Source organism: Ranitomeya variabilis, chromosome 4 (assembly GCF_051348905.1).
Source record: "Ranitomeya variabilis isolate aRanVar5 chromosome 4, aRanVar5.hap1, whole genome shotgun sequence".
In the NCBI taxonomy this organism is placed as follows: Eukaryota; Metazoa; Chordata; class Amphibia; order Anura; family Dendrobatidae; genus Ranitomeya; species Ranitomeya variabilis.
The window spans coordinates 357,519,073-358,672,505 of record NC_135235.1 but is presented as its reverse complement, the minus strand read 5'-3'; the positions used below and the strand labels follow the sequence as shown (position 1 = coordinate 358,672,505).

General features: G+C 47.0%; 1 protein-coding gene across 2 annotated transcripts; it reads right to left on the bottom strand.

The window, feature by feature from the left end:
* Positions 1 to 217,007: 217,007 nt before the first annotated feature.
* Positions 217,008 to 772,823, bottom strand: LOC143764769 (netrin-1-like). 2 transcript variants are annotated; one of them, XM_077250713.1, is made up of 7 exons: positions 772,602 to 772,823; positions 403,484 to 404,508; positions 352,144 to 352,332; positions 329,876 to 330,025; positions 247,366 to 247,422; positions 246,862 to 246,942; positions 217,008 to 217,904 (listed from the first exon to the last, which is right to left on the bottom strand). In XM_077250713.1, the coding sequence occupies exons 2-7, from the start codon at positions 404,475 to 404,477 to the stop codon at positions 217,576 to 217,578; spliced, it is 1,800 nt and encodes a 599-aa protein (XP_077106828.1). In that variant the 5' UTR covers positions 404,478 to 404,508; positions 772,602 to 772,823; the 3' UTR covers positions 217,008 to 217,575. The 2 variants fall into 2 exon arrangements, with proteins under 2 accessions (XP_077106828.1, XP_077106829.1); XM_077250714.1 differs by lacking the exon at positions 772,602 to 772,823 and adding an exon at positions 649,624 to 649,742.
* Positions 772,824 to 1,153,433: the final 380,610 nt, after the last annotated feature.

The following is a 1,153,433-nucleotide window of genomic DNA, read 5'->3' as shown; positions in this document are numbered from 1 at the left end:
AACACTACAGTTGCCATACTACTTGTGTTGGGGCCTAGTAACGGTGTCTACCGCTCCTTGGTGTTCTCCTCCTCCTTGGTGTTCTCCTCCAGATTGCCTTGTCTGAACTTCAACCTTCTGGCTCTCATTAAGTATTTTTAAATGTAACACTACAGTTGCCATACTACTTGGGTTGGGGCCTAGTAACGGTGTTCTCCTCCTCCTTGGTGTTCTCCTCCATGTTTCCTTGTCTGAGCTTCAACCTTCAGGCTCTCATTAAGTATTTTTAAATGTAACACTACAGTTGCCATACTACTTGGGTTGGGGCCTAGTAACGGTGTTCTCCTCCTCCTTGGTGTTCTCCTCCAGGTTTCCTTGTCTGAGCTTCAACCTTCAGGCTCTCATTAAGTATTTTTAAATGTAACACTACAGTTGCCATGCTACTTGGGTTGGGGCCTAGTAAATGTGTCTACCGCTCCTTGGTGTTCTCCTCTTCCTTGGTGTTCTCCTCCAGGTTGCCTTGTCTGAGCTTCAACCTTCAGGCTCTCATTAAGTATTTTTAAATGTAACACTACAGTTGCCATACTACTTGGGTTGGGGCCTAGTAACGGTGTTCTCCTCCTCCTTGGTGTTCTCCTCCAGGTTTCCTTGTCTGAGCTTCAACCTTCAGGCTCTCATTAAGTATTTTTAAATATAACACTACAGTTGCCATACTACTTGGGTTGGGGCCTAGTAACGGTGTCTACCTCTCCTTGGTGTTCTCCTCCAGGTTGCCTTGTCTGAGCTTCAACCTTCTGGCTCTCATTAAGTATTTTTAAATGTAACACTACAGTTGCCATACTACTTGGGTTGGGGCCTAGTAACGGTGTTCTCCTCCTCCTTGGTGTTCTACTCCAGGTTTCCTTGACTGAGCTTCAATCTTCAGGCTCTCATAAAGTATTTTTAAATGTAACACTACAGTTGCCATACAACTTGGGTTGGGGCCTAGTAACGGTGTCTACCGCTCCTTGGTGTTCTCCTCCTCCTTGGTGTTCTCCTCCATGTTTCCTTGTCTGAGCTTCAACCTTCAGGCTCTCATTAAGTATTTTTAAATGTAACACTACAGTTGCCATTCTACTTGGGTTGGGGCCTAGTAACGGTGTTCTCCTCCTCCTTGGTGTTCTACTCCAGGTTTCCTTGTCTGAGCTTCAACCTTCTGGCTCTCATTAGGTATTTTTAAATGTAACACTACAGTTGCCATACTACTTGGGTTTTGGCCTAGTAACGGTGTTCTCCTCCTCCTTGGTGTTCTCCTCCAGGTTGCCTTGTCTGAGCTTCAACCTTCTGGCTCTCATTAAGTATTTTTAAATGTAACACTACTGTTGCCATACTACTTGGGTTGGGGCCTAGTAACGGTGTCTACCGCTCCTTGGTGTTCTCCTCCTCCTTGGTGTTTTCCTCCAGGTTGCCTTGTCTGAGCTTCAACCTTCTGGCTCTCATTAAGTTTTTTTAAATGTAACACTACAGTTGCCATACTACTTGGTTTGGGGCCTAGTAACGGTGTTCTCCTCCTCCTTGGTGTTCTCCTCCAGGTTTCCTTGTCTGAGCTTCAACCTTCAGGCTCTCATTAAGTGTTTTTAAATGTAACACTACAGTTGCCATACTACTTGGGTAGGGGCCTAGTAACGGTGTCTACCTCTCCTTGGTGTTCTCCTCCTCCTTGGTGTTCTCCTCCAGGTTGCCTTGTCTGAGCTTCAACCTTCAGGCTCTCATTAAGTATTTTTAAATGTAACACTACAGTTGCCATACTACTTGGGTTGGGGCCTAGTAACGGTGTCTACCGCTCCTTGGTGTTCTCCTACTCCTTGGTGTTCTCCAGGTTGCCTTGTCTGAGCTTCAACCTTCTGGCTCTCATTAAGTATTTTTAAATGTAACACTACAGTTGCCATTCTACTTGGGTTGGGGCCTAGAAACGGTGTTCTCCTCCAGGTTTCCTTGTCTGAGCTTCAACCTACTGGCTCTCATTATGTATTTTTAAATGTAACACTACAGTTGCCATACTACTTGGGTTGGGGCCTAGTAACGGTTTTCTCCTCCTCCTTGGTGTTCTCCTCCAGGTTTCCTTGTCTGAGCTTCAACCTTCAGGCTCTCATTAAGTATTTTTAAATGTAACACTACAGTTGCCATACTACTTGGGTTGGGGCCTAGTAACGGTGTTCTCCTCCTCCTTGGTGTTCTCCTCCAAGTTTCCTTGTCTGAGCTTCAACCTTCTGGCTCTCATTAAGTATTTTTAAATGTAACACTACAGTTGCCATACTACTTGGGTTGGGGCCTAGTAACGGTGTTCTCCTCCTCCTTGGTGTTCTCCTCCAAGTTTCCTTGTCTGAGCTTCAACCTTCTGGCTCTCATTAAGTATTTTTAAATGTAACACTACAGTTGCCATACTACTTGGGTCGGGGCCTAGTAACGGTGTCTACCTCTCCTTGGTGTTCTCCTCCTCCTTGGTGTTCTCCTCCAAGTTTCCTTGTCTGAGCTTCAACCTTCAGGCTCTCATTAAGTATTTTTAAATGTAACACTACAGTTGCCATACTACTTGGGTTGGGGACTAGTAACGGTGTCTACCGCTCCTTGGTGTTCTCCTCCTCCTTGGTGTTCTCCTCCAGGTTGCCTTGTCTGAGCTTCAACCTTCTGGCTCTCATTAAGTATTTTTGAATGTAACACTACAGTTGCCATACTACTTGGGTTGGGGCCTAGTAACGGTGTCTACCGCTCCTTGGTGTTCTCCTCCTCCTTGGTGTTCTCCTCCAGGTTGCCTTGTCTGAGCTTCAACCTTCTGGCTCTCATTAAGTATTTTTAAATGTAACACTACAGTTGCCATACTACTTGGGTTGGGGCCTAGTAACGGTGTCTACCTCTCCTTTGTGTTCTCCTCCTCCTTGGTGTTCTCCTCCAGGTTTCCTTGTCTGAGCTTCAACCTTCAAGCTCTCATTAAGTATTTTTAAATGTAACACTACAGTTGCCATACTACTTGGGTTGGGGCCTAGTAACGGTGTCTACCGCTCCTTGGTGTTCTCCTCCTCCTTGGTGTTCTCCTCCAGGTTGCCTTGTCTGAACTTCAACCTTCTGGCTCTCATTAAGTATTTTTAAATGTAACACTGCAGTTGCCATACTACTTGGGTTGGGGCCTAGTAACGGTGTTCTCCTCCTCCTTGGTGTTCTCCTCCATGTTTCCTTGTCTGAGCTTCAACCTTCAGGCTCTCATTAAGTATTTTTAAATGTAACACTACAGTTGCCATACTACTTGGGTTGGGGCCTAGTAACGGTGTCTACCGCTCCTTGGTGTTCTCCTCTTCCTTGGTGTTCTCCTCCAGGTTGCCTTGTCTGAGCTTCAACCTTCTGGCTCTCATTAAGTATTTTTAAATGTAACACTACAGTTGCCATACTACTTGGGTTGGGGCCTAGTAACGGTGTCTACTGCTCCTTGGTGTTCTCCTCCTCCTTGGTGTTCTCCTCCAGGTTGTCTTGTCTGAGCTTCAACCTTCTGGCTCTCATTAAGTATTTTTAAATGTAACACTACAGTTGCCACACTACTTGGGTTGGGGCCTAGTAACGGTGTTCTCCTCCTCCTTGGTGTTCTCCTCCAGGTTTCCTTGTCTGAGCTTCAACCTTCAGGCTCTCATTAAGTATTTTTAAATGTAACACTACAGTTGCCATACTACTTGGGTTGGGGCCTAGTAACGCTGTTCTCCTCCTCCTTGGTGTTCTCCTCCAGGTTTCCTTGTCTGAGCTTCAACCTTCAGGCTCTCATTAAGTATTTTTAAAAGTAACACTACAGTTGCCATACTACTTGGGTTGGGGCATAGTAACTGTGTCTACCGCTCCTTGGTGTTCTCCTCCTCCTTGGTGTTCTCCTCCAGGTTGCCTTGTCTGAGCTTCAACCTTCTGGCTCTCATTAAGTATTTTTAAATGTAACACTACAGTTGCCATACTACTTGGGTTGGGGCCTAGTAACGGTGTCTACCGCTCCTTGGTGTTCTCCTCCTCCTTGGTGTTCTCCTCCAGGTTTCCTTGTCTGAGCTTCAACCTTCAGGCTCTCATTAAGTATTTTTAAATGTAACACTACAGTTGCCATACTACTTGGGTTGGGGCCTAGTAACGGTGTTTTCCTCCTCCTTGGTGTTCTACTCCAGGTTTCCTTGTCTGAGCTTCAATCTTCAGGCTCTCATAAAGTATTTTTAAATGTAACACTACAGTTGCCATACAACTTGGGTTGGGGCCTAGTAACGGTGTCTACCGCTCCTTGGTGTTCTCCTCCTCCTTGGTGTTCTCCTCCATGTTTCCTTGTCTGAGCTTCAACCTTCAGGCTCTCATTAAGTATTTTTAAATGTAACACTACAGTTGCCATTCTACTTGGGTTGGGGCCTAGTAACAGTGTTCTCCTCCTCCTTGGTGTTCTCCTCCAGGTTTCCTTGTCTGAGCTTCAACCTTCAGGCTCTCATTAAGTATTTTTAAATGTAACACTACAGTTGCCATGCTACTTGGGTTGGGGCCTAGTAACTGTGTCTACCGCTCCTTGGTGTTCTCCTCTTCCTTGGTGTTCTCCTCCAGGTTGCCTTGTCTGAGCTTCAACCTTCAGGCTCTCATTAAGTATTTTTAAATGTAACACTACAGTTGCCATACTACTTGGGTTGGGGCCTAGTAACGGTGTTCTCCTCCTCCTTGGTGTTCTCCTCCAGGTTTCCCTGTCTGAGCTTCAACCTTCAGGCTCTCATTAAGTGTTTTTAAATGTAACACTACAGTTGCCATACTACTTGGGTTGGGGCCTAGTAACGGTGTCTACCGCTCCTTGGTGTTCTCCTACTCCTTGGTGTTCTCCAGGTTGCCTTGTCTGAGCTTCAACCTTCTGACTCTCATTAAGTATTTTTAAATGTAACACTACAGTTGCCATGCTACTTGGGTTGGGGCCTAGTAACGGTGTCTACCGCTCCTTGGTGTTCTCCTCCTCCTTGGTGTTCTCCTCCAGGTTGCCTTGTCTGAGCTTCAACCTTCAGGCTCTCATTAAGTATTTTTAAATGTAACACTACAGTTGCCATACTACTTGGGTTGGGGCCTAGTAACGGTGTTCTCATCCTCCTTGGTGTTCTCCTCCAGGTTTCCCTGTCTGAGCTTCAACCTTCAGGCTCTCATTAAGTGTTTTTAAATGTAACACTACAGTTGCCATACTACTTGTGTTTGGGCCTAGTAACGGTGTCTACCGCTCCTTGGTGTTCTCCTCCTCCTTGGTGTTCTCCTCCAGGTTGCATTGTCTGAGCTTCAACCTTCAGGCTCTCATTAAGTATTTTTAAATGTAACACTACAGTTGCCATACTACTTGGGTTGGGGCCTAGTAACGGTGTCTACCGCTCCTTGGTGTTCTCCTCCTCCTTGGTGTTCTCCTCCAGGTTGCCTTGTCTGAGCTTCAACCTTCTGGCTCTCATTAAGTATTTTTAAATGTAACACTACAGTTGCCATACTACTTGGGTTGGGGCCTAGTAACGGTGTTCTCCTCCTCCTTGGTGTTCTCCTCCATGTTTCCTTGTCTGAGCTTCAACCTTCAGGCTCTAATTAAGTATTTTCAAATGTAACACTACAGTTGCCATACTACTTGGGTTGGGGCCTAGTAACGGTGTTCTCCTCCTCCTTGGTGTTCTCCTCCATGTTTCCTTGTCTGAGCTTCAACCTTCAGGCTCTAATTAAGTATTTTTAATTGTAACACTACAGTTGCCATACTACTTGGGTTGGGGCCTAGTAACGGTGTCTACCGCTCCTTGGTGTTCTCCTCCTCCTTGGTGTTCTCCTCCAGGTTGCCTTGTCTGAGCTTCAACCTTCTGGCTCTCATTAAGTATTTTTAAATGTAACACTACAGTTGCCATACTACTTGGGTTGGGGCCTAGTAACGGTGTTTACCTCTCCTTGGTGTTCTCCTCCTCCTTGGTGTTCTCCTCCAGGTTTCCTTGTCTGAGCTTCAACCTTCAAGCTCTCATTAAGTATTTTTAAATGTAACACTACAGTTGCCATACTACTTGGGTTGGGGCCTAGTAACGGTGTCTACCGCTCCTTGGTGTTCTCCTCCTCCTTGGTGTTCTCCTCCAGGTTGCCTTGTCTGAGCTTCAACCTTCTGGCTCTCATTAAGTATTTTTAAATGTAACACTACAGTTGCCATACTACTTGGGTAGGGGCCTAGTAACGGTGTCTACCGCTCCTTGGTGTTCTCCTCCTCCTTGGTGTTCTCCTCCAGGTTGCCTTGTCTGAGCTTCAACCTTCTGGCTCTCATTAAGTATTTTTAAATGTAGCTCTACAGTTGCCATACTACTTGGGTTGGGGCCTAGTAACGGTGTCTACCGCTCCTTGGTGTTCTCCTCCTCCTTGGTGTTCTCCTCCAGGTTGCCTTGTCTGAACTTCAACCTTCTGGCTCTCATTAAGTATTTTTAAATGTAACACTGCAGTTGCCATACTACTTGGGTTGGGGCCTAGTAACGGTGTTCTCCTCCTCCTTGGTGTTCTCCTCCATGTTTCCTTGTCTGAGCTTCAAAATTCAGGCTCTCATTAAGTATTTTTAAATGTAACACTACAGTTGCCATACTACTTGGGTTGGGGCCTAGTAACGGTGTCTACCGCTCCTTGGTGTTCTCATCTTCCTTGGTGTTCTCCTCCAGGTTGCCTTGTCTGAGCTTCAACCTTCTGGCTCTCATTAAGTATTTTTAAATGTAACACTACAGTTGCCATACTACTTGTGTTGGGGCCTAGTAACGGTGTCTACCGCTCCTTGGTGTTCTCCTCCTCCTTGGTGTTCTCCTCCAGGTTGCCTTGTCTGAACTTCAACCTTCTGGCTCTCATTAAGTATTTTTAAATGTAACACTACAGTTGCCATACTACTTGGGTTGGGGCCTAGTAACGGTGTTCTCCTCCTCCTTGGTGTTCTCCTCCATGTTTCCTTGTCTGAGCTTCAACCTTCAGGCTCTCATTAAGTATTTTTAAATGTAACACTACAGTTGCCATACTACTTGGGTTGGGGCCTAGTAACGGTGTTCTCCTCCTCCTTGGTGTTCTCCTCCAGGTTTCCTTGTCTGAGCTTCAACCTTCAGGCTCTCATTAAGTATTTTTAAATGTAACACTACAGTTGCCATGCTACTTGGGTTGGGGCCTAGTAAATGTGTCTACCGCTCCTTGGTGTTCTCCTCTTCCTTGGTGTTCTCCTCCAGGTTGCCTTGTCTGAGCTTCAACCTTCAGGCTCTCATTAAGTATTTTTAAATGTAACACTACAGTTGCCATGCTACTTGGGTTGGGGCCTAGTAAATGTGTCTACCGCTCCTTGGTGTTCTCCTCTTCCTTGGTGTTCTCCTCCAGGTTGCCTTGTCTGAGCTTCAACCTTCAGGCTCTCATTAAGTATTTTTAAATGTAACACTACAGTTGCCATACTACTTGGGTTGGGGCCTAGTAACGGTGTTCTCCTCCTCCTTGGTGTTCTCCTCCAGGTTTCCTTGTCTGAGCTTCAACCTTCAGGCTCTCATTAAGTATTTTTAAATATAACACTACAGTTGCCATACTACTTGGGTTGGGGCCTAGTAACGGTGTCTACCTCTCCTTGGTGTTCTCCTCCAGGTTGCCTTGTCTGAGCTTCAACCTTCTGGCTCTCATTAAGTATTTTTAAATGTAACACTACAGTTGCCATACTACTTGGGTTGGGGCCTAGTAACGGTGTTCTCCTCCTCCTTGGTGTTCTACTCCAGGTTTCCTTGACTGAGCTTCAATCTTCAGGCTCTCATAAAGTATTTTTAAATGTAACACTACAGTTGCCATACAACTTGGGTTGGGGCCTAGTAACGGTGTCTACCGCTCCTTGGTGTTCTCCTCCTCCTTGGTGTTCTCCTCCATGTTTCCTTGTCTGAGCTTCAACCTTCAGGCTCTCATTAAGTATTTTTAAATGTAACACTACAGTTGCCATTCTACTTGGGTTGGGGCCTAGTAACGGTGTTCTCCTCCTCCTTGGTGTTCTACTCCAGGTTTCCTTGTCTGAGCTTCAACCTTCTGGCTCTCATTAAGTATTTTTAAATGTAACACTACAGTTGCCATACTACTTGGGTTTTGGCCTAGTAACGGTGTTCTCCTCTTCCTTGGTGTTCTCCTCCAGGTTGCCTTGTCTGAGCTTCAACCTTCTGGCTCTCATTAAGTATTTTTAAATGTAACACTACAGTTGCCATACTACTTGGGTTGGGGCCTAGTAACGGTGTCTACCGCTCCTTGGTGTTCTCCTCCTCCTTGGTGTTTTCCTCCAGGTTGCCTTGTCTGAGCTTCAACCTTCTGGCTCTCATTAAGTTTTTTTAAATGTAACACTACAGTTGCCATACTACTTGGTTTGGGGCCTAGTAACGGTGTTCTCCTCCTCCTTGGTGTTCTCCTCCAGGTTTCCTTGTCTGAGCTTCAACCTTCAGGCTCTCATTAAGTGTTTTTAAATGTAACACTACAGTTGCCATACTACTTATGTAGGGGCCTAGTAACGGTGTCTACCGCTCCTTGGTGTTCTCCTCCTCCTTGGTGTTCTCCTCCAGGTTGCCTTGTCTGAGCTTCAACCTTCAGGCTCTCATTAAGTATTTTTAAATGTAACACTACAGTTGCCATACTACTTGGGTTGGGGCCTAGTAACGGTGTCTACCGCTCCTTGGTGTTCTCCTACTCCTTGGTGTTCTCCAGGTTGCCTTGTCTGAGCTTCAACCTTCTGGCTCTCATTAAGTATTTTTAAATGTAACACTACAGTTGCCATTCTACTTGGGTTGGGGCCTAGAAACGGTGTTCTCCTCCAGGTTTCGTTGTCTGAGCTTCAACCTACTGGCTCTCATTATGTATTTTTAAATGTAACACTACAGTTGCCATACTACTTGGGTTGGGGCCTAGTAACGGTTTTCTCCTCCTCCTTGGTGTTCTCCTCCAGGTTTCCTTGTCTGAGCTTCAACCTTCAGGCTCTCATTAAGTATTTTTAAATGTAACACTACAGTTGCCATACTACTTGGGTTGGGGCCTCGTAACGGTGTTCTCCTCCTCCTTGGTCTTCTCCTCCAGGTTTCCTTGTCTGAGCTTCAACCTTCAGGCTCTCATTAAGAATTTTTAAATGTAACACTACAGTTGCCATGCTACTTGGGTTGGGGCCTAGTAACGGTGTCTACCGCTCCTTGGTGTTCTCCTCCTCCTTGGTGTTCTCCTCCAGGTTGCCTTGTCTGAGCTTCAACCTTCTGGCTCTCATTAAGTATTTTTAAATGTAACACTACAGTTGCCATACTACTTGGGTTGGGGCCTAGTAACGGTGTCTACCGCTCCTTGGTGTTCTCCTCCTCCTTGGTGTTTTCCTCCAGGTTGCCTTGTCTGAGCTTCAACCTTCTGGCTCTCATTAAGTTTTTTTAAATGTAACACTACAGTTGCCATACTACTTGGTTTGGGGCCTAGTAACGGTGTTCTCCTCCTCCTTGGTGTTCTCCTCCTCCTTGGTGTTTTCCTCCAGGTTGCCTTGTCTGAGCTTCAACCTTCAGGCTCTCATTAAGTATTTTTAAATGTAACACTACAGTTGCCATACTACTTGGGTTGGGGCCTAGTAACGGTGTCTACCGCTCCTTGGTGTTCTCCTACTCCTTGGTGTTCTCCAGGTTGCCTTGTCTGAGCTTCAACCTTCTGGCTCTCATTAAGTATTTTTAAATGTAACACTACAGTTGCCATTCTACTTGGGTTGGGGCCTAGAAACGGTGTTCTCCTCCAGGTTTCCTTGTCTGAGCTTCAACCTACTGGCTCTCATTATGTATTTTTAAATGTAACACTACAGTTGCCATACTACTTGGGTTGGGGCCTAGTAACGGTTTTCTCCTCCTCCTTGGTGTTCTCCTCCAGGTTTCCTTGTCTGAGCTTCAACCTTCTGGCTCTCATTAAGTATTTTTAAATGTAACACTACAGTTGCCATACTACTTGGGTTGGGGCCTAGTAACGGCGTTCTCCTCCTCCTTGGTGTTCTCCTCCAGGTTTCCTTGTCTGAGCTTCAAACTTCAGGCTCTCATTAAGTATTTTTAAATGTAACACTACAGTTGCCATACTACTTGGGTCGGGGCCTAGTAACGGTGTCTACCTCTCCTTGGTGTTCTCCTCCTCCTTGGTGTTCTCCTCCAAGTTTCCTTGTCTGAGCTTCAACCTTCAGGCTCTCATTAAGTATTTTTAAATGTAACTCTACAGTTGCCATACTACTTGGGTTGGGGCCTAGTAACGGTGTCTACCGCTCCTTGGTGTTCTCCTCCTCCTTGGTGTTCTCCTCCAGGTTGCCTTGTCTGAGCTTCAACCTTCTGGCTCTCATTAAGTATTTTTAAATGTAACACTACAGTTGCCATACTACTTGGGTTGGGGCCTAGTAACGGTGTCTACCGCTCCTTGGTGTTCTCCTCCTCCTTGGTGTTCTCCTCCAGGTTGCCTTGTCTGAGCTTCAACCTTCTGGCTCTCATTAAGTATTTTTAAATGTAACACTACAGTTGCCATACTACTTGGGTTGGGGCCTAGTAACGGTGTCTACCTCTCCTTGGTGTTCTCCTCCTCCTTGGTGTTCTCCTCCAGGTTTCCTTGTCTGAGCTTCAACCTTCAAGCTCTCATTAAGTATTTTTAAATGTAACACTACAGTTGCCATACTACTTGGGTTGGGGCCTAGTAACGGTGTCTACCGCTCCTTGGTGTTCTCCTCCTCCTTGGTGTTCTCCTCCAGGTTGCCTTGTCAGAGCTTCAACCTTCTGGCTCTCATTAAGTATTTTTAAATGTAACACTACAGTTGCCATACTACTTGGGTAGGGGCCTAGTAACGGTGTCTACCGCTCCTTGGTGTTCTCCTCCTCCTTGGTGTTCTCCTCCAGGTTGCCTTGTCTGAGCTTCAACCTTCTGGCTCTCATTAAGTATTTTTAAATGTAGCTCTACAGTTGCCATACTACTTGGGTTGGGGCCTAGTAACGGTGTCTACCGCTCCTTGGTGTTCTCCTCCTCCTTGGTGTTCTCCTCCAGGTTGCCTTGTCTGAACTTCAACCTTCTGGCTCTCATTAAGTATTTTTAAATGTAACACTGCAGTTGCCATACTACTTGGGTTGGGGCCTAGTAACGGTGTTCTCCTCCTCCTTGGTGTTCTCCTCCATGTTTCCTTGTCTGAGCTTCAACCTTCAGGCTCTCATTAAGTATTTTTAAATGTAACACTACAGTTGCCATACTACTTGGGTTGGGGCCTAGTAACGGTGTCTACCGCTCCTTGGTGTTCTCCTCTTCCTTGGTGTTCTCCTCCAGGTTGCCTTGTCTGAGCTTCAACCTTCTGGCTCTCATTAAGTATTTTTAAATGTAACACTACAGTTGCCATACTACTTGTGTTGGGGCCTAGTAACGGTGTCTACCGCTCCTTGGTGTTCTCCTCCTCCTTGGTGTTCTCCTCCAGATTGCCTTGTCTGAACTTCAACCTTCTGGCTCTCATTAAGTATTTTTAAATGTAACACTACAGTTGCCATACTACTTGGGTTGGGGCCTAGTAACGGTGTTCTCCTCCTCCTTGGTGTTCTCCTCCATGTTTCCTTGTCTGAGCTTCAACCTTCAGGCTCTCATTAAGTATTTTTAAATGTAACACTACAGTTGCCATACTACTTGGGTTGGGGCCTAGTAACGGTGTTCTCCTCCTCCTTGGTGTTCTCCTCCAGGTTTCCTTGTCTGAGCTTCAACCTTCAGGCTCTCATTAAGTATTTTTAAATGTAACACTACAGTTGCCATGCTACTTGGGTTGGGGCCTAGTAAATGTGTCTACCGCTCCTTGGTGTTCTCCTCTTCCTTGGTGTTCTCCTCCAGGTTGCCTTGTCTGAGCTTCAACCTTCAGGCTCTCATTAAGTATTTTTAAATGTAACACTACAGTTGCCATACTACTTGGGTTGGGGCCTAGTAACGGTGTTCTCCTCCTCCTTGGTGTTCTCCTCCAGGTTTCCTTGTCTGAGCTTCAACCTTCAGGCTCTCATTAAGTATTTTTAAATATAACACTACAGTTGCCATACTACTTGGGTTGGGGCCTAGTAACGGTGTCTACCTCTCCTTGGTGTTCTCCTCCAGGTTGCCTTGTCTGAGCTTCAACCTTCTGGCTCTCATTAAGTATTTTTAAATGTAACACTACAGTTGCCATACTACTTGGGTTGGGGCCTAGTAACGGTGTTCTCCTCCTCCTTGGTGTTCTACTCCAGGTTTCCTTGACTGAGCTTCAATCTTCAGGCTCTCATAAAGTATTTTTAAATGTAACACTACAGTTGCCATACAACTTGGGTTGGGGCCTAGTAACGGTGTCTACCGCTCCTTGGTGTTCTCCTCCTCCTTGGTGTTCTCCTCCATGTTTCCTTGTCTGAGCTTCAACCTTCAGGCTCTCATTAAGTATTTTTAAATGTAACACTACAGTTGCCATTCTACTTGGGTTGGGGCCTAGTAACGGTGTTCTCCTCCTCCTTGGTGTTCTACTCCAGGTTTCCTTGTCTGAGCTTCAACCTTCTGGCTCTCATTAAGTATTTTTAAATGTAACACTACAGTTGCCATACTACTTGGGTTTTGGCCTAGTAACGGTGTTCTCCTCCTCCTTGGTGTTCTCCTCCAGGTTGCCTTGTCTGAGCTTCAACCTTCTGGCTCTCATTAAGTATTTTTAAATGTAACACTACAGTTGCCATACTACTTGGGTTGGGGCCTAGTAACGGTGTCTACCGCTCCTTGGTGTTCTCCTCCTCCTTGGTGTTTTCCTCCAGGTTGCCTTGTCTGAGCTTCAACCTTCTGGCTCTCATTAAGTTTTTTTAAATGTAACACTACAGTTGCCATACTACTTGGTTTGGGGCCTAGTAACGGTGTTCTCCTCCTCCTTGGTGTTCTCCTCCAGGTTTCCTTGTCTGAGCTTCAACCTTCAGGCTCTCATTAAGTGTTTTTAAATGTAACACTACAGTTGCCATACTACTTGGGTAGGGGCCTAGTAACGGTGTCTACCTCTCCTTGGTGTTCTCCTCCTCCTTGGTGTTCTCCTCCAGGTTGCCTTGTCTGAGCTTCAACCTTCAGGCTCTCATTAAGTATTTTTAAATGTAACACTACAGTTGCCATACTACTTGGGTTGGGGCCTAGTAACGGTGTCTACCGCTCCTTGGTGTTCTCCTACTCCTTGGTGTTCTCCAGGTTGCCTTGTCTGAGCTTCAACCTTCTGGCTCTCATTAAGTATTTTTAAATGTAACACTACAGTTGCCATTCTACTTGGGTTGGGGCCTAGAAACGGTGTTCTCCTCCAGGTTTCCTTGTCTGAGCTTCAACCTACTGGCTCTCATTATGTATTTTTAAATGTAACACTACAGTTGCCATACTACTTGGGTTGGGGCCTAGTAACGGTTTTCTCCTCCTCCTTGGTGTTCTCCTCCAGGTTTCCTTGTCTGAGCTTCAACCTTCAGGCTCTCATTAAGTATTTTTAAATGTAACACTACAGTTGCCATACTACTTGGGTTGGGGCCTAGTAACGGTGTTCTCCTCCTCCTTGGTGTTCTCCTCCAAGTTTCCTTGTCTGAGCTTCAACCTTCTGGCTCTCATTAAGTATTTTTAAATGTAACACTACAGTTGCCATACTACTTGGGTTGGGGCCTAGTAACGGTGTTCTCCTCCTCCTTGGTGTTCTCCTCCAAGTTTCCTTGTCTGAGCTTCAACCTTCTGGCTCTCATTAAGTATTTTTAAATGTAACACTACAGTTGCCATACTACTTGGGTCGGGGCCTAGTAACGGTGTCTACCTCTCCTTGGTGTTCTCCTCCTCCTTGGTGTTCTCCTCCAAGTTTCCTTGTCTGAGCTTCAACCTTCAGGCTCTCATTAAGTATTTTTAAATGTAACACTACAGTTGCCATACTACTTGGGTTGGGGACTAGTAACGGTGTCTACCGCTCCTTGGTGTTCTCCTCCTCCTTGGTGTTCTCCTCCAGGTTGCCTTGTCTGAGCTTCAACCTTCTGGCTCTCATTAAGTATTTTTGAATGTAACACTACAGTTGCCATACTACTTGGGTTGGGGCCTAGTAACGGTGTCTACCGCTCCTTGGTGTTCTCCTCCTCCTTGGTGTTCTCCTCCAGGTTGCCTTGTCTGAGCTTCAACCTTCTGGCTCTCATTAAGTATTTTTAAATGTAACACTACAGTTGCCATACTACTTGGGTTGGGGCCTAGTAACGGTGTCTACCTCTCCTTGGTGTTCTCCTCCTCCTTGGTGTTCTCCTCCAGGTTTCCTTGTCTGAGCTTCAACCTTCAAGCTCTCATTAAGTATTTTTAAATGTAACACTACAGTTGCCATACTACTTGGGTTGGGGCCTAGTAACGGTGTCTACCGCTCCTTGGTGTTCTCCTCCTCCTTGGTGTTCTCCTCCAGGTTGCCTTGTCTGAACTTCAACCTTCTGGCTCTCATTAAGTATTTTTAAATGTAACACTGCAGTTGCCATACTACTTGGGTTGGGGCCTAGTAACGGTGTTCTCCTCCTCCTTGGTGTTCTCCTCCATGTTTCCTTGTCTGAGCTTCAACCTTCAGGCTCTCATTAAGTATTTTTAAATGTAACACTACAGTTGCCATACTACTTGGGTTGGGGCCTAGTAACGGTGTCTACCGCTCCTTGGTGTTCTCCTCTTCCTTGGTGTTCTCCTCCAGGTTGCCTTGTCTGAGCTTCAACCTTCTGGCTCTCATTAAGTATTTTTAAATGTAACACTACAGTTGCCATACTACTTGGGTTGGGGCCTAGTAACGGTGTCTACTGCTCCTTGGTGTTCTCCTCCTCCTTGGTGTTCTCCTCCAGGTTGTCTTGTCTGAGCTTCAACCTTCTGGCTCTCATTAAGTATTTTTAAATGTAACACTACAGTTGCCACACTACTTGGGTTGGGGCCTAGTAACGGTGTTCTCCTCCTCCTTGGTGTTCTCCTCCAGGTTTCCTTGTCTGAGCTTCAACCTTCAGGCTCTCATTAAGTATTTTTAAATGTAACACTACAGTTGCCATACTACTTGGGTTGGGGCCTAGTAACGCTGTTCTCCTCCTCCTTGGTGTTCTCCTCCAGGTTTCCTTGTCTGAGCTTCAACCTTCAGGCTCTCATTAAGTATTTTTAAAAGTAACACTACAGTTGCCATACTACTTGGGTTGGGGCATAGTAACTGTGTCTACCGCTCCTTGGTGTTCTCCTCCTCCTTGGTGTTCTCCTCCAGGTTGCCTTGTCTGAGCTTCAACCTTCTGGCTCTCATTAAGTATTTTTAAATGTAACACTACAGTTGCCATACTACTTGGGTTGGGGCCTAGTAACGGTGTCTACCGCTCCTTGGTGTTCTCCTCCTCCTTGGTGTTCTCCTCCAGGTTTCCTTGTCTGAGCTTCAACCTTCAGGCTCTCATTAAGTATTTTTAAATGTAACACTACAGTTGCCATACTACTTGGGTTGGGGCCTAGTAACGGTGTTTTCCTCCTCCTTGGTGTTCTACTCCAGGTTTCCTTGTCTGAGCTTCAATCTTCAGGCTCTCATAAAGTATTTTTAAATGTAACACTACAGTTGCCATACAACTTGGGTTGGGGCCTAGTAACGGTGTCTACCGCTCCTTGGTGTTCTCCTCCTCCTTGGTGTTCTCCTCCATGTTTCCTTGTCTGAGCTTCAACCTTCAGGCTCTCATTAAGTATTTTTAAATGTAACACTACAGTTGCCATTCTACTTGGGTTGGGGCCTAGTAACAGTGTTCTCCTCCTCCTTGGTGTTCTCCTCCAGGTTTCCTTGTCTGAGCTTCAACCTTCAGGCTCTCATTAAGTATTTTTAAATGTAACACTACAGTTGCCATGCTACTTGGGTTGGGGCCTAGTAACTGTGTCTACCGCTCCTTGGTGTTCTCCTCTTCCTTGGTGTTCTCCTCCAGGTTGCCTTGTCTGAGCTTCAACCTTCAGGCTCTCATTAAGTATTTTTAAATGTAACACTACAGTTGCCATACTACTTGGGTTGGGGCCTAGTAACGGTGTTCTCCTCCTCCTTGGTGTTCTCCTCCAGGTTTCCCTGTCTGAGCTTCAACCTTCAGGCTCTCATTAAGTGTTTTTAAATGTAACACTACAGTTGCCATACTACTTGGGTTGGGGCCTAGTAACGGTGTCTACCGCTCCTTGGTGTTCTCCTACTCCTTGGTGTTCTCCAGGTTGCCTTGTCTGAGCTTCAACCTTCTGACTCTCATTAAGTATTTTTAAATGTAACACTACAGTTGCCATGCTACTTGGGTTGGGGCCTAGTAACGGTGTCTACCGCTCCTTGGTGTTCTCCTCCTCCTTGGTGTTCTCCTCCAGGTTGCCTTGTCTGAGCTTCAACCTTCAGGCTCTCATTAAGTATTTTTAAATGTAACACTACAGTTGCCATACTACTTGGGTTGGGGCCTAGTAACGGTGTTCTCATCCTCCTTGGTGTTCTCCTCCAGGTTTCCCTGTCTGAGCTTCAACCTTCAGGCTCTCATTAAGTGTTTTTAAATGTAACACTACAGTTGCCATACTACTTGTGTTTGGGCCTAGTAACGGTGTCTACCGCTCCTTGGTGTTCTCCTCCTCCTTGGTGTTCTCCTCCAGGTTGCATTGTCTGAGCTTCAACCTTCAGGCTCTCATTAAGTATTTTTAAATGTAACACTACAGTTGCCATACTACTTGGGTTGGGGCCTAGTAACGGTGTCTACTGCTCCTTGGTGTTCTCCTCCTCCTTGGTGTTCTCCTCCAGGTTGCCTTGTCTGAGCTTCAACCTTCTGGCTCTCATTAAGTATTTTTAAATGTAACACTACAGTTGCCATACTACTTGGGTTGGGGCCTAGTAACGGTGTTCTCCTCCTCCTTGGTGTTCTCCTCCATGTTTCCTTGTCTGAGCTTCAACCTTCAGGCTCTAATTAAGTATTTTCAAATGTAACACTACAGTTGCCATACTACTTGGGTTGGGGCCTAGTAACGGTGTCTACCGCTCCTTGGTGTTCTCCTCCTCCTTGGTGTTCTCCTCCAGGTTTCCTTGTCTGAGCTTCAACCTTCTGGCTCTCATTAAGTATTTTTAAATGTAACACTACAGTTGCCATACTACTTGGGTTGGGGCCTAGTAACGGTGTCTACCGCTCCTTGGTGTTCTCCTCCTCCTTGGTGTTCTTTTCCAGGTTTCCTTGTCTGAGCTTCAACCTTCTGGCTCTCATTAAGTATTTTTAAATGTAACACTACAGTTGCCATACTACTTGGGTTGGGGCCTAGTAACGGTGTTCTCCTCCTCCTTGGTGTTCTCCTCCATGTTTCCTTGTCTGAGCTTCAACCTTCTGGCTCTCATTAAGTATTTTTAACCCCTTCACCCCCGGAGCTTTTTCCGTTTTTCCGTTTTCGTTTTTCGCTACCCTCCTTCCCAGAGCCATAACTTTTTTATTTTTCCGTCAATTTGGCCGTGTGAGGGCTTATTTTTTGCGGGACGAGTTGTACTTTTGAACGACATCATTGGTTTTAGCATGTCGTGTACTAGAAAACGGGAAAAAAATTCCAAGTGCAGTGAAATTGCAAAAAAAGTGCAATCCCACACTTGTTTTTTGCTTGGCTTTTTTGCTAGGTTCACTAAATGCTAAAACTGACCTGCCATTATGATTCTCCAGGTCACTACGAGTTCATAGACACCTAACATGACTAGGTTATTTTTCACCTAAGTGGTGAAAAAAAATTCCAAACTTTGCAAAAAACAAAACAAAACAAAATTGTGCCATTTTCCGATACTCGTAGCGTCTCCATTTTTCGTGATCTGGGGTCAGGTGAGGGCTTATTTTTTGCGTGCCGAGCTGGCGTTTTTAATGATAGCATTTTGGTGTAGATACGTTCTTTTGATCGCCCGTTATTGCATTTTAATGCAATGTCGTGGCGACCAAAAAAACGTAAATCTGGCGTTTCGAATTTTTTTCTCATTACGCCATTTAGCGATCAGGTTAATGCTTTTTTTTTATTGATAGATCGGGCGATTCTGAACGCGGCGATACCAAATATGTGTAGGTTGGGTTTTTTTTTTATTGATTTATTTTGATTGGGGCGAAAGGGGGGTGATTTAAACTTTTATATTTTTTTTATTTTTTTCACATTTTTAAAAACTTTTTTTTTTTACTTTTGCCATGCTTCTATAGCCTCCATGGGAGGCTAGAAGCAGGCACAGCCCGATCGGCTCTGCTATGCAGCAGTGATCATAAGATCGCTGCTACACAGCAGATTTGCAGGTGTGCTGTGAGCGCCGACCACAGGGGGGCGCTCACAGCCACCGGCAATCAGTAACCATAGAGGTCTCAAGGACCTCTATGGTTACCTTCCTGACTCATCGCCGACCCCCGATCATGTGACGGGGGTCGGCGATGCGCTCATATCCGGCCGCACGGCCGGATGCGGTAGTTAAATGCCGCTGTCTGCGTTTGACAGCGGCATTTAACTAGTTAATAGCGGCGGGTGATCGCGATTTCACCCGCCGCTATTGCGCGCACATGTCAGCTGTAAAAAACAGCTGACATGTCACGACTTTGATGTGCGCTCACCGCCGGAGCGCACATCAAAGCGGGGGTCCCGACATGTGACGTACTATACCGTCACATGTCGGGAAGGGGTTAAATGTAACACTACAGTTGCCATACTACTTGGGTTGGGGCCTAGTAACGGTGTTCTCCTCCTACTTGGTGTTCTCCTCCAGGTTTCCTTGTCTGAGCTTCAACCTTCAGGCTCTCATTAAGTATTTTTAAATGTAACACTACAGTTGCCATACTACTTGGGTTGGGGCCTAGTAACGGTGTTCTCCTCCTCCTTGGTGTTCTCCTCCAGGTTTCCCTGTCTGAGCTTCAACCTTCAGGCTCTCATTAAGTGTTTTTAAATGTAACACTACAGTTGCCATACTACTTGGGTTGGGGCCTAGTAACGGTGTTCTCCTCCTCCTTGGTGTTCTCCTCCAGGTTTCCTTGTCTGAGCTTCAACCTTCAGGCTCTCATTAAGTGTTTTTAAATGTAACACTACAGTTGCCATACTACTTGGGTTGGGGCCTAGTAACGGTGTCTACCGCTCCTTGGTGTTCTCCTACTCCTTGGTGTTCTCCAGGTTGCCTTGTCTGAGCTTCAACCTTCTGACTCTCATTAAGTATTTTTAAATGTAACACTACAGTTGCCATACTACTTGGGTTGGGGCCTAGTAACGGTGTCTACCGCTCCTTGGTGTTCTCCTCCTCCTTGGTGTTCTCCTCCAGGTTGTCTTGTCTGAGCTTCAACCTTCTGGCTCTCATTAAGTATTTTTAAATGTAACACTACAGTTGCCATACTACTTGGGTTGGGGCCTAGTAACGGTGTTCTCCTCCTCCTTGGTGTTCTCCTCCAGGTTTCCTTGTCTGAGCTTCAACCTTCAGGCTCTCATTAAGTGTTTTTAAATGTAACACTACAGTTGCCATACTACTTGGGTTGGGGCCTAGTAACGGTGTTCTCCTCCTCCTTGGTGTTCTCCTCCAGGTTTCCTTGTCTGAGCTTCAACCTTCAGGCTCTCATTAAGTATTTTTAAATGTAACACTACAGTTGCCATACTACTTGGGTAGGGGCCTAGTAACGGTGTCTACCGCTCCTTGGTGTTCTCCTCCTCCTTGGTGTTCTCCTCCAGGTTGCATTGTCTGAGCTTCAACCTTCAGGCTCTCATTAAGTATTTTTAAATGTAACACTACAGTTGCCATACTACTTGGGTTGGGGCCTAGTAACGGTGTTCTCCTCCTCCTTGGTGTTCTCCTCCAGGTTGCCTTGTCTGAGCTTCAACCTTCAGGCTCTCATTAAGTATTTTTAAATGTAACACTACAGTTGCCATACTACTTGGGTTGGGGCCTAGTAACGGTGTTCTCCTCCTCCTTGGTGTTCTCCTCCATGTTTCCTTGTCTGAGCTTCAACCTTCAGGCTCTCATTAAGTATTTTTAAATGTAACACTACAGTTGCCATACTACTTGGGTTGGGGCCTAGTAACGGTGTTCTCCTCCTTCTTGGTGTTCTCCTCCAGGTTTCCTTGTCTGAGCTTCAACCTACTGGCTCTCATTATGTATTTTTAAATGTAACACTACAGTTGCCATACTACTTGGGTTGGGGCCTAGTAACGGTGTCTACTGCTCCTTGGTGTTCTCCTACTCCTTGGTGTTCTCCAGGTTGCCTTGTCTGAGCTTCAACCTTCTGACTCTCATTAAGTATTTTTAAATGTAACACTACAGTTGCCATACTACTTGGGTTGGGGCCTAGTAACGGTGTCTACCGCTCCTTGGTGTTCTCCTCCTCCTTGGTGTTCTCCTCCAGGTTGTCTTGTCTGAGCTTCAACCTTCTGGCTCTCATTAAGTATTTTTAAATGTAACACTACAGTTGCCATACTACTTGGGTTGGGGCCTAGTAACGGTGTTCTCCTCCTCCTTGGTGTTCTCCTCCAGGTTTCCTTGTCTGAGCTTCAACCTTCAGGCTCTCATTAAGTGTTTTTAAATGTAACACTACAGTTGCCATACTACTTGGGTTGGGGCCTAGTAACGGTGTTCTCCTCCTCCTTGGTGTTCTCCTCCAGGTTTCCTTGTCTGAGCTTCAACCTTCAGGCTCTCATTAAGTATTTTTAAATGTAACACTACAGTTGCCATACTACTTGGGTTGGGGCCTAGTAACGGTGTTCTCCTCCTCCTTGGTGTTCTCCTCCAGGTTTCCCTGTCTGAGCTTCAACCTTCAGGCTCTCATTAAGTATTTTTAAATGTAACACTACAGTTGCCATACTACTTGGGTAGGGGCCTAGTAACGGTGTCTACCGCTCCTTGGTGTTCTCCTCCTCCTTGGTGTTCTCCTCCAGGTTGCCTTGTCTGAGCTTCAACCTTCTGGCTCTCATTAAGTATTTTTAAATGTAACACTACAGTTGCCATACTACTTGGGTTGGGGCCTAGTAACGGTGTTCTCCTCCTCCTTGGTGTTCTCCTCCAGGTTTCCTTGTCTGAGCTTCAACCTTCAGGCTCTAATTAAGTATTTTTAAATGTAACACTACAGTTGCCACACTACTTGGGTTGGGGCCTAGTAACGGTGTTCTCCTCCTCCTTGGTGTTCTCCTCCAGGTTTCCTTGTCTGAGCTTCAACCTTCAGGCTCTAATTAAGTATTTTTAAATGTAACACTACAGTTGCCATACTACTTGGGTTGGGGCCTAGTAACGGTGTTCTCCTCCTCCTTGGTGTTCTCCTCCAGGTTGCCTTGTCTGAGCTTCAACCTTCTGGCTCTCATTAAGTATTTTTAAATGTAACACTACAGTTGCCATACTACTTGGGTTGGGGCCTAGTAACGGTGTCTACCGCTCCTTGGTGTTCTCCTCCTCCTTGGTGTTCTCCTCCAGGTTGCCTTGTCTGAGCTTCAACCTTCTGGCTCTCATTAAGTATTTTTAAATGTAAAACTACAGTTGCCATACTACTTGGGTTGGGGCCTAGTAACGGTGTTCTCCTCCTCCTTGGTGTTCTCCTCCAGGTTTCCTTGTCTGAGCTTCAACCTTCAGGCTCTCATTAAGTGTTTTTAAATGTAACACTACAGTTGCCATACTACTTGGGTTGGGGCCTAGTAACGGTGTCTACCGCTCCTTGGTGTTCTCCTCCTCCTTGGTGTTCTCCTCCAGGTTGCCTTGTCTGAGCTTCAACCTTCTGGCTCTCATTAAGTATTTTTAAATGTAACACTACAGTTGCCATACTACTTGGGTTGGGGCCTAGTAACGGTGTCTACCGCTCCTTGGTGTTCTCCTCCTCCTTGGTGTTCTCCTCCAGGTTGCCTTGTCTGAGCTTCAACCTTCTGGCTCTCATTAAGTATTTTTAAATGTAACACTACAGTTGCCATACTACTTGGGTTGGGGCCTAGTAACGGTGTTCTCCTCCTCCTTGGTGTTCTCCTCCAGGTTTCCTTGTCTGAGCTTCAACCTTCAGGCTCTCATTAAGTGTTTTTAAATGTAACACTACAGTTGCCATACTACTTGGGTTGGGGCCTAGTAACGGTGTCTACCGCTCCTTGGTGTTCTCCTCCTCCTTGGTGTTCTCCTCCAGGTTTCCTTGTCTGAGCTTCAACCTTCAGGCTCTCATTAAGTATTTTTAAATGTAACACTACAGTTGCCATACTACTTGGGTTGGGGCCTAGTAACGGTGTCTAACGCTCCTTGGTGTTCTCCTCCTCCTTGGTGTTCTCCTCCAGGTTGCCTTGTCTGAGCTTCAACCTTCTGGCTCTCATTAAGTATTTTTAAATGTAGCACTACAGTTTCCATACTACTTGGGTTGGGGCCTAGTAACGGTGTCTACCCCTCCTTGGTGTTCTCCTCCTCCTTGGTGTTCTCCTCCATGTTTCCTTGTCTGAGCTTCAACCTTCAGGCTCTCATTAAATATTTTTAAATGTAACACTACAGTTGCCATTCTACTTGGGTTGGGGCCTAGTAACGGTGTTCTCCTCCTCCTTGGTGTTCTCCTCCAGGTTGCCTTGTCTGAGCTTCAACCTTCTGGCTCTCATTAAGTATTTTTAAATGTAACACTACAGTTGCCATACTACTTGGGTTGGGGCCTAGTAACGGTGTCTACCGCTCCTTGGTGTTCTCCTCCTCCTTGGTGTTCTCCTCCAGGTTGCCTTGTCTGAGCTTCAACCTTCTGGCTCTCATTAAGTATTTTTAAATGTAACACTACAGTTGCCATACTACTTGGGTTGGGGCCTAGTAACGGTGTTCTCCTCCTCCTTGGTGTTCTCCTCCAGGTTTCCTTGTCTGAGCTTCAACCTTCAGGCTCTGATTAAGTATTTTTAAATGTAACACTACAGTTGCCATACTACTTGGGTTGGGGCCTAGTAACGGTGTCTACCGCTCCTTGGTGTTCTCCTCCATGTTGCCTTGTCTGAGCTTCAACCTTCAGGCTCTCATTAAGTATTTTTAAATGTAACACTACAGTTGCCATACTACTTGGGTTGGGGCCTAGTAACGGTGTCTACCGCTCCTTGGTGTTCTCCTACTCCTTGGTGTTCTCCTCCAGGTTGCCTTGTCTGAGCTTCAACCTTCTGGCTCTAATTAAGTATTTTTAAATGTAACACTACAGTTGCCATACTACTTGGGTTGGGGCCTAGTAACGGTTTTCTCCTCCTCCTTGGTGTTCTCCTCCAGGTTTCCTTGTCTGAGCTTCAACCTTCAGGCTCTCATTAAGTATTTTTAAATGTAACACTACAGTTGCCATACTACTTGGGTTGGGGCCTAGTAACGGTGTTCTCCTCCTCCTTGGTGTTCTCCTCCAGGTTTCCTTGTCTGAGCTTCAACCTACTGGCTCTCATTAAGTATTTTTAAATGTAACACTACAGTTGCCATACTACTTGGGTTGGGGCCTAGTAACGGTTTTCTCCTCCTCCTTGGTCTTCTCCTCCAGGTTTCCTTGTCTGAGCTTCAACCTTCAGGCTCTCATTAAGCATTTTTAAATGCAACACTACAGTTTTCATGCTACTTGGGTTGGGGCCTAGTAACGGTGTCTACCGCTCCTTGGTGTTCTCCTCCTCCTTGGTGTTCTCCTCCAGGTTGCCTTGTCTGAGCTTCAACCTTCAGGCTCTCATTAAGTATTTTTAAATGTAACACTAGAGTTGCCATACTACTTGGGTTGGGGCCTAGTAACGGTGTTCTCCTCCTCCTTGGTGTTCTCCTCCAGGTTTCCTTGTCTGAGCTTCAACCTTCAGGCTCTCATTAAGTATTTTTAAATGTAACACTACAGTTGTCATACTACTTGGGTTGGGGCCTAGTAACGGTGTTCTCCTCCTCCTTGGTGTTCTCCTCCAGGTTCCCTAGTCTGAGCTTCAACCTTCTGGCTCTCATTAAGTATTTTTAAATGTAACACTACAGTTGCCATACAACTTGGGTTGGGGCCTAGTAACGGTGTCTAATGCTCCTTGGTGTTCTCCTCTTCCTTGGTGTTCTCCTCCAGGTTGCCTTGTCTGAGCTTTAACCTTCGGGCTCTCATTAAGTATTTTTAAATGTAACACTACAGTTGAAATACTACTTGGGTTGGGGCCTCGTAACGGTGTTCTCCTCCTCCTTGGTCTTCTCCTCCAGGTTTACTTGTCTGAGCTTCAACCTTCAGGCTCTCATTAAGTATTTTTAAATGTAACACTACAGTTTTCATGCTACTTGGGTTGGGGCCTAGTAACGGTGTCTACCGCTCCTTGGTGTTCTCCTCCTCCTTGGTGTTCTCCTCCAGGTTGCCTTGTCTGAGCTTCAACCTTCTGGCTCTCATTAAGTATTTTTAAATGTAACACTACAGTTGCCATACTACTTGGGTTGGGGCCTAGTAACGGTGTCTACCGCTCCTTGGTGTTCTCCTCCTCCTTGGTGTTTTCCTCCAGGTTGCCTTGTCTGAGCTTCAACCTTCTGGCTCTCATTAAGTTTTTTTAAATGTAACACTACAGTTGCCATACTACTTGGGTTGGGGCCTAGTAACGGTGTTCTCCTCCTCCTTGGTGTTCTCCTCCAGGTTTCCTTGTCTGAGCTTCAACCTTCAGGCTCTCATTAAGTGTTTTTAAATGTAACACTACAGTTGCCATACTACTTGGGTTGGGGCATAGTAACGGTGTCTACCGCTCCTTGGTGTTCTCCTACTCCTTGGTGTTCTCCTCCAGGTTGCCTTGTCTGAGCTTCAACCTTCTGGCTCTCATTAAGTATTTTTAAATGTAACACTACAGTTGCCATACTACTTGGGTTGGGGCCTAGTAACGGTGTTCTCCTCCTCCTTGGTGTTCTCCTCCAGGTTTCCTTGTCTGAGCTTCAACCTTCAGGCTCTCATTAAGTATTTTTAAATGTAACACTACAGTTGCCATACTACTTGGGTTGGGGCCTAGTAACGGTGTCTACCGCTCCTTGGTGTTCTCCTACTCCTTGGTGTTCTCCTCCAGGTTGCCTTGTCTGAGCTTCAACCTTCTGGCTCTCATTAAGTATTTTTAAATGTAACACTACAGTTGCCATACTACTTGGGTTGGGGCCTAGTAACGGTGTCTAATGCTCCTTGGTGTTCTCCTCTTCCTTGATGTTCTCCTCCAGGTTTCCTTGTCTGAGCTTCAACCTTCAGGCTCTCATTAAGTATTTTTAAATGTAACACTACAGTTGCCATACTACTTGGGTTGGGGCCTAGTAACGGTGTCTACCGCTCCTTGGTGTTCTCCTACTCCTTGGTGTTCTCCTCCAGGTTGCCTTGTCTGAGCTTCAACCTTCTGGCTCTCATTAAGTATTTTTAAATGTAACACTGCAGTTGCCATACTACTTGGGTTGGGGCCTAGTAACGGTGTTATCCTCCTCCTTGGTGTTCTCCTCCAGGTTGCCTTGTCTGAGCTTCAACCTTCTGGCTCTCATTAAGTATTTTTAAATGTAACACTGCAGTTGCCATACTACTTGGGTTGGGGCCTAGTAACGGTGTTATCCTCCTCCTTGGTGTTCTCCTCCAGGTTGCCTTGTCTGAGCTTCAACCTTCTGGCTCTCAGTAAGTATTTTTAAATGTAACACTACAGTTGCCATACTACTTGGGTTGGGGCCTAGTAACGGTGTCTACCGCTCCTTGGTGTTCTCCTCCTCCTTGGTGTTTTCCTCCAGGTTGCCTTGTCTGAGCTTCAACCTTCTGGCTCTCATTAAGTATTTTTAAATGTAACACTACAGTTGCCATACTACTTGGGTTGGGGCCTAGTAACGGTTTTCTCCTCCTCCTTGGTGTTCTCCTCCAGGTTTCCTTGTCTGAGCTTCAACCTTCAGGCTCTCATTAAGTATTTTTAAATGTAACACTACAGTTGCCATACAACTTGGGTTGGGGCCTAGTAACGGTGTTCTCCTCCTCCTTGGTGTTCTCCTCCAGGTTTCCTTGTCTGAGCTTCAAACTTCATGCTCTCATAAAGTATTTTTAAATGTAACACTACAGTTGCCATACAACTTGGGTTGGGGCCTAGTAACGGTGTCTAACGCTCCTTGGTGTTCTCCTCTTCCTTGGTGTTCTCCTCCAGGTTGCCTTGTCTGAGCTTCAACCTTCTGGCTCTCATTAAGTATTTTTAAATGTAACACTACAGTTGCCATACTACTTGGGTTGGGGCATAGTAACGGTGTCTACCGCTCCTTGGTGTTCTCCTACTCCTTGGTGTTCTCCTCCAGGTTGCCTTGTCTGAGCATCAACCTTCTGGCTCTCATTAAGTATTTTTAAATGTAACACTACAGTTGCCATACTACTTGGGTTGGGGCCTAGTAACGGTGTCTACCGTTCCTTGGTGTTCTACTCCTTGGTGTTCTCCTCCAGGTTGCCTTGTCTGAGCTTCAACCTTCTGGCTCTCATTAAGTATTTTTAAATGTAACACTACAGTTGTCATACTACTTGGGTTGGGGCCTAGTAACGGTGTTCTCCTCCTCCTTGGTGTTCTCCTCCAGGTTTCCTTGTCTGAGCTTCAACCTTCAGGCTCTCATTAAGCATTTTTAAATGTAACACTACAGTTGCCATACTACTTGGGTTGGGGCCTAGTAACGGTGTCTACCGCTCCTTGGTGTTCTCCTCCTCCTTGGTGTTCTCCTCCAGGTTGCCTTGTCTGAGCTTCAACCTTCTGGCTCTCATTAAGTATTTTTAAATGTAACACTACAGTTGCCATACTACTTGGGTTGGGGCCTAGTAACGGTGTTCTCCTCCTCCTTGGTGTTCTACTCCAGGTTTCCTTGTCTGAGCTTCAATCTTCAGGCTCTCATAAAGTATTTTTAAATGTAACACTACAGTTGCCATACAACTTGGGTTGGGGCCTAGTAACGGTGTCTACCGCTCCTTGGTGTTCTCCTCCTCCTTGGTGTTCTCCTCCATGTTTCCTTGTCTGAGCTTCAACCTTCAGGCTCTCATTAAGTATTTTTAAATGTAACACTACAGTTGCCATTCTACTTGGGTTGGGGCCTAGTAACGGTGTTCTCCTCCTCCTTGGTGTTCTCCTCCAGGTTTCCTTGTCTGAGCTTCAACCTTCAGGCTCTCATTAAGTATTTTTAAATGTAACACTACAGTTGCCATGCTACTTGGGTTGGGGCCTAGTAACTGTGTCTACCGCTCCTTGGTGTTCTCCTCTTCCTTGGTGTTCTCCTCCAGGTTGCCTTGTCTGAGCTTCAACCTTCAGGCTCTCATTAAGTATTTTTAAATGTAACACTACAGTTGCCATACTACTTGGGTTGGGGCCTAGTAACGGTGTTCTCCTCCTCCTTGGTGTTCTCCTCCAGGTTTCCCTGTCTGAGCTTCAACCTTCAGGCTCTCATTAAGTGTTTTTAAATGTAACACTACAGTTGCCATACTACTTGGGTTGGGGCCTAGTAACGGTGTCTACCGCTCCTTGGTGTTCTCCTACTCCTTGGTGTTCTCCAGGTTGCCTTGTCTGAGCTTCAACCTTCTGACTCTCATTAAGTATTTTTAAATGTAACACTACAGTTGCCATACTACTTGGGTTGGGGCCTAGTAACGGTGTCTACCGCTCCTTGGTGTTCTCCTCCTCCTTGGTGTTCTCCTCCAGGTTGTCTTGTCTGAGCTTCAACCTTCTGGCTCTCATTAAGTATTTTTAAATGTAACACTACAGTTGCCATACTACTTGGGTTGGGGCCTAGTAACGGTGTTCTCCTCCTCCTTGGTGTTCTCCTCCAGGTTGCCTTGTCTGAGCTTCAACCTTCAGGCTCTCATTAAGTATTTTTAAATGTAACACTACAGTTGCCATACTACTTGGGTTGGGGCCTAGTAACGGTGTTCTCATCCTCCTTGGTGTTCTCCTCCAGGTTTCCCTGTCTGAGCTTCAACCTTCAGGCTCTCATTAAGTGTTTTTAAATGTAACACTACAGTTGCCATACTACTTGTGTTTGGGCCTAGTAACGGTGTCTACCGCTCCTTGGTGTTCTCCTCCTCCTTGGTGTTCTCCTCCAGGTTGCATTGTCTGAGCTTCAACCTTCAGGCTCTCATTAAGTATTTTTAAATGTAACACTTCAGTTGCCATACTACTTGGGTTGGGGCCTAGTAACGGTGTCTACCGCTCCTTGGTGTTCTCCTCCTCCTTGGTGTTCTCCTCCAGGTTGCCTTGTCTGAGCTTCAACCTTCTGGCTCTCATTAAGTATTTTTAAATGTAACACTACAGTTGCCATACTACTTGGGTTGGGGCCTAGTAACGGTGTTCTCCTCCTCCTTGGTGTTCTCCTCCATGTTTCCTTGTCTGAGCTTCAACCTTCAGGCTCTAATTAAGTATTTTCAAATGTAACACTACAGTTGCCATACTACTTGGGTTGGGGCCTAGTAACGGTGTCTACCGCTCCTTGGTGTTCTCCTCCTCCTTGGTGTTCTCCTCCAGGTTTCCTTGTCTGAGCTTCAACCTTCTGGCTCTCATTAAGTATTTTTAAATGTAACACTACAGTTGCCATACTACTTGGGTTGGGGCCTAGTAACGGTGTCTACCGCTCCTTGGTGTTCTCCTCCTCCTTGGTGTTCTCCTCCAGGTTTCCTTGTCTGAGCTTCAACCTTCTGGCTCTCATTAAGTATTTTTAAATGTAACACTACAGTTGCCATACTACTTGGGTTGGGGCCTAGTAACGGTGTTCTCCTCCTCCTTGGTGTTCTCCTCCATGTTTCCTTGTCTGAGCTTCAACCTTCTGGCTCTCATTAAGTATTTTTAAATGTAACACTACAGTTGCCATACTACTTGGGTTGGGGCCTAGTAACGGTGTTCTCCTCCTACTTGGTGTTCTCCTCCAGGTTTCCTTGTCTGAGCTTCAACCTTCAGGCTCTCATTAAGTATTTTTAAATGTAACACTACAGTTGCCATACTACTTGGGTTGGGGCCTAGTAACGGTGTTCTCCTCCTCCTTGGTGTTCTCCTCCAGGTTTCCCTGTCTGAGCTTCAACCTTCAGGCTCTCATTAAGTGTTTTTAAATGTAACACTACAGTTGCCATACTACTTGGGTTGGGGCCTAGTAACGGTGTTCTCCTCCTCCTTGGTGTTCTCCTCCAGGTTTCCTTGTCTGAGCTTCAACCTTCAGGCTCTCATTAAGTGTTTTTAAATGTAACACTACAGTTGCCATACTACTTGGGTTGGGGCCTAGTAACGGTGTCTACCGCTCCTTGGTGTTCTCCTACTCCTTGGTGTTCTCCAGGTTGCCTTGTCTGAGCTTCAACCTTCTGACTCTCATTAAGTATTTTTAAATGTAACACTACAGTTGCCATACTACTTGGGTTGGGGCCTAGTAACGGTGTCTACCGCTCCTTGGTGTTCTCCTCCTCCTTGGTGTTCTCCTCCAGGTTGTCTTGTCTGAGCTTCAACCTTCTGGCTCTCATTAAGTATTTTTAAATGTAACACTACAGTTGCCATACTACTTGGGTTGGGGCCTAGTAACGGTGTTCTCCTCCTCCTTGGTGTTCTCCTCCAGGTTTCCTTGTCTGAGCTTCAACCTTCAGGCTCTCATTAAGTGTTTTTAAATGTAACACTACAGTTGCCATACTACTTGGGTTGGGGCCTAGTAACGGTGTTCTCCTCCTCCTTGGTGTTCTCCTCCAGGTTTCCTTGTCTGAGCTTCAACCTTCAGGCTCTCATTAAGTATTTTTAAATGTAACACTACAGTTGCCATACTTCTTGGGTAGGGGCCTAGTAACGGTGTCTACCGCTCCTTGGTGTTCTCCTCCTCCTTGGTGTTCTCCTCCAGGTTGCATTGTCTGAGCTTCAACCTTCAGGCTCTCATTAAGTATTTTTAAATGTAACACTACAGTTGCCATACTACTTGGGTTGGGGCCTAGTAACGGTGTTCTCCTCCTCCTTGGTGTTCTCCTCCAGGTTGCCTTGTCTGAGCTTCAACCTTCAGGCTCTCATTAAGTATTTTTAAATGTAACACTACAGTTGCCATACTACTTGGGTTGGGGCCTAGTAACGGTGTTCTCCTCCTCCTTGGTGTTCTCCTCCATGTTTCCTTGTCTGAGCTTCAACCTTCAGGCTCTCATTAAGTATTTTTAAATGTAACACTACAGTTGCCATACTACTTGGGTTGGGGCCTAGTAACGGTGTTCTCCTCCTTCTTGGTGTTCTCCTCCAGGTTTCCTTGTCTGAGCTTCAACCTACTGGCTCTCATTATGTATTTTTAAATGTAACACTACAGTTGCCATACTACTTGGGTTGGGGCCTAGTAACGGTGTCTACCGCTCCTTGGTGTTCTCCTACTCCTTGGTGTTCTCCAGGTTGCCTTGTCTGAGCTTTAACCTTCTGACTCTCATTAAGTATTTTTAAATGTAACACTACAGTTGCCATACTACTTGGTTTGGGGCCTAGTAACGGTGTCTACCGCTCCTTGGTGTTCTCCTCCTCCTTGGTGTTCTCCTCCAGGTTGTCTTGTCTGAGCTTCAACCTTCTGGCTCTCATTAAGTATTTTTAAATGTAACACTACAGTTGCCATACTACTTGGGTTGGGGCCTAGTAACGGTGTTCTCCTCCTCCTTGGTGTTCTCCTCCAGGTTTCCTTGTCTGAGCTTCAACCTTCAGGCTCTCATTAAGTGTTTTTAAATGTAACACTACAGTTGCCATACTACTTGGGTTGGGGCCTAGTAACGGTGTTCTCCTCCTCCTTGGTGTTCTCCTCCAGGTTTCCTTGTCTGAGCTTCAACCTTCAGGCTCTCATTAAGTATTTTTAAATGTAACACTACAGTTGCCATACTACTTGGGTTGGGGCCTAGTAACGGTGTTCTCCTCCTCCTTGGTGTTCTCCTCCAGGTTTCCCTGTCTGAGCTTCAACCTTCAGGCTCTCATTAAGTATTTTTAAATGTAACACTACAGTTGCCATACTACTTGGGTAGGGGCCTAGTAACGGTGTCTACCGCTCCTTGGTGTTCTCCTCCTCCTTGGTGTTCTCCTCCAGGTTGCCTTGTCTGAGCTTCAACCTTCTGGCTCTCATTAAGTATTTTTAAATGTAACACTACAGTTGCCATACTACTTGGGTTGGGGCCTAGTAACGGTTTTCTCCTCCTCCTTGGTGTTCTCCTCCAGGTTTCCTTGTCTGAGCTTCAACCTTCAGGCTCTCATTAAGTATTTTTAAATGTAACACTACAGTTGCCATACAACTTGGGTTGGGGCCTAGTAACGGTGTTCTCCTCCTCCTTGGTGTTCTCCTCCAGGTTTCCTTGTCTGAGCTTCAAACTTCATGCTCTCATAAAGTATTTTTAAATGTAACACTACAGTTGCCATACAACTTGGGTTGGGGCCTAGTAACGGTGTCTAACGCTCCTTGGTGTTCTCCTCTTCCTTGGTGTTCTCCTCCAGGTTGCCTTGTCTGAGCTTCAACCTTCTGGCTCTCATTAAGTATTTTTAAATGTAACACTACAGTTGCCATACTACTTGGGTTGGGGCATAGTAACGGTGTCTACCGCTCCTTGGTGTTCTCCTACTCCTTGGTGTTCTCCTCCAGGTTGCCTTGTCTGAGCATCAACCTTCTGGCTCTCATTAAGTATTTTTAAATGTAACACTACAGTTGCCATACTACTTGGGTTGGGGCCTAGTAACGGTGTCTACCGTTCCTTGGTGTTCTACTCCTTGGTGTTCTCCTCCAGGTTGCCTTGTCTGAGCTTCAACCTTCTGGCTCTCATTAAGTATTTTTAAATGTAACACTACAGTTGTCATACTACTTGGGTTGGGGCCTAGTAACGGTGTTCTCCTCCTCCTTGGTGTTCTCCTCCAGGTTTCCTTGTCTGAGCTTCAACCTTCAGGCTCTCATTAAGCATTTTTAAATGTAACACTACAGTTGCCATACTACTTGGGTTGGGGCCTAGTAACGGTGTCTACCGCTCCTTGGTGTTCTCCTCCTCCTTGGTGTTCTCCTCCAGGTTGCCTTGTCTGAGCTTCAACCTTCTGGCTCTCATTAAGTATTTTTAAATGTAACACTACAGTTGCCATACTACTTGGGTTGGGGCCTAGTAACGGTGTTCTCCTCCTCCTTGGTGTTCTACTCCAGGTTTCCTTGTCTGAGCTTCAATCTTCAGGCTCTCATAAAGTATTTTTAAATGTAACACTACAGTTGCCATACAACTTGGGTTGGGGCCTAGTAACGGTGTCTACCGCTCCTTGGTGTTCTCCTCCTCCTTGGTGTTCTCCTCCATGTTTCCTTGTCTGAGCTTCAACCTTCAGGCTCTCATTAAGTATTTTTAAATGTAACACTACAGTTGCCATTCTACTTGGGTTGGGGCCTAGTAACGGTGTTCTCCTCCTCCTTGGTGTTCTCCTCCAGGTTTCCTTGTCTGAGCTTCAACCTTCAGGCTCTCATTAAGTATTTTTAAATGTAACACTACAGTTGCCATGCTACTTGGGTTGGGGCCTAGTAACTGTGTCTACCGCTCCTTGGTGTTCTCCTCTTCCTTGGTGTTCTCCTCCAGGTTGCCTTGTCTGAGCTTCAACCTTCAGGCTCTCATTAAGTATTTTTAAATGTAACACTACAGTTGCCATACTACTTGGGTTGGGGCCTAGTAACGGTGTTCTCCTCCTCCTTGGTGTTCTCCTCCAGGTTTCCCTGTCTGAGCTTCAACCTTCAGGCTCTCATTAAGTGTTTTTAAATGTAACACTACAGTTGCCATACTACTTGGGTTGGGGCCTAGTAACGGTGTCTACCGCTCCTTGGTGTTCTCCTACTCCTTGGTGTTCTCCAGGTTGCCTTGTCTGAGCTTCAACCTTCTGACTCTCATTAAGTATTTTTAAATGTAACACTACAGTTGCCATACTACTTGGGTTGGGGCCTAGTAACGGTGTCTACCGCTCCTTGGTGTTCTCCTCCTCCTTGGTGTTCTCCTCCAGGTTGTCTTGTCTGAGCTTCAACCTTCTGGCTCTCATTAAGTATTTTTAAATGTAACACTACAGTTGCCATACTACTTGGGTTGGGGCCTAGTAACGGTGTTCTCCTCCTCCTTGGTGTTCTCCTCCAGGTTGCCTTGTCTGAGCTTCAACCTTCAGGCTCTCATTAAGTATTTTTAAATGTAACACTACAGTTGCCATACTACTTGGGTTGGGGCCTAGTAACGGTGTTCTCATCCTCCTTGGTGTTCTCCTCCAGGTTTCCCTGTCTGAGCTTCAACCTTCAGGCTCTCATTAAGTGTTTTTAAATGTAACACTACAGTTGCCATACTACTTGTGTTTGGGCCTAGTAACGGTGTCTACCGCTCCTTGGTGTTCTCCTCCTCCTTGGTGTTCTCCTCCAGGTTGCATTGTCTGAGCTTCAACCTTCAGGCTCTCATTAAGTATTTTTAAATGTAACACTTCAGTTGCCATACTACTTGGGTTGGGGCCTAGTAACGGTGTCTACCGCTCCTTGGTGTTCTCCTCCTCCTTGGTGTTCTCCTCCAGGTTGCCTTGTCTGAGCTTCAACCTTCTGGCTCTCATTAAGTATTTTTAAATGTAACACTACAGTTGCCATACTACTTGGGTTGGGGCCTAGTAACGGTGTTCTCCTCCTCCTTGGTGTTCTCCTCCATGTTTCCTTGTCTGAGCTTCAACCTTCAGGCTCTAATTAAGTATTTTCAAATGTAACACTACAGTTGCCATACTACTTGGGTTGGGGCCTAGTAACGGTGTCTACCGCTCCTTGGTGTTCTCCTCCTCCTTGGTGTTCTCCTCCAGGTTTCCTTGTCTGAGCTTCAACCTTCTGGCTCTCATTAAGTATTTTTAAATGTAACACTACAGTTGCCATACTACTTGGGTTGGGGCCTAGTAACGGTGTCTACCGCTCCTTGGTGTTCTCCTCCTCCTTGGTGTTCTCCTCCAGGTTTCCTTGTCTGAGCTTCAACCTTCTGGCTCTCATTAAGTATTTTTAAATGTAACACTACAGTTGCCATACTACTTGGGTTGGGGCCTAGTAACGGTGTTCTCCTCCTCCTTGGTGTTCTCCTCCATGTTTCCTTGTCTGAGCTTCAACCTTCTGGCTCTCATTAAGTATTTTTAAATGTAACACTACAGTTGCCATACTACTTGGGTTGGGGCCTAGTAACGGTGTTCTCCTCCTACTTGGTGTTCTCCTCCAGGTTTCCTTGTCTGAGCTTCAACCTTCAGGCTCTCATTAAGTATTTTTAAATGTAACACTACAGTTGCCATACTACTTGGGTTGGGGCCTAGTAACGGTGTTCTCCTCCTCCTTGGTGTTCTCCTCCAGGTTTCCCTGTCTGAGCTTCAACCTTCAGGCTCTCATTAAGTGTTTTTAAATGTAACACTACAGTTGCCATACTACTTGGGTTGGGGCCTAGTAACGGTGTTCTCCTCCTCCTTGGTGTTCTCCTCCAGGTTTCCTTGTCTGAGCTTCAACCTTCAGGCTCTCATTAAGTGTTTTTAAATGTAACACTACAGTTGCCATACTACTTGGGTTGGGGCCTAGTAACGGTGTCTACCGCTCCTTGGTGTTCTCCTACTCCTTGGTGTTCTCCAGGTTGCCTTGTCTGAGCTTCAACCTTCTGACTCTCATTAAGTATTTTTAAATGTAACACTACAGTTGCCATACTACTTGGGTTGGGGCCTAGTAACGGTGTCTACCGCTCCTTGGTGTTCTCCTCCTCCTTGGTGTTCTCCTCCAGGTTGTCTTGTCTGAGCTTCAACCTTCTGGCTCTCATTAAGTATTTTTAAATGTAACACTACAGTTGCCATACTACTTGGGTTGGGGCCTAGTAACGGTGTTCTCCTCCTCCTTGGTGTTCTCCTCCAGGTTTCCTTGTCTGAGCTTCAACCTTCAGGCTCTCATTAAGTGTTTTTAAATGTAACACTACAGTTGCCATACTACTTGGGTTGGGGCCTAGTAACGGTGTTCTCCTCCTCCTTGGTGTTCTCCTCCAGGTTTCCTTGTCTGAGCTTCAACCTTCAGGCTCTCATTAAGTATTTTTAAATGTAACACTACAGTTGCCATACTTCTTGGGTAGGGGCCTAGTAACGGTGTCTACCGCTCCTTGGTGTTCTCCTCCTCCTTGGTGTTCTCCTCCAGGTTGCATTGTCTGAGCTTCAACCTTCAGGCTCTCATTAAGTATTTTTAAATGTAACACTACAGTTGCCATACTACTTGGGTTGGGGCCTAGTAACGGTGTTCTCCTCCTCCTTGGTGTTCTCCTCCAGGTTGCCTTGTCTGAGCTTCAACCTTCAGGCTCTCATTAAGTATTTTTAAATGTAACACTACAGTTGCCATACTACTTGGGTTGGGGCCTAGTAACGGTGTTCTCCTCCTCCTTGGTGTTCTCCTCCATGTTTCCTTGTCTGAGCTTCAACCTTCAGGCTCTCATTAAGTATTTTTAAATGTAACACTACAGTTGCCATACTACTTGGGTTGGGGCCTAGTAACGGTGTTCTCCTCCTTCTTGGTGTTCTCCTCCAGGTTTCCTTGTCTGAGCTTCAACCTACTGGCTCTCATTATGTATTTTTAAATGTAACACTACAGTTGCCATACTACTTGGGTTGGGGCCTAGTAACGGTGTCTACCGCTCCTTGGTGTTCTCCTACTCCTTGGTGTTCTCCAGGTTGCCTTGTCTGAGCTTTAACCTTCTGACTCTCATTAAGTATTTTTAAATGTAACACTACAGTTGCCATACTACTTGGTTTGGGGCCTAGTAACGGTGTCTACCGCTCCTTGGTGTTCTCCTCCTCCTTGGTGTTCTCCTCCAGGTTGTCTTGTCTGAGCTTCAACCTTCTGGCTCTCATTAAGTATTTTTAAATGTAACACTACAGTTGCCATACTACTTGGGTTGGGGCCTAGTAACGGTGTTCTCCTCCTCCTTGGTGTTCTCCTCCAGGTTTCCTTGTCTGAGCTTCAACCTTCAGGCTCTCATTAAGTGTTTTTAAATGTAACACTACAGTTGCCATACTACTTGGGTTGGGGCCTAGTAACGGTGTTCTCCTCCTCCTTGGTGTTCTCCTCCAGGTTTCCTTGTCTGAGCTTCAACCTTCAGGCTCTCATTAAGTATTTTTAAATGTAACACTACAGTTGCCATACTACTTGGGTTGGGGCCTAGTAACGGTGTTCTCCTCCTCCTTGGTGTTCTCCTCCAGGTTTCCCTGTCTGAGCTTCAACCTTCAGGCTCTCATTAAGTATTTTTAAATGTAACACTACAGTTGCCATACTACTTGGGTAGGGGCCTAGTAACGGTGTCTACCGCTCCTTGGTGTTCTCCTCCTCCTTGGTGTTCTCCTCCAGGTTGCCTTGTCTGAGCTTCAACCTTCTGGCTCTCATTAAGTATTTTTAAATGTAACACTACAGTTGCCATACTACTTGGGTTGGGGCCTAGTAACGGTGTTCTCCTCCTCCTTGGTGTTCTCCTCCAGGTTTCCTTGTCTGAGCTTCAACCTTCAGGCTCTAATTAAGTATTTTTAAATGTAACACTACAGTTGCCACACTACTTGGGTTGGGGCCTAGTAACGGTGTTCTCCTCCTCCTTGGTGTTCTCCTCCAGGTTTCCTTGTCTGAGCTTCAACCTTCAGGCTCTAATTAAGTATTTTTAAATGTAACACTACAGTTGCCATACTACTTGGGTTGGGGCCTAGTAACGGTGTTCTCCTCCTCCTTGGTGTTCTCCTCCAGGTTGCCTTGTCTGAGCTTCAACCTTCTGGCTCTCATTAAGTATTTTTAAATGTAACACTACAGTTGCCATACTACTTGGGTTTGGGCCTAGTAACGGTGTCTACCGCTCCTTGGTGTTCTCCTCCTCCTTGGTGTTCTCCTCCAGGTTGCCTTGTCTGAGCTTCAACCTTCTGGCTCTCATTAAGTATTTTTAAATGTAAAACTACAGTTGCCATACTACTTGGGTTGGGGCCTAGTAACGGTGTTCTCCTCCTCCTTGGTGTTCTCCTCCAGGTTTCCTTGTCTGAGCTTCAACCTTCAGGCTCTCATTAAGTGTTTTTAAATGTAACACTACAGTTGCCATACTACTTGGGTTGGGGCCTAGTAACGGTGTCTACCGCTCCTTGGTGTTCTCCTCCTCCTTGGTGTTCTCCTCCAGGTTGCCTTGTCTGAGCTTCAACCTTCTGGCTCTCATTAAGTATTTTTAAATGTAACACTACAGTTGCCATACTACTTGGGTTGGGGCCTAGTAACGGTGTCTACCGCTCCTTGGTTTTCTCCTCCTCCTTGGTGTTCTCCTCCAGGTTGCCTTGTCTGAGCTTCAACCTTCTGGCTCTCATTAAGTATTTTTAAATGTAACACTACAGTTGCCATACTACTTGGGTTGGGGCCTAGTAACGGTGTTCTCCTCCTCCTTGGTGTTCTCCTCCAGGTTTCCTTGTCTGAGCTTCTACCTTCAGGCTCTCATTAAGTGTTTTTAAATGTAACACTACAGTTGCCATACTACTTGGGTTGGGGCCTAGTAACGGTGTCTACCGCTCCTTGGTGTTCTCCTCCTCCTTGGTGTTCTCCTCCAGGTTTCCTTGTCTGAGCTTCAACCTTCAGGCTCTCATTAAGTATTTTTAAATGTAACACTACAGTTGCCATACTACTTGGGTTGGGGCCTAGTAACGGTGTCTAACGCTCCTTGGTGTTCTCCTCCTCCTTGGTGTTCTCCTCCAGGTTGCCTTGTCTGAGCTTCAACCTTCTGGCTCTCATTAAGTATTTTTAAATGTAGCACTACAGTTTCCATACTACTTGGGTTGGGGCCTAGTAACGGTGTCTACCCCTCCTTGGTGTTCTCCTCCTCCTTGGTGTTCTCCTCCATGTTTCCTTGTCTGAGCTTCAACCTTCAGGCTCTCATTAAATATTTTTAAATGTAACACTACAGTTGCCATTCTACTTGGGTTGGGGCCTAGTAACGGTGTTCTCCTCCTCCTTGGTGTTCTCCTCCAGGTTGCCTTGTCTGAGCTTCAACCTTCTGGCTCTCATTAAGTATTTTTAAATGTAACAATACAGTTGCCATACTACTTGGGTTGGGGCCTAGTAACGGTGTCTACCGCTCCTTGGTGTTCTCCTCCTCCTTGGTGTTCTCCTCCAGGTTGCCTTGTCTGAGCTTCAACCTTCTGGCTCTCATTAAGTATTTTTAAATGTAACACTACAGTTGCCATACTACTTGGGTTGGGGCCTAGTAACGGTGTTCTCCTCCTCCTTGGTGTTCTCCTCCAGGTTTCCTTGTCTGAGCTTCAACCTTCAGGCTCTGATTAAGTATTTTTAAATGTAACACTACAGTTGCCATACTACTTGGGTTGGGGCCTAGTAACGGTGTCTACCGCTCCTTGGTGTTCTCCTCCATGTTGCCTTGTCTGAGCTTCAACCTTCAGGCTCTCATTAAGTATTTTTAAATGTAACACTACAGTTGCCATACTACTTGGGTTGGGGCCTAGTAACGGTGTCTACCGCTCCTTGGTGTTCTCCTACTCCTTGGTGTTCTCCTCCAGGTTGCCTTGTCTGAGCTTCAACCTTCTGGCTCTAATTAAGTATTTTTAAATGTAACACTACAGTTGCCATACTACTTGGGTTGGGGCCTAGTAACGCTTTTCTCCTCCTCCTTGGTGTTCTCCTCCAGGTTTCCTTGTCTGAGCTTCAACCTTCAGGCTCTCATTAAGTATTTTTAAATGTAACACTACAGTTGCCATACTACTTGGGTTGGGGCCTAGTAACGGTGTTCTCCTCCTCCTTGGTGTTCTCCTCCAGGTTTCCTTGTCTGAGCTTCAACCTACTGGCTCTCATTAAGTATTTTTAAATGTAACACTACAGTTGCCATACTACTTGGGTTGGGGCCTAGTAACGGTTTTCTCCTCCTCCTTGGTCTTCTCCTCCAGGTTTCCTTGTCTGAGCTTCAACCTTCAGGCTCTCATTAAGTATTTTTAAATGTAACACTACAGTTTTCATGCTACTTGGGTTGGGGCCTAGTAACAGTGTCTACCGCTCCTTGGTGTTCTCCTCCTCCTTGGTGTTCTCCTCCAGGTTGCCTTGTCTGAGCTTCAACCTTCAGGCTCTCATTAAGTATTTTTAAATGTAACACTAGAGTTGCCATACTACTTGGGTTGGGGCCTAGTAACGGTGTTCTCCTCCTCCTTGGTGTTCTCCTCCAGGTTTCCTTGTCTGAGCTTCAACCTTCAGGCTCTCATTAAGTATTTTTAAATGTAACACTACAGTTGTCATACTACTTGGGTTGGGGCCTAGTAACGGTGTTCTCCTCCTCCTTGGTGTTCTCCTCCAGGTTCCCTTGTCTGAGCTTCAACCTTCTGGCTCTCATTAAGTATTTTTAAATGTAACACTACAGTTGCCATACAACTTGGGTTGGGGCCTAGTAACGGTGTCTAATGCTCCTTGGTGTTCTCCTCTTCCTTGGTGTTCTCCTCCAGGTTGCCTTGTCTGAGCTTTAACCTTCGGGCTCTCATTAAGTATTTTTAAATGTAACACTACAGTTGAAATACTACTTGGGTTGGGGCCTCGTAACGGTGTTCTCCTCCTCCTTGGTCTTCTCCTCCAGGTTTACTTGTCTGAGCTTCAACCTTCAGGCTCTCATTAAGTATTTTTAAATGTAACACTACAGTTTTCATGCTACTTGGGTTGGGGCCTAGTAACGGTGTCTACCGCTCCTTGGTGTTCTCCTCCTCCTTGGTGATCTCCTCCAGGTTGCCTTGTCTGAGCTTCAACCTTCTGGCTCTCATTAAGTATTTTTAAATGTAACACTACAGTTGCCATACTACTTGGGTTGGGGCCTAGTAACGGTGTCTACCGCTCCTTGGTGTTCTCCTCCTCCTTGGTGTTTTCCTCCAGGTTGCCTTGTCTGAGCTTCAACCTTCTGGCTCTCATTAAGTTTTTTTAAATGTAACACTACAGTTGCCATACTACTTGGGTTGGGGCCTAGTAACGGTGTTCTCCTCCTCCTTGGTGTTCTCCTCCAGGTTTCCTTGTCTGAGCTTCAACCTTCAGGCTCTCATTAAGTGTTTTTAAATGTAACACTACAGTTGCCATACTACTTGGGTTGGGGCATAGTAACGGTGTCTACCGCTCCTTGGTGTTCTCCTACTCCTTGGTGTTCTCCTCCAGGTTGCCTTGTCTGAGCTTCAACCTTCTGGCTCTCATTAAGTATTTTTAAATGTAACACTACAGTTGCCATACTACTTGGGTTGGGGCCTAGTAACGGTGTTCTCCTCCTCCTTGGTGTTCTCCTCCAGGTTTCCTTGTCTGAGCTTCAACCTTCAGGCTCTCATTAAGTATTTTTAAATGTAACACTACAGTTGCCATACTACTTGGGTTGGGGCCTAGTAACGGTGTCTACCGCTCCTTGGTGTTCTCCTACTCCTTGGTGTTCTCCTCCAGGTTGCCTTGTCTGAGCTTCAACCTTCTGGCTCTCATTAAGTATTTTTAAATGTAACACTACAGTTGCCATACTATTTGGGTTGGGGCCTAGTAACGGTGTCTAATGCTCCTTGGTGTTCTCCTCTTCCTTGATGTTCTCCTCCAGGTTTCCTTGTCTGAGCTTCAACCTTCAGGCTCTCATTAAGTATTTTTAAATGTAACACTACAGTTGCCATACTACTTGGGTTGGGGCCTAGTAACGGTGTATACCGCTCCTTGGTGTTCTCCTACTCCTTGGTGTTCTCCTCCAGGTTGCCTTGTCTGAGCTTCAACCTTCTGGCTCTCATTAAGTATTTTTAAATGTAACACTGCAGTTGCCATACTACTTGGGTTGGGGCCTAGTAACGGTGTTATCCTCCTCCTTGGTGTTCTCCTCCAGGTTGCCTTGTCTGAGCTTCAACCTTCTGGCTCTCATTAAGTATTTTTAAATGTAACACTGCAGTTGCCATACTACTTGGGTTGGGGCCTAGTAACGGTGTTATCCTCCTCCTTGGTGTTCTCCTCCAGGTTGCCTTGTCTGAGCTTCAACCTTCTGGCTCTCAGTAAGTATTTTTAAATGTAACACTACAGTTGCCATACTACTTGGGTTGGGGCCTAGTAACGGTGTCTACCGCTCCTTGGTGTTCTCCTCCTCCTTGGTGTTTTCCTCCAGGTTGCCTTGTCTGAGCTTCAACCTTCTGGCTCTCATTAAGTATTTTTAAATGTAACACTACAGTTGCCATACTACTTGGGTTGGGGCCTAGTAACGGTTTTCTCCTCCTCCTTGGTGTTCTCCTCCAGGTTTCCTTGTCTGAGCTTCAACCTTCAGGCTCTCATTAAGTATTTTTAAATGTAACACTACAGTTGCCATACAACTTGGGTTGGGGCCTAGTAACGGTGTTCTCCTCCTCCTTGGTGTTCTCCTCCAGGTTTCCTTGTCTGAGCTTCAAACTTCATGCTCTCATAAAGTATTTTTAAATGTAACACTACAGTTGCCATACAACTTGGGTTGGGGCCTAGTATCGGTGTCTAACGCTCCTTGGTGTTCTCCTCTTCCTTGGTGTTCTCCTCCAGGTTGCCTTGTCTGAGCTTCAACCTTCTGGCTCTCATTAAGTATTTTTAAATGTAACACTACAGTTGCCATACTACTTGGGTTGGGGCATAGTAACGGTGTCTACCGCTCCTTGGTGTTCTCCTACTCCTTGGTGTTCTCCTCCAGGTTGCCTTGTCTGAGCTTCAACCTTCTGGCTCTCATTAAGTATTTTTAAATGTAACACTACAGTTGCCATACTACTTGGGTTGGGGCCTAGTAACGGTGTCTACCGCTCCTTGGTGTTCTACTCCTTGGTGTTCTCCTCCAGGTTGCCTTGTCTGAGCTTCAACCTTCTGGCTCTCATTAAGTATTTTTAAATGTAACACTACAGTTGTCATACTACTTGGGTTGGGGCCTAGTAACGGTGTTCTCCTCCTCCTTGGTGTTCTCCTCCAGGTTTCCTTGTCTGAGCTTCAACCTTCAGGCTCTCATTAAGCATTTTTAAATGTAACACTACAGTTGCCATACTACTTGGGTTGGGGCCTAGTAACGGTGTCTACCGCTCCTTGGTGTTCTCCTCCTCCTTGGTGTTCTCCTCCAGGTTGCCTTGTCTGAGCTTCAACCTTCTGGCTCTCATTAAGTATTTTTAAATGTAACACTACAGTTGCCATACTACTTGGGTTGGGGCCTAGTAACGGTGTTCTCCTCCTCCTTGGTGTTCTCCTCCAGGTTTCCTTGTCTGAGCTTCAACCTTCAGGCTCTCATTAAGTATTTTTAAATGTAACACTACAGTTGCCATACTACTTGGGTTGGGGCCTAGTAACGGTGTCTACCGCTCCTTGGTGTTCTCCTACTCCTTGCTGTTCTCCTCCAGGTTGCCTTGTCTGAGCTTCAACCTTCTGGCTCTCATTAAGTATTTTTAAATGTAACACTACAGTTGCCATACTACTTGGGTTGGGGCCTAGTAACGGTGTCTACCGCTCCTTGGTGTTCTCCTCCTCCTTGGTGTTCTCCTCCAGGTTTCCTTGTCTGAGCTTCAACCTACTGGCTCTCATTAAGCATTTTTTTTTAAATGTAACACTACAGTTGCCATACTACTTGGGTTGGGGCCTAGTAACGGTGTTCTCCTCCTCCTTGGTGTTCTCCTCCAGGTTTCCTTGTCTGAGCTTCAACCTACTGGCTCTCATTAAGTATTTTTTTTTAATGTAACACTACAGTTGCCATACTACTTGGGTTGGGGCCTAGTAACGGTGTTCTCCTCCTCCTTGGTGTTCTCCTCCAGGTTTCCTTGTCTGAGCTTCAACCTTCTGGCTCTCATTAAGTATTTTTAAATGTAACACTACAGTTGCCATACTACTTGGGTTGGGGCCTAGTAACGGTGTTCTCCTCCTCCTTGGTGTTCTCCTCCAGGTTTCCTTGTCTGAGCTTCAACCTTCAGGCTCTCATTAAGTATTTTTAAATGTAACACTACAGTTGCCATGCTACTTGGGTTGGGGCCTAGTAATGGTGTCTACCGCTCCTTGGTGTTCTCCTCCTCCTTGGTGTTCTCCTCCAGGTTGCCTTGTCTGAGCTTCAACCTTCTGGCTCTCATTAAGTATTTTTAAATGTAACACTACAGTTGCCATACTACTTGGGTTGGGGCCTAGTAACGGTGTCTACCGCTCCTTGGTGTTCTCCTCCTCCTTGGTGTTTTCCTCCAGGTTGCCTTGTCTGAGCTTCAACCTTCTGGCTCTCATTAAGTTTTTTTTAAATGTAACACTACAGTTGCCATACTACTTGGGTTGGGGCCTAGTAACGGTGTTCTCCTCCTCCTTGGTGTTCTCCTCCAGGTTTCCTTGTCTGAGCTTCAACCTTCAGGCTCTCATTAAGTGTTTTTAAATGTAACACTACAGTTGCCATACTATTTGGGTTTGGGCCTAGTAACGGGGTCTACCGCTCCTTGGTGTTCTCATCCTCCTTGGTGTTCTCCTCCAGGTTGCCTTGTCTGAGCTTCAACCTTCTGGCTCTCATTAAGTATTTTTAAATGTAACACTGCAGTTGCCATACTACTTGGGCTGGGGCCTAGTAACGGTGTTATCTTCCTCCTTGGTCTTCTCCTCCAGGTTGCCTTGTCTGAGCTTCAACCTTCAGGCTCTCATTAAGTATTTTTAAATGTAACACTACAGATGCCATACTACTTGGGTTGGGGCATAGTAACGGTGTCTACCGCTCCTTGGTTTTCTCCTCCTCCTTGGTGTTCTCCTCCAGGTTGCCTTGTCTGAGCTTCAACCTTCAGGCTCTCATTAAGTATTTTTAAATGTAACACTACAGTTGCCATACTACTTGGGTTGGGGCCTAGTAACGGTGTTCTCCTCCTCCTTGGTGCTCTACTCCAGGTTTCCTTGTCTGAGCTTCAATCTTCAGGCTCTCATAAAGTATTTTTAAATGTAACACTACAGTTGCCATACTACTTGGGTTGGGGCCTAGTAACGGTGTCTAACGCTCCTTGGTGTTCTCCTCTTCCTTGGTGTTCTCCTCCAGGTTGCCTTGTCTGAGCTTCAACCTTCTGGCTCTCATTAAGTATTTTTAAATATAACACTACAGTTGCCATACTAATTGGGTTGGGGCCTCGTAACGGTGTTCTCCTCCTCCTTGGTCTTCTCCTCCAGGTTTCCTTGTTTGAGCTTCAACCTTCAGGCTCTCATTAAGTATTTTTAAATGTAACACTACAGTTGCCATGCTACTTGGGTTGGGGCCTAGTAATGGTGTCTACCGCTCCTTGGTGTTCTCCTCCTCCTTGGTGTTCTCCTCCAGGTTGCCTTGTCTGAGCTTCAACCTTCTGGCTCTCATTAAGTATTTTTAAATGTAACACTACAGTTGCCATACTACTTGGGTTGGGGCCTAGTAACGGTGTCTACCGCTCCTTGTTGTTCTCCTCCTCCTTGGTGTTTTCCTCCAGGTTGCCTTGTCTGAGCTTCAACCTTCTGGCTCTCATTAAGTTTTTTTTAAATGTAACACTACAGTTGCCATACTACTTGGGTTGGGGCTTAGTAACGGTGTCTACCGCTCCTTGGTGTTCTCCTCCTCCTTGCTGTTCTCCTCCAGGTTGCCTTGTCTGAGCTTCAACCTTCTGGCTCTCATTAAGTATTTTTAAATGTAACACTACAGTTGCCATACTACTTGGGTTGGGGCCTAGTAACGGTGTTCTCCTCCTCCTTGGTGTTCTCCTCCAGGTTTCCTTGTCTGAGCTTCAACCTTCAGGCTCTCATTAAGTGTTTTTAAATGTAACACTACAGTTGCCATACTACTTGGGCTGGGGCCTAGTAACGGTGTCTAACGCTCCTTGGTGTTCTCCTCCTCCTTGGTGTTCTCCTCCAGGTTGCCTTGTCTGAGCTTCAACCTTCTGGCTCTCATTAAGTATTTTTAAATGTAGCACTACAGTTTCCATACTACTTGGGTTGGGGCCTAGTGACGGTGTCTACCCCTCTTTGGTGTTCTCCTCCTCCTTGGTGTTCTCCTCCAGGTTTCCTTGTCTGAGCTTCAACCTACTGGCTCTCATTAAGTATTTTTTTTAAATGTAACACTACAGTTGCCATACTACTTGGGTTGGGGCCTAGTAACGGTGTTCTCCTCCTCCTTGGTGTTCTCCTCCAGGTTTCCTTGTCTGAGCTTCAACCTTCTGGCTCTCATTAAGTATTTTTAAATGTAACACTACAGTTGCCATACTACTTGGGTTGGGGCCTAGTAACGGTGTTCTCCTCCTCCTTGGTGTTCTCCTCCAGGTTTCATTGTCTGAGCTTCAACCTTCAGGCTCTCATTAAGTATTTTTAAATGTAACACTACAGTTGCCATGCTACTTGGGTTGGGGCCTAGTAATGGTGTCTACCGCTCCTTGGTGTTCTCCTCCTCCTTGGTGTTCTCCTCCAGGTTGCCTTGTCTGAGCTTCAACCTTCTGGCTCTCATTAAGTATTTTTAAATGTAACACTACAGTTGCCATACTACTTGGGTTGGGGCCTAGTAACGGTGTCTACCGCTCCTTGGTGTTCTCCTCCTCCTTGGTGTTTTCCTCCAGGTTGCCTTGTCTGAGCTTCAACCTTCTGGCTCTCATTAAGTTTTTTTTAAATGTAACACTACAGTTGCCATACTACTTGGGTTGGGGCCTAGTAACGGTGTTCTCCTCCTCCTTGGTGTTCTCCTCCAGGTTTCCTTGTCTGAGCTTCAACCTTCAGGCTCTCATTAAGTGTTTTTAAATGTAACACTACAGTTGCCATACTATTTGGGTTTGGGCCTAGTAACGGGGTCTACCGCTCCTTGGTGTTCTCATCCTCCTTGGTGTTCTCCTCCAGGTTGCCTTGTCTGAGCTTCAACCTTCTGGCTCTCATTAAGTATTTTTAAATGTAACACTGCAGTTGCCATACTACTTGGGCTGGGGCCTAGTAACGGTGTTATCCTCCTCCTTGGTCTTCTCCTCCAGGTTGCCTTGTCTGAGCTTCAACCTTCAGGCTCTCATTAAGTATTTTTAAATGTAACACTACAGTTGCCATACTACTTGGGTTGGGGCATAGTAACGGTGTCTACCGCTCCTTGGTTTTCTCCTCCTCCTTGGTGTTCTCCTCCAGGTTGCCTTGTCTGAGCTTCAACCTTCAGGCTCTCATTAAGTATTTTTAAATGTAACACTACAGTTGCCATACTACTTGGGTTGGGGCCTAGTAACGGTGTTCTCCTCCTCCTTGGTGCTCTACTCCAGGTTTCCTTGTCTGAGCTTCAATCTTCAGGCTCTCATAAAGTATTTTTAAATGTAACACTACAGTTGCCATACTACTTGGGTTGGGGCCTAGTAACGGTGTCTAACACTCCTTGGTGTTCTCCTCTTCCTTGGTGTTCTCCTCCAGGTTGCCTTGTCTGAGCTTCAACCTTCTGGCTCTCATTAAGTATTTTTAAATATAACACTACAGTTGCCATACTAATTGGGTTGGGGCCTCGTAACGGTGTTCTCCTCCTCCTTGGTCTTCTCCTCCAGGTTTCCTTGTTTGAGCTTCAACCTTCAGGCTCTCATTAAGTATTTTTAAATGTAACACTACAGTTGCCATGCTACTTGGGTTGGGGCCTAGTAATGGTGTCTACCGCTCCTTGGTGTTCTCCTCCTCCTTGGTGTTCTCCTCCAGGTTGCCTTGTCTGAGCTTCAACCTTCTGGCTCTCATTAAGTATTTTTAAATGTAACACTACAGTTGCCATACTACTTGGGTTGGGGCCTAGTAACGGTGTCTACCGCTCCTTGTTGTTCTCCTCCTCCTTGGTGTTTTCCTCCAGGTTGCCTTGTCTGAGCTTCAACCTTCTGGCTCTCATTAAGTTTTTTTTAAATGTAACACTACAGTTGCCATACTACTTGGGTTGGGGCTTAGTAACGGTGTCTACCGCTCCTTGGTGTTCTCCTCCTCCTTGCTGTTCTCCTCCAGGTTGCCTTGTCTGAGCTTCAACCTTCTGGCTCTCATTAAGTATTTTTAAATGTAACACTACAGTTGCCATACTACTTGGGTTGGGGCCTAGTAACGGTGTTCTCCTCCTCCTTGGTGTTCTCCTCCAGGTTTCCTTGTCTGAGCTTCAACCTTCAGGCTCTCATTAAGTGTTTTTAAATGTAACACTACAGTTGCCATACTACTTGGGCTGGGGCCTAGTAACGGTGTCTAACGCTCCTTGGTGTTCTCCTCCTCCTTGGTGTTCTCCTCCAGGTTGCCTTGTCTGAGCTTCAACCTTCTGGCTCTCATTAAGTATTTTTAAATGTAGCACTACAGTTTCCATACTACTTGGGTTGGGGCCTAGTAACGGTGTCTACCCCTCTTTGGTGTTCTCCTCCTCCTTGGTGTTCTCCTCCATGTTTCCTTGTCTGAGCTTCAACCTTCAGGCTCTCATTAAATATTTTTAAATGTAACACTACAGTTGCCATTCTACTTGGGTTGGGGCCTAGTAACGGTGTTCTCCTCCTCCTTGGTGTTCTCCTCCAGGTTGCCTTGTCTGAGCTTCAACCTTCTGGCTCTCATTAAGTATTTTTAAATGTAACACTACAGTTGCCATACTACTTGGGTTGGGGCCTAGTAACGGTGTTCTCCTCCTCCTTGGTGTTCTCCTCCAGGTTTCCTTGTCTGAGCTTCAACCTTCAGGCTCTGATTAAGTATTTTTAAATGTAACACTACAGTTGCCATACTACTTGGGTTGGGGCCTAGTAACGGTGTCTACCGCTCCTTGGTGTTCTCCTCCATGTTGCCTTGTCTGAGCTTCAACCTTCAGGCTCTCATTAAGTATTTTTAAATGTAACACTACAGTTGCCATACTACTTGGGTTGGGGCCTAGTAACGGTGTCTACCGCTCCTTGGTGTTCTCCTCCTCCTTGGTGTTCTCCTCCAGGTTGCCTTGTCTGAGCTTCAACCTTCTGGCTCTCATTAAGTATTTTTAAATGTAACACTACAGTTGCCATACTACTTGGGTTGGGGCCTAGTAACGGTGTTCTCCTCCTCCTTGGTGTTCTCCTCCAGGTTTCCTTGTCTGAGCTTCAACCTTCAGGCTCTGATTAAGTATTTTTAAATGTAACACTACAGTTGCCATACTACTTGGGTTGGGGCCTAGTAACGGTGTCTACCGCTCCTTGGTGTTCTACTCCATGTTGCCTTGTCTGAGCTTCAACCTTCAGGCTCTCATTAAGTATTTTTAAATGTAACACTACAGTTGCCATACTACTTGGGTTGGGGCCTAGTAACGGTGTCTACCGCTCCTTGGTGTTCTCCTACTCCTTGGTGTTCTCCTCCAGGTTGCCTTGTCTGAGCTTCAACCTTCTGGCTCTAATTAAGTATTTTTAAATGTAACACTACAGTTGCCATACTACTTGGGTTGGGGCCTAGTAACGGTGTTCTCCTCCTCCTTGGTGTTCTCCTCCAGGTTTCCTTGTCTGAGCTTCAACCTACTGGCTCTCATTAAGTATTTTTAAATGTAACACTACAGTTGCCATACTACTTGGGTTGGGGCCTAGTAACGGTTTTCTCCTCTTCCTTGGTCTTCTCCTCCAGGTTTCCTTGTCTGAGCTTCAACCTTCAGGCTCTCATTAAGTATTTTTAAATGTAACACTACAGTTTTCATGCTACTTGGGTTGGGGCCTAGTAACGGTGTCTACCGCTCCTTGGTGTTCTCCTCCTCCTTGGTGTTCTCCTCCAGGTTGCCTTGTCTGAGCTTCAACCTTCAGGCTCTCATTAAGTATTTTTAAATGTAACACTAGAGTTGCCATACTACTTGGGTTGGGGCCTAGTAACGGTGTTCTCCTCCTCCTTGGTGTTCTCCTCCAGGTTTCCTTGTCTGAGCTTCAACCTTCAGGCTCTCATTAAGTATTTTTAAATGTAACACTACAGTTGTCATACTACTTGGGTTGGGGCCTAGTAACGGTGTTCTCCTCCTCCTTGGTGTTCTCCTCCAGGTTCCCTTGTCTGAGCTTCAACCTTCTGGCTCTCATTAAGTATTTTTAAATGTAACACTACAGTTGCCATACAACTTGGGTTGGGGCCTAGTAACGGTGTCTAATGCTCCTTGGTGTTCTCCTCTTCCTTGGTGTTCTCCTCCAGGTTGCCTTGTCTGAGCTTTAACCTTCGGGCTCTCATTAAGTATTTTTAAATGTAACACTACAGTTGAAATACTACTTGGGTTGGGGCCTCGTAGCGGTGTTCTCCTCCTCCTTGGTCTTCTCCTCCAGGTTTACTTGTCTGAGCTTCAACCTTCAGGCTCTCATTAAGTATTTTTAAATGTAACACTACAGTTTTCATGCTACTTGGGTTGGGGCCTAGTAACGGTGTCTACCGCTCCTTGGTGTTCTCCTCCTCCTTGGTGATCTCCTCCAGGTTGCCTTGTCTGAGCTTCAACCTTCTGGCTCTCATTAAGTATTTTTAAATGTAACACTACAGTTGCCATACTACTTGGGTTGGGGCCTAGTAACGGTGTCTACCGCTCCTTGGTGTTCTCCTCCTCCTTGGTGTTTTCCTCCAGGTTGCCTTGTCTGAGCTTCAACCTTCTGGCTCTCATTAAGTTTTTTTAAATGTAACACTACAGTTGCCATACTACTTGGGTTGGGGCCTAGTAACGGTGTTCTCCTCCTCCTTGGTGTTCTCCTCCAGGTTTCCTTGTGTGAGCTTCAACCTTCAGGCTCTCATTAAGTGTTTTTAAATGTAACACTACAGTTGCCATACTACTTGGGTTGGGGCATAGTAACGGTGTCTACCGCTCCTTGGTGTTCTCCTACTCCTTGGTGTTCTCCTCCAGGTTGCCTTGTCTGAGCTTCAACCTTCTGGCTCTCATTAAGTATTTTTAAATGTAACACTACAGTTGCCATACTACTTGGGTTGGGGCCTAGTAACGGTGTTCTCCTCCTCCTTGGTGTTCTCCTCCAGGTTTCCTTGTCTGAGCTTCAACCTTCAGGCTCTCATTAAGTATTTTTAAATGTAACACTACAGTTGCCATACTACTTGGGTTGGGGCCTAGTAACGGTGTCTACCGCTCCTTGGTGTTCTCCTACTCCTTGGTGTTCTCCTCCAGGTTGCCTTGTCTGAGCTTCAACCTTCTGGCTCTCATTAAGTATTTTTAAATGTAACACTACAGTTGCCATACTACTTGGGTTGGGGCCTAGTAACGGTGTCTAATGCTCCTTGGTGTTCTCCTCTTCCTTGATGTTCTCCTCCAGGTTTCCTTGTCTGAGCTTCAACCTTCAGGCTCTCATTAAGTATTTTTAAATGTAACACTACAGTTGCCATACTACTTGGGTTGGGGCCTAGTAACGGTGTCTACCGCTCCTTGGTGTTCTCCTACTCCTTGGTGTTCTCCTCCAGGTTGCCTTGTCTGAGCTTCAACCTTCTGGCTCTCATTAAGTATTTTTAAATGTAACACTGCAGTTGCCATACTACTTGGGTTGGGGCCTAGTAACGGTGTTATCCTCCTCCTTGGTGTTCTCCTCCAGGTTGCCTTGTCTGAGCTTCAACCTTCTGGCTCTCATTAAGTATTTTTAAATGTAACACTGCAGTTGCCATACTACTTGGGTTGGGGCCTAGTAACGGTGTTATCCTCCTCCTTGGTGTTCTCCTCCAGGTTGCCTTGTCTGAGCTTCAACCTTCTGGCTCTCAGTTAGTATTTTTAAATGTAACACTACAGTTGCCATACTACTTGGGTTGGGGCCTAGTAACGGTGTCTACCGCTCCTTGGTGTTCTCCTCCTCCTTGGTGTTCTCCTCCAGGTTGCCTTGTCTGAGCTTCAACCTTCTGGCTCTCATTAAGTATTTTTAAATGTAACACTGCAGTTGCCATACTACTTGGGTTGGGGCCTAGTAACGGTGTTATCCTCCTCCTTGGTGTTCTCCTCCAGGTTGCCTTGTCTGAGCTTCAACCTTCTGGCTCTCAGTAAGTATTTTTAAATGTAACACTACAGTTGCCATACTACTTGGGTTGGGGCCTAGTAACGGTGTCTACCGCTCCTTGGTGTTCTCCTCCTCCTTGGTGTTTTCCTCCAGGTTGCCTTGTCTGAGCTTCAACCTTCTGGCTCTCATTAAGTATTTTTAAATGTAACACTACAGTTGCCATACTACTTGGGTTGGGGCCTAGTAACGGTTTTCTCCTCCTCCTTGGTGTTCTCCTCCACGTTTCCTTGTCTGAGCTTCAACCTTCAGGCTCTCATTAAGTATTTTTAAATGTAACACTACAGTTGCCATACAACTTGGGTTGGGGCCTAGTAACGGTGTTCTCCTCCTCCTTGGTGTTCTCCTCCAGGTTTCCTTGTCTGAGCTTCAAACTTCATGCTCTCATAAAGTATTTTTAAATGTAACACTACAGTTGCCATACAACTTGGGTTGGGGCCTAGTAACGGTGTCTAACGCTCCTTGGTGTTCTCCTCTTCCTTGGTGTTCTCCTCCAGGTTGCCTTGTCTGAGCTTCAACCTTCTGGCTCTCGTTAAGTATTTTTAAATGTAACACTACAGTTGCCATACTACTTGGGTTGGGGCATAGTAACGGTGTCTACCGCTCCTTGGTGTTCTCCTACTCCTTGGTGTTCTCCTCCAGGTTGCCTTGTCTGAGCTTCAACCTTCTGGCTCTCATTAAGTATTTTTAAATGTAACACTACAGTTGCCATACTACTTGGGTTGGGGCCTAGTAACGGTGTCTACCGCTCCTTGGTGTTCTACTCCTTGGTGTTCTCCTCCAGGTTGCCTTGTCTGAGCTTCAACCTTCTGGCTCTCATTAAGTATTTTTAAATGTAACACTACAGTTGTCATACTACTTGGGTTGGGGCCTAGTAACGGTGTTCTCCTCCTCCTTGGTGTTCTCCTCCAGGTTTCCTTGTCTGAGCTTCAACCTTCAGGCTCTCATTAAGCATTTTTAAATGTAACACTACAGTTGCCATACTACTTGGGTTGGGGCCTAGTAACGGTGTCTACCGCTCCTTGGTGTTCTCCTCCTCCTTGGTGTTCTCCTCCAGGTTGCCTTGTCTGAGCTTCAACCTTCTGGCTCTCATTAAGTATTTTTAAATGTAACACTACAGTTGCCATTCTTCTTGGGTTGGGGCCTAGTAACGGTGTTCTCCTCCTCCTTGGTGTTCTCCTCCAGGTTTCCTTGTCTGAGCTTCAACCTACTGGCTCTCATTAAGTATTTTTAAATGTAACACTACAGTTGCCATACTACTTGGGTTGGGGCCTAGTAACGGTGTTCTCCTCCTCCTTGGTGTTCTCCTCCAGGTTTCCTTGTCTGAGCTTCAACCTTCAGGCTCTAATTAAGTATTTTTAAATGTAACACTACAGTTGCCATACTACTTGGGTTGGGGCCTAGTATCGGTGTCTACCGCTCCTTGGTGTTCTCCTCCACCTTGGTGTTCTCCTCCAGGTTGCCTTGTCTGAGCTTCAACCTTCTGGCTCTCATTAAGTATTTTTAAATGTAACACTACAGTTGCCATACTACTTGGGTTGGGGCCTAGTAACGGTGTTCTCCTCCTCCTTGGTGTTCTACTCCAGGTTTCCTTGTCTGAGCTTCAATCTTCAGGCTCTCATAAAGTATTTTTAAATGTAACACTACAGTTGCCATACTACTTGGGTTGGGGCCTAGTAACGGTGTTCTCCTCCTCCTTGGTGTTCTCCTCCAGGTTTCCTTGTCTGAGCTTCAACCTTTGGGCTCTCATTAATTATTTTTAAATGTAACACTACAGTTGCCATACTACTTGGGTTGGGGCCTAGTAACGGTGTTCTCCTCCTCCTTGGTGTTCTCCTCCAGGTTTCCTTGTCTGAGCTTCAACCTTTGGGCTCTCATTAAGTATTTTTAAATGTAACACTGCAGTTGCCATACTACTTGGGCTGGGGCCTAGTAACGGTGTTATACTCCTCCTTGGTGTTCTCCTCCAGGTTGCCTTGTCTGAGCTTCAACCTTCAGGCTCTCATTAAGTATTTTTGAATGTAACACTACAGTTGCCATACTACTTGGGTTGGGGCATAGTAACGGTGTCTACCGCTCCTTGGTGTTCTCCTACTCCTTGATGTTCTCCTCCAGGTTGCCTTGTCTGAGCTTCAACCTTCTGGCTCTCATTAAGTATTTTTAAATGTAACACTACAGTTGCCATTCTTCTTGGGTTGGGGCCTAGTAACGGTGTTCTCCTCCTCCTTGGTGTTCTCCTCCAGGTTTCCTTGTCTGAGCTTCAACCTACTGGCTCTCATTAAGTATTTTTAAATGTAACACTACAGTTGCCATACTACTTGGGTTGGGGCCTAGTAACGGTGTTCTCCTCCTCCTTGGTGTTCTCCTCCAGGTTTCCTTGTCTGAGCTTCAACCTTCAGGCTCTAATTAAGTATTTTTAAATGTAACACTACAGTTGCCATACTACTTGGGTTGGGGCCTAGTATCGGTGTCTACCGCTACTTGGTGTTCTCCTCCTCCTTGGTGTTCTCCTCCAGGTTGCCTTGTCTGAGCTTCAACCTTCTGGCTCTCATTAAGTATTTTTAAATGTAACACTACAGTTGCCATACTACTTGGGTTGGGGCCTAGTAACGGTGTTCTCCTCCTCCTTGGTGTTCTCCTCCAGGTTTCCTTGTCTGAGCTTCAACCTTCAGGCTCTCATTACGTATTTTTAAATGTAACACTACAGTTGCCATACTACTTGGGTTGGGGCCTAGTAACGGTGTGTACCGCTCCTTGGTGTTCTCCTCCTCCTTGGTGTTCTCCTCCAGGTTGCCTTGTCTGAGCTTCAATCTTCTGGCTCTCATTAAGTATTTTAAAATGTAACACTACAGTTGCCATACTACTTGGGTTGGGGCCTAGTAACGGTGTCTACCGCTCCTTGGTGTTCTCCTCCTCCTTGGTTTTCTCCTCCAGGTTGCCTTGTCTGAGCTTCAACCTTCTGGCTCTCATTAAGTATTTTTAAATGTAACACTACAGTTGCCATACTACTTGGGTTGGGGCCTAGTAACGGTGTTCTCCTCCTCCTTGGTGCTCTACTCCAGGTTTCCTTGTCTGAGCTTCAATCTTCAGGCTCTCATAAAGTATTTTTAAATGTAACACTACAGTTGCCATACTACTTGGGTTGGGGCCTAGTAACGGTGTTCTCCTCCTCCTTGGTGTTCTCCTCCAGGTTTCCTTGTCTGAGCTTCAACCTTTGGGCTCTCATTAAGTATTTTTAAATGTAACACTACAGTTGCCATACTACTTGGGTTGGGGCTTAGTAACGGTGTCTAACGCTCCTTGGTGTTCTCCTCCTCCTTGGTGTTCTCCTCCAGGTTTCCTTGTCTGAGCTTCAACCTTCTGGCTCTCATTAAGTATTTTAAAATATAACACTACAGTTGCCATACTACTTGGGTTGGGGCTTAGTAACGGTGTCTACCGCTCCTTGGTGTTCTCCTCCTCCTTGGTGTTCTCCTCCAGGTTGCCTTGTCTGAGCTTCAACCTTCTGGCTCTCATTAAGTATTTTAAAATATAACACTACAGTTGCCATACTACTTGGGTTGGGGCTTAGTAACGGTGTCTACCGCTCCTTGGTGTTCTCCTCCTCCTTGGTGTTCTCCTCCAGGTTGCCTTGTCTGAGCTTCAACCTACTGGCTCTCATTAAGTATTTTTAAATTTAACACTACAGTAGCCATACTACTTGGGTTGGGGCCTAGTAACGGTTTTCTCCTCCTCCTTGGTGTTCTCCTCCAGATTTCCTTGTCTGAGCTTCAACCTTCTGGCTCTCATTAAGTATTTTTAAATGTAACACTACAGTTGCCATACTACTTGGGTTGGGGCCTAGTAACGGTGTCTACCGCTCCTTGGTGTTCTCCTCCTCCTTGGTGTTCTCCTTCAGGTTTCCTTGTCTGAGCTTCAACCTTCTGGCTCTCATTAAGTATTTTTAAATGTAACACTACAGTTGCCATACTACTTGGGTTGGGGCCTAGTAACGGAGTTCTCCTCCTCCTTGGTGTTCTCCTCCAGGTTTCCTTGTCTGAGCTTCAACCTTCAGGCTCTCATTAAGTATTTTTAAATGTAACACTACAGTTGCCATACTACTTGGGTTGGGGCTTAGTAACGGTGTCTACCGCTCCTTGGTGTTCTCCTCCTCCTTGGTGTTCTCCTCCAGGTTGCCTTGTCTGAGCTTCAACCTTCTGGCTCTCATTAAGTATTTTAAAATATAACACTACAGTTGCCATACTACTTGGGTTGGGGCTTAGTAACGGTGTCTACCGCTCCTTGGTGTTCTCCTCCTCCTTGGTGTTCTCCTCCAGGTTGCCTTGTCTGAGCTTCAACCTTTGGGCTCTCATTAAGTATTTTTAAATGTAACACTACAGTTACCATACTACTTGGGTTGGGGCCTAGTAACGGTGTCTACCCCTCCTTGGTGTTCTCCTCCTCCTTGGTGTTCTCCTCCAGGTTGCCTTGTCTGAGCTTCAACCTTTGGGCTCTCATTAAGTATTTTTAAATGTAACACTACAGTTGCCATACTACTTGGGTTGGGGCTTAGTAACGGTGTCTACAGCTCCTTGGTGTTCTCCTCCTCCTTGGTGTTCTCCTCCAGGTTGCCTTGTCTGAGCTTCAACCTACTGGCTCTCATTAAGTATTTTTAAAATTAACACTACAGTAGCCATACTACTTGGGTTGGGGCCTAGTAACGGTTTTCTCCTCCTCCTTGGTGTTCTCCTCCAGATTTCCGTGTCTGAGCTTCAACCTTCAGGCTCTCATTAAGTATTTTTAAATGTAACACTACAGTTGCCATACTACTTGGGTTGGGGCCTAGTAACGGTGTCTAACGCTCCTTGGTGTTCTCCTCTTTCTTGGTGTTCTCCTCCAGGTTGCCTTGTCTGAGCTTCAACCTTCTGGCTCTCATTAAGTATTTTTAAATGTAACACTACAGTTGCCATACTACTTGGTTTGCGGCCTAGTAACTGTGTTCTCCTCCTCCTTGGTGTTCTCCTCCAGGTTGCCTTGTCTGAGCTTCAACCTTCAGGCTTTCATTAAGTGTTTTTAAATGTAACACTACAGTTGCCATACTACTTGGGTTGGGGCCTGGTAACGGTGTTCTCCTCCTCCTTGGTGTTCTCCTCCAGGTTTCCTTGTCTGAGCTTCAACCTTCAGGCTCTCATTAAGTATTTTTAAATGTAACACTACAGTTGCCATACTACTTGGGTTTGGGCCTAGTAACGGGGTCTACCGCTCCTTGGTGTTCTCCTACTCCTTGGTGATCTCCTCCAGGTTGCCTTGTCTGAGCTTCAACCTTCAGGCTCTCATTAAGTATTTTTAAATGTAACACTACAGTTGCCATACTACTTGGGTTGTGGCCTAGTAACGGTGTCTACCGCTCCTTGGTGTTCTCCTCCTCCTTGGTGTTCTCCTCCAGGTTGCCTTGTCTGAGCTTCAACCTTCAGGCTCTCATTAAGTATTTTTAAATGTAACACTACAGTTGCCATACTACTTGGGTTGGGGCCTAGTAATGGTGTTCTCCTCCTCCTTGGTGTTCTCCTCCAGGTTTCCTTGTCTGAGCTTCAACCTTCAGGCTCTAATTAAGTATTTTTAAATGTAACACTACAGTTGCCATACTACTTGGGTTGGGGCCTAGTAACGGTGTCTACCCCTCCTTGGTGTTCTCCTCCTCCTTGGTGTTCTCCTCCAGGTTGCCTTGTCTGAGCTTCAACCTTTGGGCTCTCATTAAGTATTTTTAAATGTAACACTACAGTTACCATACTACTTGGGTTGGGGCCTAGTAACGGTGTTCTCCTCCTCCTTGGTGTTCTCCTCCAGGTTTCCTTGTCTGAGCTTCAACCTTTGGGCTCTCATTAAGCATTTTTAAATGTAACACTACAGTTGCCATACTACTTGGGTTGGGGCCTAGTAACGGTGTCTACCGCTTCTTGGTGTTCTCCTCCTCCTTGGTGTTCTCCTCCAGGTTTCCTTGTCTGAGCTTCAACCTTATGGCTCTCATTAAGTATTTTTAAATGTAACACTACAGTTGCCATACTACTTGGGTTGGGGCCTAGTAACGGTGTTCTCCTCCTCCTTGGTGTTCTCCTCCAGGTTGCCTTGTCTGAGCTTCAACCTTCTGGCTCTCATTAAGTATTTTTAAATGTAACACTACAGTTGCCATACTACTTGGGTTGGGGCCTAGTAACGGTGTCTACCCCTCCTTGGTGTTCTCCTCCTCCTTGGTGTTCTCCTCCAGGTTGCCTTGTCTGAGCATCAACCTTCTGGCTCTCATTAAGTATTTTTAAATGTAACACTACAGTTGCCATACTACTTGGGTTGGGGCCTAGTAATGGTGTTCTCCTCCTCCTTGGTGTTCTCCTCCAGGTTTCCTTGTCTGAGCTTCAACCTTTGGGCTCTCATTAAGTATTTTTAAATGTAACACTACAGTTACCATACTACTTGGGTTGGGGCCTAGTAACGGTGTTCTCCTCCTCCTTGGTGTTCTCCTCCAGGTTGCCTTGTCTGAGCTTCAACCTTCTGGCTCTCATTAAGTATTTTTAAATGTAACACTACAGTTGCCATACTACTTGGGTTGGGGCCTAGTAACGGTGTCTACCGCTCCTTGGTGTTCTCCTCCTCCTTGGTGTTCTCCTCCAGGTTGCCTTGTCTGAGCTTCAACCTTCTGGCTCTCATTAAGTATTTTTAAATGTAACACTACAGTTGCCATACTACTTGGGTTGGGGCCTAGTAACGGTGTCTACCCCTCCTTGGTGTTCTCCTCCTCCTTGGTGTTCTCCTCCAGGTTGCCTTGTCTGAGCATCAACCTTCTGGCTCTCATTAAGTATTTTTAAATGTAACACTACAGTTGCCATACTACTTGGGTTGGGGCCTAGTAATGGTGTTCTCCTCCTCCTTGGTGTTCTCCTCCAGGTTTCCTTGTCTGAGCTTCAACCTTCTGGCTCTCATTAAGTATTTTTAAATGTAACACTACAGTTGCCATACTACTTGGGTTGGGGCCTAGTAACGGTGTCTACCCCTCCTTGGTGTTCTCCTCCTCCTTGGTGTTCTCCTCCAGGTTGCCTTGTCTGAGCATCAACCTTCTGGCTCTCATTAAGTATTTTTAAATGTAACACTACAGTTGCCATACTACTTGGGTTGGGGCCTAGTAATGGTGTTCTCCTCCTCCTTGGTGTTCTCCTCCAGGTTTCCTTGTCTGAGCTTCAACCTTTGGGCTCTCATTAAGTATTTTTAAATGTAACACTACAGTTACCATACTACTTGGGTTGGGGCCTAGTAACGGTGTTCTCCTCCTCCTTGGTGTTCTCCTCCAGGTTGCCTTGTCTGAGCTTCAACCTTCTGGCTCTCATTAAGTATTTTTAAATGTAACACTACAGTTGCCATAATACTTGGGTTGGGGCCTAGTAACGGTGTCTACCGCTCCTTGGTGTTCTCCTCCTCCTTGGTGTTTTCCTCCAGGTTGCCTTGTCTGAGCTTCAACCTTCTGGCTCTCATTAAGTTTTTTTAAATGTAACACTACAGTTGCCATACTACTTGGGTTGGGGCCTAGTAACGGTGTTCTCCTCCTCCTTGGTGTTCTCCTCCAGGTTTCCTTGTCTGAGCTTCAACCTTCTGGCTCTCATTAAGTATTTTTAAATGTAACACTACAGTTGCCATACTACTTGGGTTGGGGCCTAGTAACGGTGTCTACCGCTCCTTGGTGTTCTCCTCCTCCTTGGTGTTCTCCTCCAGGTTGCCTTGTCTGAGCTTCAACCTTCTGGCTCTCATTAAGTATTTTTAAATGTAACACTACAGTTGCCATACTACTTGGGTTGGGGCCTAGTAAAGGTGTTCTCCTCCTCCTTGGTGTTCTCCTCCAGGTTTCCTTGTCTGAGCTTCAACCTTCAGGCTCTCATTAAGTATTTTTAAATGTAACACTACAGTTGCCATACTACTTGGGTTGGGGCCTAGTAACGGTGTATACCGCTCCTTGGTGTTCTACTCCTTGGTGTTCTCCTCCAGGTTGCCTTGTCTGAGCTTCAACCTTCTGGCTCTCATTAAGTATTTTTAAATGTAACACTACAGTTGTCATACTAGTTGGGTTGGGGCCTAGTAACGGTGTTCTCCTCCTCCTTGGTGTTCTCCTCCAGGTTTCCTTGTCTGAGCTTCAACCTTCAGGCTCTCATTAAGCATTTTTAAATGTAACACTACAGTTGCCATACTACTTGGGTTGGGGCCTAGTAACGGTGTCTACCGCTCCTTGGTGTTCTCCTCCTCCTTGGTGTTCTCCTCCAGGTTGCCTTGTCTGAGCTTCAACCTTCTGGCTCTCATTAAGTATTTTTAAATGTAACACTACAGTTGCCATACTACTTGGGTTGGGGCCTAGTAACGGTGTTCTCCTCCTCCTTGGTGTTCTCCTCCAGGTTTCCTTGTCTGAGCTTCAACCTTCAGGCTCTCATTAAGTATTTTTAAATGTAACACTACAGTTGCCATACTACTTGGGTTGGGGCCTAGTAACGGTGTCTACCGCTCCTTGGTGTTCTCCTACTCCTTGCTGTTCTCCTCCAGGTTGCCTTGTCTGAGCTTCAACCTTCTGGCTCTCATTAAGTATTTTTAAATGTAACACTACAGTTGCCATACTACTTGGGTTGGGGCCTAGTAACGGTGTCTACCGCTCCTTGGTGTTCTCCTCCTCCTTGGTGTTCTCCTCCAGGTTTCCTTGTCTGAGCTTCAACCTACTGGCTCTCATTAAGTATTTTTTTTTTAAATGTAACACTACAGTTGCCATACTACTTGGGTTGGGGCCTAGTAACGGTGTTCTCCTCCTCCTTGGTGTTCTCCTCCAGGTTTCCTTGTCTGAGCTTCAACCTACTGGCTCTCATTAAGTATTTTTTTTAAATGTAACACTACAGTTGCCATACTACTTGGGTTGGGGCCTAGTAACGGTGTTCTCCTCCTCCTTGGTGTTCTCCTCCAGGTTTCCTTGTCTGAGCTTCAACCTTCAGGCTCTCATTAAGTATTTTTAAATGTAACACTACAGTTGCCATGCTACTTGGGTTGGGGCCTAGTAATGGTGTCTACCGCTCCTTGGTGTTCTCCTCCTCCTTGGTGTTCTCCTCCAGGTTGCCTTGTCTGAGCTTCAACCTTCTGGCTCTCATTAAGTATTTTTAAATGTAACACTACAGTTGCCATACTACTTGGGTTGGGGCCTAGTAACGGTGTCTACCGCTCCTTGGTGTTCTCCTCCTCCTTGGTGTTTTCCTCCAGGTTGCCTTGTCTGAGCTTCAACCTTCTGGCTCTCATTAAGTTTTTTTTAAATGTAACACTACAGTTGCCATACTACTTGGGTTGGGGCCTAGTAACGGTGTTCTCCTCCTCCTTGGTGTTCTCCTCCAGGTTTCCTTGTCTGAGCTTCAACCTTCAGGCTCTCATTAAGTGTTTTTAAATGTAACACTACAGTTGCCATACTATTTGGGTTTGGGCCTAGTAACGGGGTCTACCGCTCCTTGGTGTTCTCATCCTCCTTGGTGTTCTCCTCCAGGTTGCCTTGTCTGAGCTTCAACCTTCTGGCTCTCATTAAGTATTTTTAAATGTAACACTGCAGTTGCCATACTACTTGGGCTGGGGCCTAGTAACGGTGTTATCCTCCTCCTTGGTCTTCTCCTCCAGGTTGCCTTGTCTGAGCTTCAACCTTCAGGCTCTCATTAAGTATTTTTAAATGTAACACTACAGTTGCCATACTACTTGGGTTGGGGCATAGTAACGGTGTCTACCGCTCCTTGGTTTTCTCCTCCTCCTTGGTGTTCTCCTCCAGGTTGCCTTGTCTGAGCTTCAACCTTCAGGCTCTCATTAAGTATTTTTAAATGTAACACTACAGTTGCCATACTACTTGGGTTGGGGCCTAGTAACGGTGTTCTCCTCCTCCTTGGTGCTCTACTCCAGGTTTCCTTGTCTGAGCTTCAATCTTCAGGCTCTCATAAAGTATTTTTAAATGTAACACTACAGTTGCCATACTACTTGGGTTGGGGCCTAGTAACGGTGTCTAACGCTCCTTGGTGTTCTCCTCTTCCTTGATGTTCTCCTCCAGGTTGCCTTGTCTGAGCTTCAACCTTCTGGCTCTCATTAAGTATTTTTAAATGTAACACTACAGTTGCCATACTACTTGGGTTGGGGCCTAGTAACGGTGTCTAATGCTCCTTGGTGTTCTCCTCTTCCTTGATGTTCTCCTCCAGGTTTCCTTGTCTGAGCTTCAACCTTCAGGCTCTCATTAAGCATTTTTAAATGTAACACTACAGTTGCCATACTACTTGGGTTGGGGCCTAGTAACGGTGTCTACCGCTCCTTGGTGTTCTCCTCCTCCTTGGTGTTCTCCTCCAGGTTGCCTTGTCTGAGCTTCAACCTTCTGGCTCTCATTAAGTATTTTTAAATGTAACACTACAGTTGCTATACTACTTGGGTTGGGGCCTAGTAACGGTGTTCTCCTCCTCCTTGGTGTTCTCCTCCAGGTTTCCTTGTCTGAGCTTCAACCTTCAGGCTCTCATTAAGTATTTTTAAATGTAACACTACAGTTGCCATACTACTTGGGTTGGGGCCTAGTAACGGTGTCTACCGCTCCTTGGTGTTCTCCTACTCCTTGCTGTTCTCCTCCAGGTTGCCTTGTCTGAGCTTCAACCTTCTGGCTCTCATTAAGTATTTTTAAATGTAACACTACAGTTGCCATACTACTTGGGTTGGGGCCTAGTAACGGTGTCTACCGCTCCTTGGTGTTCTCCTCCTCCTTGGTGTTCTCCTCCAGGTTTCCTTGTCTGAGCTTCAACCTACTGGCTCTCATTAAGTATTTTTTTTTAAATGTAACACTACAGTTGCCATACTACTTGGGTTGGGGCCTAGTAACGGTGTTCTCCTCCTCCTTGGTGTTCTCCTCCAGGTTTCCTTGTCTGAGCTTCAACCTACTGGCTCTCATTAAGTATTTTTTTTAAATGTAACACTACAGTTGCCATACTACTTGGGTTGGGGCCTAGTAACGGTGTTCTCCTCCTCCTTGGTGTTCTCCTCCAGGTTTCCTTGTCTGAGCTTCAACCTTCTGGCTCTCATTAAGTATTTTTAAATGTAACACTACAGTTGCCATACTACTTGGGTTGGGGCCTAGTAACGGTGTTCTCCTCCTCCTTGGTGTTCTCCTCCAGGTTTCCTTGTCTGAGCTTCAACCTTCAGGCTCTCATTAAGTATTTTTAAATGTAACACTACAGTTGCCATGCTACTTGGGTTGGGGCCTAGTAATGGTGTCTACCGCTCCTTGGTGTTCTCCTCCTCCTTGGTGTTCTCCTCCAGGTTGCCTTGTCTGAGCTTCAACCTTCTGGCTCTCATTAAGTATTTTTAAATGTAACACTACAGTTGCCATACTACTTGGGTTGGGGCCTAGTAACGGTGTCTACCGCTCCTTGGTGTTCTCCTCCTCCTTGGTGTTTTCCTCCAGGTTGCCTTGTCTGAGCTTCAACCTTCTGGCTCTCATTAAGTTTTTTTTAAATGTAACACTACAGTTGCCATACTACTTGGGTTGGGGCCTAGTAACGGTGTTCTCCTCCTCCTTGGTGTTCTCCTCCAGGTTTCCTTGTCTGAGCTTCAACCTTCAGGCTCTCATTAAGTGTTTTTAAATGTAACACTACAGTTGCCATACTATTTGGGTTTGGGCCTAGTAACGGGGTCTACCGCTCCTTGGTGTTCTCCTCCTCCTTGGTGTTCTCCTCCAGGTTGCCTTGTCTGAGCTTCAACCTTCTGGCTCTCATTAAGTATTTTTAAATGTAACACTGCAGTTGCCATACTACTTGGGCTGGGGCCTAGTAACGGTGTTATCCTCCTCCTTGGTCTTCTCCTCCAGGTTGCCTTGTCTGAGCTTCAACCTTCAGGCTCTCATTAAGTATTTTTAAATGTAACACTACAGTTGCCATACTACTTGGGTTGGGGCATAGTAACGGTGTCTACCGCTCCTTGGTTTTCTCCTCCTCCTTGGTGTTCTCCTCCAGGTTGCCTTGTCTGAGCTTCAACCTTCAGGCTCTCATTAAGTATTTTTAAATGTAACACTACAGTTGCCATACTACTTGGGTTGGGGCCTAGTAACGGTGTTCTCCTCCTCCTTGGTGCTCTACTCCAGGTTTCCTTGTCTGAGCTTCAATCTTCAGGCTCTCATAAAGTATTTTTAAATGTAACACTACAGTTGCCATACTACTTGGGTTGGGGCCTAGTAACGGTGTCTAACGCTCCTTGGTGTTCTCCTCTTCCTTGGTGTTCTCCTCCAGGTTGCCTTGTCTGAGCTTCAACCTTCTGGCTCTCATTAAGTATTTTTAAATGTAACACTACAGTTGCCATACTACTTGGGTTGGGGCCTAGTAACGGTGTTCTCCTCCTCCTTGGTGTTCTCCTCCAGGTTTCCTTGTCTGAGCTTCAACCTTCAGGCTCTCATTAAGTATTTTTAAATGTAACACTACAGTTGCCATACTACTTGGGTTGGGGCCTAGTAACGGTGTCTACCGCTCCTTGGTGTTCTCCTCTTCCTTGATGTTCTCCTCCAGGTTTCCTTGTCTGAGCTTCAACCTTCAGGCTCTCATTAAGTATTTTTAAATGTAACACTACAGTTGCCATACTACTTGGGTTGGGGCCTAGTAACGGTGTCTACCGCTCCTTGGTGTTCTCCTACTCCTTGGTGTTCTCCTCCAGGTTGCCTTGTCTGAGCTTCAACCTTCTGGCTCTCATTAAGTATTTTTAAATGTAACACTGCAGTTGCCATACTACTTGGGTTGGGGCCTAGTAACGGTGTTATCCTCCTCCTTGGTGTTCTCCTCCAGGTTGCCTTGTCTGAGCTTCAACCTTCTGGCTCTCATTAAGTATTTTTAAATGTAACACTGCAGTTGCCATACTACTTGGGTTGGGGCCTAGTAACGGTGTTATCCTCCTCCTTGGTGTTCTCCTCCAGGTTGCCTTGTCTGAGCTTCAACCTTCTGGCTCTCAGTAAGTATTTTTAAATGTAACACTACAGTTGCCATACTACTTGGGTTGGGGCCTAGTAACGGTGTCTACCGCTCCTTGGTGTTCTCCTCCTCCTTGGTGTTTTCCTCCAGGTTGCCTTGTCTGAGCTTCAACCTTCTGGCTCTCATTAAGTATTTTTAAATGTAACACTACAGTTGCCATACTACTTGGGTTGGGGCCTAGTAACGGTTTTCTCCTCCTCCTTGGTGTTCTCCTCCAGGTTTCCTTGTCTGAGCTTCAACCTTCAGGCTCTCATTAAGTATTTTTAAATGTAACACTACAGTTGCCATACAACTTGGGTTGGGGCCTAGTAACGGTGTTCTCCTCCTCCTTGGTGTTCTCCTCCAGGTTTCCTTGTCTGAGCTTCAAACTTCATGCTCTCATAAAGTATTTTTAAATGTAACACTACAGTTGCCATACAACTTGGGTTGGGGCCTAGTAACGGTGTCTAACGCTCCTTGGTGTTCTCCTCTTCCTTGGTGTTCTCCTCCAGGTTGCCTTGTCTGAGCTTCAACCTTCTGGCTCTCATTAAGTATTTTTAAATGTAACACTACAGTTGCCATACTACTTGGGTTGGGGCATAGTAACGGTGTCTACCGCTCCTTGGTGTTCTCCTACTCCTTGGTGTTCTCCTCCAGGTTGCCTTGTCTGAGCTTCAACCTTCTGGCTCTCATTAAGTATTTTTAAATGTAACACTACAGTTGCCATACTACTTGGGTTGGGGCCTAGTAACGGTGTCTACCGCTCCTTGGTGTTCTACTCCTTGGTGTTCTCCTCCAGGTTGCCTTGTCTGAGCTTCAACCTTCTGGCTCTCATTAAGTATTTTTAAATGTAACACTACAGTTGTCATACTACTTGGGTTGGGGCCTAGTAACGGTGTTCTCCTCCTCCTTGGTGTTCTCCTCCAGGTTTCCTTGTCTGAGCTTCAACCTTCAGGCTCTCATTAAGCATTTTTAAATGTAACACTACAGTTGCCATACTACTTGGGTTGGGGCCTAGTAACGGTGTCTACCGCTCCTTGGTGTTCTCCTCCTCCTTGGTGTTCTCCTCCAGGTTGCCTTGTCTGAGCTTCAACCTTCTGGCTCTCATTAAGTATTTTTAAATGTAACACTACAGTTGCCATTCTTCTTGGGTTGGGGCCTAGTAACGGTGTTCTCCTCCTCCTTGGTGTTCTCCTCCAGGTTTCCTTGTCTGAGCTTCAACCTACTGGCTCTCATTAAGTATTTTTAAATGTAACACTACAGTTGCCATACTACTTGGGTTGGGGCCTAGTAACGGTGTTCTCCTCCTCCTTGGTGTTCTCCTCCAGGTTTCCTTGTCTGAGCTTCAACCTTCAGGCTCTAATTAAGTATTTTTAAATGTAACACTACAGTTGCCATACTACTTGGGTTGGGGCCTAGTATCGGTGTCTACCGCTCCTTGGTGTTCTCCTCCACCTTGGTGTTCTCCTCCAGGTTGCCTTGTCTGAGCTTCAACCTTCTGGCTCTCATTAAGTATTTTTAAATGTAACACTACAGTTGCCATACTACTTGGGTTGGGGCCTAGTAACGGTGTTCTCCTCCTCCTTGGTGTTCTACTCCAGGTTTCCTTGTCTGAGCTTCAATCTTCAGGCTCTCATAAAGTATTTTTAAATGTAACACTACAGTTGCCATACTACTTGGGTTGGGGCCTAGTAACGGTGTTCTCCTCCTCCTTGGTGTTCTCCTCCAGGTTTCCTTGTCTGAGCTTCAACCTTTGGGCTCTCATTAATTATTTTTAAATGTAACACTACAGTTGCCATACTACTTGGGTTGGGGCCTAGTAACGGTGTTCTCCTCCTCCTTGGTGTTCTCCTCCAGGTTTCCTTGTCTGAGCTTCAACCTTTGGGCTCTCATTAAGTATTTTTAAATGTAACACTGCAGTTGCCATACTACTTGGGCTGGGGCCTAGTAACGGTGTTATACTCCTCCTTGGTGTTCTCCTCCAGGTTGCCTTGTCTGAGCTTCAACCTTCAGGCTCTCATTAAGTATTTTTGAATGTAACACTACAGTTGCCATACTACTTGGGTTGGGGCATAGTAACGGTGTCTACCGCTCCTTGGTGTTCTCCTACTCCTTGATGTTCTCCTCCAGGTTGCCTTGTCTGAGCTTCAACCTTCTGGCTCTCATTAAGTATTTTTAAATGTAACACTACAGTTGCCATTCTTCTTGGGTTGGGGCCTAGTAACGGTGTTCTCCTCCTCCTTGGTGTTCTCCTCCAGGTTTCCTTGTCTGAGCTTCAACCTACTGGCTCTCATTAAGTATTTTTAAATGTAACACTACAGTTGCCATACTACTTGGGTTGGGGCCTAGTAACGGTGTTCTCCTCCTCCTTGGTGTTCTCCTCCAGGTTTCCTTGTCTGAGCTTCAACCTTCAGGCTCTAATTAAGTATTTTTAAATGTAACACTACAGTTGCCATACTACTTGGGTTGGGGCCTAGTATCGGTGTCTACCGCTACTTGGTGTTCTCCTCCTCCTTGGTGTTCTCCTCCAGGTTGCCTTGTCTGAGCTTCAACCTTCTGGCTCTCATTAAGTATTTTTAAATGTAACACTACAGTTGCCATACTACTTGGGTTGGGGCCTAGTAACGGTGTTCTCCTCCTCCTTGGTGTTCTCCTCCAGGTTTCCTTGTCTGAGCTTCAACCTTCAGGCTCTCATTACGTATTTTTAAATGTAACACTACAGTTGCCATACTACTTGGGTTGGGGCCTAGTAACGGTGTGTACCGCTCCTTGGTGTTCTCCTCCTCCTTGGTGTTCTCCTCCAGGTTGCCTTGTCTGAGCTTCAATCTTCTGGCTCTCATTAAGTATTTTAAAATGTAACACTACAGTTGCCATACTACTTGGGTTGGGGCCTAGTAACGGTGTCTACCGCTCCTTGGTGTTCTCCTCCTCCTTGGTTTTCTCCTCCAGGTTGCCTTGTCTGAGCTTCAACCTTCTGGCTCTCATTAAGTATTTTTAAATGTAACACTACAGTTGCCATACTACTTGGGTTGGGGCCTAGTAACGGTGTTCTCCTCCTCCTTGGTGCTCTACTCCAGGTTTCCTTGTCTGAGCTTCAATCTTCAGGCTCTCATAAAGTATTTTTAAATGTAACACTACAGTTGCCATACTACTTGGGTTGGGGCCTAGTAACGGTGTTCTCCTCCTCCTTGGTGTTCTCCTCCAGGTTTCCTTGTCTGAGCTTCAACCTTTGGGCTCTCATTAAGTATTTTTAAATGTAACACTACAGTTGCCATACTACTTGGGTTGGGGCTTAGTAACGGTGTCTAACGCTCCTTGGTGTTCTCCTCCTCCTTGGTGTTCTCCTCCAGGTTTCCTTGTCTGAGCTTCAACCTTCTGGCTCTCATTAAGTATTTTAAAATATAACACTACAGTTGCCATACTACTTGGGTTGGGGCTTAGTAACGGTGTCTACCGCTCCTTGGTGTTCTCCTCCTCCTTGGTGTTCTCCTCCAGGTTGCCTTGTCTGAGCTTCAACCTTCTGGCTCTCATTAAGTATTTTAAAATATAACACTACAGTTGCCATACTACTTGGGTTGGGGCTTAGTAACGGTGTCTACCGCTCCTTGGTGTTCTCCTCCTCCTTGGTGTTCTCCTCCAGGTTGCCTTGTCTGAGCTTCAACCTACTGGCTCTCATTAAGTATTTTTAAATTTAACACTACAGTAGCCATACTACTTGGGTTGGGGCCTAGTAACGGTTTTCTCCTCCTCCTTGGTGTTCTCCTCCAGATTTCCTTGTCTGAGCTTCAACCTTCTGGCTCTCATTAAGTATTTTTAAATGTAACACTACAGTTGCCATACTACTTGGGTTGGGGCCTAGTAACGGTGTCTACCGCTCCTTGGTGTTCTCCTCCTCCTTGGTGTTCTCCTTCAGGTTTCCTTGTCTGAGCTTCAACCTTCTGGCTCTCATTAAGTATTTTTAAATGTAACACTACAGTTGCCATACTACTTGGGTTGGGGCCTAGTAACGGAGTTCTCCTCCTCCTTGGTGTTCTCCTCCAGGTTTCCTTGTCTGAGCTTCAACCTTCAGGCTCTCATTAAGTATTTTTAAATGTAACACTACAGTTGCCATACTACTTGGGTTGGGGCTTAGTAACGGTGTCTACCGCTCCTTGGTGTTCTCCTCCTCCTTGGTGTTCTCCTCCAGGTTGCCTTGTCTGAGCTTCAACCTTCTGGCTCTCATTAAGTATTTTAAAATATAACACTACAGTTGCCATACTACTTGGGTTGGGGCTTAGTAACGGTGTCTACCGCTCCTTGGTGTTCTCCTCCTCCTTGGTGTTCTCCTCCAGGTTGCCTTGTCTGAGCTTCAACCTTTGGGCTCTCATTAAGTATTTTTAAATGTAACACTACAGTTACCATACTACTTGGGTTGGGGCCTAGTAACGGTGTCTACCCCTCCTTGGTGTTCTCCTCCTCCTTGGTGTTCTCCTCCAGGTTGCCTTGTCTGAGCTTCAACCTTTGGGCTCTCATTAAGTATTTTTAAATGTAACACTACAGTTGCCATACTACTTGGGTTGGGGCTTAGTAACGGTGTCTACCGCTCCTTGGTGTTCTCCTCCTCCTTGGTGTTCTCCTCCAGGTTGCCTTGTCTGAGCTTCAACCTACTGGCTCTCATTAAGTATTTTTAAAATTAATACTACAGTAGCCATACTACTTGGGTTGGGGCCTAGTAACGGTTTTCTCCTCCTCCTTGGTGTTCTCCTCCAGATTTCCGTGTCTGAGCTTCAACCTTCAGGCTCTCATTAAGTATTTTTAAATGTAACACTACAGTTGCCATACTACTTGGGTTGGGGCCTAGTAACGGTGTCTAACGCTCCTTGGTGTTCTCCTCTTTCTTGGTGTTCTCCTCCAGGTTGCCTTGTCTGAGCTTCAACCTTCTGGCTCTCATTAAGTATTTTTAAATGTAACACTACAGTTGCCATACTACTTGGTTTGCGGCCTAGTAACTGTGTTCTCCTCCTCCTTGGTGTTCTCCTCCAGGTTGCCTTGTCTGAGCTTCAACCTTCAGGCTTTCATTAAGTGTTTTTAAATGTAACACTACAGTTGCCATACTACTTGGGTTGGGGCCTGGTAACGGTGTTCTCCTCCTCCTTGGTGTTCTCCTCCAGGTTTCCTTGTCTGAGCTTCAACCTTCAGGCTCTCATTAAGTATTTTTAAATGTAACACTACAGTTGCCATACTACTTGGGTTTGGGCCTAGTAACGGGGTCTACCGCTCCTTGGTGTTCTCCTACTCCTTGGTGATCTCCTCCAGGTTGCCTTGTCTGAGCTTCAACCTTCAGGCTCTCATTAAGTATTTTTAAATGTAACACTACAGTTGCCATACTACTTGGGTTGTGGCCTAGTAACGGTGTCTACCGCTCCTTGGTGTTCTCCTCCTCCTTGGTGTTCTCCTCCAGGTTGCCTTGTCTGAGCTTCAACCTTCAGGCTCTCATTAAGTATTTTTAAATGTAACACTACAGTTGCCATACTACTTGGGTTGGGGCCTAGTAATGGTGTTCTCCTCCTCCTTGGTGTTCTCCTCCAGGTTTCCTTGTCTGAGCTTCAACCTTCAGGCTCTAATTAAGTATTTTTAAATGTAACACTACAGTTGCCATACTACTTGGGTTGGGGCCTAGTAACGGTGTCTACCCCTCCTTGGTGTTCTCCTCCTCCTTGGTGTTCTCCTCCAGGTTGCCTTGTCTGAGCTTCAACCTTTGGGCTCTCATTAAGTATTTTTAAATGTAACACTACAGTTACCATACTACTTGGGTTGGGGCCTAGTAACGGTGTTCTCCTCCTCCTTGGTGTTCTCCTCCAGGTTTCCTTGTCTGAGCTTCAACCTTTGGGCTCTCATTAAGCATTTTTAAATGTAACACTACAGTTGCCATACTACTTGGGTTGGGGCCTAGTAACGGTGTCTACCGCTTCTTGGTGTTCTCCTCCTCCTTGGTGTTCTCCTCCAGGTTTCCTTGTCTGAGCTTCAACCTTATGGCTCTCATTAAGTATTTTTAAATGTAACACTACAGTTGCCATACTACTTGGGTTGGGGCCTAGTAACGGTGTTCTCCTCCTCCTTGGTGTTCTCCTCCAGGTTTCCTTGTCTGAGCTTCAACCTTTGGGCTCTCATTAAGTATTTTTAAATGTAACACTGCAGTTGCCATACTACTTGGGCTGGGGCCTAGTAACGGTGTTATACTCCTCCTTGGTGTTCTCCTCCAGGTTGCCTTGTCTGAGCTTCAACCTTCAGGCTCTCATTAAGTATTTTTGAATGTAACACTACAGTTGCCATACTACTTGGGTTGGGGCATAGTAACGGTGTCTACCGCTCCTTGGTGTTCTCCTACTCCTTGATGTTCTCCTCCAGGTTGCCTTGTCTGAGCTTCAACCTTCTGGCTCTCATTAAGTATTTTTAAATGTAACACTACAGTTGCCATTCTTCTTGGGTTGGGGCCTAGTAACGGTGTTCTCCTCCTCCTTGGTGTTCTCCTCCAGGTTTCCTTGTCTGAGCTTCAACCTACTGGCTCTCATTAAGTATTTTTAAATGTAACACTACAGTTGCCATACTACTTGGGTTGGGGCCTAGTAACGGTGTTCTCCTCCTCCTTGGTGTTCTCCTCCAGGTTTCCTTGTCTGAGCTTCAACCTTCAGGCTCTAATTAAGTATTTTTAAATGTAACACTACAGTTGCCATACTACTTGGGTTGGGGCCTAGTATCGGTGTCTACCGCTACTTGGTGTTCTCCTCCTCCTTGGTGTTCTCCTCCAGGTTGCCTTGTCTGAGCTTCAACCTTCTGGCTCTCATTAAGTATTTTTAAATGTAACACTACAGTTGCCATACTACTTGGGTTGGGGCCTAGTAACGGTGTTCTCCTCCTCCTTGGTGTTCTCCTCCAGGTTTCCTTGTCTGAGCTTCAACCTTCAGGCTCTCATTACGTATTTTTAAATGTAACACTACAGTTGCCATACTACTTGGGTTGGGGCCTAGTAACGGTGTGTACCGCTCCTTGGTGTTCTCCTCCTCCTTGGTGTTCTCCTCCAGGTTGCCTTGTCTGAGCTTCAATCTTCTGGCTCTCATTAAGTATTTTAAAATGTAACACTACAGTTGCCATACTACTTGGGTTGGGGCCTAGTAACGGTGTCTACCGCTCCTTGGTGTTCTCCTCCTCCTTGGTTTTCTCCTCCAGGTTGCCTTGTCTGAGCTTCAACCTTCTGGCTCTCATTAAGTATTTTTAAATGTAACACTACAGTTGCCATACTACTTGGGTTGGGGCCTAGTAACGGTGTTCTCCTCCTCCTTGGTGCTCTACTCCAGGTTTCCTTGTCTGAGCTTCAATCTTCAGGCTCTCATAAAGTATTTTTAAATGTAACACTACAGTTGCCATACTACTTGGGTTGGGGCCTAGTAACGGTGTTCTCCTCCTCCTTGGTGTTCTCCTCCAGGTTTCCTTGTCTGAGCTTCAACCTTTGGGCTCTCATTAAGTATTTTTAAATGTAACACTACAGTTGCCATACTACTTGGGTTGGGGCTTAGTAACGGTGTCTAACGCTCCTTGGTGTTCTCCTCCTCCTTGGTGTTCTCCTCCAGGTTTCCTTGTCTGAGCTTCAACCTTCTGGCTCTCATTAAGTATTTTAAAATATAACACTACAGTTGCCATACTACTTGGGTTGGGGCTTAGTAACGGTGTCTACCGCTCCTTGGTGTTCTCCTCCTCCTTGGTGTTCTCCTCCAGGTTGCCTTGTCTGAGCTTCAACCTTCTGGCTCTCATTAAGTATTTTAAAATATAACACTACAGTTGCCATACTACTTGGGTTGGGGCTTAGTAACGGTGTCTACCGCTCCTTGGTGTTCTCCTCCTCCTTGGTGTTCTCCTCCAGGTTGCCTTGTCTGAGCTTCAACCTACTGGCTCTCATTAAGTATTTTTAAATTTAACACTACAGTAGCCATACTACTTGGGTTGGGGCCTAGTAACGGTTTTCTCCTCCTCCTTGGTGTTCTCCTCCAGATTTCCTTGTCTGAGCTTCAACCTTCTGGCTCTCATTAAGTATTTTTAAATGTAACACTACAGTTGCCATACTACTTGGGTTGGGGCCTAGTAACGGTGTCTACCGCTCCTTGGTGTTCTCCTCCTCCTTGGTGTTCTCCTTCAGGTTTCCTTGTCTGAGCTTCAACCTTCTGGCTCTCATTAAGTATTTTTAAATGTAACACTACAGTTGCCATACTACTTGGGTTGGGGCCTAGTAACGGAGTTCTCCTCCTCCTTGGTGTTCTCCTCCAGGTTTCCTTGTCTGAGCTTCAACCTTCAGGCTCTCATTAAGTATTTTTAAATGTAACACTACAGTTGCCATACTACTTGGGTTGGGGCTTAGTAACGGTGTCTACCGCTCCTTGGTGTTCTCCTCCTCCTTGGTGTTCTCCTCCAGGTTGCCTTGTCTGAGCTTCAACCTTCTGGCTCTCATTAAGTATTTTAAAATATAACACTACAGTTGCCATACTACTTGGGTTGGGGCTTAGTAACGGTGTCTACCGCTCCTTGGTGTTCTCCTCCTCCTTGGTGTTCTCCTCCAGGTTGCCTTGTCTGAGCTTCAACCTTTGGGCTCTCATTAAGTATTTTTAAATGTAACACTACAGTTACCATACTACTTGGGTTGGGGCCTAGTAACGGTGTCTACCCCTCCTTGGTGTTCTCCTCCTCCTTGGTGTTCTCCTCCAGGTTGCCTTGTCTGAGCTTCAACCTTTGGGCTCTCATTAAGTATTTTTAAATGTAACACTACAGTTGCCATACTACTTGGGTTGGGGCTTAGTAACGGTGTCTACCGCTCCTTGGTGTTCTCCTCCTCCTTGGTGTTCTCCTCCAGGTTGCCTTGTCTGAGCTTCAACCTACTGGCTCTCATTAAGTATTTTTAAAATTAACACTACAGTAGCCATACTACTTGGGTTGGGGCCTAGTAACGGTTTTCTCCTCCTCCTTGGTGTTCTCCTCCAGATTTCCGTGTCTGAGCTTCAACCTTCAGGCTCTCATTAAGTATTTTTAAATGTAACACTACAGTTGCCATACTACTTGGGTTGGGGCCTAGTAACGGTGTCTAACGCTCCTTGGTGTTCTCCTCTTTCTTGGTGTTCTCCTCCAGGTTGCCTTGTCTGAGCTTCAACCTTCTGGCTCTCATTAAGTATTTTTAAATGTAACACTACAGTTGCCATACTACTTGGTTTGCGGCCTAGTAACTGTGTTCTCCTCCTCCTTGGTGTTCTCCTCCAGGTTGCCTTGTCTGAGCTTCAACCTTCAGGCTTTCATTAAGTGTTTTTAAATGTAACACTACAGTTGCCATACTACTTGGGTTGGGGCCTGGTAACGGTGTTCTCCTCCTCCTTGGTGTTCTCCTCCAGGTTTCCTTGTCTGAGCTTCAACCTTCAGGCTCTCATTAAGTATTTTTAAATGTAACACTACAGTTGCCATACTACTTGGGTTTGGGCCTAGTAACGGGGTCTACCGCTCCTTGGTGTTCTCCTACTCCTTGGTGATCTCCTCCAGGTTGCCTTGTCTGAGCTTCAACCTTCAGGCTCTCATTAAGTATTTTTAAATGTAACACTACAGTTGCCATACTACTTGGGTTGTGGCCTAGTAACGGTGTCTACCGCTCCTTGGTGTTCTCCTCCTCCTTGGTGTTCTCCTCCAGGTTGCCTTGTCTGAGCTTCAACCTTCAGGCTCTCATTAAGTATTTTTAAATGTAACACTACAGTTGCCATACTACTTGGGTTGGGGCCTAGTAATGGTGTTCTCCTCCTCCTTGGTGTTCTCCTCCAGGTTTCCTTGTCTGAGCTTCAACCTTCAGGCTCTAATTAAGTATTTTTAAATGTAACACTACAGTTGCCATACTACTTGGGTTGGGGCCTAGTAACGGTGTCTACCCCTCCTTGGTGTTCTCCTCCTCCTTGGTGTTCTCCTCCAGGTTGCCTTGTCTGAGCTTCAACCTTTGGGCTCTCATTAAGTATTTTTAAATGTAACACTACAGTTACCATACTACTTGGGTTGGGGCCTAGTAACGGTGTTCTCCTCCTCCTTGGTGTTCTCCTCCAGGTTTCCTTGTCTGAGCTTCAACCTTTGGGCTCTCATTAAGCATTTTTAAATGTAACACTACAGTTGCCATACTACTTGGGTTGGGGCCTAGTAACGGTGTCTACCGCTTCTTGGTGTTCTCCTCCTCCTTGGTGTTCTCCTCCAGGTTTCCTTGTCTGAGCTTCAACCTTATGGCTCTCATTAAGTATTTTTAAATGTAACACTACAGTTGCCATACTACTTGGGTTGGGGCCTAGTAACGGTGTTCTCCTCCTCCTTGGTGTTCTCCTCCAGGTTGCCTTGTCTGAGCTTCAACCTTCTGGCTCTCATTAAGTATTTTTAAATGTAACACTACAGTTGCCATACTACTTGGGTTGGGGCCTAGTAACGGTGTCTACCCCTCCTTGGTGTTCTCCTCCTCCTTGGTGTTCTCCTCCAGGTTGCCTTGTCTGAGCATCAACCTTCTGGCTCTCATTAAGTATTTTTAAATGTAACACTACAGTTGCCATACTACTTGGGTTGGGGCCTAGTAATGGTGTTCTCCTCCTCCTTGGTGTTCTCCTCCAGGTTTCCTTGTCTGAGCTTCAACCTTTGGGCTCTCATTAAGTATTTTTAAATGTAACACTACAGTTACCATACTACTTGGGTTGGGGCCTAGTAACGGTGTTCTCCTCCTCCTTGGTGTTCTCCTCCAGGTTGCCTTGTCTGAGCTTCAACCTTCTGGCTCTCATTAAGTATTTTTAAATGTAACACTACAGTTGCCATACTACTTGGGTTGGGGCCTAGTAACGGTGTCTACCGCTCCTTGGTGTTCTCCTCCTCCTTGGTGTTCTCCTCCAGGTTGCCTTGTCTGAGCTTCAACCTTCTGGCTCTCATTAAGTATTTTTAAATGTAACACTACAGTTGCCATACTACTTGGGTTGGGGCCTAGTAACGGTGTCTACCCCTCCTTGGTGTTCTCCTCCTCCTTGGTGTTCTCCTCCAGGTTGCCTTGTCTGAGCATCAACCTTCTGGCTCTCATTAAGTATTTTTAAATGTAACACTACAGTTGCCATACTACTTGGGTTGGGGCCTAGTAATGGTGTTCTCCTCCTCCTTGGTGTTCTCCTCCAGGTTTCCTTGTCTGAGCTTCAACCTTCTGGCTCTCATTAAGTATTTTTAAATGTAACACTACAGTTGCCATACTACTTGGGTTGGGGCCTAGTAACGGTGTCTACCCCTCCTTGGTGTTCTCCTCCTCCTTGGTGTTCTCCTCCAGGTTGCCTTGTCTGAGCATCAACCTTCTGGCTCTCATTAAGTATTTTTAAATGTAACACTACAGTTGCCATACTACTTGGGTTGGGGCCTAGTAATGGTGTTCTCCTCCTCCTTGGTGTTCTCCTCCAGGTTTCCTTGTCTGAGCTTCAACCTTTGGGCTCTCATTAAGTATTTTTAAATGTAACACTACAGTTACCATACTACTTGGGTTGGGGCCTAGTAACGGTGTTCTCCTCCTCCTTGGTGTTCTCCTCCAGGTTGCCTTGTCTGAGCTTCAACCTTCTGGCTCTCATTAAGTATTTTTAAATGTAACACTACAGTTGCCATACTACTTGGGTTGGGGCCTAGTAACGGTGTCTACCGCTCCTTGGTGTTCTCCTCCTCCTTGGTGTTTTCCTCCAGGTTGCCTTGTCTGAGCTTCAACCTTCTGGCTCTCATTAAGTTTTTTTAAATGTAACACTACAGTTGCCATACTACTTGGGTTGGGGCCTAGTAACGGTGTTCTCCTCCTCCTTGGTGTTCTCCTCCAGGTTTCCTTGTCTGAGCTTCAACCTTCTGGCTCTCATTAAGTATTTTTAAATGTAACACTACAGTTGCCATACTACTTGGGTTGGGGCCTAGTAACGGTGTCTACCGCTCCTTGGTGTTCTCCTCCTCCTTGGTGTTCTCCTCCAGGTTTCCTTGTCTGAGCTTCAACCTTTGGGCTCTCATTAATTATTTTTAAATGTAACACTACAGTTGCCATACTACTTGGGTTGGGGCCTAGTAACGGTGTTCTCCTCCTCCTTGGTGTTCTCCTCCAGGTTTCCTTGTCTGAGCTTCAACCTTTGGGCTCTCATTAAGTATTTTTAAATGTAACACTGCAGTTGCCATACTACTTGGGCTGGGGCCTAGTAACGGTGTTATACTCCTCCTTGGTGTTCTCCTCCAGGTTGCCTTGTCTGAGCTTCAACCTTCAGGCTCTCATTAAGTATTTTTGAATGTAACACTACAGTTGCCATACTACTTGGGTTGGGGCATAGTAACGGTGTCTACCGCTCCTTGGTGTTCTCCTACTCCTTGATGTTCTCCTCCAGGTTGCCTTGTCTGAGCTTCAACCTTCTGGCTCTCATTAAGTATTTTTAAATGTAACACTACAGTTGCCATTCTTCTTGGGTTGGGGCCTAGTAACGGTGTTCTCCTCCTCCTTGGTGTTCTCCTCCAGGTTTCCTTGTCTGAGCTTCAACCTACTGGCTCTCATTAAGTATTTTTAAATGTAACACTACAGTTGCCATACTACTTGGGTTGGGGCCTAGTAACGGTGTTCTCCTCCTCCTTGGTGTTCTCCTCCAGGTTTCCTTGTCTGAGCTTCAACCTTCAGGCTCTAATTAAGTATTTTTAAATGTAACACTACAGTTGCCATACTACTTGGGTTGGGGCCTAGTATCGGTGTCTACCGCTACTTGGTGTTCTCCTCCTCCTTGGTGTTCTCCTCCAGGTTGCCTTGTCTGAGCTTCAACCTTCTGGCTCTCATTAAGTATTTTTAAATGTAACACTACAGTTGCCATACTACTTGGGTTGGGGCCTAGTAACGGTGTTCTCCTCCTCCTTGGTGTTCTCCTCCAGGTTTCCTTGTCTGAGCTTCAACCTTCAGGCTCTCATTACGTATTTTTAAATGTAACACTACAGTTGCCATACTACTTGGGTTGGGGCCTAGTAACGGTGTGTACCGCTCCTTGGTGTTCTCCTCCTCCTTGGTGTTCTCCTCCAGGTTGCCTTGTCTGAGCTTCAATCTTCTGGCTCTCATTAAGTATTTTAAAATGTAACACTACAGTTGCCATACTACTTGGGTTGGGGCCTAGTAACGGTGTCTACCGCTCCTTGGTGTTCTCCTCCTCCTTGGTTTTCTCCTCCAGGTTGCCTTGTCTGAGCTTCAACCTTCTGGCTCTCATTAAGTATTTTTAAATGTAACACTACAGTTGCCATACTACTTGGGTTGGGGCCTAGTAACGGTGTTCTCCTCCTCCTTGGTGCTCTACTCCAGGTTTCCTTGTCTGAGCTTCAATCTTCAGGCTCTCATAAAGTATTTTTAAATGTAACACTACAGTTGCCATACTACTTGGGTTGGGGCCTAGTAACGGTGTTCTCCTCCTCCTTGGTGTTCTCCTCCAGGTTTCCTTGTCTGAGCTTCAACCTTTGGGCTCTCATTAAGTATTTTTAAATGTAACACTACAGTTGCCATACTACTTGGGTTGGGGCTTAGTAACGGTGTCTAACGCTCCTTGGTGTTCTCCTCCTCCTTGGTGTTCTCCTCCAGGTTTCCTTGTCTGAGCTTCAACCTTCTGGCTCTCATTAAGTATTTTAAAATATAACACTACAGTTGCCATACTACTTGGGTTGGGGCTTAGTAACGGTGTCTACCGCTCCTTGGTGTTCTCCTCCTCCTTGGTGTTCTCCTCCAGGTTGCCTTGTCTGAGCTTCAACCTTCTGGCTCTCATTAAGTATTTTAAAATATAACACTACAGTTGCCATACTACTTGGGTTGGGGCTTAGTAACGGTGTCTACCGCTCCTTGGTGTTCTCCTCCTCCTTGGTGTTCTCCTCCAGGTTGCCTTGTCTGAGCTTCAACCTACTGGCTCTCATTAAGTATTTTTAAATTTAACACTACAGTAGCCATACTACTTGGGTTGGGGCCTAGTAACGGTTTTCTCCTCCTCCTTGGTGTTCTCCTCCAGATTTCCTTGTCTGAGCTTCAACCTTCTGGCTCTCATTAAGTATTTTTAAATGTAACACTACAGTTGCCATACTACTTGGGTTGGGGCCTAGTAACGGTGTCTACCGCTCCTTGGTGTTCTCCTCCTCCTTGGTGTTCTCCTTCAGGTTTCCTTGTCTGAGCTTCAACCTTCTGGCTCTCATTAAGTATTTTTAAATGTAACACTACAGTTGCCATACTACTTGGGTTGGGGCCTAGTAACGGAGTTCTCCTCCTCCTTGGTGTTCTCCTCCAGGTTTCCTTGTCTGAGCTTCAACCTTCAGGCTCTCATTAAGTATTTTTAAATGTAACACTACAGTTGCCATACTACTTGGGTTGGGGCTTAGTAACGGTGTCTACCGCTCCTTGGTGTTCTCCTCCTCCTTGGTGTTCTCCTCCAGGTTGCCTTGTCTGAGCTTCAACCTTCTGGCTCTCATTAAGTATTTTAAAATATAACACTACAGTTGCCATACTACTTGGGTTGGGGCTTAGTAACGGTGTCTACCGCTCCTTGGTGTTCTCCTCCTCCTTGGTGTTCTCCTCCAGGTTGCCTTGTCTGAGCTTCAACCTTTGGGCTCTCATTAAGTATTTTTAAATGTAACACTACAGTTACCATACTACTTGGGTTGGGGCCTAGTAACGGTGTCTACCCCTCCTTGGTGTTCTCCTCCTCCTTGGTGTTCTCCTCCAGGTTGCCTTGTCTGAGCTTCAACCTTTGGGCTCTCATTAAGTATTTTTAAATGTAACACTACAGTTGCCATACTACTTGGGTTGGGGCTTAGTAACGGTGTCTACCGCTCCTTGGTGTTCTCCTCCTCCTTGGTGTTCTCCTCCAGGTTGCCTTGTCTGAGCTTCAACCTACTGGCTCTCATTAAGTATTTTTAAAATTAACACTACAGTAGCCATACTACTTGGGTTGGGGCCTAGTAACGGTTTTCTCCTCCTCCTTGGTGTTCTCCTCCAGATTTCCGTGTCTGAGCTTCAACCTTCAGGCTCTCATTAAGTATTTTTAAATGTAACACTACAGTTGCCATACTACTTGGGTTGGGGCCTAGTAACGGTGTCTAACGCTCCTTGGTGTTCTCCTCTTTCTTGGTGTTCTCCTCCAGGTTGCCTTGTCTGAGCTTCAACCTTCTGGCTCTCATTAAGTATTTTTAAATGTAACACTACAGTTGCCATACTACTTGGTTTGCGGCCTAGTAACTGTGTTCTCCTCCTCCTTGGTGTTCTCCTCCAGGTTGCCTTGTCTGAGCTTCAACCTTCAGGCTTTCATTAAGTGTTTTTAAATGTAACACTACAGTTGCCATACTACTTGGGTTGGGGCCTGGTAACGGTGTTCTCCTCCTCCTTGGTGTTCTCCTCCAGGTTTCCTTGTCTGAGCTTCAACCTTCAGGCTCTCATTAAGTATTTTTAAATGTAACACTACAGTTGCCATACTACTTGGGTTTGGGCCTAGTAACGGGGTCTACCGCTCCTTGGTGTTCTCCTACTCCTTGGTGATCTCCTCCAGGTTGCCTTGTCTGAGCTTCAACCTTCAGGCTCTCATTAAGTATTTTTAAATGTAACACTACAGTTGCCATACTACTTGGGTTGTGGCCTAGTAACGGTGTCTACCGCTCCTTGGTGTTCTCCTCCTCCTTGGTGTTCTCCTCCAGGTTGCCTTGTCTGAGCTTCAACCTTCAGGCTCTCATTAAGTATTTTTAAATGTAACACTACAGTTGCCATACTACTTGGGTTGGGGCCTAGTAATGGTGTTCTCCTCCTCCTTGGTGTTCTCCTCCAGGTTTCCTTGTCTGAGCTTCAACCTTCAGGCTCTAATTAAGTATTTTTAAATGTAACACTACAGTTGCCATACTACTTGGGTTGGGGCCTAGTAACGGTGTCTACCCCTCCTTGGTGTTCTCCTCCTCCTTGGTGTTCTCCTCCAGGTTGCCTTGTCTGAGCTTCAACCTTTGGGCTCTCATTAAGTATTTTTAAATGTAACACTACAGTTACCATACTACTTGGGTTGGGGCCTAGTAACGGTGTTCTCCTCCTCCTTGGTGTTCTCCTCCAGGTTTCCTTGTCTGAGCTTCAACCTTTGGGCTCTCATTAAGCATTTTTAAATGTAACACTACAGTTGCCAAACTACTTGGGTTGGGGCCTAGTAACGGTGTCTACCGCTTCTTGGTGTTCTCCTCCTCCTTGGTGTTCTCCTCCAGGTTTCCTTGTCTGAGCTTCAACCTTATGGCTCTCATTAAGTATTTTTAAATGTAACACTACAGTTGCCATACTACTTGGGTTGGGGCCTAGTAACGGTGTTCTCCTCCTCCTTGGTGTTCTCCTCCAGGTTGCCTTGTCTGAGCTTCAACCTTCTGGCTCTCATTAAGTATTTTTAAATGTAACACTACAGTTGCCATACTACTTGGGTTGGGGCCTAGTAACGGTGTCTACCCCTCCTTGGTGTTCTCCTCCTCCTTGGTGTTCTCCTCCAGGTTGCCTTGTCTGAGCATCAACCTTCTGGCTCTCATTAAGTATTTTTAAATGTAACACTACAGTTGCCATACTACTTGGGTTGGGGCCTAGTAATGGTGTTCTCCTCCTCCTTGGTGTTCTCCTCCAGGTTTCCTTGTCTGAGCTTCAACCTTTGGGCTCTCATTAAGTATTTTTAAATGTAACACTACAGTTACCATACTACTTGGGTTGGGGCCTAGTAACGGTGTTCTCCTCCTCCTTGGTGTTCTCCTCCAGGTTGCCTTGTCTGAGCTTCAACCTTCTGGCTCTCATTAAGTATTTTTAAATGTAACACTACAGTTGCCATACTACTTGGGTTGGGGCCTAGTAACGGTGTCTACCGCTCCTTGGTGTTCTCCTCCTCCTTGGTGTTCTCCTCCAGGTTGCCTTGTCTGAGCTTCAACCTTCTGGCTCTCATTAAGTATTTTTAAATGTAACACTACAGTTGCCATACTACTTGGGTTGGGGCCTAGTAACGGTGTCTACCCCTCCTTGGTGTTCTCCTCCTCCTTGGTGTTCTCCTCCAGGTTGCCTTGTCTGAGCATCAACCTTCTGGCTCTCATTAAGTATTTTTAAATGTAACACTACAGTTGCCATACTACTTGGGTTGGGGCCTAGTAATGGTGTTCTCCTCCTCCTTGGTGTTCTCCTCCAGGTTTCCTTGTCTGAGCTTCAACCTTCTGGCTCTCATTAAGTATTTTTAAATGTAACACTACAGTTGCCATACTACTTGGGTTGGGGCCTAGTAACGGTGTCTACCCCTCCTTGGTGTTCTCCTCCTCCTTGGTGTTCTCCTCCAGGTTGCCTTGTCTGAGCATCAACCTTCTGGCTCTCATTAAGTATTTTTAAATGTAACACTACAGTTGCCATACTACTTGGGTTGGGGCCTAGTAATGGTGTTCTCCTCCTCCTTGGTGTTCTCCTCCAGGTTTCCTTGTCTGAGCTTCAACCTTTGGGCTCTCATTAAGTATTTTTAAATGTAACACTACAGTTACCATACTACTTGGGTTGGGGCCTAGTAACGGTGTTCTCCTCCTCCTTGGTGTTCTCCTCCAGGTTGCCTTGTCTGAGCTTCAACCTTCTGGCTCTCATTAAGTATTTTTAAATGTAACACTACAGTTGCCATACTACTTGGGTTGGGGCCTAGTAACGGTGTCTACCGCTCCTTGGTGTTCTCCTCCTCCTTGGTGTTTTCCTCCAGGTTGCCTTGTCTGAGCTTCAACCTTCTGGCTCTCATTAAGTTTTTTTAAATGTAACACTACAGTTGCCATACTACTTGGGTTGGGGCCTAGTAACGGTGTTCTCCTCCTCCTTGGTGTTCTCCTCCAGGTTTCCTTGTCTGAGCTTCAACCTTCTGGCTCTCATTAAGTATTTTTAAATGTAACACTACAGTTGCCATACTACTTGGGTTGGGGCCTAGTAACGGTGTCTACCGCTCCTTGGTGTTCTCCTCCTCCTTGGTGTTCTCCTCCAGGTTGCCTTGTCTGAGCTTCAACCTTCTGGCTCTCATTAAGTATTTTTAAATGTAACACTACAGTTGCCATACTACTTGGGTTGGGGCCTAGTAAAGGTGTTCTCCTCCTCCTTGGTGTTCTCCTCCAGGTTTCCTTGTCTGAGCTTCAACCTTCAGGCTCTCATTAAGTATTTTTAAATGTAACACTACAGTTGCCATACTACTTGGGTTGGGGCCTAGTAACGGTGTATACCGCTCCTTGGTGTTCTACTCCTTGGTGTTCTCCTCCAGGTTGCCTTGTCTGAGCTTCAACCTTCTGGCTCTCATTAAGTATTTTTAAATGTAACACTACAGTTGTCATACTACTTGGGTTGGGGCCTAGTAACGGTGTTCTCCTCCTCCTTGGTGTTCTCCTCCAGGTTTCCTTGTCTGAGCTTCAACCTTCAGGCTCTCATTAAGCATTTTTAAATGTAACACTACAGTTGCCATACTACTTGGGTTGAGGCCTAGTAACGGTGTCTACCGCTCCTTGGTGTTCTCCTCCTCCTTGGTGTTCTCCTCCAGGTTGCCTTGTCTGAGCTTCAACCTTCTGGCTCTCATTAAGTATTTTTAAATGTAACACTACAGTTGCCATACTACTTGGGTTGGGGCCTAGTAACGGTGTTCTCCTCCTCCTTGGTGTTCTCCTCCAGGTTTCCTTGTCTGAGCTTCAACCTTCAGGCTCTCATTAAGTATTTTTAAATGTAACACTACAGTTGCCATACTACTTGGGTTGGGGCCTAGTAACGGTGTCTACTGCTCCTTGGTGTTCTCCTACTCCTTGCTGTTCTCCTCCAGGTTGCCTTGTCTGAGCTTCAACCTTCTGGCTCTCATTAAGTATTTTTAAATGTAACACTACAGTTGCCATACTACTTGGGTTGGGGCCTAGTAACGGTGTCTACCGCTCCTTGGTGTTCTCCTCCTCCTTGGTGTTCTCCTCCAGGTTTCCTTGTCTGAGCTTCAACCTACTGGCTCTCATTAAGTATTTTTTTTAAATGTAACACTACAGTTGCCATACTACTTGGGTTGGGGCCTAGTAACGGTGTTCTCCTCCTCCTTGGTGTTCTCCTCCAGGTTTCCTTGTCTGAGCTTCAACCTACTGGCTCTCATTAAGTATTTTTTTTAAATGTAACACTACAGTTGCCATACTACTTGGGTTGGGGCCTAGTAACGGTGTTCTCCTCCTCCTTGGTGTTCTCCTCCAGGTTTCCTTGTCTGAGCTTCAACCTTCTGGCTCTCATTAAGTATTTTTAAATGTAACACTACAGTTGCCATACTACTTGGGTTGGGGCCTAGTAACGGTGTTCTCCTCCTCCTTGGTGTTCTCCTCCAGGTTTCCTTGTCTGAGCTTCAACCTTCAGGCTCTCATTAAGTATTTTTAAATGTAACACTACAGTTGCCATACTACTTGGGTTGGGGCATAGTAACGGTGTCTACCGCTCCTTGGTGTTCTCCTCCTCCTTGGTGTTCTCCTCCAGGTTGCCTTGTCTGAGCTTCAACCTTCTGGCTCTCATTAAGTATTTTTAAATGTAACACTACAGTTGCCATACAACTTGGGTTGGGGCCTAGTAACGGTGTCTACCGCTCCTTGGTGTTCTCCTCCTCCTTGGTGTTCTCCTCCAGGTTGCCTTGTCTGAGCTTCAACCTTCAGGCTCTCATTAAGTATTTTTAAATGTAACACTACAGTTGCCATACTACTTGGGTTGGGGCCTAGTAACGGTGTTCTCCTCCTCCTTGGTGTTCTCCTCCAGGTTGCCTTGTCTGAGCTTCAACCTTCAGGCTCTCATTAAGTATTTTTAAATGTAACACTACAGTTGCCATGCTACTTGGGTTGGGGCCTAGTAACGGTGTCTACCCCTCCTTGGTGTTCTCCTCCTCCTTGGTGTTCTCCTCCAGGTTGCCTTGTCTGAGCTTCAACCTTCTGGCTCTCATTAAGTATTTTTAAATGTAACACTACAGTTGCCATACTACTTGGGTTGGGGCCTAGTAACGGTGTCTAACGCTCCTTGGTGTTCTCCTCTTCCTTGGTGTTCTCCTCCAGGTTGCCTTGTCTGAGCTTCAACCTTCTGGCTCTCATTAAGTATTTTTAAATATAACACTACAGTTGCCATACTAATTGGGTTGGGGCCTCGTAACGGTGTTCTCCTCCTCCTTGGTCTTCTCCTCCAGGTTTCCTTGTCTGAGCTTCAACCTTCAGGCTCTCATTAAGTATTTTTAAATGTAACACTACAGTTGCCATGCTACTTGGGTTGGGGCCTAGTAATGGTGTCTACCGCTCCTTGGTGTTCTCCTCCTCCTTGGTGTTCTCCTCCAGGTTGCCTTGTCTGAGCTTCAACCTTCTGGCTCTCATTAAGTATTTTTAAATGTAACACTACAGTTGCCATACTACTTGGGTTGGGGCCTAGTAACGGTGTCTACCGCTCCTTGGTGTTCTCCTCCTCCTTGGTGTTCTCCTCCAGGTTGCCTTGTCTGAGCTTCAACCTTCTGGCTCTCATTAAGTATTTTTAAATGTAACACTACAGTTGCCATACTACTTGGGTTGGGGCCTAGTAACGGTGTCTACCGCTCCTTGGTGTTCTCCTACTCCTTGGTGTTCTCCTCCAGGTTGCCTTGTCTGAGCTTCAACCTTCTGGCTCTCATTAAGTATTTTTAAATGTAACACTACAGTTGCCATACTACTTGGGTTGGGGCCTAGTAACGGTGTTCTCCTCCTCCTTGGTGCTCTACTCCAGGTTTCCTTGTCTGAGCTTCAATCTTCAGGCTCTCATAAAGTATTTTTAAATGTAACACTACAGTTGCCATGCTACTTGGGTTGGGGCATAGTAACGGTGTCTACCGCTCCTTGGTGTTCTCCTCCTCCTTGGTGTTCTCCTCCAGGTTGCCTTGTCTGAGCTTCAACCTTCTGGCTCTCATTAAGTATTTTTAAATGTAACACTACAGTTGCCATACAACTTGGGTTGGGGCCTAGTAACGGTGTCTACCGCTCCTTGGTGTTCTCCTCCTCCTTGGTGTTCTCCTCCAGGTTGCCTTGTCTGAGCTTCAACCTTCTGGCTCTCATTAAGTATTTTTAAATGTAACACTACAGTTGCCATACTACTTGGGTTGGGGCCTAGTATCGGTGTTCTCCTCCTCCTTGGTGTTCTCCTCCAGGTTTCCTTGTCTGAGCTTCAACCTTCTGGCTCTCATTAAGTATTTTTAAATGTAACACTACAGTTGCCATACTACTTGGGTTGGGGCCTAGTATCGGTGTTCTCCTCCTCCTTGGTGTTCTCCTCCAGGTTGCCTTGTCTGAGCTTCAACCTTCTGGCTCTCATTAAGTATTTTTAAATGTAACACTACAGTTGCCATACTACTTGGGTTGGGGTCTAGTAACGGTGTCTACCCCTCCTTGGTGTTCTCCTCCTCCTTGGTGTTCTCCTCCAGGTTGCCTTGTGTGAGCTTCAACCTTCAGGCTCTCATTAAGTATTTTTAAATGTAACACTACAGTTGCCATACTACTTGGGTTGGGGCCTAGTAACGGTGTTCTCCTCCTCCTTGGTCTTCTCCTCCAGGTTTCCTTGTCTGAGCTTCAACCTTCAGGCTCTTATTAAGTATTTTTAAATGTAACACTACAGTTGCCATGCTACTTGGGTTGGGGCCTAGTAACGGTGTCTACCGCTCCTTGGTGTTCTCCTCCTCCTTGGTGTTCTCCTCCAGGTTGCCTTGTCTGAGCTTCAACCTTCAGGCTCTCATAAAGTATTTTTAAATGTAACACTATAGTTGCCATACAACTTGGGTTGGGGCCTAGTAACGGTGTCTAACGCTCCTTGGTGTTCTCCTCTTCCTTGGTGTTCTCCTCCAGGTTGCCTTGTCTGAGCTTCAACCTTCTGGCTCTCATTAAGTGTTTTTAAATGTAACACTACAGTTGCCATACTACTTGGGTTTGGGCCTAGTAACGGGGTCTGCCGCTCCTTGGTGTTCTCCTCCTCCTTGGTGTTCTCCTCCAGGTTGCCTTGTCTGAGCTTCAACCTTCTGGCTCTCATTAAGTTTTTTTAAATGTAACACTACAGTTGCCATACTACTTGGGTTGGGGCCTAGTATCGGTGTTCTCCTCCTCCTTGGTGTTCTCCTCCAGGTTTCCTTGTCTGAGCTTCAACCTTCAGGCTCTAATTAAGTATTTTTAAATGTAACACTACAGTTGCCATACTACTTGGGTTGGGGCCTAGTAACGGTGTCTACCCCTCCTTGGTGTTCTCCTCCTCCTTGGTGTTCTCCTCCAGGTTGCCTTGTGTGAGCTTCAACCTTCAGGCTCTCATTAAGTATTTTTAAATGTAACACTACAGTTGCCATACTAATTGGGTTGGGGCCTAGTAACGGTGTTCTCCTCCTCCTTGGTGTTCTCCTCCAGGTTGCCTTGTCTGAGCTTCAACCTTCAGGCTCTCATAAAGTATTTTTAAATGTAACACTACAGTTGCCATACTACTTGGGTTGGGGCCTAGTAACGGTGTCTACCGCTCCTTGGTGTTCTCCTCCTCCTTGGTGTTTTCCTCCAGGTTGCCTTGTCTGAGCTTCAACCTTCTGGCTCTCATTAAGTTTTTTTAAATGTAACACTACAGTTGCCATACTACTTGGGTTGGGGCCTAGTAATGGTGTTCTCCTCCTCCTTGGTGTTCTCCTCCAGGTTTCCTTGTCTGAGCTTCAACCTTCAGGCTCTCATTAAGTATTTTTAAATGTAACACTACAGTTGCCATACTACTTGGTTTGGGGCCTAGTAACGGTGTTCTCCTCCTCCTTGGTGTTCTCCTCCAGGTTGCCTTGTCTGAGCTTCAACCTTCTGGCTCTCATTAAGTGTTTTTAAATGTAACACTACAGTTGCCATACTACTTGGGTTGTGGCCTAGTAACGGTTTCTACCGCTCCTTGGTGTTCTCCTCCTCCTTGGTGTTCTCCTCCAGGTTGCCTTGTCTTAGCTTCAACCTTCTGGCTCTCATTAAGTATTTTTAAATGTAACACTACAGTTACCATACTACTTGGGTTGGGGCCTAGTAACGGTGTTCTCCTCCTCCTTGGTGTTCTCCTCCAGGTTTCCTTGTCTGAGCTTCAACCTTCTGGCTCTCATTAAGTATTTTTAAATGTAACACTACAGTTGCCATACTACTTGGGTTGGGGCCTAGTAACGGTGTTCTCCTCCTCCTTGGTGTTCTCCTCCAGGTTTCCTTGTCTGAGCTTCAACCTTCAGGCTCTCATTAAGTATTTTTAAATGTAACACTACAGTTGCCATACTACTTGGGTTGGGGCATAGTAACGGTGTCTACCGCTCCTTGGTGTTCTCCTCCTCCTTGGTGTTCTCCTCCAGGTTGCCTTGTCTGAGCTTCAACCTTCTGGCTCTCATTAAGTATTTTTAAATGTAACACTACAGTTGCCATACAACTTGGGTTGGGGCCTAGTAACGGTGTCTACCGCTCCTTGGTGTTCTCCTCCTCCTTGGTGTTCTCCTCCAGGTTGCCTTGTCTGAGCTTCAACCTTCAGGCTCTCATTAAGTATTTTTAAATGTAACACTACAGTTGCCATACTACTTGGGTTGGGGCCTAGTAACGGTGTTCTCCTCCTCCTTGGTGTTCTCCTCCAGGTTGCCTTGTCTGAGCTTCAACCTTCAGGCTCTCATTAAGTATTTTTAAATGTAACACTACAGTTGCCATGCTACTTGGGTTGGGGCCTAGTAACGGTGTCTACCCCTCCTTGGTGTTCTCCTCCTCCTTGGTGTTCTCCTCCAGGTTGCCTTGTCTGAGCTTCAACCTTCTGGCTCTCATTAAGTATTTTTAAATGTAACACTACAGTTGCCATACTACTTGGGTTGGGGCCTAGTAACGGTGTCTAACGCTCCTTGGTGTTCTCCTCTTCCTTGGTGTTCTCCTCCAGGTTGCCTTGTCTGAGCTTCAACCTTCTGGCTCTCATTAAGTATTTTTAAATATAACACTACAGTTGCCATACTAATTGGGTTGGGGCCTCGTAACGGTGTTCTCCTCCTCCTTGGTCTTCTCCTCCAGGTTTCCTTGTCTGAGCTTCAACCTTCAGGCTCTCATTAAGTATTTTTAAATGTAACACTACAGTTGCCATGCTACTTGGGTTGGGGCCTAGTAATGGTGTCTACCGCTCCTTGGTGTTCTCCTCCTCCTTGGTGTTCTCCTCCAGGTTGCCTTGTCTGAGCTTCAACCTTCTGGCTCTCATTAAGTATTTTTAAATGTAACACTACAGTTGCCATACTACTTGGGTTGGGGCCTAGTAACGGTGTCTACCGCTCCTTGGTGTTCTCCTCCTCCTTGGTGTTCTCCTCCAGGTTGCCTTGTCTGAGCTTCAACCTTCTGGCTCTCATTAAGTATTTTTAAATGTAACACTACAGTTGCCATACTACTTGGGTTGGGGCCTAGTAACGGTGTCTACCGCTCCTTGGTGTTCTCCTACTCCTTGGTGTTCTCCTCCAGGTTGCCTTGTCTGAGCTTCAACCTTCTGGCTCTCATTAAGTATTTTTAAATGTAACACTACAGTTGCCATACTACTTGGGTTGGGGCCTAGTAACGGTGTTCTCCTCCTCCTTGGTGCTCTACTCCAGGTTTCCTTGTCTGAGCTTCAATCTTCAGGCTCTCATAAAGTATTTTTAAATGTAACACTACAGTTGCCATGCTACTTGGGTTGGGGCATAGTAACGGTGTCTACCGCTCCTTGGTGTTCTCCTCCTCCTTGGTGTTCTCCTCCAGGTTGCCTTGTCTGAGCTTCAACCTTCTGGCTCTCATTAAGTATTTTTAAATGTAACACTACAGTTGCCATACAACTTGGGTTGGGGCCTAGTAACGGTGTCTACCGCTCCTTGGTGTTCTCCTCCTCCTTGGTGTTCTCCTCCAGGTTGCCTTGTCTGAGCTTCAACCTTCTGGCTCTCATTAAGTATTTTTAAATGTAACACTACAGTTGCCATACTACTTGGGTTGGGGCCTAGTATCGGTGTTCTCCTCCTCCTTGGTGTTCTCCTCCAGGTTTCCTTGTCTGAGCTTCAACCTTCTGGCTCTCATTAAGTATTTTTAAATGTAACACTACAGTTGCCATACTACTTGGGTTGGGGCCTAGTATCGGTGTTCTCCTCCTCCTTGGTGTTCTCCTCCAGGTTGCCTTGTCTGAGCTTCAACCTTCTGGCTCTCATTAAGTATTTTTAAATGTAACACTACAGTTGCCATACTACTTGGGTTGGGGCCTAGTAACGGTGTCTACCCCTCCTTGGTGTTCTCCTCCTCCTTGGTGTTCTCCTCCAGGTTGCCTTGTGTGAGCTTCAACCTTCAGGCTCTCATTAAGTATTTTTAAATGTAACACTACAGTTGCCATACTACTTGGGTTGGGGCCTAGTAACGGTGTTCTCCTCCTCCTTGGTCTTCTCCTCCAGGTTTCCTTGTCTGAGCTTCAACCTTCAGGCTCTTATTAAGTATTTTTAAATGTAACACTACAGTTGCCATGCTACTTGGGTTGGGGCCTAGTAACGGTGTCTACCGCTCCTTGGTGTTCTCCTCCTCCTTGGTGTTCTCCTCCAGGTTGCCTTGTCTGAGCTTCAACCTTCAGGCTCTCATAAAGTATTTTTAAATGTAACACTATAGTTGCCATACAACTTGGGTTGGGGCCTAGTAACGGTGTCTAACGCTCCTTGGTGTTCTCCTCTTCCTTGGTGTTCTCCTCCAGGTTGCCTTGTCTGAGCTTCAACCTTCTGGCTCTCATTAAGTGTTTTTAAATGTAACACTACAGTTGCCATACTACTTGGGTTTGGGCCTAGTAACGGGGTCTGCCGCTCCTTGGTGTTCTCCTCCTCCTTGGTGTTCTCCTCCAGGTTGCCTTGTCTGAGCTTCAACCTTCTGGCTCTCATTAAGTTTTTTTAAATGTAACACTACAGTTGCCATACTACTTGGGTTGGGGCCTAGTATCGGTGTTCTCCTCCTCCTTGGTGTTCTCCTCCAGGTTTCCTTGTCTGAGCTTCAACCTTCAGGCTCTAATTAAGTATTTTTAAATGTAACACTACAGTTGCCATGCTACTTGGGTTGGGGCCTAGTAACGGTGTCTACCCCTCCTTGGTGTTCTCCTCCTCCTTGGTGTTCTCCTCCAGGTTGCCTTGTGTGAGCTTCAACCTTCAGGCTCTCATTAAGTATTTTTAAATGTAACACTACAGTTGCCATACTAATTGGGTTGGGGCCTAGTAACGGTGTTCTCCTCCTCCTTGGTGTTCTCCTCCAGGTTGCCTTGTCTGAGCTTCAACCTTCAGGCTCTCATAAAGTATTTTTAAATGTAACACTACAGTTGCCATACTACTTGGGTTGGGGCCTAGTAACGGTGTCTACCGCTCCTTGGTGTTCTCCTCCTCCTTGGTGTTTTCCTCCAGGTTGCCTTGTCTGAGCTTCAACCTTCTGGCTCTCATTAAGTTTTTTTAAATGTAACACTACAGTTGCCATACTACTTGGGTTGGGGCCTAGTAATGGTGTTCTCCTCCTCCTTGGTGTTCTCCTCCAGGTTTCCTTGTCTGAGCTTCAACCTTCAGGCTCTCATTAAGTATTTTTAAATGTAACACTACAGTTGCCATACTACTTGGTTTGGGGCCTAGTAACGGTGTTCTCCTCCTCCTTGGTGTTCTCCTCCAGGTTGCCTTGTCTGAGCTTCAACCTTCTGGCTCTCATTAAGTATTTTTAAATGTAACACTACAGTTGCCATACTACTTGGGTTGTGGCCTAGTAACGGTTTCTACCGCTCCTTGGTGTTCTCCTCCTCCTTGGTGTTCTCCTCCAGGTTGCCTTGTCTTAGCTTCAACCTTCTGGCTCTCATTAAGTATTTTTAAATGTAACACTACAGTTACCATACTACTTGGTTTGGGGCCTAGTAACGGTGTTCTCCTCCTCCTTGGTGTTCTCCTCCAGGTTTCCTTGTCTGAGCTTCAACCTTCAGGCTCTCATTAAGTATTTTTAAATGTAACACTACAGTTGCCATACTACTTGGGTTGTGGCCTAGTAACGGTGTCTACCGCTCCTTGGTGTTCTCCTCCTCCTTGGTGTTCTCCTCCAGGTTGCCTTGTCTGAGCTTCAACCTTCTGGCTCTCATTAAGTATTTTTAAATGTAACACTACAGTTGCCATACTACTTGGTTTGGGGCCTAGTAACGGTGTTCTCCTCCTCCTTGGTGTTCTCCTCCAGGTTTCCTTGTCTGAGCTTCAACCTTCAGGCTCTCATTAAGTATTTTTAAATGTAACACTACAGTTGCCATACTACTTGGGTTGGGGCCTAGTAACGGTGTTCTCCTCCTCCTTGGTGTTCTCCTCCAGGTTTCCTTGTCTGAGCTTCAACCTTCAGGCTCTAATTAAGTATTTTTAAATGTAACACTACAGTTGCCATACTACTTGGGTTGGGGCCTAGTAACGGTGTCTATCCCTCCTTGGTGTTCTCCTCCTCCTTGGTGTTCTCCTCCAGGTTGCCTTGTCTGAGCTTCAACCTTCTGGCTCTCATTAAGTATTTTTAAATGTAACACTACAGTTGCCATACTACTTGGGTTGGGGCCTAGTAACGGTGTTCTCCTCCTCCTTGGTGTTCTCCTCCAGGTTTCCTTGTCTGAGCTTCAACCTTCAGGCTCTCATTAAGTATTTTTAAATGTAACACTACAGTTGCCATACTACTTGGTTCGGGGCTTAGTAACGGTGTCTACCGCTCCTTGGTGTTCTCCTCCTCCTTGGTGTTCTCCTCCAGGTTGCCTTGTCTGAGCTTCAACCTTCAGGGTCTCATTAAGTATTTTTAAATGTAACACTACAGTTGCCATTCTTCTTGGGTTGGGGCCTAGTAACGGTGTTCTCCTCCTCCTCGGTGTTCTCCTCCAGGTTTCCTTGTCTGAGCTTCAACCTACTGGCTCTCATTAAGTATTTTTAAATGTAACACTACAGTTGCCATACTACTTGGGTTGTGGCCTAGTAACGGTGTCTACCGCTCCTTGGTGTTCTCCTCCTCCTTGGTGTTCTCCTCCAGGTTGCCTTGTCTGAGCTTCAACCTTCTGGCTCTCATTAAGTGTTTTTAAATGTAACACTACAGTTACCATACAACTTGGGTTGGGGCCTAGTAACGGTGTCTAACGCTCCTTGGTGTTCTCCTCTTCCTTGGTGTTCTCCTCCAGGTTGCCTTGTCTGAGCTTCAACCTTCTGGCTCTCATTAAGTATTTTTAAATGTAACACTACAGTTGCCATACTACTTGGGTTGGGGCCTAGTAACGGTGTCTACCCCTCCTTGGTGTTCTCCTCCTCCTTGGTGTTCTCCTCCAGGTTGCCTTGTGTGAGCTTCAACCTTCAGGCTCTCATTAAGTATTTTTAAATGTAACACTACAGTTGCCATACTAATTGGGTTGGGGCCTAGTAACGGTGTTCTCCTCCTCCTTGGTGTTCTCCTCCAGGTTGCCTTGTCTGAGCTTCAACCTTCAGGCTCTCATAAAGTATTTTTAAATGTAACACTACAGTTGCCATACTACTTGGGTTGGGGCCTAGTAACGGTGTCTACCGCTCCTTGGTGTTCTCCTCCTCCTTGGTGTTTTCCTCCAGGTTGCCTTGTCTGAGCTTCAACCTTCTGGCTTTCATTAAGTTTTTTTAAATGTAACACTACAGTTGCCATACTACTTGGGTTGGGGCCTAGTAACGGTGTTCTCCTCCTCCTTGGTGTTCTCCTCCAGGTTTCCTTGTCTGAGCTTCAACCTTCAGGCTCTCATTAAGTATTTTTAAATGTAACACTACAGTTGCCATACTACTTGGTTTGGGGCCTAGTAACGGTGTTCTCCTCCTCCTTGGTGTTCTCCTCCAGGTTGCCTTGTCTGAGCTTCAACCTTCTGGCTCTCATTAAGTATTTTTAAATGTAACACTACAGTTGCCATACTACTTGGGTTGTGGCCTAGTAACGGTGTCTACCGCTCCTTGGTGTTCTCCTCCTCCTTGGTGTTCTCCTCCAGGTTGCCTTGTCTGAGCTTCAACCTTCTGGCTCTCATTAAGTATTTTTAAATGTAACACTACAGTTACCATACTACTTGGTTTGGGGCCTAGTAACGGTGTTCTCCTCCTCCTTGGTGTTCTCCTCCAGGTTTCCTTGTCTGAGCTTCAACCTTCAGGCTCTCATTAAGTATTTTTAAATGTAACACTACAGTTGCCATACTACTTGGGTTGTGGCCTAGTAACGGTGTCTACCGCTCCTTGGTGTTCTCCTCCTCCTTGGTGTTCTCCTCCAGGTTGCCTTGTCTGAGCTTCAACCTTCTGGCTCTCATTAAGTATTTTTAAATGTAACACTACAGTTGCCATACTACTTGGTTTGGGGCCTAGTAACGGTGTTCTCCTCCTCCTTGGTGTTCTCCTCCAGGTTTCCTTGTCTGAGCTTCAACCTTCTGGCTCTCATTAAGTATTTTTAAATGTAACACTACAGTTGCCATACTACTTGGGTTGGGGCCTAGTAACGGTGTTCTCCTCCTCCTTGGTGTTCTCCTCCAGGTTTCCTTGTCTGAGCTTCAACCTTCAGGCTCTAATTAAGTATTTTTAAATGTAACACTACAGTTGCCATACTACTTGGGTTGGGGCCTAGTAACGGTGTCTACCCCTCCTTGGTGTTCTCCTCCTCCTTGGTGTTCTCCTCCAGGTTGCCTTGTCTGAGCTTCAACCTTCTGGCTCTCATTAAGTATTTTTAAATGTAACACTACAGTTGCCATACTACTTGGGTTGGGGCCTAGTAACGGTGTTCTCCTCCTCCTTGGTGTTCTCCTCCAGGTTTCCTTGTCTGAGCTTCAACCTTCAGGCTCTCATTAAGTATTTTTAAATGTAACACTACAGTTGCCATACTACTTGGTTCGGGGCTTAGTAACGGTGTCTACCGCTCCTTGGTGTTCTTCTCCTCCTTGGTGTTCTCCTCCAGGTTGCCTTGTCTGAGCTTCAACCTTCAGGGTCTCATTAAGTATTTTTAAATGTAACACTACAGTTGCCATTCTTCTTGGGTTGGGGCCTAGTAACGGTGTTCTCCTCCTCCTCGGTGTTTTCCTCCAGGTTTCCTTGTCTGAGCTTCAACCTACTGGCTCTCATTAAGTATTTTTAAATGTAACACTACAGTTGCCATACTACTTGGGTTGTGGCCTAGTAACGGTGTCTACCGCTCCTTGGTGTTCTCCTCCTCCTTGGTGTTCTCCTCCAGGTTGCCTTGTCTGAGCTTCAACCTTCTGGCTCTCATTAAGTGTTTTTAAATGTAACACTACAGTTACCATACAACTTGGGTTGGGGCCTAGTAACGGTGTCTAACGCTCCTTGGTGTTCTCCTCTTCCTTGGTGTTCTCCTCCAGGTTGCCTTGTCTGAGCTTGAACCTTCTGGCTCTCATTAAGTATTTTTAAATGTAACACTACAGTTGCCATACTACTTGGGTTGGGGCCTAGTAACGGTGTTCTCCTCCTCCTTGGTGTTCTCCTCCAGGTTTCCTTGTCTGAGCTTCAACCTTCTGGCTCTCATTAAGTATTTTTAAATGTAACACTACAGTTGCCATACTACTTGGGTTGGGGCCTCGTTACGGTGTTCGCCTCCTCCTTGGTCTTCTCCTCCAGGTTTCCTTGTCTGAGCTTCAACCTTCAGGGTCTCATTAAGTATTTTTAAAAGTAACACTACAGTTGCCATGCTACTTGGGTTGGGGCCTAGTAACGGTGACGACCGCTCCTTGGTGTTCTCCTCCTCCTTGGTGTTTTCCTCCAGGTTGCCTTGTCTGAGCTTCAACCTTCTGGCTCTCATTAAGTTTTTTTAAATGTAACACTACAGTTGCCATACTACTTGGGTTGGGGCCTAGTAACGGTGTTCTCCTCATCCTTGGTGTTCTCCTCCAGGTTTCCTTGTCTGAGCTTCAACCTTCAGGTTCTCATTAAGTATTTTTAAATGTAACACTACAGTTGCCATACTACTTGGTTTGGGGCCTAGTAACGGTGTTCTCCTCCTCCTTGCTGTTCTCCTCCAGGTTTCCTTGTCTGAGCCTCAACCTTCAGGCTCTCATTAAGTGTTTTTAAATGTAACACTACAGTTGCCATACTACTTGGGTTTGGGCCTAGTAACGGGGTCTACCGCTCCTTGGTGTTCTCCTCCTCCTTTGTGTTCTCCTCCAGGTTGCCTTGTCTGAGCTTCAATCTTCTGGCTCTCATTAAGTATTTTTAAATGTAACACTACAGTTGCCATTCTTCTTGGGTTGGGGCCTAGTAACGGTGTTCTCCTCCTCCTCGGTGTTCTCCTCCAGGTTTCCTTGTCTGAGCTTCAACCTACTGGCTCTCATTAAGTATTTTTAAATGTAACACTACAGTTGCCATACTACTTGGGTTGGGGCCTAATAACGGTTTTCTCCTCCACCTTGGTGTTCTCCTCCAGGTTTCCTTGTCTGAGATTCAACCTTCAGGCTCTCATTAAGTATTTTTAAATGTAACACTACAGTTGCCATACTACTTGGGTTGGGGCCTAGTAACGGTGTTCTCCTCCTCCTTGGTGTTCTCCTACTCCTTGGTGTTCTCCTCCAGGTTTCCTTGTCTGAGCTTCAACCTTCTGGCTCTCATTAAGTATTTTTAAATGTAACACTACAGTTGCCATACTACTTGGGTTGGGGCCTAGTAACGGTGTTCTCCTCCTCCTTGGTGTTCTACTCCAGGTTTCCTTGTCTGAGCTTCAATCTTCAGGCTCTCATAAAGTACTTTTAAATGTAACACTACAGTTGCCATACAACTTGTGTTGGGGCCTAGTAACGGTGTCTAACGCTCCTTGGTGTTCTCCTCTTCCTTGGTGTTCTCCTCCAGGTTGCCTTGTCTGAGCTTCAACCTTCTGGCTCTCATTAAGTATTTTTAAATGTAACACTACAGTTGCCATACTACTTGGGTTGGGGCCTAGTAACGGTGTCTACCGCTCCTTGGTGTTCTCCTCCTCCTTGGTGTTTTCCTCCAGGTTGCCTTGTCTGAGCTTCAACCTTCTGGCTCTCATTAAATTTTTTTAAATGTAACACTACAGTTGCCATACTAATTGGGTTGGGGCCTAGTAACGGTGTTCTCCTCCTCCTTGGTGTTCTCCTCCAGGTTTCCTTGTCTGAGCTTCAACCTTCAGGCTCTCATTAAGTATTTTTAAATGTAACACTACAGTTGCCATACTACTTGGTTTGGGGCCTAGTAACGGTGTTCTCCTCCTCCTTGGTGTTCTCCTCCAGGTTTTCTTGTCTGAGCTTCAACCTTCAGGCTCTCATTAAGTGTTTTTAAATGTAACACTACAGTTGCCATACTACTTGGGTTTGGGCCTAGTAACGGGGTCTACCGCTCCTTGGTGTTCTCCTCCTCCTTGGTGTTCTCCTCCAGGTTGCCTTGTCTGAGCTTCAACCTTCTGGCTCTCATTAAGTATTTTTAAATGTAACACTACAGTTGCCATACTACTTGGGTTGGGGCCTAGTAACGGTGTCTACCGCTCCTTGGTGTTCTCCTACTCCTTGGTGTTCTCCTCCAGGTTGCCTTGTCTGAGCTTCAACATTCTGGCTCTCATTAAGTTTTTTTAAATGTAACACTACAGTTGCCATTCTTCTTGGGTTGGGGCCTAGTAACGGTGTTCTCCTCCTCCTCGGTGTTCTCCTCCAGGTTTCCTTGTCTGAGCTTCAACCTACTGGCTCTCATTAAGTATTTTTAAATGTAACACTACAGTTGCCATACTACTTGGGTTGGGGCCTAATAACGGTTTTCTCCTCCACCTTGGTGTTCTCCTCCAGGTTTCCTTGTCTGAGATTCAACCTTCAGGCTCTCATTAAGTATTTTTAAATGTAACACTACAGTTGCCATACTACTTGGGTTGGGGCCTAGTAACGGTGTTCTCCTCCTCCTTGGTGTTCCCCTCCAGGTTGCCTTGTCTGAGCTTCAACCTTCTGGCTCTCATTAAGTATTTTTAAATGTAACACTACAGTTGCCATACTACTTGGGTTGGGGCCTAGTAACGGTGTTCTCCTCCTCCTTGGTGTTCTCCTCCAGGTTGCCTTGTCTGAGCTTCAACCTTCAGGCTCTCATTAAGTATTTTTAAATGTAACACTACAGTTGCCATACTACTTGGTTTGGGGCCTAGTAACGGTGTTCTCCTCCTCCTTGGTGTTCTCCTCCAGGTTTTCTTGTCTGAGCTTCAACCTTCAGGCTCTCATTAAGTGTTTTTAAATGTAACACTACAGTTGCCATACTACTTGGGTTTGGGCCTAGTAACGGGGTCTACCGCTCCTTGGTGTTCTCCTCTTCCTTGGTGTTCTCCTCCAGGTTGCCTTGTCTGAGCTTCAACCTTCTGGCTCTCATTAAGTATTTTTAAATGTAACACTACAGTTGCCATACTACTTGGGTTGGGGCCTCTTTACGGTGTTCTCCTCCTCCTTGGTCTTCTCCTCCAGGTTTCCTTGTCTGAGCTTCAAACTTCAGGGTCTCATTATGTATTTTTAAATGTAACACTACAGTTGCCATGCTACTTGGGTTGGGGCCTAGTAACGGTGTCGACCGCTCCTTGGTGTTCTCCTCCTCCTTGGTGTTCTCCTCCAGGTTGCCTTGTCTGAGCTTCAACCTTCTGGCTCTCATTAAGTATTTTTAAATGTAACACTACAGTTGCCATACTACTTGGGTTGGGGCCTAGTAACGGTGTTCTCCTCCTCCTTGGTGTTCTCCTCCAGGTTTTCTTGTCTGAGCTTCAACCTTCAGGCTCTCATTAAGTGTTTTTAAATGTAACACTACAGTTGCCATACTACTTGGGTTTGGGCCTAGTAATGGGGTCTACCGCTCCTTGGTGTTCTCCTCTTCCTTGGTGTTCTCCTCCAGGTTGCCTTGTCTGAGCTTCAACCTTCTGGCTCTCATTAAGTATTTTTAAATGTAACACTACAGTTGCCATACTACTTGGGTTGGGGCCTCTTTACGGTGTTCTCCTCCTCCTTGGTCTTCTCCTCCAGGTTTCCTTGTCTGAGCTTCAACCTTCAGGGTCTCATTAAGTATTTTTAAATGTAACACTACAGTTGCCATGCTACTTGGGTTGGGGCCTAGTAACGGTGTCGACCGCTCCTTGGTGTTCTCCTCCTCCTTGGTGTTCTCCTCCAGGTTGCCTTGTCTGAGCTTCAACCTTCTGGCTCTCATTAAGTATTTTTAAATGTAACACTACAGTTGCCATACTACTTGGGTTGGGGCCTAGTAACGGTGTCTACCGCTCCTTGGTGTTCTCCTCCTCCTTGGTGTTTTCCTCCAGGTTGCCTTGTCTGAGCTTCAACCTTCTGGCTCTCATTAAGTTTTTTTAAATGTAACACTACAGTTGCCATACTACTTGGGTTGGGGCCTAGTAACGGTGTTCTCCTCATCCTTGGTGTTCTCCTCCAGGTTTCCTTGTCTGAGCTTCAACCTTCTGGCTCTCATTAAGTTTTTTTAAATGTAACACTACAGTTGCCATACTACTTGGGTTGGGGCCTAGTAACGGTGTTCTCCTCCTCCTTGGTGTTCTCCTCCAGGTTTCCTTGTCTGAGCCTCAACCTTCAGGCTCTCATTAAGTGTTTTTAAATGTAACACTACAGTTGCCATACTACTTGGGTTTGGGCCTAGTAACGGGGTCTACCGCTCCTTGGTGTTCTCCTCCTCCTTTGTGTTCTCCTCCAGGTTGCCTTGTCTGAGCTTCAATCTTCTGGCTCTCATTAAGTATTTTTAAATGTAACACTACAGTTGCCATACTACTTGGGTTGGGGCCTAGTAACGGTGTTCTCCTCCTCCTTGGTGTTCCCCTCCAGGTTGCCTTGTCTGAGCTTCAACCTTCAGGCTCTCATTAAGTATTTTTAAATGTAACACTACAGTTGCCATGCTACTTGGGTTGGGGCCTAGTAACGGTGTCGACCGCTCCTTGGTGTTCTCCTCCTCCTTGGTGTTCTCCTCCAGGTTGCCTTGTCTGAGCTTCAACCTTCTGGCTCTCATTAAGTATTTTTAAATGTAACACTACAGTTGCCATACTACTTGGGTTGGGGCCTAGTAACGGTGTTCTCCTCCTCCTTGGTGTTCTCCTCCAGGTTTTCTTGTCTGAGCTTCAACCTTCAGGCTCTCATTAAGTGTTTTTAAATGTAACACTACAGTTGCCATACTACTTGGGTTTGGGCCTAGTAACGGGGTCTACCGCTCCTTGGTGTTCTCCTCTTCCTTGGTGTTCTCCTCCAGGTTGCCTTGTCTGAGCTTCAACCTTCTGGCTCTCATTAAGTATTTTTAAATGTAACACTACAGTTGCCATACTACTTGGGTTGGGGCCTCTTTACGGTGTTCTCCTCCTCCTTGGTCTTCTCCTCCAGGTTTCCTTGTCTGAGCTTCAACCTTCAGGGTCTCATTAAGTATTTTTAAATGTAACACTACAGTTGCCATGCTACTTGGGTTGGGGCCTAGTAACGGTGTCGACCGCTCCTTGGTGTTCTCCTCCTCCTTGGTGTTCTCCTCCAGGTTGCCTTGTCTGAGCTTCAACCTTCTGGCTCTCATTAAGTATTTTTAAATGTAACACTACAGTTGCCATACTACTTGGGTTGGGGCCTAGTAACGGTGTCTACCGCTCCTTGGTGTTCTCCTCCTCCTTGGTGTTTTCCTCCAGGTTGCCTTGTCTGAGCTTCAACCTTCTGGCTCTCATTAAGTTTTTTTAAATGTAACACTACAGTTGCCATACTACTTGGGTTGGGGCCTAGTAACGGTGTTCTCCTCATCCTTGGTGTTCTCCTCCAGGTTTCCTTGTCTGAGCTTCAACCTTCTGGCTCTCATTAAGTTTTTTTAAATGTAACACTACAGTTGCCATACTACTTGGGTTGGGGCCTAGTAACGGTGTTCTCCTCCTCCTTGGTGTTCTCCTCCAGGTTTCCTTGTCTGAGCCTCAACCTTCAGGCTCTCATTAAGTGTTTTTAAATGTAACACTACAGTTGCCATACTACTTGGGTTTGGGCCTAGTAACGGGGTCTACCGCTCCTTGGTGTTCTCCTCCTCCTTTGTGTTCTCCTCCAGGTTGCCTTGTCTGAGCTTCAATCTTCTGGCTCTCATTAAGTATTTTTAAATGTAACACTACAGTTGCCATACTACTTGGGTTGGGGCCTAGTAACGGTGTTCTCCTCCTCCTTGGTGTTCCCCTCCAGGTTGCCTTGTCTGAGCTTCAACCTTCAGGCTCTCATTAAGTATTTTTAAATGTAACACTACAGTTGCCATACTACTTGGGTTGGGGCCTAGTAACGGTGTCTACCGCTCCTTGGTGTTCTCCTACTCCTTGGTGTTCTCCTCCAGGTTGCCTTGTCTGAGCTTCAACCTTCTGGCTCTCATTAAGTTTTTTTAAATGTAACACTACAGTTGCCATTCTTCTTGGGTTGGGGCCTAGTAACGGTGTTCTCCTCCTCCTCGGTGTTCTCCTCCAGGTTTCCTTGTCTGAGCTTCAACCTACTGGCTCTCATTAAGTATTTTTAAATGTAACACTACAGTTGCCATACTACTTGGGTTGGGGCCTAATAACGGTTTTCTCCTCCACCTTGGTGTTCTCCTCCAGGTTTCCTTGTCTGAGATTCAACCTTCAGGCTCTCATTAAGTATTTTTAAATGTAACACTACAGTTGCCATACTACTTGGGTTGGGGCCTAGTAACGGTGTTCTCCTCCTCCTTGGTATTCCCCTCCAGGTTGCCTTGTCTGAGCTTCAACCTTCTGGCTCTCATTAAGTATTTTTAAATGTAACACTACAGTTGCCATACTACTTGGGTTGGGGCCTAATAACGGTTTTCTCCTCCACCTTGGTGTTCTCCTCCAGGTTTCCTTGTCTGAGCTTCAACCTTCAGGCTCTCATTAAGTATTTTTAAATGTAACACTACAGTTGCCATACTACTTGGGTTGGGGCCTAGTAACGGTGTTCTCCTCCTCCTTGGTGTTCTCCTCCTCCTTGGTGTTCTCCTCCAGGTTCCCTTGTCTGAGATTCAACCTTCTGGCTCTCATTAAGTATTTTTAAATGTAACAGTACAGTTGCCATACTACTTGGGTTGGGGCCTAGTAAAGGTGTTCTCCTCCTCCTTGGTGTTCTCCTCCAGGATTCCTTGTCTGAGCTTCAACCTTCAGGCTCTCATTAGGTATTTTTAAATGTAACAGTACAGTTGCCATACTACTTGGGTTGGGGCCTAGTAACGGTGTCTACCGCTCCTTGGTGTTCTCCTCCTCCTTGGTGTTCTCCTCCAGGTTCCCTTGTCTGAGCTTCAACCTTCTGGCTCTCATTAAGTATTTTTAAATGTAACACTACAGTTGCCATACTACTTGGGTTGGGGCCTAATAAAGGTGTTCTCCTCCAGGATTCCTTGTCTGAGCTTCAACCTTCAGGCTCTCATTAGGTATTTTTAAATGTAACACTACAGTTGCCATACTACTTGGGTTGGGGCCTAGTAACGGTGTTCTCCTCCTCATTGGTGTTCTCCTCCTCCTTGGTGTTCTCCTCCAGGTTCCCTTGTCTGAGCTTCAACCTTCTGGCTCTCATTAAGTATTTTTAAATGTAACACTACAGTTGCCATGCTACTTGGGTTGGGGCCTAGTAACGGTGTCTACCGCTCCTTGGTGTTCTCCTCCTCCTTGTTGTTTTCCTCCAAGTTGCTTTGTCTGAGCTTCAACCTTCTGGCCCTCATTAAGTTTTTTTAAATGTAACACTACAGTTGCCATACTACTTGGGTTGGGGCCTAGTAATGGTGTTCTCCTCCTCCTTGGTCTTCTCCTCCAGGTTTCCTTGTCTGAGCTTCAACCTTCTGGCTCTCATTAAGTATTTTTAAATGTAACACTACAGTTGCCATACTACTTGGGTTGGGGCCTCGTTACGGTGTTCTCCTCCTCCTTAGTCTTCTCCTCCAGGTTTCCTTGTCTGAGCTTCAACCTTCTGGCTCTCATTAAGTATTTTTAAATGTAACACTACAGTTGTCATTCTACTTGGGTTGGGGCCTAATAACGGTTTTCTCCTCCACCTTGGTGTTCTCCTCCAGGTTTCCTTGTCTGAGATTCAACCTTCAGGCTCTCATTAAGTATTTTTAAATGTAACACTACAGTTGCCATACTACTTGGGTTGGGGCCTAGTAACGGTGTTCTCCTCCTCCTTGGTGTTCTCCTCCAGGTTGCCTTGTCTGAGCTTCAACCTTCTGGCTCTCATTAAGTATTTTTAAATGTAACACTACAGTTGCCATACTACTTGGGTTGTGGCCTAGTAACGGTTTCTACCGCTCCTTGGTGTTCTCCTCCTCCTTGGTGTTCTCCTCCAGGTTGCCTTGTCTTAGCTTCAACCTTCTGGCTCTCATTAAGTATTTTTAAATGTAACACTACAGTTACCATACTACTTGGTTTGGGGCCTAGTAACGGTGTTCTCCTCCTCCTTGGTGTTCTCCTCCAGGTTTCCTTGTCTGAGCTTCAACCTTCAGGCTCTCATTAAGTATTTTTAAATGTAACACTACAGTTGCCATACTACTTGGGTTGTGGCCTAGTAACGGTGTCTACCGCTCCTTGGTGTTCTCCTCCTCCTTGGTGTTCTCCTCCAGGTTGCCTTGTCTGAGCTTCAACCTTCTGGCTCTCATTAAGTATTTTTAAATGTAACACTACAGTTGCCATACTACTTGGTTTGGGGCCTAGTAACGGTGTTCTCCTCCTCCTTGGTGTTCTCCTCCAGGTTTCCTTGTCTGAGCTTCATCCTTCTGGCTCTCATTAAGTATTTTTAAATGTAACACTACAGTTGCCATACTACTTGGGTTGGGGCCTAGTAACGGTGTTCTCCTCCTCCTTGGTGTTCTCCTCCAGGTTTCCTTGTCTGAGCTTCAACCTTCAGGCTCTAATTAAGTATTTTTAAATGTAACACTACAGTTGCCATACTACTTGGGTTGGGGCCTAGTAACGGTGTCTACCCCTCCTTGGTGTTCTCCTCCTCCTTGGTGTTCTCCTCCAGGTTTCCTTGTCTGAGCTTCAACCTTCAGGCTCTCATTAAGTATTTTTAAATGTAACACTACAGTTGCCATATTACTTGGTTCGGGGCTTAGTAACGGTGTCTACCGCTCCTTGGTGTTCTCCTCCTCCTTGGTGTTCTCCTCCAGGTTGCCTTGTCTGAGCTTCAACCTTCAGGGTCTCATTAAGTATTTTTAAATGTAACACTACAGTTGCCATTCTTCTTGGGTTGGGGCCTAGTAACGGTGTTCTCCTCCTCCTCGGTGTTCTCCTCCAGGTTTCCTTGTCTGAGCTTCAACCTACTGGCTCTCATTAAGTATTTTTAAATGTAACACTACAGTTGCCATACTACTTGGGTTGTGGCCTAGTAACGGTGTCTACCGCTCCTTGGTGTTCTCCTCCTCCTTGGTGTTCTCCTCCAGGTTGCCTTGTCTGAGCTTCAACCTTCTGGCTCTCATTAAGTGTTTTTAAATGTAACACTACAGTTACCATACAACTTGGGTTGGGGCCTAGTAACGGTGTCTAACGCTCCTTGGTGTTCTCCTCTTCCTTGGTGTTCTCCTCCAGGTTGCCTTGTCTGAGCTTCAACCTTCTGGCTCTCATTAAGTATTTTTAAATGTAACACTACAGTCGCCATACTACTTGGGTTGGGGCCTAGTAACGGTGTCTACCCCTCCTTGGTGTTCTCCTCCTCCTTGGTGTTCTCCTCCAGGTTGCCTTGTGTGAGCTTCAACCTTCAGGCTCTCATTAAGTATTTTTAAATGTAACACTACAGTTGCCATACTAATTGGGTTGGGGCCTAGTAACGGTGTTCTCCTCCTCCTTGGTGTTCTCCTCCAGGTTGCCTTGTCTGAGCTTCAACCTTCAGGCTCTCATAAAGTATTTTTAAATGTAACACTACAGTTGCCATACTACTTGGGTTGGGGCCTAGTAACGGTGTCTACCGCTCCTTGGTGTTCTCCTCCTCCTTGGTGTTTTCCTCCAGGTTGCCTTGTCTGAGCTTCAACCTTCTGGCTGTCATTAAGTTTTTTTAAATGTAACACTACAGTTGCCATACTACTTGGGTTGGGGCCTAGTAACGGTGTTCTCCTCCTCCTTGGTGTTCTCCTCCAGGTTTCCTTGTCTGAGCTTCAACCTTCAGGCTCTCATTAAGTATTTTTAAATGTAACACTACAGTTGCCATACTACTTGGTTTGGGGCCTAGTAACGGTGTTCTCCTCCTCCTTGGTGTTCTCCTCCAGGTTGCCTTGTCTGAGCTTCAACCTTCTGGCTCTCATTAAGTGTTTTTAAATGTAACACTACAGTTACCATACAACTTGGGTTGGGGCCTAGTAACGGTGTCTAACGCTCCTTGGTGTTCTCCTCTTCCTTGGTGTTCTCCTCCAGGTTGCCTTGTCTGAGCTTCAACCTTCTGGCTCTCATTAAGTATTTTTAAATGTAACACTACAGTCGCCATACTACTTGGGTTGGGGCCTAGTAACGGTGTCTACCCCTCCTTGGTGTTCTCCTCCTCCTTGGTGTTCTCCTCCAGGTTGCCTTGTGTGAGCTTCAACCTTCAGGCTCTCATTAAGTATTTTTAAATGTAACACTACAGTTGCCATACTAATTGGGTTGGGGCCTAGTAACGGTGTTCTCCTCCTCCTTGGTGTTCTCCTCCAGGTTGCCTTGTCTGAGCTTCAACCTTCAGGCTCTCATAAAGTATTTTTAAATGTAACACTACAGTTGCCATACTACTTGGGTTGGGGCCTAGTAACGGTGTCTACCGCTCCTTGGTGTTCTCCTCCTCCTTGGTGTTTTCCTCCAGGTTGCCTTGTCTGAGCTTCAACCTTCTGGCTGTCATTAAGTTTTTTTAAATGTAACACTACAGTTGCCATACTACTTGGGTTGGGGCCTAGTAACGGTGTTCTCCTCCTCCTTGGTGTTCTCCTCCAGGTTTCCTTGTCTGAGCTTCAACCTTCAGGCTCTCATTAAGTATTTTTAAATGTAACACTACAGTTGCCATACTACTTGGTTTGGGGCCTAGTAACGGTGTTCTCCTCCTCCTTGGTGTTCTCCTCCAGGTTGCCTTGTCTGAGCTTCAACCTTCTGGCTCTCATTAAGTATTTTTAAATGTAACACTACAGTTGCCATACTACTTGGGTTGTGGCCTAGTAACGGTGTCTACCGCTCCTTGGTGTTCTCCTCCTCCTTGGTGTTCTCCTCCAGGTTGCCTTGTCTGAGCTTCAACCTTCTGGCTCTCATTAAGTATTTTTAAATGTACACTACAGTTACCATACTACTTGGTTTGGGGCCTAGTAACGGTGTTCTCCTCCTCCTTGGTGTTCTCCTCCAGGTTTCCTTGTCTGAGCTTCAACCTTCAGGCTCTCATTAAGTATTTTTAAATGTAACACTACAGTTGCCATACTACTTGGGTTGTGGCCTAGTAACGGTGTCTACCGCTCCTTGGTGTTCTCCTCCTCCTTGGTGTTCTCCTCCAGGTTGCCTTGTCTGAGCTTCAACCTTCTGGCTCTCATTAAGTATTTTTAAATGTAACACTACAGTTGCCATACTACTTGGTTTGGGGCCTAGTAACGGTGTTCTCCTCCTCCTTGGTGTTCTCCTCCAGGTTTCCTTGTCTGAGCTTCAACCTTCTGGCTCTCATTAAGTATTTTTAAATGTAACACTACAGTTGCCATACTACTTGGGTTGGGGCCTAGTAACGGTGTTCTCCTCCTCCTTGGTGTTCTCCTCCAGGTTTCCTTGTCTGAGCTTCAACCTTCAGGCTCTAATTAAGTATTTTTAAATGTAACACTACAGTTGCCATACTACTTGGGTTGGGGCCTAGTAACGGTGTCTACCCCTCCTTGGTGTTCTCCTCCTCCTTGGTGTTCTCCTCCAGGTTGCCTTGTCTGAGCTTCAACCTTCTGGCTCTCATTAAGTATTTTTAAATGTAACACTACAGTTGCCATACTACTTGGGTTGGGGCCTAGTAACGGTGTTCTCCTCCTCCTTGGTGTTCTCCTCCAGGTTTCCTTGTCTGAGCTTCAACCTTCAGGCTCTCATTAAGTATTTTTAAATGTAACACTACAGTTGCCATACTACTTGGTTCGGGGCTTAGTAACGGTGTCTACCGCTCCTTGGTGTTCTCCTCCTCCTTGGTGTTCTCCTCCAGGTTGCCTTGTCTGAGCTTCAACCTTCAGGGTCTCATTAAGTATTTTTAAATGTAACACTACAGTTGCCATTCTTCTTGGGTTGGGGCCTAGTAACGGTGTTCTCCTCCTCCTCGGTGTTCTCCTCCAGGTTTCCTTGTCTGAGCTTCAACCTACTGGCTCTCATTAAGTATTTTTAAATGTAACACTACAGTTGCCATACTACTTGGGTTGTGGCCTAGTAACGGTGTCTACCGCTCCTTGGTGTTCTCCTCCTCCTTGGTGTTCTCCTCCAGGTTGCCTTGTCTGAGCTTCAACCTTCTGGCTCTCATTAAGTGTTTTTAAATGTAACACTACAGTTACCATACAACTTGGGTTGGGGCCTAGTAACGGTGTCTAACGCTCCTTGGTGTTCTCCTCTTCCTTGGTGTTCTCCTCCAGGTTGCCTTGTCTGAGCTTGAACCTTCTGGCTCTCATTAAGTATTTTTAAATGTAACACTACAGTTGCCATACTACTTGGGTTGGGGCCTAGTAACGGTGTTCTCCTCCTCCTTGGTGTTCTCCTCCAGGTTTCCTTGTCTGAGCTTCAACCTTCTGGCTCTCATTAAGTATTTTTAAATGTAACACTACAGTTGCCATACTACTTGGGTTGGGGCCTCGTTACGGTGTTCTCCTCCTCCTTGGTCTTCTCCTCCAGGTTTCCTTGTCTGAGCTTCAACCTTCAGGGTCTCATTAAGTATTTTTAAAAGTAACACTACAGTTGCCATGCTACTTGGGTTGGGGCCTAGTAACGGTGTCGACCGCTCCTTGGTGTTCTCCTCCTCCTTGGTGTTTTCCTCCAGGTTGCCTTGTCTGAGCTTCAACCTTCTGGCTCTCATTAAGTTTTTTTAAATGTAACACTACAGTTGCCATACTACTTGGGTTGGGGCCTAGTAACGGTGTTCTCCTCATCCTTGGTGTTCTCCTCCAGGTTTCCTTGTCTGAGCTTCAACCTTCAGGTTCTCATTAAGTATTTTTAAATGTAACACTACAGTTGCCATACTACTTGGTTTGGGGCCTAGTAACGGTGTTCTCCTCCTCCTTGCTGTTCTCCTCCAGGTTTCCTTGTCTGAGCCTCAACCTTCAGGCTCTCATTAAGTGTTTTTAAATGTAACACTACAGTTGCCATACTACTTGGGTTTGGGCCTAGTAACGGGGTCTACCGCTCCTTGGTGTTCTCCTCCTCCTTTGTGTTCTCCTCCAGGTTGCCTTGTCTGAGCTTCAGTCTTCTGGCTCTCATTAAGTATTTTTAAATGTAACACTACAGTTGCCATTCTTCTTGGGTTGGGGCCTAGTAACGGTGTTCTCCTCCTCCTCGGTGTTCTCCTCCAGGTTTCCTTGTCTGAGCTTCAACCTACTGGCTCTCATTAAGTATTTTTAAATGTAACACTACAGTTGCCATACTACTTGGGTTGGGGCCTAATAACGGTTTTCTCCTCCACCTTGGTGTTCTCCTCCAGGTTTCCTTGTCTGAGATTCAACCTTCAGGCTCTCATTAAGTATTTTTAAATGTAACACTACAGTTGCCATACTACTTGGGTTGGGGCCTAGTAACGGTGTTCTCCTCCTCCTTGGTGTTCTCCTACTCCTTGGTGTTCTCCTCCAGGTTTCCTTGTCTGAGCTTCAACCTTCTGGCTCTCATTAAGTATTTTTAAATGTAACACTACAGTTGCCATACTACTTGGGTTGGGGCCTAGTAACGGTGTCTAACGCTCCTTGGTGTTCTCCTCTTCCTTGGTGTTCTCCTCCAGGTTGCCTTGTCTGAGCTTCAACCTTCTGGCTCTCATTAAGTATTTTTAAATGTAACACTACAGTTGCCATACTACTTGGGTTGGGGCCTAGTAACGGTGTCTACCGCTCCTTGGTGTTCTCCTCCTCCTTGGTGTTTTCCTCCAGGTTGCCTTGTCTGAGCTTCAACCTTCTGGCTCTCATTAAATTTTTTTAAATGTAACACTACAGTTGCCATACTAATTGGGTTGGGGCCTAGTAACGGTGTTCTCCTCCTCCTTGGTGTTCTCCTCCAGGTTTCCTTGTCTGAGCTTCAACCTTCAGGCTCTCATTAAGTATTTTTAAATGTAACACTACAGTTGCCATACTACTTGGTTTGGGGCCTAGTAACGGTGTTCTCCTCCTCCTTGGTGTTCTCCTCCAGGTTTTCTTGTCTGAGCTTCAACCTTCAGGCTCTCATTAAGTGTTTTTAAATGTAACACTACAGTTGCCATACTACTTGGGTTTGGGCCTAGTAACGGGGTCTACCGCTCCTTGGTGTTCTCCTCCTCCTTGGTGTTCTCCTCCAGGTTGCCTTGTCTGAGCTTCAACCTTCTGGCTCTCATTAAGTATTTTTAAATGTAACACTACAGTTGCCATACTACTTGGGTTGGGGCCTAGTAACGGTGTCTACCGCTCCTTGGTGTTCTCCTACTCCTTGGTGTTCTCCTCCAGGTTGCCTTGTCTGAGCTTCAACCTTCTGGCTCTCATTAAGTTTTTTTAAATGTAACACTACAGTTGCCATTCTTCTTGGGTTGGGGCCTAGTAACGGTGTTCTCCTCCTCCTCGGTGTTCTCCTCCAGGTTTCCTTGTCTGAGCTTCAACCTACTGGCTCTCATTAAGTATTTTTAAATGTAACACTACAGTTGCCATACTACTTGGGTTGGGGCCTAATAACGGTTTTCTCCTCCACCTTGGTGTTCTCCTCCAGGTTTCCTTGTCTGAGATTCAACCTTCAGGCTCTCATTAAGTATTTTTAAATGTAACACTACAGTTGCCATACTACTTGGGTTGGGGCCTAGTAACGGTGTTCTCCTCCTCCTTGGTGTTCCCCTCCAGGTTGCCTTGTCTGAGCTTCAACCTTCTGGCTCTCATTAAGTATTTTTAAATGTAACACTACAGTTGCCATACTACTTGGGTTGGGGCCTAGTAACGGTGTTCTCCTCCTCCTTGGTGTTCTCCTCCAGGTTGCCTTGTCTGAGCTTCAACCTTCAGGCTCTCATTAAGTATTTTTAAATGTAACACTACAGTTGCCATACTACTTGGTTTGGGGCCTAGTAACGGTGTTCTCCTCCTCCTTGGTGTTCTCCTCCAGGTTTTCTTGTCTGAGCTTCAACCTTCAGGCTCTCATTAAGTGTTTTTAAATGTAACACTACAGTTGCCATACTACTTGGGTTTGGGCCTAGTAACGGGGTCTACCGCTCCTTGGTGTTCTCCTCTTCCTTGGTGTTCTCCTCCAGGTTGCCTTGTCTGAGCTTCAACCTTCTGGCTCTCATTAAGTATTTTTAAATGTAACACTACAGTTGCCATACTACTTGGGTTGGGGCCTCTTTACGGTGTTCTCCTCCTCCTTGGTCTTCTCCTCCAGGTTTCCTTGTCTGAGCTTCAAACTTCAGGGTCTCATTAAGTATTTTTAAATGTAACACTACAGTTGCCATGCTACTTGGGTTGGGGCCTAGTAACGGTGTCGACAACTCCTTGGTGTTCTCCTCCTCCTTGGTGTTCTCCTCCAGGTTGCCTTGTCTGAGCTTCAACCTTCTGGCTCTCATTAAGTATTTTTAAATGTAACACTACAGTTGCCATACTACTTGGGTTGGGGCCTAGTAACGGTGTTCTCCTCCTCCTTGGTTTTCTCCTCCAGGTTTTCTTGTCTGAGCTTCAACCTTCAGGCTCTCATTAAGTGTTTTTAAATGTAACACTACAGTTGCCATACTACTTGGGTTTGGGCCTAGTAATGGGGTCTACCGCTCCTTGGTGTTCTCCTCTTCCTTGGTGTTCTCCTCCAGGTTGCCTTGTCTGAGCTTCAACCTTCTGGCTCTCATTAAGTATTTTTAAATGTAACACTACAGTTGCCATACTACTTGGGTTGGGGCCTCTTTACGGTGTTCTCCTCCTCCTTGGTCTTCTCCTCCAGGTTTCCTTGTCTGAGCTTCAACCTTCAGGGTCTCATTAAGTATTTTTAAATGTAACACTACAGTTGCCATGCTACTTGGGTTGGGGCCTAGTAACGGTGTCGACCGCTCCTTGGTGTTCTCCTCCTCCTTGGTGTTCTCCTCCAGGTTGCCTTGTCTGAGCTTCAACCTTCTGGCTCTCATTAAGTATTTTTAAATGTAACACTACAGTTGCCATACTACTTGGGTTGGGGCCTAGTAACGGTGTCTACCGCTCCTTGGTGTTCTCCTCCTCCTTGGTGTTTTCCTCCAGGTTGCCTTGTCTGAGCTTCAACCTTCTGGCTCTCATTAAGTTTTTTTAAATGTAACACTACAGTTGCCATACTACTTGGGTTGGGGCCTAGTAACGGTGTTCTCCTCATCCTTGGTGTTCTCCTCCAGGTTTCCTTGTCTGAGCTTCAACCTTCTGGCTCTCATTAAGTTTTTTTAAATGTAACACTACAGTTGCCATACTACTTGGGTTGGGGCCTAGTAACGGTGTTCTCCTCCTCCTTGGTGTTCTCCTCCAGGTTTCCTTGTCTGAGCCTCAACCTTCAGGCTCTCATTAAGTGTTTTTAAATGTAACACTACAGTTGCCATACTACTTGGGTTTGGGCCTAGTAACGGGGTCTACCGCTCCTTGGTGTTCTCCTCCTCCTTTGTGTTCTCCTCCAGGTTGCCTTGTCTGAGCTTCAATCTTCTGGCTCTCATTAAGTATTTTTAAATGTAACACTACAGTTGCCATACTACTTGGGTTGGGGCCTAGTAACGGTGTTCTCCTCCTCCTTGGTGTTCCCCTCCAGGTTGCCTTGTCTGAGCTTCAACCTTCAGGCTCTCATTAAGTATTTTTAAATGTAACACTACAGTTGCCATGCTACTTGGGTTGGGGCCTAGTAACGGTGTCGACCGCTCCTTGGTGTTCTCCTCCTCCTTGGTGTTCTCCTCCAGGTTGCCTTGTCTGAGCTTCAACCTTCTGGCTCTCATTAAGTATTTTTAAATGTAACACTACAGTTGCCATACTACTTGGGTTGGGGCCTAGTAACGGTGTTCTCCTCCTCCTTGGTGTTCTCCTCCAGGTTTTCTTGTCTGAGCTTCAACCTTCAGGCTCTCATTAAGTGTTTTTAAATGTAACACTACAGTTGCCATACTACTTGGGTTTGGGCCTAGTAACGGGGTCTACCGCTCCTTGGTGTTCTCCTCTTCCTTGGTGTTCTCCTCCAGGTTGCCTTGTCTGAGCTTCAACCTTCTGGCTCTCATTAAGTATTTTTAAATGTAACACTACAGTTGCCATACTACTTGGGTTGGGGCCTCTTTACGGTGTTCTCCTCCTCCTTGGTCTTCTCCTCCAGGTTTCCTTGTCTGAGCTTCAACCTTCAGGGTCTCATTAAGTATTTTTAAATGTAACACTACAGTTGCCATGCTACTTGGGTTGGGGCCTAGTAACGGTGTCGACCGCTCCTTGGTGTTCTCCTCCTCCTTGGTGTTCTCCTCCAGGTTGCCTTGTCTGAGCTTCAACCTTCTGGCTCTCATTAAGTATTTTTAAATGTAACACTACAGTTGCCATACTACTTGGGTTGGGGCCTAGTAACGGTGTCTACCGCTCCTTGGTGTTCTCCTCCTCCTTGGTGTTTTCCTCCAGGTTGCCTTGTCTGAGCTTCAACCTTCTGGCTCTCATTAAGTATTTTTAAATGTAACACTACAGTTGCCATACTACTTGGGTTGGGGCCTCTTTACGGTGTTCTCCTCCTCCTTGGTGTTCTCCTCCAGGTTTCCTTGTCTGAGCTTCAACCTTCAGGCTCTCATTAAGTATTTTTAAATGTAACACTACAGTTGCCATACTACTTGGGTTGTGGCCTAGTAACGGTGTCTACCGCTCCTTGGTGTTCTCCTCCTCCTTGGTGTTCTCCTCCAGGTTGCCTTGTCTGAGCTTCAACCTTCTGGCTCTCATTAAGTATTTTTAAATGTAACACTACAGTTGCCATACTACTTGGTTTGGGGCCTAGTAACGGTGTTCTCCTCCTCCTTGGTGTTCTCCTCCAGGTTTCCTTGTCTGAGCTTCAACCTTCTGGCTCTCATTAAGTATTTTTAAATGTAACACTACAGTTGCCATACTACTTGGGTTGGGGCCTAGTAACGGTGTTCTCCTCCTCCTTGGTGTTCTCCTCCAGGTTTCCTTGTCTGAGCTTCAACCTTCAGGCTCTAATTAAGTATTTTTAAATGTAACACTACAGTTGCCATACTACTTGGGTTGGGGCCTAGTAACGGTGTCTACCCCTCCTTGGTGTTCTCCTCCTCCTTGGTGTTCTCCTCCAGGTTTCCTTGTCTGAGCTTCAACCTTCAGGCTCTCATTAAGTATTTTTAAATGTAACACTACAGTTGCCATACTACTTGGTTCGGGGCTTAGTAACGGTGTCTACCGCTCCTTGGTGTTCTCCTCCTCATTGGTGTTCTCCTCCAGGTTGCCTTGTCTGAGCTTCAACCTTCAGGGTCTCATTAAGTATTTTTAAATGTAACACTACAGTTGCCATTCTTCTTGGGTTGGGGCCTAGTAACGGTGTTCTCCTCCTCCTCGGTGTTCTCCTCCAGGTTTCCTTGTCTGAGCTTCAACCTACTGGCTCTCATTAAGTATTTTTAAATGTAACACTACAGTTGCCATACTACTTTGGTTGTGGCCTAGTAACGGTGTCTACCGCTCCTTGGTGTTCTCCTCCTCCTTGGTGTTCTCCTCCAGGTTGCCTTGTCTGAGCTTCAACCTTCTGGCTCTCATTAAGTGTTTTTAAATGTAACACTACAGTTACCATACAACTTGGGTTGGGGCCTAGTAACGGTGTCTAACGCTCCTTGGTGTTCTCCTCTTCCTTGGTGTTCTCCTCCAGGTTGCCTTGTCTGAGCTTCAACCTTCTGGCTCTCATTAAGTATTTTTAAATGTAACACTACAGTTGCCATACTACTTGGGTTGGGGCCTAGTAACGGTGTCTACCCCTCCTTGGTGTTCTCCTCCTCCTTGGTGTTCTCCTCCAGGTTGCCTTGTGTGAGCTTCAACCTTCAGGCTCTCATTAAGTATTTTTAAATGTAACACTACAGTTGCCATACTAATTGGGTTGGGGCCTAGTAACGGTGTTCTCCTCCTCCTTGGTGTTCTCCTCCAGGTTGCCTTGTCTGAGCTTCAACCTTCAGGCTCTCATAAAGTATTTTTAAATGTAACACTACAGTTGCCATACTACTTGGGTTGGGGCCTAGTAACGGTGTCTACCGCTCCTTGGTGCTCTCCTCCTCCTTGGTGTTTTCCTCCAGGTTGCCTTGTCAGAGCTTCAACCTTCTGGCTCTCATTAAGTTTTTTTAAATGTAACACTACAGTTGCCATACTACTTGGGTTGGGGCCTAGTAACGGTGTTCTCCTCCTCCTTGGTGTTCTCCTCCAGGTTTCCTTGTCTGAGCTTCAACCTTCAGGCTCTCATTAAGTATTTTTAAATGTAACACTACAGTTGCCATACTACTTGGTTTGGGGCCTAGTAACGGTGTTCTCCTCCTCCTTGGTGTTCTCCTCCAGGTTGCCTTGTCTGAGCTTCAACCTTCTGGCTCTCATTAAGTATTTTTAAATGTAACACTACAGTTGCCATACTACTTGGGTTGTGGCCTAGTAACGGTGTCTACCGCTCCTTGGTGTTCTCCTCCTCCTTGGTGTTCTCCTCCAGGTTGCCTTGTCTGAGCTTCAACCTTCTGGCTCTCATTAAGTATTTTTAAATGTACACTACAGTTACCATACTACTTGGTTTGGGGCCTAGTAACGGTGTTCTCCTCCTCCTTGGTGTTCTCCTCCAGGTTTCCTTGTCTGAGCTTCAACCTTCAGGCTCTCATTAAGTATTTTTAAATGTAACACTACAGTTGCCATACTACTTGGGTTGTGGCCTAGTAACGGTGTCTACCGCTCCTTGGTGTTCTCCTCCTCCTTGGTGTTCTCCTCCAGGTTGCCTTGTCTGAGCTTCAACCTTCTGGCTCTCATTAAGTATTTTTAAATGTAACACTACAGTTGCCATACTACTTGGTTTGGGGCCTAGTAACGGTGTTCTCCTCCTCCTTGGTGTTCTCCTCCAGGTTTCCTTGTCTGAGCTTCAACCTTCTGGCTCTCATTAAGTATTTTTAAATGTAACACTACAGTTGCCATACTACTTGGGTTGGGGCCTAGTAACGGTGTTCTCCTCCTCCTTGGTGTTCTCCTCCAGGTTTCCTTGTCTGAGCTTCAACCTTCAGGCTCTAATTAAGTATTTTTAAATGTAACACTACAGTTGCCATACTACTTGGGTTGGGGCCTAGTAACGGTGTCTACCCCTCCTTGGTGTTCTCCTCCTCCTTGGTGTTCTCCTCCAGGTTGCCTTGTCTGAGCTTCAACCTTCTGGCTCTCATTAAGTATTTTTAAATGTAACACTACAGTTGCCATACTACTTGGGTTGGGGCCTAGTAACGGTGTTCTCCTCCTCCTTGGTGTTCTCCTCCAGGTTTCCTTGTCTGAGCTTCAACCTTCAGGCTCTCATTAAGTATTTTTAAATGTAACACTACAGTTGCCATACTACTTGGTTCGGGGCTTAGTAACGGTGTCTACCGCTCCTTGGTGTTCTCCTCCTCCTTGGTGTTCTCCTCCAGGTTGCCTTGTCTGAGCTTCAACCTTCAGGGTCTCATTAAGTATTTTTAAATGTAACACTACAGTTGCCATTCTTCTTGGGTTGGGGCCTAGTAACGGTGTTCTCCTCCTCCTCGGTGTTCTCCTCCAGGTTTCCTTGTCTGAGCTTCAACCTACTGGCTCTCATTAAGTATTTTTAAATGTAACACTACAGTTGCCATACTACTTGGGTTGTGGCCTAGTAACGGTGTCTACCGCTCCTTGGTGTTCTCCTCCTCCTTGGTGTTCTCCTCCAGGTTGCCTTGTCTGAGCTTCAACCTTCTGGCTCTCATTAAGTGTTTTTAAATGTAACACTACAGTTACCATACAACTTGGGTTGGGGCCTAGTAACGGTGTCTAACGCTCCTTGGTGTTCTCCTCTTCCTTGGTGTTCTCCTCCAGGTTGCCTTGTCTGAGCTTGAACCTTCTGGCTCTCATTAAGTATTTTTAAATGTAACACTACAGTTGCCATACTACGTGGGTTGGGGCCTAGTAACGGTGTTCTCCTCCTCCTTGGTGTTCTCCTCCAGGTTTCCTTGTCTGAGCTTCAACCTTCTGGCTCTCATTAAGTATTTTTAAATGTAACACTACAGTTGCCATACTACTTGGGTTGGGGCCTCGTTACGGTGTTCTCCTCCTCCTTGGTCTTCTCCTCCAGGTTTCCTTGTCTGAGCTTCAACCTTCAGGGTCTCATTAAGTATTTTTAAAAGTAACACTACAGTTGCCATGCTACTTGGGTTGGGGCCTAGTAACGGTGTCGACCGCTCCTTGATGTTCTCCTCCTCCTTGGTGTTTTCCTCCAGGTTGCCTTGTCTGAGCTTCAACCTTCTGGCTCTCATTAAGTTTTTTTAAATGTAACACTACAGTTGCCATACTACTTGGGTTGGGGCCTAGTAACGGTGTTCTCCTCATCCTTGGTGTTCTCCTCCAGGTTTCCTTGTCTGAGCTTCAACCTTCAGGTTCTCATTAAGTATTTTTAAATGTAACACTACAGTTGCCATACTACTTGGTTTGGGGCCTAGTAACGGTGTTCTCCTCCTCCTTGCTGTTCTCCTCCAGGTTTCCTTGTCTGAGCCTCAACCTTCAGGCTCTCATTAAGTGTTTTTAAATGTAACACTACAGTTGCCATACTACTTGGGTTTGGGCCTAGTAACGGGGTCTACCGCTCCTTGGTGTTCTCCTCCTCCTTTGTGTTCTCCTCCAGGTTGCCTTGTCTGAGCTTCAGTCTTCTGGCTCTCATTAAGTATTTTTAAATGTAACACTACAGTTGCCATTCTTCTTGGGTTGGGGCCTAGTAACGGTGTTCTCCTCCTCCTCGGTGTTCTCCTCCAGGTTTCCTTGTCTGAGCTTCAACCTACTGGCTCTCATTAAGTATTTTTAAATGTAACACTACAGTTGCCATACTACTTGGGTTTGGGCCTAATAACGGTTTTCTCCTCCACCTTGGTGTTCTCCTCCAGGTTTCCTTGTCTGAGATTCAACCTTCAGGCTCTCATTAAGTATTTTTAAATGTAACACTACAGTTGCCATACTACTTGGGTTGGGGCCTAGTAACGGTGTTCTCCTCCTCCTTGGTGTTCTCCTACTCCTTGGTGTTCTCCTCCAGGTTTCCTTGTCTGAGCTTCAACCTTCTGGCTCTCATTAAGTATTTTTAAATGTAACACTACAGTTGCCATACTACTTGGGTTGGGGCCTAGTAACGGTGTTCTCCTCCTCCTTGGTGTTCTACTCCAGGTTTCCTTGTCTGAGCTTCAATCTTCAGGCTCTCATAAAGTACTTTTAAATGTAACACTACAGTTGCCATACAACTTGTGTTGGGGCCTAGTAACGGTGTCTAACGCTCCTTGGTGTTCTCCTCTTCCTTGGTGTTCTCCTCCAGGTTGCCTTGTCTGAGCTTCAACCTTCTGGCTCTCATTAAGTATTTTTAAATGTAACACTACAGTTGCCATACTACTTGGGTTGGGGCCTAGTAACGGTGTCTACCGCTCCTTGGTGTTCTCCTCCTCCTTGGTGTTTTCCTCCAGGTTGCCTTGTCTGAGCTTCAACCTTCTGGCTCTCATTAAATTTTTTTAAATGTAACACTACAGTTGCCATACTAATTGGGTTGGGGCCTAGTAACGGTGTTCTCCTCCTCCTTGGTGTTCTCCTCCAGGTTTCCTTGTCTGAGCTTCAACCTTCAGGCTCTCATTAAGTATTTTTAAATGTAACACTACAGTTGCCATACTACTTGGTTTGGGGCCTAGTAACGGTGTTCTCCTCCTCCTTGGTGTTCTCCTCCAGGTTTTCTTGTCTGAGCTTCAACCTTCAGGCTCTCATTAAGTGTTTTTAAATGTAACACTACAGTTGCCATACTACTTGGGTTTGGGCCTAGTAACGGGGTCTACCGCTCCTTGGTGTTCTCCTCCTCCTTGGTGTTCTCCTCCAGGTTGCCTTGTCTGAGCTTCAACCTTCTGGCTCTCATTAAGTATTTTTAAATGTAACACTACAGTTGCCATACTACTTGGGTTGGGGCCTAGTAACGGTGTCTACCGCTCCTTGGTGTTCTCCTACTCCTTGGTGTTCTCCTCCAGGTTGCCTTGTCTGAGCTTCAACCTTCTGGCTCTCATTAAGTTTTTTTAAATGTAACACTACAGTTGCCATTCTTCTTGGGTTGGGGCCTAGTAACGGTGTTCTCCTCCTCCTCGGTGTTCTCCTCCAGGTTTCCTTGTCTGAGCTTCAACCTACTGGCTCTCATTAAGTATTTTTAAATGTAACACTACAGTTGCCATACTACTTGGGTTGGGGCCTAATAACGGTTTTCTCCTCCACCTTGGTGTTCTCCTCCAGGTTTCCTTGTCTGAGATTCAACCTTCAGGCTCTCATTAAGTATTTTTAAATGTAACACTACAGTTGCCATACTACTTGGGTTGGGGCCTAGTAACGGTGTTCTCCTCCTCCTTGGTGTTCCCCTCCAGGTTGCCTTGTCTGAGCTTCAACCTTCTGGCTCTCATTAAGTATTTTTAAATGTAACACTACAGTTGCCATACTACTTGGGTTGGGGCCTAGTAACGGTGTTCTCCTCCTCCTTGGTGTTCTCCTCCAGGTTGCCTTGTCTGAGCTTCAACCTTCAGGCTCTCATTAAGTATTTTTAAATGTAACACTACAGTTGCCATACTACTTGGTTTGGGGCCTAGTAACGGTGTTCTCCTCCTCCTTGGTGTTCTCCTCCAGGTTTTCTTGTCTGAGCTTCAACCTTCAGGCTCTCATTAAGTGTTTTTAAATGTAACACTACAGTTGCCATACTACTTGGGTTTGGGCCTAGTAACGGGGTCTACCGCTCCTTGGTGTTCTCCTCTTCCTTGGTGTTCTCCTCCAGGTTGCCTTGTCTGAGCTTCAACCTTCTGGCTCTCATTAAGTATTTTTAAATGTAACACTACAGTTGCCATACTACTTGGGTTGGGGCCTCTTTACGGTGTTCTCCTCCTCCTTGGTCTTCTCCTCCAGGTTTCCTTGTCTGAGCTTCAAACTTCAGGGTCTCATTAAGTATTTTTAAATGTAACACTACAGTTGCCATGCTACTTGGGTTGGGGCCTAGTAACGGTGTCGACCGCTCCTTGGTGTTCTCCTCCTCCTTGGTGTTCTCCTCCAGGTTGCCTTGTCTGAGCTTCAACCTTCTGGCTCTCATTAAGTATTTTTAAATGTAACACTACAGTTGCCATACTACTTGGGTTGGGGCCTAGTAACGGTGTTCTCCTCCTCCTTGGTGTTCTCCTCCAGGTTTTCTTGTCTGAGCTTCAACCTTCAGGCTCTCATTAAGTGTTTTTAAATGTAACACTACAGTTGCCATACTACTTGGGTTTGGGCCTAGTAATGGGGTCTACCGCTCCTTGGTGTTCTCCTCTTCCTTGGTGTTCTCCTCCAGGTTGCCTTGTCTGAGCTTCAACCTTCTGGCTCTCATTAAGTATTTTTAAATGTAACACTACAGTTGCCATACTACTTGGGTTGGGGCCTCTTTACGGTGTTCTCCTCCTCCTTGGTCTTCTCCTCCAGGTTTCCTTGTCTGAGCTTCAACCTTCAGGGTCTCATTAAGTATTTTTAAATGTAACACTACAGTTGCCATGCTACTTGGGTTGGGGCCTAGTAACGGTGTCGACCGCTCCTTGGTGTTCTCCTCCTCCTTGGTGTTCTCCTCCAGGTTGCCTTGTCTGAGCTTCAACCTTCTGGCTCTCATTAAGTATTTTTAAATGTAACACTACAGTTGCCATACTACTTGGGTTGGGGCCTAGTAACGGTGTCTACCGCTCCTTGGTGTTCTCCTCCTCCTTGGTGTTTTCCTCCAGGTTGCCTTGTCTGAGCTTCAACCTTCTGGCTCTCATTAAGTTTTTTTAAATGTAACACTACAGTTGCCATACTACTTGGGTTGGGGCCTAGTAACGGTGTTCTCCTCATCCTTGGTGTTCTCCTCCAGGTTTCCTTGTCTGAGCTTCAACCTTCTGGCTCTCATTAAGTTTTTTTAAATGTAACACTACAGTTGCCATACTACTTGGGTTGGGGCCTAGTAACGGTGTTCTCCTCCTCCTTGGTGTTCTCCTCCAGGTTTCCTTGTCTGAGCCTCAACCTTCAGGCTCTCATTAAGTGTTTTTAAATGTAACACTACAGTTGCCATACTACTTGGGTTTGGGCCTAGTAACGGGGTCTACCGCTCCTTGGTGTTCTCCTCCTCCTTTGTGTTCTCCTCCAGGTTGCCTTGTCTGAGCTTCAATCTTCTGGCTCTCATTAAGTATTTTTAAATGTAACACTACAGTTGCCATACTACTTGGGTTGGGGCCTAGTAACGGTGTTCTCCTCCTCCTTGGTGTTCCCCTCCAGGTTGCCTTGTCTGAGCTTCAACCTTCAGGCTCTCATTAAGTATTTTTAAATGTAACACTACAGTTGCCATGCTACTTGGGTTGGGGCCTAGTAACGGTGTCGACCGCTCCTTGGTGTTCTCCTCCTCCTTGGTGTTCTCCTCCAGGTTGCCTTGTCTGAGCTTCAACCTTCTGGCTCTCATTAAGTATTTTTAAATGTAACACTACAGTTGCCATACTACTTGGGTTGGGGCCTAGTAACGGGGTCTACCGCTCCTTGGTGTTCTCCTCTTCCTTGGTGTTCTCCTCCAGGTTGCCTTGTCTGAGCTTCAACCTTCTGGCTCTCATTAAGTTTTTTTAAATGTAACACTACAGTTGCCATTCTTCTTGGGTTGGGGCCTAGTAACGGTGTTCTCCTCCTCCTCGGTGTTCTCCTCCAGGTTTCCTTGTCTGAGCTTCAACCTACTGGCTCTCATTAAGTATTTTTAAATGTAACACTACAGTTGCCATACTACTTGGGTTGGGGCCTAATAACGGTTTTCTCCTCCACCTTGGTGTTCTCCTCCAGGTTTCCTTGTCTGAGATTCAACCTTCAGGCTCTCATTAAGTATTTTTAAATGTAACACTACAGTTGCCATACTACTTGGGTTGGGGCCTAGTAACGGTGTTCTCCTCCTCCTTGGTATTCCCCTCCAGGTTGCCTTGTCTGAGCTTCAACCTTCTGGCTCTCATTAAGTATTTTTAAATGTAACACTACAGTTGCCATACTACTTGGGTTGGGGCCTAATAACGGTTTTCTCCTCCACCTTGGTGTTCTCCTCCAGGTTTCCTTGTCTGAGCTTCAACCTTCAGGCTCTCATTAAGTATTTTTAAATGTAACACTACAGTTGCCATACTACTTGGGTTGGGGCCTAGTAACGGTGTTCTCCTCCTCCTTGGTGTTCTCCTCCTCCTTGGTGTTCTCCTCCAGGTTCCCTTGTCTGAGATTCAACCTTCTGGCTCTCATTAAGTATTTTTAAATGTAACAGTACAGTTGCCATACTACTTGGGTTGGGGCCTAGTAAAGGTGTTCTCCTCCTCCTTGGTGTTCTCCTCCAGGATTCCTTGTCTGAGCTTCAACCTTCAGGCTCTCATTAGGTATTTTTAAATGTAACAGTACAGTTGCCATACTACTTGGGTTGGGGCCTAGTAACGGTGTCTACCGCTCCTTGGTGTTCTCCTCCTCCTTGGTGTTCTCCTCCAGGTTCCCTTGTCTGAGCTTCAACCTTCTGGCTCTCATTAAGTATTTTTAAATGTAACACTACAGTTGCCATACTACTTGGGTTGGGGCCTAGTAAAGGTGTTCTCCTCCAGGATTCCTTGTCTGAGCTTCAACCTTCAGGCTCTCATTAGGTATTTTTAAATGTAACACTACAGTTGCCATACTACTTGGGTTGGGGCCTAGTAACGGTGTTCTCCTCCTCATTGGTGTTCTCCTCCTCCTTGGTGTTCTCCTCCAGGTTCCCTTGTCTGAGCTTCAACCTTCTGGCTCTCATTAAGTATTTTTAAATGTAACACTACAGTTGCCATACTACTTGGGTTGGGGCCTAGTAATGGTGTTCTCCTCCTCCTTGGTGTTCTCCTCCATGTTTCCTTGTCTGAGCTTCAACTTTCAGGCTCTAATTAAGTATTTCTAAATGTAACACTACAGTTGCCATACTACTTGGGTTGGGGCCTCGTAACGGTGTTCTCCTCCTCCTTGGTGTTCTCCTCCAGGTTTCCTTGTCTGAGCTTCAACCTTCAGGCTCTCATTAAGTGTTTTTAAATGTAACACTACAGTTGCCATACTACTTGGGTTTGGGCCTAGTAATGGGGTCTACCGCTCCTTGGTGTTCTCCTCCTCCTTGGTGTTCTCCTCCAGGTTGCCTTGTCTGAGCTTCAACCTACTGGCTCTCATTAAGTATTTTTAAATGTAACACTACAGTTGCCATACTACTTGGGTTGGGGCCTAGTAATGGTGTTCTCCTCCTCCTTGGTGTTCTCCTCCATGTTTCCTTGTCTGAGCTTCAACTTTCAGGCTCTAATTAAGTATTTCTAAATGTAACACTACAGTTGCCATACTACTTGGGTTGGGGCCTCGTAACGGTGTTCTCCTCCTCCTTGGTGTTCTCCTCCAGGTTTCCTTGTCTGAGCTTCAACCTTCAGGCTCTCATTAAGTGTTTTTAAATGTAACACTACAGTTGCCATACTACTTGGGTTGGGGCCTAGTAACGGTGTCTACCGCTCCTTGGTGTTCTCCTCCTCCTTGTTGTTTTCCTCCAAGTTGCTTTGTCTGAGCTTCAACCTTCTGGCCCTCATTAAGTTTTTTTAAATGTAACACTACAGTTGCCATACTACTTGGGTTGGGGCCTAGTAATGGTGTTCTCCTCCTCCTTGGTCTTCTCTCCAGGTTTCCTTGTCTGAGCTTCAACCTTCTGGCTCTCATTAAGTATTTTTAAATGTAACACTACAGTTGCCATACTACTTGGGTTGGGGCCTCGTTACGGTGTTCTCCTCCTCCTTAGTCTTCTCCTCCAGGTTTCCTTGTCTGAGCTTCAACCTTCTGGCTCTCATTAAGTATTTTTAAATGTAACACTACAGTTGTCATTCTACTTGGGTTGGGGCCTAATAACGGTTTTCTCCTCCACCTTGGTGTTCTCCTCCAGGTTTCCTTGTCTGAGATTCAACCTTCAGGCTCTCATTAAGTATTTTTAAATGTAACACTACAGTTGCCATACTACTTGGGTTGGGGCCTAGTAACGGTGTTCTCCTCCTCCTTGGTGTTCTCCTCCTCCTTGGTGTTCTCCTCCAGGTTCCCTTGTCTGAGATTCAACCTTCTGGCTCTCATTAAGTATTTTTAAATGTAACACTACAGTTGCCATACTACTTGGGTTGGGGCCTAGTAACGGTGTTCTCCTCCTCCTTGGTGTTCTCCTCCAGGTTGCCTTGTCTGAGCTTCAACCTTCTGGCGCTCATTAAGTATTTTTAAATGTAACACTACTTTTGCCATACTACTTGGGTTGGGGCATAGTAACGGTGTCTACCGCTCCTTGGTGTTCTCCTCCTCCTTGGTGTTCTCCTACTCCTTGGTGTTCTCCTCCAGGTTTCCTTGTCTGAGCTTCAACCTTCAGGCTCTCATTAGGTATTTTTAAATGTAACACTACAGTTGCCATACTACTTGGGTTGGGGCCTAGTAACGGTGTTCTCCTCCTCATTGGTGTTCTCCTCCTCCTTGGTGTTCTCCTCCAGGTTCCCTTGTCTGAGCTTCAACCTTCTGGCGCTCATTAAGTATTTTTAAATGTAACAGTACAGTTGCCATACTACTTGGGTTGGGGCCTAGTAACGGTGTCTACCGCTCCTTGGTGTTCTCCTCCTCCTTGGTGTTCTCCTACAGGTTGCCTTGTCTGAGCTTCAACCTTCTGGCTCTCATTGAGTATTTTTAAATGTAACACTACAGTTGCCATACTACTTGGGTTGGGGCCTAGTAAAGGTGTTCTCCTCCAGGATTCCTTGTCTGAGCTTCAACCTTCAGGCTCTCATTAGGTATTTTTAAATGTAACACTACAGTTGCCATACTACTTGGGTTGGGGCCTAGTAACGGTGTTCTCCTCCTCATTGGTGTTCTCCTCCTCCTTGGTGTTCTCCTCCAGGTTCCCTTGTCTGAGCTTCAACCTTCTGGCGCTCATTAAGTATTTTTAAATGTAACAGTACAGTTGCCATACTACTTGGGTTGGGGCCTAGTAACGGTGTCTACCGCTCCTTGGTGTTCTCCTCCTCCTTGGTGTTCTCCTACAGGTTGCCTTGTCTGAGCTTCAACCTTCTGGCTCTCATTGAGTATTTTTAAATGTAACACTACAGTTGCCATACTACTTGGGTTGGGGCCTAGTAACGGTGTTCTCCTCCTCCTTGGTGTTCTACTCCAGGTTTCCTTGTCTGAGCTTCAATCTTCAGGCTCTCATAAAGTATTTTTAAATGTAACACTACAGTTGCCATACAACTTGTGTTGGGGCCTAGTAACGGTGTCTAACGCTCCTTGGTGTTCTCCTCTTCCTTGGTGTTCTCCTCCAGGTTGCCTTGTCTGAGCTTCAACCTTCTGGCTCTCATTAAGTATTTTTAAATGTAACACTACAGTTGCCATACTACTTGGGTTGGGGCCTAGTAACGGTGTTCTCCTCCTCCTTGGTGTTCTCCTCCTCCTTGGTGTTCTCCTCCAGGTTCCCTTGTCTGAGATTCAACCTTCTGGCTCTCATTAAGTATTTTTAAATGTAACACTACAGTTGCCATACTACTTGGGTTGGGGCCTAGTAACGGTGTTCTCCTCCTCCTTGGTGTTCTCCTCCAGGTTGCCTTGTCTGAGCTTCAACCTTCTGGCGCTCATTAAGTATTTTTAAATGTAACACTACTTTTGCCATACTACTTGGGTTGGGGCATAGTAACGGTGTCTACCGCTCCTTGGTGTTCTCCTCCTCCTTGGTGTTCTCCTACTCCTTGGTGTTCTCCTCCAGGTTTCCTTGTCTGAGCTTCAACCTTCTGGCTCTCATTAAGTATTTTTAAATGTAACACTACAGTTGCCATACTATTTGGGTTGGGGCCTAGTAAAGGTGTTCTCCTCCAGGATTCCTTGTCTGAGCTTCAACCTTCAGGCTCTCATTAGGTATTTTTAAATGTAACACTACAGTTGCCATACTACTTGGGTTGGGGCCTAGTAACGGTGTTCTCCTCCTCATTGGTGTTCTCCTCCTCCTTGGTGTTCTCCTCCAGGTTCCCTTGTCTGAGCTTCAACCTTCTGGCGCTCATTAAGTATTTTTAAATGTAACAGTACAGTTGCCATACTACTTGGGTTGGGGCCTAGTAACGGTGTCTACCGCTCCTTGGTGTTCTCCTCCTCCTTGGTGTTCTCCTACAGGTTGCCTTGTCTGAGCTTCAACCTTCTGGCTCTCATTGAGTATTTTTAAATGTAACACTACAGTTGCCATACTACTTGGGTTGGGGCCTAGTAACGGTGTTCTCCTCCTCCTTGGTGTTCTACTCCAGGTTTCCTTGTCTGAGCTTCAATCTTCAGGCTCTCATAAAGTATTTTTAAATGTAACACTACAGTTGCCATACAACTTGTGTTGGGGCCTAGTAACGGTGTCTAACGCTCCTTGGTGTTCTCCTCTTCCTTGGTGTTCTCCTCCAGGTTGCCTTGTCTGAGCTTCAACCTTCTGGCTCTCATTAAGTATTTTTAAATGTAACACTACAGTTGCCATACTACTTGGGTTGGGGCCTAGTAATGGTGTTCTCCTCCTCCTTGGTCTTCTCCTCCAGGTTTCCTTGTCTGAGATTCAACCTTCAGGCTCTCATTAAGTATTTTTAAATGTAACACTACAGTTGCCAAACTACTTGGGTTGGGGCCTAGTAACGGTGTCTACCGCTCCTTGGTGTTCTCCTCCTCCTTGGTGTTTTCCTCCAAGTTGCTTTGTCAGAGCTTCAACCTTCTGGCCCTCATTAAGTTTTTTTAAATGTAACACTACAGTTGCCATACTACTTGGGTTGGGGCCTAGTAATGGTGTTCTCCTCCTCCTTGGTCTTCTCCTCCAGGTTTCCTTGTCTGAGCTTCAACCTTCTGGCTCTCATTAAGTATTTTTAAATGTAACACTACAGTTGCCATACTACTTGGGTTGGGGCCTCGTTACGGTGTTCTCCTCCTCCTTAGTCTTCTCCTCCAGGTTTCCTTGTCTGAGCTTCAACTTTCAGGGTCTCATTAAGTATTTTTAAATGTAACACTACAGTTGCCATGCTACTTGGGTTGCGGCCTAGTAACGATGTTTACCGCTCCTTGGTGTTCTCCTCCTCCTTGGTGTTCTCCTCCAGGTTGCCTTGTCTGAGCTTCAACCTTCTGGCTCTCATTAAGTATTTTTAAATGTAACACTACAGTTGCCATACTACTTGGGTTGGGGCCTAGTAACGGTGTCTACCGCTCCTTGGTGTTCTCCTCCTCCTTGGTGTTCTCCTCCAGGTTGCCTTGTCTGAGCTTCAACCTTCTGGCTCTCAATAATTTTTTTTAAATGTAACACTACAGTTGCCATACTACTTGGGTTGGGGCCTAGTAACGGTTTTCTCCTCCACCTTGGTGTTCTCCTCCAGGTTCCCTTGTCTGAGCTTCAACCTTCTGGCTCTCATTAAGTATTTTTAAATGTAACACTACAGTTGCCATTCTTCTTGGGTTGGGGCCTAGTAACGGTGTTCTCCTCCTCCTCGGTGTTCTACTCCAGGTTTCCTTGTCTGAGCTTCAATCTTCAGGCTCTCAAAGTATTTTTAAATGTAACACTACAGTTGCCATACAACTTGTGTTGGGGCCTAGTAACGGTGTCTAACGCTCCTTGGTGTTCTCCTCTTCCTTGGTGTTCTCCTCCAGGTTGCCTTGTCTGAGCTTCAACCTTCTGGCTCTCATTAAGTATTTTTAAATGTAACACTACAGTTGCCATACTACTTGGGTTGGGGCCTAGTAACGGTGTCTACCGCTCCTTGGTGTTCTCCTCCTCCTTGGTGTTCTCCTCCAGGTTGACTTGTCTGAGCTTCAACCTTCAGGCTCTCATTAAGTATTTTTAAATGTAACACTACAGTTGCCATACTACTTGGGTTGGGGCCTAGTAACGGTGTCTACCGCTCCTTGGTGTTCTCCTACTCCTTGGTGTTCTCCTCCAGGTTGCCTTGTCTGAGCTTCAACCTTCTGGCTCTCATTAAGTATTTTTAAATGTAACACTACAGTTGCCATTCTTCTTGGGTTGGGGCCTAGTAACGGTGTTCTCCTCCTCCTCGGTGTTCTCCTCCAGGTTTCCTTGTCTGAGCTTCAACCTACTGGCTCTCATTAAGTATTTTTAAATGTAACACTACAGTTGCCATACTACTTGGGTTGGGGCCTAGTAACGGTGTTCTCCTCCTCCTTGGTGTTCTCCTCCAGGTTTCCTTGTCTGAGCTTCAACCTTCAGGCTCTCATTAAGTATTTTTAAATGTAACACTACAGTTGCCATACTACTTGGTTTGGGGCCTAGTAACGGTGTTCTCCTCCTCCTTGGTGTTCTCCTCCAGGTTTCCTTGTCTGAGCTTCAACCTTCAGGCTCTCATTAAGTGTTTTTAAATGTAACACTACAGTTGCCATACTACTTGGGTTTGGGCCTAGTAACGGGGTCTACCGCTCCTTGGTGTTCTCCTCCTCCTTGGTGTTTTTCTCCAGGTTGCCTTGTCTGAGCTTCAACCTTCAGGCTCTCGTTAAGTATTTTTAAATGTAACACTACTTTTGCCATACTACTTGGGTTGGGGCATAGTAACGGTGTCTACCGCTCCTTGGTGTTCTCCTCCTCCTTGGTGTTCTCCTCCAGGTTGCCTTGTCTGAGCTTCAACCTACTGGCTCTCATTAAGTATTTTTAAATGTAACACTACTTTTGCCATACTACTTGGGTTGGGGCATAGTAACGGTGTCTACCGCTCCTTGGTGTTCTCCTACTCCTTGGTGTTCTCCTCCAGGTTGCCTTGTCTGAGCTTCAACCTTCTGGCTCTCAATAATTTTTTTTAAATGTAACACTACAGTTGCCATACTACTTGGGTTGGGGCCTAGTAACGGTGTTCTCCTCCTCATTGGTGTTCTCCTCCTCCTTGGTGTTCTCCTCACGGTTTCCTTGTCTGAGCTTCAACCTACTGGCTCTCATTAAGTATTTTTAAATGTAACACTACAGTTGCCATACAACTTGGGTTGGGGCCTAGTAACGGTGTCTAACGCTCCTTGGTGTTCTCCTCTTCCTTGGTGTTCTCCTCCAGGTTGCCTTGTCTGAGCTTCAACCTTCTGGCTCTCATTAAGTATTTTTAAATGTAACACTACAGTTGCCATACTACTTGGGTTGGGGCCTAGTAAAGGTGTTCTCCTCCTCCTTGGTGTTCTCCTCCAGGTTTCCTTGTCTGAGCTTCAACCTTCAGGCTCTCATTAGGTATTTTTAAATGTAACACTACAGTTGCCATACTACTTGGGTTGGGGCCTAGTAACGGTGTTCTCCTCCTCATTGGTCTTCTCCTCCAGGTTTCCTTGTCTGAGCTTCAACCTTCAGGCTCTCATTAAGTATTTTTAAATGTAACACTACAGTTGCCATACTACTTGGGTTGGGGCCTAGTAATGGTGTTCTCCTCCTCCTTGGTGTTCTCCTACTCCTTGGTGTTCTCCTCCAGGTTTCCTTGTCTGAGCTTCAACCTTCTGGCTCTCATTAAGTATTTTTAAATGTAACACTACAGTTGCCATACAACTTGTGTTGGGGCCTAGTAACGGTGTCTAACGCTCCTTGGTGTTCTCCTCTTCCTTGGTGTTCTCCTCCAGGTTGCCTTGTCTGAGATTCAACCTTCAGGCTCTCATTAAGTATTTTTAAATGTAACACTACAGTTGCCATACTACTTGGGTTGGGGCCTAGTAACGGTGTTCTCCTCCTCCTTGGTGTTCTCCTCCTCCTTGGTGTTCTCCTCCAGGTTCCCTTGTCTGAGATTCAACCTTCTGGCTCTCATTAAGTATTTTTAAATGTAACACTACAGTTGCCATACTACTTGGGTTGGGGCCTAGTAACGGTGTTCTCCTCCTCCTTGGTGTTCTCCTCCAGGTTGCCTTGTCTGAGCTTCAACCTTCTGGCGCTCATTAAGTATTTTTAAATGTAACACTACTTTTGCCATACTACTTGGGTTGGGGCATAGTAACGGTGTCTACCGCTCCTTGGTGTTCTCCTCCTCCTTGGTGTTCTCCTACTCCTTGGTGTTCTCCTCCAGGTTTCCTTGTCTGAGCTTCAACCTTCAGGCTCTCATTAGGTATTTTTAAATGTAACACTACAGTTGCCATACTACTTGGGTTGGGGCCTAGTAACGGTGTTCTCCTCCTCATTGGTGTTCTCCTCCTCCTTGGTGTTCTCCTCCAGGTTCCCTTGTCTGAGCTTCAACCTTCTGGCGCTCATTAAGTATTTTTAAATGTAACAGTACAGTTGCCATACTACTTGGGTTGGGGCCTAGTAACGGTGTCTACCGCTCCTTGGTGTTCTCCTCCTCCTTGGTGTTCTCCTACAGGTTGCCTTGTCTGAGCTTCAACCTTCTGGCTCTCATTGAGTATTTTTAAATGTAACACTACAGTTGCCATACTACTTGGGTTGGGGCCTAGTAAAGGTGTTCTCCTCCAGGATTCCTTGTCTGAGCTTCAACCTTCAGGCTCTCATTAGGTATTTTTAAATGTAACACTACAGTTGCCATACTACTTGGGTTGGGGCCTAGTAACGGTGTTCTCCTCCTCATTGGTGTTCTCCTCCTCCTTGGTGTTCTCCTCCAGGTTCCCTTGTCTGAGCTTCAACCTTCTGGCGCTCATTAAGTATTTTTAAATGTAACAGTACAGTTGCCATACTACTTGGGTTGGGGCCTAGTAACGGTGTCTACCGCTCCTTGGTGTTCTCCTCCTCCTTGGTGTTCTCCTACAGGTTGCCTTGTCTGAGCTTCAACCTTCTGGCTCTCATTGAGTATTTTTAAATGTAACACTACAGTTGCCATACTACTTGGGTTGGGGCCTAGTAACGGTGTTCTCCTCCTCCTTGGTGTTCTACTCCAGGTTTCCTTGTCTGAGCTTCAATCTTCAGGCTCTCATAAAGTATTTTTAAATGTAACACTACAGTTGCCATACAACTTGTGTTGGGGCCTAGTAACGGTGTCTAACGCTCCTTGGTGTTCTCCTCTTCCTTGGTGTTCTCCTCCAGGTTGCCTTGTCTGAGCTTCAACCTTCTGGCTCTCATTAAGTATTTTTAAATGTAACACTACAGTTGCCATACTACTTGGGTTGGGGCCTAGTAACGGTGTTCTCCTCCTCCTTGGTGTTCTCCTCCTCCTTGGTGTTCTCCTCCAGGTTCCCTTGTCTGAGATTCAACCTTCTGGCTCTCATTAAGTATTTTTAAATGTAACACTACAGTTGCCATACTACTTGGGTTGGGGCCTAGTAACGGTGTTCTCCTCCTCCTTGGTGTTCTCCTCCAGGTTGCCTTGTCTGAGCTTCAACCTTCTGGCGCTCATTAAGTATTTTTAAATGTAACACTACTTTTGCCATACTACTTGGGTTGGGGCATAGTAACGGTGTCTACCGCTCCTTGGTGTTCTCCTCCTCCTTGGTGTTCTCCTACTCCTTGGTGTTCTCCTCCAGGTTTCCTTGTCTGAGCTTCAACCTTCTGGCTCTCATTAAGTATTTTTAAATGTAACACTACAGTTGCCATACTATTTGGGTTGGGGCCTAGTAAAGGTGTTCTCCTCCAGGATTCCTTGTCTGAGCTTCAACCTTCAGGCTCTCATTAGGTATTTTTAAATGTAACACTACAGTTGCCATACTACTTGGGTTGGGGCCTAGTAACGGTGTTCTCCTCCTCATTGGTGTTCTCCTCCTCCTTGGTGTTCTCCTCCAGGTTCCCTTGTCTGAGCTTCAACCTTCTGGCGCTCATTAAGTATTTTTAAATGTAACAGTACAGTTGCCATACTACTTGGGTTGGGGCCTAGTAACGGTGTCTACCGCTCCTTGGTGTTCTCCTCCTCCTTGGTGTTCTCCTACAGGTTGCCTTGTCTGAGCTTCAACCTTCTGGCTCTCATTGAGTATTTTTAAATGTAACACTACAGTTGCCATACTACTTGGGTTGGGGCCTAGTAACGGTGTTCTCCTCCTCCTTGGTGTTCTACTCCAGGTTTCCTTGTCTGAGCTTCAATCTTCAGGCTCTCATAAAGTATTTTTAAATGTAACACTACAGTTGCCATACAACTTGTGTTGGGGCCTAGTAACGGTGTCTAACGCTCCTTGGTGTTCTCCTCTTCCTTGGTGTTCTCCTCCAGGTTGCCTTGTCTGAGCTTCAACCTTCTGGCTCTCATTAAGTATTTTTAAATGTAACACTACAGTTGCCATACTACTTGGGTTGGGGCCTAGTAATGGTGTTCTCCTCCTCCTTGGTCTTCTCCTCCAGGTTTCCTTGTCTGAGATTCAACCTTCAGGCTCTCATTAAGTATTTTTAAATGTAACACTACAGTTGCCAAACTACTTGGGTTGGGGCCTAGTAACGGTGTCTACCGCTCCTTGGTGTTCTCCTCCTCCTTGGTGTTTTCCTCCAAGTTGCTTTGTCTGAGCTTCAACCTTCTGGCCCTCATTAAGTTTTTTTAAATGTAACACTACAGTTGCCATACTACTTGGGTTGGGGCCTAGTAATGGTGTTCTCCTCCTCCTTGGTCTTCTCCTCCAGGTTTCCTTGTCTGAGCTTCAACCTTCTGGCTCTCATTAAGTATTTTTAAATGTAACACTACAGTTGCCATACTACTTGGGTTGGGGCCTCGTTACGGTGTTCTCCTCCTCCTTAGTCTTCTCCTCCAGGTTTCCTTGTCTGAGCTTCAACTTTCAGGGTCTCATTAAGTATTTTTAAATGTAACACTACAGTTGCCATGCTACTTGGGTTGCGGCCTAGTAACGATGTTTACCGCTCCTTGGTGTTCTCCTCCTCCTTGGTGTTCTCCTCCAGGTTGCCTTGTCTGAGCTTCAACCTTCTGGCTCTCATTAAGTATTTTTAAATGTAACACTACAGTTGCCATACTACTTGGGTTGGGGCCTAGTAACGGTGTCTACCGCTCCTTGGTGTTCTCCTCCTCCTTGGTGTTCTCCTCCAGGTTGCCTTGTCTGAGCTTCAACCTTCTGGCTCTCAATAATTTTTTTTAAATGTAACACTACAGTTGCCATACTACTTGGGTTGGGGCCTAGTAACGGTTTTCTCCTCCACCTTGGTGTTCTCCTCCAGGTTCCCTTGTCTGAGCTTCAACCTTCTGGCTCTCATTAAGTATTTTTAAATGTAACACTACAGTTGCCATTCTTCTTGGGTTGGGGCCTAGTAACGGTGTTCTCCTCCTCCTCGGTGTTCTACTCCAGGTTTCCTTGTCTGAGCTTCAATCTTCAGGCTCTCAAAGTATTTTTAAATGTAACACTACAGTTGCCATACAACTTGTGTTGGGGCCTAGTAACGGTGTCTAACGCTCCTTGGTGTTCTCCTCTTCCTTGGTGTTCTCCTCCAGGTTGCCTTGTCTGAGCTTCAACCTTCTGGCTCTCATTAAGTATTTTTAAATGTAACACTACAGTTGCCATACTACTTGGGTTGGGGCCTAGTAACGGTGTCTACCGCTCCTTGGTGTTCTCCTCCTCCTTGGTGTTCTCCTCCAGGTTGACTTGTCTGAGCTTCAACCTTCAGGCTCTCATTAAGTATTTTTAAATGTAACACTACAGTTGCCATACTACTTGGGTTGGGGCCTAGTAACGGTGTCTACCGCTCCTTGGTGTTCTCCTACTCCTTGGTGTTCTCCTCCAGGTTGCCTTGTCTGAGCTTCAACCTTCTGGCTCTCATTAAGTATTTTTAAATGTAACACTACAGTTGCCATTCTTCTTGGGTTGGGGCCTAGTAACGGTGTTCTCCTCCTCCTCGGTGTTCTCCTCCAGGTTTCCTTGTCTGAGCTTCAACCTACTGGCTCTCATTAAGTATTTTTAAATGTAACACTACAGTTGCCATACTACTTGGGTTGGGGCCTAGTAACGGTGTTCTCCTCCTCCTTGGTGTTCTCCTCCAGGTTTCCTTGTCTGAGCTTCAACCTTCAGGCTCTCATTAAGTATTTTTAAATGTAACACTACAGTTGCCATACTACTTGGTTTGGGGCCTAGTAACGGTGTTCTCCTCCTCCTTGGTGTTCTCCTCCAGGTTTCCTTGTCTGAGCTTCAACCTTCAGGCTCTCATTAAGTGTTTTTAAATGTAACACTACAGTTGCCATACTACTTGGGTTTGGGCCTAGTAACGGGGTCTACCGCTCCTTGGTGTTCTCCTCCTCCTTGGTGTTTTTCTCCAGGTTGCCTTGTCTGAGCTTCAACCTTCAGGCTCTCGTTAAGTATTTTTAAATGTAACACTACTTTTGCCATACTACTTGGGTTGGGGCATAGTAACGGTGTCTACCGCTCCTTGGTGTTCTCCTCCTCCTTGGTGTTCTCCTCCAGGTTGCCTTGTCTGAGCTTCAACCTACTGGCTCTCATTAAGTATTTTTAAATGTAACACTACTTTTGCCATACTACTTGGGTTGGGGCATAGTAACGGTGTCTACCGCTCCTTGGTGTTCTCCTACTCCTTGGTGTTCTCCTCCAGGTTGCCTTGTCTGAGCTTCAACCTTCTGGCTCTCAATAATTTTTTTTAAATGTAACACTACAGTTGCCATACTACTTGGGTTGGGGCCTAGTAACGGTGTTCTCCTCCTCATTGGTGTTCTCCTCCTCCTTGGTGTTCTCCTCACGGTTTCCTTGTCTGAGCTTCAACCTACTGGCTCTCATTAAGTATTTTTAAATGTAACACTACAGTTGCCATACAACTTGGGTTGGGGCCTAGTAACGGTGTCTAACGCTCCTTGGTGTTCTCCTCTTCCTTGGTGTTCTCCTCCAGGTTGCCTTGTCTGAGCTTCAACCTTCTGGCTCTCATTAAGTATTTATAAATGTAACACTACAGTTGCCATACTACTTGGGTTGGGGCCTAGTAACGGTGTTCTCCTCCTCCTTGGTGTTCTCCTCCAGGTTTCCTTGTCTGAGCTTCAACCTTCAGGCTCTCATTAGGTATTTTTAAATGTAACACTACAGTTGCCATACTACTTGGGTTGGGGCCTAGTAACGGTGTTCTCCTCCTCATTGGTCTTCTCCTCCAGGTTTCCTTGTCTGAGCTTCAACCTTCAGGCTCTCATTAAGTATTTTTAAATGTAACACTACAGTTGCCATACTACTTGGGTTGGGGCCTAGTAATGGTGTTCTCCTCCTCCTTGGTGTTCTCCTACTCCTTGGTGTTCTCCTCCAGGTTTCCTTGTCTGAGCTTCAACCTTCTGGCTCTCATTAAGTATTTTTAAATGTAACACTACAGTTGCCATACAACTTGTGTTGGGGCCTAGTAACGGTGTCTAACGCTCCTTGGTGTTCTCCTCTTCCTTGGTGTTCTCCTCCAGGTTGCCTTGTCTGAGCTTCAACCTTCTGGCTCTCATTAAGTATTTTTAAATGTAACACTACAGTTGCCATTCTTCTTGGGTTGGGGCCTAGTAACGGTGTTCTCCTCCTCCTCGGTGTTCTCCTCCAGGTTTCCTTGTCTGAGCTTCAACTTTCTGGCTCTCATTAAGTATTTTTAAATGTAACACTACAGTTGCCATACTACTTGGGTTGGGGCCTAGTAACGGTTTTCTCCTCCACCTTGGTGTTCTCCTCCAGGTTCCCTTGTCTGAGCTTCAACCTTCTGGCTCTCATTAAGTATTTTTAAATGTAACACTACAGTTGCCATTCTTCTTGGGTTGGGGCCTAGTAACGGTGTTCTCCTCCTCCTTGGTGTTCTCCTACTCCTTGGTGTTCTCCTCCAGGTTGCCTTGTCTGAGCTTCAACCTTCTGGCTTTCATTAAGTTTTTTTAAATGTAACACTGCAGTTGCCATACTACTTGGGTTGGGGCCTAGTAACGGTGTTCTCCTCCTCCTTGGTGTTCTCCTCCAGGTTGCCTTGTCTGAGCTTCAACCTTCTGGCTCTCATTAAGTATTTTTAAATGTAACACTACAGTTGCCATACTACTTGGGTTTGGGCCTAGTAACGGGGTCTACCGCTCCTTGGTGTTCTCCTCCTCCTTGGTGTTCTCCTCCAGGTTGCCTTGTCTGAGCTTCAACCTTCTGGCTCTCATTAAGTATTTTTAAATGTAACACTACAGTTGCCATACTACTTGGGTTGGGGCCTAGTAAAGGTGTTCTCCTCCTCCTTGGTGTTCTCCTCCAGGTTTCCTTGTCTGAGCTTCAACCTTCAGGCTCTCATTAAGTATTTTTAAATGTAACACTACAGTTGCCATACTACTTGGGTTGGGGCCTAGTAACGGTGTCTACCGCTCCTTGGTGTTCTCCTCCTCCTTGGTGTTCTCCTCCAGGTTTCCTTGTCTGAGCTTCAACCTTCAGGCTCTCATTAGGTATTTTTAAATGTAACACTACAGTTGCCATACTACTTGGGTTGGGGCCTAGTAACGGTGTTCTCCTCCTCCTTGGTGTTCTCCTCCAGGTTGCCTTGTCTGAGCTTCAACCTTCAGGCTCTCATTAAGTATTTTTAAATGTAACACTACAGTTGCCATACTACTTGGGTTGGGGCCTAGTAATGGTGTTCTCCTCCTCCTTGGTGTTCTCCTACTCCTTGGTGTTCTCCTCCAGGTTTCCTTGTCTGAGCTTCAACCTTCAGGCTCTCATTAGGTATTTTTAAATGTAACACTACAGTTGCCATACTACTTGGGTTGGGGCCTCGTTACGGTGTTCTCCTCCTCCTTAGTCTTCTCCTCCAGGTTTCCTTGTCTGAGCTTCAACCTTCAGGGTCTCATTAAGTATTTTTAAATGTAACACTACAGTTGCCATACTACTTGGGTTGGGGCCTAGTAACGGTGTCTACCGCTCCTTGGTGTTCTCCTCCTCCTTGGTGTTCTCCTCCAGGTTGCCTTGTCTGAGCTTCAACCTTCAGGGTCTCATTAAGTATTTTTAAATGTAACACTACAGTTGCCATACTACTTGGGTTGGGGCCTAGTAATGGTTTTCCCCTCCTCCTTGGTGTTCTCCTCCAGGTTTCCTTGTCTGAGCTTCAACCTTCAGGCTCTCATTAAGTATTTTTAAATGTAACACTACAGTTGCCATACTACTTGGGTTGGGGCCTAGTAACGGTGTTCTCCTCCTCCTTGGTGTTCTCCTCCAGGTTTCCTTGTCTGAGCTTCAACCTTCTGGCTCTCATTAAGTATTTTTAAATGTAACACTACTTTTGCCATACTACTTGGGTTGGGGCATAGTAACGGTGTCTACCGCTCCTTGGTGTTCTCCTACTCCTTGGTGTTCTCCTCCAGGTTGCCTTGTCTGAGCTTCAACCTTCTGGCTCTCATTAAGTATTTTTAAATGTAACACTACAGTTGCCATACAACTTGGGTTGGGGCCTAGTAACGGTGTCTAACGCTCCTTGGTGTTCTCCTCTTCCTTTGTGTTCTCTTCCAGGTTGCCTTGTCTGAGCTTCAACCTTCAGGCTCTTATTAAGGATTTTTAAATGTAACAATACAGTTGCCATGCTAATTGGGTTGGGGCCTAGTAACGGTGTCTACCGCTCCTTGGTGTTCTCCTCCTCCTTGGTGTTCTCCTCCAGGTTGCCTTGTCTGAGCTTCAACCTTCTGGCTCTCATTAAGTATTTTTAAATGTAACACAACAGTTGCCATACTACTTGGGTTGGGGCCTGGTAACGGTGTCTACCGCTCCTTGGTGTTCTCCTCCTCCTTGGTGTTTTCCTCCAGGTTGCCTTGTCTGAGCTTCAACCTTCTGGCTCTCAATAATTTTTTTTAAATGTAACACTACAGTTGCCATACTACTTGGGTTGGGGCCTAGTAACGGTGTTCTCCTCCTCCTTGGTGTTCTCCTCCAGGTTTCCTTGTCTGAGCTTCAACCTTCAGGCTCTCATTAAGTATTTTTAAATGTAACACTACGATTGCCATACTACTTGGGTTGGGGCCTAGTAACGGTGTTCTCCTCCTTTTTGGTGTTCTCTTCCAGGTTGCCTTGTCTGAGCTTCAACCTTCTGGCTCTCATTAAGTATTTTTAAATGTAACACTACAGTTGCCATACTACTTGGGTTGGGGCCTAGTAACGGGGTCTACCGCTCCTTGGTGTTCTCCTCCTCCTTGGTCTTCTCCTCCAGGTTTCCTTGTCTGAGCTTCAACCTTCTGGCTCTCATTAAGTATTTTTAAATGTAACACTACAGTTGCCATACTACTTGGGTTGGGGCCTACTAACGGTGTTCTCCTCCTCCTTGGTCTTCTCCTCCAGGTTGCCTTGTCTGAGCTTCAACCTTCAGGCTCTCATTAAGTATTTTTAAATGTAACACTACTTTTGCCATACTACTTGGGTTGGGGCCTAGTAACGGTGTCTACCGCTCCTTGGTGTTCTCCTACTCCTTGGTGTTCTCCTCCAGGTTGCCATGTCTGAGCTTCAACCTTCTGGCTCTCATTAAGTATTTTTAAATGTAACACTACAGTTGCCATACTACTTGGGTTGGGGCCTAGTAACGGTGTTCTCCTCCTTTTTGGTGTTCTCTTCCAGGTTGCCTTGTCTGAGCTTCAACCTTCAGGCTCTCATTAAGTATTTTTAAATGTAACACTACAGTTGCCATACTTCTTGGTTTGGGGCCTAGTAACCGTGTTCTCCTCCTCCTTGGTGTTCTCCTCCAGGTTGCCTTGTCTGAGCTTCAACCTTCTGGCTCTCAATAATTTTTTTTAAATGTAACACTACAGTTGCCATACTACTTGGGTTGGGGCCTAGTAACGGTGTTCTCCTCCTCCTTGGTGTTCTCCTCCAGGTTTCCTTGTCTGAGCTTCAACCTTCAGGCTCTCATTAAGTATTTTTAAATGTAACACTACAGTTGCCATACTACTTGGGTTGGGGCATAGTAACGGTGTCTACCGCTCCTTGGTGTTCTCCTCCTCCTTGGTGTTCTCCTCCAGGTTGCCTTGTCTGAGCTTCAACCTTCTGGCTCTCAATAATTTTTTTTAAATGTAACACTACAGTTGCCATACTACTTGGGTTGGGGCCTAGTAACGGTGTTCTCCTCCTCCTTGGTGTTCTCCTCCAGGTTTCCTTGTCTGAGCTTCAACCTTCAGGCTCTCATTAAGTATTTTTAAATGTAACACTACTTTTGCCATACTACTTGGGTTGGGGCATAGTAACGGTGTCTACCGCTCCTTGGTGTTCTCCTACTCCTTGGTGTTCTCCTCCAGGTTGCCTTGTCTGAGCTTCAACCTTCTGGCTCTCATTAAGTATTTTTAAATGTAACACAACAGTTGCCATACTACTTGGGTTGGGGCCTAGTAACGGTGTCTACCGCTCCTTGGTGTTCTCCTCCTCCTTGGTGTTTTCCTCCAGGTTGCCTTGTCTGAGCTTCATCCTTCTGGCTCTCAATAATTTTTTTTAAATGTAACACTACAGTTGCCATACTACTTGGGTTGGGGCCTAGTAACGGGGTCTACCGCTCCTTGGTGTTCTCCTCCTCCTTGGTCTTCTCCTCCAGGTTTCCTTGTCTGAGCTTCAACCTTCAGGCTCTAATTAAGTATTTTTAAATGTAACACTACAGTTGCCATACTACTTGGGTTGGGGCCTAGTAACGGTGTCTACCCCTCCTTGGTGTTTTCCTCCAGGTTGCCTTGTCTGAGCTTCAACCTTCTGGCTCTCAATAATTTTTTTTAAATGTAACACTACAGTTGCCATACTACTTGGGTTGGGGCCTACTAACGGTGTTCTCCTCCTCCTTGGTGTTCTCCTCCAGGTTGCCTTGTCTGAGCTTCAACCTTCAGGCTCTCATTAAGTATTTTTATATGTAACACTACGATTGCCATACTACTTGGGTTGGGGCCTAGTAACGGTGTTCTCCTCCTTTTTGGTGTTCTCTTCCAGGTTGCCTTGTCTGAGCTTCAACCTTCTGGCTCTCATTAAGTATTTTTAAATGTAACACTACTTTTGCCATACTACTTGGGTTGGGGCCTAGTAACGGTGTTCTCCTCCTCCTTGGTGTTCTCCTCCAGGTTTCCTTGTCTGAGCTTCAACCTTCAGGCTCTCATTAAGTATTTTTAAATGTAACACTACAGTTGCCATACTTCTTGGTTTGGGGCCTAGTAACGGTGTTCTCCTCCTCCTTGGTGTTCTCCTCCAGGTTTCCTTGTCTGAGCTTCAACCTTCAGGCTCTCATTAAGTATTTTTAAATGTAACACTACAGTTGCCATACTACTTGGGTTGGGGCCTAGTAACGGTGTTCTCCTCCTCCTTGGTGTTCTCCTCCAGGTTTCCTTGTCTGAGCTTCAACCTTCAGGCTCTCATTAAGTATTTTTAAATGTAACACTACAGTTGCCATACTTCTTGGTTTGGGGCCTAGTAACGGTGTTCTCCTCCTCCTTGGTGTTCTCCTCCAGGTTTCCTTGTCTGAGCTTCAACCTTCAGGCTCTCATTAAGTATTTTTAAATGTAACACTACTTTTGCCATGCTACTTGGGTTGGGGCCTAGTAACGGTGTCTACCGCTCCTTGGTGTTCTCCTCCTCCTTGGTGTTCTCCTCCAGGTTTCCTTGTCTGAGCTTCAACCTTCTGGCTCTCATTAAGTATTTTTAAATGTAACACAACAGTTGCCATACTACTTGGGTTGGGGCCTAGTAACGGTGTCTACCGCTCCTTGGTGTTCTCCTCCTCCTTGGTGTTTTCCTCCAGGTTGCCTTGTCTGAGCTTCAACCTTCTGGCTCTCAATAATTTTTTTTAAATGTAACACTACAGTTGCCATACTACTTGGGTTGGGGCCTAGTAACGGTGTTCTCCTCCTCCTTGGTGTTCTCCTCCAGGTTTCCTTGTCTGAGCTTCAACCTACTGGCTCTCATTAAGTATTTTTAAATGTAACACTACAGTTGCCATACTACTTGGGTTGGGGCCTAGTAACGGTGTCTACCGCTCCTTGGTGTTCTCCTCCTCCTTGGTGTTCTCCTCCAGGTTGCCTTGTCTGAGCTTCAACCTTCAGGCTCTCATTAAGTATTTTTAAATGTAACACTACAGTTGCCATACTTCTTGGTTTGGGGCCTAGTAACGGTGTTCTCCTCCTCCTTGGTGTTCTCCTCCAGGTTTCCTTGTCTGAGCTTCAACCTTCAGGCTCTCATTAAGTGTTTTTAAATGTAACACTACAGTTGCCATACTACTTGGGTTTGGGCCTAGTAACGGGGTCTACCGCTCCTTGGTGTTCTCCTCCTCCTTGGTGTTCTCCTCCAGGTTGCCTTGTCTGAGCTTCAACCTTCTGGCTCTCATTAAGTGTTTTTAAATGTAACACTACAGTTGCCATACTACTTGGGTTGGGGCCTAGTAACGGTGTTCTCCTCCTTTTTGGTGTTCTCTTCCAGGTTTCCTTGTCTGAGCTTCAACCTACTGGCTCTCATTAAGTATTTTTAAATGTAACACTACAGTTGCCATACTACTTGGGTTGGGGCCTAGTAACGGTGTTCTCCTCCTCCTTGGTGTTCTCTTCCAGGTTGCCTTGTCTGAGCTTCAACCTTCTGGCTCTCATTAAGTATTTTTAAATGTAACACTACGATTGCCATACTACTTGGGTTGGGGCCTAGTAACGGTGTTCTCCTCCTTTTTGGTGTTCTCTTCCAGGTTGCCTTGTCTGAGCTTCAACCTTCTGGCTCTCATTAAGTATTTTTAAATGTAACACTACAGTTGCCATACTACTTGGGTTTGGGCCTAGTAACGGGGTCTACCGCTCCTTGGTGTTCTCCTCCTCCTTGGTGTTCTCCTCCAGGTTTCCTTGTCTGAGCTTCAACCTACTGGCTCTCATTAAGTATTTTTAAATGTAACACTACAGTTGCCATACTACTTGGGTTGGGGCCTCGTAACGGTGTTCTCCTCCTCCTTGGTCTTCTCCTCCAGGTTTCCTTGTCTGAGCTTCAACCTTCAGGCTCTTATTAAGGATTCTTAAATGTAACACTACAGTTGCCATGCTACTTGGGTTGGGGCCTAGTAACGGTGTCTACCGCTCCTTGGTGTTCTCCTCCTCCTTGGTGTTCTCCTCCAGGTTTCCTTGTCTGAGCTTCAACCTTCAGGCTCTCATTAAGTATTTTTAAATGTAACACTACAGTTGCCATACTACTTGGGTTTGGGCCTAGTAACGGGGTCTACCGCTCCTTGGTGTTCTCCTCCTCCTTGGTGTTCTCCTCCAGGTTGCCTTGTCTGAGCTTCAACCTTCAGGCTCTCATTAAGTATTTTTAAATGTAACACTACAGTTGCCATACTACTTGGGTTGGGGCCTAGTATCGGTGTTCTCCTCCTCCTTGGTGTTCTCCTCCAGGTTTCCTTGTCTGAGCTTCAACCTTCAGGCTCTAATTAAGTATTTTTAAATGTAACAGTACAGTTGCCATAGTACTTGGGTTGGGGCCTAGTAACGGTGTCTACCCCTCCTTGGTGTTCTCCTCCAGGTTGCCTTGTGTGAGCTTCAACTTTCAGGCTCTAATTAAGTATTTTTAAATGTAACACTACAGTTGCCATACTACTTGGGTTGGGGCATAGTAACGGTGTCTACCGCTCCTTGGTGTTCTCCTCCTCCTTGGTGTTCTCCTCCAGGTTGCCTTGTCTGAGCTTCAACCTTCAGGCTCTCATTAAGTATTTTTAAATGTAACACTACAGTTGCCATACTACTTGGGTTGGGGCCTAGTATCGGTGTTCTCCTCCTCCTTGGTGTTCTCCTCCAGGTTTCCTTGTCTGAGCTTCAACCTTCAGGCTCTAATTAAGTATTTTTAAATGTAACAGTACAGTTGCCATACTACTTGGGTTGGGGCCTAGTAACGGTGTCTACCCCTCCTTGGTGTTCTCCTCCAGGTTGCCTTGTGTGAGCTTCAACCTTCAGGCTCTAATTAAGTATTTTTAAATGTAACACTACAGTTGCCATACTACTTGGGTTGGGGCATAGTAACGGTGTCTACCGCTCCTTGGTGTTCTCCTACTCCTTGGTGTTCTCCTCCAGGTTGCCTTGTCTGAGCTTCAACCTTCAGGCTCTCATTAAGTATTTTTAAATGTAACACTACAGTTGCCATACTACTTGGGTTGGGGCCTAGTATCGGTGTTCTCCTACTCCTTGGTGTTCTCCTCCAGGTTTCCTTGTCTGAGCTTCAACCTTCAGGCTCTCATTAAGTATTTTTAAATGTAACACTACAGTTGCCATACTACTTGGGTTCGGGCCTAGTATCGGTGTTCTCCTACTCCTTGGTGTTCTCCTCCAGGTTGCCTTGTCTGAGCTTCAACCTTTGGGCTCTCATTAAGTATTTTTAAATGTAACACTATGGTTGCCATACTACTTGGGTTGGGGCCTAGTAACGGCGTTCTCCTCCTCCTTGGTGTTCTCTTCCAGGTTGCCTTGTCTGAGCTTCAACCTTCTGGCTCTCAATAAGTTTTTTAAATGTAACACTACAGTTGCCATACTACTTGGGTTGGGGCCTAGTAACGGTGTTCTCCTCCTCCTTGGTGTTCTCCTACTCCTTGGTGTTCTCCTCCAGGTTTCCTTGTCTGAGCTTCAACCTTCAGGCTCTCATTAAGTATTTTTAAATGTAACACTACAGTTGCCATACTACTTGGGTTGGGGCCTAGTAACGGTGTTCTCCTCCTCCTTGGTCTTCTCCTCCAGGTTTCCTTGTCTGAGCTTCAACCTTCAGGCTCTCATTAAGGATTTTTAAATGTAACACTACAGTTGCCATGCTACTTGGGTTGGGGCCTAGTAACGGTGTCTACCACTCCTTGGTGTTCTTCTTCTCCTTGGTGTTTTCCTCCAGGTTGCCTTGTCTGAGCTTCAACCTTCAGGCTCTCATTAAGTATTTTTAAATGTAACACTACAGTTGCCATACTACTTGGGTTGGGGCCTAGTATCGGTGTTCTCCTACTCCTTGGTGTTCTCCTCCAGGTTTCCTTGTCTGAGCTTCAACCTTCAGGCTCTCATTAAGTATTTTTAAATGTAACACTAAAGTTGCCATACTACTTGGGTTGGGGCCTAGTATCGGTGTTCTCCTACTCCTTGGTGTTCTCCTCCAGGTTGCCTTGTCTGAGCTTCAACCTTTGGGCTCTCATTAAGTATTTTTAAATGTAACACTACAGTTGCCATACTACTTGGGTTGGGGCCTAGTATCGGTGTTCTCCTACTCCTTGATGTTCTCCTCCAGGTTTCCTTGTCTGAGCTTCAACCTTCAGGCTCTAATTAAGTATTTTTAAATGTAACACTACAGTTGCCATACTACTTGGGTTGGGGCCTAGTAACGGTGTCTACCCCTCCTTGGTGTTCTCCTCTTCCTTGGTGTTCTCCTCCAGGTTGCCTTGTCTGAGCTTCAACCTTCAGGCTCTAATTAAGTATTTTTAAATGTAACACTACAGTTGCCATACTACTTGGGTTGGGGCCTCGTAACAGTGTTCTCCTCCTCCTTGGTCTTCTCCTCCAGGTTTCCTTGTCTGAGCTTCAACCTTCAGGCTCTCATTAAGTATATTTAAATGTAACACTATGGTTGCCATACTACTTGGGTTGGGGCCTAGTAACGGCGTTCTCCTCCTCCTTGGTGTTCTCTTCCAGGTTTCCTTGTCTGAGCTTCAACCTTCAGGCTCTCATTAAGTATTTTTAAATGTAACACTACGGTTGCCATACTACTTGGGTTGGGGCCTAGTAACGGTGTCTAACGCTCCTTGGTGTTCTCCTCTTCCTTGTTGTTCTCCTCCAGGTTGCCTTGTCTGAGCTTCAACCTTCTGGCTCTCATTAAGAATTTTTAAATGTAACACTACAGTTGCCATACTACTTGGGTTGGGGCATAGTAACGGTGTCTACCGCTCCTTGGTGTTCTCCTACTCCTTGGTGTTCTCCTCCAGGTTGCCTTGTCCGAGCTTCAACCTTCAGGCTCTCATTAAGTATTTTTAAATGTAACACTATGGTTGCCATACTACTTGGGTTGGGGCCTAGTAACGGCGTTCTCCTCCTCCTTGGTGTTCTCTTCCAGGTTGCCTTGTCTGAGCTTCAACCTTCTGGCTCTCAATAAGTTTTTTAAATGTAACACTACAGTTGCCATACTACTTGGGTTGGGGCCTAGTAACGGTGTTCTCCTCCTCCTTGGTGTTCTCCTACTCCTTGGTGTTCTCCTCCAGGTTTCCTTGTCTGAGCTTCAACCTTCTGGCTCTCATTAAGTATTTTTAAATGTAACACTACAGTTGCCATACTACTTGGGTTGGGGCCTAGTAACGGTGTTCTCCTCCTCCTTGGTCTTCTCCTCCAGGTTTCCTTGTCTGAGCTTCAACCTTCAGGCTCTCATTAAGGATTTTTAAATGTAACACTACAGTTGCCATGCTACTTGGGTTGGGGCCTAGTAACGGTGTCTACCGCTCCTTGGTGATCTCCTCCTCCTTGGTGTTTTCCTCCAGGTTGCCTTGTCTGAGCTTCAACCTTCTGGCTCTCAATAAGTTTTTTAAATGTAACACTACAGTTGCCATACTACTTGGGTTGGGGCCTAGTAACGTTGTTCTCCTCCTCCTTGGTGTTCTCCTCCAGGTTGCCTTGTCTGAGCTTCAACCTTCAGGCTCTCATTAAGTATTTTAAAATGTAACACTACTTTTGCCATACTACTTGGGTTGGGGCATAGTAACGGTGTCTGCCGCTCCTTGGTGTTCTCCTCCTCCTTGGTGTTCTCCTCCAGGTTGCCTTGTCTGAGCTTCAACCTTCTGGCTCTCATTAAGTATTTTTAAATGTAACACTACAGTTGCCATACTACTTGGGTTGGGGCCTAGTAACGGTGTTCTCCTCCTCCTTGGTGTTCTCCTCCAGGTTTCCTTGTCTGAGCTTCAACCTTCAGGCTCTCATTAAGTGTTTTTAAATGTAACACTAAAGTTGCCATACTACTTGGGTTTTGGCCTAGTAACGGGGTCTACCGCTCCTTGGTGTTCTCCTCCTCCTTGGTGTTCTCTTCCAGGTTGCCTTGTCTGAGCTTCAACCTTCTGGCTCTCATTAAGGATTTTTAAATGTAACACTACTTTTGCCATGCTACTTGGGTTGGGGCCTAGTAACAGTGTCTACCGCTCCTTGGTGTTCTCCTCCTCCTTGGTGTTCTCCTCCAGGTTGCCTTGTGTGAGCTTCAACCTTCAGGCTCTAATTAAGTATTTTTAAATGTAACACTACAGTTGCCATACTACTTGGGTTGGGGCATAGTAACGGTGTCTACCGCTCCTTGGTGTTCTCCTCCTCCTTGGTGTTCTCCTCCAGGTTGCCTTCTCTGAGCTTCAACCTTCAGGCTCTCATTAAGTATTTTTAAATGTAACACTACAGTTGCCATACTACTTGGGTTGGGGCCTAGTATCGGTGTTCTCCTCCTCCTTGGTGTTCTCCTCCAGGTTTCCTTGTCTGAGCTTCAACCTTCAGGCTCTAATTAAGTATTTTTAAATGTAACAGTACAGTTGCCATACTACTTGGGTTGGGGCCTAGTAACGGTGTCTACCCCTCCTTGGTGTTCTCCTCCAGGTTGCCTTGTGTGAGCTTCAACCTTCAGGCTCTAATTAAGTATTTTTAAATGTAACACTACAGTTGCCATACTACTTGGGTTGGGGCATAGTAACGGTGTCTACCGCTCCTTGGTGTTCTCCTACTCCTTGGTGTTCTCCTCCAGGTTGCCTTGTCTGAGCTTCAACCTTCAGGCTCTCATTAAGTATTTTTAAATGTAACACTACAGTTGCCATACTACTTGGGTTGGGGCCTAGTATCGGTGTTCTCCTACTCCTTGGTGTTCTCCTCCAGGTTTCCTTGTCTGAGCTTCAACCTTCAGGCTCTCATTAAGTATTTTTAAATGTAACACTACAGTTGCCATACTACTTGGGTTGGGGCCTAGTATCGGTGTTCTCCTACTCCTTGGTGTTCTCCTCCAGGTTGCCTTGTCTGAGCTTCAACCTTTGGGCTCTCATTAAGTATTTTTAAATGTAACACTATGGTTGCCATACTACTTGGGTTGGGGCCTAGTAACGGCGTTCTCCTCCTCCTTGGTGTTCTCTTCCAGGTTGCCTTGTCTGAGCTTCAACCTTCTGGCTCTCAATAAGTTTTTTAAATGTAACACTACAGTTGCCATACTACTTGGGTTGGGGCCTAGTAACGGTGTTCTCCTCCTCCTTGGTGTTCTCCTACTCCTTGGTGTTCTCCTCCAGGTTTCCTTGTCTGAGCTTCAACCTTCTGGCTCTCATTAAGTATTTTTAAATGTAACACTACAGTTGCCATACTACTTGGGTTGGGGCCTAGTAACGGTGTTCTCCTCCTCCTTGGTCTTCTCCTCCAGGTTTCCTTGTCTGAGCTTCAACCTTCAGGCTCTTATTAAGGATTTTTAAATGTAACACTACAGTTGCCATGCTACTTGGGTTGGGGCCTAGTAACGGTGTCTACCGCTCCTTGGTGTTCTCCTCCTCCTTGGTGTTTTCCTCCAGGTTGCCTTGTCTGAGCTTCAACCTTCAGGCTCTCATTAAGTATTTTTAAATGTAACACTACAGTTGCCATACTACTTGGGTTGGGGCCTAGTATCGGTGTTCTCCTACTCCTTGGTGTTCTCCTCCAGGTTTCCTTGTCTGAGCTTCAACCTTCAGGCTCTCATTAAGTATTTTTAAATGTAACACTACAGTTGCCATACTACTTGGGTTGGGGCCTAGTATCGGTGTTCTCCTACTCCTTGGTGTTCTCCTCCAGGTTGCCTTGTCTGAGCTTCAACCTTTGGGCTCTCATTAAGTATTTTTAAATGTAACACTACAGTTGCCATACTACTTGGGTTGGGGCCTAGTATCGGTGTTCTCCTACTCCTTGGTGTTCTCCTCCAGGTTTCCTTGTCTGAGCTTCAACCTTCAGGCTCTAATTAAGTATTTTTAAATGTAACACTACAGTTGCCATACTACTTGGGTTGGGGCCTAGTAACGGTGTCTACCCCTCCTTGGTGTTCTCCTCTTCCTTGGTGTTCTCCTCCAGGTTGCCTTGTCTGAGCTTCAACCTTCAGGCTCTAATTAAGTATTTTTAAATGTAACACTACAGTTGCCATACTACTTGGGTTGGGGCCTAGTAACGGTGTTCTCCTCCTCCTTGGTGTTCTCCTACTCCTTGGTGTTCTCCTCCAGGTTTCCTTGTCTGAGCTTCAACCTTCTGGCTCTCATTAAGTATTTTTAAATGTAACACTACAGTTGCCATACTACTTGGGTTGGGGCCTAGTAACGGTGTTCTCCTCCTCCTTGGTCTTCTCCTCCAGGTTTCCTTGTCTGAGCTTCAACCTTCAGGCTCTCATTAAGGATTTTTAAATGTAACACTACAGTTGCCATGCTACTTGGGTTGGGGCCTAGTAACGGTGTCTACCGCTCCTTGGTGTTCTCCTCCTCCTTGGTGTTTTCCTCCAGGTTGCCTTGTCTGAGCTTCAACCTTCTGGCTCTCAATAAGTTTTTTAAATGTAACACTACAGTTGCCATACTACTTGGGTTGGGGCCTAGTAACGGTGTTGTCCTCCTCCTTGGTGTTCTCCTCCTCCTTGGTGTTCTCCTCCAGGTTTCCTTGTCTGAGCTTCAACCTTCAGGCTCTCATTAAGTGTTTTTAAATGTAACACTACTTTTGCCATACTACTTGGTTTGGGGCCTAGTAACGGTGTTCTCCTCCTCCTTGGTGTTCTCCTCCAGGTTGCCTTGTCTGAGCTTCAACCTTCAGGCTCTCATTAAGTATTTTTAAATGTAACACTACTTTTGCCATACTACTTGGGTTGGGGCATAGTAACGGTGTCTACCGCTCCTTGGTGTTCTCCTCCTCCTTGGTGTTCTCCTCCAGGTTGCCTTGTCTGAGCTTCAACCTTCTGGCTCTCATTAAGTATTTTTAAATGTAACACTACAGTTGCCATACTACTTGGGTTGGGGCCTAGTAACGGTGTTCTCCTCCTCCTTGGTGTTCTCCTCCAGGTTTCCTTGTCTGAGCTTCAACCTTCAGGCTCTCATTAAGTGTTTTTAAATGTAACACTAAAGTTGCCATACTACTTGGGTTTTGGCCTAGTAACGGGGTCTACCGCTCCTTGGTGTTCTCCTCCTCCTTGGTGTTCTCTTCCAGGTTGCCTTGTCTGAGCTTCAACCTTCTGGCTCTCATTAAGGATTTTTAAATGTAACACTACTTTTGCCATACTACTTGGGTTGGGGCATAGTAACGGTGTCTACCGCTCCTTGGTGTTCTCCTCCTCCTTGGTGTTTTCCTCCAGGTTGCCTTGTCTGAGCTTCAACCTTCTGGCTCTCATTAAGTATTTTTAAATGTAACACTACAGTTGCCATTCTTCTTGGGTTGGGGCCTAGTAACGGTGTTCTCCTCCTTTTTGGTGTTCTCCTCCAGGTTGCCTTGTCTGAGCTTCAACCTTCTGGCTCTCATTAAGTATTTTTAAATGTAACACTACAGTTGCCATACTACTTGGGTTGGGGCCTAGTAACGGTGTTCTCCTCCTCCTTGGTGTTCTCTTCCAGGTTGCCTTGTCTGAGCTTCAACCTTCTGGCTCTCATTAAGTATTTTTAAATGTAACACTACAGTTGCCATACTACTTGGGTTTGGGCCTAGTAACGGGGTCTACCGCTCCTTGGTGTTCTCCTCCTCCTTGGTGTTCTCCTCCAGGTTGCCTTGTCTGAGCTTCAACCTTCTGGCTCTCATTAAGTATTTTTAAATGTAACACTACAGTTGCCATACTACTTGGGTTGGGGCCTAGTAACGGTGTTCTCCTCCTCCTTGGTCTTCTCCTCCAGGTTTCCTTGTCTGAGCTTCAACCTTCAGGCTCTTATTAAGGATTTTTAAATGTAACACTACAGTTGCCATGCTACTTGGGTTGGGGCCTAGTAACGGTGTCTACCGCTCCTTGGTGTTCTCCTCCTCCTTGGTGTTTTCCTCCAGGTTGCCTTGTCTGAGCTTCAACCTTCAGGCTCTCATTAAGTATTTTTAAATGTAACACTACAGTTGCCATACTACTTGGGTTGGGGCCTAGTATCGGTGTTCTCCTACTCCTTGGTGTTCTCCTCCAGGTTTCCTTGTCTGAGCTTCAACCTTCAGGCTCTCATTAAGTATTTTTAAATGTAACACTACAGTTGCCATACTACTTGGGTTGGGGCCTAGTATCGGTGTTCTCCTACTCCTTGGTGTTCTCCTCCAGGTTGCCTTGTCTGAGCTTCAACCTTTGGGCTCTCATTAAGTATTTTTAAATGTAACACTACAGTTGCCATACTACTTGGGTTGGGGCCTAGTATCGGTGTTCTCCTAATCCTTGGTGTTCTCCTCCAGGTTTCCTTGTCTGAGCTTCAACCTTCAGGCTCTAATTAAGTATTTTTAAATGTAACACTACAGTTGCCATACTACTTGGGTTGGGGCCTAGTAACGGTGTCTACCCCTCCTTGGTGTTCTCCTCTTCCTTGGTGTTCTCCTCCAGGTTGCCTTGTCTGAGCTTCAACCTTCAGGCTCTAATTAAGTATTTTTAAATGTAACACTACAGTTGCCATACTACTTGGGTTGGGGCCTCGTAACGGTGTTCTCCTCCTCCTTGGTCTTCTCCTCCAGGTTTCCTTGTCTGAGCTTCAACCTTCAGGCTCTCATTAAGTATATTTAAATGTAACACTATGGTTGCCATACTACTTGGGTTGGGGCCTAGTAACGGCGTTCTCCTCCTCCTTGGTGTTCTCTTCCAGGTTTCCTTGTCTGAGCTTCAACCTTCAGGCTCTCATTAATTATTTTTAAATGTAACACTACGGTTGCCATACTACTTGGGTTGGGGCCTAGTAACGGTGTCTAACGCTCCTTGGTGTTCTCCTCTTCCTTGTTGTTCTCCTCCAGGTTGCCTTGTCTGAGCTTCAACCTTCTGGCTCTCATTAAGAATTTTTAAATGTAACACTATAGTTGCCATACTACTTGGGTTGGGGCATAGTAACGGTGTCTACCGCTCCTTGGTGTTCTCCTACTCCTTGGTGTTCTCCTCCAGGTTGCCTTGTCCGAGCTTCAACCTTCAGGCTCTCATTAAGTATTTTTAAATGTAACACTATGGTTGCCATACTACTTGGGTTGGGGCCTAGTAACGGCGTTCTCCTCCTCCTTGGTGTTCTCTTCCAGGTTGCCTTGTCTGAGCTTCAACCTTCTGGCTCTCAATAAGTTTTTTAAATGTAACACTACAGTTGCCATACTACTTGGGTTGGGGCCTAGTAACGGTGTTCTCCTCCTCCTTGGTGTTCTCCTACTCCTTGGTGTTCTCCTCCAGGTTTCCTTGTCTGAGCTTCAACCTTCTGGCTCTCATTAAGTATTTTTAAATGTAACACTACAGTTGCCATACTACTTGGGTTGGGGCCTAGTAACGGTGTTCTCCTCCTCCTTGGTCTTCTCCTCCAGGTTTCCTTGTCTGAGCTTCAACCTTCAGGCTCTCATTAAGGATTTTTAAATGTAACACTACAGTTGCCATGCTACTTGGGTTGGGGCCTAGTAACGGTGTCTACCGCTCCTTGGTGTTCTCCTCCTCCTTGGTGTTTTCCTCCAGGTTGCCTTGTCTGAGCTTCAACCTTCTGGCTCTCAATAAGTTTTTTAAATGTAACACTACAGTTGCCATACTACTTGGGTTGGGGCCTAGTAACGGTGTTGTCCTCCTCCTTGGTGTTCTCCTCCTCCTTGGTGTTCTCCTCCAGGTTTCCTTGTCTGAGCTTCAACCTTCAGGCTCTCATTAAGTGTTTTTAAATGTAACACTACTTTTGCCATACTACTTGGTTTGGGGCCTAGTAACGGTGTTCTCCTCCTCCTTGGTGTTCTCCTCCAGGTTGCCTTGTCTGAGCTTCAACCTTCAGGCTCTCATTAAGTATTTTTAAATGTAACACTACTTTTGCCATACTACTTGGGTTGGGGCATAGTAACGGTGTCTACCGCTCCTTGGTGTTCTCCTCCTCCTTGGTGTTCTCCTCCAGGTTGCCTTGTCTGAGCTTCAACCTTCTGGCTCTCATTAAGTATTTTTAAATGTAACACTACAGTTGCCATACTACTTGGGTTGGGGCCTAGTAACGGTGTTCTCCTCCTCCTTGGTGTTCTCCTCCAGGTTTCCTTGTCTGAGCTTCAACCTTCAGGCTCTCATTAAGTGTTTTTAAATGTAACACTAAAGTTGCCATACTACTTGGGTTTTGGCCTAGTAACGGGGTCTACCGCTCCTTGGTGTTCTCCTCCTCCTTGGTGTTCTCTTCCAGGTTGCCTTGTCTGAGCTTCAACCTTCTGGCTCTCATTAAGGATTTTTAAATGTAACACTACTTTTGCCATACTACTTGGGTTGGGGCATAGTAACGGTGTGTACCGCTCCTTGGTGTTCTCCTCCTCCTTGGTGTTTTCCTCCAGGTTGCCTTGTCTGAGCTTCAACCTTCTGGCTCTCATTAAGTATTTTTAAATGTAACACTACAGTTGCCATTCTTCTTGGGTTGGGGCCTAGTAACGGTGTTCTCCTCCTTTTTGGTGTTCTCCTCCAGGTTGCCTTGTCTGAGCTTCAACCTTCTGGCTCTCATTAAGTATTTTTAAATGTAACACTACAGTTGCCATACTACTTGGGTTGGGGCCTAGTAACGGTGTTCTCCTCCTCCTTGGTGTTCTCTTCCAGGTTGCCTTGTCTGAGCTTCAACCTTCTGGCTCTCATTAAGCATTTTTAAATGTAACACTACAGTTGCCATACTACTTGGGTTTGGGCCTAGTAACGGGGTCTACCACTCCTTGGTGTTCTCCTCCTCCTTGGTGTTCTCCTCCAGGTTGCCTTGTCTGAGCTTCAACCTTCTGGCTCTCATTAAGTATTTTTAAATGTAACACTACAGTTGCCATACTACTTGGGTTGGGGCCTAGTAACGGTGTTCTCCTCCTCCTTGGTCTTCTCCTCCAGGTTTCCTTGTCTGAGCTTCAACCTTCAGGCTCTTATTAAGGATTTTTAAATGTAACACTACAGTTGCCATGCTACTTGGGTTGGGGCCTAGTAACGGTGTCTACCGCTCCTTGGTGTTCTCCTCCTCCTTGGTGTTTTCCTCCAGGTTGCCTTGTCTGAGCTTCAACCTTCAGGCTCTCATTAAGTATTTTTAAATGTAACACTACAGTTGCCATACTACTTGGGTTGGGGCCTAGTATCGGTGTTCTCCTACTCCTTGGTGTTCTCCTCCAGGTTTCCTTGTCTGAGCTTCAACCTTCAGGCTCTCATTAAGTATTTTTAAATGTAACACTACAGTTGCCATACTACTTGGGTTGGGGCCTAGTATCGGTGTTCTCCTACTCCTTGGTGTTCTCCTCCAGGTTGCCTTGTCTGAGCTTCAACCTTTGGGCTCTCATTAAGTATTTTTAAATGTAACACTACAGTTGCCATACTACTTGGGTTGGGGCCTAGTATCGGTGTTCTCCTACTCCTTGGTGTTCTCCTCCAGGTTTCCTTGTCTGAGCTTCAACCTTCAGGCTCTAATTAAGTATTTTTAAATGTAACACTACAGTTGCCATACTACTTGGGTTGGGGCCTAGTAACGGTGTCTACCCCTCCTTGGTGTTCTCCTCTTCCTTGGTGTTCTCCTCCAGGTTGCCTTGTCTGAGCTTCAACCTTCAGGCTCTAATTAAGTATTTTTAAATGTAACACTACAGTTGCCATACTACTTGGGTTGGGGCCTCGTAACGGTGTTCTCCTCCTCCTTGGTCTTCTCCTCCAGGTTTCCTTGTCTGAGCTTCAACCTTCAGGCTCTCATTAAGTATATTTAAATGTAACACTATGGTTGCCATACTACTTGGGTTGGGGCCTAGTAACGGCGTTCTCCTCCTCCTTGGTGTTCTCTTCCAGGTTTCCTTGTCTGAGCTTCAACCTTCAGGCTCTCATTAATTATTTTTAAATGTAACACTACGGTTGCCATACTACTTGGGTTGGGGCCTAGTAACGGTGTCTAACGCTCCTTGGTGTTCTCCTCTTCCTTGTTGTTCTCCTCCAGGTTGCCTTGTCTGAGCTTCAACCTTCTGGCTCTCATTAAGAATTTTTAAATGTAACACTATAGTTGCCATACTACTTGGGTTGGGGCATAGTAACGGTGTCTACCGCTCCTTGGTGTTCTCCTACTCCTTGGTGTTCTCCTCCAGGTTGCCTTGTCCGAGCTTCAACCTTCAGGCTCTCATTAAGTATTTTTAAATGTAACACTATGGTTGCCATACTACTTGGGTTGGGGCCTAGTAACGGCGTTCTCCTCCTCCTTGGTGTTCTCTTCCAGGTTGCCTTGTCTGAGCTTCAACCTTCTGGCTCTCAATAAGTTTTTTAAATGTAACACTACAGTTGCCATACTACTTGGGTTGGGGCCTAGTAACGGTGTTCTCCTCCTCCTTGGTGTTCTCCTACTCCTTGGTGTTCTCCTCCAGGTTTCCTTGTCTGAGCTTCAACCTTCTGGCTCTCATTAAGTATTTTTAAATGTAACACTACAGTTGCCATACTACTTGGGTTGGGGCCTAGTAACGGTGTTCTCCTCCTCCTTGGTCTTCTCCTCCAGGTTTCCTTGTCTGAGCTTCAACCTTCAGGCTCTCATTAAGGATTTTTAAATGTAACACTACAGTTGCCATGCTACTTGGGTTGGGGCCTAGTAACGGTGTCTACCGCTCCTTGGTGTTCTCCTCCTCCTTGGTGTTTTCCTCCAGGTTGCCTTGTCTGAGCTTCAACCTTCTGGCTCTCAATAAGTTTTTTAAATGTAACACTACAGTTGCCATACTACTTGGGTTGGGGCCTAGTAACGGTGTTGTCCTCCTCCTTGGTGTTCTCCTCCTCCTTGGTGTTCTCCTCCAGGTTTCCTTGTCTGAGCTTCAACCTTCAGGCTCTCATTAAGTGTTTTTAAATGTAACACTACTTTTGCCATACTACTTGGTTTGGGGCCTAGTAACGGTGTTCTCCTCCTCCTTGGTGTTCTCCTCCAGGTTGCCTTGTCTGAGCTTCAACCTTCAGGCTCTCATTAAGTATTTTTAAATGTAACACTACTTTTGCCATACTACTTGGGTTGGGGCATAGTAACGGTGTCTACCGCTCCTTGGTGTTCTCCTCCTCCTTGGTGTTCTCCTCCAGGTTGCCTTGTCTGAGCTTCAACCTTCTGGCTCTCATTAAGTATTTTTAAATGTAACACTACAGTTGCCATACTACTTGGGTTGGGGCCTAGTAACGGTGTTCTCCTCCTCCTTGGTGTTCTCCTCCAGGTTTCCTTGTCTGAGCTTCAACCTTCAGGCTCTCATTAAGTGTTTTTAAATGTAACACTAAAGTTGCCATACTACTTGGGTTTTGGCCTAGTAACGGGGTCTACCGCTCCTTGGTGTTCTCCTCCTCCTTGGTGTTCTCTTCCAGGTTGCCTTGTCTGAGCTTCAACCTTCTGGCTCTCATTAAGGATTTTTAAATGTAACACTACTTTTGCCATACTACTTGGGTTGGGGCATAGTAACGGTGTCTACCGCTCCTTGGTGTTCTCCTCCTCCTTGGTGTTTTCCTCCAGGTTGCCTTGTCTGAGCTTCAACCTTCTGGCTCTCATTAAGTATTTTTAAATGTAACACTACAGTTGCCATTCTTCTTGGGTTGGGGCCTAGTAACGGTGTTCTCCTCCTTTTTGGTGTTCTCCTCCAGGTTGCCTTGTCTGAGCTTCAACCTTCTGGCTCTCATTAAGTATTTTTAAATGTAACACTACAGTTGCCATACTACTTGGGTTGGGGCCTAGTAACGGTGTTCTCCTCCTCCTTGGTGTTCTCTTCCAGGTTGCCTTGTCTGAGCTTCAACCTTCTGGCTCTCATTAAGTATTTTTAAATGTAACACTACAGTTGCCATACTACTTGGGTTTGGGCCTAGTAACGGGGTCTACCGCTCCTTGGTGTTCTCCTCCTCCTTGGTGTTCTCCTCCAGGTTGCCTTGTCTGAGCTTCAACCTTCTGGCTCTCATTAAGTATTTTTAAATGTAACACTACAGTTGCCATACTACTTGGGTTTGGGCCTAGTAACGGGGTCTACCGCTCCTTGGTGTTCTCCTCCTCCTTGGTGTTCTCCTCCAGGTTGCCTTGTCTGAGCTTCAACCTTCTGGCTCTCATTAAGTATTTTTAAATGTAACACTACAGTTGCCATGCTACTTGGGTTGGGGCCTAGTTACGGTGTTCTCCTCCTCCTTGGTGTTCTCCTCCAGGTTTCCTTGCCTGAGCTTCAACCTTCTGGCTCTCATTAAGTATTTTTAAATGTAACACTACAGTTGCCATACTACTTGGGTTGGGGCCTAGTAACGGCGTTCTCCTCCTCCTTGGTGTTCTCTTCCAGGTTTCCTTGTCTGAGCTTCAACCTTCAGGCTCTCATTAAGTATTTTTAAATGTAACACTACGGTTGCCATACTACTTGGGTTGGGGCCTAGTAACGGTGTCTAACGCTCCTTGGTGTTCTCCTCTTCCTTGGTGTTCTCCTCCAGGTTGCCTTGTCTGAGCTTCAACCTTCTGGCTCTCATTAAGAATTTTTAAATGTAATACTACAGTTGCCATACTACTTGGGTTGGGGCATAGTAACGGTGTCTACCGCTCCTTGGTGTTCTCCTACTCCTTGGTGTTCTCCTCCAGGTTGCCTTGTCCGAGCTTCAACCTTCAGGCTCTCATTAAGTATTTTTAAATGTAACACTATGGTTGCCATACTACTTGGGTTGGGGCCTAGTAACGGCGTTCTCCTCCTCCTTGGTGTTCTCTTCCAGGTTGCCTTGTCTGAGCTTCAACCTTCTGGCTCTCAATAAGTTTTTTAAATGTAACACTACAGTTGCCATACTACTTGGGTTGGGGCCTAGTAACGGTGTTCTCCTCCTCCTTGGTGTTCTCATCCTCCTTCGTCTTCTCCTCCAGGTTTCCTTGTCTGAGCTTCAACCTACTGGCTCTCATTAAGTATTTTTAAATGTAACACTACGATTGCCATACTACTTGGGTTGGGGCCTAGTAACGGTGTTCTCCTCCTCCTTGGTGTACTCCTCCAGGTTGCCTTGTCTGAGCTTCAACCTTCAGGCTCTCATTAAGTATTTTTAAATGTAACACTACTTTTGCCATACTACTTGGGTTGGGGCATAGTAACGGTGTCTACCGCTCCTTGGTGTTCTCCTACTCCTTGGTGTTCTCCTCCAGGTTGCCTTGTCTGAGCTTCAACCTTCTGGCTCTCATTAAGTATTTTTAAATGTAACACTACAGTTGCCATACTACTTGGGTTGGGGCCTAGTATCGGTGTTCTCCTACTCCTTGGTGTTCTCCTCCAGGTTTCCTTGTCTGAGCTTCAACCTTCAGGCTCTAATTAAGTATTTTTAAATGTAACACTACAGTTGCCATACTACTTGGGTTGGGGCCTAGTAACGGTGTTCTCCTCCTCCTTGGTGTTCTCCTCCAGGTTTCCTTGTCTGAGCTTCAACCTTCTGGCTCTCATTAAGTATTTTTAAATGTAACACTACAGTTGCCATGCTACTTGGGTTGGGGCCTAGTAACGGTGTCTACCGCTCCTTGGTGTTCTCATCCTCCTTGGTCTTCTCCTCCAGGTTGCCTTGTCTGAGCTTCAACCTTCTGGCTCTCATTAAGTATTTTTAAATGTAACACTACTTTTGCCATACTACTTGGGTTGGGGCATAGTAACGGTGTCTACCGCTCCTTGGTGTTCTCCTACTCCTTTGTGTTCTCCTCCAGGTTGCCTTGTCTGAGCTTCAACCTTCTGGCTCTCATTAAGTATTTTTAAATGTAACACTACAGTTGCCATACAACTTGGGTTGGGGCCTAGTAACGGTGTCTAACGCTCCTTGGTGTTCTCCTCTTCCTTGGTGTTCTCTTCCAGGTTGCCTTGTCTGAGCTTCAACCTTCAGGCTCTTATTAAGGATTTTTAAATGTAACACTACAGTTGCCATGCTACTTGGGTTGGGGCCTAGTAACGGTGTCTACCGCTCCTTGGTGTTCTCCTCCTCCTTGGTGTTCTCCTCCAGGTTGCCTTGTCTGAGCTTCAACCTTCTGGCTCTCATTAAGTATTTTTAAATGTAACACAACAGTTGCCATACTACTTGGGTTGGGGCCTAGTAACGGTGTTCTCCTCCTTTTTGGTGTTCTCTTCCAGGTTGCCTTGTCTGAGCTTCAACCTTCTGGCTCTCATTAAGTATTTTTAAATGTAACACTACAGTTGCCATACTACTTGGGTTGGGGCCTAGTAACGGTGTTCTCCTCCTTTTTGGTGTTCTCTTCCAGGTTGCCTTGTCTGAGCTTCAACCTTCTGGCTCTCATTAAGGATTTTTAAATGTAACACTACTTTTGCCATACTACTTGGGTTGGGGCATAGTAACGGTGTCTACCGCTCCTTGGTGTTCTCCTCCTCCTTGGTGTTCTCCTCCAGGTTGCCTTGTCTGAGCTTCAACCTTCTGGCTCTCATTAAGTATTTTTAAATGTAACACTACAGTTGCCATACTACTTGGGTTGGGGCCTACTAACGGTGTTCTCCTCCTCCTTGGTGTTCTCCTCCAGGTTGCCTTGTCTGAGCTTCAACCTTCAGGCTCTCATTAAGTATTTTTAAATGTAACACTACTTTTGCCATACTACTTGGGTTGGGGCCTAGTAACTGGGTCTACCGCTCCTTGGTGTTCTCCTCCTCCTTGGTCTTCTCCTCCAGGTTTCCTTGTCTGAGCTTCAACCTACTGGCTCTCATTAAGTATTTTTAAATGTAACACTACAGTTGCCATACTACTTGGGTTGGGGCCTAGTTACGGTGTTCTCCTCCTCCTTGGTGTTCTCCTCCAGGTTTCCTTGTCTGAGCTTCAACCTTCTGGCTCTCATTAAGTATTTTTAAATGTAACACTACAGTTGCCATACTACTTGGGTTGGGGCCTAGTAACGGTGTTCTCCTCCTCCTTGGTGTTCTCCTCCAGGTTTCCTTGTCTGAGCTTCAACCTTCAGGCTCTCATTAAGTATTTTTAAATGTAACACTACAGTTGCCATACTACTTGGGTTGGGGCATAGTAACGGTGTCTACCGCTCCTTGGTGTTCTCCTCCTCCTTGGTGTTCTCCTCCAGGTTGCCTTGTCTGAGCTTCAACCTTCAGGCTCTCATTAAGTATTTTTAAATGTAACACTACAGTTGCCATACTACTTGGGTTGGGGCCTAGTAACGGTGTTCTCCTCCTTTTTGGTGTTCTCTTCCAGGTTGCCTTGTCTGAGCTTCAACCTTCTGGCTCTCATTAAGTATTTTTAAATGTAACACTACAGTTGCCATACTACTTGGGTTGGGGCCTAGTAACGGTGTTCTCCTCCTTTTTGGTGTTCTCTTCCAGGTTGCCTTGTCTGAGCTTCAACCTTCTGGCTCTCATTAAGGATTTTTAAATGTAACACTACTTTTGCCATACTACTTGGGTTGGGGCATAGTAACGGTGTCTACCGCTCCTTGGTGTTCTCCTCCTCCTTGGTGTTCTCCTCCAGGTTGCCTTGTCTGAGCTTCAACCTTCTGGCTCTCATTAAGTATTTTTAAATGTAACACTACAGTTGCCATACTACTTGGGTTGGGGCCTACTAACGGTGTTCTCCTCCTCCTTGGTGTTCTCCTCCAGGTTGCCTTGTCTGAGCTTCAACCTTCAGGCTCTCATTAAGTATTTTTAAATGTAACACTACTTTTGCCATACTACTTGGGTTGGGGCCTAGTAACTGGGTCTACCGCTCCTTGGTGTTCTCCTCCTCCTTGGTCTTCTCCTCCAGGTTTCCTTGTCTGAGCTTCAACCTACTGGCTCTCATTAAGTATTTTTAAATGTAACACTACAGTTGCCATACTACTTGGGTTGGGGCCTAGTTACGGTGTTCTCCTCCTCCTTGGTGTTCTCCTCCAGGTTTCCTTGTCTGAGCTTCAACCTTCTGGCTCTCATTAAGTATTTTTAAATGTAACACTACAGTTGCCATACTACTTGGGTTGGGGCCTAGTAACGGTGTTCTCCTCCTCCTTGGTGTTCTCCTCCAGGTTTCCTTGTCTGAGCTTCAACCTTCAGGCTCTCATTAAGTATTTTTAAATGTAACACTACAGTTGCCATACTACTTGGGTTGGGGCATAGTAACGGTGTCTACCGCTCCTTGGTGTTCTCCTCCTCCTTGGTGTTCTCCTCCAGGTTGCCTTGTCTGAGCTTCAACCTTCAGGCTCTCATTAAGTATTTTTAAATGTAACACTACAGTTGCCATACTACTTGGGTTGGGGCCTAGTAACGGTGTTCTCCTCCTTTTTGGTGTTCTCTTCCAGGTTGCCTTGTCTGAGCTTCAACCTTCTGGCTCTCATTAAGTATTTTTAAATGTAACACTACAGTTGCCATACTACTTGGGTTGGGGCCTAGTAACGGTGTTCTCCTCCTTTTTGGTGTTCTCTTCCAGGTTGCCTTGTCTGAGCTTCAACCTTCTGGCTCTCATTAAGGATTTTTAAATGTAACACTACTTTTGCCATACTACTTGGGTTGGGGCATAGTAACGGTGTCTACCGCTCCTTGGTGTTCTCCTCCTCCTTGGTGTTCTCCTCCAGGTTGCCTTGTCTGAGCTTCAACCTTCTGGCTCTCATTAAGTATTTTTAAATGTAACACTACAGTTGCCATACTACTTGGGTTGGGGCCTACTAACGGTGTTCTCCTCCTCCTTGGTGTTCTCCTCCAGGTTGCCTTGTCTGAGCTTCAACCTTCAGGCTCTCATTAAGTATTTTTAAATGTAACACTACTTTTGCCATACTACTTGGGTTGGGGCCTAGTAACTGGGTCTACCGCTCCTTGGTGTTCTCCTCCTCCTTGGTCTTCTCCTCCAGGTTTCCTTGTCTGAGCTTCAACCTACTGGCTCTCATTAAGTATTTTTAAATGTAACACTACAGTTGCCATACTACTTGGGTTGGGGCCTAGTTACGGTGTTCTCCTCCTCCTTGGTGTTCTCCTCCAGGTTTCCTTGTCTGAGCTTCAACCTTCTGGCTCTCATTAAGTATTTTTAAATGTAACACTACAGTTGCCATACTACTTGGGTTGGGGCCTAGTAACGGTGTTCTCCTCCTCCTTGGTGTTCTCCTCCAGGTTTCCTTGTCTGAGCTTCAACCTTCAGGCTCTCATTAAGTATTTTTAAATGTAACACTACAGTTGCCATACTACTTGGGTTGGGGCATAGTAACGGTGTCTACCGCTCCTTGGTGTTCTCCTCCTCCTTGGTGTTCTCCTCCAGGTTGCCTTGTCTGAGCTTCAACCTTCAGGCTCTCATTAAGTATTTTTAAATGTAACACTACAGTTGCCATTCTTCTTGGGTTGGGGCCTAGTAACGGTGTTCTCCTCCTCCTTGGTGTTCTCCTCCAGGTTTCCTTGTCTGAGCTTCAACCTTCAGGCTCTCATTAAGTGTTTTTAAATGTAACACTACTTTTGCCATACTACTTGGGTTGGGGCATAGTAACGGTGTCTACCGCTCCTTGGTGTTCTCCTCCTCCTTGGTGTTCTCCTCCAGGTTGCCTTGTCTGAGCTTCAACCTTCTGGCTCTCAATAATTTTTTTTAAATGTAACACTACAGTTGCCATACTACTTGGGTTGGGGCCTAGTAACGGGGTCTACCGCTCCTTGGTGTTCTCCTCCTCCTTGGTCTTCTCCTCCAGGTTTCCTTGTCTGAGCTTCAACCTTCAGGCTCTCATTAAGTATTTTTAAATGTAACACTACAGTTGCCATACTACTTGGGTTGGGGCCTACTAACGGTGTTCTCCTCCTCCTTGGTGTTCTCCTCCAGGTTGCCTTGTCTGAGCTTCAACCTTCAGGCTCTCATTAAGTGTTTTTAAATGTAACACTACAGTTGCCATACTACTTGGGTTTGGGCCTAGTAACGGGGTCTACCGCTCCTTGGTGTTCTCCTCCTCCTTGGTGTTCTCCTCCAGGTTTCCTTGTCTGAGCTTCAACCTTCTGGCTCTCATTAAGTATTTTTAAATGTAACACTACAGTTGCCATGCTACTTGGGTTTGGGGCTAGTAACGGGGTCTACCGCTCCCTGGTGTTGTCCTCCACTGTATAAAGCTGATCTTCAACCTTTTGGCTTTCGGCCTATAGTAGCATATATTAAACTGCATTTGGCCTTCAACTTTGGTTGGGCCCTACTAACGGTGTGTGCCGCTCCCTGGTGTTGTCCTCCACTGTGTAAAGCTGAGCTGCAACCTTCTGGCTCTCATTAAGTATTTGTTGGTAAAAATTGGTGGTTGGGGCCTACTAACGGTGTCTGATGATCCTGGGTGTTCTCCTCCTCCTGGGTGTTCTCCTCCTCCTGGGTGTTCTCCTCCAGGTTTCCTTGTCTGAGCTGCAACCTTCTGGCTCTCATTAAGTATTTGTTGGTAAAAATTGGTGGTTGGGGCCTACTAACGGTGTGTGCCGCTCCATGGTGTTGTCCTCCACTGTATAAAGCTGAGCTTCAATCTTAAAGCTCTCGTTAAGTAGTTGTTTTTAAAATGTGAGGTTGGGCCCTTAAAACGGTGTCTGACGCTACTGGGTTTTCTCCTGTTTTGTTGTCCCGACCTTCAATGTTCAGGCTTTCGGCTTACATTTTAAATAATTAAACTGCAGTTGGCCTACTACGTTGGTTGGGCCTAGTAATGGTGTGTGCCGCACCTTGGTGTTGTCCTGTGTTATTTTCCTGACCTTTAATCTTCAGGCTTTCGGCCTTCATTTGTAATATTAAACTGCATAGGGCCTACTAGTGTGGTTCGGCCCTACTAATGGTGTCTGTCTGCCTCTCCTGGGTTTTCTACTCCACTGAACTAAGCAATGCCACCTGGTTAGTCCTGTTACCAATTTTGACCTGCAATTTTTACCCACTTTATTATTTGGGCCTATATCAGTGTTTCCGCCTCATCCTGCCCATTGCCCAGCCGATGCTAGATGAGTCTTGTGGTACTTTGACCCAGACCACTATATTCCCCTTGCACGCTACACAGCCACAATCTGACTCTGCTGAAAGTCAGGTTCCCCTTCCCGCATACTATACCACCTTACACAGGGACAAAGAGGAAGGTGCAGATGAAAGTGCAGGTTTCTTCAACAAGTAGGGGGGCATACTCGTTGGCGACGTCACAGGCACAGGGCCCCTCAGAGTACGCAAAAGTGTCGCTGCCGGTGGGAGGCGCCCCCGCCGTGCAAACACACCACCGTACTTTGAGGGGCCCTGTGCCAGTGCCAATGCGAACGAGTGGGCCTCCCTGCTTGCTCAGGATCACAGCACTTGCAAAGTTGAAATGCTTACCTCTCACTGCTCCACCGCCGTGACGTAGTCCACGTTTCCTGGGCCCACTAAAAGCTTGAACCAGCCCTTCCCCCCACAACTTTTGCCAAATGACCCCCAATTTCCAATGCCCAACTATTATTATAAAGTTAATTAAGATTGACAAGCTTCAGAAACAAGAATGGATGTTTTTGGCATTAAAATGGGCACTGTAGGTGTTTTCCTGGCCTCCACTCACTGCCGACTATGCTTCCCCATTGACTTGCATTGGGTTTCATGTTTCGGTCGATCCCCGACTTTTCGCGATAATCGGCCAACTTCACTCGACTCGACTTTGGACAAAGTCGGGTTTCGCAAAACCCGACTCGATCTTAAAAAAATGAAAGTCGCTCAACCCTAGTCACTACCATTAAGCCCCACCCCCGCACTCCACGCGATCTCACGGCGGCGTCTCTCGGCCAGAGCACGCTGCCGCACAATTCATCTAGCTGCTCTGCAATCATGGAGGCTTGATCCATCAACCAGGGAGGATGCTCCTTGGTGTTCCACCGGACTTACACCTCCAGCTGCACAACGCAATTATCGACTGAGGGCACCTTGTGAAGCGCAAACTGCAAACTAATCCAGTCTGCAGCCATTTCTGCACATCTAGTGAACAAATGTAGGTTTTTGCCTCCACACACTATATATATTTTTTTTGTTTCCCTATAGGTGTGTTCCATAGGTTCTTAGTATATCATTCTTCATACATATATTTAAGAGAAACAGCGACCATTGGAAGCACAGGTGTTTTTATGTTTTATGATTGTAATTACTTTGAGATGAATAGGGCCTGCAAATGGAAATCAAATGGTCGACAACATGGTGAAAGAACTATCTCAATGTCCTGTGACTGGCTTGCCCCATCGCATCATCGGGTCTATTTAAGACGTGTGAAGCCATATTAGGCACAGTATACCAACCAGTAGTGTAACTACCAGGGGGACAGAGGGTGCGGGCGCCCTGGACCCGGTGCTCAGAGGGGGCCCACCCGGAGCTACACTATGCTACAGCGCGACGATACAGTTATATTCCGCGGCAGAGCAGGGAGAATCGATCTCCCTGCTCTGCTGCTATGGGGCCCCTGAGCAGGCGGGGGGGCCGGTGCCAGCAGTGGGCCCCTGGCCTGTCATCGCAAGGTCAGATGTACCGGCACTTAGCCGACACAGCTGACCGCAATGATGAGGGAAGGAGGGTTGCTCTGCGCTCCTTCCTCCATCATCCCCCTGTCAGCGTCTGACATTGCCAACACTGACAGTGGGCGCGATGAGTCACTGCCCGGCGCCCGCTGTCAGGAGATGAGCGAGAGTTCAGAGCAGCGCAGGAACCAGGAAGAAGAGAGGTAAGTATTTATTTATTTTTTAAGGGGTGCTACCTTATACTACAGAATCTGCCTATGGGGGTGCTGTCTTATACTACAGGGTCTGCCTATGGGGGGTCTGCCTAATACTACAGGGTCTGCCTATGGGGGGTCTGCCTAATACTACAGGGGTCTGCCTATGGGGGGTCTGCCTTATACTACAGGGTTTGCCTATGGGGGCTGCTGCCTTATACTACAGAGTCTGCCTATGGGGGGTGCTGTCTAATACTACAGGGTCTGCCAATGAGGGGGGTCTGCCTAATACTACAGGGTCTGCCTATGGGGGTCTGCCTAATACTTCAGGGTCTGCCTATGGGGAGGTCTGCCTAATACTAGAGGGTCTGCCTATGGGGGTCTGCCTAATAATACAGGGTCTGCCTGTGGGCGGGTCTGCCTAATACTGCAGGGTCTGCCTGTGAGGGGGTCTGCCTAATACTACAGGGTCTGCCTATTAGGGGGGTCTGCCTATGGGGGTCTGCCTAATACTACAGGGTCTGCCTGTGGGCGGGTCTGCCTAATACTGCAGGGTCTGCCTGCGAGGGGTCTGCCTAATACTACAGGGTCTGCCTATGAAGGGGATCTGCCAAATACTACAGGGTCTGCCTGTGGGGGGTCTGCCTAATACTACAGGGTCTGCCTGTGGGGGGTCTGCCTAATACTACAGGATCTGCCTATGGAAGTTCTGCCGTATACTACAGGGTCTGCCTATGGGGGTGCTGCCTTATACTACAGAGTCTGCCTATGGGGGGTGCTGTCTTATACTACAGGGTCTGCATATGAGGGGGGTCTGCCTTATACTACAGGGTCTGCCTATGGGGTGCTGTCTTATAATATAGGGTCTGCCTATGAGGGGGGTCTGCCTTATACTACAGGGTCTGCATATGGTGGTATGCATTATACTAAAGGATCTGCCTATGGGGGTCTGCTTTATACTACAGGCTCTGTCTATGGGGGTTGCTGTCTTATACTGCAGGATCTGCCTATGGGGGTACTGTCTTACACTACAGGGTCTGCCTATAGGGGTACTGCCTTATAGTACAGGGTCTGCCTATGGGGGTGCTACCTTATACTATAAGGTCTGCCTATAGGAGTGCTGTCTTATGCTACAGGGTCTGCCTATAGGGGTGCTGCTTTATTCTACAGGGTCTGCCTGCGGGGTGCTACCTTATACTACAGGGTCTGCCTATGGGGTGCTGCCTTATACTACAGAGTCTGCCTATGGGTGCTGCCTTGTGCTATAAAGTCTGCCTATGGGGGTGCATTATACAATATAGAGTAGGCCTATGGGGAGTGCATTATACTATATTGAGGACTATCTGGTACATTATACTATATTGAGGACTATCTGGTGCATTATACTATATTGAGGACTTTCTGGTACATTATACTATATGGAGTCTATCTAGAGGGGCATCATACAGTGTGGGGATTACAGTGTTGGAGCCATCAGCAGTTTGGAGGCTACTAAGGGGGCATTATACTGTGTATAATAGAGCATCATGCTGTGTATAAGGGAGCTGTACAGGGGACACTCGGGACATTATTAAATGTAAAGTGGGCACTTATTGTTATAGGGGAACTCAGGTTACTGTGACTGTCAAAGGGGCACACAGGGCACTATTACTTTCTAGGGGGCAAAATGTGGGTACTGCTTTCTAGGGCACTTGCACCTGGCATTGCTATATTATAGATGGGTGCCTTAGAATTTAGAGGGCACACAGAACCATACAGCAGGGGCAGTAATAGGGACACATACGGCAGCAGTGGCTCAGTATTGGGGTATCAGGTGCAGTAATAGGGACACATACAGCAGGAGCGGTTCAGTATTGGGGTTTCAGTAGGATGAGGAGTTTGTGCAGGTTGGGAATAGATAGTTATGGGGCTGGAATGTGAGAAGTGAAATACAGTATGTCTTTGTTGTATTCTCTGCAGACGAGTCATTGCTGGAAGAAGTTGTCATGTCGGTCTGGACCAGATGGAAAAGACGGGAAAAGTGAATGATTCCATCATAAAGAACGTCAGCGGTAAGACATTATCTGTAACTGTGCTGTGATCTATGTTCTGTAGGACTGGTATCTACCACTGACCATATGGCGGTAATATCCATGTTGTTCGTTATATAGAGATTATCTTCAGTAACATTGCGGTCCTCTGCTGAGGTTCTCCTCCACTATTAGGGCATGTCACCGAGCTGTAATCAAGGCCCACTCAAGGTTAGGGGCCCACTTAGAAGCTTCACCCCCCCCGAACCAAAACCCTAGCTACGCCTCTGATACCAACAGAAACAGACAGAGCAGGGAGAGGTGCTTCACTGATGATCTAGGGATAAAGGTATATCTGTGAGCAGGCATTGATTAGACACCATTAAAAATTCTTTCAACTGCAACAGCAGCCCTTATTATGGCTAATTATAATCAATATTCATACTGCTGTTAGCAGCACTTAGGGAGAGATTGTGCCCAAGGGATGGTGTAGGACAAGATAGGGTTAATTGCACTTCCTTTCTGCTGCAACTCATACCAAAAGCCCTTCTCAGGGCTAATAATATTATTTTTGCTCTTAATCCTGCAAATTGTTCTGAGCAGGAAAATATAATGCGCCATTTATACTGTGCCAGTTGTGCGTCAAATGCATACAGCCATACTTGGTTGGTCACAATAGAATTGCTATATTGCTACTGCAGTTTAGCAAATTGATCTGAGGGGGGAAAATTTTCCTGTAATAGTAATTCTGCAAAGTTTTTTTCAGCAGGGAAATATTACAGTATACAGCATTTATACTGCATCAGTTGTGCATCAAAAGCATACAGCCAGACTTTAATGGTTAGCAATAGCATCGCTATATTGCTCCTGCAGTGTAAGGGTATGTACACACATAGAATGGTCCACTGCGGATTTTTCCGCAGCGGATTTTATAAATCCGCAGGGTAAAAATTTTTCCTTTTTCCTGCGGATTTATAGCGGATTTACTGCAGATTTACCGCAGTTTTTGTGCGATTCCACTATGGTTTTGCACCTGTGGTTTTCTATTATGGAGTAGGTGTAAAACCGCTGCAGATTCCGCACAAAGAATTGACATGCTGCGGAATGTAAACTGCTGCATTTACATGCGTTTTTTTCTGCAGCATGGGCACAGCGTTTTTGAAGAGATTGGCTGTCAAGTCCTGTCTGAAGGATCCAAATGTGGTGGATAACAGGACATGGTGGTGCACAGAATTCCAGAGGATGTGGGATATTTGAGAGAAATCTTGGAGGCGATTGGGTGCGAATAAGCATGGATGAGAGAAGGAGGTCTTGGGAGGACCGGAGATTACGTGAGGGAAGATATTGGGAGAGTAGTTCAGAAATAACAGTTATGGATGGCTTTGTAGGTCAGTGTTAGTAGTTTAAACTGGATACGCTGGGAAATTGGGAGCCAGTGAAGGGATTTTCAAAGAGGAGAAGCAGAAGTGTAGCGAGGAGAGAGATTTATTCGTCGGGCAGCAGAGTTAAGGACCAACTGGAGGCGTGCGAGAGTGTTTGAAGGTAGGCAACATAGGAGGATGTTGCAGTAGTCAAGGAGGGAGATGATTAGGGCATGAACATGCATTTTGGTAGAGTGAGGGTTGAGGAAAGGACGGATCCTGGAAATTTTTTGAGCTGGAGGTGACAGGAGGTGGTTAGAGCTTGGATGTGCAGTTTCAAGGATAGGGCAGAGTCAAGGTTTACTTTGAGGCAGTGGATTTCCAGGACAGAGGAAAGTGTGATTTCATTTATTTTGATAGATCAGGTAGGGAAGATATGCGAGATGGAGGAAAGATAATTAGTTCAGATTTGTCCACATTGAGCTTGAGGTGACATCTGGGCCAGGGAGGTAGATCTGAGTGTCATCAGCATATAGATGGTACTCTAAGCGATAGGACTTTATGAGTTGTCCCAGGCCAAGGGTATAGATTGAGAAAAGAAGGGGTCCTTGGACAGAGCCTTGAGGGACACCAACAGAGAGATGGCTAGATAAGGAGGTAGTGTGGGAGTAGAAAATGCTAAATGTGCGGTTGGTAAGGTATGAGGAGATCCAGTGTAGGATGCTAGCAGGTGCGTAGGATGCAGTGACACCCAGGAGGCAGAGTAAGGGTTAACAGGTTCTTTATATAAAACAGTGATGGTACAAGCAGGGGAGTAAAGGAAATGAACTTGTGGATGGAGGGAAAGCCAAATGCACAAGATAATAACAGGTTAACTTATTAGTCTCTGTGAGCTGGTGGAAGGTGGCTGGAAGATCCCTCGGTGGCGCTGTAGGCGGCTCGAGATGTCTCCGCAGAAGGACGATGCACTGTCTCCTCGCAGTGATGAATCCTCCTGGTCCTTTGGCACATGATCTCCTGATCCGGGCACACGGTGAGGTAGAGATGAAAGTCGGTGGCACAGTGAAAGAAGCAGAAAGTAAAGTAGACAAGGCCGCAGTAGAAGTACACAGTCCAGCGGACACAGGCATGGTCCGGTCCTCAGCAGGCACCACAAGAATGGGACTAAGCGGTGCCTCTGTGATGGTAAATGGAGCCAAGATATGCACTCTATCTTGGTCGCTACACAGTGCGGATGTCTCTCTGGGCTGAGGATAGCACGTGTCAGCAGTCTTGCTAGCCAGGGATACAGGCACAGCCAGCTGGTGTGGGTCCGTCGAGAGGGAGTCAAACGTCTCACTGCTCACAAGCTCGTTCCCCATCAAATATTCCATCTTCCTGCTCACACCACTATTTAAGTCAGACCCGCCCCCATTAGTCAGATGTTCAGAACTGTGGCAGTCAGGAACCTCTTCCCCTGCAATATTGGTGATGGTCCCGACAGTTCCAGCTCAGACACGCAAGAGAGACCAATGACTCGGTACTCCTCCCTACACTCCCCCACTCTTTTTGCTCGCCATTCCACAGGCGAGTCTCTTCAATGAGAGCGTGACTGTTTCTTTTTCTCTCATGTGGTTTGTTGCCAGACAAAATTCTCCTGGTCATAACGATTGGGGGGGCTTCTGGCCTTTGTTCATTGGGAGCTTCTCAGATTAGGAGAAGTAGTGGAGTTCTCCTGTGGAGCGGAATCCAGCTGTGGAGAGAGGGCCATGGGTGAACCGGTACCCTCCAATTCCAATCCTTCGGAACTTAATCTTTCATCCCCTTCTTCGTCCCCTTCTTCCACTGGTGTATTGTTCACCTCAGGGGCCTTGGGCTCTTCATCTGTTCGAATCGGGTTTTTAGATCAGCAAAGTTGGAGCATATTCCGGTGAAGAGTTCGAGTGGTAGCATCCTCTTTTCCCTCAATCTGGACTTCGTACACCGGCCCCTCAGGACTAATTCTTCTCTTCTGTTCACTTGATACGGGTCTTTCTCACAACAATTGTCCAGTTTATCCTGAGGACGCTTCTCCCGTACTAAGACACGGTCTTCAATTTGAAACTCCTTTGCCCTGGAAGGGGTCTTTTCTACATGTTCCAATTCCTATAATTATCAAAAAGTCCTCTATATCTCAATTTATGTCACTTCAAAATAATCTTTCAACAATTGTGGACTTACATTGCTTTGGCCACATGAAGAGACCCAAAATATATTAAAAATACAATCTTTATTTTATCCATTTACAATAAAAACATAATCAAACAAAACATAAAACCACAAACAGAGTGTCCATGAAATAGAAAGGGGAAACTCTCACATTGCTACATTAGTCATACATATACTAATGTCACTGCCTGGTATGGTAAGCTCATAAATGTCCTTCAAAATCCCACAGATGTACAAATAGTGGTATATTATAAATCCAATCATCACCCATGGAGGAATAAGATAAACAAATTTTGTCTGTCTACGTATCATTCATAGCTGTTAAATACACCCAGTACTATATAAATAAGTAAACACTGCTTACAGCATATGAGAAAAATATCTAACATACAAGGGCATATGCGGCTATAGTGGTACAAAGGTCATAATTACTTACAAAATCAGCAGACCAAAAACAGGCAGCAATATGAAGTGGGAGTCCACCGATCCTTCCTCGTGCGCCCCAGGGGTGCACACTGTCAAATCACCGATCTGTAATGTCCCCCCCTGGGACAAAGTAAAAAAGTAAAAAAAAATGTCCACATGTGTAAAAAACAAGTAAAAGAAAAAAAAATCCTAAATAAATAAATTAAAGAAATGTATTTATGGGAATAATTTTTTTTTTATCTAAACAAAAAAAAAATTAAACAATAAAAGTACACATATTTAGTATTGCCGCGTCCGTAACGACCCCGCCAATAAAACTATATCACTAGTTAACCCCTTCAGTGAACACCGTAAAAAAAAAAAAAAAAAACCGAGGCAAAAAACAACGCTTTATTCTCATACCGCCAAACAAAAAGTGGAATAACACGCAAACAAAAAGACGGATATAAATAACCATGGTACCGCTGAAAACGTCATCTTGTCCCGAAAAAACGAGCCACAACACACCATCATCAGCGAAAAAATAAAAAAGTTATAGTCCTCAGAATAAAGGGATGCCAAAATAATTATTTTTTCTATAAAATAGCTTTTATCGTATAAAAGCGCCAAAACATAAAAAAATGATATAAATGAGATATCGCTGTAATCGTACTGACCTGAAGAATAAAACTGCTTTATCAATTTTACCAAACGCGGAACGGTATAAACGCCTCCCCCAAAAGAAATTAATGAATAGCTGGTTTTTGGTCATTCTGCCTCACAAAAATCGGAATAAAAAGCGATCAAAAAATCTCCCATGCCCGAACATGTTACCAAAAAAAACATCAACTCGTCCTGCAAAAAACAAGACCTCACATGACTCTGTGGACTCAAATATGGAAAAAAAATTAAAAAATGTATTTCCATTTTCCCATTAGGGTTAGGGTTAGGGCTAGGGTTAGGGCTAGGGTTAGGGTTAGGGCTAGGGTTAGGGCTATGGTTAGGGTTAGGGTTGGGGCTAGGGTTAAGGCTACATTTAGGGTTGGGGCTAAAGTTAGGGTTAGGATTACATTTACGGTTGGGAATAGGGTTGGGATTAGGGTTAGGGGTGTGTCTGGGTTAGAGGTGTGGTTAGGGTTACCGTTGGGATTAGGGTTAGGGGTGTGTTTGGATTAGGGTTTCAGTTATAATTGGGGGGTTTCCACTGTTTAGGCACATCAGGGACTCTCCAAACGTGACATGGCGTCCGATTTCAATTCCAGCCAATTCTGCGTTGAAAAAGTAAAACAGTGCTCCTTCCCTTCCAAGCTCTCCCGTGCGCCCAAACAGGGGTTTACCCCAACATATGGGGTATCAGCGTACTCAGAACACATTGGAGAACAACTTTTGGGGTCCAATTTCTCCTGTTACCCTTGGGAAAATACAAAACTAGGGGCTAAAAAATTATTTTTGTGGGAAATTTTTTTTTTTTTATTTGTATGGCTCTGCGTTATAAACTGTAGTGAAACACTTGGGGGTTCAAAGCTCTCACAACACATCTAGATGAGTTCCTTAGGGGGTCTAATTTCCAAAATGGTGTCACTTTTGGGGGGTTTCTACTGTTTAGGTACATTAGGGGCTCTGCAAACGCAATGTGACGCCTGCAGACCATTCCATCTAAGTCTGCATTCCAAATGGCGCTCCTTCCCTTCTGAGCCCTCCCATGCGCCCAAACGGTGGTTCCCCCCCACATATGGGGTATCAGCGTACTCAAGACAAATTGGACAACAACTTTTGGGGTCCAATTTCTCCTGTTACCATTGGGAAAATACAAAACTGGGGGCTAAAAAATAATTTGGGGGGAATTTTTTTTTTTTAATTTTCACGGCTCTGCGTTATAAACTGTAGTGAAACACTTGGGGGTTCAAAGTTCTCACAACACAACTAGATAAGTTCCTTGGGGGTCTAGTTTCCAATATTGGGTCACTTGTAGGGGGTTTCTACTGTTTAGGTACATTAGGGGCTCTGCAAACGCAATGTGACGCCTGCAGACCAATCCATCTAAGTCTGCATTGCAAATGATGCTCCTTCCCTTCCGAGCTCTGCCATGCGCTCAAATGGTAGTTCCCCCCCAGATATCAGGTATCAACGTACTCAGGACAAATTGTACAACAATATATAGGGTCCAATTTCTCCTGTTACCCTTGGAAAAATACAAAACTGGGGGCTAAAATATAATTTTTGTGGAAAAAAAAATATTTTTTATTTGCACGGCTCTGCGTTATAAACTGTAGTGAAACACTTGGGGGTTCAAAGTTCTCACAACAAAACTAGATAAGTTCCTTGGGGCGTCTAGTTTCCAATATTGGGTCACTTGTGGGGGGTTTCTACTGTTTAGGTACATTAGGGGCTCTGCAAACGCAATGTGACGCCTGCAGACCAATCCATCTAAGTCTGCATTGCAAATGATGCTCCTTCCCTTACGAGCCCTCCCATGCGCCCAAACGGTGGTTCCCCCCCACATATGGGGTATCAGCGTACTCAGGACAAATTGGACAACAACTTTTGGGGTCCAATTTCTCCTGTTACCCTCGGGAAAATACAAAACTGGGGGCTAAAAAATAATTTTTGTGGGAAAAAATGTTTGTTTTATTTTTACGGCTCTGCATTATAAACTTCTGTGAAGCACTTGGTGGGTCAAAGTGCTCACCACACATCTAGATAAGTTCCTTTGGGGGTCTACTTTCCAAAATGGTGTCAATTGTGGGGGGTTTCAATGTTTAGGCACATCAGTGGCTCTCCAAACGCAACATGGCGTCCCATCTCAATTCCTGTCAATTTTGCAGTGAAAAGTCAAACGGCGCTCCTTCCCTTCCGAGCTCTCCCATGCGCCCAAACAGTGGTTTACCCCCACATATGGGGTATCAGGGTACTCAGGACAAATTGTACAACAAAATTTGGGGTCCAATTTCTTCTCTTACCCTTGGGAAAATAAAAAATTGGGGGCGAAAAGATCATTTTTGTGAAAAAATATGATTTTTTATTTTTACGGTTCTGCATTATAAACTTCTGTGAAGCACTTGGTGGGTCAAAGTGGTCACCACACCTCTAGATAAGTTCCTTAGGGGGTCTACTTTCCAAAATGGTGTCAATTGTGGGGGGTTTCAATGTTTAGGCACATCAGTGGCTCTCCAAACGCAACATGGCGTCCCATCTCAATTCCAGTCAATTTTGCATTGAAAAGTCAAATGGCGCTCTTTCGCTTCCGAGCTCTGTCATGCGCCCAAACAGTGGTTTACCCCCACATATGGGGTATCGGCGTACTCAGGACAAATTGTATAACATCTTTTGGGGTCAATTTTCTCCTGTTACCCTTGGTAAAATAAAACAAATTGGAGCTGAATTAAATTTTGTGTGAAAAAAAGTTAAATGTTCATTTTTATTTAAACATTCCAAAAATTCCTGTGAAACACCTGAAGGGTTAATAAACTTTTTGAATGTGGTTTTGAGCACCTTGAGGGGTGCAGTTTTTAGAATGGTGTCACACTTGGGTATTTTCTGTCATATAGACCCCTCAAAATGACTTCAAATGAGATGTGGTCCCTAAAATAAAATGGTGTTGTAAAAATGAGAAATTGCTGGTCAATTTTTAACCCTTATAACTCCTTAACAAAAAAAAAATTTGGTTCCAAAATGGTGCTGATGTAAAGACATGTGGGAAATGTTACTTATTAAGTATTTTGTGTGACATATCACTGTGATTTAATTGCATAAAAATTCAAATTTGGAAAATTTCGAAATTTTCAACATTTTCGCCAAATTTCCATTTTTTTCACAAATAAACGCAGGTAATATCAAAGAAATTTTACCACTATCATGAAGTACAATATGTCACAAGAAAACAGTGTCAGAATCACCAGGATCCGTTGAAGCGTTCCAGAGTTATAACCTCATAATGGGACAGTGGTCAGAATTGTAAAAATTGGCCCGGTCCATAACGTGCAAACCACCCTTGGGGGTGAAGGGGTTAACATTAAAAACGCATGCATTTTTTTGGTTACGCATTTGTCCGCGTTTAACGACGCATGCGTTTTTTGACTGCATGCGGCATGTTGCAGAAATGCAACATGTAGCAATTTTCAGGGGCGTTTTTTTGCCGCAAAAAAACGCATGTGTTCATTTGCGTTTGATTTGCGTCAAAAAATACATTGATGTCTATGGAAACGCATGCGTTTTTTTGTACATGCATTTGCATGCGTTTTTGAACGCATGCGTTTTAATTAAGATAACCCTGTCTAGACACTGATAAGACACCCCCTACAAACAAGGTGATAAAAGGGAGGTTGGGGGAAGTTTCAGGACACTTCTCATCAGACTCTGAAGAACACAGGACACTGGCAGGATGCATTTTGGAGGCCAAGACACAGCTCAATGTGAGTATATCCTACCAATGCCTTTATTTTCTAATTTTTGGCTCTACATGTCCTAATTTCTTCAATTGTTTTCTTTCTACATGCCTCAGAATGTCTTCTTCGGAGTCTTCATCTGGTGAGGAGTTTCAGCCACGTCAATCAGAAGTGGAGCATGTCAGTGAGGTGAGTGTTTGCCTCGTCAGATTGGTAAGTATTCACTGTACATCGACACATTTTACAATTTGATTTTTCCTTTTTTTTAGAGCACTTCTACTGAGGCACAGACCGGGCAGGAGCAGCGGAGTCAGGGTCCGGTGGGAAGGCGGCAGCGGGTATGTATACAAGGCTGACTGTCCTCATTGTAAATTTCTTGAATCTTCCTTTCTTTACACTCGTATTCCTTTAAATTTTTCTTATGGAATCCTTTTGTATGTTTACTTTCCTATTCATGCCATTTCTCATCATCTGTTGTCTTTCTTTTCCTAATGTGATTGAGCAAACTGTAATGATTGTCTTTAATTTTTAGGTTTCACGACGGGACGATGACCTTATTGACAACGACCTCCTAATAAGCCTGGTCCATGAGTGAGTTCCGTTGTGGGACAGCCGGGATCCACTGCATTCGATGAACACCACTCTCCGACGTCTGTGGAATGAGGTGGCCCAAGCGTTGTGGGATGGATTGGACAATGCCCCGCCACGGGTCCGTAGTGCATTTGGTAAGTGTTGCACTGTAGTGTGAAGCAGCAGTGACCTTTGCCGTGCTCTCTTGACTGTGTGTGATGAAAGAAACTATCCGGAGTTTCTCTCATCACACAAAGTTTTATTTGAATGGTAAAAATTCAATGTCCTGACCATATTTTTTTTTTTACAGTGGAGAAAGTCAAAACACGTTGGCGTTCCATGAAGGACCACTTCAAAAAGGACCTGCGTGAAGAGAGTCGTGCTGCCAGTGGTTCCGGAGCAAGGATCAGACCGTACAAATATCATCGCGTGCTGTCATTTTTAAGACCGGTCCTTGCCCAGAGAGCGTAAGTTTTCCTCACATGCTTTTGGTTGTATTGTATTGACATAATCTGTATTTTAAATTTCCACAGGATTTAGCGTCTGGTTGCTTTTTTGGTATTAATTTTATGTTTCCTTTTTTCACAGCACACACAGCACGACTGTCGAGCCAGGTTCTGGAGCGGTCCTTCAGCCGGCAGCCACGGACCCATCCCAGCCATCCAGCAGCGCAGCAGCAGGTGGGCCTTCCACACTAACTGGAGACCAGGGAGCTGGCCCGTCAGGTATTCCCCTTTCCCAGTCCTCTTCCACTGCCCCCTTTTTTTGGGGCTCATCCCGGCAGCGACAGAGGGCTTCGGACAGGTCAATCATGCCCGAGTTCTTGCACTTGAGCTCGGTTTTACACGATGCGATCAAGGCTTTGGGTGACCGAATGGATGCTTCGCATAACCTCTTAAATGCACGTATCCAGGAGGTCAGCAAAAGCCTTGATCAAGTTAAAGCCGATCTCCAGAGGCCAGCACATCATTTTTTCAACCAAATTCAGCAGGGCATGTCGGAACACCTTAGCCCTGATCTCCAGCTCAGTGTGATGCAGGCCTGCAATGCTGCTTTTGTGCAGGCTATGCAGCAGAGTCGTTATTCACAGCAGACAGTGGCGGCATATCCAACTGTGCCGTCACTGTCACGATTAACCTCCTTGCCGACCTCTGCTGCATACCAGTGCACGGCCATCTCAATTCCTTCCACAGGCAGACTCCACTACAGCGCCAACACCATGACGAGTGCAGTTGGACATCCCACCGCCACCACCGTGACCACCGCTGCTCCGGCTTGGACCTCCTCCACTGACACCACGATGCAGCAGGACCCTGGCGTGGCTTTCAGGCCCGGACCCACTATGATGCAGCAGGACCCTGGCGTGTCTTTCCGGCCCGGACCCACCATTATGCAGCAGGACCCTGGCATGTCTTTCCGGCCCAGACCCACCATGATGCAGACGAACCCTGGCGTGTCTTTCCGGCCCGGACCCACCACGATGCAGCCGGACCCTGGCGTGTCTTTCAGGCCCGGACCCACCACGATGCAGCCGGACCCTGGCGTGTCTTTCCGGCCTGGACCCACCACGATGCAGCTGGACCCTGGCGTGGCTTTCAGGCCCGGACCCACCACGATGCAGACGGACCCTGGCATGTCTTTCCGGCCCGAACCCACCACGATGCAGACGGACCCTGGCGTGTCTTTCCGGCCCGGACCCACCATGATGCAGAGGGACCCTGGCGTGTCTTTCCGGCCCGAACCCACCACGATGCAGACAGACCCTGGCGTGTCTTTCCGGCCCGGACCCACCACGATGCAGACGGACCCTGGCGTGTCTTTCCGGCCCGGACACACTACGATGCAGACAGACCCTGGCGTGGCTTTATGTTTCCCCCCCAACACGCCGCACCAGGACTCTGGCATGGGTGAGCACTCGACAAGCACAATGGACTGTGAGACAGTGCAGCCGGACACTGTCGGGTCTCCCGCCACCACGCTACAGCATATGAGCCCACCAAGACGTCCCCCTACCAGGCAAAGTAAAAAAAAAATCAGAAAAAAACAAAACAAAATACTCTTAGTATTCCTCCCCCTTCACCTACCGATGTGTGTATTGTCAGTTTTGTCTCACCCTTCCAGTGTGTCTCAAGCCTCTCATGTTTCAAGCCCCATCCCCGAACTTCCAGACCCTTCTAGTTTTATTGCCCCTTCTCCTGCCTCCTCTGCGTCGTCCACGGTTAGCCAGGCCTCAGTTCTTCACACCCCCCGTTTACATCACTCAACCCCAAGCCGGCGCGGTTCAAAAAAATAATTTTTGTTATACATTGTTAACTAAATAAAAAAAGTTTGCTTTGCCACAATCTTGTTTGGTTTATTGTGTCTATAGCCGCCGGCAACACCCACCGTGCGCCAAGAAACTTCGCCACACACTAATTTTTTGGGCCACAACATATCTCCAGTAGTTAAACATACAAGACTGCAGCTATATGTGTGTCTTTAATATACAGATATGAGGTGGCCCCAAAAATGTAACATGTATATCCATAAACTCTTTATTTATATATATATAGTCATTGACACACATATATATATATACATTGATACACATATATCTATATATATATATACACTCACCGGCCACTTTATTAGGTACACCAAGCTAGTAACGGGTTGGACCCCCTTTTGCCTTCAGAACTGCCTCAATTCTTCGTGGCATAGATTCAACAAGGTGCTGGAAGCATTCCTCAGAGATTTTGGTCCATATTGACATGATGGCATCACACAGTTGCTGCAGATTTGTCGGCTGCACATCCCAAAGATGCTCCATACAAGGCAGGATGGATCCATGCTTTCATGTTGTTTACGCCAAATTCTGACCCTACCATCCGAATGTCGCAGCAGAAATCGAGACTCATCAGACCAAGCAACGTTTTTCCAATCTTCTACTGTCCAATTTCGATGAGCTTGTACAAATTGTAGCCTCAGTTTCCTGTTCTTAGCTGAAAGGAGTGGTACCCGGTGTGGTCTTCTGCTGCTGTAGCCCATCTGCCTCAAAGTTCGACGCACTGTGCGTTCAGAGATGCTCTTAGGCCTACCTTGGTTGTAACGGGTGGCGATTTGAGTCACTGTTGCCTTTCTATCAGCTCGAACCAGTCTGCCCATTCTCCTCTGACCTCTGGCATCAACAAGGCATTTCCGCCCACAGAACTGCCGCTCACTGGATTTTTTTTCTTTTTCGGACCATTCTCTGTAAACCCTAGAGATGGTTGTGCGTGAAAATCCCAGTAGATCAGCAGTTTCTGAAATACTCAGACCAGCCCTTCTGGCACCAACAACCATGCCACGTTCAAAGGCACTCAAATCACCTTTCTTCCCCATACTGATGCTCGGTTTGAACTGCAGGAGATTGTCTTGACCATGTCTACATGCCTAAATGCACTGAGTTGCCGCCATGTGATTGGCTGATTAGAAATTAAGTGTTAACAAGAAGTTGGACAGGTGTACCTAATAAAGTGGCCAGTGAGTGTATATCTATATATATATATATACATAGATACCCATATATACATACATATATATATACACTCACCGGCCACTTTATGCGTTAGAATCGGGCCACAATCTAGTATATATATATATATATATATACATATATATATATATATATATATATATATATATATATGTATATATATATGTATATATGTGTTTATATATATGTATATTGTGTCATTGAGACACACACACACATATCGCGTTGAAATAAATATATATATATATATATATATATATATATATGTTCAAAGCCTGACATTGAATTCCCGGAATGACAAAAGGACAGGATATGAGACATGGTTTTCACACAGTAAAACATGTCATATCCCCCTTTTTTTGCATATTCCACACTACAAATGGCACTGTATCTGTTTAAATAAAGGGTTAAATCGCGGAAAAAATTGGCGTGGGCTCCCGCGCAATTTTCTCCGCCAGAGTGGTAAAGCTAGTGACTGAGGGCAGATATTAATAGCCTAGAGAGGGTCCATGGTTATTGGCCCCCCCTGGCTACAAACATCTGGCCCCAGCCACCCCAGAAAAGGCACATCTGGAAGATGTGCCAATTCTGGCACTTGGCCTCTCTCTTTCCACTCCCGTGTAGCGGTGGGATATGGGGTAATGAAGGGTTAATGTCACCTTGCTATTGTAAGGTCACATTAAGCCTGATTAACAATGGAGAGGCGTCAAATATGACACCTATCCATTATTAATCCAATAGTACTAAAGGGTTAATAACACACACACACACACACTTGATTTCAAAGTAATTTAATGAAATAAACACACTGGTGGTTTTAATATTTTATTGCTCTCTCAATCCACCTTTAGACCCTCGCTTGGCAAAATAATAAACCCACAATATACATACCTTCTGATGAACCGTCACGTCCCACGAGGTAATCCATCTGAAGGGGTTAAACTATTTTACAGGCAGGAGCCCTGCTAATGCAGCTGTGCTCGTACCTGTAAACCTGGGGATTGAAGGAAATGTAGGTCAATGACCTATAGTTACCTTCAGTCGCGGTGATGCGCCCCCTGCAGGTTGTCCTCATATGACCTCCAGTGTGGGAAAAAGTTCCCAGGCTGCAGTTCATAAGTATAGCCAGCAGAGGCGCATCACCGCGATTGAAAGAAATGTAGGTCAATGACCTATAGTTACCTTCAGTCTCGGTGATGCGCCCCTGCTGGCTGTCCTTATGAACTGCAGCCTGGGAACTTTTTCCCACGCTGGAGGTCATATGAGGACTGGCAGGTTTGATAATGCGGATGTGCTTTCCATCCACCGCTCCTAAACAGTTAGGGAAATCACAAACACTCAAAAATTTGTCAGCAATTTCACGCCACATGTCCGTGGTGGGTAGTGGTATAAAATCCTCACGGAGTGCATTCCATAATGCCCGACAGGGGTCCACAACTATTCCGGACAGGGTGGATATTCCAATCCGGTATTGGAAGTGGATGGAAGATAAACTCTCCCCTGTGGCAAGAAATCTATAAGAAAAACACAAACAAAAAACAACATTACAATCTACTCTTTTTATGGTGTGGTTAAAAATTGAAAAATCAAAAAAAAAACAGGAAAATACCCCCCAAAAAAAGGCTGAATTCAAAATTTAGACTGTCATTGGCTTAGATTTTGAACGTACCTTAATGTCACCAGCAAACGTTCCTCGGGTGGAATCGCTCTACGGAGCTGGGTGTCCTGTCGCCGTATGGCTCCTTGGACACGAGACAGCAAATCCCGGAACGATTCTTGCGACATTCTCGTGTACTCCTGGAATTTCTCCGGGTTTGAATTCAGCTCGGCATAGAGCGTGTGATAGGCTCCATGGCTCTCACGCAATTCAATAATGGGGTGCCTCCAAAAACGCCTACGTTGTCTCCTTCTCCATCTTTCGCGGTTTTGGTCTTGCTCCCAAGCAAAAGCACAGGCCAGGAACATCTTGAAGCTGAAATCCAGGTTGAAATAAAAGCTCTCTATGCGAAGATCCATCATGACACAGGATACAGTAGCAAGCTGTTAAAATTTAAGTAGCCGTAGGGTCTAAATATAGAGTTCCCATCATATACGCCCACTGTAGTCCCATTGGTGGTGTCTGGTTATCTTGTTTTTGTTATTGTGAAATTGCTATTCTTGCGCAAAAAAAACCCGCAAACACATGCAAAAACGCATGTAAACGCGGTAAATCGCTGCGTTTTTTAAAACGCATGCAAAAACGCATTTGCATGCGTTTACATGCGTTTTTTCACACATGCGTTTTTTTAAAAAAACTCATGCAGATCAAAACGCAAGCCTAATGTAGCAATGTGAGAGTTTCCCCTTTCTATTTCATGGACACTCTGTTTGTGGTTTTATGTTTTGTTTGATTATGTTTTTATTGTAAATGGATAAAATAAAGATTGTATTTTTAATATATTTTGGGTCTCTTCATGTGGCCAAAGCAATGTAAGTCCACAATTGTTGAAAGATGTTCCAATTCCTGTAATCTTGTGTGGACCAACCGATGGATGTAAAGATTGCAGATGAAGCCGATGCTCCCGAACCCAGGAGGACACCCCTGTCTGTGGGAAGTCCTCTTCTGGGTCCAATGCCAACTCAGTGATCCCTTTTCCTTTTCGGCAAAACAGGACAGAGTAAGGTGCATATCCCGTGGTTTGATGTATTCGATTATTATATGCCCACACCAGTTCAGAAACTTAGTCTGGCCACCAGGCCTTGCGATCATTCTCTAGAGTCCTTAGCATCTGAATCAGTGTACGGTTAAATCATTCACAGGCACTATTACCTTGAGGATGGTACAGTGTGGTGCGGGACTTGTCAATCTGGTACAGGCGATGCAATTCATCCATTACTCTTCCCAAGAAACAAGCTTCCTGATCGGAGTGAATTCTCTTTGGACACCCTTAGGGTTTAATGAAGTTCTTACAAATTGCGTATGCAGCCTGATCCTGATAGGAGTCACCACAGCAAATTTTGTGAAGTGATCCACCATTACCAGGCAATGCTCATAGCCCTGATGGGCCAGGCCAATGGTCAGATAGTCTGCTGTCAAGAGTTCCAGAGGAGCGGAGGTTACAATGGACTGAACAGGAGCTTTCTGCTATGGAAGCTTGGCCAGTTCACATGTCTGGAACATTCTACAGGCCTTGTCCACTTTCATCTTCAACTGGGGGTGGAAGATGAACCGTTGTAGCCATTGGAAGGTTTTCTCTGAACCAAAGTGGGCTCCTTGCTCATGTGCAGTGACAGCAATCTCAGACAACGTTGTTGGGATGAGGACTTGCCAGGTCACAAGCTATTCTTCATCCGTAGTTGTTCCCATTGTCGTAAGATCCGAAACATCTTCGGGGACAAAGTACCTCTTTCTGTCGAGCTGGGGAGTCTCTGAGAAGGCACACACTGTCTCAACAAAGCCAGTTCGCTATCTTCTTGATGAAGGTGGACCCACTCATCTCAAGTTCGTCCCAGTATGCCGTCTTGGACGGAGGAATGTATCTGTCCCTGTGTTGCCACCACCGTCCTGGTGGACCTCCGAAATCTAGGGACCTCATCATCTTCTAGATATTTGTCTCTGTCCCGCTCGGGTATGGTACTCTTCCTTCTTGACAGGGCATTGGCGTGGGTATTTTCTGCCCCCCTTTTGTAAGCAATCTTATAATGGAATTTCACCATTCTGGCTATCCATTGCAGTTCCAAGTCTTCCAGTCTCGCATTCTCTAGGTGCGCAAGCGGGTTGTTATCAGTATGCACCAACACTTCAAAGCCAGACAAATATTCCGCGAATCCCTCCATCATAGCCCACACCAACGCCAGCACCTCCATCTTGAAAAAACTGTAATTGTCCAGATTGCATTAGGAATCATGAAGGGACTGGTTTGCATAAGCGATCATCCTCTCTCTTCCATCCTGTATCTGTGACAATACAGCCCCAAGTCCCAGCAGACTCCCATCAGTGTGGAGAATGAACGGTTGCGAGAAATCCATGTAAAACAGAATAGGAGTTTTGGTGTGTGCATTTTTGAGATTTTGAAAGGCCTCTTCTTGGGACTCCTTCCAGCAGATCTTCCAGTTCTCAGCACCTGAAGGTACCTTTTTCCAGAGCTCCTGTAACGGCTTTGCCCGTCAAGCGAAGTTCTTCACAAACCGCCTGTAATATCCGGCCAGTCCCAGGAAAGCCTACACATCCTTCACAGTCTCTGGAGTGGGCCAGTCTTGAATCACTGCGACCTTCTCTCTGGAAGGTCCTACCCCTTCAGCAGAAACAACATGACCCAAGTATTCAATTTGTGTGTGGAACAAATGATACTTCTGGGGCTGGCTTCACTTTTAGTCCATGTCTCTGAAGGCGTGCCAACACTTGTTTTAGGCGTTGCAGATGTTCCTCGAATGAAGCAGCAAAGAATATGTTGTCCAGGTAGATGAGCATGGATTCAAAGTTCAGTCCCCCTAGGCACCTCTCCATGAGACGTTGAAAACTTCCGGGAGCATTGACTAAGGCGAACGCCATATGGTTGAACTGGTACAGGCCCATGAGAAGAATGAAGGCAGCCTTTGCTCAATCTTGTTCAGACATGGAGACTTGCCAGTAGCCGCTGGCGAGGTCCAGTGTAGAGAAGAACCTAGCTTTCCCCATATCAGACAGGGAGTCTTTAATCTGGGGTAACGGGTATGAGTCCCTCACAGTACAGGCGCTGAGTTTATCGTAATCCACACAAAAACGCAAGATGCTGTCTTTCTTCCATACTAACACAATTGGAGCAGCCCACGGACTCTGGCTCTCCCTAATCATGCCGGCCTGCAACATCTGATTCAACATGCTCTTCACTTCCTGGTATAACTGTCAGGTAATTTGCCGATAACGCTCTCTTATGGGCGCGGCGCTCCCAGTTGGTGTTTCATGTGCAATGGCCGTGGTGCAGCCAAAATCATCTTTGTGGAGGGTGAAAACTTCTTTATACCTTCCCAGCAGATCCTCTACCTGTTGCACTTGAGTGGGTTTGAGTTCAGCCAGCTCAGCCCACATTTGTTCTAATATGGGTTGTCCCTCTTTGATGTAATGAGGTTCTGACACTGAAATGGAGTTTACTGACAGTCCAGGAGTCTCCACGTTGTACCTCCAGTTTTACTGTTTGGGGGGGCAATATTTCTTCAGGTTGGTTCATTATTCGGGCCACCACACTTCTGGGAACAACAGTAATGTCCTGATCTCCTAAGTTAATGCACTGCACCGGAACAGTCCCCTCCCGAACAATGGCTATTGTATGTGGCACTAGGAATCCCATGAGTAGTTGTCCAGAAAAAGATGGTTCGATTTGGACCTCACCCCACTCCAAGGGGACACAAGCGCGAATGGGCAGGGACAGTACTGTTTATCCTGGTGGAAGAATGATTTTGGTGGAGGCCAGGACAATTACTTTTCCCAACACTCTTCCCTCACAGTTAGATTCCTGTACTTGTGCCACTCGTGCTAATTGTTGAAAAACTCTTCTCTGTGGTGTATGTGGGCCACACTATTTTAGAGTCTCGTTAGAGGGGTCTGTGATGAGAGGGCTTCCAAACTCTTTCAGCACATTCATTCCCAGGTGACCGCGGGTCCATAGTTCACTTCTCCCTGTGTCAGTACCATGCCTTTCTGTCTCAGATATTTTCCACAGACAGACACTTGCATCCATACCAACCCTGCGACCAGGATGGGTAGTTGGTTGGCAGCTATCAACTTTATCTCAGATCCCCATTCAGGACAGTTTGCTTAGGGAAAATGTTGCCGGTAGTAAGCCTCTGGCATCGTTGTCACCTGTAAGCCCGTGTCCACCAGGCATCGCACTGCACCTCAATCCATTTCTGCCCATATCAGGGCAGACACTAAACTTGGGGAACTTCCACTACACTTTTTCACCTATTCTGGCCCCGGGTGGCATCCCCCGACTCGGAGCCCTCTAGTTTAACGGGCGGCGAGACGTCACTCTTCCTCGGCGATTGCACTCCTGTGCAATGTGCCCGCTCTCTCCGCAGTTGAAACAGGTGATGAGCCTCGGCCGTAAAAACATTCTGGAGCCACGGCGGGGCTTCAGGCCTTCCCTGCTCTCTGGAGAATTACCGGTAGCCTCCGTTTTCTTCTTTATGTCAGCCAGTTCAACTTTCACACTTAGAAGTTCTCTGCTAAGTTCTTCCACCCATTGGGGTTCAGCAAAGGCATTTACAGACACCCCCATGCTCTGGACCTTCCCCACTGGGACTGTCACCCCCTGCCACAGTTCACACATGAGTGCCTCACTCCCTATTTCAGGGAAGGTCATTTGGAGGTTCACCCTCACATGTTCTCACAAGGTTTTGTTTTGTCAGCACTTCTCACAAACCAGTCACTAGGAGGTCTCAAAACATTATGTCTGTGGGTCCTACTCCCCTGCCACCTTTTCTAATAATCAGTGTGTAGCTCTTGCAATGCATTCATATATTGGATTACGGTCTCCCCCTCCCACTGTATTCTACTAAAAAGACATGTTCTCAGTTCCCCTATGTCTGTGGGGTCTCCGTGAGTCTCCTCCAAGATCTACAACACCTTATAAAAGGTATCCCGGTCTCGGGGGGTGTATAATATCACTGAATGCCTGGCTTCTCTATCCAGTGCCATAATGGCAACCTCAGCCTCCAGCGCAGGTGTCATGGGGTGCATTCTCTTCATGCCTCTAAGCATTCAGTCCAGCTCCACAGCATAGTGTTGCTCCCTGTGAATTTGGGCAAATTGCTCAGCATGGCCCCTAGGGAAAGGCTAGTCCTGGAGCCACCCCCAACTGCTTTGTCTGCCTCCTGCATGCTATTGAACTGCATCCTGCCAAGTGTAGGATGCTAGCAGGAGTGTAGGATGCAGTTACACACAGAAGGCAGAGCAAGAGTTAACAGGTTCATTATATAAAAACAGTGATGGTACAAGCGAGGGGTAAAGGAAATGAACTTGTGGACGGGGTGAAAGCCAAATGCAGAAGATAATAACAGGTTAACTTATCAGTCTCTGTGTGCTGGAGGAAGGTGGCTGGAAGATCCCTCTGTGGTGCTGCAGGCGGCTCGAGATGTCTCCGATCCGGTCCCGCAGAAGGGCGATGCACTGTCTCCTCACGGTGATGAATCCTCCGGGTCCATCAGCATGTGATCTCCTGATCCAGGCACACGGTGGGGTAGAGATGAAGGTCAGCGGCACAGTGAAAAAAGCAGAAAGTTCAGTAGACAAGGCCGCAGTAGAAGCACACAGTCCAGCGGACACAGTTGTGGTCTGGTCCTCAGCAAGCACCGCAAGAATGGCACTAAGTGGTGCCTCCGTGGTGGTAAGCAGAGCCAAGGTATGCACTCTATCCTGGTTAGTACCCAGTGTGGATGTCTCTCTGGGCTGAGGATAGCACTTATCAGCAGTCTTGCTAACTGGGGATACAGGCACATCCAGCTGGTGTGGGTCCGTCGAGAGGGAGTCAACTGTTTCACTGCTCACAAGCTCATTCCCCCCAAATGTACCATCTTCCTGCTCACACCGATATTTAAGTTGGACTCGCCCCCACCAGTCAGGTGTTCAGAACTGTGGCAGTCAGGAACCTCTTCCCCCTGGAATAATGGTGACAGTTCCGGCCCAGACACGCAAGAGAGACTGTTGACTCACTACACCTCCCTGCACTAGGATAGGGCAAGCTCTTTGACCCCAAAGGAAGAGAAGATGTGTAGTAGGAGGAGTGGTCAACTGTGTAGAAGGCAGAGGACAGGTCAAGAAGGAGGAGTATAGAGAATTGTCTGCTAGCTTTGGCTGTAAGTAAGTCATTAATAAGTTTGGTCAGGTCATTCTCAGTGGAATGGTGGGGATGGAAGCCAGATGGGTTAGGGATGGGATAAATGTGGTAGTGAGATTTGGTAGGAGATGGGATGGGGTCAAGTGCACAAATGGTGAGATGTGATTTGGAGAGAAGATGGGCAAACTCTCCTTCAGTAAATTTGGAGAGGGAAGTCATGGGGTTACGGCATTTGTCTGGTATACAAAGGGGTTGCATTGGTCGGACAACAAAGAATTGCCTTGTTTGGTCTATCTTATTTTTGAAGTGCGTTGCAAAGTCCTCGGCAGAGATTAGGAAAGTTAGAGTGGGCAGTGGTGGGCAGAGGAGGAAGTTAAAAGTGTTGAACAACTGTTTAGTGTTGTAGGATAAGGAAGATACAAGGGATGTTAAATAGGCCTGTTTAGCAGAGGTGAGAGCTGATTTGAATGTGAGTGTTGCTTGTTTAAATGTGGTGAAGTCATCTTATAAATGCGTTTTCTTCCAACATCGCTCTGCAATTCTGGATACTTGCTGAAGCTTTTAAGTGATGTTATTGTGCCATGGTTGTCTATTGATTTGTCGCACTCTGCTATGCATGAGAGGAGCGACCAAGACGATGGCTGATGCAAGAGTGGCATTGTAGAAACTAGTAACAGTATCTGTGTTGTGGAGTGAAGATATGGAGGACAGTGGTAGAATAGAGTCAGAGAGTGTACTAGTGTCTAGATGTGCAAGGTTTCTGCGGGGGTGAACAAGAAACAGTGATGAGAACGTGAGTAGATGGTGGTCAGATAAAGTAAGAGGGAGTGTTTTGAAGTTAGATAGGGAGCAGACATGGGTGTAGACTAAGTCTAATATATGTCCGTCAGTGTGGGTGGCTGAGGGGGACCACTGAGTAAGTCCAAAAGATGAAGTGAGCAACAGGAGTTTGGAAGCTGCCAGCTGGTGGGTGTCAATGGGGATGTTGAAGTCACCCATGATGATGGTGGGAATGTCAGCAGAGAGAAAGTGAAGGAGCCAGGTGGAGAACTGGTCAATAAAGGCAGTGGTGGGTGTTGTGAAATTGGATTTTGGGCTCCCCCGGTGGCCACTGGTGGAATTGAACTGGTGTGCATCATCCCCTCTGTTCACCTGTTTCCATCAGGATGTGGGAGTCGCTATTTAGCCTTGCTCCTCTGTCTCTTCCATGCCGGTCAACATTGTAATCAGAAGCCTTTCTGTGCATGTTCCTGCTGCTAGACAACTCCCAGCTAAGTTGGACTTTAGTCCTCGTTTGTTTTTGCATTTTGTTCCAGTTCACAGCTGTAGTTTCGTTTCTGTGTCTGGAAAGCTCTTGTGATCTGAAATTGCCACTCTGATGTTATGAGTTAATACTAGAGTCTTAAAGTAATTTCAGGATGGTGTTTTGGGTTTTCAGCTGACCATGAAAGTGCCCTTTCTGTCTTCCTGCTATCTAGTAAGCGGACCTCAATTTTGCTTAACCTATTTTCATACTACGTTTGTCATTTTCATCTTTAATCACCGCCAATATATGTGGGGGCCTCTGTCTGCCTTTCGGGGAAATTTCTCTAGAGGTGAGCCAGGACTATATTTTCCTCTGCCAGGATTAGTTAGTCCTCCGGCTGGTGCTGGGCGTCTAGGGATAAAAACGTAGGCAACGCTACCCGGCTACTGTTAGTTGTGCGGCAGGTTTAGTTCATGGTCAGTTTAGTTTCCATCCTTCCAAGAGCTAGTTCTTATGTTTGCTGGGCTATGTTCTCTTGCCATTGAGAACCATAACAGGTGGGGCCTGGATGTCAGTATAAGACAGCTACTTGGAGGTTGCAGGGAGAGTAGATGCGGACAGAGTGGACTTCAAAAGAGGGGAGGATAAGGGAGGAAAGAGGTGGGATTGGGTTAAATGTACAGTTGGAAGAAAGGAGAATCCCAACTCCTCCACCATGTTTGTTGTCAGGGCGAGGAGTGTGGGTGAAATGGAGGTTGTTGTAACATAACGCCTCAGGGGAGGCTGTGTCAGAGGGTGTCAGCCATGGTTCGGTGAGGCCCAGGAAGGAAGAATTACGAGAAGTAAAGAGGTCATGAATCACAGGGAGTTTATTGCAGACAGAGCGGGCATTCTAGAGTGATCCAGAGAGAGGGACTATTTGAAGTATCTTATTACCGTTTGATTTATAGCACAGGTGCCCGATTACGCAAATATAGACTGAGTGTCCTGTGGGTTCCTAGATGGCTATTGTGATTTTGTGTATAGTACCACCATTTTTTGTTGTTGTTTGTCTTTGCATGTGCACCTAAATATTTTTGAATTTTAATGAACCTTAAATAAATTACATTATTTTTATTCTGTATCCCGATACACTAGACTTCACCTATTCAGATTGGAAGTACCATCCGCTAATAATTAATTTTGTTTAGGAAGAGCTGTAGGTTATTTTTTACCATGAAACCTGTCTTCAGGGGATCAGTCTTAGCAGGTGGGAATAAACATGTCACTGTGAGGAGGCCCTCAGTCTTCGGCATTCTCTTTGTACCCAAAAGCCTCAGAATGGTCTTTGGTTAACAGTTTATTTGATGTGTTAGGGTTAATCTATGACAAACCTGACAGAATTCAGATCATGGAGGCAAAGATTATGACTATGACATAGGAGGGCTGCACCACTGAGTTCTGGCAGTGATACACAAAAGTGCTTTGGAATGATTCAGCTCTCAGGTGCCAGTTCAGCAGAGGTCTCTCAGATACTCTCAAGAATGCTCTTCCACTCCATTTTCCACTTTGTAATTTGGAGGAGGCCAAGATCCACGCTATTCGGTTGAATCGCAGAATTCAGAAAAGGTATGATGAGCAACAGGAGTTGTTCAGTCATTCTCACTGAACCTGTCCACTTACCTGAGGGAGAACCAATGAAAGTGGAAGTTGGAGCTGCCAGCTCTCGGGTCGTTGAGAGGAGAGTTGTTTGCAATATCATACTCTGCTTTTACTTTGTTCCTGCTGACTTCACAACATTCCCTCAAATAAGCAAGCCAGCGAGAAATGCCTAAGTCTAGGTGATTGTCGATTAGATCACCAAGACTTCCAGATACCTTTTTACTTCTCTGATAAAGTTCTGTTAAATGTGGAACTATGTTTCCAGAACCTGTGGTTATCTACTTTTGATTTCATTGACTGTGGGTCTGAAGCCAAATTCATTGATTCAGGACTGGATCTTAAATTAGGTTTAAGAACAGTTAGATTAGAGTGACCCAATCAAATTTTTGACATTGACACGATGTAAGGACTGGCGGAACGCACCGAGTTAATATAGATGTTATAATTGGTGCATTCACAGCCCGGGGTCCGCTTTGCAGGAGAGAACCTGCTGCTAGAAGATGACAGCACTATATGGCGGTATAAGTAAACTCAGTTACTTCACTGAGTCGCACTGAAAAGAACACGCTGTGCCCTGTTAGCGTCACAGAGGAACACAGCTAACTGCTGAGCTGATGGCAGTCAGTGGTCAGGCACACAAAGAAGCACACAAACACTCCTCTCCGGTGGAACCGGAATCCTAGTGGCTATTAGCCAGCCCTGAATACATACATACAAACTCCTAGCCAAACCCTATCCACATACAGGCGCGACCACAAATAGCACGCTCATAGCATGAAGTGATACTAGCGCATGGCCATGTGGCCATGCAAACCTTTTATAGCTGCAGCAGCTTCAGGACCTTCCTAGAGGACCAATGGAAGCTGCTACAATACCAGAGCAACTTCAGGACCTTCCTAGAGGACCAATGGGAGCTGCAGCAGTACCTGAGCATGTGACCCCTGACCTCCAATGAGAGGTCTTACCTAGGGCATGCTCAGAAGGGAAAAAGCAGGAATTAGCCCCAGAGATGTCTGCTTGCCGCTGACCAGTACTGGCTACAATGGCTGAGCCTGAGAAAGTCGCAGAAACCGTCCGCACAGTATCAGGCTGAGCCAGATGCTGGGACCGACGTCTCCGCTGAGCAGGCTCCACTGCAGCTGGGGAAGAATGGGAGACTGCAGCGTAGATGGCTCAAAACTTGCCCTGTACAGAGGTGGGAACTCGACCCCTAACTCATGACAGCTTTACTCCAGAACTTTTACTATATGATAATGGTGAAATTCACAATTAGAGTTCCTCGCCTGACCTTTTTTTATTATGGTTTTCATCCTCATTTTGGGGAATCCCTTATTATCAGTTCTGGGTGTCCTGGAGTAGGGGTTGCCATACATAAATTTGGGATGTCTGGAATGAGGTTCAGAAAAATATTAGGGTGGCTCGGCTTTACCAGAAACAATAGGAAACATTGGAATGTCCCATATTCAAATTAGATGATAAGGTTTAGTTATTTAAAAAAAATAATAACTTGAAAGTGCCATCAGCAAAGTTAGATCCTAAGTATATTGGCTCATATGAGATTTTAGAGGTAGTTAGTCCACTGGCTTTTAGATTGAAGCTCCCTCAGTCTTTTTGCATCCTGGATGTATTGCATAGATCACTGCTAAAGGAGTTTGTCCCTTTGGTTTTGTCTCCCTCATTCACACTTCCTCTGGTTTCTGTCTATGACAATTTAGAATATGAGGTACAAAAGATTGTTGATTCTTGGAAAGTCCATACTTCCCTCTAGTATCTCATTCATTAGAATAGATATGGAACAAAGGAGAGATTCTGGGTACCACCTCAAGCCATGAAGGTTAATCGTCTGGTAAGAACCTTCCATCATAGGTTTCCTGGGAAGTCTGGGGGTCTGGTGGCTCCCCGACCAAGAAGAGGTAGTACTGTAACTATTTCACCACTCATGGTGTTCTAGGAACGCTGTGAATGACAGCTCTGCCATCCCATAGAAGAATATAGGGTTGGTTAAGCTGTCAGGATTGTGAGCGAGAGATTTATCACCCAATCTGAGGTAGAGGCATTAATATTGTGATTGTGATGACTCTGAATTTGTATTCTGTTCTCTGTTGCTAAGACTTACACCTTTGTTTTGGTCCCCTACCTTCTGGATTCTCTGAGCTCGAACTATTACCTTTTGTCTCTTTTTTCCTTTGTCCATTAGGAGCCATCTTGGTACTGACCCTTGGACCTCTTTACTATCCTGACACATGGTATGTCTGTTAGTAGTGACGTCACATTGAGTAGTGACTGTCATCACACATATCAAGGCCTTTGTAGGCCATCACTTCGTCTTAAAGCTCTGTGGCATCTATTAATGTTTTAGAAGGTTGTTCATTAGCAGCTTGCTGCATCAGCAGGTTCTTGGGAGCAGTTATTAAATATGCCCCAAGCATACATATTAATTCTACTGGAGTAGGACCTTTGGGCATCCCTTTCACCTGAATGTTTCTATAGCTCTAATGTAGAGACTCTGTCAGAGTCTTGGTTAAAAAGTTTGAAAGACAAGTTTGGATTCATATAAATCTACACATGTTTGTATAAATCTCTCTATATTAGTTTTAGTCGGCATATACTTTACCTGTGAGTGCATTTCCTTAATCTCCACCATCTTCAGTTGCGGAACATGTAGAAGTAGGTCTTTTATCGACCCTGCATGGGAACAGTACAGAAAGGGGCAAACACTCTTGGAAGTTAGGCATAAGGGTATGACGATCCTTCCATAACCTGCATATGAGCATCTCCATCCACGTACCTGGACCCCACAAGCTAATGGATTCCCTTGTGGGGTCCAGGTACATCCCCTCACACTAGTGAGGTAATATAGTGGGCTCTTCTACCGTAAATATGCACTAATAGCACTTTATGAGCAATACTGCCAGTGTTATAGTGGGTTTCACTGCTGCTATTTTTCAGTGTTCTATGAAGGTCTTCTCACTGTTTTCAGTTATGTGTTTCTATTTATTGTGATGTATTAATTTACTAATAAAATTTGTATTTTATAAATCCTTAAATGGGACTTCAACTCCGTATTTTTCTCTTCGGTTTATAAATAGGCAGCAAGCCTAGCAGGAAACGAGGCAGCTGGGGTCCAGCTACAGACCAGCCGTAACACTAAAAGCCACCAGAGGGAGCCCATGAACAGAACTCACAATGTACCACTCATGACCACAGGAGGGAGCCCGAGAACGGAATTCACAACAGGAAACCTTCTGAACTCCGAAGAGACATTTAGACCCCTTCACAAACAAGGAATTAGCACGAAGGACCTGGAATACCATTCTGACCTGCTTCACATGAGACTCCCAATCATCCGAAAAGACCAAAATATCATCCAAATATACAATCATGAATCTATCCAGTTACTTCCGGAAGATGTCATGCATAAAGGACTGAAATACAGATGGAGCATTAGAAAGCCCGAACGGCATCACCAAGTACTCAAAATGGCCCTCGGGCGTATTAAATGCTGTTTTCCATTCATCGCCCTGTTTAATACGCACAAGGTTATACGCCCCTCGAAGATCTATCTTGGTGAACCAACTAGCCCCCTTAATCCGAGCAAACAAATCAGACAGCAGAGACAAAGGGTACTGAAATTTGACCGTGATTTTATTGAGTAGGCGGTAGTCTATACAGGGTCTCAGAGAACCATCCTTCTTGGCCACAAAAAAGAACCCTGCTCCCAACTGTGATGAAAACGGGCAAATATGCCCTTTCTCCAAGGACTCCTTTATATAACTCCGCATCGCGGCGTGTTCTGGCACAGATAAATTGAAAAGTTGGCCCTTAGGAAACTTACTACCAGGAATCAAATTTATAGCACAATCACAATCCCTATGAGGAGGTAGGACACTGGATTTGGGCTCATCAAATACATCCTGGTAATCCGACAGAAACTCAGGGACTTCAGAAGGAGTGGACGAAGAAATTGATACCAACGGAACATCGCCATGTACCCCTTGACAACCCCAACTAGACACTGACATTGATTTCCAATCCAATACTGGATTATGAACCTGTAGCCATGGCAAACCCAACACGACCACATCATGCAAATTATGCAACACCAAAAAGCGAATATCCTCCTGATGTGCAGGAGCCATGCACATGGTCAACTGAGTCCAGTACTGAGGCTAATTCTTGGCCAAAGGCGTAGCATCAATTCCCCTTAGTGGAATAGGATACTGCAAAGGCTCCAAGAAAAAACCACAGCGCCTGGCAAACTCCAAGTCCATCAAATTCAGGGCAGCGCCTGAGTCCACAAATGCCATAACAGAGTAGGATGACAAAGAGCAAATCAGAGTAACAGACAAAAGAAGTTTAGGCTGTACAGTACCAATGGTGACAGACCTAGCGAACCGCTTAGTGCGTTTAGGACAATCAGAGATAGCATGAGTGGAGTCACCACAGTAAAAACACAGCCCCTTCTGACGTCTGTGTTCTTGCTGTTCAGTTCTGGTCAAAGTCCTATCACATTGAATAAGCTCCGGCCTCTGCTCAGAGGATAACGCGAAATGGTGCATAACTTTGCGCTCGCGCAAACGTCGATCAATTTGAATGGCCAAGGACATTGATTCATTCAGACCAGCAGGCGTAGGAAACCCCATCATGACATCCTTAAGGGCTTCAGAAAGACCCTTTCTAAAAATAGCTGCCAGGGCACACTCATTCCATTGAGTAAGCACAGACCATTTTCTGAACTTCTGGCAATATACCTCCGCTTCTGTTGTGAACTCTGTTTTTGGGCTCCCTCTAGTGGTCACAAGTGGTACTGTGTAGTTTGTCTTTCTGCAGGTGGCAGCATCAGCTGGTTCATTATCCTTGGTTGGTTTCCTATTTAGCTCACCTGGATACTCAGTTCCTTGCCTGCTCTCAATGTATTCAGTGCTCTTCAGATTCCTTGTGACTACCTTGCTCCCAGTCTCTCCAAGACAAGCTAAGTTTTTGTTTGATCATTTTTTGATTATCAGCATTCACTATGTTTTTAGTCCAGCTCGCTAAAATGTGATTTGCTCGCTTGCTGGTTGCTCTAGGGGACTGAGTTTCTCCCCCCACACCGTTAGTTGGTGCGGGGGTTCTTGAAATCTCAGTGTGGATATTTTGTAAGGTTTTTTTACTGACCGCACAGACCCCTTTCCTATTTTCTGCTATCTAGTATTATTGGGCCTCATTTGCTGAACCTGTTTTCACCCCTGTGTATATGCCTTCCTCTTACCTCACCGTTATTATATGTTGGGGGCTTCTATATCTTTGGGGATTATTTCTCTGGAGGCAAGAGAGGTCTTTCTTTCTCTCTAGGGGTAGTTAGTTCCTCAGGCTGGCTCGAGACATCTAGGATTTTTAGGCACGTTCACCGGCTACTTCTAGTGTGTTTGGATAGGTTCAGATTTGCGGTCAGTCCAGTTTGCCACCTTCCTAGAGCTTGTCCTATGTTTGTTACTTAGCTGGAGTAATTTGTGATCCTCAACCACTAAGGATCATAACAGTAGAGCAGGCCAAAAAGTGTTTAATGCATCGCAGAAGTGGGATAAAAAGAAGACCTGAGTACATTTTTTTTTTTTCCTCCCGCTTTTCCTTTGCTGCAGTCTGTTTAGCTTCTTTCATCCCCTTAAACTCTGGGTGGTTTTGAGCTCAGCTGCAGACATGAATGTTCAGACTCTGACTTCTAGTGTGAATCATCTTACTGCACGGGTGCAAAGTATTCAGGATTTTGTTATTCTTAGCCCTATGTCAGAACCAAAGATACCCATTCCTGAGTTGTTTTCTGGAGATAGATCTAGGTTTCTAAATTTTAAAAATAATTGTAAGTTATTTCTATCTCTGAGACCTCGTTCCTCTGGTGATTCCGCTCAGCAGGTTAAAATTGTTATCTCCTTGTTGCGTGGCGACCCTCAAGATTGGGCTTTCTCTCTGGCGCCAGGAGATCTTGCATTGCTTAATGTAGATGCATTTTTTCTGGCTCTTGGACTGCTTTATGAGGAGCCTAATCTTGAGAATCAGGCAGAAAAAGCGTTGCTGGCTATCTCTCAAGGTCAGGATGAAGCAGAGGTGTATTGTCAAAAATTTCGGAAATGGTCGGTGCTTACTCAATGGAATGAGTGTGCCCTGGCTGCAAATTTCAGAGAAGGTCTTTCTGAGGCCGTTAAGAATGTTATGGTGGGGTTTCCCACCCCTATAAGTCTGAGTGATTCTATGGCTTTAGCCATTCAGGTTTTTCGGCGTTTGCGGGAGCGCAAATCTGCTGATCCTTTGCTGGTATTTTCTGAACCTGAGACCTGAGTCTATGCAATGTGACTGAACTCTGACCAGAACTGAGCGACAAAGTCATAGACGTCAAAATGGGTTGTGCTTTTACTGTGGTGATTCTACTCATGTTATCTCAGCATGCTCTAAACGCTTAAAAAAAATCGCTAAACCTGTCACCATTGGTACTATACAGCCTAAATTTATTTTGTCTGTTACTTTGATTTGTTCTTTGTCGTCCTACCCGGTTATGGCTTTTGTGGATTCGGGTGCTGCCCTGAATCTGATGGATTTGTCGTTTGCCAGGTGCTGTGGTTTTGTCCTGGAGCCTTTGGAATTTCCTATTCCTCTGTGGGGAATTGATGCTACGCCATTGGCTGAGAACAAGCCTCAGTATTGGACGCAAATGACCATGTGCATGACTCCCGTACATCAGGAGGTGATTCGCTTTCTGGTTCTGCATAATTTGCATGATGTTGTCGTTTTGGGTCTGCCATGGCTGCAGGCTCATAATCCAGTTTTAGATTGGAAAGCTATGTCTGTGTCAAGTTGGGGTTGTCAGGGTATTCATGGCGATGCTCCGTTGGTGTCTATTGCTTCTTCCACTCCTTCTGAGGTCCCTGAGTTTTTGTCTGACTACCAGGATGTATTTGATGAACCCAGGTCCAGTGCCCTTCCCCCTCATAGGGATTGTGACTGTGCTATAAATTTAATTCCTGGTAGTAAATTCCCTAAGGGACGACTTTTTAATCTGTCTATACCAGAGCATGCCGCGATGCGGAGTTATATAAAGGAGACTTTGGAGAAGGGACATATTCACCCATCCTCTTCCCCTCTTGGTGCAGGATTTTTTTTTTGTGGCCAAGAAGGACGGGTCTTTGAGACCTTGTATAGATTATCGTCTTCTGAATAAAATCACAGTCAAATTTCAGTATCCTTTACCACTATTGTCTGATTTGTTTGCTCGGATTAAGGGTGCCAGTTGGTTCACCAAGATAGATCTCCGTGGTGCGTATAACCTTGTGCGCATTAAGCAGGGAGATGAATGGAAAACAGCATTTAATACGCCTGAAGGCCATTTTGAGTACTTGGTGATGCCTTTTGGACTCTCTAATGCCCCTTCTGTGTTTCAGTCCTTCATGCATGACATCTTCCGAGAATATCTGGATACATTTATGATTGTTTATCTGGATGACATTTTGGTCTTTTCTGATGATTGGGAGTCCCATGTCAAGCATGTCAGGATGGTGTTTCAGGTCCTGCGTGCTAATGCTTTATTTGTGAAGGGCTCAAAATGCCTCTTCGGAGTACAGAAGGTCTGCTTTTTGGGTTTTATTTTTTCTCCTTCTACTGTGGAGATGGACCCGGTCAAGGTCCAGGCTATTCATGACTGGACTCAGCCCACGTCTGTTAAGAGTCTTCAGAAGTTCTTGGGTTTTGCTAATTTTTACCGTCGCTAATTTTTCTAGCGTGGTTAAACCTTTGACGGATTTGACCAAGAAGGGTTCTGATGTGACTAATTGGTCTCCTGCGGCCGTGGAGGCCTTTCGGGAGCTGAAGCACCGGTTTTCTTCAGCTCCAGTCTTATGTCAGCCAGATGTCTCTCTCCCCTTCCAGGTCGAGGTTGATGCTTCTGAGATTGGAGCAGGGGCTGTTTTGTCACAGAGAAGCTCTGATGGCTCTGTGATGAAGCCATGTGCTTTCTTTTCAAGAAAGTTTTCGCCTGCCGAGCGGAATTATGATGTTGGTAATCGGGACTTGTTGGCTATGAAGTGGGCATTTGAGGAGTGGCGACATTGGCTCGAGGGAGCTAAGCATCGTGTGGTGGTCTTGACTGATCACAAAAATCTGATTTACCTTGAATCTGCCAAGCGCCTGAATCCTAGACAAGCTCGTTGGTCATTGTTTTTCTCCCGTTTCAACTTCGTGGTCTCATATCTGCCTGGTTCGAAGAACGTGAAAGCTGATGCACTTTCTAGGAGTTTTGTGCCTGACTCTCCGGGAGTTTCTGAGCCGGCTGGTATTCTCAGAGAGGGAGTGATTTTGTCTGCCATTTCCCCAGATTTGCGACGAGTGCTGCAGAAATTTCAGGCGTATAGACCTGACCGATGTCCACCAGAGAGACTGTTTGTCCCGGATAGATGGACCAGCAGAGTTATTTCCGAGTTTCATTCTTTGGTGTTGGCGGGTCATCCTGGGATTTTTGGTACCAGAGATTTGGTGGCTAGGTCCTTCTGGTGGCCTTCCTTGTCGCGGGATGTGCGTTCCTTTGTGCAGTCTTGTGGGATTTGTGCTCGGGCTAAGCCTTGCTGTTCTCGTGCCAGCGGTTTGCTTTTGCCTTTGCCTATTCCGAAAAGGCCTTGGACGCACATTTCCATGGATTTTATTTCGGATCTTCCGGTATCTCAGAAAATGTCTGTCATCTGGGTGGTGTGTGATCGTTTTTCCAAGATGGTCCATTTGGTGCCCTTGCCTAAGTTGCCTTCTTCCTCCGATTTGGTTCCTCTATTTTTTCAGAATGTGGTTCGCTTGCATGGCATTCCTGAAAATATTGTGTCTGATAGAGGATCACAGTTTGTGTCCAGGTTTTGGCGGACTTTTTGTGCTAAGATGGGCATTGATTTGTCTTTTTCGTTGGCCTTCCATCCTCAGACTAATGGCCAAACCGAGCGAACTAATCAGACGTTGGAAACTTATTTGAGATGTTTTGTTTCTGCTGATCAGGATGATTGGGTGACTTTCCATCCTCGTTTTTCCTCGGGTCAGGTTGAGACTTCTGACTGTCCTGGGGTGGATTCTGTGGTGGATAGGTTGCAGCAGATTTGGAACCATGTAGTGGACAATTTGAGGTTGTCACAGGAGAAGGCTCAGCGCTTTGCCAACCGCCGCCGCGGTGTGGGTCCCCGACTTTGTGTTGGGGATTTGGTGTGGCTGTCTTCTCGGTATGTTCCTATGAAGGTCTCCTCTCCTAAATTCAAGCCTCGCTTCATCGGTCCTTATAAGATCTTGGAAATCCTTAACCCGGTGTCTTTTCATTTGGATCTCCCAGCATCGTTTGCCATTCATAATGTGTTCCATAGGTCTTTGTTGCGGAGGTATGTGGTACCTGTGGTTCCTTCTGTTGAGCCTCCTGCTCCGGTGCTGGTCGAGGGCGAATTGGAGTACGTGGTGGAGAAGATTTTGGATTCTCGTATCTCTAGACGGAGGCTTCAGTATTTGGTGAAGTGGAAGGGCTATGGCCAGGAGGATAATTCCTGGGTTGTCGCCTCTGATGTTCATGCGGCCGATTTGGTTCGTGCCTTCCACGCGGCTCGTCCTGATCGCCCTGGGGGTCTTGATGAGGGTTCGGTGACCCCTCCTCAAGGGGGGGGGTACTGTTGTGAACTCTGTTTTGGGGCTCCCTCTAGTGGTCACAAGTGGTACTGTGTAGTTTGTCTTTCTGCAGGTGGCAGCATCAGCTGGTTCGTTATCCTTGGTTGGTTTCCTATTTAGCTCACCTGGATACTCAGTTCCTTGCCTGCTCTCAATGTATTCAGTGCTCTTCAGATTCCTTGTGACTACCTTGCTCCCAGTCTCTCCAAGACAAGCTAAGTTTTTGTTTGATCATTTTTTGATTATCAGCATTCACTATGTTTTTAGTCCAGCTCGCTAAAATGTGATTTCCTCGCTTGCTGGTTGCTCTAGGGGACTGAGTTTCTCCCCCCACACCGTTAGTTGGTGCGGGGGTTCTTGAAATCCCAGTGTGGATATTTTGTAAGGGTTTTTTACTGACCGCACAGACCCCTTTCCTATTTTCTGCTATCTAGTATTATTGGGCCTCATTTGCTGAACCTGTTTTCACCCCTGTGTATGTGCCTTCCTCTTACCTCACCGTTATTATATGTTGGGGGCTTCTATATCTTTGGGGATTATTTCTCTGGAGGCAAGAGAGGTCTTTCTTTCTCTCTAGGGGTAGTTAGTTCCTCAGGCTGGCTCGAGACGTCTAGGATTTTTAGGCACGTTCACCGGCTACTTCTAGTGTGTTTGGATAGGTTCAGATTTGCGGTCAGTCCAGTTTGCCACCTCCCTAGAGCTTGTCCTATGTTTGTTACTTAGTGGTTGAGGATCACAAATTACTCCAGCTAAGGATCATAACACGCTTCATCCTGACCCTGACACAAAGCCAGCAAGATTTTCTCTGCCTGATCCACTGAATTCGGTTCGTCATAAAGCAATCGCAGCGCCAGAAAAAACTCATCTACATTAAGCAATGCAGGATCTCCTGGCGCAAGGGAGAATGCCCAGTCTTGAGGGTCGCCACGTAACAAAGAAATAATAATTTTTACTTGCTGAATGGGGTCACCAGAGGAGCGGGGTTTCAAAGCAAGAAACAGTCTACAATTATTTTTGAAATTCAGAAACTTAGATCTATCTCCAGAAAACAAATCAGGAATTGGGATTCTAGGTTCTAACATAGGATTCTGAACCACATAATCTTGGATGCTTTGCACCCTTGCAGCGAGTTGATCCACACAAGAGGACAGACCTTGAATGTCCATATCTACACCTGAGTCCTGAACCACCCAGAGATTAAGGGGAAAAGAGAAACAAAACACACTGCAAAGAAAAAAAAATGGGTTCAGAACTTCTCTTATCCCTCTTTTGAGATGCATTAACACTTTGTTGGCCAGCTGTACTGTTATGGACCTGGTGGTTAGGAGCACCCGGAATGACCTGATGGTTAAACCAGAAATATGGACAAGCTCTGGGAAGTGGGAACTCTGCTGACCGCAAACCCTACTCCTATCACACACACTAGAAATAGCCGTGGAGCGTACCTAACTCTCCCTAGACGCCTCTTCACAGCCTAAGAGCTAACTACCCCTAAAGATAGAAATATAAGCCTTACCTTGCCTCAGAGAAATTCCCCAAAGGAAAAGGCAGCCCCCACATATATTAACTGTGAGTTAAGAGGAAAGTCACAAACACAGAAATGAAACAGGTTTTAGCAAAGGAGGCCAGTCTTCACTAAATAGTCAGAGGATAGCAAAGGGAACTATGCGGTCAGCACAAAAAACTACAAAAACCACGCAGAGTGTGCAAAAAGACCTCCACACCTGAGTCACAGTGTGGAGGTGCAACTCTGCACCCCCAGAGCTTCCAGCTAGCAAGGAAATATCATGATAGCAAGCTGGACTAGAATTTAGCAGTACTAAGAAACATATTCAGGAAACAGCAACAACAAATGAACTAATAGGAACTTAGCTTCTGCTGAAGTAGACAGGTCACCAGAAAAGTCCAAGAGAGATCTGAACCAATACTGAGACATTGACAGCTGGCAAGAAGTAACGATCTGAGTGGAGTTAAATAGGGAAGCCAGCATGACAATAAACGAGGGCACCTGAGCAAGTCAACCTCAGTGACCAGCAGTTCCGCTCAAAGCCACCAGAGGGAGTCCAAGAGCAGAATTACCCAAAGTACCATTCCTGACCACAGGAGGGAGTCCAAGAACGGAATTCACAACACATAACCAAAAAAGACTTACATGGCAAATAAATCAATGGCTGCACTCAACAGTACTAAAGCAAGGAAATGTGCGATACATGAAATGTGAATAGCATAATGGCTTGTGAAATCTATGAAAAAACACATGAGATGCTTAGCACAAGATTTGGCCAAAAAATGTGAGCCCATCCCCCAAACGTCAAGGTAATCTCAAATCGGATGGGTCCCTGACCTGACTGCCTAGTGTGAACACTTACCTATGGCTAATAACATGGTAAAGCCTGCTGTCATGGTTCCCAATGGCAAGGGAACGTAAGAAACATATAAATAACGAACGAGCTCTCGGGTGATGGAAACTCGAGTTGACCGTGAGCTAAAACTACCACACAACTAATAGTAGCCAGGGAGCATACCTACGGCTTCCTATATGCCACACGCCAGCCAGAGGACTAACTACGCCTGGTAGAGGAAGAAACAGACCTGGCTTACCTCTAGGGAAATACCCCAAAAGATGATAGCAGCCCCCCACATGTAATAACGGTGAATTAAGAGGAAAAGACATACACAGTATGAAAGTAGATTTAGCAAAGAGAGGTCCACTTACTAGATAGCAGAAAGATACAAAAGAGGACTTCACGGTCAACTGAAAACCCTTTCAAAAACCATCCTGAAATTACTTTAAGACTCCTGTGTCAACTCATGACACAGGAGTGGCAATTTCAGCCCGCAAGAGCTTCCAGCTACAGAGAATTACAAAAACTGCAAACTGGACAAAAGATACAAAACAAAAGGACAAAGTCCACTTAGCTGATCAGCAGACTAGTAGCAGGAACATGCAACCGAAGGCTCTGGTTACAATGATGACCGGCAAGGAAATGACTGGAGAGCAAGGCTAAATAGGAAACTCCCAAACGCTGATGGAAGCAGGTGAACAGAAGCAGCAAAGTGCAAACAAGTCACCAATACCACCAGCAACCACCAGGGGAGCCCAAAAAGCGGATACACAACAGTACCCTCCCCTTAAGGAGGGGGCACCGAACCCTCACAAGAACCGCCAGGGCGATCTGGATGAGCCCTATGAAAGGCACGAACCAAATCCGAGGCATGAACATCAGAGGCAGTTACCCAAGAATTATCTTCCTGACCATAGCCCTTCCATTTAACCAGATATTGAAGTCTCCGTCTGGAAATACCGGAGTCCAAGATCTTTTCTACCACGTACTCCAATTCACCCTCCACCAGCACAGGAGCAGGAGGTTCAGTAGAAGGAACCACCGGTACCTCATATCTCCGCAACAGCGACCGATGGAACACATTATGGATAGCAAAAGATGCCGGGAAGTCCAAACGAAAGGAGACAGGGTTAAGAATCTCCAAAATCCTATAAGGACCGATGAACCGAGGCTTAAATTTAGGAGAAGAAACCCTCATAGGGACAAAACGGGAAGACAACCACACCAAGTCCCCAACACGAAGGTGGGGGCCAACACGACGACGGCGGTTATCAAACTGCTGAGTCCTCTCCTGGGACAATTCCAAATTATCCACCACTTGTCCCCAAATCTGATGCAACCGATCCACTACCGCATCCACTCCAGGACAATCCGAAGATTCAACCTGACCAGATGAAAAACGCGGATGAAACCCTGAATTGCAAAAGAAAGGAGAAACCAAAGTGGCAGAACTAGCCCGATTATTAAGAGCAAACTCCGCCAACGGCAGAAAGGCAACCCAATCATCCTGATCCGCAGACACAAAACACCTCAAATAAGTCTCCAAAGTTTGATTAGTTCGTTCCGTCTGGCCATTGGTTTGAGGATGGAATGCAGACGAAAAAGACAAATCAATGCCCAACCTGGCACAGACTGCCCGCCAAAATCTAGATACGAACTGGGTACCCCTGTCAGAAACGATGTTTTCCGGAATACCATGCAAGTGAACCACATTTTGAAAAAACAGAGGGACCAACTCAGATGAGGAAGGCAACTTAGGCAATGGCACCAAATGAACCATTTTAGAAAAACGGTCACACACCACCCAGATGACAGACATCTTCTGAGAAACAGGGAGGTCCGAGATAAAGTCCATAGAGATGTGCGTCCAAGGCCTCTTCGGAATAGGCAAAGGCAACAACAACCCACTAGCCCTAGAACAACAAGGCTTGGCCCGAGCACACACATCGCAAGACTGCACAAAAACACGCACATCTCGAGACAGGGAAGGCCACCAGAAGGATCTAGCCACCAAATCTCTGGTGCCAAAAATTCCCGGATGACGATGACCTGCCAGAGTAGAAGAATGAACTTCCGAGATGACTCTAGTGGTCCACTCGTCAGGAACAAACAGTCTACCAGACGGACAACGATCAGGTCTATCCGCCTGAAATTCTTGCAAAGCACATCGCAAATCTGGAGAGACAGCAGACAAAACCACTCCATCCTTAAGGACACCAGCAGGTTCAGAATTCCCAGGAGAGTCAGGCTCAAAACTCCTAGAAAGAGCATCTGCCTTCACATTCCTAGAACCCGGTAAGTACGAGACCACAAAATTAAACCGGGAAAAGAACAACGACCAACGTGCCTGTCTAGGATTCAGGCGCCTGGCAGACTCCAAATAAATTAAATTCTTGTGATCAGTCAAAACTACCACCTGATGTTTGGCACCCTCAAGCCAATGACGCCACTCCCCAAATGCCCACTTCATGGCCAAAAGCTCCCAATTACCAACATCATAGTTTCGCTCGGCGGCCGAAAATTTTCACGAAAAGAACGCACAAGGTCTCATCACTGAGCAGTCGGAACTTTTCTGCGACAAAACCGCCCCCGCTCCGATCTCGGAAGCATCGACCTCAACCTGAAAGGGAAGAGAAACATCAGGCTGGCGCAACACAGGTGCAGACAAAAAGCGGCGCTTAAGCTCCCGAAAGGCCTCCACGGCAGCAGGGGACCAATTGGCAACATCAGCACCCTTTTTAGTCAAATCCGTCAGAGGTTTAGCAACGCCAGAAAAACCAGCTATAAATCGACGATAAAAATTAGCAAAGCCCAAGAATTTCTGGAGACTCTTCAGAGAAGTAGGCTGCGTCCAGTCGTAAATAGCCCGAACCTTGACAGGGTCCATCTCAATAGAAGAAGGGGAAAAAATGTACCCCAAAAAGGAAATTTTTTGAACCCCAAAAACACACTTTGAACCCTTTACACACAAAGAATTCTCCCGCAAAACCTGAAAAACCCTCCTGACCTGCTGAACATGAGACTCCCAGTCATCAGAAAAAATCAAAATATCATCCAAGTACACTATCATAAATTTATCCAAATATTCACGGAAAATATCATGCATTAAGGACTGAAAGACAGAAGGTGCATTAGAAAGGCCGAAAGGCATTACCAAATACTCAAAATGGCCCTCAGGCGTATTAAATGCGGTTTTCCACTCATCCCCCTGCTTAATTCGCACCAAATTATACGCCCCACGAAGATCAATCTTAGAGAACCACTTAGCCCCCCTTATGCGAGCAAACAAATCAGTCAGCAAAGGCAACGGATACTGATATTTGACTGTAATTTTATTCAGGAGTCGATAATCAATACAAGGCCTCAGAGAGCCATCCTTTTTAGAGACAAAGAAAAAACCGGCTCCTAAAGGTGATGAAGAAGGACGAATATGTCCCTTTTCCAGGGACTCCTTAATATACTCGCGCATAGCAGCATGTTCAGGTACAGATAGGTTAAACAAACGACCCTTTGGAAATTTACTGCCAGGAATCAGATCTATGGCACAATCACAATCCCTGTGAGGAGGGAGTGAACCAATTTTAGGCTCTTCAAAAATATCACGATAATCAGACAAAAATGCCGGAATCTCAGATGGAATAGATGACGAAATGGACACCAAAGGAGTGTCCCCATGAGCCCCCCGACATCCCCAGCCTAACACAGACATAGCTTTCCAGTCAAGGACTGGGTTATGAGACTGTAACCATGGTAATCCAAGCACCAAAACATCATGTAAATTGTACAACACAAGGAAGCGAATCACCTCCTGATGGTCTGGAGTCATACGCATAGTCACTTGCGTCCAGAACTGTGGTTTATTACAAGCCAAAGGTGTAGAATCAATACCCTTCAGAGGTATAGGGACTTCCAGAGGCTCTAAATCAAACCCACAGCGCCTGGCAAAGGACCAGTCCATAAGACTCAGAGCGGCGCCAGAGTCCACATAGGCATCCACGGTAATAACTGATAATGAACAAATCAAGGTTACAGACAAAATAAATTTGGACTGTAAAGTGCCAATTGAAATAGACTTGTCAACCTTCCTAGTACGTTTAGAGCATGCCGATATAACATGAGCAGAATCACCACAATAGAAGCATAACCCATTTTTAAGCCTATAATTCTGCCGCTCGCTTCTGGACATAATTCTGTCACATTGCATTTTCTCTGGCATCTCTTCAGAAGATACCGCCAAATGGTGCACGGGTTTGCGCTCCCGCAAACGCCGATCAATCTGAATTGCCAATGTCATGGACTCATTCAGACCTGTAGGCGCAGGGAACCCGACCATAACATCTTTAACGGCATCAGAAAGGCCCTCTCTGAAATTTGCCGCTAAGGCGCACTCATTCCATTGAGTAAGCACAGACCATTTACGAAATTTTTGGCAGTATATCTCAACTTCATCTTGCCCTTGAGATAGGGCTATCAAAGCTTTTTCAGCTTGAATCTCCAAATTAGGTTCCTCATAAAGCAACCCTAAAGCCAGGAAAAACGCATCCACATTGAGCAACGCAGGATCCCCTGGTGCCAATGAAAATGCCCAATTTTGAGGGTCACCTCGCAGCAAAGAAATTACAATCTTAACCTGCTGGACAGGATCTCCTGAGGAGTCAGGTCTGAGAGAAAGGAACAATTTACAATTATATTTGAAATTCAAAAACCGAGATCTATCTCCGGAAAACACCTCTGGTGTAGGGATTTTAGGTTCAGAAATAGGAGTATGCATAACAAAATCTTGTAAATTTTGAACCTTCGTAGCAAGATTATTTAAACCTGCAGCCAAACTCTGAGGATCCATCTTTAAACAGGTGAGCTCAGAGCCATTCAAGGATTATAAGGAGAGAAAGGCAAAGGCAGTAATTAGAGCTGAAATACAACTGATCCAACTATGGAGCAAGCATAGGGAAAAAGAAGAAAAAAAAAAAAAATTTTTACAGACTTCTTTTTTCTCTCCTTTCTTCTGCCAATAAGTTTTAACTCGGGCCGGTCATACTGTCATGGTTCCCAATGGCAAGGGAACGTAAGAAACATATAAATAACGAATGAGCTCTCGGGTGATGGAAACTCGAGTTGACCGTGAGCTAAAACTACCACACAACTAATAGTAGCCAGGGAGCATACCTACGGCTTCCTATATGCCACGCGCCAGCCGGAGGACTAACTACGCCTGGTAGAGGAAGAAACAGACCTGGCTTACCTCTAGGGAAATACCCCAAAAGATGATAGCAGCCCCCCACATGTAATAACGGTGAATTAAGAGGAAAAGACATACACAGTATGAAAGTAGATTTAGCAAAGAGAGGTCCACTTACTAGATAGCAGAAAGATACAAAAGAGGACTTCACGGTCAACTGAAAACCCTTTCAAAAACCATCCTGAAATTACTTTAAGACTCCTGTGTCAACTCATGACACAGGAGTGGCAATTTCAGCCCGCAAGAGCTTCCAGCTACAGAGAATTACAAAAACTGCAAACTGGACAAAAGATACAAAACAAAAGGACAAAGTCCACTTAGCTGATCAGCAGACTAGTAGCAGGAACATGCAACCGAAGGCTCTGGTTACAATGATGACCGGCAAGGAAATGACTGGAGAGCAAGGCTAAATAGGAAACTCCCAAACGCTGATGGAAGCAGGTGAACAGAAGCAGCAAAGTGCAAACAAGTCACCAATACCACCAGCAACCACCAGGGGAGCCCAAAAAGCGGATACACAACAGCCTGCATTTATAGGAAGGTCGGAACCAACTGTGTTTGGCTGTAATTAAAATCACAGCATGGTGAAGGACGGGAGTTCAAGTCAGAAAAATTAGTACATAGTAAATATAGGTAAACTGACTGAACAGCAATCTAGTCTGAACAGGTGCATAACCAAAAAAGACTTACATAGCAAATAGATCAATGGCTGCACTCAACTGTACTAAAGCAAGGAAATGTGCGATACATGAAATGTGAATAGCATAATGGCTTGTGAAATCTATGAAAAAACACATGAGATGCTTAGCACAAGATTTGGCCAAAAAATGTGAGCCCATCCACCAAACGTCAAGGTAATCTCAAATCGGATGGGTCCCTGACCTGACTGCCTAGTGTGAACACTTACCTATGGCTAATAACATGGTAAAGCCTGCATTTATAGGAAGGTCGGAACCAACTGTGTTTGGATGTAATTAAAATCACAGCATGGTGAAGTGCAGGGCGTTCAAGTCAGAAAAAATAGTACATAGTAAATATAGTTAAACTGACTGAACTGTAATCTAGTCTGAACAGGTGCATAACCAAAAAAGACTTACATAGCAAATGTGACGCAGCGTATGCGTCATGGAGGGATCGCGTCCCTGCAGATCGGGTGAAAGGGTTAACTCCAATTTCACCCAATCTGCAGGGACAGGGGGAGTGTTACTTCAGCCCAGGGGGCGTGGCTTCACCCCCCCATGGCTACGATCGCTCTGATTTGCTGTTGAATGTGAAACAGCCAATCACAGCGATTTGTAATATTTTACCTATGAAAACTGGTGAAATATTACAATCCAGCCATGGCCGATGCTGCAATATCATCGGCCATGGCTGGAAACCCTGATCTGCCCCCCCTACCACCACCGATCTCCTCCCCAGTACTCCGCTCTGTCCCGTACTCCCCTCCGTCCACCTGTCCGCTCCCCCGTCCTCCTGTCTGCTCCCCCTGTGCTCCAATCCCACTCCCCCATGCTCCTATCCCACCCCTGTGCTCCAATCCCCCCCCGCATACTTACCGAGCCTCCCGGTGTCTGTCTGTCTGCTCCATGGGCACTGCCATCTTCCAAAATGGCGGGCGCATGCGCAGTGCGCCCGCCGAATCTGCCGGCTGGCAGATTCGTTCCAGGTACATTTTGATCACTGTGATAAAACCTATCACAGTGATCAAAATAAAAAAATTGTAACTGAACCTCCCCTTTATCACCCCCATAGGTAGGGACATAATAAAATAAAGAAAATATATTTACTTTTATTTTTCCACTAGGGTTAGGGTTAGAGCTAGGGTTAGGGTTAGAACTAGGGTTAGGGTTAGGGCTAGGGTTAGGGCTAGGGTTAGGGTTAGGGCTAGGGTTAGGGTTAGAATTAGGGATAGGGTTAGAATTAGGCTATGTGCACACTGTGCGGATTTGGCTGCGGATCCTCGGCGGATTGGCCGCTGCGGATTCGTAGCAGTTTTCCATCACGTTTACAGAACCTTGTAAACCTATGGAAAACTAAATCCGCTGTGCATATCGTGCGGAAAATACAGCGCGGAAATGCTGCATTGTATTTTCCGCAGCATTTCAATTCTTTGTGCGGATTCCGCAGTGTTTTACACCTGTTCCTCAATAGGAATCAGCAGATGAAATCCGCACAAAAAACACTGGAAATCTGTGGTAAATCCGCAGGTAAAACGCAGTGCCTTTTACCTGCGGATGTTTAAAAAATGGTGCAGAAAAATCTCACACAAATCCGCAACATGGGCACATAGCCTTAGGGTTAGGGTTGGAATTAGAGTTAGGGTTGGAAATAGGGTTAAGATTAGGCTTGTGGTTAGAGTTATGGTAAGGGTTGGGGGGTGTTTTGGGGTTAGGGTTGTGGTTAGGGTTGGGATTGGGGTTAGGGGTGTGTCGGGGTTAGGGTTGTTGTTAGGGGTGTGTTGGGGTTAGGGTTGTGATTAGGGTAATGGCTAGAGTTGGGATTAGGGTTAGGGGTGTGTTGGGATTAGTGTTTGGAGTTAGAATTGAGGGGTTTCCACTGTTTAGACACAACAGGGGTCTCCGAAAGCAACATGGCGCCACCATTGATTCCAACCAATCTTGTTTTAAAAAAGTCAAATGGTGTTCCCTCCCTTCCGAGCCCTGACGTGTGCTCAAACAGTGGTTTACCCCCACATATAGGGTACCAGCATACTCAGGACAAACTGGGCAACAACTATTGGGGTCCAATTTCTCCAATTACCCTTGCGAAAATAAAAAATTGCTTGCTAAAACATAATTTTTGAGGAAAGAAAAATGATTTTTTATTTTCACGGCTCTGCGTTATAAACTTCTGTGAAGCATTTGCGGTTTCAAAGTGCTCACCACACAACTAGATAAGTTCCTTGGGGGGTCTAGTTTCCAAAATGGAGTCACTTGTGGGCGGGTTTCTACTGTTTAGGCACATCAGGGGCTCTGCAAACGCAACGTGACACACGCAGACCATTCCATCAAAGTCTGCATTTCAAAACGTCACTACTTCCCTTCCGAGCCCCGACGTGTGCCCAAGAAGTGGTTTACCCCCACATATGGGATATCAGCATACTCAGGACAAATTGGGCAACAAATATTGGGGTTCAATTCTCCTGTTACCCTTGTGAAAATAAAAGATTGCCTACTAAAAGATAATTTTTGAGGAAAGAAAAATGTTTTTTTATTTTCTTGGCTCTGCATTGTAAACTTCTGTGAAGCACTTGGGGGTTCAAAGTGCTCCCCACATATCTAGATAAGTTCCTTTGGGGGTCTAGTTTCCAAAATTTGGTCATTTGTGGGATGTTTCTACTGTTTAGGCACATCAGAGGCTCTATAGAAGCAAGCCAAGCTATACTGTGTATCAAATGCAGATACTCCAAACCAAATCCTCTGATATAAATATCAAAAATAGCCAAGAGAATGTCTTACATACAATTAAAACATAACTTTTACTAATATTAATATAAAATAGTTTTATGGATAATAGACGACATAAAGTGCAAACAGTGCTCCAATTACCAGTGCTCAATAAAAAGATGGCTTTATCTCACCAAATCAGGAGTTTTTTTCTCTCTCTTTCTAGTTTCCAAAATGGGGTCACTTATGGGGGGTTTCTACTGTTTAGGCACATCAGGGGCTCTGCAAACTCAACGTGATGCCCGCAGACCATTCCATCAAAGTCTGCATTTCAAAAGTCACTACTTCCCTTCCGAGCCCCGACGAGTGCCCAAACAGTGGTTTACTCCCACATATGGGGTATCAGTGTACTCAGAACAAACTGGGCAACAACTATTTTGGTCCAATTTCTCCTGTTACTCTTGTGAAAATAAAAAATTGCTTGCTACAACATAATTTTTGAGGAAAGAAAAATGATTTTTTATTTTCACGGCTCTGCGTTATAAACTTCTGTGAAGTACTTGGGGTTTAAAGTGGTCACCGCACATCTAGATTAGTTCCATGGGAGGTCTCGTTTCCAAAATGGGGTCACATGTGGGGGAGCTCCAATGTTTAGGCACACAGGGGCTCTCCAAACGCAGCATGGTGTCCGCTAACGATTGGAGCTAATTTTTCATTCAAAAATTCAAATGGCACTCCTTCCCTTCCGAGCTCTGCCGTGTGCCCAAACAGGGATTTACCCCCACAGGCCAGGTATCAGTGTACTCAGGAGAAATTGTCCAATACATTTTAGGATCCATTTTATCCTGTTGCCCATGTGGAAATGAACAAATTGAGGCTAAAAAAAATTTTTTGTGAAAAAAAAGTACTTTTTCATTTTTACGGATCAATTTGTGAAGCACCTGGGGGTTCAAAGTGCTCACTATGCATCTAGATAAGTTCCTTGGGGGGTCTAGTTTCCAAAATGGGGTCACATGTGGGGGAGATCCAATGTTTAGGCACACTGGGGCTCTCTAAACGCGACATGGTGTCTGCTAACGATTGGAGCAAATTTTTCATTCAAAAGTCAAATGGCGCTGCTTCACTTGCAAGCCTTGCCATGTGCACAAACAGTGGTTTGTGACCACATATGAGGTATCGGTGTACTCAGAAGAAATTGTCCAACACATGTTAGGATCCTTATTATCATGTTGCCCATGTGAAAATGAAAAAATTGAGGCTAAAAATTTTTTTGGAGAAAAAAAAGTACTTTTTCATTTTTACGGATCTATTTGTGAAGCACCTGGGGGTTCAAAGTGCTCACTATGCATCTAGATAAGCTCCTTGGGGGGTCTAGTTTCCAAAATGGGGTCACTTGTGGGGAGCTCCAATGTTTAGACACATGGGCTCTCCAAACACGACATGGTGTCCGCTAAAGATTGGAGCCAATTTTTCATTGAAAAAGTCAAATGGCGCTCCTTCCCTTCCGAGCCCTGTCGTGCGTCCAAACAGTGGTTCCCCCCACATATTGGGTATCGGCATACTCAGGACAAATTGTGCAATAACTTTTGGGGTCCAGTTTCTCTTTTTACCCTTGGGAAAAAAAAATTGTTGCTAAAATTCATTTGTGTGACTAAAAAGTTAAATGTTCATTTTTTCCTTCCATGTTGCTTCTGCTGCTGTGAAGCACCTGAAGGGTTAATAAACTTCTTGAATGTGGTTTTGAGTACCTTGAGGGGTGCAGTTTTTAGAATGGTGTCACTTTTGGGTATTTTCAGCCATGTAGACCCCTCAAACTGACTTCAAATGTGAGATGGTCCCTAAAAAAATAGTTTTGTAAATTTCGTTGTAAAAATGAGAAATCGCTGGTCAAATTTTAACCCTTATAACTTCCTAGCAAAAAAAAATTTTGTTTCCAAAATTGTGCTGATGTGAAGTAGACATGTGGGTAATGTTATTTATTAACTATTTTGTGTCACATATCTCTCTCGTTTAACAGAATAAGAATTCTAAATTTGAAAATTGCAAAATTTTCAAAATTTTTGCCAAATTTCCATTTTTTTCACAAATAAACGTAAAAACTATCGACCTAAATTTACCACTAACATGAAGCCCAATATGTCATGAAAAAACCGCTAGGATCCGTTCAAGCGTTCCTGAGTTATTACCTCATAAAGGGACCCTGGTCAGAATTGCAAAAAACGGCCAGGTCATTAAGGTCAAAATAGGCTGGGTCATGAAGGGGTGAATAAAACTGAATACTTTTGGACTGAGAGGAAGTCCCAAATAGAAGGTTTACAGATTCTTGAACCATTATTTAGCCACTAGTGCAGTCATCAGTGTAAAAATAATAGTGTTCAAAAGTTTAAGACAGTGATGGAGCTTCTTTGATACATGCCCACTCAGCACCATCACAATATTTTTATTAAGTTTAGTTACATGCTAAATTATATCCAGTGCCATACATTTTCTATTTATTGAAGGTCATTTTAGCAATCAGACTTCCAAATGGCTTCTTCCACATATTTTATTAAGATTTTTTTGGTGAGATTTATTACATATGTATAATATATGTTTATTTTTTTTTTTATTTTTGCTTACATTATTGTATCTATCACATAAGGGACTGTATATAAATTCTGTATTGTGGCATATAAACATGCAACTTATAACGGAAACTGTCAGTAAGATCAACCATCTTAAGCTGTCTATATTATTTCTTATTCCTTGTTAACACAATTTTTTCTTAATATATAAATGAGCTGTTAGAGCTAACCTGTCACTAAGTTGTCCTCATGCAAAGTAGAGGACCAGCACCTGTAAGCCTTCATGTACAGCATTCTAGAATGCTATATATTTGTGTCAAATTTGCCCTGCAAGGCAAAAAATATAGCTTTTACTGTACTCACCTACAGCACAGTGAGGTCCAATTGGCGTTTCTGGTCTTGATCCTGTGCCTCCTCTCTTCTTGGGATCTCTGTCCTTTTTTGATGCTTTGTATGGATGAGGAGTCCTATGTCATCCACACAATTTCTTTCATCGTACTCCTGCGCACTTATCTCTGCCCTGCTGAGGACAGAGAAAAGTACTGTAATGCGCATGCCCAAGGATAGTCCAGAGACTGCCAGCGCATTTGCACTACAATACTTTGCTCTACACTTGGCAGATCATAGTAAAGGGGCCTGCACAAGAGCTCAATAGTGGACATTCGATGGATGATGTAGGATGCATCATCTACATGAGGCAGATAAGGAGGATGGTGATCACAAGAAGAGAGGAAGACCAGAGACGCTCATCAAATTGGATCGCGCTGTAGGTGAGTATAATAAAAGCAAAGATATATATCTTGCTACCGTGTTAGCCAGTAGATAGAAAAATATTTAGAATTGAGAGTCCTCAGTGGTTGATACCTTTTAATGGCTAACTGAAAAGATGGTCACAAATTGCAAGCTTTCGAGACTACTCAGGTCTCTTCATCAGGCATAGACTAAAAGAAATTCTGGAGAATCACATATTTATGCACAACATATCACAGAAAAAAAAACATGGATAAGACAGGTGACATGAAGCAGAATGGTAATTTTGTTTCATGTCACCTGTCTTATTCATGTTTTTTTTTTCTGTGATATGTTGTGCATAAATATGTGATTCTCCAGAATTTCTTTTAGTCTATGTCTGTTAGGGGTCAAGTTCCAGCCTCTGCACAGGGGGTCTCTCATTCTTCTCCTGCCGCAGTGGAGCCTGCTCAGCAGAGACGTCTGTCCCAGCATCTTGCTCAGTCCCACTCTGTACAAAGAGTTACTGCAGTTTTTCCTGCTTCTGCCATTGAAGTCAGTGCTGGGCAGCGGCGAGCAGATGCTTCTGGGACTAAGTCCTGCTTTTCTCGTTCTGAGCATGCCCTGAGTAAGATCTCTCAGTGGGGATCGAGGGTCACATGGTCAGATACTGCAGCTAAGTCCATTGGTCCTTTCAGGAAGGTCCTGTAGGTGCTAGGACTAAGTCCTGATCTGCACACACTGAGCATGCCCAGGGCAAGATCTCTCAGTGGAGATCTAGGTTCACATGCTCAGGTATGGCAGTCTCTCATTGGTCCTTCTAGGAAGGTCTTTTACTTGCTGCAGCTATAAGACTATAAGACTCGCATGGCCGCACAGCCATGCGCTAGTATCAAATCTGTTATGTGCATGCGCCAGTGTGGTCACATTTATGTGTGTTCAGGGACTCAGCTGAAATAAGCCCCTAGAATGCCGGCACCTCCGGCGAAGAGATTGTGTGCATGGATTTAGGGCCCCGGCTGAAATAAGCCCCTAGAATACCGGCTCCTCCGGTGAGGAGATTGTATGTTTGCGTGACCACAGACTGCCTTCAGCTCGGCAGTTAGCTGTGAACTCCTGTGGGGTTAACAGGGCACAGCGTCTTGTTTCCGTGCAACTTTGTGAAGTAAGAGAGTTTGCTTAAACCGCCATATAGTGCCGTCATTTGCTAGCAGCAGGTTCCTCCTGCACGGTGGACCCCGGGCTGCGAACGCACGAATTAAATATAGATGTTTTTATCAGTGTGTCCCGCTAGCCCTAACATAATACTAGCGCCAGGGACTGGCTAGCAATGGCGGACAAACAGCAATCTTTGCAGTACATCCAGCAGCTGGAGGGTGGGTTGGCGGCTCTCGAGTGCACAACCTCAGCTGTGGATGTTACCGCAGTAGCTGTTCAGGCTGCTAGCGTGGCTGCAGCAGCTTTGTCCACTGCCACTCCTGTTCCGACCCTGTCTCGCCTCCCACTGCCAGAAAAATTCTCTGGTGATGGCAAATCATGTAGGGGTTTCGTGAGCCAGTGCTCTATACACCTCGAGCTCCTGGCTGCACGTTTCCCTACAGAGCGTGCAAAGGTGGGATTCATTATGTCTCTCCTGTCGGACAGGGCGTTGGAGTGGGCTATGCCTCTGTGGGAGCGTGGCGATCATGTGGTGCAGAGTGCTCTGCTGTTTCTGAGCTCTCTGAAACAGGTCTTTTTAGGACCTCGAGTCACCCATGATACGGCGCTCCAACTGTTGGCATTGACTCAGGGCTCGTCCTTGGTCAGCCATTTTGCTGTCCACTTCCGCAGCTTAGCATCTGAGCTGGAGTGGTCGGATAAAGCCCTCATCCCTATATTTTGGAGGGGGCTGGCTGACCATGTTAAGGGCGCTCTGGCCACTAGGGAGATTCCCGCCACACTGGAGGAGTTAATAGCTGTATCTACTCATATTGACCTCCATTTTAACGAGTGGAGGTTAGAGCGAGCCCAGTGTAGGCAGAGGTTTTGTCTGGCTCCCACCTTCGCCAAACCTTTGGAATCTCCGGTCCAGGCACCTGAGTCACATGAGGCCATGCACTTAGGGTCTGTCATGTTTGCCGGCAGTCAGGACATCTTGCCACCAGATGTCCTCAGCGGTCGGGGAAACGTCAGCGTCTAGTGGTAGTAGGTGGAGGTTCACTTGACACGGCGACGTTTGTCTCCAAATTGTCCTTTAAGTGGACAATTACCATTGGCCCATCCACTCATTCGGTAGAGCTTTGCGTGGATTCTGGGATATGCTCTCCACCTCGGTTGTAGCCTACCTGGATGATATTCTCATCTACTCTCCAGATATAGACTCCCACCGGAGAGATGTGTGCAAAGTCTTCAACCTCTTACGGGCAAATTCCCTCTATGCCAAGTTGGAGAAGTGTGTGTTTGAGCAGGAGCCTTTGCCTTTCCTGGGCTATATCATCTCGGCCCAAGGATTGGCTATGGATCCTGCCAAGCTACAGGCTGTGATGGACTGGCAAGAACCCCATTCTCTCAAAGCGGTGCAGCGCTTTATGGGATTCATTAATTACTATCGCCAGTTCATTCCCTACTTCTCAACTTTGGTAGCTCCTTTGGTTGCCCTCACCAAAAAGGGAGCAAATCCCAAGTTGTGGTCAGAAGAGGTCTCCAAGACCTTCCTCTCTATTGAGTCCCACTTTGCTAGTGCTCCCATTCTACATCGCCCCGATGTAGATAAACCTTTCATAATGGAGGTGGATACCTCGTCTGTCGGTGCTGGAGCAGTCCTATTCCAAAAGGATGCTCAAGGTCGGAAGCATCCCTGCTTCTTTTTCTCTAAAACCTTCACACCGGCAGAGAGGAATTATTCCATCGGGGACAGGGAGTTGCTAGCTATGAAGTTGGCCTTCTCGGAGTGGAGACATCTCTTGGAGGGGGCTCGTTTTCCCTTCCAAGTTTTCACTGACCACAAGAACTTGGTCTATATTCAGACTGCCCAGCGGCTAAATTCTCGCCAGGCCAGATGGTCCCTGTTCTTCTCCCGGTTCCATTTCACCCTCCATTTTCTCTCCGGGGAGAATAACATTCGTGCCGATGCTCTCTCCCGCTCCGTAGTGTCATCAGCGGAGGAGGAGGAGGAACCTCGGCTTATTGTCCCATCTGAGAGTCTGAGGACCGTGGCTCCGGTTTCGCTAGAGTCTGTGCCCCCGGGTAAGACTTTCATGCCAGCAAATTTGCGACCGGAGGTTCTCTTTTGGGCTCACTCGTCCAGGGTGGGTGGACACTTTGGGACCAAAAGGACATCTGAGCTTCTGGCGAGGACGTACTGGTGGCCGAATATGGCCCGTGACGTCGGAGACTATATTTGGGCGTGTGTCTCCTGCACCAAAAATAAGTCTCCTCAACATTGGCCAGCTGGCTTACTTTATCCCATGCCGGTGGCTGACAGGCCCTGGGAGATGGTCGGGATGGACTTTGTGGTGGGCTTACCCAAGTCCCGTGGCTGCACCATTATTTGGGTGATCACTGACCATTTTTCCAAAATGGTGCATTTGGTGCCTCTTCCATGGCTACCTTCTGCACGGGCTCTGGCAGCGTTGTTTATTAAACATGTCTTTCGCCTACACGGTATGCCAGACAAAATTGTCAGTGACCGGGGTCCCCAGTTTCCGTCTCGGTTCTGGAGAGAGCTTTGTCATCTACTCAGCATTGAGTTGAATCTTTCTTCAGCATATCATCCAGAGACGAATGGGTTGGTAGAGAGGGCCAACCAGACTCTGGTCACATATCTGTGACATTTTGTTTCTGCTAGGCAGGATGACTGGGCATCCTTGCTACCATGGGCGGAGTTTGCGCTTAACAATGCCGTAGCTGACTCCACTGGTCAGACTCTATTCCTTCTTAATTACGGTCAGCATCCGTGGGTTCCTGTGCCTATGCCCGTGTCTTCTGCCAACTCCAGTGTGGCAGACTGGGCTGTGGAGGCATGGGACATTTGGGACCGCACTCAGGATGCCATCCAGGCCTCCAAGGAGAGAATGAGGTCCTCCGCTGATGCACATCGGCGCCCCACTCCGATCTTTGCTCCTGGCGGCTTAGTGTGGCTCTCCACCCGTAACATCAGGCTGCGAGTTGAGTCCACTAAGTTTGAACCTCACTACTTGGGTCCCTTCATGGTCCTCGAACAGGTTAACCCTGTGGTCTACCGTCTGGCCCTTCCTCCATGCCTGGGTATCACTGACACCTTTCATTTGTCCCTCTTAAAGCCCGTATACATGTCCCAGTTTTCTGAGTCATCTGCCAGGACATCGGGTTCATCGTCGGATGATTACGAGGTGAACGCTATCTTGGGGTGCAAGGCGGTACGTGGCAAAAAATTTTATTTGGTGGATTGGAGGGGTTATGGTCCAGAGAGCCTGTTGAGCACATTCGGGCTCCGCAGCTCATTGCCACCTTTGAGCATAGCGAGGCCCAAGGTGGGGGGATAATGTTAGGGGTCGAGTTCCCGCCTCTGCACAGGGGGAATCTCGGGCCATCTCTGCTGCGGTCTCCCATTCTTCTCCTGCCGCAGTGGAGCCTGCTCAGCGGAGACGTCGGTCCCAGCGTCTTGCTCAGTCCCACTCTGTACAAAGAGTTACTGCTGCTTTTCCTGCTTCTGCCATTGAAGTCAGTGCTGGGCAGCGGCGAGCAGACGCTTCTGGGACTAAGTCCTGCTTTTCTCGTTCTGAGCATGCCCTGAGTAAGATCTTTCAGTGGGGATCGAGGGTCACATGGCCAGATACTGCAGCTAAGTCCATTGGTCCTTTCAGGAAGGTCCTGTAGGTGCTAGGACTAAGTCCTGCTCTGCACACACTGAGCATGCCCAGGGCAAGATCTCTCAGTGGAGATCTAGGGTCACATGCTCAGGTATGGCAGTCTCTCATTGGTCCTTCTAGGAAGGTCTTTTACTTGCTGCAGCTATATAAGGCTAGTATCAAATCTGTTATGTGCGTGCGCCAGTGTGGTCACATTTATGTGTGTTCAGGGACTCGGCTGAAATAAGCCCCTAGAATGCTGGCATCTCCGGCGAGGAGATTGTGTGCATGGATTTAGGGCCCCGGCTGAAATAAGCCCCTAGAATACCGGCTCCTCCGGTGAGGAGATTGTATATTTGCGTGACAACAGACTGCCTTCAGCTCGGCAGTTAGCTGTGAACTCCTGTGGGGTTAACAGGGCACAGCTTCTTGTTTCCGTGCGACTCTGTGAAGTAACAGAGTTTGCTTAAACTGCCATATAGTGCCGTCATTTGCTAGCAGCAGGTTCCTCCACGGTGGACCCCGGGCTGCGAACGCACCAATAAAAACATCTATATTTAATCAGTGCGTTCCGCTAGCCCTAACAATGCCTGATGAAGAGATCTGAGTAGTCTCGAAAGCTTACAATTTGTTACCATTTTTTCAGTTAGCCATTAAAAGGTATCAACCACTGAGGACTCTCAATTCTAAATATTTTTCTATAATAAAAGCTAGATTTTTTGTCTTTCAGAGCGGATTAGGAACAAATATACAGCATGTTAGAATGCTGTATATGTCAGGTAAAAGGTGCTGTATGTATTATATAGAGTGAAAATCTGGTGAAAGGTTCCCTTTAAGATCTATGGTCAGACACAGACATTTTAAATGAAAGGGGGTGTTACCAGTGTGAGACATAATGACTGACAGTCTGCTCTCTTGATTTATAGTGGTATGTTTTTGAAAGGAAAGATTTAATTATAGAAAGACAATTAGATATATACATTATCACACAAAGTATAATATGTATTTCAAACAGCAAAGAATATACAAGCAGCACAGTTTTTCTACAAACATAATGAAAAATATTTTTCACCTTAAGACTATATGCATTAATCTGCTGCTGAATTTTCCAGTAACCAAGTATTGCAATATAGAGGTAGCAATAATTACAGTTAGCAGACCATCATTATTGTTTCAGTCTAAATGAAATGTTGTTTTGAGACAATTTGTACTAATTATCATTTGATGCTCTAAAAATATTACTCATCCCGCCCAGCATTTTCCACGCCGATCTTGTTGCTGAAATCTTCTTAGTTTATGCGCCCAAACATCACGCCATGGAAGAGTAAGGCTATTTTTATCTAAGATTAACCTTGCAGGGTCTGGAGACTCCTCATCATTTCCAATAATCAGGTAAGACTTGCCCACTTGCACCCGTAGGCAGTCACATGCTAAATCTTGATCTGGAACCCAAAGAGGTTGATCACCACGACGAATTGGCACCCTTCTCTGCCTGTATACAGTAAGAACCGAAGCTGTGAACTGCCACCATTCCCCAGATTTTTCCATGGACAAAAACTGCGCTCGCAGAACTGTAAATAGAAAGATGAAAAATTAATATATATGGAAAACCCACTGCTTTAAAAGCAAGATTCTACACACATTAAACTTAGATTTATCAATTAACAAAATGCATGGCGTTAAGGCGGCAATTTGCATTTTACTAATATTAGACAAACAAGATGTTTGGAATTCTTTAGCTGAATATTAGAGATAAGCAGATTATTAGAATTTTAAATGTGACTTTGCTGAATTAAAAAAAAAACGATTTTCAACCTGTGAAATTGTGGAAATTCGACACAGAGTCGATCCTCGGGGATTTGATCCACTTAGATATCCTATGTTCTCAAGGCAGATAGGCTTCTACCAGAGTTGTCTGGCAGTGGGAAATTTCCTTCTCCTGATTGAGAGCAAATGCTTGTTCAGAAAAATAAACCTACACAAGTATAGTGATGTTGGAAGAATCAGCTGTCATTTAAGAGAGCATTAGGTAAAAAGTTATTAAATGTGTATACTAACCTTTAAGACAAAACATTTTTATTTGGAGACCATAGATATACTTGAATGCATATTTAGCGATCTACATCTTTTCCCTTTTGAAGATCCATTAACCTCCTGTTTTCTACTTATACAAATCAAGTAACCTCCTATTTATCCATCTATTGCCCAGATTTTAGTGTTTATGTACCAGATTGCCTCTCCTGTTCTCTTTTGTCACTGCTATTACATGCACTTTACTACTTTGTCTGTAATTTAACTTAGTAAAGTAAAAACCATGCAAAAATAAAGGAAGCAGACATCTAAATGAAAGAGCTGACATTTATATGTTCAAAAATAATCAAACTTTTTGGGTCCAAGGCCAAAGGTTGTGTAGTTCAATTTATCTAAACACTCTATCATGTTGATCTAGCAGGAAATTTGATTATACTGCTCACCTCCAATTGTTTAACTTTCCTTGAGTCAACACAGGTTGAAGTAGAAAGGTTAAATACTTAAAGCCTTAAAGCTTTATGGTCTAGTCATTTTTATTAAATAGTTTTGAAAAAAAAAATATTGAACTATGTTTTGTAATGAATGCATATTTTTTTTAAGTGTGCTGTTTTGTAAACCTGATGAATCACGTAAGTACTGCTTCACAATGCCCCATTTAGCTTTAGATATTTATTACGGTACTTATTTCCACATGACTGGAAAAATAATAATAGCTCAAAATAATGTTTTGAAGTAAATGAAAATCTTTAGACTTATTAACTCATTTTTATGGTCATTTTATTAAAGAGGAAATAAACTATAATTGACATTTTTTTTATTTTTATTTTTTAATAAAACACGTATTGGTTATAGCACTGCAGGGGGTTTCTAAAGCACAATCATGTAGGTTAATTTCCTTGGTTTGTTCAGTACCTGGGAATTTAAACATTTTTGTTTATACTAGTAATTTATAGTTTTGGTACCTATTGTGCTGTATGTGATGAAGTTTCCTGAAACACATTACAGTATAAGAACATCTATAATATAACGCTGGGAGCGTCACTCTGTCCGAAGCCTTTATAGACTGCGCAGGCGTGACGCTCCTAGCGTTATATTATAGCCAGTGCCAGAAAAAAAAATGGCGCCGGAAAGCGCGGACTGCCGGAAGCAGGGGGACATTTATGATCCGTGGGGACACCGTGGACATGATTGTGCCCTGATGATGCTGTGGCAGTTCATGCCACAGCAATTTGTTACTTACGCCACCTGATTCCTTTCCGACGCCATTTTCTTGGTCCTCCTGCTGCCGGGATCGGCGCCTGCACAGTCCACGCTTTCCAGCGCCATTTTCTTGAAGACACACTGCAGTGTGTCTTCAAGAAAATGGCGCGGGAAAGTGCGGACTGCGCAGGCGCCGATCCCGGCAGCAGGAGGACCAAGAAAATGGCAGCGGAAAGGAATCAGGTAGCGTGTGCACAGGATCCCTCAGCACCGCCACTCACAGCCGCCCCCACTCAGCACCGCCATGCACAGCCGCCCGCACTCAGGACCACCACGCACAGCCGCCCGCACTCAGCACAGTCACGCACAGCCGCCCGCATTCAGCACAGCTGCCCGCACTCAGCACAGCCAAGCACAGCCGCCCGCACTCAGCACAGCCACGCACAGCCGCCCGCACTCAGCACAGCCAAGCACAGCCGCCCGCACTCAGCACAGCCATGCACAGCCGCCCGCACTCAGCACAGCTGCCCGCACTCAGCACTGCCACGCACAGCCGCCCGCACTCAGCACAGCCGCCCGCACTCAGCACAGCCGTCCGCACTCAGCACAGCCGCCCGCACTCAGCACAGCCACGCACTGCCGCCCGCACTCAGCACAGCCACGCACAGCCGCCCGCACTCAGCACAGCCATGCACAGCCGCCCGCACTCAGCACAGCCGCCCGCACTCAGCACCTCCACGCACAGCCACCTGCGCTCAGCACCGCCACGCACAGCCACCCGCACTCAGCACAGCCATGCACAGCCGCCCGCACTCAGCACAGCCACGCACAGCCACCCGCACTCAGCACAGCCACGTACAGCACCTGCACTCAGCACCGCCACGCACAGCCACCCACACTCAGCACAGCCGCCCGAACTCAGCACAGCCGCCCGTACTCAGCACAGCCACCCGCACTCAGCACAGCCACGCACAGCCGCCCGCACTCAGCACAGCCACGCACAGCCGACCGCACTCAGCACAGCCACGCACAGCCGCCCACACTCAGCACAGCCACGCACAGCTGCCCATACTCAGCACAGCCATGCACAGCCGCCCGCACTCAGCACAGCCGCCCACACTCAGCACAGCCACCCGCACTCAGCACAGCCGCCCACACTCAGCACAGCCGCCCGCATTCAGCACAGCCACGCACAGCCGCCCGCACTCAGCACAGCCGCCCGCACTCAGCACAGCCACGCACAGCCGCCCGCACTCAGCACAGCCGCACTCGGGCAGTAGAGCCGGAGAGAGAAAGATGAGAGCAACATATGGCAGAATGGAAACAGGAACAGGCAGAATGGGTGCAGCACATTACAACAGAATGGGGGCACAGGATGGGAGCAGCACATGACAGAATGGGAGCGCAGGATGGGTGCAGCACATGACAGAATGATTGCACATGATGGGAACAGCACATGACAGAATGGGGGTGCACACATGACAGGATGGGGGTGCAGGATGGGAGCACATGACTGGAAGGGGCGCAGGATGGGAGCATATGACAATGGGAGCAGCACATGACAGAATAGGGGCACAGGATGGGAGCAGCACATGACAGAATGGGGGCACACACATGACAGGATGGGGGTGTAGGATGGAGCAGCATATGACAGGATGGGGGCGCAGGATGGGAGCACATGACAGGATGGGGACGCAGGATACAGCAGCACATGATAGGATGGGGGCGCAGGATGGGGGTGCAGGATGGGAGCACATGACAGGATAGGGACGCAGGATGGAGCAGCACATGATAGGATGGGGGCGCAGGATGGAACAGCACATGACAGGATGGGGATGCAGGATGGGAGCACATGACAGGATGGGGATGCAGGATAGAGCAGCACATGACAGGATGGGGGCGCAGGATGGGAGCACATGACAGGATGGGGATGCCGGATGGAGTAGCACATGACAGGATGGGAGAGCAAGATGGGAGCAGCACATACCAGGATGGAGACCATATACCAATATAAATGCTCGCCACCCGGGCGTAGAACGGGTTCAATAGCTAGTTAGGTATAATGTTGTAAAACATTAATTAAATATACTATATGTTCGCCTTCAAGAAAGGAACATTTAACTAATTATAAGACTCTAAACTGGGTCTAAACTATCATAAAATATAAAAATATGCATTTATATTTCCAATGTGTTTCCTATTTTAGCATAATTGTCACACATGACAATAGTAGACATGACCACTATGGGGTTGATTAGTCTTTTGATCCCATATCCTGGACTGGTTATAAAAAATACAGGGGAACCCATGTTATCTGTGTGTCATCAGTGTGCACGTGTGCGGGACATTTTGCGGCCCATTACTCTGCTAAAAAATGAACATGTCAGTGAGTTTTTCCCATGGTCACACGGTCCATGGAAACACACTGACATGTGTGCAGATGCATCCACTTGAAAGGATCTACCTATGTGAGTGTCTCTGGTACGTGTGAAAACTGCCACCACACGTGCCAGAGAAAGAACCTTTATGTAGGATGTAACCCCTATAAAAATTGCAGCTTTAGTGTTCTAGTTGCTGCATCTGTTGTACAGAAACTTACATTTACTCAAATATGCTAACTCTGTTTCTAAAAATGATATACACCATGTTCCAAATTATTATGCAAATGACTTTTTCTCTGAATTTCCTAAATGGTCGGTGCAAATGACAGTCAGTCTAATAAAAGTCATCACCTGTTAGATTATACATCGAATTTTATTGAAGAAACCTCCCAATGATAACAGCATTAAAAGCTCAAAATGCACTGTGCCAAATCATTAGGCACAGTAGAATTTCTAAACATTTCGCATAGTTGCATAGTTATTGAGGTTGAAGGAAGACTTTAAGTCCATCTAGTTCAACCCATAGCCTAACCTAACATGCCCTAACATGTTGATCCAGAGGAAGGCAAAAAAACCCCATGTGGCAAGGAGTAACTCCACCATGGGGAAAAAAATTCCTTCCCGACTCCACATACGGCAATCAGACTAGTTCCCTGGATCAACGCCTTATCAAGGAATCTAGTGTATATACCCTGTAATATTATACTTTTCCAGAAAGGTATCCAGTCCCCTCTTAAATTTAATTAATGAATCACTCATTACAACATCATACGGCAGAGAGTTCCATAGTCTCACTGCTCTTACAGTAAAGAATCCGCGTCTGTTATTATGCTTAAACCTTCTTTCCTCCAGACGTAGAGGATGCCCCCTTGTCCCTGTCTCAGGTCTATGATTAAAAAGATCATCAGAAAGGTCTTTGTACTGTCCCCTCATATATTTATACATTAAAATAAGATCACCCCTTAGTCTTCGTTTTTCCAAACTAAATAGCCCCAAGTGTAATAACCTATCTTGGTATTGCAGACCCCCCAGTCCTCTAATAACCTTGGTCGCTCTTCTCTGCACCCGCTCTAGTTCAGCTATGTCTTTCTTATACACCGGAGACCAGAACTGTGCACAGTATTCTAAGTGTGGTCGAACTAGTGACTTGAATAGAGGTAAAATTATGTTCTCCTCATGAGCATCTATGCCTCTTTTAATACATCCCATTATTTTATTTGCCTTTGTAGCAGCTGCCTGACACTGGCCACTGAATATGAGTCTGTCATCCACCCATACACCCAGGTCTTTTTCATTGATGGTTTTGCCCAGAGTTTTAGAATTAAGCACATAGTTATACATCTTATTACTTCTACCCAAGTGCATGACCTTACATTTATCCCCATTAAAACTCATTTGCCATTTATCAGCCCAAGCTTCTAGTTTACATAAATCATCCTGTAATATAAAATTGTCCTCCCCTGTATTGATTACCCTACAGAGTTTAGTGTCATCTGCAAATATTGAAATTCTACTCTGAATGCCCCCTACAAGGTCATTAATAAATATGTTAAAAAGAAGAGGGCCCAATACTGACCCCTGTGGTACCCCACTGCTAACCGCGACCCAGTCCGAGTGTGCTCCATTAATAACCACCCTTTGTTTCCTATCCCTGAGCCAGCTCTCAACCCACTTACACATATTTTCCCCTATCCCCATTACTCTCATTTTATGTATCAACCTTTTGTGTGGCACCGTATCAAAAGCTTTGGAAAAGTCCATATACACTACGTCCACTGGGTTCCCTTGGTCCAGTCCGGAACTTACCTCTTCATAGAAGCTGATCAAATTAGTCTGACATGAGCGGTCCCTAGTAAACCCATGCTGATACTGGGTCATGAGGTTATTCCTCTTCAGATACTCCAGTATAGCATCCCTTAGAATGCCCTCCAGGATTTTACCCACAGTAGAGGTTAAACTTACTGGCCTATAATTACCGAGTTCAGTTTTTGCCCCTTTTTTGAATATTGGCACCACATTTGCTATACGCCACTCCTGTGGTACAGACCCTGTTATTATGGACTCTTTAAAGATTAAAAATAATGGTCTATCAATGACTGTACTTAGTTCCTGCAGTACTCGGGGGTGTATCCCATCCGGGCCCGGAGATTTGTCAATTTTAGTAATTTTTAGACGCCGCTGTACTTCCTGCTGGGTTAAGCAGTTGACATTTAATGGGGAATTTTTATCACTAGTCATATTGGCTGCCATGGGATTTTCGTTTGTAAATACTGATGAAAAAAAGTCATTTAGCAGATTGGCTTTTTCCTCATCCTCATCCACCATTTCACCCAGACTATTTTTAAGGGGGCCAACACTGTCATTTTTTAGTTTCTTACTATTTATATAGTTAAAGAATATTTTGGGATTATTTTTACTCTCTCTGGCAATGAGTCTCTCTGTCTCAATCTTTGCTGCCTTGATTTGCTGTTTACAGAATTTATTTAATCTTTTGTATTTATTTAATGCCTCCTCACTACCTACTTCCTTTAATTTTAATTGATATATTTTAAAGAACTGAAAATGCTAATTTTTGGTATTTGCAGCATTAGGAGGTCACATTCTCTGAACAAAAAAGCTATTTAACTCCAAAACATCCTAACAGGCCAAGTTACATGTTAACATAGGAATCCTTCTTTAATATCACCTTCACAATTCTTTCATCCATTGAAATTGTGAGTAGTGTTGAGCATTCCGATACCGCAAGTATCGGGTATCGGCCGATACTTGCGGTATCGGAATTCCGATACCGAGATCCGATACTTGCCGCATATCGGATACCGGAATCGGAAGTTCCCAGGATTCAAACTGCACGAATTCAGCCAATGAGGAATGATTCCAAGTGTGGGCACATCCTGTTCAGCATGGTGGGCATGTAACTACTGGCAAGGCTGTGATTGGCTGCTGAAATGATGTCATGATGCACTATAAAAAACGCTGCCGCCCTTTCTGGCTCACTCTGCTGTGAATTCAGTTAGTGACAGGACGCTGTGTTCTGACTGAGGGCCAGTTGAGATAGCGATTTGCTTCTTTGTGCTTTTCCCAGGCTAATTTAGCAACCGCTGTGTGTTCACCTTGCTTTTGCCTTGCAGCGCTGTTTTCACAGCGATCTGCAAGGTCTCTGTGTGTGTGTGAGTGCAGCCCACTCTCTAGTCTGTGTGCAGCCATAGCTGGTTGTATTCAGGTCAGGGTGGTTCACTGCCTCATACTGTTCTATCCTTTCCATTGTCCTTTTTTGCAAGTAGTGCAGGCTGCTGCACATTTTTTTCAAAAAATTCCTATTAGTGACTTTCCACCCGTATCCAGCTAAATTGTGGAAAAACACTACATAGGATAACCTAGAGTAGTTTTTTTGGGCCTTGCAGCGCCATTTACGGCTGTCTGCATGGTCTCCGTGTGAGTGCAGCTCGCCCTGTAGTCTGTGTGTAGCCACAGCCGGTTGTATCCAGCTCAGGGTGGTTCACTGACTCATACAGTTCTATCCATTCCATTGTCCTTTTTTGCAAATAGTGCAGCCCGCTGCAAATTTTTTCAAATAATTCCTATTAGTGGCTTTCCTCCCGTATCCAGCTAAATTGTGGAAAAACACTACATAGGATAACGTAGAGGAGGTTTTTGGGGCCTTGCAGCGCCGTTTAGGGCTGTCTGCACGGTCTCCGTGTGAGTGCAGCTCGCCCTGTAGTCTGTGTGCAGCCACAGCCGGTTGTATCCAGCTCAGGGTGGTTCACTGACTCATACAGTTCTATCCATTCCATTGTCCTTTTTTGCTAATAGTGCAGCCCGCTGCACATTTTTTCAAATAATTCCTATTAGTGGCTTTCCACCCGTATCCAGCTAAATTGTGGAAAAACACTACATAGGATAACCTAGAGGAGGTTTTTGGGGCCTTGCAGCGCCGTTTACGGCTGTCTGCACGGTCTCCGTGTGAGTGCAGCTCGCCCTGTAGTCTGTGTGCAGCCACAGCCAGTTGTATCCAGCTCAGGGTGGTTCACTGACTCATACAGTTCTATCCATTATATTGTCCTTTTTTGCAAATAGTGCAGCCCGCTGCACATTTTTTCAAATAATTCCTATTAGTGGCTTTCCACCCGTATCCAGCTAAATTGTGGAAAAACACTACATAGGATAACGTAGAGGAGGTTTTTGGGGCCTTGCAGCGCCGTTTACGGCTGTCTGCACGGTCTCCGTGTGAGTGCAGCTCGCCCTGTAGTCTGTGTGCAGCCACAGCCGGTTTTATCCAACTCAGGGTGGTTCACTGACTCATACAGTTCTATCCATTCCATTGTCCTTTTTTGCTAATAGTGCAGCCCGCTGCACATTTTTTCAAATAATTCCTATTAGTGGCTTTCCACCCGTATCCAGCTAAATTGTGGAAAAACACTACATAAGATAACGTAGAGGAGGTTTTTGGGGCCTTGCAGCACCATTTATGGCTGCCTGCACGGTCTCCGTGTGAGTGCAGCTCTCCCTGTTGTCAGTTCAGCCCCCAAAAAATAAATAAATAATAAAGTTCACCAAACACACCACTTTACAGTTGTGTAGGCCACATTAGCTCATATTAAAGTCTAGTCCACACTTTAGAAAATTAGTGTTTCTTATACCTGTTAGGAGCTGTTCAGGAATAAGCACAATAAGCCGTTAGTACTTTTCTGCTTATCTTTATCAGTCAACCAAGATGAAGAAGGCAGGGAGTAAGGCACGTGGGCGTGGGCGCGGAGCAGGGAGAGTACGTGGGGATTCTGTGCCTGCTGCGGGCCCCGGTGACTCATCATCACCCAGTTTCAGCAGGGAACAGTCCTTCATGTGCAGCTTTGTCGGAGAGCGCCGTACACCGCTGCTGCGTGAAGACCAAATTGAAGCCGTTGTCGGATGGATGGCAGCTAATGCATCGACTTCAATTAGTGCCACATCCTCTCAGACACAGAGCACTGGAGAGCAGCCATCTGTCTCTTCACCACCTGCCAAATTGCCCAGGCAGACAGAGAGCCCAGGACAGGAGCCGTCTCTACTTCTGTTCTCTGAATCTCTTGGCTTGGAAACAGGGGGCCAGCCAAGCAGCATTGGAGAAATGGAAGCAGAGGCAGTGTGCAGTGATGCCCAACAGCTTTTTCTCTCTGAGTCTGAAGAGGCGGGTGGGCTAGTGCCTCCGGTCACCACACCGCAGAATGCATCCGCTGATGACACTCAGGTGCCACTTTCTGGTGCGTGCTCTGCTGCTGAGACTACCCAGCAGGAGCAGTTGGTGGCAGAGGGTAGTGTAGATGATGAGGTCCTTGACCCATCGTGGCGTGAGGGACAGGAAGGTGGTGAGAGCAGCTCTGAGGAAGAGATTCCCCGAACGGGCCAAAGAGGGAGAGGGAGGGGGAAGACTGCGGATCCTGTAGCCTCCACTTTGGCACCCGTTAGGAGCATGTCTCTTCCAACAGCCAAAAAGGGCGCTCCCAAGACTTGCAGTGCCTGGTCCTTTTTTGACACAGTTGCAGATGACATTTGCTATGTCAAATGCAAGGTGTGTCATCACAAAGTCAAAAGAGGGAGAAATGTCAGCAACCTCAATACCTCCAACATGTGGAAACATGTGCGGACCAGGCACACGGCGGAGTTACAGAAACACACTGAAGAGCTAGGCCAACCAACAGCGGCAGCTACCACCTCTTCAGCTCGTGTTGCCTCTTCCTCCAGCTCACACACAGCTGGTTCGGCTTCCTCCCAGGATCGCCATGGAAGAACCTCTGGCACTGTTGTCCAGAGACCCACTGTAATTCCACCCGCAGCACCACGTTCCCAGTCATCCTCACACTCCCAGCCCAGTCTACAGCCATTGGTAGTATAGGCGTGGGAGAAAAGGCGGCCTTTCTCGGCAAACCACCCACGAGCACAGGCTCTGACTGCAGGCATTGCCAAACTTCTGTCACTGGAAATGCTGTAATTCAGGCTGGTGGAGACTGACAGCTTCCGTGACTTGATGTCATTGGCAGTCCCACAGTACAATGTGCCCAGCCGCTTTTATTTCAGCAGGCAAGCCGTCCCTGCCCTGCACAAGCATGTGGAGGGACACATAAAACACGCGCTACTGAACGCCGTCAGTAGCAAGGTCCACCTCACCACCGATGCGTGGACCAGTCAACATGAACAGGGGCAATACCTTTCCCTCACTGCCCATTGGGTTAATGTTGTTGAGCCGGGTACAGATCGTGCGAGTGGCGCAGGACGTGTCCTGCCCACTCCAAGGATTGCAGGAATCCAGTCTGTACGCATTGACTCCTCCTCTTACACAAGTTCCTCAGAATCATCGCTGCAGAAGCCGTCACAGTCCACCTCCACATGGACCCGTGAATGTTTACCTGTTACGACCGACATGAGCACAGCCGTGGCCAAACGTCAACAGGCTGTCTTGAAATTAATTTCTTTGGGGAATCGAAGCCACACAGCGCAGGAGCTCTGGAATGCCATCAAGCAGGAGAGCGATGTGTGGTTTGTGGCAGCGAATCTTCAGCCAGGCATGGTAGTGTGTGATAATGGCCGAAATCTGGTGGCAGCTCTGGGCCTCGGCAACCTCACTCACATCCCATGTCTGGCACATGTGCTCAACTTGGTCGTGCAGAGTTTTTTGAGGGACTATCCAGATCTTGATGCACTGCTGCACAAGGTCCGCCTAGAGTGTGCTCACTTGCGGCGTTCCAGCACAGCAAAATTGCGCATTGCGGCTCTGCAGCGCCGATTCCGCCTTCCGGAACATCGCATCATATGTGACCTACCTACCAGGTGGTATTCCACGTTACATATGTTGGAGCGGTTGTGTGAGCAGCAGCAAGCAGTAATGGAGTACCAGCTGCATCAGGCGCACTCCGCGCCATTCAGACTTCACAACCACAGAGTGGGCCACTATGAAGGACGTCTGCCAGGTTTTGCGTCCCTTCGATTATTCCACGTGGATGGTGAGTGCAGATGATGCACTAGTCAGCATGACTGTCCCCCTTATCTGCCTGCTTGAAAAATCACTGCAAGCGCTAAGGGATGATGTTGTGGAAGAGGTGGAGGATGAGGATTCACCATTTCCATCATCTTCTGGACAGTCAGCGCCACATGGTTCCTCACAAACGCGTAGGCAGGGGACACTTTGTGAGGAGGATGAGGAGGAGTCAATGGAGGAGGAAGACATCCGTCCAGAGGAGGGAGTTACACAATTGTCCAGTAGTCAGTGTGTACAGCGAGGGTGGGGTGATGACGAGCGGGCAGAGATCACGCCTCAAGCAGGGGACAGCGTTTCTTGGCCAGTTGGCTGTCTGCAGCACATGGTTGATTACATGCTGCAGAGCCTGAGAAACGACCGCCGCATCGCCCACATTCTCAACATGTCTGATTATTGGGTGTTCACCCTCCTCGATCCTCGCTACCGGGACAACGTAGAAAGCCTCATCACACCGTTGAACCGGGAGCGTAAAATGCGGGAGTACCAAGACACACTGGTGAATTCCATCATCTTCTCCAGTCCAACTGAGAGAAGTGCTGCTAGTGCTTTACAAAGCAGCTCAGTGCGTCCAGGCAGTGGAGGAGGCTCTGCACAAAGAGGGAGCAGAAGCAGTGCCTCTGCCCAAGGCAAGACCAGTATGGCCCAACTGTGGCACAGTTTTGTGTGCCCGCCACAAATGTCTACACCATCACAGACGGCTCCAGTCAGCAGGAGGCAACGGTTCTGTCAGATGGTGACAGACTACATGTCTTGCCCTCTTGCTGTACTCCCAGACGGCTCTTCCCCTTTCAAGTTTTGGGTCTCTAAGCTGGATAAATGGCCCGAGCTAAGCCAGTATGCATTGGAGGTGCTGGCTTGCCCTGCGGCTAGTGTATTATCGGAACACGTCTTTAGTGCTGCAGGTGGTGTACTAACTGACCGTCGCATGCGACTATCCTCCGATAACGTTGACCGGCTTACTTTCCTGAAAATGAACCAGGCCTGGATCACGCAGGAATTTGCCACTCCTCTTCCTGATTAAAAAATTGGGTGACTGTCTACAGTATCCAGGTCTCCTGTTGTGTTCATCTTTCTACCACCTGAACTGTAATTCCTGGGCTCCAACACCACCAGTTGAGGCTCAGAAGTGCCGTCTGCACAGTCAAAACATACGACCCAGTGTTATTGGGTGTCAGTAACGTCAGCTGATCCCCAGCTGTGTAGCCGGCAATGTGTCCTGCGACCGCCACGCTGACACAACAACTGAAATGTAAGGGAACCTGTCCCCCCCCAGGCGTTTGTTACTGAAATAGCCACCTTGTGCAGCAGTTATGCTGCACAAGGAAAAGGTAACTATTTTTGTTTAGCTCCTTGCACACGCAGAACTTAACACTTTTAAAGTGTGTCCACTGATACCGTAAAACCATCCCAGAGGTGGGACTTTCCTTTGTAATGTGACGCAGCACACCCGTCATTCCTACCCCCTTGGCGACGTGCGCCGCCTCCTCCGCGTTGTTTAATTCTGTCCCGGAGCCAGCGCTGCTATGTTATCCCTTGGCCAGGCACACTTTGCGGTGCCCGTCTTCTGACATAATTTGGTGTCAGGCTGGCTGCGCCTGAGCAGCCGCGCTAGACGAGATCCCGCCTCGCAGTGTCTTCTGATTTAATCGCACTGCGGGCCTGTGATCCATGGACATGCGCAGTGCATATCTTCACCTCCGCCTCTCACTCATCTCCCTCCACCTTCTTCAGACTGTGCACCATCAGCTGATCCCTAATAGCATGCCACGGCCGTGACACCGCACAGTCTGAAGAAGCCGGAGGGAGGGGAGTGAGAGGCGAGGATATGCACTGCGCATGGCCACGGATCCCAGGCCCACGGTGGGATTACATTAGACGACACTGCGAGGCAGGATCTCGGCCAGCGCGGCCGCACAGGCGCAGCCAGCCTGACACAAAATGATGTCAGAAGATGGGCAGCGCTAAGTGTGCCTGGCCAAGGGATAACATAACAGCGCAGGCTCCGGGACAGAATCAAACAACGCTGAGGAGGCGGAGCACGGCGCCAAGGGGGTAGGAATGATGGTTGGGCTGCGTCACATTACAAAGGAAAATCCCACCTCCGGGATGGTTTTACGGTATCAGTGGATACACTTTATGTGTTTAGTTCTGTGTTTGCAAGGAGCATAATGAAAAGAGCCACCTTTTCCTTTGGCATCCTTTGTGATGCAAAAGATGGCTCTTTCAGCTACAAACGCCTTTTGGGGTGGGGGTTAAAGGTTCCCTTTCGACTTGCTCCAATCAGGCTTCGGCCTAAATGGTGTTCCTCTGCACCTCCTGCTGTCCCTGGGCTCCAACACCGCTAGTTGGTGCCTGGAAGTGCTGTCCGCACAGTCAACAGTCGCTCCTCTGTTATAGGGGTTCAGTAACGTCAGCTGCTCCCCTGCTGTGTGTGCTGCAATACCTCCTATCTGCTCCTCCTGCTGTCCCTGGGCTCCAACACCGCTAGTTGTTGTCTGGAAGTGCTGTCCGCACAGTCAACAGTCGCTCCTCTGTTATAGGGGTTCAGTAACGTCAGCTGCTCCCCTGCTGTGTGTGCTGCAATACCTCCTATCTGCTCCTCCTGCTGTCCCTGGGCTCCAACACCGCTAGTTGTTGTCTGGAAGTGCTGTCCGCACAGTCAACAGTCGCTCCTCTGTTATAGGGGTTCAGTAACGTCAGCTGCTTCCCTGCTGTGTGTGCTGCAATACCTCCTATCTGCTCCTCCTGCTGTCCCTGGGCTCCAACACCGCTATTTCGTGCCTGGAAGTGCTGTCCGCACAGTCAACAGTCGCTCCTCTGTTATAGGGGTTCAGTAACGTCAGCTGCTCCCCTGCTGTGTGTGCTGCAATATCTCCTATCTGCTCCTCCTGCTGTCCCTGGGCTCCAACACCGCTAGTTGCTGTCTGGAAGTGCTGTCCGCACAGTCAACAGTCGCTTCTCTGATATAGGGGTTCAGTAACGTCAGCTGCTCCCCTGCTGTGTGTGCTGCAATACCTCCTATCTGCTCCTCCTGCTGTCCCTGGGCTCCAACACCGCTAGTTGGTGCCTGGAAGTGCTGTCCGCACAGTGAACAGTTGCTCCTCTTTTATAGGGGTTCAGTAACGTCAGCTGCTCCCCTGCTGTGTGTGCTGCAATACCTCCTATCTGCTCCTCCTGCTGTCCCTGGGCTCTAACACCGCCAGTTGGTGCCTGGAAGTGCTGGATGCACAGTTAACACTTGCTGCCGTGTTATAGGGGTTCAGTAACATCAGCTGCTCCCCTGCTGTGTGTGCTGCAATACCTCCTATCTGTTCCTCCTGCTGTCCCTGGGCTCCAACACCGCTAGTTGGTGCCTGGAAGTGCTGTCCGCACAGTCAACAGTCGCTCCTCTGTTATAGGGGTTCAGTGTTGTGTATCCGCTTTTTGGGCTCCCCTGGTGGTTGCTGGTGGTACTGGTGACTTGTTTGCACTTTGCTTCTTCTGTTCACCTGCTTCCATCAGTGTTTGGGAGTTTCCTATTTAGCCTTGCTCTCCAGTCATTTCCTTGCCGGTCATCATTGTAACCAGAGCCTTCGGTTGCATGTTCCTGCTACTAGTCTGCTGATCAGCTAAGTGGACTTTGTCCTTTTGTTTTGTATCTTTTGTCCAGTTTGCAGTTTTTGTAATTCTCTGTAGCTGGAAGCTCTTGCGGGCTGAAATTGCCACTCCTGTGTCATGAGTTGACACAGGAGTCTTAAAGTAATTTCAGGATGGTTTTTGAAAGGGTTTTCAGTTGACCGTGAAGTCCTCTTTTGTATCCTTCTGCTATCTAGTAAGTGGACCTCTCTTTGCTAAATCTACTTTCATACTGTGTATGTCTTTTCCTCTTAATTCACCGTTATTACATGTGGGGGGCTGCTATCATCTTTTGGGGTATTTCCCTAGAGGTAAGCCAGGTCTGTTTCTTTCTCTACCAGGCGTAGTTAGTCCTCCGGCTGGCGCGTGGCATATAGGAAGCCGTAGGTATGCTCCCTGGCTACTGTTAGTTGTGTGGTAGATTTAGCTCACGGTCAACTCGAGTTTCCATCACTCGAGAGCTCGTTCGTTACTTATGTGTTTTTACGTTCCCTTGCCATTGGGAACCATGACAGTTCAGTAACGTCAGCTGCTCCCCTGCTGTGTGTGCTGCAATACCTCCTATTTGCTCCTCCTGCTGTCCCTGGGCTCCAACACCGCTAGTTGGTGCCTGGAAGTGCTGTCCGCACAGTCAACAGTCGCTCCTATGTTATAGGGGTTCAGTAACGTCAGCTGCTCCCCTGCTGTGTGTGCTGCAATACCTCCTATCTGATCCTCCTGCTGTCCCTGGGCTCCAACACTGCTGGTCGCTGCCCGGAAGTGCTGTTTGCACAGAGCCAAACACCTCGCCAATGTGTTATTGGGGTTCAGTAACGTCAGCTGCTCCCCTGCTGTGTATCCGGCAACGTGTCATGCGACCGCCACGCTGGCACAACTAACAGACATTTACATGCCTCCAGTGCAGGCTTCGGCCTACACTCTGCTCCTCCGGCTGTCCCTGGGCTCCAACACTGCTGGTTGCTGCCCGGATGTGCTGTTTGCACAGAGCCAAACACCTCGCCAATGTGTTAGTGGGGTTCAGTAACGTCAGCTGCTCCCCTGCTGTGTATCCGGCAATGTGTCATGCGACCGCCACGCTGGCACAACTCAAATTTAAGGGAACCTGCCACCCCCACCCCCCAGGCGTTTGTTACTGAAAGAGCCACCTTGTGCAGCAGTAATGCTGCAGAAGGAAAAGGTGGCTCTTTTAATTATGCTCCTTTCAAAGGCTGAACTAGACACTTATGAAATGTGTCCCCTCACACCGTTAAACCGTCCCGGAGGTGGGACTTTCCTTTGTAATGTGACGCAGCCCAGCCGTCATTCCTACCCCCTTAGCGCCATGCGCCGCCTCCTCAGCGTTGTTTGATTCTGTCCCGGAGCCTGCGCTGTTATGTTATCCCTTGGCCAGGCACACTTAGCGCTGGCCATCTTCTGACATAATTTGGTGTCAGGCTGGCTGCGCCTGTGCAGCCGCGCTGGACGAGATCCGGCCTCGCAGTGTCTTCTGATTTAATCACACTGCGGGCCTGGGATCCATGGGCATGCGCAGTGCATATCTTCACCTCCGCCTCTCACTCATCTCCCTCCACCTTCTTCAGACTGGGCGCCGTCAGCTGATCCCTAATAGCATGCCACGGCCGTGACACCGCACAGTCTGAAGAAGCCGGAGGGAGGGGAGTGAGAGGCGAGGATATGCACTGCGCATGGCCACGGATCCCAGGCCCACGGTGGGATTACATTAGACGACACTGCGAGGCAGGATCTCGGCCAGCGCGGCCGCACAGGCGCAGCCAGCCTGACACAAAATGATGTCAGAAGATGGGCAGCGCTAAGTGTGCCTGGCCAAGGGATAACATAACAGCGCAGGCTCCGGCACAGAATCAAACAACGCTGAGGAGGCGGCGCACGGCGCCAAGGGGGTAGGAATGACGGCTGGGCTGCGTCACATTACAAAGGAAAGTCCCACCTCCGGGATGGTTTAACGGTGTGAGGGGACACATTTAATAAGTGTCTAGTTCAGCCTTTGAAAGGAGCATAATTAAAAGAGCCACCTTTTCCTTTTGCATCATTAGTGCTGTACAAGATGGCTCTTACAGCAACAAACGCCTGGGGTGGGGGGTTAAAGGTTCCCTTTCAACTTGCTACCAGTGCAGGCTTCGGCCTACACTCTGCTCCTCCTGCTGACCCCGGGCTCTAACACCGCCAGTTGGCGCCCGGAAGTGCTAGCTGCACAGAGAAAAACACCAGCCAATGTGTCAGTGGGGTTCAGCAACGCCAGCTGATCCCCTGCTGTGTAGCCGGCATCGTGTCCTGCAAACGCCATGCAGACACAACAGACCTAAAACTGCCTCCAGTGCAGGCTTTGGCCTACACCCTGCTCCCTCTCCTCCTGCTGTCCCTGGGCTCTAACACCGCCAGTTGGTGCCTGGAAGTGCTGGAGGCACAGTTAACACTTGCTGCCGTGTTATTGGGGTTCAGTAACGTCAGCTGCTCCCCTGCTGTGTGTGCTGCAATACCTCCTATCTGCTCCTCCTGCTGTCCCTGGGCTCTAACACCACTAGTTGGTGCCTGGAAGTGCTGTCCGCACAGTCAACAGTCGCTCCTCTGTTATTGGGGTTCAGTAACATCAGCTGCTCCCCTGCTGTGTGTGCTGCAATACCTCCTATCTGATCCTCCTACTGACCCTGAGCTCTAACACCGCCAGTTGGCACCCGGAAGTGCTAGCTGAACAGAGCAAAACACCCGCCACTCTGTCAGTGGGGTTCAGCACCGCCAGCTGTTCCCCTGCTGTGTAGCTGGCAATGTGTCCTGCAAAAGCCACGCAGACACAAAGCTGCCGCCAGTGCAGGCTTCGGCCTACACTCTGCTCCCTCTCCTCCTGCTGACCCTGGGCTCTAACACCGCCAGTTGGCGCCCGGAAGTGCTAGCTGCACAGAGCAAAACACCCGCAACTCTGTCAGTGGGGTTCAGCACTGCCAGCTGTTCCCCTGCTGTGTAGCTGGCAACAAGTCCTGCAAAAGCCACGCAGACACAAAGCTGCCGCCAGTGCAGGCTTTGGCCTACACTCTGCTCCTCTCCTCCTGCTGACCCTGGGCTCTAACACCGCCAGTTGGTGCCCAAAAGTGCTAGCTGCACAGAGAAAAACACCAGCCAATGTGTCAGTGGGGTTCAGCACCGCCAGCTGTTCCCCTGCTGTGTAGCCGCCAACATGTCCTGCAAAAGCCACGCAGACACAAGAACTGAAATTGAAGGGAACCTGCCCCCGCCAGGCGTTTGTATGTATTACAGCCACCTTGTACAGCAGTCATGCTGAATTTGTGCAAGGTGGCTCATAAACTTATTCTCCTTGCACACGTGGAACTGAACACGTCTAAAATGTGTCCCCTGAGACCATTAAAACGTCCCTCAGGTGTGACTTTCCTTTGTAATGACACGCAGCAACCCCGTTGGTAGCGCTGCCCGTCTTCTCACATCATTGTTTGGCTGGCTGCGCCTCTGCGGCAGCCCTGCCCGACACAACGCCCCTCGGTGTCTTATTTATTTTGACTGCGAGGGTGTGATTGATGGGCATGAGCAGTGCATATGTTCGCCTGCCACTCATCTCCTTCTGCCTTCTTCAGACTGAGCGGCCTCATGGCCGTGGCATGCGATAAGGGATCAGCTGACGCCGCACAGTCTGAAGCAGGTGTAAGGACCCGAGTGAGAGGCGAACATATGTACTGCGCAAGGCCATGAATCCCAGCCCCGCAGTGTGAAACAATGTAAAGACACTGCTGGGCTGGGATTCATGGGCATCGTGAACCGCACCAGCCGACATCAAGTGATGTCAGAGGACGGACAGCGCATGGCCAAGGGATAACTCAACAGCGCAGACTCCTGTACAGCAAAATGCGAAGCTCAGGAGGCCGCGCCAAGCACCAAGGTGGTATTTTTGCCAGCTGTGCTGCATCTCATTAAGAAGGGAACTCCCTCCTCCAAGACAGTTTTGACTGTATAAGGGCCTAAATGTGGTACGTGTTTCATTCAGCGTGTGCAAGGAACAAAATTAAAAGAGCAACCTTTGACTTGGGCAGCATTACTGCTGCCCAAGGTGTGGCTCTTCTAGTTTGTAACACCTGAGGGGGGGTTAAAGGTTACCTTTAAAATTGGTTCAATTAGGCTTCGGCCTACACTCTGCTCCCTCTCCTCCTGCTGACCCTGGGCTCTAACACCGCCAGTTGGCACCCGGAAGTGCTAGCTGCACAGAGAAAAACACCAGATAATGTGTCAGTGGGGTTCAGCACCGCCAGCTGTTCCCCTGCTGTGTAGCCGGCAACGTGTCCTGCAAAAGCCACGCAGACACAAGAACTGAAATTGAAGGGAACCTGTCCCCGCCAGACATTTGTATGTATTACAGCCACCTTGTACAGCAGTCATGCTGAATTTGTGCAAGGTGGCTCATAAACTTATTCTCCTTGCACACGTGGAACTGAACACATCTAAAATGTGTCCCCTGAGACCATTAAAACGTCCCTCAGGTGTGACTTTCCTTTGTAATGACACGCAGCAACCCCGTTGGTAGCGCTGCCTGTTTTCTCACATCATTGTTTGGCTGGCTGCGCCTCTGCGGCAGCCCTGCCCGACACAACGCCCCTCGGAGTCTAATTTCTTTAGACTGCGAGGGTGTGATTGATGGGCATGAGCAGTAAATATCTTCGCCTGTTGTCACTCATCTCCTTCCGCCTTTTTCAGACTGTACGGCTTCATGGCCGTGGCATGCGATAAAAGATCAGCTGACGCCGCACAGTCTGAAGCAGGTGTAATGACACGAGTGTGAGAGGCAAACATATTGACTGCGCAAGGCCATGAATCCCAGCCCCGCAGTGTGAACTGCGGGGCTGGTATTCATGGGCATCGCGAACCGCACCGGCCGACATTAAATGATGTCAGAAGATGGGCAGCGCTAACAGCGCATGGCCAAGGGATAACACGACAGTGCAGACTCCTGTACAGCAAATAACGACGCTCTGGAGGCTGCACTCAGCACCAAGGTGGCATTTTTGACAGCTGTGCTGCGTCTCATTACGAAAGGAACTCCCGCCTCCAAGACAGTTTGACTGTATAAGGGCCTAAATGTTGTACGTGTTTCATTCAGCGTGTGCAAGGAACAAAATTAAAAGAGCAACCTTTGACTTGGGCAGCATTACTGCTGCCCAAGGTGTGGCTCTTCTAGTTTGTAAAACCTGAGGGGGGGTTAAAGGTTACCTTTAAAATTGGTTCAATTAGGCTTCGGCCTACACTCTGCTCCTCCCGCAGAGCCTGGGCTCTAACACCGCCAGTTGGTGCCCGGAAGTGCTGGCTGCACAGAGAAAAACACCCGCCAATGTGTCAGTGGGGTTCCGCAACGCCAGCTGTTCCCCTGCTGTGTAGCCGGCATCGTGTCCTGCAAATGCCACGCAGACACAACAGACCTCCAAATGCCTCCAGTGCAGGCTTCGGCCTACACTCTGCTCCCCCTGCTGACCCTTTGCTCCAACCCCACTAGTTGGGGCTGTAAGAAGACAAGCTTGAATAGGTCCCCATCCTGGTTCCAGTACCGTCAGCTGGTTCCGGGCAGAGCCTTTGGCTTAGGTGCCTCCCTCTGGGTATCCGAGTTCCACCAACGTCAGGTGGTCCTTGGTAGTGCTCACAGGCACGGGTACCTCCTGCTTAGTAACCGGGTTCCAGTAACGTCAGCTGGTCCTCGGTAGTTCCATTGGCTCTTGGACCTTCGGCTACCCATCCGGGTTCCAGTACCGTCAGCTGGTTCTCGGCAGTGTCTTTTGCTCTTGTACCTTCTGCTCCCCATCCTGGTTCCAGTACCATCAGCTGGTTCCAGGCAGAGCCTTTGGCTTAGGTGCCTCTCTCTGGGTATCCAAGTTCCACCAATGTCAGGTGGTCCTTGGTAGTGCTTTCAGGCACGGGTACCTCCTGCTTAGTAACCGGGTTCCAGTAACGTCAGCTGGTCCTCGGTAGTTCCATTGGCTCTTGGACCTTCGGCTACCCATCCGGGTTCCAGTACCGTCAGCTGGTTCTCGGCAGTGTCTTTTGCTCTTGTACCTTCTGCTCCCCATCCTGGTTCCAGTACCGTCAACTGGTTCCAGGCAGAGCCTTTGGCTTAGGTGCCTCCCTCTGGGTATCCGAGTTCCACCAATGTCAGGTGGTCCTTGGTAGTGCTTTCAGGCATGGGTACCTCCTGCTTAGTAACCGGGTTCCAGTAACGTCAGCTGGTCCTCGGTAGTTCCATTGGCTCTTGGACCTTCGGGTAGCCATCCGAGTTCCAGTTCCACCAGCTGTTTCTCGTCATTTTCTCAGCCTTCTTGTACCTTCTGCTACATTTCCAAGTTCAAGACCTTAAAGACGATGACCCGGAAGACCACCCCTAAGATGACGACGACACCAGAGACGACAACCACTGAGATGATGACGACCCTGGAGGCGATGACCCTGAAGACCACCCCGATGATGACAACCCTGGAGACGACGACGACATGGGAGACCGAGAAGCAGAAGAACAAGAGGCTGCAGAACAAAGAGCAGAAGAACATTAAGCATAACACTAAATATCAGAGCAAAAGATATTATCTAAATTCTAAGCAGAAGAAGACTAAGCAGTATATGGGGGTGAGTCCGTTCCTCCTCGTGGTGCCCCTGAATAATGCCTGATGCTGCAGGCCAAACTGAACGCGGACAAATGTAACTCTTTTGTGACAGGCAGAACGGAAGGTGTAATCTTCAAACTTTTATAGATAACAACTACGGGAATGCCTGTCACAAATAAGAATATGATGAAGAAGTTGAATATGAAGAAGAATAATAGTTAAATAAAAAGAATATGAACAATGTAACAAGAAAAATTATAGGTAGAAGATGAAGAAGAAGATGAATAAGGTGAAGAAGAAGTTGATGTCAAAGATGCTGATGATGATGAAGAAAAAAGTGTGGGAGAAGTAAAAAAGAGGGTGAAGGGCGTGGAAGTAGTAAAACATCAATATCTGACAAAATAAAAAAAATCTTAACATAGTCAATATCTTTGTAACTCCGAATGTCTTAAAAAAAAATTAAAATTCCTGCTATTCTATTTGATTGGGCTAAACCTCTATGCCTTTAATGTCTCTGCCACCTCCCTCAATACATCCTACATTATTCTTAGTTGTTTTCCTTCATGTAGAATGAACCTACAAGGAAAGAAAGGGTTTATTTTAATTCCGATATTTTCGTCCCATTGACTTGCATTGGGATCGGGTATCGGTATCGGCGAGATCCGATATTTTGCCGGTATCGGCCGATACTTTCCGATACCGATACTTTCCGATATTGGAAGGTATCGCTCAACACTACTTGTGAGTTTTTGGAGAGTTTCTGCTTGTATTTCTTTGCATGAAGTCAGAATAGCCTCCCAGAGCTGCTGCTTTGATTTGAACTGCCTCCCACCCTCATATATATATTTTGCTTGATGATACTCCAAAAGTTCTCTATAGGGTTGAAGTCAGGGGAAGATGGTGGCCACACCATGAGTTTATCTCCTTTTATGCCCATATCAGTCAATGACTCAGAGGTATTCTTTGCAGCATGAGATGATTTTGCTCCTGAAGGCACGTTTCTGCTTTTTATATCATGGAAGAAAGTTGTTAGTCAGAAACTCTATATACTTTGCAGAGGTCATTTTCACACCGTCAGGAACTTTAAAGGGCCCTACCAGCTGTTTCCCCATGATTCTGGCCCAAAACATGACTCCTTCACCTCCTTGCTGAAATTGCAGCTTTGTTGGGACATGGTGGCCATCCACCAACCATCCACTACTTCATCCATCTGGACCATCCAAGGTTGCTCGACACTCATCAGTAAACAAGACTGTTTGAAAATTAGTCTTCAAGTATGTCTGGGCCCACTGCAACCATTTCTGCTTGTGAACACTGTTTAAGGGTGGCCGAATAGTAGGCTTATGAACCACAGCAAGCCTTTGAAGGATCCTACACCTTGAAGTTCGAGGGACTCCAGAGGCAGCAGCAGCTTCAAATATCTGTTTGCTGGTTTGTAATGGTATTTTAGCAGCTGCTCTCTTAATCCGATGAACTTGCCTGGCAGGAACCTTCCTCATTCTGCCTTTATCAGCACGTCTATGCTCAGAATCAGCCACAAATCTCTTAACAGTATGATGATCACGCTAAAGTTTTCGGGAAATATCTAATGCTTTCATCCCTTGACCAAGGCATTGCACTATTGGATGCTTTCCGGCAGCAGAGAGATCCTTTTTCTTTCCCATGTTACTTAAAAAATGTGGCCTGCTTAATAATGTGGCACATCATTTTTAAGTAGTTTTCCTTTAATTAGAATCACCTGGAAAGCTAATTATCACATGTGTTTAAGATTGATTTCAGTGATCCATTGCGCCCTGAGACACAATACCATCCATGAGTTTATTTGAAAAACAAAACAAATCTTTATGACACTTAAATCCAATTTGCACGTGTTTCCGGTCGTCAGATGCTCGGCATGCATGGATGTGATGGAGGGGGACGGCGCGGGGCCAGGCCTTAATGGCGGCGGACTACTATATATATACCAGTTCATGCCCACATTGTTTATGCGCCCCCTGAGGAAGGTAACCAACCGAAACGCACGTCGGGGTGGATCGGGGTCCCTGCGATTACCTGTCATCTGTCTAAGGTGATGTGCTCATTATTGCTGCTTTATATGTGACTCCTGCATCTATTTTTCATTAGCCACTTTGGGGTTGTTGATGTGTGATTGTTTGTCAGGAGGGATTAAGTTGCCCTGTTCTTTATGGGTGATTTGTCTTGCTGCTATACATTGCTTATGGCACTTTATACGGTCACCGTTATGATTGCACTATGGGGACTGCCGTACCTTGGGCTTCAAACATGTTGATGACGCCCTATGTCATCTTTTGGCCCTTCTTGGCATCATTTGTCTGGTTATTTTATATTTTTGTATATGTTCTGTTTGTGTTTATACAATAAAATTTGGCTGCTTTGGATTCTATGACTGCCTGCTGTTCTCTTGATTTTCTATAATAATTTTGAACACGGTGTAGTTAAGACAGTGTGCAGATGACACTAGTGGAGGTTACCTGCATAGATTTATTCAAATAGAATTGAACTTAAAGGGAGTTGTTCAGGCAAAACTGAAAATATAAAAGAGTCTACCTCTGGTTTCCTAATCTCTACCTCCATTCTGCAGAAACTGAAGATTAATCAAATATACTTAATAGGCTGCTCAATGCACCATTGGCTTAACTCCCAAATTTTACAGAATAGAAAGAGGGATAAATTGAGTGTCAAGCACAATCTACTGTGGGAAATATTTGGTCACATTCCTATCCAATCCCAGAGTCAATGCATTTACCACTTCTTTATAGCCTGGCAGGAGAAGTCAGAGGGGGTGGTGGCCATGGAGAACATTCAGCAGCATAGCTTAGGCTAGTTTCACACTAGCATTCGGCATGGCTGTGGATAAAATTCTTCTTCCTCCGTTAAGCCCCGCCCACTGCTGCACCTCTTCCTTTAGCTCCGCCTATGTCTGCATGCATCCTGTGTACCCTATCTTTAACATTGGGTACCCAGGCCATACAGATGTATGCGGATGCCTCCACATGCATCGTCTTGATGCTGCGCTGACCTGTGTCGAACCATGTTGCATTTTGTTGCTGTCGGCGCAGGGTCAAAACGACACATGCGGAGGCATCTGCATACACCTGCTTGGCCTGCAAACCCAATTTTAAAGATAGGGTACGCAGGACGCATGCAGACGTAGGGGGAGTTGAAGGAAGAGGCGCGGCAGTGGGCGGGGCTTAAAGGAGGAAATCCACAGCCCTGCCGAACACTAGTGTGAAGCTAGCCTTAGACACAAAATTCAGGATTGTCCTTTTGTACCTGTGATGTTTGGGACCTATAGAGTTATTTTTTGTTAATTAATTCATTCATTATAGTTGTAATAGTCATAACTTTTTTATCTTTACACAAGCTTCTCTATATGATGTTTAGCGTTTTTGCATCTGTCAGTATACATGCCCACGATCAGGAATATTTTCTATATATTTCTATTCTATATTACAAGCACAATGAATGGGATTTATAGAAATACCATTCCCACTGTGCTTCTATTTGATACTGTGTAAACTGACCCTCGGTGCAGGCTTACGAGCCGCAGCACGCTAGACTCCGCTGCATAGTTTCACCCATAGCCATTCATTAAATGCAGTAAATCCTCATGGTTTACTGAACGCATGCTGATTCATCTAGAAAAAATATGCTGCGTCCAAAACACTGCTATTTCCTGATCGTGGGCATATAGCCTAAGGCCGTGTCCACATAAAGTCTAACTGCTGAATTTGTTCTGCAGGTGTCTGCATCCAACTACACAATAATATTCTGTTCAGATTACTGCATTTTTCCTGCAGTATTTATGCCGTTCTCTTTTATTTAATGCATTTTTGGTGCAATTTTAAACCTGAATTTGAATATGTTTTTATAATAGTACAGAAAAGTTTTAATTCTTCACTTGAAGAAGAAATTACTTATTTTACATGTTTTTTAACATGCTTTTCAACATGCATGTTTTTCAGGCTACCAATAAATGCTCATAGATAAAAAAGCACTAAACTGTATAGTTCAGCAGTGCCTTTAGTCACACAGAAGGCTGAAGTTTTTACTTTGTTTGGTCAGTTAAACCCAGCTCATATTCTGCACAAAAGAATGCAGCAGGAAAAATGCAGCATTTATGTTAATTATAAAAACGGCCTAACTGTCCAAGCATAATGGATATGATCTGATCAGCTGTCATGTGTCTATAATAGCTGTGGGTGGATCTCAGATCAGTGGCTGTTAATCAGAAGACACGCAAAAGCCGGGTGGAAGCGTATCACAAGTTCCACCAATCAGTACCCCTGTCAAGAAATTGCAGGGCACCAATGGGTTGTCATGACAGCCAGACATCTGCAGAAATCCCTGTGCCTGTCATTGTGAATCTCCTATGAACAGCAGCACGTGGCCGTCATTCATAAAAGATTGTGATTTTTGCTACTAATAGCAGGGTTGAAGCTCTGCTATGTGTATCACAAGCAATCGGGTATCGCAGCTTCAAGCTTCCTAACAAAATTATTGAAACCAGTAAAAATAAAAAAAATATAAAAACCAAAAATAAACACAAAAGTTCAAATCAGCTCCTTTTGCCCCAATGAAAATAAAACAATTTAAAACAAATAAAAAATACACATATTTGGTAATGCTGCATTCATAAATGTCTGATCTATTAAATATAAAGTATTCCAAACTAATCGGTAAATGATGTAACGAGAAAAAAAATCGTAACATCCGAATTACGCTTTTTTGGCCATTGCTACATTGCAATACTGGGCAATCAAAACATTGTAACTACCACAAAATAGTGTCAATAAAAACATCAACTTGACGCAAAAAAAATCCCAAATCCCGAAAAATGGAGACTGCACTGGTCTCAGAAAATTATGTTATAAGCAATTTTTTTTTGTTACAAATTTTAGGATTTTTTTTATCACTTAAATAAAAAAGAACCTATGTATGTTTGGTATCTTTGTACTCGAACAGACCTGCGGAATCATAATGGCCGGATTTAACATTTAGTGAAGATGGTAAACAAAAAATCCAAAAAACTATTTTGGAATTGCATTTTCTTTGCAATTTCACTGAACCTGAATTTTTTTCCCTTTTCCAGTAAGCTATATGGTAAAATCATTGCTGTTATTCAAAATAACAACTCGTTCCCCAAAAAACAAGCCCTCACATGGCGATAGTGACGGAAAAATAAAAACAAATTATGGCTCTAGGAAGAAAGGGAGCAAAAAGCAAAAATGCAAAAATGGAAAATCTCAATGTCATGAAGGGGTTAAAAGATGTGTTTCTGGAAGAGTAAATCATTCTTGCATTAATGTATTGCTCTCACTTTGTTTGGAGATCGCCCATTTGTTTTTGTGCAAATGTGAGAATTGGCACATTTCGCAATTTAAATGTTTGCCTTGCTGTTCTCCTAAATATTACATTGCTAACCAGTAGCAGTTTATTTTTTGTTTTACACCATTGGCTGCTGTTTGATCCTGTTTTTATGAAAAATATAAAAACAATGTTTTAATATGGAGCTGCATCTACATGTTCATTTTGGTAAGGTTGACACACTTGAACAGAGACATCATGTTCACACGTGTTTTCTTTGGGATTATTATGTTTTATTGTTTTTCTCTTTTTATACAGGCATGTGTTAATTACTTTTTTGTTTTAGGCAGAATTCCATTTGATAGTATATGGTAGTATAATAGGCAGTATTAAGCTACATTGGTTATAGGCTCTATCTTTTCTTTTTTTGTTTAGAAGAAGCAGCATGTTTGAAGGGTTTGTAACATTGCTCTTATATACACACAGACACCTTGGGTGGTTGCACACGCTTAACCTTCAACCTCATGCCTTTAATTCGAGAACTTACTCTGAGACTCATCATTTGTTTGAAAATTGTTTACTTTTATTGGTCATGACATAAAGGAGATTAATCAAGGAAACTCTTTTATTCTCCTGTCTTTTCTCACCTCTGTCAGGGCCTTGAGGGCCCCTTACCATCCTTATTAAAGAGGCTTTCTCTGAAGCATACTGAGCATTAATGCTTAACAGGCCACCCAACAGTTTCTATAACCTTTCTTTGTGAAAAGAGGTATAGAAAATACAATTATTCAAAAGGTTTTTTGATTGAAGAATAAAACTTTTTTTTACAAATAATTTTGGCTTTTTGAGGAATATTTTATCCATGTTTATACCTAGGTAAAATGATGGTCTTTTCTATCTTAGTTCTGCTTTTTTTTGTTTACCGTAATTTTTTTGCCTTTGCCCTCATTTTTTTTACAAGCATGAAGGAAATCGGCTTATATTGATAATTCCCTTTGTGTTAGTGAAAACATTCTTTCTACACAGCAGGGCTTGGTCTTGACCGTTCTCCATTCTCTCTCTTACACGTTCTGCATTTTAGTGCACACTTTCGTCTATGTCCTAGCAGCTCTATTTTCTCAAAAGCAAGGGCTTTAACTAATCCTAAGAAATAATGATCCTTTGGTCATTTTATCCTGGCGGTGCCTGTGGGATCAAGAGAGGACCTACTGGGAGGACACAAATCCAAACCAAGCAAAGAGCACCAAGAAAGCATAGCAATGCAGCTGTTCTTTGCCACTAATTAATCTATTTGCACATAAAAAAGTCATAGAAACTGAAGACATAACACATCCCATTAGTGATTGTAGTTATAAAAGCTTTAATAATGTTGACCTGCTTACATTCTGTCAAAAATGTCAAATTTAACATAGAATTTTATTGGCAGTCTTTTCCTGCATGCTACAGTCACCTACTAATAAAGTGAATTTACATTGCACTTTTTCTTATAACTTTTCTTTGAGAGTTAAGTATCAATAGTAATTGCTTATTACTATAACATATATTGCAAGTAGATTTCTTTTACAATAGCACTAAGATTTCAAGGCTATAAGGTAATTAATAGTCGACTATTTTAAGTTGGAAAATATATACAGTGCATTATTTGCATCCAAATTTCATTTGTAACTGTTTGAAGTTTTCACTTACTCACCCTAAAGGCAGGTGCAGGTGACCGTATGTTCCCCATCTGAGACTAGAGGTTTGGTTATGCGAATTATACTCTGATTAGAAATTGATCAGCGTTTGATCAGAGTGTGATCTGTTTTTCTCGCAAGTGAAAAATAATAATAAAAAAGTTTCCTTATCTTCTCCATTCAGTTTATCTGAGAAAATGTCACCATACTTGGATATCCTCCAAGTGCGGTCTGTTGTTTTCCATAGACCCATAGACATGAATGGGCAATTGCAGATTCGCAAAGGCAAATGGTGTATGCTGTGATCTTTCTTTCCTCAGTCCAAGGAAAAATCAGACGTGCATTGCATCATTGCATAGCATTGGTCAGAGAGCGATTCAGATTGGTCAGAGAGGCCTTTAGAGATGAACAATAATGAGAGTGTAATTGTTCTTTTCATTTTTACATCTTACATTTATAATTCTCTGGGGTCAGAAAGACCCCATATAATATGTGACATTAAATTCAAGGAGAATATCTCCTTACTTTCAGGCAAACTCTTGGCAAACAGATGAGTTTGAATTTTGCCTGATCTACTCATTTCTTCAATAATCCATTAAAACTGAAGTTGCATTAACAGAATGTGTAGATTTTGACACTAACAAGTAGCAAGTTTAACGTCTACACAAGCGTAACAGTTTACATACCATAATCTTTTTTGCAGTACTTGCGAAGGTTCATGTGCACACGACTGTGGGATGGTTTACAATATGATTGACATTCAGTACCTTGGGAAAAAGGATATGAAAAGTAAAATGATTACTTGATAAGTAAGTTTCACAATCTTTTAATCTAAAATATATTTGCAGCTGCTTGAATGTTTGCTTGAATTGTTGAGTTCATCAGTATTTTTCACTATATAGTTAATGTGCTAAGTACAAGTCTAAACTGAGACGTATTTGCACAGAAGTAGCAGCTTAGACCTTGTTTTTTAAAATCTTATATTTATTTTATAGACTGTGAGCCCTCGCGAGCAGGGTCCTCTTTCCTCCTGTACAAGTCATGACTTGTATTGATTAAGATTATTGTACCTGTTTTGTATTATGTATAACCCTCCTCACATGTAAAGCGTCATGGAATAAATGGCGCTATAATAATAAATAATAATAATCTACACTTTAATGCTGAGCTATTCAATGTTTTTTAAGTACCTGCTTTCCATTCTAAAGTATAAGCTGCTGTTGTTGTCATCTCTTCCTGAATCTCCCCTAAAAATAATAAACAAAATGATAGCATAGATTAGGCAATTATTTTAAATGTATACATTATTTGAAAAAAGCAAATATTTCTAAATGTATTCAAGTCAGAAATTATAATATACAATGCATGCTCCTCTAAGCCCTTCATGTGACCGCATGGCCAAATAAAGTATAGGTATTATCAGTGATTTTTGGACCAGCCATGGGACTTCTTAGCTGAACTGAACAGCCTCATAGGCATATATAAAGTTCCACTGTGTATAGAGTGTGACAAAGTCACTATTAAAGTACTGGAAGGGAGATATGTGTCACTACGCTTTATGGCGTTAGCGATATAAAGCCAGAGTATTTTCCTCAGCACACTAAAGTGCTGTGAGGCTTAAACTAAAGTTGCATGAATAAGCTGATTTTATGTGGACATTCATAGGGAGGGTGGGAGAATGTCCAACTTATCTTCACAAATGCAAAAAGAAAAAATTAATATGCCAATACCCTATATGTGGGAGTAAACCACTGTTTGGGCGCACGCAGAGCTCGGAAAGGCATGAGATCTAATGCCATGTCACCTTTGGAGACCACCTGATGTACATAAACACTGGAAACCCCCCACAAGTGATATAATTTTGGAAACTATAACCCCCAAGGAACTTATCCAGATGGGTTGTGAGTAGTGTTGAGCATTCCGACACTGCAAATATCGGGTATCGGCCGATATTCGCTGTATCGGAATTGCGATACCGAGTTCCGATATTTCTGCGATATCGGAAATCGGAATCGGAAGTCCCCACAGTGCAAAAATCACTATAATGGAGTGTGGGCGGTGACTGCGTGTCTCTGTGTGGGCGGGGTCTGTGCGAGTGTGCATGCCTGCCGGGGGGTCTGTGCGGCCTCTCTGGGGTCTGTACGGCCTGCCGGGGGGTCTGTGCGGCCTCTCCGGTGTCTGTACGACCTGCCGGGGGGTCTGTGCGGCCTCTCCGGGCTCTGTATGGCCTGCTGGGGGGGGGTCTGTGAAGCCTCTCCGGGGTCTGTACGGCCTGCCGGGGGGTCTGTGCGGCCTCTCCAGGGTCTGTACGGCCTGCCGGGGGGTCTGTGTGGCCTTTCCGGGGTCTGTACGGCCTGCCGGGGGGTCTGTGCGGCCTCTCCGGGGTCTGTACGGCCTGCCGGGTGGGGTCTGTGCGGACTGCCGGGGGTCTTTGTGTCTGTGCAGGCATCGTCCGATGGGACTACAAGTCATATCGGACGATGCCTGCTACACTGACAGTGATTGACACATTAGCCAATGATGGGACAGTAGTAGTCCCATCATCCGGCTAATGTGTTGAATGTAAAAAAAAAAAAAAATACTCCATACATGCTACATACATACATACATGCTACATACATACATACATGCTACATACATGCTACATACATGCTACATACATACATACATGCTACATACATGCTACATACATACATACATGCCTAATACATGCATACATGCTACATACATGCTACATACATGCTACATACATACATACATGCTACATAAATGCATACATGCTACATACATACATGCTATATACATGCTACATACATGCTACATACATGCTACATACATACATACTACATACATACATACATCCATACATACTACATACATGCTACATACATACATACTACATACATCCATACATACTACATACATGCTACATACATACTACATGCATACATACTGCATACATACATACAATATATACATAGAGACATACAGTACATTAAACATAGATTAAATACTCACCATTACTTGTCACTTTGTTCCCCGAAGCCAGTGCCATCTGTAAAAAATATGAAAAAAACAAACAACCAATATACTCCCTGTCCGCAGAAATCCACGAGTGTCCCACGACGATCTGCCATGGAGAACAGCAGCAACAGCTGTTGCAACCGCTCTCCAGGGGCCCCAGGAACGAATGACGGGAGGAAGGTATCCTTCCGCCACTGTATTCCTCCGCCGCTGTAAAAAAAAAGTCCCTAGTCTCACTTAATGGCATTGCTGGCTGACAAATTTTCCCATGCAGCAATTGCCATAAAGTGACACTTTGAACTATAGTAACTCAGTGATGCACTGCAGGAGCCATTGTCTCCTGTCAGTGTGTCACTGAGGGTCCTATAGAGCAGTGACATCACCTGATGTCACTGTTCTATAGGGGAGATCATCGTGGGACACTCGTTATTAATTGGACTATGGCGGACAGGTAGTATACGGTTTATTATTTTACGTTTTTTGCAGGCGCTGAAGTATGGTAATTATGGTGAAATGAAGAATATTTCACTTTTTCCTAATGTGTGTGTGTTTTATTAACCCATTACTATCATTGGATTACTAACGGATAGGTGTCTTATTGACGCCTCTCCGTTATTAACCCGGCTTAATGTCACCTTACGATAGCAAGGTGACATTAACCCCTTATTACCCCATATCCCACCGCTACACGGGAGTGGGAAGAGAGGGGCTAAGTGCCGGAATTGGCACATCTTACAGATGCGCCATTTCCGGGGTGGCTGTGGACTGATATTTGTAGCCGGGGGGGGGGGGCAATATCCATGGCCCCTCTCTAGGCTATAAATATCAGCCTGCAGCTGTCTGCGTAGCCTTTCTGGCTATAAAATATAGGGGGACCCCACGTCATTTTTTGGGGGGGTCCCCTATTTTAATAGCCAGTAAAGGCTACGCAGACAGCTGTGGGCTGATATTCATAGCAGGTTACAAATATTGGCCCCCGGCAGTCGGCTTTCTCCCTCTGGCGCAGAAAATTGCGCGGGAGCCCACGCCGTTTTTTTCTGTTTTTTTTTTTTTTTAATTCAACGCTCATAAAGGCCTCTTTCACACTTGCGTCGGTACGGGTCCGTCGCTATGCGTCGGGCCGACGTACCGACGCACGTTGTGAAATTTGTACACGACGTGGGCAGTGGATGCAGTTTTTCAATGCATCCGCTGCCCATTCTGAAGTGCAGGGAGGAGGGGGCAGAGTTTCTGCCGCGCATGCGTGGTAGAAAATGGCAGACGCGACGGACAAAAAAAGTTCACTTGAATGTTTTTTCGTGCCGACGGTCCACCAAAACACGACGGATCCGTTGCACGATGGACGCGACGTGTGGCCATTCTTCGCGATCTGTCGCTAATACAAGTCTATGGGAAAAAAAACGCATCCTGCGAGCACATTTGCAGGATTCGTTTTTTTCCGCCAGATCTGTTTTTTTCCACCGAATCTGTTTTTTCCACCAGATCCGTTTTTTTCCGCCAGATCCGTTTTTTTCTCATAGAGTTGTATTAGCGCCGGATTGCGCCTGATGGCCACACGTTTCATCCGTTTTTTGCAGGATCCGTCAAAAAAGCTGTTTCCGCCGGACGGAAAACACATAGGAACGGTTTTTGTCCGTTTTTTTCATGCATGTTTCCATTCAAATCATGCACATTTTCTGTTCATTTATTTTCCAAAAACCTCATCAAAACCTGCATCAAAACTGCACCAAAAACTGTATCAAAAACCGCACCAAAAACCTGCATCAAAAAAGCACCAAAAACTGCATCAAAAACAGCATTAAAAACCTCTCCAAAAAGCTACGTCAAAAACAGCACCAAAAACTGCATCAAAAACCACACCACAAACCTGCACCAAAAACTGCATCAAAAACCGCACCAAAAACCTGCACCAAAAACTGCACCAAAAACTGCATCAAAAACTGCACCAAAAACTGCACCAAAAACTGCATCAAAAACCTGCATAAAAAAGCACCAAAAACATACATCAAAAACAGCACCAAAAACTGCATTAAAAACTGCACCAAAAACTGCATCAAAACCTGCATAAAAAACTGGTGCAGTTTTGATGCGGTTTTTGATGCGGTTTCTGATGCTGTTTTTGATGCAGTTTTTGATGCAAGTTTTTGGTGCAGTTATTGGTGCAGGTTTTTGATGCGGTTTTTGGTGCAGTTTTTGGTGCAGGGTTTTGGTGCAGTTTTTGATGCAGTTTTTGGTGCTGTTTTTGATGTAGGTTTTTGGTGCGGTTTTTGATGCTGATTTTCTGCAGTTTTGGTGCAGGTTTTTGGTGCGGTTTTTGATGCAGTTTTTGGTGGAGTTTTTGGTGCAGGTTTTTGGTGCGGTTTTTGATGCAGTTTTTGATGCGGTTTTTGATGCTGATTTTCTGCAGTTTTGGTGCAGGTTTTTGGTGCGGTTTTTGATGCAGTTTTTGGTGGAGTTTTTGTTGCAGGTTTTTGGTGCGGTTTTTGATGCAGTTTTTGATGTAGCTTTTTGATGCGGTTTTTGATGCTGTTTTTGATGCAGTTTTTGGTGCTTTTTTGATGCAGGTTTTTGGTGCCGTTTTTCATGCAGTTTTTGGTGCAGTTTTGATGCAGTTTTTGATGAGGCTTTTGGAAAATAAACAGAAAATGTGCATGATTTGAATGGAAACATGCATGTAAAAAACGGACAAAAACCGAACGTATGTGTTTTCCGTCCGGCGGAAACAGCTTTTTTGACGGATCCTGCAAAAAACGGATGAAACGTGTGGCCATCAGGCGCAATCCGGAGCTAATACAACTCTATGAGAAAAAAACGGATCTGGTGAAAAAAAACGGATCCGGCAGGAAAAAATGGATCTGGCGGAAAAAACAGATCCTGCAAATGTGCTTGCAGGATGCGTTTTTTTTCCCATAGACTTGTATTAGCGACAGATCGCGACGAATGGCCTCACGTCACATCTGTCGTGCAACGGATCCATCATGTTTTGGCAGACTGTCGGCACGAAAAAACACTGAAGTGAACTTTTTTTTGTCCGTCGCGTCCGTCATTTTCTACCGCGCATGCGCGGCAGAAACTCTGCCCCCTCCTCCCCGCACTTCAGAATGGGCAGTGGATGCGTTGAAAAACTGCATCTGCTGCCCATGTCGGGCACAAATTTCACAACGTGTATCGGTACGTCGGCCTGACGCATAGCGACGGACCCGTAAGTGTGAAAGAGGCCTTTATGAGCGTTGAATTTAAAAAAAAAAGGAAAAAAACGGCGTGGGCTCCCGTGCAATTTTCTGCGCCAGAGGGGGAAAGCCGACTGCTGGTGGCCAATATTTGTAGCCTGCTATGAATATCAGCCCACAGCTGTATGCGAAGCCTTTACTGGCTATTAAAATAGGGGGACCCCCAAAAAAAATGACGTGGGGTCCCCCTATATTTTATAGCCAGAAAGGCAGACAGCTGCGGGCTGATATTCATAGCCTAGAGAGGGGCCATGGATATTGCCCCCCCGGCTACAAATACCAGTCCGCAGCCGCCCCGGAAATGGCGCATCTGTAAGATGCGCCAATTCCGGCACTTAGCCCCTCTCTTCCCACTCCCTTGTAGCGGTGGGATATGGGGTAATAAGGGGCTATCGCAAGGTGACATTAAGCCGGGTTAATAACGGAGAGGCGTCAATAAGACGCCTATCCGTTATTAATCCAATAGTAAGAAAAGGGTTAAATAAACATACACACATTAGGAAAAAGTATTTTAATATTCTTCATTTCACCATACTTACCATACTTCAGCGCCTGCAAAAAACGTTAAATAATAAGCCGTATACTACCTGTCCGCCGTAGTCCAATTAATAACGATTGTCCCACTATAATAACTATTGTCCCAACTTGTCCCAATATAATAACTATAATAACGATTGATCTCCACTATAGAACAGTGACATCGGTTGATGTCACTGCTCTATAGGACCCTCAGTGACACACTTACAGGAGACAATGGCTCCTGCAGTGCATCACTGAGTTACTATAGTTCAAAGTGTCACTTTATGGCAATTGCTGCATGGGAAAATTTGTCAGCCAGCAATGCCATTAAGTGAGACTAGGGCCTTTTTTTTTTACAGCGGCGGAGGAATACAGTGGTGGAAGGATACCTTCTTCCCGTCATTGTGTTCCTGGGGCCCCTGGAGAGCGGTTGCAACAGCTGTTGCTGCTGCTCTCTACGGGAGATCGTCGTGGGACACTCGTGGATTTCTGTAGATGGAATATATTGGTTGTTTGTTTTTTTCACATTTTTTACAGATGACACTGGCTTCGGGGATCAAAATGACAAGTAATGGTGAGTATGTAATCTATGTTTAATGTACTGTATGTCTGTATGTATGTACTGTATGTATGTATGTATGAATGCAGTATGTATGCATGTAGTATGTATGTAGCATGTATGTAGTATGTATGGATGTATGTATGCAGTATGTATGTAGCATGTATGTATGTAGCATGTATGTAGTATGTATGTAGCATGTATGTAGCATGTATGTATGTATGTATGTAGCATGTATGTATGTATGTAGAATGTATGTATGTAGCATGTATGTATGTATGTAGCATGTATGTATGTATGTAGCATGTATGGAGTATTTTTTTTTCATTCAACACATTAGCCGGATTATTCGACTACTACTGTCCCATCATTGGCTAATGTGTCAATCACTGTCAGTGTAGCAGGCATAGCCCGATGGGACTTGTAGTCCCATCGGACGATGCCCGCACTGAGTCCCCCCCACGCCACAGAGACCCCCCCACCCCCCACGCCGCAGAGACCCCCCAGCATGCCGCAGAGACACCCCCCCTTGCCGCACAGACCCCACCACGCTGCATCGAGCCCCGGCACGCCGCACAGAGCCTGGGCAGCCCGGATACAGCGCCGCATAGAATTAGATCCCTGGCAGGCCCGAACAGACCCGGCCCGCACTCACAGTGTCCGCCCACACACCGCCCACACTCTTCCCCCCTCCAGAACAGCATATAGAAGGACAGAAAGGGCTGATTTACATTCTGATATTTGTGTCCCATTCACTTGTATTGGTATCGGGTATCGGTATCGGCGATATCCGATATTTTTTGTCTATCGGCCGATCCAATCCGATACCGATACTTTTGAATATCGGAAGGTATCGCTCAACACTAGTGGTGAGCACTTTGAACCCCCAAGTGCTTCACAAAAGTTTATAACGTAGAGCCTTGAAAATAAAAAATCATATTTTTTCCATAAAAAATATCTTTTCGCCAGCAAATTTTTATTTTCCTAAGGTTAACAGGAGAATTTAGACACCAAAGTTGTTGTACAATTTGTCTTGAATACACTGATATCTCATATGTGGGAGTAAACCACTTTTTGGGTGCATGGCAGAGCTCGTAAGGGAAGGAGCGCCGTTTGACTTTTTCAATGCAAAATTGGCTGGAAATCAGATCGCATGCCATGTCGCATTTGGAGATCCCCTGATATACCTAAACAGTGGAAATCCCCTAAAAGTGACCCCGTTTTGGAAACTAGACCACCCAAGGTACTTATCTAGATGTGTGGTAAGCACTTTGAACTCCCTATTGATTCACTAAAGTTTATAATGTAGAGCCATGAAAATAAAAAAATAATTTTTTTTTCCAAAAAATTATTTTTAGGCCGCAATTTTGTATTTTCACAAGGGTAACAGGAGAAATTAGACCCGAGTTGTTGTCCAATTTGTCCTGAGTATGCTGATACCCCATGTTAGGGCTAGCGGAACGCACCAAATAATTAGAATAGATAGAGTAAGGTGCGTTTGCAGCCGGGGGTCCACCGTGCAGAGATGGAACCTGCTGCTAAGTAATGACGGACTATATGGTGGTACAATGTGGATACACACACGGGCTAACATCACCCTGTGTGAAGGAAGCGAACCCTGTTGCATCACAGGGCCGCGGTACCGCACCAAGAGCGCAAGCAAGGAGTCTCAGAACTCAATCCCAAGACAAAGGATTTGAGTTCATATAGACCTATTGCGCTCGACACCGCAACTGAGGTGTCAGAGTGAAGGAAATAACATTAATAAAGATGCACGAGAGTGCATGCGGTGCCGCACTGGCAGACGCCACTAACCACCCAGGCTTGGGTCAGGAAAGTGCTGTGAAAGCGCACGGCGCCGCACTGGCGGTCACAGCAATAGACGCTGTTTTGTGTGTTACGTGCTGATGGCTAAGTCGGGCGCTAGAACGCAAACATCCTCCTTACGTGAGCAGTCATACCATAGGGATGGGATATTTAAGGACGACTTGCACTCATCAACATATACAAATGTACACTAGCGCATGGCCGTGCGGTCATGTGAACCTTTTATAGCTGCAGCATGTACAGGACCTTCCCAGAAGGACCAATGGGAAGCTGCCACAGAAGTTGAGCACATTCAGGACCTTCCTGGAGGACCAATGGAATCTGCTGCAGCATCTGAGCATGTGACCCTCGATCTCCAATGGGAGATCTTGCCCTGGGCATGCTCAGAAGGCGAAAAGCAGGACTTAGTCCCAAAAGCGTCTGCTCACCGCTGCCCAGCAGTGGCTTCAATGGCAGAAGCTGGAAAAGCAGTAGTAACCCTATGCACAGAGTGAGACTGAGCAAGGACTGGGACTGACATCTCTGCTGAGCAGACTCCACTGCGGCTGGAGAAGAATGAGAGACTGCAGCGGAGATGGTTCAAGATTCCCCCTGTGCAGAGGTGGGAACTCGACACCTAACACCTCATATATGGGAGAAAACTACTTTGTGGGCAGGGGTCGGAAGAGAAGCAGTGATGTTTAGGAATGCAGGCTTTGATGGAATGGTCTACTGGCGTCATGTTGCATTTGCAGAGACCCTGATGTACCTAAACAGAGGAAACTCCCCACAAGTGACCCAATTTTGGAAACTAGATCCCCCAGGGAACTAATCTAGATGTGCTGGGAGAAATTTGAACCTCCAAGAGTTTCACTAAAATTTATAACACATAGTCATGAAAATAAAAAAAAATTTCCCCACAAAAATGATTTTTAGCCATCAAATTTTTATTTTCACAAGAGTAAGAGGAGAAATTCAACAGCAAATGTTGTTGTCCAATTTGTCCTGAATATGCCGATACCCCATATGTGGGGGTAAACTACTGTTTGGGCGCATGGCAGAGCTTGGAAGTGAAGTTGCACCATTTTACTTTTTCAAAGCAGAATTGGCTGGAATTGAGATCGGACGCCATATTGCGTTTGGAGAGCCCCTGATGTGCCTAAACAGTGGAAACCCCTAAATCTAACGCCAACCCTAACCCTAACACACCCCTAACCCTAATCCCAACCCTAACCATAACACTAACCACACCCCTAACCCCAACACACTCCTAACCCTAATCCCAACCCTAACCACAAACCTAACGCCAACACACACCTAACCCCAACACACCCCTAACATAGCTCTGACCACAAAGCTAACCCTGACACACCCCTAACCCTAATTGCAACTTTACCCCTAATCCAAACCCTAATTTTAGCCCCAAATCTAACCCTAACTTTAGCCCCAACCCTAACCCTATCTTTAGCCCCAACCCTAACCCTAATCAGAACACTAACCCTAAGCTCAAATCTAACCCTAACCCTAACAATAGCCCTAACTCTAACCCTAACTTTAACCCAACTCTAACCCTAATGGAAAAATGGAAATAAATATTTTTTTATTTCATTATTGTTCTCTAACTAAGGGGGTAATAAAGGGAGGTTTCATTTACTATTTTGTTATTTTGATCACTGTGATAGGGTCTATCACAGTGATCAAAATGAACCAATAGGAAAAATCTCCTATTGTTACCGGGTGCCAGCCGGCAGATCTTGTCAGGTGCACTGCACATGCGCATGCGCCCCACCATGAAGATGCCGGTGGCTGTGGGGGGAAGCAGGAGGACCTAGGAACAGCGGCAGGTACTGGAGGGATCAGGGACCCTATTTCTCTCTCCTCTGATATGCGATCACATCAGAGGAGAGAGAAATTAAACGGCAAATTGGCCTTTTTTTTGCAGTCACCATAAACCGAGGGGTTGGTAAAAACGGACCCGAATCATGTTCTCCGGCAGCAGAGACCCCAGAGACTTTCCGACTTTGGGGGACACTATACACTTTTTCCACAGTGCCGTTAAAAAGTGGCGCTGTGGTTTAAGTACCCTTAATTGCTGCCATGAAAAGGCGTTTTAGCAGTCATTAAGGGGTTAAAAATCTTAATTAAACCATACTTACAGCCTCGCCTAATTCCACACTGAACAGTTTTCCATTTTTATTATTACGCCTAATTCCACTGAAGCCCTTGATCTCCTGTTACAAAAGTAAAATAAAAAAAACAATATACCATACTTGTGCATCGTTGTGTCCCACGCAGTGATCCATGTCTGAGGGATAGTTAGTTTTTAACCTGGAAAGTGCCAAGATGTGATCGTCCCAGCTGAAAACTACTGGTGAATGAGCTGCTGGGAATGCAGCATCAGTGACCGGAGGTGATGTCATAGAGGTAACCTCGGGTCACTGAGCTCCGTTCCCAGTCAGGCTGCGCTGCGATGAGATCCAGTGAGATCCCAGCTAGCACAGTGAGCACTCATGGCTCACGGTGCTAGCTGGGATCTTACCTATGTCACCGGAGCTCAATCCGGCTGGGAACAGAGCTCATTGACCGCAGGTTACCTTTATTACATCACCCCCGGTCACTGACGCCGCATTGCCAGCAGCTCATTTACCAGTGGTTTTCAGGTTGAAAACCAATTATCCCCCAGACATGGATTACTGCGGGGGACACAACGATGGACAGGTATGGTATATTGTTGTTTTATTATTTTACTTTTATTACAGGAGATTGAGGGCTTCACTGGAATTAGGCATAATAATAAAAATGGAAAACTGTGTTCAGTGTTATTTCAAATAAAATGCTTTATTCTTGCTGTGTCTTTATTTACTATACAACTATAGGATTAGTAATGGATATGTGTCTTATAGACACTTCTCCATTACTAAGCCGTGGGCTTAATGTCACCTGACAATATAAAGGTGACATCAACCCCACAACTATTACCCCACTTGCCACTGCTACAGGCTGGGGGGGTCAGTATCTATGGCTCCTTACCAGCATGAGAATAGCAGCCTCCAGCTGTGAGCTTTAGCAAGGCTGGTTGTCAAAAATCGGGGGGGATCCCAAGCAATTTTTTAAATCATTTATTTAAATACAGTAATTAAAAAAAGATAGCGTGATGACCCCTCTACTCTTGATATCCAAGCTTGCTGAAGCTGACAGCTGAGGGTTGCAGCACCCAGCTGTAAGTTTTGTCTGGCTGGTTATCAAAAATAGGGGGAAACCCAAGCCGCTTTTTTCAAATTACCGTATTTATTTATAGCGCAGGAGCAACAGACGAATATTCTAATCCGCCGCTACTGCTGTCACTGTTATTAGCAGCAGCAGGGGTAGGCTGATGGAAGTAATAATCCCACCAGCTGCCACCTGTTGTCTCTTTTATTACTTAAATGTAACTCTCATCATTATCCCCTGCATAGCAGGGAAGAATGAGGAGTGCCGTGTTCAGCAACCGGAGCCAGTGAGCAGCGCTTACTGTAATGCTTCTTCCCCAACGCCGATGCGTTTCACAAGGATGACATCCATGTGTTTTATTTGCATGCACATGTGTCGAGTTCCCGCCTCTGCACAGGGGGAATCTCAAGCCATCTCCACTGCGGTCTCCCATCCTTCTCCAGACGCAGTGGAGCCTGCTCAGCAGAGACGTTGGTCCCAGCGTCTGACTCAGGCAGATACTCTGCGCTGGTTACTGCTGTTCTTCCAGGTTCTGCCATTAAGACCAGTGCTGGGCAGTGGCGAGCAGATGCTTTTGGGACTAAGTCCTGCTTTTCACCTACTGAGCATGCTCAGGGTGAGATCTCTTATTGGAGGTCGAGGGTCACATGCTTTGATACTGCAGCAAAACCCATTGGTCCTCCAGGAAGGTCCTGAAGGTGCTCAGGCTCTGTGGTAGCCTCTCATTGGTCCTTCTTGGAAGGTCATGTACCTGCTGCAGCTATAAAGGGTTCACATGGCCGCACGGCCATGCGCTAGTATCAAATCTGTTATGTGCATGCTCCAGTGTGGTCACATTTATGTGTGTGTTCAGGGACTCGGCTGAAATAAGCCCCTAGAATGCCGGCACCTCCGGCGAGGAGATTGTGTGCGTGGATTTAGGGCCCCGGCTGAAATAAGCCCCTAGAATACCGGCTACTCCAGTGAGGAGATTGTATGTTTGCGTGACCACAGACTGCCTTCAGCTCAGCAGTTAGCTGTGAACTCCTGTGGGGTTAACAGGGCACAGCGTCTTGTTTCCGTGCGACTCTGTGAAGTAACAGAGTTCGCTTAAACTGCCATATAGAGCTGTCATTTGCTAGCAGCAGGTTCCTCCTGCACGGTGGACCCCGGGCTGCGAACGCACCAATAATAACATCTATATTTACTCGGTGCGTTCCGCTAGCCCTAACAACGTGTGCAGGACATTTTATGGCCCGTGCTGACATAAAAAAATGGACATGTCAGCGCGTTTTGCCCACGGACACATAGTGGAAATACATTGACGTGCACAGACCCATTCATTTGAATAGGCAAATAGCGCTCTGTTCCTTCCAAGTCTCTCTGCAGGGCTAAGTAGCACTGTACATCCACATGTGGGGTATTGCCACATTTAGTAGAAATTGTGGGACAAGTTTTGTTGCCATTTTTCCGCACTTCTTGTGTGAAAATGGAAAATCTTTGGCTAAAACAAAATTTTGGTGGTAAAAATGTAGTTATTTTGTTATGTATAAATTCTGTGACACACTCATGGTGTTAAAATGATCACTGCACCCCTAAATTAATTCATTGAGAGAGGTGTAGTTTGCAAAATGGGGTCATTTATGAGGGGTTCTGCTGTTTTGGCACCGCATGGGCTCTCCAAGTGGGTCATGGCTCCTGCAAACCATAACAGTAAAATCTGGAGCTCCTTCCCTTCTGAGATCTGCCATGCGCCCAAACAGTGGTTAACCCCCACATATGGGATATCAGCATACTCTGGACAAATTGCTCAACAACTTTTGTGGTCCAATTTCTCCTGTTACCCTTGGGAAAATAAAAAATTGGGGGCGAAAAATAATTTTTGTGAGAAAAATATATTTTATTTTTACAGCTCTATGATTTAAATTACTCTGAACACTTGGGGGTTCAAAGTACTCACCACGCATCCAGATAAGTTTCATGGGGGGGTCAAGTTTCCAAAGTGGTGTCCCTTGTGGGGGGTTTCCACTGTGTAGACACCTCAGGGGCTCTGCAAACACGACATTGTGTCCGATCTCAATTCCAGCCAATTTTGCGCTGAAAAAGTAAAACGGCGCTCCTTCCCTTCCAAGCTCTGTCATGCGCACAAACAGTGGTTTACTCCTACATATGGGGTATCAGCATTCTCAGAACAAATTGCACGATAACTTTTGGGGTCCAATGTCTCCTGTTACCACTGGGAAAATAAAAAAGTGGGGGAAAAATATCACTTTTATGGAAAAACTATGATTTTTGTTATTTTTACGGCTCTACGCTTTAAACTTCAGTGAAGCACTTATGGGTTCAAAGTGCTCACCTCACATCTAGATAAGCTCCTTGGGAGTCTAGTTTCCAAAATGGTGTCAAATGTGGTTTTTTTAACTGTTTAGGCACATCTGGGGTTCCCCAAATGCGACATTGCTTCCAATCTCAATTCCAGCCAATTTTGCATTAAAAAAGTCAAACGGCGCTCCTTCCCTTCTGAGCTCTGCCATGTGCCCAAACAGTAATTTACCCCTACATATGGGGTATCAACATACTCAAGACAAATTGCACAATAACCTTTAGGGTCCAATTTTTTCTTTTACCCTTGGTAAAATAAAAAATTGGGGGCAAAATATCACTTTTGTGGAAAAACTATGATTTTTTATTTTTACGGCTCTACGTTATAAACTTCTGTGAAGCAATTGGGGTTCAAAGTGCTCACTACACATCTATATAGTTTCCAAAATGGTGTCACTTGTGCAGGGTTTCCACTGTTTAGACATATCAGGGGCTCTCCAAATGCGACATGGTGTCCAATCTCAATTCCAGCCAATTTTGCATTGAAAAGTCAAACAACGCTCCTTCCCATCCGAGCTCTGCCATGAGCACAAACAGTAGTTTGGAACAAGGCATCCTTAATAAACAAGAGTTCACCTTTATCAATACAGAGTATCCAAAGATACCGTACTTCTATTACCTTCCCAAAATTCACAAAAATCAAACTAATCCCCCCGGGAGACCTATCATATCAGGTATAGGCTGTTTGACAGCAAATATGTCAAAATATGTAGATTGCCATCTACAAAAATTGGTCCTGGGATTTCCATCCTATCTGAAAGATAGTACACACATTTTGAGAATTTTGGATGAGATAGAATGGAAAGAGCACTATATCATGGCTACATTGGACATCACCTCTCTGTATACCGTTATTCAACATGAAAAAGGTTGTGAGGCGGCAAAATTCTTTATGGAACAACAGGGAATTCTTCCAAAAAAACAGGTCTCTTTTGTTTTAGAATGTATGCATTTTATTTTGACCCACAATTATTTTATTTTAAATATGAAGCAAACTACTACTCCCAGCAGTGGGGTATGGCTATGGGTACCAGGTTCGCACCAAGTTATGCTAATCTGTACGTGGGTAGATGGGAACACCACACCATCTACGATGGGGGGGCGCCTTGGTGCGAACCTGGTACTCTGGCAAAGATTTATCAACGACATTGTTTTTATCTGGTCTGGTGGTCCAAACTTATTATTAGATTTTATCACTAATTGAAATAAAAATTCTTATTTTTAAAATTTTTCTGGAACCACTAGTACCGAATCTATTAATTTTTTAGATCTTAACATTTTCATCAGTAATGGGAAAATTCATACCAAGACTTTCCACAATCCCACGGACACTAATAATTATATTTCGCTAGATAGTTGTCATCTTCCCAGCTGGCTACTGAATGTACCCAAGAGCCAGCTCATTAGGGCACATAGAAACTGTTCTCAAGCCCAAGATTTTAATCAAGAAGCAGAATTTCTCACTAATAAATTCATCAAAAAAGGCTACTCTCCGTGCTCCCTATCTTTGGCAAAAAATACAGTGGAAAACATACCCAGATCAAAATTACTTCAAATAAAAGGAAAAAGTGAAAAACAGTCACCTCTAGAAGTAGTCCCCATCATTACACAATATAATGCGAACACGTACCTTCTCAGAAAGATAGTAAAAAGACAGTGGGACATTCTTAAAGAAGATAAAATCATGGGGGATAAACTTCCTGAGCAACCTCTGTTTATTTACAGAAAGGCCATTAATTTGGGAAATACAATATCCCCGACGGTTCCACACGTTTATGGTGCAAATCAATATCCCCACAAGTCCAGAGATCATGGGTTCTATCCATGTATGAAGTGTAAAGTGTGTAAATCACTAAAAACAAAAAATAAACTTTCACTTACTAACGGGAGCACAGAATGGCAAATAAAAGATTTCATATCTTGCAACACGACAGGGGTTATTTATTCCATTAAATGCCCCTGCAACAAGTTATATATAGGTCGAACCAAACGACTTTTGCAAGTAAGGATCAATGAGCATTTGAGAAATATCAATAAAAAATTTCAGGGCCACCCGCTGTCGAAACATTTTTGCACTTGTCATAATGGTACAAATGCGGGTATTGTAGTCACAGGCCTCAAAATTGTCAATAAAAGCTGGCAGAGAGGAAACTATATTCAGCAGATGTCCAGGGAGGAAACAAAAATGATATTCCAATTAGACACTCTAGCACCGAAGGGCTTGAACAGTGAGATTGAGCTATTCGCTTTTAATATATGATGTGGATATATGACTAATACGGGCTATATAGGTGGAGCACATCCAGAACGGACCATCCCTGATGAAGGAATACGTCCTATTCCGAAACGCGTAGGAAATTGGTCCACCGCGCTATCTGTAGCAAGTCACGTGAGTAATCACGTGACCATGACATCACGCAAGGTCCTGCAGAGGCAGAGAACCGAGAGCTGCACAACAGCGCTCAGTCGCTGTTAGTAGTGGGCGAGCACAGGGCTGTTTGCCGCCGGCCGGGGCACTGCCTGAAGCCCGCTCACGTGAAAGCAGAAGATTAAACTCCACTGAAGCCGCACTCCTCGACATTTGGACTTCCACAAAGACCGACTAAAGGGAATTGTGGACATCATCGCGTACATGGCACCAGGTAAAAAACCAATTAATTATTCAACGGACAGTTATCATTGCCCAGAATTTTTTCTGTCATTGGGGCAATGCTGTGCTTCATGGGGGAGTTATTTTGAAAATAGCACCAATCTATTTTAAATAAGTTTTTAAAAGCTACACAAAGGGTACAAATACTTATTGCTCCTTTGGAGGCATCTAGTGGTCACAAAACCAGAGAACCCAGCGCGGATTGTTTATATTTATATATCTGTTTACAGTTACTAATACAGAAGGGTGGCACTGTATTTGTATCCACTGCAGGATTCAGAGTTTCTGAAGCGCTACTGGTGTGCTTAATTGTATCACAAACAGTAGTTTACCTGAACATTTAGGGTTTCACCATGCTCATGACAAATTGCGCAACAACATTTGTTGTCCAATTTCTCCTGTGTCCCTTGGTAAAATAAAAAAAAAATGGTCTTAATTAATTTTTTTGTGAAAAAAAAGTTAAATGTTCATTCTTTTTAAACATTACAAGAATTCATGTGAAGCACCTGAAGTGTTAATAAACATCTTGAATGTGGTTTTGAGCACCTTGAGGGGAGCAGTTTTTAAAATGTTGTCACTTTTGGGTATTTTCTATCATATAGACCCCTTAAAGTGAATTCAAATGTGGGGTGGTCCCTAAAAAGTCAGCATGGGTTTGTAACTAATAAGTCATGTCAGACTAACTTAATTTCCCTCCATGACAAAATCACTGACTGTGTGGATCAGGGAAGTGCTGTAGATATAGTATATCTTGACTTCAGCAAAGCATTTGACAAAGTATCTCACACCATCTTTATTGAAAAAGTGACTAAATATGGAATGGAAAAGGCAACTGTTAAGTGGATTTATAACTGGCTTAGTGATAGGACCCGAAGAGTGGTCGTAAAAGGCTGCACATCCACTTGGAAGAATGTCTCAAGTGGGGTACCACAGGGTTCTGTCCTGGGCCCTGCATTGTTCAACATCTTTATAAATGATTTAGATGATGGAATTGAGGGTACACTGATTAAATTTGCTGATGACACAAATCTAGGAGGGATAGCTAATACTAGAGAAGAGAGTGAGAGAGGATTCAAAAAGATATAAATAAACTGGAGCAGTGTTCAGCAACTTTTTTAACAGGGAAAAATGAAAAGTACTACATCAGGCAATAAAAATGAAAAAATCATATACAGAATGGGAGGAATAAGGCTAAGCAAAAGCACATGTGAAAAAGACTTGGGTATACTAATAGATCATAAACTGAACATGAGTCAATAGTGTGATGCAGCAGCAAATTAGGCAAATGCAATTCTGGGATGTATTAACAGAAACATACCGTCTAGATCACGCAAAGTCATTATTACCCTCTCTACTCCTCTTTGGTCAGACCTCATCTGGAATACTGTGTACAGTCTTGGGCACCACATTTTAAAAAATTTATTTGAAAAAACTGACCGTCACATCCAAACATAGACTAAGTGTGAACAGTTGCTGAACCTAGAGTCTCCAACTCCTATACAGTCAAGCAAATAAGGCAGCACACTGCAGCGCTGAAACATGCAAACATGAAACACAAAAATTGAACTGCATTACTGCACTAGAATTATGAAAAATGAGAGCGTTTAGCGCATAAAAATGGCCAATTTTATGTGTACCTGGTAGCCACTTTACGGCATCTCTCTTATACCAGGTCCTACGCTTTCCTTTCCTCACTGAGAATAAACATCTCCATCTGAATGGGTACCTATGAAAACCTCTTCTTAGACTACATTCTCTCTCTCTGTGGAGGGGTATTGGACCTGTTGCAATTAAAACACCTGTGACTAGGAGGCGGAGTGCTCGGTCAGAAGGCTAAATAATACATTTGAAAAAACTGACCATCACATCCAAACATAGACTAAGTGTGAACAGTTGCTGAACCTAGAGTCACCAACTCCTATACAGTCAAGCAAATAAGGCAGCACACTGCAGCGCTGAAACATGCAAACATGAAACACGAAAATTGAACTGCATTACTGCACTAGAAATATGAAAAATGAGAGCGTTTAGCGCATAAAAATGGCCAATTTTATGTGTACCTGGTAGCCACTTTACGGCATCTCTCTTATACCAGGTCCTACGCTTTCCTTTCCACGCTGAGAATAATCGTCTCCATCTGAATGGGTACCTATGAAAACCTCTTCTTAGACTACATTCTCTCTCTCTGTGGAGGGGTATTTGTTATGATCCTAGTGGCAAGGATCGCAAGTAGACTAGCTAAGTAACTAAACCGACGACCAGCTTTGGGGAAGTGGTATCTGGATTGACCGCAACTTGATCCTATTCGCACACAACTATAGGCAGCCATGGAACGTAACATGGAAATCCTAGACGTCTCTTCACGGCCTGAGAAACTACCTATTCCTAGAGGGAAAGTAAAGTCCTTACTTGCCTCAGAGAAATGACCCCAAAGATATAGAAAAGCCCCCCACAAATATTAACGGTGAGCCAAGGGGAAAGCACAAACGCAGAGATGAAATAGATTTAGCAAATGAGGCCTGCTAACAATAGATAGCAGAAAATAGGAAGGGAGCTGTGCGGTCAATAGAAAACCCTAAGCAAAATATCCACGCAGAGATTGCTCGAGCCCCCGCACCAATTAACGGTGTGGGGGAAGCAACTCCGTACCCCAGAGCTTACCAGCAGCAAGAACTCACATATTAGCAAGCTGGACTAAACTCATCATACACAGAAATCATAATGCAGACTGATGAGCAAAAAATAATCAAACAGAAACTTAGCTTCTCCAGAAGAGACTGAAAACGAAGATAATCAGGGGAGATCAGAATAGCACTGAATACATCAACAGCCGGCAACAAGTGGAGGAAAAGCAGAGCTAAATAGGAACCTCCCTAGTGCATAACGAGGCAGCTGATCAGCCACAGACCCGCAGGATAACAAACAAAGCCACCAGGGGGAGCCCAAAAACAAAACTCACACAATACCACCTGTGACCACAAGAGGGAGCCCCTAAACAGAGTTCACAACAGTACCCCCCCTTGAGGAGGGGTCACCGAACCCTCATCAAAAACCCCCAGAGCGATCAGGGTGAGCCACATGGAAGGCACGAACCAAATCAGCCGCATGAACATCAGAGGCGACAACCCAGGAATTATCCTCCTGACCATAGCCCTTCCACTTCACCAAATACTGAAGCCTCCATCTAGAAATACTAGAATCCAAGATCTTCTCCACCACGTATTCCAATTCTCCCTCAACCAGCACAGGGGCAGGAGGCTCAACCGAAGGAACCACAGGCACCACATACCTCCGCAACAACGACCGATGGAACACATTATGAATAGCAAACGATGCTGGGAGGTCCAAACGAAATGACACAGGGTTAAGGACTTCCAAAATCTTATAAGGACCGATAAACCGAGGCTTAAACTTAGGAGAGGAGACCTTCATAGGAACAAAGCGAGAAGACAACCACACCAAATCCCCAATGCGAAGTCGGGGACCCACACAGCGACGGCGGTTGGCAAAGCGCTGAGCCTTCTCTTGTGACAGCTTCAAATTGTCCACCACATGATCCCAAATCTGATGCAACCTATCCACCACAATATCCACTCCAGGACAGTCAGAAGGCTCCACCTGACCCGAGGAAAACAAGGATGAAACCCCGAATTACAAAAAAAAGGCGAAACCAAAGTAGCAGAACTAGCCCGATTATTAAGGGCAAATTCGGCCAATGGCAAAAAAGTCACCCAGTCGTCCTGATCAGCAGAAACAAAACATCTTAAATAGGTTTCCAAGGTCTGATTAGTTCGCTCGGTTTGGCCATTCGTCTGAGGATGGAAGGCCGACGAAAAAGACAAATCAATGCCCATCTTAGCACAAAAGGTCCGCCAAAATCTAGACACAAACTGGGATCCTCTGTCAGAAACAATATTCTCAGGGATCCCGTGCAAACGAACCACATTTTGAAAAAACAGCGGAACCAACTCGGAGGAGGAAGGCAACTTAGGCAAAGGCACCAAATGGACCATCTTAGAAAACGATCACACACCACCCAGATGACAGACATTCTCTGAGAAACAGGGAGATCTGAAATAAAATCCATGGAAATGTGCATCCAAGGCCTCTTCGGGACAGGCAAAGGTGACAGCAAACCACTGGCACGAGAACAGCAAGGCTTAGCCCGAGCACAAATTCCACAAGACTGCACAAAGGAACGCACATCCCGCGACAGGGAAGGCCACCAAAAGGACCTGGCCACCAAATCTCTGGTACCAAATATTCCAGGATGGCCTGCCAACACCGAAGAATGAACCTCGGAAATAACTCTGTTGGTCCATCTAACTGGGACAAACAGTCTCTCCGGTGGACAACGGTCAGGTCTATCCGCCTGAAACTCCTGCAGCACTCGTCGCAAATCAGGGGAGATGGCAGACAAAATCACCCCTTCTCTGAGGACACCAGCCGGTTCAGAATCTCCAGGAGAGTCAGGCACAAAACTCCTAGAAAGAGCATCAGCCTTCACATTCTTCGAACCAGGCAGGTACGAGACCACAAAATCAAAACGAGAGAAAAACAACGACCAACGAGCCTGTCTAGGATTCAGCCGCTTGGCCGACTCGAGATAAATCAGATTTTTGTGATCAGTCAAGACCACCACATGATGCTTAGCTCCCTGGAGCCAATGTCGCCACTCCTCAAATGCCCACTTCATAGCCAACAACTCCCGATTACCGACATCATAATTCCGCTCGGCAGGCGAAAACTTTCTTGAAAAGAAAGCACATGGCTTCATCACAGAGCCATTAGAGCTTCTCTGCGACAAAACAGCCCCCGCTCCAATCTCAGAGGCATCAACCTCGACCTGGAAAGGAAGAGAGACATCTGGCTGACATAAGACCGGAGCCGAAGAAAACCGGCGCTTCAGCTCCCGAAAGGCCTCCACAGCCGCAGGAGACCAATTAGTAACATCAGAACCCTTCTTGATCAAATCCGTCAAAGGCTTAACAACACCAGAAAAATTAGCGATGAAGCGACGGTAAAAATTAGCAAAACCCAAGAACTTCTGAAGACTGTTAACAGATGTATGCTGAGTCCAGTCATGAATAGCCTGAACCTTGACTGGGTCCATCTCAATAGTAGAAGGGGAAAAAATGAAACCCAAAAAAGAAATCTTCTGGACTCCAAAAAGACATTTTGAGCCCTTCACAAATAAAGCATTGGCACGCAGGACCTGAAACACCATCCTGACCTGCTTAACATGGGACTCCCAATCATCAGAAAAAAACAGAATATCATCCAGATACACAATCATAAATTTATCCAGATACTCGCGGAAGATGTTGTGCATGAAGGACTGAAAGACAGAAGGAGCGTTAGAAAGTCCAAAAGGCATCACCAAGTACTCAAAATGGCCTTCGGGCGTATTAAATGCAGTTTTCCATTCATCACCCTGCTTAATACGCACAAGGTTATACGCACCATGAAGATCTATCTTGGTGAACCAACTAGACCCCCCAATGCGAGCAAACAGATCAGATAACAATGGCAAAGGATACTGAAATTTGACCGTGATTTTATTTAGAAGGCGATAATCAATACAAGGTCTCAGGGAACCATCCTTCTTAGCCACAAAAAAGAATCCCGCAACAAGAGGGGAGGAGGAGGGGCGAATAAGTCCTTTCTCCAAAGACTTCTTTATATAACTCCGCATAGCAGCATGCTCCGGCACCGATAAATTGAAAAGTCGTCCCTTAGGAAACTTACTACCAGGAATCAAATTTATAGCACAATCACAATCCCTATGAGGAGGTAGAGAACTGAGTTTGGGCTCATCAAATACATCCTGGTAGTCTGACAAAAAAGCAGGGACTTCAGAAGGAGTGGATGAAGCAATTGACACCACAGGAGCGTCGCCATGAATTCCCTGGCAACCCCAACTAGACACAGACATTGCTTTCCAATCCAAGACTGGATTATGAGTCTGTAACCATGGCAGACCCAACACGACAACATCATGCAAATTATGCAGAACAAGAAAGCGAATCACCTCCTGATGAACAGGAGTCATGCACATGGTCACTTGCGTCCAGTACTGAGGTTTATTCATAGCCAATGGTGTAGCATCAATTCCCCTTAGTGGAATAGGGAATTTTAAAGGCTCCAATACAAAACCACAGCGCCGGGCAAATGACAAATCCATCAGGCTCAGGGCAGCACCTGAATCTACAAAAGCCATAACCGGGTAAGATGACAGGGAACAAATCAGGGTAACAGACAAAATGAACTTAGGCTGTAAAGTACCGATGGTGACAGATTTATCAATCTTTTTTGTGCGCTTAGAGCATGCTGAGATAACATGAGCTGAGTCACCACAGTAAAAGCACAACCCATTTTGCCATCTGTAATTTTGCCGTTCACTTCTGGTCAGAATTCTATCACATTGCATAGGCTCAGGTGTCTGTTCAGAAGACACCGCCAAATGGTGCGCAGGTTTGCGCTCCCGCAAACGCCGATCAATCTGAATGGCCAGAGTCATTGACTCATTCAGACCTGCAGGCGTAGGGAACCCCACCATGACATTCTTAATGGCTTCAGAAATACTTTTTCTGAAATTTGCAGCCAGGGCACACTCATTCCATTGAGTAAGCACCGACCATTTCCGAAATTTCTGGCAATACACCTCTGCTTCATCTTGCCCCTGATAGAGGGCCAACAAAGCTTTTTCAGCCTGGTTCTCAAAATTAGGTTCCTCATAGAGCAATCCAAGGGCCAGAAAAAACGCATCCACACTGAGCAATGCAGGATCCCCTGGCGCCAATGCGAAGGCCCAATCTTGAGGATCGCCGCGCAAGAAAGAAATAATAATCTTAACTTGCTGAACGGAATCACCAGAGGAACGAGGTTTCAAAGAAAGAAACAATTTGCAATTGTTCTTAAAATTCAGGAACCTAGATCTATCTCCAGAAAACAACTCCGGAATAGGTATTCTAGGCTCTGACATAGGACTGTGAACAACAAAATCCTGAATACTTTGTACCCTTGCAGCAAGATGATCTACACTGGAGGCCAAACTCTGGATATCCATGTCAGCATCTGAACTCAGAGCCACACCAAGATTTAAGAGGAGGAGAGAAGATAGACACACAGCAGCTAGACACACGGCAGCAAAAAAAAAAAAAAAAAAAATTCCTCAAGGCTTCTCTTCTCCTGCTTCTGCCATGCAATTAACACTTTATGGGCCGGCTGTACTGTTATGATCCTAGTGGCAAGGATCGCAAGTAGACTAGCTAAGTAACTAAACCGACGACCAGCTCTGGGGAAGTGGTATCTGGATTGACCGCAACCTGATCCTATTCGCACACAACTATAGGCAGCCGTGGAACGTAACCTGGAAATCCTAGACGTCTCTTCACGGCCTGAGAAACTACCTATTCCTAGAGGGAAAGTAAAGTCCTTACTTGCCTCAGAGAAATGACCCCAAAGATATAGAAAAGCCCCCCACAAATATTAACGGTGAGCCAAGGGGAAAGCACAAACGCAGAGATGAAATAGATTTAGCAAATGAGGCCTGCTAACACTAGATAGCAGAAAATAGGAAGGGAGCTGTGCGGTCAATAGAAAACCCTAAGCAAAATATCCACGCAGAGATTGCTCGAGCCCCCGCACCAACTAACGGTGCGGGGGAAGCAACTCCGTACCCCAGAGCTTACCAGCAGCAAGAACTCACATATTAGCAAGCTGGACTAAACTCATCATACACAGAAATCATAATGCAGACTGATGAGCAAAAAATAATCAAACAGAAACTTAGCTTCTCCAGAAGAGACTGAAAACGAAGATAATCAGGGGTGATCAGAATAGCACTGAATACATCAACAGCCGGCAACAAGTGGAGGAAAAGCAGAGCTAAATAGGAACCTCCCTAGTGCATAACGAGGCAGCTGATCAGCCACAGACCCGCAGGATAACACACAAAGCCACCAGGGGGAGCCCAAAAACAAAACTCACACAATACCACCTGTGACCACAAGAGGGAGCCCGAAAACAGAGTTCACAACAGGTATTGGACCTGTTACAATTAAAACACCTGTGACTAGGAGGCGGAGTGCTCGGTCAGAAGGCTAAATAATACATTTGAAAAAGCTGACCGTCACATCCAAACATAGACTAAGTGTGAACAGTTGCTGAACCTAGAGTACCCAACTCCTATACAGTCAAGCAAATAAGGCAGCACACTGCAGCACTGAAACATGCAAACATGAAACACGAAAACTGAACTGCATTACTGCACTAGAAATATGAAAAATGAGAGCGTTTAGCGCATAAAAATGGCCAATTTTATGTGTACCTGGTAGCCACTTTACGGCATCTCTCTTATACCAGGTCCTACGCTTTCCTTTCCTCACTGAGAATAAACGTCTCCATCTGAATGGGTACCTATGAAAACCTCTTCTTAGACTACATTCTCTCTCTCTGTGGAGGGGTATTGGACCTGTTGCAATTAAAACACCTGTGACTAGGAGGCGGAGTGCTCGGTCAGAAGGCTAAATAATACATTTGAAAAAACTGACCATCACATCCAAACATAGACTAAGTGTGAACAGTTGCTGAACCTAGAGTCACCAACTCCTATACAGTCAAGCAAATAAGGCAGCACACTGCAGCGCTGAAACATGCAAACATGAAACACGAAAATTGAACTGCATTACTGCACTAGAAATATGAAAAATGAGAGCGTTTAGCGCATAAAAATGGCCAATTTTATGTGTACCTGGTAGCCACTTTACGGCATCTCTCTTATACCAGGTTCTACGCTTTCCTTTCCTCGCTGAGAATAAACGTCTCCATCTGAATGGGTACCTATGAAAACCTCTTCTTAGACTACATTCTCTCTCTCTGTGGAGGGGTATTGGACCTGTTGCAATTAAAACACCTGTGACTAGGAGGCGGAGTGCTCGGTCAGAAGGCTAAATAATACATTTGAAAAAACTGACCGTCACATCCAAACATAGACTAAGTGTGAACAGTTGCTGAACCTAGAGTCACCAACTCCTATACAGTCAAGCAAATAAGGCAGCACACTGCAGCGCTGAAACATGCAAACATGAAACACGAAAATTGAACTGCATTACTGCACTAGAAATATGAAAAATGAGAGCGTTTAGCGCATAAAAATGGCCAATTTTATGTGTACCTGGTAGCCACTTTACGGCATCTCTCTTATACCAGGTCGTACGCTTTCCTTTCCTTGCTGAGAATAAACATCTCCATCTGAATGGGTACCTATGAAAACCTCTTCTTAGACTACATTCTCTCTCTCTGTGGAGGGGTATTGGACCTGTTGCAATTAAAACACCTGTGACACGGCCGTGGCATGCTATTAGGGATCAGCTGACAACGCACAGTCTGAAGAAGGCGTAGGGAGATGAGTGAGAGGCGGAGGTTAAGATATGCACTGCTAATGTCCATGGATCACAGGTCCGCAGTGGGATTAAATCAGAAGACACTACGAGGCGGGATCTCGTCCAGCGCGGCCGCACAGGCGCAGCCATCCTGACACCAAATGATGTCAGAAGACGGGCAGCGCTAAGTGTGCCTGGCCAAGGGATAACATAACAGCGCAGACTCCGGGACAGATTCAAACAACGCTGAGGAGGAGGCGCACGGCACCAAGGGGGTAAGAATGACGGCTGTGCTGCGTCACATGACAAAGGAAAGTTCCACCGACCGGACGGTTTAACCGTGTGAGGGGACACATTTCATAAGTGTTAGGTTCAGCATGTGCAAGGAGCACCACGAAAAGAGGCACTTTTTCCCTTTGCATTATTACTGCTGCACAAGGTGTCTCCTTCAGTAACAAACGCCTGAGGGGGGGGACAGGTTCCCTTAAATTTAACTTGTTGTGCCTGCGTGGCGGTCGCAGGACACGTTGCCGTATACACAGCAGGGGAGCAGCAGGCATTACTGAACCCCACTAACACATTGGCGAGGTGTTTGGCTCTGTGCGGACAGCACTTCTGGAAGGCAACTAGCGGTGTTGGAGCCCAGGGACAGGAGGAGGAGGAGGTGGAGGAGATAGGAGGGATTGCCACACACACAGCTGGGGAACAGCTGACGTTACTGAACCCCAATAACAGAGGAGGGACTGTTGGGACTGTGCGGACAGCACTTCTGGATGGCAACTAGCGGTGTTGGAGCCCAGGGACAGGAGGAGGAGGAGGTGGAGGAGATAGGAGGGATTGCCACACACACAGCTGGGGAACAGCTGACGTTACTGAACCCCAATAACAGAGGAGGGACTGTTGGGACTGTGCGGACAGCACTTCTGGACGGCAACTAGCGGTGTTGGAGCCCAGGGACAGGAGGAGGAGGAGGTGGAGGAGGTAGGAGAAATTGCCACACACACAGCTGGGGAACAGCTGACGTTACTGAACCCCAATAACAGAGGAGGGACTGTTGGGACTGTGCGGACAGCACTTCTGGACGGCAACTAGCGGTGTTGGAGCCCAGGGACAGGAGGAGGAGGAGGTGGAGGAGATAGGAGGGATTGCCACACACACAGCTGGGGAACAGCTGACGTTACTGAACCCCAATAACAGAGGAGGGACTGTTGGGACTGTGCGGACAGCACTTCTGGAAGGCAACTAGCGGTGTTGGAGCCCAGGGACAGGAGGAGGAGGAGGTGGAGGAGATAGGAGGGATTGCCACACACACAGCTGGGGAACAGCTGACGTTACTGAGCCCCAATAACAGAGGAGGGACTGTTGGGACTGTGCGGACAGCACTTCTGGACGGCAACTAGCGGTGTTGGAGCCCAGGGACAGGAGGAGGAGGAGGTGGAGGAGATAGGAGGGATTGCCACACACACAGCTGGGGAACAGCTGACGTTACTGAACCCCAATAACAGAGGAGGGACTGTTGGGACTGTGCGGACAGCACTTCTGGACGGCAACTAGCGGTGTTGGAGCCCAGGGACAGGAGGAGGAGGAGGTGGAGGAGATAGGAGGGATTGCCACACACATAGCTGGGGAACAGCTGACGTTACTGAACCCCAATAACAGAGGAGGGACTGTTGGGACTGTGCGGACAGCACTTCTGGACGGCAACTAGCGGTGTTGGAGCCCAGGGACAGGAGGAGGAGGAGGTGGAGGAGATAGGAGGGATTGCCACACACACAGCTGGGGAACAGCTGACGTTACTGAACCCCAATAACAGAGGAGGGACTGTTGGGACTGTGCGGACAGCACTTCTGGACGGCAACTAGCGGTGTTGGAGCCCAGGGACAGGAGGAGGAGGAGGTGGAGGAGATAGGAGGGATTGCCACACACATAGCTGGGGAACAGCTGACGTTACTGAACCCCAATAACAGAGGAGGGACTGTTGGGACTGTGCGGACAGCACTTCTGGACGGCAACTAGCGGTGTTGGAGCCCAGGGAAAGGAGGAGGAGGAGGTGGAGGAGATAGGAGGGATTGCCACACACACAGCTGGGGAACAGCTGACGTTACTGAACCCCAATAACAGAGGAGGGACTGTTGGGACTGTGCGGACAGCACTTCTGGACGGCAACTAGCGGTGTTGGAGCCCAGGGACAGGAGGAGGAGGAGGTGGAGGAGATAGGAGGGATTGCCACACACACAGCTGGGAAACAGCTGACGTTACTGAACCCCAATAACAGAGGAGGGACTGTTGGGACTGTGTGGACAGCACTTCTGGACGGCAACTAGCGGTGTTTGAGCCCAGGGACAGGAGGAGGAGGAGGTGGAGGAGATAGGAGGGATTGCCACACACACAGCTGGGGAACAGCTGACGTTACTGAACCCCAATAACAGAGGAGGGACTGTTGGGACTGTGCGGACAGCACTTCTGGATGGCAACTAGCGGTGTTGGAGCCCAGGGACAGGAGGAGGAGGAGGTGGAGGAGATAGGAGGGATTGCCACACACACAGCTGGGGAACAGCTGACGTTACTGAGCCCCAATAACAGAGGAGGGACTGTTGGGACTGTGCGGACAGCACTTCTGGACGGCAACTAGCGGTGTTGGAGCCCAGGGACAGGAGGAGGAGGAGGTGGAGGAGATAGGAGGGATTGCCACACACACAGCTGGGGAACAGCTGACGTTACTGAACCCCAATAACAGAGGAGGGACTGTTGGGACTGTGCGGACAGCACTTCTGGACAGCAACTAGTGGTGTTGGAGCCCAGGGACAGGAGGAGGAGGAGGTGGAGGAGATAGGAGGGATTGCCACACACATAGCTGGGGAACAGCTGACGTTACTGAACCCCAATTACAGAGGAGGGACTGTTGGGACTGTGCGGACAGCACTTCTGGACGGCAACTAGCGTTGTTGGACCCCAGGGACAGGAGGAGGAGGAGGTGTGTTATGACCCCAATGGCAGAGGGTCTCAGAAATAATTACTAAGTCTGCAAACACAAAAAACCAGCTCATAGGGCAGTGGTAACTGAGCTGACCATATATCTAATCCTAGCACCACAAATAGCAGCAGCCGGGGAACGTGCCTACGTTGGTTCTAGACGTCTCGCGCCAGCCGGAGAACTAACTAACCCTAGAAGGGAAAAGAAAGACCTTTCTTGCCTCCAGAGAAAAGACCCCAAAAGTTGGATACAAGCCCCCAACAAATAATAACGGTGAGGTAAGAGGAAAAGACAAACGTAAGAATGAGCTAGGTATTTAGCAAAGAGAGGCCCACTAGCTAATAGCAGAATATAGTAAGATGACTTATATGGTCAGAAAAAACCCTATCAAAATATCCACGCTGGATATTCAAGAACCCCCGAACTGTCTAACGGCCCGGGGGGAGAACACCAGCCCCCTAGAGCTTCCAGCAAAGTCAGGAATCACATTTAGTACAAGCTGGACAAAAATAAGAGCAAAGCAAATAACCAAAAAACAAAGAAGCAGGACTTAGCTTAATTTTGCACGAACCAGGACCAGCAGACAGGAGCAAACAGAAAGGATCTGATTACAACGATGCCAGGCACTGGACTAAGGATCCAGGAAGTTTATATAACAACACCCCTGGACTAACGACCCAGGTGGGTGCCAAACTGAGGAAAGACAATCCCAGAGTCATATCACTAGTAACCACAAGAGGGAGCCAAAAAGTCTAATTCACAACAGTACCCCCCCCTTAAGGAGGGGTCACCGAACCCTCACCAAGACCACCAGGGCGATCAGGATGAGCAGCGTGAAAGGCACGAACTAAATCGGCCGCATGCACATCAGAAGCAACCACCCAGGAATTATCCTCCTGACCATAGCCCTTCCACTTGACCAGATACTGAAGCCTCCGTCTGGAGAGACGAGAATCCAAGATCTTCTCCACCACGTACTCCAACTCGCCCTCAACCAACACCGGAGCAGGAGGCTCAACAGAAGGAACCACAGGTACAACGTACCGCCGCAACAAAGACCTATGGAACACGTTGTGAATGGCAAACGACACCGGAAGATCCAAGCGAAAGGACACAGGATTAAGGATTTCCAATATCTTGTAAGGACCGATGAAGCGAGGCTTAAATTTAGGAGAGGAGACCTTCATAGGAACAAATCGAGAAGACAGCCATACCAAATCCCCAACACGAAGTCGGGGACCCACACCGCGGCGGCGGTTGGCAAAACGCTGAGCCTTCTCCTGTGACAACTTTAAGTTGTCCACCACATGATTCCAGATCTGCTGCAACCTATCCACCACAGAATCTACCCCAGGACAGTCAGAAGGCTCCACATGTCCCGAGGAAAAACGAGGATGGAAACCGGAGTTGCAGAAAAATGGCGAAACCAAAGTAGCGGAACTAGCCCGATTATTAAGGGCAAACTCAGCCAACGGCAAGAAGGTCACCCAATCATCCTGATCTGCCGAAACAAAACACCTCAAATAAGCCTCCAGAGTCTGATTAGTTCGCTCCGTTTGTCCATTAGTCTGAGGATGAAAGGCAGACGAAAACGACAAATCAATGCCCATCCTAGCACAAAAGGATCGCCAGAACCTGGAAACAAACTGGGATCCTCTGTCAGACACAATATTCTCAGGAATGCCGTGTAAACGAACCACATTCTGAAAGAACACAGGAACCAGATCGGAAGAGGAAGGCAGCTTAGGCAAAGGCACCAAATGGACCATTTTAGAAAAGCGATCACATACCACCCAGATGACAGACATGCCCTGAGACACCGGGAGATCTGAAATTAAATCCATGGAAATGTGTGTCCAAGGCCTCTTCAGGACAGGCAAGGGCAAGAGCAACCCGCTGGCACGAGAACAGCAAGGCTTAGCTTGAGCACAAGTCCCACAGGACTGCACAAATGACCGCACATCCCGTGACAAGGAAGGCCACCAAAAGGACCTAGCCACCAGATCTCTGGTGCCGAAAATTCCCGGATGCCCTGCCAACACCGAGGAATGAACCTCGGAAATGACTCTGCTGGTCCACTTATCAGGAACAAACAGTCTGTCAGGTGGACAAGAGTCAGGTCTACCAGCCTGAAATCTCTGCAACACACGTCGCAAATGAGGAGAAATGGCCGACAAGATAACTCCCTCTTTAAGAATACCAACTGGTTCTGCGACTCCAGGAGAGTCAGGAACAAAGCTCCTTGAAAGAGCATCAGCCTTCACATTCTTTGAACCTGGTAAATACGAGACCACAAAGTCAAAACGGGAGAAAAACAATGACCAGCGGGCCTGTCTAGGATTCAGGCGTTTAGCAGACTCGAGATACATCAAATTTTTGTGATCAGTCAAGACCACCACACGAAGCTTAGCACCCTCGAGCCAATGACGCCACTCCTCAAATGCCCACTTCATGGCCAGCAACTCCCGATTGCCAACATCATAATTCCGCTCAGCAGGCGAAAACTTCCTAGAGAAGAAAGCACATGGTCTCATTACCGAGCAACCAGGGCCTCTCTGCGACAAAACGGCCCCTGCCCCAATCTCAGAAGCATCCACTTCGACCTGAAAGGGAAGTGAGACATCAGGCTGGCACAAAACAGGCGCCAAAGTAAACCGGCGCTTCAACTCTTGGAACGCCTCCACGGCTGCAGGAGCCCAGTTAGCAACATCAGAACCTTTCTTGGTCATATCCGTCAAAGGTTTAACAACGCTAGAAAAATTAGCGATAAAACGACGGTAGAAGTTAGCAAAACCCAAGAACTTCTGAAGACTCTTAACTGACGTGGGTTGAGTCCAATCATGAATAGCTAGGACCTTGACTGGGTCCATTTCCACAGCAGAAGGGGAAAAAATAAACCCCAAAAAGGGAACCTTCTGTACTCCAAAGAGACACTTTGAGCCCTTAACAAACAAAGCATTCTCACGCAAAACCTGAAACACCATCCTGACCTGCTCCACATGTGAGTCCCAATCTTCAGAGAAAACCAGAATATCATCCAGATAAACAATCATAAATTTATCCAGATACTTCCGGAAAATATCATGCATAAAGGACTGAAACACTGAGGGAGCATTAGAGAGCCCAAAAGGCATCACCAAGTACTCGAAATGACCTTCGGGCGTATTAAATGCAGTCTTCCATTCATCTCCTTGCTTATTGCGCACAAGGTTGTACGCACCACGAAGATCTATCTTGGTGAACCACTTGGCACCTTTAATCCGGGCAAACAAGTCCGACAACAGAGGCAAAGGATACTGAAATTTAACAGTGATTTTATTCAGAAGCCGATAGTCAATACAAGGTCTCAAAGATCCGTCCTTCTTGGCCACAAAAAAGAATCCCGCACCAAGAGGGGAAGAGGATGGACGGATATGCCCCTTCTCCAGAGACTCCTTGATATACGAACGCATTGCGGCATGCTCAGGTACAGACAGATTAGTCTTCCCTTAGGAAATTTACTACCTGGAATCAAATCTATGGCGCAGTCACAGTCCCTATGAGGAGGCAGAGCACTGGACCTGGACTCGCTGAATACATCCTGATAATCATACAAATACTCAGGAACTTCCGAAGGAGTAGAGGAAGCAATAGACACCGGGGGGGAATCAGCATGAATTCCCTGACAGCCCCAACTTGACACAGACATTGCCTTCCAATCCAAGACGGGATTGTGGGTCTGTAACCATGGCAGACCCAAAACGACCAAATCATGCATTTTATGCAGAACAAGAAAACGAATCACCTCCCGATGTTCAGGAGTCATGCACATGGTTACCTGCGTCCAAAACTGTGGTTTATTTTCCGCCAATGGCGTAGCATCAATACCTCTAAGAGGAATAGGATTTACCAACGGTTCAAGAACAAAACCACAGCGCTTGGCAAATGACAGATCCATAAGACTCAGGGCAGCACCTGAATCCACAAACGCCATAACAGGGTAAGAAGACAATGAGCAAATTAAAGTCACAGACAAAATAAATTTAGGTTGCAAATTACCAATGGCGACAGGACTAACAACCCTTGTTAGGCGTTTAGAGCATGCTGATATAACATGTGTAGAATCACCACAGTAAAAACACAACCCATTCTGACGTCTATGATTTTTCCGCTCATTTCTAGTCTGAATTCTATCACATTGCATTAAATCAGGTGTTTGTTCAGACAACACCACCAGAGGATTAGCGGTTTTGCGCTCCCGCAAACGCCGGTCAATTTGAATAGCCAGCGCCATGGAATCATTCAGACTTGTAGGAATGGGGAAACCCACCATCACATTCTTAATGGCTTCAGAAAGGCCATTTCTGAAATTTGCGGCCAGAGCACACTCATTCCACTGAGTAAGCACGGACCATTTCCAAAATTTTTGGCAATACACTTCAGCTTCATCCTGGCCCTGAGAAATAGCCAGCAAGGCTTTTTCTGCCTGAACTTCAAGATTGGGTTCCTCGTAAAGCAAACCGAGCATCAGAAAAAACCCTATCAAAATATCCACGCTGGATATTCAAGAACCCCCGAACCGTCTAACGGCCCGGGGGGAGAACACCAGCCCCCTAGAGCTTCCAGCAAAGTCAGGAATCACATTTAGTACAAGCTGGACAAAAACAAGAGCACAGCAAATAACCAAAAAACAAAGAAGCAGGACTTAGCTTAATTTTGCACGAACCAGGACCAGCAGACAGGAGCAAACAGAAAGGATCTGATTACAACGATGCCAGGCACTGGACTAAGGATCCAGGAAGTTTATATAACAACACCCCTGGACTAACGACCCAGGTGGGTGCCAAACTGAGGAAAGACAATCCCAGAGTCATATCACTAGTAACCACAAGAGGGAGCCAAAAAGTCTAATTCACAACAGAGGTGGAGGAGATAGGAGGGATTGCCACACACACAGCTGGGGAACAGCTGACGTTACTGAACCCCAATAACAGAGGAGGGACTGTTGGGACTGTGCGGACAGCACTTCTGGACGGCAACTAGCGGTGTTGGAGCCCAGGGACAGGAGGAGGAGGAGGTGGAGGAGATAGGAGGGATTGCCACACACACAGCTGGGGAACAGCTGACGTTACTGAACCCCAATAACAGAGGAGCGACTGTTGACTGTGCGTACAGCACTACCAGGCAACAAGTAGCGGTGTTGTAGCCCAGGGACAGCAGGAGAAGCAGAGGAACACAATGTAGGCCGAAGCCTGATTGGAGAAAGTCGAAAGGGAACCTTTAACCCCCCCCAAGGCGTTTGTAGCTGAAAGAGCCAGCTTGTGCAGCACAAAAGATGCAAAAGGAAAAGGTGGCTCTTTTCATTATGCTCCTTGCAAACACAGAACTAAACACTTATAAAATGTGTCCCCTGAAACCGTGAGACCGTCCCGGAGGTCGGACTTTCCTTCGTAATATGACGCAGCACAGCCGTCATTCTTACCCCCCCGGCGCCGTGCTCCGGCTCCTCAGCGTTGTTTGATTCTGTCCCGGAGCCTGCGCTGTTATGTTATCCCTTGGCCAGGCACACTTAGCGCTGCCCATCTTCTGACATCATTTGGTGTCAGGCTGGCTGCGCCTGTGCGGCCGCGCTGGCCGAGAGCCCGCCTAGCAGTGTCGTCTAATGTAATCCCACCGTGGGCCTGGCATCCGTGGCCATGCGCAGTGCATATCCTCGCCTCTCACTCCCCTCCCTACGGCTTCTTCAGACTGTGCGGCGTCACGGCCGTGGCATGCTATTAGGGATCAGCTGACGACGCACAGTCTGAAGAAGGCGTAGGGAGATGAGTGAGAGGCGGAGGTTCAGATATGCACTGCGCATGTCCATGGATCTCAGGCCCCCAGTGGGATTAAATCAGAAGACAATGCGAGGCGGGCTCTCGGCCAGCGCGGCCGCACAGGCACAGCCAGCCTGACACCAAATGATGTCAGAAGATGGGCAGCGCTAAGTGTGCCTGGCCAAGGGATAACATAACAGCGCAGGCTCCGGGACGGAATCAAACAACGCTGAGGAGCCAGGGCACGGTGCCAAGGGGGTAGGAATGACAGCTGTGCTGCGTCATATTACGAAGGAAAGTCCCACCTCCGGTACGGTCTCACGGTATCAGTGGACACATTTTATAAGTGTTAAGTTCTGCGTGTGCAAGGAGCTAAACAAAAATAGCTACCTTTTCCTTGTGCAGCATTACTGCTGCACAAGGTGGCTCTTTCAGTAACAAACACCTTGGGTGGGGGGGACAGGTTCCCTTACATTTCAGTTGTTGTGTCAGCGTGGCGGTCGCAGGACACATTGCCGGCTACACAGCTGGGGATCACTGACACTGACACTGGGTCGTATGTTTTGACTGTGCAGACGGCACTTCAGAGCCTCAACTGGCGGTGTTGGAGCCCAGGAATTTAAGTTCAGGTGGTAGAAAGATGAACACAAAAGGAGACCTGGATAACGTAGACAGTCACCTAATTATTTAATCAGGAAGAGGAGTGGCAAATTCCTGCGAGATCCAGGCCTTGTTCATTTTCAGGAAAGTAAGCCGGTCAACGTTATCGGAGGATAGTCGCATGCGACGGTCAATTAGTACACCACCTGCAGCACTAAAGATGCGTTCCGATAATACACTAGCCGCAGGGCAAGCCAGCACCTCCAATGCATACTGGCTTAGCTCTGGCCATGTATCCAGATTTGAGACCCAAAACTTGAAAGGTGAAGAGCCGTCTGGGAGTACAGCAAGAGGGCAAGACATGTAGTCTGTCACCATCTGACGGAACCGTTGCCTCCTGCTGACTGGAGCCGTCTGTGATGGTGTAGACTTTTGTGGCGGGCACAGAAAACTGTGCCACAGTTGGGCCATACTGGTCTTGCCTTGGGCAGAGGCACTGCTTCTGCTCCCTCTTTGTGCAGAGCCTCCACCACTGCTTGGACGCACTGAGCTGCTTTGTAATGCACTAGCAGCACTTCTCTCACTTGGAATGGAGAAGATGATGGAATTCACCAGTGTGTCTTGGTACTCCCGCATTTTTCGCTCCCGGTTCAACGGTGTGATGAGGCTTTCTACGTTTTCCCAGTAGCGAGGATCGAGGAGGGTGAACACCCAATAATCAGACATGTTGAGAATGTGGGCGATGCGGCGGTCGTTTCTCAGGCACTGCAGCATGTAATCCACCATGTGCTGCAGACTGCCAACTGCCCAAGAAACGCTGTCCCCTGCTGGAGGCGTGATCTCTGCCCGCTCGTCATCACCCCACCCTCGCTGTACACACTGACTACTGGACAATTGTGTAACTCCCTCCTCTGGACGGATGTCTTCCTCCTCCATTGACTCCTCCTCATCCTCCTCATAAACTGTCCCCTGCCTACGCGTTTGTGAGGAACCACGTGGCGCTGACTGTCCAGAAGATGATGGAAATGGTGAATCCTCATCCTCCACCTCTTCCACAACATCATCCCTTAGCGCTTGCAGTGATTTTTCAAGCAGGCAGATAAGGGGGACAGTCATGCTGACTAGTGCATCATCTGCACTGCCATCCGCGTGGAATAATCGATGGGACGCAAAACCTGGCAGACGTCATTCATAGTGGCCCACTCTGTGGTTGTGAAGTCTGAACGGCGCTGAGTGCGACTTCTTTGCGCCTGATGCAGCTGGTACTCCATTACAGCTTGCTGCTGCTCACACAACCGCTCCAACATATGTAACGTGGAATTCCACCTGGTAGGTAGGTCACATATGATGCGATGTTCCGGCAGGCGGTGTCGGCGCTGCAGAGCCGCAATGCGCGCTTTTGCCGTGCTGGAACGCCGCAAGTGAGCACACTCTAGGCGGACCGTGTGCAGCAGTGCATCAAGATCCGGATAGTCCCTCAAAAAACTCTGCACGACCAAATTGAGCACATGTGCCAGACATGGGATGTGAGTGAGGTTGCCGAGGCCCAGAGCTGCCACCAGATTTCGGCCATTATCACACACTACCATGCCTGGCTGGAGATTCGCTGGCACAAACCACACATCGCTCTCCTGCTTGATGGCATTCCAGAGCTCCTGCGCTGTGTGGCTTCGATTCCCCAAAGAAAGTAATTTCAAGACCGCCTGTTGACGTTTGGCCACGGCTGTGCTCATGTCGGTCGTAACAGGTAAACGTTCATCACGGGTCCATGTGGAGGTGGACTGTGACGGCTCCTGCAGCGATGATTCTGAGGAACTGGTGTAAGATGAGGAGTCAATGCGTACAGAATGGATTCCTGCAATCCTTGGAGTGGGCAGGACATGTCCTGCGCCACTCACACAATCTGTACCCGGCTCAACGACATTAACCCAATGGGCAGTGAGGGAATGGTATCGCCCCTGTCCATGGTGACTGGTCCACGCATCGGTGGTGAGGTGGACCTTGCTACTGACGGCATTCAGTAGCGCGTGTTTTATGTATCCCTCCACATGCTTGTGCAGGGCAGGGACGGCTTGCCTGCTGAAGTAAAAGCGGCTGGGCACATTGTACTGTGGGACTGCCAATGACATCAAGTCACGGAAGCTGTCAGTCTCCACCAGCCTGAATGACAGCATTTCCAGTGACAGAAGTTTGGCAATGCCTGCAGTCAGAGCCTGTGCTCGTGGGTGGTTTGACGAGAAAGGCCGCCTTTTCTCCCATGCCTGTACTACCGATGGCTGTACACTGGGCTGGGAGTGTGTGGATGACTGGGAAAGTGGTGCTGCGGGTGGAATTACAGCGGGTCTCTGGACAACAGGGCCAGAGGTTCTTCCACGGCGATCCTGGGATGAAGCCGAACCAGCTGCGTGTGAGCTGGAGGAAGAGGCAACACGAGCTGAAGAGGTGAATATCAAACTTTCCAGATTCATATTTCGTGACTACCATCAGTCACAAACAATATTTACTCCCAGAAGCAGCTAATATGAAAATGAGGAGAACAAAGGGGGAGTTTTTAAACAAATTTAAAAGCAAACTTTATTGACCATATACATGAATAAAAACACACAAGCCACTGTCAGTATGTGGCAGTGCTATAAGCATGCAGAGTGCAAATAAAAAGGACACCGGACATGCAAGTCCACCAACCAAGCGTTGTAGTATAAATAACCAAATTGAGTATATAGTTAAGATACAGGCAGTATGTATATAATATTAGACCATATACCCTAATGACATTAATCCCCTAAGGGTTGATCCCTTTATATAGCCACCAAAAGTATATACACAGGTTGCTAGCATGTGCCAAATGTGATGCAATTGGCTAATGGTTATAGCTGCATGGAGTTGAGATCTCCCTGGGGAGGGAACCAGGAAAAACCTGGCACCCCTTTAAATGCCAAACATATAAGGGATGTAGGGTACAGCATACTTCACCTGTGGGTTGAGAGGACAGATTGCACAAACCCCGACGCGCGTTTCGCCGCTCTTCGCCGTGCTTTCTCAAGGGGAGTAGGTGAAGAGGTGGTAGCTGCCGCTGTTGGTTGGCCTAGCTCTTCAGTGTGTCTTTCTAACTCCGCCACGTGCCTGGTGTGCACATGTTTCCACATGTTGGAGGTATTGAGGTTGCTGACATTTCGACCTCTTTTGACTTTGTGATGACACACCTTGCATTTGACATAGCAAATGTCATCTGCAACTGTGTCAAAAAAGGACCAGGCACTGCAAGTCTTGGGAGCGCCCTTTTTGGCTTTTGGAAGAGACATGCTCCTAACGGATGCCAAAGCGGAGGCTGCAGGATCCGCAGTCTTCCCCCTCCCTCTCCCTCTTTGGGCCGTACGGGGAATCTCTTCCTCAGAGCTGCTCCCACCACCTTCCTGTCCCTCATGCCAAGATGGGTCAAGGACCTCATCATCTACACTACCCTCTGCCACCAACTGCTCCTGCTGGGTAGTCTCAGCAGCAGAGCACGCACCAGAAAGTGGCACCTGAGTGTCATCAGGGGATGCGTTCTGCGGTGTGGTGACCGGAGGCACTGGCCCACCCGCCTCTTCAGACTCAGAGAGAAAAAGCTGTTGGGCATCACTGCACCCTGCCTCTTCTTCCATTTCTCCAATGCTGCTTGGCTGGCCCCCTGTTTCCAAGCCAAGAGATTCAGAGAACAGAAGTAGAGACGGCTCCTGTCCTGGGATCTCTGTCTGCCTGGGCAATTTGGCAGGTGGTGAAGAGACAGATGGCTGCTCTCCAGTGCTCTGTGTCTGAGAGGATGTGGCACTAATTGAAGTTGATGCATTAGCTGCCATCCATCCGACAACGGCTTCAATTTGTTCTTCACGCAGCAGCGGTGTACGGCGCTCTGCGACAAAGCTGCGCATAAAGGACTGTTCCCTGGTGAAAGTGGGTGCTGATGAGTCACCGGTGCCCGCAGCAGGCACAGAATCCCCATGTCCTCTCCCTGCTCCGCGCCCACGCCCACGTGCCTTACTCACTGCCTTCTTCATCTTGGTTGACTGATAAAGATAAGCAGAAAAGTACTAACGGCTTTGTGTGCTTATTCCTGAACAACTCCTAACAGGTATGAGAAACACTAATTTTCTAAAGTGTGGACTAGACTTTAATATGAGCTAATGTGGCCTACACAAATGTAAAGTGGTGTCACTGGTGTGTTTGGTGAACTTTATTATTTATTTATTTTTTGGGGGCTGAACTGACAACAGAGAGAGCTGCAGTCACACGGAGACCGTGCAGACAGCCGTAAACGGCGCTGCAAGGCCCAAAAACCCTCCTCTACGTTATCCTATGTAGTGTTTTTCCACAAGTTAGCTGGAGACAGGTGGAAAGACACTAATAGGAATTTTTTGAAAAAATGTGCAGCAGCCTGCACTACTTAAAACAAAAGGAAAATTGATTTTACGGTATGACGCAGTGAAGAACCCTGAGCTGGAGACAACCAGGCTATGGCTGCTCACAGACTACAGGGCGAGCTGCAGTCACACGGAGACCGTGCAGACAGCCGTAAACGGCGCTGCAAGGCCCAAAAACCCTCCTCTACGTTATCCTATGTAGTGTTTTTCCACAAGTTAGCTGGAGACGGGTGGAAAGACACTAATAGGAATTTTTTGAAAAAATGTGCAGCAGCCTGCACTACTTAAAACAAAAGGAAAATTGATTTGACCTTATGACGCAGTGAAGAACCCTGAGCTGGAGACAACCAGGCTATGGCTGCTCACAGACTACAGGGCGAGCTGCAGTCACACGGAGACCGTGCAGACAGCCGTAAACGGCGCTGCAAGGCCCAAAAACCCTCCTCTACGTTATCCTATGTAGTGTTTTTCCACAAGTTAGCTGGAGAAGGGTGGAAAGACACTAATAGGAATTTTTAAAAAAAATGAGCAGCAGACTACACTACTTGAAAAAAAAAAAAAAAAAAAAAAAAGAACAGTATGAGGCAATGAACCACCCTCCCTGAACTGAATACAACCAGCTATGGATGGCCTATGGCTGCACTCAGACTAGAGAGTGGGCTGCACTCACACACACACACACACACACACACACAGACCTTGCAGATCGCTGTGAAAACAGCGCTACAAGGCAAAAGCAAGGTGGTTAGTAGGTGAACACAGCGGTTGCTAAATTAGCCTTAGAAAAGCACAAAGAAGCAAATCACTATCTCTAAACTGGCCCTCAGTCAGCAAACAGCGTCCTGTCACTAACTGAATTCACAGCAGAGTGAGCGCAAAATGGCGCCAGCGACTTTTAAACTGCATCATGACATCATTTCAGCAGCCAATCACAGCCTTGCCAGTAGTTTCAGGCCCTCCATGCTGAACAGGATGTGCCCACACTTGGAATCATTCTCATTGGCTGATTTCGTACAAATTTGTGCAGTTTGAATCCTGGGAACTTCCGATTCCGGTATCCGATACCCGGCAAGTATCGGATCTCGGTATCGGAATTCCGATACCGCTAAGTATCGGCCGATACCCGATACTTGCGGTATCGGAATGCTCAACACTAATTATTTAGCCTTCTGACCGAGCACTCTGCCTCCTAGTCACAGGTGTTTTTATTGCAACAGGTCCAATACTCCTCCACAGAGAGAGAGAATGTAGTCTAACAAGAGGTTTTCATAGGTACCCATTCAGATGGAGACGTTTATTCTCAGCGAGGAAAGGAAAGCGTAGGACCTGGTATAAGAGAGATGCCGTAAAGTGGCTACCAGGTACACATAAAATTGGCCATTTTTATGCGCTAAATGCTCTCATTTTTCATATTTCTAGTGCAGTAATGCAGTTCAATTTTCGTGTTTCATGTTTGCATGTTTCAGCGCTGCAGTGTGCTGCCTTATTTGCTTGACTGTATAGGAGTTGGTGACTCTAGGTTCAGCAACTGTTCACACTTAGTCTATGTTTGGATGTGACGGTCAGTTTTTTCAAATGTATTATTTAGCCTTCTGACCGAGCACTCCGCCTCCTAGTCACAGGTGTTTTAATTGCAACAGGTCCAATACCCCTCCACAGAGAGAGAGAATGTAGTCTAAGAAGAGGTTTTCATAGGTACCCATTCAGATGGAGACGTTTATTCTCAGTGAGGAAAGGAAAGCGTAGGACCTGGTATAAGAGAGATGCCATAAAGTGGCTACCAGGTACACATAAAATTGGCCATTTTTATGCGCTAAACGCTCTCATTTTTCATATTTCTAGTGCCGTTAATGCAGTTCAATTTTCGTGTATCATGTTTGCATGTTTCAGCGCTGCAGTGTGCTGCCTTATTTGCTTCACATTTTAAAAAAGACATCAACAAACTGGAGCAAGTTCAGAGAAGAGAGGCCAGAATGGTGATCAATCTGCAAAACATGTCCTATGAGGAACGGTTACAGGATTTGGGAATGGGAAATCTTGGAAAAAACAAGACTGAGAGGAGACTTAATAGCTGTCTACAAATATCTCAAGGGCTGTCACATTGTAGAAGGATAATCTTTTTTCTCATTTGCACAAGGAAAGACTAGAAGCAATTGGATGAAACTGAATGGGAAGAGACACAAATTAGATATTAGAAAAAACTTTTTGACAGTTAGTGAGATCAATGAGTGGAACAGGCTGCCATGAGAGGTAGTGAGTAGGGTTGAGTGACTTTTACTTTTTTTGGGTCGAGTCGGGTTTTGCGAAACCCGACTTTGTCAAAAGTCGAGTCGAGTGAAGTTGGCCGATTATCGCGAAAAGTCGGGGATCGACCGAAACATGAAACCTAATGCAAGTCAATTGGGAAGCATAGTCAGCAGTGAGTTGAGGCCAGGAAAACACCTACAGTGCCCATTTTAATAGCAAAAACATCCATTCTTGTTACTGAAGCTTGTCAATCTTAATTTACTTTATAATAATAGATAGGCATTGTAAATTGGGGGTCATTTGGCTAAAGATGTGGGGGGTAGGGCTCGTTCAAGTTTTTAGTGGGCCCAGGAAACGTGGACTACGTCACGGCGGTGGAGCAGTGAGAGGTAAGTATGTCAAGTTTGCAAGTGCTGTGATCCTGAGCAAGCAGGGGGGCCCACTCGTTGGCATTGGCACTGGCACAGGGCCCCTCAAAGTACAGCGGTGTGTTTGCACGGTGGGAGCGCCTCCTACTGGCAGCGACACTTTTGCGTACTCTGAGGGGCCCTGTGCCAGTGACGTCGCCAATGAGTATGCCTCCCCCACCTGATGAAGGAACCTGCACTTTCATCTGCACCTTCCTCTTTGTCCCTGTGTAAGGTGGTATAGCATGCGGGAAGGGGAACCTTACTTTCAGCAGGGTCAGATTCTGGCTGTGTAGAGTGCAAGGGGAAGGTAGTGGTCTGGGTCAATGTACCAGCAGACTCATCTAGCAGGGGCTGGGCAATGGGCAGGATGAGGAGGAAACACAGATATAGGGCCAAAGAATAAAGTAGACTAAATGCAGTTCAAAATTGGTAACAGGACTAAACAGGCGGCATTGCTTTGTTCAGTGGAAGAGCAAACCCAGGAGCAGCAGACACCGTTTTAAGGGCCCAACCACACTAGTAGGCCAAATGCAGTTTAACATCTGCTACTATAGGCCGAAAGCCTAAAGACTGAAGCTCAGCTTTATACAGTGGAGGACAACACCAGGGAGCGGCACACACCGTTACTAGGCCCCAACCAAAGTTGAAGGCCAAATGCAGTTTAATATCTGGTACTATAGGCCGAAAGCCTAAAGTCTGAAGCTCAGCTTTATACAGTGGAGGACAACACCAGGGAGCGGCACACACCGTTAGCAGGCCCCAACCAAAGTTGAAGGCCAAATGCAGCTTAATATCTGGTACTATAGGCCGAAAGCCTAAAGACTGAAGCTCAGCTTTATACAGTGGAGGACAACACCAGGGAGCGGCAAACACCGTTAATAGGGCCCAACCAAAGTAGTAGGCCAACTGCAGTGTGACATTAAAAAATACTCAATGAGAGCCTGAAGGTTGAAGCTCAGACAAGGAACCCTGGAGGAGAACACCAAGGAGCGGCAGACACTGTTACTAGGCCCCAACCAAAGTAGTAGGGCAACTGCAGTGTGACATTAAAAAATACCTAATGAGAGCCTGAAGGTTGAAGTTCAGACAAGGAAACCTGGAGGAGAACACTAAGGAGCGGCAGACACCGTTACTAGGCCCCAACCAAAGTAGTAGGGCAACTGCAGTGTGACATTAAAAAATACTCAATGAGAGCCTGAAGGTTGAAGCTCAGACAAGGAAACCTGGAGGAGAACACCAAGGAGGAGGAGAACACCAAGGAGCGGCAGACACCGTTACTAGGCCCCAACCAAAGTAGTAGGGCAACTGCAGTGTTACATTAAAAACTACTTAATGAGAGCCTGAAGGTTGAAGCTCAGACAAGGAAACCTGGAGGAGAACACCAAGGAGCGGCAGACACCGTTACTAGGCCCCAACCAAAGTAGTAGGGCAACTGCTGTCTTATATAAACAACTACTTAATGAGAGCCTGAAGGTTGAAGCTCAGCTTTTTCAGTGGAGGACAGCGTGATTGAGTGGCGCAGACAGACAAAGGTAGTATGTGTTAACTAAAAAAGTTGGCTCTATGCATTTTTAAATTGGTTACAGGGGTACACAGGCAACATTGGTGTGGTCAGCGGAGGACAATTGGAAGGAGGGACCGCAGACAGACTTCCTAGGCCTAAAATAATAAAATAGGATCTATGCAGCTTCCATTATGTGGCAGGGGTACACAGGCAGCATTGGTGTGGTCAGTGGAGGACAATTGGAAGGAGGGACCGCAGACAGACTTCCTAGGCCTAAAATAATAAAATAGGCTCTATGCAGCTTCCATTAGGTGGCAGGGGTACACAGGCAGCATTGGTGTGGTCAGTGGAGGACCATTTGAAGGAGGGACCGCAGAGAGAATTCCTAGGCCTAAAATAATAAAATAGGCTCTATGCAGCTTCCATTAGGTGGCAGGGGTACACAGGCAGCATTGGTGTGGTCAGTGGAGGACAATTTGAAGCAGGGACCGCAGACAGACTTCCTAGGCCTAAAATAATAAAATAGGCTCTATGCAGCTTCCATTAGGTGGCATGGGTACACAGGCAGCATTGGTGTGGTCAGTGGAGGACAATTCGAAGGAGGGACTGCAGACAGACTTCCTAGGCCTAAAATAATAAAATAGGCTCTATGCAGCTTCCATTAGGTGGCAGGGGTACACAGGCAGCATTGGTGTGGTCAGTGGAGGACAATTCGAAGGAGGGACTGCAGACAGACTTCCTAGGCCTAAAATAATAAAATAGGCTCTATGCAGCTTCCATTAGGTGGCAGGGGTACACAGGCAGCATTGGTGTGGTCAGTGGAGGACAATTTGTAGGAGGGACCGCAGACAGACTTCCTAGGCCTAAAATAATAAAATAGGCTCTATGCAGCTTCCATTAGGTGGCAGGGGTACACAGGCAGCATTGGTGTGGTCAGTGGAGGACAATTGGAAGGAGGGACCGCAGACAGAATTCCTAGGCCCAAAATAGTAAAATAGGCTCTATGCAGCTTCCATTAGATGGCAGGGGTACACAGGCAGCATTGGTGTGGTTAGTGGAGGACAATTTGAAGGAGGGACCGCTGACAGACTTCCTAGGCCTAAAATAATAAAATAGGCTCTATGCAGCTTCCATTAGGTGGCAGGGGTACACAGGCAGCATTGGTGTGGTCAGCGGAGGACAATTGGAAGGAGGGACCGCAGACAGACTTCCTAGGCCTAAAATAATAAAATAGGCTCTATGCAGCTTCCATTAGGTGGCAGGGGTACACAGGCAGCATTGGTGTGGTCAGTGGAGGACAATTTGAAGGAGGGACCGCAGACAGACTTCCTAGGCCTAAAATAAAAAAAATAGGCTCTATGCAGCTTCCATTAGGTGGCAGGGGTACACAGGCAGCATTGGTGTGGTCAGCGGAGGACAATTGGAAGGAGGGACCGCAGACAGACTTCCTAGGCCTAAAATAATAAAATAGGCTCTATGCAGCTTCCATTATGTGGCAGGGGTACACAGGCAGCATTGGTGTGGTCAGCGGAGGACAATTGGAAGGAGGGACTGCAGACAGACTTCCTAGGCCTAAAATAATAAAATAGGCTCTATGCAGCTTCCATTAGGTGGCAGGGGTACACAGGCAGCATTGGTGTGGTCAGTGGAGGACAATTTGAAGGAGGGACCGCAGACAGACTTCATAGGCCTAAAATAATAAAATAGGCTCTATGCAGCTTCCATTAGGTGGCAGGGGTACACAGGCAGCATTGGTGTGGTCAGTGGAGGACAATTTGAAGGAGGGACCGCAGACAGACTTCCTAGGCGTAAAATAATAAAATAGGCTGTATGCAGCTTCCATTAGGTGGCAGGGGTACACAGGCAGCATTGGTGTGGTCAGCGGAGGACAATTCGAAGGAGGGACCGCAGACAGACTTCCTAGGCCTAAAATAATAAAATAGGCTCTATGCAGCTTCCATTAGGTGGCAGGGGTACACAGGCAGCATTGGTGTGGTCAGTGGAGGACAATTTGAAGGAGGGACCGCAGACAGACTTCCTAGGCCTAAAATAAAAAAATAGGCTCTATGCAGCTTCCATTAGGTGGCAGGGGTACACAGGCAGCATTGGTGTGGTCAGTGGAGGACAATTTGAAAAAGTGTCTGACACAGTAAGTACTCCGAGTCCCAAAACCTAAATTGATGTTAATGTATCCCAAAAAAAAACAAAACAAAAAAACAAAAAAAAGGTGGCATACTTAGGTACAGGGGTGTGTTTCTATGCTGACTTTCAGACATTGTAATTGGGCTCAAAGTATTTACTTGTGTAAATGTAGGACACGGCCCCTGACTATTTTAACTAGCATCATACATGTCAACAAATTGTTATTGTCTGTGCCAGGCATTGAAGGATTTCAGCGCATAGACTAAACAGTGGTGGAGCAGCGACCGATAATTTTGCCAGTGGTAGAGCACTGTTTGACCTTAGGGGGGGACACTCTCTCCTGGCCGGCGGTACAAGCCCAGGGCCCCTCATGTTACAACGGTGTGTCTGACGTTGGGTGTGCGCCACCACCGCCAGATACACGTCATTGTACTATGAGGGACCCAGTGCCAGTGCCGTAGACCAAAAGTGGGCACACCCACCTCTTCAGACAAACGGCACTCTGACGGGTGCTTGCGCCAAGTGGCGAGACCACGGCCCCGTGGGGGGAGTTAGGCCATTTAGGGAGGTGTAAACATGTCGTATGCTGGACAAACAGCAGCAGCAAATTAAGAGATTGGAACAGTCAGTAATACCAGTCCAAAAGCAAGACCTTTTTACAGGAAAGCTAGGTGTCAGCCGGGAAAGGTGGGGCAAAATAATTTGAAATCCATGAGTGGTTCATTTTAATGAAGGTTAGATCATCAACATTTTGGGTGGCCAGACGAGTCCTTTTTTTGGTCAGGATTGAACCAGCAGCACTGAATACTCTTTCTGATAGCACACTAGCTGCTGGGCAAGCAAGCTCCTGCAATGCATATTCGGACAATTCAGGCCAGGTGTCTATTTTGGATGCCCAGTAATCAAAGGGGAATGACGGTTGAGGGAGAACATCGGTAATGGAGGAAAAATATAGTTAGTAACCATACTGGACAAATGTTGTCTCCTGTCACTTTGAATGGATGCTGCTGTACTTGTCGTGTCTGCAGTCATTGCGAAATCACTCCACAACCTGGTCAGAAAACCCCTCTGTCCTACGCCACTTTTGATTTGTGCACCTCTAACACCTCTTCCCTGTTGCCCCCTGCATCTCGTGTGAGAACCATCACCGGCGCTGTGTGCTGGGAATGCCTGAATCAAATGGTCTACAAGAGTAGCTTGTTTGGTTGCCAATATCTGTTCGAGGTTCTCGTGTGGCATGATATTTAGCAATTTGCCTTTATAGCGAGGATCAAGGAGGCAGGCCAACCAGTAATCGTCATCGGTCATCATTTTTATAATGCGTGGGTCTCTTTTGAGGATAGGCAAGGCATAATCCGCCATGTGGGCCAATGTTCCAGTTGTCAACTCAGTGCATATGAGTGCTGGGTTGAGGAGCACTTTCTGGCAAATCAACGTCACTTGTCTCCCTCAAAAACCCTGAACCTGGCCTTGCACCGCCAGCAGTTTCTATTGCCCCCTGAGAAGCTTCCTCATCCAAAAAATACTCATCCCCATCATCCTCCTCGTCCTCCTCCTCTTCGCCCGCCACCTTGTCCGGTAGACTTCCCTGAGCAGACAATGGCTGACTGTCATCAAGGCTTCCCTCGTCCTCGGCTGCAGACGCCTGTTCCTTTATGTGCGTCAAACTTTGCATCAGCAGACGCATTAGGGGGATGCTCATGCTTATTACGGCGTTGTCTGCACTAACCAGCCGTGTGCATTCCTCAAAACACTGAAGGACTTGACACAGGTCTTGGAGCTTCGACCACTGCACAGCTGACAACTCCATGTCTGCCATCCAACTGCCTGCCCGTCTATGTGTATCCTCCCACAAATACATAACAGCACGCCTCTGTTCGCACAGTCTATGAAGCATGTGCAGTGTGGAGTTCCACCTTGTTGCAACGTCAATGATTAGGCGATGCAGGGGAAGGTTCAAAGACCGCTGATGGTTCTGCATACGGCTGGAGTGTACGGGCGAACGGCGGATGTGAGAGCAAAGCCTGCGCACTTTAAGCAGCAGGTCGGGTAACCCCGGATAACTTTTCTGAAAGCACTGCACCACCAGGTTTAAGGTGTGAGCCAGGCAAGGAATGTGTTTCAGTTGTGAAAGGGCTATGGCAGCCATAAAATTCCTTCCGTTATCACTCACTACCTTGCCTGCCTCAAGATGTACAGTGCCCAGCCATGACCGAGTTTCTTGCTGCAAGAACTCGGACAGAACTTCCATGGTGTGTCTGTTGTCGCCCAAACACTTCATTGCCAATACAGCCTGCTGACGCTTGCCACTAGCTGTTCCATAATTGGACACCTCGTGTGCAACAGTGGCAGCTGCGGATGTAGTGGTTGTGCGACTGCGGTCTGTGGACGAGCTCTTGCTTCTGCTGCAGGATGAGGAGGAGGAGGGGGGACGAACGCCTACAGCCAACTGTTTCCTACACCGTGGGCTAGGCAGAACTGTCCCAATATTACTGTCCCCTGTGGACCCTGCATCCACCACATTAACCCAGTGTGCCGTGATGGAGACATAAAGCCCCTGGCCATGCCTACTGGTCCATGCATCTGTTGTCAGGTGCACCTTTCTACTCACAGATTGCCTGAGCGCATGGACAATGCGGTCTTTTACTTGCTGGTGGAGGGCTGGGATGGCTTTTCTCGAAAAGAAGTGTCAACTGGGTAGCTCGTAGCGTGGTACAGCGTAGTCCATCAGGGCTTTGAAAGCTTCGGTTTCAACTAACCGGTAGGGCATCAGCTCTAACGAGATTAGTCTAGCTATGTGGGCGTTCAAACCCTGTGTACGTGGATGCGAGGATGAGTACTTCCTTTTCCTAACGAGAGTCTCATGTAGGGTGAGCTGGACTGGAGAGCTGCATACGGTGGAACTAGCGGGGGTGCCGGTGGACATGGGTGACTGAGAGAGGGTTGGTGATGGTATTCTTGATGGTGCCCTACATACAGTTTTTCCGACCACGAACCTGGTGATTCCCTGACTGCTTTGGCCTTGCGACGAAACCGCCACATTACCTGCAGGTGGTGTGGTAAACGGTGGGCTTACAGTGAGGGAAGGGATGTCGCGTTGCTGACTAGCTTCATTGTGAAAGGGTGCTACAACCTTAAGGGACGTTTGGTAGTTTGTTCAGGCTTGCAAGTGCATGGTGGTTAAATGTCTATGCATGCAACTTGTATTTAAATTTTTAACATTCTGACCTCTGCTGAAGGTCCTTGAGCATTTCTTACAGATGACTCTGCGCTGATCATTGGGATCTTGGTTAAAAAAATTCCAGACTGCACTCTTCCTATCGGATACCTTTTCAGGCATTGCACACTGAGCTACTTTAACCTGATGGCCACGCTGTCCTACAACTGGTTTTGGTTTTGCCAGACGTTTTTGGCCAGATACGGGCCTGCCAGATGGAACCTGTTGCGATGTTGATGCCTGCTGCATCCCCACAGATTCTCCTCTCCACACTCCTCCTCCTCCGCTTCAGAGCTACTGCCGCCTGCACCCTGTTCCCCCAATGGCTGCCAATCGGGGTCAACAACTGGGTCATCTATGACCTCCTCTTCTATGTTCTGTGCACCTTCCTCTGGGTCACCGTGTAAGCCAGTGCTATAGCGTTCATGACGGGGCTCCATAGTCTCATCGGGGTCAGATTCTGGATCAGTACGCTGCGAGGGCAATGTTCTGATCTGAGTCAAAGGAACAGCATAATAATCTGGCTGTGGCTGTGCATCTTTGCACTCCATGTCCGATTCATCTTGTAATGGGCATGGCCTGTTAACAATTTCCCTTTCTAACCCAGGCACGGTATGTGTAAAGAGCTCCATGGAGTAACCAGTTGTGTCGCCTGACGCATCCTTCACTGTTGTTCTGGGTGAAGGACACAAGGAAGCGACTTGTTCCTGACCGGGAGCATCCACTGATGACGCACTGCTCTGATATTTGGCACTTTCCGAGGAGGAGGCGAAAGAGCTAGAGGCAGAGTCAGCAATGAAAGCCAATACTTGTTCCTGCTGCTCCAGCTTCAAAAGCGGTTTTCCTACTCCCAGAAAAGGGAGCCTTCGAGGCCTTGTGGAGCCAGACGAGGACGCTGGCTCAACAACTTGAGACTTAGGGGCTATACTGCTTTTCCCATGACCACCTGATGCTCCACGACCACCACCACTACCATCATTACCAGCTGCCAATGACCGCCCACAGCCACGACCTCTTCCTCCAGACTTCCTCATTCTTGGAAAAATGTTACCAAACTAACAACCGTTATGTGGTCCTGTAAAACCAGGTACAAGGTGTGCGTGAACTTGTTGGGAATGTAAATCTCACTTTTTTGTGTGTGGGAGAATGCAGTGAAAAATGAGGCCCACTGTACTACACTGGACAGTTTGATTAGTAGAAAGAGGCTGGCAGATATGGCACTAACAGGAGTGACGCAGATAAAAACACTGGCAATAGAAATGACCCTCTTTATGTGTGGGAGAATGCAGTTAAAAATCAGGCCCACTGTATTACACTACACTGTTTGATTGGCAGAAAGAGGCTGGCAGATATGGCACTAAGGGTACTGTCACACAGTGGCACTTTGATCGCTCCGACGGCACGATCCGTGACGTTGCAGCGTCGCTTGATTATCACTCCAGCGTCGTAGACTGCTGTCACACTTTGCAATGCACGGCGCTGGAGCGATAATTTCATGACGTAGTTGCGATGTAGAAGTCATTCGGGACATTGGGAATATCGTGCACACCTTTGTTACACGCTGCGATCATGCCGCCACAGCGGGACACTTGACGACGAAATAAAGTTTCAAACGATCTGCTACGACGTACGATTCTCAGCGGGGTCCCTGATCGCAGTAGCGTGTCAGACACAGCGATATCGTAACTATATCGCTGGAACGTCACGGATTGTGCCGTTGTAGCGACCAAAGTGCCACTGTGTGACAGTACCCTAACAGGAGTGAGGCAGATAAAAACACTGGCAATAGAAATGACCCTCTTTATGTGTGGGAGAATGCAGTGAAAAATCAGGCCCACTGTATTACACTACACTGTTTGATTTGCAGAAAGAGGCTGGCAGATATGACACTGACAGGACTGACGCAGATGCACACACTGGCAATAGAAACGTCCCTTTTTTGTGTTGGAGAATCCAGGGAAAAATCAGGCCCACTGTATTACACAACAACACACACTGGCAATAGAAATGTCCCTTTTTTTGTGTGGCAGAATGCAGTGAAAAATCAGGCCCACTGTTACACAGTAGGTTTTCTGTGGCAGAAAAAAAAATGCCACACACAGGACTGGCACTAATGCAGATTTGCCAATCTTATTCTCCCACTTTTATTTTTTTTTCTGGGAGAACTGTGAAGAAACCAGGCCCACTGCTACACAGTAGGTTTTCTGTGGCAGAAAAAAAAAGATGCCACACACAGGACTGGCACTAATGCAGATTTGCCAATCTTAATCTCCCATTTTTATTTTTTTTTTTCTGGAAGAATTGTGAAGAAATCAGGCCCACTGTTACACAGTAGGTTTTCTGTGGCAGAAAAAAAAAAGATGCCACACACAGGACTGGCACTAATGCAGATTTGCCAATCTTAATCTCCCACTTTTATTTTTTATTTTTGGGAGAATTGTGAATAAATCTGGGCCACTGTATTAGAGTACGGTATATTTTCTGTGGCAAAAAGTGGCTTGAAGAGATATATATATAAAAAAGGGACTGTACTACAATTACTATCTCCCTACAGTTATATCAGAAAAGTATGTCAGGCAGCAATAAAAAGGACTGCTGCACACAAAAGTCAAAAGTGTGGACAAACAAACAAGATAGCTGTGCAGAAAGGAAGGAGCAACAGGATTTGTGCTTTGAAAAAAGCAGTTGGTTTGCACAGCGGCGTACACACAGCAACGCAGCTATCAGGGAGCCTTATAAGCTACAGAGCTGTTGCACAGAAATCGAGCCTCCACTGTCCCAAAAAGAAAAGGTGGTGTTGGACAGTGGAAATCGCTACAGCACAAGCGGTTTGGGGCTTAATTTACCCTGCCTAACGCTATCCCTGCTTCTGACGAAGCGGCAGCAACCTCTCCCTATGCTCAGATCAGCAGCAGTAACATGGCGGTCGGCGGGAATGCCCATTTATAGCCCCTGTGATACCGCAGAAAGCAAGCCAATCACTGCCATGCCCTTCTCTAAGATGGTGGGGACCAGGATCTATGTCATCACGCTGCCCACACTCTGCGTGCACCTTCAGTGGCTGAGAAATGGCGCTTTAAACGTCATAGGAAAAGAGACTTTGGCGCGAAGATCGTGTACCGCATGGCCGATCCCACGCTGGGATCGGGTCGGGTTTCATGAAACCCGACTTTGCCAAAAGTCGGCGACTTATGAAAATGACCGATCCGTTTCGCTCAACCCTAGTGGTGAGTTCTCCTTCCTTGGAAGTCTTCAAACAGAGGCTGGAGAGACATCTGTCTGGGATTATTTAGTGAATCCTGCTTTGTGCAGGGGGTTGGACCAGATGACCCAGAATGTCCCTTCCAACTCTACCATTCTACGATTCTAAAAAAAATGATGCTGTAAAAACGAGAAATCGCTGTTTAAGTTTTTACCCTTATCTTCAAAAGAAAATTTTGGTTCCATTATTGTGCTGATGTAAAGTAGACATGTGATAAATGTTACTTATTAAGTATTTTGTGTGACATATCTCTGTGATTTAAGGGCATAAAAATTCAAAGTTGGAAAATTGTGAAATTTTCGCCAAATTTCCATTTTTTTCACATATAATCGCAAGCCATATCAAAGAAATTTTACCACTATCATGAAGAACAATATGTCACAAAAAATATTGTCAGAATCACTTGGATCCTTTGAAGCATTCCAGAGTTATTAGCTCATAAATGGACAATGGTCAGAATTGTAAAAATTGGCTTGGTCATTAACATGCAAACCACCCTCTGGAGAGAAATTGGTTAAAACCAAAAAATCTGTAATTTCTATCCTGCATTCTATTCCTATACATGTTACTCGGATGGCGCACAGATGATACACAAGTACACACGGATGTGCATGAGAAAACATGACAAATAGTAAAAACTGATTGTCTCAAGTAGGGTTGAGCGACTTTCATTTTTTTAAGATCGAGTAGGGTTTTGGGAAACCCGATTTTGTCCAGAGTCGAGTCGAGTGCATTCGGCCGATTATCGCTAAAAGTCGGGGATCGACCGAAACACGAAACCCAATGCAAGTCAATGGGGAAGCATAGTCGGCAGTGAGTGGAGGCCAGGAAAACACCTACAGTGCCCATTTTAATGCCAAAAACATCCATTCTTGTTTCTGAAGCTTGCCAATCGTAATTAACTTTATAATAATAGTTGGGCATAGGGAATTGGGGGTCATTTGGCAAAAGTTGTGGGGGGAGTAGGGCTGGCTCAAGTTTTTCGTGGGCCCAGGAAATGCGGACTACGTCACGGCGGTGTTGCAGGGAAAGGTAAGTATTTAAACGTTGCAAGTGCTGTGATCCTGAGCAAGCAGGGGGGGGCCCACTCGTTCGCATTGGCACTGGCACAGGGCCCCTCAAAGTACGGCGGTGTGTTTGCATGGCGGGGGCGCCTCCCACCAGCAGTGACACTTTTGCGTACTCTGAGGGGCCCTGTGCCAGTGACGTCGCCAACGAGTATGCCCCCCCACCTGATGAAGGAACCTGCACTTTCATCTGCACCTTCCTCTTTGTCCCTGTGTAAGGTGGTATAACATGCGGGAAGGGGAACCTTACTTTCAGCAGGGTCAGATTCTGGCTGTGTAGAGTACAAGGGGAATGTAGTGGTCTAGGTCAATGTACCAGCAGACTCATTTAGCAGTGGCTGGGCAATGGGCAGGATGAGGAGGAAACAGATATATGGCCAAAGAATAAAGTAGGCTAAATGCAGTTCAAAATTGGTAACAGGACTAAACAGGCGGCATTGCTTTGTTCAGTGGAGTAGCAAACCCAAGAGCAGCAGACACTGTTTCAAGGGCCTAACCACACTAGTAGGCCAAATGCAGTTTAATATCTGATAGTATAGGGCGAAAGGCAGAATGTGGAAGCTCAGCTTTGTTCAGTTGAGGACAACACCAGGGAGGGGCAGAAGCCGTTAGTAGGCCCTAACCACCATTTTGTTTTTTCAAAACCACTTAATGAGAGCCAGAAGGTTGAAGCTCAGCTTTATTTAGTTGAGGACAACACCAGGCAGGTGCACACAGACAGACACCTTTAGTAGGCCGGAAAAGCCTATTGCATTTTTTAAAATGGTAATTTGGAGCAGAAGGTTGAAGCTCAGCTTTATTTAGTTGTGGGCAACACCAGGGAGGGGCAGAAGCCGTTAGTAGGCCCTATCCACCATTTTGTTTTTTCAAAACCACTTAATGAGAGCCGGAAGGTTGAAGCTCAGCTTTATTTAGTTGAGGGCAACACCAGGGAGGGGCAGAAGCCGTTAGTAGGCCCTATCCACCATTTTGTTTTTTTCAAAACCACTTAATGAGAGCCGGAAGGTTGAAGCTCAGCTTTATTTAGTTGAGGGCAACACCAGGGAGGGGCAGAAGCCGTTAGTAGGCCCTATCCACCATTTTGTTTTTTAAAACCCACTTAATGAGAGCCGGAAGGTTGAAGCTCAGCTTTATTTAGTTGAGGGCAACACCAGGGAGGGGCAGAAGCCGTTAGTAGGCCCTATCCACCATTTTGTTTTTTAAAAACCACTTAATGAGAGCCGGAAGGTTGAAGCTCAGCTTTATTTAGTTGAGGGCAACACCAGGGAGGGGCAGAAGCCGTTAGTAGGCCCTATCCACCATTTTGTTTTTTAAAAACCACTTAATGAGAGCCGGAAGGTTGAAGCTCAGCTTTATTTAGTTGAGGGCAACACCAGGGAGGGGCAGAAGCCGTTAGTAGGCCCTATCCACCATTTTGTTTTTTCAAAACCACTTAATGAGAGCCGGAAGATTGAAGCTCAGCTTTATTTAGTTGAGGACAACACCAGGCAGGGGCACACAGACAGACACCTTTAGTAGGCCGGAAAAGCCTATTGCATTTTTTAAAATGGTAATTTGGAACAGAAGGTTGAAGCTCAGCTTTATTTAGTTGAGGGCAACACCAGGGAGGGGCAGAAGCCGTTAGTAGGCCGTAACCAAAGTTGAAGGCCAAATGCAGTTTAATTTCTGATACTATAGGCCGAAAGCCAGAAGGTGGAAGCTCCGATTTAGACAGTGGAGGACAATTTGAATTATGGACTGCAGACATACTTAGTAGGCTGTCCCCTGTGGACCATGCATCCAACACATTAACCCATTGCGCCGTAATGGACACGTAATCTTCCGTGGCCATGCCTACAGGTCCATGCGTCTGTTGTCAGGTGCACCTTTGTACTCACAGATTGCCAGAGTGCATGGACAATGCGGTCTTCTACAAGCTGGTGGAGGGTTGGGATGGCTTTTCTCGCAAAAGAAGTGTCGACTGGTTAGCTTGTAGCGTGGTACAGCGTAGTCCATCATGGCCTTATTAATAGTAAATAAAATATATAACTAGGCTCTATGAACTTTTAAATAGGTTCCAGGGGTACACGGGCAGCATTGGTGTGGTCAGTGGAGGAGTATTGCAAGTAGGGGCCGCAGACAGGCTATCAAAGGCCTAAAATAACAAACAGTAGGCAGTCATGGCAGTTTGAAATCGGTTACATGGATACACAGGCAGGCACTCCAGGCAGCATTGTGGTCAGTGGAGGAGTATTGCAAGTAGGGGCCGCAGACAGGCTCACAAAGGCCTAAAATAACAAACAATAGGCTCAGGGCAGTTTTACAGCGGTTACATGGATACACGGGCAGGCAGCTTGGTGGTCAGTGGAGGAGTATTTAAAGTAGGGACCGCAGACAGGCTATCAAAGGCCTAAAATAACAAACAATAGGCTCATGGCAGTTTTACAGTGGTTACATGGATACACAGGCAGCTTGGTGGTGAGTGGAGGAGTATTTAAAGTAGGGACCGCAGACAGGCTATCAAAGGCCTAAAATAACAAACAATAGGCTCAGGGCAGTTTTACAGCGGTTACATGGATACACGGGCAGGCAGCTTGGTGGTCAGTGGAGGAGTATTTAAAGTAGGGACCGCAGACAGGCTATCAAAGGCCTAAAATAACAAACAATAGGCTCATGGCAGTTTTACAGTGGTTACATGGATACACAGGCAGCTTGGTGGTGAGTGGAGGAGTATTTAAAGTAGGGACCGCAGACAGGCTATCAAAGGCCTAAAATAACAAACAATAGGCTCAGGGCAGTTTTACAGCGGTTACATGGATACACGGGCAGGCAGCTTGGTGGTCAGTGGAGGAGTAGGGACCGCAGACAGGCTATCAAAGGCCTAAAATAACAAACAATAGGCTCAGGGCAGTTTTACAGCGGTTACATGGATACACGGGCAGGCAGCTTGGTGGTCAGTGGAGGAGTATTTAAAGTAGGGACCGCAGACAGGCTATCAAAGGCCTAAAATAACAAACAATAGGCTCATGGCAGTTTTACAGTGGTTACATGGATACACAGGCAGCTTGGTGGTGAGTGGAGGAGTATTTAAAGTAGGGACCGCAGACAGGCTATCAAAGGCCTAAAATAACAAACAATAGGCTCAGGGCAGTTTTACAGCGGTTACATGGATACACGGGCAGGCAGCTTGGTGGTCAGTGGAGGAGTATTTAAAGTAGGGACCGCAGACAGGCTATCAAAGGCCTAAAATAACAAACAATAGGCTCATGGCAGTTTTACAGTGGTTACATGGATACACAGGCAGCTTGGTGGTGAGTGGAGGAGTATTTAAAGTAGGGACCGCAGACAGGCTATCAAAGGCCTAAAATAACAAACAATAGGCTCAGGGCAGTTTTACAGCGGTTACATGGATACACGGGCAGGCAGCTTGGTGGTCAGTGGAGGAGTAGGGACCGCAGACAGGCTATCAAAGGCCTAAAATAACAAACAATAGGCTCATGGCAGTTTTACAGCGGTTACATGGATACACAGGCAGCTTGGTGGTGAGTGGAGGAGTAGTGCAAGGAGTGTCTGTCCCAGTACTCCCAAAATATAAATAGATGTTAATGTCTCGCAAAACAACCAAAACAAAAAAAAAGGTGGCATACTTAGGTACAGGGGTGGGCTCATCTACTGAGTTTCTGACATAGTAATTTGGCAGTAACTATTTAATGGTGCCAATATAGGACACAGACACAGACTACTTTAAGTTGCATCATAGATGTCTACAAATTTGTATTGTCAGTGCCAGACATTGAATGATGTCAGCGAATAGACTAAAGATTGGTGGAGCTGTGCGACATAATTTTGCACGTGGTAGAGCCCAGTTTGAGCTGGGGTAGGGGGGAACTCTCTTGAGACCGGCGGGACCGCCCCAGGGCCACTCATGTTACAACGGTGTGTCTGACGTTGGGTGCGCACCACCACCACCAGAGACACTACATTGTACTATGAGGGACCCAGTAGCAATGCCGTCAACCAAAAGCGAGCACACCCACCTCTTCAGACAAACAGCAGTCTCACGGGTGCTTGCGCCAAGTCGCGATACCACGGCCCCGTGTGGGGAGTTTGGCCATTTAGGGAGGTGTAAACATGTCGTATGCTGTACAATCTGCTGCAGCAAATTAGACATTAGAAAAGTAATTCACAGGCAAGAGCTTTTCATAGGAAAGCTAGGTGTCGGCCGGGCAAGGTGGGGCAAAAGATTTTGAAATCCAGTTGTGGTTCATTTTAATGAATGTTAGATCGTCAACATTTTGGGTAGCCAGACGAGTCCTTTTTTCGGTTAATATTGACCCTGCAGCACTGAATACTCTTTCTGATAGGACACTTGCTGCCGGGCAAGCAAGCTCCTGCAATGCATATTCTGCCAATTCTGGCCAGGTGTCTAATTTGGAGGCCCAGTAATCAAATGGGAATGACGGTTGAGGGAGAACATCGATAAGGGATGAAAAATAGTTAGTAACCATACTGGACAAATGTTGTCTCCTGTCACTTTCAATTGATGCAGCAGTACCTGTCCTGTCTGCGGTCATAGCAAAATCACTCCACAACCTGGTCAGAAAACCCCTCTGTCCAACGCCACTTCTGATGTGTGCACCCCTAACACTCCTAGTCTGCTGCCCCCTGGAGCTCGTGTGAGAACGATCACGTGCGCTGTGTGCTGGGAATGCCTGAAGCAAACGGTCAACAAGAGTTGATTGTTTGGTTGCTAATATTAGTTCCAAGTTCTCATGTGGCATAATATTTTGCAATTTGCCTTTATAGCGTGGATCAAGGAGGCAGGCCAACCAGTAATCGTCATCGTTCATCATTTTCGTAATGCGTGTGTCCCTTTGTAGGATACGTAAGGCATAATCCGCCATGTGGGCCAAAGTTCCACTTGTCAAATCTCCGGTTGTGATTGGTTGAGGGGCAGTTGCAGGCAAATCTACGTCACTTGTGTCCCTCAAAAAACCAGAACCCGGCCGTGACACGCAACCAATTTCCTGTGCCCCCGTGAAAGTTTCCGCATTAAAAATATACTCATCCCCATCATCCTCCTCGTCCTCCACCTCCTCTTCGCCCGCTACCTCGTCCTGTACACTGCCCTGACCAGACAATGGCTGACTGTCATCAAGGCTTCCCTCTTCCTCTGGTGCAGACGCCTGCTCCTTTATGTGCGTCAAACTTTGCATCAGCAGACGCATTAGGGGGATGCTCATGCTTATTACGGCGTTGTCTGCACTAACCAGCCGTGTGCATTCCTCAAAACACTGAAGGACTTGACACATGTCTTGTATCTTCGACCACTGCACACCTGACAACTCCATGTCTGCCATCCTACTGCCTGCCCGTGTATCCTCCCACAAATAAATAACAGCACGCCTCTGTTCGCACAGTCTCTGAAGCATGTGCAGTGTTGAGTTCCACCTTGTTGCAACGTCTATGATTAGGCGATGCTGGGGAAGGTTCAAAGACCGCTGATAGGTCTGCATACGGCTGGCGTGTACAGGCGAACGTCGGATATGTGAGCAAAGTGCACGCACTTTGAGGAGCAGGTCGGAGAACCCAGGATAAGTTTTCAATAAGCACTGCACCACCAGGTTTAAGGTGTGAGCCAGGCAAGGAATGTGTTTCAGTTGGGAAAGGGAGATGGCAGCCATGAAATTCCTTCCGTTATCACTCACTACCTTGCCTGCCTCAAGATCTACTGTGCCCAGCCACGACTGCGTTTCTTGTTGCAAGAACTCGGACAGAACTTCCGCGGTGTGTCTGTTGTCGCCCAAACACTTCATAGCCAATACAGCCTGCTGACGCTTGGCAGTAGCTGGCCCATAATGGGACAACTGGTGTGCAACAGTGTCATCTGCCGATGGAGTGGTTGGCCGACTGCGTTCTGTGGAAGAGCTGTAGCTTCTGCAGGAGGACGAGGAGGAGGAGGAGGGGGTGCGAACGCCTACAGCCAACTGTTTCCTAGACCGTGGGCTAGGCACAACTGTCCCTAAATTGATGTCGCCTGTGGACCCTGCATCCACCACATTCACCCAGTGTGCCGTGATGGACACATAACGTCCCTGGCCATGCCTACTGGTCCATGCATCTGTAGTCAGGTGCACCTTTGTACTCACAGATTGCCTAAGTGCATGGACGATGCGCTGTTTAACATGCTGGTGCAGGGCTGGGATGGCTTTTCTGGAAAAAAAGTGTCGACTAGGTAGCTCGTATCGTGGTTCAGCGTACTCCATCAGGGCTTTAAAAGCTTCGCTTTCAACTAAACGGTAGGGCATCATCTCTAACGAGATTAGTCTAGCTATGTGGGCGTTAAAACCCTGTGTACGCGGATGCGAGGATAAGTACTTCCTTTTTCTAACCAGAGTCTCATGTAGGGTGAGCTGGACTGGAGAGCAGGAGATCGTGGAACTTTCGGGTGTGCCGGTGTACATGGCAGACTGAGAGACGGTTGGAGACGGTATTGTTTCCGCCGGTGCCCTAGATGCAATATTTCCTCCTACTAAACTGGTGATTCCCTGACCCTGACTGCTTTTGGCTGGCAAAGAAACCTGCACAGATACTGCCGGTGGTGCGGAAAATGGTGGCCTTACAGTGACGGAAGGGATGTTGCGTTGCTGATTAGCTTCATTTGCCGAGGGTGCTACAACCTTAAGGGACGTTTGGTAGTTAGTCCAGGCTTGAAAATGCATGGTGGTTAAGTGTCTATGCATGCAACTAGTATTTAGACTTTTCAGATTCTGACCTCTGCTTAAGCTAGTTGAACATTTTTGACAGATGACTTTGCGCTGATCAGTTGGATGTTGTTTAAAAAAATGCCAGACTGCACTCTTCCTAGACTCGGATCCCTTTTCAGGGATTGCAGACTGAGCTTTAACCGGATGGCCACGCTGTCCTCCAACAGGTTTTGGCTTTGACACGCGTTTTGGGCCAGATACGGGCCCGGCAGATGGAACCTGTTGCGATGTTGATGCCTGCTGCGGCCCCTCCTCCACCTCCGCTTCTGAACTACTGCCGCCTGCACCCTGTTCCCCCAATGGCTGCCAATCGGGGTCAATAACTGGGTCATCTATTACCTCCTCTTCGAGCTCGTGTGCAACTTCGTCTGTGTCACTGTGTCGGTCGGTGGTATAGCGTTCGTGGCGGGGCAACATAGTCTCATCAGGGTCTGATTGTGGATCTGTACCCTGAGAGGGCAATGTGGTGGTCTGAGTCAAAGGAGCAGCATAGTACTCTGGCTGTGGCTGTGCATCAGTGCACTCCATGTCAGAATCTACTTGTAATGGGCATGGCCTGTTAAATGTTTCACTTTCTAAGCCAGGGACGGTATGTGTAAAGAGCTCCATGGAGTGACCCGTTGTGTCGCCTGCTGCATCCTTCTCTCTTGTTGTAGTTTTTGCTGAGGAGGACAAGGAAGCGACTTGTCCCTGACCGTGAACATCCACAAGCGACGCGCTGCTTGTACATTTACCAGTTTCTGAAGAGGAGGCAAAAGAGCTAGAGGCTGAGTCTGCAATGTAAGCCAAAACTTGCTGTTGCTGCTCCGCCTTTAAAAGCGGTTTTCCTACTCCCAGAAAAGAGAGCGTTCGAGGCCTTGTGTAGCCTGACGACGAAACTGGCTCCACAGCTCCAGACTTAGGTGGAATATTTTTATCCCCACGACCACCTGATGCTCCACTACCACTACCATCATTACCAGCTGACAATGAATGCCCACGACGACCTCTTGCACCAGACTTCCTCATTGTTTAAAAATCGTAACCAAAGTAACTTTATTTGTTGCTGTCAAACAACTTACACGGTGAGCTATAACTTCAGTATGATTTCAATATCCCTTAACAGGTTGGTGAGACCACAAGGAAAATCAGGCACAATGTTACACACTCTGTTTTCTGTGGCACCAAATCACAGAGATGACACACACGCAGGACTGTCACTCAAGCACTAATGTCAATATTAATCTCCCACCTAATTTATTTATTTTTTTTTCTCTGGGAGACTTTAGAAACCAAATAATATTAAAAAAAAAAAAAAAAACAAGGCTTTCTATGGCCCACTGAATGAGAGGGACAGAGGTGGCACACCCAGGAGTCAAGAGTGGCACACAAGCTGAAAGGGCAATATTACTCTCCCACTGTTTTTTTATGTATTTTTTTTTTTATTTTCAGGGAGACTTTAGAAACCAAATAATATTAAAAAAACAAAACAAAAAACAAGGCTTTCTATGGCCCACTGAATGAGAGATGGCACGCACAGGAGTGGCACACAAGCCCTGACTGAGGCCAATATTTTTCTCCCACTGATTGATGTAGTGTTTTTGTGTTGAGGTTGATTTTAAAACACAAATGAAGGAAAAAAATAAAAAGGCTTTCTATGGCCCACAATTAGAGAGAGAGGTGGCACACCCAGGAGTCAAGACTGGCACACAAGCTGAAATGGCAATATTACTCTCCCACTGTTTTTTTATGTATTTTTATTTTTATTTTCAGGGAGACTTTAGAAACCAAATAATATTAAAAAAAAAACCAAAAAACAAGGCTTTCTATGGCCCACTGAATGAGAGATGGCACGCACAGGAGTGGCACACAAGCCCTGACTGAGGCCAATATTTTTCTCCCACTGATTGATGTAGTGTTTTTGTGTTGAGGTTGATTTTAAAACACAAATGAAGGAAAAAAATAAAAAGGCTTTCTATGGCCCACAATTAGAGAGAGAGGTGGCACACCCAGGAGTCAAGACTGGCACACAAGCTGAAATGGCAATATTACTCTCCCACTGTTTTTTTATGTATTTTTTTTTTTATTTTCAGGGAGACTTTAGAAACCAAATAATATTAAAAAAAAAACCAAAAAACAAGGCTTTCTATGGCCCACTGAATGAGAGGGACAGAGGTGGCACACCCAGGAGTCAAGACTGGCACACAAGCTGAAAGGGCAATATTACTCTCCCACTGTTTTTTTATGTTTTTTTTTTTTATTTTCAGGGAGACTTTAGAAACCAAATAATATTAAAAAAAAAACCAAAAAACAAGGCTTTCTATGGCCCACTGAATGAGAGGGACAGAGGTGGCACACCCAGGAGTCAAGACTGGCACACAAGCTGAAAGGGCAATATTACTCTCCCACTGTTTTTTTATGTTTTTTTTTTTTATTATATTCAGGGAGACTTTAGAAACCAAATAATATTAAAAAAAAAAAAAAAAAACAAGGCTTTCTATGGCCCACTGAATGAGAGGGACAGAGGTGGCACACCCAGGAGTCAAGACTGGCACACAAGCTGAAAGGGCAATATTACTCTCCCACTGTTTTTTTAGGTATTTTTTTTTTTTTCAGGGAGACTTTAGAAACCAAATAATATTTAAAAAAAAAAAATAAATAAATAGGCTTTCTATAGCCCACTGAATGAGAGATAGCACACACAGCAGTGGCACACAAGCCCTGACTGAGGCCAATATTTTTCTCCCACTGATTGATGTAGTGTTTTTGTGTTGAGGTAGATTTTAGAACACAAATGAAGGAAAAAATAAATAGGCTTTCTATGGCCCACTCAGTGAGAGATGGCACACACAGGGATGGCACTCTAGCAGAAATGCCAATCTTAATCTCCCACAAAAAAAAAAAAAAAAAAAAAAAACAGGGACTGTCCTACAATTACTATCTCCCCTGCAGTAATCTCAGCCAGGTATGGCAGGCAGCAATAGGAGTGGACTGATGCACAAATTAAATAAAAAGTGTGGACAAACAAAAAAGATAGCTGTGCAGAAAGGAAGGAACAAGAGGATATGTGCTTTGAAAAAAGCAGTTGGTTTCCACAGTGGCGTACACACAGGAATACAGCTATCAGGGAGCCTTCTAGGGCAGCCCAATGAGCTACAGCGCTGAGGGGAAAAAAAAAAAAAAATAGCTTCCACTGTCCCTGCACACCGAAGGTGGTGTTGGACAGTGGAAATCGCTGCAGCACAAGCGGTTTGGTGGTTAGTGGACCCTGCCTAACGCTCTCCCTGCTTCTGACGAAGCCGCAGCAACCTCTCCCTAAGCTCAGATCAGCAGCAGTAAGATGGCGGTCGGCGGGAACGCCCCTTTATAGCCCCTGTGACGCCGCAGACAGCAAGCCAATCACTGCAATGCCCTTCTCTAAGATGGTGGGGACCAGGACCTATGTCATCACGCTGCCCACACTCTGCGTTCACCTTCATTGGCTGAGAAATGGCGCTTTTCGCGTCATTGAAACGCGACTTTGGCGCGAAAGTCGCGTACCGCATGGCCGACAAGCACAGGGGTCGGATCGGGTTTCATGAGACGCCGACTTAGCCAAAAGTCGGCGACTTTTGAAAATGATCGACCCGTTTCGCTCAACCCTAGTCTCAAGCATACGTTTTTGTAAGTGGACATTTGAAGGATGCCTCAGTGAAGCTTTGAAGGAATGAGTGTTGCAGATGGGTTGAGAAAAAGGTAAAAGTAAGCAAAACTGTTTCAACTATTGCTTGTAAGGAAAGTAAAAGCAAAGTTAGAAGCTGTAGAGTGCCTTTGCAAGACTTGGATAGCTCTGGACTGAGAAATAAAGTCCTTAAAATTCTGCATAATTGAGTTTTGTTTGTAGAGTGTTCTGACTTTGCTCTCCCTAAATTTTCCTGTCAATTGTTCTTTGCATCTGGATTTAATAATCATTATAAAGATAAGCTCTAGCAGCTGTGCTGTTGAAGTTCTAAACACCTATTAGCCGAAAGGGTATTTCTGTACCTTTAAATATTATTTTCAGGAGGCTTAAATGGTAAAGGAAAAGTAAGTAAAGTATCTGTGATATGCTTGCCTTCTAAAATTCAGTGTTTAGCATCATAGCAGTCAACTAGTTTCCCACTAATTCTTATACTTATTACAGTCTGACACCTTGCACTGTCTGAGTCACACAGATACACTAGAGAACTGGAGCTATCATGTTTAATCTGCTTGGAGTCCTTTGAATTTCTCTGATCAACCCAAAGAGCAGAACATGTTGGGATTGATTCAGGCATTCTTTTAGCTCCAAGGGCTGCATTGTTAGAACTGCTAAAGGAAATATTTTATCTATCTATATAATCGTCTAAGGTCCACTTCCGTCTGTTTGTCTGTCTGTCATGGAAATCTCGCTTCGCTGATTGGTTGCAGCTGGCAGGCCATGACCAATCAGCGACAGGCTTAGTCCTGCCGCGAATTGGCTCCTCTCTACTCTCCTCCAGTCAGTGCCCCCTCCCTACTCCCCTTCAGTCAGCGCCAGTGTGTCGCCCCATCCCGGACCAACTTTTTACTATTGATGCTGGCTATGCAGCATCAATAGTAAAAAGATAAAATGTTAAAAATAATAAAAAAATAAAAAATCATGCTATTCTCACCTTCCATCGCCTCCGCAGCTTTCCCGCTCCTCGCGATGCTCTCGGCAGCTTCCGTTCCCAGTGATGCATTGCGAAATTACCCAGATGACTTAGCGGTCTCACGAGACTGCTGCGTCATCACGGGTTATGGCGCTGGATTTAAACACCGCTTCGCTGATTGGTCGCGCCTGGCCGCGAACAATCAGCGCCCATCCCGAACCAACTTTTTACTATTGATGCTATAAGATATAATGTTAAAAATAATAACAAATAAAAAAAATCGTGACATTCTCACCTTCTGGTGTCCGTGGCATCTTTTCCTGCTCCATGCGATGCTCCAGACCCACCGTTTTGGTATCATTGGCAAGGGATTTAAACACCGCTTCGCTGATTGGTCGCGGCTGGCCGGGCTCGACCAAACAGTGACATTTGCGTGGGATTTAAATCACGCTTCACGGCGCGCAATTTAATCACCGCTTCACTGATTGGTCACGGCCAGCTGTCAGGCGCTGTCTGGCCGCGAATTGGTGCAGGATTTAAACCACGCTTCACTGATTGGTCGCGCCCAGCCAACCGCGACCAATCAGCGACCATCCCGGACCAACTTGATGCTGCCTAAGCTTTTCCTGCTCTTCGCGATACTCTGGCCGCGACCAATCAGCGAAACGGTGGGACCGGAGCATCACGAGGAGCAGGAAAAGCTGCCGCGGACGCCGAAGGTGAGAATATCACGATTGTTTAAAATTTTGTATTTTTTTAACATTATACAGTATCTTTTTACTATTGATGCTGCATAGGCAGCATCAATAGTAAAAAGTTGGTCCTAACTGGTCGCTGATTGGTCGCGGCCGGGCGTGATCAATCAGCGAAGCGCTGTTTAAAACGCGCTGTGAAGCGTGATTTAAATCCTTCGCCAATGTCGCTGATTGGTCGCGGCCGGCCGGGCGTGACCAGTCAGCGAAGCGGTGTTTAAATCCCGCCCCAATGTCAGAATCCATTGTGGCAATGACCGGAGATGACGTAGCGGTCTCGCGAGACCGCTACATCATCACGTGTTATTGCCACAATGCATTCTTGGGACCGGAGCGAGGAGCATCGCTAAAGGCCTGGGATGGATCCGGGGGCCGCCGGAAGGTGAGTAGATAACTACTTTATATTTTAATTATTTTTTTTAACAGGGATATGGTGCCCACACTGCTATATACTATGTGGGCTGTGCTATATACTGCGTGGGCTATGTTACATACTACGTGGGCTGTGCTATATAGTACTTGGCTGTGTTATATACTACGTGGGCTGTGTTATATACTATGTGGGCTGTGTTATATACTGCATGGGCTGTGTTATATACTGCATGAGCTGTGTATATACTACTATACATATTCTAGAATACCCAATGCATTAGAATCGGGCCACCATCTAGTAAATTAATATTTATCTATACACCACAACCAGAATTGTCAACCTTTTTATTTATAGTGATTAAGTGGACATCTTTATTTACTGTATTTGGTGTTCCCACACTATATTAAGTATTTATTTGGGTTCTATTAGGGAAAGGCAAATACCTGACTGAAGATAAATGAAAGGCAGCAAATGTAGCATGTTAAAGGAAATCATCCAGATGGGAAAAGCTGCCCTGTCCTCAAGCTGCATGTATCAGATGCAGACTGTATTTTTTAGTTGCATATGTTTAAGTCTGTGACGCTTTGGAGAAAAACAGGCTTTAGAACCAGCCAGGGACTGAGTTGCCCAAAAAACTAGTTGGATAGATGCGTCCCTGTGGCTTATCTCCACCAGCTCAAATTGAATGAAAGGTATATTACTGCATGCGTTTATAAGAGATACCTGTCACTCCAGTGGGTAGGGTGCAGAGGAATCACTGGGGATCCACCAGTCTGACTACTGTGCTGTGTGACTCAGTCCCATGGAACTTTTTAAGTATCTGTATTAAGTATAATAAAGGGGATGGGAGAACTACAATACCCAGATAGATTAGCGAAATTAGGATTATTTAGTCTAGAAAAAAGACGACTGAGGGGCGATCTAATAACCATGTATAAGTATATAAGGGGACAATACAAATATCTCGCTGAGGATCTGTTTATACCAAGGAAGGTGACGGGCACAAGGGGGCATTCTTTGCGTCTGGAGGAGAGAAGGTTTTTCCACCAAAATAGAAGAGGATTCTTTACTGTTAGGGCAGTGAGAATCTGGAATTGCTTGCCTGAGGAGGTGGTGATGGCGAACTCAGTTGAGGGGTTCAAGAGAGGCCTGGATGTCTTCCTGGAGCAGAACAATATTGTATCATACAATTATTAGGTTCTGTAGAAGGACGTAGATCTGGGGATTTATTATGATGGAATATAGGCTGAACTGGATGGACAAATGTCTTTTTTCGGCCTTACTAACTATGTAACTATGTAACTATATATATTTTCCTCTGAAATACTGCAGCATCTCAGAATCAGACATACCTGGCTGATATTATACAGCGAACATTTGACACATGCTGTTTATAGATCAGGGAACATCTATTAGTTGTCAAGTTCCCTTTAAAAATTAAGTAATGATTTTTGTTTAAATGTTTTAAGCCACTTTTTAGGGATCAGAAACTGCTTTATAGTATAAGTTTTGATACCGTGCAATCTAAAACTGATTCTTCTCAGTCTCATTGGGAGCAGATAATTAATATTGATGGATGAGCACTAAAATTATCGAGTGCTCGCTACTCGAATGAAGCAAATTATGATGCTCGAGTAACAAGTATAATGAAAGTCAATAGGAAACTCGAGCATTTTTCCGATAGACCCTACAGGAGGTCTGGTGGGGTGGAAAATCACTGAAATGGATGAAATCACCACTGAAATTGAATGAGAACAGCATGAGGAAGTCAACTGGATACATCTCTGACTCCCAAGTAACTGCTGAGGACAATGTTGTCAGAGTTTTACGTCACTTTTGCTGAAAATAATATATATATGGGGTCTTCCCTATTTTTAATAACGAGATAAGGAAAAGCAGATAGCTGAAGTTATTAGGTAGAGAAGGCTCATGGCTATTGGGCCCTTCCCAGCCTAAAAATACCAGCCTGCAGCCACCCCAGAACTGTCACATCACATTAAATACGCCAATTCTGATGCCCTGTCTCAGCTCTCTCTGATTGTTCTGGGGCAGGAGAAACCATGGTAATGGAATTTTGGGTTGATGACAGCTGTGATTTGTGAAAGATCACAGCTGACATAAACGCCTAGAGTAGTAATGTAGAGGGGTCTGTCAGACACTTCCATTACTAACCCAGTAAGAAAAAGAAAAAAACACACCCAAAAATCCTTTATTCACAAAAACACTCCCCAACAAATGCCCTCGTTCTTCCATTTATTAAAAAACAAATCCCATGCAGTTTTGAAGTAGACCAAGTAGACCAAAGGTCCAACAATGTCTCATGTCATCTAAAGCATATGGAGCGCTGTAACGATGCTCTATAAGCTTTCACAGCCAACACTGCTGGGCATGCTGCACAGCGAGACCACCTAGCTATGAACTGATGTAACCTCAGTGTTGACAACGAGGTTATATCAGTTTACAACTACCTGGGTCTTATGGTGCACTCTGGCCAGAAGTCTGGCAATCTGAGTGACTTAGGCTGGTTTCACATTTGCGTCTCTGTGTGCAGCATATCATCCACACAGATCCTCATGCATCATGTGTACCTGTCTTTAACATGACATACGCAGGGACATGCATTTGCATCAGTTTGCATGCATCTGTGTCGTTTCTTGGTGTGCGGCGGGGTCTGGCGAACACAACATGTTGCATTTTTGAAAGTGTCAAAAATCCGTCAAATATGCACAGGCATGTGCATGTGGATGAGTGCATTAAAAAAAACACATTACTGTCTATGGGAACGCATGTGTACGCATGTCCTTGCGTACGCATGCGTTCAATGCACTTGCATACTTTGGACTGCGCATGACATGCCCACCTGAAAATATGGAACGCATGCGCATAAAAAATGCAAACGCAGGCAAAAAATGAATACAAATGCATGCACACGCAGCGTTTTTTTTGCCATCGTGCGTAAGCTGATTCGGATAAAAAATGCTGCGTAAGCATGCTTTGCACCCATTTTTGCATGTGTTTGTGTATGCAGATGATACGCTGAGGACACATACTCAAATGTGAACCTAGCCTTAGTGGAATTGCTGGAGTACGTCGGACTGTGCTGCCGCAGTGTCACTCAGAGCGCAGTCTGGCAGTACTATGTACTGCAGAAAATATTATTATTATTATTTTTTATTATTATAACGCCGTTTATTCCATGGCTCTTTACATGTGAAAAGGGGTATGCATAATAATAACTAATAAAGTAATCTTAAACAATACAAGTCATGACTGGTACAGGAGGAGAGAGGATCCTGCCCACGAGGGCTCCCAATCTACAAGGGATGGGTGAGGATACAGTAGGCGAGGGTAGAGCTGGTTGTGCAGTGGCTTGGTCGATCGATGGTTACTGCAGGTTGAAGGCTTGTCGGAAGAGGTAGGTCTTCAGGTTGTTTTTGAAGAGTTCAATGGTAGGCAAGAGACTGATATGTTTTGGTAGAGAGTTTCAGAGTAGGGGTGATGCATGGGAGAAATCTTGTATGCGATTGTGGGAAGAGGAGATAAGAGGGGAGTAGAGAAGGAGATCTTGTGAGGATCGGAAGTTGCATGTAGGTAAGTACCAGGAGACAAGGTCACAGATGTATGGAGGACACAGGTTGTGGATGGCTTTGTATGCTATGGTTAGGGTTTTGAACTGGAGTCATTGGGTAATGGGGAGCCAGTGCAGGGATTGGCAGAGAGGAGAGGCCAGGGAATAGGGGTGTACAGGTGGATTAGTTGAGCAACAGAGTTTAGAATAGATTGGAGGGGTGTGACAGTGTTAGAGGGGAGGCCACAGAGCAAGAGGTTGCAGTAGTTAAGGGGCCAGATGATGAGGGCATGGACTAGGGTTTTTGCACATTCTTGGTTGAGGAATGTACGGATCCGTGAAATGTTGAGTTGAAGTCGGCAAGAGGTGGAAAGGGCTTGGAAATGTTGTTTGAAAGAGAGAGCAGTGTCAAAGATTACCCCAAGGAAGCAAGCTTGTGGGACTGGGAAGACTGGGCAGCCATTTACTTTAATAGATAGATCCATAAGGGGGGTCGAGTGAGATGGGGGAAATATGATGAATTCTGTTTTGTCCACATTAAGTTTTAGCTTTAAAAATCTAGTGAAGAAGAAGGATGAAACAGTAGACAGACATTGTGGGATTCTGGTTAGTAGGGAGGTGATATCTGGTCCATAGATGTAGATCTATGTGTCATCAGCATAGGGGTGATACTGAACTTCATGAGATTCTATGAGCTGTCCAAGGCCGAAGGTGTAGATGGAGAAGAGCAGGGGCATTAGGACTGAACCTTGCAGGATTCCGACAGATAAGGTTCGAGGAGAGGAGATGGTGTGCGAGTGGGAGATGCTGAATGTCTGGTCTGTTAGGTATGATGAGATCCAAGATAGGGCCAAGTCTGTTATGCCAAGAGATGATAGGGTCTGTAGTAATAGGGAATGGTCCACAATGTCAAAGGCAGAGGACAGGTCCTGAAGGACTAGGACAGAGTAGTGTCGCTGTGGCCTTGGCGGTTAATAGGTCATTGGTGACCTTAGTTAGGGCAGTTTCAGTGGAGTAGTGTGGCCAGAAGCCAGATTGTAAGTGGTCGAAGAGGGAGCAAGAAGAGAGGTGGGCGGACAGTTCACGATGGACGTGTTGTTCCAGTAGTTTTGAGGCATAGGAGAGAAGTGATATGGGGTAATAGCTAGATACAGATGATTGATCAAGAGAGGGCCTTTTGAGAATAGATGTGATTGAGGCATGTTTAAAGCTTGAGGGGGAAAGACTAGCTGTTAGTGATAGGTTGAAGAGATGGGTAGGGTTGGGATGAAGACTGTGGTGAGGTCTGGGATGAAGTGGGATGGGATTGGGTCAAGTGCACAGATGGTGAGATGTGATTTTGAAAGTAGAGTGGATTGTCGATCTGTATTGGTTGAGAAGTTGGTTTTGGAGGAGGAGGGCTGGGCAGTTAGGAGGAAAGGCTCTGAGAGTTGTTCACCAAAACTTTCTCTGATGTTATCAATCTTCTGCTTAAAAAATAAAGCAAAGTCTTCAGCTGAGATGAGTGGAGAGGGAGGAGGTGCTGGGGAACGGAGGAGAGAATTGAAGGTGTTGAATAGCTGTTTAGGATTGTGAGAAAGGGATGATATGAGAGATGAGAAGTAGGTTTGTTTTGCTGCAGGAAGTGTGGCTTTGAAAGTAGTGAGGGGCTGTTTGAATGCGATGAACTGCTCGTTGGAGTGGGATCTTTTCATCTCAGCTCAGAAACCCTGGAAGCCCATCTCAGTTCTTTGGTCAGGCTGGTGTGACAGAGCTGTCTGTTGATTATGCGAGCTTCGGTATGTGTGAGAGGGGTGTTATGATTGAACTGGTGGTTAGGAGCAGTAGAAATGACCAGATGAGCAAACAAGTAATACAGGACGAGCTCTGGGAAGTGGGAGCTCTGCTGACCGCAACCCCTAATCCTATCACAACTAGAAATAGCCGTGGAGCGTTCCTGACTCTGCCTAGACGCCTCTTCACAGCCTAAGAGCTAACTACCCCTAAAGATAGAAAATACAGCCTACCTTGCCTCAGAGAAATTCCCCAAAGAAATAGGCAGCCCCCCACATATATTGACTGTGAGTAAAGATGGAAGTCACAAACACAGGAATGAAATAGGTTTCAGCAAAGGAGGCCAGACTTAACTAACAGACTGAGGATAGAAAAGGTATCTTTGCGGTCAGCATAAAAAACTAACAAAAAAACACGCAGAGTGTGCAAAAGAGAGCACCGCACCAACTCACGGCGCGGTGGTGCCACTCTGCATCCCAGAGCTTCCAGCTAACAAGACAAAATCATAATAGCAAGCTGGACAAAAACACAGTGGTAACAAATAAGCTAGCAGGAACTTAGCTTTTGCTGAAATAGACAGGTCATCTGAAAGATCCAAGAGAACTGAACCAGTACTAGGACATTGACAGCTGGCATCAGGTAACGATCTGACTGGAGTTAAATAGAGCAGCCAGCCAAGGCCTAAACGAGGTCAGCTGGGGAAGGAACCTCAGAACCAGCAGCTCCACTCACAGCCACCAGAGGGAGTCCATGGACAGAACTCGCCGAAGTACCATTCATAACCACAGGAGGGAGTTCGAGAACAGAATTCACAACAGAGGGGCAACCGATTCCAGAGCTGCAGCTATTGCGGTGTTATGTAGAGCGGCAGCAGCATCCGCTTTTTGTAGGGAAATTATGTCTGTAAGAGGGAGAAGGGATTCAGACAGTGAGTGCAGATTGAGGTGTTTAAGATTTCTGCGAGGGTGTGCAAATTTGTGGGGTAGGGATTGTGGACTTGGAGAGGAGAGGGAGGAGAATGTAAGTAGGTTGTGGCCAGTAAGAGGAAGACATGAGTTAGGTTGAATGGGGAACAGAGGCGGGTGAAAATGAGTTCCAGTGTGTGGCCATCTTTGTGAGTGGCTGCAGAAGACCATTGATTGAGGCTGAAGGAGGAAGTGAGAGATAGAAGTTTAGTGGCAGCTGAGAGGGAAGTGACAATGGGATGTTGAAGTCGCCCAAGATGATTGTGGGGATGTCAGCGGAAAGGAAATGAGGTAGCCAGGTAGTGGAGTGGTCAAAGAAGGTGGTGGCTGGCCCTGGAGGGTGGTAAATGACAACCAGTTGGAGGTTGGAGGGGGACTAGATGCGCACATAGTGCACCTCAAAGGAAGGGAGGATAACGGAGGGTGGCAGGGGGATTTGGGTGAAGGAGCAGTTATCTGACAGGAGAAAACCAACTTCTCCACCATGCTTGCTGCTGTGGCGGGCGGTGAAGGAAAGTTAAAATCCACCATATTAGAGTGCACCAGGAGAGCCTGAGTCAGAGGGGGTGAGCCAGGTTTTGGTGATGGTGATGAAGGAAAATTTGTTAGTAATGAAGAGATCATGGATGTAAGAAAGTTTGTTGCAGACAGATCAAGCGTTCCATAGAGCTCCTGTTAATGGGAAAGGGGATGCTGAGCGAATCGGTATAAGGTTAGAGAGGTTACAGAAAGTTGAGATAAAGAGTGATTGGGAGATATAAATGACTGTGGGAATGTGGTGAGGAGGACGAGGATTTGGAGCAATATCACCTTAGTGAGAAGGAGCAGAGAAAGTGTTATCAGGTGGGAGCAGGCAGGAAAGAGCATGAGGGGGCTGTCTGTGTTTGGAGAAAGAGAATTGTAAGTTGAGAAACAGTTCTGAGGAGGAGGCGATATGGATGGGGAGGATTGAAGAAGAGATGAACAGTTCCTTACTAGGTGTAAGGATTAGGAGGGTTAGCAGAAACTGAAGGGTTATAGGGGTGAGAGTGAAAACTAACAGAAGCATTGTTTACAGTGACTGTATCCAGTAACCTTCAGTTCCCTTCTGGTTCAATTTTGGATTAATTCTGAAGCTTCACACTTGTATCATACACAATGCAGACTGATGTCTTGCAGACGTATGGTTTGCAATATATTTGCTAGAAAGTGCATTCAGGTGTGAAGCAGAGAGGAGTGGTCTTTGCTTATCTTTGTCAGATAATTAAGAATGAGCTAGATGTATATGATCAAGGCAGTGTAAACAAGGTCATAAATAACGTTGGGAAGCAGCAGAGGTAAAAAAAAGTCTGTGTGGAAAGTTGGGTTATGTACCGAGTGAATGCTAGCAGCAGAGGTAAGAAAAGTCTGTGTGGAAAGTTGGATTATGTACCAAGTGAATGCTAGCAGCAGAGATAAGAAAAGTCTATATAGATAGATAGAGATTCTGCAGGGTCACACGGACTGCTAGTCTGCTGGACTGCACTCTACATGACCCAATGACTGTGAGGCCTGGTAACCTTAAGTGAACCTTTAAGGAAGACTTTCAAGTTACTGGAGTTCACAGGTGGCGGCACACGTGTAGGCAATGGACTAAGGTTACCAGAGTTCACAGCCTCCAGGTGTTCCAGCAGCTGAGAACTCCAGTAACCTTATATGCACACTGCAGACTTATGTCTTGCAGACGTATGGTTTGCAATATATTTGCTATTAAGTGCATTCAGGTGTGAAGTAGAGAGGAGTGGTCTGTGCTCATCTTGGTCAGATAATTAAGAATGTGCCAGATGTATAGGATCAAGGCAGTGTAAACAAGGTCATAAATAACATTGGGGTAGCAGCAGAGGTAAGAAAAGTCTTTGTGGAAAGTTGGATTATGTACCAAGTGAATGCTAGCAGCAGAGGTAAGAAAAGTCTAGATAGATAGATAGAGATTCTGCAGGGTCACGCGGACTGCTAGTCTGCTGGACTGCACTCTGCATGGCCCAGTGACTGTGAGGCCTGGAAACCTTAATTGAACCTTTAAGGAAGACTTTCAAGTTACTGGAGTTCACAGCTGGTGGCACACCTGTAGGCAGTGGACTAAGGTTACCAGAGTTAAAAGCCTCCAGGTGTTCCAGCAGCTGAGAACTCCAGTAACCTTAAAATTTCCCTTAAAGGCTCCCTTAAGTTCTCCGGGCCTCACAGCTGCCAGGAGACTCTTAAAGGTTACCAAAGCTCATATCCACTAGGTCTCCCAGCAGCTGTGAGGCTCAGAAACGTTAAGGGCACCTTTAAGTGAGAATTTAAATCCCCATCTTCTGGAACATCTAGAGGCTGGGAAAGGAAGTAACCTTTGTTTCCAGCCTCCAGGTAACCCAGCAGCTGGGAACTCCAGTAACATTAAAGTCTTCCTTAAAGGCTCCTTTAAATTTTAAGGGCCTGGCTCCCATAAAGTTCACAAGATTTCTCAGCAACTGGGTCTCCCGGCAGCTTTGAGGTTGAGAAACTTAAGGGAACCTTTAAGGGAGACTTTGGAGTTACTGAAGTTCCCAGATGCTGGAACACCTGGAGGCTGTGAACTCTGGTAATCTTCATTCACAACCTCCAGGTGTTCCAGTAGCTGGAAACTCAAGTAATCTTAATGTCTCCTGACTGTGTGCATATTTTGCATTTTGTCATGATTTTGATTGAGTTTTTTACCTGTGTTTTTGTACAGTAATGAATGCTGTTTAAAGCTTGTAGAAAAATAAGGAAAAGAGGCTTAGCTAAAGGGACAAAGCTAGAGGGATAGTTTAGATATAGAGAAACAGAGATACAGAGATAGGGAAATAGCCTGCAGATACTCGGCAGCTTCTAGGAATGAATGAATAAATAAATCATATTTAAAAATAGCGTGGGGTCCCCTCTATTTTTAATAACCAGGTAAAGGAAAGCAGACAGCTTCAGGCTTATAATATCAGGCTGGAGAGAACCTTGGTTATTGGACCCTCCTCAGCCTAAAAATACAAGCCCCTGAAGTGGAGCATCATATTTGTATTGTCAATCCAGCACACACTGCCATCTAGCAGTGCTCCAGTGATAACCAGCAGTGTCTGTGATCGACTGTAACCTTCCTGACATCATCTCTCATTACAGAAGTCAGCTTTTGCTCTACCTTCAGCTTGAGAAATGGCAATGTCTGCTACAGCATATCAAGTTTCATTCTACGACCAAGACTTCATATGCTTCGGATGTCGGAGCGGTGATACTGGTGCCGTGGACTACATCAGAACTGCGTGGGACCTTTACTTTCTAACAAATGCGTAAATGAAGGCAATTGTCAGGAAGTGTTTTTTTTTAAATAAAGGACTTTTGTGTGCATTCATTTGTTTTTAAATAACTCATCTGCCAGTTAAGCAGACAGTATGTAAATGCATAATGAATATTCACTGCTTCCCCGCCCAATTCTCAGTACTGAGAGATAAGTGGGGGAAGTAGTAAATATTCATTTTATCTTCTGATTTCAAAGGTCTGTGGGCCGAGCATGGGATCCCGGGGTCTTAGGCTTCTTTCACACTTGCGTCGGTACTGGTCCGTCGCTAAGAGTCAGCGCGATGTACGTTGTGAAAATTTGGCACAACATGGGCAGCAGATGCAGTTTTTCAATGCATCCGCTGCCCATTGTAAAGTCCCGGGAGGAGGGGGCGGAGTTCTGGCCGTGCATGCGCGGTAGGAAATGGCGGACCCAATGTACGAAAAAATGTTCCCTTGAATGTTTTTTCATGCCGACGGTCCACCAAAACACGACACATCCAGTGCACGACGGACGCGACGTATGGCCATACGTTGCAATTCGTTGGCAATACAAGTCTATGGGGTAAAAACACATCCTGCGGGCACATTTGCAGGATCCATTTTTTCCCCAAAATGTACCAGAACACTAATACACAGAAACACATCAGCTGAAAAACAACATAGGAGAAATATTTACAAAAATACCGCCATATCGAGCTTCTCATTGAGACCTAATGGGCCCGTGGTGTCAGTGCGTAAGATCCACCTTCCTTCGCTCCTTAATAACAATCTATGAAGATTCACACCGCGTGGTGGCAGCACTACCCGCTCCAAGCCAGCAAACCGAAGTACGCCAGTGTCGCCCGCATGGACGTGCCTGATAAGGTTAATCAACCGTGGGGCTCCTTTGCCAATGCAGATGGAGTTAAAATGCTCCCTTACTCTGATAAATAGCGGACGGATGGTCTTGCCCAAATAGAAAAAGCCGCACGGACAGGTAATCATATACACTACATGTGTAGTTCTACAGGAGATAAAGTGTCGTACCTCATGATGGACCGATCCAATTTTTAAACTATTCCCTGTAATATGAAACGAGCAAAAATTACAATGCCCGCATTTATGATTCCCTGCCGGTGCGCTAGATTGAAGCCAATTCCTCTGTTCACCAGTATAGCAATTATGGACTAATAAATCTTTCACATTTTTACCGCGCCGACATGCAAACAGGGGAGCCTTGTCCGCTATCTCTTTCGGGTCCGCTTCTTTTCCCAAAATGTACCAGTTTTTCCTGACAATGGACCTAATATAACTGTCCATAGGACCAAATTTAAAGGAGAAAACAAATTTCCTGTTCCTTCCCCCTTTTTTTTAGAAAAACCATCATCCTTAAAAGCTTCTACTCTTTTCAATGCTTGATCTAATAAGGTACGGGGATACCCATGTTTTACAAATCTATTAAACAATTATTGAGATTGTGCTATAAAAGCCCTGGAACTGCTATTCGTTCTCCTGACTCTTAAAAACTGACTATAAGGAAGAGCCCATTTTGTGTAATGCGGGTGGGCGCTGTTGTAGTGTAGTAAGGAGTTTGACGCCGAGGGTTTACAAAACACTTCTGTGTGGATCTCACCTTCCTGAACAGTTAATTTCACATCCAAAAATTCCAAGGTATCACCTCCAAATTGGGACGTGAATTTCATATTCATGGTGTTAGTACGGTCCAGGAAATCTACAAATTGAAAAAAGGCCTCCTGGGGACAGTCCCACACCACAAAGATGTCATCCACGTACCTTAGAAAAAGTTTTATATGTTTGAGAAAAGGATTACTCATAGAATAAATGAACTTATCCTCGAAAACTGCCAGAAAAAGGTTAGCAAGGGTACATGCTCCCGGCGTGCCCATGGCAGTACCCTCTATCTGTGCGTACCAGGTGTTATCAAATTTTAAGGCATTATGCTTCAAAATGAAGGTGAGACCCTCACAGATGAAGTCTATAGTGTTCATGTCGGTTGGAGTATTGACAAGTATATCTCTAAAAGCACCCACTCCCATATCATGTGGAATCCTCGTATATAAACTCTCCATGTCTATAGAGGTCAAATTAAAGCTGTCTTGCCACTCAAACCTTTTTATTGCTCGCAAGAAATCCTTGGTATCTCTTATAAAAGAGGGAACCTCCCGTAGCAATGGACGTAATAGCCAATCTAAATAACAAGATAATGGCTCCGTAACAGAGCCTATACCCGACACAATCGGGCGGCCTGGTGGGAAGCTAACCGATTTGTGTATCTTGGGTATATGATACCAATAAGGTTTCAAAGGGAACTCAGGTAAGAGTTTTTCGGCTTGTTTTTCTGACATTATACCCAATTCAATTTGCTTTCTAAGGAAGGATTGCAGGATGCCTTTAAATTTATTAGTCGGGTCCAACTTTAAAACAACATATGTATTGCGGTCCGATAGCTGTCTAGGAGACTCTGCTATATAATACTCCTTGCTCAAAATAACTGTATTACCCCCTTTGTCTGCCGCCCGAATTATACAATCAGTCCAGGCTTGTATCTCCTTTAAGGCTGCCAGCTCTGTAGGTTTTAAATTTGGAGGAAATTTCTTATAAATTAGAACTTGCATATCCTTAATAATTTGAGACTCGAAGATATCTATAGGGCTGCCTGGGGTAACCGGAGGCGTGAAGGTGGATTTAACCCCCCCCATGAAAGGTGTATCAGCTGTAACTGCAGTTCAAGAGAATGTGGCAGAAGGCTCAGTGAGACTTAAGGTACCTTCACACGAAGCGACGCTGCAGCGATAGCGACAACGATGCCGATCGCTGCAGCGTCGCTGTTTGATCGCTGGAGAGCTGTCATACAGACCGCTCTCCAGCGACCAACGATGCCGAGGCCCCTGGGTAACCAGGGTAAACATCGGGTTGCTAAGCGCAGGGCCGCGCTTAGTAACCCGATGTTTACCCTGGTTACCAGCGTAAAAGTAAAAAAAACAAACAGTACATGCTCACCTGCGCGTCCCCCAGCGTCTGCTTCCTGACACTGACTGAGCTCCGGCCCTAACAGCAGAGCGGTGACGTCACCGCTCTGCTTTCACTTTCACTTTAGGGCCGGCGCTCAGTCAGTGTCAGGAAGCAGAGGCTGGGGGACGCGCAGGTGAGTATGTACTGTTTGTTTTTTTTACTTTTACGCTGGTAACCAGGGTAAACATTGGGTTACTAAGCGCGGCCCTGCACTTGGTAACCCGATGTTTACCCTGGTTACCAGTGTAAAACATCGCTGGTATCGTTGCTTTTGTTTTCAAACACAACGATACACAGCGATCGGACGACCAAATAAAGTTCTGGACTTTATTCATTGACCAGCGACATCACAGCAGGATCCTGATCGCTGCTGCGTGTCAAACGAAACGATATCGCTAGCGAGGACGCTGCAACGTCACGGATCGCTAGCGATGTCGTTTCGTGTGAAGGTACCTTTAGTAAAAGCTGAACGTCTCTGTCAATATCTGCCCCCGACTCTCCTGTAACAGAGAAACCCAAAGGGCGCACTGTGCATGGGACCTCGGCACGGCATTTTACCACGGGTATCTTTTTACTATTTTCAACTTTAAATTTCTTATAGAGATGTATTTTTCTCACTGCTTTGTAAAGATCTATTTTGAAGTCCACAATATCAAAATTCACTGGTAAGCAATAATTGAGTCCCTTAGACAACACGGAAAAATTAGCCTCCTTCAATACATGATTAGTCAAGTTGATGACTGAGTTTGGTAATGAGTCCGTTATGTTGTAGGTCTCCAAGAAACCTGTTTCCTTTTCCGTTGGTTCCCGTAATTTACTCCCTCTGCCACCCCGGCGCGTTCTGCTTCTAAAGGGACCATGACTGTTGAGGACAGACCACTATTAGAAGAACCACCTACTGCGCCCAGACATTCCTCATTAACACTAGAGTCAGAGTCGGTGGTGAGGTAATCTTTTTTGTTATAATAGCTGTTGTTATTTTTCTTCAGAGAGTTCTTGTTCCTTTGGAACCTCTTTGTTTGTCTCCGGTTCCCTTGTAGATGACCAGATTTATTCCAAGAAAAAACTTTTCCAGATTCAAAGTCCACTTTATCCCGGACAAATTTGTCCCATTTCCTTTGTTTTATTTCAGTTTGCAGATTTACCAAGCGAGTATCCAGTCTTTTCTCAAACGTCAACCACTGCGTGTCCGACAAGCGTGATTTTAGTTCTTCTTTCGGTTTTGCAAGTGCTGTTTTAGTAACTTCATAATTAATTACATTCTGTTGGAGCACCAGAACAAGTAGATCTTGTGAGCATTTTAGAAGAATTTTCTCCCATTCCTTAATGAACTGAGGATTATCTTTGTACTGCGACAATTCCTTCCAAACTCTAAGTCTTCGGGGTACTCTCCCACACTCCGTATATGACTTCACAGAGTTATTTGTCCAGAACAAATTAACTTCTCTTTCTGCAATGTTGAAAAGCTTGTGCTCTAAAGTTTTCGTGCTCCTTGATACTATTTCATCATGTATTTCACATTCTGAAAAATACGAATCCACGTTCTCCCGTCCTGCTAACAGCCCACAGGATAAAGGCAAGGCATCAGACTCCATACTGAAGGAGAGAGTAGCTGGTGAATAATCACCAATAGACAATCTCAGCTAGTGGGTTAAATTGACAGGGCAGCGTGCACAAATGTGAAACAAGTCCTATGCAGTATCCAAAAGAAGAAAAAATCGGCACCGCTGAAACTCAGGGTCAGTACCTCCACCGCTTAATGTCGCTGCTGTTGCCAAAAATGCCTAAACAATCAAGACCCTCGGGTGCTATGATCCAGAGATAATGTGAAATCCAATGAAAGAAAAAATAGGAATGCAGTCACCGGTCTGTTGAAGCAAAAAAAATCCTTTTATTGGGACATGTGCAGGAGACGACAGGGAGAACGTGGACAAAACAGGACGACAATCGTTTCGCGCTGCTGCGCTTCTACGGGTCCTAATAGCAATAGGAAATAGGGAGGCACCTTTTATGTGCTAGGAAGCACACAGTCCTCCCACCTGAATGCATGATGGTACAAAATATCCACCCACCAGACTGTGAATAAATATTAAGTGCTAATAACATGAATATAATACATTAAAAACAAATGTACCAGAACACTAATACACAGAAACACATCAGCTGAAAAACAACATAGGAGAAATATTTACAAAAATACCGCCATATCGAGCTTCTCATTGAGACCTAATGGGCCCGTGGCGTCAGTGCGTAAGATCCACCTTCCTTCGCTCCTTAATAGCAATCTATGAAGATTCCCACCGCGTGGTGGCAGCACTACCCGCTCCATGCCAGCAAACCGAAATATGCCAGTGTCGCCCGCATGGACGTGCCTGACATGTTTAATCAACCGTGGGGCTCCTTTGCCAGTGCGGATGGAGTTAAAATGCTCCCTTACTCTGATAAATAGCAGACGGATGGTCTTGCCCAAATAGAAAAAGCCGCACGGACAGGTAATCATATACACTACCTGTGTAGTTCTAAAGGAGATAAAGTGTCGTACCTCATGATGGACCGATCCAATTTTTAATCTATTCCTTGTAATATGAAACGAGCAAAAATTACAATGCCCGCATTTATGATTCCCTGCCGGTGCGCTAGATTGTAGCCAATTCCTCTGTTCACCAGTATAGCAATTATGGACTAATAAATCTTTCACATTTTTACCGCGCCGACATGCAAACAGGGGAGCCTTGTCCACCATCTCTTTTAGGTCCGCATCTTTTCCCAAAATGTACCAGTTTTTCCTGACAATGGACCTAATATAACTGTCCATAGGACCAAATTTAAAGTAGAAAACAAATTTCCTGTCCCTTCCCCCTTTTTTTTTTGAGAAAAACCATCATCCTTAAAAGCTTCTACTCTTTTCAATGCTTGATCTAATAAGGTACGGGGATACCCACGTTCATCAAATCTATTAAACAATTCTTGAGATTGTGCTATAAAACCCCTGAGCCACTGAATGCCCGCTCTCCTATTTGCAGAATACCACTCAGACTACAAAGGGAGAGAGTAAAACAGTGCGGCAATAATTTATTGAACTGCCAACAAACAATAATTTATAGAACAGTCCCAGCAAATACACAAGATGATGCAAATTACAGAGTCTCACCCTTCCGCTGGTTCACCAGAATTAGAGCAGCTACAACTTCTGGGCTTCCACAGCCTACTACCCCCACCAGTGGCACCCTGTGTTTGGCAGGCACCCACAGAAAGGAGGTAACGAAAAGCTTAGGATGCTGACAGTCCATTGAAGCACGTGGCTAGGTGACCTGAGGGTCCAATCTGGCTTCTCCGAAAATTTCCATATAGCCCGGTGACCGGAGGTTTCCAACCTAGCTTTTCTGAATGTCTCCATGGGGCCAGGTGACCAGAGGATCATTACCTGGCTTCCCCAAACATTTCCATTAGTTCAGTGATGGTCAATGGAGTTGGACCATGGTCCCATAAGCTGGCATCCTGTAGAATGTCAAATTTGTGTTCCCTTTGATGAGGCCATGATGCCTTGGCTGTTGTGTTATAGAGACTCTTCTGCATAATGATATAGGCCCCTACTAATACCAATATCTGTGGTTCAGGACATCATACACAGGTCAGGATGGAAGGTGGGATGAGATTAAACTCATAGTTTGAGTATATAATCATTCTGCATAGTTCATCTTTCACTGTTTTGCAGGTCAACAAGCTACATGGCTGGGTACAATGGGTAATTAATATATTGACAAACATTGATTGTTCAATGACCCTACGTCCCTGTCTTCCAAATATAGCAATACAATAAACTGTAGGTGCTGATATAAGAGGTTAACAATAGCCATTCATCAATAAAATTCAACCTTAAAACTCAAATGACAACAGTTTATGGTTCTTGACCCATTGATGAAAAACATATAAAATCAATAGTCAGCATTCAGGCAATAATCTAGGTCTCCTGGGCTACTAAAAATAGATGTCATAATTAAGATTAAATGCTGTGTTGTTATAATAGGCATATTATAAATGGATCAAAGTTTCTCTGAATCATGACAATAACTCTTTAAGACAAAACTTTCTGCAGAAAAATGACATCCTCTATGTACTGGATAGAATTCATTTCTTACATTTTAAGAGACATTATCATATTTGGCTAGCAAAATGTATTGTTTGATTTAAATAATTATGTCCATTCGTGAAAGAGCACAAAGCATTCTACGTTTTTGATTACTTACGGACACAAGGCATATGAGCAGATCGACTTTGCTGGTATCCTTGGGCACAACGATTGCAAGTCAAACCAGTAACTCCAGTTTTGCATTGACATTGTCCTGTTGTTTGGTTGCACATGGCATTGATTGCTCCAATTGGGTGACATTGGCAGGCTGAAAATGAAATTGTTATTAGTATTTCTTTTATATTTAGGACGTTATACTTTCACCACATCTTCACAATACCAGAAAAATCATGTCTTCACCCATTATATTTTAAATAGTAAACTAGTTTGGCCAAGGATATGTATTACTGAAACATTTTTTTCTCTTGTTTTCGGTATCTTTTGAAGTATTTGCTTGGTTGATCCCTATTGATTTGATATTACCCTTATTTCTATTTACTTACCCTTTTTGCAGCAATTACTGCATCTACTGTAAAAGTTTCCAATATTTGAAATTTTACTGGACTATGAACTGCTCGCACAACATTTCTATAGGACTAAGGTGACGACTTTGACTATTGAAAGCAATAGTTAGCAAATGGGTCCATGTTAGGCAAGAACTCCATTAGTCTTTTCCCAAAATGGAAGAAATGGGATTCCCAAACAGACACGTAAACAAACCCTCTTTGTTGCCAAAAGCGACCAATTAGAGCATAGCTTTCATTTTACCAAAGCAATTTAAAAAATAAATGAGATTCATCATATCCTTCCCTGACAGTATAGTGGTACTATTTTTCAGGGGCTGTCTGGCACATTTAAGCCTGATGAGCAAGCACCCAACACTGGTGCATTTGTAGAGGCCCATCCAGAACCTGTTAACCTACATAAGTTTTATAAAGGCAACGGAGGTAACAGGGTTTGAAATCCATATATCATTAATTGATGAGTTTAGGTGTAGTCACGTTGGGATTGCACACACATATGTAATCCCAGATACGTGATCAAGCTATTAGTAAAGCTGAAGTCCGGTGTTTGTGCTAAACAATTCATATATGGACAAGACCGCAATATTAAGACTGACTAGAGATGAACAAATCTGGCCTCCATTTTGCTGGTTTGTTGAGAGGGTCAGAAAGAGGCTTAAAAAACCCATTATACTCCCCTGTCTTATGCCATCATCTGACTCCTTATGCTGAATCCCACTGCAGTTTATGAGTACTCTTAAAGGAAAGGTGCCGCAATTTTGTTTTTGTATTAAAAATGATTGTTTATATAAACAATTATCTTTAATACAAAATTATTTTTTTTAACCTTAATATCTTTTTTATTATTAATAATTTTTGCAGCCACTGGGCGCCGCCATTTTGCTTTGCAGGAGTGTAAGAGTCCCAGCACAACATTTACACTCTGCATTTACGGCAGCCCTGTGCATAGGACTCAGCAGTCGGGAGCCGACCGCGTTATCTCCTGCTCTGATCTGGCCACGCCCCCTGGGCTGTCTCCACATCACAGCAGAGGCAGGAGGTCGGCGCCATGTTTCTTCAGCCCACAGTGTGTGAGCTCCACTGTGACTGAGAGCTGTGCTGTTGGAGGGGCAGCTCCAGCTGCCTCTCCTTTCACACTGTCAGCAGTCGGCCGTTCCCTGTCCTCTGCTGCCTGGTGCCCTGGCTCAATCTCTAGAATCGCTAGAGAGGGTGAAGTGCTGGGGTCTGATGTCCTCTATCAGGAGCTGCAGAGAGGTAATAAGGGGGGGAGGGGGAGAATCTCTGTGCTGCTCCGACCCGACCCTGCCTCTCACTGCAGCCACTGATCAAGGACATCAGACCGTGTATCTATCACTACACTGTGCTGAGCCATGTATCTAATCCTCTCCTGTATGATAGTCTGCTGTGCCATGTACCTAATCCTCTCCTGTATGATACTGTCTGCTGTGCCCTGTACCTAATCCTCTCCTGTGTGATACTATGCTGAGCCGTGTATCTAATCCTATACTGTGTGATACTGTCTGCTGAGCCATGCATCTAATCCTATACTGTGATACTATGCTGAGCCATGTATCTAATCCTATACTGTGTGATACTGTCTGCTGAGCCATGCATCTAATTTTATACTGTGATACTATGCTGAGCCATGCATCTAATTCTATCCTGTGTGATACTGACTGCTGAGCCGTGTATCTAATCCTCTCCTGTGTGATACTATGCTGAGCTGTGTATCTAATCCTATACTGTGTGATACTGTCTGCTGAGCCATGCATCTAATCCTATACTGTGATACTATGCTGAGCCATGCATCTAATTCTATCCTGTGTGATACTGACTGCTGAGCCGTGTATCTAATCCTCTCCTGTGTGATACTGACTGCTGAGCCGTGTATCTAATCCTCTCCTGTGTGATACTGTCTTCTGAGCTGTGTATCTAATCTTATCCTGTGTGATACTGACTACTGAGCCGTGTATCTAATCCTATCCTGTGATACTGTCTGCTGAGCTGTGTATCTAATCTTATCCTGTGTGATACTGACTGCTGAGCCGTGTATCTAATCCTATCCTGTGATACTGTCTGCTGAGCCGTGTATCTAATCCTATCCTGTGTGATACTGACTGCTGAGCCGTGTATCTAATCCTCTCCTGTGTGATACTGACTGCTGAGCCGTGTATCTAATCCTATCCTGTGATACTGTCTGCTGAGCCGTGTATCTAATCCTATCCTGTGTGATACTGACTGCTGAGCCGTGTATCTAATCCTCTCCTGTGTGATACTGTGCTGAGCCGTGCATCTAATCCTCTCCTGTGTGATACTGACTGCTGAGCCGTGTATCTAATCCTCTCCTGTGTGATACTGACTGCTGAGCCGTGTATCTAATCCTCTCCTGTGTGATACTGACTGCTGAGCCATGTATCTAATCCTATCCTGTGTGATACTGTCTGGTGAACCGTGTATCTAATCCTCTCAGGCACTCCTCTCCCCCCTGCATATCTTTCCCCATTACACACACAACTCAATGCATGCGATAACAGGAGCTGCAGGGGTCATGCTGTATTATGGCATTATGTGAGATCTATATGACGGTATTATGTGATCTGTATGGTGGTGATTATGCTTGATCAGTATTGTGAGAATTATACGGTGGTATTGTGTGTGATCTATATGGTGGTATTATGTGAGAACACTGGCAGTATTATGTGTGATCTATATGGCGGTATGTGAGAACACTGGCGGTATTATGTGTGATCTATATGGTGGTATTATGTGAGAACACTGGCAGTATTATGTGTGATCTATATGGCGGTATGTGAGAACACTGGCGGTATTATGTGTGATCTATATGGTGGTATGTGAGAACACTGGCGGTATTATGTGTGATCTATATGGTGGTATTATGTGAGAACACTGGCGGTATTATGTGTGATCTATATGGTGGTATTATGTGAGAACACTGGCAGTATTATGTGTGATCTATATGGCGGTATGTGAGAACACTGGCGGTATTATGTGTGATCTATATGGTGGTATGTGAGAACTGTATGATGGTATTGTGTGTGATCCATATGGCTGTATTATGTGTGCTCTATATGGTGGTATGTGAGAACTGTATGACAGTATTGTGTGTGATCTATTTGATGGTATTGTGTGTGATCTATATGGCGGTATTATGTGTGAGCTATATGGCAGTATTATGTGAGAACACTATGGCAGTATTATCTTCAGAAAGCGGACCCATTCTATGGTGGTTCTGGCTGAGCACCTGCTCGCGGGTCTGGGGTAATAGAGGGGGCAGCATGACCTCCAGTTAGGTGCAGTCAGGGCTGGTCAGGCTGCTGAAGAGAGGGGTCTCATTTTTATTGTTACTATATGGCTAAATTTCCTTCCCAGCGTCACCCCGTACTTCGCCTGTCGTCTCACTTTCACACATCACCAGGACAGGATGGAGAAGACAGGATCTGAGGAGGGGAATGGGGTCTTAGCATGCAAAGTCTGGATCAGAACAGGCCATCAATCCGCAGAAATGTTTCCTGGATTTCTGTGGAGCAGACGGTCCATCCATGTGTATAAAAGACAGTGCTCTATGTACAATCCCTGGCTGCTCCGCGCACCAAACAGGGGGCCCCCATAGACCAGCACACTGCTCTCCTGAAATACTCTGCGCTGCGGTCACCCTGCTCCCTCCGCCACATATCTCCCAGAATCCTTGCTGGCTGCCATCCTCGGTGACTGTCTACTTGTCAGTGTAAGGCTGCTTTCACACTAGCGTCAGTACGGGCCCGTCGCAGTGCGTCGGGCCGACGTACCGACGCATGCTGTGAAAGAAATGCCCGACGTGGTAGCGGATGTAGTCTTACGACGCTTCCGCTGCCCCATTGTAAGGTCCGGGGAGGAGGGGGCGGAGTTTCGGCTGCGCATGCACGGTCGAAAATGGCGGACTCGACGCACAAAAAAACCGTTACATGTAATTTTTTTTGTGGCGGTGGTCCGCCAAAACACGACTCAACCGTCGCACGGTGGTTGCGACGTGTGGCAATACGTCGCAATGCGTCGGTAATGTTAGTCTATGGGGAAAAAACACATCCTGCAGACAACTTTGCAGGATGTGTTTTGCAGGATGTGTTTTATCTCCTGAACGACGCATTGCGACGTACAGCCAACAACGCTAGTGTGCAAGTAGCCTAAGGCTGCCGTCACACATTCAGTATTTGGTCAGTATTTTACCTCAGTATTTGTAAGCCAAGACCAGGAATGGCTGATAAATGCAGAAGTGGTGGTGCAGATGTGTCTGTTAGGCCGGGGACACACTTAACGTATAAAAAAACGGTCCGTTTTTCACGGCCGAGAATCGCACAAATGTTTCAAAAACAGTGATCCGTGTGCAGTGCGAGGATGCGATTTCCTCGCATCAAATGATCCGTGTGACATCCGTATGGCATCCGTATGCCGAGATTTTCTCGCAAGCTTGCAAAACCGACATCTAATGGATTTATGTGCTCAAATGTTCGGGAAAACATATATACAGTATATATATATATATATATGTCATTGAGACACATATATATATATTCTGTATTTATATTTCATTCAGCGCGATATCTGTGAACAGCCGGTAATTCAATTGCCGGCTTTTCATTTCTCCTGCACAAACCCGACAGGATATGAGACATGGTTTACATGCAGTAAACCATCTCATATCCCCATTTTTTTTGCATATTCCACACTACTAATGTTAGTAGTGTGTATGCAAAATTTCAGCGCTGTAGCTGCTGAAATAAAGGGTTAAATGGCGGAAAAAATTGGCGTGGGCTCCCGCGCAATTTTCTCCGCCAGAGTGGTAAAGCCAGTGACTGAGGGCAGATATTAATAGCCAGGAGAGGGTCCATGGTTATTGGCCCCCCCGTGGCTAAAAACATCTGCCCCCAGCCACCCCAGAAAAGGCACATCTGGAAGATGCGCCTATTCTGGCACTTGGCCACTCTCTTCCCACTCCCTGTAGCGGTGGGCTATGGGGTAATGAAGGGTTAATGCCACCTTGCTATTGGAAGGTGACATTAAGCCAGATTAATAATGGAGAGGCGTCAATTATGTCACCTATCCATTATTAATCCAATTGTTGGAAAGGGTTAAAAAACACACACACACATGATTTAAAAGTAGTTTAATGAAATAAACACAGCGGTTGTTGTAATAATTTATTGTTCTCTCAATCCATCAGGACCACCCTCGCTTGGAAACATAATAAACGCACAAGATACATACCTTCTGGTGAACCGTCTCGTCCCACGATGTAATCCATCTGAAGGGGTTAACTAATATTACAGGCAGGAGCCCTGCTAATGCAGCTGTGCTCCGTGCCTGTAATCCCCGGCGAATGAATGAAATGTAGGTCATTGACCTACATTTCCTTCAGTCGCGGTGATGCGCCCTCTGGTGGATGTTCTCATGAACTGCAGCCTGGGAACTTTTTCCCACGCTCCAGGTCATATGAGGACATCCACCAGGGGGCGCATCACCGCGACTGAAGGAAATGTAGGTCAATGTATGTAAACCATGTCTCATATCCTGTCGGGTTTGTGAAGGAGAAATGCAAAGCCGGCAATTTAATTACCGGCTTTTCTATAGAACACCGCTGCGTATTTCTCGCAATGCACACGCATGGTCCGTGTGGAATCCGATTTTTTCTCGCACCCATAGACTTGCATTGGCGAGTCTCGGCCGAGATACGCTGACAATCGCAGCATGCTGCGAGTTCCCTCAGATCCGAAATACGGTGGAGAAAATATCGGATGATGGGAGCTGAACCATAGGTTAACATTGGGCCGAGTGCTATGCGATTTTTTATCGCATAGCACTCGTCCGTATTACGGTCTAGTGTGACCCCGGCCTTATACTTCTCCTCTAATTGTTCCACTCCTGGTTTTGGCTACAAATACTGAGGTAAAATACTGACCAAATACTGATAGTGTGACGGCAGCCTTACTCTGCAGTCACCAACAAAATGGCTGCTCACTGGGTTCCTGAATATCATCCTCTTATCCCTTAGCAGACACCCAGAAGGGAAGGAGAGGAGTGACATCACACACGTCAGCAGACTCGGCCCATAATTACTGCAGTGCTGTAATGTGAGCTTGTTGTACATGAGGTTTTTCTGAAATTTCAGCAGCTGCTCCCCCTAGTGTTTAAAAGTGGAAATTCCAAAACTTTTCAAATTATTTTTCACATTTTACTAAATTATAAACAAATGATAATAATTTTTAAGAAAATGTAAACATTAATTCTTTACATTTTTACAATTTCTGTAAAAAAAATTTTTTTGATGGCACCTTCCCTTTAAGTTCTTATGACCCAGTGGACACTGGTTGGCTAAAATACTACAGTAGAAAACCCATGTGGAAGCTGCAGTGCAGTGGCTGTTATTCCTTCTCCTCCATCTAGACAGGAGATTGTGCTGCTGAGAAAAATGATTTTTAAGCTAATTTAAATATTTTTTCACCTGACTAAAGAGCATTTTTATCATTTGTTGGGTTATAGCAATCTGTTTAAACACTCATTCTGGATTATATCAGCCAGTGCAAATGTTTCCTTAGAAACTTTAATTCTAGCTCAACTGACTAGTAATTAAAAAAACAGTTTCTACCTATGTTGTTAGACAAAATACTAGTCAGAAAGACTGCAGACAATGTTTGTTCAACCTCCTTCCCCGACGACCGTAGTCAGTATACAAAGCATAGCAAGAGACACCAACGTGATCTTCTGCAAAACAGTAAGATATAGCTGCAGTCTGCTCCGCATGTTATAAAATATTGATGCTACTCAACTACAGTCAGCTTCCAAAGTTAGTTCTATATTTCTGAAGAGGTTTGTTTACTACTTGGAAAAACCCCTTCTAGCATGCCCTAGACTCCCATGTAAAATATAAAAAAACCTTATACTAACCTCCTACACTGGAACTAATTTTGATATGTTGGGTCTCTGAAAGCCAGCATGACCTTGTTATGCCATTTGTAGGCAGGGCCGGTGTTAGGGGCAGGCAGACTAGGCAGCTGCCTAGGGCCCCCGCTGCCCTAGGGGCCCCCAGCCAGTGGTGGACATATTGCTGATGGCACTGCTCCAAGAGCCAGAGGTGGAGGGGGGCCCCTGCAGGCAGGCCTGGTATCATGCAGGATCGGGCCCCTCTCACTCCCTCCTGTAATCATGGAACACCGGGTGCCGGGGAGAGAGCGGGCGCGAAATGCAGGAGATTAAAAAGGGGGCGTGTCATGCAGGGAGAGACGCTGGCCAATGAACGCTTTCCTCACTAGACTGAGGAGAAGGCTCACTGGCTGCCGTCTGTCCTGCTGCATGGAGTGTCCCAATGGTGAGTGCTCACCTATAGTCAGGGGCCCCAGGGCACAGCACGTAGATACAGCAGTGGAGGAACAGCAGGACTTAGTGTGTCTTCTGCTCCCTCCACTGTTCTGTTCAGAGCAGGCTCAGCATCTCCTCACTGTGAAGAGATGGGGGAGGAGCTCACTGCACGGGACAGCATGGCAGCACCAGGGGGCTGATATCAGTGCTGTCTGCTCTGAGTCCCATCCCCCACAGTGAGTTCTGCAGCCCTCTCCAGCTGAACTATGTGAGCTCATCCAGGGCTCCACTGATCACCTGATATCACAGATTAGTATGTGTGTATGTATATGCTTGTATGTGTATGTATGTATGTGTGCATCTGTGTATGAGTGTATCTATGTGTATGTTTCTATCTGTGTGTGTATCTGCGTATGTATGTACGGTATATGTGTGTATGTATGGTATATTTGTATGGCTGTGTGTATGCATGTACAGTATATGTGTATGTGTGTATGTATGTTTATGTGCATGTACATACAGTATATGTGTATGTATATGTGTGCGCGGTATGTTTATATTATGTGTATATACTGTATGTGTGTATGTACGGTACGTGTATGTGTATCTGTATGTATGTACGGTATACAGTATGTGTGTATCTGTGTGTATGCACGGTATATGTATGTACGGTATGTGTATATATGTACGGTATACTGTATGTATGTGTATTTGTGTGTATGTATTGTATATGTATGTACGGTATGTGTATACAATATGTGTATATAACTATGTGTGTATGTACAGTACGTGTATGTGTTTCGTATGTATGTACGGTATATGTGTGTATGCATGTAAGGTATATGTATGTATATGTATGTACGGTATATGTATGTGTATCTGTGTATGTACGGTATATATATGTGTATCTGTGTATGTACGGTATATGTATGTACTGTATGTGTGTGAATGTACGGTATATGCATGTGTGTATGTACGGTATGTGTATGTATGATGGTATATGTATGTGTATCTGTGTGTGTGTATGGTATATGTATGTGTTTGCATATACTGTATTTGTATGTGTATCTGTGTGTATGTACAGTGTATGTATGCACGGTATATGTGTGTATGTTTGTACAGTATTTGTAGAGCAGATACCAGACATATCGTGGTTATGTAATCTATATATATAATTGTCTAAGGGGTACTTCTGTCTGTTTGTCTGTAACTTCCGTAATGGAAATCCCGCGTCGCTGATGGGTCGCGGCCAGTCGTGCGCGACCAATTAGCGACAAGCTTAGTCCGCGAATTGGCCCCTCCCTACTCCCCTCCAGCCTATGCAGCATCAATAGTAAAAAGATATAATGTTAAAAATAATTTAAAAAAATAAAAAAATGTGCTATTTTCACCTTCTGACATCCACCGATGCGTACGATGCTGCCGCCCGCTTCTGTTCCCAGTGATGCATTGCGAAATTACCCAGATGACTTAGCGGAGACCGCTAAGTCATCTGGGTAATTTCGCAATGCATCACTGGGAACAGAAGCTGGCGGCAGCATCGCGCACTTCGGGACAGCTTTGGTGGGCGCAGGAGGGTGAGTATATAACTATTTTTTTTTTAACAGGGATATGGTGCCCACACTGCTATGTACTATGTGGGCTGTGTTACATACTGCGTGGGCTGTGTTATATACTGCGTGGGCTGTGTTATATATTGCGTGGGCTGTGCTGTGTTATATACTGCGTGGGCTGTGCTATATATTACGTGGGCTGTGTTATATGCTGCCTTGCTGCTATATACTACGTGGGCAGTGTTTTATACTGTGTGGGATGTGTTATATACTACGTGGGCTGTGCTATATACTACGTGGGCTGTGTTATATACTACGTGGGCTGTGTTATATACTGCGTGGGCTGTGTTATATACTGCGCGGGCTGTGTTATATACTATGTGGCCTGAGTTATATAGTACGTGGACTGTGCTATATATTACATGGACTGTGTTATATATTACATGGGCTGTGTTATATATTATGTGGGCTGTGTTATATACTGCCTGGCTGCTATATACTGCGTGGGCTGTTATATACTACGTGGCCTGTGTTATATAGTACGTGGGCTGTGCTATATATTACATGGGCTGTGTTATATACTACATGGCTGCTATATACTATGTGGCTGCTATATACTACGTGGCTGCTATATACTACATTGCTGTCTGTGTTACATGGGCTGTGCTATATACTATGTGGCTGTCCTATATACTACATAGCTGTGCTATATACTACGTGGCTGTGCTATATACTACGTGGCTGTGTTATATACTACGTGGCTGTATTATATACTACGTGGCTGTGTTATATACTACGTGGGCTGTGTTATACACTACATGGCTGTGTTATATACTTTGTGGCTGTGCTATATACTACATGGCTGTGCTAAGCGCGACGTACATACATACATACATATTCTAGAATACCCGATGCGTTGGAATCGGGCCACCATCTAGTATCACATAACAACGAGGAAGCGCTTTGCACACTTGCTGTCATGTGCCAACTAGAGTGTCAGCCTTGTCTGTAGTGTTCTATTCACTGACATACACTCACCGGCCACTTTATTAGGTACACCTGTCCAACTTCTTGTTAACACTTAATTTCTAATCAGCCAATCACATGGCGGCAACTCAGTGCATTTAGGCATGTAGACATGGTCAAGACAATCTCCTGCAGTTCAAACCGAGCATCAGTATGGGGAAGAAAGGTGATTTGAGTGCCTTTGAACGTGGCATGGTTGTTGGTGCCAGAAGGGCTGGTCTGAGTATTTCAGAAACTGCTGATCTACTGGGATTTTCACGCACAACCATCTCTAGGGTTTACAGAGAATGGTCCGAAAAAGAAAAAAAATCCAGTGAGCGGCAGTTCTGTGGGCGGAAATGCCTTGTTGATGCCAGAGGTCAGAGGAGAATGGGCAGACTGGTTCGAGCTGATAGAAAGGCAACAGTGACTCAAATCGCCACCCGTTACAACCAAGGTAGGCCTAAGAGCATCTCTGAACGCACAGTGCGTCGAACTTTGAGGCAGATGGGCTACAGCAGCAGAAGACCACACCGGGTACCACTCCTTTCAGCTAAGAACAGGAAACTGAGGCTACAATTTGTACAAGCTCATCGAAATTGGACAGTAGAAGATTGGAAAAACGTTGCTTGGTCTGATGAGTCTCGATTTCTGCTGCGACATTCGGATGGTAGGGTCAGAATTTGGCGTAAACAACATGAAAGCATGGATCCATCCTGCCTTGTATGGAGCATCTTTGGGATGTGCAGCCGACAAATCTGCGGCAACTGTGTGATGCCATCATGTCAATATGGACCAAAATCTCTGAGGAATGCTTCCAGCACCTTGTTGAATCTATGCCACGAAGAATTGAGGCAGTTCTGAAGGCAAAAGGGGGTCCAACCCGTTACTAGCATGGTGTACCTAATAAAGTGGCCGGTGAGTGTAGAGGACACTAGTTGCCACTTGGCTGCAAGTCTGACGGCACTGGAACCAGCAGAAAGGAATGTAAACTGATATATATATATATATTTATTTAAAACACGCAGTGTGTGTATGTGTGTGTATATGTATATATATATATATATATATATATATATATATATATATATATATATATATATATATCCATCTCAGTGAAAAAATCTAAATATATATATTTTTTATAGTTGAGGGGGCCCTGTGATTGCTAAGTATGCCCTACTAGTAATAAGGAGGGCATTCTGACTTGTTTCTCGGAGCCCGAGGCTCCAGGGTCCCATTGCCAGATTGCAATCATCAAAAGCAGCGTACCGGGCAGGGAGGGGGCCCAGACACAGTTCTTCAACAGGGGCCCCAAGCTATTAGTGTCTGCCCCTGCCCCCAGCCAGTGGTGCGTCGCTAATAGCGGCACACCATGCAGCTGCTATGGGGCCCCTGAGTCAGGCCCCATTGCCTGCCCAGTGTCAGTGAAGCTGCAGCGGAGCAGTGGGTGACTGGAGGCAAGAGTCGGCTGCTGTGGCTAGTGCCTGTACCCGCTGTTTCAGAGAAATTCATATTCACTGCTCCCCATGCCCATAGTCCCTCCCACCGCTATGCACTGAAGCCAGCTCCCAGAGATGGGTGGGACTATAGGAGTGGAGAGCAGTGAATATTCATTTCACTTTAATAGCAGGCACAGTAGCCTCAGCTGCAGGCTTCCTGCTGCTGGGCAATCACATGTGCCCGCTACTAAAGGGAATGAATATTCACTGCTCTGCACGCCCATGAATACGGTATATATCAGTGAGCGAGTCAGTACATGGTGGCCATAATACTGTAGGACTGAATTATAATCTATGGGTGCTTGCATTATATTCTATGGGGGGGCTGAATTATATTCTATGTGGGGACTGCATTATACTCTATGGAGGACTATGGGGAGTGTATTATACTCTATGGAGGACTACGGAGAGTGTATTATACTTTATGGAGGACTATGGGGAGTGTATTATACTCTATGGAGGACACTGGGGAGTGTATTATACTCTATGGAGGACTCTGGGGAGTGTATTATACTCTATGGGGAGTGTATTATAGTCTATGGAGGACTATGGGAAGTGTATTATACTCTATGGAGGACTATGGTGAGTGTATTATACTCTATGGAGGATTATGGGGAGTGTATTAAACTCTGGATGACTCTGGGGAGTGTATTATACTATATAGAGGACTATGAGGAGTCTATCATCCTATATGAAGGACTATGGGGAGTCTATTATAATGTATAGAGGACTATGGGGAGTGTATTATACTATATGGAGGTCTAGGGGGAGTGTATTATACTAAATGAAGGACCATGGGGAGTCTGTTATCTTATATGGAGGGCTATGGGGAGTCTATTATACTATATAGAGGACTATGGAGAGTATATTATACTATATGGAGGACTATGGTGAGTGTATTATACTATATGGAGGACTATGGCGAGTGTATTATACTATATGGAGGACTTGGAGGAGTACATTATACTATATGGAGGACTATGGGGAGTCTATTATACTATATGGAGGACTATGGTGAGTGTATTATACTATGTGGAGGACTAGGGGGAGTATATTATATTATATGGAATACTATGGGGGTGCACTATACTATATGGAGGACTATGGGGGTGTATTATACTATATGGAGGACTAGAGGGAGTGCAAAATTCAGGATATTCATCAAGTAATTGGATTGGTTATGCCGGAACAAAAATCATTTTTCTCATCAGCACATCGCCCAGTGAAAACTGCAGATATGCTGCTAAGATGATTTATTTACTAGTGATCATTCTGTCCCCATCATTATTCCTCAGCCAGTGTAAAGAGGCTGGGAAACAAGTGGCAAATGACTTTAATATTGTTGATCACACTCGTTTAGTGGCCTGAAATCAGCGCATGTAGCTACAACCAAAATGTTTCTGTGTGATGTGCAATATGTTAGTATTTGGGACCCCATTTTAAACTTTCACCTAGGGCCCCACTTTGCCTAAAACCAGCCCTGTTTGTAGGCTAACTGCAACCAATGATGGGCTGCATTGCTCACATTTCTTTCGGACATCTGAGTTTCATCTAAAGGAGGTATGAATGCTGCAGAAAATCGGTAGCCACTAATAGCTGCAGGTCAGTGAAATCACTGGTATGACACCAGTGCAGGAGGTGAGTACAAAATTTATTTTATTTCACATAGGGGACAATGTAAGAAATGGTTGTCCAAGTAGTGGGAATCTGTCAGCAGTACAGATGACCAGATTAGGCAAAATTCAAATTTGCCTGTTTGCACATTTTTTCCTGGGAAATTTGATTCACAAAGAAATTATTATCTGCAAATTGACTGTCCCACATCATGTTCTGAGATTTATACAGACTCCAGGGACTAACAAACATAATATTTAGAATAAAAATCATTATATGGCTTACTATCTCGTCCTAGTTGCATCTTATAATCCCCGGCACTCATGCTAAAATCCCCAAACCTGTCACACTGAACGAGGATTGTGAGGCCTGGAATAGTTTAGTGCAAGCTTGCAATATGTTTATAACGTCATGACATGCACCGTGACTTTGCATGCGCACAATTGGCAATTTTAGTGCAAGATCAATAGATGCAACAAGAACTGGACAGGATATGGTGAGAAGCTGACAGGCCAGAGAGGTGAGCAGTAAGGTGAGCATAGTTTTTTTTATTTTTTAACCTTTTTCATGGCCCTTTACTGCTCAGAAAAATGGTGGCCAGCAGCCGCCATTTTGCTTAATCTGTGCAAAAGCTATTTACAAAAAAAAAATATCTTGTTGAATGTGAATTTTTATCAAACTAAAGTTCCCAAAAAATTCCACTCAATTTTATTTCCTCATCTCTAGTCAGCAAAATTTCACCTCCCAAACTATTTACAATATATGTTTATGCTGCTCTTTCAAAGACAACTCCAGCAATTACTTTACATGTTACCGTTCTTTCCCCTGTTACTCAGAAATCAGTGTTAATGAATTGATATGCAAAAGGCTATGCTAGATCTAAAGACACTTGCTCCAGCTCTATTTCTTCTCCTCTTTGACTGACAACATCTAAGATGTTTGACTTCTGACAAAGGGGCCATCAGTCAATCAGGAGGAGGGGTCGCTGGAGTGGGGGAAGATCTGGAGTGACAGAGGCTTCAGATCTACAAATAGTTCTTTACCAATATTTGTATATTAACTGAAATGCTCATTTCTCACTAACTGAGAAATGGACTGGCAATGAAAAGGTATTGCTGGATTTTTCTTTGAAAAAGCTACATGTAGGTATAAATAATTTTGGTTGTGAACAACTGCTGACAGATTTCCTGACAGGAGAATGGTGAGTTCTTCCATTGAAGTTTTCAAAGAGAGACTGGACAGACAGATCTCTGGGATGATTTAGTGAATCCTGCATTGAGCAGGAGGTTGGAACAGATGACCCAGGAGGTCCCTTCCAACTCTATCGTTCTATGATTTTATGATTCTTAAGAATATTGTTAGTGTCGTCAGAAATACTGTAATAAAGGGAGCTGAGTAATTGCTTTTGCTGCTGAAGGAGAGCAGTGAGTTCTGCAGGGAACATTCTTACACTGGCTTGACCTTTGTGCTCTGCATCTGTCTGACGTATTGGGGCTAGATTATGTAGTTGTTGGCCAGGTGGAGTATCAGGAAGCCCCTTTCTCTTACATTTATGGTTTATGGAGCGGTGGCTGTGTCCGCAATGGGCTGCACCTAGATTATCTGGTGTGCAGTTTGTTCATGTTATATTCAGTCATCCCAGTCCTAAATATCTAATAACTTCAGGCTCAGAGGGCAAATGTCTCCTTGCTTCTTGGCCCAGTTCGCCCTTGCCAATTGTTGTGGGCACTAGAATTGTCCAATATGTTGTATTTGATTCAGCTAAGAATTGTAATGGTAGAGGCCTAATCACAGGTTCATTTAAAGAAACACATACTGTAATACTTTTTTTGGTAAATTTCCATATATTGCTACTTAATTAAAGAGCAGTATTCATTGTTTGATGAAGAAACAACACATGATCTGATGAGCTTGTTGCAAAAAAAGAAATAGATACTGATGTGTTCAGACACCATCTTTGTTACAGACATCAAGTAGAAGATAACAAGCCCAAAGAAATTGATGCAATAACTATACTGGCAGGCACACGTTTGCAGAACAACATATTGACGTACTAAAATTGCTGCACTTGGGGCCATACTGGGTGTCAGTTGACCAAGAGTTAAAAGAAGACATAAATAGAAGCCTATGGTGTATTGCAATTATCTATTGGATATGAACGTAGAAAGGCCATTGAACTTCCAGCATCTCCGGCAACAGGTAAATAAATAGCTGTAATTCTTGCATAATCAATTATCCTGTCCAACCCACACTAGACAAATATGGTTCTGCTTTTCACTTTATGCAGCTTTACCTGAAGAACAAATTTAGCCATCTATGGCATAATGTTGAAGCAAGGAGGGCAAATTATTTAGGTAGAGTCAGTATTTTGCAGTCTCTGTTGTACCTTTCTCAGGACCTTGATTTGCAATTCTGCATAGCTTTGCTATAATACAAAAGAATTGTCACTGTATAAAGGGGCAAATTTTTCATTACACAGTGATTCTTCCACAGTTTTTAGACTCCTGCATAGTAAATCTAGATAGTTAGACTAAAATATAAAAACTGGAGGTGTAGCGATGCAAAACTAGGCAGTTCCAAAATTCTGCAGTCTGGAAAATCTGGTAAACAACATCTAAAAGTCTATAATAGATGAGACACTGTTTAAATAATATGAAAAGGCAGCAAACTATCATAGCATCAGAGAAGCTTACTTTGTGGTTACCATTGCAGGTCTTCAGTATCATCATCAAGCTTTTCCAAGAGACTCGCAGTCTGTGTGAGGGGACTTATTAGGGACTTATCGGTACACAACTAGGCCAGAGGTCAGAGACAAAACTTTTTCTCCACTCATGGTTAGTGGTTGGGTGAAGCCATTTATTGTCAAACTACTGTGTTTTCTCTTTTTAAATCATAAAAACAACCAGAAACATCCAAATGACCCTGATTAAAAGTTTACATACCCAATTTCTTTATACGGTGTATTGCCCCCTCTAACATCAATGACAGTCTTTTGTGGTAGTTGTGGATGAGGTTCTTTATTTTCTCAGATGGTAAAGCTGCCCACTCTTATTGGCAAAAAGCCTCCAGTTCCTGTTTATTCCTGGGCTTTTAGCAGGAACTGTGCACCTGAGATATCCCCAGAGGGACTCAATGATATTAAGATCAGGAGACTGAGATGGCGACTCCAGATCCTTCACTTTGCTCTGCTGTAGCCAATGGCAGGTCGACTTGGCCTTGTTTTGGATCGTTGAAATGTTGGATCGTCCAGTTATGTCCCATGGCAGTTTCAGGGATGATGATTGCAAATTTACCTACAGCATTTGCTGATAACATGCTGCATTCATCTTTCCTTCAACTTTGACCAAGTTTCCTATGCCTTTGTAGCTCACACATCTCCAAAACATCAGCCATCCACCTCCGTGCTTTATAGTAGGAATGGTGTTCCTTTCAGCATAGGCTTTGTTGACCTCTCTCCAAATGTAAATTTAATGGTTGTGGCCAAAAAGTTAAATTTTGGTCTCATCACTCCACATTACCTTGTTCCAGAAGTTTTGAGGCTTGTCTCTGTGCTGTTTTTCATATTGTAGGTGAGATACCTTGTGGCATTTGCGTAGTAATTCCTTTCTTCTGGCAACTCCACCATGCAGCCCATTTTATTCCTTGTTGTGCATCTTGAAACAGCCACACCGCTAGTTTTCAGAGAGTCCAGTATTTCAGCTTATGTTATCTGTGGGTTTTTCTTTGCATCCCAAACAATTTTCCTGGCAATTGTGGATGGCATTTTTGTTGGTCTACCTGACCGTGGTTTTGTTTTTACAGAGCCACTGATTTTCCATTTGCGAATCAGAGTTTGAACGCTGCTGACTGGCAATATCAATTCCTTGGATATCTTTTTGTATACCTTTCCTGTTTTAAACATTTCAACTACCTATTCCCGCAGATCCATTGACAATTCTTTTGCTTTCCCCATCACTTGCAATCCAGAAACATCAGTGACTGGATGAAAGATGCAAGAGTCTGGATCCAAGAAACTCACTCAGCTTTTAGGCACACACACTGATTAAAAGCAAACAGGTCACAGGTGATGATGCTAACTTTAGTAGCCAGTCAAACCCATTTGTGTCAACCTCTGTGCATGTTATCAGTCCAAAATTACCAGGGTATGTAAACTTTGGATCAGGGACATTTGTATGTTTTGGGCTGTCATTATGATTTAAAAAGAGAAAACACGGTAGTTTGACAATAAATGGCTTCACCCAACCACTAACCATGAGTGGCGAAAAAGTTTTGGTTTTATCATTCATATTCTCTGAAAAAAGGCCAAGAAACCAAAAATTCTGCCGTGGTATGTAAACTTTTGAGCACAACTGTATATGTACATAGACACATTGAAAGTTTCAGAACCTTTCAGAATTTTCAATATTTCTGCATAAATTTGACCTAAAACTAATTCAGATTTTCACACAAGTCTAGAAGTAGATAAAAAATATCAAGTCAGACAAATAAGTCAAAAATATTATGCTTTATCATTTTTAATTGAGAAAAATTAATCTGTGAGTGACAAAAGAATGTGAAGCTTTAGGCTAAGGCTACATGGTGACTTTAGCTAATATCAAAATTTGCTTGGTTCAGCAGTAACATCAAGGCACTATAGCAATGAAAAGGGTCACGCTGCCACACCTACAGAATGGTGACTGCAACAAGTTGCCATTGATTTGACTTGGTTTATTTTTGATGACTTGTTTATGATGGTTGCAGTACAGCTATTATAATGTGACCTCATTCACTTCTATTGTGGAGCAATGTAGCAACAGCACCAAGAAAACGTTGGTTGTGACCAAAAGTCATGACACTTTAAAGGGAACCTGTCACCCCGTTTTTTCAATATGAGCTAAAAATAGCTTTAAATAGGGCCTGAGCTGTGCTTTATAACTGTGTCTTTATTGTCCCCTGATTCCCCACCTTTGCTGCCAAAATACCTTAGTAAAGTCGCCGTTTTCGCCTGTCAATCACGGCGGTCTGGTCAAATGGGCATTGTGAATTCGCTGTTTCTCCCCCACCTCTTGCAGGTGGGGGAGAAATTCTGGCTATGCAAATGGTGTTGTCCTGGATGCCGGTAAAATTTCCCCATCCAGAACTTCTTGCGTAAGTTTTATAGATAAGCGATTTTCTTACAAAACTTACGCAAGAAGTTCTGGATGGGGAAATTTTACCGGCACCCAGGACAACACCATTTGCATAGCCAGACTTCCGGGGCACACAGGTTACAGAGAAGAGCCACGCATGCGCAGAGACGAGCTGTATGCTATGCCCACAGTTGGGCAAAGCATAATGCGCAGGCGCGACATTAGACTTAACTAAGCAGGCGCAAAACACTACGCAAACGCCGGGAAGAAATTACTTAGGGAAAAGCAAGAGGTGGGGGAGAAACAGTGAATTCACAACGCCCATGTGACCAGACCGCCGTGATTGACAGGTGAAAACGGCGACTTTACTAAGGTATTTTGGCAGCAAAGGTGAGGAATCATGGGACAGTTATAAAGCACAGCTCAGGCCCTATTTAAAGCTATTTTTAGCTCATATTGAAAAAAAAGGGGTGACAGGTTCCCTTTAAAGAAAAGCCATCTATCAAAGTCTGCTCTTCACAACACATGTATGGAATTCTGTCATGGCATGAACAAAGTATATTTCTGGGGATCTCAGAATAAGAGTTGTTGATGTTCATCAGGCTTAAAAATGTTATATAACCATCTCCAAAAAGATTAGAATACACCATTCCATATTCAGACAGATTTAGTACAAAAGAAATATATTCAAGACCATTATTACCCACCCCAGGAGCAGTCAACCAACTAAGATCGATCCAAGAGCAAAGCATATAATAGTCTGCAAAGTCATAATTGAAACCCAAGAAAATCTCAAAGCAATAAGGGAACTCTCCCACATTAACTAATGTATTTAAAGAGGTTGTTCCGCCATAGGGTACAAATGTGCAAGTCTTTAATGTTCTAGAGTTCACCATCAGAAGAACACTTAGCAACAATGTTGTGCATGCAAGAAGAAAGCCACTTCTCCCCAAAAAGAACACTTATGCTTTGTCTGCAGTTTGCTTAAGACACATGGACAAACCACATGTCTCCTGGAACAATGTTTTATGGATGGATGTGACTAAAATAAACAACTTTGCAATATATTTTAATCAGAGAAATGTTCTCCTGCACTTTCACTCAATTCAGTGGTGAAATCTGTGAAATTTGGGCTCAAGGAAGACAAATGTTCCTATTATTGATATAGGAGATGACATTTGCTGCTTTTAAAATTCTGTAGAATGATATGAGGTAGGTGGAGAGAGGAACAAGAGGCAGGCACAGACATTCTGATGCAGGTTCTCCTAAAACAACATAGAACTTTACAAGTGCCAACTGTTACCTTGCATCTCGGTAATGAGAAAATCTGTGTTAATTGAAGACTGATTTTACCTGTGAATTAAGATTATTGAGCATGAAAGATCAGTTCAGGGGGAGACATAAATCGATTTCTCTAATAAGATATTTTATAAAGTTTATTATTTCCAAACGAACTGTTCATTTATGGAATTAAAATTAAAATGACAGTTAAAACATTCTTAAGACTTTGACTTGGTGATTACAAACTTTAGACTCTACAGAAATGTGTAAGCACCTGAAGTGAGCAGTTCATGGAAGAAAATTCACCATCCTTACAGAGCTGAAGCAGTTTTTTTAGGAGGAATAGCATAAAATTCTTCCATATTGAGGTGTGCAGGACTGATCAATAATTACCAGTACATTTAGATTCAGTTATTGCTGCACTGGGGGGTCACACTCCTTACTGAAAGCAAAGGTTTGCATGCTGTAGTCACTTACACACATATGAAATTGAGTAATTTTCCTGATTTATATATGACAAACTCTAACATTTTTTTCCTTGTTTGTATGATTTGGTTCTCATTAGCTGTGTGTAAATCTGATGTAACATAATTTCAGGTCAAATTAATGCAGATATATATTTAGAATTCTGATGGGTTCACAAACTTTCAAGAACAATTCTATACTTTTGGGGCCACAGTGAGTACTGTATATCACATAATTAGTCTTTCAGAATTTCTTTACATTTATTGGTATCCAGCTTTCCCTCCTGAAATGTACAGGGTTCTTGAATTAAATTAAACATTATGATATACTGGACTTTTACAGACATGACAATGCCAAAAGTGTTTATTTTTTACATTTTTTTAACATGGAAAAGCAATGTGATTTAAATGTTTCTATTTATTATTTTCTTTATTTTTTTCTAACATTTTAAAATGTTTAGTTTATTTTTTGTCTCCCTTAGGTGTCTTGAACCTGCAATCATTTGAATGCTCATACTGTATACAGAAATGATGGTCTCCTATGAAGCACAGCTCAAGGCTACACCTCACGGAGAGTTCAATGGCCGTCAGCAGGCCCCCAACTGATATGGGGCTCTTTTAAGCAGCATTCATATGATTAAATGGCAGTTATTGGAGGTAACTCTGGTCACTGCTGTCAGAAGCAGATGCTGGCTGCGTAACACAGTGTGCAGCTGACTTGAATCTTGAGACCTCTCTATACACCCCCTCATAGATGAAAAAAATTATCACAGGTTATTTAGGAGTTAAACACAGAAAACTGATTGTGCATAGAATGTTGAAACTTCAGAACTCTGTTAAAGAGAATCTGTCACCGTTTTGAGGTTTTGAGTTAATAATATGGGCATATAGGTTGTATACAAGTGAAATTAGTCATACCTGTGTGGCTACTGGATGTGGACTTATTAAAATAAAAATCATGTTTTATACCTTCGCTCTTCCAGGCTATGGAGCATGCTTTGCCTGGAAGATAAGACTGCCTCCAGTCTTCATTATACAGGTTTTCTCCTCTCCTACTCTTCAGACGTTCCTTTCATGCTACCTACCTGGCTGGAAATCCTGCCCCTGCGCATTCTGCCTGCTATCGTTCCTCTGCTATGTTCCTGTCTTCTGTGGTCACTGTCTTCAATTTTTACATGCGCAGGCCCTGGAGGGTCACTATAACTTCTGGTCCCGGTGATCTTTGGTTCATAGTAGGTGAATTACCCACAGTGCAATGGCGCAATGGCAGGCAGAATGCACAGGTGCGGGATTTCCAGCAACTCACATGACATGAATGGGATGTATGAAGAGAAGGGGAGGAGAAAAACTGTATAATAAAGGCTGGAGGCAGTTTTATCTTCTGGGCATTGTATGAACCATAGCCTGGAATAGCAAAGGTATAAAAGATGATTGTTACTTAACAAGGCCAAATCCAGGAAGCATACAGGTATGACTAATTTCACCTGTATACAACCTGTATGCCCATATTATTGACTCCAAAACCTCAAAAGGGTGACAGACTCCCTTTAAGTTTGGCCATATACCAACTCCAAGATACTCATGGACGGCCCCCTCAGCACAGAATACATGTATTTTAAGTAGGAAAGTGAGTATGACACTGCCATACACCTTAATTGTGGTTTACATCCCTAAGAATAAAGATTATTTAATCTTAGCTGTGCTGGCCATAGAGCATTCCTAGGAAACTGTATACATAAAGACAATGAAGTCACAAGGCTACAAGGCTCCAGCAGCCCATGTGACTGCAGTATAGAATATATTTGAAGACAATTAACAGAATTAAGGCAAATAGATGCCCACATAAAGAAGTAAAAAAAAGATATTTACAATCAGAAAACAAAAAAAAAAATTTCATTTTCTAGTTTTAATTTGCAAAAACACTTACAGTACATTGTACCACAATGTGGAAAGTATATTTGTTATCATTACCCGTTGATACTTACTCTTGCAGGCTTTTCGGCTTGATATAGTTTTGCTCAAATCACGCTTATAACCCTGTTTGCAGTAGTGACAATGACGTCCAGCCATGTTGTGGCGACAGTTTAAACATACACCTCCACTTTTTCTCCCTGATAACTTGTAGATTTCCATGTTAAATCGACATCGATTAGAATGCTGATTGCACTCACAAGCTATAAGAAGAGAGACGTTATAAGCTTACATAGTATTATTTGTCCTCAATAAAATGTAATTCACATAGTATTTTTAGAGTTGAATGAGTAATGACATCTATGTGGTGGCAATTTTCTTTGAATGGATTTGTGACTGTGCCTAACAGACTGCAGAATAAGTTAACAGTACATTAGTCAATGAGCTCTTTTTGACAGTAAGGTTTGTAACATTAATCTGTAATCCTTTCAATTACAGTTAAGTCCATATATATTTGGACAGAGACAGCATTTTTTTATTTTGGTTATAGAGATTACCACCATGAATTTTAAACAAAACTATTCAGAAGCAGTTGAAATTCAGACTTTCAGCTTTCATTTGAGGGTATCCAATTTGAGGGTATGCTCAGTGTCTCTGCAGGATGACAGGCTGTAGGGTCACATCATGCATCAATGCAGCCTGCCATCTAGATGTAGCAGAGCTAGACACATCTGGTGACAAATTGATTATTATCTTCTCTGAGTAAGGCCGGCGTCACACTTGGCGTAAGACAATACGCCACGTATTATACGTCCGTACTACGGCCGTAATACGGAGAAATGTTCCCAAAATAGTGATCCGTAGTCAGGGTGTGTCAGCGTATTTTGCGCATGGCATCCTCCGTGTGTAATCCGTATGGCATCCGTACTGCGAGATTTTCGCGCAGGCTTGCAAAACCGACATCTAATGGATTTATGTGCTCAAATGTTCATTAAAACATATATATATATATATATATATATATATATATATATATACTTTATATATGTCATTGAGACACATATATATATATTCTGTATTTAGATTTCATTCAGCGCGATATCTGTGAACAGCCGGTAATTCAATTGCCGGCTTTTCATTTCTCCTGCACAAACCCGACAGGATATGAGACATGGTTTACACACAGTAAACCATCTCATATCCCCTTTTTTTTTGCATATTCCACACTACTAATGTTAAGGTGACATTAAGCCAGATTAATAATGGAGAGGCGTCAATTATGACACCTATCCATTATTAATCCAATTGTTTGAAAGGGTTAAAAAACACACACACACATTATTAAAAAGGATTTTAATGAAATAAACACAGCGGTTGTTGTAATAATTTATTGTTCTTGCAATACATTTGCAGGCCCTCGCTTGGCAAAATAATTAACGCACAAGATACATACCTTCTGATGTCAGATCACGTCCCACGAAGTAATCCATCTGAAGGGGTTAATTAATATTACAGGCACGAGCTGCGATAAACCACTCGCTCGTGCCTGTAATCCCCCGGTGCTGAAAGGAAAGCTGGATCTGTACTTACATTGAGTCGCGGTGAGGCGCCCTCTGGTGGATGTTCTCATGAACTGCAGCCTGGGAACTTTTTCCCACGCTCCAGGTCATATGAGGACATCCACCAGGGGGCGCATCACCGCGACTGAAGGAAATGTAGGTCAATGACCTACATTTCATTCATTCGCCAGGGGATTACAGACACGAGCACCGCTGCATTTAGCAGGGCTCCTGCCTGTAATATTAGTTAACCCCTTCAGATGGATTACATCGTGGGACGTGATCTGACATCAGAAGGTATGTATATTGTGCGTTTATTATTTTGCCAAGCGAGGGTTTGCAAATGGATTGCGAGAACAATAAATTATTACAACAACCGCTGTGTTTATTTCATTAAAATCCTTTTTAATCATGTGTGTGTGTGTTTTTTAACCCTTTCCTACAATTGGATTAATAATGGATAGGTGTCATAATTGACGCCTCTCCATTATTAATCTGGCTTAATGTCACCTTACAATAGCAAGGTGGCATTAACCCTTCATTACCCCATGTCCCACCTCTACAGGGAGTGGGAAGAGAGTGGCCAAGTGCCAGAATAGGCGCATCTTCCAGATGTGCCTTTTCTGGGGTGGCTGGGGGCAGATGTTTGTAGCCAGGGGGGGGGCAATAACCATGGACCCTCTCCTGGCTATTAATATCTGCCCTCAGTCACTGGCTTTACCACTCTGGCGGAGAAAATTGTGCGGGAGCCCACGCCAATTTTTTCCGCCATTTAACCCTTTATTTTAGCAGCTACAGTGCACAAATTTTGCACATACACACTACTAACATTAGTAGTGTGGAATATGCAAAAAAAATGGGGATATGAGATGGTTTACTGTATGTAAACCATGTCTCATATCATGTCGGGTTTGTGAAGGAGAAGGAAAAAGACGGCAATTGAATTACGGACTTTTCACTAACACCGCTGCGTATTTCTCGCAAGTCACACTGCAGGTCCGTGTGGAATCCGTATTTTTCTCGCCCCCATAGACTTTCATTGGCGTATTATTTGCGCAATACGCTGACAAACGCAGCATGCTGCGATTTTGTACGGCCGTAGAAAGCCGTATAATACTGAACCGTAATATACGGCTAATAGGAGCAGCCCCATTGAGAATAATTGTGCCGTATGTAATGCGAGTTTTACGGACGTAGTTTCTGCGCTCTTACGTCCGTAAAACTCGCCAGTGTGACGCCGGCCTAAAGGTGAGTAGTACGGTTCATTTTAGGATTATTTTTTTATACTTAAAAAACATGAAAATATGATAAGACCGTCGTTAAGTTATTATGGAGAAAAATTTGCCAAATCCAGCATTCCAAATCTCTAAAGATCTGATCATCTCTAATATCTAGATTTAGATGCTGTAATTAGATATCTATTTAAATCAATATCATTTTGTGTCATATTAATATTACAGGATTATATAAATGTGACCTTCTAGTTAGAATGGCTAAATGCATCAAGTGGATCCATACCATAATTTATATCTACAGATTTTGATGAATCAGGACAAATGGTTCTGATGCCTCATAAATATGTTTGGCCAAAATGCCTCCAATTTTAAGATTTTAGATATTAAAACTCATAAATAGATAAAAAAATGCACTTCACTGTTTTTTGTATGTGATTCTATATAGTTCAGGGATATAGTTTTTTTAAAAAGTCACAACAGTGTACATAGAAAAAAGGCATCTTACAAAAATAGTTAAAATATGCCTTCCAACATAGCATTATTATGGCTTGTTTAGTCACCCTAGTGAGTGGGACCCGGCATTTGTTCTTTTTCCCTCATTTTCTTGATATACATTGCACTGGAAAATTGAGTTATTTTAAAGGTTGTTTCCCTCCAGAGAAGAAGGAAATATAACATGTGATATATATATGTGTAAAAATTGATTTTCATGCACATGATTAACATTAGTATTCTGTGTTGTGTTCATAAACTCAAAAACTTTAAAATTGTTGATAAGAAATGAGGAACTGTCAATTGAATTCAAAAAAATTAATTATGCATTACAAAATTCATTATAAAATGAGCATTGCAACACCCTTTACCCATGGAGTTCTTTATTCAAGTTTCTTGGTGGTGTGTGAACATGTTCCTACAGACTTGTTCACTGTGCAAGTAGCCCGTGTGTTTCTGTTACAGCATAGTGTAGAAAGAAATCCCACGTCACTATGCATCCATAGACACCTGCGGATCATCTGCAGAGACTAACATGCGCCGGTCTAGTATGTCAATTTCTTTTGCGGAGACACTAGTCTCGGCAAGAGAGATTAGATCAATAAAATGTATTGAATCAACATGGTTCAGTGAACACATGAGGATTTACCTGCATTCAATAGAAGGCAGTACTTTGTACGCAGCAAACAGGCACTGCATCCAAAGCACTGCTAGTTCCAGATCAAGGGCATGCGGACTTAATGTACCACACATTCATAGAAAAAAGGACATAAATGCAAAAATCATTTCAGAAAACTGCAGCCATACCTACCAATATTAGGTCACAATACTAATGCACTATAGGATAGAGCAGAACCCAATCATAAAAAGTGGAAGTAGCACAGGTTGGAAATAATGATAAAGCAACCTATCACACACCTACCGTTCATGCAGAGGATTGTTGCCTATGAGGGTATGTGCACACGTCAGGATTTCTTGCAGAAATTTCCTGAAGAAAACCGGAAATTTTCTGCAAGAAATCCGCATTTTTTTTTGCGTTTTTTTCCCTTTTTTCGTGGTTTTTTTAGCATTTTGCAAGCATAATTAGCTTGCAGAATGCTAAAGTTTTTCAAGCGATCTGTAGCATCGCTTGGAAAACTGACTGACAGGTTGGTCACACTTGTCAAACATAGTGTTTGACAAGTGTGACCAACTTTTTACTATAGATGCTGCCTATGCAGCATCTATAGTAAAAGATAGAATGTTTAAAAATAATAAAAAAAATAAAAAAATGGTTATACTCACCCTCTGCAGACAGCCGATATCCTCAGCGGCGTCCATTCCTATAGTTGGTGTGGTTCAGGACCTTCGATGACGTCGCGGTCATGTGAGCGGTCACATGACCGGTCTCACGACCAATCACAAGACAGCGACGTCATCGCAGGTCCTTCACACACACACCAGCTATAGGAACCGAAGCGGCGGCATGCACCGGAGAGGCGGGAAGACTGCGGTGGCCATCAGAGGGTGAGTATATGACTATTTTTTATTTTAATTCTTTTTTTTTACCAATTATATGGTGCCCAGTCCGTGGAGGAGAGTCTCCTCTCCTCCACCCTGGGTACCAACCGCATATAATCTGCTTACTTCCCGCATGGTGTGCACAGCCCCGTGCGGGAAGTAAGTAGATGAATGCATTCCTAGGTGTGCGGAATCCCCGCAATTCCGCATTTTTAATGAACATGTTGCTTTTTTTTCCGCGATGCGATTTTTCGCGTAAAAAAATGCAACATTTGCACAAAAAATGCGGAATACACTGTAAATAATAGGAGGCATATGTTAGCTTTTTTTTGCGTTTTTATCATGTTTTTATAGCGAAAAAAACGCGAAAAATATTGAACGTGTGCACATGGCCTTAGAGATGAGTGGATGAGTCAATATTCAAATTCTCCTGTTCTACTGAGTTAATCTCTGAAAATTTTAATTTAATATCTTATGCTCTGAGGTGTCCCCAGATCCCAAAGCATAATAAATTAAAATGTAAAAAATAACAAAAAAATCTTATAATCACCTTACCAATCTCCACACATACAGTACGCATACATATGCACACAGTACACAGACATGCATACATACAGTATGCAGACATGCACACACCCAATACACAGACATGCATACACAGTACACGGACATGCACACAAACATGCACACATACAGTGCACAGACATGCACACATTCAATACGCAGATGTGACAACACATTTTATCTTAAGTAACCAGATGTCTACTTTTAGTAAGCCAGGAGGAAGACTGCCATCTATAGGATGACTTTTGAATTTATGTGTTTCTTTTTGTTCTGTACTGTTTCTAGTCAAGAAAACACAGACTTTTATTTTTATAAGCCTGTAATATTGACTTGTAAGTTGGCATTTGTTGTAACATGTTGTGCTGTTATTCTGGATGATGAAGATGCAGGATAATTAAACAATGATGTTTGCTGATATGCTAACTACACATTGTCCAGGCCAGCTAACTCATTGATGTGCAAAGCAGAGGAGGAAAAACTATCAAAATAGTTAACATAATCAAATAATGCATGTTCATCTCGTCACCATTCTTACCATTTACCTGTGAATGCTGGATTAAAGGACAGTTGTTTACTATAAAAAGAGGATATATGCCTCTGTAATATCATACGGAGTTCTATCTAGACATCCAGACAGCCAAGAAATCCAGAAATCTAAAGACCCAGAGACTCTTTATAAGACAGCAGTCAATACATCATCTCTTCCTCACTTGGAACACATATTTGACATTCTACAGGATGTCAGCTTAGTTGACCATGGCCCCGGCTGAAAGAATACAGATCTGCTCCATTGGCCATCACTGAACTATGGATACATTTGGGGCGGTCAGGATTTGGACCCATTTGTCACCTGAGCCTTATGGATATGTTTGTGAAAACCCATGAATGGAACCCACCGGTCACATGGCTCCTTGGAGATGTTTGGAGAAGCCAGGTTGTGACCCCCTGGTCAACTGGACTTGTACCTCAATGGACTGTCATCTTCCTTAGCATGTTATTATCTCCTCTCTGTGCATGCCTCTGGTAGGGTAGTTGGCCCTGGAAGCTCTGAAGTAACAGCTGCTTTTATTTCGGCGAGTCAACGGAAGGATGAGATTCTGTAATTTGCACCATCTTGGGTAATTTGCTGGGACTGTTCTTTGTGCTATTTGCCTATTTTGTGGCACAATAAAGTATTGCCACACTGTTTTACCCTCACCCTGTGTTGACTGAGTAGAGTTATGCCCAAGGTAAAAGTAAAGCGGGCATTCGGTGGGATGATCACTGGTCCATGCAGTTTTGGCTAGCAGACTAGGGCACCTGCTGCCCCCCGTGTTTCCACAGCAGACATGCACACATTCAGTACACAGACATACAAACATACAGTATGCAGACATGCCCAAACAGTATGCAGACATGCATACACAGAATTGACTCTGAACATTTTGTTTACCTTTTGTGCATTACTGCCCTTTTCCAAGATGGCATCTTTGGTCTCATGTGCACTGTGTCTTCTTGCTATAAAACTCCACCCCACCCTTCAGTCTGTGCTACAGTATTCTGCCTTGCATCCAGCTCCTGACGACACCCTGGCTTTGCACCTGTACCTGCTCCTGCTCATGTGAACCTGTGTGGAGATCCTGCTACTCAGCTCTGAGTTTCTGCTGCATACATCGGTGTCCAGTAATCCTTCATCTGGCTGCTTGTGTTTGTTTCCATCTGCATTTGCTGGACATGTAAGCTGTTGCTGCTCTGCTTAAACCTGAGACTTTTACCCAGGCCTCCCTGGTTGTGCTAAGATATTATTTGAACTGCCTTATAAGCATATCTATCTGTGTTTGGACTACCATGGACTTATTCGTGTCAAGTATCCTCAAGAATAATTGTGCTTCATAGACTTTCTGCGTGATTTCATTTTCCTCTGAAGTTTCCTATAGACTGATAAGCTGCATTTAATATTTACACCAAGTGTTGTGGACTTGAGTTTATCTCTGCACCTGTTTGAATCACCGCGTGATAATATAGACTTTACCACTTATAAAACTGTGTCCTGTAGTTGTCTTGTTCCATGCAAAGAATCTCCTGAGTTATCCCCTATAATTATTTCAGGATACTCTAGTCTCAAAAGAGGAGACTGCTGGAACAATGACTGCAGAGAGCAGATTAGAGCAGGTGTTTTCCATAATTAGATCCCTGCAGAAAGATTTGGAAGGTCTGCAAAAGAAGTTTGGAAGCTTTGAACACAATCAACAAGTGTTTGGACAAACTTTGCAGGACTTAAGGACCCGCATGGCAGCCCAGGAAAACAAACTTGCTGGCATAGAGCCCCAGTATGGACGGGATTTTCAGGAAATAAGCACGCAAATGGCTGCACAAGCGACTTTACCATCTGGGCAACCGCCACCAGCTAGCCCACCTAAGTTGCCCCCATTCAGATTTAATGGTGATCGCGACAAATTTCGTGGATTTGTGAATCAATGTATGCTATATTTTGATGTGCATGCTGACCGCTTTCCTAATGATAGATCCAAAGTATTGTGTGTAATAATGCTGCTGACTGCATGAGCGCTCGCCTGGGCGAATCCGATGTTTGAGTCTCGTGACCCGCGTTTAAATAATTTGGATGATTTTTTGTCCGCTATGGCATTAATGTTTGACCCTAAGTGCCGTGCAACCGCTGAATCTGCTTTATTGTCTTTACGCCAGGCTAAAGTTTCTGTTATTGAGTATGCTACTGAATTCAGAAGATTAGCGGTAGATACTAATTGGGAGAGTTATGCACAATTGCCTATTTTTAAATGGGGTCTGTCTAGCATTGTAAAGGATGAATTATCTCACCACAAGAGCTAGTGTTAGGGCTAGCGGAACGCACCGAGGAAAATAGTTTTTATTGTTATTGGTGTGTTCGCAGCCTGGGGTCCACCGTGCAGGAGAAACTGCTGCTAGACAAATGGCAGCACTATATGGCGGTATTGGCTAGCTCGGTTAACTCACAGAGCAGCCGTGAAAGCAAAGCTCTGCACCATGTTAACTTCACAGGAGCACAGGCTAACTACCCAAGAGAGAGCAGTTAGTGGCGCCGGAGGTGCCAGCATTCTAGGGGCTTATTTCAGCCGGGTCCCTGAACACAATCACACATGACCACACTGTCGCAAAGCACATCATTTAGAAATACACTAGCGCATGGCCATGCGAGCCTTTTATAGCTGCAGCCGAACAGGACCTTCCAAGAAGTATCAATGGGCTTTGCTGCAGTATCCAAGCATGTGACCCTCGATCTCCAATGAGAGATCTTACCCTGGGCATGCTCAGAAGGAGGAAAGCAAGACTTAGTCCCAAGAGCGTCTGCTCACCGCTGCCCAGCACTGACTACAATAGCAGAAGCTGGAAGAGCAGCAGTAATCCTCCTCACAGAGTCAGATTGAGCGAGACGCTGAGACCGACGTCTCCACTGAGCAGCCTCCACTGCGGCAGGAGAAGAATGGGAGACCGCAGTGGGGATGGCCCGAGATTCCCCCTGTGCAGAGGTGGGAACTCGACCCCTAATATTACCCCCCCTCCTTGGGCCTCGCTACGCTCGAAGGCAGCAATGAGCTGCGGAGCCCTAATGTGCTCAGCAGGCTCCCAAGACCTGTCCTCAGGACCATAACCCTTCCAGTCCACCAAATAAAGTGTTTTGCCACGTACCACCTTACACCCCAAAATAGCGTTCACCTCGTAATCATCCGTAGACGAACCCGATGTCCCAGCAGATGACTCGGAAAACCGGAACATGTGTACGGGTTTCAAGAGGGACACATGAAAGGTGTCGGTGATACCCAGGCATGGCGGAAGGGCTAAAAGATAGACCACAGGGTTAACCTGTTCAAGGACCTTGAAAGGACCCAAGTAGCGAGGTGCAAACTTAGTGGACTCAACTCGCAGCCTGATGTTACGGGCGGATAGCCACACCAAGTCACCAGGAGCAAAGGTCGGAGCGGGGTGCCGATATGCATCGGCGGAAGACCTCATTCTCTCCTTGGAGGCCCGAATGGCATCCTGAGTGTGGTCCCAAATATCCCGTGCCTCCACAGCCCAGTCTGCCACCCTGGAGTCGGCGGAAGACACGGGCATAGGCACAGGTACCCGCGGATGCTGACCACAGTTGAGGAGGAATGGGGTTTGACCAGTGGAGTCGGCCACAGCATTGTTCAGCGCAAACTCTGCCCACGGTAGCAAGTATGCCCAGTTATCCTGCCTGGCTGAGACAAAATGTCGCAGATATGTGACCAAGGTCTGGTTGGCCCTCTCTACCAACCCATTCGTCTTGGGATGATATGCGGAAGAGAGATTTAACTCAATGCTGAGAAGACGACAAAGCTCTCTCCAGAACCGAGTCGCAAACTGGGGACCCCGGTCACTGACAATTTTGTCCGGCATACCGTGTAGGCGGAAGATGTGTTTTATGAACAACGCTGCCAAAGCCCGTGCTGAAGGTAACCGTGGTAGCGGCACCAAATGCACCATTTTCGAGAAATGATCAGTGATAACCCAAATGATGGTACAGCCACGAGACTTTGGCAAACCAACCACAAAGTCCATCCCGACCATTTCCCAGGGCCTGTCTGCCACCGGCAAGTGATAGAGTAACCCAGCTGGCCATTGTCGAGGAGACTTATTTTTGGCGCAGGAGACACACACCTGAACATAATCTCTGACATCACGGACCATATGTGGCCACCAGTACGTTCTCACCAACAGCTCAGACGTCCTCTTTGTCCCAAAGTGTCCACCCACCCTGGACGAATGAGCCCAAGAGAGAACCTCCGGTTGCAAATTAATGGGCACAAAAGTCTTGCCCGGAGGCACAGACTCTAGCGAAACCGGAGCTACGGTTCTCAGACTCTCGGAAGGGACAATAAGCCGAGGCTCTCCTTCCTCCTCCTCAGATGACACAACAGAGCGAGAAAGGGCATCAGCACGAATGTTCTTCTCCCCAGCGAGATAATGGAGGGTGAAATGGAACCGGGAGAAGAACAAGGACCATCTGGCCTGGTGAGAATTTAGCTGCTGAGCTGTTTGCAAATATAATACATTTTTGTGGTCCGTGAAGACTTGAAAGGGAAAACGAGCCCCCTCCAAGAGATGTCTCCACTCAGAGAAAGCCAACTTCATCGCTAGCAACTCCCTGTCCCCAATGGAATAATTTTTCTCCGCAGGTGTAAAGGTCTTGGAGAAAAAGAAGCAAGGATGCTTCCGACCTTGAGCATCCTTTTGGAAAAGGACTGCTCCTGCACCAACGGATGAGGCATCCACCTCCATTATGAACGGCTTATCAACATCGGGACGATGTAGGATGGGAGTGCTAGCAAAATGAGACTTGATAGAAGAGAAGGCCCTGGAGACCTCTTCTGACCACAATTTGGGATTTGCTCCCTTCTTGGTGAGGGCAACCAAGGGAGCTACTAAAGTTGAGAAGTGTGGAATGAACTGGCGGTAATAATTAATGAACCCCATAAAGCGCTGCACCACTTTAAGAGAATGAGGTTCTTGCCAGTCCATCACAGCTTGTAGTTTGGCAGGATCCATAGCCAATCCCTGGGCTGAGATAATATAGCCCAGGAAAGGTTAAGACTCCTGCTCAAACATACACTTCTCCAACTTAGCATACAGGGAATTTGCCCGTAAGAGGTCGAAGACTCTGCCAACATCTCTCCGGTGGGAGTCAATATCAGGAGAAAAGATGAGAATATCATCCAGATAGACTACAACCGAGGTCGAGAGCATATCCTGGAAAATGTCATTGACAAAGTCTTGGAAAACGGCTGGGGCATTACAGAGCCCGAAAGGCATCACTAGATATTCATAGTGCCCATCTCTGGTGTTAAACCCTGTCTTCCATTCGTCCCCCTCACGGATGCGAATCAGGTTATACGCACCCCGCAGATCCAATTTGGTAAATACCCTTGCTCCCCATAGCCTATCAAAAAGCTCAGAATTCAAGGGCAGCGGGTATTTATTTTTTAACGGTGATGGCGTTAAGACCCCTGTAGTCTATGCAAGGACGTAACTCTCCGTTCTTCTTCTGGATAAAAAAGAATCCCGCCCTTGCCGGTGACACTGACTTCCTAATGAACCCTCTTGCCAAGTTCTCCTGGATGTATAGGGACATAGCCTCAGTCTCCGGGAGAGAGAGGGGATAGACACGTCCCCTAGGAGGTTCTGCTCTAGGCAAGAGATCTATAGGACAGTCATAGGGACGGTGAGGCGGAAGGGTCTCAGCAGCCCTCTTGGAGAAAACGTCTGCATAGGACCGATAGCATTCGGCAAGAGAAGACAGATCTGCGGGCATCTCAGTGGTGTAAACCTGAACGCACTCTTTCACACATCTGCCCTTACAAGACTCACTCCAACCCAATATCCTCCCAGAGGACCACTCAATATGTGGAGAGTGAAAACGGAGCCAGGGTATTCCCAGCAAAATCTCATCCATTCCCTCGGGAAGAACAAGAAGGGAAATAATCTAAATAATCTCCTGGTGGGATGGGGACATGTCTAATGTGAAAGGGACAGTCTAGTGTGTGATCTGTAATGGAAGTGTTAACCCATTCACCACTCTAACAGTTACTGGTTTAGTGAGCATCACCAGAGATACATTGTGGCGCAGAGCAAAAGTAGAGGACATGAAATTTCCCTCAGCTCCTGAATCCACACAAAGCTCAGCTGCAAAAGTGAATGAGTCCAACAGAATTGTCCCTTTAAAGGATAACTTGGAGGAAAAGGCCGCTGTGTCCAGTGAACCTCCTCCTATAGTCACTAGACGCGATCGTTTACCCGACCGCTGTGGACACTTGTTAGCATAATGTCCCAGTTGCTGACAATATCTACACACTGCAGGTACTCGAATGGTCTGAGACTTAGGTCCCGCTCGAGAAACCTCCATGGCCTCATGGGAGTCAGACGCCAGGACGGGAGATTCTAGAGGTTTGACGAAGGTGGGAGCCAGCCGAAACCTCTGCCTACACTGGGTCCGCTCCAACCTCCGCTCGTTAAAACGGAGGTCGATGCAGGTAGAAATTATAATGAGCTCCTCCAGTGTGGCGGGAATCTCCCTGGTGGCCAAGGTGTCCTTTACATGATCAGCCAGTCATTTCCAGTACACCGGAATAAGGACTTTATCTGGCCATTCTAACTCAGAGGCTAGAGTCCGGAATAGAACGGCAAACTGGCTGACCATGGACGAACCCTGAGAAATTGCCAACAATTGGAGCGCGGTATCGTGAGTGACACGAGGTCCTGAACAGCGACAGCAGTGAAGTCCACAGCTGAGGTTGTACGCTCTACAGCCGCCAACCTTCCCTCCAGCTGCTGGACATACCGCTGTAAACGCTGATTGTCCGCCATTTACTAGCCAGACCCTGGCGTTAGTGTACTGTTAGGGCTAGCGGAACGCACCGAGGAAAATAGTTTTTATTGTTATTGGTGCGTTCGCAGCCCGGGGTCCACTGTGCAGGAGAACCTGCTGCTAGACAAATGGCAGCACTATATGGCGGTATTGGCTAGCTCGGTTAACTCACACAGCAGCCATTAAAGCAAAGCTCTGCACCATGTTAACTTGACAGGAGCACAGGCTAACTACCCAAGAGAGAGCTGTCAGTGGTCATGCATGCACACAGAACTCCTCGCCGGAGGTGCCAGCATTCTAGGGGCTTATTTCAGCCGGGTCCCTGAACACAATCACACATGACCACACCGGGGCGCAAAGCACATAATTTATAAAGACACTAGCGCATGGCCGTGCGGCCATGCGAGCCTTTCATAGCTGCAGCCGAACAGGAACTTCCAAGAAGGACCAATGGGCTTTGCTGCAGTATCCAACCATGTGACCCTCGATCTCCAATGAGAGATCTTACCCTGGGCATGCTCAGAAGGAGAAAAGCAAGACTTAGTCCCAAGAGCGTCTGCTCACCGCTGCCCAGCACTGACTACAATAGCAGAAGCTGGAAGAGCAGCAGTAATCCTCCTCACAGAGTCAGATTGAGCGAGACGCTGAGACCGACGTCTCCACTGAGCAGCCTCCACTGCGGCAGGAGAAGAATGGGAGACCGCAGTGGAGATGGCCCGAGATTCCCCCTGTGCAGAGGTGGGAACTCGACCCCTAACAGCTAGAGACATTTATACAGCATTGTGTGTGCATTGACATTCGCCTTACTGAGCGTAGGCATGAGAAGTTTGCTGCATATAACCGTATTTCTAACTTTTACCTTCCAAAGAGCCTGCAGGTGTAACATCTCGAGAGGTAAAGGAGGTGCCCATGCAAATTGATTCTGTTTAGAGGCGCGAGAGTAATGAGCGCCAGGAGCATCGCCTTCGAGAAAGTCTATGTTTCTACTGCTGCCAGTCTGACCACTTTCTAATCAACTGTCCCAAGTGTCCCAAGCGGCCTAACAAGGTGCTAGCAGCAGTAGGGGAGTATGACAACTATGATGACGAATCTGACATCTCTGAATGTAGCCAGCCAAGGAGCTAAATGAAAAGAACTCTCACTGTTCTCTCCCAATTAAGATACTGTGTACAGGATAGTGGATTTCCAGTGCAGCTATGATTGACTCTGGTGCAGGTGGCAATTTCATGGATATCGCATTTGCCAAGGAACATGGTATTGAAATTCAGCAAAGAGCCTCTCCAATTACCATGGAAACAGTGGATGGGTCACCTTTAATCTCCGGGTCTGTGGATCAGGAGACCGCACCCCTTGAGATTTTGTTGGAGCCTAATCATCAAGAGCAACTCTCTTTCTTGTTAATTTCTTCTCATTTTCCTGTGATTTTAGTCATCCCTTGGCTGCGTTCTCAGAATCCAACTATCAACTGGGAGACCAAGGAGATTATCTTTCCAACAAGGAGCAACTCAGAATTAACTGAAGCTGTCCCCGAGTCCACAGCTACGGAACCACCGGTACAGGTATTTACTTTACCTTCAGCATATAAAGAGTTCTCTGACATCTGTGACAAGAAGAATGCAGATCAGCTTCCTCCACACAAGCATTATGACTGTCCCATTGAGCTGCTTCCTGGGGCAGCTATTCCTTTTGGTAACGTATACCCTTTGGCGGCACCTGAGCTTCAAGCCTTAAAGGAGTATATTGATGAAAATCTGGCCAAAGGCTTCATACGTCCTTCTTCTTCACCAGCAGGAGCACCTATATTTTTTGTAAAGAAGAAGGATGGGTCCCTGAGATCCTGTGTGGACTATTGAGAGCTCAATAAGGTAACCGTACGGAATCATTACCCTTTGCCTCTGATTCCCGAATTACTGGAAAGAGTCCGCCATGCTAAGGTGTTCTCTAAACTGGATCTTCGTGGAGCTTATAATTTGGTGCGTATTCGCCCAGGGGATGAATGGAAGACAGCATTCCGATGCTGGTATGGACACTTTGAATATCTTGTGATGCCCTTCGGGCTTTGTAATGCCCCTGCAATGTTTCAACACCTTGCTATTGACATTTTCAGAGATTTGTTGGACCAGTTTGTGGTGATCTATTTGGACAATATTCTAATCTTTTCTGACTCTCTACAGGAACATGAAGAACATGTCAAAGCTGTTTTAAGACGTCTGAAAGAGAACCATCTGTATATCAAGCCGGAGAAATGCGAGTTGCATTGTTGTGAGATACAGTTTTTAGGTTATATCATCTCTGCCCAGGGACTGAACATAGAATCTGATAAAATTCACGCTATCCTTGACTGGCCGGTGCCCAAGAACGTTAAGGAGGTGCAACATTTTATTGGTTTTGCAAATTGCTACAGATGTTTTATTCAAAATTTTTCTGATATTGTCCGTCCCATTACTTCCTTGACAAAGAAGGAAAAGCCCTTTAAGTGGTCATCACAGGCTCAAGAAGCTTTTGATCGAGAGAAGGGTCTGCTACATCCTTATGCTATCTTTTCCCATAGACTAACCTCAGCAGAGAAGAATTACGATGTGTGAGACAAGGAATTGCTGGCTATTATTGTGACTTTCAAGGAATGGAGGCATCATCTGCAAGGAGCTGCACAACAGATCGTAGTGCTTACTGACCACCACAATTTAGAGTTCCTCAGATCCGCTAGATGTCTTTTTCCTTGTCAGGCTCGTTGGAATTTATTTTTAAATCAATTTAATTTTGTTATCTCGTACCGTCCAGGTACTCGTAATTGGATGCTATATCCCGAATCCATGCTGCGGATTCCGTACCTGGAGCCCCGTCCAAGACCATTCTATCTGATGCCAATTTCATCAGAGTTATCCACGATCAGGACTTGTGGAAGGAGTGCAGGGAGGCTTATAACGGTGATGTATTTCTGGCCAACCCACCTGTTGATATTAATCTTGTCTTTAAGGGTGGCATGTGGTTCAGAGATTGACGTATCTATGTCCCTGAGGCCGTCCGTCTGCAGATCCTCAAGTTGGTACATGACTCCAAGTTGGCTAGTCACAGGGGGGTACAGAAGACACAAGAGTTCCAGAGCCGATTCTTCTGGTGGCCAACTTGCCTGAAGGATACTAAGGAATATGTTCTCTCTTGCGAGGTATGTGCTCGTTACAAGACTCCTCGTGTGGCACCTGCGGGTCTCCTGCAACCATTACCTGTTCTGTCCCGACCTTGGGGGTCTATATCAATGGACTTTATTGTGGAGCTGCCTACATCGGGGGGCATGAATACGATCATGGTAATAGTTGATTGCCTGACTAAAGCCGCTCATTTTGTTCCATGCACTGGCCTCCCCTCAGCTAAGGATACAGTGAACTTGATTATTCATAATGTCTTCCGGCTGCATGGGGTCCCGGATGAGATCATCTCTGACTGTGGCGTACAGTTCACTTCAAGATTCTGGAAAGGGTTTTGCTCTGCACTCAATATTAATGTCTGTCTCTCTTCTGCTTATCATCCCCAGACAAATGGTCAGACTGAGCGTACCAACCAGATGTTGGAACAATATCTAAGATGCTATGTTAGCCATCTCCAAGATGATTGGTTGGAATTACTGCCTTTAGCCGAATTTTCATACAATAATTCTCAGAGCGCCTCCACTAATTTCACTCCTTTCTTTGCCAATCTGGGTTATCATCCATGTATCTTACCTAGGTCTCCGATTAATTCTCCGGTTCCAGCAGTTGAGGAAAGGCTGACTGAGATGTGGCAAAATCTGGAGGTTCTGAAGGAATCCCTGACCACAGCTCAAGAACGTTATAAGAGATCGGTTGATAGATTCCGTAAAACTGCACCCATGTTCAAGGTAGGAGATTCCGTGTGGTTATCAACTAAGAATCTGAAGTTAAACGTTCCTTCACAAAAACTTGGACAGAAATTAATTGGCCCTTTCAAGATCAACGGTATTGTGAACTCTGTGGCCTGCCATCTGAAGCTGCCTAGGACTATGGGTACACCCAGTTTTTCATGTATCTTTACTAAAACCTGTATCTCCTAATACCTTCCAGGGACGTGTTGTGCCACCTCCGCAGCCTGTGGTGATTGATGGGCAAGAACAATTTGTGGTGGAGGAAATTATTTATTCCAGGATTCGCAGGAATCGGCTCGGCTCCAATATCTTATAAGATGGAAGGGATATCCCCCTGAGGAAGACTCTTGGGAACCTGTGGAAAACATCATTGCCCAACAGAAGATCTCTCGTTTTCATCAAAGATTCCCTGAGAAACCAGGTCCAGGATCGTCCTGAGGCCACTTCTAAGGAGGGAGTAATGTCAGGACTCTGAACATTTTGTTCCTACCTTTTGTGCATTACTGCTCTTTTCCAAGATGGCGTCTTTGGTCTCATGTGCACTGTGTCTTCCTGCTATAAAACTCCACCCCAGCCTTCAGTCTGTGCTAGAGTATTCTGCCTTGCATCCAGCTCCTGACGACTCTCTGGCTTTACACCTGCACCTGCTCCTGTGAACCTCTGTGGAGATCCTGCTACTCGGCTCTGAGTTTCTGCTGCATACATCGGTTTCCAGTAATCCTCCATCTGGCTGCTTGTGTTTGTTTCCATCTGCATTTGCTGGACATGTAAGCTGTTGCTGCTCTGCTTAAATATGAGACTTTTACCCTGGCCTCCCTGGTTGTGCTAAGATATTATTTGAACTGCCTTATAAGCATATCTATCTGTGTTTGGACTACCATGAACTTATTCGTGTCAAGTATCCTCAAGAATAATTGTGCTTGATAGACTTTCTGCGTGATTGCATTTTCCTCTGCAGTTTCCTATAGACTGCTGAGCTGCATTTGATATTTGCACCAAGTGTTGTGGACTTGAGTTTCTCTCTGCACCTGTTTGAATCACCGCGTGATAATATAGACTTTACCACTTATAAAACTGTGTCCTATAGTTGTCTTGTTCCATGTAAAGAGTCTCCTGAGTTATCCCCTATAATTATTACACATGCACACACACAATGCACAGACATACACACATACAGTATATAGACATGCACACATACAGTACACAGACATGCGTAGACACAATATGCAGATATGCACCCATACAGTACAGAATTGAGACATGCACACATACAGTAATCAAACATGCAAACATACAGAATGCAGACATGCACGCATACAGTACACAGACATTCACACACAATACACATACAAACACATACAGTACATAGACATGCACATATACCGTACACAGACATACACACACATACAATAAGCAGATATGCACACATATAGTACTAAACATGCACACACACGGTACGCAGACATGCACACACACGGTACTCAGACATGCACACAGGCATGCATACAAATACTTCCACACTTGTAGATATGCACACTTGCAATGCACAGACACAGAGTCACACTGGCCAGCCGGGACACCGGACACTCCTAAGTTGGGCCCCGGATCCTTGGTGGGCCCCTGTGCTGGATTTAATGGGTACCAGCAGATAACCGTGGTCGTTCTAATGACTATGAACCTATCAAAGGCCACACGAGTCAGCGCAAAGGGCATACTACTAAAGTTAAGATGGCGGCAGGGAACATCACTGCTATACACCGCACGCTTACATCGTCATGCAGCGCACAGCAGTGGCGCTTAAAGGCTGCTGGCCAATCAATGGCTGTGGACATCACTATCTTTTAACTGCACTGCTATGTGCTGGACACTGATGTCAGTGCGCAGGGCATAGCAGTGATGTTAAATGGCCAATGGACGTGACTCCTCTTCTTGCTGTTGGTGTCTCCTGTCCTTCACATTGCTGTATCTCTGGAGCCTATCACCACAGGTCTCACAATAGCAGCTACCTTGGCCATAACAGTCTACTGATACACCTCTAGTTTCTAGTATGGGTGGCTGGTGGAATGCTGCCAGGTGGACAAGTCCTTCAATAGCACAGGTTAGATATGAGTAGTGATGTAGTAGTAACAGTAGTTTATTGTGAGCTGTATATATTCTCTGTATATTTTTACTGGAAGTTGTTTGTTTTTTCCTCTTTATGTTTAGATGAGTTTCACTTTTTTAGCACATGTATATTTGTACAGCACACTTATACAATATATTTATTTAGTAGGGAAGTTATGAGAAAGACCGTGCCTGGTCGAAACGTTAACCTTGTTGTTCGCAATCTAATTTTTCTACATAAACGCAAAGACTTGAGTGCCGCTGTTTTTCTTGTATATGTCCCAAGATGGGACAATGTAAAAAAGTAAACAAATAAATAAATAAAAAATGTAAATATTTTTTTAAAAATCCCCAAATAAAAAAAGATCAAATATTTTTTACAATAAATACATTTATTTATATAAAAAACAACAAAAGTACAGATATTTGATATTGTCGCATCCTTAGAGACCCACTCTATAAAACTGTTCCAGTAGTTAACCCCTTCAGTGAACACTGTACACTGTAAAAAATAAATAGAAACGAGACAAAAAACAATGCTCATCATACTGCCGAAAAAAGTGCAATAAAACTCGATCAAAGAGGCAAATGTAAATAAATAGGATACAGCTGTAAACATCATCTTGTCCTGCAAAAAATAAGCTGTCACACAGCTCCATCAGCGAAAAAAAAAGTGATTGCTCTCAGGATAAAGCGATGCAAAAATAATTATTTTTTCTGTAAAATAGTTTTTATTGTGTAAAAGCGCCAAAACATAAAAAGGATATAAATGAGGTATCGCTGCAAGCGCACTGACCCAAAGAATAAAGTCACCTAAATAGTTTTACTGCATGAGGAATGGTGTAAAAATAAATAAAAACAATTGTTCACATGCTGTTGATTTTTTCATTCTGCCTCCCAAAGTTTGCAGTAAGGCTTAGCGCACATTTATCATGCACTCTGCATTGAGCACTTACACCACCGATGTTTCCATGTAAAACTCTGAAATACATGATTCAAATGGAACTTCTGGTGGAAGCTTCCCTATAACGAGGCAGGTAGGTTGCCGTCTGACTTGTGATACGGCGGTGTCCGTCTTTACATAGTTACATAGTTACATAGTTACATAGTTATTAAGGTTGAAGGAAGACTTTTAGTCCATCTAGTTCAACCCATAGGCTAACCTAACATGCTCTAACATGTTGATCCAGAGGAAGGAAAAAAAAACCCCATGTGGCAAAGAGTAAGCTCCACATTGGGGAAAAAAATTCCTTCCCGACTCCACATACGGCAATCAGACTAGTTCCCTGGATCAACGCCCTATCAATGAATCTAGTGTAAATACCTTTCTGGAAAAGTATAATGTTACAGGGTATAAAGTCCCCTCTTAAATTTAACCCCTTAAGCCCCGGGGTGGTTTGCACGTTAATGACAGGGCCAATTTTTACAATTCTGACCATTGTCCCTTTATGAGGTTATAACTCTGGAACGCTTCAAGGGATCTTGGTGATTCTGATACTGTTTTCTCGTGACATATTGTACTTCATGATAATGGTAACATTTCTTTGATATTACCTGCTTTTATTTGTGAAAAAAATGGAAATTTGGCGAAAATTTTGAAAATTTCGCAATTTTCCAACTTTGAATTTTTATGCCCTTAAATCACAGAGATATGTCATGCAAAATACTTAATAAGTAACATTTCCCACATGTCTACTTTACATAAGCACAATTTTGGAAACAAATTTTTTTTTTGTTAGGGAGTTATAAGGGTTAAAAGTTGACCAGCAATTTCTCATTTTTACAACAAAATTTACAAAACCATTTTTTTAGGGACCAACTCACATTTGAAGTCACATTTAGGGGTCTATATAGCAAAAAATACCCAAAAGTGACACCATTCTAAAAACTGCACCCCTGAAGCTGATCAAAACCACATTCAAGAAGTTTATTAACCCTTCTGGTGCTTCATGAGAGCTAAAGCAATATTGAAGGAAAAAATGAAAATTTAACTTTTTAGTCATGAAAACGATATTTTAGCAACAATTTTTTATTTTCCCAAAGGTAACAGGAGAAATTGGACTGCAAAAGTTGTTGTCCAATTTGTCCTGAGTACGCCAATACCCCACATGTGGGGGGAAACCACTTTTTAGGCGTATGGCAGGGCTAAGAAGGGAAGGAGCACCATAAGACTTTTTCAAGCTAAAATTAGCTGGAATTGAGATTGGACGCCATGTTGCGTTTGGTGAGCCCCTGATGTGTCTAAACAGTGGAAACCCCCCACAAGTGACCCAATTTTGGAAACTAGACCCCCTAAGGAACTTATCTATATGTGTGGTGAGCACTTTTATCCCCCAAGTGCTTCACAGAAGTTTATACCACCCGTGCATGAAAATAAAAAATCCTATTTTTCCCACAAACATGATTGTTTAGTCCCCAATTTTTTATTTTCACAAGGGTAACTGAAGAAATTGGACCACAATCATTGTAGTCCAATTTGTCCTGAGTACGCCAATACCCCACATGTGGGGGGGAACCACTGTTTAGGCGCATGGTAGGGCTCAGAAGGGAAGGAGTGCCATAAGACTTTTTCAAGCTAAAATTAGCTGGAATTGAGATCAGACGCCATGTTGCGTTTGGTGAGCCCCTGATGTGCCTAAACAGTTGAAACCCCCCACAAGTAACCCCATTTTGGAAACTAGACCCCCTAAGGAACTTATCTAGATGTGTGGTGAGCACTTTTATCCCCCAAGTGCTTCACAGAAGTTTATACCGCCCGTGCGTGAAAATAAAAAAACATATTTTTTCCACAAACATGATCGTTTAGTCCCCAATTTTTTATTTTCACAAGGGTAACTGAAGAAATTGGACCACAAAAGTTGTAGTCCAATTTGTCCTGAGTACGCCAATACCCCATATGTGGGGGGAACCACTGTTTAGGTGCATGGCAGGGCTCAGAAGGGAAGGAGCGCCATAAGACTTTTTCAAGCTAAAATTAGCTGGAATTGAGATTGGACGCCATGTTGCGTTTGGTGAGCCCCTGATTTGCCTAAACAGTGGAAACCCCCAACAAGTGACCCCATTTTGGAAACTAGACCCCCTAAGGAACTTATCTAGATATGTGATGAGCACTTTTATCCCCCAAGTGCTTCACAGAAGTTTATACCGCCCATGCGTGAAAATAAAAAATCCTATTTTTCCCACAAACATGATCGTATAGTTCCCAATTTTTTATTTTCACAAGGGTAACAGGAGAAATTGGACCACAAAAGTTGTTGTCCAATTTGTCCTGAGTAGGCTGGTACCCCATATATGGGAGAAAACTACTGTTTGGGCACACGTCAGGGCTCAGAAGGGAAGTAGTGACGTTTTGGAATGCAGGCTTTGATGGAATCGTCTGCGGCCGTCACATTCCATTTGATGAGCCCCTGATGTGCCTAAACAGTGGAAACCCCCCACATCTGACCCCAATTTGGAAACTAGACCCCCTATGGAACTTGTCTAGATGTGTGGTGAGAACTTTGAACCCCCAAGTGTTTCACTAAAGTTTATAACACCCGGGTGTGAAAATAAAAAATCCTATTTTTTGCCTACAAAAATGATCTTTTAGTCCCAAATTTTTTAATTTCCCAAGGGTAACAGGAGAAATTGGACCACAAAAGTTGTTGTCCAGTTTGTTCTGAGTACGCTGGTACCCCACATGTGGGAAAAAACTGTTTGTGCACACATTGGGGCTCGAAAGGGAAGTACTGAAGTTTTGGAATGCAGACTTTGATGGAATTGTCTGCGGGCATCATGTTCCGTTTGCAGAGCCCCTGATGTGCCTAAACAGGAAAAAAAAACACAAGTGACAACATTTTGGAAAGTAGGTCCCCAAAGAACTTACGTAGATGTGCCTCCTTTGGAATAAATCTGTTTCCTGTAAATTAATAGTGCATGGAGGTGTGGTACAATTTAAAGCAATCCTTCATACACAGGCCAGGATTTTCGGGGCAGGTGTCGCATTGATAGATGGTGTCCTTCCGTATTCCTCTTTTGTAGCACACTCGGCACCTTTTTTGCGGCTTACCTTTTCTTCCAGTTGGTGGGACCACCCCCGGAAAATGCTGACCTGGTACGATACGTGTACCTTCAGTTCCAGAAGTACTGGGGCCCGCTCCTTCCCTCGTGCCAAACATCAGGGCCTTAACCACTACCTCCTGGAAATGAAGGTACGACGTATCGGTGTTGTGTGTACATCGTGACAGCAGGAAGGCATTGAGCATTGCCATTTGTACAATGTGCACGGACAGCTTTTTGTACCACACCCTGGCCTTTCTCAAAGTACTGTACGGTTGGAGGAGTTGATCAGAGAGATCAACGCCCCCATGTTTTTGTTGTACCCCAGTACACAGGTCGGTTTGCTGACCTCTGTAGAGGTACCCCTTACAGTGCTGAGGGCGCTGCCATCACCGTGTATGGTGGTCAGTAGAAGGACATCCCTTTTGTCCTTGTACTTGACCACCAGTAGGTGGTCGCTACATAGGACTTTGCTCTCACCTTTTCTGAGAGTCTGCCCAAGTAGCGTCTTCGGGAGGCCTCTCTGATTTTTGTGGACAGTACCACAGGCTGTGGTACCTCACGCAGAGAGAGATTTGTAGAGTGGGATGCTGGTGTAAAAGTTATTGGTATAGATGTGATAACCTTTATCCAGCAGTGGGTGCACCAAATCCCACACAATTTTCCCACTCACTCCCAGGATAGAAGGACACTCAGGCGGTTCAATCCTGGTGTCCTTCCCTTCGTAAACTCTAAAGCTGTGGGTGTACCCTGAGGTACTCTCACACAGCTTGTAGAGTTTGATTCCGTACCTGGCCCTTTTGCTGGGCAGGTATTGACGGAATTTGAGCCACCCCTTAAAATGAATTATGGACTCATCCACGGAGATGTCCCTTTGAGGCACGTACACTTCAGCAAACTTTTTGTTGAAGTGTTCGATGACCGTCCGAACTTTGAACAGACGGTCAAAGTTGGGGTCATCTTGTTCGGGACACCGTGCATTATCGTTGTAATGCAGGAACTTATGGATGGCCTCAAAACGCGTCCGGGTCATGACCATTCGGAATACTGGAGTGTTATATAAAATATCTTTACTCCAGTACTGCCGAAGTTCAGGCTTCTTTAGGATGTGGAGGACCAGGCCCCAAAACTGCATAATTTCAACTGCGTCTACAGGAGACCAGTTAGAATATGATGAACCAGAGTTTTGGTCCAAAAATTGCCGAGCATACAGATTAGTTTGCTCCACCATTAGGTTAACGAAAGCCTCAGAGAAAAAGACTTTGAAAAAGTCTAGTTCTGTGAGGCCGGTGGTGTCAAACTTGATTCCTGATTCTGCCACAAAATCAGGAATCAGTGGCTCGTAATTTTCGGGTGGCGAGGTCCATATGGGGTCCGCAGTGGGGTGCGCTGGTTCGTCTTCAGCAATGGTGGGCGCTTCATCTTCATCTTCATCAACGATGGGCTTTGCCTCATCTTCTGTCCTGCGGCGTCTGCGTCTGCGTGGCAGTTCCGCAGGGCCGGAGGAGGAAGATGAGGAGTTGGAAGAGGATGAGGAAGAATCAAAAAAATAAAGAAAAGTGGGATCCTCTCCCTCGCTATCAGTGTCGGAGGCAAGGAAAGAATATGCCTCCTCCGCTGAATAGCGCTGTTGGGACGAACGGGACGAGTGGGACATTTTTTTTGTAAGTGTGGTGCTTGGGTGTACTTTATTGGTAACTAAGTGTAAGTGTGGGGGGATAGTGCTTGGTGCAAACTACTCTGAAAAGAAAAAGCTAAAGGAAAAAAAAGCAAATAGGGAAAAAAACACCTGTGAAAGAAAAGTATAAAACAGCAGGCCCTAGCTCTGATAAGTGAACCGCGTCACTTATCAAAGTTCAGCGGCTGCTGGGTGTGCGAACAGGATGTGAAAAAAAAAACGGCAGGCACGAGAGCTCTGATAAGTGAACCGCGTCACTTATCAAAGTTCAGCGGCTGCTGGGTGTGCGAACAGGATGTGAAAAAAAAACTGCAGGCTTGAGAGCTCTGATAAGTGAACCGCGTCACTTATCAAAGTTCGGCCGCTGCTGGGTGTGTGAACGGAGATGTGAAAAAAAAAAAAAAAAAAGGAAGGCACAGGTTAGACGCGGCGGCTGGGATAGCGCACGGAGATGGTAAAAAAAAAAAAAAAGAAAAGGAAGGCACGGGTTAGACGCGGCGGCTGGGTTAGCGCACGGAGATGGTAAAAAAAAAAAAAAGAAAGGCGCGGGTAAGACGCGGCGGCTGGGTGAGCGCACGGAAATGGGGAAAAAAAAAAGAAAAGGAAGGCACGGGTTAGACGCGGCGGCTGGGTTAGCGCACGGAGATGGTAAAAAAAAAAAAAAGAAAGGCGCGGGTAAGACGCGGCGGCTGGGTGAGCGCACGGAAATGGGGAAAAAAAAAAGAAAAGGAAGGCACGGGTTAGACGCGGCGGCTGGGTTAGCGCACGGAGATGGGGAAAAAAAGAAAACGGCAGGCACGAGAGCTTTGATAAGTGAACCGCGTCACTTATCAAAGTTCAGCGGCTGCTGGGTGTGCGCACAGGTGTTGTGAAAAAAAAAGGAAAAAGGCAGGCACAAGCTCTGATAAGTGAACTGCATCACTTATCAAAGTTTGGCGGCTGCGGGATGGGTGTACGAAATTGGGCAAAGGGGGCTGATGAAAAAAAAGCGAGCACGAGTGTTGATCGGTGAACTGCGTCACCAATCAACGCTCGGCAGCTGCTGATCGCATCGATCGCGCCAATCACCTCCTGCAGGCCCTGCTGGGCCTGCACTAGTCTCTGGCCTGCGATCGGTGCGATTGAAGCACCGATCCAGGCCGCTGCAGCAGGGGAGAGCCGGGGAGGGCCCGGTACAGCAGGGCACAGCGCGGTAATACCGCCGCTGTGCCCTGCGATTGGCGCGATCGATTCGATCGGCGATCGCGCCAATCCGGGGGTGTTTTGCCGGTGCCTGGTGTTGCCAGGCACCAGCCCTAGGATCGAGTGCATCGGTACTCGATCCTAGCCTGGGACTTCATTGTTTCAGCCACTCCGATTGGCTGAAACAATGAGAAACGCTGTGATTGGCTGTTCAGAATTGAACAGCCAATCACAGCGATCGTGAGGCCTGGGGGGCGGAGCCAGGCCCTGGGATGCCAATGCCATCATCCTGCAGGTAAGATGGTGCCAGAAATTTAATGCGATCACCGCGACTTAAGTCGCGATGTCGCATTAAACAGTATGACGTTTTATCCCGTCACTGGGAATTAAGTCCCAGGTCACCTTGACGGGATAGTACGTCATATGGGATTAAGGGGTTAAGTAATGAATCACTCATTACAACATCATACGACAGAGAGTTCCATAGTCTCACTGCTCTTACAGTAAAGAATCTGCGTCTGTTATTATGCTTAAACCTTCTTTCCTCCATACGTAGAGGATGCCCCCTTGTCCCTGTCTCAGGTCTATCATTAAAAAGATCATCAGAAAGGTCTTTGTACTGTCCCCTCATATATTTATACATTAAAATAAGATCACCCCTTAGTCTTCGTTTTTCCAAACTAAATAGCCTCAAGTGTAATAATCTATCTTGGTATTGCAGACCCCCCAGTCCTCTAATAACCTTGGTCGCTCTTCTCTGCACCCGCTCTAGTTCAGCTATGTCTTTCTTATATACCGGAGACCAGAACTGTGCACAGTATTCTAAGTGTGGTCGAACTAGTGACTTGTATAGAGATAAAGTTATGTTCTCCTCATGAGCATCTATGCCTCTTTATAAGCATCCCATTATTTTGTTTTCCTTTGTAGCAGCTGCCTGACACTGGCCACTGAATATGAGTTTGTAGTCCACCCATACACCCAGGTCTTTTTCATTGACAGTTTTGCCCAGAGTTTTAGAGTTAAGCACATAGTTATACATCTTATTACTTCTACCCAAGTGCATGACCCTACATTTATCCCCATTAAAGCTCATTTGCCATTTATCAGCCCAAGCTTCTAGTTTACATAAACCATCCTGTAATATAAAATTGTACTTCCCTGTATTGATTACCCTGCAGAGTTTAGTGTCATCTGCAAATATTGAAATTCTACTCTGAATGCCCCCTACAAGGTCATTAATATGTTAAAAAGAATAGGGCCCAATAATGACCCCTGTGGTACCCCACTGCTAATCTCGACCTATTCCGAGTGGGCTCCATTAATAACCACCCTTTGTTTCCTATCCCTGAGCCAGCTCTCAACCCACTTACACATATTTTTCCCTATCCCCATTATTCTCATTTTATGTATCAACCTTTTGTGTGGCACCGTATCAAAATCTTTTGAAAAGTTCATATACACTACATCTACTGGGTTCCCTAGGTCCAATCCGGAACTTACCTCTTCATAGAAGCTGATCAAATTAGTCTGACATGAACGGTCCCTAGTAAACCCATGCTGATACTGGGTCATGAGGTTATTCCTCTTCAGATACTCCAGTATAGCATCTCTTAGAAAACCCTCTAGAATTTTACCCACAGTAGAGGTTAAGCTTACTGTCCTATAATTACCGAGTTCAGTTTTTGTCCCCTTTTTGAATATTGGCACCACATTTGCTATACGCCAGTCCTGTGGTACAGACCCTGTTATTATGGACTCTTTAAAGATTAAAAATAATGGTCTATCAATGACTGTACTTAATTCCTGCAGTACTCGGGGGTGTATCCCATTCGGGCCTGGAGATTTGTCAATTTTAGTGATTTTTAGACACCGCCGTACTTCCTGCTGGGTTAAGCAGGTGACACTTAATGGGGAATTTTTGTTATCACTGATCATATTGTCTGCCATGGGATTTTCTTTTGTAAATACTGATGAAAAAAGGATTGCATAAAAGTGCCATTCGCCAAAGGTTTGTGCACTTCTGAAAACAAGGACACCGCTGAACAAAGGCTAGTTCAGAGAGTTACTCTGCTGCCTCATTATAGTGAATAGATCCATCAGGAGTTTCAGCTGTCACGTCACATGGAGATTTAGATGGAAACCCCGATGTAAGTGCTCAGCTTAGAGTAGCGGATAACTGTGATCATAAATGTTATGTAAAATGTTCCCAATAAAAGCTTCAACTCAATCCTCAAAAAAGCAAGCCCTCACTCAGGTCCCTCATCTGTTAACAGAAATATAGGGGCTTCCATGTTACTAGTAGCACAAAGGCTCTGGAAAAGCAAAATGGCTACTCGACCACCAAAAGAAATTCAGCCACTTCTCCGCTCCCAAATCCAAATGTCCCCCTCCTTTCTAAGCCCCAGTGTGCCTAATCCACATTTAGCACCCCCACATTTTTGACATTTCTGTCGTGATGAGAACCTGCCTAATTTACTGGTGTTTGTCTCCAGTAGTATGGGCTAGGCATAACTGGTCACTACAACGGCAGTTTGCAATTTTAACTCAGCAACATCCATTGCTACTTGTTTCTGGTTAAACACCCATGTAGTCAAAATCGTCCCAACACCCATAGATAAATTCCAAAAGGGGTATAATTTCCAAAATGTGGTCACTTGATAAGGATTCTGCTTTTATAGCACTTAGGGACTTGGTATATGGAATCTGCAAACTATTGTAGGAAAATCTGCGCTCCAGAAGGCAAATAGCGCTCCGTCTCTCTCAAGTCTCCTTCATATGGCTAAGCAGTACTGTACAGCCACATATGGGGTATTTCTGCATTCAGCATAAATTGTAAGACAAACTTAGATGCCATTTTTACATTTTCCCAGTATGAAAATGTACAATTTGGGGCTAACACAATTTTGGTGGCAAAAAAATGTAAATTATTTTTTCTTCACTGCCCAATGGTATAAAATTCTGTGACACACCTGTGGTGTCAATATAATCACTGCACTCCTAGATGATTTCATTGAGGGGTTTAGTTTGTAAAATGGGTCACATATGTCTGCTGACATGGCACCCTCAAACCAGTGCAGCAAAATCTGCACTGTAAAATGGCGCTACTTCCCTCCTGAGCTTTGCACTGTGCCTCAAAAGTAGTTTTCGACCACATATGGGGTATCCTTGAACTCAGGAGCAATTGCTAAACAATTTTTGGAGTCCATTTTCTCCTGGTAGCCTTGTAAAAATGCAACATTTTGAGCTAAAACAGATTTTTGCGGGAAAAATTAGATTTTTTTTCTTTTCATGGCTTAACATTATAAACCTCTGTGAAGCACCTGGGGATTCAATTTGTTCAATACACATCTAGAAAAGTTCCCAATGGGGCTTAGTTTCCAAAGTGGTGTCACTTGTTGGACGTTTCCACTGTTTAGGCACATCAGGGGCTCTCCAAATGCGACATGGCATTCGCTAATTATTCCATCAAATTTTACATTCAAAAAGTTAAATGGCGCTCCTTCCCTTCTAAGCCCTGCCATGTGCCCAAACAGTTGTTTTCCTCCACATATTGGGAATCGGCACACTCAGGATAAATTGCTCAACAAATTGAAGATAAAAAAAGATTTGTCTGAACAAAATGTGATTTTTTTTTTTATTTTCACGGCTTTTACATTATAAACTTCTGTGAAGTTTAGGACTGGCAATATGTAAGGACCCTGTAATAATTACAGGGGATAACTCAGGAGACTCTTTGCATGGAACAAGACAACTACAGGACACAGTTTTATAAGTGGTAAAGTCTATATTATCACACGGTGATTCTAACAGGTGCAGAGAGAAACTCAAGTCCACAACACTTGGTGCAAATATCAAATGCAGCTCAGCAGTCTATAGGAAACTTCAGAGGAAAATGCAATCACGCAGAAAGTCTATGAAGCACAATTATTCTTGAGGATACTTGACACGAATAAGTCCTTGCTTAGTCCACAACACAGATAGATATGCTTATAAGGCAGTTCAAATAATAATATCTTAGCTCAAACAGGGAAGTCTGGGTAATAGTCTCAGGTTCTTGCAGAGCAGAAACAGCTTACATGTCCAGCAAATGCAGATGGAAGCAAACACGAGCAGCAGATGAAGGAGGATTACTGAAACTGGTGTATGTTAGGGCTAGCGGAACGCACCGAGTAAATATAGAGGTTTTATTATAATAGATGCTTTCGCAGCCCGGGGTCCACCGTGCAGGAGAACCTGCTGCTAGTAAACGGGGGAACTATATGGCGGTATGAGCTAACCCTGTTACTTCACAGAGTAGCCAAAACTCAAAGCACTGCACCCTGTTAGACTTCACAGTGGCACAGGCTAACTACTCAACTGAGAGCAGTCAGTGGTCATGCATGCACACAAACTCCTCGCCGGAGGTGCCAGCATTCTAGGGGCTTATTTCAGCCAGGTCCCTTGAATACATTCACACCAAATCTCCTTGCCGGAGGTGCCAGCATTCTAGGGGCTTATTTCCCTGAACACAAACTCACATGACCACACTGGCGCAAGGCACATAACATAGAACAATACTAGCACATGGCCGTGCGGCCATGTGAGCCTTAAATAGTTGCAGCACGTACAGGACCTTCCTAGAAGGACCAATGAGAGGCTGCCACAGAGCGTGAGCACCTACAGGGCCTTCCTGAAGGACCAATGGCCTTAGCTGCAGAATCTGATCATGTGACCCACGATCTCTACTGAGAAATCTTACTCTGGGCATGCTCAGAACTAGAAAAGCAGGACTTAGTCCCAGAAGCGTCTGCTCGCCGCTGCCCAGCACTGACTTCCATGGCAGAAGCAGGAAAAGCAGCAGTAACTCTTTGTACAGAGTCAGACTGAGTGAGACGCTGGGACCGACGTCTCCACTGAGCAGGCTCCACTGCGGCAGAAGAAGAATGGGAGACCGCAGCGGAGATGGCCCGAGATTCCCCCTGTGCAGAGGTGGGAACTCGACCCCTAACATTACCCCCCTCCTAGGGCCCCCACTCCTTGGGCCTCGCTACGTTCGAAGGCTGCAATGTGCTCAGCAGGCTCCCAGGACCTACCCTCAGGATCGTAACCCTTCCAGTCCACCAAATAAATTTTTTTGCCACGAACCACCTTGCACCCCAAAATAGCATTCACCTCGTAATCGTCCATAGACGAACCCGATGTCCCGGCAGACTCAGAAAACCGGGACATGTATACGGGCTTAAGGAGGGACACATGAAAGGTGTCGGTGATACCTAGGCGTGGAGGAAGGGCTAGACGGTAAACCACAGGATTAACCTGTTCGAGGACCTTGAAGGCACCCAAGTAGCGAGGTGCAAATTTAGTGGACTCAACACGCAGCCTGATGTTACGAGCGGAGAGCCACACTAAGTCGCCAGGAGCAAAGGTCGGGGCAGGGCGCCGATGTGCATTGGCAGAGGACCTCATTCTCTCCTTGGAGGCCTGGATGGCATCCTGAGTGTGGTCCCAAATGTCCTGTGCCTCCACTGCCCAGTCTGCCACCCTAGAGTCAGCAGGGGACACGGGCATAGGCACAGGAACCCGCGGATGTTGGCCGTAATTAAGGAGGAAAGGAGTCTGACTGGTGGAGTCGGCTACAGCGTTAAGGGCAAACTCAGCCCACGGTAACAAGGATGCCCAGTCATCCTGCCTGGCAGAAACAAAATGTTGTAAATAAGTGACCAGAGTCTGATTGGCTCTCTCAACCAACCCATTCGTCTCGGGATGATAAGCCGAGGAGAGATTTAACTCAATATTGAGTAGACAACAAAACTCCCTCCAGAATCGAGATGCAAACTGGGGACCCTGGTCACTGACAATCTTGTCCAGCATACCGTGTAAGCGAAAGATATGCTTGATGAACAAGGCTGCCCGAGCCCGTGCAGAAGGTAGCCTTGGAATAGGCACCAAATGAACCATTTTGGAAAAATGGTCGGTGATCACCCAGATAATGGTGCAGTTACGAGACTTGGGTAAGCCCACCACAAAATCCATCCCAACCATCTCCCAGGGCCTGACCGCCACTGGCAGAGGGTAAAGCAACCCAGCTGGCCGTTGCAGAGGGGACTTGTTCTTGACGCAAGAGACACACGCCCAAACATAGTCTGCGACATCATGAGCCATATGCAGCCACCAGTATGTCCTCGCCAGTAACTCAGATGTCCTTTTGGAACCAAAATGTCCACCCACCCTGGACGAGTGTGCCCAAGAGAGAACCTCCGGTCGCAAACTGGATGGTACAAAAGTCTTGCCCAGAGGCACAGACTCTAGCGAAACTGGGGCCACAGTCCTCAGGCTCTCAGTGGGGACAATAATCCGAGGCTCCTTTTCCTCCTCCACAGATGACACAACGGAGCGAGAAAGAGCGTCGGCACGAATGTTCTTCTCCCCAGAAAGAAAATGGAGGGTGAAATGAAACTGGGAGAAGAACATGGACCATCTGGCCTGGCGAGAATTTAACCGCTGGGCTGTCTGCAGGTACACCAAATTTTTATGATCTGTGAAGACTTGGAAGGGAAAACGTGCTCCCTCCAAGAGATGTCTCCACTCCGAGAAAGCCAACTTCATGGCTAGCAACTCCCTGTCCCCGATGGAATAATTCCTCTCTGCTGGTGAAAAGGTCTTAGAAAAGAAGAAGCAAGGATGCTTCCGACCTTGAGCATCCTTTTGGAAGAGGACTGCTCCAGCACCAACAGATGAGGCATCCACCTCCATGATAAAAGGCTTATCTACATCAGGGCGATGTAGGATGGGAGCGCTAGCGAAGTGAGACTTTATGGAGTTAAAAGCCTTGGAGACCTCCTCAGAGCACAATTTGGGATTTGCTCCCTTCTTGGTGAGGGCAACCAAGGGAGCTACCAAAGTTGAGAAGTGCGGAATGAACTGGCAATAATAATTAATGAACCCCATAAAGCGCTGCACCGCTTTAAGAGAATGGGGTTCCTGCCAGTCCATCACAACCTGTAGTTTGGCAGGATCCATAGTCAATCCCTGGGCGGAGATGATATAGCCTAGGAAAGGTAAGGACTCCTGCTCGAACATACACTTCTCCAACTTGGCATAGAGGGAGTTTGCCCATAGGAGGTCGAAGACTTTGCAAACATCTCTCCGGTGGGAGTCAATATCTGGAGAGTAGATGAGAACATCATCTAGATAGACTACGACCGAGGTGGAGAGCATATCCCGGAAGATGTCATTCACAAAGTCTTGGAAAATGGCTGGGGCATTACAGAGCCCGAAGGGCATTAGCAGATATTCATAGTGCCCATCTCTGGTGTTAAAAGCCGTCTTCCATTCGTCCCCCTCACGGATGCGAATCAGGTTGTAAGCACCCCGCAGATCTAATTTATTAAATATCCTTGCTTCCCGAAGCCTATCGAAGAGCTCAGATATCAAGGGAAAAGGATACTTATTCTTAACGGTGATGGCGTTAAGACCCCTGTAATCTATGCATGGACGCAGTTCCCCATTCTTCTTCTGCATGAAGAAGAACCCAGCCCCAGCAGGTGACACTGACTTCCTGATGAACCCTCTTGCCAGATTCTCTTGAATGTACTGAGACATTGCCTCCATCTCCAGGAGAGATAACGGATAGACTCGACCCCGGGGAAGCTCAGCACCAGGCAAGAGGTCAATAGGACAGTCATAGGGGTGATGGGGCAGAAGGGTCTCCGCCGCCTTTTTGGAGAACACGTCCGCATAAGACCAATATTGCTTGGGGAGAGAGAATATATCTGCGGGTACCTCTGTAGTAGCAACCTGAATGCACTCCCTCTGACACCTACCCCCACAAGATTCACCCCATCCCAAAATTCTGCCTGAGGACCACTCGATATGAGGAGAGTGGTACCGTAGCAAAGGTATCCCCAACAGGACCTCATCAATTCCCTCAGGAATGACGAGCAGAGATATAATCTCCTGATGGGATGGCGACATGGACAGAGTAAAAGGGATGGTCTGGTGTGTTATCTGTGAGGGCAGTGTCGACCCATTCACCACTCATACCATTACAGGTTGAGCTAGCATAACCAGGGGTATTGCGTGACATTGGGCGAAGGCAGATGACATAAAATTGCCCTCCACCCCTGAATCCACGCAGAGCTCTACCGAGTAGGAGGATGAGCCTATAATAATTGTCCCCTTAAAGGACAATTTGGAGGCAAATGTCGCCGTGTCTAGTGTACCTCCACCTACTACCACTAGACGCTGAAGTTTCCTCGACCACTGGGGACATCTGGTGGCAAGATGTCCTGACTGCTAGCAAACATGACAGACCTTGAATGCACAAGCGGTCCGGGACTTAGATCCCGTTCGTGACACTTCCATGGCCTCATGTGACTCAGGAACCAGGACTGGAGATTCCAGAGGTTTGGCGAAGGTGGGAGCCAGCCGAAACCTCTGCCTACACTGGGCTCGCTCTAACCTCCGCTCGTTAAAACGGAGGTCAATACGAGTAGAGACAGTTATTAACTCCTCCAGTGTGGCAGGAATCTCCCTGGTGGCCAGAGTGTCCTTCACGTGATCAGCCAGCCCCCTCCAAAATATGGGGATAAGGGCTTTATCCGACCATTCCAGCTCAGAAGCTAAAGTACGGACGTGGACGGCAAAATGGCTGAGCAAGGTCACACCCTGAGTTAATGCCAGCAGTTGGAGCGCCGTGTCATGGGTGACTCGAGGTCCTAAAAAGACCTGTTTCAGAGTGCTCAGGAACAGCAGAGCACTCTGCACTACATGATCGCCATGCTCCCACAGTGGCGTAGCCCATTCCAACGCACTGTCCGACAAGAGAGACACCATAAATCCCACCTTAGCCCGCTCTGTGGGAAAACGTGCAGCCAGGAGCTCGAGGTAAATAGAGCACTGACTCACGAATCCACTACAAGATTTGCTAGCTCCAGAAAATGTTTCTGGCAGCGGGAGGCGAGATAATGTCGGAACAGGGGTGGCAGTGGACAAGGTTGCTGCAGCCACGCTAGCAGCCTGTACAGCTACTGCGATAACATCCACAGCTGAGGTTGAGCTCTCAAGAGCCGCCAACCTACCCTCCAGCTGCTGGATATACCGCAAGAATTGCTGAATGTCCGCCATTTACTAGCCAGACCCTGGCGCTAGTATTATGTTAAGGCTAGCGTAACGCACCGAGTAAATATAGAGGTTTTATTATAATAGATGCGTTCGCAGCCCGGGGTCCACCGTGCAGGTGAACCTGCTGCTAGTAAACAGCGGAACTATATGGCGGTATGAGCTAACCCTGTTACTTCACAGAGTAGCCGAAACTCAAAGCACTGCACCCTGTTAGACTTCACAGTGGCACAGGCTAACTACTCAACTGAGAGCAGTCAGTGGTCATGCATGCACACAAACTCCTCGCCGGAGATGCCAGCATTCTAGGGGCTTATTTCAGCCAGGTCCCTGAATACATTCACACCAAATATCCTCGCCGGAGGTGCCAGCATTCTAGGGGCTTATTTCAGCCGGGTCCCTGAACACAAACTCACATGACCACACTGGCGCAATTCATATAACATAGAACAATACTAGCGCATGGCCGTGCGGCCATGCAAGCCTTAAATAGTTGCAGCACATACAGGACCTTCCTAGAAGGACCAATGAGAGGCTGCCACAGAGCGTGAGCACCTACAGGACCTTCCTGAAGGACTAATGGCCTTAGCTGCAGAATCTGACCATGTGACCCTCGATCTTCACTGAGAGATCTTACTCTGGGCATGCTCAGAACGAGTAAAGCAGGACTTAGTCCCAGAAGTGTCTGCTTGCCGCTGCCCAGCACTGACTTCCATGGCAGAAGCAGGAAAAGCAGCAGTAACTCTTTGTACAGAGTCAGACTGAGCGAGACGCTGGGACCGACGTCTCCGCTGAGCAGGCTCCACTGTGGCAGAAGAAGAATGGGAGACCGCAGTGGAGATGGCCCAAGATTCCCCCTGTGCAGAGGTGGGAACTCGACCCCTAACAGTGTATGCAGCAGGAACTCAGAGCAGAGTAGCAGGATCGCCACACAGGTTCACAGGAGCAGGTATATAGCCAGGGAGTCACCAGAGGTCAGGAGCTGGATGCAAGGCAGAATACTCTAGCACAGACTGAAGGCTGGGGTAGAGTTTTATAGCAGGAAGACACAGTGCACATGAGACCAAAGACGCCATCTTGGAAAAGGGCAGTAATGCACAAAAAGGTAATAAAAAATGTTCAGAGTCCTGACATTACTCCCTCCTTAGAAGCGGCCTCAGGACGATCCTGGACCTGGTTTCTCAGGGAATCTCTGATGAAAACGAGAAATCTTCTGTTTGGCATTGATGTTTTCCACAGGTTCCCGAGGGTCTTCCTCAGGGGGATATCCCTGCCATCTTATCAGATATTGGAGCCGATTCCTGCGAATCCTGGAATCAACAATTTCCTCCACCACAAATTGTTCTTGCCCATCAATCACCACAGGCTGTGGAGGTGGCACAACACGTCCCTGGAAGGTATTAGGAGATATAGGCTTTAGTAAAGATACATGAAAAACTGGGTATACCTTCATAGTCCTAGGCAGCTTTAGCCGGCAGGCCACAGAGCTCACAATACCGTTGATCTTGAAAGGGCCAATGAATTTTTGTCCAAGTTTTTGTGAAGGAACATTTAACTTCAGATTCTTAGTTGCTAACCACACGGAATCTCCACCCTTGAACATGGGTGCAGGTTTACGGAATCTATCAGCCGATCTCTTATAACGTTCTTGAGCTGTGGTCAGGAATTCCTTCAAAACCTCCAGATTTTGCCTCATCGCAGTCAGCCTTTCCTCCACTGCCGGAACCGGAGAATTAATTGGAGACCTAGGTAGGACACTCGGATGATAACTCAGATTGGCAAAGAAAGGTATAAATTTAGTGGAGGCGCTCTGAGAATTGTTATATGAAAATTCGGCTAACGGCAGCAACTCCAACTAATCATCCTGGAGATGGCTGACATAGCATCTTAGATATTGTTCCAGCATCTGGTTGGTACGCTCACTCTGACCATTTGTCTGGGGATGGTAAGCGGAAGAGAAACAGACATTAATATTGAGTGCAGAGCAAAACCCCTTCCAGAATCTTGAAGTGAACTGTACTCCACGGTCAGAGATGATCTCATTCGGAACCCCATGCAACCGAAAGACATCCTGTATAACCAAGTTCACTGTATCTTTAGCTGAGGGGAGGCCGGTGCATGGAACAAATGAGCAGGCTTAGTCAGGCGATCAACTACCACCATGATTGTATTCATGCCCCCCGATGTAGGCAGCTCCACAATAAAGTCCATTGATATAGACCCCCAAGGGCGGGACGGAACAGGTAATGGTTGTAGAAGACCCGTAGGTGCCACATGAGGAGTCTTGTAACGAGCACATACAACGCAAGAGAGAACATAGTCCTTTGTATCCTTCAGGCAAGTTAGCCACCAGAAGAATCGGCTCAGGAACTCTTGTGTCTTCTGTACCCCCTGTGACCAGCCAACTTGGAGTCATGTACCAACTTGAGGATCTGCAGACGGACAGCCTCAGGGACGTAGATACGTCGATCTCTGAACCACATGCCACCCTTAAAGACAAGATTAATATCCACAGGTGGGTTGGCCAGAAATACATCACCTTCATAGGCCTCCCTGCACTCCTTCCACAAGTCCTGATCGTGGATAACTCCGATGAAATTGGCATCAGATAGAATGGTCTTGGACGGGGCTCCAGGTACGGAATTCGCAGCATGGATTCGAGATAAAGCATCAGCCTTCCTATTACGAGAACCTGGACGGTACGAGATAACAAAGTTAATTTGATTTAAAAATAAGTTCCAACGAGCCTGAAGAGGAGAAAGACATCTAGCGGATCTGAGGAAAAGTAGATTGCGATGGTCAGTAAGCACTATGATCTGTTGTGCAGCTCCTTGCCGATGATGCCTCCATTCTTTGAAAGCCGCAATAATAGCCAGCAATTCCTTGTCTCCCACGTCGTAATTCTTCTCTGCTGAGGTTAGTCTATGGGAAAAGAAAGCACAAGGATGTAGCAGACCCTTCTCTCCAGTTCTTTGGGAGAGAATAGCCCCCAAAGCATTATCAGAAGCGTCCACCTCCACAATGAAAGAAAGTGTTGGATCTAGGTGTATCAACAGCGGTGCTGATGTGAAACCGATCTTAAGCCGATCAAAAGTTTCATGAGCCTGTGATGACCACTTAAAGGGCTTTTCCTTCTTTGTCAAGGAAGTAATGGGACGGACAATATCAGAAAAATTTCTAATGAAGCGTCTGTAGAAATTTGCAAAACCAATAAAACGTTGGGCCTCCTTAACGTTCTTGGGTACCGGCCAGTCAAGGATAGCCTGAATCTTACCAGATTCCATGTTCAGCCCCTGGGGAAAGATGATATAACCTAAGAACTGTATCTGAGAACGATGGAACTCGCATTTCTCCATCTTAATATACAGATGGTTCTCTTTCAGATGTCTTAAAACAGTTTTGACATGTTCTTCATGTTCCTGTAGAGAGTCAGAAAAGATTAGTATATCGTCCAAATAGATCACTACAAACTGGTCCAACAAATCACTGAAAATGTCAGTCTTGTGATGCCGGAGGGCATCACAAGAGATTCAAAGTGTCCATACCGGCATGAGAATGCTGTCTTCCACTCATCCCCTGGATGAATACGCACCAAATTATAAGCCCCACGAAGATCCAGCTTAGAGAACACCTTAGCATGGCAGACTCTTTCCAGTAATTCGGGAATCAGAGGCAAAGGGTAACGGTTTTGTACGGTTACCTTATTGAGTTCCTGATAGTCAACACAGGGTCTCGGGATTCCATACTTATTCTTTACAAAAAAATAGGTGCCACTGCTGGTGAGGAAGAAGGACGTATGAAGCCTTTGGCCAGATTTTCATCAATATACTCCTTTAAGGCTTAAAGCTCAGGTGCCGCCAAAAGGTATACGTTACCAAAAGGAATAGCTGCCCCAGGAAGCAACTCAATGGGACAGTCATAATGCCTGTGTAAAGGAAGCTGATCTGCATTCTTCTTGTCACAGATGTCAGAGAACTCTTTATATGCTGGAGGTAAAGAAAATACCTGTACATGTGGTTCCGTAGCCGTGGACTCAGGGACAGCTTCTGTTAACGCTGAGTTGCTCCTTGTTGGGAAGATAATCTCCTTGGTCTCCCAGTTGATAATTGGGTTCTGAGAACGCAACCAAGGAATGCCTAAAATCACAGGAAAATGAGGAGAAGAAATTAGCAAGAAAGAAAGTTGCTCCTGATGACTAGGCTCCAACAAAATTTCAAGGGGTACGGTCTCCTGATCCACAGGCCCAGAGATTAAAGGTGACCCATCCACTGTTTCAGTGGTAATTAGAGAGGCTCTTTGCTGAATTTCAATACCATGTTCCTTGGCAAATGCGATATCCATGAAATTGCCACCTGCACCAGAGTCAATCATAGCTGCACTGGAAATCCACTGTCCTGAACACAGTATCTTAATAGGAAGAGAACAGTGAGAGTTCTTTTCCTTAAGCTCCTTGGGGGTGAAGTCATAGAAAGTGAATGGAATACAGCGTTTAAAGGCAGGCTACATTCAGAGATGTCAGATTCATCATCACAGTTGTCATACTCCCCTACTGCTGCTAGCACCTTGTTAGGCTGTCTAGGACACTTAGGACAATTGATCAAGAAGTGGTCAGACTGGCCACAGTAGAATCATATACTTTCACGAAGGCAATGCTCCCGGCACTCATTGATCTCATGCCTCTGAATGGAATCAATTTGCATGGGCACCTCCTCCACCTCCCGAGATGTTTTACCTGCAGGCTCTTTGGAAGGTAAATGTTAGAAATACGGTTATATGCAGCAAACTTCTCCTGCCTACGCTCAGTAAGGCGAATGTCAATGTCTATGGGCACACAATGCTGTATAAATGTCTATAGCTCTTGTGGTGACTCAGAGCAAGCTAGTTCATCTTTTACAATACTAGACAGACACCTTTTAAAAATAGGCAATTGTGCATAACTGTCCCAATTGGTATCAACCGCTAATCTCCTGAATTTAGTAGCATACTCAATAACTAGTGTTGAGCGATACCGTCCGATACTTGAAAGTATCGGTATCGGATAGTATCGGCCGATTCCCGAAAAATATCGGATATCGCCGATACCGATACCCGATACCAATGCATTTCAATGGGACGCAAAGTATTGGAATGGTTCCCAGGGTCTGAAGGAGAGGAAACTCTCCTTCAGGCCCTGGGATCCATATTCATGTGTAAAATAAAGAATTAAAATAAAAAATATGGATATACTCACCTCTCCGGTGGCCCCTGGATCTTACCGCTGTAACCGGGAGCCTCCGTTCCTAAGAATGAGCACGTGAAGGGCCTTCGATGACGTCGCGGCTTCTGATTGGTCGCGTGACCGCTCATGTGACCGCTCAGGCGACCAATCAGAAGCCGCGACGTCAGCCGCGATGTCATCGAAGGTCCTTCACGGGCTCATTTTTAGGAACGGAGGCTCCCGGTTACAGCGGTAAGGTCCAGGGGCCGCCAGAGAGGTGAGTATATGGATATATATGGATATACTCACCTCTCCGGCGGCCCCTGGACCTTACCGCTGTAACCGGGAGCCTCCGTTCCTAAGAATGAGCCCGTGAAGGACCTTCGATGACATCGCGGCTGACGTCGCGGCTTCTGATTGGTCGCGTGAGCAGTCACATGATCGTTCACGCGACCAATCAGAAGCCGCGACGTCATCGAAGGCCCTTCACGCGCTCATTCTTAGGAACGGAGGCTCCCGGTTACAGCGGTAAGATCCAAGGGCCACCGGAGACGTGAGTATATCCATATTTTTTATTTTAATTCTTTATTTTACACATGAATATGGTTCCGATACCGATTCCCGATACCACAAAAGTATCGGAACTCGGTATCGGAATTCCGATACCGCAAGTATCGGCCGATACCCGATACTTGCGGTATCGGAATGCTCAACACTATCAATAACAGAACGTTTTGCCTGGTATAAAGACAATAAAGCAGATTCAGCGGGTGGACGGCAATTAGGATCATCAAACATTAATGGCATAGCAGCCAAGAAATCATCCAAGTTATTTAACCGTGGGTTACGAGACTCAATCATCGGATTCGCCCAGGCAAGCGCTCGTGCGGTCAGCAGCATTATTACACACAATACTTTGGATCTATCATTAGGAAAAAGGTCAGCATGCACATCAAAATATAGCATACATTGATTCACAAAGCCAAGAAATTTGTCGCGATCACCATTAAATCTGAATGGGGCAACTTAGGTGGGCTAGCTGGTGGTGGTTGCCCAGAGGGAAAAGTTGCTTGTGCAGCTATTTGCGTGCTTATGTCCTGAAAAGCCCGTCCATACTGGGACTCTATGCCAGCAAGTTTGTTTTCCTGGGCTGCCATGCGGGTGCTTAAGTCCTGCAAAGTCTGTCCAAACACTTGCTGATTGAGTTCAAAGCTTCCAAACTTCTTTTGCAGACCTTCCACATCTTTCTGCAGTGATCTAATTATGGAAAACACCTGCTCTAGTGTGCTTTCTGCAGTCATTGTTCCAGCAGTCTCCTTTTTTTAGGCTAGAGTATCCTGTAATGATTATAGGGGATAACTCAGGAGACTCTTTGCGTGGAACAAGACAACTACAGGACACAGTTTTATAAGTGGTAAAGTCTATATTATCACACGGTGATTCAAACAGGTGCAGAGAGAAACTCAAGTCCACAACACTTGGTGCAAATATCAAATGCAGCTCAGCAGTCTATAGGAAACTTCAGAGGAAAATGCAATCACGCAGAAAGTCTATGAAGCACAATTATTCTTGAGGATATATTGACACGTATAAGTCCTTGCTTAGTCCACAACACAGATAGATATGCTTATGAGGCAGTTCAAATAATATCTTAGCTCAACCAGGAAGGTCTGGGTAATAGTCTCAGGTTCTTGCAGAGCAGAAACAGCTTACATGTCCAGCAAATGCAGATGGAAGCAAACACGAGCAGCAAATGAAGGAGGATTACTGGAACTGGTGTATGCAGCAGGAACTCAGAGCAGAGTAGCAGGATCACCACACAGGTTCACAGGAGCAGGTATATAGCCAGGGAGTCACCAGAGGTCAGGAGCTGGATGCAAGGCAGAATACTCTAGCACAGACTGAAGGCTGGGTTGGAGTTTTATAGCAGGAAGACACAGTGTACCTGAGACCAAAGACGCCATCTTGGAAAAGGGCAGTAATGCACAAAAAGGTAATAAAATATGTTCAGAGTCCTGACAGACCCTTGACGTGGGTTGCCAGCTTAAGTATTGTGGCCATAATATCAACCAATACCTTGCATACATTGTTATGTTTTTGTGCACGTTATATATTTTTTCAGGGTGCAGCTGGGCCCTAGATGGCTTTGTAAACTGTGGCCTCTGTTCACACAGGATGCATTATGGTTAGCCCGCTATATAGCATCATTAATAGGCTTTGAAACACATGCTCTGCATTTCTGTGTGAACACGCCACATACAGATTATTTGTTTGCACAGGTGTACCAAGCGGCCAATCCCTGATTGTAGGCTGGCTGCCTTATCGGTATTATTGCACCTGTGTATCTGCCATCTTAATTTGGGTTCGCTGCACCTTGGTTAGTGCAATTGTTTGGAGGCCCTGAGCAGGCAAGCATCTCTGCCTGTGTACTGGTTTTTTTTTGCTCCATATGTGACATGTAGTGTTGAGTGATACCGTCCGATACTTAAAAGTATCGGTATCAGAAAGTATCGGCCGATACCGGCAAAGTATCGGATCTAATCCGATACCAATACCCGATACCAATACAAGTCAATGGGACACCAAGTATCGGACGGTATCCTGTATGGTTCCCAGGGTCTGAAGGAGAGGTGTTATGACCCCAATGGCGAGGGTCTCAGAGGAACGTGGAAGTCTGCAGAATACAAAAATTCAGCTCATAGGGCAGTGGTAACTGGGTTGACCATATATCTACTCCTAACGCCAACACTAGAAGTAGCCGGGGATCATTCCTACGTTGATTCTAGATGACACGCGCCAGCCGGAGAATCTAGCTACCCCTAGTAGAGGAAAATAAAAGACCTTTCTTGCCTCCAGAGAAGGGGACCCCAAAGCTGGATAGAAGCCCCCCAGAAATAATAACGGTGAGGTAAGAGGAAATGACAAACACAGAAATGAACCAGGTTTAGCACAGAGAGGCCCGCTTACTGATAGCAGAATAAAGAAAGGTAACTTATATGGTCAACAAAAACCCTATCAAAATCCACACTGGAAATTCAGGAACCCCCGAACCGTCTAACGGTCCGGGGGGAGAACACCAGCCCCCTAGAGCTTCCAGCAAAGGTCAGGATATAGATTTGGAACAAGCTGGACAAAAATACAAAACCAAAACAAATAGCAAAAAGCAAAATGCAGACTTAGCTGATATAACTGGAACCAGGATCAGTAGACAAGAGCACAGCAGACTAGCTCTGATAACTACGTTGCCAGGCATTGAACTGAAGGTCTAGGGAGCTTATATAGCAACACCCCTAACTAACGACCCAGGTGCGGATAAAAGGAATGACAGAGAAACCAGAGTCAAAAAACTAGTAACCACTAGAGGGAGCAAAAAGCAAATTCACAACAGTACCCCCCCCTTAGTGAGGGGTCACCGAACCCTCACCACGACCACCAGGGCGATCAGGATGAGCGGCATGAAAGGCACGAACTAAATCGGCCGCATGAACATCAGAGGCGACCACCCAGGAATTATCCTCCTGACCATAGCCCTTCCACTTGACCAGGTACTGAAGCCTCCGCCTGGAGAGGCGAGAATCCAAGATCTTCTCCACCACGTACTCCAACTCGCCCTCAACCAACACCGGAGCAGGAGGCTCAGCAGAAGGAACTACAGGCACAATGTACCGCCGCAACAAGGACCTATGAAATACATTGTGAATAGCAAACGACACAGGAAGATCCAGACGAAAAGATACCGGATTAAGGATTTCCAATATCTTGTAAGGCCCAATAAAACGAGGCTTAAACTTGGGAGAGGAGACCTTCATAGGATCAAAGCGGGAAGAAAGCCATACCAAATCCCCAACGCGTAGTCGGGGACCCACACCGCGGCGGCGGTTGGCAAAGCGCTGAGCCCTCTCCTGTGACAACTTCAAGTTGTCCACCACATGATTCCAAATCCGCTGCAACCTATCTACCACAGAATCCACCCCAGGACAGTCAGAAGGCTCCACATGACCCGAAGAAAAGCGAGGATGGAAACCAGAGTTGCAGAAAAAAGGCGAAACCAAGGTGGCGGAACTAGCCCGATTATTAAGGGCAAACTCAGCCAACGGCAAGAATGTCACCCAATCGTCCTGATCAGCAGAGACAAAACACCTCAAATAAGCCTCCAAAGTCTGATTGGTTCGCTCCGTCTGTCCATTAGTCTGAGGATGGAAAGCAGACGAAAACGACAAATCAATGCCCATCCTACTACAAAAGGATCGCCAGAACCTGGAAACGAACTGGGATCCTCTGTCTGACACAATATTCTCAGGGATGCCATGCAAACGAACCACGTTCTGGAAAAACACAGGAACCAGATCGGAAGAGGAAGGCAGCTTAGGCAAAGGAACCAAATGGACCATCTTGGAGAAGCGATCACATATCACCCAGATAACGGACATGCCCTGAGATAGCGGAAGATCAGAAATGAAATCCATGGAGATATGTGTCCAAGGTCTCTTCGGGACAGGCAAGGGCAAGAGCAAACCGCTGGCACGAGAACAGCAAGGCTTAGCTCGAGCACAAGTCCCACAGGACTGCACAAATGACCGCACATCCCTTGACAAGGAAGGCCACCAAAAGGACCTGGCCACCAGATCTCTGGTGCCAAAAATTCCCGGGTGACCTGCCAACACCGAGGAATGAACCTCGGAAATGACTCTGCTGGTCCATTTATCCGGGACAAACAGTCTGTCAGGTGGACAAGACTCAGGCCTATCAGCCTGAAATCTCTGCAACACACGTCGCAGATCCGGAGAAATAGCTGACAAGATAACTCCATCTTTAAGAATACCAACAGGATCAGCGACTCCAGGAGCATCAGGCACAAAGCTCCTAGAAAGAGCATCGGCCTTCACATTCTTTGAACCTGGTAAATACGAGACAACAAAATCAAAGCGGGAGAAAAACAATGACCAGCGGGCCTGTCTCGGATTAAGGCGTTTAGCAGACTCGAGATACATCAGATTTTTGTGATCAGTCAAGACCACCACACGATGCTTAGCACCCTCGAGCCAATGACGCCACTCCTCAAATGCCCATTTCATGGCCAACAACTCCCGATTGCCCACATCATAATTTCGCTCGGCAGGCGAAAACTTCCTGGAGAAAAAGGCACAAGGTTTCATAACAGAGCAACCAGGGCCTCTCTGCGACAAAACGGCCCCTGCTCCAATCTCTGAAGCATCCACCTCAACCTGAAAGGGAAGTGAGACATCGGGCTGGCACAAAACAGGCGCCGAAGTAAACCGGCGCTTCAACTCCTGGAAAGCCTCCACGGCAGCAGGAGCCCAGTTAGCTACATCGGAGCCCTTCTTGGTCATATCCGTCAAAGGTTTCACAATGCTAGAAAAATTAGCGATAAAACGACGGTAGAAGTTAGCGAAACCCAAGAACTTCTGAAGACTCTTAACCGACGAGGGCTGAGTCCAATCAAGAATAGCTCGGACCTTGACTGGGTCCATCTCCACAGCAGAAGGGGAAAAAATGAACCCCAAAAAGGGAACCTTCTGTACACCAAAGAGACACTTTAAGCCCTTGACAAACAAAGAATTTTCACGCAAAATTTTAAAGACCAACCTGACCTGCTCCACATGCGAATCCCAATCATCAGAAAAAACCAAAATATCATCCAGATAAACAATCAAAAATTTATCCAGATACTTCCGGAAAATGTCATGCATAAAGGACTGAAAAACTGAAGGCGCATTGGAGAGCCCAAAAGGCATCACCAAGTACTCAAAATGACCTTCGGGCGTATTGAATGCGGTTTTCCATTCATCACCTTGCTTAATGCGCACAAGGTTGTACGCACCACGAAGGTCTATCTTGGTGAACCACTTGGCACCTTTAATCCGGGCAAACAAGTCAGACAACAGCGGTAAAGGATACTGAAATTTGACAGTGATCTTATTTAAAAGCCGATAATCAATACAAGGTCTCAAAGATCCGTCCTTTTTTGCCACAAAAAAGAATCCCGCACCAAGGGGGGAAGAAGACGGACGAATATGTCCTTTCTCCAGAGACTCCTTGATATATGAACGCATAGCGGTATGTTCAGGTACCGACAGATTAAACAGTCTTCCCTTAGGAAATTTACTGCCTGGGATCAAATCTATAGCACAGTCACAGTCCCTATGAGGAGGCAGTGCACTGGACTCAGACTCACTGAAGACATCCTGATAATCAGACAAATACTCCGGAACTTCCGAAGGCGTAGAAGAAGCAATAGACACAGGCAGGGAATCCCCATGAATACCACGACAGCCCCAACTTGAGACTGACATAGCCTTCCAGTCCAGGACTGGATTATGGGTCTGTAACCATGTCAGCCCTAAAACAACCAAATCATGCATTTTATGTAAAACCAGGAAACGTATCACCTCGCGGTGTTCAGGAGTCATGCACATGGTAACCTGTGTCCAATACTGCGGTTTATTTGCTGCCAATGGCGTAGCATCAATACCCCTAAGAGGAATAGGATTTTCTAATGGTTCAAGAGTAAAACCACAGTGCTTAGCAAATGACAGATCCATAAGACTCAGGGCAGCACCTGAATCTACAAACGCCATGACAGGATAAGACGACAGTGAGCAAATCAAAGTTACAGACAGAATAAATTTAGGTTGCAAATTACCAACGGTGACAGGACTAACAACCTTAGCTATACGTTTAGAGCATGCTGAGATAACATGTGTAGAATCACCACAGTAGTAGCACAAGCCATTCCGGCGTCTATGAATTTTCCGCTCATTTCTAGTCAGGATTCTATCACATTGCATTAAATCAGGTGTCTGTTCAGACAACACCATGAGGGAATTTGCGGTTTTTCTATCACATTGCACCGAATTAGGTGTCTGTTCAGACAACACCATGAGGGAATTTGCGGTTTTGCGCTCCCGCAACCACCGGTCAATTTGAATAGCCAGTGCCATAGTATCATTGAGACCTGTGGGAATGGGAAAACCCACCATAACATTCTTAATGGCTTCAGAAAGGCCATTTCTAAAATTAGCGGCCAGTGCACACTCGTTCCAATGTGTCAGCACGGACCATTTCCGAAATTTTTGGCAATACACTTCAGCCTCGTCCTGCCCCTGAGACATAGCCAGCAAGGCCTTTTCTGCCTGAATCTCAAGATTGGGTTCCTCATAAAGTAAACCGAGCGCCAGAAAAAACGCATCAATATCAGCCAATGCCGGATCTCCTGGCGCCAGCGAAAAAGCCCAATCCTGAGGGTCGCCCCGTAAGAACGAAATAACTATTTTTACTTGCTGAGCAGAGTCTCCAGATGAACAGGGTCTCAGGGACAAAAACAATTTACAATTATTCACAAAATTCCTAAACTTAAACCTGTCTCCGGAAAATAGTTCAGGAATCGGTATTTTAGGTTCTGACCTAGGATTTCTGATAACATAGTCTTGTATGCCCTGCACACGAGTAGCCAGCTGGTCCACACTTGTAATCAAGGTCTGGACATTCATGTCTGCAGCAAGCATAGCCACTCTGAGGTAAAGGGGAAGAAGAAAGAAAAAAAAAAAAAAAAAACTCAGAATCTTCTTTCTTATAATCCCTCTTCTGCAATGCATTAAACATTTAATACTGGCCTGGCAAACTGTTATGACCCCAATGGCGAGGGTCTCAGAGGAACGTGGAAGTCTGCAGAATACAAAAATTCAGCTCATAGGGCAGTGGTAACTGGGTTGACCATATATCTACTCCTAACGCCAACACTAGAAGTAGCCGGGGATCATTCCTACGTTGATTCTAGATGACACGCGCCAGCCGGAGAATCTAGCTACCCCTAGTAGAGGAAAATAAAAGACCTTTCTTGCCTCCAGAGAAGGGGACCCCAAAGCTGGATAGAAGCCCCCCACAAATAATAACGGTGAGGTAAGAGGAAATGACAAACACAGAAATGAACCAGGTTTAGCACAGAGAGGCCCGCTTACTGATAGCAGAATAAAGAAAGGTAACTTATATGGTCAACAAAAACCCTATCAAAATCCACACTGGAAATTCAGGAACCCCCGAACCGTCTAACGGTCCGGGGGGAGAACACCAGCCCCCTAGAGCTTCCAGCAAAGGTCAGGATATAGATTTGGAACAAGCTGGACAAAAATACAAAACCAAAACAAATAGCAAAAAGCAAAATGCAGACTTAGCTGATATAACTGGAACCAGGATCAGTAGACAAGAGCACAGCAGACTAGCTCTGATAACTACGTTGCCAGGCATTGAACTGAAGGTCTAGGGAGCTTATATAGCAACACCCCTAACTAACGACCCAGGTGCGGATAAAAGGAATGACAGAAAAACCAGAGTCAAAAAACTAGTAACCACTAGAGGGAGCAAAAAGCAAATTCACAACAGAGAGGAAACTCTCCTTCAGGCCCTGGGATCCATATCAATGTGTAAAAGAAAGAATTAAAATAAAAAATAGGGATATACTCACCCTCTGACGCGCCCTGGACTTTACCGCCGTAACCGGGAGCCGTTGTACCTAAGAATGCGCGCTTGAAGGGCCTTAGATGACGTCACGGCACTCTGATTGGTCCGTAGCGGTCGCGTGACCGCTACACGACCAATCACAAAGCCGTGACATCACCTAAGGTCTTTCAAGCGCTTGAAATACCTTAGAAGACGTCCGCAGCTTCTGATTGGTCGCGTAGCGGTCGCGTGACCGCTACGCGACCAATCACAAAGCCGTGACGTCACCTAAGGTCTTTCAAGCGCTTGAAACACCTTAGGTGACGTCACGGCTTTGTGATTGGTCGCGTAGCGGTCACGCGACTGCTACGGACCAATCAGAGCGCCGTGACGTCATCTAAGCCCCTTCAAGCGCGCATTCTTAGGTACAACGGCTGCCGGTTACGGCGGTAAATTCCAGGGGCCGCCGGAGAGGTGAGTATATCCCTATTTTTTATTTTAATTCTTTCTTTTACACATTGATATTAATCCCGATACCGATTCCCAATACCACAAAAGTATCGGATCTCGGTATCGGAATTCCGATACCGCAAGTATTGGCCGATACCCGATACTTGCGGTATCGGAATGCTCAACACTAGTGACATGGCATCTGCTAATTATTCCAGCAAATTTTATTTTCAAAAAGTGAAATGGCATTCCTTCCCTTCCGAGCCCTGCAGTGTGCACAAACAGTAGATTTCCAAAACATATGGGGTATCGGCATGCTCAGGAGAAATATCACAACACATTTTATGGTCCATTTTCTCCTGTTACCCTTGCAAAAGTAAAATAATAGGCTGAAAGGAACATTTTTGTGAAAGAAAACTAAATGTTTATTTTTTCCTTCGACATTCCAAAAATTCCTGTGAATCACCTGAAAGGATAATAAACTTCTTGAATGTGGTTTTGAGCACCTTGAGAAGTGCAGTTTTTATAATGTTGTCACTTTTGGGTATTTTCTGTCATATAGGCCCCTCAAAATCACTTCAAATGTGATGTGGTACCTAAAAAAATGGTTTTGCAAATTTTGTTGTAAAAATTAGAAACTGCTGGTCAACTTTTAACCCTTATAACTTCCTAACAAAAAAAATATGTTTCAAAAATTGTGCTGATGTAGACACGTGGGAAATATTATTTATTAACTATTTTGTGTGATATGACTCTCTGACTTAAGGGCATAAAAATCAAAAGTTTGAAAATTGCAAAATTTTCGCCAAATTTCCTTTTTTTCACAAAGTCATATCAAAGAAATGTTTCCCACTATTAACAAGTACAATATGTCATAAGAAAACATTCTCGGAATCAGTGAGATCCATAGAAGCGTTCCAGAGTTATGACCTAATAAAATGACAGTGGTCAGAATTGTAAAAATGGGCCTGGGCAGGAAGGTGAAAACAGGCTTCGAAGTGAAGGGGTTAAAATGGGGATAAAATTGCTATAAAATTTCCCCTTTCTTCTGATCACTGTGGTTTCCAATGGTTTGGTTCCACAGATCAATAAATTGTCACCTACCTAACGTGAATCAGTGATAATTGGTTTTCACCAAAAGGCAACTTTAATGTAAACTACCTTAATTGTACATCCCAGTGATGGCATGCGCACAGTAGATGTACAGTTGCCTCCTGTGTTTTACAGTCGATGCTCCACTCTAACGGGAATAGCGGCTAACAGGTATTTACAAATAGCTGTAGGGTGGGTCCCTAGAGTCAGTTCCTCAACAGGCATAAGTGCATATACATATTTGAAGACATAGTCTTAAAAAAATATATAAACAGACAAAAACATACACAGCTATTCACATTGACATGCAAAGATATCCACATTATACATGCACACACACGCATTAGAAAAATGTATAACCTAGGGAAACTGGCAACAGCCTCGCTAATCTTCCCCAGCTTGTCTCCCATCCAGATCTTCTGACATGTGGCTGTGCAGAACACACTGATTGACAACCATCATTTTGACATGACCGCAGCGTGCACAGTGCACTATGTGGCTGTGTCTGCTAGTAGTGAAGTGGCCGGGCCAGCAATGCGCATTTAATTGTGCTTGTGTGTCAGCCCGGCAGCGTCACTGCAAGTTGACCCAGCCGCACAGTTCACTGTGTATGGCCGTGTCAATTAAAGTAACAGCCGTAAAACGGCACCAAAAAGATGGCCCTACACAGCTGCTAGGGGACTAGCCAAGGCCCCAACAATGAGTGAGCCCCCTTTTGTCCCGGCACCGGAACTTGCTCAGGTGTGTTGGGTGGTGATACCAGCCCTGCTGTACATGCACATGCACAGGACTATCTAGTGCCTCATTAGAGACAGAAATCCCAGCTTAGTCTGAGAAGATGATTCAGAGCTCGCCTGTCGAGATATGAAGATTTCGACAATGGCCACAGGGGCTAGTGACGTGTGCAGACTCTGTAGAGGTGAGCAGTAAGTTGAGCATAGTTTTCATTTTTTAACCTCTTGATGGTCTTTTAGAACCATCTGCCATTATTCTGCATAATCTGCATCTGCACAAAAAATCTGCATTTTGGTAAATGCCGATTTTTGTCAAATTTGAGTAGAACTCGGTTTCACATGGACAGGACTTGTATGGGTACCAGTCATACAGATGCTTTTAGTACACTATTCTTATATCCTATTTTTCTCACCTGTACTTCTAGTTCAGCTGCCTAGCACTCAATAAAACAACCATACATGAACAGATACCCAATTCATTCTAACACAACAGGGCCTGGCCGCATCCTGCTGGAGATGAAAAAAATATAGACATTATTTGATATTTTGTCCAAAATACTAAAGTTTTCAACCCAACCCATGTCAATGGTCCTCATTATCTTGCAAAGTTCTTTAACTGAAATTAAAAGATTTTATATATCAACCAGCCAAATATTAATTTAGCTGAATCTGCAAAGTGTAAGTCTCACAAGCAGAATAAAGCAAAACAAACTATAAGAACAGATCATTATGCAATTTTTTCAAATACTGTTAGTGAGTTTGACAATAACAGTTCCAATAACTTATAAACTTACCCACACACTCATGTGCATTGCTTGGTGTTGCTCTTTGCCAAGGCCTGTCATAAAAAAAAGGCTTGCAGGCATCACATTCTGGGCCAATGGTATTATGCTGGCAGTCACATATCAATCCTTCTTTACTTGCTGTACACCGTGATGCATGACCATTACATTTACATCTTCCTCCAACCTGGAATTCAGAAACACCATAGAAAGCAGTCTTTTTTCGAATTCCAAATTTCTTTCCGTGATGAAGTCGATTGAATACCACACGTATATCTGTAGCTGTTACCCAATCTTGTAGGACAGGACTGTATTCAAATCTACGGGCAGAAGGACGACCCGCTAATGGCATAAAAGCTACAAGCCCTTTAGTTAGGGGTTTAACTCCTGTTTGAAAATCAGTACAGGTAGCTTCATGCTGCATGGGTTTTGTAATAGAACTGATGGTTGCCTGGTCATAAACACGACGGCAATGACTAGAGTAAAATTGAAATGGGATCCAAGTCTTTCCGTGGTCCATAGATTTATAGATTGCCATAGAGTCAGGACGAGGAGAACAAAAACGTAAGCTAACATAAACTAGCTCAAATCTCCGTCCAAGACGTAAAGTCAGTGAAACATTCTGTGGATACTTGATACCGCTTTCTGATCTCCAACATGTTTGGGCATCTGTGTCTGTCATGTATGATGGTGGATAGGAAGTTTCAGTCTTCTTCTGATCACATAATTGACATCGTCGTGACGTCACATTAGTAGCATCCAAAAAAAAGCAGAGTTTTTGTGGTATTCGTCCACAAGTGTTGGATGTAATTACCTCTTTTCCAAGAGCAACATTGATAAAGTCCGGGATACAGTACTTTGGCCTTTGTTTCGCATCATAGCATGGGCCATCCTGAGACCCACGGTGTGTTGTAGCTTTATTTGAATTATTCTCCTGACCCTTCGGCAATGGGCACAGCAAGGAGATGATATAAAAAGGAATTAAACCCCACAAAATTCGAGGCATGACAGAGCAATCAAGATCTTGGAAACATTACCTTAGAGAAAAAAAATACAGTATAAATATTGAAAAGTATACACTGGCATTTTGAAATTATATACAATATATAATTTGCACTATCCTATTGAAAATCCTTAAAACCATGGGCAACTATGACAAGGTAACTACTTGATACTCCAAGATAAGCTCGTTGAACATTTCCTTCAATTTATAAAATCTGACCTAAGACCACAAGGGAAGGTTACACCCTTGAAATGAACATTAAAAAGAATCTTCACAGGGAAACCACAAGAGAAACTATTTGTAACTGCCATAAGGGCGCAATTACTGAGGCGTAATAATTTCTGTTCTAATCATCTCTAAAGTGCCTGCTACTGATGTATATGCACAGTACTATTGTTTTTGATCTGCCACTAATTTAAACTAATTAAAAAGCTGATGACATATTGGGCTCTGCCATATCAGCACCACAACTTCCATTAATAACGGAAGTCTTTATTGTGTGACAGATCTATCCTAATCTAGAGTCAAAAAATCAATTATTATAATAGGCTCTATTAAGGATTGTTCATTCTATTGCAAGAATAGCACTACATACACTACCACAAACACCAGAAACCTTTGCTATGAACAATTCCTTGAAAAAGTTCCAACGAGCAGCGAATAGAGAAAAAAAAAGAATAGCTGAAAGATAGTCAAAATGTGTTGTTTTTAGCATCTTTTTGAACATTTTTACATTCTTTAGCAATATCTTTGAGGCCTTTTCTTCATAAAAAACTTGTATTCTACATATACTTTTAAAGCCTTGGTATTTTACGTATTCTTTAAAATTGTATCACTGTTTTAAATATCTGTTATAACAATGTGATGCACACTCTTTACAATGTATTTGGTTCTACAAAGGAATTACATTTTTAACAAATTTAAGATAAAGCTGAAGATAAAACTCAGACTATTAGATGTAAATCTGGAGTTGCATCAAAGTCCCAAAATCTGTCAAAAGAATTTTGCCAACATTGATATAATCATCTGATTTCGATTTGGTTATGTGTCTTCATTTTACAAACCTTTTAGATGTAACAACTCATTTTCACTCTTTTCATTAAGATAAATGTATACATTTCCAATGTCATTAGTATGTATGACATGTAATTACCTATTTTCTAAAGGCGTTGTGAAAATGCCTGGAACATTGTTTGTCTGTCTTTTCCAGTTTACTCCTAATTGTATGCCATTGTCTGTACAGCTAATTTTCTTTGCACCATTTTGCTTTGTTTTTTTTCTCACATCCCTCTCAAGCACAAATAACGTGTATCTTCACATTTTGGTGTGAAATTTACTGGCCCAAAATTAAAGGACTGTTAGTGTGAGAATTCTTATGGAGTAGTGTTCCAAACTCTGCAAACACAATAATGTTATGTGACACCCATGTCAGGAGGAGATCCTGTCTTGTAACAGATCTGCAAGACGCTTTTGCTCATGAAGGGCAGACCTCCTGTCAAACTAATTCAATGTGACAGCACTTGAAAGGAATACTTTAATTATAACATGATAATAATACAGATAATAACAGAAGATGTGCTATATTGGGCTTAGTACCTGGAACTGTAGTTATAGCTCACACTTTTTTGCCAAAATGTATAAATTAGAATATTTTCTTACACTATTTATTGTCAATATATAATCCCTAAAAATATAATTACCAATTTGCTGAATAAATATGAATATTTTATAACATAAATAATTTACTTGTATCAGATTAGCTTTATCGGTTAGCTGAAAAGTATTCTAACACCTAACATGGCAGCAATTACTAGAACACCAAATTCCACAAAGCTGCTGCTCCCCTATTTAAAATACATTCCCACATTATATACATTATTAATTTAATGTAAGCCTCATTTAAATGCTGATATATAGATAGATCCACATTCTAAACACGTTTCATGAGTATACATTAGCCATTAAATTCTTTGCACAATAGATTGTTTTTGCTTCATTCTGATGCTAGAAAGATATAACTTCTGCTCAGTTTATGTCATGCTCTCCATCCAGCGTAACAGACCTGGAACCAACTTTAAAGGCAATTTCTCAGCTTGGCTATCCTGCCTTGTCTGAGAGACGCATAAACAGTGGTGTAACAATCGTGGTCACGGAGGTCACAACACAATTCATACTTGGAGTGGAGGGAGCCTGCCCGAAAAGGTGCCCCAAAAGACCTTGATTTCAACACTATCTACATTCTTGTATTGCAGATAAAGTTGAAAACAGTTGCAGAGCAAGGAGCTGTCGGCTCCCTGCTCCACCACATAATCTGACAAGCCACAAACTGCTTAAGGTCTGTAGCCTGCCAAACATTAGACAGCACGATAATAACACATCATTGAGTTGCCTGCCCAGAACTGACTGCAGGAAGGAAGAACAGAGATGCATCTCTTATCATGGGATTGGCATGAGTTGAGTTTCATTGTATTATATTTTTTAAAGGTACAAAAAGATTATAAAAGTTCTGTTTTATATGAGTCTAACTTTACATTTGCTATTAGTTGGTTTACTTTTTGACATCTTTTTAGGCCACAACATGTTTTAAGTCATACTCTGCTAGCCACTGCCCATTAGCCACAGGTTTTTGCATATACCCTCAGAAAGTCCTGAATGTATAAATACTATCAGGAGCTGGGAAACCAAAAAGTACTATTTGTATACTATATGTGATTATTAAAGATCACTATATGTGTGCTGTATGTAATTATTAAACATTTATAAATTTAATATCCATTTTTCTGATTAGTTTTCATTTTTTTCTATTGAGGCCTAGTTTATGACCTGTTTTCCTTTTCCTTGCTTTTAGTAACATAGAATGTACCTCTCATTTCTGGCAAACTTTTAAGAGAAAATTGTGGTGTATTGTAGTTAGTAAATCTGACCCTATAAGTTTTGAACTCCTTGAAATAAAAAAAAGAAAGTAATGTTCACTGCATCCTAAAAGAAAAGCAGTTCCATTAAATTAACTCTTAGGGTATGAGCACATGATGTCATTTTCATGCATATCCACTTTGAAATCCTTCTGAAAAAGCACTTAAAAATGCTAAAAATATACAATTCAATGGTAAAATGACTTGAGCATATCTTCAGCATTTTTGAGCACTTATTACCACTTCAAGCTTTGAAAGCTACAAATGAGGGTTTAACCCCTTCACCCCCAAGGGTGGTTTGCACGTTAATGACCAGGCCAATTTTTACAATTCTGACCACTGTCCCTTTATGAGGTTATAACTCTGGAGCGCTTCAACTGATCTTGGCGATTCTGACATTGTTTTCTCGTGACATATTGTACTTCATGATAGTGGTAAAAGTTATTTGATATAACTTGCGTTTATTTGAGAAAAAAACAGAAATTTGGCGGAAATTTTGAAAATTTAGCAATTTTCCAACTTTGAATTTTTATGCCCTTAAATCACAGAAATATGTCACACAAAATACTTAATAAGTAACATTTTCCACATGTCTACTTTACATCAGCACAATTTTGGAACCAAAATTTTTTGTTGTTAGGGAGTTATAAGGGTTAAAAGTTGACCAGCAATTTCTCATTTTTACAACACCATTTTTTTTTAGGGACCACATCTCATTTGAAGTCATTTTGAGGGGTCTATATGACAGAAAATAACCAAGTGTGACACCATTCTAAAAACTGCACCCCTCAAGGTGCTCAAAACCACATTCAAAAAGTTTATTAACCCTTCAGGTGTTTCACAGGAATTTTTGGAATGTTTAAATAAAAATGAACATTTAACTTTTTTTCACACAAAATTTATTTCAGCTCCAATTTGTTTTATTTTACCAAGGGTAACAGGAGAAAATGGACCCAAAAAGTTGTTGTACAATTTGCCCTGAGTACGCTGATACTCCATATGTGGGGGTAAACCACTGTTTGGACGCATGGCAGAGCTCGGAAGGAAAGGAGCGCCATTTGACTTTTCAATGCAAAATTGACTGGAATTGAGATGGGACGCCATGTTGCGTTTGGAGAGCCCCTGATGTGCCTAAACATTGAAACCCCCCACAAGTGACACCATTTTGGAAAGTAAACCCCTTAAGGAACTTATCTAGATGTGTGGTGAGCACTTTAACCCACCAAGTGCTTCACAGAAGTTTATAGTGCAGAGCCGTAAAAATAAAAAATCATATTTTTTCACAAAAATGATTTTTCGCCCCAAATTTTTTATTTTCCCAAGGGTAAAAGAAGAAATTAGATCACAAAAGTTGTTGTGCAATTTTTCCTGAGTACGCTGATACCCCATATGTGGGTGTAAACCACTGTTTGGGCGCATAGCAGAGCTCGGAAGGGAAGGCGCGCCATTTGACTTTTCAATGCAAAATTGACTGGAATTAAGATGGGACGTCATGTTGCGTTTGGAGAGCCCCTGATGTGCCTAAACATTAAAACCCCCCACAAGTGACACCATTTTGGAAAGTAGACCCCCTAAGGAACTTATCTAGATGTGTTTTGAGAGCTTTGAACCCCCAAGTGTTTCACTACAGTTTATAACGCAGAACCGTGAAAATAAAAATTCTTTTTTTTTTCACAAATATGATTTTTTAGCCCCCAGTTTTGTATTTTCACAAGGGTAACAGGATAAATTGGACCCCAATAGTTATTGTCCAATTTGTCCTGAGTACGCTGATACCCCATATGTGGGGGGGAACCACTGTTTGGGCGCATGGCAGAGCTCAGAAGGGAATTAGCGCCATTTGGAAAGCAGACTTAGATGGATTGGTCTGCAGGCATCACATTGCATTTGCAGAGCCCCTGATGTACCCAAACAGTAGAAACCCCCACAAGTGACCCCATATTGGAAACTAGACCTCCAAAGGAACTTATCTAGATAAGTTTTGAGAACTTTGAACCCCCAAGTGTTTCACTACAGTTTACAATGCAGAGCCGTGAAAATAAAAAAATATTATTTTTCCCACAAAAATGATTTTTAGCCCCCCAAATTTTTATTTTCCCAAGGATAAAAAGAGAACTTGGACCCCAAAAGTTGTTGTGCAATTTGTCCCAAGTATGCTGATACTCCATATGTTGGAGTAAACACCTGTTTGGGGGCACGGGAGAGCTCGGAATGGAAGGAGCACTGTTTTACTTTTTCAATGCAGAATTGGCTGGAATTGAGATCGGACGCCATGTCACGTTTGGAGATCCCCTGATGTGCCTGAACAGTGGAAACTCCCCAATTCTACCTGAAACCTTTATCCAGCAACACCCCTAACCCTAATCCCAACAGTAACCCTAACCACACCCCTAACCCTGACACACCCCTAATTCTAATCCCGACCCTAATCCCAAACGTAAATGGAATCCAAACTCTAACTTTAGCCCCAACCCTAACCCTAACTTTAGCCCCAACCCTAACCCTAACTTTAGCTCCAACCCTAGCCCCAACCCTAACCCTAGCCCCAACCCTAACCCTAGCCCCAACCCTAGCCCTAACCCTAGCCCTAGCCCTAACCCTAACCCTAACCCTAGCCCTAACCCTAGCCCCAACCCTAACCCTAACCCTAGCCCTAATGGGAAAATGGAAATAAATACATTTTTTTAATTTTATTATTTTTCCCCAGCTAAGGGGGTGATGAAAGGGGGTTTGATTTACTTTTATAGCATTTTTTTATATTGGAATTTTATGATTGGCAGCTGTCACACACTAAAAGACGCTTTATTATAGCAAAAAAGTTTTTGCGTCTCCACATTTTGAGACCTATAATTTTTCCATATTTTGGTCCACAGAGTCATGTGAGGTCTTGTTTTTTGCGGGACGAGTTGTTGTTTTTATTGGTAACATTTCCGGACATGTGACAGTTTTTGATCACTTTTTATTCCGATTTTTGTGAGGCAGAATGACCAAAAAACAGCTATTCATGAATTTCTTTTGGGGGAGGCGTTTATACCGTTCCGCGTTTGGTAAAATTGATAAAGCAGTTTTATTCGTCGGGTCAGTACGATTACAGCGATATCTTACTTATATCATTTTTTTATGTTTTGGCGCTTTTATACGATAAAAGCTATTTTATAGAAAAAATAATTATTTTGGCATCGCTTTACTCTGAGGACTATAACTTTTTTATTTTTTTGCTTATGATGCTGTGTTGCAGCTCGTTTTTTGCGGGACAAGATGATGTTTTCAGCGGTACCATGGTTATTTATATCCGTCTTTTTGATCGTGTGTTATTCCACTTTTTGTTTGGCGGTATGATAATAAAGCGTTGTTTTTTGGCTCGTTTTTTTTTTTTTTCTTACGGTGTTCACTGAAGGGGTTAACTAGTGGGACAGTTTTATAGGTTGGGTCATTACGGACGTGGCGATATTAAATATGTGCACTTTTATTGTTTTTTTGTTTGTTTTTTTTTAGATAAAGAAATATATTTATGGGAATAATATTTTTTTTTTCTTTATTTAGGATTTTTTTTTTTTTTTACACGTGGATTTTTTTTTTTAACTTTTTTACTTTGTCCCAGGGGGGGACATCACAGATCGCTGATCTCACGGTTTGCACAGCACTCTGTGAGATCATCGATCTCACTCATCTCTGCAGACTTACAGAGCTGCAGCTGCAGCCTGCTCCTGACCCGGAAGTTCTCCCTGCAGGACCCGGATGCAGCCCCACGGCCATTTTGGATCCGGGGACTGCAGGGAGAAGATGCTCGGTACAAGGTGAGTACATTCCCTTGTACCGATCGTCTCAGGGAAGCCCGCAGGGAGCCCCCTCCCTGCTCGATGCTTCCCTGTACCGCCGGCACACTGCGATCATGTTTGATCGTGGTGTGCCGGGGCTTAGTGTGCCGGGGGCGGTCCGTGACCGCTCCTGGCACATAGTGCCGGATGTCAGCTGCGATTGGCAGCTGACACCCGGCCGCGATCGGCCGCACTCCCCCCGTGAGCGCGGCCGATCGCGCTGGACGTACTATCCCGTCGTTGGTCATACGGGCCCACCCCACCTCGACGGGATAGTACGTCCAATGTCAGAAAGGGGTTAAAGAAGTGACTTAACCATTGTTCAGGTGTGTTCCATCAAGAAACCACTCGCTATTGCATGTATAATGTTAAAAAAAGCTCCAGCAACAAAGATATCACAATAGGTGACACAAAGGACAACATAAAGACACTACAGCAAACATATAGCTGGTATTTTCCAGAAGTGTCACCTTACTGCAAAACTAGGCAAGTTTGCCAGTGTCTAAAAGATTTTGTGTGCACTTAACTTACAGGAGGTATCCAGGACTATATTCATTTTTTACTATGGGCCTGGGCCTAAGAATTAAAAGGCAGCTGGTTGCTAACTACCTACATGTTCTGCCCAGTGCAGATGTCTGCACAGAGCGGTCACTGATGGCTTCTGCCGGCAAATTTGCAGTTTCCACTGATGGCACCGGTTCTCTTCCGGGCTGCATCATTGACAGGGCGTGACTGCCAATGTCATGATGATTGACAGCAAGCATCCTGCTTCCTAACTGCGGGAAGCCAACTGTGAATTTGCATGAAGTTAGTAGTCGTGTCCCATCAACAGTCAGCCAGGAAAAGGAAGAACTGCCCTGTTGAAATGGAGCAGCTAAATCGCTGCCAGGAGTGGAAAGTGACCCTCTGAGTGGGCATCAGGTACAAAGTTTTTTTACTATGCCAAAAAATTATATAGTCGTGGATAACCTCTTTAACTGTCTGAATATTTTATTGATCAATATGATGGATTCCAATACTGTATATTTAGCTTACAGATGCACACTTTTTTGTAATATAGGTTTTTGTAATAAAGGGATGTGCTTGAAAATAGGCTCGTGGTATAAATCGTTTTTGTTTAAATAAACATCTAGGAGAAGTCGCAATGTTCAGTCCTGCTGCATTGTTTTGTGAATTTTACTACCATAAAAATGCAGTCATGTATGACAGTATGCTATATAAAAATGTGTTTTTACTTTTTTATTAGAACTATCATGCAGTATTCTAATGATAAATATATTAATATACTGTGTATATGTATATTGTGTATATATATTTTTATATTTGTATATATTAATTGTATAACAATTACATTTTAGATGTATTAATTTAACAGCAGTGTCCCTTTAAAAGCTATTTCGCATAAAGACTTGCAAGTAACACTTTTAGACACAAGTGTATTGCCTTTGAGTCTAAAGTGCTGAAAGAACATCTTGAAGCAACAGCTAGACATTTAATCATGTAATTTGGATTATCCTGCCACATCCTGGGAAAGTTTACCAACAAACAATACAGGAGCATTTCAGTGACAGCTCTTTCCTCTATCCCCAGCTCTGCAATTAATTTGTTAGGAATTTGGCAATGCACTTTCTTTGTGCAGCACATAGATAGGGGTATAATGGCCATGTGATGACAGATATAAAGCCTCTCTTCATGGAGCAGGCACGGACAGAATTAGCCCAGTTGTAAAGGCGTAAGGGCAGTAATAACTATCCTTTTAACTTTTTCTTTCAAGGGCCATGATGGGAGCGTATACTCCACATGAGGCTGTGTAACTCTTCGATGCACTATGTATTCTAGTGAAGATTGTTTTATTTCTGCTTATTAATTACATTAATGTGATTGATACGATTAAACAAAACACATGAATTATAAATAAAATTAATGGTAGGCCAATTTCATCATGTTTTATCAGCCCATGTTCCAAATATACACAGTATAAATGGGTTTTCTGTCATTGGCATTGCTTACATTTCTCTGGCTACTCTATTTAACCCCTTCCCAACATGCGCCATATATGCACTGCTCTGCAGAACCTGCGTTCTCACAAAGAGAAGTTTATGTACGGCGCCACAATCACACGAGCTCGCGCTGAGTGATGCCACGATCGTTTGTGAGTGTCAGCTCTATGTTAGAGCTGACATCCTGCAACATCACCCATGGACGTTTAACACAATGATGACAGTGACATAGAACAGCATTGCACAGGGAGGGAGCTCCCTGTCTGCTACCATTGGAACAATGTGATGTGATCACGTTGCGTCATGATCTCCATAGTGTCCCCCGGCCACAAGATGGCCGCAAGGTCCTTCAGGGTCCTGCAGGGAAGGTGGCATGTGAGCTCCTGCTAAGAGCAGGAGCTGACATGCCTCCTTCCTTCCTGTCAGAAGCTGCTCTAATTCCCTGCAGTGCAGGCAACATTGCAGAGTACCACATCAGCGATCTGTCACTATACAGGGACAATGTAAAAAAGTTTAAAAAAAGTTATAACAAAGTGTAAAAATTATTTTAACAAATCCTCAAATGAAAAATAAGATAATACAAATATTCCAATAAATACATTGATTTCTGTAAAAAAATAAAAAATACACATATTTGGTATTGCCGCACCAAAACAACCCGACCTATAAAACTGTCCCACCAGTTAACCCCTTCAGTGAACACAGTAAAAAAAAAAAATAAAAACTGGAAAAAAAAACTATGCTTTATCATCATACCGCCCAACAAAAAGTGCAATAAAATAAGACCAAAAAGGCAAACATAAATAAAAATGGTACAGGTGAAAATGTTATCTAGTCCTGCGAAAAATAAGCCCCCCATAAAGCTTCGTATAAAGAGGTGCAAAAAAAAATCTATAAAATAGGTCTTATTAAGTGCCAAAACATGAAAAAAAATATAAATTAGGTATCTCTGTAATTGTACTGACCCAGATAATAAAACTGCCTTATCAATATTACCACACACGAAGCAGAATATAAAATAAACAAAAACAATTCCTGAATTGCTGGTTTTGCTCATTCTACCTCCCAAAAATCGGAATAGAAAGCGATCAAAAAATGTCATGTGCCCGAAAATGGTACCAATAAAAATGAAAACTCGTCTCTACTCTGTCGACCAAAGTATGGAAAAACTACAGCTGTTTAAATATGGCAAAGCAGTTTTTGACCCAAAGAATAAAGTCACCTAATCACTTATACTGTTAGGCGTCAGGATTCTCCCTCTGCACAGGAGGAATTCCAAGCCATGTCTTCTCATGTGGTTTCCCATTCAGTCTCAGGCACAGCAGATCCTGCTCAGCAGCGACATCGGTCTCAGCGTATTGCTCAGACCCGTGCTGTGCGATTGATTACTGCTGCCTCTCCAGGTTCAGCTATAGCAATCATCAGTAAATAGCAGCGAGCAATTATTTATGACACTAAGTCCGTGTTCCGTCCTAGTGAGCATGCTTGTGAGGTGACAACCTCTCATTGGTGGTCGGTGGTCAGCTGCTCAGGTCCTCAAGCGAGCCCGGATTGGTCCGCTAGCAAGGTCCTGGCAAACTGGGGTCTATAAAAGGATCTCATAGCCACACAGCTGTGCGAAAGTATAGAACATGAAATGAGATTTTTATGCATGTCTCTGGTGAAGGCTCCTCATATATCCCTTCCCTTTGGTTGTGCTTGTGTTCAGGGGAGATTGGAGATAGAGCCAGCGCCAAATAGCATCATCACTTGCACAACACCGTGCGCATTGTGGGTCCGGTCAGACTTTTACCCCAGAGTTCCAGGGGCTGAGCTTAGGGACCTCAGTAGTGCCATTGCTGCTGTGCCCTGTGATGCTTTACAGGGAACAGCATTCTATTTCAGTGTTTTCTGCAGCTCTGTGGTGCAACAGAGTTTGCTGCTGTTCACACCAGGTGACATTTAATCCGTGTGTCTTCGGTGCTCTACCGCCATCTTGTGTCCGCCATTGCCTAGCAGCAGGTTCCATCTCTGCACGGTGGACCCCGGGTTGCGAGTGCACCTAACTATTATATTTTATTTGGTGCATTCCTCCAACCCTAACATACACAGCACGAGAAACAGCATAGAAAATAAATAAAGCCAAATGTTCTCCCACTGTTGGTTTGTTAAAGATCGCAGTAAGGCTCAGCTCAGATTTATACTGCACTGAGCACTTACACTTGTGTTTCCGTGTAAATTGCTGAAATACGCGATTCAGACGGAACCCTTCTTGGAAGATTCCCTGCAATGAGGCAAATGGAGGCACTGTGGATGCTGCCTGACATGTGATCCGGCGGTGTCCATTTTTTTAGGAGAGCATAAAAGATAATAATATAACACAGCCCACGCAGTATATAGCAGCCACGTAGTATATAACACAGCCCACGTAATATATAGCACAGCCCACGCAGTATATAACACAGACCATGTAGTATATAACACAGCCCATGCAGTATATAACACAGCCCAAGTCATCGGGGTATTTTCGCAATGCATCACTGGGAACGGAAGCTGGCGGCAGCATCGCGCGCATTGGTGGACGGCGGAAGGTGAGAATAGCACAATTTTTTAATTTTTTTAAATTATTTTTAACATTATATCTTTTTGCTATTGATGCTGCATAGGCAGCATCAATAGTAAAAAGTTGGTCCGGGATGGGGCGACACACTGGCGCTGACTGGAGGGGAGTAGGGAGGGGGCACTGACTGGAGGAGAGTAGGGAGGGGCCAATTTGCGGCCAGACTAAGCCTGCTGCTGAATCAGGGACGTGGGATTTCTGTTATAGAAGTTGCAGACAGACAGGCAAACAGACAGAAGTACCCCTTAGACAATCTATATATATATATAATCATCTAAGGGTCACTTCCGTCTGTTTGCCTGTCTGTCACGGAAATCAGTGACGGGCACAGTCCAGCCGCGAATTCGACCATTCCTACTCTGTCAGTGCCCCTCCATACTCCCCTCCAGTCAGCGCTCACACAGGGTTAATGGCTGTGTTACACCGCTTTATGCCGCGGTGTAATGCAGTCTGTTAACGCTGCTATTAACCCTGTGTTACCAACTTTTTACTATTGATTCTGCCTATGCAGCATCAATAGTAAAAAATCTAATGTTAAAAATAAGAAAAAAAAAAAAAAATCATTATATACTCACCTTCCGGCGCCTTTCCCGCTTATCGCGATGCTCCGGGCCATGCATTGCAATTTTGCAATGCATCGCTGGGAACGGAAGCTGGCGGCCGCATCGCGTGCATAGGGACAGCTTCGCTGGATGCCGGAGGGTGAGTATATAACTATTTTTATTTCCATTCTTTTTTAACAGGGATATGGTGCCCACAGTGCTGTATAGTACTTGGGCTGTGGTATATACTGTGTGGCCTGTGTTATATACTGCGTGGGCAATTTTATATACTAGATACTGCGTGGATGCTATATACACTATATGTTCCAAAATATATACTATATATGTTCCAAATTATTATGCAAATTACATTTTTCTCTGATTTTCCTAAATGGTCGGTGCAAATGACAGTCAGTCTAATAAAAGTCATCACCCGTTAGCGTATACATTGAATTTTATTCAAGAAACCTCCCAATAATAACAGTGGGCGTTGTTATATACTACATAGGCAGTGTTATATACTACGTGGGCTGTGTTATATACTGCGTGGATGCTATATATTACGTGGGCTGTGTTATACACTACGTGGCAGTGTTATATACTATGTGGGCAGTGTTATATACTAAGTAGGCTGTGTTATATACTACGTGGGCAGTGTTATATACTGCATGGGCAGTGTTATATACTGTGTGGGCAGTGTTATATACTACGCGGGCAGTCTTATATACTATGTGAGCTGTGTTATATACTGAGCAGATTATATATATTACATGGGCTGTGTTATATACTACGTGGCAGTGTTATTGTAATAATTATATGGATACTACGGAATCTAATAGCATGGGATAAAGCCAGTCCGAGAACAAAGTTGCAGAAAAGAATGTCTTTACTTGAAAACAGAAATGTAAACAGAATTGACACAGATATTTCTGCAATTGCAACGAGGTCTTCAGCTCTCTATAGTAAATAACAAACTGAGCATAATGCAGATATTCCTGCAGTAGTAACAAGGTCCTCAGCACAATAAAGTAAATCACAGCAGACTTAGAAGCAAACAGATATTTAAACAAGGCAGTCCAATAAGGTTATAGTGCGAATGCACACAGTACTTGAAATGAGGAAGTCCAGCAAAACTTGATCACACATGTGCCAGTAGTTGTTAGTAGGAGTCCAATAATACACAGATGATGCGTTGTGTGAATGCAGTCCTGAGAAAGAGAGGACAAGGGGAAAAGAGGGAGAGCGCCATCTAAGCGTAGCAAATGAGTAAATATTTCTGGATGAGATAAGCACAACTTGAATCTTGCTCACATGGTGTGGTTGTGCAAAGAGGCACAACACCGGGAAACGTTTTGCAAACAAAGAAGACACTTCCACTGGTTCCAGAGGCGAGAGGTAGCTGAATGCAGAAAGGCAGTCCACCGAGTAGTGAGCAGAAGAAGCAGGGAGTTCACCAGCAAACCGGCAGAAGCTCAGGAGCCAGCAGCACAAAATACTCAGGCACCTTAGAACACCTGACCCAGACTTAAATAATCAAGACAGACAGGAAGTTCCATGACAGGGCGAGATCCAAAACTCCATCTTGGATCAGGGCGAACAGGCACTAGGAAAGTCCAGAATCCTTACAGTTTTATCCTACGTGGGCAGTGTTATATACTTTGTGGGAAGTGTTATATACTATGTGGGCTGTGTTATATACTACGTGGTCTGTGTTATATACTACATGGGCAGTGTTATATACTGTGTGTGCAGTGTTATTTACTACGTGGGATGTGTTATATATTACGTGGTAGTGTTATATACTACGTCGGCAGTGTTATATACTACGTGGGCAGTGTTATTTACTACGTGTGCAGTGTTATTTTCTACGTGGCTCCTATATACTACATGGCTGTGCTATATACTACGTGGCTGTCTGTTACGTGGCCTCTGCTATATGCTATGTGGCTCCTATATATATATACATACATATATATTCTGTGCTGTGCAATATATTATGTGGCTGGGCAATATACTACATAGCTGTGCTATATACTGCGTGAGCTGTGCTATATACTACTTGAGCAGTGCTATATATACTACGTGGCTGTGTTATCTACTACATGGGCTGTGCTATATACTACGTAGCTGTGTAATATACATGGCTGGCCAACATACTACGTGGCTGTGCTATATACTATGTGGCTGTGTTATATACTATGTGGGCTGTGTTATATACTATGTGGGCTGTGTTATATACTACATGGCCTGTGTTATATACTACATGGGCTGTGTTATATACTACATGGGCTGTGCTATATACTGCATGGACTGTGTTATACACTGTATGGGCTGTGCTATATACTACGTGGGCTGTTATACACTGCATGGGCTGTGTTATATACTACGTGGGCTGTGCTAAATACTACATGGGCTGTGTTATACACTGCATGGGCTGTGCTATATACTGCGTGGGCTGTGCTATATACTACGAGAGCTGTGCTATATACTACTTGGCTGTGCTAAATGCTACATGGCTGTGCTATATGCTATGTGGCTGTGTTATATGCTATGTGGCCGTGTTATATACTACGTGCACAGTGTTATTTTCTACGTGGCTCCTATATACTACATGGCTGTGCTATATACTACGTGGCTGTCTGTTACGTGGCCTCTGCTATATGCTATGTGGCTGCTATATATACATACATACATATTCTGTGCTGTGCAATATATTATGTGGCTGGGCAATAAACTACATAGCTGTGCTATATACTGCGTTAGCTGTGCTATATACTATATGAGCTGCGCTATATACTACGTGAGCAGTACTATATACTACGTGGCTATGTTATCTACTATGTGGGCTGTGCTATATACTATATAGCTGTGCAATATACATGGCTGGGCAACATACTACGTGGCTGTGCTATATACTATGTGGCTGTGTTATATACTATGTGGCTGTGTTATATACTATGTGGGCTGTGTTATATACTACGTGGCCTGTGTTATATACTACGTGGGCTGTGTTATATACTACATGGGCTGTGCTATATACTGCGTGGACTGTGTTATACACTATATGGGCTGTGCTATATACTACGTGGGCTGTTATACACTGCGTGGGCTGTGTTATATACTACGTGGGCTGTGCTAAATACTGCATGGGCTGTGTTATACACTGCGTGGGCTGTGCTATACACTGCGTGGTCTGTGCTATATATTGTGTGGGCTGTGCTATATACTACGTGAGCTGTGCTATATACTACTTGGCTGTGTTATATACTATGTGGGCTGTGCTATATACTGCATGGACTGTGTTATACACTGTATGGGCTGTGCTGTATACTACGTGGGCTGTTATACACTGCATGGGCTGTGTTATATACTACGTGGGCTGTGCTAAATACTACATGGGCTGTGTTATACACTGTGTGGGCTGTGCTATACACTACATGGGCTGTGCTATACACTGCATGGGCTGTGCTATATACTGTGTGGACTGTGCTATATACTATGTGAGCTGTGCTATATACTACGTGGCTGTGCTATTTGCTACATGGCTGTGCTATATGCTATGTGGCTGTGTTATATGCTATGTGGCAGTTTTATATACTACTTGTGCAGTGTTATTTTCTATGTGGCTCCTATATACTACATGGCTGTGCTGTATACTAGGTAGCTGTCTGTGTTACATGGCCTCTGCTATATGCTATGTGGCTGCTATATATATATACATACATACATATTCTGTGCTGTGCAATATATTACGCGGCTGGGCAATATACTACATAGCTTTGCTATATACTGCGTTAGCTGTGCTATATACTATGTGAGCTGCGTTATATACTACGTGAGCAGTGCTATATACTACATGGCTGTGTTATCTACTATGTGGGCTGTGCTATATACTACGTAGCTGTGCAATATACATGGCTGGGCAACATACTACGTGGCTGTGCTATATACTATGTGGCTGTGTTATATACTATGTGGGCTGTGTTATATACTACGTGGGCTGTGTTATATACTACGTGGCCTGTGTTATATACTACGTGGGCTGTGTTATATACTACGTGGGCTGTGATATATACTGCGTGGACTGTGTTATACACTGTATGGGCTGTGCTATATACTACGTGGGCTGTGTTATATACTACGTGGGCTGTGATATATACTGCGTGGACTGTGTTATACACTGTATGGGCTGTGCTATATACTACATGGACTGTTATACACCGCGTGCGCTGTGCTATATACTACATTGGCTGTGCTAAATACTACATGGGCTGTGTTATACACTGCATGGGCTGTGCTGTATACAACATGGGCTGTGCTATACACTGCGTGGTCTGTGCTTTATACTGTGTGGGCTGTGCTATATACTACGTGAGCTGTGCTATATACTATGTGGCTGTGCTATATGCTACATGGCTGTGCTATATGCTACGTGGCTGTGTTATATGCTTTGTGGCTGTGCTATATGCTACGTGGGCTGTGCTATATACTACGTGGCCTGTGCTATATACTACGTGGCCTGTGCTATATGCTACGTGGCAGTGCTGTATGCTACGTGGGCTGTGTTATATGCTACTTGGGCTGTGTTATATGCTATTTGGCTGTGGTATAGTTCTCTGTTGTATGTGTGCATCATGAATCATGGTATGTGTTAAAAAGGGGGCCCACTGAGACTCTTTTGCCCGGGGCCCTCAAAAACCTGGAGCCCGCCCTGGCTTCTCCGATTGCTCACGCCTGGCCAGCCACGAACAATCAGCAACAGGCATAGTCCGGCCGCTAATTGGCACGGAATTAGAGCCACGCTTTGATAATTGGTCGCGCCTGGCCAGCCAAATCCTGTGTATAACTTGCATTATTCTGAAAACTTCATAAATAAACTACATACATATTCTAGAATACCCGATGTGTTAGAATCGGGCCACCATCTAGTTATATATATAGATGGATCCCTCCAGGGTTTCCTCTGTCATGTCACTCAGAGATTTAGATGGAAACCCCAAAGTAAGTGCTCAGCATAGAGCGCAGAGTAAATGTGATCCTAAATGTTATGTAAAATGTTCCCAATAAAAGCTTTCACTCAATTCACAAAAAACAAGTCTCCACTCAGGTTTGTCATCTCTCATTTCAGTGGAAATATAGGGGGATTCCACATTATTTGTAGTACAAAGGATTTGAAAAAGCAAAATGAATCCTTGCCCTTCAAAAGAAATTCAATAAATTTTAAGCCCCAGTGTGTCATAACCATATTTAGCACCTACATGTTTGACATTTCTGTAGTGATGAGAACCCACCTAATTTATGGGGGGGGGGGGGTCTCCAGAAGCATGAACTTGGAAATGCTGGTAACTTTAACGTACTGGTCATTATAATGGCAATTTGCAATTTTCACTCAGCAACATCTACTACTGCTTGTTTCTGAAAAACACCCATGGAGTCAAAATCATCAGTACACCTGTAGATACAATCACAAAGGGGTATAATTTCCAAAATGGGTCGCTTGAGGGGGAATTCTGCTTTTCTAGCTCTAGCAAACTATTCTAAGGAAATATGCACTCCAGCAGGCAAATAGTGCTCTATTCCTCCTTAGTCTCGACGCATGAATATGCAGCACTGTACAGCTATTGAAATTGTGAGACAAATTGTGGTGCAATTTTTACCCATTTCCCATTATGAAAATGTAAAATTTGGGGCTAAGGTCTCTTTCACACTTCAGTCTTTCGGCGTCAGTCAAAAACCGCCATTTTCGTAAAATGGCGGATCCGTTTTTTTTTTTGGGCGGATCCGCTATTTTCCCATTGACTTGCATTGGAGACGGATTGTAGCAGATGGTCGTCCGTTCCATCCGCCTTGCGACGGATCCGTCGATATTTGGCGGACGTTGTCTAGACATTGACGGACTTTGTAACGTTTTTTGTCGCCGGCAAAAAGGCGGAATGCGGCGGATCCGTCGCGTCCGCCTTTTTTTTGAATGGGTGTCTATGGGCGACGGATCCGTCGCGACCCGTTTTTTGGCGGATCCGTCGCCTCAATCTGCTTTTTTTGATTGAGCATGCTCCAAAAAGTTGCAACTTTGCCCAGACAACCCAAAAACTATATAAAGAGGACAGGTCATTCCCAAATGTACCAGCCAGCAAGAGAGACCCTTCCATGCCCGAGAGACCCAGCCAGACCCAGCCAGCAAGACCTCTGCCAGCAAGACTTTGCAAGCCAGGCACTGCCATCCAGCCAGAGAGGCCCTGCAAGCCAGAGACACTCTGCCAGCAAGACTTTGCCAGCCAGGCACTGCCATCCAGCCAGAGAGGCCCTGCAAGCCAGACCCTGCCTGAGACAGCCATGTGAGTACTGCCATCCAGCATGCATGCATGCGTGCGTGCGTGCTTGTGTGCATGCGTGTTTGTGTGCGTGCTTGCATGCTTGTGTGCGTGCGTGCTTGTGTGCGTGCTTGCGTGCGTGCATGCTTGTGTGCGTGCGTGCGTGCGTGCTTGTGTGCGTGCTTGCGTGCGTGCATGCTTGTGTGCGTGCGTGCGTGCTTGCGTGCGTGCATGCTTGTGTGCGTGCGTGCTTGTGTGCGTGCGCCTGCCTGCCCTGTTTATATGTTTTTCATACTATTTAAGCTGTTATTTTTTATAGCTGAGGTGTAAAATGTGTTTTGTGTGTGTGTATAAATGATGTGTGATGTGTTCTGCATTTTTGTTGTTATCCCAAATGTAATAGTATTTCAAATAAAGAGCAGTGTAGCTCCTACTGTACCATTAAAAAAAAAATTTTTTTTTTTTAAAATAGTAATAAAAATTACACAAAACTGTCAGTAGTCTCATTTCAAGATAAATGTAATATTGGGTAAACATGCAGTAAAGGTTATATATATAAATGTGTAATGCAAATCTTGTGTATAGAATATGTTATCCGGTTTTAGAAAATACAAACTGTAGGGTAATCATAATTACCAATTTTTGGAATTGGTATTTTAAGTTCGAATGAGGAACTTTTTTGATAAGGTTTGCTAGGTGGCTTTTACCAACATGCTCATTGCGCATATCAATTTCAGTTTTGGTGTTGCTTTAAAGGGTTCTTGGGGGTTTTTTTTGGTGGGGAAACAGGGCTAGAGGGTTTGGCAGCTTGTGCATCAAGCATATCTACCATATAAAGTATGACGGTTAGAAAAAAAATTTCATTTTGTGTGGGATGAAATCTAAAAGTTTTTAAAAAAGATGTAAGGGATGAAATCTAAAAGTTTTTAAAAAAGATGTAAGTGTTAAATCCTACAGCTGCATCTATCCTTGTGTATAGTAGCTTAGAACTGTCTGTATACTTACAGATACTTGGGACCAAGAGGTACGCAAAGACCATAATGTCTTCTTCTGAGAGCCCCCCAGCACATCAGCAGCAAACTGAGGTATTGTATTTTTTTTTTTTTTTTTTTGTTCTCTAAAATTTTTTGGTGATACAACTATGGTCATTGTTTTTTTACCCTTTATGTGTTCTGTATTCACAGGAATATGAAGCAGAGGGGCTTACAGAAGGAGACGGACAGGGTGGAGAAAGACAAGGAGCGGGAGCGCATAGTGTAAGTTTTGAACAGACCGATCCTCACATACAATGCACTACACCCAACACAAACATTCATGACAGCACACACAATACATATGCCTCGATCTAAGAACATTATTAATTTTTTTTTTTATTTTTTTTTTATTAGTCTTCACAATCCGGGGCTCGACATAGAGTTCCTCAAAGCACCTCCCATAGTCGTCGGAATGCTAATCGCGGCGGTCGCCAAAGAGTAAGTTCCTTTTTGTTTTTGTGTTTAGTCAAATGTAAAATTCATGTGTTGTAATCTTTCCCTTTTTATTCTTATATTTTTCGTAGGCTTCACAGCGTGCTCCCGAACAAGATGATGAAGAGGAGGGCATTGATGTGAACACCCTCATCGAAGCAGTACAAAGTCGGGAGCCGCTGTGGAACATGTCGGACCGCCGCCATGCTGACCAGTTAATTACCCGATGGCTATGGGAGGAAGTGTGCAGTGCTGTTATGGATAACTGGGAGGAACTGGATGCTGGGGCCCAGGATCTAGCGCGTAAGTATTCACAATTCATAACCTTATTTTAGCATGATTTAATGTGGTGTATAGTAACCAATTTTTGCTATCTCTTTCCAGGTAACAGGATTATCGTGCGGTGGCGGTCAATCAGGGATCGCTTCAAAAGGGAGTTTAATAAGGAGATGCAGGCCCCGAGTGGATCTAGAGGACGCAGGAGCAGATACAAACATGCAAGAGCCCTGTCGTTCCTCCGGTCGACGCTGCTGAGCAGAAGGTAAATATTCAACACCACATTTTCAGTAAAACTGTAAAAATGTGTAAAACCTTCAATTTTTTTTTGCAGCAAGGGCAATTGTAATATCAAAGTACTAATTTGTTTTTCTTCTTCTTTAACAGCACTTTCTGCAGCACTCGGGAGCCTGCATCAGAGTTGCAGCCCTCTGGAGTGATCCCTCGAGAGTCCGCCACCGGGGACCACGTCGCCCCCTCTGTTTCTGCACCTTCCCTTTTGTTTGATCCCTCAGCCTCATCCACCAGCGCTGGAGCAGCAGGGCGGACTTCGTCACTTGAAGCTGCAGGTGATGAGTTAGAGTTCCCTTTACCCCACCCCTCTGCCACTGCCGCAACATCTAGACCAACTTTGTGGTCAGGACGGCAGCACCAGAGAGGTCAGGAAAGGAGCTATGCACCTGACTTTTTGCAGCTGAATGCATCCTTTCACAGTGCCATCAAGCTTTTGACTGAGCAAACGTCTGCTGGGTACAATATGCTTAACAAAAGCATACTTGAACTCAGCAGTCGTCTTGATAGGATGCAATCAGAAGCAAACCAGTCACCAAGACACTGCTTTTTTCAGTCGGTCCTCAGGCACATGGAAAATCTAACTCCTGACCTGCAGATGCATGTGATGCAAGGCTGCCTCACAGCTCTAGCGCAGGCGATATCCCATGCCCCTGCACCTACCCCTCATGTGTCAACACCTTTCCCCTCTCAAGTCGCCGTCTATCCTCCCATCCGTCCTCCTCCTCCTGTACGTCCTCCTCCCGTCCATTCTACTCCTTCGTCATTTGTTCCTTCCCCCCTTAGTCTTTCCCAGTTTTTAACGTCCCCCTTCCATTCTTCCCCTTTAACTTCTCCATTATCAATCCCAGCAACACCTTCATACCTCACACACACCACATCTGCACCTCAACTCTCTACACAACCTCATGTTTTCACCACCCATTCCACTTCTGTTCCTCCCCGTGATGTCCTGTCCCCCACTCTCGACGTGGTCCGGCCGCCTGTCAGCCCCTCCGCTACTATCTCCACCCCAAACTATGAGAATCTGTAAAAGTCAATAAACATTTTTTTTGGTTTAAAAACAATTTTATTGTCTTTCTTTTTTTTTTTCTTTTAATTTTTTAAGTCACCAAGGTTATGGAAATAGTAACATTAACAGTGTTTAAAGGGTACCGTTGCAAAACATACAATGCTGCATTAAAGTACAAAGATTTTGTATGCAAACAAAAATTGGTATTTTTACAAGTATAAAAATAAAAATTTTTTTTACACCATTTCATACTGCCAGTCAACTGATCCTGCAGGAGACATGAAGTAGTCTGCAAAACTGTCCCGCATTCTGCAGACTGCAACTGGACTGCGAAAAGTGGGGTTTTGGTAATCCCGTAAGGTGCTTTCTGAAACATTATCCTCCAGGGAAACTTGTTCTTTTGATAGAACAAAATTATGCAGGACAACGCACGCTTTGACCACATCATCGACAGTTTCAGTCTGCAGTTTAATGGCAGTTAGTAGCACTCTCCATTTGGCAGTTAGGATGCCAAAGGCACATTCCACTACTCTGCGTGCTCTGGTTAAACGGTAATTGAAAATTTTCTTCCTCTGGGTCAGTCCACTACTTCCAAAGGGTTTAAGCAAATGTGGGGAAAGCTGGAAGGCATCATCTCCAACACAAACAAATGGTAACGGTGGACCGGTGGTTCCAGGGAGAGGTCTAGGGGGCGGAAAATCAAATGTCTCTCCATATAAACGGCGCCCCATTGGTGAATTTTTAAAGATTTGTGAATCATTTGCACGTCCATACGCACCTATATCCACAGCGATGAACTTGCATTGTGCGTCAGCTATGGCCATCAACACAATAGAGAAATACTTCTTATAGTTATAAAACTGTGACCCAGAGCCTGAAGGTTTGACGATCCTTATGTGCTTTCCATCAACTGCTCCAACACAATTTGGAAACTGGCAAATCTGATGAAAAATTTGGGCGATCTCCAGCCACCTCTCCTGTGATGGCTCTGGGATGTATTCCACTTGTAGGCACTCCCACAATGCCCGGCAGGTATCTCTGATGATCCCCGAGATGGTGGATATCCCAAGTCGAAATTGAAAATGGAGGGATGAGAAGGACTCTCCAGTTGCAAGGAATCTGTTAACAAAAAGAAAAGACAATACTTAATAAAAAAAATACAAAAAAAAACAACACAGTTATAAGTCTGATGAATGAGAATCATTTAATAAAAAAAAATGACTTACCGAATAGTCACCATGAGACGCTCTGCTGGTGATATTGAGAATCGCATCTGGGTGTCTCGTCTCCGTATACAGTCTTCCACATAGCCCAATAAAAATTCAAAATTTTCAGCTCTCATCCTCACATAATTGAAGAACTTTTGAGGGTTTTCCCTTAGTTCCATGTAAAGCGTGGAATAAACACCACGGGTCATACGTTGTGCTGTGATGGGATGGATCCACAGCCTTCTCTTACGCCGCTGCCGTAGGATTCGCAGTCTTCGTTCCTCCCTCTCTCGAACACTGACTGCCAACTGATTTGCCTCAAAAGTAAAATCTGCATAGATCTTTGCAATGTTCGCCAGGACTGCTTCCATTTCTGCCACTTTCTCTACAACCTTTCAAAGATGTGGTGTAAATACACGCTATATATAGTTTTCCAGAAGTTTCCAGTAGCCAATCACATTGAAATCCTCCCCTTTTTAAAAACGGATCCGTCAAAAAACGGTTGCAACGGATGTAAAAACGTTCACAACGGTTCTAACGGATCCGTTTTTTTTACGGATTAGGGCAGCTGATCCGTTAAAAAACCGGATCCGTTAGAACCGTTTTTGGACAAAATTTGACGGATCCGTCGATCCGCCACGATGTCGGACCCAACTGACGCCACACAACTGAAGTGTGAAAGAAGCCTAACACACAATCTTGGTGGTAAAAATGTAAATTATTTTTTCTTCACTGGCCATTGGTATACAATTCTGTTACACACCTACGGTGTGAATATGATCACTGCAGCACTAGATGAATTCTTTGAGAGGTATAATATGTGAAATGGGGTTACTTATGGGTGTTCTACAGTTATGGCACCTCAGGGGTTCTGCCAATGTGACATTGCACCCTGAAACCAGTGCAGCAAAATCTGCACTGCAACATGGCGCTCCTTCCCTTCTGAGCTTTGCACTGTGCCTAAAAAGTCATTTTCGACCCCATACAGTACAGACCAAAAGTTTGGACACACCTACTCATTTAAAGATTTTTCTGTATTTTCATGACTATGAAAATTTTACATTCACACTGAAGGCATCAAAACTATGAATTAACACACATGGAATTATATACTTAACAAAAAAGTGTGAAACAACTGGAAATATGTCTTATATTCTAGGTTCTTCAAACCTTTGCTTTGCTTTGATGACTGCTTTGCATACTCTTGGCATTCTCTTGAGGAGCTTCAAGAGGTAGTCACCGGAAATGGTTTTCACTTCACAGGTGTGCCATGTCAGGTTTAATAAGTGGGATTTCTTGCCTTATAAATGGGGTTGGGACCATCAGTTGTGTTGTGCAGAAGTCTGGTGGATACACAGTGGATAGTCCTACTGAATAGACTGTTAGCTGCTTTTTTCTTGCCATAATACAAATTCTAAGTAAAGAAAAATGAGTGGCTATCATTACTTTAAGAAATAAAGGTCAGTCAGTCTGAAAAATTGGGAAAACTTTGAAAGTGTCCCCAAGCGCAGTTGCTAAAACCATCAAGCGCTACAAAGAAACTGGCTCACATGAGGACCGCCCAGGAAAGGAAGACCAAGAGTTACCTCTGCTTCAGAGGATAAGTTTATCCGAGTCACCAGCCTCAGAAATCACAGGTAAACAGCAGCTCCGATTAGAGACCAGGTCAATGCCACACAGAGTTCTAGCAGCAGACACATCGCTACAACAACTGTTAAGAGGAGACTTTGTGCAGCAGGCCTTCATGGTAAATAGCTGCTAGGAAACCACTGCAAGTACAGGCAACAAGCAGAAGAGACTTGTTTGGGCTAAAGAACACAAGAAATGAACATTAGACCAGTGGAAATCTGTGCGTTGGTCATATGAGTCCAAATTTGAGATCTTTGGTTCCAACCACCGTGTCTTTGTGTGACGCAGAAAAGGTGAACTGATGGACTCTACATGCCTGGTTCCCGCCGTGAAGCATGGAGGAGGAGGTGTGATGGTGTGGGGTGCTTTGTTGGTGACACTGTTGGGGATTTATTAAAAAATGAAGGCACACTGAACCAGCATGGCTACCACAGAATCTTGCAGCGGCATGCTATTCCATCCGGTTTGCGTTTAGTTGGACCATCATTTATTTTTCAACAGGACAATGATCCCATGATGGTGACATTTTTGGGATATTTCCACTGTTTAGGCAGATCGGGGTCTGTCCAAACACGACATGGCATCTGTTAATTGTGCCACCAAATTTTACATTCAAAAAAAGAAATGGCACTCCTTCCCTTCCAAGCTCTGCCATGCACCCATCAATGGTTTTATTGTATGGTCCATTTTCTCTTGTGAAAGTAAAAAAAAAAGGGTTCTAAAAGAAAAAATAATTGTGAAAAAAGTTCATTTTTTCCTTCCACATTGCTTCAGTTCCTGTGAAGCGCCTGAAGGGTTAATAAGCTTTTTGAATGTAGTAATGGATACCTTCAGTAGTGCACATTTTAGAATGCTGTCACCTTTGCTTATTTTCTGTCATAAAGGCCCCTCAAAATCACTTCAAATGTGATGTGGTCCCTAAAAGAAATGATTTTGTAAATTGTGTTACACAAATGAGAAATCGCTGGTCAACTTTTAACCCTTATAGCTTCCTAACAAAAAAAAATATGCTTCAAAAATTGTGGTGATGTAAAGTAGACATGTGGGAAATGTTATTTATTAACTATTTTGTGTGACATGACTCTGATTTAAGGACATAAAAATTAAAAATTTGAAAATTTTCAAACTTTTCATTTTAATGACCTTAAATCAGAGAGTCATTGTCACACAAAATAGTTAATAAATGCTTTCCAAATTTCTGACAGGAAAAATCACAGAATCAGTAGGATCCATTGAAGCGTTCTAGAGCTATGGCCTCATAAAATGACAATGCTCAGAATTGAAAAAACTGTCCGGGTCAGGAAGGTGAAAACAAACTTCAAGGTGAAATGGTTAAAGGCTAGAACAACCGTTTTTATTATTTTCCTCAAAAATGTAAAATGAAATATGTATCAATTATTTAATACCATTAAATAATTTAATAATGCATATCTAATCTTAAAATAAATATCCAATTAAATAATGAAATTATGTTTATTATTATCAAAAGGTGTTCCTTATCCTTAGGTTTCCTACAGCTTCAATGTAAACTATGGCTCAGTGAATCAGTGCAGTATAATCCTTCAGTCTTGAAGTGTCATTTATTTCTTACATTGTACTAATATACATATAGTAAGTTAGTGAGATGTAGAGGAGTGATAGAAGGAAATGTGAATGCAGTATCAAACTACACACAGTGAATGTTATGGTAAAGATGCACAGTCTGCAAGGTATCTGAAGAAACAAAACAGTCGGAAATCTTTAATGCAAAATTGTGTCAATTGTTATATATGTGTCAAGAGACAAAAAAATGTTTTTGAAGGAAGACATGTCATAAAGAAATCTGCTGTATTTTTACATTGCATTCATATTTTAGTACAATATCTGCACGTCTTTTTTAGATTTGGATCCTAAATAAAAGTTTACTTGTATCATTTTCCTCATCTTAGTTTCAAATTAGAGTTTTTGGTTGGATCATGTTGTCACCAAACACTATCAGCAAAGGTGTGGTGTGGTTGAGATCCTATTAAAGTGTACATTTAGCTTATTATGGCATATTTTAGTATTCTACAGCACTACTAAACTACTAAACCAGCTACGCCAAGAAGGGAAATCACATTGAAACATTAAAATAGAGGTAGTAGGTCAGGAATAATTCAGGCATGTTCATATTTCAGTAATGTTTTTTGTACTGTTGCCCCTAGATAGCGTCTATATTGCTCATCCTTTTTCACCATTTATTTTGTTTTAATTTCTAATATTTATTTTGGATAAGTCACACTGCACATTAGTAGTGGTAAGAGATTTTAATGGGATTCTCGTCCAGAATATCTGCATAATACTCTTAATGGGAGAAATAATTCAGTGGGAAAAAAACATCAAGTTCCAGTACAACAGTAGCAAAATTAGTAAATGAATTTGTGTCAGAGGTTTTATGAAAATGTAGAAAACTCATGATATTGGCATTTCCATGTTACTGTAAAATGCACAATACCTTTACTCAAACTGATCTGGCAATAGGGAACACATTAGCTGTGCATAAGGTCAGGAACCACTGGTGGTGTCCATACAAATATTTCTACTAGGAAGATATTAGGAAATAGGGTTATACTTAGTCCTTGGGGTGCTTTCACATTGCGTTCTTTCCCAAGTTTAGTGATCCCATCTATGCATCTGAATCTCCCTCAAAATCAGATTTAGACATATGCACCGAGTCAACATGTGCTCTGTCGTGCTTCAATTTAGGGTGTACATGTCTGTGTGTCCACCTCCAGTAGGTGTATATGCCTGAAAATGATGCATGTCAGAGAAATGTTGACTCTGTCGACACCATTATACCGACTGGGCTATGACCCTGTCAGCTCATACTGTATGCCTGAGTCCCATTTTGCAGGGGGGTTCCTGATGGGACCACTAAATGTGGGCAAGAACACAATGTGAAAGGAGCCTTATTGACTTATATTGATAAAAAATGAAGAAATTAAAAAGCAAATACACAATTTTTTTCAATTTGTTTACATACAGCGGCATCTGTAGTTGTTTGGGATGCAGCTCATCTATGTGGGCTTCCATTATATAAAGTATCCTGTATTAAAAGGAAAACTGTATCTAAGGAAGTCAAAGTTTGACAGCGTATTAGGCCCTTGCAAAAGGCGGATATTGGTTCCCCTTACAGCAAAGGAAAAAAAGAATGATGAGAAGCCAGAGGACACTACAATACACTATTAATTTACAATGAAAATATATCTTTATTGTTATCCAAACAAAGACAATGCTTTGAACCAAATTGCTAACGTAAACTCTTGACTGCACTGGCAGAAATTAAGATTTATTTTGGATTTGGAATGCCACAAAAGAAACAGGTGAACTTCTTACCTCAATGAGAGATGCACTGAACTTGATTTTTTTTTAAAGGACAAGAACCCACTTAAGATGAATTCCTAAAGGCCAATATTTCCTATAATACAGATAAATGCATAACTAAAATATTGGCTCTGAGAATAAAGAAGGTCAGAAAAATGATAGTCTGCACAGATCAATGTGGCTTTATGCTGGTTAGACAAGGCTGGTAAGAAACAATTCACCATATATCTGGACATTAACATCTCTGTTAATATCATTTCATATAAGAATTCATCAAACTAAATGTTATTCCTTGTCTACAAAAATGAGCCGGAAAATCAGTTTATGGATAAAAAAAACCTCCCGTTGTTAATTTTAGCAGGAGTTGCACTAATTAAAATGCGTCTCTTTCCCTTGCTACTGTATTTTGTTTCTAGCTTGCTTGTGTGGATGTCTCAGAATCAATGAGGTGGTAGGGCTATTATGGAGAGGTAGACAACCAAGGATACGACTTGCTGTACTCCTGATATTAAGGAGGGTTAGCTGTAGAAGATATAATAAGCTATTACTGTATATAGATTGAGAAACAAGCCAGCAAAATTATTGAGTTCCATCTTTGCTACAGTCTATAAGGAAAGAGTTGCCACAGATATAGCAGGAAAAATATTACTACATTATCTTTAATAGAAATTATTATTATTATTATTTATTGTTATAGCGCCATTTATTCCATGGCGCTTTACATGTGAGGAGGGGTATACATAATAAAAACAAGTACAATAATCTTAAATAATACAAGTCATAACTGGTACAGGAGGAGAGAAGACCCTGCCCGCGAAGGCTCACAATCTACAAGGGATGGGTGAGAATACAGTAGGCGAGAAATTGATATTAAAAGCACACTATTCAACCGATCAAGGCAATCCCTAATTGACCCTAGGACTCCATCTGGCCCTTAATATACCAATATAGTTTTCATCCTGACGGGGGCAGTATTTCTATGTCCCTCAACTTTAAGTAACCCTTCCATTATCAGGGGAGATTCCCTTAGATAGGCAGAATCTCTCTATAATAAAAGGGCTCAAACATGCAAGCTGTCTCCACGTGTTAGCTGATAACGCAAACGTTTTTACCGCAATATTGCAGTCGCAGCTTCTGCAGAGAACAAAACTTTTGATTTACCACTACCTCAGATAAGGGTTAAAGACCTAATGAGGATGTATAAATTAGAGCCAAGTGTTTGTTTCCACTACTCTGAACTTAAGGTACCGTCACACTCAGCAACTTTGCAACGAGAACGACAACAATCCGTGACGTTGCAGCGTCCTGGATAGCGATCTCGTTGTGTTTGACACGCAGCAGCGATCTGGATCCCGCTGTGCCATCGCTGGTCGGAGCTAGAAGTCCAGAACTTTATTTCGTCGCCAGGTCGGCGTGTATCGTCATGTTTGACATCAAAAGCAACGACGATAACAATGGATGTAATGGAGCTAACAACCAGCGAGAATGAGAAGTGAGTCGCCGTTACGTCACTGGATCGCTCCTGCATCGTTCTGGAGTTGCTGTGTTTGACGTCTCTACAGCAACCTAAACAGCGATGCTCCAGCGATCTAGTTTAGGTCAGCTCGTTGTCTATATCGCCGCAGCGTCGCTGAGTGTGACGGTACCTTTACCCGTGCATAATGATATGAATAGTGAAAAATTAGTAAGACAGAAAATTATTGAAATGGTCTCTAATCTAATACTTGGCAATGGGATAACAGTGACACTTTATATATTAATTGTGTTACAAAAAAAGTAAACTAGAATACTATCCAATGTTTTGAAAAGTGGAAAAGGAAAATATTCCCAGTTGCAAAAAGAACATGTGCAGTAATCCTTAGAGAAATTAAGAAAATATAATTCAGTCCAGCTCAAAGGATCCACATTATATCCTCCAAAGGTTACATTATACTCCACTATAACTGAGTAGATTTTAACCAGTAAGAGAATCCGTTTACATCATCACGTTCTTTTATTTCACATATTGAGCAGAGTCTTTTTTGGGAATGTGAAAAATTGAGGCAACTTTGGGAGAAAGCAAAATATATTATTAATAGGGTCTACAATGTGAACATTTAGTGGGAATAATTAACATTTAGTAGGGAAAAGTGCATAAATGTATACTAATGATATGAATCAATGAATATTGTTGGAGTTATAGAAAAAATTATGCTACTCGGGAAACCATGAGAAACTTATGCAGAAACTGGTTTATAGGAAAAAACTGACTAGGGGGCTTTGAGAGACTATTGAAACCATGGACCAAAAAATGTATGCCCTTAAATGGTATAATTTTACCTGAGGAACTTTAAGAGGTGATAGAGAAGAAGAAGTTAAGGGGTTTTTAATTTCATATATTTTTCCCTAACTCCTGTAAATCAAGGGTGTGATGACAAGGGGGGGGGGGGGGGGCAACATATTTTTAAAAAATAGTTTTTGCACATTTCTCTGCGTTAATCTCTTGAGATATAAAAGTGAATTTATTAAAAAAGGGCACAGGACAACATCCAGTGGGTACCCTTCTACCACCATACTTGCTCATTATTTCTGCTCATGCTTAATGTAATCAATGACATTTATTGACTGCTGTTACATACAATCTTCATGTTACCTGCTGCAGCCATGTAGCATTCCTGGTAGTGTAGGGTTATCAAGTGGTTAATGCTTATATTTTTTGTCAACTATGGTAGTGTAAAGGCTGATAGCAACAATTCTGATGGTGTTGGTCAGTGCAGGGGTTAATAGTAAGGTGGCCTGTAGACTTAGAGAAGTGAAGAATTTAAAGGTAACATCCCTGGTGGGCTACAGCTGTGAAGGAGAGAACAATAACATCCATGGTGGGCTATGGTAGTAAAGCAGTTAATGATAACATTCCAGTGATTCGGGGCAATCATAACAGTCCCCTAGTGCTCTGTACATTGTTTATAGCCATAGGTATATGCAGGATCATCAGCTGTTATCTCATTACAAAGCAGTTATGACATTTATCAAGTCCATATGATAAACTGACTTTGATGATGTCGTATTTGTGAAATTTCTGAGAGGCCATTGCATGGGGAAAGCAAAATAATTCTTTTTAACCCCACTTGTTCACAGTCAACCGCATTCCCCACATGGGCCCATGTATAATTGAATATTGCAACTTTTTGTTTTCTACCAGAGTTCTGGGGTAAATACCTTAATGAAATGGCCCCTATATGTTCATTCTTGCACTAAAGAATCCTATAGACTTCTAGCACTAGTTTATGTGGCACCCCTAGGGGTATTTGCCACAAAAATAGTTATTGACACCAAATACAAATATTAAAATAGCAAGACTGCACTACCATCTCCGGCCAGAAGGGGGAGCTCCAGAGACTCCCCTTGATCTATTCTGGTCTGAGAAAAGGACTGGCAGTTGGGTTGAGGAGTTGAAAGTGAGAGGTCGTATAACATAGTAACATAGTAACATAGTAACATAGTTAGTAAGGCCGAAAAAAGACATTTGTCCATCCAGTTCAGCCTATATTCCATCATAATAAATCCCCAGATCTACATCCTTCTACAGAACCTAATAATTGTATGATACAATATTGTTCTGCTCCAGGAAGACATCCAGGCCTCTCTTGAACCCCTCGACTGAGTTCGCCATCACCACCTCCTCAGGCAAGCAATTCCAGATTCTCACTGCCCTAACAGTAAAGAATCCTCTTCTATGTTGGTGGAAAAACCTTCTCTCCTCCAGACGCAAAGAATGCCCCCTTGTGCCCGTCACCTTCCTTGGTATAAACAGATCCTCAGCGAGATATTTGTATTGTCCCCTTATATACTTATACATGGTTATTAGATCGCCCCTCAGTCGTCTTTTTTCTAGACTAAATAATCCTAATTTTGCTAATCTATCTGGGTATTGTAGTTCTCCCATCCCCTTTATTAACTTTGTTGCCCTCCTTTGTACTCTCTCTAGTTCCATTATATCCTTCCTGAGCACCGGTGCCCAAAACTGGACACAGTACTCCATGTGCGGTCTAACTAGGGATTTGTACAGAGGCAGTATAATGCTCTCATCATGTGTATCCAGACCTCTTTTAATGCACCCCATGATCCTGTTTGCCTTGGCAGCTGCTGCCTGGCACTGGCTGCTCCAGGTAAGTTTATCATTAACTAGGATCCCCAAGTCCTTCTCCCTGTCAGATTTACCCAATGGTTTCCCGTTCAGTGTGTAATGGTGATATTGATTCCTTCTTCCCATGTGTATAACCTTACATTTATCATTGTTAAACCTCATCTGCCACCTTTCAGCCCAAGTTTCCAACTTATCCAGATCCATCTGTAGCAGAATACTATCTTCTATTGTATTAACTGCTTTACATAGTTTTGTATCATCTGCAAATATCAATATTTTACTGTGTAAACCTTCTACCAGATCATTAATGAATATGTTGAAGAGAACAGGTCCCAATACCGACCCCTGCGGTACACCACTGGTCACAGCGACCCAGTTAGAGACTATACCATTTATAACCACCCTCTGCTTTCTATCACTAAGCCAGTTACTAACCCATTTACACACATTTTCCCCCAGACCAAGCATTCTCATTTTGTGTACCAACCTCTTGTGCGGCACGGTATCAAACGCTTTGGAAAAATCGAGATATACCACGTCCAATGACTCACCGTGGTCTAGCCTATAGCTTACCTCTTCATAAAAACTGATTAGATTGGTTTGACATGAGCGATTTCTTATAAACCCATGCTGATATGGAGTTAAACAGTGTTTTTGTGACTCCCTGACAAGTCCCCCTAGTGAAAGACAGGTGAAACTGTACAATATTGTGGTCGCTATTTCCTAGATGCCCGACCACCTGCAGATTTGTTATTCTGTCAGGTCTATTAGATAGTATTAGGTCTAAAAGGGCTGCTCCTCTGGTTGGATTCTGCACCAATTGTGAAAGATAATTTTTCTTGGTTATTAGCAGAAACCTGTTGCCTTTATGGGTTTCACAGGTTTCTGTTTCCCAGTTAATATCCGGGTAGTTAAAGTCCCCCATAACCAGGACCTCATTATGGGTTGCAGCTTCATCTATCTGCTTTAGAAGTAGACTTTCCATGATTTCTGTTATATTTGGGGGTTTGTAACAGACCCCAATGAGAATTTTGTTACCATTTTTCCCTCCATGAATTTCGACCCATATGGACTCGACATCCTCATTCCCTTCGCTAATATCCTCCCTTAAAGTGGACTTTAGACAAGACTTTACATAGAGACAAACCCCTCCTCCTCTCCGATTTTTACGATCCTTTCTAAACAGACTGTAACCCTGTAAGTTAACTGCCCAGTCATAGCTTTCATCTAACCATGTCTCGGTTATTCCCACTATGTCAAAGTTACCTGTAGATATTTCTGCTTCTAGTTCTTCCATCTTGTTTGTCAGGCTTCTGGCGTTTGCGAGCATGTAGTTTAGAGGATTTTGTTTTGTTCCAATCTCCTCACTGTGGATTGTTTTAGAAATGTTCTTACCTCCCTTCTGAGTATGTTTTCCTGGGTCTTCTTTGTTCGAGTCTAATGTTTTTCTTCCCGTCCCCTCTTCTTCTAGTTTAACGCCCTCCTGATGAGTGTAGCGAGTCTTCTGGCGAATGTGTGTTTCCCAGGTTTGTTGAGGTGTAGTCTGTCTCTGGCGAGGAGTCCATCGTACAAGTAATTCACACCGTGGTCCAGGAATCCGAATCCTTGTTGTCTGCACCATCGTCTTAGCCAGTTGTTCGCATCAAGGATCCTGTTCCATCTCCTGGTGCCATGCCCGTCTACTGGAAGGATAGAAGAAAAAACTACCTGTGCATCCAGTTCCTTTACTTTCTTCCCCAACTCTTCAAAGTCCTTGCAGATTGTCGGTAGGTCCTTCCTTGCGGTGTCATTGGTGCCAACATGTATCAGAAGAAATGGGTGGACGTCCTTGGAGCTGAAGAGCTTTGGTATCCTATCAGTCACATCCTTGATCATCGCACCTGGAAGGCAGCATACTTCTCTTGCGGTTATGTCCGGTCTGCAGATGGCTGCTTCTGTGCCTCTCAGTAGTGAGTCTCCCACCACCACCACTCTTCGTTGCTTCTTGGCTGTACTTTTTGCTGTCACTTGTTGCTGCGTACCCTTTTCTTTTTTGCTTGAAGGTAGTGCTTCATCCTTAGGTGTGCCATCTTCAACCTCTAAAAAGATTTGATATCGGTTCTTCAGTTGTGTGGTTGGTGATTTCTCCATGGTCTTCTTGCTTCTTTTGGTCACATGCTTCCACTCATCTGCTTTTGGAGGTTCTCTGACACTTTTTTCACCTTCTGTGACCAGTAGATATGCTTCTGTTCTGTCTAGGAAGTCTTCATTCTCTTTGATGAGTTTCAAAGTTGCTATTCTTTCTTCCAGACCCCGCACCTTTTCTTCTAAAAGGGCCACTAGTCTACACTTCTGACAGGTGAAATTGGATTCTTCTGGTCGATCTGCGAACATGTAGCACATGCTGCAGCTCACCATGTAGGTTGTCACATCTGCCATGTTGCTCCCAGATCCTGCTGACTTGCTGCGTGCTTTCCTTCTTGTGTAATCTACTCAGCCAAGCTTTCTTGCAATAATGTCCTACAGGCAAAAATTTTATCCTCCTCAAGCTTGAATCCCTGGTTTGGTGATGCTTTCCAAGCAGCTGGTCCCGGCTGTACCCAACGATCTTCTTGCTGAGGGAGACTCTTTGCTTTTCCCAGAAGGCACCTGGAATATGCAAATTATCCTCCTCAAGCTTGAATCCCTGGTTTGGTGATGCTTTCCAAGCAGCTGGTCCCGGCTGTACCCAACGATCTTCTTGCTGAGGGAGACTCTTTGCTTTTCCCAGAAGGCACCTGGAATATGCAAATTATCCTCCTCAAGCTTGAATCCCTGGTTTGGTGATGCTTTCCAAGCAGCTGGTCCCGGCTGTACCCAACGATCTTCTTGCTGAGGGATACTCTTCACTTTTCCCAGAAGGCACAACTCCTAACAGCCCTATGACGGATTATAGGCCCGTGATACCCATAGTAGGAAAAGAGGAATAGAGAAAAAGGACATTGTGAGAACCAGGTAGCAATAACCTCTACCCAGAATAGGCGCAGAGACGGATACCGGATCCGTGGCTATATTCATTATATATAATACAGCAACCGGAAGGAAGTGAGGTGATATCAGCTTCACCAGGGTAAGACGCAGCAACAGACACAGAGTTCAGCGGTACTCCCAGAGGGGGTAAGCCGACAAAAAAAAGGTTGTCTGTCGAACCAGAGCACAGAAGAGACAGATTGGGTTGGCAGCCAGTTCACAAACAGCAGCAGGGCCATACAGAAACTGCGCATAATAAGAGGTGGAAATCCTGACAGGGTCAAAGTAATTCAGAGTTCTTAAACAGACTCCGGTGACAGTATTGGTTGCAAATCCCTTTTTGTTGAAGTAAACTGGTTAAACGTTTCAGCGCCTCAGTCTTTCATTTGGACAATAGCCATCGATCCAGGATCGGGGTCATCACAGCTGAGAGGACCGGCTGCTGATCAAGTAAGTGTCTGTTCCTTCATGATATCCCTTACATTGTGCATCGCCTGAGGCCACAGCACCGGGTCAAGCCACTAGTGACATCCCCCTCAAGAGAAGGACCTCATTGATCTGGTGCTGGGTACCTCGGTCTCCCGGGCGTCACATTTAATAAGGCCATGATGAGGCCATGAACATTCAAGCATAATCCTGGAGCAATATAAAGGAAACAGAGGTTTGTTCCAGCTTCTTAGATAAAATTCCAAACTTTGTTCAATTAGGAGCGGGATCGAAACGCATCGCTTTTTCCTCTTGTGGTCTCTCTATTCGAGTGCTATGGAATTTTAACAATGCTTAAATAAAGTTTTGTAGTTTATCCGAGTAGCTGGAATTAACCATTTTCCATTATCATGCTGCACATGCTAGATTAGGACAGAGTTCTGTGCCCCTGGAGAATTTGGACATTTTTGGTGAGCTGGCTTTATCACTGTTAAAATACAGGTGCACTTTTGTTTCTTTTCCATGTTTTGAGATAAAATTCAATTGCTGAGTATCCATTTCCAAAGTAATATAAAAAGTACAGATGTAGTATTTCAGTGTTTATGCTATCTATTATATGTGTAAAATCATCGATAATACAGGCAAAGTAATAAACCTAACCACTTTTAAACATACTGCATTGTCTTAAAAACAATTTAATGAATCTGAATCTACATTGTGCTAAATGTGTGTGGCATGTTGTAAAAAAGAATTAGACGTGTTAAAACCTATTTATATGCTTTATCCTGCTCTTTTCCTATATGTTTATTTCAAATGAAAACATATGTTAAAGCTTTCTAGACTAATGTAGTTGGTGTATACATCTAAGGGATATTTGTAAGATAATAAATCTTTTAAGACAATTTCCAGCTTCGCAAAAGAAAAAAGATTAGAAAGTGAAAATATTAGACACATTTAAGTTGCTTAAAAGTCAGTAGTGAAACCATTCCGTGTTTAAAGTGTGAGCTACTTAACAATCCGCCTTAACATTTTTCTATATATTAAGGGCATTTTTTTAATGTAAAGAAATTGAAAATTGCACACTGTAAAGAACATGGATCTCACAATTTGAATATATTTAAAACAGTGAAGTTAATGCAATAATATATATTAACAATGAATTTCAAGTATTAAAATAAAGTAAATGGAGGAATATCGAGTCTGATTCAAAATACATAAGTTTTCTAAAAAAGTACAGTATTGGAATTATTTATCTAACATTAAAAAAACACACATAATATTGACACTTTGGTGAACAGATGGAGTTTACAAAATATCTGAGAATATGTTTGAGATGCTTTCAGAGGAAGTGGCACATTTGACCATTCACCAGATGGCTTTATAAAGATGAAGTTCATGCATGGAATTCTCACACAAATTCTTTAGACTGAAGCTCATGATGCATAAAAGATTCCTTCAACCCTCATGTTTTCAAGGATCATTGATGATGGGAAAAGCAAAATGACTATTTTTTTAGCCCATAGAAGTCATGTTTCACGGAGGAAATGGTTGACATTTAGTTTACATTTTTAGCAATAATAATAAATTACATTTTATTCTAGCTTTGATCAGTGCAACTGAGATGGAACATTTAGCATAGTTTACTTAAAACAAAAGTTATTTCTAAACTGATCATATAGGTTTATATTCACTAAGAATATACTAGTACAAATTAATCAATTAATGTATTAAATATTTATAATTGTATGATGTGTAGCACTTTTCACTCATGTTCATGATTTCAATTCAGTGTAAAATCAGCCGTTATTTCTGGGGACAAAAGTAGAGACTAAAATGTGTATTACAGAGGGTTACATGAAAACCCTGCTGTAGATTATAATCATGCTCTTTGTTCACACAGTTCAGACATTAGGAATTACATAAATAAACAAGTGTTTTTGGATATATACAATATTTGGGGTGGTATTTTGCCATATGCTTTCTCTTTTTTTAAAGTCCTACCCAATGCCTAATTTGTTTCAGTTAACAACTTTTTTCGCTTTCAAAGAGAACACCAACATGTGTGTTGAGCCTTACATCCTAGTTTAGAATACACTGTGCATCCTCTGAATGGTTCAGTGAGCACGAGAAATTTATTTAAAGCTGCAAAAGACATTAATATCTAGACCCCACACCTGTTTCTCCCTTGGATATTAATGTCGTATTTTATTTTGGAATGTGAAAGATGTAAGGAAAAAAGCCCCAAAACCAATAACTCAAACAAAATGTAGAACCAGAATATTTAAAATAGGATTGTGCCTCTTAGACATGAAAAATACATTTTTTTTTTGTTATTTATAAGCCATTTATTTTGATTGGAAAACAATATAGCAAAGTATGCTATATTATCCATTTAATTTTTTTTTTCTATTTCTGACTTATTCTGTCTAATTTAATATTCTAAATTCATATTTTTACTTTTTATCCTTGATTTTTGTTGTTTAAGCCCTTCACTACCTTTGACTTACCCATATGTCATTGGTCAGATAGGGGTTCCCAACCTTTGACATATGTATACGAAATGGTGATCATGCCAAGCCCAAGACTTGTGCCCGTGCGATCACCACCAAGAGCTCAGCTTAAGTTAATGCCAAGACACAGCTGTCACTGCCCTAGGCGATATTAATCGCAGCACCGAAAGGGCCTGATAATTGCCATGGCAATCCGAGGTTGTCATTATGACCTTAGGATCAGGTACGGCAAGCCTTTTAAGCCATGATCAGAGTAATCAAATAAATAAGGCAGCACACTGCGGCGCTAAAACATGAAAACATGAAACATGAAAATTTGCATTACTGAACTAGAAATGTGAAAAAATGAGAGTGTTTAGTGCATAAAATGGCCAATTTATGTGTACCTGGTAGCCACATTAGGGCATCTCTCGTATACCAGGTCCTACACTTTCCTTTCCTCACTGAGAATAAACGTCTTCATTTGAATGGGTACCTGTGAAACCTCTTCTTAGACTAAAATTCTCTCTCTCTGTGGAGGGGTAATGGACCTGCTGCGAATAAAACCCCTGTGGCTAAGAAGCGGAGTGCTCAGTCAGAAGGCTACTTAATACAAATTTCAAAAGAGTGACCATCACAGCCAAACATAGACTAAGTGTGAACAGGCGCTGAACCTAGAGTCACCAACTCGCATACAGTCAAATAAATAGGGCAGCACACTGCGGCGCTAAAACATGAAACATGAAAATTGAACTGCATTACTGCACTAGAAATATGAAATCTTAGCCACTATTTCTAGTGCAGTAATGCAGTTCATTTTTCCTGTTTCATGTTTGCATGTTTTAGCACCGCAGTGTGCTGCCTTATTTATTTGACTGTATGCGAGTTGGTGACTCTAGGTTCAGCACCTGTTCACACTTAGTCTTTGTTTGGATGTGACGGTCAGTTTTTTGAAAAAAGAAATATGATGTGATGACCTGAAGAATAAAGTCATCTTATTACTATCACCAAAGGTTGAACGGCATAATGAAAAACTAAAAACAATTCCTGCATTGCTGAATTTTGTTCATTCTGCCTCCCAAAATCAGAATAGAAATAGGCAAAAAAATATGTGCATGAAAATTGTCCCAATAAAACCATGGGCCAACGAGAAAAAGAACTGGACTGTTGCTCAGTGGTCCAAGGTGTTGTTTTCAGTTGAAAATAAATTTTGCATTTCATTTGGAAATCAAGGTCCCAGAGTCTGGAGGAAGAATGGAGAAGTACAAAATCCAAGCTGCTTGAGGTTTAGTGTGAAGTTTCCACAATCAGTGATAAAACACCACTGTGCGCAGCCATCTACCAGGAAATTGTAGAGCATGTCATGCTTCTCTCTGCTGTTAAGCTTTTTGGAGATTAAAATTTAATTCTCCAGCAGAACTTAGCACCTGACTACACTGCCAAAAGTACCAATACCTGGTTTAAAAACAACAGCATCACTGTGCTTGATTGGCGAGCAAACTCACTTGACCTTAAGCCCATAAAAATCTATTATGGGGTATTGTCAAGAGGAAGATGAGAGACACCAGGTAAAACAATGCAGATGAGCTGAAGGCCACTATCAAAGCAACCTGAGCTTCCATGCCACGCCACATTCATGCAGTAATTGATGCAAAAGGAGCCCCGACTAAGTATTGAGTGCATTCACTGAACATAAATATCAATAGGCCAACATTTTAAAATAATTTTTCAAGACGTATTCTAATTGATTGAGATAATGACTTTTGGGCTTTCATTGGCTGTAAGCCATAATCATCAACATTAACAGAAATAAAAACTTGAAATAGATCAATCTGTAATGACCCTATATAATATATGAGTGTTAGGTGTTGAGTTCCCGCCGCTGCACAGGGGGAATCTCGAACCATGTCCCCTGCAGTCTCCCCTTCTCCTCCAGCTGCAATGGAACCTGCTCAGCAGAGATGTCCTTCCCAGCGTCTGGCTCATGCTGATACTGTGCGCTTGGTTACTGCTGCCTTTCCAGGCCCAGCCCTTGTAGCCAGCACTGATCAGTGGCGAGCAGACGTTCCAGGGACTATGTCCTGCGTTTCCCCTACTGAGCATGCCCATGGTTCGACCTCTCATTGGAGCTCAGGGGTCACATGCTCAGGTCCTGTAGCAGCTCCTATTGGACCACTAGGAAGGTCCTGGAGAACTTCCACTATAAAAGGTTTGCATAGCCGCATGGTCATGCGCTAGAGTAAATCTGTTATTGTGTGTGTGTGGATGTATGCCTGTTCTGGTGAAAGGTCTGAATCATGCCCATCCCTAGTGTTGATGAATGCTCGCGAATGTTGAAGCTGTCTAGCACCAGTTAGTGCCATCCAGCACCGGGCACAATCTATAGCGTCTATCGGCAGCATTAGCCAGTGCGGCAACATGCACAACCAGTGCACTTACCTGTCCCTAGTTAGGGCGGTTAGTGGTGTCCGCCAGAGGAGCGCTGCACGCACCCAGTGCGCTGCATCTATTTTGTATTTATTTTCTCCATCACTGCAGTTCCGGTACCGAACGCAAGAGGTCTAGAGGGACTCTAACCCCGCGTCTTAGGGCAGAGATCTGTGACTCTGTACTTGTGTTTCCTCTGCGGTATTGCGGCCCTGTGATGCAACAGGGTTCGCTTCCTTCATACCGGGTGTAGCTAACCCATGTGTGTTTTCATTATACCGCCATTTACTGTCCGCCATTACCTAGCAGCAGGTATCATCTCTGCATGGTGGACCCCGGGCTGCAAATGCATCTTCTGCCATCTTTATAATTATTTGGTGCGCTCCTCCAGCCCTAACAATGAGTTTCTCTTTTTGCATTGAAGAACAGAAATAAATTAACTTTTTGATGATATTTTCATTTTTTGAGGAGCACCTGTATGTGCTCAGCATAGAGCACCAGATAATTGTGATTCTGAAAGTCATGTAAAATGTTCCCAAAAAAACTTCAATTCAATCCACAAAAGAAGCAAGTCCCCACTCAAATCCGTTATCTGTCAATAGAAATAAAAGGGGATTTCATGTTACTTGTAGCACAAAGGCTCGGGAAAAACGCTCTTGCTCCTTGACCCACAAAAAAACCCCAAATCACTATTTTGGAGGGAGAAAGTCAAATTTCCTCTTCTTTCTTCCACATTGCTTTAATTCTAGTGAAGCCTAATAAGGGTTAATAAATGTATTGAATGTGGTTTTAAGCACTTTGAGGGTGTAGTTTTTAAAATGGAATTACTTTTGAGTATTTTCTGTCACATAGGGTGCACAGAGTCACTTCAAAACATGAACATAGAAGAATGAGAAATTGCCAATACACTTTAAACCTTTTAACTTAATTATATAAAAAAAATATGTTTAAAAAATTATGCTGATGTGTAGTATGCATGTGGGAAATGTTATTTATTGTCTAATTTGTGTGGTACAACTATCTGGCTTTAGGGCATAACATTTAAAGTTTGAAAATTGCTTCATTTTTTTGTCAAATTTACAATAATTTTAAAAAATAAACACAACTAATCGACCTAAGGGTATGTGCACACGTTCAGGAATTTTCGCGGTTTTTGCACGTTTTTTCGCTATAAAACCGCTATAAAAATGCATAAAAAATGCTTAGATATGCATCCTATCATTTAGAATGCAATCTGCAATTTTTGTGCACATGATGCGTTTTTTCTGCAAAAAAAAATGCATTGCGGGAAAAGAAGCATCATGTTCATTCTTTTTGCGGATTTTTGCGGATTTCCCATTGTTTTGGAAGGGAAAAAATGCAAAAAATCTGCATAAAATCCGCAAAAAAACGCATCAAATCCGCACAAAAAATGCGCAAAAAACGAAAAAAAAAACGCATGGAAAATTCCTGCGGAAAACCTCAGGTTTATCTCAGGAAAATTCTGCATGCATTCCGGACGTGTGCACATACCCTAAATGTACCACTAATATGAAGTACGACATATCATGAAAAAAGAATCACTGGGATATATTGAAGAATTTACCTCATAAAGTGACACTGGTCAGAATTGAAAAAAACTGGTCTGATCTGGAAGGTGAAAGCATACAGGTGGGTGAAGGTGGATGTAGGGGTTAAAGCATATTTCATTCAGACACTCCAAAACTCCCTTTATCTTCTTCAACCACAGGTTATTTTTCACTTACTCATTTTTGTTTTTTTCTTTTCTTCTTCCAAGAGCCATAACTTTTTCTATTTCTTCATCCACATAGTCTTATGAGGAATTGTTTTTTGCAGAACAAGTTGTGCTTTTGAATTACACCATTCATTTTATCATATGATGCACTGGAATGCAGAAAAAAAGTTCCAAGTGCAATTTCAGAATTTTTGGGGCGTGGGGTGGTTTACTTACCATTTTTATAAATGGACCTGGCAATATAATTCTTCAGGTCAGTATGAGTAAAAAAAATTTTAGCAAAAAATGGAAAAGCAGAAAAAACAACACCAAACTGTTGACTGCAGTCTTAATCAGTCCTTAATATAGCGCATACCACATAATAGTGAGCTAGGTGGTGCATGAAAATTGTGTTGAAGACCAAGTATATTCAATATGGAAAACAGAAACAGCACTCACAAATGCTTCATAAAAAAGAACATGTTTGGACCCGCAGAAGGGCTGGAATAGGTACAAAACGGCTGTTGTCCTCCTTCACTTTCCCGTTCCCCCTTCATGTTAAAGGATTGTTCCGCCACATGGAATAAAGAACATTATCCTTTTGTAAGAAGCAATGGTGAGTGTTGTTTCTTTTTTCAATAGTACAAAAAACTTTGCTTGTTTTGCCATGTTCTGTGACCCATAATGGTGTGTGTGCACAGTGAGTATTTGCTTGCAGAAATTTCTGCAAGGTTTCTGCATCTCTAGGAATTTGTTTTTGGTGCATTTTTGCATTTTTTTGCATGAGTTTTTTATGCATTTTTGTACAGCAATGAATACTTTTTGGAGCTAAATAAAGATATTTGAAAAAAGGGAAAAAAGGTTTTATGGTGTAATTTCCTTGTTCAACACCTTCTTTTTCATGCTTATTTGCCCCACTTCTGGCACTTAGCCTATGCTCTCCTTGATGCCCTGGTACAGTAGCATCAGAGTAATCAGATTATGGCTTGGTATCAGCAGCTGTCCCTGACACCAAGCCCTAGGTTTAGTAATGAAAAGATGTAAGCCAGACACCCTCATTACTAAACCTGTAAGGAAAGAGTTACATAAGCACATACACACTGAGAATACAGCACTGTATTTGAAATAAAACAGATACATTCTTTTAATACTTTAAATTAACCCAATATACTCACCCCAGGTCCTAGGGTAATCCAAGCATTAAAGCTATGACCCACATTGTCACCAGCCTACGTAGGAGTGTTCACAGAATGCAGCTACATACGCTGTAACAAAACAGCAACTGGCAGAACTCGGCGCACACCGCGATACCTGGTGGCTGTGATGCATGTGGGGTTATTCGAGCTCATACTCATCTATAAGAAAAACAGACTAGAGCAATCAGATAAAAAATTGGATTGCACTCTGACCAATGTTAATCTATGAGTCCCTGATCTTTTTCTTAGCCCAATTTGGAAGGAGAAAAAAATCGTAGCACTCACCAATCCAAGTCCGAGTGTGAGAAAAAAAATTGCATAACGCGTACCATGCGTGTGTCATCCCATTTTACACACCTATGTCCTTGAAAACCCAGCATTTCATCTGCTGTGTACGGTAAAATCACAGAGTGACCTGACAGAATAAAATATATATATATACTGTATATATATACATACACATAGAATAAAGCGGTATAAAGATGTCAGTCACATACTGTATATAATCAGTGCTTTGCCTGTGTATCTTACTCTACATATGTTTTATTACTAAATATACAAAAATTGAAAGGAACGGATGACTTACTGGTTAAAAAAAAATTATTTATTCCAATACTTTAAAACATCGGCGTCGGGAGGATGGAAGCAGGAGTGGAATGGACGACAGCTGCTCCGCGCTGTGACCAGTAGAAGCGCCACTGCAGCGCGAAACAGCTGTCATCCATTCCACTCCTGCTACCATCCTCCCGACGCCGATGTTTTAAAGTATTGGAATAAAGACTTTTTTTAACAGGTGAATGCCATCTGTTCTTTTCAATTTTTGTATCCATTATGGCTATTTTTTTTGGAGTGGCACCCCGGCTCACGGAGTACTTACTGTTGTATACATTCCTGCAGCACCAGTTCATGCAATTACCTGTGCACTGTGCTGTGCAGATTAACACTTTGCTGGAGTTCCAAAATATATTATTTTCTGAAAAATGGTGTAATAATTATAGGGGATAACTCAGGAGACTCTTTGTGTGGAACAAGACAGCTACAGGACACAGTTTTACAAGTGGTAAAGTCTATATTATCACACGGTGATTCAAACAGGTGCAGAGAGAAACTCAAGTCCACAACACTTGGTGCAAATAATAAACGCAGCTTAGCAGTCTATAGAAAACTTCAGAGGAAAATGCAATCAAGCAGAAATTCTATGAAGCAACGTTATTCTATGAAGCAACGTTATTCTTGTCTTAGTCCAGGCACAGATAGATATGCTTCAGGGAGGCCTGGTTAATAGTCTCAGGTTATTGCAAAGCAGAAACAGCTTACTTGACCAGCAAATGCAGATGGAAGTAAACATGAACAGCAGATGAAGGAGGGTTACTGGAAACTTGTGTATGCAGCAGGAACTCAGAGCAGAGTAGCAGGATCACCACACAGGTTCACAGGAGCAGGTGTATAGCCAGGGAGTAATCGGAGGTCAGGAGCTGGATGTAAGGCAGAATAATCTAGCACAGAGTGAAGGCTGGGGTGGAGTTTTATAGCAGGAGACACAGTGCACATGAGACCAAAGACGCCATCTTGAAAAAGGGCAGTAATGGACAAAAGGTAAAAAATGTTCAGAGTCCTGACATTACTCCCTCCTTAGAAGCGGCCTCAGGATGATCCTGGACCTGGTTTCTCAGGGAATCTCTGATGAAAACGAGAAATCTTCTGTTGGGCATTGATGTTTTCCACAGGTTCCCAAGAGACTTCCTCAGGGGATATTACCCTGCCATCTTATCAGATATTGGAGCCGATTCCTGCGAATCCTGGAATCAATAATTTCCTCCACCACGAATTGTTCTTGCCCATCAATTACCACAGGCTGCACAGGTGGCACAACACATCCCTGGGAGGTATTAGGAGATACAGGCTTTTGTAAAGATACATGAAAAACTGGGTGTACCTTCATTGTCCTAGGCAGCTTCAGCCGGCAGGCCACAGAGCTCACAATACCATTGATCTTGAAAGGGCCAATGAATTTCTGTCCAAGTTTTTGTGAAGGAACGTTTAACTTCATATTCTTAGTTGCTAACCACACGGAATCTCCTACCTTGAACATGGGTGCAGGTTTAAGGAATTTATCAGCCGATCTCTTATAACGTTCTTGTGGTCAGGGATTCCTTCAGAACCTCCAGATTCTGTCTCATCGCAGTCAGCCTTTCCTCCACTGCCAGAACCGGAGAATTAATTGGAGACCTAGGTAAAATACACGGATTATAACCCAGATTGGCAAATAAAGGTGTAAATTTAGTGGAGGCGCTCTGAGAATTATTATATGAAAATTCGGCTAACGGCAACAACTCCAACCAATCATTCTGGAGATGGCTGACATAACATCTTAGATATTGTTCCAGCGTCCGGTTGGTACGCTCAGTCTGACCATTTGTCTGGGGATGGTAAGCAGAAGAGAGACAGACATTAATATTGAGTGCAGAGCAAAACCCCTTCCAGAATCTTGAAGTGAACTGTACTCCACGGTCAGAGATGATCTCATCCGGAACCCCGTGCAACCGAAAGAAATTCTGTATAACCAAGTTCACTGTATCTTTAGCTGAGGGGAGGCCGGTGCACGGAACAAAATGAGCAGCTTTAGTCAGGCGATCAACTACCACCATGATTGTATTCATGCCCCCTGATGTAGGCAGCTCCACAATAAAGTCCATTGATATAGACCACCAAGGGCGGGAGGGAACAGGTAATGGTTGTAGAAGACCTGTAGGTGCCACATGAGGAGTCTTGTAACGGGCACATACCTGGCAAGAGAGAACATAGTCCTTGGTATCCTTCAGGCAAGTTGGCCACCAGAAGAATCTGCTCAGGAACTCTTGTGTCTTCTGTACCCCCCTGTGACCAGCTAACTTGGAGTCATGTACCAACTTGAGGATCTGCAGACGGACGACCTCCTGGACGTAGATACATTGATCTCTGAACCACATGCCACCCTTAAAGACAAGATTAACATCCACAGGTGGGTTGGCCAGAAATACATCACCTTATCACCTTCATAGGCCTCCCTGCACTCCTTCCACAAGTCCTGATTGTGGATAACTCCGATGAAACTGGCATCAGATAGAATAGTCTTGGACGGGACTCCAGGTACGGAATCCGCAGCATGGATTCGGGATAAAGCATCAGCCTTCCCATTACGAGAACCTGGACTGTACGAGATAACAAAGTTAAATTGATTTAAAAATAAGGTCCAACGAGCCTGACGAGGAGAAAGACATCTAGCGGATCTAAGGAACTTATTGCGATGGTCAGTTAGCACTATGATCTGTTGTGCAGCTCCTTGCAGATGATGCCTCCATTCTTTGAAAGCCGCAATAATAGCCAGCAATTCCTTGTCTCCCACGTCATAATTCTTCCCTGCTGAGGTTAGTCTACGGGAAAAGAAAGCACAAGGATGTAGCAGACCCTTCTCTCCAGTTCTTTGGGAGAGAATAGTGCCCAAAGCATTATCAGAAGCGTCCACCTCCACAATGAAAGGAAGTGTTGGATCTGGGTGTATCAACAGCGGTGCTGATGTGGAACAGACTTTAAGCTGATCAAAAGCTCCTTGAGCCTGTGATGACTGTTGTGAATTCCATTCTTGGGCTCCCTCTGGTGGTTGTAAATGCACTTTTGTGAATTCTGCCCTTGGCTCCCTCTGGTGGTTTCAAATGGAACTGCTGCTCCTTGGGTTTTGCATTAGCAGCTGTTTACACTTATTTTCTCTCCTGGCTTTGCTATTTAACCTGGCTCTGGTCTTCAGTCCGTGCCAGCTGTCAATGTTTCTGGGTTGGATTCAGATCTCTCCTTGGATTTCTCTTATGGCCTGTCCATTTCAGCAAAAGATAAGTTCTTGCTAGTTCTTTTGTTGTCCATTTGCTGTAGACTTAATCGCTCAGTTCATGTTATGTCTCTTTTTGTCCAGCTTGTCAGTATGATTTATTCAGTCTAGCTGGAAGCTCTGGGGAAGCAGATTTGCCCTCCACACCGTGAGTCGGTGTGGAGATTATTTTTGTAAACTCTGTGTGGACTTTTAGTTTTTAATACTGACCGCACAGTATTCTTTTCTATTCTGTCTATCTAGATTAGTAGTGGCCTCCTTTGCTAAAATCTGTTTTCATTTCTGTGTATGTCATTTCCCTCTCCACTCACAGTCAATATTTGTGGGGGGGCTATCTTTCCTTTTGGCGTTTTTCTCTGAGGCAAGATAGCTTTCTGTTTTCCATCTTTAGGGGTAGTTACTTAGTTCTCAGGCTGTGACGAGGTGTCTAGGGAGTGACAGGAACATCCCGCGGCTACTGCTAGTGTTGGTGTTAGGATTAGGAACTGTGGTCAGTACAGATACCACCTCCTCAGAGCTCGTCCCATGTTGCTCCTTAACCACCAGGTCATAACAGATGACCACTTAAAGGGCTTTTCCTTCTTTGTCAAGGAAGTAACGGGATGGAAAATATCAGAAAAATTTCGAATGAAGCGTCTGTAGAAATTTGCAAAACCAATAAAACGTTGGACCTCCTTAACGTTCTTGGGTACCGGCCAGTCAAGGATAGCCTGAATCTTACCAGATTCCATGTTCAGCCCCTGGGGAGAGACGATATAACCTAAGAACTGTATCTCAGAACGATGGAACTCGCATTTCTCCAGCTTAATATACAGATGGTTCTCTTTCAGAAGTCTTAAAACAGTTTTGACATATTCTTCATGTTCCTGTAGAGAGTCAGAAAAGATTAGTATATCGTCTAAATAGATCACTACAAACTGGTCCAACAAATCTCTGAAAATGTCATTAGCAAGGTGTTGAAATGTTGCAGGGGCGTTACAAAGCCCGAAGGGCATCACAAGAGATTCAAAGTGTTCGTACCGGCATCTGAATGCTGTCTTCCACTCATCCCCTGGACGAATACGCACCAAATTATAAGCCCCACGAAGATCCAGTTTAGAGTCACCTCAGCCTGGCGGACTCTTTCCAGTAATTCGGGAATCAGAGGCAAAGGGTAACGGTTTCGTACGGTTACCTTATTGAGTTCTCGATAGGGTCTCAGGGTCCCATCCTTCTTCTTTACAAAAAAAGATAGGTGCCCCTGCTGGTGAGGAAGAAGGACGTATGAAGCCTTTGGCCAGATTTTCATCAATATTCTCTTTTAAGGCTTGAAGCTCAGGTGCCGCCAAAGGGTATACCTTACCAAAAGGAATGGCTGCCCCGGGAAGCAGCTCAATGGGACAGTCATAATGCCTGTGTGGAGGAAGCTGATCTGCATTCTTCTTGTCACAGATGTGACACAGATGTAAGAGAACTCTTTATATGCTGGAGGTAAAGAAAATACCTGTACATGTGGTTCCGTAGCCGTGGACTCAGGGACAGCTTCTGTTAACGCTGAGTTGCTCCTTGTTGGGAAGATAATCTCCATTGGGTTCTGAGAACGCAACCAAGGAATGCCTAGAATCACAGGAAAATGAGGAGAAGAAATTAGCAAGAAAGAAAGTTGCTCCTGATGCTTAGGCTCCAACAAAATTTCAAGGGGTACGGTCTCCTGATCCACAGGCCCAGAGATCAAAGGTGACCCATCCACTGTTTCCATGGTAATTGGAGAGGCTCTTTGCTGAAATTCAATACCATGTTACTTGGCAAATGCGATATCCATGAAATTGCCAACTGTACCAGAGTCAATCATAGCTGCACTGGAAATCCACTGTCCTGAACACAGGATCTTAATAGGGAGAGAACAGTGAGAGTTCTTTTCCTTCAGCTCCTTGGGGGGTGAAGTAATAGAAAGTGAATGGAATACAGCGTTTAAAGGCAGGCTACATTCAGAGATGTCAGATTCATCATCACAGTTGTCATACTCCCCTATTGCTGCTAGCACCGTGTTAGGCCGTCTAGGAAACTTAGGACAATTGATCAAGAAGTGGTCAGACTGGCCGCAGTAGAAACATAGACTTTCACGCAGGCGATGCTCCCGGCGCTCATTGATCTCGCGCCTCTGGATGGAATCAATTTGCATGGGCACCTCCTCCACCTCCCGAGAGGTTTTACCTGCAGGCTCTTTGGAAGGAAGGGAAAAGTTAGAAACACGGTTATATGCAGCAAATTTCTCCTGCCTACGCTCAGTAAGGCGAATGTCTATGGGCACACAATGCTGTATAAATGTCACTAGCTCTTGTGGTGACCTAGAGCAGCCTAGTTAATCTTTTACAATACTAGACAGACCCCTTTTAAAAATAGGCAATTGTGCATAACTGTCCCAATTGGTATCTACCGCCAATCTCCTGAATTCAGTGGCATACTCAATAACAGAACGTTTTGCCTGGCGTAAAGACAACAAAGCAGATTCAGCGGTTGCACGGCGATTAGGGTCATCAAACATTAATGCCATAGCGGCTAAGAAATCATCCAAGTCATTTAACCGTGGGTCACAAGACTCAATCATCAGATTCGCACAGGTGAGCGCTCGTGAGGTCAATAGCATTATTGCACACAATACTTTGGATCTATCAGTAGGAAAACGGTCAGCATGCACATCAAAATATAGCATACATTGATTCACAAAGCCACAAAATTTGTCACGATCACCATTAAATCTGAATGGGGGCAACTTAGGTGGGCCAGCTGGTGGTGGTTGCCCAGAGGGTAAAGTCACTTGTGCAGCTATTTGCGTGCTTATGTCCTGAAAAGCCAGTCCATACTGGGACTCTATGCCAGCAAGTTTGTTTTCCTGGGCTGCCATGTGGTTGCTCAAGTCCTGCAAAGTTTGTCCAAACACTTGTTGATTGTGTTCAAAGCTTCCAAACTTCTCTTGCAGGCCTTCCACATCTTTCTGCAGTGATCTAATTATGGAAAACACCTGCTCTAATTTGCTTTCTGCAGTCATTGTTCCAGCAGTGTCCTTTTTTTAGGCTAGAGTATCCTGTAATAATAATAATAATAATAATTATTATTATTATTATTATTATTATTAATAAATTAAACCATACTCTTGTCATCGCCCAAAACTGCAGCAAAGGTCTCCTGTAACAGAATTAAAATATTAAACAACAATATTGCTCACCTGTCCGCCGAGATGATAATAATCCATAATGACCCATGACAATGTTGATGACTTTGAGAGCAGTCACTGATGTGACTGCTCTCAAGGACAGCTGGCTACACATTGACACAGGAGGCAATCACTCCTGCAGTGTATAGCGCTGAGCTGCAGTGAGAAAGTACACCAGAGTTCATCAGCTGACGAGTCCGGTGAACTCACTGACTTCACCTCTGCTGCCTGAGAACTTTCCCAAGCAGTGGTGCCATACGTGAGGTCACTGTGCTCATCAGTTGATGAACTCTGGTGAACTTTCTCACTGGTGAGAATGAAAAGAGAATCCAGCTCAGGAAAAATATATAAAATGAAAAATTCTTTATTCCAAATATTTAAAAATGAAACACTGCATGTCAAAATCAGCCATAAACAATGGACGGAAGGACAAACATAGTTAAGCTGAACGCGTTTCGAACACTCTTGGTGTTCTTAGTCCACAGCAAGTGATCCAAATGAACAATTCGTATATAAAAGCATTCATTACCAGGTGAGATAAATACAAGCCATGATTGGAAAACCGCACCTGCCATAATTAGAAAATGTTTCACATATAATATGAGGTGCTTCCAGTTATAAAGTGAACATGCGGTTACAACAATACTACGTTGGTATAGAAAATTTCAAAAGGAAATATAAAATAATGAAACTGTAAAGAAAAAACATAAATGAAAAAGTATCATATAAATGAAATAAAATAAAATGAAAATTAATTTGTACTTTTAAACCTGGTATAAGTGATGAAATAATAGTGCAACATAATTTCTTTTCTGAGATTTAATCCTGTAGGTGTGCGTGTGTTAAAGGGCCACTGTCACCCCCCCCCAGGCGTTATAAACTAAAAGAGCCACCTTGTGCAGCAGTAATGCTGCAGTCTAACAAGGTGGCTCTTTTAGTTTTTGATTAAGTTATTACCGCAATAAAACGTTTTAAAAATTGGCCAAACGTACCAGCTATTGTACTGGGAGGCGGTCCGAAGCGTTCTCTCTGTATCCCCCAACTGCCGTCACTCTTGTCTTCAGGGCCAATGGTACCCGCCCCCTGCGCGCTGTTTCTTCTTAAATCCGGCGCCTGCGCTGTGCGTGCCTGCCTGGGGCCTGCGCAGTCTTCATTGTGAGTCACAGCTCAGACGCAGGGTGCCTGACTGCGCCTGTGCGGGCAGTGCGGCCACCCTGTGACTGACGCCCCTCCCCGCACTGTGTTATTCATTATGCTCAGTGCGGGGCTGGCATTCCTGGGCATGCGCACTGCGCTGTCCAGGCCCTCTCCCATCTACCCCTGCTCCCCCGCCTTACGGCATTGTTGTTTTCGGCTGCCGCATTCCAGACGCTGGTGAGAATTAGCGTCTATTGCGGCAAGCTGCTATGTGTTTGTATGTTTTAATCAGGAGCGGATTATATGAGGGTCAATCTGTGCGGTAGCCCAGGGCTACCGCACAGATTGACCCTCTGTGACTGTGAATGCCCGCCGACATGTGCCCCCGGACCCGGTGGCCAGAGAGAGGGGGCCCGATTGCTGGACAATGGGGCAATGCTGTAGAGACACTGGGGGCAATGCTGACACACTGGGGGCAATGCTGGACACAATGGGGGCAATGCTGGACACAATGGGGGCAATGCTGGACACAATGGGGGCAATGCTGGACACAATGGGGGCAATGCTGTCACACTGGGGGCAATGCTGTCACACTGGGGGCAATGCTGGACACAATGGGGGCAATGCTGGACACAATGGGGGCAATGCTGTCACACTGGAAGCAATGCTGTCACACTGGGGGCAATGCTGACACACTGGGGGCAATGCTGTCACACTGGGGGCAATGCTGGACACACTGGGGGCAATGCTGACACACAGGGGGCAATGCTGACACACTGGGGGCAATGCTGACACACTGGGGGCAATGCTGGACACACTGGGGGCAATGCTGTCACACAGGGGGCAATGCTGACACACTGGGGGCAATGCTGACACACTGGGGGCAATGCTGTCACACTGGGGGCAATGCTGACACACTGGGGGCAATGCTGACACACTGGGGGCAATGCTGACACTGGGGGCAATGCTGACACACTGGGGGCAATGCTGGACACAATGGGGGCAATGCTGGACACAATGGGGGCAATGCTGTCACACTGGGGGCAATGCTGTCACACTGGGGGCAATGCTGGACACAATGGGGGCAATGCTGTCACACTGGGGGCAATGCTGTCACACTGGGGGCAATGCTGTCACACTGGGGGCAATGCTGTCACACTGGGGGCAATGCTGACACACTGGGGGCAATGCTGACACTGGGGGCAATGCTGACACTGGGGGCAATGCTGGACACACTGGGGGCAATGCTGACACACTGGGGGCAATGCTGTCACACTGGGGGCAATGCTGACACACTGGGGGCAATGCTGACACACTGGGGGCAATGCTGGACACACTGGGGGCAATGCTGTCACACTGGGGGCAATGCTGTCACACTGGGGGCAATGCTGGACACACTGGGGGCAATGCTGACACACTGGGGGCAATGCTGACACTGGGGGCAATGCTGTCACACAGGGGGCAATGCTGACACACTGGGGGCAATGCTGGGCACACTGGGGGCAATGCTGTCACACTGGGGGCAATGCTGACACACTGGGGGCAATGCTGACACACTGGGGGCAATGCTGGGCACACTGGGGGCAATGCTGGGCACACTGGGGGCAATGCTGTCACACTGGGGGCAATGCTGACACACTGGGGGCAATGCTGACACACTGGGGGCAATGCTGACACACTGGGGGCAATGCTGACACACTGGGGGCAATGCTGACACACTGGGGGCAATGCTGGACACACTGGGGGCAATGCTGGACACACTGGGGGCAATGCTGACACACTGGGGGCAATGCTGACACACTGGGGGCAATGCTGGACACAATGGGGGCAATGCTGGACACAATGGGGGCAATGCTGACACACTGGGGGCAATGCTGACACACTGGGGGCAATGCTGATACACTGGGGCAATGCTGGACTCAATGGGGGCAATGCTGGACACACTGGGGCAATGCTGACACACTGGGGGCAATGCTGACACACTGGGGTAATATGCTGGACACACGGGGCAATATGCTGGACACACTGGGGGCAATGCTGACACACTGGGGCAGATTGCTGGACACACTGGGGCAGATTGCTGGACACACTGGGGTAATATGCTGGGGTGTGCATTATACTGCATCAAAGAACAATAAACGTTGAGGGGTGAGCATTATTATACCGCACTATACTATACGTGGCAGTTAAATACGTGGCACTGAAATGCGTGATACGTGGCACTGAAATACGTGGCACTGAAATGCGTGGCACTGAAATACGTGGCACTGAAATACGTGGCACTGAAATGCGTGATGCGTGGCACTGAAATACGTTGCACTTACATATGTGATACGTGGCACTTAGATCAATAAACGGTCATGTTGGAGCATTATTATACCGCACTATAGATCAATAAACGGTGAGGGGGGATCATTATTACACCGCACTGCAGATCAATAAACGGTCATGGTGGAGCATTATTATACCATACTGCAAAACATCACACGGTGAGGGTTCAGCATTACTATACCGCGCGGATGATCACTAAAAGGCGAGCGGGAAGCATTGGGATACCTTACTGCACATCAATAAACAGTGCGAAGTGAGCATTATGATACCGCACTGTGGACCGATATACGGTGAAGGTGTAAAAATGTAACCGCACTGTGGAGCAATTTACGCAGATGGTGGACAATTATACCGCACTGTGCCATGCAACTACATACGGTGATGGGGGAACATTATACCGCACTATGTAACAAAGTAAGTTTATGTTGGAACATTATGCTGCGCTGTGGAGCAATATACGCAGACGGTTGAACATTACACCACTCTGTAGACGTATTGCTAATGATAATTAAAGGTTCCATTAATTTTTTTTTTTAAATGAAAAAATTAAAAATATGTATATAAATATCTATATATATCTATATATATATAGATAAAAAAATCACAGCAGCACATGTACATGAATCGGCCATGTGAAAACACAGACAAATATACATTTCTCAAAAATATTTTTTCATAAAACTTACAGTTAAATTACAGTAGAGTAGGACCCATCAGGGGGAGATCACCTTGCCGTGGTTGATGGGCATACATGAATTGGCCAATTTATGCGCTAAGAATCTCCATTTAACTGTAAGTTTTATGAAAAAAAAATTTTTTGAAACATTTTTTATGAAAAAATATTTTTGAGAAATTTATATTTGTCTGTGTTTTCACATGGCCGATTCATGTACATGTGCTGCTGTGATTTTTTTATCTATGTGCTGCAGTTTGCAGCGTGCACGTGTTCACATTGGGAGTGCTGATTGGGTTTTTTATATATATATATATATATATATATATATATATATATATATATATACTAGCTATTGAACCCGTTCTACAACCGGGTGGCGAGCATTTATATTGGTATATGCTCTCCCATCCTGTCATGTGCTGCTCCATCCTGCGCCCCCATCCTGTCATGTGCTGCTCCATCCTGCGGCCCCATCCTGTCATATGCTGCTCCATCCTGCGTCCCCATCATGCCATGTGCTTCTCCCATTCTGCGCCACCATTCCGTGGTAATGTTATGCACCCATTCTGACTGTTACTGTTTACATTCTGCCATATGTTGTTAAAATATTTCTCTCTCAGGATCTACTGACCGAGTGCGGCGGTGCTGAGTGAGGGTGGCGTTGCTGAGTGCGGTCGGCTGTGATGAGTGCGGCCGGCTGTGCGTGGCTGTAATGGGCGCCGAGTGCTGGTGGCCTGAGCAGGCGGGGACATCGGCGCACTGTTGGGGTCAGGGGCTGTAGTAGCTGTAGGATCTGATAGTTAATTGCCCCGGGACTTGCTATATTAACCTGTGCCACGTTCCACCGATGCATGCCACTACGTGTTCCGTGTCCTCGGCCTGTGACTGTTCAGTCACAGGGCGGGGGCCCTATGAACTGAACGTCACAGGCAGAGTATGTTGTGGACAGAACATCGCGCATTGTTGGAACGGGACAGGTAAATAATGCATACTAAGGCCATGTTCAGACTTTGCTGTTTTTGCAGCTGCGTTTCCGCTGTGGTTTCCATAGCGTTTACATTTACATTAACATGTAAACTTATTGAAACCGCAAACCGCTGTGCACATGCCGCGGGAAAAACCGCGCAGAAACGCAGCGGTTTAAAACCAACAGCATATCACTTCTTTGTGCGTACCTGCAGCGGTTCTTCACCCACAGACCTCCGTTGTGAGGATCAAACCCGCTGTGAAACCCGCAGATCAAATAATATCTGCAGGTTTTATTGCGGTTATGGGTGGAGAAACCGCTGCAGCAGGAATTTTGGGGAAACGGGAGGAATTCCGTGGGCGGAAGTGCGTGGGCGGAGTGTTGTGGCTGTCATCATGGAGGCATATCGTTGCATGGGGATCGATGTCGGGCGCTTGATCAATCTGGTATGTATGTGTGTGTGTCTGTCTATGTGTCTGTGTACATTTGTGTTCGTGTGTGTGTCCCCATGCGACGATAGTGCCGCCAAATTGTGCTAAGTCGCCGTATGGGACTACTACTCCCATACCGTATTTTGATGGGAGAGTTGTGCCTGTGTCCGGCAACTTAGCACAATTGTAAATAACACAAAACTTAAACGTACACAATACATATACAAGAAACGTAACATACATGACACACAGTACATATAACATAGAGTATATACTCACCATACAGCACATACAAGTACGCGAATCCCTCGCCCTAGGGAAAAAGTCCCCCAAAAAAAAACCAAATACATACTCCCTGTCCGCAGAATCCAAAATTGAGTGTCCCACGCCGATCCCCTGCTCTCCGGCGATACACTGCCAGAAGCGAAGCTCCTAGCAGTGTATCGCGTACTGTTCCGGAGTTCAATGGCGCCGGCATCTCTATTTACGGCACTACAGGTGCGGGTCAACTTTCCCACGCTGTAGTGCCGTAAAGCGAGAGTCCCGGGGTAAATGAACGCCAGTAAACTCTCGCGCATGCGCAGTAACACTCCAACAGGTGCCGGAGCACCTGTCAGTGTGTTGCTGCAGCCGTGGAGAGCAGACATCTCCGGATGTGTCTGTTCTCCATGGCAGATCCACGTGGGACCCTCTTTGGATTGCTGCGAACAGGGCCAGGGAGTATTAATTTGGTTTGTTTTTTTATTTATTTTGCAGGTCGAGGGTTTTCAAATGCGTAAAATAATGTACGTGTCAAAAATTGTGTGTTTTTATTTCATTGAAATATTTTTTCCAGTATTTCAGTGCCACGCATCACGCATTTCAGTGCCACGTATTTCAGTGCCACGTATTTCAGTGCCACGTATCACGCATTTCAGTGCCACGTATTTAAGTGCCACGTATAGTATAGTGCGGTATAATAATGCTCACCCCCTCAACGTTTATTGTTTTTTGATGCAGTATAATGCACACCCCAGCATATTACCCCAGTGTGTCCAGCAATCTGCCCCAGTGTGTCCAGCAATCTGCCCCAGTGTGTCCAGCAATGCCCCCAGTGTGTCCAGCAATGCCCCCAGTGTGTCCAGCATATTACCCCAGTGTGTCAGCATTGCCCCCAGTGTCAGCATTGCCCCCAGTGTGTCCAGCATTGCCCCCAGTGTGTCAGCATTGCCCCAAGTGTGTCCAGCATTGCCCCCTGTGTGACAGCATTGCCCCCAGTGTGTCAGCATTGCCCCCAGTGTGTCCAGCATATTACCCCAGTGTGACAGCATTGCCCCCAGTGTGTCCAGCATTGCCCCCATTGTGTCCAGCATTGCCCCCATTGAGTCAGCATTGCCCCCAGTGTGTCAGCATTGCCCCCAGTGTGTCAGCATTGCCCCCAGTGTGTCAGCATTGCCCCCAGTGTGTCAGCATTGCCCCCAGTGTGTCCAGCATATTACCCCAGTGTGTCCAGCATTGCCCCCAGTGTGTCAGCATTGCCCCCAGTGTGTCAGCATTGCCCCCATTGAGTAAGCATTGCCCCCATTGAGTCAGCATTGCCCCCAGTGTGTCAGCATTGCCCCCAGTGTGTCCAGCATATTACCCCAGTGTGTCCAGCATTGCCCCCAGTGTGTCAGCATTGCCCCCAGTGTGTCAGCATTGCCCCCAGTGTGCCCAGCATTGCCCCCAGTGTGTCAGCATTGCCCCCAGTGTGCCCAGCATTGCCCCCAGTGTGTCAGCATTGCCCCCAGTGTGTCAGCATTGCCCCCTGTGTGACAGCATTGCCCCCAGTGTGTCCAGCATTGCCCCCAGTGTGTCAGCATTGCCCCCAGTGTGTCAGCATTGCCCCCAGTGTGTCAGCATTGCCCCCTGTGTGTCAGCATTGCCCCCAGTGTGTCCAGCATTGCCCCCTGTGTGACAGCATTGCCCCCAGTGTGTCAGCATTGCCCCCAGTGTGCCCAGCATTGCCCCCAGTGTGTCAGCATTGCCCCCAGTGTGTCAGCATTGCCCCCAGTGTGTCAGCATTGCCCCCTGTGTGACAGCATTGCCCCCAGTGTGTCCAGCATTGCCCCCAGTGTGTCAGCATTGCCCCCAGTGTGTCAGCATTGCCCCCAGTGTGTCAGCATTGCCCCGTGTGTCAGCATTGCCCCCAGTGTGTCAGCATTGCCCCCTGTGTGTCAGCATTGCCCCCAGTGTGTCCAGCATTGCCCCCATTGAGTCAGCATTGCCCCCAGTGTGTCCAGCATTGCCCCCTGTGTGTCCAGCATTGCCCCCAGTGTGTCAGCATTGCCCCCAGTGTGTCAGCATTGCCCCCTGTGTGTCCAGCATTGCCCCCAGTGTGTCAGCATTGCACCCAGTGTGACAGCATTGCCCCCTGTGTGTCCAGCATTGCCCCCAGTGTGTCAGCATTGCCCCCAGTGTGACAGCATTGCCCCCAGTGTGTCAGCATTGCCCCCAGTGTGTCAGCATTGCCCCCAGTGTGTCAGCATTGCCCCCAGTGTGTCAGCATTGCCCCCAGTGTGACAGCATTGCCCCCAGTGTGTCAGCATTGCCCCCAGTGTGCCCAGCATTGCCCACAGTGTGTCAGCATTGCCCCCAGTGTGTCAGCATTGCCCCCAGTGTGTCAGCATTGCCCCCTGTGTGACAGCATTGCCCCCAGTGTGTCCAGCATTGCCCCCAGTGTGTCAGCATTGCCCCCAGTGTGTCAGCATTGCTCCCAGTGTGTCAGCATTGCCCCGTGTGTCAGCATTGCCCCCAGTGTGTCAGCATTGCCCCCTGTGTGTCAGCATTGCCCCCAGTGTGTCCAGCATTGCCCCCATTGAGTCAGCATTGCCCCCAGTGTGTCCAGCATTGCCCCCTGTGTGTCCAGCATTGCCCCCAGTGTGTCAGCATTGCCCCCAGTGTGTCAGCATTGCCCCATGTGTCCAGCATTGCCCCCAGTGTGTCAGCATTGCCCCCAGTGTGACAGCATTGCCCCCTGTGTGTCCAGCATTGCCCCCAGTGTGTCAGCATTGCCCCCAGTGTGACAGCATTGCCCCCAGTGTGTCAGCATTGCCCCCAGTGTGTCAGCATTGCCCCCAGTGTGTCAGCATTGCCCCCAGTGTGTCAGCATTGCCCCCAGTGTGTCCAGCATTGCCCCCAGTGTGTCCGCATTGCCCCCAGTGTGTCAGCATTGCCCCCTGTGTGTCAGCATTGCCCCCAGTGTGTCCAGCATTGCCCCCAGTGTGACAGCATTGCCCCCAGTGTGTCAGCATTGCCCCCAGTGTGTCAGCATTGCCCCCAGTGTGACAGCATTGCCCCCATTGTGTCCAGCATTGCCCCCATTGTGTCCAGCATTGCCCCCAGTGTGTCAGCATTGCCCCCAGTGTGTCAGCATTGCCCCCAGTGTGTCCAGCATTGCCCCCAGTGTCTCTCCAGCATTGCCCCATTGTCCAGCAATCGGGCCCCCTCTCTCTGGCCACCGGGTCCGGGGGCACATGTCGGCGGGCATTCACAGTCACAGAGGGTCAATCTGTGCGGTAGCCCTGGGCTACCGCACAGATTGACCCTCATATAATCCGCTCCTGATTAAAACATACAAACACATAGCAGCTTGCCGCAATAGACGCTAATTCTCACCAGCGTCTGGAATGCGGCAGCCGAAAATAACAATTCCGTAAGGCGGGGGAGCAGGGGTAGATGGGAGAGGGCCTGGACAGCGCAGTGCGCATGCCCAGGAATGCCAGCCCCGCACTGAGCATAATGAATAACACAGTGCGGGGTGGGGCGTCAGTCACAGGGTGGCCGCACTGCCCGCACAGGCGCAGTCAGGCACCCTGCGTCTGAGCTGTGACTCACAATGAAGACTGCGCAGGCCCCAGGCAGGCACGCACAGCGCAGGCGCCGGATTTAAGAAGAAACAGCGCGCAGGGGGCGGGTACCATCGGCCCTGAAGACAAGAGTGACGGCAGTTGGGGGATACAGAGAGAACGCTTCGGACCGCCTCCCAGTACAATAGCTGGTACGTTTGGCCAATTTTTAAAACGTTTTATTGCGGTAATAACTTAATCAAAAACTAAAAGAGCCACCTTGTTAGACTGCAGCATTACTGCTGCACAAGGTGGCTCTTTTAGTTTATAACGCCTGGGGGGGGGTGACAGTGGCCCTTTAAATAAATAAATCCAAAAGGCTTCTCTGTCCCGCAACTTTTTTTCTCTATCCCCTCCTCGTATATCCCTATGAACTTGTTCAATTGGATATATTTTCAAATATGTAGTCTGTCTATTATGTATATTAATAAAATTGTTTGATGCATTTGAGGTATGAAGTACAGTAGGTTGAACTATATCATTGAGATGCTCCCGAAATCTATCCTTTAATTTTCTAATGGTGGAGCCTACATATAACAATTTACAATCTGTGCATTCGATGATATAGACTACGTAATCTGAGTTACAATTCATGAAATTCTTCATGGAAAAAGTTATTTTGATAATTAGAACTACAAAATGTTGCGTTTTTTTTCGGATATGTACATGTTTTACAAGGATCCGTACCACATCTAAAAAAAACCCTTTGTGAATAACCAATTACAGGAGTTAGTACATATTTTAGAATGTAGAAAATTTGGGGAAAGCATATTGCCCAGGGTGGGATCACGCCTGGACACTATGCAAACCCCATTTTGAAGAATTGTGTCCATGATATGATCATCTCGTAAAATATTCAAATTGCGTGATACAATATTGGAAATGGACTTAAAATGTGTGCTGTAAGTAAGCACTAACACTGGTCTATCAGGGGAATTTTTATAATTATGTACCGTTCTATGTGAATGAACGGACTGAATGAGATCTGATCTAGACCTGTTCTCAGCAATATCAAAAGCACGTTCCAAAGACCAGTTTGGGTAATTTCTATTCATAAGGCATTTTTTAATGATAGATTTTTCTTGTTTGAATACTAAATCATTACTACAGTTCATTCTGGTTCTAAGGGCTTCCCCCACTGGTATTGAATGAATGGTATGAGATGGGTGGAAACTTTGAGCATGTAGAATAGTGTTCCCTGGGGTTTGTTTGCGGTAAGTCTGGCTTTGGACAATTTGATGGGGAAATCCTGTGAGGACTAAATCTAGAAAACTGATAGAATTTTAATCAAAAGAATGAGTGAATTTGAGATTAATGGGATTATTATTAATAAATAAAATTTGTGTGATAGAATCCCGATCTCCACTCCATACTAATAGTAAATCATCAATATATCTGGAAAACCATTTAATGTGCTCAAAAAACGAATTATTGACACAGAAAATATATTGTTCCTCCCACCACGACATTACCAAATTTGCTACTGAAGGCGAAAATTTAGCCCTCATAGAAACTCCATTGTTCTGTAAAAAAAAATTTTCTTCAAACATAAAATAATTATGTGATAGCAAAAAAGATAAAACTGAAATAATAAATGATTGTAAATCATGAGAGTGAGAACTGTAGTTTTTAAGATGATGATGTACCGCATATAATGCAATTTTGTGTGGAATAGAAGTATAAAGAGCGACAACATCGCATGTGAGCCAACACCAGCGTGGATTCCACGTTATGTTATCAAGCATATTAAGCACATCTCTAGAATCTTTAAGATGACCCGGAACCCTTTGCACCAATGGTTATAAAATACTATCTAACCATTCCCCCAAATGCTCACTACAGGAACCTATCCCTGAGATTATGGGACGCATGGGTGGTGGTCTGATGTGTTTATGTGTTTTGGGCAAAGCATATAAAAACAGAATCTTGGGATTATCAATATATACATATTCAGCTTGTTTTTTTGTAAAAAAAAATTTGACTTAAGCCATTGTCAATGATCTTTTTGCAAAGTTTGAGATATTCTGAGGTTGGATCAGATTTGAGTTGAATATAGATATCTTGATCTGATAACATATGAAATATAGCTTTTGTGTAGTCACATTTGTTAAACACTACTACCGATCCACCTTTATCTGACATTTTTATGATAATGGAGTTAATGCGAATTTTTTCTAATGATTCACGTTCAGATTTAAATGCTCAGATTAAGTTTAGAATGGCATGCATCCGATTTCATTGCTAAATTACGTATGTCTCTTTCCACATTTTCTTGGAATCTGTCCATAGCTTCAGTTCTGGTATAAACCGGATAAAATGTTGGATTTTTAGTCCTGAACAAAGAGACAAAGTTCCCATCTTGATGAATTTCCTTCTGAGTATCCAATTCCATAAGACAATATAACCCATTTTGTTCAGCAAAACCCATGCCTGTGAACTCATTGATATTATGGGGCACAGATGAATCAGGGGTTCCTTCTTCCGAAAAAAAATGCTTTTTAACCGTCAAATCTCTCACAAATTTGTTAATGTCTTTAAGTGTTGAAAAGATATCCAAATTAGTGTTGGTGGGGGCAAAGTTTAAGCCTTGGGATAACAGTTTTAAATCAATAGCAGAAAAAACGCAAGACGATAAATTGATGACATCTAACGAGGTATTTTGTTGTAACTCCTCAGCCGATTCTGGAATATAGTCAGCACGTCTGTGGTGTTTTCTGCCGCTCCTCCTGATGCGTTTTTCGATGCTTTTTTGAATAACAAGTGTTACTTTGTCTGGATTTATGATAATAACTCATCTGAGATTTGGAATTGGTACTTGCTTGTTGTACATATGTGTCAAGATTCGATGAATCCACAGTGACATCAGAGGATTCTGGATCTGACGATGAAAACTTGACTTGATTGTGATGTGCAAAAGTATGATTACGTCTCATTAGAATAGATTTGGGTGGATTTACTTGCTTCTCCCATCTTCCCCACTCATATAATTGTTTGTTGGTATAGTCAAAAACATCTCGATTGAATTTATGTTTTTTTGACTGCAATAATGGATTCCTCTAGAGCATGTAGCTACACTGCAGGAGTGTTTACACCCTCCTGTCAGTGTGTTGTCGGCTTCTGGCTAGAGCAGTCACATCAGCTGATGTGACTGCTTCCACAAGGGATCTGAATCATCACAGGAGAGTATGGATTACTGCAGATAGGTGGGGGATATAGTGGTCTATTATTTTTTTCTCTTTTCAAGGTGACCTCTGCATTGAGGAATAGGCATTCAAGTGATTATATGGTGTTTTTTAATTTTTTATATTATTACAGGACTTGTTTTCTTATATTTTTTAATATGCTTCCGCAGCTCAGTGTCTCGCAATGAACTCATAAGACCTGTCTGATATCACTGCGAGAAAGTTGTTATGCTTGCAGTGCCATCAGAAAGATCCTGTGAGTTCACAGGCAATGAACTCACTTCACCTATCTGATGACAGCATGAGCACCGTTAGAAATTTTCCCCCCACACTCGTGGTGACGTCAGATACATCATAGGAGTTCACCACAAGACACTGGGCAGTAGTAGCAGATGCTAATCTGTGTCTCTGCTGGATGACAGAATGTATGGTTACATCATGCAACCATGCAGCCTGCCATCTAGATGTAGCAGAGCTACACCCATAGCTGGACAAATAGATTTTCATCTTCTCTGCAGAAAGGTGAGGAAAATTGTTGTTTTGCATTTTAATTCTCTTGCAGGAGACAAAGGCGTCACTGGAATGGCCGATGCAGTAAGTATGGTTTAATTAAGATTTATAAAAGGAGTCTGTGTAATTCTTTCAATTAAAGGACTTTATTCTGGGTGTGTGTTTTTATTCATTATCACTACGGGGATAGTAATGGGGATATCTTACAGACGCTTCTCCATTACTAACCTCTGGGCTTGATGTCACCTGACAATACAAAGGTGACATCAAACCCCCCAACTATCACCCCACTTGCCACCGCTACATTACAAGTGGTAAGAGCGAGGCTAAGGGCCAAGATTTGGCACATCTTATAGATGAACCTTTTCTGGGGCTTTCGAGAGCTGATGTTTTTAGGTTGGTACCCTTCCTAGTCTATTAATATCAGTCCACAGCTGTCTGCATAGCATTTGCTGGTTATTAACCCCTTTACCCCCGATGGTGGTTTGCACGTTAATGACCGGGCAAATTTTTACAATTCTGACCACTGTCCCTTTATTTAGGAACCAAATTTTTTTTTTGTTAGGAAGTTATAAGGGTTAAAATTTAACCAGCAATTTCTCATTTTTACAACACCATTTTTTTTTAGGGACCGCATCTCATTTGAAGTCATTTTGAGGGGTCTATATGATAGAAAATACCCAAGTGTGACACCATTATAAAAACTGCACCCCTCAAGGTGCTCACAACCACATTCAAGAAGTTTATTAACCCTTCAGGTGTTTCACAGGAATTTTTGGAATGTTTAAATAAAAATGAACATTTAACTTTTTTTTACACAAAATTTAATTCAACTCCAATTTGTTTTATTTTACCAAGGGTAACAGGAGAAAATGGACCCCAAAAGTTGATGTACAATTTGTGCTGAGTACGCCGATACCCCATATGTGGGGGTAAACTACTGTTTGGGTGCATGGCAGAGCTCGGAAGGGAAGGAGCGCCATTTGACTTTTCAATGCAAAATCGACTGGAATTGAGATGGAACGCCATGTTGCGTTTGGAGAGCCTCTGATGTGCCTAAACATTGAAACCCCCCACAAGTGACACCATTTTGGAAAGAAGACCCCGTAAGGAACTTATCTAGATGTGTGGTGAGCACTTTGACCCACCAAGTGCTTCACAGAAGTTTTATAATGCAGAGCCGTAAAAATAAAAAATCATATTTTTTCACAAAAATTATATTTTCACCCCCAATTTTTTATTTTCCCAAGGGTAAGAGAAGAAATTGGACTGCAAAAGTTGTTGTGCAATTTGTCCTGAGTACGCTGATACCCCATATGTGGGGGTAAATGACTGTTTGGGCGCATGGCAGAGCTCGGAAGGGAAGGAGCGCCGTTTGACTTTTCAGTGCAAAATTGACTGGAATTGAGATGAGACACCATGTCGCGTTTGGAGAGCCCCAGATGTGCCTAAACATTAAAACCCCTTCACAAGTGACACCATTTTGGAAAGTAGACCCCCTAAGGAACTTATCTAGTGTGTTTTGAGAGCTTTGATCCCCCAAGTGTTTCACTACAGTTTACAACGCAGAGCCGTGAAAATAAAAAATCCTTTTTTTCCCACAAAAATGATTTTTAACCCCCCTAATTTATATTTTCCCAAGGGTAACAAGAGAACTTGGACCCCAAAAGTTGTTGTCCAATTTGTCCCGAGTACGCTGATGCCCCATATGTTGGGGCAAACCCCTGTTTGGGCGCACAGGAAAGCTCGGAAGGGAAGGAGCACTGTTTTACTTTTTCAATGCAGAATTGGCTGAAATTGAGATCGGACACCATGTCGCATTTGGAGAGCCCCTGATGTGCCTAAACAGTGGAAACTCCCCAATTCTAACTGAAACCCTAATCCAAACACACCCCTAACCCTAATCCCAATGGTAACCCTAACCACACCCCTAACCCTGACACACCCCTAACTCTAATCCCAACCCTAATCCCAAACGTAAGTGTAATCCAAACCCTAACCCTAATTTTAGCCCCAACCCTAACCCTAACTTTAGCCCCAAACCTAACCCTAACTTTAGCTCCAACCCTAGCCCCAACCATAACCATAACCCTAGCCCTAACCCTAACCCTAGCCCTAATCCCAGCCCTAACCCTAGCCCTAACCCTAACCCTAGCCCTAGCCCTAACCCTAACCCTAACCCTAGCCCTAACCCTAGCCCTAACCCTAACCCTAACGGGAAAATGGAAATAAATACATTTTTTTTATTTTATTATTTTTCCCTAACTAAGGGGGTGATGAAGGGGGGTTTGATTTACTTTTATAGCATTTTTTATAGCGGATTTTTATGATTGGCAGCCATCACACACTAAAAGACGCTTTTTATAGCAAAAAAGTTTTTGCGTCTCCACATTTTGAGACCTATAATTTTTCCATATTTTGGTCCACAGAGTCATGTGAGGTCTTGTTTTTTGCGGGACGAGTTGATGTTTTTATTGGTAACATTTTCGGACACGTAACAGTTTTTGATCACTTTTTATTTTGATTTTTGTGAGGCAGAATGACCAAAAACCAGCTATTCATGAATTTCTTTTGGGGGAGGCGTTTATACCGTTCCACGTTTGGTAAAATTGATAAAGAAGTTTTATTCTTCGGGTCAGTACGATTACAGCGATACCTCATTTATATAATTTTTTATGGTTTGGCGCTTTTATACGATAAAAACTATTTTATAAAATAAATAATTATTTTGGCATCGCTTTATTCTGAGGACTATAATTTTTTTATTTTTTTTTGATGATGCTGTATCATGGCTCGTTTTTTGCAGGACAAGATGACGTTTTCAGCGGTACCATGGTTATTTATATCCGTATTTTTGATCGCGTGTTATTCCACTTTTTGTTCGGCGGTATGATAATAAAGCGTTGTTTTTTGCCTCGTTTTTTTTTTTTTCCTACGGTGTTCACTGAAGGGGTTAACTAGTGGGACAGTTTTATAGGTTGGATCGTTATGGACACGGCAATACTAAATATGTGTACTTTTATTGTTTTTTTTTATTTAGATAAAGAAATGTATTTATGGGAATAATATTTTTTTTTTATTTAGGAATTTTTTTTTTTTTTTTACACAAGTGGAAATTTTTTTTTTACTTTTTTACTTTGTCCCGGGGGGACATCACAGATCGCCGATCTGACAGTTTGCACAGCACTTACAGTGCTGCAGGCTTACCAAGCGCTTGCTCTGAGCAGGCACTCGGTAAGCCACCTCCCTCCCTGCAGGACCCGGATGCCGCGGCCATTTTGGATCCGGGAACTGCAGGGAGAGGAGAGGTAAGAGACCCTCAGAGCAACGCGATCACATCGCGTTGCTCCGGGGGTCTCTGGGAAGCACCCAGGGAGCCCCCTCCCTGCACGGTGCTTCCCTGTACCATCGGCACACCGCGATCATGTTTGATCATGTTTGATCGCGGTGTGCCGGGGGTTAATATGCTGGGGGAGGTCCGTGACCGCTCCTGGCACATAGTGCCGGATGTCAGCTGCGATAGTCAGCTGACACCCGGCCGCGATCGGCCGCGCTCCCCCCGTGAGCGCGGCCGATCGTGCTTGACGTACTATCCCGTCGGTGGTCATACGGGCCCACCCCACCTCGACGGGATAGTACTTCCAATGTCAGAAAGGGGTTAATTATAGGGGGAGCTACGTCATTTGTTTGGGGGGCTCCCCATTTTAATAGCCAGTAAAGGCTAAGTATACAGTTGTGAGCAGATATTAATACCATGGGAAGCTCCATGGGCATTACCCACTTTCCAAGCTATAAACAACTGCCCACAGCTGTCGGTTTTCCCTCTGTTGGTTGGGAAAATTACACGGAAGCCCACTTTTTTTTTCAGAAAAATAATCTTTTCATAATTAAATACATGTAGTATAAGCTGCACACACTGTTCTAACTGTATCTAACTGTTCTAACTGTATATGTCACTGACATATGTATAACTATAATAATATAATTATATTATACTAGATGGCAGCCCAATTCTAAAGAATCGGGAGTCTAGAATCCATATATACTTTATTTATTCAAATGTAAGAATAATACAATTAATAAATAATAGTAAGAAAGAACAAAAAATGGCTGCACTCACCAGCTCTTGACAATTCTTGTTATTTAAGGTACAGTTACACAGGATCCATGAACATGCTTATGAGGGAAGGAATGAAAGACATCAGACAACAACTTTGCGTGTTGTGGCAAATGCCACAACAACGGTTCTTTGCTTAAGAACAATAATGTAAATAATAAATAATATGTATCAATAACTATGTATATTGGTATGTTCTATGACATTTTAAAATATTTCATTATTATGTGGAAAAGCTCTTAGTACCCATACTGGCGCATACTTGTGTGCCCATCAGGTATTTTCACAGTAATTTTACATCTGATGGGTTGGTATGAAACGTTTTTAATCATCTCTTGGGCTTAGCTAAGCCTTCATTTTAAATAATTCTAATAAGTACAACAGAAATAAAAGCCTTTTTGTGTATCCAAATTTTTTGTGTTTATTTTTACAGAAGTGTAAAATTTAAGAAATCAACGTTCATAGTACACCGATGGGCTAATATAAGCATGCCCATCAACCACGTCACGGTAGCCTTTGAACTGATGGGTCCTAACTAACTGATTCCTATTTCTTAATACTCAAACCTCTTTCACATCTGCATGTTTCTGATATTTGCAGAAGTAATGTTAAAAACAATACAACTTCCACACTTGGCACCAAAGAACTGACCTACAACACACTTTCAGCAAGTGCCATGCAATGTAGATGAAGCTTGGAGTTAACTTGCAGTAAATGCGGCAAACGCGGCTTCGACAATTGCATTAAATGCAGCCACAACAAAAACACTGGTAAGTGGAGATTTTGTGGCGAAAACTGCAGAAACCACATGTGCCGCACCTGCCGCAAGTGAAGTACAAATTCCGTATACATTGCATGCAACTTACAGCAAGAGTGGCGTGGGTCAGCCCTTAGGCAGGAAGTGCAGAAATAGCCTTTTTTCCACCATAAATTCTCCAAATAGCAGAAAAATGTTGATGTGAAAGCAAAATCTCTATTCTTTCCCTATCTATCTAAATATGTACCTATCTATATATCTATTTCTATGTACAGAACACACCTGGAGATAGAGATGTGTGTGAACAGCCATCCCACCCGTCTCTTACCTGTTCACAAAAACCTCACCCTTTTTAAAAACAAAATGAAATCTCTCAGCAGCTATACTGCTGGAGCTTCAAATACAGGTTCCTATCACCAAATACAGGCATTTGGATGATACACATCTTACATCTTGTACTTAATGTGTGTTCTACTTACCTATAAAAATATGTATTGATATATCATATTTCTAAATTTATGTAGATATGATATAGAGTTATTAACCCTATATGCTAATGAGTACGTATGTTATATACATATTTCCTACATAAGTACTTGAAATCTATATGTCTATGGCTACACTAATTTTTTTTTGTTTTTGTTTTTTTTCCTTATCTCTATACATAGAATTTGCCTATTGCTGTCTATGTTATTAGAAAAACTGAATAATGAAAAAAAAGAAAAGTAACTTTAAACTAAAATATTTTTGTAGATAATATTACGTGTGAAGACTTTAGTACTATCAGCCAATAATTGTCCTTGAAGTGGTGTATTAACCACTTTAACCCTCACATTGCAACATTGCTTCACCCTGGAAAAAGCAACATACAATTGACCATGGGCAAAAGCAGGTTCTGGTAGATAAATGCCAACTCGATGGAGGGTCTGGCCTTGAGATTTATTTATGGTCATTGCAAATGCGGGCTTGATGGGAAATTGTCTCTGTCTTAATTTAAAAGGTAATCCAGTCTCTGATGGACACAAATCAATTCGTGGAATGAATACCACATTTCCTGCTGCTGACCCACTAATTACTTTAGCCAGTATGATATTGGCATGTAAGGCAGTGACAATGAGCCGCGTACCATTGCAGAGACCTTTGTTCGTGTTCAGATTACGTAATAACATGACAATGGTGCCAATTTTAAGTTTCAGCCGATGTGAAGGCATTCCAGTTGGTGTTAGTGAATTCAAAAACTCAAGTGGGTATTGATCGAGGTCATCAGCTTCATCAGGATCGATGGAATCATCACTGATATATTCAGTATAGTCACCTATCAATAAATCCATGACTTGGGAATTGACTTTCTCAACGTCCTCATTTTTTGGACATAAAATTGCATGAAATGCAGCTGTATTTATGCTTTCGGTGTCATTCACATCAATACAAAGATTATCTCCAAAAATTTCAATTATTAAAGAGCCAGTGCATACCATGTCTGGAGGAATTTCAATTACATCATCTCCAAGGTTATGTTCATTAGATAGTTCACCATTTCCCAGTTGAAGCAACCAACTGCTGTAGTGAGGATCAATGGAGCGCATGTTGTTAATAAGTGGCAGGCGAGTAAAATGTTGCCAGTGTTGTGAATATTTTATACAGCTCTCTACAACATCAGTTCTTGTCCCATGAGGGATGACAGGAAGACATTGTCTAAAGTCGCATCCAAAAACAATCACTTTACCTCCAAACGGTGTTTTTTCTTTGTGAGCTACATTTGTTGTCATGACATCACGTAAAACTCTATCAATGACATGCAATGCATATTTGGATAGCATTGTGCACTCATCAATAATAAAAAGTTTAGTGCTGTGCAAATCTTTTGCTGCATCGGTATCATTCTTAATCCTGGAAACAGATGTTTCATTCACAGGAATTGGAATCCCATAAAGAGAATGAATGGTTCGTCCACCTTGTAGCAAGTTGGCGGCAATTCCAGTAGTGGCAGCAGGTGACACAATGTCTCCTTGTCCTCTTAGCTGATGTAGGAGTAGATGATATAGGTACGTTTTTCCGCTGCCACCAGGACCATCAAGGAAAAAACACTTTGCTGTAGAATTAGTGTCTTCTAAAGCTTGAGTGATAGCATCAAAAGCAAAAAGTTGGTCCTCATTTAGAGTAGCTTTCATTTCAGCAGCTGCTGATAACTCATAATCTTTATCATACTGTGGGAGGAGGTGTTGTTTCTTGACTGGACGTGGCAAATTAAAATCAGTATAAGTTTTGCCATGAGCTTTAAGAACATGTTGGACATCTGTCATAGCATAGCCTTCACAATTGACACACTCCAGAGTGTCGGAGTGGTATGCATAGCAGTAGTCTTCTACAAAGTGTTCCTTAAATTCATCCCATAAGTCCCGAGGTTTAGCTGGAGGACCAAAAATACAAATGTAGGCAAACATGTCACGTAGCTGTGCTGGCATGTTGAGAATACTGGCATCAAGTAATGTATTTCTCCACAGACTATCATCAAATAGTAAGCCAAGAGCTAATGCCGCATCTTTGAAGGTTTCATGTGTGACTCCGTGTACAGTTTTTATGCTGTCAAAACTGGTTGCACCTTTGACATGTAACAATAACAATCTTAAATAGTAGCGTTCTTGGTCTTTCACACTGACAGTATACATTCGTCCAATCACAGAACCACCTGCTCGCTTTCTAACTTCCCAAGAACCTTCTTTCCAAACATAGTTTTCGGGAATTTCACGGTATAAATAAATATGAGCATGATGGTCGTTCTGATTAAGCTTGAAGTAGGCCATAAGTGTAGAATTTTGATGGAGCTTTTGTTTGATGTTTCCAATAGAGTCATCTTCATGAAAATAGAGTGGCTGAGAATGCGGTAGATGTACAGCAAGGCGAATGATGCTATGAGATTGTTTATGCATTGGATATGAGAATATTCGCCAAGCTGCCTCTGGTGCACTGACATATCTTGAATCCATGAATTGGTGTGTTTCATCATGTTGGATGTTAGTCTGGCAGATTTCAAGATTGGCTTTATCATGTCCTTTGTAGACGTATTTAAATAAATATTTCACAGCCTGAATGGAACCACAAACTTTGACATTTATATGGCACTTGTATTTTAATAGCAGGAACGGATTATATGGAACCACCCACGAATTGTCAATCATGTTAGAATGGTGTTGAAAAGATGGGCCAAAGTGTCTGCGATAAGTAGGATAGGCGTCCTTAGCTATGATGGTTCTTGGTTGCAAATCTTTAGGGAAACCTTTTGTACACTTCCCCAGATCCATACAGGGAGAATTTGGGTTGTGTTCTCCACACGGACCATGAATCATATGTTGGAGAACAATTTTATGGAGCTGAGGGTAGTGGGTAGGATTGGGAATTTCAGCCCACACTGTATTGTCTATGTCCTCCTCAGTCCTTAATTTGGAGTTGCTGTCCAGAATAATCAAAATGTGAGCGTGTGGAAGGCCACGTTTTTGAAATTCAATTACATGAACCATAGCGCAAACTTTCCCAAATAATCCGTTGTTAATGTCTTTTAAGAGTGCTTCAGGTTTTATTTTGAAAACACGTGCCACCAAATCAGGTCTATGTTCCACACGCTGCCAAGGTTCCAAAGTCTCAGTAATCTCATTCCATTTCGGATTACAGGTCATGGTGATGAATAGATCAGGACGACCATATTTAGTCACAATAGCCATGGCATCCTGGTACCGCTGCTGCATATTCCTGGGACTGCCTTCAAACGAAGATGGTAAAATGACCGTTTTTCCAATTGGGATGGCCCTTCTCAATGGATTTTTTCTGGAGATGTTCCTGGAGTACACAATAATCCTCTACTTTCAAATCCTTTTGTTGTTGACGGATATAATTTAAGGCGATTTGCCTCGATTTTCACATAAGCATCCACTAAGTACTGCTGAGTGAGTTTGCCACCATTCAGGAGTGGATTAAACTGATTACGGACAGACAGCACATAGCAGTAATATTGCAGTTGTGTAAGTCTGCGTGGACTTTGCCCTTGTTGCTTGAGGCCATCATGCCAGCCCTGGTCTCCGTAAGGGAAAAATAAAGGATAGAGTAAAGCATCTAAATTACTGTGTAGAATGCTGACCTGTTGTGTTCTTGGCGCCAAAGGATTTTTGGGGTCCGGTTGTAAATGTATTAAAATATCACGATAAAATGGTGGCTCTCCATTGTCATTTTCAAATACGACAGTAACTTCATTGACAGTTGGATTATTATATCGGCGAGGGTCTTGATTCCGATCTTGTTTAAGGGCCATGATGATATTTGGCATGAGAGTGCCATTAGCTTCAGCTTTAAGATGTTCTTCATGTTCCACATCTCGTAACATTTTGTAGGCAGCAACAAAGGGATTCACATTGTCTAACTGAAGAGCAATTATACTCATCAAAGTGGGATGACATTTTTGATTTTGTTCACAGTTTAAACGTTGTTCATTCGCGGTAGCGGTATCCAAAATATACAGTTGGGCATAAGCTGGAACTTGATCATCACTGGGATGTAGGGTTCCAGTACGATGATATATTTGTCCATGTATACGGAAACAGTAAGGGCCATGTCCAGGTGGAGGGGATATATTGGCACCCATGGAGGCGAAAGCAAATGAGCTGTTAATACTACGAATATTTTCCATGAGATTCTTACTGAACTCACTCTCCCCTGTCAGCAATCGTTTAAAGACCTCGGGATATTGGGGTATAGGTATATGCACTTTACTCTTGTGACAACACAGAGTAAAATTTTTATCTGCTGGTATCTCAGCATTAAAATGTAATGTTTGACAATGTTCACATAAATAGTTCATAGGACCACAGGAGTGTTGTACTATGGTACTGTCATCATTAGTAAAACCTGTAGGATGTTGAGGTACAGGTTGTGGTAACGGAGCATTGGAATGTTTCTTTAAGCCAACATATATAAAGCGTGGACCTGGTAGAGGATCTTCACTGTCCACAGATTCAATCACTGAGGAGTTGGAAGGTGTATCGTGGTCAGGGTTTATTAATATGGAGGTGCAAGCGGTTTTTTTGCGCCGTTCACGGCGTGCACCAGCTGCATTTGGTAATGGTTTGTTTGTTGCCTTAGAAGAGTCAGGTGTGAAGCATGTCTTATAAGCAGACTTAACGGTGTACAGGCGACGGCGTTTATCATTTGGAGTGTAAGTAGGACAGTGTTTGCGCTTACGTGCAGATTTACCAACGGTTAAAGGAGCTTGAGGCTGCACACATTCTATGAATGGAGACAAAGAAGCTGTATTGTGGGCAGAATCTATGACTGAGGATGTGGAAATATTATGTTTGCAACGTTGAGAGCGTGCAGCAGCAGCTTTATTACTTAATCGATTAGTTTTGTCCTCAAAAGACTCATTAGTAATGCGTTTATTGCAAGCAGCATTAACAGTGTCCAGGCGCTTCTGTCTGTCCTCTGTAGTCTCGTTAGCACGCTGTTTGCGCTTACGTGCGGCATCGGCGGCTTTTCGCTCTGCGTCATTGGTATACTTATTATCAGACCTGATGTTACGTGCGCCATCAGCAGCTTTGGGCTCTGTGTCATTAGTATACTTAACAGTGTCCAGGCGCTTGCATCTATCCCCTGTACTCTTGTTAGCATGCTGTTTACGCTTACGTGCAGCATCGGCGGCTTTTCGCTCTGCGTCATTGGTATACTTATTATCAGACCTGATGTTACGTGCGCCATCAGCAGCTTTGGGCTCTGTGTCATTAGTATACTTAACAGTGTCCAGGTGCTTGCATCTCTCCTCTGTACTCTTGTTAGCACGCTGTTTACGCTTACGTGCAGCATCGGCGGCTTTTCGCTCTGCATCATTACCATACTTTATATCAGACCTGATCTTACGTGCGCCATCAGCAGCTTTGGACTCTGTGTCATTACTATACTTAACAGTGTCCAGGCGCTTGCATCTATCCTCTGTACTCTTGTTAGCACGCTGTTTACGCTTACGTGCGGCATCGGTGTCTTTTTGCTCTGCATTATTAGTATACTTTATATCAGACCTAATCTTACGTGCGCCATCAGCAGCTTTGGGCTCTGTGTCATTAGTATCCTTACTATTAGAGCTCATGTTGGCTAAGCTAAACAGCTTTAAGCGTGGTGGTGGCAAACAACAGGTTAATAAGAGGCAGTGTCAGGTAGTAGGAAAATAGCCAGTTAATAATAGGCAATAGTTCTTTGCAGGAATACAGATATTAATAAATAGGCAGTTTATATTGCAGAGAAATTGCTGGGCAATTATGGACAATGTCCTTATGTGGCAAATAATAGAGCAATATACCCAGTGTGGCAAAGAAGAGGTTAATAAACGGCAGTCTCTCAGTATAACAGTCAGTGAATAATAGGCAGTATATGGAGAAAACACCAAACAAAAGTTCAAAATTGGTGTGAAAATGTCACTGAACCACTTCACAACTAAATATATATAGTTTTGGTAAATGGTATTATCATTTTTTTGACGAAATTCGGCAGGAGCTTGAAGAGCGACGTCACTGGGACCGCCTCCACGCAGTAGAAACTTGCTGTGAGGTAAAAATTCAAAAATCACACCAAAATGGCGGGCGGAGTGTGTCACAGTACGGCACATTTCTGATTGGTCGCTCGCGGCAGGCGGCAACCAATCAGAAAAGTGCCGCGCACCACGAAGGCATATATCTTTGTCCACCCTGAGCGGGTGTAGGACGCTGGTGACGTCACTTATCTCCGGACATTATCTCCGGACAAAGCCACGGAAGTTGGCACAAATTGCCGGAAGTAGTATTCTAGGCAATTATATATTAGATTATCCTGTCACCAGCCATGTGTACGATTATCGGCCGAAAGCCTCTCTGGAACCAATAATCACCCCATGTAAAGGTATCTTTATAAGTTAAAGATTCAGAATACTATAATACTTTTATCATATCCTGAACAGTCAAGTTTTTTATGAACCGTTAAGGTTTTCTGGTTGAAGTAAAAAAAACTCTGAGTGTTTACAGTTTAAAACCATAAAATGTTGAAAAATTATGTCATTCTTGAGTATATCACTCAATGGTGCTCATAAACGTGTCAAATTTGATCTATAATATATTTTAATATACGTTACTTTAATCTTTAATATACTTAAGAACAGGGCCCCAGACATCACACAGGGGGTCTGAAACACCGCACAGTGGCCCAAAATATCGCTATGCCCTGCCTGGGACCCCATATGCTGCCTGGGGCCCCTGTGCTCTGCCTGGGGCCCCATATGCTGCCTGGGGCCCCTGTGCTCTGCCTGGGGCCCCTGTGCTCTGCCTGGGGCCCCATGTTCTGCCTGGGGCCCCTGTGCTCTGCCTGGGGCCACTGTGCTCTGCCTGGGGCCCCATATGCTGCATGGGGCCCCTGTGCTCTGCCTGGGGCCCCATATGCTGCCTGGGGCCCCTGTGCTCTGCCTGGGGCCCCATAGGCTGCCAGGGGCCCCTGTGCTCTACCTGGGACCACTGTGCTCTGCCTGGGGCCCCATATGCTGCCTGGGGCCCCTGTGCTCTGCCTGGGGGCCCTGTGCTCTGCCTGGGGCCCCATGTTCTGCCTGGGGCCACTGTGCTCTGCCTGGGGCCCCAAAGGCTGCCTGGGGCCCCTGTGCTCTGCCTGGGAACACTGTGCTCTGCCTGGGGCCCCATATGCTGCCTGGGGCCCCTGTGCTCTGCCTGGGGCCACTGTGCGCTGCCTGGGGCCCCTGTGCTCTGCCTGGGGCCCCATATGCTGCCTGGGGCCCCTGTGCTCTGCCTGGGGCCCCTGTGCTCTGCCTGGGGCCCCATGTTCTGCCTGGCGCCCCTGTGCTCTGCCTGGGGCCACTGTGCTCTGCCTGGGGCCCCATATGCTGCCTGGGGCCCCTGTGCTCTGCCCGGGGCCCCATATGCTGCCTGGGGCCCCTGTGCTCTGCCTGGGGCCCCTGTGCTCTGCCTGGGGCCCCATGTTCTGCCTGGGGCCACTGTGCTCTGCCTGGGGCCCCATAAGCTGCCTGGGGCCCCTGTGCTCTGCCTGGGACCACTGTGCTCTGCCTGGGGCCCCATATGCTGCCTGGGGCCCCTGTGCTCTGCCTGGGGCCCCATATGCTGCCTAGGGCCCCTGTGCTCTGCCTGGGGCCCCATGTTCTGCCTGGGGCCCCTGTGCTCTGCCTGGGGCCACTGTGCTCTGCCTGGGGCCCCATATGCTGCCTGGGGCCCCTGTGCTCTGCCTGGGGCCCCATATGCTGCCTGGGGCCCCTGTGCTCTGCCTGGGGCCCCTGTGCTCTGCCTGGGGCCCCATGTTCTGCCTGGGGCCACTGTGCTCTGCCTGTGGCCCCATAGGCTGCCTGGGTCCCCTGTGCTCTGCCTGGGACCACTGTGCTCTGCCTGGGGCCCCTGTGCTCTGCCTGGGGCCCCATATGCTGCCTGGGGCCCCTGTGCTCTGCCTGGGGCCCCATATGCTGCCTGGGGCCCCTGTGCTCTGACTGGGGCCACTGTGCTCTGCCTGGGGCCCCATATGCTGCCTGGGGCCCCTGTGCTCTGCCTGGGGCCCCATATGCTGCCTGGGGCCCCTGTGCTCTGCCTGGGGCCCCATATGCTCTGCCTGGGGCCCCTGTGCTCTGCCTGGGGCCCCTGTGCTCTGCCTGGGGCCCCTGTGCTCTGCCTGGGGCCACTGTGCTCTGCCTGGGGCCCCATATGCTGCCTGGGGCCCCTGTGCTCTGCCTGGGGCCCCATATGCTGCCTGGGGCCCCTGTGCTCTGCCTGGGGCCCCATAGGCTGCCTGGGGCCCCTGTGCTCTACCTGGGACCACTGTGCTCTGCCTGGGGCCCCATAGGCTGCCTGGGGCCCCTGTGCTCTACCTGGGACCACTGTGCTCTGCCTGGGGCCCCATATGCTGCCTGGGGCCCCTGTGCTCTGCCTGGGGCCCCATGTTCTGCCTGGGGCCACTGTGCTCTGCCTGGGGCCCCATAGGCTGCCTGGGGCCCCTGTGCTCTGCCTGGGACCACTGTGCTCTGCCTGGGGCCCCATATGCTGCCTGGGGCCCCTGTGCTCAGCCTGGGTGTAGGACACTGGTGACGTCACTTATCTCCGGACATTAGCTCCGGACATTAGCTCCGGACATTAGCTCCGGACATTAGCTCCGGACAAAGCCACGGAAGTTGGCATAAATTGCAGGAAGTAGTATTCTAGGCAATTAATCTCCGGACATTAGCTCCGGACATTAGCTCCGGACATTAGCTCCGAACATTATCTCTGGACATTATCTCCGGACAAAGCCACGGAAGTTGGCACAAATTGCAGGAAGTAGTATTCTAGGCAATTATATATTAGATTATATTATATATATATTAACCCCTTAGTGACAGAGCCAATTTGGTACTTAATGACCGAGCCAATTTTTACAATTCTGACCAGTGTCACTTTATGAGGTTATAACTCTGGAACGCTTTATCGGATCCCGCTGATTCTGAGATTGTTTTTTCGTGACATGTTGTACTTCAAGTTAGTGGTAACATTTCTTCGATATTACTTGCGATTACTTATGAAAAAAATGGAAATATGGCGAAAATTTTTAAAATTTTGCAATTTTCAAACTTTGTATTTTTATGCCCTTAAATCAGAGAGATATGTCACAAAAAATAGTTAATAAATAACATTTCTCACATGTCTACTTTACATCAGCACAATTTTGGAAACAATTTTTTTTTTTGTTAGGGAGTTATAAGGGTTAAAAGTTGACCAGCAATTTCTCATTTTTACAACACCATGTTTTTTTTAGGGACCACATCACCTTTGAAGTGATTTTGAGGGGTCTATATGATAGAAAATAACCAAGTGTGACACCATTCTAAAAACTGCACCCCTCAAGCTGCTCAAAACCACATTCAAGAAGTTTATTAACCCTTTACGTACTTCACAGGAACTAAAACAATGTGGAAGAAAAAAATGAACATTTTACTTTTTTTTGCAAACATTTTACTTCAGAACCATTTTTTTTAATTTTCACAAGTGTAAAAACAGAAATTTAACCACAAATTTTGTTGTGCAATTTTTCCTGAGTACGCCGATACCCCATATGTGGAGGTAAACCACTGTTTGGGCGCACCGCAGAGCTTGGAAGTGAAGGAGCACCGTTTGACTGTTTCAATGCAGAATTGGCTGGAATTGAGATTGGACGCCATGTCGCGTTTGGAGAGCCCCTAATGTGCCTAAACAGTGGAAACCCCCCACAAGTGACACCATTTTGGAAACTAGACCCCCCAAGGAACTTATCTAGATGTGTGGTGAGCACTTTGAACCCCCAAGTGCTTCACAGAAGTTTATAACGTAGAGCCGTGAAAATAAAAAATCGCATTTGTTTTCACAAAAATGATTTTTTCGCCCACAAATTCTTATTTTCACAAGGGTAACAGGAGAAATTAGACCACAAAAGTTGTTGTGCAATTTCTCCTGAGTACGTCGATACCCCATATGTGGGGGTAAACCACTGTTTGGGCGCATGGCTGAGCTCGGAAGCAAAGGAGCGCCATTTGACTTTTCAATGCAAAATTGACTGGAATTGAGATCGGACGCCATGTCGCGTTTGGAGAGCCCCTGATGTGCCTAAACAGCAGAAACCCCCCAAAAGTGACCCCATTTTGGAAACTAGACCCCCCATGGAACTTATCTAGATGTGTAGTGAGAACTTTGAATGCCCAAGTGCATCACAGAAGTTTATAATGCAGAGTTGTGAAAATAAAAAATATATATTTTTTAACAATAAAGATTTTTTAGCCCCCAAATTTTTATTTTCACAAGGGTAACAAGAGAAATTGGACCCCAAAAGTTGTTGTCCTATTTGTCCTGAGTATGCTGGTACCCCATATGTGGGGGTAAACCACTGTTTGGGCGCACGGCAGAGCTCGGAAGGGAAGGAGTGCCATTTTGGAATGCAGACTTTGATAGAATTGTCTGCGGGCGTTATGTTGCCTTTGCAGACCCCTAATGTACCTAAACAGTAGAAACCCCCAACAAGTGACCCCATTTTGGAAAATAGACCCCCCAAGGAACTTATCTAGATATGTGGTGAGAACTTTGAATGCCCAAGTACTTTACAGAAGTTTATAATGCAGAGTAGTGAAAATAAAAAATATTTTTTTTCCCACAAAAAAGATTTTTTTAGCCCCCAAATTTTTATTTTCACAAGGGTAACAAGAGAAATTGGACCCCAAAAGTTGTTGTCCAATTTGTCCTGAGTATACTGGTACCCCATATGTGGGGGTAAACCACTGTTTGGGCGCACGGCAGAGCTCGGAAGGGAAGGAGCGCAATTTTGGAATGCAGACTTTGATAGAATTGTCTGCGGGCGTTATGTTGCGTTTGCAGACCCCTAATGTACTTAAACAGTAGAAACCCCCAACAAGTGACCCCATTTTGGAAAATAGACCCCCCAAGGAACTTATCTAGATATGTGGTGAGAACTTTGAATGCCCAAGTGCTTCACAGAAGTTTATAATGCAGAGTACTGAAAATAAAAAATATTTTTTTTCCCACAAAAAAGATTTTTTTAGCCCCCAAATTTTTATTTTCACAAGGGTAACAAGAGAAATTGGACCCCAAAAGTTGTTGTCCAATTTGTCCTAAATATGCTGGTACCCCATATGTGGGGGTAAACCACTGTTTGGGCGCACGGCAGAGCTCGGAAGGGAAGGAGCGCCATTTTGGAATGCAGACTTTGATAGAATTGTCTGCGGGCGTTATGTTGCGTTTGCAGACCCCTAATGTACCTAAACAGTAGAAACCCCCAACAAGTGACCCCATTTTGGAAAATAGACCCCCCAAGGAACTTATCTAGATATGTGGTGAGAACTTTGAATGCCCAAGTGCTTCACAGAAGTTTATAATGCAGAGTAGTGAAAATAAAAAATATTTTTTTTCCCACAAAAAAGATTTTTTTAGCCCCCAAATTTTTATTTTCACAAGGGTAACAAGAGAAATTGGACCCCAAAAGTTGTTGTCCAATTTGTCCTGAGTATGCTGGTACCCCATATGTGGGGGTAAACCACTGTTTGGGCGCACGGCAGAGCTCGGAAGGGAAGGAGCGCCATTTTGGAATGCAGACTTTGATAGAATTGTCTGCGGGCGTTATGTTGCGTTTGCAGACCCCTAATGTACCTAAACAGTAGAAACCCCAAAAAGTGACCAAATTTTGGAAACTAGACCCCCTAAGGAACTTATCTAGATATGTGGTGAGAACTTTGAAAGCTCAAGTGCTTCACAGAAATTTATAATGCAGAGTAGTGAAAATAAAAAAATATATTTTTTTCCAACAAAAAAGATTTTTAGCCCCCAAGTTTTTATTTTCACAAGGGTAACAGGAGAAATTGGACCCCAAAAGTTGTTGTCCAATTTATCCCGAGTACGCTGATGCCCCATATGTGGGGGTAAACCACTGTTTGGGCGCACGGCAGAGCTCAGAAGGGAGGGAGTACCATTTGACTTTTTTAGCGCAAAATTGGCTGTCGTGTTTGGAGAACCCCTGATGTACCTAAACAGTGGAAACCCCCCAATTCTAACTCCAACCCTAACCCCAACACAGCCCTAACCCTAATCTCAACCCGATCCATAATCCTAATCACAACCCTAACGATAATCACAACCCTAACCCCAAAACAGCCCTAATCTCAACCCTAACCATAACCCTAATCAAAACCCTAAATCCAACACACCTCTAACCCTAATCCCAACCCTAACCCTAATCCCAACCCTAATCCCAAACGTAACACTAATCCCAACCCTAATCCAAACCCTAACCCTAATCCCAACTCTAACCCTAACTTTAGCCCCAACCCTAACTTTAGCCCCAACCCTAACCATAACTTTAGCCCCCGTCGTCACAAAAAAAGTTCAATGTAACCTTTTTTTTGTACGTCGCGTCCGCCAATTCCGCGGATGCGTGGCCGTAACTCTGCCCCCTCCTCCCCAGGACATAGACTGGGCAGCGGATGCGTTGAAAAACTGCATCCGCTGCCCACGTTGTGCACAATTTTCACAACGTGCGTCGGTACATCGGGCCGACGCATTGCGACCGCCCCGTACCGACGCAAGTGTGAAAGAAGCCTAAGGCTACTTTCACACTAGCGTCGTACTCGGCCCATCGCAGTGTGTCGGGCCGACGTACCGACGCTAGCGTTGTAAGCGCCGCACAACGGGTGCAGCGGATGCTGTTTTTTCAACGCATCCGCTGCCCCATTGTGAGGTGCGGGGAGGCGGGGGCGGAGTTCCGGCCACGCATGCGCGGTCGGAAATGGCGGACACGTCGCACAAAAAAGTTACATGTAGTTTTTTTTGTGTCGACGGTCCGCCGAAGCACGACGCATCCGTCGCACGACGGATGCGACATGTGGCAATCCGTCGCAATGCGTCGCTAATGCAAGCCAATGGAGAAAAAACGCATCCTGCAAGCACTTTTGCAGGATGCGTTTTTTCTCCAACAACGCATTGCGACGGAAGCCAAAAAACGCTAGTGTGAAAGTAGCCTAACACTAACCCTAGCCCTAACCCTAACCCTAAATTTAGCCCCAACCCTAACCCTAACTCTAACCCTAACTCTAACCCTAACCCTAACCCTAACTCTAACCCTAACTCTAACCCTAACCCTAACTCTAACCCTAACCCTAACCCTAACTCTAACCCTAACTCTAACCCTAACCCTAACCCTAACCCTAATTTTAGCCCCAACTTGTCTTCTCCTGCCGGCCGGCAGATGGCAGCAGATGGCGGGCGCACTGCGCATGCGCCCGCCATGATGAAAAAGCCGGCTGGCAGGAGAAGACAGAAGAGGACCCAGGGACCCCGGGTGAGTATGTTAGGGTCCCCGAATCCCCCTATTTCTCTGTCCTCTGATGTGCGATCACATCAGAGGACAGAGAAATAACTGATCGCTTTTTTTTTTTTTTTTTTTTTTTTTGCGGTTGCCGGTAGTGTTGAGCGATACCGTCCGATACTTGAAAGTATCAGTATCGGAAAGTATCGGCCGATACCGGCAAAATATCGGATCCAATCCGATACCGATACCCGATACCAATACAAGTCAATGGGACTCAAGTATCGGATGGTATCCCTGATGGTTCCCAGGGTCTGAAGGAGAGGAAACTCTCCTTCAGGCCCTGGGAACCATATAAATGTGTAAAAGAAAGAATTAAAATAAAAAATATCGCTATACTCACCTGTCCGACGCAGCCGGGACTTCAGCGAGGGAACCGGCAGCGTTGTTTGTTTAAAAATCGCGCTATTACTTGGTTACGTGAATTCCCGGCTTGTGATTGGTCAGGTCGGCCATGTTGCCGGGACGCGGACCAATCACAGCAAGCCGTGACGAAATTACGTCACGGCTTGCTGTGATTGGTCCGCGTCCCGGCAATATGGCCGCCCTGACCAATCACAAGCCGGGACGTCACGGGAGGCTGGACACGCGCTCATTTTAAAATGGGCGCGTGTCCAGCCTCCCGTGACGTCACGGCTTGTGATTGGTTGCGCCGCGATCAACCAATCACAAGCCGGGAGGCTGGACGCGCTCATTTTGAAATGGGCGCGTGTCCAGCCTCCCGTGACGTCACGGCTTGTGATTGGTTGCGCCGCGATCAACCAATCACAAGCCGGGAGGCTGGACGCGCTCATTTTGAAATGGGCGCGTGTCCAGCCTCCCGGCTTGTGATTGGTTGACCGCGACGCAACCAATCACAAGCCGTGACGTCACGGGAGGCTGGACACGCGCCCTTTTTAAAATGAGCGCGTTTCCAGCCTCCCGTGACGTCACGGCTTGTGATTGGTTAATGGCGGCCATGTTGCCGGGACGCGGACCAATCACAGCAAGCCGTGACGTATTTTCGTCACGGCTTGCTGTGATTGGTCCGCGGCCCGGCAACATGGCCGCCCTGACCAATCACAAGCCGGGACTTCGCGTAACCATGTAAAAGCGGGAATTTTAAACAAACAACGCTGCCGGTTCCTGCGCTGAGGTCCCGGCTGCGTCGGACAGGTGAGTATAGCGATATTTTTTATTTTAATTCTCTATTTTACACATTTTAACATTAATGTTGTTCCGATACCCGATACCCGATACCACAAGAGTATCGGAATCCCGGTATCGGAATTCCGATACAGCAAGTATCGGCCGATACCCGATACTTGCAGCATCGGAATGCTCAACACTAGTCGCCGGTAAACTGTTAATTACCGGCGATCGCAAAGCAGGGGTCGGTGCAAACCGACCCCGATCATGTTCTTTGGGGTCTCGGCTACCCCCGGCAGCCGAGACCCCAAAGAACATCCGGGTGCCGGGCGGCGGGCGCACTGCGCGTGCGCCCGCCATTTTTTCCCGGAAAAAAGATGGCGGCGCCCATGGGGAGACACGAGGAGCACCGGGGGAGGTAGGTAAGTATTGGGGGGCTATTGGGGGCCATGGGGGACCACATTTCTCTGTCCTCCGATGTGCGATCACATCGGAGGACAGAGAAATTAAACGGCAAATCGCGTTTTTTTTTTTTTGTTGCGACTGCCGGTAAACGGTTAATTACCGGCGATCGCAACTCGGGGGTCGGTAAAAACCCCCCGAATCATGTTCTCTGGGGTCTCGGCTACCCTCGGCAACCGAGACCCCAGAGAAAATCCGACTCTGGGGGGCGCTATTCACTTTTTCCACAGCGCCGTTAATTAACGGCGCTGTGGATTAAGTACCCTTAGCGGCCGCCGTTAAAAGGCGTATCGGCGGTCGTTAAGGGGTTAATAATAACTATTTATTCCATGTGTATATACTGTATGCAATCCTTCTATTCTATCCTGTCGGTTCCTGCTATGATTTTTCTGTATGCTGCAGATGAAAAGCCGATGTCTCCTGCAACAAAAATAAAATAATAAACCACAATATTCCTCTCCTGTCCGCCGAGAAGATAATAATTCATAATGTCCCATGAAGATCTTGATGAATTTGACACTGATGTGACTGCTCTCAAAGACAGCCGGCTATACACTGACACAGGAGGTAATCGCTCCTGCAGTGTATAGCACTGAGCTGCTGTGAGAAAGTTCAATGGAGTTCATCAGCTGATTAGCCCCGGTGATCTCCCTTACAGCAGCTCTGCACTGTGCGGGGAAAACGCTTCTGTCAGTGTATCGCAGGCTGCCGGTTAGAGCAGTGACATCTCGCAATGTGACTGTTCTACACTTGAGATCGCTGTGGGGCACAGGATTACATGGACAAAGGCAGATAGGTGAGTATATTTTTTTTATTTTACATGTTTTATAAGAGACATGGCATTGGGGATGTTGCGCTAGATGGGTGTAACATAGTAACATAGTAACATAGTTATTAAGGTTGAAGGAAGACTTTAAGTCGATCTAGTTCAATCCATAGCCTAACCTAACACGTTGATGCAGAGGAAGGCAAAAAAAAACCCATGTGGCAAAGTGTAAGCTCCACATTGGGGAAAAAAATTCCTTCCCGGCTCCACATATGACAATCAGACTAGTTCCCTGGATCAACACCCTATCAAGAAATATAGTATATATAACCTGTAACATTATACTTTTCAAGAAAGGCATCCAGTCCCCTCTTAAATTTAAGTAATGAATCACTCATTACAGCATTATATGGCAGAGAGTTTATAAGTGTCACTGCTTTTACAGTAAAGAATCTGCGTCAGTTATTATGCTTAAACCTTCTTTCCTCCAGACGTAGAGGATGCCCCTTGCCCCTGTCTCAGGTCTATGATTAAAAAGATCATCAGAAAGGTCTTTGTACTGTCCCCTCATATATTTATACATTAAAATAAGATCACGCCTTAGCCTTCGATTTTCCAAACTAAATAGCCCCAAGTGTAATAACCCAGGGGTGTCAAACTGCATTCCTCGAGGGCCTCAAACCATGCGTGTTTTCAAGATTTCCATCTCATTGCACAAGGTGCTGGAATCATTCTGTGCAGGTGATTAAATGATCACCTGTGCAATACAAGGAAATCCTGAAAACATGACCTGTTTGCAGCCCTTGAGGAATGCAGTTTAACACCCCTGTAATAACCTATCTTGGTATTGAAGACCCCCTAGTCCTCTAATAACCTTGGTCGCTCTTCTCTGCACCCGCTCTAGTTCAGCTATGTGTCACGGGGAAACTAGGTGGGCAAGAGCTAATAACCCGTGCCCCTGCAATTTCCCTCAGACTAGGGAAATCCTGACTGATCCTCTACCTAGAGTTTACACTGATGGTGTGCATGTCTAGGCCTCGACCCTCGCCCTGTCTCCTGTTTCAACCCTAGGCTGAAACTACCGCCCACCAACCAGTGAAAGGTCATACACCAATACCCACAGTTAGAACAGACAAGGATAATGGAAAATATACAACTCGCCGCAGTCACTCAGGAATACATTATAAATGCGCAGGGCAAAATAAATACAAATATAGGAAGGAGTAAATAAGACAAAGGGAAATACACCACCAGCAACGATACTCCAACTACTAGCTCAACACTCCAGACCGAGATAACAACGCACAAGACAGAAGCTACAATCGGCGACGCCCAATGTTCAGGAGAACTATTTAAAGGCAATGGGCATGGCCCAGCTTCCAATCCGAGCATCAGGAAAATTAACCCCGGACAAGCTAAATAAAATCTAGCCGACGCCAATGAGCACATAGTGGTCAAAAGCGGAATTACTGTTGTCTGTCGAACGACCTTGTCTGAACAGCGTCTGACATGACAGTACCCCGCCTTCTACGAGGGACCCCAGGGCCCTCACGGCTTATAGGACCCGGCTTGTCCGGATGGCGACGGTGAAAAAACCTGACCAGCCGATCCGCATGAATGTCTGAGGCTGGTACCCAGGACCTCTCCTCAGGCCCATAACCATGCCAGTGTACCAAGTACTGTAAAGTGCGGCGCACTACACAAGAGTCAAGCACCTTGGAGACTTCAAATTCCAAATTACCATCCACCAAGACTGGAGGTGGCATAGGCGCCGCGTCCACAGAACCCACCACCTTCTTTAAAAGAGACCTGTGGAACACGTTGTGTATCTTATACACCGTAGGAAGCTCCAATCGGTACGCTACTGGGTTAATGACGGCGGTGACCCTAAATGGACCAATAAACCGTGGACCCAATTTAAGGGATGGTATTTTGAGTCTTATGTTTTTTGTGGATAACCACACCCAGTCACCCACACTCAGGTCCGGACCTGGCACACGCCTACTGTCAGCCATATGTTTGTACCTAGCACCCACACTCAACAGGCGCTGTTTAACTCTCCTCCAGACTGATGACAATTGTGCTCCTAACTGGTCCTCCTCCGGAAAGCCGGAAGAGCCCCTCTGACTCAAAGTACAAAATTGAGGATGTAGCCCGTAAACACAAAAAAAACGGAGACTCCCCAGATGACTCCTGGCGGTGATTATTGATGGCAAACTCAGCCAAAGGAAGGAACGTAGACCACTCCTCCTGGTTATCAGAGACAAAGCAGGGTAAGTACTGTTCCAAATTTTGGTTCATACGCTCAGTCTGACCATTTGACTGAGGATGAAACGCCAAAGAATGAGACAACTTGATCCCCAGCTGTGAGCAAAATGCTTTCCAAAATTTTGCCACAAACTGAGTACTCCTATCAAACACGATGTCAGACGAAACCCCATGAAGTCTGACCACCTCCTGCACAATACCTGAGCCAGAGTCTTAGCGTTAGGCAATGAAGGCAAAGACACAAAGTGCGACATTTTTGAAAACCGATCAACAATCACCAAGATGACCGTGTTCCCAGCTGAGGAGGGCAAATCAGTGATGAAATCCATGGAGATTTCCGTCCATGGCTTACTAGGTACCTCAAGAGGAAGTAGTGTGCCAACAGGACGGGAGCGGGGCGTCTTAGCCCTAGCGCACGTGGTACAAGCTGACACGTATGAGACCACGTCCTGTCGGATCTTGGGCCACCAAAACCGACGTGACACCAACTCCAAGGTACCTCTAACCCCTGGGTGGCCAGCCAGGACAGCATCATGATGCTCCGCCAAAACCTTTAAGCGGAGATGAAGCGGTACAAAAAATTTGTTGATGGGAAGCTCAGATGGTTCGCCTCGGCAATCTCAGCCTCAACCTCGGTAGTGAGAGCCAAAACCACAACACCCTTTTGGAGGATGGGTACTGGATCCTCCCGAGGTTCTCCCCCCGGAAAACACCTGGACAGAGCATCCGCCTTAGTGTTTTTAGACCCCGGTCTGTAAGTGACAACAAAATTGAACCGCGTGAAAAACAATGCCCAGCGAGCCTGCCTGGGGGACAGACGCTTGGTTGACTCTAAATACAGCAGATTCTTATGATCGGTAATAACAGTAACCTGATGTACCGACCCCTCCAAGAAGTGTCGCCATTCCTCAAAGGCCAACTTGATTGCCAACAACTCCTTGTTGCTGATATCGTAGTTACGTTCGGCGGACGACAGTTTCTTTGAGAAATAGGCGCATGGACGCAAATCACTCAAAGATGAGCCTTGTGATATTACTGCCCCCACACCAACCTTAGACGCATCAACTTCCACAACAAAAGGTTTTGATACATCTGGCTGCACAAGAATGGGGGCTGAAACAAAACTGTTCTTAAGAAATTCAAATGCGCGCACAGCAGCCTCAGGCCAAACGGGGAAATTGGTACCCTTTTTAGTCATGTCAGTTAGCGGTTTAGCAATGATGGAAAAATCCTTGATAAATTTCCTATAGTAGTTAGAAAACCCAAGGAACCGCTGGAGTGCTTTCAGGTTATCAGGCCGTTCCCAATGCAGCACCGCTTGCACCTTAGCGGCGTCCATTTTAAAACCAGAAGCAGACACAATATAACCCAAGAAAGGCAACTCTTGAACAGAAAATATACATTTCTCAAGTTTAGCATACAGCTTATTCTCTCTGAGAAGCTGTAACACCTGCCTGACATGATCTAAATGAGTATCACGGTCGCAAGAATATATGAGAATGTCATCAAGGTACACGATAACGAATTTCCCCAAAACATGCGAAAACACATCATTAATGAAATGTTGGAACACTGCAGGTGCGTTAGTCAACCCAAATGGCATCACCAAATTTTCAAAATGACCCTCAGGGGTATTAAAAGCCGTCTTCCACTCATCACCTTGACGGACTCTTATGAGGTTGTACGCCCCCCTGAGGTCAAGCTTGGTAAACCACTTAGCACCTGCCACCTGGTTGAACAAATCTGGTATTAGTGGCATAAGGTATGGATCACGAACCGTAATCTGGTTCAATTCCCTGAAATCCAAACACGGGCATAATCCGCCATCTTTCTTCTTCACGAAGAAGAACCCTGCTGCCACAGGCGAGGATGAAGGCCTGATGTGCCCTTTGCTCAAACTTTCAGCAATGTAATCCTTTAATGCTTGTCTCTCCGGACCGGAGATGTTAAACATCCTTGCTTTAGGCAATTTGGCCCCTGGTTTAAATCTGATAGTACAGCCATAGGGGCGATGTGGCGGCAACTCTGAACAACCCTTCTCAGAGAACACATCCACAAAATCCAGAAGTGACTCCGGAACGCTTGAAGTCACAGCAGACACACATGTGGCCAGGCAATTCTCCTGGCAGAATTTGCTCCACTGAATTATGTCCTGAGTTTTCCAGTCAATTACCGGTTTGTGCATAGACAACCATGGAAAACCCAAAACCACCTGAGCAGGAAGATTCCTGAGCACCTTACATGTAACCTGCTCGAATGTAGAACCCCAATGTGGAGTTTCACCTCAGCCACAAATTCAGTAATCTCCCACTGTGAGAGAGGAGCAGCATTGATGGTGACCACGCGGATAGGATGAGGCAGTTTTTCAATCCTAAAACCTGCTGTGCGCGCAAACTCCTCATCAATGAGATTTGTGGCTGAACCACTATCCACAAACACAGTAATTGGCAGCTCACTGCCAGCGATTATAACCTTAGCAGGGAGCATGCATTGAGAAACCACCATGGAGGATATACATAAGCTCAGATTGGTCTCCTCCACACCCTCTGAGCTTAGAAGTTTTCCGCCTTTGCATTTTTCTTAGACAGCAGAGGACAGATAAAATGACCAGTTTTACCACAGTAAAAACAGGCTCCCTGCTTCCTGAGCTCAGGGGCTCGACGCTTCACATGTGACACCCCTGCGATTTGCATAGGCTCCGTGGGCTCACCTGCAGAAACCACACGTGAACCTAAACCCTCTCCAATAAGCGGTGTCTCATGCTCCCCCTGATGCAAACGGCGATCAATGCGGACAACCAGACTCATAGCGGAATCTAGAGAAGCAGGAGTCTCGTACATCTGAAGGGCTTTTTTAACCCTTCCAGAAACCCCATGAATAAGCTGACTCCGCAGCGCTTGATCATTCCACTGCGTATCGATCGCCCAGCGACAAAATTCAGAACAGTAATCCTCTGCAACACGCTCCCCCCCGGCGAATAGTGCGTATCTTAGATTCTGCTAGAGCCATTCTGTCTGGCTCATCGTAGACATTTCCAAGAAAAGAAAAAAAACTCTCCACAGAGTCAAATGCAGCAGAATCAGATGGCAAAGAAAACGCCCATGCTTGGGGATCCCCGCTTAACAATGACAACACCAGGCCAACACGCTGAGCCTCATTACCTGAGGAGATCGGGCGCATACGGAAATATAGTTTGCAAGCTTCACGAAAAGAAACAAATTTACTGCATTCCCCAGCAAATTTTTCAGGCAAAGGAAACTTAGGTTCAGCAACTCTACCTGTCGCTCCAGCTTGCACATTAGATACTGCTAGTCCCTGTTGCTGCATTGCCCCCCTCAACTCAGTGACCTGTAGGGACAGCGCCTCCAACTGGCGGGTTATGGAAGTCATGGGATCCATGACAAAAAAAAAAAAAAAAGGAAACCCCTCTTTTTTTTTGTTTTAAAGGCCAATTATAATGTCACGGGGAGACTAGGTGGGCAAGAGCTAATAACCCGTGCCCCTGCAATTTCCCTCAGACTAGGGAAATCCTGACTGATCCTCTACCTAGAGTTTACACTGATGGTGTGCATGTCTAGGCCTCGACCCTCGCCCTGTCTCCTGTTTCAACCCTAGGCTGAAACCACCGCCCACCACCCAGTGAAAGGTCATACACCAATACCCACAGTTAGAACAGACAAGGATAACGGAAAATATACAACTCGCCGCAGTCACTCAGGAATACACTATAAATGCGCAGGGCAAAATAAATACAAATATAGGAAGGAGTAAATAAGACAAAGGGAAATACACCACCAGCAACGATACTCCAACTACTAGCTCATCACTCCAGACCGAGATAACAACGCACAAGACAGAAGCTATAAACGGCGATGCCCAATGTTCAGGAGAACTATTTAAAGGCAATGGGCATGGCCCAGCTTCCAATCCGAGCATCAGGAAAATTAACCCCGGACCAGCTAAATAAAATCTAGCCGATGCCAATGAGCACATAGTGGTCAAAAGCGAAATTACCGCTGTCTGTCGAACGACCTGGTCTGAACAGCGTCTGACATGACACTATGTCTTTCTTATACACCAGAGAACAGAACTGTACACAGTATTCTAAGTGTGGTCGAACTAGTGACTTGTATAGAGGTAAATGTTCTCCTCATGAGAATCTATGCCTCTTTTAATGCATCCCTTATTTTATTTGCTTTTGTAGCAGCTGCCTGACACTGGCATCTTAGAGAGGCACCAATTCTGGCACTTAACCTCGCTCTTCCCATTTGACCTGTAGCGGTGACAAGTGGGGTAATATTTGTGGGGTTGATGTCACTTTTGTATTGTATGGCGACATCAAGCCAACGGTTTTGTAATGGAGAAGTGTCTATAAGACACCCATCTGTTGTGAATTCTGCTTTTGGGCTCCCTCCAGTGGTTGTAGGTGGTAATGCAGTTGTCCCTGAGTTGCAGTCCTGGTCAGGTGTATCTGCTGATTGCAGTTCTGACTGGGGTATTTAGGCTTGCAAGATTCATTAGTCCTTGGTTCTTTCTGCCTTGCTGCCAAATCAGCAAAGATAAGTGTCTGGTTCTGTTTTTGTGGCACACATACTGTGTGCTTAATAATTCTGTGCTATTCATTGTTTTTTGTCCAGCTTGATTGTTTCACTATTTTCTCAGTCTTGTTGGATTCTCAGGAGTTGCAGATATACATTCCATGTATTTAGTTAGATTGTGGAACTTTTTGTATTATCTGCTGTGGATATTTTTGAAGGGTTTTAATACTGACCGCTTAGTATTCTGTCCTATCTTTCCCTATTTAGCTAGAGTGGCCTCTTTTGCTGAATTCTGTTTTCTGCCTGCGTGTGTCTTTCTTCTCCTACTCACAGTCATTATTCGTGGGGGGCTGCCTATCCTTTGGGGTTCTACTCTGAGGCAAGGTAGTATTCCTATTTCCATCTATACGGGTATTTAGTCCTCGGCTGTGTCGAGGTGTCTAGGGTTTTTTAGGCACACCCCACGGCTACTTCTAGTTGAAGTGTTAGTTCAGGTTTTGCGGTCAGTACAGTTTCCACCTACTCCAGAGAAAGTTTCATGCGGCTCCAAAGTCACCAGATCAGAACAGTACAACTGGCCATTAATGAGTTAAATGCATCTCAGAAGAAAAGAAGAAAGGTGTCGAGTCTTTTTTTTTTTTTTTTTTTTCTTCCCTCTTTTTCTCTGGGTGGCTGAGGAGTCTTGTGTTAGCATGGATGTTCAGGAACTAGCTTCTCGTGTAGACCAGCTTGGTGCTAGGGTACAGGGAATTTCTGATTATATTGTTCAGACTCCTGCTTTAGAGCCGAAGATTCCTACTCCTGATTTGTTTTTTGGTGACAGGTCCAAATTTTTGAGTTTTAAAAACAACTGTAAACTGTTGTTTGCTTTGAGACCTCGATCCTCTGGTGATTCCATTCAGCAGGATAAAATCGGTATTTCCCTGCTGCGTGGCGATCCACAGGTTTGGGCATTTTCCCTGGAATCCGGGAATCTGGCTTTGCTTAATGTAGATTCTTTTTTTTCAGGCTTTAGGACTATTATATGATGAACCTAATTCTGTGGAACAAGCGGAGAAGACCTTGTTGGCCCTATCTCAGGGTCAAGAGGCGGCAAAATTATATTTTCAGAAATTTAGAAAATGGTCTGTGTTGACTAAATGGAATGATGATGCTTTGGTGGCAATTTTCAGAAAGGGTCTTTCTGAATCCGTTAAAGATGTTATGGTGGGGTTTCCCACGCCTGTCGGTCTGAGTCATTCTATGTTTCTGGCCATTCAGATTGATCGGCGCTTGCAGGAGCACAGAACTGTGCCCGCTGTGGCGTTGTCCTCAGAGCAGAGTCCTGAGCCAATGCAGAGTGATAGGATTCTGTCTAGAACAGAACAACAAGGATTCAGACGTCAGAATAGGTTGTGTTATTATTGTGGCGATGCTTCTCATGTCATTTCAGCCTGCCCTAAGCGGACAAACCTAAATTTCTGTTATCTGTGTCCTTGATCTGTTCATTGTCATCATTTTCTGTCATGGCATTTGTGGATTCAGGCGCCGCTTTGAACTTAATGGACTTTGAGTTTGCCAGGCGTTGTGGTTTTCCCTTGAAGCCTTTGCAGAACCTTATTCCTCTAAGGGGCATTGATGCTACACCTTTGGCTAAAAATAAACCTCAGTTTTGGACACAGGTGACCATGCGTATGGCGCCGGCCCATCAGGAAGATTGTAGATTTCTGGTGTTGCATAATTTACATGATGCTATCGTGCTGGGTTTTCCGTGGTTGCAGGTACATAATCCTGTGTTGGATTGGAAGTCTATGTCTGTGACTAGTTGGGGTTGTCAGGGGGTTCATAATGATGTTCCTTTAATGTCCATCTCCTCTTCTTCCTCTTCCGAAATTCCAGAGTTTTGTCTGATTTTCAGGATGTATTCGATGAGCCCAAGTCCAGTTCTCTTCCACCGCACAGGGACTGTGATTGTGCGATTGATTTGATTCCAGGCTGTAAGTTTCCTAAGGGCCGACTCTTCAACCTGTCTGTGCCTGAACATACCGCTATGCAGAGTTATGTTAAGGAGTCTTTGGAGAAAGGGCATATTCGGCCTTCTTCTTCTCCGATGGGAGCGGGATTTTTTTTTGTTGCTAAGAAGGATGGCTCCTTGAGACCCTGTATTGATTATCGCCTCTTGAATAAGATCACCGTCAAGTTTCAATACCCTTTACCTTTGCTTTCCGATTTGTTTTCTAGGATTAAGGGGGCTAGTTGGTTTACGAAGATTGACCTTCGGGGGGCGTATAATCTTGTTCGTATTAAGCAGGGTGATGAATGGAAAACTGCGTTCAATATGCCCGAAGGCCATTTTGAATACCTTGTGATGCCGTTCAGGCTCACTAATGCTCCATCTGTTTTTCAATCTTTTATGCATGATATCTTCCGGACTTATATTGATAAATTCTTGATTGTATATCTGGACGATATTTTGATTTTTCTGATGATTGGGAGTCTCATGTGGAACAGGTCAGGAGGGTATTTCAGATTCTTTGTGACAATGCTTTGTTTGTGAAGGGGTCTAAGTGTCTCTTTGGGGTGCAGAAGGTTTTTTTTTTGGGTTTTATTTTTCCTCCTTCATCTATTGAGATGGATCCGTTTAAGGTTCAGGCCATTCATGATTGGATTCAACCCACGTCCGTAAAGAGCCTTCAGAAATTTTTGGGTTTTGCAAATTTTTATCGCCGTTTCATTGCTAACTTTTCCAGCGTGGTTAAACCCTTGACCGATTTGACAAAGAAAGGCGCTGATGTGGCGAATTGGTCCTCTGCGGCTGTTTCTGCTTTTCAGGAGCTTAAACGTCGATTTACTTCTGCTCCGGTGTTGCACCAACCGGATGTTTCTTTTCCGTTTCAGGTTGAGATTGACACTTCTGAGATTGGGGCAGGGGCTGTTTTGTCTCAGAGGGATCCAGTTGGTTCCTTGATGAAACCGTGTGCCTTCTTTTCCCGTAAATTTTCGCCTGCTGAAAGCAATTATGATGTCGGCAATCGTGAGTTGTTGGCTATGAAGTGGGCATTTGAGGAGTGGCGACATTGGCTTGAGGGAGCTAAGCACCATATTGTGGTCTTGACTGATCATAAGAATCTTATTTACCTCGAGTCTGCCAAACGGTTGCATCCTAGACAGGCTTGATGGTCCTTGTTTTTTTCCCGTTTTGATTTTGTGGTCTCGTATCTTCCGGGTTCTAAGAATATTAAGGCTGATGCCCTTTCTAGGAGTTTTTCGCCTGATTCTCCTGAGGTTCTTGAACCGGTCGGCATTCTGAAAGAAGGGGTGGTCCTTTCCACCATTTCCCCTGATTTACTTAATTCTTCAGGAATTTCAGGCTGACAGACCTGACCGTCGTCCAGTGGGGAAATTGTTTGTTCCTGACAGATGGACTAGTAGGGTGATTTCCAAGGTTCACTGTTCTGTGCTGGCTGGTCATCCTGGTATTTTTGGTACCAGAGACTTGGTTGGTAGGTCCTTTTGGTGGCCTTCTTTATCACGTGATGTGCTTTCCTTTGTGCAGTCCTGTGGGACTTGTGCGCGGGCCAAGCCTTGTTGTTCCTGTGCTAGTGGGTTGCTTTTGCCATTGCCGGTCCCTGAGAGGCCTTGGACACATATTTCTATGGATTTTATTTCTGATCTTCTGGTTTCCCAGAGGATGTCTGTTATCTGGGTTGTCTGTGACCGGTTCTCTAAGATGGTTCATTTGGAGCCTTTGCCTAAATTGCCTTCCTCTTCAGATTTGGTTTAGTTGTTTTTTCAGCATGTGGTTCGTTTGCATGGTATTCCGGAGAATGTTGTGTCTGACAGAGGTTCCCAGTTTGTTTCTAGGTTTTGGCGGGCCTTTTGTGCTAGGCTGGGCATTGATTTATCTTTTTCCTCTGCATTTCATCCTCAGACAAATGGCCAAACCGAGCGAACTAATCAATCCCTGGAGACTTATTTGAGATGCTTTGTGTCTGCTGATCAGGATGATTGGGTGGCCTTTTTGCCGTTGGCCGAGTTTGCCCTTAATAATCGGGCTAGTTCGGCTACTTTGGTTTCGCCTTTTTTTTTGTAATTTTGGTTTTCATCCTCGTTTTTCTTCTGGGCAGGTTGAGCCTTCTGACTGTCCTGGTGTGGATTCTATGGTTGACAGGTTGCAGCAGATTTGGGCTAAGGTGGTGGACAATTTGGTGTTGTCTCAAGAGGAGGCTCAACGTTTTGCTAACCGTCGTCGGTGTGTTGGTTCCCGGCTTCGGGTTGGGGATCTGGTCTGGTTGTCTTCCCGTCATGTTCCTATGAAGGTTTCTTCTCCTAAGTTTAAACCTCGGTTTATTGGTCCTTATAGGATTTCTGGGATTATTAATCCAGTGTCTTTTCGATTGGCGCTTCCGGCCTCTTTTGCTATCCATAATGTCTTCCATAGATCTTTATTGCGGAAATATGTGGTACCCGTTGTTCCCTCTGTTGATCCTCCGGCCCCTGTGTTGGTTGATGGGGAGTTGGAGTATGTGGTTGAGAAGATTTTGGATTCTCGTTTTTCGAGGCGTAGGCTACAGTATCTTGTCAAAAGGAAGGGTTATGGCCAGGAGGATAATTCTTGGGTTTTTGCCTCTGATGTTCATGCTGCAGATTTGGTTCATGCTTTTCATCTGGCTCGTCCTGATCAGCCTGGGGGCTCTGGTGAGGGTTCGGTGACCCCTTCTCAAGGGGGGGTACTGTTGTGAATTCTGCTTTTGGGCTCCCTCCGGTGGTTGTAGGTGGTAATGCAGTTGTCCCTGAGTTGCAGTCCTGGTCAGGTGTATCTGCTGATTGCAGTTCTGACTGGGGTATTTAGGCTTGCAGGATTCATTAGTCCTTGCCAGTTGTCCATGGTTTTGGAGGTGTTGGTCCTTGTTTGGTTCCTTCTGCCTTGCTGCCAAATCAGCAAAGATAAGTGTCTGGTTCTGTTTTTGTGGCACACATGCTGTGTGCTTAATAATTCCGTGCTATTCATTGTTTTTTGTCCAGCTTGATTGTTTCAGTATTTTCTCAGTCTTGTTGGATTCTCAGGAGTTGCAGATATACATTCCATGTCTTTAGTTAGATTGTGGAACTTTTTGTATTATCTGCTGTGGATATGTGGATATTTTTGAAGGGTTTTAATACTGACCGCTTAGTATTCTGTCCTATCTTTCCCTATTTAGCTAGAGTGGCCTCTTTTGCTGAATTCTGTTTTCTGCCTGCGTGTGTCTTTCTTCTCCTACTCACAGTCATTATTCGTGGGGGGCTGCCTATCCTTTGGGGTTCTGCTCTGAGGCAAGGTAGTATTCCTATTTTCATCTATAGGGGTATTTAGTCCTCCGGCTGTGTCGAGGTGTCTAGGGTTTGTTAGGCACACCCCACGGCTACTTCTAGTTGCGGTGTTAGTTCAGGTTTTGCGGTCAGTACAGTTTCCACCTACTCCAGAGAAAGTTTCATGCGGCTCCAAAGTCACCGGATCATAACACACGTGCACCCTGGTCATCTAGTGGCAAGTACAGGACACATTGCAGGAGACAGACTTTAGAAGTAGGCCCAATGTAATGTAATGCACAATGCCCCAATGTGGGGTCCTGTTTTATACAAAATGAAATTGCGCCTTCACAGCCCTTGTGCCCAAAAATCACCGGGCTATAACTGTATTGAGCACGTGCACCCTGGTCACCTAGTGGCAGGTACAGTACAGGACACATTGCAGGAGACAGACTTTAGAAGTAGGCCCAATGTAATGTAATGCCCAATTCCCCAATGTGGGGTCCTGTTTTTACAAAATGAAATAGTGTCTTCACGGCCCCTGTGCCCAAATATCACCGGGCTATAAAAATACTGAACACGTGCAATCTGGTCATCTAGTGGCAGTTAAAAGGCACATTGCAGGAGACAGACTTAAGAAGTAGGCCCAATGTAATGTCATGTCCAATTCCCCAATGTTTTGTCCTTTACTAAAAAAATAAAAGAGTGCCATCACAGCCCCTTTGGCCAAAATGCACCATACAGGGCACGTTCACACTTGTGATCTAGTGGCAGATAAAGGACTCATTGCAGGAGACCGAGTTACGAAGTAGGCCCAATGGAGTGCCATTCCCAATTCTCCAATGTGGTGTCCTTTTTGGACTTATTGAAATAGTGACATCACAGACCCCTAGCCCAAATTGCACCTTACAGAGCATGTTAACCCTGGTGATCCAGTGGCAGATGAAGGACATATTGCAGGAGATCAAGTTAAGTAGTAGGCCCAATGTAATGCCATGCCCAATTCCCCAATGTGTTGTCCTTTTTTAAAAAAATAAAAGAGTGCCATCACAGCCCCCTACCCCAAAAATCAGTGGCCTATAACAGTACAGAGCACGTTCACCCTGGTGATCTAGTGGCAGTTAAAGGACACATTGCTGGAGACCGAATTAAGAAGTAGGCCCAATGTAATGCCATGCCCAATTCCCCAATGTGTTGTCCTTTTTTTAAAAAAAAAAAAAGAGTGTCGTCACAGCACCCTTGGCCAAAATGAACCGTACAGACCATGTTCACCCTGGTGATCTAGTGGCAGGTACAGGACAGATTGCAGGAGACCGAGTTAAGACGTAGGCCCAACGTAATATCATGCCCAATTCCCCAATGTGTTGTTCTTTTTGGACTTAAAAATATATTGCCATCACAGCCCTCTTTCCAAAAATTCACCAGCCTATAACAGTACTGAGCACGTGCACCCTGGTCATCTAGTGGCAGGTACAGGACACATTGCAGGAGACAGACTTAAGAAGTAGGCCCAATGTAATGTAATGCCCAATTCCCCAATGTGGGGTCCTGTTTTTACAAAATGAAATAGTGCCTTCACAGCCCCTGTGCCCAAATATCACCGGGCTATAACAATACTGAGCACGTGCAATCTGGTCATCTAGTGGCAGTTAAAGGACACATTGCAGGAGACAGACTTAATAAGTAGGCCCAATGAAATGTCATGTCCAATTCCCAAATGTGTTGTCCTTTACTAAAAAAATAAAAGAGTGCCATCACAGCCCCTTTGGCCAAAATGCACCATACAGGGCACGTTCACACTTGTGATCTAGTGGCAGTTAAAGGACACATTGCAGGAGACCGAGTTACGAAGTAGGCCCAATGGAGTGCCATTCCCAATTCTCCAATGTGGTGTCCTTTTTGGACTTATTGAAATAGTGACATCACAGACCCCTAGCCCAAATTGCACCTTACAGAGCATGTTAACCCTGGTGATCCAGTGGCAGATAAAGGACACATTGCAGGAGATCGAGTTAAGTAGTAGGCCCAATGTAATGCCATGCCCAATTCCCCAATGTGTTGTCCTTTTTTAAAAAAATAAAAGAGTGCCATCACAGCCCCCTACCCCAAAAATCAGTGGCCTATAACAGTACAGAGCACGTTCACCCTGGTGATCTAGTGGCAGTTAAAGGGCACATTGCTGGAGACCGAGTTAAGAAGTAGGCCCAATGTAATGCCTTGCCCAATTCCCCAATGTGTTGTCCTTTTTTAAAAAAAATAAAAGAGTGCCGTCACAGCACCCTTGGCCAAAATGAACCGTACAGACCACGTTCACCCTGGTGATCTACTGGCAGGTACAGGACAGATTGCAGGAGATAGAGTTAAGAAGTAGGCCCAATGTAATGTCATGTGCAATTCCCCAATGTAAAATCCTTTTTTTAAAATAAAAGAGTGCCATCACAGCTAGTGTTGAGCATTCCGATGCTGCAAGTATCGGGTATCGGCCGATACTTGCTGTATCGGAATTTCCGATACCGAGATCCGATATTTTTGTAATATCGGATATCGGTATCGAAACAACATTAATGTAAAAAGGTGTAAAAGAAAGAATTAAAATAAAAAATATCGCTATACTCACCTGTCCGACGCAGCCGGGACCTCGGCGATTGTAAGCGGCAGCGTTGTTTCTTTAAAATTCGCGCTTTTACATGCTTACGTGAATTCCCGGCTTCTGATTGGTCAGGGCGGCCATGTTGCCGGGACGCGGACCAATCACAGCAAGCCGTGACGAAATTACGTCACGGCTTGCTGTGATTGGTCCGCGTCCCGGCAACATGGCCGCCATTAACCAATCACAAGCCGTGACGTCACGGGAGGCTGGACACGCGCTTATTTTGAAAAGCGCGCGTGTCCAGCCTCCCGTGACGTCACGGCTTGTGATTGGTCACGGCGCCATATTGCCGGGATGCGGACCAATCACAGCAAGCCGTGACGAAATACGTCACGGCTTGCTGTGATTGGTCCGCGTCCCAGGAACATGGCCGCCATTAACCAATCACAAGCCGTGACGTCACGGGAGGCTGGACACGCGCTTATTTTGAAAAGCGCGCGTGTCCAGCCTCCCGTGACGTCACGGCTTGTGATTGGTCACGGCGCCATATTGCCGGGACGCGGACCAATCACAGCAAGCCGTGACGTAATTTCGTCACGGCTTGCTGTGATTGGTCCGAGTCCCGGCAACATGGCCGCCCTGACCAATCAGAAGCCGGGAATTCACGTAAGCATGTAAAAGCGCGAATTTTAAAGAAACAACGCTGCCGCTTACAATCGCCGAGGTCCCGGCTGCGTCGGACAGGTGAGTATAGCGATATTTTTTATTTTAATTCTTTATTTTACACATTTATATGGTTCCCAGGGCCTGAAGGAGAGTTTCCTCTCCTTCAGACCCTGGGAACCATCAGGAATACCGTCCGATACATGAGTCCCATTGACTTGTATTGGTATCGGGTATCGGTATCGGATTGGATCCGATATTTTGCCGGTATCGGCCGATACTTTCCGATACCGATACTTTCAAGTATCGGACGGTATCGCTCAACACTAATCACAGCACATTTGGCCAAAATGCTCCGTACAGACCACGTTCATCCTGGTGATATACTGGTTCTGGAGAGGAGGATGAGGATAAAGGCTCATTTCCACTTGCGAAAAACACGTCCGTGTCTCGCATGTGGAAACCAAGCTCTGGCGCTGGCACTTGGGCACTTGGGTGTGGCTGCATAGCAACATATGGAGCTGCATGCTCCGCTCCCAAGTGCCGGCGCCAGAGCTTGGTTTCCACATGCGAGACTCGGACGTGGTTCTTGCAAGTTGAAATGAGCCCTAAGGAGGAGGATAAAAACAAACAGAACAAATCTGGAAGCGTATACCCATTTGTGGTTGTGAAGAGGTGCATGAGAATACACCTCCCCAAAAGAGAGAATGTATTTGAGGTTATGTTTCGCTGTTTTCACTTGGTGGTGTACAGAAGTCTTTCCCAATCCAGGCCTTGATCACTTTGATAAGAGTCAGCCTGTCAGCATTTTCAGTTGACAGGCGGATGCGCTTTTCTGTGATAATTCCACCAGAAGCACTAAAAACCCTCTCTGACAGAACGCTAGCAGCAGGGCAGGCCAGGACCTCCAAGGCATAGAGAGCCAGTTCATGCCACGTGTCCAGCTTGGATACCCAATAATTAAAAGGCACAGAGGAATCCCGGAGGATGTTTGTACGATCTGCAAGGTACTTCCTCACCATCTTCCCAAACATTACACTTCTTGTGACAGCACCCCTTGCCTCTGTGCCGCCACGATGGGAGGGTCTGAGAAAACTGTCCCAGAACTTGGCCATTGTTCCCCTGCCTGAGCTGGATTATACTTCTGTCTCTCTCGCTTGGAGTCCTTGATTGTACAACAAACTCTGACGTCTGCTGCCAGCGTTCTCATATGGGAATTTTCTAAGTAATTCCGCTACAAAGGCCCTCTGGTACTGCAACATTTTCATCATACACCTCTCTGCCTCAGGCAGATAAGACTGCAAATTCTCCTTGTAGTGTGGGCCTAGAAGTGTCACCAATAGTGTTGAGCATTCCGATACCGCAAGTATCGGGTATCGGCCGATATTTGCTGTATCGGAATTCCGATACCGAGATCCGATACTTTTGTGGTATCGGGTATCGGTATCGAAACAACATTAATGTGTAAAATAAAGAATTAAAATAAAAAATATTGCTATACTCACCTCTCCGACGCAGCCTGCACCTTACCGAGGGAACCGGCAGCGTTGTATGCTTAAAATTCGCGCTTTAACTTCCTTACGCGAAGTCCCGGCTTGTGATTGGTCGCGCGCCGCCCATGTGACCGCGACGCAACCAATCACAGCAAGCCGTGACGTAATTTCAGGTCCTTCAGGATTTTAAAATTACGTTCCGGCGTTGTGATTGGTTGCGTCGCAGTCACATGGGCGACGCGACCAATCACAAGCCGTGACGTCACGGGAGGCAGGAGACGCGCGCATTTTAAAATGCGCGCGTGTCCAGCCTCCCGTGACGTCACGGCTTGTGATTGGTCGCGTCGCCCATGTGACTGCGACGCAACCAATCACAACGCCGGAACGTAATTTTAAAATCCTGAAGGACCTGAAATTACGTCACGGCTTGCTGTGATTGGTTGCGTCGCGGTCACATGGGCGGCGCGCGACCAATCACAAGCCGGGACTTCGCGTAAGGAAGTTAAAGCGCGAATTTTAAGCATACAACGCTGCCGGTTCCCTCGGTAAGGTGCAGGCTGCGTCGGAGAGGTGAGTATAGCAATATTTTTTATTTTAATTCTTTATTTTACACATTAATATGGTTCCCAGGGCCTGAAGGAGAGTTTCCTCTCCTTCAGACCCTGGGAACCATCAGGAATACCGTCCGATACATGAGTCCCATTGACTTGTATTGGTATCGGGTATCGGTATCGGATTAGATCCGATACTTTGCCGGTATCGGCCGATACTTTCCGATACCGATACTTTCAAGTATCGGACGGTATCGCTCAACACTAGTCACCAACCAGTAATGAGTGTCACCCAAAATTTTGGTAATCCGAGGGTCACGTGAAATGCAGCTCAACTTAAAGTCAGCCATGCGTACCAGACTCCTAACAGGCAAGACTTCTGTGTCCTCACCAACAGGATGACTGACCATGCTGTCCTCCTCCTCCTCATCCTCATCTTCCTCCTCCCTGTCCTCAGGCCATCCCCACTGAACAGAAGCTAATACAGATGTGTTTGTAGTACCGTCTATAGCGCATGAAAGTAGCTACTGTTCTTCCTCCTCCTCCTCCTCCTCCCCCTCATTGCCTACCATTCCACGTTGAGAAGACATGAGGCTGGGCTGAGTGTTATCCCCCTGTATGTTTCCTTGCTCCATGTCCTCGTGCTCCGCCTGCAATGCATCCTCTTTGATTGTGAGCAGAGAGTTTTTCAGAATGCTGAGAATCGGGATGGTGATGTTAATTATGGCATCATCACTGCTCACCATCTTGGTGCAGTCCTCAAAGTTTTGGAGGATGTTACATACGTCTGACATCCATATCCACTCCTGAGGTCTTATGTGTGGAGTCTGACCTGAAATTCGATGGCCTTGTTGATGTTGGTAGTCAACAACTGCCCTCTTCTGCTCACAAATCCTTTCCAACATATGCAGCGTAGAGTTCCAGCGCGTGGGGACATCACACAACAGTCGGTGAGCTGGAAGCTGCAACCGCTGCTGAAGCACAGCAAGGGCGGCTGAAGGGCAGACAGACGGCGTACTTTCACTAGCAGATCCGGCAGCTCCTGGTAGCTTTTCAGAAAATGTTGAACCACAAGGTTAACCCCTTAAGCCCCGAGGATGGTTTGCACATTAATGACCGGGCCAATTTTTACAATTCTGACCACTGTCCCTTTATGAGGTTATAACTCTGGAAAGCTTCAAAGGATCTTGGCGATTCTGACATTGTTTTCTCGTGAGATATTGTACTTCATGATAGTCATAAAATTTATTCGATATAACTTGTGTTTATTTGTGAAAAAATGGAAATTTGGCAAAAATTTTGAAAATGTCACAATTTTCCAACTTTGAATTTTTATGCCCTTAAATCACAGAGATACGTCATGCAAAATACTTAATAAGTAACATTTGCGACATGTCTACTTTACATCAGCACAGTTTTGGAACCAAAATTTTTTTTTGTTAGGCAGTTATAAGGGTTAAAAGTTGACCAGCAATTTCTCATTTTTACAACACCATTTTTTTTTAGGGACCACATCTCATTTGAAGTCATTTTGAGGGGTCTATATGATAGAAAATAACCAAGTGTGACACCATTCTAAAAACTGCACCCCTCAAGGTGCTCAAAACCACATTCAAGAAGTTTACTAACCCTTCAGGTGTTTCACAGGAATTTTTGGAATGTTTAAATAAAAATTAACATTTAACTTTTTTTCACACAAAATTTATTTCAGCTCCAATTTGTTTTATTTTACCAAGGGTAACAGGAGAAAATGGACCCCAAAAGATGTTGTACAATTTGTCCTGAGTACGCCGATACCCCATATGTGGGGGTAAACCACTTTTTGGGCACATGACAGAGCTCGGAAGCGAAGGAGTGCCATTTGACTTTTCAATGCAAAATTGACTGGAATTGAGATGGGACGCCATGTTGCGTTTGGAGAGCCCCTGATGTGCCTAAACATTGAAACCCCCCACAAGTAACACCATTTTGGAAAGTAGACCCCTTAAGGAACTTATCTAGATTTGTGGTGAGCACTTTGACCCACCAAGTGCTTCACAGAAGTTTATAATGCAGAGCCGTAAAAATAAAAAATCATATTTTTTCACAAAAATGATCTTTTTGCCCCCAATTTTTTGTTTTCCCAAGGGTAAGAGAAGAAATTGGACCCAAAAAATTGTTGAGCAATTTGTCCTGAGTACAACGATACCCAATATGTGGGGGTAAACCACTGTTTGGGCGCATAGCAGAGCTCGGAAGGGAAGGAGCGCCATTTGACTTTTCAATGCAAAATTGACTGGAATTGAAATGGGACACCATGTCGCGTTTGGAGAGCCCCTGATGTGCCTAAACATTAAAACCCCCCACAAGTGACACCATATCTAGATGTGTTGTGAGAACTGTGAACCCCCAAGTGTTTCACTACAGTTTACAACGCAGTGCCGTGAAAATAAAAAATCCTTTTTTTTCCCACAAAAATGATTTTTAGCCCCCCAAATTTTTATTTTCCCAGAGATAACAAGAGAACTTGGACCCCAAATGTTGTTGTCCAATTTGTCCCGAGTACGCTGATGCCCCATATGTTGGGGTAAACCCCTGTTTGGGCGCACGGGATAGCTCGGAAGGGAAGGAGCACTGTTTGACTTTTTCAACACAGATTTGTCTGGAATTGAGATCGGACGCCATGTCGCGTTTGGAGAGCCCCTGATGTGCCTGAACAGTGGAAACTCCCCAATTCTACCTGATACTAATCCAAACACACCCCTAACCCTAATCCCAACTGTAACCCTAACCACACCTGTTATGGTTCTCAATGGCAAGAGAACATAGCCCAGCAAACATAAGTACTAGCTCTTGGAAGATGGAAACTAAACTGACCATGAACTAAACCTGCCGCACAACTAACAGTAGCCAGGTAGCGTTGCCTACGTTTTTTATCCCTAGACGCCCAGCGCCGGCCGGAGGACTAACTAATCCTGGCAGAGGAAAATATAGTCCTGGCTCACCTCTAGAGAAATTTCCCCGATAGGCAGACAGAGGCCCCCACATATATTGGCGGTGATTTTAGATGAAATGACAAACGTAGTATGAAAATAGGTTTAGCAAAATTGAGGTCCGCTTACTAGATAGCAGAAAGACAGAAAGGGCACTTTCATGGTCAGCTGAAAACCCTATCAAAAATACCATCCTGAAATTACTTTAAGACTCTAGTATTAACTCATAACATCAGAGTGGCAATTTCAGATCACAAGAGCTTTCCAGACACAGAAACGAAACTACAGCTGTGAACTGGAACAAAATGCAAAAACAAACGAGGACTAAAGTCCAACTTATCTGGGAGTTGTCTAGCAGCAGGAACATGCACAGAAAGGCTTCTGATTACAATGTTGACCGGCATGGAAGAGACAGAGGAGCAAGGTTAAATAGCGACTCCCACATCCTGATGGGAACAGGTGAACAGAGGGGATGATGACACCAGTTCAATTCCACCAGTGGCCACCGGGGGAGCCCAAAATCCAATTTCACAACAGTACCCCCCCCTCAAGGAGGGGGCACCGAACCCTCACCAGAGCAACCAGGGCGATCAGGATGAGCCCTATGAAAGGCACGGACCAGATCGGAGGCATGAACATCAGAGGCAGTCACCCAAGAATTATCCTCCTGACCGTATCCCTTCCATTTGACCAGATACTGGAGTTTCCGTCTGGAAACACGGGAGTCCAAGATTTTTTCCACAACGTACTCCAACTCGCCCTCAACCAACACCGGAGCAGGAGGCTCAACGGAAGGCGCAACTGGTACCTCATACCTGCGCAACAATGACCGATGAAAAACATTATGAATAGAAAAAGATGCAGGGAGGTCCAAACAGAAGGACACAGGGTTAAGAATCTCCAATATCTTGTACGGGCCGATGAACCGAGGCTTAAACTTAGGAGAAGAAACCCTCATAGGGACAAAACGAGAAGACAACCACACCAAGTCCCCAACACAAAGCCGAGGACCAACCCGACGCCGGCGGTTGGCAAAAAGCTGAGTCTTCTCCTGGGACAACTTCAAATTGTCCACTACCTGCCCCCAAATCTGATGCAACCTCTCCACCACAGCATCCACTCCAGGACAATCCGAAGATTCCACCTGACCAGAAGAAAATCGAGGATGAAACCCCGAATTACAGAAAAAAGGAGACACCAAGGTGGCAGAGCTGGCCCGATTATTGAGGGCAAACTCCGCTAAAGGCAAAAAAGCAACCCAATCATCCTGATCTGCAGACACAAAACACCTCAAATATGTCTCCAAGGTCTGATTCGTCCGCTCGGTCTGGCCATTAGTCTGAGGATGGAAAGCAGACGAGAAAGACAAATCTATGCCCATCCTAGCACAGAATGCTCGCCAAAATCTAGACACGAATTGGGTTCCTCTGTCAGAAACGATATTCTCCGGAATACCATGCAAACGGACCACATTTTGAAAAAACAGAGGAACCAACTCGGAAGAAGAAGGCAACTTAGGCAGGGGAACCAAATGGACCATCTTAGAGAAACGGTCACACACCACCCAGATGACAGACATCTTCTGAGAAACAGGAAGATCCGAAATAAAATCCATCGAGATGTGCGTCCAGGGCCTCTTCGGGATAGGCAAGGGCAACAACAATCCACTAGCCCGAGAACAACAAGGCTTGGCCCGAGCACAAACGTCACAAGACTGCACAAAGCCTCGCACATCTCGAGACAGGGAAGGCCACCAGAAGGACCTTGCCACCAAATCCCTGGTACCAAAGATTCCAGGATGACCTGTCAACGCAGAAGAATGAACCTCAGAAATGACTTTACTGGTCCAATCATCAGGAACAAACAGTCTACCAGGTGGGCAACGATCAGGTCTATCCGCCTGAAACTCCTGCAAGGCCCGCCGCAAGTCTGGAGAAACGGCAGACAATATCACTCCATCCTTAAGGATACCTGTAGGTTCAGAATTACCAGGGGAGTCAGGCTCAAAACTCCTAGAAAGGGCATCCGCCTTAACATTCTTAGAACCCGGCAGGTAGGACACCACAAAATTAAACCGAGAGAAAAACAACGACCAGCGCGCCTGTCTAGGATTCAGGCGTCTGGCGGACTCAAGATAAATTAGATTTTTGTGGTCAGTCAATACCACCACCTGATGTCTAGCCCCCTCAAGCCAATGACGCCACTCCTCAAAAGCCCACTTCATGGCCAAAAGCTCCCGATTCCCAACATCATAATTCCGCTCGGCGGGCGAAAATTTACGCGAGAAAAAGGCACAAGGTCTCATCACGGAACAATCGGAACTTCTCTGCGACAAAACTGCCCCAGCTCCGATTTCAGAAGCGTCGACCTCAACCTGAAAAGGAAGAGCAACATCAGGCTGACGCAACACAGGGGCGGAAGAAAAGCGGCGCTTAAGCTCCCGAAAGGCCTCCACAGCAGCAGGGGACCAATCAGCAACATCAGCACCCTTCTTAGTCAAATCAGTCAATGGTTTAACAACATCAGAAAAACCAGCAATAAATCGACGATAAAAGTTAGCAAAGCCCAAAAATTTCTGAAGACTCTTAAGAGAAGAGGGTTGCGTCCAATCACAAATAGCCTGAACCTTGACAGGATCCATCTCGATGGAAGAGGGGGAAAAAATATATCCCAAAAAGGAAATCTTTTGAACCCCAAAAACGCACTTAGAACCCTTCACACACAAGGAATTAGACCGCAAAACCTGAAAAACCCTCCTGACCTGCTGGACATGAGAGTCCCAGTCATCCGAAAAAATCAAAATATCATCCAGATACACAATCATAAATTTATCCAAATAATCACGGAAAATGTCATGCATAAAGGACTGAAAGACTGAAGGGGCATTAGAAAGACCAAAAGGCATCACCAAATACTCAAAGTGGCCCTCGGGCGTATTAAATGCGGTCTTCCACTCATCCCCCTGCTTAATTCGCACCAAATTATACGCCCCACGGAGATCTATCTTAGAGAACCACTTGGCCCCCTTTATGCGAGCAAACAAATCAGTCAGCAGTGGCAACGGATATTGATATTTAACCGTGATTTTATTCAAAAGCCGATAATCAATACACGGTCTCAAAGAGCCATCTTTCTTAGCCACAAAGAAAAACCCGGCTCCTAAGGGAGATGACGAAGGACGAATATGTCCCTTTTCCAAGGACTCCTTTATATATTCTCGCATAGCAGCATGTTCAGGCACAGACAGATTAAATAAACGACCCTTAGGGTATTTACTACCCGGAATCAAATCTATGGCACAATCGCACTCCCGGTGCGGAGGTAATGAACCAAGCTTAGGTTCTTCAAAAACGTCACGATATTCAGTCAAGAATTCAGGAATCTCAGAGGGAATAGATGATGAAATAGAAACCACAGGTACGTCCCCATGCGTCCCCTTACATCCCCAGCTTAACACAGACATAGCTTTCCAGTCAAGGACTGGGTTATGAGATTGCAGCCATGGCAATCCAAGCACCAACACATCATGTAGGTTATACAGCACAAGAAAGCGAATAATCTCCTGATGATCCGGATTAATCCGCATAGTTACTTGTGTCCAGTATTGTGGTTTATTGCTAGCCAATGGGGTGGAGTCAATCCCCTTCAGGGGTATAGGAGTTTCAAGAGGCTCCAAATCATACCCACAGCGTTTGGCAAAGGACCAATCCATAAGACTCAAAGCGGCGCCAGAGTCGACATAGGCATCCGCGGTAATAGATGATAAAGAACAAATCAGGGTCACAGATAGAATAAACTTAGACTGTAAAGTGCCAATTGAAACAGACTTATCAAGCTTCTTAGTACGCTTAGAGCATGCTGATATAACATGAGTTGAATCACCGCAATAGAAGCACAACCCATTTTTTCGTCTTAAATTCTGCCGTTCACTTCTGGACAGAATTCTATCACATTGCATATTCTCTGGCGTCTTCTCAGTAGACACCGCCAAATGGTGCACAGGTTTGCGCTCCCGCAGACGCCTATCGATCTGGATAGCCATTGTCATGGACTCATTCAGACCCGCAGGCACAGGGAACCCCACCATAACATCCTTAATGGCATCAGAGAGACCCTCTCTGAAATTCGCCGCCAGGGCGCACTCATTCCACTGAGTAAGCACAGCCCATTTACGGAATTTCTGGCAGTATATTTCAGCTTCGTCTTGCCCCTGAGATAGGGACATCAAGGCCTTTTCAGCCTGAAGCTCTAACTGAGGTTCCTCATAAAGCAACCCCAAGGCCAGAAAAAACGCATCCACACTGAGCAACGCAGGATCCCCTGGAGCCAATGCAAAAGCCCAATCCTGAGGGTCGCCCCGGAGCAAGGAAATCACAATCCTGACCTGCTGAGCAGGATCTCCAGCAGAGCGAGATTTCAGGGACAAAAACAACTTGCAATTATTTTTGAAATTTTGAAAGCAAGATCTATTCCCCGAGAAAAATTCAGGCAAAGGAATTCTAGGTTCAGATATAGGAACATGAACAACAAAATCTTGTAAATTTTGAACTTTCGTGGTGAGATTATTCAAACCTGCAGCTAAACTCTGAATATCCATTTCAAACAGGTGTACACAGAGGAGATTCAATTACAAGCACACTCAGAACTGAAGGGAAGGGAAAAAAAAAAAAAAAAAATCTTCAGCAGACTTCTCTTTTCTCTCCTTTCTCTGTCAATTAATTTAACCCTTTGGGGCCGGTCAAACTGTTATGGTTCTCAATGGCAAGAGAACATAGCCCAGCAAACATAAGTACTAGCTCTTGGAAGATGGAAACTAAACTGACCATGAACTAAACCTGCCGCACAACTAACAGTAGCCAGGTAGCGTTGCCTACGTTTTTTATCCCTAGACGCCCAGCGCCGGCCGGAGGACTAACTAATCCTGGCAGAGGAAAATATAGTCCTGGCTCACCTCTAGAGAATATTCCCCGATAGGCAGACAGAGGCCCCCACATATATTGGCGGTGATTTTAGATGAAATGACAAACGTAGTATGAAAATAGGTTTAGCAAAATTGAGGTCCGCTTACTAGATAGCAGAAAGACAGAAAGGGCACTTTCATGGTCAGCTGAAAACCCTATCAAAAATACCATCCTGAAATTACTTTAAGACTCTAGTATTAACTCATAACATCAGAGTGGCAATTTCAGATCACAAGAGCTTTCCAGACACAGAAACGAAACTACAGCTGTGAACTGGAACAAAATGCAAAAACAAACGAGGACTAAAGTCCAACTTATCTGGGAGTTGTCTAGCAGCAGGAACATGCACAGAAAGGCTTCTGATTACAATGTTGACCGGCATGGAAGAGACAGAGGAGCAAGGTTAAATAGCGACTCCCACATCCTGATGGGAACAGGTGAACAGAGGGGATGATGACACCAGTTCAATTCCACCAGTGGCCACCGGGGGAGCCCAAAATCCAATTTCACAACACACACCCCTAACCCTGACACACGCCTAATTCTAATCCCAACCCTAATCCCAACCGTAAATGTAATCCAAACCCTAACCCTAACTTTAGCCCCAACCCTAACTTTATCCCCAACCCTAACTTTAGCCCCAACCCTATCCCTAACTTTAGCCCCACCCTAACTTTAGCTCCAACCCTAGCCCCAACCTGAACCCTAACCCTAGCCCTAACCCTAGCCCTAACCCTAGCCCTAACCCTAGCCCTAACCCTAACCCTAACCCTAGCCCTAACCCTAACCCTAACCCTAGCCCTAACCCTAACCCTAATCCTAGCCCTAACCCTAGCCCTAATGGGAAAATGGAAATAAATACATTTTTTTAATTTTATTATTTTTCCCTAACTAAGGGGGTGATGAAGGGGGGTTTGATTTACTTTTATAGCGTTTTTTATATCGGATTTTTATGATTGGCAGCTGTCACACACTAAAAGACGCTTTTTATAGCAAAAAGGTTTTTGCATCTCCACATTTTGAGACCTATAATTTTTCCGTATTTTGGTCCACAGAGTCATGTGAGGTCTTGTTTTTTGCGGGACGAGTTGATGTTTTTATTGGTAACATTTTCGGACATGTGACAGTTTTTGATCACTTTTTTTTCCGATTTTTGTGAGGCAGAATGACCAAAAACCAGCTATTCATGAATTTCTTTTGGGGGAGGCGTTTATACCGTTCCACGTTTGGTAAAATTGATAAAGCAGTTTTATTCGTCGGGTCAGTACGATTACAGCGATATCTCATTTATATCATTTTTTATGTTTTGGCGCTTTTATACGATAAAAGCTATTTTATAGAAAAAATAATTATTTTGGCATCGCTTTATTCTGAGGACTATAACTTTTTTATTTTTTTGGTTATGATGCTATATGGCGGCTCGTTTTTTGCAGGACAAGATGACGTTTTCAGCGGTACCATGGTTATTTATATCTGTCTTTTTGATCGCGTGTTATTTCACTTTTTGTTCGGCGGTATGATAATAAAGCGTTGTTTTTTGGCTCTTTTTTTTTCTTACGGTGTTCACTGAAGGGGTTAACTAGTGGGACAGTTTTATAGGTTGGGTCGTTATGGACGCGGCAATACTAAATATGTGTACTTTTATTGTTTTTTTGTTTGTTTTTTTAGATAAAGAAATGTATTTATGGGAATAATATTTTTTTTTTCTTCTTTATTTAGGATTTTTTAAATTTTTTTTTACACATGTGGAAATTTTTTTTTTAACTTTTTTACTTCGTCCCAGGGGGGGGACATCACAGATCGCCGATCTGATAGTTTGCATAGCACTCTATCAGATCGGCGCTCTCACTCACATCGCTGCAGGCTGCAGCTTTCATCTGCAGCCTGCTCCGACCCGGAAGTACTCCCTGCAGGACCCGGATGCAGCCCCGCGACCATTTTGGATCCGGGGCCTGCAGGGAGGAGACGCTCGGTACAAGGTGAGTACATTCCCTTGTACCGATCGTGTCAGGGAAGCCCGCAGGGAGCCCCCTCCCTGCGTGATGCTTCCCTGTACCTCCGGTACACCGCGATCATGTTTGATCGCGGTGTGTCGGGGGTTAATGTGCCGGGGGCGGTCCGTGACCGCTCCTGGCACATAGTGCCGGATGTCAGCTGTGACAGGCAGCTGACACCCGGCCGCGATCGGCCACGCTCCCCCCGTGAGCGCGGCCGATCGGCTATGACGTACTATCCCGTCAATGGGAATTAAGTCCCAGGTCACCTTGATGGGATAGTACGTCATATGGGATTAAGGGGTTAAAGCACATGGGCCAAGCAAGGTACTTGTGTGAGCTCACCTTGCCTCAGAGCCACCACCAGGTTACGGCCATTGTCAGACACGACCATGCCTGGCTGTAGGTTCAGCGGTGTCACCCAAACATCTGACTGCTTTTTCAGCGCTGTCCACAACTCTTCTGCATCAGATTAGCTTCAGCACAGCCTATTGCTGCTTGGCTAAGGCAGTGCTGCAGTGCTTCAATCTTCTGACTGATGTGTTGATTTCAGACATGGAGGATGAAGAGGAGGAGGAGGAGGAGGTGCAGGAGCTGTAGACTGTGGGGGCAACCCTGATTGACATAGGGCCAGCAATCCTTGGCTTGGGGAGGAAGTGTTCCATCCCAAGGTCCGACTGGGTCCCAGCTTCCACTTTGTTAACCGAGTGTGCCATCATTGAGATGTACCATCCCTGCCCACAAGCACTTTACATAGTTATTATTATTAAGGTTGAAGGAAGACTTTAAGTCCATCTAGTTCAACCCATAGCTTAACCTAACATGCCCTAACATGTTGATCAAGAGGAAGGCAAAAAACCTCATGTGGCAAAGAGTAAGCTCCACATTGGGGAAAAAAATTCCTTCCCAACTCCACATACGGCAATCAGACTAGTTCCCTGGATCAACGCCCTATCAAGGAATCTAGTGTATATACCCTGTAACATTATACTTTTCCAGAAAGGTATCCAGTCCCCTCTTAAATTTAAGTAATGAATCACTCATTACAACATCATACGGCAGAGAGTTCCATAGTCTCACTGCTCTTACAGTAAAGAATCTGCATCTGTTATTATGCTTAAACCTTCTTTCCTTGTAGAGGACGTAGAGGATGCCCCCTTGTCCCTGTCTCAGGTCTATGAATAAAAAGATCATCAGAAAGGTCTTTGTACTGTCCCCTCATATATTTATACATTTAAATAAGATCACCCCTTAGTCTTCGTTTTTCCAAACTAAATAGCCCCAAGTGTAATAACCTATCTTGGTATTGCAGACCCCCAGTCCTCTAATAACCTTGGTCGCTCTTCTCTACACCCGCTCTAGTTCAGCTATGTCTTTCTTATACACCGGAGACCAGAACTGTGCACAGTATTCTAAGTGTGGTTGAACTAGTGACTTGTATAGAGGTAAAATAATGTTCTCCTCATGAACATCTATGCCTCTTTTAAGGCATCCCGTTATTTTATTTGCCTTTGTAGCAGCTGCCTGAAACTGGCCACTGAATATGAGTTTGTCATCCACCCATACACCCAGGTCTTTTTCATTGACGGTTTTGCCCAGAGTTTTAGAATTAAGCACATATTTATACATCTTATTACTTCTAACCAAGTGCATGACCTTACATTTATCCCCATTAAAGCTCATTTGCCATTTATCAGCCCAAGCTTCTAGTTTACAAAAATCATCCTGTAATATCAAATTGTCCTCCCCTGTATTGATTACCCTGCAGAGTTTAGTGTCATCTGCAAATATTGAAATTCTACTCTGAATGCCCCCTACAAGGCCATTAATAAATATGTTAAAAAGAAGAGGGCCCAATACTGACCCCTGTGGTACCCCAATGCTAACTGTGACCCATTCCAAGTGTGCTCCATTAATTACCACCCTTTGTTTCCTATCCTTGAGCCAGCACTTGTCCATGTGTCCGTGGTTAGGTGGACTTTCCCAGTAACAGCATTGTTGAGGGCACTGGTAATGTTGTGGGACACATGCTGGTGTAATACCAGTACGGCACACTGGGAGAAATACTGGCGACTGGGCACCGAGTACCTTGGGACGGCCGCTGCCATCAGGTTGCAGAAAGATTCCATCTCAACAAGCCTAAAAGGGAGCATTTCTAGCGCAAGCAGAAGAGAAATATTAGAATTGAGGACTGTGGCCTGTGGGGCGTTGGCTGGGTATTTCCGCTTTCTTTCCAAAGACTAGGTTATAGACAACTGAATCCTGTGCTGGGAAAAAGACGTTGACGTGCTTGCTGATGGTGCTGCTTGACTGTGGGCCACAGCAGGTGCAGTGCTAGAGGCATCTTCACATGCACGGTGTACTGGGGATTGGCTTCTACACAAAACAGTGGAAGAAGCAGTGGTGTGACCAGCAGGCAGTGGTCCTGGAGCCTGGGGTTCAGCCCACAAAGTCGGGTGCTTTGCTTGCATGTGCCTGATCATGCTGGTGGTGGTCAGGCTGGTTGTTTTGCTACCCCTTCTGATGCGGGCATGGCAGGTGCTGCAAATGGCCTGTTTGGGGTTACGGGCAGAGTCTTTAAAAAATAGCCGGACTCGGGAAGATCTCACAGGTGGAATGCCAACTTCACTCATGTTGGTGTTACAGGGAACGGATGCATGCCTTCTGTCTGTGGCCACCACAGTGCTTCTTCCTGCCTGTTGGGGATATGCCTCCTTCCCCATTTGTGCTGCTGTCCTCACTATGCATGTCCTCCTTCCAGGTTGGGTCAGTCAGATAGTCATCCACCACCTCATCTTTCACATCCGAAACCCTGCTCCTTCTTCTGACTTTCTGGCAATTGTGTCTCATCATCGTCCACCTCTTGTGACGCTTTCCCACCATCCACTTCGTGTGACAGGGGCTGGTCAAAGCTTTGGGCAGCTCTACATACGATCTCATCTTTCCCCACTTCAAGTTGACCGGCAGAGATTTCTGAATTTTGAAATGGAAAACTGAACAGCTCTTCAGAGTGTCCAAGTGTGGGATCAGTTGTCTCAGGGCACTTGGCATGGTGGGAGAAAGGAGGATCAGGGTGAGGAATATCCTGGCCGCACTCACAGCTACTCAGACTTGACCGTGTGGAAGACAAGGTGGTGGTGGTGGCTAAGTGACTGGAAGCATTATCCACTATCCAACCAACAACCGTTTCAATCTGCTCTGGCACAGGGGACAGGAAGGTCGAGCGAGAAGATGTGGGAGAACATAAATTTACCTCTATACAAGTCACAAGTTCGACCACACTTAGAATACTGTGCACAGTTCTGGTCTCCAGTATATAAGAAAGACATAGCTAAACTGGAGCGGGTGCAGAGAAGAGCGACCAAGGTTATTAGAGGACTGGGGGGTCTGCAATACCAAGCTAGGTTATTACACTTGGGGCTATTTAGTTTGGAAAAACGAAGACTAAGGAGTGATCTTATTTTAATGTATAAATATATGAGGGGACAGTACAAAGACCTTTCTGATGATCTTTTTAATCATAGACCTGAGACAGGGACAAGGGGGCATCCTCTACGTCTGGAGGAAAGAAGGTTTAAGCTTAATAACAGATGCGGATTCTTTACTGTAAGAGCAGTGAGACTATGGAACTCTCTGCTGTATCATGTTGTAATGAGTGATTCATTACTTAAATTTAAGAGGGGACTGGATACCTTTCTGGAAAAGTATAATGTTACAGGGTATACATACTAGATTCCTTGATAGGGCGTTGAAAAAGGGAACTAGTCTGATTGCCGTATGTGGAGTCGGGAAGGAATTTTTTTCCCCAATGTGGAGCTTACTATTTGCCACATGGGTTTTTTTTGCCTTCCTCTGGATCAACATGTTAGGGCATGTTAGGTTAGTCTATGAATTGAACTAGATGGACTTAAAGTCTTCCTTCAACCTTAATGACTATGTTACTATGTTTGTTGTTGCCCACTTTCACCTTGCCCACGGACTCGTCCTCTGGATGCACCATCAGCATCACGTCCACTTCCCCGTCCCTTGCCCCTTGCCTTGCCCATTTTAAATGGACTACTGCACTATTTCAAAGGCTCAACACAAATGTCTTTATTAGTAGTGAAATAATATGTGATCAGTATGCCTGAAAATCTACGATTTTTCAAACTCAAACACCAGGCAGGACTCAGCCTAACCTAACAGACTGTATTCAATTTTTTTTTTTTAAAGTTAATTTATGCACTGCATAGGATTTGTGTATCTCACAGCCAAAAAATAAATACACCGGCCTCCAATGCCAAAACTTGGAGCAGAGATACATGATGGCTGTAACAGAAACACCACACTGGCAAATCTGTGGCCTTTCAAAAATTTTTTAGGCTGAATAGCGCTGTATAGAATTTGAGTATCACACAGCCAAAAAATAAGTACACTGGCCTCCAATGCCAAAACTTGGAGCAGAGATATATGACGGCTGTAACAGAAATACCACACTGGCAAATCTGTGGGGTTTCCATTTTTTTTAGGCTAAATAGCGCTGTATAGAATTTGAGTATCACACAGCCAAAAAGTAAGTACACCGGCCTCCAATGCCAAAACTTGGAGAAAAGATATATGACGGCTATAACAGAAATACCACACTGGCAAATTTGTGGCCTTTCAAATTTTTTTAGGCTAAATAGCGCTGTACAGAATTTGAGTATCACACAGCCAAAAAATAAGTACACCGGCCTCCAATGCCAAAACTTGGAGCAAAGTTATATAATGGCTGTAATAGAAATACCACACTGGCAAATCTGTTGCCTTTCAAATATTTTTTGGGCTAAATAGCGCTGTATAGAATTTGAGTATCACACAGCCAAATAATAAGTACAGCGGCCTCCAATGCCCAAACTTGGTGCAGAGATATATGACGGCTGTAACAGAAATACCACACTGGCAAATCTGTGACCTTTCAATTTTTTTTAGGCGAAATAGTGCTGTATAGAATTTGACTATCAGACAGCCCCAAAAAAATACACTGGCCTCCAATGACCAAACTTGGAGCATGCAGATATATGAGGCCTTTTTTCGGTGAATTTAAAACACCCAAAAAAAGGGGCACAAGGGTAGCACACAAAACTATTCTATGTATGCCTGAAAAACTATAATTTTTCAACAGGCCTCAGTCTGACAGAACAGACTGTGTATTTTATTTTTTTTGGGGGGGTGATTTTTTGGAAAAAAAAGGTATACAGACAGTAAATAAGCTGCAGCAGAAGCAGTTATGGAGCTTTGGGAAGGATGCAGTGGGACCAATGGACGCACATACAGTGCCTGCAGGCCTTGCACTGACGTGGATATGCTGTGCCCTGCCTACCTAGCGCTGCAATATCGGGACCCACCAATTAGCCCTAAAAAGGACTTTTGGTTTCTGAGGCATTGTGGATGTAAGGCTATGTGCACACGTAGCAGATTTTTCACGTTTTTTCGCGGTTTCGCTATAAAACCGCAAAAAAAACGCTCACATTAAGCATTCTATTTAATAGAATGCAATCCGCATTTTTTGTGCACATGCTGCATTTTTTTCCTGAGCGGAATCCCATTCCAGAACAAAAAGGCAGCATGTTCATTAAATTTGCGGAATCGCGGGGATTCCGCACACCTAGGAATGCATTGATCTGCTTACTTCCCGCATGGGGCTATGCCCACCATGCGGGAAGTAAGCAGATCATGTGCGGTTGGTACCCAGGGAGAATCTCCTCCATGGACTGGGCACCATATAATTGTTAAAATAAAAAGAATTAAAATAAAAAATCGTGATATACTCACCCTCTGATGGCCCCGGAGCCTTCCCGCCTCTCAGCGGTGCACGTGGCCGCTTCCGTTCCTATAGATGGTGTGTGTGAAGGACCTGCGATGACGTCGCGGTCACATGACGTCATCGAAGGTCCTGCACACACACCATCTATAGGAACGGAAGCCGCTGAGGAGATCGGCTGTTTGCGGAAGGTGATTATAACCATTTTTTTTATTTTTTTTATTATTTTTAACATTCTATCTTTTACTATTGATGCTGCATAGGCAGCATCAATAGTAAACAGTTGGTCACACTTGTCAAACACAGATCGCTTGGAAAACGCTAGCATTCTGCAAGCTAATTATGCTTGCAAAACGCTAGTTTTCTGCGGGAATATGCATGCCAATTCCGCATGCGATATACCCGCGGCAGGAGCTGCAGAATTGCCACGGAAATTTCCGCGGCAATTCTGCAACGTGTGCACTTAGCCTAAGAGTTGCAGACCTACACTAACTCTAAAACCGTGATTCTGACCCTATCTCAGCAGCAGCTCTCCCTACTCTAGCTGAAACAGGAACAGAATGAGGCGAGCAGGACGGCGCCAGGACTCTTATACTCGGGATGATGTCTGCTCCATCAAATGCAACTGCTGCTCCTTCCTCCTCCTTTGTTACCATGCCAACTATTGAGATGCAGGTCTTCAACAGCAGAACACTGGGTTCTTTACCAGCTCCAGTTACGCTGACTGAGAGCCAGATGTCAGCTGTAACGGAAGCGGGCATTCCTGCTGTTTTTGACCAATTTAAGAGAATGAGCACACCGCAATTTTCTCAATCCACCGTAACATCTCCACCTGCACCTCTCTCACGGTCCAGCAGTTTGTCCGATTACCATACTCCAACCTCTTCCAGCACTGCAGTCAGCCCATGGAACCACAGTTGTGATCACGTATTAGATTGTTTCAGCCTATGCATGACAAAGCTAAGAGGTTGAACTCCATCATCTCCAATCTGTTGGCAATGTAAATGCTGCCTTTCTGCCTAGTAGATACAGACAGTTTTTGAAAGCTGATGGCCGTTGCAGTCCCACTGTACCAATTAACCAGTCGCCATTACTTCTCTAAGAAAGCTGTGCCGGCACTACACCAGCATGTCGAAGATAACATCACCCGTTTCTTGACTAAATCTCTGTCTGCCAAGGTGCATTCCACCACAGACACTTGGACAAGTAAGCATGGCCAAGGGCATTACATCTTGCTGACTGAGCACTGGGTCACTCAGGTGGCTGCAAGATCAGGCACTGCTCCACAAGTCTTGGAATCCCCAAGGCTTGAAGAACAAACCTCTACATTTAACACTTCCTCCTCTGCTTCTGCCTCCTCCTGTATCTCCTGTAGGGCCTCCACCTGTGCCATTAACCTCTGCCTTAACGAGACATGCGTTCCAACAGTGCAGCACGAATCCCCACAATCTCCGTACTGGGCAGCCACGGCTCACCGCAATTAGGCAGGGTTAAAATTGATATGTCTTGTAGTTTGCAATCATACAGCTGAAGAGTTGTGGATGGCTCTCCATGGTGAATTTGATCAATGGCTGTCTCCACTGAACCTGCATCAAGGGAAGGCCACATACAATAATGGTGCAAACCTGGTTTCGGCCCTACGGCGAGGCCTAGTGGTACAGCATTTTCTCCACCACTATCCTGGCCTGGGTGAGCTGCTCCAGAAAGTGCATAAGCTGTGTGCTCATTTCCTCCATTTTCACTCCACCGGTCATCAATTTGCATTGACACAGAGGTCTTTGTCCATAACTGTTAACAGGTAGATATGTGATATGCCGACATGGTAGAATTCCACTCTGCACATGTTGCATTGACTGTGGCGGCAGCAATGAGCCCTGATGCAGTATGTCATGTCATATAGTCTGGGCTAACACAGTATGGACATGGTGCATATCATATTTACAAAGTGGGCACAGATTAAAGACCTCTGTGCCCTTCTGCACAGTTTTGTAATGGCTACTAAGATCACTATTCTGGTCATCTATATGCTGGAGGAGACTTTGAACAGCCTGCGGGAGGTGATGGTGGTTCCAGAAGAAAAGGAGGAAGCAGAGGAGGATGCAGAAGGGATAACAGTGTCTCTAAGCTACAGACTGTCATCACAAAGGCGGGCGACAAAGGAGGGTGGTGAAAACAGACAAATTGTTACCAAAGATGCAAGATCCAAGGAATAAATGAAGGAGGAAGAGGTGATGGGTGAGCAACTGTCAGATGAAGAGGATAATCCTCCCCTCTCTGTTGTTCATGTTTGTCGGGTGGGGACAGAGGAAACAAACATCATTGTTACTCAGCCATCAACACAGTATGGGATTGGACCTCATGGTAGAGCCTGACATATGAGTGCTTCTTGCCGCACTATCTGCAACATGTTCCCCATATAGTTATTGTTAGGGCTGGCGGAACGCACCGAGTAAATAGAGAGATGTTATTTGGTGCGTTCGCAGCCCGGGGTCCACCGTGCAGGAAAAGAACCTGCTGTTGGCAAACAGCGGCACTATATGGTGGTAGAAGCGATCTCTGTTGCTTCACAGAGTCGCTAAAAGAAAGGGCTGTGTCCTGCTAGACTCCACTGGAATACACAGTAACTGCTGAGCAGATAGCAGCTTGTGGTCATGCACTCAAGGAGGCAAACATACAATCTCCTCACCGGAGGAGCCGGTATTCTAGGTGGCTTATTTCAGCCGGGGCCCTGAAACCATACACACAATCTCCTCACCGGAGCTGCCGGTATTCTAAGTGGCTTATTTCAGCCGGGTCCCTGAAACCACACAAGCGTGACCACATTGGCGCAAAACTCATAACATGCATTGATACTAGCGCATGGCAGTGCGGCTATACGAACCTTATATAGCTGCAGCAAGTACAAGACCTTCCTAGAAGGACCAATGAGAGGCTGCCACAGACCCTGAGCACCTTCAGGACCTTCCTGTAGAACCAATGGGCTTTGCTGCAGTATCCAAGCATGTGACCTTCGATCTCCAATGAGAGATCTTACCCTGGGCATGCTCAGAAGGAAAAAAGCAGAACTTAGTCCCAAAAGCGTCTGCTCGCCGCTGCCCAGCACTGGCTTCAATGGCAGAAGCTGGAAAAGCAGCAGTAACCCTTTGCACAGAGTCAGACTGAGCGAGATGCTGGGACTGACGTCTCCGCTGAGCAGGCTCCACTGCGGCAGGAGAAGAATGGGAGACCGCAGCAGAGATGGCCCAAGATTCCCCCTGTGCAGAGGCAGGAACTTGACCCCCAACATTACCCCCCCAGGCCCCCCCCTGGACCCCGCCACGCTCGAAGGCAGCAATGAGCTTTGGAGCCTGAATGTGCTCAGCAGGTGCCCAGGACCATAACCCTTCCAGTCCACAAAATAAATTTTTTTGCCACGTACCACCTTGAACCCCAAAATAGCGTTCACCTCGTAATAGTCCGTAGACGAACCCGATGTCCCGGCACATGACTCGGAAAACCGGAACATGTATTCGGGCTCAAGAGGGACACATGAAAGGTGTCGGTGCTACCCAGGAGTGGTGGAAGGGCTAAACGGTAGACCACAGGGTTAACCTGTTCGAGGACCTTGAAAAGGCCCAAGTAGCGAGGTGCAAACTTAGTGGACTCAACTCGCAGCCTGATGTTATGGGCGGAGAGCCACACCAAGTTGCCAGGAGCAAAGGTCGGAGCGGGGCACCGATGTGCATCAGCGGAGGACCTTATTCTCTCCTTGGAGGCCCAAATGGCATCCTGAGTGCGGTCCCAAATATCCCATGCCTCCACAGCCCAGTCTGCCACCCTGGAGTCAGTGGAAGACACGGGCATAGGCACAGGTACCCGTGGATGCTGACCATAGTTAAGGAGGAATGGGGTTTGTCCAGTGGAGTCGGCTACGGCGTTGTTCAGCGCAAACTCCACCCACGGTAGCAAGGATGCCCAGTAGGGTTGAGCGAAACAGATCGGTCATTTTCATAAGTCGCCGACTTTTGGCAAAGTCGGGTTTCATGAAACCCGACCCGATCCCAGCTTGGGATCGGCCATGCGGTACACGATCTTCGCACCAAAGTCGCATTTCATATGACGCTTAAAGCGCCATTTCTCAGCCAATGAAGGTGCACGCAGAGTGTGGGCAGCGTGATGACATAGGTCCTGGTCCCCACCATCTTAGAGAAGGGCATGGCAGTGATTGGCTTGCTTTCTGCGGCGTCACAGGGGCTAAAAAGGGGCATTCCCGCTGACCGCCATCTTACTGCTGCTGATCTGAGCATAGGGAGAGGTTGCTGTCACTTCGTCAGAAGCAGGGATAGCGTTAGGCAGGGTACATAAAGCCCCAAACCGCTTGTGCTGTAGCGATTTCCACTGTCCAACACCACCTTTTCTTTTTGGGACAGTGGAGGCTCGATTTCTGTGCAACAGCTCTGTAGGTTATAAGGCTCCCTGACAGCTGCGTTGCTGTGTGTATGCCGCTGTGCAAACCAACTGCTTTTTTCAAAGCACAAATCCTCTTGCTCCTTCATCTCTGCACAGCTATCTATCTTGTTTGTTTGTCCACACTTTTGACTTTTGTGTGCAGCAGTCCTTTTTACTGCTGCCTGACATACTTTTCAGAGATAACTGTAGGGAGATAGTAATTGTAGTCCAGTCCCTTTTTTTTTTTTTGGTTATATCTCTTCAAGCCACTTTTTGCTACAGAAAATATACTCTAAGGCTGCGTGTCCATGTTCAGGATGGCCGGCGGTATCGCCGGAGCGGAGAAGCAGCTCGGCGCTAAGCCCCGCCCCCTTTTTGGACGCGATGATGCCGGATGTGTTAACTGTACACATCCGGGATCATCGCCCCCTCCCATAGCGCCCTGTGTTATGCCTTGCGGGGGCGCTGCGTCCCCGCAAGGTGTACAGGCATGCTGCGATCTGAAAAGACGTACAGCATGTCCGGAGTCGCAGGCCCGCCGCGTGCGTGTTTCCACGCATAGTGGACACGGGATTTCAAAAAATCCCCTCCACTATGCTGGAACATCTGGACGCTGCGTGTTTGACACTGCAGCGTCAAACACGCAGCGATTACTGACCGTGGACACATACCCTTATACAGTGGCCCCGATTTATTCACAATTCTCCCAGAAAAAAAAAAATAAAAGTGGGAGATTAAGATTGGCAAATCTGCATCAGTGCCAGTCCTGTGTGTTTCATCTGTCTTTGTTTTTCTGCCACAGAAAACCTACTTTTTTAACAGTGGGCCTGATTTCTTCACAATTCTCCCAGAAAAAAAAATAAAAGTGGGAGATTAAGATTGGCAAATCTGCATTAGTGCCAGTCGTGTGTGTTGCATTTTTTTTTATTATTTCTGCCACAGAAAACCTACTGTGTAGCAGTGGGCCTGTTTCTTACTAATTCTTCCCAAAAAATAAAAATAAAAGTGGGAGATTAAGATTGGCAAATCTGCATTAGTGCCAGTCGTATGTGTGGCATCTTTTTTTTATATTTCTGCCACAGAAAACCTACTGTGTAGCAGTGGGGCTGATTTCTTTCTAATTCTCCCAGAAAAAAAATAAAAGTGGGAGATTAAGATTGGCAAATCTGCATTAGTGCCAGTCCTGTGTGTGGCATCTGTGTTTGTTTTTCTGCCACAGAAAACCTACTGTGTAGCAGTGGGCCTGATTTCTTACTAATTCTCCCAGAAAAAAAAATAAAAGTGGGAGATTAAGATTTGCAAATCTGCATTAGTGCCAGTCGTGTGTGTGGCATCTTTTTTGTTTAAATTTTCTGCCACAGAAAACCTACTGTGTAGCACTGGGCCTGATTTCTTACTAATTCTCCCAGAAAAAAAAAATAAAAGTGGGAGATTAAGATTGGCAAATCTGCATTAGTGCCAGTCCTGTGTGTGGCATCTGTGTTTGTTTTTCTGCCACAGAAAACCTACTGTGTAGCAGTGGCCCTGATTTCTTACTAATTCTCCCAGAAAAAAAAATAAAAGTGGGAGATTAAGATTGGCAAATCTGCATTAGTGCCAGTCCTGTGTGTGGCTTTTTTTTTTTTTTAATTTTCTGCACCAGAAAACCTACTGTGTAACAGTGGGCCTGATTAAATCACTTGTCTCACATATCCCCCCCAAAAAATAAAGTAAAGGGATAATAATCTTTCCAAACCTGTGCATCTGTGCGAGTGCTGTCTGTGGTATCTGTCAGTCATTTTGTGCCACAGGAACTATACCATGATATAGTGGGCCTGATTCAATCCCTTGTCTCCCATATCCAAAAAAAGAGGGACATTTCTATTGCCAGTGGGTGCATCTGCGTCATTCCGGCTAGTGCCATATCTGCCACCCTCTTTCAGCAAATCAAACTGTGTTGTTGTGTAATACAGTGGGCCTGATTTTTCCCTGGAGTCTCCCACACATAAATAGGGACATTTCAATTGCCAGTGTTTTTATCTGTGTCACTCCTGTTACTGCCATATCTGCCAGCCTCTTTCTGCCAACCAAACTGTGTTGTTGTGTAATACAGTGGGCCTGATTTTTCCCTGGATTCTCCCACACATAAAAAAGGGAGATTTAAATTCACAACCAGTTCAGGTACACCTTCTTCCTGGTTTTACTGGACCACCTAATGGTTGTTAGTTTGATTACATTTTTCCAATAATGAGGAAGTCTGGTGGAAGAGGTCGTGGCCGTGGGCATTCATTGCCAGCTGGTAATGATGTTAGTGGTGGTGGTCGTGGTCGTGGAGCATCAGGTGGTCATGGGAAAAGCAATATAGCCCCTAAGTCTCGAGTTGTTGAGCCAGCGTCATCGTCTGGCTACACAAGGCCTCGAAGGCTCCCTTTTCTGGGAGTAGAAAAACCGCGTTTGAAGCCGGAGCAGCAGGAACAAGTATTGGCTTTCATTGCTGACTCTGCCTCTACCTCTTTCTCCTCCTCCTCGGAAAGTGCCAAATGTCAGAGCAGTGTGTCATCAGTGGATGCTCCCACTCAGGAACAAGTCGCTTCCTTGCGTCCTTCACCCAGAACAACAGTGAAGAATGCGTCAGGCGACACAACTGGTTACTCCATGGAGCTCTTTACACATACCGTGCCTGGGTTCGAAAGTGAAATTGTTAACAAGCCATGCCCATTACAAGATGAATCGGACATGGAGTGCACAGATGCACAGCCACAGCCAGATTAAAATGCTGTTCCTTTGACTCAGATCAGAACATTGCCCTCGCAGTGTACTGATCCAGAATCTGACCCCGAGGAGACTATGGATCTCTGTCACGAACGCTATAGCACCGGCTTACACGGTGACCCAGAGAAAAGTGCACAGAACATAGAAGAGGAGGTCACAGATGACCCAGTTGTTGACCCCGATTGGCAGCCATTGGGGGAACAGGGTGCAGGTGGCAGTAGCTCTGAAGCGGAGGAGGAGGAGCCGCCGCAGCAGACATCAACATCGCAACAGGTTCCATCTGGCAGGCCCGTATCTGGCCAAAAACGTGTGGCAAAACCAAAACCAGTTGTAGGACAGCGTGGCCATCAGGTTCAAGTAGCTCAGTGTGCAATGCCTGAAAAGGTATCCAATAGGAAGAGTGCAGTGTGGAATTTTTTTAACCAAGATCCCAATGATCAGCGCAAAGTCATCTGTAAAAAATGCTCCAGGACCTTCAGCAAAGGTCAGAATGTTAAAAATTTAAATACAAGTTGCATGCATCGACATTTAACCACCATGCACTTGCAAGCCTGGACACACTACCAAACGTCCCTTAATGTTGTAGCACCCTCTCACAATGAAGCTAATCAGCAAGGTGACATCCCTTCCCTCACTGTAAGCCCGCCGTTTACCACACCACCTGCAGGTAATGTGGCGGTTTCGTCGCAAGGCCAAAGCAGTCAGGGAATCACCAGGTTCGTGGTCGGAAAAACTGTATGTAGGGCACCATCAAGAATACCGTCACCAACCCTCTCTCAGTCACCCATGTCCACCGGCACCCCCGCTAGTTCCACCGTATGCAGCTCTCCAGTCCAGCTCACCCTACATGAGACTCTCGTTAGGAAAAGGAAGTACTCATCCTCACATCCGCGTACACAGGGTTTGAACGCCCACATTGCTAGACTAATCTCGTTAGAGATGATGCCCTACCGGTTAGTTGAAACCGAAGCTTTCAAAGCCCTGATGGACTACGCTGTACCACGCTACGAGCTACCCAGTCGACACTTCTTTTTGAGAAAAGCCATCCCAGCCCTCCACCAGCATGTAAAAGACCGCATTGTCCATGCGCTCAGGCAATCTGTGAGTAGAAAGGTGCACCTGACAACAGATGCATGGACCAGTAGGCATGGCCAGGGGCGTTACGTCTCCATCACTGCACACTGGGTTAATGTGGTGGATGCAGGGTCCAGAGGGGACAGTAATATTGGGACAGTTCTGCCTAGCCCACGGTGTAGGAAACAGTTGGCTGTAGGCGTTCGTCCCCCCTCCTCCTCCTCGTCCTCCAGCAGAAGCGAGAGCTCGTCCACAGACTGCAGTCGCACGACCACTCCATCCGCAGCTGCCACTGTTGCACACGAGGTGTCCAATTATGGAACAGCTTGTGGCAAGCGTCAGCAGGCTGTATTGGCAATGAAGTGTTTGGGCGACAACAGACACACCGCGGAAGTTCTGTCCGAGTTCTTGCAGCAAGAAACTCAGTCATGGCTGGGCACTGTACATCTTGAGGCAGGCAAGGTAGTCAGTGACAACGGAAGGAATTTTATGGCTGCCATAACCCTTTCACAACTGAAACACATTCCTTGCCTGGCTCACACCTTAAACCTGGTGGTGCAGTGCTTCCTGAAAAGTTATCCGGGGTTACCGGACCTGCTGCTGAAAGTGCGCAGACTTTGCTCTCACATCCGCCGTTCGCCCGTACACTCCAGCCGTATGCATAACCATCAGCGGGCTTTGAACCTTCCACAGCATCGCCTAATCATCGACGTTGCAACAAGGTGGAACTCCACGCTGCACATGCTTCAAAGACTGTGCGAACAGCGGCGTGCTGTTATGTGTTTGTGGGAGGATACACATACACGGGCAGGCAGTTGGATGGCAGACATGGAGTTGTCAGCTGTGCAGTGGTCGAAGCTAAAAGACCTGTGTCAAGTCCTTCAGTGTTTTGAGGAATGCACATGGCTGGTTAGTGCAGACAACACCATAATAAGCATGAGCATCCCCCTAATGCGTCTGCTGATGCAAAGTTTGACGCACATAAAGGAACAGGCATCTGCAGCCGAGGACGAGGGAAGCCTTGATGACAGTCAGCCATTGTCTGCTCAGGGAAGTCTACAGGACGAGGTGGCGGGCGAAGAGGAGGAGGACGAGGAGGATGATGGGGATGACTATTTGTTGGATGAGGAACCTTCTCAGGGGGCAAAAGAAACTGCTGGCAGTGCAAGGCCGGGTTCTGGGTTTTTGAGGGAGACAAGTGAAGTGGATTTGCCAGAAAGTGCTCCTCAACCCAGCATAAGCACTGACTTGACAACTGGAACATTGGCCCACATGGCGGATTATGCCTTGCGTATCCTCAAAAGGGACCCACGCATTTTAAAAATGATGACAGATGACGACTACTGGTTGGCCTGCCTCCTTGATCCTTGCTATAAAGGCAAATTGCAAAATATCATGCCACATGAGAACCTCGAACAGATATTGGCAACCAAACAAGCTACTCTTGTAGACCGTTTGATGCAAGCATTCCCAGCACACAGCGCCGGTGATGGTTCTCACACGAGCCGCAGTGGGCAACAGGGCAGAGGTGTTAGAGGTGCACAGATTAGAAGTGGCGTAGGACAGAGGGGTTTTCTGACAAGGTTGTGGAGTGATTTCGCAATGACCGCAGACACGACAGACAGGTACAGCAGCATCCATTCAAAGTGACAGGAGACAACATTTGTCCAGTATGGTTACTAACTATTTTTCCTCCATTACCGATGTTCTCCCTCAACCGTCATCCAAAATAGACACCTGGCCTGAATTGGCTGAATATGCATTGCAGGAGCTTGCTTGCCCAGCAGCTAGTGTGCTATCAGAAAGAGTATTCAGTGCTGCTGGTTCAATACTGACTGAAAAAAGGACTCGTCTGGCTACCCAAAATGTTGATGAGCTAACCTTCATAAAAATGAACCACTCATGGATTTCAAATTATTTTGCCCCACCTTTCCCGGCTGACACCTAGCTTTCCTGTAAAAAGGTCTTGCTTTGGGACTGGTGTTACTGACTGTTCCAATCTCTTAATTTGCAGCTGCTGTTTGTCCAGAATACGACATGTTTTCACCTCCCTAAATGCACTAACTCCCCCCACGGGGCCATGGTCTCGCCACTTGTCGCAAGCACCCGTCAGAGTGCCGTTTGTCGGAAGAGGTGCGTGTGCCCACTTTTGGTCGATGGGACTGGCACTGGGTCCCTCATAGTACAATGAAGTGTCTCTGGCAGTGGTGGCGCGCACCCAACATCAGACACACCGTTGTAACATGAGGGGCCCTGGGCTTGTACCGCCGGCCAGGAGAGAGTGTCCCCCCCAAGGTCAAACAGTGCTCTACCACTTGCTAAATTATCTGTCGCTGCTCCACCACTGTTTAGTATAGGCGCTGAAATCCTTCCATGCCTGGCACAGACAATAACAGTTGGATGACATGTATGATGCTAGTTAAAATAGTCAGGGGCCCTGTCCTACATTTGCACCAGTAAATACTTTGCGCCAAATTACAATATCTGAAAGTCAGCATAGGAGCACACCCCTGTACCTAAGTATGCCACCCTTTTTTTTTTGGGGGGGGGGGTTATTTTTGTTTTGGATACATTAACATCACTTTAGGTTTTGGGACTCGGAGTACTTACTGTGTCAGACACTCCTTCCAATTGTCCTCCACTGACCACACCAATGCTGCCTGTGTACCCCTGTTGCCAAATTTAAGCTGCATAGAGCCTATTTTATTATTTTAGGCCTAGGAAGTCTGTCTGCGGTCCCTCCTTCCAATTGTCCTCCACTGACCACACCAATGCTGCCTGTGTACCCCTGTTGCCAAATTTAAGCTGCATAGAGCCTATTTTATTATTTTAGGCCTAGGAAGTCTGTCTGCGGTCCCTCCTTCCAATTGTCCTCCACTGACCACACCAATGCTGCCTGTGTACCCCTGCCACATAATGGAAGCTGCATATAGCCTATTTTATTATTTTAGGCCTAGGAAGTCTGTCTGCGGTCCCTCCTTCCAATTGTCCTCCACTGACCACACCAATGCTGCCTGTGTACCCCTGTTGCCAAATTTATGCTGCATAGAGCCTATGTTATTATGTTAGGCCTAGGAAGTCTGTCTGTGGTCCCTCCTTCCAATTGTCCTCCGCTGACCACACCAATGCTGTCTGAGTACCCCTGCCATCTAATGGAAGCTGCATAGAGCCTATTTTATTATTTTAGGCCTAGGAAGTCTGTCTGCGGTCCCTCCTTCCAATTGTCCTCCACTGACCACACCAATGCTGCCTGTGTACCCCTGCCACATAATGGAAGCTGCATATAGCCTATTTTATTATTTTAGGCCTAGGAAGTCTGTCTGCAGTCCCTCCTTCCAATTGTCCTCCACTGACCACACCAATGCTGCCTGTGTACCCCTGTTGCCAAATTTATGCTGCATAGAGCCTATGTTATTATTTTAGGCCTAGGAAGTCTGTCTGCGGTCACTCCTTCCAATTGTCCTCCACTGACCACACCAATGCTGCCTGTGTACCCCTGCCACATCAAGGAAACTGCATAGAGCCTATGTTATTATTTTAGGCCTAGGAAGTCTGTCTGCGGTCCCTCCTTCCAATTGTCCTCCACTGACCACACCAATGCTGCCTGTGTATCCCTGTTGCCAAATTTAAGCTGCATAGAGCCTATGTTATTATTTTAGGCCTAGGAAGTCTGTCTGCGGTCCCTCCTTCCAATTGTCCTCCACTGACCACACCAATGCTGCCTGTGTACCCCTGCCACATAATGGAAGCTGCATATAGCCTATTTTATTATTTTAGGCCTAGGAAGTCTGTCTGCAGTCCCTCCTTCCAATTGTCCTCCACTGACCACACCAATGCTGCCTGTGTACCCCTGTTGCCAAATTTATGCTGCATAGAGCCTATGTTATTATTTTAGGCCTAGGAAGTCTGTCTGCGGTCACTCCTTCCAATTGTCCTCCACTGACCACACCAATGCTGCCTGTGTACCCCTGCCACATCAAGGAAACTGCATAGAGCCTATGTTATTATTTTAGGCCTAGGAAGTCTGTCTGCGGTCCCTCCTTCCAATTGTCCTCCACTGACCACACCAATGCTGCCTGTGTACCCCTGTTGCCAAATTTAAGCTGCATAGAGCCTATGTTATTATTTTAGGCCTAGGAAGTCTGTCTGCGGTCCCTCCTTCCAATTGTCCTCCACTGACCACACCAATGCTGCCTTTGTACCCCTGTTGCCAAATTTATGCTGCATAGAGCCTATGTTATTATTTTAGGCCTAGGAAGTCTGTCTGCGGTCCCTCCTTCCAATTGTCCTCCACTGACCACACCAAAGCTGCCTGTGTACCCCTGCCACATCAAGGAAGCTGCATAGAGCCTATGTTATTATTTTAGGCCTAGGAAGTCTGTCTGCGGTCCCTCCTTCCAATTGTCCTCCGCTGACCACACCAATGCTGTCTGAGTACCCCTGCCACCTAATGGAAGCTGCATAGAGCCTATGTTATTATTTTAGGCCTAGGAAGTCTGTCTGCGGTCCCTCCTTCCAATTGTCCTCCACTGACCACACCAATGCTGCCTGTGTACCCCTGCCACATTATGGAAGCTGCATATAGCCTATTTTATTATTTTAGGCCTAGGAAGTCTGTCTGCGGTCCCTCCTTCCTATTGTCCTCCACTGACCACACCAATGCTGCCTGTGTACCCCTGTTGCCAAATTTATGCTGCATAGAGCCTATGTTATTATTTTAGGCCTAGGAAGTCTGTCTGCGGTCCCTCCTTCCAATTGTCCTCCACTGACCACACCAATGCTGCCTGTGTACCCCTGACACATCATGGAAGCTGCATAGAGCCTATGTTATTATTTTAGGCCTAGGAAGTCTGTCTGCGGTCCCTCCTTCCAATTGTCCTCCACTGACCACACCAATGCTGCCTGTGTACCCCTGCCACCTAGTGGAAGCTGCATAGAGCCTATGTTATTATTTTAGGCCTAGGAAGTCTGTCTGCGGTCCCTCCTTCCAATTGTCCTCCGCTGACCACACCAATGCTGTCTGAGTACCCCTGCCACATAATGGAAGCTGCATCGAGCCTATGTTATTATTTTAGGCCTAGGAAGTCTGTCTGTGGTCCCTCCTTCCAATTGTCCTCCGCTGACCACACCAATGTTGCCTGTGTACCACTGTAACCAATTTAAAACTTCATAGAGCCAACTTTTTTAGTTAACAAATACTACCTTTGTCTGTCTGAGCCACTCAATCACGCTGTCCTCCATTGAAAAAGCTGAGCTTCAACCTTCAGGCTCTCATTAAGTAGTTGTTAATGTAACACAGCAGTTGCCCTACTACTTTGGTTGGGGCCTAGTAACGGTGTCTGCCGCTCCTTGGTGTTCTCCTCCAGGTTTCCTTGTCTGAGCTTCAACCTTCAGGCTCTCATTGAGTATTTTTTAATGTCACACTGCAGTTGCCCTACTACTTTGGTTGGGGCCTAGTAACGGTGTCTGCCGCTCCCTGGTGTTGTCCTCCACTGAAAAAGCTGAGCTTCAACCTTCAGGCTCTCATTAAGTAGTTGTTAATGTAACACAGCAGTTGCCCTACTACTTTGGTTGGGGACTAGTAACGGTGTCTGCCGCTCCTTGGTGTTCTCCTCCAGGTTTCCTTGTCTGAGCTTCAACCTTCAGGCTCTCATTAAGTAGTTGTTAATGTAACACAGCAGTTGCCCTACTACTTTGGTTGGGGCCTAGTAACGGTGTCTGCCGCTCCTTGGTGTTCTCCTCCACTGAACAAAGCAGTGCCGCCTGTTTACTCCTGTTACCAATTTTGAACTTCATTTGGCCCACTTAATTACTTGGGCCTACTAACTGTGTCAGCATCTCATTACAGTTGTCCTGCACTGAACAAAGCAATGCCGCCTGGTTAGTCCTGTTACCAATTTTGAACTGCATTTAGCCTACTTTATTCTTTGGCCCTATACCTGTGTTTCCTCCTCATCCTGCCCATTGCCCAGCCACTGCTAGATGAGTCTGCTGGTACATTGACCCAGACCACTACATTCCCCTTGCACTCTACACAGCCAGAATCTGACCCTGTTGAAAGTAAGGTTCCCCTTCCCGCATGCTATACCACCTTACACAGGGACAAAGAGGAAGGTGCAGATGAAAGTGCAGGTTCCTTCATCAGGTGGGGGGCATACTCGTTGGCGACGTCACTGGCACAGGGCCCCTCATAGTACGCAAAAGTGTCCCTGCCGGTGGGAGGCGCCCCCGCCGTGCAAAATCACCACCGTACTGTGAGGGGCCCTGTGCCAGTACCAATGCGAACGAGTGGCCCCCCCTTGCTTGCTCAGGATCACAGCACTTGCAACGTTGAAATACTTACCTCTCCCTGCTCCACTGCCGTGATGTAGTCCACGTTTCCTGGGCCCACTAAAAACTTTAACCAGCCCTACCCCCCACAACTTTAGCCAAATGACCCCCAATTTCCAATGCCTAACTATTATTATAAAGTAAATTAATATTGACAAGCTTCAGTAACAAGAATGGATGTTTTTGCCATTAAAATGGGCACTGTAGGTGTTTTACTGGCCTCCACTCACTGCCAACTATGCTTCCCCATTGACTTGCATTAGGTTTCGTGTTTCGGCCGATCCACGACCCCGACTTTGCAAGAAGATCGGTCGATTTCACTCGACTCGACTTTTGACTGAACCCCCAAAAAGTAAAAGTCGCTCAACCCTAATGCCCAGTCATCCTGCCTGGCTGAGACAAAATGTCGCAGATATGTGACCAAGGTCTGGTTGGCCGTCTCTACCAACCCATTCGTCTCGGGATGATATGGGGAAGAGAGATTCAACTCAATGCTGAGAATACGACAAAGCTCTCTCCAGAACTGAGACGCAAACTGGGGACCCCAGTCACTGACAATTTTGTCCGGCATACCATGTAGGCGGAAGATGTGTTTTATGGACAATGCTGCCAAGTCCCATGCAGAAGGTAGCCGTAGAAGCGGCACCAAATGCACCATTTTAGAAAAATGATTGGTGATAACCCAAATGATGGTACAGCCACGAGACTTGGGTAAACCCACCACAAAGTCCATCCCGACCATCTCCCAGGGCCTGTCTGCCACTGGCAAGGGATAGAGTAACCCAGCTGGGCATTGTCGAGGAGACTTATTTTTGGCGCAGGAGACACACGCCCGAATGTAATCTCCGATGTCACGGACCATATGTGGCCACCAGTACGTCCTCACCAGCAGCTCAGATGTCCTCTTTGTCCCAAAGTGTCCACCCACCCTGGACGAATGAGCCCAAGAGAGAACCTCCGGTCGCAAATTAATGGGTACAAAAGTCTTGCCCGGAGGCACAGACTCCAGCGAAACCAGAGCTACGGTTCTCAAGCTCTCAGGAGGGACAATAAGCCGATGCTCCCCTTCCTCCTCCTCAGATGACACAACGGAGCGAGAGAGGGCATCACCATGAATGTTCTTCTCTCCAGCGAGATAATGGAGGGTGAAGTGGAACTGGGAGAAGAACAAGGATCATCTGGCCTGACGAGAATTCAGCCGCTGGGCTGTTTGTAAATAGACCAAATTTTTGTGGTCCGTGAAGACCTGGAAGGGAAAGCGAGCCCCCTCCAAAAGATGTCTCCACTCCGAGAAGGCTAACTTCATTGCTAGCAACTCCCTGTCCCCGATGGAATAATTCCTCTCCGCTGGTGTGAAGGTCTTGGAGAAGAAGAAGCAAGGATGCTTCCGACCTTGAGCATCCTTTTGGAAGAGGACTGCTCCTGCACCAACGGATGAGGCATCCACCTCCATTATGAACGGCTTATCAACATCGGGACGATGTAGGATGGGAGCGTTAGCAAAATGAGACTTAATAGAAGAAAAAGCCTTGGAGACCTCTTCAGACCACAATTTGGGATTTGCTTCCTTCTTGGTGAGGGCTACCAAGGGAGCTACCAAAGTTGAGAAGTGGGGAATGAACTGATGATAGTAATTTATGAACCCCATAAAGCGCTGCACCCCTTTAAGAGAATGGGGTTCTTGCCAGTCCATCACAGCCTGTAGTTTGGCAGGATCCATAGCCAATCCCTGGGCAGAGATGATATAGCCCAGGAAAGGTAAAGACTCCTGCTCAAACATACACTTCTCCAACTTTGCATAGAGGGAGTTTGCCTGTTAGAGGTCGAAGACTCTGCCAACATCTCTCTTGTGGGAGTCAATATCTGGAGAGAAGATGAGAATATCATCCAGATAGACTACGACCGAGGTGGAGAGCATATCCCAGAAGTTATCATTGACAAAGTCTTGGAAAACGGCTGGGGCATTACAGAGCCCGAAGGGCATCACCAGATACTCATAGTGCCCATCCCTGGTATTAGATGCCGTCTTCCATTGCCACTCACGGATGCGAATCAGGTTATGAGCACCCCGCAGATCTAATTTGGTAAATACCCTTTCTCCCCGTAGCCTATCAAAGAGCTCAGAAATCAGGGGCAACGGGTATTTATTCTTAACGGTGATGGCGTTAAGACCCCTGCAATCTATGCAAGGACGTAATTCTCCGTTCTTCTTCTGCACGAAGAAGAATCCCGCCCCTGCAGGTGACACTGACTTCCTAATGAACCCTCTTGCCAAATTCTCCTGGATGTATTGGGACATAGCCTCCGTTTCCAGGAGAGGGGATAGATCCGTCCCCAAGGAGGTTCTGCTCCAGGCAAGAGATCAATAGGACAGTCATAGGGACAATGAGGCGGAAGGGTCTCCGCAGCCTTTTTGGAGAAGACGTCTGCATAGGACCAACAGCACTTGGGAAGGGAAGAGAGATCTGCGGGTATCTCAGTAGAGGAAACCTGAACGCACTCCCTCACACATCTGCCCTTACATGAATCACTGCAACCCAATATCCTCCCAGAGGTCCACTCAATATGTGGGGAGTGGAAATGAAGCCAGGGTATTCCCAACAGAATCTCGTCCATTCCCTCGAGAAGAATAAGAAGGGAAATAATCTCCGGGTGGGAAGGGGACATAGATAACGTGAAAGGGACAGTCTGGTGTGTGATTTGTGAGGGAAGTGTCGACCCATTCACTACTCTAACAGTCACCGGTTTGGCGAGCATCACCAGAGGTATTGCATGGCGCAGAGCAAAAGCAGAGGACATGAAATTCCCCTCTGCTCCAGAGTCCACACAAAGCTCGACTGTTAGAGAGGATGAGCCTAACATGATTGTCCCTTTGAAGGACAGCTTGGAGGAAAATGCCTCTGTGTCTAGTGAACCTCATCCAATGGTTACTAGATGCGATCGTTTACCCGACCGCCGTGGACATTTATTTGCATAATGTCCTTGTTGTTGGCAATTACTACAAACCACGGGAACTCGAGCAGTCCAAGACTTAGGTCCCGCTCGAGAAACCTCCATGGCCTCATGGCAGTCGGACGCCTGAACGGAAGATTCTAGAGGTCTGGCGAAGGTGGGAGCCAGGTGAAACCTCTGCCTACACTGGGTCCGCTCTAACCTCCGCTCGTTAAAACGGAGGTCGATGCGGGTAGATATAGTAATGAGCTCCTCCAGTGTGGCGGGAATCTCCCTGGTGGCCAAGACGTCCTTCACATGGTCTGCCAGTCCTTTCCAGAACACCGGAATAAGGATTTTATCCGGCCACTCCAGCTCAGTGACCAGAGTTCGGAATTGGACCGCGAACTGGCTGACCATGGACGAACCCTGTACTATTGCCAACAATTGGAGCGTGGTATCGTGGGTGACATGAGGCCCCAAAAAGACCTGTTTTAGAGGATCCAGGAAGAGAGGAGCACTCTGCACCACACAATCATTACGCTCCCATAGCGGCGTTGCCCACTCCAATGCCTTGCCCGACAAAAGGGATAAAACAAATCCCATTTTCGCCCTTTCTGTAGGAAAACATGCAGCCAGGAGCTCTAGATGTATGGAGCACTGACTCACGAATCCCCGACATAGCTTACTGTCACCAGCAAACCTGTCTGGAAGTGGGAGACGAGATAAAGTCGGAGCAGGGATGGCAGAGGACAAACTGGCTGCAGCTACACTAGCAGCCTGAGCAGCGACTGCGGTAACATCCACAGCTGAGATTGTGCGCTCAAGAGCCGCCAACCTACCTTCCAGCTGCTGGATGTACCGCTGTAGACGCTGATCGTCCGCCATTTACCAGCCAGACCCTGGTGCTAGTATACTGTTAGGGCTGGTGGAACACACCGAGTAAATAGAGAGATGTTATTTGGTGCGTTCGCAGCCTGGGGTCCACCGTGCAGGAAAAGAACCTGCTGCTGGTAAACGGCGGCACTATATGGCGGTAGAAACGATCTCTGTTGCTTCACAGAGTCGCTAAAAGAAAGGGCTGTGTCCTGCTAGACTCCACTGGAATACACAGTAACTGCTGAGCAGATAGCAGCTTGTGGTCATGCACTCAAGGAGGCAAACATACAATCTCCTCACCGGAGGAGCCAGTATTCTAGGTGGCTTATTTCAGCCGGGGCCCTGAAACCATACACACAATCTCCTCACCGGAGCTGCCGGTATTCTAAGTGGCTTATTTCAGCCGGGTCACTGAAACCACACAAGCGTGACCACATTGGCGCAAAACTCATAACATGCATTGATACTAGCGCATGGCCGTGCTGCTATGCGAACCTTATATAGCTGCAGCAAGTACAAGACCTTCCTAGAAGGACCAATGAGAGGCTGTCACAGACCCTGAGCACCTTCAGGACCTTCCTGTAGAACCAATGGGCTTTGCTGCAGTATCCAAGCATGTGACCTTCGATCTCCAATGAGAGATCTTACCCTGGGCATGCTCAGAAGGAGAAAAGCAGGACTTAGTCCCAAAAGTGTCTGCTCGCCGCTGCCCAGCACTGGCTTCAATGGCAGAAGCTGGAAAAGTAGCAGTAACCCTTTGCACAGAGTCAGACTGAGCGAGATGCTGGGACCGACGTCTCCGCTGAGCAGGCTCCACTGCGGCAGGAGAAGAATGGGAGACCGCAGCGGAGATGGCCCAAGATTCCCCTCATGCAGAGGCGGGAACTCAGCCCCTAACAGTTATGATTATGTATACTTCTGACTACTGGGTAGGTGCTCTGTTGGATTCACATTATAAAACCAAATTTTTTCCAGATGCTTCCCGCCCTACAAAAGTACCCATGAATGCTGGAGTATCAAAACACATTTTTACACAACCTTATGAGAGCTTTTCCCCAAGACAGCAGTGAAGCACACAATTCGCATCGCAGCTCTAGACGTCCAACCTCCGACACTTCAATTCGTCAACGCCAAAACATTAGCAGTAGCATAAGTGGAAAAAGCAATTTCTGTGAGTCTTTCCCGTGGTGTATGATAGGAGAGGATGGATGGAGGATGGTGCAGGAGTATCTAGAACTGAATATCAATACCATCAGCGAGGGTTTGGACCCTTTTCCATTTTGGTCTTCCAGCAGCAAGCATTCTCTCAGAACATGTCTTTAGCACTACTGGTGGTGTCCTGATGGATAAGGGCAGCTAACTGTCCCCCAAAAGTGTAGACCATCTAACTTTCATCAAGATGAACAAGACATGGATCTCCAAGGACTTTTGCACCTCAATCGCACACTGTACAGTCAAGATGATATTGCATTTTTTACTGTGCTGCATTAATGTCACGTAACTGCACTCAGTGATATCTTTAGTTTGGCTTCTGTGCCTGCTGTGGCTGCTGCTGCTGATATTAACACAAATTTGTGGAAATGTGAACAGTCATGGTTGGTCTACATCTGCTGACTTGGCTGTAGTGAGTACAAAAATTACTATGATAAAGAAGGGAAAAAAAATAAAGTGTGTAACATATAATCCCTTAAAAAATGTAAACTTTTAATATCAAATTGGTTTAAAAATACCTTCAAGCAATTACAAATTAACAAAAATATATAGGTCTTAGCAATAACCTATCAATTCCCTACACTCGCCTGCTATCCCTTCCTAACAGTGTGGGTTGGCACCCTAAAAGACACGATTATTTGGCGCCCCCACACCACGACGGCTGTCCATGACTAGCCCTAATACATACAGCTATGCTATGGGTTGGAAAAGAAAAAGCAATAAAAGAGATGAAGGGATAGATATTATCAATATAAAGAGAAGAGGTTACTCCAAGTCTTGTGCACCCTTATATGGTTACTCTGCAAAAAGTTAGATTTGAGTTGACGACTGTGTCCTGTTGAGACCATGTACAGTAAAGATAACATTTAAATCAAATAACCCCAATAAATCCATATAATTTACTCAAAGCTGTGAGGACCCAAAGATTGAGCAAAAATGATCATCCCCTCACAGTCTCCACCAGGACTTAAAGGCAACACTCAAATTCAAGAAGTGTGTCTTGACAGGACTATGTGCAGTAATGGTACCATTTGAGTCAGATAGCCTCAAAAAATCAATATACATACAAAATAGCCAGAAAAAAGTGAGGACCAACCATTAAACAAAAGCAATCGTCCTCTCACAATCTCCAACAAGACTTGCAGACACAGTCAAAGAGACTGCACAAAATAATTTGATAGCATGGTTCATGCAGAAACAATTAGCCACAGTAGGTCAAATAGAGACACATAAATACAAAGTTGGTGGTTATTGTCAATAATAGAAAAAAGCCTAGCTGGGGATTAACCCAGAACACTTAGCTTCCAGCCTCGACGTGTTTCCCCGTTCATGCGGTTCATCAGGAGGCGCAAATATGGAACCAGCTACTCCATAGATGTGAGGTGCCATGATGGAGGGACAGACCTGTCAGGACCTATACATGGCTGGTTTAAATATCCCAGAATGGAGTGCATGGGCCAATCCTGATCCACTAATGAAAACACACCCCATTTCCCATAATGCACCGGGCGTTTACTTAGAGAAAACCCGTTATGATAAAAAGTGCTGAACCAATCCATAGGCAGGAGCACATCCCCGGCCGGCCCCACTCTGTGATCGGAAAGCAGCCTAACGGTATAAATAGATAGAAATAAACAGATACTTCAGAGTACACAAAGCGTTCCACCCTGGAACGCAAGCCGTACTGGCCGGAAAGACGTCACTGGCCCTCCCACCTATAAGGCTTACCCCTTAGTGCTTCAGTGTGTGATGTATACACCTAGCTACAGCGCAAAAGTGCGCATGCGCCGTGTTTGAGCTGAGCATTAATGTAGACACGTGGCAAAATGGGCGTAACAATGATTACCATCTCCGGGACCTCCCCCTGTGTTAAAGCCTGTGATGTATATCGTCCCCAGGAGAATGCCGTATTTGAGCTAAGCATTCTATGGGGGTACACGGCGAAATAGGCATAACAATAATTACCATCTCTGGGACCCCCCCTTGTGTTCCAGCTTGTGACGTATATCGTCCCCAGGAGAGCACAGCAATGCGCATGTCACTGCGTTATGCTGTTGCTATTATGAGGCTAAGTACCACAGTTTCCCGCAGGCTGCATGAGTGCTGTAGATATCTACTGTTATGTATATTATAGCGCCAGACTCATGAACTTAACTGGCGCAAGAAAAACACCTCCTAGTGGGTATAGAAAAGGTGTATAAATGTAAATAGAGATAAACAGGGGCTTATACCGATCAGTACAGTGGATAGACAAGAGAAACTGAAATGGGAGCTTCAAAAATCGATACTAATGTTGATATATACTCTATGTTAGTTATCAAAAATTAGTCTAACCAGAAAGATAAAAGTACATTTACATAATCTGGATCTACCACAATAATAATTTATTGCGTTTAAAAGGTAGTATAACCAAGACATAATGACGTGTGCTGCCCACATGTTGGGGCCAAAAGTGTATTCCTTTTGTATCCGACCATAATGATTTGTATGGGGAAGTAGATAAATGATAATAGACCAAAAATTGGTGCCTGATATAATATCAGGGTTTTGGAATAAGTCCTAAGGAGGTCCTACACCAACAGGTATGGGACAAAGTCTAAAACAACAGGTTTTTTACAGTTGAAGAAAAAGAGAATAGCTATTTTATATGAAACACGCATATGTTAAGGATTCATTCAAACCCCCCGATGATACCGACTGCATCCTAAAAATCCATTCTGCCTCACGCCTGAGGACAGCTTTGTCAAAATCTCCTCCCCTAGGTTTTGGCCTTATTAGTTAAATCATACAAAAGGAGATTTCATCCAAATGTCCACCATGTATATTATTTACATGACGGGCAATGGGGGTATCCCTCTTGTGCCTTATATCTCCCAAATGTTCACCTATTCTGGTTCTAAGTTCCCTCCTCGTCTTACCAATGTAGTCAAGGGGGCATGTGCAGGTGGCTTTATAAACCACCCCCGTAGATCTACATTTGCCAAAGTCCCTGATATAGAATTGTTTCCCATTGGCCGCGCTAGAGAACCACTTACATTGTGACATATAGCGACATTTTGAACAGTTTCCACAAATAAAGAAACCAATCGGTTTTCTATCCAGCCATGTACCTGACTTGTGGGGTTTCTGGTACAGGCTATGAACAAGCCTGTCCCCAATAGATCTACCCCTTCTGTATGTGGTGTCATGAATCCCCAATGGCTAGGGATAGCACAGGACAAGCAAAGTACAAATAAATAACGGACGAGCTCTAGGGTGATGGAACCTGGGCTGACCGCTGCCCTACGCCTGACAAACGCAACTAGAGATAGCCAGGGAGCGTGCCTACGTTGGTTCTAGACGCCACGCACCAGCCTAAGAGCTAACTAGCACTGCAGAGAAAATAAAGACCTCACTTGCCTCCAGAGGAATGAACCCCAAAAGATATAGTTGCCCCCCAACATGTATTGACGGTGAAATGAGAGGAAGGCACACACATAGAGATGATATATATAGCTTTAGCAAATAGAGGCCCGCTGTAAACTAGAAAGCAGAACGATACAAAAGGGGACTGAGCGGTCAGCAAAAAACCCTAATCAAAAAACCATCCTGAGATTACAAGAACCCATGTGCCAACTCATGGCACATGGGGAGAACCTCAGTCCACTAGAGCTACCAGCTAGCATAGAGACATAATAAGCAAGCTGGACAAAAAACCAAACAACTGAAAATCAGCACTTAGCTTATCCTGAAAGATCTGGGAGCAGGTAGGCAGGAACCAAACAGAGCACATCTGAATACATTGATAGCCGGCAAGGGAATGACAGAAAGGCCAGGTAAAATAGGAAACACCCAGCCTCTGATGGACAGGTGGAAACCAAAGGCCGCAACCCACCAAAGTCACCCAGTACCAGCAGTAACCACCAGAGGGAGCCCACAAACAGAATCCACAACAGTACCCCCCCCTTGAGGAGGGGTCACCGAACCCTCACGAGAACCCCCAGGGCGATCAGGGTGAGCTCTATGGAAGGCGCGGACCAAATCAGTCGCATGAACATCGGAGGCGACCACCCAGGAATTATCCTCCTGACCATAACCCTTCCACTTAACCAAATACTGGAGTTTGCGTCTGGAAACACGAGAATCCAAGATCTTCTCAACAACATACTCCAATTCTCCCTCCACCAGCACCGGAGCAGGAGGCTCAACCGAAGGAACAACGGGCACCTCATACCTCCGCAACAACGACCGATGGAACACATTATGAATAGCAAACGATGCTGGGAGATCCAAACGAAAAGATACAGGGTTAAGAATCTCCGAGATCCTATAAGGACCGATGAACCGAGGCTTGAACTTAGGAGAAGAGACCTTCATAGGGACAAAACGAGAAGACAACCACACCAAATCCCCAACAAGAAGTCGGGGACCCACGCGGCGACGGCGATTAGCAAACTGCTGAGTCTTCTCCTGAGATAACTTCAAATTGTCCACCACCTGATTCCAAATCTGATGTAGCCTGTCCACCACCACGTCCACTCCAGGACAATCCGAAGACTCCACCTGACCAGAGGAAAAACGAGGATGAAACCCCGAATTACAAAAAAAAGGAGAGACCAACGTGGCAGAACTAGCCCGATTATTAAGAGCAAATTCGGCCAGTGGCAAAAAAGCAACCCAGTCATCTTGATCAGCAGAAACAAAACACCTCAAATAAGTTTCCAAGGTCTGATTAGTTCGCTCCGTCTGGCCATTCGTCTGAGGATGGAATGCAGACGAGAAAGACAAATCAATGCCCATCTTGGCACAAAACGTCCGCCAAAATCTAGACACAAACTGGGATCCCCTGTCAGAAACGATATTCTCCGGAATCCCATGCAAACGAACCACGTTCTGAAAAAATAAAGGGACCAACTCAGAGGAGGAGGGCAACTTAGGCAAGGGCACCAAATGAACCATCTTTTTTTGCCACGAAAAAAAAACCTGCTCCCAGAGGGGACGAAGATGGACGAATATGTCCCTTTTCCAAGGACTCCTTAATAGGGTTGAGCGAAACGGGTCGATCATTTTCAAAAGTCGCCGACTTTTGGCTAAGTCGGCGTCTCATGAAACCCGATCCGACCCCTGTGCTTGTCGGCCATGCGGTACGCGACTTTCGCGCCAAAGTCGCGTTTCAATGACGCGAAAAGCGCCATTTCTCAGCCAATGAAGGTGAACGCAGAGTGTGGGCAGCGTGATGACATAGATCCTGGTCCCCACCATCTTAGAGAAGGGCATTGCAGTGATTGGCTTGCTGTCTGCGGCGTCACAGGGGCTATAAAGGGGCGTTCCCGCCGACCGCCATCTTACTGCTGCTGATCTGAGCTTAGGGACAGGTTGCTGCCGCTTTGTCAGAAGCAGGGAGAGCGTTAGGCAGGGTCCACTAACCACCAAACCGCTTGTGCTGCAGCGATTTCCACTGTCCAACACCACCTTCGGTGTGCAGGGACTGTGGAAGCTATTTTTTTTTTTTTTTCCCTCAGCGCTGTAGCTCATTGGGCTGCCCTAGAAGGCTCCGTGATAGCTGTATTGCTGTGTGTACGCCACTGTGGAAACCAACTGCTTTTTTCAAAGCACATATCCTCTTGTTCCTTCCTTTCTGCACAGCTATCTTTTTTGTTTGTCCACACTTTATATTTAATTTGTGCATCAGTCCACTCCTATTGCTGCCTGCCATACCTGGCTTAGATTACTGCAGGGAGATAGTAATTGTAGGACAGTTTTTTTTTTTTGTTTGTTTTTTTTGTGGGAGATTAAGATTGGCATTTCTGCTACAGTGCCATCCCTGTGTGTGCCATCTCTCACTGAGTGGGCCATAGAAAGCCTATTTATTTTTTCCGTGATTTGTGTTCTAAATTCTACCTCAACACAAAAACACTACATCAATCAGTGGGAGAAAAATATTGGCCTCAGTCAGGGCTTGTGTGCCACTGCTGTGTGTGCTATCTCTCATTCAGTGGGCTATAGAAAGCCTATTTATTTTTTTATTTTTTTTAATATTATTTGGTTTCTAAAGTCTCCCTGAAAAAAAAAAAAAAACCTAAAAAAACAGTGGGAGAGTAATATTGCCCTTTCAGCTTGTGTGCCAGTCTTGACTCCTGGGTGTGCCACCTCTCTCCCTCTCATTCAGTGGGCCATAGAAAGCCTATTTATTTTTTTTTTTAAATATTATTGGGTTTCTAAAGTCTCCCTTAAAAAACAAAAAATACATAAAAAAACAGTGGGAGAGTAATATTGCCCTTTCAGCTTGTGTGCCAGTCTTGACTCCTGGGTGTGCCACCTCTCTCCCTCTCATTCAGTGGGCCATAGAAAGCCTATTTATTTTTTTTTTTAAATATTATTGGGTTTCTAAAGTCTCCCTTAAAAAACAAAAAAAACATAAAAAAACAGTGGGAGAGTAATATTGCCCTTTCAGCTTGTGTGCCAGTCTTGACTCCTGGGTGTGCCACCTCTCTCTCTCATTCAGTGGGCCATAGAAAGGCTATTTATTTTTTTGTTTTTTTTTAATATTATTTGGTTTCTAAAGTCTCCCTGAAAAAAAAAAAAAAACATAAAAAAACAGTGGGAGAGTAATATTGCCCTTTCAGCTTGTGTGCCAGTCTTGACTCCTGGGTGTGCCACCTCTCTCCCTCTAATTGTGGGCCATACAAAGCCTTTTTTTTTTTTTTTTAAATATTATTGGGTTTCTAAAGTCTCCCTTAAAAAACAAAAAATACATAAAAAAACAGTGGGAGAGTAATATTGCCCTTTCAGCTTGTGTGCCAGTCTTGACTCCTGGGTGTGCCACCTCTGTCCCTCTCATTCAGTGGGCCATAGAAAGCCTTTTTTTTTTTTTTTTTTTTTTTTTTAATATTATTTGGTTTCTAAAGTCTCCCTGAAAAAAAAAAAATACATAAAAAAACAGTGGGAGAGTAATATTGCCCTTTCAGCTTGTGTGCCAGTCTTGACTCCTGGGTGTGCCACCTCTCTCTCTAATTGTGGGCCATAGAAAGCCTTTTAATTTTTTTCCTTCATTTGTGTTTTAAAATCTACCTCAACACAAAAACAGTACATCAGTCAGTGGGAGAAAAATATTGGCCTCAGTCAGGGCTTGTGTGCCACTCCTGTGCGTGCCATCTCTCATTCAGTGGGCCATAGAAAGCCTTGTTTTTTTTTTTTTTTTTAAATATTATTTGGTTTCTAAAGTCTCCCTGAAAAAAAAAAAAAAAAGTTAAAAAAACAGTGGGAGAGTAATATTGCCCTTTCAGCTTGTGCGCCAGTCTTGACTCCTGGGTGTGCCACCTTTCTCTCTCATTCAGTGGGCCATAGAAAGGCTATTTATTTTTTGTTTTTTTTTTAATATTATTTGGTTTCTAAAGTCTCCCTGAAAAAAAAAAAAAAAAGTTAAAAAAACAGTGGGAGAGTAATATTGCCCTTTCAGCTTGTGCGCCAGTCTTGACTCCTGGGTGTGCCACCTTTCTCTCTCATTCAGTGGGCCATAGAAAGGCTATTTATTTTTTTTGTTTTTTTAATATTATTTGGTTTCTAAAGTCTCCCTGAAAATAAAAAAAAAAGTTAAAAAAACAGTGGGAGAGTAATATTGCCCTTTCAGCTTGTGTGCCAGTCTTGACTCCTGGGTGTGCCACCTCTCTCTCTAATTGTGGGCCATAGAAAGCCTTTAAATTTTTTTCCTTCATTTGTGTTTTAAAATCTACCTCAACACAAAAACACTACATCAGTCAGTGGGAGAAAAATATTGGCCTCAGTCAGGGCTTGTGTGCCACTCCTGTGCGTGCCATCTCTCATTCAGTGGGCCATAGAAAGCCTTGTTTTTTTTAAATATTATTTGGTTTCTAAAGTCTCCCTGAAAATAAAAAAAAAAGTTAAAAAAACAGTGGGAGAGTAATATTGCCCTTTCAGCTTGTGCGCCAGTCTTGACTCCTGGGTGTGCCACCTTTCTCTCTCATTCAGTGGGCCATAGAAAGGCTATTTATTTTTTGTTTTTTTTTCAATATTATTTGGTTTCTAAAGTCTCCCTGAAAAAAAAAAAAAAAAGTTAAAAAAACAGTGGGAGAGTAATATTGCCCTTTCAGCTTGTGCGCCAGTCTTGACTCCTGGGTGTGCCACCTTTCTCTCTCATTCAGTGGGCCATAGAAAGGCTATTTATTTTTTTTGTTTTTTTAATATTATTTGGTTTCTAAAGTCTCCCTGAAAATAAAAAAAAAAAGTTAAAAAAACAGTGGGAGAGTAATATTGCCCTTTCAGCTTGTGTGCCAGTCTTGACTCCTGGGTGTGCCACCTCTCTCTCTAATTGTGGGCCATAGAAAGCCTTTAAATTTTTTTCCTTCATTTGTGTTTTAAAATCTACCTCAACACAAAAACACTACATCAGTCAGTGGGAGAAAAATATTGGCCTCTGTCAGGGCTTGTGTGCCACTCCTGTGCGTGCCATCTCTCATTCAGTGGGCCATAGAAAGGCTTTTTTTTTTTTTTTTTTTTTAAATATTCTTGGGTTTCTAAAGTCTCCCTGAGAAAAAAAAAAAAATTAATTAGGTGGGAGATTAATATTGACAATAGTGCTTGAGTGACAGTCCTGCGTGTGTGTCATCTCTGTGATTTGGTGCCACAGAAAACAGAGTGTGTAACATTGTGCCTGATTTTCGTTGTGGTCTCACCAACCTGTTAAGGGATATAGAAATCATACTGAAGTTATAGCTCACCGTGTAAGTTGTTTGACAGCAACAAATAAAGTTACTTTGGTTAAGATTTTAAAACAATGAGGAAGTCTGGTGCAAGAGGTCGTCGTGGGCGTTCATTGTCAGCTGGTAATGATGGTAGTGGTAGTGGAGCATCAGGTGGTCGTGGGGATAAAAATATTCCACCTAAGTCTGGAGCTGTGGAGCCAGTTTCGTCGTCAGGCTACACAAGGCCTCGAACGCTCTCTTTTCTGGGAGTAGGAAAACCGCTTTTAAAGGCGGAGCAGCAACAGCAAGTTTTGGCTTACATTGCAGACTCAGCCTCTAGCTCTTTTGCCTCCTCTTCAGAAACTGGTAAATGTAAAAGCAGCGCGTCGCTTGTGGATGTTCACGGTCAGGGACAAGTCGCTTCCTTGTCCTCCTCAGCAAAAACTACAACAAGAGAGAAGGATGCAGCAGGCGACACAACGGGTCACTCCATGGAGCTCTTTACACATACCGTCCCTGGCTTAGAAAGTGAAACATTTAACAGGCCATGCCCATTACAAGTAGATTCTGACATGGAGTGCACTGATGCACAGCCACAGCGAGAGTACTATGCTGCTCCTTTGACTCAGACCACCACATTGCCCTCTCAGGGTACAGATCCACAATCAGACCCTGATGAGACTATGTTGCCCCGCCACGAACGCTATACCACCGACCGACACAGTGACACAGACGAAGTTGCACACGAGCTCGAAGAGGAGGTAATAGATGACCCAGTTATTGACCCCGATTGGCAGCCATTGGGGGAACAGGGTGCAGGCGGCAGTAGTTCAGAAGCGGAGGTGGAGGAGGGGCCGCAGCAGGCATCAACATCGCAACAGGTTCCATCTGCCGGGCCCGTATCTGGCCCAAAACGCGTGTCAAAGCCAAAACCTGTTGGAGGACAGCGTGGCCATCCGGTTAAAGCTCAGTCTGCAATCCCTGAAAAGGGATCCGAGTCTAGGAAGAGTGCAGTCTGGCATTTTTTTAAACAACATCCAACTGATCAGCGCAAAGTCATCTGTCAAAAATGTTCAACTAGCTTAAGCAGAGGTCAGAATCTGAAAAGTCTAAATACTAGTTGCATGCATAGACACTTAACCACCATGCATTTTCAAGCCTGGACTAACTACCAAACGTCCCTTAAGGTTGTAGCACCCTCGGCCAATGAAGCTAGTCAGCAACGCAACATCCCTTCCGTCACTGTAAGGCCACCATTTTCCGCACCACCGGCAGTATCTGTGCAGGTTTCTTTGCCAGCCCAAAGCAGTCAGGGTCAGGGAATCACCAGTTTTGTAGGAGGAAATATTGCATCTAGGGCACCGGCGGAAACAATACCGTCTCCAACCGTCTCTCAGTCTGCCATGTACACCGGCACACCCGAAAGTTCCACGATCTCCAGCTCTCCAGTCCAGCTCACCCTACATGAGACTCTGGTTAGAAAAAGGAAGTACTTATCCTCGCATCCGCGTACACAGGGTTTTAACGCCCACATAGCTAGACTAATCTCGTTAGAGATGATGCCCTACCGGTTAGTTGAAAGCGAAGCTTTCAAAGCCCTGATGGAGTACGCTGAACCACGATACGAGCTACCCAGTCGACACTTTTTTTCCAGAAAAGCCATCCCAGCCCTGCACCAGCATGTTAAACAGCGCATCGTCCATGCACTCAGGCAATCTGTGAGTACAAAGGTGCACCTGACTACAGATGCATGGACCAGTAGGCATGGCCAGGGACGTTATGTGTCCATCACGGCACACTGGGTGAATGTGGTGGATGCAGGGTCCACAGGCGACATCAATTTAGGGACAGTTGTGCCTAGCCCACGGTCTAGGAAACAGTTGGCTGTAGGCGTTCGCACCCCCTCCTCCTCCTCCTCCTCGTCCTCCTGCAGAAGCTACAGCTCTTCCACAGAACGCAGTCTGCCAACCACTCCATCGGCAGATGACACTGTTGCACACCAGTTGTCCCATTATGGGCCAGCTACTGCCAAGCGTCAGCAGGCTGTATTGGCTATGAAGTGTTTGGGCGACAACAGACACACCGCGGAAGTTCTGTCCGAGTTCTTGCAACAAGAAACGCAGTCGTGGCTGGGCACAGTAGATCTTGAGGCAGGCAAGGTAGTGAGTGATAACGGAAGGAATTTCATGGCTGCCATCTCCCTTTCCCAACTGAAACACATTCCTTGCCTGGCTCACACCTTAAACCTGGTGGTGCAGTGCTTATTGAAAACTTATCCTGGGTTCTCCAACCTGCTCCTCAAAGTGCGTGCACTTTGCTCACATATCCGACGTTCGCCTGTACACGCCAGCCGTATGCAGACCTATCAGCGGTCTTTGAACCTTCCCCAGCATTGCCTAATCATAGACGTTGCAACAAGGTGGAACTCAACACTGCACATGCTTCAGAGACTGTGCGAACAGAGGCGTGCTGTTATTTATTTGTGGGAGGATACACGGGCAGGCAGTAGGATGGCAGACATGGAGTTGTCAGGTGTGCAGTGGTCTAAGATACAAGACATGTGTCAAGTCCTTCAGTGTTTTGAGGAATGCACACGGCTGGTTAGTGCAGACAACGCCGTAATAAGCATGAGCATCCCCCTAATGCGTCTGCTGATGCAAAGTTTGACGCACATAAAGGAGCGGGCGTCTGCACCAGAGGAAGAGGAAAGCCTTGATGACAGTCAGCCATTGTCTGGTCAGGGCAGTGTACAGGACGAGGTAGCGGGCGAAGAGGAGGTGGAGGACGAGGAGGATGATGGGGATGAGTATATTTTTAATGCCGAACCTTTCCCGGGGGCACAGGAAATTGGTTGCGTGTCACGGCCGGGTTCTGGTTTTTTGAGGGACACAAGTGACGTAGATTTGCCTGCAACTGCCCCTCAACCAATCACAACCGGAGATTTGACAACTGGAACTTTGGCCCACATGGCGGATTATGCCTTACGTATCCTAAAAAGGGACACACGCATTACGAAAATGATGAACGATGACGATTACTGGTTGGCCTGCCTCCTTGATCCACGCTATAAAGGCAAATTGCAAAATATTATGCCACATGAGAACTTGGAACTAATATTAGCAACCAAACAATCAACTCTTGTTGACCGTTTGCTTCAGGCATTCCCAGCACACAGCGCACGTGATCGTTCTCACACGAGCTCCAGGGGGCAGCAGACTAGGAGTGTTAGGGGTGCACACATCAGAAGTGGCGTTGGACAGAGGGGTTTTCTGACCAGGTTGTGGAGTGATTTTGCTATGACCGCAGACAGGACAGGTACTGCTGCATCAATTGAAAGTGACAGGAGACAACATTTGTCCAGTATGGTTACTAACTATTTTTCATCCCTTATCGATGTTCTCCCTCAACCGTCATTCCCATTTGATTACTGGGCCTCCAAATTAGACACCTGGCCAGAATTGGCAGAATATGCATTGCAGGAGCTTGCTTGCCCGGCAGCAAGTGTCCTATCAGAAAGAGTATTCAGTGCTGCAGGTTCAATATTAACCGAAAAAAGGACTCGTCTGGCTACCCAAAATGTTGACGATCTAACATTCATTAAAATGAACCACAACTGGATTTCGAAATCTTTTGCCCCACCTTGCCCGGCCGACACCTAGCTTTCCTATGAAAAGCTCTTGCCTGTGAATTACTTTTCTAATGTCTAATTTGCTGCAGCTGATTGTACAGCACACAACATGTTTACACCTCCCTAAATGGCCAAACTCCCCACACGGGGCCGTGGTATCGCGACTTGGCGCAAGCACCCGTGAGACTGCTGTTTGTCTGAAGAGGTGGGTGTGCTCGCTTTTGGTTGACGGCATTGCTACTGGGTCCCTCATAGTACAATGTAGTGTCTCTGGCGGTGGTGGTGCGCACCCAACGTCAGACACACCGTTGTAACATGAGGGGCCCTGGGGCGGTCCCGCCGGCCTCAAGAGAGTTCCCCCCTACCCCAGCTCAAAATGTGCTCTACCACGTGCAAAATTATGTCGCACAGCTCCACCAATCTTTAGTCTATTCGCTGACATCATTCAATGTCTGGCACTGACAATACAAATTTGTAGACATCTATGATGCAACTTAAAGTAGTCTGTGTCTGTGTCCTATATTGGCACCATTAAATAGTTACTGCCAAATTACTATGTCAGAAACTCAGTAGATGAGCCCACCCCTGTACCTAAGTATGCCACCTTTTTTTTTGTTTTGGTTGTTTTGCGAGACATTAACATCTATTTATATTTTGGGAGTACTGGGACAGACACTCCTTGCACTACTCCTCCACTCACCACCAAGCTGCCTGTGTATCCATGTAACCGCTGTAAAGCTGCCATGAGCCTATTGTTTGTTATTTTAGGCCTTTGATAGCCTGTCTGCGGTCCCTACTTTAAATACTCCTCCACTCACCACCAAGCTGCCTGCCCGTGTATCCATGTAACCGCTGTAAAACTGCCATGAGCCTATTGTTTGTTATTTTAGGCCTTTGATAGCCTGTCTGCGGTCCCTACTTTAAATACTCCTCCACTCACCACCAAGCTGCCTGCCCGTGTATCCATGTAACCGCTGTAAAACTGCCATGAGCCTATTGTTTGTTATTTTAGGCCTTTGATAGCCTGTCTGCGGTCCCTACTTTAAATACTCCTCCACTCACCACCAAGCTGCCTGCCCGTGTATCCATGTAACCGCTGTAAAACTGCCATGAGCCTATTGTTTGTTATTTTAGGCCTTTGATAGCCTGTCTGCGGTCCCTACTTTAAATACTCCTCCACTAACCACCAAGCTGCCTGCCCGTGTATCCATGTAACCGCTGTAAAGCTGCCATGAGCCTATTGTTTGTTATTTTAGGCCTTTGATAGCCTGTCTGCGGTCCCTACTTTAAATACTCCTCCACTAACCACCAAGCTGCCTGCCCGTGTATCCATGTAACCGCTGTAAAGCTGCCATGAGCCTATTGTTTGTTATTTTAGGCCTTTGATAGCCTGTCTGCGGTCCCTACTTTAAATACTCCTCCACTCACCACCAAGCTGCCTGCCCGTGTATCCATGTAACCGCTGTAAAACTGCCATGAGCCTATTGTTTGTTATTTTAGGCCTTTGATAGCCTGTCTGCGGTCCCTACTTTAAATACTCCTCCACTAACCACCAAGCTGCCTGCCCGTGTATCCATGTAACCGCTGTAAAGCTGCCATGAGCCTATTGTTTGTTATTTTAGGCCTTTGATAGCCTGTCTGCGGTCCCTACTTTAAATACTCCTCCACTCACCACCAAGCTGCCTGTGTATCCATGTAACCGCTGTAAAGCTGTCATGAGCCTATTGTTTGTTATTTTAGGCCTTTGATAGCCTGTCTGCGGTCCCTACTTTAAATACTCCTCCACTCACCACCAAGCTGCCTGCCCGTGTATCCATGTAACCGCTGTAAAACTGCCATGAGCCTATTGTTTGTTATTTTAGGCCTTTGATAGCCTGTCTGCGGTCCCTACTTTAAATACTCCTCCACTAACCACCAAGCTGCCTGCCCGTGTATCCATGTAACCGCTGTAAAGCTGCCATGAGCCTATTGTTTGTTATTTTAGGCCTTTGATAGCCTGTCTGCGGTCCCTACTTTAAATACTCCTCCACTCACCACCAAGCTGCCTGTGTATCCATGTAACCGCTGTAAAGCTGCCATGAGCCTATTGTTTGTTATTTTAGGCCTTTGATAGCCTGTCTGCGGTCCCTACTTTAAATACTCCTCCACTCACCACCAAGCTGCCTGCCCGTGTATCCATGTAACCGCTGTAAAACTGCCATGAGCCTATTGTTTGTTATTTTAGGCCTTTGATAGCCTGTCTGCGGTCCCTACTTTAAATACTCCTCCACTCACCACCAAGCTGCCTGTGTATCCATGTAACCGCTGTAAAGCTGCCATGAGCCTATTGTTTGTTATTTTAGGCCTTTGATAGCCTGTCTGCGGTCCCTACTTTAAATACTCCTCCACTAACCACCAAGCTGCCTGCCCGTGTATCCATGTAACCGCTGTAAAGCTGCCATGAGCCTATTGTTTGTTATTTTAGGCCTTTGATAGCCTGTCTGCGGTCCCTACTTTAAATACTCCTCCACTCACCACCAAGCTGCCTGCCCGTGTATCCATGTAACCGCTGTAAAACTGCCATGAGCCTATTGTTTGTTATTTTAGGCCTTTGATAGCCTGTCTGCGGTCCCTACTTTAAATACTCCTCCACTAACCACCAAGCTGCCTGCCCGTGTATCCATGTAACCGCTGTAAAGCTGCCATGAGCCTATTGTTTGTTATTTTAGGCCTTTGATAGCCTGTCTGCGGTCCCTACTTTAAATACTCCTCCACTCACCACCAAGCTGCCTGTGTATCCATGTAACCGCTGTAAAGCTGTCATGAGCCTATTGTTTGTTATTTTAGGCCTTTGATAGCCTGTCTGCGGTCCCTACTTTAAATACTCCTCCACTCACCACCAAGCTGCCTGCCCGTGTATCCATGTAACCGCTGTAAAACTGCCATGAGCCTATTGTTTGTTATTTTAGGCCTTTGATAGCCTGTCTGCGGTCCCTACTTTAAATACTCCTCCACTAACCACCAAGCTGCCTGCCCGTGTATCCATGTAACCGCTGTAAAGCTGCCATGAGCCTATTGTTTGTTATTTTAGGCCTTTGATAGCCTGTCTGCGGTCCCTACTTTAAATACTCCTCCACTCACCACCAAGCTGCCTGTGTATCCATGTAACCGCTGTAAAGCTGCCATGAGCCTATTGTTTGTTATTTTAGGCCTTTGATAGCCTGTCTGCGGTCCCTACTTTAAATACTCCTCCACTCACCACCAAGCTGCCTGCCCGTGTATCCATGTAACCGCTGTAAAACTGCCATGAGCCTATTGTTTGTTATTTTAGGCCTTTGATAGCCTGTCTGCGGTCCCTACTTTAAATACTCCTCCACTCACCACCAAGCTGCCTGTGTATCCATGTAACCGCTGTAAAGCTGCCATGAGCCTATTGTTTGTTATTTTAGGCCTTTGATAGCCTGTCTGCGGTCCCTACTTTAAATACTCCTCCACTCACCACCAAGCTGCCTGCCCGTGTATCCATGTAACCGCTGTAAAACTGCCATGAGCCTATTGTTTGTTATTTTAGGCCTTTGATAGCCTGTCTGCGGTCCCTACTTTAAATACTCCTCCACTAACCACCAAGCTGCCTGCCCGTGTATCCATGTAACCGCTGTAAAGCTGCCATGAGCCTATTGTTTGTTATTTTAGGCCTTTGATAGCCTGTCTGTGGTCCCTACTTTAAATACTCCTCCACTCACCACCAAGCTGCCTGCCCGTGTATCCATGTAACCGCTGTAAAACTGCCATGAGCCTATTGTTTGTTATTTTAGGCCTTCGAAGCCTGTCTGCGGTCCCTCCTTCCACTAGGCCTCCACTGACCAGACCACTGCTGCCCGTGTACCCCTGGAACCAATTTTAAAGTGCCTACAGCCAGCCCATTTTATTGTGTTAGGCCTTCGAAGCCTGTCTGCGGTCCCTCCTTCCACTAGGCCTCCACTGACCAGACCACTGCTGCCCGTGTACCCCTGGAACCAATTATAAAGTGCCTACAGCCAGCCCATTTTTTTATGTTAGGCCTTTGAAGCCTGTCTGCGGTCCCTCCTTCCACTAGTCCTCCACTGACCAGACCACTGCTGCCCGTGTACCCCTGGAACCAATTATAAAGTGCCTACAGCCAGCCCATTTTTTTATGTTAGGCCTTTGAAGCCTGTCTGCGGTCCCTCCTTCCACTAGTCCTCCACTGACCAGACCACTGCTGCCCGTGTACCCCTGGAACCAATTATAAAGTGCCTACAGCCAGCCCATTTTTTTATGTTAGGCCTTTGAAGCCTGTCTGCGGTCCCTCCTTCCACTAGTCCTCCACTGGCCAGACCACTGCTGCCCATGTACCCCTGGAACCAATTATAAAGTGCCTACAGCCAGCCCATTTTCTTATGTTAGGCCTTTGAAGCCTGTCTGCGGTCCCTACTTTAAATACTCCTCCACTCACCACCAAGCTGCCTGCCCGTGTATCCATGTAACCGATGTAAAACTGCCATGACTGCCTACTGTTTGTTATTTTAGGCCTTTGATAGCCTGTCTGCGGCCCCTACTTGCAATACTCCTCCACTTACCACAATGCTGCCTGGAGTGCCTGCCTGTGTATCCATGTAACCGATGTAAAACTGCCATGACTGCCTACTGTTTGTTATTTTAGGCCTTTGATAGCCTGTCTGCGGCCCCTACTTGCAATACTCCTCCACTGACCACAATGCTGCCTGCCTGTGTATCCATGTAACCGATGTAAAACTGCCATGACTGCCTACTGTTTGTTATTTTAGGCCTTTGATAGCCTGTCTGCGGCCCCTACTTGCAATACTCCTCCACTGACCACAATGCTGCCTGCCTGGGTATCCATGTAACTGATGTAAAACTGCCATGACTGCCTACTGTTTGTTATTTTAGGCCTTTGATAGCCTGTCTGCGGCCCCTACTTGCAATACTCCTCCACTGACCACAATGCTGCCTGCCTGGGTATCCATGTAACCGATGTAAAACTGCCATGACTGCCTACTGTTTGTTATTTTAGGCCTTTGATAGCCTGTCTGCGGCCCCTACTTGCAATACTCCTCCACTGACCACAATGCTGCCTGCCTGTGTATCCATGTAACCGATGTAAAACTGCCATGACTGCCTACTGTTTGTTATTTTAGGCCTTTGATAGCCTGTCTGCGGCCCCTACTTGCAATACTCCTCCACTGACCACAATGCTGCCTGCCTGGGTATCCATGTAACCGATGTAAAACTGCCATGACTGCCTACTGTTTGTTATTTTAGGCCTTTGATAGCCTGTCTGCGGCCCCTACTTGCAATACTCCTCCACTGACCACAATGCTGCCTGCCTGGGTATCCATGTAACCGATGTAAAACTGCCATGACTGCCTACTGTTTGTTATTTTAGGCCTTTGATAGCCTGTCTGCGGCCCCTACTTGCAATACTCCTCCACTGACCACAATGCTGCCTGGAGTGCCTGCCTGTGTATCCATGTAACCGATGTAAAACTGCCATGACTGCCTACTGTTTGTTATTTTAGGCCTTTGATAGCCTGTCTGCGGCCCCTACTTGCAATACTCCTCCACTGACCACAATGCTGCCTGCCTGTGTATCCATGTAACCGATGTAAAACTGCCATGACTGCCTACTGTTTGTTATTTTAGGCCTTTGATAGCCTGTCTGCGGTCCCTACTTTAAATACTCCTCCACTCACCACCAAGCTGCCTGCCCGTGTATCCATGTAACCGCTGTAAAACTGCCATGAGCCTATTGTTTGTTATTTTAGGCCTTTGATAGCCTGTCTGCGGTCCCTACTTTAAATACTCCTCCACTAACCACCAAGCTGCCTGCCCGTGTATCCATGTAACCGCTGTAAAGCTGCCATGAGCCTATTGTTTGTTATTTTAGGCCTTTGATAGCCTGTCTGCGGTCCCTACTTTAAATACTCCTCCACTCACCACCAAGCTGCCTGCCCGTGTATCCATGTAACCGCTGTAAAACTGCCATGAGCCTATTGTTTGTTATTTTAGGCCTTTGATAGCCTGTCTGCGGTCCCTACTTTAAATACTCCTCCACTAACCACCAAGCTGCCTGCCCGTGTATCCATGTAACCGCTGTAAAGCTGCCATGAGCCTATTGTTTGTTATTTTAGGCCTTTGATAGCCTGTCTGCGGTCCCTACTTTAAATACTCCTCCACTCACCACCAAGCTGCCTGCCCGTGTATCCATGTAACCGATGTAAAACTGCCATGACTGCCTACTGTTTGTTATTTTAGGCCTTTGATAGCCTGTCTGCGGCCCCTACTTGCAATACTCCTCCACTGACCACAATGCTGCCTGGAGTGCCTGCCTGTGTATCCATGTAACCGATGTAAAACTGCCATGACTGCCTACTGTTTGTTATTTTAGGCCTTTGATAGCCTGTCTGCGGCCCCTACTTGCAATACTCCTCCACTGACCACAATGCTGCCTGCCTGTGTATCCATGTAACCGATGTAAAACTGCCATGACTGCCTACTGTTTGTTATTTTAGGCCTTTGATAGCCTGTCTGCGGCCCCTACTTGCAATACTCCTCCACTGACCACAATGCTGCCTGCCTGGGTATCCATGTAACCGATGTAAAACTGCCATGACTGCCTACTGTTTGTTATTTTAGGCATTTGATAGCCTGTCTGCGGCCCCTACTTGCAATACTCCTCCACTGACCACAATGCTGCCTGGAGTGCCTGCCTGTGTATCCATGTAACCGATGTAAAACTGCCATGACTGCCTACTGTTTGTTATTTTAGGCCTTTGATAGCCTGTCTGCGGCCCCTACTTGCAATACTCCTCCACTGACCACAATGCTGCCTGCCTGTGTATCCATGTAACCGATGTAAAACTGCCATGACTGCCTACTGTTTGTTATTTTAGGCCTTTGATAGCCTGTCTGCGGCCCCTACTTGCAATACTCCTCCACTGACCACAATGCTGCCTGCCTGGGTATCCATGTAACCGATGTAAAACTGCCATGACTGCCTACTGTTTGTTATTTTAGGCCTTTGATAGCCTGTCTGCGGCCCCTACTTGCAATACTCCTCCACTGACCACAATGCTGCCTGCCTGGGTATCCATGTAACCGATGTAAAACTGCCATGACTGCCTACTGTTTGTTATTTTAGGCCTTTGATAGCCTGTCTGCGGCCCCTACTTGCAATACTCCTCCACTGACCACAATGCTGCCTGGAGTGCCTGCCTGTGTATCCATGTAACCAATGTAAAACTGCCATGACTGCCTACTGTTTGTTATTTTAGGCCTTTGATAGCCTGTCTGCAGCCCCTACTTGCAATACTCCTCCACTGACCACACCAATGCTGCCCGTGTACCCCTGGAACCTATTTAAAAGTTCATAGAGCCTAGTTATATATTTTATTTACTATTAATAAGGCCATGATGGACTACGCTGTACCACGCTACAAGCTAACCAGTCGACACTTCTTTTGCGAGAAAAGCCATCCCAACCCTCCACCAGCATGTAGAAGACCGCATTGTCCATGCACTCTGGCAATCTGTGAGTACAAAGGTGCACCTGACAACAGACGCATGGACCTGTAGGCATGGCCACGGAAGATTACGTGTCCATTACGGCGCAATGGGTTAATGTGTTGGATGCATGGTCCACAGTGGACAGCCTACTAAGTCTGTCTGCAGTCCCTAATTCAAATTGTCCTCCACTGTCTAAATCGGAGCTTCCACCTTCTGGCTTTCGGCCTATAGTATCAGAAATTAAACTGCATTTGGCCTTCAACTTTGGTTAGGGCCTACTAACGGCTTCTGCCCCTCCCTGGTGTTGCCCTCAACTAAATAAAGCTGAGCTTCAACCTTCTGCTCCAAATTACCATTTTAAAAAATGCAATAGGCTTTTCCGGCCTACTAAAGGTGTCTGCCTGTGTGCCCCTGCCTGGTGTTGTCCTCAACTGAATAAAGCTGAGCTTCAACCTTCCGGCTCTCATTAATTGGTTTGTAAAAAACAAAATGGTGGTTAGGGCCTACTAACGGCTTCTGCCCCTCCCTGGTGTTGCCCTCAACTAAATAAAGCTGAGCTTCAACCTTCTGCTCCAAATTACCATTTTAAAAAATGCAATAGGCTTTTCCGGCCTACTAAAGGTGTCTGTCTGTGTGCCCCTGCCTGGTGTTGTCCTCAACTGAATAAAGCTGAGCTTCAACCTTCTGCTCCAAATTACCATTTTAAAAAATGCAATAGGCTTTTCCGGCCTACTAAAGGTGTCTGTCTGTGTGCCCCTGCCTGGTGTTGTCCTCAACTGAATAAAGCTGAGCTTCAACCTTCCGGCTCTCATTAATTGGTTTGTAAAAAAAAAAATGGTGGTTAGGGCCTACTAATGGCTTCTGCCCCTCCCTGGTGTTGCCCTCAACTAAATAAAGCTGAGCTTCAACCTTCTGCTCCAAATTACCATTTTAAAAAATGCAATAGGCTTTTCCGGCCTACTAAAGGTGTCTGTCTGTGTGCCCCTGCCTGGTGTTGTCCTCAACTGAACAAAGCTGAGCTTCCACATTCTGGCTTTCGCCCTATACTATCAGATATTAAACTGCATTTGGCCTACTAGTGTGGTTAGGCCCTTGAAACAGTGTCTGCTGCTCTTGGGTTTGCTACTCCACTGAACAAAGCAATGCCGCCTGTTTAGTCCTGTTACCAATTTTGAACTGCATTTAGCCTACTTTATTCTTTGGCCCTATATCTGTTTCCTCCTCATCCTGCCCATTGCCCAGCCACTGCTAAATGAGTCTGCTGGTACATTGACCTAGACCACTACATTCCCCTTGTACTCTACACAGCCAGAATCTGACCCTGCTGAAAGTAAGGTTCCCCTTCCCGCATGTTATACCACCTTACACAGGGACAAAGAGGAAGGTGCAGATGAAAGTGCAGGTTCCTTCATCAGGTGGGGGGGCATACTCGTTGGCGACGTCACTGGCACAGGGCCCCTCAGAGTACGCAAAAGTGTCGCTGCTGGTGGGAGGCGCCCCCGCCATGCAAACACACCGCCGTACTTTGAGGGGCCCTGTGCCAGTGCCAATGCGAACGAGTGGGCCCCCCCCTGCTTGCTCAGGATCACAGCACTTGCAACGTTTAAATACTTACCTTTCCCTGCAACACCGCCGTGACGTAGTCCGCATTTCCTGGGCCCACGAAAAAATTGAGCCAGCCCTACTCCCCCCACAACTTTTGCCAAATGACCCCCAATTCCCTATGCCCAACTATTATTATACAGTTAATTAAGATTGGCAAGCTTCAGAAACAAGAATGGATGTTTTTGGCATTAAAATGGGCACTGTAGGTGTTTTCCTGGCCTCCACTCACTGCCGACTATGCTTCCCCATTGACTTGCATTGGGTTTCGTGTTTCGGTCGATCCCCGACTTTTAGCGATAATCGGCCGACTGCACTCGACTCGACTCTGGACAAAATCGGGTTTCCCAAAACCCTACTCGATCTTAAAAAAATGAAAGTCGCTCAACCCTACTCCTTAATATAATTCCGCATAGCAGTATGCTCTGGCAGTAACAGATTAAATAAACGACCCTTAGGGAACTTACTGCCAGGAATCAATTCTATAGCACAGTCACACTCTCTATGAGGAGGGAGCGAATTGAGCTTAGGCTCCTCAAAAACATCCCTATAGTCAGACAAAAACGCAGGGATCTCAGAAGGAGTAGATGAAGCGATTGAAATCGGAGGTGCATCATCATGAACCCCCTGACATCCCCAGCTTAACACAGACATTGTTTTCCAGTCCAGGACAGGATTATGAGTTTGTAACCATGGCAGACCAAGCACTAGTACATCATGTAAATTATACAGTACAAGGAAGCGAATCACCTCCTGATGAACGGGAGTCATGCGCATGGTCACTTGTGTCCAATACTGCGGTTTATTCATAGCCAATGGTGTAGAGTCAATTCCCTTCAGAGGAATAGGAACTTCCAGAGGCTCCAGACTAAAACCGCAGCGTTTAGCAAATGACCAATCCATAAGACTCAGGGCAGCGCCCGAATCCACATAGGCATCGACGGAAATGGAAGACAGTGAAAAAATCAGAGTCACAGACAAAATGAACTTAGGCTGCAGAGTACCAATGGCAAAAGATTTATCAACCCTTTTTGTGCGTTTAGAGCATGCTGATATAACATGAGCTGAATCACCACAATAAAAACACAATCCATTTTTCCGCCTATAATTTTGCCGTTCACTTCTGGACTGAATTCTATCACATAGCATAGTCTCAGGTGCCTGTTCAGAAGACACCGCCAACTGGTGCACGGGTTTGCGCTCCCGTAAACGCCGATCAATCTGAATGGCCATAGCCATAGACTCATTCAGACCTGTAGGCGTAGGGAACCCCACCATAATATCCTTAATGGCCTCAGAAAGACCATTTCTGAAGTTTGCAGCCAGGGCGCACTCATTCCACTGAGTAAGCACCGACCATTTCCGAAATTTTTGACAATATATTTCCGCTTCATCATGCCCCTGAGAGAGGGCTAATAAAGCCTTTTCAGCTTGAATCTCCAGGTTAGGTTCCTCATAGAGCAATCCCAATGCCAGAAAAAACGCATCCACACTGAGCAATGCAGGATCCCCTGGTGCCAATGCAAATGCCCAATTCTGAGGGTCGCCCCGCAGGAAAGATATTACAATCTTGACCTGTTGAGCAGGGTCTCCAGAGGAGCGAGATTTTAAAGAAAGAAACAATTTACAATTGTTCCTGAAATTCAGGAAGGTAGATTTATCTCCAGAAAAGAACTCTGGAATAGGAATTCTAGGTTCAGACATGGGAGTGTGAACAACGAAATCCTGTATGTTTTGAACTTTTGCCGCGAGATTACTCAGGCTGGAAGCCAAACTCTGGACATCCATGTTAAACAGCTAAGATCAGAGCCATTCAAGGGTTAAGAGGAGGTAAGAAGCAGCTAGACAGCAATTAAGGGCTAGGCAGCAAAACTCTGAAGGGAAAAAAAAAAATTTCCCTTAAACACTTCTTTTTCTCCTGCTTCAGCCCAAACAATTAACACTTTGTGGGCCGGCTATACTGTCATGAATCCCCAATGGCTAGGGATAGCACAGGACAAGCAAAGTACAAATAAATAACGGACGAGCTCTAGGGTGATGGAACCTGGGCTGACCGCTGCCCTACGCCTGACAAACGCAACTAGAGATAGCCAGGGAGCGTGCCTACGTTGGTTCTAGACGCCACGCACCAGCCTAAGAGCTAACTAGCACTGCAGAGAAAATAAAGACCTCACTTGCCTCCAGAGGAATGAACCCCAAAAGATATAGTTGCCCCCCACATGTATTGACGGTGAAATGAGAGGAAGGCACACACATAGAGATGATATATATAGCTTTAGCAAATAGAGGCCTGCTGTAAACTAGAAAGCAGAACGATACAAAAGGGGACTGAGCGGTCAGCAAAAAACCCTAATCAAAAAACCATCCTGAGATTACAGGAACCCATGTGCCAACTCATGGCACATGGGGAGAACCTCAGTCCACTAGAGCTACCACCTAGCATAGAGACATAATAAGCAAGCTGGACAAAAAACCAAACAACTGAAAATCAGCACTTAGCTTATCCTGAAAGATCTGGGAGCAGGTAGGCAGGAACCAAACAGAGCACATCTGAATACATTGATAGCCGGCAAGGGAATGACAGAAAGGCCAGGTAAAATAGGAAACACCCAGCCTCTGATGGACAGGTGGAAACCAAAGGCCGCAACCCACCAAAGTCACCCAGTACCAGCAGTAACCACCAGAGGGAGCCCACAAACAGAATCCACAACAATGTGGTACTTGGTTTTGGCTGGATGAAATCCTTTAGATTGGGATCCGCCAGTAGTACACCCCAATGTTTTTTCATAATTTGGTAAACCCTGTCTGACGACAGCCGTCGTGGAGTGGGGGCGCCAAATAATCGTGTCTATTAGGGTGCCAACCCCCACTGTTAGGAAAGGATAGCAGGCGAGTGTAGGGAATTGATAGGTTATTGCTAAGACCTATATATTTTTGTTAATGTGTAATTATTTGCACTGGGAAGGTATTTTTAAACCAATTTGATATTAAAGTTTACATTTTTTAAGGGTTTGGCTGTAGTGGAAGACTTTTCCCAATTATACCATTTCCATTCTCGTGACATTTATTCCAGTTAAGTGGTGGCAGACCCTCATTTTTTAAAATGTGAAAATTCCAGGTTGGGTGTCCATCTTCTGGATTGGGAGTAGAGGAAGACCTGTCGGTCCCTATTATACATTTTCCACTGTGGTGAAATTGATGCCACTTTGGTGGTGTCTGCCAATAATTTTTGGAAATGTGTAGACTCCTCACCCAACTCGTCTTACTATGACATTCAATTGAAAGCTGTAAATGCTGGCCCCGAACCTAATACATCATGCCTGGCTTATTCCTGCAGTGCCATACTACAATTTGTACTATGGGTGAACTGAGGCCACTTTCCTGGTGTCTGTCCCTTATTTGATGTGTTTTGGCAGCATTTGGGGCCATTATGAAATGTCGTGCATGCATTTGTTTTAGCCTCCCATTGACATGAATGGCGTTTGGCTATGTTCAGTGAATATTCAGCAAATAAACTGACGAATATTGCAAATTTGGCAATCGAAATCCGAACCGAACAGTGAAATATTCTCTCATCTCTACTCATGAGCAGTTTGGCATACAATTCAAGCCACATCTTTTATCAGGTAATTTTAAACTAACTGGCATGTCAGATTGGGGAGAAATACAGTATAAGCTATACATGCTCCTCTGGGAAATTAAGTATGCAAAGTGTCTCTTCTGAGAGGAAGAGGGCTTGAACTGTTGGGCCACCTATTTGTAGCAACAATCATAAAAGTCAATATCGACTCTTTAAAGAGCCATACACTATGACACAGGATAAAAACCAAGCTACAATCTCAATTTGTAGACATGGTATTTCGAGGTCTTGGCCCTCATCAGTGCAAAGTATGAGATCTGATTTGGCTAGATAAAAAACTCTGGACTTGGGTTTAAGGGGTAACCTTTGTCCTTGTGGACAGTGACAAGCCAAACCTGGTATGTTAGAGTGACGTGACTTATAAGCCATGCATGCTCCTCAGTAAAATTGGAAATTCAAATTGTCTTTTCAGAGAGGAAGAGGTCTAGAACTCTAGTGCAACTTACTGGAAGCAGCAATACAGATGTCACGATTGGACTGGCGAGTAAACTGGGACCAGGGGAACCTTTCCTGGCCCTAGCTCTAGGGGGTGCCCTAACTCGCCCTGTTCCCCGGGATACCTCAGATGGCGAGGATGCCGGGGCCTCCGCCCTCGCCCTGTCTCCTGACTGCCACCCTGAGTCTGTCCCCCTCCCCACCCGGGGAAGAGAGGCGCTACCGTGTACAGCAGTACACCAACCCGACAAACAGGGGAATGAAGACAAGGGTAAAAAGAAAAATCCACTCACACAAAATATGCTCTCACAAATAACAGAGGTATCCACCAGGGTGTGAAGGATGGGGAGAGTAAATAAGGCAGGTAAGGATGAGGAATTTTCCAAGCGTACAAACCATACAACTGTCACACAATAAATTCTGCCAGCTCTCCAAACACCAGCTCCTCACTACTCCAGGTCTATCTAGCAAGTGCTATTTCAGACAAAGATCTGACCAGAAGGCCTAGCTTATATAGGAGAGAGGAGTGGCTAACCGATTACAGCTGAAAGCAGGAATTTCCACATGGCCTATTAACCCCTGTCCTGCTGAAAGAAAACAAAATACTTTTAATACACAGAAGTGCTTCTTCTCAGAGATGAAGCAGAAGCCATCAGACGCCGTGGTCTTCTGGTACTGCTCTGTCGTGGTAACTCCATGACAACAGATATATAAATAATGTTGTCCAATCAGATCAATATCGATTTACAGTAAGCTAATTTGTGTGTGTTGGTCAACTGATTTGATTGAAATCTGTTTGGTCAAAATTAAACATTTTAACTGAAAGCAACCTTAAGGGTATGTGCACACGTCAGGATTTCTTGCAGAAATTTCCTGATGAAAACCGGAAATTTTCTGCAAGAAATCCGCATTTTTTTTTGCGTTTTTTTCCTGTTTTTTTCGCGTTTTTTTAGCATTTTGCAAGCGTAATTAGCTTGCAGAATGCTAAAGTTTTCCAAGCGATCTGTAGCATCACTTGGAAAACTGACTGACAGGTTGGTCACACTTGTCAAACATACTGTTTGACAAGTGTGACCAACTTTTTACTATAGATGCTGCTTATGCAGCATGAATAGTAAAAGATAGAATGTTAAAAATAATTTAAAAAAATGGTTATACTCACCCTCTGCAGACAGCCGATCTCCTCAGCGGCGTCCGTTCCTATAGATGGTGTGTGCAGGACCTTCGATGACGTCGCGGTCACGTGAGCGGTCACATGAGCGGTCACACGACCAATCACAAGACAGCGACGTCATCGCAGGTCCTTCACCACATCATCTATAGGAACGGAAGCGGCGGCATGCAGCACTGAGAGGCGGGAAGACTCTGGGGCCATCAGAGGGTGTATATGACTATTTTTTATTTTAATTCTTTTTTTTTGACCAATTATATGGTTCCCAGTCCATGGAGGAGAATCTCCTCTCCTCCACCCTGGGTACCAACCGCACATGATCCGGTTACTTCCCGCATGGTGTAGACAGCCCCGTGCGGGAAGTAAGCAGATCAATGCACTCCTAGGTGTGCGGAATCCCCGCAATTCCGCATATTTAATGAACATGTTGCTTTTTTTTCCGCTATGCGATTTTTTCACGGAAAAAAATGCAACATTTGCACAAGAAATGCGGAATACACTTAAAATAATGGGAGGCATATGTAAGCGTTTTTTTCGCGTTTTTATCACGTTTTTATAGCGAAAAAAAACGAAAAATACTGAACGTTTGCACATGGCCTTAGTATATGGAAAAGAAAAATTTTTGTTTAGAGGAACTTATCAGCAAGCTTGTGCTCCACAATCCAAAGGAAGCATAAAATAGGGATAGATAAGCTGCACTGTGTAACTTAAAGTGCTCCTTGCTGTAGTTTCGATGATATCACTGTAGTATATGCTTGCCTTCTCAATGATGAGCTTTGTCTAACCCTGGTTGTACCATTCATTTACAGCCCTCTACCAACATGATGCACAGTAGAAAAGGTACCAATCAGGTCACTGATAGGATTAGCAGAGCTGCAAATAACTAGATTTATCAAAACTACAGCAAGAAACCAGCAAGTGTCACACTTCTAAAATAAGGGTTTCTGTCCTTACTTTATGCTACTCTTAAGGTACCTTCACATTAAGCGACGCTGCAGCGATAGCGACAACGATGCCGATCGCTGCAGCATCGCTGTTTGATCGCTGGAGAGCTGTCACACAGACCGCTCTCCAGCGACCAACGATGCCGAGGTCCCTGGGTAACCAGGGTAAACATCGGGTTGCTAAGCGCAGGGCCGCGCTTAGTAACCCGATGTTTACCCTGGTTACCATCGTAAAAGTAAAAAAAACAAACAGTACATACTCACCTGCGTGTCCCCCGGCGTCCGCTTCCTACACTGTGTGAGCGCAGGCCCTAATAGCAGAGCGGTGACGTCACCACTGTGCTTTTACTTTCACTTTAGGGCCGGCGCTCAGTCAGAGCAGGAAGCAGACGGCAGGGGACGCGCAGGTGAGTATGTAGTGTTTGTTTTTTTTACTTTTACGCTGGTAACCAGGGTAAACATCGGGTTACTAAGCGCAGCTCTGTGCTTAGTAACCCGATATTTACCCTTGTTACCAGCGTAAAACATCGCTGGTATCATTGCTTTTGGTGTCAAACCTGACGATAAACGCCGGTCTGACGACCAAATAAAGTTCTGAACTTTATTCAACGACCAGCGATATCACAGCAGGATCCTGATCGCTGCTGCGTGTCAAACTAAACGATATCGCTAGCGAGGACGCTGCAACGTCACGGATCGCTAGCGATATCGTTTAGTGTGAAGGTACCTTAAGATGTAGCAGCAAAAACCTGGTGACCACTTTTAAAGAAAAAATGTTTTAAGAAACATCATAATAAATGAGGCGTTGGTACTAGCTAAATAAGTATGGGCTTTGGTTATAGCTAAAAAAAACATACAAGCGTAAATTGCCGACTCAGATCAGTTATCTCCTGATAAAATGATGAAAGATTGGTTTCATTTTAACGTAATCTGTGTGATTTCATTTTCAAAATATTATAAAGTCACATGCACTACAGTTACCATTGTATTGTGTTCTGTCTGGTGTCATATATTGGGGAAGTTCTACTAAAAAATAAATTTTACAATAGTAGAATAGCTTTAAATTAAAGGGACAGTTGATAACCATAGTAGTCTACTGTATGTGTGTGATTTTATAAATAGAGGAAGACTAAAGGTACCGTCACATTAAGCAACGCTGCAGCGATATAGACAACGATGCCGATCGCTGCAGCATCGCTGTTTCGTCGTTGTGTGGTCGCTGGAGAGCTGTCATACAGACAGCTCTCCAGCGACCAACGATGCCGAAGTCCCCGGGTAACCAGGGTAAACATCGGGTTACTAAGCACAGGGCCGTGCTTAGTAACCTGATGTTTACCCTGGTTACCAGTGTAAATGTAAAAAAAAACAAACACTACATACTTACATTCCGGTGTCTGTCGGGTCCCCCGGCGTCCGCTTCCCTGCACTGTGTAAGCGCCGGCCCTAAAGCAGAGCGGTGACGTCACCGCTGTGCTTTGCTTTACGGCCGGCACTGACAGAGTCAGTGCAGGAAGCTCTGAGCAGCAGCACGGACGCCAGGGGATGTGACAGACATCAGAAGGTGAGTATGTACTGTTTTTTTTTTACTTTTACAATGGTAACCAGGGTAAATATCGGGTTACTAAGTGCGGCCCTGCGCTTAGTAACCCGATATTTACCCTGGTTACCATTGCTGGCATCGTTGCTTTTGCTGTCAAACACAACAATACACGCCAATCTGATGACAAAATAAAGTTCTGGACTTCTAGCTCCGACCAGCGATATCACAGCAGGATCCAGATTGCTGCTGCATGTCAAACACAACGATATCGCTATCCAGGACGCTGCAACGTCACGGATCGCTATCGTTATCGTTGTTAAGTTGTTCAGTGTGAAGGTACCTTAAGATTAGAAACACTATGGAGCCATTGACCCCATTCTCATTAGAATGCACTATTTACTTCAATCAGTAGGTTTAGTTTATAAAAGCAAATTAATTTTAGTGGAATTAAATTCTACTCAAATTTTACAAAAATCTGCATTTCGGAGAGTTTTGCTAAATCACTCCTTGTAAATTCAACAAAATGAAAGACAGCTGTGGCTGCCATATTACTGAACAATAGAGGGCCAGCAAAGGGTTAAAAAGAAAAAAAAACATACCTTTACAATCATCTTTCTGGCTGCCACTGCTGCTCCCTTACCATTGTCTGGTATCCGCAACCCAGTCATATCTGACACCTGGTGTTCACTCAAGGCCTGGGCCTCTAGCCGTGAGTAAGCTCTACTGTTCACAGCTCATTTTTGGGGGGCTAATCAAGGCTGGAAATAACGGCTCAGAATGAACATCAGGCCGGAACTTCCAGGTTCAGGCCCTGAAGGTTACTACGCACGTGTAGTTAACTCCTTGGCCTTCTTATGGCCAAAAGTCCTGGCCCAGAATGAAAACTGAGCCAGAGATGTGATACAACAAAGATAAAATGGGCTGGACAGTAGGTAGGAAGCAGAAGGAGAGGCCTGGTAGGTTAACGGAGGGTGAGTGTATTTTTTTAACTTTTTATGTTTATTATCCTCTTGGGTCTTGAATGCCCACGCATGCTCATCGCGATTGGGTGACAATGTGTTGATGATGCAGGATGAAGAAGAAGGTATGACAGTCGGTGAGTGTAGAAAGAGAGGAGGTGCTGGATCAAGACCAGAGATGCCCATCGGACTGGACCATGCCATCTGTGAATTTAATGAAAGGCCTTTTTTTGAGCCTTGTAGAGCGGATTTGCATACAGCATTCAAGATTGCTGTAAAAAAGGGCTTAATGGTGGTGGCATTACTTTATATTTGGAAAATCTGGTGACAGGTTCCCTTTAATGTTTTCCATTATGAAGCATCTGTTGCAGAATACTGCTATTTTTTAGCAGAGTCTGTATAAAAAAAGCTGTTTGCCATTGTATTTTGATATGCTGGTATGTACGGTCTCTTGTGTGCAGGAGACCTTACAATAACAGATCTCAGTGTGCTCGGGATGGTTGGATATTCGTGTAATGTGTGATGGTCACATAAACCATTTGCTAGTTAGGATTTGAAAATTAGCTGTTAAACACCAGACCCATTCTTTTTCATTTGGTACATTTCCATCAAAATACTTAAACTGTTTTGAAAATTACTTATCGCATTCATCATTAATCACATCATGTCTTATTCTCATGAAAACTGGCCTGCCCCTCATACGCAGTTCAAGACATTTTCTACACATAAGTATTTTTAAAACAATTTACCATTTTTTTTCCTGCATCTGCAGGGACGCATTTGGTTGTCAATTTATAACAGATGTGCCAAGTTGCATACGGATTACATTTTCATTTTGAATTTATGACTTGGAAAATAAACACAAAATAACATTTACTATGGCTGAATTTAGTGGGTGATTGTGCAGGTGTTCTTACAGGAAACTTAAAACTGCCCAAACTTGTACTGCATGTGTCTGTACATGCAAAAATTTACAATGCTCCAATGCCATATGTTACACGGCTTCAGCTGTTTACCTCTGTTAGCGGGGTAGGTGGTAGGGATTAGATTTTGCTCGCTATGATAAAATAGCTCAGGATGAGTAAAGAGAGCAGTAATAAAACAAGAAGCAACATTAGAGCATGAGTACAAGGGCACGACATAACTGGAGAGGTGATGGATGTGTGGGGAGTACAAGAGCTTCTGTTTAAGAAGTGTTGAAAGAAAAATTAGCACAAAAATTAGATTTTAGGAGGGTGAACTGGTATGCTAAAATCAGATGACCCCCATAGTCTTTGTGACCTTTACTTAAAGACAGGATTAAGCATTTGTAAAAATGCTTCCACATAAACTAGCCGAACATTATACAACATTTCCCAGCTTTCCAATCATGTATGGTATCTTTTCAGTCATTATCAGTTAACACAGACATATATTTAATTCAGCTATAATTTTATTCTAAGCAATACTTAGAATAGAATAATTTCAATAATAAATGCAATAATTGGACGTAAGCAATATAATATGAAACTATTTTTAAATGTGCTTGATCCTTTTTAATTAAGTCTTGTATTAAGCAATGCAGATATGGAATTATGAAAATGTAAGTATATATTATATGTACAACAACTAAATTATATGTCTTCTGTAAAAATAAAACATGCAACGAATACATATCTTTCAGCTAAGTACATAAATCAAACACTAAAAAATGTAAACAGTTAAATCTATCTATCTATCTATCTATCTATCTAGAAAAATCAAACAAGCAGCACACCATCATTTTAGTGCAAAAAAAGCTATTTTAATAGCCCATTTGAGCGCGACGTTTCGACTCTGTGTGACCCTTTTTCAACATTTAATGAGCATTATGAGACTTTATATACCACATATGTTTAGTACTAAAATTCTGATACATAAAATTAAATCTTTTATGTTTTGCGATGCTCACACAATCACTATTAATTAATATACTTCTAAATAGTTTATATAAAACTTTTTAAATCATAGTAATACTAATAGTAGCTGTCTTTTATAAACAACATATATCATTATAGACTTTCACCATATGAGTAGTATACTTTTCTTTATAGGAGAATATATGTCTTACATAAAGAATAGCCTGAAAACAGCAAATTCCCATAAAAAAATATCAAATGGGTGTTGTAAGTCCTCATTTATTACTTTCTTTTGATGAGAGTTACAGAATCATATACTACATACTGTATATACTCGTGTATAAGCCGAGTTTTTCAGCACTTTTTTTGTGCTGAAAATGCCACCCCTCGGCTTATACATGAGTCAATTGTCGCAGAGGGGAAGGAGAGCGGTGGAGCAGCGGGTCACAGAGGCAGCAGCTGGCAGCTGCGGATGTAACTGTGCCCACTACTAAAGAGAAATTAATATTTAGCCGCCGGCTTCCAGAAGACATCCTACTCATGTTCCTGTGCCGCTCGCTGCATCCCGTTGGTTCTGGCGCCAGCGATCATGTGGCCCTGTGGAGTGAATATTCATTACCTTAATGAGCAGGGCCATGTGATCGCTCAGCAGGAAGAGCTGCTGGCACTGGAATGAGATGCATCAGGGCGTGCGGGAAGGTGAGTAGGATGTTTTTTTTTTTAATAGGAAATATACATACAAGGATAGGAGAGCCATGCATGTAAGGACAGGGACCAGGGAGCTATGCATACAAGGTTAGGGATGGTGGAGCCATGCATACAGGACAGTGATTGGAGAAGCCATGCATACAAGGACAGGGATGGGGAATCCATGCATACAAGGTTAGGGATGGGGGAGCCATGTATACCAGGACAGCAGTGAGGGGGCCATGCATACAAAGACAGCGATGGGGGAGCCATGTATACAATTTTAGAGATGGGGAGCCATGCTTACCAGGACAGGGATGACGGGACAATGCATACCCGGGTCAATAAGCTTACCCAGTTTTTCATGACAAAAGTAGGTGCCTCGGCTTATACTTGTGTCGGCTTATACTTGAGTATATACGGTAATATATTTTAGATTTTTTTTTTTCCTTACTGATCACGGGTTTGTTATCAAGTTCATTAGTAGTTATGTAAAGCCTCATTCAGACATCTGTTTATTCTTTATTCATTTTTCCATACACATTTTTATTATTGCCAACATCCTTCCACATACAAAAATGAACACATTTCCGATTTTGATCAGTTTTGTGGACACCATTCGTGTCAAATGGTCCAAGAAGAAGATGAACAGCACATGGAGGCCATCCATGCTCAGTCCTTGTGTTTTCTATTTTTCCCTGCCTGTGAAGAGAAATTTGGAAACCTTCATCCTCTTTTTCCTATCAGAGAAATGGATGTCACACTAATGGTAGTAACAGACACATACTAAAAAATTTGATGAAGATCGGATTCAGCAGACTTAAAACAAATAGACTTCTGAATGAGGCCTCAATTAGTAAGCTTCCCAAGTAGCATTATTAGGCAAGCAAAAACTTAATACTAAAGTTTTCCCTTCTCTGACATTTATGTCATATCCAAGGGATCCCACCTCTTGGATTTGGATCTATTTTGATATTAATGCCAGTCAAGTGTTGATGTAAGGTATTTACCACATTTATTTCTCTTCACTGCCATGAAAGTTTTGAAAATAGCTTAGAACCCTTGCTATATTGGACAAACTCCAAACCCAAAACAGAACTTCATTCAAAATTAAATGTCAATAATGTTAATTTATTTCAGTTCTTCAATACAAAAAGTGAAACTCATATATTATATATAGTCATTACAAACAGAGTGATCTATTTCAAGTGTTTATTTCTGTTAATGTTGATGATTATGGCTTACTGCCAATGAAAACCCAAAAGTCATTATCTCAGTAAATTAGAATAATTAACAAGAAACACCTGGAAAGGCTTCCAAAGCATTTAAAAAGTTCCCTTAGTCTGTTTCAGTAGGCTACACAATCATGGAGAAGACTGCTGACTTGATAAATGTCCTGACGTCAGTCATTGACACACTCCAAAAGGAGGGTAAGCAACAAAAGGTCATTGCTAAAAAAGCTGGCTGTTCACAGAGTGCTGTATCCAAGCATATTAATGGAAAGTTGACTGGAAGAAAAAGGTGTGGTAGAAAAAGGTGCACAAGCAACTGGGATAACTGCAGCCTTGAAAGGATTGTTAAGCAAAGGCTATTCAAAAATTTTGGGGACTTTCACAAGAAGCAGACTGCTGCTGGAGTCATTGCTTCAAGAGCCACCATATACAAAGTTATCTAGGACATGGGTTACAAGTGTCGCATTCCTTATGTCAAGCCACTCATGACCAATAGACAACACCAGGAGCGTCTTACCTGGTCCAAGGAGAAAAAGAACTGGACTGTTGCTCAGTGGTCCAAGGTGTTTTCAGATGAAAGTAAATGTTGCATTTAATTTGGAAATTAAGGTCCCAGAGTCTGGATGAAGAGTGGAGAGTAGTGTTGAGCATTCCGATACTGCAAGTATTGGGTATCGGCCGATATTTGCGGGATCGGAATTCCGATACCGAGTTCCGATATTTACCGCATATTGGATACCGGAATCGGAAGTTCCCAGAATTCAAACTGCACGAATTCAGTCAATGAGGATTGGCTAGAAGTGTGGGCACATCCTATTCTGCATGGTGGGCATGTAACTACTGGCATGGCTGTGATTGGCTGCTGAAATGATGTCATGATGCACTATAAAAGTCGCTGCCGCCATTTAGGACTCACTCTGCTGTGAATTCAGTTAGGGACAGGACGCTGTGTTCTGACTGAGGGCCAGTTTAAAGATAGCGATTTGCTTCATTGTGCTTTACCCAGGCTAATTTAGCAACCGCTGTGTGAGAACCTTGCTTTTGCCTTGCAGCGCTGTTCACAGCTATATGCAAGGTCTCTGTGTGTGTGAGTACAGCTCACTCTGTAGTCTGTGTGCAGCCACAGCCGGTTGTATTCAGCTCAGGGTGCTTCACTGCCTCATACTGTCCTATCCATTGTCCTTTTTTTGCTATTAGTGCAGCCTGCTGCACTGTTTTTTCAAATATTTCCTATTAGTGGCTTTCCACCCGTATCCAGCTACATTGTGGAAAAACACTACATAGGATAACATAGAGGAGGTTTTTTGGCCTTGCAGCACCATTTACGGCTGTCTGCACGGTCTATGTGTGAGTGCACATCGCTCTGCAGTCTGTGTGCAGCCACAGCCGGTTGTATTAAGCTCAGGGTGCGTCATTGCCTCATACCGTTCTATCCATTGTCCTTTTTTGCTATTAGTGCAGCCTGCTGCACATTTATTCAAATATTTCCTATTAGTGGCTTTCCACCCGTATCCAGCTAAACTGTGGAAAAACACTACATAGGATTACATAGAGGAGCTTTTTTTTGCCTTGCAGCGCCGTTTACGGCTGTCTGCACGGTCTCTGTGTGACTGCAGCTCACTCAGTAGTCAGTTCTGCAAAAAAATGTTAAAAAAAAATTAATAAAGTTCACCAAACACACCACTTTACAGTTGTGTAGGCCACATTAGCTCATATTAAAGTCTAGTCCACACTTTAGAAAATTAGTGGTTCTTATACCTGTTAGGAGCTGTTCAGGAATAAGCAAACTAAGCCCTTAGTACTTTTCTGCTTATCTTTATCAGTCAACCAAGATGAAGAAGGCAGGGAGTAAGGCACATGGGCATGGGCGCTGAGCAGGGAGAGGACGTGGTGATTCTGTGCCTGCTGCGGGCACCGGTGACTCATCATCACCCAGTTTCAGCAGGGAACAGTCCTTCATGCGCAGCTTTGTAGGAGATCGCCGTACACCGCTGCTGCGTGAAGAACAAATTGAAGCCATTGTCAGATGGATGGCAGCTAACGAATCGACTTCAATTAGTGCCACATCCTCTCAGGCACAGAGCACTGGAGAGCACCCATCTGTCTCTTCACCACCTGCCAAATTGCCCAGGCAGTCAGAGAGCGCAGGACAGGAGCCATCTCTACTTCTGTTCTATGAATCTCTTGGCTTGGAAACAGTGGGCCAGCCAAGCAGCATTGGAGAAATGGAAGAAGAGGCAGTGTGCATTGATGCCCAACAGCTTTGTCTCTCTGACTCTGAAGAGGCGGGTGGGCCAGTGCCTCTGGTCACCACACCGCAGTACGCATCTGATGATGAGACTCAGGTGCCACTTTCTGGTGCGTACTGTGCTGCCAAGACTAACCAGGAGGAGCAGTTGGTGGCAGAGGGTAGTGTAGATGATGAGGTCCTTGACCCATCATGGTGTGAGGTACAGGAAGGTGGTGGGAGCAGCTCTGAGGAAGAGATTCCCCGAACGGGCCAAAGAGGGAGAGGTAGGGGGAAGACTGCGGAGCCTGTAGCCTCCACTTCGGCACGCGTTAGGAGCATGCCTCTTCCAAAAGCCAAGAAGGGCGCTCCCAAGACTTGCAGTGCCTGGTCCTTTTTTTGACACAGTTGCAGCTGACATTTGCTTTGTCAAATGCAAGGTGTGTCATCAGAAAGTCAAAAGAGGGAGAAATGTCAGCAACCTCAATACCTCAAACATGTGGAAACATGTGCGGACCAAGCACGCGGTGGACTTACAAAAACACACTGAAGATTTAGGCCAACCAACAGCAGCACCTACCACCTCTTCAGCTCGTGTTGTTGTCTCTTCCTCCAGCTCACACACAGCTGGTTCGGCCTCCTCCCAGGATCGCCATGGAAGAACCTCTGGCACTGTTGTCCAGAGACCCACAGTAATTCCACCCGCAGCACCACGTTCCCAGTCATCCTCACACTCCCAGGCCAGTTTACAGCCATCGGTAGCACAGGCATGGGAGAAAAGGTGGCCATTCTCGGCAAACCACCCCCGAGCACAGGCTCTGAATGCTGGCATTGCAAAACTACTGTCCCTTGAAATGCTGTCATTCAGGCTGGTGGAGACTGACAGCTTCCGTTAGTTGATGGCATTGGCAATCCCACAGTACAATGTGCCCAGCTGCTTTTATTTCAGCAGGCAAGCCGTCCCTGCCCTGCACAAGCATGTGGAGGGACACATAAAACACGCGCTACTGAACACCGACAGTAGCAAGGTCCACCTCACCACCGATGCGTGGACCAGTCACCATGGACAGGGGCGATACCTTTCCCTCACTGCCCATTGGGTTAATCTTGTTGAGCCGGGTACAGATCGTGCGAGTGGCACAGGAGGTGTCCTGCCCACTCCAAGGATTGCAGGAATCCAGTCTGTATGCATTGACTACTCCTCATACACAAGTTCCTCAGAATCATCGCTGCAGGAGCCGTCACAGTCCACCTCCACATGGACCCGTGAACGTTTACCTGTTACGACCGAGATGAGCACAGCCGTGGCCAAACGTCAACAGGCCGTCTTGAAATTAATTTCTTTAGGGAATCGAAGCCACACAGCGCAGGAGCTCTAGAATGCCATCAAGCAGGAGAGCGATGTGTGGTTTGTGCCAGCTAATCTCCAGCCAGGCATGGTAGTGTGTGACAATGGTCGAAATCTGGTGGCAGCTCTGGCCCTAGGCAACCTCACTCACATCCCATGTCTGGCATGTCTGCCACCAGTGCAGGCTTCGGCCTACACTCTGCTCCTCCTGCTCCTCCTTGATTCCCTGGGCTCTAACACCGCCAGTTGGTGCTCGGAACTGCTGGCTGCACAGAGAAAAACACCCGCCACTGTGTCAGTGGGGTTCAGTAATGCCAGCTGTTCCCCTGCTGTGTAGCCAGCAACGTGTCCTGCAAACGCCACGCAGACACAAAGCTGCCTCCAGTGCAGGCTTCGGCCTACACTCTGCTCCTCCTGCTCCTCCTTGATTCCCTGGGCTCTAACACAACCAGTTGGTGCTCGGAAGTGCTGGCTGCACAGAGAAAACCACCCGCCACTGTGTCAGTGGGGTTCAGCAACGCCAGCTGTTCCCCTGCTGTGTAGCTGGCAATGTGTCCTGCTAACGCCACGCAGACACAAGAGACACTAAGATGCCTCCAGTGCAGGCTTCGGCCTACACTCTGCTCCTCCTTGATTCCCTGGGCTCTATCACCACCAGTTGGTGCTCGGAAGTGCTAGCTGCACAGAGAAAAACACTCGCCACTGTGTCAGTGGGGTTCAGTAACGTCAGCTGTACCCCTGCTGTGTAGCTGGCAACGTGTCCTGCAAACGCCACGCAGACACAAAGCTGCCTCCAGTGCAGGCTTCGGCCTACACTCTGCTCCTCCTTGATTCCCTGGACTCTAACACCGCCAGTTGGTGCTTGGAAGTGCTAGCTGCACAGAGAAAAACACTCGCCACTGTGTCAGTGGGGTTCAGTCACGCCAGATGTTCCCCTGCTGTGTAGCCAGCAATGTGTCCTGCAAACGCCACGCAGACACAAGGCTGACTCTAGTGCAGGCTTCGGCCAACACTCTGCTCCTCCCGCTCCTCCTTGATTCCCTGGGCTCTAACACCGCCAGTTGGTGCTCGGAAGTGCTGGCTGCACAGAGAAAACCACCCGCCACTGTGTCAGTGGGGTTCAGTAACACCAGCTGTTCACCTGCTGTGTAGCCGGCAATGTGTCCTGCAAATGCCACGCAGACACAAGAGACACTAAGCTGCCTCCAGTGCAGGCTTCGGCCTACACTCTGCTCCTCCTTGATTCCCTGGGCTCTAACACCACCAGTTGGTGCTCGGAAGTGCTAGCTGCACAGAGAAAAACACTCGCCACTGTGTTAGTGGGGTTCAGTAACGCCAGCTGTACCCCTGCTGTGTAGCTGGCAACGTGTCCTGCAAACGCCACACAGACACAAAGCTGCCTCCAGTGCAGGCTTCGACCTACACTCTGCTCCTAATTGATTCCCTGGGCTCTAACACTGTCAGTTGGTGCTCGGAAGTGCTGGCTGCACAGAGAAAAACACCCGCCACTGTGTCAGTGGGGTTCAGTAACACCAGCTGTACTCCTGCTGTGTAGCTGGCAACGTGTCCTGCAAACGCCACGCAGACGCAAAGCTGCCTCCAGTGCAGGCTTCGGCCTACACTCTGCTCCTCCTTGATTCCCTGGGCTCTAGCACTGCGAGTTGGTCCTCGGAAGTGCTGGCTGCACAGAGAAAAACACCCGCCAATGTGTCAGTGGGGTTCAGTAACGCCTGCTGTTCCCCTGCTGTGTAGCCGGCAACGTGTCCTGCAAACGCCATGCAGACACAACAGACACTAAGCTGCCTCCAGTGCAGGCTTCGGCCTACACTCTGCTCCCCCTGCTGACCCTTTGCTCCAACACCGCTAGTTGGGGATCTAGGAAGACAATCTTGAATAGGTCCTCATCCTGGTTCCAGTACCGTCAGCTGGTTCCGGTTTGAGTCTTTGGCTTAGGTGCCTCCTTATGGGTATCCGAGTTCCACCAATGTCAGGTGGTCCTTGGTAGTGGTTTCAGGCATGGGTACCTCCTGCTCAGTAACCGGGTTCCAGTAACGTCAGCTGGTCCTCGGTAGTTCCAGTGGCTCTTGGACCTTCGGCTACCCATCCAGGTTCCAGTACCGTCAGCTGGTTCTCGGCAGTGTCTTTTGGTCTTGTACCTTCTGCTCCCCTTCCTGGTTCCAGTACCATCAGCTGGCTCCAGGCAGAGCCTTTAGCTTAGGTGCCTCCTTCTGGGTATCCGAGTTCCACCAACGTCAGGTGGTCCTTGGTAGTGCTTTCTGGCACGGGTACCTCCTGCTTAGTAACCGGGTTCCAGTAACGTCAGCTGGTCATCGGTAGTTCCAGTGGCTCTTGGACCTTCGGCAACCCATCCGGGTTCCAGTACCGTCAGCTGGTTCTCGGCAGTGTCTTTTGCTCTTATACCTTCTGCTCCCCATCCTGGTTCCAGTACCGTCAGCTGGTTCCGGGCAGAGCCTTTGGCTTAGGTGCCTCCTTCTGGGTATCCGAGTTCCACCAACATCAGGTGGTCCTTGGTAGTGCTTTCTGGCACGGGTACCTCCTGCTTAGTAACCGGGTTCCAGTAACGTCAGCTGGTCCTCGGTAGTTCCATTGACTCTTGGACCTTCAGGTAGCCATCCGAGTTCCAGTTCCATCAGCTGGTTCTCGGCATTTTCTCAGCCTTCTTGAACCTTCTGCTACATTTCCAAGTTCAAGACCCTAAAGATGACGACCCGGAAGACCGAGAAGCAGAAGAACAAGAGGCTGCAGAACAAAGAGCAGAAGAACATTAAGCATAAGACTAAACATCAGAGCAAAAGATTTTATCTAAATTATAAGCAGAAGAAGACTAAGCAGTGTATGGGGGTGAGTCCGTTCCTCCTCGTGGTGCCCCTGGAAAAAGCCTGCTGCTGCAGACCTAACTGAACGCGGACAAATCCTGTTGTAACTCTTTTGTGACAGGCAGAACGGAAGGTGTAATCTTCAAACTGTTATACATAACAACGACATGAATGCCTGTCACAAAATAGAATATGATGAAGAAGTAGAATATGAAGAAAAATAATAGTTTAATAAAAAGAATATGAAGAATGTAACAAAAAAAATAATAGGTAGAAGATGAAGAAGAAGAAGATGAATAAGGTGAAGAAGAAGTTGATGTCAAAGATGCTGCTGCTGAGGATGATGAAGAAAGTGTCGGAGAAGTAAAAAAGAAGGTGAAGGGCATGGAAGTAGTGAAACATCAATATCTGACAAAATAAAAAAAATATTAACATAGTCAATATATTTGTAACTCCGAACGTCTTAAAAAAAATAAAATAAAATTCCTGCTATTCTATTTGATTGGGCTAAACCTCTATGCCTTTAATGTCTCCGCCACCTCCCCCAATACATCCTACATTATTTGTAGTTGTTTTCCTTCATGTAGAATGAACCTACAAGGAAAGAAAGGGTTTATTTTAATTCCGATATTTTGTTCCCATTGACTTGCATTGGTATCGAGTATCGGTATCGGCGATATCCGATATTTTTTGAATATCGACCGATCCAATCCGATACCGATACTTTCCGATATCGGAAGGTATCGCTCAACACTAGGGTTGAGCGAAACGGGTCGATCATTTTCAAAAGTCGCCGACTTTTGGCTAAGTCGGCGTCTCATGAAACCCGATCCGACCCCTGTGCTTGTCGGCCATGCGGTACGCGACTTTCGCGCCAAAGTCGCGTTTCAATGACGCGAAAAGCGCCATTTCTCAGCCAATGAAGGTGAACGCAGAGTGTGGGCAGCGTGATGACATAGATCCTGGTCCCCACCATCTTAGAGAAGGGCATTGCAGTGATTGGCTTGCTGTCTGCGGCGTCACAGGGGCTATAAAGGGGCGTTCCCGCCGACCGCCATCTTACTGCTGCTGATCTGAGCTTAGGGAGAGGTTGCTGCCGCTTCGTCAGAAGCAGGGAGAGCGTTAGGCAGGGTCCACTAACCACCAAACCGCTTGTGCTGTAGCGATTTCCACTGTCCAACACCACCTTCGGTGTGCAGGAACAGTGGAAGCTATTTTTTTTTTTTTCCTCAGCGCTGTAGCTCATTGGGCTGCCCTAGAAGGCTCCGTGATAGCTGTATTGCTGTGTGTACGCCACTGTGGAAACCAACTGCTTTTTTCAAAGCACATATCCTCTTGTTCCTTTCTGCACAGCTATCTTTTTTGTTTGTCCACACTTTTTATTTAATTTGTGCATCAGTCCACTCCTATTGCTGCCTGCCATACCTGGCTTAGATTACTGCAGGGAGATAGTAATTGTAGGACAGTCCCTGTTTTTTTTTTTTTTTTTTTTTTTTGTGGGAGATTAAGATTGGCATTTCTGCTACAGTGCCATCCCTGTGTGTGCCATCTCTCACTGAGTGGGCCATAGAAAGCCTATTTATTTTTTCCGTGATTTGTGTTCTAAATTCTACCTCAACACAAAAACACTACATCAATCAGTGGGAGAAAAATATTGGCCTCAGTCATGGCTTGTGTGCCACTGCTGTGTTTGCTATCTCTTATTCAGTGGGCTATAGAAAGCCTATTTATTTATTTATTTTTTTTCTTATTATTTGGTTTCTAAAGTCTCCCTGAAAAAAAAATAAAAAAAATAAAAAAACAGTGGGAGAGTAATATTGCCCTTTCAGCTTGTGTGCCAGTCTTGACTCCTGGGTGTGCCACCTCTCTCTCTAATTGTGGGCCATAGAAAGCCTTTTTTTTTTTTTTTTTTTTTTTTAATATTATTGGGTTTCTAAAGTCTCCCTTAAAAAACAAAAAATACATAAAAAAACAGTGGGAGAGTAATATTGCCCTTTCAGCTTGTGTGCCAGTCTTGACTCCTGGGTGTGCCACCTCTCTCCCTCTCATTCAGTGGGCCATAGAAAGCCTATTTTTTTTTTTTTTAAATATTATTGGGTTTCTAAAGTCTCCCTTAAAAAACAAAAAATACATAAAAAAACAGTGGGAGAGTAATATTGCCCTTTCAGCTTGTGTGCCAGTCTTGACTCCTGGGTGTGCCACCTCTCTCTCTCATTCAGTGGGCCATAGAAAGGCTATTTATTTTTTTGGTTTTTTTAATATTATTTGGTTTCTAAAGTCTCCCTGAAAAAAAAAAAAAACATAAAAAAACAGTGGGAGAGTAATATTGCCCTTTCAGCTTGTGTGCCAGTCTTGACTCCTGGGTGTGCCACCTCTCTCCCTCTCATTCAGTGGGCCATAGAAAGCCTATTTTTTTTTTTTTTAAATATTATTGGGTTTCTAACGTCTCCCTTAAAAAACAAAAAATACATAAAAAAACAGTGGGAGAGTAATATTGCCCTTTCAGCTTGTGTGCCAGTCTTGACTCCTGGGTGTGCCACCTCTCTCCCTCCCATTCAGTGGGCCATAGAAAGCCTATTTATTTTTTTTTAAAAATATTATTGGGTTTCTAAAGTCTCCCTTAAAAAACAAAAAATACATAAAAAAACAGTGGGAGAGTAATATTGCCCTTTCAGCTTGTGTGCCAGTCTTGACTCCTGGGTGTGCCACCTCTCTCTCTCATTCAGTGGGCCATAGAAAGGCTATTTATTTTTTTGTTTTTTTTAATATTATTTGGTTTCTAAAGTCTCCCTGAAAAAAAAAAAAAACATAAAAAAACAGTGGGAGTGTAATATTGCCCTTTCAGCTTGTGTGCCAGTCTTGACTCCTGGGTGTGCCACCTCTCTCCCTCTCATTCAGTGGGCCATAGAAAGCCTATTTATTTATTTTTTTAAATATTATTGGGTTTCTAAAGTCTCCCTTAAAAAACAAAAAATACATAAAAAAACAGTGGGAGAGTAATATTGCCCTTTCAGCTTGTGTGCCAGTCTTGACTCCTGGGTGTGCCACCTCTCTCCCTCTCATTCAGTGGGCCATAGAAAGCCTATTTATTTATTTTTTTAAATATTATTGGGTTTCTAAAGTCTCCCTTAAAAAACAAAAAATACATAAAAAAAACAGTGGGAGAGTAATATTGCCCTTTCAGCTTGTGTGCCAGTCTTGACTCCTGGGTGTGCCACCTCTCTCTCTCATTCAGTGGGCCATAGAAAGGCTATTTATTTTTTTGGTTTTTTTAATATTATTTGGTTTCTAAAGTCTCCCTGAAAAAAAAAAAAAAACATAAAAAAACAGTGGGAGTGTAATATTGCCCTTTCAGCTTGTGTGCCAGTCTTGACTCCTGGGTGTGCCACCTCTCTCCCTCTCATTCAGTGGGCCATAGAAAGCCTATTTTTTTTTTTTTTTTAAATATTATTGGGTTTCTAAAGTCTCCCTTAAAAAACAAAAAATACATAAAAAAAACAGTGGGAGAGTAATATTGCCCTTTCAGCTTGTGTGCCAGTCTTGACTCCTGGGTGTGCCACCTCTCTCCCTCTCATTCAGTGGGCCATAGAAAGCCTATTTATTTATTTTTTTAAATATTATTGGGTTTCTAAAGTCTCCCTTAAAAAACAAAAAATACATAAAAAAACAGTGGGAGAGTAATATTGCCCTTTCAGCTTGTGTGCCAGTCTTGACTCCTGGGTGTGCCACCTCTCTCCCTCTCATTCAGTGGGCCATAGAAAGCCTATTTTTTTTTTTAAATATTATTGGGTTTCTAAAGTCTCCCTTAAAAAACAAAAAATACATAAAAAAACAGTGGGAGAGTAATATTGCCCTTTCAGCTTGTGTGCCAGTCTTGACTCCTGGGTGTGCCACCTCTCTCTCTCATTCAGTGGGCCATAGAAAGGCTATTTATTTTTTTGTTTTTTTTAATATTATTTGGTTTCTAAAGTCTCCCTGAAAAAAAAAAAAAACATAAAAAAACAGTGGGAGTGTAATATTGCCCTTTCAGCTTGTGTGCCAGTCTTGACTCCTGGGTGTGCCACCTCTCTCCCTCTCATTCAGTGGGCCATAGAAAGCCTATTTATTTATTTTTTTAAATATTATTGGGTTTCTAAAGTCTCCCTTAAAAAACAAAAAATACATAAAAAAACAGTGGGAGAGTAATATTGCCCTTTCAGCTTGTGTGCCAGTCTTGACTCCTGGGTGTGCCACCTCTCTCTCTCTAATTGTGGGCCATAGAAAGCCTTTTTTTTTTTGTTTTTTTTTAATATTATTTGGTTTCTAAAGTCTCCCTGAGAAAAAAAAATAAATAAATTAGGTGGGAGATTAATATTGACATTAGTGCTTGAGTGACAGTCCTGCGTGTGTGTCATCTCTGTGATTTTGTGCCACAGAAAACAGAGTGTGTAACATTGTGCCTGATTTTCCTTGTGGTCTCACCAACCTGTTAAGGGATATTGAAATCATACTGAAGTTGTAGCTCACCGTGTAAGTTGTTTGACAGCAACAAATAAAGTTACTTTGGTTAAGATTTTAAAACAATGAGGAAGTCTGGTGCAAGAGGTCGTCGTGGGCGTTCATTGTCAGCTGGTAATGATGGTAGTGGTAGTGGAGCATCAGGTGGTCGTGGGGATAAAAATATTCCACCTAAGTCTGGAGCTGTGGAGCCAGTTTCGTCGTCAGGCTACACAAGGCCTCGAACGCTCTCTTTTCTGGGAGTAGGAAAACCGCTTTTAAAGGCGGAGCAGCAACAGCAAGTTTTGGCTTACATTGCAGACTCAGCCTCTAGCTCTTTTGCCTCCTCTTCAGAAACTGGTAAATGTAAAAGCAGCGCGTCGCTTGTGGATGTTCACGGTCAGGGACAAGTCGCTTCCTTGTCCTCCTCAGCAAAAACTACAACAAGAGAGAAGGATGCAGCAGGCGACACAACGGGTCACTCCATGGAGCTCTTTACACATACCATCCCTGGCTTAGAAAGTGAAACATTTAACAGGCCATGCCCATTACAAGTAGATTCTGACATGGAGTGCACTGATGCACAGCCACAGCCAGAGTACTATGCTGCTCCTTTGACTCAGACCACCACATTGCCCTCTCAGGGTACAGATCCACAATCAGACCCTGATGAGACTATGTTGCCCCGCCACGAACGCTATACCACCGACCGACACAGTGACACAGACGAAGTTGCACACGAGCTCGAAGAGGAGGTAATAGATGACCCAGTTATTGACCCCGATTGGCAGCCATTGGGGGAACAGGGTGCAGGCGGCAGTAGTTCAGAAGCGGAGGTGGAGGAGGGGCCGCAGCAGGCATCAACATCGCAACAGGTTCCATCTGCCGGGCCCGTATCTGGCCCAAAACGCGTGTCAAAGCCAAAACCTGTTGGAGGACAGCGTGGCCATCCGGTTAAAGCTCAGTCTGCAATCCCTGAAAAGGGATCCGAGTCTAGGAAGAGTGCAGTCTGGCATTTTTTTAAACAACATCCAACTGATCAGCGCAAAGTCATCTGTCAAAAATGTTCAACTAGCTTAAGCAGAGGTCAGAATCTGAAAAGTCTAAATACTAGTTGCATGCATAGACACTTAACCACCATGCATTTTCAAGCCTGGACTAACTACCAAACGTCCCTTAAGGTTGTAGCACCCTCGGCCAATGAAGCTAGTCAGCAACGCAACATCCCTTCCGTCACTGTAAGGCCACCATTTTCCGCACCACCGGCAGTATCTGTGCAGGTTTCTTTGCCAGCCAAAAGCAGTCAGGGTCAGGGAATCACCAGTTTTGTAGGAGGAAATATTGCATCTAGGGCACCGGCGGAAACAATACCGTCTCCAACCGTCTCTCAGTCTGCCATGTACACCGGCACACCCGAAAGTTCCACGATCTCCAGCTCTCCAGTCCAGCTCACCCTACATGAGACTCTGGTTAGAAAAAGGAAGTACTTATCCTCGCATCCGCGTACACAGGGTTTTAACGCCCACATAGCTAGACTAATCTCGTTAGAGATGATGCCCTACCGGTTAGTTGAAAGCGAAGCTTTCAAAGCCCTGATGGAGTACGCTGAACCACGATACGAGCTACCCAGTCGACACTTTTTTTCCAGAAAAGCCATCCCAGCCCTGCACCAGCATGTTAAACAGCGCATCGTCCATGCACTCAGGCAATCTGTGAGTACAAAGGTGCACCTGACTACAGATGCATGGACCAGTAGGCATGGCCAGGGACGTTATGTGTCCATCACGGCACACTGGGTGAATGTGGTGGATGCAGGGTCCACAGGCGACATCAATTTAGGGACAGTTGTGCCTAGCCCACGGTCTAGGAAACAGTTGGCTGTAGGCGTTCGCACCCCCTCCTCCTCCTCCTCCTCGTCCTCCTGCAGAAGCTACAGCTCTTCCACAGAACGCAGTCTGCCAACCACTCCATCGGCAGATGACACTGTTGCACACCAGTTGTCCCATTATGGGCCAGCTACTGCCAAGCGTCAGCAGGCTGTATTGGCTATGAAGTGTTTGGGCGACAACAGACACACCACGGAAGTTCTGTCCAAGTTCTTGCAACAAGAAACGCAGTCGTGGCTGGGCACAGTAGATCTTGAGGCAGGCAAGGTAGTGAGTGATAACGGAAGGAATTTCATGGCTGCCATCTCCCTTTCCCAACTGAAACACATTCCTTGCCTGGCTCACACCTTAAACCTGGTGGTGCAGTGCTTATTGAAAACTTATCCTGGGTTCTCCGACCTGCTCCTCAAAGTGCGTGCACTTTGCTCACATATCCGACGTTCGCCTGTACACGCCAGCCGTATGCAGACCTATCAGCGGTCTTTGAACCTTCCCCAGCATCGCCTAATCATAGACGTTGCAACAAGGTGGAACTCAACACTGCACATGCTTCAGAGACTGTGCGAACAGAGGCGTGCTGTTATTTATTTGTGGGAGGATACACGGGCAGGCAGTAGGATGGCAGACATGGAGTTGTCAGGTGTGCAGTGGTCTAAGATACAAGACATGTGTCAAGTCCTTCAGTGTTTTGAGGAATGCACACGGCTGGTTAGTGCAGACAACGCCGTAATAAGCATGAGCATCCCCCTAATGCGTCTGCTGATGCAAAGTTTGACGCACATAAAGGAGCAGGCGTCTGCACCAGAGGAAGAGGAAAGCCTTGATGACAGTCAGCCATTGTCTGGTCAGGGCAGTGTACAGGACGAGGTAGCGGGCGAAGAGGAGGTGGAGGACGAGGAGGATGATGGGGATGAGTATATTTTTAATGCCGAACCTTTCCCGGGGGCACAGGAAATTGGTTGCGTGTCACGGCCGGGTTCTGGTTTTTTGAGGGACACAAGTGACGTAGATTTGCCTGCAACTGCCCCTCAACCAATCACAACCGGAGATTTGACAACTGGAACTTTGGCCCACATGGCGGATTATGCCTTACGTATCCTAAAAAGGGACACACGCATTACGAAAATGATGAACGATGACGATTACTGGTTGGCCTGCCTCCTTGATCCACGCTATAAAGGCAAATTGCAAAATATTATGCCACATGAGAACTTGGAACTAATATTAGCAACCAAACAATCAACTCTTGTTGACCGTTTGCTTCAGGCATTCCCAGCACACAGCGCACGTGATCGTTCTCACACGAGCTCCTGGGGGCAGCAGACTAGGAGTGTTAGGGGTGCACACATCAGAAGTGGCGTTGGACAGAGGGGTTTTCTGACCAGGTTGTGGAGTGATTTTGCTATGACCGCAGACAGGACAGGTACTGCTGCATCAATTGAAAGTGACAGGAGACAACATTTGTCCAGTATGGTTACTAACTATTTTTCATCCCTTATCGATGTTCTCCCTCAACCGTCATTCCCATTTGATTACTGGGCCTCCAAATTAGACACCTGGCCAGAATTGGCAGAATATGCATTGCAGGAGCTTGCTTGCCCGGCAGCAAGTGTCCTATCAGAAAGAGTATTCAGTGCTGCAGGTTCAATATTAACCGAAAAAAGGACTCGTCTGGCTACCCAAAATGTTGACGATCTAACATTCATTAAAATGAACCACAACTGGATTTCGAAATCTTTTGCCCCACCTTGCCCGGCCGACACCTAGCTTTCCTATGAAAAGCTCTTGCCTGTGAATTACTTTTCTAATGTCTAATTTGCTGCAGCTGATTGTACAGCACACAACATGTTTACACCTCCCTAAATGGCCAAACTCCCCACACGGGGCCGTGGTATCGCGACTTGGCGCAAGCACCCGTGAGACTGCTGTTTGTCTGAAGAGGTGGGTGTGCTCGCTTTTGGTTGACGGCATTGCTACTGGGTCCCTCATAGTACAATGTAGTGTCTCTGGCGGTGGTGGTGCGCACCCAACGTCAGACACACCGTTGTAACATGAGGGGCCCTGGGGCGGTCCCGCCGGCCTCAAGAGAGTTCCCCCCTACCCCAGCTCAAAATGTGCTCTACCACGTGCAAAATTATGTCGCACAGCTCCACCAATCTTTAGTCTATTCGCTGACATCATTCAATGTCTGGCACTGACAATACAAATTTGTAGACATCTATGATGCAACTTAAAGTAGTCTGTGTCTGTGTCCTATATTGGCACCATTAAATAGTTACTGCCAAATTACTATGTCAGAAACTCAGTAGATGAGCCCACCCCTGTACCTAAGTATGCCACCTTTTTTTTTGTTTTGGTTGTTTTGCGAGACATTAACATCTATTTATATTTTGGGAGTACTGGGACAGACACTCCTTGCACTACTCCTCCACTCACCACCAAGCTGCCTGTGTATCCATGTAACCGCTGTAAAACTGCCATGAGCCTATTGTTTGTTATTTTAGGCCTTTGATAGCCTGTCTGCGGTCCCTACTTTAAATACTCCTCCACTCACCACCAAGCTGCCTGCCCGTGTATCCATGTAACCGCTGTAAAACTGCCATGAGCCTATTGTTTGTTATTTTAGGCCTTTGATAGCCTGTCTGCGGTCCCTACTTTAAATACTCCTCCACTCACCACCAAGCTGCCTGTGTATCCATGTAACCGCTGTAAAACTGCCATGAGCCTATTGTTTGTTATTTTAGGCCTTTGATAGCCTGTCTGCGGTCCCTACTTTAAATACTCCTCCACTCACCACCAAGCTGCCTGCCCGTGTATCCATGTAACCGCTGTAAAACTGCCATGAGCCTATTGTTTGTTATTTTAGGCCTTTGATAGCCTGTCTGCGGTCCCTACTTTAAATACTCCTCCACTCACCACCAAGCTGCCTGCCCGTGTATCCATGTAACCGCTGTAAAACTGCCATGAGCCTATTGTTTGTTATTTTAGGCCTTTGATAGCCTGTCTGTGGTCCCTACTTTAAATACTCCTCCACTCACCACCAAGCTGCCTGCCCGTGTATCCATGTAACCGCTGTAAAACTGCCATGAGCCTATTGTTTGTTATTTTAGGCCTTCGAAGCCTGTCTGCGGTCCCTCCTTCCACTAGGCCTCCACTGACCAGACCACTGCTGCCCGTGTACCCCTGGAACCAATTTTAAAGTGCCTACAGCCAGCCCATTTTATTGTGTTAGGCCTTCGAAGCCTGTCTGCGGTCCCTCCTTCCACTAGGCCTCCACTGACCAGACCACTGCTGCCCGTGTACCCCTGGAACCAATTTTAAAGTGCCTACAGCCAGCCCATTTTATTGTGTTAGGCCTTCGAAGCCTGTCTGCGGTCCCTCCTTCCACTAGGCCTCCACTGACCAGACCACTGCTGCCCGTGTACCCCTGGAACCAATTTTAAAGTGCCTACAGCCAGCCCATTTTATTGTGTTAGGCCTTCGAAGCCTGTCTGCGGTCCCTCCTTCCACTAGGCCTCCACTAACCAGACCACTGCTGCCCGTGTACCCCTGGAACCAATTTTAAAGTGCCTACAGCCAGCCCATTTTATTGTGTTAGGCCTTCGAAGCCTGTCTGCGGTCCCTCCTTCCACTAGGCCTCCACTGACCAGACCACTGCTGCCCGTGTACCCCTGGAACCAATTTTAAAGTGCCTACAGCCAGCCCATTTTATTGTGTTAGGCCTTCGAAGCCTGTCTGCGGTCCCTCCTTCCACTAGGCCTCCACTGACCAGACCACTGCTGCCCGTGTACCCCTGGAACCAATTTTAAAGTGCCTACAGCCAGCCCATTTTATTGTGTTAGGCCTTCGAAGCCTGTCTGCGGTCCCTCCTTCCAATAGGCCTACACTGACAAAGGTACACCTGACAACAGACACATGGACCTGTAGGCATGGCCACGGAAGGTTACGTGTCCTTTGTGGCTCAATGGGTTAATGTATTGGATGCATGGTCCACACAGGGGACAGCCTGCTAAGTCTGTCTGCAGTCCCTAATTCAAGTTGTCCTCAACTGAATAAAGCTGAGCTTCTACCTTCCGGCTCTGATTAACTGCTGTTTTTAAACACATTGGTGGTTCCGGCCTACTAACGGTGTCTGCCCCTGCCTGGTGTTGCCCTCAACTGAATAAAGCTGAGCTTCAACCTTCTGGCTCTCATTAAGTGTTTTTTAAAAAACAAAATGGTGGTTAGGGCCTACTAACGGCTTCTGCCCCTCCCTGGTGTTGCCCTCAACTGAATAAAGCTGAGCTTCTACCTTCCGGCTCTGATTAACTGCTGTTTTTAAACACATTGGTGGTTCCGGCCTACTAACGGTGTCTGCCCCTGCCTGGTGTTGCCCTCAACTGAATAAAGCTGAGCTTCAACCTTCTGGCTCTCATTAAGTGTTTTTTAAAAAACAAAATGGTGGTCAGGGCCTACTAACGGTGTCTGCCCCTCCCTGGTGTTGCCCTCAACTGAATAAAGCTGAGCTTCAACCTTCTGGCTCTCATTAAGTGTTTTTTAAAAAACAAAATGGTGGTTAGGGCCTACTAACGGCTTCTGCCCCTCCCTGGTGTTGCCCTCAACTGAATAAAGCTGAGCTTCTACCTTCCGGCTCTGATTAACTGCTGTTTTTAAACACATTGGTGGTTAGGGCCTACTAACGGTGTCTGCCCCTGCCTGGTGTTGCCCTCAACTGAATAAAGCTGAGCTTCAACCTTCTGGCTCTCATTAAGTGTTTTTTAAAAAACAAAATGGTGGTTAGGGCCTACTAACGGCTTCTGCCCCTCCCTGGTGTTGCCCTCAACTGAATAAAGCTGAGCTTCTACCTTCCGGCTCTGACTAACTGCTGTTTTTAAACACATTGGTGGTTCCGGCCTACTAACGCTGTCTGCCCCTGCCTGGTGTTGCCCTCAACTGAATAAAGCTGAGCTTCAACCTTCTGGCTCTCATTAAGTGTTTTTTAAAAAACAAAATGGTGGTCAGGGCCTACTAACGGTGTCTGCCCCTCCCTGGTGTTGCCCTCAACTGAATAAAGCTGAGCTTCAACCTTCTGGCTCTCATTAAGTGTTTTTTAAAAAACAAAATGGTGGTTAGGGCCTACTAACGGCTTCTGCCCCTCCCTGGTGTTGCCCTCAACTGAATAAAGCTGAGCTTCTACCTTCCGGCTCTGATTAACTGCTGTTTTTAAACACATTGGTGGTTAGGGCCTACTAACGGTGTCTGCCCCTGCCTGGTGTTGCCCTCAACTGAATAAAGCTGAGCTTCAACCTTCTGGCTCTCATTAAGTGTTTTTTAAAAAACAAAATGGTGGTTAGGGCCTACTAACGGCTTCTGCCCCTCCCTGGTGTTGCCCTCAACTGAATAAAGCTGAGCTTCTACCTTCCGGCTCTGATTAACTGCTGTTTTTAAACACATTGGTGGTTCCGGCCTACTAACGGTGTCTGCCCCTGCCTGGTGTTGCCCTCAACTGAATAAAGCTGAGCTTCAACCTTCTGGCTCTCATTAAGTGTTTTTTAAAAAACAAAATGGTGGTTAGGGCCTACTAACGACTTCTGCCCCTCCCTGGTGTTGCCCTCAACTGAATAAAGCTGAGCTTCTACCTTCCGGCTCTGATTAACTGCTGTTTTTAAACACATTGGTGGTTAGGGCCTACCAACGGTGTCTGCCCCTGCCTGGTGTTGCCCTCAACTGAATAAAGCTGAGCTTCAACCTTCTGGCTCTCATTAAGTGTTTTTTAAAAAACAAAATGGTGGTTAGGGCCTACTAACGGCTTCTGCCCCTCCCTGGTGTTGCCCTCAACTGAATAAAGCTGAGCTTCAACCTTCTGGCTCTCATTAAGTGTTTTTTAAAAAACAAAATGGTGGTTAGGGCCTACTAACGGCTTCTGCCCCTCCCTGGTGTTGCCCTCAACTGAATAAAGCTGAGCTTCTACCTTCCGGCTCTGATTAACTGCTGTTTTTAAACACATTGGTGGTTCCGGCCTACTAACGGTGTCTGCCCCTGCCTGGTGTTGCCATAAACTGAATAAAGCTGAGCTTAAACCTTCTGGCTCTCATTAAGTGTTTTTTAAAAAACAAAATGGTGGTTAGGGCCTACTAACGGTGTCTGCCCCTCCCTGGTGTTGCCCTCAACTGAATAAAGCTGAGCTTCTACCTTCCGGCTCTGATTAACTGCTGTTTTTAAACACATTGGTGGTTCCGGCCTACTAACGGTGTCTGCCCCTGCCTGGTGTTGCCCTCAACTGAATAAAGCTCAGCTTCAACCTTCTGGCTCTCATTAAGTGTTTTTTTAAAAAACAAAATGGTGGTTAGGGCCTACTAACGGCTTCTGCCCCTCCCTGGTGTTGCCCTCAACTGAATAAAGCTGAGCTTCTACCTTCCGGCTCTGATTAACTGCTGTTTTTAAACACATTGGTGGTTCCGGCCTACTAACGGTGTCTGCCCCTGCCTGGTGTTGCCCTCAACTGAATAAAGCTGAGCTTCAACCTTCTGGCTCTCATTAAGTGTTTTTTAAAAAACAAAATGGTGGTTAGGGCCTACTAACGGTGTCTGCCCCTCCCTGGTGTTGCCCTCAACTGAATAAAGCTGAGCTTCTACCTTCCGGCTCTGATTAACTGCTGTTTTTAAACACATTGGTGGTTCCGGCCTACTAACGGTGTCTGCCCCTGCCTGGTGTTGCCCTCAACTGAATAAAGCTGAGCTTCAACCTTCTGGCTCTCATTAAGTGTTTTTTAAAAAACAAAATGGTGGTTAGGGCCTACTAACGGCTTCTGCCCCTCCCTGGTGTTGCCCTCAACTGAATAAAGCTGAGCTTCAACCTTCTGGCTCTCATTAAGTGTTTTTTAAAAAACAAAATGGTGGTTAGGGCCTACTAACGGTGTCTGCCCCTCCCTGGTGTTGTCCTCAACTGAACAAAGCTGAGCTTCCACATTCTGGCTTTCGGCCTATACTATCAGATATTAAACTGCATTTGGCCTACTAGTGTGGTTAGGCCCTTGAAACAGTGTCTGCTGCTCTTGGGTTTGCTACTCCACTGAACAAAGCAATGCCGCCTGTTTAGTCCTGTTACCAATTTTGATCTGCATTTAGCCTACTTTATTCTTTGGCCCTATATCTGTTTCCTCATCATCCTGCCCATTGCCCAGCCACTGCTAGATGAGTCTGCTGGTACATTGACCTAGACCACTACATTCCCCTTGTACTCTACACAGCCAGAATCTGACCCTGCTGAAAGTAAGGTTCCCCTTCCCGCATATTATACCACCTTACACAGGGACAAAGAGGAAGGTGCAGATGAAAGTGCAGGTTCCTTCATCAGGTGGGGGGGCATACTCGTTGGCGACGTCACTGGCACAGGGCCACTCAGAGTACGCAAAAGTGTCGCTGCTGGTGGGAGGCGCCCCCGCCATGCAAACACACCGCCGTACTTTGAGGGGCCCTGTGCCAGTGCCAATGCGAACGAGTGGGCCCCCCCTGCTTGCTCAGGATCACAGCACTTGCAACGTTGAAATACTTACCTCTCCCTGCTCCACCGCCATGACGTAGTCCATGTTTCCTGGGCCCACTAAAACCTTGAACCAGCCCTACCCCCACAACTTTTGCCAAATGACCCCCAATTTCCAGTGCCCAACTATTATTATAAAGTTAATTAAGATTGACAAGCTTCAGAAAACAAGAATGGATGTTTTTGGCAGTAAAATGTGCACTGTAGGTGTTTTCCTGGCCTCCACTCACTGCCGGCTATGCTTCCCCATTGACTTGCATTGGGTTTCGTGTTTCGGTCGATCCCCGACTTTTAGCGATAATCGGCCGACTTCACTCGACTCGACTCTGGACTAAATCGGGTTTCACAAAACCAGACTCGATCTTAAAAAAATGAAAGTCACTCAACCCTACTCAACACTAGTGGAGAGGCACAAAATCCAAGCTGCTTGAGGTCTAGTACAAAGTTTCCACAATCAGTCTTGGTCTGGGGAACAATGTCATCGGCAGGTATAGGTCCATTTGCTGGTGTAGGACCAAAGTCAGCGTAGCCGTCTACCAGGAAATTTTAAAGCAGTTCATGCTTCCCTCTGCCGACAAACGTTTTGGAGATGGAAATTTCATTCTACAGCAGGACTTGGCACCTGTAGGCACTGTCAAAAGTATCAATGCCTGGTTTAAAAACAACAGGATTACTGTGATTGATTAGCCAGCAAACTCACCTGACATTAACCCCATAAAAAAATCTATGGGGTATTGTCAAGAGCAAGATGAGAGACACCAGAACCAACAATGCAGACGAGCTGAAGGCTTCTATCAGAGCTTCCATAACACCTCAGCAGTGCCACAGGTTGATCGCCTCCATGCCACGCCGCATTGATGCAGTAATTGATGCAAAAGAAGCCCCGACCAAGTATTGAGCGCATTTACTGAACATTAGTGTTGAGCGATACCGTCCGATACTTGAAAGTATTGGTATCGGATAGTATCGGCAGATACCCGAAAAGTATCGGATATCGCCGATACGATACCCGATACCAATACAAGTCAATGGGACACCAAGTATCGGAAGGTATCCTGATGGTTCCCAGGGTCTGAAGGAGAGGAAACTCCCCTTCAGGCCCTGGGATCCATATTAATGTGTAAAATAAAGAATAAAAATAAAAAATATTGATATACTCACCCTCTGACGCGCCCTGGTTGTAACCGCCAGCCTCCGTTCATAAGAATGAGTGCTTGAAAGTCCTTAGATGACGTCGCGGCCTGTGATTGGTCGCGGAGCTGTCACGTGACCGCAGCGCGACCAATCACAAGTCGTGACGTCATCTAAGGTCTTTCAAGCGCTTGAAAGACCTTAGATGACGTCACGGCTTGTGATTGGTCGCTTTGCGGTCACGTGACAGCTCCGCGACCAATCACAGGCCGCAACGTCATCTAAGGACTTTCAAGCGCTCATTCTTATGAACGGAGGCTGGCGGTTACAACCAGGGCGCGTCAGAGGGTGAGTATATCAATATTTTTTATTTTTATTCTTTATTTTACACATTAATATCGATCCAGATACCGATTCCCGATACCACAAAAGTATCGGATCTCGGTATCGGAATTCCGATACAGCAAATATCGGCCGATACCCGATACTTGCGGTATCGGAATGCTCAACACTACTGAATATACATTTCAGTAGACCAATATTTCGGATTTTAAAATCATCTTTCAAGCTGGTGTCAAAAAGTATTCTAATTTACTGAGATGATTTTGTGGTTTTCATTGGCTGTAAGCCATAATCATCAACATTAACAGAAATAAACACTTGAAATAGATCACCCTGTTTGTAATTACTCTGCATATAAAATATTCATTTCACTTTTTATATTGAAGAATTGAAATAAATTAACTTTGTGATGATAGTCTAATATTGTGAGAAGCACCTTTGCATAAAATATGTAGCCATGTTCAGGTAAAATACTTCATGTATAACTTACATAGTATTATTATTACTATTATTATTGGAAGCAGCTTTTCTATAACAAGGTGATACACTTCTAAATGCTGATATAACCATGCATTTAATTATAATAGATATGAAAATACAGCATCTCCAATCTGTTTTTTGTTTTCTGATTTGTTTTCTATATCTTGCTTTTTCAGCTATCTTTTTTATTATACAGTCAGAGTATTGCAGTCTCTCTAATATATAGAAGTGTATGCCAAGCATGACAGATGTAGTAATTGTGTTAGCAAAGCTCCATCTGAAAAAGAAGCAACATATTAAGAAAATATATATATATATATATTAACAAAGTTGGAAAAAATAAGGACCACAAGATTCTCTTAGCAGGAAAGATTCTGGAAAAACAATTGTGCATAGCAGTAGTTTATATTGAATAATGGGATAAACACTATGCAATACACAGATAAAGCATATATGTGTGTATATATATATATATATATATATATATATATATATATATATGCTAGGGGTCAAGTTACCGCCTCTGCACAGGGGGAATATCAAGCCATCTCTGCTGCGGTTTCCCATTCTTCTCCTGCCGCAGTGTAGCCTGCTTGGTGGAGGCGTCGGTCCCAGCATCTTGCTCTGTCTGACACTGTGCAAAGGGTTACTGCTGCCTTTCCAGCTTCTGCAATTGTAGCCAGTACTGGTCAACGGCGAGCAGACGTCTTTGGGACTAAGTCCTACTTTTCCCCTTCTGAGCATGCAAAGGGTAAGATCTCTCATTGGAGATCAAGGGTCACATGCTCAGGTACTGCAGCAATTCCCATTGGACCTCTAGGAAGGTCCTGAAGTTGCTCAAGTTCTGTGGCAGCCTCCCATTGGTCCTTCTGGGAAGGTCCTGTAGTTGCTGCAGCTATAAAAGGTTTGCATGACCGCACGGCCATGCGCTAGTATCAATCTAAGTTATGTGCTTTGCGCCAGTGTGGCTGTGTGTATGTATTTAGGGACCCGGCTGAAATAAGCCCCTAGAATACCAGCACCTCCGGTGAGGAGATTGATGATCTTATGGGTAAGATCAGTGAGGGGCTTGGCTACGCTGCTGTAATTGGGAACAAATACCCTGCTGTCCCTAGAAACACCATGACCTGGGTTTTAGTGTGTGGGGTGGGCCATTTGGCTATGGCCTCAATCTTGGCTGGTTCTGGTCGCTGTTTCCCACTTCCCACCCAATGCCCTAAATACTGAACCTCTGCTTTGCCCACGTGACACTTGTTCGGGTGCAGGGTGATTCCGGCCTTGTGGATCCTGTCCCATACTGTCTCTATGTGATTTAGATGCTCTTACCATGTCGCACTGTAGATGGCGATGTCGTCCAGGTAGGCACAAGCATAGTCTTGGAGACCATCCAGAAGCCGGTCAGCCAGCCTCTGGAAGGTCACCGGGGCATTCTTCATCCCGAATGGCATAACTCGAAACTGGAATAAGCCAAACGGGGTGACAAATGCCGACTTGGGAATAGCGTCAGAACTAAGGGGAATCTGCCAGTAGCCTTCACATAGATCGCTGGTGGTCAAATACTTTGCCCCCGCCAGCCGGTCTAACAACTCATCCACACGCGGCATGGGATACGCATTCATCACTGTTTTCTCATTGAGCTTACGATAGTCTACACACAGCCCTGTAGTCCCATCCTTCTTGGGCACTAACACTACGGGGGATGCCCAGGGACTATCTGACTCTTCAATGACCCCTAAACGCAACATCTCTTGAATCTCTTGTTGCATCCCTTCTCATACAGACTCAGGGATGCGGAAGGGGGATTGTCGCAGGGGGGTTGTCGCAGGGGGGGTATGATCCTGGGTCTCAACCTTGTGTTGTGCCAGGCAAGTGTACCCTGGTCTCCCTGAAAACATCCTCTGTCACTGCCTCAACTCCTCCACCTGCTGTCTCTACCGGGGGGCCTAGGTCTTCACCCAAGTGTACCTGGTCCCATGTTTCAGACTGAGTCCTTTCCCCTAAGATATCAGTCAAGGGAAATCCTCTGCTTCAGGTGCACAGATGGCCACTACCTCTTCAGGGCGCTCCCGGGCTTCAGCATATTCACGTGGAACATGCGGATAACCCTGGGGTCGTCACAATCGGCGACATTATAGGTGGTGTCAGCTATTTTCCCCACTACCTGGTAAGGCCCCTGCCATGCAGCTTGGAACTTGTTCTGCCTAGTGGGCTCTAACACCAGGACCTTCTGCCCTATTTCCAAGGTGCGCTCTCCGGCCCTCCGATCGTACCATACGCGCTGCCACCTGCATGTTCCCACGTACAGCCTGGGTCAGCTCCTGTAGGCGGTCCCGGAATTCAAGCACATAGGATATAATAGGTACCCCTTCTATGATGCCCTCCCCTTCCCAGTTTTCTAGCACTAAGTCTAGGGGTCCCCTTACCCATCTCCCGTATACCAGTTTGAACGGCCGCTGGGCCACCTGCATGTTCCCACGTAGAGCCTGGGTCAGATCCTGTAGGCTGTCCCGGAATTCCAGCACATAGGGTACAATAGGTACCCCTTCTATGATGCCCTCCCCTTCCCAGTGTTCTAGCACTAAGTCTAGGGGTCCCCTTACCCGTCTCCCGTATACCAGTTTGAACGGGGAGAACCCCGTGGATTCTTGGGGCCCTTCCCAATAGGCAAACAGGAGGTGAGGCAAGAATTTCTCCCAGTCCCTGTAGGTCCTGGTAAAAGTCCCAATGAGTTGTTTTAACGTCCCGTTAAAGCGTTCACACAACCCATTGGTTTGCGGGTGGTACGGGTCGCTTCTAATGGACTTTACACCGCACAGCTTGGTTGGTCACCTCTGCTGTAAACTGGGTACCCTGGTCCGAGATAATCTCCCGGGGAAATCCAACCCATGAGAAAACCTGGAGCAGGGCAGCCGCCACCGTCTCTGCCAGTATGTTAGGTAACGCAACCGCCTCTGGATACCATGTGGCATAATCTACCACTATCAATATATACCTTTTCCCTGACGGACTGGGTTTGGCTAACGGCCCTATCAGATCGACCGCTACTCAGCTAAATGGTTCCTCCACAATGAGGAGGGGGCATAATTTGGCCTTGCATCGATCTCCCCTCTTGCCAATGCGCTGGCAACTGTCACAGGTCTGGCAGTACTGACAAACATCATAGGTTACCCCCGGCCAAAAGAAGTTTTGTGTCAGATGATGCCTCGTGCGACTGACGCCGAAGTGCCCGGCCAAGGGTTTGTCATGAGAGATTCGAAGTAACTCCTGCCTATACTGCTTGGGAACTACCAGCTGTCGTTTTATAGTGGGGCTCGTCCCTGTGTGGTGCTGCTCTGTGATCCAGTAGAGGAGTCCATGCTTCCATATAAACTGTTAATCTTCCAGTACCCCTCTCCCCTCCTGTGCCTTCCCACAATATCCCTCCAATGAAGGATCCTCAAGTAACTCCCTCTTAAATTCATCTGGGGTGGCCCAAGAAATGTGCCTGGCTATGGGAATACGTGTAGGGCTGGGATGTCTTACCTGGGCCTCCTCTGAGCGTGATTCCGCCTCCACAGCTCTAGCTTGTCTCCGGGTGGTCACAGGATATGTCTCAGCCAGTGGGGCAACCGAGAAGGCAGACAACATGGGCTCCAAGTCATTTTCCAGCAAGACATCTGCAGGCAAATCCTCCTTCAAGCCGACCTCAACAAGGCCATCCCCGACTCCCCAGTTCAGGTGAATCCTGGCAGTGGGCAGTCGATGTATGGCTCCCCCTGCTACACGGACTGCCACTGTCCGGTCTGTCTTCTCTTGGTCCCGGACGAGATGAGGCTTCACAAGGGTCAAAGTTGCTCCGGAATCTCTTAGTCCCTGCATGCGTTTCCCATTAACCCACACGACCTGTCAATGCTGTTGTTGATTATCTGCCCGGGCAGCCTGCACAGGGTCTACTTCATGCAGCACTTCCTCCATTTCTTTTACCCCTTGGTTAGTTGTAGCCCGAAGGAATATAAACCAGGTCACCCGTGATGCATAAACCAATCCTCGGGAGCACGGACCCGCTGTGTTCAGGCGTATAGAGTCCAAAAAAGAAAAGAATGTCCAGCTTCACCGAATCTGTAAAAAAGAGTTTTCTTTATTCACATACTTTTGGGCATAGAGGATTCAGACTTCAGCACAAACCGTATGGGTAAGAATCTCAACGCGTTTCTGGAGACTAAGCTCCCTTAATCATGACATGATTAAGGGAGCTTAGTCTCCAGAAACGCGTTGAGATTCTTACCCATATGGTTCATGCTGAAGTCTGTATTCTCTATGCCCAAAAGTATGTGAATAAAGAAAACTCTTTTTTACGGATTCGGTGAAGCTGGACATTCTTTTCTTTTTTAGTTGTAGCCCCCAATGCCGGGTCAGCTTCGCCTTGGTAGCCATGTACAGCGGCCCTGCTGAAGGTAGCTGTTCCCGTCTTTGGCTACTGGGTATGCTGAGTCCGGTTGGGACATTGTCTTTGCAGGTGGCCCAGCTGACGGCAGTTGTGGCATCGCACCCCAGGGGAACTGTGGTAGGCCGGGTTTCTAGCTGGTCCCCCTACAATCTTCGGTGGTGTGGGGCCATGGGCAGACACTTAGTGACCATCTTTGATCTGGACAAATGAGGCCTCCTGGCGTCATGATGTTCATCAGCCAGACGAGCGGCTTCCTCAAGAGTCATTGGCCGCCTGTCCGAAGCCATTCCTGTGTCTCGGGGGTTAGTCCATTAAAGAATCATTCTAACAAGAAGAGCTGGAGGATGTCCTGCTTAGTGGTTGCTTGGCTCCCTTGTACCCACTGTAGCAGTGACCGCCATAATTTACAGGCCCATTCAGCGTGGGTATCGGTTACTCGTTTTATAAGTCCGCGGAACTTTTGGCGGTATGCCTCTGGTGTCAGCGCATACCAGGCCAAGATCACTTCTTTGATCCGCTCATAGTCCATACAGTCCTCATCAGGTACCGTGCGATAGGCGTCCGCTGCCCGGCCTGTCAGCTTGCTGGCCAGAATCTGAACCCGTTCCTCCGGCTTCACTTGACGAAGGGCACACTGCCGCTCAAAGTCCTGCAGAAAGCCATCAATGTCTTCCTCTGTCTCCCCCAACTGTCAGAAGGCATTATACTGGATGTTTTTGTGGCTTACTGTTGAAGGTACCTGGTCGGAGGCCAGAGCTCCCCCTGCTCGCTGACTCTCCTCTCTCCGCTCTGCCATCTCCATCTTAGCCAGCTCCACTTTGGTCTGCTCTGCCATCTCCATCTTGGTTAGCTCTATCCTGGTCCGCTCGGCCATCTTTTCTTTCAGATCAGTACGCACATCAGCCATCACCTCTCGTATGATCTCTACTGCAGGGTTTGGGCCATAGAACACCAGTCTGTTCTTTACCTCCCTCTGAAATCCAGTCTCCTCCACGTTCACATTGGGGAGCGCTGCACTGTCGTGTTCCCTGATGGCTGCTATCAAATCCGCTTTTGTTTTGTTGCTGGCGATTAACCCTCGGGCTTCCACCAGATCTTTTAATGTAGTCCTCTTTAACTTCTGGTAGTTGTTTTCCATTCATTCCTTTCCTCCTGTAGAAGGGGAATCACATCCCGCTGTCTGCCACCAGTGTAACGGGGTCTACCAAGCTGGGGTACCTCTTTCAGTACCACCCCGTGTTTCAGGAGGTCCACTTTGCTTTGGCTGGAGTCTGAATGAAGGACGCTGGCTGGAATTCCTTGATTACATGAGAGCATATAAAAGCTGACTGCTTCTCCACATATTTCCAGTCTCGCAACACTTTATTCACAGGACACAAAATATATTACACAGATACAGAGGGCAGGCCAATAGAAAAGCAGCAGGCCAGACATACATTAAAATAGCCGCAGGGGGCCGGAGCCTGCCGATATTTACTGTGTGAATTACAAAGGTGGGGGTAGGACAGAAGGGGGATATCTTGTCCCCTCTGCCCAGGGGCGCAGCCTGTGGGCTGATGCATCTCACATGGAACCTATTATTCATACATATAACTACACAACATATTCTGAGTGGTTCCGTAACACATAACACGCGGTCTAATACAGGAAGAGATGACATACAGATATATACTATATACAGGAGGAGATGACACACAGGTATATACTATATACCTTCCTCTAGTGTTAGGGTACCGTCACACAGTGCCATTTTCATCGCTACGACGGCACGATTCGTGACGTTGCAGCGTCGTATGATTATCGCTCCAGCGTCGTAGACTGCGGTCACACGTTGCAATACACGGCGCTGGAGCGATAATTTCATGATGTATTTGCGATGTAGAAGCCGTTGGTTACTGTGCGCACATCGTATACAACCTGTGTCACACGATGCAATCATGCCACCACAGCGGGACACTAGACGACGAAAGAAAGTTTCAAACGATCTGCTACGACGTACGATTCTCAGCGGGGATCCGGATCGCAGTAGCGTGTCAGACACAACGATATTGTAACGATATCGCTAGAACGTCATGAATCGTGCCGTCGTAGCGATGAAAATGGCACTGTGTGACGGTACCCTTAGGGTCATGACTGACCCGTTTTAGGTTTTAAATGCATACAAATTCTACATACATTTGTTTATTGCATCAAGACTTTTTGACTTTTTCAGGAACTTATTTTTAAACAAAATACAATAAAATAAAACTATTTTACTAAATTGTAAAATGCTCTTATTAAAATTATAACATTTGTGTTGTTGGGGTCAATTTCGACCCAGGTCTAATATAAGAGTAAAAAAACAATAATAAGTCTGAAAACTGAACTTATAAACACAATATAAACTAACAGCCCACAGCCAGCTCTACCTCCAACAACTTGAGTTAGGGACATGTCCAGGCATGTATGGCCAAATCAGCTTAGAGTTGGTACTTTGCAGAGTATACATCTCCAGTTTACACATGCAACAATGAGGAGAAGATTTGATGTAAGCCAAATTCTGGATTATATCTTAGATGATAATGAATCAGAGGACACACAGCAGCAAACTGATACAGATGAACAGGTTTCTGAGGAGGAAGATGATGTGGAGTATCAACCGGAAGACACAGACAGTTCTGATCAGTCTGATGAGGAGGTCACTGGTGCTGAAGCTGCTCCCGCTGAAAGATTCTAATCCAAAAGTGGCAAGATCAGTTGGAGCTCAGTAACTTCAGATGTACATGGCAGGAAAGATGCTGCAAATGTCATAAAAATGACCCCTGGGATCACAAGGTTTGCTGTGACAAGAGTAAGTGACATCAAGATATGTTTTGATCTGTTTATGCCATTGTCAATAAAAAATTCATTATTGCTACCTTGAGGGAAAAAAAGTCCACGGCAACATGTGGAATGACCTTCATGATGATGTCCTGGATGCCTACATTGGTGTTCTTCTCCTTGCTGGAGTGTACAAATCCTGCAATGAGGCCACTGATAGTCTCTGGGATGCATCAACAGGCAGGAATATCTTCCGGGCAACAATGTCACTTCAAAAGTTTCAAATGATATCAAGAGTCCTCAGATTTGACAACAGAGACACCAGAACAAAACCTGACAAACTTGCTCCCATCAGGGATGTTTGGGAGAAATGGGTGCAGCTCCTTCCACTGATGTTCAACCCAGGGCCAGTGGTGACAGTAGACAAACGTTTTCTCCCTTTCCGCGGAAAATGCCCCTTCCGGCAATACATGCCTAGTAAGCCAGGCAAATACGGCATAAAAATCTGGGCAGCCTGTGATGCAAAAACTAGCTATGCTTGGAATCTACAGATTTACACAGGCAAGTCTGCAAGCGGCATCCCTGAAAAAAAACAAGGAAAACGTGTAGTCCTCGATATGACTACTGGGCTGCAGGGTCACAAAATTACTTGTGACAATTTTTTACCAGCTATGACCTTGGATGAGAACTTCTCAGGAGGAAAATCACCATGGTGGGCACAGTGAAAAAAAAACAAACCTGAGTTGCCCACTGAATTGTTGCAGATGAAGGACAGGGCTCCACTTTCCTCAAAGTTTGTTTTTACAGACACCACCACTGCTGTTTCATACAGCCACAAAAAACGACGGAATGTGGTACTGATGTCCACACTTCACAAAGATGCAGCTGTGTCATCAGGAAGTGACAAAAAGCCCAGAATCATCCTGGACTATAACAAAAACAAAGGAGGAGTGGACAACCTGGACAAGCTGACTGCCACCTACACTTGCCAGCGAATGACTAGGAGATGGCCAATGGTTGTATTTTACAATATCCTTGATGTGTCAGCATGCAATTCATTTGTGTTGTGGACCCACATTCACCAAGGATGGAATTCCAAGAAAAAAAACAAGCAGAGGATGTTTCTTGAGGAACTAGGAAGATCCCTTGTCAAGGCGCACATTGACCAAAGGGAACGTGTGCCCCGAGACCCAGCCGCTGCAGCCTTGGTCCGACAACTCCAAAGCTCAACAAGTGCTTCGTCCACACCCACAGCAACACAAAGAGCATCATCACCAGCATCCTCCTCAACCAGGCCTGCCTCAACATCAACCACAACAGCCACAACCCCAGTGAGACCACCTGATTCTAAAAGAAAGAGGTGTCAGGTCTGCCCTTAGCAATAAGGACAGAAAGACAATCACATCGTGCTACGCCTGCAAAAAATGCCTCTGCAAAGAACACACAAAAAGTGTCACTTTTTGCCACACATGCATCTAAATACTAATGCATCTAAAAACTAGTACTTGATTTCTGTTGATTTGATTTGCTTGATTGATTGTTGTTTGTTTGACCAAGAAAAGCTACTTTTTATTATTATTGCTATTAATGTTAATATAATTTTCATATTTTATTTGTATTAAAGTTCTATAAAAAAAAAAATCAGTTTTTTGCCTTTTTCATAAAGTAGTTAGATATGGGTCAAAATTGACCCGTAACTCCATAGATGTTACTAGAGTTAATAATATAAAATATATATATATATATATGTATATTTTTTTTACATTTAAGAAATGTGTTCTAAAACCCTTCAGTAATAGTCAGGTAATATAACAAACTTTTCAAAGTTTATATTATTCTCTTGAGGTTCATTTGACAATATTTTTATATTGCAAATTAAGGGTATGCTCTCAAATGAAAGGCCCAGGGGGGCACAACAAAAATATTAAAATCAATCCTTCCATGGATGAGAAACCCTAACAAGGTAACTAAGAGGTAAGAAACAAATTGGATCATAAATAACTGTTTTTAGGGTATCCTAGGGGTGATTTAAGACATGGGTCAAAACCGACCCGTTAATATAAGAAAGAGTAACAGAAAGCTAACACTAGAGGAAGGATATACAAGAGATGACATACAGGTATATACTATATACAAGAGAAGATGACACACACATATATACTATATACCGGGGAGATGACACACAGATATATACTATATACAGGAGGAGATGACACACAGGTATATACTATATACAGGAGGAGATGACACACACATATACTATATACAGGGGAGATGACACACTGGTATATACTATATACAGGGGAGATGACATACAGGTACATACTATATACAGGGGAGATGACACACAGGTATAATACTATATACAGCGGAGATGACACACAGGTATATACTATATACCGGAGGAGATGACACACAGGTATATCCTATATACAGGAGGAGATGACACACAGGTATATACTATATACAGGAGGAGATGACACACAGGTATATACTATATACAGGAGGAGATGACACACACATATACTATATACAGGGGAGATGACACACTGGTATTTACTATATACAGGGGAGATGACACACAGCTATATACTATATAAAGGGGAGATGACACACAGGTATAATACTATATACAGGGGAGATGACACACAGGTATATACTATATACCGGAGGAGATGACACACAGGTAAATCCTATAAACAGGAGGAGATGACACACAGGTATATACTATATACAGGGGAGATGACACACACATATATACTATATACAGGGGAGATGACACACAGGTATATCCTATATACAGGGGAGATGACACACAGGTATATCCTATATACAGGGGAGATGACACACAGGTATATACTATATACAGGGGAGATGACACACAGGTATATACTATATACAGAGGAGATGGCACACAGGTATATACTGTATACAGGAGGAGATGACATACATGTACATACTATATACAGGGGAGATGACATACAGGTATATACTATATACAGGAGATGACATACAGGTATATACTATATATAGGAGGAGATGACATACAGGTATATAGTATATACAGAAGAGATGACATACAAGTATATACTATATACAGGAGGAGATGACACATAGGTATATACAATATACAGGAGGAGATGACACATAGATATATACTATTTACAGGGGAGATGACATACAGGTATATACTATATACAGGAGATGACATACAGGTGTATACTATATATAAGGGAGATGACAAATATGTATATACTGAGGGGAAAATGAGAGGTGTGAGGTGAAAATGAGGGGTGTGAGGTGAAAATGAAAAGGTGTGAGTGCAAATTGAGAGGAGTGAGGGAAAATAGTGCAGTGATCGGAAAATGACAGATGTGAGGTCAAAATGACTAGTGTTAGGGGCAGGGACAGACTGGCCATTGGGCACTTCTGGCAAATGCCAGAAGGGCCGGTGCCAGTAGTGGGCTGCTGCACTGTTCCTCCCCCTCCCCCCGCCAGTGCCACCGCTGCATTTAACTATACCGGCGTCTATAACGCCGGTATAGTTCAATGCAATGATGGAGGAGAGAGCGTCTCCTGATGCTCCCTCTCCCATCATTCCCCGCTCTGCCTCTGACAGTACACTGCGGGTACGCGATGATATGACATCATCGCGCACCTGCTGTGTCCTGGGCAGACTGCAGCCACTGAAACAGGAGCAGGGAGCAGCGCGGGCAAAAGGAAAGGTGAGGAGAGTGGTTTTTTTTTTAAACAGGACTGTGGGGCCATTATCGGGGGGGTTGGTGGGGGAGAAATGAGATGTGGGCTGTGCTGTATATACCACTGTGTGGGCTGTGCTGTATATACCCCTGTGTGGGCTGTGCTCTATATATCCCTGTGTGGGCTGTGCTGTATATCCCACTGTGTTGGCTGTGCTGTATATACCCCTGTGTGGGCTGTGCTCTATATATCCCTGTGTGGGCTGTGCTGTATATACCCCTATGTGGGCTGTGCTGTATATACCACTGTGTGGGCTGTGCTGTATATACCCCATCTGGGCTGTGCTGTATATACCCCTGTATGTGCTGTACTCTATATATCCCTGTTTGGGCTGTGCTGTATATACCACTGTGTGGGCTGTGCTGTATATACCCCTGTGTGGGCTGTGCTGTATATACCCCTGTGTGGGCTGTGCTGTGTATACCACTGTGTGGGCTGTGCTGTATATACCCCTGTGTGGGCTGTGCTGTATATACCCCTGTGTGGGCTGTGCTGTATATACCCCTGTGTGGCTGTGCTGTATATACCCCTGTGTGGGCTGTGCTGTATATACCCCTGTGTGGGCTGTGCTGTATATACTCCTGTGTGGGCTGTGCTGTATATACCCCTGTGTGGGCTGTGCTGTATATGCCCCTGTGTGGGCTGTGCTGTATATAGCACTGTGTGGGCTGTGCTGTATATACCCCTGTTTGGGCTGTGCTGTATATACCCCTGTGTGGGCTGTGCTGTATATACCCCTGTGTGGGCTGTGCTGTATATAGCACTATGTGGGCTATGCTGTATATAGCACTGTGTGGGCTGTGCTGTATATAGCACTGTGTGGGCTGTGCTGTATACTACTATGCGGGCGGTGCTGTATACTACTACATGGGCTGTGCTGTATGCTTCTACACGGGCTGTGCTATATTATGCAGGCTGTGCAATATACTATGCAAGTTGTGCTATATACTATGCGGGCTTTGCTATATACTATAGGGGTATATTATATTCTATGGGGGAGGCCGTGTTATATACTATGTGGCTGTGTTATATACTATTGCGGGGGTATATTATATTCTGTAGGTGAGGCTGTGTTATATACTATGGGGGTATATTATATTCTATGGGGGAGGCTGTATTATATACTATGGGGGGCTGCATTATATTCTATGGGGGGCTACATTATATATTATGGGGAGGTGGGCTATATTATATTCTATGGGGGGCTGTATTAGATTTTATGAGGGATGATTGCATCATACTCTGATGGGGCTGCATTATATTCTATGGGGAGGTGGGCTGTATTCTATTCTATTCGGGGCTACATTAAATTCTATGGGGGGCTGTATTATATTTATATTCTATGAGGGGTGATTTCATCATACTCTATGGGGGGGCTGCATTATACTCTGTAGGGTGGTGGCTGCATTATACTGTATGTGGGCTGCATTATACTGTATCGAGGACTATGGGGAATACGTTATACTATATGAAGAACTATGGGGTGCATTATACTATGGGAAGTGAATTGTACTACATGGATGGCTATAGCGGTGCATTATACTATATGGAGCACTATGAGGAGTGTATTATGCTCTGTGGAGGACTGAGCAGTGCATTTTTATATATGGAGGACTATAGGGTGTGTATTATACTATATGGAGGACTGTGGTGCACATTATAATATATGGAGGACAATGGGGTGTATTTTACTAAACAAGTAAAATGCTGCATATTCAGATTGTTTTTGCCAGAACAAAAATCATTGTTCTCAGCAGCACATCGCCAGCGTAATCTGTAGATGTGCTGCTGATAACATGATACTGTATGGTGATCTGTCCCATAATTCTGTCTCAGACGGTGGAAAGAGGCCGGGAAACAAGCGTTGAACAACTTCTGTATGGTTGATCAAACTCATTTAGCGGCCTGAACTCAGCGCATGTAAATACAACCGAAATGTTTTTGTGTGATGTGCAATATGTTAGCATTTGGGGCCCCATTTTAAACTTTGCCTAGGCGTAGGGCCCCACTTTGCCTAAAACCAGCCCTGCCTACAAGTGTACAAAGATATTATACAGTCACCATGTGACAAGTGGGCCTATGTAACTTCAAATGCCAGGGCTGAATTTTAGTCCCAGTCCGTCCCTGGTTAAGGGGAATGAGAGGAGTGAGTGGGAAAATAAGAGGAGTGAAGGGGAAAATGATAGGTGTAAGGGAGAAAATGAGAGATGTGAGGGGGAAAATGAGAGGCGTGATGGGAAAATAAGAGAAGTGAGGTGCTATAACTAACCACAGATATTTACTATGCCCAGGCAACGCCGGGCTCTTCAGCTAGTAAACATCTATATTTACTTGGTGCGTTCCACTAGCCCTAACATATATTACGGTGACAGTCACATTTTTTTGGTGCAAATTTTTATGGCTCAATCCTGGGAATAAATCGCTCTGGAGTGATTGTAACATACATAAAATTTTGTAAATTGCCTCATTGTTTACTGATGGCTCAATCATCATAAAACTAACAGTTATACAGTGCCTAAAAGTAGTATTCAACCCCCTGCAGATTTAGCAGGTTTAATAAGATGCAAATAAGTTAGAGCCTTCAAACTTCAAACAAGAGCAGGATTTATTAACAGATGCATAAATCTTACAAGCCAAAAAGTTTTGTTGCTCAGTTAAATTTTTATAAATTTTAAACATAAAAGTGTGGGTCAATTATTATTCAACCCCTAGGTTTAATATTTTGTGGAATAACCTTTGTTTGCAATTACAACTAATAATCGTCTTTTATAAAACCTGATCAGGCCGGCACAGGTCTCTGGAGTTATCTTGGCCCACTCCTCCATGCAGATCTTCTCCAAGTTATCTAGGTTCTTTGGGTGTCTCATGTGGACTTTAATCTTGAGCTCCTTCCACAAGTTTTCAATTGGGTTAAGGTCAGGAGACTGACTAGGCCACTGCAACACCTTGATTTTTTGCCTCTTGAACCAGGCCTTGGTTTTCTTGGCTGTGTGCTTTGGGTCGTTGTCTTGTTGGAAGATGAAATGACGACCCATCTTAAGATCCTTGATGGAGGAGCGGAGGTTCTTGGCCAAAATCTCCAGGTAGGCCGTGCTATCCATCCTCCCATGGATGCGGACCAGATGGCCAGGCCCCTTGGCTGAGAAACAGCCCCACAGCATGATGCTGCCACCACCATGCTTGACTGTAGGGATCGTATTCTTGGGGTCGTATGCAGTGCCATCCAGTCTCCAAACGTCACGTGTGTGGTTGGCACCAAAGATCTCGATCTTGGTCTCATGAGACCAGAGAACCTTGAACCAGTCAGTCTCAGAGTCCTCCAAGTGATCATGAGCTAACTGTAGATGAGCCTTGACATGACGCTTTGAAAGTAAAGTTACCTTACGGGCTCGTCTGGAACGGAGACCATTGCGGTGGAGTACGTTACTTATGGTATTGACTGAAACCAATGTCCCCACTGCCATGAGATCTTCCCGGAGCTCCTTCCTTGTTGTCCTTGGGTTAGCCTTGACTCTTCGGACAAGCCTGGCCTCAGCACGGGAGGAAACTTTCAAAGGCTGTCCAGGCCGTGGAAGGCTAACAGTAGTTCCATAAGCCTTCCACTTCCGGATGATGCTCCCAACAGTGGAGACAGGTAGGCCCAACTCCTTGGAAAGGGTTTTGTACCCCTTGCCAGCCTTGTGACCCTCCACGATCTTGTCTCTGATGGCCTTGGAGTGCTCCTTTGTCTTTCCCATGTTGACCATGTATGAGTGCTGTTCACAAGTTTGGGGAGGGTCCTAAATAGTCAGAAAAGGCTGGAAAAAGAGATAATTAATCCAAACATGTGAAGCTCATTGTTCTTTGTGCCTGAACTGCTTCTTAATACTTTAGGGGAACCAAACAGAATTCTGGTGGGTTAAGGGGTTGAATAATAAATGACCCTCTGAAAAAACTTTTCCCAATTTAAAAAAAAAATAAACAAAGAAATAACATTCTTTTTTGCTTCAGTGCAGTTCACACTTCCAGGCTGATCTACATTCCAAATGTCACAATGCCAAGTTAATTCCAAATGTGTAAACCTGCTAAATCTGCAGGGGGTTGAAAACTACTTGTAGGCACTGTATGCAATAAAAGTCTTGCAGCAAAGTAAATGTACAATTTTACAGTAGTTTCTTGGTTTCACTTTTTTTAACCAAACACGCTTTATTTGGTTCAGGATAGTCAGGCCATGTGCACACGTTCAGTATTTTTCGCGTTTTTTCGCTATAAAAACGTGATAAAAACGCGAAAAAAACGCTAACATATGCCTCCTATTATTTACAGTGTATTACGCATTTTTTGTGCAAATGTTGCATTTTTTTCCGCGAAAAAATCGCATTGCTGAAAAAAAAGCAACATGTTCATTAACCCCTTCCCGACCCATGACGCCACGTAGGCGTCATGAAAACCCGTGCCAATCCGACCCATGACGCCTATGTGGCGTCATGGAATGATCGCGTCCCTGCAGATCGGGTGAAGGGGTTAACTCCTATTTTACCCGATCTGCAGGGAGAGGGGGAGTGGTACTTCAGCCCAGGGGGGGTGGCTTCACCCCCCCGTGGCTACGATCGCTCTGATTGGCTGTTGAAAGTGAAACTGCCAATCAGAGCGATTTGTAATATTTCACCTAAAAAAATGGTGAAATATTACAATCCAGCCATGGCCGATGCTGCAATATCATCGGCCATGGCTGGAAATACTGAAGTACCCCCCCCCACGCCCACCGATCGCCCCCCCCGTCCTCTGTTATGGGGTCCGGTCCCCTCCGTCCGCCTGCCGGCTCCCCCGTCCTCCTGTCCGCTCCCTCCTTGCCCAGACCCACCCCCCCTGTGCTCCGTTCCCCCCCCCCGTGCTCCGATCCACCCCCCCACCACCCCTTCATACTTACCGATCCTCCCGGTGTCCGTCCGTCTCCTCGCTGGGCGCCGCCATGTTGGAAAATGGCGGGCGCATGCTCAGTGCGCCCGCCGAATCTGCCAGTCGGCAGATTCCTTACAGGTACATTTTGATCGCTGTGGTAGGTTCTATCACAGCGATCAAAATAAAAAAATAATAAATAACCCCCCCCCCCCCTTTATCACCCCCATAGGGACAATAATAAAATAAAGAATTTTTTTTTTTTTTTTTTTTCCTCTAGGGTTAGGATTAGAACTAGGGTTAGAACTAGGGGTAGGGTTAGGGGTAGGGTTAGGGTTACGGGTAGGGTAATTAGGGGTAGGGTTATGGCATGTGCACACAGAGCGGATCGGCCGTGGATCCGCAGCGGATCGGCCGTGGATCCGCAGCGGATCGGCCGCGGATCCGCAGCGGATCGGCAGCGGATCGGACGCGGATCCGCAGCGGATCGGCCGCGGATCCGCAGCGGATTGGCAGCGGATCCGCAGCGGATTGGCAGCGGATCCGCAGCGGATGGGCCGCTGATCGGCAGCGGATCCGCAGCGGATTGGCAGCGGATCCGCAGCGGATCGGCCGCGGATCCGCAGCGGATCGGCAGCGGATTGGCAGCGGATCCGCAGCGGATCGGCCGCGGATCCGCAGCGGATCGGCAGCGGATCGGCAGCGGATCCGCAGCGGATCGGCCGCGGATCGGCAGCGGATCCGCAGCGGATCGGCAGCGGATCCGCAGCGGATTGGCAGCGGATCCGCAGCGGATGGGCCGCGGATCGGCAGCGGATCCGCAGCAGATTGGCAGCGGATCCGCAGCGGATTGGCAGCGGATCCGCAGCGGATTGGCAGCGGATCCGCAGCGGATTGGCCGCGGATTGGCCGCGGATCCGCAGCGGATTGGCCGCTGCGAATTCGAAGCAGTTTTCCATCAGGTTTACAGTACCATGTACACCTAAGGAAAACCAAATCCGCTGTGCCCATGGTGCGGAAAATTCCGTGCAGAAACGCTGCGTTGTATTTTCCGCAGCATGTCAATTCTTTGTGCGGATTCCGCAACGTTTTACACCTGTTCCTCAATAGGAATCCGCAGGTGAAATCCGCACAAAAAAACACTGGAAATCTGCTGTAAATCCGCAGGTAAAACGCAGTGCCTTTTACCTGCAGATTTTTCAAAAATCGTGCGGAAAAATCTCACACGAATTCGCAACGTGGGCACATAGCCTTAGGGTTAGGGTTGGAATTAGAGTTAGGGTTGGAATTAGGGCTAGGGTTTGAAATAGGGTTAAGATTAGGCTTGTGGTTAGGGTTACGGATAGGGTTAGGGGTGTGTTGGGGTTACAGTTGTGGTTAGGGTTGGGATTAGGGCTACGGTTGGGATTAGGGTTAGGATTAGGGTTGGAATTAGGGTTACGGGTGTGTTGCGGTTAGGGTTGTGGTTAGGGGTGTGTTGGGGTTAGGTTTGTGATTAGGGTTATGGCTACAGTTGGGATTAGGATTAGGGGTGTGTTGGGGTTAGTGTTGAAGTTAGAATTGAGGGGTTTCCACTGTTTAGGCACATCAGGGGTCTCCAAACGCAACATGGCGCCACCATTGATTCCAGCCAATCTTGCATTCAAAAAGTCAAATGGTGCTCCCTCCCTTCCAAGCCCCGACGTGCGCCCAAACAGTGGTTTACCCCCACATTTGGGGTACCAGCGTACTCAGGACAAACTGGGCAACAACTGTTGGGGTCCAATTTCTCCTGTTACCCTTGCAAAAATAAAAAATTACTTGCTAAAACATAATTTTTGAGGAAAGAACAATTATTTTTTATTTTCACGGCTCTGCGTTATAAACTTCTGTGAAGCACTTGGGGGTTGAAAGTGCTCACCACACATCTAGATAAGTTCCTTCGGGGGTCTAGTTTCCAAAATGGGGTCACTTGTGGGGTGTTTCTACTGTTTAGGCACATCAGGGGCTCTGCAAATGCAATGTGACGCCCGCAGACCATTCCATCAAAGTCTGCATTTCAAATGTCACTACTTCCCTTCCGAGCCCTGACGTGCGCCCAAACAGTGGTTTACCCCCACATATGGGGTATCAGCATACTCACAACAAACTGGGCAACAAATATTGGGGTCCAAATTCTCCTGTTACCCTTGTGAAAATAAAAAATTGCTTGCTAAAACATCTTTTTTGAGGAAAGAAAAATGATTTTTTATTTTCACGGCTCTGCGTTGTAAACTTCTGTGAAGCACTTGGGGGTTGAACGTGCTCACCACACATCTAGATAAGTTCCTTCGGGGGTCTAGTTTCCAAAATGGGGTCACTTGTGGGGTGTTTCTACTGTTTAGGCACATCAGGGGCTCTGCAAATGCAATGTGACGCCCGCAGACCATTCCATCAAAGTCTGCATTTCAAATGTCACTACTTCCCTTCCGAGCCCTGACGTGCGCCCAAACAGTGGTTTACCCCCACATATGGGGTATCAGCATACTCACAACAAACTGGGCAACAAATATTGGGGTCCAAATTCTCCTGTTACCCTTGTGAAAATAAAAAATTGCTTGCTAAAACATCTTTTTTGAGGAAAGAAAAATGATTTTTTATTTTCACGGCTCTGCGTTGTAAACTTCTGTGAAGCACTTGGGGGTTGAACGTGCTCACCACACATCTAGATAAGTTCCTTGGGGCGTCTAGTTTCCAAAATGGGGTCACTTGTGGGGGGTTTCTACTGTTTAGGCATATCAGGGGCTCTGCAAACGTAACATGATGCCCGCAGACCATTCCATCAAAGTCTGCATTCCAAAACGTCACTACTTCCCTTCCGAGCCCCGGCATGTGCCCAAACAGTGGTTTACCCCCACATATGGGGTATCAGCGTACTCAGGAGAAACTGGACAACAACTTTTGGGGTCCAATTTCTCCTGTTAGTCTTGCAAAAATAAAAAATTCTGGGCTAAAAAAATATTTTTGAGGAAAGGAAACACATTTATTATTTTCACGGCTCTGCGTTATAAACTTCTGTGAAGCATTTGGGGGTTCAAAGTGCTCACCACACATCTAGATAAGTTCCCTTGGGGGTCTAGTTTCCAAAATGGAGTCACTTGTGGGGAGTTCCTACTGTTTAGGCACATCAGGGGCTCTGCAAACGCAACCTGATGCCCGCAGAGCATTCCATCAAAGTCTGCATTTCAAAACGTCACTACTTCCCTTCCGAACCCCGACGTGTGCCAAAACAGTGGTTTACCCCCACATATGGGGTATCAGCGTACTCAGGAGAAACTGGTCAACAACTTTTGGGGTCCAATTTCTCCTGTTACTCTTGCAAAAATAAAAAAATTCTGGGCTAAAAAATATTTTTGAGGAAAGGAAACACATTTTTTATTTTCACGGCTCTGCGTTATAAACTTCTGTGAAGCACTTGGGGGTTCAAAGTGCTCACCACACATCTAGATTAGTTCCTTGGGAGGTCTAGTTTCCAAAATGGGGTCACTTGTGCGGGAGCTCCAATGTTTAGGCACACAGGGGCTCTCCAAACGCGACATGGTGTCCGCTAATGATTGGAGCTAATTTTCCATTCAAAAAGCCAAATGGCGTGCCTTCCCTTCCGAGCCCTGCCGTGCGCCCAAACAGTGGTTTACCCCCACATATGGGGTATCACCGTACTCAGGACAAACTGGACAACAAAATTTGGGGTCCAATTTCTCCTATTACCCTTGGGAAAATAAAAAATTCTGGGCTAAAAATCATTTTTGAGGAAAGAAAAATTATTTTTTTATTTTCACGGCTCTGCGTTATAAACTTCTGTGAAGCACCTGGGGGTTCTAAGTGCTCACTATGCATCTAGATAAGTTCCTTGGGGGGTCTAGTTTCCAAAATGGGGTCACTTGTAGGGGAGCTCCAATGTTTAGGCACACAGGGGCTCTCCAAACGCGACATGGTGTTCGCTAACGATTGGAGCTAATTTTCCATTCAAAAAGTCAAATGGCACGCCTCCCCTTCCGAGCCTTGCCATGCACCCAAACAGTGGTTTACCCCCACATATGAGGTATCGGCATACTCAGGAGAAATTGCCCAACAAATTTTAGGATCCATTTTATCCTGTTGCCCATGTGAAAATGAAAGAATTGAGGCTAAAAGAAATTTTGTGTGAAAAAAAAGTACTTTTTCATTTTTGCGGATCAATTTGTGAAGCACCTGGGGGTTTAAAGTGCTCACTATGCCTCTGGATGAGTTCCTTGGGGGGTCTAGTTTCCAAAATGGGGTCACTTGTGGAGGAGCTCCAATGTTTAGGCACACAGGGGCTTTCCAAACGCGACATGGTGTCCGCTAACGATGGAGATAATTTTTCATTCAAAAAGTCAAATGGCGCTCCTTCCCTTCCGAGCCTTACCATGTGCCCAAACAGTGGTTTACCCCCACATGTGAGGTATTTGTGTACTCAGGAGAAATTGCCCAACAAAATTTAGGATCCATTTTATCCTGTTGCCCATGTGAAAATGAAAAAATTGAGGCTAAAATAATTTTTTTGTGAAAAAAAAGTACTTTTTCATTTTTACGGATCAATTTGTGAAGCACCTGGGGGTTTAAAGTGCTCACTATGCTTCTAGATAAGTTCCTTGGGGGGTCTAGTTTCCAAAATGGGGTCACTTGTGGGGGAGCTCCAATGTTTAGGCACACGGGGGCTCTCCAAACATGACATGGTGTCCGCTAAAGATTGGAGCCAATTTTTCATTCAAAAAGTCAAATGGCGCTCCTTCCCTTCCAAGCCCTGCCGTGCGCCCAAACAGTGGTTTACCCCCACATATGAGGTATCAGCGTACTCAGGACAAATTGGACAACAACGTTCGTGGTCCAGTTTCTCCTTTTACCGCTGGGAAAATAAAAAAATTGTTGCTAAAAGATCATTTTTGTGACTAAAAAGTTAAATGTTCATTTTTTACTTCCATGTTGCTTCTGCTGCTGTGAAACACCTGAAGGGTTAATAAACTTCTTGAATGTGGTTTTGAGCACCTTGAGGGGTGCAGTTTTTAGAATGGTGTCACTTTTGGGTATTTTCAGCCATATAGAACCCTCAAAATGACTTCAAATGTGAGGTGGTCCCTAAAAAAAATGGTTTTGTAAATTTTGTTGTAAAAATGAGAAATCACTGGTCAAATTTTAACCCTTATAACTTCCTAGCAAAAAAAAAAATTGTTTCCAAAATTGTGCTGATGTAAAGTAGACATGTGGGAAACGTTATTTATTAACTATTTTGTGTCACACAACTCTCTGGTTTAACAGAATAAAAATTCAAAATGTGAAAATTGCGAAATTTTCAAATTTTTTGCCAAATTTCCGTTTTTTCCACAAATAAACTCAGAAATTATCGACCTAAATTTACCACTAACATGAAGCCCAATATGTCACGAAAAAACAATCTCAGAATCGCTAGGATCCGTTGAAGCGTTCCTGAGTTATTACCTCATAAAGGGACACTGGTCAGAATTTCAAAAAACGGCAAGGTCATTAAGGCCAAAATAGGCTGGGTCATGAAGGGGTTAAAAGTGCAGAATTGCAGGAATTCCGCACACCTAGGAGTGCATTGATCTGCTTACTTCCCGCACGGGGCTGTGCACACCATGCGGGAAGTAAACAGATTATATGCGGTTGGTACCCAGGGTGGAGGAGAGGAGACTCTCCTCCACGGACTGGGCACCGTATAATTGGTAAAAAAAAAAGAATTAAAATAAAAAATAGTCATATACTGACCTTCGATGGCCCCCGGAGTGTTCCCGCCTCTCACCGCTGCATGCTGCCGCTTTGGTTCCTATAGATGGTGTGTGTGAAGGCCCTGCGATGATGTCGCGGTCTTGTGATTGGTCGCGAGACCGGTCATGTGACCGCTCACGTGACCGCGACGTCATCGAAGGTCCTGAACCACACCATCTATAGGAATGGACGCCGCTGAGGATATCGGCTGTCTGCAGAGGGTGAGTATAAATATTTTTTTATTTTTTTTATTATTTTTAAACAATCTATCTTTTACTATTGATGCTGCATAAACAGCATCTATAGTAAAAAGTTGGTCACACTTGTCAAACACTATGTTTGACAAGTGTGACCAACCTGTCAGTCAGTTTTCCGAGCGATGCTACAGATCGCTTGAAAACCTTTAGCATTCTGCAAGCTAATTACGCTTGCAAAATGCTAAAAAATCCGCGGAAAAAACGGGAAAAAAACAAAAAAAAAAAAGCGGATTTCTTGCAGAAAATTTTCTTCAGGAAATTTCTGCAAGAAATCCTGACGTGTGCACATACCCTCATGGTGATGTTTCTCCATACACTGGAGAATAAACTGTTTCTGGTCTTCTTGGAGCGTACGGCAGCATCATTCATGATTTTCAATCCGGTGACTTTTGAGGATGCATCAATATAACTTGCATTAGTGTGCCACAGACAAGTATCTTGATGAAGAAAATCTTTGTTTATTTCCAGTGCAATTAACAGTTTTTTGTGTTGGATGACATGAAGTGATTAAGCTTCTTTTGTGACACAAGGTCTTCAAAAAGTTGCACTCAAGTTAAGAAGACATCATTGCCTTCCTACTGCAGAGCCAGTACCTTTTCTGTGGTTGGAACCTCAATGTCAGGAAAAGCAAGACCCACCATAATCTCATCAGCAACTGGCGCATTGATTCCTTTGTATGCTACAAGTTCTTGCAGTAATTACATAGTTACATAGTAACTATGTAATTACTGCAAGAACTTGTAGCATACAATGCACAAGGGGGCACAAGGGGGCATTCTTTGCGTCTGGAGGAGAGAAGGTTTTTCCACCAAAATAGAAGAGGATTCTTTACTGTTAGGGCAGTGAGAATCTGGAATTGCTTGCCTGAGGAGGTGGTGATGGCGAACTCAATTGAGGGGTTCAAGAGAGGCCTGGATGTCTTCCTGGAGCAGAACAATATTGTATCATGCAATTATTAGGTTCTGTAGAAGGATGTAGATCTGGGGATTTATTATGATGGAATATAGGCTGAACTGGATGGACAAATGTCTTTTTTCGGCCTTACTAACTATGTAACTATGTAACTAGCGGTGTTGGAGCCCAGGGACAGCAGGAGGAGCAGAGGAACACAGTGTAGGCCGAAGCCTGATTGGAGAAAGTCGAAAGGGAACCTTTAACCCCCCCCTAAGGCGTTTGTAGCTGAAAGAGCCAGCTTGTGCAGCACAAAGGATGCAAAAGGAAAAGGTGGCTCTTTTCATTTTGCTCCTTGCAAACACAGAACTAAAGTTCTTGCAGTAATGTCAAGTAATTTTGCAGTCATGTGGCTGACAGAGGTACCAAGCCTTCAAGTATAATTGGACAGTAAGGCTATGTTCACACGTTGCGGTTTTTGCTGCGGATCCACAGCGGTTTTGACGCTGCGGATCCGCAGCAGTTTTCCATGCGGTGTACAGTACAATGTTAACCTATGGAAAACAAAAACCGCAGTGCACATGCTGCGGAAAAATCCGCGCGGAAACGCTGCGGATTAAAAGAAGTAGCATGACACTTCTTTGTGCGGATTCCGCAGCGGTTTTCAACCTGCACCAATAGGAAAGTGTAGCTGAAAACCCGCAGAGGAATCCGCAGAAGAAACCGGGTGAAAATCCGCAGTGAAAACCGCAGTGATTTTGCACTGCGGATTTTCCAAATCCGCTGTGGAAAAATCTGCAGCAGAATCCGCAACGTGTGCACATACCCTTAAATTGCAAACTTGATGGAGCTTTTGTAACTCTGCCAAAGGTAAATGAAATTGGTGATGAAATGTGAAGATCTTCAGAAGATAGAAGTCACAGTCAGTGTGTCTGGAATGCAGTTACTGACAGCTCAGCAGTCCAATCTGGTAAAGAGGCATGTCATGGGACTAAATCATTGTTGAATAATCCCATGCTTCTTGACTTTTTTCTTTTTGAGCAAGCAAAAGGTCACGATCTTCCTGAAGTTTTATACGTCTTACGACATCAGCTAAGCGACTTAAACAAATCATCAAGTTTCTAAACTAATTCCTTCTCCTTGGATCCTTGTGTTTTGTTCACCACTTAGCATTCTTCTTGAGACTCTTCCACAGACCAGACTCTTCATCTTACTGATCACATGATATTGTTGCCTTGTCAGGATTCTCAATTTTGCCAGAACTGAAGTACTTAGTTGGTTGTGACAATAGCACTTTTAAATGTTCATTGAGATTCTGTACAGTGCAGGTAATAAAAGCTGGTCAACACCTGCTGATTTGATGGCAGCTTACAACTGGTAATACAGCCTGCTGTCCCTCCAATTAACCACATTCCTCTGACACTACAATTTGAAGACACTATATTCTTCTGACAACAGTAACTAAACCTGTGGTAGGTCAGGAATCAGCCCAGAACTACATAGGAGTACATGGTCAATGACCTAAAGAGAGCTGGGACCACAGTCTCAAACATTACCATTCGTAAAATACTACAGAGTCATGCATTAAAATCCTGCAGGGCACACAAGGTCCCCCTGCTTATGCCAGAACATGTCCAAACCCATTTGAAATTCACCATTGACCATCTGGAGGATGCACAGGAGGCAAGGGAGGAGGTCGTGTGGTCATATGAGACCAAATTATAACTTTTTGGTATCAACTCTGCTCGATGTGTTTAGAGGAAGAAGAAGGCTGAGAGAACGCCATGCCAACTTGAAGCATGGTAGGGGAAGACATCATAATTTGGGGGTGGTTTTCTGCACAGGGACAGCACGACTGCACCGTGTTGAAGGGTGGATGGATAGGGACATGTATTGCAAGATTTTGTCCAACAACCACCTACCCTCAGTAAGAGCATTAAAGATGGGTTGTGGCTGGGTCTTTCAACAGCCAAAACAACTAAGAAGAGACTCCATAAGAAGCATTTCAAGGTCCTGGAGTAGCCTAGCCAGTCTCCAGACCTGAATCCAAAACAAAATCTTTGGAGAAAGCTGAAACTCAATGTTGCCCAATGACAGCCCTGAAACCTGAAAGATTTGGAGAAAATGTGTATGGATCCTTGCTGTAGTGTGTGCAAACTTGGTCAAGAACTAGAGGAAACATCTGACCTCTGTAATTGCAAACAAAGATTTTTGTATCAAATATTAAGTACTCTTTTTCTATTTCATCAAATACGTATTTCAAGCAATAAAATGCAATTTAGCTATTTAAAAATAACACAGTGTGATTTTCTCTTTTTTGGTTTTAGATTCTGTCTCTCACAGTTGAAGTGTATTTAAAATAAAAATTGTATGCCTCTCCTTTTTTTGTAGGTGGGAAAACTTCCAAAATCGGCAGTGTATAAAATACTTATTTTCTCCTCTATATATTGTATATATGAAAAGTGTATGCGTATTTCACAGTATTTAGCCCATTATTTCATATATACTATTACTATACATATATCTGTACAACCCTGCTGTATATCTGTATAAGTAGTAAGTGAAAAATTAACAATAATCTAATTTTATGTATGATAAAGTTCTTGTGTTCAGGGAGGGATAATTCCCCTCAAAAACTGTTCTTTTAAAAGCGAGTTCCATAAGTGATAATATAGTTCAACACATCGCAAAATATATTAAATATTAAATTAGTCAAATAAATTATTTTCTTTGCAGTCCGCAGACATGTCAGCCATACGTATTCTGTGTCTTTGCTCGGCAGGATTTCTATTCTGTTTTGAAAAGCAAATTAAGCCACACAGTTGGATCCTGTATTGCACTGGAGTTCTCATCCTTTGGGACATCAATACCACCCCCTCAAAACAATTCTTACGTTTCTCTGTTTCACCATCTGGTCTCTATCCCATTTTCATGTCTGCCTTCCCACTGAAATGTTTTCTTTCTTTTTCCATGAATGTACTTTTCTACACGTAAAGTAAAACGTCTGAACAAGAGCAATGTTATGCCACACAATAATGAATTAAATCCATGCAAATGATTAAATTACCATAAAGCTCTACCATTCATTATATTCTAAATTGCATACTAAATAAGTGATTTACAAAACAATAAATAGGACATTTATAGCTTATCTGAAGCTGCATCACATACATTTTGATAATATATTTAGTTGTAATATTTGGCATGTACAAGATTCTCCTGAAGACTTTTATGTAAAAAAAAGTTGTATTCACATATATTTTGGCACATACAGTTGTGCTCAAAAGTTTACATATCCCAGCAGACTTTTTAGTTTCTTGGCCTTTTTTCAGAGAATATGAACGATAACACCAAAACTTTTTCTCCACTCATGGTTATTGTAGCAGGGCCGGCTCCAGGTTTTTGAGGGCCCCGGGCGAAAGAGTCTCAGTGCCCCCCCCCCCTTTAACACATACCACAATTCATGATGCCCAGATACAGCAGAGAAATATAGGTAGAGTACAATGCCAGATTTCACTTCTTACATGATTGATAGCTATTGTAAATTCTGCAGTGTATATATACAGGACAGGAGGAGAGGTACTGTGCGGTGTATATATACAGGGGAGAGGTACTGTGCGGAGTATACATAGAGGGGAGTGGTACTGTGCAGTGTATATATACAGGGGAGAGGTACTGTGCAGAGTATATATAGAGGGGAGTGGTACTGTGCAGTGTATATATACAGAGGAGAGGTACTGTGCGGAGTATATATAGAGGGGAGAGGTACTGTGCGGTGTATATATACAGGGGAGAGGTACTGTGCGGAGTATATATAGAGGGGAGTGGTACTGTGCAGTGTATATATACAGGGGAGAGGTACTGTGCGGAGTATATATAGAGGGGAGTGGTACTGTGCAGTGTATATATACAGGGGAGAGGTACTGTGCGGAGTATAAATACAGGGGAGAGGTACTGTGCGGTGTATACATACAGGGGAGAGGTACTGTGCGGTGTATATATACAGGGGAGAGGTACTGTGCGGTGTATATATACAGGGGAGAGGTACTGTGCGGAGTATATATAGAGGGCAGTGGTACTGTGCAGTGTATATATACAGGGGAGAGGTACTGTGCGGAGTATATATAGAGGGGAGTGGTACTGTGCAGTGTATATATACAGGGGAGAGGTACTGTGCAGAGTATATATAGAGGGGAGAGGTACTGTGCGGTGTATATATACAGGGGAGAGGTACTGTGCGGAGTATATATAGAGGGGAGTGGTACTGTGCAGTGTATATATACAGGGGAGAGGTACTGTGCGGAGTATATATAGAGGGGAGTGGTACTGTGCAGTGTATATATACAGGGGAGAGGTACTGTGTGGAGTATATATACAGGGGAGAGGTACTGTGCGGTGTATACATACAGGGGAGAGGTACTGTGCGGTGTATATATACAGGGGAGAGGTACTGTGCGGTGTATATATACAGGGGAGAGGTACTGTGCGGAGTATATATAGAGGGCAGTGGTACTGTGCCGCGTATATATACAGGGGAGAGGTACTGTGCGGAGTATATATAGAGGGGAGTGGTACTGTGCAGTGTGTATATACAGGGGAGAGGTACTGTGCAGAGTATATATACAGGGGAGAGGTACTGTGCAGTGTATATATACAGGGGAGAGGTACTGTGCGGTGTATATATACAGGGGAGAGGTACTGTGCGGTGTATATATACAGGGGAGAGGTACTGTGCGGTGTATATATACAGGGGAGAGGTACTGTGCGGTGTATATATACAGGGGAGAGGTACTGTGCAGTGTATATATACAGGGGAGTGGTACTGTGCGGTGTATATATACAGGGTAGAGGTACTGTGCAGTGTATATATAGAGGGGAGAGGTACTGTGCGGTGTATATATACAGGGGAGAGGTACTGTGCAGTGTATATATAGAGGACAGGAGGAGCGGTACTGTGCAGTGTATATATACAGGGGAGAGGTACTGTGCAGTGTATATATACAGGAGGAGTGGTACTGTGCGGTGTTTATATACAGGGGAGAGGTACTGTGCAGTGTATATATACAGGACAGGAGGAATGGTACTGTGCAGTGTATATATACAGGAGGAGTGGTACTGTGCGGTGTATATATACAGGGGAGAGGTACTGTGCAGTGTATATATACAGGACAGGAGGAGTGGTACTGTGCAGTGTATATATACAGGGGAGAGGTACTGTGCAGTGTATACATACAGGAGGAGTGGTACTGTGCGGTGTATATATACAGGAGGAGTGGTACTGTGCAGTGTATATATACAGGAGGAGTGGTACTGTGTGGTGTATATATAAAGGGGAGAGGTACTGTGCGGTGTATATATACAGGGGAGAGGTACTGTGCAGTGTATATATACAGGACAGAAGGAGTGGTACTGTGCAGTGTATATATACAGGAGGAGTGGTACTGAGCGGTGTATATATACAGGGGAGAGGTACTGTGCGGTGTATATATACAGGGGAGAGGTACTGTGCGGTATATATATACAGGGGAGAGGTACTGTGCAGTGTATATATACAGGACAGGAGGAGTGGTACTGTGCAGTGTATATATACAGTGGAGAGGTACTGTGCGGTGTATATATACAGGGGAGAGGTACTGTGCAGTGTATATATAGAGGGGAGTGGTACTGTGCAATGTATATATACAGGGGAGTGGTACTGTGCAGTGTATATATACAGGGGAGAGGTACTGTGCAGTGTATATATACAGGGGAGAGGTACTGTGCAGTGTATATATACATGGGAGAGGTACTGTGCAGTGTATATATACAGGAGGAGCGGTACTGTGCAGTGTATATATACAGGAGGAGCGGTACTGTGCAGTGTATATATACAGGGGAGAGGTACTATGCAGTGTATATATACAGGAGGAGCGGTACTGTGCGGTGTATATATACAGGACAGGAGGAATGGTACTGTGCAGTGTATATATACAGTGGAGAGGTACTGTGCGGTGTATATATACAGGGGAGAGGTACTGTGCAGTGTATATATAGAGGGGAGTGGTACTGTGCAATGCATATATACAGGGGAGTGGTACTGTGCAGTGTATATATACAGGGGAGAGGTACTGTGCAGTGTATATATACAGGGGAGAGGTACTGTGCAGTGTATATATACATGGGAGAGGTACTGTGCAGTGTATATATACAGGAGGAGCGGTACTGTGCAGTGTATATATACAGGAGGAGCGGTACTGTGCAGTGTATATATACAGGGGAGAGGTACTATGCAGTGTATATATACAGGAGGAGCGGTACTGTGCGGTGTATATATACAGGACAGGAGGAATGGTACTGTGCAGTGTAGATATACAGTGGAGAGGTACTGTGCGGTGTATATATACAGGGGAGAGGTACTGTGCAGTGTATATATACAGGACAGAAGGAGTGGTACTGTGCAGTGTATATATACAGGAGGAGTGGTACTGAGCGGTGTATATATACAGGGGAGAGGTACTGTGCGGTGTATATATACAGGGGAGAGGTACTGTGCGGTATATATATACAGGGGAGAGGTACTGTGCAGTGTATATATACAGGACAGGAGGAGTGGTACTGTGCAGTGTATATATACAGTGGAGAGGTACTGTGCGGTGTATATATACAGGGGAGAGGTACTGTGCAGTGTATATATAGAGGGGAGTGGTACTGTGCAATGTATATATACAGGGGAGTGGTACTGTGCAGTGTATATATACAGGGGAGAGGTACTGTGCAGTGTATATATACAGGGGAGAGGTACTGTGCAGTGTATATATACATGGGAGAGGTACTGTGCAGTGTATATATACAGGAGGAGTGGTACTGAGCGGTGTATATATACAGGGGAGAGGTACTGTGCGGTGTATATATACAGGGGAGAGGTACTGTGCGGTATATATATACAGGGGAGAGGTACTGTGCAGTGTATATATACAGGACAGGAGGAGTGGTACTGTGCAGTGTATATATACAGGGGAGAGGTACTGTGCGGTGTATATATACGGGGGGAGGTACTGTGCGGTGTATATATACAGGGGAGAGGTACTGTGCGGTGTATATATACAGGGGAGAGGTACTGTGCAGTGTATATATACAGGGGAGTGGTACTGTGCGGTGTATATATACAGGGTAGAGGTACTGTGCAGTGTATATATACAGGGGAGAGGTACTGTGCGGTGTATATATACAGGGGAGAGGTACTGTGCAGTGTATATATAGAGGACAGGAGGAGCGGTACTGTGCAGTGTATATATACAGGGGAGAGGTACTGTGCAGTGTATATATACAGGAGGAGTGGTACTGTGCGGTGTTTATATACAGGGGAGAGGTACTGTGCAGTGTATATATACAGGACAGGAGGAATGGTACTGTGCAGTGTATATATACAGGAGGAGTGGTACTGTGCGGTGTATATATACAGGGGAGAGGTACTGTGCAGTGTATATATACAGGACAGGAGGAGTGGTACTGTGCAGTGTATATATACAGGGGAGAGGTACTGTGCAGTGTATACATACAGGAGGAGTGGTACTGTGCGGTGTATATATACAGGAGGAGTGGTACTGTGCAGTGTATATATACAGGAGGAGTGGTACTGTGTGGTGTATATATAAAGGGAAGAGGTACTGTGCGGTGTATATATACAGGGGAGAGGTACTGTGCAGTGTATATATACAGGACAGAAGGAGTGGTACTGTGCAGTGTATATATACAGGAGGAGTGGTACTGAGCGGTGTATATATACAGGGGAGAGGTACTGTGCGGTGTATATATACAGGGGAGAGGTACTGTGCGGTATATATATACAGGGGAGAGGTACTGTGCAGTGTATATATACAGGACAGGAGGAGTGGTACTGTGCAGTGTATATATACAGTGGAGAGGTACTGTGCGGTGTATATATACAGGGGAGAGGTACTGTGCAGTGTATATATAGAGGGGAGTGGTACTGTGCAATGTATATATACAGGGGAGTGGTACTGTGCAGTGTATATATACAGGGGAGAGGTACTGTGCAGTGTATATATACAGGGGAGAGGTACTGTGCAGTGTATATATACATGGGAGAGGTACTGTGCAGTGTATATGTACAGGAGGAGCGGTACTGTGCAGTGTATATATACAGGAGGAGCGGTACTGTGCAGTGTATATATACAGGGGAGAGGTACTATGCAGTGTATATATACAGGAGGAGCGGTACTGTGCGGTGTATATATACAGGACAGGAGGAATGGTACTGTGCAGTGTATATATACAGTGGAGAGGTACTGTGCGGTGTATATATACAGGGGAGAGGTACTGTGCAGTGTATATATAGAGGGGAGTGGTACTGTGCAATGCATATATACAGGGGAGTGGTACTGTGCAGTGTATATATACAGGGGAGAGGTACTGTGCAGTGTATATATACAGGGGAGAGGTACTGTGCAGTGTATATATACATGGGAGAGGTACTGTGCAGTGTATATATACAGGAGGAGCGGTACTGTGCAGTGTATATATACAGGAGGAGCGGTACTGTGCAGTGTATATATACAGGGGAGAGGTACTATGCAGTGTATATATACAGGAGGAGCGGTACTGTGCGGTGTATATATACAGGACAGGAGGAATGGTACTGTGCAGTGTAGATATACAGTGGAGAGGTACTGTGCGGTGTATATATACAGGGGAGAGGTACTGTGCAGTGTATATATACAGGACAGAAGGAGTGGTACTGTGCAGTGTATATATACAGGAGGAGTGGTACTGAGCAGTGTATATATACAGGGGAGAGGTACTGTGCGGTGTATATATACAGGGGAGAGGTACTGTGCGGTATATATATACAGGGGAGAGGTACTGTGCAGTGTATATATACAGGACAGGAGGAGTGGTACTGTGCAGTGTATATATACAGTGGAGAGGTACTGTGCGGTGTATATATACAGGGGAGAGGTACTGTGCAGTGTATATATAGAGGGGAGTGGTACTGTGCAATGTATATATACAGGGGAGTGGTACTGTGCAGTGTATATATACAGGGGAGAGGTACTGTGCAGTGTATATATACAGGAGGAGCGGTACTGTGCAGTGTATATATACAGGGGAGAGGTACTATGCAGTGTATATATACAGGAGGAGCGGTACTGTGCGGTGTATATATACAGGACAGGAGGAATGGTACTGTGCAGTGTATATATACAGTGGAGAGGTACTGTGCGGTGTATATATACAGGGGAGAGGTACTGTGCAGTGTATATATAGAGGGGAGTGGTACTGTGCAATGTATATATACAGGGGAGTGGTACTGTGCAGTGTATATATACAGGGGAGAGGTACTGTGCAGTGTATATATACAGGGGAGAGGTACTGTGCAGTGTATATATACATGGGAGAGGTACTGTGCAGTGTATATATACAGGAGGAGCGGCACTGTGCAGTGTATATATACAGGAGGAGCGGTACTGTGCAGTGTATATATACAGGGGAGAGGTACTATGCAGTGTATATATACAGGAGGAGCGGTACTGTGCGGTGTATATATACAGGACAGGAGGAATGGTACTGTGCAGTGTATATATACAGTGGAGAGGTACTGTGCGGTGTATATATACAGGGGAGAGGTACTGTGCAGTGTATATATACAGGGGAGAGGTACTGTGCAGTGTATATATACAGGAGGAGTGGTACTGTGCGGTGTATATATACAGGGGAGAGGTACTGTGCAGTGTATATATACAGGACAGGAGGAGTGGTACTGTGCAGTGTATATATACAGGGGAGAGGTACTGTGCAGTGTATACATACAGGAGGAGTAGTACTGTGCGGTGTATATATACAGGAGGAGTGGTACTGTGCAGTGTATATATACAGGAGGAGTGGTACTGTGTGGTGTATATATAAAGGGGAGAGGTACTGTGCGGTGCATATATACAGGGGAGAGGTACTGTGCAGTGTATATATACAGGACAGAAGGAGTGGTACTGTGCAGTGTATATATACAGGAGGAGTGGTACTGAGCGGTGTATATATACAGGGGAGAGGTACTGTGCGGTGTATATATACAGGGGAGAGGTACTGTACGGTATATATATACAGGGGAGAGGTACTGTGCAGTGTATATATACAGGACAGGAGGAGTGGTACTGTGCAGTGTATATATACAGTGGAGAGGTACTGTGCGGTGTATATATACAGGGGAGAGGTACTGTGCAGTGTATATATAGAGGGGAGTGGTACTGTGCAATGTATATATACAGGGGAGTGGTACTGTGCAGTGTATATATACAGGGGAGAGGTACTGTGCAGTGTATATATACAGGGGAGAGGTACTGTGCAGTGTATATATACATGGGAGAGGTACTGTGCAGTGTATATATACAGGAGGAGCGGTACTGTGCAGTGTATATATACAGGAGGAGCGGTACTGTGCAGTGTATATATACAGGGGAGAGGTACTATGCAGTGTATATATACAGGAGGAGCGGTACTGTGCGGTGTATATATACAGGACAGGAGGAATGGTACTGTGCAGTGTATATATACAGTGGAGAGGTACTGTGCGGTGTATATATACAGGGGAGAGGTACTGTGCAGTGTATATATAGAGGGGAGTGGTACTGTGCAATGCATATATACAGGGGAGTGGTACTGTGCAGTGTATATATACAGGGGAGAGGTACTGTGCAGTGTATATATACAGGGGAGAGGTACTGTGCAGTGTATATATACATGGGAGAGGTACTGTGCAGTGTATATATACAGGAGGAGCGGTACTGTGCAGTGTATATATACAGGAGGAGCGGTACTGTGCAGTGTATATATACAGGGGAGAGGTACTATGCAGTGTATATATACAGGAGGAGCGGTACTGTGCGGTGTATATATACAGGACAGGAGGAATGGTACTGTGCAGTGTAGATATACAGTGGAGAGGTACTGTGCGGTGTATATATACAGGGGAGAGGTACTGTGCAGTGTATATATACAGGACAGAAGGAGTGGTACTGTGCAGTGTATATATACAGGAGGAGTGGTACTGAGCGGTGTATATATACAGGGGAGAGGTACTGTGCGGTGTATATATACAGGGGAGAGGTACTGTGCGGTATATATATACAGGGGAGAGGTACTGTGCAGTGTATATATACAGGACAGGAGGAGTGGTACTGTGCAGTGTATATATACAGTGGAGAGGTACTGTGCGGTGTATATATACAGGGGAGAGGTACTGTGCAGTGTATATATACAGGGGAGTGGTACTGTGCAATGTATATATACAGGGGAGTGGTACTGTGCAGTGTATATATACAGGGGAGAGGTACTGTGCAGTGTATATATACAGGGGAGAGGTACTGTGCAGTGTATATATACATGGGAGAGGTACTGTGCAGTGTATATATACAGGAGGAGTGGTACTGAGCGGTGTATATATACAGGGGAGAGGTACTGTGCGGTGTATATATACAGGGGAGAGGTACTGTGCGGTATATATATACAGGGGAGAGGTACTGTGCAGTGTATATATACAGGACAGGAGGAGTGGTACTGTGCAGTGTATATATACAGGGGAGAGGTACTGTGCGGTGTATATATACGGGGAGAGGTACTGTGCGGTGTATATATACAGGGGAGAGGTACTGTGCGGTGTATATATACAGGGGAGAGGTACTGTGCAGTGTATATATACAGGGGAGTGGTACTGTGCGGTGTATATATACAGGGTAGAGGTACTGTGCAGTGTATATATACAGGGGAGAGGTACTGTGCGGTGTATATATACAGGGGAGAGGTACTGTGCAGTGTATATATAGAGGACAGGAGGAGCGGTACTGTGCAGTGTATATATACAGGGGAGAGGTACTGTGCAGTGTATATATACAGGAGGAGTGGTACTGTGCGGTGTTTATATACAGGGGAGAGGTACTGTGCAGTGTATATATACAGGACAGGAGGAATGGTACTGTGCAGTGTATATATACAGGAGGAGTGGTACTGTGCGGTGTATATATACAGGGGAGAGGTACTGTGCAGTGTATATATACAGGACAGGAGGAGTGGTACTGTGCAGTGTATATATACAGGGGAGAGGTACTGTGCAGTGTATACATACAGGAGGAGTGGTACTGTGCGGTGTATATATACAGGAGGAGTGGTACTGTGCAGTGTATATATACAGGAGGAGTGGTACTGTGTGGTGTATATATAAAGGGAAGAGGTACTGTGCGGTGTATATATACAGGGGAGAGGTACTGTGCAGTGTATATATACAGGACAGAAGGAGTGGTACTGTGCAGTGTATATATACAGGAGGAGTGGTACTGAGCGGTGTATATATACAGGGGAGAGGTACTGTGCGGTGTATATATACAGGGGAGAGGTACTGTGCGGTATATATATACAGGGGAGAGGTACTGTGCAGTGTATATATACAGGACAGGAGGAGTGGTACTGTGCAGTGTATATATACAGTGGAGAGGTACTGTGCGGTGTATATATACAGGGGAGAGGTACTGTGCAGTGTATATATAGAGGGGAGTGGTACTGTGCAATGTATATATACAGGGGAGTGGTACTGTGCAGTGTATATATACAGGGGAGAGGTACTGTGCAGTGTATATATACAGGGGAGAGGTACTGTGCAGTGTATATATACATGGGAGAGGTACTGTGCAGTGTATATATACAGGAGGAGCGGTACTGTGCAGTGTATATATACAGGAGGAGCGGTACTGTGCAGTGTATATATACAGGGGAGAGGTACTATGCAGTGTATATATACAGGAGGAGCGGTACTGTGCGGTGTATATATACAGGACAGGAGGAATGGTACTGTGCAGTGTATATATACAGTGGAGAGGTACTGTGCGGTGTATATATACAGGGGAGAGGTACTGTGCAGTGTATATATAGAGGGGAGTGGTACTGTGCAATGTATATATACAGGGGAGTGGTACTGTGCAGTGTATATATACAGGGGAGAGGTACTGTGCAGTGTATATATACAGGGGAGAGGTACTGTGCAGTGTATATATACAGGGGAGAGGTACTGTGCGGTGTATATATACAGGGGAGAGGTACTGTGCGGTGTATATATACAGGGGAGAGGTACTGTGCGGTGTATATACTTCAACAGCCGCCCAGCCCAGGCTCCCAGCACCTGTCCTGTATATATATATTATATACACTGTATCTATACAGGCTGTGCTGGGGGCCTGGGCTGGGCGGCTGCTGTAGTGTATATATATATATATATATATATATATATATATATATATGTCAGCTGCAGCCGCCCAGCCCATGGCCGCCCCAGGTCACCCAGACTGTCAGAATATACAGCGATATAGCATGGCACTCACTCAGGTGCCGGTAGCAGCTCCTCCAGTCCGGAATCTGCCTGTGCCTGATTAGTTCAGCACTGCACAGTGCACACAGCCAGGAGAGCAGAGCAGGAGAACTCTCCGCCCACAATGTCACGCTGGCTGTGTCCTTAACCCCTATGTGCCTGGCCCTGCACTGACTGAGAAGATGCTTGTGCCAGGCAGGGCAAATTGAAAGGGTAGAAAGGGTTAAAGCGGCCAGATGGATGTATGACTGCGTGAGTGGGCCCCCCTGTCTTGTCAGGGCCCCGGCACTTGCCAGGGTGCGCCGGGTGCTGACGCCGGCCCTGATTGGTAGGGTGAAGCCATTTATTGTCAAACAACTGTGTTTTCTCTTTTTAAATCATAATGGCAACCCAAAACATCCAAGTGACCCTGATTAAAAGTTCACATACCCCATTTTTTTAATACTGTGTATTACCCCCTCTAAGATCAATTACAGCTTGAAGTCTTTTGTGGTAGTTGTGTATGAGGTTCTTTATTTTCTCAGATGGTAAAGCTGCCCATTCTTCTAGGCAAAAAGCCTTCAATTCCTGTAAATTCCTGGGTTGTCTAGCATGAACTTGGAGCTTAATATCTCCCCAGAGTGGCTCAATGATATTGAGGACAGGAGACTGAGACAGCCATTCCAGAACCTTCACTTTGTTCTGCAGTAGCCAATGACAGGTCTACTTAGCTTTGTGTTTTTGATGTTTGTCATGTTGGAACATCCAATCTTTCGGGCTGATAAGTGCAAATTTGCCTCCAGTCCAAGTTTTATGGATAAGGGAGGAAAGACAATGTCCTTCCTATCCACTAGAGGATCATTGATGACATTCTTATCGCCAGATGCCAAACTCTGTCGCTGAGGCCATTCAGTTTTCACCCAATGCTTTGCTGTAGCTCTACTGTCCCAGTAGCACAGAAAACAAGGGTGTTATCATAACAAATGGGAATTATGCATGTTCAAAGAAAAAAAAGATATTCTCACATTTATTGGGAGACTAAATGAAAATTAAAATTTACTTTAGTGAACCATATAAACCGGCACTTTTCATACACTACTTACATAGTAACATAGTAACATAGTTAGTAAGGCCGAAAAAAGACATTTGTCCATCCAGTTCAGCCTATATTCCTATATTCCATCATAATAAATCCCCAGATCTACATCCTTCTACAGAACCTAATAATTGTATGATACAATATTGTTCTGCTCCAGGAAGACATCCAGGCCTCTCTTGAACCCCTCGACTGAGTTCGCAATCACCACCTCCTCAGGCAAGCAATTCCACATTCTCACTGCCCTAACAGTAAAGAATCCTCTTCTATGTTGGTGGAAAAACCTTCTCTCCTCCAGACGCAAAGAATGCCCCCTTGTGCCCGTCACCTTCCTTGGTATAAACAGATCCTCAGCGAGATATTTGTATTGTCCCCTTATATACTTATACATGGTTATTAGATCGCCCCTCAGTCGTCTTTTTTCTAGACTAAATAATCCTAATTTCGCTAATCTATCTGGGTATTGTAGTTCTCCCATCCCCTTTATTAACTTTGTTGCCCTCCTTTGTACTCTCTCTAGTTCCATTATATCATTCCTGAGCACCGGTGCCCAAAACTGGACACAGTACTCCATGTGCGGTCTAACTAGGGATTTGTACAGAGGCAGTATAATGCTCTCATCATGTGTATCCAGACCTCTTTTAATGCACCCCATGATCCTGTTTGCCTTGGCAGCTGCTGCCTGGCACTGGCTGCTCCAGGTAAGTTTATCATTAACTAGGATCCCCAAGTCCTTCTCCCTGTCAGATTTACCCAGTGGTTTCCCGTTCAGTGTGTAATGGTGATATTGATTCCTTCTTCCCATGTGTATAACCTTACATTTATCATTGTTAAACCTCATCTGCCACCTTTCAGCCCAAGTTTCCAACTTATCCAGATCCATCTGTAGCAGAATACTATCTTCTCTTGTATTAACTGCTTTACATAGTACTTATATTTATCATGGAATTCTTGAAAATGGGCTATATACCTATAGCGCAAAAATCTGATGTGATAGAGAAATTATAGGATCAGATTTGAATTCAGCACCCTCAAATTAGTCTAAAACTGTTCTTAAAGTCCATGCCAGAATTTTCTTTTTTTTGTAGACCAGTGTTATCCTTAACAACTGCACTGGGAGCCCTGGGGATTAAGCTCTACCTGTGGGGAGCTATACCACCTCTGTTGCAATACCATCATCCCCAGAGGACCCCTTTAATCAGCATCGGTCATCCCTGGCCAAGTACCACAGGTGGTGTCACGAGCATTACTCTTTACACTTTATTTATTAGTACACTTTATCCCCTTTTATTGGACACCCAGGGCCACGGACCGGGTCACTGCTGCCGTGACATATCCCTTTAAGAACCGGCCCGGTTCCGAGTACCCCACGTCCTAGCGGGCGTAAATATAAAAGTTATATTTTAACTTAATAGTCCCACCCTGCTTTTCATACTTTCCATTGGATTGGTGGTCATAGCTTTTTTGACTTTTTGTCCTTTGTAGAATCTGTTTACACAGCCTCCATGCACTTAATAGCACTTGGACAGATACTGACTCGTGCAGCATTATGTGAATTCCCTATTTATTAAATTGATGTCTCCCTTATTTCCTCATAGATTGCAAGATTGCGAGAAGTGAGATCTCTCCTCTTGGTATTTGTTGAACTATGTTTTACATTGTAATGTCTGATATTGTCTGTACAAGTTCTCTCTATAATGTAAAGTGCTGCAGTATATGTTGGCACTATAGAAATACAAATTAATTATTATTATTATTATTATTATCCTTCTATATTATTTCAAAACACTCTTTTTCAGTGATTACATTGTATCTCCGTTCATACATCACCCACACACACAAATGATACACCATTTAAAAAGGTAAACTTGCCCCCTTAAGCAAGAAAATGGCCAAACAAACCACACACCAACGATGTGATCACAAAATACACTTTAAACATTAATTTTCATAAACCTGTACACTGTGTGCAGAATTATTAGGCAAGTTATATTTTAGAGGACTATTTGTATTATTGATCAACAACTATTTTCTGAATCAACCCAAAAGACTCATAAATATCAAAGCTTAATATTTTTGGAAGTTGGAGTGTTTTTTTTTTAGATTTGGCTATCTTAGGAGGATATCTGTTTGTGCAGGTAACTATTACTGTGCAGAATTATTAGGCAACTTAATAAAAAACAAATATATTCCCATCTCACTTGTTTATTTTCACCAGGTAAACCAGTATAACTGCACAAAACTTAGAAATAAACATTTCTGACATGGAAAAACAGAACCCCAAAAAATTAGTGACCAATATTGTCACCTTTCTTTATGATAACACTCAACAGCCTTCCATCCATAGATTATGTCAGTTGCTTGATCTGTTTACGATCAACATTGCATGCAGCAGCCACCACAGCCTCCCAGACACCGTTCTGAGAGGTGTACTGTTTTCCCTCCCTGTAGATCTCACATTTTATGAGAGACCACAGGTTCTCTATGGGGTTCAGATCAGGTGAACAAGGGGGCCATGTCATTATTTTTTCTTCTTGGAGACCTTTACTGGCTAGCCACGCTGTGGAGTAGTTGGAGGCATGTGATGGAGCATTGTCCTGCATGAAAATCATGTTTTTCTTGAATGATACCGACTTCTTCCTGTACCACTGCTTGAAGAAGTTGTCTTCCAGAAACTGGCAGTAGGTTTGGGAGCTGAGCTTCACTCAATCCTCAACCCAAAATGGTCCCACAAGTTCATTTTTGATGATACCAACCCATACCAGTACCCCACCTCCACCTTGCTAGCATCTGAGTCGGAGTGGAGCTCTCTGCCCTTTACTGATCCAGCCTCTGGCCCATTCATCTGGCCCATCAAGAGTCACTCTGTTTTCATCTGTCCATATTTCTTGGCCCAGTCTTGACATTTTATCTTATGTTTCTTGTTCAAAGGTGGTGTTTTCAGCCTTCCTTACCTTGACCATGTCCCTGAGTATCGCACACCTTGTGCTTTTTGTTACTCCAGTAATGTTGCAGGTCTGAAATATGGCAAAACTGGTGGCAAATGGCATCTTGGCAGCTTCATGCTTGATATTCCTCAATTCATGGGCATTTATTTTGCAACTTTTTTGCCCAACACGCTTCTTGCGACCCTGTTGGCTATTAGCCATGAAACGCTTGATTGTTCAGTGATCACACTTCAAAAGTTTGGCAGTTTCAAGACTGCTGCATCCCTCTGCAAGACATCTCACAATTTTGGTCATTTCAGAGCCCATCAAATCTCTCTTCTGACCCATTTTGCCAAAGGAAAGGAAGTTGTCTAAAAATTAAGCACACCTTCTATAGGGTTTTGATGTCATTAGACAACACCCCTCCTCATTACAGAGATGCACATCACATGATTTACTTAATTGGTAGTTGGCTCTTAAGCCTGAACAGCTTGGAGTAGGACAACATGTATAAAAAGTATAATTTGATCAAAATACAACTTGCCTAATAATTCTGCACACAGTGTGTAAGGAAAAATGACCTGCAGGTGGCAATACACTACCCCAAAGCTTGCCAATACAAAGCTGAAACAAATCCTAACATTTGCTGAACTCCTTGCCCAGCTGATTTCAGCCAGGTACATATAAAATATTTGCTACATATCTGGAAGTAGAATAAAAGTAAAACTTTACCTGTTTAAGACTTCAGCTTTAAAACTGAAGATATAAATGAATGCAGCCTAAAAGGGACCGGACAGGTTCTGAACCAACAGATTTTCCGTATTATTGGACAGTCATTGAAAAGTCTATTTTCCTTCTAAGGTTGCAGCTTATTTGTGACCTGGAGTCACCTCTGGTTCCAAGTAAAAAACTGCAGCGTTGACATAACTCGAACTCTACATTGTTTGCCAATGGGAGAAATTGCTGGAAACAACCTTGCAAAAATTGAAAAAAAAAATCCAACCGCAGGGAAAAAAAAAAGGTAAAATAATCTGCAGATATTACTTTTTTTAAAGGGATATTCCCAATTATTATACAATGGTGTAAATACGCTCAGTTATGGGGTCAATTCTCCTTCATCATTTTTCCTGTCAAAGTGGCACTGCTGTACAGGGAGCCGCTCCGTTTACATAAATAGGGCTGTGTTGCACTTCCCTACACTGCAGATAGATGGCAGTGCTGCTGTGGAGGGGAAAAAAATGCTGCTGCCCCTGTTCTTTTGCAAGGTCCTGACAATCAGACCCCTTCTGATCAGTAAGTAAAACACCATTATGATTAATATTGGGGGATCTCCTTTAGGCTGGAGTCACACACAACCAGGGGTTGATTAAGGGTAGCCAGGGCCCCGGGCTGTTCAGACACTGTGGGCCCCCCGGTCATGTGACGGGGTCATGCGACAGGGTCATGCTATGCCTGAACCAGATTATTCCAGAAAAATAGTTGCTGTGTGAAACTATAACCTGCCAAACATCCATTGATCTAGTCAATTTACCCTTCAGTTAGGAAGAAAAAAATAATAATATCACCATAAGCGCCAGTATTCACAGGAGATCTGTACTTAGTATGCAGTGTCTGTGTAGAGGTAATACAGTGATCACCAGTGACATTACACACAGGAGCTCTGTATATATTATACAGTGTATAGTGTCAGTGTATAGGAAACACTGACTCACCAGTGACATCTCTAGGTGAAGTCCTTCATCTTTCATCCCGCACAGACCGCCATCACTTCATCCAGCCAGGACTCCTCTCTACAGGAAATAACACAGTTATCTCGAGCACCGCTTGCAGAACACATTACTTAATATTTCCCAACTTCTACATTACACCACATGAAGAAAAAGAGGCAACATAGTGTCACTCTACACAGTAACAGGACTGCCCCCCCATTTAAAACAGTGTCCTCAAAAAATAAAATAAATACATCACAGCAGTAATAATATCCCTTAATTAGCCCCTATGGTAATAATATCCCCCATCCTGGCCCCGTGTATCTCATTCCTGGCGTCAGCCATATGTTCTCCCATCCTGCCCTCATGAGTATCCATTCTGCCCCATATGATCTCTCCATCCTGCCCCATCAGTCTCCATCGTATCCATCCTGCCCCCATGATCCTGCATGATCTGTCTCCAATCCTGCCCAATGTCTTTCATTCTGCCCCGTGTCTCCAATCATGCCCCGTATCTACATTCTGCCCATGTCTCCAATCCTGCCCCATCTGTCTCCAGTCCTGACCCTAATGTGTCCAGCATCTCTGCCGCCAGTGTCCAGCATCTCTGCCCCCAGTGTCCAGCATCTCTGCCCCAGTGTCCAGCATCTCTGCCCCCAGTGTGTCCAGCATCCTGCCCCCAGTAAGTCAAGCATCTCTTCCCAGAAATGTCCAGCATCTCTGCTCTCAGTGTGTCCAGCATCTCTGCTCCCAGTGTGTCCAGCATCCTGCCCCCAGTGTGTCCAGCATCCTGCCCAGAGTGTGTCCAGCATCCTGCCTCCAATGTGTCCAGCATCCTGCCCTCAGTGTGTCCAGCATCCTGCCCCTATTGTGTCCAGCATCCTGCCCCCAGTGTGTCCAGCATCCTGCCCCAGTGTGTCCAGCATCTCTGCCCCTAATGTCCAGCATCCTGCCCCCAGTGTGCCCAGCATCCTGCCCCCAGTGTGTCCAACATCCTGCCCTCCGTGTGTCCAGCATCCTGCCCCAGTGTCTCCAGCATACTGCCCCCAGTGTGTCCAGCAATCTGCTCCAGTGTCTCCAGCATATTGCCCCCAGTGTGAACAGCATTCTGCCCAGTGTGTCCAGCAATCTGCCCCAGTGTCTCCAGCATATTGCCCCCAGTATCTCCAGCAATCTGCCCCAGTGTCTCCAGAAATCTGACCCAGTATCTCCAGCATATTGCCCCTAGTGTGTCCAGCATATTGCCCCCAGTTTGTCCAGCATTCTGCCCCAGTGTCTCCAGCATATTGCCCCCAGTGTGTCCAGCATTCTGCCTCCAGTGCTCCAGCATTCTGCCCCCAGTGTGTCCAGCATATTGCCCCCAGTGTGTCCAGCAATCTGCCCCAGTTTGTGCAGCATATTGCCCCCAGTGTCTCCAGCAATCTGCCCCAGTGTCTCCAGCATATTGCCCCAAGTGTGTCCAGCATATTGCCCCCAGTTTTTTCAGCAATCTGACCCAGTATCCCCAGCATATTGCCCCCAGTGTGTCCAGCATATTGCCCCCAGTTTGTCCTGCATTCTGCCCCAGTGTCTCCAGCATATTGCCCCCAGTGTGTCCAGCATATTGCCCCAGTGTCTCCAGCATATTGCCCCCAGTTTGTCCAGCATACTGCCACCAGTGCCTCCAGCATATTGCCCTCAGTGTCTCCAGCATATTGCCCCCAGTATCTCCAGCAATCTGCCCCAGTGTCTCCAGCATATTGCCCCCAGTGTGTCCAGAAATCTGACCCAGTATCTCCAGCATATTGCCCCTAGTGTGTCCAGCATATTGCCCCCAGTTTGTCCAGCATTCTGCCCCAGTGTCTCCAGCATATTGCCCCCAGTGTGTCCAGCATTCTGCCTCCAGTGCTCCAGTATTCTGCCCCCAGTGTGTCCAGCATATTGCCCCCAGTGTGTCCAGCAATCTGCCCCAGTTTGTGCAGCATATTGCCCCCAGTGTCTCCAGCAATCTGCCCCAGTCTCTCCAGCATATTGCCCCAAGTGTGTCCAGCATATTGCCCCCAGATTTTTCAGCAATCTGACCCAGTATCCCCAGCATATTGCCCCCAGTGTGTCCAGCAATCTGCCCCAGTGTATCCAGCATATCGCCCCCAGTTTGTCCAGCATTCTGCCCCAGTGGCTCCAGCATATTGCCCCCAGTGTCTCCAGCAATCTGCCCCAGTCTCTCCAGCATATTGCCCCAAGTGTGTCCAGCATATTGCCCCCAGTTTTTTCAGCAATCTGACCCAGTATCCCCAGCATATTGCCCCCAGTGTGTCCAGCATATTGCCCCCAGTGTGTCCAGCAATCTGGCCCAGTGTATCCAGCATATCGCCCCCAGTTTGTCCAGCATTCTGCCCCAGTGTCTCCAGCATATTGCCCCCAGTGTGTCCAGCATATTGCCCCCAGTGCCTCCAGCATATTGCCCTCAGTGTCTCCAGCAATCTGCCCCAGTGTCTCCAGCATATTGCCACCAGTGTGTGCAGCATATTGCTCCCAGTTTGTCCAGCAATCTGACCCAGTTTCTCCAGCATATTGCCCCCAGTGTCCAGCATATTGCCCCCAGTTTGTCCAGCATATTGCCCCCAGTGTGTCCAGCAATCTGCCCCAGTGTGTCCAGCATATTGCCCCCAGTTTGTCCAGCATTCTGCCCCAGTGTCTCCAGCATATTGCCCCAGTGCCTCCAGCATATTGCCCTCAGTGTCTCCAGCATATTGTCCCAGTTTGTCCAGCATTCTGCCCCAGTGTCTCCAGCATATTGCCCCTAGTGTCTCATCATATTGCCGCCAGTGCCTCCAGCATATTGCTCCCAGTGTCTCCAGCATATTGCCCCCAGTGTCTCCAGCATATTGCCCCCAGTTTGTCCAGCATTTTGCCCCAGTGTCTCCATCATATTGCCCCCAGTGTCTCCAGCAATCTGCCCCAGTTTGTCCAGCATATTGCCCCCAGTGTGTCCAGCATCTCTGCCCCCAGTGTCCATCATACTGGCCCGGGCCTCCCGGATTGCCGTTCGCAGTTAAACAAAAAAAAAGAGTTCTCCTCACCTGTCCGGGCTCCTTCGGCGAAGAAGCTCCCTCCAGCAGGTCGCACTCGCCGGCGACTGACATTGACATCAGACGCCGGCGACGTACACACTGTGGCTGATGTCAGCTGCCAGCCTCCGATTGGCTGGCGGCTGTTAACTATTGACGTGCGGGCATGCGCCCGCACATCAATAGCATTTAACTGCCGCAGCACTGGTAGGGGCCCGGTGAGTAGATGAGACGGGGCCCGATGCGGGCCCCCTCTGCCCACTGGGCCCATACGCCAGTCAGGGCAGTAATGCCCTGATGGCGGTGGGAAATCTGAACGGTAGCCCAGGACCCCCCAAAACCACTGGGCCCTGGGCTACCGTCCAGATTGACCCTATTATAATCCACCCCTGCACACAACATATAAAAAATCAGTCCATTTTACACGGACGAGAAACGCAGTAATGTTTCATGAACAGTGATCCGTATGTCATCCGTGTGCAGTGCAAGGATGCGATTTTCTCGCATGTAAGCATCTTTGTGACATCCGTGTTACATCTGTATGACGAGATTTTCTAGCCAGCTTGCAAAATGGACATATAATGGATCCATGGACTCAAATATTCGTGAAAAACATATATATATGTCAGTGACACAGATACTTCTCTGTGTTCATCATCTCATTAAATACATTTACATTTGACCAGCTTAATTTTCCTGAAATTTCCTGCGCCCCCGACAACCAATGTGCAAAACTTTTGCACGGGCCAACTAGTTGTTATTATTATTATTATTATTATTATTATTACTACTATTATTATTATGGAGATTAAAATAAAAACAGATGCTCAGTTTCTGTGGCTGAAATTGCCTGAAAGAAAATAAAGGAAATTTGTGGTTTTGCAGTCACTTGTTTTGGATAGTTATATCAGGACAAAACATAACTATAATTCCATCTATAGGATCATCTTTTTGACTCTTCCCTTGATGTCATTGTATTTGATGTTGGCATGACTTTATATTGTCATTTCTTCTTAATGTCAATCCATAGAAAATGGTAGTCTAAGAATATGCTAGAGAGGAGCAATGGGTCACAGAAGCAAGCTAAGTTTTAAGTGCATGTAACAATAGGTTTATTTCAATCTGTAGGAGAACTACAGAATGAGTATTCAGCTCACATTTCAAATTTTTCTTTTTATCGAGCAGTGCTTCATTATTCAAATAGCTAAAACACTAAAACAATAAAACTTTGATCATCTATGCATATTAAGTACCAGCTTTGTCTATTAAGGATCATTTGCTTTTTTTTCTGGAGAGAAACGTTTCATATTACAGTTTTCCTTTAATCGAATTAGCCTGTGGAGGAAAAGGACATGCTACCAATTGTTACTTTTAGAGCCTAATTGTGTTGTTAATTACTTTCTATGTTATGAATTGTCCTTTTTGCTTTACGTCCCTACTGTGCAAGCAACTTTTTCTTTGATCCACTCTTTGCAAAAAGTGCCCATCAAGTTCAAAGTCATTTTAATTCAAAGCTTTGGATTATTTATGCTTTCCAACTGCTTTGAAAACCCTAAAGAGATATCACATTATTATGCATCACCCCATAATAAAAGTATAAGAACCAACTAGAACCTGAGCTTGAGAATATAGAATACATAAAGAATAGAATTTCACACAAACAACAGTGCATTTTGTTACAGAATGAGACAATATTTTTTTACATTAGAAATATTCCTAAAATGTCTACTTTTTTAACTATACCATTTTTTCTCACATATTTGTATGTATGTTCTGTTTATTTACTATATTCAATCCGGCAATTATCTATAATTAGATTAACCTCTTCATGACCAGGTTATCTGTTTCACTTTTATTCCCTATTTCTAATTCCCATAATTTTTCTAAGTACACATAGTAGAATATAAAGGCCTGTAATTGTGAAGATTTATAGTTTTCAATTAAACAAATTTTAATTTTACTATACATTGTGCAAAAAAGTGCGAAAAAAAATCCACAAGGGATAAAATAGTGAAAAAAATGGAAATTGCCTCTTCTGAGAAAAAGAGGACTTAAACTCTATAGCGCTACCTGTTGGAAATGAAAAAAATGGAAAATCCATTGCTGCTTTTTGGGTTTCAATGTTACAATATTCATTATGCTGTAAACATGATCTGGCAATATGATAATTCAGGTCAACTTGTTTGCGTCAATTTTTTAAAATCTAAATTTGGGCAGCATGCTGGCTCAGTTGATAGCACTGTAGCCTTACAGTGATGAGGTTCTCAGTTCAACTCCTACTAAGGACAATATCTACAAGTAGTTTCTATGCTCTCCTTGTATTTGCGTGGGTTTCCCTACATCTTCTATTTAGTTTGATGCCACAGTGGCTGTATGTTACAAGATAGGCCTTTCACTGCTAAGACAGCCCATTGGCACTCTACGATCAAGTCTCAGGGAGCTTATGGATGCCCAAGAAGGTGCACCATTTGATCATGCACTTTAACCCCTTTCTGACATCGGACTTAATAGTACTCCGATGTCAGACATCCTTCCTTTGTTGTGGGCACCGTAGGTGAAAGGTTTTAACAGAGCAATCAGAGCTAGCTCCTGTCACAGCTGTTAAAAGCATATGCTGGCTATATAACAAAGCTAGCACCAGCTGCAGAGCTCACATTATACACCTCCATCAGATGTATAATGTACACGTCGATCAGCTTTACAAAATTTTGTTAAGAAAATAGAAAAATTGATCTAACAAAATGCTCAATAATTTAACCCCTTCCTGACTGGAGGTATGTTCATTTTTATGTTTTCGTTTTCACTCCCCTTTTTCCCAGAGCCAAAACTTTTTTTTTTTTTCGATCAATATAGCCATATGAGGGCTTGCTTTTTGCAAGACGAATTGTACTTTTGAACGACATGATTGGTTTTATCATGTTGTGTACTAGAAAATGGGAAAAAAATTCAAAGTGCGGTGAAATTGAAAAAAAAGTGCAATCCCACAGTTGTTTTTTGTTTTGCTTTTTTACTAGGTTCAATAAATGCTAAAACTGACCTGCCATTATGATTCTCCAGGTCATTGCAAGTTCATAGACACAAAACAAGTCTATGTTCTCTTCTACCTAAGTGGTGAAATAAAATTCCAAAACTTTGCTAAAAAAAAAAAAGAAATTGCGCCATTTTCCGATACCCATAGCATCTCAATTTGTCGTGATCTTGAGTTGGGTGGGGGCTTATTGTTTGCATTAATGTATTTTAATGCAATGTCGCGGCAACCAAAAATATTTACCGTAATTCTGGCATTTTGACTTTCCTCGCTATGCCGTTAGCAATCAGGTTAATCCTTTTTTATTGAAAGATCGGGCGATTCTGAATGCGGCAATTTTTTTATTGTTTTATTTTGAATGAGGCAAAAGGGGAGTGATTTTACATTTTTTTATATTTTTTTATTTTTAAAAACTTTTTTTTACTTTTGCCATGCTTCAATAGTCTCCATTGGAGACTAGAAGCTGCCATAACCCGATCGCCTCTGCTATATACAGGCGATGATCAGATCGCCCATATGTATCAGAATTATTCACTTGCTATGAGCGCCGACCACCGGGCGGTGCTCATAGCAATCCCGCAGTGACAACGATAGAGGTCTGAAGGAGATCTCTGGGTGTCATACCAACCCATCGGTGACCCACAATCACGTAATGCCGGTCACCGATGGGTGGATTTCCGGCATGCTTGCCAGAAGCGGGTGATAAATGCAGCTGTCAGAGGTTGACAGGGGCATTTAATGGGTTAACAGCCACTTGAGGATCGCAATTCCTCCTGCAGCTGTTAGCAAAACAGCTGACATGTGCCGGATAAGATGTGGGCTCATCACCAGAGCCCACATCAAAGGGAGGGTGTCAGACATCGGCGTATTATTATGCCCGATGTTGGAAAGGGGTTAATCTGACTATACCTGTAATATTATATGGTTCTTCATTAAAGGGCAAGACTACTGACAAAAGTCTCCAGTCATTTTATGCAACTGCAGACTTGTGAATCCTCACAGAGTGCACCGAGGTTGCTATGATGATTCTCCCATGCAGGTGGAGTAAATTGAGTGAGGCCGCACATGTCTAGTTAGAATGTAGCCCGGAATATGCATATCACATACATGTGGTCACATGACTGCCGATTCTTGCTGCTGTCATCAAAGAATCCTCACACTGAGCATGATGTGAGGCTACAGTTACATAGACTTTCAGTTTGTTATGCAATCACAGCATTAGTAGTATCAAAATAAACTCACAAAGAAACAGATGGAAATCCAGTAGTACCCAGAATCCTATTTAATAATCTAATGCACAGATTTTTCATTTTTTTTCAATAATAATAATCCCCAAATTATCCCTTTTAGTCATTTTTAACCCCTTCCTGATATAGACGTACTATCCCGTCGAGGTGGTCTGGGCAGGTGCCCACAGACCGGGTAGTACGTCACCATCCATCAGCCGCGCTCATGGGGGGAGCGCAGCCAATTGCGGTAGGGTGTCAGCTGATTATCACAGCTGACATCCGGCACATTAACCCCTGCGACACTGAGATCAAACAAGATCACAGCATTCCAGCGGCATAGGGAAGCATCGCGCATTTTCTCTCACATATGAGGTATCAGCATACTCAAAAAAAAATTGCACAAAAACTTTTGGGGTCCAATTTCTCCAGATACCTTTGGGAAAATATAAAATTGGGGGCTAAAAATCATTTTTGTGGAAAAAAATGATTTTTTTTAATTTTCACGGCTCTACATTATAACCGTCTGTGAAGCACTTTGGGGTTCAAAGTGCTCACCACACATCTAGATAAGTTCCGTAGGGGCTCTACTTTCCAAAACAAGGTCACTATAGGGGGTTTCCACTATTTTGGCACATCAGGGGCTCTCCAAATGAGACATGGCGTCCTATCTCAATTCCAGCCAATTTTGCAAGAAAAAGTCAAATGGCGCTCCTTCACTTCTGAGCTCTGCCATGTGCCCAAACAGTGGTTTACCCCTACATATGGGGTATCAGCGTACTCAGGACAAATTTCACGACAACATTTGGGGTCCAGTTTTTCCTGTTACCCTTGGAAAAATAAAATATTGGGGGCGAAAAATTATTTTTGTGATAAAAATAAGATTTTTTATTTTTGCCGCTCTACATTATAAACTTCTGTGAAGCACTTATTTGGTTCAAAGTGCTCACCACACATCTAGATAAGTTCCATTGGGGGTCTACTTTCCAAAATGGTGTCACTTTGGGGGGTTTCCACTGCTTAGGCACATCAGGGACTCTCCAAATGCGACATGGAGTCCTATCTTAATTCCAGCCAATTTTGCATTGAAAAGTCAAATGACGCTCCTTCCCTTCTGAGCTCTGCCATGTGCCCAAACAGTGGTTTATCCCCACATATTGGGTATCGGCGTACTCAGGACAAATTGTAAAACAACCTTCTGGGTCCAATTTCTCCTGTTACCCTTGGTAAAATAAATAAATTGGATCTGAAGTAAATGCTTTGTGAAAAAAAGTTAAATGTTCATTTGTTTTAAACATTCCTATTTCAAACAAAAATTCCTGTGAAACACCTGAAGGGTTAATAAACTTCTTGAATGTGGTTTTGAGCACCTTGAGGGGTGCAGTTTTTAGAATGGTGTCACACTTTGGTATTTTCTATCATATAGACCCGTCAAAGTGACTTCAAATATGATGTGGTCCCTAAATAAAATAGTGTTGTTAAAATGAAAAATTGCTGGTGAATTTTTAACCCTTATAACTCCCTATAAAAAAAAAATGTGTTTCCAAAATTGTGCTGATATAAAGTAGACATGTGGGAAATGTTACTTATTAAGTATTTTGTGTGCCTATCTCTGTGATTTAAGGGCATGAAAATTCAAAGTTGGAAAATTGCAAAATTTTCGCAAAATTTTACATTTTTTCACAAATAAACTCAATTAATGTCAAGGAAAGTTTACCACTAACATGAAGTACAATTTTGTCACAAGAAAAGAGTGGCAAAATCACCAGAATCCATGCAAGCGTCCCAGAGTTATAACCTCATAAGGGACAGTGGTCAGAATTGTAAAGATTGGCCCGGTCATTAATGTGCAAACACCCTTGGGGGTATAGGCGTTAAACATGCACACCATTCATTGAAGGACAATGACACATACTTCTGGTGCTGATGTTATAACTAACATCATCCTGCTGTCACTGACACGAGTGATGCACCATATATTAGATATCTCCCTCCTTTTCCTACTACTAATACACTTCAATGAGGCAAGGAAAGCCAATTGTGTCCTATGGTTGAAGTACTCATTCCAGTGCTGCTAGAGACTACCAAATTCTTTGCCACGGTAAAGTTTGTTTTTTACACCACCTTGTCCAATGTCATTGTAACTTTTTTTACCATATATTTTGTACAAAACTACAACCTTTGACAATCTTTTTTACTTTTTCAACCCTTGCCAGAAAGTAAGTAACAAGAAAAGCCAAGTAGGTAGGTTGGTAAATGTACAGAAAGCAGTAGGCAGTGTGGCAGTAGGTGGCAGTGTCATTATAGCAAAGAGATGTCAAATTGGTCAAATAAAACAGATGTGCAAAAACAGACATGTACAGTTAAATGTATACATCTATTTCATCTATTTTTTTATTTTCACAACAGAAATTCAGCTTCCTTCCCCAAAATGATAAAATATCAAATGCTATGTACATATACAAAAAGTCAGCACTTGGAAAAGTAAACTGTAAAAGTGATGCATGAATGAATGTGAAATTTTACTAGTAAGAGGCGGACAAAAAACAAAAAAGTATGCAACAAGCATGTCTGGATTGTTTGACATTTTTAGAAATGTTATTTTGTTTTGTATTTTTTTTTTTTTTTAAACAATTATTTCCCTTTCACAGAATAAATGCACAAGAAATTCAAAAGCTCAGTATTGTTGAATGGATAAGAAAACATCTTTTGACATGGAATTTTTTTCAGCAAAAACTATTGTTCTATCTTGCTTCTGCTATTTAGTTTATTACATTTCGCTGAAGGCACATGTTTGGTGCAGACATGAGCTCATTTTTCTTAAGTGCAGGTGTCTTAATTGAACACAAATACTTGTTTCGCCTCCACAATTTTTTAACCAGCTTTTTGATTCTGCATGATTAAACTCCCATCCATGTTCTTTATATTATGGTGGTAGGATTGCAACAGTTACTGAAAGAGACCTGGAAGAGCAAACCAAGCAGTAGGCATAAAAACATAAACACAGGACAAAAGATTGCTGTCAACTAGTATTTGTGGAACTATCATTCCCATCATACCCTGAGAGCTGTAGAAATAAATCACCTGCCTGCAATTGTAGTATTTTCACCTACCAGGAGAGTGGAAATCCATTGATCCCCGTTCCTTGCCCATAATGTTTGCCTGTTTCATAGGCTAAGGCTGGAGACACACTGGTGCGAGATACGGCCGAGTCTCGCTGGTTAAAAGCAAGCTGTGGCACCTGCACTCCGGAGCGGAGCGTGCAGCTGCATAGCAATACATGGAGTCGCACGCTCCGCTCCGGAGTGCCGGTGCCACAGCTTGCTTTTAACCAGCGAGACTCGGCCGTATCTCGCACCAGTGTGTCTCTGGCCTTAATCAGAGACATTACCCCATGCAATCCACTTTCCACTGAAGTCCATAGAAAATACAGAGGACATAATTTGGAAAATTGGTCTGTGGACTCCCATTCTGCTAATACAATAGAATTCAATAGGTTAGAACTGAAAAAATGTCATCGGCTAATTGGAGTCATTTTCAATATTGCAAAGGAGTGCTCCTTTTTAATTTCTTATTTCAGCATTTGCTGTCTTGGCCGCCCTAAACCTTCGCCATGTCTTTACTGCACCCTATTTCTACATTGTAGAAAGCACCTTCTTAATGATTGCTGTATAAATATATAATCAAACAATTTTTAAAAATGTTTCTCAACATGTAAAATGTACAGAACAAAAATGCTAACAAAACAATACAAAATTATAACAACAGAGGGTGGCCTTAGAGTTAGAATGTACAGTGCAAAAGAGAACAATGTTTTCTGGCATGAAATACATATAAATATGCACAGGACTATTAAAACTAGGTGATAATATTGTGTGGGAATTTTAGCCGTATGTCTCAATTTGTAAAGGAAAGTTACAGATTTATTAGAATTTAGAATGATAGTCTGCTCTGACAATCATCAATCACTTCTTTATGATTTGTGCCATAGGGAGACACACTTTTAACCTCCTGTGAATTCCTTTTTATCATCACAGATTACATGCTCTGGTAAGCAAACCTCTCACTTGTCTTGTTTGAAGTGTTAATTTTTCACTATATATTGTCAATTTTTGTTTATACATGTACACTCTAAATTATATTGTAGACTATGTTGACATTCTATAAAAAAATTGATTTTTTTTTGCAGTCGAAACTAAGCTCAAAAATGACCAGATAAAACTAATAGAAATTAGTAAATATTCAAGTGATTATGTTTAGATTTTTTAACCATTTCCAAATGGGAGATTTAATAAGCTAAATAATCCAGTATCATGCAATTTGTGCCACAAAACTGACTTTCTTCACTAGCACAATAATTTTTATATCTGTTATACAATGTTTGTGTCTTCTTCATTAAGAGGGCATTGCTTTGCTTTAGCAGAAAGGAGGCTCAATATAGCAAAAATAAAACACTTCACTAGACATGAGCATACTGATCTGCAGAGGATGGACTGAGAGTAGAATTTTCAAACTCTCTGCAAATTGGGCAGCTCGGTGGTTCAGTGGGCAGCACGGTGGCTCAGTGGATAGCACTGCAGCCTTGCAGCGCTGGAGTCCTGGGTTTGAATCCCACCAAGGACAACATCTGCAAAGAGTTTGTATGTTCTCTCCGTGTTTGCGTGGGTTTCCTCCCACATTCCAAAGACATACTGATAGGGAATTTAGATTGTGAGCCCCATTGGGGACAGCAATGATAATGTCTGTAAAGCGCTGTGGAATATGTTGGCGCTATATAAAAATAAAGATTATTATTATTGATTGCCAAAAAAAGCCCAACATCATTTCACACATAACTGAAGACTGCTTAAGCAGCTATCACATTAAATGGTTTATCATAGTTAATCAGCGGGGGGAGGGGCAATAACAGCCAGTTTACAAGAGGGGGCTGGCAAATGAGCACCAATTTATGCTTGTATATTTAAAATATAGGCGGTCAGAGCACACAGTTTATCCCATGAAGAGATAGAATAAGACCTAACCTGATTGTGCTGAAGCAAATTGAGTGCTAGTCTCCTTCTGTGAATACTAATCCAAAGATTTATGTGAAATATAGGGGCCTGCTGTAACTGTATAGCCACTCTGTGTGACTGTGAAATGATTTATTTGAGATATTCTACAGTAACAGCATCTTAAGTAGTATTTTTTGTATTATTCACAAACATGGAGGGTATCAATAAATACCTCAAAGTGTTAAACACATTGCATTAGAGGCTTTTAGTATTGCAATTTTTTGGAGAGTTTCGCAAAGCCGACACATTTAAATTTCAAATGATTGGCTCAACTGTTCTGTGCTTTAAAAACTGCACCAAACTTTGGAAAAAACTTTTTGCTACAGAGTAAGGCTGCCCTCACACTAGCAGTATTTGGTCAGTATTTTACATCAGTATTTGTAAGCCAAAACCTGGAGTGGGTGATAAATGCAGAAGTGGTGCATATGTTTCTATTATACTTTTCCTCTAATTGTTCCACTCCTGGTTTTGGCTTACAAATACTGATGTAAAATACTGACCAAATACTGCTAGTGTGACAGCAGCCTAAGTGTTGTGGATTCTGTTTGTGGGCTCCCTCTGGTGGTTACTGCTGGTACTGGGTGACTTTGGTGGGTTGCGGCCTTTGGTTTCCACCTGTCCATCAGAGGCTGGGTGTTTCCTATTTTACCTGGCCTTTCTGTCATTCCCTTGCCGGCTATCAATGTATTCAGATGTGCTCTGTTTGGTTCCTGCCTACCTGCTCCCAGATCTTTCAGGATAAGCTAAGTGCTGATTTTCAGTTGTTTGGTTTTTTGTCCAGCTTGCTTATTATGTCTCTATGCTAGCTGGTAGCTCTAGTGGACTGAGGTTCTCCCCATGTGCCATGAGTTGGCACATGGGTTCTTGTAATCTCAGGATGGTTTTTTTGATTAGGGTTTTTTGCTGACCGCTCAGTCCCCTTTTGTATCGTTCTGCTTTCTAGTTTACAGCGGGCCTCAATTTGCTAAAACTATATATATCATCTCTATGTGTGTGCCTTCCTCTCATTTCACCGTCAATACATGTGGGGGGCAACTATATCTTTTGGGGTTCATTCCTCTGGAGGCAAGTGAGGTCTTTATTTTCTCTGCAGTGCTAGTTAGCTCTTAGGCTGGTGCGTGGCGTCTAGAACCAATGTAGGCACGCTCCCTGGCTATCTCTAGTTGCGTTTGTCAGGCGTAGGGCAGCGGTCAGCCCAGGTTCCATCACCCTAGAGCTCGTCCGTTATATATTTGTACTTTGCTTGTCCTGTGCTATCCCTAGCCATTGGGATTCATGACAGTATAGCCGGCCCACAAAGTGTTAATTGTTTGGGCTGAAGCAGGAGAAAAAGAAGTGTTTAAGGGAAATTTTTTTTTTTTTTTTCCCTTCAGAGTTTTGCTGCCTAGCCCTTAATTGCTGTCTAGCTGCTTCTTACCTCCTCTTAACCCTTGAATGGCTCTGATCTTAGCTGTTTAACATGGATGTCCAGAGTTTGGCTTCCAGCCTGAGTAATCTCGCGGCAAAAGTTCAAAACATACAGGATTTTGTTGTTCACACTCCCATGTCTGAACCTAGAATTCCTATTCCAGAGTTCTTTTCTGGAGATAGATCTACCTTCCTGAATTTCAGGAACAATTGTAAATTGTTTCTTTCTTTAAAATCTCGCTCCTCTGGAGACCCTGCTCAACAGGTCAAGATTGTAATATCTTTCCTGCGGGGCGACCCTCAGAATTGGGCATTTGCATTGGCACCAGGTGATCCTGCATTTTTCTGGCATTGGGATTGCTCTATGAGGAACCTAACCTGGAGATTCAGGCTGAAAAGGCTTTATTAGCCCTCTCTCAGGGGCATGATGAAGCGGAAATATATTGTCAAAAATTTCGGAAATGGTCGGTGCTTACTCAGTGGAATGAGTGCGCCCTGGCTGCAAACTTCAGAAATGGTCTTTCTGAGGCCATTAAGGATATTATGGTGGGGTTCCCTACGCCTACAGGTCTGAATGAGTCTATGGCCATTCAGATTGATCGGCGTTTACGGGAGCGCAAACCCGTGCACCAGTTGGCGGTGTCTTCTGAACAGGCACCTGAGACTATGCAATGTGATAGAATTCAGTCCAGAAGTGAACGGCAAAATTATAGGCGGAAAAATGGATTGTGTTTTTATTGTGGTGATTCAGCTCATGTTATATCAGCATGCTCTAAACGCACAAAAAGGGTTGATAAATCTTTTGCCATTGGTACTCTGCAGCCTAAGTTAATTTTGTCTGTGACTCTGATTTTTTCACTGTCTTCCATTTCCGTCGATGCCTATGTGGATTCGGGCGCTGCCCTGAGTCTTATGGATTGGTCATTTGCTAAACGCTGCGGTTTTAGTCTGGAACCTCTGGAAGTTCCTATTCCTCTGAAGGGAATTGACTCTACACCATTGGCTATGAATAAACCGCAGTATTGGACACAAGTGACCATGCGCATGACTCCCGTTCATCAGGTGGTGATTCGCTTCCTTGTACTGTATAATTTACATGATGTACTAGTGCTTGGTCTGCCATGGTTACAAACTCATAATCCTGTCCTGGACTGGAAAACAATGTCTGTGTTAAGCTGGGGATGTCAGGGGGTTCATGATGATGCACCTCCGATTTCAATCGCTTCATCTACTCCTTCTGAGATCCCTGCGTTTTTGTCTGACTATAGGGATGTTTTTGAGGAGCCTAAGCTCAATTCGCTCCCTCCTCATAGAGATTGTGACTGTGCTATAGAATTGATTCCTGGCAGTAAGTTCCCTAAGGGTCGTTTATTTAATCTGTCACTGCCAGAGCATACTGCTATGCGGAATTATATTAAGGAGTCCTTGGAAAAGGGACATATTCGTCCATCTTCGTCCCCTCTGGGAGCAGGTTTTTTTTTCGTGGCAAAAAAAAATGGTTCCCTGAGGCCTTGTATAGATTATCGCCTTCTGAATAAGATTACTGTCAAATATCAGTATCCATTGCCATTATTGACTGATTTGTTTGCTCGCATTAAGGGGGCTAGGTGGTTCACTAAGATAGATCTTCGCGGTGCGTATAATCTGGTGCGGATAAAACAGGGTGATGAGTGGAAAACCGCATTTAATACGCCTGAGGGCCATTTTGAGTATTTGGTAATGCCTTTTGGACTCTCCAATGCTCCGTCAGTCTTTCAGTCCTTTATGCACAATATTTTCCGTGAATATCTGGATAAGTTTATGATTGTGTATTTGGATGATATTTTGGTGTTTTCTGATGACTGGGAGTCTCATGTTCTACAGGTCAGGAAGGTGTTTCAGGTTCTGCGGGCCAATTCTCTGTTTGTGAAGGGCTCAAAGTGTCTCTTCGGAGTCCAGAAGATTTCTTTTTTGGGGTACATTTTTTCTCCTTCTACTATTGAGATGGATCCCGTCAAGGTTCAGGCGATTTGTGACTGGACACAACCTACATCTGTTAAGAGCCTTCAGAAGTTCTTGGGGTTTGCTAATTTTTATCGTCGGTTCATTGCTAATTTTTCCAGTATTGTTAAACCTTTGACTGATTTGACTAAAAAGGGTGCTGATGTTGCTGATTGGTCTCCTGCGGCCGTGGAGGCCTTTCAGGAACTTAAGCACCGGTTTTCTTCTGCTCCTGTGTTGTGTCAACCAGATGTTTCACTTCCTTTTCAGGTTGAGGTTGATGCTTCCGAGATTGGAGCGGGGGCGGTTTTGTCACAGAGAAGTTCTAATGGCTCGGTGATGAAGCCATGTGCATTCTTCTCTAGAAAATTCTCGCCCGCCGAGCGCAATTATGATGTGGGTAATCGGGAGCTTTTGGCCATGAAGTGGGCATTTGAGGAGTGGCGTCATTGGCTTGAGGGTGCTAAACATCGTGTGGTGGTCTTGACTGATCACAAGAATCTCATTTACCTTGAGTCTGCCAGGCGTTTGAATCCTAGACAGGCTCGTTGGTCGTTGTTTTTTTCTCGTTTCAATTTCGTGGTTTCATACCTGCCAGGTTCAAAGAATGTGAAGGCAGATGCTCTTTCCAGGAGTTTTGTGCCTGACTCTCCTGGAGACTCTGGGCCTACTGGTATCCTTAGGGATGGGGTAATATTGTCCGCCGTATCCCCAGACTTGCGACGTGCATTGCAGGAGTTTCAGGTGGATAAACCGGATCGTTGTCCACCAGAAAGACTGTTTGTTCCGGATGATTGGACCAGTAGAGTCATCTCCGAGGTCCATTCTTCTGTGTTGGCTGGTCATCCTGGAATATTTGGTACTAGAGACTTGGTGGCCAGGTCTTTTTGGTGGCCTTCCTTGTCTAGGGATGTGCGTACCTTTGTGCAGTCTTGTGAAGTGTGTGCTCGAGCTAAGTCTTGCTGTTCTCGGGCCAGTGGGTTGTTGTTATCCTTGCCCATCCCGAAGAGGCCTTGGACGCACATTTCCATGGATTTTATTTCTGATCTCCCGGTTTCACAGAAAATGTCCGTTATCTGGGTTGTGTGTGACCGCTTTTCTAAGATGGTTCATTTGGTGCCCTTGCCTAAGTTGCCTTCCTCCTCTGAGTTGGTCCCTTTATTTTTTCAGAACGTGGTTCGTTTGCATGGGATTCCGGAGAATATCGTTTCTGACAGGGGATCCCAGTTTGTGTCTAGATTTTGGCGGACGTTTTGTGCCAAGATGGGCATTGATTTGTCTTTCTCGTCTGCATTCCATCCTCAGACGAATGGCCAGACGGAGCGAACTAATCAGACCTTGGAAACTTATTTGAGGTGTTTTGTTTCTGCTGATCAAGATGACTGGGTTGCTTTTTTGCCACTGGCCGAATTTGCTCTTAATAATCGGGCTAGTTCTGCCACGTTGGTCTCTCCTTTTTTTTGTAATTCGGGGTTTCATCCTCGTTTTTCCTCTGGTCAGGTGGAGCCTTCGGATTGTCCTGGAGTGGACGTGGTGGTGGACAGGCTACATCAGATTTGGAATCAGGTGGTGGACAATTTGAAGTTATCTCAGGAGAAGACTCAGCAGTTTGCTAATCGCCGTCGCCGCGTGGGTCCCCGACTTCTTGTTGGGGATTTGGTGTGGTTGTCTTCTCGTTTTGTCCCTATGAAGGTCTCTTCTCCTAAGTTCAAGCCTCGGTTCATCGGTCCTTATAGGATCTCGGAGATTCTTAACCCTGTATCTTTTCGTTTGGATCTCCCAGCATCGTTTGCTATTCATAATGTGTTCCATCGGTCGTTGTTGCGGAGGTATGAGGTGCCCGTTGTTCCTTCGATTGAGCCTCCTGCTCCGGTGCTGGTGGAGGGAGAATTGGAGTATGTTGTTGAGAAGATCTTGGATTCTCGTGTTTCCAGACGCAAACTCCAGTATTTGGTTAAGTGGAAGGGTTATGGTCAGGAGGATAATTCCTGGGTGGTCGCCTCCGATGTTCATGCGACTGATTTGGTCCGCGCCTTCCATAGAGCTCACCCTGATCGCCCTGGGGGTTCTCGTGAGGGTTCGGTGACCCCTCCTCAAGGGGGGGTACTGTTGTGGATTCTGTTTGTGGGCTCCCTCTGGTGGTTACTGCTGGTACTGGGTGACTTTGGTGGGTTGCGGCCTTTGGTTTCCACCTGTCCATCAGAGGCTGGGTGTTTCCTATTTTACCTGGCCTTTCTGTCATTCCCTTGCCGGCTATCAATGTATTCAGATGTGCTCTGTTTGGTTCCTGCCTACCTGCTCCCAGATCTTTCAGGATAAGCTAAGTGCTGATTTTCAGTTGTTTGGTTTTTTGTCCAGCTTGCTTATTATGTCTCTATGCTAGCTGGTAGCTCTAGTGGACTGAGGTTCTCCCCATGTGCCATGAGTTGGCACATGGGTTCTTGTAATCTCAGGATGGTTTTTTTGATTAGGGTTTTTTGCTGACCGCTCAGTCCCCTTTTTTATCATTCTGCTTTCTAGTTTACAGCGGGCCTCAATTTGCTAAAACTATATATATCATCTCTATGTGTGTGCCTTCCTCTCATTTCACCGTCAATACATGTGGGGGGCAACTATATCTTTTGGGGTTCATTCCTCTGGAGGCAAGTGAGGTCTTTATTTTCTCTGCAGTGCTAGTTAGCTCTTAGGCTGGTGCGTGGCGTCTAGAACCAACGTAGGCACGCTCCCTGGCTATCTCTAGTTGCGTTTGTCAGGCGTAGGGCAGCGGTCAGCCCAGGTTCCATCACCCTAGAGCTCGTCCGTTATATATTTGTACTTTGCTTGTCCTGTGCTATCCCTAGCCATTGGGATTCATGGCACCTAAGACAACTAAAAAATGCAGTAAAGTTAGTTTAGGCCAGTGTTTCTCAAACACTGCCCTCACGGTCCCCAACACATCATATTTACTGGATTTCCTTAGTATTGTACATGAGAGAGAACTTGCGGCAGTTTCTAATGAATTAATAAAAATGTCATCACCTGTGCAATACTAAGGAAATATTGAAAACATGATGTGTTGGGGGCTGTGAGGACTGTGGCTGATCTAGACAAACTAAAAGATGCACCAAATTTGTCAAATAGCTATCATTTTCATAAATTTGTCATCTTTTATGACTGTTTACTCCAAAAGGTGATTTTACCAAGAGAGGAATTTTTTAAGCCAGTTCTGCTTGTGGCTGTTTTGCTGTTACTTGCTCCAAATTTAACAGTGTTGCAAGATGTTAGCAAATTTGGTGCATCATAACATTTAAGTTAACACTTCTAACTACAGCTGTTTTTCCTCTTCTTATCTTATACCATGATCAATCAATTGAGGATCGAGTCCGAATCGAGTCCCTCATAATCAGTTTCAGACAAATTTAATAATTTTCAGATTCGAATTTGCAGTTCACAAAAAACAAAAAGGGGGTGTCCCTCTCACTTTCTCTCTTGCAAAGTATAAGTTCTTCTACTCAGTGGGGGTTCTCTCTCTCTCTCTCTCTTTATCTCTGTCTCCTGTAGAGTGTAAACTTTTATGATCAGCCAATCCTCTCTCTTGTAAAACGTAAGCTTTTTTAGTCAGCGGGTCCCCTCTCCCTTGCCTATGAAGTTTATTCTTATGGTCGACTCTATCCTCCTGTAATTTAAAAACAAATGCAAGCTGTCCAGTACTGAGATCCAAATTTATGATTTTTTTTTTTAAAAATGCAGTGAAATTCAAATTTGCAAAGATGTGCTCATGTCTGCTAATAATGACTACTTCCCTAAGTATAAAATAGGAAAAAATTGCAAATTATTTCTTGCAAAAAATTATTTACTTGGACCTTTTTGACAGGAGAAAGCTAGCAAAAAGGGCCTTGATAAATTCCCTCCTAGATTTGCACTGTCTAAAAGTTAAACAATATTAATAAATATGCCAGATTGTACTTTTAAGAACAGTTTCAGACGTACTACAATAGAGAACATTTACTGCCAAGCATATAGCTAAAGATGACCAGACTCTGATGTGTTAAGCTTCTTCAAGAATATCTTTACTACATAATCATCAAATGTGGTATGAATTTAGCCTTTAGTAGTTTGTATTGTAGAGTTGACAATGTTGGTATAGCAATCCTTTTTTGAGGGAAGGTTGCGGGTTTTAACTTCTATTATGTGAAATCCAGTTATAACAAATAATTATTTATTTTAGCATTTTAAGTGTATTACTGTGACATAGTGGACATTAAAAAAATACAAAGCAGTTAAAAAGCAAAGCTTTCACAAATGTTTATGTAAACGTCAACTGTTTGAGTCTGTTAAACAGACTTCCATATCTTCCATTTTAATACATTTGGATTAGTACAAATGAGTGACTTGATTATGCCCATATAGAAATACCTTAAAATGGTGGTCCACTGCTAGGACAACCCCTTCTCAGTCTGAGTGTTTTGGCCCATTAAAATAAAAACACTTATACTCACCTTCCGTGCAGCCGCCTTTCCAGCTGTGTTGGCACTCACTCTCCCAGTGCTGACGTGCGAATGATACATCACGCAAGCCCTGCGCAGAATCAGATCCTGCATCACTGTCCCCACCTTCAGATGAGTCAAGCATCAACAGGAAGTCAGGGTTACTGCTGCTCTCTGACTTCCTCTTGATGTTCGATTTCTTTGAATGCTGTGACCATGAAGCTGGTGCTGATTGGGTAAAGGGCTCGCATGAAGCAAAAACATCATGAAAACACTGGGAGAGCGAGTGCCAAACTATTGGAACAGCGGTGGCACAGTAGGTGAGTATAAGGCCACATTCACACGTTCGTGATTTGGCCAGTGTTTTACATCAGAATTTCTAAGACAAAAATGTGAGAGAAAAATGCAGAAATGGTGCACATGTTTCTAAGGCTACGTTCACATTTGCATTGCATCGGGCGCAGCCGCGGTGACGCATGCGTCATGCACCCCTATATTTAACATGGGGGGCACATGGACATGCGTTGTCTAGAGTTTTGTGACGCATGCGTCATTTTTGGTGCAACTGTCAGGGCGCAGACAACGCTGCATGATGCAGTTTTTTGCCGTCAAAAAAATGAACGCATGCGTCACAAAACGCTGCGTTATGCATGCGTTGTGCATGCGTTGTGCGTTGCGTCGCCGACGCTGCACACAACAACGCAAATGTGAACGTAGCCTAATATAGTTTTACTCTTACTGTTCCACTCCTAATTTTTTGTCTACAAATACCGAAGTAAAATACTAACCAAATACTGAATGTGTGACAGTGGCCTAAATGTTTTTATTTTAATTGGGCAAGCAATCACATTGAGATGCAGTTGTCCTAGTAGTAGACAACCCTTTTAATGCAATGTTCTATTATAAACAGATATTGCATATAGCTTGAAAGTCTGAAGACATACATAACATAGTAACATAGTAACATAGTTATTAAGGTTGAAGGAAGACTTTAAGTCCATCTAGTTCAACCCATAGCCTAACCTAACATGCCCTAACATGTTGATCCAGAGGAAGGAAAAAAAACCCATGTGGTAAGCTCTACATTGGGGAAAAAAATTCCTTCCTGACTCCACATACGGCAATCAGACTAGTTCCCTGGATCAACGCCTTATCAAGGAATCTAGTGTATATACCCTGTAACATTATACTTTTCAAGAAAGGCATCCAGTCCCCTCTTAAATTTAAGTAATGAATCACTCATTGCAACATCATACAGCAGAGAGTTCCATAGTCTCACTGCTCTTACAGTAAAGAATCCGCATCTGTTATCATGCTTAAACCTTCTTTCCTCCAGACGAAGAGGATGCCCCCTTTTGTCCCTGTCTCAGGTCTATGATTAAAAAGATCATCAGAAAGGTCTTTGTACTGTCCCCTCATATATGCCAAACATGGAGACATGTCAGTGTTCGTGGGAGCGCACGTATTACACGGACCCATTAAAGTCAATGGGTCCGTGTAAAACACGTACCTCACACGGACGTTCTCCGTGTGGCGTGCAGGAGACAGCACTACAGTAAGCGCTGTCCCCCCCACATGGTGCTGAAGCCGCAATTCATATCTTCTGTGCAGCAGCGTTTGCTGCATAGAAGATATGAATAATAGTGTTTAAAAGAAAGATCTATCTGTCCGCCGCCCTCCCCCCCTGTGCGCCCCCCCGCTGTTCTGAAAATACTCACCCGCTTCCCTCGTTGGCTGTCGCTGCTTCCTGTCCTGGCCGCTCCTTCTACTGTATGCGTTCACGTGGGGCCGCCGATTACAGTCATGAATATGCGGCTCTACCTCCCATAGGGGTGGAGCCGCCTATTCATGACTGTAAATGAGCGGCCCCACGTGACCACATACAGTAGAAGGGTTGGCCAGGACAGGAAGCAGCGACAGCCAACGAGGGAAGCGGGTGAGTATTTTCAGAACAGCGGGGGGGCGCACAGGGGGTGGGAGGGCGGCGGACAGATAGATCTTTCTATTAAACACTATTATTCATATCTTCTATGCAGCAAACGCTGCTGCACAGAAGATATGAATCGCGGCTTCAGCACGATGCAGGGGACAGCGCTAAACTTTAGCGCTGTCTCCTGCACGCTCCGTGTGGTACCCACTCGGCACACGGGCGGCACACGTGTGCCGCACGTATGGCCTACGTGAGCTCATGGGCACACGGACACGGATAACTCCGGTACCAATTTTTTCCGGTACCGGAATTATCTGGACGTGTGGGACAGCCCTAAAAAAGTGCCAAGTGAGCAGGGTTTAGGGGAAAAAAGGAGGGCCTTCCACATGGAAGCTGATTTACCAGAAATTAGGCTTAACCTGTTCATTGTTTGTGTAGATTTGCTTTTGTGGAGCACAAACAAATAAATGATGCACCAACTTTATTAAGAAGTGCGCTCATCTAAATTAATTTGGCGTATTGTACTAGACTCCATAAGTAAAGAATGCAGTATAAGACACCAGTCATAGTACATTTCCAAATTGTGTTCTCTTGTGAAACGTTTATCCATTCACTTTTTAGCTACCACAAACGACATTCTTCTATATTAAATAGTTTTCTCTGATTATTATTCTTGGATGATATTACACTGTGAGACTGCCAACATATTTTCTCCTGCACTTCACTTTTGTGCCAATTAAATACAAATTATTTGATGTCATTGACAAAAGAATGCAGAAGATTTTTCAATACCTATTTTTCATGTCAGATGGAAAGTAACGCACAGCATGTCATGCGAGTCACGATATACTGAACAAGTATAGACATTTAGTAAATCAATCTCATACCTATTATTGGTTTTAGGATTTTTTAGGATATTATGAAAAATGTTTTTCCTCTTTATTCTAAGACTTTGTGTATTTACCCATAAATCCTTGTCAGATGGAGAAAGAAGAGTATGTTTTCCCTGTGGTTTGTGGTTTACTCCTGATGATTTAAAGGTCCGAAATATTCTCTGTATGCCGAACCACAAATTTTGTTCCAGTACCCATGCAGAAAAGCTCATCTGCTTTAATAATTAGATTTTTCGATGTTTTTATAACTTAACATCTTCAATTCTATTATGGATCATTAAGAAACTAAGAAGCTTAACAATATGTAGGTATACGCAGCATTCAGTTTTTCAGTCCTGAATATGGACACCATATGCCTGTCCCTATATTGATGAAATTAATTGCCGTCTGTGGCTGTTTCAAGGAATTTGCTTTTTGACAAGCACAGAAAATCCCTCTTGTTCCCCTCGTGATAAAGCTGCCTGTGTTTATTTTAAAAAGCCTCATGCATGTAAAAAGTTATCAGTTGAAGGAATCCAATCCTATTCTTTTCTTCAAAGTTTCTGCATTGCTGTGAACCTTTCTGGTATGGAGCAGATGTTGTAATTTGTTAGGACATGAGTGACTTATATACATGCCATGAAATTGGAAATTCATTTAATGTATAATAAGATATTTTAGCGCCACGAGGAATAGAAGCAGTAGTACTTTGGTACAAATTCTATGAAGATTACTTCAAAATCTTCAAGCATCAAAATGTGATTCATTCAAGATGGACAATTAAATAATTCCTTTAATCATAGTGTGACATAAAATCTTCTTTATGTAATCAATGGGTGTTTTATTTTTTTTTGCATCAAGTTCCTATTTTTATGTTCACATATGCACAACACTTAAATAGTAATGTTCACATTATATTTGCAAAGTAATCCAGTTTTAACATTTTTTTAAACATTGGAAGAAAGTGTTTTTGTAAACAGTTTATTTTAGCAGTAAATTGGTGCAGGATGTGATATCTCTTGTAATCTAAATGATGATTAAATGATGTTTAGTTAACAGGATAACAGACATAGTAAAATGCTGTAAAAACATGTCTTGGACCGTAACTAACATCTCTTCTAGCCCCTATACACATACAATATTAATTTCAGAGTGACTAATAACAGCAACTCGTTTTTTCAGCTTTTGACTTTTTTCCACTCTATGTTTGAAGCTTAAAACATAATGCAGATATTGGAAGACTAAAAATGCAAAATGTTTGAATTATTACTAAACATTACTGAAATATAAAATTCAGCATTAACTGTCCTAATTTTATATGTGATGTAAACAATGTTTAATTCCAATATAAAAAAGGATTAATTCAATGTTCGTAAAAATACCAGCAGCAATAAATGTTTTGTGAACATTCAAAAATATTATAATTTAGATCACAGTATAAATATAAAATATATCCTTACTAATTAATACAGAACACAATATTTATGCACATTTTATTTTAACATACAACAGACACAATGCGTATAGCAATAATATAGTTTTTGGCTTTTATAACTGAATCATAAAAGATAAACACATGCAGCATAAGACAGCTTTTTACTAGCACAGTATGGGTACAGAGTTTGCTGACATAAATGAATTCTTGTAAAAATCTACAGTAAAATACTTGAACAGATTGAATATTGCTTTAAAATACTTTTTATTCCAACCACCTGATAGACCACATGAGGCGAGAATTTAATAGAATTAGAAAAGAAGTGATGTTTTCCTAATATTATAATATTATAAATCACAGTGCAGTTGCAACTAATTTGTAAACCATGATTCATGTATTTTATGATCATATAAATAAATTCCTTTTCAAAAAGGAAATGTAATCTGGTCATAAATGTTGCATAAATGTTTTCAGCATCCAAAATCTTAGTAAATATCTGCTGAAAAAAATAACTTGATCAAAATTTTATCTGCACATTCTTCTCAGAGCTGGTGCAGAACCCTCGCTGGCAATGTGACACCCAGAAATCATAGAAGGCCGAAAATTCCAACTTAACCCCTTCACCCCCAAGGGTGGTTTGCACGTTAATGACCGGGCCAATTTTTACATTTCTGACCACTGTCTCTTTGGCCGGTTTCACACGTCAGTGATTCCGGTACGTGAGGTGACAGTTTCCTCACGTACCGGAGACACTGACACACGTAGACCCATAAAAATCAATGCATCTGTTCAGATGTCATTGATTTTTTGCGGACCGTGTCTCCGTGTGCCAAACACGGAGACATGTCAGTGTTCGTGGGAGCGCACGTTTTACACGGACCCAATAGAGTCAATGGGTCCGTGTAAAACACGCACCTCACACGGACATTCTCCGTCTGGGGTCCGTGTGCGTGCAGGAGACAGCGCTACAGTAAGCGCTGTCCCCCCCACATGGTGCTGAAGCCGGTATTCATATCCTCTCTGCAGCAGCGTTTGCTGTAGAGAAAATATGAAGAATAGTGTTAAAAATAAAGATTTAGGTGTCCGCCGCCCCCCCACCCCCTGTGCGCCCCCCCGCTGGTCAGAAAATACTTACCCGCTCCCTCGCTCCTTCCTGGTCTGGCCGCGCCTCCTACTGTATGCGGTCACGTGGGGCCGATCATTTACAATCATGAATAGTCGGCTCCGCCCCAATGGGAGGTGGAGCCACATATTCATGACTGTAAATGATCGGCCCCACGTGACCGCATGCAGGAGAAGCCTCGGCCAGACCAGGAAGCAGCGAGGGAGCGGGTAAGTATTTTCTGACCAGCGGGGGGGCGCACAGGGGGTGGGGGGGCGGCGGACACATGGATCTTTATTTTAAACACTATTCTTCATATTTTCTCTGCAGCAAACGCTGCTGGAGAGAAGATATGAATCGCGGCTTCAGCATGATGCAGAGTGGGTACCACACGCTCCGTGTGGTACCCACTCGCCATACGGGCGGCACACGTGTGCCGCACGTATGGCCTCCGTGAGTTCCCAGGCACACGGACACGGATAACTCCGGTACCGATTTATTCCGGTACCGGAATTATCTGGACGTGTGGGACAGCCCTTTATGAGGTTATAACTCCGGAATGCTTCAACGGACCTTAGCGATTCTGAGACTGTTTTCTTGTAACATATTGTTCTTCATGAGAGTGGTAAAATTTCTTCGATATAACTTGCGTTTATTTGTGAAAAAAACGGAAATTTGGTGAAAAGTTTGAAAATTTCGCAATTTTCCAACTTTGAATTTTTATTCTGTTAAACCAGAGAGTTATGTGACACAAAATAGTTAATAAATAACATTTCCCACATGTCTACTTTACATCAGCACAATTTTGGAAACAAACTTTTTTTTTTCTAGGAAGCTATAAGGGTTAAAATTTGAACAGCAATTTCTCATTTTTGCAACAAAATTTACAAAACCATTTTTTTTAGGGACCACCTCACATTTGAAGTCATTTTAAGGGGTCTATATGGCAGAAAATACCCAAAAGTGACACCATTCTGAAAACTGCACCCCTCAAGGTGCCCAAAATCACATTCAAGAAGTTTATTAACCCTTCACGTGTTTCACAGCAGCAGAAGCAACATGGAAGGAAAAAATGAACATTTTACTTTTTAGTCACAAAAATGATCTTTCAGCAATAATTTTTTAAATTTCCCAAGGGTAAAAAGAGAAAATGGACCTTAAAAGTTGTTGTCAAATTTGTCCTGAGTACGCTGATACCCCATATGTGAGGGGGAACCACTTTTTGGGCACACGGCGGGGCTCAGAAGGAAAGGAGCGTCGTTTGACATTTTCAAGCTAAAATTGGCTGGAATTGAGATCAGACGCCATGACGCGTTTGGCGAGCCCCTGATGTGCCTAAACAGTGGAAACCCCCCATAAGTGACCCCATTTTGGAATCTAGACCCCCTAAGGAACTTATCTAGATGTGTCGTGAGCACTTTTATCCCCCAAGTGCTTCACAAAAGTTTATAACGCCTGGGTGTGAAAATAAAAAATCCTATTTTTTCCACAAACATGATCGTTTAGTCCCCAATTTTTTATTTTCTCAAGGGTAAAAGGAGAAATTGGACCCCAAAAGTTGTTGTCCAATTTGTCCTGAGTACGCTGATGCCCCATATGTGGGGGGAACCACTGTTTGGGCGCATGGCAGGGCTCAGAAGGAAAGGAGCGTCGTTTAACATTTTCAAGCTAAAATTGGCTGGAATTGAGATTGGATGCCATGTCGCGTTTGGCGAGCCCCTGATGTGCCTAAACAGTGGAAACCCCCCACAAGTGACCCCATTTTGGAAACTAGACCCCCTAAGGAACTTATCTAGATGTGTCGTGAGCACTTTTATCCCCCAAGTGCTTCACGAAAGTTTATAACGCCCGGGTGTGAAAATAAAAAATCCTATTTTTTCTATAAACATGAGTGTTTAGGCCCAATTTTTTATTTTCTCAAGAGTAGCAGGAGAAATTGGACCCCAAAAGTTGTTGTCCAATTTGTCCTGAGTATGCTGATACCCCATATGTGGGGGGGATCCACTGTTTGGGCGCATGGCAGGGCTCTGAAGGAAAGGAGCGCCCTTTGACATTTTCAAGCTAAAATTGGCTGGAATTGAGATCGGATGCCATGTCGTGTTTGGCGAGCCCCTGATGTGCCTAAACAGTGGAAACCCCCCACAAGTGACCCCATTTTGGAAACTAAACCCCCTAAGGAACTTATCTAGATGTGTCGTGAGCACTTTTATCCCCCAAGTGCTTCACGAAAGTTTACAACGCCCGGGTGTGAAAATAAAAAATCCTATTTTTTTTATAAACATGATCGTTTAGTCCCCAATTTTTTATTTTCTCAAGGATAGCAGGAGAAATTGGACCCCAAAAGTTGTTGTCCAATTTGTCCTGAGTGCGCTGATACCCCATATGTGGGGGGAACCACTGTTTGGGCGCATGGCAGGGCTCAGAAGGAAAGGAGCGCCGTTTAGCATTTTCAAGCTAAAATTGGCTGGAATTGAGATTGGATGCCATGTCGCATTTGGTGAGCCCCTGATGTGCCTAAACAGTGGAAACCCCCCCACAAGTGACCCCATTTTGGAAACTAAACCCCCTAAGGAACTTATCTAGATGTGTCGTGAGCACTTTTATCCCCCAAGTGCTTCACGAAAGTTTATAACGCCCGGGTGTGAAAATAAAAAATCCTATTTTTTCTATAAACATGATCGATTAGTCCCCAATTTTTTATTTTCTCAAGGGTAACAGGAAAAATTGGACCCCAAAAGTTGTTGTCCAATTTGTCCTGAGTACGCTGGTACCCCACTTGTGGGAGAAAACTACTGTTTGGGCACACTTCGGGGCTCGGAAGGGAAGTAGTGACGTTTTGGAATGCAGACTTTGATGGAATTGTCTGCGGGCATCATGTTCCATTTGGTGAGCCCCTGATGTGCCTAGACAGTAGAAACTCCCCACAAGTGACCCCATTTTGGAAACTTGACCCCCTAAGGAACTTATCTAGGTGTGTGGTGAGAATTGTGAACCTTCAAGTGCTTCACTAAAGTTTATGACGCCCGGCGTGAAAATAAAAAATTCTATTTTTTCCCCACAAAAATGATCTTTCAGTCCCCAATTTTTTATTTTCCCAAGGGTAACAGGAGAAATTGGACCCCAAAAGTTGTTGTCCAATTTGCCTGAGTACGCTGGTACCCCACTTGTGGGAGAAAACTACTGTTTGGGCACACTTCGGGGCTCGGAAGGGAAGTAGTGACGTTTTGGAATGCAGACTTTGATGGAATTGTCTGCGGGCATCATGTTCCATTTGGTGAGCCCCTGATGTGCCTAGACAGTAGAAACTCCCCACAAGTGACCCCATTTTGGAAACTTGACCCCCTAAGGAACTTATCTAGGTGTGTGGTGAGAATTGTGAACCTTCAAGTGCTTCACTTAAGTTTATGACGCCCGGCGTGAAAATAAAAAATTCTATTTTTTCCCCACAAAAATGATCTTTCAGTCCCCAATTTTTTGTTTTCCCAATTTTTTGTTGTGGGAAAAAACTGTTTGGGCACTTCGGGACTCAGAAGGGAAGCAGTGACGATTTGGAATGCAGACTTTGATGGACTGGTCTGAGGGCATCATGTTCCGTTTGCAGAGCCCCTGATGTGCCTAAACAGTAAAAAAAAACCACAAGTGACATCATTTTGGAACCTAGACCCCCAAGGAACTTACTTAGATGTGCCCCCTCTTTGGAACTAATCTACTGTTTCCTGTAAAGTAAATTAGTAGTGCAAGGAGGTGTGGTACAATTTGAAGCAGTCCTTCATACACAGGCCAGGATTGTCGGGGCAGGTGTCGCATTGATAGATGGTGTCCTTGCGTACTCCTCGTTTGTAGCACACTCGGCACCTTTTTTGCGGCTTACCTTTTCTATCAGTTGGCGGGACCACCCCCAGAAAATGCTGACCTGGTACAATACGAGCACCCTCAGTTCCGGAAGTACTGGGGCCCGCTCCTTCCCTCGTGCCAAACATCAGGGCCTTAACCACTACTTCCTGGAACTGAAGGTACGATGTATCAGTGTGGCGTGCACATCGTGACAGCAGGAAAGCGTTGAGCATTGCCATTTGTATGATGTACACAGAAAGCTTTTTGTACCACACCTTGGCCTTCCTCAAAGCACTGTACGGTTGGAGGAGTTGATCGGAGAGATCAACGCCCCCATGTTTTTGTTGTACCCCATTACACAGTCCGGTTTGCAGACCTGTGTAGAGGTACCCCGTACACTGCTGAGGGCACTGCCATCACCGTGTATGGTGGTCAAGAGTAGGACATCCCTCTTGTCCTTGTACTTGACCACCAGCAGGTTGCCGCTACATTGGGCTTTGCTCTCACCTTTTCTGAGCATCTGCCCAAGTAGCGTCTTCGGGAGGCCTCTCTGATTTTTGTGGACAGTACCGCAGGCTGCGGTACCTCGCGCAGAGAGAGATTTTTAGAGTGGGATGCTGGAATAAAAGTTATCTGTGTAGAGGTGATAACCTTTATCCAGCAGTGGGTGCACCAAATCCCACACAATTTTCCCACTCACTCCCAGGATAGAAGGACACTCAGGCGGTTCAATCCTGCTGTCCTTCTCTTCGTAAACTCTAAAGCTGTGGGTGTACCCTGAGGTACTCTCACACAGCTTGTAGAGTTTGATTCCGTACCTGGCCCTCTTGCTGGGCAGGTATTGACGGAATCTGAGCCGCCCCTTAAAATGAACCAAGGACTCATCCACGCAGATGTCCCTTTTGGGCACGTACACTTCAGCAAACTTTTTGCTGAAGTGTTTGATGACCGGCCGAACTTTGAACAGACGGTCAAAATTGGGGTCATCTCGTGCGGGACACCGTGCATTATCATTGTAATGCAGAAACTTATGGATGACCTCAAAACGTGTCCGAACCATGACCATTCGGACACTGGAGTGTTATATAAAATATCTACACTCCAGTATTGCCGAATTTCTGGCTTCTTCACGATCCCCATGTGGAGGACCAGGCCCCAAAACTGCATCATTTCAACTGCGTCTGCAGGAGACCAGTTAGAAAATGATGAACCGGGGTTTTGCTCCAAAAATTGCCGAGCATATAAATTAGTTTGCTCCACCATGAGGTTAATAAAATCCTCAAAGAAAAAGACTTTAAAAAAGTCTATTTCTGTGAGGCCGGTGGTGTCAAACTTGATTCCTGATTCTGACACAAAATCAGGAATCAGTGGCTCGTAATTTTCGGGGGGCGGGGTCCATATGGGGTCCGAAGAGGGGCGCGCTGGTTCTTCTTCAGGAGTGGGCGCTGCCTGATCTTCTCTCCTGGGGCGTCTGCGTGGCGGTTCCGCAGGACCCGAGGAGGAAGATGAGGAGGAGAAGGAGGAAGAGCATGAAGAATCTGAAGAGTAAAGGAATGTGGAATCCTCTCCCTCGCTATCAGTGTCGGAGGCAAGGAAAGAATATGCCTCCTCCGCTGAATAGCGCTGCTGGGACGAACGGGACGAACGGGACATTTTTTTTTGTGAGTACGGTGCTTGGGTGTAATATTTATTGGTAACTATGTGTACGTGTGGGGGGGGATAGTGTTTGGTGCAAACTATTCTGAAAAGAAAAAGCTAAAGAAAAAAAAACAAATAAGGAAAAAAAATACCTGTGAAAGGAAAAGTCTAAAACAGCAGGCCCTCGCTCTGATAAGTGAACTGCATCACTTACCAAAGTTCGGCAGCTGCTGGGTGTGTGAACGGGGATGTGAAAAAAAAACGGCAGGCACGAGAGCTCTGATAAGTGAACCGCGTCACTTATCAAAGTTCAGCGGCGGCGGCTGGGTGCGCGGACGGGGATGTGGGAAAAAAGAAAAAAAAGAAACGAAAGGCACGGGTTCAGACGCAGCGGCGGGGTGCGCAGATGGGGATTTGAAAAAAAAAAGAAACGAAAGGCACGGTTTCAGACGCAGCGGCGGGGTGTGCGCAAGGGGATGTGAAAAAAAAAAGAAACGAAAGGCACGGGTTCAGACGCAGCAGCGGAGTGTGCGCAAGGGGATGTAAAAAAAAGAAAAAGAAACGAAAGGCACGGGTTCAGACGCAGTGGCGGGGTGTGCGCAAGGGGATGTGAAAAAAAAGAAACGAAAGGAACGGGTTCAGACGCAGCGGCGGGGTGCGCAGACGGGGATGTGAAAGAAAAAAACGAAAGGCACGGGTTCAGAAGCAGCGGCGGGGTGTGCGCAAGGGGATGTGAAAAAAAAGAAAAAAAAACGAAAGGCACGGGTTCAGACGCAGCGGCGGGGTGTGCGCAAGGGGATGTGAAAAAAAAAAAAAAGAAACGAAAGGCACGGGTTCAGACGCAGCGGCGGGGTGCGCAGACGGGGATGTGAAAAAAGAAACGAAAGGCACGGGTTCAGACGCAGCGGCGGGGTGTGCGCAAGGGGATGTGTAAAAAAAGAAAAAGAAACGAAAGGCACGGGTTCAGACGCAGCGGCGGGGTGCGCAGACGGGGAAGTGAAAAAAAAAAAAGAAACGAAAGGCACGGGTTCAGACGCAGCGGCGGGGTGTGCGCAAGGGGATGTGAAAAAAAAAAAAAGAAACTAAAGGCACGGGTTCAGACGCAGCGGCGGGGTGTGCGCAAGGGGATGTGAAAAAAAAGAAAAAGAAACGAAAGGCACGGGTTCAGACGCAGCAGCGGGGTGTGCGCAAGGGGATGTGAAAAAAAAAAAAAAAGAAACGAAAGGCAAGGGTTCAGACGCAGCGGCAGGGTGTGCGCAAGGGATGTGAAAAAAAGAAAAAGAAACAAAAGGCACGGGTTCAGACGCAGCGGCGGGGTGTGCGCAGATGGGGATGTGAAAAAAAAAAAAAGAAACGAAAGGCACGGGTTCAGACGCAGCGGCGGGGTGTGCGCAAGGGGATGTGAAAAAAAAGAAAAAGAAACGAAAGGCACGGGTTCAGACGCAGCGGCGGGGTGTGCGCAAGGGGATGTGAAAAAAAAAAAAAGAAACGAAAGGCACGGGTTCAGACGCAGCGGCGGGGTGCGCAGACGGGGATGTGAAAAAAAAAACGAAAGGCATGGGTTCAGACGCAGCGGCGGGGTGTGCGCAAGGGGATGTGAAAAAAAAGACAAAGAAACGAAAGGCACGGGTTCAGACGCAGCGGCGGGGTGTGCGCAAGGGGATGTGAAAAAAAAAAAAGAAACGAAAGGCACGGGTTCAGACGCAGCGGCGGGGTGCGCAGACGGGGATGTGAAAAAAAAAAAAGAAACGAAAGGCACGGGCTCAGACACAGCGGCGGGGTGTGCGCAAGGGGATGTGAAAAAAAAGAAAAAGAAATGAAAGGCATGGGTTCAGACGCAGCGGCGGGGTGTGCGCAAGGGGATGTGAAAAAAAAAAAAGAAACGAAAGGCACGGGTTCAGATGCAGCGGCGGGGTGTGCGCAAGGGGATGTGAAAAAAAAAAAAAAGAAACGAAAGGCACGGGTTCAGACGCAGCGGCGGGGTGCGCAGACGGGGATGTGAAAAAAAAAAAAGAAACGAAAGGCACGGGCTCAGACACAGCGGCGGGGTGTGCGCAAGGGGATGTGAAAAAAAAGAAAAAGAAACGAAAGGCACGGGTTCAGACGCAGCGGCGGGGTGTGCGCAAGGGGATGTGAAAAAAAAAAAGAAACGAAAGGCACGGGTTCAGACGCAGCGGCGGGGTGCGCAGACGGGGATGTGAAAAAAAAAAGAAACGAAAGGCACGGGTTCAGATGCAGCGGCGGGGTGTGCGCAAGGGGATGTGAAAAAAAAGAAAAAGAAACGAAAGGCACGGGTTCAGACGCAGCGGCGGGGTGTGCGCAAGGGGATGTGAAAAAAAGAAAAAACGAAAGGCACGGGTTCAGACGCAGCGGCGGGGTGTGCGCAAGGGGATGTGAAAAAAAAGAAAAAGAAACGAAAGGCACGGGTTCAGACGCAGCGGCGGGGTGTGCGCAAGGGGATGTGAAAAAAAAAAAATGAAAGGCACGGGTTCAGACGCAGCGGCGGGGTGTGCGGACGGGGATGTGGAGAAGAAAAGTGAGCACGAGTGTTGATCGGTGAACTGCGTCACCAATCAACGCTCGGCGGCACTAAGGGGGGTGAAAAAGAAAAGCGAGCACGAGTGTTGATCGGTGACCTGCGTTTATTTTGTACATAGTTGACTGAAGAAGGCCAGATAGGCCGAAACGTTTCTTTATTAAATCCTATGAAATTCACCCTAAGTTGAGTGCCGGGTTTATTTTTACTATTACCAATCAAAGCTCGGCGGCGGCTAAATTTGGGCATGGACGGACGCGGCGCAAAGGGGGAAGGGGGGATGGAGGGGGGGTTAGAAAGATCGGGCCGGGATCGGGGATGAACACTTACGTTTGTAGTCTCGCTTCTTTCTTCTGTCTTCTTTCTTCTGTCTTCTTTCTTCTCTCTTCTTTCTTTTTCTTTTTAGCAAGAATTATGGTGCCACAGGCTACTGTGGCACCACAAGTCTCAGCACAGGAGGGGGATCTCGCAGTGTGACCGCTCTGCAGGAACCCTCAACAAGTGTGAGGATTCCTGCAGAGCAGTCAGACAGGTCAGGGGCAGGTGAGACAGGTCACAGAGCGGTCACACCGCTGCTGTGACCTGTGATTGGTGGGATCGATGATCACATCGATCCCACCAATCAGAGGAGGCCCTGGTGACGCCGGTGTTGCTAGGCACCAGCCTATGATTGGAGCTCACATCTCCGATCATAGGCAGGTCACCGGCAGGTCACCAGTAGGTGACCGGCAGGTGACCGGTAGGTCACCCCCAGGTCACCATCAGGGCACAGTGCGGGCACACCGCTGCTGTGCCCTCTGATTGGCAGAGGATCTGGAGGTGGCAGGGAGATGAGGCAGGGCTCTGGCTGCAATTGCATTTATATTCAAGCAGGGCACAGCGCGGTAACACCGCCGCTGTGCCCTGTGATTGGCGCGATCGATGTGATCGTCGATCGCGCCAATCCGGTGGGTCTGTGCCCTGATTGACGCAATCGACGATCACATCGATCGCGCCAATCAGCTGCAGGATCCGGACCCATGGCACAGGAGGCAGGGCAGGGCAGAGGGGGCTCCGGTCCAGGTATTTTCAGGCAGGGCACAGCGCGGTAACACCGCCGCTGTGCCCTGCGATTGGCGCGATCGATGTGTTCGTCGATCGCGCCAATCCAGGGGGTTTTGGCCGGTGCCTGGCATTGCCGGGCACCGGCCCCAGCATCGAGTACATCGGTACTCGATCCTAGCCTGGGACCTCACTGTTTCAGCCAATCTGATTGGCTGAAACAATGAGAAAGGCTGTGATTGGCTGTTCAGAATTAAACAGCCAATCACAGCGATCGGGAGGCCGGGGGGGCAGCACCATACCCCAAGATGCTGAGGCCATCTTCCCTAAGGTAAGATGGCGTCGGAATTTTAATGCGATCACCGTGACTTAAGTCGCGGTGTCGCATTAAAGGGCATGACGTACTATCCCGTCGGTGGTCATACGGGCCCACCCCACCTCGACGGGATAGTACGTCAGATGTCTGAAAGGGGTTAAAGGGAAGGTGCCATCAAAAAAAAAATTTTTTTCCAGCGATTGAAAAAATGTAAAGAATTAATGTTTACATTTTCTTAAAAAATATTATCATTTGTTTATAATTTAGTAAAATATGAAAAATAATTTTAAAATGTTTGGCATTTCCACTTTTAAACACTACGGGGAGCAGCTAATGAAATTTGACAAAAACCTAGTGTACAACTAGCTCACATTACTGCACTGCAGTAATTATGGGTGGAGTCTGCTGACGTGTGTGATGTCTCCTCTCCTCCCCTTCTGGGTGTTTGCTAAGGGATAAGGGTATGTGTCCAAGTTCAGGCTTGCTTCAGGCTTTGGTCAGGATTTTATGCAAGTAAAATCCTGACCAAAACTGCACCTGAGGTCACTGGCAGGTCACCTGCGGTGTGCCTGCGTGTTTTGCTCATTGTAGCAACATGCTGCGTTTTGAAAAAACGCACCGCATGTGCGTTTTCGCGGCAAAAACGCATGCGTTTTTTAACGCATAGTGGAGTCGGGATTTCAAGAAATCCCCTCCACTATGCTGTAACATCTGGACGCTGCGTTTTTGACGCTGCGGAAAAACGCAGCGTCAAAAACGCAGCGTTTTCTGAACGTGGACACATACCCTAAGAGAGGATGATATTCAGGAACCCAGTGAGCAGCCATTTTATTGGTGACTGCAGAGTTAGGCCGGCCTCACACTCAGCGTATGTAAATATGGTCTGTTTTTTTATGGCCATAATACGCAGAAAACTCCCCAAAATAGTGATCCATATGTCATCCGTAGGCAGGGTGTGTCAGCGTATTTTGCGCATGGCATCCTCCGTATGGCATCCGTACAGCAATATTTTCTCGCAGGCTTGCAAAACCGACATCTAATGGATTTATGTGCTCAAATGTTCGGTAAAACATATATACAGTATATACATATATATATATATATATATATATATATATATATATGTCATTGAGACACATATATATATATTCTGTATTTATATTTAATTCAGCACGATATATGTGAAAAGCCGGTAATTCAATTGCCAGCTTTTCATTTATCCTTCCCAAACCCGACAGGATATGAGACATGATTTACATACAGTAAACCATCTCATATCCCTTTTTTTTTGCATATTCCACACTACTAATGTTAGTAGTGTATATGTGCAAAATTTGGGCGCTGTAGCTGCTAAAATAAAGGGTTAAATGGCGGAAAAAATTTGGCGTGGGCTCCCGCGCAATTTTCTCCGCCAGAGTGGTAAAGCCAGTGACTGAGGGCAGATATTAATAGCCTAGAGAGGGTCCATGGTTATTGGCCCCCCCTGGCTACAAACATCTGCCCCCAGCCACCCCAGAAAATGCACATCTGGAAGATGCGCCTATTCTGGCACTTGGCCACTCTCTTCCCACTCCCTTGTAGCGGTGGGATATGGGGTAATGAAGGGTTAATGTCACCTTGCTATTGTAAGGTGACATTAAGCCAGGTTAATAATGGAGAGGCGTCATTTATGACACCTATCCATTATTAATCCAATTGTATGAAAGGGTTAAAAAAACACACACACATTATTAAAATGTCTTTTAATGAAATAAACACACAGGTTGTTTTAATATTTTATTGCTCTCTCAATCCACCTGAAGACCCTCGCTCTGAAAAATAATAAACCAACAATATACATACCTTCAGATGATCTGTCATGTCCCACGAAGTAAATCCATCTGAAGGGTTTAAATCATTTTACAGCCAGGAGCTGTGCTAAAGCACTCGCTCGTGCCTGTAAACCCCGGGTGCTGAAAGGAAAGCAGGATGATCTGTACTTACCTTGAGTTGCGGTGATGCGCCCTCTGCTGGATGTCCTCATATGAACTCGAGCGTGGGAACTTTTCCAAGGCTCCAGTTCATGAGGACATCCAGCAGAGGGCGCATCACCCCAACTCAAGGTAAGTACAGATCGCCCAGCTTTCCATTAAGTACCCGGGGTTTTCAGGCACGAGCGAGTGCTTTAGCACAGCTCCTGGCTGTAAAATGATTTAAACCCTTCAGATGGATTTACTTCGTGGGACATGACAGATCATCTGAAGGTATGTATATTGTTGGTTTATTATTTTTCAGAGCGAGTGTCTTCAGGTGGATTGAGAGAGCAATAAAATATTAAAACAACCTGTGTGTTTATTTCATTAAAATACTTTTTAATAATGTGTGTGTTTTTTTAACCCTTTCATACAATTGGATTAATAATGGATAGGTGTCATAATTGACACCTCTCCATTATTAACCTGGCTTAATGTCACCTTACAATAGCAAGGTGACATTAACCCTTCATTACCCCATATCCCACCGCTACACGGGAGTGGGAAGAGAGTGGCCATGTGCCAGAATAAGCGCATCTTTCAGATGTGCCTTTTCTGGGGTGGCTGGGGGCAGATGTTTGTAGCCAGGGGGGGCCAATAACCATGGACCCTCTCTAGGCTATTAATATCTGCCCTCAGTCACTGGCTTTACCACTCTGGTGGAGAAAATTGCGCTGGAGCCCACGCCAATTTTTCCCGCCATTTAACCCTTTATTTTAGCAGCTACAGCGCCCAAATTTTGCACATACACACTACTAACATTAGTAGTGTGGAATATGCAAAAAAAAAAGGATATGAGATGGTTTACTGTATGTAAACCATGTCTCATATCCTGTCGGGTTTGGGAAGGAGAAATGAAAAGCCGGCAATTGAATTACCGGCTTTTCACTAACACCGCTGCGTATTTCTCACAAGTCACACTGCTGGTCCGTGTGGAATCCGTATTTTTCTCACCCCCATAGACTTTCATTGGTGATTTTTTTGCGCAATACGGTGACAAACGCAGCATGCTGCGATTTTCTACGGCCGTACAAGACCGTATATTACGGATGCATAATATACGGCAGATAGGAGCTGGGCCATAGAGAATCATTGGGCCGTGTGTAATGCGTATTTTACAGACGTAGTTTATGCGCTCATACGTCCGTAAAACTCGCTAGTGTGAGGCCGGCCTTATACTGACAAGTAGACAGTCACCGAGGATGGCAGGCAGCAAGGATTCTGGGAGATATGTGGTGGAGGGAGCAGGGTGACAGCAGCACAGAGTATTTCAGGAGAGCAGTGTGCTGGTGTATGGAAGCACCATGTTCAGTGCGCGGAGCAGCCAGGGATTTACATAGAGCGCTGTCTTTTATACACATGGATGGACAGTCTGCTCCACAGAAATCCAGGAAACATTTTTGCGGATTGATGGCCTGTTCTGATCCAGACTTTGCATGCAAAGACCCCATTCCCCTTCTCAGCTCCTGTTTTCTCCATCCTGTCCTGGCAATGTGTGAAAGCGAGGTGACAGGCGCAGTCTGGGGTGACGCTGGGAAGGAAATGTAGCCATATAGTAACGATAAAAATGAGACCCCTCTCTTCAGCTGCCTCACCAGCCCTCCCCTGACTGCACCTAACTGGAGGTCATGCTGCCCCCTCTATTACCCCAGACCCATGTGCAGCTGCTCAACCAGAACAACCCTAGAATGGGTCCACTTTATGAAGATAATACTGCCATAGTGTTCTCTCAAAATACCGCCATATATATCAAACATAATACTGTCCTACAGTTCTCACATAATACCATCATATAGATTGCAAATAACGACGCCATAGTGTTCTCACATAATACTGACATATAGATCTCACATAATATCGCCATATAGAGCACACATAATACCGCCATATAGAGCACACATAATACCGCCATATAGAGCACACATAATACCACCATATAGATCTCACATAATACCACCAGTGTTCTCACATAATACCGGCATATAGATCACGCATAATACCACCATATAGATCTCACATAATACCGCCATATAGATCACACATACTGCCATACAGAGCACACATAATACCGCCATATAGAGCACACATAATACTGCCATATATACTTCACACATAATACCGCCATATAGAGCTCACATAATACCACCAGTGTTCTCACATAATACCGCCATATAGATCACACATAATACCACCATATACTTCTCACATAACTACGCCATATAGATCACACATAACGGGGGAGAGGAGTGCATAGGAGAGGATTAGATACACAGCTCAGCAGTCAGTATCACACAGGACAGTATTAGATACACAGCTCAGTCAGTATCATACAGGATAGGATTAGATACATGGCTCAGCCGTCAGTATCACAAAGGATAGCATTAGATACACAGCTCAGCAGTCAATATCACACAGGGGAGGATTAGATACACATCTCAGGACAGTAAGGCCATGTGCACACGTTCAGGATTTTTAGCGTTTTTTTCGCGTTTTTTCGCTATAAAAACGTGATAAAAACGCGAAAAAAACGCTAACATATGCCTCCTATTATTTACAAGGTATTCCGCATTTTTTGTGCAAATGTTGCGATTTTTTCCGCGAAAAAATCGCATAGCGGAAAAAAAAGCAACATGTTCATTAAAAATGCGGAATTGCGGGGATTCCGCACACCTAGGGGTCCATTGATCTGCTTACTTCCCGCACGGGGCTGTGCACACCATGCGGGAAGTAAGCAGATTATGTGCGGTTGGTACCCAGGGTGGAGGAGAGGAAACTCTCCTCCACGCACTGGGCACCATATAAGTGGTCAAAAAATAAGAAATAAAATAAAAAACAGTCCTATACTCACCCTCGATGTCCAGCGCAGTGTTCCCGCCTCTGTGCTGCACGCTGGCTGGTTCCTGTAGCTGGTGTGCGGAGAAGGACCTTGCCGAATGACGTCACTGTCCTGTGATTGGTCGAGACCGCTCACGTGACCGTGACGTCATGGAAGGCCCTGCGCGCACACATCAGCTATAGGAATGGACGCCGGTGAGGAGATCTGATGTCTGCGGGTGAGTATAAGCATTTTTTTTATTATTTTTAAACGTTCTATCTTTTACTATAGATGCTGCAAAAGCAGCATCTATAGTAACAAGTTGGTCACACTTGTCAAACGCTATGTTTGACAAGTGTGACCAACTTGTCAGTCAGTTTTCCAAGCGATGCTACAGATCGCTTGGAAAACTTTAGCATTCTGCAAACTAATTACGCTTGCAGAATGTTAAAAAAACGCAAAAAAAACGGAAAAAAAACGCAAAAAAAAAAATGCGGATTTCTTGCAGAAAATTTCCGGTTTTCTTCAGGAAATTTCTGCAAGAAATCCTGAACGTGTGCACATACCCTAACACACAGAATAAGATTAGATACACGGCTCAGCACACAGTATCCCACAGGAGAGGATTAGATACACAACTCAGCACAGTATCACACAGGGTAGGATTAGATACAAGGCTCAGCACAGTATCACACAGGATAGGATTAGATACACGGCTTAGCAGACAGTATCACACAGGACAGGATTAGATGCATGGCTCAGCAGACTGTATCACACAGGAGAAGAGTAGATGCACAGCTCAGCAAAGTATCACACAGGAGAGGATTAGATACACAGCTCAGCAAAGTATCACACAGGAGAGGATTAGATACACAGTCAGCACAGTAACACACAGGATAGGAATAGATGCATGGCTCAGAAGACTGTATCACACAGGAGAAGAGTAGATACACAGCTCAGCAAAGTATCACACAGGAGAGGATTAGATACACAGTCAGCACAGTAACACACAGGATAGGATTAGATGCATGGCTCAGCAGACAGTATCACACAGGAGAGGATTAGATACACAGCTCAGCAAAGTATCACACAGGAGGGGATTAGATACACAGCTCAGTTAGTATCACACAGGATAGGATTAGATGCATGGCTAAGCAGACAGTATCACACAGGAGAGGATTAGATACACAGTCAGCACAGTAGCACACATGGGAGGAGATAACTGCTCAGAGTCAGCACCACAAAGGATAGGATTAGTTTGCCTCACCCCCTCCCCACTGATACCTACTTCACAAATTCCTGCTGAGTCCTTTCTCCCTCCCGTCCTTGGTCTCCTCCTCCTCCTCCTCCTATAACTGCAGGGCTCCTGCGATTATCCTGGGAAGCTGGAGCTCACAGATGCACTGTGAGCTCCAGGAAGATGGCGCTGATCTCCTGCCTCTGCTGTGATGTGGACGGCTCAGGGGGCGTGGCCAGACACAGCAGGGAGCAGCTTATAATGCTAGGTATGGGGTCGGGCACCGACCGCAGATCTCTATGCCCAGGGCTGCCGTATTTGCAGAGTGTAAGTGTCGTGCAACTACACTTACACTCCTGCAAAGCAAAATGGCGGCGCCCAGTGGCTGAAAAAAAAATTAATAATAAAAAAAATGTTAAAGTTAAAAAATGTAAATTTGTATTTAAAATAATTGTTTATATAAACAATCATTTTTAATACAAAAAATAAAATGCGGCACCTTTCCTTTAAGCAATGAGGGGGTCAGAAGATGCGACAAGAACCGGATGTGTGTTCAGTGAGCAGCGGAAGGGCTAGAGTTGTGAGCAGTGAGGTAAGAATAACAATTTGTTCGATTTTTTTAACCTTTAATGGTCCATTATGGCTGCTGAATAGTGGAAGCAAATAACAGAATTATTTACTTCACAAAAATTATTCCATGAGAAAAGTACAAAATTGGTACAGTCGTCTGACACCAATTTAAAATTTGTATTTCTCTAAAAAATATTGTAATATCTTGCTTCTGCTTTTTAATGTATTATGAAGTAAGACAAAAGATGAGTAATTGTAATTCAAATGCAGTAGGACAGATATTAACTACACCAAATCACTGATTAATCACAGTGAGTCTGGCACTGCTACTGGCACCTCCCTTATCTCTTTTTCACCTTGAATCTATGCATCATTCCAAGGCTATTACTTACTTTTTCTTTATTGCTGCAGTTACTCAACACATTGCTCTCTGGTGTAATTATGGTATCCAATATTATAAGGCTTTCTTTTCTCTGTTACTGACCTGTGAGTTTTGATGAACTCTCAGAATCCGAAAATTACCCTAAAATAACTGATGCATTCCCTGCCTAGGCTTTTATACAGGCTATGATAGTTCCTCCTCATTAGCTGTGCTATTGTTGTGAACTCTGTTTTTGGGCTCCCTCTTGTGGTCACAAGTGGTACTGTGTGAGTGCTGTCTTTGGGCTCCCTCTGGTGGCTCTTTGTGTCATTCTGCAGGTCTGAGGCTGGATCAGCTGTCTCGTTATCTGTTAGCTGGTTTCCTATTTAGCTCACCTGGACTATCAGTTGTTGCCTGCTGTCGATGTATTCAGTGCTATTTTGATCTCTCCTGAATTCCTTCGCTATCAGTCTCTTCAAGAGAAGCTAAGTTTTCTGTTTGGTTATTTTTTGCTCATCAGTGTTCAATATGTTTCTTGGTTATTTATTTGTCCTTGTCCAGCTTGCTAATATGTGATTTCCTTGCTTGCTGGTAGCTCTAGGGGGCTGAGTTTCTCCCCTCACACCATTAGTTGGTGTGGGGGTTCTTGAATTCTCAGCGTGGATATTTTGTATAGGGTTTTTTACTGACCGCACAGTTCCCTGCCTGTCTTCTGCTATCTAGTATTAGTGGGCCTCATTTGCTGAATCTGTTTTCATTTCTACATTTTGTATTTTCCCCTTACCTCACCGTTATTATTTGTTGGGGGCTTCCTATATCTTTGGGGTCATTTCTCTGAGGCAAGTGAGGTCTTACTTTCTCTATAGGGGTAACAAGTTTCTCAGGCTGCGTCGAGACGTCCAGGAATTTAGGCACGTTCACCAGCTCACCAGCTACCTTTAGTGTGTTTGGTTAGGATCAGGTTTTGCGGTCAGTCCAGTTACCACCTCCCTAGAGCTTGTTCTATGTTCAGTAACTTAGCTCGTTCATTCTGTGATCCTCAGCCACTAAGGATCATAACAGTACAGCAGGCCAAAAAGTGTTTAATGCATCGCAGAAGTGGGATAAGAGAAGCCCTGAGTACAATTTTTTTTTTTTCCTCTCCCTTTGCTGCAGTCTGTCCAGCTTCTCTCATCCCCTTAATCTCTGGGTGGCTTTGAGTTCAGCTGCAGACATGGATATTCAGAGTCTGACTTCTAGTGTGGATCAGCTTGCTGCAAGGGTGCAAAGCATTCAGGATTTTGTTGTTCACAGTCCTATGTCTGAGCCAAAAGTACCTATTCCTGAGTTGTTTTCTGGAGATAGATCTAGGTTTCTGAATTTTAAGAGTAATTGTAAATTATTTCTTTCTTTGAGACCTCGTTCCTCTGGTGATTCCGCTCAGCAAGTTAGAATTGTTATCTCCCTGTTACGTGGCGAACCTCAAGATTGGGCTTTCTCCCTGGCGCCAGGAGATCCTGCATTGCTGAATGTGGTTGCATTTTTTCTGGCGCTTGGATTGCTTTATGAGGAACCTAATCTTGAGAACCAGGCAGAAAAGACCTTGCTGGCTCTCTCTCAGGGCCAGGATGAAGCTGAGGTGTATTGTCAAAAATTTCGGAAATGGTCGGTGCTTACTCAATGGAATGAGTGTGCCCTGGCTGCAAATTTCAGAGAAGGTCTTTCTGAAGCCATTAAGAATGTTATGGTGGGGTTCCCCATGCCTGCAAGTCTGAATGACTCAATGGCTTTGGCCATTCAGATTGATCGGCGTTTGCGGGACCGCAAATCTGCGCACCATCTGGCAGTGTTTTCTGAACAGAGACCTGAGTCTATGCAATGTGACCGAATTCTGACCAGAATTGAGCGGCAAACTCATAGACGTCAAAATGGGTTGTGCTTTTACTGTGGTGATTCAACTCATGTTATCTCAGCATGCTCTAAGCGCTTAAAAAAAATCGCTAAAACTGTCACCGTTGGTACTATACAGCCTAAATTCATTTTGTCTGTTACTTTAATTTGTTCTCTGTCATCCTACTCGGTTATGGCTTTTGTGGATTCAGGTGCTGCCCTGAACCTGATGGATTTGTCGTTTGCCAGGCGCTGTGGTTTTGTCCTGGAACCTTTAGAATTCCCTATTCCACTAAGGGGAATTGATGCTACACCATTGGCTGAGAATAAGCCTCAGTATTGGACTCAAGTGACCATGTGCATGACTCCTGTACATCAGGAGGTGATTCGCTTTCTTGTGCTGCATAATTTGCATGATGTTGTCGTTTTGGGTCAGCCATGGTTGCAGGCCCATAATCCAGTACTGGATTGGAAAGCTATGTCTGTTTCAAGTTGGGGTTGCCAGGGGATTCATGGCGATACTCCTTTGGTGTCAATTGCTTCTTCCACTCCTTCTGAGGTCCCTGAGTTTTTGTCGGACTACCAGGATGTATTTGATGAGCCCAGATCCGGTGCCCTGCCTCCTCACAGGGATTGTGATTGTGCTATAAATTTGATTCCTGGTAGTAAGTTCCCTAAGGGACGACTTTTTAATTTGTCTGTACCAGAACATGCCGCGATGTGGAGTTATATAAATGAGTCTTTAGAGAAGGGACATATTCACCCGTCCTCCTCCCCTCTTGGTGCAGGATTCTTTTTTGTGGCCAAGAAGGATGGCTCTCTGAGACCTTGTATTGATTATCGTCTTCTAAATAAAATCACGGCTAAATTTCAGTATCCTTTGCCATTATTATCTGATCTGTTTGCTCGGATTAAGGGGTCCAGTTGGTTCACTAAGATAGATCTTCGTGGTGCGTATAACCTTGTGCGTATTAAGCAGGGGGATGAATGGAAAACAGCATTTAATACGCCCGAAGGCCATTTTGAGTACTTGGTGATGCCTTTTGGACTCTCTAATGCTCCTTCTGTGTTCCAGTCCTTCATGCATGACATCTTCCGAGAATATCTGGATAAATTTATGATTGTGTATCTGGATGACATTTTGGTCTTTTCTGAGGACTGGGAGTCCCATGTGAAGCAGGTCAGGATGGTATTTCAGGTCCTACGTGCTAATGCCTTATTTGTGAAGGGCTCAAAATGTCTCTTCGGAGTACAGAAGGTTTCCTTTTTGGGTTTTATTTTTTCTCCTTCTACTATTGAGATGGACCCAGTCAAGGTCCAGGCTATTCATGACTGGACTCAGCCTACATCTGTTAAGAGTCTTCAGAAGTTCTTGGGTTTTGCTAATTTTTACCGTCGCTTCATTGCTAATTTTTCTGGCGTGGTTAAACCCTTGACGGATTTGACCAAGAAGGGTTCTGATGTGACTAATTGGTCTCCTGCGGCCGTGGAGGCCTTTCGGGAGCTGAAGCGCCGGTTTTCTTCGGCTCCAGTTTTGTGTCAGCCTGATGTCTCTCTTCCTTTTCAGGTCGAGGTTGATGCTTCTGAGATTGGAGCAGGGGCTGTTTTGTCGCAGAGAAGCTCTGATGGCTCTGTGATGAAGCCATGTGCTTTCTTTTCAAGAAAGTTTTCGCCTGCCGAGCGGAATTATGATGTTGGTAATCGGGAGTTGTTGGCTATGAAGTGGGCATTTGAGGAGTGGCGACATTGGCTCGAGGGAGCTAAGCATCGTGTGGTGGTCTTGACTGATCACAAAAATCTGATTTATCTCGAGTCTGCCAAGCGGCTGAATCCTAGACAGGCTCGTTGGTCGTTGTTTTTCTCCCGTTTCGATTTCGTGGTCTCGTACCTGCCTGGTTCGAAGAACGTGAAGGCTGATGCTCTTTCTAGGAGTTTTGTGCCTGACTCTCCGGGAGTTTCAGAGCCGGCTGGTATCCTCAGAGAGGGAGTGATTTTGTCTGCCATTTCCCCAGATTTGCGACGAGTGCTGCAGAAATTTCAGGCGGATAGACCTGACCGTTAGGGTTGAGCGAAACGGGTCATTTATTTTCAAAAGTCGCCGACTTTTGGCTAAGTCGGCGTCTCATGAAACCCGATCCAACCCCTGTGCTTGTCGGCCATGCGGTACGCGACTTTCGCGCCAAAGTCGCGTTTCAATGACACGAAAAGCGCCATTTCTCAGCCAATGAAGGTGAACGCAGAGTGTGGGCAGCGTGATGACATAGGTCCTGGTCCCCACCATCTTAGAGAAGGGCATTGCAGTGATTGGCTTGCTGTCTGCGGCGTCACAGGGGCTATAAAGGGGCGTTCCCGCCGACCGCCATCTCACTGCTGCTGATCTGAGCTTAGGGAGAGGTTGCTGCTGCTTCGTCAGAAGCAGGGATAGCGTTAGGCAGGGTCCACTAACCACCAAACCGCTTGTGCTGTAGCGATTTCCACTGTCCAACACCACCTTCGGTGTGCAGGGACAGTGGAAGCTACATTTTTTTTTTTTTTTCTCTCAGCGCTGTAGCTCATTGGGCTGCCCTAGAAGGCTCCGTGATAGGTGTGTACGCCACTGTGGAAACCAACTGCTTTTTTCAAAGCACATATCCTCTTGTTCCTTCCTTTCTGCACAGCTATCTTTTTGGTTTGTCCACACTTTTTATTTAATTTGTGCATCAGTCCACTCCTATTGCTGCCTGCCATACCTGGCTGAGATTACTGCAGGGAGATAGTAATTGTAGGACAGTCCCTGTTTTTTTTTTTTTTTTTTTTTTTGTGGGAGATTAAGATTTGCATTTCTGCTAGAGTGCCATCCCTGTGTGTGCCATCTCTCACTGAGTGGGCCATAGAAAGCCTATTTATTTTTTTCCTTGATTTGGGTTCTAAAATCTACCTCAACAAAAAAACACTACATCAATCAGTGGGAGAAAAATATTGGCCTCAGTCAGGGCTTGTGTGCCACTCCTGTGTGTGCCATCCCTCATTCAGTGGGCCATAGAAAGCCTTTTTTTTTTTTTTTTTTTTTTCTTTTATTATTTGGTTTGTAAAGTCTCCCTGAAAAAAAAAATAAAAAATAAAAAAACAGTGGGAGATTAATATTGCCCTTTCAGCTTGTGTGCCAGTCTTGACTCCTGGGTGTGACACCTCTCTCTCTCTCAAATTGTGTGCCATAGAAAGCCTATTTATTTTTTTCCTTGATTTGGGTTCTAAAATCTACCTCAACAAAAAAACACTACATCAGTGGGAGAAAAATATTGGCCTCAGTCAGGGCTTGTGTGCCACTCCTGTGTGTGCCATCTCTCACTCAGTGGGCCATAGAAAGCCTATTTATTTTTTTCCTTGATTAGGGTTTGAAAATCTACCTTAAAAAAAACACTACATCAATCAGTGGGAGAAAAATATTGGCCTCAGTCGGGGCCTGTGTGCCACTCCTGTGTGTGCCATCTCTCACTCAGTGGGCCATAGAAAGCCTATTTATTTTTTTCCTTGATTTGGGTTCGAAAATCTACCTTAACAAAAAAACACTATATCAATCAGTGGTAGAAAAATATTGGCCTCAGTCAGGGCTTGTGTGCCACTCCTGTGTGTGCCATCTCTCACTTAGTGGGCCATAGAAAGCCTATTTATTTTTTTCCTTGATTTGGGTTCGAAAATCTACCTTAACAAAAAAACACTACATCAATCAATGGGAGAAAAATATTGGCCTCAGTCAGGGCTTGTGTGCCACTCCTGTGTGTGCCATCTCTCACTTAGTGGGCCATAGAAAGCCTATTTATTTTTTTCCTTGATTTGGGTTCGAAAATCTACCTTAACAAAAAAACACTACATCAATCAGTGGGAGAAAAATATTGGCCTCAGTCAGGGCTTGTGTGCCACTCCTGTGTGTGCCATCTCTCATTCAGTGGGCCATAGAAAGCCTTTTTTTTTTTTATTATTATTTGGTTTCTAAAGTCTCCCTGAAAAAAAAAAAAAAAAAAAAAACAGTGGGAGATTAATATTGCCCTTTCAGCTTGTGTGCCAGTCTTGACTCCTGGGTGTGCCACCTCTCTCTCTCAAATTGTGGGCCATAGAAAGCCTATTTATTTTTTTCCTTGATTTGGGTTCTAAAATCTACCTCAACAAAAAAACACTACATCAATCAGTGGGAGAAAAATATTGGCCTCAGTCAGGGCTTGTGTGCCACTCCTGTGTGTGCCATCTCTCATTCAGTGGGCCATAGAAAGCCTTTTTTTTTTTTTTTTTTATTATTTGGTTTCTAAAGTCTCCCTGAAAAAAAATAAATAAATAAAAAAACAGTGGGAGATTAATATTGCCCTTTCAGCTTGTGTGCCAGTCTTGACTCCTGGGTGTGCCACCTCTCTCTCTCAAATTGTGGGCCATAGAAAGCCTATTTATTTTTTTTATTATTTGGTTTCTAAATTGTCCCTGAAAAAAACATTTTATCTTATTTGGTTTCTAAAGTCTCCCTGAGAAAAAAAAAAAAATAAATAGGTGGGAGATTAATATTGACATTTGTGCTTGAGTGACAGTCCTGCGTGTGTGTCATCTCTGTGATTTGGTGCCACAGAAAACAGAGTGTGTAAAATTGTGCCTGATTTTCCTTGTGGTCTCACCAACCTGTTAAGGGATATAGAAATCATACTGAAGTTATAGCTCACCGTGTAAGTTGTTTGACAGCAACAAATAAAGTTACTTTGGTTAAGTTTTTAAAACAATGAGGAAGTCTGGTGCAAGAGGTCATGGCCGTGGGCGTTCATTGTCAGCTGGTAATGATGGTAGTGGTAGTGGAGCATCAGGTGGTCGTGGGGATAAAAATATTCCACCTAAGTCTGGAGCTGTGGAGCCAGTTTCGTCGTCTGGCTACACAAGGCCTCGAAAGCTCTCTTTTCTGGGAGTAGGAAAACCGCTTTTAAAGCCGGAGCAGCAACAGCAAGTTTTGGCTTACATTGCAGACTCAGCCTCTAGCTCTTTTGCCTCCTCTTCTGAAACTGGTAAATGTAAAAGCAAAGTGAAAAATAGCAATTGGAAAAAAACGTAACCTTTATTAGGTATAAGTTAAAAAATAAATAACATATAACATGTAAACCAGGGAGGGACACCCGTGTATGTCTATGTGACCCTAACCAACACACAAAAGGGGAAGAAAACAGAATAAAAAACACATATAAAATACTGACAATACTATAGGCTTCCAATACTATTGGGATATTGATCCCAAGGGCCGTTTAGCTGTACGGCCGACTAATGGTATACTTCAAACACCGAATACATTACTACATATCAAAGAGTGCATCTATATAGGGTACCCCATGACCCATACATGGTACATCGATATGTATGTCAAAATATATCATAGGTGTATTGACATGAAGGAAAAGAAGTCAAGCACACCAATATAAGTGTAGATTCACTGTGCTGTTACACCAAAGGAGTATCCACTTATTACTCATGCTATTAATCATATGTCATGGGCAAAATGTAAAATAGTCTGAGGCCCCTAGACTTCAGAGGTGGAATAAATCTACCGTGTGTATTGGGCACTATAGAAGACTGTCAGTAATATAGCAGCATATATCTAAGAGGCATATAATAGACCAAAAATCACCATGTCAAGTAACAAGGATGGGACCCCGCTGCCCCATGAACACCTTTCATGAGAATCCCCCTAGTATATAATGGTGCGGTCTCAAACCTTATGACACAACCCTAATTATCACCAGGCGGCACTAAACTGTGCCATTTTTGCATAAGGCACTTTAGCATGGAAAAATCTCACCCAATGGTGGAGAGAATATCCTATCTCTCAAAGGGTGAGAAAGCCTCTGTATAAGTCGGCGTCTCCCGACGCGTTTCGTCCGGTAGGACTCATCAGGGGAGTCTGAGAACCTGTGTCTGCCGCTTTACAGGTCTCCCCGCTTCTGTGTTATAAATAATCTCAAGCGCAAAGGCGCGTACCATAGGCCCCGCCCCCGGCGTGTGACGAGCCTCCTGTGCTTTACCTACTACTTCCGGTTTAGCGGAGCGCTCGTACGGACTACAGCGCTGATTACCATGGAGACAGGACGCTGAAAACTCCACTCCACGGTATAGCGCTGTCCGACTCACTGTATATCATGCTCCATGCCGGAATGTTTTATTAGTGTGACTCCAGTACAAATGGGTCACCTGATATGCGAGCACGGTAAGAACTGTGCCCAAATGTGTAAGATGCACAATGTTCATGCGCCGCATATGTATGGATGGACAGATTTTTCAAAGATGTCCTATCCGCCCGCTGCTATGGTCTAGTAATGAATAGACTACTTATAAAGATTCCTGCTACAGGGTCCAAATGAGAACAGATATATTGTACTACTGAACGCTCTAAGAGAGACCACATTAGAGCCACTCGTTAGGCATGTAACTTGGTGAACCAACAACAAACCACATACCGGGCCCATTCTGATGAACCCCACTGCTGGAGCAGTGGGGAAGGAGGAGAAAGAGCAAAAAAGACCAAAAAAAAGGCCAAAAAAGAGCAAAAACCAAAAGAAGATATATGTGAATTTAAACGGGAAGGGTATACACAAAGGCACGTCATTTATTATTAGAAGTACCGGACACCACCAGACCCCTGGACCAGATGCATTGCAGGAATGAAGGAAGGCACCCTATTGTGCCCTATCCTAATGTCCTATCTTCCTATACACCTGCCTGACGCGGAGGTTGGCACCCTAGAAGATCCTGCGCATGTGGCGCCCCCACTCGACGACGGCTGTCCCTACCTATCTATCCCTATTGTCCCTAATTAGGATAGACAGGGAGGAAAGAAAATATGCATATAAACTCAATACCAGATGTGAAAACCAAGTGGGTAGGAAGTATGTGCCTGGATTAAGATGGACATGTCAAGTGGGTAGGAAGTATGTGCCTGGATTAAGATGGACATGTCTGTGGTCCTACCTAGCGCGGGGGTTGGCACCCTAGAGACCCTTCGCATTGGCGCCCCTACTCCTCGGCGGCTCACCCTCCCTAATATCCCTATTACCTCAATAAGAGGCTTGTATAGTGTATAAAGGGAGATGAGAGAGACTGGGACAGTCTATAAAAAGCAGTTATAGGGCTGTAGCTCATTTAGTCCCGATGGCTGGACCGTTTTTAGATAGAAAATCCATCTGCTTTCTTTTTGAAGGATTGACCTGTCCCAGTCCCCTCCTCGTACCGGGGGTACAATTTTATCTATTCCCACAAAAAAGATCTTTTTGAGGTCCCCCTGATGGAAGGAATTCATGTGGGTTGCAACCGGTGTTTCTCTCTTGTTTGCGATGTCTCGGAGGTGCTCACATACCCTTTTTCGAAATTCCCGTTTGGTCTTTCCCACATACTCCATGCCGCATTCACAGTTGGCTTTATATATGACCCCCTTTGTCCGGTATTGAGTTTATATGCATATTTTCTTTCCTCCCTGTCTATCCTATTTAGGGACAATAGGGATAGATAGGTAGGGACAGCCGTCGTCGAGTGGGGGCGCCACATGCGCAGGATCTTCTAGGGTGCCAACCTCCGCGTCAGGCAGGTGTATAGGAAGATAGGACATTAGGATAGGGCACAATAGGGTGCCTTCCTTCATTCCTGCAATGCATCTGGTCCAGGGGTCTGGTGGTGTCCGGTACTTCTAATAACAAATGACGTGCCTTTGTGTATACCCTTCCCGTTTAAATTCACATATATCTTCTTTTGGTTTTTGCTCTTTTTTGGCCTTTTTTTTGGTCTTCTTTGCTCTTTCTCCTCCTTCCCCACTGCTCCAGCAGTGGGGTTCATCAGAATGGGCCCGGTATGTGGTTTGTTGTTGGTTCACCAAGTTACATGCCTAACGAGTGGCTCTAATGTGGTCTCTCTTAGAGCGTTCAGTAGTACAATATATCTGTTCTCATTTGGACCCTGTAGCAGGAATCTTTATAAGTAGTCTATTCATTACTAGACCATATCAGCGGGCGGATAGGACATCTTTGAAAAATCTGTCCATCCATACATATGCGGCGCATGAACATTGTGCATCTTACACATTTGGGCACAGTTCTTACCGTGCTCGCATATCAGGTGACCCATCTGTACTGGAGTCACACTAATAAAACATTCCGGCATGGAGCATGATATACAGTGAGTCGGACAGCGCTATACCGTGGAGTGGAGTTTTCAGCGTCCTGTCTCCATGGTAATCAGCGCTGTAGTCCATACGAGCGCTCCGCTAAACCGGAAGTAGTAGGTAAAGCACAGGAGGCTCGTCACACGCCGGGGGCGGGGCCTATGGTACGCGCCTTTGCGCTTGAGATTATTTATAACACAGAAGCGGGGAGACCTGTAAAGCGGCAGACACAGGTTCTCAGACTCCCCTGATGAGTCCTACCGGACGAAACGCATCGGGAGACGCCGACTTATACAGAGGCTTTCTCACCCTTTGAGAGATAGGATATTCTCTCCACCATTGGGTGAGATTTTTCCATGCTAAAGTGCCTTATGCAAAAATGGCACAGTTTAGTGCCGCCTGGTGATAATTAGGGTTGTGTCATAAGGTTTGAGACCGCACCATTATATACTAGGGGGATTCTCATGAAAGGTGTTCATGGGGCAGCGGGGTCCCATCCTTGTTACTTGACATGGTGATTTTTGGTCTATTATATGCCTCTTAGATATATGCTGCTATATTACTGACAGTCTTCTATAGTGCCCAATACACACGGTAGATTTATTCCACCTCTGAAGTCTAGGGGCCTCAGACTATTTTACATTTTGCCCATGACATATGATTAATAGCATGAGTAATAAGTGGATACTCCTTTGGTGTAACAGCACAGTGAATCTACACTTATATTGGTGTGCTTGACTTCTTTTCCTTCATGTCAATACACCTATGATATATTTAGACATACATATCGATGTACCATGTATGGGTCATGGGGTACCCTATATAGATGCACTCTTTGATATGTAGTAATGTATTCGGTGTTTGAAGTATACCATTAGTCGGCCGTACAGCTAAACGGCCCTTGGGATCAATATCCCAATAGTATTGGAAGCCTATAGTATTGTCAGTATTTTATATGTGTTTTTTATTCTGTTTTCTTCCCCTTTTGTGTGTTGGTTAGGGTCACATAGACATACACGGGTGTCCCTCCCTGGTTTACATGTTATATGTTATTTATTTTTTAACTTATACCTAATAAAGGTTACGTTTTATTCCAATTGCTATTTTTCACTTTATCAATTGATTGGATTTAAGCCCAGCTTCTATATAAATGTAAAAGCAGCGCGTCGCTTGTGGATGTTCACGGTCAGGGACAAGTCGCTTCCTTGTCCTCCTCAGCAAAAACTACAACAAGAGAGAAGGATGCAGCAGGCGACACAACGGGTTACTCCATGGAGCTCTTTACACATACCGTCCCTGGCTTAGAAAGTGAAACACTTAACAGGCCATGCCCATTACAAGTAGATACTGACATGGAGTGCACTGATGCACAGCCACAGCCAAAGTACTATGCTGCTCCTTTGACTCAGACCACCACATTGCCCTCTCAGGGTACTGATCCACAATCAGACCCTGATGAGACTATGTTGCCCCGCCACGATCGCTATACCACCGACCGACACAGTGACACAGACAAAGTTGCACACGAGCTCGAAGAGGAGGTAATAGATGACCCGGTTGTTGACCCCGATTGGCAGCCATTGGGGGAACAGGGTGCAGGCGGCAGTAGTTCAGAAGCGGAGGTGGAGGAGGGGCCGCAGCAGGCATCAACATCGCAACAGGTTCCATCTGCCGGGCCCCTATCTGGCCCAAAACGCGTGTCAAAGCCAAAACCTGTTGGAGGACAGCGTGGCCATCCAGTTAAAGCTCAGTCTGCAATCCCTGAAAAGGGATCCGATGCTAGGAAGAGTGCAGTCTGGCATTTTTTTAAACAACATCCAATTGATCAGCGCAAAGTCATCTGTCAAAAATGTTCAACTAGCTTAAGCAGAGGTCAGAATCTGAAAAGTCTCAATACTAGTTGCATGCATAGACACTTAACCACCATGCATTTTCAAGCCTGGACTAACTACCAAACGTCCCTTAAGGTTGTAGCACCCTCGGCCAATGAAGCTAGTCAGCAACGCAACATCCCTTCCGTCACTGTAAGGCCACCATTTTCCGCACCACCGGCAGTATCTGTGCAGGTTTCTTTGACAGCCAAAAGCAGTCAGGGTCAGGGAATCACCAGTTTTGTAGGAGGAAATATTGCATCTAGGGCACCGGCGGAAACAATTCCGTCTCCAACCGTCTCTCAGTCTGCCATGTCCACCGGCACACCTGCAAGTTCCACGATCTCCATCTCTCCAGTTCAGCTCACACTACATGAGACTCTGGTTAGAAAAAGGAAGTACTTATCCTCGCATCCATGTACACAGGGTTTTAACGCCCACATAGCTAGACTAATCTCGTTAGAGATGATGCCCTACCGGTTAGTTGAAAGCGAAGCTTTCAAAGCCCTGATGGAGTATGCTGAACCACGATACGAGCTACCCAGTCGACACTTTTTTTCAAGAAAAGCCATCCCAGCCCTGCACCAGCATGTTAAACAGCGCATCGTCCATGCACTCAGGCAATCTGTGAGTACAAAGGTGCACCTGACTACAGATGCATGGACCAGTAGGCATGGCCAGGGACGGTATGTGTCCATCACGGCACACTGGGTGAATGTGGTGGATGCAGGGTTCACAGGGGACATCAATTTCGGGACAGTTGTGCCTAGCCCACGGTCTAGGAAACAGTTGGCTGTAGGCGTTCGCACCCCCTTCTCCTCCTCCTCCTCCTCGTCCTCCTGCAGAAGCTACAGCTCTTCCACAGACCGCAGTCGGCCAATCACTCCATCGGCAGATGACACTGTTGCACACCAGTTGTCCCATTATGGGCCAGCTACTGGCAAGCGTCAGCAGGCTGTATTGGCTATGAAGTGTTTGGGCGACAACAGACACACCGCGGAAGTTCTGTCCGAGTTCTTGCAACAAGAAACGCAGTCGTGGCTGGGCACAGTAGATCTTGAGGCAGGCAAGGTAGTGAGTGATAACGGAAGGAATTTCATGGCTGCCATCTCCCTTTCCCAACTGAAACACATTCCTTGCCTGGCTCACACCTTAAACCTGGTGGTGCAGTGCTTATTGAAAACTTATCCTGGGTTCTCCGACCTGCTCCTCAAAGTGCGTGGACTTTGCTCACATATCCGACGTTCGCCTGTACACGCCAGCCGTATGCAGACCTATCAGCGGTCTTTGAACCTTCCCCAGCATCGCCTAATCATAGACGTTGCAACAAGGTGGAACTCAACACTGCACATGCTTCAGAGACTGTGCCAACAGAGGCGGGCTGTTATGTTTTTGTGGGAGGATACACATACACGGGCAGGCAGTAGGATGGCAGACATGGAGTTGTCAGGTGTGCAGTGGTCCAAGATACAAGACATGTGTCAAGTCCTTCAGTGTTTTGAGGAATGCACACGGCTGGTTAGTGCAGACAACGCCGTAATAAGCATGAGCATCCCCCTAATGTGTCTGCTGATGCAAAGTTTGACGCACATAAAGGAGCAGGCGTCTGCACCAGAGGAAGAGGAAAGCCTTGATGACAGTCAGCCATTGTCTGGTCAGGGCAGTGTACAGGACGAGGTAGCGGGCGAAGAGGAGTTGGAGGACGAGGAGGATGATGGGGATGAGTATATTTTTAATGCGGAAGCTTTCCCGGGGGCACTGGAAATTGGTTGCGTGTCACGGCCGGGTTCTGTTTTTTTGAGGGACACAAGTGACGTAGATTTGCCTGAAACTGCCCCTCAACCAATCACAACCGGAGATTTGACAACTGGAACTTTGGCCCACATGGCGGATTATGCCTTACGTATCCTAAAAAGGGACACACGCATTACGAAAATGATGAACGATGACGATTACTGGTTGGCCTGCCTCCTTGATCCACGCTATAAAGGCAAATTGCAAAATATTATGCCACATGAGAACTTGGAACTAATATTAGCAACCAAACAATCAACTCTTGTTGACCGTTTGCTTCAGGCATTCCCAGCACACAGCGCACGTGATCGTTCTCACACGAGCTCCAGGGGGCAGCAGACTAGGAGTTTTAGGGGTGCACACATCAGAAGTGGCGTTGGACAGAGGGGTTTTCTGACCAGGTTGTGGAGTGATTTTGCTATGACCGCAGACAGGACAGGTACTGCTGCATCAATTGAAAGTGACAGGAGACAACATTTGTCCAGTATGGTTACTAACTATTTTTCATCCCTTTCATCGATGTTCTCCCTCAACCGTCATTCCCATTTGATTACTGGGCATAAAAATTAGACACCTGGCCAGAATTGGCAGAATATGCATTGCAGGAGCTTGCTTGCCCGGCAGCAAGTGTCCCATCAGAAAGAGTATTCAGTGCTGCAGGTTCAATATTAACCAAAAAAAGGACTCGTCTGGCTACCCAAAATGTTGACGATCTAACATTCATTAAAATGAACCACAACTGGATTTCGAAATCTTTTGCCCCACCTTGCCCGGCCGACAACTAGCTTTCCTATGAAAAGCTCTTGCCTGTGGACTACTGTGAATTACTTTTCTAATGTCTAATTTTCTGCAGCTGATTGTCCAGCCTACGACATGTTTACACCTCACTAAATGGCCATACTCCCCACACGGGGCCGTGGTATCGCGACTTGGCGCAAGCACCCGTGAGACTGCTGTTTGTCTGAAGAGGTGGGTGTGCTCGCTTTTGGTCGACGGCATTGCTACTGGGTCCCTCATAGTACAATAAAGTGTCTCTGGCGGTGGTGATGCGCACCCAACGTCAGACACACTGTTGTAACATGAGGGGCCCTGGGCCTGTACCGCCGGCCACAAGAGAGTTCACCCACCCCCAGGTCAAACATTGCTCTACCACTTCCACAGTTATCTCTCACACTTCCACCAATGTTTAGTCTATGCGCTGACATCCTTCCATACCTGCCACTGACAATACCATTGTGTTAACATGTATGATGGTACTTAACATAGTCAGGGGCAGTGTCCTCTATTTACCACAGTAAATACTTTGCGCTAAATTATTAGGTCTGAAACAACGCAGAGGATCCCACCCCTGAACCTAATGATTGCACCCTTTAGTGTTTTTGTTTTGTTTTAATGCGAGACATTCACATTTATTTGTTGTTTTGGACTACTAACTGGCAGACACTCATTACAATCAGCCTCCGTTGACCAGACCACTGCTGCCCGTGTACCCCTGGAACCAATTATAAAGTGTGTACAGCCAGCCCATTTTATTATGTTAGGCCTTCGAAGCCTGTCTGTGGTCCCTCCTTCCACTAGGCCTCCACTGACCAGACCACTGCTGCCCGTGTACCCCTGGAACCTATTTTACAGTGCCTACAGCCAGCCCATTTTATTATGTTAGGCCTTCGAAGCCTGTCTGCGGTCCCTCCTTCCACTAGGCCTCCACTGACCAGACCACTGCTGCCCGTGTACCCCTGGATCCTATTTTACAGTGCCTACAGCCAGCCCATTTTATTATGTTAGGCCTTCGAAGCCTGTCTGCGGTCCCTCCTTCCACTAGGCCTCCACTGACCAGACCACTGCTGCCCGTGTACCCCTGGAACCAATTATAAAGTGCCTACAGCCAGCTAATTTTTTTAGGTTAGGCCTTCGAAGCCTGTCTGCGGTCCCTCCTTCCACTAGGCCTCCACTGACCAAACCACTGCTGCCCGTGTACCGCTGGATCCTATTTTACAGTGCCTACAGCCAGCCCATTTTATTATGTTAGGCCTTCGAAGCCTGTCTGCGGTCCCTCCTTCCACTAGGCCTCCACTGACCAGACCACTGCTGCCCGTGTACCCCTGGAACCAATTATAAAGTGCCTACAGCCAGCTCATTTTTTTAGGTTAGGCCTTCGAAGCCTGTCTGCGGTCCCTCCTTCCACTAGGCCTCCACTGACCAGACCACTGCTGCCCGTGTACCCCTGGAACCAATTATAAAGTGCCTACAGCCAGCCCATTTTATTATGTTAGGCCTTCGAAGCCTGTCTGCGGTCCCTCCTTCCACTAGGCCTCCACTGACCAGACCACTGCTGCCCGTGTACCCCTGGAACCTATTTTACAGTGCCTACAGCCAGCCCATTTTATTATGTTAGGCCTTCGAAGCCTGTCTGCGGTCCCTCCTTCCACTAGGCCTCCACTGACCAGACCACTGCTGCCCGTGTACCCCTGGAACCAATTATAAAGTGCCTACAGCCAGCCCATTTTATTATGTTAGGCCTTCGAAGCCTGTCTGCGGTCCCTCCTTCCACTAGGCCTCCACTGACCAGACCACTGCTGTCCGTGTACCCCTGGAACCTATTTTACAGTGCCTACAGCCAGCCCATTTTATTATGTTAGGCCTTCGAAGCCTGTCTGCGGTCCCTCCTTCCACTAGGCCTCCACTGACCAGACCACTGCTGCCCGTGTACCCCTGGAATCTATTTTACAGTGCCTACAGCCAGCCCATTTTATTATGTTAGGCCTTCGAAGCCTGTCTGCGGTCCCTCCTTCCACTAGGCCTCCACTGACCAGACCACTGCTGCCCGTGTACCCCTGGAACCAATTATAAAGTGCCTACAGCCAGCCCATTTTTTTAGGTTAGGCCTTCGAAGCCTGTCTGCGGTCCCTCCTTCCACTAGGCCTCCACTGACCAGACCACTGCTGCCCGTGTACCCCTGGAACCAATTATAAAGTGCCTACAGCCAGCCCATTTTATTATGTTAGGCCTTCGAAGCCTGTCTGCGGTCCCTCCTTCCACTAGGCCTCCACTGACCAGACCACTGCTGCCCGTGTACCCCTGGAACCTATTTTACAGTGCCTACAGCCAGCCCATTTTATTATGTTAGGCCTTTGAAGCCTGTCTGCGGTCCCTCCTTCCACTAGGCCTCCACTGACCAGACCACTGCTGCCCGTGTACCCCTGGAACCAATTATAAAGTGCCTACAGCCAGCCCATTTTATTATGTTAGGCCTTCGAAGCCTGTCTGCGGTCCCTCCTTCCACTAGGCCTCCACTGACCAGACCACTGCTGCCCGTGTACCCCTGGAACCTATTTTACAGTGCCTACAGCCAGCCCATTTTATTATGTTAGGCCTTCGAAGCCTGTCTGCGGTCCCTCCTTCCACTAGGCCTCCACTGACCAGACCACTGCTGCCCGTGTACCCCTGGAATCTATTTTACAATGCCTACAGCCAGCCCATTTTATTATGTTAGGCCTTCGAAGCCTGTCTGCGGTCCCTCCTTCCACTAGGCCTCCACTGACCAGACCACTGCTGCCCGTGTACCCCTGGAACCAATTATAAAGTGCCTACAGCCAGCTCATTTTTTTAGGTTAGGCCTTCGAAGCCTGTCTGCGGTCCCTCCTTCCACTAGGCCTCCACTGACCAGACCACTGCTGCCCATGTACCCCTGGAACCAATTATAAAGTGCCTACAGCCAGCCCATTTTATTATGTTAGGCCTTCGAAGCCTGTCTGCGGTCCCTCCTTCCACTGGGCCTCCACTGACCAGACCACTGCTGCCCATGTACCCCTGGAACCAATTATAAAGTGCCTACAGCCAGCCCATTTTTTTAGGTTAGGCCTTCGAAGCCTGTCTGCGGTCCCTCCTTCCACTAGGCCTCCACTGACCAGACCACTGCTGCCCGTGTACCCCTGGAACCTATTTTACAGTGCCTACAGCCAGCCCATTTTATTATGTTAGGCCTTCGAAGCCTGTCTGCGGTCCCTCCTTCCACTAGGCCTCCACTGACCAGACCACTGCTGCCCGTGTACCCCTGGAACCAATTATAAAGTGCCTACAGCCAGCCCATTTTATTATGTTAGGCCTTCGAAGCCTGTCTGCGGTCCCTCCTTCCACTAGGCCTCCACTGACCAGACCACTGCTGCCCGTGTACCCCTGGAACCTATTTTACAGTGCCTACAGCCAGCCCATTTTATTATGTTAGGCCTTCGAAGCCTGTCTGCGGTCCCTCCTTCCACTAGGCCTCCACTGACCAGACCACTGCTGCCCGTGTACCCCTGGAATCTATTTTACAGTGCCTACAGCCAGCCCATTTTATTATGTTAGGCCTTCGAAGCCTGTCTGCGGTCCCTCCTTCCACTAGGCCTCCACTGACCAGACCACTGCTGCCCGTGTACCCCTGGAACCAATTATAAAGTGCCTACAGCCAGCTCATTTTTTTAGGTTAGGCCTTCGAAGCCTGTCTGCGGTCCCTCCTTCCACTAGGCCTCCACTAACCAGACCACTGCTGCCCGTGTACCCCTGGATCCTATTTTACAGTGCCTACAGCCAGCCCATTTTATTATGTTAGGCCTTCGAAGCCTGTCTGCGGTCCTTCCTTCCACTAGGCCTCCACTGACCAGACCACTGCTGCCCGTGTACCCCTGGAACCAATTATAAAGTGCCTACAGCCAGCCCATTTTTTTAGGTTAGGCCTTCGAAGCCTGTCTGCGGTCCCTCCTTCCACTAGGCCTCCACTGACCAGACCACTGCTGCCCGTGTACCCCTGGAACCAATTATAAAGTGCCTACAGCCAGCCCATTTTATTATGTTAGGCCTTCGAAGCCTGTCTGCGGTCCCTCCTTCCACTAGGCCTCCACTGACCAGACCACTGCTGCCCGTGTACCCCTGGAACCTATTTTACAGTGCCTACAGCCAGCCCATTTTATTATGTTAGGCCTTTGAAGCCTGTCTGCGGTCCCTCCTTCCACTAGGCCTCCACTGACCAGACCACTGCTGCCCGTGTACCCCTGGAACCAATTATAAAGTGCCTACAGCCAGCCCATTTTATTATGTTAGGCCTTCGAAGCCTGTCTGCGGTCCCTCCTTCCACTAGGCCTCCACTGACCAGACCACTGCTGCCCGTGTACCCCTGGAACCTATTTTACAGTGCCTACAGCCAGCCCATTTTATTATGTTAGGCCTTCGAAGCCTGTCTGCGGTCCCTCCTTCCACTAGGCCTCCACTGACCAGACCACTGCTGCCCGTGTACCCCTGGAATCTATTTTACAATGCCTACAGCCAGCCCATTTTATTATGTTAGGCCTTCGAACCATGTCTGCGGTCCCTCCTTCCACTAGGCCTCCACTGACCAGACCACTGCTGCCCGTGTACCCCTGGAACCAATTATAAAGTGCCTACAGCCAGCTCATTTTTTTAGGTTAGGCCTTCGAAGCCTGTCTGCGGTCCCTCCTTCCACTAGGCCTCCACTGACCAGACCACTGCTGCCCATGTACCCCTGGAACCAATTATAAAGTGCCTACAGCCAGCCCATTTTATTATGTTAGGCCTTCGAAGCCTGTCTGCGGTCCCTCCTTCCACTGGGCCTCCACTGACCAGACCACTGCTGCCCGTGTACCCCTGGAACCAATTATAAAGTGCCTACAGCCAGCCCATTTTTTTAGGTTAGGCCTTCGAAGCCTGTCTGCGGTCCCTCCTTCCACTAGGCCTCCACTGACCAGACCACTGCTGCCCGTGTACCCCTGGAACCTATTTTACAGTGCCTACAGCCAGCCCATTTTATTATGTTAGGCCTTCGAAGCCTGTCTGCGGTCCCTCCTTCCACTAGGCCTCCACTGACCAGACCATTGCTGCCCGTGTACCCCTGGAACCAATTATAAAGTGCCTACAGCCAGCCCATTTTATTATGTTAGGCCTTCGAAGCCTGTCTGCGGTCCCTCCTTCCACTAGGCCTCCACTGACCAGACCACTGCTGCCCGTGTACCCCTGGAACCTATTTTACAGTGCCTACAGCCAGCCCATTTTATTATGTTAGGCCTTCGAAGCCTGTCTGCGGTCCCTCCTTCCACTAGGCCTCCACTGACCAGACCACTGCTGCCCGTGTACCCCTGGAATCTATTTTACAGTGCCTACAGCCAGCCCATTTTATTATGTTAGGCCTTCGAAGCCTGTCTGCGGTCCCTCCTTCCACTAGGCCTCCACTGACCAGACCACTGCTGCCCGTGTACCCCTGGAACCAATTATAAAGTGCCTACAGCCAGCTCATTTTTTTAGGTTAGGCCTTCGAAGCCTGTCTGCGGTCCCTCCTTCCACTAGGCCTCCACTGACCAGACCACTGCTGCCCGTGTACCCCTGGATCCTATTTTACAGTGCCTACAGCCAGCCCATTTTATTATGTTAGGCCTTCGAAGCCTGTCTGCGGTCCTTCCTTCCACTAGGCCTCCACTGACCAGACCACTGCTGCCCGTGTACCCCTGGAACCAATTATAAAGTGCCTACAGCCAGCCCATTTTTTTAGGTTAGGCCTTCGAAGCCTGTCTGCGGTCCCTCCTTCCACTAGGCCTCCACTGACCAGACCACTGCTGCCCGTGTACCCCTGGAACCAATTATAAAGTGCCTACAGCCAGCCCATTTTTTTAGGTTAGGCCTTCGAAGCCTGTCTGCGGTCCCTCCTTCCACTAGGCCTCCACTGACCAGACCACTGCTGCCCGTGTACCCCTGGAACCTATTTTACAGTGCCTACAGCCAGCCCATTTTATTATGTTAGGCCTTCGAAGCCTGTCTGCGGTCCCTCCTTCCACTAGGCCTCCACTGACCAGACCACTGCTGCCCGTGTACCCCTGGAACCAATTATAAAGTGCCTACAGCCAGCCCATTTTATTATGTTAGGCCTTCGAAGCCTGTCTGCGGTCCCTCCTTCCACTAGGCCTCCACTGACCAGACCACTGCTGCCCGTGTACCCCTGGAACCTATTTTACAGTGCCTACAGCCAGCCCATTTTATTATGTTAGGCCTTCGAAGCCTGTCTGCGGTCCCTCCTTCCACTAGGCCTCCACTGACCAGACCACTGCTGCCCGTGTACCCCTGGAATCTATTTTACAGTGCCTACAGCCAGCCCATTTTATTATGTTAGGCCTTCGAAGCCTGTCTGCGGTCCCTCCTTCCACTAGGCCTCCACTGACCAGACCACTGCTGCCCGTGTACCCCTGGAACCAATTATAAAGTGCCTACAGCCAGCTCATTTTTTTAGGTTAGGCCTTCGAAGCCTGTCTGCGGTCCCTCCTTCCACTAGGCCTCCACTGACCAGACCACTGCTGCCCGTGTACCCCTGGATCCTATTTTACAGTGCCTACAGCCAGCCCATTTTATTATGTTAGGCCTTCGAAGCCTGTCTGCGGTCCTTCCTTCCACTAGGCCTCCACTGACCAGACCACTGCTGCCCGTGTACCCCTGGAACCAATTATAAAGTGCCTACAGCCAGCCCATTTTTTTAGGTTAGGCCTTCGAAGCCTGTCTGCGGTCCCTCCTTCCACTAGGCCTCCACTGACCAGACCACTGCTGCCCGTGTACCCCTGGAACCAATTATAAAGTGCCTACAGCCAGCCCATTTTATTATGTTAGGCCTTCGAAGCCTGTCTGCGGTCCCTCCTTCCACTAGGCCTCCACTGACCAGACCACTGCTGCCCATGTACCCCTGGAACCTATTTTACAGTGCCTACAGCCAGCCCATTTTATTATGTTAGGCCTTCGAAGCCTGTCTGCGGTCCCTCCTTCCACTAGGCCTCCACTGACCAGACCACTGCTGCCCGTGTACCCCTGGAATCTATTTTACAGTGCCTACAGCCAGCCCATTTTATTATGTTAGGCCTTCGAAGCCTGTCTGCGGTCCCTCCTTCCACTAGGCCTCCACTGACCAGACCACTGCTGCCCGTGTACCCCTGGAACCTATTTTACAGTGCCTACAGCCAGCCCATTTTATTATGTTAGGCCTTCGAAGCCTGTCTGCGGTCCCTCCTTCCACTAGGCCTCCACTGACCAGACCACTGCTGCCCGTGTACCCCTGGAACCTATTTTACAGTGCCTACAGCCAGCCCATTTTATTATGTTAGGCCTTCGAAGCCTGTCTGCGGTCCCTCCTTCCACTAGGCCTCCACTGACCAGACCACTGCTGCCCGTGTACCCCTGGAACCTATTTTACAGTGCCTACAGCCAGCCCATTTTATTATGTTAGGCCTTCGAAGCCTGTCTGCGGTCCCTCCTTCCACTAGGCCTCCACTGACCAGACCACTGCTGCCCGTGTACCCCTGGAATCTATTTTACAGTGCCTACAGCCAGCCCATTTTATTATGTTAGGCCTTCGAAGCCTGTCTGCGGTCCCTCCTTCCACTAGGCCTCCACTGACCAGACCACTGCTGCCCGTGTACCCCTGGAACCAATTATAAAGTGCCTACAGCCAGCCCATTTTTTTAGGTTAGGCCTTCGAAGCCTGTCTGCGGTCCCTCCTTCCACTAGGCCTCCACTGACCAGACCACTGCTGCCCGTGTACCCCTGGAACCAATTATAAAGTGCCTACAGCCAGCCCATTTTATTATGTTAGGCCTTCGAAGCCTGTCTGCGGTCCCTCCTTCCACTAGGCCTCCACTGACCAGACCACTGCTGCCCGTGTACCCCTGGAACCTATTTTACAGTGCCTACAGCCAGCCCATTTTATTATGTTAGGCCTTTGAAGCCTGTCTGCGGTCCCTCCTTCCACTAGGCCTCCACTGACCAGACCACTGCTGCCCGTGTACCCCTGGAACCAATTATAAAGTGCCTACAGCCAGCCCATTTTATTATGTTAGGCCTTCGAAGCCTGTCTGCGGTCCCTCCTTCCACTAGGCCTCCACTGACCAGACCACTGCTGCCCGTGTACCCCTGGAACCTATTTTACAGTGCCTACAGCCAGCCCATTTTATTATGTTAGGCCTTCGAAGCCTGTCTGCGGTCCCTCCTTCCACTAGGCCTCCACTGACCAGACCACTGCTGCCCGTGTACCCCTGGAATCTATTTTACAGTGCCTACAGCCAGCCCATTTTATTATGTTAGGCCTTCGAAGCCTGTCTGCGGTCCCTCCTTCCACTAGGCCTCCACTGACCAGACCACTGCTGCCCGTGTACCCCTGGAACCTATTTTACAGTGCCTACAGCCAGCCCATTTTATTATGTTAGGCCTTCGAAGCCTGTCTGCGGTCCCTCCTTCCACTAGGCCTCCACTGACCAGACCACTGCTGCCCGTGTACCCCTGGAACCAATTATAAAGTGCCTACAGCCAGCCCATTTTTTTAGGTTAGGCCTTCGAAGCCTGTCTGCGGTCCCTCCTTCCACTAGGCCTCCACTGACCAGACCACTGCTGCCCGTGTACCCCTGGAACCAATTATAAAGTGCCTACAGCCAGCCCATTTTATTATGTTAGGCCTTCGAAGCCTGTCTGCGGTCCCTCCTTCCACTAGGCCTCCACTGACCAGACCACTGCTGCCCGTGTACCCCTGGAACCTATTTTACAGTGCCTACAGCCAGCCCATTTTATTATGTTAGGCCTTCGAAGCCTGTCTGCGGTCCCTCCTTCCACTAGGCCTCCACTGACCAGACCACTGCTGCCCGTGTACCCCTGGAACCAATTATAAAGTGCCTACAGCCAGCCCATTTTATTATGTTAGGCCTTCGAAGCCTGTCTGCGGTCCCTCCTTCCACTAGGCCTCCACTGACCAGACCACTGCTGCCCGTGTACCCCTGGAACCTATTTTACAGTGCCTACAGCCAGCCCATTTTATTATGTTAGGCCTTCGAAGCCTGTCTGCGGTCCCTCCTTCCACTAGGCCTCCACTGACCAGACCACTGCTGCCCGTGTACCCCTGGAATCTATTTTACAGTGCCTACAGCCAGCCCATTTTATTATGTTAGGCCTTCGAAGCCTGTCTGCGGTCCCTCCTTCCACTAGGCCTCCACTGACCAGACCACTGCTGCCCGTGTACCCCTGGAACCAATTATAAAGTGCCTAAAGCCAGCTCATTTTTTTAGGTTAGGCCTTCGAAGCCTGTCTGCGGTCCCTCCTTCCACTAGGCCTCCACTGACCAGACCACTGCTGCCCATGTACCCCTGGAACCAATTATAAAGTGCCTACAGCCAGCCCATTTTATTATGTTAGGCCTTCGAAGCCTGTCTGCGGTCCTTCCTTCCACTAGGCCTCCACTGACCAGACCACTGCTGCCCGTGTACCCCTGGAACCAATTATAAAGTGCCTACAGCCAGCCCATTTTTTTAGGTTAGGCCTTCGAAGCCTGTCTGCGGTCCCTCCTTCCACGAGGCCTCCACTGACCAGACCACTGCTGCCCGTGTACCCCTGGAACCAATTATAAAGTGCCTACAGCCAGCCCATTTTATTATGTTAGGCCTTCGAAGCCTGTCTGCGGTCCCTCCTTCCACTAGGCCTCCACTGACCAGACCACTGCTGCCCGTGTACCCCTGGAACCTATTTTACAGTGCCTACAGCAAGCCCATTTTATTATGTTAGGCCTTTGAAGCCTGTCTGCGGTCCCTCCTTCCACTAGGCCTCCACTGACCAGACCACTGCTGCCCGTGTACCCCTGGAACCAATTATAAAGTGCCTACAGCCAGCCCATTTTATTATGTTAGGCCTTCGAAGCCTGTCTGCGGTCCCTCCTTCCACTAGGCCTCCACTGACCAGACCACTGCTGCCCGTGTACCCCTGGAACCTATTTTACAGTGCCTACAGCCAGCCCATTTTATTATGTTAGGCCTTCGAAGCCTGTCTGCGGTCCCTCCTTCCACTAGGCCTCCACTGACCAGACCACTGCTGCCCGTGTACCCCTGGAATCTATTTTACAATGCCTACAGCCAGCCCATTTTATTATGTTAGGCCTTCGAACCATGTCTGCGGTCCCTCCTTCCACTAGGCCTCCACTGACCAGACCACTGCTGCCCGTGTACCCCTGGAACCAATTATAAAGTGCCTACAGCTAGCTCATTTTTTTAGGTTAGGCCTTCGAAGCCTGTCTGCGGTCCCTCCTTCCACTAGGCCTCCACTGACCAGACCACTGCTGCCCATGTACCCCTGGAACCAATTATAAAGTGCCTACAACCAGCCCATTTTATTATGTTAGGCCTTCGAAGCCTGTCTGCGGTCCCTCCTTCCACTGGGCCTCCACTGACCAGACCACTGCTGCCCGTGTACCCCTGGAACCAATTATAAAGTGCCTACAGCCAGCCCATTTTTTTAGGTTAGGCCTTCGAAGCCTGTCTGCGGTCCCTCCTTCCACTAGGCCTCCACTGACCAGACCACTGCTGCCCGTGTACCCCTGGAACCTATTTTACAGTGCCTACAGCCAGCCCATTTTATTATGTTAGGCCTTCGAAGCCTGTCTGCGGTCCCTCCTTCCACTAGGCCTCCACTGACCAGACCACTGCTGCCCGTGTACCCCTGGAACCAATTATAAAGTGCCTACAGCCAGCCCATTTTATTATGTTAGGCCTTCGAAGCCTGTCTGCGGTCCCTCCTTCCACTAGGCCTCCACTGACCAGACCAATGCTGCCCGTGTACCCCTGGAACCTATTTTACAGTGCCTACAGCCAGCCCATTTTATTATGTTAGGCCTTCGAAGCCTGTCTGCGGTCCCTCCTTCCAATAGGCCTCCACTGACCAGACCACTGCTGCCCGTGTACCCCTGGAATCTATTTTACAGTGCCTACAGCCAGCCCATTTTATTATGTTAGGCCGTCGAAGACTGTCTGCGGTCCCTCCTTCCACTAGGCCTCCACTGACCAGACCACTGCTGCCCGTGTACCCCTGGAACCAATTATAAAGTGCCTACAGCCAGCTCATTTTTTTAGGTTAGGCCTTCGAAGCCTGTCTGCGGTCCCTCCTTCCACTAGGCCTCCACTGACCAGACCACTGCTGCCCGTGTACCCCTGGATCCTATTTTACAGTGCCTACAGCCAGCCCATTTTATTATGTTAGGCCTTCGAAGCCTGTCTGCGGTCCTTCCTTCCACTAGGCCTCCACTGACCAGACCACTGCTGCCCGTGTACCCCTGGAACCAATTATAAAGTGCCTACAGCCAGCCCATTTTTTTAGGTTAGGCCTTCGAAGCCTGTCTGCGGTCCCTCCTTCCACTAGGCCTCCACTGACCAGACCACTGCTGCCCGTGTACCCCTGGAACCAATTATAAAGTGCCTACAGCCAGCCCATTTTATTATGTTAGGCCTTCGAAGCCTGTCTGCGGTCCCTCCTTCCACTAGGCCTCCACTGACCAGACCACTGCTGCCCGTGTACCCCTGGAACCTATTTTACAGTGCCTACAGCCAGCCCATTTTATTATGTTAGGCCTTCGAAGCCTGTCTGCGGTCCCTCCTTCCACTAGGCCTCCACTGACCAGACCACTGCTGCCCGTGTACCCCTGGAATCTATTTTACAGTGCCTACAGCCAGCCCATTTTATTATGTTAGGCCTTCGAAGCCTGTCTGCGGTCCCTCCTTCCACTAGGCCTCCACTGACCAGACCACTGCTGCCCGTGTACCCCTGGAACCTATTTTACAGTGCCTACAGCCAGCCCATTTTATTATGTTAGGCCTTCGAAGCCTGTCTGCGGTCCCTCCTTCCACTAGGCCTCCACTGACCAGACCACTGCTGCCCGTGTACCCCTGAAACCTATTTTACAGTGCCTACAGCCAGCCCATTTTATTATGTTAGGCCTTCGAAGCCTGTCTGCGGTCCCTCCTTCCACTAGGCCTCCACTGACCAGACCACTGCTGCCCGTGTACCCCTGGAACCAATTATAAAGTGCCTACAGCCAGCCCATTTTATTATGTTAGGCCTTCGAAGCCTGTCTGCGGTCCCTCCTTCCACTAGGCCTCCACTGACCAGACCACTGCTGCCCGTGTACCCCTGGAACCTATTTTACAGTGCCTACAGCCAGCCCATTTTATAATGTTAGGCCTTCGAAGCCTGTCTGCGGTCCCTCCTTCCACTAGGCCTCCACTGACCAGACCACTGCTGCCCGTGTACCCCTGGAATCTATTTTACAGTGCCTACAGCCAGCCCATTTTATTATGTTAGGCCTTCAAAGCCTGTCTGCGGTCCCTCCTTCCACTAGGCCTCCACTGACCAGACCACTGCTGCCCGTGTACCCCTGGAACCAATTATAAAGTGCCTACAGCCAGCTCATTTTTTTAGGTTAGGCCTTCGAAGCCTGTCTGCGGTCCCTCCTTCCACTAGGCCTCCACTGACCAGACCACTGCTGCCCGTGTACCCCTGGATCCTATTTTACAGTGCCTACAGCCAGCCCATTTTATTATGTTAGGCCTTCGAAGCCTGTCTGCGGTCCTTCCTTCCACTAGGCCTCCACTGACCAGACCACTGCTGCCCGTGTACCCCTGGAACCAATTATAAAGTGCCTACAGCCAGCCCATTTTTTTAGGTTAGGCCTTCGAAGCCTGTCTGCGGTCCCTCCTTCCACTAGGCCTCCACTGACCAGACCACTGCTGCCCGTGTACCCCTGGAACCAATTATAAAGTGCCTACAGCCAGCCCATTTTATTATGTTAGGCCTTCGAAGCCTGTCTGCGGTCCCTCCTTCCACTAGGCCTCCACTGACCAGACCACTGCTGCCCGTGTACCCCTGGAACCTATTTTACAGTGCCTACAGCCAGCCCATTTTATTATGTTAGGCCTTTGAAGCCTGTCTGCGGTCCCTCCTTCCACTAGGCCTCCACTGACCAGACCACTGCTGCCCGTGTACCCCTGGAACCAATTATAAAGTGCCTACAGCCAGCCCATTTTATTATGTTAGGCCTTCGAAGCCTGTCTGCGGTCCCTCCTTCCACTAGGCCTCCACTGACCAGACCACTGCTGCCCGTGTACCCCTGGAACCTATTTTACAGTGCCTACAGCCAGCCCATTTTATTATGTTAGGCCTTCGAAGCCTGTCTGCGGTCCCTCCTTCCACTAGGCCTCCACTGACCAGACCACTGCTGCCCGTGTACCCCTGGAATCTATTTTACAATGCCTATAGCCAGCCCATTTTATTATGTTAGGCCTTCGAAGCCTGTCTGCGGTCCCTCCTTCCACTAGGCCTCCACTGACCAGACCACTGCTGCCCGTGTACCCCTGGAACCAATTATAAAGTGCCTACAGCCAGCTCATTTTTTTAGGTTAGGCCTTCGAAGCCTGTCTGCGGTCCCTCCTTCCACTAGGCCTCCACTGACCAGACCACTGCTGCCCATGTACCCCTGGAACCAATTATAAAGTGCCTACAGCCAGCCCATTTTATTATGTTAGGCCTTCGAAGCCTGTCTGCGGTCCCTCCTTCCACTGGGCCTCCACTGACCAGACCACTGCTGCCCGTGTACCCCTGGAACCTATTTTACAGTGCCTACAGCCAGCCCATTTTATTATGTTAGGCCTTCGAAGCCTGTCTGCGGTCCCTCCTTCCACTAGGCCTCCACTGACCAGACCACTGCTGCCCGTGTACCCCTGGAATCTATTTTACAGTGCCTACAGCCAGCCCATTTTATTATGTTAGGCCTTCGAAGCCTGTCTGCGGTCCCTCCTTCCACTAGGCCTCCACTGACCAGACCACTGCTGCCCGTGTACCCCTGGATCCTATTTTACAGTGCCTACAGCCAGCCCATTTTATTATGTTAGGCCTTCGAAGCCTGTCTGCGGTCCCTCCTTCCACTAGGCCTCCACTGACCAGACCACTGCTGCCCGTGTACCCCTGGAACCAATTATAAAGTGCCTACAGCCAGCTCATTTTTTTAGGTTAGGCCTTCGAAGCCTGTCTGCGGTCCCTCCTTCCACTAGGCCTCCACTGACCAGACCACTGCTGCCCGTGTACCCCTGGAACCAATTATAAAGTGCCTACAGCCAGCCCATTTTATTATGTTAGGCCTTCGAAGCCTGTCTGCGGTCCCTCCTTCCACTAGGCCTCCACTGACCAGACCACTGCTGCCCATGTACCCCTGGAACCAATTATAAAGTGCCTACAGCCAGCCCATTTTATTATGTTAGGCCTTCGAAGCCTGTCTGCGGTCCCTCCTTCCACTAGGCCTCCACTGACCAGACCACTGCTGCCCGTGTACCCCTGGAACCTATTTTACAGTGCCTACAGCCAGCCCATTTTATTATGTTAGGCCTTCGAAGCCTGTCTGCGGTCCCTCCTTCCACTAGGCCTCCACTGACCAGACCTCTGCTGCCCGTGTACCCCTGGAATCTATTTTACAGTGCCTACAGCCAGCCCATTTTATTATGTTAGGCCTTTGAAGCCTGTCTGCGGTCCCTCCTTCCACTAGGCCTCCACTGACCAGACCACTGCTGCCCGTGTACCCCTGGATCCTATTTTACAGTGCCTACAGCCAGCCCATTTTATTATGTTAGGCCTTCGAAGCCTGTCTGCGGTCCCTCCTTCCACTAGGCCTCCACTGACCAGACCACTGCTGCCCGTGTACCCCTGGAACCAATTATAAAGTGCCTACAGCCAGCCCATTTTATTATGTTAGGCCTTCGAAGCCTGTCTGCGGTCCCTCCTTCCACTAGGCCTCCACTGACCAGACCACTGCTGCCCGTGTACCCCTGGAACCTATTTTACAGTGCCTACAGCCAGCCCATTTTATTATGTTAGGCCTTCGAAGCCTGTCTGCGGTCCCTCCTTCCACTAGGCCTCCACTGACCAGACCACTGCTGCCCGTGTACCCCTGGAATCTATTTTACAGTGCCTACAGCCAGCCCATTTTATTATGTTAGGCCTTCGAAGCCTGTCTGCGGTCCCTCCTTCCACTAGGCCTCCACTGACCAGACCACTGCTGCCCGTGTACCCCTGGAACCTATTTTACAGTGCCTACAGCCAGCCCATTTTATTATGTTAGGCCTTCGAAGCCTGTCTGCGGTCCCTCCTTCCACTAGGCCTCCACTGACCAGACCACTGCTGCCCGTGTACCCCTGGAACCAATTATAAAGTGCCTACAGCCAGCCCATTTTATTATGTTAGGCCTTCGAAGCCTGTCTGCGGTCCCTCCTTCCACTAGGCCTCCACTGACCAGACCACTGCTGCCCGTGTACCCCTGGAACCTATTTTACAGTGCCTACAGCCAGCCCATTTTATTATGTTAGGCCTTCGAAGCCTGTCTGCGGTCCCTCCTTCCACTAGGCCTCCACTGACCAGACCACTGCTGCCCGTGTACCCCTGGAACCAATTATAAAGTGCCTACAGCCAGCTCATTTTTTTAGGTTAGGCCTTCGAAGCCTGTCTGCGGTCCCTCCTTCCACTAGGCCTCCACTGACCAGACCACTGCTGCCCGTGTACCCCTGGATCCTATTTTACAGTGCCTACAGCCAGCCCATTTTATTATGTTAGGCCTTCGAAGCCTGTCTGCGGTCCCTCCTTCCACTAGGCCTCCACTGACCAGACCACTGCTGCCCGTGTACCCCTGGATCCAATTATAAAGTGCCTACAGCCAGCCCATTTTTTTAGGTTAGGCCTTCGAAGCCTGTCTGCGGTCCCTCCTTCCACTAGGCCTCCACTGACCAGACCACTGCTGCCCGTGTACCCCTGGAACCAATTATAAAGTGCCTACAGCCAGCCCATTTTATTATGTTAGGCCTTCGAAGCCTGTCTGCGGTCCCTCCTTCCACTAGGCCTCCACTGACCAGACCACTGCTGCCCGTGTACCCCTGGAACCTATTTTACAGTGCCTACAGCCAGCCCATTTTATTATGTTAGGCCTTCGAAGCCTGTCTGCGGTCCCTCCTTCCACTAGGCCTCCACTGACCAGACCACTGCTGCCCGTGTACCCCTGGAACCAATTATAAAGTGCCTACAGCCAGCCCATTTTATTATGTTAGGCCTTCGAAGCCTGTCTGCGGTCCCTCCTTCCACTAGGCCTCCACTGACCAGACCACTGCTGCCCGTGTACCCCTGGAACCTATTTTACAGTGCCTACAGCCAGCCCATTTTATTATGTTAGGCCTTCGAAGCCTGTCTGCGGTCCCTCCTTCCACTAGGCCTCCACTGACCAGACCACTGCTGCCCGTGTACCCCTGGAATCTATTTTACAGTGCCTACAGCCAGCCCATTTTATTATGTTAGGCCTTCGAAGCCTGTCTGCGGTCCCTCCTTCCACTAGGCCTCCACTGACCAGACCACTGCTGCCCGTGTACCCCTGGAACCAATTATAAAGTGCCTACAGCCAGCTCATTTTTTTAGGTTAGGCCTTCGAAGCCTGTCTGCGGTCCCTCCTTCCACTAGGCCTCCACTGACCAGACCACTGCTGCCCATGTACCCCTGGAACCAATTATAAAGTGCCTACAGCCAGCCCATTTTATTATGTTAGGCCTTCGAAGCCTGTCTGCGGTCCCTCCTTCCACTAGGCCTCCACTGACCAGACCACTGCTGCCCGTGTACCCCTGGAACCTATTTTACAGTGCCTACAGCCAGCCCATTTTATTATGTTAGGCCTTCGAAGCCTGTCTGCGGTCCCTCCTTCCACTAGGCCTCCACTGACCAGACCACTGCTGCCCGTGTACCCCTGGAACCAATTATAAAGTGCCTACAGCCAGCCCATTTTATTATGTTAGGCCTTCGAAGCCTGTCTGCGGTCCCTCCTTCCACTAGGCCTCCACTGACCAGACCACTGCTGCCCGTGTACCCTTGGAACCTATTTTACAGTGCCTACAGCCAGCCCATTTTATTATGTTAGGCCTTCGAAGCCTGTCTGCGGTCCCTCCTTCCACTAGGCCTCTACTGACCAGACCACTGCTGCCCGTGTACTCCTGGAATCTATTTTACAGTGCCTACAGCCAGCCCATTTTATTATGTTAGGCCTTCGAAGCCTGTCTGCGGTCCCTCCTTCCACTAGGCCTCCACTGACCAGACCACTGCTGCCCGTGTACCCCTGGAACCAATTATAAAGTGCCTACAGCCAGCTCATTTTTTTAGGTTAGGCCTTCGAAGCCTGTCTGCGGTCCCTCCTTCCACTAGGCCTCCACTGACCAGACCACTGCTGCCCGTGTACCCTTGGAACCTATTTTACAGTGCCTACAGCCAGCCCATTTTATTATGTTAGGCCTTCGAAGCCTGTCTGCGGTCCCTCCTTCCACTAGGCCTCCACTGCCCAGACCACTGCTGCCCGTGTACCCCTGGAACCAATTATAAAGTGCCTACAGCCAGCCCATTTTATTATGTTAGGCCTTCGAAGCCTGTCTGCGGTCCCTCCTTCCACTAGGCCTCCACTGACCAGACCACTGCTGCCCGTGTACCCCTGGAACCTATTTTACAGTGCATAGAGCCTATTTTTTTATTTTATTTAATATTAATAAAGCCAGGATGGACTACGATGTACCACACTATGAGCTACCCAGTTGACAATTCTTTTGCGAGAAAAGCCATCCCACCCCTCCACCAGCATGTTAAAGACCGCATTGTCCTTGCATTCTGTCAATCTGTGAGTCCAAAGGTACACCTGACAACAGACACATGGACCTGTAGGCATGGCCACGGAAGGTTACGTGTCCTTTGTGGCTCAATGGGTTAATGTATCGGATGCATGGTCCACACAGGGGACAGCCTGCTAAGTCTGTCTGCAGTCCCTAATTCATGTTGTCCTCAACTGAATAAAGCTGAGCTTCTACCTTCTGGTTCTGATTAACTGCTGTTTTTTTAAAAAAAATGGTGGTTCCGGACTACTTACGGCGTCTGCCCCTGCCTGGTGTTGTCCTCAACTGAATAAAGCTGAGCTTCTACCTTCTGCCTCTTATTAACTGCTGTTTTTTTAAAAAATTGGCTGTTCCGGCCTACTAAAGGTGTCTGCCCCTGCCTGGTGTTGTCCTCAACTGAATAAAGCTGTGCTTCAACCTTCTGTTCCAAACATACAACAAAAAACTGGTACAGTACAAAAATTGGCCACCAGCTACAAAAACTTTATCCTGCAAGTAGTTAACTGAAAGGTTTTTTTCCATTGAAAACACAGATATGGCATCCACCGAGTGTTGTCCTGTCGCGTCTTCTTTATATTATTGCCAAGAAGCTGCAACTGAATAAAGCTGTGCTTCAACCTTCTGTTCCAAATTACGATTTTTAAAAATGAAATTGGCTGTTCCGGCCTACTAAAGGTGTCTGCCCCTGCCTGGTGTTGTCCTCAACTGAATAAAGCTGAGCTTCTACCTTGAGCCTCTTATTAACTGCTGTTTTTTAAAAAAATTGGCTGTTCCGGCCTACTAAAGGTGTCTGCCCCTGCCTGGTGTTGTCCTCAACTGAATAAAGCTGAGCTTCTACCTTCTGGCTCTGATTAACTGCTGTTTTTAAAAAAAAATGGTGGTTCCGGCGTACTAACGGTGTCTGCCCCTGCCTGGTGTTGTCCTCAACTGAATAAAGCTGAGCTTCTACCTTCTGCCTCTTATTAACTGCTGTTTTTAAAAAAAATTGGCTGTTACGGCCTACTAAAGGTGTCTGCCCCTGCCTGGTGTTGTCCTCAACTGAATAAAGCTGAGCTTTTACCTTCTGCCTCTTATTAACTGCTATTTTTTAAAAAAATTGGCTGTTCCGGCCTACTAAAGGTGTCTGCCCCTGCCTGGTGTTGTCCTCAACTGAATAAAGCTGAGCTTCTACCTTCTGCCTCTTATTAACTGCTGTTTTTTTTAAAAATTGGCTGTTCCGGCCTACTAAAGGTGTCTGCCCCTGCCTGGTGTTGTCCTCAACTGAATAAAGCTGAGCTTCTACCTTCTGCCTCTTATTAACTGCTGTTTTTTTTAAAAATTGGCTGTTCCGGCCTACTAAAGGTGTCTGCCCCTGCCTGGTGTTGTCCTCAACTGAATAAAGCTGTGCTTCAACCTTCTGTTCCAAACATACAACAAAAAACTGGTACAGTACAAAAATTGGCCACCAGCTACAAAAACTTTCTCCTGCAAGTAGTTAACTGAAAGGTTTTTTTCCATTGAAAACACAGATATGGCATCCACCGAGTGTTGTCCTGTCGCGTCTTCTTTATATTATTGCCAAGAAGCTGCAACTGAATAAAGCTGTGCTTCAACCTTCTGTTCCAAATTACGATTTTTAAAAATGAAATTGGCTGTTCTGGCCTACTAAAGGTGTCTGCCCCTGCCTGGTGTTGTCCTCAACTGAATAAAGCTGAGCTTCTACCTTCTGGCTCTGATTAACTGCTGTTTTTAAAAAAAAATGGTGGTTCCGGCCTACTAAAGGTGTCTGCCCCTGCCTGGTGTTGTCCTCAACTGAATAAAGCTGAGCTTCTACCTTCTGCCTCTTATTAACTGCTGTTTTTTTAAAAAATTGGCTGCTCCGGCCTACTAAAGGTGTCTGCCCCTGCCTGGTGTTGTCCTCAACTGAATAAAGCTGAGCTTCTACCTTCTGGCTCTGATTAACTGCTGTTTTTTTTTTTAAATGGTGGTTCCGGGATACTAACAGTGCCTGCCCCTGCCTGGTGTTGTCCTCAACTGAATAAAGCTGAGCTTCTACCTTCTGCCTCTTATTAACTGCTGTTTTTAAAAAAAAATGGTGGTTCCGGCCTACTAAAGGTGTCTGCCCCTCCCTGGTGTTGTCCTCAACTGAACAAAGCGGAGCTTCCACATTCTGGCTTTCGGCCTATACTATCAGATATTAAACTGCATTTGGCCTACTAGTGTGGTTAGGCCCTTGAAACAGTGTCTGCTGCTCTTGGGTTTGCTACTCTACTGAACAAAGCAATGCCGCCTGTTTAGTCCTGTTACCAATTTTGAACTGCATTTAGCCTACTTTATTCTTTGGCCCTATATCTGTTTCCTCCTCATCCTGCCCATTGCCCAGCCACTGCTAGATGAATCTGCTGGTACATTGACCTAGACCACTACATTCCCCTTGTACTCTACACAGCCAGAATCTGACCCTGCTGAAAGTAAGGTTCCCCTTCCCGCATGTTATACCACCTTACACAGGGACAAAGAGGAAGGTGCAGATGAAAGTGCAGGTTCCTTCATCAGGTGGGGGGGCATACTCGTTGGCGACGTCACTGGCACAGGGCCCCTCAGAGTACGCAAAAGTGTCACTGCTGGTGGGAGGCGCCCCCGCCATGCAAACACACCGCCGTACTTTGAGGGGCCCTGTGCTAGTGCCAATGCGAACGAGTGGGCCCCCCCTGCTTGCTCAGGATCACAGCACTTGCAACGTTGAAATACTTACCTCTCCCTGCAACACCGCCGTGACGTAGTCCGCATTTCCTGGGCCAACGAAAAACTTGAGCCAGCCCTACTCCCCCCACAACTTTTGCCAAATGACCCCCAATTTCCTATGCCCAACTATTATTATAACGTTAATTAAGATTGACAAGCTTCAGAAACAAGAATGGATGTTTTTGGCATTAAAATGGGCACTGTAGGTGTTTTCCTGGCCTCCACTCACTGCCGACTATGCTTCCCCATTGACTTGCATTGGGTTTCGTGTTTCGGTCGATCCCCGACTTTTAGCGATAATCGGCCGACTGCACTCGACTCGACTCTAGACAATGTCGGGTTTCGCAAAACCCGACTCGATCTTAAAAAAATGAAAGTCGCTCAACCCTACTGACCGTTGCCCACCAGAGAGACTGTGTGTCCCAGATAGATGGACCAGCAGAGTTATTTCCGAGGTTCATTCTTCGGTGTTGGCAGGCCATCCTGGGATTTTTGGTACCAGAGATTTTGTGGCTAGGTCCTTCTGGTGGCCTTCCTTGTCGCGGGATGTGCGTTCCTTTGTGCAGTCCTGTGGGATTTGTGCTCGGGCTAAGCCTTGCTGTTCTCATGCCAGCGGTTTGCTTTTGCCTTTGCCTGTCCCGAAGAGGCCTTGGACGCCCATTTCCATGGATTTTATTTCGGATCTTCCAGTCTCTCAGAGAATGTCTGTCATCTGGGTGGTGTGTGATCGCTTTTCCAAAATGGTCCATTTGGTGCCCTTGCCTAAGTTGCCTTCCTCCTCCGATTTGGTTCCTCTATTTTTTCAGAATGTGGTCCGCTTGCACAGCATCCCTGAAAATATTGTGTCTGATAGAGGATCCCAGTTCGTGTCCAGATTTTGGCGGATCTTTTGTGCTAAGATGGGCATTGATTTGTCTTTTTCGTCGGCCTTCCATCCTCAGACGAATGGCCAAACCGAGCGAACTAATCAGACCTTGGAAATTTATTTAAGATGTTTTGTTTCTGCTGATCAGGATGATTGGGTGACTTTTTTGCCATTGGCCGAGTTTGCCCTTAATAATCGGGCTAGTTCTGCTACTTTGGTTTCGCCTTTTTTCTGCAATTCTGGTTTTCATCCTAGTTTTTCCTCGGGTCAGGTTGAGCCTTCTGACTGTCCTGGGGTGGATTCTGTGGTGGATAGGTTGCAGCAGATTTGAAACCATGTGGTGGACAATTTGAAGTTGTCACAGGAGAAGGCTCAGCGCTTTGCCAACTGCCGTCGCGGTGTGGGTCCCCGACTTCATGTTGGGGATTTGGTATGGCTGTCTTCTCGGTATGTTCCTATGAAGGTCTCCTCTCCTAAATTCAAGCCTCGCTTCATCGGTCCTTATAAGATTTTGGAAATCCTTAATCCGGTGTCATTTTGTCTGGACCTCCCAGCGTCGTTTGCCATTCATAACGTGTTCCATAGGTCTTTGTTGCGGAGGTATGTGGTGCCTGTGGTTCCTTCTGTTGAGCCCCCTGCCCGGTGCTGGTTGAGGGCGAATTGGAGTACGTGGTGGAGAAGATCTTGGATTCTCGTATTTCTAGACGGAGGCTTCAGTATTTGGTTAAGTGGAAGGGCTATGGTCAGGAGGATAATTCCTGGGTTGTCGCCTCTGATGTTCATGCGGCCGATTTGGTTCATGCCTTCCATATTGCTCATTCTGATCGCCCTGGGGGTTTTGATGAGGGTTCGGTGACCCCTCCTCAAGGGGGGGTACTGTTGTGAACTCTGTTTTTGGGCTCCCTCTTGTGGTCACAAGTGGTACTGTGTGAGTGCTGTCTTTGGGCTCCCTCTGGTGGCTCTTTGTGTCATTCTGCAGGTCTGAGACTGGATCAGCTGTCTCGTTATCTGTTAGCTGGTTTCCTATTTAGCTCACCTGGACTATCAGTTGTTGCCTGCTGTCGATGTATTCAGTGCTATTTTGATCTCTCCTGAATTCCTTCGCTATCAGTCTCTTCAAGAGAAGGTAAGTTTTCTGTTTGGTTATTTTTTGCTCATCAGTGTTCAATATGTTTCTTGGTTATTTATTTGTCCTTGTCCAGCTTGCTAATATGTGATTTCCTTGCTTGCTGGTAGCTCTAGGGGGCTGAGTTTCTCCCCTCACACCATTAGTTGGTGTGGGGGTTCTTGAATTCTCAGCGTGGATATTTTGTATAGGGTTTTTTACTGACCACACAGTTCCCTGCCTGTCTTCTGCTATCTAGTATTAGTGGGCCTCATTTGCTGAATCTGTTTTCATTTCTACGTTTTGTATTTTCCCCTTACCTCACCGTTATTATTTGTTGGGGGCTTCCTATATCTTTGGGGTCATATCTCTGAGGCAAGTGAGGTCTTACTTTCTCTATAGGGGTAGCAAGTTTCTCAGGCTGCGTCGAGACGTCCAGGAATTTAGGCACATTCACCGGCTACCTTTAGTGTGTTTGGTTAGGATCAGGTTTTGCGGTCAGTCCAGTTACCACCTCCCTAGAGCTTGTTCTATGTTCAGTAACTTAGCTCATTCATTCTGTGATCCTCAGCCACTAAGGATCATAACAGCTATGCCATGTGATGTGATTGCTGTAAGGCATTGTTAGGAAGCCAGTGCAGTTGCAAGTGAGGTCACAACAGCCTTTTATGACAGATTAAACCAATATGTAAAAAGGTAGCAGGCATTGTTTGGTCAATTTGTGAAAATCAAGTTGCATATTGATCTAATTCTCTGTGATCTGCCAAATTCATAAACGTGGACTCAAATTTGACAAGCAGTAAATTGATTTAATCATCTATTTTATCTATATTTTTTTTAAAATAGCATTTTTCCCAGTTCCTTATATTAGACTCCTACTTACTGTTTCAATAGACTGTCTCGGATCTTACTGAATTGTATTAAAGTTTATTATGAGTATGCTTTCATCAATACAAAAGTCATTGTTAAGGTAAATGTAGGATCGGAAATGTAGCACTACCTATTTTCAATGGTGGATCCCGTGAAAGGTGTTACTTTTCATTGTAATTCTTGCTGTTAAAAAATGTACTCAGGAAGGTCTTAGGAAGTGTAAGCCTAGTACTAATACTAGTGATCAGTGTAAAAATTCCAGGTTTATGATATTTTAGAATAGATAATGAACATACAAAAAATATTAAAACATGTACAGTATGTAACATAAAATCCTGATTTAAACAATTGTTCATTTTTGGATGATATACACACATGGTCAAATTTGTTGGTACCCCTCTAATGACAGAAAAACCCACAATGGTCTCAGAAATAACTTGAATCTGACAAAAGTAATAATAAATTAAAAATCTATGAAAATGAGCAAATACAGTTATGTGAAAAAGTTTGGGCACCCCTATTAATCTTAAGCTTAATGTTTTATAAAAATTGTTTTTTTTGCAACAGCTTTTTCAGTTTCATATATCTAATAACTGTTGGACACAGTAATGTTTCTGCCTTGAAATGAGGTTTATTGTACTAACAGAAAATGTGCAATCTGCATTCAAACAAAATTTGACAGGTGCATAAGTATGGGCACCCTTATCATTTTCTTGTTTTAAATACTCCTACCTACTTTTTACTGACTTACTAAAGCACTTTTTTTGGTTTTGTAACCTCATTGAGCTTTGAACTTCATAGCTAGGTGTATGCAATCATGAGAAAAACTACTTAAAGTGGCCACTTGCAAGTTGTTCTCCTGTTTGAATCTGCTCTGAAGAGTGTCATCATGGACTCCTCAAAACAACTGTCAAATGATCTGAAAACAAAGATTATTCAACATAGTTGTTCAGGGGAACGATACAAAAAGCTGTCTCAGAGATTTAACCTGTCAATTTCTACTGTGAGGAACATAGTAAGGAAATGGAAGAACACAGGTACAGTTCTTGTTAAGGACAGAAGTGGCAGGCCAAGAAAAACCACCTTCAGAGAGCTGCAGCATCAACTTGCTGCAGATGGTGTCACTGTGCATCGGTCAACTATACAACGCACTTTGCACAAGGAGAAGCTGTATGGGAGAGTAATGCGAAAGAAGCCATTTCTGCAAGCACGCCACAAACAGAGTCGGCTGAGGCATGCAAAAGCACATTTGGAGAAGCCAATTTCTTTTTGGAAGAAGGTCCTGTGGACTGATGAAACCAAGATTGAGTTGTTTGGTAATACAAAAAGGCGTTATGCATGGTGGCAAAAAAACACAGTGCGTTGTATAGTTGACCGATGCACAGTGACAACATCTGCAGCAAGTTGATGCTGCAGCTCTCTGGAGGTGTTCTGAGGATTGTCCTTGACTGATCTCACCATTCTTCTTCTCTGCCTTTCTGATGTTTTTCTTGGCCTGCCACTTCTGGCCTTAACAAGAACTGTACCTGTGTTCTTCCATTTCCTTACTATGTTCCTCACAGTGGAAATTGACAGGTTAAATCTCTGAGAAAATGTCACGGGGATACAAGGAGGGCGAGAGCTTATAACCCGGGCCCCTGCAATTTCCCTCAGACTAGGGAAACCCTGTCTGACCCTCTAACTGAAGTTTACACTGAAGGTGTGCATGTTCAGGCCTCCACCCTCACCCTGACTCCTGATTCAGCCCTAGACTGAACACCACCGCCCACCACCCAGTGAATGCAACAGACCAATACCCACAGTTATAACAAACAAGGATAAAGGAAAATATACACCACGCCGCAGTCAATCAGGAATACACTATAAAGGTGCAGGGCAAAATAAATACAAATATAGGAAGGAGTAAATAAGACAAAGGAAAATACACCACCAGCAACGATTATCCAACAACCAGCTCTCCACTCTGGACCGAGATAACTACGGATAAGACAGAAGCTATAATCGGCGACGCCCAAAGATCAGGAGAACCATTTAAAGGAAATGGGCATGGCCCAGCTTCCAATCCGAGGATAAGATAAATTAACCCCGGAGCAGCCAGACGAAAACTAGCCGACGCCAATGAGCAAACAGTGGTCAAACGCGGAATTACTGCTGTCTGTCAGACGACCTGGTCTGAACAGTGTCCGACATGACAGTACCCCGCCTTCTACGAGGGACCCCAGGGCCCTCACGGCTTATAGGACCTGGCTTGTCCGGATGGCGACGATGAAAACACCTGACCAGCCGATCCACATGAATGTCCGAGGCTGGTACCCAGGACCTCTCCTCAGGCCCATAACCACGCCAGTGTACCAAATATTGTAAAGTGCGGCGCACCACACGAGAGTCAACCACCCTGGAGACTTCAAATTCTAGGTTACCATCCACCAAGACTGGAGGTGGCATAGGCGCCGCGTCCACAGTACCCACCACCTTCTTAAGAGACACGTTGTGTATTTTATACACCGTAGGGAGCTCCAGTCGGTACACTACTGGGTTAATGACGGCGGTGACCCTAAATGGACCAATAAACCGTGGACCCAATTTAAGGGATGGTATCTTGAGTCTTATGTTTTTTGTGGATAACCACACCCAGTCATCCACACTCAGGTCCGGACCTGGCACACACCTACTGTCAGCCACATATTTGTACCTAGCACCCACACTCAACAGGCGCTGTTTCACTCTCCTCCAGACTGATGACAATTGTGTTCCTAACTGGTCTTCCTCCGGAACACCGGAAGAGCCTCTCTGACTCAACGTACAAAACTGAGGATGTAGCCCGTAAACACAAAAAAACGGAGACTCCCCAGATGACTCCTGGCGGTGATTATTGATGGCAAACTCAGGCAAAGGAAGAAAGGTAGACCACTCCTCCAGGTTATCAGAGACAAAGCAGCGCAAGTACTGCTCCAAATTTTGGTTCATACGGTCAGTCTGACCATTTGACTGGGGATGAAACGCAGACGAATGAGACAACTTGATCCCCAGCCGTGAGCAAAATGCTTTCCAAAATTTTGCTACAAACTGAGTACCCCTATCTGACACGATGTCAGACGGAACTCCATGAAGCCTGACCACCTCCTGCACAAACACCTGAGCAAGAGTCTTAGCGTTAGGTAAAGAAGGCAAAGACACAAAGTGCGACATTTTTGAAAACCGATCCACAATCACCAAAATGACCGTGTTCCCAGCTGAGGGAGGCAAATCCTTGATGAAATCCATGGAGATTTCCGTCTATGGCTTACTAGGTACCTCCAGAGGAAGTAGTGTGCCAACAGGACGGGAGCAGGGCGTTTTCGCCCTAGCGCACGTGGTGCAAGCTGACACATATGAGACCATGTCCTGTCGGATTTTGGGCCACCAAAACCGACGTGACACCAACTCCAAAGTACCTCTAACCCCTGGGTGGCCAGCCAGGACAGTATCATGATGCTCCGCCAACACCTTTAGGCGGAGATGAAGCGGTACAAAAGATTTGTTGATGGGAAGCTCAGATGGTACCTCCTCCTGAGCCTCAGCAATCTCAGCCTCAACCTCGGTAGTGAGGGCTGAAACCACAACACCCTTTTGGAGAATGGGTACTGGGTCTTCCCGAGGTTCTCCCTCCGGAAACACCTGGACAGAGCATCCGCCTTAGTGTTTTTAGACCCTGGTCTGTAAGTGACAACAAAGTTGAACCGCGTGAAAAACAATGCCCAGCGAGCCTGCCTGGGAGACAGACGCTTGGCAGACTCCAAATACAGCAGATTCTTATGGTAGGTAATAACAGTGACCTGATGTACCGACCCCCTCCAAGAAGTGTCGCCATTCCTCAAAGGCCAACTTAATAGCCAACAACTCCCTGTTGCCGATATCGTAGTTAGGTTCAGCGGATGACAGTTTTTTTGAGAAATAGGCACACGGACGCAAACCACTCAAGGATGAGCCTTGAGATAGTACCGCCCCCACACCAACCTCAGACGCATCGACTTCCACAACAAAGGGTTTAGATATGTCTGGCTTCACAAGAATGGGGGCTGAAACAAAACTGTTCTTGAGAAATTCAAATTCGCGAACAGCAGCCTCAGGCCAAATGGAGAAATTGGTACCCTTTTTAGTCATGTCAGTTAGCGGTTTAGCAATGATAGAAAAATCCTTCATAAATTTCCTATAGTTGTTAGAAAACCCAAGGAACCGCTGAAGTGCTTTCAGGTTATCAGGATGTTCCCAATGCAGCACCGCTTGCACCTTAGCGGCGTCCATTTTAAAACCAGAAGCAGACACAATATAACCCAAGAACGGCAACTCTTCAGCAAAAAATACACATTTCTCAAGTTTAGCATACAGCTTATTCTCTCTGAGAAGCTGTAACCCCTTCCTGACATGATCTAAATGAGCATCACGGTCGCAAGAATATATGAGGATGTCATCTAGGTACACGATAACGAATTTCCCCAAAACATGCGAGAAGACATCATTGATGAAATGCTGGAACACTGCAGGTGCGTTAGTTAACCCAAAAGGCATCACCAAATTTTCAAAATTACCCTCAGGGGTATTAAAAGCCGTCTTCCACTCATCACCTTGACGGACTCTTATGAGGTTGTACGCCCCCCTGAGTTCAAGCTTGGTAAACCACTTAGCACCTGCCACCTGGTTGAACAAGTCAGGTATCAGTGGCATAGGGTATGGATCACGAACCGTAATCTGGTTCAACTCCCTGAAATCCAAACACGGGCGTAATCCGCCATCTTTCTTCTTCACGAAGAAGAACCCTGCTGCCACCGGCGAGGATGACGGCCTGATGTGCCCTGTGCTCAAACTTTCAGAAATGTAATCCTTGAGCGCTTGTCTCTCTGGACCGGAGATGTTGAACATCCTTGCTTTAGGCAACTTGGCCCCTGGTTTAAACCTGATAGAACAGTCATAGGAGCGGTGTGGCAGCATCTATGAACAACACTTCTCAGAGACCACACATCCACATAATCCTGAAGTGACACAGGAATGCTTGAAGTCACAGCGGACACACATGTGGCCAGGCAATTCTCCTGACAGAAATCACTCCACTGGATTATGTCCTGAGTTTTCCAGTCAATCACCGGGTTGTGTGTAGACAACCATGGAAAACCCAGAACCAATTGTGCCGGAAGACTCTTGAGCACCTTACATGTGACCTGCTCGAAATGAAGAACCCCAATGTGGAGTTTAACCTCAGCCACGAACTCAGTAATCTCCCCCTGTGGAAGAGGAGCAGAATTGATGGTGACCACACGGATAGGATGAGGCAGTTTTTCAATCTTAAAACCAGCAGTGCGCGCAAACTCCTCATCAATGAGATTTGTGGCGGAACCACTATCCACAAAAATAGTGATTGGTATCTCTCTGCCAGCGACAACAACTTTAGCAGGGAGCATGCACTGAGAAATCATCATGGAGGATATACATAAGCTCAGATTGGACTCCTCCACACCCTCTGAGCTCAGAAGTTTTCCGCCGTTGCGTTTTTCTTTAACAGCAGAGGACAGATATTATTAAAATGACCAGTTTTACTGCAGAAAAAACAGGCTCCCTGCTTCCTGAGTACAGGAGTACGATTACCCCTGCGATTTGCATAGATTCCGTGGGCTCACCTGCAGCAACCTCACGTGAACCTAAACCTTCACCCACAGGCGGCGTCTCATGATTCCCCTGACGCAAACGGCGATTAATGCGGACAACAAGACTCATAGCGGAATCTAGTGAAGCAGGAGTCTCGTACATCAGGAGGGCTTTTTTAACCCTATTAGAAACTCCATGAATAAAGTGACTCCGCAATGCTGGCTCATTCCACTGAGTGTCAACCGCCCAGCGGCGAAATTCAGAACAGTAATCCTCTGCAACATGCTCCCCCTGGCAAATAGTGCGTAACTTAGATTCTGCTAGAGCCATTCTGTCTGGATTGTCGTAAATGTGTCCTAGAGCTGAAAAGAAACCCTCCACTGAGTTAAATGCAGCAGAATCAGACGGCAACGAAAATGCCCATGCTTGGGGATCCCCGCTTAATAATGACAACACCAGGCCCACAAGTTGAGCCTCATTACCTGAGGAGATCGGGCGCATACGGAAATACAGTTTGCAAGCTTCCCGAAAAGAAACAAATTTACTGGGTTCCCCAGCAAATTTTTCAGGCAAAGGAAACTTGGGCTCATTAACTCCTCCTGTCGCTCCAGCCTGTATATTAGATATTGCTAATCCCTGTTGCTGCACTACTCCCCTCAACTCAGTGACCTGTAGGGACAGCGCCTCCAACTGGCGGGTTATGGAAGTCATGGGATCCATGACAAAACACAGAGAAGAAAAAAAAAAAAAGAAACCCTTTTTTTTTTTTTTTTTTTTTTTGTTAGGCCGATTATAATGTCACGGGGATACAAGGAGGGTGAGAGCTAATAACCCGGGCCCCTGCAATTTCCCTCAGACTAGGGAAACCCTGTCTGACCCTCTACCTGAAGTTTACACTGAAGGTGTGCATGTTCAGGCCTCCACCCTCACCCTGACTCCTGATTCAGCCCTAGACTGAACACCACCGCCCACCACCCAGTGAATGCAATAGACCAATACCCACAGTTATAACAAACAAGGATAAAGGAAAATATACATCACGCCCGCAGTCAATCAGGAATACACTATAAAGGTGCAGGGCAAAATAAATACAAATATAGGAAGGAGTAAATAAGACAAAGGAAAATACACCACCAGCAACGATTCTCCAACAACCAGCTCTCCACTCCGGACCGAGATAACTACGGATAAGACAGAAGCTATAATCGGCGACGCCCAAAGATCAGAAGAACCATTTAAAGGAAATGGGCATGGCCCAGCTTCCAATCCGAGGATAAGATAAATTAACCCCGGGGCAGCCAGACGAAAACTAGCCAACGCCAATGAGCAAACAGTGGTCAAACGCGGAATTACCGCTGTCTGTCAGAAAGCTTTTTGTATCCTTCCCCTGAACAGCTATGTTAAATAATCTTTGTTTTCAGATCATTTGACAGTTGTTTTGAGGAGCCCATGATGCCACTCTTCAGAGGAGATTCAAACAGGAGAACAACTTGCAAGTGGACACTTTAAGTAGCTTTTCTCATGATTGCATACACCTGGCTATGAAGTTCAAAGCTCAATGAGGTTACAAAACCAAAAATGTGCTTTAGCAAGTCAGTTAAAAGTAGGTAGGAGTATTTAAAACAAGAAAATGATAAGGGTGCCCATACTTATGCACCTGTCAAATTTTGTTTGAATGCAGATTGCACATTTTCTGTTAGTACAATAAACCTCATTTCAAGGCAGAAACATTACTGTGTCCAACAGTTATTAGATATATGAAACTGAAATAGCTGTTGCAAAAAAAAATTTTTTTATAAAACATTAAGCTTAAGATTAATAGGGGTGCCCAAACTTTTTCATATAACTGTAAAAGGCAGACATTGCTTTTCAACCATGCTTCCACAGACTTAAAAAAAATAAAACTCATGAAATAGGCCTGGACAGAAATGATGGTACCCTTAACTTAATATTTTGTTGCATAACCTTTTGAGACAATCACTGCAATCAAACGATTCCTGTAACTGTCAATGAGACTTCTGCACCTTTTGACAGGTTTTTTGGCCCACTCCTCAAGAGCAAAGTGCTCCAGTTGTCTCATGTTTGAAGGTTGCCTTTTCCAGATGACATGTTTCAGCTCTTTCCAAAGATACTCAATAGGATTTAGGTCAGGGCTCATAGAAGGCCACTTCAGAATAGTCAAATGTTTTCCTCTTAGCCATTCTTGGGTGTTTTAAGTTGTGTGTTTTGGGTCATTATCCTTTTGCAAGACCCATGACCTGCAACTGAGACCAAGCTTTCTGACACTGGGCACCATATTTCTTTTTGGAATTCCTTGATATTTCATTTCATTTCAAGGGAAATATCTCTTGATATTTCATTTCATTTCAGATTTTATACACCCTGTGTCAGATGCAGCAAAGCAGCCCCAGAACATCACAGTAGGGACAGTGTTATTTTCTTGATATGATTCATCTTTCTGTCTGTGAACATAAAGCTGATGTGCCTTGCCAAAAAATTAAATTTTTGTCTCATATGTCCATAGGACATTCTCCCAGAAGCTTTGTGGCTTGTCAACATGCAGTTTGGCAAATTCCAGTCTGGCTTTTTATGATTTTTATTCAACAATGGTGTCCTCCTTGGTCGTCTCCCATGAAGTCCACTTTGGCTCATACAATAGGCGATCTGAGGGTATGTGCACTCATTGCGGATTTTGCTGCGGATTTTTCCGCAGCGGATTTGGAAAATCCGCAGTGCAAAACCACTGCGGTTTTCACTGCGGATTTTCACGCGGTTTCTTCTGCGGATTCCTCTGCGGGTTTTCAACTGCACTTTCCTATTGGTGCAGGTTGAAAACCGCTGCGGAATCCGCAGAAAGAAGTGACATGCTACTTCTTTTTTTCCACAGCTTTTCCGCGTGGATTTTTCCGCAGCATGTGCACAGCGTTTTTTTTTTCCCCATAGGTTTACATGGTACTGTAAACTTAGGGAAAACTGCTGCGGATCCGCAGCGTCAAATCCGCTGCGGATCCGCAGCAAAATCCGCAGCGTGTGCACATACCCTAACACTGATGTTCCTTGAGCTTGAAGTTCACCTTTAATCTGTTTAGAAGTTTTTCTGGACTCTCTTGTTACCATTTGTAATTATCCGTCTTTTTGATTTGTCATCAATTTTCCTCCTGCGGTCACATTCAGGGAGGAGGGCTACAGTCCCATGGATCTTAAATTTAAGAATAATATGGGCAACTGTAGTCACAGGAACATCAAGCTGCTTGGATATGGTCTTATAACTTTTTCCTTTAACATTTTTGTCTATAATTTTCTTTCTAATCTCCTGAGACAACTCTTTCCTTCGCTTCCTCTGGTCCATGTTGAGTGTGAAACACACCATGTGTCCAAACAGTACAGTGAGTATCTGTAGCCCTATGTACAGGCCCACTCACTGATTCCAAGATTGTAGACACCTGTGATGCTAATTAGTGGACACACCTTGATTTAACATGTGCCTTTTGTCACATTATTTTAAGGGTTACCATCATTTCTGTCCAGGCCTATTTCATTAGTTTCATTTTTTTTTTTTTTTATTCTGTGGAAGCATAGTTGAAAAGTAATGTCTGACTTTCATTTGTTCACTTTCATAGATCTTTTATTTATTATTATTATCAGATTCAAGTTATTTCTGTGACCATTGTGTGTTTTTCTGTCATAAAGCGAAGGGTACCAACAATTTCGACCACGTGTGTATTCCCTTTAAACAAATTAATACTATTTTGTATTTTAATTTTTTTGTAGTTAAGGGAAAAAAATTCAGTGATGAGCGTCACACCAGCATTATGGCTTTCAAACTGGGATGGACACAGACAGAATATAGTTGTTAAAGGGAACCTGTCAGCAGGATTGTGCACAGTAACCTACACACAGTGTCAAGTCAATGTCAAGTCGGCACCAATATACTTACAATTGATACCTTGGTTGATGAAATCCGTCTTGTGTTGTTTAATCCCTATTTTCAGTTTTGAGTTAATGATATGCTCGTGCTTCGAGGCAGCCTGTGGGGAGTCTTTATGTGGTGCTCTGCTCAGGTATTCATAACTATAGCTTCTGACAGGTCACTGATCCCTCACTGACCTGCCTCCAATTTACATAATGAATATTATATTATACAGAAAAAAAACTCTTCAGCAATCACTCACCAGGTGCATATTGGAGGAGAATTTTTTTTTTTCTTTAGCAAAATGGCGTCACCGGCGCCTGCACAGTATCAGCTATCGGATCACCTCTATATACACTGATAGCTGCTACTGCGCAGGCGCAGCAGGCACCATTTTCAAATGGATTTTTATCTTAATATCAGGATAACCTCTACCAGATTAATTAAAAACACAGTACACATGTGATTATGCTGCAGCTCAGGTGTCACAGCTGGTGCCTGCCTGCAGAAGGTTTTTTTTTCAATATGTACAGTACAGACCAAAAGTTTGAACACACATTCTCATTTAAAGATTTTTCTGTATTTTCATGGCTATGAAAATTGTACATTCACACTTAAGGCATCAAAACTATGAATTAACACATGTGGAATTATATACTTAACAAAAAAGTGTGAAACAACTGAAAATATGTCTTATATTCTAGGTTCTTCAAAGTAGCCATCTTTTGCTTTGATGACTGCTTTGCACACTCTTGGCATTCTCTTGATGAGCTTCAAGAGGTAGTCACCGGGAATGGTTTTCACTTCACAGGTGTGCCTTGTCATGTTTAATAAGCGGGATTTCTTGCCTTATAAATGGGGTTGGGACCATCAGTTGTGTTGTGCAGAAGTCTGGTGGATACACAGCTGATAGTCCTACTGAATAGACTGTTAGAATTTGTATTATGGCAAGGAAAAAGCAGCTAAGTAAAGAAAAACGAGCGGCCATAATTACTTTAAGAAATGAAGGTCAGTCAGTCTGAAAAATTGGGAAAACTTTAAAGTGTCACCAAGTTCAGTGGCAAAAACCATCAAGAGCTACAAAGGAACTGGCTCACATGAGAACTGCCCCAGGAAAGGAAAAACAAGAGTCATCTCTGCTTCTGAGGATAAATTTATCCGAGTCACCAGCCTCAGAAATCGCTGGTTAACAGCAGTTCAGATTAGAGACCTGGTCAATGCCACACAGAGTTCTAGCAGCAGACACATCTCTACAACTGTTAAGAGCAGACTTTGTACAGCAGGCCTTCATGGTAAAATAGCAGCTAGGAAACCACTGCTAAGGACAGGCAGCAAGCAGAAGACACTTGTTTGGGCTAAATAACACAAGGAATGGACATTAGCCCCTTCCCGACCTTTGACGCCATGTAGGCGTCATGAAAACCCGTGCCAATCCGACCCATGACGCCTATGTGGCGTCATGGAATGATCGCGTCCCTGCAGAGCGGGTGAAAGGGTTAACTCCGATTTCACCCGATCTGCAGGGACAGGGGGAGTGGTACTTCAGCCCAGGGGGGGTGGCTTCACCCCCCCGTGGCTACGATCGCTCTGAAAGTGAAACTGCCAATCAGAGCGATTTGTAATATTTCACCTATAAAAATGGTGAAATATTACAATCCAGCCATGGCCGATGCTGCAATAGCATCTGCCATGGCTGGAGACCCCGATCTGACCCCCCCACTGCCACCGATCGCCCCCCCAGTTGTCCTTTCTGCCCTGTCCTCCTCTCCACTCCCCTCCGTCCTCCTGTCGGCTCCCCCGTCCTCCTGCCCGCTCCCCCCGTACTCCGATGGCTCCCCCCGTCCTCCGATCCACCCCCCATACTCAGATCTCCCCCCCTCATACTTACCGGGCCTCCCGATGCCAGTCCGTCTTCTTCATGGGCGCCGCCATCTTCCAAAATGGCAGGCGCATGCGCAGTACGCCCGCCGAATCTTTTTTTTTTTTTCTTTTTTCACTATGGTTAGGGTTAGAACTAGGGTTAAAACTAGGGGTAGGGTTAGGGTTAGGGTTAGGGTAGGGTTAGGGTTAGGGTTAGGGGTAGGGTTAGGGTTATGGCATGTGCACACAGTGCGGATTTGGCCTCGGATCCGCAGCGGATTGGCCGCGGATCCACAGCGGATTGGCCGCGGATGCGCAGCGGATAGGCCGCGGATCCGCAGCGGATTGGCCGCTGCGAATTCGTAGCAGTTTTCCATCAGGTTTACAGTACCATGTAAACCCATGGAAAACCAAATCCGCTGTGCCCATTGTGCGGAAAATTCCGTGCGGAAACACTGCATTGTATTTTCCGCAGCATGTCATTTCTTTGTGCAGATTCCGCAGCGTTTTACACCTGTTCCTCAATAGGAATCCGCAGGTGAAATCCGCACAAAAAAACACTGGAAATCCGCTGTAAGTCCGCAGGTAAAACGCAGTGCCTTTTACCTGCAGATTTTTCAAAGATCGTGCAGAAAAATCTCACACGAAGCCGCAACGTGGGCACATAGCCTTAGGGTCAGGGTTGGAATTAGATTTAGGGTTGGAATTAGGGCTAGGGTTGGAAATAGGGTTAAGATTAGGCTTGTGGTTAGGGTTACAGATAGATTTAGGGGTGTGTTGGGGTTACAGTTGTGGTTAGGGTTGGGATTAGGGTTAAGGTTGGGATTAGGGTTAGAATTAGGGTTACGGGTGTGTTGGGGTTAGGGTTGTGGTTAGGGGTGTGTTGGGGTTAGGGTTGTGATTAGGGTTATGGCTACAGTTGGGATTAGGGTTAGGGGTGTGTTGGGGTTAGTGATGAAGTTAGAATTGAGGGGTTTCCACTGTTTAGGCACATCAGGGGTCTCCAAACGCAACATGGCACCACCATTGATTCCAGCCAATCTTGCGTTCAAAAAAGTCAAATGGTGCTCCCTCCCTTCCAAGCCCCGACGTGCGCCCAAACAGTGGTTTATCCCCACATATGGGGTACCAGCGTACTCAGGACAAACTGGGCAACAAATATTGGGGTCCAATTTCTCCTGTTACCCTTGCAAAAATAAAAAATTACTTGCTAAAACATAATTTTTGAGGAAAGAACAATTATTTTTTATTTCTCGGTCTCCCATGACAGCACTACAGAGAGAGGGGATCCGCCCTTCAGGGACAGGAAACCTACAGATAAAAGGGCGGTACCTCTCCCTCGCATCAGTTGGTTTCCTGTCCCTGACAGGGAACCTCTCTATCGGATGGTACCTGACATGAAGACCGATGGACCGAGACCGGGACCGGGCGGTCGAGTTCCGGCAGCGAGGAGGCTCCTGCCGCGGCTTGTCCGGCTCCCGAAGCTGCCACCGCTGGGACCGAGGGGTCCTTCAGGGTGAGCGAGGGGAGAACGCCGCCAGACTCCATAGGGAAAAGGGGCGCTGATCACCCGGAGCTCCTGTGCCGACCGCTGCACGCTCCGGGTGTACAAAGATGGCCGCCGCACCGGAAATGCGGCAAGGACTTCCGGGTCATCGCGCACGCATGCGCAGTAAAATCTTCTCCCTGGGAGCAGGAACCGGAAGTGCGGCAGACGCCGGGGATTTGGCGCCGGTTACAAAAAGGGAGATTATGCACACATGGGTGTCGCACTTTCTCCCTGTAACCATGGAGGACAGCGACACGCAGGAGCTGCAGCCTGGACAGCAGCGCCACGCAAAGAGCACCAGGAGTGGATCTAGCAGCCGTTCCACACGGCGCAGCAGATCCGCTGCAAAGACTGATACTCCGTCTCAAGGACCTTCCTTACCAGGCCCGAGTCCCCTTCCAGAACCGGTACCTGCCTTCACATCCAGGTGGTGAGTGTTGTGAAATTGGATTTTGGGCTCCCCCGGTGGCCACTGGTGGAATTGAACTTGTGTGCATCATCCCCTCTGTTCACCTGTTCCCATCAGGATGTGGGAGTCGCTATTTAACCTTGCTCCTCTGTCACTTCCATGCCGGTCAACATTGTAATCAGAAGCCTTTCTGTGCATGTTCCTGCTTCTAGACAACTCCCAGCTAAGTCGGACTTTTGTCCTTGTTTGTTTTTTGCATTTTGTTCCAGTTCACTGCTGCAGTTTCGTTTCTGTGTCTGGAAAGCTCTTGTGATCTGAAATTGCCACTCTGATGTTATGAGTTAATACTAGAGTCTTAAAGTAATTTCAGGATGGTGTTTTGATAGGGTTGTCAGCTGACCATGAAAGTACCCTTTCTGTCTTCCTGCTATCTAGTAAGCGGACCTCGATTTTGCTAAACCTATTTTCATACTACGTTTGTCATTTTCATCTAAAATCACCGCCAATATATGTGGGGGCCTCTGTCTGCCTTTCGGGGAAATTTCTCTGGAGGTGAGCCAGGACTGTATTTTCCTCTGCCAGGATTAGTTAGTCCTCCGGCTGGCGCTGAGCGTCTAGGGATAAAACGTAGGCACGCTACCCGGCTACTGTTAGTTGTGCGGCAGGTTTAGTTCATGGTCAGTTTAAGTTTCCATCCTTCCAAGAGCTAGTTCTTATGTATGCTGGGCTATGTTCTCTTGCCATTGAGAACCATAACAATTTGACCGGCCAACAAAGGGTTAAATTAATTGGCAGAGAAAGGAGAGAAAAAAGAAGTCTGCTGAAAAATTTTTTTTTTTTTTTTTTCCTTCAGTTCTGAGTGTGCTTTCAATTGAATCACTTGCAAGTCTGCCTATATTGCAGCCTTCCTCTCTCTCTCTCCTTCTAATCCTGGAATGGCTCTGTGTTCACCTGTTTAAAATGGATATTCAGAGTTTAGCTGCAGGTTTGAATAATCTCACCACGAAAGTTCAAAATTTACAAGATTTTGTTGTTCATGTTCCTATATCTGAACCTAGAATTCCTTTGCCTGAATTTTTCTCGGGGAATAGATCTTGCTTTCAAAATTTCAAAAATAATTGCAAGTTGTTTTTGTCCCTGAAATCTCGCTCTGCTGGAGATCCTGCACAGCAGGTCAGGGTTGTGATTTCCTTGCTCCGGGGCGACCCTCAAGATTGGGCTTTTGCATTGGCTCCAGGGGATCCTGCGTTGCTCAATGTGGATGCGTTTTTTCTGGCCTTGGGGTTGCTTTATGAGGAACCTCATTTAGAGCTTCAGGCGGAAAAAGCCTTGATGTCCCTATCTCAGGGGCAAGATGAAGTTGAAATATACTGCCAAAAATTCCGTAAATGGTCTGTGCTTACTCAGTGGAATGAGTGCGCCCTGGCGGCGAATTTCAGAGAGGGTCTCTCTGATGCCATTAAGGATGTTATGGTGGGGTTCCCTGTGCCTGCGGGTCTGAATGAGTCCATGACAATGGCTATCCAGATCGATAGACGTCTGCGGGAGCGCAAACCTGTGCACCATTTGGCGGTGTCTACTGAGAAGACGCCAGAGAATATGCAATGTGATAGAATTCTGTCCAGAAGCGAACGGCAGAATTTTAGACGAAAAAATGGGTTGTGCTTTTATTGTGGTGATTCAACTCATGTTATATCAGCATGCTCTAAGCGTACTAAGAAGCTTGATAAGTCAGTTTCAATTGGCACTTTTCAGTCTAAGTTTATTCTATCTGTGACCCTGATTTGTTCTTTATCATCTATTACCGCGGACGCCTATGTCGACTCTGGCGCCGCTTTGAGTCTTATGGATTGGTCCTTTGCCAAACGCTGTGGGTATGATTTAGAGCCTCTTGAAACTCCTATACCTCTGAAGGGGATTGACTCCACCCCATTGGCTAGTAATAAACCACAATACTGGACACAAGTAACTATGCGAATTAGTCCGGATCATCAGGAGATTATTCGCTTTCTTGTGCTGTATAATCTACATGATGTGTTGGTGCTTGGATTGCCATGGCTGCAATCTCATAACCCAGTCCTCGACTGGAAAGCTATGTCTGTGTTAAGCTGGGGATGTAAGGGGATGCATGGGGACGTACCTTTGGTTTCCATTTCATCATCTATTCCCTCTGAGATTCCTGAATTCTTGTCTGACTATCGTGACGTTTTTGAAGAACCTAAGCTTGGTTTATTACCTCCGCACCGGGAGTGCGATTGTGCCATAGATTTGATTCCGGGTAGTAAATACCCTAAGGGTCGTTTATTTAATCTGTCTGTGCCTGAACATGCTGCTATGCGAGAATATATAAAGGAGTCCTTGGAAAAGGGACATATTCGTCCTTCGTCATCTCCCTTAGGAGCCGGTTTTTTCTTTGTGTCTAAGAAAGATGGCTCTTTGAGGCCGTGTATTGATTATCGGCTTTTGAATAAAATCACGGTTAAATATCAATATCCGTTGCCACTGCTGACTGATTTGTTTGCTCGCATAAAGGGGGCCAAGTGGTTCTCTAAGATAGATCTCCGTGGGGCGTATAATTTGGTGCGAATTAAGCAGGGGGATGAGTGGAAAACCGCATTTAATACGCCCGAGGGCCACTTTGAGTATTTGGTGATGCCTTTTGGCCTTTCAAATGCCCCTTCAGTCTTTCAGTCCTTTATGCATGACATTTTCCATGATTATTTGGATAAATTTATGATTGTGTATCTGGATGATATTCTGATTTTTTCGGATGACTGGGACTCTCATGTCCAGCAGGTCAGGAGGGTTTTTCAGGTTTTGCGGTCTAATTCCTTGTGTGTGAAGGGTTCTAAGTGCGTTTTCGGGGTTCAAAAGATTTCCTTCTTGGGATACATTTTTTCCCCCTCTTCCATCGAGATGGATCCTGTCAAGGTTCAGGCTATTTGTGATTGGACGCAACCCTCTTCTCTTAAGAGTCTTCAGAAATTTTTGGGCTTTGCTAACTTTTATCGTCGATTTATTGCTGGTTTTTCTGATGTTGTTAAACCATTGACTGATTTGACTAAGAAGGGTGCTGATGTTGCTGATTGGTCCCCTGCTGCTGTGGAGGCCTTTCGGGAGCTTAAGCGCCGCTTTTCTTCCGCCCCTGTGTTGCGTCAGCCTGATGTTGCTCTTCCTTTTCAGGTTGAGGTCGACGCTTCTGAAATCGGAGCTGGGGCGGTTTTGTCGCAGAGAAGTTCCGACTGCTCCGTGATGAAACCTTGTGCTTTTTTTTCTCGTAAATTTTCGCCCGCCGAGCGGAATTATGATATTGGGAATCGGGAGCTTTTGGCCATGAAGTGGGCTTTTGAGGAGTGGCGTCATTGGCTTGAGGGGGCTAGACATCAGGTGGTGGTATTGACCGACCACAAAAATTTAATTTATCTTGAGTCCGCCAGACGCCTGAATCCTAGACAGGCGCGCTGGTCGTTGTTTTTCTCTCGGTTTAATTTTGTGGTGTCATACCTACCGGGTTCTAAGAATGTTAAGGCGGATGCCCTTTCTAGGAGTTTTGAGCCTGACTCCCCTGGTAATTCTGAACCTACAGGTATCCTTAAGGATGGAGTGATATTGTCTGCCGTTTCTCCAGACCTGCGGCGGGCCTTGCAGGAGTTTCAGGCGGATAGACCTGATCGTTGCCCACCTGGTAGACTGTTTGTTCCTGATGATTGGACCAGTAAAGTCATTTCTGAGGTTCATTCTTCTGCGTTGGCAGGTCATCCTGGAATCTTTGGTACCAGGGATTTGGTGGCAAGGTCCTTCTGGTGGCCTTCCTTGTCACGAGATGTACGAGGCTTTGTGCAGTCTTGTGACGTTTGTGCTCGGGCCAAGCCTTGTTGTTCTCGGGCTAGTGGATTGTTGTTGCCCTTGCCTATCCCGAAGAGGCCTTGGACGCACATCTCGATGGATTTTATTTCGGATCTTCCTGTTTCTCAGAAGATGTCTGTCATCTGGGTGGTGTGTGACCGTTTCTCTAAGATGGTCCATTTGGTTCCCCTGCCTAAGTTGCCTTCTTCTTCCGAGTTGGTTCCTCTGTTTTTTCAAAATGTGGTTCGTTTGCATGGTATTCCGGAGAATATCGTTTCTGACAGAGGAACCCAATTCGTGTCTAGATTTTGGCGGGCATTCTGTGCTAGGATGGGCATAGATTTGTCTTTCTCGTCTGCTTTCCATCCTCAGACTAATGGCCAGACCGAGCGGACGAATCAGACTTTGGAGACATATTTGAGGTGTTTTGTGTCTGCAGATCAGGATGATTGGGTTGCTTTTTTGCCTTTAGCGGAGTTTGCCCTCAATAATCGGGCCAGCTCTGCCACCTTGGTGTCTCCTTTTTTTTGTAATTCGGGGTTTCATCCTCGATTTTCCTCCGGTCAGGTGGAATCTTCGGATTGTCCTGGAGTGGATGCTGTGGTGGAGAGGTTGCATCAGATTTGGGGGCAGGTAGTGGACAATTTGAAGTTGTCCCAGGAGAAGACTCAGCTTTTTGCCAACCGCCGGCGTCGGGTTGGTCCTCGGCTTTGTGTCGGGGACTTGGTGTGGTTGTCTTCTCGTTTTGTCCCTATGAGGGTTTCTTCTCCTAAGTTTAAGCCTCGGTTCATCGGCCCGTACAAGATATTGGAGATTCTTAACCCTGTGTCCTTCCGTTTGGACCTCCCTGCATCTTTTTCTATTCATAATGTTTTTCATCGGTCATTATTGCGCAGGTATGAGGTACCGGTTGTGCCTTCCGTTGAGCCTCCTGCTCCGGTGTTGGTTGAGGGCGAGTTGGAGTACGTTGTGGAAAAAATCTTGGACTCCCGTGTTTCCAGACGGAAACTCCAGTATCTGGTCAAGTGGAAGGGATACGGTCAGGAGGATAATTCTTGGGTGACTGCCTCTGATGTTCATGCCTCCGATCTGGTCCGTGCCTTTCATAGGGCTCATCCTGATCGCCCTGGTGGTTCTGGTGAGGGTTCGGTGCCCCCTCCTTGAGGGGGGGGTACTGTTGTGAAATTGGATTTTGGGCTCCCCCGGTGGCCACTGGTGGAATTGAACTTGTGTGCATCATCCCCTCTGTTCACCTGTTCCCATCAGGATGTGGGAGTCGCTATTTAACCTTGCTCCTCTGTCACTTCCATGCCGGTCAACATTGTAATCAGAAGCCTTTCTGTGCATGTTCCTGCTTCTAGACAACTCTGTCATGATCTCTGCAGGCAGAGATCATAGCAAGCCTATAGAGGGACAAGCTCTCGGAAGATGGAACTATACTGACCATGAACTAAGCCTGCCGCGCAACTAGAAATAGCCAGGTAGCATTTCCTATTTATCGCTAGATGCCCAGCTCTGGCCTAAGACCTAAATAGCTAGCAGAGGGAAATATAAGACCTGGCTCACCTCTAGAGAAATATTCCAAAGAAGACAGTAGCCCCCCACATATAATGACGGTGAGTTCAGATGAAACAACAAACGCAGCAGGAAAATAGTCTTAGCAAATTTGAGGTCCGCTTACTAGATAGCAGAAGACAGATAGTATACTTTCATGGTCAGCAGAAAAACACTAACAAAACACCATCCAGAGATTACCTTAAACTCTGGCATTAACTCATAACGCCAGAGTAGCAATCCCTGATCAACGAGAGCTTTCCAGACACAGTAACAAAACTTCAGCTGTGAACTGGAACAAATAGGCAAAACAAAACATGGACAAAAGTCCAACTTATCTAGTAGTTGTCTAGAAGCAGGAACAAGCACTGAGAGGCATCAGATAACATTGTTGACCGGCAAGAAACCACCAGAGAAATGAGCTTAAATAGCGACACCCACTACTGATGGAACCAGGTGAAACAGGAAAGAGGATGACAAGTCCAATTCCACAAGCGGCCACCGGGGGAGCCCAGAATCCAAATTCACAACAGTACCCCCCCCTCAAGGAGGGGGCACCGAACCCTCACCAGATCCACCAGGGCGACCAGGATGAGCCCTATGGAAGGCACGAACAAGATCAGAAGCATGAACATCAGATGCATTGACCCAAGAATTATCCTCCTGGCCGTAACCCTTCCAGTTGACCAGATACTGGAGTTTCCGTCTGGAAACACGAGAGTCCAAAATTTTCTCCACAACGTACTCCAACTCACCCTCAACCAACACCGGAGCAGGAGGCTCAACTGAAGGTACAACAGGTACCTCATACCTGCGCAATAACGACCGATGAAAAACGTTATGAATGGAAAAGGACGCAGGGAGGTCCAAACGGAAAGAAACAGGATTAAGAATCTCCAATATTCTATAAGGGCCGATGAACCGAGGTTTAAACTTAGGAGAAGAGACCCTCATAGGGACAAAACGAGAAGACAACCACACTAAATCTCCAACACAAAGCCGAGAACCAACACGACGATGACGGTTGGCAAAACGCTGAGTCTTCTCCTGGGACAACTTCAAATTGTCCATAACCTGCCCCCAGATGTGATGCAATCTCTCCACCACCGCATCCACTCCAGGACAATCCGAGGATTCCACCTGACCGGAGGAAAATCGAGGGTGAAACCCCGAATTACAGAAAAACGGGGACACCAAGGTGGAAGAACTGGCCCGATTATTGAGGGCGAACTCTGCCAATGGCAAAAAAGCAACCCAATCATCCTGGTCAGCAGAGACAAAACACCTCAGATATGTCTCAAGGGTCTGATTAGTCCGCTCGGTCTGGCCATTAGTCTGAGGGTGAAAAGCAGATGAAAAAGACAAATCTATGCCCATCCTAGCACAGAATGCCCGCCAAAATCTAGACACAAATTGGGTACCTCTGTCAGAAACAATATTCTCAGGAATACCGTGCAATCGGACAACATTCTGAAAAAACAGAGGAACCAACTCAGAAGAAGAAGGCAACTTGGGCAGAGGAACCAAATGGACCATTTTAGAGAAACGGTCACAGACCACCCAGATGACAGACATCTTCTGGGAAACAGGCAGATCTGAAATAAAATCCATCGAGATGTGTGTCCAAGGCCTCTTAGGAATAGGCAAGGGCAACAGCAGTCCGCTAGCCCGAGAACTACAAGACTTGGCCCGAGCACAAACGTCACATGACTGCACAAAGACTCGCACATCTCGTGACAGGGAAGGCCACCAGAAGGATCTTGCCACCAAATCCCTGGTACCAAAAATTCCGGGATGACCTGCCAATGCAGAAGAATGTACCTCAGAGATAACTCTGCTGGTCCAATCATCCGGAACAAACAGTCTATCAGGCGGACAACGATCCGGTCTATCCGCCTGAAACTCTTGCAAGGACCGCCGCAGATCAGGAGAAACGGCCGACAAAATTACTCCCTCCCTAAGGATACCTGTGGGTTCAGAATTACCAGGAGAGTCCGGGTCAAAACTCCTAGAAAGGGCATCTGCCTTAACATTCTTAGAACCCGGTAGGTATGACACCACAAAATTAAAGCGAGAAAAAAATAAAGACCAGCGCGCCTGTCTAGGATTCAGGCGTCTGGCAGTCTCAAGATAAATCAAATTTTTGTGGTCAGTCAATACCACCACCTGATGCCTAGCCCCCTCGAGCCAATGGCGCCACTCCTCAAACGCCCACTTCATGGCCAAAAGCTCCCGATTCCCAACATCATAATTCCGCTCTGCGGGCGAAAATTTGCGAGAAAAGAAGGCACAAGGCCTAATGACGGAGCAGTCGGAACCTTTCTGCGACAACACTGCCCCAGCTCCGATCTCCGAAGCGTCAACCTCAACCTGAAAAGGCAGATTCACATCAGGCTGACGCAACACAGGGGCAGAGGCAAAACGGCGCTTAAGCTCCTGAAAGGCCTCTACAGCATGAGGGGACCAATTAGCAACATCAGCGCCTTGTCTGGTCAAATCAGTCAGTGGTTTAACGACATCCGAAAAACCAGCAATAAATCGGCGGTAAAAGTTGGCAAAGCCCAAAAATCTCTGAAGACCCTTAAGAGAGGAGGGCTGAGTCCAGTCACAAATAGCTTGCACCTTGACGGGATCCATCTCAATGGAAGAGGGAGAAAAAATATACCCCAAAAAGGAAATTTTCTGGACCCCAAAAACGCACTTAGACCCCTTCACACATAAAGAATTAGACCGCAGAACCTGAAAAACTCTCCTGACCTGCTGGACATGAGAGTCCCAGTCATCAGAAAAAATCAGAATATCATCCAGATATATTATCATAAATTTATCCAGAAAATCGCGGAAAATATCATGCATAAAAGACTGGAAAACTGAAGGGGCATTAGAAAGACCAAAAGGCATGACCAAATACTCAAAGTGGCCCTCGGGCGTATTAAATGCGGTCTTCCACTCATCCCCCTGCCTGATCCGCACCAAATTATACGCCCCACGAAGATCAATCTTAGAGAACCACTTAGCACCCTCTATACGAGCAAACAAATCAGTAAGCAATGGCAATGGGTATTGATACTTAACAGTGATCTTATTCAGAAGCCGATAATCAATACATGGTCTCAAAGAGCCGTCTTTTTTTGAGACAAAGAAAAACCCAGCTCCCAAGGGAGAAGAAGATGGACGAATATGTCCCTTTTCCAAAGACTCCTTTATATATTCCCGCATAGCAGCATGTTCCGGCACAGACAAATTAAACAAACGACCCTTTGGATATTTACAACCCGGTATCAAATCTATGGCACAATCGCACTCACGGTGCGGAGGTAACGACCCAAGCTTGGGTTCGTCAAAGACGTCTTGATAATCAGAGAGGAACTCAGGGACTTCAGAGGGAATGGACGACGAAATAGAAACCAAAGGAACGTCCCCATGAATACCCTTACATCCCCAGCTCAACACAGACATTGCTCTCCAGTCCAAGACTGGGTTGTGAGACTGCAACCATGGCAATCCCAGTACCAAATCGTCATGTAAATTATACAGCACCAGGAAACGAATAATCTCCTGGTGATCCGGATTGATACGCATGGTTACTTGTGTCCAGTATTGTGGTTTATTATTAGCCAATGGGGTGGAGTCAATCCCCTTCAGAGGAATAAGAGTCTCCAAAGGCTCTAAATCAAAACCACAACGATTGGCAAAGGACCAATCCATAAGACTCAGAGCGGCGCCAGAGTCAACATAGGCGTCCGTGGCAATGGATGACAAAGAGCAAATCAGGGTTACAGACAAAATAAACTTAGACTGAATGGTGCCAATGGAAACAGACTTATCAAGCTTCTTTGTACGCCTAGAGCATGCTGATATAACATGAGTAGAATCCCCACAATAGAAACACAATCCATTCTTCCGTCTAAAATTCTGTCGCTCGCTCCTGGACAGAATTCTATCACACTGCATACTTTCTGGCGTCTTTTCCATAGACACCGCCAGATGGTGCACCGGTTTGCGCTCCCGCAGACGCCTATCAATCTGAATAGCCATTGTCATGGACTCATTCAGACCTGCAGGCAAAGGGAACCCCACCATAACATCCTTAACGGCATCAGAGAGACCTTCTCTGAAAGTTGCCGCCAAGGCGCACTCATTCCACTGAGTAAGCACAGACCATTTACGGAATTTTTGGCAGAAAACTTCAGCTTCGTCTTGCCCCTGAGATAGTGCCATCAAAGTTTTTTCTGCCTGAAGTTCCAAATGAGGTTCCTCATAAAGCAAGCCCAAGGCCAGAAAAAACGCATCCACATCGCGTAACGCAGGATCCCCTGCTGGCAATGAGAAGGCCCAATCTTGAGGGTCACCCCTGAGCAAGGAAATCACAATCCTAACCTGCTGAGCAGGGTCTCCAGCTGAACGAGACTTCAGGGACAAATAAAGCTTACAATTATTTCGGAAATTCTGGAAGCTAGCTCTATTCCCTGTAAAGAACTCCGGCAAAGGAATTCTCGGCTCAGATACCGGAGCATGTACCACAAAATCTTGTAAATTTTGTACTTTCGTGATGAGATTATTCAAACCCGCAGTTACACTCTGGAGATCCATTATTGTCAGGTGCACACAGAGCATACAGAGATTAGGAGGAGAGAGAGAAAAAAGACTGCAGCAAGGCAGACTGAAGGAAAAAAAAAAAAAAAAATTCCAGCAGACTTCTTATAACTCTCCTTTCTCAACCTGGGTCTTTAACACTTTACTGGCCGGTCAAACTGTCATGATCTCTGCAGGCAGAGATCATAGCAAGCCTATAGAGGGACAAGCTCTCGGAAGATGGAACTATACTGACCATGAACTAAGCCTGCCGCGCAACTAGAAATAGCCAGGTAGCATTTCCTATTTATCGCTAGATGCCCAGCTCTGGCCTAAGACCTAAATAGCTAGCAGAGGGAAATATAAGACCTGGCTCACCTCTAGAGAAATATTCCAAAGAAGACAGTAGCCCCCCACATATAATGACGGTGAGTTCAGATGAAACAACAAACGCAGCAGGAAAATAGTCTTAGCAAATTTGAGGTCCGCTTACTAGATAGCAGAAGACAGATAGTATACTTTCATGGTCAGCAGAAAAACACTAACAAAACACCATCCAGAGATTACCTTAAACTCTGGCATTAACTCATAACGCCAGAGTAGCAATCCCTGATCAACGAGAGCTTTCCAGACACAGTAACAAAACTTCAGCTGTGAACTGGAACAAATAGGCAAAACAAAACATGGACAAAAGTCCAACTTATCTAGTAGTTGTCTAGAAGCAGGAACAAGCACTGAGAGGCATCAGATAACATTGTTGACCGGCAAGAAACCACCAGAGAAATGAGCTTAAATAGCGACACCCACTACTGATGGAACCAGGTGAAACAGGAAAGAGGATGACAAGTCCAATTCCACAAGCGGCCACCGGGGGAGCCCAGAATCCAAATTCACAACACAACTCCCAGCTAAGTCGGACTTTTGTCCTTGTTTGTTTTTTGCATTTTGTTCCAGTTCACTGCTGCAGTTTCGTTTCTGTGTCTGGAAAGCTCTTGTGATCTGAAATTGCCACTCTGATGTTATGAGTTAATACTAGAGTCTTAAAGTAATTTCAGGATGGTGTTTTGATAGGGTTTTCAGCTGACCATGAAAGTACCCTTTCTGTCTTCCTGCTATCTAGTAAGCGGACCTCGATTTTGCTAAACCTATTTTCATACTACGTTTGTCATTTTTATCTAAAATCACCACCAATATATGTGGGGGCCTCTGTCTGCCTTTCGGGGAAATTTCTCTGGAGGTGAGCCAGGACTGTATTTTCCTCTGCCAGGATTAGTTAGTCCTCCGGCTGGCGCTGAGCGTCTAGGGATAAAACGTAGGCACGCTACCCGGCTACTGTTAGTTGTGCGGCAGGTTTAGTTCATGGTCAGTTTAAGTTTCCATCCTTCCAAGAGCTAGTTCTTATGTATGCTGGGCTATGTTCTCTTGCCATTGAGAACCATAACAGGTGAGTGATCTTCGTGAATGTACATATTTATAATGGAGCTCCCTCTTCTCCCTTACTAGGGTAAGAAGAGCACGGAGAAAAGGAAAAATAGGGTCTGCCCCACCTGTAACAAAGCTTTACCAGTAACCTGGGAGAAAAAGCTTTGCAAGTCATGCATCCAACGCTTACTATGTGAAGAGACCCCCGACTTCGCTTCTGAACTTAAAAATGTGATCAGATCTGAGGTTCAGAATGCCCTTCTATCCTCCAAAAAAGAGGTGAAGAAGGTGAAGGAATCAGTACATTCCCACTCGGGCCGATCGTCGTCCGAAAATGCTGACTCGGACGATTCAAAATCTCTCCTTTCCTCGTCCGAGGAAGAGTCGGGCCGACATTGCTTCCCACTAGAGGAAGTAGATTCCTTAGTGAGAGCAGTTAGGGCTACTATGGGGGTGGAGGAACCCAAACCCGACAAAACGGCCCAAGATGTGATGTTTGGAGGTCTGGGACAAAAAAAGAGAAGAACCTTTCCCCTAAATCCTAATGTCCAGACATTAATTAAAAAAGAGTGGGAGAAACCGGACAGAAGAAATTCCTCGGTACCCTCCCTTAAAAGAAAATATCCCTTCGAGGATGAGGCTTCCTCTTTCTGGGATAAGGCACCAAAACTAGATGTTGCAGTAGCCAAAGCCTCGAAAAAATTCACGCTGCCATTCGAGGACATGGGTACCCTCAAAGACCCGTTAGATAAAAAAGCGGATACTTTCCTCAAGGGAGCGTGGGAATCAGCTGGGGGTAGCCTGAGACCTGCTGTTGCAGCTACTTGCACCTCCAGATCCCTTATGGTGTGGATCGACCAGCTGGAAAGTCAGAACAAAGACGGGTTACCCAGAAAACAATTGCTGGATTCGTTCCCTGCAATGAGAGCAGCAGCAGCGTTCCTGGCAGACTCCTCGGCGGACTCTGTACGCCTAACATCTAAGGCCGCTGCTCTTTCCAACGCTGCCAGAAGAACCTTGTGGCTAAAGAGCTGGCCGGGAGATCTACAGACAAAATTAAAGTTATGTTCTATCCCATGTGAGGGCAATTTTTTATTCGGAGAAACCCTGGATGACATCCTCCAAAAGGCGGGGGATAAGAAGAAGGGGTTTCCAAATCTGGGTCCAACTCCATTTAAACAGTCTTTTCGGAGCCGCAGATTTTTTCGTCGTAGACCCCCCAGAGAGCAGAATAAGTGGGAAGAAGGAAGGAGAAGGGATAGGGGTTACCTCTTTGGCAACACCTCCCGTGACAAAAAGTTCTCCAAATGACATTTATCCTCCGGTGGGAGGAAGACTAACATCGTTCCTTCCCGCCTGGGAAAAAATTTCCAACAACATCTGGATCCTAAATCTCATACGGTATGGCCTAAAAATAGATTTTGTGTCTTTCCCTCCCCGGAACTATGTGATAACAAAAACAAGATCTTCGGCTGCAGAACAGACTGCATTAGAGGAGGAAATCATGACCCTACTACAAAAATCGGTGATTCGGGAAATATCTCCTCAGGAGGTAGGGGAAGGTTTTTTCTCCCCTCTATTTTTAGTACCAAAGCCCGACGGGTCCTTTCGGACAATCATAAATCTAAAAAACCTAAACAGATACGTCGTAAATTACAAATTCAAAATGGAGACGATAAGGTCCACTATAAAGATTCTCTTCCCGAACTGCTACATGGTCGTAATAGATCTAACCGACGCATGCTATCATGTGCCCATCCACAATCAATCCCAAAAATTCCTCAGGATGGCAGTCTCCATAAAGGGCCAAATAAGGTTTTTTCAATACAAAGCTCTTCCATTCGGGATTTCAATAGCCCCACGTATATTTACGAAAATAATAGCGGAAATGATGGCCCACGTGAGGGAACAAGATATACTAATAGTCCCTTACCTGGACGACTTTCTTATCGCAAGCAACTCAGCACAAAGTTGCAGAGAAAAGAGAGACCAAGTGATGACCATCCTGACGGACTTGGGATGGCTAATAAACATAAAAAAATCGAAATTGGAACCCTGTCAAGTACAAGAGTTCCTAGGACTGACATTGGACTCTCGGGTCCAAGAATGCCGGCTTCCGGGTCCCAAAAAAGACAACATATTGTCCATGATAGCGCGAACGTTACACAATCCCTCAATGACTCTAAGGAGGGCAATGTCGCTTCTGGGCTCTCTGTCCTCATGCCTACCAGCGATACCCTTTGCGCAATTTCATACAAGAGAGCTTCAGTGGCACATCCTGGAATGGCAATTGTTACTAAAAAACAAATTGGAAAGCCGGCTCACCCTAGATTCGTCAGTTATTCATTCCCTTCTCTGGTGGGGAAAAGACCAAAACCTGTCAAAGGGAGTCCCTTGGGTACCAAACATCTCTCGGATAATAACAACCGATGCGAGCCCCAAAGGATGGGGGGCCCACCTGGGGGACAAAATAGCCCAGGGAAATTGGTCAGATCAAATACTATTGGCATCCTCAAACCAAAAAGAACTTTGGGCGGTATATCATGCTCTTCTTTTTTTCCTAGCCGATATTCAGGGACACCATGTCCGAGTTCTTTCGGACAACAAAGTGACTGTAGCCTATATAAACCTCCAGGGGGGAACAAGGTCTCGTTCACTGATGAGTTCTTCAGCCAAAATTATCAAACTGGCGGAAGAAAACTTACTATCCCTCTCGGCACTACACATCCAGGGTTCAAACAACGAAAGGGCAGATTACCTGAGCCGGACTCAGTTAAAACAAGGCGAGTGGTCCCTAAACCAATCCATCTACAATCAGATCACAAAAATGTGGGGGACACCAACAATAGACCTGTTCGCCAATTGCAAAAACAAAAAAGTAGGCAAATTTTGTTCTCTAAGCCCAGAAGGGAATCCCCAGGCTCTGGATGCTTTTCTGATTCCATGGACACACAAACTGACATACGCCTTTCCGCCAACCATTCTGATTCCAGCAGTCATTCGGAAAGTCAGAGAGGACAAAACAAAAATGATCCTGATTGCCCCATTCTGGCCAAAAAGAGCATGGTTTTCCTGGCTAAGGACACTATCGATATCAGACCCGTGGGTTCTACCGGATATGCCAGACCTTCTACATCAAGGTCCAATCTTCCACCCACAGGAGTCGAACCTCCATTTGACAGCCTGGCTTTTGAACGGGGACTATTAAGAGAAAGAGGTTTCTCAGATAACTTAGTGGCTACACTCCTAAAAAGTAGAAAGCCTATCACCACTAAAATGTATGGGAAGACGTGGAGGAAATTCCTATCTGTCTCCAAGGTAAAGATCCAGGACAGGCCTTCAATTCCTAAAATTCTGGAGTTCCTACAAAAAGGTCTGGAGCAGGGGCTGGCAGTCAGTACCCTTAAGGTACAAATAGCAGCTTTAGGAGCCTTATATAACCAAAACATTGCTGCTAACCCATGGGTAATAAGATTTATTAAGGCGGTTACAAGATCAAAACCCTTAGTTATTCAAAAAACACCCTCATGGGACCTAAATTTAGTCCTTTCAGCATTAACGGGCCCTCCATTTGAACCTATACAGACGATTCCAATAAAAACATTATCACTCAAAACTATTCTCTTAGTTGCTTTAACATCTGCACGCAGGATAAGTGACATTCAAGCCCTTTCCTCTAATCCACCTTTCACTAAGATCTTGGATGATAGAGTCACTCTTAGACCCGACCCAGCCTATTTGCCGAAAATGGCATCAAAATTTCATAGGTCACAAGAAGTATCCCTGCCATCTTTCTGTCCAAACCCAAAAAACGAGAAAGAACTAAACTTCCATAATCTAGACGTTAGAAGATGCCTAGTCCAATACCTAGATTCCACTAGGGAGTATAGGAAGGAAGGCTCTTTGTTTATCTGTTTTCAGGGTCCCAGAAAAGGATTCCGGGCGTCCAAGGGGACCTTAGCCAGATGGATTAAGGAGGCAATAGCCTTGGCATATTCATCTTCGGGGAATACAATCCCGGATGGTATAAAAGCGCATTCCACAAGAGCAGTAGCTACCTCATGGGCTGAGAGGTCAGAGGTATCAATAGAGCAAATCTGTAAGGCGGCCACCTGGTCATCACCATCAACCTTTTTTAGGCACTATAGACTAAATCTAGCCTCTGTATCTGACTTAACCTTCGGACGAAGGGTCCTTGAGGCGGTGGTCCCTCCCTAAGCTTAATCTCTGCAATTCTCTCCGTAGTGCTGTCATGGGAGACCGAGAAAGTCATAGTTACTCACCGTTAACGGTGTTTCTCGGAGCCCATGACAGCACCTGCTTATTCCCTCCCATCACGAGTGCGGTGAGCACTTTTTCTAAAATATAATTTATATAATTTATATGATGTATATACTATAGTTTAGGCACGGGGTTCCTCTTTTAAGAAATGTTATAAATATAATGTTCTCTCTGTTGTAACTAACCTGGAGGTCCTCTGATGCTCTGTAAACCAACTGATGCGAGGGAGAGGTACCGCCCTTTTATCTGTAGGTTTCCTGTCCCTGAAGGGCGGATCCCCTCTCTCCGTAGTGCTGTCATGGGCTCCGAGAAACACCGTTAACGGTGAGTAACTATGACTTTTCACGGCTCTGCGTTATAAACTTCTGTGAAGCACTTGGGGGTTGAAAGTGCTCACCACATATCTAGATAAGTTCCTTGGGGGGGTCTAGTTTCCAAAATGGGGTCACTTGTGGGGTGTTTCTACTGTTTAGGCACATCAGGGGCTCTGCAAATGCAACGTGACGCCCGCAGACCATTCCATCAAAGTCTGCATTTCAAATGTCATTACTTCCCTTCCGAGCCCTGACGTGCGCCCAAACAGTGGTTTACCCCCACATATGGGGTATCAGCGTACTCACAACAAACTGGGCAACAAATATTGGGGTCCAATTTCTCCTGTTACCCTTGTGAAAATAAAAAATTGCTTGCTAAAACATCTTTTTTGAGGAAAGAAAAATGATTTTTTATTTTCACGGTTCTGCGTTGTAAACTTCTGTGAAGCACTTGGGGCTTGAATGTGCTCACCACACATCTAGATAAGTTCCTTGGGGGGTCTAGTTTCCAAAATGGGGTCACTTGTGGGGGGTTTCTACTGTTTAGGCGCATCAGGGGCTCTGCAAATGCAACGTGATGCCCGCAGACCATTCCATCAAAGTCTGCATTTCAAATGTCACTACTTCCCTTCCGAGCCCTGACGTGCGCCCAAACAGTGGTTTACCCCGACATATGGGGAATCAGCGTACTCACAACAAACTGGGCAACAAATATTGGGGTCCAATTTCTCCTGTTACCCTTGTGAAAATAAAAAATTGCTTGCTAAAACATCTTTTTTGAGGAAAGAAAAATGATTTTTTATTTTCACGGCTCTGCGTTGTAAACTTCTGTGAAGCACTTGGGGGTTCAAAGTGCTCACCACATATCTAGATAAGTTCCCTTGTGGGTCTAGTTTCCAAAATGGGGTCAATTGTGGGGAGTTCCTACTGTTTAGGCACATCAGGGGCTCTGCAACCGCAACCTGACGCCTGCAGAGCATTCCATCAAAGTCTGCATTTCAAAATGTCACTACTTCCTTTCCGAACCCCGACGTGTGCCAAAACAGTGGTTCACCCCCACATATTGGGTATCAGCATACTCAGGAAAAACTGGACAACAACTTTTGGGGTCCAATTTCTCCTGTTACCCTTGGGAAAATAAAAAATTGTGGGCTAAAAAATCATTTTTGAGAAAAGAAAAATTATTTTTTATTTTCATGGCTCTGCGTTATAAACTTCTGTGAAGCACTTGGGGGTTCAAAGTGCTCACCACACATCTAGATTAGTTCCTTGGGAGGTCTAGTTTCCAAAATGGGGTCACTTGTGGGGGAGCTCCAATGTTTAGGCACACAGGGGCTCTCCAAACGCGACATGGTGTCCGCTAATGATTGGAGCTAATTTTCCATTCAAAAAGCCAAATGGTGTGCCTTCCCTTCCGAGCCCTGCCGTGCGCCCAAACAGTGGTTTACCCCCACATATGGGGTATCATCGTACTCAGGACAAACTGGAAAACAACATTTGGGGTCCAATTTCTCCTATTACCCTTGGGAAAATAAAAAATTCCGGGCTAAAAATCATTTTTGAGGAAAGAAAAATTATTTTTTATTTTCACGGCTCTGCGTTATAAACTTCTGTGAAGCACCTGGGGGTTTTAAGTGCTCACTATGCATCTAGATAAGTTCATTGGGGGGTCTAGTTTCCAAAATATGGTCACTTGTAGGGGAGCTCCAATGTTTAGGCACACAGGGGCTCTCCAAACGCGACATGGTGTCCGCTAACGATTGGAGCTAATTTTCCATTCAAAAAGTCAAATGACGCGCCTCCCCTTCCGAGCCTTGCCGTGCACCCAAACAGTGGTTTACCCCCACATATGAGGTATCGGCATACTCAGGAGAAATTGCGCAAAAAATTTTAGGATCCATTTTATCCTGTTGCCCATGTGAAAATTAAAAAATTGAGGCTAAAAAAAATTTTGTGTGAAAAAAAAGTACTTTTTCATTTTTACGGATCAATTTGTGAAGCACCTGAGGGTTTAAAGTGCTCATTATGCTTCTAGATAAGTTCCTTGGGGGGGTCTAGTTTCCAAAATGGGGTCACTTGTGTGGGAGCTCCAATGTTTAGGCACACAGGGGCTCTCCAAACATGACATGGTGTCCGCTACAGATTGGAGCCAATTTTTCATTCAAAAAGTCAAATGGGGCTCTTTCCCTTCTGAGCCCTGCCGTGCGCCCAAACAGTGGTTTACCCCCCACATATGAGGTATCAGCGTACTCAGGACAAATTGGTCAACAACGTTCGTGGTCCAGTTTCTCCTTTTACCCTTGGGAAAATAAAAAAAATTGTTGCTAAAAATCATTTTTGTGACTAAAAAGTTAAATGTTCATTTTTTACTTCCATGTTGCTTCTGCTGCTGTGAAACACCTGAAGGGTTAATAAACTTCTTGAATGTGGTTTTGAGCACCTTGAGGGGTGCAGTTTTTAGAATGGTGTCACTTTTGCGTATTTTCAGCCATATAGAACCCTCAAAATGACTTCAAATGTGAGGTGGTCCCTAAAAAATGGTTTTGTAAATTTTGTTGTAAAAATGAGAAATCACTGGTCAAATTTTAACCCTTATAACTTCCTAGCAAAAAAAAAAATTGTTTCCAAAATTGTGCTGATGTAAAGTAGACATGTGGGAAATGTTATTTATTAACTATTTTGTGTCACATAACTCTCTGGTTTAACAGAATAAAAATTCAAAATGTGAAAATTGCGAAATTTTCAAAATTTTCGCCAAATTTCTGTTTTTTTCACAAATAAACGCAGAAATTATCGACCTAAATTTACCACTAACATGAAGCCCAATATGTCATGAAAAAAAAATCTCAGAATCGCTAGGATCTGTTGAAGCGTTCCTGAGTTATTACCTCATAAAGGGACACTGGTCAGAATTGAAAAAAACTGCAAGGTCATTAAGGCCAAAATAGGCTGGGTCATGAAGGGGTTAGACCAGTGGAAATCTGTGCTTTGGTCTGATGAGTCCAAATTGAGATCTTTGGTTCCAACCACCGTGTCTTTGTGCGGCGCAGAAAAGGTGAACGGATGGACTCTACATGCCTGGTTTCCACCGTGAAGCATGGAGGAGGAGGTGTGATGGTGTGGGGGTGCTTTGCTGGTGACACTGTTGGGGATTTATTCAAAATTGAAGGCATACTGAACCAGCATGGCTACCACAGCATCTTGCAGCAGCATGTTTTTCCATCCGGTTTGCGTTTATTTGAACCATCATTTATTTTTCAACAGGACAATGACCCCAAATGCACCTCCAGGCTGTGTAAGGGCTACTTGACCAAGGAGGAGAGTGATGGGGTGCTATGCCAGATGACCTGGCCTCTACCGTCACCAGACCTGAACCCAATCGAGATGGTTTGGGGGTGAGCTGGACTGCTGAGTGAAGGCAAAAGGGCCAACAAGTGCTAAGCATCTCTGGGAACTCCTTCAAGGTTGTTGGAAGGCCATTCCCGGTAACTACCTCTTGAAGCTCATCAAGAGAATACCAATAGTGTGCAAAGCAGTCATCAAAGCAAAAGGTGGCTACTTTGAAGAACCTAGAATATAAGACATAATTTCAATTGTTTCACACTTTTTTGTTAAGTATATAATCCCACATGTGTTAATTCATAGTTTTGATGCCTTCAGTGTGAATGTACAATTTCATTAAAATACAGGAAAATCTTTAAATGAGAAGGTGTGTCCAAACTTTTGGTCTGTACCGTATATATAATATTCATTATGTTAACTAGGGGGTAGGTCAGTGAGGGATCAGTGACCTGTCAGCAGTCTTCATTGTGAATACCTAAGCAGAGCACCACATCAATACCCCACACAGACCACCCAGGAGCACGGGCATATCATTTACTCAAAAATGAAAATGAAGATTAAACAGCCACAAGACAGATTTCATCATCATTGTATCATTTTAATCAGCATCATGGTGCTGACCTGACACTGTGTGTAGGTCACTGTGCACAATCCTCCTGACAGGCTCCCTTTAATATCATTAAAATATGGTTTGGCATCATAGGAATATTTGTTAAATACTTTGCTTAATGTAAATGTTTAAGTTGTTCATGTTTTCATTTTTTTTTTTTTACCAATTTGTGTGTAAAGCATTCTTATCATCAGGCATGTATGTATATATTGCAATTCTTGTAAGTTTTCTCCTCTTTGCATACTTGCTGAATAAAAAGAAAGGAAACAGACGGTAATATTGATTGTCTGCCAGCTACCTACTGTGGCACACGTTTCTTCAGAAACACTATACATAGTACAAGTCAGCTTGTCACCAAACAAGCTTACTTTTTATGATAGCAGTTTTAAAATGACACATTGTATAATGTACATTGATCTAAAGCAGGATTGTAGAAATATAGTGGAGTAATGGGTATACTCTAACGTGTGTGTGGATTGCCTTGTATTGCCATCTTCTTATTCTCTGTGTAAAATTACACAGCTAGGGGCTTTATTGAGGGAATCATAAAAACAACACTCAAGGCTTTGTATTCTGATCATCAATGTGTGTGGCTCAGCAGCACTAAGGCACTAAAGAATTTTGAAGTCCACCATATGGACTATTTTTATGAATTGCATGATTTCAATGCTTTCACAAACATGAAGAGGTTAACCTTTGAACATTCACAGTCTTTTAGCCTGCACAATTTTTCTTCCTTTCTTGGTTGTTGTGGACTCTCTGGAATTCACTTGTTGGAATCAATTGTCTGGTTTCCGGGATATTTTGATCTCTCTGTATAGTGCAATCCTCCCCTCCCCCGTTTTAACTTTCTGCCTCATCATATTTGGTCTTTCCAACAAAAGAAAGGTACTTTTAAATTCATGGTTGACTGTCACATTATGTTTCATATATTCCGTAAAAGAAAGTAAAAAATATTAATCAATACATTGCACTGATGAGAACTGTAGCTAATGATCAATGATTATTTTACTTGCAATAATACTTTTCAATTCATGACTTTATTATTATTTTTTACAGAAGTTAAAACCTGTGGAACAAATGGTAACTTTATATAATCTTGTTTGTATTTTCAATTCATTTACAAAAGTGATTGATCTTAGAAAATAATCCAAATGCCAATGAAAGTGGTTAGGAAGTAACTGTTCTTCCACATAGGAAAGGATTGATATTTTCATAAGAGTTATTTGTTTTTCCTTCTATTTAGTAACAGAATGATAAAATACAATACAATGAATGTGAGTGACCTCTGTTTTCCTATAATAATAATTAGTAAATTAGTAATATCTGGAGAAATAGTAATGGACAAAACTAAAACTTTGCTTAGCTGGAATTCTGCCCGTAGGTACATTGGAATTATATTTCCCCCAAATAACCTCAATATTTACTGAAATAATTTAAATACTGATTGTGTCTTCAACTATTGTCATTTCAAAGTGAAAGATGCTGTAGTAATTAAAGTAATTTTGGTTATCACAAGTCAGTTGTGATTAAAAAAGTAACATCTCACATAAAAAAAATTATAGTTTTTCTTATATCCCAGAAGTCAATTTACCCCCCCCCCCCCCTATAAAAAGACAGCAGACTCCATGCTTGCACCTATGGAAAGTAACTACTGTACACATTAGTGTCCAAGCCTCCAAAGATATCAACTAAACCAGTGTCCCCTAAACATCTATAATCCTGCTCACGTTGTAAATGTCTTCAAGTACCATTTTCTTAGATTAAATAAAGCCAAGAAAGCTTTTGTTTCAGCCATGGCAATTTTACCTGGTGTTCTTTTCCACCATACTATACATACAAATCACCATTTGCATACAAGGACTTGACATGGAAGCATAGATGTTGGGTTGGAACCTAACTCTTTTCTACTATGCATCGATTGTCTGTTACCAAAACAGTTTATATCTCAGTTATTAAAATTACTCGTGCTGCTGGTATCAGTGGTGGATCCCTTCACCCAAGACTGGGGAATATTATGCAGTTAATACAGGTATGAGGTTTTTGACATATAGTTCTTTAACTGATATTCTCTGATATGATCATTAGAATAAAAATTATTATTATATTTAGTATGCAAATTGCCTCTTCAGAGAAAAAGAGGACTTAAACTCTATAGCGCCACCTGTTGGAAGTAGCGATCCTACAAGTCACAATCAACCCTTTAACGAGTCGTGCAATATGACTTAGGATAAAAGCCAAAGCAGTATCTCAATTCGCAGACACGGTGTTTTGGGCTGTTGGCCCTCGTCAGTGTGAAGCATGAGAACTGATTTGGCTAGGTAAGAGGCTATGGACTGGGGTCTAAGGGGTAAAGTTTCTCCTTATGGAGAGTGACATACCAGCTCTAGCTTGTCAAGGTAAGGAGGCTTGTTCGCCGTGCAATGCTCCTCTGGGAATTTTAATATGCAAATTGCCTCTTCCAAGAAAAAGAGGACTTAAACTCTATAGCGCCACCTGTTGGAAATAGCGATCCTACAATTAGTGGCGGTAGTAGTGTTAGCATTATCAATTTGGAAAATTAAGGTTTTTAAATTCTTAAAACATAAATACTTTTTACAATATAGATCAAAGCTGTAGTTAACCGTTGTCCTGGGTAAAAGAAAGTCTAAGTTTACTGCCCTAAAACTGTATGTAATTACTATGGCTAGGGAGAGAGGCTTATTTTCTCCTTACTTGGCACTTAGCAGTTGAAGCAAATGCCTTGGTAGCGCCCACCTTTCTCTTCCCTGCTCTGCTCCTGAGACAGAAAAACAACCGAAAAATAGGAACAAATATATGATGGTGTTAATGTCCCATATATAATATTGAGATAGCGCATGTATGACATGTCATTTATAGGATGTCGTTTCCCTACATATTTTATTTTGGTTTTTTAAAACTTCTCGGAGTATAAAAATGTGGTAGAAATTATTCACAGCTAGTGTTGAGCATTCCGATACTGCAAATATCGGGTATCGGCCGATATTCGCTGTATCGGAATTCCGATACCGAGTTCCGATATTTTTGTGATATCGGAAATCGGAATCGGAAGTTCCGAGTGTATGGTTCCCAGGGTCTTGAGGAGAGGAGACTCCCCTTCAGGCCCTGGGATCCATATTCATGTAAAAAATAAAGAATAAAAATAAAAAAATATGGATATACTCACCCCTCCGACGGACCCTGGACCTTAGCGGTGCAACCAGCAGCCTCCATTCCTAAGAATGCAGTGAGTGTACAGGACCTGTGATGACGTCGCGGTCTTGTGATTGGTCACGTGACCGCTCACGTGACCGCTCACGTGACCGCGACGTCATCGAAGGTCCTTCACTCACTGCATTCTTAGGAACGGAGGCTGCCGGTTGCACCGCTAAGGTCCAGGGCTCATCCGAGGGTGAGTATATCCATATTTTTTATTTTTATTCTTTATTTTTTACATGAATATGGATCCCAGGGCCTGAAGGAGAGTTTCCTCTCCTTCAGACCCTGGGAACCATCCAGGATACCTTCTGATATTTGTGCCCCATTGACTTGTATTGGTATCAGGTATCGGTATCGGCGATATCCGATATTTTTTGGATATCGGCCGATCCAATCCGATACCGATACTTTTGAATATTGGAAGGTATCCCTCAACACTATTCACAGTGCATATGTTAATCCAAATGATTTGCGAATTTAATAATAAACTACAGCTTATTCTGTACTGTATGTATGTCTTCTACTAAACAAAATTATTAATATTTTTAATCTGTGTTACATTACACAGATTATTCCATAAGGTTTCTTTTTTATCTATTTTATTTTATATTTTTGTCTAAGGATCTTCAAATGAAAACTAAAATGTCCATATCCATGATTTACTCATTGTTTTCTATTAATTTTTAGAATATAATACATTATTTTAATGTAATATAATAAATTATATAAATAAATACATAAATATATAATAAAGTCTACATTTTTATTATATAATACAATCTAAAATAAGTAATATAATTATGAACTAAGCATATATAGATATATAGATGGATATAAATATCTGTCTATCTATATGTATATATATATATAGAGAGAGAGAAAGAGAGAGAGAGATACAGGGGCGTAACTACAACAGGTGCAGGGGTTACAATTGCACCCATGCCCTGGAGCCTAGGGGGCCCTAAAAGTCCCTTTGGCCTATAGAAAAAAACTAGTGCTATTAAAGATTTAAAATATTTAGGGGCCCCGTTGGAGCTTTCACATCAGGGCCCATGAGTTTCAAGCTACGCCACTGTGTATATATATATATATATATATATATATATATATATATATATATATATACATATATGTTACAACCAGTTACTTATTTTACTTCTAGAAGTAAATTATTTTATTTGAAGACCAAACCCCCTTTATATGTGTTACAATTCTTGTGTAAAAGTGTGTTACAATGTTTTAATACATGCTGCCTAACGGGTAACGTTTCTCCTTTTGGAGAGTGACATACCAGCCCTAGCATGACAATCTAAGATGGCTTACTTGCCCTGCAATGCTCCTCTGGGAAATGTAATATTCTCATTGCCTCTTCAGAGAGAAAGAGGACTAGAACCTTATAGTGCTGTGTAAACACCGTGTCTGCATATTGAGATTCTGATTTGGCCTTTATCCTAAGTCATATTGGAAGACACGTTATAGAGTCGATAATGACTTGTAAATTGCTGCTGCTTCCAAAAAACTAGAGCTACAGGAATCAAGTCCTCTTCCCTTAACCCCTTCACAACATGCACCGTACTAGTACTGCGCATGTCGTGTCTCCCCCTTTGATGTGGGCTCCGGTGCTGAGCTCACATCAAAGTTGCGACATGTCAGCTGTTTTGTACAGCTTATATGTGTGTGCAATAGCAGCAGGTGGAATCGCAATCATCCGCCACTACTAACTAGTTAAATGCCGCTGTCAAACGCTGACACAGGCATTTAGCTACCGCTTCCAGCCATCAGGTCGGCAATGCCAGCATCGCCGACCCAGTCATGTGATCGGGGGTCAGCATGCGTCGGCATGACAACCTGAGGTCTCTTTGAGACCTCTATGGCTGTTGATGCCAGCTTGCTGGGAGCGCCACCCTGTGGTCGGCACTCATAGCAAGTCTGTAATTCAGCTGCATAGGAGCGATCTGATGATCGCTCCTATGTAGCAGAGCTGATCCAGTTGTGCCAGCTTCTAGCCCATTCAAAATAAAACAATAAAAAAATCAAACATACAGATATTTGGTATTGCCACATTCAGAATCGCCCGATTTATCAATTTAAAAAAGGATTAACCTGATCGCTAAATGGCATAGCGAGAAAAAAATTCAAAACGCCAGTATTACGTTTTTTTGGTCGCAGCAACATTGCATTAAAATGCAATAACGGGTGATCAAAAGGACGTATCTTCACAAAAGTGGTATCATTAAAACATCAGCTCAGCGAGCAAAAAAATAAGCCCTCACCCAACCAGAGATCCCGAAATATGGAGACGCTACGGGTATCGGAAAATGGCGCAATTTTTTTTTTTTTTTTTAGCAAAGTTTGGAATTTTTTTCACCACTTAGATAAAAAATAACCTAGACATGTTTGGTATCTATGAACTCGTAATGACATAGAGAATCACAATGGGAGGCTAGTTTAAGCATTTAGTGAACCTAGCAAAAAAGCCAAACAGATAACAAGTGTGGGATTGCACTTTTTTTGCAATTTCACCACACTTGGAATTTGTTTCCCATTTTCTAGTACAAGACATGGTAAAACAAATGATGTCTTTCAAAAGTACAACTTGTTCCGCCAAAAATAAGTCCTCACATGACCATATTAACAGAAAAATAAAAAATGTATAGCTCTGGAAAGAGGGGAGCGAAAAACGAAAACGCAAAAACGAAAAAGGGCTGCGTCTTGAAGGGGTTACATACATGTTGATACCTCCAATGATACTCAGTTTGAAGCCATATGCATACACAGTTATGGAATCTATCTATCTATCTATCTGTCTATCTTTTAGCTATTTATCTATCTATTATCTATCTATTATATATGTATCTATAATCTATCTATTAGCAATCTATCTATTATCTATCTATTATCTATCAGCTATCTATTATCTATCTATTATCTATCTATCTATCTATCTATCTATCATCTAACTATTATCCATCTATCATCTATTATCTATCTATCTATAGATCTATCTATCTTTTATCTATCATCTCTCTATCTGTCTATCTATTATCTATGTATCGATCTATCATCTAACTACTATCTATCTATTATCTATCTATCTATTGATCTAACTATTATCTATCTATTTACCTATTATCTATGTATCTATAGATCTATCTATTATCTATCATCTCTCTATCTATCTTTCTATCATCTATCCAAGGGTGGACACAGACAGAAAAGGCCCAAGAACAGTATATAGGCCCTTTGCATGTCCGATAGTTCATCATAATACACTCATTAATGTGTCTGTGACAAAATCTGCTTGCGGCTTTGGAACTGAAAGTGGGCTCCCTTATCTATTGGCTGCACCAATGATATGTCTATCTATTATCTATATGTCTGTCTATCTATTATCTATGTATCGTTTATCATCTATCTATAATCTAGCCCATATCTATTATGTATCTATTATCTATTATCTATCTCTACTTCCCTCTAGCTATCTACATATCTCTACAGTACATTTACAAGACTACAGCACAGTTCAGTATATAACATTTTTTATGAGTGCTAAAAAATTGCAACAGTTATAAATGAAACGTTCTTTTTATTGAATTTGTAAAGCACTGACATCAATGAAGTTGTGCTTTCATCAACATTTTTATTTTTATGTTCTTTAAAAACTAAACTAAGAGGAAAAACACATTTAAGGTTCACCAGTTAAAGAAGTTGTCCACTACTATAACCTTTTTTTTTTTTTTTCATAAATCTTGCTATTATGGGCCACTGAAAACATCTACTGTGTTTATTTTAGCAATATTACCTTTTATCATGCTGTAGAAGCACATCTTTAGTGCTGGATTCAGCTCTCATGGGGTTAATCGACAACTTCCTTTCTCCTGAGTTACTGTGCTCTAATACTACAAGTTCCATGATGCATTGCACTGCTACTAAGCATGAACCTACCACACCCCCTCCAAAACACACCCCAACCCCTCCCTCCTCTCCCTCCTCTAGCTTCAGAAAGATTTATGATGTCATTTCTGTCCAACCTCCTTTTACATTTGTCCAACCCACACTCCATTACACACAGATAAATGGACAGATAGATAGATAGATAGATAGATAGATAGATAGATAGATAGATACAGATATATCTATACATCTATGTCTATTTCCATAGATATGTCCATATCCATGTTTCTAAACCCCTTCACCCCCTGGAGCTTTTTTGTTTTCGTTTATCGCTCCCCTTCTTTCCAGAGCCATAATTTTTCCGTCAATATGGCCATGTGATCTTTTGCGGGACAAGTTCTACTTTTGAATGACAGCATTGGTTTTACCATGTCGTGTAGCAGAAAATGTGAAAAAAATTCAAAGTGCAATGAAATGGCAAAAAGTGCAATCCCACACTTGTTTTTTGCTTGGCTTTTTGGCTAGGTTCCCTAAATGCTAAGGCTGTGTGCACACGTTGTGGATCTGATTGCAGATCCGCAGCGTTTTTTGCTGCACTGAATTGCATCAAATCCGCAGTGTAGTGCACAACCAATGTAAGTCTATGGGAGCCGCAGACTTGTTGTGCACATGCTGCGGAAAAAGCCGCACCAAAACCACATCAAGAAATGCATCAAAACCGCACCAAAAACTGCAAAACTGCACCAGGTTTTGATGCAGTTTTTGGTGCAGTTTTGATGCTTTTTTTGGTGCGGTTTATGCGCGATTTTAATGCCGTTTTTGGAAATAAGTAAATAAACGGAAAATGTGCATGATTTGAATGGAAACATGCATGAAAAAACGGATTCCAAGGCCGGATTCATCATTTCACAGCTCAGTTTCATACTTTTTTTGCCGCAAAAAAACGCATGCATTTATTTGCGGCAAAAAAATGCATTGCTGTCTATGTAAACGCATGCGTTTTTAAGCACATGCGTTTGTGTTAAAAACGCATGCGTTTTTATAGAAAAAAACAAAAAAACACTGAAACACCACCCACCACCATCAGGGTGATAAAGGGATCCAAACCCTAACCCTAACCCTACCCCTAACCTCACCCCTAACCGTTTAATGAACATTTTCTGACATAGTGCCACGATATTTCAGTGCCACGTATTTCAGTGCCACGTATATAAGTGCCACGTATATAAGTGCCACGTATGTAAGTGCCACGTGCCACATATATAAGTGCCACGTATGTAAGTGCCACGTATGTAAGTGCCACGTATGTAAGTGCCACGTGCCACGTATATAAGTGCTATGTATGTAAGTGCCACGTGCCACGTATTTAAGTGCCACGTATGTAAGTGCCACATATTTAAGTACCACGTGACACGTATTTCAGTGCCACAGATTTAAGTGCCACCTATGTAAGTGCCACATATTTCAGTGCCACATATTTAAGTGCCACGTATTTCAGTGCCACATATGTAAGTGCCACGTGCCACGTATTTCAGTGTCACGTATTAAAGTGCCACGTATTTCTGTCACGTTTACGGTTAGGGTTAGGGTTGATGTCACCGCTCTATAGGACCCTCAGTGACACACTGACAGGAGGCAATGGCTCCTGCAGTGTATCACTGAGGTTACTAAAGTTCACTGGTCTCACTTTATGGCAAAAAGCTGCGTGGGAACTTTCTCATACAGCATGCCATAAAGTGAGACTAGGGACTATTTTCTCACTGGGGCGTAGGAATACATTGTGGAGAATACATTGTGGAAGGATACCTTCCTCCCCTCATTGTGTTCCTGGAGCCCCTGGTGAGTGGTTGCATCAGCAGATGCTCCAGCTCTCCACGGGAGATCGTCGAGGGACACTCGTTTTAATTGGATTTCTGCGGATCAGGGAGTATAGTGTTTGTTTATTATTTTAATATTTTTTACGGATGACAATGGCTTCGGGGATCAAAGTGACAAGTGATGGTGAGTATGTAATCTATGTTTAATGTACTGTATGTCTATATGTATGTATGTATGTATGTATGTACTGTATGTATGTAATGCATGTATGTATGTATGTACTGTATGTATGTACTGTATGCGCATGTCGTTGCATGCCGCATGTCGTCGCATGCCGCATGTCGTCGCATGCCGCCGCATGGTGCATGTAGTTGCATGGCGCATGTCGTTGCATGGTGCATGTCGTCGCATGCTGCATGTCGCATGTTGTTGCATGGCGCATGTCATCGCATGCTGCATGACGCATGTTGTCGCATGGCGCATGTCATCGCATGGCGCATGTCGTCCCATGTCGTCGCATGGCGCATGTCATTGCATGGTACATGTCGCATGCCGTCGCATGGCGCATGTTGCCACATGGTGAGTGTCGTTGCATGGTGCATGTCGCCGCATGGTGCATGTAGTTGCATGGCGCATGTCGTCGCATGTCGTGTGTTGTATGTATGTGTGTATGTATGTATGTATGTATGTACTGTATATGTGTATTTTTTTTTTTTTACATTCAACACATTAGCCGGATGATGGGACTACTACTGTCCCATCGTTGGCTAATGTGTCACTCACTGCCACTGTAGCAGGCAGAGCCCGATGGGACTTGTTGTCCCATCGGACGATGCCTGCACACAGAGACAGACACACACACACCACCCCCCAGCACATACCGGTCTGCACAGCGCCGGGGACCGGGACCGCAAAGCGCCGGCAACCGCACATCGCCGGGGACCGGGACCGCACAGCACCGGCGCCCGGGACCGCACATCGCCGGGGACCGGGACCGCACAGCACCGGTGCCCGGGACCGCACATCGCCGGGGATCGGGACCGCACAGCCCCGGCGCCCGGGACCGCACAGCACCGGGGACCGGGACCGCACAGCACCGGCGCTCGGGACCGCAAAGCGCCGGCGACCGCACATCGCCGGCGCCGGGGACCGCACAGCACCGGCGCCCGCCCGCACATCCCTGCCTAGCCCCAACCGCCCCCAGCACGGCCCCGCAGGCAGCCTCAGCCCCGCCCACAGCCCAGTCACTCTTTATGAGTGACTGCTGTCTGTGGAGCCTGGGGACATGCCTGCTACTGACATCACGTCAATTTCCAGAGTCTGGAAATTGACGTGACGTCGGCGGAAATAAGCGGCGGCTGAAGCCTGGGGGTCACGTGACCCGGACTCAGGCACCAGCATAGCGCCGCTCACAGGCGAAAACGGCTAAAGAAGGTATTTACACAAATCATCAAGGGTCCCGGGGGGATACATAGGGGGTTTAATTGAAAGTAGTGGACAACCCCTTTAATAAACTGCATATCAACAGGAATCTTGAATTGAAGACATGTTTATCCCTTGCATATGCTTATTCAAAGCTGCTATGTATTTGGGTTATGGACTTTTTCAAATCTAAAGAGGGTACATATCATAGAAAAAAGTTAATACACCATAAGAATTGTACTAAACAATCACTCTGTTTATTTATTCCTACCACCTAGAAGTGTAAATGACAGAAAAATTACACGAGAACAATATGTGATGTGAAAATACAACAGAATGTAATAAAAATGTAAATCAACAATAAAACCACCCTTTTATTCAATTTATGTGCTTTGTTCTTGCTTTATAATTAATATTTATTTTGATGCTAGTCTTTATCATCTTAACATAAACCAATCACTAATTCTCTGGTGTTTATGGTACATTATTTGTTTATGTTTACCAATGCACATAATACACTGTTATATATATGTATCTACAGTATATTCGAAAACTGCAAGTATTGGCATTCCATTGATGCCTATGGCTTGATAGGTCCATTATTTAAGTAATTTACAACTCTTTAGATTCTTTACAAAGTAGTTGTACTTTAAACTAAGCAGTGATTTGTTGTTGCATTTACAGCTTGTCTGATATGCAATTAGTGTTTATTGCTCAAACACCTCTTTAAGAATGACTGTCATATCTGTAAAAAATCAAACCAATATAAGTCTGCAAGTACGTTTACAGAGAAAAATTACTCTTCAACTTTTTAAATCAGGTGAGAAATTGACACTTCATGGAAAAAAACTAATTACTGTGTGATGATGTGAATCCTTGAATTTAATCCAATATGTTTGAACAGCTCCTGCTGACTTTTCCCATTAAACAGATTTTCTGTGAGATAGGAAAACATGACCAATATTCTGTTCTGAATAGATGTTCACATTTCCCAACATCACACAACCAAACCAAAATGAGATGCTTGGTGTACAGTGCCTACAAGTAGTATTCAACCCCCTGCAGATTTAGCAGGTTTACACATTTGGAATTAACTTGGCATTGTGACATTTGGACTGTAGATCAGCCTGGAAGTGTGAAATGCACTGCAGCAAAAAAGAATGTTATATCTTTGTTTATTTTTTTTTAAATTGGGAAAAGTTTTTTCAGAGGGTCATTTATTATTCAACCCCTCAACCCACCAGAATTCGGTTTGGTTCCCCTGAAGTATTAAGAAGTAGTTCAGGCACAAAGAACAATGAGCTTCACATGTTTGGATTAATTATCTCTTTTTCCAGCCTTTTCTGACTATTTACGACCCTCCCCAAACTTGTGAACAGCACTCAAACATGGTCAACATGGGAAAGACAAAGGAGCATTCCAAGGCCATCAGAGACAAGATCGTGGAGGGTCACAAGGCTGGCAAGGGGTACAAAACCCTTTCCAAGGAGTTGGGCCTACCTGTCTCCACTGTTGGGAGCATCATCCGGAAGTGGAAGGCTTATGGAACTACTGTTAGCCTTCCACGGCCTGGACAGCCTTTGAAAGTTTCCTCCCGTGCCGAGGCCAGGCTTGTCCGAAGAGTCAAGGCTAACCCAAGGACAACAAGGAAGGAGCTCCGGGAAGATCTCATGGCAGTGGGGACATTGGTTTCAGTCAATACCATAAGTAACGTACTCCACCGCAATGGTCTCCGTTCAAGACGAGCCCGTAAGGTACCTTTACTTTCAAAGCGTCATGTCAAGGCTCGTCTACAGTTTGCTCATGATCACTTGGAGGACTCTGAGACTGACTGGTTCAAGGTTCTCTGGTCTGATGAGACCAAGATCGAGATCTTTGGGGCCAACCACACACGTGACGTTTGGAGACTGGATGGCACTGCATACGACCCCAAGAATACCATCCCTACAGTCAAGCATGGTGGTGGCAGCATCATGCTGTGGGGCTGTTTCTCAGCCAAGGGGCCTGGCCATCTGGTCCGTATCCATGGGAAGATGGATAGCACGGCCTACCTGGAGATTTTGGCCAAGAACCTCCGCTCCTCCATCAAGGATCTTAAGATGGGTCGTCATTTCATCTTCCAACAAGACAACAACCCAAAGCACACAGCCAATAAAACCAAGGCCTGGTTCAAGAGGCAAAAAATCAAGGTGTTGCAGTGGCCTAGTCAGTCTCCTGACCTTAACACAATTGAAAACTTGTGGAAGGAGCTCAAGATTAAAGTCCACAAGAGACACCCAAAGAACCTAGATAACTTGGAGAAGATCTGCATGGAGGAGTGGGCCAAGATAACTCCAGAGACCTGTGCCGGCCTGATCAGGTCTTATAAAAGACGATTATTAGCTGTAATTGCAAACAAAGGTTATTCCACAAAATATTAAACCTAGGGGTTGAATAATAATTGACCCACACTTTTATGTTTAAAATTTATAAAAATTTAACTGAGCAACAAAACTTTTTGGTTTGTAAGATTTATGCATCTGTTAATAAATCCTGCTCTTGTTTGAAGTTTGAAGGCTCTAACTTATTTGCATCTTATTAAACCTGCTAAATCTGCAGGGGGTTGAATACTACTTGTAGGCACTGTAAGTGATTAATCCAGCTCATGACACTGATCTTAGCATTTTCGACTGTAATTGAGGGGAGATAATCTACTGTATAAACATTCCTGAACTGTGTAAAATCATTCTACATGATTGACACAACTAAAAATGTATTCATTTGAATGTAAAGATAACTGCTTTTATTTGCTAACAATTTAAATTCCACTGTAATAAAATGTGCTTCATTTTCAAGATTTACAGTATATGGTGTATTCCATAATTAGCGTGATTATGAAAATAGCTTGAATATTTTAGCAGTGAGGCTAAAAACCTACCAATCATCTTCAGCTATATGTTAGAAATCGAGTTCCTGCCTCTGCACAGGGGGAATCTTGATCCATCTCCGCTGCAGTCTCCCATTCTTCTCCTGCCGCAGTGGAGCCTGCTCAGCGGAGGCGTCGGTCCCAGCGTCCAGCTCAGTCTGACACTGTGCGAAGGGTTACTGCTGTCCTTCCAGCTTCTGCCATTGTGGCCAGTACTGGTCAGCAGCGAGCAGACATCTTTAGGACTAAGTCCTACTTTTCCTCTTCTGAGCGTGCCCAGGGTAAGATCTCTCATTGGAGATCAAGGGTCACATGCTCAGGTACTGCAGCAAATCCTATTGGTCCTCTAGGAAGGTCCTGAAGGTGTTCAACGTCTGTGGCAGTCTCTCATTGGTCCTTCTAGGAAGGTCCTGTACTTGCTGCAGCTATAAGAGGTGCACATGACCGCACGGCCATGCGCTAGTGTCAATTTATGTACGAGCTCAGCGCCAGTGTGATCATGCTTGTGTGTGTATTCAGGGACCCGGCTGAAATAAGCCCCAAGAATGCTGGCACCTCCGGTGAGGAGTTTGGTGTGTGTGTATTCAGGGACCCGGCGGAAATAAGCCCCTAGAATGCTGGCACCACCGGCGAGGAGCTTTGTGTTTGCATTTGACTGCATGACCACTATCTGCTCTACTAAGTAGCTGTGTTCCTCTGTGAGCCAAACAGGGCACAGCGTTATCCTTGCTAACAGACTCTGTGAAGTAACAGAGTCTGTTTATATTACTAAATTGTACCGCCATATTTAGCTGCAGGTGCTTTCCTGCACTGTGGATCCCGGGTTGCGAACGCACCAACTTCTTCTAATAAATATATATATTCGGTGCGTTCCGCCAACCCTAACACTATAGGATTAGAAGTTTGTCAAGGCAGATATATTTATCTTCTATGTAGTCAAGTCTGTAAGTTCTCATGGATGTGTGCCACTACCAGTTCTCCGCAATGCTGTAGAAACAGTGTTCCCCAACTCCAGCCCTCAAGAGCCACCAACAGATCATGTTTTCAGGATTTCCTTAGTATTCCACAGGAATTACCACCTGGGCAATACTAAGGAAATCTTTAAAACAAGATCTGTTGGTTGCTCTTGAGGACTGGAGTTGGGTAACACTGCTGTAGAGCATGGTACAAATCTGTACTGAATCTGTTCTGATAGCATAGCCTACTAATATGACTATGTCTACAAATTTATGACTCAACTAAGCAATGAAATGAATTTTAATGTTTTGGGTCACTGTTGACTGTGAGATGTTTCATGGACCCGTAGAAGTGCTGATTGCACGAAATGGCCATCGTCCTCATGCACTCCCCGCACCCTCGCTACTTTCCTGTGTGTGTTTGTATTAATCTGCCCATGGATTAAATACTTTGGATCAGCAAACTGGTGAGTGCTGCTATTTTCTAAAAAACTTTCTTTGTGAAATCTCGATGTTTCATTCATTGCAATCAATTCATGCCTGCCATATATTAATATAGGCTTATGACTTCTTCAAGCCAAAAAGCCACTTCAAGAGGTATTCCCTAACTTAGATATGCCATAATGACATGATTGATAAGAGTTTGGCCATGGTTCATTAAAATAAAGTTTTAATAAAGATAAAAGATGACTTTAGATTTTTTTCCTGTACATTGTCTTTTTTAATCCAGCAATATCCATATACTGTAATTCTGCACTATTGTTATTATTTATATAGCACCATTAATTCCATGGTGCTGTACATGAGAAGGGGTTACATACAAAGTTATAGATATTGTTTAAAGTAAACAAATTTACGATGACAGACTGGTACAGAGGGTCGAGGACACTGTCCTTGCACAATTACATTCTATGGGATAATGCTTTATGATGACATCTGTTGTGAACTCTGTTTTTGGGCTCCCTCTAGTGGTCACAAGCGGTACTGTGTAGTGTTGTCTTTCTGCAGGTTGGCAGCATCAGCTGGTTCGTTATCCTTGGTTGGTTTCCTATTTAGCTCACCTGGATACTCAGTTCCTTGCCTGCTCTCAATGTATTCAGTGCTCTTCAGATTCCTTGTAACTACCTTGCTCCCAGTCTCTCCAAGACAAGCTAAGTTTTTGTTTGATCATTTTTTGATTATCAGCATTCATTATGTTTTTAGTCCAGTTCGCTGAAATGTGATTTCCTCGCTTGCTGGTTGCTCTAGGGGACTGAGTTTCTCCCCCCACACCGTTAGTTGGTGCGGGGGTTCTTGAAATCTCAGTGTGGATATTTTGTAAGGGTTTTTTACTGACCGCACAGACCCCTTTACTATTTTCTGCTATCTAGTATTAGTGGGCCTCATTTGCTGAATCTGCTTTCACCCCTGTGTATGTGCCTTCCTCTTACCTCACCGTTATTATTTGTTGGGGGCTTCTATATCTTTGGGGATTATTTCTCTGGAGGCAAGAGAGGTCTTTCTTTCTCTCTAGGGGTAGTTAGTTCCTCAGGCTGGCTCGAGACATCTAGGATTTTTAGGCACGTTCACCGGCTACTTCTAGTGTGTTTGGATAGGTTCAGATTTGCGGTCAGTCCAGTTTGCCACCTCCATAGAGCTTGTCCTATGTTTGTTACTTAGCTGGAGTAATTTGTGATCCTCAACCACTAAGGATCATAACAGTCATCTATATGTGCATAAACCTCTTTAATGGTTGCAAGCATGATATTTGTAGTGTTCTTCTATAGCAATTTTATTAAACCTACCTGTACTTTAAATCAACTTCAGATTGTGGGCTCTCGCCTAAATCCTTCACATACTATGGCACAGCATAAGGTGGTACACAAATATACGACTAAATGATATGCAGTACAAAACGGCCAGTAGAACTCTTAAGGTCATACAGTGAAGACTTTCTGCCAAAACATTAACTTGTGAGGTAAATGTTAATTAAGTAGTTTATAGAATTCACTTTTTCCTGATATTTATAGTATGGGAGATGCCAGGTCTTTGTAAGGTTTTGTGTCACAGGTATTTGCAGCTATTTTTTTAAAAGACCGAATGGCTAAGTAGCTTTTCCGTTTTTTCTTTTTTACAAATGACAGGTGAATGGAGTGTGTCTGTTTAGCATTACATCGAATTACTGTATTTTTGCTAGGAATGTTTGATGAATGATTATAATCTCTTTGCAAGGAAAGTCTCTTGACCTATAGTGTTACTAGTCGGAGATTGATGGTATTGTGTCTTACATTTGTGCTGTAACCTGTCATGGAAGATTATTATTTAGAGATTTCTAAGCTAGATAAATGAAAAATCTTCTTCGTTTATCATTGTCGGTTTTATGGAAGACTATAAAAATAAATATGTAGAAATGTTTAAAAAGGAATAAACATCTCAAATTAAATATTTACTAATTGATTCTGTAGTGATATTTGTGTCTCAATTGTCTCATTGATGGCCGCTGAAAAAGGCAACAAATGGCCATTAACACGTCAATATATTATCACATGCAGATCAACAGGACTTGTCTGCCTGGTAAACTTTTCCATCATGAAGATTCTTTGTCCAGCTACCCCTAAAACGCATTAAATCATTCCATTGATTATGAAATTTCCTAGTCTTTTCTCTTTTATCTTACTCTGTTTGTTCCTATCAGAGTTGCCATCTTGATTTCATTTTTCTAGACAACTTATACAAAATTCACAGACAGAATTTTTAGCAACACATTGGATTCACTATAATAAATCAGTAAAATATGTGATGATAAAATGTGTCTGGTTGCATGTACGATTTCAAATGTCATCTGGAAAGCTGATATAATCAATACATTAGCGATCAATATATTAAGATCAATTTAGGTTGCTTTTTTGCCACAATCATGGTGGAAATGCACTATTTTGAATCAATTTTTGAAAACTGTGCAAAAACGCTAAAGTTTTACCATGATCATAACAAAAAAACCCACGATGCAGTAGCACCGTGTGAACGCAGGCTTCACTACTTAATAACACAAGCAGATTTGCTGATTTATTGCTTAATTACGCAAAATGCAGGAAATTATGTAATCAGATTATGTAGATTCGCAATAGTTTTCAGCAGAACTAAAGGCTATGAGATTCTTGTAGCCTTATTAGAATCATATCTAGCAATAATTATTGAGTGTAAGTAATTATTGAAAAAATTGTCAATTAACAGCAATTGCTGCCACTGTAGATGAAACAAATTTATTACGTGAAATGTTTGTGACATCAAACTAGCCAAATTTTGTTGTCCCTTAAAACAACATACAAGGCTTTTTCAATGTTCAACCTCGGAGTGAATATCTTTCTAATGTCAGTTTTAATACCAAATTAATATTAGTATAGAATTTGTGCACATTAACATCACGATAATAAAATCAGATTTTCACAGAATGGTAATGGGTATAGCCGACCCTACCTTCTATGGAGCAGCCTAGTATCTGAAGCTGTCAGTATGTTCCATTATAAAAAGAGTCAATGCCTGAGTTACAAAAATCACTTGCTACATTTGGACAGATTGCCAACCCAGGAGAACAAAAAAAACCCTTGATTTCAGATGAGTTTTCCCTATTTATAGTACTGTACACTTTCTCAGACAGAAAATGAATGTGTAGACATGCATGAGACATTTGTATGCAGAAAAACAGAACCATTTCTGAGAACCCTTTTAGGGTTACCAAGTTACGGAACATTGTTCTGAGTGAAGAACTGTGAAATCACAGTGTAACTGGGCGGGCTTCACACAACCACAATGTAAAATCAGAGCACATCTAGAAAAGCATTCTCTGCAATAATTTATTCTGTTTTGCATCACTGCTTTACAATTGTATTTCCGCTATTAGAATAAAAATGAAAATAACTTCACGTGAACCGGACGAATGGCTCGTTACCATGAAATAACAGATTAAGAAATGCATAATGCTAAGGTGTAAGATGTTCAGAATTTATGGAAAATACCTTGGACTCATAATTTACATTGCAATGCACAAATATACAAGCCTAGTGTTTATTAAACAACACCCATTATTTACAATAATACATAAAACATACATGTACAACAGATAGAAAGACAGACAGATACATAGATATGATATGAGATAAATAGATAATAGATAGATATGAGACAGATAACAGATAGAAAGATAATAGATAGATAGATAATAAACAAATAGATAATAGATAGATAGATAATAAACAAATAGATAATAGATATATAGATAGATGATAGATAATATATATATATATAGATATGAGATAGATAGATAGATAGATAGATAGATAATATATATATATATATATATATATATATATATATATACATATAGATAGATACTGTAGATAGATAGATAATATATAGATAGATAATAGATAGATAGATAGATAGATAGATAGATAGATAGATAGATAGATAGATAGATATAATCAAAAGAAGAGGCAGCACTCCATATTCCAAAGTGAAAAAATGTGCAGGATTTAATCACATCTTAAGGCCTTAAGATGTGATTAAATCCTGCACATTTTTTCACTTTGGAATATGGAGTGCTGCCTCTTCTTTTGATTATATTTGAACTTGGATGATCGGTGGACTGGTTATCTGGGGCCTTGCACCCAAAGATAAGTATACCTGTGCTGTTCCCCCTTTTTTACTAAATAGATAGATAGATAGATAGATAGATAGATAGATAGATAGATAGATAAATAATAGATAGATAGATAATAGATCTATAGATAGATAGATAGATAATAGATGATGTATAGATAGATAATAGATAGATAATAGATCGATAGATATAGATAGATAATAGATATTTATGGTGACCAAAAATACAAAGTATACAAAATATACTGAAGATGGAGTTTCTATCCTTTAAGCATAATCTTACTGATACATCTTATCCAAAGCATCTCTGTTTGATTAGGCAGCAGTTCAGCCTTTGCAAACACCACTCTAGTGACTATTTAGCATGATTCTTCCTTTGAAGCTTAGATTTTGCTCTTCTATTGCAGTTAATATGTAAACTTGCTGCCTAAAACCTTTATCCTTAAAGGAGAGGATTAAGCATAGTTTCATTGCATTTCAAAATGTAGCCCATGCCATGTTTTTAAAAGTGTCTTAATAAATTGTAACAATAGAAATTTTGACATTTCTAAACTGAATAAATCTGCGCACTAAATCCGTGGGGATATTCGGAAGCTGCTTGTGAAATAAGGCACCTGCTCATTACTAAATATCTCGTACAGGTAGATCTGCTGTGGAAACAAACTTTGCAGTGAAAATCTCTATTAGCTCTAGAAAGTAAAACTTACAGTTCAGTATGACTATCTAGAAAGCCATTAGATGGTTTCTTTGATGAATATTTGTCAAGGTAAAGGAAAATGACACATCTCCTGTAAAAGTTAGACTATGTGCTTCATAAATAGGCGGTGTATTGTTATATAGTACAATTGTTATCATGTAGGATACAAGATCACGTATGACAAATCCATCAGCGGTGCAAAAGTAGTTGTTCAATGTGAATATTTTTTCACTTTCTTAAGTATAACAGTACATTTGATAATACCCAATAAATAGTAAAATATTAGGTGTTTTAGCGGTATATTCAGTATTAATAAATTAATGGGAGCACTCTAGAAAGTATTTCACACAGTGTGTTTGTGACTCTCTCCCAGATGTCACGTATAGTGATAATTTAAGTTGTATGTCAGTCACTACAGTTGCACTATAGATGGATGTTATTCACAGATTATTTCTGTAAATACTTGTTGCTATGTTAATAGCAATGATGAACCTCACCTTCAGTTTATGAGTGCTAAGAATAATTAAGTATAATTGAGATTAAAATAAATATAAAAAGGATTATTAATGCTAGGATCCAAATTGTAAAGAGTTAGCCGGTTGCCTTATTTAGGAAGGGTAGGTCAGTAAAACAAATAAGTAATGTCTATTCTTCCTTTACAACTCGTCGGCTTGCCTACACTACTGCTTGTTTGTTAATAATTATTTCTCAACTTTTCAAACAATGATTCTTTCAAACACCAGTGAGTGTCGGCTGGTTGTGGAAGAGACATGCTATGTAGTCTGAGTTTAGATATAAAAGAGTTAAATGCAACAGGCAGGAAAATGTTTAACAAATAAACACAGTTAAAAACTCTAGGTCTGGAAGATAACATCACAAAGCTGCATCTGTCACTTACCATGTTGTTGACATCTGCTTTCCTTGAAGATTCCAATTTTAGTGGTTTTAATTTGCTCTCATTTGGTTTAAATCACCCATAGCTCTGCTATAACTTAGGACAGAAAGTTTTCCATTTCTAGGAGTGTGTCACACAGAGACTAAGGATGGAGTGGAAAGCATATATACTTCAAGTGTGGATTCCTTTTCTAGGCAGAAATGTTTGTAGAGCACAACCTATTGAGGAGGGGTTGTTTTATTTGATACTGGGGTTGGATGGTAGCACCATTCAGAAAGACAAACTAATTACATCACAGGAGGGAATGGGTGGAGTTCTAGCACTGTGTGTCCACTGGAGGGGGATAGTGAAAGACGAAGACAGATGGAGAAAACCAGCATAGGTGATGGTTTAGTAAACATACTGCTGGGAAATGATCTCATGGCAGTTTCATAATCCCCAGTTGACTGAACCATATGCTGAAACACTGCTAATTTATTTTGCATTTTTTATAACAACAGATTAAAGGTTATTTCAGATAACTTTCCTGATATTTCAATGTTGGTTACACGGTGACTTGTATTAGTGGTAACATAAGAACGCAATGCTGCATTTCTAAAACTACAATTAGTGACAATGTGGAGAACAAAGTTGGATTTTGTCACATCACAATTTGTATTATTTGCTTAGAGAGGATCACTTCACATAACCTCCACCCAAGGTCCATGTCAGTAATCTCTGGTTGTGCACAGGAGATGCACAAATTTCCTTACTCTTTGAGATCCCAAACTTTGCTTATGATTAGTCAGGCTGGTTGAGATGTCAAGTGTGTGTCGCAAGCTGCCCAGATGATGTCACATCAGGTTGGCAACTTAAATGCCATGTCGGTGAATCCATAGGTGCAGGACATTCATGCAGCTCCTTTCCACTGCCAGAGGGCAAAGCCATCCACTCATCTCTAGTTGTAACATTGCTATCTTATGTTGTGTATCCACAGGTCAACTTGTAGCAAAAGCCTTTTATGTTTGACATTCACTATTTTCCACAAACATAATATACCTTTCATGTTTCCTGTTTAAAAAAATTCTATTTAAATAATTTACATTAGCATCTACAGTAATATCATTAGCAAATAGTTTGTCGTGACTGGTCTGTCTTTATGTTCAGTTAGCACTCACCAGCCATGATTCCTTTAAAATGCAACTTTAAAGAGTTATCGTAATTTGTATTTTTATTTAAAAAAATCAACAGTAAACATGAAAATAAGGGTACCATCTCACAGTGGCACTTTGGTCGCTACGACGGCACGATCCGTGACGCTCCAGCGTCGCTCCAATATCGCTCCAGCGTCGTAGACTGCGGTCACACTTTGCAATGCACGACGCTGGAGCGATAATTTCATGACGTATTTGCGATGTAGAAGCCGTTGGTTACTGTGCGCACATCGTATACGACGGCTACGTTCACATTTGCGGTCGGCGCCGCAGCGTCGGGCGCCGCAGCGTCGCCGCATGCGTCATGCGCCCCTATATTTAACATGGGGGCGCATGGACATGCGTCGCACTTGCGTTTTGCGCCGCATGCGTCCCTGCGGCGCCCGCGTCCGGGCGCAGAAGACGCAGCAAGTTGCATTTTTGCTGCGTCCAAAATCAATGAAAAAAAGGACGCATGCGGCGCAAAACGCAGCGTTGTGCATGCGTTTTGCTGCGTTTTGTGAACGCAAATGTGAACGTAGCCTTACACGATGCGATCATGCCGCCACAGCAGGACACTTGACGACGAAAGAAAGTTTCAAACGATCTGCTACGACGTACGATTCTCAGCGGGGTCCCTGATCGCAGTAGCGTGTCAGACACAGCGATATCGTATGGATATCGCTGGAACGTCACGGATCGTGCTATCGTAGCAACCAAAGTGCCACTGTGAGACAGTACCCTAAGAAACTTTGTAATCTATCTTATCAGATAAATCTGCTTACGTCTCCTCTCGGACTGATCTGTCTTGTGAAAAAAGTTGTAAAATCTGTATTCAATGAAGACAGATTTTACATGACTGAGATAGGAAATTGCAGCTGCCACTGAAAAGATTCTTTGTACAGGGGAGTAGGGAGGAGCTCTGCCTCTCGTTCCTACTTTATCCTCCTTCATTCGTTTTCCATAAAATTTTTAAAGCACCAATTGTCATCTCCGGTCACTATAATGTGAAAGTCTATATTCACTGACAGATTTTACTCATGAACTCAGAATTTTGAGAATTGTGCAGGAAGAGACAGAAGTGGATTTCTCTGATAAGATGTTTTCCAAAGTTTAGTATTTTCATATGTTCTATTTTTATATGAAACAAAAAATTAAAATGATACCTTAACCACTTTCTGACATCAGATGTAATAATCCATCCATGTGACCTGGGTCTATAAGACCAGGGACGGACTATTACGTCTGCGCGATCGATCATGCACACAGGTGGTGTGCGGACGATCGCTGCCGGGCATCAGCTGATTCTGGTAGCTGACACCTGGCAGACTGCTCCTATTACTTTAACCCCCGAAATGCTGCAATTGAATGCAATCACAGCATTCTGGATGCCGGCAGAGGACTGACAGACACTCTGCCTTTTGATCTGAGACCCCATCCGAGTCACCAGAGTTAGGGAACATGCTGATCATTCGCAGTGCATGATCCACAACTCCCTCCTCCACCCACCACTGCCACCTCCAACTCCCCTCATCTCCTCCGAGGACTTTGCCACCTACTTCAAAAACAAGATCGACCAAACAAGGCAAACCCTAACTGTTCCACCACCCCAACCACTCCATATACCAGACCTCTGCCCTTCCATAATAACCTCCCTCTCCAACATCACTGAAGGAGAGCTTACTCGCCTCTTTTCCAAATCACACCTCACCACCTGTGCACTTGACCCCATCCCCTCCCACCTGCTCCCCAACCTCATTAACATGCTCATTCCAGCCCTAACCCAACCTATCGCTATCTTCTGGTACCTTCCCCTCTGCCTTCAAACATGCCACCATCACACCCATCCTCAAAAAAACTAACCTTGACTCAACTGCTATGCCCAGCTACCGCCCCATAACACTGCTCTGATTTGCTTCAAAACTCCTTGAGCAGCATGTCCATGCTCAAATTTCCTCCCACCTCTCATCTAACTCTTTCCTTGACTACCTCCAATCTGGCTTCCGCCCCCACCATTCCACTGAAACTGCCCTGCCAAAAATTACTAATGACTTACTCACAGCCAAAGCTAACCGACAGTTCTTCATCCTCCTCCTTCTTGACCTGTCCTCTGCTTTCAACACAGTCGATCACTGCCTACTGCTACAGATTCTTTCTTCCCTTGGCATCAAAGACCTTGCCCTGTCCTGGATTGCCTCATACCTTTCTGACCGCACATTTAGCATTTCCCACTCCCACACCACCTCCTCATCCCGCCCTCTCTCTTGGAGTCCCTCAAGGCTCTGTCCTAGGGCCCCTACTTTTTTCCATCTATACCCTTGGCCTAGGACAACTCAAAGTCCCATGGCTTCCAGTACCACCTGTATGCGGATGACACTCAGATCTACCTCTCTGGCCCAGACGTCAACTCTCTGCTGTCCAGAATCCCAAAGTGTCTGTCAGCCATATTCTCCTTCTTCACCTCTCGCTTCCTAAAACTCAATGTGGACAAAACTGAACTCATCATCTTTCCCCATCTCACGTATCCCCCCTACCTGATCTGTCTATTATGGTAAACGGCATCACGCTCTCTCTCGCACCTGAAATCCGCTGCCTCGGGTTAACTCTCGACTCTGCCCTGTCCTTCAAACCGCACATCCAAACCCTTGCCACCTCCTGTCGCCTCCAACTCAAAAATATTGCCAGAATCCATTCCCTCCTCAGCCCACATTCTACCAAAACTCTTGCGCATGCCCTCATCATCTCCCACCTCGACTACTGCAACACCCTCCTCTGTGGCCTTCCCGCTAACTCTCTTGCACCACACCAGTCTGTCCTCAACTCTGCTGCCCGGCTAATCCACCTCTCTCCTCGCTACTCCCCTGCTTCTCCCCTCTGCAAATCCCTCCACTGGCTCCCAATTCCCCAACGAATCCAGTTCAAACTACTAACACTGATCTACAAAGCCATCCACAACCTGTCCCCTCCCTATATCTCTGATCTATTCTCCCAATATCTTCCTTCACGTAATCTCCGATCCTCCCAAGACCTCCTACTCTCCTCCACACTTATTTGTTCCTCACACAATCGCCTCCAATATTTCTCCTGAATATCCCCCATCCTCTGGAAATCCTTGCCTCAACACGCCCGATTATCCACCACCCTCGGATCCTTCAGATGGAACCTGAAAACCCATCTCTTCAAGAAAGCCTACAGCCTGCAATAACCATTCTGCCGCCTCGCCATCGCCAGAGCCGCCGCCTCACCACCTCCCAAGCTGCCCCTCCCACCACCCGAGCTGCCACACCCCTGACCTCCTGTCTCTACTTCATTATCCCATAGAATGTAAGTCCGCAAGGACAGGGTCCTCTCCCCTCTGTACCAGTCTGTCACTGTAAACTTGTTTACTGTAAATGATATCTATAACTCTGTATGTAACCCCTTCTCATGTACAGCACCATGGAATTAATGGTGCTATATAAATAAATAATAATAATAATAATAATAATCCGCAAGTCTCTCTATCAGTGCAGAGCTGACAGTTTCCACAGCATGGGGATGCTGCTGTATCTCCATGCTGTAGAAGCGATCAGCCTCGGACAAAGTAAAAAAAAAAAAAATTTAATAATTGTAAAAATATTTTTAGAAAATAAATAAATAATTAAAAAATCAAAAGATATTGTATCTACAAATAAATATTTGAATGAAATATATATATAAACAATAAAAGTACATATACTGTACTTGGTATTCCCGCGTCCACAATGACCCAAGCAACTGTCCCATTAGTTAACCCCTTTGGTGAGCACCATAAAAATAAATAAAACTAAGGCAATAAACAATGGTTTATCATCATACAACTGAACAAAAAGTGGAATAAAACGCGAACAAAAAGGATATAAATAATCATGGTACTACTGAAAATGTAATTTTGTCCCGCAAAAACAAGCCGTTATACAGCTGAAAAGAAGTATAAAAGTTAAAGCTCTCAGAATAAAGTGATGAAAAATAAAATTATTTTGTCTATAAAATAGATTTTATCATGTAAAAGCACCAAAACAGAAACAAAATATAAATGAGGTATCGCAGTAATCACACTGACCCTAAGGATAAAACTGTCTTGAAAATTTTACCACACATGGAACGGCATAACCGATCCACCAAAAAAAACACCTTAATTACTGGTTGTTGTTTATCTTGCCTCACAAAAATCAGAATAGAAAGCGATAAAAAAAATCATGTGCCCGAAATGGTACCAAAAAAAATGGCAACTCGTTCTGCAAAAAACAAGCCCTCACATGGCTCTGTGGGCCAAAATATGGAAAAATTAAAGCTCTCAAAATATGGTGATGAAAAAACTATTTCTTTGCAAAAAAAGCGTCTTTTAGTGTGTGACAGCAGCCAAGCATAAAACCCGATATAAATCTGGTATTGCTGCAATCGCACCAATCCAAAGAATAAAGTCGCCTAATCACTTATACAGAGTGAGGAATGGAGTAAAAATAAAATAAAACCATTTATTCACCTGCTGTTGATTTTTTCAATCTGCCTCCCAAAGATCGCAGTAAGGCTTGGAGCACATTTATCTTGTGCTCTGCGCTGAGCACTTGCATCGAGGTTTCTCTGAAAAACATGTTTCAGATGGAACCTCTGGTTGTAGATTGCCTATAAAGAGGCAAATGGAGGCACTGTGGATGCCATCTGACCTGTGATCCGACAGTGTGTCATTTTAGGATTGCATAAAAGTGCCTTTGGCCACAGTTTTTTGCACTTCTGAAAAGAAGAACAATGCTGAACAGAGTCCAGAGTAAATCTTCTTCCTCATCATAGAGAATGGATCCCACGGGGTTTCATCTGAATCATGTCACTCAGACATTTAGATGGAAATCCCAAATTAAGTGGTCAAAATAGAGCGCCGGATAACTGTGATCCAAAACGTTATGTAAAATGTTCCCAATAAAAGCTTCAACTCAATCCACAAAAAAAGCAAGCCCTCACTCAAGTCTGTCATCTGTTAACAGAAATATAGGAAGCTTCCATTTTACTGGTAATACAAAGGCTCTGGAAATGGCTCCATAACCTGCCAAAATAAATTCAGCAAATTCTCCGCTCTCAAATCCAAATGCACTCCCTCCCTTATGAGCCCTACAGGGTACTTAAACCAATGAGAGCCTGCCTAACTTACAGGTGCATGCCTTCAGAAGCACGGGTTGGGCACAACGTACTGGTGACTACAACATACTGATCACTCCTGCGTACTGGTCACTGCAAAGCCAGTTTGGAATTTTCACTCTGCAACATTCATTGCTGCTTGTTTCTGGAAAACACCCATGGAGTCAAAATCATCACTACACCTGTAGATAAATTACCCAAGGGGTATAGTTTTCAAAATGGGATCACTTGAGAGAGATTCTTCTCTTCAAGCAATTAGGGGCTCTGTATATGGAGTCCACAAACTGTTTTAGGAAAATCTGCACTCCAGGAGGCAAATAGTGCTCCATTCCTCCCGAGTCTCTACGTATGGCTAAGTAGCACTATACAGCCACATATGGGGTATTGCCACATTCAGTAGAAATTATGGGATACATTTTGGTGCCATTTTACCCACTTTATGTGTGAAAATGTTAAATCTGGGGCTAAAACAAAATTTTGGTGGTAAAAATGTAATTAATTTTTCTTCACTGCCCAGTGGTATAAAATTCAGTGACTGACCCGTAGTGTCAATATGATCACTTAACTCCTAGACAAATTCATTGAGAGGCTTGGATTGTAAAATGGGATCAATTATGGGGAGTTATGCTGTTCTGGCACCTCATGTCCTCTCCCAGGGGGTCATGGCACCTGCAAACCATAACAATAAAATCTGGTGCTCCTTGCCTTTAGAGCTTTGCACTGTGTCTGAAAAATATTTCCCAATTATATGAAGTGTATGGACGCACTCAGAAAAAAATAGACTTTAGTTTGTTGTAAAAAAAAAAAATCTTATTAGCCATTAGAAAAATTAAAATTAAAATTAAAAACTTGGGGTTAAAACAACAATTTAGTTGTAAAAATGTAATTTATTCTTTCTTCACCTCTGAGTGGTATAAAATTCTGTGATGCACATGTGGTGTCAATATGATCACTGCACCACTATACAAATTAATTGTGTGTGTATTTTGTAAAATGAATTAATGCAGCGCCCCAGAGTCCTGGTCGTTGCAGTACTGTGGCTCCGCCGCTAAGGGGAGCTATGGTACGTCTGATGGCACTGAAGGAGTTCATTTGACCAGGTATCACAGACACCAATACATTTCACAGCCGGGCCTCCAGGGGGAGCTAAGGGTTCTATTCATTAGGCCACTCCTCACATACTGGTAAAACTGGGGGTCAGGCAGGAAGTTAGGGAGAAAGCTGACTGGGTTGGAACCAGGCAACACCTTGTGGCAGAGGGTGTTGTGGGAGAAGATTCGGTAGGGTCCCTGTCAGGGGTGGGATCCTGACAGAGGCCTGGCAACTAGAGAGAACGTAACGGGACCGTGCCTGCTCAGCATAGCGGCGGTGCCCAAGGAAGGATTAGAAGCGAGATAGATTGTGCTGAGTGAGAAATGAGATGAAAGCAATAAGGAGAATACCAGTAGGAGTCGTGCTGTGAGACCGAGGCAACATTCTACTGAGGCGCACAACCGGCGGCCGGAACGCCGAGGAAGTATTTATAAATCTAGCTTCAAGCAATACTTCAAACCAACGGCAGGACAGTCAGTCATAGGCGGGCTGTCTCACCTAAATCACCTACGAAGACATAGGGGGCAACCTGTGGAGAGGGGCGACTCTAGGGTCCCGGAAGAGCTCCGAGCCTACCCGTCATACGGGTGCCGTCCTAACCGTAACATCAGGGAGGGACGGAAGATTAGCAGAACATCATCTAATCGAGTTGTGAGGGAACTTAAGAAACAGACACAACAGTTGTGGGGACTTTCCGTAAGCACAGCAGGGAAGGACCACAACACATAGCGCTAGCAGGAAGGCACAGATTTCCACCTGCAAAGAGAACTCTGGAGGTGCCATTGGACCGGCCGGACTTGCGCAGCCTGGTTAACCGTATTCCGGATTGAGGACCCAGAGATCTTCAGTAAAGAGGTAAAGAGACTGCAACCTGGTGTCTTCGTTATTTACTGCACCGCACCACCACCACCATCCACATCAATCATATCTATCATTCACTGTGCGCCCCTCGGCAGGGTCACGGACCGGGGCCTAGCCACCGTGACAACCCCAGAGCAGAGACTCAGAGGCCCGGTACCGGGTACCCCTCGGCCCTGTGGCAGTGGGGGCGCTACATTAACATATAGGGCGTTTCTGTTGCTCTGGCACCTCAAGGGCTTTGCCAATGGGACATGGCTCCCTCAAACCATTCCAGCAAAATATGAACTCAGATATGGTGCCTCTTCCATTCTGAGCTTTGCACTGTGCCCCAGAAGTAGTATTCCCCCACATATGGGGTATTGGCATATTCAGGAGAATTTGCACTACAAAATATATGGTTCAATTTCTCCTGTTACTCTTATAAAATTGCAAAATTTGGGGCCAAAATAAGATTTTTGTGAGGAAAATTTGATTTTTTTTATTTTCACGGCTCAATCTTATAAACTTCTGTGAAGCACCTGGGGGTTCAAAGTGCTCACCACGCATCTAAGTACATTCCTTGAGGGGTCTAGTTTTCAAAATGAGATCACTTGTTTGGGGTTTCCACTGTTTAGGCACATCAGGGGCTCTCCAAATGGGAGATGACATCCGCTAATGATTACAGGAAATTTTACATTCAAAAAGTCAAATGACGCTCCTTCCCTTCGGAGCCCTGCCATTGGCCCAAACAGTAGTTTTCTCCCTCATATGAGGTATCAGCGTACTCAAGAGAAATTGCATAAAAAATTATATAGGGCAATTTCTCCTGTTACCTTTATTAAAATGCAATATTTTGTGCTAAAAACATGTTTGTGGGGAAAATTTGATATTTTTTATTTTTACAGCTCAATGTTATAAACTTCTGTGAGGGTTCAATGTGCCCCCACACATATAGATAAGTTCCCTGAGGGGTCTAGTTTCTAAAATATGGTCACTTGTGGGGGATTTTCATTGTTTAGGCACATCAGGGGCTCTACAAAAGCTTCATGGATAGTGTTGAGCGATACCGTCCGATACTTGAAAGTATCGGTATTGGATAGTATCGGCCGATACCCAAAAAGTATCGGATATCGCCGATACCGATACCCAATACCAATACAAGTCAATGGGACACCAAGTATTTGAAGGTATCCTGATGGTTCCCAGGGTCTGAAGGAGAGGAAACTCTCCTTCAGGCCCTGGGATCCATATTACTGTGTAAAATAAATAATTAAAATAAAAAATATTGATATCCAAAATCAAAAGAAAAAAGGAGAAGAGCGGCACTGCATGTGTCTTAACGACTTCTCATAGGCTCTAATCAAGGTGCATTTGTGCAGACTTCGGATGGACAAACCATACAGTGGTGACTTGGTGGTGCACCTCAATGAAAATGTGTCCATAAATATGTAGCAATGAAAAAGAAGAAAATGAGGGCACTCACCAATCTTTCACGTTCTTAGTCCTTTATTGCAACACGATCCAGTTAAAATACATGGCCGGGGAAGAGAGAGAGCCGAAGCACGTGTGAGCTAGCGAGAGACGACAGCTGTTTCGCGCTGTGCTTTGCGCTTCTACAGGTCAGCTTGTGCATAGGTGAAACAGTGGAAATGTAGTGCCGGCCATGACACCACCCACCACTGTGTCCCCTCCCACAAACCAAACGATACATACATATACTTTAAAAAGCACACTTAAAACCATTAACGCAACCTTAGTTGGTAACAAAACCTTTTAGCAGAGCAGACAATTGGAGACATTTAAAGTTATTCTAGGAACCACAGTTAATCTTTAGAAAGCATAAAGGGTTAATCTTTAGAAAGCATAAAGGGTTAAACCCTCACCGCTACCAACAGCGCACAAGACACTGCAGAATGCACAACTTCTGCCATAATATTCACAAAATTACCCCCCAACATCGGTATAAACGTCAGCAAAAAACAAAGAAACAAAACAAAACAAAAAAAAAATCATATTTTTCCAAGCAGCAAATCATTAAAGAAATATCGACATATCCACACGGTCATTGAAACCTAGTGGCCCCAATGCTTCACTGCGCAGAATCCATCTCGTCTCACATCTGAGGAGCAGATTATCCAGATCACCTCCTTGCGCCGGCAGACTGACTTTCTCAATCCCGGCGAAGGAGAGGACCCCTGCATCACCGCCATGTGTATCCCTAACATGTGTAATTAACCGTGGAACACCTTTCCCTGAGACAATCGATCTGCAATGCTCGCGGAAACGAACATATACTGGCCGGATCGTCTTTCCCACATAGTAATACCTGCAAGGACAGAAAACAACGTATACTACGTGATCTGTCCTGCATGTGATGAAATCTTTAACCGTGTGCTTCACTGCACCTATATGAAGAGTCCGGTCAGTTACATGTTGCTTACACCAAGGGCAATGCCCACACCTGAAATTACCTTTGGGGATAGCGGTGTTCAGCCAGTTCTGATTTGACTTAACTACCCGATTCCCCCACTAATTTGTCCCTTAGTCTGATGCTCCGTTTATTCGCTATGAGGGGACCCCTAGACACTACCTCAGCCAACTCCTTGTCCCGACCTAAGATATGCCAATTTTTCTTAATGGCTAATCTGATTTGCTGGTCCATATTGCTGTATTGAAAACTGAAGGTAAACCTTCTCTCTACGTCAACCCTATTAGAAGGCACCTTCCTTACGTTCTTGCTTATGCAACTCCTCTCACTTCTCACTTTTTCCTTTTCTGTCATTAAAGCCCTATCAGGATACCCTCTTTGTTTGAATTTAGTCTCCATCTCATTTAGCTGCCGATCAAAACCCTCATCAGTATTATTAACCCTACTCACTCTCAGAAACTGACTATAGGGCAAAGAGCGTTTTGTATGCATTGGGTGGAAACTATTAAAATGTAACATGGTGTTACCTGCTACTGGCTTACGATAAAGCGACGTACAGATCTTATTGTCCTTAATTTCCACCAGGACATCCAGGAACTCCAACCGCTGCCCTCCGAAAACTGACGTGAAGGCCATGTTCATATTATTACTCTGATTAAGGTAAGTTATAAAACTATTGAAAGCCTCTTCTGTTCCATCCCAAATCAATACCCCATCGTCGATATATCTCTGATAAAACTTTATATGATGCAAAAAATTATTTTTATTTGCGTACACATATTTCTCCTCAAAGAGCCCCAAAAACAAATTTGCGAAGGTACAAGCTGCCGGAGTCCCCATCGCAGTCCCCACTGACTGTACATACCAATCATCCAAGAACATAAACGCGTTATGCGTGAGGATGAACTCCAAACCCTCACACACAAAGTCAATAAAATTCTGGCTCTTTCCCGTGGTGCACAAAATCTGATTGACAACCTCAACCCCTATTTTTTGGGGGATCCTGGTATATAAACTTTCGACATCTATCGAGGCCAGGGAATAATTCTCCTGCCATTCGACATCTTGGATACTACACAGAAAAGAGTTAGTATCCTTCAAATAAGCAGGAATATCTTTCAACATGGGACGCAACAGCCAATCAATGTACTGGGACAGGGGCTCGGTGAGTGATCCTATCCCAGACACGATTGGCCGTCCCAGGGGATTGTCAACAGACTTGTGCACCTTGGGGATGTGGTACCAGTGGGGCCTGGTTGGGAACTCCGGCAGCAATTTCTTCGCCTTTTTCTTAGAAATAATACCTAACTCAACATACTTTCTCAAGTATGATCTTAATTCGCTCTTATATTTTTGCAAGGGGCTACTCGGAAGCAACCTGTATACATTAGAATCAGACAATTGTCTCTTGGCCTCGGCAATGTAGTATGATCTGGGAAGCAACACAATCTTTCCACCTTTATCTGCAGCCCTCACTACTGTGTCCTCCCAAGAGCAAATCTCCTGTAACGCCTTATTCTCATCTTCCGATAAATTCTTGGGAGGTTTTTGATAAATCACAGCCTCCACGTCTTTTATTACCTGAGCCTCAAAAAGATCAATCATATTGCCTGGAGACACCATAGGCATAAACCTCGAGGGAACTCCTCCTTTAAAGGGAGCAAATTCTACTGCATCACCATTATTGAAATCGACTGATTCCTCTGCTATATTTAATAACAGTCTAGCATCCTCCCTCATGTCGGCTAGAGCTCCTGTGCCTGCCATAAAACCCAAAGGGCCAATAGAACATGGGTTTTCGCCTTCCAGGACATTACTGCACGTAGCTTTATTAGAAAATGCTTTAAAAAGGTGAATTTTCCTGATAGACTTAAACAGGTCAATTTTAAACTCTGTCAGATCGAACTCTTGCGGTATGCAAAAGCCCAAACCCTTAGACAGTAAGGACAAGTGAGCTGGAGTTAGAGCATGATCAGTTAAATTTATAATTGCATCCTCCGTCGGGGTTACTGGTATCTCCGGGTCCAAGCCACATGCTTCCGCTTGCGTTGTTTGCCTCCGCCGGCATTTCCTTCTGCCCCTCCGGGTCCTCCTCCTAAAGGGGTCGACATATCAACGGTTTCAATGTCCGTAGTAGGCAATGCTTCTAAGGACGCGGTCAGATTACCTGCGCCATCACTAAGGCTAGACTCGGATTCGGTAGTCAGATAATCTTTATTGCGGAATCTGTTTTTGTTTCTATTTCCGTTACTCCTCCTCCAACCTGTGGTATTATATATTGATATACTCACCTCTCCGGAGGCCCCTGGACATCACCGCTGGTAACCGGCAGCCTTCTTTGCTTAAAATGAGCGCGTTTAGGGCCTTCCATGATGTCACGGCTTCTGATTGGTCGCGTGCCGCTCATGTGACCGCGACGTGACCAATCACAAGCCGTGACATCATTCAAAGGTCCTAAATTCCTAGAATGAGGAGTTTAGGGCCTGAGAATGAGGGTTTGGGCTTTTGCATACCGCAAGAGTTCGATCTGACAGAGTTTAAAATTGACCTGTTTAAGTCTATCAGGAAAATTCACCTTTTTAAAGCATTTTCTAATAAAGCTACGTGCAGTAATGTCCTGGAAGGGGAAAACCCGTGTTCTATTGGCCCTTTGGGTTTTAAAGCAGGCACAGGAGCTCTAGCCGACATGAGGGAGGATGCTAGACTGTTATTAAATATAGCAGAGGAATCAGTCGATTTCAATAATGGTGATGCAGTAGAATTTGCTCCCTTTAAAGGAGGAGTTCCCTCGAGGTTAATGCTCAACACTAGGGTTGAGCGACTTTCATTTTTTTAAGATCGAGTAGGGTTTTGGGAAACCCGATTTTGTCCAGAGTCGAGTCGAGTGCATTCGGCCGATTATCGCTAAAAGTCGGGGATCGACCGAAACACGAAACCCAATGCAAGTCAATGGGGAAGCATAGTCGGCAGTGAGTGGAGGCCAGGAAAACACCTACAGTGCCCATTTTAATGCCAAAAACATCCATTCTTGTTTCTGAAGCTTGCCAATCGTAATTAACTTTATAATAATAGTTGGGCATAGGGAATTGGGGGTCATTTGGCAAAAGTTGTGGGGGGAGTAGGGCTGGCTCAAGTTTTTCGTGGGCCCAGGAAATGCGGACTACGTCACGGCGGTGTTGCAGGGAAAGGTAAGTATTTAAACGTTGCAAGTGCTGTGATCCTGAGCAAGCAGGGGGGGGCCCACTCGTTCGCATTGGCACTGGCACAGGGCCCCTCAAAGTACGGCGGTGTGTTTGCATGGCGGGGGCGCCTCCCACCAGCAGCGACACTTTTGCGTACTCTGAGGGGCCCTGTGCCAGTGACGTCGCCAACGAGTATGCCCCCCCACCTGATGAAGGAACCTGCACTTTCATCTGCACCTTCCTCTTTGTCCCTGTGTAAGGTGGTATAACATGCGGGAAGGGGAACCTTACTTTCAGCAGGGTCAGATTCTGGCTGTGTAGAGTACAAGGGGAATGTAGTGGTCTAGGTCAATGTACCAGCAGACTCATTTAGCAGTGGCTGGGCAATGGGCAGGATGAGGAGGAAACAGATATATGGCCAAAGAATAAAGTAGGCTAAATGCAGTTCAAAATTGGTAACAGGACTAAACAGGCGGCATTGCTTTGTTCAGTGGAGTAGCAAACCCAAGAGCAGCAGACACTGTTTCAAGGGCCTAACCACACTAGTAGGCCAAATGCAGTTTAATATCTGATAGTATAGGGCGAAAGGCAGAATGTGGAAGCTCAGCTTTGTTCAGTTGAGGACAACACCAGGGAGGGGCAGAAGCCGTTAGTAGGCCCTAACCACCATTTTGTTTTTTCAAAACCACTTAATGAGAGCCGGAAGGTTGAAGCTCAGCTTTATTTAGTTGAGGACAACACCAGGCAGGGGCACACAGACAGACACCTTTAGTAGGCCGGAAAAGCCTATTGCATTTTTTAAAATGGTAATTTGGAGCAGAAGGTTGAAGCTCAGCTTTATTTAGTTGTGGGCAACACCAGGGAGGGGCAGAAGCCGTTAGTAGGCCCTATCCACCATTTTGTTTTTTCAAAACCACTTAATGAGAGCCGGAAGGTTGAAGCTCAGCTTTATTTAGTTGAGGGCAACACCAGGGAGGGGCAGAAGCCGTTAGTAGGCCCTATCCACCATTTTGTTTTTTTCAAAACCACTTAATGAGAGCCGGAAGGTTGAAGCTCAGCTTTATTTAGTTGAGGGCAACACCAGGGAGGGGCAGAAGCCGTTAGTAGGCCCTATCCACCATTTTGTTTTTTAAAAACCACTTAATGAGAGCCGGAAGGTTGAAGCTCAGCTTTATTTAGTTGAGGGCAACACCAGGGAGGGGCAGAAGCCGTTAGTAGGCCCTATCCACCATTTTGTTTTTTAAAAACCACTTAATGAGAGCCGGAAGGTTGAAGCTCAGCTTTATTTAGTTGAGGGCAACACCAGGGAGGGGCAGAAGCCGTTAGTAGGCCCTATCCACCATTTTGTTTTTTCAAAACCACTTAATGAGAGCCGGAAGGTTGAAGCTCAGCTTTATTTAGTTGAGGGCAACACCAGGGAGGGGCAGAAGCCGTTAGTAGGCCCTATCCACCATTTTGTTTTTTCAAAACCACTTAATGAGAGCCGGAAGGTTGAAGCTCAGCTTTATTTAGTTGAGGACAACACCAGGCAGGGGCACACAGACAGACACCTTTAGTAGGCCGGAAAAGCCTATTGCATTTTTTAAAATGGTAATTTGGAAAAGAAGGTTGAAGCTCAGCTTTATTTAGTTGAGGGCAACACCAGGGAGGGGCAGAAGCCGTTAGTAGGCCGTAACCAAAGTTGAAGGCCAAATGCAGTTTAATTTCTGATACTATAGGCCGAAAGCCAGAAGGTGGAAGCTCCGATTTAGACAGTGGAGGACAATTTGAATTATGGACTGCAGACATACTTAGTAGGCTGTCCCCTGTGGACCATGCATCCAACACATTAACCCATTGCGCCGTAATGGACACGTAATCTTCCGTGGCCATGCCTACAGGTCCATGCGTCTGTTGTCAGGTGCACCTTTGTACTCACAGATTGCCAGAGTGCATGGACAATGCGGTCTTCTACAAGCTGGTGGAGGGTTGGGATGGCTTTTCTCGCAAAAGAAGTGTCGACTGGTTAGCTTGTAGCGTGGTACAGCGTAGTCCATCATGGCCTTATTAATAGTAAATAAAATATATAACTAGGCTCTATGAACTTTTAAATAGGTTCCAGGGGTACACGGGCAGCATTGGTGTGGTCAGTGGAGGAGTATTGCAAGTAGGGGCCGCAGACAGGCTATCAAAGGCCTAAAATAACAAACAGTAGGCAGTCATGGCAGTTTGAAATCGGTTACATGGATACACAGGCAGGCACTCCAGGCAGCATTGTGGTCAGTGGAGGAGTATTGCAAGTAGGGGCCGCAGACAGGCTCACAAAGGCCTAAAATAACAAACAGTAGGCAGTCATGGCAGTTTGAAATCGGTTACATGGATACACAGGCAGGCACTCCAGGCAGCATTGTGGTCAGTGGAGGAGTATTGCAAGTAGGGGCCGCAGACAGGCTCACAAAGGCCTAAAATAACAAACAGTAGGCAGTCATGGCAGTTTTACATCGGTTACATGGATACACGGGCAGGCAGCTTGGTGGTGAGTGGAGGAGTATTTAAAGTAGGGACCGCAGACAGGCTTCAAAGGCCTAACATAATAAAATGGGCTGGCTGTAGGCACTTTATAATTGGTTCCAGGGGTACACGGGCAGCAGTGGTCTGGTCAGTGGAGGCCTAGTGGAAGGAGGGAGCGCAGAAAGGCTTCGAAGGCCTAACATAATAAAATGGGCTGGCTGTAGGCACTTTAAAATTGGTTCCAGGGGTACACGGGCAGCAGTGGTCTGGTCAGTGGAGGACTAGTGGAAGGAGGGACCGCAGACAGGCTTCGAAGGCCTAACATAATAAAATGGGCTGGCTGTAGGCACTTTAAAATTGGTTCCAGGGGTACACGGGCAGCAGTGGTCTGGTCAGTGGAGGACTAGTGGAAGGAGGGAGCGCAGAAAGGCTTCGAAGGCCTAACATAATAAAATGGGCTGGCTGTAGGCACTTTAAAATTGGTTCCAGGGGTACACGGGCAGCAGTGGTCTGGTCAGTGGAGGACTAGTGGAAGGAGGGACCGCAGACAGGCTTCGAAGGCCTAACATAATAAAATGGGCTGGCTGTAGGCACTTTAAAATTGGTTCCAGGGGTACACGGGCAGCAGTGGTCTGGTCAGTGGAGGACTAGTGGAAGGAGGGAGCGCAGAAAGGCTTCAAAGGCCTAAAATAACAAACAATAGGCTCATGGCAGTTTTACAGCGGTTACATGGATACACGGGCAGGCAGCTTGGTGGTGAGTGGAGGAGTATTTAAAGTATGGACCGCAGACAGGCTTCGAAGGCCTAACACAATAAAATGGGCTGGCTGTAGGCACTTTAAAATTGGTTCCAGGGGTACACGGGCAGCAGTGGTCTGGTCAGTGGAGGCCTAGTGGAAGGAGGGACCGCAGACAGGCTTCGAAGGCCTAACACAATAAAATGGGCTGGCTGTAGGCACTTTAAAATTGGTTCCAGGGGTACACAGGCAGCAGTGGTCTGGTCAGTGGAGGCCTAGTGGAAGGAGGGACCGCAGACAGGCTTCTAAGGCCTAAAATAACAAACAATAGGCTCATGGCAGTTTTACAGTGGTTACATGGATACACAGGCAGCTTGGTGGTGAGTGGAGGAGTATTTAAAGTAGGGACCGCAGACAGGCTATCAAAGGCCTAAAATAACAAACAATAGGCTCAGGGCAGTTTTACAGCGGTTACATGGATACACGGGCAGGCAGCTTGGTGGTCAGTGGAGGAGTAGGGACCGCAGACAGGCTATCAAAGGCCTAAAATAACAAACAATAGGCTCAGGGCAGTTTTACAGCGGTTACATGGATACACGGGCAGGCAGCTTGGTGGTCAGTGGAGGAGTAGGGACCGCAGACAGGCTATCAAAGGCCTAAAATAACAAACAATAGGCTCAGGGCAGTTTTACAGCGGTTACATGGATACACGGGCAGGCAGCTTGGTGGTCAGTGGAGGAGTATTTAAAGTAGGGACCGCAGACAGGCTATCAAAGGCCTAAAATAACAAACAATAGGCTCATGGCAGTTTTACAGTGGTTACATGGATACACAGGCAGCTTGGTGGTGAGTGGAGGAGTATTTAAAGTAGGGACCGCAGACAGGCTATCAAAGGCCTAAAATAACAAACAATAGGCTCAGGGCAGTTTTACAGCGGTTACATGGATACACGGGCAGGCAGCTTGGTGGTCAGTGGAGGAGTATTTAAAGTAGGGACCGCAGACAGGCTATCAAAGGCCTAAAATAACAAACAATAGGCTCATGGCAGTTTTACAGTGGTTACATGGATACACAGGCAGCTTGGTGGTGAGTGGAGGAGTATTTAAAGTAGGGACCGCAGACAGGCTATCAAAGGCCTAAAATAACAAACAATAGGCTCAGGGCAGTTTTACAGCGGTTACATGGATACACGGGCAGGCAGCTTGGTGGTCAGTGGAGGAGTAGGGACCGCAGACAGGCTATCAAAGGCCTAAAATAACAAACAATAGGCTCATGGCAGTTTTACAGCGGTTACATGGATACACAGGCAGCTTGGTGGTGAGTGGAGGAGTAGTGCAAGGAGTGTCTGTCCCAGTACTCCCAAAATATAAATAGATGTTAATGTCTCGCAAAACAACCAAAACAAAAAAAAAGGTGGCATACTTAGGTACAGGGGTGGGCTCATCTGCTGAGTTTCTGACATAGTAATTTGGCAGTAACTATTTAATGGTGCCAATATAGGACACAGACACAGACTACTTTAAGTTGCATCATAGATGTCTACAAATTTGTATTGTCAGTGCCAGACATTGAATGATGTCAGCGAATAGACTAAAGATTGGTGGAGCTGTGCGACATAATTTTGCACGTGGTAGAGCCCAGTTTGAGCTGGGGTAGGGGGGAACTCTCTTGAGGCCGGCGGGACCGCCCCAGGGCCACTCATGTTACAACGGTGTGTCTGACGTTGGGTGCGCACCACCACCACCAGAGACACTACATTGTACTATGAGGGACCCAGTAGCAATGCCGTCAACCAAAAGCGAGCACACCCACCTCTTCAGACAAACAGCAGTCTCACGGGTGCTTGCGCCAAGTCGCGATACCACGGCCCCGTGTGGGGAGTTTGGCCATTTAGGGAGGTGTAAACATGTCGTATGCTGTACAATCTGCTGCAGCAAATTAGACATTAGAAAAGTAATTCACAGGCAAGAGCTTTTCATAGGAAAGCTAGGTGTCGGCCGGGCAAGGTGGGGCAAAAGATTTTGAAATCCAGTTGTGGTTCATTTTAATGAATGTTAGATCGTCAACATTTTGGGTAGCCAGACGAGTCCTTTTTTCGGTTAATATTGACCCTGCAGCACTGAATACTCTTTCTGATAGGACACTTGCTGCCGGGCAAGCAAGCTCCTGCAATGCATATTCTGCCAATTCTGGCCAGGTGTCTAATTTGGAGGCCCAGTAATCAAATGGGAATGACGGTTGAGGGAGAACATCGATAAGGGATGAAAAATAGTTAGTAACCATACTGGACAAATGTTGTCTCCTGTCACTTTCAATTGATGCAGCAGTACCTGTCCTGTCTGCGGTCATAGCAAAATCACTCCACAACCTGGTCAGAAAACCCCTCTGTCCAACGCCACTTCTGATGTGTGCACCCCTAACACTCCTAGTCTGCTGCCCCCTGGAGCTCGTGTGAGAACGATCACGTGCGCTGTGTGCTGGGAATGCCTGAAGCAAACGGTCAACAAGAGTTGATTGTTTGGTTGCTAATATTAGTTCCAAGTTCTCATGTGGCATAATATTTTGCAATTTGCCTTTATAGCGTGGATCAAGGAGGCAGGCCAACCAGTAATCGTCATCGTTCATCATTTTCGTAATGCGTGTGTCCCTTTGTAGGATACGTAAGGCATAATCCGCCATGTGGGCCAAAGTTCCACTTGTCAAATCTCCGGTTGTGATTGGTTGAGGGGCAGTTGCAGGCAAATCTACGTCACTTGTGTCCCTCAAAAAACCAGAACCCGGCCGTGACACGCAACCAATTTCCTGTGCCCCCATGAAAGTTTCCGCATTAAAAATATACTCATCCCCATCATCCTCCTCGTCCTCCACCTCCTCTTCGCCCGCTACCTCGTCCTGTACACTGCCCTGACCAGACAATGGCTGACTGTCATCAAGGCTTCCCTCTTCCTCTGGTGCAGACGCCTGCTCCTTTATGTGCGTCAAACTTTGCATCAGCAGACGCATTAGGGGGATGCTCATGCTTATTACGGCGTTGTCTGCACTAACCAGCCGTGTGCATTCCTCAAAACACTGAAGGACTTGACACATGTCTTGTATCTTCGACCACTGCACACCTGACAACTCCATGTCTGCCATCCTACTGCCTGCCCGTGTATCCTCCCACAAATAAATAACAGCACGCCTCTGTTCGCACAGTCTCTGAAGCATGTGCAGTGTTGAGTTCCACCTTGTTGCAACGTCTATGATTAGGCGATGCTGGGGAAGGTTCAAAGACCGCTGATAGGTCTGCATACGGCTGGCGTGTACAGGCGAACGTCGGATATGTGAGCAAAGTGCACGCACTTTGAGGAGCAGGTCGGAGAACCCAGGATAAGTTTTCAATAAGCACTGCACCACCAGGTTTAAGGTGTGAGCCAGGCAAGGAATGTGTTTCAGTTGGGAAAGGGAGATGGCAGCCATGAAATTCCTTCCGTTATCACTCACTACCTTGCCTGCCTCAAGATCTACTGTGCCCAGCCACGACTGCGTTTCTTGTTGCAAGAACTCGGACAGAACTTCCGCGGTGTGTCTGTTGTCGCCCAAACACTTCATAGCCAATACAGCCTGCTGACGCTTGGCAGTAGCTGGCCCATAATGGGACAACTGGTGTGCAACAGTGTCATCTGCCGATGGAGTGGTTGGCCGACTGCGTTCTGTGGAAGAGCTGTAGCTTCTGCAGGAGGACGAGGAGGAGGAGGAGGGGGTGCGAACGCCTACAGCCAACTGTTTCCTAGACCGTGGGCTAGGCACAACTGTCCCTAAATTGATGTCGCCTGTGGACCCTGCATCCACCACATTCACCCAGTGTGCCGTGATGGACACATAACGTCCCTGGCCATGCCTACTGGTCCATGCATCTGTAGTCAGGTGCACCTTTGTACTCACAGATTGCCTAAGTGCATGGACGATGCGCTGTTTAACATGCTGGTGCAGGGCTGGGATGGCTTTTCTGGAAAAAAAGTGTCGACTAGGTAGCTCGTATCGTGGTTCAGCGTACTCCATCAGGGCTTTAAAAGCTTCGCTTTCAACTAAACGGTAGGGCATCATCTCTAACGAGATTAGTCTAGCTATGTGGGCGTTAAAACCCTGTGTACGCGGATGCGAGGATAAGTACTTCCTTTTTCTAACCAGAGTCTCATGTAGGGTGAGCTGGACTGGAGAGCAGGAGATCGTGGAACTTTCGGGTGTGCCGGTGTACATGGCAGACTGAGAGACGGTTGGAGACGGTATTGTTTCCGCCGGTGCCCTAGATGCAATATTTCCTCCTACTAAACTGGTGATTCCCTGACCCTGACTGCTTTTGGCTGGCAAAGAAACCTGCACAGATACTGCCGGTGGTGCGGAAAATGGTGGCCTTACAGTGACGGAAGGGATGTTGCGTTGCTGATTAGCTTCATTTGCCGAGGGTGCTACAACCTTAAGGGACGTTTGGTAGTTAGTCCAGGCTTGAAAATGCATGGTGGTTAAGTGTCTATGCATGCAACTAGTATTTAGACTTTTCAGATTCTGACCTCTGCTTAAGCTAGTTGAACATTTTTGACAGATGACTTTGCGCTGATCAGTTGGATGTTGTTTAAAAAAATGCCAGACTGCACTCTTCCTAGACTCGGATCCCTTTTCAGGGATTGCAGACTGAGCTTTAACCGGATGGCCACGCTGTCCTCCAACAGGTTTTGGCTTTGACACGCGTTTTGGGCCAGATACGGGCCCGGCAGATGGAACCTGTTGCGATGTTGATGCCTGCTGCGGCCCCTCCTCCACCTCCGCTTCTGAACTACTGCCGCCTGCACCCTGTTCCCCCAATGGCTGCCAATCGGGGTCAATAACTGGGTCATCTATTACCTCCTCTTCGAGCTCGTGTGCAACTTCGTCTGTGTCACTGTGTCGGTCGGTGGTATAGCGTTCGTGGCGGGGCAACATAGTCTCATCAGGGTCTGATTGTGGATCTGTACCCTGAGAGGGCAATGTGGTGGTCTGAGTCAAAGGAGCAGCATAGTACTCTGGCTGTGGCTGTGCATCAGTGCACTCCATGTCAGAATCTACTTGTAATGGGCATGGCCTGTTAAATGTTTCACTTTCTAAGCCAGGGACGGTATGTGTAAAGAGCTCCATGGAGTGACCCGTTGTGTCGCCTGCTGCATCCTTCTCTCTTGTTGTAGTTTTTGCTGAGGAGGACAAGGAAGCGACTTGTCCCTGACCGTGAACATCCACAAGCGACGCGCTGCTTGTACATTTACCAGTTTCTGAAGAGGAGGCAAAAGAGCTAGAGGCTGAGTCTGCAATGTAAGCCAAAACTTGCTGTTGCTGCTCCGCCTTTAAAAGCGGTTTTCCTACTCCCAGAAAAGAGAGCGTTCGAGGCCTTGTGTAGCCTGACGACGAAACTGGCTCCACAGCTCCAGACTTAGGTGGAATATTTTTATCCCCACGACCACCTGATGCTCCACTACCACTACCATCATTACCAGCTGACAATGAACGCCCACGACGACCTCTTGCACCAGACTTCCTCATTGTTTAAAAATCGTAACCAAAGTAACTTTATTTGTTGCTGTCAAACAACTTACACGGTGAGCTATAACTTCAGTATGATTTCAATATCCCTTAACAGGTTGGTGAGACCACAAGGAAAATCAGGCACAATGTTACACACTCTGTTTTCTGTGGCACCAAATCACAGAGATGACACACACGCAGGACTGTCACTCAAGCACTAATGTCAATATTAATCTCCCACCTAATTTATTTTTTTTTTTTTCTCTGGGAGACTTTAGAAACCAAATAATATTAAAAAAAAACAAAAAAACAAGGCTTTCTATGGCCCACTGAATGAGAGGGACAGAGGTGGCACACCCAGGAGTCAAGAGTGGCACACAAGCTGAAAGGGCAATATTACTCTCCCACTGTTTTTTTATGTATTTTTTTTTTTATTTTCAGGGAGACTTTAGAAACCAAATAATATTAAAAAAAAAAAAAAAAAAACAAGGCTTTCTATGGCCCACTGAATGAGAGATGGCACGCACAGGAGTGGCACACAAGCCCTGACTGAGGCCAATATTTTTCTCCCACTGATTGATGTAGTGTTTTTGTGTTGAGGTTGATTTTAAAACACAAATGAAGGAAAAAAATAAAAAGGTTTTCTATGGCCCACAATTAGAGAGAGAGGTGGCACACCCAGGAGTCAAGACTGGCACACAAGCTGAAATGGCAATATTACTCTCCCACTGTTTTTTTATGTATTTTTTTTTTTTTTTTCAGGGAGACTTTAGAAACCAAATAATATTAAAAAAAAAACCAAAAAACAAGGCTTTCTATGGCCCACTGAATGAGAGGGACAGAGGTGGCACACCCAGGAGTCAAGACTGGCACACAAGCTGAAAGGGCAATATTACTCTCCCACTGTTTTTTTATGTTTTTTTTTTTTATTTTCAGGGAGACTTTAGAAACCAAATAATATTAAAAAAAAAAACAAGGCTTTCTATGGCCCACTGAATGAGAGGGACAGAGGTGGCACACCCAGGAGTCAAGACTGGCACACAAGCTGAAAGGGCAATATTACTCTCCCACTGTTTTTTTATGTTTTTTTTTTTTTATTTTCAGGGAGACTTTAGAAACCAAATAATATAAAAAAAAAAAAAAAAAAACAAGGCTTTCTATGGCCCACTGAATGAGAGGGACAGAGGTGGCACACCCAGGAGTCAAGACTGGCACACAAGCTGAAAGGGCAATATTACTCTCCCACTGTTTTTTTATGTATTTTTTTTTTTATTTTCAGGGAGACTTTAGAAACCAAATAATATTAAAAAAAAAACAAAAAAACAAGGCTTTCTATGGCCCACTGAATGAGAGATGGCACGCACAGGAGTGGCACACAAGCCCTGACTGAGGCCAATATTTTTCTCCCACTGATTGATGTAGTGTTTTTGTGTTGAGGTTGATTTTAAAACACAAATGAAGGAAAAAAATAAAAAGGCTTTCTATGGCCCACAATTAGAGAGAGAGGTGGCACACCCAGGAGTCAAGACTGGCACACAAGCTGAAATGGCAATATTACTCTCCCACTGTTTTTTTATGTATTTTTATTTTTATTTTCAGGGAGACTTTAGAAACCAAATAATATTAAAAAAAAAACCAAAAAACAAGGCTTTCTATGGCCCACTGAATGAGAGATGGCACGCACAGGAGTGGCACACAAGCCCTGACTGAGGCCAATATTTTTCTCCCACTGATTGATGTAGTGTTTTTGTGTTGAGGTTGATTTTAAAACACAAATGAAGGAAAAAAATAAAAAGGCTTTCTATGGCCCACAATTAGAGAGAGAGGTGGCACACCCAGGAGTCAAGACTGGCACACAAGCTGAAATGGCAATATTACTCTCCCACTGTTTTTTTATGTATTTTTTTTTTTATTTTCAGGGAGACTTTAGAAACCAAATAATATTAAAAAAAAAACCAAAAAACAAGGCTTTCTATGGCCCACTGAATGAGAGGGACAGAGGTGGCACACCCAGGAGTCAAGACTGGCACACAAGCTGAAAGGGCAATATTACTCTCCCACTGTTTTTTATGTTTTTTTTTTTTTATTTTCAGGGAGACTTTAGAAACCAAATAATATTAAAAAAAAAACCAAAAAACAAGGCTTTCTATGGCCCACTGAATGAGAGGGACAGAGGTGGCACACCCAGGAGTCAAGACTGGCACACAAGCTGAAAGGGCAATATTACTCTCCCACTGTTTTTTTATGTTTTTTTTTTTTATTATTTTCAGGGAGACTTTAGAAACCAAATAATATTAAAAAAAAAAAAAAAAACCAAGGCTTTCTATGGCCCACTGAATGAGAGGGACAGAGGTGGCACACCCAGGAGTCAAGACTGGCACACAAGCTGAAAGGGCAATATTACTCTCCCACTGTTTTTTTAGGTATTTTTTTTTTTTCAGGGAGACTTTAGAAACCAAATAATATTTAAAAAAAAAAAAATAAATAAATAGGCTTTCTATAGCCCACTGAATGAGAGATAGCACACACAGCAGTGGCACACAAGCCCTGACTGAGGCCAATATTTTTCTCCCACTGATTGATGTAGTGTTTTTGTGTTGAGGTTGATTTTAGAACACAAATGAAGGAAAAAATAAATAGGCTTTCTATGGCCCACTCAGTGAGAGATGGCACACACAGGGATGGCACTCTAGCAGAAATGCCAATCTTAATCTCCCACAAAAAAAAAAAACAAAAAAAAAAACAGGGACTGTCCTACAATTACTATCTCCCCTGCAGTAATCTCAGCCAGGTATGGCAGGCAGCAACAGGAGTGGACTGATGCACAAATTAAATAAAAAGTGTGGACAAACAAAAAAGATAGCTGTGCAGAAAGGAAGGAACAAGAGGATATGTGCTTTGAAAAAAGCAGTTGGTTTCCACAGTGGCGTACACACAGGAATACAGCTATCAGGGAGCCTTCTAGGGCAGCCCAATGAGCTACAGCGCTGAGGGGAAAAAAAAAAAAAAATAGCTTCCACTGTCCCTGCACACCGAAGGTGGTGTTGGACAGTGGAAATCGCTGCAGCACAAGCGGTTTGGTGGTTAGTGGACCCTGCCTAACGCTCTCCCTGCTTCTGACGAAGCGGCAGCAACCTCTCCCTAAGCTCAGATCAGCAGCAGTAAGATGGCGGTCAGCGGGAACGCCCCTTTATAGCCCCTGTGACGCCGCAGACAGCAAGCCAATCACTGCAATGCCCTTCTCTAAGATGGTGGGGACCAGGACCTATGTCATCACGCTGCCCACACTCTGCGTTCACCTTCATTGGCTGAGAAATGGCGCTTTTCGCGTCATTGAAACGCGACTTTGGCGCGAAAGTCGCTTACCGCATGGCCGACAAGCACAGGGGTCGGATCGGGTTTCATGAGACGCCGACTTAGCCAAAAGTCGGCGACTTTTGAAAATGATCGACCCGTTTCGCTCAACCCTACTCAACACTATTCATGGCATCCGCTCTCGATTCCAGCCATTTCTGCATTCAATAAGTCAAATGGTGCTCCATCCCTTGCGATCTCTGCCGTGTGCCCAAATAGTGGTTCTCTCCCTCATATGGGGTATCAGCATACTTAGGAGAAATTACACAACAAATTTTAGGGTCCATTTTTTCCTGTTGCCCTTGTCCAAAGAAAAATGGATCTGAAATCATTTTTTTGTGACAAAAAGTAAATGTTATTTTTTTAACAAATTCCTGTGAAGCACCTAAAGAGTTAAAAAACTTTTTGAATGTGGTTTTGAGTAGAGATGAGTGAATATTTAAATGTTTGGTTCGGATAACGATCACCAAATTTGCAATATTCGTCGATTAATTTGTTGAATATTCACTGAACATAACGAACACCATTCACGTCAATGGGAGGTAAAAACAAATGCAGCGCCCCAGAGACCTGGTCGTTGCAGTAACATCGCTCCGCCGCTAAGGGGAGTGATGGTACGTCTGATGGCACTGAAGGAGTTCACCTGACCAGGTATCACAGACACCAATACACTTCATAGTCTGGCCTCCAGGGGGAGCAAAGGGCACTATGTATTAGGCCACTCCTCACAATCTGGTAAAACTGGGGGTTAGATAGGAAGTTGGTCAGAAAGCTGACTGGGTTGGAACCAGGCAACATCCTGTGGCAGAGGATGTTGCAGGGGAAGATTCAGGGGGGTCCCTGTCAGGGGTGGGATCCTGACAGAGGCCTAGCAAACAGAAAGAACGTTATGGGACCGTGCCTGCACTTCATCTCGGCGGTACCCCAAGAAAGGACAAGAAGCGAGGTTTATTGTGAAGAGTGAGAAATGAGATCAAAGCAACAAGGAGAAAACACCAGTAGGAGTCGTGCTGTAAGACCAAGGCAACATCCTACTGAGGCGCGTAGCCGGTGGCCGGAAACGCCGAGGGAGTACTGGCTCCAAGCCTTACTTCAAACCAATGGCAGGACAGTCAGTTATAGGCGGGCTGTCTCACCTAAATCACCTAAGCAGACATAGGGGGCAACAGTGGGAGAGGGGCGACTCTAGGGTCCCAGAAGAACTCCAGGCGTACCCGTCATACGGGTGCGTCCTAGCCATATCATCTGGGGGACGGAGAAGAACATCAGAATCAGTTGTGAGGGAACATCAGAAACAGACACAAAAGTTGTGAGGACTATCCCGTGGGGCTCAGCAGGGAAGGACTACAACACAAAAGCGCTTAGAAGGAAGGCACAGATTTCCACCTGCAAAGGGAACTCTGGAGGTGCCATCGGACCGGCCGGTCTCAGACAGCCCTGTTAACCGTACTCTGGATTGAGGATCCTGAAGCCTTCAGTAAAGAGGTAAAGAGACTGCAACCCTGTGTCCTCGTTATTCATCGCACCCTGCACCACACCTCATCACTCTCAACTTTCATTGGACGCCCCTTAGCAGGGTCACGGACCGGGTCTAGCCATCGTGAAAATCCCAGAATCGAGACAGAGAGGCCCGGTACCGGGTACCCCTCGGCCCTGTGACAGTGGGGGCGCTCCAACTTGGCGTCACGAACAGGATCTACTTAAGCCTGAAGAATCAGGTCATGTGTGCCTTGGAACTGTGATTTATTGTGCTTGGACTGTGACTTATTACAAAGACTGTGTATTGCCACTTGCCGCCAAAACCGCCGCCATTACAGCACTAAGATCGATACGAAAAATACTTAGCACACCTCTCGTAGACGCTGGCTTCGAAATGACACCTCACTGGAGTCTGTGCGTTCAGCGGTTCGGGCCTCATTAATTGCGGAAAAAACCCTAATAATAATAATAACTAGATGGGTATTTCCTGAAGGAACTACAGATAGTGCTTTGGAATGGTGCCCGGGCTGCCCCAGCAAGACTTTCACACTTGGGTGCCCCTCAGGCACTGGTTTGGTAGTTGTAGCCCCTCAGGGTTGAGGCCACTCTGGGTTCGAATTGGTGGGCGGGGTCACTCTGGGTCCGATTTGGTGGGCGGGGCCACTCTGGGGCCAATTTGGTGGGCGGGGTCACTCTGGGGCCAATTTGGTGGGCGGGGTCACTCTGGGGCCAATTTGGTGGGCGGGGTCACTCTGGGGCCAATTTGGTGGGCGGGGTCACTCTGGGGCCAATTTGGTGGGCGGGGTCACTCTGGGGCCAATTTGGTGGGCGGGGTCACTCAGGGTCCGATTTGGTAGACGGTGTCACTCAGGGTCCGATTTGGTGGGCGGGGTCACTCTGGGTCCGATTTGGTGGGCGGGGTCACTCTGGGTCTGATTTGGTGGGCGGGGTCACTCAGGGTCCGATTTGGTGGGCGGGGTCACTCTGGGTCCGATTTGGTGGGCAGGGTCACTCTGGGTCCCATTTGGTGGGCGGGGTCACTCTGGGTCCCATTTGGTGGGCGGGGTCACTCTGGGTCCGATTTGGTGGGCGGGGTCACTCTGGGTCCGATTTGGTGGGCGGGGTCACTCTGGGTCCCATTTGGTGGGTGGGGTCACTCTTGGTACAATTTGGTGGGCGGGGTCACTCTGGGTCTGATTTGGTGGGCGGGGTCACTCTGGGTCCGATTTGGTGGGCGGGGTCACGATGGGTCCGATTTGGTGGGCGGGGTTACTCTGGGTCGATTTGGTGGGCGAGGTCACTCTGGGTCCGATTCGGTGGGCTGGGTCACTCTGGGTCTGATTTGGTGGGCGGGGTCACTCTGGATCCGATTTGGTGGGCAGGGTCACGATGAATCCAATTTGGTGGGCGGGGTCACTCTGGGTCTGATTTGGTGGGCGGGGTCACTCTGGATCCGATTTGGTGGGCGGGGTCACGATGGGTCCGATTTGGTGGGCGGGGTTACTCTGGGTCGATTTGGTGGGCGAGGTCACTCTGGGTCCGATTTGGTGGGCTGGGTCACTCTGGGTCCAATTTGGTGGGCGGAGCTACTCTGGGTCCGATCTGGTGGGCGGGGTCACTCTGGGACCAATTTGGTGGGCGCAGCACCTCAGGGACCGATTTGGTGGGCAGGGCATCTCAGGGACCGATTTGGTGGGCGGAGTCACTCTGGGTTTGATTTGGTGGGCGGGGTCACTCTGGGTCCGATTTGGGGGCGGGGTCACTCGGTCCGATTTGGTAGGTGGGGTCACTCTGGGTCCCAGTTGGTGGGCGGGGTCACTCTGCGTCTGATTTGGTGGGCGGGGTCACTCTGGGTCCGATTTGGTGGGCGGGGTCACTCTGGGTCCGATTTGGTGGGTGGGGACCCTCAGGGGCCGATTTGGTGGCCGGGGCCACTCTGGGTCCAATTTGGTGGGCGCGGCCCCTCAGGGGCCAATTTGGTGGGTGCGGCCCCTCAGGGGCCGATTTGGTGGGTGGGGACCCTCAGGGGCCGATTTGGTGGGTGCGGCCCCTCAGGGGCCGATTTGGTGGGTGGGGACCCTCAGGGGCCGATTTGGTGGGCGGGGCCACTCTGGGTCCAATTTGGTGGGCGGGGCACCTCAGGGGCCGATTTGGTGGGCGGGGCACCTCAGGGGCCGATTTGGTGGGCGGGTTACTTTAAGAGCTGATATTATCTGGCAAAACTGTCCTAATGGGGTCATGTACAGTTCGTAGGCATTGGCATCGTAACTGGGTCTGACTGTGCATATCAATGAGCTAATCAGCCAGGTGGCAGTTGACAGTTATGTTGAAATTGCCTCAGAAACCAGGCCATTATACCCTATGAGGAAATTTCCCTATTGAAACGCATTGAGACAATGCTTTCCAATGAGGGGAAAACAATTTTCAAACGCAAATTGCACCAAAACTACAAATCCGATCGACACGAAAAATACTTAGCACACTTCTCGTAGACGCTGGCTTCGAAATGACACCTCACTGGAGTCTGTGCGTTCAGCGGTTCGGGCCTCATTAATTGCGGAAAAAACCCTAATAATAATAATAACTAGATGGGTATTTCCTGAAGGAACTACAGATAGTGCTTTGGAATAGTGCCCGGGCTGCCCCTGCAAGACTTTCACACTTGGGTGCCCCTCAGGCGCTGGTTTGGTAGTTGTAGCCCCTCAGGATTGAGGCCACTCTGGGTTCGATTTGGTGGGCGGGGTCACTCTGGGTCCGATTTGGTGAACGGGGCCACTCTGGGGCCAATTTGGTGGGCGGGGTCACTCTGGGGCCAATTTGGTGGGCGGGGTCACTCTGGGTCCGATTTGGTGGGCGGGGTCACTCTGGGGCCAATTTGGTGGATGGGGTCACTCTGGGTCCGATTTGGTAGGCGGGGACACTCTGTGTCCGATTTGGTGGGCAGGGTCACTTGGGTTCCGATTTGGTGGGCGGGGTCACTTGGGGTCCGATTTGGTAGGCGGGGTCACTCTGGGTCCGATTTGGTGGGCGGGGTCATTCTGGGTCCGATTTGGTGGGCGGGGTCACTCTGGGTCCGATTTGGTGGGCGGGGTCGCTCTGGGTCTGATTTGGTGGGCGGGGTCACTCTGGGTCCGATTTGGTGGGCGGGGTCACTCTGGGTCCCATTTGGTGGGTGGGGTCACTCTGGGTCCCATTTGGTGGGCGGGGTCACTCTGGGTCCCATTTGGTGGGCGGGGTCACTCTGGGTCCGATTTGGTGGGCGGGGTCACTCTGGGTCCAATTTGGTGGGTGGGGTCACTCTGGGTCCCATTTGGTGGGTGGGGTCACTCTGGGTCCAATTTGGTGGGTGGGGTCACTCTGGGTCTGATTTGGTGGGCGGGGTCACTCTGGGTCTGATTTGGTGGGCGGGGTCACTCTGGATCCGATTTGGTGGGCGGGGTCACTCTGGGTCCGATTTGGTGGGGGGGTCACTCTGGGTCCGATTTTGTGGGCAGGGTCACTCTGGGTCCGATTTGTTGGGCGGGGTCACTCTGGGTCCAATTTGGTGGGCGGGGTCACTCTGGGTCCGATTTGGTGGGCGGGGTCACTCTGGGTCCGATTTGGTGGGGGGGTCACTCTGGGTCCGATTTTGTGGGCAGGGTCACTCTGGGTCCGATTTGTTGGGCGGGGTCACTCTGGGTCCGATTTGGTGGGCGGGGTCACTCTGGGTCCGATTTGGTGGGCGGGGTCACTCTGGGTCCGATTTGGTGGGCGGGGTCACTCTGGGTCCGATTTGGTGGGCGGGGCACCTCAGGGGCCTATTTGGTCGGCGGGTTACTTTAAGAGCTGATATTATCTGGCAAAACTGTCCTGCTGGGGTCATGTACAGTTCGTAGGCGTTGGCATAGTAACTGGGTCTGACTGTGCATATCAATGAGCTAATCAGCCAGGTGGCAGTTGACAGTTATGTTGAAATTGCCTCAGAAACCAGGCCATTATACCCTATGAGGAAATTTCCCTATTGAAATGCATTGAGACAATGCTTTCCAATGAGGGGAAAACAATTTTCAAACGCAAATTGCGCCAAAACTACAAATCCGATCGACATGAAAAATATTTAGCACACCTCTCGTAGACGCTGGCTTCGAAATGACACCTCACTGGAGTCTGTGCGTTCAGCGGTTCGGGCCTCATTAATTGCGGAAATAACCCTAATAATAATAATAACTAGATGGGTATTTCCTGAAGGAACTACAGATAGTGCTTTGGAATGGTGCCTGGGCTGCCCCTGGAAGACTTTCACACTTGGGTGCCCCTCAGGCGCTGGTTTGGTAGTTGTAGCCCCTCAGGGTTGAGTTTAACCCCTGGGGACCTGATTGAGGGTCTGATTGATTTGACTCTCGGAGGTCACTTTGACCTTTGGGGGTCTCCAGGAGTCAGTTTTACCCTCGGGGGTCACTTTGACCCTTGGAGGTCCCTGGGGGTCAATGTGATCCTCAGGGGTCACTTTGTCCCTCGTGGTCCATGGTGGTCAATTTGATCCTTGGGGATCACTTTGACCCTAGGGGGTCCCCAGGGGCCACTTTAAACTTCAGAGGTCAATTTGACCCTCGGGGGTCACTTTGACCCTTGAGGTTCGCTGGGGGTCAATTTGAGCCTCGGGGGTGTCTGAGGGCCACTTTGACCCTTGGGGGTTTCTAGGGGTCACTTTGACCCTCGGGGTTCACAGGGGTCATTTTGACCTTCGGGGGTCACTTTGACACTTGGTCAGGGGTCCCTGAGGGGCAATTGACCCCCGGGGGTCACTTTGACCCTCGGGGGTCGCTAAGGGTCACTTTGAGCCTCGGGGGTCCCTGGGGTTCAATTTGTCCCTCAGGGGTCACTTTGAGCCTCGGGGGTCCCTGGGGGTCAATCTGATGCTCAGGGCCACTTTGACCCTTGGGGGTCCCAGGGGTCTATTTGACCTTCAGGGGTCACTTTGACCCTCAGGGGTCCAGGGGGTCACTTTGACCCTAGGGGGTCAATTTGACCCTTGTGGGTTACTTTTACCATCGGGGGTCCCTGGGGGTCAATTTGACCTTCAAGGGTTACTTTGACCCTCAGGGCCCGATTTGGTGGGTGGTGCCACCTTGGGTCCGATTTGGTGGGCAGGGCCAACCTGGGTCCGATTTGGTGGGCGGGGGTAAATCTGGGTCCGATTTGGTGGGCGGGGTACCTCAGGGACCGATTTGGTGGGCGGGGCCCCTCAGGGACCGATTTGGTGGGCGGGGTCACTCTGGGTCCGATTTGGTGGGCGGGGTACCTCAGGGACCGATTTGGTGGGCGGGGTCACTCTGGGGCCGATTTGGTGGGCGAGGTCACTTGGGGCCAATTTGGTGGGCGGGGTCACTCTGGGGCCGATTTGGTGGGCGGGGTCCCTCAGGGGCCGATATTGTGGGCGGGGCCCCTCAGGGGCCGATTTGGTGGGCGGGGCAACTCTGGGGCCGATTTGGTGGGCGTGGCCCCTCAGGGGCCGATTTGGTGGGCGTGGCCCGTCAGGGGCCGATTTGGTGGGCGGGGCCATTCTGGGTCCGATTTAGTGGGCGGGGCCACTCTGGGTCCGATTTGGTGGGCGGGGCCCCTCAGGTGCCGATTTGGTGGGCGTGGCCACTCTGGGTCTGATTTGGTGGGCGGGGCACCTCAGGGGCCGATTTGGTGGGCGCGGCCGCTCAGGGGCCGATTAGGTGAGTGCGGCCCCTCAGGGGCCGATTTGGTGGGCGTCGCCCCTCAGGGGCCGATTTGGTGGGCGGGGCCATTCTGGGTCCGATTTGGTGGGCGGGGCCCCTCAGGGACCGATTTGGTGGGCGGGGCCCCTCAGGGACCGATTTGGTGGGCGGGGTCACTCTGGGTCCGATTTGGTGGGTGGGGTACCTCAGGGACCGATTTGGTGGCGGGGTCACTCTGGGGCCGATTTGGTGGGCAGGGTCACTCTGGGACCGATTTGGTGGGCGGGGCCACTCTGGGGCCGATTTGGTGGGCGGGGCCCCTCAGGTGCAGATGTGGTGGGCGGGGCCACTCTGGGTCCGATTTGGTGGGCGGGGCACCTCAGGAGCCTATTTGGTGGGCGGGGCACCTCAGGGGCCGATTTGGTGGGCGCGGACGCTCAGAGCCGATTAGGTGGGCGCGGCCGCTCGGGCCGATTTGGTGGGTGCGACCCCTCAGGGGCCGATTTGGGGGGCGGCGCCACTCCGGGTCCGATTTGGCGGGCGGCGCCACTCCGGGTCCGATTTGGCGGGCGGCGCCACTCCGGGTCCGATTTGGCGGGCGGCGCCACTCCGGGTCCGATTTGGCGGGCGGCGCCACTCCGGGTCCGATTTGGTGGGCGGGGCCACTCTGGGTCCGATTTGGTGGGCGGGGCCACTCTGGGTCCGATTTGGTGGGCGGGACCCCTCAGGTGCAGATTTGGTGGGCGGGGCCACTCTGGGTCCGATTTGGTGGGCGGGGCACCTCAGGAGCCTATTTGGTGGGCGGGGCACCTCAGGGGCCGATTTGGTGGGCGCGGCCGCTCAGGGGCCGATTAGGTGGGCGCGGCCGCTCAGGGGCCGATTTGGTGGGCGCGACCCCTCAGGGGCCGATTTGGTGGGCGGGGCCCCTAAGGAACCAATTTGATGGGCGGGGCCCCTAAGGGGCCGATTTGGTGGGCGGGGACCCTCAGGGGCCGATTTGGTGGGCGGGGCCCCTCAGGGGCCGATTTGGTGGGCGGGGCCCCTAAGGAACCAATTTGATGGGCGGGGCCTCTAAGGGGCCGATTTGGTGGGCGGGGACCCTCAGGGGCCGATTTGGTGGGCGGAGCCCCTCAGGGGCCGATTTGGTGGGCGGGGCCCCCTAGGGTCCGATTTGGCGGGCGGCGCCACTCCGGGTCCGATTTGGCGGGCGGCGCCACTCCGGGTCCGATTTGGCGAGCGGCGCCACTCCGGGTCCGATTTGGCGGGCGGCACCACTCCGGGTCCGATTTGGCTCCAGGAGGTGAGTATGTAACTTTTTTATTTTAATTCTTTTTTTTTTTTTTTAACAGGGATATGCAGTATACTATGTGACTGGACAATATAGTACGTGACTGGGCAGTATAACTACGTGGCTCTGCGCTGTATACTGCGCGGCTCTGCGCTGTATACTGCGCGGCTCTGCGCTGTATACTGGGTGGCCTGCGCTGTGTACTGCGCGGCTCTGCGCTGTATACTGCGCGGCTCTGCGCTGTATACTGCGCGGCTCTGCGCTTTGCACTGCGCCGCTCTGCGCTGTGTACTGCGCGGCTCTGCGCTGTGTACTGCGCGGCTCTGCGCTGTGTACTGCGCGGCTCTGCACTGTGTACTGCGCGGCTCTGCACTGTGTACTGCGCGGCTCTGCTCTTTATACTGTGCGGCTCTGCGCTCTGTACTGCGCGGCTCTGCGCTGTGTACTGCGCGGCTCTGCGCTATGTACTGCGCGGCTCTGCGCTGTGTACTGCGCGGATCTGCGCTGTGTACTGCGCGGCTCTGCGCTGTGCACTGCGCGGCTCTGTGCGGTATACTGCGCGGCTCTGCGCTGTGTACTGCGCGGCTCTGCGCTTTATACTGCGCGGCTCTGCGCTGTGTACTGCGCGGCTCTGCGCTGTGTACTGCGCGGCTCTGCGCTGTGTACTGCGCGGCTCTGCGCTGTGTACTGCGCGGCTCTGCGCTGTGTACTGCGCGGCTCTGCGCTGTGTACTGCGCGGCTCTGCGCTGTATACTGCGCGGCTCTGCACTGTATACTGCGTGGCTGTGCAATATACTACGTGGACATGCATATTCTAGAATACCCGATGAGTTAGAATCGGGCCGCAGTCTAATAATCATAAGACTACGGATAGTGGTTTGGAATTGTGCTGTACTGTCACTTTAAGAGCTGATATTATCTGACAAAACTTGTGACCTGGTGAGCTGATGTAGATTTCATAGGCGTTGGCATAGTAACTGTGTCTGACTGCGCATATCAATGAGCTAATCAGCCAGGTGGCAGTTATTTTTAGAAATTGCCTCAGAAATCAGGCCCATTATAAACGTATTGGAAAATTTCTCTATTGAAATGCATTGAAACACTTTTTTCAAACACAAATTGCGCAAAAACTACAAATCCGATCGGCACGAAAAATACTTAGCACACCTCTCAGGAACGCTGGCTTCGAAATGACACCTCACTGGAGTCTGTGAGTGAAGCGGTTCGGGCCGCATTACGTGCGGACTGAATAATAATAATAACTAGATGGGTATTTCCTGAAGGAACTACAGATAGTGCTTTGGAATGGTGCCCAGGCTGCCCCTGCAAGACTTTCACACTTGGGTGCCCCTCAGGCGCTGGTTTGGTAGTTGTAGCCCCTCAGGGTTGAGGCCACTCTGGGTACGATTTGGTGGACGGGGCCACTCTGGATCCGATTTGGTAGACGGGGTCACTCTGGGTCCGATTTGGTGGACAGGGTCACTCTGGGTCCGATTTGGTGGGTGGGGTCACTCTGGGTCCAATTTGGTGGGTGGGGTCACTCTGGGTCCGATTTGGTGGGCGGGGTCACTCTAGGTCCGATTTGGTGGGCGGGGCCACTCTGGGTCCGATTTGGTGGGCGGGGTCACTCTGGGTCCGATTTGGTGGGCGGGGTCACTCTGGGTCCGATTTGATGGGCGGGGTCACTCTGGGTCTGATTTTGTGGGCGGGGTCACTCTGGGTCCGATTTTGTGGGCGGGGTCACTCTGGGTCCGATTTTGTGGGCGGGGTCACTCTGGGTCCGATTTGGTGGGTGGGGTCACTCTGGGACCCATTTGGTGGGCGGGGTCAGTCTGGGACCCATTTGGTGGGCGGGGTCACTCTGGGACCCATTTGGTGGGTGTGGTCATTCTGGGTCTGATTTGGTGGGCGGGGTCACTCTAGGTCTGATTTGGTGGGCGGGATCACTCTGGGTCCGATTTGGTGGGCGGGGTCACTCTGGGACCCAATTGGTGGGCGGAGTCACTCTGGGACCCATTTGGCGGGCGGGGTCTTTCTGGGTCTGATTTGGTGGGTGGGATCACTCTGGGTCCGATTTGGTGGGCGGGGTCACTCTGGGTCCGATTTGGTGGGCGGGGTCGCTCTGGGTCCGATTTGGTGGGCGGGGTCGCTCTGGGTCCAATTTGGTGGGCGGGGTCACTCTGGGACCCAATTGGTGGGCGGAGTCACTCTGGGACCCATTTGGTGGGCGGGGTCACTCTGGGACCCATTTGGTGGGCAGGTTAACTCTGGGACCCATTTGGTGGGCGGGGTCACTCTGGGACCCATTTGGTGGGCGGGGTCACTCTGGGACCCATTTGGTGGGCGGGGTCACTCTGGGACCCATTTGGGGGTGGGGCCATTCGGGGTCAGATTTGGGGGGCGGAGCCACTCGGTGCACTTACTTTCCACCCACGGGATTGGGGTGCACTTACTTTTCACACACGGGACGAGAGGGTGTCATAGTCACTTTACTCTGATGTTTGACTTTGATAAATGATCATGTCCTAAAATGGACACGTACATTTGCATAGCTGCCATCTTTGGAAGGTCAAGTTGGGGGTAATGGAAAGTTTTCCATTATTTCCTATGGGAATTTTTTTTTTTTCAAATGCAATTTTTAAAAAAACTACAAATCAAATCGACACGAAAAATACTTAGCACACCTCTCGTGGACGCTGGCTTCGAAATGACGCCTCACTGGAGTCTGTGCGTGCAGCGGTTCGGGCCGCATTAATTGCGGAAAAAAACTGAATAATAATAAGTTTACCAAGTTCGGATTACAATAATAATACTAGATGGGTATTTCCTGAAGGAACTACAGATAGTGCTTTGGAATGGTGCCCGGGCTGCCCCTGCAAGACTTTGACACTTGGGTGCCCCTCAGGCGGTCCGATTTGGTGGGTTGGGTCAATCTGGGTCTGATTTTGTGGGCGGGGTAAATCTAGGTCCGATTCGGTGGGCGGGGTCACTTTTGGTCCGATTCTGTGGGCGCGGCCACTCTGGGTCCGATTCGGTGGGCGGAGCCACTCTGGGTCCGATTTGGTGGGCGGGGCACCTTAGGGACCAATTTGGTGGGTGGGGTCACTCGGTCCGATTTGGTGGGCTGGGTACCTCAGGGTCTGATTTGGTGGGCTGGGCACCTCAGGGTCCGATTTGGTGGGTGGGGTCACTCTGGGTCCGATTTGGTGGGCGGGGTCACTCTGGGCCCGATTTGGTGGAAGGGGCCACTCTGGGTCCGATTTGGTGGAAGGGGTCACTCTGGGTCTGATTTGGTGGAAGGGGTCACTCTGGGTCCGATTTGGTGGGCGGAGCCACTCTGGGTCCGATTTGGTGGGCGGGGTCACTCTGGGTCCGATTTGGTGGGCCGGGCCCCTCGGGGTCCGATTTGGTGGGCCGGGCCTCTCGGGTTCCGAATTGGTGAGCGGGGTAATCTACTATCTAATTGTCTAAGGGCACTTCCGTCTTTCTGTCTCACAACACCGCTACGTCATCATCTCGTGAGACCGCAATGCACTCTTGGGACCGGAGCGCGCAACAAGCATCGGGTACCGGCCACTCCAGGTGCAACAAGCATCGTGTACCGGCCGCTCTAGGAGGTGCAACAACCATCAGATACCGGCCGCTCCAGGAGGTGAGTATGTAACTTTTTTATTTTAATTCTTTTTTTTTTTTAACAGGGATATGCAGTATACTATGTGACTGGACAATATACTACGTGACTGGGCAGTATAACTACGTGGCTCTGCGCTGTATACTGCGTGGCTCTGTGCTGTATACTGCGTGGCTCTGTGCTGTATACTACGCGGCTCTGCGCTGTATACTACGCGGCTCTGCGCTGTATACTGCGTGGCTCTGCGCTGTGTACTGCGTGGCTCTGCGCTGTGTACTGCGCGGCTCTGCGCTGTGTACTGCGCGGCTCTGCGCTGTGTACTGCACGGCTCTGCGCTGTGTACTGCGCGGCTCTGCCCTGTGTACTGCGCGTTCTGCGCTGTATACTGCGCGGCTCTGCGCTGTATACTGCGCGGCTCTGCGCTGTATACTGCGCAGCTCTGCACTTTGTACTGCGCGGCTCTGCGCTATATACTGCGTGGCTCTTCGCTGTATACTACGCGGCTCCGCGCTGTGTACTGCGCGGCTCTGCGCTGTGTACTGCGCGTGTCCGTGCTGTGTACTGCGCGTGTCTGCGCTGTATACTGCGCGGCTCTGCGCTGTGTACTGCGCGGCTCTGCACTGTGTACTGCACGGCTCTGCGCTGTATACTGCGGGGCTCTGCACTGTATACTGCGGGGCTCTGCGCTGTATACTACGCGGCTCAGCGCTGTATACTGCGCGGCTCTGCGCTGCATACTGCTTGGCTCTACGCTGCGTACTGCGCGGCTCTGCGCTATATACTGGGTGGCTCTGCGCTGTGTACTGCGCGGCTCTGTGCTGTGTACTGTGCGGCTCTGCACTGTGTACTGCGCGGCTCTGCGCTGTGTAATGCGCGGCTCTGCGCTGTGTACTGCGCGGCTCTGCGCTTTATACTGTGCGGCTCTGCGCTCTGTACTGCGCGGCTCTGCGCTGTGTACTGCGCGGCTCTGCGCTGTATACTGCGCGGCTCTGCGCTGTGTACTGCGCGGCTCTGCGCTGTGTACTGCGCGGCTCTGCGCTGTGTACTGCTCGGCTCTGCGCTGTGTACTGCGCGGCTCTGCGCTGTGTACTGCGCGGCTCTGCGCTGTGTACTGCGCGGCTCTGCGCTGTGTACTGCGCGGCTCTGCGCTTTATACTGCGCGGCTTTGCGCTGTGTACTGCGCGGCTCTGCGCTGTGTACTGCGCGGCTCTGCGCTGTGTACTGCACGGCTCTGCGCTTTATACTGCGCGGCTCTGCGCTGTGTACTGCATGGCTCTGCGCTGTGTACTGCGCGGCTCTGCGCGGTATACTGCGCGGCTCTGCGCTTTATACTGTGCGGCTCTGCGCTCTGTACTGCACGGCTCTGCGCTGTCTACTGCGCGGCTCTGCGCTGTGTACTGCTCGGCTCTGCGCTGTGTACTGCGCGGCTCTCCGCTTTATACTGCGCGGCTCTGCGCTGTGTACTGCGCGGCTCTGCGCTGTGTACTGCGCGGCTCTGCGCTTTATACTGCGCGGCTTTGCGCTGTGTACTGCATGGCTCTGCGCTGTGTACTGCGCGGCTCTGCGCTGTGTACTGCGCGGCTCTGCGCTGTGTACTGCGCGGCTCTGCTCTTTATACTGTGCGGCTCTGCGCTGTGTACTGCGCGGCTCTGCGCTGTGTACTGCGCGGCTCTGCGCTGTGTACTGCACGGCTCTGCGCTGTATACTGCGCGGCTCTGCGCTATGTACTGCACGGCTCTGCGCTGTGTACTGCGCGGCTCTGCTCTGTGTACTGCGCGGCTCTGCGCTGTGTACTGCGCGGCTCTGCGCTGTGTACTGCGCGGCTCTGCGCTTTATACTGTGCGGCTCTGCGCTCTGTACTGCGCGGCTCTGCGCTGTGTACTGCGCGGCTCTGCGCTGTATACTGCGCGGCTCTGCGCTGTGTACTGCGCGGCTCTGCGCTGTGTACTGCGCGGCTCTGCGCTGTGTACTGCGCGGCTCTGCGCTGTGTACTGCTCGGCTCTGCGCTGTGTACTGCGCGGCTCTCCGCTGTGTACTGCGCGGCTCTGCGCTGTGTACTGCGCGGCTCTGCGCTGTGTACTGCGCGGCTCTGCGCTGTGTACTGCGCGGCTCTGCGCTTTATACTGCGCGGCTTTGCGCTGTGTACTGCGCGGCTCTGCGCTGTGTACTGCGCGGCTCTGCGCTGTGTACTGCACGGCTCTGCGCTTTATACTGCGCGGCTCTGCGCTGTGTACTGCACGGCTCTGCGCTGTGTACTGCGCGGCTCTGCGCGGTATACTGCGCGGCTTTGCGCTTTATACTGTGCGGCTCTGCGCTCTGTACTGCACGGCTCTGCGCTGTCTACTGCGCGGCTCTGCGCTGTGTACTGCTCGGCTCTGCGCTGTGTACTGCGCGGCTCTCCGCTTTATACTGCGCGGCTCTGCGCTGTGTACTGCGCGGCTCTGCGCTGTGTACTGCGCGGCTCTGCGCTTTATACTGCGCGTCTTTGCGCTGTGTACTGCATGGCTCTGCGCTGTGTACTGCGCGGCTATGCGCTGTGTACTGCGCGGCTCTGCGCTGTGTACTGCGCGGCTCTGCTCTTTATACTGTGCGGCTCGGCGCTGTGTACTGCGCGGCTCTGCGCTGTGTACTGCGCGGCTCTGCGCTGTGTACTGCACGGCTCTGCGCTGTGTACTGCACGGCTCTGCGCTGTATACTGCGCGGCTCTGCGCTGTGTACTGCACGGCTCTGCGCTTTATACTGCGCGGCTTTGCGCTGTGTACTGCGCGGCTCTGCGCTGTGTACTGCGCGGCTCTGCGCTGTGTACTGCACGGCTCTGCGCTTTATACTGCGCGGCTCTGCGCTGTGTACTGCACGGCTCTGCGCTGTGTACTGCACGGCTCTGCGCTGTATACTGCGCGGCTCTGCGCTGTGTACTGCACGGCTCTCCGCTTTATACTGCGCGGCTCTGCGCTGTGTACTGCGCGGCTCTGCGCTGTGTACTGCGCGGCTCTGCGCTTTATACTGCGCGTCTTTGCCCTGTGTACTGCATGGCTCTGCGCTGTGTACTGCGCGGCTATGCGCTGTGTACTGCGCGGCTCTGCGCTGTGTACTGCGCGGCTCTGCTCTTTATACTGTGCGGCTCGGCGCTGTGTACTGCGCGGCTCTGCGCTGTGTACTGCGCGGCTCTGCGCTGTGTACTGCACGGCTCTGCGCTGTGTACTGCACGGCTCTGCGCTGTATACTGCGCGGCTCTGCGCTGTGTACTGCGCGGCTCTGCGCTGTGTACTGCGCGGCTCTGCGCTGTGTACTGCACGGCTCTGCGCTTTATACTGCGCGGCTCTGCGCTGTGTACTGCACGGCTCTGCGCTGTGTACTGCGCGGCTCTGCGCTGTGTACTGCACGGCTCTGCGCTTTATACTGCGCGGCTCTGCGCTGTGTACTGCACGGCTCTGCGCTGTGTACTGCGCGGCTCTGCGCTGTGTACTGCGCGGCTCTGTGCTTTATACTGCGCGGCTCTGCGCTGTGTACTGCGCGGCTCTGCGCTGTGTACTGCGCGGCTCTGCGCTGTGTACTGCGCGGCTCTGCGCTGTGTACTGCACGGCTCTGCGCTTTATACTGCGCGGCTCTGCGCTGTGTACTGCACGGCTCTGCGCTGTGTACTGCGCGGCTCTGCGCTGTGTACTGCGCGGCTCTGCGCTGTGTACTGCGCGGCTCTGCGCTTTATACTGCGCGGCTTTGCGCTGTGTACTGCATGGCTCTGCGCTGTGTACTGCGCGGCTCTGCGCTGTGTACTGCGCGGCTCTGCGCTGTGTACTGCGCGGCTCTGCTCTTTATACTGTGCGGCTCTGCGCTGTGTACTGCGCGGCTCTGCACTGTGTACTGCGCGGCTCTGCGCTGTGTACTGCACGGCTCTGCGCTGTGTACTGCACGGCTCTGCGCTGTATACTGCGCGGCTCTGCGCTGTGTACTGCACGGCTCTGCGCTGTGTACTGCGCGGCTCCGCGCTGTGTACTGCGCGGCTCTGCGCTGTGTACTGCACGGCTCTGCGCTTTATACTGCGCGGCTCTGCGCTGTGTACTGCGCGGCTCTGCGCTGTGTACTGCGCGGCTCTGCGCTGTGTACTGCACGGCTCTGCGCTTTATACTGCGCGGCTCTGCGCTGTGTACTGCACGGCTCTGCGCTGTGTACTGCGCGGCTCTGCGCTGTGTACTGCACGGCTCTGCGCTTTATACTGCGCGGCTCTGCGCTGTGTACTGCACGGCTCTGCGCTGTGTACTGCGCGGCTCTGCGCTGTGTACTGCGCGGCTCTGTGCTTTATACTGCGCGGCTCTGCGCTGTGTACTGCGCGGCTCTGCGCTGTGTACTGCGCGGCTCTGCGCTGTGTACTGCGCGGCTCTGCGCTGTGTACTGCACGGCTCTGCGCTTTATACTGCGCGGCTCTGCGCTGTGTACTGCACGGCTCTGCGCTGTGTACTGCGCGGCTCTGCGCTGTGTACTGCGCGGCTCTGCGCTGTGTACTGCGCGGCTCTGCGCTTTATACTGCGCGGCTTTGCGCTGTGTACTGCATGGCTCTGCGCTGTGTACTGCGCGGCTCTGCGCTGTGTACTGCGCGGCTCTGCGCTGTGTACTGCGCGGCTCTGCTCTTTATACTGTGCGGCTCTGCGCTGTGTACTGCGCGGCTCTGCGCTGTGTACTGCGCGGCTCTGCGCTGTGTACTGCACGGCTCTGCGCTGTGTACTGCACGGCTCTGCGCTGTATACTGCGCGGCTCTGCGCTGTGTACTGCACGGCTCTGCGCTGTGTACTGCGCGGCTCCGCGCTGTGTACTGCGCGGCTCTGCGCTGTGTACTGCACGGCTCTGCGCTTTATACTGCGCGGCTCTGCGCTGTGTACTGCACGGCTCTGCGCTGTGTACTGCGTGGCTCTGCGCTGTGTACTGCACGGCTCTGCGCTTTATACTGCGCGGCTCTGCGCTGTGTACTGCACGGCTCTGCTTTGTGTACTGCGCGGCTCTGCGCTGTGTACTGCGCGGCTCTGTGCTTTATACTGCGCGGCTCTGCGCTGTGTACTGCGCGGCTCTGCGCTGTGTACTGCGCGGCTCTGCGCTGTGTACTGCGCGGCTCTGCGCTGTGTACTGCGCGGCTCTGCGCTGTGTACTGCACGGCTCTGCGCTTTGTACTGCGCGGCTCTGCGCTGTGTACTGCACGGCTCTGCGCTGTGTACTGCGCGGCTCTGCGCTGTGTACTGCACGGCTCTGCGCTTTATACTGCGCGGCTCTGCGCTGTGTACTGCACGGCTCTGCGCTGTGTACTGCACGGCTCTGCGCTGTGTACTGCGCGGCTCTGCGCTGTGTACTGAGCGGCTCTGCGCTGTGTACTGCGCGGCTCTGCGCTTTATACTGCGCGACTCTGCGCTTTGTACTGCGCGGCTCTGCGCTTTATACTGCGCGGCTCTGCGCTGTGTACTGCACGGCTCTGCGCTGTGTACTGCGCGGCTCTGCGCTGTGTACTGCGCGGCTCTGCGCTGTGTACTGCGCGGCTCTGCGCTGTGTACTGCGCGGCTCTGCGCTGTGTACTGCGCGGCTCTGCGCTGTGTACTGCGCGGCTCTGCGCTGTGTACTGCACGGCTCTGCACTGTATACTGCGTGGCTGTGCAATATACTACGTGGACATGCATATTCTAGAATACCCGATGAGTTAGAATCGGGCCACCATCTAATAATTATAAGACTACAGATAGTGGTTTGGAATTGTGCTGTACTGTCACTTTAAGAGCTGATATTATCTGACAAAACTTGTGACCTGGTGAGCTGATGTAGACTTTATAGGCGTTGGCATAGTAACTGTGTCTGACTGCGCATATCAATGAGCTAATCAGCCAGGTGGCAGTTATTTTTAGAAATTGCCTCAGAAACCAGCCCATTATAAACGTATAGGAAAATTTCTCCATTGAAACGCATTGAAAGACTTTTTTCAAACACAAATTGCGCAAAAACTACAAATCCGATCGGCACGAAAAATACTTAGCACACCTCTTGGGGACGCTGGCTTCGAAATGACACCTCACTGGAGTCTGTGAGTTTAGCGGTTCGGGCCGCATTACGTGCGGACTGAATAATAAGAATAAGAAGAAGTTTACCACGGTGGAATAACAGTATAGTGCTTTGTTCCAAAGCACTATAACTAGATGGGTATTTCCTGAAGGAACTACAGATAGTGCTTTGGAATCGTGCCCGGGCTGCCCCTGCAAGACTTTCACACTTGGGTGCCCCTCAGGCGGTCCGATTTGGTGGGTTGGGTCAATTTGGGTCTGATTTTGTGGGCAGGGTAAATCTAGGTCCGATTCGGTGGGCGGGGTCACTTTTGGTCTGATTCTGTGGGCGCGGCCACTCTGGGTCCGATTCGGTGGGCGGAGCCACTCTGGGTCCGATTTGGTGGGCGGGGCGCCTTAGGGACCAATTTGGTGGGTGGGGTCACTCGGTCCGATTTGGTGGGCTGGGCACCTCAGGGTCTGATTTGGTGGGCTGGGCACCTCAGGGTCCGATTTGGTGGGTGGGGTCACTCTGGGTCCGATTTGGTGGGCGGGGTCACTCTGGGTCCGATTTGGTGGAAGGGGTCACTCTGGGTCCGATTTGGTGGAAGGGGTCACTCTGGGTCTGATTTGGTGGAAGGGGTCACTCTGGGTTCGATTTGGTGGGCGGAGCCACTCTGGGTCCGATTTGGTGGGCGGGGTCACTCTGGGTCCGATTTGGTGGGCGGGGTCACTCTGGGTCCGATTTGGTGGAAGGGGTCACTCTGGGTCTGATTTGGTGGAAGGGGTCACTCTGGGTCTGATTTGGTGGGCGGAGCCACTCTGGGTCCGATTTGGTGGGCGGAGCCACTCTGGGTCCGATTTGGTGGGCGGGGTCACTCTGGGTCCGATTTGGTGGGCTTGGTCACTCTGGGTCCGATTTGGTGGGCCGGGCCCCTCGGGGTCCGATTTGGTGGGCCGGGCCCCTCGGGTTCCGAATTGGTGAGCGGGGTAATCTACTATCTAATTGTCTAAGGGCACTTCCGTCTTTCTGTCTCACAACACCGCTACGTCATCATCTCGTGAGACCGCAATGCACTCTTGGGACCGGAGCGCGCAACAAGCATCGGGTACCGGCCACTCCAGGTGCAACAAGCATCGTGTACCGGCCGCTCTAGGAGGTGCAACAACCATCAGATACCGGCCGCTCCAGGAGGTGAGTATGTAACTTTTTTATTTTAATTCTTTTTTTTTTTTAACAGGGATATGCAGTATACTATGTGACTGGACAATATACTACGTGACTGGGCAGTATAACTACGTGGCTCTGCGCTGTATACTGCGTGGCTCTGCGCTGTATACTGCGTGGCTCTGCGCTGTATACTACGCGGCTCTGCGCTGTATACTGCGCGGCTCTGCGCTTTGTACTGCGCGGCTCTGCGCTATATACTGCGTGGCTCTTCGCTGTATACTACGCGGCTCTGCGCTGTGTACTGCGCGGCTCTGCGCTGTGTACTGCGCGTGTCCGTGCTGTGTACTGCGCGTGTCTGCGCTGTATACTGCGCGGCTCTGCGCTGTGCACTGCGCGGCTCTGCACTGTGTACTGCACGGCTCTGCGCTGTATACTGTGGGGCTCTGCACTGTATACTGCGGGGCTCTGCGCTGTATACTACGCGGCTCTGCGCTGTATACTGCGTGGCTCTGCGCTGTATACTGCGTGGCTCTACGCTGTGTACTGCGCGGCTCTGCGCTGTATACTGCGCGGCTCTGCACTGTGTACTGCGCGGCTCTGCGCGGTATACTGCGCGGCTCTGTGCTTTATACTGTGCGGCTCTGCGCTCTGTACTGCGCGGCTCTGCGCTGTGTACTGCGCAGCTCTGCGCTGTGTACTGCGCGGCTCTGCGCTGTGTACTGCGCGGCTCTGCGCTGTGTACTGCGCGGCTCTCCGCTTTATACTGCGCGGCTCTGCGCTGTGTACTGCGCGGCTCTGCGCTGTGTACTGTGCGGCTCTGCGCTTTATACTGCGCGGCTCTGCGCTGTGTACTGCGCGGCTCTGCGCTGTGTACTGCGCGGCTCTGCGCTGTGTACTGTGCGGCTCTGCGCTTTATACTGCGTGGCTCTGCGCTCTGTACTGCGCGGCTCTGCGCTCTGTACTGCGCGGCTCTGCGCTGTGTACTGCGCGGCTCTGCGCTGTGTACTGCGCGGCTCTGCGCTGTGTACTGCGCGGCTCTGCGCTTTGTACTGCGCGACTCTGCGCTTTGTACTGCGCGGCTCTGCGCTTTGTACTGCGCGGCTCTGCGCTGTGTACTGCGCGGCTCTGCGCTGTGTACTGCGCGGCTCTGCGCTGTGTACTGCGCGGCTCTGCGCTGTGTACTGCGCGGCTCTGCGCTGTATACTGCGCGGCTCTGCGCTGTGTACTGCGCGGCTCTCCGCTTTATACTGCGCGGCTCTGCGCTGTGTACTGCGCGGCTCTGCGCTGTGTACTGTGCGGCTCTGCGCTTCATACTGCGCGGCTCTGCGCTGTGTACTGCGCGGCTCTGCGCTGTGTACTGCGCGGCTCTGCGCTGTGTACTGCGCGGCTCTCCGCTTTATACTGCGCGGCTCTGCGCTGTGTACTGCGCGGCTCTGCGCTGTGTACTGTGCGGCTCTGCGCTTTATACTGCGCGGCTCTGCGCTGTGTACTGCGCGGCTCTGCGCTGTGTACTGCGCGGCTCTGCGCTGTGTACTGTGTGGCTCTGCGCTTTATACTGCGCGGCTCTGCGCTCTGTACTGCGCGGCTCTGCGCTGTGTACTGCGCGGCTCTGCGCTGTGTACTGCGCGGCTCTGCGCTGTGTACTGCGCGGCTCTGCGCTGTGTACTGCGCGACTCTGCGCTGTGTACTGCGCGGCTCTGCGCTTTGTACTGAGCGACTCTGCGCTTTGTACTGCGCGGCTCTGCGCTTTGTACTGCACGGCTCTGCGCTGTGTACTGCGCGGCTCTGCGCTGTGTACTGCGCGGCTCTGCGCTGTGTACTGCGCGGCTCTGCGCTGTGTACTGCGCGGCTCTGCGCTGTATACTGCGCGGCTCTGCGCTGTGTACTGCGTGGCTGTGCAATATACTACGTGGACATGCATATTCTAGAATACCCGATGAGTTAGAATCGGGCCTCCATCTAATAATCATAAGACTACAGATAGTGGTTTGGAATTGTGCTGTACTGTCACTTTAAGAGCTGATATTATCTGACAAAACTTGTGAGCTGATGTAGAGTTCATAGGCGTTGGCATAGTAACTGTGTCTGACTGCGCATATCAATGAGCTAATCAGCCAGGTGGCAGTTATTTTTAGAAATTGCCTCAGAAACCAGCCCATTATAAACGTATGGGACAATTTCCCTATTGAAACGCATTGAAAGACTTTTTTCAAGCACAAATTGCGCAAAAACTACAAATCTGATCGGCACGAAAAATACTTAGCACACCTCTTGGGGACGCTGGCTTCGAAATGACACCTCACTGGAGTCTGTGAGTTTAGCGGTTCGGGCCGCATTACGTGCGGACTGAATAATAAGAATAAGAAGAAGTTTACCACGATGGAATAACAATATAGTGCTTTGTTCCAAAGCACTATAATAATAATAAGAAGTTTACCACGGTGGAATAACAGTATAGTGCTTTGTTCCAAAGCACTATAACTAGATGGGTATTTCCTGAAGGAACTACAGATAGTGCTTTGGAATGGTGCCCGGGCTGCCCCTGCAAGACTTTCACACTTGGGTGCCCCTCAGGCGCTGGTTTGGTAGTTGTAGCCCCTCAGGTTTGAGGCCACTCTGGGTCCGATTTGGTGGGCGGGGTCACTCTGGGTCCGATTTGGTGGGCGGGGTCACTCTGGGTCCGATTTGGTGGGCGGGGTCACTCTGGGTCCGATTTGGCGGGCGGTGCCACTCCGGGTCCGATTTGGCGGGCGGCGCCACTCTGGGTCCGATTTGGCCGGCGGCACCACTCTGGGTCCGATTTGGCGTGCGGCGCCACTCTGGGTCCGATTTGGCGGGCGGCGCCACTCTGGGTCCGATTTGGCGGGCGGCGCCACTCTGGGTCCGATTTGGCGGGCGGCGCCACTCTGGGTCCGATTTGGCGGGCGGCGCCACACTGGGTCCGATTTGGCGGGCGGCGCCACACTGGGTCCGATTTGGCGGGCGGCGCCACTCTGGGTCCGATTTGGCGGGCGGCGCCACTCTGGGTCCGATTTGGCGGGCGGCGCCACTCTGGGTCCGATTTGGCGGGCGGCGCCACTCTGGGTCCGATTTGGCGGGCGGCGCCACTCTGGGTCCGATTTGGCGGGCGGCGCCACTCTGGGTCCGATTTGGCGGGCGGCGCCACTCTGGGTCCGATTTGGCGGCGGCGCCACACTGGGTCCGATTTGGCGGGCGGCGCCACTCTGGGTCCGATTTGGCGGGCGGCGCCACTCTGGGTCCGATTTGGCGGACGGCGCCACTCTGGGTCCGATTTGGCGGGCGGCGCCACTCTGGGTCCGATTTGGCGGGCGGCGCCACTCTGGGTCCGATTTGGCGGGTGGCGCCACTCTGGGTCCGATTTGGCGGGCGGCGCCACTCTGGGTCCGATTTGGCGGCGGCGCCACACTGGGTCCGATTTGGCGGGCGGCGCCACTCTGGGTCCGATTTGGCGGGCGGCGCCACTCTGGGTCCGATTTGGCGGGCGGCGCCACTCTGGGTCCGATTTGGCGGGCGGCGCCACACGGTCCGATTTGGCGGGCGGCGCCACACTGGGTCCGATTTGGCGGGCGGCGCCACTCTGGGTCCGATTTGGCGGGCGGCGCCACTCTGGGTCCGATTTGGCGGGCGGCGCCACTCTGGGTCCGATTTGGCGGGCGGCGCCACTCTGGGTCCGATTTGGCCGGCGGCGCCACTCTGGGTCCGATTTGGCCGGCGGCGCCACTCTGGGTCCGATTTGGCCGGCGGCGCCACTCTGGGTCCGATTTGGCCGGCGGCGCCACTCTGGGTCCGATTTGGCGGGCGGCGCCACTCTGGGTCCGATTTGGTGAGCGGGGCAATAATTATAATAAGACTACAGATAGTGCTTTGAAATTGTGCTGTGCTATCACTTAAAGAGCTGATATTATCTGGCAAAACTGTGCTGGGGTCATGTACAGTTCGCAGGCGTTGGCATAGTAACTGGGCCTGACTGCACATATCAATGAGCTAATCAGCCAGGTGGCAGGTACATTTCAAATTGCCTCAGAAACCCAGCCATTATAACCTATGGGAAAATTTCCCTATTGAAATGCATTACAATGAGGGGAAAAAACATTTTCAAACGCAAATTGCGCCAAAACTACAAATCCGATCGACACGAAAAATACTTAGCACACCTCTTGGGGACGCTGGCTTCGAAATGACACCTCACTGGAGTCTGTGAGTGAAGCGGTTCGGGCCGCATTACGTGCGGACTGAATAATAATAATAACTAGATGGGTATTTCCTGAAGGAACTACAGATAGTGCTTTGGAATGGTGCCCGGGCTGCCCCTGCAAGACTTTCACACTTGGGTGCCCCTCAGATGCTGGTTTGGTAGTTGTAGCCCCTCAGGGTTGAGGATTTGGTGGGCGAGGCCACTCTGGGTTCGATTTGGTGGGTGGAGCCACTCTGGGTCCGATTTGGAGGCTCGGGTCACTCTGGGTCCGATTTGGTGGCCCGGGTCACTCTGGGTCCGATTTGGTGGCCCGGGTCACTCTGGGTCCGATTTGGTGGCCCGGGTCACTCTGGGTCCGATTTGGTGGCCCGGGTCACTCTGGGTCCGATTTGGTGGCCCGGGTCACTCTGGGTCCGATTTGGTGGCCCGGGTCACTCTGGGTCCGATTTGGTGGCCCGGGTCACTCTGGGTCCAATTTGGTGACCCGGGTCACTCTGGGTCCAATTTGGTGGCCCGGGTCACTCTGGGTCCGATTTGGTGGCCCGGGTCACTCTGGGTCCGATTTGGTGGCCCGGGTCACTCTGGGTCCGATTTGTTGGCCCGGGTGACTCTGGGTCCGATTTGGTGGCCCGGGTCACTCTGGGTCCGATTTGGTGGCCCGGGTCACTCTGGGTTTGATTTGGTGGCCCGGGTCACTCTGGGTTTGATTTGGTGGCCCGGGTCACTCTGGGTCCAATTTGTTGGCCCGGGTGACTCTGGGTCCGATTTGGTGGCCCGGGTCACTCTGGGTCCGATTTGGTGGCCCGGGTCACTCTGGGTTTGATTTGGTGGCCCGGGTCACTCTGGGTTTGATTTGGTGGCCCGGGAAACTCTGGGTCCGATTTGGTGGCCCGGGTCACTCTGGGTCCGATTTGGTGGCCCGGGTCACTCTGGGTCCGATTTGGTGGCCCGGGTCACTCTGGGTCCGATTTGGTGGCCCGGGTCACTCTGGGTTCGATTTGGTGGGCCGGGTCACTCTGGGTCCGATTTGGTGGGCCGGGTCACTCTGGGTCCGATTTGGTGGGCCGGGTCACTCTGGGTCCGATTTGGTGGGCTGGGTCACTCTGGGTCCGGTTTGGTGGGCCGGGTAACTCTGGGTCCGATTTGGTGGGCCGGGTCACTCTGGGTCCGATTTGGTGGGCCGGGTCCCTCTGGGTCCGATTTGGTGGGCCGGGTCACTCTGGATCCGATTTGGTGGGCCGGGTCACTCTGGGTCCGATTTGGTGGGCCGGGTCACTCTGACTGACAGCAGGATAAGGGAATGGCTGATAACAGAGAATAGACTGACAGCAGAACAAGGGAATGGCTGATAACAGAGAGAATAGACTGACAGCAGGACAGGGGAATTGCTGATAACAGAGAGAAATAGACTGACAGCAGGACGGGGAATGGCTGATAACAGAGGAGCCGGGTCACTCTGGGTCCGATTTGGTGGCCCGGGTCACTCTGGGTCCGATTTGGTGGCCCGGGTCACTCTGGGTTCGATTTGGTGGGCCGGGTCACTCTGGGTCCGATTTGGTGGGCCGGGTCACTCTGACTGACAGCAGGATAAGGGAATGGCTGATAACAGAGAATAGACTGACAGCAGGACAAGGGAATGGCTGATAACAGAGAGAATAGACTGACAGCAGGACAGGGGAATTGCTGATAACAGAGAAAAATAGACTGACAGCAGTACGGGGAATGGCTGATAACAGAGAGAAATAGACTGACAGCAGGACGGGGAATGGCTGATAACAGAGAGAATAGACTGACAGCAGGACAGGGGAATGGCTGATAACAGAGAGAATAGACTGACAGCAGGACGGGGAATGGCTGATAACAGAGAGAATAGACTGACAGCAGGACAGGGGAATGGCTGATAACAGAGAGAAATAGGCTGACAGCAGTACAGGGAATGGCTGATAACAGAGAGAAATAGACTGACAGCAGGACGGGGAATGGCTGATAACAGAGAGAATAGACTGACAGCAGGACAGGGGAATGGCTGATAACAGAGAGAATAGACTGACAGCAGGACGGGGAATGGCTGATAACAGAGAGAATAGACTGACAGCAGGACAGGGGAATGGCTGATAACAGAGAGAAATAGACTGACAGCAGGACAGGGGAATGGCTGATAATAGAGAGAAATAGGCTGACAGCAGTACAGGGGAATGGCTGATAACAGAGAGAATAGACTGACAGCAGGACAGGGGAATGGCTGATAACAGAGAGAATAGACTGACAGCAGGACAGGGGAATGGCTGATAACAGAGAGAATAGACTGACAGCAGGACGGGGAATGGCTGATAACAGAGAGAATAGACTGACAGCAGGACAGGGGAATGGCTGATAACAGAGAGAAATAGACTGACAGCAGGACAGGGGAATGGCTGATAACAGAGAGAAATAGGCTGACAGCAGTGCAGGGAATGGCTGATAACAGAGAGAAATAGACTGACAGCAGGACGGGGAATGGCTGATAACAGAGAGAATAGACTGACAGCAGGACAGGGTAATGGCTGATAACAGAGAGAATAGACTGACAGCAGGACGGGGAATGGCTGCTGATAACAGAGAGAAATAGACTGACATCAGTACGTGGAATGGCTGATAACAGAGAGAAATAGATGGGTATTTCCTGAAGGAACTACAGATAGTGCTTTGGAATGGTGCCCGGGTTGCCCCAGCAAGACTTTCACACTTGGGTGCCCCTCAGGCGCTGGTTTGGTAGTTGTAGCCACTCTGGGTCCGATTTGGTGGGTGGGGCCCCTCAGGGGCTGATTTGGTGGGCGCTGTATACTGCGGGGCTCTGCGCTGTATAATGCGGGGCTCTGCGCTGTATACTGCGGGGCTCTGCTCTGTATACTGCGGGGCTCTGCGCTGTATGCTGCGGGGCTCTGCGCTGTATGCTTTGCGGCTCTGCGCTGTATGCTGCACGGCTCTGCGCTGTATGCTGCTCGGCTCTGCGCTGTATACTGCGCGGCTCTGCGCTGTATGCTGCGCGGCTCTGCGCTGTATGCTGCGGGGCTCTGCGCTGTATGCTGCACGGCTCCGCGCTGTATGCTGCGTGGCTCTGCGCTGTATAATGCGCGGCTCTGCGCTGTATACTGCGCGGCTCTGCGCTGTATACTGCGGGGCTCTGCGCTGTATACTGCGCGGCTCTGCGCTGTATGCTGCGCGGCTCCGCGCTGTATGCTGCGTGGCTCTGCGCTGTATAATGCGCGGCTCTGCGCTGTATACTGCGCGGCTCTGCGCTGTATACTGCGGGGCTCTGCGCTGTATGCTGCACGGCTCTGCGCTGTATGCTGCGCGGCTCCGCGCTGTATGCTGCGCGGCTCCGCGGTGTATGCTGCGCGGCTCCGTGCTGTATACTGCGTGGCTCCGCGCTGTATACTGCGCGGCTGTGCGCTGTATACTGCGCGGCTCTGCGCTGTATACTGCGGGGCTCTGCGCTGTATACTGCGGGGCTCTGCGCTGTGTACTGTAATAATAATAAGACTACAGATAGTGCTTTGAAATTGTGCTGTGCTGTCACTTTAAGAGCTGATATTATCTGGCAAAACTGTGCTGGTGTGGTCATGTACAGTTCGCAGGCGTTGGCATAGTAACTGGCCCTGACTGCGCATATCAATGAGCTAATCAGCCAGGTGGCAAGTGGCAGGTACATTTCAAATTGCCTCAGAAACCCGGCCACTATAACCTATGTGAAAATTTTCCTATTGAAATGCATTACAATGAGGGGAAAAAACATTTTCAAACGCAAATTGCGCCAAAACTACAAATCCGATCGACACGAAAAATACTTAGCACACCTCTTGGGGACGCTGGCTTCGAAATGACACCTCACTGGAGTCTGTGAGTGAAGCGGTTCGGGCCGCATTACGTGCGGACTGAATAATAATAAGAACTAGATGGGTATTTCCTGAAGGAACTACAGATAGTGCTTTGGAATGGTGCCCGGGCTGCCCCTACAAGACTTTCACACTTGGGTGCCCCTCAGACGCTGGTTTGGTAGTTGAGGATTTGGTGGGCGGGGCCACTCTGGGTCCGATTTGGTGGCCCGGGTCACTCTGGGTCCGATTTGGTGGGCCGGGTCACTCTGGGTCCGATTTGGTGGGCCGGGTCACTCTGGGTCCGATTTGGCGGGCGGCGCCACTGTGGGTCCGATTTGGCGGGCGGCGCTACTCTGGGTCCGATTTGGCGGGCGACGCCACTCTGGGTCCGATTTGGCGGGCGGCGCCACTCTGGGTCCGATTTGGCGGGCGGCGCCACTCTGGGTCCGATTTGGCGGGCGGCGCCACCCTGGGTCCGATTTGGCGGGTGGCGCCACCCTGGGTCCGACTTGGCGGGTGGCACCACCCTGGGTCCGATTTGGCGGGCGGCGCCACCCTGGGTCCGATTTGGCGGGCGGCGCCACCCTGGGTCCGATTTGGCGGGTGGCGCCACTCTGGGTCCGATTTGACGGGCGGCGCCACTCTGGGTCCGATTTGGCGGGCGGCGCAACCCTGGGTCCGATTTGGTGGGCGGCTCCACCCTGGGTCCGATTTGGTGGGCGGCGCCACCCTGGGTCCGATTTGGCGGACGGCGCCACTCTGGGTCCGATTTGGCGGGCGGCGCCACCCTGGGTCCGATTTGGCGGGCGGCGCCACCCTGGGTCCGATTTGGCGGGCGGCGCCACCCTGGGTCCGATTTGGCGGGCGGCGCCACCCTGGGTCCGATTTGGCGGGTGGCGCCACTCTGGGTCCGATTTGGCGGGCGGCGCCACCCTGGGTCCGATTTGGTGGGCGGCTCCACCCTGGGTCCGATTTGGTGGGCGGCGCCACCCTGGGTCCGATTTGGTGGACGGCGCCACTCTGGGTCCGATTTGGCGGGCGGCGCCACCCTGGGTCCGATTTGGCGGGCGGCGCCACCCTGGGTCCGATTTGGTGGGCGGCGCCACCCTGGGTCCGATTTGGCGGGCGGCGCCACCCTGGGTCCGATTTGGCGGGCGGCGCCACCCCGGGTCCGGTTTGGCGGGCGGCGCCACTCCGGGTCCGGTTTGGCGGGCGGCGCCACTCCGGGTGCGGTTTGGCAGGCGGCGCCACTCCGGGTCCGATTTGGCGGGCGGCGCCACTCCGGGTCCGATTTGGCGGGCGGCGCCACTCCGGGTCCGATTTGTCGGGCGGCGCCACTCCTTGTCCGATTTGGTGGCCCGGGTCACTCTGGGTCCGATTTGGTGGCCCGGGTCACTCTGGGTCCGATTTGGTGGCCCGGGGTCACTCTGGGTCCGATTTGGTGGCCCGGGGTCACTCTGGGTCCGATTTGGTGGCCCGGGGTCACTCTGGGTCCGATTTGGTGGCCCGGGTCACTCTGGGTCCGATTTGGTGGCCCGGGTCACTCTGGGTCCGATTTGGTGGCCCGGGTCACTCTGGGTCCGATTTGGTGGCCCGGGTCACTCTGGGTCCGATTTGGTGGCCCGGGTCACTCTGGGTCCGATTTGGTGGGCCGGGTCACTCTGGGTCCGATTTGGTGGGCCGGGTCACTCTGGGTCCGATTTGATGGGCCGGGTCACTCTGGGTCCGATTTGGTGGGCCGGGTCACTCTGGGTCCGATTTGGTGGGCCGGGTCACTCTGGGTCCGATTTGGTGGGCCGGGTCACTCTGGGTCCGATTTGGTGGCCCGGGTCACTCTGGGTCCGATTTGGTGGGCCGGGTCACTCTGGGTCCGATTTGGTGGGCCGGGTCACTCTGGGTCGTATTTGGTGTCCCGGGTCACTCTGGGTCCAATTTGGTGGGACGGGTCACTCTGGGTCCAATTTGGTGGGACGGGTCACTCTGACTGACAGCAGGATAAGGGAATGGCTGATAACAGAGAGAAATAGACTGACAGCAGGACAGGGGAATGGCTGATAACAGAGAGAAATAGGCTGACAGCAGTACAGGGAATGGCTGATAACAGAGAGAAATAGACTGACAGCAGTACGGGGAATGGCTGATAACAGAGAGAAATAGACTGACAGCAGGACAGGGGAATAGCTGATAACAGAGAGGAGCTGATATTATCTGACTGACAAAACCTGTTTTCTAGTGGGCTCGTAGGCGTTGGCATAGTAACTGGATCTGACTGCGCATATCAATGAGCTAATCAGCCAGGTGGCAGTTATTTTTAGAAATTGCCTCAGAAATCAGGCCCATTATAAACGTATTGGAAAATTTCCCTATTGAAACGCATTGAGACACTTTTTTCAAACGCAAATTGCGCCAAAACTACAAATCCGATCGACACGAAAAATACTTAGCACACCTCTCAGGAACGCTGGCTTCGAAATGACACCTCACTGGAGTCTGAGAGTTGAGCGGTTCGGGCCGAATTACGTGCGGACTGAATAATAATAATAAGAATAAGAAGTTTACCACGGTGGAATAACAGTATAGTGCTTTGTTCCAAAGCACTATAATAACTAGATGGGTATTTCCTGAAGGAACTACAGATAGTGCTTTGGAATGGTGCCCGGGCTGCCCCTGCAAGACTTTCACACTTGGGTGCCCCTCAGGCGCTGGTTTGGTAGTTGTAGCCCCTCAGGGTTGAGGCTTGGTGGGCCGGGTCACTCTGGGTCCGATTTGGTGGGCCGGGTCACTCTGGGTCCCATTTGGTGGGCCGAGTCACTCTGGGTCCCATTTGGTGGGCCGGGTCACTCTGGGTCCCATTTGGTGGGCCGGGTCACTCTGGGTCCCATTTGGTGGGCCGGGTCACTCTGGGTCCCATTTGGTGGGCCGGGTCACTCTGGGTCCCATTTGGTGGGCCGGGTCACTCTGGGTCCCATTTGGTGGGCCGGGTCACTCTGGGTCCCATTTGGTGGGCCGGGTCAATCTGGGTCCCATTTGGTGGGCCGGGTCACTCTGGGTCCCATTTGGTGGGCCGGGTCACTCTGGGTCCCATTTGGTGGCCCGGGTCACTCTGGGTCCCATTTGGTGGCCCGGGTCACTCTGGGCCCGATTTGGTGGCCCGGGTCACTCTGGGCCCGATTTGGTCAACCCGGGTCACTCTGGGCCCGATTTGGTGGCCCGGGTCACTCTGGGCCCGATTTGGTGGCCCGGGTCACTCTGGGCCCGATTTGGTGGCCCGGGTCACTCTGGGTCCGATTTGGTGGGCCGGGTCACTCTGGGTCCGATTTGGTGGCCCGGGTCACTCTGGGTCCGATTTGGTGGGCCGGGTCACTCTGGGTCCGATTTGGTGGGACGGGTCACTCTGGGTCCGATTTGGTGGGCCGGGTCACTCTGGGTCTGATTTGGTGGCCCGGGTCACTCTGGGTCCGATTTGGTGGCCCGGGTCACTCTGGGTCCGATTTGGTGGCCCGGGTCACTCTGGGTCCGATTTGGTGGCCCGGGTCACTCTGGGTCCGATTTGGTGGCCCGGGTCACTCTGGGTCCGATTTGGTGGCCCGGGTCACTCTGGGTCCGATTTGGTGGCCCGGGTCACTCTAGGTCCGATTTGACGGGCGGCGCCACTCTGGGTCCGATTTGACGGGCGGTGCCACTCTGGGTCCGATTTGGCGGGCGGCGCCACTCTGGGTCCGACTTGGCGGGCGGCGCCACTCTGGGTCCAACTTGGCGGGCGGCGCCACTCTGGGTCCGACTTGGCGGGCGGCGCCACTCTGGGTCCGACTTGGCGGGCGGTGCCACTCTGGGTCCGATTTGGCGGGCGGCGCCACTCTGGGTCCGATTTGGCGGGCGGCGCCACTCTGGGTCCGACTTGACGGGCGGCGCCACTCTGGGTCCGATTTGGCGGGCGGGGGCACTCTGGGTCCGATTTGGCAAGGGTGGGCACTCTGGTCCGATTTGGTGGGCTGGGTCCGATTTGGTGAGCGGGGTCACTCTGGGTCTGAAACGGTGGGCGAGGTCACTCTGGGTCTGAAACGGTGGGCGAGGTCACTCTGGGTCTGATTTGGTGAGCGGGGCACCTCAGGGTCCGATTTGGTAGGCTGGGCACCTCAGGGTCTGATTTGGTGGGCTGGGCACCTCAGAGTCCGATTTGGTGGGCGGGGACACTCTGGGTCCGATTTGGTGGGCGGGGTCACTCTGGGTCTGATTTGGTGGGCGGGGTCACTCTGGGTCTAATTTGGTGGGCGGGGTCACTCTGGGTCCGATTTGGTGGGCGGGGTCACTCTGGGTCCGATTTGGTGGGCGGAGCCACTCTTGGTCTGATTTGGTGGGCGGGGCACCTCAGGGACCGATTTGGTGGGCGGGGTCACTCTGTGACCGATTTGGTGGGCGGGGTCACTCTGGGTCCGATTTGATGGGCGGGGTCACTCTGGGTCCGATTTAGGGGCGGGGCCACTCCGGGTCCGATTTGGGGGGTGGGGCCACTCGGTGCACTTACTTTTCACCCACGGGATTGGGGTGCACTTTTCACCCACCTTTGATAAATGATCATGTCCTAAAATGGACACCGTATATTTGCATAGCTGCCATCTTTGGAAGGTCAAGTTGGGGGTAATGGAAAGTTCGCCATTATTTGCTATGGGAATTTTTTTTTTTTAAATGCAATTTTTTAAAAAACTACAAATCGGATCGACACGAAAAATACTTAGCACACCTCTCGTGGACGCTGGCTTCGAAATGATGCCTCACTGGAGTCTGTGCGTGCAGCGGTTCGGACCGCATTAATTGCGGAAAAAAACTGAATAATAATACGTTTACCATGTTCGGATTACAATAATAATACTAGATGGGTATTTCCTGAAGGAACTACAGATAGTGCTTTGGAATGGTGCCCGGGCTGCCCCTGCAAGACTTTCACACTTGGGTGCCCCTCAGGCGGTCCGATTTGGTGGGTTGGGTCAATCTGGGTCTGATTTTGTGGGCGGGGTAAATCTAGGTCCGATTCTGTGGGCGCGGCCACTCTGGGTCCGATTCGGTGGGCGGAGCCACTCTGGGTCCGATTTGGTGGGCGGGGCACCTTAGGGACCAATTTGGTGGGTGGGGTCACTCGGTCCGATTTGGTGGGCTGGGCACCTCAGGGTCTGATTTGGTGGGCTGGGCACCTCAGGGTCCGACTTGGTGGGTGGGGTCACTCTGGGTCCGATTTGGTGGGCGGGGTCACTCTGGGCCCGATTTGGTGGAAGGGGTCACTCTGGGTCCGATTTGGTGGAAGGGGTCACTCTGGGTCTGATTTGGTGGAAGGGGTCACTCTGGGTCCGATTTGGTGGGCGGAGCCACTCTGGGTCCGATTTGGTGGGCGGGGTCACTCTGGGTCTGATTTAGGGGGCGGGGTCACTCTGGGTCCGATTTGGTGGGCCGGGCCCCTCGGGGTCCGATTTGGTGGGCCGGGCCTCTCGGGTTCCGAATTGGTGAGCGGGGTAATCTACTATCTAATTATCTAAGGGCACTTCCGTCTTTCTGTCTCACAACACCGCTACGTCATCATCTCGTGAGACCGCAATGCACTCTTGGGACCGGAGCGCGCAACAAGCATCGGGTACCGGCCACTCCAGGTGCAACAAGCATCGTGTACCGGCCGCTCTAGGAGGTGCAACAACCATCAGATACCGGCCGCTCCAGGAGGTGAGTATGTAACTTTTTAATTTTAATTTTTTTTTTTTTAACAGGGATATGCAGTATACTATGTGACTGGACAATATACTACGTGACTGGGCAGTATAACTACGTGGCTCTGCGCTGTATACTGCGTGGCTCTGTGCTGTATACTGCGTGGCTCTGCGCTGTATACTACGCGGCTCTGCGCTGTATACTACGCGGCTCTGCGCTGTATACTGCGTGGCTCTGCGCTGTGTACTGCGCGGCTCTGCGCTGTGTACTGCACGGCTCTGCGCTGTGTACTGCGCGGCTCTGCACTGTGTACTGCGCGTTCTGCGCTGTATACTGCGCGGCTCTGCGCTGTATACTGCGCAGCTCTGCGAAGCTCTGCGCTTTGTACTGCGCGGCTCTGCGCTATATACTGCGTGGCTCTTCGCTGTATACTACGCGGCTCTGCGCTGTGTACTGCGCGGCTCTGCGCTGTGTACTGCGCGTGTCCGTGCTGTGTACTGCGCGTGTCTGCGCTGTATACTGCGGGGCTCTGCACTGTATACTGCGGGGCTCTGCGCTGTATACTACGCGGCTCAGCGCTGTATACTGCGCGGCTCTGCGCTGCATACTGCGTGGCTCTACGCTGCGTACTGCGCGGCTCTGCGCTGTATACTGGGTGGCTCTGCGCTGTGTACTGCGCGGCTCTGCGCTGTGTACTGTGCGGCTCTGCACTGTGTACTGCGCGGCTCTGCGCTGTGTACTGCGCGGCTCTGCGCTGTGTACTGCGCGGCTCTGCGCTTTATACTGTGCGGCTCTGCGCTCTGTACTGCGCGGCTCTGCGCTGTGTACTGCGCAGCTCTGCGCTGTATACTGCGCGGCTCTGCGCTGTGTACTGCGCGCCTCTGCGCTGTGTACTGCGCGGCTCTGCGCTGTGTACTGCTCGGCTCTGCGCTGTGTACTGCTCGGCTCTGCGCTGTGTACTGCGCGGCTCTGCGCTGTGTACTGCGCGGCTCTGCGCTGTGTACTGCGCGGCTCTGCGCTGTCTACTGCGCGGCTCTGCGCTGTGTACTGCTCGGCTCTGCGCTGTGTACTGCGCGGCTCTCCGCTTTATACTGCGCGGCTCTGCGCTTTATACTGCGCGGCTTTGCGCTGTGTACTGCATGGCTCTGCGCTGTGTACTGCGCGGCTCTGCACTGTGTACTGCACGGCTCTGCGCTGTGTACTGCACGGCTCTGCGCTTTATACTGCGCGGCTCTGCGCTGTGTACTGCACGGCTCTGCGCTGTGTACTGCGCGGCTCTGCGCTGTATACTGCACGGCTCTGCGCTTTATACTGCGCGGCTCTGCGCTGTGTACTGCACGGCTCTGCGCTGTGTACTGCGCGGCTCTGCGCTGTGTACTGCGCGGCTCTGCGCTGTGTACTGCGCGGCTCTGCCCTTTATACTGCGCGGCTCTGCGCTTTATACTGCGCGGCTCTGCGCTGTGTACTGCGCGGCTCTGCGCTGTGTAGTGCGCGGCTCTGCGCTGTGTACTGCACGGCTCTGCGCTTTATACTGCGCGGCTCTGCGCTGTGTACTGCACGGCTCTGCGCTGTGTACTGCGCGGCTCTGCGCTGTGTACTGCACGGCTCTGCGCTTTAAACTGCGCGGCTCTGCGCTGTGTACTGCACGGCTCTGCGCTTTAAACTGCGCGGCTCTGCGCTGTGTACTGCACGGCTCTGCGCTGTGTACTGCGCGGCTCTGCGCTGTGTACTGCGCGGCTCTGCGCTTTATACTGCGCGGCTCTGCGCTGTGTACTGCGCGGCTCTGCGCTGTGTACTGCGCGGCTCTGCGCTGTGTACTGCACGGCTCTGCGCTTTATACTGCGCGGCTCTGCGCTGTGTACTGCACGGCTCTGCGCTGTGTACTGCGCGGCTCTGCGCTGTGTACTGCACGGCTCTGCGCTTTATACTGCGCGGCTCTGCGCTGTGTACTGCGCGGCTCTGCGCTGTGTACTGCGCGGCTCTGCGCTGTGTACTGCGCGGCTCTGCGCTTTATACTGCGCGGCTCTGCGCTGTGTACTGCGCGGCTCTGCGCTGTGTACTGCGCGGCTCTGCGCTGTGTACTGCACGGCTCTGCACTGTATACTGCGTGGCTGTGCAATATACTACGTGGACATGCATATTCTAGAATACCCGATGAGTTAGAATCGGGCCACAGTCTAATAATCATAAGACTACGGATAGTGGTTTGGAATTGTGCTGTACTGTCACTTTAAGAGCTGATATTATCTGACAAAACTTGTGACCTGGTGAGCTGATGTAGATTTCATAGGAGTTGGCATAGTAACTGTGTCTGACTGCGCATATCAATGAGCTAATCAGCCAGGTGGCAGTTATTTTTAGAAATTGCCTCAGAAACCAGCCCATTATAAACGTATAGGAAAATGTCTCCATTGAAACGCATTGAAAGACTTTTTTCAAACACAAATTGCGCAAAAACTACAAATCCGATCGACACGAAAAATACTTAGCACACCTCTCAGGAACGCTGGCTTCGAAATGACACCTCACTGGAGTCTGTGAGTTTAGCGGTTCGGGCCGCATTACGTGCGGACTGAATAATAAGAATAAGAAGAAGTTTACCACGGTGGAATAACAGTATAGTGCTTTGTTCCAAAGCACTATAACTAGATGGGTAATTCCTGAAGGAACTACAGATAGTGCTTTGGAATGGTGCCGGGGCTGCCCCTGCAAGACTTTCACACTTGGGTGCCCCTCAGGCGCTGGTTTGGTAGTTGTAGCCCCTCAGGGTTGAGGCCACTCTGGGTCCGATTTGGTGGGCGGGGTCACTCTGGGTCCGATTTGGCGGGCGGTGCCACTCCGGGTCCGATTTGGCGGGCGGTGCCACTCTGGGTCCGATTTGGCGGGCGGCGCCACTCTGGGTCCGATTTGGTGGGCGGCGCCACTCTGGGTCCGATTTGGCGGGCGGCGCCACTCTGGGTCCGATTTGGCGGGCGGCGCCACTCTGGGTCCGATTTGGCGGGCGGCGCCACACTGGGTCCGATTTGGCGGGCGGCGCCACACTGGGTCCGATTTGGCGGGCGGCGCCACTCTGGGTCCGATTTGGCGGGCGGCGCCACTCTGGGTCCGATTTGGCGGGCGGCGCCACTCTGGGTCTGATTTGGCGGGCGGCGCCACTCTGGGTCCGATTTGGCGGGCGGCGCCACTCTGGGTCCGATTTGGCGGGCGACGCCACTCTGGGTCCGATTTGGCGGGCGGCGCCACTCTGGGTCCGATTTGGCGGGCGGCGCCACTCTGGGTCCGATTTGGCAAGCGGGGGCACTCTGGGTCCGATTTGGCAAGCGGGGGCACTCTGGTCCGATTTGGTGGGCTGGGTCCGATTTGGTGAGCGGGGCAATAATTATAAGACTACAGATAGTGTTTTGGAATTGTGCTCTACTGTCACTTTAAGAGCGGACATTATCTGACAAAACTTGTGACCTGGTGGGCTGATGTAGAGTTTATAGGCGTTGGCATAGTAACTGGGTCTCACTGCGCATATCAATGAGCTAATCAGCCAGGTGGCAGTTATTTTTAGAAATTGCCTCAGAAATCAGGCCCATTATAAACGTATTGGAAAATTTCCCTATTGAAACGCATTGAGACACTTTTTTCAAACGCAAATTGTGCCAAAACTACAAATCCGATCGACACGAAAAATACTTAGCACACCTCTCAGGAACGCTGGCTTCGAAATGACACATCACTGGAGTCTGTGAGTTTAGCGGTTCGGGCCGCATTACGTGCGGACTGAATAATAAGAAGAATAATAATAACTAGATGGGTATTTCCTGGAGGAACTACAGATAGTGCTTTGGAATGGTGCCCGGGCTGCCCCTGCAAGACTTTCACACTTGGGTGCCCCTCAGGCGCTGGTTTGGTAGTTGAGGATTTGGTGGGAGGCGCCACTCTGGGTCCGACTTGGCGGGCGGTGCCACTCTGGGTCCGATTTGGCGGGCCGGGTCACTCTGGGTCCGATTTGGCGGGCGGGGTCACTCTGGGTCCGATTTGGCGGGCCGGGTCACTCTGGGTCCGATTTGGCGGGCCGGGTCACTCTGGGTCCGATTTGGCGGGCCGGGTCACTCTGGGTCCGATTTGGCGGGCCGGGTCACTCTGGGTCCGATTTGGCGGGCCGGGTCACTCTGGGTCCGATTTGGCGGGCCGGGTCACTCTGGGTCCGATTTGGCGGGCGGCGCCACTCTGGGTCCGATTTGGCGGGCGGCGCCACTCTGGGTCCGATTTGGCGGCCCGGGTCACTCTGGGTCCGATTTGGCGGGCGGCGCCACTCTGGGTCCGATTTGGCGGGGGGCGCCACTCTGGGTCCGATTTGGCGGGCGGCGCCACTCTGGGTCCGATTTGGCGGGCGGCGCCACTCTGGGTCCGATTTGGCGGGCGGCGCCACTCTGGGTCCGATTTGGCGGGCGGCGCAACTCTGGGTCCGATTTGGCGGGCGGCGCCACTCTGGGTCCGATTTGGCGGGCGGCGCCACTCTGGGTCCGATTTGGCGGGCGGCGCCACTCTGGGTCCGATTTGGCGGGCGGCGCCACTCTGGGTCCGATTTGGCGGGCGGCGCCACTCTGGGTCCGATTTGGCGGGCGGCGCCACTCTGGGTCCGATTTGGCGGGCGGCGCCACTCTGGGTCCGATTTGGCGGGCGGCGCCACTCTGGGTCCGATTTGGCGGGCGGCGCCACTCTGGGTCCGATTTGGCGGGCGGCGCCACTCTGGGTCCGATTTGGCGGGCGGCGCCACTCTGGGTCCGATTTGGCGGGCGGCGCCACTCTGGGTCCGATTTGGCGGGCGGCGCCACTCTGGGTCCGATTTGGCGGGCGGGGCCACTCTGGGTCCGATTTGGCGGCCCGGGTCACTCTGGGTCCGATTTGGCGGCCCGGGTCACTCTGGGTCCGATTTGGCGGCCCGGGTCACTCTGGGTCCGATTTGGCGGCCCGGGTCACTCTGGGTCCGATTTGGCGGCCCGGGTCACTCTGGGTCTGATTTGGCGGGCGGCGCCACTCTGGGTCCGATTTGGCGGGCGGCGCCACTCTGGGTTCGATTTGGTGGGCGGCGCCTCTCTGGGTCCGATTTGGCGGGCGGCGCCACTCTGGGTCCGATTTGGCGGGCGGCGCCACTCTGGGTCCGATTTGGCGGGCGGCGCCACTCTGGGTCCGATTTGGCGGGCGGCGCCACTCTGGGTCCGATTTGGCGGGCGGCGCCACTCTGGGTCCGATTTGGCGGGCGGCGCCACTCTGGGTCCGATTTGGCGGGCGGCGCCACTCTGGGTCCGATTTGGCGGGCGGCGCCACTCTGGGTCCGATTTGGCGGGCGGCGCCACTCTGGGTCCGATTTGGCGGGCGGCGCCACTCTGGGTCCGACTTGACGGGCGGCGCCACTCTGGGTCCGATTTGGCGGGCGGGGGCACTCTGGGTCCGATTTGGCAAGGGTGGGCACTCTGGTCCGATTTGGTGGGCTGGGTCCGATTTGGTGAGCGGGGTCACTCTGGGTCTGAAACGGTGGGCGAGGTCACTCTGGGTCTGAAACGGTGGGCGAGGTCACTCTGGGTCTGATTTGGTGAGCGGGGCACCTCAGGGTCCGATTTGGTAGGCTGGGCACCTCAGGGTCCGATTTGGTGGGCTGGGCACCTCAGAGTCCGATTTGGTGGGCGGGGACACTCTGGGTCCGATTTGGTGGGCGGGGTCACTCTGGGTCTGATTTGGTGGGCGGGGTCACTCTGGGTCTAATTTGGTGGGCGGGGTCACTCTGGGTCCGATTTGGTGGGCGGGGTCACTCTGGGTCCGATTTGGTGGGCGGAGCCACTCTTGGTCTGATTTGGTGGGCGGGGCACCTCAGGGACCGATTTGGTGGGCGGGGTCACTCTGTGACCGATTTGGTGGGCGGGGTCACTCTGGGTCCGATTTGATGGGCGGGGTCACTCTGGGTCCGATTTAGGGGCGGGGCCACTCCGGGTCCGATTTGGGGGGTGGGGCCACTCGGTGCACTTACTTTTCACCCACGGGATTGGGGTGCACTTTTCACCCACCTTTGATAAATGATCATGTCCTAAAATGGACACCGTATATTTGCATAGCTGCCATCTTTGGAAGGTCAAGTTGGGGGTAATGGAAAGTTCGCCATTATTTGCTATGGGAATTTTTTTTTTTTAAATGCAATTTTTTAAAAAACTACAAATCGGATCGACACGAAAAATACTTAGCACACCTCTCGTGGACGCTGGCTTCGAAATGATGCCTCACTGGAGTCTGTGCGTGCAGCGGTTCGGACCGCATTAATTGCGGAAAAAAACTGAATAATAATACGTTTACCATGTTCGGATTACAATAATAATACTAGATGGGTATTTCCTGAAGGAACTACAGATAGTGCTTTGGAATGGTGCCCGGGCTGCCCCTGCAAGACTTTCACACTTGGGTGCCCCTCAGGCGGTCCGATTTGGTGGGTTGGGTCAATCTGGGTCTGATTTTGTGGGCGGGGTAAATCTAGGTCCGATTCTGTGGGCGCGGCCACTCTGGGTCCGATTCGGTGGGCGGAGCCACTCTGGGTCCGATTTGGTGGGCGGGGCACCTTAGGGACCAATTTGGTGGGTGGGGTCACTCGGTCCGATTTGGTGGGCTGGGCACCTCAGGGTCTGATTTGGTGGGCTGGGCACCTCAGGGTCCGACTTGGTGGGTGGGGTCACTCTGGGTCCGATTTGGTGGGCGGGGTCACTCTGGGCCCGATTTGGTGGAAGGGGTCACTCTGGGTCCGATTTGGTGGAAGGGGTCACTCTGGGTCTGATTTGGTGGAAGGGGTCACTCTGGGTCCGATTTGGTGGGCGGAGCCACTCTGGGTCCGATTTGGTGGGCGGGGTCACTCTGGGTCTGATTTAGGGGGCGGGGTCACTCTGGGTCCGATTTGGTGGGCCGGGCCCCTCGGGGTCCGATTTGGTGGGCCGGGCCTCTCGGGTTCCGAATTGGTGAGCGGGGTAATCTACTATCTAATTATCTAAGGGCACTTCCGTCTTTCTGTCTCACAACACCGCTACGTCATCATCTCGTGAGACCGCAATGCACTCTTGGGACCGGAGCGCGCAACAAGCATCGGGTACCGGCCACTCCAGGTGCAACAAGCATCGTGTACCGGCCGCTCTAGGAGGTGCAACAACCATCAGATACCGGCCGCTCCAGGAGGTGAGTATGTAACTTTTTTATTTTAATTCTTTTTTTTTTTTAACAGGGATATGCAGTATACTATGTGACTGGACAATATACTACGTGACTGGGCAGTATAACTACGTGGCTCTGCGCTGTATACTGCGTGGCTCTGTGCTGTATACTGCGTGGCTCTGCGCTGTATACTACGCGGCTCTGCGCTGTATACTACGCGGCTCTGCGCTGTATACTGCGTGGCTCTGCGCTGTGTACTGCGCGGCTCTGCGCTGTGTACTGCACGGCTCTGCGCTGTGTACTGCGCGGCTCTGCACTGTGTACTGCGCGTTCTGCGCTGTATACTGCGCGGCTCTGCGCTGTATACTGCGCAGCTCTGCAAAGCTCTGCGCTTTGTACTGCGCGGCTCTGCGCTATATACTGCGTGGCTCTTCGCTGTATACTACGCGGCTCTGCGCTGTGTACTGCGCGGCTCTGCGCTGTGTACTGCGCGTGTCCGTGCTGTGTACTGCGCGTGTCTGCGCTGTATACTGCGGGGCTCTGCACTGTATACTGCGGGGCTCTGCGCTGTATACTACGCGGCTCAGCGCTGTATACTGCGCGGCTCTGCGCTGCATACTGCGTGGCTCTACGCTGCGTACTGCGCGGCTCTGCGCTGTATACTGGGTGGCTCTGCGCTGTGTACTGCGCGGCTCTGCGCTGTGTACTGTGCGGCTCTGCACTGTGTACTGCGCGGCTCTGCGCTGTGTACTGCGCGGCTCTGCGCTGTGTACTGCGCGGCTCTGCGCTTTATACTGTGCGGCTCTGCGCTCTGTACTGCGCGGCTCTGCGCTGTGTACTGCGCAGCTCTGCGCTGTATACTGCGCGGCTCTGCGCTGTGTACTGCGCGCCTCTGCGCTGTGTACTGCGCGGCTCTGCGCTGTGTACTGCTCGGCTCTGCGCTGTGTACTGCGCGGCTCTGCGCTGTGTACTGCGCGGCTCTGCGCTGTGTACTGCGCGGCTCTGCGCTGTGTACTGCGCGGCTCTGCGCTGTGTACTGCGCGGCTCTGCGCGGTATACTGCGCGGCTCTGCGCTTTATACTGTGCGGCTCTGCGCTCTGTACTGCATGGCTCTGCGCTGTCTACTGCGCGGCTCTGCGCTGTGTACTGCTCGGCTCTGCGCTGTGTACTGCGCGGCTCTCCGCTTTATACTGCGCGGCTCTGCGCTTTATACTGCGCGGCTTTGCGCTGTGTACTGCATGGCTCTGCGCTGTGTACTGCGCGGCTCTGCGCTGTGTACTGCACGGCTCTGCGCTGTGTACTGCACGGCTCTGCGCTTTATACTGCGCGGCTCTGCGCTGTGTACTGCACGGCTCTGCGCTGTGTACTGCGCGGCTCTGCGCTGTATACTGCACGGCTCTGCGCTTTATACTGCGCGGCTCTGCGCTGTGTACTGCACGGCTCTGCGCTGTGTACTGCGCGGCTCTGCCCTTTATACTGCGCGGCTCTGCGCTTTATACTGCGCGGCTCTGCGCTGTGTACTGCGCGGCTCTGCGCTGTGTACTGCGCGGCTCTGCCCTTTATACTGCGCGGCTCTGCGCTTTATACTGCGCGGCTCTGCGCTGTGTACTGCGCGGCTCTGCGCTGTGTAGTGCGCGGCTCTGCGCTGTGTACTGCACGGCTCTGCGCTTTATACTGCGCGGCTCTGCGCTGTGTACTGCACGGCTCTGCGCTGTGTACTGCGCGGCTCTGCGCTGTGTACTGCACGGCTCTGCGCTTTAAACTGCGCGGCTCTGCGCTGTGTACTGCACGGCTCTGCGCTTTAAACTGCGCGGCTCTGCGCTGTGTACTGCACGGCTCTGCGCTGTGTACTGCGCGGCTCTGCGCTGTGTACTGCGCGGCTCTGCGCTTTATACTGCGCGGCTCTGCGCTGTGTACTGCGCGGCTCTGCGCTGTGTACTGCGCGGCTCTGCGCTGTGTACTGCACGGCTCTGCGCTTTATACTGCGCGGCTCTGCGCTGTGTACTGCACGGCTCTGCGCTGTGTACTGCGCGGCTCTGCGCTGTGTACTGCACGGCTCTGCGCTTTATACTGCGCGGCTCTGCGCTGTGTACTGCGCGGCTCTGCGCTGTGTACTGCGCGGCTCTGCGCTGTGTACTGCGCGGCTCTGCGCTTTATACTGCGCGGCTCTGCGCTGTGTACTGCGCGGCTCTGCGCTGTGTACTGCGCGGCTCTGCGCTGTGTACTGCACGGCTCTGCACTGTATACTGCGTGGCTGTGCAATATACTACGTGGACATGCATATTCTAGAATACCCGATGAGTTAGAATCGGGCCACAGTCTAATAATCATAAGACTACGGATAGTGGTTTGGAATTGTGCTGTACTGTCACTTTAAGAGCTGATATTATCTGACAAAACTTGTGACCTGGTGAGCTGATGTAGATTTCATAGGAGTTGGCATAGTAACTGTGTCTGACTGCGCATATCAATGAGCTAATCAGCCAGGTGGCAGTTATTTTTAGAAATTGCCTCAGAAACCAGCCCATTATAAACGTATAGGAAAATTTCTCCATTGAAACGCATTGAAAGACTTTTTTCAAACACAAATTGCGCAAAAACTACAAATCCGATCGACACGAAAAATACTTAGCACACCTCTCAGGAACGCTGGCTTCGAAATGACACCTCACTGGAGTCTGTGAGTTTAGCGGTTCGGGCCGCATTACGTGCGGACTGAATAATAAGAATAAGAAGAAGTTTACCACGGTGGAATAACAGTATAGTGCTTTGTTCCAAAGCACTATAATAACTAGATGGGCATTTCCTGAAGGAAATACATGGTGCTTGAACAGCGCTGCCAGCTTTACAGCAGCACTTTTCGCACACGGGACCGGGGGGCCACTTACTTTTCCACACCCGGAACCAGGGGAGCACTTACTTTTCCACACCCGGGACCGGGGCGCACTTACTTTTCCACACCCGGGACCGGGGCGCACATACTTTTGCACACCCGGGACCGGGGCGCACTTACTTTTGCACACGGGGCCGGGGGCGCACTTACTTTTGCACACGGGGCCGGGGGCGCACTTACTTTTGCACACGGGGCCGGGGGCGCACTTACTTTTGCACACGGGGCCGGGGGCGCACTTACTTTTGCACACGGGGCCGGGGGCGCACTTACTTTTGCACACGGGGCCGGGGGCGCACTTACTTTTGCAAACGGGGCCGGGGGCGCACTTACTTTTGCACACGGGGCCGGGGGCGCACTTACTTTTGCACACGGGGCCGGGGGCGCACTTACTTTTGCACACGGGGCCGGGGGCGCACTTACTTTTGCACACGGGGCCGGGGGCGCACTTACTTTTGCACATGGGGCCGGGGGCGCACTTACTTTTGCACACGGGGCCGGGGGCGCACTTACTTTTGCACACGGGGCCGGGGCGCACTTACTTTTGCACACGGGGCCGGGGGCGCACTTAATTTTGCACACGGGGCCGGGGGCGCACTTACTTTTGCACACGGGGCCGAAGGCGCACTTACTTTTGCACACGGGGCCGGGGGCGCACTTACTTTTGCACACGGGGCCGGGGGCGCACTTACTTTTGCACACGGGGCCGGGGGCGCACTTACTTTTGCACACGGGGCCGGGGGCGCACTTACTTTTGCACACGGGGCCGGGGGTGCACTTACTTTTGCACACGGGGCCGGGGGCGCACTTACTTTTGCACACGGGGCCGGGGGCGCACTTACTTTTGCACACGGGGCCGGGGGCGCACTTTTGCACACGGGGCCGGGGGCGCACTTACTTTTGCACACGGGGTTGGGGGCGCACTTACTTTTGCACACGGGGCCGGGGGCGCACTTACTTTTGCACACGGGGCCGGGGGCGCACTTACTTTTGCAAACGGGGCCGGGGGCGCACTTACTTTTGCACACGGGGCCGGGGGCGCACTTACTTTTGCACACGGGGCCGGGGGCGCACTTACTTTTGCACACGGGGCCGGGGGCGCACTTACTTTTGCACACGGGGCCGGGGGCGCACTTACTTTTGCACATGGGGCCGGGGGCGCACTTACTTTTGCACACGGGGCCGGGGGCGCACTTACTTTTGCACACGGGGCCGGGGCGCACTTACTTTTGCACACGGGGCCGGGGGCGCACTTAATTTTGCACACGGGGCCGGGGGCGCACTTACTTTTGCACACGGGGCCGAAGGCGCACTTACTTTTGCACACGGGGCCGGGGGCGCACTTACTTTTGCACACGGGGCCGGGGGCGCACTTACTTTTGCACACGGGGCCGGGGGCGCACTTACTTTTGCACACGGGGCCGGGGGCGCACTTACTTTTGCACACGGGGCCGGGGGCGCACTTACTTTTGCACACGGGGCCGGGGGCGCACTTACTTTTGCACACGGGGCCGGGGGCGCACTTACTTTTGCACACGGGGCCGGGGGCGCACTTTTGCACACGGGGCCGGGGGCGCACTTACTTTTGCACACGGGGCCGGGGGCGCACGACTGTGGAGACCTGGTGTCGTAACCAGTGCCTTCCCCCCTCCCATCAATCCCGTAATGAAACACACACAGTCCTAGGTGGGTTGAACAGATCGGTCACAGTTTATTAATTAAATAAGCTGAAAAGGGCAATTACATGTCGTAACGGCCGCTCGCGCCGAGCTCCTGTCCGTGATCGACAGGGTAATTGGACCAACGAGTGACTACGACCTTTGCCCTCTTCCGCTTCTTCCGCCACGGAGGATCCCGTGTATTACCTACGCGGGACTCCGACCCCACCCATCACTTTTAGGGCCTGTTCAACCCCATCCTGTAAACCAGACAGAAAAATATGAGGCCAATGTCCGTTAGGTGAACTCCGTCCGGACGCAATTGTGGCGTGTTTTTCTTTTGTAGGTATTGGTGATGAATCACGATACCGCCTCTTCCTCTCACATATTTTCCGATTCGAGCGTTGAATTTCACCCTTGTCCGCTCTATGGCTCTCTTATCTCTTGCACCACGCCATTCGGCCCGTGGTGTTATCTCCGACCACACCAGTATCATGTTCCTGAACAGCCAGCTGAACCGTTCCATATCCGTTGTCACCCATTTGTACAACTCGGCCACCTTTTGTTTGCCCAGGTCATTGCCACCTGCGTGTAACACCAATATCACCGGGCGTTCCGCCATCCTTGCTATGCCCACCATCTCTTTGAACACCTGGTTCCACCGGAGGCCTCTGATACCCCTCCAGTTAACTTTTATTCCCGGGATGTAGAGATTTGTTCCTCCTGGCCGCAGTTTGGCCCTCTTTTCGGCCCAGTGTACGTAGGAATCTCCTACCACCGAAACATCAACCCCTGTAAGACTGTGGAGACCTGGGTGTCGTAACCAGTGCCTTCCCCCCTCCCATCAATCCCGTAATGAAACACACACAGTCCTAGGTGGGTTGAACAGGTCGGTCACAGTTTATTAATTAAATAAGCAGAGAAAGGCAATTACATATCGTAACGGGCGCTCGCGCTGAGCTTCTGTCCGTGATCGACAGGGTAATTGGCCCAACGAGCGGTTACGACCTTTGCCCTCCTCCGCTTCTTCCGCTGTGACTTAATAAAAGGTTACTATGGTTAGTTATATCACATACGTATATACATTTTTTTTTTTTTTTTTTTTTTTTTTTATATATAAAATATAATAGCATTTACAAATTTACCTCATCCCTCGGGTTAGTATCATCAATTAGCCTTTAAAAGGGGAGGGAGGGTGGGACAACAGCTTCCAGGCGTCCGCCGGGAGGAAAAGAGGAAGTTCCCGGCCGGACGCCTAGCTTTAACCCCTGTAGGAGTGGCCGTAGGACCCCACCCCTCTAGTGACCACTGGCCGGCTGGGGGCCTTCCGGTCAGTGCATCACTAAGGGGGAGTGATGCAAGGGGGGTTAACTAGGAGCTCCCCCCCCTCCCCTCTAGTGACCACCAGCCGGCCGGGGGTCTTCCCATTAGTGCATCACCATGGGGGAGTGATGCCAGGGGGGGACTGGCACTGACATCATTTAATGCTGCTCTATCTAGGTGCTCCCCAGTCAGAGACGCGCACCTTATACAGTACCGCGTCTGCCAGACTGTGGAGACCTGGGTGTCGTAACCAGTGCCTTCCCCCCTCCCATCAATCCCGTAATGAAACACACACAGTCCTAGGTGGGTTGAACAGGTCGGTCACAGTTTATTAATTAAATAAGCAGAGAAAGGCAATTACATATCGTAACGGGCGCTCGCGCTGAGCTTCTGTCCGTGATCGACAGGGTAATTGGCCCAACGAGCGGTTACGACCTTTGCCCTCCTCCGCTTCTTCCGCCACGGAGGATCCCGTGTATTACCTACGCGGGACTCCGACCCCACCCAACACTTTTAGGGCCTGTTCAACCCCATCCTGTAAACCCAACCAACAAAAAAAATTATCGAGGCCACTGTCTGTCAGGTGAACTCCGTCCGGTCTTAATTGTGGCGTGTTGTCCCCTTGTAGCAGGTGGTGACGAATCACGATACCGCCTCTTCCTCTCACATATTTTCCGTTCCGAGCATTGAATTTACCCCTTGTTCACTCTATGGCTTTTTTATCTCTTGCGCCGCGCCATGCGGCCCGTGGTGTTATCTCCGACCACACCGGTATCACGTTCCTGAACAGACAGCTGAACCGTTCCATATCCGTTGTCACCCATTTGTACCATTCGGCCACCTTTTGTTTGCCAAGGTCATTGCCACCCGGGTGTAACACCATTATCCCAGGGCGTTCCGCCCTCCTTGCCATGCCAACCATCTCCTTGAACACCTGTTTCCACCGAAGGCCTCTGTTCCACCTCCAGTTAACTTTTATGCCCGGGAGGTGAAGATTTGTTGCTCCTGGCCGCAGTTTGGCCCTCTTTTTGGCCCAGTATACGTAGGAATCTCCTACACCCCAAACTTCAACCTCTGTAAGAGACAACACCTGTTAATTAAGCAGGGCAAAGCATGCGGACTTCCAACGCCCCATTCTCAGCACTTCGGCCTCTGACACTCCTGCCTTAGCTGCCTCTATGGCCGCCCCTATCCGGAACTAATGTGTTCCGTACTCCTTTTGATTTGCGCCGTGTTTTTTTTTTTTTTTTTTTATTTTATTTTATTTTTTTTTTTTGTATGCATAGCTTGAACCTTGCCTGGAATTGGTACTTGGTTAAAGGGGACCCGTCTGTATGCGTGAAGAAAAATCTCCCAGCGTGTCTTATTACGGCGTATGTTTTAACCATTTTTAACGGGCAAGCTGGGCCCTCTGTAGAGTTAACCAGGACCCATGTGCCCCTACCGGTGGGATCGCATTTGGATTTTCTAACCCTGATGCGCAGGGCGTCGCTGCATATAACTATGTCCTCGTTAATTAGGCCTCCTTCCCATGTGTTTTTTTTTTTTTTTTTTTTTTTGACCGCGGTAGCGATTAGCTGTTACGCAGTGCTCCGAAAAAACGGTCGCAACAGCTGCCGATATGAGGGCTACATCATATTGCGATGAGCAGACTGACGGGGATATCGCAATCAGGTCCTGCAGTAGTCCTAGAGAAATGGGGTGGCGACATTCTTGGCTTGGCTGAAGCCTTTTCCAACCTTTTATGGCTTGTCTTATGCAGAAGGATTTAGTTACCTCTACCCATCCCAATAATTGAAAGAAAAATGCCCGCCCTGATAAATTTGCGTTGTGCCGAGGTGCCCGACGCCCCGCCTTCTCTCAACCGTAATAGAACATCAGTTGTCACCTCGCTTCGTGCTCCGTCACTTTCGCCGACTGGCCTACCCTGAATTAGTGAGCACCACTCCTCCCAAGCCTTACCATACACCTGCCAGGTAGCTGGCGAAACGGAGGCCCGTATTAAGGGTATCAATGATTGGCCACTGGGTCCCTCAGGGACCGTGGACACCGAATACCCCAGGTTTGCGCGTTGGGCTGCTGGATTCTGAAAGCCTGCCAATTGGAAAATAACAGTGGGTTAATGATATTATCATCTACTTCCGCCACCGTGGTGGCTCTACACCAAATATTGTTTTCTAGGCATATCAGCGCTAGCTGGCGCAAAAGAGCGAGTATGTCCAAGAGAAAAAAGGGGATTTATTACTTTCTAGGTAGCACTATGAAGGAATTATTGCTTTCTACAGAGTACTAGTATTATTATTGTTATTAGCATTCTCTATCCAACACCGTCTGTGTACCACTTTTTGTAGGGAAGAAGTGTATCATAGTATTAACACAATTTTTGAAGTATTGAATAAGATATGCGATTTAATCTCTTCGCTGTTTTCTCGTTTTTTGTTTGGAAACGAATGTTCATGTTTCTCAACTGATCGGCCCATATCTCCATTGCTGCTACTACCGCAAACAATTCCCATAGGGCCGGGTCTTGCCCCCACTTTGTTGTCGTCCATTTCTCTGGCCAACCAAATTTGCACCATTGGTTATTATAGACTGCAAACCCTCGTTTTTGTTCCACCCTATTGTCAGCTCTAATTCCTTGCTTGCGGTCTCTCTAGCCATGACGCACGTGTGCCCGTTGTACGATTGTAGGAACGTCTGCCATACTAGCAGATTCTGCTTTTAGCGACGGGTGAATCTAATTCTATGGCCGGGCTGAGAAGCGCCTTTTGTTTTTCTCCGGTGACATTGGCATTCCAAATTTTTGTGAGATAGTTTTGAATTTTTCTAGTAACTCGGAGCAGAGATTAGAATTACTGGGGCTGACGAACAGGAAATTGTCGAGGTAGTGAATTAGGGATTTACTGCCCGTTTTGTACCCAACCTATAAAGGTGCTGAATAGCTCAAACTAGTGACATGAAATGGAAACATCCCATTGGAAGGCACATGTCAAAGTAATAGAGCTAGTCCTCTTTGCAGCCCAGAAGGTAGAAACATTCGGGGTGCCCGGGTAATAAACGGAATGCCGATTCAATGTCGGATTTGGCTAGCAGGACGCCGGGTCCGGCTGCCCGGACTAACTCTACCGCCTTATCAAAAGACGCGTATGAGACGGAAGCTTCTTCTGGGGAAATTGCGTCGTTAGCCGAATCGCCCTTTGGGTGAGTTAGATGATGGATTAGGCGGTATTTACCGGGTTCCTTATTTGGTATCATGCCTAACGGAGATATTTTCATGTTTTGAAGGGGAGCGGCTTAAAGGGGCCTGCTATCCTACCCAATTCTACCTCCTTTTCCATTTTTTTTTTTTTTTTTTTTTTATTTATTTATTTATTTATTTTTTTATAGTATGCGGAGGAATTCGCGAGCCGATTTTAGGTTATCGGATAAGGTTGGTGTTCTTGTTAGCCTAAAGGGAATAAAAAACCCGTTGGGGCCCCCCAGCGGCGCATGAATTTGCACGGCGTGTGGAATCGGCAGTTCCCCACGTTGAATAGCTAGCACGACCACTGTGTTCTTCTGTTAACCCTGTCCTGATATATAAACGATTCAGAGCAACGTTCCGGATGTTTTGGGCTAGAACTCTAAACTTTACTATTCCGTAAACCAAGAGCTTAACCACTCAGCCACCAGCTTAACTGGTCCACTTTTCCTTTTGAATTAGATAATTGTAAGATTCACTCCTTTACCGCTGTAGTTAGCTCCATTTCTTTTAAGTTAACCCCTTAGTGTAACATTTCCTTGTTACCCTTGGAACACTCACCGCTGTGTGATTCTGGACGAGTGTACTCCGATCCTGGAGGAACCCCCGTAGATGTTGACGGGGTGATGTCGCAGGATGGGGAAACTCTGGCTCCTGCTACAGCGAGGGACTGGCCGATGTGCTGGCCGATGCACTGAGTATCGTGCGTTGGAGCCTGATTACAACCACATAGTGGCGGATTAACGGCTCTTTCTTCCGTGACTGCGTGGCAGTTGTGGCTGTAAGCCGCGGGGGATTGTTCTTCCCGGCTGAAAGCCCTAGAGAGTGCCGTGATTTTAGAAAATTTGTCCCGTGCGTGAAGCCTCCTATCCGGGCTCTGCGATACCTTGGACCCCTCAGATGTTGCTGATAACAGCCCTTCTGAGGCCCGGGGTCTACGGCGGCTCCTATGGGAGCTTTTAGAGGGGTAGCGCAAATGGTGATGGGAGTTTATCGGAGGAAGATTGGGAGGATGTTTTGGCATCTCCGCCTTCGTCCGCCGTTGCTTCGCGGTGTAATGGGGGGGGGGATTCTAACATTATTGCGGGGATTATTAACCGAATACGGTCCCGCAGTGCTACTTAGAAGGGGGGGGGGGGTGGGGGGGGTTGCGTCCGCCGGGAGGAAAAGAGGAAGTTCCCGGCCGGACGCCTAGCTTTAACCCCTGTAGGAGTGGCCGTAGGACCCCACCCCTCTAGTGACCACTGGCCGGCTGGGGGCCTTCCGGTCAGTGCATCACTAAGGGGGAGTGATGCAAGGGGGGTTAACTAGGAGCTCCCCCCCCTCCCCTCTAGTGACCACCAGCCGGCCGGGGGTCTTCCCATTAGTGCATCACCATGGGGGAGTGATGCCAGGGGGGGACTGGCACTGACATCATTTAATGCTGCTCTATCTAGGTGCTCCCCAGTCAGAGACGCGCACCTTATACAGTACCGCGTCTGCCAGAAACAACATATGTTAATTAAGCAAGTCAGGCCTGATGTATCTGGCGAAGCATGCGGACTTCCAACGACCCATTCTCTGCACCTCAGCCTCTGACACTCCTGCCCTAGCTGCCTCTGTGGCCGCCCCTATCCGGAACGAATGTGTTCCGTACTCCTTTGGATTTGCGCCGGTTTTTTTTAAGCATCGCTTGAACATTGCCTGGAATTGGTACTTGGTCAGAGGGGACCCGTCTGTATGAGTGAAGAAAAATCTACCCGCGTGTCTTATTACGGCGTATCTTTTAACCATTTTTAGTGGGCAAGCTGGGCCCTCTGTAGAGTTAACCAGGACCCATGTGCCCCTACCGGTGGGATCGCATTTGGATTTTCTAACCCTGATGCGCAGGGCGCCGCTGCATATAACTATATCCTCATTAATTAAGCCTCCTTCCGACGCGGTTTTTGACCGCGGTAGCAATTCGCTAATACGCAGTGCTCCGAAAAAGACGGTCGCAAACGCTGCCGATATGAGGGCCACCTCATATTGCGATGAGCAGACTGACGGGGATATCGCAATTAGGTCCTGCAATAGACTCAGAGAAATGGGACGGCGACATTCGTGACTTGGCTGAAGCCTTTTCCAACCTTTTATGGCTTGTCTTATGCAGAAGGACTTAGTTACGTCAACCCATCCCAATAATTGAAAGAAAAATGCAAGCCCCGATAATTTCCGTTGTGCCGATGTGCCCGACGACCCGCTTTCCCTCATCCGTAAAAGGAAATCAGTTGTCACTGCGCTTCGCGCTCCGTCGCTTTCGTCGACTGGCCTACCCTGAATTAGGGAGCACCACTCCTCCCAAGCCTTACCATACACCTGCCAGGTAGCTGGCGAAACGGAGGCCCGGATTAAGGGCATCAATGATTGGCCACTGTGTCCCACAGGGACAGTGGACACAGAATACCACGGGGTTGCGCGTTGGGCTGCTGGATTCTGAAAGCCTGCCAATTAGAAAATAACAGTGGGTTAATGATATTATCATCTACTTCCGCCACCACGGTGGCTCTACACCAAATATTGTTTTCAAGGCAAATCAGCGCTAGTCGGCGCAAAATAGCGAGTATGGGCAGGGAAGAAGAGGACATGTGATTTAAACTCTTTGCCGTTTTCGTATTTTTTGTTTGGAAACGAATGTTCGTGTTTCTCAACTGATCGGCCCATATGTCCATCGCTGCAACAACCGCAAATAATTCCCATAGGGACGGGTCTTGACCCCATTTTGTTGTCGTCCATCTCTCTGGCCAACCTGATTTGCACCATTGGTTTTTAAAAATTGCTGCAAAACCCTCTTTTTTATTCCACCCTACTGTCAGCCCTAAATCCTTGCTTGCGATCTCTCTCGCCATAACGCACGTGTGACCGTTGTATGATTGCAGGAACGTTTTCCACACTAGCAGATCTGCTTTTAGCGAACGGGTGAGCCTAATTCTATGGCCGGGCTGAGAAGCGCCTTTTGTTGCCAAAGATAGCCTGCGTGAGAATGCTCTGCCAACCGGCATTACGCGGCAAGCGAATGTCAGAAGGCCCAGTAATGCCTGCATTTGCTGGAGGGTTACCTTGTTCACTTCTAGAAAGCCTTTCAACATTTGCAGGGTTTTTAATATTTTATCCTCTGGTAAGCGGAAAACCATTAACGTGGTATCTATTTCGATGCCCAAGAAAGGCAATACATTACATGGTCCCTCCGTTTTTTCGGGTGACAGTGGCACGCCGAATTTGAGTGCGATAGCTTTGAATGTTTCTAGCAGCTCGGAGCAAAGTTTAGAGTTTCTGGGGCCGACAAACAGGAAATCATCGAGGTAGTGAATTAGGGATTTACTGCCCGTTTCGTACCGAACTACCCAATCTAGGAAGGTGCTGAATAGCTCAAAATAGTGACATGATATGGAACATCCCATCGGGAGGCACATGTCGAAGTAATATAGCTGGTCCACTTTGCAGCCCAGAAGGTGAAAACATTCGGGGTGCACGGGTAGTAAACGGAATGCCGATTCAATGTCGGATTTGGCTAGCATGGCGCCGGGTCCGGCTGCCCGGACTAATTCTACCGCCTTATCGAAAGACGCGTATGAGACGGAAGCTTCCTCTGGTGAAATTGCGTCGTTGACCGAATCGCCCTTTGGGTGAGATAAATGATGGATTAGGCGGTATTTACCGGGTTCCTTTTTTGGTATATTGCCAAGCGGTGATATTTTCATATTTTTGAAGGGGAGCGCCTGGAAGGGACCTGCTAGCCTACCTAATTCTACCTCCTTTTTAATTTTCTGTCTAAGTATTTCGGGGAATTCGCGAGCCGATTTTAGGTTATTGGATAGGGTTGGCGTTCTTGTTAGCCTAAATGGGATAAAAAACCCGTCGGAGAATCCTGCATGCAGCTGCTGAGCAGCTTCCTTATTGGGGTAGAGATTTAACCAGGGGGCCATCGCGGATACGCTCACTGGGGTTCTGCCGCGGGGGCGCACTTACTTTTGCACACGAGGCCGGGGGCGCACTTACTTTTGCACACGGGGCCGGGGGCGCACTTACTTTTGCACACGGGGCCGGGGGCGCACTTACTTTTGCACACGGGGCCGGGGGTGCACTTACTTTTGCACACGGGGCCGGGGGCGCACTTACTTTTGCACACGGGGCCGGGGGCGCATTTTTGCACACGGGGCCGGGGGCGCACTTACTTTTGCACACGGGGCCGGGGGCACACTTACTTTTGCACACGGGGTTGGGGGCGCACTTACTTTTGCACACGAGGCCGGGGGCGCACTTACTTTTGCACACGGGGCCGGGGGCGCACTTACTTTTGCACACGGGGCCGGGGGCGCAATTACTTTTGCACACGGGGCCGGGGGCGCACTTACTTTTGCACACGGGGCCGGGGGCGCACTTACTTTTGCACACGGGGCCGGGGGCGCACTTAATTTTGCACACGGGGCCGGGGGCGCACTTACTTTTGCACACGGGGCCGAAGGCGCACTTACTTTTGCACACGGGGCCGGGGGCGCACTTACTTTTGCACACGGGGCCGGGGGTGCACTTACTTTTGCACACTGGGCCGGGGGCGCACTTACTTTTGCACACGGGGCCGGGGGCGCACTTACTTTTGCACACGGGGCCGGGGGTGCACTTACTTTTGCACACGGGGCCGGGGGCGCACTTACTTTTGCACACGGGGCCGGGGGCGCACTTACTTTTGCACACGGGGCCGGGGGCGAACTTTTGCACACGGGGCCGGGGGCGCACTTACTTTTGCACACGGGTCCGGGGGCACACTTACTTTTGCACACGGGGTTGGGGGCGCACTTACTTTTGCACACGAGGCCGGGGGCGCACTTACTTTTGCACACGGGGCCGGGGGCGCACTTACTTTTGCACACGGGGCCGGGGGCGCACTTACTTTTGCACACGGGGCCGGGGGCGCACTTACTTTTGCACACGGGGCCGGGGGCGCACTTACTTTTGCACACGGGGCCGGGGGCGCACTTACTTTTGCACACGGGGCCGGGGGCGCACTTACTTTTGCACACGGGGCCGGGGGCGCACTTACTTTTGCACACGGGGCCGGGGGCGCACTTACTTTTGCACACGGGGCCGGGGGCGCACTTACTTTTGCACACGGGGCCGGGGGCGCACTTACTTTTGCACACGGGGCCGGGGGCGCACTTACTTTTGCACACGGGGCCGGGGGCGCACTTACTTTTGCACACGGGGCCGGGGGCGCACTTACTTTTGCACACGGGGCCGGGGGCGCACTTTTGCACACGGGGCCGGGGGCGCACTTACTTTTGCACACGGGGCCGGGGGCACACTTACTTTTGCACACGGGGTTGGGGGCGCACTTACTTTTGCACACGAGGCCGGGGGCGCACTTACTTTTGCACACGGGGCCGGGGGCGCACTTACTTTTGCACACGGGGCCGGGGGCGCACTTACTTTTGCACACGGGGCCGCGGGTGCACTTACTTTTGCACACGGGGCCGGGGGCGCACTTACTTTTGCACACGGGGCCGGGGGCGCATTTTTGCACACGGGGCCGGGGGCGCACTTACTTTTGCACACGGGGCCGGGGGCACACTTACTTTTGCACACGGGGTTGGGGGCGCACTTACTTTTGCACACGAGGCCGGGGGCGCACTTACTTTTGCACACGGGGCCGGGGGCGCACTTACTTTTGCACACGGGGCCGGGGGCGCAATTACTTTTGCACACGGGGCCGGGGGCGCACTTACTTTTGCACACGGGGCCGGGGGCGCACTTACTTTTGCACACGGGGCCGGGGGCGCACTTAATTTTGCACACGGGGCCGGGGGCGCACTTACTTTTGCACACGGGGCCGAAGGCGCACTTACTTTTGCACACGGGGCCGGGGGCGCACTTACTTTTGCACACGGGGCCGGGGGTGCACTTACTTTTGCACACTGGGCCGGGGGCGCACTTACTTTTGCACACGGGGCCGGGGGCGCACTTACTTTTGCACACGGGGCCGGGGGTGCACTTACTTTTGCACACGGGGCCGGGGGCGCACTTACTTTTGCACACGGGGCCGGGGGCGCACTTACTTTTGCACACGGGGCCGGGGGCGAACTTTTGCACACGGGGCCGGGGGCGCACTTACTTTTGCACACGGGTCCGGGGGCACACTTACTTTTGCACACGGGGTTGGGGGCGCACTTACTTTTGCACACGAGGCCGGGGGCGCACTTACTTTTGCACACGGGGCCGGGGGCGCACTTACTTTTGCACACGGGGCCGGGGGCGCAATTACTTTTGCACACGGGGCCGGGGGCGCACTTACTTTTGCACACGGGGCCGGGGGCGCACTTACTTTTGCACACGGGGCCGGGGGCGCACTTACTTTAGCACACGGGGCCGGGGGCGCACTTACTTTTGCACACGGGGCCGGGGGCGCACATACTTTTGCACACGGGGCCGGGGGCGCACTTACTTTTGCACACGGGGTTGGGGGCGCACTTACTTTTGCACACGAGGCCGGGGGCGCACTTACTTTTGCACACGGGGCCGGGGGCGCACTTACTTTTGCACACGGGGCCGGGGGCGCAATTACTTTTGCACACGGGGCCGGGGGCGCACTTACTTTTGCACACGGGGCCGGGGGCGCACTTACTTTTGCACACGGGGCCGGGGGCGCACTTACTTTTGCACACGGGGCCGGGGGCGCACTTACTTTAGCACACGGGGCCGGGGGCGCACTTACTTTTGCACACGGGGCCGGGGGCGCACTTACTTTTGCACACGGGGCCGGGGGCGCACTTACTTTTGCACACGGGGCCGGGGGCGCACTTACTTTTGCACACGGGGCCGGGGGCGCACTTACTTTTGCACACGGGGCCGGGGGCGCACTTACTTTTGCACACGGGGCCGGGGGCGCACTTACTTTTGCACACGGGGCCGGGGGCGCACTTACTTTTGCACACGGGGCCGGGGGCGCACTTACTTTTGTACACGGGGCCGGGGGCGCACTTACTTTTCACACACGGGGCCGGGGGGGCACTTAATTTTCACACACGGGGCCGGGGGGGCACTTACTTTTGCACACGGGGCCGGGGGGGCACTTACTTTTGCACACGGGGCTGGGGGCGCAGTTACTTTTGCACACGGGGCCGGGGGCGCACTTATTTTTGCACACGGGGCCGGGGGCGCTCTTACTTTTGCACACGGGGCCGGGGGCGCACTTACTTTTGCACACGGGGCCGGGGCGCACTTACTCTTGCACACGGGGCCTGGGGCGCACTTACTCTTGCACACTGGGCCGGGGGCACACTTACTTTTGCACACGGGGCCGGGGGCGCACTTACTTTGGCACACGAGGCCGGGGGCGCACTTACTTTTCACATACGGGGCCGTGGGGCACTTACTTTTTACACACTGGGCTGGGGGGGCACTTGCTTTTTACACACGGGGCCGGGGGGCACTTACTTTTTACACACGGGGCCGGGGGGGCACTTACTTTTCACACACGGGGCCGGGGGGTCACTTACTTTTCACTCACGGGGCCGGGGGGGCACTTACTTTTCACACACGTGGCCGGGGGGCACTTACTTTTCACACACGGGGCCGGGGGGCACTTACTTTTCACACACGGGGCCGAGGGACACTTACATTTCACACACGGGGCCGGGGGTCACTTACTTTTCACACACGGGGCCGGGGGGCACTTACTTTTCACACACGGGGCCGGGGGGCACTTACTTTTCACACACGGGACGAGAGGGTGTCATAGTCACTTTATTCTGATGTTTGACTTTGATAAATGATCATGTCGTAAAATGGACACCGTACATTTGCATAGCTGCCATCTTTGGAAGGTCAAGTTCGGGGTAATGGAAAGTTCGCCATTATTTCCTATGGGAATTTTTTTTTTTTAAATGCGATTTAAATAAAATCTACATATCGGATCGACTATAAAAGTCATAGCACACCTGTCCCCACCGAGGCCTTCGAAACGCCGCCTGAACGGGGTCTCTGCGCCGAGCGGTTCGGGCCGCATTAATTGTGGAAAACGCGGAGAAGAATAATAATAATAATAATAAAATATAAGAAATCGGATTACAATATGTTGCTTGAACCTAGGAGGTTCAAGCACCATAACTAGATGGGCACTTCCTGAAGGAAATACATGGTGCTTGAACAGCGCTGCCAGCTGCCAATGAACCTCAGGAGCAAGTCTGGCATGCAGGGCCCTGCCCCTGGGTATCCAATTTGGCCCCTTGGTAGCCACTTTGATGTGCGGGGCCCCTTGTTAGCAACTTTGGCCCCTTGGTAGCCATTTTGGCATGCAGGAATCCTTGGTAGCCACTTTGGCCACATCCTCTTATATACAAATATCACTCCTATATACAGACACCACTCCTATATACAGACATCCCTCTATATACAGACACAACTACCATATACAGAGATCCCTCTATATACAGATACCACTCCTATATACAGACATACCCCTATATACAGACAGCACTACAATATACAGAAATCCCCCTATATACAGACACCACTTCTATATAAAGACATCCCTCTATATACAGACACCACTCCTATATACAGACACCACTCCTATATGCAGGCACCTCTCCTATATACAGACATCCCTCTATATACAGACACCACTCCTATATACAGACATCCCCCTATATACAGACACCACTCCTATATTCAGACATCCCCCTATATAGACATCCCCCTATATACAGACATCTCTACTATATACAGATATCCCCCAATATAGAGACACCACTCCTATATACAGACATCCCTCTATATACAGACATATCTCCTATATACAGACATCCCTCTATATACAGACACCACTCCTATATACAGACATCCCCCTATATACAGACACCACTCCTATATACAGACACCACTCCTATATGCAGGCACCTCTCCTATATACAGACATCCCTCTATATACAGACACCACTCCTATATACAGACATCCCCTATATACAGACACCACTCCTATATACAGACATCCCCCTATATAAAGACACCACTCCTATATACAGACATCCCCCTATATACAGACACCACTCCTATATTCAGACATCCCCCTATATACAGACATCCCCCTATATACAGACATCCCCCTATATACAGACATCCCCCTATATACAGACATCCCCCTATATACAGACATCTCTACTATATACAGACATCCCCCAATATAGAGACACCACTCCTATATACAGACATCCCTCTATATACAGACATCTCTCCTATATACAGACATCCCTCTATATACAGACACCACTCCAATATACAGACATCCCCCTATATACAGACACCACTCCTATATACAGACACCACTCCTATATGCAGGCACCTCTCCTATATACAGACATCCCTCTATATACAGACACCACTCCTATATACAGACATCCCACTATATACAGACACCACTCCTATATACAGACATCCCCCTATATACAGACACCACTCCTATATACAGACATCCCCCTATATACAGACGCCACTCCTATATACAGACATCCCTCTATATACAGACACCACTCCTATATACAGACATCCCTCTATATACAGACACCACTCTTATATACAGACATCCCTCTATATACAGACACCACTCCTATATACAGACACCACTCCTATATGCAGGCACCTCTCCTATATACAGACATCCCTCTATATACAGACACCACTCCTATATACAGACATCCCCTATATACAGACACCACTCCTATATACAGACATCCCCCTATATAAAAACACCACTCCTATATACAGACATCCCCCTATATACAGACACCACTCCTATATTCAGACATCCCCCTATATACAGACATCCCCCTATATACAGACATCCCCCTATATACAGACATCCCCCTATATACAGACATCTCTACTATATACAGACATCCCCCAATATAGAGACACCACTCCTATATACAGACATCCCTCTATATACAGACATCTCTCCTATATACAGACATCCCTCTATATACAGACACCACTCCAATATACAGACATCCCCCTATATACAGACACCACTCCTATATACAGACACCACTCCTATATGCAGGCACCTCTCCTATATACAGACATCCCTCTATATACAGACACCACTCCTATATACAGACATCCCACTATATACAGACACCACTCCTATATACAGACATCCCCCTATATACAGACACCACTCCTATATACAGACATCCCCCTATATACAGACGCCACTCCTATATACAGACATCCCTCTATATACAGACACCACTCCTATATACAGACATCCCTCTATATACAGACACCACTCTTATATACAGACATCCCTCTATATACAGACACCACTCCTATATACAGACACCACTCCTATATGCAGGCACCTCTCCTATATACAGACATCCCTCTATATACAGACACCACTCCTATATACAGACATCCCCCTATATACAGACACCACTCCTATATACAGACATCCCCCTATATACAGACACCACTCCTATATGCAGACATCCCCCAATATACAGACACCACTCCTATATACAGACATCCCTCTATATACAGACACCACTCCTATATACAGACATCCCTCTATATACAGACACCACTCTTATATACAGACATCCCTCTATATACAGACACCACTCCTATATACAGACATCCCTCTGTATAAAGACACCACTCCTATATACAGACATCCCTCTATATACAGACAACACTCCTATATACAGACATCCCTCTATATACAGACACCACTCCTATATACAGACATCCCCCTACATACAGACACCACTACTGTATACAGACATCCCTCTATATACAGACATCCGTCTATATACAGACATCTCTCCTATATACAGACATCCCTCTATATACAGACACCACTCCTATATACAGACATCCATCTATATACAGACACAACTCCTATATACAGACATCCCTCTATATACAGACACCACTCCTATATACAGACATCCCTCTATATACAGACACCACTCCTATATACAGACATCCCTCTATATACAGACATCTCTCCTATATAGAGACATCCCTCTGTATACAGACACAACTCCTATATACAGACATCCCTCTATATACAGACACCACTCCTATATACAGACATCCCTCTATATACAGACACCACTCCTATATACAGACATCCCTCTATATACAGACATCTATCCTATATAGAGACATCCCTCTTTATACAGACACCACTCCTATATACAGACATCCCTCTATATACAGACACCACTCCTAAATACAGACATCCCCCTATATACAGACACCACTCCTATATACAGACATCCCTCTATATACAGACACCACTCCTATATACAGACATCCCTCTATATACAGACACCACTCCTATATACAGACATCCTTCTATATACAGACACCACTCCTATATACAGACATCCCTCTATATACAGACACCACTCCTATATACAGACATCCCCCTATATACAGACACCACTCCTATATACAGACATCCCCCTATATACAGACGCCACTCCTATATACAGACATCCCTCTATATACAGACACCACTCCTATATACAGACATCCCTCTATATACAGACACCACTCTTATATACAGACATCCCTCTATATACAGACACCACTCCTATATACAGACACCACTCCTATATGCAGGCACCTCTCCTATATACAGACATCCCTCTATATACAGACACCACTCCTATATACAGACATCCCCTATATACAGACACCACTCCTATATACAGACATCCCCCTATATAAAAACACCACTCCTATATACAGACATCCCCCTATATACAGACACCACTCCTATATTCAGACATCCCCCTATATACAGACATCCCCCTATATACAGACATCCCCCTATATACAGACATCCCCCTATATACAGACATCTCTACTATATACAGACATCCCCCAATATAGAGACACCACTCCTATATACAGACATCCCTCTATATACAGACATCTCTCCTATATACAGACATCCCTCTATATACAGACACCACTCCAATATACAGACATCCCCCTATATACAGACACCACTCCTATATACAGACACCACTCCTATATGCAGGCACCTCTCCTATATACAGACATCCCTCTATATACAGACACCACTCCTATATACAGACATCCCACTATATACAGACACCACTCCTATATACAGACATCCCCCTATATACAGACACCACTCCTATATACAGACATCCCCCTATATACAGACGCCACTCCTATATACAGACATCCCTCTATATACAGACACCACTCCTATATACAGACATCCTTCTATATACAGACACCACTCCTAAATACAGACATCCCTCTGTATACAGACACCACTCCTATATACAGACATCCCTCTATATACAGACACCAATCCTATATACAGACATCCCTCTATATACAGACACCACTCCTATATACAGACATCCCTCTATATACAGACACCACTCCTATATACAGACATCCCTCTATATACAGACACCACTCCTATATACAGACATCCCTGTATATACAGACATCTCTCCTATATAGAGACATCCCTCTATATACAGACACCACTCCTATATACAGACATCCCCCTATATACAGACACCACTACTATATACAGACATCCCCCTATATACAGACATCCCCTGTATACAGACACCACTCCTTTATACAGACATCCCTCTGTATACAGACACCACTCCTATATACAGACATCCCTCTATATACAGACACCACTCCTACATACAGACATCCCTCTATATACAGACACCACTCCTATATACAGACATCCCTCTGAATACAGACACCTCTCCTATATACAGACATCCCTCTATATACAGACACCACTCCTATATACAGACATCCCTCTATATACAGACACCACTCCTATATACAGACATCCATCTATATACAGACATCACTCCTATATACAGACATCACTGTGTATTCAGACATCTCTCCTATATACAGACATCCCTCTATATACAGACACCACTCCTATATACAGACATCCCCCTATATACAGACAACACTCCTATATACAGACATCCCCCTATATACAGACACCACTCCTATATACAGAAATCCCTTTGTATACAGACACCACTCCTATATACAGACATCCCTCTATATACAGACACCACTCCTATATACAGACATCCCTCTATATACAGACACCACTCCTATATACAGACATCCCCCTATATACAGACATTACTCTTATATACAGACATCCCTCTATATACAGACACAACTCCTATATACAGACATCCCTCTGTATACAGACACCACTACTATATACAGACATCCCTCTATGTACAGACACCACTCCTATATACAGACATCCCTCAATATACAGACATCTCTCCTATATACAGACATCCCTCTATATACAGACACCAATCCTATATACAGACATCCCTCTATATACAGACATCTCTCCTTTATACAGATATCCCTCTATATACAGACACCACTCCTATATACAGACATCCCCTATATACAGACACCACTCCTATATACAGACATCCCTCTATATACAGACATCACTCCTATATACAGATATCCCCTATATACAGACACCACTCCTATATACAGACATCCCTCTGTATAGAGACACCACTCCTATATACAGACATCCCTCTATATACAGACACCACTCCTATATACAGACATCCCTCTATATACAGACACCACTCCTATATACAGATACCACTCCTATATGCAGGCACCTCTCCTATATACAGACTTCCCTCTATATACAGACACCACTCCTATATACAGACATCCCCCTATATACAGACACCACTCCTATATACAGACATCCCCCTATATACAGACACCACTCCTATATGCAGACATCCCCCAATATACAGACACCACTCCTATATACAGACATCCCTCTATATACAGACACCACTCCTATATACAGACATCCCTCTATATACAGACACCACTCTTATATACAGACATCCCTCTATATACAGACACCACTCCTATATACAGACATCCCTCTGTATAAAGACACCACTCCTATATACAGACATCCCTCTATATACAGACAACACTCCTATATACAGACATCCCTCTATATACAGACACCACTCCTATATACAGACATCCCCCTACATACAGACACCACTACTGTATACAGACATCCCTCTATATACAGACATCCGTCTATATACAGACATCTCTCCTATATACAGACATCCCTCTATATACAGACACCACTCCTATATACAGACATCCATCTATATACAGACACAACTCCTATATACAGACATCCCTCTATATACAGACACCACTCCTATATACAGACATCCCTCTATATACAGACACCACTCCTATATACAGACATCCCTCTATATACAGACATCTCTCCTATATAGAGACATCCCTCTGTATACAGACACAACTCCTATATACAGACATCCCTCTATATACAGACACCACTCCTATATACAGACATCCCTCTATATACAGACACCACTCCTATATACAGACATCCCTCTATATACAGACATCTATCCTATATAGAGACATCCCTCTTTATACAGACACCACTCCTATATACAGACATCCCTCTATATACAGACACCACTCCTAAATACAGACATCCCCCTATATACAGACACCACTCCTATATACAGACATCCCTCTATATACAGACACCACTCCTATATACAGACATCCCTCTATATACAGACACCACTCCTATATACAGACATCCTTCTATATACAGACACCACTCCTATATACAGACATCCCTCTATATACAGACACCACTCCTATATACAGACATCCCTCTATATACAGACACCACTCCTATATACAGATATCCAATATATACAGACACCACTCCTATATACAGACATCCCTCTGTATACAGACACCACTCCTATATACAGACATCCCTCTATATACAGACACCACTCCTATATACAGACATCCCTCTATATACAGACACCACTCCTATATACAGATATCCCCTATATACAGACACCACTCCTATATACAGACATCCCTCTGTATACAGACACCACTCCTATATACAGACATCCCTCTATATACAGACACCAATCCTATATACAGACATCCCTCTATATACAGACACCACTCCTACATACAGACATCCCCCTGTATACAGACACCACTCCTATATACAGACATCCCTCTGTATACAGACACCACTCCTATATACAGACATCCCTCTATATACAGACACCACTCCTATATACAGACATCCCTCTATATACAGACACCACTCCTATATACAGACATCCCTCTATATACAGACACCACTCCTATATACAGACATCCCTGTATATACAGACATCTCTCCTATATAGAGACATCCCTCTATATACAGACACCACTCCTATATACAGACATCCCCCTATATACAGACACCACTACTATATACAGACATCCCCCTATATACAGACATCCCCTGTATACAGACACCACTCCTTTATACAGACATCCCTCTGTATACAGACACCACTCCTATATACAGACATCCCTCTGTATACAGACACCACTCCTACATACAGACATCCCTCTATATACAGACACCACTCCTATATACAGACATCCCTCTGAATACAGACACCTCTCCTATATACAGACATCCCTCTATATACAGACACCACTCCTATATACAGACATCCCTCTATATACAGACACCACTCCTATATACAGACATCCATCTATATACAGACATCACTCCTATATACAGACATCACTGTGTATTCAGACATCTCTCCTATATACAGACATCCCTCTATATACAGACACCACTCCTATATACAGACATCCCCCTATATACAGACAACACTCCTATATACAGACATCCCCCTATATACAGACACCACTCCTATATACAGAAATCCCTTTGTATACAGACACCACTCCTATATACAGACATCCCTCTATATACAGACACCACTCCTATATACAGACATCCCTCTATATACAGACACCACTCCTATATACAGACATCCCCCTATATACAGACATTACTCTTATATACAGACATCCCTCTATATACAGACACAACTCCTATATACAGACATCCCTCTGTATACAGACACCACTACTATATACAGACATCCCTCTATGTACAGACACCACTCCTATATACAGACATCCCTCTATATACAGACATCTCTCCTATATACAGACATCCCTCTATATACAGACACCAATCCTATATACAGACATCCCTCTATATACAGACATCTCTCCTTTATACAGATATCCCTCTATATACAGACACCACTCCTATATACAGACATCCCCTATATACAGACACCACTCCTATATACAGACATCCCTCAATATACAGACACCACTCCTATATACAGACATCCCTCTATATACAGACACCACTCCTATATACAGACATCCCTCTATATACAGACATCACTCCTATATACAGATATCCCCTATATACAGACACCACTCCTATATACAGACATCCCTCTGTATAGAGACACCACTCCTATATACAGACATCCCTCTATATACAGACACCACTCCTATATACAGACATCCCTCTATATACAGACACCACTCCTATATACAGATATCCCCTATATACAGACACCACTCCTATATACAGACATCCCTCTGTATACAGACACCACTCCTATATACAGACATCCCTCTATATACAGACACCAATCCTATATACAGACATCCCTCTATATACAGACACCACTCCTATATACAAACATCCCCCTGTATACAGACACCACTCCTATATACAGACATCCCTCTGTATACAGACACCACTCCTATATACAGACATCCCTCTATATACAGACACCACTCCTATATACAGACATCCCTCTATATACAGACACCACTCCTATATACAGACATCCCTCTATATACAGAAACCACTCCTATATACAGACATCCCTGTATATACAGACATCTCTCCTATATAGAGACATCCCTCTATATACAGACACCACTCCTATATACAGACATCCCCCTATATACAGACACCACTACTATATACAGACATCCCCCTATATACAGACATCCCCCTGTATACAGACACCACTCCTTTATACAGACATCCCTCTGTATACAGACACCACTCCTATATACAGACATCCCTCTATATACAGACACCACTCCTACATACAGACATCCCTTTATATACAGACACCACTCCTATATAAAGACATCCCCCTATATACAGACACCACTCCTATATACAGACATCCCTCTATATACAGACACCACTCCTATATACAGACATCCCTCTGTATACAGACACCACTCCTATATACAGACACCACTCCTATATACAGACATCCCTCTATATACAGACACCACTCCTATATACAGACATCCCTCTGTATACAGACACCTCTCCTATATACAGACATCCCTCTATATACAGACACCACTCCTATATACAGACATCCCTCTATATACAGACACCACTCCTATATACAGACATCCCTCTATATACAGACATCACTCCTATTTACAGACATCACTGTGTATACAGACATCTCTCCTATATACAGACATCCCTCTATATACAGACACCACTCCTATATACAGACATCACTGTGTATACAGACATCTCTCCTATATAAAGACATCCCCCTATATACAGACACCACTCCTATATACAGACATCCCTCTATATACAGACACCACTACTATATACAGACATCCCCCTATATACAGACATTACTCTTATATACAGACATCCCTCTATATACAGACACCACTCCTATATACAGAAATCCCTTTTGTATACAGACACCACTCCTATATACAGACATCCCTCTATATACAGACACCACTCCTATATACAGACATCCCTCTATATACAGACATCTCTCCTATTTACAGACATCACTGTGTATACAGACATCTCTCCTATATACAGACATCCCTCTATATACAGACACCACTCCTATATAAAGACATCCCCCTATATACAGACACCACTCCTATATACAGACATCCCTCTATATACAGACACCACTACTATATACAGACATCCCCCTATATACAGACATTACTCTTATATACAGACATCCCCCTATATACAGACACCACTCCTATACACAGACATCCCTTTTGTATACAGACACCACTCCTATATACAGACATCCCTCTATATACAGACACCACTCCTATATACAGACATCCCTCTATATACAGACACCACTACTATATACAGACATCCCCCTATATACAGACATTACTCTTATATACAGACATCCCTCTATATACAGACACCACTCCTATATACAGAAATCCCTCTGTATACAGACACCACTACTATATACAGACATCCCTCTATATACAGACACCATTCCTATATACAGACATCCCTCTATGTACAGACACCACTCCTATATACAGACATCCCTCTATATACAGACATCTCTCCTATATACAGACATCCCTCAATATACAGACACCAATCCTATATACAGACATCCCTCTATATACAGACATCTCTCCTTTATACAGATATCCCTCTATATACAGACCCCACTCCTATATACAGACATCCCCTATATACAGAGACCACTCTTATATACAGACATCCCTCTATATACAGAAACCACTCCTATATACAGACATCCCCCTATATACAGAAACCACTCCTATATACAGACATCCCCCTATATACAGACACCACTCCAATATACAGACATCCCTCTATATACAGACACCACTCCTATATACAGACATCCCTCTATGTACAGACACCACTCTAATCCGTGGAAGCTATAAGAGTGGTGTCTGTATATAGAGGGATGTCTGTATATAGGAGTGGTGTCTGTATATAGAGGGATGTCTGTATATTGGAGTGGTGTCTGTATATAGGGGGATGTCTGTATATAGGAGTGGTTTCTGTATATAGGGGGATGTCTGTATATAGGAGTGGTTTCTGTATATAGAGGGATGTCTGTATATAGGAGTGGTGTCTGTATATAGAGGGATATCTGTATAAAGGAGAGATGTCTGTATATAGAGGGATGTCTGTATATAGGATTGGTGTCTGTATATAGAGGGATGTCTGTATATAGGAGAGATGTCTGTATATAGAGGGATGTCTGTATATAGGAGTGGTGTCTGTACATAGAGGGATGTCTGTATATAGGAATGGTGTCTGTATATAGAGGGATGTCTGTATATAGTAGTGGTGTCTGTATACAGAGGGATTTCTGTATATAGGAGTGGTGTCTGTATATAGAGGGATGTCTGTATATAAGAGTAATGTCTGTATATAGGGGGATGTCTGTATATAGTAGTGGTGTCTGTATATAGAGGGATGTCTGTATATAGGAGTGGTGTCTGTATATAGAGGGATGTCTGTATATAGGAGTGGTGTCTGTATACAAAAGGGATGTCTGTGTATAGGAGTGGTGTCTGTATATAGGGGGATGTCTGTATATAGGAGTGTTGTCTGTATATAGGGGGATGTCTTTATATAGGAGTGGTGTCTGTATATAGAGGGATGTCTGTATATAGGAGAGATGTCTGTATACACAGTGATGTCTGTAAATAGGAGTGATGTCTGTATATAGAGGGATGTCTGTATATAGGAGTGGTGTCTGTATATAGAGGGATGTCTGTATATAGGAGTGGTGTCTGTATATAGAGGGATGTCTGTATATAGGAGAGGTGTCTGTATACAGAGGGATGTCTGTATATAGGAGTGGTGTCTGTATATAGAGGGATGTCTGTATATAGGAGTGGTGTCTGTATACAGAAGTGGTGTCTGTATACAGAGGGATGTCTGCATATAGGAGTAGTGTCTGTATAAAGAGGGATGTCTGTATATAGGAGTGGTGTCTGTATATAGGGGGATGTCTTTATATAGGAGTGGTGTCTGTATATAGAGGGATGTCTGTATGTAGGAGTGGTGTCTGTATATAGAGGGATGTCTGTATAAAGGAGTGGTGTCTGTATACAGGGGGATGTCTGTATATAGGGGGATGTCAGTATATAGTAGTGGTGTCTGTATATAGGGGGATGTCTGTATATAGGAGTGGTGTCTGTATATAGAGGGATGTCTCTATATAGGAGAGATGTCTGTATATACAGGGATGTCTGTATATAGGAGTGGTGTCTGTTTATAGAGGGATGTCTGTATATAGGAGTGGTGTCTGTATATAGAGGGATGTCTGTATATAGGAGTGGTGTCTGTATATAGAGGGATGTCTGTATATAGGAGTGGTGTCTGTATACAGAGGGATGTCTGTATATAGGAGTGGTGTCTGTATACAGGGGGATGTTTGTATATAGGAGTGGTGTCTGTATATAGAGGGATGTCTGTATATAGGATTGGTGTCTGTATATAGAGGGATGTCTGTATATAGGAGTGGTGTCTGTATACAGAGGGATGTCTGTATATAGGAGTGGTGTCTGTATATAGGGGATATCTGTATATAGGAGTGGTGTCTGTATATAGAGGGATGTCTGTATATAGGAGTGGTGTCTGTATATAGAGGGATGTCTGTATATAGGAGTGGTGTCTCTATACAGAGGGATGTCTGTATATAGGAGTGGTGTCTGTATATAGGGGATATCTGTATATAGGAGTGATGTCTGTATATAGAGGGATGTCTGTATATAGGAGTGGTGTCTGTATATAGAGGGATGTCTGTATATAGGAGTGGTGTCTGTATATAGAGGGATGTCTGTATATAGGAGTGGTGTCTGTATATAGGGGATGTCTGTATATAGGAGTGGTGTCTGTATATAGAGGGATATCTGTATAAAGGAGAGATGTCTGTATATAGAGGGATGTCTGTATATAGGATTGGTGTCTGTATATAGAGGGATGTCTGTATATAGGAGAGATGTCTGTATATAGAGGGATGTCTGTATATAGGAGTGGTGTCTGTACATAGAGGGATGTCTGTATATAGTAGTGGTGTCTGTATACAGAGGGATGTCTGTATATAGGAGTGGTGTCTGTATATAGAGGGAGGTCTGTATATAAGAGTAATGTCTGTATATAGGGGGATGTCTGTATATAGGAGTGGTGTCTGTATATAGAGGGATGTCTGTATATAGGAGTGGTGTCTGTATATAGAGGGATGTCTGTATATAGGAGTGGTGTCTGTATACAAAGGGATTTCTGTATATAGGAGTGGTGTCTGTATATAGGGGGATGTCTGTATATATGAGTGTTGTCTGTATATAGGGGATGTCTGTATATAGGAGTGGTGTCTGTATATACAGGGATGTCTGTATATAGGAGAGATGTCTGTGTACACAGTGATGTCTGTATATAGGAGTGATGTCTGTATATAGATGGATGTCTGTATATAGGAGTGGTGTCTGTATATAGAGGGATGTCTGTATATAGGAGTGGTGTCTGTATATAGAGGGATGTCTGTATATAGGAGAGGTGTCTGTATACAGAGGGATGTCTGTATATAGGAGTGGTGTCTGTATATAGAGGGATGTCTGTATATAGGAGTGGTGTCTGTATATAGAGGGATGTCTGTATGTAGGAGTGGTGTCTGTATATAGAGGGATGTCTGTATATAGGAGTGGTGTCTGTATACAGAGGGATGTCTGTATAAAGGAGTGGTGTCTGTATACAGGGGATGTCTGTATATAGGGGGATGTCTGTATATAGTAGTGGTGTCTGTATATAGGGGGATGTCTGTATATAGGAGTGGTGTCTGTATATAGAGGGATGTCTCTATATAGGAGAGATGTCTGTATATACAGGGATGTCTGTATATTGGAGTGGTGTCTGTATATAGAGGGATGTCTGTATATAGGAGTGGTGTCTGTATATAGAGGGATGTCTGTATATAGGAGTGGTGTCTGTATATAGAGGGATGTCTGTATATAGGAGTGGTGTCTGTATACAGAGGGATGTCTGTATATAGGAGTGTTGTCTGTATACAGGGGGATGTCTGTATATAGGAGTGGTGTCTGTATATAGAGGGATGTCTGTATATAGGATTGGTGTCTGTATATAGAGGGATGTCTGTATATAGGAGTGGTGTCTGTATACAGAGGGATGTCTGTATATAGGAGTGGTGTCTGTATATAGGGGATGTCTGTATATAGGAGTGGTGTCTGTATATAGAGGGATGTCTGTATATAGGAGTGGTGTCTGTATATAGAGGGATGTCTGTATATAGGAGTGGTGTCTGTATACAGAGGGATGTCTGTATATAGGAGTGGTGTCTGTATATAGGGGATATCTGTATAAAGGAGTGGTGTCTGTATATAGAGGGATGTCTGTATATAGGAGTGGTGTCTGTATATAGAAGGATGTCTGTATATAGGAGTGGTGTCTGTATATAGAGGGATGTCTGTATATAGGAGTGGTGTCTGTATATAGAGGGATGTCTGTATATAGGAGTGGTGTCTGTATATAGGGGATGTCTGTATTTAGGAGTGGTGTCTGTATATAGAGGGATGTCTGCATATAGGAGTGGTGTCTGTATAAAGAGGGATGTCTCTATATAGGATAGATGTCTGTATATAGAGGGATGTCTGTATATAGGAGTGGTGTCTGTATATAGAGGGATGTCTGTATATAGGAGTGGTGTCTGTATATAGAGGGATGTCTGTATATAGGAGTGGTGTCTGTATATAGAGGGATGTCTGCATATAGGAGTTGTGTCTGTATATAGATGGATGTCTGTATATAGGAGTGGTGTCTTTATATAGAGGGATGTCTGTATATAGGAGAGATGTCTGTATATAGACGGATGTCTGTATATAGAGGGATGTCTGTATATAGTAGTGGTTTCTGTATATAGGGGGATGTCTGTATATAGGAGTGGTGTCTGTATATAGAGGGATGTCTGTATATAGGAGTGGTGTCTGTATATAGAGGGATGTCTGTATATAGGAGTGGTGTCTGTATACAGAGGGATGTCTGTATATAGGAGTGGTGTCTGTATATAGAGGGATGTCTGTATATAAGAGTGGTGTCTGTATATAGAGGGATGTCTGTATATAGGAGTGGTGTCTGTATATAGAGGGATGTCTGTATATAGGAGTGGTGTCTGTATATTGGGGGATGTCTGCATATAGGAGTGGTGTCTGTATATAGGGGGATGTCTGTATATAGGAGTGGTGTCTGTATATAGGGGGATGTCTGTATATAGGAGTGGTGTCTGTATATAGAGGGATGTCTGTATATAGGAGAGGTGCCTGCATATAGGAGTGGTGTCTGTATATAGGAGTGGTGTCTGTATATAGAGGGATGTCTGTATATAAGAGTGGTGTCTGTATATAGAGGGATGTCTGTATATAGGAGTGGTGTCTGTATATAGAGGGATGTCTGTATATAGGAGTGGCGTCTGTATATAGGGGGATGTCTGTATATAGGAGTGGTGTCTGTATATAGGGGGATGTCTGTATATAGGAGTGGTGTCTGTATATAGTGGGATGTCTGTATATAGGAGTGGTGTCTGTATATAGAGGGATGTCTGTATATAGGAGAGGTGCCTGCATATAGGAGTGGTGTCTGTATATAGGAGTGGTGTCTGTATATAGGGGGATGTCTGTATATAGGAGTGGTGTCTGTATATAGAGGGATGTCTGTATATAGGAGAGATGTCTGTATATAGAGGGATGTCTGTATATAGGAGTGGTGTCTCTATATTGGGGGATGTCTGTATATAGTAGAGATGTCTGTATATAGGGGGATGTCTGTATATAGGGGGATGTCTGTATATAGGGGGATGTCTGTATATAGGGGGATGTCTGAATATAGGAGTGGTGTCTGTATATAGGGGGATGTCTGTATATAGGAGTGGTGTCTTTATATAGGGGGATGTCTGTATATAGGAGTGGTGTCTGTATATAGGGGGATGTCTGTATATAGGAGTGGTGTCTGTATATAGAGGGATGTCTGTATATAGGAGAGGTGCCTGCATATAGGAGTGGTGTCTGTATATAGGAGTGGTGTCTGTATATAGGTGGATGTCTGTATATAGGAGTGGTGTCTGTATATAGAGGGATGTCTGTATGTAGGAGAGATGTCTGTATATAGAGGGATGTCTGTATATAGGAGTGGTGTCTCTATATTGGGGGATGTCTGTATATAGTAGAGATGTCTGTATATATGGGGATGTCTGTATATAGGGGGATGTCTGAATATAGGAGTGGTGTCTGTTTATAGGGGGATGTCTGTATATAGGAGTGGTGTCTGTATATAGAGGGATGTCTGTATATAGGAGAGGTGCCTGCATATAGGAGTGGTGTCTGTATATAGGAGTGGTGTCTGTATATAGAGGGATGTCTTTATATAGAAGTGGTGTCTGTATATAGGGGGATTTCTGTATATTGTAGTGCTGTCTGTATATAGGGGTATGTCTGCATATAGGAGTGGTATCTGTATATAGAGGGATCTCTGTATATGGTAGTTGTGTCTGTATATAGAGGGATGTCTGTATATAGGAGTGGTGTCTGTATATAGGAGTGATGTTTGTATATAAGAGGATGTAGCCAAAGTGGCTACCAAGGATTCCTGCATGCCAAAATGGCTACCAAGGGGCCAAAGTTGCTAACAAGGGGCCCCGCACATCAAAGTGGCTACCAAGGGGCCAAATTGGATACCCAGAGGCAGGGCCCTGCATGCCAGACTTGCTCCTGAGGTTCATTGGCAGCTGGCAGCGCTGTTCAAGCACCATGTATTTCCTTCAGGAAGTGCCCATCTAGTTATGGTGCTTGAACCTCCTAGGTTCAAGCAACATATTGTAATCCGATTTCTTATATTTTATTATTATTATTATTATTCTTCTCCGCGTTTTCCGCAATTAATGCGGCCCGAACCGCTCGGCGCAGAGACCCCGTTCAGGCGGCGTTTCGAAGGCCTCGGTGGGGACAGGTGTGCTATGATTTTTATAGTCGATCCGATATGTAGATTTTATTTAAATCGCATTTAAAAAAAAAAAATTCCCATAGGAAATAATGGCGAACTTTCCATTACCCCGAACTTGACCTTCCAAAGATGGCAGCTATGCAAATGTACGGTGTCCATTTTACGACATGATCATTTATCAAAGTCAAACATCAGAATAAAGTGACTATGACACCCTCTCGTCCCGTGTGTGAAAAGTAAGTGCCCCCCGGCCCCGTGTGTGAAAAGTAAGTGCCCCCCCGGCCCCGTGTGTGAAAAGTAAGTGCCCCCCGGCCCCGTGTGTGAAATGTAAGTGCCCCCCGGCCCCGTGTGTGAAAAGTAAGTGCCCCCCCGGCCCCGTGTGTGAAAAGTAAGTGCCCCCCCGGCCCCGTGTGTGAAAAGTAAGTGCCCCCTGGCCCCGTGTGTGAAAAGTAAGTGCCCCCCGGCCCCGTGTGTGAAAAGTAAGTGCCCCCGGCACCGTGTGTGAAAAGTAAGTGCCCCCCGGCCCCGTGTGTGAAAAGTAAGTGCCCCCCCCGGCCCCGTGTGTGAAAAGTAAGTGCCCCCGGCCACGTGTGTGAAAAGTAAGTGCCCCCCCGGCCCCGTGTGTGAAAAGTAAGAGACCCCCCGGCCCCGTGTGTGAAAAGTAAGTGCCCCCCCGGCCCCGTGTGTAAAAAGTAAGTGCCCCCCCGGCCCCGTGTGTAAAAAGCAAGTGCCCCCCCGGCCCCGTGTGTAAAAAGTAAGTGCCCCCCGGCCCCGTGTGCAAAAGTAAGTGCGCCCCCGGCCCCGTGTGCAAAAGTAAGTGCGCCCCCGGCCCCGTGTGCAAAAGTAAGTGCGCCCCCGGCCCCGTGTGCAAGAGTAAGTGCGCCCCAGGCCCCGTGTGTAAAAGTAAGTGCGCCCCCGGCCCCGTGTGCAAAAGTAAGTGCGCCACCGGCCCCGTGTGCAAAAGTAAGTGCGCCCCCGGCCCCGTGTGCAAAAGTAAGTGCGCCCCCGGCCCCGTGTGCAAAAGTAAGTGCGCCCCCGGCCCCGTGTGCAAAAGTAAGTGCGCCCCCGGCCCCGTGTGCAAAAGTAAGTGCGCCCCCGGCCCCGTGTGCAAAAGTAAGTGCGCCCCAGGCCCCGTGTGCAAAAGTAAGTGCGCCCCTGGCCCCGTGTGCAAAAGTAAGTGTGCCCCCGGCCCCGTGTGCAAAAGTAAGTGCGCCCCCGGCCCCGTGTGCAAAAGTGCGCCCCCGGCCCCGTGTGCAAAAGTAAGTGCGCCCCCGGCCCCGTGTGCAAAAGTAAGTGCGCCCCCGGCCCCGTGTGTGAAAAGTAAGTGCCCCCCGGCCCCGTGTGCAAAAGTAAGTGCGCCCCCGGCCCCGTGTGCAAAAATAAGTGCGCCCCCGGCCCCGTGTGCAAAAGTAACTGCGCCCCCAGCCCCGTGTGCAAAAGTAAGTGCCCCCCGGCCCCGTGTGTGAAAAGTAAGTGCCCCCCCGGCCCCGTGTGTGAAAAGTAAGTGCCCCCCCGGCCCCGTGTGTGAAAAGTAAGTGCGCCCCCGGCCCCGTGTACAAAAGTAAGTGCGCCCCCGGCCCCGTGTGCAAAAGTAAGTGCGCCCCCGGCCCCGTGTGCAAAAGTAAGTGCGCCCCCGGCCCCGTGTGCAAAAGTAAGTGCGCCCCCGGCCCCGTGTGCAAAAGTAAGTGCGCCACCGGCCCCGTGTGCAAAAGTAAGTGCGCCCCCGGCCCCGTGTGCAAAAGTAAGTGCGCCCCCGGCCCCGTGTGCAAAAGTAAGTGCGCCCCCGGCCCCGTGTGCAAAAGTAAGTGCGCCCCCGGCCCCGTGTGCAAAAGTAAGTGCGCCCCCGGCCCCGTGTGCAAAAGTAAGTGCGCCCCAGGCCCCGTGTGCAAAAGTAAGTGCGCCCCTGGCCCCGTGTGCAAAAGTAAGTGCGCCCCCGGCCCCGTGTGCAAAAGTAAGTGCGCCCCCGGCCCCGTGTGCAAAAGTGCGCCCCCGGCCCCGTGTGCAAAAGTAAGTGCGCCCCCGGCCCCGTGTGCAAAAGTAAGTGCGCCCCCGGCCCCGTGTGTGAGAAGTAAGTGCCCCCCCGGCCCCGTGTGTGAAAAGTAAGTGCCCCCCGGCCCCGTGTGTGAAATGTAAGTGCCCCCCGGCCCCGTGTGTGAAAAGTAAGTGCCCCCCCCGGCCCCGTGTGTGAAAAGTAAGTGCCCCCTGGCGCCGTGTGTGAAAAGTAAGTGCCCCCCGGCCCCGTGTGTGAAAAGTAAGTGCCCCCGGCACCGCGTGTGAAAAGTAAGTGCCCCCCGGCCCCGTGTGTGAAAAGTAATTGCCCCCCCCGGCCCCGTGTGTGAAAAGTAAGTGCCCCCGGCCACGTGTGTGAAAAGTAAGTGCCCCCCCGGCCCCGTGTGTGAAAAGTAAGAGACCCCCCGGCCCCGTGTGTGAAAAGTAAGTGCCCCCCCGGCCCCGTGTGTAAAAAGTAAGTGCCCCCCCGTCCCCGTGTGTAAAAAGCAAGTGCCCCCCCGGCCCCGTGTGTAAAAAGTATGTGCCCCCCGGCCCCGTGTGTGAAAAGTAAGTGCGCCCCCGGCCTCGTGTGCAAAAGTAAGTGCGCCCCCGGCCCCGTGTGCAAAAGTAAGTGCGCCCCCGGCCCCGTGTGCAAGAGTAAGTGCGCCCCAGGCCCCGTGTGCAAGAGTAAGTGCGCCCCGGCCCCGTGTGCAAAAGTAAGTGCGCCCCCGGCCCCGTGTGCAAAAGTAAGTGTGCCCCCGGCCCCGTGTGCAAAAATAAGTGCGCCCCCGGCCCCGTGTGCAAAAGTAACTGCGCCCCCAGCCCCGTGTGCAAAAGTAAGTGCCCCCCCGGCCCCGTGTGTGAAAAGTAAGTGCCCCCCCGGCCCCGTGTGTGAAAAGTAAGTGCCCCCCCGGCCCCGTGTGTGAAAAGTAAGTGCGCCCCCGGCCCCGTGTACAAAAGTAAGTGCGCCCCCGGCCCCCTGTGCAAAAGTAAGTGCGCCCCCGGCCCCGTGTGCAAAAGTAAGTGCGCCCCCGGCCCCGTGTGCAGAAGTAAGTGCGCCCCCGGCCCCGTGTGCAAAAGTAAGTGCGCCCCCGGCCCCGTGTGCAAAAGTAAGTGCGCCCCCGGCCCCGTGTGCAAAAGTAAGTGCGCCCCCGGCCCCGTGTGCAAAAGTAAGTGCGCCCCCGGCCCCGTGTGCAAAAGTAAGTGCGCCCCCGGCCCCGTGTGCAAAAGTAAGTGCGCCCCCGGCCTCGTGTGCTAAAGTAAGTGCGCCCCCGGCCCCGTGTGCAAAAGTAAGTGCGCCCCAGGCCCCGTGTGCAAAAGTAAGTGCGCCCCTGGCCCCGTGTGCAAAAGTAAGTGCGCCCCCGGCCCCGTGTGCAAAAGTAAGTGCGCCCCCGGCCCCGTGTGCAAAAGTAAGTGCGCCCCCGGCCCCGTGTGCAAAAGTAATTGCGCCCCCGGCCCCGTGTGCAAAAGTAAGTGCGCCCCCGGCCCCGTGTGCAAAAGTAAGTGCGCCCCCGGCCTCGTGTGCAAAAGTAAGTGCGCCCCCAACCCCGTGTGCAAAAGTAAGTGCGCCCCCGGCCCCGTGTGCAAAAGTAAGTGCGCCCCCGGCCCCGTGTGCAAAAGTAAGTGCGCCCCCGGCCCCGTGTGCAAAAGTAAGTGCGCCCCCGGCCCCGTGTGCAAAAGTAAGTGCGCCCCCGGCCCCGTGTGCAAAAGTAAGTGCGCCCCCGGCCCCGTTTGCAAAAGTAAGTGCGCCCCCGGCCCCGTGTGCAAAAGTAAGTGCGCCCCCGGCCCGTGTGCAAAAGTAAGTGCGCCCCCGGCCCTGTGTGCAAAAGTAAGTGCGCCCCCGGCCCCGTGTGCAAAAGTAAGTGCGCCCCCGGCCCCGTGTGCAAAAGTAAGTGCGCCCCGGTCCCGGGTGTGCAAAAGTAAGTGCGCCCCCGGCCTCGTGTGCAAAAGTAAGTGCGCCCCCAACCCCGTGTGCAAAAGTAAGTGAGCCCCCGGCCCCGTGTGCAAAAGTAAGTGCGCCCCCGGCCCCGTGTGCAAAAGTGCGCCCCCGGCCCCGTGTGCAAAAGTAAGTGCGCCCCCGGCCCCGTGTGCAAAAGTAAGTGCGCCCCCGGCCCCGTGTGCAAAAGTAAGTGCGCCCCCGGCCCCGTGTGCAAAAGTAAGTGCGCCCCCGGCCCCGTGTGCAAAAGTAAGTGCGCCCCCGGCCCCGTGTGCAAAAGTAAGTGCGCCCCCGGCCCCGTGTGCAAAAGTAAGTGCGCCCCCGGCCCCGTGTGCAAAAGTAAGGGCACCCCCGGCCCCGTGTGCAAAAGTAAGTGCGCCTTCGGCCCCGTGTGCAAAAGTAAGTGCGCCCCCGGCCCCGTGTGCAAAATTAAGTGCGCCCCCGGCCCCGTGTGCAAAAGTAAGTGCGCCCCGGCCCCGTGTGCAAAAGTAAGTGCGCCCCCGGACCCGTGTGCAAAGGTAAGTGCGCCCCCGGCCCCGTGTGCAAAAGTAAGTGCGCCCCCGGCCCCGTGTGCAAAAGTAAGTGTGCCCCCGGCCCCGTGTGCAAAAGTAAGTGCGCCCCCGGCCCCGTGTGCAAAAGTAAGTGCGCCCCCGGCCCCGTGTGCAAAAGTAAGTGCGCCCCCGGCCCCGTTTGCAAAAGTAAGTGCGCCCCCGGCCCCGTGTGCAAAAGTAAGTGCGCCCCCGGCCCCGTGTGCAAAAGTAAGTGCGCCCCCGGCCCTGTGTGCAAAAGTAAGTGCGCCCCCGGCCCCGTGTGCAAAAGTAAGTGCGCCCCTGGCCCCGTGTGCAAAAGTAAGTGCGTAAGTAAGTATTTTTCGTGTCGATCGGATTTGTAGTTTTGGCGCAATTTGCGTTTGAAAAAAGTGTCTCAATGCATTTCAATAGGGAAATTTTCCAATACGTTTATAATGGGCCTGATTTCTGAGGCAATTTCTAAAAATAACTGCCACCTGGCTGATAACCTCATTGATATGCGCAGTGAGACCCAGTTACTATGCCAACGCCTATAAACTCTACCAGCCCACCAGGTCACAAGTTTTGTCAGATAATATCAGCTCTTAAAGTGACAGTACAGCACAATTACAAAGCACTATCTGTAGTCTTATCATTATTGCCCCGCTCACCAAATCGGACCCAGCCCACCAAATCGGACCAGAGTGCCCACCCTTGCCAAATCGGACCCAGAGTGCCCCCGCCCGCCAAATCGGACCCAGAGTGGCACCGCCCGTCAAGTCGGACCCAGAGTGGCACTGCCCGCCAAATCGGACCTAGAGTGGCGCCGCCCGCCAAATCGGACCCAGAGTGGCGCCGCCCGCCAAATCGGACCCAGAGTGGCGCCGCCCGCCAAATCGGACCCAGAGTGGCGCCGCCCGCCAAATCGGACCCAGAGTGACCCGGGCCACCAAATCGGACCCAGAGTGACCCGGGCCGCCAAATCGGACCCAGAGTGACCCGGGCCGCCAAATCGGACCCAGAGTGGCGCCGCCCGCCAAATCGGACCCAGAGTGGCGCCGCCCGCCAAATCGGACCCAGAGTGGCGCCGCCCGCCAAATCGGACCCAGAATGGCGCCGCCCGCCAAATCGGACCCAGAGTGGCGCCGCCCGCCAAATCGGACCCAGAGTGGCGCCGCCCGCCAAATCGGACCCAGAGTGGCACCGCCCGCCAAATCGGACCCAGAGTGGCGCCGCCCGCCAAATCGGACCCAGAGTGACCCGGCCCGCCAAATCGGACCCAGAGTGACCCGGCCCGCCAAATCGGACCCAGAGTGACCCGGCCCGCCAAATCGGACCCAGAGTGACCCGGCCCACCAAATCGGACCCAGAGTGGCGCCGCCCGCCAAGTCGGACCCAGAGTGGCGCCGCCCGCCAAGTCGGACCCAGAGTGGCGCCGCCCGCCAAGTCGGACCCAGAGTGGCACCGCCCACCAAGTCGGACCCAGAGTGGCGCCGCCCGCCAAGTCGGACCCAGAGTGGCGCCGCCCGCCAAGTCGGACCCAGAGTGGCGCCGCCCGCCAAGTCGGACCCAGAGTGGCGCCGCCCGTCAAATCGGACCCAGAGTGACCCGGGCCACCAAATCGGACCCAGAGTGACCCGGGCCACCAAATCGGACCCAGAGTGACCCGGGCCACCAAATTGGACCCAGAGTGACCCGGGCCACCAAATCGGACCCAGAGTGACCCGGGCCACCAAATCGGACCCAGAGTGACCCGGGCCACCAAATCGGACCCAGAGTGACCCGGGCCACCAAATCGGACCCAGAGTGACCCGGGCCACCAAATCGGACCCAGAGTGACCCGGGCCACCAAATCGGACCCAGAGTGACCCGGGCCACCAAATCGGACCCAGAGTGGCCCCGCCCACCAAATGCTCAACTACCAAACCAGCGCCTGAGGGGCACCCAAGTGTGAAAGTCTTGCAGGGGCAGCCCGGGCACCATTCCAAAGCACTATCTGTAGTTCCTTCAGGAAATACCCATCTAGTTATTATTATTATTATTAGGCTTTTTTTCGCAGTTAATGCGGCCCGAACCGCTGAACGCACAGACTCCAGTGAGGTTTCATTTCGAAGCCAGCATCCACGAGAGGTGTGCTAAGTATTTTTCATGTCGATCGGATTTGTAGTTTTGGCGCAATTTGCATTTGAAAATTGTTTCCCCCTCATTGGAAAGCATTGTTTCAATGCATTTCAATAGGGAAATTTTCCTATACGTTTATAATGGGCTGGTTTCTGAGGCAATTTCTAAAAAAAACTGCAAACTGCCACCTGGCTGATTAGCTCATTGATATGCGCAGTCAGACACAGTTACTATGCCAACGCCTACCAACTCCACCAGGTCACAGTTTTGTCAGATAATATCAGCTCTTAAAGTGACAGCACAGCACAATTCCAAAGCACTACCTGTAGTCATATTATAATTATTGCCCCGCTCACCAATTCGGACCCCGAGTGGCGCCGCCCGCCAAATTGGACCAGAGTGGCGCCGCCCGCCAAATCGGACCCAGAGTGGCGCCGCCCGCCAAATCGGACCCGCAGTGGCGCCGCCCGCCAAATCAGACCCGGAGTGGCGCCGCCCACCAGAGTGGCGCCGCCCGCCAAATCGGACCCAGAGTGGCGCCGCCCGCCACATTGGACCCAGAGTGGCGCCGCCCGCCAAATCGGACCCAGAGTGGCGCCGCCCGCCAAATCGGACCCAGAGTGGCGCCGCCCGCCAAATCGGACCCAGAGTGGCGCCGCCCGCCAAATCGGACCCAGAGTGGCGCCGCCCACCAAATTGGACCCAGAGTGGCGCCGCCCGCCAAATCGGACCCGCAGTGGCGCCGCCCGCCAAATGGGACCCAGAGTGGCGCCGCCCGCCAAATCGAACCCGGAGTGGCGCCGCCCGCCAAATGGGACCCAGAGTGGCGCCGCCCGCCAAATGGGACCCAGAGTGGCGCCGCCCGCCAAATGGGGCCCAGAGTGGCGCCGCCCGCCAAATCAGACCCAGAGTGGCGCCGCCCGACAAATCGGACCCAGAGTGGCGCCGCCCGCCACATTGGACCCAGAGTGGCGCCGCCCGCCAAATCGGACCCAGAGTGGCGCCGCCCGCTACATCGGACGCAGAGTGGCGCCGCCCGCCAAATCGGACCCAGAGTGGCGCCGCCCGCCAAATCGGACCCAGAGTGGCGCCGCCCGCCAAATCGGACCCAGAGTGGCGCCGCCCGCCAAATCGGACCCAGAGTGGCGCCGCCCGCCAAATCGGACCCAGAGTGGCGCCGCCCGCCAAATCGGACCCGCAGTGGCGCCGCCCGCCAAATCAGACCCGGAGTGGCGCCGCCCGCCGGAGTGGCGCCGCCCGCCAGAGTGGCGCCGCCTGCCATATCGGACCCAGAGTGGCGCCGCCCGCCAAATCGGACCCGGAGTGGCGCCGCCCGCCAAATCAGACCCGGAGTGGCGCCGCTCACCAAATCGGACCCGGAGTGCCGCCGCCCGCTAAATCGGACCCGGAGTGGCGCCGCCCGCCAAATCGGACTCAGAGTGGCGCCGCCCGCCTAATCGGACCCAGAGTGGCTACAACTACCAAAACAGCGCCTGAGGGGCACCCAAGTGTGAATGTCTTGCTGGGGCAACCCGGGTACCATTCCAAAGCACTATCTGTAGTTCCTTCAGGAACTCTTTTATTTATAAAAAATACAAAACACAAACAAAAACAGAAATACACAACATATCTTACAAAAATAAAACCAGCATTTAAGAAGTCTTTTTCTCCCACGCCTCTTAGAGTCTCTTAACTTTGCAGCTTTAGGAAACCCCCAGCAGGAAAATCATTACATCCATTTTTCCTAACCAATATACAAATATAAAGTAAAGAAAAACTCATTCGCACATACACTCACACATACACTCACACTCCCCACTATTTAATTACATATATACATATAAAACTAGAAAAGAAAATCTGGCCCATGCTGCCCAAAAAATAAAAGAAAAGGCCAACCTAGCTATACAAACTTAACACTCTATAACAGTCTATAACACTCTAAACACAGCAATTACCACAACTCTTTTTTGTTTTTGTTTTTTTACTTTTTATTTATTTTTATTTTTTTTTATTTTTATTTTTATATATATATATATTTTTTTTTTATTTATTTATTTATTTTATTTTTTTTATTTATTTTTTTTGCCCTCCACCCACACTGCCACCACGGGTCCATGCAAGTTCATGCCCTCTGAAAAATACACCACACTTTTTTCCCCCGGGTCCATGAAAGTTTCCATGCCCTTATATTGTTTCCAGGGTCCATATGCCCTTATGCAACCCCCCAACAAACACCCCCCACCCAACCTAAACTACACCCCCCACAACATACTAACTATACATACCACAAGATAAAATACAGACATACAAAAATTTTATTTACAGATCATAACTTTACTAACACAACATCAAAATACCACAATACCAAAACAACAGCTTTTAACCTGTAAGGCCCAAGTTCGGCACCTTCAAGCCCGATATCCATTAATTCTACCAGAAACAAAACAAAAAGGCTAAGCGTGCTACACATCAGCCCACCACCAGGGAATAGGAGTCTGAAGAGGCCCTGACCCTAACACCAACACAAACACCCTGTCCCTACTCAACTAAAACTGTCCCTCAAAAAGCTGACCCTAACTGTCCCTACATGCCCCTACCTATCCCTACTCTACCTAACTTAACAATACTAACTATCTACCTATCCCTAGACTGTCCCTCCCTGTCCCTATCTATCCCTATATAACTGTCCCTCAACACCCCACACCACCTTATCTTTCCCTCTCCCAGTCACACAACCAATCTGTCCCTAGAGTAAGAAGAGAAACCCCTCCAAAAGTGAAGAGGCCCTCTTCCCACCCAGCCTCCCAAACACCTAGGAAGCCCCTAATCACTCAACCAAGCTTTCCCTCGGGTACGTATTAAAAGGAGAGACCCCTCCAAAGCCAAGAGGCCCTCCTCGCACCCAGCCTCCCGAACTCCAAAGAGCGCACCTTACCCAGGTCACCCAAGATGTTACTAACCACCTCATCCCGGGGGAGGGTTTTATGCTGCGTTGAAACTAAGCACCGTGCATTCCAGGTGTAGAACCTAACAACTACACTAACTAGGAATAAAGTGCCCCGATCTCGGCCACCAAGGGATCTGAATGCCCCATAAGCCCACTCCGGATAGGAAAGGGATGCCAACCTAGGCCAGCCTATGGAAGCACCCACCTGGTTATAGACCCCTGCATTAAATGCTTTCCATGCTTTCCAGCATGTCGCCACACTCTTCACGGGGACAACCCCGATCATCAGAGTTCCTGTACTTCAGATTGTCCCTCACATACAGCCTCCCGTGAAAGCAGCGCCAGGCCAAGTCCCAAAACTTCGAGGGGATCCGTGAAGAATTTAACAACCCGAGCCCCCCCTCCAGATCCCGGCCTGGGCAATCTCTGAGCACCAGGGGCTTCTGGAAATGGGTCAACAGGACCCTACTGTCAAGGGATTTTCTCGACATGGTCCTGATTTCCCACATTCCCAGACCCCACCGGCGGATCACCTTCAGAGCCGGGGTAGCATAAGCCGGGAGATGTCCATGTGGTGTTCGTAGGTCCTTCACCTGCCCTCCTATCTCCCATTCCTGGAAGAAAGGCCGAAACCATCCCCTGCAGGAGAATACCCACGGAGGAGCCCTCTCTGTCCAGAGGTTGGCAATGTTGGTCTTAAGAAAGGTGTTCACTAAGAACACCACTGGGTTGACCATACCCAACCCACCTAGTCTCCTCGTGCGGTACGTGACCTCCCTCTTGATTAGGTTAAGCCTGTTCCCCCATAACAGTTGGAAGAACAGGCTATAGACCCGCGTCCAGAGAGATTCCGGCAAGATGCAGACACTGCCCAAGTAAATTAACAAAGGGAGCAAATAACCCTTGGCCAAGCTGACCCTTTCCCTCAGGGTTAAAGACCAACCCTTCCATTGGTCCACCTTCTGGGCGGCAATTTTGAGCCTGCCTTCCCAATTTTGTTGGGGATAGTCCCCTGGGCCAAAATTGATGCCTAAGATCTTTGCGGAGGACTGGGGCCCTGGAAGGGTGTCCGGGAGATCAAAACTCGGATCTCCCCCTCCCAGCCAGAGACTTTCGCACTTTTCCCGGTTGATCATGGACCCGGAAGCCTCCGAGTAGCGCACGACCTCAGACATGACCCAATCCGCCTCCTCTCTCGAGGATACAAAAAGGGAGACGTCGTCGGCGTACGCTACCACCCTCAGAGTGGCTCCCGGCCCCGCCTGGTCCATCCCGACTCCCACCAACGGTCCACGATCTACCCTCTTTAAGAAGGGATCGATCGCGAACACGTATAAAAGTGGGCTCAGAGGACAGCCCTGATGGACCCCGGAGCTCACCTCAAAAGGGTGACTAACCCAACCGTTCACGAGCGGGAAAGTCTCAGCCCCCTCATACAAGGTCTTCAACCAATTGACAAACCTCCCCGGCAGACCATACCTCAGAAGGACAGACCAGAGGTACTCGTGATCCACCCGGTCAAAAGCCTTTGCCTGATCTAAAGACAGCAAGTACCCCTTCCAGCGACCCGCAATGCCCTGCTCCACTGCCTCTCGGACACCGAGCACAGCACTAAAAGTACTGCGGCCTGGAACAGAACAATGCTGAGCCCCCGAAAGGAGCCGGGGTGCAAACTTCACCAGCCGATTAAACAACACCTTTGCCAGAACCTTTCGGTCCGTATCGAGGAGCGCTATGGGACGCCAATTCTCGATACGGGACGGGTCCTTACCCTTTGACAAGATAATCAGGGCCGACTTCCTCATTGAACTGGGAAGAGCACCCGAGGAGAGGCACTCATTAAACACCTCAGTCAAGAGGGGGACCAAGGAGTCCCTAAAAGTCTTGTAAAACTCGGATGTTAAGCCATCCGGACCTGGCGATTTTTTGGGCCGGAGCCCATCAATGGCCAGTCTCACTTCCTCTTCCCTGATTACCTCGGCCAAAACATGAAGAGAGGGGTCATATCCTGGCTCAGGAACAGTTTGAGCCAGGAAAGCCGACATCCCATCTCGATCCAGATCCCTCTTCCTCAAGAGGCGTGAGTAAAAGGACCTGACCACCTCCAGGATCCCTGATTTGGATCTGTTCAGGGAACCCGTACTGTCGATCAGTCCTGTCACCACCTTACAATTCACTGACATCTTACAGTTTCTGTAAGGGTCGGGCGAGCGGTACTTCCCGAAGTCCCTCTCAAAAACTAAAGATGCGTGCCTATCATACTGACACCCCTTGAGCAAAGATTTCACTCTGGAGATTTCCTCTCGGTCACCTCCAGTCGAGACGAGCTGCTCGAGTTTCCTCCTCAGGTCCCGATACAAGCGATGCCTGTTCAGGCTTCTGAGGCTCGAGAGCTGATGGAAGAACCCCGCCACCCTTTTCTTGAAGATCTCCCACCACTCAGACTTAGTACTACAGAGATCCAAAAGCGGTACCTGGCTCTGAAGAAAAGCCTCAAAGGATTGTCTCACCTCCGCCTCTTCCAGAAGGGATGAATTCAGCTTCCACAGCCCTCTTCCCATCCGGGGGGTCTCTGTATCATTCAGAGAAAAGAAAATTAAACAGTGATCGGAGAACTCCACCTCAACGGCGGACACTGCGGAAAAGATGGCGTCCTCCTTCAAAAAAAACCTGTCTATTCTAGACCTACTGCTACCTCTATGAAAGGTGAAACCCCCGTGACCTGGGGTGTGCCGTATGTGGACATCCACCAGGCGAGCTTCACTAGCTAGACTATTTAGGGCTATGCTATCATAAGCCAGGCGGCCTCCGGGACCCCCCCTATCACGGGATCTCGTAATGGTGTTGAAATCCCCACCGAAGACCACCTGCCGGCTCGTAAAAAGAAAGGGCTTGATCTTCATGAAGAGACATTTACGGTCCCACTTAGACTGTGGGCCGTAGATGTTTATGAGCCGAAGCTCCTGTCCCCTCATGAAGACGTCTAAGACCAGGCACCTCCCCATTTCTATCTCAATAACCTGTCGGCATTCCACCTCAGCGGTCTTAAAAAGGACCGCCACCCCGCTATACGGCTCGGCCGCAAGAGACCAGTATGAGGGCCCACACCTCCACTCCTTTTTAGCTTTGTGGATGACCCCCATGTCGGTTAGTCTGGTCTCCTGCAAAAACAAAATTTCAGCCTCAAATCGGGTGAAAAAATCGAAGGCCGCAAATCTAGCCGCATCAGACTTTATGCTGGCGACATTAATCGACGCCAGAGTCAACGGGGTGAGTTCCGCCATCATGGGTGATCAAGTTAGACGGCCTTCTTCTTCCCCACCCCGTCATCCTCACTTTTCCCCTCCGGAGAAGGGTCTGGCTCCGACATGTTCTTTCTCTTTAAGGATGATGAGGTATCCATTTTGGAGGTGTCCTCGCCTCTGGGTTCCGGGTCAGTCCCCCCCCAGAGGAAACAACGCCCCCTGGAGGACAGACTGCGCCGCCCCCCGAAAGCTTCCCAGGTGCCGCCCCCGGCCCCTCACCCTCGACCTCCGACTCAGCAGAGTCCTCGAGGGCTTGGAACCGGTTGGAGAGGGCAATCAGAGGGGAGCCGGTGAGCCCTTCCGTTGGCACATCTACGGTCAGGGGAGGGGGCGAAGGAACAGAAGGCTTAGCAACCTTCTTTTTCTTCTTCCCCCTTTTTTTGGTACGATGTTTTTCACCCTGTTTTACTGTCGGCTGATCCGTGACCTCCTCATCCACACTTTCATACTGGGAGGAGTTGTCGGAGTCAGCCCTGTTGTCCTCCCTCTCCATCCTCCTGATCTCCTCGCACACCTCCGCCTTCCCCGGGGCCTCAGTGACAACAGCCGATGCCCCAGAGGGGGGAGCAGACATTACCCCAGTTGCCTGAGGCTCTCCCTGCCCCCCACCCCCGTGGCACCTTTCCTGCCTCCCTTGGTAGGTAGGACCCCGGGCTCTGTCTTTCCTCACTGACCCCTCAGCCCCTCCCCCGCCGCCACCACCTACCACGGCAGAGGTTGAACCGCCAGAGGTTTCCCCCTCACAGCCTCCCCCCACCCGGCCAGCAGCAGCATTGGAGAAAAAGCGAGGGCAGCGGCTGTACGGGTGACCCAGATCACCACACAGGTTACACTGAATATCCTTACAGGATGCAGCGAGATGGCCTACCCCGCCACACAAGGCACATTTCTGCACCTTGCAGCTTGCGCTGAAGTGGCGGGGATCACCGCACCTGTGACAGACCTTCGGCTGCCCCTGGTAGAAGATCAGGATCCGGTCCCTTCCTATGAACGCCGAGGAAGGGATGTGGGTGACAGTACCCCCTGAGACCTTCAACTTCATCATGAAGGTCCAGCCCCCTGACCAAATGCCAAACTCGTCCAGATTTTTTTTAGGGACGATCGTGACTTCCCCATAGCGGGAAAGCCACGTCAGGATGTCAACACCAGAAAGTGACTCGTTACATGTTATAACGGTCACTTTCTTCACGCCATTTTGGCGAGACACCGCTTGTACAGCGAAATCTCGCCAGCCGGGCTCCCCCTTCACCAGCTCGTAATTTGACCAGAAGAGCTCAAGCCCCTCCGGCCGCACGAAACTGATGTCGAAGAAGAGGGTGGCCGCAGGATGAATCAGGGCACAGATGTCAACTACCCCAAAGCCCATCTTCAGGAGGACCACCACCACCCTGCTCCTGGGTGGGCAAGCTTCACTGCCCCTCCAGCGAAGACGGACTACATTCCTCCTCGCAACCCCCTGCCCGGCTGTCGGGAGAGACCATACGGTTTCCCCCTCCCTTTTATCTTGGAAGGCGGCCATGCCATGTCTCTCCAGCCAGAAAGACAGGTCCACCTCTCTTCCCTCTACCAGGATCGACCGCTCTCCGTTTTTTAGGGCTTCCAGAAAACGGCGCTGCAAAACGCCGTCCCCGGAACCCAGAGGCCCAGAGGCGAGGAGACCCTCCGAGCCCCCCGTGAACCCCATGGAGCCCCAGCCACCACCCTCGCAAAAGAAAGGTGGAAGGGAGTGACTGGGGGGGCAGATGGACCAGCCTCCCCCCCCACCCCCTGCACCGCCTACATCCATACCATCATCCGCACCGCCATCCATACCACCATCCGTACCACCAACATCCGCACTGCCATCCACACCATTCACACCTGCAACATTTGCGACACCACTCATACCCTCCCCCACATCCCCAACACACAGCACACCATCCATACCGTCATTCATATCCCCATTCGCCACGGCCACATTCACCCCGGTATCATTTTTATTATTATTAACAATATGCTTTTTTTTTTCTTTAACCTTCCTTCCTCCTGCTGGGGGCTCCTGCTGCACGCTTCCTGGTGCAGCATTGTTCACTTTTCCCAGGGGTGCTGCTGCCCCTTTAAGGCCCGCAGAGCAATGCTGAACAGTCACTCTGCCCTGCCTGGGCTCAGGAGCAGTAGCACCTCCTGAGCTCTCTGCGGCAGCCATTTTTTTTCCTACTTTGTTACTTGGAGCAGGGCCGGACTCTGCCACCGGACCCTGCTCCATACCGGGACGACAGGTAGCTGGATCTTCAGGCACCGGAGGCCCCGCACCACCAGATGACGGTAAGTGGGCAGGGGACCCCGGCACCCCCTTGCCGGCTTTTACCGCCGGCTTAATAACATTGCTGCACTCATTTTTTTTTCTCTGAGTGGGCGGAGCCACTCGCGGGCGACCCGTTAAGGCTACGCCCCCTCCACTGGACACAGCACCAGCGAGCGGGGCCGCAGCCGCACAGGCCACGCCCCCTCCACCGGCCGCGATCACAGTGGGGGGTCCCGCGACCACCGAGGCTGTGCCCCCCTCGCCGGCCGCAACCACAGCGGCGGGTGGGAGAACAGCCGAGGAGGGCACACCCCCCCGCATGCCACAACCACAGCGGGCTGGGCAACACTCGGGGAAGCCACGCCCCCCTCACGGGCCCCAGACACGTGCCTAGAGGGGACAACTGGGGCCGCAGCTGGGGAAGCCACACCCCCCGATGCCACCCGCACTGGAGACCCCGGGGTACGCCCAGGGTCCCCCAAGGTACTGACGCCAAGAGGCATAGCCCCCGCACCAGCCGCCACCACCGCTGAACCCCTCAGCACAGGCCACTCCCCCTCGGCATCCAGTGGCGGCGGGGCCCTCGGCACGGACCCATCACTGGCTCCGCGCACGGGGGTCCCCAACCTGGCCACGGACACCGGCAGGGGAGCGACCAGCACCCTGAACTGTGTCTTAGCTTTAAACGCGCCCTTTCCTGATCCCCGGGCCCCCGAAAAAGATCCAGCCTTATGAGAGGATCCGCATGTGGGGGACCCGGACACCCCAGCTCTCACCGCCGGAGATGCAGCCCCGGCTGTCTGCACACTAGGTGCCGAGCCAGCCCCCCTTGCCACAGAGGACTTGGCCCGAGCACCGCCACCATTAACCCCGGCACTGCCGGCACCGCACTCCATATCACTGCCCGAATCAGAGCTACCACCACCAGACATGGTGCCCCTATCCGGGCAGACTTTTCTCTCCCCGCTCCCTCGCTGCAGACCCACAACAGGGCCCGAGCCGGGGTGGGTAGCGGGTTCCGCACAACGGGACAGGGGAGCCCCGGGAAGGGGGACGTAGACGTATTTGTCTACCACTGACTCCTTCGCCTTCTTACGTTTTTTCCCCCTCCCGGTTGCCTCATCCTCGCAGACCTCATCCCCAAACAACAGCTCGCCAAACCGTGCTGGGGACTCGATCGGCCACACTTGCTGCAGGATGAGGCAGCCCCCCTGACTGCTGGTACCACCACCATCCTCCCCCTCGCTTTCCTCCAAGTTACTGGAGTCCGACGGGAGGGCCACTTGCTCAGGGGCTGTCCCGCTATACGATACCTGGGTGCTGTTACTCCCCAGGCCTTCAGGTGGATATGGCGCAGATGGACCGCCATCTTCCTCCTCCTCTTTCTCCACCTGGTAGGGGTCTCCTGACCCCTCAGGAGACCCACCGGTCATGGCCCTAAACCGGTCTTCATTGCGCAATTTCTCCTCGAAGGGGCCGCTTCCCACCAGGATCTCCGCTCTACGCTGTTCCAGGGAGTTTATCGACCCCTTCAGCCTCTCCACCGTGGCGGAGACCTCAGCTCTTCTTGAGGCAGGGAGCCGGCACTTTGCAGTTGCCCTGGCTCCCTTCAACTCCTCCCGGAGTAGCCTCAGCTTCTTGGCGGCCTCCCCGTATTCGTAGAGGTGTGCGTGTATCCGGGAGCCGTAGTTGGTGATCGGCTCTCCCGCCACCTTAGAGCCCCATATCAGGGGGCCCACCGCCACACCTCTACTGGCCGCCTCTCCTCCTCCAGGAGGAGGAACCGCCACGGCCTCGGCCTTAGGGGTCCCTGTCTTCTGGGGCCTGCGGCCCCCCGAACTCTTGCCATTTTTTCCCATGGCTTTCTGCTCCTGGGACTGGCTGGATGACACACGGGGCCTCCCGATGATATGCAAGGCCTCCCACCCCCAGCCGGCTTGCACCGGGGGGTGGGAGCCAGGGGCTCAGCCCCGAAGCTCAGTCCCAGGAACAGTCCTTGCTTCCTAGGAAGGGGCAGGTAAAAAGGCCCAGATGAAAAAATCTCCCTTCCCAGGAGCTCCTTCCACACAGCAGCAGCCAACACTCAGACCCTGTGTGGCGCCGCCCGCCACATCGGACCCAGAGTGGCGCCGCCCGCCACATCGGACCCGGAGTGGCGCCGCCCGCCAAATCGGACCCGGAGTGGCGCCGCCCGCCAAATCGGACCCGGAGTGGCGCCGCCCGCCAAATCGGACCCGGAGTGGCGCCGCCCGCCAAATCGGACCCGGAGTGGCGCCGCCCGCCAAATCGGACCCGGAGTGGCGCCGCCCGCCAAATCGGACCCAGAGTGGCTACAACTACCAAAACAGCGCCTGAGGGGCACCCAAGTGTGAAAGTCTTGCTGGGGCAACCCGGGCACCAGTCCAAAGCACTATCTGTAGTTCCTTCAGGAAATACCCATCTAGTTATAGTGCTTTGGAACAAAGCACTATATTGTAATCCGATCGTGGATAACTTCTTATTATTATTCAGTCCGCACGTAATGCGGCCCGAACCGCTTCACTCACAGACTCCAGTGAGGTGTCATTTCGAAGCCAGTGTCCCCAAAAGGTGTGCTAAGTATTTTTCGTGTCGATCGGATTTGTAGTTTTGGCGCAATTTGTGTTTGAAAAAAGTGTTTCAATGCATTTCAATAGGGAAATTTTCCCATACGTTTATAATGGGCCTGATTTCTGAGGCAATTTCTAAAAATAACTGCCAACTGCCACCTGGCTGATTAGCTCATTGATATGCACAGTCAGATACAGTTACTATGCCAACGCCTACGAACTCTACCAAGACACAGTTTTGCCAGATAATATCAACTCTTAAAGTGACCCGCCCACAAAATCGGATCCCGAGGTGCGCAGCCCACCAAATCGGAGCCAGAGTGGCCCCGCCCACCAAATCGGACCCGAAGTGACTCCGCCCACCAAATCGGACCTAGAGTGGCGCCGCTGGCCAAATCGGACCCAGAGTGGCGCCGCCGGCCAAATCGGACCCAGAGTGGCGCCGCCGGCCAAATCGGACCCAGAGTGGCGCCGCCGGCCAAATCGGACCCAGAGTGGCGCCGCCGGCCAAATCGGACCCAGAGTGGCGCCGCCGGCCAAATCGGACCCAGAGTGACCCGGGCCACCAAATCGGACCCAGAGTGACCCGGGCCACCAAATCGGACCCAGAGTGACCCGGGCCACCAAATCGGACCCAGAGTGACCCGGCCCACCAAATCGGACCCAGAGTGACCCGGCCCACGAAATCGGACCCAGAGTGACCCGGCCCACAAAATCGGACCCAGAGTGACCCGGCCCACGAAATCGGACCCAGAGTGACCCGGCCCACCAAATCGGACCCAGAGTGACCCGGGCCACCAAATCGGACCCAGAGTGGCCTCAACCCTGAGGGGCTACAACTACCAAACCAGCGCCTGAGGGGCACCCAAGTGTGAAAGTCTTGCAGGGGCAGCCCGGGCACCATTGCAAAGCACTATCTGTAGTTCCTTCAGGAAATACCCATCTAGTTCTTATTCTTATTGTTATTAGGCTTTTTTCCGCAATTCATGCGGCCCAAACCGTAAAACGCACAGACTCCAGTGAGGTGTCATTTCGAAGCCAGCATCCACGAGAGGTGTGCTAAGTTTCTTTCATGTCGATCGGATTTGTAGTTTTGGTGCAATTTGCATTTGAAAATTGTTTCCCCCTCATTGGAAAGCATTGTTTCAATGCATTTATATAGGGAAATTTTCCCATATGTTTATAATGGGCTGGTTTCTGAGGCAATTTCTAAAAATAACTGCCAATTGCCACCTGGCTGATTAGCTCATTGATATGCGCAGTCAGACACAGTTACTATGCCAACGCCTACCAACTCCACCAGGTCACAGTTTTGTCAGATAATATCAGCTCTTAAAGTGACAGCACAGCACAATTCCAAAGCACTATCTGTAGTCTTATAATTATTACTAGATGGTGGCCCGATTCTATCTCATCGGGTATTCTAGAATATGCATGTCCACGTAGTATATTGCACAGCCACATAGTATACAGCGCGGAGCCGCGCAGTATGCAGCGCGGAGCCGCGCAGCATACAGCGCGGAGCCGCGCAGCATACAGCGCGGAGCCGCGCAGCATACAGCTCGGAGCCGCGCAGCATACAGCGCGGAGCCACGTAGCATACAGCGCAGAGCCACGTAGTTATACTGCCCAGTCACGTAGTATATTGTCCAGTCACATAGTATACTGCATATCCCTGTTAAAAAAAAAGGATTAAAATAAAAAATAGTTACATACTCACCTCCTGGGGCGGCGGTACCTGATGCTTGTTGCACCTCCTAGAGCGGCCGGTACACGATGCTTGTTGCACCTCCTGGAGCGGCCGGTACACGATGCTTGTTGCACCTCCTGAGCCGGCCGGTACCCGATGCTTGTTGCGCGTTCCGGTCCCAAGAGTGCATTGCGGTCTCACGAGAAGATGACGTGGCGGTGTCGTGAGACCGCACGTCATCATCTCGCGAGACCGCAATGCATGCAGCGGTGACCGGGGCGTTGCGCGGAGCGGGAAAGGCCGGTTCCTGATACGGAGGTTCCACCGGAGGATGAGTATGTAACTATTTTTTATGTTTTTTATTATTTTTAACATTAGATATTTTTACTATTCATGCTGCATAAGCAGCATCAATAGTAAAAAGGTGGTCACACAGTGTTAATAGCAGCGTTAACCGAGTGCGTTACACCGCGGTCAACGCTGCCATTAACCCTGTGTGAGTGCTGACCGGGGGGAGTATGCGGGCGCTGGGCAGTGAGTGCGGGGAGTAAGGAGCGGCCATTTTCTTCCGTACTGTGCACGTCGCTGATTGGTCGCGGCTAGTGTTGAGCATTCCGATACCGCAAGTATCGGGCATCGGCCGATACTTGCAGGTATCGGAATTCCGATACCGAGATCCGATACTTTTGTGGTATCGGGTATCGGTATCGAAACAACATTAATGTAATAATGTGTAAAAGAGAGAATTAAAATAAAAAATATTGCTATACTCACCTCTCCGACGCAGCCTGGACCTCACCGAGGGAATCGGCAGCGTTCTTTGCTTAAAATTTGCGCGTTTACTTCCTTACGTGAAGTCCCGGCTTGTGATTGGTCGCGTGCCGCCCATGTGGCCGCGACGCGACCAATCACAGCAAGCCGTGACGTAATTTCAGGTCCTTCAGGATTTTAAAATTACGTTCTGGCTTGTGATTGGTCGCGTCGCGGTCACATGGGCGACGTGACCAATCACAAGCCGTGACGTCACGGGAGGCTGGACACGCGCGCATTTTAAAATGCGCGCGTGTCCAGCCTCCCGTGATGTCCCGGCTTGTGATTGGTCGCGTCGCCCATGTGGCCGCGACGCGACCAATCACAGCAAGCCATGATGTAATTTCAGGTCCTTCAGGATTTTAAAATTACGTTCTGGCTTGTGATTGGTCGCGTCGCGGTCACATGGGCGACGCGACCAATCACAAGCCGTGACGTCACGGGAGGCTGGACACGCGCGCATTTTAAAATGCGCGCGTGTCCAGCCTCCCGTGACGTCACGGCTTGTGATTGGTCGCGTCGCCCATGTGACCGCGACGCGACCAATCACAAGCCAGAATGTAATTTTAAAATCCTGAAGGACCTGAAATTACGTCACGGCTTGCTGTGATTGGTCGCGTCGCGGCCACATGGGCGGCACGCGACCAATCACAAGCCGGGACTTCACGTAAGGAAGTAAACGCGCAAATTTTAAGCAAAGAACGCTGCCGGTTCCCTCGGTGAGGTCCAGGCTGCGTCGGAGAGGTGAGTATAGCAATATTTTTTATTTTAATTCTTTCTTTTACACATTAATATGGATCCCAGGGCCTGAAGGAGAGTTTCCTCTCCTTCAGACCCTGGGAACCATCAGGGATACCGTCCGATACTTGAGTCCCATTGACTTGTATTGGTATCGGGTATCGGTATCGGATTGGATCCGATACTTTGCCAGTATCGGCCGATACTTTCCGATACCGATACTTTCAAGTATCGGACGGTATCGCTCAACACTAGTCGCGGCAGCTATGACAGGCAGCTGCCGAGACCAATCAGCGAACGAATAACGGTGACAGAAAGACGGAAGTGCCCTTAGACAATTATATAGTAGATTACCCCGCTCACCAATTCGGACCCCGAGTGGCCCCACCCACCAAATCGGACCCCGAGTGGCCCCACCCACCAAATCGGACCCAGAGTGACCGCGCCCACAGAATCGGACCAAAAGTGACCCCGCCCACCGAATCGGACCTAGATTTACCCCTCCCACAAAATCAGACCCAGATTGACCCAACCCACCAAATTGGACCGCCTGAGGGGCACCCAAGTGTGAAAGTCTTGCAGGGGCAGCCCGCGCACCATTCCAAAGCACTATCTGTAGTTCCTTCAGGAAATACCCATCTAGTTATTATAGTGCTTTGGAACAAAGCACTATATTGTAATCCGATCTTGGATAACTTCTTATTATAGTGCTTTGGAACAAAGCACTATATTGTAATCCGATCGTGGATAACTTCTTATTCTTATTACAGTGCTTTGGAACAAAGCACTATACTGTTATTCCATCATGGTAAACTTCTTATTATAGTGCTTTGGAACAAAGCACTATATTGTAATCCGATCGTGGTAAACTTCTTCTTCTTATTATAGTGCTTTGGCACAAAGCACTATATTGTTATTCCATCGTGGTGTTGAGGAGAGCCATAAGATCAAATACTTAATTAACCTCAACACATAAGGTAATTGAGTGAAACAACCCATAACATGTATTGTTTAACCTTACATAAGTTTTCCTCAGACAAAGTGAGACACTGAAGATGGCCGCTGTTGTGGATTCTGTTTTTGGGCTCCCTCTGGTGGTTACAACTGGTACTGGGTGACTTTGGTGGGTTGCGGTCTCTGGTTTCCACCTGTCCATCAGTGGCTGGGTGTTTCCTATTTAACCTGGCTTTCCTGTCATTCCCTTGCCAGCTATCAATGTATCAGTGTGTGTCTCTGTTACCTGCTCCTAGGCCTTCAAGACAAGCTAAGTCTGTATTTCCCTGTTTCATGATTGCTTTCATGTTTTTTAGTCCAGCTTGCAGATATGTAATTCTCTGCTGTTGGTTGCTATAGTGGGCTGAAATTACCACTCATGTACCATGAGTTGGCACATGAGTTCAAGTAATTTCAGGATGGTATTTTGAAGGGTTTTTCAGCTGACCGCGCAGTTCACCTTTTGTATCCTCTGCTATCTAGCTTAAGGGGGCCTCATTTTGCTGAATCTGTTTTCATAACTACGTTTGTGCCTTCCTCTCATTTCACCGTCATTATATGTGGGAGGCTGCTATCTCTGTGGGAATATTTCTCTGGAGGCAAGTGAGGTCTGTTATTCTTCTGATAGGGGAAGCTAGATCTCCGGCTGGCGCGAGACGTCTAGGGGCCCCCCAGGAACGTCCCCCGGCTACTGTTAGTTGAGTGTTGAGGTTCAGGATCGCGGTCAGCTCAGGTTCCATCACCCTAGAGCTCGTCCTGTTTTTGCCCGTGTTATGTTGACAAATTCCCTGCCATTGGGAATCATGACAGGCCGCCATCTCCTGTAGAAGAGCCGTGTGCTCTGTTATCCAAGATGAACAATGAAGACACTAAAGATGGCCGCCATTTCCTGTATCAGCATGCCGTGTGCTCTGGTATCCAAGATGACGCCCACCCTGATGACCTCATGGATCCACCCACAGCGACGCCCACCCTGATGACCTCACGGACCAACCCACCCTGATGACCTCATGGATCCGCCCATGGACTTGCTCATGCCCAACCCACTAACCAATGAAATACATCCGATCACTCCCATTTTAGAGCTAACCGAGCCCCCTTACAGGAGATATATAAGATGTGTTTTCACTAATAAAATCTTTTCTTGGAGCTGAGCCACACATTGATCAAGGAGAGTTACAGCTGACTGTGTCTGGTGTATTTCTTTAGTGCACATGATCAATATCCATTAGGCCAGGAGTAGGCAACTAGAGAATTGAACATTTTATTAATTGTTCAACCCTAATATTTGGCGCCCAACGTGGGGCCAGCAGAGGAGAGCCCTGAACCCTGAGGACCGGCGAGTGGAACGGCTGGATGCATGGAGTACCCCGAACCTTGAGACTGATCACCTCCTTAACAGAACACGGTAAGTCTGCTGATTTTTATAATCTGTAGTCTTTACCTTGTGTCCTTCGGGGTATCCTGTGCAGATTGCCTGACCGTGTCCGGTTTTCTTGGTATCTGTAAGACGGCAGAAGGGTCTCTCCGCTGCTGGTCATTTAATTGCAAGAACCGTCACATGTTTTTAGTTGCCTGCTGCCTGTTACATGTTGTGAAGAGGGGAGATGACTAGTAGTTAAGAGAAGCAAGTTTTTTTTTTTTTCTACAGAGGCAAGTGATAAAGGACAGGAAGAGCAAGTTTGTTTTTTGTTTTTTTTTTACAAAAGGAGATGACTGGTAGTTAAGAGAAGCATTGTGTTTGGAACAGGAAGAACAGGTTTTTAGGAAAGAAAAGAAGCAAGTGTTTACAGAAGGAAAAGCATGTGGTAGAATGGGATAAACAGGTTTTAGAGAAGCAAGCAAGTGTAGAAAAAAATAAATAAATAAATAAATAATAATTTTTGTCTGTGGTATACGGTTGTCGCCTGTGATAAGATTTTCAGTTCTGTATAAGAGAGACTAGGACCTGGAGTGAATTGACTCGGCCTAGGGGGGCCCGGTAAAGCTTGGAGAGAATTGGCTCAGTTCGGGCATAATAAATTGTGTAGCGGCTCATTGAAACTTGGAGCGAATTGGCTCAGTTCGAGCCAATTAAATTTATAGTTTTTCTTTTTTTTTGCCCTGTGACATCGAGTGAGTTGACTCTGCACGGGGACTGGTAAGTTAGGGAGCAATTTGACAAAGTAGGGAATAATTGGTTTGTAAAGTACGGAGCACGGAAGTCAGACAGGGACCACGTGACAAGAAGCAATAGGAACTGAGTACTGCAGACTCAGTTCCCTTTAGAATCTCAGGTTTGAGTCATCTCCCCCGTCTTATTGTTTGTTTGGTGTTTGTTATCTTGATAGATAGATATATATACTGTATATCTATAAAAAGATGGAGAAATTAATGCAGTTCTGCCGTATTAGCACTAAGCCAAATTCAGATGGCAAGTTAGACCCGTGCACATTAGTAGCGACTCGTGAAGAGAAGAGTCATATTAAGCAATGTAAAAAGCTTATGAAGTTGTGTGGAATGCCAGAAGGGGGGATGGTTACAGCCCCTGAAGTGGAAGATTGTCTTAGAAAAAAAAAAAAAGGAAAAGAAAGAAAGAAAAGGTATCCTAGAAGATAATGGATTGTTGTCTATTGCTAGGGAAGGAGAAAGAGTCTCTGAAAGTCTGTATAGAGAAAATTGGGTAGAGGAGAAAAGGAATAGAAAGAATAGAGTTTTGAGTTGTGTATTACAAAAATATATCCTGTGAGCGGCCACCACCGTATAATGGTGGCCCAGAGCCATGTGCTAAATGTAATGGCGGCCATTTTGTTAATGGCAAATGTGTTAAATGTCATAGCAGCCATAATGGTGGCCCAGAGCCATGTGTTAATTCTGACAGCGGCCATGTTGTGGATGGCAAAAGGTGTTAATTCTGACGGCGGCCATTTTGTTGGTGGCAAATGTAATTCTGACGGCGGCCATTTTGTTGGTGGTAAATGTAATTCTGATGGCGGCCATTTTGTTGGTGGTAAATGTAATTCTGACGGCGGCCATTTTGTTGGTGGTAAATGTAATTCTGACAGCGGCCATTTTGTTGGTGGTAAATGTAATTCTGACGGCGGCCATTTTGTTGGTGGCAAATGTAATTCTGACGGCGGCCATTTTGTTGGTGGTAAATGTAATTCTGATGGCGGCCATTTTGTTAGTGGCAAATGTAATTCTGACGGCGGCCATTTTGTTGGTGGTAAATGTAATTCTGATGGCGGCCATTTTGTGGATGGCAAATGTAATTCTGACGGCAGCCATTTTGTGGATGGCAAATGTCCTTATTCTGATGGCAGCAATTTTTTGGAAGGCAAATGTGCTGGTTCTGGTGGTGAACATCTCAGACTAAGGCTACACACCACATCACCAAATCCTTGTTACCCAGTAATGACCACTAACGGCCAATACTATATTCCTTCGGGAAGTGAACAGGCTTTACCCATGTTTCCTATCTCAGTGGTTTCCAATGGGGCACCAACCCTTTCCCCTATCACTCCTGTCGTGAATCCAGCAATCCTCCCACCTGGATCGTCCCCGGCACCTACCCTTTCTACTGTCACTTCCACTGCCAATTTAGCTGCACACCCGCACGAGATGCTCCAAGCAACGGCCTCTCCTCCCAATGCTTCCACAACAGCACTCTCATGCAGGCTACCTAACCCTATACCTGGTACCTCACAGGCTGTCTCGCAGCCAAGTGCACACCTGTATGGGACGGTGGCAACTGTAACAGGGGAGGCTCAATCTGGGAGGGGGATACCAATAGCCCAGGAAGCACAAAGGGGAGGGAATGTTGGCAACCTATTTTTGAAAAAGAACTTCCTGAGGGACCCTTGTTAGTGGTGGGAAAGGGTGACATAACAACAATGGAGACAGACGCTATTGTTAATGCTGCCAATTCTCAGTTAGGACACAATGGAGGTGTAGCTAGAGCTATAGTGGAAGCAGGAGGGGCGACTATTCAAGCTGACAGTCGAATCATTGTTGAGTCACGTGGTCAGATAGCTGTTGGGGACATAGCGGTGACTAAAGCTGGCAATCTCCTGTGTAGAATGATCATACACACTGTGACCCCTACTTATGACCCTATTCATCCAGACGTTAGTCCTCAACAACTTCATGCAGCAATAACTCGCATTAATGAGGACAGGACTGTTAAAGCTTTTAAGACTGCCTGCGTCACCTACAGCCCACACCATGATACTGGAGCTGCCCAAATAGAGCCCATCATTCCAGGACTGTTACCTCCTCTGGCTCCTCATACACAAGGGACTACATCTGCACTCCCGGTGCCATCTCTACTCCCGCCTCAGGTGCCACCGCCAACAGTGCCAATGCTCATGTCTGAGGAGCCCACCATCTATGTCAAGTTTACACCCCAGCAAGCTGCTACTCTGTTGAACCAAGTTCTAGATCCAGAAAAACAGCCGATGCCTTTCTACAGGAGCATGACGAGACATGGGACTCTGGTGTTGAGTTCTGCCAAGAACCTAAGACAAGGGCCTCGGATGAGTTGGCTGACCTATCAATTATTATTGTTGCCAAAGGTTTCCAGATGCCTCAAAGCTGATGCAGCCATTGTACGATGACCTCAAGACGTCAGTGTTTCCACTATGTACTAAATCCGTGGAAGCTTTATATACAGACACCACTCCTATATACAGATATCCCCTATATACAGACACCACTCCTATATACAGACATCCCTCTGTATACAGACACCACTCCTATATACAGACATCCCTCTATATACAGACACCACTCCTATATACAGACATCCCTCTATATACAGACACCACTCCTATATACAAACATCCCCCTGTATACAGACACCACTCCTATATACAGACATCCCTCTGTATACAGACACCACTCCTATATACAGACATCCCTCTGTATACAGACACCACTCCTATATACAGACATCCCTCTATATACAGACACCACTCCTATATACAGACATCCCTCTATATACAGACACCACTCCTATATACAGACATCCCTCTATATACAGACACCACTCCTATATACAGACATCCCTGTATATACAGACATCTCTCCTATATGGAGACATCCCTCTATATACAGACACCACTCCTATATACAGACATCCCCCTATATACAGACACCACTACTATATACAGACATCCCCCTATATACAGACATCCCCCTGTATACAGACACCACTCCTTTATACAGACATCCCTCTGTATACAGACACTACTCCTATATACAGACATCCCTCTATATGCAGACACCACTCCTACATACAGACATCCCTCTATATACAGACACCACTCCTATATAAAGACATCCCCCTATATACAGACACCACTCCTATATACAGACATCCCTCTATATACAGACACCACTCCTATATACAGACATCCCTCTGTATACAGACACCACTCCTATATACAGACACCACTCCTATATACAGACATCCCTCTATATACAGACACCACTCCTATATACAGACATCCCTCTGTATACAGACACCTCTCCTATATACAGACATCCCTCTATATACAGACACCACTCCTATATACAGACACCCCTCTATGTACAGACACCACTCCTATATACAGACATCCCTCTATATACAGACATCTCTCCTATATACAGATATCCATCTATATACAGACACCACTCCTAAATACAGACATCCCCCTATATACAGACACAACTCCTATATACAGACATCCCTCTATATACAGACACCACTCCTATATACAGACATCTCCCTATATACAGAAACCACTCCTATATACAGACATCCCCCTATATACAGACACCACTCCTATATACAGACATCCCTCTATATACAGACACCACTCCTATATACAGACATCCCTCTATATACAGACACCACTCTTATATAGAGACATCCCTCTATATACAGACACCACTCCTATATACAGACATCCCCCTATATGCAGATATCCCCCTATATACAGACACCATTCCTATATACAGACATCCCCTATATACAGACACCACTCCTATATACAGACATCCCCCTATATACAGATATCCCCCTATATACAGACACCACTCCTATATACAGACATCCCCCTATAAACAGACACCACTCCTATATACAGACATCCCTCTGTATATAGACACCACTCCTATATACAGACATCCCTCTATATACAGACACCACTCCTATATACAGACATCCCTCTGCATACAGACACCACTCCTATATACAGACATCCCACTATATACAGACACAACTCCTATATACAGACATCCCTCTATATACAGACACCACTCCTATATACAGACATCCCTATATATACAGACAACACTCCTATATACAGATATCCCCCTATATACAGACACCACTCCTATATACAGACATCCCCCTATATACAGAAACCACTCCTATATACAGACATCCCCCTATATACAGACACCACTCCTATATACAGACATCCCTCTATATACAGACACCACTCCTATATACAGACATCCCTCTATATACAGACACCACTCTTATATACAGACATACCTCTATATACAGACACCACTCCTATATACAGACATCCCTCTGTATACAGACACCACTCCTATATACAGACATCCCACTATATACAGACACCACTCCTATATACAGACATCCCCCTATATACAGACATCCCCCTATATACAGACACCACTCCTATATACAGACATCCCTCTGTATACAGACACCACTCCTAGATACAGACATCCCTCTATATACAGACACCACTCATATATACAGACATCCCTCTATATACAGACACCACTCCTATATACAGACATCCCTCTATATACAGACACCACTCCTATATACAGACATCCCTCTATATACAGACACCACTCCTATATACAGATATCCCCCTATATACAGACACCACTCCTATATACAGACATCCCCCTATAAACAGACACCACTCCTATATACAGACATCCCTCTGTGTATAGACACCACTCCTATATACAGACATCCCTCTATATACAGACACCACTCCTATATACAGACATCCCTCTATATACAGACACCACTCCTATATACAGACATCCCTCTATATACAGACACCACTCCTATTTACAGACATCCCTGTATATACAGACATCTCTCCTATATAGACATCCCTCTATATACAGACACCATTCCTATATACAGACATCCCCCTATATACAGACACCACTACTATATACAGACATCCCCCTATATACAGACACCACTCCTATATACAGACATCCCACTGTATACAGACACCACTCCTATATACAGACATCCCTCTATATACAGACACCACTCCTATATACAGATATCCCTCTATATACAGACACCTTTCCTATATACAGACATCCCCCTGTATACAGACACCACTCCCATATACAGACATCCCTCTATATACAGACACCACTCCTATATACAGACATCCCTCTATATACAGACACCACTCCTATATACAGACATCCCTCTATATACAGACACCACTCCTATATACAGACATCCCACTATATACAGACACTACTCTTATATACAGACATCCCTCTATATACAGACACCACTCCTATATACAGACATCCCTCTGTATACAGACACCACTACTATATACAGACATCCCTCTATATACAGACACCACTCCTATATACAGACATCCCTCTATATACAGACACCACTCCTATATACAGACATCCCTCTGTATACAGACACCACTACTATATACAGACATCCCTCTATATACAGACACCACTCCTATATACAGACATCCCTCGATGTACAGACACCACTCCTATATACAGACATCCCTCTATATACAGACATCTCTCCTATATACAGACATCCCTCTATATACAGATACCACTCCTATATACAGACATCCCTCTATATACAGACATCTCTCCTTTATACAGATATTCCTCCATATACAGACACCACTCCTATATACAGACATCCCCTATATACAGACACCACTCTTATATACAGACATCCCCCTATATACAGAAACCACTCCTATATACAGACATCCCCCTATATACAGACACCACTCCTATATACAGACATCCCTCTATATACAGACACCACTCCTATATACAGACATCCCTCTATATACAGACACCACTCTTATATACAGACATCCCTCTATATACAGACACCACTCCTATATACAGACATCCCTCTGTATACAGACACCACTCCTATTTACAGACATCCCACTATATACAGACACCACTCCTATATACAGACATCCCCCTATATACAGACATCCCTCTATATACAGACATCTCTCCTTTATACAGATATTCCTCCATATACAGACACCACTCTTATATACAGACATCCCTCTATATACAGACACCACTCCTATATACAGACATCCCTCTGTATACAGACACCACTCCTATTTACAGACATCCCACTATATACAGACACCACTCCTATATACAGACATCCCCCTATATACAGACATCCCCCTATATACAGACACCACTCCTATATACAGACATCCCTCTGTATACAGACACCACTCCTATATACAGACATCCCTCTATATACAGACACCACTCCTATATACAGACATCCCTCTATATACAGACACCACTCCTATATACAGACATCCCTCTATATGCAGACACCACTCCTATATACAGATATTCCCTTATATACAGACACCACTCCTATATACAGACATCCCCCTATATACAGAAACCACTCCTATATACAGACATCCCCCTATATACAGACACCACTCCTATATACAGACATCCCTCTATATACAGACACCACTCTTATATACAGACATCCCTCTATATACAGACACCACTCCTATATACAGACATCCCTCTGTATACAGACACCACTCCTATATACAGACATCCCTCTATATACAGACACCACTCCTATATACAGACATCCCCCTATATACAGACACCACTCCTATATACAGACATCCCTCTGTATACAGACACCACTCCTATATACAGACATCCCTTTATATACAGACACCACTCCTATATACAGACATCCCTCTATATACAGACTCCACTCCTATATACAGACATCCCTCTATATACAGACACCACTCCTATATAAAGACATCCCTCTATATACAGAAGCCACTCCTATATACAGATAACCCCCTATATACAGACACCACTCCTATATACAGACATCCCTCTGTATACAGACACCACTCCTATATACAGACATCCCTCTATATACAGACACCACTCCTATATACAGACATCCCTCTATATACAGACACCACACCTATATACAGACATCCCTTTATATACAGACATCTCTCCTATATAGACATCCCTCTACATACAGACACCACGCCTATATACAGACATCCCCCTATATACAGACACCACTACTATATACAGACATCCCCTATATACAGACATCCCCCTATATACAGACATCACTCCTATATACAGACATCCCTCTGTATACAGACACCACTCATATATACAGACATCCCTCTATATACAGACACCACTCCTATATACAGACATCCCTCTGTATACAGACACCACTCCTATATACAGACATCCCTCTATATACAGACACCACTCCTATATACAGACATCCCCCTATATACAGACATCCCCCTATATACAGACACCACTCCTATATACAGACATCCCTCTGTATACAGACACCACTCCTAGATACAGACATCCCTCTATATACAGACACCACTCCTATATACAGACATCCCTCTATATACAGACACCACTCCTATATACAGATATTCCCTTATATACAGACACCACTCCTATATACAGACATCCCCCTATATACAGACATCCCCCTATATACAGACACCACTCCTATATACAGACATCCCTCTGTATACAGACACCACTCCTAGATACAGACATCCCTCTATATACAGACACCACTCCTATATACAGACATCCCTCTATATACAGACACCACTCCTATATACAGACATCCCTCTATATACAGACACCACTCCTATATACAGACATCCCTCTATATACAGACACCACTCCTATATACAGATATCCCCCTATATACAGACACCACTCCTATATACAGACATCCCCCTAATAACAGACACCACTCCTATATACAGACATCCCTCTGTATATAGACACCACTCCTATATACAGACATCCCTCTATATACAGACACCACTCCTATATACAGACATCCCTCTATATACAGACACCACTCCTATATACAGACATCCCTCTATATACAGACACCACTCCTATTTACAGACATCCTTGTATATACAGACATCTCTCCTATATAGACATCCCTCTATATACAGACACTACTCCTATATACAGACATCCCCCTATATACAGACACCACTACTATATACAGACATCCCCCTATATACAGACATCCCCTATATACAGACACCACTCCTATATACAGACATCCCACTGTATACAGACACCACTCCTATATACAGACATCCCTCTATATACAGACACCACTCCTATATACAGACATCCCTCTATATACAGACACCTTTCCTATATACAGACATCCCCCTGTATACAGACACCACTCCTATATACAGACATCCCTCTATATACAGACACCACTCCTATATACAGACATCCCTCTATATACAGACACCACTCCTATATACAGACATCCCTCTATATACAGACACCACTCCTATATACAGACATCCCACTATATACAGACACTACTCTTATATACAGACATCCCTCTATATACAGACACCACTCCTATATACAGACATCCCTCTGTATACAGACACCACTACTATATACAGACATCCCTCTATATACAGACACCACTCCTATATACAGACATCCCTCTATATACAGACACCACTCCTATATACAGACATCCCTCTGTATACAGACACCACTACTATATACAGACATCCCTCTATATACAGACACCACTCCTATATACAGACATCCCTCGATGTACAGACACCACTCCTATATACAGACATCCCTCTATATACAGACATCTCTCCTATATACAGACATCCCTCTATATACAGATACCACTCCTATATACAGACATCCCTCTATATACAGACATCTCTCCTTTATACAGATATTCCTCCATATACAGACACCACTCCTATATACAGACATCCCCTATATACAGACACCACTCTTATATACAGACATCCCCCTATATACAGAAACCACTCCTATATACAGACATCCCCCTATATACAGACACCACTCCTATATACAGACATCCCTCTATATACAGACACCACTCCTATATACAGACATCCCTCTATATACAGACACCACTCTTATATACAGACATCCCTCTATATACAGACACCACTCCTATATACAGACATCCCTCTGTATACAGACACCACTCCTATTTACAGACATCCCACTATATACAGACACCACTCCTATATACAGACATCCCCCTATACACAGACATCCCCCTATATACAGACACCACTCCTATATACAGACATCCCTCTGTATACAGACACCACTCCTATATACAGACATCCCTCTATATACAGACACCACTCCTATATACAGACATCCCTCTATATACAGACACCACTCCTATATACAGACATCCCTCTATATACAGACACCACTCCTATATACAGACATCCCCCTGTATACAGACACCACTCCTATATACAGACATCCCACTATATACAGACACCACTCCTATATACAGACATCCCCCTATATACAGACATCCCCCTATATACAGACACCACTCCTATATACAGACATCCCTCTGTATACAGACACCACTCCTATATACAGACATCCCTCTATATACAGACACCACTCCTATATACAGACATCCCTCTATATACAGACACCACTCCTATATACAGACATCCCTCTATATACAGACACCACTCCTATATACAGACATCCCCCTGTATACAGACACCACTCCTATATACAGACATCCCTCTATATACAGACACCACTCCTATATACAGACATCCCTCTATATACAGACACCACTCCTATATACAGACATCCCTCTATATACAGACACCACTCCTATATACAGACATCCCACTATATACAGACACTACTCTTATATACAGACATCCCTCTATATACAGACACCACTCCTATATACAGACATCCCTCTGTATACAGACACCACTACTATATACAGACATCCCTCTATATACAGACACCACTCCTATATACAGACATCCCTCTATATACAGACACCACTCCTATATACAGACATCCCTCTGTATACAGACACCACTACTATATACAGACATCCCTCTATATACAGACACCACTCCTATATACAGACATCCCTCGATGTACAGACACCACTCCTATATACAGACATCCCTCTATATACAGACATCTCTCCTATATACAGACATCCCTCTATATACAGATACCACTCCTATATACAGACATCCCTCTATATACAGACATCTCTCCTTTATACAGATATTCCTCCATATACAGACACCACTCCTATATACAGACATCCCCTATATACAGACACCACTCTTATATACAGACATCCCCCTATATACAGAAACCACTCCTATATACAGACATCCCCCTATATACAGACACCACTCCTATATACAGACATCCCTCTATATACAGACACCACTCCTATATACAGACATCCCTCTATATACAGACACCACTCTTATATACAGACATCCCTCTATATACAGACACCACTCCTATATACAGACATCCCTCTGTATACAGACACCACTCCTATTTACAGACATCCCACTATATACAGACACCACTCCTATATACAGACATCCCCCTATATACAGACATCCCCCTATATACAGACACCACTCCTATATACAGACATCCCTCTGTATACAGACACCACTCCTATATACAGACATCCCTCTATATACAGACACCACTCCTATATACAGACATCCCTCTATATACAGACACCACTCCTATATACAGACATCCCTCTATATACAGACACCACTCCTATATACAGACATCCCTCTATATACAGACACCACTCCTATATACAGATATTCCCTTATATACAGACACCACTCCTATATACAGACATCCCCCTATATACAGAAACCACTCCTATATACAGACATCCCCCTATATACAGACACCACTCCTATATACAGACATCCCTCTATATACAGACACCACTCTTATATACAGACATCCCTCTATATACAGACACCACTCCTATATACAGATATCCCTCTATATACAGACACCTTTCCTATATACAGACATCCCCCTGTATACAGACACCACTCCCATATACAGACATCCCTCTATATACAGACACCACTCCTATATACAGACATCCCTCTATATACAGACACCACTCCTATATACAGACATCCCTCTATATACAGACACCACTCCTATATACAGACATCCCACTATATACAGACACTACTCTTATATACAGACATCCCTCTATATACAGACACCACTCCTATATACAGACATCCCTCTGTATACAGACACCACTACTATATACAGACATCCCTCTATATACAGACACCACTCCTATATACAGACATCCCTCTATATACAGACACCACTCCTATATACAGACATCCCTCTGTATACAGACACCACTACTATATACAGACATCCCTCTATATACAGACACCACTCCTATATACAGACATCCCTCGATGTACAGACACCACTCCTATATACAGACATCCCTCTATATACAGACATCTCTCCTATATACAGACATCCCTCTATATACAGATACCACTCCTATATACAGACATCCCTCTATATACAGACATCTCTCCTTTATACAGATATTCCTCCATATACAGACACCACTCCTATATACAGACATCCCCTATATACAGACACCACTCTTATATACAGACATCCCCCTATATACAGACACCACTCCTATATACAGACATCCCCCTATATACAGACACCACTCCTATATACAGACATCCCTCTATATACAGACACCACTCCTATATACAGACATCCCTCTATATACAGACACCACTCTTATATACAGACATCCCTCTATATACAGACACCACTCCTATATACAGACATCCCTCTGTATACAGACACCACTCCTATTTACAGACATCCCACTATATACAGACACCACTCCTATATACAGACATCCCCCTATATACAGACATCCCTCTATATACAGACATCTCTCCTTTATACAGATATTCCTCCATATACAGACACCACTCTTATATACAGACATCCCTCTATATACAGACACCACTCCTATATACAGACATCCCTCTGTATACAGACACCACTCCTATTTACAGACATCCCACTATATACAGACACCACTCCTATATACAGACATCCCCCTATATACAGACATCCCCCTATATACAGACACCACTCCTATATACAGACATCCCTCTGTATACAGACACCACTCCTATATACAGACATCCCTCTATATACAGACACCACTCCTATATACAGACATCCCTCTATATACAGACACCACTCCTATATACAGACATCCCTCTATATGCAGACACCACTCCTATATACAGATATTCCCTTATATACAGACACCACTCCTATATACAGACATCCCCCTATATACAGAAACCACTCCTATATACAGACATCCCCCTATATACAGACACCACTCCTATATACAGACATCCCTCTATATACAGACACCACTCTTATATACAGACATCCCTCTATATACAGACACCACTCCTATATACAGACATCCCTCTGTATACAGACACCACTCCTATATACAGACATCCCTCTATATACAGACACCACTCCTATATACAGACATCCCCCTATATACAGACACCACTCCTATATACAGACATCCCTCTGTATACAGACACCACTCCTATATACAGACATCCCTTTATATACAGACACCACTCCTATATACAGACATCCCTCTATATACAGACTCCATTCCTATATACAGACATCCCTCTATATACAGACACCACTCCTATATAAAGACATCCCTCTATATACAGAAGCCACTCCTATATACAGATAACCCCCTATATACAGACACCACTCCTATATACAGACATCCCTCTGTATACAGACACCACTCCTATATACAGACATCCCTCTATATACAGACACCACTCCTATATACAGACATCCCTCTATATACAGACACCACACCTATATACAGACATCCCTTTATATACAGACATCTCTCCTATATAGACATCCCTCTACATACAGACACCACGCCTATATACAGACATCCCCCTATATACAGACACCACTACTATATACAGACATCCCCCTATATACAGACATCCCCCTATATACAGACATCACTCCTATATACAGACATCCCTCTGTATACAGACACCACTCATATATACAGACATCCCTCTATATACAGACACCACTCCTATATACAGACATCCCTCTGTATACAGACACCACTCCTATATACAGACATCCCTCTATATACAGACACCACTCCTATATACAGACATCCCCCTATATACAGACATCCCCCTATATACAGACACCACTCCTATATACAGACATCCCTCTGTATACAGACACCACTCCTAGATACAGACATCCCTCTATATACAGACACCACTCCTATATACAGACATCCCTCTATATACAGACACCACTCCTATATACAGATATTCCCTTATATACAGACACCACTCCTATATACAGACATCCCCCTATATACAGACATCCCCCTATATACAGACACCACTCCTATATACAGACATCCCTCTGTATACAGACACCACTCCTAGATACAGACATCCCTCTATATACAGACACCACTCCTATATACAGACATCCCTCTATATACAGACACCACTCCTATATACAGACATCCCTCTATATACAGACACCACTCCTATATACAGACATCCCTCTATATACAGACACCACTCCTATATACAGATATCCCCCTATATACAGACACCACTCCTATATACAGACATCCCCCTAATAACAGACACCACTCCTATATACAGACATCCCTCTGTATATAGACACCACTCCTATATACAGACATCCCTCTATATACAGACACCACTCCTATATACAGACATCCCTCTATATACAGACACCACTCCTATATACAGACATCCCTCTATATACAGACACCACTCCTATTTACAGACATCCTTGTATATACAGACATCTCTCCTATATAGACATCCCTCTATATACAGACACTACTCCTATATACAGACATCCCCCTATATACAGACACCACTACTATATACAGACATCCCCCTATATACAGACATCCCCTATATACAGACACCACTCCTATATACAGACATCCCACTGTATACAGACACCACTCCTATATACAGACATCCCTCTATATACAGACACCACTCCTATATACAGACATCCCTCTATATACAGACACCTTTCCTATATACAGACATCCCCCTGTATACAGACACCACTCCTATATACAGACATCCCTCTATATACAGACACCACTCCTATATACAGACATCCCTCTATATACAGACACCACTCCTATATACAGACATCCCTCTATATACAGACACCACTCCTATATACAGACATCCCACTATATACAGACACTACTCTTATATACAGACATCCCTCTATATACAGACACCACTCCTATATACAGACATCCCTCTGTATACAGACACCACTACTATATACAGACATCCCTCTATATACAGACACCACTCCTATATACAGACATCCCTCTATATACAGACACCACTCCTATATACAGACATCCCTCTGTATACAGACACCACTACTATATACAGACATCCCTCTATATACAGACACCACTCCTATATACAGACATCCCTCGATGTACAGACACCACTCCTATATACAGACATCCCTCTATATACAGACATCTCTCCTATATACAGACATCCCTCTATATACAGATACCACTCCTATATACAGACATCCCTCTATATACAGACATCTCTCCTTTATACAGATATTCCTCCATATACAGACACCACTCCTATATACAGACATCCCCTATATACAGACACCACTCTTATATACAGACATCCCCCTATATACAGAAACCACTCCTATATACAGACATCCCCCTATATACAGACACCACTCCTATATACAGACATCCCTCTATATACAGACACCACTCCTATATACAGACATCCCTCTATATACAGACACCACTCTTATATACAGACATCCCTCTATATACAGACACCACTCCTATATACAGACATCCCTCTGTATACAGACACCACTCCTATTTACAGACATCCCACTATATACAGACACCACTCCTATATACAGACATCCCCCTATATACAGACATCCCCCTATATACAGACACCACTCCTATATACAGACATCCCTCTGTATACAGACACCACTCCTATATACAGACATCCCTCTATATACAGACACCACTCCTATATACAGACATCCCTCTATATACAGACACCACTCCTATATACAGACATCCCTCTATATACAGACACCACTCCTATATACAGACATCCCCCTGTATACAGACACCACTCCTATATACAGACATCCCACTATATACAGACACCACTCCTATATACAGACATCCCCCTATATACAGACATCCCCCTATATACAGACACCACTCCTATATACAGACATCCCTCTGTATACAGACACCACTCCTATATACAGACATCCCTCTATATACAGACACCACTCCTATATACAGACATCCCTCTATATACAGACACCACTCCTATATACAGACATCCCTCTATATACAGACACCACTCCTATATACAGACATCCCCCTGTATACAGACACCACTCCTATATACAGACATCCCTCTATATACAGACACCACTCCTATATACAGACATCCCTCTATATACAGACACCACTCCTATATACAGACATCCCTCTATATACAGACACCACTCCTATATACAGACATCCCACTATATACAGACACTACTCTTATATACAGACATCCCTCTATATACAGACACCACTCCTATATACAGACATCCCTCTGTATACAGACACCACTACTATATACAGACATCCCTCTATATACAGACACCACTCCTATATACAGACATCCCTCTATATACAGACACCACTCCTATATACAGACATCCCTCTGTATACAGACACCACTACTATATACAGACATCCCTCTATATACAGACACCACTCCTATATACAGACATCCCTCGATGTACAGACACCACTCCTATATACAGACATCCCTCTATATACAGACATCTCTCCTATATACAGACATCCCTCTATATACAGATACCACTCCTATATACAGACATCCCTCTATATACAGACATCTCTCCTTTATACAGATATTCCTCCATATACAGACACCACTCCTATATACAGACATCCCCTATATACAGACACCACTCTTATATACAGACATCCCCCTATATACAGAAACCACTCCTATATACAGACATCCCCCTATATACAGACACCACTCCTATATACAGACATCCCTCTATATACAGACACCACTCCTATATACAGACATCCCTCTATATACAGACACCACTCTTATATACAGACATCCCTCTATATACAGACACCACTCCTATATACAGACATCCCTCTGTATACAGACACCACTCCTATTTACAGACATCCCACTATATACAGACACCACTCCTATATACAGACATCCCCCTATATACAGACATCCCCCTATATACAGACACCACTCCTATATACAGACATCCCTCTGTATACAGACACCACTCCTATATACAGACATCCCTCTATATACAGACACCACTCCTATATACAGACATCCCTCTATATACAGACACCACTCCTATATACAGACATCCCTCTATATACAGACACCACTCCTATATACAGACATCCCTCTATATACAGACACCACTCCTATATACAGATATTCCCTTATATACAGACACCACTCCTATATACAGACATCCCCCTATATACAGAAACCACTCCTATATACAGACATCCCCCTATATACAGACACCACTCCTATATACAGACATCCCTCTATATACAGACACCACTCTTATATACAGACATCCCTCTATATACAGACACCACTCCTATATACAGACATCCCTCTGTATACAGACACCACTCCTATATACAGACATCCCTCTATATACAGACACCACTCCTATATACAGACATCCCCCTATATACAGACACCACTCCTATATACAGACATCCCTCTGTATACAGACACCACTCCTATATACAGACATCCCTTTATATACAGACACCACTCCTATATACAGACATCCCTCTATATACAGACTCCACTCCTATATACAGACATCCCTCTATATACAGACACCACTCCTATATAAAGACATCCCTCTATATACAGAAGCCACTCCTATATACAGATAACCCCCTATATACAGACACCACTCCTATATACAGACATCCCTCTGTATACAGACACCACTCCTATATACAGACATCCCTCTATATACAGACACCACTCCTATATACAGACATCCCTCTATATACAGACACCACACCTATATACAGACATCCCTTTATATACAGACATCTCTCCTATATAGACATCCCTCTACATACAGACACCACGCCTATATAAAGACATCCCCCTATATACAGACACCACTACTATATACAGACATCCCCCTATATACAGACATCCCCCTATATACAGACATCACTCCTATATACAGACATCCCTCTGTATACAGACACCACTCATATATACAGACATCCCTCTATATACAGACACCACTCCTATATAGAGACATCCCTCTATATACAGACACCACTCCTATATACAGACATCCCTCTATATACAGACACCACTCCTATATACAGACATCCCTCTGTTTACAGACACCACTCCTTTATACAGACATCCCTCTATATACAGACACCACTCCTATATACAGACATCCCTCTATATACAGACACCACTCCTATATACAGATATCCCTCTATATACAGACACCACTCCTATATACAGACATCACTCTATATACAGACACCACTCCTATACACAGATAACCCCCTATATACAGTCACCACTCCTATATACAGACATCCCTCTGTATACAGACACCACTCCTATTTACAGACATCCCACTATATACAGACACCACTCCTATATACAGACATCCCCCTATATACAGACATCCCCCTATATACAGACACCACTCCTATATACAGACATCCCTCTGTATACAGACACCACTCCTATATACAGACATCCCTCTATATACAGACACCACTCCTATATACAGACATCCCTCTATATACAGACACCACTCCTATATACAGACATCCCTCTATATACAGACACCACTCCTATATACAGACATCCCTCTATATACAGACACCACTCCTATATACAGATATTCCCTTATATACAGACACCACTCCTATATACAGACATCCCCCTATATACAGAAACCACTCCTATATACAGACATCCCCCTATATACAGACACCACTCCTATATACAGACATCCCTCTATATACAGACACCACTCTTATATACAGACATCCCTCTATATACAGACACCACTCCTATATACAGACATCCCTCTGTATACAGACACCACTCCTATATACAGACATCCCTCTATATACAGACACCACTCCTATATACAGACATCCCCCTATATACAGACACCACTCCTATATACAGACATCCCTCTGTATACAGACACCACTCCTATATACAGACATCCCTTTATATACAGACACCACTCCTATATACAGACATCCCTCTATATACAGACTCCACTCCTATATACAGACATCCCTCTATATACAGACACCACTCCTATATAAAGACATCCCTCTATATACAGAAGCCACTCCTATATACAGATAACCCCCTATATACAGACACCACTCCTATATACAGACATCCCTCTGTATACAGACACCACTCCTATATACAGACATCCCTCTATATACAGACACCACTCCTATATACAGACATCCCTCTATATACAGACACCACACCTATATACAGACATCCCTTTATATACAGACATCTCTCCTATATAGACATCCCTCTACATACAGACACCACGCCTATATAAAGACATCCCCCTATATACAGACACCACTACTATATACAGACATCCCCCTATATACAGACATCCCCCTATATACAGACATCACTCCTATATACAGACATCCCTCTGTATACAGACACCACTCATATATACAGACATCCCTCTATATACAGACACCACTCCTATATAGAGACATCCCTCTATATACAGACACCACTCCTATATACAGACATCCCTCTATATACAGACACCACTCCTATATACAGACATCCCTCTGTTTACAGACACCACTCCTTTATACAGACATCCCTCTATATACAGACACCACTCCTATATACAGACATCCCTCTATATACAGACACCACTCCTATATACAGATATCCCTCTATATACAGACACCACTCCTATATACAGACATCACTCTATATACAGACACCACTCCTATACACAGATAACCCCCTATATACAGTCACCACTCCTATATACAGACATCCCTCTGTATACAGACACCACTCCTATATACAGACATCCCTCTATATACAGACACCACTCCTATATACAGACATCCCTCTATATTCAGACACCACACCTATATACAGGCATCCCTTTATATACAGACATCTCTCCTATATAGACATCCCTCTACATACAGACACCACGCCTATATACAGACATCCCCCTATATACAGACACCACTACTATATACAGACATCCCCTTATATACAGACATCCCCCTATATACAGACACCACTCCTATATACAGACATCCCTCTGTATACAGACACCACTCATATATACAGACATCCCTCTATATACAGACACCACTCCTATATAGAGACATCCCTCTATATACAGACACCACTCCTATATACAGACATCCCTCTATATACAGACACCACTCCTATATACAGACATCCCTCTGTATACAGACACCACTCCTATATACAGACATCCCTCTATATACAGACACCACTCCTATATACAGACACCACTCCTATATACAGACATCCCTCTATATACAGACACCACTCCTATATACAGACATCCCTGTATATACAGACATCTCTCCTATATACAGACATCCCTCTATATACAGACACCACTCCTATATACAGACATCCCCCTATATACAGACAACACTCCTATATACAGACATCCCCCTATATACAGACACCACTACTATATACAGACATCCCTCTGTATACAGACACCACTCCTATATACAGACATCCCTCTGTATACAGACACCACTCCTATATACAGACATCCCTCTATATATAGACACCAGTCCTATATACAGACATCCCCCTATATACAGACACCACTCTTATATACAGACATTCCTCTATATACAGACACCACTCCTATATACAGACATCCCTCTGTATACAGACAGCACTACTATATACAGACATCCCTCTATATACAGACACCACTCCTATATACAGACATCCCTCTATGTACAGACACCACTCTTATATACAGACATCCCTCTATATACAGACATCTCTCCTATATACAGACATCCCTCTATATACAGACACCACTACTATATACAGACATCCCTCTATATTCAGACATCTCTCCTTTATACAGATATCCCTCTATATACAGACACCACTCCTATATACAGACATCCCTCTATATACAGACACCACTCTTATATACAGACATCCCTCTATATACAGACACCACTCCTATATACAGACATGCCCCTATATACAGACACCACTCCTATATACAGACATCCCCTATATACAGAAACCACTCCTATATACAGACATCCCCCTATATACAGACACCACTCCTATATACAGAAATCCCTCTATATACAGACACCACTCCTATATACAGACATCCCCCTATATACAGACATTACTCTTATATACAGACATCCCTCTATATACAGACACCACTCCTATATACAGACATCCCTCTGTATACAGACACCACTACTATATACAGACATCCCTCTATATACAGACACCACTCCTATATACAGACACCCCTCTATGTACAGACACCACTCCTATATACAGACATCCCTCTATATACAGACATCTCTCCTATATACAGACATCCCTCTATATACAGACACCAATCCTTTATACAGACATCCCTCTATATACAGACATCTCTCCTTTATACAGATATCCCTCTATATACAGACACCACTCCTATATACAGACATCCCCTATATACAGACACCACTCTTATATACAGACATCCCTCTATATACAGAAACCACTCCTATATACAGACATCCCCCTATATACAGACACCACTCCTATATACAGACATCCCTCTATATACAGACACCACTCCTATATACAGACATCCCTCTATATACAGACACCACTCTTATATACAGACATCCCTCTGCATACAGACACCACTCCTATATACAGACATCCCACTATATACAGACACCACTCCTATATACAGACATCTCTCTATATACAGACACCACTCCTATATACAGACATCCCTATATATACAGACACCACTCCTATATACAGATATCCCCCTATATACAGACACCACTCCTATAAACAGACATCCCCCTATATACAGAAACCACTCCTATATACAGACATCCCCCTATATACAGACACCACTCCTATATACAGACATCCCTCTATATACAGACACCACTCTTATATACAGACATCCCTCTATATACAGACACCACTCCTATATACAGACATCCCTCTTTATACAGACACCACTCCTATATACAGACATCCCACTATATACAGACACCACTCCTATATACAGACATCCCCCTATATACAGACATCCCCCTATATACAGACACCACTCCTATATACAGACATCCCTCTGTATACAGACACCACTCCTATATACAGACATCCCTCTATATACAGACACCACTCCTATATACAGACATTCCTCTATATACAGACACCACTCCTATATACAGACATCCCTCTATATACAGACACCACTCCTATATACAGATATTCCCTTATATACAGACACCACTCCTATATACAGACATCCCCCTATATACAGAAACCACTCCTATATACAGACATCCCTCTATATACAGACACCACTCCTATATACAGACATCCCTCTATATACAGACACCACTCCTATATACAGATATCCCCCTATATACAGACACCACTCCTATATACAGACATCCCCCTATAAACAGACACCACTCCTATATACAGACATCCCTCTGTATATAGACACCACTCCTATATACAGACATCCCTCTATATACAGACACCACTCCTATATACAGACATCCCTCTATATACAGACACCACTCCTATATACAGACATCCCTCTATATACAGACACCACTCCTATATACAGACATCCCTGTATATACAGACATCTCTCCTATATAGACATCCCTCTATATACAGACACCACGCCTATATACAGACATCCCTCTATATACAGACACCACTCTTATATACAGACATCCCTCTATATACAGACACCACTCCTATATACAGACATCTCTCTGTATACAGACACCACTCCTATATACAGACATCCCACTATATACAGACACCACTCCTATATACAGACATCCCCCTATATACAGACACCACTCCTATATACAGACATCCCTCTGTATACAGACACCACTCCTATATACAGACATCCCTTTATATACAGACACCACTCCTATATACACACATCCCTCTATATACAGACACCACTCCTATATACAGACATCCCTCTATATACAGACACCACTCCTATATACAGACATCCCTCTATATACAGACACCACTCCTATATACAGATAACCCCCTATATACAGACACCACTCCTATATACAGACATCCCTCTGTATACAGACACCACTCCTATATACAGACATCCCTCTATATACAGACACCACTCCTATATACAGACATCCCTCTATATACAGACACCACACCTATATACAGACATCCCTTTATATACAGACATCTCTCCTATATAGACATCCCTCTACATACAGACACCACGCCTATATACAGACATCCCCCTATATACAGACACCACTACTATATACAGACATCCCCCTATATACAGACATCCCCCTATATACAGACACCACTCCTATATACAGACATCCCTCTGTATACAGACACCACTCATATATACAGACATCCCTCTATATACAGACACCACTCCTATATAGAGACATCCCTTTATATACAGACACCACTCCTATATACAGACATCCCTCTATATACAGACACCACTCCTATATACAGACATCCCTCTGTATACAGACACCACTCCTATATACAGACATCTCTCTATATACAGACACCACTCCTATATGCAGACATCCCTCTGTATACAGACACCACTCCTATATACAGACATCCCTCTATATACAGACACCACTCCTATATACAGACATCCCTCTATATACAGACACCACTCCTATATACAGACATCACTCTGTATACAGACACCACTCCTATATACAGACATCCCTCTATATACAGACACCACTCCTATATACAGACATCCCTCTATATACAGACACCACTCCTATATACAGACATCCCTCTATATACAGACACCACTCCTATATACAGACATCCCTGTATATACAGACATCTCTCCTATATACAGACATCCCTCTATATACAGACACCACTCCTATATACAGACATCCCCTATATACAGACAACACTCCTATATACAGACATCCCCCTATATACAGACACCACTCCTATATACAGACATCCCTCTGTATACAGACACCACTCCTATATACAGACATTCCTCTGTATACAGACACCACTCCTATATACAGACATCCCTTTATATACAGACACCACTCCTATATTCAGACATCCCTCTATATACAGACACCACTCCTATATACAGACATCCCTCTATATACAGACACCACTCCTATATACAGACATCCCTCTATATACAGACACCACTCCTATATACAGATAACCCCCTATATACAGACACCACTCCTATATACAGACATCCCTCTGTATAGAGACACCACTCCTATATACAGACATCCCTCTATATACAGACACCACTCCTATATACAGACATCCCTCTATATACAGACACCACACCTATATACAGACATCCCTTTATATACAGACATCTCTCCTATATAGACATCCCTCTACATACAGACACCACGCCTATATACAGACATCCCCCTATATACAGACACCACTACTATATACAGACATCCCCCTATATACAGACATCCCCCTATATACAGACACCACTCCTATATACAGACATCCCTCTGTATACAGACACCACTCATATATACAGACATCCCTCTATATACAGACACCACTCCTATATAGAGACATCCCTTTATATACAGACACCACTCCTATATACAGACATCCCTCTATATACAGACACCACTCCTATATACAGACATCCCTCTGTATACAGACACCACTCCTATATACAGACATCTCTCTATATACAGACACCACTCCTATATGCAGACATCCCTCTGTATACAGACACCACTCCTATATACAGACATCCCTCTATATACAGACACCACTCCTATATACAGACATCCCTCTATATACAGACACCACTCCTATATACAGACATCACTCTGTATACAGACACCACTCCTATATACAGACATCCCTCTATATACAGACACCACTCCTATATACAGACATCCCTCTATATACAGACACCACTCCTATATACAGACATCCCTCTATATACAGACACCACTCCTATATACAGACATCCCTGTATATACAGACATCTCTCCTATATACAGACATCCCTCTATATACAGACACCACTCCTATATACAGACATCCCCCTATATACAGACAACACTCCTATATACAGACATCCCCCTATATACAGACACCACTCCTATATACAGACATCCCTCTGTATACAGACACCACTCCTATATACAGACATTCCTCTGTATACAGACACCACTCCTATATACAGACATCCCTCTATATATAGACACCAGTCCTATATACAGACATCCCCCTATATACAGACACCACTCTTATATACAGACATTCCTCTATATACAGACACCACTCCTATATACAGACATCCCTCTATATACAGACACCACTCCTATATACAGACATCCCTCTATATACAGACACCACTCTTATATACAGACATCCCTCTATATACAGACACCACTCCTATATACAGACATCCCTCTGTATACAGACACCACTCCTATATACAGACATCCCACTATATACAGACACCACTCCTATATACAGACATCCCCTATATACAGACACCACTCCTATATACAGACATCCCTCTATATAAAGACACCACTCCTATATACAGACATCCCTCTATATACAGACACCACTCCTATATACAGACATCCCTCTATATACAGACACCACTCCTATATACAGATATTCCCTTATATACAGACACCACTCCTATATACAGACAACCCCCTATATACAGAAACCACTCCTATATACAGACATCCCTCTATATACAGACACCACTCCTATATACAGACATCCCTCTTTATACAGACACCACTCTTATATACAGACATCCCTCTATATACAGACACCACTCCTATATACAGACATCTCTCTGTATACAGACACCACTCCTATATACAGACATCCCACTATATACAGACACCACTCCTATATACAGACATCCCCCTATATACAGACACCACTCCTATATACAGACATCCCTCTGTATACAGACACCACTCCTATATACAGACATCCCTTTATATACAGACACCACTCCTATATACAGACATCCCTCTATATACAGACACCACTCCTATATACAGACATCCCTCTATATACAGACACCACTCCTATATACAGACATCCCTCTATATACAGACACCACTCCTATATACAGATAACCCCCTATATACAGACACCACTCCTATATACAGACATCCCTCTGTATACAGACACCACTCCTATATACAGACATCCCTCTATATACAGACACCACTCCTATATACAGACATCCCTCTATATACAGACACCACACCTATATACAGACATCCCTTTATATACAGACATCTCTCCTATATAGACATCCCTCTACATACAGACACCACGCCTATATACAGACATCCCCCTATATACAGACACCACTACTATATACAGACATCCCCCTATATACAGACATCCCCCCAAAATACAGACACCACTCCTATATACAGACATCCCTCTGTATACAGACACCACTCATATATACAGACATCCCTCTATATACAGACACCACTCCTATATAGAGACATCCCTTTATATACAGACACCACTCCTATATACAGACATCCCTCTATATACAGACACCACTCCTATATACAGACATCCCTCTGTATACAGACACCACTCCTATATACAGACATCTCTCTATATACAGACACCACTCCTATATGCAGACATCCCTCTGTATACAGACACCACTCCTATATACAGACATCCCTCTATATACAGACACCACTCCTATATACAGACATCCCTCTATATACAGACACCACTCCTATATACAGACATCACTCTGTATACAGACACCACTCCTATATACAGACATCCCTCTATATACAGACACCACTCCTATATACAGACATCCCTCTATATACAGACACCACTCCTATATACAGACATCCCTCTATATACAGACACCACTCCTATATACAGACATCCCTGTATATACAGACATCTCTCCTATATACAGACATCCCTCTATATACAGACACCACTCCTATATACAGACATCCCCCTATATACAGACAACACTCCTATATACAGACATCCCCCTATATACAGACATCCCCCTATATACAGACACCACTCCTATATACAGACATCCCTCTCTATACTTACACCACTCCTATATACAGACATTCCTCTGTATACAGACACCACTCCTATATACAGACATCCCTCTATATATAGACACCAGTCCTATATACAGACATCCCCCTATATACAGACACCACTCTTATATACAGACATTCCTCTATATACAGACACCACTCCTATATACAGACATCCCTCTGTATACAGACACAACTACTATATACAGACATCCCTCTATATACAGACACCACTCCTATATACAGACATCCCTCTATGTACAGACACCACTCTTATATACAGACGTCCCTCTATATACAGACATCTCTCCTATATACAGACATCCCTCTATATACAGACACCACTACTACATACAGACATTCCTCTATATACAGACATCTCTCCTTTATACAGATATCCCTCTATATACAGACACCACTCCTATATACAGACATCCCTCTATATACAGACACCACTCTTATATACAGACACCACTCCTATATACAGACATGCCCCTATATACAGACACCACTCCTATATACAGACATCCCCTATATACAGAAACCACTCCTATATACAGACATCCCCCTATATACAGACACCACTCCTATATACAGACATCCCTCTATATACAGACACCACTCCTATATATAGACATCCCTCTATATACAGACACCACTCTTATGTACAGACATCTCACTATATACAGACACCACTCCTATATACAGACATCCCTCTGTATACAGACACCACTCCTATATACAGATATCCCTCTGTATACAGACACCACTCCTATATACAGACATCCCCCTATATACAGACACCACTCCTATATACAGACATCCCTCTGTATACAGACACCACTCCTATATACAGACATCCCTCTATATACAGACACCACTCCTATATACAGACATCCCCCTATATACAGACACCACTCCTATATACAGACATCCCTCTGTATACAGACACCACTCCTATATACAGGCATCCCTCTATATAAAGACACCACTCCTATATACAGACATCTCTATATACAGACACCATTCCTATATACAGACATCCCCCTATATACAGACACCACTCCTATATACAGACATCCCTCTATATACAGACACCTCTCCTATATACAGACATCCCTCTATATACAGACAACACTCCTATATACAGACATCCCCCTATATACAGACACCACTCCTATATACAGACATCCCCCTATATACAGACACCACTCCTATATACAGACATCCCTCTGTATACAGACACCACTCCTATATACAGACATCCCTGTGTATACAGACATCTCTCCTATATACAGACATCCCTCTATATACAGACACCACTCCTATATACAGACATCCCCCTATATACAGACAACACTCCTATATACAAACATCCCACTATATACAGACACCACTCCTATATACAGACATCCCTCTGTATACAGACACCACTCCTATATACAGACATCCCTCTATATACAGACACCACTCCTATATACAGACATCCCTCTATATACAGACACCACTCCTATATACAGACATCCCCCTATATACAGACATCACTCCTATATCCAGACATCCCTCTATATACAGACACCAATCCTATATACAGACACCACTCCTATATACAGACATCCCTCTATATACAGACACCACTCCTATATACAGACATCCCTCTGTATACAGACACCACTCCTATATACAGACATCCCTCTATATACACACACCACTCCTATATACAGACATCCCTCTATATACAGACACCACTCCTATATACAGACATCCCCCTATATACAGACACCACTCTTATATACAGACATCCCTCTATATACAGACACCACTCCTGTATACAGACATCCCTCTGTATACAGATACCACTACTATATACAGACATCCCTCTATATACAGACACCACTCCTATATACAGACTTCCCTCTATGTACAGACACCACTCCTATATACACACATCCCTCTATATACAGACACTACTCCTATATACAGACATCCCTCTATATACAGACATCTCTCCTTTATGCAGATATCCCTCCTATATACAGACATCCCCCTATGTACAGACACCACTCTTATATACAGACATCCCTCTATATGCAGACACCACTCCTATATACAGACATCCCTCTATATACAGACACCACTCCTATATACAGACATCCCTCTATATAGAGACACCACTCTTATATACAGACATCCCTCTATATACAGACACCACTCCTATATACAGACATTACCCTATATACAGACATCACCCTATATACAGACATCACTCCTATATACAGACATCCCTCTATATACAGACACCACTCCTATATACAGACATCCCTCTATATACAGACACCACTCCTATATACAGACAATCCCCTATATACAGACACCACTCCTATATACAGACATCCCCCTATATACAGACACCACTCCTATATACAGACATCCCTCTAAATACAGACACCTCTCCTATATACAGACATCCCCCTATATACAGACTCCTATATACAATTACTTTTGCACACGGGGCCGGGGGCGCACTTACTTTTCACACACGGGGCCGGGGGGGCACTTACTTTTCACACACGGGGCCGGGGGGCACTTACTTTACACACACGGGGCCGGGGGCACTTACTTTACACACACGGGGCCGGGGGGCACTTACTTTTGCACACGGGGCCGGGGGCACTTACTTTACACACACGGGGCCGGGGGCACTTACTTTACACACACGGGGCCGGGGGGCACTTACTTTACACACACGGGGCCGGGGGCACTTACTTTTCACACACGGGGCCGGGGGGCACTTACTTTTCACACACGGGGCCGGGGGCACTTACTTTACACACACGGGGCCGGGGGGCACTTACTTTTGCACACGGGGCCGGGGGCGCACTTACTTTTGCACACGGGGCCAGGGGCGCACTTACTTTTGCACACGGGGCCGGGGGCGCACTTACTTTTGCACACGGGGCTGGGGGCGCACTTACTTTTGCACACGGGGCCGGGGGCGCACTTACTTTTGCACACGGGGCCGGGGGCGCACTTACTTTTGCACACGGGGCCGGGGGCACACTTACTTTTGCACACGGGGCCGAGGGCGCACTTACTATTGCACACGGGGCCGGGGGCACACATACTTTTGCACACGGGGCCGGGGGCGCACATACTTTTGCACATGGGGCCGGGAGGGCACTTACTTTTCACACATGGGGCCGGGGGGCACTTACTTTTCGCACACGGGGCCGGGGGGCACTTACTTTTCGCACACGGGGCCGGGGGGCACTTACTTTTCACACACGGGGCCGGGAGGGCACTTACTTTTCACACACGGGGCCGGGGGGCACTTACTTTTGACACACGGGGCCGGGGGGGCACTTACTTTTGACACACGGGGCCGGGGGGCACTTACTTTTCACACACGGTGCCGGGGGGGCAATTACTTTTCACACACGGGGCCGGGGGGCCACTTACTTTTCACACACGGGGCCGGGGGGCACTTTTTTTTAATGCGATTTATATAAAATCTTCATATCAGATCGACTATAAAAGTCATAGCACAACTGTTCCCACCGAGGCCTTCGAAACGCCGCCTGAACGGGGTCTCTGCGCCGAGCGGTTCGGGCCGCATTAATTGCGGAAAACGCGGAGAAGAAGAATAATAATAACTAGATGAGTATTTCCTGAAGGAACTACAGATTTGCTTTGGAATGGTGCCCGGGCTGCCCCTGCAAGACTTTCACACTTGGGTGCCCCTCAGGCGCTGGCTTGGTAGTTGTAGCCCCTAAAGGGGTGAGGCCACTCTATATACAGACATCCCTCTGTATACAGACACCACTCCTATATACAGACATCCCTCTATATACAGACATCTCTCCTATATACAGACACCCCTCTATATTCAGACACCACTCCTATATACAGACATCCCTCTATATACAGACACCACTCCTATATACAGACATCCCTCTATATACAGACACCACTCCTATATACAGACATCCCTCTATATACAGACACCACTCCTATATACAGACATCCCTCTATATACAGACACCACTTCATATACAGACATCACTCTATATACAGACATCTCTCCTTTATACAGACATCCCTCTATATTCAGACACCACTCCTATATACAGACATCCCTCTATATACAGACACCACTCCTATATACAGACATCCCCCTATATACAGACACCACTCCTATATACAGACACGAAAAATACTTAGCACACCTCTTGGGGACGCTGGCTTCGAAATGACACCTCACTGGAGTCTGTGAGTGAAGCGGTTCGGGCCGCATTACGTGCGGACTGAATAATAATAAGAAGAATAAGAAGAAGTTTACCACGGTGGAATAACAGTATAGTGCTTTGTTCCAAAGCACTATAATAATAAGAATAAGAAGAAGTTATCCACGATGGAATAACAGTATAGTGCTTTGTTCCAAAGCACTATAATAAGAATAAGAAGAAGTTATCCACGATGGAATAACAGTATAGTGCTTTGTTCCAAAGCACTATAAATATAAGAAATCGGATTACAATATGTTGCTTGAACCTAGGAGGGTTCAAGCACCATAACTAGATGGGCATTTCCTGAAGGAAATACATGGTGCTTGAACAGCGCTGCCAGCTACCAATGAACCTCAGGAGCATGTCTGGCATGCAGGGCCCTGCCCCAGGGTAGCCATTTTGGCATGCAGGAATCCTTTGTAGCCACTTTGGTGCACACAGCTTGTCAGTAGCCACTTTGGCCACATCCCCCTATATACAAACACCACTCATATATACAGACATCCCCTTATATTTAGACATCCCCATTATATACAGACATCCCCCTTATATAAAAACATCCCCCTTATATTTAGACATCCCCCTTATATACAGACATCCCCCTATATAGATATCCCCCTTACATACAGACATCCCCCTATATACAGACATCCCCTTATATACAGACATCCCCCTATATACAGACATCCCCCTTATATACAGACATCCCCCTATATACAGACATCCCCCTTATATACAGACATCCCCCTATATACAGACATCCCCCTTATATACAGACATCCCCCTTATATACAGACATCCCCCTATATACAGACATCCCCTTATATACAGACATCCCTTATATACAGACATGCCCTTATATACAGACATTACCCTTATATACAAACATCCCCCTATATACAGACATCTCCCTTATAGACATCCCCCTTATATACAGACATCCCCCTATATACAGACATCTCCCTTATATACAGACATCCCCTTATATACAGACATCCCCCTATATACATACATCCCACCAAATATAGACATCTCCCTTATATACAGACATCCCCCTATATACAAACATGCCCCTTATATACAGACATGCCCGTATATACAGACATCCCCCTATATACAGACATCCCACTTATATATAGACATCCCACTTATATACAGACATCCCCCTATATACAGACAACACTCCTATATACAGACACCACTCCTGTATACTGACATCCCCCTATATAAAGACACCACTCCTATATACAGACATCCCCCTATATACAGACACCACTCCTTTATACAGACATTCCTCTATATACAGACACCACTCCTATATACAAACATCTCTCCTATATACAGACATCCCCTATATGCAGACACCACTCCTATATACTGACATTCCCCTATATACAGACAGCACTCCTATATACAGACATCCCTCTATATACAGACAGCACTCATATTTACAGACATCCCTCTATATACAGACATCACTCCTATATACAGACATCCCTCTATATACAGACAGCACTCCTATATACAGACATCCCTCTATGTACAGACACCACTCCTATATACAGACATCCCTCTATATACAGACATTTCTCCTATATACAGACATCCCTCTATATACAGACACCACTCCTATATACAGACATCCCTCTATATACAGACATCTCTCCTTTATACAGATATCCCTCTATATACAGACACCAATCCTATATACAGACATCCCCCTATATACAGACACCACTCTTATATACAGACATCCCTCTATATACAGACACCACTCCTATATACAGACATCCCCCTATATACAGACATCTCTCCTTTATACAGATATCCCTCTATATACAGACACCACTCCTATATACAGACATCCCCCTATATACAGACACCACTCCTATATACAGACATCCCTCTATATACAGACACCACTCCTATATACAGACATCCCTCTGTATACAGACACCACTCCTATATGCAGACATCCCCCTATATACAGACACCACTCCTATATACAGACATCCCTCTAAATACAGACACCACTCCTATATACAGACATCCCCCTATATACAGACTCCTATATACAGGTCAGAGTTGTGGGTCACTTACTTTTCACACACGGGGCCGGGGGGGCACTTACTTTTCACACACGGGATGGGGGGCACTTACTTTTCACACACGGGGCCTGGGGGCACTTACTTTTCACACACGGGGCGGAACTTACTTTTCACACACGGGGCCGGGGGGCACTTACTTTTCACACACGGGGCCGGGGGGCACTTACTTTTCACACACGGGGTCGGGGGGCACTTACTTTTCACACACGGGGCGGGGAGGCACTTACTTTTCACACACGGGGCCGGGGGGCACTTACTTTTCGCACACGGGGCCGGGGGCGCACTTACTTTTGCACACGGGGCCGGGGGCGCACTTACTTTTGCACACGGGGCCGGGGGTGCACTTAATTTTGCACACGGGGCCGGGGGCGCACTTACTTTTGCACACGGGGCCGGGGGGCACTTACTTTTCGCACACGGGGCCGGGGGCGCACTTACTTTTGCACACGGGGCCGGGGGCGCACTTACTTTTGCACACGGGGCCGGGGGTGCACTTAATTTTGCACACGGGGCCGGGGGCGCACTTACTTTTGCACACGGGGCCGGGGGCGCACTTACTTTTGCACACGGGGCCGGGGGCGCACTTACTTTTGCACACGGGGCCGGGGGCGCACTTACTTTTGCACACGGGGCCGGGGGCGCACTTTTGCACACGGGGCCGGGGGCGCACTTACTTTTGTACACGGGGCCAGGGGCGCACTTACTTTTGCACACGGGGCCGGGGGCGCACTTACTTTTGCACACGGGGCCGGGGGCGCACTTACTTTTGCACACGGGGCCGGGGGCGCACTTACTTTTGCACACGGGGCCGGGGGCGCTCTTACTTTTGCACACGGGGCCGGGGGCGCACTTAATTTTACACACGGGGGCGCACTTACTTTTGCACACGGGGCCGGGGGCGCACTTACTTTTGCACACGGGGCCGGGGGCGCACTTACTTTTGCACACGGGGCCGGGGGCGCACTTACTTTTGCACACGGGGCCGGGGGCGCACTTACTTTTGCACACGGGGGCGCACTTACTTTTGCACACGGGGCCGGGGGCGCACTTACTTTTGCACACGGGGCCGGGGGCGCACTTACTTTTGCACACGGGGCCGGGGGCGCACTTACTTTTGCACACGGGGCCGGGGGCGCACTTACTTTTGCACACGGGGCCGGGGGCGCTCTTACTTTTGCACACGGGGCCGGGGGCGCACTTAATTTTACACACGGGGGTGCACTTACTTTTGCACACGGGGCCGGGGGCGCACTTACTTTTGCACACGGGGCCGGGGGGGCACTTACTTTTGCACACGGGGCCGGGGGCGCTCTTACTTTTGCACACGGGGCCGGGGGCGCACTTACTTTTGCACACGGGGGCGCACTTACTTTTGCACACAGGTCCGGGGGCGCACTTACTTTTGCACACGGGGCCGGGGGCGCACTTACTTTTGCACACGGGGCCGGGGGCGCACTTACTTTTGCACACGGGGCCGGGGGCGCACTTACTTTTGCACACGGGGCCGGGGGCGCACTTACTTTTGCACACGGGGCCGGGAGGGCACTTACTTTTCACACACGGGGCCGGGGGGGCACTTACTTTTCACACACGGGGCCGGGGGGGCACTTACTTTTCACACACGGGGCCGGGGGGGCACTTACTTTTCACACACGGGGCCGGGGGGGCACTTACTTTTTACACACGGGGCCGGGGGGCACTTACTTTTGACACACGGAGCCGGGGGGGCACTTACTTTTGACACACGGGGCCGGGGGGCACTTACTTTTCACACACGGGGCCGGGGGGCACTTACTTTTCACACACGGGGCCGGGGGGCACTTACTTTTAACACACGGGGCCGGGGGGCACTTACTTTTCACACACGGGGTCGGGGGGGCACTTACTTTTCACACACGGGACGAGAGGGTGTCATAGTCACTTTATTCTGTTTGACTTTGATAAATGATCATGTCCTAAAATGGACACCGTACATTTGCATAGCTGCCATCTTTGGAAGGTTAAGTTCGGGGTAATGGAAAGTTCGCCATTATTTCCTTTGGGAAATTTTTTTTTTAAATGCGATTTAAATAAAATCTACATATCAGATCGACTATAAAAGTCATAGCACACCTGTCCCCACCGAGGCCTTCGAAACGCCGCCTGAACGGGGTCTCTGCGCCGAGCGGTTTGGGCCGCATTAATTGCGGAAAACGCGGAGAAGAATAATAACTAGATGGGCATTTCCTGAAGGAAATACATGGTGCTTGAACAGCACTGCCAGCTGCCAATGAACCTCAGGAGCAAGTCTGGCATGCAGGGCCCTGCCCCTGGGTGTCCAATTTGGCCCCTTGGTAGCCACTTTGATGTGCGGGGCCCCTTGTTAGCAACTTTGGCCCCTTGGTAGAAACTTTGATGTGCGGGGCCCCTTGTTAGCAACTTTGGCCCCTTGGTAGCCATTTTGGCATGCAGGAATCCTCGGTAGCCATTTTAATCGATTTGGAGGCCGGGGACCCTCGGCCTCCGATTTGGAGGCCGGGGACCCTCGGCCTCCGATTTGGAGGCCGGGGACCCTCGGCCTCCGATTTGGAGGCCGGGGACCCTCGGCCTCCGATTTGGTGGCCGGGGACCCTCGGCCTCCGATTTGGAGGCCGGGGACCCTCGGCCTCCGATTTGGTGGCCGGGGACCCTCGGCCTCCGATTTGGTGGCCGGGGACCCTCGGCCTCCGATTTGGAGGCCGGGGACCCTCGGCCTCCGATTTGGAGGCCGGGGACCCTCGGCCTCCGATTTGGAGGCCGGGGACCCTCGGCCTCCGATTTGGAGGCCGGGGACCCTCGGCCTCCGATTTGGAGGCCGGGGACCCTCGGCCTCCGATTTGGAGGCCGGGGACCCTCGGCCTCCGATTTGGAGGCCGGGGACCCTCGGCCTCCGATTTGGAGGCCGGGGACCCTCGGCCTCCGATTTGGAGGCCGGGGACCCTCGGCCTCCGATTTGGTGGCCGGGGACCCTCGGCCTCCGATTTGGAGGCCGGGGACCCTCGGCCTCCGATTTGGTGGCCGGGGACCCTCCGCCTCCGATTTGGTGGCCGGGGACCCTCCGCCTCCGATTTGGAGGCCGGGGACCCTCGGCCTCCGATTTGGAGGCCGGGGACCCTCGGCCTCCGATTTGGAGGCCGCGGACCCTCGGCCTCCGATTTGGAGGCCGGGGTCCCTCGGCCTCCGATTTGGAGGCCGGGGACCCTCGGCCTCCGATTTGGAGGCCGGGGACCCTCGGCCTCCGATTTGGAGGCCGGGGACCCTCGGCCTCCGATTTGGAGGCCGCGGACCCTCGGCCTCCGATTTGGAGGCCGCGGACCCTCGGCCTCCGATTTGGTGGCCGGGGACCCTCGGCCTCCGATTTGGAGGCCGGGGACCCTCGGCCTCCGATTTGGAGGCCGGGGACCCTCGGCCTCCGATTTGGAGGCCTGGGACCCTCGGCCTCCGATTTGGAGGCCGGGGACCCTCGGCCTCCGATTTGGAGGCCGGGGACCCTCGGCCTCCGATTTGGAGGCCGGGGACCCTCGGCCTCCGATTTGGAGGCCGGGGACCCTCGGCCTCCGATTTGGAGGCCGGGGACCCTCGGCCTCCGATTTGGAGGCCGGGGACCCTCGGCCTCCGATTTGGAGGCCGGGGACCCTCGGCCTCCGATTTGGTGGCCGGGGACCCTCGGCCTCCGATTTGGTGGCCGGGGACCCTCGGCCTCCGATTTGGAGGCCGGGGACCCTCGGCCTCCGATTTGGTGGCCGGGGACCCTCGGCCTCCGATTTGGAGGCCGGGGACCCTCGGCCTCCGATTTGGTGGCCGGGGACCCTCGGCCTCCGATTTGGAGGCCGGGGACCCTCGGCCTCCGATTTGGAGGCCGGGGACCCTCGGCCTCCGATTTGGAGGCCGGGGACCCTCGGCCTCCGATTTGGAGGCCGGGGACCCTCGGCCTCCGATTTGGAGGCCGGGGACCCTCGGCCTCCGATTTGGAGGCCGGGGACCCTCGGCCTCCGATTTGGTGGCCGGGGACCCTCGGCCTCCGATTTGGTGGCCGGGGACCCTCGGCCTCCGATTTGGAGGCCGGGGACCCTCGGCCTCCGATTTGGAGGCCGGGGACCCTCAACCTCCGATTTGGAGGCCGGGGACCCTCGGCCTCCGATTTGGAGGCCGGGGACCCTCGGCCTCCGATTTGGAGGCCGGGGACCCTCGGCCTCCGATTTGGAGGCCGGGGACCCTCGGCCTCCGATTTGGTGGCCGGGGACCCTCGGCCTCCGATTTCACACACGGGGCCGGGGGGGCACTTACTTTTCACACACGGGGCCGGGGGGGCACTTACTTTTCACACACGGGGCCAGGGGGGCACTTACTTTTCACACACGGGGCCGGGGGGGCACTTACTTTTGACACACGGGGCCGGGGGGCACTTACTTTTCACACACGGGGCCGGGGGGGGGGCACTTACTTTTCACACACGGGACGAGAGGGTGTCATATTCACTTTATTCTGATGTTTGACTGTGATAAATGATCATGTCCTAAAATGGACACCGTACATTTGCATAGCTGCCATCTTTGGAAGGTCAAGCTGGGGGTAATGGAAAGTTCGCCATTATTTCCTATGGGAAATTTTTTTTTTTAAATGCGATTTAAATAAAATCTACATATCGGATCGACTATAAAAGTCATAGCACACCTGTCCCCACCGAGGCCTTCGAAACGCCGCCTGAACGGGGTCTCTGCGCCGAGCGGTTCGGGCCGCATTAATTGCGGAAAACGCGGAGAAGAATAATAATAATAATAATAAAATATAAGAAATCGGATTACAATATGTTGCTTGAACCTAGGAGGTTCAAGCACCATAATAATAAAATATAAGAAATCGGATTACAATATGTTGCTTGAACCTAGGAGGGTTCAAGCACCATAACTAGATGGGCATTTCCTGAAGGAAATACATGGTGCTTGAACAGCGCTGCCAGCTACCAATGCACCTCAGGAGCATGTCTGGCATGCAGGGCCCTACCCCAGGGTAGCCATTTTGGCATGCAGGAATCCTTTGTAGCCACTTTGGTGCACACAGCTTGTCGGTAGCCACTTTGGCCACATCCCCCTATATACAAACACCACTCATATATACAGACATCCCCTTATATTTAGACATCCCCCTTATATTCAGACATCCCCATTATATACAGACATCCCCCTTATATACAAACATCCCCCTTATATTTAGACATCCCCCTTATATTCAGACATCCCCCTTATATACAGACATCCCCCTTATATACAAACATCCCCCTTATATACAGACATCCCCCTTATATAGAGACACCCCCCTTATATAGGGACAGCCCCCTTATACACAGACATCCCCTTATAAAAAGACATCCCAGTTATGTACAGACATCCCCATTATATAAAAACATCCCCCTTATATACAGACATCCCCCTATATAGATATCCCCCTTACATACAGACATCCCCCTTATATACAGACATCCCCCTATATACAGACATCCCCCTTATATACAGACATCCCCCTATATACAGACATCCCCCTTATATACAGACATCCCCCTATATACAGACATCCCCCTTATATACAGACATCCCCCTATATACAGACATCCCCTTATATACAGACATCCCTTATATACAGACATTACCCTTATATACAAACATCCCCCTATATACAGACATCTCCCTTATAGACATCCCCCTTATATACAGACATCCCCCTATATACAGACATCTCCCTTATATACAGACATCCCCTTATATACAGACATCCCCCTATATACATACATCCCCCTTTATAGACATCTCCCTTATATACAGACATCCCCCTATATACAAACATGCCCCTTATATACAGACATGCCCCTTATATACAGACATCCCCCTTATATACAGACATCCCCCTATATACAGACACCACTCCTATATACAGACATCCCCCCATATACAGACACCACTCCTATATACTGACATCCCCCTATATACAGACACCACTCCTATATACAGACATCCCCCTATATACAGACACCACTCCTATATACAGACATTCCTCTATATACAGACACCACTCCTATATACAAACATCACTCCTATATACAGACATCCCCTATATACAGACACCACTCCTATATACTGACATTCCCCTATATACAGACACCACTCCTATATACACACATCACTCTATATACAGACAGCACTCCTATATACACACATCCCTCTATATACAGACATCACTCCTATATACAGACATCCCTCTAAATACAGACAGCACTCCTATATACAGACATCCCCCTATATACAGACACCACTTCTATATACTGACATCCCCCTATATACAGACACCACTCCTATATACAGACATCCCACAATATACAGACACCACTCCTATATACACACATCCCTCTATATACAGACACCACTCCTATATACAGACATCTCTCCTATATACAGACATCCCCCTATATACAGACACCACTCCTATATACTGACATCCCCAAATATACAGAAACCACTCCTATATACACACATCACTCCATATACAGACAGCACTCCAATATTCACACATCCCTCTATATACAGACATCACTCCTATATACAGACATCCCTCTGTATACAGACACCACTCCTATATACAGACATCCCTCTATATACACACACCACTCCTATATACAGACATCCCTCTATATACAGACACCACTCCTATATACAGACATCCCTCTGTATACAGACACCACTCCTATATACAGACATCCCTCTATATACACACACCACTCCTATATACAGACATCCCTCTATATACAGACACCACTCCTATATACAGACATCCCCCTATATACAGACACCACTCTTATATACAGACATCCCTCTATATACAGACACCACTCCTGTATACAGACATCCCTCTGTATACAGATACCACTACTATATACAGACATCCCTCTATATACAGACACCACTCCTATATACAGACTTCCCTCTATGTACAGACACCACTCCTATATACACACATCCCTCTATATACAGACACTACTCCTATATACAGACATCCCTCTATATACAGACATCTCTCCTTTATGCAGATATCCCTCCTATATACAGACATCCCCCTATGTACAGACACCACTCTTATATACAGACATCCCTCTATATGCAGACACCACTCCTATATACAGACATCCCTCTATATACAGACACCACTCCTATATACAGACATCCCTCTATATAGAGACACCACTCTTATATACAGACATCCCTCTATATACAGACACCACTCCTATATACAGACATTACCCTATATACAGACATCACCCTATATACAGACATCACTCCTATATACAGACATCCCTCTATATACAGACACCACTCCTATATACAGACATCCCTCTATATACAGACACCACTCCTATATACAGACAATCCCCTATATACAGACACCACTCCTATATACAGACATCCCCCTATATACAGACACCACTCCTATATACAGACATCCCTCTAAATACAGACACCTCTCCTATATACAGACATCCCCCTATATACAGACTCCTATATACAATTACTTTTGCACACGGGGCCGGGGGCGCACTTACTTTTCACACACGGGGCCGGGGGGGCACTTACTTTTCACACACGGGGCCGGGGGGCACTTACTTTACACACACGGGGCCGGGGGCACTTACTTTACACACACGGGGCCGGGGGGCACTTACTTTTGCACACGGGGCCGGGGGCACTTACTTTACACACACGGGGCCGGGGGCACTTACTTTACACACACGGGGCCGGGGGGCACTTACTTTACACACACGGGGCCGGGGGCACTTACTTTTCACACACGGGGCCGGGGGGCACTTACTTTTCACACACGGGGCCGGGGGCACTTACTTTACACACACGGGGCCGGGGGGCACTTACTTTTGCACACGGGGCCGGGGGCGCACTTACTTTTGCACACGGGGCCAGGGGCGCACTTACTTTTGCACACGGGGCCGGGGGCGCACTTACTTTTGCACACGGGGCTGGGGGCGCACTTACTTTTGCACACGGGGCCGGGGGCGCACTTACTTTTGCACACGGGGCCGGGGGCGCACTTACTTTTGCACACGGGGCCGGGGGCACACTTACTTTTGCACACGGGGCCGAGGGCGCACTTACTATTGCACACGGGGCCGGGGGCACACATACTTTTGCACACGGGGCCGGGGGCGCACTTACTTTTGCACATGGGGCCGGGAGGGCACTTACTTTTCACACATGGGGCCGGGGGGCACTTACTTTTCGCACACGGGGCCGGGGGGCACTTACTTTTCGCACACGGGGCCGGGGGGCACTTACTTTTCACACACGGGGCCGGGAGGGCACTTACTTTTCACACACGGGGCCGGGGGGCACTTACTTTTGACACACGGGGCCGGGGGGGCACTTACTTTTGACACACGGGGCCGGGGGGCACTTACTTTTCACACACGGTGCCGGGGGGGCAATTACTTTTCACACACGGGGCCGGGGGGCCACTTACTTTTCACACACGGGGCCGGGGGGCACTTTTTTTTAATGCGATTTATATAAAATCTTCATATCGGATCGACTATAAAAGTCATAGCACAACTGTTCCCACCGAGGCCTTCGAAACGCCGCCTGAACGGGGTCTCTGCGCCGAGCGGTTCGGGCCGCATTAATTGCGGAAAACGCGGAGAAGAAGAATAATAATAACTAGATGGGTATTTCCTGAAGGAACTACAGATGTGCTTTGGAATGGTGCCCGGGCTGCCCCTGCAAGACTTTCACACTTGGGTGCCCCTCAGGCGCTGGCTTGGTAGTTGTAGCCCCTAAAGGGGTGAGGCCACTCTATATACAGACATCCCTCTGTATACAGACACCACTCCTATATACAGACATCCCTCTATATACAGACATCTCTCCTATATACAGACACCCCTCTATATTCAGACACCACTCCTATATACAGACATCCCTCTATATACAGACACCACTCCTATATACAGACATCCCTCTATATACAGACACCACTCCTATATACAGACATCCCTCTATATACAGACACCACTCCTATATACAGACATCCCTCTATATACAGACACCACTTCATATACAGACATCACTCTATATACAGACATCTCTCCTTTATACAGACATCCCTCTATATTCAGACACCACTCCTATATACAGACATCCCTCTATATACAGACACCACTCCTATATACAGACATCCCCCTATATACAGACACCACTCCTATATACAGACACGAAAAATACTTAGCACACCTCTTGGGGACGCTGGCTTCGAAATGACACCTCACTGGAGTCTGTGAGTGAAGCGGTTCGGGCCGCATTACGTGCGGACTGAATAATAATAAGAAGAATAAGAAGAAGTTTACCACGGTGGAATAACAGTATAGTGCTTTGTTCCAAAGCACTATAATAATAAGAATAAGAAGAAGTTATCCACGATGGAATAACAGTATAGTGCTTTGTTCCAAAGCACTATAATAAGAATAAGAAGAAGTTATCCACGATGGAATAACAGTATAGTGCTTTGTTCCAAAGCACTATAAATATAAGAAATCGGATTACAATATGTTGCTTGAACCTAGGAGGGTTCAAGCACCATAACTAGATGGGCATTTCCTGAAGGAAATACATGGTGCTTGAACAGCGCTGCCAGCTACCAATGAACCTCAGGAGCATGTCTGGCATGCAGGGCCCTGCCCCAGGGTAGCCATTTTGGCATGCAGGAATCCTTTGTAGCCACTTTGGTGCACACAGCTTGTCAGTAGCCACTTTGGCCACATCCCCCTATATACAAACACCACTCATATATACAGACATCCCCTTATATTTAGACATCCCCATTATATACAGACATCCCCCTTATATAAAAACATCCCCCTTATATTTAGACATCCCCCTTATATACAGACATCCCCCTATATAGATATCCCCCTTACATACAGACATCCCCCTATATACAGACATCCCCTTATATACAGACATCCCCCTATATACAGACATCCCCCTTATATACAGACATCCCCCTATATACAGACATCCCCCTTATATACAGACATCCCCCTATATACAGACATCCCCCTTATATACAGACATCCCCCTTATATACAGACATCCCCCTATATACAGACATCCCCTTATATACAGACATCCCTTATATACAGACATGCCCTTATATACAGACATTACCCTTATATACAAACATCCCCCTATATACAGACATCTCCCTTATAGACATCCCCCTTATATACAGACATCCCCCTATATACAGACATCTCCCTTATATACAGACATCCCCTTATATACAGACATCCCCCTATATACATACATCCCACCAAATATAGACATCTCCCTTATATACAGACATCCCCCTATATACAAACATGCCCCTTATATACAGACATGCCCGTATATACAGACATCCCCCTATATACAGACATCCCACTTATATATAGACATCCCACTTATATACAGACATCCCCCTATATACAGACAACACTCCTATATACAGACACCACTCCTGTATACTGACATCCCCCTATATAAAGACACCACTCCTATATACAGACATCCCCCTATATACAGACACCACTCCTTTATACAGACATTCCTCTATATACAGACACCACTCCTATATACAAACATCTCTCCTATATACAGACATCCCCTATATGCAGACACCACTCCTATATACTGACATTCCCCTATATACAGACAGCACTCCTATATACAGACATCCCTCTATATACAGACAGCACTCATATTTACAGACATCCCTCTATATACAGACATCACTCCTATATACAGACATCCCTCTATATACAGACAGCACTCCTATATACAGACATCCCTCTATGTACAGACACCACTCCTATATACAGACATCCCTCTATATACAGACATTTCTCCTATATACAGACATCCCTCTATATACAGACACCACTCCTATATACAGACATCCCTCTATATACAGACATCTCTCCTTTATACAGATATCCCTCTATATACAGACACCAATCCTATATACAGACATCCCCCTATATACAGACACCACTCTTATATACAGACATCCCTCTATATACAGACACCACTCCTATATACAGACATCCCCTATATACAGACACCACTCCTATATACAGACATCCCCCTATATACAGAAACCACTCCTATATACAGACATCCCCCTATATACAGACACCACTCCTATATACAGACATCCCTCTATATACAGACACCACTCCTATATACAGACATCCCTCTGTATACAGACACCACTCCTATATGCAGACATCCCACTATATACAGACACCACTCCTATATACAGACATCCCCCTATATACTGACAACACTCCTATATACAGACATCCCTCTGTATACAGACACCACTCCTATATACAGACATCCCTCTATATACAGACACCACTCCTATATACAGACATCCCTCTATATACAGACACCACTCCTATATACAGACATCCCCCTATATACAGACACCACTCCTATATACAGACATCCCTCTATATACAGACACCACTCCTATATACAGACATCCCTCTGTATACAGACACCACTCTTATATACAGAAATCCCCCTATATACAGACACCACTCCTATATACAGACATCCCTCTGTATACAGACACCACTCCTATATACAGACATCCCTCTATATACAGACACCACTCCTATATACAGACATCCCTCTGTATACAGACACCACTACTATATACAGACATCCCTCTATATACAGACACCACTCCTATATACAGACTTCCCTCTATGTACAGACACCACTCCTATATACAGACATCCCTCTATATACAGACATCTCTCCTATATACAGACATCCCTCTATATACATACACCACTCCTATATACAGACATCCCTCTATATACAGACATCTCTCCTTTATACAGATATCCCTCTATATACAGACACCACTCCTATATACAGACATCACCCTATATACAGACACCACTCTTATATACAGACATCCCTCTATATACAGACACCACTCCTATATACAGACAATCCCCTATATACAGACACCACTCCTATATACAGACATCCCCCTATATACAGACACCACTCCTATATACAGACATCCCTCTAAATACAGACACCACTCCTATATACAGACATCCCCCTATATACAGACTCCTATATACAGGTCAGAGTTGTGGGTCACTTACTTTTCACACACGGGGCCGGGGGGGCACTTACTTTTCACACACGGGATGGGGGGCACTTACTTTTCACACACGGGGCCTGGGGGCACTTACTTTTCACACACGGGGCGGAACTTACTTTTCACACACGGGGCCGGGGGGCACTTACTTTTCACACACGGGGCCGGGGGGCACTTACTTTTCACACACGGGGTCGGGGGGCACTTACTTTTCACACACGGGGCGGGGAGGCACTTACTTTTCACACACGGGGCCGGGGGGCACTTACTTTTCGCACACGGGGCCGGGGGCGCACTTACTTTTGCACACGGGGCCGGGGGCGCACTTACTTTTGCACACGGGGCCGGGGGTGCACTTAATTTTGCACACGGGGCCGGGGGCGCACTTACTTTTGCACACGGGGCCGGGGGCGCACTTACTTTTGCACACGGGGCCGGGGGCGCACTTACTTTTGCACACGGGGCCGGGGGCGCACTTACTTTTGCACACGGGGCCGGGGGCGCACTTTTGCACACGGGGCCGGGGGCGCACTTACTTTTGTACACGGGGCCAGGGGCGCACTTACTTTTGCACACGGGGCCGGGGGCGCACTTACTTTTGCACACGGGGCCGGGGGCGCACTTACTTTTGCACACGGGGCCGGGGGCGCACTTACTTTTGCACACGGGGCCGGGGGCGCTCTTACTTTTGCACACGGGGCCGGGGGCGCACTTAATTTTACACACGGGGGCGCACTTACTTTTGCACACGGGGCCGGGGGCGCACTTACTTTTGCACACGGGGCCGGGGGCGCACTTACTTTTGCACACGGGGCCGGGGGCGCACTTACTTTTGCACACGGGGCCGGGGGCGCACTTACTTTTGCACACGGGGCCGGGGGCGCTCTTACTTTTGCACACGGGGCCGGGGGCGCACTTAATTTTACACACGGGGGTGCACTTACTTTTGCACACGGGGCCGGGGGCGCACTTACTTTTGCACACGGGGCCGGGGGGGCACTTACTTTTGCACACGGGGCCGGGGGCGCTCTTACTTTTGCACACGGGGCCGGGGGCGCACTTACTTTTGCACACGGGGGCGCACTTACTTTTGCACACAGGTCCGGGGGCGCACTTACTTTTGCACACGGGGCCGGGGGCGCACTTACTTTTGCACACGGGGCCGGGGGCGCACTTACTTTTGCACACGGGGCCGGGGGCGCACTTACTTTTGCACACGGGGCCGGGGGCGCACTTACTTTTGCACACGGGGCCGGGAGGGCACTTACTTTTCACACACGGGGCCGGGGGGGCACTTACTTTTCACACACGGGGCCGGGGGGGCACTTACTTTTCACACACGGGGCCGGGGGGGCACTTACTTTTCACACACGGGGCCGGGGGGGCACTTACTTTTTACACACGGGGCCGGGGGGCACTTACTTTTGACACACGGAGCCGGGGGGGCACTTACTTTTGACACACGGGGCCGGGGGGCACTTACTTTTCACACACGGGGCCGGGGGGCACTTACTTTTCACACACGGGGCCGGGGGGCACTTACTTTTAACACACGGGGCCGGGGGGCACTTACTTTTCACACACGGGGTCGGGGGGGCACTTACTTTTCACACACGGGACGAGAGGGTGTCATAGTCACTTTATTCTGTTTGACTTTGATAAATGATCATGTCCTAAAATGGACACCGTACATTTGCATAGCTGCCATCTTTGGAAGGTTAAGTTCGGGGTAATGGAAAGTTCGCCATTATTTCCTTTGGGAAATTTTTTTTTTAAATGCGATTTAAATAAAATCTACATATCAGATCGACTATAAAAGTCATAGCACACCTGTCCCCACCGAGGCCTTCGAAACGCCGCCTGAACGGGGTCTCTGCGCCGAGCGGTTTGGGCCGCATTAATTGCGGAAAACGCGGAGAAGAATAATAACTAGATGGGCATTTCCTGAAGGAAATACATGGTGCTTGAACAGCACTGCCAGCTGCCAATGAACCTCAGGAGCAAGTCTGGCATGCAGGGCCCTGCCCCTGGGTGTCCAATTTGGCCCCTTGGTAGCCACTTTGATGTGCGGGGCCCCTTGTTAGCAACTTTGGCCCCTTGGTAGAAACTTTGATGTGCGGGGCCCCTTGTTAGCAACTTTGGCCCCTTGGTAGCCATTTTGGCATGCAGGAATCCTCGGTAGCCATTTTAATCGATTTGGAGGCCGGGGACCCTCGGCCTCCGATTTGGAGGCCGGGGACCCTCGGCCTCCGATTTGGAGGCCGGGGACCCTCGGCCTCCGATTTGGAGGCCGGGGACCCTCGGCCTCCGATTTGGAGGCCGGGGACCCTCGGCCTCCGATTTGGAGGCCGGGGACCCTCGGCCTCCGATTTGGTGGCCGGGGACCCTCGGCCTCCGATTTGGAGGCCGGGGACCCTCGGCCTCCGATTTGGTGGCCGGGGACCCTCGGCCTCCGATTTGGTGGCCGGGGACCCTCGGCCTCCGATTTGGAGGCCGGGGACCCTCGGCCTCCGATTTGGAGGCCGGGGACCCTCGGCCTCCGATTTGGAGGCCGGGGACCCTCGGCCTCCGATTTGGAGGCCGGGGACCCTCGGCCTCCGATTTGGAGGCCGGGGACCCTCGGCCTCCGATTTGGAGGCCGGGGACCCTCGGCCTCCGATTTGGAGGCCGGGGACCCTCGGCCTCCGATTTGGTGGCCGGGGACACTCGGCCTCCGATTTGGAGGCCGGGGACCCTCCGCCTCCGATTTGGTGGCCGGGGACCCTCCGCCTCCGATTTGGAGGCCGGGGACCCTCGGCCTCCGATTTGGAGGCCGCGGACCCTCGGCCTCCGATTTGGAGGCCGGGGACCCTCGGCCTCCGATTTGGAGGCCGCGGACCCTCGGCCTCCGATTTGGAGGCCGCGGACCCTCGGCCTCCGATTTGGAGGCCTGGGACCCTCGGCCTCCGATTTGGAGGCCGGGGACCCTCGGCCTCCGATTTGGAGGCCGGGGACCCTCGGCCTCCGATTTGGAGGCCGGGGACCCTCGGCCTCCGATTTGGAGGCCGGGGACCCTCGGCCTCCGATTTGGAGGCCGGGGACCCTCGGCCTCCGATTTGGAGGCCGGGGACCCTCGGCCTCCGATTTGGAGGCCGGGGACCCTCGGCCTCCGATTTGGTGGCCGGGGACCCTCGGCCTCCGATTTGGTGGCCGGGGACCCTCGGCCTCCGATTTGGAGGCCGGGGACCCTCGGCCTCCGATTTGGAGGCCGGGGACCCTCGGCCTCCGATTTGGAGGCCGGGGACCCTCGGCCTCCGATTTGGTGGCCGGGGACCCTCGGCCTCCGATTTCACACACGGGGCCGGGGGGGCACTTACTTTTCACACACGGGGCCGGGGGGGCACTTACTTTTCACACACGGGGCCGGGGGGGCACTTACTTTTCACACACGGGGCCGGGGGGGCACTTACTTTTGACACACGGGGCCGGGGGGCACTTACTTTTCACACACGGGGCCGGGGGGGGGGCACTTACTTTTCACACACGGGACGAGAGGGTGTCATATTCACTTTATTCTGATGTTTGACTGTGATAAATGATCATGTCCTAAAATGGACACCGTACATTTGCATAGCTGCCATCTTTGGAAGGTCAAGCTGGGGGTAATGGAAAGTTCGCCATTATTTCCTATGGGAAATTTTTTTTTTTAAATGCGATTTAAATAAAATCTACATATCGGATCGACTATAAAAGTCATAGCACACCTGTCCCCACCGAGGCCTTCGAAACGCCGCCTGAACGGGGTCTCTGCGCCGAGCGGTTCGGGCCGCATTAATTGCGGAAAACGCGGAGAATAATAATAATAATAATAATAAAATATAAGAAATCGGATTACAATATGTTGCTTGAACCTAGGAGGTTCAAGCACCATAATAATAAAATATAAGAAATCGGATTACAATATGTTGCTTGAACCTAGGAGGGTTCAAGCACCATAACTAGATGGGCATTTCCTGAAGGAAATACATGGTGCTTGAACAGCGCTGCCAGCTACCAATGCACCTCAGGAGCATGTCTGGCATGCAGGGCCCTACCCCAGGGTAGCCATTTTGGCATGCAGGAATCCTTTGTAGCCACTTTGGTGCACACAGCTTGTCGGTAGCCACTTTGGCCACATCCCCCTATATACAAACACCACTCATATATACAGACATCCCCTTATATTTAGACATCCCCCTTATATTCAGACATCCCCATTATATACAGACATCCCCCTTATATACAAACATCCCCCTTATATTTAGACATCCCCCTTATATTCAGACATCCCCCTTATATACAGACATCCCCCTTATATACAAACATCCCCCTTATATACAGACATCCCCCTTATATAGAGACACCCCCCTTATATAGGGACAGCCCCCTTATACACAGACATCCCCTTATAAAAAGACATCCCAGTTATGTACAGACATCCCCATTATATAAAAACATCCCCCTTATATACAGACATCCCCCTATATAGATATCCCCCTTACATACAGACATCCCCCTTATATACAGACATCCCCCTATATACAGACATCCCCCTTATATACAGACATCCCCCTATATACAGACATTCCCCTTATATACAGACATCCCCCTATATACAGACATCCCCCTTATATACAGACATCCCCCTATATACAGACATCCCCTTATATACAGACATCCCTTATATACAGACATTACCCTTATATACAAACATCCCCCTATATACAGACATCTCCCTTATAGACATCCCCCTTATATACAGACATCCCCCTATATACAGACATCTCCCTTATATACAGACATCCCCTTATATACAGACATCCCCCTATATACATACATCCCCCTTTATAGACATCTCCCTTATATACAGACATCCCCCTATATACAAACATGCCCCTTATATACAGACATGCCCCTTATATACAGACATCCCCATTATATACAGACATCCCCCTATATACAGACACCACTCCTATAAACAGACATCCCCCCATATACAGACACCACTCCTATATACTGACATCCCCCTATATACAGACACCACTCCTATATACAGACATCCCCCTATATACAGACACCACTCCTATATACAGACATTCCTCTATATACAGACACCACTCCTATATACAAACATCACTCCTATATACAGACATCCCCTATATACAGACACCACTCCTATATACTGACATTCCCCTATATACAGACACCACTCCTATATACACACATCACTCTATATACAGACAGCACTCCTATATACACACATCCCTCTATATACAGACATCACTCCTATATACAGACATCCCTCTAAATACAGACAGCACTCCTATATACAGACATCCCCCTATATACAGACACCACTTCTATATACTGACATCCCCCTATATACAGACACCACTCCTATATACAGACATCCCACAATATACAGACACCACTCCTATATACACACATCACTCTATATACAGACACCACTCCTATATACAGACATCTCTCCTATATACAGACATCCCCCTATATACAGACACCACTCCTATATACTGACATCCCCAAATATACAGAAACCACTCCTATATACACACATCACTCCATATACAGACAGCACTCCAATATTCACACATCCCTCTATATACAGACATCACTCCTATATACAGACATCCCCCTATATACAGTCACCACTCCTATATACAGACATCCCTCTATATACAGACACCACTCCTATATACAGACACCACTCCTATATAAAGACATCCCCCTATATACAGACACCACTCTTATTTACAAACATCCCTCTATATACAGACACCACTCCTATATACAGACATCCCCCTATATACAGACACCACTCTTATTTACAGAGATCCCTCTATATACAGACACCACTCCTATATACAGACAACCCTCTATATACAGACATCCCTCTATATACAGACATCCCTCTATATTCAGACATCCCCCTATATACAGACACCACTCCTATATACAGACATCCCTATATATACAGACACCACTCATATATACAGACATCCCTCTATATACAGACATATCTCCTATATATTGATATCCCCCTATATAGAGACACCACTCCTATATACAGACATCCTTCTATATACAGACACCACTCCTATATACAGACAACCCTCTATATACAGACATCCCTCTATATACAGACATCCCTCTATATTCAGACATCCCCCTATATACAGACACCACTCCTATATACAGACATCCCTATATATACAGACACCACTCCTATATACAGACATCCCTCTATATACAGACACCACTCCTATATACAGACACCCCCTATATACAGACACCACTCCTATATACAGACATCCCTCTATATACAGACACCAATCCTATATACAGACATCCCTCTGTATACAGACACCACTCCTATATACAGACATCCCTCTATATACAGACACCACTCCTATATACAGACATCCCTCTATATACAGACACCACTCCTATATACAGACATCCCTCTATATACAGACATCTCTCCTATATACAGACATCCCTCTATATATAGACACCACTCCTATATACAGACATCCCTCTATATACAGACATATCTCCTATAAACAGACATCCCCCTATATACAGACACCACTCCTATATACAGACATCCCCCTATATACAGACACCACTCCTATATACTGACATCCCTCTATATACAGACACCACTCCTATATACAGACATCCCTCTATATACAGACATCACTCCTTTATACAGACATCCCTCTATATACAGACACCACTCCTATATACAGACATCCCTCTATATACAGACACCACTCCTATATACAGATATCCCCCTATATACAGACACCATTCCTATATACAGACATCCCCCTATATACATACACCACTCCTATATACAGACATCCCTCTGTATACAGACACCACTCCTATATACAGACATCCCTCTATATACAGACACCAGTCCTATATACAGACATCCCTCTATTTACAGACATATATCCTCTATTCAGACATCCCCCTATATAGAGACACCACTCCTATATACAGACATCCCCCTATATACAGACAACACTCCTATATACAGACATCCCCCTATATACAGACACCACTCTTATTTACAGAGATCCCTCTATATACAGACACCACTCCTATATACAGACAACCCTCTATATACAGACATCCCTCTATATTCAGACATCCCCCTATATACAGACACCACTCCTATATACAGACATCCCTCTATATACAGACACCAATCCTATATACAGACACCCCCTATATACAGACACCACTCCTATATACAGACATCCCTCTATATACAGACACCAATCCTATATACAGACATCCCTCTGTATACAGACACCACTCCTATATACAGACATCCCTCTATATACAGACACCACTCCTATATACAGACATCCCTCTATATACAGACACCACTCCTATATACAGACATCCCTCTATATACAGACATCTCTCCTATATACAGACATCCCTCTATATATAGACACCACTCCTATATACAGACATCCCTCTATATACAGACATCTCTCCTATAAACAGACATCCCTCTCAATACAGACACCACTCCTATATACAGACATCCCCCTATATACAGACACCACTCCTATATACTGACATCCCTCTATATACAGACACCACTCCTATATACAGACATCCCTCTATATACAGACACCACTCCTATATACAGACATCCCTCTATATACAGACATCACTCCTATATACAGACATCCCTCTATATACAGACACCACTCCTATATACAGACATCCCTCTATATACAGACACCACTCCTATATACAGATATCCACCTATATACAGACACCATTCCTATACACAGACATCCCCGTATATACAGACACCACTCCTATATACAGACATGCCTCTGTATACAGACACCACTCCTATATACAGACATCCCTCTATATACAGACACCAGTCCTATATACAGACATCCCTCTATATACAGACATAACTCTTATATTCAGACATCCCCCTATATAGAGACACCACTCCTATATACAGAAATCCCCCTATATACAGACACACTCCTATATACAGACATCCCCCTATATACAGAAACCACTCCTATATACAGACATCCCTATATATACAGACATCTCTCCTATATTCAGACATCCCCCTATATACAGACACCACTCCTATATACAGACATCCCTATATATAAAGACATCTCTCCTATATACAGACATCTCCCTATTTACAGTCACCACTCCTATATACAGACATCCCTCTATATACAGACACCACTCCTATATACAGACATCCCTCTATATACAGACATCTCTCCTATATACAGACATCCCTCTATATACAGACACCACTCCTATATACAGACATCCCCCTATATATAGACACCACTCCTATATACAGACATCCCCCTATATACAGACACCACTCCTATATACAGACATTCCTCTGTATACAGACACCACTCCTATATACAGACTTCCCTCTATATACAGACACCACTCCTATATACAGACATCCCCCTATATACAGACACCACTCCTATATACAGACATCCCTCTATATACAGACACCACTCCTATATACAGACATCCCTCTATATACAGACACCACTCCTATATACAGACATCCCTCTGTATACAGACACCACTCTTATATACAGAAATCCCCCTATATACAGACACCACTCCTATATACAGACATCCCTCTGTATACAGACACCACTCCTATATACAGACATCCCTCTATATACAGACACCACTCCTATATACAGACATCCCTCTATATACAGACACCACTCCTATATACAGACATCCCTCTGTATACAGACACCACTCCTATTTACAGACATCCCTTTATATACAGACACCACTCCTATATACAGACATCCCCCTATATACAGACACCACTCCTATATACAGACATCCCTCTATATACAGACACCAATCCTATATACAGACATCCCTCTATATACAGACACTACTCCTATGTACAGACATCCCCCTATATACAGAAACCACTCCTATGTACAGACATCCCTCTGTATACAGACACCACTCCTATATACAGACATCCCTCTATATACAGACACCACTCCTATATAAAGACATCCCTCTATATACAGACACCAATCCTATATACAGACATCCCCCTATATACAGACACCACTCTTATATACAGACATCCCTCTATATACAGAGACCACTCCTATATACAGACATCCCTCTGTATACAGACACCACTACTATATACAGACATCCCTCTATATACAGACACCACTCCTATATACAGACTTCCCTCTATGTACAGACACCACTCCTATATACAGACATCCCTCTATATACAGACATCTCTCCTATATACAGACATCCCTCTATATACATACACCACTCCTATATACAGACATCCCTCTATATACAGACATCTCTCCTTTATACAGATATCCCTCTATATACAGACACCACTCCTATATACAGACATCACCCTATATACAGACACCACTCTTATATACAGACATCCTCCTATATACAGACACCACTCCTATATACAGACAATCCCCTATATACAGACACCACTCCTATATACAGACATCCCCCTATATACAGACACCACTCCTATATACAGACATCCCTCTAAATACAGACACCACTCCTATATACAGACATCCCCCTATATACAGACTCCTATATACAGGTCAGAGTTGTGGGTCACTTACTTTTCACACACGGGGCCGGGGGGCGCTTACTTTTCACACACGGGACGGGGGGCACTTACTTTTCACACACGGGGCCTGGGGGCACTTACTTTTCACACACGGGGTGGAACTTACTTTTCACACACGGGGCCGGGGGGCACTTACTTTTCACACACGGGGCCGGGGGGCACTTACTTTTCACACACGGGGTCGGGGGCACTTACTTTTCACACACGGGGCCGGGGAGGCACTTACTTTTCACACACGGGGCCGGGGAGGCACTTACTTTTCACACACGGGGCCGGGGGGCACTTACTTTTCGCACACGGGGCCGGGGGCGCACTTACTTTTGCACACGGGGCCGGGGGCGCACTTACTTTTGCACGCGGGCCGAGGGCGCACTTACTTTTGCACACGGGGCCGGGGGCGCACTTACTTTTGCACACGGGGCCGGGGGCGCACTTACTTTTGCACACGGGGCCGGGGGCGCACTTACTTTTGCACACGGGGCCGGGGGCGCACTTACTTTTGCACACGGGGCCGGGGGCGCACTTACTTTTGCACACGGGGCCGGGGGCGCACTTACTTTTGCACACGGGGCCGGGGGCGCACTTACTTTTGCACACGGGGCCGGGGGCGCACTTACTTTTGCACACGGGGCCGGGGGCGCACTTACTTTTGCACACGGGGCCGGAGACGCACTTACTTTTGCACACGGGGCCGGGGGCGCACTTTTGCACACGGGGCCGGGGGCGCACTTACTTTTGCACACGGGGCCGGGGGCGCACTTACTTTTGCACACGGGGCCGAGGGCGCACTTACTTTTGCACACGGGGCCGGGGGCGCACTTACTTTTGCACACGGGGCCTGGGGGTGCTCTTACTTTTGCAAACGGGGCCGGGGGCGCACTTACTTTTGCACACGGGGCCGGGGGCGCACTTACTTTTGCACACGGGGCCGGGGGCGCACTTACTTTTGCACACGGGGCCGGGGGCGCACTTACTTTTGCACACGGGGCCGGGGGCGCACTTACTTTTGCACACGGGGCCGGGGGCGCACTTACTTTTGCACACGGGGCCGGGGGCGCACTTACTTTTGCACACGGGGCCGGAGACGCACTTACTTTTGCACACGGGGCCGGGGGCGCACTTTTGCACACGGGGCCGGGGGCGCACTTACTTTTGCACACGGGGCCGGGGGCGCACTTACTTTTGCACACGGGCCCGGGGGCGCACTTACTTTTGCACACGGGGCCGAGGGCGCACTTACTTTTGCACACGGGGCCGGGGGCGCACTTACTTTTGCACACGGGGCCGGGGGCGCACTTACTTTTGCACACGGGGCCGGGGGCGCACTTACTTTTGCACACGGGGCCGGAGGCGCACTTACTTTTGCACACGGGGCCGGGGGCGCACTTTTGCACACGGGGCCGGGGGCGCACTTACTTTTGCACACGGGGCCGGGGGCGCACTTACTTTTGCACACGGGGCCGGGGGCGCACTTACTTTTGCACACGGGGCCGGGGGCGCACTTACTTTTGCACACGGGGCCGGGGGCGCACTTACTTTTGCACACGGGGCCGGGGGCGCTCTTACTTTTGCACACGGGGCCGGGGGCGCACTTACTTTTACACACGGGGGCGCACTTACTTTTGCACACGGGGCCGGGGGCGCACTTACTTTTGCACACGGGGCCGGGGGGGCACTTACTTTTGCACACGGGGCCGGGGGCGCTCTTACTTTTGCACACGGGGCCGGGGGCGCACTTACTTTTGCACACGGGGGCGCACTTACTTTTGCACACGGGGCCGGGGGCGCACTTACTTTTGCACACGGGGCCGGGGGCGCACTTACTTTTGCACACGGGGCCGGGGGCGCACTTACTTTTGCACACGGGGCCGGGGGCGCACTTACTTTTGCACACGGGGCCGGGAGGGCACTTACTTTTCACACACGGGGCCGGGGGGGCACTTACTTTTCACACACGGGGCCGGGGGGGCACTTACTTTTCACACACGGGGCCGGGGGGCACTTACTTTTCACACACGGGGCCGGGGGGGCACTTACTTTTCACACACGGGGCCGGGGGGGCACTTACTTTTTACACACGGGGCCGGGGGGCACTTACTTTTCACACACGGGGCCGGGGGGGCACTTACTTTTCACACACGGGGCCGGGGGGCACTTACTTTTCACACACGGGGCCGGGGGGGCACTTACTTTCACACACGGGGCCGTTGGGCACTTACTTTTCACACACGGGGCCGGGGGGGCACTTACTTTTAACACACGGGGCCGGGGGGCACTTACTTTTCACACACGGGGTCGGGGGGGGCACTTACTTTTCACACACGGGACGAGAGGGTGTCATAGTCACTTTATTCTGATGTTTGACTTTGATAAATGATCATGTCCTAAAATGGACACCGTACATTTGCATAGCTACCATCTTTGGAAGGTCAAGTTCGGGGTAATGGAAAGTTCGCCATTATTTCCTATGGGAAATTTTTTTTTTAAATGCGATTTAAATAAAATCTACATATCGGATCGACTATAAAAGTCATAGCACACCTGTCCCCACCGAGGCCTTCGAAACGCCGCCTGAACGGGGTCTCTGCGCCGAGCGGTTTGGGCCGCATTAATTGCGGAAAACGCGGAGAAGAATAATAATAATAAAATATAAGAAATCGGATTACAATATGTTGCTTGAACCTAGGAGGGTTCAAGCACCATAACTAGATGGGCATTTCCTGAAGGAAATACATGGTGCTTGAACAGCGCTGCCAGCTACCAATGCACCTCAGGAGCATGTCTGGCATGCAGGGCCCTACCCCAGGGTAGCCATTTTGGCATGCAGGAATCCTTTGTAGCCACTTTGGTGCACACAGCTTGTCGGTAGCCACTTTGGCCACATCCCCCTATATACAAACACCACTCATATATACAGACATCCCCTTATATTTAGACATCCCCCTTATATTCAGACATCCCCATTATATACAGACATCCCCCTTATATACAAACATCCCCCTTATATTTAGACATCCCCCTTATATTCAGACATCCCCCTTATATACAGACATCCCCCTTATATACAAACATCCCCCTTATATACAGACATCCCCCTTATATAGAGACACCCCCCTTATATAGGGACAGCCCCCTTATACACAGACATCCCCTTATAAAAAGACATCCCAGTTATATACAGACATCCCCATTATATAAAAACATCCCCCTTATATACAGACATCCCCCTATATAGATATCCCCCTTACATACAGACATCCCCCTTATATACAGACATCCCCCTATATACAGACATCCCCCTTATATACAGACATCCCCCTATATACAGACATCCCCCTTATATACAGACATCCCCCTATATACAGACATCCCCCTTATATACAGACATCCCCCTTATATACAGACATCCCCCTATATACAGACATCCCCTTATATACAGACATCCCTTATATACAGACATTACCCTTATATACAAACATCCCCCTATATACAGACATCTCCCTTATAGACATCCCCCTTATATACAGATATCCCCCTATATACAGACATCTCCCTTATATACAGACATCCCCTTATATACAGACATCCCCCTATATACATACATCCCCCTTTATAGACATCTCCCTTATATACAGACATCCCCCTATATACAAACATGCCCCTTATATACAGACATGCCCCTTATATACAGACATCCCCCTTATATACAGACATCCCCCTATATACAGACACCACTCCTATATACAGACATCCCCCCATATACAGACACCACTCCTATATACTGACATCCCCCTATATACAGACACCACTCCTATATACAGACATCCCCCTATATACAGACACCACTCCTATATACAGACATTCCTCTATATACAGACACCACTCCTATATACAAACATCACTCCTATATACAGACATCCCCTATATACAGACACCACTCCTATATACTGACATTCCCCTATATACAGACACCACTCCTATATACACACATCACTCTATATACAGACAGCACTCCTATATACACACATCCCTCTATATACAGACATCACTCCTATATACAGACATCCCTCTAAATACAGACAGCACTCCTATATACAGACATCCCCCTATATACAGACACCACTTCTATATACTGACATCCCCCTATATACAGACACCACTCCTATATACAGACATCCCACAATATACAGACACCACTCCTATATACACACATCCCTCTATATACAGACACCACTCCTATATACAGACATCTCTCCTATATACAGACATCCCCCTATATACAGACACCACTCCTATATACTGACATCCCCAAATATACAGAAACCACTCCTATATACACACATCACTCCATATACAGACAGCACTCCTATATACACACATCCCTCTATATACAGACATCACTCCTATATACAGACATCCCCCTATATACAGTCACCACTCCTATATACAGACATCCCTCTATATACAGACACCACTCCTATATACAGACACCACTCCTATATAAAGACATCCCCCTATATACAGACACCACTCTTATTTACAAACATCCCTCTATATACAGACACCACTCCTATATACAGACATCCCCCTATATACAGACACCACTCTTATTTACAGAGATCCCTCTATATACAGACACCACTCCTATATACAGACAACCCTCTATATACAGACATCCCTCTATATACAGACATCCCTCTATATTCAGACATCCCCCTATATACAGACACCACTCCTATATACAGACATCCCTATATATACAGACACCACTCCTATATACAGACATCCCTCTATATACAGACATATCTCATATATATTGATATCCCCCTATATAGAGACACCACTCCTATATACAGACATCCTTCTATATACAGACACCACTCCTATATACAGACATCCCTCTATATACAGACACCACTCCTATATACAGACATCCCTCTATATACAGACACCACTCCTATATACAGACATCCCTCTATATACAGACACCACTCCTATATACAGACACCCCCTATATACAGACACCACTCCTATATACAGACATCCCTCTATATACAGACACCAATCCTATATACAGACATCCCTCTGTATACAGACACCACTCCTATATACAGACATCCCTCTATATACAGACACCACTCCTATATACAGACTTCCCTCTATATACAGACACCACTCCTATATACAGACATCCCTCTATATACAGACATCTCTCCTATATACAGACATCCCTCTATATATAGACACCACTCCTATATACAGACATCCCTCTATATACAGACATATCTCCTATAAACAGACATCCCCCTATATACAGACACCACTCCTATATACAGACATCCCCCTATATACAGACACCACTCCTATATACTGACATCCCTCTATATACAGACACCACTCCTATATACAGACATCCCTCTATATACAGACATCACTCCTTTATACAGACATCCCTCTATATACAGACACCACTCCTATATACAGACATCCCTCTATATACAGACACCACTCCTATATACAGATATCCCCCTATATACAGACACCATTCCTATATACAGACATCCCCCTATATACATACACCACTCCTATATACAGACATCCCTCTGTATACAGACACCACTCCTATATACAGACATCCCTCTATATACAGACACCAGTCCTATATACAGACATCCCTCTATATACAGACATATCTCCTCTATTCAGACATCCCCCTATATAGAGACACCACTCCTATATACAGAAATCCCCCTATATACAGACACCACTCCTATATACAGACATCCCCCTATATACAGACAACACTCCTATATACAGACATCCCCCTATATACAGACACCACTCCTATTTACAGAGATCCCTCTATATACAGACATCACTCCTATATACAGACAACCCTCTATATACAGACATCCCTCTATATTCAGACATCCCCCTATATACAGACACCACTCCTATATACAGACATCCCTCTATATACAGACACCAATCCTATATACAGACACCCCCTATATACAGACACCACTCCTATATACAGACATCCTTCTATATACAGACACCAATCCTATATGCAGACATCCCTCTGTATACAGACACCACTCCTATATACAGACATCCCTCTATATACAGACACCACTCCTATATACAGACATCCCTCTATATACAGACACCACTCCTATTTACAGACATCCCTCTATATACAGACATCTCTCCTATATACAGACATCCCTCTATATATAGACACCACTCCTATATACAGACATCCCTCTATATACAGACATCTCTCCTATAAACAGACATCCCTATAAATACAGACACCACTCCTATATACAGACATCCCCCTATATACAGACACCACTCCTATATACTGACATCCCTCTATATACAGACACCACTCCTATATACAGACATCCCTCTATATACAGACACCACTCCTATATACAGACATCCCTCTATATACAGACATTACTCCTATATACAGACATCCCTCTATATACAGACACCACTCCTATATACAGACATCCCTCTATATACAGACACCACTCCTATATACAGATATCCACTTATATACAGACACCATTCCTATACACAGACATCCCCGTATATACAGACACCACTCCTATATACAGACATGCCTCTGTATACAGACACCACTCCTATATACAGACATCCCTCTATATACAGACACCAGTCCTATATACAGACATCCCCCTATATATAGACACCACTCCTATATACAGACATCCCCCTATATACAGACACCACTCCTATATACAGACATTCCTCTGTATACAGACACCACTCCTATATACAGACATCCCTCTATATACAGACATAACTCCTATATTCAGACATTCCCTATATAGAGACACCACTCCTATGTACAGAAATCCCCCTATATACAGACACCACTCCTATATACAGACATCCCCCTATATACAGACACCACTCCTATATACAGACATCCCTATATATACAGACATCTCTCCTATATTCAGACATCCCCCTATATACAGACACCACTCCTATATACAGACATCCCTATATATAAAGACATCTCTCCTATATACAGACATCTCCCTATTTACAGTCACCACTCCTATATACAGACATCCCTCTATATACAGACACCACTCCTATATACAGACATCCCTCTATATACAGACATCTCTCCTATATACAGACATCCCTCTATATACAGACACCACTCCTATATACAGACATCCCCCTATATATAGACACCACTCCTATATACAGACATCCCCCTATATACAGACACCACTCCTATATACAGACATTCCTCTGTATACAGACACCACTCCTATATACAGACTTCCCTCTATATACAGACACCACTCCTATATACAGACATCCCCCTATATACAGACACCACTCCTATATACAGACATCCCTCTATATACAGACACCACTCCTATATACAGACATCCCTCTGTATACAGACACCACTCCTTTATACAGACATCCCTCTATATACAGACACCACTCCTATATACAGACATCCCTCTATATACAGACATCTCTCCTATATTCAGACATCCCCCTATATAGAGACACCACTCCTATATACAGACATCCCCATATATACAGACATCACTCTTATATACATACATCACTCTATATACAGACACCACTCCTATATACATACATCCCTCTATATACAGACACCACTCCTATATACAGACGTCCCTCTATATACAGACACCACTCCTATATACAGACATCCCTCTATATACAGACACTACTCCTATATACAGACATCCCTCTATATACAGACACCACTCCTATATACAGACATCCCCCTATATACAGACACCACTCCTATATACAGACATCCCTCTGTATACAGAGACCACACCTATATACAGACATCCCTCTATATACAGACATTACTCCTATATACAGACATCCCTCTATATACAGACACCACTTCTATATACAGACATCCCTCTATATACAGACATATCTCCTATATTCAGAAATCCCCCTATATGGAAACACCACTCCTATATACAGACATCCCCCCTATATACAGACACCACTCCTATATACAGACATCCCCCTATATACAGGCACCACTCCAATATACAGACATCACTCTATATACAGACATATCTCCTATATTCAGACATCCCCCTATATACAGACACCACTCCTATATACAGACATCCCTCTATATACAGACATCTCTCCTATATTCAGACATCCCCCTGTATAGAGACATCACTCCTATATACAGACATCCCCCTATATAGAGACACCACTCCTATATACAGAAATCCCTCTATATACAGACACCACTGCTATATGCAGACATCCCTCTATATACAGACATCTCTCCTATATTCAGACATCCCCCTATATAGAGACACCACTCCTATATACAGACATTCCCTATATACAGACATCACTCCTATATACAGACATCCCTCTATATACAGACACCACTACTATATACAGACATCCCTCTATATACAGACACCACTCCTATATACAGAAATCCCTCTATATACAGACACCTCTCCTATATACAGACATCCCCCTATATACAGACACCACTCCTATATACAGACATCCCTCTAAATACAGACACCACTCCTATATACAGGCATGCAGGAATCCTTTGTAGCCACTTTGGTGCACACAGCTTGTCGGTAGCCACTTTGGCCACATCCCCCTATATGAAAACACCACTCATATATACAGACATCCCTTTATATTTAGACATCCCCCTTATATTCAGACATCCCCATTATATACAGACATCCCCTTATATACAAACATCCCCCTTATATTTAGACATTCCCCTTATATTCAGACATCCCCCTTATATACAGACATCCCCCTTATATACAAACATCCCCCTTATATACAGACATCCCCCTTATATACAGACATCCCCCTTATATAGAGACACCCCCCTTACATAGGGACAGCCCCCTTATACACAGACATCCCCTTATATAAAGACATCCCACTTATATACAGACATCCCCATTATATAAAAACATCCCCTTATATACAGACATCCCCCTATATAGATATCCCCCTATATACAGACATCCCCCTATATACAGACATCCCCCTTATATACAGACATCCCCCTTATATACAGACATCCCCCTATATACAGACATCCCCTTATATACAGACATCCCTTATATACAGACATGCCCTTATATACAGACATTACCCTTATATACAAACATCCCCCTATATACAGACATCTTCCTTATAGACATCCCCCTTATATACAGACATCCCCCTATATACAGACATCTCCCTTATATACAGACATCCCCTTATATACAGACTGTTGAGACCTGGTGTCGTAACCAGTGCCTTCCCCCCTCCCATCAATCCCGTAATGAAACACACACAGTCCTAGGTGGGTTGAACAGGTCGGTCACAGTTTATTAATTAAATAAGCTGAAAAGGGCAATTACATGTCGTAACGGCCGCTCGCGCCGAGCTCCTGTCCGTGATCGACAGGGTAATTGGACCAACGAGTGACTACGACCTTTGCCCTCTTCCGCTTCTTCCGCTGTGACTTAATAAAGGTTACCAGCATTAGTTATATCATGTACAAATATAATTTTTTTTTTTTTTTTTTAAAGTAAAATATTACAATAGCATTTACACATTTACATCATCCCGCAGGTTAGTCTCATCTTTAGCCTTTAAAAAGGGAGGGTGGGTGGGACAATGCTTCCAGGTGTCCGCCGGGAGGAAAAGAGAAAGTTCCCGGCCGGACACCTGGATTTAACTCCTGTAGGAGTGGCCGTAGGACCCCTCCCCTCCAGTGCCCACTGGCCGGCCAGGGGTCTTCCAATTAGTGCATCACTAAAGGGGAGTGATGCCAGGGGGGAACAGGCACCGACAACCTTTCCATGCTGCTCTATCTAGGTGCTCCCCAGTCAGAGACGCGCACCTTATACAGTACCGCGTCTGCCAGACTGTTGAGACCTGGTGTCGTAACCAGTGCCTTCCCCCCTCCCATCAATCCCGTAATGAAACACACACAGTCCTAGGTGGGTTGAACAGGTCGGTCACAGTTTATTAATTAAATAAGCTGAAAAGGGCAATTACATGTCGTAACGGCCGCTCGCGCCGAGCTCCTGTCCGTGATCGACAGGGTAATTGGACCAACGAGTGACTACGACCTTTGCCCTCTTCCGCTTCTTCCGCCACGGAGGATCCCGTGTATTACCTACGCGGGACTCCGACCCCACCCATCACTTTTTGGGCCTGTTCAACCCCATCCTGTAAACCAGACAGAAAAATATCGAGGCCAATGTCCGTTAGGTGAACTCCGTCCGGACGCAATTGTGGCGTGTTTTTCTTTTGTAGGTATTGGTGATGAATCACGATACCGCCTCTTCCTCTCACATATTTTCCGATTCGAGCGTTGAATTTCACCCTTGTCCGCTCTATGGCTCTCTTATCTCTTGCACCACGCCATTCGGCCCGTGGTGTTATCTCCGACCACACCAGTATCATGTTCCTGAACAGCCAGCTGAACCGTTCCATATCCGTTGTCACCCATTTGTACAACTCGGCCACCTTTTGTTTGCCCAGGTCATTGCCACCTGCGTGTAACACCAATATCACCGGGCGTTCCGCCATCCTTGCTATGCCCACCATCTCTTTGAACACCTGGTTCCACCGGAGGCCTCTGATACCCCTCCAGTTAACTTTTATTCCCGGGATGTAGAGATTTGTTCCTCCTGGCCGCAGTTTGGCCCTCTTTTCGGCCCAGTGTACGTAGGAATCTCCTACCACCCAAACATCAACCCCTGTAAGAAACAACGTATGTTAATTAAGCAAGTCAGGCCTGATGTATCTGGCGAAGCATGCGGACTTCCAACGACCCATTCTCTGCACCTCAGCCTCTGACACTCCTGCCCTAGCTGCCTCTGTGGCCGCCCCTATCCGGAACGAATGTGTTCCGTACTCCTTTGGATTTGCGCCGGTTTCTTTCAAGCATCGCTTGAACATTGCCTGGAATTGGTACTTGGTCAGAGGGGACCCGTCTGTATGAGTGAAGAAAAATCTACCCGCGTGTCTTATTACGGCGTATCTTTTAACCATTTTTAGTGGGCAAGCTGGGCCCTCTGTAGAGTTAACCAGGACCCATGTGCCCCTACCGGTGGGATCGCATTTGGATTTTCTAACCCTGATGCGCAGGGCGCCGCTGCATATAACTATATCCTCATTAATTAAGCCTCCTTCCGACGCGGTTTTTGACCGTGGTAGCAATTCGCTAATACGCAGTGCTCCGAAAAAGACGGTCGCAAACGCTGCCGATATGAGGGCCACCTCATATTGCGATGAGCAGACTGACGGGGATATCGCAATTAGGTCCTGCAATAGATTCAGAGAAATGGGACGGCGACATTCTTGACTTGGCTGAAGCCTTTTCCAACCTTTTATGGCTTGTCTTATGCAGAAGGACTTAGTTACGTCAACCCATCCCAATAATTGAAAGAAAAATGCAAGCCCCGATAATTTCCGCTGTGCCGATGTGCCCGACGACCCGCTTTCCCTCATCCGTAAAAGGAAATCAGTTGTCACTGCGCTTCGCGCTCCGTCGCTTTCGTCGACTGGCCTACCCTGAATTAGGGAGCACCACTCCTCCCAAGCCTTACCATACACCTGCCAGGTAGCTGGCGAAACGGAGGCCCGGATTAAGGGCATCAATGATTGGCCACTGTGTCCCACAGGGACAGTGGACACAGAATACCACGGGGTTGCGCGTTGGGCTGCTGGATTCTGAAAGCCTGCCAATTAGAAAATAACAGTGGGTTAATGATATTATCATCTACTTCCGCCACCACGGTGGCTCTACACCAAATATTGTTTTCAAGGCAAATCAGCGCTAGTCGGCGCAAAATAGCGAGTATGGGCAGGGAAGAAGAGGACATGTGATTTAAACTCTTTGCCGTTTTCGTATTTTTTGTTTGGAAACGAATGTTCGTGTTTCTCAACTGATCGGCCCATATGTCCATCGCTGCAACAACCGCAAATAATTCCCATAGGGACGGGTCTTGACCCCATTTTGTTGTCGTCCATCTCTCTGGCCAACCTGATTTGCACCATTGGTTTTTAAAAATTGCTGCAAAACCCTCTTTTTTATTCCACCCTACTGTCAGCCCTAAATCCTTGCTTGCGATCTCTCTCGCCATAACGCACGTGTGACCGTTGTATGATTGCAGGAACGTTTTCCACACTAGCAGATCTGCTTTTAGCGAACGGGTGAGCCTAATTCTATGGCCGGGCTGAGAAGCGCCTTTTGTTGCCAAAGATAGTCTGCGTGAGAATGCTCTGCCAACCGGCATTACGCGGCAAGCGAATGTCAGAAGGCCCAGTAATGCCTGCATTTGCTGGAGGGTTACCTTGTTCACTTCTAGAAAGCCTTTCAACATTTGCAGGGTTTTTAATATTTTATCCTCTGGTAAGCGGAAAACCATTAACGTGGTATCTATTTCGATGCCCAAGAAAGGCAATACATTACATGGTCCCTCCGTTTTTTCGGGTGACAGTGGCACGCCGAATTTGAGTGCGATAGCTTTGAATGTTTCTAGCAGCTCGGAGCAAAGTTTAGAGTTTCTGGGGCCGACAAACAGGAAATCATCGAGGTAGTGAATTAGGGATTTACTGCCCGTTTCGTACCGAACTACCCAATCTAGGAAGGTGCTGAATAGCTCAAAATAGTGACATGATATGGAACATCCCATCGGGAGGCACATGTCGAAGTAATATAGCTGGTCCACTTTGCAGCCCAGAAGGTGAAAACATTCGGGGTGCACGGGTAGTAAACGGAATGCCGATTCAATGTCGGATTTGGCTAGCATGGCGCCGGGTCCGGCTGCCCGGACTAATTCTACCGCCTTATCGAAAGACGCGTATGAGACGGAAGCTTCTTCTGGGGAAATTGCGTCGTTGACCGAATCGCCCTTTGGGTGAGATAAATGATGGATTAGGCGGTATTTACCGGGTTCCTTTTTTGGTATAATGCCAAGCGGTGATATTTTCATATTTTTGAAGGGGAGCGCCTGGAAGGGACCTGCTAGCCTACCTAATTCTACCTCCTTTTTAATTTTCTGTCTAAGTATTTCGGGGAATTCGCGAGCCGATTTTAGGTTATTGGATAGGGTTGGCGTTCTTGTTAGCCTAAATGGGATAAAAAACCCGTCGGAGAATCCTGCATGCAGCTGCTGAGCAGCTTCCTTATTGGGGTAGAGATTTAACCAGGGGGCCATCGCGGATACGCTCACTGGGGTTCTGCCGCGTGGGCGCTTTGTAAGGCTGACGAGTGCACCTTGACGCTGGGTGCCCTCCCCCGCAAGCGGAGCAATCGTGTCTGAATTTGCATAGTGTGTGGAAACGGCAGTTTCCCTCGTTGAACAGCCAGCAGGCCCCGGGTTTTCGCACGACCACTGAGTTTTGACCTGCGGCTGTGGAGTAATTAGTGGTCGAGGCCGAAAAGGGGGGCTGCTTTTGGGACAGCATCAAACGCAACCACACGTCCGTTGCTTTAACTCCCCAGCCTAGATTGGGCTGTAGGGCCAGACGCCTGCGGAACTCCTCATCATACCGCCGCCAGGCAGAGCCGCCGTGCGATTTGTATGAACTATATATCATGTCCTGATATATAAACAATTCGGAGCAGCGTTCCGGATGTTTCTGGCCCATAATACAGCCCAATACTGCGAAGGCCTGGAGCCAATTATTCATGGTTAAAGCAATTCTCGATCTCCCCCTATCAAAACCCCTCTCGTTAGGTTTATCCACCGTTTGCTGGTCTGCTGATAACAGCGACCATATGTCAATATAATCGTTACTCCAGATTTTCTCTCTAGTTTCCTGATCTATATGGGCGCCTAACGGGCTGACCCCGCAGAAGAAGGCGTCTTTGTGTAGATTAGCGGACTGTGGTGTTGTATTGTTCACCACCTTTCCGCTCGAGTGTGATAGCTGTAGGATTATTTCCTTTACCGCTGAAGTTAGCTCCCTTTCTTGTAACATTTCCTTTCCACCCTTGGAACACTCACCGCTGTGTGACTCTGGACGAGTGTACTCCGATCCTGGAGGAACCCCCGCAGATGTTGACGGGGTGATGTCGCAGGACGGGGAAACTCTGGCTCCCGCTACAGCGAGGGACTGGCCGATGTGCTGGCCGATGGTCTGAGTATCGTGTGTTGGAGCCCGATTACAACCACATCGTGGCGGATTAATGGCTCTATCCTCAGCGACTGCGTGGCTGTTGTGGCTGGAAACCACGGGGGATTGTTCTCCCCGGCTGAAAGCCTTAGAGGGTGCCCGTGATTTAGAGGATTTGTCACGTGGAAGATGACTCCTACTCGGGCTCAGCGATGCCTCGGACGTCTCGGATGTTTCAGACGACCTCCATCCTGAGGCCCGAGATCTGCGGCGGCTCCTATGGGAGCTGCGTCTGCGTCGGTGACGGGAGGGGCGTTTAGAGGGGTAGCGCGAATGGCGATGGGAGTTATTAGAGGACGATTGGGAGGACGTTTGGCGTCTACGCCTTCGTCCGGCATTATTTATCGGTGTAATGGGGGGGATGGTCTTATTATTACAAGGGGGAATGCTGTCCGTGTACCGTTCCGCCGTGCTACGTAGAGGGGGTGGGGTCAGGAGGTAACTGTGTTCAGCCCCACTGCTGGGATTTGGCGGGGCGGACGTTAACGGAAAATTTTTATTGGGAATTTGAGCCGTGGGGGGAGGTGTAACTGTGTATGTGTTAGGTGCGTTTAATGGTGTTACGCGGTGCTTCCCGCTGTGCAGCTGTTGCGCGCACTGATCGGTCCTATTGGACCGAACAGTGCGCTCTTCAGCTGACCTGTCACATCTACTGCCTGACCCCTGATACCCCCGTGCAGGCATCAGTGCTGTGTCTGCCGGGGGCATGCTAGAGGTCAGGCCTGGTGGAGAAACTGCGGGCTGATCGGTCTGGTTTGCCCGATCAGCTCGCTCTGGGGACCCTATACCGTTCCAGCAGGCCCCCTGGTTACCCTCTGCGGGCGGCATATCTGTGCCCGCAGGGAACGCAACCGAGGACCGGCCGGCGTTGAGCCCAGCGCTGTAATGCAGGGACCGGAAGTGGGCGGGCGATGACCGGAAGTCTGTGGGCGGGGCTAACTCGGCTCCCCGGACCGAGCTCGAGGAGGGATCCGGAAGACGCCGGCAGCAGCGAGGCGGCGAGGCCGCCCCCTCGCCCACCTGGAGCCGCTCCGGGGCGCGGGGCAAGCGGGCAGAACGCCTGCCCCCCCGCGCTTCTGAGAGATCCGCCGGAGCGGCCAGGGAAGGGGGGGACGCCACTACCCGCCCGGCGCCGCATGCCTGCACGCCGCCAGCCCCCGGAGCTGCCGGGGCAGGAGGCAACGCCGCATTCTGCTCAGTGCGAGATGGGACGCAGCCCGCCCCCCGCCGGGTGCGACGCCCGGCTCTGCCCCGCTTCCTTCGCAATATTCCAAGGCCCTCTGCAGCCGCGAGCCCTGGTGCCTGCAGCGGCGCCGAGGGGGGCCTCCGTCTACCGCTCTGAGCCACTCCAACCTCCGTTCCCCCGGGAGCTGGCGTTCCGGGAGGCAGCGATGGTGAGCTAGGCCCGATGGGGCCAGGGGGCGAAGGGGAGAGGGAGGCTGCACCTAATGCTTCCAGGTGTCCGCCGGGAGGAAAAGAGAAAGTTCCCGGCCGGACACCTGGATTTAACCCCTGTAGGAGTGGCCGTAGGACCCCTCCCCTCCAGTGCCCACTGGCCGGCCAGGGGTCTTCCAATTAGTGCATCACTAAAGGAGAGTGATGCCAGGGGGGAACAGGCACCGACAACCTTTCCGTGCTGCTCTATCTAGGTGCTCCCCAGTCAGAGACGCGCACCTTATACAGTACCGCGTCTGCCAGACATCCCCCTATATACATACATCCCCCTATATAGACATCTACCTTTATACAAACATGCCCCTTATATACAGACATGCCCCTTATATACAGACATCCCACTATATACAGACACCACTCCTATATACTGACATCACTCTATATACAGACACCACCCCTATATACAGACATCCCTCTACAAACAGACACCACTCCTATATACAGACATCCCTCTATATACAGACACCACTCCTATATACAGACATCCCCCTATATACAGACACCACTCCTATATACAGACATCCCCTATATACAGACACCACTCCTATATACAGACATCCCTCTGTATACAGACACCACTCCTATATACAGACATCCCTCTATATACAGACACCACTCCTATATACAGACATCCCTCTTTATACAGACATATCATCTATATACAGACATCCCCCTATATAGAGACACCACTCCTATATACAGACATCCCCCTATATACAGACACCACTCCTATATACAGACATCCCCCTATATACAGACACCACTCCTATAAACAGACATCCCTCTATATACAGACATCTCTCCTATATTCAGACATCCCCCTATATACAGACACCACTCCTATATATGGACATCCCTCTATATACAGACATCTCTCCTATATTCAGACATCCCCCTATATAGAGACACCACTCCTATATACAGACATCCCCCTATATACAGACACCACTCCTATATACAGAAATCCCTCTATATACAGACACCACTCTTATATACAGACATCCCCATATATACAGACACCACTCCTATATACAGACATCCCTCTATATACAGACATCTCTCCTATATTCAGACATCCCCCTATATAGAGACACCACTCCTATATACAGACATCCCCCTATATACAGACATCACTCTTATATACATACATCACTCTATATACAGACACCACTCCTATATACATACATCCCTCTATATACAGACACCACTCCTATATACAGACATCCCTCTATATACAGACACCACTCCTATATACAGTCATCCCTCTATATACAGACACCACTCCTATATACAGACATCCCTCTATATACAGACACTACTCCTATATACAGACATCCCTCTATATACAGACACCACTCCTATATACAGACATCCCCCTATGTACAGACACCACTCCTATATACAGACATCCCCCTATATACAGACACCACTCCTATATACAGACATCCCTCTGTATACAGACACCACACCTATATACAGACATCCCTCTATATACAGACATTACTCCTATATACAGACATCCCTCTATATACAGACACCACTCCTATATACAGACATCCCTGTATATACAGACATATCTCCTATATTCAGAAATCCCCCTATATAGAGACACCACTCCTATATACAGACATCCCCCCTATATACAGACACCACTCCTATATACAGACATCCCCCTATATACAGGCACCACTCCAATATACAGACATCCCTCTATATACAGACATATCTCCTATATTCAGACATCCCCCTGTATAGAGACATCACTCCTATATACAGACATCCCCCTATATAGAGACACCACTCCTATATACAGAAATCCCTCTATATACAGACACCACTCCTATATGCAGACATCCCTCTATATACAGACATCTCTCCTATATTCAGACATCCCCCTATATAGAGACACCACTCCTATATACAGACATTCCCTATATACAGACATCACTCCTATACACAGACATCCCTCTATATACAGACACCACTCCTATATACAGACATCCCTCTATATACAGACACTACTCCTATATACAGAAATCCCTCTATATACAGACACCTCTCCTATATACAGACATCCCCCTATATACAGACACCACTCCTATATACAGACATCCCTCTAAATACAGACACCACTCCTATATACAGGCATGCAGGAATCCTTTGTAGCCACTTTGGTGCACACAGCTTGTCGGTAGACACTTTGGCCACATCCCCCTATATGCAAACACCACTCATATATACAGACATCCCCTTATATTTAGACATCCCCCTTATATTCAGACATCCCCATTATATACAGACATCCCCCTTATATACAAACATCCCCCTTATATTTAGACATCCCCCTTATATTCAGACATCCCCCTTATATACAGACATCCCCCTTATATACAAACATCCCCCTTATATACAGACATCCCCCTTATATACAGACATCTCCCTTATATAGAGACACCCCCCTTATATAGGGACAGCCCCCTTATACACAGACATCCCCTTATATAAAGACATCCCACTTATTTACAGACATCCCCATTATATAAAAACATCCCCCTTATATACAGACATCCCCCTATATAGATATCCCCCTATATACAGACATCCCCCTTATATACAGACATCCCCCTATGTACAGACATCCCCTTATATACAGACATCCCTTATATACAGACATGCCCTTATATACAGACATTACCCTTATATACAAACATCCCCCTATACACAGACATCTCCCTTATAGACATCCCCCTTATATACAGACATCCCCCTATATACAGACATCTCCCTTACAGACATCCCCTTATATACAGACATCCCCCTATATACATACATCCCCCTATATAGACATCTCCCTTATATACAGACATCCCCCTATATACAGATATGCCCCTTATATACAGACATGCCCCTTATATACAGACATCCCCCTTATATACAGACATCCCCCTATATACAGACATCCCACTTATATATAGACATTCCCTTATATACAGACATCCCCCTATATACAGACACCACTCCTATATACAGACATCCCCCTATATACAGACACCACTCCTATATACTGACATCACTCTATATACAGACACCACCCCTATATACAGACATCCCTCTACATACAGACACCACTCCTATATACAGACATCCCTCTATATACAGACACCACTCTTAAATACAGACATCCCTCTATATACAGACACCACTCCTATATACAGACATCCCTCTATATACAGACACCACTCCTATATACAGACATCCCCCTATATACAGACACCACTCCTATATACAGACATCCCCTATATACAGACACCACTCCTATATACAGACATCCCTCTGTATACAGACACCACTCCTATATACAGACATCCCTCTATATACAGACACCACTCCTATATACAGACATCCCTCTTTATACAGACATATCATCTATATACAGACATCCCCCTATATAGAGACACCACTCCTATATACAGACATCCCCCTATATACAGACACCACTCCTATATACAGACATCCCCCTATATACAGACACCACTCCTATAAACAGACATCCCTCTATATACAGACATCTCTCCTATATTCAGACATCCCCCTATATACAGACACCACTACTATATATGGACATCCCTCTATATACAGACATCTCTCCTATATTCAGACATCCCCCTATATAGAGACACCACTCCTATATACAGACATCCCCCTATATACAGACACCACTCCTATATACAGAAATCCCTCTATATACAGACACCACTCTTATATACAGACATCCCCATATATACAGACACCACTCCTATATACAGACATCCCTCTATATACAGACATCTCTCCTATATTCAGACATCCCCCTATATAGAGGCACCACTCCTATATACAGACATCCCCCTATATACAGACATCACTCTTATATACATACATCACTCTATATACAGACACCACTCCTATATACATACATCCCTCTATATACAGACACCACTCCTATATACAGACATCCCTCTATATACAGACACCACTCCTATATACAGACATCCCTCTATATACAGACACCAATCCTATATACAGACATCCCTATATATAGACAGACACTACTCCTATATACAGACATCCCTCTATATACAGACACCACTCCTATATACAGACAACCCCCTATATACAGACACCACTCCTATATACAGACATCCCCCTATATACAGACACCACTCCTATATACAGACATCCCTCTGTATACAGACACCACACCTATATACAGACATCCCTCTATATACAGACATTACTCCTATATACAGATATCCCTCTATATACAGACACCACTCCTATATACAGACATCCCTCTATATACAGACATATCTCCTATATTCAGAAATCCCCCTATATAGAGACACCACTCCTATATACAGACATCCCCCCTATATACAGACACCACTCCTATATACAGACATCCCCCTATATACAGGCACCACTCCAATATACAGACATCCCTCTATATACAGACATATCTCCTATATTCAGACATCCCCCTATATACAGACACCACTCCTATATACAGACATCCCTCTATATACAGACATCTCTCCTATATTCAGACATCCCCCTGTATAGAGACATCACTCCTATATACAGACATCCCCTTATATAGAGACACCACTCCTATATACAGAAATCCCTCTATATACAGACACCACTCCTATATGCAGACATCCCTCTATATACAGACATCTCTCCTATATTCAGACATCCCCTTATATAGAGACACCACTCCTATATACAGACATTCCCTATATAGAGACATCACTCCTATATACAGACATCCCTCTATATACAGACACCACTCCTATATACAGACATCCCTCTATATACAGACACCACTCCTATATACAGAAATCCCTCTATATACAGACACCTCTCCTATATACAGACATCCCCCTATATACAGACACCACTCCTATATACAGACATCCCTCTAAATACAGACACCACTCCTATATACAGGCATGCAGGAATCCTTTGTAGCCACTTTGGTGCACACAGCTTGTCGGTAGCCACTTTGGCCACATCCCCCTATAAACAAACACCACTCATATATACAGACATACCCTTATATTCAGACATCCCCATTATATACAGACATCCCCCTTATATACAGACATCCCCCTTATATTTAGACATCCCCCTTATATACAGACATCCCCCTTATATACAAACATCCCCCTTATATACAGACATCCCCCTTATATACAGACATCCCCCTTATATAGAGACACCCCCCTTATATAGGGACAGCCCCCTTATACACAGACATCCCCTTATATAAAGACATCCCACTTATATACAGACATCCCCATTATATAAAAACATCCCCCTTATATACAGACATCCCCCTATATAGATATCCCCCTATATACAGACATCCCCCTTATATACAGACATCCCCCTATATACAGACATCCCCCTATATACAGACATCCCCTTATATACAGACATCCCTTATATACAGACATACCCTTATATACAGACATTACTCTTATATACAAACATCCCCCTATATACAGACATCTCCCTTATAGACATCCCCCTTATATACAGACATCCCCGTATATACAGACATCTCCCTTATATACAGACATCCCCTTATATACAGACATCCCCTTATATACAGACATCCCCATATATACATACATCCCCCTATATAGACATCTCCCTTATATACAGACATCCCCCTATATACAAACATGCCCCTTATATACAGACATGCCCCTTATATACAGACATCCCCCTTATATACAGACATCCCCCTATATACAGACATCCCACTTATATATAGACATCCCCTTATATACAGACATCCCCCTATATACAGACACCACTCCTATATACAGACATCCCCCTATATACAGACACCACTCCTATATACTGACATCCCCCTATATACAGACACCACTCCTATATACAGACATCCCCCTATATACAGACACCACTCCTATATACAGACATTCCTCTATATACAGACACCACTCCTATATACAAACATCTCTCATATATACAGACATCCCCTATATACAGACACCACTCCTATATACTGACATTCCCCTATATACAGACAGCATTCCTATATACACACATCCCTCTATATACAGACATCACTCCTATATACAGACATCCCTCTAAATACAGACAACACTCCTATATACAGACATCCCCCTATATACAGACACCACTTCTATATACTGACATCCCCCTATATACAGACACCACTCCTATATACAGACATCCCCCTATATACAGACACCACTCCTATATACACACATCCCTCTATATACAGACACCACTCCTATATACAGACATCTCTCCTATATACAGACATCCCCCTATATACAGACACCACTCCTATATACTGACATCCCCAAATATACAGACACCACTCCTATATACACACATCACTCCATATACAGACAGCACTCCTATATAAACACATCCCTCTATATACAGACATCACTCCTATATACAGACATCCCCTATATACAGTCACCACTCCTATATACAGACATCCCTCTATATAAAGACACCACTCCTATATACAGACACCACTCCTATATAAAGACATCCCCCTATATACAGACACCACTCTTATTTACAAACATCCCTCTATATACAGACACCACTCTTCTTTACAGAGATCCCTCTATATACAGACACCACTCCTATATACAGACAACCCTCTATATACAGACATCCCTCTATATACAGACACCACTCCTATATACAGACATCCCTCTATATACAGACACCACTCCTATATATACAGACATCCCTCTATATACAGACATCTCTCCTATATACAGACATCCCTCTATATACAGACACCACTCCTATATGCAGACATCCCTCTATATACAGACATCTCTCCTATATACAGACATCCCTCTATATACAAACACCACTCCTATATAGAGACATCCCCCTATATACAGACACCACTCCTATATACAGACATCACTCTATATACAGACACCACCCCTATATACAGACATCCCTCTACATACAGACACCACTCCTATATACAGACATCCCTCTATATACAGACACCACTCTTATATACAGACATCCCTCTATATACAGACACCACTCCTATATACAGACATCCCTCTATATACAGACATCACTCCTATATACAGACATCCCCCTATATACAGACACCACTCCTATATACAGACATCCCCTATATACAGACACCACTCCTATATACAGACATCCCTCTGTATACAGACACCACTCATATATACAGACATCCCTCTATATACAGACACCACTCCTATATACAGACATCCCTCTTTATACAGACATATCATCTATATACAGACATCCCCCTATATAGAGACACCACTCCTATATACAGACATCCCCCTATATACAGACACCACTCCTATATACAGACATCCCCCTATATACAGACACCACTCCTATAAACAGACATCCCTCTATATACAGACATCTCTCCTATATTCAGACATCCCCCTATATACAGACACCACTCCTATATATGGACATCCCTCTATATACAGACATCTCTCCTATATTCAGACATCCCCCTATATAGAGACACCACTCCTATATACAGACATCCCCCTATATACAGAAACCACTCCTATATACAGAAATCCCTCTATATACAGACACCACTCTTATATACAGACATCCCCATATATACAGACACCACTCCTACATACAGACATCCCTCTATATACAGACATCTCTCCTATATTCAGACATCCCCCTATATAGATACACCACTCCTATATACAGACATCCCCCTATATACAGACATCACTCATATACATACATCACTCTATATACAGACACCACTCCTATATACATACATACATCCCTCTATATACAGACATCACTCGTATATACAGACATCCCTCTATATACAGACACCACTCCTATATATAGACATCCCTCTATATACAGACACCACTCCTATATACAGACATCCCTCTATATACAGACACTACTCCTATATACAGACATTCATCTATATACAGACACCACTCCTATATACAGACATCCCCCTATATACAGACACCACTCCTATATACAGACATCCCCCTATATACAGACACCACTCCAATATACAGACATCCCTCTATATACAGACATATCTCCTATATTCAGAAATCCCCCTATATAGAGACACCACTCCTATATACAGACATCCCCCCTATATACAGACACCACTCCTATATACAGACATCCCCCTATATACAGGCACCACTCCAATATACAGACATCCCTCTATATACAGACATATCTCCTATATTCAGACATCCCCCTATATACAGACACCACTCCTATATACAGACATCCCTCTATATACAGACATCTCTCCTATATTCAGACATCCCCCTGTATAGAGACATCACTCCTATATACAGACATCCCCCTATATAGAGACACCACTCCTATATACAGAAATCCCTCTATATACAGACACCACTCCTATATGCAGACATCCCTCTATATACAGACATCTCTCCTATATTCAGACAACACCCTATATAGAGACACCACTCCTATATACAGACATTCCCTATATACAGACATCACTCCTATATACAGACATCCCTCTATATACAGACACCACTCCTATATACAGAAATCCCTCTATATACAGACACCTCTCCTATATACAGACATCCCCCTATATACAGACACCACTCCTATATACAGACATCCCTCTAAATACAGACACCACTCCTATTTACAGACATCCCCCTATATACAGACTCCTATATACAGGTCAGAGTTGTGGGTTACTTACTTTTCACACACGGGGCCGGAGGGCACTTACTTTTCACACACGGGGCCGGGGGGGCACTTACTTTTCACACACGGGGCCGGGGGGCACTTACTTTTCACACACGGGGCCTGGGGGCACTTACTTTTCACACACGGGGCGGAACTTACTTTTCACACACGGGGCCGGGGGGCACTTACTTTTCACACACGGGGCCGGGGGGCACTTACTTTTCACACACGGGGCCGGGGGGCACTTACTTTTCACACACGGGGCCGGGGGGCACTTACTTTTCACACACGGGGTCGGGGGGCACTTACTTTTCACACACGGGGCCGGGGGGCACTTACTTTTCATATACGGGGACGGGGGGGCACTTACTTTTTACACACGGGGCCGGGGGTCACTTACTTTTCACACACAGGGCCGGGGGGCACTTACTTTTCACACACGTAGCCGGGGGGGCACTTACTTTTCACACACGGGGCCGGGGAGGCACTTACTTTTCACACACGGGGCCGGGGGGCACTTACTTTTCGCACACGGGGCCGGGGGCGCACTTACTTTTGCACACGGGGCCGGGGGCGCACTTACTTTTGCACACGGGGCCGGGGGTGCACTTACTTTTGCACACGGGGCCGGGGGCGCACTTACTTTTGCACACGGGGCCGGGGGCGCACTTACTTTTGCACACGGGGCCGGGGGCGCACTTACTTTTGCACACGGGGCCGGGGGCGCACTTACTTTTGCACACGGGGCCGGGGGCACACTTACTTTTGCACACGGGGCCGGGGGCGCACTTACTTTTGCACACGGGGCCGGGGGCGCACTTACTTTTGCACACGGGGCCGGGGGCGCACTTACTTTTGCACACGGGGCCGGGGGCGCACTTACTTTTGCACACGGGGCCGGGGGCGCACTTACTTTTGCACACGGGGCCGGGGGCGCACTTACTTTTGCACACGGGGCCGGGGGCGCACTTACTTTTGCACACGGGGCCGGGGGCGCACTTACTTTTGCACATGGGGCCGGGGGCGCACTTACTTTTGCACACGGGGCCGGGGGCGCACTTACTTTTGCACACGGGGCCGGGGGCGCACTTACTTTTGCACACGGGGCCGGGGGCGCACTTACTTTTGCACACGGGGCCGGGGGCGCACTTACTTTTGCACACGGGGCCGGGGGCGCACTTACTTTTGCACACGGGGCCGGGGGCGCACTTACCTTGGCACACGGGGCCGGGGGCGCACTTACTTTTGCACACGGGGCCGGGGGCTCACTTACTTTTGCACACGGGGCCGGGGGCCCACTTACTTTTGCACACGGGGCCGGGGGCGCACTTACTTTTGCACACGGGGCCGGGGGCGCACTTACTTTTGCACACGGGGCCGGGGGCGCACTTACTTTTGCACACGGGGCCGGGGGAGCACTTACTTTTGCACACGGGGCCAGGGGCGCACTTACTTTTGCACACGGGGCCGGGGGCGCACTTACTTTTGCTCACGGGGCCGGGGGGCGCACTTACTTTTGCACACGGGGCCGAGGCGCAGATACTTTTGCACACGGGGCCGGGGGCGCACTTACTTTTGCACACGGGGCCAGGGGGGCGCACTTACTTTTGCACACAGGGCCGGGGGGCGCACTTACTTTTGCACACAGGGTGCACTTACTTTTGCACACGGGACCGGGGGGTGCACTTACTTTTGCACACGGGGCCGGGGGGCGCACTTACTTTTGCACACGGGGCCGGGGGCGCACTTACTTTTGCACACGGGGCCGGGGGCACACTTACTTTTGCACACGGGGCCGGGGGCGCACTTACTTTTGCACACGGGGCCGGGGGCGCACTTACTGTTGCACACGGGGCCGGAGGCGCACTTACTTTTGCACACGGGGCCGGGGGCGCACTTACTTTTGCACACGGGGCCGGGGGCGCACTTACTTTTGCACACGGGGCCGGGGGCGCACTTACTTTTGCACACGGGGTCGGGGGCGCACTTACTTTTGCACACAGGGGTGCACTTACTTTTGCACACGGGGCCGGTGGCGCACCTACTTTTGCACATGGGGTCAGGGGCGCACTTACTTTTGCACACGGGGTCGGGGGCGCACTTACTTTTGCACACGGGGCCGGGGGCGCACTTACTTTTGCACACGGGGCCGGGGGCGCACTTACTTTTGCACACGGGGCCGGGGGCGCACTTACTTTTGCAAACGGGGCCGGGGGCGCACTTACTTTTTCACACGGGGCCGGGGGCGCACTTACTTTTGCACACGGGGCCGGGGGCGCACTTACTTTTGCACACGGGGCCGGGGGCGCACTTACTTTTGCACACGGGGCCGGGGGCACACTTACTTTTACACACGGGACGAGAGGGTGTCATAGTCACTTTATTCTGATGTTTGACTTTGATAAATGATCATGTCCTAAAATGGACACCGTACATTTGCATAGCTGCCATCTTTGGAAGGTCAAGTAGGGGGGTAATGGAAAGTTCGCCATTATTTCCTATGGGAATTTTTTTTAAAAAAATGCGATTTTTATAAAATCTACATATCGGATCGACTATAAAAGTCATAGCACACCTGTCCCCACCGAGGCCTTCGAAACGCCGCCTGAACGGGGTCTCTGCGCCGAGCGGTTCGGGCCACATTAATTGCGGAAAACGCGGAGAAGAAGAATAATAATAATAACTAGATGGGCATTTCCTGAAGGAAATACATGGTGCTTGAACAGCGCTGCCAGCTTTACAGCAGCACTTCACACACCAGGGGAGCACTTACTTTTGCACACCCGGGACCGGGGCGCACTTACTTTTGCACACGGGGCCGGGGGCGCGCTTACTTTTGCACACGGGGCCGGGGGCGCGCTTACTTTTGCACACGGGGCCAAGGGCGCCATTACTTTTGCACACGGGGCCGGGGGCGCGCTTACTTTTGCACACGGGGCCGGGGGCGCGCACTTTTGCACACGGGGCCAAGGGCGCGCTTACTTTTGCACACGGGGCCAAGGGGGCGCCATTACTTTTGCACACGGGGCCGGGGGCGCCATTACTTTTGCACACGGGGCCGGGGGCGCCATTACTTTTGCACACGGGGCCGGGGGCGCCATTACTTTTGCACACGGGGCCGGGGGCGCCATTACTTTTGCACACGGGGCCGGGGGCGCCATTACTTTTGCACACGGGGCCGGGGGCGCCATTACTTTTGCACACGGGGCCGGGGGCGCTATTACTTTTGCACACGGGGCCGGGGGCGCCATTACTTTTGCACACGGGGCCGGGGGCGCCATTACTTTTGCACACGGGGCCGGGGGCGCCATTACTTTTGCACACGGGGCCGGGGGCGCCATTACTTTTGCACACGGGGCCGGGGGCGCCATTACTTTTGCACAAGGGGCCGGGGGCGCCATTACTTTTGCACACGGGGCCGCCATTACTTTTGCACACGGGGCCTGTGGGCGCCATTACTTTTGCACACGGGGCCTGTGGGCGCCATTACTTTTGCACACGGGACCGGGGGCGCCATTACTTTTGCACACGGGACCGGGGGAGCCATTACTTTTGCACACGGGGCCGGAGGCGCCATTACTTTTGCACACGGGGCCGGGGGCGCGCTTACTTTTGCACACGGGGCCGGGGGCGCCATTACTTTTGCACACGGGGCTGGGGGCGCCATTACTTTTGCACACGGGGCCGGGGGCGCGCTTACTTTTGCACACGGGGCCGGGGGCGCGCTTACTTTTGCACACGGGGCCGGGGGCGCCATTACTTTTGCACACGGGGCCGGGGGCGCCATTACTTTTGCACAAGGGGCCGGGGGCGCCATTACTTTTGCACACGGGGCCGGGGGCGCCATTACTTTTGCACACGGGGCCGGGGGCGCGCACTTTTGCACACGGGGCCAAGGGCGCGCTTACTTTTGCACACGGGGCCAAGGGGGCGCCATTACTTTTGCACACGGGGCCGGGGGCGCCATTACTTTTGCACACGGGGCCGGGGGCGCCATTACTTTTGCACACGGGGCCGGGGGCGCCATTACTTTTGCACACGGGGCCGGGGGCGCCATTACTTTTGCACACGGGGCCGGGGGCGCCATTACTTTTGCACACGGGGCCGGGGGCGCTATTACTTTTGCACACGGGGCCGGGGGCGCCATTACTTTTGCACACGGGGCCGGGGGCGCCATTACTTTTGCACACGGGGCCGGGGGCGCCATTACTTTTGCACACGGGGCCGGGGGCGCCATTACTTTTGCACACGGGGCCGGGGGCGCCATTACTTTTGCACAAGGGGCCGGGGGCGCCATTACTTTTGCACACGGGGCCGCCATTACTTTTGCACACGGGGCCTGTGGGCGCCATTACTTTTGCACACGGGGCCTGTGGGCGCCATTACTTTTGCACACGGGACCGGGGGCGCCATTACTTTTGCACACGGGACCGGGGGAGCCATTACTTTTGCACACGGGGCCGGAGGCGCCATTACTTTTGCACACGGGGCCGGGGGCGCGCTTACTTTTGCACACGGGGCCGGGGGCGCCATTACTTTTGCACACGGGGCTGGGGGCGCCATTACTTTTGCACACGGGGCCGGGGGCGCGCTTACTTTTGCACACGGGGCCGGGGGCGCGCTTACTTTTGCACACGGGGCCGGGGGCGCCATTACTTTTGCACACGGGGCCGGGGGCGCCATTACTTTTGCACACGGGGCCGGGGGCGCCATTACTTTTGCACACGGGGCCGGGGGCGCCATTACTTTTGCACACGGGGCCGGGGGCGCCATTACTTTTTCACACGGGGCCGGAGGCGCCATTACTTTTGCACAAGGGGCGCCATTACTTTTGCACACGGGGCCGGGGGCGCGCTTACTTTTGCACACGGGGCCGGGGGCGCGCTTACTTTTGCACACGGGGCCGGGGGCGCCATTACTTTTGCACACGGGGCCGGGGGCGCCATTACTTTTGCACACGGGGCCGGGGGCGCCATTACTTTTGCACACGGGGCCGGGGGCGCCATTACTTTTGCACACGGGGCCGGGGGCGCCATTACTTTTGCACACGGGGCCGGGGGCGCCATTACTTTTGCACACGGGGCCGGGGGCGCCATTACTTTTGCACACGGGGCCGGGGGCGCCATTACTTTTGCACACGGGGCCGGGGGCGCCATTACTTTTGCACACGGGGCCGGGGGCGTCATTACTTTTGCACACGGGGCCGGGGGCGCCATTACTTTTGCACACGGGGCCGGGGGCGCCATTACTTTTGCACACGGGGCCGGGGGCGCCATTACTTTTGCACACGGGGCCGGGGGCGCCATTAGTTTTGCACACGGGGCCGGGGGCGCCATTACTTTTGCACACGGGGCCGGGGGCGCCATTACTTTTGCACACGGGGCCGGGGGCGCCATTACTTTTGCACACGGGGCCGGGGGCGCCATTACTTTTGCACACGGGGCCGCCATTACTTTTGCACACGGGGCCGGGGGCGCCATTACTTTTGCACACGGGGCCGGGGGCGCCATTACTTTTGCACACGGGGCCGGGGGCGCCATTACTTTTGCACACGGGGCCGGGGCGCCATTACTTTTGCTCACGGGGCCGGGGGCGCCATTACTTTTGCTCACGGGGCCGGGGGCGCCATTACTTTTGCTCACGGGGCCGGAGGCGCCATTACTTTTGCACAAGGGGCCGGGGGCGCCATTACTTTTGCACACGGGGCCGGGGGCGCGCTTACTTTTGCACACGGGGCCGGGGGCACGCTTACTTTTGCACACGGGGCCGGGGGCGCGCTTACTTTTGCACACGGGGCCGGGGGCGCGCTTACTTTTGCACACGGGGCCGGGGGCGCGCTTACTTTTGCACACGGGGCCGGGGGCGCCATTACTTTTGCACACGGGGCCGGGGGCGCCATTACTTTTGCACACGGGGCCGGGGGCGCCATTACTTTTGCACACGGGGCCGGGGGCGCCATTACTTTTGCACACAGGGCCGGGGGCGCGCTTACTTTTGCACACGGGGCCGGGGGCGCGCTTACTTTTGCACACGGGGCCGGGGGCGCGCTTACTTTTGCACACGGGGCCGGGGGCGCCATTACTTTTGCACACGGGGCCGGGGGCGCCATTACTTTTGCACACGGGGCCGGGGGCGCCATTACTTTTGCACACGGGGCGCCATTACTTTTGCACACGGGGCCGGGGGCGCCATTACTTTTGCACACGGGGCCGGGGGCGTCATTACTTTTGCACACGGGGCCGGGGGCGCCATTACTTTTGCACACGGGGCCGGGGGCGTCATTACTTTTGCACACGGGGCCGGGGGCGCCATTACTTTTGCACACGGGGCCGGGGGCGCCATTACTTTTGCACACGGGGCCGGGGGCGCCATTACTTTTGCACACGGGGCCGGGGGCGCCATTACTTTTGCACACGGGGCCGGGGGCGCCATTACTTTTGCACACGGGGCCGGGGGCGCCATTACTTTTGCACACGGGGCCGGGGGCGCCATTACTTTTGCTCACGGGGGCGGAGGCGCCATTACTTTTGCACACGGGGCCGGGGGCGCGCTTACTTTTGCACACGGGGCCGGGGGCGCGCTTACTTTTGCACACGGGGCCGGGGGCGCGCTTACTTTTGCACACGGGGCCGGGGGCACGCTTACTTTTGCACACGGGGCCGGGGGCGCCATTACTTTTGCACACGGGGCCGGGGGCGCCATTACTTTTGCACACGGGGCCGGGGGCGCCATTACTTTTGCACACGGGGCCGGGGGCGCCATTACTTTTGCACACGGGGCCGCCATTACTTTTGCACACGGGGCCGGGGGCGCCATTACTTTTGCACACGGGGCCGGGGGCGCCATTACTTTTGCACACGGGGCCGGGGGCGCCATTACTTTTGCACACGGGGCCGGGGGCGCCATTACTTTTGCACACGGGGCCCGGGGCGCCATTACTTTTGCACACGGGGCCGGGGGCGCCATTACTTTTGCACACGGGGCCGGGGGCGCCATTACTTTTGCACACGGGGCCGGGGGCGCCATTACTTTTGCACACGGGGCCGGGGGCGCCATTACTTTTGCACACGGGGCCGGGGGCGCCATTACTTTTGCACACGGGGCCGGGGGCGCCATTACTTTTGCTCACGGGGCCGGAGGCGCCATTACTTTTGCACAAGGGGCCGGGGGCGCCATTACTTTTGCACACGGGGCCAGGGGCGCGCTTTCTTTTGCACACGGGGCCGAGGGCGCGCTTACTTTTGCACACGGGGCCGGGGGCGCGCTTACTTTTCCACACGGGGCCGGGGGCGCGCTTACTTTTGCACACGGGGCCGGGGGCGCGCTTACTTTTGCACACGGGGCCGGGGGCGTGCTTACTTTTGCACACGGGGCCGGGGGCGCCATTACTTTTGCACACGGGGCCGGGGGCGCCATTACTTTTGCACACGGGGCCGGGGGCGCCATTACTTTTGCACACGGGGCCGGGGGCGCCATTACTTTTGCACAGGGGGCCGGGGGCGCCATTACTTTTGCACACGGGGCCGGGGGCGCCATTACTTTTGCACACGGGGCCGGGGGCGCCATTACTTTTGCACACGGGGCCGGGGGCACCATTACTTTTGCACACGGGGCCGGGGGCACCATTACTTTTGCATACGGGGCCGTGGGCGTCATTACTTTTGCACACGGGGCCGGGGGCGTCATTACTTTTGCACACGGGGCCGGGGGCGCCATTACTTTTGCACACGGGGCCGGGGGCGCCATTACTTTTGCACACGGGGCCGGGGGCGCCATTACTTTTGCACACGGGGCCGGGGGCGCCATTACTTTTGCACACGGGGTCGGGGGCGTGCTTACTTTTGCACACGGGGCCGGGGGCGCGCTTACTTTTGCACACTGGGCCGGGGGCGCGCTTACTTTTGCACACGGGGCCAAGGGCGCGCTTACTTTTGCACACGGGGCCGGGGGCGCCATTACTTTTGCACACGGGGCCGGGGGCGCCATTACTTTTGCACACGGGGCCGGGGGCGCCATTACTTTTGCACACGGGGCCGGGGGCGCGCTTACTTTTGCACACGGGGCCAAGGGCGCGCTTACTTTTGCACACGGGGCCGGGTGCGCCATTACTTTTGCACACGGGGCCGGGGGCGCCATTACTTTTGCACACGGGGCCGGGGGCGCCATTACTTTTGCACACGGGGCCGGGGGCGCCATTACTTTTGCACACGGGGCCGGGGGCGCCATTACTTTTGCACACGGGGCCGGGGGCGCGCTTACTTTTGCACACGGGGACGGGGGCGCCATTACTTTTGCACACGGGGACGGGGGCGCGCTTACTTTTGCACACGGGGCCGGGGGCGCGCTTACTTTTGCACACGGGGCCGGGGGCGCCATTACTTTTGCACACGGGGCCGCCATTACTTTTGCACACGGGGCCGGGGGCGCCATTACTTTTGCACACGGGTCCGGGGGCGCCATTACTTTTGCACACGGGTCCGGGGGCGCCATTACTTTTGCACACGGGTCCGGGGGCGTCATTACTTTTGCACACGGGGCCGGGGGCGTCATTACTTTTGCACACGGGGCCGGGGGCGCCATTACTTTTGCACACGGGGCCGGGGGCGCCATTACTTTTGCACACGGGGCCGGGGGCGCCATTACTTTTGCACACGGGGCGCCATTACTTTTGCACACGGGGCCGGGGGCGCCATTACTTTTGCACACGGGACCGGGGGCGCACTTACTTTTGCACACGGGGCCGGGGGTGCCATTACTTTTGCACACGGGGCCGGGGGCGTGCTTACTTTTGCACACGGGGCCGGGGGCGCGCTTACTTTTGCACACGGGGCCAAGGGAGCGCTTACTTTTGCACACGGGGCCGGGGGCGCCATTACTTTTGCACACGGGGCCGGGGGCGCCATTACTTTTGCACACGGGGCCGGGGGCGCCATTACTTTTGCACACGGGGCAGGGGGCGTGCTTAATTGTGCACACGGGGCCAAGGGCGCGCTATTACTTTTGCACACGGGGCCGCCATTACTTTTGCACACGGGGCCGGGGGCGCCATTGCTTTTGCACACGGGGCCGGGGGCGAACTTACTTTTGCACACGGGGCCGGGGGGCACTTACTTTTCACACACGGGGCCGGGGGCGCACTTACTTTTGCACACGGGGCCGGGGGGCACTTACTTTTCACACACGGGGCCGGGGGGCACTTACTTTTCACACACGGGGCCGGGGGGGCACTTACTTTTCACACACGGGGCCGGGGGGGCACTTACTTTTCACACACGGGGCCGGGGGGCACTTGCTTTTCACACACGGGGCCGGGGGCGCACTTACTTTTGCACACGGGGCCGGGGGCGCACTTACTTTTGCACATGGGGCCGGGGGCGCATTTACTTTTGCACACGGGACGAGAGGGTGTCATAGTCACTTTATTCTGATGTTTGACTTTGATAAATGATCATGTCCTAAAATAAACACCGTACATTTGCATAGCTGCCATCTTTGGAAGGTCAAGTTGGGGGTAATGGAAAGTTCGCCATTATTTCCTATGGGAAATTTTTTTTAAAAAATGCGATTTAAATAAAATCTACATATCGGATCGACTATAAAAGTCATAGCACACCTGTCCCCACCGAGGCCTTCGAAACGCCGCCTGAATGGGGTCTCTGCGCCGAGCGGTTCGGGCCGCATTAATTGCGGAAAACGCGGAGAAGAATAATAACTAGATGGGCATTTCCTGAAGGAAATACATGGTGCTTGAACAGCGCTGCCAGCTGCCAATGAACCTCAGGAGCAAGTCTGGCATGCAGGGCCCTGCCCCTGGGTATCCAATTTGGCCCCTTGGTAGCCACTTTGATGTGCGGGGCCCCATGTTAGCAACTTTGACCCCTTGGTAGAAACTTTGATGTGCGGGGCCCCTTGTTAGCAACTTTGGCCCCTTGGTAGCCATTTTGGCATGCAGGAATCCTTGGTAGCCATTTTGGCATTTAGGAATCCTCGGTAGCCACTTTAATCGGAGGCCGGGGACCCTCGGCCTCCGATTTGGTGGCCGGGGACCCTCGGCCTCCGATTTGGAGGCCGGGGACCCTCGGCCTCCGATTTGGTGGCCGGGGACCCTCGGCCTCCGATTTGGAGGCCGGGGACCCTCGGCCTCCGATTTGGAGGCCGGGGACCCTCGGCCTCCGATTTGGAGGCCGGGGACCCTCGGCCTCCGATTTGGAGGCCGGGGACCCTCGGCCTCCGATTTGGTGGCCGGGGACCCTCGGCCTCCGATTTGGAGGCCGGGGACCCTCGGCCTCCGATTTGGAGGCCGGGGACCCTCGGCCTCCGATTTGGAGGCCGGGGACCCTCGGCCTCCGATTTGGAGGCCGGGGACCCTCGGCCTCCGATTTGGAGGCCGGGGACCCTCGGCCTCCGATTTGGAGGCCGGGGACCCTCGGCCTCCGATTTGGAGGCCGGGGACCCTCGGCCTCCGATTTGGAGGCCGGGGACCCTCGGCCTCCGATTTGGTGGCCGGGGACCCTCGGCCTCCGATTTGGAGGCCGGGGACCCTCGGCCTCCGATTTGGTGGTCGGGGACCCTCGGCCTCCGATTTTGAGGCCGGGGACCCTCGGCCTCCGATTTGGAGGCCGGGGACCCTCGGCCTCCGATTTGGAGGCCGGGGACCCTCGGCCTCCGATTTGGTGGCCGGGGACCCTCGGCCTCCGATTTGGAGGCCGGGGACCCTCGGCCTCCGATTTGGAGGCCGGGGACCCTCGGCCTCCGATTTGGAGGCCGGGGACCCTCGGCCTCCGATTTGGAGGCCGGGGACCCTCGGCCTCCGATTTGGAGGCCGGGGACCCTCGGCCTCCGATTTGGAGGCCGGGGACCCTCGGCCTCCGATTTGGTGGCCGGGGACCCTCGGCCTCCGATTTGGTGGCCGGGGACCCTCGGCCTCCGATTTGGAGGCTGGGGACCCTCGGCCTCCGATTTGGAGGCTGGGGACCCTCGGCCTCCGATTTGGAGGCCGGGGACCCTCGGCCTCCGATTTGGTGGCCGGGGACCCTCGGCCTCCGATTTGGAGGCCGGGGACCCTCGGCCTCCGATTCGGTGCCCGGGGACCCTCGGCCTCCGATTTGGAGGCCGGGGACCCTCGGCCTCCGATTCGGTGGCCGGGGACCCTCGGCCTCCGATTCGGTGGCCGGGACCCTCGGCCTCCGATTCGGTGGGCGGGGCCGGGGGGGCACTTACTTTTCACACACGGGGCCGGGGGGGCACTTACTTTTCACACACGGGGCCGGGGGGCACTTACTTTTCACACACAGGGCCGGGGGGCACTTACTTTTCACACACGGGGCCGGGGGGGCACTTACTTTTCACACACGGGGCCGGGGGGCACTTACTTTTGACACACGGGGCCGGGGGGCACTTACTTTTCACACACGGGGCCGGGGGAGCACTTACTTTTCACACACGGGACGAGAGGGTGTCATATTGACTTTATTCTGATGTTTGACTGTGATAAATGATCATGTCCTAAAATGGACACCGTACATTTGCATAGCTGCCATCTTTGGAAGGTCAAGCTGGGGGTAATGGAAAGTTCGCCATTATTTCCTATGGGAAATTTTTTTTTTTAAATGCGATTTAAATAAAATCTACATATCGGATCGACTATAAAAGTCATAGCACACCTGTCCCCACCGAGGCCTTCGAAACGCCGCCTGAACGGGGTCTCTGCGCCGAGCGGTTCGGGCCGCATTAATTGCGGAAAACGCGGAGAAGAAGAAGAATAATAATAAAATATAAGAAATCGGATTACAATATGTTGCTTGAACCTAGGAGGTTCAAGCACCATAATAATAACTAGATGGGCATTTCCTGAAGGAAATACATGGTGCTTGAACAGCGCTGCCAGCTTTACAGCAGCACTTCACACACCAGGGGAGCACTTACTTTTGCACACCCGGGACCGGGGCGCACTTACTTTTGCACACGGGGCCGGGGGCGCGCTTACTTTTGCACACGGGGCCGGGGGCGCGCTTACTTTTGCACACGGGGCCAAGGGCGCCATTACTTTTGCACACGGGGCCGGGGGCGCCATTACTTTTGCACACGGGGCCGGGGGCGCCATTACTTTTGCACACGGGGCCGGGGGCACCATTACTTTTGCACACGGGGCCGGGGGCACCATTACTTTTGCACACGGGGCCGGGGGCGCGCTTACTTTTGCACACGGGGCCGGGGGCGCGCTTACTTTTGCACACGGGGCCGGGGGCGCCATTACTTTTGCACACGGGGCCGGGGGCGCCATTACTTTTGCACACGGGGCCGGGGGCGCCATTACTTTTGCACACGGGGCCGGGGGCGCCATTACTTTTGCACACGGGGCCGGGGGCGCCATTACTTTTGCACACGGGGCCGGGGGCGCCATTACTTTTGCACACGGGGCCGGGGGCGCCATTACTTTTGCACACGGGGCCGGGGGCGCCATTACTTTTGCACACGGGGCCGGGGGCGCCATTACTTTTGCACACGGGGCCGGGGGCGCCATTACTTTTGCACACGGGGCCGGGGGCGCCATTACTTTTGCACACGGGGCCGGGGGCGCCATTACTTGTGCACACGGGGCCGGGGGCGCCATTACTTGTGCACACGGGGCCGGGGGCGCCATTACTTTTGCACACGGGGCCGGGGGCGCCATTACTTTTGCACACGGGGCCGGGGGCGCCATTACTTTTGCACACGGGGCCGGGGGCGCCATTACTTTTGCACACGGGGCCGGGGGCGCACTTACTTTTGCACACGGGGCCGGGGGCGCCATTACTTTTGCACACGGGGCCGGGGGCGCACTTACTTTTGCACACGGGGCCGGGGGCGCCATTACTTTTGCACACGGGGCCGGGGGCGCCATTACTTTTGCACACGGGGCCGGGGGCGCCATTACTTTTGCACACGGGGCCGGGGCGCCATTACTTTTGCACACGGGGCCGGGGGCGCCATTACTTTTGCACACGGGGCCGGGGGCGCCATTACTTTTGCACACGGGGCCGGGGGCGCCATTACTTTTGCACACGGGGCCGGGGGCGCCATTACTTTTGCACACGGGGCCGGGGGCGCCATTACTTTTGCACACGGGGCCGGGGGCGCCATTACTTTTGCACACGGGGCCGGGGGCGCCATTACTTTTGCACACGGGGCCGGGGGCGCCATTACTTTTGCACACGGGGCCGGGGGCGCCATTACTTTTGCACACGGGGCCGGGGGCGCCATTACTTTTGCACACGGGGCCGGGGGCGCCATTACTTTTGCACACGGGGCCGGGGGCGCCATTACTTTTGCACACGGGGCCGGGGGCGCCATTACTTTTGCACACGGGGCCGGGGGCGCCATTACTTTTGCACACGGGGCCGGGGGCGCCATTACTTTTGCACACGGGGCCGGGGGCGCCATTACTTGTGCACACGGGGCCGGGGGCGCCATTACTTGTGCACACGGGGCCGGGGGCGCCATTACTTTTGCACACGGGGCCGGGGGCGCCATTACTTTTGCACACGGGGCCGGGGGCGCCATTACTTTTGCACACGGGGCCGGGGGCGCCATTACTTTTGCACACGGGGCCGGGGGCGCCATTACTTTTGCACACGGGGCCGGGGCGCCATTACTTTTGCACACGGGGCCGGGGGCGCACTTACTTTTGCACACGGGGCCGGGGGCGCCATTACTTTTGCACACGGGGCCGGGGGCGCACTTACTTTTGCACACGGGGCCGGGGGCGCCATTACTTTTGCACACGGGGCCGGGGGCGCCATTACTTTTGCACACGGGGCCGGGGGCGCCATTACTTTTGCACACGGGGCCGGGGCGCCATTACTTTTGCACACGGGGCCGGGGGCGCCATTACTTTTGCACACGGGGCCGGGGGCGCCATTACTTTTGCACACGGGGCCGGGGGCGCCATTACTTTTGCACACGGGGCCGGGGGCGCCATTACTTTTGCACACGGGGCCGGGGGCGCCATTACTTTTGCACACGGGGCCGGGGGCGCCATTACTTTTGCACACGGGGCCGGGGGCGCCATTACTTTTGCACACGGGGCCGGGGGCGCCATTACTTTTGCACACGGGGCCGGGGGCGCCATTACTTTTGCACACGGGGCCGGGGGCGCCATTACTTTTGCACACGGGGCCGGGGGCGCCATTACTTTTGCACACGGGGCCGGGGGCGCCATTACTTTTGCACACGGGGCCGGGGGCGCCATTACTTTTGCACACGGGGCCGGGAGCGCCATTACTTTTGCACACGGGGCCGGGAGCGCCATTACTTTTGCACACGGGGCCGGGGGCGCCATTACTTTTGCACACGGGGCCGGGGGCGCCATTACTTTTGCACACGGGGCCGGGGGCGCCATTACTTTTGCACACGGGGCCGGGGGCGCCATTACTTTTGCACACGGGGCCGGAGGCGCCATTACTTTTGCACACGGGGCCGGGGGCGCCATTACTTTTGCACACGGGGCCGGAGGCGCCATTACTTTTCCACAAGGGGCCGGGGGCGCCATTACTTTTGCACACGGGGCCGGGGCGCGCTTACTTTTAAACACGGGGCCGGGGGGGCACTTATTTTTCATACACGGGGCCGGGGGGGCACTTACTTTTCACACACGGGGTCGGGGGGCACTTACTTTTCACACACGGGGCCGGGGGGGCACTTACTTTTCACACACGGGGCCGGGGGGCACTTACTTTTCACACTCGGGACGAGAGGGTGTCATAGTCACTTTATTCTGATGTTTGACTTTGATAAATGATCATGTCCTAAAATGGACACCGTACATTTGCATAGCTGCCATCTTTGGAAGGTCAAGTTGGGGGTAATGGAAAGTTCGCCATTATTTCCTATGGGAAATTTTTTTTTTTAAATGCGATTTAAATAAAATCTACATATCGGATCGACTATAAAAGTCATAGCACACCTGTCCCCACCGAGGCCTTCGAAACGCCACCTGAACGGGGTCTCTGCGCCGAGCGGTTCGGGCCGCATTAATTGCAGAAAACGCGGAGAAGAATAATAATAATAAACTAGATGGGCATTTCCTGAAGGAAATACATGGTGCTTGAACAGCGCTGCCAGCTGCCAATTAACCTCAGGAGCAAGTTTGGCATGCAGGGCCCTGCCCCTGGGTATCCAATTTGGCCCCTTGGTAGCCACTTTGATGTGCGGGGGCCCTTGTTAGCAACATTGGCCCCTTGGTAGCCATTTTGGCATGCAGGAATCCTTGGTAGCCACTTTGGCCACATCCTCTTATATACAGACATTACTCCTATATACAGACACCACTCCTATATACAGACACAACTCCTACATACAGACATCCCTCTATATACAGACACCACTACCATATACAGAGATCCCTCTATATACAGATACCACTCCTTTATACAGACATACCCCTATATACAGACAGCACAACAATATACAGACATCCCCCTATATACAGACACCACTTCTATATAAAGACATCCCTCTGTATACAGACACCACTCCTATATACAGACACCACTCCTATATGCAGGCACCTCTCCTATATACAGACATCCCCCTATATACAGACACCACTCCTATATACAGACATCCCCCTATATACAGACACCACTCCTATATACAGACATCCCTCTATATACAGACACCACTCCTATATACAGACATCCCTCTATATACAGACATCTCTCCTATATACAGACATCCCTCTATATACAGACACCACTCCTATATACAGACATCCCTCTATATACAGACATCTCTCCTATATACAGACATCCCTCTATATACAGACACCACTCCTATATACAGACATCCCCCTATATACAGACACCACTCCTATATACAGACATCCCTCTATATACAGACACCACTCCTATATACAGACATCCCCCTATATACAGACACCACTCCTATATACAGACATCCCTCTATATACAGACACCACTCCTATATACAGACATCCCTCTATATACAGACATCTCTCCTATATACAGACATCCCCCTATATACAGACACCACTCCTATATACAGACATCCCTCTATATACAGACACCACTCCTATATACAGACATCCCTCTATATACAGACATCTCTCCTATATACAGACATTCCCCTATATACAGACACCACTCCTATATACAGACATCCCTCTATATACAGACACCACTCCTATATACAGACATCCCCCTGTATACAGACACCACTCCTATATACAGACATCCCTCTATATACAGTCACCACTCCTATATACAGACATCCCTCTATATACAGACACCACTCCTATATACAGACATCCCTCTACATACAGACACCACTCCTATATACAGATATCCCCCTATATACAGACACCACTCCTATATACAGACATCCCCCTATATACAGACACCACTCCTATATACAGACATCCCTCTGTATACAGACACCACTCCTATATACAGACATCCCTCTGTATACAGACACCACTCCTATATACAGACATCCCTCTATATACAGACACCACTCCAATATACAGACATCCCTCTATATACAGACACCACTCCTATATACAGACATCCCTGTATATACAGACATCTCTCCTATATAGAGACATCCCTCTATATACAGACACCACTCCTATATACAGATATCCCCCTATATACAGACACCACTCCTATATACAGACATCCCCTATATACAGACACTACTCCTATATACAGACATCCCCCTATATACAGACACCACTCCTATATACAGACATCCCCCAATATACAGACACCACTCCTATATGCAGACATCCCTCTATATACAGACACCACTCCTATATACAGACATCCCTCTATATACAGACACCACTCCTATATACAGACATCCCCCTATATACAGACACCACTGTTATATACAGACATCCCTCTGTATACAGACACCACTCCTATAAACAGACATCCCTCTGTATAGACACCACTCCTATATACAGACATCTCTCCTATATACAGACATCCCCCTATATACAGACACCACTCCTATATACAGACATCCCTCTATATACAGACACCACTCCTATATACAGACATCCCTCTATGTAGACACCACTCCTATATACAGACATCCCTCTATATACAGACATGTCTCCTTTATACAGATATCCCTCTATATACAGACACCACTCCTATATACAGACATCCCCCTATATACAGACACCAATCTTATATACAGACATCCCTCTATATACAGACACCACTCCTATATACAGACATCCCTCTATATACAGACACCACTCCTATATACAGACATCCCTCTATATACAGACACCACTCTTATATACAGACATCCCTCTATATACAGACACCACTCCTATATACAGACATCCCCCTATATACAGACATCACTCCTATATACAGACATCCCTCTATATACAGACTCCTATATACAGGTCAGAGTTGTGGGTCACTTACTTTTCACACACGGGGCCGGGGGGGCACTTACTTTTCACACACGGGGCCGGGGGGCACTTACTTTTCACACACGGGGCCGGGGGGCACTTACTTTTCACACACGGGGCCAAGGGGGCACTTACTTTTGCACACGGGGACGGGGGCGCACTTACTTTTGCACACGGGGACGGGGGCGCACTTACTTTTGCACACGGGGACGGGGGCGCACTTACTTTTGCACACGGGGACGGGGGCGCACTTACTTTTGCACACGGGGCCGGGGGCGCACTTACTTTTGCACACGGGGCCGGGGGCGCACTTACTTTTGCACACGGGGCCGGGGGCGCACTTACTTTTGCACACGGGGCCGGGGGCGCACTTACTTTTGCACACGGGGCCGGGGGCGCACTTACTTTTGCACACGGGGCCGGGGGCGCACTTACTTTTGCACACGGGGCCGGGGGCGCACTTACTTTTGCACACGGGGCCGGGGGCGCACTTACTTTTGCACACGGGGCCGGGGGCGCACTTACTTTTGTACACGGGGCCGGGGGCGCACTTACTTTTGCACACGGGGCCGGGGGCGCACTTACTTTTGCACACGGGGCCGGGGGCGCACTTACTTTTGCACACGGGGCCGGGGGCGCACTTACTTTTGCACACGGGGCCGGGGGCGCACTTACTTTTGCACACGGGGCGGGGGGCGCACTTACTTTTGCACACGGGGCCGGGGGCGCACTTACTTTTGCACACGGGGCCGGGGGCGCACTTACTTTTGCACACGGGGCCGGGGGCGCACTTACTTTTGCACACGGGGCCGGGGGCGCACTTACTTTTGCACACGGGGCCGGGGGCGCACTTACTTTTGCACACGGGGCCGGGGGCGCACTTACTTTTGCACACGGGGCCGGGGGCGCACTTACTTTTCCACACGGGGCCGGGGGCGCACTTACTTTTGCACACAGGGCCGGGGGCGCACTTACTTTTGCACACGGGGCCGGGGGCGCACTTACTTTTGCACACGGGGCCGGGGGCGCACTTACTTTTGCACACGGGGCCGGGGGCGCACTTACTTTTGCACACAGGGCCGGGGGCGCACTTACTTTTGCACACAGGGCCGGGGGCGCACTTACTTTTGCACACGGGGCCGGGGGCGCACTTACTTTTGCACACGGGGCCGGGGGCGCACTTACTTTTGCACACGGGGCCGGGGGCGCACTTACTTTTGCACACGGGGCCGGGGGCGCACTTACTTTTGCACACGGGGCCGGGGGCGCTCTTACTTTTGCACACGGGGCCGGGGGCGCACTTACTTTTGCACACGGGGCCGTGTGATAAATGATCATGTCCTAAAATGGATACCGTACATTTGCATAGCTGCCATCTTTGGAAGGTCAAGTTCGGGGTAATGGAAAGTTCGCCATTATTTCCTATGGGAAATTTTTCTTTTTAAATGCGATTTAAATAAAATCTACATATCGGATCGACTATAAAAGTCATAGCACACCTGTCCTTACCGAGGGCTTCGAAACGCCGCCTGAACGGGGTCTCTGCGCCGAGCGGTTCGGGCCGCATTAATTGCGGAAAACGCGGAGAAGAAGAATAATAATAATAATAATAATAATAAAATATAAGAAATCGGATTACAATATGTTGCTTGAACCTAGGAGGTTCAAGCACCATAATAATAACTAGATGGGCATTTCCTGAAGGAAATACATGGTGCTTGAACAGCGCTGCCAGCTGCCAATGAACCTCAGGAGCAAGTCTGGCATGCAGGGCCCTGCCCCTGGGTATCCAATTTGGCCCCTTGGTAGCCACTTTGATGTGCGGGGGCCCTTGTTAGCAACATTGGCCCCTTGGTAGCCATTTTGGCATGCAGGAATCCTTGGTAGCCACTTTGGCCACATCCTCTTATATACAGACATTACTCCTATATACAGACACCACTCCTATATACAGACACAACTCCTACATACAGACATCCCTCTATATACAGACACCACTACCATATACAGAGATCCCTCTATATACAGATACCACTCCTTTATACAGACATACCCCTATATACAGACAGCACTACAATATACAGACATCCCCCTATATACAGACACCAATCCTATATACAGACATCCCTCTGTATACAGACACCACTCCTATATACAGACACCACTCCTATATGCAGGCACCTCTCCTATATACAGACATCCCTCTATATACAGACACCACTCCTATATACAGACATCCCCCTATATACAGACACCACTCTTATATACAGACATCCCTCTATATACAGACACCACTCCTATATACAGACATCCCTCTATATACAGACATCTCTCCTATATACAGACATCCCTCTATATACAGACATCTCTCCTATATACAGACATACCTCTATATACAGACACCACTCCTATATACAGACATCCCTCTATATACAGACACCACTCCTATATACAGACATCCCTCTATATACAGACATCTCTCCTATATACAGACATCCCTCTATATACAGACACCACTCCTATATACAGACATCCCCCTATATACAGACACCACTCCTATATACAGACATCCCCCTATATACAGACACCACTCCTATATACAGACATCCCCCTATATACAGACACCACTCCTATATACAGACATCCCTCTGTATACAGACACCACTCCTACATACAGACATCCCTCTATATACAGACACCACTCCTATATACAGACATCCCTCTATATACAGACACCACTCCTATATACAGACATCCCCCTGTATACAGACACCACTCCTATATACAGACATCCCTCTATATACAGACACCACTCCTATATACAGACATCCCTCTATATACAGACACCACTCCTATATACAGACATCCCTCTATATACAGACACCACTCCTATATACAGACATCCCTGTATATACAGACATCTCTCCTACATAGAGACATCCCTCTATATACAGACACCACTCCTATATACAGACATCCCCCTATATACAGACACCACTCCTATATACAGACATCCCCCTGTATACAGACACCACTCCTATATACAGACATCCCTCTGTATACAGACACCACTCCTATATACAGACATCCCTCTATATACAGACACCACTCCTATATACAGATATCCCCCTATATACAGACACCACTCCTATATACAGACATCCCCCTATATACAGACACCACTCCTATATACAGACATCCCTCTATATACAGACACCACTCCTATATACAGACATCCCTCTGTATACAGACACCACTCCTATATACAGACATCCCTCTATATACAGACACCACTCCAATATACAGACATCCCTCTATATACAGACACCACTCCTATATACAGACATCCCTGTATATACAGACATCTCTCCTATATAGAGACATCCCTCTATATACAGACACCACTCCTATATACAGATATCCCCCTATATACAGACACCACTCCTATATACAGACATCCCCCTATATACAGACACTACTCCTATATACAGACATCCCCCTATATACAGACACCACTCCTATATACAGACATCCCCCTATATACAGACACCACTCCTATATACAGACATCCCCCTATATACAGACACCACTCCTATATGCAGACATCCCTCTATATACAGACACCACTCCTATATACAGACATCCCTCTATATACAGACACCACTCCTATATACAGACATCCCCCTATATACAGACACCACTCTTATATACAGACATCCCTCTGTATACAGACACCACTCCTATATACAGACATCCCTCTGTATACAGACACCACTCCTATATACAGACATCCCTCTATATACAGACACCACTCCTATATACAGACATCCCTCTATGTACAGACATCACTCCTATATACAGACATCCCTCTATATACAGACATCTCTCCTTTATACAGATATCCCTCTATATACAGACACCACTCCTATATACAGACATCCCCCTATATACAGACACCACTCTTATATACAGACATCCCTCTATATACAGACACCACTCCTATATACAGACATCCCTCTATATACAGACACCACTCCTATATATAGACATCCCTCTATATACAGACACCACTCTTATATACAGACATCCCTCTATATACAGACACCACTCCTATATACAGACATCCCCCTATATACAGACATCACTCCTATATACAGACATCCCTCTATATACAGACACCACTCCTATATACAGACATCCCTCTATATACAGACACCACTCCTATATACAGACAATCCCCTATATACAGACACCACTCCTATATACAGACATCCCCCTATATACAGACACCACTCCTATATACAGACATCCCTCTAAATACAGACACCACTCCTATATACAGACATCCCCCTATATACAGACTCCTATATACAGGTCAGAGTTGTGGGTCACTTACTTTTCACACACGGGGCCTGGGGGGCACTTACTTTTCACACACGGGGCCGGGGGGCACTTACTTTTCACACACGGGGCCGGGGGGCACTTACTTTTCACACACGGGGCCAAGGGGGCACTTACTTTTCACACACGGGGCCGGGGGCGCACTTACTTTTGCACACGGGGCCGGGGGCGCACTTACTTTTGCACACAGGGCTGGGGGCGCACTTACTTTTGCACACGGGGCCGGGGGCGCACTTACTTTTGCACACGGGGCCGGGGGCACACTTACTTTTGCACACGGGTCCGGGGGCGCACTTACTTTTGCACACGGGTCCGGGGGCGCACTTACTTTTGCACAGGGGGCCGGGGGCGCACTTACTTTTGCACACGGGGCCGGGGGCGCACTTACTTTTGCACACGGGGCCGGGGGCGCACTTACTTTTGCACACGGAGCCGGGGGCGCACTTACTTCTGCACACGAGGCCGGGGGCGCCCTTACTTTTGCACACGGGGCCGGGGGCGCACTTACTTTTGCACACGGGACCGGGGGCGCACTTACTTTTGCACACGGGGCCGGGGGCGCACTTACTTTTGCACACGGGGCCGGGGGCGCACTTACTTTTGCACACGGGGCCGGGGGCGCACTTACTTTTGCACACGGGGCCGGGGGCGCACTTACTTTTGCACACGGGGCCGGGGGCGCACTTACTTTTGCACACGGGGCCGGGGGCGCACTTACTTTTGCACACGGGGCCGGGGGCGCACTTACTTTTGCACACGGGGCCGGGGGCGCACTTACTTTTGCACCCGGGGCCGGAGGCGCACTTACTTTTGCACACGGGGCCGGGGGCGCACTTATTTTTGCACACGGGGCCGGGGGCGCACTTACTTTTGCACACGGGGCCGGGGGCGCACTTACTTTTGCACACGGGGCCGGGGGCGCACTTACTTTTGCACCCGGGGCCGGGGGCGCACTTACTTTTGCACACGGGGCCGGGGGCGCACTTACTTTTGCACACGGGGCCGGGGGCGCACTTACTTTTGCACACGGGGCCGGGGGCGCACTTACTTTTGCACACGGGGCCGTGTGATAAATGATCATGTCCTAAAATGGATACCGTACATTTGCATAGCTGCCATCTTTGGAAGGTCAAGTTTGGGGTAATGGAAAGTTCGCCATTATTTCCTATGGGAAATTTTTTTTTTTAAATGCGATTTAAATAAAATCTACATATCGGATCGACTATAAAAGTCATAGCACACCTGTCCCCACCGAGGGCTTCGAAACGCCGCCTGAACGGGGTCTCTGCGCCGAGCGGTTCGGGCCGCATTAATTGCGGAAAACGCGGAGAAGAAGAAGAATAATAATAATAATAATAATAAAATATAAGAAATCGGATTACAATATGTTGCTTGAACCTAGGAGGTTCAAGCACCATAATAATAACTAGATGGGCATTTCCTGAAGGAAATACATGGTGCTTGAACAGCGCTGCCAGCTGCCAATGAACCTCAGGAGCAAGTCTGGCATGCAGGGCCCTGCCCCTGGGTATCCAATTTGGCCCCTTGGTAGCCACTTTGATGTGCGGGGGCCCTTGTTAGCAACATTGGCCCCTTGGTAGCCATTTTGGCATGCAGGAATCCTTGGTAGCCACTTTGGCCACATCCTCTTATATACAGACATTACTCCTATATACAGACACCACTCCTATATACAGACACAACTCCTACATACAGACATCCCTCTATATACAGACACCACTACCATATACAGAGATCCCTCTATATACAGATACCACTCCTTTATACAGACATACCCCTATATACAGACAGCACTACAATATACAGACATCCCCCTATATACAGACACCAATCCTATATACAGACATCCCTCTGTATACAGACACCACTCCTATATACAGACACCACTCCTATATGCAGGCACCTCTCCTATATACAGACATCCCTCTATATACAGACACCACTCCTATATACAGACATCCCCCTATATACAGACACCACTCTTATATACAGACATCCCTCTATATACAGACACCACTCCTATATACAGACATCCCTCTATATACAGACATCTCTCCTATATACAGACATCCCTCTATATACAGACATCTCTCCTATATACAGACATACCTCTATATACAGACACCACTCCTATATACAGACATCCCTCTATATACAGACACCACTCCTATATACAGACATCCCTCTATATACAGACATCTCTCCTATATACAGACATCCCTCTATATACAGACACCACTCCTATATACAGACATCCCCCTATATACAGACACCACTCCTATATACAGACATCCCCCTATATACAGACACCACTCCTATATACAGACATCCCCCTATATACAGACACCACTCCTATATACAGACATCCCTCTGTATACAGACACCACTCCTACATACAGACATCCCTCTATATACAGACACCACTCCTATATACAGACATCCCTCTATATACAGACACCACTCCTATATACAGACATCCCCCTGTATACAGACACCACTCCTATATACAGACATCCCTCTATATACAGACACCACTCCTATATACAGACATCCCTCTATATACAGACACCACTCCTATATACAGACATCCCTCTATATACAGACACCACTCCTATATACAGACATCCCTGTATATACAGACATCTCTCCTACATAGAGACATCCCTCTATATACAGACACCACTCCTATATACAGACATCCCCCTATATACAGACACCACTCCTATATACAGACATCCCCCTGTATACAGACACCACTCCTATATACAGACATCCCTCTGTATACAGACACCACTCCTATATACAGACATCCCTCTATATACAGACACCACTCCTATATACAGATATCCCCCTATATACAGACACCACTCCTATATACAGACATCCCCCTATATACAGACACCACTCCTATATACAGACATCCCTCTATATACAGACACCACTCCTATATACAGACATCCCTCTGTATACAGACACCACTCCTATATACAGACATCCCTCTATATACAGACACCACTCCAATATACAGACATCCCTCTATATACAGACACCACTCCTATATACAGACATCCCTGTATATACAGACATCTCTCCTATATAGAGACATCCCTCTATATACAGACACCACTCCTATATACAGATATCCCCCTATATACAGACACCACTCCTATATACAGACATCCCCCTATATACAGACACTACTCCTATATACAGACATCCCCCTATATACAGACACCACTCCTATATACAGACATCCCCCTATATACAGACACCACTCCTATATACAGACATCCCCCTATATACAGACACCACTCCTATATGCAGACATCCCTCTATATACAGACACCACTCCTATATACAGACATCCCTCTATATACAGACACCACTCCTATATACAGACATCCCCCTATATACAGACACCACTCTTATATACAGACATCCCTCTGTATACAGACACCACTCCTATATACAGACATCCCTCTGTATACAGACACCACTCCTATATACAGACATCCCTCTATATACAGACACCACTCCTATATACAGACATCCCTCTATGTACAGACATCACTCCTATATACAGACATCCCTCTATATACAGACATCTCTCCTTTATACAGATATCCCTCTATATACAGACACCACTCCTATATACAGACATCCCCCTATATACAGACACCACTCTTATATACAGACATCCCTCTATATACAGACACCACTCCTATATACAGACATCCCTCTATATACAGACACCACTCCTATATATAGACATCCCTCTATATACAGACACCACTCTTATATACAGACATCCCTCTATATACAGACACCACTCCTATATACAGACATCCCCCTATATACAGACATCACTCCTATATACAGACATCCCTCTATATACAGACACCACTCCTATATACAGACATCCCTCTATATACAGACACCACTCCTATATACAGACAATCCCCTATATACAGACACCACTCCTATATACAGACATCCCCCTATATACAGACACCACTCCTATATACAGACATCCCTCTAAATACAGACACCACTCCTATATACAGACATCCCCCTATATACAGACTCCTATATACAGGTCAGAGTTGTGGGTCACTTACTTTTCACACACGGGGCCTGGGGGGCACTTACTTTTCACACACGGGGCCGGGGGGCACTTACTTTTCACACACGGGGCCGGGGGGCACTTACTTTTCACACACGGGGCCAAGGGGGCACTTACTTTTCACACACGGGGCCGGGGGCGCACTTACTTTTGCACACGGGGCCGGGGGCGCACTTACTTTTGCACACAGGGCCGGGGGCGCACTTACTTTTGCACACGGGGCCGGGGGCGCACTTACTTTTGCACACGGGGCCGGGGGCACACTTACTTTTGCACACGGGTCCGGGGGCGCACTTACTTTTGCACACGGGTCCGGGGGCGCACTTACTTTTGCACAGGGGGCCGGGGGCGCACTTACTTTTGCACACGGGGCCGGGGGCGCACTTACTTTTGCACACGGGGCCGGGGGCGCACTTACTTTTGCACACGGAGCCGGGGGCGCACTTACTTCTGCACACGAGGCCGGGGGCGCCCTTACTTTTGCACACGGGGCCGGGGGCGCACTTACTTTTGCACACGGGACCGGGGGCGCACTTACTTTTGCACACGGGGCCGGGGGCGCACTTACTTTTGCACACGGGGCCGGGGGCGCACTTACTTTTGCACACGGGGCCGGGGGCGCACTTACTTTTGCACACGGGGCCGGGGGCGCACTTACTTTTGCACACGGGGCCGGGGGCGCACTTACTTTTGCACACGGGGCCGGGGGCGCACTTACTTTTGCACACGGGGCTGGGGGCGCACTTACTTTTGCACACGGGGCCGGGGGCGCACTTACTTTTGCACCCAGGGCCGGAGGCGCACTTACTTTTGCACACGGGGCCGGGGGCGCACTTATTTTTGCACACGGGGCCGGGGGCGCACTTACTTTTGCACACGGGGCCGGGGGCGCACTTACTTTTGCACACGGGGCCGGGGGCGCACTTACTTTTGCACCCGGGGCCGGGGGCGCACTTACTTTTGCACACGGGGCCGGGGGCGCACTTACTTTTGCACACGGGGCCGGGGGCGCACTTACTTTTGCACACGGGGCCGGGGGCGCACTTACTTTTGCACACGGGGCCGTGTGATAAATGATCATGTCCTAAAATGGATACCGTACATTTGCATAGCTGCCATCTTTGGAAGGTCAAGTTTGGGGTAATGGAAAGTTCGCCATTATTTCCTATGGGAAATTTTTTTTTTTAAATGCGATTTAAATAAAATCTACATATCGGATCGACTATAAAAGTCATAGCACACCTGTCCCCACCGAGGGCTTCGAAACGCCGCCTGAACGGGGTCTCTGCGCCGAGCGGTTCGGGCCGCATTAATTGCGGAAAACGCGGAGAAGAAGAAGAATAATAATAATAATAATAATAATAATAAAATATAAGAAATCGGATTACAATATGTTGCTTGAACCTAGGAGGTTCAAGCACCATAAATATAAGAAATCGGATTACAATATGTTGCTTGAACCTAGGAGGTTCAAGCACCATAATAATAATAATAAAATATAAGAAATCGGATTACAATATGTTGCTTGAACCTAGGAGGTTCAAGCACCATAATAATAATAAAATATAAGAAATCGGATTACAATATGTTGCTTGAACCTAGGAGGTTCAAGCACCATAATAACTAGATGGGCATTTCCTGAAGGAAATACATGGTGCTTGAACAGCGCTGCCAGCTTTACAGCAGCACTTTTCACACACGGGACCAGGGGGGCCACTTACTTTTCCACACCCGGGACCAGGGGAGCACTTACTTTTCCACACCCGGGACCAGGGGAGCACATACTTTTCCACACCCGGGACCAGGGGAGCACTTACTTTTCCACACCCGGGACCGGGGCGCACTTACTTTTCCACACCCGGGACCGGGGCGCACTTACTTTTGCACACGGGGCCGGGGGCGCACTTACTTTTGCACACGGGGCCGGGGGCGCACTTACTGTTGCACACGGGGTCGGGGGCGCACTTACTTTTGTACACGGGGCCGGGGGCGCACTTACTTTTGCACACGGGGCCGGGGGCGCACTTACTTTTGCACATGGGGCCGGGGGCGCATTTACTTTTGCACACGGGACGAGAGGGTGTCATAGTCACTTTATTCTGATGTTTGACTTTGATAAATGATCATGTCCTAAAATAAACACCGTACATTTGCATAGCTGCCATCTTTGGAAGGTCAAGTTGGGGGTAATGGAAAGTTCGCCATTATTTCCTATGGGAAATTTTTTTTAAAAAATGCGATTTAAATAAAATCTACATATCGGATCGACTATAAAAGTCATAGCACACCTGTCCCCACCGAGGCCTTCGAAACGCCGCCTGAACGGGGTCTCTGCGCCGAGCGGTTCGGGCCGCATTAATTGCGGAAAACGCGGAGAAGAAGAAGAATAATAATAACTAGATGGGCATTTCCTGAAGGAAATACATGGTGCTTGAAAAGCGCTGCCAGCTGCCAATGAACCTCAGGAGCATTCTGGCATGCAGGGCTCTGCCCCTGGGTATCCACTTTGGCCCCTTGGTAGCCACTTTGATGTGCGGGGCCCCTTGTTAGCAACTTTGGCCCCTTGGTAGCCATTTTGGCATGCAGGAATCCTAGGTAGCCACTTTGGAGCACACAGCCTCTCGATAGCCACTTTGGCCACATCCTCTTATATACAGACATCACTCCTATATACAGACAACACGCCCATATACAGACACAACTCCTACATACTGACATCCCTCTATATACAGACACCACTACCATATACAGACATCCCTCTATATACAGACACCACTCCTATATACAGACATACCCCTATATACAGACACCACTACAATATACGGACATCCTTCTATATACAGACACCACTCCTATATACAGACATCCCACTATATACAGACATCCCCTATATACAGACACCACTCCTATATACAGACATCTCTCCTATATACAGACATCCCTCTATATACAGACATCTCTCCCTTATACAGATATCTCTCCTATATACAGACATCCCCCTATATACAGACACCACTCCTATATACAGACATCCCCCTATATACAGACACCACTTCTATATACAGACATCCCTCTATATACAGACACCACTACTATATACATACACCACTCGTATATGCAGGCACCTCTCCTATATACAGACACCACTCCTATATACAGACATCCCCCTATATACAGACATCTCTCCTATATACGGACATTCCTCTATATACAGACACCACTCCTATATACAGACATCCCTCTGTATACAGACACCACTCCTATATGCAGACATCCCTCTGTATACAGACACCACTCCTATATACAGACATCCCTCTGTATACAGACACCACTCCTATATACAGACATCCTCTATATACAGACACCACTCCTATATACAGACATCCCTCTATATACAGACACCACTCCTATATACAGACATCCTTGTATATACAGACATCTCTCCTATATAGAGACATCCCTCTATATACAGACACCACTCCTATATACAGACATCCCCCTATATACAGACACCACTCCTATATACAGACATCCCCCTATATACAGACATCCCCCTATATACAGACACCACTCCTATATACAGACATCCCTCTGTATACAGACACCACTCCTACATACAGACATCCCTCTATATACAGACACCACTCCTATATACAGACATCCCTCTATATACAGACACCACTCCTATATACAGACATCCCCCTATATACAGACACCACTCCTATAAAGAGACATCCCTCTATATACAGACACCACTCCTATATACAGACATCCCTCTGTATACAGACACCACTCCTATATACAGACATCCCTCTATATACAGTCACCACTCCTATATACAGACATCCCTCTATATACAGACACCACTCCTATATACAGACATCCCTCTGTATACAGACACCACTCCTATATACAGACATCCCTCTATATACAGACAACACTCCTATATACAGACATCCCTCTATATACAGACACCACTCCTATATACAGACATCCCTGTATATACAGACATCTCTCCTATATACAGACATCCCTCTATATAAAGACACCACTCCTATATACAGACATCCCCCTATATACAGACAACACTCCTATATACAGACATCCCCCTATATACAGACACCACTCCTATATACAGACATACCTCTGTATACAGACACCACTCCTATATACAGACATCCCTCTATATACAGACACCACTCCTATATACAGACATCCCTCTATATACAGACACCACTCCTATATACAGACATCCCCCTATATACAGACACCACTCTTATATACAGACATCCCTCTATATACAGACACCACTCCTATATACAGACATCCCTCTGTATACAGACACCACTACTATATACAGACATCCCTCTATATACAGACACCACTCCTATATACAGACATCCCTCTATGTACAGACACCACTCCTATATACAGACATCCCTCTATATACAGACATCTCTCCTATATACAGACATCCCTCTATATACAGACACCACTCCTATATACAGACATCCCTCTGTATAGACACCACTGCTATATACAGACATCCCACTATATACAGACACCACTCCTATATACAGACATCCCCCTATATACAGACATCCCCCTATGTACAGACACCACTCCTATACACAGACATCCCTCTGTATACAGACACCACTCCTATATACAGACATCCCCCTATATACAGACACCACTCCTATACACAGACATCCCTCTATGTACAGACACCACTCCTATATACAGACATCCCTCTGTATACAGACACCAATCCTATACACAGACATCCCTCTATCTACAGACACCACTCCTATATACAGACATCCCTCTGTATACAGACACCACTCCTATATACAGACATCCCCCTATATACAGACACCACTCCTATATACAGACATCCCTCTTTATACAGACACCACTCCTATATACAGACATCCCTCTATATACAGACACCACTCCTATATACAGACATCCCTCTATATACAGACATCACTCCTATATACAGACATCCCTCTGTATACAGACACCACTTCTATATACAGACACCACTCCTATATACAGACATCCCTCTATATACATACACCACTCCTATATACAGACATCCCCCTATATACAGACACCACTCCTATATACAGACATCCCTCTATATACAGACACCTCTCCTATATACAGACATCCCTCTATATACAGACAACACTCCTATATACAGACATCCCCCTATATACAGACACCACTCCTATATACAGACATCCCCCTATATACAGACACCACTCCTATATACAGACATCCCTCTGTATACAGACACCACTCCTCTATACAGACATCCCTCTATATACAGACACCACTCCTATATACAGACATCTCTCTATATACAGACACCACTCCTATATACAGACATCCCTCTATATACAGACACCACTCCTATATACAGACATCCCTGTATATACAGAAATCTCTCCTATATACAGACATCCCTCTATATACAGACACCACTCCTATATACAGACATCCCCCTATATACAGACAAAACTCCTATATACAGACATCCCCCTATATACAGACACCACTCCTATATACAGACATCCCTCTGTATACAGACACCACTCCTATATACAGACATCCCTCTGTATACAGACACCACTCCTATATACAGACATCCCTCTATATACAGACACCACTCCTATATACAGACATCCCCCTATATACAGACACCACTCCTATATGCAGACATCCCTCTATATACAGACACCAATCCTATATACAGACATCCCTCTATATACAGACACCACTCCTATATACAGACATCTGCCTATATACAGACACCATTACTATATACAGACATCCCTCTGTATACAGACACCACTCCTGTATACAGACATCCCTCTATATACAGACACCACTCCTATATACAGACATCCCTCTATATACAGACACCACTCCTATATACAGACATCCCCCTATATACAGATACCACTCTAATATACAGACATCCCTCTATATACAGACACCACTCCAATATACAGACATCCCTCTGTATACAGACACCACTACTATATACAGACATCCCTCTATATACAGACACCACTCCTATATACAGACATCCCTCTATGTACAGACACCACTCCTATATACAGACATCCCTCTATATGCAGACATCTCTCCTATATACAGACATCCCTCTATATACAGACACCACTCCTATATACAGACATCCCTCTATATACAGACACCACTCTTATATACAGACATCCCTCTATATACAGACACCACTCCTATATACAGACATCCCTCTATATACAGACACCACTCCTATATACAGACATCCCTCTATATATAGACACCACTCTTATATACAGACATCCCTCTATATACAGACACCACTCCTATATACATTCAACCCCTATATACAGACATCACTCCAATATACAGACATCCCTCTATATACAGACACCACTCCTATATACAGACATCCCTCTATATACAGACACCACTCCTATATACAGACGATCCCCTATATACAGACACCACTCCTATATACAGACATCCCCCTATATACAGACACCACTCCTATATACAGACATCCCTCTAAATACAGACACCACTCTTATATACAGACATTCCCCTATATACAGACTCCTATATACAGGTCAGAGTTGTGGGTCGCTTACTTTTCACACACGGGGCCGGGGGGCACTTACTTTTCACACATGGGGCCGGGGGGCACTTACTTTTCACACACGGGGCCGGGGGGGCACTTACTTTTCACACACGGGGCTGGGGGGGCACTTACTTTTCACACACGGGGCCGGGGGGCACTTACTTTTCACACACGGGGCCGGGGGGCACTTACTTTTCACACACGGGGCCGGGGAGCACTTACTTTTCACACACGGGGCCGGGGGGCACTTACTTTTCACACACGGGGCCGGGGGGCATTTACTTTTCACATACGGGGCCGGGGGGGCACTTACTTTTCACACACGGGGCCGGGGGGCACTTACTTTTCACACACAGGGCCGGGGGCATTTACTTTTCACACACGTGGCCGGGGGGGCATTTACTTTTCACACATGGGGCCGGGGGCGCACTTACTTTTGCACACGGGGCCGGGGGCGCACTTACTTTTGCACACGGGGCCGGGGGCGCACTTACTTTTGCACACGGGGCCGGGGGCGCACTTACTTTTGCACACGGGGCCGGGGGCGCACTTACTTTTGCACACGGGGCCGGGGGCGCACTTACTTTTGCACACGGGGCCGGGGGCGCACTTACTTTTGCACACGGGGCCGGGGGCGCACTTACTTTTGCACACGGGGCCGGGGGCGCACTTACTTTTGCACACGGGGCCGGGGGCGCACTTACTTTTGCACACGGGGCCGGGGGCGCACTTTCTTTTGCACACGGGGCCGGGGGCGCACTTACTTTTGCACACGGGGCCGGGGGCGCACTTACTTTTGCACACGGGGCCGGGGGCGCACTTACTTTTGCACACGGGGCCGGGGGCGCACTTACTTTTGCACACGGGGCCGGGGGCGCACTTACTTTTGCACACGTGGCCGGGGGCGCACTTACTTTTGCACACGGGGTCGGGGGCGCACTTACTTTTGCACACGGGGCCGGGGGCTCACTTACTTTTGCACACGGGGCCGGGTGGGGCACTTACTTTTCACACACGGGGGCCGGGGGGTCTCTTACTTTTCGCACACGGGGCCGGGGGCGCACTTACTTTTGCACACGGGGCCGGGGGCGCACTTACTTTTGCACACGGGGCCGGGGGCGCACTTACTTTTGCACACGGGGCCGGGGGCGCACTTACTTTTCACACACGGGGCCGGGGGGGGCACTTACTTTTCACACACGGGGGCCGGGGGGTCTCTTACTTTTCGCACACGGGGCCGGGGGCGTACTTACTTTTGCACACGGGGCCGGGGGCGCACTTACTTTTGCACACGGGGCCGGGGGCGCACTTACTTTTCACACACGGGGCCGGGGGGGGCACTTACTTTTCACACACGGGGGCCGGGGGGTCTCTTACTTTTCGCACACGGGGCCGGGGGCGCACTTACTTTTGCACACGGGGCCGGGGGCGCACTTACTTTTGCACACGGGGCCGGGGGCGCACTTACTTTTGCACACGGGGCCGGGGGCGCACTTACTTTTGCACACGTGGCCGGGGGCGCACTTACTTTTGCACACGGGGTCGGGGGCGCACTTACTTTTGCACACGGGGCCGGGGGCTCACTTACTTTTGCACACGGGGCCGGGGGCGCACTTACTTTTGCACACGGGGCCGGGGGCAGTACTTTTGCACACGGGGTCGGGGGCGCACTTACTTTTCACACACGGGGCCGGGGGGGGCACTTACTTTTCACACACGGGGGCCGGGGGGTCTCTTACTTTTGCACACGGGGCCGGGGGCGCACTTACTTTTGCACACGGGGCCGGGGGCGCACTTACTTTTGCACACGGGGCCGGGGCGCACTTACTTTTGCACACGGGGCCGGGGGCGCACTTACTTTTGCACACGTGGCCGGGGGCGCACTTACTTTTGCACACGGGGTCGGGGCGCACTTACTTTTGCACACGGGGCCGGGGGCTCACTTACTTTTGCACACGGGGCCGGGGGCGCACTTACTTTTGCACACGGGGCCGGGGGCAGTACTTTTGCACACGGGGTCGGGGGCGCACTTACTTTTCACACACGGGGCCGGGGGGGGCACTTACTTTTCACACACGGGGGCCGGGGGGTCTCTTACTTTTGCACACGGGGCCGGGGGCGCACTTACTTTTGCACACGGGGCCGGGGGCGCACTTACTTTTGCACACGGGGCCGGGGGCGCACTTACTTTTGCACACGTGGCCGGGGGCGCACTTACTTTTGCACACAGGGCCGGGGGCGCACTTACTTTTGCACACGGGGCCGGGGGCGCACTTACTTTTGCACACGGGGCCGGGGGCGCACTTACTTTTGCACACGGGGCCGGGGGCGCACTTACTTTTGCACACGTGGCCGGGGGCGCACTTACTTTTGCACACGGGGTCGGGGGCGCACTTACTTTTGCACACGGGGCCGGGGGCTCACTTACTTTTGCACACGGGGCCGGGGGCGCACTTACTTTTGCACACGGGGCCGGGGGCGCACTTACTTTTGCACACGGGGCCGGGGGCAGTACTTTTGCACACGGGGTCGGGGGCGCACTTACTTTTCACACACGGGGCCGGGGGGGGCACTTACTTTTCACACACGGGGGCCGGGGGGTCTCTTACTTTTCGCACACGGGGCCGGGGGCGCACTTACTTTTGCACACGGGGCCGGGGGGCACTTACTTTTCACACACGGGGCCGGGGGGGCACTTACTTTTCACACACGGGGCCGGGGGGGGCACTTACTTTTCACACACGGGGCCGGGGGGGCACTTACTTTTCACACACGGGACGAGAGGGTGTCATAGTCACTTTATTCTGATGTTTGACTTTGATAAATGATCATGTCCTAAAATGGACACTGTACATTTGCATAGCTGCCATCTTTGGAAGGTCAAGTTGGGGGTAATGGAAAGTTCGCCATTATTTCCTATGGGAAATTTTTTTTTTAAATGCGATTTAAATAAAATCTACATATCGGATCGATTATAAAAGTCATAGCACACCTGTCCCCACCGAGGCCTTCGAAACGCCGCCTGAACGGGGTCTCTGCGCCGAGCGGTTCGGGCCGCATTAATTGCAGAAAACGCGGAGAAGAATAATAACAATAACTAGATGGGCATTTCCTGAAGGAAATACATGGTGCTTGAACAGCGCTGCCAGCTTTACAGCAGCACTTTTCACACACGGGACCAGGGGGGCCACTTACTTTTCCACACCCGGGACCGGGGAGCACTTACTTTTCACACACGGGGCCGGGGGGCACTTACTTTTCATACACGGGGCCGGGGGGGCACTTACTTTTCACACACGGGGCCGGGGGGCACTTACTTTTCACACACGGGGCCGGGGGGCACTTACTTTTCACACACGGGGCCGGGGGGCACTTACTTTTCACACACGGGGCCGGGGGGGCACTTACTTTTCACACACGGGGCCGGGGGGCACTTACTTTTCACACACGGGGCCGGGGGGGCACTTACTTTTCACACACAGGGCCGGGGGGGCACTTACTTTTCACACACGGGGCCGGGGGGGCACTTACTTTTCACACACGGGGCCGGGGGGGCACTTACTTTTCACACAAGGGGCCGGGGGGGCACTTACTTTTCACACACGGGGCCGGGGGGGCACTTACTTTTCACACACGGGGCCGGGGGGGCACTTACTTTTCACACACGGGGCCGGGGGGCACTTACTTTTCACACACGGGGTCGGGGGGCACTTACTTTTCACACACAGGGCCGGGGGGCACTTAATTTTCACACACGGGGCCGGGGGGCACTTACTTTTCACACACGGGGCTGGGGGGGCACTTACTTTTCACACATGGGGGCCGGGGGTGCACTTACTTTTCACACACGGGACGAGAGGGTGTCATAGTCACTTTATTCTGATGTTTGACTGTGATAAATGATCATGTCCTAAAATGGACACCATACATTTGCATAGCTGCCATCTTTGGAAGGTCAAGTTGGGGGTAATGGAAAGTTTGCCATTATTTCCTATGGGAAATTTTTTTTTTTAAATGCGATTTAAATAAAATCTACATATCGGATCGACTATAAAAGTCATAGCACATCTGTCCCCACCGAGGCCTTCGAAACGCCGCCTGAACGGGGTCTCTGCGCCGAGCGGTTCGGGCCGCATTAATTGCGGAAAACGCGGAGAAGAATAATAATAATAACTAGATGGGCATTTCCTGAAGGAAATACATGGTGCTTGAACAGCGCTGCCAGCTGCCAATGAACCTCAGGAGCAAGTCTGGCATGCAGGGCCCTGCCCCTGATTATCCAATTTGGCCCCTTGGTAGCCACTTTGATGTGCGGGGCCCCTTGTTAGCAACTTTGGCCCCTTGGTAGCCATTTTGGCATGCAGGAATCCTTGGTAGCCACTTTGGATCACACAGTCTCTCGGTAGCCACTTTGGCCACATCCTCTTATATACAGACATCACTCCTATATACAGACACCACTCCTATATACAGACACAACTCCTACATACAGACATCCTTCTATATACAGACACCACTACCATATACAGAGATCTCTCTATATACAGATACCACTCCTATATACAGACATCCCTCTATATACAGACACCACTACAATATACAGACATCCTTCTTTATACTGACACCACTCCTATATACAGACATCCCCCTATATACAGACACCACTCCTATATACAGACATCTCTCCTATATACAGACATCCCTCTATATACAGACACCACTTCTATATAAAGACATCCCTCTATATACAGACACCACTCTTATATACAGACATCCCCCTATATACAGACACCACTTCTATATAAAGACATCCCTCTATATACAGACACCACTCCTATATACAGACACCACTCCTATATGCAGGCACCTCTCCTATATACAGACATCCCTCTATATACAGACACCACTACTATATACAGACATCCCTCTATATACAGACATCTCTCCTATATACAGACATCCCTATATAAACAGACACCACTCCTATATACAGACATCCCTCTATATACAGACACCACTCTTATATACAGACATCCCTCTATATACAGACACCACTCCTATATACAGACATCCCTCTGTATACAGACACCACTCCTATATACAGACATCCCTCTATATACAGACACCACTCCTATATACAGACATCCCTCTATATACAGACACCACTCCTATATACAGACATCCCCCTATATACAGACACCACTCCTATATACAGACATCCCTCTATATACAGACATCACTCCTATATACAGACATCCCTCTATATACAGACATGTCTCCTATATACAGACATGCCTCTTATATACAGACATCCCTCTATATACAGACACCACTCCTATATACAGACATCCCTCTATATACAGACATCTCTCCTATATACAGACATCCCTTTATATACAGACACCACTCCTATATACAGACATCCCCCTATATACAGACACCACTCCTATATACAGACATCCCTCTATATACAGACACCACTCCTATATACAGACATCCCTCTATATACAGACATCTCTCCTATATACAGACATCCCTCTATATACAGACACCACTCCTATATACAGACATCCCTCTATATACAGACATCTCCTATATACAGACATCCCTCTATATACAGACACCACTCCTATATACAGACATCCCCCTATATACAGACACCACTCCTATATACAGACATCCCTCTATATACAGACACCACTCCTATATACAGACATCCCCCTATATACAGACACCACTCCTATATACAGACATCCCTCTATATACAGACACCACTCCTATATACAGACATCCTTCTACATACAGACATCTCTCCTATTTACAGACATCCCCCTATATACAGACACCACTCCTATATACAGACATCTCTCTATATACAGACACCAATCCTATATACAGACATCCCTCTATATACAGACACCACTCCTATATACAGACATCCCTCTATATACAGACACCACTCCTATATACAGACATCCCTCTATATACAGACAACACTCTTATATACAGACATCCCTCTATATACAGACACCACTCCTATATACAGACATCCCTCTATATACAGACACCACTCCTATATCCAGACATCCCCCTATATACAGACACCACTCCTATATACAGACATCCCCCTATATACAGACACCACTCCTATATACAGACATCCCTCTGTATACAGAGACCACTCCTATATACAGACATCCCTCTATATACAGACACCACTCCTATATACAGACATCCCTCTATATACAGACACCACTCCTATATACAGACATCCCTTTATATACAGACATATCTCCTATATTCAGACATCCCCCTATATATAGACACCACTCCTATATACAGACATCCCTCTGTATACAGACACAACTCCTATATACAGACATCCCTCTATATACAGACACCACTCCTATATACAGACATCCCTCTATATACAGACACCACTCCTATATACAGACATCCCTCTATATACAGACACCACTCCTATATACAGACATCCCCCTATATACAGACACCACTCCTATATACAGACATCCCTCTGTATACAGACACCACTCCTATATACAGACATCCCTCTATATACAGACACCACTCCTATATACAGACATCCCTCTATATACAGACACCACTCCTATATACAGACATCCCTCTATATACAGACACCACTCTTATATACAGACATCCCTGTATATACAGACATCTCTCCTACATAGAGACATCCCTCTATATACAGACACCACTCCTATATACAGACATCCCCCTATATACAGACACCACTCCTATATAGAGACATCCCCCTATATACAGACACCACTCCTATATACAGACATCCCTCTGTATACAGTCACCACTCCTATATACAGACATCCCTCTATATACAGACACCACTCCTATATACAGATATCCCCCTATGTACAGACACCACTCCTATATACAGACATCCCCCTATATACAGACACCACTCCTATATACAGACATCCCTCTATATACAAACACCACTCCTATATACAGACATCCCTCTGTATACATACACCACTCCTATATACTGACATCCCTCTATATACAGACACCACTCCTATATACAGACATCCCTCTATATACAGACACCACTCCTATATACAGACATCCCTGTATATACAGACATCTCTCCTATATAGGGACATCCCTCTATATACAGACACCACTCCTATATACAGACATCCCCCTATATACAGACACCACTCTTATATACAGACATCCCTCTATATACAGACACCACACCTATATACAGACATCCCTCTATATACAGACACCACTCCTATATACAGACATCCCTCTATATACAGACACCACTCCTATATACAGACATCCCTCTATATACAGACATCTCTCCTATATACAGACATCCCTCTATATACAGACACCACTCCTATATACAGACATCCCTCTATATACAGACATCTCTCCTATATACAGACATCCCTCTATATACAGACACCACTCCTATATACAGACATCCCTCTATATACAGACACCACTCCTATATACAGACATCCCTCTATATACAGACATCTCTCCTATATACAGACATCCCTCTATATACAGACACCACTCCTATATACAGACATCCCTCTATATACAGACACCACTCCTATATACAGATATCCCCTATATACAGACACCACTCCTATATACAGACATCCCTCTATATACAGACACCACTCCTATATACAGACATCCCTCTGTATACATACACCACTCCTATATACAGACATCCCTCTATATACAGACACCACTCCTATATACAGACATCCCTCTATATACAGACACCACTCCTATATACAGACATCCTTGTATATACAGACATCTCTCCTATATAGAGACATCCCTCTATATACAGACACCACTCCTATATACAGACATCCCCCTATATACAGACACCACTCCTATATACAGACATCCCCCTATATACAGACACCACTCCTATATACAGACATCCCCCTATATACAGACACCACTCCTATATACAGACATCCCTCTGTATACAGACACCACTCCTATATACAGACATCCCTCTATATACAGACACCACTCCTATATACAGACATCCCTCTATATACAGACACCACTCCTATATACAGACATCCCCCTATATACAGACACCACTCTTATATACAGACATCCCTCTATATACAGACACCACTCCTATATACAGACATCCCTCTGTATACAGACACCACTACTATATACAGACATCCCTCTATATACAGACACCACTCCTATATACAGACATCCCTCTATGTACAGAAACCACTCCTATATACAGACATCCCTCTATATACAGACATCTCTCCTATATACAGACATCCCTCTATATACAGACACCACTCCTATATACAGACATCCCTCTATATACAGACATCTCTCCTTTATACAGATATCCCTCTATATACAGACACCACTCCTATATACAGACATCCCCCTATATACAGACACCACTCTAATATACAGACATCCCTCTATATACAGACACCACTCCTATATACAGACATCCCACTATATACAGACACCACTCATATACAGACATCCCTCTATATACAGACACCACTCTTATATACAGACATCCCTCTATATACAGACACCACTCCTATATACAGACATCCCCCTATATACAGACATCACTCCTATATACAGACATCCCTCTATATACAGACACCACTCCTATATACAGACATCCCTCTATATACAGACACCACTCCTATATACAGACATCCCTCTATATACAGACACCACTCCTATATACAGACATCCCCCTATATACAGACACCACTCCTATATACAGACATCCCTCTAAATACAGACACCACTCCTATATACAGACATCCCCCTATATACAGACTCCTATATACAGGTCATAGTTGTGGGTCACTTACTTTTCACACACGGGGCCGGGGGGCACTTACTTTTCACACACGGGGTCGGGGGGCACTTACTTTTCACACACGGGGCCGGGGGGCACTTACTTTTCACACACGGGGCCGTGGAGCACTTACTTTTCACACACGGGGCCGGGGGGCACTTACTTTTCACACACGGGGCCGGGGGGTCACTTACTTTTCACACACGGGGCCGGGGGGCACTTACTTTTCACACACGGGGCCGGGGGGCACTTACTTTTCACACACGGGGCCGGGGGGGGCACTTACTTTTCACACACGGGGCCGGGGGGGCACTTACTTTTCACACATGAGGCCGGGGGGGGCACTTACTTTTCACACACGGGACCGGGGGGCACTTACTTTTCACACACGGGGCCGGGGGCGCACTTACTTTTCACACACGAGGCAGGGGGGCACTTACTTTTCACACACGGGGCCGGGGGGGGCACTTACTTTTCACACACGGGGCCGGGGGGCACTTACTTTTCACACACGGGACGAGAGGGTGTCATATTCACTTTATTCTGATGTTTGACTGTGATAAATGATCATGTCCTAAAATGGACACCGTACATTTGCATAGCTGCCATCTTTGGAAGGTCAAGTTGGGGGTAATGGAAAGTTCGCCATTATTTCCTATGGGAAATTTTTTTTTTAAAATGCGATTTAAATAAAATCTACATATCGGATCGACTATAAAAGTCATAGCACACCTGTCCCCACCGAGGGCTTCGAAACGCCGCCTGAACGGGGTCTCTGCGCCGAGCGGTTCGGGCCGCATTAATTGCGGAAAACGCGGAGAAGAATAATAATAATAACTAGATGGGCATTTCCTGAAGGAAATACATGGTGCTTGAACAGCGCTGCCAGCTGCCAATGAACCTCAGGAGCAAGTCTGGCATGCAGGGCCCTGACCCTGGGTATCCAATTTGGCCCCTTGGTAGCCACTTTGATGTGCGGGGCCCCTTGTTAGCAACTTTGGCCCCTTGGTAGCCATTTTGACAAGCAGGAATCCTTGGTAGCCCCTTTGGCCACATCATCTTATATACAGACATCACTCCTATATACAGACATCCCTCTATATACAGACACCACTCCTATATACAGACATCCCCCTATATACAGACATCACTCCTATATACAGACATCCCTCTATATACAGACACCACTCCTATATACAGACATCCCCCTATATACAGACACCACTCCTATATACAGACATCTCTCTAAATACAGACACCACTCCTATATACAGACATCCCCCTATAACAGACTCCTATATACAGGTCAGAGTTGTGGGTCACTTACTTTTCACACACGGGGCCGGGGGGCACTTACTTTTCACACACGGGGCCGGGGGGCACTTACTTTTCACACACGGGGCCGGGGGGCACTTACTTTTCACACACGGGGCGGAACTTACTTTTCACACATGGGGCCGGTGGGGGCACTTACTTTTCACACACGGGGCCGGGGGGCACTTACTTTTCACACACGGGGCCGGGGGGCACTTACTTTTCACACACGGGGCCGGGGGGCACTTACTTTTCACACACGGGGCCGGGGGGGCACTTACTTTTCACACACGGGGCCGGGGGGCACTTACTTTTCACACACGGGGCCGGGGGGCACTTACTTTTCACATACGGGGCCGGGGGGGCACTTACTTTTCACACACAGGGCCGGGGGGCACTTACTTTTCACACACAGGGCCGGGGGGCACTTACTTTTCACACACGTGGCCGGGGGGCACTTACTTTTCACACACGGGGCCGGGGGGGCACTTACTTTTCACACACGGGGAAGGGGGGCACTTACTTTTCACACACGGGGCCGGGGGCGCACTTACTTTTGCACACGGGGCCGGGGGCGCACTTACTTTTGCACACGGGGCCGGGGTCGCACTTACTTTTGCACACGGGGCCGGGGGCGCACTTACTTTGGCACACGGTGCCGGGGGCGCACTTACTTTTGCACACGGTGCCGGGGGCGCACTTACTTTTGCACAAGGGGCCGGGGGCGCACTTACTTTTGCACACGGGGCCGGGGGCGCACTTACTTTTGCACACGGGGCCGGGGGCGCACTTTCTTTTGCACACGGGGCCGGGGGCGCACTTACTTTTGCACACGGGGCCGGGGGCGCACTTACTTTTGCACACGGGGCCGGGGGCGCACTTACTTTTGCACACGGGGCCGGGGGCGCACTTACTTTTGCACACGGGGCCAGGGGCGTACTTACTTTTGCACACGGGGCCGGGGGTGCACTTACTTTTGCACACGGGGCCGGGGGGCACTTACTTTTGACACACGGGGCCGGGGGGGCACTTACTTTTGACACACGGGGCAGGGGGGGCACTTACTTTTCACACACGGGGTCGGGGGGCACTTACTTTTCACACACGGGGCCGGGGGGCACTTACTTTTCACACACGGGGCCGGGGGGGCACTTACTTTTCACACACGGGGCCGGGGGGGCACTTACTTTTCACACACGGGACGAGAGGATGTCATAGTCACTTTATTCTGATGATTGACATTGATAAATGATCATGTCCTAAAATGGACACCGTACATTTGCATAGCTGCAATCTTTGGAAGGTCAAGTTGGGGGTAATGGAAAGTTCGCCATTAGGGTTGAGCGAAACGGGTCGATCATTTTCAAAAGTCGCCGACTTTTGGCTAAGTCGGCGTCTCATGAAACCCGATCCGACCCCTGTGCTTGTCGGCCATGCGGTACGCGACTTTCGCGCCAAAGTCGCGTTTCAATGACGCGAAAAGCGCCATTTCTCAGCCAATGAAGGTGAACGCAGAGTGTGGGCAGCGTGATGACATAGGTCCTGGTCCCCACCATCTTAGAGAAGGGCATTGCAGTGATTGGCTTGCTGTCTGCGGCGTCACAGGGGCTATAAAGGGGCGTTCCCGCCGACCGCCATCTTACTGCTGCTGATCTGAGCTTAGGGAGAGGTTGCTGCCGCTTCGTCAGAAGCAGGGAGAGCGTTAGGCAGGGTCCACTAACCACCAAACCGCTTGTGCTGCAGCGATTTCCACTGTCCAACACCACCTTCGGTGTGCAGGGACAGTGGAAGCTATTTTTTTTTTTTTTTCCCCTCAGCGCTGTAGCTCATTGGGCTGCCCTAGAAGGCTCCCTGATAGCTGTATTCCTGTGTGTACGCCACTGTGGAAACCAACTGCTTTTTTCAAAGCACATATCCTCTTGTTCCTTCCTTTCTGCACAGCTATCTTTTTTGTTTGTCCACACTTTTTATTTAATTTGTGCATCAGTCCACTCCTATTGCTGCCTGCCATACCTGGCTGAGATTACTGCAGGGGAGATAGTAATTGTAGGACAGTCCCTGTTTTTTTTTTGTTTTGTTTTTTTTGTGGGAGATTAAGATTGGCATTTCTGCTAGAGTGCCATCCCTGTGTGTGCCATCTCTCACTGAGTGGGCCATAGAAAGCCTATTTATTTTTTCCTTCATTTGTGTTCTAAAATCTACCTCAACACAAAAACACTACATCAATCAGTGGGAGAAAAATATTGGCCTCAGTCAGGGCTTGTGTGCCACTGCTGTGTGTGCTATCTCTCATTCAGTGGGCTATAGAAAGCCTATTTATTTATTTATTTTTTTTAAATATTATTTGGTTTCTAAAGTCTCCCTGAAAAAAAAAAAATACCTAAAAAAACAGTGGGAGAGTAATATTGCCCTTTCAGCTTGTGTGCCAGTCTTGACTCCTGGGTGTGCCACCTCTGTCCCTCTCATTCAGTGGGCCATAGAAAGCCTTGGTTTTTTTTTTTTTTTTAATATTATTTGGTTTCTAAAGTCTCCCTGAAAATAATAAAAAAAAAAAACATAAAAAAACAGTGGGAGAGTAATATTGCCCTTTCAGCTTGTGTGCCAGTCTTGACTCCTGGGTGTGCCACCTCTGTCCCTCTCATTCAGTGGGCCATAGAAAGCCTTGTTTTTTGGTTTTTTTTTTAATATTATTTGGTTTCTAAAGTCTCCCTGAAAATAAAAAAAAAAAAAACATAAAAAAACAGTGGGAGAGTAATATTGCCCTTTCAGCTTGTGTGCCAGTCTTGACTCCTGGGTGTGCCACCTCTGTCCCTCTCATTCAGTGGGCCATAGAAAGCCTTGTTTTTTGGTTTTTTTTTTAATATTATTTGGTTTCTAAAGTCTCCCTGAAAATAAAAAAAAAATACATAAAAAAACAGTGGGAGAGTAATATTGCCATTTCAGCTTGTGTGCCAGTCTTGACTCCTGGGTGTGCCACCTCTCTCTCTAATTGTGGGCCATAGAAAGCCTTTTTATTTTTTTCCTTCATTTGTGTTTTAAAATCAACCTCAACACAAAAACACTACATCAATCAGTGGGAGAAAAATATTGGCCTCAGTCAGCCACTCTTGACTCCTGGGTGTGCCACCTCTGTCCCTCTCATTCAGTGGGCCATAGAAAGCCTTGTTTTTTGTTTTTTTTTAATATTATTTGGTTTCTAAAGTCTCCCAGAGAAAAATAAATAAATAAATTAGGTGGGAGATTAATATTGACATTAGTGCTTGAGTGACAGTCCTGCGTGTGTGTCATCTCTGTGATTTGGTGCCACAGAAAACAGAGTGTGTAACATTGTGCCTGATTTTCCTTGTGGTCTCACCAACCTGTTAAGGGATATTGAAATCATACTGAAGTTATAGCTCACCGTGTAAGTTGTTTGACAGCAACAAATAAAGTTACTTTGGTTACGATTTTTAAACAATGAGGAAGTCTGGTGCAAGAGGTCGTCGTGGGCGTTCATTGTCAGCTGGTAATGATGGTAGTGGTAGTGGAGCATCAGGTGGTCATGGGGATAAAAATATTCCACCTAAGTCTGGAGCTGTGGAGCCAGTTTCGTCGTCAGGCTACACAAGGCCTCGAACGTAGGGTTGAGCGACTTTCATTTTTTTAAGATCGAGTAGGGTTTTGGGAAACCCGATTTTGTCCAGAGTCGAGTCGAGTGCAGTCGGCCGATTATCGCTAAAAGTCGGGGATCGACCGAAACACGAAACCCAATGCAAGTCAATGGGGAAGCATAGTCGGCAGTGAGTGGAGGCCAGGAAAACACCTACAGTGCCCATTTTAATGCCAAAAACATCCATTCTTGTTTCTGAAGCTTGTCAATCTTAATTAACTTTATAATAATAGTTGGGCATAGGGAATTGGGGGTCATTTGGCAAAAGTTGTGGGGGGAGTAGGGCCGGCTCAAGTTTTTCGTGTGCCCAGGAAATGCGGACTACGTCACGGCGGTGTTGCAGGGAAAGGTAATTATTTAAAAGTTGCAAGTGCTGTGATCCTGAGCAAGCAGGGGGGGGGCCCACTCGTTCGCATTGCCACTGGCACAGGGCCCCTCAAAGTACGGCGGTGTGTTTGCATGGCGGGGGCGCCTCCCACCAGCAGCGACACTTTTGCGTACTCTGAGGGGCCCTGTGCCAGTGACGTCGCCAACGAGTATGCCCCCCCACCTGATGAAGGAACCTGCACTTTCATCTGCACCTTCCTCTTTGTCCCTGTGTAAGGTGGTATAACATGCGGGAAGGGGAACCTTACTTTCAGCAGGGACAGATTCTGGCTGTGTAGAGTACAAGGGGAATGTAGTGGTCTCGGTCAATGTACCAGCAGACTCATTTAGCAGTGGCTGGGCAATGGGCAGGATGAGGAGGAAACAGATATAGGGCCAAAGAATAAAGTAGGCTACATGCAGTTCAAAATTGGTAACAGGACTAAACAGGCGGCATTGCTTTGTTCAGTGGAGTAGCAAACCCAAGAGCAGCAGACACTGTTTCAAGGGCCTAACCACACTAGTAGGCCAAATGCAGTTTAATATCTGATAGTATAGGGCGAAAGCCAGAATGTGGAAGCTCAGCTTTGTTCAGTTGAGGACAACACCAGGGAGGGGCAGACACCTTTAGTAGGCCGGAAAAGCCTATTGCATTTTTTAAAATGGTAATTTGGAGCAGAAGGTTGAAGCTCAGCTTTATTTAGTTGAGGGCAACACCAGGGAGGGGCAGAAGCCGTTAGTAGGCCCTAACCACCATTTTTTTTTTAAAACCACTTAATGAGAGCCGGAAGGTTGAAGCTCAGCTTTATTTAGTTGAGGACAACACCAGGGAGGGGCAGAAGCCGTTAGTAGGCCCTAACCACCATTTTTTTTTTTTAAAACCACATAATGAGAGCCGGAAGGTTGAAGCTCAGCTTTATTTAGTTGAGGACAACACCAGGGAGGGGCAGAAGCCGTTAGTAGGCCCTAACCACCTTTTTTTTTTTTAAAACCACATAATGAGAGCCGGAAGGTTGAAGCTCAGCTTTATTTAGTTGAGGACAACACCAGGGAGGGGCAGAAGCCGTTAGTAGGCCCTAACCACCATTTTTTTTTTTAAAACCACATAATGAGAGCCGGAAGGTTGAAGCTCAGCTTTATTTAGTTGAGGACAACACCAGGGAGGGGCAGAAGCCGTTAGTAGGCCCTAACCACCTTTTTTTTTTTTAAAACCACATAATGAGAGCCGGAAGGTTGAAGCTCAGCTTTATTTAGTTGAGGACAACACCAGGGAGGGGCAGAAGCCGTTAGTAGGCCCTAACCACCTTTTTTTTTTTTAAAACCACATAATGAGAGCCGGAAGGTTGAAGCTCAGCTTTATTTAGTTGAGGACAACACCAGGGAGGGGCAGAAGCCGTTAGTAGGCCCTAACCACCATTTTTTTTTTTAAAACCACATAATGAGAGCCGGAAGGTTGAAGCTCAGCTTTATTTAGTTGAGGACAACACCAGGGAGGGGCAGAAGCCGTTAGTAGGCCCTAACCACCATTTTTTTTTTTAAAACCACATAATGAGAGCCGGAAGGTTGAAGCTCAGCTTTATTTAGTTGAGGACAACACCAGGGAGGGGCAGAAGCCGTTAGTAGGCCCTAACCACCTTTTTTTTTTTTAAAACCACATAATGAGAGCCGGAAGGTTGAAGCTCAGCTTTATTTAGTTGAGGACAACACCAGGGAGGGGCAGAAGCCGTTAGTAGGCCCTAACCACCATTTTTTTTTTTAAAACCACATAATGAGAGCCGGAAGGTTGAAGCTCAGCTTTATTTAGTTGAGGACAACACCAGGGAGGGGCAGAAGCCGTTAGTAGGCCCTAACCACCATTTTTTTTTTTAAAACCACATAATGAGAGCCGGAAGGTTGAAGCTCAGCTTTATTTAGTTGAGGACAACACCAGGGAGGGGCAGAAGCCGTTAGTAGGCCCTAACCACCATTTTTTTTTTTAAAACCACATAATGAGAGCCGGAAGGTTGAAGCTCAGCTTTATTTAGTTGAGGACAACACCAGGGAGGGGCAGAAGCCGTTAGTAGGCCCTAACCACCTTTTTTTTTTTTAAAACCACATAATGAGAGCCGGAAGGTTGAAGCTCAGCTTTATTTAGTTGAGGACAACACCAGGGAGGGGCAGAAGCCGTTAGTAGGCCCTAACCACCTTTTTTTTTTTTAAAACCACATAATGAGAGCCGGAAGGTTGAAGCTCAGCTTTATTTAGTTGAGGACAACACCAGGGAGGGGCAGAAGCCGTTAGTAGGCCCTAACCAAAGTTGAAGGCCAAATGCAGTTTAATTTCTGATACTATAGGCCGAAAGCCAGAAGGTGGAAGTTCCGATTTAGACAGTGGAGCACAATTTGAATTAGGGACTGCAGACAGACTTAGTAGGCTGTCCCCTGTGGACCATGCATCCACCACATTAACCCATTGCGCCGTAATGGACACGTAATCTTCCGTGGCCATGCCTACAGGTCCATGCGTCTGTTGTCAGGTGCACCTTTGTACTCACAGATTGCCAGAGTGCATGGACAATGCGGTCTTCTACATGCTGGTGGAGGGTTGGGATGGCTTTTCTCGCAAAAGAAGTGTCGACTGGTTAGCTTGTAGCGTGGTACAGCGTAGTCCATCATGGCCTTATTAATAGTAAATAAAATATATAACTAGGCTCTATGAACTTTTAAATAGGTTCCAGGGGTACACGGGCAGCATTGGTGTGGTCAGTGGAGGAGTATTGCAAGTAGGGGCTGCAGACAGGCTATCAAAGGCCTAAAATAACAAACAGTAGGCAGTCATGGCAGTTTTACATCGGTTACATGGATACACAGGCAGGCACTCCAGGCAGCATTGTGGTCAGTGGAGGAGTATTGCAAGTAGGGGCCGCAGACAGGCTATCAAAGGCCTAAAATAACAAACAATAGGCTCATTGCAGTTTTACAGCGGTTACATGGATAGACGGGCAGGCAGCTTGGTGGTGGTGAGTGGAGGAGTATTTAAAGTAGGGACCGCAGACAGGCTTCAAAGGCCTAACATAAGAAAATGGGCTGGCTGTAGGCACTTTATAATTGGTTCCAGGGGTACACGGGCAGCAGTGGTCTGGTCAGTGGAGGAGTATTTAAAGTAGGGACCGCAGACAGGCTTCAAAGGCCTAACATAAGAAAATGGGCTGGCTGTAGGCACTTTATAATTGGTTCCAGGGGTACACGGGCAGCAGTGGTCTGGTCAGTGGAGGAGTATTTAAAGTAGGGACCGCAGACAGGCTATCAAAGGCCTAACATAACAAACAATAGGCTCATGATGGCAGTTTCACAGCGGTTACATGGATACACGGGCAGGCAGCTTGGTGGTGGTGAGTGGAGGAGTATTTAAAGTAGGGACCGCAGACAGGCTTCAAAGGCCTAACATAAGAAAATGGGCTGGCTGTAGGCACTTTATAATTGGTTCCAGGGGTACACGGGCAGCAGTGGTCTGGTCAGTGGAGGAGTATTTAAAGTAGGGACCGCAGACAGGCTTCAAAGGCCTAACATAAGAAAATGGGCTGGCTGTAGGCACTTTATAATTGGTTCCAGGGGTACACGGGCAGCAGTGGTCTGGTCAGTGGAGGAGTATTTAAAGTAGGGACCGCAGACAGGCTATCAAAGGCCTAACATAACAAACAATAGGCTCATGGCAGTTTCACAGCGGTTACATGGATACACGGGCAGGCAGCTTGGTGGTGAGTGGAGGAGTATTTAAAGTAGGGACCGCACACAGGCTATCAAAGGCCTAAAATAACAAACAATAGGCTCATGGCAGTTTCACAGCGGTTACATGGATACACGGGCAGGCAGCTTGGTGGTGAGTGGAGGAGTATTTAAAGTAGGGACCGCACACAGGCTATCAAAGGCCTAAAATAACAAACAATAGGCTCATGGCAGTTTCACAGCGGTTACATGGATACACGGGCAGGCAGCTTGGTGGTGGTGAGTGGAGGAGTATTTAAAGTAGGGACCGCAGACAGGCTTCAAAGGCCTAACATAAGAAAATGGGCTGGCTGTAGGCACTTTATAATTGGTTCCAGGGGTACACGGGCAGCAGTGGTCTGGTCAGTGGAGGAGTATTTAAAGTAGGGACCGCAGACAGGCTATCAAAGGCCTAACATAACAAACAATAGGCTCATGATGGCAGTTTCACAGCGGTTACATGGATACACGGGCAGGCAGCTTGGTGGTGAGTGGAGGAGTATTTAAAGTAGGGACCGCAGACAGGCTATCAAAGGCCTAACATAAGAAAATGGGCTGGCTGTAGGCACTTTATAATTGGTTCCAGGGGTACACGGGCAGCAGTGGTCTGGTCAGTGGAGGAGTATTTAAAGTAGGGACCGCAGACAGGCTATCAAAGGCCTAACATAACAAACAATAGGCTCATGATGGCAGTTTCACAGCGGTTACATGGATACACGGGCAGGCAGCTTGGTGGTGAGTGGAGGAGTATTTAAAGTAGGGACCGCAGACAGGCTATCAAAGGCCTAAAATAACAAACAATAGGCTCATGGCAGTTTCACAGCGGTTACATGGATACACGGGCAGGCAGCTTGGTGGTGGTGAGTGGAGGAGTATTTAAAGTAGGGACCGCAGACAGGCTTCAAAGGCCTAACATAAGAAAATGGGCTGGCTGTAGGCACTTTATAATTGGTTCCAGGGGTACACGGGCAGCAGTGGTCTGGTCAGTGGAGGAGTATTTAAAGTAGGGACCGCAGACAGGCTATCAAAGGCCTAAAATAACAAACAATAGGCTCATGGCAGTTTTACAGCGGTTACATGGATACACAGGCAGCTTGGTGGTGAGTGGAGGAGTATTTAAAGTAGGGACCGCAGACAGGCTATCAAAGGCCTAAAATAACAAACAATAGGCTCATGGCAGTTTCACAGCGGTTACATGGATACACGGGCAGGCAGCTTGGTGGTGGTGAGTGGAGGAGTATTTAAAGTAGGGACCGCAGACAGGCTTCAAAGGCCTAACATAAGAAAATGGGCTGGCTGTAGGCACTTTATAATTGGTTCCAGGGGTACACGGGCAGCAGTGGTCTGGTCAGTGGAGGAGTATTTAAAGTAGGGACCGCAGACAGGCTTCAAAGGCCTATCATAAGAAAATGGGCTGGCTGTAGGCACTTTATAATTGGTTCCAGGGGTACACGGGCAGCAGTGGTCTGGTCAGTGGAGGAGTATTTAAAGTAGGGACCGCAGACAGGCTATCAAAGGCCTAACATAACAAACAATAGGCTCATGATGGCAGTTTCACAGCGGTTACATGGATACACGGGCAGGCAGCTTGGTGGTGAGTGGAGGAGTATTTAAAGTAGGGACCGCAGACAGGCTATCAAAGGCCTAACATAAGAAAATGGGCTGGCTGTAGGCACTTTATAATTGGTTCCAGGGGTACACGGGCAGCAGTGGTCTGGTCAGTGGAGGAGTATTTAAAGTAGGGACCGCAGACAGGCTATCAAAGGCCTAACATAACAAACAATAGGCTCATGATGGCAGTTTCACAGCGGTTACATGGATACACGGGCAGGCAGCTTGGTGGTGAGTGGAGGAGTATTTAAAGTAGGGACCGCAGACAGGCTATCAAAGGCCTAAAATAACAAACAATAGGCTCATGGCAGTTTCACAGCGGTTACATGGATACACGGGCAGGCAGCTTGGTGGTGGTGAGTGGAGGAGTATTTAAAGTAGGGACCGCAGACAGGCTTCAAAGGCCTAACATAAGAAAATGGGCTGGCTGTAGGCACTTTATAATTGGTTCCAGGGGTACACGGGCAGCAGTGGTCTGGTCAGTGGAGGAGTATTTAAAGTAGGGACCGCAGACAGGCTATCAAAGGCCTAAAATAACAAACAATAGGCTCATGGCAGTTTTACAGCGGTTACATGGATACACAGGCAGCTTGGTGGTGAGTGGAGGAGTATTTAAAGTAGGGACCGCAGACAGGCTATCAAAGGCCTAAAATAACAAACAATAGGCTCATGGCAGTTTCACAGCGGTTACATGGATACACGGGCAGGCAGCTTGGTGGTGGTGAGTGGAGGAGTATTTAAAGTAGGGACCGCAGACAGGCTTCAAAGGCCTAACATAAGAAAATGGGCTGGCTGTAGGCACTTTATAATTGGTTCCAGGGGTACACGGGCAGCAGTGGTCTGGTCAGTGGAGGAGTATTTAAAGTAGGGACCGCAGACAGGCTTCAAAGGCCTAACATAAGAAAATGGGCTGGCTGTAGGCACTTTATAATTGGTTCCAGGGGTACACGGGCAGCAGTGGTCTGGTCAGTGGAGGAGTATTTAAAGTAGGGACCGCAGACAGGCTATCAAAGGCCTAACATAACAAACAATAGGCTCATGGCAGTTTCACAGCGGTTACATGGATACACGGGCAGGCAGCTTGGTGGTCAGTGGAGGAGTATTTAAAGTAGGGACCGCAGACAGGCTATCAAAGGCCTAAAATAACAAACAATAGGCTCATGGCAGTTTTACAGCGGTTACATGGATACACAGGCAGCTTGGTGGTGAGTGGAGGAGTAGTGCAAGGAGTGTCTGTCCCAGTACTCCCAAAATATAAATAGATGTTAATGTCTCGCAAAACAACCAAAACAAAAAAAAAAGGTGGCATACTTAGGTACAGGGGTGGGCTCATCTACTGAGTTTCTGACATTGTAATTTGGCAGTAACTATTTAATGGTGCCAATATAGGACACAGACACAGACTACTTTAAGTTGCATCATAGATGTCTACAAATTTGTATTGTCAGTGCCAGACATTGAATGATGTCAGCGAATAGACTAAAGATTGGTGGAGCTGTGCGACATAATTTTGCACGTGGTAGAGCACATTTTGAGCTGGGGTAGGGGGGAACTCTCTTGAGGCCGGCGGGACCGCCCCAGGGCCCCTCATGTTACAACGGTGTGTCTGACGTTGGGTGCGCACCACCACCGCCAGAGACACTACATTGTACTATGAGGGACCCAGTAGCAATGCCGTCAACCAAAAGCGAGCACACCCACCTCTTCAGACAAACAGCAGTCTCACGGGTGCTTGCGCCAAGTCGCGATACCACGGCCCCGTGTGGGGAGTTTTGCCATTTAGGGAGGTGTAAACATGTCGTATGCTGTACAATCAGCTGCAGCAAATTAGACATTAGAAAAGTAATTCACAGGCAAGAGCTTTTCATAGGAAAGCTAGGTGTCGGCCGGGCAAGGTGGGGCAAAAGATTTCGAAATCCAGTTGTGGTTCATTTTAATGAATGTTAGATCGTCAACATTTTGGGTAGCCAGACGAGTCCTTTTTTCGGTTAATATTGAACCTGCAGCACTGAATACTCTTTCTGATAGGACACTTGCTGCCGGGCAAGCAAGCTCCTGCAATGCATATTCTGCCAATTCTGGCCAGGTGTCTAATTTGGAGGCCCAGTAATCAAATGGGAATGACGGTTGAGGGAGAACATCGATAAGGGATGAAAAATAGTTAGTAACCATACTGGACAAATGTTGTCTCCTGTCACTTTCAATTGATGCAGCAGTACCTGTCCTGTCTGCGGTCATAGCAAAATCACTCCACAACCTGGTCAGAAAACCCCTCTGTCCAACGCCACTTCTGATGTGTGCACCCCTAACACTCCTAGTCTGCTGCCCCCTGGAGCTTGTGTGAGAACGATCACGTGCGCTGTGTGCTGGGAATGCCTGAAGCAAACGGTCAACAAGAGTTGATTGTTTGGTTGCTAATATTAGTTCCAAGTTCTCATGTGGCATAATATTTTGCAATTTGCCTTTATAGCGTGGATCAAGGAGGCAGGCCAACCAGTAATCGTCATCGTTCATCATTTTCGTAATGCGTGTGTCCCTTTTTAGGATACGTAAGGCATAATCCGCCATGTGGGCCAAAGTTCCAGTTGTCAAATCTCCGGTTGTGATTGGTTGAGGGGCAGTTGCAGGCAAATCTACGTCACTTGTGTCCCTCAAAAAACCAGAACCCGGCCGTGACACGCAACCAATTTCCTGTGCCCCCGTGAAAGTTTCCGCATTAAAAATATACTCATCCCCATCATCCTCCTCGTCCTCCACCTCCTCTTCGCCCGCTACCTCGTCCTGTACACTGCCCTGACCAGACAATGGCTGACTGTCATCAAGGCTTCCCTCTTCCTCTGGTGCAGACGCCTGCTCCTTTATGTGCGTCAAACTTTGCATCAGCAGACGCATTAGGGGGATGCTCATGCTTATTACGGCGTTGTCTGCACTAACCAGCCGTGTGCATTCCTCAAAACACTGAAGGACTTGACACATGTCTTGTATCTTCGACCACTGCACACCTGACAACTCCATGTCTGCCATCCTACTGCCTGCCCGTGTATCCTCCCACAAATAAATAACAGCACGCCTCTGTTCGCACAGTCTCTGAAGCATGTGCAGTGTTGAGTTCCACCTTGTTGCAACGTCTATGATTAGGCGATGCTGGGGAAGGTTCAAAGACCGCTGATAGGTCTGCATACGGCTGGCGTGTACAGGCGAACGTCGGATATGTGAGCAAAGTGCACGCACTTTGAGGAGCAGGTCGGAGAACCCAGGATAAGTTTTCAATAAGCACTGCACCACCAGGTTTAAGGTGTGAGCCAGGCAAGGAATGTGTTTCAGTTGGGAAAGGGAGATGGCAGCCATGAAATTCCTTCCGTTATCACTCACTACCTTGCCTGCCTCAAGATCTACTGTGCCCAGCCACGACTGCGTTTCTTGTTGCAAGAACTCGGACAGAACTTCCGCGGTGTGTCTGTTGTCGCCCAAACACTTCATAGCCAATACAGCCTGCTGACGCTTGGCAGTAGCTGGCCCATAATGGGACAACTGGTGTGCAACAGTGTCATCTGCCGATGGAGTGGTTGGCCGACTGCGTTCTGTGGAAGAGCTGTAGCTTCTGCAGGAGGACGAGGAGGAGGAGGAGGGGGTGCGAACGCCTACAGCCAACTGTTTCCTAGACCGTGGGCTAGGCACAACTGTCCCTAAATTGATGTCGCCTGTGGACCCTGCATCCACCACATTCACCCAGTGTGCCGTGATGGACACATAACGTCCCTGGCCATGCCTACTGGTCCATGCATCTGTAGTCAGGTGCACCTTTGTACTCACAGATTGCCTAAGTGCATGGACGATGCGCTGTTTAACATGCTGGTGCAGGGCTGGGATGGCTTTTCTGGAAAAAAAGTGTCGACTAGGTAGCTCGTATCGTGGTTCAGCGTACTCCATCAGGGCTTTAAAAGCTTCGCTTTCAACTAAACGGTAGGGCATCATCTCTAACGAGATTAGTCTAGCTATGTGGGCGTTAAAACCCTGTGTACGCGGATGCGAGGATAAGTACTTCCTTTTTCTAACCAGAGTCTCATGTAGGGTGAGCTGGACTGGAGAGCAGGAGATCGTGGAACTTTCGGGTGTGCCGGTGTACATGGCAGACTGAGAGACGGTTGGAGACGGTATTGTTTCCGCCGGTGCCCTAGATGCAATATTTCCTCCTACTAAACTGGTGATTCCCTGACCCTGACTGCTTTTGGCTGGCAAAGAAACCTGCACAGATACTGCCGGTGGTGCGGAAAATGGTGGCCTTACAGTGACGGAAGGGATGTTGCGTTGCTGACTAGCTTCATTGGCCGAGGGTGCTACAACCTTAAGGGACGTTTGGTAGTTAGTCCAGGCTTGAAAATGCATGGTGGTTAAGTGTCTATGCATGCAACTAGTATTTAGACTTTTCAGATTCTGACCTCTGCTTAAGCTAGTTGAACATTTTTGACAGATGACTTTGCGCTGATCAGTTGGATGTTGTTTAAAAAAATGCCAGACTGCACTCTTCCTAGACTCGGATCCCTTTTCAGGGATTGCAGACTGAGCTTTAACCGGATGGCCACGCTGTCCTCCAACAGGTTTTGGCTTTGACACGCGTTTTGGGCCAGATACGGGCCCGGCAGATGGAACCTGTTGCGATGTTGATGCCTGCTGCGGCCCCTCCTCCACCTCCGCTTCTGAACTACTGCCGCCTGCACCCTGTTCCCCCAATGGCTGCCAATCGGGGTCAATAACTGGGTCATCTATTACCTCCTCTTCGAGCTCGTGTGCAACTTCGTCTGTGTCACTGTGTCGGTCGGTGGTATAGCGTTCGTGGCGGGGCAACATAGTCTCATCAGGGTCTGATTGTGGATCTGTACCCTGAGAGGGCAATGTGGTGGTCTGAGTCAAAGGAGCAGCATAGTACTCTGGCTGTGGCTGTGCATCAGTGCACTCCATGTCAGAATCTACTTGTAATGGGCATGGCCTGTTAAATGTTTCACTTTCTAAGCCAGGGACGGTATGTGTAAAGAGCTCCATGGAGTGACCCGTTGTGTCGCCTGCTGCATCCTTCTCTCTTGTTGTAGTTTTTGCTGAGGAGGACAAGGAAGCGACTTGTCCCTGACCGTGAACATCCACAAGCGACGCGCTGCTTTTACATTTACCAGTTTCGGAAGAGGAGGCAAAAGAGCTAGAGGCTGAGTCTGCAATGTAAGCCAAAACTTGCTGTTGCTGCTCAGCCTTTAAAAGCGGTTTTCCTACTCCCAGAAAAGAGAGCGTTCGAGGCCTTGTGTAGCCTGACGACGAAACTGGCTCCACAGCTCCAGACTTAGGTGGAATATTTTTATCCCCACGACCACCTGATGCTCCACTACCACTACCATCATTACCAGCTGACAATGAACGCCCACGACGACCTCTTGCACCAGACTTCCTCATTGTTTAAAAATCGTAACCAAACTAACTTTATTTGTTGCTGTCAAACAACTTACACGGTGAGCTATAACTTCAGTATGATTTCAATATCCCTTAACAGGTTGGTGAGACCACAAGGAAAATCAGGCACAATGTTACACACTCTGTTTTCTGTGACACCAAATCACAGAGATGACACACACGCAGGACTGTCACTCACGCACTAATGTCAATATTAATCTCCCACCTAATTTATTTATTTTTTTTTCTCTGTGAGACTTTAGAAACCAAATAATATTTAAAAAAAAAACAAAAAAACAAGGCTTTCTATGGCCCACTGAATGAGAGATGGCACGCACAGGAGTGGCACACAAGCCCTGACTGAGGCCAATATTTTTCTCCCACTGATTGATGTAGTGTTTTTGTGTTGAGGTTGATTTTAAAACACAAATGAAGGAAAAAAATAAAAAGGCTTTCTATGGCCCACAATTAGAGAGAGAGGTGGCACACCCAGGAGTCAAGACTGGCACACAAGCTGAAATGGCAATATTACTCTCCCACTGTTTTTTTATGTATTTTTTTTTTATTTTCAGGGAGACTTTAGAAACCAAATAATATTTAAAAAAAAAAAAAAAAACAAGGCTTTCTATGGCCCACTGAATGAGAGGGACAGAGGTGGCACACCCAGGAGTCAAGACTGGCACACAAGCTGAAATGGCAATATTACTCTCCCACTGTTTTTTTATGTATTTTTTTTTTTTATTTTCAGGGAGACTTTAGAAACCAAATAATATTAAAAAAACCAAAAAATAAATAGGCTTTCTATGGCCCACTGAATGAAAGGGAGAGAGGTGGCACACCCAGGAGTCAAGACTGGCACACAAGCTGAAAGGGCAATATTACTCTCCCACTGTTTTTTTATGTATTTTTTTTTTTTATTTTCAGGGAGACTTTAGAAACCAAATAATATTAAAAAAACCAAAAAATAAATAGGCTTTCTATGGCCCACAATTAGAGAGAGAGGTGGCACACCCAGGAGTCAAGACTGGCACACAAGCTGAAAGGGCAATATTACTCTCCCACTGTTTTTTGATGTATTTTTTTTTTATTTTCAGGGAGACTTTAGAAACCAAATAATATTAAAAAAAAAACAAAAAAACAAGGCTTTCTATGGCCCACTGAATGAGAGGGAGAGAGGTGGCACACCCAGGAGTCAAGACTGGCACACAAGCTGAAATGGCAATATTACTCTCCCACTGTTTTTTTATGTATTTTTTTTTTTATTTTCAGGGAGACTTTAGAAACCAAATAATATTAAAAAAAACAAAAAATAAATAGGCTTTCTATGGCCCACTGAATGAAAGGGAGAGAGGTGGCACACCCAGGAGTCAAGACTGGCACACAAGCTGAAAGGGCAATATTACTCTCCCACTGTTTTTTTATGTATTTTTTTTTTTATTTTCAGGGAGACTTTAGAAACCAAATAATATTAAAAAAACCAAAAAATAAATAGGCTTTCTATGGCCCACAATTAGAGAGAGAGGTGGCACACCCAGGAGTCAAGACTGGCACACAAACTGAAATGGCAATATTACTCTCCCACTGTTTTTTTATGTTTTTTTATTTTATTTTCAGGGAGACTTTAGAAACCAAATAATATTAAAAAAAAAACAAAAAAACAAGGCTTTCTATGGCCCACTGAATGAGAGGGAGAGAGGTGGCACACCCAGGAGTCAAGACTGGCACACAAGCTGAAATGGCAATATTACTCTCCCACTGTTTTTTTATGTATTTTTTTTTTTTATTTTCAGGGAGACTTTAGAAACCAAATAATATTAAAAAAACCAAAAAATAAATAGGCTTTCTATGGCCCACTGAATGAAAGGGAGAGAGGTGGCACACCCAGGAGTCAAGACTGGCACACAAGCTGAAAGGGCAATATTACTCTCCCACTGTTTTTTTATGTTTTTTTTTTTTATTTTCAGGGAGACTTTAGAAACCAAATAATATTAAAAAAACCAAAAAATAAATAGGCTTTCTATGGCCCACAATTAGAGAGAGAGGTGGCACACCCAGGAGTCAAGACTGGCACACAAGCTGAAATGGCAATATTACTCTCCCACTGTTTTTTTATGTTTTTTTTTTTTATTTTCAGGGAGACTTTAGAAACCAAATAATATTAAAAAAAAAACAAAAAAACAAGGCTTTCTATGGCCCACTGAATGAGAGGGAGAGAGGTGGCACACCCAGGAGTCAAGACTGGCACACAAGCTGAAATGGCAATATTACTCTCCCACTGTTTTTTTATGTATTTTTTTTTTTTATTTTCAGGGAGACTTTAGAAACCAAATAATATTAAAAAAACCAAAAAATAAATAGGCTTTCTATGGCCCACTGAATGAAAGGGAGAGAGGTGGCACACCCAGGAGTCAAGACTGGCACACAAGCTGAAAGGGCAATATTACTCTCCCACTGTTTTTTTATGTTTTTTTTTTTTTTTCAGGGAGACTTTAGAAACCAAATAATATTAAAAAAAAAAAAAAAAAAAAAAATAGGCTTGCTATAGCCCACTGAATGAGAGATAGCACACACAGCAGTGGCACACAAGCCCTGACTGAGGCCAATATTTTTCTCCCACTGATTGATGTAGTGTTTTTGTGTTGAGGTAGATTTTAGAACACAAATCACGGAAAAAATAAATAGGCTTTCTATGGCCCACTGAATGAAAGGGAGAGAGGTGGCACACCCAGGAGTCAAGACTGGCACACAAGCTGAAAGGGCAATATTACTCTCCCACTGTTTTTTTATGTATTTTTTTTTTTTATTTTCAGGGAGACTTTAGAAACCAAATAATATTAAAAAAACCAAAAAATAAATAGGCTTTCTATGGCCCACAATTAGAGAGAGAGGTGGCACACCCAGGAGTCAAGACTGGCACACAAACTGAAATGGCAATATTACTCTCCCACTGTTTTTTTATGTTTTTTTTTTTTATTTTCAGGGAGACTTTAGAAACCAAATAATATTAAAAAAAAAACAAAAAAACAAGGCTTTCTATGGCCCACTGAATGAGAGGGAGAGAGGTGGCACACCCAGGAGTCAAGACTGGCACACAAGCTGAAATGGCAATATTACTCTCCCACTGTTTTTTTATGTATTTTTTTTTTTATTTTCAGGGAGACTTTAGAAACCAAATAATATTAAAAAAACCAAAAAATAAATAGGCTTTCTATGGCCCACTGAATGAAAGGGAGAGAGGTGGCACACCCAGGAGTCAAGACTGGCACACAAGCTGAAAGGGCAATATTACTCTCCCACTGTTTTTTTATGTTTTTTTTTTTTATTTTCAGGGAGACTTTAGAAACCAAATAATATTAAAAAAACCAAAAAATAAATAGGCTTTCTATGGCCCACAATTAGAGAGAGAGGTGGCACACCCAGGAGTCAAGACTGGCACACAAGCTGAAATGGCAATATTACTCTCCCACTGTTTTTTTATGTTTTTTTTTTTTATTTTCAGGGAGACTTTAGAAACCAAATAATATTAAAAAAAAAACAAAAAAACAAGGCTTTCTATGGCCCACTGAATGAGAGGGAGAGAGGTGGCACACCCAGGAGTCAAGACTGGCACACAAGCTGAAATGGCAATATTACTCTCCCACTGTTTTTTTATGTATTTTTTTTTTTTATTTTCAGGGAGACTTTAGAAACCAAATAATATTAAAAAAACCAAAAAATAAATAGGCTTTCTATGGCCCACTGAATGAAAGGGAGAGAGGTGGCACACCCAGGAGTCAAGACTGGCACACAAGCTGAAAGGGCAATATTACTCTCCCACTGTTTTTTTATGTATTTTTTTTTTTTATTTTCAGGGAGACTTTAGAAACCAAATAATATTAAAAAAACCAAAAAATAAATAGGCTTTCTATGGCCCACAATTAGAGAGAGAGGTGGCACACCCAGGAGTCAAGACTGGCACACAAACTGAAATGGCAATATTACTCTCCCACTGTTTTTTTATGTTTTTTTTTTTTATTTTCAGGGAGACTTTAGAAACCAAATAATATTAAAAAAAAAACAAAAAAACAAGGCTTTCTATGGCCCACTGAATGAGAGGGAGAGAGGTGGCACACCCAGGAGTCAAGACTGGCACACAAGCTGAAATGGCAATATTACTCTCCCACTGTTTTTTTATGTATTTTTTTTTTTTATTTTCAGGGAGACTTTAGAAACCAAATAATATTAAAAAAACCAAAAAATAAATAGGCTTTCTATGGCCCACTGAATGAAAGGGAGAGAGGTGGCACACCCAGGAGTCAAGACTGGCACACAAGCTGAAAGGGCAATATTACTCTCCCACTGTTTTTTTATGTTTTTTTTTTTTATTTTCAGGGAGACTTTAGAAACCAAATAATATTAAAAAAACCAAAAAATAAATAGGCTTTCTATGGCCCACAATTAGAGAGAGAGGTGGCACACCCAGGAGTCAAGACTGGCACACAAGCTGAAATGGCAATATTACTCTCCCACTGTTTTTTTATGTTTTTTTTTTTTATTTTCAGGGAGACTTTAGAAACCAAATAATATTAAAAAAAAAACAAAAAAACAAGGCTTTCTATGGCCCACTGAATGAGAGGGAGAGAGGTGGCACACCCAGGAGTCAAGACTGGCACACAAGCTGAAATGGCAATATTACTCTCCCACTGTTTTTTTATGTATTTTTTTTTTTTATTTTCAGGGAGACTTTAGAAACCAAATAATATTAAAAAAACCAAAAAATAAATAGGCTTTCTATGGCCCACTGAATGAAAGGGAGAGAGGTGGCACACCCAGGAGTCAAGACTGGCACACAAGCTGAAAGGGCAATATTACTCTCCCACTGTTTTTTTATGTTTTTTTTTTTTTTCAGGGAGACTTTAGAAACCAAATAATATTAAAAAAAAAAAAAAAAAAAAAATAGGCTTGCTATAGCCCACTGAATGAGAGATAGCACACACAGCAGTGGCACACAAGCCCTGACTGAGGCCAATATTTTTCTCCCACTGATTGATGTAGTGTTTTTGTGTTGAGGTAGATTTTAGAACACAAATCACGGAAAAAATAAATAGGCTTTCTATGGCCCACTGAATGAAAGGGAGAGAGGTGGCACACCCAGGAGTCAAGACTGGCACACAAGCTGAAAGGGCAATATTACTCTCCCACTGTTTTTTTATGTATTTTTTGTTTTTTCAGGGAGACTTTAGAAACCCAATAATATTTAAAAAAAAAAATAAATAGGCTTTCTATGGCCCACTGAATGAGAGGGAGAGAGGTGGCACACCCAGGAGTCAAGACTGGCACACAAGCTGAAAGGGCAATATTATTCTCCCACTGTTTTTTTAGTTTTTTTTTTTTTTTTTCAGGGAGAATTAGAAACCAAATAATATTAAAAAAAAAAAAAAAAAATAGGCTTGCTATAGCCCACTGAATGAGAGATAGCACACACAGCAGTGGCACACAAGCCCTGACTGAGGCCAATATTTTTCTCCCACTGATTGATGTACTGTTTTTGTGTTGAGGTAGATTTTAGAACACAAATCACGGAAAAAATAAATAGGCTTTCTATGGCCCACTCAGTGAGAGATGGCACACACAGGGATGGCACTGTAGCAGAAATGCCAATCTTAATCTCCCACAAAAAAAAAAAACAAAAAAAAAAAAAAAACTGTCCTACAATTACTATCTCCCTGCAGTAATGTAAGCCAGGTATGGCAGGCAGCAATAGGAGTGGACTGATGCACAAATTAAATAAAAAGTGTGGAAAAACAGAAAAGATAGCTGTGCAGAAAGGAAGGAACAAGAGGATATGTGCTTTGAAAAAAGCAGTTGGTTTCCACAGTGGCGTACACACAGCAATACAGCTATCACGGAGCCTTCTAGGGCAGCCCAATGAGCTACAGCGCTGAGGGGAAAAAAAAAAAAAAATAGCTTCCACAGTCCCTGCACACCGAAGGTGGTGTTGGACAGTGGAAATCGCTGCAGCACAAGCGGTTTGGTGGTTAGTGGACCCTGCCTAACGCTCTCCCTGCTTCTGATGAAGCGGCAGCAACCTGTCCCTAAGCTCAGATCAGCAGCAGTAAGATGGCGGTCGGCGGGAACGCCCCTTTATAGCCCCTGTGACGCCGCAGACAGCAAGCCAATCACTGCAATGCCCTTCTCTAAGATGGTGGGGACCAGGATCTATGTCATCACGCTGCCCACACTCTGCGTTCACCTTCATTGGCTGAGAAATGGCGCTTTTCGCGTCATTGAAACGCGACTTTGGCGCGAAAGTCGCGTACCGCATGGCCGACAAGCACAGGGGTCGGATCGGGTTTCATGAGACGCCGACTTAGCCAAAAGTCGGCGACTTTTGAAAATGATCGACCCGTTTCGCTCAACCCTACTCGAACGCTCTCTTTTCTGGGAGTAGGAAAACCGCTTTTAAAGGCGGAGCAGCAACAGCAAGTTTTGGCTTACATTGCAGACTCAGCCTCTAGCTCTTTTGCCTCCTCTTCAGAAACTGGTAAATGTACAAGCAGCGCGTCGCTTGTGGATGTTCACGGTCAGGGACAAGTCGCTTCCTTGTCCTCCTCAGCAAAAACTACAACAAGAGAGAAGGATGCAGCAGGCGACACAACGGGTCACTCCATGGAGCTCTTTACACATACCGTCCCTGGCTTAGAAAGTGAAACATTTAACAGGCCATGCCCATTACAAGTAGATTCTGACATGGAGTGCACTGATGCACAGCCACAGCCAGAGTACTATGCTGCTCCTTTGACTCAGACCACCACATTGCCCTCTCAGGGTACAGATCCACAATCAGACCCTGATGAGACTATGTTGCCCCGCCACGAACGCTATACCACCGACCGACACAGTGACACAGACGAAGTTGCACACGAGCTCGAAGAGGAGGTAATAGATGACCCAGTTATTGACCCCGATTGGCAGCCATTGGGGGAACAGGGTGCAGGCGGCAGTAGTTCAGAAGCGGAGGTGGAGGAGGGGCCGCAGCAGGCATCAACATCGCAACAGGTTCCATCTGCCGGGCCCGTATCTGGCCCAAAACGCGTGTCAAAGCCAAAACCTGTTGGAGGACAGCGTGGCCATCCGGTTAAAGCTCAGTCTGCAATCCCTGAAAAGGGATCCGAGTCTAGGAAGAGTGCAGTCTGGCATTTTTTTAAACAACATCCAACTGATCAGCGCAAAGTCATCTGTCAAAAATGTTCAACTAGCTTAAGCAGAGGTCAGAATCTGAAAAGTCTAAATACTAGTTGCATGCATAGACACTTAACCACCATGCATTTTCAAGCCTGGACTAACTACCAAACGTCCCTTAAGGTTGTAGCACCCTCGGCAAATGAAGCTAATCAGCAACGCAACATCCCTTCCGTCACTGTAAGGCCACCATTTTCCGCACCACCGGCAGTATCTGTGCAGGTTTCTTTGCCAGCCAAAAGCAGTCAGGGTCAGGGAATCACCAGTTTAGTAGGAGGAAATATTGCATCTAGGGCACCGGCGGAAACAATACCGTCTCCAACCGTCTCTCAGTCTGCCATGTACACCGGCACACCCGAAAGTTCCACGATCTCCTGCTCTCCAGTCCAGCTCACCCTACATGAGACTCTGGTTAGAAAAAGGAAGTACTTATCCTCGCATCCGCGTACACAGGGTTTTAACGCCCACATAGCTAGACTAATCTCGTTAGAGATGATGCCCTACCGTTTAGTTGAAAGCGAAGCTTTTAAAGCCCTGATGGAGTACGCTGAACCACGATACGAGCTACCTAGTCGACACTTTTTTTCCAGAAAAGCCATCCCAGCCCTGCACCAGCATGTTAAACAGCGCATCGTCCATGCACTTAGGCAATCTGTGAGTACAAAGGTGCACCTGACTACAGATGCATGGACCAGTAGGCATGGCCAGGGACGTTATGTGTCCATCACGGCACACTGGGTGAATGTGGTGGATGCAGGGTCCACAGGCGACATCAATTTAGGGACAGTTGTGCCTAGCCCACGGTCTAGGAAACAGTTGGCTGTAGGCGTTCGCACCCCCTCCTCCTCCTCCTCGTCCTCCTGCAGAAGCTACAGCTCTTCCACAGAACGCAGTCGGCCAACCACTCCATCGGCAGATGACACTGTTGCACACCAGTTGTCCCATTATGGGCCAGCTACTGCCAAGCGTCAGCAGGCTGTATTGGCTATGAAGTGTTTGGGCGACAACAGACACACCGCGGAAGTTCTGTCCGAGTTCTTGCAACAAGAAACGCAGTCGTGGCTGGGCACAGTAGATCTTGAGGCAGGCAAGGTAGTGAGTGATAACGGAAGGAATTTCATGGCTGCCATCTCCCTTTCCCAACTGAAACACATTCCTTGCCTGGCTCACACCTTAAACCTGGTGGTGCAGTGCTTATTGAAAACTTATCCTGGGTTCTCCGACCTGCTCCTCAAAGTGCGTGCACTTTGCTCACATATCCGACGTTCGCCTGTACACGCCAGCCGTATGCAGACCTATCAGCGGTCTTTGAACCTTCCCCAGCATCGCCTAATCATAGACGTTGCAACAAGGTGGAACTCAACACTGCACATGCTTCAGAGACTGTGCGAACAGAGGCGTGCTGTTATTTATTTGTGGGAGGATACACGGGCAGGCAGTAGGATGGCAGACATGGAGTTGTCAGGTGTGCAGTGGTCGAAGATACAAGACATGTGTCAAGTCCTTCAGTGTTTTGAGGAATGCACACGGCTGGTTAGTGCAGACAACGCCGTAATAAGCATGAGCATCCCCCTAATGCGTCTGCTGATGCAAAGTTTGATGCACATAAAGGAGCAGGCGTCTGCACCAGAGGAAGAGGGAAGCCTTGATGACAGTCAGCCATTGTCTGGTCAGGGCAGTGTACAGGACGAGGTAGCGGGCGAAGAGGAGGTGGAGGACGAGGAGGATGATGGGGATGAGTATATTTTTAATGCGGAAACTTTCACGGGGGCACAGGAAATTGGTTGCGTGTCACGGCCGGGTTCTGGTTTTTTGAGGGACACAAGTGACGTAGATTTGCCTGCAACTGCCCCTCAACCAATCACAACCGGAGATTTGACAAGTGGAACTTTGGCCCACATGGCGGATTATGCCTTACGTATCCTACAAAGGGACACACGCATTACGAAAATGATGAACGATGACGATTACTGGTTGGCCTGCCTCCTTGATCCACGCTATAAAGGCAAATTGCAAAATATTATGCCACATGAGAACTTGGAACTAATATTAGCAACCAAACAATCAACTCTTGTTGACCGTTTGCTTCAGGCATTCCCAGCACACAGCGCACGTGATCGTTCTCACACGAGCTCCAGGGGGCAGCAGACTAGGAGTGTTAGGGGTGCACACATCAGAAGTGGCGTTGGACAGAGGGGTTTTCTGACCAGGTTGTGGAGTGATTTTGCTATGACCGCAGACAGGACAGGTACTGCTGCATCAATTGAAAGTGACAGGAGACAACATTTGTCCAGTATGGTTACTAACTATTTTTCATCCCTTATCGATGTTCTCCCTCAACCGTCATTCCCATTTGATTACTGGGCCTCCAAATTAGACACCTGGCCAGAATTGGCAGAATATGCATTGCAGGAGCTTGCTTGCCCGGCAGCAAGTGTCCTATCAGAAAGAGTATTCAGTGCTGCAGGGTCAATATTAACCGAAAAAAGGACTCGTCTGGCTACCCAAAATGTTGACGATCTAACATTCATTAAAATGAACCACAACTGGATTTCAAAATCTTTTGCCCCACCTTGCCCGGCCGACACCTAGCTTTCCTATGAAAAGCTCTTGCCTGTGAATTACTTTTCTAATGTCTAATTTGCTGCAGCAGATTGTACAGCATACGACATGTTTACACCTCCCTAAATGGCCAAACTCCCCACACGGGGCCGTGGTATCGCGACTTGGCGCAAGCACCCGTGAGACTGCTGTTTGTCTGAAGAGGTGGGTGTGCTCGCTTTTGGTTGACGGCATTGCTACTGGGTCCCTCATAGTACAATGTAGTGTCTCTGGTGGTGGTGGTGCGCACCCAACGTCAGACACACCGTTGTAACATGAGTGGCCCTGGGGCGGTCCCGCCGGCCTCAAGAGAGTTCCCCCCTACCCCAGCTCAAACTGGGCTCTACCACGTGCAAAATTATGTCGCACAGCTCCACCAATCTTTAGTCTATTCGCTGACATCATTCAATGTCTGGCACTGACAATACAAATTTGTAGACATCTATGATGCAACTTAAAGTAGTCTGTGTCTGTGTCCTATATTGGCACCATTAAATAGTTACTGCCAAATTACTATGTCAGAAACTCAGCAGATGAGCCCACCCCTGTACCTAAGTATGCCACCTTTTTTTTTGTTTTGGTTGTTTTGCGAGACATTAACATCTATTTATATTTTGGGAGTACTGGGACAGACACTCCTTGCACTACTCCTCCACTCACCACCAAGCTGCCTGTGTATCCATGTAACCGCTGTAAAACTGCCATGAGCCTATTGTTTGTTATTTTAGGCCTTTGATAGCCTGTCTGCGGTCCCTACTCCTCCACTGACCACCAAGCTGCCTGCCCGTGTATCCATGTAACCGCTGTAAAACTGCCCTGAGCCTATTGTTTGTTATTTTAGGCCTTTGATAGCCTGTCTGCGGTCCCTACTTTAAATACTCCTCCACTCACCACCAAGCTGCCTGTGTATCCATGTAACCACTGTAAAACTGCCATGAGCCTATTGTTTGTTATTTTAGGCCTTTGATAGCCTGTCTGCGGTCCCTACTTTAAATACTCCTCCACTGACCACCAAGCTGCCTGCCCGTGTATCCATGTAACCGCTGTAAAACTGCCCTGAGCCTATTGTTTGTTATTTTAGGCCTTTGATAGCCTGTCTGCGGTCCCTACTTTAAATACTCCTCCACTCACCACCAAGCTGCCTGTGTATCCATGTAACCACTGTAAAACTGCCATGAGCCTATTGTTTGTTATTTTAGGCCTTTGATAGCCTGTCTGCGGTCCCTACTTTAAATACTCCTCCACTGACCACCAAGCTGCCTGCCCGTGTATCCATGTAACCGCTGTAAAACTGCCCTGAGCCTATTGTTTGTTATTTTAGGCCTTTGATAGCCTGTCTGCGGTCCCTACTCCTCCACTGACCACCAAGCTGCCTGCCCGTGTATCCATGTAACCGCTGTAAAACTGCCCTGAGCCTATTGTTTGTTATTTTAGGCCTTTGATAGCCTGTCTGCGGTCCCTACTCCTCCACTGACCACCAAGCTGCCTGCCCGTGTATCCATGTAACCGCTGTAAAACTGCCCTGAGCCTATTGTTTGTTATTTTAGGCCTTTGATAGCCTGTCTGCGGTCCCTACTTTAAATACTCCTCCACTCACCACCAAGCTGCCTGTGTATCCATGTAACCACTGTAAAACTGCCATGAGCCTATTGTTTGTTATTTTAGGCCTTTGATAGCCTGTCTGCGGTCCCTACTTTAAATACTCCTCCACTGACCACCAAGCTGCCTGCCCGTGTATCCATGTAACCGCTGTAAAACTGCCCTGAGCCTATTGTTTGTTATTTTAGGCCTTTGATAGCCTGTCTGCGGTCCCTACTCCTCCACTGACCACCAAGCTGCCTGCCCGTGTATCCATGTAACCGCTGTAAAACTGCCCTGAGCCTATTGTTTGTTATTTTAGGCCTTTGATAGCCTGTCTGCGGTCCCTACTCCTCCACTGACCACCAAGCTGCCTGCCCGTGTATCCATGTAACCGCTGTAAAACTGCCCTGAGCCTATTGTTTGTTATTTTAGGCCTTTGATAGCCTGTCTGCGGTCCCTACTTTAAATACTCCTCCACTCACCACCAAGCTGCCTGTGTATCCATGTAACCACTGTAAAACTGCCATGAGCCTATTGTTTGTTATTTTAGGCCTTAGAAGCCTGTCTGCGGTCCCTCCTTCCACTAGGCCTCCACTGACCAGACCACTGCTGCCTGTGTACCCCTGGAACCAATTTTAAAGTGCCTACAGCCAGCCCATTTTATTGTGTTAGGCCTTCGAAGCCTGTCTGCGGTCCCTCCTTCCACTAGGCCTCCACTGACCAGACCACTGCTGCCCGTGTACCCCTGGAACCAATTTTAAAGTGCCTACAGCCAGCCCATTTTATTGTGTTAGGCCTTCGAAGCCTGTCTGCGGTCCATACTTTAAATACTCCTCCACTCACCACCAAGCTGCCTGCCCGTGTATCCATGTAACCGCTGTAAAACTGCCATGAGCCTATTGTTTGTTATTTTAGGCCTTTGAAGCCTTTCTGCGCTCCCTCCTTCCACTAGTCCTCCACTGACCAGACCACTGCTGCCCGTGTACCCCTGGAACCAATTTTAAAGTGCCTACAGCCAGCCCATTTTATTATGTTAGGCCTTCGAAGCCTGTCTGCGGTCCCTCCTTCCACTAGTCCTCCACTGACCAGACCACTGCTGCCCGTGTACCCCTGGAACCAATTTTAAAGTGCCTACAGCCAGCCCATTTTATTATGTTAGGCCTTCGAAGCCTTTCTGCGCTCCCTCCTTCCACTAGTCCTCCACTGACCAGACCACTGCTGCCCGTGTACCCCTGGAACCAATTTTAAAGTGCCTACAGCCAGCCCATTTTATTATGTTAGGCCTTCGAAGCCTGTCTGCGGTCCCTGCTTCCACTAGTCCTCCACTGACCAGACCACTGCTGCCCGTGTACCCCTGGAACCAATTTTAAAGTGCCTACAGCCAGCCCATTTTATTATGTTAGGCCTTCGAAGCCTTTCTGCGCTCCCTCCTTCCACTAGGCCTCCACTGACCAGACCACTGCTGCCCGTGTACCCCTGGAACCAATTATAAAGTGCCTACAGCCAGCCCATTTTATTATGTTAGGCCTTTGAAGCCTGTCTGCGGTCCCTACTTTAAATACTCCTCCACTCACCACCAAGCTGCCTGCCCGTGTATCCATGTAACCGATGTAAAACTGCCATGACTGCCTACTGTTTGTTATTTTAGGCCTTTGTGAGCCTGTCTGCGGCCCCTACTTGCAATACTCCTCCACTGACCACAATGCTGCCTGGAGTGCCTGCCTGTGTATCCATGTAACCGATTTCAAACTGCCATGACTGCCTACTGTTTGTTATTTTAGGCCTTTGTGAGCCTGTCTGCGGCCCCTACTTGCAATACTCCTCCACTGACCACAATGCTGCCTGGAGTGCCTGCCTGTGTATCCATGTAACCGATTTCAAACTGCCATGACTGCCTACTGTTTGTTATTTTAGGCCTTTGATAGCCTGTCTGCGGCCCCTACTTGCAATACTCCTCCACTGACCACACCAATGCTGCCCGTGTACCCCTGGAACCTATTTAAAAGTTCATAGAGCCTAGTTATATATTTTATTTACTATTAATAAGGCCATGATGGACTACGCTGTACCACGCTACAAGCTAACCAGTCGACACTTCTTTTGCGAGAAAAGCCATCCCAACCCTCCACCAGCTTGTAGAAGACCGCATTGTCCATGCACTCTGGCAATCTGTGAGTACAAAGGTGCACCTGACAACAGACGCATGGACCTGTAGGCATGGCCACGGAAGATTACGTGTCCATTACGGCGCAATGGGTTAATGTGTTGGATGCATGGTCCACAGGGGACAGCCTACTAAGTATGTCTGCAGTCCATAATTCAAATTGTCCTCCACTGTCTAAATCGGAGCTTCCACCTTCTGGCTTTCGGCCTATAGTATCAGAAATTAAACTGCATTTGGCCTTCAACTTTGGTTACGGCCTACTAACGGCTTCTGCCCCTCCCTGGTGTTGCCCTCAACTAAATAAAGCTGAGCTTCAACCTTCTGTTCCAAATTACCATTTTAAAAAATGCAATAGGCTTTTCCGGCCTACTAAAGGTGTCTGTCTGTGTGCCCCTGCCTGGTGTTGTCCTCAACTAAATAAAGCTGAGCTTCAACCTTCCGGCTCTCATTAAGTGGTTTTGAAAAAACAAAATGGTGGATAGGGCCTACTAACGGCTTCTGCCCCTCCCTGGTGTTGCCCTCAACTAAATAAAGCTGAGCTTCAACCTTCCGGCTCTCATTAAGTGGTTTTGAAAAAACAAAATGGTGGATAGGGCCTACTAACGGCTTCTGCCCCTCCCTGGTGTTGCCCTCAACTAAATAAAGCTGAGCTTCAACCTTCCGGCTCTCATTAAGTGGTTTTTAAAAAACAAAATGGTGGATAGGGCCTACTAACGGCTTCTGCCCCTCCCTGGTGTTGCCCTCAACTAAATAAAGCTGAGCTTCAACCTTCCGGCTCTCATTAAGTGGTTTTTAAAAAACAAAATGGTGGATAGGGCCTACTAACGGCTTCTGCCCCTCCCTGGTGTTGCCCTCAACTAAATAAAGCTGAGCTTCAACCTTCCGGCTCTCATTAAGTGGTTTTGAAAAAAACAAAATGGTGGATAGGGCCTACTAACGGCTTCTGCCCCTCCCTGGTGTTGCCCTCAACTAAATAAAGCTGAGCTTCAACCTTCCGGCTCTCATTAAGTGGTTTTGAAAAAACAAAATGGTGGATAGGGCCTACTAACGGCTTCTGCCCCTCCCTGGTGTTGCCCACAACTAAATAAAGCTGAGCTTCAACCTTCTGCTCCAAATTACCATTTTAAAAAATGCAATAGGCTTTTCCGGCCTACTAAAGGTATCTGTCTGTGTGCCCCTGCCTGGTGTTGTCCTCAACTAAATAAAGCTGAGCTTCAACCTTCCGGCTCTCATTAAGTGGTTTTGAAAAAACAAAATGGTGGTTAGGGCCTACTAACGGCTTCTGCCCCTCCCTGGTGTTGTCCTCAACTGAACAAAGCTGAGCTTCCACATTCTGCCTTTCGCCCTATACTATCAGATATTAAACTGCATTTGGCCTACTAGTGTGGTTAGGCCCTTGAAACAGTGTCTGCTGCTCTTGGGTTTGCTACTCCACTGAACAAAGCAATGCCGCCTGTTTAGTCCTGTTACCAATTTTGAACTGCATTTAGCCTACTTTATTCTTTGGCCATATATCTGTTTCCTCCTCATCCTGCCCATTGCCCAGCCACTGCTAAATGAGTCTGCTGGTACATTGACCTAGACCACTACATTCCCCTTGTACTCTACACAGCCAGAATCTGACCCTGCTGAAAGTAAGGTTCCCCTTCCCGCATGTTATACCACCTTACACAGGGACAAAGAGGAAGGTGCAGATGAAAGTGCAGGTTCCTTCATCAGGTGGGGGGGCATACTCGTTGGCGACGTCACTGGCACAGGGCCCCTCAGAGTACGCAAAAGTGTCGCTGCTGGTGGGAGGCGCCCCCGCCATGCAAACACACCGCCGTACTTTGAGGGGCCCTGTGCCAGTGCCAATGCGAACGAGTGGGCCCCCCCCTGCTTGCTCAGGATCACAGCACTTGCAACGTTTAAATACTTACCTTTCCCTGCAACACCGCCGTGACGTAGTCCGCATTTCCTGGGCCCACGAAAAACTTGAGCCAGCCCTACTCCCCCCACAACTTTTGCCAAATTACCCCCAATTCCCTATGCCCAACTATTATTATAAAGTTAATTACGATTGGCAAGCTTCAGAAACAAGAATGGATGTTTTTGGCATTAAAATGGGCACTGTAGGTGTTTTCCTGGCCTCCACTCACTGCCGACTATGCTTCCCCATTGACTTGCATTGGGTTTCGTGTTTCGGTCGATCCCCGACTTTTAGCGATAATCGGCCGAATGCACTCGACTCGACTCTGGACAAAATCGGGTTTCCCAAAACCCTACTCGATCTTAAAAAAATGAAAGTCGCTCAACCCTATTCGCCATTATTTCCTATGGGAATTTTTTTTTTTTAAATGCGATTTAAACAAAATCTACATATCGGATCGACTATAAAAGTCATAGCACACCTGTCCCCACCGAGGCCTTCGAAACGCCGCCTGAACGGGGTCTCTGCGCCGAGCGGTTCGGGCCGCATTAATTGCAGAAAACGCGGAGAAGAAGAAGAAGAATAAACTAGATGGGCATTTCCTGAAGGAAATACATGGTGCTTGAACAGCGCTGCCAGCTGCCAATGAACCTCAGGAGCAAGTCTGGCATGCAGGGCCCTGCCCCTGGGTATCCAATTTGGCCCCTTGGTAGCCACTTTGATGTGCGGGGCCCCTTGTTAGCAACTTTGGCCCCTTGGTAGCCATTTTGGCAAGCAGGAATCCTTGGTAGCCACTTTGGCCACATCCTCTTATATACAAACATCACTCCTATATACAGACACCACTCCTATATACAGACATCCCTCTATATACAGACACCACTACCATATACAGAGATCCCTCTATATACAGATACCACTCCTATATACAGACATACCCCTATATACAGACAGCACTACAATATACAGAAATCCCCCTATATACAGACACCACTTCTATATAAAGACATCCCTCTATATACAGACACCACTCCTATATACAGACACCACTCCTATATGAAGGCACCTCTCCTATATACAGACATCCCTCTATATACAGACACCACTCCTATATACAGACATCCCCCTATATACAGACACCACTCCTATATTCAGACATCCCCCTATATACAGACATCCCCCTATATACAGACATCTCTACTATATACAGACATCCCCCAATATAGAGACACCACTCCTATATACAGACATCCCTCTATATACAGACATCTCTCCTATATACAGACATCCCTCTATATACAGACACCACTCCTATATACAGACATCCCACTATATACAGACACCACTCCTATATACAGACACCACTCCTATATGCAGGCACCTCTCCTATATACAGACATCCCTCTATATACAGACACCACTCCTATATACAGACATCCCCCTATATACAGACACCACTCCTATATACAGACATCCATCTATATACAGACACCACTCCTATATACAGACATCCCCCTATATACAGACACCACTCCTATATACAGACATCCCCCTATATACAGACATCACTCCTATATACAGACATCCCTCTATATACAGACACCACTCCTATATACAGACATCCCTCTATATACAGACACCACTCCTATATACAGACAATCCCCTATATACAGACACCACTCCTATATACAGACATCCCTCTACATACAGACACCACTCCTATATACAGACATCCCTCTATATACAGACACCACTCCTATATACAGACATCCCCCTATATACAGACACCACTCCTATATACAGACATCCCTCTATATACAGACACCACTCCTATATACAGACATCCCTCTATATACAGACATCTCTCCTATATACAGACATCCCTCTATATACAGACACCACTCCTATATACAGACATCCCTCTATATACAGACATCTCTCCTATATACAGACATCCCTCTATATACAGACACCACTCCTATATACAGACATCCCCCTATATACAGACACCACTCCTATATACAGACATCCCTCTATATACAGACACCACTCCTATATACAGACATCCCTCTATATACAGACACCACTCCTATATACAGACATCCCCCTATATACAGACACCACTCCTATATACAGACATCCCCCTATATACAGACACCACTCCTATATACAGACATCCCTCTGTATACAGACACCACTCCTATATACAGACATCCCTCTATATACAGACACCACTCCTATATACAGACATCCCTCTATATACAGACACCACTCCTATATACAGACATCCCTCTATATACAGACATATCTTCTATATTCAGACATCCCCATATATAGAGACACCACTCCTATATACAGACATCCCTCTGTATACAGACACAACTCCTATATACAGACATCCCTCTATATACAGACACCACTCCTATATACAGACATCCCTCTATATACAGACACCACTCCTATATACAGACATCCCTCTATATACAGACATCTCTCCTATATACAGACATCCCTCTATATACAGACACCACTCCTATATACAGACATCCCTCTATATACAGACATCTCTCCTATATACAGATATCCATCTATATACAGACACCACTCCTAAATACAGACATCCCCCTATATACAGACACAACTCCTATATACAGACATCCCTCTATATACAGACACCACTCCTATATACAGACATCCCTCTATATACAGACACCACTCCTATATACAAACATCCCTCTATATACAGACACCACTCCTATATACAGACATCCCTCTATATACAGACACCACTCCTATATACAGACATCCCACTATATACAGACACCACTCCTATATACAGATATCCCCCTATATACAGACACCACTCCTATATACAGACATCCCCCTATATACAGACACCACTCCTATATACAGACATCCCTCTATATACAGACACCAATCCTATATACAGACATCCCTCCATATACAGACACCACTCCTATATACAGACATCCCCCTATATACAGACACCACTCCTATATACAGACATCGCTCTGTATACAGACACCACTCCTATATACAGACATCCCTCTATATACAGACACCACTCCTATATACAGACATCCCTCTATATACAGACACCATTCCTATATACAGACATCCCTCTATATACAGACACCACTCCTATATACAGACATCCCTGTATATACAGACATCTCTCCTATATAGAGACATCCCTCTATATACAGACACCACTCCTATATACAGACATCCCCCTATGTACAGACACCACACCTATATACAGACATCCCCCTATATACAGACATCCCCCTGTATACAGACACCACTCCTATATACAGACATCCCTCTGTATACAGACACCACTCCTATATACAGACATCCCTCTATATACAGACACCACTCCTATATACAGACATCCCTCTATATACAGACACCACTCCTATATACAGACATCCCCCTATATACAGACACCACTCCTATATACAGACATCCCTCTATATACAGACACCACTCCTATATACAGACATCCCTCTATATACAGACACCACTCCTATATACAGACAATCCCCTATATACAGACACCACTCCTATATACAGACATCCCTCTATATACAGACACCACTCCTATATACAGACATCCCTCTATATACAGACACCACTCCTATATACAGACATCCCTCTGTACACAGACACCACTCCTATATACAGACATCCCTCTACATACAGACACCACTCCTATATACAGACATCCCTCTGTATACAGACTCCACTCCTATATACAGACATCACTCTATATAGACACCACTCCTATATACAGACATCCCTCTATATACAGACACCACTCCAATATACAGACATCCCCCTATATACAGACACCACTCCTATATACAGACATCCCTCTATATACAGACACCATTCCTATATACAGACATCCCTCTATATACAGACACCACTCCTATATACAGACAATCCCCTATATACAGACACCACTCCTATATACAGACATCCCTCTATACACAGACACCACTCCTATATACAGACATCCCCCTATATACAGACACCACTCCTATATACAGACATCCCTCTGTATACAGACACCACTCCTATATACAGACATCCCTCTATATACAGACACCACTCCTATATACAGACATCCCTCTATATACAGACACCACTCCTATATACAGACATCCCTCTATATACAGACATATCTTCTATATTCAGACATCCCCATATATAGAGACACCACTCCTATATACAGACATCCCTCTGTATACAGACACAACTCCTATATACAGACATCCCTCTATATACAGACACCACTCCTATATACAGACATCCCTCTATATACAGACACCACTCCTATATACAGACATCCCTCTATATACAGACATCTCTCCTATATACAGACATCCCTCTATATACAGACACCACTCCTATATACAGACATCCCTCTATATACAGACATCTCTCCTATATACAGATATTCATCTATATACAGACACCACTCCTAAATACAGACATCCCCCTATATACAGACACAACTCCTATATACAGACATCCCTCTATATACAGACACCACTCCTATATACAGACATCCCTCTATATACAGACACCACTCCTATATACAAACATCCCTCTATATACAGACACCACTCCTATATACAGACATCCCTCTATATACAGACACCACTCCTATATACAGACATCCCTCTATATACAGACACCACTCCTATATACAGATATCCCCCTATATACAGACACCACTACTATATACAGACATCCCCCTATATACAGACACCACTCCTATATACAGACATCCCTCTATATACAGACACCAATCCTATATACAGACATCCCTCCATATACAGACACCACTCCTATATACAGACATCCCCCTATATACAGACACCACTCCTATATACAGACATCGCTCTGTATACAGACACCACTCCTATATACAGACATCCCTCTATATACAGACACCACTCCTATATACAGACATCCCTCTATATACAGACACCATTCCTATATACAGACATCCCTCTATATACAGACACCACTCCTATATACAGACATCCCTGTATATACAGACATCTCTCCTATATAGAGACATCCCTCTATATACAGACACCACTCCTATATACAGACATCCCCCTATGTACAGACACCACACCTATATACAGACATCCCCCTATATACAGACATCCCCCTGTATACAGACACCACTCCTATATACAGACATCCCTCTGTATACAGACACCACTCCTATATACAGACATCCCTCTATATACAGACACCACTCCTATATACAGACATCCCTCTATATACAGACACCACTCCTATATACAGACATCCCCCTATATACAGACACCACTCCTATATACAGACATCCCTCTATATACAGACACCACTCCTATATACAGACATCCCTCTATATACAGACACCACTCCTATATACAGACAATCCCCTATATACAGACACCACTCCTATATACAGACATCCCTCTATATACAGACACCACTCCTATATACAGACATCCCTCTATATACAGACACCACTCCTATATACAGACATCCCTCTGTACACAGACACCACTCCTATATACAGACATCCCTCTACATACAGACACCACTCCTATATACAGACATCCCTCTGTATACAGACTCCACTCCTATATACAGACATCACTCTATATAGACACCACTCCTATATACAGACATCCCTCTATATACAGACACCACTCCTATATACAGACATCCCCCTATATACAGACACCACTCCTATATACAGACATCCCTCTATATACAGACACCATTCCTATATACAGACATCCCTCTATATACAGACACCACTCCTATATACAGACAATCCCCTATATACAGACACCACTCCTATATACAGACATCCCTCTATACACAGACACCACTCCTATATACAGACATCCCTCTATATAGACACCACTCCTATATACAGACATCCCTCTATATACAGACACCACTCCTATATACAGACATCCCCCTATAAACAGACACCACTCCTATATACAGACATCCTTCTATATACAGACACCACTCCTATATACAGACATCCCCCTATATACAGACACCACTCCTATATACAGACATCCCCCTATATACAGACACCACTCCTATATACAGACATCCCCCTATATACAGACACCACTCCAATATACAGACATCCCCCTATATACAGACACCACTCCTATATACAGACATCCCTCTATATACAGACACCACTCTTATATACAGACATCCCTCTGTATACAGACACCACTCCTATATACAGACATCCCTCTATATAGACACCACTCCTATATACAGACATCCCTCTATATACAGACACCACTCCTATATACAGACATCCCCCTATATACAGACACCACTCCTATATACACACATCCTTCTATATACAGACACCACTCTTATATACAGACATCCCTCTATATACAGACACCACTCCTATATACAGACATCCCTCTGTATACAGACACCACTCCTATATACAGACATCCCCCTATATACAGACACCACTCCTATATACAGACATCCCCCAATATAGAGACACCACTCCTATATACAGACATCCCTCTATATACAGACATCTCTCCTATATACAGACATCCCTCTATATACAGACACCACTCCTATATACAGACATCCCCCTATATACAGACACCACTCCTATATACAGACACCACTCCTATATGCAGGCACCTCTCCCATATACAGACATCCCTCTATATACAGACACCACTCCTATATACAGACATCCCCTATATACAGACACCACTCCTATATACAGACATCCATCTATATACAGACACCACTCCTATATACAGACATCCCCCTATATACAGACACCACTCCTATATACAGACATCCCCCTATATACAGACATCACTCCTATATACAGACATCCCTCTATATACAGACACCACTCCTATATACAGACATCCCTCTATATACAGACACCACTCCTATATACAGACAATCCCCTATATACAGACACCACTCCTATATACAGACATCCCTCTACATACAGACACCACTCCTATATACAGACATCCCTCTATATACAGACACCACTCCTATATACAGACATCCCCCTATATACAGACACCACTCCTATATACAGACATCCCTCTATATACAGACACCACTCCTATATACAGACATCCCTCTATATACAGACATCTCTCCTATATACAGACATCCCTCTATATACAGACACCACTCCTATATACAGACATCCCTCTATATACAGACACCACTCCTATATACAGACATCCCCCTATATACAGACACCACTCCTATATACAGACATCCCTCTATATACAGACACCACTCCTATATACAGACATCCCTCTATATACAGACACCACTCCTATATACAGACATCCCTCTATATACAGACACCACTCCTATATACAGACATCCCTCTATATAGACACCACTCCTATATACAGACATCCCTCTATATACAGACACCACTCCTATATACAGACATCCCCCTATAAACAGACACCACTCCTATATACAGACATCCCTCTATATACAGACACCACTCCTATATACAGACATCCCCCTATATACAGACACCACTCCTATATACAGACATCCCCCTATATACAGACACCACTCCTATATACAGACATCCCCCTATATACAGACACCACTCCTATATACAGACATCCCCCTATATACAGACACCACTCCTATATACAGACATCCCTCTATATACAGACACCACTCTTATATACAGACATCCCTCTGTATACAGACACCACTCCTATATACAGACATCCCTTTATATAGACACCACTCCTATATACAGACATCCCTCTATATACAGACACCACTCCTATATACAGACATCCCCCTATATACAGACACCACTCCTATATACAGACATCCTTCTATATACAGACACCACTCTTATATACAGACATCCCTCTATATACAGACACCACTCCTATATACAGACATCCCTCTGTATACAGACACCACTCCTATATACAGACATCCCTCTATATACAGACACCACTCCTATATACAGACATCCCTCTATATACAGACACCACTCCTATATACAGACATCCCTCTATATACAGACACCACTCCTATATACAGACATCCCCCTATATACAGACACCACTCCTATATACAGACATCCCTCTATATACAGACACCACTCCTATATACAGACATCCCTCTATATACAGACATCTCTCCTATATACAGACATCCCTCTATATACAGACTCCACTCCTATATACAGACATCCCTCTATATACAGACATCTCTCCTATATACAGACATCCCTCTATATACAGACACCACTCCTATATACAGACATCCCCCTATATACAGACACCACTCCTATATACAGACATCCCTCTATATACAGACACCACTCCTATATACAGACATCCCTCTATATACAGACACCACTCCTATATACAGACATCCCCCTATATACAGACACCACTCCTATATACAGACATCCCCCTATATACAGACACCACTCCTATATACAGACATCCCTCTGTATACAGACACCACTCCTATATACAGACATCCCTCTATATACAGACACCACTCCTATATACAGACATCCCTCTATATACAGACACCACTCCTTTATACAGACATCCCTCTATATACAGACATATCTTCTATATTCAGACATCCCCCTATATAGAGACACCACTCCTATATACAGACATCCCTCTGTATACAGACACAACTCCTATATACAGACATCCCTCTATATACAGACACCACTCCTATATACAGACATCCCTCTATATACAGACACCACTCCTATATACAGACATCCCTCTATATACAGACATCTTTCCAATATACAGACATCCCTCTATATACAGACACCACTCCTATATACAGACATCCCTCTATATGCAGACATCTGTCCTATATACAGATATCCATCTATATACAGACAGCACTCCTAAATACAGACATCCCCCTATATACAGACACCACTCCTATATACAGACATCCCTCTATATACAGACACCACTCCTATATACAGACATCCCTCTATATACAGACACCACTCCTATATACAAACATCCCTCTATATACAGACACCACTCCTATATACAGACATCCCTCTATATACAGACACCACTCCTATATACAGACATCCCTCTATATACAGACACCACTCCTATATACAGATATCCCCCTATATACAGACATCACTCCTATATACAGACATCCCCCTATATACAGGACACCACTCCTATATACAGACATCCCTCTGTACACAGACACCACTCCTATATACAGACATCCCTCTATATACAGACACCAATCCTATATACAGACATCCCTCCATATACAGACACCACTCCTATATACAGACATCCCCCTATATACAGACACCACTCCTATATACAGACATCCCTCTGTATACAGACACCACTCCTATATACAGACATCCCTCTATATACAGACACCACTCCTATATACAGACATCCCTCTATATACAGACACCACTCCTATATACAGACATCCCTCTATATACAGACACCACTCCTATATACAGACATCCCTCTATATACAGACACCACTCCTATATACAGATATCCCCCTATATACAGACACCACTCCTATATACAGACATCCCCCTATATACAGACACCACTCCTATATACAGACATCCCTCTATATACAGACACCAATCCTATATACAGACATCCCTCCATATACAGACACCACTCCTATATACAGACATCCCCCTATATACAGACACCACTCCTATATACAGACATCGCTCTGTATACAGACACCACTCCTATATACAGACATCCCTCTATATACAGACACCACTCCTATATACAGACATCCCTCTATATACAGACACCATTCCTATATACAGACATCCCTCTATATACAGACACCACTCCTATATACAGACATCCCTGTATATACAGACATCTCTCCTATATAGAGACATCCCTCTATATACAGACACCACTCCTATATACAGACATCCCCCTATGTACAGACACCACACCTATATACAGACATCCCCCTATATACAGACATCCCCCTGTATACAGACACCACTCCTATATACAGACATCCCTCTGTATACAGACACCACTCCTATATACAGACATCCCTCTATATACAGACACCACTCCTATATACAGACATCCCTCTATATACAGACACCACTCCTATATACAGACATCCCCCTATATACAGACACCACTCCTATATACAGACATCCCTCTATATACAGACACCACTCCTATATACAGACATCCCTCTATATACAGACACCACTCCTATATACAGACAATCCCCTATATACAGACACCACTCCTATATACAGACATCCCTCTATATACAGACACCACTCCTATATACAGACATCCCTCTATATACAGACACCACTCCTATATACAGACATCCCTCTGTACACAGACACCACTCCTATATACAGACATCCCTCTACATACAGACACCACTCCTATATACAGACATCCCTCTGTATACAGACTCCACTCCTATATACAGACATCACTCTATATAGACACCACTCCTATATACAGACATCCCTCTATATACAGACACCACTCCTATATACAGACATCCCCCTATATACAGACACCACTCCTATATACAGACATCCCTCTATATACAGACACCATTCCTATATACAGACATCCCTCTATATACAGACACCACTCCTATATACAGACAATCCCCTATATACAGACACCACTCCTATATACAGACATCCCTCTATACACAGACACCACTCCTATATACAGACATCCCTCTATATAGACACCACTCCTATATACAGACATCCCTCTATATACAGACACCACTCCTATATACAGACATCCCCCTATAAACAGACACCACTCCTATATACAGACATCCTTCTATATACAGACACCACTCCTATATACAGACATCCCCCTATATACAGACACCACTCCTATATACAGACATCCCCCTATATACAGACACCACTCCTATATACAGACATCCCCCTATATACAGACACCACTCCAATATACAGACATCCCCCTATATACAGACACCACTCCTATATACAGACATCCCTCTATATACAGACACCACTCTTATATACAGACATCCCTCTGTATACAGACACCACTCCTATATACAGACATCCCTCTATATAGACACCACTCCTATATACAGACATCCCTCTATATACAGACACCACTCCTATATACAGACATCCCCCTATATACAGACACCACTCCTATATACACACATCCTTCTATATACAGACACCACTCTTATATACAGACATCCCTCTATATACAGACACCACTCCTATATACAGACATCCCTCTGTATACAGACACCACTCCTATATACAGACATCCCCCTATATACAGACACCACTCCTATATACAACATCCCCCAATATAGAGACACCACTCCTATATACAGACATCCCTCTATATACAGACATCTCTCCTATATACAGACATCCCTCTATATACAGACACCACTCCTATATACAGACATCCCCTATATACAGACACCACTCCTATATACAGACACCACTCCTATATGCAGGCACCTCTCCCATATACAGACATCCCTCTATATACAGACACCACTCCTATATACAGACATCCCCCTATATACAGACACCACTCCTATATACAGACATCCATCTATATACAGACACCACTCCTATATACAGACATCCCCCTATATACAGACACCACTCCTATATACAGACATCCCCCTATATACAGACATCACTCCTATATACAGACATCCCTCTATATACAGACACCACTCCTATATACAGACATCCCTCTATATACAGACACCACTCCTATATACAGACAATCCCCTATATACAGACACCACTCCTATATACAGACATCCCTCTACATACAGACACCACTCCTATATACAGACATCCCTCTATATACAGACACCACTCCTATATACAGACATCCCCCTATATACAGACACCACTCCTATATACAGACATCCCTCTATATACAGACACCACTCCTATATACAGACATCCCTCTATATACAGACATCTCTCCTATATACAGACATCCCTCTATATACAGACACCACTCCTATATACAGACATCCCTCTATATACAGACACCACTCCTATATACAGACATCCCCCTATATACAGACACCACTCCTATATACAGACATCCCTCTATATACAGACACCACTCCTATATACAGACATCCCTCTATATACAGACACCACTCCTATATACAGACATCCCTCTATATACAGACACCACTCCTATATACAGACATCCCTCTATATAGACACCACTCCTATATACAGACATCCCTCTATATACAGACACCACTCCTATATACAGACATCCCCCTATAAACAGACACCACTCCTATATACAGACATCCCTCTATATACAGACACCACTCCTATATACAGACATCCCCCTATATACAGACACCACTCCTATATACAGACATCCCCCTATATACAGACACCACTCCTATATACAGACATCCCCCTATATACAGACACCACTCCTATATACAGACATCCCCCTATATACAGACACCACTCCTATATACAGACATCCCTCTATATACAGACACCACTCTTATATACAGACATCCCTCTGTATACAGACACCACTCCTACATACAGACATCCCTTTATATAGACACCACTCCTATATACAGACATCCCTCTATATACAGACACCACTCCTATATACAGACATCCCCCTATATACAGACACCACTCCTATATACAGACATCCTTCTATATACAGACACCACTCTTATATACAGACATCCCTCTATATACAGACACCACTCCTATATACAGACATCCCTCTGTATACAGACACCACTCCTATATACAGACATCCCTCTATATACAGACACCACTCCTATATACAGACATCCCTCTATATACAGACACCACTCCTATATACAGACATCCCTCTATATACAGACACCACTCCTATATACAGACATCCCCCTATATACAGACACCACTCCTATATACAGACATCCCTCTATATACAGACACCACTCCTATATACAGACATCCCTCTATATACAGACATCTCTCCTATATACAGACATCCCTCTATATACAGACTCCACTCCTATATACAGACATCCCTCTATATACAGACATCTCTCCTATATACAGACATCCCTCTATATACAGACACCACTCCTATATACAGACATCCCCCTATATACAGACACCACTCCTATATACAGACATCCCTCTATATACAGACACCACTCCTATATACAGACATCCCTCTATATACAGACACCACTCCTATATACAGACATCCCCCTATATACAGACACCACTCCTATATACAGACATCCCCCTATATACAGACACCACTCCTATATACAGACATCCCTCTGTATACAGACACCACTCCTATATACAGACATCCCTCTATATACAGACACCACTCCTATATACAGACATCCCTCTATATACAGACACCACTCCTTTATACAGACATCCCTCTATATACAGACATATCTTCTATATTCAGACATCCCCCTATATAGAGACACCACTCCTATATACAGACATCCCTCTGTATACAGACACAACTCCTATATACAGACATCCCTCTATATACAGACACCACTCCTATATACAGACATCCCTCTATATACAGACACCACTCCTATATACAGACATCCCTCTATATACAGACATCTTTCCAATATACAGACATCCCTCTATATACAGACACCACTCCTATATACAGACATCCCTCTATATGCAGACATCTGTCCTATATACAGATATCCATCTATATACAGACAGCACTCCTAAATACAGACATCCCCCTATATACAGACACCACTCCTATATACAGACATCCCTCTATATACAGACACCACTCCTATATACAGACATCCCTCTATATACAGACACCACTCCTATATACAAACATCCCTCTATATACAGACACCACTCCTATATACAGACATCCCTCTATATACAGACACCACTCCTATATACAGACATCCCTCTATATACAGACACCACTCCTATATACAGATATCCCCCTATATACAGACATCACTCCTATATACAGACATCCCCCTATATACAGGACACCACTCCTATATACAGACATCCCTCTGTACACAGACACCACTCCTATATACAGACATCCCTCTATATACAGACACCAATCCTATATACAGACATCCCTCCATATACAGACACCACTCCTATATACAGACATCCCCCTATATACAGACACCACTCCTATATACAGACATCCCTCTGTATACAGACACCACTCCTATATACAGACATCCCTCTATATACAGACACCACTCCTATATACAGACATCCCTCTATATACAGACACCACTCCTATATACAGACATCCCTCTATATACAGACACCACTCCTATATACAGACATCCCTGTATATACAGACATCTCTCCTATATAGAGACATCCCTCTATATACAGACACCACTCCTATATACAGACATCCCCCTATGTACAGACACCACACCTATATACAGACATCCCCCTATATACAGACATCCCCCTATATACAGACACCACTCCTATATACAGACATCCCTCTGTATACAGACACCACTCCTATATACAGACATCCCTCTATATACAGACACCACTCCTATATACAGACATTCGTCTATATACAGACACCACTCCTATATACAGACATCCCCCTATATACAGACACCACTCCTATATACAGACATCCCTCTATATACAGACACCACTCCTATATACAGACATCCCTCTATATACACACACCACTCCTATATACAGACAATCCCCTATATACAGACACCACTCCTATATACAGACATCCCTCTATATACAGACACCACTCCTATATACAGACATCCCTCTATATACAGACACACACCACTCCTATATACAGACATCCCTCTGTATACAGACACCACTCCTATATACAGACATCCCTCTACATACAGACACCACTCCTATATACAGACATCCCTCTGTATACAGACACCACTCCTATATACAGACATCCCTCTATATAGACACCACTCCTATATACAGACATCCCTCTATATACAGACACCACTCCTATATACAGACATCCCTCTATATACAGACACCACTCCTATATACAGACATCCCTCTATATACAGACACCACTCCTATATACAGACAATCCCCTATATACAGAGACCACTCCTATATACAGACATCCCTCTATATACAGACACCACTCCTATATACAGACATCCCTCTATATACAGACACCACTCCTATATACAGACATCCCTCTGTATACAGACACCACTCCTATATACAGACATCCCTCTATATACAGACACCACTCCTATATACAGACATCCCTCTATATACAGACACCACTCCTATATACAGACATCCCTCTATATACAGACACCACTCCTATATACAGACATCCCTCTATATACAGACACCACTCCTATATACAGACATCCCTCTATATACATACACCACTCCTATATACAGACATCCCTCTATATACAGACACCACTCCTATATACAGACATCCCTGTATATACAGACATCTCTCCTATATACAGACATCCCTCTATATGCAGACACCACTCCTATATACAGACATCCCCCTATATACAGACAACACTCCTATATACAGACATCCCCCTATATACAGACACCACTCCTATATACAGACATCCCTCTGTATACAGACACCACTCCTATATACAGACATCCCTCTATATACAGACACCACTCCTATATACAGACATCCCTCTATATACAGACACCACTCCTATATACAGACATCCCCCTATATACAGACACCACTCTTATATACAGACATCCCTCTATATACAGACACCACTCCTATATACAGACATCCCTCTGTATACAGACACCACTACTATATACAGACATCCCTCTATATACAGACACCACTCCTATATACAGACATCCCTCTATGTACAGACACCACTCCTATATACAGACATCCCTCTATATACAGACATCTCTCCTATATACAGACATCCCTCTATATACAGACACCACTCCTATGTACAGACATCCCTCTATATACAGACATCTCTCCTTTATACAGATATCCCTCTATATACAGACACCACTCCTATATACAGACATCCCCCTATATACAGACACCACTCTTATATACAGACATCCCTCTATATACAAACACCACTCCTATATACAGACATCCCCCTATATAGACACCACTCCTATATACAGACATCCCCCTATATACAGACACCACTCCTATATACAGACATCCCCCTATATACAGACACCACTCCTATATACAGACATCCCTCTATATACAGACACCACTCCTATATACAGACATCCCTCTGTATACAGACACCACTCTTATATACAGACATCCCTCTGTATACAGACACCACTCCTATATACAGACATCCCTCTGTATACAGACACCACTCCTATATACAGACATCCCACTATATACAGACACCACTCCTATATACAGACATCCCCCTATATACAGACATCCCCCTATATACAGACACCACTCCTATATACAGACATCCCTCTGTATACAGACACCACTCCTATATACAGACATCCCTCTATATACAGACACCACTCCTATATACAGACATCCCTCTATATACAGACACCACTCCTATATACAGACATCCCCCTATATACAGACACCACTCCTATATACAGACGTCCCTCTATATACAGACACCACTCCTATATACAGACATCCCTCAGTATACAGACACCACTCCTATATACAGACATCCCCCTATATACAGACACCACTCCTATATACAGACATCCCTCTGTATACAGACACCACTCCTATATACAGACATCCCTCTATATACAGACACCACTCCTATATACAGACATCCCTCTATATACAGACACCACTCCTATATACAGACATCCCCCTATATACAGACATCACTCCTATATACAGACATCCCTCTATATACAGACACCACTCCTATATACAGACATCCCCCTATATACAGACACCACTCCTATATACAGACATCCCTCTATATACAGACACCACTCCTATATACAGACATCCCTCTATATACAGACACCACTCCTATATACAGACAATCCCCTATATACAGACACCACTCCTATATACAGACATCCCTCTATATACAGACACCTCTCCTATATACAGACATCCCTCTATATACAGACACCACTCCTATATACAGACATCCCTCTGTACACAGACACCACTCCTATATACAGACATCCCTCTACATACAGACACCACTCCTATATACAGACATCCCTCTGTATACAGACTCCACTCCTATATACAGACATCACTCTATATAGACACCACTCCTATATACAGACATCCCTCTATATACAGACACCACTCCTATATACAGACATCCCCCTATATACAGACACCACTCCTATATACAGACATCCCTCTATATACAGACACCATTCCTATATACAGACATCCCTCTATATACAGACACCACTCCTATATACAGACAATCCCCTATATACAGACACCACTCCTATATACAGACATCCCTCTATACACAGACACCACTCCTATATACAGACATCCCTCTATATAGACACCACTCCTATATACAGACATCCCTCTATATACAGACACCACTCCTATATACAGACATCCCCCTATAAACAGACACCACTCCTATATACAGACATCCTTCTATATACAGACACCACTCCTATATACAGACATCCCCCTATATACAGACACCACTCCTATATACAGACATCCCCCTATATACAGACACCACTCCTATATACAGACATCCCCCTATATACAGACACCACTCCAATATACAGACATCCCCCTATATACAGACACCACTCCTATATACAGACATCCCTCTATATACAGACACCACTCTTAAATACAGACATCCCTCTGTATACAGACACCACTCCTATATACAGACATCCCTCTATATAGACACCACTCCTATATACAGACATCCCTCTATATACAGACACCACTCCTATATACAGACATCCCCCTATATACAGACACCACTCCTATATACAGACATCCCCCTATATACAGACACCACTCCAATATACAGACATCCCCCTATATACAGACACCACTCCTATATACAGACATCCCTCTATATACAGACACCACTCTTATATACAGACATCCCTCTGTATACAGACACCACTCCTATATACAGACATCCCTCTATATAGACACCACTCCTATATACAGACATCCCTCTATATACAGACACCACTCCTATATACAGACATCCCCCTATATACAGACACCACTCCTATATACACACATCCTTCTATATACAGACACCACTCTTATATACAGACATCCCTCTATATACAGACACCACTCCTATATACAGACATCCCTCTGTATACAGACACCACTCCTATATACAGACATCCCCCTATATACAGACACCACTCCTATATACAGACATCCCCCAATATAGAGACACCACTCCTATATACAGACATCCCTCTATATACAGACATCTCTCCTATATACAGACATCCCTCTATATACAGACACCACTCCTATATACAGACATCCCCCTATATACAGACACCACTCCTATATACAGACACCACTCCTATATGCAGGCACCTCTCCCATATACAGACATCCCTCTATATACAGACACCACTCCTATATACAGACATCCCCCTATATACAGACACCACTCCTATATACAGACATCCATCTATATACAGACACCACTCCTATATACAGACATCCCCCTATATACAGACACCACTCCTATATACAGACATCCCCCTATATACAGACATCACTCCTATATACAGACATCCCTCTATATACAGACACCACTCCTATATACAGACATCCCTCTATATACAGACACCACTCCTATATACAGACAATCCCCTATATACAGACACCACTCCTATATACAGACATCCCTCTACATACAGACACCACTCCTATATACAGACATCCCTCTATATACAGACACCACTCCTATATACAGACATCCCCCTATATACAGACACCACTCCTATATACAGACATCCCTCTATATACAGACACCACTCCTATATACAGACATCCCTCTATATACAGACATCTCTCCTATATACAGACATCCCTCTATATACAGACACCACTCCTATATACAGACATCCCTCTATATACAGACACCACTCCTATATACAGACATCCCCCTATATACAGACACCACTCCTATATACAGACATCCCTCTATATACAGACACCACTCCTATATACAGACATCCCTCTATATACAGACACCACTCCTATATACAGACATCCCTCTATATACAGACACCACTCCTATATACAGACATCCCTCTATATAGACACCACTCCTATATACAGACATCCCTCTATATACAGACACCACTCCTATATACAGACATCCCCCTATAAACAGACACCACTCCTATATACAGACATCCCTCTATAAACAGACACCACTCCTATATACAGACATCCCCTATATACAGACACCACTCCTATATACAGACATCCCCCTATATACAGACACCACTCCTATATACAGACATCCCCCTATATACAGACACCACTCCTATATACAGACATCCCCCTATATACAGACACCACTCCTATATACAGACATCCCTCTATATACAGACACCACTCTTATATACAGACATCCCTCTGTATACAGACACCACTCCTATATACAGACATCCCTTTATATAGACACCACTCCTATATACAGACATCCCTCTATATACAGACACCACTCCTATATACAGACATCCCCCTATATACAGACACCACTCCTATATACAGACATCCTTCTATATACAGACACCACTCTTATATACAGACATCCCTCTATATACAGACACCACTCCTATATACAGACATCCCTCTGTATACAGACACCACTCCTATATACAGACATCCCTCTATATACAGACACCACTCCTATATACAGACATCCCTCTATATACAGACACCACTCCTATATACAGACATCCCTCTATATACAGACACCACTCCTATATACAGACATCCCCCTATATACAGACACCACTCCTATATACAGACATCCCTCTATATACAGACACCACTCCTATATACAGACATCCCTCTATATACAGACATCTCTCCTATATACAGACATCCCTCTATATACAGACTCCACTCCTATATACAGACATCCCTCTATATACAGACATCTCTCCTATATACAGACATCCCTCTATATACAGACACCACTCCTATATACAGACATCCCCCTATATACAGACACCACTCCTATATACAGACATCCCTCTATATACAGACACCACTCCTATATACAGACATCCCTCTATATACAGACACCACTCCTATATACAGACATCCCCCTATATACAGACACCACTCCTATATACAGACATCCCCCTATATACAGACACCACTCCTATATACAGACATCCCTCTGTATACAGACACCACTCCTATATACAGACATCCCTCTATATACAGACACCACTCCTATATACAGACATCCCTCTATATACAGACACCACTCCTTTATACAGACATCCCTCTATATACAGACATATCTTCTATATTCAGACATCCCCCTATATAGAGACACCACTCCTATATACAGACATCCCTCTGTATACAGACACAACTCCTATATACAGACATCCCTCTATATACAGACACCACTCCTATATACAGACATCCCTCTATATACAGACACCACTCCTATATACAGACATCCCTCTATATACAGACATCTTTCCAATATACAGACATCCCTCTATATACAGACACCACTCCTATATACAGACATCCCTCTATATGCAGACATCTGTCCTATATACAGATATCCATCTATATACAGACAGCACTCCTAAATACAGACATCCCCCTATATACAGACACCACTCCTATATACAGACATCCCTCTATATACAGACACCACTCCTATATACAGACATCCCTCTATATACAGACACCACTCCTATATACAAACATCCCTCTATATACAGACACCACTCCTATATACAGACATCCCTCTATATACAGACACCACTCCTATATACAGACATCCCTCTATATACAGACACCACTCCTATATACAGATATCCCCCTATATACAGACATCACTCCTATATACAGACATCCCCCTATATACAGGACACCACTCCTATATACAGACATCCCTCTGTACACAGACACCACTCCTATATACAGACATCCCTCTATATACAGACACCAATCCTATATACAAACATCCCTCCATATACAGACACCACTCCTATATACAGACATCCCCCTATATACAGACACCACTCCTATATACAGACATCCCTCTGTATACAGACACCACTCCTATATACAGACATCCCTCTATATACAGACACCACTCCTATATACAGACATCCCTCTATATACAGACACCACTCTTATATACAGACATCCCTCTATATACAGACACCACTCCTATATACAGACATCCCTGTATATACAGACATCTCTCCTATATAGAGACATCCCTCTATATACAGACACCACTCCTATATACAGACATCCCCCTATGTACAGACACCACACCTATATACAGACATCCCCCTATATACAGACATCCCCCTATATACAGACACCACTCCTATATACAGACATCCCTCTGTATACAGACACCACTCCTATATACAGACATCCCTCTATATACAGACACCACTCCTATATACAGACATTCGTCTATATACAGACACCACTCCTATATACAGACATCCCCCTATATACAGACACCACTCCTATATACAGACATCCCTCTATATACAGACACCACTCCTATATACAGACATCCCTCTATATACACACACCACTCCTATATACAGACAATCCCCTATATACAGACACCACTCCTATATACAGACATCCCTCTATATACAGACACCACTCCTATATACAGACATCCCTCTATATACAGACACACACCACTCCTATATACAGACATCCCTCTGTATACAGACACCACTCCTATATACAGACATCCCTCTACATACAGACACCACTCCTATATACAGACATCCCTCTGTATACAGACACCACTCCTATATACAGACATCCCTCTATATAGACACCACTCCTATATACAGACATCCCTCTATATACAGACACCACTCCTATATACAGACATCCCTCTATATACAGACACCACTCCTATATACAGACATCCCTCTATATACAGACACCACTCCTATATACAGACAATCCCCTATATACAGAGACCACTCCTATATACAGACATCCCTCTATATACAGACACCACTCCTATATACAGACATCCCTCTATATACAGACACCACTCCTATATACAGACATCCCTCTGTATACAGACACCACTCCTATATACAGACATCCCTCTATATACAGACACCACTCCTATATACAGACATCCCTCTATATACAGACACCACTCCTATATACAGACATCCCTCTATATACAGACACCACTCCTATATACAGACATCCCTCTATATACAGACACCACTCCTATATACAGACATCCCTCTATATACATACACCACTCCTATATACAGACATCCCTCTATATACAGACACCACTCCTATATACAGACATCCCTGTATATACAGACATCTCTCCTATATACAGACATCCCTCTATATGCAGACACCACTCCTATATACAGACATCCCCCTATATACAGACAACACTCCTATATACAGACATCCCCCTATATACAGACACCACTCCTATATACAGACATCCCTCTGTATACAGACACCACTCCTATATACAGACATCCCTCTATATACAGACACCACTCCTATATACAGACATCCCTCTATATACAGACACCACTCCTATATACAGACATCCCCCTATATACAGACACCACTCTTATATACAGACATCCCTCTATATACAGACACCACTCCTATATACAGACATCCCTCTGTATACAGACACCACTACTATATACAGACATCCCTCTATATACAGACACCACTCCTATATACAGACATCCCTCTATGTACAGACACCACTCCTATATACAGACATCCCTCTATATACAGACATCTCTCCTATATACAGACATCCCTCTATATACAGACACCACTCCTATGTACAGACATCCCTCTATATACAGACATCTCTCCTTTATACAGATATCCCTCTATATACAGACACCACTCCTATATACAGACATCCCCCTATATACAGACACCACTCTTATATACAGACATCCCTCTATATACAAACACCACTCCTATATACAGACATCCCCCTATATAGACACCACTCCTATATACAGACATCCCCCTATATACAGACACCACTCCTATATACAGACATCCCCCTATATACAGACACCACTCCTATATACAGACATCCCTCTGTATACAGACACCACTCTTATATACAGACATCCCTCTGTATACAGACACCACTCCTATATACAGACATCCCTCTGTATACAGACACCACTCCTATATACAGACATCCCACTATATACAGACACCACTCCTATATACAGACATCCCCCTATATACAGACATCCCCCTATATACAGACACCACTCCTATATACAGACATCCCTCTGTATACAGACACCACTCCTATATACAGACATCCCTCTATATACAGACACCACTCCTATATACAGACATCCCTCTATATACAGACACCACTCCTATATACAGACATCCCCCTATATACAGACACCACTCCTATATACAGACGTCCCTCTATATACAGACACCACTCCTATATACAGACATCCCTCAGTATACAGACACCACTCCTATATACAGACATCCCCCTATATACAGACACCACTCCTATATACAGACATCCCTCTGTATACAGACACCACTCCTATATACAGACATCCCTCTATATACAGACACCACTCCTATATACAGACATCCCTCTATATACAGACACCACTCCTATATACAGACATCCCCCTATATACAGACATCACTCCTATATACAGACATCCCTCTATATACAGACACCACTCCTATATACAGACATCCCCCTATATACAGACACCACTCCTATATACAGACATCCCTCTATATACAGACACCACTCCTATATACAGACATCCCTCTATATACAGACACCACTCCTATATACAGACAATCCCCTATATACAGACACCACTCCTATATACAGACATCCCTCTATATACAGACACCTCTCCTATATACAGACATCCCTCTATATACAGACACCACTCCTATATACAGACATCCCTCTGTACACAGACACCACTCCTATATACAGACATCCCTCTACATACAGACACCACTCCTATATACAGACATCCCTCTGTATACAGACTCCACTCCTATATACAGACATCACTCTATATAGACACCACTCCTATATACAGACATCCCTCTATATACAGACACCACTCCTATATACAGACATCCCCCTATATACAGACACCACTCCTATATACAGACATCCCTCTATATACAGACACCATTCCTATATACAGACATCCCTCTATATACAGACACCACTCCTATATACAGACAATCCCCTATATACAGACACCACTCCTATATACAGACATCCCTCTATACACAGACACCACTCCTATATACAGACATCCCTCTATATAGACACCACTCCTATATACAGACATCCCTCTATATACAGACACCACTCCTATATACAGACATCCCCCTATAAACAGACACCACTCCTATATACAGACATCCTTCTATATACAGACACCACTCCTATATACAGACATCCCCCTATATACAGACACCACTCCTATATACAGACATCCCCCTATATACAGACACCACTCCTATATACAGACATCCCCCTATATACAGACACCACTCCAATATACAGACATCCCCCTATATACAGACACCACTCCTATATACAGACATCCCTCTATATACAGACACCACTCTTAAATACAGACATCCCTCTGTATACAGACACCACTCCTATATACAGACATCCCTCTATATAGACACCACTCCTATATACAGACATCCCTCTATATACAGACACCACTCCTATATACAGACATCCCCCTATATACAGACACCACTCCTATATACAGACATCCTTCTATATACAGACACCACTCTTATATACAGACATCCCTCTATATACAGACACCACTCCTATATACAGACATCCCTCTGTATACAGACACCACTCCTATATACAGACATCCCCCTATATACAGACACCACTCCTATATACAGACATCCCCCAATATAGAGACACCACTCCTATATACAGACATCCCTCTATATACAGACATCTCTCCTATATACAGACATCCCTCTATATACAGACACCACTCCTATATACAGACATCCCCCTATATACAGACACCACTCCTATATACAGACACCACTCCTATATGCAGGCACCTCTCCCATATACAGACATCCCTCTATATACAGACACCACTCCTATATACAGACATCCCCCTATATACAGACACCACTCCTATATACAGACATCCATCTATATACAGACACCACTCCTATATACAGACATCCCCCTATATACAGACACCACTCCTATATACAGACATCCCCCTATATACAGACATCACTCCTATATACAGACATCCCTCTATATACAGACACCACTCCTATATACAGACATCCCTCTATATACAGACACCACTCCTATATACAGACAATCCCCTATATACAGACACCACTCCTATATACAGACATCCCTCTACATACAGACACCACTCCTATATACAGACATCCCTCTATATACAGACACCACTCCTATATACAGACATCCCCCTATATACAGACACCACTCCTATATACAGACATCCCTCTATATACAGACACCACTCCTATATACAGACATCCCTCTATATACAGACACCACTCCTATATACAGACATCCCCCTATATACAGACACCACTCCTATATACAGACATCCCCCTATATACAGACACCACTCCTATATACAGACATCCCTCTATATACAGACATCTCTCCTATATACAGACATCCCTCTATCTACAGACACCACTCCTATATACAGACATCCCTCTATATACAGACACCACTCCTATATACAGACATCCCTCTATATACAGACATCTCTCCTATATACAGACATCCCTCTATATACAGACATCTCTCCTATATACAGACATCCCTCTATCTACAGACACCACTCCTATATACAGACATCCCCCTATATACAGACACCACTCCTATATACAGACATCCCCCTATATACAGACACCACTCCTATATACAGACATCCCTCTATATACAGACATCTCTCCTATATACAGACATCCCTCTATCTACAGACACCACTCCTATATACAGACATCCCTCTATATACAGACACCACTCCTATATACAGACATCCCTCTATATACAGACATCTCTCCTATATACAGACATCCCTCTATATACAGACATCTCTCCTATATACAGACATCCCTCTATCTACAGACACCACTCCTATATACAGACATCCCCCTATATACAGACACCACTCCTATATACAGACATCCCTCTATATACAGACACCACTCCTATATACAGACATCCCTCTATATACAGACACCACTCCTATATACAGACATCCCCCTATATACAGACACCACTCCTATATACAGACATCCCCCTATATACAGACACCACTCCTATATACAGACATCCCTCTGTATACAGACACCACTCCTATATACAGACATCCCTCTATATACAGACACCACTCCTATATACAGACATCCCTCTATATACAGACACCACTCCTATATACAGACATCCCTCTATATACAGACATATCTTCTATATTCAGACATCCCCCTATATAGAGACACCACTCCTATATACAGACATCCCTCTGTATACAGACACAACTCCTATATACAGACATCCCTCTATATACAGACACCACTCCTATATACAGACATCCCTCTATATACAGACACCACTCCTATATACAGACATCCCTCTATATACAGACATCTCTCCTATATACAGACATCCCTCTATATACAGACACCACTCCTATATACAGACATCCCCCTATAAACAGACACCACTCCTATATACAGACATCCTTCTATATACAGACACCACTCCTATATACAGACATCCCCCTATATACAGACACCACTCCTATATACAGACATCCCCCTATATACAGACACCACTCCTATATACAGACATCCCTCTATACACAGACACCACTCCTATATACAGACATCCCTCTATATAGACACCACTCCTATATACAGACATCCCTCTATATACAGACACCACTCCTATATACAGACATCCCCCTATAAACAGACACCACTCCTATATACAGACATCCTTCTATATACAGACACCACTCCTATATACAGACATCCCCCTATATACAGACACCACTCCTATATACAGACATCCCCCTATATACAGACACCACTCCTATATACAGACACCCCCCTATATACAGACACCACTCCAATATACAGACATCCCCCTATATACAGACACCACTCCTATATACAGACATCCCTCTATATACAGACACCACTCTTAAATACAGACATCCCTCTGTATACAGACACCACTCCTATATACAGACATCCCTCTATATAGACACCACTCCTATATACAGACATCCCTCTATATACAGACACCACTCCTATATACAGACATCCCCCTATATACAGACACCACTCCTATATACAGACATCCTTCTATATACAGACACCACTCTTATATACAGACATCCCTCTATATACAGACACCACTCCTATATACAGACATCCCTCTGTATACAGACACCACTCCTATATACAGACATCCCCCTATATACAGACACCACTCCTATATACAGACATCCCCCAATATAGAGACACCACTCCTATATACAGACATCCCTCTATATACAGACATCTCTCCTATATACAGACATCCCTCTATATACAGACACCACTCCTATATACAGACATCCCCCTATATACAGACACCACTCCTATATACAGACACCACTCCTATATGCAGGCACCTCTCCCATATACAGACATCCCTCTATATACAGACACCACTCCTATATACAGACATCCCCCTATATACAGACACCACTCCTATATACAGACATCCATCTATATACAGACACCACTCCTATATACAGACATCCCCCTATATACAGACACCACTCCTATATACAGACATCCCCCTATATACAGACATCACTCCTATATACAGACATCCCTCTATATACAGACACCACTCCTATATACAGACATCCCTCTATATACAGACACCACTCCTATATACAGACAATCCCCTATATACAGACACCACTCCTATATACAGACATCCCTCTACATACAGACACCACTCCTATATACAGACATCCCTCTATATACAGACACCACTCCTATATACAGACATCCCCCTATATACAGACACCACTCCTATATACAGACATCCCTCTATATACAGACACCACTCCTATATACAGACATCCCTCTATATACAGACACCACTCCTATATACAGACATCCCCCTATATACAGACACCACTCCTATATACAGACATCCCCCTATATACAGACACCACTCCTATATACAGACATCCCTCTGTATACAGACACCACTCCTATATACAGACATCCCTCTATATACAGACACCACTCCTATATACAGACATCCCTCTATATACAGACATCTCTCCTATATACAGACATCCCTCTATCTACAGACACCACTCCTATATACAGACATCCCTCTATATACAGACACCACTCCTATATACAGACATCCCTCTATATACAGACATCTCTCCTATATACAGACATCCCTCTATATACAGACATCTCTCCTATATACAGACATCCCTCTATCTACAGACACCACTCCTATATACAGACATCCCCCTATATACAGACACCACTCCTATATACAGACATCCCTCTATATACAGACACCACTCCTATATACAGACATCCCTCTATATACAGACACCACTCCTATATACAGACATCCCCCTATATACAGACACCACTCCTATATACAGACATCCCCCTATATACAGACACCACTCCTATATACAGACATCCCTCTGTATACAGACACCACTCCTATATACAGACATCCCTCTATATACAGACACCACTCCTATATACAGACATCCCTCTATATACAGACACCACTCCTATATACAGACATGCCTCTATATACAGACATATCTTCTATATTCAGACATCCCCCTATATAGAGACACCACTCCTATATACAGACATCCCTCTGTATACAGACACAACTCCTATATACAGACATCCCTCTTTATACAGACACCACTCCTATATACAGACATCCCTCTATATACAGACACCACTCCTATATACAGACATCCCTCTATATACAGACATCTCTCCTATATACAGACATCCCTCTATATACAGACACCACTCCTATATACAGACATCCCTCTATATACAGACATCTCTCCTATATACAGATATCCATCTATATACAGACACCACTCCTAAATACAGACATCCCCCTATATACAGACACAACTCCTATATACAGACATCCCTCTATATACAGACACCACTCCTATATACAGACATCCCTCTATATACAGACACCACTCCTATATACAAACATCCCTCTATATACAGACACCACTCCTATATACAGACATCCCTCTATATACAGACACCACTCCTATATACAGACATCCCTCTATATACAGACACCACTCCTATATACAGATATCCCCCTATATACAGACACCACTCCTATATACAGACATCCCCCTATATACAGACACCACTCCTATATACAGACATCGCTCTGTATACAGACACCACTCCTATATACAGACATCCCTCTATATACAGACACCACTCCTATATACAGACATCCCTCTATATACTGACACCATTCCTATATACAGACATCCCTCTATATACAGACACCACTCCTATATACAGACATCCCTGTATATACAGACATCTCTCCTATATAGAGACATCCCTCTATATACAGACACCACTCCTATATACAGACATCCCCCTATGTACAGACACCACACCTATATACAGACATCCCCCTGTATACAGACATCCCCCTGTATACAGACACCACTCCTATATACAGACATCCCTCTGTATACAGACACCACTCCTATATACAGACATCCCTCTATATACAGACACCAATCCTATATACAGACATCCCTCTATATACAGACACCACTCCTATATACAGACATCCCCCTATATACAGACACCACTCCTATATACAGACATCCCTCTATATACAGACACCACTCCTATATACAGACATCCCTCTATATACAGACACCACTCCTATATACAGACATCCCTCTATATACAGACACCACTCCTATATACAGACATCCCTCTATATAGACACCACTCCTATATACAGACATCCCTCTATATACAGACACCACTCCTATATACAGACATCCCCCTATAAACAGACACCACTCCTATATACAGACATCCCTCTATATACAGACACCACTCCTATATACAGACATCCCCCTATATACAGACACCACTCCTATATACAGACATCCCCCTATATACAGACACCACTCCTATATACAGACATCCCCCTATATACAGACACCACTCCTATATACAGACATCCCCCTATATACAGACACCACTCCTATATACAGACATCCCTCTATATACAGACACCACTCTTATATACAGACATCCCTCTGTATACAGACACCACTCCTATATACAGACATCCCTTTATATAGACACCACTCCTATATACAGACATCCCTCTATATACAGACACCACTCCTATATACAGACATCCCCCTATATACAGACACCACTCCTATATACAGACATCCTTCTATATACAGACACCACTCTTATATACAGACAACCCTCTATATACAGACACCACTCCTATATACAGACATCCCTCTGTATACAGACACCACTCCTATATACAGACATCCCTCTATATACAGACACCACTCCTATATACAGACATCCCTCTATATACAGACACCACTCCTATATACAGACATCCCTCTATATACAGACACCACTCCTATATACAGACATCCCCCTATATACAGACACCACTCCTATATACAGACATCCCTCTATATACAGACACCACTCCTATATACAGACATCCCTCTATATACAGACATCTCTCCTATATACAGACATCCCTCTATATACAGACTCCACTCCTATATACAGACATCCCTCTATATACAGACATCTCTCCTATATACAGACATCCCTCTATATACAGACACCACTCCTATATACAGACATCCCCCTATATACATACACCACTCCTATATACAGACATCCCTCTATATACAGACACCACTCCTATATACAGACATCCCTCTATATACAGACACCACTCCTATATACAGACATCCCCCTATATACAGACACCACTCCTATATACAGACATCCCCCTATATACAGACACCACTCCTATATACAGACATCCCTCTGTATACAGACACCACTCCTATATACAGACATCCCTCTATATACAGACACCACTCCTATATACAGACATCCCTCTATATACAGACACCACTCCTTTATACAGACATCCCTCTGTATACAGACATATCTTCTATATTCAGACATCCCCCTATATAGAGACACCACTCCTATATACAGACATCCCTCTGTATACAGACACAACTCCTATATACAGACATCCCTCTATATACAGACACCACTCCTATATACAGACATCCCTCTATATACAGACACCACTCCTATATACAGACATTCCTCTATATACAGACATCTTTCCTATATACAGACATCCCTCTATATACAGACACCACTCCTATATACAGACATCCCTCTATATGCAGACATCTGTCCTATATACAGATATCCATCTATATACAGACAGCACTCCTAAATACAGACATCCCCCTATATACAGACACCACTCCTATATACAGACATCCCTCTATATACAGACACCACTCCTATATACAGACATCCCTCTATATACAGACACCACTCCTATATACAAACATCCCTCTATATACAGACACCACTCCTATATACAGACATCCCTCTATATACAGACACCACTCCTATATACAGACACCCCTCTATATACAGACACCACTCCTATATACAGATATCCCCCTATATACAGACATCACTCCTATATACAGACATCCCCCTATATACAGGACACCACTCCTATATACAGACATCCCTCTGTATACAGACACCACTCCTATATACAGACATCCCTCTATATACAGACACCAATCCTATATACAGACATCCCTCCATATACAGACACCACTCCTATATACAGACATCCCCCTATATACAGACACCACTCCTATATACAGACATCCCTCTGTATACAGACACCACTCCTATATACAGACATCCCTCTATATACAGACACCACTCCTATATACAGACATCCCTCTATATACAGACACCACTCCTATATACAGACATCCCTCTATATACAGACACCACTCCTATATACAGACATCCCTGTATATACAGACATCTCTCCTATATAGAGACATCCCTCTATATACAGACACCACTCCTATATACAGACATCCCCCTATGTACAGACACCACACCTATATACAGACATCCCCCTATATACAGACATCCCCCTATATACAGACACCACTCCTATATACAGACATCCCTCTGTATACAGACACTACTCCTATATACAGACATCCCTCTATATACAGACACCACTCCTATATACAGACATTCGTCTATATACAGACACCACTCCTATATACAGACATCCCCCTATATACAGACACCACTCCTATATACAGACATCCCTCTATATACAGACACCACTCCTATATACAGACATCCCTCTATATACAGACACCACTCCTATATACAGACATCCCTCTATATACAGACACACACCACTCCTATATACAGACATCCCTCTGTATACAGACACCACTCCTATATACAGACATCCCTCTATATACAGACACCACTCCTATATACAGACATCCCTCTATATACAGACACCACTCCTATATACAGACATCCCTCTGTATACAGACACCACTCCTATATACAGACATCCCTCTATATACAGACACCACTCCTATATACAGACATCCCTCTATATACAGACACCACTCCTATATACAGACATCCCTCTATATACAGACACCACTCCTATATACAGACATCCCTCTATATACAGACACCACTCCTATATACAGACATCCCTCTATATACATACACCACTCCTATATACAGACATCCCTCTATATACAGACACCACTCCTATATACAGACATCCCTTTATATACATACATCTCTCCTATATACAGACATCCCTCTATATGCAGACACCACTCCTATATACAGACATCCCCCTATATACAGACAACACTCCTATATACAGACATCCCCCTATATACAGACACCACTCCTATATACAGACATCCCTCTGTATACAGACACCACTCCTATATACAGACATCCCTCTATATACAGACACCACTCCTATATACAGACATCCCTCTATATACAGACACCACTCCTATATACAGACATCCCCCTATATACAGACACCACTCTTATATACAGACATCCCTCTATATACAGACACCACTCCTATATACAGACATCCCTCTGTATACAGACACCACTACTATATACAGACATCCCTCTATATACAGACACCACTCCTATATACAGACATCCCTCTATGTACAGACACCACTCCTATATACAGACATCCCTCTATATACAGACATCTCTCCTATATACAGACATCCCTCTATATACAGACACCACTCCTATGTACAGACATCCCTCTATATACAGACATCTCTCCTTTATACAGATATCCCTCTATATACAGACACCACTCCTATATACAGACATCCCCCTATATACAGACACCACTCTTATATACAGACATCCCTCTATATACAAACACCACTCCTATATACAGACATCCCCCTATATAGACACCACTCCTATATACAGACATCCCCCTATATACAGACACCACTCCTATATACAGACATCCCCCTATATACAGACACCACTCCTATATACAGACATCCCTCTATATACAGACACCACTCCTATATACAGACATCCCTCTGTATACAGACACCACTCTTATATACAGACATCCCTCTGTATACAGACACCACTCCTATATACAGACATCCCTCTGTATACAGACACCACTCCTATATACAGACATCCCACTATATACAGACACCACTCCTATATACAGACATCCCCCTATATACAGACATCCCCCTATATACAGACACCACTCCTATATACAGACATCCCTCTGTATACAGACACCACTCCTATATACAGACATCCCTCTATATACAGACACCACTCCTATATACAGACATCCCTCTATATACAGACACCACTCCTATATACAGACATCCCCCTATATACAGACACCACTCCTATATACAGACGTCCCTCTATATACAGACACCACTCCTATATACAGACATCCCTCAGTATAGAGACACCACTCCTATATACAGACATCCCCCTATATACAGACACCACTCCTATATACAGACATCCCTCTGTATACAGACACCACTCCTATATACAGACATCCCTCTATATACAGACACCACTCCTATATACAGACATCCCTCTATATACAGACACCACTCCTATATACAGACATCCCCCTATATACAGACATCACTCCTATATACAGACATCCCTCTATATACAGACACCACTCCTATATACAGACATCCCTCTATATACAGACACCACTCCTATGTACAGACAATCCCCTATATACAGACACCACTCCTATATACAGACATCCCCCTATATACAGACACCACTCCTATATACAGACATCCCTCTAAATACAGACACCACTCCTATATACAGACATCCCCCTATAACAGACTCCTATATACAGGTCAGAGTTGTGGGTCACTTACTTTTCACACACGGGGCCGGGTGGTCACTTACTTTTCACACATGGGGCCGGGGGGGCACTTACTTTTCACACACGGGGCCGGGGGCGCACTTACTTTTGCACACGGGGCCGGGGGCGCACTTACTTTTGCACACGGGGCCGGGGGCGCACTTACTTTTGCACACGGGGCCGGGGGCGCACTTACTTTTGCACACGGGGCCGGGGGCGCACTTACTTTTGCACACGGGGCCGGGGGCGCACTTACTTTTGCACACGGGGCCGGGGGCGCACTTACTTTTGCACACGGGGCCGGGGGCGCACTTACTTTTGCACACGGGGCCGGGGGCGCACTTACTTTTGCACACGGGGCCGGGGGCGCACTTACTTTTGCACACGGGGCCGGGGGCGCACTTACTTTTGCACACGGGGCCGGGGGCGCACTTACTTTTGCACACGGGGCCGGGGGCGCACTTACTTTTGCACACGGGGCCGGGGGCGCACTTACTTTTGCACACGGGGCCGGGGGCGCACTTACTTTTGCACACGGGGCCGGGGGCGCACTTACTTTTCACACACGGGGCCGGGGGGGCATTTACTTTTCACACACGGGGCCGGGGGCGCACTTACTTTTCACACACGGGGCCGGGGGGGCACTTACTTTTCACACACGGGGCCGGGGGGGCACTTACTTTTGATACACGGGGCAGGGGGGCACTTACTTTTCACACAGGGGGCTGGGGGGCACTTATTTTTCACACACGGGGCCGGGGGGGCACTTACTTTTCACACACGGGGCCGGGGGGGCACTTACTTTTCACACACGGGGCCGGGGGGCACTTACTTTTCACACACGGGGCCAGGGGGGCACTTACTTTTCACACACGGGGCCGGTGGGGGCACTTACTTTTCACACACGGGGCCGGGGGGGCACTTACTTTTCACACACGGGACGAGAGGGTGTCATAGTCACTTTATTCTGATGTTTGACTTTGATAAATGATCATGTCCTAAAATGGACACCGTACATTTGCATAGCTGCCATCTTTGGAAGGTCAAGTTCGGGGTAATGGAAAGTTCGCCATTATTTCCTATGGGAAATTTTTTTTTTTAAATGCGATTTAAATAAAATCTACATATCGGATCGACTATAAAAGTCATAGCACACCTGTCCCCACCGAGGCCTTCGAAACGCCGACTGAACGGGGTCTCTGCGCCGAGCGGTTCGGGCCGCATTAATTGCGGAAAACGCAGAGAAGAAGAACTAGATGGGCATTTCCTGAAGGAAATACATGGTGCTTGAACAGCGCTGCCAGCTGCCAATGAACCTCAGGAGCAAGTCTGGCATGCAGGGCCCTGCCCCTGGGTATCCAATTTGGCCCCTTGGTAGCCACTTTGATGTGCGGGGCCCCTTGTTAGCAACTTTGACCCCTTGGTAGAAACTTTGATGTGCGGGGCCCCTTGTTAGCAACTTTGGCCCCTTGGTAGCCATTTTGGCATGCAGGAATCCTTGGTAGCCATTTTGGCATTTAGGAATCCTCGGTAGCCACTTTAATCGGAGGCCGGGGACCCTCGGCCTCCGATTTGGTGGCCGGGGACCCTCGGCCTCCGATTTGGAGGCCGGGGACCCTCGGCCTCCGATTTGGTGGCCGGGGACCCTCGGCCTCCGATTTGGAGGCCGGGGACCCTCGGCCTCCGATTTGGAGGCCGGGGACCCTCGGCCTCCGATTTGGAGGCCGGGGACCCTCGGCCTCCGATTTGGAGGCCGGGGACCCTCGGCCTCCGATTTGGTGGCCGGGGACCCTCGGCCTCCGATTTGGAGGCCGGGGACCCTCGGCCTCCGATTTGGAGGCCGGGGACCCTCGGCCTCCGATTTGGTGGCCGGGGACCCTCGGCCTCCGATTTGGTGGCCGGGGACCCTCGGCCTCCGATTTGGAGGCCGGGGACCCTCGGCCTCCGATTTGGAGGCCGGGGACCCTCGGCCTCCGATTTGGAGGCCGGGGACCCTCGGCCTCCGATTTGGAGGCCGAGGACCCTCGGCCTCCGATTTGGAGGCCGGGGACCCTCGGCCTCCGATTTGGAGGCCGGGGACCCTCGGCCTCCGATTTGGAGGCCGGGGACCCTCGGCCTCCGATTTGGAGGCCGGGGACCCTCGGCCTCCGATTTGGTGGCCGGAGACCCTCGGCCTCCGATTTGGAGGCCGGGGACCCTCGGCCCCCGATTTGGAGGCCGGGGACCCTCGGCCTCCGATTTGGAGGCCGGGGACCCTCGGCCTCCGATTTGGTGGCCGGAGACCCTCGGCCTCCGATTTGGAGGCCGGGGACCCTCGGCCCCCGATTTGGAGGCCGGGGACCCTCGGCCTCCGATTTGGTGGCCGGGGACCCTCGGCCTCCGATTTGGTGGCCGGGGACCCTCGGCCTCCGATTTGGAGGCCGGGGACCCTCGGCCTCCGATTTGGAGGCCGGGGACCCTCGGCCTCCGATTTGGTGGCCGGGGACCCTCGGCCTCCGATTTGGAGGCCGGGGACCCTCGGCCTCCGATTTGGTGGCCGGGGACCCTCGGCCTCCGATTTGGTGGCCGGGGACCCTCGGCCTCCGATTTGGAGGCCGGGGACCCTCGGCCTCCGATTTGGAGGCCGGGGACCCTCGGCCTCCGATTTGGTGGCCGGGGACCCTCGGCCTCCGATTTGGAGGCCGGGGACCCTCGGCCTCCGATTTGGAGGCCGGGGACCCTCGGCCTCCGATTTGGAGGCCGGGGACCCTCAGCCTCCGATTTGGTGGCCGGGGACCCTCGGCCTCCGATTTGGAGGCCGGGGACCCTCGGCCTCCGATTTGGAGGCCGGGGACCCTCGGCCTCCGATTTGGTGGCCGGGGACCCTCGGCCTCCGATTTGGAGGCCGGGGACCCTCGGCCCCCGATTTGGAGGCCGGGGACCCTCGGCCTCCGATTTGGAGGCCGGGGACCCTCGGCCTCCGATTTGGAGGCCGGGGACCCTCGGCCTCCGATTTGGAGGCCGGGGACCCTCGGCCTCCGATTTGGAGGCCGGGGACCCTCGGCCTCCGATTTGGTGGCCGGGGACCCTCGGCCTCCGATTTGGAGGCCGGGGACCCTCGGCCTCCGATTTGGAGGCCGGGGACCCTCGGCCTCCGATTTGGTGGCCGGGGACCCTCGGCCTCCGATTTGGAGGCCGGGGACCCTCGGCCTCCGATTTGGAGGCCGGGGACCCTCGGCCTCCGATTTGGAGGCCGGGGACGCTCGGCCTCCGATTCGGTGCCCGGGGACCCTCGGCCTCCGATTTGGAGGCCGGGGACCCTCGGCCTCCGATTCGGTGGCCGGGGACCCTCGGCCTCCGATTCGGTGGCCGGGGACCCTCGGCCTCCGATTCGGTGGGCGGGGCCGGGGGGGCACTTACTTTTCACACACGGGGCCGGGGGGGCACTTACTTTTCACACACGGGGCCGGGGGGCACTTACTTTTCACACACAGGGCCGGGGGGCACTTACTTTTCACACACGGGGCCGGGGGGGCACTTACTTTTGACACACGGGGCCGGGGGGCACTTACTTTTCACACACGGGGCCGGGGGAGCACTTACTTTTCACACACGGGACGAGAGGGTGTCATATTGACTTTATTTTGATGTTTGACTGTGATAAATGATCATGTCCTAAAATGGACACCGTACATTTGCATAGCTGCCATCTTTGGAAGGTCAAGCTGGGGGTAATGGAAAGTTCGCCATTATTTCCTATGGGAAATTTTTTTTTTTAAATGCGATTTAAATAAAATCTACATATCGGATCGACTATAAAAGTCATAGCACACCTGTCCCCACCGAGGCCTTCGAAACGCCGCCTGAACGGGGTCTCTGCGCCGAGCGGTTCGGGCCGCATTAATTGCGGAAAACGCGGAGAAGAAGAAGAACTAGATGGGCATTTCCTGAAGGAAATACATGGTGCTTGAACAGCGCTGCCAGCTGCCAATGAACCTCAGGAGCAAGTCTGGCATGCAGGGCCCTGCCCCTGGGTATCCAATTTGGCCCCTTGGTAGCCACTTTGATGTGCGGGGCCCCTTGTTAGCAACTTTGACCCCTTGGTAGAAACTTTGATGTGCGGGGCCCCTTGTTAGCAACTTTGGCCCCTTGGTAGCCATTTTGGCATGCAGGAATCCTTGGTAGCCATTTTGGCATTTAGGAATCCTCGGTAGCCACTTTAATCGGAGGCCGGGGACCCTCGGCCTCCGATTTGGTGGCCGGGGACCCTCGGCCTCCGATTTGGAGGCCGGGGACCCTCGGCCTCCGATTTGGAGGCCGGGGACCCTCGGCCTCCGATTTGGAGGCCGGGGACCCTCGGCCTCCGATTTGGAGGCCGGGGACCCTCGGCCTCCGATTTGGAGGCCGGGGACCCTCGGCCTCCGATTTGGAGGCCGGGGACCCTCGGCCTCCGATTTGGTGGCCGGGGACCCTCGGCCTCCGATTTGGAGGCCGGGGACCCTCGGCCTCCGATTTGGAGGCCGGGGACCCTCGGCCTCCGATTTGGAGGCCGGGGACCCTCGGCCTCCGATTTGGAGGCCGGGGACCCTCGGCCTCCGATTTGGAGGCCGGGGACCCTCGGCCTCCGATTTGGAGGCCGGGGACCCTCGGCCTCCGATTTGGAGGCCGGGGACCCTAGGCCTCCGATTTGGTGGCCGGGGACCCTCGGCCTCCGATTTGGAGGCCGGGGACCCTCGGCCTCCGATTTGGAGGCCGGGGACCCTCGGCCTCCGATTTGGAGGCCGGGGACCCTCGGCCTCCGATTTGGTGGCCGGGGACCCTCGGCCTCCGATTTGGAGGCCGGGGACCCTCGGCCTCCGATTTGGAGGCCGGGGACCCTCGGCCTCCGATTTGGTGGCCGGGGACCCTCGGCCTCCGATTTGGAGGCCGGGGACCCTCGGCCTCCGATTTGGAGGCCGGGGACCCTCGGCCTCCGATTTGGTGGCCGGGGACCCTCGGCCTCCGATTTGGTGGCCGGGGACCCTCGGCCTCCGATTTGGAGGCCGGGGACCCTCGGCCTCCGATTTGGAGGCCGGGGACCCTCGGCCTCCGATTTGGAGGCCGGGGACGCTCGGCCTCCGATTTGGTGGCCGGGGACCCTCGGCCTCCGATTTGGTGGCCGGGGACCCTCGGCCTCCGATTTGGTGGCCGGGGACCCTCGGCCTCCGATTTGGTGGCCGGGGACCCTCGGCCTCCGATTTGGAGGCCGGGGACCCTCGGCCTCCGATTTGGAGGCCGGGGACCCTCGGCCTCCGATTTGGAGGCCGGGGACCCTCGGCCTCCGATTTGGAGTCCGGGGACCCTCGGCCTCCGATTTGGAGGCCGGGGACCCTCGGCCTCCGATTTGGAGGCCGGGGACCCTCGGCCTCCGATTTGGAGGCCGGGGACCCTCGGCCTTCGATTTGGAGGCCGGGGACCCTCGGCCTCCGATTTGGAGGCCGGGGACCCTCGGCCTCCGATTTGGTGGCCGGGGACCCTCGGCCTCCGATTTGGAGGCCGGGGACCCTCGGCCTCCGATTTGGAGGCCGGGGACCCTCGGCCTCCGATTTGGAGGCCGGGGACCCTCGGCCTCCGATTTGGTGCCCGGGGACCCTCGGCCTCCGATTTGGAGGCCGGGGACCCTCGGCCTCCGATTCGGTGGCCGGGGACCCTCGGCCTCCGATTCGGTGCCCGGGGACCCTCGGCCTCCGATTTGGAGGCCGGGGACCCTCGGCCTCCGATTCGGTGGCCGGGGACCCTCGGCCTCCGATTCGGTGGCCGGGGACCCTCGGCCTCCGATTCGGTGGCCGGGGACCCTCGGCCTCCGATTCGGTGGGCGGGGCCGGGGGGGGCACTTACTTTTCACACACGGGGCCGGGGGGGCACTTACTTTTCACACACGGGGCCGGGGGGCACTTACTTTTCACACACGGGGCCGGGGGGGCACTTACTTTTCACACACGGGGCCGGGGGGCACTTACTTTTGACACACGGGGCCGGGGGGCACTTACTTTTCACACACGGGGCCGGGGGAGCACTTACTTTTCACACACGGGACAAGAGGGTGTCATATTGACTTTATTCTGATGTTTGACTGTGATAAATGATCATGTCCTAAAATGGACACCGTACATTTTCATAGCTGCCATCTTTGGAAGGTCAAGCTGGGGGTAATGGAAAGTTCGCCATTATTTCCTATGGGAAATTTTTTTTTTTAAATGCGATTTAAATAAAATCTACATATCGGATCGACTATAAAAGTCATAGCACACCTGTCCCCACCGAGGCCTTCGAAACGCCGCCTGAACGGGGTCTCTGCGCCGAGCGGTTCGGGCCGCATTAATTGCGGAAAACGCGGAGAAGAATAATAATAATAATAATAAAATATAAGAAATCGGATTACAATATGTTGCTTGAACCTAGGAGGTTCAAGCACCATAATAATAATAAAATATAAGAAATCGGATTACAATATGTTGCTTGAACCTAGGAGGTTCAAGCACCATAATAATAAACTAGATGGGCATTTCCTGAAGGAAATACATGGTGCTTGAACAGCGCTGCCAGCTGCCAATGAACCTCAGGAGCAAGTCTGGCATGCAGGACCCTGCCCCTGGGTATCCAATTTGGCCCCTTGGTAGCCACTTTGATGTGCGGGGGCCCTTGTTAGCAACATTGGCCCCTTGGTAGCCATTTTGGCATGCAGGAATCCTTGGTAGCCACTTTGGCCACATCCTCTTATATACAGACACAACTCCTACATACAGACATCCCTCTATATACAGACACCACTACCATATACAGAGATCCCTCTATATACAGATACCACTCCTTTATACAGACATACCCCTATATACACACAGCACTACAATATACAGACATCCCCCTATATACAGACACCACTTCTATATAAAGACATCCCTCTATATACAGACACCACTCCTATATACAGACATCCCCCTATATACAGACACCACTCCTATATACAGACATCCCTCTATATACAGACACCACTCCTATATACAGACATCTCTCCTATATACAGACATCCCTCTATATACAGACACCACTCCTATATACAGACATCCCTCTATATACAGACATCTCTCCTATATACAGACATCCCTCTATATACAGACACCACTCCTATATACAGACATCCCCCTATATACAGACACCACTCCTATATACAGACATCCCTCTATATACAGACACCACTCCTATATACAGACATCCCCCTATATACAGACACCACTCCTATATACAGACATCCCTCTATATACAGACACCACTCCTATATACAGACATCCCTCTATATACAGACATCTCTCCTATATACAGACATCCCCCTATATACAGACACCACTCCTATATACAGACATCCCTCTATATAAAGACACCACTCCTATATACAGACATCCCTCTATATACAGACATCTCTCCTATATACAGACATTCCCCTATATACAGACACCACTCCTATATACAGACATCCCTCTATATACAGACACCACTTCTATATACAGACATCCCTCTATATACAGACACCACTCCTATATACAGACATCCCTCTATATACAGACACCACTCCTATATACAGACATCACTCTATATACAGACACCACTCCTATATACAGACATCACTCTATATACAGACACCACTCCTATATACAGACATCCCTCTATATACAGACACCACTCCTATATACAGATATCCCCCTATATACAGACACCACTCCTATATACAGACATCCCTCTGTATACAGACACCACTCCTACATACAGACATCCCTCTATATACAGACACCACTCCTATATACAGACATCCCTCTATATACAGACACCACTCCTATATACAGACATCCCCCTATATACAGACACCACTCCTATATACAGACATCCCTCTGTATACAGACACCACTCCTACATACAGACATCCCTCTATATACAGACACCACTCCTATATACAGACATCCCTCTATATACAGACACCACTCCTATATACAGACATCCCCCTATATACAGACACCACTCCTATATACAGACATCCCTCTATATACAGACACCACTCCTATATACAGACATCCCCCTATATACAGACACCACTCCTATATACAGACATCCCTCTATATACAGACACCACTCCTATATACAGACATCCCTCTATATACAGACATCTCTCCTATATACAGACATCCCCCTATATACAGACACCACTCCTATATACAGACATCCCTCTATATAAAGACACCACTCCTATATACAGACATCCCTCTATATACAGACATCTCTCCTATATACAGACATTCCCCTATATACAGACACCACTCCTATATACAGACATCCCTCTATATACAGACACCACTTCTATATACAGACATCCCTCTATATACAGACACCACTCCTATATACAGACATCCCTCTATATACAGACACCACTCCTATATACAGACATCACTCTATATACAGACACCACTCCTATATACAGACATCACTCTATATACAGACACCACTCCTATATACAGACATCCCTCTATATACAGACACCACTCCTATATACAGATATCCCCCTATATACAGACACCACTCCTATATACAGACATCCCTCTGTATACAGACACCACTCATACATACAGACATCCCTCTATATACAGACACCACTCCTATATACAGACATCCCTCTATATACAGACACCACTCCTATATACAGACATCCCCCTATATACAGACACCACTCCTATATACAGACATCCCTCTGTATACAGACACCACTCCTACATACAGACATCCCTCTATATACAGACACCACTCCTATATACAGACATCCCTCTATATACAGACACCACTCCTATATACAGACATCCCTCTATATACAGACATATCTCCTATATTCAGACATCCCCCTATATACAGACACCACTCCTATATACAGACATCCCTCTGTATACAGACACAACTCCTGTATACAGACATCCCTCTATATACAGACACCACTCCTATATACAGACATCCCTCTATATACAGACACCACTCCTATATACAGACATCCCTCTATATACAGACACCACTCCTATATACAGATATCCCCCTATATACAGACACCACTCCTATATACAGACATCCCCCTATATACAGACACCACTCCTATATACAGACATCCCTCTGTATACAGACACCACTCCTACATACAGACATCCCTCTATATACAGACACCACTCCTATATACAGACATCCCTCTATATACAGACACCACTCCTATATACAGACATCCCCCTATATACAGACACCACTCCTATATACAGACATCCCTCTGTATACAGACACCACTCCTACATACAGACATCTCTCTATATACAGACACCACTCCTATATACAGACATCCCTCTATATACAGACACCACTCCTATATACAGACATCCCCCTGTATACAGACACCACTCCTATATACAGACATCCCTCTATATACAGACACCACTCCTATATACAGACATCCCTCTATATACAGACACCACTCCTATATACAGACATCCCTCTATATACAGACACCACTCCTATATACAGATATCCCCCTATATACAGACACCACTCCTATATACAGACATCCCCCTATATACAGACACCACTCCTATATACAGACATCCCTCTATATACAGACACCACTCCTATATACAGACATCCCTCTGTATACAGACACCACTCATATATACAGACATCCCTCTATATAGAGACACCACTCCAATATACAGACATCCCTCTATATACAGACACCACTCTTATATACAGACATCCCTGTATATACAGACATCTCTCCTATATAGAGACATCCCTCTATATACAGACACCACTCCTATATACAGATATCCCCCTATATACAGACACCACTCCTATATACAGACATCCCCCTATATACAGACACTACTCCTATATACAGACATCCCCCTATATACAGACACCACTCCTATATACAGACATCCCCCTATATACAGACACCACTCCTATATACAGACATCCCCCTATATACAGACACCACTCCTATATGCAGACATCCCTCTATATACAGACACCACTCCTATATACAGACATCCCTCTGTATACAGACACCACTCCTATATACAGACATCCCTCTGTATACAGACACCACTCCTACATACAGACATCCCTCTATATACAGACACCACTCCTATATACAGACATCCCTCTATATACAGACACCACTCCTATATACAGACATCCCACCTGTATACAGACACCACTCCTATATACAGACATCCCTCTATATACAGACACCACTCCTATATACAGACATCCCTCTAAATACAGACACCACTCCTATATACAGACATCCCCCTATATACAGACTCCTATATACAGGTCAGAGTTGTAGGTCACTTACTTTTCACACACGGGGCCGGGGGGCACTTACTTTTCACACACAGGGCCGGGGGGCACTTACTTTTCACACACGGGGCCAAGGGGGCACTTACTTTTCACACACGGGGCCGGGGGCGCACTTACTTTTGCACACGGGGCCGGGGGCGCACTTACTTTTGCACATGGGGCCGGGGGCGCACTTACTTTTGCACACGGGGCCGAGGGCGCACTTACTTTTGCACACGGGGCCGGGGGCGCACTTACTTTTGCACACGGGTCCGGGGGCGTACTTACTTTTGCACAGGTGGCCGGGGCGCACTTACTTTTGCACACGGGGCCGGGGGCGCACTTACTTTTGCACACGGGGCCGGGGGCGCACTTACTTTTGCACACGAGGCCGGGGGCGCACTTACTTTTGCACACGGGGCCGGGGGCACACTTACTTTTGCACACGGGGCCGGGGGCGCACTTACTTTTGCACATGGGGCCGGGGGCGCACTTACTTTTGTACACGGGGCCGGGGGCGCACTAACTTTTGCACACGGGGCCGGGGGCACACTTACTTTTGCACACGGGGCCGGGGGCGCACTTACTTTTGCACACGGGGCCGGGGGCGCACTTACTTTTGCACACGGGGCCGGGGGCGCACTTACTTTTGTACACGGGGCCGGGGGCGCACTAACTTTTGCACACGGGGCCGGGGGCGCACTTACTTTTGCACACGGGGCCGGGGGCGCACTTACTTTTGCACACGGGGCCGGGGGCGCACTTACTTTTGCACACGGGGCCGGGGGCGCACTTACTTTTGCACACGGGGCCGGTGGCGCACTTACTTTTGCACACGGGGCCGTGTGATAAATGATCATGTCCTAAAATGGATACCGTACATTTGCATAGCTGCCATCTTTGGAAGGTCAAGTTTGGGGTAATGGAAAGTTCGCCATTATTTCCTATGGGAAATTTTTTTTTTAAAATGCGATTTAAATAAAATCTACATATCGGATCGACTATAAAAGTCATAGCACACCTGTCCCCACCGAGGCATTAATTGCGGAAAACGCGGAGAAGAAGAAGAATAATAATAATAATAATAAAATATAAGAAATCGGATTACAATATGTTGCTTGAACCTAGGAGGTTCAAGCACCATAAATATAAGAAATCGGATTACAATATGTTGCTTGAACTTAGGAGGTTCAAGCACCATAATTATAAGAAATCGGATTACAATATGTTGCTTGAACCTAGGAGGTTCAAGCACCATAAATATAAGAAATCGGATTACAATATGTTGCTTGAACCTAGGAGGTTCAAGCACCATAATAATAAAATATAAGAAATTGGATTACAATATGTTGCTTGAACCTAGGAGGTTAAAGCACCATAATAATAACTAGATGGGCATTTCCTGAAGGAAATACATGGTGCTTGAACAGCGCTGCCAGCTTTACAGCAGCACTTTTCACACACGGGACTGGGGGGCGCGCTTACTTTTTCACCCGGGGCCGGGGGCGCACTTACTTTTGCACCCAGGGACGCACTTACTTTTGCACCCGGGGACGCACTTACTTTTGCACCCGGGGACGCACTTACTTTTGCACCCGGGGACGCACTTACTTTTGCACCCGGGGGCGCACTTACTTTTGCACCCGGGGGCGCACTTACTTTTGCACCCGGGGGCGCACTTACTTTTGCACCCGGGGGCGCACTTACTTTTGCACCCGGGGGCGCACTTACTTTTGCACCCGGGGGCGCACATACTTTTGCACCCGGGGGCGCACTTACTTTTGGGGCCGCATTTACTTTTGGTGGGCGGGGCTCCTCGGCCTCCGATTTGGTTGGCGGGGCCCCTCGTCCTCCGATTTGGTGGGCGGGGACCCTCGGCCTCCGATTTGGTGGGCGGGGACCCCCGGCCTCCGATTTGGTGGGCGGGGCCCCTCAGCTTCCGATTTGGTGGGCGGGGACCCTCGGCCTCCGATTTGGTGGACGGGGACCCTCGGCCTCCGATTTGGTAGGCGGGGCCCCTCGGCCTCCAATTTGGTGGGCGGGGCCCCTCGGTCTCCGATTTGGTGGGCGGGGCTCCTCGGCCTCCGATTTGGTGGGCGGGGACCCTCGGCCTCCGATTTGGTGGACGGGGACCCTCGGCCTCAGATTTAGTGGGCGGGGACCCTCGGCCTCCGATTTGGTGGGCGGGGCCCCTCGTCCTCCGATTTGGTGGGCGGGGACCCTCGGCCTCCGATTTGGTGGGCGGGGACCCCCGGCCTCCGATTTGGTGGGCGGGGCCCCTCAGCTTCCGATTTGGTGGGCGGGGACCCTCGGCCTCCGATTTGGTGGACGGGGACCCTCGGCCTCCGATTTGGTAGGCGGGGCCCCTCGGCCTCCAATTTGGTGGGCGGGGCCCCTCGGTCTCCGATTTGGTGGGCGGGGCTCCTCGGCCTCCGATTTGGTGGGCGGGGACCCTCGGCCTCCGATTTGGTGGACGGGGACCCTCGGCCTCAGATTTAGTGGGCGGGGACCCTCGGCCTCCGATTTGGTGGGCGGGGCCCCTCGGTCTCCGATTTGGTGGGCGGGGCTCCTCGGCCTCCGATTTGGTGGGCGGGGACCCTCGGCCTCCGATTTGGTGGACGGGGACCCTCGGCCTCCGATTTGGTGGACGGGGACCCTCGGCCTCCGATTTGGTAGGCGGGGCCCCTCGGCCTCCGGTTTGGTGGGCGGGGCCCCTCGGCCTCCGATTTGGTGGGCGGGGCCCCTCGGCCTCCGATTTGGTAGGCGGGGCCCCTCGGCCTCCGATTTGGTGGGCGGGGACCCTCGGCCTCCGATTTGGTGGGCGGGGACCCTCGGCCTCCGATTTGGTGGGCGGGGACCCTCGGCCTCCGATTTGGTGGGCGGGGACCCTCGGCCTCCGATTTGGTGGGCGGGGTCCCTCGGCCTCCGATTTGGTAGGCGGGGCCCCTCGGCCTCTGATTTGGTGGGCGGGGACCCTCGGCCTCCGATTTGGTGGGCAGGGACCCTCGGCCTCCGATTTGGTGTGCGGGGACCCTCGGCCTTTGATTTGGTGGGCGGGCCCCTCGGCCTTCGATTTGGTGGGCGGGGTCCCTCGGCCTCCGATTTGGTGGGCTGGGCCCCTCGGCTTCCGATTTGGTGGGCGGGGCCACTCGGCCTCCGATTTGGTGGGCGGGGACCCCTGGCCTCCGATTTGGTGGGCGGGGCCCCTCGGCCTCCGATTTGGTGGGCGGGGACCCTCGACCTCCGATTTGGTGGACGGGGACCCTCGGCCTCCGATTTGGTAGGCGGGGCCCCTCGGCCTCCGATTTGGTGGGCGGGGCCGCTCGGCCTCCGATTTGGTGGACGGGGACCCTCGGCCTCCGATTTGGTGGGCGGGGCCCCTCGGCCTCCGATTCGGTAGGCGGGGACCCCCGGCCTCCGATTCGGTGGGCGGGGCCCCTCGGCCTCCGATTTGGTGGGCGGGGACCCTCGACCTCCGATTTGGTGGACGGGGACCCTCGGCCTCCGATTTGGTAGGCGGGGCCCCTCGGCCTCCGATTTGGTGGGCGGGGCCCCTCGGCCTCCGATTTGGTGGGCGAGGCCGCTCGGCCTCCGATTTGGTGGGCGGGGCCGCTCGGCCTCCGATTTGGTGGGCGGGGCCCCTCAGCCTCCGATTTGGTAGGCGGGGCCCCTAGACCTCTGATTTGGCGGGCGGGGCCCCTCGGCCTCCGATTTGCCGGGCGGGGACCCTCGGCCTCCGATTTGGTAGGCTTGGCCCCTAGGCCTCCGATTTGGCGGGCGGGGCCCCTCGGCCTCCGATTTGGCGGGCGGGGCCGCTCGGCCTCCGATTTGGCGGGCGGGGCCGCTCGGCCTCCGATTTGGCGGGCGGGGCCGCTCGGCCTCCGATTTGGCGGGCGGGGCCCCTCGGCCTCCGATTTGGCGGGCGGGGCCCCTCGGCCTCCGATTTGGCGGGCGGGGCCCCTCGGCCTCCAATTTGGTGGGCGGGGCCCCTCGGCCTCCGATTTGGTGGGCGGGGCCCCTCGGCCTCCGATTTGGTGGGCGGGGCCCCTCGGCCTCCGATTTGGTGGGCGGGGCCCCTCGGCCTCCGATTTGGTGGGCGGGGCCCCTCGGCCTCCGATTTGGTGGGCGGGGCCCCTCGGCCTCCGATTTGGTGGACGGGGACCCTCGTCCTCCGATTTGGTAGGCGGGGCCCCTCGGCCTCCGATTTGGTGGGCGGGGACCCTCGGCCTCCGATTTGGTGGGCGGGGACCCTCGGCCTCCGATTTGGTGGGCGGGGCCCCTCGGCCTCCGATTTGGTGGGCGGGGCCCCTCGGCCTCCGATTTAGTGGGCGTGGACCCTCGGCCTCCGATTTGGTGGGCGGGGCCCCTCGGCCTCCGATTTGGTGGGCGGGGACCCTCGGCCTCCGATTTGGTGGGCGGGGACCCTCGGACTCCGATTTGGTGGGCGGGGACCCTCGGCCTCCGATTTGGTGGGCGGGGACCCTCGGCCTCCGATTTGGTGGGCGGGGACCCTCGGCCTCCGATTTGGTGGGCGGGGACCCTTGGCCTCCGATTTGGTGGGCGGGGACCCTCGGCCTCCGATTTGGTGGGCGGGGACCCTCGGTCTCCGATTTGGTGGGCGGGGCCCCTTGGCCTCCGATTTGGTGGGCGGGGCCGAGGGGGCACTTACTTTTCACACACGGGGCCGGGGGGGCACTTACTTTTCACACATGGGGCCGGGGGGGCACTTACTTTTCACACACGGGGCCGGGGGGGCACTTACTTTTCACACACGGGGCCGGGGGGGCACTTACTTTTCACACACGGGACGAGAGGGTGTCAGAGTCACTTTATTCTGATGTTTGACTTTGATAAATGATCATGTCCTAAAATGGACACCGTACATTTGCATAGCTGCCATCTTTGGAAGGTCAAGTTGGGGGTAATGGAAAGTTCGCCATTATTTCCTATGGGAAATTTTTTTTTTAAAATTCGATTTAAATAAAATCTACATATCGGATCGACTATAAAAGTCCTAGCACACCTGTCCCCACCGAGGCCTTCGAAACGCCGCCTGAACGGGGTCTCTGTGCCGAGCGGTTCGGGCCACATTAATTGTGGAAAACGCGGAGAAGAATAATAAGAAGAAACTAGATGGGTATTTCCTGAAGGAACTACAGATAGTGCTTTGGAATGGTGCCCGGGTTGCCCCAGCAAGACTTTCACACTTGGGTGCCCCTCAGGCGCTGTTTTGGTAGTTGTAGCCACTCTGGGTCCAATTTGGCGGGCGGCGCCACTCTGGGTCCGATTTGGCAGGCGGCGCCACTTCGGGTCCGATTTGGCGGGCGGCGCCACTCCGGGTCCGATTTGGTGAGCGGCGCCACTCCGGGTCCGATTTGGCGGGCGGCGCCACTCCGGGTCCGATTTTGCGGGCGGCGCCACTCCGGGTCCGATTTGGCGGGCGGCGCCACTCTGGCGGGCGGCGCCACTCCGGGTCCGATTTGGCGGGCGGCGCCACTCCGGGTCCGATTTGGCGGGCGGCGCCACTCCGGGTCCGATTTGGTGGGCGGCGCCACTCCGGGTCCGATTTGGCGGGCGGCGCCATTCTGGGTCCGATTTGGCGGGCGGCGCCACTCTGGGTCCGATTTGGCAGGCGGCGCCACTCTGGGTCCGATTTGGCGGGCGGCGCCACTCTGGGTCCGATTTGGTGGGCGGCGCCACTCTGGGTCTGATTTGGCGGGCTTCGCCACTCTGGGTCCGATTTGGCGGGCGGCGCCACCCTGGGTCCGATTTGGCACGCGGCGCCACCCTGGGTCCGATTTGGTGTCCCGGGTCACTCTGGGTCTGATTTGGTGGCCCGGGTCACTCTGGGTCCGATTTGGTGGGCCAGGTCACTCTGGGTCCGATTTGGTGGGCCGGGTCACTCTGGGTTCGATTTGGTGGGCCGGGTCACTCTGGGTCCGAATTGGTGGGCCGGGTCACTCTGGGTCCAATTTGGTGGGCCGGGTCACTCTGGTTCCGATTTGGTGGGCCGGGTCACTCTGGGTCCGATTTGGTGGCCCGGGTCACTCTGGGTCCGATTTGGTGGCCCGGGTCACTCTGGGTCCGATTTGGTGGGCCGGGTCACTCTAGGTCCGATTTGGTGGGCCGGGTCCCTCTGGGTCCGATTTGGTGGCCCGGGTCACTCTGGGTCCGATTTGGTGGCCCGGGTCACTCTGGGTCTGATTTGGTGGCCCGGGTCACTCTGGGTCCGATTTGGTGGGCCGGGTCACTCTGGGTCCGATTTGGTGGGCCGGGTCACTCTGGGTCCGATTTGGTGGGCCGGGTCACTCTGGGTCCGATTTGGTGGCCCGGGTCACTCTGGGTCCGATTTGGTGGCCCGGGTCACTCTGGGTCCGATTTGGTGGCCCGGGTCACTCTTGGTCCGATTTGGTGGCCCGGGTCACTCTGGGTCCGATTTGGTGGCCCGGGTCACTCTGGGTCCGATTTGGTGGCCCTGGTCACTCTGGGTCCGATTTGGTGGCCCGGGTCACTCTGGATCCGATTTGGTGGGCCGGGTCACTCTGGGTCCGATTTGGTGGCCCGGGTCACTCTGGGTCCGATTTGGTGGGCCGGGTCACTCTGGGTCCGATTTGGTGGCCCGGGTCACTCTGGGTCCGATTTGGTGGGCCGGGTCACTCTGGGTCCGATTTGGTGGACCGGGTCACTCTGGGTCCGATTTGGTGGGCCGGGTCACTCTGGGTCCGATTTGGCGGGCGGCGCCACTCTGGCGGGCGGCGCCACTCCGGGTCCGATTTGGCGGGCGGCGCCACTCCGGGTCCGATTTGGCGGGCGGCGCCACTCCGGGTCCGATTTGGTGGGCGGCGCCACTCCGGGTCCGATTTGGCGGGCGGCGCCATTCTGGGTCCGATTTGGCGGGCGGCGCCACTCTGGGTCCGATTTGGCAGGCGGCGCCACTCTGGGTCCGATTTGGCGGGCGGCGCCACTCTGGGTCCGATTTGGCGGGCGGCGCCACTCTGGGTCTGATTTGGCGGGCTTCGCCACTCTGGGTCCGATTTGGCGGGCGGCGCCACCCTGGGTCCGATTTGGCACGCGGCGCCACCCTGGGTCCGATTTGGTGTCCTGGGTCACTCTGGGTCTGATTTGGTGGCCCGGGTCACTCTGGGTCCGATTTGGTGGGCCGGGTCACTCTGGGTCCGATTTGGTGGGCCGGGTCACTCTGGGTCCGATTTGGTGGGCCGGGTCACTCTGGGTCCGAATTGGTGGGCCGGGTCACTCTGGGTCCAATTTGGTGGGCCGGGTCACTCTGGTTCCGATTTGGTGGGCCGGGTCACTCTGGGTCCGATTTGGTGGCCCGGGTCACTCTGGGTCCGATTTGGTGGCCCGGGTCACTCTGGGTCCGATTTGGTGGGCCGGGTCACTCTAGGTCCGATTTGGTGGGCCGGGTCCCTCTGGGTCCGATTTGGTGGCCCGGGTCACTCTGGGTCCGATTTGGTGGCCCGGGTCACTCTGGGTCTGATTTGGTGGCCCGGGTCACTCTGGGTCCGATTTGGTGGCCCGCGTCACTCTGGGTCCGATTTGGTGGGCCGGGTCACTCTGGGTCCGATTTGGTGGGCCGGGTCACTCTGGGTCCGATTTGGTGGGCCGGGTCACTCTGGGTCCGATTTGGTGGCCCGGGTCACTCTGGGTCCGATTTGGTGGCCCGGGTCACTCTGGGTCCGATTTGGTGGCCCGGGTCACTCTTGGTCCGATTTGGTGGCCCGGGTCACTCTGGGTCCGATTTGGTGGCCCGGGTCACTCTGGGTCCGATTTGGTGGCCCTGGTCACTCTGGGTCCGATTTGGTGGCCCGGGTCACTCTGGATCCGATTTGGTGGGCCGGGTCACTCTGGGTCCGATTTGGTGGCCCGGGTCACTCTGGGTCCGATTTGGTGGGCCGGGTCACTCTGGGTCCGATTTGGTGGCCCGGGTCACTCTGGGTCCGATTTGGTGGGCCGGGTCACTCTGGGTCCGATTTGGTGGGCCGGGTCACTCTGGGTCCGATTTGGTGGACCGGGTCACTCTGGGTCCGATTTGGTGGGCCGGGTCACTCTGGGTCCGATTTAGTGGCCCGGGTCACTCTGGGTCCGATTTGGTGGCCCGGGTCACTCTGGGTCCGATTTGGTGGCCCGGGTCACTCTGGGTCCGATTTGGTGGGCCAAGTCACTCTGGGTCCGATTTGGTGGGCCGGGTCACTCTGGGTCCGATTTGGTGGGCCGGGTCACTCTGGGTCCGATTTGGTGGGCCGGGTCACTCTGACTGACAGCAGGATAAGGGAATGGCTGATAACAGAGAATAGACTGACAGCAGGACAAGGGAATAGCTGATAACAGAGAGAATAGACTGACAGCAGGACAGGGGAATTGCTGATAACAGAGAGAAATAGACTGACAGCAGTACGGGGAATGGCTGATAACAGCGAGAAATAGACTGACAGCAGGACGGGGAATGGCTGATAACAGAGAGAATAGACTGACAGCAGGACAGGGGAATGGCTGATAACAGAGAGAATAGACTGACAGCAGGACGGGGAATGGCTGATAACAGAGAGAAATAGGCTGACAGCAGTACAGGGAATGGCTGATAACAGAGAGAAATAGACTGACAGCAGGACAGGGGAATGGCTGATAACAGAGAGAAATAGGCTGACAGCAGTACAGGGAATGTCTGATAACAGAGAGAAATAGACTGACAGCAGGACGGGGAATGGCTGATAACAGAGAGAATAGACTGACAGCAGGACAGGGGAATGGCTGATAACAGAGAGAATAGACTGACAGCAGGACGGGGAATGGCTGATAACAGAGAGAATAGACTGACAGCAGGACAGGGGAATGGCTGATAACAGAGAGAAATAGACTGACAGCAGTACGTGGAATGGCTGATAACAGAGAGAAATAGATGGGTATTTCCTGAAGGAACTACAGATAGTGCTTTGGAATGGTGCCCGGGTTGCCCCAGCAAGACTTTCACACTTGGGTGCCCCTCAGGCGCTGGTTTGGTAGTTGTAGCCACTCTGGGTCCGATTTGGTGGGTGGGGCCCCTCAGGGGCCGATTTGGTGGGCGCTGTATACTGCGGGGCTCTGCGCTGTATACTGCGGGGCTCTGCGCTGTATACTGTGGGGCTCTGCGCTGTATGCTGCGGGGCTCTGCGCTGTATGCTGCGCGGCTCTGCGCTGTATGCTGCGCGGCTCTGCGCTGTATGCTGCTCGGCTCTGCACTGTATAATGCGCGGCTCTGCGCTGTATACTGCGCGGCTCTGCGCTGTATGCTGCGCGGCTCTGCGCTGTATACTGTGGGGCTCTGCGCTGTATGCTGCGGGGCTCTGCGCTGTATGCTGCACGGCTCCGCGCTGTATGCTGCGTGGCTCTGCGCTGTATAATGCGCGGCTCTGCGCTGTATACTGCGCGGCTCTGCGCTGTATACTGCGCGGCTCTGCGCTGTATACTGCGGGGCTCTGCGCTGTATACTGCGCGGCTCTGCGCTGTATGCTGCGCGGCTCCGCGCTGTATGCTGCGTGGCTCTGCGCTGTATAATGCGCGGCTCTGCGCTGTATACTGCGTGGCTCTGCGCTGTATACTGCGGGGCTCTGCGCTGTATACTGCGCAGCTCCACGCTGTATGCTGCCCGGCTCCGCGCTGTATGCTGCATGGCTCTGCGCTGTATGCTGCGCGGCTCCGCGCTGTATGCTGCGCGGCTCCGCGCTGTATACTGCGCGGCTCTGCGCTGTATACTGCGGGGCTCTGCGCTGTGTACTGTAATAATAATAAGACTACAGATAGTGCTTTGAAATTGTGCTGTGCTATCACTTTAAGAGCTGATATTATCTGGCAAAACTGTGCTGGCGTGGTCATATACAGTTCGCAGGCGTTGGCATAGTAACTGGGCCTGACTGCGCATATCAATGAGCTAATCAGCCAGGTGGCAGGTACATTTCAAATTGCCTCAGAAACCCGGCCATTATAACCTATGGGAAAATTTCCCTATTGAAATGCATTACAATGAGGGGAAAAAACATTTTCAAACGCAAATTGCGCCAAAACTACAAATCCGATCGACACGAAAAATACTTAGCACACCTCTTGGGGACGCTGGCTTCGAAATGACACCTCACTGGAGTCTGTGAGTGAAGCGGTTCGGGCCGCATTACGTGCGGACTGAATAATAATAAGAACTAGGGTTGAGCGACTTTCATTTTTTTAAGATCGAGTCTGGTTTTGTGAAACCCGATTTAGTCCAGAGTCGAGTCGAGTGAAGTCGGCCGATTATCGCTAAAAGTCGGGGATCGACCGAAACACGAAACCCAATGCAAGTCAATGGGGAAGCATAGCCGGCAGTGAGTGGAGGCCAGGAAAACACCTACAGTGCACATTTTACTGCCAAAAACATCCATTCTTGTTTTCTGAAGCTTGTCAATCTTAATTAACTTTATAATAATAGTTGGGCACTGGAAATTGGGGGTCATTTGGCAAAAGTTGTGGGGGTAGGGCTGGTTCAAGGTTTTAGTGGGCCCAGGAAACATGGACTACGTCATGGCGGTGGAGCAGGGAGAGGTAAGTATTTCAACGTTGCAAGTGCTGTGATCCTGAGCAAGCAGGGGGGGCCCACTCATTCGCATTGGCACTGGCACAGGGCCCCTCAAAGTACGGCGGTGTGTTTGCATGGCGGGGGCGCCTCCCACCAGCAGCGACACTTTTGCGTACTCTGAGTGGCCCTGTGCCAGTGACGTCGCCAACGAGTATGCCCCCCCACCTGATGAAGGAACCTGCACTTTCATCTGCACCTTCCTCTTTGTCCCTGTGTAAGGTGGTATAATATGCAGGAAGGGGAACCTTACTTTCAGCAGGGTCAGATTCTGGCTGTGTAGAGTACAAGGGGAATGTAGTGGTCTAGGTCAATGTACCAGCAGACTCATCTAGCAGTGGCTGGGCAATGGGCAGGATGATGAGGGCCAAAGAATAAAGTAGGCTAAATGCAGATCAAAATTGGTAACAGGACTAAACAGGCGGCATTGCTTTGTTCAGTGGAGTAGCAAACCCAAGAGCAGCAGACACTGTTTCAAGGGCCTAACCACACTAGTAGGCCAAATGCAGTTTAATATCTGATAGTATAGGCCGAAAGCCAGAATGTGGAAGCTCAGCTTTGTTCAGTTGAGGACAACACCAGGGAGGGGCAGACACCGTTAGTAGGCCCTAACCACCATTTTGTTTTTTAAAAAACACTTAATGAGAGCCAGAAGGTTGAAGCTCAGCTTTATTCAGTTGAGGGCAACACCAGGCAGGGGCAGACACCGTTAGTAGGCCGGAACCACCAATGTGTTTAAAAACAGCAGTTAATCAGAGCCGGAAGGTAGAAGCTCAGCTTTATTCAGTTGAGGGCAACACCAGGGAGGGGCAGAAGACGTTAGTAGGCCCTAACCACCATTTTGTTTTTTAAAAAACACTTAATGAGAGCCAGAAGGTTGAAGCTCAGCTTTATTCAGTTGAGGGCAACACCAGGGAGGGGCAGAAGCCGTTAGTAGGCCCTAACCACCATTTTGTTTTTTAAAAAACACTTAATGAGAGCCAGAAGGTTGAAGCTCAGCTTTATTCAGTTGAGGGCAACACCAGGCAGGGGCAGACACCGTTAGTAGGCCGGAACCACCAATGTGTTTAAAAACAGCAGTTAATCAGAGCCGGAAGGTAGAAGCTCAGCTTTATTCAGTTGAGGGCAACACCAGGGAGGGGCAGACACCGTTAGTAGGCCGTAACCACCATTTTGTTTTTTAAAAAACACTTAATGAGAGCCAGAAGGTTGAAGCTCAGCTTTATTCAGTTGAGGGCAACACCAGGCAGGGGCAGACACCGTTAGTAGGCCGGAACCACCAATGTGTTTAAAAACAGCAGTTAATCAGAGCCGGAAGGTAGAAGCTCAGCTTTATTCAGTTGAGGGCAACACCAGGGAGGGGCAGAAGCCGTTAGTAGGCCCTAACCACCATTTTGTTTTTTAAAAAAACACTTAATGAGAGCCAGAAGGTTGAAGCTCAGCTTTATTCAGTTGAGGGCAACACCAGGGAGGGGCAGAAGCCGTTAGTAGGCCCTAACCACCATTTTGTTTTTTAAAAAACACTTAATGAGAGCCAGAAGGTTGAAGCTCAGCTTTATTCAGTTGAGGGCAACACCAGGCAGGGGCAGACACCGTTAGTAGGCCCTAACCACCAATGTGTTTAAAAACAGCAGTTAATCAGAGCCTGAAGGTAGAAGCTCAGCTTTATTCAGTTGAGGGCAACACCAGGGAGGGGCAGAAGCCGTTAGTAGGCCCTAACCACCATTTTGTTTTTTAAAAAACACTTAATGAGAGCCAGAAGGTTGAAGCTCAGCTTTATTCAGTTGAGGGCAACACCAGGGAGGGGCAGACACCGTTAGTAGGCCCTGACCACCATTTTGTTTTTTAAAAAACACTTAATGAGAGCCAGAAGGTTGAAGCTCAGCTTTATTCAGTTGAGGGCAACACCAGGCAGGGGCAGACACCGTTAGTAGGCCGGAACCACCAATGTGTTTAAAAACAGCAGTTAATCAGAGCCGGAAGGTAGAAGCTCAGCTTTATTCAGTTGAGGGCAACACCAGGGAGGGGCAGAAGCCGTTAGTAGGCCCTAACCACCATTTTGTTTTTTAAAAAACACTTAATGAGAGCCAGAAGGTTGAAGCTCAGCTTTATTCAGTTGAGGGCAACACCAGGCAGGGGCAGACACCGTTAGTAGGCCCTAACCACCAATGTGTTTAAAAACAGCAGTTAATCAGAGCCGGAAGGTAGAAGCTCAGCTTTATTCAGTTGAGGGCAACACCAGGGAGGGGCAGAAGCCGTTAGTAGGCCCTAACCACCATTTTGTTTTTTAAAAAACACTTAATGAGAGCCAGAAGGTTGAAGCTCAGCTTTATTCAGTTGAGGGCAACACCAGGCAGGGGCAGACACCGTTAGTAGGCCCTAACCACCATTTTGTTTTTTAAAAAACACTTAATGAGAGCCAGAAGGTTGAAGCTCAGCTTTATTCAGTTGAGGGCAACACCAGGCAGGGGCAGACACCGTTAGTAGGCCGGAACCACCAATGTGTTTAAAAACAGCAGTTAATCAGAGCCGGAAGGTAGAAGCTCAGCTTTATTCAGTTGAGGACAACTTGAATTAGGGACTGCAGACAGACTTAGCAGGCTGTCCCCTGTGTGGACCATGCATCCAATACATTAACCCATTGAGCCACAAAGGACACGTAACCTTCCGTGGCCATGCCTACAGGTCCATGTGTCTGTTGTCAGGTGTACCTTTGTCAGTGTAGGCCTATTGGAAGGAGGGAACGCAGACAGGCTTCGAAGGCCTAACACAATAAAATGGGCTGGCTGTAGGCACTTTAAAATTGGTTCCAGGGGTACACGGGCAGCAGTGGTCTGGTCAGTGGAGGCCTAGTGGAAGGAGGGACCGCAGACAGGCTTCGAAGGCCTAACACAATAAAATGGGCTGGCTGTAGGCACTTTAAAATTGGTTCCAGGGGTACACGGGCAGCAGTGGTCTGGTCAGTGGAGGCCTAGTGGAAGGAGGGACCGCAGACAGGCTTCGAAGGCCTAACACAATAAAATGGGCTGGCTGTAGGCACTTTAAAATTGGTTCCAGGGGTACACGGGCAGCAGTGGTCTGGTCAGTGGAGGCCTAGTGGAAGGAGGGACCGCAGACAGGCTTCGAAGGCCTAACACAATAAAATGGGCTGGCTGTAGGCACTTTAAAATTAGTTCCAGGGGTACACGGGCAGCAGTGGTCTGGTCAGTGGAGGCCTAGTGGAAGGAGGGACCGCAGACAGGCTTCGAAGGCCTAACACAATAAAATGGGCTGGCTGTAGGCACTTTAAAATTGGTTCCAGGGGTACACGGGCAGCAGTGGTCTGGTCAGTGGAGGCCTAGTGGAAGGAGGGACCGCAGACAGGCTTCGAAGGCCTAACACAATAAAATGGGCTGGCTGTAGGCACTTTATAATTGGTTCCAGGGGTACACGGGCAGCAGTGGTCTGGTCAGTGGAGGCCTAGTGGAAGGAGGGACCGCAGACAGGCTTCGAAGGCCTAAAATAACAAACAATAGGCTCATGGCAGTTTTACAGCGGTTACATGGATACACGGGCAGGCAGCTTGGTGGTGAGTGGAGGAGTATTTAAAGTAGGGACCGCAGACAGGCTATCAAAGGCCTAAAATAACAAACAATAGGCTCATGGCAGTTTTACAGCGGTTACATGGATACACGGGCAGGCAGCTTGGTGGTGAGTGGAGGAGTATTTAAAGTAGGGACCGCAGACAGGCTATCAAAGGCCTAAAATAACAAACAATAGGCTCATGGCAGTTTTACAGCGGTTACATGGATACACAGGCAGCTTGGTGGTGAGTGGAGGAGTATTTAAAGTAGGGACCGCAGACAGGCTATCAAAGGCCTAAAATAACAAACAATAGGCTCATGGCAGTTTTACAGCGGTTACATGGATACACGGGCAAGCAGCTTGGTGGTGAGTGGAGGAGTATTTAAAGTAGGGACCGCAGACAGGCTATCAAAGGCCTAAAATAACAAACAATAGGCTCATGGCAGTTTTACAGCGGTTACATGGATACACAGGCAGCTTGGTGGTGAGTGGAGGAGTAGTGCAAGGAGTGTCTGTCCCAGTACTCCCAAAATATAAATAGATGTTAATGTCTCGCAAAACAACCAAAACAAAAAAAAAGGTGGCATACTTAGGTACAGGGGTGGGCTCATCTACTGAGTTTCTGACATAGTAATTTGGCAGTAACTATTTAATGGTGCCAATATAGGACACAGACACAGACTACTTTAAGTTGCATCATAGATGTCTACAAATTTGTATTGTCAGTGCCAGACATTGAATGATGTCAGCGAATAGACTAAAGATTGGTGGAGCTGTGCGACATAATTTTGCACGTGGTAGAGCACATTTTGAGCTGGGGTAGGGGGGAACTCTCTTGAGGCCGGCGGGACCGCCCCAGGGCCCCTCATGTTACAACGGTGTGTCTGACGTTGGGTGCGCACCACCACCGCCAGAGACACTACATTGTACTATGAGGGACCCAGTAGCAATGCCGTCAACCAAAAGCGAGCACACCCACCTCTTCAGACAAACAGCAGTCTCACGGGTGCTTGCGCCAAGTCGCGATACCACGGCCCCGTGTGGGGAGTTTGGCCATTTAGGGAGGTGTAAACATGTTGTATGCTGTACAATCAGCTGCAGCAAATTAGACATTAGAAAAGTAATTCACAGGCAAGAGCTTTTCATAGGAAAGCTAGGTGTCGGCCGGGCAAGGTGGGGCAAAAGATTTCGAAATCCAGTTGTGGTTCATTTTAATGAATGTTAGATCGTCAACATTTTGGGTAGCCAGACGAGTCCTTTTTTCGGTTAATATTGAACCTGCAGCACTGAATACTCTTTCTGATAGGACACTTGCTGCCGGGCAAGCAAGCTCCTGCAATGCATATTCTGCCAATTCTGGCCAGGTGTCTAATTTGGAGGCCCAGTAATCAAATGGGAATGACGGTTGAGGGAGAACATCGATAAGGGATGAAAAATAGTTAGTAACCATACTGGACAAATGTTGTCTCCTGTCACTTTCAATTGATGCAGCAGTACCTGTCCTGTCTGCGGTCATAGCAAAATCACTCCACAACCTGGTCAGAAAACCCCTCTGTCCAACGCCACTTCTGATGTGTGCACCCCTAACACTCCTAGTCTGCTGCCCCCTGGAGCTCGTGTGAGAACGATCACGTGCGCTGTGTGCTGGGAATGCCTGAAGCAAACGGTCAACAAGAGTTGATTGTTTGGTTGCTAATATTAGTTCCAAGTTCTCATGTGGCATAATATTTTGCAATTTGCCTTTATAGCGTGGATCAAGGAGGCAGGCCAACCAGTAATCGTCATCGTTCATCATTTTCGTAATGCGTGTGTCCCTTTTTAGGATACGTAAGGCATAATCCGCCATGTGGGCCAAAGTTCCAGTTGTCAAATCTCCGGTTGTGATTGGTTGAGGGGCAGTTGCAGGCAAATCTACGTCACTTGTGTCCCTCAAAAAACCAGAACCCGGCCGTGACACGCAACCAATTTCCTGTGCCCCCGGGAAAGGTTCGGCATTAAAAATATACTCATCCCCATCATCCTCCTCGTCCTCCACCTCCTCTTCGCCCGCTACCTCGTCCTGTACACTGCCCTGACCAGACAATGGCTGACTGTCATCAAGGCTTTCCTCTTCCTCTGGTGCAGACGCCTGCTCCTTTATGTGCGTCAAACTTTGCATCAGCAGACGCATTAGGGGGATGCTCATGCTTATTACGGCGTTGTCTGCACTAACCAGCCGTGTGCATTCCTCAAAACACTGAAGGACTTGACACATGTCTTGTATCTTAGACCACTGCACACCTGACAACTCCATGTCTGCCATCCTACTGCCTGCCCGTGTATCCTCCCACAAATAAATAACAGCACGCCTCTGTTCGCACAGTCTCTGAAGCATGTGCAGTGTTGAGTTCCACCTTGTTGCAACGTCTATGATTAGGCGATGCTGGGGAAGGTTCAAAGACCGCTGATAGGTCTGCATACGGCTGGCGTGTACAGGCGAACGTCGGATATGTGAGCAAAGTGCACGCACTTTGAGGAGCAGGTGATTTGGTGAGCGGCGCCACTCCGGGTCCGATTTGGCGGGCGGCGCCACTCCGGGTCCGATTTTGCGGGCGGCGCCACTCCGGGTCCGATTTGGCGGGCGGCGCCACTCTGGCGGGCGGCGCCACTCCGGGTCCGATTTGGCGGGCGGCGCCACTCCGGGTCCGATTTGGCGGGCGGCGCCACTCCGGGTCCGATTTGGTGGGCGGCGCCACTCCGGGTCCGATTTGGCGGGCGGCGCCATTCTGGGTCCGATTTGGCGGGCGGCGCCACTCTGGGTCCGATTTGGCAGGCGGCGCCACTCTGGGTCCGATTTGGCGGGCGGCGCCACTCTGGGTCCGATTTGGTGGGCGGCGCCACTCTGGGTCTGATTTGGCGGGCTTCGCCACTCTGGGTCCGATTTGGCGGGCGGCGCCACCCTGGGTCCGATTTGGCACGCGGCGCCACCCTGGGTCCGATTTGGTGTCCCGGGTCACTCTGGGTCTGATTTGGTGGCCCGGGTCACTCTGGGTCCGATTTGGTGGGCCAGGTCACTCTGGGTCCGATTTGGTGGGCCGGGTCTCTCTGGGTTCGATTTGGTGGGCCGGGTCACTCTGGGTCCGAATTGGTGGGCCGGGTCACTCTGGGTCCAATTTGGTGGGCCGGGTCACTCTGGTTCCGATTTGGTGGGCCGGGTCACTCTGGGTCCGATTTGGTGGCCCGGGTCACTCTGGGTCCGATTTGGTGGCCCGGGTCACTCTGGGTCCGATTTGGTGGGCCGGGTCACTCTAGGTCCGATTTGGTGGGCCGGGTCCCTCTGGGTCCGATTTGGTGGCCCGGGTCACTCTGGGTCCGATTTGGTGGCCCGGGTCACTCTGGGTCTGATTTGGTGGCCCGGGTCACTCTGGGTCCGATTTGGTGGCCCGCGTCACTCTGGGTCCGATTTGGTGGGCCGGGTCACTCTGGGTCCGATTTGGTGGGCCGGGTCACTCTGGGTCCGATTTGGTGGGCCGGGTCACTCTGGGTCCGATTTGGTGGCCCGGGTCACTCTGGGTCCGATTTGGTGGCCCGGGTCACTCTGGGTCCGATTTGGTGGCCCGGGTCACTCTTGGTCCGATTTGGTGGCCCGGGTCACTCTGGGTCCGATTTGGTGGCCCGGGTCACTCTGGGTCCGATTTGGTGGCCCTGGTCACTCTGGGTCCGATTTGGTGGCCCGGGTCACTCTGGATCCGATTTGGTGGGCCGGGTCACTCTGGGTCCGATTTGGTGGCCCGGGTCACTCTGGGTCCGATTTGGTGGCCCGGGTCACTCTGGGTCCGATTTGGTGGGCCGGGTCACTCTGGGTCCGATTTGGTGGACCGGGTCACTCTGGGTCCGATTTGGTGGACCGGGTCACTCTGGGTCCGATTTGGTGGGCCGGGTCACTCTGGGTCCGATTTGGCGGGCGGCGCCACTCTGGCGGGCGGCGCCACTCCGGGTCCGATTTGGCGGGCGGCGCCACTCCGGGTCCGATTTGGCGGGCGGCGCCACTCCGGGTCCGATTTGGTGGGCGGCGCCACTCCGGGTCCGATTTGGCGGGCGGCGCCATTCTGGGTCCGATTTGGCGGGCGGCGCCACTCTGGGTCCGATTTGGCAGGCGGCGCCACTCTGGGTCCGATTTGGCGGGCGGCGCCACTCTGGGTCCGATTTGGCGGGCGGCGCCACTCTGGGTCTGATTTGGCGGGCTTCGCCACTCTGGGTCCGATTTGGCGGGCGGCGCCACCCTGGGTCCGATTTGGCACGCGGCGCCACCCTGGGTCCGATTTGGTGTCCCGGGTCACTCTGGGTCTGATTTGGTGGCCCGGGTCACTCTGGGTCCGATTTGGTGGGCCGGGTCACTCTGGGTCCGATTTGGTGGGCCGGGTCACTCTGGGTCCGATTTGGTGGGCCGGGTCACTCTGGGTCCGAATTGGTGGGCCGGGTCACTCTGGGTCCAATTTGGTGGGCCGGGTCACTCTGGTTCCGATTTGGTGGGCCGGGTCACTCTGGGTCCGATTTGGTGGCCCGGGTCACTCTGGGTCCGATTTGGTGGCCCGGGTCACTCTGGGTCCGATTTGGTGGGCCGGGTCACTCTAGGTCCGATTTGGTGGGCCGGGTCCCTCTGGGTCCGATTTGGTGGCCCGGGTCACTCTGGGTCCGATTTGGTGGCCCGGGTCACTCTGGGTCTGATTTGGTGGCCCGGGTCACTCTGGGTCCGATTTGGTGGCCCGCGTCACTCTGGGTCCGATTTGGTGGGCCGGGTCACTCTGGGTCCGATTTGGTGGGCCGGGTCACTCTGGGTCCGATTTGGTGGGCCGGGTCACTCTGGGTCCGATTTGGTGTCCCGGGTCACTCTGGGTCCGATTTGGTGGCCCGGGTCACTCTGGGTCCGATTTGGTGGCCCGGGTCACTCTTGGTCCGATTTGGTGGCCCGGGTCACTCTGGGTCCGATTTGGTGGCCCGGGTCACTCTGGGTCCGATTTGGTGGCCCTGGTCACTCTGGGTCCGATTTGGTGGCCCGGGTCACTCTGGATCCGATTTGGTGGGCCGGGTCACTCTGGGTCCGATTTGGTGGCCCGGGTCACTCTGGGTCCGATTTGGTGGGCCGGGTCACTCTGGGTCCGATTTGGTGGCCCGGGTCACTCTGGGTCCGATTTGGTGGGCCGGGTCACTCTGGGTCCGATTTGGTGGACCGGGTCACTCTGGGTCCGATTTGGTGGGCCGGGTCACTCTGGGTCCGATTTAGTGGCCCGGGTCATTCTGGGTCCGATTTGGTGGCCCGGGTCACTCTGGGTCCGATTTGGTGGCCCGGGTCACTCTGGGTCCGATTTGGTGGGCCAAGTCACTCTGGGTCCGATTTGGTGGGCCGGGTCACTCTGGGTCCGATTTGGTGGGCCGGGTCACTCTGGGTCCGATTTGGTGGGCCGGGTCACTCTGACTGACAGCAGGATAAGGGAATGGCTGATAACAGAGAATAGACTGACAGCAGGACAAGGGAATGGCTGATAACAGAGAGAATAGACTGACAGCAGGACAGGGGAATTGCTGATAACAGAGAGAAATAGACTGACAGCAGTACGGGGAATGGCTGATAACAGAGAGAAATAGACTGACAGCAGTACGGGGAATGGCTGATAACAGCGAGAAATAGACTGACAGCAGGACGGGGAATGGCTGATAACAGAGAGAATAGACTGACAGCAGGACAGGGGAATGGCTGATAACAGAGAGAATAGACTGACAGCAGGACGGGGAATGGCTGATAACAGAGAGAAATAGGCTGACAGCAGTACAGGGAATGGCTGATAACAGAGAGAAATAGACTGACAGCAGGACAGGGGAATGGCTGATAACAGAGAGAAATAGGCTGACAGCAGTACAGGGAATGTCTGATAACAGAGAGAAATAGACTGACAGCAGGACGGGGAATGGCTGATAACAGAGAGAATAGACTGACAGCAGGACAGGGGAATGGCTGATAACAGAGAGAATAGACTGACAGCAGGACGGGGAATGGCTGATAACAGAGAGAATAGACTGACAGCAGGACAGGGGAATGGCTGATAACAGAGAGAAATAGACTGACAGCAGTACGTGGAATGGCTGATAACAGAGAGAAATAGATGGGTATTTCCTGAAGGAACTACAGATAGTGCTTTGGAATGGTGCCCGGGTTGCCCCAGCAAGACTTTCACACTTGGGTGCCCCTCAGGCGCTGGTTTGGTAGTTGTAGCCACTCTGGGTCCGATTTGGTGGGTGGGGCCCCTCAGGGGCCGATTTGGTGGGCGCTGTATACTGCGGGGCTCTGCGCTGTATACTGCGGGGCTCTGCGCTGTATACTGTGGGGCTCTGCGCTGTATGCTGCGGGGCTCTGCGCTGTATGCTGCGCGGCTCTGCGCTGTATGCTGCGCGGCTCTGCGCTGTATGCTGCTCGGCTCTGCACTGTATAATGCGCGGCTCTGCGCTGTATACTGCGCGGCTCTGCGCTGTATGCTGCGCGGCTCTGCGCTGTATACTGTGGGGCTCTGCGCTGTATGCTGCGGGGCTCTGCGCTGTATGCTGCACGGCTCCGCGCTGTATGCTGCGTGGCTCTGCGCTGTATAATGCGCGGCTCTGCGCTGTATACTGCGCGGCTCTGCGCTGTATACTGCGCGGCTCTGCGCTGTATACTGCGGGGCTCTGCGCTGTATACTGCGCGGCTCTGCGCTGTATGCTGCGCGGCTCCGCGCTGTATGCTGCGTGGCTCTGCGCTGTATAATGCGCGGCTCTGCGCTGTATACTGCGTGGCTCTGCGCTGTATACTGCGGGGCTCTGCGCTGTATACTGCGCAGCTCCACGCTGTATGCTGCCCGGCTCCGCGCTGTATGCTGCATGGCTCTGCGCTGTATGCTGCGCGGCTCCGCGCTGTATGCTGCGCGGCTCCGCGGTGTATGCTGCGCGGCTCCGCGCTGTATACTGCGCGGCTCCGCGCTGTATACTGCGCGGCTCTGCGCTGTATACTGCGGGGCTCTGCGCTGTGTACTGTAATAATAATAAGACTACAGATAGTGCTTTGAAATTGTGCTGTGCTATCACTTTAAGAGCTGATATTATCTGGCAAAACTGTGCTGGCGTGGTCATATACAGTTCGCAGGCGTTGGCATAGTAACTGGGCCTGACTGCGCATATCAATGAGCTAATCAGCCAGGTGGCAGGTACATTTCAAATTGCCTCAGAAACCCGGCCATTATAACCTATGGGAAAATTTCCCTATTGAAATGCATTACAATGAGGGGAAAAAACATTTTCAAACGCAAATTGCGCCAAAACTACAAATCCGATCGACACGAAAAATACTTAGCACACCTCTTGGGGACGCTGGCTTCGAAATGACACCTCACTGGAGTCTGTGAGTGAAGCGGTTCGGGCCGCATTACGTGCGGACTGAATAATAATAAGAACTAGGGTTGAGCGACTTTCATTTTTTTAAGATCGAGTCTGGTTTTGTGAAACCCGATTTAGTCCAGAGTCGAGTCGAGTGAAGTCGGCCGATTATCGCTAAAAGTCGGGGATCGACCGAAACACGAAACCCAATGCAAGTCAATGGGGAAGCATAGCCGGCAGTGAGTGGAGGCCAGGAAAACACCTACAGTGCACATTTTACTGCCAAAAACATCCATTCTTGTTTTCTGAAGCTTGTCAATCTTAATTAACTTTATAATAATAGTTGGGCACTGGAAATTGGGGGTCATTTGGCAAAAGTTGTGGGGGTAGGGCTGGTTCAAGGTTTTAGTGGGCCCAGGAAACATGGACTACGTCATGGCGGTGGAGCAGGGAGAGGTAAGTATTTCAACGTTGCAAGTGCTGTGATCCTGAGCAAGCAGGGGGGGCCCACTCATTCGCATTGGCACTGGCACAGGGCCCCTCAAAGTACGGCGGTGTGTTTGCATGGCGGGGGCGCCTCCCACCAGCAGCGACACTTTTGCGTACTCTGAGTGGCCCTGTGCCAGTGACGTCGCCAACGAGTATGCCCCCCCACCTGATGAAGGAACCTGCACTTTCATCTGCACCTTCCTCTTTGTCCCTGTGTAAGGTGGTATAATATGCGGGAAGGGGAACCTTACTTTCAGCAGGGTCAGATTCTGGCTGTGTAGAGTACAAGGGGAATGTAGTGGTCTAGGTCAATGTACCAGCAGACTCATCTAGCAGTGGCTGGGCAATGGGCAGGATGATGAGGGCCAAAGAATAAAGTAGGCTAAATGCAGATCAAAATTGGTAACAGGACTAAACAGGCGGCATTGCTTTGTTCAGTGGAGTAGCAAACCCAAGAGCAGCAGACACTGTTTCAAGGGCCTAACCACACTAGTAGGCCAAATGCAGTTTAATATCTGATAGTATAGGCCGAAAGCCAGAATGTGGAAGCTCAGCTTTGTTCAGTTGAGGACAACACCAGGGAGGGGCAGACACCGTTAGTAGGCCCTAACCACCATTTTGTTTTTTAAAAAACACTTAATGAGAGCCAGAAGGTTGAAGCTCAGCTTTATTCAGTTGAGGGCAACACCAGGCAGGGGCAGACACCGTTAGTAGGCCGGAACCACCAATGTGTTTAAAAACAGCAGTTAATCAGAGCCGGAAGGTAGAAGCTCAGCTTTATTCAGTTGAGGGCAACACCAGGGAGGGGCAGAAGACGTTAGTAGGCCCTAACCACCATTTTGTTTTTTAAAAAACACTTAATGAGAGCCAGAAGGTTGAAGCTCAGCTTTATTCAGTTGAGGGCAACACCAGGGAGGGGCAGAAGCCGTTAGTAGGCCCTAACCACCATTTTGTTTTTTAAAAAACACTTAATGAGAGCCAGAAGGTTGAAGCTCAGCTTTATTCAGTTGAGGGCAACACCAGGCAGGGGCAGACACCGTTAGTAGGCCGGAACCACCAATGTGTTTAAAAACAGCAGTTAATCAGAGCCGGAAGGTAGAAGCTCAGCTTTATTCAGTTGAGGGCAACACCAGGGAGGGGCAGACACCGTTAGTAGGCCGTAACCACCATTTTGTTTTTTAAAAAACACTTAATGAGAGCCAGAAGGTTGAAGCTCAGCTTTATTCAGTTGAGGGCAACACCAGGCAGGGGCAGACACCGTTAGTAGGCCGGAACCACCAATGTGTTTAAAAACAGCAGTTAATCAGAGCCGGAAGGTAGAAGCTCAGCTTTATTCAGTTGAGGGCAACACCAGGGAGGGGCAGAAGCCGTTAGTAGGCCCTAACCACCATTTTGTTTTTTAAAAAAACACTTAATGAGAGCCAGAAGGTTGAAGCTCAGCTTTATTCAGTTGAGGGCAACACCAGGGAGGGGCAGAAGCCGTTAGTAGGCCCTAACCACCATTTTGTTTTTTAAAAAACACTTAATGAGAGCCAGAAGGTTGAAGCTCAGCTTTATTCAGTTGAGGGCAACACCAGGCAGGGGCAGACACCGTTAGTAGGCCCTAACCACCAATGTGTTTAAAAACAGCAGTTAATCAGAGCCTGAAGGTAGAAGCTCAGCTTTATTCAGTTGAGGGCAACACCAGGGAGGGGCAGAAGCCGTTAGTAGGCCCTAACCACCATTTTGTTTTTTAAAAAACACTTAATGAGAGCCAGAAGGTTGAAGCTCAGCTTTATTCAGTTGAGGGCAACACCAGGGAGGGGCAGACACCGTTAGTAGGCCCTGACCACCATTTTGTTTTTTAAAAAACACTTAATGAGAGCCAGAAGGTTGAAGCTCAGCTTTATTCAGTTGAGGGCAACACCAGGCAGGGGCAGACACCGTTAGTAGGCCGGAACCACCAATGTGTTTAAAAACAGCAGTTAATCAGAGCCGGAAGGTAGAAGCTCAGCTTTATTCAGTTGAGGGCAACACCAGGGAGGGGCAGAAGCCGTTAGTAGGCCCTAACCACCATTTTGTTTTTTAAAAAACACTTAATGAGAGCCAGAAGGTTGAAGCTCAGCTTTATTCAGTTGAGGGCAACACCAGGCAGGGGCAGACACCGTTAGTAGGCCCTAACCACCAATGTGTTTAAAAACAGCAGTTAATCAGAGCCGGAAGGTAGAAGCTCAGCTTTATTCAGTTGAGGGCAACACCAGGGAGGGGCAGAAGCCGTTAGTAGGCCCTAACCACCATTTTGTTTTTTAAAAAACACTTAATGAGAGCCAGAAGGTTGAAGCTCAGCTTTATTCAGTTGAGGGCAACACCAGGCAGGGGCAGACACCGTTAGTAGGCCCTAACCACCATTTTGTTTTTTAAAAAACACTTAATGAGAGCCAGAAGGTTGAAGCTCAGCTTTATTCAGTTGAGGGCAACACCAGGCAGGGGCAGACACCGTTAGTAGGCCGGAACCACCAATGTGTTTAAAAACAGCAGTTAATCAGAGCCGGAAGGTAGAAGCTCAGCTTTATTCAGTTGAGGACAACTTGAATTAGGGACTGCAGACAGACTTAGCAGGCTGTCCCCTGTGTGGACCATGCATCCAATACATTAACCCATTGAGCCACAAAGGACACGTAACCTTCCGTGGCCATGCCTACAGGTCCATGTGTCTGTTGTCAGGTGTACCTTTGTCAGTGTAGGCCTATTGGAAGGAGGGAACGCAGACAGGCTTCGAAGGCCTAACACAATAAAATGGGCTGGCTGTAGGCACTTTAAAATTGGTTCCAGGGGTACACGGGCAGCAGTGGTCTGGTCAGTGGAGGCCTAGTGGAAGGAGGGACCGCAGACAGGCTTCGAAGGCCTAACACAATAAAATGGGCTGGCTGTAGGCACTTTAAAATTGGTTCCAGGGGTACACGGGCAGCAGTGGTCTGGTCAGTGGAGGCCTAGTGGAAGGAGGGACCGCAGACAGGCTTCGAAGGCCTAACACAATAAAATGGGCTGGCTGTAGGCACTTTAAAATTGGTTCCAGGGGTACACGGGCAGCAGTGGTCTGGTCAGTGGAGGCCTAGTGGAAGGAGGGACCGCAGACAGGCTTCGAAGGCCTAACACAATAAAATGGGCTGGCTGTAGGCACTTTAAAATTAGTTCCAGGGGTACACGGGCAGCAGTGGTCTGGTCAGTGGAGGCCTAGTGGAAGGAGGGACCGCAGACAGGCTTCGAAGGCCTAACACAATAAAATGGGCTGGCTGTAGGCACTTTAAAATTGGTTCCAGGGGTACACGGGCAGCAGTGGTCTGGTCAGTGGAGGCCTAGTGGAAGGAGGGACCGCAGACAGGCTTCGAAGGCCTAACACAATAAAATGGGCTGGCTGTAGGCACTTTATAATTGGTTCCAGGGGTACACGGGCAGCAGTGGTCTGGTCAGTGGAGGCCTAGTGGAAGGAGGGACCGCAGACAGGCTTCGAAGGCCTAAAATAACAAACAATAGGCTCATGGCAGTTTTACAGCGGTTACATGGATACACGGGCAGGCAGCTTGGTGGTGAGTGGAGGAGTATTTAAAGTAGGGACCGCAGACAGGCTATCAAAGGCCTAAAATAACAAACAATAGGCTCATGGCAGTTTTACAGCGGTTACATGGATACACGGGCAGGCAGCTTGGTGGTGAGTGGAGGAGTATTTAAAGTAGGGACCGCAGACAGGCTATCAAAGGCCTAAAATAACAAACAATAGGCTCATGGCAGTTTTACAGCGGTTACATGGATACACAGGCAGCTTGGTGGTGAGTGGAGGAGTATTTAAAGTAGGGACCGCAGACAGGCTATCAAAGGCCTAAAATAACAAACAATAGGCTCATGGCAGTTTTACAGCGGTTACATGGATACACGGGCAAGCAGCTTGGTGGTGAGTGGAGGAGTATTTAAAGTAGGGACCGCAGACAGGCTATCAAAGGCCTAAAATAACAAACAATAGGCTCATGGCAGTTTTACAGCGGTTACATGGATACACAGGCAGCTTGGTGGTGAGTGGAGGAGTAGTGCAAGGAGTGTCTGTCCCAGTACTCCCAAAATATAAATAGATGTTAATGTCTCGCAAAACAACCAAAACAAAAAAAAAGGTGGCATACTTAGGTACAGGGGTGGGCTCATCTACTGAGTTTCTGACATAGTAATTTGGCAGTAACTATTTAATGGTGCCAATATAGGACACAGACACAGACTACTTTAAGTTGCATCATAGATGTCTACAAATTTGTATTGTCAGTGCCAGACATTGAATGATGTCAGCGAATAGACTAAAGATTGGTGGAGCTGTGCGACATAATTTTGCACGTGGTAGAGCACATTTTGAGCTGGGGTAGGGGGGAACTCTCTTGAGGCCGGCGGGACCGCCCCAGGGCCCCTCATGTTACAACGGTGTGTCTGACGTTGGGTGCGCACCACCACCGCCAGAGACACTACATTGTACTATGAGGGACCCAGTAGCAATGCCGTCAACCAAAAGCGAGCACACCCACCTCTTCAGACAAACAGCAGTCTCACGGGTGCTTGCGCCAAGTCGCGATACCACGGCCCCGTGTGGGGAGTTTGGCCATTTAGGGAGGTGTAAACATGTTGTATGCTGTACAATCAGCTGCAGCAAATTAGACATTAGAAAAGTAATTCACAGGCAAGAGCTTTTCATAGGAAAGCTAGGTGTCGGCCGGGCAAGGTGGGGCAAAAGATTTCGAAATCCAGTTGTGGTTCATTTTAATGAATGTTAGATCGTCAACATTTTGGGTAGCCAGACGAGTCCTTTTTTCGGTTAATATTGAACCTGCAGCACTGAATACTCTTTCTGATAGGACACTTGCTGCCGGGCAAGCAAGCTCCTGCAATGCATATTCTGCCAATTCTGGCCAGGTGTCTAATTTGGAGGCCCAGTAATCAAATGGGAATGACGGTTGAGGGAGAACATCGATAAGGGATGAAAAATAGTTAGTAACCATACTGGACAAATGTTGTCTCCTGTCACTTTCAATTGATGCAGCAGTACCTGTCCTGTCTGCGGTCATAGCAAAATCACTCCACAACCTGGTCAGAAAACCCCTCTGTCCAACGCCACTTCTGATGTGTGCACCCCTAACACTCCTAGTCTGCTGCCCCCTGGAGCTCGTGTGAGAACGATCACGTGCGCTGTGTGCTGGGAATGCCTGAAGCAAACGGTCAACAAGAGTTGATTGTTTGGTTGCTAATATTAGTTCCAAGTTCTCATGTGGCATAATATTTTGCAATTTGCCTTTATAGCGTGGATCAAGGAGGCAGGCCAACCAGTAATCGTCATCGTTCATCATTTTCGTAATGCGTGTGTCCCTTTTTAGGATACGTAAGGCATAATCCGCCATGTGGGCCAAAGTTCCAGTTGTCAAATCTCCGGTTGTGATTGGTTGAGGGGCAGTTGCAGGCAAATCTACGTCACTTGTGTCCCTCAAAAAACCAGAACCCGGCCGTGACACGCAACCAATTTCCTGTGCCCCCGGGAAAGGTTCGGCATTAAAAATATACTCATCCCCATCATCCTCCTCGTCCTCCACCTCCTCTTCGCCCGCTACCTCGTCCTGTACACTGCCCTGACCAGACAATGGCTGACTGTCATCAAGGCTTTCCTCTTCCTCTGGTGCAGACGCCTGCTCCTTTATGTGCGTCAAACTTTGCATCAGCAGACGCATTAGGGGGATGCTCATGCTTATTACGGCGTTGTCTGCACTAACCAGCCGTGTGCATTCCTCAAAACACTGAAGGACTTGACACATGTCTTGTATCTTAGACCACTGCACACCTGACAACTCCATGTCTGCCATCCTACTGCCTGCCCGTGTATCCTCCCACAAATAAATAACAGCACGCCTCTGTTCGCACAGTCTCTGAAGCATGTGCAGTGTTGAGTTCCACCTTGTTGCAACGTCTATGATTAGGCGATGCTGGGGAAGGTTCAAAGACCGCTGATAGGTCTGCATACGGCTGGCGTGTACAGGCGAACGTCGGATATGTGAGCAAAGTGCACGCACTTTGAGGAGCAGGTCGGAGAACCCAGGATAAGTTTTCAATAAGCACTGCACCACCAGGTTTAAGGTGTGAGCCAGGCAAGGAATGTGTTTCAGTTGGGAAAGGGAGATGGCAGCCATGAAATTCCTTCCGTTATCACTCACTACCTTGCCTGCCTCAAGATCTACTGTGCCCAGCCACGACTGCGTTTCTTGTTGCAAGAACTCGGACAGAACTTCCGCGGTGTGTCTGTTGTCGCCCAAACACTTCATAGCCAATACAGCCTGCTGACGCTTGGCAGTAGCTGGCCTATAATGGGACAACTGGTGTGCAACAGTGTCATCTGCCGATGGAGTGGTTGGCAGACTGCGTTCTGTGGAAGAGCTGTAGCTTCTGCAGGAGGACGAGGAGGAGGAGGAGGAGGGGGTGCGAACGCCTACAGCCAACTGTTTCCTAGACCGTGGGCTAGGCACAACTGTCCCTAAATTGATGTCGCCTGTGGACCCTGCATCCACCACATTCACCCAGTGTGCCGTGATGGACACATAACGTCCCTGGCCATGCCTACTGGTCCATGCATCTGTAGTCAGGTGCACCTTTGTACTCACAGATTGCCTGAGTGCATGGACGATGCGCTGTTTAACATGCTGGTGCAGGGCTGGGATGGCTTTTCTGGAAAAAAAGTGTCGACTGGGTAGCTCGTATCGTGGTTCAGCGTACTCCATCAGGGCTTTGAAAGCTTCGCTTTCAACTAGCAGGGGTCAGGAACCTTGGCCCTCCAGCTGTGGGAGAACTACAATTCCCAGCATGCCTCAACTGCTGCAAGTTGCTAGGGCATGCTGGGAGTTGTAGTTTTATAACAGCTGGAGAGCCGAGGTTCCCCACCCCTGCGGGTAGGGCATCATCTCTAACGAGATTAGTCTAGCTATGTGGGCGTTAAAACCCTGTGTACGCGGATGCGAGGATAAGTACTTCCTTTTTCTAACCAGAGTCTCATGTAGGGTGAGCTGGACTGGAGAGCTGGAGATCGTGGAACTTTCGGGTGTGCCGGTGTACATGGCAGACTGAGAGACGGTTGGAGACGGTATTGTTTCCGCCGGTGCCCTAGATGCAATATTTCCTCCTACAAAACTGGTGATTCCCTGACCCTGACTGCTTTTGGCTGGCAAAGAAACCTGCACAGATACTGCCGGTGGTGCGGAAAATGGTGGCCTTACAGTGACGGAAGGGATGTTGCGTTGCTGACTAGCTTCATTGGCCGAGGGTGCTACAACCTTAAGGGACGTTTGGTAGTTAGTCCAGGCTTGAAAATGCATGGTGGTTAAGTGTCTATGCATGCAACTAGTATTTAGACTTTTCAGATTCTGACCTCTGCTTAAGCTAGTTGAACATTTTTGACAGATGACTTTGCGCTGATCAGTTGGATGTTGTTTAAAAAAATGCCAGACTGCACTCTTCCTAGACTCGGATCCCTTTTCAGGGATTGCAGACTGAGCTTTAACCGGATGGCCACGCTGTCCTCCAACAGGTTTTGGCTTTGACACGCGTTTTGGGCCAGATACGGGCCCGGCAGATGGAACCCGTTGCGATGTTGATGCCTGCTGCGGCCCCTCCTCCACCTCCGCTTCTGAACTACTGCCGCCTGCACCCTGTTCCCCCAATGGCTGCCAATCGGGGTCAATAACTGGGTCATCTATTACCTCCTCTTCGAGCTCGTGTGCAACTTCGTCTGTGTCACTGTGTCGGTCGGTGGTATAGCGTTCGTGGCGGGGCAACATAGTCTCATCAGGGTCTGATTGTGGATCTGTACCCTGAGAGGGCAATGTGGTGGTCTGAGTCAAAGGAGCAGCATAGTACTCTGGCTGTGGCTGTGCATCAGTGCACTCCATGTCAGAATCTACTTGTAATGGGCATGGCCTGTTAAATGTTTCACTTTCTAAGCCAGGGACGGTATGTGTAAAGAGCTCCATGGAGTGACCCGTTGTGTCGCCTGCTGCATCCTTCTCTCTTGTTGTAGTTTTTGCTGAGGAGGACAAGGAAGCGACTTGTCCCTGACCGTGAACATCCACAAGCGACGCGCTGCTTTTATACCAGTTTCTGAAGAGGAGGCAAAAGAGCTAGAGGCTGAGTCTGCAATGTAAGCCAAAACTTGCTGTTGCTGCTCCGCCTTTAAAAGCGGTTTTCCTACTCCCAGAAAAGAGAGCGTTCGAGGCCTTGTGTAGCCTGACGACGAAACTGGCTCCACAGCTCCAGACTTAGGTGGAATATTTTTATCCCCATGACCACCTGATGCTCCACTACCACTACCATCATTACCAGCTGACAATGAACGCCCACGACGACCTCTTGCACCAGACTTCCTCATTGTTTTAAAATCTTAACCAAAGTAACTTTATTTGTTGCTGTCAAACAACTTACACGGTGAGCTATAACTTCAGTATGATTTCAATATCCCTTAACAGGTTGGTGAGACCACAAGGAAAATCAGGCACAATGTTACACACTCTGTTTTCTGTGGCACAAAATCACAGAGATGACACACACGCAGGACTGTCACTCAAGCACTAATGTCAATATTAATCTCCCACCTAATTTATTTTTTTTTTTTTCTCAGGGAGACTTTAGAAACCAAATAATATTAAAAAAAAAACAAAAAAAAAAAGGCTTTCTATGGCCCACAATTAGAGAGAGAGAGGTGGCACACCCAGGAGTCAAGACTGGCACACAAGCTGAAAGGGCAATATTACACTCCCACTGTTTTTTTATGTTTTTTTTTTTTTTTCAGGGAGACTTTAGAAACCAAATAATATTAAAAAAAACAAAAAAATAAATAGCCTTTCTATGGCCCACTGAATGAGAGAGAGAGGTGGCACACCCAGGAGTCAAGACTGGCACACAAGCTGAAAGGGCAATATTACTCTCCCACTGTTTTTTTATGTATTTTTTGTTTTTTAAGGGAGACTTTAGAAACCCAATAATATTTAAAAAAAAAAAAAAAATAGGCTTTCTATGGCCCACTGAATGAGAGGGAGAGAGGTGGCACACCCAGGAGTCAAGACTGGCACACAAGCTGAAAGGGCAATATTACTCTCCCACTGTTTTTTTATGTATTTTTTGTTTTTTAAGGGAGACTTTAGAAACCCAATAATATTTAAAAAAAAAAATAAATAGGCTTTCTATGGCCCACTGAATGAGAGGGAGAGAGGTGGCACACCCAGGAGTCAAGACTGGCACACAAGCTGAAAGGGCAATATTACACTCCCACTGTTTTTTTATGTTTTTTTTTTTTCAGGGAGACTTTAGAAACCAAATAATATTTAAAAAAACAAAAAAAAAAATAGGCTTTCTATGGCCCACTGAATGAGAGGGAGAGAGGTGGCACACCCAGGAGTCAAGACTGGCACACAAGCTGAAAGGGCAATATTACACTCCCACTGTTTTTTTATGTTTTTTTTTTTTTTTCAGGGAGACTTTAGAAACCAAATAATATTAAAAAAACCAAAAAAATAAATAGCCTTTCTATGGCCCACTGAATGAGAGAGAGAGGTGGCACACCCAGGAGTCAAGACTGGCACACAAGCTGAAAGGGCAATATTACTCTCCCACTGTTTTTTAATGTATTTTTTGTTTTTTAAGGGAGACTTTAGAAACCCAATAATATTTAAAAAAAAAAAAAAATAGGCTTTCTATGGCCCACTGAATGAGAGGGAGAGAGGTGGCACACCCAGGAGTCAAGACTGGCAAACAAGCTGAAAGGGCAATATTACTCTCCCACTGTTTTTTTATGTATTTTTTTGTTTTTTAAGGGAGACTTTAGAAACCCAATAATATTTTTTTTAAAAATAAATAGGCTTTCTATGGCCCACTGAATGAGAGGGAGAGAGGTGGCACACCCAGGAGTCAAGACTGGCACACAAGCTGAAAGGGCAATATTACTCTCCCACTGTTTTTTTATGTATTTTTTGTTTTTTAAGGGAGACTTTAGAAACCCAATAATATTTAAAAAAAAAAATAAATAGGCTTTCTATGGCCCACTGAATGAGAGGGAGAGAGGTGGCACACCCAGGAGTCAAGACTGGCACACAAGCTGAAAGGGCAATATTACTCTCCCACTGTTTTTTTATGTATTTTTTGTTTTTTAAGGGAGACTTTAGAAACCCAATAATATTTAAAAAAAAAAAAAAAAATAGGCTTTCTATGGCCCACTGAATGAGAGGGAGAGAGGTGGCACACCCAGGAGTCAAGACTGGCACACAAGCTGAAAGGGCAATATTACACTCCCACTGTTTTTTTATGTTTTTTTTTTTTTCAGGGAGACTTTAGAAACCAAATAATATTAAAAAAACCAAAAAAATATATAGCCTTTCTATGGCCCACTGAATGAGAGAGAGAGGTGGCACACCCAGGAGTCAAGACTGGCACACAAGCTGAAAGGGCAATATTACTCTCCCACTGTTTTTTTATGTATTTTTTGTTTTTTAAGGGAGACTTTAGAAACCCAATAATATTTAAAAAAAAAAAAAATAGGCTTTCTATGGCCCACTGAATGAGAGGGAGAGAGGTGGCACACCCAGGAGTCAAGACTGGCACACAAGCTGAAAGGGCAATATTACTCTCCCACTGTTTTTTTATGTATTTTTTGTTTTTTAAGGGAGACTTTAGAAACCCAATAATATTTAAAAAAAAAAAAAAATAGGCTTTCTATGGCCCACTGAATGAGAGGGAGAGAGGTGGCACACCCAGGAGTCAAGACTGGCACACAAGCTGAAAGGGCAATATTACTCTCCCACTGTTTTTTTATGTTTTTTTTTTTTCAGGGAGACTTTAGAAACCAAATAATATTAAAAAACCCAAAAAAATAAATAGCCTTTCTATGGCCCACTGAATGAGAGAGAGAGGTGGCACACCCAGGAGTCAAGACTGGCACACAAGCTGAAAGGGCAATATTACTCTCCCACTGTTTTTTTAAGTATTTTTTGTTTTTTAAGGGAGACTTTAGAAACCCAATAATATTTAAAAAAAAAAAAAAAAAAAAAAAGGCTTTCTATGGCCCACAATTAGAGAGAGAGGTGGCACACCCAGGAGTCAAGACTGGCACACAAGCTGAAAGGGCAATATTACTCTCCCACTGTTTTTTTATGTATTTTTTGTTTTTTAAGGGAGACTTTAGAAACCCAATAATATTTAAAAAAAAAAATAAATAGGCTTTCTATGGCCCACTGAATGAGAGGGAGAGAGGTGGCACACCCAGGAGTCAAAACTGGCACACAAGCTGAAAGGGCAATATTACTCTCCCACTGTTTTTTTATGTATTTTTTGTTTTTTAAGGGAGACTTTAGAAACCCAATAATATTTAAAAAAAAAAAAAAATAGGCTTTCTATGGCCCACTGAATGAGAGGGAGAGAGGTGGCACACCCAGGAGTCAAGACTGGCACACAAGCTGAAAGGGCAATATTACACTCCCACTGTTTTTTTATGTTTTTTTTTTTTCAGGGAGACTTTAGAAACCAAATAATATTAAAAAAACCAAAAAAATATATAGCCTTTCTATGGCCCACTGAATGAGAGAGAGAGGTGGCACACCCAGGAGTCAAGACTGGCACACAAGCTGAAAGGGCAATATTACTCTCCCACTGTTTTTTTATGTATTTTTTGTTTTTTAAGGGAGACTTTAGAAACCCAATAATATTTAAAAAAAAAAAAAATAGGCTTTCTATGGCCCACTGAATGAGAGGGAGAGAGGTGGCACACCCAGGAGTCAAGACTGGCACACAAGCTGAAAGGGCAATATTACTCTCCCACTGTTTTTTTATGTATTTTTTGTTTTTTAAGGGAGACTTTAGAAACCCAATAATATTTAAAAAAAAAAAAAATAGGCTTTCTATGGCCCACTGAATGAGAGGGAGAGAGGTGGCACACCCAGGAGTCAAGACTGGCACACAAGCTGAAAGGGCAATATTACTCTCCCACTGTTTTTTTATGTTTTTTTTTTTTCAGGGAGACTTTAGAAACCAAATAATATTAAAAAACCCAAAAAAATAAATAGCCTTTCTATGGCCCACTGAATGAGAGAGAGAGGTGGCACACCCAGGAGTCAAGACTGGCACACAAGCTGAAAGGGCAATATTACTCTCCCACTGTTTTTTTAAGTATTTTTTGTTTTTTAAGGGAGACTTTAGAAACCCAATAATATTTAAAAAAAAAAAAAAAAAAAAAAGGCTTTCTATGGCCCACAATTAGAGAGAGAGGTGGCACACCCAGGAGTCAAGACTGGCACACAAGCTGAAAGGGCAATATTACTCTCCCACTGTTTTTTTATTTTTTTATTTTTTTTTCAGGGAGACTTTAGAAACCAAATAATAAGAAAAAAAATAAATAAATAAATAGGCTTTCTATAGCCCACTGAATAAGAGATAGCACACACAGCAGTGGCACACAAGCCCTGACTGAGGCCAATATTTTTCTCCCACTGATTGATGTAGTGTTTTTGTGTTGAGGTAGAATTTAGAACACAAATCACGGAAAAAATAAATAGGCTTTCTATGGCCCACTCAGTGAGAGATGGCACACACAGGGATGGCACTGTAGCAGAAATGCCAATCTTAATCTCCCACAAAAAAAAAAAAAACAGGGACTGTCCTACAATTACTATCTCCCTGCAGTAATCTAAGCCAGGTATGGCAGGCAGCAATAGGAGTGGACTGATGCACAAATTAAATAAAAAGTGTGGACAAACAAAAAAGATAGCTGTGCAGAAAGGAACAAGAGGATATGTGCTTTGAAAAAAGCAGTTGGTTTCCACAGTGGCGTACACACAGCAATACAGCTATCACGGAGCCTTCTAGGGCAGCCCAATGAGCTACAGCGCTGAGGAAAAAAAAAAAAATAGCTTCCACTGTTCCTGCACACCGAAGGTGGTGTTGGACAGTGGAAATCGCTACAGCACAAGCGGTTTGGTGGTTAGTGGACCCTGCCTAACGCTCTCCCTGCTTCTGACGAAGAGGCAGCAACCTCTCCCTAAGCTCAGATCAGCAGCAGTAAGATGGCGGTCGGCGGGAACGCCCCTTTATAGCCCCTGTGACGCCGCAGATAGCAAGCCAATCACTGCAATGCCCTTCTCTAAGATGGTGGGGACCAGGATCTATGTCATCACGCTGCCCACACTCTGCATTCACCTTCATTGGCTGAGAAATGGCGCTTTTCGCGTCATTGAAACGCGACTTTGGCGCGAAAGTCGCGTACCGCATGGCCGACAAGCACAGGGGTCGGATCGGGTTTCATGAGACGCCGACTTAGCCAAAAGTCGGCGACTTTTGAAAATGATCGACCCGTTTCGCTCAACCCTAATAAGAACTAGATGGGTATTTCCTGAAGGAACTACAGATAGTGCTTTGGAATTGTGCCCGGGCTGCCCCTGCAAGACTTTCACACTTGGGTGCCCCTCAGGCGGTCCGATTTGGTAGGCAGAGTCACTCTGGGTCTGATTTGGTGGGTTGGGTCAATCTAGGTCTGATTTTGTGGGCGGGGCCACTCGGGGTCCAATTTGGGGGGGCGGGGCCACTCGGTGCACTTACTTTTCACACACAGGATCGGAGGTGCACTTACTTTTCACACATGGGACGAGAGGGTGTCATAGTCACTTTATTCCAATGTTTGACTTTGATAAATGATCATGTCCTAAAATGGACACCATACATTTGCATAGCTGCCATCTTTGGAAGGTCAAGTTGGGGGTAATGGAAAGTTTGCCATTATTTCCTATGGGAATTTTTTTTTTTTAAATGCAATTTTTAAAAAAACTACAAATCAGATCGACACGAAAAATACTTAGCACACCTCTCGTGGACGCTGGCTTCGAAATGACGCCTCACTGGAGTCTGTGCGTGCAGCGGTTTGGGCCGCATTAATTGCGGAAAAAAACTGAATAATAAGATTTCCACGTTCGGATTACAATAATAATACTAGATGGGTATTTCCTGAAGGAACTACAGATAGTGCTTTGGAATGGTGCCCGGGCTGCCCCTGCAAGACTTTGACACTTGGGTGCCCCTCAGGCGGTCCGATTTGGTGGGTTGGGTCAATCTGGGTCTGATTTTGTGGGCGGGGTAAATCTAGGTCCGATTCGGTGGGCGCGGCCACTCTGGGTCCGATTCGGTGGGCGGAGCCACTCTGGGTCCGATTTGGTGGGCGGGGCACCTTAGGGACCAATTTGGTGGGTGGGGTCACTCGGTCCGATTTGGTGGGCTGGGCACCTCAGGGTCTGATTTGGTGGGCTGGGCACCTCAGGGTCCGATTTGGTGGGTGGGGTCACTCTGGGTCCGATTTGGTGGGCGGGGTCACTCTGGGCCCGATTTGGTGGAAGGGGTCACTCTGGGCCCGATTTGGTGGAAGGGGTCACTCTGGGTCCGATTTGGTGGAAGGGGTCAACTCTGGGTCTGATTTGGTGGAAGGGGTCACTCTGGGTCCGATTTGGTGGGCGGAGCCACTCTGGGTCCGATTTGGTGGGCGGGGTCACTCTGGGTCTGATTTAGGGGGCGGGGTCACTCTGGGTCCGATTTGGTGGGCCGGGCCCCCCGGGGTCCGATTTGGTGGGCCGGGCCTCTCGGGTTCCGAATTGGTGAGCGGGGTAATCTACTATCTAATTGTCTAAGGGCACTTCCGTCTTTCTGTCTCACAACACCGCTACGTCATCATCTCGTGAGACCGCAATGCACTCTTGGGACCGGAGCGCGCAACAAGCATCGGGTACCGGCCACTCCAGGTGCAACAAGCATCGTGTACCGGCCGCTCTAGGAGGTGCAACAACCATCAGATACCGGCCGCTCCAGGAGGTGAGTATGTAACTTTTTTATTTTAATTCTTTTTTTTTTTTAACAGGGATATGCAGTATACTATGTGACTGGACAATATACTACGTGACTGGGCAGTATAACTATGTGGCTCTGCGCTGTATACTGCGTGGCTCTGTGCTGTATACTGCGTGGCTCTGCGCTGTGTACTGCGCGGCTCTGCGCTGTGTACTGCGCGGCTCTGCGCTGTGTACTGCACGGCTCTGCGCTGTGTACTGCGCGGCTCTGCACTGTGTACTGCGCGTTCTGCGCTGTATACTGCGCGGCTCTGCGCTGTATACTGCGCGGCTCTGCGCTGTATACTGCGCAGCTCTGCGCTTTGTACTGCGCGGCTCTGCGCTATATACTGCGTGGCTCTTCACTGTATACTACGCGGCTCTGCGCTGTGTACTGCGCGGCTCTGCGCTGTGTACTGCGCGTGTCCGTGCTGTGTACTGCGCGTGTCTGCGCTGTATACTGCGCGGCTCTGCGCTGTGTACTGCGCGGCTCTGCACTGTGTACTGCACGGCTCTGCGCTGTATACTGCGGGGCTCTGCACTGTATACTGCGGGGCTCTGCGCTGTATACTACGCGGCTCAGCGCTGTATACTGCGCGGCTCTGCGCTGCATACTGCTTGGCTCTACGCTGCGTACTGCGCGGCTCTGCGCTATATACTGCGGGGCTCTGCGCTGTGTACTGCGCGGCTCTGTGCTGTGTACTGTGCGGCTCTGCACTGTGTACTGCGCAGCTCTGCGCTGTGTACTGCACGGCTCTGCGCTGTGTACTGCGCGGCTCTGCGCTTTATACTGTGCGGCTCTGCGCTCTGTACTGCGCGGCTCTGCGCTGTGTACTGCGCGGCTCTGCGCTGTATACTGCGCGGCTCTGCGCTGTGTACTGCGCGGCTCTGCGCTGTGTACTGCGCGGCTCTGCGCTGTGTACTGCGCGGCTCTGCGCTGTGTACTGCTCGGCTCTGCGCTGTGTACTGCGCGGCTCTCCGCTGTGTACTGCGCGGCTCTGCGCTGTGTACTGCGCGGCTCTGCGCTGTGTACTGCGTGGCTCTGCGCTGTGTACTGCGCGGCTCTGCGCTTTATACTGCGCGGCTTTGCGCTGTGTACTGCGCGGCTCTGCGCTGTGTACTGCGCGGCTCTGTGCTGTGTACTGCACGGCTCTGCGCTTTATACTGCGCGGCTCTGCGCTGTGTACTGCACGGCTCTGCGCTGTGTACTGCGCGGCTCTGCGCGGTATACTGCGTGGCTCTGCGCTTTATACTGTGCGGCTCTGCGCTCTGTACTGCACGGCTCTGCGCTGTCTACTGCGCGGCTCTGCGCTGTGTACTGCTCGGCTCTGCGCTGTGTACTGCGCGGCTCTCCGCTTTATACTGCGCGGCTCTGCGCTGTGTACTGCGCGGCTCTGCGCTGTGTACTGCGCGGCTCTGCGCTTTATACTGCGCGGCTTTGCGCTGTGTACTGCATGGCTCTGCGCTGTGTACTGCGCGGCTCTGCGCTGTGTACTGCGCGGCTCTGCGCTGTGTACTGCGCGGCTCTGCTCTTTATACTGTGCGGCTCTGCGCTGTGTACTGCGCGGCTCTGCGCTGTGTACTGCGCGGCTCTGCGCTGTGTACTGCACGGCTCTGCGCTGTGTACTGCACGGCTCTGCGCTGTATACTGCGCGGCTCTGCGCTGTGTACTGCACGGCTCTGCGCTTTATACTGCGCGGCTCTGCGCTGTGTACTGCACGGCTCTGCGCTGTGTACTGCGCGGCTCTGCGCTGTGTACTGCACGGCTCTGCGCTTTATACTGCGCGGCTCTGCGCTGTGTACTGCACGGCTCTGCGCTGTGTACTGCGCGGCTCTGCGCTGTGTACTGCGCGGCTCTGTGCTTTATACTGCGCGGCTCTGCGCTGTGTACTGCGCGGCTCTGCGCTGTGTACTGCGCGGCTCTGCGCTGTGTACTGCGCGGCTCTGCGCTGTGTACTGCACGGCTCTGCGCTTTATACTGCGCGGCTCTGCGCTGTGTACTGCACGGCTCGCCGCTGTGTACTGCGCGGCTCTGCGCTGTGTACTGCACGGCTCTGCGCTTTATACTGCGCGGCTCTGCGCTGTGTACTGCGCGACTCTGCGCTTTGTACTGCGCGGCTCTGCGCTGTGTACTGCGCGGCTCTGCGCTGTGTACTGCGCGGCTCTGCGCTGTGTACTGCGCGGCTCTGCGCTGTGTACTGCGCGGCTCTGCGCTGTGTACTGCGTGGCTCTGCACTGTATACTGCGTGGCTGTGCAATATACTACGTGGACATGCATATTCTACAATACCCGATGAGTTAGAATCGGGCCACCATCTAATAATTATAAGACTACAGATAGTGGTTTGGAATTGTGCTGTACTGTCACTTTAAGAGCTGATATTATCTGACAAAACTTGTGACCTGGTGAGCTGATGTAGATTTCATAGGCGTTGGCATAGTAACTGTGTCTGACTGCGCATATCAATGAGCTAATCAGCCAGGTGGCAGTTATTTTTAGAAATTGCCTCAGAAACCAGCCCATTATAAACGTATAGGAAAATTTCTCCATTGAAACGCATTGAAAGACTTTTTTCAAACACAAATTGCGCAAAAACTACAAATCCGATCGGCACGAAAAATACTTAGCACACCTCTTGGGGACGCTGGCTTCGAAATGACACCTCACTGGAGTCTGTGAGTTTAGCGGTACGGGCCGCATTACGTGCGGACTGAATAATAAGAATAAGAAGAAGTTTACCACGGTGGAATAACAGTATAGTGCTTTGTTCCAAAGCACTATAACTAGATGGGTATTTCCTGAAGGAACTACAGATAGTGCTTTGGAATGGTGCCCGGGTTGCCCCAGCAAGACTTTCACACTTGGGTGCCCCTCAGGTGCTGTTTTGGTAGTTGTAGCCACTCTGGGTCCGATTTGGCGGGCGGCGCCACTCTGGGTCCGATTTGGCAGGCGGCGCCACTCCGGGTCCGATTTGGCGGGCGGCGCCACTCCGGGTCCGATTTGGCGGGCGGCGCCAGTCCGGGTCCGATTTGGCGGGCGGCGCCACTCCGGGTCCGATTTGGCGGGCGGCGCCACTCCGGGTCCGATTTGGCGGGCGGCGCCATTCCAGGTCCGATTTGGCGGGCGGCGCCACTCCGGGTCCGATTTGGCGGGCGGCGCCACTCTGGGTCCGATTTGGTGGGCGGCGCCACTCTGGGTCCGATTTGGTGGGCGGCGCCACACTGGGTCCGATTTGGCGCTCGGCGCCACTCTGGGTCCGATTTGGTGGGCGGCGCCACTCTGGGTCCGATTTGGCGCTCGGCGCCACTCTGGGTCCGATTTGGCGGGTGGCGCCACTCTGGGTCCGATTTGGCAGGCGGCGCCACTCTGGGTCCGATTTGGCGGGTGGCGCCACTCTGGGTCCGATTTGGCGCTCGGCGCCACTCTGGGTCCGATTTGGCGGGTGGCGCCACTCTGGGTCCGATTTGGCAGGCGGCGCCACTCTGGGTCCGATTTTGCGGGCGGCGCCACTCGGGGTCCGATTTTGCAGGCGGCGCCACTCCGGGTCCGATTTGGCGGGCGGCGCCACTCCGGGTCCGATTTGGCGGGCGGCGCCACTCCGGGTCCGATTTGGCGGGCGGCGCCACTCTGGGTCCGATTTGGCGGGCGGCGCCACTCGGTCCGATTTGGTGGGCGGCGCCACACTGGGTCCGATTTGGCGGGCGGCGCCACTCTGGGTCCGATTTGGCGGGCGGCGCCACTCTGGGTCTGATTTGGCGGGCGGCGCCACTCTGGGTCCGATTTGGCGGGCGGCACCACTCCGGGTCCGATTTGGCGGGCGGCGCCACTCCGGGTCCGATTTGGCGGGCGGCGCCACTCTGGGTCCGATTTGGTGGGCGGCGCCACACTGGGTCCGATTTGGCGCTCGGCGCCACTCTGGGTCCGATTTGGCGGGCGGCGCCACTCTGGGTCCGATTTGGCGGGCGGCGCCACTCTGGGTCCGATTTGGCGGGCGGCGCCACTCTGGGTCCGATTTGGTGGGCGGCACCACTCTGGGTCCGATTTGGCGGGCGGCGCCACTCTGGGTCCGATTTGGCGGGCGGCGCCACTCTGGGTCCGATTTGGCGGGTGGCGCCACTCTGGGTCCGATTTGGCGGGCGGCGCCACTCTGAGTCCGATTTGGCAGGCGGCGCCACTCTGGGTCCGATTTTGCGGGCGGCGCCACTCCGGGTCCGATTTGGCGAGCGGCGCCACTCCGGGTCCGATTTGGCGGCCGGCGCCACTCTGGGTCCGATTTGGCGGGCGGCGCCACTCGGTCCGATTTGGCGGGCGGCGCCACACTGGGTCCGATTTTGCGGGCGGCGCCACTCTGGGTCCGATTTGGCGGGCGGCGCCACTCTGGGTCTGATTTGGCGGGCGGCGCCACTCTGGGTCCGATTTGGCGGGCGGCACCACTCCGGGTCCGATTTGGTGGGCGGCGCCACTCCGGGTCCGATTTGGCGGGCGGCGCCACTCCGGGTCCGATTTGGCGGGCGGCGCCACTCTGGGTCCGATTTGGCGGGCGGCGCCACTCTGGGTCCGATTTTGCGGGCGGCGCCACTCTGGGTCCGATTTGGCGGGCGGCGCCACTCTGGGTCCGATTTGGCGGGCGGCGCCACTCTGGGTCCGATTTGGCGGGCGGCGCCACTCTGGGTCCGATTTGGCAGGCGGCGCCACACTGGGTCCGATTTGGCAGGCGGCGCCACTCTGGGTCCGATTTGGCGGGCGGCTCCACTCTGGGTCCGATTTGGCGGGCGGCGCCACTCTGGGTCCGATTTGGCGTTCGGCGCCACTCTGGGTCCGATTTGGCGGGCGGCACCACTCTGGGTCCGATTTGGCGGGCGGCGTCACTCTGGGTCCGATTTGGCGGGCGGCGCCACTCTGGGTCCGATTTGGCGGGCGGAGCCACTCTGGGCCCGATTTGGCGGGCGGCGCCACTCTGGGTCCGATTTGGTGAGCGGGGCAATAATTATAATAAGACTACAGATAGTGCTTTGAAATTGTGCTGTGCTATCACTTTAAGAGCTGATATTATCTGGCAAAACTGTGCTGGGGTCATGTACAGTTCGCAGGCGTTGGCATAGTAACTGGGCCTGACTGCACATATCAATGAGCTAATCAGCCAGGTGGCAAGTGGCAGGTACATTTCAAATTGCCTCAGAAACCCGGCCATTATAACCTATGGGAAAATTTCCCTATTGAAATGCATTACAATGAGGGGAAAAAACATTTTCAAACGCAAATTGCGCCAAAACTACGAATCCGATCGACACGAAAAATACTTAGCACACCTCTTGGGGACGCTGGCTTCGAAATGACACCTCACTGGAGTCTGTGAGTGAAGCGGTTCGGGCCGCATTACGTGCGGACTGAATAATAATAAGAACTAGATGGAATTTCCTGAAGGAACTACAGATAGTGCTTTGGAATGGTGCCCGGGCTGCCCCTGCAAGACTTTCACACTTGGGTGCCCCTCAGATGCTGGTTTGGTAGTTGTAGCTCCTCAGGGTTGAGGATTTGGTGGGCGGGGCCACTCTGGGTCCGATTTGGGGGGTGGAGCCACTCTGGGTCCGATTTGGTGGGCTGGGTCAATCTGGGTCCGATTTGGTGGGCCGGGCCACTATGGGTCCGATTTGGTGGGCCGGGCCACTCTGGGTCCGATTTGGTGGGCCGCGTCACTCTGGGTCCGATTTGGTGGCCCGGGTCACTCTGGGTCCGATTTGGTGGGCGGGGCCCCTCAGGGGCCGATTTGGTGGCCCGGGTCACTCTGGGTCCGATTTGGTGGCATGGGTCACTGTGGGTCCGATTTGGTGGCCCGGGTCACTCTGGGTCCGATTTGGTGGCCCGGGTCACTCTGGGTCCGATTTGGTGGCCCTGGTCACTCTGGGTCCGATTTGGTGGCCCGGGTCACTCTGGGTCCGATTTGGTGGCCCGGGTCACTCTGGGTCCGATTTGGTGGCCCGGGTCACTCTGGGTCCGATTTGGTGGCCCGGGTCACTCTGGGTCCGATTTGGCGGGCGGCGCCACTCTGGGTCCGATTTGGCGGGCGGCGCCACTCTGGGTCCGATTTGGCGGGCGGCGCCACTCTGGGTCCGATTTGGTGAGCGGGGCAATAATTATAATAAGACTACAGATAGTGCTTTGAAATTGTGCTGTGCTGTCACTTTAAGAGCTGATATTATCTGGCAAAACTGTGCTGGTGTGGTCATGTACAGTTCGCAGGCGTTGGCATAGTAACTGGGCCTGACTGCGCATATCAATGAGCTAATCAGCCAGGTGGCAAGTGGCAGGTACATTTCAAATTGCCTCAGAAACCCGGCCATTATAACCTATGGGAAAATTTCCCTATTGAAATGCATTACAATGAGGGGAAAAAACATTTTCAAACGCAAATTGCGCCAAAACTACAAATCCGATCGACACGAAAAGTACTTAGCACACCTCTTGGGGACGCTGGCTTCGAAATGACACCTCACTGGAGTCTGTGAGTGAAGCGGTTCGGGCCGCATTACGTGCGGACTGAATAATAATAATAAGAAGAACTAGATGGGTATTTCCTGAAGAAACTACAGATAGTGCTTTGGAATGGTGCCCGGGCTGCCCCTGCAAGACTTTCACACTTGGGTGCCCCTCAGGCGCTGGTTTGGTAGTTGTAGCCCCTCAGGGTTGAGGCTTGGTGGGCCGGGTCACTCTGGGTCCGATTTGGTGGGCCGGGTCACTCTGGGTCCCATTTGGTGGGCCGGGTCACTCTGGGTCCCATTTGGTGGGCCGGGTCACTCTGGGTCCCATTTGGTGGGCCGGGTCACTCTGGGTCCCATTTGGTGGGCCGGGTCACTCTGGGTCCCATTTGGTGGGCCGGGTCACTCTGGGTCCCATTTGGTGGCCCGGGTCACTCTGGGTCCCATTTGGTGGCCCGGGTCACTCTGGGTCCCATTTGGTGGCCCGGGTCACTCTGGGTCCCATTTGGTGGGCCGGGTCACTCTGGGTCCCATTTGGTGGGCCGGGTCACTCTGGGTCCCATTTGGTGGGCCGGGTCACTCTGGGTCCCATTTGGTGGGCCGGGTCACTCTGGGTCCCATTTGGTGGGCCGGGTCACTCTGGGTCCCATTTGGTGGCCCGGGTCACTCTGGGTCCCATTTGGTGGCCCGGGTCACTCTGGGTCCCATTTGGTGGCCCGGGTCACTCTGGGTCCCATTTGGTGGCCCGGGTCACTCTGGGCCCGATTTGGTGGCCCGGGTCACTCTGGGCCCGATTTGGTCAACCCAGGTCACTCTGGGCCCGATTTGGTGGCCCGGGTCACTCTGGGCCCGATTTGGTGGCCCGGGTCACTCTGGGGCCGATTTGGTGGCCCGGGTCACTCTGGGGCCGATTTGGTGGCCCGGGTCACTCTGGGTCCGATTTGGTGGCCCGGGTCACTCTGGGTCCGATTTGGTGGCCCGGGTCACTCTGGGTCCGATTTGGTGGCCCGGGTCACTCTGGGTCCGATTTGGTGGCCTGGGTCACTCTGGGTCCGATTTGGTGGCCCGGGTCACTCTGGGTCCGATTTGGTGGCCCGGGTCACTCTGGGTCCGATTTGGTGGCCCGGGTCACTCTGGGTCCGATTTGGTGGCCCGGGTCACTCTGGGTCCGATTTGGTGGCCCGGGTCACTCTGGGTCCGATTTGGTGGCCCGGGTCACTCTGGGTCCGATTTGGTGGCCCGGGTCACTCTGGGTCCGATTTGGTGGCCCGGGTCACTCTGGGTCCGATTTGGTGGCCCGGGTCACTCTGGGTCCGATTTGGTGGCCCGGGTCACTCTGGGTCCGATTTGGTGGCCCGGGTCACTCTGGGTCCGATTTGGTGGCCCGGGTCACTCTGGGTCCGATTTGGTGGCCCGGGTCACTCTGGGTCCGATTTGACGGGCGGCGCCACTGTGGCTCCGATTTGGCGGGCGGCGCCACTCTGGGTCCGACTTGGCGGGCGGCGCCACTCTGGGTCTGACTTGGCGGGTGGCGCCACTCTGGGTCCGACTTGGCGGGCGGCGCCACTCTGGGTCCGACTTGGCGGGCGGCGCCACTCTGGGTCCGACTTGGCGGGCCGGGTCACTCTGGGTCCGATTTGGCGGGCCGGGTCACTCTGGGTCCGATTTGGCGGGCCTGGTCACTCTGGGTCCGATTTGGCAGGCCGGGTCACTCTGGGTCCGATTTGGCGGGCCGGGTCACTCTGGGTCCGATTTGGCGGGCCGGGTCACTCTGGGTCCGATTTGGCGGGCCGGGTCACTCTGGGTCCGATTTGGCGGGCCGGGTCACTCTGGGTCCGATTTGGCGGGCCGGGTCACTCTGGGTCCGATTTGGCGGGCCGGGTCACTCTGGGTCCGATTTGGCGGGCCGGGTCACTCTGGGTCCGATTTGGCGGGCGGCGCCACTCTGGGTCCGATTTGGCGGGCGGCGCCACTGTGGGTCCGATTTGGCAGGCGGCGCCACTCTGGGTCCGATTTGGCGGCCCGGGTCACTCTGGGTCCGATTTGGCGGGCGGCGCCACTCTGGGTCCGATTTGGTGGGCGGCGCCACTCTGGGTCCGATTTGGCGGGCGGCGCCACTCTGGGTCCGATTTGGCGGGCGGCGCCACTCTGGGTCCGATTTGGCGGCCCGGGTCACTCTGGGTCCGATTTGGCGGCCCGGGTCACTCTGGGTCCGATTTGGCGGCCCGGGTCACTCTGGGTCCGATTTGGTGGCCCGGGTCACTCTGGGTCCGATTTGGCGGGCGGCGCCACTCTGGGTCCGATTTTGCGGGCGGCGCCACTCTGGGTCCGATTTGGCGGGTGGCACCTCTCTGGGTCCGATTTGGCGGGCGGCGCAACTCTGGGTCCGATTTGGCGGGCGGCGCCACTCTGGGTCCGATTTGGCGGGCGGCGCCACTCTGGGTCCGATTTGGCGGGCGGCGCCACTCTGGGTCCGATTTGGCGGGCGGCGCCACTCTGGGTCCGATTTGGCGGGCGGCGCCACTCTGGGTCCGATTTGGCAAGCGGCGCCACTCTGGGTCCGATTTGGCGGGAGGCGCCACTCTGGGTCCGATTTGGCGGGCGGCGCCACTCTGGGTCCGATTCGGCGGGCGGCGCCACTCTGGGTCCGATTTGGCGGGCGGCGCCACTCTGGGTCCGACTTGACGGGCGGCGCCACTCTGGGTCCGATTTGGCGGGCGGGGGCACTCTGGATCCGATTTGGCAAGCGGGGGCACTCTGGTCCGATTTGGTGGGCTGGGTCCGATTTGGTGAGCGGGGCAATAATGATAAGACTACAGATAGTGCTTTGTAATTGTGCTGTACTGTCACTTTAAGAGCTGATATTATCTGACAAAACTTGTGACCTGGTGGGCAGGTAGAGTTTATAGGCGTTGGCATAGTAACTGGGTCTCACTGCGCATATCAATGAGGTAATCAGCCAGGTGGCAGTTATTTTTAGAAATTGCCTCAGAAATCAGGCCCATTATAAACGTATTGGAAAATTTCCCTATTGAAATGCATTGAGACACTTTTTTCAAACGCAAATTGCGCCAAAACTACAAATCCGATCGACACGAAAAATACTTAGCACACCTCTCAGGAACGCTGGCTTCGAAATGACACCTCACTGGAGTCTGTGAGTTTAGCGGTTCGGGCCGCATTACGTGCGGACTGAATAATAATAATAAGAATAAGAAGTTTACCACGGTGGAATAACAGTATAGTGCTTTGTTCCAAAGCACTATAATAAGAAGAAGTTATCCACGATGGAATAACAGTATAGTGCTTTGTTCCAAAGCACTATAATAATAAGAATAAGAAGAAGTTATCCACGATGGAATAACAGTATAGTGCTTTGTTCCAAAGCACTATAATAAGAAGAAGAAGTTTACCACGATGGAATAACAGTATAGTGCTTTGTTCCAAAGCACTATAATAATAAGAATAAGAAGAAGTTTACCACGATGGAATAACAATATAGTGCTTTGTTCCAAAGCACTATAAATATAAGAAATCGGATTACAATATGTTGCTTGAACCTAGGAGGTTCAAGCACCATAATAACTAGATGGGCATTTCCTGAAGGAAATACATGGTGCTTGAACAGCGCTGCCAGCTTTACAGCAGCACTTTTCACACACGGGACCAGGGGGGCCACTTACTTTTCCACACCCGGGACCAGGGGAGCACTTACTTTTCCACACCCGGGACCAGGGGAGCACTTACTTTTCCACACCCGGGACCGGGGCGCACTTACTTTTCCACACCCGGGACCGGGGCGCACTTACTTTTGCACACGGGGCCGGGGGCGCACTTACTTTTGCACACGGGGCCGGGGGCGCACTTACTTTTGCACACGGGGCCGGGGGCGCACTTACTTTTGCACACGGGGCCGGGGGCGCACTTAATTTTGCACACGGGGCCGGGGGTGCACTTACTTTTGCACACGGGGCCGGGGGCGCACTTACTTTTGCACACGGGGCCGGGGGCGCACTTACTTTTCACACACGGGGCCGGGGGGGCACTTACTTTTCACACACGGGACGAGAGGGTGTCATAGTCACTTTATTCTGATGTTTGACTTTGATAAATGATCATGTCCTAAAATAAACACCGTACATTTGCATAGCTGCCATCTTTGGAAGGTCAAGTTGGGGGTAATGGAAAGTTCGCCATTATTTCCTATGAAATTTTTTTTTTAAAAAAATGCGATTTAAATAAAATCTACATATCGGATCGACTATAAAAGTCATAGCACACCTGTCCCCACCGAGGCCTTCGAAACGCCGCCTGAACGTGGTCTCTGCGCCGAACGGTTCGGGCCGCATTAATTGCGGAAAACGCGGAGAAGAAGAAGAATAATAATAACTAGATGGGTATTTCCTGAAGGAACTACAGATAGTGCTTTGGAATGGTGCCCGGGCTGCCCCTGCAAGACTTTCACACTTGGGTGCCCCTCAGGCACTGGTTTGGTAGTTGTAGCCCCTCAGGGTTGAGGCCACTCTGGGTCCGATTTGGTGGGCCGGGTCACTCTGGGTCCGATTTGGCGGGCCGGGTCACTCTGGGTCCGATTTGGCGGGCCGGGTCACTCTGGGTCCGATTTGGCGGGCGGCGCCACTCTGGGTCCGATTTGGCGGGCGGCGCCACTCTGGGTCCGATTTGGCGGGCGGCGCCACTCTGGGTCCGATTTGGCGGGCCGGGTCACTCTGGGTCCGATTTGGCGGGCCGGGTCACTCTGGGTCCGATTTGGCGGGCCGGGTCACTCTGGGTCCGATTTGGGGGGTGGAGCCACTCTGGGTCCGATTTGGTGGGCTGGGTCACTCTGGGTCCGATTTGGTGGGCCGGGCCACTATGGGTCCGATTTGGTGGGCCGGGCCACTCTGGGTCCGATTTGGTGGGCCGCGTCACTCTGGGTCCGATTTGGTGGCCCGGGTCACTCTGGGTCCGATTTGGTGGGCGGGGCCCCTCAGGGGCCGATTTGGTGGCCCGGGTCACTCTGGGTCCGATTTGGTGGCCTGGGTCACTCTGGGTCCGATTTGGTGGCCCGGGTCACTCTGGGTCCGATTTGGTGGCCCGGGTCACTCTGGGTCCGATTTGGTGGCCCTGGTCACTCTGGGTCCGATTTGGTGGCCCGGGTCACTCTGGGTCCGATTTGGTGGCCCGGGTCACTCTGGGTCCGATTTGGTGGCCCGGGTCACTCTGGGTCCGATTTGGTGGGCCGGGTCACTCTGGGTCCGATTTGGCGGGCGGCGCCACTCTGGGTCCGATTTGGCGGGCGGCGCAACTCTGGGTCCGATTTGGCGGGCGGCGCCACTCTGGGTCCGATTTGGCGGGCGGCGCCACTCTGGGTCCGATTTGGTGAGCGGGGCAATAATTATAATAAGACTACAGATAGTGCTTTGAAATTGTACTGTGCTGTCACTTTAAGAGCTGATATTATCTGGCAAAACTGTGCTGGTGTGGTCATGTACAGTTCGCAGGCGTTGGCATAGTAACTGGGCCTGACTGCGCATATCAATGAGCTAATCAGCCAGGTGGCAAGTGGCAGGTACATTTCAAATTGCCTCAGAAACCCGGCCATTATAACCTATGGGAAAATTTCCCTATTGAAATGCATTACAATGAGGGGAAAAAACATTTTCAAACGCAAATTGCGCCAAAACTACAAATCCGATCGACACGAAAAATACTTAGCACACCTCTTGGAGACGCTGGCTTCGAAATGACACCTCACTGGAGTCTGTGAGTGAAGCGGTTCGGGCCGCATTACGTGCGGACTGAATAATAATAATAATAAGAACTAGATGGGTATTTCCTGAAGAAACTACAGATAGTGCTTTGGAATGGTGCCCGGGCTGCCCCTGCAAGACTTTCAAACTTGGGTGCCCCTCAGGCGCTGGTTTGGTAGTTGTAGCCCCTCAGGGTTGAGGCTTGGTGGGCCGGGTCACTCTGGGTCCGATTTGGTGGGCCGGGTCACTCTGGGTCCGATTTGGTGGGCCGGGTCACTCTGGGTCCGATTTGGTGGGCCGGGTCACTCTGGGTCCCATTTGGTGGGCCGGGTCACTCTGGGTCCCATTTGGTGGGCCGGGTCACTCTGGGTCCGATTTGGTGGCCCGGGCCACTCTGGGTCCGATTTGGCGGGCGGGGGCACTCTGGATCCGATTTGGCAAGCGGGGGCACTCTGGTCCGATTTGGTGGGCTGGGTCCGATTTGGTGAGCGGGGCAATAATGATAAGACTACAGATAGTGCTTTGTAATTGTGCTGTACTGTCACTTTAAGAGCTGATATTATCTGACAAAACTTGTGACCTGGTGGGCAGGTAGAGTTTATAGGCGTTGGCATAGTAACTGGGTCTCACTGCGCATATCAATGAGGTAATCAGCCAGGTGGCAGTTATTTTTAGAAATTGCCTCAGAAATCAGGCCCATTATAAACGTATTGGAAAATTTCCCTATTGAAATGCATTGAGACACTTTTTTCAAACGCAAATTGCGCCAAAACTACAAATCCGATCGACACGAAAAATACTTAGCACACCTCTCAGGAACGCTGGCTTCGAAATGACACCTCACTGGAGTCTGTGAGTTTAGCGGTTCGGGCCGCATTACGTGCGGACTGAATAATAATAATAAGAATAAGAAGTTTACCACGGTGGAATAACAGTATAGTGCTTTGTTCCAAAGCACTATAATAAGAAGAAGTTATCCACGATGGAATAACAGTATAGTGCTTTGTTCCAAAGCACTATAATAATAAGAATAAGAAGAAGTTATCCACGATGGAATAACAGTATAGTGCTTTGTTCCAAAGCACTATAATAAGAAGAAGAAGTTTACCACGATGGAATAACAGTATAGTGCTTTGTTCCAAAGCACTATAATAATAAGAATAAGAAGAAGTTTACCACGATGGAATAACAATATAGTGCTTTGTTCCAAAGCACTATAAATATAAGAAATCGGATTACAATATGTTGCTTGAACCTAGGAGGTTCAAGCACCATAATAACTAGATGGGCATTTCCTGAAGGAAATACATGGTGCTTGAACAGCGCTGCCAGCTTTACAGCAGCACTTTTCACACACGGGACCAGGGGGGCCACTTACTTTTCCACACCCGGGACCAGGGGAGCACTTACTTTTCCACACCCGGGACCAGGGGAGCACTTACTTTTCCACACCCGGGACCGGGGCGCACTTACTTTTCCACACCCGGGACCGGGGCGCACTTACTTTTGCACACGGGGCCGGGGGCGCACTTACTTTTGCACACGGGGCCGGGGGCGCACTTACTTTTGCACACGGGGCCGGGGGCGCACTTACTTTTGCACACGGGGCCGGGGGCGCACTTAATTTTGCACACGGGGCCGGGGGTGCACTTACTTTTGCACACGGGGCCGGGGGCGCACTTACTTTTGCACACGGGGCCGGGGGCGCACTTACTTTTCACACACGGGGCCGGGGGGGCACTTACTTTTCACACACGGGACGAGAGGGTGTCATAGTCACTTTATTCTGATGTTTGACTTTGATAAATGATCATGTCCTAAAATAAACACCGTACATTTGCATAGCTGCCATCTTTGGAAGGTCAAGTTGGGGGTAATGGAAAGTTCGCCATTATTTCCTATGAAATTTTTTTTTAAAAAAAATGCGATTTAAATAAAATCTACATATCGGATCGACTATAAAAGTCATAGCACACCTGTCCCCACCGAGGCCTTCGAAACGCCGCCTGAACGTGGTCTCTGCGCCGAACGGTTCGGGCCGCATTAATTGCGGAAAACGCGGAGAAGAAGAAGAATAATAATAACTAGATGGGTATTTCCTGAAGGAACTACAGATAGTGCTTTGGAATGGTGCCCGGGCTGCCCCTGCAAGACTTTCACACTTGGGTGCCCCTCAGGCACTGGTTTGGTAGTTGTAGCCCCTCAGGGTTGAGGCCACTCTGGGTCCGATTTGGTGGGCCGGGTCACTCTGGGTCCGATTTGGCGGGCCGGGTCACTCTGGGTCCGATTTGGCGGGCCGGGTCACTCTGGGTCCGATTTGGCGGGCGGCGCCACTCTGGGTCCGATTTGGCGGGCGGCGCCACTCTGGGTCCGATTTGGCGGGCGGCGCCACTCTGGGTCCGATTTGGCGGGCCGGGTCACTCTGGGTCCGATTTGGCGGGCCGGGTCACTCTGGGTCCGATTTGGCGGGCCGGGTCACTCTGGGTCCGATTTGGGGGGTGGAGCCACTCTGGGTCCGATTTGGTGGGCTGGGTCACTCTGGGTCCGATTTGGTGGGCCGGGCCACTATGGGTCCGATTTGGTGGGCCGGGCCACTCTGGGTCCGATTTGGTGGGCCGCGTCACTCTGGGTCCGATTTGGTGGCCCGGGTCACTCTGGGTCCGATTTGGTGGGCGGGGCCCCTCAGGGGCCGATTTGGTGGCCCGGGTCACTCTGGGTCCGATTTGGTGGCCTGGGTCACTCTGGGTCCGATTTGGTGGCCCGGGTCACTCTGGGTCCGATTTGGTGGCCCGGGTCACTCTGGGTCCGATTTGGTGGCCCTGGTCACTCTGGGTCCGATTTGGTGGCCCGGGTCACTCTGGGTCCGATTTGGTGGCCCGGGTCACTCTGGGTCCGATTTGGTGGCCCGGGTCACTCTGGGTCCGATTTGGTGGGCCGGGTCACTCTGGGTCCGATTTGGCGGGCGGCGCCACTCTGGGTCCGATTTGGCGGGCGGCGCAACTCTGGGTCCGATTTGGCGGGCGGCGCCACTCTGGGTCCGATTTGGCGGGCGGCGCCACTCTGGGTCCGATTTGGTGAGCGGGGCAATAATTATAATAAGACTACAGATAGTGCTTTGAAATTGTACTGTGCTGTCACTTTAAGAGCTGATATTATCTGGCAAAACTGTGCTGGTGTGGTCATGTACAGTTCGCAGGCGTTGGCATAGTAACTGGGCCTGACTGCGCATATCAATGAGCTAATCAGCCAGGTGGCAAGTGGCAGGTACATTTCAAATTGCCTCAGAAACCCGGCCATTATAACCTATGGGAAAATTTCCCTATTGAAATGCATTACAATGAGGGGAAAAAACATTTTCAAACGCAAATTGCGCCAAAACTACAAATCCGATCGACACGAAAAATACTTAGCACACCTCTTGGAGACGCTGGCTTCGAAATGACACCTCACTGGAGTCTGTGAGTGAAGCGGTTCGGGCCGCATTACGTGCGGACTGAATAATAATAATAATAAGAACTAGATGGGTATTTCCTGAAGAAACTACAGATAGTGCTTTGGAATGGTGCCCGGGCTGCCCCTGCAAGACTTTCACACTTGGGTGCCCCTCAGGCGCTGGTTTGGTAGTTGTAGCCCCTCAGGGTTGAGGCTTGGTGGGCCGGGTCACTCTGGGTCCGATTTGGTGGGCCGGGTCACTCTGGGTCCGATTTGGTGGGCCGGGTCACTCTGGGTCCAATTTGGTGGGCCGGGTCACTCTGGGTCCCATTTGGTGGGCCGGGTCACTCTGGGTCCCATTTGGTGGGCCGGGTCACTCTGGGTCCGATTTGGTGGCCCGGGTCACTCTGGGTCCGATTTGGTGGCCCGGGTCACTCTGGGTCCGATTTGGTGGACCGGGTCACTCTGGGTCCGATTTGGTGGCCCGGGTCACTCTGGGTCCGATTTGGTGGCCCGGGTCACTCTGGGTCCGATTTGGTGGCCCGGGTCACTCTGGGTCCGATTTGGTGGCCCGGGTCACTCTGGGTCCGATTTGGTGGCCCGGGTCACTCTGGGTCCGATTTGGTGGCCCGGGTCACTCTGGGTCCGATTTGGTGGCCCGGGTCACTCTGGGTCCGATTTGGTGGCCCGGGTCACTCTGGGTCCGATTTGACGGGCGGCGCCGCTCTGGCTCCGATTTGGCGGGCGGCGCCACTCTGGGTCCGATTTGGCGGGCGGCGCCACTCTGGGTCCGATTTGGCGGGCGGCGCCACTCTGGGTCCGATTTGGCGGGCGGCGCCACTCTGGGTCCGATTTGGCGGGCGGCGCCACTCTGGGTCCGATTTGGCGGGCGGCGCCACTCTGGGTCCGATTTGGCGGGCGGCGCCACTCTGGGTCCGATTTGGCGGGCGGCGCCACTCTGGGTCCGATTTGGCGGGCGGCGCCACTCTGGGTCCGATTTGGCGGGCGGCGCCACTCTGGGTCCGATTTGGCGGGCGGCGCCACTCTGGGTACGATTTGGCGGGCGGCGCCACTCTGGGTCCGATTTGGCGGGCGGCGCCACTCTGGGTCCGATTTGGCGGGCGGCGCCACTCTGGGTCCGATTTGGCGGGCGGCGCCACTCTGGGTCCGATTTGGCGGGCGGCGCCACTCTGGGTCCGATTTGGCGGGCGGCGCCACTCTGGGTCCGACTTGACGGGCGGCGCCACTCTGGGTCCGATTTGGCGGGCGGGGGCACTCTGGATCCGATTTGGCAAGCGGGGGCACTCTGGTCCGATTTGGTGGGCTGGGTCCGATTTGGTGAGCGGGGCAATAATGATAAGACTTACAGATAGTGCTTTGTAATTGTGCTGTACTGTCACTTTAAGAGCTGATATTATCTGACAAAACTTGTGACCTCGTGGGCAGGTAGAGTTTATAGGCGTTGGCATAGTAACTGGGTCTCACTGCGCATATCAATGAGGTAATCAGCCAGGTGGCAGTTATTTTTAGAAATTGCCTCAGAAATCAGGCCCATTATAAACGTATTGGAAAATTTCCCTATTGAAATGCATTGAGACACTTTTTTCAAACGCAAATTGCGCCAAAACTACAAATCCGATCGACACGAAAAATACTTAGCACACCTGTCAGGAACGCTGGCTTCGAAATGACACCTCACTGGAGTCTGTGAGTTTAGCGGTTCGGGCCGCATTACGTGCGGACTGAATAATAATAATAAGAATAAGAAGTTTACCACGGTGGAATAACAGTATAGTGCTTTGTTCCAAAGCACTATAATAAGAAGAAGTTATCCACGATGGAATAACAGTATAGTGCTTTGTTCCAAAGCACTATAATAATAAGAATAAGAAGAAGTTATCCACGATGGAATAACAGTATAGTGCTTTGTTCCAAAGCACTATAATAATAAGAAGAAGTTTACCACGATGGAATAACAGTATAGTGCTTTGTTCCAAAGCACTATAATAATAAGAATAAGAAGAAGTTTACCACGATGGAATAACAATATAGTGCTTTGTTCCAAAGCACTATAAATATAAGAAATCGGATTACAATATGTTGCTTGAACCTAGGAGGTTCAAGCACCATAATAACTAGATGGGCATTTCCTGAAGGAAATACATGGTGCTTGAACAGCGCTGCCAGCTTTACAGCAGCACTTTTCACACACGGGACCAGGGGGGCCACTTACTTTTCCACACCCGGGACCAGGGGAGCACTTACTTTTCCACACCCGGGACCAGGGGAGCACTTACTTTTCCACACCCGGGACCAGGGGAGCACTTACTTTTCCACACCCGGGACCGGGGCGCACTTACTTTTCCACACCCGGGACCGGGGCGCACTTACTTTTGCACACGGGGCCGGGGGCGCACTTACTTTTGCACACGGGGCCGGGGGCGCACTTACTGTTGCACATGGGGACGGGGGCGCACTTACTTTTGTACACGGGGCCGGGGGCGCACTTACTTTTGCACACGGGGCCGGGGGCGCACTTATTTTTGCACACGGGACCGGGGGCGCATTTACTTTTGCACACGGGGCCGGGGGCGCACTTACTATTGCACACGGGGCCGGGGGCGCACTTAATTTTGCACACGGGGCCGGGGGCACACTTACTTTTGCACACGGGGCCGGGGGCGCACTTACTTTTGCACACGGGGCCGGGGGCGCACTTACTTTTCACACACGGGACGAGAGGGTGTCATAGTCACTTTATTCTGATGTTTGACTTTGATAAATGATCATGTCCTAAAATAAACACCGTACATTTGCATAGCTGCCATCTTTGGAAGGTCAAGTTGGGGGTAATGGAAAGTTCGCCATTATTTCCTATGAAAATTTTTTTAAAAAAAATGCGATTTAAATAAAATCTACATATCGGATCGACTATAAAAGTCATAGCACACCTGTCCCCACCGAGGCCTTCGAAACGCCGCCTGAACGTGGTCTCTGCGCCGAACGGTTCGGGCCGCATTAATTGCGGAAAACGCGGAGAAGAAGAAGAATAATAATAACTAGATGGGTATTTCCTGAAGGAACTACAGATAGTGCTTTGGAATGGTGCCCGGGCTGCCCCTGCAAGACTTTCACACTTGGGTGCCCCTCAGGCACTGGTTTGGTAGTTGTAGCCCCTCAGGGTTGAGGCCACTCTGGGTCCGATTTGGTGGGCCGGGTCACTCTGGGTCCGATTTGGCGGGCCGGGTCACTCTGGGTCCGATTTGGCGGGCCGGGTCACTCTGGGTCCGATTTGGCGGGCGGCGCCACTCTGGGTCCGATTTGGCGGGTGGCGCCACTCTGGGTCCGATTTGGCGGGCGGCGCCACTCTGGGTCCGATTTGGTGGGCGGCGCCACTCTGGGTCCGATTTGGCGGGCGACGCCACTCTGGGTCCGATTTGGCGGGCGGCGCCACTCTGGGTCCGATTTGGCGGGCGGCGCCACTCTGGGTCCAATTTGGCGGGCGGCGCCACTCTGGGTCCGATTTGGCGGGCGGCACCACTCTGAGTCCTATTTGGCGGGCGGAGCCACTGTGGGCCCGATTTGGCGGGCGGCGCCACTCTGGGTCCGATTTGGTGAGCGGGGCAATAATTATAATAAGACTACAGATAGTGCTTTGAAATTGTGCTGTGCTATCACTTTAAGAGCTGATATTATCTGGCAAAACTGTGCTGGTGAGGTCATGTACAGTTCGCAGGCGTTGGCATAGTAACTGGGCCTGACTGCGCATATCAATTAGCTAATCAGACAGGTGGCAAGTGGCAGGTACATTTCAAATTGCCTCAGAAACCCGGCCATTATAACCTATGGGAAAATTTCCCTATTGAAATGCATTACAATGAGGGGAAAAAACATTTTCAAACGCAAATTGCGCCAAAACTACAAATCCGATCGACACGAAAAATACTTAGCACACCTCTTGGGGACGCTGGCTTCAAAATGACACCTCACTGGAGTCTGTGAGTGAAGCGGTTCGGGCCGCATTACGTGCGGACTGAATAATAATAAGAATAACTAGATGGGTATTTCCTGAAGGAACTACAGATAGTGCTTTGGAATGGTGCCCGGGCTGCCCCTGCAAGACTTTCACACTTGGGTGCCCCTCAGGCGCTGGTTTGGTAGTTGTAGCCCCTCAGGGTTGAGGCCACTCTGGGTCCGATTTGGTGGGCCGGATCACTCTGGGTCCGATTTGGTGGCCCGGGTCACTCTGGGTCCGATTTGGTGGCCCGGATCACTCTGGGTCCGATTTGGTGGCCCGGGTCACTCTGGGTCCGATTTGGTGGCCCGGGCCACTCTGGGTCCGATTTGGTGGCCCGGGTCACTCTGGGTCCGATTTGGTGGCCCGGGTCACTCTGGGTCCGATTTGGTGGCCCGGGTCACTCTGGGTCCGATTTGGTGGCCCGGGCCACTCTGGGTCCGATTTGGTGGCCCGGGCCACTCTGGGTCCGATTTGGTGGGCCGGGTCACTCTGGGTCCGATTTGGTGGCCCGGGTCACTCTGGGTCCGATTTGGTGGCCCGGGTCACTCTGGGTCCAATTTGGTGGCCCGGGTCACTCTGGGTCCGATTTGGTGGCCCGGGTCACTCTGGGTCCGATTTGGTGGCCCGGGTCACTCTGGGTCCGATTTGGTGGGCCGGGTCACTCTGAGTCCGATTTGGTGGGCCGGGTCACTCTGGGTCCGATTTGGTGGGCCGGGTCACTCTGGGTCCGATTTGGTGGGCCGGGTCACTCTGGGTCCGATTTGGTGGGCCGGGTCACTCTGGGTCCGATTTGGTGGGCCGGGTCACTCTGGGTCCGATTTGGTGGGCCGGGTCACTCTGGGTCCGATTTGGTGGCCCGGGTCACTCTGGGTCCGATTTGGCGGGCGGCGCCACTCTGGGTCCGATTTGGCGGGCGGCGCCACTCTGGGTCCGATTTGGCGGGCGGCGCCACTCTGGGTCCGATTTGGCGGGCGGCGCCACTCTGGGTCCGATTTGGCGGGCGGCGCCACTCTGGGTCCGATTTGGCGGGCGGCGCCACTCTGGGTCCGATTTGGCGGGCGGCGCCACTCTGGGTCCGATTTGGCGGGCGGCGCCACTCTGGGTCCGATTTGGCGGGCGGCGCCACTCTGGGTCCGATTTGGCGGGCGGCGCCACTCTGGGTCCGATTTGGCGGGCGGCGCCACTCTGGGTCCGATTTGGCGGGCGGCGCCACTCTGGGTCCGATTTGGCGGGCGGCGCCACTCTGGGTCCGATTTGGCGGGCGGCGCCACTCTGGGTCCGATTTGGTGAGCGGGGCAATAATGATAAGACTACAGATAGTGCTTTGTAATTGTGCTGTACTGTCACTTTAAGAGCTGATATTATCTGACAAAACTTGTGACTTGGTGGGTTGATGTAGAGTTTATAGGCGTTGGCATAGTAACTGGGTCTCACTGTGCATATCAATGAGCTAATCAGCCAGGTGGCAGTTATTTTTAGAAATTGCCTCAGAAATCAGGCCCATTATAAACGTATTGGAAAATTTCCCTATTGAAATGCATTGAGACACTTTTTTCAAATGCAAATTGCGCCAAAACTACAAATCCGATCGACACAAAAAATACTTAGCACACCTCTCAGGAACGCTGGCTTCGAAATGACACCTCACTGGAGTCTGTGAGTTTAGCGGTTCGGGCCGCATTACGTGCGGACTGAATAATAATAATAAGAATAAGAAGTTTACCACGGTGGAATAACAGTATAGTGCTTTGTTCCAAAGCACTATAATAAGAATAAGAAGAAGTTATCC

Bases quoted from the DNA above. Each gene is read 5' to 3' on its own strand.
- LOC143764769 (XM_077250713.1), bottom strand. From the start codon at position 404,477: ATGCCTCGAATTTTGTGGGGTTTAATTCCTTTTTATATCATCTCCTTG. The intron at 352,333-403,483 runs GTAAGTTTATAA...CTCTTCTTATAG, and splicing joins CAATGCACATGAGTGTGTGG to CTTGTGAGTGCAATCAGCAT. The intron at 217,905-246,861 runs GTATGTAAACTG...TTCTATTTACAG, and splicing joins GTACTGCAAAAAAGATTATG to TTCTGCGAGCGCAGTTTTTG.